A 1139084-nucleotide genomic window follows, 5' to 3' on the forward strand; every position below is an offset into this window, starting at 1 on the left:
TAAGCACAGTAAACTTATAACATAAAATTAAACAAAATAAAAAAAATCATATTAAAAATTTAAAAAAATCGAATCTCTTTTATTTAAATTCTAAAAAATAAATAAAATATGCTAAAACGGGTTTTCAATAATAATTAAATTAAATTAAAAAGATATATAAAATACAAACGTTCTTATATATATATGTATACAAAAAAATCAGATATTTTCTTATAAAATTCAAAATTTTACTCACTTATGTAATTTATTTTCTTATATATGTTTTGAATTACATATTTGTCTATAAAACGATATCAAATAATAAAGTATTAAAGGCTACAGGTACAAAATCCCTGCCCATCTTATTAGATCTTTAATTTTCTCACTCAATGGTGCGTCTTTCACCGCATGTGACAAAGTTTCACTCTGGCGAACCGCAGATGAAGATGTTTGCGGGCCAATTGCATCGCTTCATAAACACACCTATGAAACGTGTTTACCCCATGAAAGAGAAACGGTCCATTTGGCCATTTTGAAGGGTAAAATAACAGTATTTCGCGTAGGGTAAAACGTATTGTCTATCGCTCATCCTTTCCAAACAAAAAGTAGTTTTTTGAGTTGTAAGTATGGGTTACATATTATAACATTAGTCTTCTTATTTGAATTAGATAATTAATTATTACCAGAATATTTAAAAATAATTAATAGTGGAAATAATAATAAGGTAAAAAAAAGAAGATTTTCTGTACAAGATTATTGAAACTGAAAAAATGTTAAAGACATAAGGATTTAGGTTTAAATTTAAATTTAGCTTTTAATTAAATATAATATGCACCTATAAAATAAGTTTAAATCAATTAAAAAACTATTGTATGTATAAGTAAATAAAAGTATTTATAAATTTATTTGATCATCGGTTTAAAACATTTTTAAGAAAGCAGTTTATGGTTTTTTTACTCTGCGTAAAGGATAATGAACTTAAGTACAAAATAGCTATATAATACAAATGTAAATATCTAACCTTCAGTCTCTCATTTCGCAAATCTTGTTTGACGCCAAATAGCAAGTTCAAGTTTATTTGAAACATGAAAAGCAATATTCTTAATGTATTTACATGGTTTTACCCATTATGAAGATGTGGTAGTATATAGATTCATACATATGTATATACAAATTTAAATATTGCAATAGTAAAAATTTCCAATTTAAAAAGTGGAAATATTTTAATATTAATGAATGACCAAAACGTAATATTTGAATGAACCTGATTCTGATTCACAATTCGTATACCTAAAAATAAACATTATAATGACATACGAGTAAACTCAGATAAATATATACGTTAGCAAACCTATCCCGGATGTGTATAGTTAAATATGAATAACATTACGGCAAATATAGCACATTTTGAAGGATTTCAAGGAAAATTCTTGTTCATGAATAAATTCCAAGGCTGTGAAATGCTTTCATCGTTGATGTATAATTTTGGCATTATAAAAAATAAACTTTTGGCAATATTTGCCGGTCGCAGATTTTCGCATGGATCTTGGAAGTCAAGGTTAATCGTTGCCTTACCACATTTCTTTAAAGATTTTATTTGCCTGCTATTTTATTAAATTAACGTTAGATTGTTACGTGTTTTTTAGCATAAAACTGTTACAACTAAAAACATAAATATTATTTACATTTAAAATATTGTATAAATAATACTAATGAAACTAAAAATTAAGGGCATATAACATTCAATTTGTAAATGTGTGCTATAATATGTATGAACCGTAACGAAGACCTTGTGCTGTAATAAATATGGTAAGCCTATTTGTTTGTACAACATAATTTATATATAAACAAATAATAAACGAAAGTGTGTTCAAACAATCGAAAAAGACACTTGAAGCAAACGTAAATATTTAAAACGTATTAACGTAAAATATTTCTGAGCTTCGGAAATTCTTCATTGAGTACTTGATTTAATATCTAATTAGGCAATGTGGTATATGTGTACTCTTAAGTTTTACGACATCCGAATAATAAATAGCTGAAAGTATAATATTGAAAGGACATTTAAAAGGATATTTACTGTCGTGCAGAAATCAATCTAGACTTAGTTCGGAGAAATGTTTTATTATTTTTTGATTAAAAAAGATTAAGAAAATACCACGCGAAGCACAGAATATTCCAAAATCCGTATAAATATATTAATATTAAGCCGCAAATAAAAAAATGATACTATGAAAAATCTATCACATAAAATATGCATTGCAAATATTTTTTATTGATGTTCATTTTACAGCAGATTCACAAACTTATGTATTTAGTCTACCGCCCCCTTTTTAGATTAAAAAAATACTTGACACCCCATAACAGAAAGATACGGTTTAATATTTTTATGTATTTATACTTCCACCAACATCCTTTAACATGGTATAGGTCAACGACTGCGAACTTTTTTTGCTGGCGGGTCAGAGTCAAATTTACAAATTGCAATTATATGTCTGCGAGTTAGATGTTAGCACTAAGTAATTTAATAAATAAAAACAAATATTTTTGGTTTAGAACCACTTATTGCTAGGTATTTTTTTTGCAAAAAAGTTTAAAAAAACATCAGGTTTTTTGTGTTTTATTTTAAGTTTATGTTTTATATTTTTTTCAACCCACAGATCAATGATGTTTAAGTTACTTTTCAATTGCATTTTTTAGCTGTTACCTAATTCGTAAAAAGTTTTGGTTTTCACGTCTACGATTAGGTTAAATTGTTTTTTTTACAAATTCAACTACATTTTTTTTATTAAAAGTTATTTGTAAATATTAAAAAATCATAAAAAGTAAGTCTTACAATTTTTAGCTATTCAAATACTGTCGACCTCTATTAAAAGCTTCTAAGAAAGCATGCATCTGGCATAGACCCACCCTTTCTTATGCAGCGATATAAAAAATGCAATGCTTGTGAAATATTTATTAATATTTGCACAGGCAAAAAAAGCTTTATAGAAATTATCGAAAAATTAAAATGTTCCTAAATCGCCACGATTATCTATTTGCAGTCAGTTTATTGTTTGTTAGCATATTTCTGCCCGCAATAAACCACGATCCACTAAATACGACGAATAAAAGAAATTAAAAACTAGTCCGCAATTCATGATATTTTAAGGTTTGGTAATCCTAAGGGGTGTGACTTCGCAGCCAGTAAGACACAGGTGGAAATTAGCGAAAAAAATATTAGATTATATTACATATATTGCTGCTACTATGATGGCGAGTATCGTTTTCTCCGAGTAGTGGTGGAGAAGCTGCCGCAGGGATGATGTCCGTGGAAGATCCTCAAAGATCTTGTAGGTGCCTGCAGTGACAGGTCCGGGGGAATTCCTCTTGCTGCGATGATCGTGTTCGGGAGTCTCAGGTCGTATCTTCGTGTCGGTCGGTGGGGGCTGACCAATTACAATCCTGCAGCCTTTCTGTAATCTCAATATTGTTAAATAATCACATTTGGTCAAAGTAATTACGCGAGTTTCAAGAATAAAGTACCCCACAATCGCGGGCCTATGAATATAAATTTAATAAATTGCTTTTGATTTCGTCGTTTGCTTGAATTACATTATGTAACGACCTAACTTCATATTTTTGGAAACTAAATGTTGACGCTTCCTATAAATATGCTAGAACTCCTCTGCAGCACCTTATCATCGCTAGGGTACCATCAGTAGCAACTAGGGATTCTGAAGGTTCGGGTTTTTTCGATTCCCGGGACTCGAGACCCAAATTTCTTAAGTCCCGGGAATTCTCGAGACTTTGATTATTTTTCGTACAATCATGAAAAAAAATTATGTTAAAAAATTTACTTATTATTATTAACTTTAATTAACTTATTATTATTAACTTTAATTAATTTATTATTATTAACTTATATTATTTGTGTTATAGGTACGATAGGTGAAAATTTATTGAAACAATTTAAAAACACTTTATTCGATATTTATTTAAATTTAATTTATTACAATTTTTTTAATCGAAATATTTATATCAATATTAAGTTAAAACCTTTATTTTTGTAAGGAAAAATATGTTTTTAAAAACACCAAGGCGTTTAATGATGAATCACATAGCCTGTTCCTGGTTTTTGTGGCAAATATTCCAGATGTAGAAAAAGCTCTCTCGCTTTCTGTAGATGTTGGCTTAATTGTAAGCAATGATTTGAATAAAAGCTCTAGATTCGGAGTTCGCTTGATAGTTGAATTTAATATCTGAAACTCCTTTTTAAAGTTGAATTTTTTATTTCTAGTCGTTGAAATATTTTGGTGGTTCGTGCGACAGAGTTGTGTTGATTTCAAATATTTTTTTTAAAAGGAAATTAACAATAATTTCGGAAGTTAATAAAGTGGCATCTCGACGACTTATAGCTTCAACTGCCAGTTTTATAGAAGTGAGTACTTCACAAATATTTTCCAATACGTGAATGTTCGATTCATTCCAAATTTGGCCGATGCCAAGATCAATTAATGATTTTCTAATGCAATTTCGTAACTTTCAAAATCTCGAGATCATGGGTAATAAGGAATTCCACCTTGTCTTCATATCGAGACATAAATTAAGCTCGACATCAAATTCGCTCTTTACATATTTTTGTAAAATTGCACTTCGGAAAGTCTCGAGTCCCGGGCTATTAATTTTTAAATTCCCGGGACTCGAGACAGCAAAAAATCTTTGAATTCTCGGGAATAAATTCCCGAGTTGTCTCGACACAGAATCCCTAGTAGCAACTGACAAGATAAAACTCAAGTTTATTTTGTTTGTTTGTTCAGAAAACTTAATTCATTAAATATCGATTCTCATTTAGTATCACTTTAGCAAATAATAACTCTTGAATTTTTTTGTCCTTATAAATCGAATAAAATAAGGCTTCATATCTTTGCAAAAATGACTCTTCAAGTTGAATAGAAAACAAATGTTTTTAAATACTCACACAATGAGATTTCAACACCTTGAGCCATTTCATATGCATATATTCCTGACGATGCACACCGGACACGCTCACCTTCCAATTTATGCAGATTAGAATATGGTGATGGTTTTAACCGCCGATCGGTAATAACTTGCATTTTTTGGTTTATTTGGAAAAAAAACAAATTTATACGACTGTTACACAACAGATTAAATGATGAAAGAAATACGAAAGTTTTTTCGTAAATTTCCTATCTTTTCTTTTTTCTTTCTTCCACTGAAATCATTGCTTTTCAGCAATACAATAAAAAAAAATTTAAAAAAATGAAAATTTTGCGCTTATTTTGAAAAATTCTACAAAGAACTTACATTTATTCCGCGAAAATAAAACCAATAGTGTTTCACAAAAAATCTGAAAAGTCAGAAATAAATGCGTTTTTTTTAAATAGATTCTGTGTTAAGTATCATATGCCTTAATTTTACACAAAAGAGTATACATTGAGTTTTTTTATGTGTCACAAAAATAAAATTGAATTTGCGATTAGTAATTTATTTACGTTAAATTATCATCAAAAATATATTACCATTATTAATATTAATAATTACTACTATCTCGATTCAATGGACCCTTTGATCTGTTAATAGTATACCTATTTATATGGCAAGAGGAAGACTTTTTATAATTGTTTGATTCTTTACAAGCACAATAATATATAGAGTCATTGATCGATGAGCGCGAAAAAGGCTTCCGCAGCTAAATGTCAATACTTTTCTTAATGTTTGAAGATAAAAATATGACGAGATGAATTCGAAGATCACACGCTATGGAGCAACTTACACAATATTTAAGCATACATTGAAGGACACTAATACTAAAATGTGATGAATGAATGGTAAAAAATACCTTAATAAAATACGAATTATATTTACATGTATTAAATTCGTATGAAGAAATACATGCGATTTTAAAATTATTTATATTATATATATAAATTTATTTGATATTAATTATGACTTGTGTGATGATTATTAATAAATAAAATATTTTTTTATAATAATTCTAAACACACATAATTCATCTTTATTAATAAATGTATATTCACTAAGCGCGTTGAACAAATTAACGCTTACAATTGAGTACACAGAATCCGCTAGGGAAGAATAAGTTTTTTTTAAATTAATGGAGATACTCATAGTAGGATTTGTCCATCAAGGTCCATCTCGACGGTGATGACACCTTTGAAGAATGGGCAAAGATGAAGGTGCAGCCAAAAAATGATTTACAACAGACGATTCGGCGTCGATCACACAAGGTCCTATGTATATAATTAATTTATATTATCCACGCACAAATATCTATATATGAATTTAGGTGTATTTGAATTGTGGTCAAATAACCTTGGAATAACCAATTGATGGTAGACAAAAGAGTTTGTCAATTATGTAAGGAAGATGCGTATATATATAAATAAGAAAAAACTGCTTGTTAGTCACGCGGAAATTGCTAATGTACAATTATGATGAATGCATTTTTTACTACATCTTTAAAATATATATAAATAAATAATTGTAAACTTTTAAATATGATTACGTGTTTTATCGCATCTATATATATATATATATATATATATATATATATATATATATATATATATATATATATATATATATATATATATATATATATATATATATATATATATATATATATATATATATATATATATATATATATATATATATATATATATATATATATATATATATATATATATATATATATATATATATATATATATATATATATATATATATATATATATATATATATATATATATATATATATATATATATATATATATATATATATATATATATATATATATATATATATATATATATATATATATATATATATATATATATATATATATATATATATATATATATATATATATATATATATATATATATATATATATATATATATATATATATATATATATATATATATATATATATATATATATATATATATATATATATATATATATATATATATATATATATATATATATATATATATATATATATATATATATATATATATATATATATATATATATATATATATATATATATATATATATATATATATATATATATATATATATATATATATATATATATATATATATATATATATATATATATATATATATATATATATATATATATATATATATATATATATATATATATATATATATATATATATATATATATATATATATATTTATATATATGTATACACCAAATAAAAAATCGCCCAAAGTTGAGCAATTTAGGACCTTGACCAAAAAAATGTTATGACTTATATTATAATATATAAGATTACAACTGAAACAGGTGTCCTTGTGCAAAATGCTTTCATCTAATAGTTAATTTTTCTACAGATTATTTTAATAAATTTTAATTAATGCAATATACTTGTGCATAACACTATTATGTGAATTTTGTAATACCCAAACCTAAGAGAAATCCTTGTTATTTCATATATTTAATTCAATGTTTTGAAATACTTAAAATAAACGAAGAAGTAGACGATCATAACCTACTTTAAAATATGAATTGCCAAGGTAGTTATATCATTATTTAAATATACATTATAATATGCAAAACTAACTTTTAGTTTATTTTTATTAAATATATGCTTTTTTGGAAATGCATTTTTTTATATAGATTATTTTTAAATAGCAACAATTTGTGCGATAAAAATTATATAATATATAAGTATATGTTTTCAAAGTGGTCTCGAAAATTGGGTTGAACTCTTGGGATTCATGTGACTGCTTAGCTGGATCTGATCGTAGAAAAGTGTAACTTTGTTACACAGATTTCTACCATACATTTTATTAAAATCTCTACCATTCTTTTGGAAATATTTTTTATAGAAAAGAAACATAAAATCCATTATTTTACACACTTTATACAGTATTTTTTTTAATTTTAGCATTAAAAAAATTTAAGTATATATATTATAAGAAAAAAGTTTATAGTCCTGAACAAGTATTTAATGCCGGTGAGACTGGATGCACAACAAAACAAAGATTATTTGTTTGTTGTACCCAATGTAATAAGATTTTTTTTTCTTAGAAAGTTACAAGATCGATTTGAACAAATAGCAGACTTTGCGTAAGATGATAACCCTAATATTAAAGACCGAAAAGTTGTTAAATCGCGCTTTTTTACACTTTTCTAACAAAGCATAAATATAGAAAAAATTGTTAGTGGTATAAATATGACCCATGGAGATTATAAGCCACGATCATTATTGCAAAGATAACAAGAAAGCTGTACTATTTGTAATTGTTAAATAATAGTTTCAAAACTCTCTAAGAAGTGGAAAGCTACGTGATAAAAAACGTATATTATTTAAAGTACTTTGACTGATATACATATAATTAATTTTTAAGACTATTATGTCAAACATTTCGAAATTTATCATAATCTGACGAAGGTAAGTCTTTCATAATTTTATAAATTTAGATTTATACTATTAAATCTTAATTAAATTCAATGGAAATTTGCCTATACCGTAGTGCAGTGGTCGGCAAACTTATTAGCCAAAGAGCCAAATATGTACATTACAACGGTTAAAAAAAATTGAGAGCCAAATCTATTTATTAATTTAGCAAACCTTTATTATAATTTTCCAAATCAACACAAAGACGTTTAAATTTAGAGCTCCATATTTCCTTATTTTTTAAATCGAATGCGCGAATGCGCGTGGATATTTGTGCCAGAGCCGCACTTAAGGGGTCAAAGAGCCGCATGCGGCTCCGGAGCCGCACTTTGCCGACCTCTGCCGTAGTGCTTAGAAACTAACAACTCATATGTTACCTATAACAATTTTAAGTTAGTATGATAATATCATACGCCTTAGGTTAAAAAGTGTTGAAAATTAATGGTTTAACTAAACGTAATAGATAATTATAAATATTTTAATATTATACTACATGTATTAAATTATTTAACAAAATAGGATCTATTTATAAAAGTACTAAAAAATATTGTAAAGTTTCCAGTGGTATTGTCAGCGACGTAGCTATGGTGGGGCGGAGGGGGCGGGCGGCACTTGCTTGGGGGCGGCATATTCGCGATGGAATCGTCTGGTGTGGTTCTTAATCCTGAATAAACTAAAATTTATGTAAATCTACGAATAGCAAGAACTTAACAATAATCAATTTATTATTCTAAGAAATGCTGATTTTATGACCCTGCAAAAAAATGTATGGGAGGGAGGGGCAGTAATTTTAAGGATTGCCCCAGGCGGTACATACCCTAGCTACGCCACTGGGTATTGTAATACATACATTAAATAAATCAACGTGATTAAAAAAAATGCTCTACTTTTAGTGAATGAGATAAAATTTAACTATAGACAAAAAATCAATTTCAAACTAACAGAAACCTATAAAAAATCAACAATAACTACATTAGAATAAATTTAATTTTATTAAACATACACTAAAGATGATGCGTGTGTTGTTGCACAAAATAACTAAGCATAATAATAAAAAAACAGTCACTAGATTTAGTAGAAAAAATAGCAACCTAAAAATCTGCGTCAGAGGAGATAATATCAGGACTATACCACTAAAGATGACCCTAACATTGATGGTTGAAACGTTTGCCAAACGTCTTATTTTATTCCACGTTTTCCATCGCTTACTAATGTTACGACTTCAACACTTTTTTAGCATTGCATGGTTTTTGATCTAATTATACACTAAAAAAGTCCTCTTATAAATCTATCTTACATCTCTAAATTATTTCTGTTGAAGAAAAGTTACATATTATTTATGTACATTTTTTCGATACCAATAATGATTCCATAATAGTAGTTTTAAAAAAAATGTAGATACATGTATGTATGAACATATAAATTTATTTACATATTTACCCCTGTTTCCCCTATAGTTTATCCATTAGAACTTCGCTTCGAATACCGTTGATTTTTTCAGCAAACATCATATCGAGCTTTAATACATTTGGCTAGCAACACATTTTTTCTCACATCGTACACACAAGACTGATATAATAATAATATACATACATACTTGTACACATAACATCCTTCGTACCAAATGTGTGAATATATTTCACCTTGATGCATAAGCACGAGCTTTTCCCGTATACGTAGACGTAACGTACGGGCTAGTTAATTATCACGGTTAAGTTTACCCATAGAGTTAACTGACAGTGTCGCAACAATTAGGCATTCGCGTAATCTTCAACATTCATGCATACTTTGTATTTATTTTGAATTTTAAATAATATAACACGTTTATTGATTCTTTACAAATATGCCACGTCTTATATAGTAGAAGGTTGAAAAGTAAATGACATGGATAGGTATAGTTCTGCAAAATTCATTCAATATATAATTTTCATTCAATGTTAACATCCACTTTTTTGCAAACAGTATACATTTTGTCGTGATTTTCTATTTAACACTTAACATCACGGTAGGCAGCCAGTTAATGAAATGTATAAATATGAGAAGAACGAAGATTTGAACCCGGATGAAAGGATGCCTATGCTACTTAACTCACGCAGGTGTCTTTTATACCAAAATATCCATGTTTGGTGGAAGGTCGATGTTACCTGCAAATTTGATCGTGGATAACTTTCATTGCCGGTCTAACAGGTAAAAAGCTATATATGTATTCATATATAATGGATAGGTTGACCATGTTTTACTTTAATTTATATAATTTATCAACTCTTTGCTAGTCCAATTAAATACTAATCATTACCCAAGTTACTTAAATTTATAATTTATTTATTAAATACATAATAATAAATTTCATTCATATTTCAAAAACAAGCACTCTTCTCTGTCTTACACATTGCAGCATCTTTTTACCTTGATTTAATGTGATGCAGAAGAACCTCCAGTAAAATAGATATTCAAGAAGTTTTGCAATAGTAAATAATTTAACAATATTATATGATATGATCTAATCATTTTTTTTTATCTTTTTTCTTAATTTCATGGATAAACATTTTACTGCAAATTTCTAGGTTTTTGAAACTTTTTCCTTAAAGAATATTATATAAGTAAGTTGATAAATATAATAATTACCTAAATTTATAGATTTGATAAGTGCCTACGCGGAACGACTTATAAACAAGTAAAACTGTATTGTTTTCAATCGACAATATATCTAATGAAGTTATGAATTTTACAGAATCTTATCTAAATAATCACTGTATGTATATGGTTTGTAGCCCTTTTATGTTAAGGTAGTTGATTGCTAGGGTATTTGAAACATTATTAATTCATTTAAATTAAATTAAGACCATCGTGAAAGACAATGCATACTACTATTGCAATACACAAAGAATATAATACAAGTAAGATAAAAAAATAATCAATGGTAAAAAAAAACACCAGACCAGCTCCTCGTAGCTGACATTAAATGGTGACAGGGTGACAGCGAAAATTCTGAATATAGGTGATTGTTTGATTGTCAAATTTATTTTACTTTTAAGTCCAACTGCTTTATATTTTTCTCTATTTTTACGTAAAAAAAAATATAATTATAGGAAATGTAAACGTATCATACAAATGTAAAATACTAATATAATTGTAAAATATTTTATAACATAATATTTTAAAAATAAAATTATATTAACATCTGTTAAAATACAGACATTATTTTTTTATGTATATTTATTTACATATTCTTAAATATATTTGTGTATATTGAATATTTATGGTATTTTTGTTGTTTAAAATTTTCGCTGTGCGCAATTTTTTTTTTAGCAATAATCACCGAAGCACATTAAATATATCAATGTGCAATGTCAGCGTATTAAGGAGTCGGGTGGCGACAGACATAGGCGAGTCAGCTAGTGCAGAGCTCTTGGCTATAACGTGCAGCAAAGTAGGACGCGATCGTGATTCTTGAAGACGTTCCAGAACCCTAAAATATGCTTGGCGGCATACAACTTTCTGCGAGAACTCAGTGAATCGTATCCAAACGCTTTTAAAAAAAGACGGTCATATATTATACATGAACGGATAATAACTAAGTATCCTCTTATTATCCTTTTCTCAAATTTATCGATTAAAATGGAGTATTTGTTTATTTGGGGATTCCGAATTATAGATACTGATTTAAGGATGCTACAAAATAAAATCTCATAGAGAAAAAGAATAACTGATGGATCGTCAAAGTGAAACGCATTCCTCATAACGAATCCGAGTATGTTGAAAGATATTTCGCATACGTCGTTTACGTGTAGAGAGAATCTCCAAGTGATTCCGAAATCTTTAGTGGAAGTTTCTTTAAATAGAACGTTCCCATTGATATCATAGGATTAATCTGATGGAAAAAATATGGCACTTTTCGACACATCTCAATGTGATTTTTTCAGCAGCTTTAATTCCCAATTCTCATTGCCTTCACGATGACAATAATTAAGCTGCTCAAAGGAATATGAATTGATATCTTATTATGTCAGTGTATTCAAAACATATATTTTAGCTAGCAGGAGAAAATAATTTAACAAACACAACAGCGAAAATTTCGAACAGGAAAATTCTGATTATAGATGATTAATATACACATTATGTTTAAAAATACGTCAAAAAATTTAAAAAAGTCTGTATTATATATCATATATTAAAATGATTTTAATTTGAAAATTTTATATTTTCAAAATATTTTTTTAATTGATATGATACACTTACACTTCCTATAATTACACATTTTTTCTCTTAAAAATATAAAGCAGTTGAATTAACAGTAAAATATATAGTAGCTTCCCCCCCCCAACAACATGGTAAATTGGGGACGTGCTACTTGGGTGCGTGTAGTTGGGGGCCATTTTTTGCAATACTTACGCGCGTGTGGTGAGACATCCTTTTGGCTCGCTCACACATAAAGTAACTGGCACGCAAATAGCACGTCCCTAATTTAACGTGTTATTGTGGGGTCTACTGTATTTCACAATTAAAAAATTTTCACTGTGTGGAATTTTATTTGCGCAAAAATCCGTTCACCCAAGATATGATATAAATAAATGAAACCAAATACAGGCGAAACAGGATATAAAAGCGTACAAGAGATTGTGAGGTTGGGTGCGTCGTACGACCTTGAAAAATATCTAATTTTTCAGATCCTAATCTCAGCGTTTTGAATAAATTATTTTCTATAAATTTTTGACTTGATTGCTAATTTAAAAAAAAAAATGATAGTTTTACAAAATATATTTTATTAATGAATTATAATATCTACATATTTACAATAAAATCGGCAGTTACTACTTCGATCATCAAATCGGATATAATTTTTTTATATGATATAATTTTTAAACTAGCAATCTATCAGTTATACTAGACCTTTTTATCCTCCGAGCCAAATACAGATGTTTGCTGCGTTGCGTAGGCCGCACGACAAACAAAAAAATATATGAAAATAAATACACAAAAACAAAAATGTATTCAAAATATTTAAAATTATTTATTTAAAAGTTATTGTTTTCTGATGTTGAAGCAAGCTATTTTAGAAAAATCAGGTTGCTGATTGGTAAAGGCTGCTCTTAATACATTATCCAGGTGAGAATCAGTAAATTGATTTCCAGATACGTTCTTTGCATATTTCATTGTAAAATAAAATAATTCACAAATATACGTTGGGTAAAATGATGTAAGCAGTACGTGGGCACAATTTTGTACTCTTGTATTTTTAAGGTATCAGTTTTAAAAATTCAGCATACTCCTTTGTCTCCATTTTCCTTAAAAATTGCTTTCAGATTCATATTGTCTTTAAGCTCGATGAATTCGGCAAATAATGGTGCATAATCAAATCCCAATGCTGCTAGTTGTTCAATATATTCATTTCTATGTGCTAGGAAATTTCTATAGGCAGTAAACATTTCTTGATTTTCTTAAATACTGGAATCTGGCAAGGCAGCTAAATAATTTTAAATTGTGTATAATATGGTTTTCCAGAAAAATGTCAATACCATATTGTTGAGCTTTTATTTGACTTGAAAACAACTTTAAAGGTATGAAAATATTTGGTAATGATTATGAGCGTTGGGCCACGCATAAAAGCTTGTCTGGCCACTGGTTGAGTATCGCTGATCTACATTTTTTGTCATAAAAACAATACGCTTAAGCAGATTAGTTAATCGCTTATGCAATTCTCGATTATCCTTTAATATCCATAAAAAAAACCTGAAAGTATTTAATAATAATATTCATGTATGCGTTTTACTGATTTTTACGAACGATATATTATTTAATAACATAACTGGTATTTGATTTAAATAATATATTCTGGTATTTAATACTAAATGATATCGTTTCAGTGTTTAAGGCAAAACCCCAAACATTTCAATCGAACTACTTCCATAATTTTAGTACTGTATCAATAAGTTAACATTGAACTATGGAGATTTTTTCGTTTATATTATCTAAAAAAATATGCCATAACCGCCGTTTGTGACCCCATGTTATTTTTAACAGAGGGGGGAGACCAACCTTTGGAGAAATGTCGCCATATAAAGACAGCCTCGCAAAACTGTCCACTCAGTTTGTGACAAGCCAAGACAACAGGAGCACACGAGACACACAAAAAACGTACGTGCCAAGACTTGATTGTGATTTGTGACAGTGACTTTAAAGTGAACCTAGTGAAAATTAAAAATAATTAATTATTTTATTTTATTGTTCGTAGATAAAAATGATGTTGACCAAAGTTTTTTTCGTGGCTCTTGCCCTCACCGCCACAGCTTTAGCTTCGGATGATATCGAAGTTGAAAAAGCTGAAATTGTTCCTTTGGCTGAAGCTATTAAAGAACCCGAGGTATGCTTTGAACCTTGCACTCATATTATATTTGTATTGCATAACGACAGACGGCGTAGACAAGTGGACGCCCGAGTTTGTCGTGCTAGTTATCACTTCACTTAGCGCGTATTGTTCTTTTCAGGCTCAGACTATCACCGAAGGTGAGGGTCCAGATGCTCTCGTCAGGACTAAGAGGGGATTGCTCAAGTTGAAATTGGCTAAATTGGCTCTGCTCAAGGGTGGACTTCTATTGAAGGGTGGACTCATCGGAGGCGGAGTTTTGGGAGCTGGTCTTCTTGGAGGAGGTCTATTGGGGTATGTATCATATACAATAAAAAATCCTCTACCCTAATCTACAAAAACAGCATATTTTTATATTTATTTTAAGTCTTACTAACATGTTTATAGTAGTTTAAACATACATATATATTCTATAAATTCATTTAAGTGTACATTTTTACTTTTTTAATTACTTTTAGGTTTATAAATAATAAATATAAATATTCATTTCACACAAAATTCATTAAAAATTCTATTTAAAAAAATAAAATAAAAATAAAAAAGTCTACAAATTCTGTTTAAAAAAATATCATAAAAACCTTGTACTCTTGAGATGTCATTTGAACCATTATTGCTATAAAAATAATATTAAAAAAAAAAAAACCTGAAACCTCTTAATGATTTATTTTTATATTTTATATGAGGACGAAACAGCATCGTCTTAGACTAGTAATTCTGAGGTTGCGGGTTCGAGCCCCGGCAGCGGCACTTGATTTTTTATTTATAAAAAATGCACTATTATATAAAAAAAAAACTATCCCCAGCTGCAGTGACATCTATTTATTATTACACTTAATAATTTATAATTATTAATATAGATGTCACCGACTCCCAGATTGTCAGTCTGGTGGTTAATACTTACTTGTAGGTATTTATTATATCTTAATGATTTACTCTGTTGGTACAGATTTAACGCATTGGGCTCACGCCTGTCAGGTTATAACGGAAGAATTAATAAATAAAATACACACACATACATATAACTTGATTTATATAAATAGGAATCAATAAGCTTAAGATTAAACCAAATGGTATTTATCCAAATTGGAATAATTCGAACAGTATTATATATATATACCTAGGACTAGTTAAATTATAAATAACACCCTAAAAAAATAAGGGATAGTCTTTTTAAATATATATGTATGTAAATCATATTTGAACTATTTAATTATGGTCTTAAAAGTCGTCTATTAAACTGGTAATAATATTAATTCTGACGCGCGGCGTCAAAATCAGCATATTGATCAGTGTTTCTCAAAATTTGTTTATGTAATATTTTAACTTATTTGTCTAATAATCAATCATATTTCAGAGCCAAGAAAGGACTTTTGCTCGGAGGAATTTTGGGTAGCAAGTTCGGAGGCGGAGGTGAAGGCGGCCATGGTGGTCATGAATTTGGTGGAGTTGGATACGCTCCAGGACACGGATCATATGCACCATCAGCACCATCTTTCGGTGGTGGCCATTCTTTCGGCGGTGGACATTCTTTCGGCGGTGGACATTCTTTCGGTTCCTCAGCCCCATCATACTTGGTCGTCAAACTGCCACAAATCCCTAAACAATTCTCAGCACCAGCCCCGTCTTACTCATACGGACCACCAGAACCGTCTTACTCATACGGACCACCAGCCCCGTCTTACTCATACGGACCACCAGCCCCGTCTTACTCATACGGACCACCAGCTCCAATCTACTCATCCCCAGCCTTCTCAGCTCCAGCTCAAGAAATCTCATACGGCTCACCATCCTTCGGCGCCACTGATTTCTCATCCTTCGGAAGCGACATCCAATCAGGATCTAGCATCCCATCAGGATCATCTTTCGACTCAGGATCTAGCTCTGGATATCCCTACCCTGCCCCAGCAGTTAGCTGGAGCCCACCAGCCACCAGTTATGGAGTACCGCACAAAACCTATGGCGTACCTTCAAAGTAAATAGCGCAATAGTACATTTATTTACAATAAAAATCATATACTAATCAATTAATTATTTGTTACAGATAAGCGTTGAGATACTATCTCGATGATGTTTAAGATGTTATTTAATTTTTATCTCACCGTCAAAACAGCTCGAATTATATGCGTTACGCATAATATTCAATCTATATTTCTGTGAAATGTGTTCAATTTAACTGTGATAAAAGTCAATGGCGGTGGTTAGATCGCCAAAGCACAGTTAATAGACCCATGAGATGATAAGAACAATTATTATTATATTTTAGTGTTAATATAATATAATTATGTTAATATATAAATATTGCGTGTGCCATTGACATCGAAAATCAATGAATCATATATATAATAAATTTTAATACCAAAAATGACTCATTTATTCAATTTCCAAATTTAATTTATCATAATTATGTAATACAGGTATAATAAATTTAAAAATACACTATATGCTAATTGGTGTACCTTAACACTATTTTTGTAATATTTAACTTAGAATTTATACGACACTGTTAAAAACACATCAGTTGAAAATCACACATGAATTTAAATTGCACAATAATCTGACCAAATCTGATACTTGTTGTTGCGCAAAGTGTAATTGCTAATACGCGTTAATCGTAAAAAATAATTAAAATTACATTTTTAACAGATCGTTGTCAAATATCAACTATTTCGACACAAAAAACTCATTGAAGATTTTTTTTATTGTTTCAAATGTACCCAATTTTGTAAAAGGCCTTTGTTGCAAAAGACGTTGGGCAACTTTTCTTCAAACACTTGTTCCTCTGTGTGAATATTTTAACGCATTTACCACAAATCTTGACACGAAACCTATTTTTGATTTTAATGTATGTATGAATAAACTGCGCGGTCAATGCGACATTTGACATTTAAATAAAATATGCCAAAAGTGGCATATTTTATTCGGACATTTTTATTTCATTATGCGGAGCTAAAATTAATTTTAAATTGTCATACCAATTCTATTTAAATTTTATTAAAGGTTACAATTTACCATATCTGTGTAGTTTTATCAAATTCAGATTACATGTTTATCATCTTTTGAAATACAGTTAATTTTAATATTTTATAGCTATTATAGAAAACACCATCTTTAAAATACTCTTTCTTACCAAATATTTCCAATGGTTTTTTAAACCATACAATTTTTATTTTGCATGTACTCACTCTTCTAAGTAGCACCACAATAATACATTTGGGCAAAGAGACCTTGAAATTATTTGCTTGCTAAAAAGCTCGCATATGATGCTGTGTCAAGTTGCTCAATTCTGCCGGTATATTATTTCAGGATTGTGTGACTTCGATCATATATAAAAAATCTATGCATTATAGTGATATTAAAAATACCATAGAAAAAAATGAGCTTTGCATCATGTAAAAATATTTTTTAATAAAAATAAATGTATTTGTTTTTCGCATTTTATATTAATTCACATTTAGCAAAATAAATATTTAATCAATTAATTGTTTATTTATAAAAAAATGATTTGTAAATGTAGTGGTTTGTATGCCTCTCTCGATATTTATAATTTCACATCATATATTGACGCAATGAGCTTTAATTATATTACATAGGTTCAAACAATTGTTATCTAAAAAGCTATAAGAACAAAAGTTTGTTGATATCTGCATTTTTGAGCACCCAAGAATTGAACAATAAAAACACGACTAAAAATACTCATTACTAATGGTAATTATCGGATGGTCACCTTAGAAGTTTAACTTTCACTAAAGGATGTATAGGAGGTGGAACAACACAATAATACAATTTGTATTAAATTTGCTTATATTCCATTCACCCAAGCTTTCTCGAAGGACCAGTAAAAATGACGTGACACTTTGTCACTTCACCACTCGCTGATGAGAATACTCTTGAGCTCTCGACAATGTCGACTCTTCATAACTGTGAGACTTAGTGATTTTTCCTCATTCGACACAGCCGATACTGACATCTATTCAATGACAATACAATGACACATTTTCGCCATTTCTTCAAAAAGAGGCATCATTGAATATGTTCTTAGTTCAAGTATAACGAAAATAAAAATATTTCATTGAACTATCAGTGATAGACAGCAGTGATTCCAATATGAATCATCATTAAATTAAATTATTTTATAAAACAGTAGTGTGACAAAAAATTTAGACCAAACATTATTTTTTTATATTTTTGCAATTTCTACATACATTTATGTAATTTAAAAAAGTAAAAACACTATTTTAACATAAATAATTTATTTTTGCACATTTTTAATTGAATTAATAATATCTAGTAACACCACCTTTTTATTTTTTACTTCGAGTACTCTTCTATGTATACTCTCAAAAAATAAAAATGTATGCAATCACAGTCTCCATTATCATTGCAATGTTTGAAGATCAATTTGGTCCCTAGCCTTAATGACAAGACATGGTATACATATGTGAAATGCGACAAACAATAGAATGCATTCTTATGTTATTCGCATTTGTGTCTAGTCAATAATATGCATCTGTTTACATTATTTTAATTGGTCAGGAAAGGAAATTTAAGTGTCATATCGCTAGTCCAATATCCCATTTCTTCTGGTTGTGAGCTCAATCGCCGTTGTTTTGATACACATACGTGATTAAAAAAATGCATTAACTTGTATGGCTTCCTTGAAGGATTACTTTATATTTTTTTAATAGTATAATTAAAAGAAAATGTGTGATTTTTAAATTAATTATAAAATTGTGTGTCTAATCTAGTTAATCTATACTAAATACTTAATCAAGCCCGTAACATGTAGTCGTAAATATATTTTTAAAATAACAATAAAATAAATATTAATATTTTTTTGTAGTAATTTAACTTTTTCTATATATTCATGTGTTTTATAATGATTCAAATAAGGTAATAAATTTAATTTATTTTATTTTCTTTATTCATAGATTTAATTATTAAATTAATTTATTGTTTCTACCTATTCTTATAAAATACAACAATATTTTTCTCACACATAATAACATTTTAATCAATATTTTCAATTATTTCATAAATATTTACATATTTTTAAAATATGTATCTAGGAGATCGGAATTAGTGCTAATATTATGTAATTGTAATTCCGATCGTTTAAATATTTCGTGATAAATATTTGAAATATAATCGAGCTAGTAAAGAAATTAAAATAGTTTATTAGTGAAACAGATTTCACTGATTTACAGACTCTTAGATTGTGTTTACACCGTTATAATGGATTGGGCTTATAGCTGTTATGTTGCAACGCTAGGTTTACAATAAATAAATAAATTATGGATAATATTATATTGTGGCGGCGTTCTGACAGTTCTCAGTGTTGCCACACCACCGCTCAACTTGTGAAGCGGGTGATTTTTAAACAATTGGCTAAATATACATTCTTTTCTTTTCACTCACCATGAACACGGTCTAACACCCCGGGTCCTCGCTAGCTCTCTAAAAAAGGTCGTTTATTTAAGTAGCCCTCAAAAACTACATACGCTACAATATATTATATTTTTTATGAGTAATATATATTTAAAATAATTAATATTATAATAAAAAAACTATAATTTGATTATATTTTTTTGCATTTGATCAGTCAGTTTATATATGACATACTATATTGTACATTTAATAACACGTTTTTATTTAATACATAAATTTATAAAAAATATTATTTATTGTAAGTTGAAGAGCCATCTCGTAACACTCAATATAAAGTTTTTTTTAACTACATATATGTTTATGTATAATATGTCTTGTTATATGTCAGTTATAAATATTACTCTAATGTCAAAGATGTCATGAATTATTAATTAAATATTTATAAAAAATACACACAAGTTAAAATAATAAATAAAAATAAATTTTATTAATTAATTTTAACAAATTTTTATGGTTTATGAGATCTAGGCAATGTATTAAAGTAATTACAGCATATTGTAATAAAAATCTTGATATACTGTGTTTTTCTACAATAAATATGTAGATGACATCTATTTTACATTTTAATAAGTTATTATTTAATACATAAATATTTAATAAAAAATATTTACAAAGATCATATTTATTTATGTATATGTAAATGAATTTTAAGTGTATTACTTACACTTAAAATTTATTTATTTTTCAGCAAGGTGTCGCGAATTATTAACTAAGCATTAAAATAAATAGTATTCAAGTAATAATAAAAAATAAATGGATCTTCCGTTTATTAAATAAAAATAAATATTTTATCAGATTTTTTAATTTACTTATTTTAAGCATGTAAATAATATTAATTATCATTTTCAAGTAAGAGTTTGTAAATCATGTACTTGTAAAATAAAATACACAATCTCACAAATATTAAAGTTAGCTTGACACATTTCAGGTTTCGTATACCTCAAATATAATTTATATAATAAGTTAAAAATGCAATAGAAGATATCAATAAAACTCGTTTTTGAGATTCACCTTGACGCGCAATATTTTTCGACGAAAAACAATATTCTTTTATATAAAAAGATCAGAAAAACAAACAGCTTGTTCGTTCGCATATTTATTTTTTATGTGAAAAAAAGCAAATCGTAAGAATCGCGTGTTCAACACACAATATGGATACACAAGATGATAGAGATGGTCATGATCTAACAATAATATTATAATAATATAATGTTTATAATAGCCTTTTCGTAAAATATTTGGGTATGATCTTTTTGTTTTTTTTTGTAAGTGAAATTTCATCCAATGCTTAGTTACATAATTTGTTTGTTTCATTAACATTCTTGTATCATAACAACCAAGCGATCAAACCAATATGATCCATAACAATCGGTTATATTCACCTTGTGTAAGAAAATAGAAACGGTCAATGTCAATTATATGTATATATATATATATACACGAGCAATTCGTTACAATGACTGGGAATTCCCTAATAATTATATGTACGTGTATGTTTATAAATCACGATTGCTAAGCTACATTATCTAGTGATTACGTAATTATATTTTGGCACTTTTAAATTTAAATATATTTTTTATATGTATCTATACTTGAAAAAATATTTTGCAACACTTACACTTGTGGAGATATACACGAGACACGAGAGTATATTCTAAAATATAATCTTCTAAAATGCTCTCTTATTAGTTACTTTATAATGTCTGATAGTAAAATAATTTTGTTGTAAGACAACATCTATGGAATTTGGGTGTTTTATAAGAAAGCTTTTGCGTAATGCTCATAAATTGAACAGCTGTATATTCAACAACGCTGTCACTTGTATTTCGTATTGGTACATTTCACTGGCATGTCTGTACTTGTCATCAATATAATATTTTAAAGTATTTATTTACTTAATGCGTCCAAATCTCAGATTGTCACATACGTCTGCGTGACGAATATACTTGTTCAGCAAGTCGCAAATACATATTTATATACCAACATGTATTTTGTTACAGTTGAATGTCTGTTCTCGAGCTTGAGTTTATTGACATAAAGCCAATTATATGGTTATAGATTTTTTATTATGTCTTTTGTAAGATGAGGATAACTGTTATACTCGTTTAACTGTTTGGACTGCATTTTGTGTTTTGTGTATTAAGTCAATATTTATTCACATATAAAATACAAATTACTATACTTTTTTTATAAATAATATTTATAATGCTTTTTTGTACATAGCAAACAATATTTTATTTATTTTTGTCATTCATACAATATATTTTTTTATTTTTGTAAAGTAATTTCCCGACCATTAGTACTAACTTAGACACCATTATATATCAGTTCAACGAGCAATCAGCATGTGTTCTTAAATGTATGTCTTATGACTAGATGCTTACCAGGAGGGGTGTATCAGTACGTGTAAAGACACAGGACAGTATTAGTTTGTTGTTTTTAATGTAGGGATAACCATACATTAAAAACATTGTTACCTTATTGCCCCATTCACTTTTTTAAAGCATAAAAATGATAAACTGTGTTTTAGATTCACTGTTAGTTTTGGAATAAAAGAAATCTAGCAATTATTACGCAGCTATTATTATTATTATAATATATGTTTTAATTAAATTAATCCATGCTTCGTTTTTCAATTGTATTTATTTTAAAAATTAATTAAAAAAAATATGTTTGTGTGTTTGTTTTAGTCCACTGACCGTTAGTGCTAATTAGTGATCAAAAATATTTTTATGTATTTAATGCATTCAGACTACAATTAATATGAGATATATTTGATAGACGCATCTGCGTTCTATCTCACACATGTATATTTTTAAATAAACACTTTTAGACGAGTTTTGAGACATATATAATAATTTATTTCACTAGTTAATTAAAAGTAATAATAAACATATATTTAAATAATAAATTAAATCATCTTATTTTATATGTTTGTGTATTAATTTAAATATTTATAGTAAATTTTATATACAAATTATTATTATTAACATTATTTTCTACTTTATGTATTATATTAAAAATAATTCCGTTATTTTATTTTAATTATTTCGTAATATCGGTATCAAAAATATGTTCCGTTATTAAAGCTCACATTGAAATAAGTTTCTAACACTATTTAAAATAATTTAAAATAGTGTTATTAATTTACATTTTATATTAAACATAGCTGTAATTTATTAGATGTTTATTTAAAATATCATAAATTAAAATTATTATCACGTAGGATTTTTACTTCGAATTGTTACTTGTTATGCTTTTATAAAAAATATACATGGTTTATAATTCGTATTGAAAATACTGATAGAAAATGGTCAGTATATGTAATTTAATATGATTTTACTTTTTTTATTATTTAATTATGTTCTGATAAACAAGTGTATAAAAAATAATAAGGATAAGCCTTTAATATTATAAAACTTGTTTGTAAAATTACACGTTTCAGCCTAGATCGCCAACCAAGGAATAATAGCGAAACCGGTTGTTAGTCAATAAAAAAACGCAAATGAAAATATGAAGAAGACGTACAAAACAAAATATAACAATGAGCGAGACGAACGAAATTTCGACAATGTATGTTTCAAAGAAAATTATCATCAGGCAAGGAATGGCATTGATGAATCTGAATGTGTGGCGAACGGCACGCAGAACTGCATTCGAGGATTTGAAGAGTCCGGGAAGAAAAAAATGTGTTCGTGGAATTTAAGCAAATGTTTGTACAGGCATCGTATGGTTTGACGAGGACGCAAAAAACCGATAGAAGAGGCGTATAAAGCATCAGCATCAATAGACACACACGCCAATCCAGTCTAGGCTCCCGACCAAGCATGAAGGTGTTCCTCGCCACTGTGGTATTGCTCGCCTTCCTGGCTGAAGCTTTTGGAGCTACATATAGACGTGAGTGACCATGACCTCTATGTATATATACAACTAACGAAAAAAACAATAAAAAATTGACCTTTTTAGATTAGCATTGACATTGAAAAATATTTATTTAATCGGTTTAATTTATAAATTTTGCAATATGTATAATTCTAATGACGTAATTCTCAATATGTAATCTAAAACTGGTTTTGAGATGCTTCAAATCAGAATAAAAAACATTGTAATGTGATATCGACGCCCGGTAAAGATCGCAACCTTTTCACGTAATATAATAGATATCAACGCGCAGTTAAGATAGCAAACTGATTTTATTATTAATGTTCTTTTCAGTGATTCCGATAGCTGAAGATGAGTTCGCTATACTCGTGTCTGACGATATCCAATTAGAACCAATACAAAGAATAAGCAGATCTCCGAAACGCAAAAACAGACCAGAAAATGTTCAAGGCGTTCCACCAGGAGGCGCTGATTTTGGTTTCGGAAAACCTCAAGGTCAATTCGGAAACCAAGGATTCGGAAATCAAGGATTCGGGGGCTTCGGAGGAAATCCAGGGTTTAACACCCCTCAATTCGGATTCTCAGGAAACTCTGCCTCTGCTAATGCAGCTACACAAAACTTTGGAGGGGGCCATGGAGGCTTAGGTGCGCAATCTTCTTCCGCTAACGCCGCTACCCAAAATTTCAATTCAGGATTCGGAGGATTCAAAGGAAGCTCTACGTCAGCTAACGCCGCTACGCAAAATTTCAATTCAGGACTCGGAGGAGCAGGAGGAAACGCTGCTTCAGCCAGTGCTGGCACACAAAACTTCAACTTGGGAGGACACGGAGGAGGAGCTTCTGGAAACGCTGCATCGGCGAATGCTGCAACTCAGAACTTCAACGCCGGAGGACACGGCGGTGCATCTGGAAGCCAGACGATTGCCAATGCTGCCACGCAAAACTTTGACGCTGGACATGGATTCGGAGGTGCATCAGGAAGTCAATCAGCCGCCAATGCTGGAACGCAATCTTTTGGCGCTGGAAATGGCCACGGTGGTGGGTCTGGAAGTCAAACTGCTGCCAATGCTGCCACACAAAATTTTAATACCGGCCACGATGGAGTATCTGGCTCTCAAAGCGCTGCCAACGCCGAAACGTCTGATTTTGTCTTCGAATCATAAATAATTTTTTTTTATATTTTGCATTTACGATTTATATTATACCATTAGTAAATAAAAACAGCTGTCACTAGATGCTAAGTAATTTATTTTGGATTGTTACAAAATTTTATTATAAAAAGTGTATCATTGTTATATTGGTTAAAAATTATTAAAGAAATTTAAGACGAAAACAATTATATTTAAATAACATTTGAACTGTTTTATTATTTTTTTAATTAGGAAATATTATTATAAATATTTAAAAAAATTTATGATTACAAATAAAACGAATTTATTTATTATTTTATTAGAAACACAATTAAAATAGCAGTATTCTATGATTCAATACTTGAATTTATATGTTGTTTTAAGAAGAACTATAGATGATCTTAAAAGGTAAAAAGTTATTTTAAAGTTAATTTGCTTAATTAACTAATGGTTGCTTTTAAATACATTTATGAGAGCTTATCTGTAATAGATTGAATAGGAAACAAGTATGTAATAATAATAAATATTAATTTAGCTCCATTAGAAAGCTTCGTGACATTATATAAACGTCATCGAAAAATCAACAAGTTTTAATAATATTCATCAGACTTCGAAAATTACCATAAAACGAAATTGAGTCCAAAAAATAATCGATTGAGTCCGAAAAATAATCATTGAAAATGAATTTAGTTTGCCCTAAATATTGTAGAACATTTAAATAACTTATAGTCGATTATCTTATAACATATATTTTTTGAGTTATCAAGGTCTCATATATCGTATTACTTATTTAATTTTAAAATCATTAGAAGTGTTTCTGTTGATGTTTATCTTTAAGACAATGACTTTAAGAGTGAATTGACCAACTTTTGGGTTGAGAATTTAAATTTACCTAATTAAAATTCTACTTTACTCCCATCTTTTGAAAACTTCACATCTATATTAGTAAGTAATCAAAGAAGAGAACTCTGTTTTCCCTAAAAACATTTGTTTTAAACGTTGTCAAAATAAGCTTTCTAAAAAGTAAGTATAAGTAGATGAATTGAAGAATATTTTTGCTTCTGAAAAAAAAATTGGATTTGAATTTAGTATGTCTTACTACAATTTCGTTTCAATAGAATAAATAAACCGTACAGTTTAGTTGTTATTGAATAAATAATGTGAACTATATGATTTATTCGTACTTTTTGGCAATTGAAAAAAAATGTAAAATAAAAAAATATTTTACCCCAGAATCTGTTATAAAAAAAATGTATACGTATATGAACTGATGATTTTTTCTTGTGAAAATAACAGGAGATGAAAAAAACTACATATTACATCGATTATGTCCTTCCTGTAAAGTTTACGGATCGATATAACACATCGCTTTTAACTGTGTCACATACCCTCTCCTCTTACGCTTCATTACCATGTTATCAAAATTTTCTTTAAATTCTTCAACACTTTTACCGTTAATTAAATGCATTATGAAATAAATAATAACGCAATTCACACTTAAAATATTTATTTAAAAAATAGAATTACAATATAAACATATATTGACCATACGAGTCATTCATCAGCAAAAGTGCCCATTTGCTAATTTTACCAAAAGTAAAAAAAAATATTCAGAACTCAACTGGCAAAAGTCTTAGTGTTAAAACAGGACATTATTTGAATAAAACATTTTTTGTGAATGTTTTTCGGCTAAACCACATAACCAAATTTGTATTTGAATAAGTCGATCGCGTTTTACGTTACTCCTTAAATTATACTTTTCTAAGATATCACATTTTAAAACATATTACGCCTTTAAATGTTTGCGTTCGTGTCCTCCGACGTGCTTATGTTCTTGTTCCGGCTCATGACATTTGAGAGGCTTATGTGTTACTTTTTCCTCTTTCTTCACTTCAATCTCAACACTGGCGACCTCTTCTTTCGGTTCCTCTACCCTTATGTCCAGAACGGATTCTATGGCAGATTCTTCAAAAGATGATTCGTTATTAAGTTCTATAGCCGATGCTTCTTTTTCTTCTTCAATCTTTACTTTTGCGTCTTGTATTTGTTCTTTAATTATTGCCTTCTTTGGTACCTCTACTACTTCTTTAACAACGTGTTTATCTTTCTCATGATGAGGCAACTGCATCTTATAATGATCGGTAATCACAGCCACAGGAATATGCATTTCTTTATGAAGTGGTGGCATAAATTCTAGACCCATTGCCATGGGATGAATTAAAGCATCCGCAGGAACCATCATGATTTCAGTGACCATGTCTTCCTTAAAATCTCTACGGAAATCATGGTGATGTCCATGATGGTGGTGGTCGTATCCATGTCCATAGCCATGTCCATAGCCATGTCCATATCCATGACCATAACCATGACCGTGATGCCCGTTCGGCTCATAGCCATGTCCGTGATGATTGTTGTGGTGGTGATGATGTCCTCCCCCATAATTATCATGACCATATCCTCCATAACCTCCATAGCCACCATAGCCTCCATAACCTCCATACTGACGACCATTTCGATTATTTACATCACTGTTGATTTCAAAAGGTTTTGTCTCAGGTCCGACTAAATCGTCGCTTAAATGAACTGAATCTAGATCCACTAAAACAATACAGAAAAAAATCAATATATGTTTTCATGTACATAAACAAATTAAAATAATAAAAATACTAACCAAGAGGTTTACATGACGTAAAATCCAACACAACTAAGAAGGTAAGCGACAAAAGCACGCGGCCGAAGCTCTTCATGTTGAGATGAGGGGAGATCTCTTGGGCTTTAACTGGCTACAGTATCAATTAAATCTTTATATATATATGCTCCTGCAAAATACACACACATTTAAAATATATACGTTCGCAAATATCACCACACCACAGCAGGTTCACAGTTAACTAGCAAACGGCAGTATAACGGATGATTTCGGTCAATCTGCGAAATATATTTTGCATGGAAATTCCCGTTATATATTATCAAAAAACTAGTTTTCAATTGATCTCTATGAGTAAAAAAATAAAAGTTATTATAAAGAAATCATTCATCTGGTCCCTAATGATGTATTTTTCAATCATAAAAAAGCAATACATATTATATGAAGAAATAAATATTAATATATATATATATATATAAACAAAAATACGTACACGATAAAATTAGTATCATCGACTAAAGATAAACGACTCATTGTCTTAATACGTAAGTAGCAATTGCGATAAAATAAACATTATTGAATTACATACTAGCTTTGTTAATCGCACGTACATATTAGTTAATAGTATATAGATTACTGAAAGTGTGAGGAATCTAAGGTCATACTGCTATTTTTATGCGATTAAATATTTTAATATATTATAAACAATACTTATAGCGAGGTCTCTTATTTTTTATGTTTGTATATTAAAATCGTCATTCAAATAAAAAATAATCGCTTACATACGTGTATTTTGCAAAAACTAGGAGTATGTATCATATTTTTATTTCTAAAAATATAGCGAAATTGGGAGATAAATTTCAAAAAAATCACTAAAAGCGAATACGTGCAATTATTTAGGAACATATGTACATTCTCGTACAGTAAATGGTAATAATATTAGTTCATAATTCTTTATATAATGTATATAATTTGAAACGGAATAGAAATTTTAATATTCCTCTTCGTCGCTGCTCAATTGTAATCTTACCTGTTGTTTCCTTCGAATTGGTTCAGAATCATTATTATCAGTCATATCTAATTCCTTCTTATTCGTCAATTTTTTGGTCAAATAGTAATTGTCATTATGATTATTGTTTTTATCAAAAACTTCCGTATCATCGAACCAAACTCTTCCCATTAAAAACATTACTAAACGATAAGCACTGCTTCAAGCAATTGTAAGAGCATATATAAGAAAATCTAAAAGTATGATATTCACAAAATTCAAGATGGTACTGAAACTACTATTTCTGTTATTAGCGATTTATCAAATAATTGCTTATCCAGTTACAAACATTAAGGGTCCGTACGATTTTTGGTAAAATATTTTTTTAAATATGTTAGTTATATAATTTGTATTTCAGATAATAAGAACCGAATGCCATATAAACAATGCATGAAAAAAATTAACATTGACAACAAATCAACTTCAATGCAGGATTTACTAATGCGATTGAGACGGAATATACAAATGGTAAATGTATCTCAAAATACTTCAAAGTCGCAAAATATTATGTTATCATCATCAACTGTGTCCCATGATATGTCAGAATCATCACAAATAGCTTCGCAAGCATCTCATCTGTCTGCAGCTAGCGAAAAACACGCAGCATTGTCCCACGCCGAGACAGAATCATCGCAACTAGCTTCGCATGCGGCTCATCTGTCAGCTGCGAGCGTGCAACATGCATCATCAGCCGTGTCAGAATCATCGCAAGTAGCTTCACAAGCGACTCATCTGTCGGCCTCTAGTGAAAAACATGCAGCAGTGTCACACGTCGAGAAAAATTCGTCGCAAGCGTCTCATTTGTCAGCAGCGAGCGTGCAGCATGCATCATCAGCCGTGTCACAAGCATCGCAAGTAGCCTCACAAGCGACTCGTTTGTCGGTTTCTAGCGAAAAACATGGAGCATCAGCAGTGTCCCACGTCGAGAAAGAATCATCGCAAACGTCTCATTTGTCTGCAGCGAGCGTGCAACATGCATCATCAGCCGTGTCAGAAGCATCGCAAGTAGCTTCACAAGCGACTCATCTGTCGGCCTCTAGTGAAAAACATGCAGCAGTGTCACACGTCGAGAAAAATTCGTCGCAAGCGTCTCATTTGTCAGCAGCGAGCGTGCAGCATGCATCATCAGCCGTGTCACAAGCATCGCAAGTAGCCTCACAAGCGACTCGTTTGTCGGTTTCTAGCGAAAAACATGGAGCATCAGCAGTGTCCCACGTCGAGAAAGAATCATCGCAAACGTCTCATTTGTCTGCAGCGAGCGTGCAACATGCATCATCAGCCGTGTCAGAAGCATCGCAAGTAGCTTCACAAGCGACTCATCTGTCGGCTTCTAGCGAAAAACATGCAGCAACAGCAGTTTCACGTGTCGAGAAAGAATCGTCGCATGCGGTTTATTTGTCGGCAGCGAGCGTGCAGCATGCATCATCAGCCGTGTTAGGTTCATCGCAAGTAGCTTCACAAGCGACTCATCTGTCGGCATCTAGCGAAAAACATGCAGCAGTGTCCCACGTCGAGAAAGAATCGTCGCAAGCGTCTCATTTGTCGGCAGCGAGCGTGCAGCATGCATCATCAGCCGTGTCAGAAGCATCGCAAGTAGCTTCACAAGCGACTCATCTATCGGCTTCTAGTGAAAAACATGCAGCATCAGCAGTGTCACACGTCGAGAAAGAATCGTCGCAAGCGTCTCATTTGTCTACAGCGAGCGTGCAACATGCATCATCAGCCGTGTCAGAATCATCGCAAGTAGCTTCACAAGCGAGTCATCTGACGGCTTCTAGCGAAAAACATGCAGCAGTGTCCCACGTCGAGAAAGATTCATCGCAAGCGTCTCATTTGTCTGCAGCGAGCGTGCAACATGCATCATCAGCCATGTCAGAAGCATCGCAAGTAGCTTCACAAGCGACTCATCTGTCGGCTTCTAGCAAAAAACACGCAGCATCAGCAGTGTCCCACGTCGAGAAAGAATCATCGCATGCGGCTCATCTGTCGGCTGCGAGCGTGCAACATGCATCATCAGCTGTGTCAGAAGCATCGCAAGTAGCTTCACAAGCGACTCGTTTGTCGGCTTCTAGCGAAAAACATGCAGCAACAGCAGTGTCCCACGTCGAGAAAGAATCGTCACATGCGGCTCATCTGTCGGCTGCGAGCGTGCAACATGCATCATCAGCCGTGTCAGAATCATCGAAAGTAGCTTCACAAGCGACTCATCTGTCGGCTTCTAGCGAAAAACATGCAGCAGTGTCCCACGTCGAGAAAGAATCGTCGCAAGCGTCTCATTTGTCGGCAGCGAGCGTGCAGCATGCATCATCAGCCGTGTCAGAAGCATCGCAAGTAGCTTCACAAGCGACTCATCTATCGGCTTCTAGCGAAAAACATGCAGCATCAGCAGTGTCACACGTCGAGAAAGAATCGTCGCAAGCGTCTCATTTGTCGGCAGCGAGCGTGCAGCATGCATCATCAGCCGTGTCACAAGCATCGCAAGTAGCCTCACAAGCGACTCGTTTGTCGGTTTCTAGCGAAAAACATGGAGCATCAGCAGTGTCCCACGTCGAGAAAGAATCATCGCAAACGTCTCATTTGTCTGCAGCGAGCGTGCAACATGCATCATCAGCCGTGTCAGAAGCATCGCAAGTAGCTTCACAAGCGACTCATCTGTCGGCCTCTAGTGAAAAACATGCAGCAGTGTCACACGTCGAGAAAAATTCGTCGCAAGCGTCTCATTTGTCAGCAGCGAGCGTGCAGCATGCATCATCAGCCGTGTCACAAGCATCGCAAGTAGCCTCACAAGCGACTCGTTTGTCGGTTTCTAGCGAAAAACATGGAGCATCAGCAGTGTCCCACGTCGAGAAAGAATCATCGCAAACGTCTCATTTGTCTGCAGCGAGCGTGCAACATGCATCATCAGCCGTGTCAGAAGCATCGCAAGTAGCTTCACAAGCGACTCATCTGTCGGCTTCTAGCGAAAAACATGCAGCAACAGCAGTTTCACGTGTCGAGAAAGAATCGTCGCATGCGGTTTATTTGTCGGCAGCGAGCGTGCAGCATGCATCATCAGCCGTGTTAGGTTCATCGCAAGTAGCTTCACAAGCGACTCATCTGTCGGCATCTAGCGAAAAACATGCAGCAGTGTCCCACGTCGAGAAAGAATCGTCGCAAGCGTCTCATTTGTCGGCAGCGAGCGTGCAGCATGCATCATCAGCCGTGTCAGAAGCATCGCAAGTAGCTTCACAAGCGACTCATCTATCGGCTTCTAGTGAAAAACATGCAGCATCAGCAGTGTCACACGTCGAGAAAGAATCGTCGCAAGCGTCTCATTTGTCTACAGCGAGCGTGCAACATGCATCATCAGCCGTGTCAGAATCATCGCAAGTAGCTTCACAAGCGAGTCATCTGACGGCTTCTAGCGAAAAACATGCAGCAGTGTCCCACGTCGAGAAAGATTCATCGCAAGCGTCTCATTTGTCTGCAGCGAGCGTGCAACATGCATCATCAGCCATGTCAGAAGCATCGCAAGTAGCTTCACAAGCGACTCATCTGTCGGCTTCTAGCAAAAAACACGCAGCATCAGCAGTGTCCCACGTCGAGAAAGAATCATCGCATGCGGCTCATCTGTCGGCTGCGAGCGTGCAACATGCATCATCAGCTGTGTCAGAAGCATCGCAAGTAGCTTCACAAGCGACTCGTTTGTCGGCTTCTAGCGAAAAACATGCAGCAACAGCAGTGTCCCACGTCGAGAAAGAATCGTCACATGCGGCTCATCTGTCGGCTGCGAGCGTGCAACATGCATCATCAGCCGTGTCAGAATCATCGAAAGTAGCTTCACAAGCGACTCATCTGTCGGCTTCTAGCGAAAAACATGCAGCAGTGTCCCACGTCGAGAAAGAATCGTCGCAAGCGTCTCATTTGTCGGCAGCGAGCGTGCAGCATGCATCATCAGCCGTGTCAGAAGCATCGCAAGTAGCTTCACAAGCGACTCATCTATCGGCTTCTAGCGAAAAACATGCAGCATCAGCAGTGTCACACGTCGAGAAAGAATCGTCGCAAGCGTCTCATTTGTCTGCAGCGAGCGTGCAACATGCATCATCAGCCATGTCAGAAGCATCGCAAGTAGCTTCACAAGCGACTCATCTGTCGGCTTCTAGCAAAAAACACGCAGCATCAGCAGTGTCCCACGTCGAGAAAGAATCATCGCATGCGGCTCATCTGTCGGCTGCGAGCGTGCAACATGCATCATCAGCTGTGTCAGAAGCATCGCAAGTAGCTTCACAAGCGACTCGTTTGTCGGCTTCTAGCGAAAAACATGCAGCAACAGCAGTGTCCCACGTCGAGAAAGAATCGTCACATGCGGCTCATCTGTCGGCTGCGAGCGTGCAACATGCATCATCAGCCGTGTCAGAATCATCGAAAGTAGCTTCACAAGCGACTCATCTGTCGGCTTCTAGCGAAAAACACGCAGCATCAGCAGTGTCCCACGTCGAGAAAGAATCGTCGCAAGCGTCTCATTTGTCGGCAGCGAGCGTGCAGCATGCATCATCAGCCATGTCACAAGCATCGCAAGTAGCCTCACAAGCGACTCGTTTGTCGGCTTCTAGCGAAAAACATGGAGCATCAGCAGTGTCCCACGTCGAGAAAGAATCATCGCAAACGTCTCATTTGTCTGCAGCGAGCGTGCAACATGCATCATCAGCCGTGTCAGAAGCATCGCAAGTAGCTTCACAAGCGACTCATCTGTCGGCATCTAGCGAAAAACATGCAGCAGTGTCCCACGTCGAGAAAGAATCGTCGCAAGCGTCTCATTTGTCGGCAGCGAGCGTGCAGCATGCATCATCAGCCGTGTCAGAAGCATCGCAAGTAGCTTCACAAGCGACTCATCTATCGGCTTCTAGCGAAAAACATGCAGCATCAGCAGTGTCACACGTCGAGAAAGAATCGTCGCAAGCGTCTCATTTGTCTACAGCGAGCGTGCAACATGCATCATCAGCCATGTCAGAAGCATCGCAAGTAGCTTCACAAGCGACTCATCTGTCGGCTTCTAGCAAAAAACACGCAGCATCAGCAGTGTCCCACGTCGAAAAAGAATCATCGCATGCGGCTCATTTGTCGGCAGCTAGCGTGCAGCATGAATCATCAGCCGTGTCAGGATCATCGCAAGTAGCTTCACAAGCGACTCATCTGTCGGCTTCTAGCGAAAAACATGCAGCAGTGTCCCACGTCGAGAAAGAATCGTCGCAAGCGTCTCATTTGTCGGCAGCTAGCGTGCAGCATGAATCATCAGCCGTGTCAGAAGCATCGCAAGTAGCTTCACAAGCGACTCATCTGTCGGCTTCTAGCGAAAAACACGCAGCATCAGCAGTGTCACACGTCGAGAAAAAATCGTCGCAAGCGTCTCATTTGTCGGCAGCGAGCGTGCAGCATGCATCATCAGCCGTGTCAGAAGCATCGCAAGTAGCTTCACAAGCGACTCATCAGTTGGCTTCTAGCAAAAAACATGCAGCAGTGTCCCACATCGAGAAAGAATCGTCGCAAGCGTCTCATTTGTCGGCAGCGAGCGTGCAGCATGCATCATCAGCCGTGTCAGAAGCATCGCAAGTAGCTTCACAAGCGACTCATCTGTCGGCTTCTAGCGAAAAACATGCAGCAGTGTCCCACGTCGAGAAAGAATCGTCGCAAGCGTCTCATTTGTCGGCAGCGAGCGTGCAGCATGCATCATCAGCCGTGTCAGAAGCATCGCAAGTAGCTTCACAAGCGACTCGTTTGTCGGCTTCTAGCGAAAAACATGCAGCAACAGCAGTGTCCCACGTCGAGAAAGAATCGTCGCAAGCGTCTCATTTGTCTACAGCGAGCGTGCAACATGCATCATCAGCCGTGTCAGAAGCATCGCATGTAGATTCACAAGCTACTCATCTGTCGGCTTCTAGCGAAAAACACGCAGCATCAGCAGTGTCACACGTCGAGAAAGAATCGTCGCAAGCGTCTCATTTGTCGGCAGCGAACGTGCAGCATGCATCATCAGCCGTGTCAGAAGCATCGCAAGTAGCTTCACAAGCGACTCATCAGTCGGCTTCTAGCGAAAATCATGCAGCAGTGTCCCACATCGAGAAAGAATCGTCGCAAGCGTCTCATTTGTCGGCAGCGAGCGTGCAGCATGCATCATCAGCCGTGTCAGAAGCATCGCAAGTAGCTTCACAAGCGACTCATCTGTCGGCTTCTAGCGAAAAACATGCAGCAGTGTCCCACGTCGAGAAAGAATCGTCGCAAGCGTCTCATTTGTCGGCAGCGAGCGTGCAGCATGCATCATCAGCCGTGTCAGAAGCATCGCAAGTAGCTTCACAAGCGACTCGTTTGTCGGCTTCTAGCGAAAAACATGCAGCAACAGCAGTGTCCCACGTCGAGAAAGAATCGTCGCAAGCGTCTCATTTGTCTACAGCGAGCGTGCAACATGCATCATCAGCCGTGTCAGAAGCATCGCATGTAGCTTCACAAGCTACTCATCTGTCGGCTTCTAGCGAAAAACACGCAGCATCAGCAGTGTCACACGTCGAGAAAGAATCGTCGCAAGCGTCTCATTTGTCGGCAGCGAACGTGCAGCATGCATCATCAGCCGTGTCAGAAGCATCGCAAGTAGCTTCACAAGCGACTCATCAGTCGGCTTCTAGCGAAAATCATGCAGCAGTGTCCCACATCGAGAAAGAATCGTCGCAAGCGTCTCATTTGTCAGCAGCGAGCGTGCAGCATGCATCATCAGCCGTGTCAGAAGCATCGCAAGTAGCTTCACAAGCGACTCATCAGTCGGCTTCTAGCGAAAATCATGCAGCAGTGTCCCACATCGAGAAAGAATCGTTGCAAGCGTCTCATTTGTCTACAGCGAGCGTGCAACATGCATCATCAGCCGTGTCAGAAGCATCGCATGTAGCTTCACAAGCTACTCATCTGTCGGCTTCTAGCGAAAAACACGCAGCATCAGCAGTGTCACACGTCGAGAAAGAATCGTCGCAAGCGTCTCATTTGTCGGCAGCGAACGTGCAGCATGCATCATCAGCCGTGTCAGAAGCATCGCAAGTAGCTTCACAAGCGACTCATCAGTCGGCTTCTAGCGAAAATCATGCAGCAGTGTCCCACATCGAGAAAGAATCGTCGCAAGCGTCTCATTTGTCGGCAGCGAGCGTGCAGCATGCATCATCAGCCGTGTCAGAAGCATCGCAAGTAGCTTCACAAGCGACTCGTTTGTCTGCTACTAGCAAAAAACACGCAGCAACAGCAGTGTCTCACGTCGAGAAAGAATCGTCGCAAGCGTCTCATTTGTCGGCAGCGAGCGTGCAGCATGCATCATCAGCCGTGTCAGAGTCATCGCAAGTAGCCTCACAAGCGACTCATCTCTCGGCTTTTAGCGAAAAGCACGCAGCATCAGCAGTGTCACACGTCGAGAAAGAATCGTCGCAAGCGTCTCATTTGTCGGCAGCGAGCATGCAGCATGCATCATCAGCCGTGTCAGAATCATCGCAAGTAGCTTCACAAGCAACTCATCTGTCGGCTTCTAGCGAAAAACATGCAGCAACAGCAGTGTCCCACGTCGAGAAAGAATCGTTGCATGCGGCTCATCTGTCGGCTGCGAGCGTGCAACATGCATCATCAGCCGTGTCAGAGTCATCGCAAGTAGCCTCACAAGCGTCTCATCTGTCGGCTTCTAGCGATAAACACGCAGCGTCAGCAGTGTCACACGTCGAGAAAGAATCGTCGCAAGCGTCTCATTTGTCGGCAGCGAGCGTGCAACAGGCATCATCAGCCGTGTCAGGATCATCGCAAGTAGCTGCACAAGCGACTCATCTGTCTGCTACTAGCGAAAAACACGCAGCAGTGTCTCATGCCGTGTCAGAATCATCGATAGTAGCTTCTCAAGCATCTCATTTGTCTGCTGCTAGCGAACAATATGCAATCGTGTCCCATGCCGATTCAGAATCATCGCTCGTCGCCTCTCATGCCGAATCCGACTCATCTCAAGCTTCGTTGATTAATAAACAAATTTCTACTTCTGTAGCTGCAAGTTCTTCTGTAAGAACATTTAGTGATTTAATTTCGTATTATACTTCAAAATCTACTAATACTTCTATATCTGATTTTGATCAACAGGTAGGTTTATCTTTTGGATCTGATTTTGAAGTTTCTTGCGAATAGTGTTTTTTACATTTAGTATACTCTTGAGTTTGGATTGTACTATTAATACTCTTAAAAATACAAAGTTGCACTTTTAATATTTTTTATTATTCATCATCCCGCATTATTACAAAATGTCGCTTATAGACCTGGAAGTTTATCTATGGAATTGTCAAGATAGCTTAATAACTACAATTGCAGAGGTAATTGCGAAGATATATGTACTTCTATATATTTAACCAAGGTCCCCTATATTAGTAAAGAGAACCTAGATCCTAGAATGCAATATATTGGAATTCTAGTCCATAACCTTATTCACAAGACAGTAGATTAATTGCTTAACCCAACTGGAAAATTCTATACATATGAAACAGGACTACTAATACTATTTGCGATAATATTTAAAACGTATCTTTTTAGGTTAATATAATATATTGTATATACATGTATTATGTTAATGTTGTACTTAAGTTGTATTCAAACAAGTTTCGATTTTAGTTTTGGCTTTATTTTCGTTTTCGATTGAAATTGGTCAGAAAATTAAGAAGACATCTTTAGTCTGTCTCTACAATATTTTCCTTAAATTTAAATAATTATATATTTTATGTTTTTTTTTAGATAAATCAAATAAAATGAAATATTATAACCTGTTTCGACATCATTGTAATTCCCATATTACTGACCTTACCCTTGTGCTATAATTCCGTAGTCTTGAGTCATCGATCAATAATTACATTCACCAATGACCATTGCATTGACACGTCACATATCATGTACGTCTGATTACTCTCAAAATACCTGATTTTTCACAAAGCACGTCATTGTGGAAATAGTCTCGGCGTCGACAAGTTGGTGGGGATCGTTTCATACGTATATAGTCGGGGTTGTATCTTATTCGAATACAATCCGATCGGTAACTTACTGAGTTAATAACGAGTTCTTTGACGTCCATATAACCATGAAGGTGCATGTGCTGTTTGTGCTGTCCTTGGCTGTCCTGGCCGTTTATTCGGCGCCGCTAACTGGTACTGTTCTCAAATACAATCTATATAAAAAAGTAAAATAAAAAGTTAAACCCATCATACATCTTTAGCTGACATTCACCTATCATTTTAACAATCATCAAGTGTCTCTCAATATGTAATAATTTTCTTTGCCAGATTAATCCGTGTTTCAGTTATAGTAAATGTATGATATGGAAATGTGTGTGTACAAAAATGAAATTGATTTACTAAAAGTATATAAATGATAGTTTAAATTAATATTAAAGTGAGATATGTATGTTTTATTGATTGTATTAAATTTTTATATTATCTCTTCTGAAACATCAAAATTATTTAGTTAATTTAAAAGCATAGTTTTAAGTTTTGTATAAAACTTATTAATAATCAAAATTAAAACAGATTGATAAATCATAGTTAAATTTATAAAATGCATTGATATTTATAAGTTGAACCTTTTCAATTGTTTTAAACCTATTTTATTATTCAGAATATCAACACCTTCCACTTTGAGAATGTTAAAAACCATACAATGTTTTAATAATATATATTTTTACAGATGTTCATTTTTTATTTATGAACATATTTTTTTTTCGTTTTTATATATAAATAATTTTGTGTAATACCATTTCGCATATTCTTATATCAAATACAAAGATACATATTGCCTGGAAGTGAAATTTTTTGACTCTATTAGGTTAAAATTATTTGAACCTTACTCCAACCATTCTGGTGCATCCATAAAATATCATCAAGCATAAAAATCGTTTAAAGAAAAATTTCCAGTACTAAAAATTGTCTGTCAAAATGAACTGAAATTATGTGTATATAAATGAACTGAAGAAAATATTTTTACATGTACGAATATATAAATATAGAATACATTCAATGGAATAAAATAAACCTTACAGTTTTTGTCATTCCTGGAGTCGATTAACTCACACTTAAGATCATCGATATGGTATATTTGTATTCTTAGACTTTCAATAATATGACGTTACTAACACATTTTTTCATTATACTAACAAATGAAAAAGATTTCATTGAATTTAAAAAAATATTTTTTCTATTTTTAAAACAGTTAGTCTAGTTTTATAGTATTTCTTATCCTTATTAATTAAAAATATTATTTTAGGTCAACAAAAACCCATTAAAAAGAGTAATGAACTATGCTATTTAGATTCCTCTTTGTTTAAATAGATAATACGCATTAAAACTCGCACGTATATTAAAAAAAGCGTGACTTAAATCAAGGATGTACATACATAATTTTCAAGGCCTACTATTATTACTTTTTCAGAAAATGACGTGGTACTCAGAGTGATCAGATCTCCTCAGTATGGTGGAGGATACGGCGGAGGATTTGGAGGAGGGTACGGTGGCGGTGGATTTGGGGGCGGTGGATTTGGCGGCGGTGGCCATGGACACGGTCATGGACATGGAAGGAGGAACAAACACGGATACGGAGGATACGGTAGATACCCAGGCGGCGGGTATGAAGGATATCCTGGCGGTGGATTTGGAGGAAATCATGGCGGTGGATTCGAAGGAAATCATGGCGGTGGATTCGGAGGAAATCATGGCGGTGGATTTGGAGGCAATCATGGCGGTGGATTTGGAGGAAGTCAAGCTAGTGCATCAGCTCAGGCTGGTAGCGCAGGCCTTGGAGGACTTGGGGGTAGCGGATCTGCAGCGTCCGCTCAGGCAGGATCTGCTGGCGGAGGATTCGGAGGTTTGGGAGGATCTTCTAGCAACGCTGCTAGTAACTCAGCTTCTTTCGGATTCGGACCATTCCAGGCTTCGTTTTCCTCTAGTAACGCTAATGCAAATTCTGGAGTATTAGGAAGTAAGTTGACGCATAATTTATATTAAATAGTACAGATACTTACAGTTTTTTTATTATTTTTTTTAGAATAATCAACAATAAGACTGAAGCACAACAACCCAATGCAACTCCAACCAATATTAATAAATTGCCCGCATTTTTGTATTATAATATAATTTATTTTTATGCATTTAGTTTATTTTATTTTTTTAAATGAATAAATGCAAGTACATGTACATCAATGTGTTATTTATTTAATTTACTGGTCAATCACACGCTGGTTAATGCTGCTATCAACATTCAAAGGATGTGTTATTTTTTGTCCGAACATAAAACGTGCAAATAGAAAACGCGTTTTATCTCAATTTTACAACCGGTTTAGATGAAGATGGGTATTTAAAAAAATAAGAGGGAGCATAGTCGTATTATTTTTTATTTGGCATATTTTAACGTGAATATTTGATCGTTGATTTTTTTTACGTAGTTCACAAGGTTACCAGGAAGCTGTCATAAAGGATAATAAATACATAGAAGAAACAATTACTATAATAATAAAAAACAGTAATTAATTTATTCCAATAACATTCATGGTTAAGAAATAAACAAATCATATTTCCAAGTACAGTCTTATAATCAATTTTGATCCGGCTTAAATTATTTTATATGTTTATGCGTTATATTCTAATAAAAGCCAACATTTAATATGCATATATAACGAATGTGTATAACATATAACGTATATAATATATACATATGTACACTATTTACCAAAGAAAGTGTTAATATGATCATTTCTTGACCTTTTTTTTGTAAATTAACGCTCTGGATCACCTTCGAAAATTGGATTTTTCCATTGGTCTTGAACTATTTTATGACAGTTTTTACGATATGTACTTTCCCTTTTAAGTTTGAAAGAATTGAGGTCAAACTATATTAACTATATAGATATTAAAAGTATCGCAGTTCGTTATATACAAAAAAATAATTAAAATGTTTATATTTCATTATTTTTCAATATCTTACAGCTAAAAATGGAGAAATTACCTTCCAATAACTTTTTGATTTTAAGCAATTATATGTTTGTTGAAGCTCTTTGGTTGATATATCGACCATATGAAATAAAGTTGTCGCTATCGGCCAAAAACGATAAAATCAAAAATCAAATTAAAACATTAAAACAATCTCAAAGAATTATTTTTTATTATTATTTCTTTAAATGTTTATATGTAATATATTTCAAACAATAAATTATATTTTTGTGCCACTATTTGATCATTTATTATATAATAAATATATTCTTAAAATATGACCCGTCAATGGTCGATATATCAACCGACAGAAATTTCAAAATTTCAAAAAAAAAAAAATTTTTTTTTTATCAAAATTACTTTTTATATATAATAAGAGCTTTAATCCTTTCAACGCCAAGCGCATGATATGATGCGCAACTAAATCTACTGTACAACGCCAAGCGCATGATATGATGCGCTCGTTAAAACCTTCGTTTTTTAAAGAAATGGAAAGGTAAAAGTTGGCAATATATGTTTTAAAAATCAGTTTGAGTTCCTAGTAAACGATTTCAGTGATTTTATTTATAGAAATTGCGATGAAACAGTGGCATATATAATTATAAAGTCACGCCTTAATTTTAGTCGTTTGTATTTCGCGCGCGGTTTCGATCGTGCTTCTTTAGACCACTTTTAGGGTTAGCACAAACGCATCGCGGAAATTCGTTTTTTTATACTTTAATTTATGAATCGAAATTAAATTATCTCATCAATATTTCAATGATAATTGTGATTTGTAAATACTTGTGAATATATTTATACGTTATTTCGACTGTTTTAATATTGTCAACTGTTTTTGTGATTGGTTTTTATTGTTTGTAATAATTAAATAATAATAATAATAATTACTATTAAATACTTATTAATAAATATAAATAAGATATAATTAATAAAATATCAATATTAACTCTTAGTAAATATTAAATAATAATAATAATAATAACAAAAACGATTCCTTGTCGTAGAATCATTTTATTTTACTTGTTTTATTATTTTATAATTTATTTGTAATGTGTTTATTTATTTACATTAAATTAATACCATCGTGACCTAACAGGTTACCCCAATGCGTCACGACGGTCGAAAAGTTTATTATTTATTGTATATATATATGTGTGTGTGTGTGCAATATATATTACATATTCCGCCTGGAGTGTAGATATGTTGCACTCTTGCCGGTCCCAAGCCCGGATAAAGGAGGAGGGTTTCTATCATGGAGCAAACCAACCAACGTGGATAAATCCAAATAGTTATGAAAAAATCACAAAGAAATAATAAATCCGCCCCAATTCATAATGACCTAGACCATGGTTTCCCAAACTATGTTCCGCGGAACACTGGTGTTCCGCGAATCCAAAATATGTGTTCCATGGAGCCTAAATAGATATTTCCCAAAAATTTTGAGTAAATTAAAAGAATGAACATATTCTACTTCATAATGAAGACGAAGATTTTAGTACCTAGAAGTGTTCCGCCAAAATTTTCGGATTTGCGAAGTGTTCCGTCGCTCAAAAAGTTTGGGAAACCCTTACCTAGACGATCGAAATCTAGATAAACGATTGGACTTCAATTTTGGAAGCTGGAATGTGAAATATTACAACCAGGAAAAATGCAAACAATAGCGGAAGAAATACTAAAACTCAAGATATATCTAGAAGCCCTACAAGAAATTAGGTGGAAAGGCCAAAACCGATCACCGGTTGTAGTGCCGTGAAAGAAGAAGAAGAATATGTATATATTATAAATTATACATATAAATATATATTGTTAAATGTAACATCGTATCTTGCTATCAAGTTTTATTATTTATTATTTTTATATATAAAGAAATATGACAACCTTCAACAACAACCAATTGCAAACACCATTGATCAAAAACAAACGGTTTGGTTATTAGGGTTATTTTTGTGTACGATATATGTGATTTTGTATGCATCAAAGAAATGTTGTCGATTTGTAAATTTTTATAACAGGATGTAGGTCAGACGAAGAAAAAATGCGTTGCAGATTTATATATTAAAATTGTCTCAGTGTGAGCATGACCCTGCTTGTCGTTCGCTTGTTTAGTGCCGCGCGCGTTCATGTGTGTGTAGGTGTGTGTACGCGAGCCAACTCGCGGACCGACGAATAGATTTAGTTTTGTTCACTCCATATTTCCAACAATACGACTAAAAATGTTTGCTTATTGATATAATTAGAATGTTTAAACCATGTTAATCATACATATTTAATTTTAAAATATAAAAATTGAGTATTTTGGCTGTAATGATGTGTTAAACAGAGTAAGTAGCAAAAAAATTATATCGCTAAAAACGCATGGCGTACAGCGAGTAATTAACAATTTACCGGTCGGCGGTCTAAGGGTTAAAAAGTAATTTTTTAGCCCTTACTTCCAAAATAATTAATTTGCGCGCTAAAGGCTAAGTATTTTTTTAAATTATCGTATTTATAAAATTATATACAATATTTAATTGTCATAACGAGAAACATTAAATATATTCGAAAGATATATCCTTATAATATTATTACAAATTAAAATGAATATTCAATCACAATATCAACGTTTTAATCTTATACAAAAATATTCCACTGCAATATGCTAATACAATAAATATGCATAAAACACAATTATCATTTAAAACCACAAAATTAAGTCGCTATTTAAATTTTACGACTTTAATTTTAATTCGGAACTGAAAAATATGTCGATTTGGATGGAAAATCGCCTCACGACATTTTACCATTATCAACCGCAGAAGGTCAATCATGTCGAAAAATGTTGACACGGTTATGTCAAGGTCAAACGGACATGGATTTTTCAAAACTAGTTATCATGAAGGTTCTATTAATCTTCATATCATGTAAATATACATTCTTACAAAAAAGTTTCGCATTTGATTAGCGTATATGGGGCCATTGCCTTCAAGTCTATAAAAAATACAACTCAAGTAGATTTATTTACCGCCTGAGAGTATAGCAAAAAATCAAGTTTAAGGATGCACCTCAGCTATTCCAAAATAACTAGAGTCCAAACATCCCTGTTTAATATTCAATCCGTTGGTCGTTTCAAAAGCCTCATTTATCGGCGTAATGTCTCATCCTCGACCTTCGAGTTCAATAATGTTGAGTTATAGCCTTTGCGGCCAATAACCAAACATGCGAATAAATAATTACATACAAATGACCAACGAGCACGTTTGACCGGCCTTAACACTTAATGACATTCGTCACATCCTATAGAGCCTTCGTGAATTTCCCACTAACGGTCAATGTCAACAGATGTTGGTGCGATAAAGTTGAGTTCAGGAATATTCGTTGTATTACATTATAAGCATATTTTCGCAATCAAGGAAGTTCCCTTGATAGCGCTTTTAGATAATGATGTTAATGATGATAGTGATGTTGAATACATATACATACTTATGAAAATATTATAAATTGGTTAATGTTTTAAGGACTTTTTTTTATTTTCAGAACAAATTTGAAAGTATTGATGATAATTCTGAAAACGATTAACTTAGACATCATAGATAATTGAACATTTATATTGTTCCTAATATATTTCAATGTATTTTTCAATAAACTACAACGGCAAAACGTGTATTTAACTTTCACCAAATAAATTTTAAGCTAAACGATAATAAAGTGTGCTAATTTAAAAGAAAAATCAATAGAAATCTATTGATCTAAAACATCTTAGGTTTATGTTAATAATAAATAAATATTAAAAATAAATGTTATTATTATTTATTCCATGAACATTCACTAGTGTCGTAGTTATGGAGGGGGGGGGGGCGGAGGGGGCGGGCCACCCCGGGCGGCACTTGCTTGGGGGCGGCATATTCGCGATGGAATCGTCTAGTGTGGTTCTTAACCCTGAATGTGCTAAAACATATATAAATCCACGAATAACAAGAGCTTAATAATAACCAATTTAAAATTTTAAGAAATGCTGATTTTATGACCGTGCAAAATATGTATGGGGGGGCGACAATTTTAAGGATCGCCCTGAGCGGCAGCTACCCTAGCTACGCCAATGACATGCACTGACTAATCTTTTCTTAAATGACGAAAAACCGTATTGGTCCAAAAACTATTTCTTGGAAAAACTGGTTTTAATATTCCGGTATTTCCAGCAAACAAGTTTTTGTATTCAAAAAAATATTTTTATACCTACTTTCTAGTTATACGGTTAATTTATTAATTATCTAACTTTTAATAAATAACAAAAAAATAAACCTATAAAGTTAAATAAAATAACCAAAAACCATACAAAATAAAAATGGCATATTTTTAAAGTAAATTTCACACTTTTTATTTAACTGAAATTAAAATACTAAATACTGAAATTGGATTTATTGTTTTGAGGGCATTACATAATAAGTTTTTAATTTTGGTTGCTCAAATAACAATTTTTTTTAATTATTTCTTTAGATTACAAATAATTGATATTAATCATTTTTGAATAGATCCTATTAAAATATTTTCTTAATTATTAGATTCTCTAGAATCTGTTTCAATACAATAATTGATATATATTCTAATAAATATTTCAAATATATATTATCTTTTGTCCTTTTTCACGAAACGTGTCCATTTTTAAGAAACGTGAACATCAATAAAACGAAAATTTTCACATTTTACATATGAAAAAAAAACAGTTTTAAAATATGCGATATATCAAACGCATACATGTCTTGAAAATATCATATATCAAACTAATACAAATATGTGAACAACTGTTTAAGGTAATCATCAAATTTAGACATATCCATAGCTGAAAGTTTAATAATATTATTTGATTTTTTAGTAAAGAAACACATATGACGTAATATCTAACAAACAATATTTTTTATATTAATAATTCTATGAAAATTAAATTTAAAAGTTTAATATGTCCCTCGAGGCTAAAAGTTTACTGATCCCTTCTCTAAAGCTTTAGCTGATCACCTTAAAAAATAATCATTAAGTACTGTAATATCTTACTATAAAAAATAATACATTGAGTCATACATAAAGCGTAAAAATACATAAAAAAACAAGGTTAACCATAAATTACAATAAAAAACAACAAAATATTCCAATAAATATCAACATCGATTTTCTCAGAAGCATTTTATCTGATCGTTATGTTAATTTATTAATTTGTTTCTTATTTTAATTAAGAAAAACAATTTACTATTTCACGATAAGTTTTGACAAGTATAATATCTTACTTTATACAAATATTTTCCATGTGATGCGTAATTCGGAAAATAAAATAAAACAGACATCGGGTTTTAACACTTGAGCCTCATCGAATCTCAAAAACCGGTTCTTCTCAACATCTCGGTGCTTATTAAGCTTATTTAAAAAAATTCAGTCTTGAAAATACAGTACATTAACCACAAATAGGGGAATCCGCATTTTCACTCAATATAAGGAAAATAGTATGGAATCATATAAACATGTAATTTTATGTACATACATATATTCGTAGCAGTAGAAATTGTAGTATCTATCATCATTATAGTACACGCAACCTTGAATCGGTCGTTTTTTATATGTATCATCAATGATATGATCCAATGTTTGTTTTTGCAGATTAATTAATAATTCTAAGAATGGTTTAGGAGGGCAGCAAAAAAACAGCAACATAGTGCACACACGCGTGGGGGTCTAGCAACTCTCGCATCAGCCAGTTGGTGAAACAAGTTTGCCACTCGAAACGTCTCCACGTCCAAGTTAATACAGGATAACCTCAAAACAATGGGGAAAGTCCTGGTTCTAGGTCTGGCTTTGTGCTGTACCCTCAGCTTGTCAATCGGAGCAAGCGTCGATAGTGGAGATAGCAAAAATACTCAGGGTTAGTACTTTCATTTGCATAATTGCTTTGCTAAGTGAAAGGTTTACATCATTGACATATGGTTATTTTTTAGCATCTATATTCGTTGATGATGTTATTGTGGAATCTACTTTGAGTGTACGGAGAAAGACTGGTACTAGACAAGGTCGTACAGGATTGTCAATTGAAACTTCTAATACTAAACCTTTAGCACAAAATATTGATGGTTCAACGTATCTAAAACTACAGAGGCCTAAGCGACAAGGAGGCAGACAACGCAAAAGGTATGTTTTGATATAAAACATATGTGGTATCGTATTACATAAAGTCATTGTGGAGACTGGTTGATGAATATGAAAGCACTGAGCTAGCGCAGTAAAGAATGATCAATTACATTGTGATATTATAGAACGAAGTGACGTCACTGTCGATCAAAGTCAATGACTTATAATGTATTTTCAAGTTCATAAATAGAAAACTTCATTGCGTTGTTCCGCATGGTGCAAATTCAGTTGAACTTTTTGTTGTTCCAAGTTGAAAGCGAAATGGTAGTAATGGCTAAAGTGTCTGAAAGAAGCGATTCAGTGCGACAATAATGATGATTCGGAGCGGAAACAGACTCTTTACTATTGTCTAATACATATATTTTTATACTGTATATATGAAATAAAGATTGTTAACGTCACTATTCTATGGAATGTGTATCCGAGGATGCACCTGCTCTTAGTTTTGTTCACAGTTTTTCCTGCTTTTTAATATGTTCATGGCTAACAACAACGATAAATATAAAAAGTTTCGTATCATATAAGATCCAAGAAACACAAATAATTAATTAGTTTTATAAAATACCTCCAGCAAGTCATTCGCGATTAGGTTCGTCGCAACAATTACGATTGGTCCCGACAATTCTTATTCAAATAATGTTAATTTAAAAATATGTTTTAGAATATTAGATATTTGTATTTAATATGCCATAAAAATGCAATAAATATAAAAATATGTGAACTTTACGGTTTTATATTTGTTAAAACTATATTTAATTTAATAATTGCAAATGGTGAGTTCTTGAGCTTTATTTACATAATATATTCAGCAAAAGGAGAGTAGTGCCTTTAGTCATTATTAAACCGTCTTTTACTCAACACTGTATTTTTCAGTCAACTCTTTGTTATACATACCTATTAACTCTCAACATTATTTTGTATAGTAAATCAGATAAGATTATTTATGAATTAAAAATTATTTTTTTATATAATAATAACTAATAATTAACATTTTTCAGACCAAACAATAATGGATTTCCACAGCAATTCGGAGCAAACCCTCAGCAGCAATTCGGAGCATTTCCTCAGCAGCAATTCGGATTCCAACCTATTCAACCGATAAGAGGCAGTGCGAGTAGCGCTCAAGCACAAGCCCAAGGTTTTAACTCAAACGGACCTTTAGGGGGCTTTGGAGCATCAGCAGCTAACGCCGGAAGTCAAGGATTTTCTTTCGACGAGCACGGATTCCAAGGAAATGCAGGATTTTCAGGAAGTCAATCGTATAATTTACCTGGAGGAAATACGTTGGCAATTTCTTACGCCAATGGGTTCAATGTCGGTCCAGATGGAAAACCGGTGATCACGAAAGGAAACTCTATTGCTTACACGGGCGGGGACGGATTACCGAAACAATTTGGCTCATTTTAAAATAAATTACAACGTATATATAATTAAGTTTATTTTTTCGAACATATATTATAAATTTATATAAAACCATTATTTTTAAGTGATATTTTATTTTGTATAAAACGTATTGGAATATATTCTTTGGTTATATCAAAAAGTGAATTTAATGGCATATTAAAATTTAATAAAATACAAATTTAAAAATGAATTAAACATTAATTTTATTTTATATAAAGTCACAACTAGAATGATTTTCTTAATAATAAACATTAAATATATTCAAAGGTAGATATTTTATTAAATAAAATTATCACTCAGATGAAATAGGCACAAAATAGTCTAGAACTAAATTATGTAGCTCCAACTTGTAATATAGGAATGGTGAGAGTAAATGCGTTTTGAACATAAGAACTTCCTTTTTCAGCCTGAAACAAAATATTGATTAAAATACAAACATTATTATAAGATTTAATTTAAAAATACCTCTACAAAGACTGCGGTTATAAACTCATTAACTTTATCTGTATTACCGCATTCTTGCGATTGTTTATTCAATTTCTGAGTATAAAGATTCGCCACTTCGCTAATGTTTGACATAAGTACTGTTGTCAATCTGAAAAATAAAATTTACAAATAAATTATATTTATTTAAAATGTAAAATTATATAATAATTACTGCGTTAGTCCATCCGCTTCGTCAGCTGTTGATCTTCGCGTTTGAACGCTCAGTAGTGCCGTGGATCTATGCAATAACTGTACAGAAAGGGCCGAAATTTGAGCCAAGTCAGTAACAGCTTTGTTCATTAAATCTTCTAAAACTATAAGCTTTTCTTCATTTGAACTATCAGTCGATGTTATAAGATCTTCTCTGGAGGTATCTACAACATTTTGCCAACACTTAACAATCGGATCGAATTGGAGTTGAATTCCCGTATCTTCGACAGACGTCATTAGTCTATCTCTAAATTCCTCGGCAGATAATTCATCTCCTTTATGATCATCTTCTTCGACTTCTGGTAGCTCACATATTTCTAAAATAAAATAATAATTAGAAACAATAAACTTTTAACAAATTAGATATCAATAAAATACCTTTGACTTGATCGAGAGTTTCTTTGAGTTCGTTTAATTCTTTTCCCTCTACTGACGATAAAAGGGATTGTATTTTCATGTCGCATTGTTTTGACAGCATTTCCAGAGCTTCTAAATGTACTAAGCCTAAAAAAGATAAATATTAATATTGTTTTAATATACGGGTGATTTAAAATAACATACCTTGGAAATCATCAAACAGAGCCTCAAATTGTGGATGTTTTTTCTTGACGACTTTCTCATCAGACGATGAGGGATTACTTTGCATTCGATCAGCATGATCGCGTGCTTCACGCAACAAAGTCGACAATCGCTTTTTGCCATCTTCTTCGCCTTGCAAGACTCGCATGGTCCTTTTGCCGATTTCTTCTAACGTATCAAGACCGCCGGTGACAACAGCTGAGCCTTCAAAGTGAAAAGCACATTTAAAAATAAGAAATTGTTGTAAGACATATTTGTTTTCATTACCTGTACTTTCTACAAGCTTGGTCATGCTTGAAACTAATTTTCCTATTTTAAACACATTTAAACTATCGTCGTTTTGTGAGCCTTGCTTTTGCAATGGTTCTTTTTTATTGTCTTCATCTGGAGATTCTTTTATCGGTGTTTCTAAAACATTTTTAGTTACCTCGGGATCTTTCTTTTGAGTTTTGGCTAATTCAACTGGATCGGGTATGCCAATTCCAGTTTCTATCGCTTGCGACACGGACGCAAATCCCTAAAATAATTTATATTTGAATTAAAAATAAATAAAAATAGAATAATTATAGATGATGAAGTAAATACTTGAGAAACATGGGTGGTGATTTGTGATACTCCGGACGTGAGAAGACTCGTGACTCCCCATGCGCCCCAACCTCCCCATCCTGAATTATTATTATTGGAATTTCCGCCTTGATCACCGATCGAGCTCAACTTGTCGGCTAAAGCTTTATATTCGTTCTCGGAATGCTCTTGTAACTTAGCTGAACGCTGAATAAAAAATAATTATTAGACATCTACTCAAAAGATTACCAGAGCTTTCGTAGATATTTTTATATAAGTCCAGTATGAAGCAAGAAACATAATATTAATTAAATATTGAAATAAAAGTTTTTATTTTGGCAAATTCCATTGAGGCGATAGGAGAATATAGTACAGTAATAGTAAAATAAAGTAAGATTAAGCGATACTCGTTAGACTTTGAGTAACCATTTAAAAAAGTATGGTTGTTCAAAGTCAATGATCAATCATTAAATAGCCTACAAAGATCGTTTGTAAGTTATTCTTTTTTGAGAAGAATTTCTCCGAGATAGTAGGCAAATCGCAGCTTTCTAAAAATGGTTACAACATGAAATTTATTAACGCTGTACAGTCAACAATTTATCGAAGCAGATCAATGATCCAAATTATCATGTAAAGATACAGAATCAGCAATCGCTCAAATTAATTTAAATATTTTAATATTGTTATCATATAATAAAAATTCATAGTGAACAATTGCTGTTTTTTATAATCAAGACAAAGCAGTGGATCGAGAGTTGATCCTTGTGGTGCTCCAGTGCATATTAAGTATTGCGAATTATCTAAATGGTTATGAAAGAACCTCATTAAGTCAATGGAAAGCTTGTTGATTATTAAAAACCTTCTTGAAAGCTATTTCGAGTATTCATTCGAGATTTTATCGCCTCTTTCGCGAATATCAAAAGATTGTTATTAGTAAAATATAGAGAATCAAATCCATATTGTTAATCAGCGAGAAATTGTTTAGTGATTGAAAATATATATAGAATAATTTCAACAGACAGTAAATTTTTATTACATTGTTCTGATTGATGTTTACGTTGTCATGTTTGATATCACATTTTATACCATGAATTGATTTAAGCACTAGACATGATCAATCCAAAGTGCAGTTTATTAGAAGCAATATTCATAATTAATTAGAAATCATATGCATGCAAAAATCTATGATAGAAGGGATTGTGATATCAAATCGCTCTCACCTCTGATTCTATCTTTTTATCATCGTTCCAATCATCAAAATTGTCCCATATGTCATTTTTACTAGGCGCAGCTTGCGTATTTTCATTACATTGGCTTTTAATTTTCTCAGGTTCAGTATCTACGTCGAAATCACCCCATCCGTCATTTTCACTTTGTGTAATCGTTTTTTGATCGCCATTTTCATTATTCTTAGGTTCAATATTTATGTCAAAATCGCTCCATCCGTCACTTTTACTTTGTGCAACTTCTTTGTTGGTACTATGAGTAGCATTTTCATTTTTTTTAGCTTCAATACCGACATCAAAATCGTCCCAGTCCTCATCTCCCCAACCGTCACCTTTTGTGTCGATTTTTTGCTCTTCTTTTATATCTGCAATTTTCAGCTCGTTTTCTACATTTTTATCGGATGCGCTCAATCTATTTTTATGTTTCTTCTGAAAAGATTTTGAATGAAACACCCATTATAAATTACGACGCATTATTATTGTTTGTTTGAAAATTTTTCGACAAAGTAAACGTAATTGATGGAGTGATGAAATACATGTTTTATGTTAATGAATCGCTTTAAATCAATAGACAAATGTGTAATTGGAGCTGTTATCAAATTTTTGCACAAACCTGAGCCGTCACTGATACTACTTCTTCATCGGCGCTGTGAAAATCGTCACTGTCAGAGTGAGCCATATTTTAGATCCTCCAGCTCATAGCACTTTTGCCAACACACTATTTGACAGCAAATTTTAAACTGACAAATGTCGACCATGAACACTTCCACATTTATTTTATTTTGTATTTATTATTACAAAATTCAATATTTCATTATTATCAGATTTAATACAAAATAATTTCCCACATTTATAATTTCCATTAATATACAACAAATATTAAATTATTTTGCTAGATATAATTTTTAGTACACAAATTAAAATAAATTACAAATAATAAACTCTACACATTTTTTATATTATTTAAATTTTGTTTATAAAATATATCAAAGAAATATTGTAAAGATTTTTTTTAATATAGTACTACCGTAACATAAGCCTTTGCAGCTCGAAAAAGCTATTGATATTCATATGCATATTAAATAGATATTTTACATTTATTATTAATTTTTTACCATTTAATGTTATTTTCACAAAAATAATAGTACGGAATGATCCAATTCGAGTTTTGTGATGGAAACAAAAATATGCTCTACAAAACGCTAATCAGACCAGTTCTGACATACGGTTCAAAGAACTGGACTCTTACCAGGGCTGACGAAAGGCTGTTTGGCATATTTAAGTGGAAAGTGCTCCGCAGGATATATGGTACTATATACGAAAGCAACGAGTGGCGACGAAACAATCGGGAGCTCTACAACCTCTTTCAAAGAGAGAGTGTCTCAATCTTCATCAGAGCTGGAAGACGTCAGGAAGGAAGTTGGAAGAAAAATATGTTTGTAACCGGCGAATGTTCGGTCTATATGAAGTTTAAGAAATAGGATAGCGAACTTTTAAATATACTTTAAATATAAAATTTTAAATACACTGTTTTAAAAAAATATTTGGTGTTTAATACTTTTAACTTAAAAACGGTAAAAGATATTAATTTAATAAATGTCTTGAAAATGTTTAATTATGCTAAATAAATTACTATCTCTAATTTTTTTTAAATATTGTAAATAAAAGTTCTATCTGATAAACATCTTACAATAAAGTAGGAGTAATTTTGGCTTTTCTAATTAACATATTTAAAGAAAAATAAAATTGATATGTTTATATGCTTAAATCGCTATTATTTTATCATTAATTATGGAAATTCTCTGATGATATTTTTACATTCATTTAACTTTTGAGATGTTTTGCGAGATCAGATTGTGTTTAATTTATTTTAAATAATAATTTATTTATTCGACTATACTTGCTACATGTGTAGAAAATATCGTTTTGCGACCTGGCAACCCCAGGTCGTGGTTCTGTCGTCTGGTGCTGATTCTAATTTTGTGGGTCAGGTGTACTCGACCGTCAATATGGGGTTGTCTTGGAATCGATACTTCTATCCAGAAATCACGCCCTATCAAGATTCGAAGGCAACGTTCGATCCTAACTACGGTTTCAAGGAAAAGAGGCAGCCGAGAGGTGAACGTTTTTCTTCATCGTTCAAAATATGATCTTCATAGAATGCTTTGTCCTTCTTAAACGAGAACGAAACGTATCGTTCTAGTGAAAGGCACAAACGATCCGTAAAGTGCTTGTTGTTACATAACATCAACTGTCAAAATACTGTTTACGTTTTGATAGAAAATAATTCATTTTTTAAATATTCTATCATAAATATGCATACATCTAGAACTACTTTTTACTACTACATTTAAATGTGTTGTTTTATCAATTTATTCGTTATCGTGTTTCAGTAATGATCGCATCCAAAGAAGATTTGGTATTGGCGCAAATCGATTTAGATCTTAGAGATTATTGCGCTCATAAACTGCTCGATTATCGCGTCTGCTACAGGAAACAATTTCCATTAATATATAGATGCGCTCACCCCAAACATGAATACCTTCAATGCGAATACCAGGAGTTAGTATACAAATATTTAAATAAACGTCTCGTTATCAATGCTAAATTACTATTCTTCATAATTCCAGCTATGTTATTCGCTCCAAGGAATTTGAACGTGAACGCCGTCTGCGCGAACGAGAACAACGCTTGTTAGGTTATGCGTATTGAATATTCAATAATTTAATTAAAATGTCTTTATATCAAAATAGTTATTGTAAATAAACAACTGAAATTTTACATCCGTTATTATATAGTAACCTTGAATTTACTTTTTATACCTATACCATTTCTTATTTCAAGCGGAATATAATCGGAATATCCAAGTTAATCGCTATTTTGATTAGTCTTTTCCAATGTCTGCTCTATACTCTTGTGAAGTTAGCTGAAGCCGGCCGGGGTCCGAGTAGCGTTACCACACTCTCGTGTGACTTCACGAGGATCTCATATGCGCATGTCTCTCCGACGTGGATGACGTCCAGTGCTTTGTGCGATCTTGCGTGTAATAACTATGTGTGTGTTTTAGACACAAAAAATAAAACAAGTAGATGATTGAAATGCACCGTCTACTCCAGTGCCAGATTTAGGCGACGATGTTGTTTTTCTATCGTAGCCCCGTATGTGGCAAATAGGGATTTTCCCCCCTTAATTCCTTTTGTCGGAATTTTGTTAATTTGCTGGATTTGCACATAGGCATTGAGGACCTTTATTTTATTCTTATGCCCTTTATCATTAGGGTCCCAAATACACGGCTCCGACTGAAGCAATTTCTAAAAACAACGCGTTTTCTCCTGTGACAACTTTGCAGCGCTCATCATACGTGCAAATCACAAGACATTACATGCAAACTGATGTAGAACGAGTAGTGTGGTGAGTCACTTCATGTTCGGACTTCGGTTCCTTTGACTCGGACTACAAATACCGACACGATTCGGAAGTCGCTCGAAGCTGCCCGAGGCGAAGCTAAGTAGCACAAAGTGACCTACTACACTCTCATTCTCGCCTAACTTTGGGAAACTTCGCGAGAGTGTAGACAGGCATTACATATTAATAAATAAAAATGTAGCAAGTTATTAGAAATGATACCTCAAATGTAAATTTGACAAATATGCTAAATAATTGATCATTTCTTAACAATCTTAACCCTTAATGTGTATTTCAAAATAAATGAAATAATATGTTGCTACTTCTAAAAAATCATCTGCAAAACTACCATCAGCCAAAAATTTTATCTATGGTATATACATATTTTTGAGAGCATGTCTTCGCCAAAAATACCGGGCCCCGGCTCCATAGCCATGGAAAAAAGTAAGGTAAAATGTTCTGTAACATAATTATTAAGGAAAAAAGTTTCTTGCAAAATATTCTTTCTCTGACACATAAAAATCACCTAATATTTATTTTTAATACGCGATACTTTCTATTAATCAATACAGAACATACTTAGTGTATTACATAAGATATTTCTAAGATAAATAATTAATTGCCCATTAATATTTATAAATTATATAATCTTTTTTTAATTCACATGATTGTCATATATTTTTATTCTAACCATTTTATATTTTTTCTGATCCTGAATAATATAATTAAGACCATTCGTTATTTAGATTTTGATCGTCCTATATTTTTATTCTGACCGAATGCAGTATTGATTCGAACCATTTGATATTCATCCTGACCCTAAATACCTAATATAATTATTGTCAGGCTGATATTCAAATTCGGACCGAGATTTGATTTTTATTCTGAAACAAAGTTGATTAAAATTCTGACCATTTAATTTGTTGCCTTATGTAACTACCATTATGAATCAGTTGCAATTCTCATATCCTATCGATAGTCGCAAAGTAAATTAAAAAAAAATAGCAAAATATAATCTCATATGTGTTGTTTTTGTTAAGATACTTATTTTTACTAAGAAAAATGCATGATATTTATTAAAATATTTTTAAGAACCACCAACTATCATTCAATTTTTATTATATATTTTACTGTTCGATTTTACCCCGTGACGAGCAATTTTTATTATTATTTTACAAGTAAGCGATTTTGGTACTTGTTAGCTAGCACGGCGCCAGACTAAGAAACACCAGTTGTTACTCCCCACTGCGTTTCCCGTGACTAACGTGGTCGCCTATTAGTAGCCAATCAATGCTCGCGCGTTTATGAATTTATTATGTAAAATAAAAATGAATATTAATATATATTATGAAAATCAAAATTGACAGCTGCGAAACGTCCATTTGTTGTTCAAATCCTAACCTAATCTAAACGAATATAATGTTTAATTTATTTAGGTTAGGTTTGGGTATGAACAGCATAGGAAACGCAGTAGAAAGTAACAACCGATGTTTTTGAGCGTGACGCCATGCTCACTAATAAATACCGCGATTTTATCGTTTTTATTTTAATTTTATAAGCTGCTACGCTAATTTATGATTTATTTCTAAAGGTGAGGCTATTTCATGTATTATGCAATATTTCTTTAGGTTTCCTGTGACGACGTAAGTTCGCTAAAAAGCTCACAAGACGCTATACTCCGTCCCAAATGATCCATGCAAAAACTGGGGGGAGAAATTAATTCGTACATAGGTTTTAAAGCTATTAGACGCCACATGCACGAGATTGTGTTTTTTAGTGAAGTAAAAGGGTTTCGATGCAATTTATAGATTGCCTAGTTATTTACTGTCCACGAGGCTATTCGGGCGTATCGGGTCAGATTTTGCCTAGGCGGCTTCCATAAATGATGTCACAGGTTTAGGGGGTAGAGGGGATCAGCGGAATTGTAACAGTTTGTGACAGGGGGAGGGTCTTTTAAAAATGTGATATTTCGAATTTTTATTTGTTCATAAGGAAGCCTAATGTATTTTTTTTTACTAATTTACATATTTAGTAAAACATTTTTCAGTTTTCTTATACTTACTACTTAAGATATTGTTGCCTTTATAAATCAAAATAATTTTGGTTCTGTGACGTGACGTACAGGAGGAAGGGGGATCTAGCATGCCGTGACACCTTGTAACATAGGTGAGGGGAGGGGTTAAAATTTCACGAAAACCCTGTGACATTATTTATGGAAGTCGCTCTAGGGATGGTTTGGGCTACTCTTGTGAACATTACCAACAGGATTCAGAACATGTGTTCTGGAAATGCTTACACTTGGAAAGCAAACGTACGGAAGCCTCTTCGAGGTTGACGTATAACTACATGATAAAAATTATTATCAGTGTTTGCAGAAGACATTTTCATGTTTTAAAAATAAAGTAAACGAGGCGTTATAGTAAATAAGATAATATTATCGATAAATGTAGTTCGAGAACAGCCAACTAATACTGACATCCCTCACGGCGACCGACTAGTCACAGGGTAAAATTTAAAGAGCTTGTTAGTGTCGCTAAAAGAAATAGATCGTTCAAAATCGATTAAACGCAAACTATCAGATAACGCATATCTCTGAGTTTAAATGTAAATGCTCGAAAGGTTTATAATAAATAATTGTCTAATAACAGGCTCTACTGCGAGTGCGACGGATATTTCGAGCTACTGCTGTGTAATGGAAATAAAAATATAAATTGTAAAAAAAGTATCTAGAGGAATTTGGATCTAATCGCGCATTAATTGGGGTAACGATTGACGCTCGCGGCGTTGTTTCGAGCGCGGTGGGGGTGGATTTTGACGTTTCGTTTTGGCCATAGCCTTCGGTTTCGCGAGCCTTTCGGTTTTTAAAAATAGCGGCGGCGTCGCTCCGGGGATACGCAGCCGACGGCGAGGCGAGGGGAGGGGGTTCGTCGGTGTCGGTGTCGGTGACGGCGACGACCGCCGGCGTCGAGCGATGCCGGCCGAGTTTGTTTACTCGGCGGAGGCGGAGTAGCATGGCCTTTAGCCGCAGTTCGGGGAGGGACCGCTGAGGGCGGACGCCATGCAGCGCGCCCGCTTCGTCTCCGACTCGGACGAGGGCGACGGCGACGACGACGCCGCCGAGTACCCCGAGGAGGCCGGGGAGGCGGGGGACGGGCCTCCGCCTCCGGCCCCCGCGGCGCGCCGCCGCCCCCTCGACGCCAAACGCAAGGACGCTCTGCGCGAGTTCCGCGAGTTCAGCAAGAAGATGAAGCTCGACGCGGGCCTCACCATCAAGACCATCGCCGGCGGCGACGTCGTCGAGCTGGACGAGCTGCTCAGCGACTCGGGCGATTCCGACTCCGACTCCTCGGACGGCTTCTCCGAGGGCGAGTTCACCGTCGACCCCGAGGCGGGCTTACGCCCCGACCAGGGCGACGAGAGCTTCATAGACCCCGAGACGGGTGACTTCGTCGAGCCGAAGAAGCCGGCCCCCGCTCCGGCTCCGACCCCGACACCGGCGTCCTCGTCTTCTTCGGTCCTCGAGGAGGGCGAGATACCCAGGCGAGGGCTGGAGGAGGGCGAGATACCGAGGCATTCGTCGGACATGGACTCCAAATCCAGAGATATGGATGAAGACGTAAGTCTCTCTTTTTCTTATTATATCCCAAAACGTAGATTGACTGAATTTTTTTAGATCCAACATGCAAACGGAAGTCAAAGAATTTCATTATTAAATATACCCTAACATCCTAACCCTAGAGTGCATGATATCTATTAATTATTTAAATTAGAGACAAATACAGTTGATTCAAATTTGCATCATTGTGCATTTCTCACACATCACAAATGCTAGGGAATTTCAATTTGGATATTTGCACTGCAATTGAGTGTAATTTCATATATCATTTTTTTTATTGATTCATTTTTATTAGTTTCTGTAATGTAGAGGGTCTTCCCCGCTGTCTCGAGGTCGAATTACCAATCATACACAATGTTAGTTAATTGAGCCCAGTCGATTCTAAAGTCTTCATCTTTATTGCATCTTAGCATAAGGAGCCATTTTCCAATCATGCTATCCAACAAATCAACACCACTCATGTGACTATTATATTGTTTACCAACCTGACTTTTTTCTGTCATTCATTTCCACAAATGACGACAAAAATGCAACCAATTTATTGTCTTTCTACTTTTCATTTTAAGGATAGAATAACGTATCAGACTAACAACTCTGAAGATGCAGGTTCAAGCCCTGCCAATTTATTTGTTATAAATTATATTATGTAATAATAATATATAATTAGTAATATAGATGTCACCAATTCCCAGACTCCCAGTCTGTGGTTAATGTTAATACTGTAAGGTATTCATTATATCTGTTGATTTACTCAGTTGTAACGAATCTGTTGGGTTATAACGGAAGATTTAATAAATATATAAATATTTTTTTACCTTCAATTTCACTTGGAATTTTATTTCTACTCACAGTTCCATGATAATGTATTCCATTTTTTGACAAATTGCTTATAACTTTCATTGTAATTCCAATTTCTAGATAATTTAACAATATCGTGACTGCTCGCCCCAGGATCTGGTGGTTCATCGGAAAAACGCTTTGCTGATTCATGAATTTATAGGAATAATCGGAACTTCCAGAAAGGATAAACATCTAATATCTCCATTTGTGGGGTTTTAGTGGCAGATATTGTTTCAAATGATGGCAAACTTCGAATAATGTGTTCGTCGATTGAAAGCATTTTTTCCATTGAAATTGACAAAAACTTGGCAGATTTAAAAAAAAGTTAATGATCGGTCTAAGCTTGTGCAATTTTCTTTGCATCTTTGATAATTTGTATCCCAACATTTTCATTCCAAAAAAGCATATTAGATATATCCAAGATTTATTAAACTACTTTCGAAAATTTAAATGGTTTTGTTGGGTTTTTCTGAACACAATCTAATATTTTCTTTTACAAATTTATTCACTAGTTCGTCATCAAGGACTTTATATTTTCTGGTAAATCCGTGCTTCCAGCAAAAGTTGAGAATAATCTATTTCTTGATGTTGTAGCAGTTTCTTTATGAGTTGATTTTTCTTGGAAATTTTCAGTGGAAGGCACAGTAATCGTAACTTTATTAGTATTATTTCCTTACAAATATTCTTCTAATAATTCATTGGAAACAATAGTATTTTATTCATCATCACTATCGAGACAAATTCCTCATCGCTGCCATCAGGTATACTTTCAATCAAGTCAAATAAGACATCTCCATCCAATTTTTCTAAATCCACAACCTCTGTTCCATTTTTATAAAAAAAGGCATCTATAATAAAATAGAAAATATCTATTGAAAAAAATAATAAGCGAATAATACATATTTAATGCATAGTGATTCATATATGAATCGACTATTACTTGTAACATAGCAATAATAAATGCACAAAATTAATAAGTTACACTAAAATGATAGTGTAAGATATAATACAGACCATAAAAAATGTATAACACATACCTTTAAATATTACGAATAATATCTTAGCAAAGTAGCGTCACTCACACCACTTCAATTGTCAAAACAGACTGAATTTTTAGCTTATGCACTTTGTAACATGCCGTGCTGTTGATGGAAGAATTATGCATTTGCACACACTAAATGTCTCAATACAAAGTTGTATGTCATACAATGGTGTGGTGCATATATGCATCACCATGCACTGTATGGTTTATATTGTTACAGATTATTAAATGATTATTCAATGGAGATAGATTGTACATGTGCTTTTGAAGATTTGATACATTATTAACACTGATTCTTCGACAAATTCTTAAAATGGATATTCCAGACCTCTTATCTTTCAAGATGATTAACCTACAACGAAGAAAATTATTATTTGTACAAAAAACAAGTCACAGGCTGAACACATTATTTGTATCTATTATTCTATGGTGTTCTGATGAGGAGTTTATTATTTCAATTCACAAACTGCTTTGAGTCGGTGAGCAGTAAGATTAATTCTCGCACCTCTACGCATTGAATATTATAAAAGTATTAATATTGCAAAAATGGCATAAGCGCGTATATTCCAAAAACTACTAATTTGAAACTAAATTGGGATGAATTTCATCTGGGATGATCTCGTAAAAGTACCTTGCAGTGCAGACGTTTATTTTTATAGATACAAAGTTTGCGCAAGGTTCAAATTCGCCGTACAAGTTGTGCAATAAGTAATATACGTGTCTGGTAATGCAGTACTCCGAGTTTTCTTCCAAGATCGGGTTGATACTTTTGCGATTCTTTTTTAACGTGGAAGTAAAGCGGCTGCTTTCTCGAGCTTGTAAGGGTCGTCTGGTGAATCAAAACAAAAATTGACGTTGAAGTAATTTGATGTAATGTAAATATATAATCTCAAGGGACTCTCGGTACCTGTCATCAAATTCTCTTGACCATATCCTTTGTTCAGGCTATAAGTACTTTCAAACCATTTAATAAATGTCTGTTCAAATATGCATTATATCATGGCAACAAGAATAAAACTTCATTCTTAGAAAGTCTACATGAATCAATTAGTTTTGTGAGCTTTTAGCAAGTTTTTTTCCTCTTGAAGCAAATACCCTAAAGCCCATTAATAATATATCTGATTCGTTATTCAAAGATGACGCCGGATCCGTCAATTTTTGCTAAAATAGCAAATGAAGGGTTTATAAATAGCCCCAGCTTCAACAGTTTTTAATCTGGAAATTCTTAATACCCTTTTAATATGCACTGTTTCTTACCACCGCTAATATCCTTTTATAAAATATTTCTCATCAGTGTTCCACCGCGTTCCCTATAGAATACTATCATCACATAGCAGCATAAGTTTTTTAAGAAGCAATCCTGATTTATTTATTTTATTAATTTATTTAGCTATTATAGCTAATTGTTTACACACTAAATAAATATAATCAACATATACATATAAATTATAATATAAACATAAACATAATAAAAATTTAGACTAATATTATAATTTATTTATTAACACTTAAAGCGCCGTATTCCGATCGAACAGCTGGAAACGTGTTGACACTTTTATGAAACTCGATCTTTACCAGATTTACTGACATCTTTGAATATTTTAGGGCACCAAAATGGATTAATTATATTTGAGCTAGTGTATTCTTCTAACAGATGTTGTTATTATAATTCTTTTCATACAAAATTAAATAATTAAAAAATAGTTGATGGTTTGAGTTTTTGTAAAAAAAATCTTTTCAAATATTCTTATATTATATATTATCCTAAATAGGTATATATTAATGTCACACCATAACGGATTCTAATTTAAAACCGATGCCAACAAATTCTTGTTTGTATTCTGAAGTCTCGTATTATGCCATTTTGCAAAAGCCGACAAAGATTTTTTTCCCTTTGCGTAGATTGAATATTTATGACTGAAATGTTCTCATTGGTATTGTATTTAGTGAGTGCCCAGACCAATTTTTATAATTATCATTAGTGTAGTTATAATAATATGACAATTTGAAAATTGCGATTATTTGTCACTTTTTCGTGTATTTTTCGCGCAAAAGTATAGCGTATTAAGTGTTAATGCACATAGGTGTTTCTTAATTTCATTGAAGAAACCCGCTACATTTTTATTTTGTTAATTGTCCTAAGAATATTATTATATAAATTCACACCTCTGTAAAATATTCCCCTGGCCGTACTCGTGTTCTTATATCTATCTATCCTTAAATTATCTCTATTTCTAGTATTAAATCCATGTACACCTTTATTTCTTATTAAAACACTTTGGTAACATATTATTTTGTAACTTATATGTAAATACTAAAACATTCATCTGTAATATTTCTTGAATGTCCAACCATTCCAATCATTTAGTTATTTTATTACGTTATTTTTTAATCGTCTTTCTATTATAATTAATTTGCTATTTAAGTTATCTACAACTTTAACATTATCACCTATGCAATAAATTAAAGTGTCATACGCAAACAGATGTATTGTACATTTTTCTATATTATTAATTATATCATTAATATATATTATTAACAACAGTGGTTCTAATTTGAACTCCTGTGGTGTTGCAACATGAGATTTTATTTTCTTTTTTGAATAACCATAATTTATTTTACGTTTTTGGTTTCATTTTTAAATAATTATCAAACCATCTTAAAACTATTTCACTTATACCTATATTCTCTAATTTCTTTAACATTATACTTCTGTCTAATGTTTCGAAAGCTCTCTTGAAATCCAAGAAAACTGCTCCAATGCTTTTGTTCGTATCCTTGGCCAACAATTTTCAATACTTGTATTATAGTTTCAGTTGAATGTTTTTCTCTGAATCCCGATTGTTGTTTACATAGAATGTTTTGAGAAATAATGAAATCCTTTTGTTTGATTACTACTTCTTCCAAGGTAACATGTTAATTGGTCTCATTTCTGTAACCTTTTTAATATTTTTTATTTTAGGTATACGTGTAATAGTAACAATCTTTATATTATCAGGTATTTCTCGTTCGGAGAGTGCTTTATTTAATAATTAATTTAGTTCCTAGTATTTCCCATGTTTCTTTAAATATATTTAAAACTAATTCATCAGTACTGGTTCTATTTTTATTTACAAATTATGTTGAAAATTTTTCTAAAGATACTGATTTAAATTCTCCAAATTTTACATTAAATGTTTCATTATTGTATTGTACTAATATATTAACACATTGTTGTCGGGACACGGATTTTTCCGTTTTTGCGGAACTGCTGCTGGATTGCGGGACCCGTAAAAATCCGTTTTCTGTAGTCTGTTGCTAGAAGTCGGCTCACGTGTATATCCGTGTAATTTGAACTGCATTTTTTTTTGTTGTCAGCAGCTAGATATCACTGCTTTGATATTTAATAAAGACATTATTTTATTCGTCGTGGCATTTATTACAGTTCCACCAAATGTATTGTACTAATTTTGATATTGAATTTTTATACCGTACAAAAAGTTAAATAACGAACTATAAAAAAATCCTGTTATCCCAAATATCTTCCATTATGTTCAATTCTATTCAAGATGCTTCGAGGAATTACTTTCTACCTGATGTAAAAGAAGGGATGGTCGGAAGTGAGAAAACAAAACAAATTCCAATGAAACTTGACCTGGGGTAGATAACAAGCAACGGTCATTGCGACATCTGTGACTTGTTATAAAAAAAAATACATCATTATAGTTACGCGTAAATGTTCGGTCGTTCGGTTGTCTAAAAAATAGTTTTACACCCCGAAATGTTTACACCCGATAAAAATAAATCTGACGATTAATTTTGTGTGGATAATTTATCTGATTATTGATGATTGGACCAAAAGTGTGGCTATGTACCTTTTGACATACCTCTACACAGAGGTACGTGTTTTTAGAGATATCATACGTTGAAAAACTATTCCTAAAAACCAATTGTGACATATTTTAGTTTTATTTAGTGTTTAATTCGATTTTTTATTACATACAATTTTATAGTACTTTTATGTGCTAAATAAACGCAAGTTTCCAGTGAATATAAAACTGTCAACCTCCATGTTTCTTCTTCATTTGATAGTACTGTTTATAGTAAGTCTGTGCTTAAAATTTCATAATTTTATATTGTATAGTATAAAAGTTATGGCGAGTTTCCGAAAAAAAACGCGGACATTCTTCGTTTCCGAAAAATTCCGCGGCTGCTAAAAAATGGCCCACGCCAGGCTTAAAACAATGCGCGAAATCACCCGACAACAATGTGTTAAACTGCATCTAAATATATAAAATCCTAAATAATTAAGTGTTAGAATTGCTGTTTGTGTACAAGATAACAACTGTTATTTACGTTATATTAGAATAAAGACCTAGTTTTCACCCCGCAGTGATTAGATTTTGGAAAAGTAATTGAAATCACTATTTTTTTACAATATAGTTGACACGTTGATTCTCAACATTCCGCTTTGATCGGATGTTCTCAAACACCATCTCCTTAGTTCTAGCCAATACTTTCAAGTATCTGGTTCGATTTCCGCCGTTTGGCCGAATTAATGACCCAACTACACGAGTTGTTCTAAGAATGTAATACTAGCATTGTATGGTAACACCTATCATAGCTCTACTATGGTTTTGTATGTCTTTCTATGTTTTTTTCTTTACAAATGAAAACGAATTATTTTCGTTTATGTTATCTATTTAAGAGGATTAATAGAAGCTTGAAAATATGACCTGATGCCATAGAGCGACTGACTCGTTACTTCCGTGTGGTCAATTTATTATGATGCTCAGAACGAAATATTATCATACAATACATTCTTCAATCAATCGAGTTAATTGTTAATAAATGTTTTTTTTAATATAGAAATCTAAGGGAGGTGGTGGAGGAGGAGGAGGCGGCGGCGGTGGTGGTGGTGGCTCAACTCTGAATGTCAGGCGGAATATCAGAGAAGTCATGGACGAGAAGCAGCTGGATGCGTCCACGCTGGCTGCCCAACGTCAAGAATTAGAACGTCTCGCCAGAGTTCAAGAGCAGCAGCGTATCATACGAGAAGTGAGACGGCAAATAGCGATGGGACGCCAAGAGAAAACTCAAGCGCGTATTCTTCAGATGTTACAAGGTCGAACCGGTTCGTCCGTACTGAAGAAACCCATGGCTATGGACACGTCTAATTTAGCCGCACAAAAATTAAAGTAAATATCCTATTTATATTTATTGAATATATTTGTTATTATTACAGTGTTTAAATGGATATATTACGATGTTTCTAGTATACCGGGCACGGTGCTTATGAAGCTGCCTACCGGTGAGATGAAGAGGATTCCTAAGCCAGGTTATCCAGATTTGGCAAAAATTCAACGAACAAAATGTTATTATTACGATTATTTATTTAAAAATTAAAATTTTTATCATATGTTGATGAATTTTTTGGTGTTTAGGTAATTTAACTCCGAGTGTATCGATCGCGCCCGTAGGCACTCCGATTAAGCAAGAATTCGGTAAACATATGCCTGGTGTCAAGAAAGAGGTTGTGGAGATTGTGGATAGTAGCAGCTCTAGCAGCAGTAGCGAGAGTAATCCGTCTTCCGACTCTGATGACTGCATAATGCTGAGCGATTCGGAGCTTCCTCCAAGTCCCGAGCCAGAAGAAGATCCTCAGAATTCGGGTATCTCTTTCTATGAGTCCGATCAATTTATTAAAAATAATCATGCTTTATAATACAACTTTGTCTTGTCAGGACTTCACGTGAACGATACGTACAACGTTCCCGATGAACAAGGAAGAGTCGTCATCAATGTCGGCCATCCTGAAAACGAAGAGGATATATTCCTAGCTCCTCAGATTAGCCGTATTATTAAACCTCATCAAGTAATTATAGTTGATTTATTTTTATATTCATTATACCCATCTTTTATATGATTTATATGGTATTTTTAAATTTTAGATTGGCGGCGTACGGTTCCTCTTTGACAACATAATAGAATCCGTCGAGAGATTCTCGACATCCACCGGATTCGGCTGCATTCTTGCCCATTCCATGGGTTTAGGAAAAACCCTGCAGATTGTCTGCTTTTGTGATATATTCTTGAGGCATACAAATTCCAAAACTGTGTTGTGTATAATGCCTATAAACACGCTACAGAATTGGGTATATTTAAAATTATATTACATTACACGCTATGCCTTTAATCAATATCAATATGTAGTATCTAATATATAGTTTTTATTTAATTTCTCAAAATGTTCAGTAAGGTATTTATTTTTAAGTCATAGTATACGTGGCGTTTTTTCATCTACGATAAAATATTACTGCGATCCTTGAAAATAGTATAGCTGTGATATAGCGAACAAAAGCTTTTAGTAATGTCCATGAACACTGATCCGGGGAACATTTTCTGTTAATACTTATGTGTTTCACAACTGATGTTTAATAAATATGTTTCACAACTCGATGTAGTCGTTCAGTAGTCAAATGGAAAATTTTTAATTAAATAGTTTTGACTGGCAGTAAACTTATAGGCTGATAACTAGAGAAGAACTGCAGTTAAGTTAAGAGCTGGAAAATCAGAAGAGGGATTTTAATGGCTGCGTATTTCTATTAGCTGTAAAAAAATTATAAATTTAATAAAATGGAACATTTTGTACTTTTGTGATATTGATTCTAGATACTGCACATCCTTTATTTAATTGTTATAGTAATGCTACAATTGAATTTTAGGTCGCCGAATTCAATATGTGGCTACCCTTAGATCCTGCAGTGACTCCCTTGAATTCCCACGGTGAAGTGCGTCCTAGAAATTTCTCTATACATGTCTTGAATGATAGTCATAAAACATTGCAAGCTAGAGCGAAAGTTATAAAGGTAAGGTATCATATATAAATTGATTGATTAAGTAAATTTGGTAATTATATTTTTAATAAATGTTTTTATATTAGGAATGGAACGATAAAGGCGGCGTACTTATGATCGGATATGAACTGTATCGGTTATTGAGTTTGAAAAAGAACAAAAAGCCGAGGAATAGAAAAAAGAAGGATACGCCTAAAAAGAATGCTGACCTAGATATCGATAAATTGAATAGTTCCTCAATGACCGGATTCCCCGACATAAAGAAGAATGAAAACGGTGATTTGAACAGTTCGTTCAATCCCACTGACGAAAGTAATGCCGCTAAAGATAACGATTTTAAAGATTTAACGGAGAAGAAAGACGACGACGACGAGACGGAAGAAGAAAAGAAGTTGTTCGATGGTGCGTATTGCTATTTACATTACATTTATAGAATTAAGCTTTGAATGATTATTTATACTTATGTTATATGTGTAGAAATATACGAAGCATTAGTGAAGCCTGGTCCAGATCTAGTAATATGTGACGAAGGACACAGAATCAAGAATTCACACTCGAATATATCATATGCTTTGAAACAAATGCGTACAAAGCGCCGTGTCGTCCTCACCGGTTACCCGTTACAGAATAACTTGTTAGAGTATTGGTGTATGGTGGATTTCGTTCGACCTAATTATCTCGGTACTAAGACAGAATTCAGCAATATGTTCGAAAGACCCATCCAAAATGGTCAGTGCATAGATTCGACTCCGCAAGATATCAGATTGATGAGATACAGAGCTCACGTTTTGCACTCGTTGCTTGTCGGTTTCGTTCAAAGGTTCGTTCTCGTGATTTTTAATGACTATTTGTATTGGTTACATATTTAATCATCTATTTTTGTAGACGTTCTCATGCAGTGCTACAGTCGACTTTACCTCAAAAAGAAGAATATGTTTTGTTGGTTAAAATGACAGACTTACAGAGGAGATTGTACGACGTATTCATGAATGAAGTGGTTCGAAAGAAAACTGTTCCGAATCCATTGAAGGCTTTTGCTGTGTGTTGCAAGGTATGTTCGGTATCAAAACTGGATGTTTTGTAAGAAAAATATATTTAAATTTTTCAAATCGTTTCAGATATGGAATCATCCGGATGTGTTGTATTATTTTTTGAAAAAACGAAATGAGAGCACTGCTGTCATCGATTACGATTTGGAAATTGAAGATACAACCAATTTAAACCCCCTCAATCCAAAGCCTACTAAAAAGAACTCTAGAGCGAAAGCAACGACTCCGAGAAAAAAGGATAAACCTGTAAATATTTATTTATTATTATTAATGGTATTCTTGATTCTTTCAAGATCTAATATCTCGGTTGTTGAGGTAAATTTACTGACCATAAATTTGTTTACAAAAACAATATATTTGATAATATTGTCATTATTCCTTTCCAAATAAGAACTGAATATTTTGAAAAATTGATTTCGCCACAAAGCACCAAATATTCAGATATTTTATTCATAAGTTGGAAATTTGGAAAAAACACTGCTTTACATTGTCAATTATTCTTCGAGGGACCTTGTGTTGAAAAATATCCAGCACGTGCTTGGTTAACGTCCACATTTCCGCGGCGAGCATTAGTTTGACAAATATCATTCTTCCGTTAATTCGTCAAGTACATTGTGGTTAAGCAACGATTTTAAAACATTTGACTGTTGAAGAAGAAGAATTGCATATTCATTAAATAAAGAGTTTATTCATATTTAGAAATTATTATTTTCAACTCAAATTATTAAATATATTATATATACAGTGGTGCCTTGACTTACGAGTTTGATTCGTTCTGCGACAGAACTCCAAATTACTCGTATGTCAAATCAATTTCCCCCATTAAAATGAATTGAAATGCCATTAATCTATTTCAATAGGGAAAATTGAAATGGTAAATACATACTACCTAAATTAAGTTATGTAATACTTTTTTTATGCTCGTATGTCGAGTCAAATTAAAAAAAAAATTGCTTGTATCTCGAAATTCTTGTAAGTCTACTGAATATATTAGGTAAAGTGAAAATAAATGGGTTTTTATAGTGAGAAAAAATATATTTACAAAAAATACACAATACAGTAGACCCCCCCAATAACACGGTAAATTGGGGATGTGCTATTTGGGTGCATGTGGTGAAATATCTTCCCTTCGGCTTGCTCACATATAAAGTAATGGGCATCCAAATAGCACATCCCCATTATACCGTGTTATTGGGGGGGGGGGACTTATACTATCTCTTCTAATAATCCCTTGAAGGTTTTGCGGGGATCTGATTCTATCAGTGAAAAAACTGACTTAAAACGACTTTTTCTTTTCGCTTTACTTATAATGTATATTGGGTTGATGCAAAAGTTTTGACGTACAGTAGACCCCCCTAATAACACAGTAAATTGGGGACGTGTAGTTGGAGGACTAAAAAATACTCATATAATTTTTTGCAATACGTACGTACAAATCAGGAGCATGTGTTGAGATATCGTCCCTTTGGCTCGCTCACACATAAAGTAAATAGCATATCCCCAATTTACCGTGTTATTGGGGGCTTACTGTATTTTTCATAATTTATTTATATAATTTTATTGCTGGTTAAAATTTCTGTGACTTTGATGCAAAAATATGAATTAAGAGCTATTTTTTTACCTGTCTTTTATAAATCAATATCAGCAAGGTCTGGAAGTACTGTAAGCACTTAACACATTAAATACTATGTACAGAAATTTGTGCATTTTGTCATTTCAAATTCATATAACAAAATCACATGTTAAACTGCATATTTACCGTAAGGTATTCATTTAGCGTTTTAGCCAAAGATGTTACTGATATTATATTAACTAAAATAGGTTAAAAAAGTCAATATCCAAAATTCCAGAGACTCAAAACTCGGGTAAACAAAATTCGTTTCAAGGCAATGTTTACAGATTTTTTCTATGAATGTATTCCACATATTATATATTCGTAATAATTAAATCAGTTACCATAAAACTGTGAATCGCATACCAAGTAAATAAAAATGTATTTAAATATTTTTTTAACACTACAGTCAATACACACGGTGATATTTGCATGGCACTCAATCTTGCAATTTAGACATTTTGTTTGATATTTGCACAATGTAACGGACAAATAGATTTCTTTCAACTACTAACAAATACAATAAAAAACGCACACTCCCCCAATAGAGATACACACTCGTAAAAACTTATTTTATTATTATTTATACATATTATATATTTTAACACTAATGAAATTTAACACATTGTTTGCGGGTATAATTCCATGACATCAAGGTCTCGTGCAGAATTGTTTGTGTGCAAAAAATCGTCATAACTCCTAAAGTATCTAATATAATTTAATAAAATTTAAAATTCCAAACTCACCATATACTAAGTTTTCAAACTCTAAAGATCCATTGAAGAACCATTTATAATAGTTGAGTAAAATTATCACAGTGTAACAAGTAAGACAAAAAAATCCCTTCCGTCAACCCCATGTCAATGAACCATCTCTGTCCAGGTATAAAACAAAGGTAAATACAACATGCAATACAAAAGCAGCCATTAAAAATCTGGCATAAATACAATCTGATTCAAGGTTTTGACCATATTAAATAAAATAATAGTTAATTATTTGACAAGAAATACATATATCTGAAACTATTGATTTTTATTACAATTAATCGTACATTTATAAAAAATATATAGAAGTGCTTTGTGTAGTGTGATCTAATGCCTGAACTACACTCTCTGGAAGTTGGCCAAGGTTGGCCAAGAATATAGTGGGCTAATTTGGGGTTACTTTTCAAGTTATAATACCACATGCTTATCGGGGACTTCAACAGACTCTTTCTGACATCTTTGAATATTTCAGGGCACCAAAAGGAATTAATTATATTTTTGATAGTATATTCTTCTAACAGATATCGTTATTATATTTTCATATAAAATTAAATAATTAAAAAATAATTAGCGATACTTGATTTTGTTCAAAAAAAATCCTTATGTATTTTCCTAGATCGGTTTATATAAATGTCACACCATAACGTATTCTTATTTAGAATCGATGGCGACAAATTCTAGGATAGTCACAGATGTGGTGTTCGTATTCTGAAGTATCATTTTTTGCCTTATGCCATTTTTCAAAAGCCGACAAAGATTTTGCGTAAATTGAATATTTACGACCGAAAAGTTTTCACTGATATTGTATTGGTGAGTGCCCACACAAACTTTTATAATTATCAGTAGCGTAATTTTAATAGTATAACAATTTAAAATTGCAATTATTTGGCACATTTTTCGATCGCGCGCAAATATGCCAGCTGTACATGACAGCAGCCGCCGTGCGGACGTCATTCACGGCCGCCGTCCGGACGGCATATGAAATTTGTGGCAGTGTGGCCACTACTCGGAAGTCGGCGACCTCGGCCGACTTCAGTTGAACTTCGGTTCGGACAACTTCCAGAGAGTGTAGTGCAAGCATAACAGTTATCAATGAAATCCGTCATAAAAATAATCAGTGTAAATTCATTACCCGATGTCACTATCAGTCAACAAAAACGTACTTTTATGTGTTCCGCAAATAATGTGTTAATATTTATTTTTGTGGTGTGGACTCACTGTTTTTCTAAAATACAAAGTTTTAATTTTTCTCCCAATATCGGTTTATTTCCTCTGATATTATCTGGAACGAATCATCACCAATAAACTGTCACACCTTCTAAATTGTTCAAACTTCCTGGAGGATCATATTCTGACCAATCCAATGACGCATCGGTGATATCTTCTGAAGAATCTTTGAAGACTAATAAATGCATGACACGTGGTCTTGCATTTATGTGGATTTCTGTCCCAAAAACTTCTTCAGAATCACTGTGACCATTGATGTCTTCTCCATATTCACTAGAAGGTTGAGAAAGATGATCTTAAAAAGTTTTTCTAACAATGTTTCTTCTCTTATCCATTTTGTAACAATCACAAAACAAAATAATTATAATTTTGAAGTTTAAAAATCTCTCAATACATATAACGTATTAACACAAAATGGTTAAAAAGCAATTACATAATATTTCTAGTAGTGGCCAGAAAATAACTAAAATATTCGAGGCTTACCTAAAACAGAACAGCGTTAAACCAAAAACTCCAATATTTGCAACACGCATATCGTCTATTTGATTAGTCTTTTTAAGCAAGTACATTGCGCTTATTGGTTAGCGATGACATTATAGAAAGGAAAATTTGTCTTAAGTCTTTTTGCGATATACCTATGAATTTTAGTTTCCTCTCCTTCCATAAAACTTTATCATTTTTGTGACTAGATAAAATTCGAGTCCCTTTTTTATTACTTATGGCCTTCGAACATGTTCATTAACCAATATAAATATATGTATGTACTATACCAATTGGTATGTAGTAGGCGAGTTTTGAAGTAAAATTCCTCATATACAAGATAATTCTATATTAAATAATATATATATGTTTCAGGTATTATCAGCAAGATCAAAGAAGAATAACAAACCAGCAGCTTCGATCCCACCCAACACCAGTAACCAGAATTCAATAGTAACGACTAACAGTTTCGATATTAAATCGGAAAACTCCAACAGCTCTCAAAATTTTGGTAGTGCGCCTTATCCGCCACCGCCACCACTGCCACCGACAACTTTACCTGTTGATAATAAAAGTGCAATCGTACCCGCAGTGAACAATCAAAATTCCAATTTTCCATCATATAACTATCAACAGTACAACTCGAACAATTATTACAATCAAAATGAACAATATCCCCAAACTCAAAATAATTACAACGCGAATTACTATCCACAGCAACCTTATAATAACGAATTCGATAATTATAATACTCAGACTCCCCAAATACCGGCAGAGCCTACACCGGCTGCTGCACCGCAACAAAGCTTGCAAAGATATTCGGAAGGCACTAATTATAATTCGCAAGGGTATTGGGGGAGCGATAATACATTTTACAACACCAACTCGAACTATTATCCCAATCAAACCCAACCCAGTTATCAGGCAAATCAAGATTTGTACGGAAATATGTACGATTATAATTCGCAGCCAAATCAAACTTATCCGTACAGTGAAAATAGACAGTACGACAATAACCAATTAACTAACGGTAGTGAACATTCTCAGCAAAATTTTAATAATCCGGTACAAACTGCCACTACAAATTATCAAAATACAGAACAAGCGCTAGTTCCGGCAAGAGGGTTCGATACAAATCAAAGTGTAACTCCGACTGTTTCCGATTCTACTACATACAACCAGTCTAATTATCCGGCAGCGATTCCGTTCAGCAATTTCCAGGAACCACCTACAACCTCTGGCCAAGATAATAAACAGAGCGTCGTCGATGAAATAGCAGCACTGTGTTGGCCTGATCCTATCATCAAAACTGAAATCCCGGACTCGATTCCGATAGCGTCTGCTATTCCAGCCGATATTAAGGTCGAAGTGAAAACCGATTCGGACAGTGATATTAAAATAGCAGATTTGGACACTATGAAAGTGGTTAATGATAAATCGCGTATTAAAGAAGAGGAAGTGAAAACCGAAGAAGTTAAAACGGAGATAGATGTGAAACCTAAGATCGAAGAAACTAAAGATGAACCCAAAGAAGAATTGAACGGCGATAATGTGATTAAGGGTAGAGGTAAACCTAAAGCTGAACGGAAACCGAGAGAGAGGAAGCCTAGAAAGACAAAAGCGAGAGAGCAGAAGGATGCAAACGCTGGAGAAGAGAAAGCCACTAGCGGGAACGAGTCTGAGAAAGACGAGCTCGAGAAGAAGAGTGATAAATTTGAAGAAGTTTCTTACGATTGGGCGGCGGATTTGCTCAAAAATTATGTTCCCGGGGTCATAGAAAATTCGGCCAAGATGGAAATCTTCTTTTGTATAATGAACGAGAGCATTGCAGTCGGCGATAGACTTTTGCTCTTCAGTCAAAGTTTGTTCACTTTGAATTTGATAGAAGACTTTTTGCAAAAGAATATCATTCCGGGGACGGATCAGACTTGGGCGAAGAACAAATCATATTATCGTGAGTGTTTTTTTGTATGTTACTCTTTATGTATGTAATTCTATATGATGATTAAATGTATTATAGGACTCGATGGATCCACGAGTGCTTTAGAAAGAGAGAAGCTCATCAACGAATTCAACTCCAATCCTAGTGTACATTTATTCCTTGTCTCGACGAGAGCCGGATCTTTGGGGATCAATCTCGTCGGTGCTAATAGAGTTGTGGTGTTTGATGCGAGTTGGAATCCTTGCCATGATACTCAAGCAGTGTGTCGAGTATACAGGTCTTTATACTCTTATAATATATATGTATGTGACTCAGACCTTGACCTGAGGCAAAAGGACAATTTTGCCTCAGGCTACCCCCTATGTAGTGCTTTTTTACTTTCAATAAGTATAATATTAAGCAAAAATAAGATAGATTTATAGATAATTATAATACATAAAAAAAGTCATAGAACACACTAATAAGGGTGATATAAATCCACTTTGAATTTTATTAGAAAAATAGGTAACATACCTCTTATGATTAGTGATGTGTTCCACAATTGTCGCATTGTATCGGTTTATTAATTCTATTAGATTTAAAAAAACTGAATTATGTTCAGCAATAGTTTCTTGCATACATCTGAGAGGTGAATTATTTTGTACAAAATATAATCTCATCTTACAAAACACGTAAAATATTTTATTATTTTCTTTTTCCGTCTGTATTGCTTTTTGCAACGAATCGTCTATAAAACCACCGCTTTATTTAGCTTCTTTTCAAAACAGTTTCATTGAAGATATGCGTCGCGATGTCATGTAGAATTCTCATTCTAATCTGTAAACTCTCGATTTTAACTACAAATAGCCGAATCTGATTTTCCTCATTAAGCAAAAATAATGCACTAAAAACAGAATAACGATATAGATTTTAGCAAAAGATACTCGACGTATTTTGTGACTTGCTACTCAGACGTGCCGCTAAGCGCACTCACAAAAAAATACTATAAAACAAAAAAATTGACCTGTCTTTTTTTTCAAATGTCTTTTCTCATCAATTTTCTTAATTTTAAAACTCACAAATTTGACCAATTCGTCGCCCTTTCCATCGTTCACATGAGGCAAGTGCCTCGCTTGTCTCACTATAGTTCCGGCCCTGTTGTGACGTTTAGAATCATAATTTTAAACCAACCTTTGCTTTATTATGGTGCATTCCTTTTTTTCCCCTCTAACTTGGCTCCTCCTGTGTTGCATTGTCAATCTGAAAATTAAACTGTGTATACCCTATTTGCATTAATACAGTCAGTTTGAGAGCTATCCATTTCATCATTATTCATAATTGAGAAAGATATGGCAAGTTTGGGTTTACGCTCCTACTATTACATCTAAAGCATGCGATACGGACGTACATTCAATATATTTATCATTATTCAGATTGATTGATAAATATAAAAAAATATAGTGAATATTTAAATTTTTATAAATTTGCTCAAAATATTGTTACGTGAGCCTGTGTGGGGCCGTTACATCAGAGTACCCGAGCGTGGCGACCGATGGGCCCTTTTCTGCCAAACTGCCCGTGAGTCCTGACGCCCCTGCGAGAGCGCGCGGATTGCAACAATATAAATAAGAGTAATGATAAGCATATCGAATGTATATCTGTGTCGTGTGCTTTAGAGCTAACAGTAGGGGTGCCTAAACCCAAACTTGTCATCTCTTTCTCAATTATGAATAATGATGAAATGGATAGCTTTCGAACTGACTGTTAACGCAAATAGGGTATATATCAGTGGCGTACGGTGGGTGTTAATATTGGGTGTGCTATAAAAAATAAAAAAAAAGTACATTTTTTAATTTTTATTAGCCGAGGTTTTGACATGCCTAAACTGCCTTACAGCTTTTTCCCATATATAAATAAATAAATAAACATCAAACCTAATCTAAAATATTATTATATAAAAATATCAAATTTCCAATAGACATAAACTTATAATTATTTATATATAAAATCTAATCTTCTTTCTTTAATCATAAATTTTTCTATCACGCTGTCATAAAAAGTGCTCTTCTTTTTAATATCCATAAGGATCCCTTTTTCTATTGAAATCAAGCTAAGGCCACATAGCCTTTCTTGGCCTTGGGTACTTCGATAACAATTATTAATTCGTTTCAGAGCAGAAAATGAACGTTCTGCTGAAGCAGTACTGCTTGGAAGAGTTAATATTAGTTTGCCTAATTTATCTATTTCCTGAAAACCTGACTCAAGATTATTTGTGTTCATAAATTGTACAAGCTCATGAACAGATTTCTCTGCAAATTTAGGTAAACGATAAAGAACAGCAAGCTCATTTTTTAAACTTATATAATCAAATAATGCTCCATAGAATTGTTGCAATTTGGTAAGTAATTCATTTGGAAATTTTTCTTTATATTGCTCATATTTTTCTTTCTCCAGAAGGTGAAAATATTCCAATTTGGACATTGAAGAAAAACGGGTTTCAATTTGCTTACATATATTATCAACTATTGTATTAAATAGTTGGCTAAACGCGTGCTTTTCTTCAACAAGCAAATCATTACTCAGTCTTGGATAATTTTCTTCCGTTACATAAGAATCCCATGTTTCATAATTATTTTCCTGTTCATGTCTGAGTTGTTGCAAAATTTCGGTAACTTTCTTACAGCAATATAATATGTCAAAAAATTTGGATTGTAAAATGTTGTATAACACATCAGTTTTTCCAAAAAGGTTTGAAAATATGTGGAGAAGTTTTCTTGTTTCAAAATCTTCCAAAAAGCTAAGAAAACCTCGTGCTTTTATTACAGTGTCGGGGTCCCATAGTTCACAATTTTTCACGACGTCTCGAAAAAAGTACGTAAATTAATTTCTGTATTTTAGCACTGTGTAACTTAACCGTGATGTGTAATTCCATCTTGTAGGTGTAACAGAAGGAAGTCTTCTAGCTACAAGCTCTTGTAAAGCATTTATTCGTTTGGAAGATTTCGAAAAGAATGCAGACAATCCATTTAAAGTTTGAAAGAATGATTTGCACACTTTTATATTGGAAAGACCTTGTTGTAATGTTAAATTCAACATATGAGCATAGCAGTGTGTAAAAATGGCCAGTGGATAAACTTCGAGTACTTTGGCTTGCAAACCATTAATATGCCCACTCATTACACTCGCCCCATCATAAGTCTGTCCAACTAATTTTTCTTGAATTTGAAATTCTTCAATTATATTTACAACGTGGCAAAATAAGCCATTGGCTGTTTTATCAGAGCTAACGTCTGTAAAGCCAATAAACCGCTCGTAAACTTTACCTTCATAAACAAAACGCAAAACTGTTGAGAGCTGTGAGTTCGTCATTATATCTGAAGTTTCGTCAAGAATAATAGCGACAAAATTTGCTGAATTTACTTCTTCCTTAATATTATCTTCAATTTAATTTCATAACTTCTTTTTGAAAATGGATTATTCAGAATATCTTCAACAGTATTCTTCATCATTATTGGGGTAAATAAAAAAATATAATCTAGAATAGAAAATTAAATATTGATCATATGTAAATAAGATAATAAACTATTTTACGCCAAAATATAAAAAATGAGTGACCTGATATAATGTGATATAATGTAATAAAAAAGCAGCGACGGACGCAAGAGTTTTTGAAGTACGCGCACCAAATTCGAGACCAATTTTACTACTGAGCGCTGCCAGTCGACAGATCGACTTCAGCCGTTAAATCTCGGAACAATTTACTTTAGTCGGCGGCCGCGCGCAAGGTCGGCGCGTTATATGTGTTGTTCCAAAACGATCGCTCGCGCGAAAACGTTCTGAGCGAATGACAAATACCGATGCATACTATACACTGCATATTAAAATTTTTTAATTTTGCATACTACTGTATGCAAAATGATGTCGCTTTACGCCCTAAATTTTCTAAATTTCTAAATTTATATTTTAGATAGTTTTGCGGGTGTGCGCCGCACACCTAGCACACCCTGAATATACGCCCCTGGTATATATATTAATACTCCTTTTATATTAATTTTACTTGTTTTTATATTTTATTCACAGATATGGACAACAAAAACCGTGTTTTGTATATCGATTAGTGATGGATTGCAGCTTAGAAAAGAAGATCTATGATAGGCAAATTAATAAACAAGGTATGGCCGACCGAGTCGTCGACGAGTGCAATCCTGATGCAGTACTTTCTATGAAAGAAGTTACTAATCTGTGTTGGGATAACGAAGAGAAAGAAACTGAAGTGAAAGACTTTGATAAAAATTGTAAAAATAAATACGTAGATTTAATTATGAAGAAGATTGTGGAGGAGCATGTGAAAACGTTGAATAAACCACCGTTCCAGCACGAGTCACTGTTGGTAGACAGGAAAGAGAAGAAATTATCTAGTGCCGAGAAAAGATTAGCTCAAAGAGGGTACGGTGATTAATATCTCATAGCCTAGTTTTAACTCTGGTTTAACATGCAAATGTTCTTTATAGATACGAATTGGAAAAGAAGGCTGCTTCCAATCCTAAGCCAAGTATGATGTATAGAACGATTCGTACAGCTGACGGTACTTTAATACAGCGACCGGTCGCTTCGGTTCGTCCTATGCAGCACGGTGGTACCACTGGAGGTAATACTCGTTGGATTCCTGCCGACGTTTGGCAAAGGCAGGGCATGACTGCCCAAGAGATGACTTTACCTTTAGGTAAGAATAGTTATTTAATTATTCGATTTATAAACATCTTTATCTATATGTATATCAATTTTTTTTCAGACGTTGTGATACCAACTAACTCGGCTGAAAAATCTAGCATCGTATTAAAAGCCGGGCAGAAGGTTATGGTCTTGAAATCGCCCAAAGGCATTTACATGCAGCTCGAATCCGGAAAGATCATTGCGATCAAAACTTCCTTCAAAGTCGGCCAAGCTGCTAAACAACTCCCGGATCCCAAAGAACAACTACCAAAGAAAAGTTAGTATGGACTTATCGAGTTTTAATAACGTGTCGATTGTTTTATTAATATTTATTTCTTTTATATAGTTATACCAGCTCGTCCGTCGCCCGTGTCTTTACCGGGATCTCTAAAGAATAATTCGGCTATCACTGTCATATCGAAAAGTACTAGAGGTGGAATACAGAAAGTTTTGACCAGACCGCAGATTTTACAGAAAAAAATAGGAACGTCGATTCGCCCGATGATGCATGGACCAAGATATATGGATCCGAAGATTCGTGTAATGAATCCAAACTTGCAGATGAGGCCAATATCGATGATACGAGCGAGAGCTCCGTTTCCGAATAAAGCCACACGACCAATACAGATTCAAAACCATATGGGCATTAGAATACAAGGGTCCAGACCTAATATTAATTTAGATCTACCAAACTTTAGTATGTTGGAAAAAGATCCGAGTGAAACTGATTATGAATCCAATTTAGAGGGGTTGAATGACTTGGATTTTCCTGTGAGTGATTTAGAAAGTAACGAAGGAGAGAACATCGAAGGATCTGCTAACGAGCAAGATGACCATATTGGCGTGAACGACGTTTTAGAAGGTGAATCAACATCTAAAACTACTCTACCCGATGAGGCGGCTTCTGAAGATTCGAGCCAAGAAAAAACATATGCAGATTTGTCCGATAAAAGCGAGCACAAGATCATGACTAAACCTCCTCAATCGGCACCAAAAAGTATCGAATCCATATTCAAAGATTGCAATATACAAATTAAGAATAAATCGGTGATTCCTACAGCACCGAATGAATTAGGATATGTCAATAATGTAACTATCAAAAGAACGACGGTTCCCGGATCTACGAATCCAATGCCCTTGTATCCAAAGATAGTTGATAAAACACAACCAGGACCTATACGCGTTTTAACAGATGAAACTTTTTCGTTGGATAGTATTAAAACCGATTATAAATTACCGCTGTCTCAAAATGCAATGTTAAGTGATGAGTACTACGAAGAAGACGTCAACGTTAAAGAGAAGAAGATATACAAACCGAATTTGATAGACCGAAAAATGCAAAAGTCAAATCCGTTGAAGACTTACAGACACCCAAAAATGGGACAAAAACCGATTCCGATCCAAACGGGCGATTATACGTTTGAAAAACTTTCGCCCGCTAGCACGTCCAGTACGCCGACCCCGCCTCCTATATCCATCTTCATGAATCAGAACAGCGTTATTATACCTCAAAAGTTCGAATCGAGTATATCGCAGTTGGAAAAAACGACCACAGCTTTAACCAGAACGCCCAAAAAGGGAGGTATGTCCGATTTTCAACAAACTTTGAGTGATATCACACGTACGTACTCGCCCAGTTTGGAAACCGGCCAAACAGAACCGGTTCCCTATAAACCAGGACCAAAGTCGAGGAAAAAGAAACCGACGGCTTCAATTGCTCAGATCGAGGAGCCGGTGGAAGTAGCCCGCGTATCGGAAAAGTTCAAATCTAATATTAGTGCGGAGACTGTTCCGAGCGTACCTCCCGCGAGTAACAGTCAACCTCTTCCTAGCGGAGGTCCGAGTGGTTTTCAGCAGCCCAGTTTTAGCAGCACAGATATGCCGGTTCAGCCGATGGCTGGTTACATCGATCCAAATTACAATCATCCGCCGGCAGATCCTTCGCTTCTACAGCAGCAGCCGTATAATTCTTATCCAGGTGAGACTTCAGTTATCATGAAAATGGTTATATAATGAAAAGCTGCATCTTCGAGTATCCCGTTCGTATGTTATTGTTTATTAAAAAAAAAAAATATGAGGACAATTTAAACGAGCAATATATAAAATAATTGTTCTATAAAATGAATTGAAAGAACAGTGAACACCTTATGAATAACTTTCTGCAACGCATTCTTTTTTGAAGAAAAAAAATCTTAAGATTTACCTTACATAAATGCACAAACAATTCGTTTTATGGAACAAAGTATTTATTCTAATGCACATATTTCTCAAAATAATTCCCTGTTAAATAGCATGACGATTTCTCTTCGAGGAATTATATAAGATTTCATATTATATTGCAAATGCAGAATACGTTAAGTTTTGAACTAGCTGAATGGTATCTTGAATTTAAATCATTTTGTGGCTATATTGCTCTTTATAATATATTACAGTAACAATATTGAGTTATTACTGGATACATATTTATAATATTATTATTTATATTGTATTAAAAAAATAATTTTCTTTCAACAGGTTATCCACCGCCTGGAGGTGCTTATCCGGCGTACCCGCCTGCGCCGTATTATCAACCATTTCCTCCAGCGCCGTATCCCTACCCCCAATATCCTGCTCCTCCCCCTTATCCTCCTAGTCCTTATCCGCCGAACGCATATCCCGGATATCCACCCTATTCAAATCCAAATCCTCATCAATGGTAGATATACACACACAGTGCACGAGCTACTACGGATTATGCTTAAAATCTTCGTATTTATGTGTGATAAGAAAACTCATCAAGATTTTGTTTAACTTATAGTGATCTTTTTGAAATTGTGATATCATGGAGTATATAAATAACTTACCATTTAAATGGAAGTGTTGTACATATAGTTAGTTGTTTAGTCATAATGTAAATAAGTTATATATGTGCAAAGAATCTCTAAATTAGTGTAAAATGAAAGAAAAAGAAACACTCGAGGAGCAATGGAAGTTTGAAAAACTGTTAATGTTTAACGTTCACATCAACTAGAGGTTAAATGTTATGTGTTAAAAATACACGGTTGGCGATTGTTGTATTTTGGTGTACTTATAAACGAGTGGAAGATTTTTTTTATATTATATATGAAATACGCTAATTGTTTGTATTAATTTCTTCTACTATCGATTACTGGTAATAAATGTATGTATTTTGTAAGGTGCGATTGAGGCTTGCGTTTATTTATGTTCAACTATACTTTTAGATTTTTTTGTGTATTAAACAATACGCATTCGATCCATTATTAACTTTTTGTATGTGAAAAATAAAAGTGTTATTTATTTATTTCGTATATTATTGATGAATTGTTAACGTTTCCTGAGAGAGCACAATGAAATGTGACAAATGTCATTTAATTGTATGATAGGTCAATTCTCAGTATTTTAGTGTAATGGTAATAATATCGAACATTGAGAAAGATTTATTTTCAGTTTGGTGCTATGTCTTTAGAGATTTTATGTTAGGCAGTATGGGATAAAAAAAAATATTTCTAAGTTTATAAAAAGTACAATTATAATAAATGCATATTTTTAACGGCAGATGAGAGAATTGTATCGTTTTTATTATTGTACATTATTTATTTATAACGTATATTTTAAAATTAAAGACGAATCGATAGTGAAAAAAAGCTCTCTGTATAAAGAATATGAACGTTACAGTATTAAAAATACGTTAAATACCTCGCTATGTATTTTTTTTAAAGCTCCTCGTATTAAAAATCTTCCAACGCCAACTGATAGTCTTACGACCGTTGCATTTTTATTATACTTTACTATTACGATGTTAAGCCGCTGTCTTTTAAAGAAATAATTAATTTAATGTGCAGCGAAATTTCAATTCGATAGCAATTAATTAATTGGTAAGACAATTTAAAAGCGTAACTCTTAGATAAATTTTTAGAATTTTTTTTATTACTTTATATAAATATAAATACAATAAATAGTAGCCGCAATGTGTAATAACTTACGGTAGAACTCTCATTGTATGCATATATTATATTTATATATTATTATAAATTGTATAAATAAACATTCAGCGAATTTTTCTCTATGATGAAATTGTTTGCAAAAATGTTATGAGTTTCATTTATTTTGCATACAATATAATGTTTCGTTTTTCTCCAGAGAAGCTCGACTGTTTACACGTGAAAGTATTTTTAAACACATATATGAATTAAATATATGATTTTTTTTACATACGTATGAGACTGTGTTTCAAAATCTTTGATTTATGTTTATAATAGTGTAAATGTATGCGAGACTTATACATAAATAACATTTGAGTATGTTTTCGGATATTAGTTTCATTTTTACCTTTTAAATCAAACGATAGTTTAATTTAGATTTTATTTATTTAAATTTTATATAAATACATATATAATGAAATTGTTTATATAAATTTTCGATTCAAGATAAAACAACAACATCAATTTATATATTCTACATTAGACATCTTAAAAAATATAGATAGAAAAACACTATTTAATTTATTTATATTAAAACAGCCATTTAATGTGTCAGGATCAGAATGTCAATATTTCATTTATATAATCGTATTTTTTGGTCCAAGGTGTTTAACATTGGAAAATCGGTCGGAGAACGGACGGTACGATTTTTTTTAATAAGTACATCGATATATTTAAGCAAATCTATGAAAGCTTAAATTGGTATTGTCCATTCAAACTGGCGTAAAACAAAGCTTGAAGTACCAGTACCCTGAACCAATTAAACAACAAGGCAACATAAAAAAACGTAGTACAAAAACGATATATCTTACAGTTTCTAAGATAGTATATAAGAATATTCACAGTTTTGAATAATCATACAAAATACACAGCCGATACCATTAGGACTAAGGAGGAGATGACTACCGATGCTGCTGAATTTGTCGAGTTATGCGAACCTGGCGGCGGAGTCGCCCCTCTCGCTGCTGTATTACCCTGTAAAAATAAACAATTCATGAACATGGTACATATCTATATATATATATATACAAGGTGGACCAAAAATATATTTTTAAGTCAAGCTAATCTAGCCTTTTTAGAAAAGACTAAATATGCATTAAAAAAATAGCTTATTGCTCAAACAAGGTGAGATAATGTTATATTATTTATAAATGATCAAAACTGGTTAATATTATTTTTATCATTATAAAGTAATTTTTTATTGAATACATTACCTTTTTTCCACACGGAGTGACTTGTCTGACAAACTTGAATAACGACTCGGCTATGTTTGCCGGTGTCGGCTCCTGACACGTCTCTAACTCTGCTACGATGCACGTCTGCAATTTGGTCATGTCGTCGCATTGTTCAGCCTTAATCAACAAATCAGGAAGATTGTCTAACGATAGAGAGTCCTTTGGTATGTATTTGGACAAGGAGCTATTGACGCATCCTTCGATAGCTTCCTGTTTATCCATTAAACATTCCGGACCACCTTCAGCAATGAAAACTGAAAAAATCATCGATTGAGAATCTCATCTTACGATTCAAAAATATATTTGTACTTACGAGCAATCCTGTCTCCTTCCTTCCAGCAGATGAAATCTGTCAGGCTTTCCGTAATGTTCAAGAATATCTTTTTATTGGCTCGTTCCTTCTCATTCAAGCACGGCTCTACAGCGTTTGTAACGTTTGCTACGCATTGCTTCAAAGTCGATGATTTATTGCAGTATCTATGAATTGCCACATTATAATTAATAAATTAAACACTACACATAATAAATTGAACGTACTTTTTAAACACCACGTCCAAATCGCCGGTAGGCCTCGCCTCTTCGATTTCATCTTTCAACTTCTCAAAATTAACTAAATTCTGAAGGCACTTTATAAAGTCTTCTTTGGCAATCTGAAAAAAAAAAATAGTACATTGATAAGAGTGCGCTCTTTTAAAAGGCTTCATAATTGAAGAAGCCTTATAAAATATAATATTACATAACGCATTCAATGAATTCGTTATGGTCAACTATATTGTCATCATTTGCAATGTAAATTTGAGTGGTGTGTTATTTAAGCAATATTGCATAAAAAAAGTCATCATAAACAAATATTGACAAAGTAATATACAAGTGTTTACACTGCATATCACTAGAAATAAGATTAGTTAAGTATCAAATAATCAATAAAATGTTTATAATTTCATTTTAGTTTAACTTTTGAATTTTGTTAATTTATGTACTAAATTAAAATCGCCAAACGATAATACTATGGCTCTTAATATTGACTTTCACACAATAGTCGGTTGTAAAGCATTATCCTATACATCAAGTGTGACTCATGTTTGGGACCTAGTCATTGAGTTAGTGGTATACTATCGCCTGTACTAATGAAATGGAGTGGGTGTAAGAGGAAATATTACTACTAGGGTTCTCAATCGAATATTCGTTTGTACTATCTCAAATAAAATTTGAAAAATCTTTGAAAGAAACAGTAAGTATACTTATGCAACACGTTTTTAGTCGTTTTTCTCTCAATATATCCGAGTAACTAGTGCCGCTCTAAAATATATGATCCTTTATTTTGTTTTGAAATGCGAAACAATGAGACACTCCTCAACAAAAAAATGCTTTCGAAAAACATTTGTGAATAGAATGTTTGTGGCGGTGTTTACAATGACCGAATTCGCAGAAAAAACAAAATGTTGGAAAGGCTCACACTTTATTATCGTTTAACGCTTATCTCAAAAACAGGTATGCGTCGCAATTTTTTGTGAAGTTATAAATTATTTGTATTTGCTGTTCCAAGACGCAAAGATTTTATTTTAATCAGTTCAATAATTTGATCGCAGATATTTTATATGAAAAACCGCCCAAATCAAATGCCGATCCTGATCCGATCTTTATCTATACCAAATTCATTCAATCATTATTAACCATTGTATATACTCATACAATAAATTCGATAAAATTAGTGATTTAATTTACATGCAATTCAGCACAAAAGAAACGATGAAATGACTCATATCTATATGTACATCGAATTTGTTACAAAAAATATTGTTATTGAACACAAATTATAATAACATTATGTATTTAAGCTAATTTTGTTTCTCAGAAACTTTATTTAATTGAAAAATAAGTGGTTTTTTTTCACTTCAATGATTCATTTTTTATCATTATGGATCTTGATACATGTGCATCATATTTTCTCAAATTTCGTTAAGTACATGATGAAATTTCGTATTTATTCACTTTGAAACGCAGGGACATTTGGGGATGCATTTGCTTACACTAAATAAACATATGTCATTTGTTAAAATAATGAGACACTTCTCATAAAAAATTGTATTTGATTTATTCAAATAAAATTCGATATAAAATTAAAATTATATCCAGTTAAAATGAGGTGATCTAGAACCATAAGATCCATAAGATCAATATGTATAAGATATTTGATAATAATTTTTATGTGGTTGTTTCAGCTTCTCAGAATCGTTTTCAGTCAATATGCGGGTCAATGTTTTTGTGGACGTATATTTGATATCGAAAGTATAAATAAACTCAAAAATAGACATGGATTATTTTTTTTTATTACATAAAAGTATATTCAATTGAATAATAATTTATTATAAAGTACGCTTCTTTGCATTGTTATGCATTAATGAATCATTAATGAATCAAACGGTCGTGATAAGATTTTCATTGTGCGCATATGATGGCGATTCATAAAAAAAACATATTGTTACATAAATCGATCGAATATAACATGCTCGAGTGAACATAGAAATCAAATTTCGTACAATTTTTCATTTCCTGAAATATAGCAACAGCGCTAGATTCTCAGTATTACAAAAGCGTCGATAATTATGTATTAGAACCAGGCGATCGATCGGAGCAAAACTTGCAAGGTACAGAAAGTGAAGAGATAAGTATCAGACGCATAAGGGGTACTATTTATGGACATTGCAAACAGTTTGAGTTAAGCTGACAATTAAAAAAACATGACCCCGAACAAATCACGCAGAATAAACAACGTAAAAATGTTGACTGAGCCGTGACTCAACGCGTCCAAAGTGCGTCGATCGGCAACCAAATGAAATATTTCAAACCTCTGTGCAATCCTCGAGTGGTCAAGGTCTGAAGAAAACAGCTGCTGTCAGTTTGACGCAAATTATCGAGGAACAAATAAAATAATCCCAATCTACTGGCATAAATATTACGTTATAAACACATATTCAAATATAGACTATATTGATAACATGCATGATGACAAATGTATATCATAATATACAACGTTCGGACATTTTTTGATTTACAAGAATAAAAGGAGTCCCTCCAAAAACTGACAACTCATTGTTATTCTATAATACTTAGCTAACATATATTGTAGCATTGACTGCTTAAGTGGTGCTATTTAATTTCAGAGTTGACGTAAAAACTTGCAATTATGGAAAAAATGATAGATAGGACGTGTCTTTTTTATTGCGTCAGAATTGTTATTTATCGCAAATGGAGCTCTTCAATGATTTTGCTTTCATGAGAGTGTTTATTAGATACGCAGAGCACGGCAATGTCTCTCCTATAATTTATTAGTCGGTTTATATGACCGCGACTATTACTCGCGACAGCCCAGGTAGGAGGTCGGACCTAACCCGAGTTATTTGCGCATTGTACTAAAGCGAAAGTCCGATTAGACCGACTCTTCTGATACTTGGGCGATGAATAATAGTATAGGGTTGTAGTGGTTTTCAGTTTATGCAATGAAAAACGGATATTAAAAATTTAAAAAATGGAAACAGATATCTCTATGCCAACAAACATATGCTAATACAAAAGCACGTGAGATCAAAACTAGGGATTGCAATACCGGTAATAACGGTATTGGGGCAAAAATCAATCGACGATACTACCGGTGTTACAAAATGAAATACCGGTAAGAACGAATTTTTTATATAGCAATTTAATTTTTTTTAAATAAAATTATATAATATTAATAAATCACATCTTAACCATATTAATATCACAAACATCAATCACAAAAACATGTTTTTAAAAAAAAATATGTCACATTTTAAATAAATAGATTTATAATTTTATACGTACTCCTTTGTTATAAGGTTCTTTCAGATAATCGTAGTTGAAAAAAATATATTGGAATAGATTGGAAAATTGTGCTATGGCTTCTGATATAAAAAATTAGGAGGCATCCAGAAGCTGTCGATCAATTTTTTTTGTCAAAATCGATGTTTTTCTATACTAATTGTTCCAAAAAAAAGATGTAGTGCCTGTATTTACAAAAATCTATTTTTCGACAGTGCAATAAATAAATGAAAGAGAAAAAAAAATTGAAAACAGATTTTTATTAGTACTCGTAGACAACACAATCAAGCATCAGCGTATAAAGTATTTTTAAAAGTACCTGAATGTAAGGAAGATTGTTGAAAATCTTTTTATTGTTTGAATCACGAAATAAAAATGTCATAAAAGTCAAAATTTGATTAAATACCATAAAAAAATTATATTTAAATATACTAAACACAGGTATTAAAAAAACAATCCAAAATCAAACAAAAATATCTACATAGCACAATTTTTTACAAAACATATTAACCCTGCTGGAAGGAAGTAAACATTGAAAGGAATAATGATATACTAATGACAAACCTAATCTAATGAAAGTTATAAAACTAATTATAGTTTTAGTACTTTCATTAGGTCAAGTGCAAAATACAAACTAAGCCAATTCATTTTTCAGAGAAAAAAGTACAGACAGACGTCCCATCTCGCATATTGCTCCATAATTTGTCTGTTTGTATTTTACACTATGTTTTAAAAATATGATAGATATCAACAGAATTCTGATATGAGAGCATTGGTTAAAGTATATTCAAACCGAATTTTGGTCAATAGGAGGGCGCAAAAACAATTATCACTTCTCAGAAGTCAAAAATCCACGTCAAAAGCAATAAAATCGTGTCGGCGCCGTCGCAGTGAGAACGCTCGGTAACGAGCGTTCTCACTGCGACGGCGCCGACACGATTTTATTGCTTTTGGCGTGGATTTTTGACTTCTGAGAAGTGATAATTGTTTTTTGCGCTCTCCTATTGGTCAAAATTCGGTTTAGATATGCTTCATTCGATTCTCACTAATTATTAGTCGTAATATTGTTATAATAGTCTTAATATAAACGCTAGATAATCGAGCGTTTCCACTGCGACGGCACGATTTTATTGCTTTTGACGTGAACTTGACTTTGGACAGAAAAATGTCATGTAAATAAAAAACCGACCACTGACTAGCCAACTTTTGCTCACCTAGAAATGTCCCTGCTAACAAGCGCGAATCTAAATCTTAGTTTCTAACAAAATAAAACATTTTGGAGAGGAAGATCATAAGAAGTTTGATAAGCAGATACAAAGACTGTTTATTCACTTACAACAAGTCTTCTTATCTTCAAATAAAGGAAGACTAGTGGTTAAATTATGGACTAGACTGGAGAGCTATTCTTGATTCAGACAATGATTATAATATAATTTTATTTGAGTCTTCATCGAAACATATGCTTATGTTTTTTATGCTAATGATGTAGTAAATCGAAGAAGGTCGCGATTCGTGACCTTACAGTGATATACGTTGTTTGAGATAACAGCGAGAAATATTAACAACGATCGAAGTATTTTTCGAAGAGGTAAATTTATTTGGGAACTTTCCATTGCGTAGATGGTATGAAACATTCGCTAAGATTCGGAAAAAATAGCATATTAGCAAAGGGTTTGTTGGTATCAACGATTAAAAACCACTGTTTTATAATATCATAAGTAATTTTAAAACAAGCGGAGAATAGATTTTTTCATATAAAATTGACCCTTCATATACGCGCGCACCGCCTAAATCATGTGACCAAAAATTAAAATTTCGAAAAAAACAGTGCAATTCGAATTTTAATGTTTAAAAAATTGTATGAATGTGTTAAGAGCGAAATTTTACTAATAGCTGTAAAAATGATAAAATTGACAATAACAACATTAACAACAATATATAAAATACTTCGATAAAGAAAGATACTACTGTAAAAAAATTAATATTTCGTAATGATTTATTACAGAAAATTCCTTTTATTATTATTTTGTATAATGTATCAAAGTGTTGCATAATCAATCAAAAAATGTAATTAATACATATTTTTTGTTGAAAAACGATACATTTTATCGATATTTTTTATTCTAAAATGTTATTGTATATATAATATAAAATTAGTTATTTTATCCTTGTAGAAATAAGTACACAATTTTATAATAATTATCCATAACATAAAATGAGTACTAAATCCACCGAAATTTATATGACTCATTGGTTAGATATGATTATCAATTAATCACAAAATAACAAGTACCATGTGACGACCTTTGCCCATCTCAAAGTAACACTGGCGTATTATTACTAAGATATTCAGTATTCGCATACACGGAACAACTAATTATTGTTACTTGCAACCGCATAAGGAAAACGACTGAGTTATTTAAAAAAAGTAATAACTCAACTTGATTGTATTATAATCGATCAGTACATAGTTCAAAAATATGTAACTATAGTATCTTTTTAATGGATACAAATATTTATCTAAAAGTCACTATTGATTTTTGGTACCACCAATTTTAATTGAATTAAAATAATACATATTTAATTACATTTTATTTTGATCTAAAATTAAAAACAATAAAAAAATGTTATAGACCACTGCTTCAGGATTGAGAACTCACGAGGTCATCAATAACTCTGGAGTTCAATCATTATTAGTTCACGACTGATAATGATAAAAATAAAATTATGCTACAAAATATCCTTAATAATATAATATTATATAAATTTCATAAAAAACACAATCTACTGGCATGAACACTATCGAATTAAAGATATGATGATTCCATATATTATTTTGAGATTATATGATTATGACTTTTCATTTCGATTAATGTGATTCATAATTTGTGGTATTGATCATTGCTTTTATTTATTTAAAAGTTTAATCTCGTCCAGCTTCAGTTAATGTATTTGATTCGTACTGTGGTTTGGTATGACCATAAAAGTTTTAATTTAGCTGCATTAAGGTCTCCATTTTGGCGGAAGAACGAAGTTATACGTTTCGAATGTAATATGTAATATTGTAGGCAATTATTTGAATGATATGATATATAAATTATTAAACGTAATATGATATCCTGTTTATCGCTAAAACTGATAACAAAATATACTGTTCATCAATAATTGTAATTAAGTGTGGTTTACGAGTGCGTTAATCATACACAGTTAGGTGAATATATGTTTGATTATCCTCGATGACGAAATTTTGATTCATGGTGGCTAAAGAATTATCAAAGTTTCAACGGTAAATATGTAATATTTCCATATTACTTTTTTATTTTTTAACATTTAAAGAGTATCTTGTAATATGGATGTGCTAAACAGACTGTCATAACAGGATCAAACAAAAAAAAGTATACCCTTTTTAAAAGAGACGGTAGCCATGTTGCTTACAGCTGAACCTCATCTAGTCTATTTTTTTCAACAGTCAGTCAGTCATAACAAATGTAGATGTGTGTAGATACAATTGGACAATCGTCGGATGAGGAAGAACTAGTTTCAGACGAGGAATCATGGAATTCATCTTCCAATTAACAATTTAAGATATATGTATACATGTTTTGTTTAGTTTTTTTAAATAAAATATTGTCTAAATTTTTAAAAAAAATTTTTTTTTTACTGTAATGTGTTTTTTAACGCTTATAACACTATATATTTGACTAAGAGCACTTATGGAATAAGCTAAAGTGAAAAAATAATTTTGGCAAATACCCCACAGTGCGCTGGTGAGTCCGAGCGGAAAGGGTTAACGACTCGTGTTGTGTGGTTAAAAAAATCCTTTTTGTGTCATGATGCTATTTATGTCTTATTGTTAATGACTGATCGTCGCTACAATAATACACAAAAAATAATAAAACAAAATAAAAAAATATCATCAGCTCTTCGTAGCGATTCTTAAAATTGCCGCCCCCGTAATAAATTGGTTTTTATTAAGCTCTTGTTATTTGTGGATTTATATATGCATTCAGGGTTAAGAACCACACTAGACGATCCCATCGCGAATATGCCGCCCCCAAGCAAGTGCCGCCCAGGGCGGTCCTCCAGGGCGGGCCGCCCTCCGCTCCCCCATAGCTACGCCACTGCTCGTAGCTAACATTAAACATGACAATGTGCAATGCCAGCGTATTAAGGAGTCAGATGGCTTATTTTTTCTTTTTAAATAAAATAAAGCAAGCTTTCGTATAAATAGAGAAAAAATATACAATATAATGTTTTTTACAGGCAAATTTTTTATGATCATATTTTATATCAAATACATATCAGTCACTTTCTTGTATATTCTTGCGTATTTAATACATTATTTGTATTTAAACATATTGTAAATAGTATATCTTTAAAAAAAATATTACTATGTATAGAAGTTATCACAAAATCTATTAAAAAGTGCTTTATAATCAAACTCTCAAGAGAAAATTAAATATTAGAACACCCAAAAAGACAGACGTAAACAATAAATATTTATAACAATTGTATTGTATCGTTAAACGAGCATCGAAATATAAGGCAATGTCTCATTTAACATATATATATTTTTCATTATCATTTGTGTGGCCAACAGGAAGCTACCACAACGGTTTCGTTTGTATAGAGCCTCCCGGAAAACATATTCATGTTTTATTATAGAAGTAGAGTTTGACAATATGGTCTAATTTGTCTAAATAAGCTTTTTCGCATTCGTCTAAGCTTATGTTCACAAGAGGACAGCTCCACAGGTAGAGACGCAAGAGAGAGAGAGAGAGACTCATTTCGAAACACACTCGTGCATTTACTTCAAGGGCTTAATATTAATGACACACACAGATTTTTGATTAACCTGAACTCTTTCACATTCGACACTATCGCTCGCTACTGACACATTTATATCGGTATAACAACTTGTGCAATTTAAATACATATCAAACAGATCTTCTGACGTCTCTCTGGCTGATCAAGTTACACCACTCGTTATAGAAACCCGAAACTAAATTTAATATTTTACTTTACTACTAAAAACATATTTAAAAAAAAAATCAATTCCGGTATGAATATTGGTAACTCACGGTTAAATTTTATCTTATAAATACAGTAAAAATCTACAAGATAACACTAAAAATAAATAAAATAGTACAAGGAAATATTATTTATAACATTTATATAACACGAAGTATATATACGTTATATAGAAATTGGCAAAATACCGTCTAGACGTTCTTTATATTGTTGATAGAGAGCCAGAAATAACCTTTGGATTAGATTACAGAAATGCTAATTTATATCCTGATTATAAACGGGTGCCGCACGAGCTCTCCAGAACGCTTTTCCTAATAATCAGGCTGATTTACCTCAAAAACGATATTTTTGTCTGTTTAGTGTAATTTGTATTTAACATAATCGCAAAATTGTAGAATTCCTACTATATAACGCTTTAGTGATTGACAGTTAAACCTCCAAAACTCGACACAGTCCAACGGTTACGAAGGTTGTGCCTAGTCTCGAAAGAGGACAGTGAAGTTGTTGGCGACCCTGGAAAATCTCACTGTCGCGTTGCCTATTTAACCTGCCCAACTAATTGCTCTTCGTGTCGTCTAGTGGTTGAGAAACGTAAACGTACATGTACTAAACATTGCTGACCTGCGCACGTTGGGCTCCTTGAAATAATAAAACACGTTTTGCAAGTTTACGTCGCGTGAAGCTCCGTTTTTGATTTCGTTGGAAACTGACAATTGTATTTTCTTTACTTAAATCCGACTTTGTTTTTTGTTGTATTGATCATCATAAGTTGACGGATATTACAAAATATACGCTCTTACAAGATTTAAAAAGAAAGGCTTATGAAACGAGCCGCCGAGAGGATGCACTTAAATAAACATAAATTTGCGCTAAAACTGAATTTAAGTATGAGTTTTACTAAAGAGAATTTTGCATTTATACAATTAAACTAGCACTGTCTTTCAAAATTAAAAGAATTCGGCCTTAGACTAAAAAAAACAGGTGTAAGTTTCGGGTAAATAGTATAGACTGCCAAATTTTTATTACATTGTTTTTTTTTTTTGTAATAATGTAGATGATAAAATAGGGATTTTTCAATACCACCTAAATCATTTGTAATGGGGAAGACGACCAACGCATAAGTTTAATCATCCACCCTTCCTCAAGACAATCATAGAACAGTTTGAATATCGCCCCAGAGAAGACAGTCTTCAAAACTTCACTGTGCCCTTTGAATTTATTAAGAATCGGACTTTTCGATGAGAACAATTAATGGGAGTAGATCAGAAGCAAAAGTTGAACCTCATATTTTTTCCATACATGGTTAACGTTATGTTTGAGTCATGGTAGATACGACGGTAGGTCAATAGATCCTTAGATATATTATATTATAGATGACGCTAGTAGTATTGAAACTGCTGTCAAATTGTCAGCCATTTCCATCGCGTACTTTCATTTTTACAGTCGATTTTAGCAAACCTTTGTTATTTTAGAAAAATTAAAAAATGGGTTTCGCGTATTAATTAAACACTTTCATTTGAAAGGCAAAACACCGAAAGAAATGAAAGCCGAGATGGATGAAGTTCATGGCACATCTGCACCCGCGTTTAAAACTGTTTACAATTCGTACAAGTTGTACCTCCATAAGTGATGAACATCGTTCGGGACGTCAACTTGAGGTGACTACGACAGAAATGATCGACATAATCCTCGATAGTGCGCGAACTTGTTGAGGCCACAGGCATATCATAACCGTGGATGAAACATGGAACCACCACTACACTCCAGAGACAGCGGAACAGTTGAAACAGTGGGTTTTTGGAAACGATTTGATTTATTTTACTAATTTTTTGTAATAGTATATTTTAATTTTTTTTATATTATTCGGCTTTTGTGGATTTTTATATACATTCAGGAGCTCTCAATATTTTTTGTTATGTTCATATATTTCGTACTCTTTAATTTATTGGTTTTATTTTCAATAGAAATCATTTACATTTACAAAAAATATAAAATATAGTGCTTTTTATTTGTTATTTATTAAATTATATATTCAAAACCGTGAAAGATCGACCACCATACCAAACGAGTAATGAAATACTATGAATCATAAAGTCGAAAAATTATAAAAGACCACTGACATATAATTTATATACAAATATAAATTATATGTATAAATTTTAAATTTACGTATAAACTTTACAGTGAAGTTATATTATCACTAGTTAAGTCTAAATACATATTCACCAGTAAATATATATTTTAGTAGCGAAAATATAATTTAATGCTGCTCTAAAACATCCATGAAACTCAATTTGACAGTTGCGAAACGTCTATTTGCTGTTCAAGCCCAAACAATACAATAATTAACCAAACCCAACTTGCCTAATGAAAGTTTTTTCATTAGGTCCAAAATATAAACTAAGCCAACTCATCTCTCAGGAGAAAGTAAGCGGAAGAAGTACAGACAGACGTCATATTATTACCGGACTTCTGATATGAGAGCATCTGTCAAAGTATATTCAAACCGAATTTTGGTCAAAAGGAAGGTGCAAAAACAATTATTAATTCTCAGAAGTAAAAAATTCACGCGAAAAGCAATAAAATCGTGTCTTTGGGAACGCTCGGTAACGAGCATTTCCACTGCGACGGCGCAATTTTATTGCTTTTGACGTGGATTTTTGACTTCTGAGAAGGGATAATTGTTTTTTGCGCTCCCCTATTGGTCAAAATTTGGTTTAGATATGCTTCACTCGATTCTCACTTATTGTAAGTCGTAATATTGTTATAAAAAGTTTTATGCGACGGCACGATTTAATTGCCTTTGACGTGGATTCTAAACATGAAATACTATGAATCATAGTGAAATCGAAATATTAAGAAAACGACCACTGACTAGCCAATTTTTGTCTGGCGCTTTGTTTAACGCATTTTGTGTTTTTGAAAACCTGAACCCTGGTAATAAAATAAGATTTAACGGATTCTTGTTAAATAGCTAAACAGCTTGGATAACTAATGCAGATATATTGATGGAAACAGAAAGAGATCCAAATAATGATCTACTGAGGTTATATCAACTTATTTTTTCTGGTAGTATTTTATAATTGCTCGCTCGCACCTAACCTGTCAAACAGTTTTAGAGGGAGCGAGATGTTTTATAAAATATTTCTAATATAAATAATTTATTGCCCATAAACGTTAAAATATTATTTTTTAATTCACATGTTCGTTCTATATTTATTCTGATCCTTAATAATATAATTATGACCAGGCTGCTAATAAAATTCTGAGCGTTATTTGATTTTTGTTCTGACCGAAAGTTGATTTAATTTGTTGCCTTTAAAATTGAATCATATCAGTGCATTTTCACCGAAATGTATATAATGCCTAGCTATAATAGTTTGTTTGAACATTAAACAAATTTACATTATATTACAAAGCATACAAATATTACTTGATTAACATTTAATGTTTTTGTGAATTATAAATAATCTGAAAGCGTACAAAACTATAACCGAATCGAAGGTCAATGAGGACAAATATTATTCGTTATCATTAATAAATAAAATAAAAGAAAGCACACTAAACCTATTTATTATAAGTCTGCCGCCTTCGGTATCGTTATTATACGTTTGCTTTGTATATAATATCATATCTATATATTACGCAAATATTCCGTTCGATAAAAATAAACTTGAACACGTTGTGAGATCAAAAATTGAGTCAAAAAACATACTATATTTTTCTTTATTCTACTGAATGAAACATCGCTCCTATAATAACTCTATAAATAGATTTCCATACACATACAGATATATTTAGATAGATACTAAACCAGACTGATATTATTGAACGCAAGGTTTTCCATGTTTTAATACTTAAAACACGCAACAAGTTATCTATTTTGTCTGTGCTACAAAATCACCGAACAGAGAATTTATACTCTTGTACACAATGCACTTTTTGCGGTAAAGGGTCGGTAACCTTTTAATGGAAAATAGCCAAATATGTGTAATACAATTATTTTGAGAGACAAGTCAGCGGATTTTAATTTTAATCATTAAAAATAGTGTTATTACATTTTTTTAAAAGTATATAACTACAATGTGATATTTTTTTGTATATTTTCAAAATAAAACATCTATTGATATTATGTGAAGAGATTTTATTATTTTGTCGGGACCACCTGCAATCGTTGCGTTGAAATTAAAGGGCTCATAAAACTAATGGATTTGTGTCATTCAATTTCAAGAATCAAAGCAGTTTTCAGCTTTCAATGACAACAATTAACGGGGTCAATAGTGCTGATCCAAATACGAAAGAATGTGCACTTAAAACCATTCCCCTAAAAACGGTGACAAATCAGGTAGAAACCATTGTTGCCAGAGATTTACATTATATCAATTAAAATATAAAGTTTAATAAGATTAGACAAAAATAAATATTCTTTGTTTCGTTTCAAAGCATTTAAAGAATCGAGGATTAGAAGGAACGTTGGACTCCTCACCTTCCTTGATGATTTATAAGCCATATTTTATTATTTGACTTCCGAACTACCATTTAGACTACCAATTCGCTTCCAGCTTTGAATATACAAGAGTTTAGTCAAACAAAGTTTAGGTCGAATCGACGGAGACGATAGCTTAGAAGCCAACAAAAGGAGCTGCTTTCGTTTATACTGCCCGATCTGGTCCAGCCAAGTAGTTGCGCTGAATCTCCAAGAGTTAGAAACGTTGGAATATTAAAAATAAGTGCGTGTACCGACCAGGTAATGGTATTTCGAAGTAATGTAATGTAAACTATTATGGTAATTCCGTACAACCATTTCACTCCATACCCTAAGATTTATATTAATTCGCGAAAGTCAACCCAATCCCAACCTCTTCTCCGATATATATGTACATTATATTAAAAGTCAACCATTCCAAATTTTACTCAGTAGCGTGCTAGGGCCTTTAGAAAAGTTTTTTTTAATTGTTAACCGTAGTATATTATTTATAATATTATTACTACAGTAAAATAATGAATAAAAGCCTGTTTTTTATCATTATGTAATTAAATCACTATAAAAACAATTTTATACGATCTAGTTTATTTTTATAGTTTGTTAGAAAGCAAATTGTTTGTTAATTTTATTACTAGATTTTTCTTCATTCGACACTGCCATCCGATACTGACACCTGAATTGTATTTGTATGTTGGTATAAATGTGCAGTAATACTATATTTTCAACAGATTTTCCAAGTTACACTAATGAGTAGCAAAACCCGAAAAACAATTATTAAATAAAAAAATAATTATATAAGGTTAAATAGTAGCATAATTTATTCAATGCTTCATTTAGGTCGTAAGCATTTTCTGTGAGTTACTAGTCTCTATGACAATGTGTTTTATAAGCAACGTAATTTTTAAGCTTGATTTTGCATATCGGTCTTTTCATTTTCCAGTATTTTATTCTTGCACAATGATGATGATAATTTTTTACTTTTACTTTTCATGGCTAAAGTGAAAATTATTAGGTACATATAAAAAAATAGTAGCATAAATAAATCATTTGTGTGTATTTAGTAATTGGGTTAGTAACATATTTATCAGTAATCAGTTTTTTTTTACAAAATTGAATTAAATAATAAATTAATAACCGACTATATGATTTGTTGAACATTGCAATAAAAGTAAAACTGATCTTATTTAATCTAAATTTCTAGGTACATATCATTATCAAGTAAAAATCTTAGTAGATCAAGATCAATACCAACATAATATAAAAAAAAATCTTATCATCAAGAATTGGCAAGATCAACTGAATACAACTATGTATAAAATATCAAGATTATGCGCAAATAATCTGATCTACTAGAATACATCTAAATAATTTCTACGCTAACATTTTAATCAGATCGACGAGTACTGCAACATTGACACCGCAACAAAACCTTCAACAATGACCCCTTGTTTGCATTGTCATTCACATTTCCATATGAGTGTTAAAACAACAAGCATCTTATTGCACTAAATAGAACATTGCTGCTAAAATAAACACTATATGGACTACTGCCAATTGTGCTAAAGTGCATATTTCATTATATTGCAAAGGTTAAGTAAATAGATATCTAGTATATGGTTTAATATAAGATAATATTTCACTCTCAAAGGTACCTGATAAGTTAAACAAACAGTTGACTCATGGAAAAGGGAGAACAATGGATAACATCAATGATTACTCATTGTTGATAAAAAAAACGAGAACTTTGCCCGTTAAGATTCCTCCTGTGCATACATAAACGTTGATTTGTGGAATAAGAGCAAATGGCATTGTGTTCAAAGGTCAACATATTAACGTGTATCAAATATTGTTTTGATGTTATTAAAACATAATAATTACATACCAAAGCTTTGTCATACGCAGCCTCGTTGGCTTCTTTGATGCATTTCTTCTTAAATACTTCCTCTGCCTCATCCATATTGGGTAGTCCCGATGTATTAAATTTGCTAAGCGTATCCTCAACAGTGTCTTGAATGTTTTTAACCTCGTCGTCTATCTCGGCCACCGCCAATGCTACAAATAGTATTGAAAACAACTAATTTAAGACAAACGTATGTTACTTCACACAATTCAATTTCTCAATCTATGAATCACATGCATGATTTTCAACAGTGAAGTGAAAATAATGCTTACCGAACAAGGCACACAACAAGAAAACTTTAATGTATCGATGCATTTTAATTTTTTTCTATGTTAACTTATTAGAGCGAGGAAAAGTTAAGTACTTTAGTATGTGTAAGAAATGACAGAGAAAACGTTAAATCATTTAAAACTATATGCGACGACAGCGCGCACGTGATATCACTAAGAGGTCTTCGCTAACACTGATCGTAGAATCTATTGACATTTTCATTTCATTACGTTTGGCCCTAACGCGATATTTTTCGGTCATAGCGCTTAAAAATAACATTGACAAAAAGTAACAATATAAAACACAAACTTATATTTATTTTACTTATAATATTTTATCAATAGTAAAAATATTATTTTGAACTATTCACACCATTTTTATTATTGTAATTTCCCAATAATTAATTTTATCTTTGCTAAACTTTTAAAAATAATCATTATTCAGCGTAATAAAATTATATTTAAGGACCTTAGTGAATGGTCACCCCTATTAATCAATATAAAATTAATAACATTATTATATTTTTGTATTAGCTGAGCTTTGGAACAAGTTTCTCGAATTCAACGTTAAATTACAGAGGTCCATTTATTTAGCTGGAACTAACTTGGCGATGCGAAGGGTTAACGTCTGGCCGAGCACGAAAAGTTTGACGTGCTAGTCGGTGGACTGCGCCGTAAAGCACTCGCTGCTGTAGCCGATTTAGTAGCCGTGCCGAATCCTGAGTCGCCGTACACGACAAAAAAGAAGCGGCTCATTGACACATTTGCGCCTTCGTTCGTAGAGCGGCTATGGAAAATGCAAAATGCATCGATAGAGGGCAGAAAGCTGTCGGAGCTGCTTCGCCAGATGCGGATGTACACTGGAAACACGATCCCGTCGGAGCTCGTTAGTGACACTTAAGTCCGGAAGCTGCCCGAACGTGCACGCGTCAGCGTACTCAGTTTCCTGGTAACGCACGTAGATGTTAATGGTGACGCCGGTCTAGAGATGACAGCGAAGTTGACCGCCGCACTGCTCACAGAAGGGACGGAGGATCGGGCAGTATTTATGTGAATTTTAAGCTAATATTTCATTTGTTGCTAGGGACGCGTAAACAAACAAAATGGCGGCCTACAGAGGAAGCGGTAGCGAGAGTGTCGACGGTACAAGCTTTGATAGCAACGTTAGCAGCGTCAACGGTGCAAGCAAATACGGCAGCGTGAGCGGTGTGTGGAGCCAAAGCGTGAGAGGCAACGCAGGCAGTGACAGCAGCCGAAGCGCGGGAGGTAGCGTACGCGGTATCCAAACTAAAAGCGTAGGAGATAGCGCTGAAGCCAACCAGAGGGGTAGAAGTAGCGCTGAAGCTATCACGGGGAAAAGCGCGGAAGAAAGCGCGAGCGGCACTAGGAGGGGAGAAGGTAGCGGCAACTTGAGCTGCATGTATGGAGAGGAGCTTGAGACAGACGATATCCTGAAGATATCGAGGAGATATATGTATGTCGAGGAAGAAAGTCACAGAGAGAGCGATACGAGCAAGGGTGCTAGTGCGACGCCCAAACCCTTAAAACCAGACTCATAAAGCAGGTTGAGTCATGGTTTAGCCGTTCGACTAGCTGACACCGGAGTTCCAGAAGGGTGGTAAGGCCGGAGTCGGCTAAACGTAGACGTTGGGAGACCAACCAAGCAGCTCACGCATAAAGTTCCAGGCATTGTAACCATAAAGTGGCAAAGACGAACGGGATTCTCAAACCATTCAATCCACAGTGCCTTACGTTTCGAGTAGATCACTGTCTAGCCACTGTGGACCGATTGGGGTAGATTCATGGCTGGACCGACTATGATAAAACTTGCATTTTGCAGGATAAGATGAAGGGTTTGGCCCAGATATAGTAAAACTGCCTACATCACTACGACTTGACATGGGCGGAGTGGAGATTTCGACTGAAAATAACTTTTGAGCTGCGAGAAGAATCAGCGACGTTGCTCACGAAACTAATAGCCCCACACAATGAGGCAATTCATCGGCTTGGCAAGTTATTTTCTTAAAATTGTGAAAAACACTACGATTATAGCAAGACTTTTTAATTAGCTCACGGCTAAGGACGTCGAATGGAAATTAAGCGACGCTGAACGAAATGGTGACGGGTGACCTGACGGTTATTTCATATTTCAGTCGAGCCACAACAAAAGCTGAATCAATGTATCACAACTATGAACTGGAGACGTTAGCTGTGGTAGAGAATGTAAAGAGATTTAGAGTGTATCTGTTTGTTGTTCATTTCAAAGTGATGCGACATATGGATGCATTGAGTTGGAATCCTACAACGGGCAATCTGATCGACGGTACAGAGGCAGGGTAGTTTTTACTATTACAATTGCAGGATGAAAAAGCTCAAGAGATTATCAGAGCAGTAGAGCGTTGACAAGTTGACACACAAATTAGGGAGTAATAACCAGTAAAGGACGGTCGACTATATCGCGAGACTGCACTCGGAGATCGTCTTTACGTTTCTGCGATGTCAAAAATCAATCTCTTGCACAAGCATCGCGATAAGTTTGGCCACCCTGGGTTTGAGAAATGCTTTTCAGGTGAGAGGTGGAGGCAATTATGTATTATATTAATGTGGACATTAATTATTTCAGGATGGTCGATTGTTACACCACGGAATAGTAGGGCGAAAAGTATGACACGCGTGAGCCGGACGAATGGCGAAGGACGGGGACGAGCGTCATAATCAGAGGGTGGCAGGTGGGGATTGACTGACGCTCGCCTTAGAAGCGGTCGTCATTTTAGCACTGCAGTTCGAGCGACGTAATTAGTCATATTGTTTGTTTAGTGGGATATTTGTGATTTTTTTAATACGTTTATTTCAATAATATAAATAATTTTACAGACATACTAATTATATATATGTAATATACATTTTACTGGTTTATAACCATTTTATGTTTATAATTACTTATTATCTAAATTTAGTAAAATATAAGAATATAAAACAAAATGGTTTTGGTTATAATTTAGGAAAAAAGTTAAAAAAGCTTTCACCATGTAATTAATTTTACAGACAAATAATTTCAAATTGCTCAAACAAGGCGAGATACATTATTAATATAGTGGTATTATTTATAATTATTTGAAACTGGTTTTAATATTAATTTTATCATTATAAAGTAAAAAATCTATTACCTTTATGTTACGTTGAAAGAAATACAAAATATTTTGTAAAACCTTCGCATTTGTCTAAATATAAATAAAAAAATTGTTTCAAAATAAAATGAAAATTCATACATATATTTAGTCATCTCTTAAAAAAATCAAATAAAACACTAAACATACATTTTTAATTTGACATGGAGCAATCACATACACAATACGCCAATTGGCGTCCGCGGTATATAACCTTCGGCACGCTCAAGGCGTCAATTGGCGTGAACGGTAGGTAAAATGTTAAGTACTTTTTTATTAAATACTTTACTTTTTACTCCACACCGCGTCGCTTTTCTGGTGAACTTGTATAACGACTTGAGAAGGAATGCCGGTGTCGACTTCTGACACTTTTCTAGCGTTGTTACGATGCAATTCTGCATTTTGGTCATGTCGTCGCATTGATCAGCCTTACTCGGAAAATTGGTAAGAACGTCTAAAGATAGAGAATCCTTTGGTCTATATTTGGAAAATGAACTAATAACGCACTCTTGGACAGCTTCCCGTTTGTCCGTAAAACATTCCGGTCCACCTTCAGCAAAGAAATCTGAAAAAATCATCGATTAAAAATCTAATCTTAAGATCAAAAAATATATTTGTACTTACGAACAATCCTGTCTCCTTCTTTCCAGCAGATGAATTCTGTCACGCTTTCCGTAATGTTCAATAATATCTTTATCTCGAATCGTTCTTTCTCATTCATGCACGGCTCTACATCGTTTGTGAAGTTAGTCACGCATTGCATCAAAGTCGACGATTTATTGCAGTATCTATAAATCGCCACAATATAATTAATAAATTAAACACTTCACATAATAAATTGAACGTACTTTTTAAACACCACTGGCAAATCGCCGGTAGCCTTCGCCTCTTCGATTTCATGTTCCAACGTCTTAAAATTAACTAAGTTCTGAAAGCACATTACAACGTGTTCTATGGCAGCCTGAAAAAAATAAAATAGTACATTGATAAGGGTGTGCTCTTTTAAAAGGCTTCATAGACGAAGAAACTTTTTTAAATATAATATAACGCATTTAATGAATTCATTGGGGTGATTTTATTATGCGTTCTAGTTAATAGTCAAGTATATTGTCATCATTTGCAATTTAAATTTGAGTAGTGTTTTATTGAATCAATATTGCATAAAAAAGTCATACATAAATAAATATTGACAAAGTAATATACAAATGCTTACACTTCGTATCACTGGAAGATTAGTATCAAATCATGAATGAAATGTTTATAGTTTTATTTTAGGTTACCTTTTGAATTTTATTTGTTTTTATACTAAAATTAAATCGATAAACGATAGGGTATAATCAAAATATTTGCTCCTTGAAATTGCAATTGCATCAAAAAATGTTCGCGATTCAGGGCTTAGTCAGAAGTCTTAGTTACTTTTTAGTCTTTTTATCATTGTTTTACGAAACTTTTTACAATATATACACAACAGCTCTCGAGAAAACTGCACTACCTGTCAATTCGTTCGTTGAAAGAAACAACATGTTGGAAAGGCCCACTATTAATTATCGTTTAACGCTTTTCTCAAAAACAGGTATGCGTCGAAAATTTTTGTGAAGCTATAAATTATTTGTATTTGTTGTTTCAAGACGCAAATATTTCAGTTCAATAATTTATTTCTAGTTATTTAATTTATATGAAAACCCGCCCATATCAAACGCCGATCCTAGTCCGATAAAATTATGTATTTAAAATGTTTCTTCAATTTTGCTGAATTAATTTAAGCGCAGCTGATCTTAATTCTGGTGATTTAATTTACATGCAATTCCGCACAGAGCAAGTGATGAAACGACTCCGATCTATATGTACATCGAATATGTTCCAAAAATTATATACAACAGATTGTAAATTATTAATAATAAATTCTAACATTCAATTAAAACATATTTAATTTTACTGAACAAATTTTTCGTCTGCGGTTTTTTTTTAATGTGGCAACATTGAGGAAATATAACCTAAGTAGTAAAAAATGGACGATTTTTAACACGAATATGGGCTATAATTTTATGTTCAAATTTACAAACCAACTAAGTTTTGCTCCATCGTCCTTGATCAAAAAGTATGTAAAATAATAAATTACGCATTTTTCTTTTGCCGCCCTAATAGTAATTTTGCACAGCATTAAGTTATGCATATTTTATAAAATTCAAAAAGTTTAAGGATTACGAAGGTGATAAAAGACTAATTAAAATAATAATTATAAATCAATAATTATTTTACAGTAAATTATTTGATTTTTGCACTAAGTGGTTATATAAATTAATATCGATAAGATTTTTTTTACAAATATTTATTCTAAACCATATAATGGGTCACAAGATCAACATAAATATTTGATAATAATTCTAATGCTCAGAATTGTTTTCTGTCGATATGTTGATATTGATAATAATTTCAATGATGTTGTATCAGTTTCTCAAAATTGTTTTCTGTCAATATGCGGGTCCATGTTTTTGATGCTGAAGTATATTTGATATTGAAAGCATAACCATATTAAAAAATAGACCTGGATTAATTTTTTTTATTACATAAATGTATATTTATTTGAATAGTTATTTATTACGAATGAATGCTTCTTTGCATTTTTATATATTAATGAATCATTATTAATTCAAACAGCAGTGATAAGACGAGAGTTTAGAAGTCAACAAAAGGAGCCACTTTTGTTTATACTATTCGATCTGGTCCAGCCAAGCAGTTGCGCTGAATCTTCAAGAGCTAAAAATTTTGGAATTTAAAATAAATGTGTGTACTTTTAAAGTATCGCATTAACAACCATGTACTTTTTTATGTTCAAATTAACGAAAATGTATCTATTGATCGTTGAATGAATTTTCAACATATTACAGCCTTAAGCTTTTTCTGTGAGTTAAAATTCTCAATGACGTTGTGTTTTATAAACAGCGTAATTTTTAAGACTAGTCTTTTCATTTTTTAACATTTATTATTTTAACAACAAATTTATGGTTAAAGTAAAAATTAATAGGTACATATGTATATAAAAAATAGTATCATTAATAAATCATTTATGTGTATTTAATTATTGGGTTAGTAATATTTTTTCACAAAATTTAATTAAGTAATGAATAAATAACTGACTATATGATTTGTTGCAGGTAACACGAAATTGCAATACAAGTAAAATTGATTTTATTTAATGTAATTGTTAAGATGAATTCTAATATTAGATAATATTCCACTCTCAAAGGTAATAAGTTAAACGAACATTTGACTCGTGGGAAAGGGAGAACAAAGGATAACATCAATGATTACTCATTGTAGATGGAAAAACGAGAACTCCTGAGCATAAACTGACTCCTGAGCATACATAAATCTTAATTTGCTAACTTAAATAAGAGCAAATGTCATTGTGTTCAAAAATAAACATATTAACGTGTATAAAATAGTGTTTTGATGTTGTTAAAACATAATAATCACATACCATAGCCTTGTAAAACGCAGCCTCGTTCGCTTCTTTGATGCATTTATTTCTAAGCATTTTCTGTGACTGCTCCAATATATTAAGTGGACTAGGCGTACCTTCAATATTTTTAATCTCGTTGTCTATCTGTCTAGCCGTCGCAAATGCTACAAGTACCATTGAAAACCACTAATTTAAGACAATCGTATTCTTATTCAATTTAATTAACGTATTCATATTTAATAATTCACCCTAATAGAATTTTCAATCTATGAATCACATGCATGATTTTCGACAGTGAAGTGAGAATAATGCTTACCGATCAAGGCACACAACAAGAAGACGGTAATGTATCGATTCATTTTTTTCTATATAACTTCAGTATATGTAAGAAATGACAGAGAACATGTTAAATCATTTAAAACTATATGCGGCGACAGCGCACATGTGATGACACTAAGAGGTATTCGTTAACACTGACTGTAGAACCTACGTTACATATGCATATATAGTACTTTTGACGTAGACTTTTGGCTTCTGAGAAAAGATAATGTTTTTTGCGCTCATTTATTGGTCAAAAATCGGTTTAGATAAGCTAAATTCGATTGATTGAAGTTGTTATGTTGTCAAAACAAGTCTAAATATGAATGCTAGATAATGGAGGGTTTCTACTGCGTCTGAAACAACATGATTTATAGCTTTTGAAATGGATTCTAAAATCTCTTCAATTTGGTAAGAAAAATGCATGTAATTTAATTAAGTCCTAGAGTAAGATGTGCTTTGGCATTTTGTGTATATATTTAAATTTAAGTCCTTTTTTATCGTAGTTGCCAATACTAGATATTACTGGATTAGTATGTTCTCGCGAGATGTTTTTATAATATTTATCCGTGTGATAATAGCAATGTTCTTTTATTGTTGAAATTTTATTTTTTATGTAGGTTTTTAAGATTCGTATAAAATCGGGTGTTATATATTATTTTTATTGCTCTATTTTGACTTACTTGTAATTTATCTAAGTTAATTTTACTCGTGTTGCTTCATACCGGGCAAGCATATGTTAGGACCGGTCTAGTTAACTGTTTATAAAGATGAATTTAATTTTTAATTTTTAGCGCGCTTTTTCTATTAAATAATGGACGAAGAGCAGCGATAGCGGTTAGCCCTTTCGATCGAAGTTATTTTACATGTTGGTTAAATTTAAGCTTGGGGTCCAGGTGAATGCCCAGGTATTTAACGCTCCTTCTCCATACTATGGGGGAGCCGTCCTCACTTTTGAGAAGTGGAAAAGGTTGTCGGCGGGTTGTAAAACATATGGCGTCTGTTTTGTTTTCGTTTATTATAATTTTCCATTTTTTAAAGTAAGTATTTAAGTTTTTCAGGGATTTTTGTAATCTAGTTGAAATTTGTTTAAGACCGTGGGAACTGGTTAGTATGGCTGTATCGTCAGCATACATGGACAGGTGGGTGTTTTTTAGGGTAGAAATGTCGTTTGTATACAGTATGAATAGAAACGGTGCGAGCAAACTTCCCTGTGGTACTCCAGTTGATATTTTATTCTGAGACGATATTGCATTATTTAGTGAAACAACATAGCTTCTGTCTTTCAGATATGAGGGGATAATGTGAAGAAGATAGCCAGGGGCTTCATACTTGGACATCATGTATATAAGTCCATCGTGCCGGTATCTAGACAAATACCCCCTGGACATATACCCCCCGGACATTAACTCCCCTAGACATTAACTAAAATAAAATTCACCCCGTCTAATTATTGTATGTAAACAACATACACTGAAAATACAAGTATTTTCTTTGAAAAATCTAACATTCAATTAAAACATATTTGATTTTACTGAAAAAAATGTTCGTCTGTGGTGCAGTTTTTTAATGTAGCAACATTGAGGACATATAACCTAAGTAGTAAAAAACATGGACGATTTTAACACGAATAGGGGCTGTAATTTTATGTATAAATTTACACGCCGGCTAAGTTTTGCTCCACCGTTCCTGATCAAAAATTATGTAAAATAAAAAATTAAACATTTTTCTTTTGACACCCTAATGGTAATTCGCACAGCATTAAGTTATGAATATTTTATAAAATTCAAAAGTTTAAGTATTACGAAAGTAATTAAAGATTAATTAAAATGATCGTTATTAATCAAAAATAATTTTACAGTCGATTATTCGATTTTTTGCACAAATTAGTTATATAAATTAATATCGAGTACCGAGAAATAAATTACAAATATTTATTTTATAGCATATAATGGTTCACAAGATCAATATAAATATTTAATAACAATTTCAATGTTCCTGTTTCAGATTCTCAAAATTGTTTTCTGTCAATAAGTGGCCATGTTTTTGTTGCTGACGTAAATATATATGATATTAAACGATATAATTTGTAGCTTTTGACGTGGATTTTTGACTTCTGAGAAGGGATAATTGTTTTTTGCACTCTCCTATTGGTGAAAATCCTGTTTATATATGCTTTATTCGATTCTTACTCGTAAGATTGTTATAAAAAGTCTTAATATAAGCTTTTTTACCGTGATGACAAGATTTTATTGCTTTTGCCCTGGACTGGAAATTCACTATATGGCAACACTAAGCTGCAAAGAAAACACGACTAATTATCAGGCAAGTATTTTAAATATTTTTTTTGTAAATTTTTCTCATAAAATATGATTTCAGAAAATATGTTACAATGGTGGCTGATTTTTATATTTATTTGTAGCACGAAAGTGTTAATTCATACCAATTATTATTTATTCAAGAAATTTCTCATTTTTGTTATGAGGCCCGGAATCATTGTTTTCCCAGGGCCCGGGCTCGCTCTTGGCGGCCCTGTCTATTATACTACGTTCCACACCAGCTGAGAAACTGAATGCGTGTTTAAAAGCATCAAATTTGCGGAGACACGTTAATAAATTTACATTGACGACAAACATGCATGTTCAATTGCAAAACAATGCTTCTGCAGAACATTTTGCAAAACAATTATTGAATATTAGAAATGGAAAACTTACAGTTATGAATCAACAGGCTGCATTAATTTACCAACCGATTTTAATAGTATTATACACTCAAAAGAAGAATTGCCTCAATGTGTATTTAAAAATATCTCACAACATTACAAAAGTCATTGATGGTTAATTGAACGTGCAATATTAACTGCAAAAAACTTGTATGTAAGTGTTATTAATATCATCCTTTAACATATATTACCAGGCGAAACAAATACTTACAAATCAGTAGATACTGTTATGAATCAAGATGAAGGAGTAAATTATCCAACCGAATGCTTGAATTCACTTGATTTAGCTGGATTGCTACCACATATAAATTTTAAGATTGGTGTTCCTATCATTCTTCTTAGAAACATTGATCCTCCCCGTCTTTGTAATGGTACCAGATTTGCAGTCAAGAAATTGTTAAAAAATGTCATCTAGGCAACAGTTTTAACTGGCAAACACAAAAGAGAAGATGTGATGCTATCACGCATATCAATAATTCCAAAAGATATGCCATTCCTATTAACGATACACAAATCGTTGCAAGTATGTGGATTGAATTTGGAGAATATATGTTTTTCTCATGGTCAATTATACGTTGCATGCTCCCGTGTAGTAAAACTAAGCGATTCGTTTGAATATGCGCCAAATAGAATCACCAAAGAACATCCTATATCCCAGAGCATTGTAATGATCTTAAAAGTAATTAATTTCAATTTATTTAATTCAAATAAAATTATTTTTATAATGATATTTTACATTTTATTGTTTTCGTAAAATATCCAGATGGCGCTAAAGCTGAAGAAAAAAAAAACAATATCAAAAACAAAACAGCAATGAAACAGAAAAAAAAATATTCCGCACCATTTAATTCATGTGTCTTAATTGAATAAATGAGTTGATATCGAACTTCAATTATATTTATTAATTTAATATACACATATACTTAAATTTAGCAGTAGCAAAGCATTGATACGTGACAAATCATCTCATTTTGTAATTTTTTTATATATTGAATTAAGGAATGGCTTGTTAAAACGTATGCATCTTACCGTGCTGAGTAAAAAATATCTGTTTGCTCATTTTTACAATTTTGCTGCACTTGCTTAAGTCACCTTAATATTTTGTCCATTGAGAACAGGTAGCACATATCATTTACCACCACTTGAAAGGTATATGCTACACAACCCATAGCATTGAAATTATGTTTTCCTCAATAAAACTAAAAACTTGTATTAAAATTAATTTATTAGACAGATAGATCAAACAATAAATACATATTATGTAATTATATTAAGTATATTAATTAATTGTGTTCCATAACATGTTAAAACATTAAATTAGTAATTTGCGTATAAATATTTGTTTTAAAGTACATTGTGCATTCAAAGAAAGAAAAAAACATTCATTCAAAGCACATGAACATTGTTAAAATTAGTCATTCATAAACAACAATCCACGAACTGCTTGCTTATTTTTCTATTGAATATCAACAAAAAATTCCCACAAACGCAACTGTAGCCAAAACGTTGATATTGTAAAGCAATGAGGTAGGATTATATATATTTTTTTAAATTCACAACTTGTACGCTTGCCTCATCATCAGATCGAAATAAGCGTCTGTATCGATGGACGCGCTTATTCCGCTGTAATAGTTCATGAATTCCTCCATTGTAACCTAAAACCAAATTAATTAATTTAAAAGATTATATTTAACTACTAAAGTATTGAAATATAATAATATAACATACGATTCCATCTTTAGTTTCTTCGTTTTCAAAGTTTCCTAAGAATTTCGTTAAAATTACTTCTTTAGTTTCCTCTCCGCTCATGTATCTAAAATGCAAAATTTTATATTAGCAATAAATCTAAGTTAAAAACTCATATTATGATAAAACAATCTAACCTAGGATGAGATTTCACATCATATACACTTTTTAAATCATCCAATGTAATGACTCCATCTCCAGTTTTATCGAGTTTCTTAAACGCCAGTTCGACGATACTTTTTCTCGAATCAGACATCGGAGGCTTTAAAAATAGTTGTATTTATACAAATAATACTCATACTAATAACAATAATTCATATTAGACTCACGCGAATGTGTATAAGAAATTCGTCCATATTGACATTGCCGCTCTTATCCGTATCAAACTTATCGAACAAGAAATCGATTTCCTATTTATAGAAAAATAATTAAAAATACATTCATATCAAGTATTGATGGGTTTACGGCTTGTATATTACCTCATCATTGATTTCAAAACCTGTGTCTTTCAACCCTTTGGAAAACTCTTCCTTGTCCAATTGTCTGCTTCCATCGTCGTCCATGCGACGAAAGACTCTAAGAAAATATTACTTTTATAATACTATTTGTGAAAAAAATGCTCTTGATAAGGAAATACTGACCTTCCAATGCCCATTATTCCGGAAACTCCACGCGAAAGACATAACAGACGTAGTTTTTCAACAGGATCATTTGTTAGCGCAACTCCTCGAGAAGATTTGTTCATGAGCTCCGCCTCCTGACGAGAGCTGGCTGATGCTGGACGGTGCCACATACCTAATATAATATATACAAAGTATTTTTAAGAAAATGAGGGAATATTAATTCAACTTAATTTAATATTCATTTTATGATAATAACGAGTGTATAAATTTCATGTGTATTTACGCAAAATTAAGTTTGTAAAAAAAGTTTATGGACGTTTTTATTTTTGTTATTGCCAAATAAAGCGACGTGAAAAATGTGATTTGTTTCGTGAATGAAAACGTATTGAACATTTACGATTGCGCACTGTTTTGATAGACGTTAACATTTAAGAATAAATTTCAATTTTAATCCGACACGAAACATGAAACACTGTCACGCAAGTGTTGCCATATTGCAGTCGCGTTATATTTTCTTTGTGTTTGTATTAAAAAATATTTTTCGAATTTATCGTGAACTTACGATGGGACACAATTTTCACCTTTGGGCGGAGCATTATAATTTAAAAAAACCACTTGTTTATAATTGAAAAATAAACGCGATCGACAAAATGGCGTCGCTTCACATCGTTCGATTCATAAAACGGCAAAACAAACACATACTCGAGAAAGTCAAATTTAATTTTTATTTATCGTGTTCATCAAACGATACGCGGAAAGCTTTTTCGAGTGGTCGCCGTAGCGACACGCGAAATAGCACTGAATTGTGAAAAATGCTCGGCCTTCTCGAAGGTTGTCGACCGACCCGATTCGCGTAAAGACACCCCTATACATGCGTTTATGAAAACATCTGCTTTTATATTGATAAGACATTTTGTATGACCCGTATCATAAAAAACACCAAGAAAATCAAGAAGAAATTTTGCATAATGAAAAGTTAATACATAACCTATAACTTTGATTTCTTCAGACATTATGATATTATGGCTAGGTAGTAGTAGTTCACTGATATAATAAGTATTTCAACTGAATAAAACACTGACTTGTGCTAGATTATATAAGCATTTGTTTATAATTCAATATTTTATTGTTTGAATATTTGGCCGTAGCATTTTAATTTTTGAGCATTGAGAACTAATTGCCAATTTAAATTAATTGTTCAAATTAAACCAGTTTCAAGTTTAAATAATCGTAAAAACAACGAGAAAAACAATTAATGTGTTTTACTTTCAATTAAAAATATATTACCAATGTCAAGATTTTTATATTACTTAAATTTGGTCAATAGCAAACTAAACATATGAAAATAGCAGCATGATAGATCACCATAGTTATATAGGTCAATGGCGTTCAAATCCTATTTGAAACTAAATGCTTTTCAATTTCTGTAGTCTGGGAGATCGAAATTAGTGATTATTATATATTTCTAATACCAATCGATAGTCACAAATTAAGTTTTCGTAGATTTTTCTATGTTCACGTGTAAATATGGCGACGATTAATTAAAAATCGAGCTTGGTATTACATATTAGTTAGTTATAAAAACATCTCTAATATTGGGCAACTTCAACTCATAGACATTGGCAATGTGAATTCATGTTAAAGTAAGTATTTCTGGTTGAAACACTTCCGTTTGAACTATAAGGAAATTCCGACGGGCAAGAAAATCTGGAAAATATAATGATGTGAAACTTGGCACAGTAGCTCCAGTTATTTTTGTAAAGACAGCGAATCGTATATTCACGAAGAGAAGAAAAATAGAAAACCCGAACTGGATGTATGGATGGTGAAAATATTAAGTGGTAGGAGTATGGAAGATCACACCCAAACGGTATGTATATTTACTCTTTGAGGTTCAAGTAATATTATTATAAAATAACAAATAAACATTATATTATGCTACTAATATCCTTAAAGCCTTCCATTTTCTTTAAAATACATATATAAGATCGATATTGGAATTCAGTCGTTATAGGCAGGGAGACGCAAATTAAAGAGATTAGAAGACGTTAAAACGATCAGGGTTTAAAACTAGCACTGTTATGGACAGAGCGTAGTAAATATATGGCACGATAAAAAAATAAATTTTGTCAAATACCATATATGTACCTCAAAGAAAAACTGGGTTAAATGAACCAGACAGTGAAGAATATAATAACTGTTCTCTACAATGGAAGCCAAATATAGCATTATACGTGGAAAACTACATTATGAAAAATAGCTAGACAACGCAAACTGCAAAAAAAAATATTATTTCCGAAACATGGACAATCAGAAGATAACACAGGATCAAACATATGAGTCTTAATGGACCATAGTTTTTTGTGTATTATTTTGATTTATTGCGACGAAAACAAACGTCAAGGAATGATTCATAGAAATGACACATTCAATTTGTTCTGGCCCTTGTTTATTTTTCACAAAGGGTTCCAAGGGCCCCGCAAAATTGACGATAGGTCTAGGTATACGAATTTTATTAAGATACTTAAAATATGAGACTGCAAAACCGACCCCAGAATTCGCACAATTTTGATTTCATCCTGTTTTTTAGGAGAATGAAATATCGCTATATGAATCATAATTTCAAATTTTGTGGTAAAATAATATTAGCATCAATAACAAAAATCAATAACATCTATTTTTTTTATTAATTATAAACCGTCATTAAAGCTTACAATCAATATATATATATATAACTATGCAGAACCTCGCTCGGTTTGATTTTAATCATTCATTGCGATATTCTTTAATGAAATAAGGAAAATCTAGAAAAACCTAATCTGTGATTAGCGATCGGAATTATAATTATATAATAATCACTCTAATCTTCCAGGTATAATAGATATTGAAAAACATTGGAGTTTATATAGTATTCAAATCCTGGTCTTTCAGGTATTAATTACTGACCTATATCACTGGCAATGTAATTAACTACAGTTTTCTTGACAAAAATCAAAAATGTTCAATAATATACAAGAGTTGCAAATAAGAATACATTATTTTTTTTAATTTTTCAATTGCTTATAAAAATAAAGATCATTTGTAAATGACTAAATAGCGTGAAAATATTTTGTAGTCTTTCGTTATCATACATATTTGTTTATTTTCTATTATTGATTGACACGTCAATAATATTTAATGTACATAATGTAATTTGAACAAATTGAACGCTCAATCAATAATATGTTCGATTCAATATAGTGCTATTTTTCACTATCTAATCTATATGAACACATCTAATCTGTATTTTTATTTATCATACATATATTTCACAAGGGGAAAGAGTGGGGAAAAATCCAAAAAAAGATCGAATTTTTTTTATGACCACACCTTAGTGTATATAATTCTGACTCAAAAAGTGTCGCTTGTGTGATTTTTATTTATACATATTTAGAACCATGGTAATCGCCCCTCCCAAATGAGCACCAGAAGTATCTAACCACTTTAAACATGCACAGTACGACCCTGTACCGCTCCAACCCATTTCTAGCATGACACAACAGAGATAAGCTTCAATTAAAGCAACAATTTTCTATTTTCAAGCGATGCCGAACGTGTCTTGGCGTCTGAAGAGCCTTTTCCGTAGCACAAGGGTGTTTTTCTTCAGTGGTGTGGGCATTTCCCAGGAATTAGTACAATTTAGTCGGTCGTACCGCTTTTCACACATAATTTATACGCCCGAAATTTTCATGGTGTAGAGTAAAAAATCGATTGGAAACTCTGATTCAATCGACATACATTTACAGTATAACAAAAGGGTACTTCGATACACATGAGACACTTAATGGTACGATCGAATATATCAAATTTCACTAAAATGTTTTATACGCGTTTCCAAGTTGAATTACTCATGTTTTTTATTAGGGTAGGAGGGTGGCTTGACGAAAGTGTTTGCGAGCACGATTTCCAAAACATACACTATTTCATAAACATACGAATCTCAAACGTTTCTATTTATTTCTGGAAAATGTTATTATAAAAGCTTTCACATAGATACACTACAATCGAATGAAAAAATAGTAATTATCCTTATATTTGCAGGGCATACGGAAGCGTGAGGGACAATATCGATTTTACAAAAGCTGTATATACTCAGTACGCTAACATGGGTAGATACAAACACATCATTATTATCGAAACATCGAACGACTATATTATACCATACGTGGTTTTGCTTCATTGCTCGCAAGCGTATGTTTGATCTAGAAGAGCAATTAGATGATGTAAGAAGCTCGTAAAATAGCATTGTTTAATTTTTTTTAGGAATTAATGTACCGGAAAATCATTAAAGACGACTTCCTGAACGAATTATTGCTATATGCTATTATACGCCAACGTATTTGTATACACCCGATTAAGTGTGTGTTCGTAACAGAAACCGTTTAATTTGTTAGTGTACGCCAATTTCGATTAAAGCGTCTAAAACACGCAAATTTTTAGGTGTAACCTGTAGCCGAGCAAATACTAGGGTTTTATAGGCGACTATATATTAAATTGTAGATATAATCCATCAATTTAAAGCAAAAAATACAACTTGATATAGCAATTTATTAAATTTTAATCCACAAAACTATGTATAGCTTTCGTAGATTAAACGTCGGTTAAATCGAAATTATTGTTTTCTTTAATTTAATTTTTATAAGTATATTAGCAAAATCCAAGTAATATGAATCGAATCAATTTACACAGCTAAAATAAATACACATAATTTGTGTATTTATTTTAGCTATGTGTAAGTGTTTAGTAATATTTCTGTTTTTAAAATTATATACAAAAAGTTTTTAGTAATATTTTAGTATTTTTTTATCTAGTGATATAAAATAGGTGTATATAGTAATAAATTAACAAAAACCATTACTAGGATACATTTATGATAATTGTTATTATTATTGAGAAAAAATATTATTTTAACAAAATAGTGTGTTTCTAAATCAAGAATACGCATGTTGTATTTATTATAATTTAAATTATTCATTTAAATACTACATATTAAAATATATATTAGCAACTATTGGCGCATTGCGGAAGAATACGCTTAAGTAATAATATATAAATATATTACACAACATATATAAAGTCGTTAAAAAATTGAAGCAAAGCATATTAAAATTGTTAAATTTAGCATTATGAAATGTACTTTTAATCGCATATTTTGATCATAAGCAAATATTATTCGACCATTACTATGTACGTTACGTTAATAAAAAATATATTAAATTTATTATTTTAATTCAATTTAAATACTTTAATACCTTAATTAATAAAAATGATATAAATAAAAAAATGTTTAATTTAATTAATTAAAAGGGGAAAATCTCCCCCTACTTATTGCACGATAAGTTAAAAGCGCAGATGTGATATAGTATGAAAAATATTGAAAATTACCTGTATACTGTTAGGGAAATCGGGAGGTATTTCAGGTCGTGTATTCTGGTTTAGGTCTGGCTAGGAAGTGAGCATTGCGGAAGGAGACAATGCGGGTGTGGGGGCGCGCCCCTTATCTGATAGGCGCGGAAAGAGCCGAGAACTCTATATCATTACTATTTTTTCCAAAAAATATTTAATTTATTTGAAAAATAGTAAAATGTGTTACAATCATATAATGTTAATATACATGTATTTGTCACATACATATTATATTATATTGAGCATAGTAACTTGAAGTTATAATATGTTTTCTTACAAAACTTTAGTTACATGAGTTTTCTATAAAATTATACATTTATATAATTTATACAAATCTCTCTACTGTAAAAAAATATTTTTGGTATAATATTTATAGTTTTATTCGTTTTTAATATAATTAAGAAAATATTCCTTTTACATGTTGCTTTTTTATATCAAAATAGAACATAAGATTTATCATATAATATCCATATGTAATTAATGTGATACATCAATATAACTAGTGTTTTATTTTATCGATATAACCAGGTGTAGATGTGTCATATTCCATAAAAAAGTTTTTTAGGAGGGTGAGTTTAGCCTTGGCTTAAATTTATACTCATTTACCAAATTGAAATATCCCATTCTCCGTAATAGACACGAAACCTACAAAAATATCAAACGTACTTTATATTTTCCATCATTATAAAAACATACTTTTTATGTAGTAAAAATCAATATTTTTTAGGACTTTTGTTGATTTTTGGTCGTCCACTGTACTGTCCTAGAAACATAAAGTATTGAATTAATAATGAATGTTATTACGCCGTACTGCACATGACAGTGATTGATTTGTCGTTTGTATATTTTGCTTTAATGTACTAAATATTAATTTGGTAAAATAAAATAAGCCGTTTCGTAGCAACGCGTTCGCTACGAGATGAAGTTCAAGGACGCTGGATATTGACCGAAAACCTTGGAGAACTCTGGAGCAAAGCCAAGCTCTACAGTTTGGAGAGAAAAGTTATTTTATAGTTTTTCTTTTATTATACGAATTTATAACTTAAACTAGAAAATTTGCATGGTAATTACAACTTTTCTGGTTTTAGATATAAATTAAAATCTCTAATAAGAACATTTTCAAGTTCAATATTATCATTTACATATTTAGTAATAAACTATTATTGATAAGTATGCATAATTTAAAAATGTAAGTACAAATAGAAATCGTACTTGACATTTTTAAGTAAATAAATCTATCGATGTTTCAAACCAAAAATAGATAATATTTTTTTAAATTATCAACAGACGGCAAACCATTTTTATATTTTTTCAATTTATTTAATTTGTGAGAAATATATTTATTTATTTATACATTAAAACTAATTAGATTAATTAGAAAAATGTTGTATAATTAAAAATAATTGTTTTTAACTTAAAATTTTGTAGTTGAACTTTAAAATTTTTGGCTATAATCTTTATAATTTGACCATTATTTTATTTATGTATAAAAATGGTGAATATATATTTATAATATCGCGTCTGGTAGTCACATATTTATTATTGTTATTCGTTATAATTTACTCAGCTCGAAATAGTGGACTGTATGTCAACTATTTCGTGTATTTTGAATAATGGATATTTATGACTTTTGAGGTTTCGTGTATTTTAAATAATATATATTTACTAGTTTTTTTGGATTGTCGTGGAGTACCATTTCTGATGTAGGAAATAACAGTTTTTTAACATAATAAAAATCTCTGTGATTAGTTTATATTGCATTTGATTTGAGAGTACTTAGTAATAGAAAGGAGTAAAGCAATTGGCTCTTAGCTGGGAATCATCCTCGGAATAAAAGAAATCATATTTTTTATAATACAATTTATCTAATTATATTTTGTTTTATATTTTATGTTTATCTTTTATTATTGCTCCAAATATATAGGTCGCGTTATATTCGAGGCCGCGTTATATTCGGGCTAAAACGATATTGAGTTTTATTGCAAACGTTTCATATACCGCGCGTGCTTGACATCATCGGGTCTGAGTAAGAAATGCGTTTATTTGGGTGCATAAACAATGACAGAAAGGCATAGCATGGCCTCGTTCTATGCTCGAATAAAGTATTTCGGTCTCTCGACAGTTAATAAGAAGTCCAGGCGCCACAACAGTCTCCTCAAAACCTCCAAGTGCAACTGCTACACAGTTAAAGCATCATACCCCTTAAAAATAAAAAGTGTTATTTTTTAAGTAAAAACCCTCATTAGCGACTAGGCATAATTTGATGTTTCTAAATATGAGAATCAGCTAAATGATCGTTTAATAATCTTCACAATGTTTATGAATCGTAAAACATTGTTTTGTACGACACGGTGTTCCTATTGAGAATCATGTAAAACAGCCTGGGCTTTCCTCGATCGAATCGTCTCAGTTAGCCGATTTGCCTTACAAGATCATCTGATATGACCAGCTCAGATTTTTATATGTGACTATTTAAGCCATTAGTTTACGTCAACATATCAAAAACCCTGTTGGCTATGCTCTAGAGAAGAACATTCGTTAGAAAATTAGCAACACAATGACAGAAGTCATCATAAAAGTAGTGGATAATAGATAAAAAGGGATTAGCTGTAGGCATTTGGTAATCATGAAATTTTAAAGCCTAATAAAAATATAAAATAATTTAATCAGGTCCAACTCTTGCTCCACCTAATCTACAATTGTCTTTTCTGTGAGAAAAAAATGTTTTAGTGTGCTAAATTAATGTCTAGGCTTTGACTATGCGATTATTTTATATATTGATTGTTTTATATATCAATGTAAAAATATTTCAAATTATAGGTTAAATTAAATATTAATTTTAAATAAAATTGAAATATTTTAATTACAGTTGTAATTAAATTATTGCAATTTTATTGCGTTTTTTATATATTATTTCGGAAACTTGAAAATCTGGCGAAAGTTTTTAAGCGCACTGGCGAGAAGGCGTACGCGAACGCCGCAAACGCAACAAAGTTGAACAGTGCGTGTTCGCTCGCGGTAGCGGTCGTGTGTCTCTTCCGTAGTGCGCTTTTCTGTGTTTACACTTTATTCTCGTGATAGTGTTTCTAAACAAATGGATTAGTGCAGTTTTCTTTTCGGGTAAGTCTTAAACGGTGCAGAATAACTTTTAATTTGATATTCTAGAAACTTTCATTTAAACAATACCCGATAAAAAAACAAAACTGTCAGATGTTTTAAGTTAGTATACTTAGGTAAAACCCCTCAAAAGAAACTTGCATATAAAACAAATTAAGTCTGTAGAGCACGTGTAATCTTGTAAGATTCTTATATGTATGAAATTATTATAAAAAATAATTGAATGTATATTATGGGATTATTTATTACGTATTTAAAATGATGTGTTTGAAGCTACATTTTATTAATGTGAGTTGTAAAATAAAAGTTTTTTCAAAACTCGTTTAAATATTTTGCGCGAAAAGCTCGCAGAACTCGCGCAAATTAGTTCTTGAATGTTTTTACTGTTTTTTTTATTGCATAAGTTTAATAAGACATAAAGCAAATTTCACACTCATTGTACTCGTACTTTTAATGTACTCGCTAACACCCTCCCTTTTTTTATTCGTGATACAAATGTAAATTTTTGTATATAAATTCGCTCGTATTACGGCTGATTTATGCGACGTTTTTCAACAATGGCGCGACTTATTTTTAAAAATTTCGCCAATTGGAAATTTCACGGTTGCGCACCGCTGGACCATTTCCCACGAAGGCCTATCTCTTTGCGATGGAATCCGACCGGTTTCCGCAACCGCCATCTTTGAAAAATTCACGTATGCGTGTGTATGTACAATTGTAATTATCGGCGATTAACAGATTAACAGTTGGCTAAATTGCATCGAAATTATGAACGTGGCGTCGGCGTGGGCGCCTAATAATATTTTCGGCCAATTCAATGTCTGCGATAGTAAAGTCAATGCCATTTTGTAGGACCGCCCGTTTTAAATTCGTAGCGCGTTTGGCCATAACGATAATAGTTTCGAGCAATCGTTTTCGTCTGCGATCGATCGACTCGAATTTAAATAAATGAGCGCTTTTACTTTGAATATTTTTCACTGGAAAACAAAAGTGTTTGAATAACAAATGGATTATAAATGAGCTTTTGTTTTGACTCTCAAATTCGAGCTTTTTCAACTGTCTATATTTGCATATGAATATCAAATGTTTTATAACATATTTTGACTTAATTTAATGGCTTAAATTTATTTTTCATCCCATAAATATAAAAATGGTTGTTTATGAGAATATGTTTATATTATAAACTGCCTTTTCATTATTAGTAAAATAGTACACAATTAGTATAAATTCTTCATATTCCATTTGTTAAACTCATAGCGTACACTTTTACTTTCATTTGAGTGACATCTATTATGAGAATGATTATTCATTACATCGTTTATGCAACTTGTTCCTTGCACTCAAATTGTAGATATCACAATAAAACAATATTTGTCTGAATTAGTTTTTATATTCATTGGTTTAAGAATTTTTTTTTTAATTATTATTGAAATAGTATAATTTTAACGTAATCGCTGATACATATTACCATAAAAACGTTGTTTATACGGTTTAACATATAAATCTTAATTACATAATACGCTCATACCTTAAAAATTTTACCTATGTTGTTTCGTTAAATTATGAACTTTCAATACCTCGCAATATACCATGAATCCATTTAGTATTTTATAAAATGTATATTAAAAATTAATATAATATAATAACATTTAACATACCTCTTTTATAAAAATCAGAAGACTTCTTATTATAATACTCAGAAGCTAATTTTTTAACTTCTTCATAACCATTACTTTTTTACAAACTAAAAAAATTATCTTAAAATATGGTTTTCCGGTGGTATAAGATCAGGAGGAAGACTGGATGTTGAATTGTTTCCACCCTAAGCTCTTAATTTTATCCTTCATATGTAATTAAGTTGAAACAATAAATATATGTTCGTATTTCAGCGATTCAAAATTGATTATACTCCATGAAGTTCCCCCATAGATTTTTAAGACTTTTTTTATGTAAGGACTGCTTTAGGGGTCGATTCTCATAGCTGACCTTTCGAAACCATTGTGTTTTATGTCTCTGGTTCGAATACAATATGTACTTTTATCTCAACTGAATAAATTATTTGAAAACAGTATTTTCGATTCAAATTACAAAAAAATGTTTGAATGTTATTTTACCTTTTTTTTATATCTTTTGATTTATGATATATGTCATACTTTTGTGTAGGTAAACTTAAGAAAAAGTATAATTTGTAACAGATTTGAAATCACGTACATTTCGTGCAATAGTATAGGTACGCATTGTTCTCGAAGATCAGGTTGAACTCTTGGATCTTCAACTTTTGTTTTTTTAGGCTGTCCTGGTCTATACTCTGAGTAGCTTTGGCTGTTTTTGTAAAATATTTTTTCCACCTAAAAATGTTGCAGGGATCTAAATAGATCATAGTAGTTTGGAGCAATGTCTGAAGAATACAGTAAGTGGGAAAGAAGTTCCAAAGAAAATCAATTGATTTTTTCTATCTTATTTTTTGATATATGAGGGCGAACGCTGTCTTGGTGTAAGATTACCCTTCTTTGATTTATAAGTGAAAGTCTTTTTTATGGTTAGAGTCGCTTTTAAACGAATTAGCTGAGCACGCTATGTGTCTGTTGTAATTGTCTGCCTATAATCCAATAACTCATAATGAATTATGCTCTTCATATCCCACCCAATGGATTGTAATCCTGTTCTCAGTGTTGGAATTGGGGATTGATACGTCGCGTGTTAAAAGTAAAGGATCCACTTTTTATATTCAGTAACAATTCGACTCAAAAATAAACTTTTCTGTTCTAGAATCATTAATTACTGGCATATTGAAAATCGATGCGCATGGTTTTCTTCCGATCATTTATGAGATTCCCATATTCTGCAAATTAAAATCTTTCCTAACTTTTTTAATGTCCGTAAACTGATGCTTCTGTATCGTTAATCTCGGACCTGCTTTGATGACAGCCCTAACATCTTCACTAACAACCCCTAAGGACTACCCGCACTTACCCGAAATTATCGTTGCAAATGTAAGAAGAAAACCTGATATATAAGGCAAAAGCATATTGACTCACTAATCTCTAAAATCGAGAAGTACGATAAGACCATAAATATATTTAATATGGACATTAAATGCTTAAGTCACAGCTGCAAATTTTTGTAGCTGTACTTATAACTTAAGCTTTTTTATACTTTTCTTTGTATTTTTAATTTTATAATAAACGTTTTTTTTATGCGAGAGGTATACATATATTATGAATTTTATCATGACTTGCGACTTTTTTTGCAATTTAATTAAATTTATTATTTTTTAATTGTATTACGTTTTTTTTTAATTTCCATTTGAAAAAAAATCTCAGGCTATCACTTCTTGAAAATAGCCAATTTTATTTTGGCATACCTAATAAATAACACATTATGTTTGAAACTTACAAAACACGTGTCAAAAATGACGTATTGCAATGTTTCCACATATAATTAACTCTCGCGATAAGTAATAAAATCACCACTTAGCGATTACGATAAAACTGAGTTGTTTCAAGCTTTTCATAATATGCATAATACTACATACAATAGGTCGATATGGTCGACGAGCTTAAATAATAATAGGGCTTCACGAACGACTTTCACACAATATAATCGTAAAGGGCTTTTTTCTCACGCCATTTGCTTATTTTTTTAATTTCATACGCACGCGTAAAAACTATGATTATACGTACAAGTAATTTATAATAATTTAACAATCCGTTATATTATATATTATATTTTTTATCAAAATTTCCGGTTTTTTATTTTTATATATTCGCAATCATACTCATCGATTTACTGTGCTTCGTTATTATTTTTTTAGTCTACATAGGAACGTTCGCTTAAAACCTCATATCCATTACGAACTCATAATACTTATTCCAATCACGAATTCGTACATTCGTTCGTGCAGTTTTATGATTCATGAATTCCAGTTAAGTTTCGATTCTGATAGAATGGTATACGTTTGCGAAATCTCATGGATCAGCAAGGTGTACTATATAGTTTATAGTGTATATAATGAGAGTGTATGGATGCTTTTTATACACATAAGTATCTGTATTGTATTCTTTTGTATCGGTGAAAGCTGATCTGTCCATATGGCGTTGCATTGCGAATGTGGAACGAATCTTTGCCTTGGGCAAAAATTAAACACTCGCTTCAAAACACTACGTGTGTATGTTCAAAACAACAGATTAATATGTCTAACAGAAAAAAAATGATACTTGTACATTGCTGGCATGTTTGCGATAGATGGGAATATTCGATAGATGAATGGTGTTATATAACATAATATGTACATGATCAATGTGTCGGTCATTGATTTTAAAGAAATAAAAAAAGTTTCGACATAATTGGCAGTTTGTGTTTGATGGATAGATGCCTATTTTGTTACGGAGAAACAAATTTTACGATCGTAAAGTATGATTGTTATCTGGATAATTTCATTAGAACGATCAAAGCAATTATTGTATGAAAAACAAATAGTTTCCAGCAAAGCAACCTTCTGCGCTCGATCTACTTAATTTCATTTTAAATTTAAAGGTATTGGGATATATTTTATGCTTATTATTTTGTCAAAAGGGTAGTTGAAACGAGTCAAATATATGTGCGTACAAATTAAATAAACGATTTGTCATTATTCAATTACACTGTGGAACACGTTTATTTAGGGTAATTAGTTACACCATTTTGACTAGCAAAACGTTACATCTTCAAATAACAGCTGTAGAAATAGAAGGCTTGTGTATAATGCATGTTAATTATTCAATGCATAAATCACAGCTAGCAAAGGAATTGTAGGAACAAATTCCTCTGTATCGAATACATAGCATAACTTTAAAAAGATTGTCATTGAGTCAAATACGTTAAATGTTTAACTTTACTGAAGTTATTCGAGTAATATTACACTTTCATGAATCGTAATATTCAACAATGGAATTTGTCAAATCTAGCGTATGTGTATAGATTGTGTGTTGTACAAAAGCAACCCCTAGAAAGGACCATTTTCTGGCGTTGTCACATGTTATCACAAAGTATATATTCAAAAGGTTTATGATAATGATGCGAGACTCAAAAAGGCTTTTGCTGGGATATGGGACATAACTTTGTGTTTGCAAATTTTAATAAAAATATTTATAGCTATATTAAGTTTACATTTAAAAGTCTATAAATGTTAAAAAATGCCATAAAGGTAAACAAGCCGAAAAGGATATTGAAAGACTATAAATAAAGTTTTTATGCATTTTTATCGAATGACGAAAGTTGAGCGGCTCTCCATATGTCGATTTCCCTGAGCTACACTTAGAACGCTCAAGTTATTTAACGTGTTTTTGAATTGTGATTCTTAACGGAAAAACACTGTAGGTTTCCGAAAATAGTCTGCCGTAATTGATGTTTAATTTCGGTCGTAAATTTTCAAAGTGGGAACATCCTCGAGCGAAAAAGGCCCGATCTTCCCAGGCTCTGTTCGATAAATCATTTGCGTTCTCCGAACGGATCAGATAAGCGTTTTCCAAAATGTCATGAGAAGCCCAGAGAGCGAAAGAGAAGAAAAACTGCTGCCATTGTACGCCGGCTGAATTTAAAGCGGAGCTCCGAAGTTCTCGGATTATCCTTCTTATGTGTTCACTTTCGTTTTTCTGACTGCCGACGCCGTGTTGTTAGCGATTCGATCAAATTCATCGTATTCTTTGATGGTACAGATATAGAAATATTTATTCAATAGCGGAAATTCAAATATTCCCTCTCTCTAAAAATAACAATAAAAACTAAACTAATTGTATTTTATGTAATTAATAAGTAGGAAAAGTGGGAAAATAATAGTCAATAACGTAATGAGTTTAATTGAAAAATCAACAAAAAACAATTAAATGTTTTCACGCATGTACCACTTTGTGCTTCAAACATAATACATATGAAATTGATACAAAAATGATACACATCTGTTTTATGACTAGCTTTAACAATGGTGAAAGACTGATGATTTTGACTGTTTTGCTTGTTTATTTTATGCGGAAGCGTTCTTTCACAAAATTGTAAAATTCAGGAAAAATGTTCCGTTTCATTTTCAACGCTCGCAGCATTTCATTAACACGTAAAAACGCTTCTTATATTCAGTAAAAATTCTGCTATTTTTCAAAATAAAAGGCAATATTTTAAAACGGGAATGACATTTTATTTGAAAATATTGATTTTACTGGAACGGCGTTTCGGAGAGTTCCGCCTTACTTTCATTCATATATACAAATATTGAGGCAGCATGAAAATTTGCGATATGCTGCTAATAAACTACTTTTTTCATATAAAAAATAAAACATTTGATTGAGACTGAGAAGTAATATCCGGCAATATCGTAGTGTATAAATGCTCTAGTTATTGAATACGAGAACTTCATTCCGTAACGTTTTTAATTAAAAGTGTACGTATGGCGCATTTTTTTTTTAAATTTATAAATACAAATAAGAGTACTGTCGGGGCCCGAACCCGTGGATTTGAGTTATCGGTTTAGAACTTACAGACTACGCTATTGCGACCATTGTAATGAAATTGCAGACTTATCACGATAACCCCCAAGTAGTGGGAGTTGATGTTGATGCAGAATAATAGTTAGGATGAGATAGATGCTGTTGTCATATAATGAGGGCATTTTTCAAATACACAATAGCATATACCTTTCTGTTTAAATATTATCAGTATTTGATTATTAGGTAAACAGTTGATGTGATAAGATTAGGGGTTAAATTCTTTCACTACTTTTTCTGTACCATCGTTTATTGTATTAGGAAACTATATACATCAACGGCTTCATATGTATTTCACGGAACTGTTACTGGCGTTACTCCACATCAAGCAAGCAAATTTTATTTGTTGTAGATAACGTTCTGTTTCTATTAAATATCGGTCTAAGGATCGCATCGAAGTATTACATTTAAGTTGAGTTCAAATATACAACTAGGTATTTAACGCTCGTTCTTAGTTTTATACTACTACATTGTTAAGGCTGTGCTGCCACCTCTAGAAACATTTCTTTAAATTTTAATTGATTTAAGATCAAAAGCACTATTGCAATATTGTATAGCAATGTATAATCCCGTATATATTTTTAGATATCATTAGTTTATATATATCTGAATAATCCCTAAGTATGATTTTTATTTAATTTAGCATTAACATTAGTATGATTTTTAATTAATTTGGCTACGAACAGAGCAATTTATAAAATAAGAGTTAGAGATAATAATTTTTGTTTCCTAACAATTTTATACTACTACCCTATTTCTTTTTCAGAGGTGGTGACAAAGTTTGTCTACGTTTTGTTAATGTAATTTTCTATGTATGATATATATTGAAATGCACTGAATTAAAAAATCTTTAATTTGAAACTGAATTTAGCTCACAAAAAGCAAAATGAAAAAAATTGCCTGATATTTTATGAAAATACAATTTCAATCAAAATATTCAGTCGAAACCGAACATTTTTAAGTGAAACTTTTCGAAATCGAAACTGAACGTTCGATCGAAAGCTCAAAATTAAATTAACCGCGAAGCGCTTAACTCTTTGCTTGCCGAACTTTTTTGGATTACCATCTATCTAAATATCGATGTTTTTGTCCTTTGAAGTAAAGGTTTTTTTCTTCTTCGTTAAAGCAAGTACCATGCGTTTCATTAAAAATTAACGATTCTTTTTTTGTTGCTGACCTCGAATCCAATATTTATTGCCGATAGTAGCGAAAACCGATGTATCGAATTTCGGCAGTTAAAGGGTTAAGCTCGTAAAATTTTCTTTAAAAATACTAAGGGGTCATGGAGATTTAAAGTAGTTATTTGCATAAGCTGCTTTTCTGAAAAAAAACGGTAAATTAAATATTACCCACGCAGCATTAAATTTGGGATGTTTTCCTAACAAATTGTTATTTTTAAGCTCACGAAGATTTAAAGTATTTTTTTCATCATCAATTGTGATTTATTTAAAAATTTAATTTTTAGAATTTAAATTAATAGTGTTATTTTCTATTAAGAAATTTCAAGTTTTCGTTCGTTGAGTGTGAGAATATATCTCCTATAGATTTTTTCGACATTTAGACACTTAATTATAAAATATATAAATAATTAGTGAATATGCGTATTAATAAATAGTGAATATGCATTATGAATACTAATGATATTTTTTGCATTTACACATGAGTAAAAAAATGTTTACCCACAAAAGTCCTTAAACGTATTTATGTATCCAAAAGTTCCAACCACATCCGTCTACTTTCCCCTGTTTCTTCGAGAAAAGATGTACTCAATCGACCGGTGTCGGTTTTATAGTGGACAGTTGGTGGTGTATCTTAGCGACCGCAATGATGGCTCGTAAAGCACCACACACACGTTACGAGGCGGTCTATTTTGCGCGCGAAAAACGACCGACCTTTTGACACGTTCACGTTCGACAACAACCGGTTTGGCTCGAAACTGTTGCATTCTAATCCGAACAGTCTTGCTATTGGCCATTGTGTTTTGTGATATAAAAAGTACTCTATAGTAAACAGGTACTTAAAACGGATAGAGTTAGTAACGAGTTTTTTTTTGTATTTGTACAACGCAGTGTCGTTAATTCGAACTGTTATGGCTTATAGGCAAAAAAATATATAAATGGTCAGGTATTATTTTTATTGCTTAAAATATGTACCATATACAATCAGAATTACTTAACAAGGGTTTGCGATGTTTCATATAGCTTGATTTAAATTTGACCTGACCTTATACGTGTAATTAGTGAGGTTTGCAAATTATAGTAAAACATTTGCATACGTAAATTTTATTTTAGCTTTTAATTTTATTAATTTTAGTATATAATGTAAATTGAAAATTCTAAGAATATATAAAATGTATAATTTATTTACGTTGAATTTGAGGACAAATTTGCCTTAATAACAACATATAGTGATATTATTTATATACTTTTGATTGCATAACATAGCATAAAATCAAAATAGCGAAGAACAAATTATATACTTCAAAAATCATGCAATAGTTGATTTTTCTTATGATTAACATATTTTTATACAATATTAATTTTAATTTCAAATTGAGATAGATGATCATACACAAACTTATATATTATTGAAATTTCATATACCATAACATTGCGAACCATAACACGCAAAGCAAAGAAGTACAGGCAGACGTCGCATTTCGCATATTACTCCATAGTTTGTCTGTACTTTAATATTACACTATGTTTTTAAAACGTGATAGCTATCCTTATCGATATTACTACTGATTTCTGATATGCGAGTATCGGGTAAAGTATATTATAACCAAATTTTAACCAATAAGAGAGCGCAAAAAACAATTATCCCTTCGCAGTGGGAACGCTCGTTACCGAGCGTTCGAACTGCGACGCCGCCAACATGATTCTATTGCTTTTGACGCGAATTTTTGACTTCTGAGAAGTGATAATTGTTTTTGCACCCTCCCATTGACCAAAATTCGGTTTAAATATACTTTGACCGATGCTCTTATATCAGAAATTTGTAGTAATACCGATAAGAATAGCTATCATATTTTTAAGACATAGTGTAATTCGATTTCTCTAAATGATATGTATTTTTATGGTCATATTTAATGGGAGAGAGGGCATTATTTCGATGCATTTTTTTTCATGTGAAAGATTTAGCTTTAAGGGTCCGTCTACTCTTTTTGGAATTTAGCTATTTTTAATATTATATGCTCACACTATTCTTATAAGCAGCATATTTTTCGGGTATTTTATTATTACTATTGTTTTTAAAAATTGATTTTGCATAAAAATATTTATTCAAAACACTATTAAAGTATTTATTATTGAGGTCGTTTTTCTTAATATTTTGATTTCATTAAGATTCATCGTATTTCATTAACCCTTTAATCGGTATCGCCGTACATGTACGGTGGTCGATCTTTCTTTGTTTTGAGGTACCCCAAATAGTTATATAATACGTTTATAACTGTAGAAATAATAAATAAAAACATTACATTTATATATTATTTTTTTAAATTTGATTTAATGTAAAAATAATTTCTATTTAAAATAATATCAATAAATTGAAATAAATGAACTAAACAAAAAATATTTTATTATAATTTTGAATTGATATAAATTTGCTTGTGAATTGATATAAAAAAATCAACAAAAGCCAATTTAATATTTAAAAAAAATTTATTAAAATATACTAATACAAAAAAGAAGTAGAATAAACCAAAATAATAAAAAAGTGAGAATCAATTCTATAATTTATGCAATACAAAATAATTATAAATAAATGCTAACAGAAATAATTTTGTAAAAATACGTAAAATTAACTTACTCCCAGGTGTATACTTACAAATTAACAAATGCGTACAAATTAATTTACTACTCAAAAGGTTAAATGGCATGCATTTTTATGGCCAAATTCAAAGGGGGGCAAATGCCTCCGCCTGCCTTAAACCCTAAATGACGTCCTGCTGAATTATCAGCAATCTCGAATGTTAACTATCTCATTTCAAGTATAATTAAATAAGATATTTGATTTTTCTTGCCAATGAGGGTTCGATGATTTTTTACTGCTATTCTCCTTAACCTTGCACGCACAGATATCTGCCCTTTCAGTTCTCAAAATGAACTCGAACTGACAGCAGAAACTGGTCATTACGGCGGATAAGCCAGCGGTTCATAACTCGAGTTCCGCTTTGAACCTGTTGCATAATTCAGTGCTTTTAAACCCGATTTGATTCGTCGCATACATGGTACATACGCCTGTATATAATTAGTCATCCGATAGTTATACCCATTAGCTATGGCACGAACGTTGTGACATAACATAGAGCCTTTGGGGATGACATGCCGCCGAGCTGTCGCACGTAAATTACGTATCGCAGATTGATTGTGATTTATTAGTTTCTAGTTTAAAATAAGACTAAAATCTATAAATATTCAAAAGTTTCTATAAACAATTCATTATATAAAAACTATTTTGTGTATGTATAACATGCATCAAGTCAGTGGCGATTAACTGCTCTTTCGTCTTTTTAGTATAAAAATTTAAAAGCGCTATATCGTCGCGGTATAACCATTTATATACAGGGTTAATATGATGATATATGAGTGACCTATAGTTGATTACACCTGGCTCGATTCTCCAACGGAGGTGAACGATCTGCGGCGGCCGATCAACCGTCGCCGTTTGACTCCTGCGCTTGGAAGTCGATCGCGTTTAGAGGCTGTGTGGCGGTTCATAGTAGTCTGTATATCCACCTACCCACACTTATTTATATTATATGTATGTATATACTACGTCTACCTGTGGTACCTGCTTGCTTGCATACCTGGGAAATTAATTTACGGCGCACTCATAAATATTCTTGTCGGGTCGACATCGTTTACACACGCGCGTCGAAGTCGCGTCATAATAGAAACATGGGAAGAAAACGAATGGATTCATTGTCTTATACATGCCGAAGAAGCTCCGCGGGAAACTTGCTAGAAACGATCTAGATTTAGATAAGGTGAAGGTTATGGCTATAAGCAAATTGACGGCGATAAGCAAATTGACGGCGGACGCACATGATTCCGTAATAAACCAATCAATTCAATCATTCTTTTTTACAAAAATAATCACCATATGATAATCAGTCCATACAGGAATCAAACATTATCGTCTTGTATAACCATTTTTTTAAAGCATCATATTGAAAGCTCATGTCAAATTTTTTAGAACAAGTTTTAGTAGCACAAGTATGTATTTGTTTGAAGCCTATCTTCATAGAATCAGATTTGATAAAAACAGCATTTCTAAAAAAGTACTGTTGTATTGTAGTAATTTTCATGTCATATGAATAATTAAAAATATCAGGGGCCAGCTCAACAATGACATATTTTTTACGATATTATTATCAAAGCTTTGAGGAATATTAATATTGAATAAATGGCATATTGTTGGGTCTGCTCTTAATGTTATCAGTTGTGGGAAAGACTCCTATTGATCTATACCAAATAAATTTACTGATATTCTAAATTATACAAGAGCTTTATACATCTATTTTATTTAAGGATATTTTTCTGTAGTATATTTCGATTAAAAATATATTATTCAGTGATATATTTCTAGTGCAAATAAATTAATATACAGATAGTATACTGCATTTTATTATTTATATTAAACTGTCAACGCCTTAACGATTCGATCCTCGTTTCATATCTTAACGATCGCTCGTTTCGAGATCATTGAATGGTTTGGAACCTGATTTGGAATGTGTCAAGACAGTTACATGAATTAAAATTCTTACACACGTGCCTCTAAATCGAACCAATATACAGTATCTATTTCACAATATGTATTTTAGTATAACATTATATTTTTTATGTAAAATTTAACGGCGCATCTAAAAGTATATTGTATATTTGTTTTGAATTACTAGTTATATCAATGATGTACATTTATAAAATATTTTAATAATAATAAAAAATATGCTAAATCGGAAAATATCTTATTTAAGTTTAAGTAGTAGTACAATATAACTTATACATTTTTTGTAGACATTTGAACTTCTTTTGCGTATTAAAATAAGCTCGTAAAAACGTAACGTATCCAAGTTTTTGTCTCATAAACTCAATCTTATCTTTATGCAAATTAAACCTGCAGTTGAAAATGCTTTTATATGATGAATTATTTTAAAATATTGATCTACTAGTGTTTCCAATATACTCTTCTTAGAAACAAATCTTATTGTAAATCGTGATTTTGTTTATTATCTAAATTTTAGATCATTAACAAAATTGCAAAAATCGCCTTTTTTGGCTAAAACTCCTACAAATCAAATCGGCGATTCTTTATCTGACGAAATATTCAAGTTCACAAAATTGTTCTAACATATGCAATACATTTTTTCATCTCGTGATTGAGTAAAATTTTTTTTCGTAACTGACCAATGACATGTTTTTTTGAGGACTCTTATTATGTTGATTATTTATTTTAAACCATGATATAAAGAATTGTAAATATATCTTCGATAACGTCATCATAATCAAATCAGCTAGTAATACAGTGGCGTGCAAAAAAACGCACCTATTCTTGAAATAATAAGAATTTGAAATATATTCGTAATTCTTTTTAGAATTTCTTAGACTATTTAATAACTTATTTAAGGGTATGTCTATATTGTTTTTGAGTGCTTATATAGCTAATTTGCCGTCAGTTTTGGTAGTGAAAATATTTATAAAAAATATAATACCAAATCGTCCACAATTTAGCTTAGAGTAAAAAATCAATATGATTGTTTGTTTCTTAATAAGGTAATCGACAAGATACATTTTGCAGTCTATCAGTTAAGGGTAAAAAAACTGCGAGCTCAATGATCTGGGGGTGCTTATTATATTCCGAAATGGAAGGTATTCACTTTATAGACGGATTATAAAATTGTCATAAAATTGTTTTCATTCCTTTGATTAAAAAGCATGTGATCTCAAATATGAACTTCATGTGATCAGGCAAAAATAGTCAGTAATGTTTTTTTAAGGAAATATTTAAAATAAAAAATCTTAGACTTTTACTATCGCTGTGTAATGATGAATAATTTGAAAATTGCTGCTGAATTACTGATAATACCGAAGGGAAATTTAAATTACTAATTAAGGAATCTCTAATGGGAGTTCATATACATATATATGTAGTATCATATAGATTTTGCTTTCAATCAACATCACACGTTCTACAAGTCGACAAGCACATAACGAAACGATTTCGTTCAAAAGATTTGTCTCTCTCTTTGCGGTTGAACTCTACGACAAAGTTTTCCAGTGCTTTTCCCTGCCATTTCAATCTAGGACCCTAGACCAGAGTCACTTAACTTTGAAAACCACCTCTCGGCGTTCATGCAAATACGCTAGTATCGAAAGTTGTAAAATTCGCACCATTCGCGACATCTGCTCTCCGTTGGAGGACTCCTCAGAGGTCGGGGCAGCTAGCTCATCGGGGCCGGACTGGGACTCGTTTCCGCTAAACTTTCTAATCGAGTTAACAATTTGGTCGGCAGCCGCTTGCCGAAATGTCGCCTAATTGAATTGTTCCCGGTGAATTTTTAATTCCGACCCCGAGCGCTTATTAATTCGATCGTGACGTGTTGGGAATTGGTAATTTGCGAATTTTGAATGCGCGCGCGCTCTCCATGATTAGATTTTGCTCCTTTCCGGAAAGGTTTTGATTCATTATTACGTCATTGTTTGGAATGTGTGCGTGAGTTATTATTTAATGTATGCGTGCGCTATTGGGCTCGTGCGCTATGCATAAAGTGCTAAAATTCGCACCTACATAAGTAATATTATATTGCATAAAAAATATATATTATTGACTAAAAATAAACAGTAGTCAAATAACTGGTTTGTATAAATGTCACGGTAAACAAAAGAATATGAATGTGACTTTCATAAGTTTAAAATTCCATTATGAAAATAACATGTCTTGTTTAATCAATATTTTGACGCTTGGATGAATTCTGATCCTTCATCAATATTTTAAAGATCGATGATTAGAAGGAATGTTATTTATAACCTGATATATGTGATGGTTGATATATTCAGAATTTAGTCTATGAGATTGTGTTATTAGGTGCTTTCTTGGTTCAATTCAGCATAAAGCTGTAAGCATAAACTGTGCTTTTGAATTATTTGAATGCTTCAAAAAAATGCTATAACCCCAATCTGAATATTCGAATATTTTAATACTCAATATATTTATTATTCGGTTATATTTGTAGTGGAATATAGATTTTTAATTTCTATATGAATATTGCACATTAAAAATATAATTCAACATTATGATATCCATGATGTAGCGCCACCAATTTTGCGCTTTTTTGCTCCAAAATTAATTTTCTTATCTTATAGTTATTTATTACAGCAATTGTCTAGCTAAATGCTAAAAAAGCAGTTGCATACAAAATAATAGTTAAAAAGTCTTTGTAATTGCCGAAATTCCAGAAATTTAATGTTGGTATTGAATTTTCTCAATGCTGGTATTGAATTTTCTATCTCTTTTAAATCGATACGAATAATATTTAAAATAATTTATTATTAAAGTCGTAGCTGCTGCAACTCATTGTTGGCAATAAGGTCGGAATAAAGTAGCCAGTAACGTCTCAGACTAATAACTCTGAGGTTGCGGGCTCGAGCCCCGGCAACAGCACTCGAATTTTTATTTAGAAAAAAATGTGCTTTTATTATAAAAACCGGCTCCAGCTGCGTGACATCTATTGGTTATAAATTAAATTACACATAATAATTTAATAATTATTAATATAGATGTCACCGATTCCTAGACTTTCAGTCTGGTGGTTAATACTTATTGTAGGTATTTATTTTATCTGATTAACTTATTCAGTTGGTACAGATTTTTCCCGTTGTAACACATTGGGCTTATGCCTGTCAGGTTACAATGGAATATTTAATAAGAATAAAATAAATAAAGCCCACAGCAACAGAATCTAAATGAAATATTTCGCAACAGGAATTATTAAAATAAAATTTAATTGAAGCTTAAAACATATAATGTTTTATATGTTTTAAGATTTAATGATATTATTATGGTTAACATAGAAATATTTATGTACATTTTATATAAGCCCGTATTAACTTTACAAACTGTATTTTTCGATTCTTCATAACTTTACGAATATATTCGAATATTTTATCGCTTACTATTCGATATTCAAATAGTTGAAAATAAGAAATATTTATACTCTAGCTATAACCATTTATAGATATTTAGAAATGCGTAATCGATCGCCAAATTTGTTGAAACTATTAATAATGATATATGACGATTCGATAAATTTTACATTAAAATTTGGAAAGAAGTTGAGATCCAACATATTTTATTTATCCTCAAAGAAAATTTATTTCAGATAACCACAAAATTAAATCCAGTTTATCGAACGACTTTGCTAGCTGTTTAATTTCTTTAAGATTTGGGAAATAAGTTGAGATACAACATATTCTAATTAACCTTAAACAAAATCGAACGACTTTGTCTAATGTTTAATTTCTTTAGAACATTGAAAATAATTTATTAATAAATATGGCGTTGTTGAGAGCAATCTTTTTTCTCTTCTTTGAAGTAAAAAATGAATTTAGTTAACAAGCTAATTAAAAGCAGTTCTAATGTTTTATTTTTATATAACCTTGCAATAATGTATCAAAAAGCATGGAATTGTTAAGATCAATAATTGACATTTTCTTTATTTTTTAAAGTGAAAACTGTTCTTAAAGAAAAGTAGTTTTTCATCGCCTATTACACTGTTTTAATTTTTTACAACCTTTAAATTAATTGAGATTACTTTAATTTTCACTATATATTTTTTTATATTGAATTAAAACTGTTCTCAAAGAAAAATATTATAGATTCAGATAACCATAGAAATGAAAGCTGTTATTCTAATGACTTTGGCTACTGTTTTTTTTTAAATAACCTTGTAATAACTTATCAATTAGCACCACATCTATTACCGATCTTGTTATAATAAATACTTAAATATTTAAGCATCCAGATAAAAAGTTTTATTGTAAATTATTATTTTTGTTAGTTGATTATGTATTTTAAAGTCTTTTTGTGTATTTTTTGGCGCTGCATTTTAATCATAAAAAATAAGAATTTATTAATAATTTTCAACGATAATCTTTGTTCCAAGACACTGGTTAATGTTAAAAATTATTTTATTACACAATAATAAGTATATTATACATCACTATGAAATTAATAACGATGCTATTATGAAAAATATTAAAGGCATTCTTAAAGAAAATAATATTTAAAAATCTATAATCTATATTATATGACATAAAAGTCAAGATCTTAATTAATTAAATATGTATTATAAAAATGTAAAAAATATTATAGAATACATATATAAAAAACAAGCCGAGATATTTTATTTTAATGTATAAAATATATATAAATTTGAGTTTTAATATGTCAGGTACGAATTGAAATATCACACGTTGTATGATATTTACACCCACGACTTTTACATCAATATTATAACGGGAAAATATATTTATTAATTATTCTAAGAAATGTTTTTTCAAACATAATTCAAATTAGTCGAGTAACATCAAAGGCATAGAAAGTCTTTCATATATGTATTTTCCTTTACTGAATTATTATTGCATATTTGTAAACATCATTAGATAACGTCAGAGATATGAAATCATTTGTCAAACTTAACTGAACTCTCGAGTTTAACCAAACAGATTACCAAGAGCCCATTTTGTTAACCGACGCTCTTATCGAAACACAACTAACTTAGAACCAGAGATACAATCAAGCAAGCCATTCGACCGGCACAGGGCATCGCAGCGGTCAGATAAAAATCTGACCATAATCCGCAGGAATTCATGTAATTTCACATCGATTCGCCGCAGGCCATCATTGTTGGCTACACAGCAATCCAAGAAACGGAACATAATGACTTCCGATCTACTACTTTTGTATCATCCAGTTAAAAAGAATTACATTGCAATATTATATAAAATTATATTAAAAAAACGATTCACGTACCATATGTTTCCTTTTTTGTCGTTGTATTTTTTACCTGTTATAATAGGTCGTATTCCGTTTCGCGACCCTCACCCCGTTAATTATATACGTCCAGAGATGAATAATCCACTTTTAAGGTCGCCCAGGATCCGTGAAGGACGATTAAGGGCACTCGCATACATACACACGCGTGTTAGGTTTGTGGTCAAGCCAGGAATTATCCTTTCAGTTTTATCGTTTCAAATTTAAACTCGCTCGGATTATTGCTGGACTTTGCCCGAATCGAGATTCCAAAGTTGTATTATGTGTATTAGCATCGTAAAGGAAAACGGTTAATGTGCGAAAGCCTTAGCGTAAACGTTTCAAATATAATCAGTTGGAAGTCGGAGTTCGTGTAAGTTGACTATTTGAATGGACAAATGTAGATTAGATGTTTCTGAAGTAATAACATTAATGTTGATGTTAAAAAGTTATGATTTAAAACTGAATTTATCCCATTAAAATTGTTGAGCTCACATTTTTATATTTATCCATATTCAGTTAATTGGAAGCTCGAATGACTGAAAAATAATTAAAAACTCAAAATGTACATGATGTTTTTATTATGGCATAATATTGCATAGAGCTACTTTTTGATATAATTTATAACAAAAAAGATTGTAATTTCCATTTCTGTAAATTATCCATTTAAAACCCACGTCAAATCTGATGTATTAAATTAGCTTTAACCTTTTACGTTCTAAGCTATTAAAAAGGTAAAAGAGCGCCGTAGGCACATTTTGTTTCATTTTTTTATATATAACGCGGCAAACTTTTAAACTAGTTTCCTTAACAACACTTTTTTAAAGTTTAAGGAAAGATAGTTAGTGGTATTATAGCTTATTTATTTAATTGGTTTGAAATCGCCACCAGAATAATTTGCTATCTTGATAAGTTTTAGCAAAAGTAACTCTTTTATTTACATATTTTTTTAATCTTATAAAAAATGTCATTGTAATAGAACTTGTTTGAAAAAATTAAAGTTATGATACAGTCGATTTTGACAAAGATATGTAATATAATAAACATGTGTAGAATCCAGAATTTCACGTGAAATATTATTTAATATTGTCTTTGTTATTTTATAATATATTCAATATAATTTCAAAGATATTATAATTAATATGCTTTGACAAAACACTTGATTGTTTCATATCATTATTGTTAAAAGTCTATTGAGAAATCACTTCGATGTATTCCATTCATATTTCTGTAACACAGTAAGTCGCGTACTAAATGAACATGTGACAAAACTTTAAATATGAGTTACTTTAATATTTTTTTTCATCGATGTTTAAATTTTATTTTATATTTTCTGTTTTTATACAACACAACAATATTATTCAAACACTTATGTATATATTATATTTTATATAAGATTCATAGTTTTTCATTAAATTAGAAATTCAAGGGGGTCCCTGTTTAAAATCCACGTCAAAAGCAATAAAATCATGCCGTCGGCATCGCAGTGGTTTTCTAGCGTGCATACTAAGACTGTTTAGAACGATAATATGACTTACAATAGGTGATAATTAAATTAAGCATAACTAAACCAAATTTTGATCAATAGGAGAGCGCAAAAAACAATTATCCTTTCTCAGAAGTCAAAAATCCACGTCAAAAGCAATAAAATCGTGCCGTCGCCGTCACGATTGTATTGCTTTTGACGTGAATTTTTGACTTCTAAGAAGTGATAATTGTTTTTGCGTCCTCCTATTGACCACAATTCGGTTTGAATATACTTTGATCAGCCCTCTTATATTAGAAGTCATAGTAATATCGACAAGGATGGGTATCATATTTTTAAAACATAGTGTAATATTCAAGTGCAGATAAACTATGGAGCAATATGCGAGATGCGACGTCTGTATGTGTTTCTTATTTCGATTATTTTCCCCTAAGAGATGAGTTGGCTTAGTCTATATTTTGCCCTTGACTTAATAAATGTTTTAAAACTATAATTGGTTTTAGGATTTTTATTAGGTTAGGTTTCGGTTTGAACAGCAAATTGCCATTTTGCAACGGTCAAGTTTCGTTTTATAGACATTTTAGAATAGTTTTATAGAGCCTATAAGTTATATTTATTATATTTTCGATAGTAGAAACCTATATTTACTGGTAAAAATGTATTCGAACTTCACTATTGTCAAAATAGCTTTACTGAAAAATACACATTCACTATAACATTTATACATCGCATGTTATGTATGTAAATGTATGTATCTACATATGGAAAAGTTGAAATTATATAATTTGACTAGCATCTGCCAAATATATTATATTTTCATTGGTAAAATTATATTTCTATCGGTGAAAATTCAATCCGATATTATTTCACTCAAATGACATATTTTAAAAATATTTCTGGGATAGATTTGTTACTGAATTTCTGGCTTTGAATTAGGGATGTGATTTCAGCATTTTTTTATTATGTCATTAAAATTTCAAATACTACTTGAAAACAAAGAAGTAATTTAGAATGGGGCATTTGCCCCCCCTCCCCCCCTTGAATTTGGGGAAAAACATGCATGACATTAAATTAAATACTATGTATTTATTTTAATATCATGCATGTTTTTCTCAAAATTTAAGGGGCGGGATGGGCAAATGCTCCCTTCTAAATTACTTCCCTGTCTTCAAGTAGCATTTAAAAGTATATCTATGATATATGTATATATATGTATAAATTATAACAGTAGAACATACTATTCATTGAATGTAGGTAAGATTTGTACAAATATTGTAGTACCTCAAATAAATACAATTTCGCTGAATATCGTATATGTAAAACCGTAATGACAAATTCTGTTATGTAAATCATTCTTTGTAAAACGAAATTAATTTATTCGAATCCTTTAATCATTTCGTCGTGACGTATTTGCTTCCAAACAAATACATTTGCTTCCAAACCAGATTTCAACCCTTAAGAGCATTACGCTTCCGCTTTTACTTAAAATCCTTAGATCCATTTTTGATTCAGAATCAATTTCACGTACAATAGATGCGCAAACAATCGCAATCCCACACCGCCTATCCCATTGTGTCATACTTGTAGTACCACAATTTGTAAACACACACAGAGAAAGTATCGAGCGTGTGTGGGCGCCGGGACTAGTGCAAGGTTCGACGATGGAATACGATTAGGCCTCCCCCATGGTGGAAAGCAACGAGGAGGGGTGGCCGTTGCGAGCGTGACTCATGCACCCCTCCCTGTAGTATACTATACAGAGGTGAAAGCTGAGGGGGTGCAGCGGCGGTGCCAGTGCACCCTTAATGTTTGTGTGTGTGTGTGTTGGTGTGTTTACTTTGTTTTTTTACTTGGCTTGCGATCAAAATTCGAGTCCTTCTGAGAAAAAGGAAGCGGAGAACAGGTGAAAGGTGTATCACGATGCTGCCACTTTTAAATTGTATTAGTATTATATTTTGTAAAACTACCCTTGTAAAGCAATGCGATGAGCTGTGTAAATTAGTCATATATTAGACGTGTCACCTAGCTTCTTATAAAATATAATAATCGTTAAAATAAGTTAGATGTGTATCGAAATAGACACTGTAGAATTTACTCATGCAGAAAGCCAGGTAATAATCTGAATAATTGTTGAAATTCTTAACTTAAATACATATGTATGTATGTGTATGTATTATATACATATATAGTGCATACATAAAGAAGAGATTATGATTCATAGTAAAACATATTTTAATTATTATATATGAGTATATTCATATATAATAATTAAAATGATGAACTATGTTGTAGATTAATAGAACTTGGTATTTTCATATTATGAAAAAAATTACTTTGGGGGTGAAAAAAGATAAATAAATCTGTACTAACATCTGTGTGTCATAAAATAAGAATGTTTTAATTAATTAAAAAAAGAAGTAGTTGTACATAATGTTCTAATGTTCTATACACATTTTGTTAAATTGATTAATATAATAATTATATATACGAGAGAAATTGATAGGGTAATTTTTCAATAGTCACTTTCTGTTGCATGATCTATTATATATATTTAAATAATACCTGAAAAACTTGAGCTCGAATGTGTCTGGAATATAATTTAAAACGATCATCACAAATTATGTTTTCTTAGATTTTCCTAATCTCACGGATGAATATCGTGATGAATATGTTATGCATATTATGTAAATAATTAATAAAATAAATGTCATTGATTCTTATACTTTGATTTGAGTCTGCTGTCTCACAACTTAACTACGCTGTTATAATGCATTAGGTCAACGTCTAGTATGTTGCAACATAATATTAACAATAATTAATAAAAAATAATTTGGGACGAACTTATGAAAGTATCATTTTTATTAATTCATAACTAATATGTGTTCCTATACTCTAGCTTGTCGTTAAACCGACGTTGACCCATGTGCTTAGTTGGCCCTTAATATTCTAAAATATTCGATTATAATATTGATCTTTACTTGAATGACCGACGTCAGTATGTAAGCTATGGTATTCGTCGCTATTATTTGGCTCGTTCTAGTGTACCGCAGGGATCTAATTTGCGTAATCTGCTCTTTCTTATTTTTATCAATGACAATTGCACAACTCCTCTATTAGCACAGCTATCTGAATTTTAATCCTTCTGTCGGATAGTATCGATTAGTTATCATCTAGGTACTTACAGTTGATGAACGCCCTGCATGTGCTTTTAATTAAATAAATTTAAAAACTATGGCATTTGAGAACTGAGATTATTCATTATGTGCTGATTACATAAAAATCTTCCAAAGTTTTTGCACAAATGCATATTCGTTGTCTATCGCGAGTCGCGATTAGGTCCCTTATTCTTCACCATTGCGACTAGGACGTCAGCGCTCGAGAACGCTTCCCTACACGAGCCATCCAGCGTCTCAACGAGATTGCTAGAAACAAGGATGTTTTCGGCGATAGCTACGATGAGCTGAACTATTAAATTCGAATGCATTTATATAAAGAATATGTGTGCTAATGTGCATATTTGAGCTTACGCATTGTATATGTATATGAAATGTTTGAATTATTTTATATAAAGGCCATTATTATGCATTAGAGGAACTTGTCAAGTCAAGTAATAAATATTCTCACGCGTCAGCAATCTATTGAGCGAATTTTAAAGTCTGTTTTGTATCAAATATAGCAATATTCTATCGTATAATGCTTTTTAAATTTATTTATGCATTATGAAAAATTATCTGTTGTTCAAATATACTCTTCTTAAGTACTCTATGATGATTTATTGACGGATTTAATAATATAGTTGTAGATATAGCAATCCAATCACTGGTCTTTCATGTTGTTTGATCATGATATTATATTTTAAAAACACGCTTTAGGTTAATTAAATTCATTAAATTAAAATTTTCTCAAAATTATGTATACATAATATATAAATAATATACATAATACATGGGCATTTAATCGCAAATAATAATATGTATCGAATTTGAAAAGTAAATTTTCATAATAAATGTATTTTTCTCGATATTAATACTTTTAATTAATATTAATATTAATACTCAGAAGTTTTATAAAATTGCAGAAACAGATACACAATGAAAATGTTTTCACATAATCTGATAATATATGAGCAAAAAAATATCTTAATTGGCGAGAATTAAAAATCACTTACTTGTCAGCTTAACAAATCTTATTCTTAATTACTTAATAATCAATGGTTCTCTAACGTATTTATTATATTAAATTTATATTTGATAAGTGGATCTCAAATATATATATATATATATATATATATATATATATATATATATATATATATATATATATATATATATATATATATATATATATATATATATATATATATATATATATATATATAATTACTGAATCAGATTGAACAGAGGACGTATCAGACGTTCGAGTAGTTTTCACAGCAGATTTCTGATACACTCTCTTTCTCTCCCTATCTTCGGTAAAAGCCGAGGGGGCGCATTTGCGCCAGTGCACCCCCAATGTTGTATGCGTTTTTTGCCAGCGATCAAAACTTTTGGCGAAAGTCTTAACCGAGAACAGGTGGAACTGTCTCTCAGAGCTCAAAGGAAGGGGGTTGGGTAATGGTAGTTGGGCGCATGAATAAATTAGCAAGGAGCCGTCCGGCTGTGGTGTGTACCCGACTCGCATGATCCTTTATAACGGTGATCGATATACTCTGTTCTATAATTTTGTGGCCGGCTTTAACCTATACCTTAATTTAAGCCCGAGAGCGCAGGTTTTACGAGCGAGGCAAATGCCACATATCCACATAGGCACTAGTAAAACTTGCGGTTGAGCGGAATGTATTCGTTGCCCTGTACTGTATAAATATTGGTTTTTATTTGGATTTATGATGCATATTTGATTGATCGATGGGTTTTCCTAGGTTGTCTTTATAATGGATGATTATCGTTTGCAGTAATAGGGTGTAGATCTGTAGGTGGTCTTTGCGACCCCAGCAATACAATTTTCAACCCCACTTTGAGTAATTGTCGAACTTGAACGCAATCCTATTATAATATAAAATAATAAAATAAAAATATTATTATTAAGTTTTAAAAACAAATATAGATTTTTAATGCTTTTATTTTTTATTACACATAATAAAATTTGATTTATAAAGAATCTTGAATTTGAAGTTGAAAAGTTATCTTGATAGAATAAATCATTCAGATGCTGCTATCAGGCGGTGGATTTGAAATGGCAGGTTTTGGAAATCTTTGCTGGCGTGTTGAGTTGTATTATTGTCGGCTGTGATGTCTGTGGAACAGCCGGAATTCGTTGTGTGTTTTCGTGATGCTTCCTAGACGTCTCGAGATGGATGGGTTACTTGGGTCCGTGCAGTCATAAGATCGCTCTTTCATTGTTGTGTAAAATATTGTGTGTCCTTACATTTGAGACATATTAATGATTTTTTTCCGTTTGTTCGAAATTTTCATTAGAATGACCTCTAAATATAACAAATTATGCAAGTGGTATTATATTCGATTATTAGGTTATTTAATTTTTATAAATATTTTACTGCAACACAACATACGTTAGCCTAATGCGTTACAATGAGGTAAACACAATCAACAAATATTAAGTAAGTAATGAGAAACAAGACTGAAATTTAAGTCTATGAATCATTGATTTTTTCAATAATTAATTATTAGTAGAACTTACATTGAAAAATGTCACAATGATTGATATACATCAATTTTATTTTAATTATTTCTCGCAATATTTATTTGTGAGATCTGAAATATAATTATAGAATAATCACTAATTTCCATCTCCCAGACACGATAGAAATTTAAAACAATAAAGTTCTTATAGGATTTGAACCCAAGTCTTTCAAATATTAGTCATTGACTAACACTGGTTATGTTATAGATATATATTTATTTTGAAGTTTAAAAAATTATTTAAAATTAAACTAATTAGGCTTTGAATTAATTTCGATTTACAAGTAAGTTGTCTATTACCTGTGTAAGGGTATAAAACCCTAAGATTCGTGTAAAACGCATAAAGTTGGTCGCAAGCGAAATTATACATATTTTATTCATGGTTTTAAGCTTGTCTAAATTATTTTACAACATACATATACTATGGAATTAAACAATATTATTTTCATTTATCCTAATTGATTGGGTGAATTTCAAGCACTTTATTTTCATAAAATACAACAATCATATTAGGAATTAAATTATTATTATTATAACTTTAAATTTCAATACTTCCACGAGTACTAAATATAAAAAAAATGTTAGCAAATTATTATACAACCTTTATGTAACTTTAGTTGGTTTGATACGATAGAATTCAAGTATTTTAATTTACAGTAATATCTAACATTTTTTAATGTACAGTACAATATGATATGATGACATATGTATATTTTATTATTTGTTATAGTTTGATATAATAACATTCTTTGTCAAATATCGTGTTTTTATTTATATCGTTCTTTTTTTGCTATGTTTATGTGTTTATATTTTACCTAGGAACCGTCGCGATGGAAGTTTGATAATTAGTACTAGAATTTATATTGTATACTATAAATTATGTCGTATAAATTGGAAGACACAGCAAAATTTTATGTGTGTTTCTTAATAGGATTATAATATAATTATAAATGAAATGAGAAATTCTTAAAATATTTTAGATATTTGTAAGATTATTAGTTATCCGGATAGAATTTTAGTACATCATAGCAATAAATTTTGTAATATTTATTAAACGCGAGCATCGCTATTCAAGAAGCACTGACATAGTACACCTATTGCATTAAAACTTTAATGCACAAAGAAATTTATTCTTTTGAACGTGCGTCGCTTTCAAAGGATGCAATGGCGTCATCAAATATTGTACATGCGGGTTCTTTTGCACCATTACAATCTTCGAACATTTTCGCAGCGTTGCGAGAATATCGCGGGTTCAGTTTTAATTTTCTCGCGTGCTTTTAAAATTTTAATCGCACCGCGCGGTTTGGGAAGTGTTGTTTAATTTAGTTAGGGGCCGGATTATGTCTGTGGGGCTCGTCGGGGTGTATTCGGCGGGGGTGGGCTACCATAGACCACCCCCGGCCGGTTTCACCCTGGGCGACTGTTGCGACAGACTGTACGTGTCTAGCTTTGCTAAACGCCTAGCTTTTCGTCGAGCTTTCATAAAGCTTCCCGAACGCAGATAGGCAAGACATCCCATCCCGTCTCGGTACAATGCGCTACGTAGCGCAAATTGGACAAACACAAGCTGTACCTATTAGGATTTTTCAGATTTCTCGGAATCGAGAGAATCGTATAAATCCCAATAATATAGATTTTTAATTTTAATATAAAATATATTAGTGTTTATTTTTTATATGTTATTGCTTATAATACATTTATTTATATGAAATTCTTACCTTTACCCAAATTAATTTTTAAGTAGCTAAGCTTTTTTGTAACTCATTTGTAATCGTTAGATTAAGATGTTTCAATAGTAATCGCTTAATAAAAGCTATTCTTTTTCGGAGCATCTTGAAAAATTCATCGTCAAGATTTCAATAATAATTACAATGTTATAGTTATCGAGATTTTAATTTATAGTTAACGAGATTTTTTTAATATAATATTTTTGTTGATAATCGAGAATTTAAATTATTAAGTTATTAATTTATTTAATAGATTTCATCGTAGTGCTTCAATAGAATTTTTTGCTTGATTGAAAATATTTCTTAGAATAATAAAATTGAAATACTGTCTATTAAGAATCTAAAAAATTACAATCAGTACCTAATTAAAGCTTTATCTAGACATTCCATGTATAATAATAAAAAATGCACGATTTATATAGAAATATATAACACATACTGGAACCTTGATCGTAAATATGTTTCATTTATAGTTTTTACGAAAAAAACATTGCTCGTTAAATAAATATATTACAAGTAAATCATTGAAACATTACTTTTTTGTAGGAGTTTAATAAGTGTAGATCTGTACCACTTGTCAAAAATAAAAAATACCCCCCGCCCTTACTGACAAGATTAAATATTTAACGTGTAATCAAGTTTTTTATACACGTTTTTTGCCATTTGTATTAAGTTTTCCATTGTAAAGCAAAACAAATATTGAAATAGCACAAGAATATTTAAAATTCGACGATTTTTTTCAATATGAATGTAATTATCAACACTTGATATTTTTAAGCACATTAAAATTGAACCAAAAATTAACACTGTTTCTGAAATGAACAACATGCAACGAAATTACCAGTCAGGTATAACCTGCTGTATTTTAGTCATTGTTACATTGTCATTACAAAGCTGTGATACATATATTTATATTGATTTATAATTAAGTTATATTTAACAGGGAATTATTTTAAGAGATGTGCATTTAAATAATTAATTTGTTCCATAAAACAAATCATTTCTGCATTACAATAATAAAAAATGAACATTAATTAAATATATAGATTGAGCAACATTTTATTTGTAGTGTGCATTAAAATATTAAAAAATAAGCTTTAAAATATATTTATACTATTGAATATATAATTTTACTGTAACAGCTACGAAACGTTTAATTGCTGTTTAAAGCTTATGAAAGTTATAAAACTTATTAGGAAATATTAATACATTATTGTATTTACGTGATTTAATTCGCGTTCATGTCAGTCTCTATATATTTCGCCAAAATTGCATTGGCATCAAGAGAATTTTTGTATAACTTTTTTTAGTTTTTGCACTTTCCCTAATTTTTTGGTTTTTATATCAAAAACACTTTAGTTAAGATTGTTATCCAGTCCCATAACTTGGTCTGCGGTTAGGAGCGTACTGAAAAATATTCCATCGTTGTGTTGAATTGTCATACTTATTTTCGATCGATTAATTAAGTACAGCACGTAACTGCTTATATTGAAAATTGTTATTTTATTTAAATCACATAAATACAATAATTTTTAATATACTTATCGCGTAAAAATAAAATACTAACTGTAGTATATACTAATATTTCTTAAATCTACAATTTGATTAGTTGTATAAAAAAAAAAATAGTTTACAAAATAAAATGTTTTTTTATTGAAAATATTTTTTTAAATATTTTACTGCAAAAATTATTTGTTGTAGTGCACACTTCAGATACAATATTGCTCAATGTATTTTTTTTATTGAATAAAAACGTATTTATTTAATGCCTTTTTTAAAATATTTTAATGCGCAAATCATTTATTGAAGTGCACACTACAAATAAAATATTTCTTAATCTAATATATGTATATATGTGTTTATAAATCATCAGAATTGATTGCACACTTATTTTTTATTGTTATTTTCCCAGGTTTCTCCAATGCAAAAAAAATGTACAGTTAAAAATATTTATAAGTCACACCTAAAATAAATGAGCAGCATCTTACATTTTTTTCTATCTAAGGCACTCTAAAAATCGTAGCTGAAAATAGCCGAATTGCTGAATTGTTGACACCGCTCCTTGGTGACTTGAAAAAGTGCTTTATTGAATAGACGTTACGTCTAGAATGCAATGAATTATATTAAAACGCTTCTTGAAAAAAGGCACTAGGTTACAAATACGAATACGACCGTTCCTCCCTCTTGTAGAGATTTCTTTGAATTCTCTCTAACGACGAGGAGTACTTTGCTTCACTTTGATTTCTTAAGTCGTCGACAAAATTATTTCTGCGTAAAACGCCTTCACCTAAACTGAAACAGAATTCCACTGGGCAAGAGGTTCTGGAAAATGTGACAACATGACATTTATTCTTATTTGTTGTGACAACATTTGAAAAGGATTATTACATAGTACATATGATATAAGAATTATATATGTAAAAAAATGATATTTTATACTTCCAGACAAATCAAATTTAAAGCAATAATTAGAAACGCTAAAAAATGGGGACTTTGCAACTCTTTGCCAGATAAACGTGATTCATCTGCGTTCTTTATACAATGACAAAAACTAATAATATTTATATTTATAAATCATTAAAATTTATTGTTATAAAGTTATAAATCAATGCTTGAAAAATCGTTTTTAGACAAACCTAAATTCTTTGAAGCACATGTTGATGGACGTTTTTTTTCTTTTCCGACAAAATGTCAGAAAATAAACTATTAATTGAAAGTAAAGAATATTTTTTCTGTTTTTAAAACAGTTTTAATTAGTTTTCGCCCATTTATTTCTTATTACAATAATTAAGCTCTTTAATGTTAATTAATCGTTCAATAATTTAATTGCGTCAAATCTAATATTGATTATAATTAATTATTCCACAATTTTGTCTTAAAATAATGTCATTATTAACAGTAATATTGTATTTTTAAATCATGTTTATGACAGCCAAATTACATTAAAATATAGCTAGTTTTGTACCAATTTTTTTATTTATAATTACTGTATCTTGTTATAATTCATTCAATCGATTTTTTAAATTTCTTTTGTTTTAAAAACACTACATTTTTGATATATAAAACAAGAAATAAAAGAATTCAGTTAGTGTGGCTAATAAAAATAATAATAATAGCAAATAATACGTTTATTAAATATAATACATATACATACATATGTACATATAATCTCGAGGGATTTTTCTAAACATGTTTTGGGATACGAGAATGATTTTTCTCAAATTTCCCTAGATATTTAAAAACAACGTGGTACTGATTCACCACTATATTTAAATATCACTAAAAATACTGCTTCTTAATATTGGAATTTTCGATCTATTAGTAAGTCAATGCGTCTGAGCGATGGATTCAATGTCAAATAGTTTTTATATGCATGATGTGTAGTCAGTTTGTGTACGATTTGCCAGTATGGGAATTTCAGCTATGTGTAAAACTCCAAAGCTAATCAATTTAGTTAATGCGCCACTAGTGTAGCGAAACGCATGAGCAACTATTAATTCATTGTGTAGCCTCCATCTGGCGCCTAGCTAAAGTTTGCTTTGTAAATTAGGGCGCAGAGTATTTAAGACAAATATTGTTTTATATTATGCACGTGTATGCTTAGGTATGTGAACGAATCTAATAATAGAATGCTATTTATGATTATGTCAAAACTTTGCTTTTGAGTTGTATATGTTGTATATTGTTCCTCTACATACAATCAGTCAGTAAACTTTACTTTGTAGAACAAACATTCAATAGAAAGTGCTTAGCAAGATTCTGATCTTATTAATTAATGAGAACAATAATTTAAGTTCGTACAAATATTTGATTTTGCGCGTTTCAATAATTATTACACAAAATTGTAATGAAAGCATCAATGTTTTAATTAGAAATAATTAACTGGAATTTAAATAATCATGTTTCTGTATTACATATTTTATTAAAAAATCATATCACATAATTCGATTTGTAAATAAAATAATCTTAGTATTCATGACCTATTATATTACATTAAATCTTAAATAAATAATATTTTTCAGATTTATTTATAGACATATAAGTAAAAAATATTTAATCAATTACAAATATGTATATATAAATCTATGAATGAAGTATTTATTATTTCGCTTGCGAATAGCTTCAAAGCATTCTACATAGATGTGGGAGTTACTTATACTAATAGCTCTTTCACTATTACATAATAATTTTACTCGTTGATTTTATTACACAAATTCAAGATAAATAGTTTTTGACTATATGGGTCCTAGACTAAAACACACATTTCATATATGTACATATATCAATGACTTATTTTAAATGCCAAATATTCAATAATATATTTATTTTATTTTTTAAAACCATGTTCTCAGGGCAGTAAACACGCAGTAATTAATATTTAACAACCTATTGTTGTAACAAAACTTAAATTACATATTAATAACTGATACAGCAGCCTTTAATTATGAATCGGCGAAAGCTTTCAAGTTTATGCAAAAAAAAACATGAGATAAAATAGTTTCAGCGACGGAAGTTTTTGAGCATCACATCCGACATTAACGCTTCCTCTATAGCAGCATTAAAAGCTTTAAAAACTTTTTGAATTTTCCGAATTAGCGCTATTCAAAGTTTTCTTTAATATAAATTATATTAGGATTCCGCAACAATCGTTTTTAGCAGACAGATTAATTTTATAAATTTATTAAAGCTTGATTTTATTTTATTTTTATAGCACAAAATCAACGGATGTCTAACTTAATCGACAATAAACTACACAATTTACATACAAATGCTGTTATATTATATTAAGGTTTTTGAGTAAAGTGATTTGAACCAGAATAAATGTATATTTATGTACGTATCCGTTTAAAAGTCAACGGATATGTATATAAATATATTTTTCTAGTACGCGTTGAAAATACTGTTATTTTTAGTTAGTAGTCATCTAAAAATAATAAAATAAATAAATTAAAAATAAAACCAATAATATTTTATACGAAGTATGATAAAAAAATAATAATACTTTTCATTTTTATCAAATATATCTTTAAATATAATTTATTTATCTTTTAATCTGCAGCTGACTCAGCGTTTTTGCATACATCTTCTATATAATCGCAAAACGTTGTCCTTTCAACGTTTAGTTTATCTGCAGGAAGAGAAAAAAGTCAGGCAATTTTAATAGTTGCGTCATTACGGTGTTTGTTCATAATTTTAACTGTCTTTTTTGAACTGCCTTATGAGCACGGCTAAAACTTACCTTATTTATCGTAATCGAAAAAAACAAGTAAGAAAAATCTTGGCATTCGATCGAACTTGACGTGCTTTTTTGATCTTAATTATTTAAGGCGCTTCCACTGAGAAGACTAGACCTTTATTTTAAAGTCATAACCATACACATAAAAATCGCCATGTGTTAGGAGGCATTGGAGCAATTCTGGGCTGTCAGCTTCTTCGTTTACGATGTTGTTTTTGTTAAAAGTTTGGTAACAAATTTGAATATACGAGGTGTGATAAAAAAGTGCGCTGAATAATTTTATTACGAACAAAGAAATAAGCTTACATAAAATTTGAATTAATTTTCTTCAAAGTACTCTCCTTGGCTAGCAACTCACTTATCCTAACGTTGATTCCATGATTGAAAGCATTTCTGGAAGGACCTTTAGTTGCTTCATCGTGACCCTCTCAATGTCGGGAATGGTGGCAAAACTTTTTTTATTTTTGGGAAGAGCCAGAAGCCGCATGATGCTAAATCGTGAGAGTAATGTGAATGTGAACAGACAAGAATACAAGTCAAAATATTTGATAAATTTTTGTTTTATTAATTCTTTTAAATTCATATCACGCGGCAAAAAAGATAGTGGTAACCCTTTGAGTAGTGAGTTTAATTTATGCACCTTTATTAATTTGTTAGTAACATATACACCTAGAAATGTTTTAAAATATTTTATATTTTATAATTAGTCATACCATTTGATATCTTTTATCAAAAAATGATAGTATCATGTTATTCCATTCTTCTACTATATCACAATGATTGAATTTTCAACCGAATAGACACAGACAATCGATACGGACGTAAAATCGAACAGACGCTCCGGAGACCACCCATCGTTGAAAATTCCACATTATAATAATCCGGCGTCGTTCTCCATTAACCCTGACTGATGCTTCCAACAGCACCATACCCTTCGTATTAGATAACACGTCGTTATTCGGCTGCCAACCCTTCCGCGCCAAAACTGGATGCATAATACTAGTACACACAGAGTACATAGGACTCCCCTAGTGTCCTTTGTTTCATCAGCACCTACGTCCCCACACGGAGCATTAGAGTGGAGAGGGGGTGGAAATACGAGTAATCTGGTGACCATTGTTCGGACCGATCGATATGGCGCCTGTGTTTGCTCTGTTTTCGTCTGTGCTAATTATTCGCGATTTTATTTAATTACGAATTCAAATTCGCCGCAAATTGGGCACTTTCGCCGCTGGAACGCCGCCGATTAGCAAATTGGCAAGTTTGTTTGCCGTGTGTCGGGTCCGTGTCTACAGCTGTATGTCTGTGACTGCGCCTCTGTTTGCCATGGTTAACTAACAGGTGTCCTTGATAACCGGCGATTCGCATTGACAGTTTGGCTGTGTGAAACATAGCAGTTCGATAAATGGGTCAAAATAATTTTCATAGTTATCAAACTACATTCTTTGTACAACAAAAGCCCATATTTTAAAGAAAGACTCCCCAATGTATGTTCATACAGTATATATAAATAGACTTTTTGACTCTAAAATTTACATCTATATCATCTATAATAATGTTTAGATTAAATGCTCAAAAAATTCAGATCAAATACTGCCAGATGGCCAAATTAACCCTAATATACGGTCCTGTAAACTTAATAAAATAATTATTATATTGAGTGAATCAGTTATATGAAACTAACTTTATTTTGTCATGTATTAAATACATTTTATTTGGCATTGAGGAGATAATAAATTATTAGACTAGTTTTAGATTTCATTACTCACAATTCTTTAAGAAAAATTAAAATAAAACACGCTATAGGTTTTTATAATAAATATATATTTATAAAGTATATCTAATATGTATCACAATATCTATTGTTTCTTTATGTATCGTTTTTATAATTTCATGTGCATAAAATAATAATAAAAACGTTTTTTATTCGCATTAATTATGGTTTGTTTTACATACATATATATTTTAAGGTCGGAATAGCTTAGTCCGTAAGGTTTACACTGGTAATCCAGAGACCGCAGGTTCGAGCCACGGCAGCTTTGTAAAAATGCGCTATTATTAAAACCGGTACTATCTGCAAAGTGACAACTATTGATTATAAGTTATATATACATAATAATTTATAAATTATATATGTGTCACAGATTTCCAAACTGAAAAGTCTGGTAGGTAACACTTACTTGTAGAATTCTCAAATTAAAAATCTTCACAATTTTAAAAGTAAGAAAAACAGATCTTACATCTGTTTTAATTAGAGGTATTATTGTGGCAAAATTGTTGTACGGTGTAATATAAATAATAAAGTTCAAGATTATATTTTTATATAATATTGTACTATCTGATAAACCAGCTTATAAATAAGTCATTATAAACCAGTTTTATAAACCAGCAATTGCGATTTTAATGGTATTAGGGCTCCTTTATAAAATTATTGCTTAATAGTAGTATAAGATTTTTTTTTATTTTTAGACATTATATTCCGTCTATAAATTTGAGGCATAATAGCGTTTTGCTATTATATTGATAAAAAAATAAACCAAATAATACTTTTAATTTCTTGACAATTTACATATAAGAAAATTAATTTAGGTACATATATTAAAGCATATTTTTGTTTACAACCTTATCTGGTATTTGCAATCATGTGTCATCTTAACATATTAAATTTTAGCTTAAAGTCTTAAAGTTTATATTATCTTTAATTTCTGACAAATATTTGTACAAAGTAGACGGTAAAAATATATAACGAAACGCTATTATATATATAAAAAATGAAATATATATTCTTACCCTAGAAAACGTTTATTACTCGGACTCAGATAGTTTTTTTTATGTGATTTTATAGTTATTAATTATTATATTGAATATTTTATTTTAAACCACGATTAGCTCTAAAAAAGTATTCACAAGTTCATTAATATTTATAATAAATTTAATAGTTATTATTATTGTTAAAAGTCCAGCTGCGTAATTGTATTATTATTGCTATGAAATTTTCAATAAAAAACAATTAAATATCGAATTGAATAAAGCTTCTTTCATGTTAAATATATTTTTACAATAAAACAACTTCAAAGAGTTATTTTACTTTGATTGATGTTGTGATTTTTAATTTCGCTGTTTGCTTCTATATATACAGAATGCTTATAAAATATTTTTAGTATGTACAATATAACCCCATAAAATGAAATATCGATATATTCTCATATTAAAAGATATATAAATTAAGGAAATAAATTAAAAAGTATAAATCCCACATTAAAAATGACAACTCACACTGTAATATATCAGGCCTAAATCTACAAAAGCGCGAAATGGTTATAAATCACACAGTTTTTATATGAAAAAGTCACATAACAAACGAGCGTAATTCACATATGATTTAACGCACATTTTTTTGAAATCTAAGTCGTCTTTTTTACGTATAATTTAAACATCATTCAAGTAAAAATCAAAATATATTTAATTGTGTCATTTACATAATCTTGGCGATAAATTTTAGATAAGCAATAATTTTCTGCCCATAAAACAATTTAACGTGTCGCTGCTTAAATTTTGCACGACAGGCTCATTTGTTCCAGGGCGTATTTGGGTGGTATAGGGTAGGGTAGGGCTATGGGGTGGAATCCCTATAAGTATCCGTATGGGCGGAGTTTACACTGAATTCACCCCTCGGAATTGCATCTTTAGGGACGTTCCCTTATCGCGCGGTTCCAGAATGCAATGCGTATTAAATCTTTCCCTAAAAAATATTTAATAATCTCAAAGTAGTATTCAATTAGCGTCTGAATGAAAGTCTGAGAATATTTTCTGAGCGATCATCAGTGAGACGAGCGCGCGGTTAAGCGATAAACCTATCTAGACATTATATATTATGTGTAAAACGGGATGTAATATAAAACTTTATTATATACTATAGAGCATTATGACGTTTTATCTATTTTCGCTTTATCATCTACGATGTTTTCGCTTTGGCTTCAGTGAAGTGAAATCCCAGGAGAGCCTGCGAAAAGTCATCAATAATCACATTAAGGCCTCTCTGTGTTTTCAAAATTAAATTTATGGTAGTAATATGAATAGAGCCCCGGAAAATCGTATTTTATCAAAGCTTTTTGAATATACGCTGTACAGAATGAGTAGAAAGCGTATCTTATTACAAGATTTTAATTAATGTTATGAATATAATATAAATTTCAATTAATATCCAAATTCGTTATATTCTTATTCGCGCCACATTAATTTATTTTAAAATTATCTAATTCGACTCAACCACGCGTATATACACGATTTTATCAATATTTATTAGGATACTTTTATGTGAGCCACACATATTTTAGGTAGATTTATTAAGAAATATTTATTGCAAAGGACATCATGATGCGACTTAAATTCGACAAATACATTTTTGAGGGTCGATAACTGGCATAGTCTTAATCATATTTCCATAAATGTTAATATGTCGGTTAAGTTCACTTGTTAATATGTCGGTTAAGTTCATTTACCTAATCGTTAACTCAATCCTTTATTTGTTTCAAAATAACGGCTATTAAAAAACAACTAAAAAATTAAACAAGTGAAAATATTCTAAAACGGAAAAAAGCTAATTCTGAAAATTTAAAAAATAAACCTAAATCTATATTCTGTAGGTTGAATTATATTTTAATGTTTATTAGGTGCGCAAAATTTAGGGTTGTTTCGCAATTAAAAATAAATAAAAATAAACTGAAACTAACTAAAAAAAATGCGTTTATAAATTAATCTTTACTTTATCCGTATAACAACGTACAGTCGACCCTCTATAGCGTAGAGATTGGAATACTACGCTATAGGGGACTATGAACCCTTACAAAATTTGATGTTAGGTTCTTTCAACTGTATTTTGTGAATTTAACGAAATCAGCAAATCAAATCTTTTTCCGATTATTATATGTATTAAATGACCTTGTATTTAGTTTGTAAACAAAAACACGTGTCCTTATGTTCTTAATGCGACACGCGCGCGAAGAATGTCCTTGATTTTGCGAGTACCAGGGGAATCAAACGCAACAGTTTTTTGAGAGATTTTTTTTTAAAATACGTAAATCTACATTGAATAAATAATAGGAAAACAAATATATATATTATCAAACTTATTCTAATGTATGCATATAATGATGTGCATTTAATAGTTTTTACGACCGGATTTTTTTAAAACCTTCCTGTATCTATAAAATCGATATATGAATTAGCCGTAGCTCCTTTTTATTTTAATGCACCATACCGTGAGCTTTAATGTGTATTGAAAATGCAACGTTTCTCCTAGTAACTTCACAACCAGAGGCAGTCAACGTTTTTTTATCTCATCTAAAAATAATAATAAATTTGAGGATGTGATAAGTTGTAAAAGTTATATTATATTCTACCTTGATTTATGCGAATAAATTTTAATAATAAACAACGCTATAACATTTTATCACCGATAAGGAACAAAAGTTGAAAATATTTATATTACCCCTGGAAGGGTTTTCGTAGCTGAGGCCATCATTATTTTTTTCCCATTGCCTTTGCGAAGGCTCCCTTCGAGTCATTAAAAACACGTGTATGTGTGTCTGTTGTTTTTCAAACTCATCTCATTCGCCGGTTATTAAAACCATTAATTCAACCGTCGGGGGTTAGTTACACACCCCTCGAGTTTTTTGCTCCTCTATACCTGGATTCCTATTATTAAATAGCGCATATTTTTCCTGCAGAGGTACAAAAGGTAAACCCCCAGAGGCGTGATGTACAAAATTCATAGGAGCGTAAATCGTATCGAGATAAGATTTTTTTAGTGAAACAATGGGGCATCAATCGTTTTGCCCCGGGTGGGTGTTGTGTGTTTGCGCTATGCGATTTTCTGGGCAATTTGGTCCAGAAATCAACAGATTGGAAGAGGAGGTCATGTGTAAAGGACAACGCCATTGTCCTTTCGTTAGTTTCCCGTGAGGGTCATTTTCAACTCACACGCAATTAACCTTACGGCGTTTGCGATTTTTAGATCCAGAATAAAATGTTGATTTTTTTATCAGTGAAAGGTTTTATCGCAATAAAAAACGAGTTCAAGTCGCCACTTATGTTATAAATCAAGGGTGAACCAAAATAGCTTAACGATACGCTAGATACCGTTATTTCATGAACCGTTAAAATTAAAACAATAAAAAAGGTAATTTTAATTAACCACTTTTTATGTATGATTTTTAAAACGGTTGTAACTTTTACTATGCAGTTCTGGTCTTACAACAATATCATAAAGTTTAACCCATAAATAAACACAATAAAAACTCTATATATATATTAAAAATATGACACTATTTTACAGTAGACACATTAAGAATATGTTAACCTTTGTAAAAGTGTTTCGTTAACGCAACTATATACCAAAGCATATTATTTGCGATTATCATATACTCCGTGAAATAATCCGAAACACGGAATTTCTACTGTTCGGTTAATTTCAGAAACGAATCAATTGCGTAAAATGAGATATCATGGTAATTGTTGAGTGAGCAATTCAATGGATAAAGTTCTGTTATGCCATAAACAGCACGGGCTACAATATATAGATCATTAATTGATCTTCTCTGCATTGGAACGAAAAAAAAATTTGTTCTTAAATAAAGAAATTCGATTCTAAGCTAGTGTATTTTATATGTTAAAAATATTTTTTTCCTAATAATAGTGCAGTTTTAGAGTAATAGTATATCATATAAATAATATTAAAATAAATAAAAAAATATGTAGATAATAAGTTTTATTTAAATAATATTCGCTGAAGAACATATAGACATTTTAATTTTAATAACAGTTGATCTTTTACTAAAATTTGTTCGAACTAAAACTCGACGATCGCTCTTCCGGGAAATTTCCTTCGAATAAACTCCCTGCAAACAAACTTGGAATATGAAAGTTTTGATTATTTAATTATTTATTTGACTAAAATTTAATCAACTCATCTGCTATATAAATCTCTTAACAAATTACTCGTACACTTTAACATAAAATAAATAATTTATAAACACAGACCGCGTCTAGACGGACGCGCCACCTGAGCTCTTGTATCCGATAATCCCCCCAACGCACAATTACTCAGAGTGCAACGGGGAAAAACACGTATTTCCGCATTAATAACGGCCGACGAAGATTTGTGGTGAAAGGGAAAAAGGGTCTGAAACACTACACCAAAACCCATCTCTTTGATATGCCCTATGAAAACGCTCGGTATCTCATAAAAAGGCAAAGAAAAGACCGAACCAGACACAGGGTGGGTGGTGATGATTGCGTTTGTCACGTCACTTCCAAGAACACGTGAGTATACATAGGAAAGTTGCAGACTAGGAAAATTGGCCCCACTTAGGTTTTCGGAGTTCATTCAACCAGTCTGGTTTACAGTTTAGTCGTCTTTAATGGAAATTGTAACGTGCGAGAAATTAAAATCATTGAAAATGCGATTCACATGCACAAAGGAAGCAAAAAAGTGTAGCTGGCTTGTGATCGATCAGAGAAAACAGTTAGAGGTGGAAAAAATGTTGAGAGACTGTCATTGTATGATGAGATTTTCATCAAAGTGAAATAGATATAGTCTATATAATCGTCTCCTTCATCTCGGTTGGACTTCGATTAATGGAAACTAAACACTCGTTGAACAGAACTACTCTGCAAATTGGATTGGTTATCTGTCAACAAATAACGCACTCGAAACGAAATGGATTAATTGATGTTTGTACAATGAAATTAAACGAATTATAGCGATGAACGATTTGAGTACAATTCTATGTTAAAGCAAACAAATTATTTATTTATGTATTAATAGCTCCCTACCATTAATATAATTAAATAAAAAACAGCAAGGTGCGGCAGAGAAACCTAATGATTTTTAAAATGAAATACAATAGAACAATCAAATTAATAACATATAATAATATCGCAAAGACAACAACCACAATCTAAAATTAGATATAAAACGCTAATTGTTTAAGCTACAAAGTATGCTCCATTTACAGAAATTATATTTTACCAACTTGAAATAAATAAAACGTAATTAAGAAAATGTTATTATTTGTAATAAATAGAAAATGAGGCAATATATCCAATCTTATTTTTTTAACAGTTTAATTAATAAAGTAAGAGTCTCGCATTATCATAAAAAATACCGCTTAGTCTTCGCTTTACTAGTATTGAATATTTTATAGTTAATTTTTAATGCATGGGTTCTATTTCCCTGCAATAAAATTCTGCTGTAATAGTCTGGATTAGAAAATGATCGATGAATATTTTTCCAGAATACCACCATACCGTTACTATATATTTTTTAAAGCACACTCAGTTTTGAATCATATTTTGTTCTGATCGTAGAGAATCTATTTCTTATCGCAAGTTATGATTTTATTTAAAAATGCTTTCCTATTTTTTTATTTTAAATGTTGTTGTTTTTGTCATCAGTTTTAATCGTGCGGTACTCATTTGTTCATTTTTTCATTTTTCTAATAATTCAGATGTTGTGAAACGGTTTCCGGGGAAACCTCCAAGTCCGCTGCGTATCTGAACAGTTTGTAGATAAGCTTTAACAACGTTTCCTCAATCTATTTTCATCAACAGCAGATGTCTTTCACGGGGCTCCTTTAAAGGTACATAATTTCTCAAATCTTACAGTTCTCTAATTAACAGTAACCTCGCCAAATCCAAAATTGATATTTCTCGTGACATGCGCCGCATTGTGTTTCATTTTTAATGTGTGTATATACATCTTTTATCGAAACCAAAATGCATAGAAGGCAAAAAAATAATCTAGACTACATATTTCGATATGTAAAAAATATTTGGAATTCAAAATTTACGATGGCAGAATTTTTACTAAGTAAATAATACAAAAAAATGCATGTTATATAAATTATTAACAATTGTAAATTATCTCTAATAGTTAACCGTAATGTATTTCAATATATATTCCAAATGTATTTCCAAGGATAATGCGAAATTTTATAGATGTTATAGGAAAGAGTATAAAGTGTATTTAAGTTTAGGGACTAAACTAAACTTACTATAGGGTTAGGATAGCTTATGAAGTTAAAATAATGTTTAAACTTTATTATTTTGTTATCAATTGTAATAGAATTGTGATGTGAAAAATTAATTATAGTTTCTAAACAAATTAACTCATTAAATAAGTTTGAATCCAATTTAAATATACCGCGTGGCTTTTATTGAGTTAAAACTTGTCTCACCTATTGTATTGTTACCAAAAGCCTTCAAAACTAAGTTTGAATCAGATAATATAATGAAATAACATTTAATGTATAAACAATTAATAAGCATTACATATACTGAGTCATGAAAATTAGATCACATGTATATGTATATTAGAGTATTTTTCCTTTAAGAAAGTTATACTACACTAATGGCTTGAAAATTATTTTAATCAATTAAATAATACCTTTACATGAATCATAAAATACCAATTATTAATATAATTGGTATTTTATGATTCAGTGACACAGTTTTAGATAAAATTCTTAAAATATAAAAAATTGCTTCATTCCACTTTTAAAAATAATGTGTTATTTTTAAATATTAATTCTCTGATAAATGACTATTTTTTTAAAGCTATGTATATAGTTTGTTGAATATATATTTTATAATACGTGCGTGATTCAAATTCAGCTACATGCAAAAATTTACATCCTTGTTTTTTAAGCAATTTGTAAATTGAATGCACTGCTGCATCTTACTTTAAAGCTAAACCGACACGCAAGCCTAAATATACTGAGATATGCATAATAATATATATTTAATGGCATTTTTTATTTCAACGTAAAAGTCACTTAACGACAACTGAGAAGAGTGTGATGACATACGGTTTTTATAAATTACTCCATGTGACAAAAAGCAACGACATTGCCGTCAATCTTGATGTTTTCAAATGAAAATCACAACATCCGAACATCATGATGGATGACACATGCGTGATACGGCAATTTAGTGATTGCCTGTCAAAATTGCTTAGAAAAGAGAATTCTGAATTATTCACAGAAGATCTGATATAGGATGGTAAACAACTTTTAAGCTCTGTATAAAATTAAGAGACAGTTGTAATATATAATAGCTAGCTTCAGACTAATTAAGGGCTATATATTTAACCATTTCTAAGCAGCTTGTAATAATGTATTTTACTTTTTTCTGTCGCGGTTGCTTTTTGTTGACAAAATTGTTTCGTATTCCGATTGATTGGATTAATCTGCCTTGGCACGGACTTACCCAAGTTGCCAGTGTTTTCAATCGCTCTATCTCAACGATCGAACGCCATTCGTGCGGAACGAGTCCCAACGGCTCATTTGTGTGGTCATGCACCTGTTGTGCCCTGACTGGTCATATTAGATGAAGTCGTCCCGCGACTTTATCTCCAAGACGCACTCTGAGATTATGAGGCAGTTTCGTACACCTTCCGATGCCTCCAACGCACTTTCAGCCCTAATGCCTCCTGCGCATAAGCCCCAATTCTCCCTGAAGCACCCTACATAATTCACGCCTTGCTATAACCGAGTAGGAACTCTCCTTCCCCCGGCAAGAATGCATACGTAGCACAAAAAGCTTGGTCGCTTTTCACTGCAACATAAGCTAAAACAGACCACTCAGTTCTGGACCACCTTGTGGTTTTATTTTATGGGAATCTCGTAAGTTCGCCTTAATTACGTTACCTGTCTCTCCCTCCCGCAATTAATTCGTATCGTTACTCCCGTTTTTTGTGCTTTGTTTTTGATGTGTGGTGTGCATTTGTGTGTGTAGTAAAATATATGCGAAAACTTCGCTCGTATAGGTGAAAAACTTTTATAGACCTTGTGTAATGTCGGCCATCAAAACTGTGGAAATAATGTATTTTTACTTTGGCCTAATGTATTTTTTATTCATACGTTAGCCGGTATGCGTCGTAAAACCCTTAAAAAAGTTTAAAGTGGATCTAGGTTTTAAACATAAATATCTTTAAAGTCCGCGATGACGTCCGTGATGTGGGGTGAAATGAAAACCTTTGATGTTACTAAAATATATGCTATAAACTTAATTTTATATGATATAATATTAATTAAGATTTGTGTTTAACATTATTTTTTTGTATAAACATCTCTCCGATATATATAAATATATTTTTTACTTAAAACTGTTCTTGTTTATGATCAATAATGTTTTTAAACACTATGTTCACCCATTGGCGTCTAAAAGTTTCCTGTTCTACACTACACAATCACTAATAGTAAATGAGTTTCATTAATGATAACTAGAGCAGTTCAAATGGCTTAGTCCTCTTCAGTCTTTTCAAGTTGTCCAAATTAAGGAGTTTGCTGCCTCGATGTTGAGGTCGCGATGTATGTCTATATCGCGAACATACCACAAAGCATTCACAATGTTTCGTAGCACTTTATTTTGAAACTTCTTAATCATTTTAACACGGCACTGTTTGGCACATCCCCAGAGTTGTATTCCATGGACCTTGATTTTATTGAATATTGATAGTTTTTGGTTTCTTCCGATAAACCAATATAGTTTTCTGTAAGTATTTTATTTCAAGTTCTCATTTTTTATATGTTCCTTCCACCGCAGTTTGCTGTCCAAGGTTATGCAGAAGTATTTAGCTGTATTTCCAAATGGGATAGTGTTGCTGTTCATGAACATTTACAATTGCTTAGTTATATTTTTATTAGTGAAGTTGATTATCTACTGTTTAAATTCATTCAACTTTATTTTCCATTTTTTGATCCAATTGATAATCCTATCAGCAGCTTGTTGAAGTTTTTCGGTATTATTCGCTATAGAAAATTATTATTAGCTATAGAAAATCATTCCAATATGAAGAGAATATAAGGCTGTATTTTTTCATTATAGTCAATTTTATATTTTTACAGCTACATACGATGTGACGAGTAAGCAAATTAAATTATTTTGTAAAGTAATATCCACTAATTAACAAAAAAAAATGTTTTGTATAATTTTATTTGCGCAGCTATTCATTAGCTTGCATTTAGAATATTAATTAAGCTCATTAAAATATATTTTTAGAGATTAAATCTGGTCTGTTTTTTCATGCAATGCTATCTAATTGAGAAAAAGTTTTAGAAATTAAATTAACCAATTTATGAAGACTTGTCAATTAATTTGACGTTTATAAAAAGCTAATGTAACGACTTTATCGTAGGATAGCGCATTTAAAAGTAGCTCCAAATTAATAAATTAAAGTTTTTTTTATTGTAAAAGCAATAAAAAGTACTTATTCGTACGTATATTTTTTTAAATGTGTTTTTCACCGGCATTTTTTTATACAAATATGTTGTCAAAATCACCGTGTTTTTTATACAAATGTGTTGTCAAAATCTCATGGTAATTTCTTGTAAAAAACAACCATAATTAAAATATTTTATAATAATCCTGATACTATGCACAATTTATAAATTGTGCATAGATTCAGCGGATTCATGCGGAACGCACACCCTTATCTCTCACTCACTATCGTCACTTAACACGCGAGCGAGCGAAAGGGAAAGTATCTCACCGTACGCGCCTGGTAAAAATAAATATCAATGTAATATGTTAATTGTTAATTAGCACGGCGCAAAACTCAAAAACCACTTACAGCTGTGCGCATGCGCGCCTGCAGTTATACCACACGTTTATGAATTTAGGAGCTGTACAAACCCAAATCTATTCTGTAATCTAAACAAATTAACCATCATATTCGTTTAGATTAGGTTTGGGTTTGAACAGAAAATGGACGTTTCGCAACTGTCCACAAACAATGGGTAACGCAATAATTATCTATTTTTATTTTATTAGTTGAATTGTTTTTTAAATTTTAGTAAAATTCAAGTATGTTTTTTATATCTTTCATATTTGTTTTATATAATATAAAATTTGAGGAAAAAGGTTAAATTCAGAAATGACCATTTTTATCACAGAGGGGGAGGGTCCGTTAAACTTAAGACACATTGTAAGAAGTCTGCGATACCGAAAAGGTTGCGGAACACTGATATAGAGTATAGATTTGGATTAACATAAATGTTATCGCGGGATTGGGTTTCCGATCTTTCGATTACAATAAATAATTGTCGCTTGGCATATTATGCTTATAAAATAGTAAAATATACATTTTACAAAGCTCAATCGATAAATATACATTAAAATAATATAAAAAAGGAAATTTCTTCATTTTTAAAATCACGTGTATAATTATATTAATTCAGATATATTATATAAGCTAATGTAGTTCATTATTATAGAATTTTCAATACCTGATATGTACGACATAATACGATTTAATTGATCCGTGAGATAAGGAAAATCTAGGAAAACATAATATATTATATGATGATCGATCAGATTTTTAATTGTATAATAATCACTAATTCCGATCTCTAAAACAGTCAAGTTCATATAATATTTGAACCCAGGTCTTTTAGGTCAATATTCAGCGACTTATTTACATTTTTTTGTATATATAATTAGTTTAGTTTTGATCTAAGTGACAATAAATCCATTATCATATAAAATAAGGGTAATGTGTGTTTTTTCGATTACAAAACTACTCAGTAATGCTTTATATCCCATCATTGAACTGGCAGTTGATGGTAGGTAGCAAAGGTTGCCGCTGCGGTTGGCTGGATGGGAAAATTTCACGCTCCTTGCCCTCTTCTTCCCATCCAACTAGCGTATGCACATTTTTATATCCATCTTCGGAAACGTCCTTCTCAAAGCACATCCGGTCTATAAATAGTTCATTCACATTATATAACATAATTGAAAATAACGGCAAGTAACTTTTTGTCTATCCTGATTCATGCAGTTTCATCGCAGTTCTGGCTTTCCCCCGGTCGATATGAAATGGAGGAAGGTTTATGGAAGCTGAGTTCTCCGGCTACTCCCGCAAGGGCATTTTACGATCTTGCTTCGTTTTACTACTAGTAGGTACATAGCCGACACCGGGTGTTTCGAATACAATGTCTTTGCTCTTTGCCAGTGATACTAAAGCGATCTTTGGCGATACATTTGTGTATTTTACAACGTGTTAAAGCGTATGCTAGATTATTTTATTTATTGAAATGCTATAAATGCATATTTTTGAATATATAAATATCAAAATTTAGTGTAGTATGTTTATAGAGAGCATTGGCTAAAGCCCAATACAGTAAAAGTTTAGGAGCGAAGCTCAAACTGCAATTCGCGTCTAGACAATATAGGCAAATGCGATGTATGGACTCGATCAGGCTTAGCTTTGTTCTATTTACAATGAACATATTTACTTAGTAGTTGTAGGTAACTGTACAGCTAGATAATGCAGATTTTAACTGTGAAATGTTATATAAATAGTATATAATAACTACTCTTAATTATGTATTAAACTGTAATACCGTTTAATATTGCGAATTTGATTGTATCTGCAGAATATATTTATGCTTAAGACTCAAATCAAAAGCGCCTCCTTTAGAGCTACAATTCAAAACATCTTGTACAATCAAAGCGACAATCGTTTAAGATCGTCTACAAAGCAAGTTGTACAAGTTCGTGTAATATAATACGATTAATATAATTCGAGTTTAAAAATCACCGGAAATTACATAAAGGAACGCTGTAGAAATTGGCTTAATTTATATATTGTATATTAAAAATATTCATTATAATGTAAATATGTATTAAAGTTGAGACATGTCTTCATTTAATATTTACCCATATCCGAGAATACAACTTATTTTCCTGAACTTGTCTTAGCCTATGGGTCGCGACTTTTTTAATAACAACAACCTTAACATTGTTATCAAATTATTAAAAAATAACATGCTTCAAATGTGAAATTTAAAATATGGATAAAAAAGTAGAAGATGAAATATTATCATAATCCTTAATCAATTTATAGAATATATTAAAACATAGATATGAAACACACTGACATACAATAAATAATCATACTAATAGTTTCTCAATGTATTATTTAAAAATATGTCTTTAGATATAATTGGAGGCAGATGCTTTTTAATTTTAAAGCGAGAATACTAAGTGACATTTTGTTAAATTTTTAACAAAAGTAATAAGTCTTTTTTACTGCCCTTTACAACAAACTAAAACTATAGTTTGAGTATGTTGTAAATGTTTCACTTTGAAAAATCCCGGGAATTTCCTGGATAGATTTTCTGATACCATATTAATCGTCCGATTATCGAATTCCATCTTTTCAAATATACAGATATATATTTAAGTCTATGCTATCTCTTACTTATTGTCTTAATAATAGATTATATTAAAATAGTAATAATTATCATTGGTCTTACCAATTAAACATCAATCTCGTATTTTTTAAATTGCATTTATTACATCCAGATGAATAACATGTTTTAAAACTAGCTCGTTTTGTACAGGACTTTTGCGTCTGTATTTTTTATTACACCTGGGAATCTGTGGTAAAACTTTGAACTCACAATGCTTTTTAGTTTCGGAAGCCCACACTTTTTTTGAAAGCAAAACGAGAAATAAAATCAAATAAATTCGGTATATATTTACATATCTCGTAAGATTTAAAAAAAATATTTCAAGAAAATATTAGTTTTTATATTGCTATTTTGTGTTATTAAAATATACTTATATAAAAATCGATATCTTTGTGTTACATAATTTATATTTTCTTCCAAAAGCAATTAACTTTTTTTATATATTGTAGTACAAATAAAATTATATAAAATATATATTTTTAAATCGTTTATAATCATTTGATCCATATCTTTGGTATATATTTAAGAAGCTTTCCAAGACACTTAATATGATTATTGAGAATCGAAGACTGATTCATGCCTCGTGCGCTTATATGATATTCAGCTGTAAAATAAATATATGTTAATTTATTTATTACAATAGGTATACCCACAAAAGTAACAATCTATTTTTATATGATATAGGTGTATCTAAATATAAAGATGTATTTGATTAGATAATTTACATAATGATAGTGGTAAAGAAGTGGTCATTAATTTAAATAAATAATTAAGTACATTAGAAAGATATGTAAATAATAATTTAATTTAAAAAAACGAAACCTACCACTTTTAATTATAAATATACGCTGGCATTGCACATTTAATTTAATGTCAGCTACGAGGAGCTGGTCCAGTTCATATAATATAATATATTTTTTCTCTTTCTTACTTTGTGTGTGTTGTAATAATATATACTATGTACCGTTTATTTGTTTTGCCCGTTGTAACGCATTGGAGTAACCTGTGAGGTCACGATGGTCTTAATTTAAATAAATAAATAGTTCAGGAGTAATTACAGATATATATACATTGTAATTATAATTTAAAAAAATAATATATTATCTAGGATGAGAAATATGTTAAGTATAAAAACAATAAACAATATTATGTTTACTAAATTAATTATATAATACGATGTTGCAAAAATTATAAAATGGGTCAATGAGAGTAGTTTATAATATAATAGATTAACTAATTGTAGAAGTTTGATTGAAAGATTGGAATGATTTAACGTTCAATAAATAATTAAAATATGTTAACAGAATATTTTAATAAGAAAAATATGTAGATTTTATGCTATAAATAGAGATAGTTATAATAATAGGAATATTCTACAGAGGTATGTAAATTTATGTAATAATATTTCTAGAACAAATTAGCAAGTTTCGTTAATAATGGAATAAAAAACAGATTCGTTCATTCCAATTTAAATTATATTACTTCTGTATTTATGTAATATGTTATATGTATGTTATATTATACAATTAATTGAATAAATTATGCCTTTGAGGAATCCGGATATACAAGAAGCTCTAAAATCCCTTTCTTGATTAGATATTGAAAATTAAATTTCGTTTTTAATTAATTTTATTAATGAAATATATTTAGATTAAATCAATAACCCTTAATGACATTTACAGTGTGGTATTAAATAATTAATTTAATATATTTTGGTTCGAGAGCCTTTAATCTTTTATGATGTTAACCGATAATTTCACTTATGCTTATAGGTATAAAGCTCTTTTATTGTATACTCACGTAGTGTATACACACATTGTTTGCCTTTTGTACAATTTTTATGCTTAACGTATAAAAATAATTCAGTTTCCGGAAAATAACGGCGATCAGTTCCCTAGAGAGAAGACGTAAAATATTTTTACGTCACATGGTCGCTTGAATATATTTTTTACAACCCACAATATGGCATACATAGGTATACAAAAATAAAATAAAAAACATCGCGCTTTTAATAAGGCTTCTCTTTTGACGTAGACACAGGTAACGCAGGTGTCGTATTTATGGTTTTTTGCTAAAAAAATTAAAACCGCAAACTGGATCCCTTAAGATATTTACAAAATCGCGAACGCTTTTGATATTGCTCATGGGAGACTGTGCGTTGATTAAATTGTAGCGAATATCAAATAATTCTGCTTCCGTTCACAAAATTATTTTATAATTGAATCAATATTTTCGAAAATTAGGATGATTTTTCTTTTTTAATGTATTAAATCTTGCTAATGGGATTACTGTTAAGTTAATTAACTTTAATGTGGTTTGTGGGACAAAAGCCCAATCTAGAGTTTCTTGCCTTTTTTATCGCAAAATAATCTCAAATTAACACCGATGTTATTCAAGTATAGGATTGCTTTAGCAAGGTTACTCTTTATAATTTGTTTATGTAAATCTAAAGATTCAGATTGATATGAAATGTGTTTTAGAGACTACGAAAGAAACGGTCATATTACTGAAATATCATATATCCTACCATTCAAGCAATATCATTTATATTTTTTATTCGCTAAGCAAAATAATTCTTAATTATCTTCAGATTGAAACCATATATGATATGAGATTATTACAATTTTAAGTTAATATATATTTAATATATTTTTTGTAAACGAAAAATCGTTTTAAAATACTAGAAACTTAATGTTGAGCTATCACTAGGAGCTATAAGGCAGTCTTAAACAGACAAACATTGACATGGGGCGATGATATCTTAAAGACATTAAAGAGAACCCTCTTCAAACATTCAAGGAACTATCGATAAAAACTTGGCTGACCATGGTTAACAGGGTGGTGTCAACTTGATCGCTATGGGGATATAAAAAATAAAAGGTTTTTCTTACGAATGCGTAAAGCGTTGAAAACCATATGAGCATCTGAATCATTTATATATTATGTAACATTGAGAAAATATGTTATGTAGGGGATAGAGGGCTATATTTTATTTAATTGTACATACATAATCCGTTTTCCCCTTCTAGTGGTGAATCTCAAATGATATATAGTTTTATTGTGTAAATAATAAGACAATGTGACTTACGTTTTGCGAGTAGAATATCTGGGTTTGAGCATATTTAGTTTAGAAATATTAAACATGTTTAATTAGGTATTACTAAAGAGTGTTTCAATGAATTTATCTTTACTATTTTGATTAAAATGTTTTTTAAATTAATTTTGTAAAATTTTCAGCAAAATTCATTTAAAAAAAAACATTTTTTTTATTTATCAGAATAAAATGTACATTAAAAACCAAAGAGTAATACATTTTAAAACCCATATTTTTTACATAAAAAATTTGGTTTTTAATCAGTATGATTAAGAGATTACTATTATTAGTTTTTTACTATCATGTGTTTCTTATAGTTTATTTTAACTTTTTTACGGTACGTGTGGCGCGTAGTTATTCAAATTATTTCACTACTGATTTAATATTTTTTGCTACAAAAATAGTTTTTGTGTATTAATTTTTATTTATCTTCTTATTATACTGAAAATTACCTTACCTACTACAGATAATAATAATTTGAAATGTACGAAACATGATGCCTGATATCGATTTTTTTTCTGTGTCTTTTATATCATCATGACTCTCTTCTGATTGATATATTTCTTAAATTAATTCAAATATTAATATGACGTTGCTTAGTCTTATAAAACTACATATAATCACAGATTTTAAATCAGCGCATATTTTTACATATAAATCATGATACTGAAGTCAGAAATAACAAATAAAATAATCAGCACGATAGACTTATACTTAAAAGAATTCAGTACTTTTTAATTTTTGTTATGTCTTGAAGATCAGAATTAGTGATTATTATATATAATTATAATTCCGACCGATCATCACAGATTTAATCGCCTAGATTTTGCTAATCTTACGTATGAATATTGTGATGGATAATAACATCAAGCTTGGTTATACATAGTGACATCTATTGATTGTAAATTTTTAATAAATAAATAAATGTCTCGAAGTTTTTCCATATTAAAACACTTCTATGCGCGCTGTGTCTATGTTTATTTATTAACATTTATTCCGTTTTACGGCAGCGGCATTTATCACATTATGGAAAGTTAATATTTAGATGTAAAAAAATCTGCATATAATTAAAATTTAATTAAAAGTTTACCAGTATTAAGTCATGTATGCTTTGGTGTACGCTCTGTACACAACACGTAGCCCTGGGGGTGTTTCCACGTGACATTGTTAATTGAAAAATGCAAATATATATTTTCACGGCAGGAAATTTCCCCCGTAAGGTGTAACGGAGCTGCAAGTGGTACCGCATATACGTTTTTCCGACTCATCGGATTTTCCACTTTTACGCTCGCTCGTAAACGGCACACATATTTTTCACATAATATAATAAAACAGCTTTCTTTTTGTTTTAATAAAAGTTATTATCAGCGTCTCGTTTATTTATTTTTTATAGTAGTGCGTTTTATTTTGTAGGACGTTTGCCTTATCGCGTGTTTTAAAACATTATTATTATTAAACGAGTGCTGAAAATTTCGCGTCGCTTTTTAAAAGCGCCATTTTAGAAGCGACAATAAAATTATGTTTCATTGCCGCGATGAAGTTGTAAAGTGTGCCGTTAAAAGTTTAATATTTTAAGTCATGGGATTTTCAAATAAATTTATTTAAACAATTCTTCTTGGAGATAAACATATTTTTATCATAAAAATAAAAATAAATGCGACTACATAATACGAGCATATAAAATCTCTATTTAAAGTTATGTATTATATTAATATAAACTAGCAAACAAACTTAGAAAAGCTATTTATAAAAAAAAAATATTATAATAATAATGTAAGAAAACAGTAAAATATTAAATAAAGCATAATTTGTATAAATGTAATAAAAAAAACAATTATGATGCACTTAAAATAGATTATGGTGCACGCCAAAAACATCCTAATGTTTGACAAGCTCGTTAAGAAGCTGGATGGCTCATGCAAAAGGAGCGTTTTTAAGCACTGACGTCCTTGCCGCGACGGCCAAGAATAAGGGACTTGATCGCGACTCTCTAGGGCACTCTAAAGCTCGCAACCGAAGTTTTTGCCTCTTAGTAAAAATAAAAATGTGCTTCACTGAATAGACGCGCTACGCCGAAAATGCAATTAATTGTATCCCAACGATCCTATAAAAAAATACTAGGATATATATACAGATTCGGATTCGATCAAAATATACAAATATTATCAGAAATCACATGCTAAATAATAATTTTGCGTTAAAATGGAATAAAGCAGTGATGTGATGCAAATAAAATATATAGGTTTTAAGCTATAATGCTATATTGAAAAGAAGAGTTTACGATTTAGTTAATTTAAAACGAATCGTCATTAGAACAAAACCTTACTAGTAAATAACATTTTTTATTTTTTTTATAAAGTGATGTTGTGTTACTTATTTTGACTTGTTTTATTTATATATTTTTGAGCCTATATGCATGGTGTTGAAAAAGTTTTACGTACCCTTTTTTGTACGAGTTAAAACTCGATAGCGTAGCTCTGTGGAAAGCCCTCATTAATTTTTGAAATCTGCCGATAAAGTCAATTAGAGCAGTTTTTCGCTCTTAAAATACTTCTGTCTTTTATTAAAAACATTCATATTTTGAAACATCTGGAACGGACTTATCCTTTCTTATGCAGCGGTAAAAAAATGTAATGGTTGTAAAACATTTTAAAATATACGTATAAATGTATTATAATTTAAGAAAAAATAATAAAAAAATTAATGAAAATTTAATATATTTTGAGATATAAGAATCGGTGCTATTTAACTGGAAATTATTTTGCGAGATATGTGCATTTAAATAAATACTTTGCTTTATAAAACAAATTGTTTGTGTATCAATCCTCGGATTATTATTCAAAAACAATTTGTTCAAAAATAAGGTGTTCACTGGAACTTATGGAACAATTATTTTGTATATTGCAATCATTTAAATTGACCCAATGATAATTCTCGGTTTGGCATTTTTCTTGAGATATTCTCGAGAAATAATTTGTTATTAGAAATGAAAATTTTGTTTTTTCCCCCCACATTTACCAGACTTTTTTTCTACAGATTATCACATATACTATTTATTTGAAATATGAAATTCAATTATCAGATTGATATTATTAAAGACTTTGAGTTTATTATTAAAGACTTCACATCCTCTAAAAGTGGAGATTTGTTTAAGTAAGGGTTTCATTCATGGTTAAATCGGTAATGAAAATTTTAAGTAATAAAATTTAAGTTTAAAAATGTAGCGTTTTAGATATATTATTTAAAAAAATTGTCATTTAATATGAAAAAATCTGATAAATAAATTTAAGAAAAAAATTACTCTGAATTAGCGTTGTTTTTTTTATAAAATCTAATATGCTAATAATTGTATTAAAAATCATGTAAATTTATAATAATTTTTATATTAATTAGTTAATACATTTAGCCCATTTTAAACCATTTATAAAGTAATAAGTATTTTACTTGTGAACCCGCAATTTTAGAGTTGCTAAATAGTCTGAGACGTTACGGACTAAGTACGCTATTCCGTCCTTTATAATATATTTAAAAATAAAACAAGTGAGTTGTATTTAGTTTTATCAGAAGTTGCAATGGCAGAATGCCACATATTTTCATAAAGAAAAATATATATTTACGGAAAATAAAATCCATTTCTCCTAGAAAATATGGTGCGGTTTACGACAATACACAAAGGTTTACGCCGTTTGCGACCCTCGCGTTGCTAACATCAAAAAGTACGTTTTCTTTTCATTGTTGCACATTCTATACACACTTTTTTCTCTTCCTTTCCTCATCCAGAAAATCCAATTTTTAAAACCAAAATTATACACGCAGATAAGCACCACCTTCTTTTTATTTTACGCCTCAGGATTATTTTCAAACAAAAAATGAAGTCGTTGTTTCCACGATCAATATCTTGTCGGACATCAGCCTTTTGAACGAGACGTCATTTTATTATCATCAGGGTATAATAAAAAAATACATAAAAAGTCATTATGTATACATATAATATTCATATGGCGATTCGCATTCCGACAGAGGACATAATCGTCAAGAAACGAACATGATCATTATATACCATTTTATTTTCTGAAAATTTTTATGATGAACATACATTCTAATTAATCTCACGACCTATCCCAGGCTTCGTGGTGCAATAATTATACATATACTCGAGTAATTTGATACTTGCCGTTATGATGTACTTTAAACTTAATAAGATGAAAATCTACATTCGCAACTGTTTTTGCGTAGGAAAACTTTGAAAGATGGCACACACGTGTCGTGCGAGCATATTAAAACGCTTGTAATACACCGCGCGTTAATTTTAATAATTACCCCTCTTTTGATTTAAGCGCGCCAGAGTGGCAATTCTGGTTTTGGGAGTTAATGGCGGTGATTTGCGACGTTTAGACCGCATTTGCGCTCCGGCGCCAATTAATTTAATATTATTACGACCGCGTACTGAACGTTATTTTTCTGTCTATAATTTATGAAAGATTTCTTAATTAGCAATATATAGTACTTATCCATAATACTGTATAATTCTCAAAGATTATCTTTCTATGTATCTGTAACACAGAAGACACAAGCAATATATTCTTTTACTGTACTGATTAAGTAATGGTTTTCCAAACAACGCGATAGACCATTGATGTAAATCGGTGACTAATACATAAAATACATGAATCATTTTTTAATTTCTTTCTTATATAGAAGATCAGAATTAGCGATTATTATATGCATATAATTCCGATCGATTTTCCCAAACTATGTTTTATTAGATTTTCCTTATCTCAAGGATGAATATAGCGATGAATAATTAATATATAATTGATCTACGTCACGCATAGTGACATTTATTTATTATAAGCGGTAATAATAGTTACAATTATATACTACTGTCTCACTAATTAGTAGTTGTTGATTGTGTTTACCCTGTTGTAACACATTGGGCTAAAGTCTGTCATGTTACAATAAATAAATAAATAAATATTGTATACTATGGCATTTTTTTTATCATCAACAAAAAATATCGTTTTAAACATTAAGTATTGAACTATTGGGAAACTATGCTTTCACCTTTTATCCATCACTCTTTTGATTATCCATATAGTCAAGTCGCATCGGTTAAATTTTGAGATAGAACGCTGCACTCTGGAAACATAATCTGGTGACCTAGTTGCATATAAATGTTTCCTATATTAATAGTATTTATATCTAGTATTTTAAAACATTGCCATGCCTTTTTAAATATGATTTAAGGTTGCTTTATCTACAGCTTGTAGATAAAGCAACATTACATTTAAGAAAAAAATAATTGTTCTAATATACAATGACTTTAGAAATAATAAGCAAATATAGTTTTAGAGTTAGTCGGTTTTTGGGGTGCTTAGAAATTAAAAATATTACATTACATATATATGAACGAATAGTTGGACAATCATTCGAATACACGATGAAATGAGATTTTCATTTAATAAAATGAAAAGTCCCTTATTTTCCTAGCACAAATATTATGTACTTCATTTCAATTTATTAAAGTAAACCATATAGTTTGTTCTCCTTCCCATAAGTCGATTCCTGTGAGGCTTTTGATATGTATTATGTTTGTGAACATTTTTATTCTTAATTGTATATATATACTGTATTACAACGATTGGTTTAAGTAAACCTCTCGACTTGCTCTCTCTTATTTTGCGAAAGCCATGCAATATTTTTTTACAGTTCTCAATTCTATTAAATTCGTATAATTTAACAGTCAAAATTCATGATTTATGAGCGTAGATTACTTTTTCATTTCTGTGATTTGAATCGGATTCTAGCGCATCGTTTCCGGTCTCTCCTCCCTCTTCCGCCGAATTCTTGACTTTCGGGCCCCCTTCTTCGCCTCGGTTGCGTTTCCTGAAAGTTCCCGGTATGCATTATCGATTTTCGGGTTTTATTATGAAATTGTACCGGTCCCCCTTGCGTTTCTACCGTCCTTATTCGCCGTGTTCCACGCGAAATTGCTCGTAAATTTTCGGCTTTATATGTCGTCTTGTATCTTTTATTGGTCCCCGCAGCGCGCGAGCCGGAATTATAAATGTGAGAATGCGCCTTCTACAACTTTTCACATTTTTGCGCTACGATATTATGCTAAATCTCTACTTGGATCTGCCCCACCTGAACGGATAAATAATCGACGTATTGCCGATACGTGTGACCCCGAAGTTGAGGTAGATGAAAAATTATTGTTTCACACGTGCCGGCCAGAAACAAAGCGTAGAATAGGAAAATCAGGAAATTGTAAAAAATGTTTGAAACGAACGTGTGCTAAAAGCTTTGCGAAATAAATCTGAAATATTTTCCGAAACCGTGTAAGGTGGATGTACCGTTGTATACATGGAAACATATGTTATGTACTTTGCACATACAAGAGATATTTCAATCATTTATTCAACGAGAAGCTTTTTGTTAAAATTTAGAAGCACGGAGCCTTTGATTAATATTTAATATAAATTCAAAATATGATTAAAACCTGAATTCAATTAAATTATCGCTACGATTCAGTCTTAACGTAGAAAAGATTCGCGCGTGTGAATCGTTTGAATGTTGTTCATCTATATTTGTTTATATGAATAAAACTATTCCATGCTTATTATTCATCACTTAGTATCAAAGTATATACTGCACTTATGAATTATTATGCAACATTATTAGGAACAAGGTTGTATATAAAATTTATTTTACCAACACACTATATATCATATACATAAAAGCACAATATTTTAGGGATTAATTTAGATCATGAAGATAACGAAGCTGTCATACGGGATGAATTTATAAAATTAATTCAAGTGTATACAAAAGTATAATTAGAAATGTGTCATAAGCCATAAAAAATACATTTTTTCTGTCATTTCAACACACACTCACTATGCCAGCACAAAATAGTACTTGAGGTCAAAAATATGATACGGTAAAATATACAATATAATAAAAAGGTCGCTTTCCAGCACGTGATCTCCCCCGCGATAAATGCGAAAATTTGATAATGACTCAACACACGAATTGCCAAAGTCACGCGATTTGGCTTTATTTGGGATAAAAATTTGGAGCGCAGAATCCAATTTCAAAAGTTAAGCGATTGTAAGAATTGAATTAAAGTTAGGCCTGTGCGCTTTTGAACTTTTCGGGCTGAGGGTAAAGAAAAGGAGAAGTCAAAGGTTAATGAAAGCCTGTCATTCACGGTGCTGGCGTTGTAATTTTTTAACTTTTTGCCTTTTCCGGGTAAGCATATGTGCGTTTAATTTAAGACGCGGCATTGTGAATTAAGGCGAATCCAAAAGTAATGGAAAACGTTTTCTTAATTTAAATTATTTATAAAGGAAAAAGTTTTTACCTCAAGGCACTGCACTGATTCTGAATTCAGCTAATTCAATATTATGGATAGGAAAAGGTAGTCCTTATTCTTTTAATAAAATATATTGCATTTCTTATTTTTTTTGGGCTCTAGATTATATCAGTGTTGGGCGTGAATAAGTTGACAAGTCAAAAATATTATTTTTTCAGATCAGAAAATGTACCATTTAATGCAAAATATATTTATTGCTTTTGTGATATTTTAAATTTTACTATATATTTTTTGCTTACCGATATGATTTTAATACTGATTTAAATTTTCCAAATAAGAAATGTATTATATATTCATCATATTATTAAGTTAAATATTTTGCAAAGCAAAAGCAATAATTTTTGTGGAATTTTTCCAAAACTAAATTGACGATGTTTACAAAATTAAATCATTTAAAGAAAAAATACAGATTTAAAATATATCAACAAATAATGTAATACATACCAACCAACTGATCTTATTTTTGTGGTAAAATATCATTATCTAGTGCTTTTTAACTTTCCCTTACTTACAGTGCCAAAAAAATCCGCGCTCTTCGGTGATGTAAACTCAGTGTACATTTAAAATTAGTTATTTAAAAATTATGAAACACGAATTTTATAATGAAATAATTATTATAATAATAATCAAAGTCGAAACCATATAGTATATTGATAAATCTAGTTGAAAATTTCTGTTAGCGAACATCACTCATGCAAAGCAAAATAAATATTGTCTGGCAACAATCATTTATTTAACTGTATTGGTGAATTGATACCCGATTTTGTTGATGGAATATTTATTTTTGTCATTTATGATAATTACTTGTATATTATAACTACCCAATTTAGTATGTAATTGTAACACAGAGGAATACCTAAAATGTTAACATTTGATTCGACATATTTATGTACACTTGGTGTACATCACAGGAAAGTAAAGGCTAACTATTGCTTGTCCAAAGATACTAAATGTTCTAATTATCTGATTAATTTTTATCTCTTTAAAAATTATTCTATATCCTGAAGGTACATTTATAAAATAAATAATAAGCTTATCAATTAATAATTTTATTGATATACAATACCGTTTTCCTTAAAATTATAAATGTTTTTGATTTTAAATCTGTGCAACTGTAAAAATTTGGTTACATTAAACTAGGTTGCTTCTTAAGTTTATTACTTTTATTTACATGATCTAGAGTCGGTTTGGTTAGCTTTCCTCTGATTTTTCAATTTCTAATTTTAATAACAAAGATTGTATTTACAATATTATAATAGAGTCATCGATTTTATTTCATAAATTATTTTTTTATATCATTTGATATCAAATTTAAGTATGAATTTCAACACCGTTACAGAATAACAGGTTTTATTTACCAGACAGCGATGCATGATATCAAATATCAGGGTCATTTACTTACATGCATATCGAGGGTATATAGCATTTTTAAAATCCTTCATAATACCTATGCATGTATAATACATATGTATGTATGTCAATTTCACAGTTTTAAATTTTCATTAAGTCGCCCTTACTATGTTACGGAAGCCAAATAAATTTTATTTAACATCACCCCATTTATTTTGTTACAGAAAATGTTACCAAACACCTCGCTGCACAACAGAAGTACCATAAGAAGAGGTAGATAGTGACCGTCTGGTTGAAAATGGTAATACGGCATCCATCATGGGCGGTCTCCGGCACTGGACCGCGGCTCTACCTCGCCGCCTTAATACTAGCGGCTTTCGTACAACACTCGGCTCAGTATCTACTGATCGTGAAAGATTCCACACCGGCCGGAGAGGCCATCTTCGACTCTTCGGTGTACAAGCTAGGCTCGGAGCGTCATTACACCATAAACGTGCATCGAACGGCCAACTTTGTCCACCACATCTTTCACATAGATCCCAAGACCGGATTAGTTATCTTGAGGAAACGTCTCCGGTGCGATGGAGTCTTATATCCTAATCTATTCACTCTATATATTGATTCAACGTCAAATAGGATTAGAGATATAGATTATTACAGTTTACCTCTTCGTATATTAATAACTGGACCGAATTGCGGTTATGAGAATAATTTAGAGAATAACTATCATCCTGATGATAATGAACACGAATTAGATCCTGATGAATTTGATAATGAACATCTAGACGATGACGTAAAGAGCGACTATGAATATGTAGAATCTGATGATTACGTTCATAGGGAGAAGAGAAGTTTGAATTTTGATTTTGAATACGATAACATGGACGTGAGATTGTTAGAAGATGAAGAATATCATCATGAACGTTATAAAAGAGAAACAGATCATTATGCATTTCAAATGGCTCATGTTCACAAAAGTAGAAGAAGAAGGAACTATCCGTTTGATATGGCAATTCATACTAAACTATCAGTCGCTAAGCAATGGATCTCTGAGACGTATGCTAGTTTTGCTATACCGACAGCCGATAAATGGAATCAGATCTGCTTGAAAGAATCTCAATATATAAATTCATTATCGGCTTTCTTACCCAAAACTATCCAACAACATTGTAAAGTTACATTCTTAGACGTCGACGATTTGAGATTCAAGATTGAGTCCTCTCAAGGCGATTTAGTAGCAAGTGATGATCTATGCATTCAAGAACGCATGTGGAAAGTCACTATATTCTTTAACTATAAATGCGATCGTCCAGATATCATAGACACTGATCATCGATTGAAGATTGTGTATCATCATCAAGAATTCAACGATACCGATATCGCTAAGAGAGTACGTAGAGAGCTGAGGAATCAATCGCCGTTCTTTGAGCAAGCCCTGTATGTTGCTTCCGTAGCAGAAGAGCAAGAACCAGGAGCCGTAGTGACGACAGTCAGAGCTAGAGATCCTGAAAACAGTCCGGTCACATACTCAATGTCTAGCTTATTAGACGCTAGATCTCAAGGAATGTTTGCTATTGATACTAAGATGGGTGTAGTGACGACTTTAACTAAACTGGACCGAGAACTCGTGGATGTGCATTACTTTAAAATCATTGCAATAGATGATAGCTTTCCGCCTAGATCTGGAACTACTACATTACAAGTAATATTTGTATTTAATATCAATCATATCAGACATATTTTTCTATTTTACTGTATTTAATTTAACTTAAAGAAGAGTCTTATAGATTACTTATTTTAGTGTTCATATAATAATTAAGAAACCATACAAAACGCATATGACTGATATTGATTGAAATCGTATATATTTATAATATACTTTACATTATTTGATTATAAAAATTGTAGGTTAATGTTTTGGATTGCAACGATCACACGCCAGTATTTGAACTGCAAGAATATGAAGCATCTATCAGAGAAGGAGCGTCGCAAGGTTCTACCATTGTCACTCTGAAAGCTTCAGATCAAGATCTCGGAAATAATGCTGAAGTATGATGATTATTTATGTATAAAAGTGTTAATAGTAGATACTATATAAGTTGGTGTCGTCGCCGTCGAGACGGCACTAACACGATTTTATTGCTTTTGACGTGGATTTTTGATTTCTGAGAAGTAATAATTGTTTTTGCGTCCTCCCATTGACCAAAATTCGGTTTGAATACACTTTGACCAATACTCTAATATCAGAAGTCATTAGTAATATCGGTAAGGATAGCTATTATATTTTTTAAATAGTGTAATATCAAAGTGCAGACAAACTATGGAGCAATATGCGAGATGCGACATCTGTCCATACTTCTTCTTTCGTTTATTTTCCCATGAGAGTTGAGTTGGCTTAATTTGAATTTTGAAATTGACCTAATGAAAGTTCTAAAACTGTGATTAGTTTTAAAACTTTTATTAGGGCTAGTTGGGTTTGGTTAATTTGTGTAGGTTAGGTTTAGGTTTGAACAGCAACTGTCAAATTGCGTTTTATAGACATTTTCAAGTAGCATATATTTTCTCTAGTGCCCATCAGTTAAATTATATTTTTGGTAGTAGAAATATTTATCTACCGTTGAAAATGTATTTGGAATTCACTAGCAAAAATATAAAATATAACTTCACTGAAAAATACACTTTCACTGTAACATTTATATATCGCTTGTAAATAAATAATGATAAGTATGTAAATGTATATATTACTATAATACATATGAAAAAGTTTAAATCATATAATTTTACTAGCCTATGTCAGATAAATAATATTTTCATTGGTAAAAATATATATCTACCAGTGAAAATGTATTCCAATATGATTTCACCGAAATGACATATTTTTAAAAATATTTTGTTTATTATATTTTTTAAATATTAGACTGTTTTTTTTAGATTTTCTTTGAGGGATACTCGGAGTATTTCTGGGTTTAAAATCAGGGATGTCATTTTAGCTTTTTCGTGCATTCGTATGCATTCTCAGATATATGTATGCAGTGCACTCGTAAACACCCCATTAACTTTTATTATCGTCTGCGATATTTAGAGGAAACAATAAATCAAACCAAGCTCACCATTACAATTAAGTTCAAATATGGAGCTCGGAAATGTGATGCATTTAGTAAAATAACGAACGCTTTATTTCTACGGAAAATGATTTAACTTTCATAATGTCATATTGAATTGCTATAGAAAAACTACAATAATTCATCATAAAAATATTTTTGAAAAATGCTAGGATCCCTTTGGACGCTGAAGCAGGTGCCTTCCCTGCCTATGCGTAAATCCGCCACTAATATAAGTTATGTTATTGTTCTAGGTTGAATATACAATTGAATCTGTAACGTCTGAGAGTGATTTGAGTACTACAGAAGAAAACATGGCAGCTTTTAGAATGGACCAAAAAAGTGGAGTATTATCTACTAGATCGCAATTAGATCGCGAAAAGGCATCTCATTATTCGATAGTCGTTCATGCTACTGATCAAGCTAGTCCTGTTTCTGAGAGGCGTTCTTCGAGGTTATTATTTATTATTTTACTCGCAACTTACTTTATGCGTTACACACGTAACAAGGAGTTTATTATATTAATTATTTAATTTTAGCGCTACTGTCAACGTAAGAGTATTGGACGATAACGATAACTATCCTCAGTTTAGTGAACGAACATACACTGTTTCGGTAAATGAAGATATCAATTTAGCTGATCATCCAGTTATTGCCCATATAAGAGCCTCTGATGCTGATTTGGGGATAAATGCTGCCATTAGATACGCCATTATCGGAGGAAACACTCAACTGCAATTCTCGATTGATAGTTTGAGCGGTGATGTGTCTTTAGTAAAGCCTTTGGATTACGAGCTATTGAGGAATTATCGACTGGTCATAAGAGCACAAGGTAAAATATTCAAATTCAATATCTAATTTGTCTCAATGAGAGTTTAATATATTTTTTAAATTTAGACGGTGGAAGTCCTTCTCGTTCAAACACAACTCAATTGTTAGTTAACGTTAAAGACGTTAACGATAATGCGCCTCGATTTTACACATCCTTATTCCAAGAAGCAGTCAGTGAAAGTGTTCCAATTGGATTCAGCATCGTCAGGGTATGTATTTTATTATTTTATCTATAATTTAATTAAGTATTCTATTGACTATTATAATTCAGGTGCAAGCCTACGATGCTGATGAAGGTGCAAACGCCGATTTGACGTACAGTATCAACGAAAGAGACTTAGCCACCGTTGGCGGGATCGAAAATTTTCCCTTGAGCATTGAGCCGAGATCAGGATGGATTTATACAGTGAGACAGTTGGATAGAGAGGAGAAAATCAAGTTTAACTTTCAAGTCATTGCTACTGATGGCGGAGTACCTCCGAGATCGGCAACGGCTTCCGTAGCTCTCACAGTGCAAGATGTGAACGATAATGATCCGCGTTTTGATCCACCAAGATATGAAGCAAATCTAGCTGAAGACGAACCACCTGGTACACCCGTAGTTACGGTTACCGCAACAGATCCAGATGAAGATAGTAGGCTTCATTACGAGCTCACGGGTGGAAACACAAGAGGCAGATTTGCAATCACGTCTCAGAACGGACGCGGATTGATAACTGTGGCACAACCCTTAGATTTCAAACAAGAAAGACGATACGTGCTCACAGTGACGGCTTCTGATTCCGGGGGTAGGAGCGATACTGCAACAGTTCATATTAATATAACAGATGCAAATAATTTTGCACCAGTCTTTGAAAATGCGCCATATACAGCTTCCGTGTATGAAGATGCGCCTGTTGGAACTACTGTATTGGTCGTATCTGCTACTGATAGTGACGTTGGAATTAACGCTCAAATTACTTATACTCTCGGAAGTGAGTCTCATAATGAGGCACTACCTGGCTTAGATCATGAATTTACGATAAATTCTCAAACTGGAGCTATTGTTACAAATAAAGTATTGGATAGAGAGACATTAAGTGGTTATCTATTGACAGTCACAGCGAGAGATGGAGGTTCACCGCCTCATTCTGATACGACAGACGTTGAAATATCAGTCACTGACGTGAATGATAATAGTCCGGTCTTTAAACAACCTGTATATTCAGCTAATATTTTAGAAGACGCTCTAATTGGTGTATCTGTAGTACAAATATCAGCTACAGACGCTGATATCGGTTTGAATGGAAGAATCAGGTATGAATTGTCTTCTAAAGATAAAGATGACGGATCCTTTGTAATTGATCCTACGTCTGGAGTTATTAGGACTAATAAAGGATTGGATAGAGAATCGGTCCCCGCTTATGATCTTCACGCTTATGCAGTCGACCGAGGAAGTCCGTCTTTAAGCACTTCTGTTTTGGTGCATGTGAGAATTGAAGACGTTAACGATTCACCGCCGGCTTTTGAGAGTGATAAACTTATTTTGTATGTTGCTGAGAATAGTCCTATAGGCACAACGGTCGGTGAGGTCCATGCTCATGATCCAGACGAAGGAGTTAATGCTATCGTTCATTATTCAATCATCGGCGGAGACGATTCTAACAGTTTCACATTAATAACAAGACCAGGTTCTGATAGAGCTGAGCTATTGACAACCATGGATTTAGATTATGAGAGTCCTAGGAAGAAATATGAATTGGTCATAAGAGCTGCTAGTCCTCCTTTGAGAAGCGACGTTCACGTTGAAATCTTAGTTACGGATGTGAATGATAATGCGCCGGTTTTGAAGGATTTCCAAATTATATTCAACAATTTCAAGGACTGCTTTCCTGTCGGTATTTTTGGTAAAGTTCCAGCTATTGATGCCGATGTTACTGATAAAGTAATAATTCATTTAATTTAAAAATATATTTTATAAGTGTTCTATAATCTAATATATGTATTATATTTTAGCTATCATATAGAATACTATCTGGAAACAACGCAAATCTTGTAATGTTGAACCAATCAACCGGGGGACTAACATTATCTCCACAACTCAACACAAACGTTCCACGTCTTGCCACAATGGAAGTATCAGTTTCAGGTCAGTTTATTTGATAATATAAGCATTTTATATTGGAGTTCTGATTTACTTATTTTAAATGCGAATTACAGATGGTATCAATGAAGCTAAAGCTATGATGCAACTCTCAGTTCGTTTGATAACACCAGAAATGCTCTACAATTCCGTGACAATAAGATTGAACGATATGACGGCAGAAGCATTTCTATCGCCACTTTTAACGTTCTTCTTGGATGGTCTAGCAGCTATCATACCATGTCCTAAAGAGAATATTTACATATTCAGCATTCAAGTGAGCGAAATCACAATTATTATAAAAATCATTGATAACATTGACTGACTAATCAAAATTTTAGGACGATACAATACTAAATGCCCAAATTTTAAACGTATCCTTTACGGCACGAAGACCAGATGTTACAGGAGAAGCTCAATTTTACACTCCTGTGTATCTTCAAGAACGAGTGTATTTGAATAGAGCTATTTTAGCAAGACTTGCAACTGTACAAGTGAGTATCTAATATCATTGATCATAATTCAATTATTTTTGATAAATACAGCTAGGAATTGCAATACTGGTAATACCGGTATTACGAATTAAAATACCGGTAGTACGATTTTTTTCAAAAACTACATTTCTAAAATAAATATTATATTATTAATAAATCACATAAATATTAAAATCAATAATTACATTTTTAGAATAAAGTAAGTATGCCGCATTTCAAACAAACAGATTTATAATTTTCTATGCGCTCCTTTCTCATAAGATTTTTCCGGATAATCGTAATTGACAAAAAATAATAAGTAGTATAGAAATATATTTTATTGAAATAAAGTGATATGGTCCGTGATATAAAAATTTAGAAAGCATCTAGAAGCGGTCGATCAAAAACAATATTTTATTAAAAACGATGATTTCCATACTTATTGCTCCAAAAAAAGAAAGATCTAATGCCCCTATTTTAAAAAAAAATTTCCGACAATATAATAAATGAATGAAAGTGAAGAAGTAAATGAGGCAAAATGGTTTTTGAACAGTTGTCTTAATGATTTTATTAGTACTTGTAGACAACACAATTTAGTATCAGCATATAAAGTATTTTTAGAAGTACCTGAATGTCAGGAAGGTTGTTTAAAAGCTTCTTATTGTTTGAATTACGAAATATGCATAAATAGACAGATGGATAATTGGTTATAAATGTCGGCAACTTAAGTTAAATTTGACCCTCTTGTTAATTAAATTTCCCAAAAAAAATAACACAATGACGACAATAGTTAAAGGACGATTTTGTTTTTTTCCACTCTATATATGTATAAAAAATGCATCATTATAATTTATATGTTATTTTAGGTATTACCATTCGACGATAACATGTGTATGCGCGAGCCGTGTTTGAATTTCGAAGAATGCCTTACCATTCTCAAATTCGGAAATGCATCTGAGTTCATACATAGTTCGACTGTCCTATTCAGACCAATTTATCCCGTGTCTACATTCTCGTGCAGATGTCCAGTCGGATTCACAGGATCCAAAGAGCATTATCTCTGTGATGCTGAAGTCAATCTGTGCTATTCGAGTCCTTGTCAGAACAATGGAACTTGCATGAGGAAAGAGAGTGGTTATACTTGCATCTGCGCCGCCGGATACACGGGTGTCAATTGTGAGACAGTGCTCCAAAAGGCGAGCTGTTCTTTGATGGGCGAAGTTTGCAAAGGTGGGTCGCTTTGCGCTCATCGGAGAGAAGGCGGAATCTTATGCCAAGGTTGTAGCATAGATTCTAATTACACAACAGATTTGTGCGAATTGAAAGCTAGAAGTTTCACTCGAACTTCATTCTTGACCTTCACGAGTTTAAAACAAAGGCATAGATTGCATATCAAATTAAGGTAAGATACCCATCCCTACATCATCCATTTCATATATCTAATTATAAACGATTTATAGATTCGCTAGTCAACATCCAAGCGGTTTACTTCTATACAATGGCAGATTCAACGAGCGCCACGATTTCATCGCATTGGAAATCGTCAATGAAAATGTTCAATTTTCATTTAGTCTTGGAGGAAGAGTTACAAGTGTCACCGTGAGTGTACCTGGTGGCGTTTCCAGCGGAGATTGGCATAGTGTGGAAGTCAATTATATCAATAGGGTATTTTAATTAAATCAGTTTTTCAAATACATTAATTAATAGACTTAGAGCTAAATTAAGTAATACTTCCAGACTGTCACACTATCCATTGATAATTGCGATACGGCTCTATCTTTGGCTGGAGCCGGACACCTTGGATCTAAGTGGGCGTGTGCTAATATGACTCAGCATGTGCTACCGGAAAGATGTGCCATTCTGACTGAAACTTGTCATAGGTGAGGTTTTATCAAGGAATAAATTTGCTTCGATATCCTTAATTTATTTACGACGTTGACTTATTTTTTTAGGTTCTTGGATCTCACTGGACCGTTACAAATCGGCGGATTACCGAGCTTACCTTCAAGTTTTAGGGTGAAAACTAAGGACTTCATTGGTTGTATTTCTGATCTACACATTGACTATAGATTCATAGATTTGAATAGGTAATGTAACATGATATCTATATATCTATCTTTTTATATCTGTATCTCGGAAGTATATAACGTGTTCTAAATAACATGTTAATATAATTTTAATATGTGATCATTGCTCACATGACAACTGGTCACACGAACAATGTAAATAATTAAATAATTTGTTTTAAAAAAATAATCAACAAGTGACACACTAGTGAGTCGCCGGCGTTTAAGTGGTTAAAAAACGTACCTTTCCTTAAACCGTGTCAGTGATATTCCATGTGAGCAATATTTGTATGAGTAATCGCCTTATGAGCGATTTATTTATGACCAATTTGAGTGTGAGAAGTTGCCTTGTGACCAATATTCGCATGAGCAATGTTCCTGTAACCATTTGACCGTTCACTATCTAATATCTCTGAAGTGGAGAAATATAAAAAAAGTAATCTGTATACAATCCTACACGCTTTAATCAAATTAAATAAAATTTTGCATTATTATTCTTTTAGACTCTTAAAAATACAGGTACTCCCACTCTTCCCTTTGATATGTGCTACGTATTATATTAAATGGCATTTAATTTAAATTTTGCTCAGTTGCACTTTAAGACTTTAAGAAAAATATAAAAAAAATATTTGAATAATTTCAGCAGCTCTTCTTGTAATTATTAATCCGATTTTTGATTTATAGTTTTGTAGCCGATAATGGAACCGTCGCAGGATGTCCCGAGAAACGATCATACTGTGGCTCAAATCCTTGCCACAATGGAGCCGAATGCCACAATATTTGGGATACATACTTTTGCGAATGTACAGAAGGATACACCGGCAAAGATTGTAGTGAATGTAAGTAATTTTTATAATATTTAAAAAAAAATAGATATTAAAATCTTTAATTTATAGCAATCAATCAACCATGGAGATTCAACGGAGATGGTGTCTTATCCTTCAATCCTTTACTAAGACCGATACAACTACCTTGGTTAAACGCTCTCTCTTTACGAACAAGACAACAAGACGCATTTTTGATGTCCGTACAAGTCGGTCAGAATAGTTCAGCAATCATAAGTGTATGTTAATCATAAATAAAAAAATATTTGTTATGTATAAATATATAAATTATAATGATTTTATTTATTATAGTTGAAATCTGGTCTACTCCATTATACGTACAATAGTGAAACTATGTTCTTACCTGGCACTAGTTTATCCGATGGAGAGTGGCATAGGATTGAAATCAAATGGCTTGGAACTGATATATCTGTTGGAATCGATTATGGCTCAAGAGTAACTTTATTACCGATGTCTGCAAATAAGATTCAAGGATTGTATGTCGGAAAGATATTGATTGGAGGACCTGATTCGGTCAGCGTCGGAAATTTATTATCAGCTGATTATGGATATTTTGAAGGATGCATTCAGGTATTTAATTTAATCCTTTCTTTATATTGTTAAAATGAATTAACTTATAATTTATTTGCTTGTGCCAAATAGGACGTGAGAGTTGGTTCTCAACAATCAATGCTTAATCGACCTACAGTTAGAGAAAATGTCAGAGATGGTTGTCACTCTAGGGCTGATTGTTTGTTATCAGCTTGTCCTTCACAGGTATGTCATTTACTACATTTTTACTGTATATATAAATTGTTAAAAAAGAAGGAGACAGTAAATGTTTTTAATACTTTTAGGGCCAGTGTAGGGCAAAATGGGATACAACTGAGTGCGTCTGCCAGAATGGAACCGTTGGAGACGATTGCCGCCCTGTGTGTGATATTAAGCCTTGTGGAAGTAACGGAAATTGTGTACCTGATTATATGGTTCCGAAAGGATATAAGTGTAATTGTGTCGATCAGAAAATTTACTCAGGTCAGTACTAATCTAATTTTGGTTTTATTATTAAAAAGTGAAATTATCATGTTAGAGTGATGCGTGTACCGGTGCGAAACTATTGATAGTCTCCAAAATCATTAATCAATTTAAGGAGACAGACATGGGGTCACTTATGGAGAGAACAAAAAGTCGCACCTGAAAACAAAATGATTAAACATAGAATCTACTATTTACTAAATAAATGACCGCTGAAAAATAAAATAGGAACATCCTCTTATTCTTCCCATAAAAGGAAATCATTTCATGCTGGCTATGTTTGTAGTCTGCTACAGAACTGTTACCATTTTAGAATAGTTTAATCCATTTGTACAATTGCTTCACTCAAAACTCAAAAATCAAATGACAGAAGTGTGGCGGCTATTTTGAGCTATTACTAATAATATGTATATTCGTACTACTACTTTTAAAACTACATGTAACACTGCTGATAATTTACAGGACAATAAACAAAAGTGTTTTGAATTTTTACTACACTTGTAACGTTTTTATTTGACTCATATTATATAAAATTAGACAAATTCCATATTTTGTCCCCAAAAATTTATACTTACACGTGATTAGATATTACTCTATTGAGTCTGGTTCTATGACGCCATTAGTTGTTATCTCGATTGCTTATTTTTATAGCATATTATATATTATTTTACAGGCGAGTATTGCAATATTCAAAAGAATCTACCATGTCCTTCCGGTTGGTGGGGTAACGAAGAATGCGGTCCTTGCTTGTGCGAAATAGAAAATGGTTATCATCCAGACTGCAATAAATCTACAGGACAGTGCTATTGCCGCGTATGTACTATTTTTTTAATGACACTGAAAACAAACCAGGAACTAATATTTAACTAATTCAATAGGAGCATCATTATCAACCGCCGAACAGCACCAAATGTCTACCGTGCCAATGCTATAACATCGGATCATTGAGCGGCGATTGCAACTCACTAACAGGCCAATGTTCATGCAGACCTGGTGTGATTGGCCGAGCATGTGATAGTTGTCCTAATCCATATGCGGAAGTCACATCCGAGGGATGTCAAGGTATATCCTAAACTTCCTAATTTATGAATGAATAATATCATTTAACGATATACAATATGTTTTAGTCGTATACGATGGATGTCCACGATCGATGGCCGAAGGTATATGGTGGTCTAGGAGCAAATTTGGCGAAATTGCAGAAGCAAACTGTCCGGCTGGAGCCGGTGGACGTGCCTCGAGAGCTTGCGGACCTTCAGATCGTAGACCTCCTTGGCGAGAACCGAATATGTTCAATTGTACAAGTCCGGCTTTCATACAGCTTCGAAAACAAGTATACTTTATTATTTATTATTGAGAATTGAATTAAAGCTTTATGTATTAATAAATATTTATTATTACAGTTGAACCGAATTGAAACTGGAGAATTGGAAATAAATACGTTTGTCGGAATCAAATTAGTCGAGAGTCTAATGACGGCGACTGAAGAAACGCCAGTCCTTTATGGAGCCGATATACTGATAGCAGAAGGCATATTAACGGCTTTGATGAAATACGAGACGTTGCAATCAGGATTGAATTTGACGCACAGTCAAGATAAGGATTACATAAAAAACATCATCAAATCAGCTAGTAAGATTTTGTTGCCAAGATATTCAGAACAGTGGAGGAGAATCCAAGAATTGACTGGTCATTCAGTGGACGGATTATTGGGAACGTTCGATAGCTATATCACTATTTTAGGAGAGTCACAACATGATACATATACAGACCCCTTTGAAATCATAACTAATAACATAGGTGATTATAAATTATTATATTATAATCTTACATGTATAATATATTTTAATATCGAGTCATTTTTTATAGCTATCGGAGTTGATACGGTGACGTCAGAATCAATCTATGGTTTTGAGACTTCGCATATGTTCAAAAAGCCTATTCTTCCACAAACTGAGCCGTATACGACTGAAAAAGTTATATTGCCTGATACTTCATCGTTTTTACACTCACCGATGCATACAATTGGATATTTTAATAGTGGAAAATCTTCTAAGAACCAAAAGAAGAATAGTAGTCCGATGATATCGTTCCCGAAATATAACAACTATTTGCAAAATATGAATAAATTTGATAGGCACTCTAAAGTATATGTTCCATTGGATATTTTGGGAATAAAACCTTATGATAGTCAAGGTAATTAATAATATATATTTATTTATTTAAAGGTTAGTTTCAAATCTAATAACATGTTATTAGATTTGAAACTAACCTTTAGATTGCCGAGCTTTTTGGGATTACTATATAAATATTGATGTATTATATAATAAAAAAAATATGTTCAGAAAGAAAATGCACTAGTCTATTAAAAATGTATCAGATTCACTTTTCAATGATAACATTATTTCGGCAACGAAGGGTGAAAATCTAGGGTTTCGGTTTTTTTATTTCGGATTTCGTTTTGAAAAATGACGGATTTTTTTTAGATTTTTTGTAATTATTTTTTTATTTTTATTTGTATTAAAAATGTATTTTCTACCATAATTTAGAATATTTTTTTTGTAATAAGCATACTACATAAATTGATACAATAAGATAATATAAATAATAATAATTAACAGTTACTTAAAGGTATAATAATAAAAGCCCTGGTGGTTAAAATGCTCATAGTTTTGTAATAAATTAACTTGTTTTTAATGAAAAAATAATTTAAAAAAGTATATTTCAATGTAAAAAAATCTTATTGTTGTATTTTTTCAATGAAGCCATCTTTAAAAATTTTATAATATTAAAATTTGTTATAAATAATTGTATTACAATATTAAATGAGACGAAATAATGAAAGTACATTGTGAAAGCTTTTGAAATTCAGTAACTAATATATGAGTTAAACTAATTATAATGCTTATTTTAGATGAAACTTGGTCTAGAGCTGTGATTGCGTATTCTCAATGGAATCAAGAAGGAGCCTCTTTACTACCTGGGCGTTGTGGTCCTTCAGTTGTAAGACGTTGGGGTGTTCCCCTGAAAGTTGCCACTACTTTGATGCAAATATCTATTCTTGTACCTGAATCAGTTTGGAACTTAGCAAAATCGAATCATATAGCAGGTAATATATTTTATTAGAAACTTCAAAATATATTTGTTACTATAATACTTATCAATTCATTATAGACATATCCGAAAATAGTATAACGCACAATAAATCAATCAAAAACCAGCAAAAGAGTTCATTTTCAAATCAAGAATCAGTGAATCAAACCAATCTGAAGAACGGTTTCGAAGAAGTCGTAACAGAGCATCCGCCTATAATAATAAAACCGGCTAAGAAACACGATCTTGGTCAATATACGAAAGACTCATATGAAAACGAAGCTTATTTGATTAATGCCGAAATGCAAGGATTGACTAGTAAATCATATAATGAACCGATCGCTATGGCTCTCACTGATGATAATACAAAAATAGAAGAGCATGGTAAAAAGAAGTTGATTTATAAATCATTGAGTGGGATAAATCTGAGATCGCCGATCAGACTCCAGATGTGGTTGGATATCGATCCGGATCATTTTAATTCGAGAATCAATCCTCAATGTGTGCATTGGTCTACTTCTAGAGGGTAAGTTTAATGAAGCTTATATTACATCAAAAGCTATATTTATAATTATTTTATAAATTATTTATTAGAAATGGAGAATGGTCTCGCGTTGGATGTTTAACAGAAGTCGATTATGAGATTAATACATATTCAAATACACCAATCTATATAAATTGTACGTGTAATCATCTATCCACTTATGCAGTGCTTATTGATGTCATAGATTTGGAGGTTAGTTGTTGCTTTATATTACTTTAATGTAAAATGATTATAATATTATTTTCATTTTTATAGTACATACCTGAGCCTTCTCTGTTAGAAGATGTATCTTCATATTCAGCTTTTTGTATCTCATTGCCAATTTTACTAATTATTCTGATCGGTTTGTGTTTGGTGAGAGGCGGAGCAGCGACTATATCGAATACGATTCATAAAAATCTAGTATTCTCAATATTCATGGCCGAGTTGTTATACTTCATAGCGTTGAAGGGTCGAACCTCTTTAGTCACAAATGAGGTAATTATAATTAAAATTATTATTAATTATGAACATTATTAAATTAATAATTATCATATCACATTTTCAGTTCGCTTGCAAACTACTGGCGATGATCCTCCACTACTGGTGGATATGCTGTTGCGCCTGGCAAGCTACGGACTCTTTCCAACTGAGACGAATGGTGCGAGAAGTACGAGACGTCAATCATGGTCCAGCTGGAGCACACTTAGCGTTCGGATACGGGACACCAGCCGTGATCGTAGCACTAGCTGCGGGAGTACGAGCTCATCAATATGGAAACACTTTATTGTAAAAATAATTTTAGTATTATATAAAACTATTGTATAAATATTTATATTAATATACTTTTATAGCTGCTGGATATCATGGCACGAGAATTTAGTTTGGTGGGTCATAGTACCTGCCGTTATACTCGGAGCAGTCTGCCTGATAACTTTAGCGTCTGCTGTAAGAGCGGCCTTCACTCTTAAAGATCACATTCTTGGATTTGGAAATTTAAGGTATATATAATTTTTTTATATACATGTTTATATTATATATATTATTAATTTATTATTTTATAGGAGTATTGTATGTGTGGCGGTTGTATCAGCTCCGATGCTGTACATCGGAGGAACCGCTTGCTTATTACTGGCCGGAGAAGGCGGCGGAGGATCTTCTAGCAGTGCCCTATCTCTCGCACTAGCTGCGGCTTTACCAGCTCATGCCATAACCTTATTACTCGGATATTGTCTTTTCAACGTTCGAGTGAGAGAGAATCTTCATCGAACCTTCTTGAGATGCATGGGTCGTAAAGTTCCGTTGCTGGATAATTCAATGGTCACCAGTTCTAGTGGACAAACTGTAACTCCAGGAAACCGTTCTGCTCTTGCTTATCATAATACCGGATTAGAAGGTGTTACGGCACGTAGAAACATTGGAATATCGGCATCTAGTACGACTTCAAGAAGCACCACAAAGACCAGTTCCAGTCCATATAGGTATATATTTTTTATTAATTAAAATTAGTGTGTGTACAGTATGATAATAATTTAATTATATTTTAAGTAGGAGCGATGGACATATGCGACACACGAGCACTTCAACATCAAACTATAACTCTACGAGTGATATGCCTTCGTATCTGAGAGGATTTGATTCGTCTCTTCATAGGCATCGAGAAGGTATTTCATTTTTTTTATTTTTTGTAGAATGTGTTTTAAATTAATGATATCAACAGAGGACATTGGTGGGAGAGTTCGCAAACGAGGCGGAGGCAACGGTTCCGATAGCGATTCAGACGGAAGTGCTGGAAGAAGTCTCGATCTTGCGTCTAGTCATTCGAGTGACGATGAAGATACTTCGGATAGGAGAGCTACTATCAAAGCCGCACATTCACGTAAATATAATTTTTTTATTGAGTAATCGTTGTGAAATCACAGACAGTAGTGAATATAAATATGTAGTCACTGTAAAGTACAGATACATATTAATATTAAAGTAGTTATTAGATATATAATTTGTAACAATTGAAATTAATCCATATATTGAATTTTTATAGAAAATCCTGGAGGATATCTTCCGAACATCACCGAAACATCTCCCCAAATAAATGTCGTCACTAATAAAATGTCTCACTGGACTCCAGCGACGATAGCCAATCAAAGTATTATTTTAAATTTATTATATGTACTTGATATATATATATATATATATATATATATATATATATATATATATATATATATATATATATTTTAATAGATATAGTAATATAATATATTTTTAAGGCGAAGGTGATATCGCAAGATGGTCTCAAGAAACCGGATCTGATAACGAGATGTTGGGCCACATACAAATGCCTACGACTCCGTCGCCGAATCCTCTACCGAATCCAGATTTGACCTCAGACACGGCTTACCATCTCAACAAACACCTCAACGTCAAACCGTCCATTTTGGAAAACATCCACGAGACCTACGTCGCCAATATAGAACAATCCAGAATGCCCATGGATAACCGATATGGTTTAGATCCGGATTACAGCGATGTGAAATATTGCCTCACGCCCGAGATGGATAAACAGCAAATGCAATATGAATCACACTATATGCAAACAGAATCAGATTACGGAATGAGAGCCAATCATTTCCGTCCACCGTACGGCTCAAAACCGTACCTGCCGCAAGAGAATTACAATTATAGTCCGACGAAGTTTATAAACGGAGAAAGTGCGGTGTATGGATCGAGGGATTTTAGAGATTCTGGAATATCTGGATTCCTCAAAAACGATTACCAGAGAAAGCTCGAGAATCAGTACGGCATGCCGAACGATTACACGGATCGAATGTCTGAGTCTTCGGAGAAGCATCATCCTCATGATAAATATCTATTTCCATACACAGGTACAAAGTTAATAAAATAATTTCAGTTGAATAAAATAAATTAATATTATTTTTATTTTACAGCTGAAGAAGATCATATAAGTGTACGAGGCATGAATCAATCACCGATTGTCAATAATCATATAAATTGTCCTGGTAAGATTCTCAAAAATATACTAATGTTTCAAATTAATTTTGGACATATCCATTTTTTATAGTATAAGTTAGCTCCAATACAAGAGCTGATAAATTGATTTAAAAGGGTTGTAGCAGGCAGTCTGGCTCGTTGTAGTGTAGTAGTCATCACAGTGTGATGTAGTATAAATTGCAGTCCTTGAAGAAGTCCTCTTTAGTGCTTCTCGAAATATGTCTCAGCTGATCAGATGGTTGGTCTGAGTCGAAAAAGCTTGGTTATATCGAAGAAAAGGCTTATTTAGACCAATGATCATACTTAAACTTCGCTTATTAAAGTACAAACCCTCTAATAAAGCAAGAGAATGTCTTCTGGGTCACTTCTTATAAACGAAACCATTGTGGTCGTATCTCGAATATTGACAAAAGAATACGTAAAAGTCGTATAATAATACTATTCAGTGTACAAGACAATGCCAATTGTTTTCTAGATCAGAATTAAATTAAAGTTGTTTTTGTTACAAAATTATACTAATTTAAGTTCATAAATTTATTTCATAGTAAAATTAGTCGGTTTTCAAATCTGTATTGCAATATGATTTTTGTCTCATTTATTTATTTTTATTAAATCTTCTGTTGTAACATGACAGGCGTAAGCCCAATGCGTTACAACGGGATAAATCTGTACTAACTGAGTCAGTCAAGTATTAACCACCAGACTAAAAGTCTGGGAGTCGGTGATATCTACATTTTTTATTATAAATAAAAATTCGAGTGTCGCTGCCGGGGCTCGAAATTGCAACCTCAGAGTTACTAGTCTGAGACGTTATAGACTACGCTATTCCGTCCTTATGTTTGGCCAAAGCACATTTGTTCGTTTGTCACTTTCTACTGCGTAAACATCAGATGAAGACATGTCCAAAACATTATGTATATTACTCAAAAGTAATTCTTGATGTCACATATATTTTATTTTATTTTTAGCATACCTATTATTTTTTTACAGATTTATCGCAACAAATGATTGCCCCATTAGCGAACATGGCGGAGACTAGCGAGTGAGTTTTTATTTTATTTTTTTGTATTATTATATATAAATAATATTTTAACACAAATTATATATTATGTAATATTAGATTGAAATACTAGCTTAATAGTATTAACATTATTTTATAACATAATAAATAGATGGTGGCAGATAAACGAATCCGATTGCTAAAGAAAATATTTTACTCTTATTTCCTTTGCTTATGTTCTATGGTGAAACGGAATTGATCATAAAGGGATGAGGTAAATAGCAATTATTAATACCCAATATCAACTAACCAGTTTTTAATTATTTTATGAGATAAGTAATTTAATTTTAATGTGTAACGTTTCAGGAAATCTACTACAGAGGATGATGCAGAAACTAGAGTTTAAAAATAAAGCGCATTTATTAATTTGTATATTTTAATATTATCTTTTTCTAAAGACTGATTTATTTAGTTTTCAATGTAAGCTCAGTCTCACTGCAAGTTTTAAGAAATTTATGTAGCGGAATTATACTGCCATAGATGATAGATTAATTAATTAATTAAAAATCTCAATTATTCAGGACGAAAATTTGTGATAATAGTAATTTATATTTAGTTAATTGTCGAATTTTTAATTGTTAAAAAATTAATGGAATACTCATTGTAAATGTTTTCTGTATTAGTAATAATTTTTTTACGTATTTAAAAAAATAGTATCCAAAGATTATGTAACGTGCGATTTTTTAATGTGTTCGATAAGAAAGATCGCTTAAAATAATTTGCTTTTGAAACTATTCTCTTTATGATGTGGAAATAAGTACAAATAACGAATGTTTAATTTACGTTCAGCTACTCCGAGGCCTTTACGTACTTAAATTCTCCATTGTGATAATCGTAAGGTATATATTTTTAAAATTGACGAAACAATATTACGATATGATCAACGAATTTCTGAATTATACACACGCGCCATAAAATTTAAGAACACGGTAGATTTAACGTTAAACGTAAGTGCGTCAATTTTGATCTCATTTTCGCGTAAGGTATATTTTTACTTGCCTGTTTGACGAATCTACTTTATTGATTAATTAAATTATTTTAAAATGACATCAAGCCGTCAACAGTGCCTATGCTTCTTGCAAAAATTAAAAATATTTTATTAAAAAAAACGATATGAATTAATAGAGAAGAGAAATCAATTATAAATGCCATATTATCAAATAAGAATATGAGAAAAATCTTTATAATTATTTTGCTGTGTATTTTCGTATTTATTGTATATGAAATGTGCAATTTTTAATGTAAAAATGTTCGTAAAACTTTCGTTAAGCGCATAAAAAAAAACGAAATATATTTATGTCTTAGATATAATATACATTCCATGTGTTGTGATCTGTTTTTTTATTATTTAATTTTTTTTAATCGGAAGATTTTGTATTTTGTAAATATTATATATGAAATATATATAAATAAATTTAAAAATATTATTGATTAGTTTTATTTCTTTTAAAAAAAAAAAAAATACCACGAGTCATGTTTATAAATATTTAATAATTGTGAACGTTGGCAATTGTGAATTAAAATTTCAAAAAGAAAAAATAATAATATATTATATCCAATTTTCATGTCGCAAATTCACATTTGAACAAACCACGCCAACGAATAAACAATTTAAAAACGTCAATTTACGCCAATACAAATTTAAATAAATAAATATATTAAAATTAAATAGTAACAATTCATCAAATATACAAAATATCTATCTGAACAACATAGTATAAGTTTATCGATAATTATTTTCACTTTTTGCACATAAAAGTTATATGATGTATACATAATCATACAAACATCTCAAGATCTATGTTATTATTATTATATTTAGGTCACTGCTAAAAATTGTATAAGTTTACATATATAAAAAAATCGGGACATAAAATCGGCAGTCTGAAGTGTAACATGGAAGCAGTCTACAATTATAATCAATTTAACAGTCTCATGGCAAACATGGTGGTGCAGTGTATACAGGAACTATCGGTAAATTATCGAACAAAAATATACACATAACCTATAAATGTTATGCTAAAAATACTTATCAAAATATTAATTAATAAATGAACACTGTTGATACATAAAAAAATTAAAATATAATCAACATTCCCAACACACGTATTAGCGCTTAAGGCAAGACATATTTTTTCCTTTTTTTTTAATATAATAATATATATATATAAATTTATTGCGGTTTTCATACAAATTTCTTTAATTATTCACAGCAGACGTTTCGTCTACGTATTTACAGTAATCGAAGTAGCGTTTAAGCGATCATACAAAAAATTGTAAAAAATGCTAATCTAATTATACGATCCTTCAGTTATGCCGTATCATTATTTAAATGCGCCAAATAGTACATGGTGTACATTCCGACATACATATGTATATATTTATAAAATTCAAATGTACAAATTTTAAATGACTAAAATTATTTACATTAAAACTGTAAAATTTTAATCAACAATGTATACTATTAACGGATCCGCTATAATACCGCAAAATCATAATAATTGAGAGAAAATATACATTTAGAACAATAACTTTATATAACTTTTTTTAACGGACAGTTAATCGTCCATCTTTTTGTACAACTGAATATTGAATGTCGATTATTATATATACTACATAAACATCACAATAATGTTACACAAAAAAGGAACTGATGATTGATTCTTAAATAATTATTTAACGAATTGAACATATTAGACGTATTATTGAAAAAAAAATCATGAATAAGATACATAAAGCATAATTAACAAAGAAAAAATAGTATAAATATCACATTATAAAACACATGCTCGCGTATAATATATAAAAACAATAGTCTCCAATAGTCTCGTATTAAAAAAATCACTACGCACTGGCGACCAACTCTGTGAACTTATTCTGAATAATCTGTTGCGGTTCCAGATAAAACGTGTCAAAGTTCAAATCGAGGAACAGCTCTTGGATGAACCTCCTAGCGTTTAGTCTGTAAGTGTTTTGCGATAAGATTTTGCATATCTCCGAATACAGACAAACGCTCTGGAACGCTTCAGGATACTTCTGCTTCAAACCGAGCAATACCTGCTTCGATTGCTTATGCAGTATAGGATTTCCCATTCGCTCAGAATGTTTCAATATTTCGCTCACGACGCTCGGATTACTATCCGAAAGCTTAGATAAATTCGAGTCCATGCTAGTAGGACTTCCGCACGACACGTCCAACGAAACATAGGTCAAACTGTTTGTTTTCGCCGGTGATTTTCCAAATCCACTCTTGGCGCTACTGCTGCACGAAGGCTTTGGACTATCTAAACCTTGAATAAAAATCATATATAATATATGTTCAACATGTCGCCAAAAATTACAATGAAAAAATTTCTCACCGGCAAAAAATGCTTCTCTCAAATCAGATGCTTTTCTAACTTCGATGACAGGTTTTAATCTCGAACAGTATAAACATAGTAATTGATCATGTTTGATCATTCTGTCCCGTAATTTACTTCTTCCGATTCTCGGAGGTGGTTTTATATCGTTCCCGATCGACAAATCGGAGAAACTGCTGTTGAAATTTGAATCGTCGTTTCTTCTGGCTGTCAATTCATGATGATTACCTAAAAGTAACAATATAAACATCAGTACAAGAAAGTCAATAATAATTATAATAAACTCACCGTCACAATCGTAAGCCAAAGAATCATCACCCGTCATATAATTCCCATCGGAAGACTCTTCTGGCAAATATGCAGACTTTCTGGGAAATATGTCAAGTAAACACCTAGGCATACTGATTCCTATATAACACGGACCAGAAGGCATAGAACTCGAATAGCGCGATTTTCTTTTGCAAATTTCTTCTCCTATTGTGTTTACTATATCGGTGTGCTTCTCCGGCTCGAGATACTGAGACGTGTTGCAAGAATTCGAATCAGGAACGGCTCCGATAGGCTTCCAGTCGTACTTGAGAAGACTGAAACATTAGATAGTTACGTTATACGTTCTTGAACTAAGAAAAAGCGATTTTATTAATTTAGTGTATACCTCATTCTAGTATGTCTTGCATCAGTTGCTTTACTCCTAGCCTTCAGCGAACCGAACGTTGGTTTTTTACAATCGGGATCTAGGAACGATCCTATTTTATCCATGCTAGCGTCCGAACATGTAGGTCTAAAAATTAAATTGTTTTTAATCTCTCGCTAAAACCTTTTTTAAAAAATGAAGCAAGTTTGTAGATAATTATTTATACTACTATAATATCCAAATATTATTGTAACTTATTTGAATATCGAATATATTCGTAAAATTATGCAGAATCGAAAAAAATAGTTTGAATAAAAAGTATTAAGCATGTTAATGTTTGAATAGTAGAAACAGCAATGGACCCAAGTTGGATCCTTGCAGTACTCCAGTAGTCTTATATCGTTTTTATTAATACTTGACAAACTGATATCTATTGATCAAGTAATTTGAAAATAGGTTTATGAGACCTTCAGAAAACCCGAAATTAGATCATTTTTTCACGAGTAAATGGCGATTAACTTTATCGAACGCCTTTTCAAAATCTGTGTATATAACGTCTACTTATAAACCAGAGTACAACGATCTCGAAACAAAGTTAGATCTAAAATTTAACTTAAATATGAACCGAAAAGGGTTCAAAATAGCAGACTTGCATCCTTTCAGTGTTATCTGAGATAAAATTTGGTCCTGAAAAAAAAATGGACTTCAGCTTGTTAAATCCGTAGTCCATATCAATCAAACTAAAGGTTTTTATTTTTTCTGCGTCATGGTATACATACGATTTGGAAATATTTAGCAAACCCATCAACATTCAAAATTGATGTAGTTCCAACTTATCAATGACGGCAAGGAGTTTTTAAAACATGATATTTTTAAATTAAAATCATATTGGCATCTGTGATATAGACATTATTTTTTTTATATGTTATATATTGACGTATTCTTAAATATACATGTGTATATTGATCATCTATGATCGGAATTTTCACTGTGCGCAATAATCATCAAACCATAAAAAAACACAGGAGCAGTAGAAAACAATGTTTCAAATATTAAATTATCCAATGATTCTTTGTCGAGACGAAGAATACTAATTTAGACCTATACCATTTTTTAATGTAATCATACCTTCTATGACGACTCAATATTCTTAAGGTGGCATAACCGAATAAATCACGCTGACTTGGTGGCGAACTAGTAACATCTAATCCAGTACAACCTATATCAAAAAAACATTATTAAAAATCAATCGTTCAAGCAATTATAATCAATCTAAGTAAACTAACTATGCAATGATATCCTACGAGTAGTTTCCGATTTTCTTCGACTGGGAATGGAGTTTTTCATAGCTGATAAACTTGACGAGCTCGGTATAGGACTAAGAGTAAGTATTCTATCACTGGAATTATAAAAAGATACAGGTAAAAGCAATCCCTTTGATTATACCGAGTCATATCAAAGAATACTAACTTGATAACATATTTTCCTAGAACCGAATCACAGCTGCTGACACCGGAAGTGCTAGACTCACTGTAATTCCTATTACGCCTTAAACCCTCTTGCCACTGATCGAAGGAATTGAATCTGCCGATGAACGGCTTATTCTCGGATATTGTCGAAATGTGGGTGGGTTTCTCCGTATTAGGATCTCCGTGATCCTCCATGCTCTTCAATTTTTCTAAAGTCTTGGACTCTGACAACGACCGCTGGTGGTTTTTTGAGGTAGGATACAAACAATGAGGTAGTGTTTGGCTATTAAGTCTTTCGTAGTCTTCGCTATTCGTCGGCTTGTAAATGTCGTCCGACGAAGGGTCTTGATCTTCGGAGATTTCGGTGATGGAACGATCGGCCGACGGCCATCCGCTTGAAGATTTGCCCGGTTGAGGTTTCAGGGTTTCCGACTGGTCGGTGTTGGAGCTCTGCTCGGTCTTTGCGGACGTTTCGCTCGCTTCGCCCTCCGCGTCCTTATCGACCGTCTTGGACATTTGAAATAACAGATTTTCGAATATCTGATTTTCTGAATCTGATTTCGTAAGCCATTTTTCTTCGTGTATGATCGGCCATCGTTCGTGTCTGTTATGTCGAACAGCTAACCAACCTAAAATGAAGATATGATGTATTAAAATAAAACTATCCCTATCATATATATGTAAATAATATAAAAACAATACCTAATTCGTGTAATATATTAGCACCATAATAGGAAGAACCCATCAGACCGAGAACGTAAAACGCAGTTCCTCTTATCGAAAATACTTGACAGTTCTGCGCCAAAGTTATCGTATGCGAAAAGAACGAGTCTGTAATGGGATTATTAGCCACTATCAACTCGATGCCTTCTGTAGACGTGGCCACGTGGCCGCAAGCCCATAAAGCGGCTTTTAGATCCATTATTTCTTGTTCGGATCCGCAAGCGCCTTGTTTTACACGCTACAACAAAATTATACATAAATAACATTACACGGCAATTAAATTAAAAATAAAGTGATTACCAAAAGCAGTCTCGGTATATCTCCGTGTTGAAATAACATTTCTATTCCGTCGTGATGTAAAGCCAATTGACCGTAAAGATGCGGAGGTAAAGGCACGCCGCGGCAAGATACCGTTCTCACTGAACTATGCCGTCGACTATATCGCCCATCGTCGGACCTTTGCAAGAGAGTCAGGCAATCGTGAACGTCGCCTTCCACTATTCGAGAGTATCTATAATTGTATTGTGTGACCCAATATCTAATCTGCCTATGGACGTAATAAGCGTCCGCCAGCGATTTATAACCGGATGCAGTACTAGCGAAGCGAATCCACAATAAATATCCTTTATCTCCGAGATCTTTCACGTGTGGTTTCATACTGACTAATTTATCAAGATAGATTTTAACGTTGCAAGCTTCGTCCAAGATGTTCAAAGAACACAAAGACACAGCTTTCGATTTGTCTCTGGCTTGATCGACCAGCAACTCTAATATCCACGTGTCGAATTCTGTGCATTCGTTCAGCTGGACCGGCGGTATCCAAGAATCCATGAGGTTGACTTCGTTTGAAGACGATTCTTTAAACAAACTATCCGGAGATCCGTACAGCTTGTTATTCATATCGTTAGATTTCTGCCTCGCTCTCAACAAGACGTTTAAAAACTGAGTTGCATACAAGCGAGATTGTTCTACTTCACATCGGAGAGTTTGAGCCAAGATTTGGCGAGGATACGAGTTGATAGAATAGTCTAGACTAGATATGATGAGCTTGACGTAACAGTTGTGGTGCGTATTCGTCGCCAGAGAGCGTAAACTATAATATAATATAAATATTTTATTATTGTATAATTTTAATACGATGTATGCAAAATTACCTTTCAAAAAGACCGGTCTCTAAGAATATCTTTAATCCATCTTGAGTGGAGCACAGACGACCGACGAGCAAGAAGTACATTTGACACATAGTGGTTGCCATATGCTGAGGACTGAACAAACAATCATGTGCGCTCTTTCCGAGTGTTATAGCTACCACGTGCGATCTTATGTCGGTGAATAATAATGTTAGTAACTTAACACCCTCATACTGTACAGAAGAAAAAAAATATATTAGACATTAAGTGCAAAATTTTTGCATAAATTAATAGCTTATAAATAATATCAATTACCTCTTGTAAGCTTAGAAGGAATGTAACTAATTCTAACGCTGCAATAGCTTGATACCTAGTGTGTAAAGGGTTGTTTTGCTGTAAATCAGTATGCGAGAAACGATTCGACGATGGTTTAAAATAGTTAACTAATCGCTTAACAAAGAATGACTTTTCCGCATCCCATGGACTATTCTGTAGATAAAAATAGACACCGTTATAAAATATTCCATCTATTAATCAATATAATATATATACAAACCTTCAGAATAGCTCTGATTATACTCCAGTCCCATCTGATGCCGGCTTTATCTTGAAACACCAACGAATTGTTCATCAGCGTGTCACTATCCTTTTCGAACAGATTCAACAGCTTTTTCGTTTTAACAACTTTACTCACTACGGCGCTAGTTCTTGAGCCGGCGCTCTTACTCTTAATCAACACACTTTCGTTCTTCTTCATATACTCGGATCGTGATCCGAAGCTGCGACGTTGAGCTATTTCATTCTCATAATCTTCGTCATTCAATAGATTGAGCTTCTGGTTGATAAGGATGGTTGCTAAGGATATTTTATCGGGTTCACTCTTCTTGAACGATGGCCTGGATGAATCTACATTCGTGACTTGTTCGTGCACAGGATTGCAATATTGCAATACGTGATCTAGGAAGAGGCTGTGCGAGGCGGGTCTGGATTTGAGGAGAGAATTGAGGTTTTGGAGCGCTGCGACGGCCGCTAAAGCCTGAGGATGTGTTGCGGAAGCCTTTGAGAGGAGAGAAGGTAACGCAGGCGATATATTGCAAGTTTCGGGAGGTAGAAGAAGGTGGACTAAGTGGAGCAGCTGCCCTAGGAGTACAGTGGCGCGCACTGAAATGAATGTGTCACTGGTGATCATAACCTCGGCTAATGCGTCTAGGAGACCAACCTAAAAATGATTACAATTAATTAATAGAAGCATTAAAATGTATATATATACATACATATTATAGCTGTTACAATAGTTCTAAAAATCAGATATAGAATTCAGTTGTAATTAGGGTTCTCAATTATTTAAATATTGAATAAAAAGTATTCGAATATATTCGTAAATTATTTTCTCGGTTTTTACTAAGATATTAATTCCTATAACCAATTAGATCAAAAAATCAAATATTTGCGTGTAAAATGATATTTAATTAAAAAATAATTATTGATTAATTAATAATATTTATTTTAATTAATCATTAATTACTTTCATAATCGTTAAACTTTTTATGAATCAAATTCTGATAACTGTAAACTTTTGTAAAAGTTAAAAAACATACTTCTAGAAAGCAGTAGAGTAAGAGAGCTAAATGTAATTCTGCTAAATTAGGTCCAGTCGCAGATAAATGAGGTAGAATAGACCTTCCTTCGGCCGCTACAAAGCCTTCGTTGAGTCGCCAAGAATCCTAAAAAATAAAATTTTTAAAAACAATTTCTTAGCCGGAAATATTTTTCCAAAATACCTGAAAATCTGACGGATCTACTGCTGATAAAGCGACTGACAACTCATCGGTCCAATCGGGCTGCGGTAAACCTAACAATTCATAGAGTAGGTCTAGAATTGCTTTCTGAAATATTAAAAACGGTCATTATTTTTATTTCAATATAACAATAAACAGTCCGCTGTTGCCAAACGATGAGGATTACAAAATTATTCACATCGCTTGCATATAACATGTCATGCGTGTATTATGAACATACCCTAACTTCCAGCTGATTTAGGTATAGGACGTCGACGATGGCTCGAAGGCCGGACTCGTTGAGGGGATCACAGAAATGCAGCAAGCCAGGCCAACTCCGCAGAATTGACAGTAGAGAAAGACGACTGCATGTAAATCTCATCTCTCTTTCGTCTCTAAAATGTCAATTATGTTGAGGGTAAAATTTATTCAATGCTCAATACACAAAGTACTATTTCACTAGCGACAAACTTCACGAGTTAATCCTATGGGTGGTATGGCCGCACGTATTATCACTGAACATACACGTCCGCAACCATTTTACTCGATTTTTTTATTTTATGTTTGTAAATTCGATCTATTTTTCGATACGTATCATTATCAATAATATTTTGATATTATTATAAAAATAATAATTGTTTTTAGTGGATGAAAAAAATTGCGAATATTATATATGCAGTATTTTATTCATATTTTTTAGTAAATGTTTGTAATTTCGATTAATTATTTATTTATCTCGGCGAAACACATGTTTATCAATATTTCGATATCATTCGATTTTAGTGAGAAAAATATGTATAATCTAAATCCCTTTTATGTAATTCTTGGAATTGATTCCATCAGAATCACAGATGTACTTTGAAGATTCCAGACCCAAAATTGAAGTAAATGTTGTGTTCAAGATTTTGAAAATAATTACGAAAATTAATTTTAAAAAAATGCATAGGCATAACTAATTATTTTTTAAATTTATATTTCAAATATGTTTATATAAAAAGACTTTACCTATATGTACTTTTTATTATAGATTTTTATATTCTATTCTCTTGTTTGTATATTTTTATACATTACCCAAATAAAAAAAACTTACAATAAAATGTTGGGAACCACTTATTTTTATATTAATAAAGCAACATTTATTCTAATATATACGTGAATAAAATAATCATAAGTTGATAAAAGTGAAACGTAAATAAAATGTTAAGAACCACTGAATTTACTTTATCAATAAATCAAATATTTTAATATATATGTAAATAAAATCATATGTTGATAAATATGGGCCATAAATAAAATGTTAAGAACCGCTGAATTTGCTTCAACAGTAAATAAAATACAATAAATAAAAAAAATATATTTGAAAAAAAAAAACGTAAAAATTAACTCATTCCCACGATGTTCATGCTGAAAAAATAACTTACTAATCAAAGAGTTAAACAAGGAGTTGTTTCATATTGTATTAACACTGAATCGATGGGTCAGGTAATACCTACCCATCATGTTCGCTGATGGTAATACACACATTGAGTAGTATCTTCCTTTTATGACCTCTGGTGTTTAATGACTTAATATTTGTTAAATTAAAAAAATAATATTTGTACTAAATGAAAAAAAAGATTACGACTTTATTTTTTCCCTCGCAGCGTCTTTTTGTACACACACATAGAGATCGCAAAATGACACCATAATTTTTTTCGGCATATATATTTAATTTAACACACATTAGCTATTATTACCTGCCAACGATTGAGGTTCAAGATGTTATTAAATCTTAATGTTAATATTTTTATTTAAATAAAAATAAAATACATTTTAGATGTAAATAATTTTGATTTTATGCAACCCACAGATTGAACGCTATTGATAAAATAATTTTAACAGATGTACCAACACAAATTAAAACTTTATAACAAATACTTTTTTATTATTTCTTTTAATTCAAAAGTTATTATATTAATTTTAATAAACTTTACATTGCGGGAAATTCTCACAAAACTCTAAGACCTATTGTTTAAGTGATATTTATTATAACGGTGCCTATTTTGGTTTTATCTAAAAATTAATCATGAAATACTTTGGATCATTTTTGGCTTTTAATCCTAAACCATTTACAATCTTAACCCTTTAAATGCCAGAGACTTTAGTTAGTCACCTGTTATTTCTCTTCACGCGTCAGTATCTTTTTCTAAAAATAAATATAAAATACTTGGTTTACTGATAAATGAAGTTAGTGCAATAATCTTTAATAATTAAAAAAAAATTATAAATATTTCATTAACTTGTTTCAAAAAATTAATTTGTTTAAAAAAAATAATTAACAAGGTGAGTCGCTGGCGTTTAAGTGGTTAAAAAAACACATAATCACCTATTTTTATCCATCCATCCATGTCTATAATGAAAATCACAGTAAGGCGCCGCAAGACATCGAAGATCGACTTTAGCCGGTATCCTCGTCTTTGGATCGTTCAGTAAAAACAACAGTACGCCACAAAGTGATTCGGCAATTCGCGGAGTTTGACAATCTAATATCGCCCTGGTGATGGCCGTCACGCCTCCGGTTTGTATGAATAGATGAGGATTTAAGATACCTGTTGAACACAAATATATTTAACCTTTCTAATGCCACAAGCCACGTACGGGGCTCAAACGCGTCACGGGTCTCTCACAAAAACGCTCGCTTACGCTACGAAATAATATTACAAGACTATCTAGTTATATAGTCATCTATGGAGAAATGTTTAAAATAATTACCACTTTAATAGCTTTCTTAAAAATGGCTCAAAATAATGTGCTTATTTTAAATGTTGATAGGGATGCCATTAGCCACTGCATAATATATGAAACTTAATTTTTAATGGCTATTGATAGCTAGATTAGAATAAGATTTTTTCAAGATATTTGGATTAAGTAATAGCACCCATACATTATTGTATTTTTTACTTTGTATAAAAATGTTAGTATGCTAATAAAGCAAAATTAATTCAATAATGTTTTGTTGTGACAACTCCAGCACTTCGATGTTTAACTGGCACAAATAGTGTTCAAATGATCGGAAACAGCATCTAAAAGCCTTGAAAAGTATTTATTACTTCCCATATATTTTTTTTAATTCTAAAAAGAGGTGGCATTAAGGTGAAGCACTATGCAAAGTTACTTTGGCACATAAACAGTTAATAAACTTAATTAAATACAAATATATTTTTAAGAATTGTACCTAATTCGCATAAAGCAGCTAGATACGCCCTCAACATTCTATCTTTATCGTCGGGAGAGGCTCCGGGTACTGCGATCAAAGCGCGAACGATGGCAGGCTCGCAAAGGTGAGGTCCTAAGCGGATAACTCTTCGTACGACTCTCAACGCTTGAACGCGTTCCATTTCATTATGTAAGACTACATCTAAAGACCTGAAATAATTTATACGAATAAGTATTTCAATTACGTATAATAAATAATATTTTAAGAACATTAGTTAATAGGTGTACATACCTAGTAACGAGATATGGCAGTCTTAAGGCGTTAAAAGCGACAATATCAGCTTCAGTTTTTAAAACGTATCTTACAGCTCTAAGGGTTCCGGCTCTAACCTGAGTGGCTTCGTGCACAAGGTTTATTCTTAAACTGCAACAATATCACATTATAACCATAGTTTAAGTGCTTATAAATTAATTTCATTTTAAACATTTGATTCTCACCAACACAACAACTCCTCCGTGTTAAATCCTAGCTTGTCGTCCTTGGACAACAGTTTGACGAGAGCGTTGAGATATGATAATCTCTTAGCGTTTGAAACGATTGTCTTTGAGAGTGTCTTGGAATTAGGAGAGTTGTCGACGGAGGTGGATGCCTCAGCCAGCTCCGTCTTAGTTGGCAACATCTCGTAGAATACGCCGGATCGGGAACAAAGTCCGCGCAATATATCACAGGCATTGTGTTTAGGACTCTTGTGATCATCCAACTTGTACAAATCTTCATCTTGGACGTTCTTGGCTGTGAATAAAATAAAATCATATTTTAATCTTTATTTTTTACATTGTGAAAACAATGGCATTGTTGCTAATTTAAGGGAAGACATTTTAAATTTTATGTTTATGCTTGTTTATGTTTATGCTTGTAAACTTAGCATTAATTAATATAATGATTATCAGCAATAATTTTAAAACTTTTAAGATTATAGTGCTTACTATTAAAAACTCAATGAAACAAAGTTCACGAAAATCTATTCACTATCGACGCGATAAGAGGCAAAAACCGAATTGCACTGAACCATAATTTTAATTGAGTGCTGAAGTACTCTCATTTTATGCATGACGTTCCATTTGATACTACCGAGAACTTTATGATAATCATTGAAGCATAATAAACTCCCTGCTTTTCTCTATTATCTATTGTATGTTTTTTCTTTATTTGCGACGAACCCTGATTGTAATTTTATTCAATATATAAATACGTAATGGAATAAATATAGATTCTACCCAATCTTCCAGAGCCTAAATTCCAGTCTCCGTGATTCAAAGAAAACTCTGCGGAAATATCATCTTTACATGCAGATTATTAGTTTTAGCTTCTAAATTCTTAGAGGTATAATGGCATTATATATATTTTTGGTTTCAAATTGCGGTTCTACAGCACAGGGTACAAGACAAGTAAAAACTTTACCATTGATAGCTATTTTGTGATAGTTATCAATACTAATCTTGGAATTTTATTTAGTAGAAAATCATAAACACAATGGATATGTTTCTACACTGACAAAAAAGCAATGGCGTTTGAGCGATCATCAAAAAATAATTTCGAGATCAATGAACTAGTGATATGACACCAAAATTTCCTTTCCGGCGTAATTAATTATTTCAAAACGGGATTTATTGTGGCTTGAAATTCTTACAATTTTTTGAGATAAGAGATTATTTTGTTGAAAGAGACGAGAAATCCAATGAAAACCGTTTACACAAGTAATACTTTATATTGAAATCGCCATTGATTGTCCTTTGTATTTATATTAGCAGTGCACAGACTTCATTTCAGCTTTTCCAGGGAGGGGAGGGGGAGCAAAAATTGGCCAGTCAGCGGTCGTTTTTTTAATATTTCGATTTCAATCAAATTCATGGTATTTCATTAAATGATATGCATTTTGCTGATTAAATTCAAGGGGAATTTGTTTAAAACCTACGTCAAAAGCAATACAATCGTGCCGTCGCCGTCGTAGTGGAAACGCTCGGTTATCTAGTGTTCAGATTAAGACTTACAAATGAATGAGAAACGAATAAAGCGCAACTAAGCCGAATTTTGATCAATAGGAGGGCACAAAAGCAATTATCGCTTCTCAGAAGTAAAAAATCAAACGTAATAAAACCTTGTCGGCGCCGTTACGATTTTATTGCTTTTGACTTCTGAGAAGCGATAATTATTTTTGCGCCCTTCTATTGACCAAAATTCGATTTGAATACACTTTGAACAATTCTATATCAGAAGTCCATATTAATATCGGTAAGGGTAGATATCATATTTTTAAAACATGGTGTAATACCAAAGTGCAGACAAATTATGGAGCATATGTTGTCTGTCTGTACTTCTGCTTATTTTCCCTTGAGAGATGAGGTGGCTTAGCTTGTATTTTGGACTTGACCTAATAAAAATTCCAAAACTAATTAGTTTTAGAACTTTCATTAGGGCAAGTTGGGTTCGGTTAATTTGTGTAGGTTAGGTTTGGGTTTGAACAGCAAATGGACGTTTCGCAACTTTCAAATTGAGTTTCATAGACATTTTAAAGCAGCATATAATTACAATCAGTTAAAATATATTTTTGCTAGTAGTGAAAATGTATTTGGACTTCACTAAAAAAATACAGTTTCACTGTGACATTTATACATCGCATGTAAATAAATAATGATAAGTATGTAAATGTATAGTATTACTATTAGTGATGGAACGATTAATTGGAATCGGAACTTTTTTGGGTATCAGAATCGGAGAATTATTCACCTAGTTTTTGATTCAAAAAACAATTATTTGGATTTATTGGCACTGTCTCATTAGCTTTCCAGAATTTGGTTTTGTTAAGCGCTTCTTTGATTTAAAAAAAAGGGATAAGAAAGAAATATTGAGGAAAAAAGAGAGCTAATATCTACAGGAAGACATTTTTTAAAACGTGAAATGGAAAAATATATTTCTCTAAAAAATATAAAAGATTATGAAAAGATAGGATTTTTTTTATTAATTTTAGATAAAAAATATTTTTTATTTTTTAAATTCATTATTTTTAGTAATAGTAAAAATCATCAATTTTATATTCATCATTTTTATATTGTATGAATCGGAATCGGGAATGGTATCGGAATTGGTAAAAATTTTGGAATCTTTCCATCACTAATTACTACGTATGGAAAAGTTGAAGTCATATAATTTTACTAGACAAATTGTTGCGACAAATAACTATTGCAATTACTTTTAAAATGCTTTTAACCATCCATTGTGATAAGCTTAGCGTCAGGCACAAGATGTAGTTTCGATCAATATAAGAAATAAATAGTCTTATAAAATAAAAACAGAATTCCAGTACTACCCAAAACACTAGTTTGATAAGAAAAGATTCTTCCATTTCTCTGATACCTTTCCACTATCAACTATGAAACACATGAGAGTTCAGATGACGTATGGCACAATATATTTCAATATAACTGAGAATAATTTCTTGACCCTCTTCTCCGAAACAGGTAAAACACTAAACGTTTGCATTAGCTTGTTTTGACGGCTCATCGGCAATCATATTAGAATGTTGCATTCAAAAATAATCTTATAAGAAATGGGCGATACATTTTAATCGTTACTGAATCATTTGTCAATTAAAAGAGAAATCACATACATGGAAATTCGGTTTTGACTGATACTTTTCTGTCTTCACATAAGAGATTTCCTCAAGAAGTATCATATATTAGTGATTTGTAACTGATAAACAAATGTATGGAGAATGGTATATGTTCCAAGAGCCAGTACCCGAAATGTCTAATACACAAATATTAAGTAGGAAACATTTTTAATAATATTATATAAAAAATGAAAAAGTTGACATAGATCTAATTTTTTATTTAAAATATACAATGACGTTAGTCGGGGGACTGCTACATATTTGTGTAAAATATTGAAATATTTCACTTTAAAGAGCATTATTTCTGGATTTTGCTGAGAAGTATAAGAGCATAGCTCAATTTCTGATTTAAAACGTTGCACTAAATTAACATAAGTGCATGTGGAAATTTATATCGACGAAGTGCAGAAGTTCGCGGCGACGGTACAAGCTTCGACCATACCGTCGCGAGGTGAAGGCCAATCCTTCGTTCTACATCACATCGTGCGTTCAAGTAAAGGAGAGATAAAACGTAGGCGTGCGATCGAAGAGAAGAGACGCTACGGAAACGAGGGCTCACCGCGACTCCTAGGAGGGCGCAGGTGTCTGATGGCGAGCAGGATGTCCTGCGAGCCGGCACCGGCGTCCCTGGCCGCCAAGCCCGGAGACATGCCCGCGTTCAGCTTGTTGTTAAACGGCCGCCGCAACACCCGCGCCCGTCATCTTTTGGGCGGCCATAACACTTGAAAAAACAGCCATGATTCTAATACGCGTAATTAACCACTTTACGCGCGGTCCCGCACGGGTGTGTGATTTTAGAAATGTCCCTTACACGCGGTGTCGAGCCTGTGCGGGAATATAAAAAAAGAGACTAGCGACACTACACTAGCGAGAATTGCCGGAACCGACGGCTCCGAAATCCTAGTATCCAATACATTTTCAACCGTCTGTAGGGTAAATGCTTCAGGGGTATATAACATTTTTTCCAGTATAATCATTATTTTTTTATTATTTCATTATTATATATATATATATATATATATATATATATATATATATATATATATATATATGTATATACATATATATAAGTATATACATATATATATGTATATACATATATATATATATATATATATATATATATATATATATATATATATATATATATATATATATATATATATATATATATATATATATATATATATATATATGTATATATATATATATATATATATATATATATATACATGTATATATATAAATATATATGTGTATATATATATATATATATATATATATATATGTACATATTTATATATATATATATATATATATATATATATATATATATATATATATATATATATATATGTACATATATATATATATATATATATATATATATATATATATATATATATATATATATATATATATATATGTACATATATACGCATATATATATATATATATATATATATATATATATATATATATATATATATATATGTATATATATATATATGTATATATATATATATATATATGTATATATATACACATATATAAATATATAACATATATTATATAAATATATATATATATATATATATGTATATACATATATATATATATATATATATATATATATATGGTTAATATTTCTAGGAGTCGGATTACTCCGCGTACTTTTTTGATTCCGTGTGGAATCATGGTCCCTACGTTTCGGCCAGATTCGCCCGGCCATCCTCAGGGGAAAATTGAGAATATGAACATCCGGTGTGGGCAAAGCCCAGCATGTGGTTGTTCAGATCTGTCGCGATCTTACGCGATACGAAGGACAGATCTGAACAACCACATGCTGGGCTTTGCCCACACCGGATGTTCATATTCTCAATTTTCCCCTGAGGATGGCCGGGCGAATCTGGCCGAAACGTAGGGACCATGATTCCACACGGAATCAAAAAAGTACGCGGAGTAATCCGACTCCTAGAAATATTAACCAAATATTTCTCCGCGAAAACGCATTCAACCACATATATATATATATATATATATATATATATATATATATATATATATATATATATATATATATATATGTATATACATATATATATATATATATATATATATATATATATATATATGTATATATATGTATATACATATATATACATATACATATATATAAGTATATACATATATATATATATATATATATATATATATATGTATATATATATATATATATATATATATATGTATATATATATATATATATATATATATGTATATATATATATATATATATATATATATATATATATATATATATATATATATATATATATATATATATATATATATATATATATATATATATATATATATATATATATATATATATATATATATATATATATATATATATATATATATATATATATATATATATATATATATATATATATATATATATATATATATATATATTCAACCGTCTGAAGGGTATTTTTATTTAAACCATTATTTAAAAATATTATATTTTAATAATTTACGAAAAGTTTTATTTACATTTTAAAAATAAATAACATACTATATATAATTGTTATCGATCCCTGATGGGGTCTGGCCGCTCACAACTCGATATTTTTAATACGACATGCGATAATGACTCTTATTACAGCGCAAATAAGAACTAAAATAACACAAAATCGCATATTCATCATTAATTTGGTCAAGTTCACTGCAGACAACGTCACACGCTGCGACCGTATATTTACAAACTAAAATACACATTTTGACTTTTTAATTATTCATTAAAAAATCCCGGTATTTCTGGAATATTTTTCCCGAAAGGCCCGACAACCAAAGGGTTAAGAAACGGTAAAAATAATATTCACAATTTTTTGGAACAACGCAAAAAATACTCGTTATGTAATTTTGAAACATTAATTTTGCAAAAACTATAAATTTTTAAATTTTTTTTTTATTTTTCCTATTTTTATATAATTATTTACTATTATAATTTCCAATAAAAAAATATGTTTTTTTTGGAACACTTTGCAAAAAAGCACCCGCATGCTAACTGGTTAATATTAAAAAAAACATATCTTTAATTATTTCATCAGTTCAATTCAAATTTAGTATGTAATTTAATCTAATGTAATGAAAGGATTAAAATAAAATCGATTTGGAGGTAATTCTTCATTATAAAAGACCATTTGAAACCATAAATAAAATTTTACGCGACTGTCCCAAGAAGCCAGCATCTTTTTTGGCAGCATTATTGTCTTTCAAAGTTAAGATTTTTGGTTGGCAAATTATGCAACCGACTCACTCTTGATATTCAAAGAGCAAAAAAGGTTATTGTACATGAAGGCAAGGCCACAGAGAGAAAAATCGGGCCCCGGCACTCATTGTTGTTGCGAGCCCCTGAAAACATTTAAGTGACAGTTAAAATATAATACTTAAAGACTCTCAGCTCCCACAATTATTCGTTTTCTCGAATAAACGAAAATAAAAATCTTTTTTACTGTAACCCATGAAGAATAGTAAAAGTTATAAAATAAAATACTCGGAAACTCAGACTTTAAAATTAAAAAATTTACACCCCTTTGTCGGTCTACATATGTGGTGGCAAGATTATACGTTAAGAGGGCCGCCAAATTCACTTTAATGTGAATTAAAGAGAATGTGCGAGCTGCAGCTGCCTTTCTTTTAGGAGCGTTGAGATACGATTCGTTGAGCTATCGCAGAAAGTTGTATACCGCTAAGCATTTCTTTAAACTATTAAAGAGTGCTGTCGACAATCCAGCTATTCTCGAGGAATTCCAGTTTTGGGTTCCAGAACGTCTTCAAGAATCAAGATCGTGACCTCTTTTGATAGTTGTTGGGGTTAGGACGTCCACACTTGCCGACTCGCCTATGGCTGTTGTCATCCGGCTCCTTAATACGCTGGCATTGTACATTGATCTGTTTAATGTTAGCTATGAGGAGCTGGCCCGGTTCGTATCATATCATTTTGATATTTTATGATTTTTTTGCTTGCTTCTTTATATGTATTATTTTTTGTAAATTATTTTAATATAATAATATTAATGTTAAACTTTGCTATTGAAAAAAAATATTCTGCTTAGGTAATATTTTATCTACAAACCCATTTGTCTTTCCTGTCATTGATTTTGCTCCGTATTTTGCTACACGCACTAGTTTTGATAAAGAAAGATTGTATTTTCTTAACAGCTTGTAGACAATTTAAAAAATATATTTTCTTGCGATAGAATCATTAAGAGAGAGACAACGTTAAGAAGTTTTTTGAACAGGAATAAACACAATTACTTCCGTCAGTCCTGTAATATCTATAGTTTTATCAACTGAAATTAAAAAAGTCAGATAGCCTTGAAATTTTAATTCAAAGTTTTCATTTAGCTTAGGTACAATTTAATTGATTCTTATTGCAATACAATTTATTGATATTGAAATATTTTGAACTATATTCTTCCGGAAAAAAGTATATCTGCAGTTTTCAGCATGCATACTATACAAGTTTTATAATTTTAAGAAGTAATCGACCAGCACGATGGACGAATGGTATAAGTCTCTGACCATTGACCTGAAAGACCTGGGTTCGAATCCCATATAGACTTTACTGTTTTTTAATTTCTATCTAGTTATTTCTGGGAGATCGGAATTAGTGATTATTATATAAATTATAATTCCGTTCAATTATCACAGATTAGGTTTAACTAGTTTCCTAATCTAATATATGAATATCGTGATGAGCTAGGTCATACATATTAGGCATTGAAAATTCTGTATTAATAAATTACTTCGGCTCATAGAAAATATTTGGTACTTATTCAACAAAATAAAAATAAATGTAGGGTACTATTAGATCTTTATTGTATGTAATTTATTATTAAATTTAATGTGGACTAATAAAAAAATCTCTTCTCTAGTTTGTTCACAAAGTACTTGGTCAAAAATGTATACAAAAAATTGAGTTAAAAATTCAAAGATCTTTATCATTGCACCCTAAGAATATTACAATTTAAATTTACAACATTTAATTTATAATATCTTGATCATTTTTTAGTTCCGCCGAATCCTGAAAAGCCCATAATTTGAGCAATGTCAGGATTTGATTTAGATGCAGCCGCTTCTTCCTCATCTTCTTGCAATTTTCGCTTTCTATCCTTCCGTCTTTCTCTTCTGTGTTCTTTCAGTCGTTGCTCTTCTTCGGCCGCCTCACGCAACCGACCCTCTAGCTCATAGTCCTTCTGTTTTTCTTCTAATTTCTTTTTATTATGTACAAATCGGGCTTTAACCTTAATAATAGAACAACACATTAAATAAAAAAATAATTGATAAAAATAGATGTACAATTTAAAAGTAACCTGGTCGAGACTGCTTCTTTCGACTTTCATGGACATTCCCAAGTTTCTCTGATGTTTCTTTCCATTGATGTGGTCCAAAAAGTTGATCGAATCTTTAACGACGCAATCACAAACATTACAATAATAGCCCCCGGAATGCGAGGTAGGTGTATTCTTGTTTATGACGACACTTTTTCCGAGTCTGGAGTCTAAATCGACTTTATAGTCTCTTTGTTTTAATAATTCTCTTTTGACAGGAGGTCCTAAAAATATAGAAAAACATTATCAATATGCACTGACAAACATAACCAAGAAAAATAAATTATTGCTACTATTTCAATATATCAATAGATTTATTTGATAGATAGATTAACTTGTATTAAATGGTTTATTGCTTATTGATTGTATGATAAATGACAAACCTTTCTTTTGCTTTTTATCATCTAATTCGAGTTCTTGTCTTAATCGCTCGGCCGCTATTTCTTCGAATTCTTCTGTGTCCCATTTTCTACGATGATCTTCAGGACCGCTCATTTTGAAGCAGAACAGCAAAACAAATCGCAAAACAGAGCCAGCAGTCAAACGCCAAACTAGTGCTCGTTACTTCGAGACCACGCTTGACATGTTATCGTAACACCGAATATCTTCTGAGCAATAAAATTTCTTAAAACCATATAAATGTGCTTCAAAAAAGTTTAAGCCATAAATTAGCAATGTGTTATTCCATAAATAATCCTATCCTATGTACTTTATGATTCAATAAAAAAATAACAATCTAAAGAGTAAAAAATGTGCTTTCTATTTAATTCAAATCTTGCGTTAATTTTGGGACACCTTTTAGTAATGAATGGATGGTGAACGAGGCAGCACTGCCGCTGTCCATCTGTCTAAGTCCACCGAGAAAATGAGTCGCCGTCACATCAGTGTAACCAGAGTGCCGTTAATTTTTGGTTATAGTAAAACTTATACATTTATAAATGGGCCTCCACAGAATCAACGATACTTACAGGACAATATAAGCTGTGAAACTTTTACCAGTTTCTTCGAAACGTTTGATTGAAAAATAAGTTAACGGTGATATCCGTGTTTCATATAAAAAAATTAAATATATATTCAAAACAGATTCGGAACTGATGATGTTTTATATTGAAACTTATCAGAAATGTGGCAATTTCTTTACATCAAAGAGTACTGTGCAATAATCGAAACAATCGTCAGAGACTTACTTTTGTGGGGGCCCATTTATATATTAATTTATTCATTAATTATGGCTAAAACTAAGAAACACTCTGGTAACACTGACCTGACGGCGGCGGAGGGCAGCACATTCTTTTAGTGAATCTCGGCGGGAAGACGACGGCCGGTTGTGTCTCGTCCTCCATTCGCTCACATATATTTTAATAACAAATATGTAAACTCTATACTCTTTCAATAAAAATACTACTGCAGCGGCACAATCCGTGTCTAATTGCCATCAGTCACCATTCGTCCGCTAAGCTTTGATACATTTTAATTCTCTTTGAGCTACAATACGACAGTTTTAATTTAAAAGAACAACCCGAAATGTCTAATTTAAGAAGATGAAGATATTTTTGAGCAGCTAAATTTTAAATCGGTAGCTGAAATATTGAATGAATCCACAATGATGAATGCGTTTTGCAAAAAATGTTTCCCAATGTTGAGTCTAACCCCTCGGAAGCTTACAAGTTTATAAAACTACTTTGCAAGAAAATACACTAGAATACTTTATAAGTTAAAATTCAATGTGTCAACATAGAGATCCATCACATATTTGTAGACTTCGTTACTGCTCATGGTACAGTAAATAGAGAAAAGCTTTACGAGGCAATGGTAGAGTTTGACATCCCGGGGAAACTCATCAGGCTCACGAAACTTACGAATCCGAATACAAAATAATGTCTCGGAAGTATTCAATACTAATAATGAATTGAGACAGGGAGACGCACTTGCTTGCTTGCTCTTCATCATTGCTCTCAATAAGGTGATGGGATCCGAAAATAAACTTATATGGGACCATTTATACCAAGTTAGTACATATTCTGGTGTATGCAAACGATATTGATATCATAGCCTCGTAGGAAATATTTACTGACTTGTCAATGGAGGGACAATTGAGCGAGTAAATGAGTTTAGCTACCAGGGATCGTTAATAACGGCTTCAAATAACATAAGCGACGAGTTCAATAAGAGGATTATATCAACCAGCAGATATTTCTTTGGACTCCGCCAACATCTGCTAGGACAAACGAAAATTAGAATATAAGACCTTGATTAAACCGGTGCTAACATATGGATTGGAAACATGGACCCTGAAAACCGCAGACTGTTGAAGGCTGCAGGCGATGGAGTGGAAGGTACCGAGAAAGGTCTATGGCCCAATTTATGAAAATAGCATATGGCGGCGTCGTTATAATCATGAGCTATATGAACTACATATATGAAGAACACGACGTCATCAGATTCATTAAAGTCCAATGTATCCCTTTGGGCTAGACATTTTTTTTCGTATGAACCACGCGGCCCCAATTAAACGGCTGACAATGACGAAGCCAGATGGAAAGCGGAGTGAGGGAAGACCAAAACTTAAATGACTAGATGGGATTCTGGGCGTGAAGAACTGCTCAATATGAAAAGCTTTATTTAATTTCTAGAACCAAAAAATAATAGTGAATAAATCAGATTCAGGGAAAGTTTAGGATTCGATTTGGTGGTGGATTTAAAATTAAGTTAGTCAGAAGGTATAAAGTAATAATAAAAAGTAGAAGTTACAAATTCTGCGGTTGTAAATGATATCTAGTGATAAAAAAACAGGTGGCAATCTCGCAGGGATAAAATGTTACAGTTTTCTGGGATCCATGTTCATTACAGTTAAAGGTGCTGATATAATGCGAAAGTGAGTTAACAAATTTAAAATGATTTGAACTAGTGTTCATATTTCTACTTACCTCCATTATTTTTTATATCTGAGTTATAGAATTTAAGATTGCTTTTAACTCTGACTTTGACTATATAACCCTGATAGAACTGAAATCGATACATATTATTTTCGACTCAAATAACCATTTAGTACAGGAAAGAATTATTTATTATATAATGAAGTATTTGCCTTAAAGTTATATTAATTTCAAAATGTATCTAGTTTATCTCATTATAATTCTATGAAAATAAACAGTAATGTAGTGTTAAATAAAAAAGAAGTATTATTTTATAGCATTTTGCACCTTCATTATCCCTTTCTCTATTTCCTACATTTTAAAAGCTAATATATGATTGAAAGTTGAAATTGCAATAAGTGCATGGTAATTTTTATCTTTAAAATATTGGTTGTAATTGTTTTCTATAATACCAAAATCCAATCATTTGTGCTCATGGTTTATTTAATTCATAACCCCTGATAGTAAACAGCAAAAGTTCTGATAATAGTAATGTTAGGAGCAAGATAAAAAATTCCCACAGTGAAAGTTAAAAGCTTTTCGTCAAAGGTAACCAACCACACAAGGGAAGAAACTCTAATTAAATTGATATTTTTATTACAAAAATAATGAATTACACAAGAAAAAACAAATATTTACATTTCCTCACATATGTATGTAAAAAAAACTTATAAATACATTCTTAAAATACTACTTTACACATTTTGAAATCATAATATATTGCTTGTTCGCGTTAAATTATGAAGAGTGTCCTTCTTCCTCTGAAGAGTCATTAGAACTAGAGTCAGTTTCTGGTTTGTTAGGAAGTACTTTCTTTTCCACAGACTCGTACTTCTTTTCTATTTCAATCCATGGATTTTCAAGCATTGTGGGATGGAAGTGTCCTGAAACTTTGCTGTCGGTGTTTTGACTTCTATTAAAATTCTAAAAAACATGAAACAAATAAATAGATATGGCGACAGTTATTATAGTATAACGGAGGTATTTTTTTATTACCGGATTTCTCGGCCCACGATTGAAAGGTGAATTATCTGAATTCCTTTTGTTATAATTATACGGCGTAGAGTGCCTAAAAGCATTTTGGTTCCTGTTGTGGAATCCGCGCCCCCTAAAAGGCGTTCTATTATTCCAATTGCCTCTGAACTCTCTCGTAGGTGGAGGTGTGCTCATGAAAGACGAATTATTTCCATTGCTGCTTGCCTCTGGTAACTGATCGTCAGCGAATGTGGTGTCACTATACGATCTCATTCCACGCAACGGACTATCGTACTCCGACATGGCTGGCACTAATCAACTGACTGTTGACAAATACCGCCGGCTTCCTGGAGAAAGTGTTGCCATTATGAAAAACATTTATGGTGAAAATCATGGCCAATTTATAGCAATTTGAGATTTATTTATTTTGTAAAATATAAGACAATAAATAATATAAATGTCATTGTTTATATTGATTTAGTTTACACATATTAAGTACGTGTTGTTAAATATCAGGAAGCTCAAATTGCGTGGCTCCACAGGACTGAACTCCATTCTTACTTCAATTCAGAGGTTTTCAATTTTGAAATATGAAGTCCTCACATCTTGTTAGTATCCAAAGAAATAATTTTTGAACAATAAATCCAGTTTTTTTTATCTTTTATGTACAAATTATTATATTACTTTTAAAAGCGTCATATTGGCGTTGATTCCAACAATCAGGGAGCTTACCTTCATATTGAGATTGTGCCTTCATATAAAAGTGGTACAATATTTTATTTAGCTCAATGGCACTTTCATTAATTTTACTAGTTATCTTTGGTGTATTACAAGTTATTTTGGAGCTAGGGTTGCTTTTAAATAAAACAATATTATTATAAATTAACATTCTAGCTTGTTGCAGAATTTAAGCTCACAGCTATAGATTAATTCAGCAACTTACGGACTACGGTATTTTAACATATGTATGTTAATATTTATTAAAATACATTGCTGGCTATTTATTTAAGCCTCTAGCAGCGTTATTTACATTCACTTTAATGTATTTTATTTGGTTCTATGACAATTGAACACATGACAAAAGTACACACGACTATTGAATGCACGATTGTTGAACAGACGACAGTTAAACACAGCGACAATTGCACACAGTGACTAATCGGCTATTGAACACAATCTTCAAAAAAGTTTGAATTAGAATTTATAATTTATCCAAATAAATGCTTATATCCAAATAAATGCTTATAATTTATGGTATTCTAACCATGTTAAACTAAATAGTCTACAAGTTCACTTGTCGCTGTGTTCAACTGTCGTGTGTTCAGTTCCCCCCAATGTTTTTGAAAAAAATCTGACAACCTTGCGCATTGTGGTTACCTGTAACAATGATTGTAAGATTGCGAATAAATAAATAAATAACATATGGTTTTCTTATTTTAAATATTTGTATAATATATGGACACATATTTTTAGAGCTTAGACCAATAAGTCGAACGCCATGTTGACGTTTAGCATGTTGAAGGATCGATTTGTTACATTAGAAAAATAAATCGTTTCAATGTCTTTTTTTATTAAAACTGGTAAAATAGCATGTCACTCGTCAATTATACCAACTCTAGAATGAATCGCAGTATCTGATCACATTGAAAATATATTCTTTGTTAAAATGACATTTCAGATTGTACTTGTACAATATTTCATGTTTATTTAAAATGACCAGATGTCCCGGATTTGAGTTGTTGATCTCGGAATTTATGAAATAACATTTGTTATTTTTAGCTTCTATAGCATCCCTAAATGAACAAAAATGTTCGAGATTACCGTTTTATATGTGTCCTGCATTCCAACCTTACAAATCTGGTCACTTTACGTTTATTAAAAACAATATATGAATCACTTGAATACATTAATTTATGTTTTACTGTAGCTTATAATAATGTTTTACGTGATTTTTATTGTCAAATCTATGTATACAGTTAAATTAGTTTTTGTAGATAAATAGATTATTATTTATTATTAGATTATACAATAATTGGAGTTTGTTTGTGGGACTATAAGTGACATTTTCTAACGTTAATCATAAAATATTAAGATATAAATATTATCAAATGTGTTTATTTGTAGAACCAAACGATGATTATATTGATGAAAATATTGAATATAATGCTATTGAAAGTCCCTACAAGGTAATTTAAAGTGTGCTAATATAATTATATGCTATTGTTCGTAAATATATTTAACATTTTTTAAAGGATGATAGTGACAGCGAAGAGGAGAATGATAATTCTACCAACTTTGTAATTTAAATGTGCTTAAACAAAATATATTATTAAATGTTCAATAAATAATATTATTATTTTTTTATTTTAAGCAAAACAATATAAAACTTGAATACAGCAGTAGTGATGAAAATGACGGAAATATAAGAGCAAAACCAGAATTTATAGAAATTGGTTAGATCTATTTTTAATACATTCTCAATAAGTTTTATTTTGAGAACTAATCTGTTTTTAGAATCGCAAGCCTTTGAAAAAGAATCTGACGAAGACTCCAATACTCAACAAAGCGAAGAAGGTGATTTTTTAGTAATAAATATTTTTTGTGCTTATCAATACAATTTTTCATTATATTAGTTTTTTACATTCTTTTAGATGCACTTTCAAGTACTATAAATAATAAACCATACCTATTGAAATATGAAAGCGGAATTAAGAAGTATGAATGTATTGATTGTGAGAAAAAGTTTTTACTTATAAAAAATCTTCATTTGCATTTAGCCTTGCACGGCATAAAATGCAACCATTGCGAAGAAACGTTTAAATCTCAGCTTGATTTAATGAAGCATATGAAATTTCATGAGAAATCTAAAAGTCAAGAAGATACATACTTCAAATGTGATAAATGCGGTAAAAAGTACTTAAATAAGAATTCTCTTAGAAAACACATTCAAAAACATTATAGTTTTAAATTCAAATGTGTTACGTGTGGAGAAAAATTTGAAACTAAAAGTGGTCTATCAGTACATAAAAAAGAACACAAGTATAAATGTAACTTGTGTAAGAAAGCATTCAAGAATATGAGGTATTTGAAAAAACACGTCGATAGACCAAACATTTGTCGCAATTATAAATGCGATGTGTGCGGAAAAGTTTGCATGACTAAAGTAGCACTGTTGACGCATACGTCAGTACATAAAACGACTTTCGATTATGAATGCGAAAAATGTAAGAAGCTATTCAAGTTGAAATCAAATCTATCGAGTCATATGAGAAAAGCTCACGAAGACGATGCCGATGATGATGTTTTTCTCGGTTTCAAATGTAAACTGTGCGAAAAGGCATTCAAAACTCAAAAATACCTTTCAAAACATATGAAAACGCACGTAACGTCCAACAATTTCATATGCGATAAGTGTAATAAAGCTTTCAAAACCAAAGGATCTCTAGTAGTTCACATGAAATATCATGAAGGAAACATGAAGTTTAAATGCGTCCATTGCTCTAAAACGTTTCACAATCAAAGCAATCTTAGTAACCATGAACTCGTTCATACCAACGTGTTCAGCTACAAGTGCGATATTTGCAGCAAAACATTCAAATATAAACATAACTATTTGTATCATATGGAGTTTCATAATGGAACTGAAAAGTACAAATGCGAGTATTGTGCAAAAGCGTTCAACATCAAGAGCGCTCTTAACAGGCATCTGGTATTACATTCAAATTTATTTAAATATAAGTGCCAAGTTTGCGATAAGCCATTCAAGACTAAGCATTATCTCACTAGTCATTTGAACGTCCACGACGATTCACTAAATTTTAAATGCTACGAATGCGGAAAGGCTTTTAAAACTAAACAGTATCTTTCGAGTCATATGAAGTTTCATATTAAAGAACGAATGAAACATAGAAACGCAGAATCACTCTGTGTAGATTAAGTGTATATATAGTATATAAACAAAGTATAATATATTTGGGTATTATATTAAGCTGTAATGCATTCGATTTTAGAAATCGATTCATTTATTTATAAGTAAAATATCAAAGGTAATATTTTAATTAAATCTTTGGATTAATTTTAATCAAATTAACAAATCGCCATCTCTATTATTTGTGAATTAATAATTAAATGTCATCATTTTGTTTCAAAATCTACATAAATTATATTTTATTTATCTCTATATGTAAAAGGATATTCCAGTGTGTACTCATAATTAAATAAAATAAAATTATAAATAATTTTATTTGTAATGCGTAGATGAATAATCATCTATTTTTGTATATAATAATTTAAAAACACATCTTTTAAAATGTATTTATACCTTTAAATTTAAATGGATTTTGTAAAGAGTGAGTCAATTCTCTATTTAATTTATATATAGTATCACATAATGTAGAGATGTTCCTTTTAGTCTGACTGATCATAATCTACATTCAAATAAAAATATAAGCTCTTAGTTGTCAAATAAATAACAATTTAATTGTTAGATATTAATATCGTTAGAGTAATACTAAAATTACTATAAAAAATATCTGTTATACGTAATTTTTTATTTATTTCAATTTTATTATATGTATAAAATACTACAATACATTTGAATAAAAATGTATGTATATATATTTAAAAAAATATAAAGAGATTGAGTCATTTTATTTTCCTTTCAAACAAACTTTCTCTATCCTTTTTGACTTTTGCTCCCTATCTGAATTTTTCTCAGGTTTCCAATTTATCCATAATTTTCAACCAAGTTAAATTTACTTGATTCATATGACCAATTTTTTACTTTCAATCAGTTGAGATAATTCATATTTTAGGGGTGTATATTTTTTAAATTGGGACATTTGTCCAGACTTTTTATTGTATGATTCGGTAATTATATAAAAATCTTCTGTTGTAACCAGCGTAACACTACCGTGTTAAGCTTGCTGCAATGCACAATGCGTGACACGGTAAGCACAATCAACAACATCAGGGTGTAATCAAGAAAATTGTAGCCTATTATTACACAGGTAACTTTATTGAATACAGGAGTTGTTGGGTAGGTGACCCGAAGGGACAAATGATGCCGGAGGGTAAAGTGTACTTTGTCTTTGTTTGAGTGCCGCTCGAATTAAAAGTGTCGGAGAGTTCGCGAAAAGCTCTTTTATATGATTGATGACTATCAGCTTTGGTTAATGATAACCAGATATTTTTTTTCAAATGGAATTCCCACCATTTTGATACAATTCTTAGCGTCAGAGAAAATAGTTCGATAATTTTTATAGGGTGGCCTTCATAAATAATTGTATTGTCCACTGCTTTGAGTGAGTAATCTTACAATGCGTTCTGAATGAGGACGATGTGTATTGTTTCAGCGACAATGAGATGGACTGTAACCACTACAAGCATAGTAAGTTCTCAATTAAAATAAAAGTAATTTTAATTAAAGATCTTTACAAAAAATTTAAAGCTACTATTCTACCGTTGCTCTGACGAATGCTTTTCGCCAATTGGCCAAAATATTTTATGGGTGGGAAAAAATTAATGGAGGACAATTTGAATGGGCAATTTGTAAAATACTTTGTTCCATTAAACTAATTGTTTATGCATTACAATAATAAGAAATGATTAAGCAACATTTTATTTTTAGTGTGCATTACAATTTATAAACTGCGCGTTAGCGTTTCGTTGGTATATCGAACTACCATTTTTTATTATGTATAAATTAAAATGAAAAAACGATCGACAAGTCTAATTTATACATAATTAAACATGATATTCTGATTGCTGTGTTTTAGACAAAATATAAATTTTGATAGGTGACCGTTTTGCCTAAAGACCGCGACTAAACTAAGGGAAGAAAGAAATAGAGAGTTGAACGAAAATTACTTTTATGATAATAATTAGTTACTTACCCGTTCGTTGTAAATGGAATAAATGTTTGACACTTAAAACGCAAGAAAACAAAAAATATTTCCACTTAAGAAACATATTCAATATTTTTAATTTGAAAAATAATATAATTTTTTTTTAATATATGTTGATCAGGTGCGGGCGGTGAGATACTTTCCCTCTCGATCGTTGTATGAGAAATAAATGCATGCAAATCGCGTACCCTTATCTCTCACTCACTCTCGTCACTTAACACGCGAGCGATCGAGAGGAAAAGAATCTCACCGACCGCGCCTGATGTTTATATGTACGTACATACAATAATTAGATATTGAATTTTTTAATGAAAATAATAAATTATTTTTATAAATAATGAAGGATGTTAGATATTGATTATGGTGTATTTCCTGCTTGAAGAAATATATCTATAAATATTAATAGTTTTGTTTTTCCTTTTTCTGCTGATGTGACTAAGTGACAGATTTTATATATGCTTGATTCTAGGCAGCTCTGCCGAATCACAGATGCGGATGTAGGTGGGCTAATTGCATCGCTTGATTATTCAACCAACGAAACATGTTCACGGCTCGATTAAGTGAAACTGCAAGGTGGGGCTTTCGAATATAAGGGGTAAAACACAATAGTGGTTTTTATGCAGAATAGACGCAATGCCTATCGCACATATTTACACACAAAAGGGTAATATTTTTGGTGCTTACGAGCGGTTAACGGGTGGATGTTCTAACATGTGGTCTATGAAGATGTATTATCTTATTGTTATTAGACCTTTTGTCAAAACGAGTTGCTTATTTCATTTTTATAATATTTGAAATGGTAGTTTGAATGACCTCAGAACAGCTGGATCGACATCTTACAATTATATTTCCCTAGGTAAGGTTATCTTGAGTCTATCAGCACTGATTATACGTTTTATAATATATATATATATACGTAGTTTAATAATCATCTCACCGTTTCTTCACAATTCTTAACAATGGAAGCTATTATATGAGTATAAGATCAACACTAGGATGATGGGTATTATAATTAAAAATGAACTATTTTAACATTCGTTTATTTATCATAGGTGGTACGTTTGATATAATAAGAAGTACTCTCTAACATGATAAATGCTAATTTTATAATGAGGATTTAAATACTGATATATCATCAAAACACCCAACAGTTCATTTTATGTATGTACTTGTAACAGCGATATATGTATGTATATACGTATATACATACATACACAAATACATATACATACACACGCATATGTATAAGTGTATACATATGTATGATGAAAAACTTAAATCTAACAATATTATCAAAAAACATTAAAAATCATAACGATTAAGTAATAATATCAAGGTACAATTTAAAGATTGCAGTTTTTGATTTAAAAATTATAAATGCTCGTTTTTTAAAATTTAAACGTTCATAAATGCTTATCAATACAGTTATCATGATATGATATGAGTTACAATGAAGTTTTTTTATTTTAAAATACATAAATACCACATTTTTTCCTAATACCTTGATAACAATGTATATATTATTATAATATATATTATATGAAAGTATAAATATGAAAAGATGTCAAAGGCTTATTGTTTTATTCGTAGAAAAGTATGAACGTGTATTGCCTTATTTTAGCAAAGCCAGTTCAGAATCAGCAAGCTACAGTTTTTTTTTAATATAAATTCAACAATTTAACGTAAACCATGGCAGTGTTCAGTAATAAATAAATTAAAAATCGTCTCGGATGTTACATAACAATAACCTTAATTGGTTCAGATCGTTCTATAAAATAACATAAAATATACATATATATGAGGTATTATGATTAGATCGTTCTGACTCTGGCAGTCCGCACATACAGAAGTATTCATATTATACTCAGTGCTGATATATTCATTAGTTTTTAAATTAAAATGTGCAAAACCTATCTTTACCTTTATTACACCTACACCGAAACGTTTATTTTTTTAATATTTTATTCGACATTGAACAATATTGTTACATTTCACCAGTCCATCGCCTCATGATATGTTGACGTACGGATTTTCATACAAAAATGATTTATCTTTTATACACCATCAGCGATTGGATAACTCACATTTTTTTTCATCAAACTCTCACTTCAACAAACCGCTTATTACATTATTAATTTTACTTTTTTGTCTATACACACCGAAAGCATTTCACCTACGAACATATACACAACTACGATTTAGCTATGTAAAAACATTCTAGTTAAAGCTTCGTCGACTGTCCATCGTATTGTATTACAGTGAAATAGGACCGTGTGTAAGCGATATCTTTAAATCAACTATTATTTAGTGGAGTAACGCTTTAATCAAATTTTAAAACTGCATTTCAATGCACAAAAGAAACAACAAATAGATACAAGATCAGAGGCTCATCATAAGAGCTGCGATTCTGCAGCACATAAATTTTGTATACAAACGAGCGATTCAAAAAAAAAAAAAATGCACACAAATCAACTAGTTTTTCATACACTTATCCATAAACAATATACAACAATTTTTTCATTCATATAAATGTATGTATATAATTAGAAAAGATTATCGAGGAACATTCTTAATATCATTTATATCGTCAAACTTGCAGATTACATCTCTTTTGTCATGTTTTTTTTATTCTTTAATGATCAATTTGCACATATTTTTTTAATAACTTACAGCCATCGACGTTAAATCACATGACGCTTAAAAATAAACGAGACGAAAAATAAAACCAAATCTATACAATCACAATAATTAAAAATATAATACGTTCACAATCTATAATCAAATTTATAATGTGCTCTATGTATTCTTTTTTATTATATATGATAAATTGACTATGATTATTGTATTTCATCTAATTTAATAATTTGTCTTTCATATATATTATAATATATAATTTATAAAACAATAAGGGAAATTGACTAAATTTTATTAAAATTCAATATATGTATGTATATTTTTTTTAAATATAATATAAAATTCAATATTTTAAAACTTAAAATAATAAACTCTCTACTATACACTCTCTAGTCAAATAAATTGTGTGTTGTATTTCGTTACATAAAAAAACTAAAGAAGCTCATATTAACAGTTTTTCATTCGATAAATATATTTATAAATGTATATTTAAGTATGGTCAAGTTTTGCACTAAGTTTAATGTAAATTCAGTCCGTAAAAAAGATAAATGCATTAGCAACCTGTCTAAAAGTTGTTTGTTTGCATTTCAATGGATATATAAACGTACGAAATGTGATTCTGATGATCGACGTGTAAACAAACACGTCGACAATAATGTCTGCGTACTTTTGTACAGATTGTCAGAAAGACCGTTGATTTTTCATTTATATATTTCTAATGTCTAAATAAATGCATAAAAAGACGTATAAATGTAACATACATAATAATATAGATTATCGCTACGATATTCCACATTAGCATGTATATAAAATATACATATTTTTATTATATAAAAGCTAAAATAAAAAGAAACAGATTTTCGCCCAAGAATGCAATTCCAAAATGCGATAATATGTTATTAAAAAATTCGTAATGTATTAAATAACGAGTACAAAGATTTACCTAACATTATTATATAAATATCATACGAAAGTTTTATGGTCTATTAAAAAAAAATCCATTCATGAACAGTAAGCTTGTTTCAAATAATAATATAACAATATAGGGTTCAGCGATTTTATTAGCATTGAGCACAAACTTACCCTTAAAACCCTTAATAATCTATACTTTTTAAAACCCATCATTGATGAGATCAGCCTAAAGTCGTCCATCGTTTCGGATAGGTTTAGACGCTAACATACTTTTAATTAATATTTATAATAATTAATAGTTTACACAAGTATGCAGTTTTCGAATAACAACAGTACTAAACGTATCAAAAGTAAATTTAACAAAATCCATAACTAAATAGATTCAATGTGATTGAATATGGGAGAGCACCATTAGAAATACTTAATATTTTTTTTAATCAATATATGTATTTCTTTAAATGTACGCAAGCTTTCATAACATCCGATGCATTCACACAATGATGATAACGTAATTCTTAGAATGACAGATGTACAATATAGTTTAAAGATTTTATTCATATGGCTTTTAAGCTACTAACGAACACACTCAAACGTACATTTTGTTTAAAATAACATATATACACACTCATGTATGATAATACAATCTATGTGCAATATAAATGTTCCCAATAATAAGTTTAGTCATATTTTAGAAACATAACCACTAAACTATACTTGTGTCATTAAAAAAAAAACAATTTGTAACGTTGTATATTTGTAAAATGATAGTACGAACCCTTTGTGCGATTTTACTAACATCATAATATATCATATAGTATAGAGTCATAGAAAAAAGTAAATAAGTATAGTAAAGTTCAATAAAATTCGAAAACTCTCATAATAAATATTTCATAAATTAGTTTAAAAACGTCAACATCTAACTAATATGAATGTTTTTTTTCTTGTTACTCTTCAACAGCAGATAATATATAAACTTGTGTTGATATTCAATTACATTATACCAAATTAACTAATACATACATACAACGTGTACTTGTATATATGTAGGATGGCAGTGACAGAGAAATTTATATACTACGCTTACGACTAAATCGTGTATTTTATCTAATTATTGTGTCATGCAAAATGCACATTGCCAAATTACAACATGTAATAACGTTCAAGAGATATACACATTAATTCAATAACAATTTCAATGGCTCGCTACTGTTTTTAAACTATATATCAGTTTAGCAAAAAATCCGTTACGTTACGTCGAAAAAGAACTATAAAAATGTACAAACTTTAATAGTTATACAAATTATTAACATTTAATAGTAATTATATGTATAGATGTATTTATATATGCACAGAGTGTTAATAATTTAATCGTACGTTAACTATATTATTTATATTTACATTGATTACTGGCGAATGTACAATTGGTGTACATATAATTGCGTACAAATCGAGTATATTATGTATATCGTTTATTCATATAAAATAAGTGTATAGAGAAGCATGGTCATGATCGTATATAATATATTGTTAGAAAATTGCGAAGTTTGATTCGCAAACTGTCGTTTATGATGAAACGTATAGGCGAAAATTGAAGATTGAAAAAAAATGATTTCGTTCATTTTGGACCCTATAAGGGTAAATTGACGCTAATTAATATTTAAATTTATATTTCAAACAAGGTTTTACAATAGCTTAAGAGTAAGCTTTTCTTTAATTATTGTATAATAACTATAATCTTATGTAGTAACTTTTCGTACCCTATATGGATATAGTCTGAAATTTCGATCCTCGTTTCCTTTTTTTATAATTCATTAGTGGATTATTGCTTTCACATTCCATATTAGAAGAAGTTCAAATTTCAGAAAAGAAGCGAAGATTAACAATGTTTAAACGGAATCGATTATATTATAGCATTTAGAGAAAATGTTGCAAACTCCAAGTTGCTTTTTGAAAAATCTTAACATTCAATCACTCTGTTCCGCGTCGCCTTCGACGTCCCTCTCTTGAGTCTCCCTCGAGCGTGAATCTTCAGTTCCTGCGCTGCTCGTGGGCGTCAATTCTTCCATGGCGTGCAGATCTCGCCTGTCGTTCAGGAGATTATTACCGCCTGTCACTAGTGTGTCGAATAAGTTGGACGAAAACGCCGAAGTGCCGTTAGTGGTCGTCTCCTCTTCGATCATGTCCGTCGGATAATTTTGCAAGAATGGATTAGTCGAGCTGTAATTCAAGATGTTGTAACTGGGTATTGTATTCCCGACTTTTGAGCTTTGAGTCGTGTTGAATAAGTCTGATCCGTGAGAGCTGTATGTCGAGGTAGCCTGCTTAGGCAGTCCAATATTGGACGTGTTGAACAAATCGGATGAGGCGTATGTCGCGTACGACGGTACTGCCGAACTGACAGCTACGGAGCTCACCGCAGGCATCTTTTGTCCGTAAGTGATGTTCTTAGTGTTGTATGTATCGTTAGATTTCATGTTAGTTGTGTTCAGATTTGTATGGTTGAACATCGAATCGGTTGTGGTGCTTATGTTGTTGATGGTGCTTTGCAAGTTTGATATCAACGTGTTCTCCATGTTTGTCAAAGATGATGCCGTCAAGTCGGTGAGGAACGGTGAAGCGTTCATTGTCACGGCGATTCCTGCATTCGTACCTGGAATACCCGGCGAAGCAGTGCGCGCCACTACGTGACTGGTCATATTTGGCGAGTCTCTGGGGCTTTTGCCTTGTCCGTTTGTGTAAGGTTGATTAGATTGACTGCCTGTGTAGTATGTGTTGGATTGAGCGGGTGTTTGATGATATGACGGAGTCGTTCTTCCTGTGGTGTTGCTCATCATACCGCCAGCTAGAGAGCTAGTGGCTCTAGCTGGCGAGTGTCTCCCGCTGGATTGGTGCAAGGCCGGAGAATGTCTACCGGTATTGGGCTGGTGGAGAGCAGCTGGAGAGTGTCGTCCCGGCGAAGATTGAACCGCCGGTGAGTGTCGCCCCGATACGACTTGGTGTAAGGCGGGTGAGTGTCGTCCGGTGGTGTTGCTAAAAGCTGGAGAGTGCCTGCCGGCCGTCGATTGATTCAACGGCGAGTTCCGACCTGTTTGCGCTGGAGGGACAGTTTGATAAGTGGGACGAATAGCCGAAGGTCCCGGGGAAGTTCTTGACGATGGTTGTCGCGCGATTGAAGATATAGAGCTACCATGCTTCAACATTTCATTCCCGGATTGGCTGTCGGAACTACTACTTGGTGAACCGGGAGAAGATACTATCACCTAAAATAAACAATAATTAGATTCGCTTGACATTACAAAGTATTAGGTAACCAAACAAGTTCGTGCGGTTTTTGTCAATCATTCGTGGCATTAATGGATTACTCATTTATTAATAACGACGATCTGAGTAATGTATGCTTCTCAACAGATAATAAACAACTACGGCTGAAATCTATACAACTGCTTTAGAAACAGCCTCAGCGTACTGCATGGTGTCGGAAGATGTCACTCTGGCATTGTCCTGCATTCTATTTATTATACTATTATGCATACTCAGAAATTCAAAACGCTTTATATCCTGAATGCAGTGAGCCATCGACTCCTAGTTGTTTTATGACATTCTATGTAAAAACGACAGGTCGGTATTGACGTATCGGAAGATGCCACTCTATCAGTGTCTAGCATCCCATCTATGCGATTTACAATGAGCGGTTGAAAGACAATGTCTGGTAGCTGACCATGCGCAATCTCAAAAGGATATGTGATCTCCGAGTGTCACCACTGTAGAGAAGCAAGTGCTGACACACGAAATTTAGTTGTCCAGCGTGGGTGAAAAGCGTAACGATAGTTTAGGGAAAAATGTCACGGATACGTCGCTGTATGGAATTTGCGTCATGCGTAATGAATGAAGTCAAGCTGCCCCTGAATAAATGCGTTAAAGCGGATACCAGGAGCAGTTGAGTTTTTAGTGGGTACGTATAATATACTATCATTGGCCTTTGTTTGTATCAATTGATATTGGCGTTTGAAGATACATACCCTCAGGACAAGCTATACAGGCGGTCACAGTGTGGCATGAAAAAATCAAAGCTGCTAAAATTGCTTGGCAATTTTAGCAGCTCCACTCAAAATTATTCTGTAGAACTAGAATATCTTATTCAAAAATAACCTTTATATATTTAAGCTTATAAATGCTATAACACACATACTTATAAATTATTTTTGACAAAATGTCAATTGTCAACACAAAAATGAGTTGTTTTTAAATTCATATTTATTATTAATTACTTTTTTAAATATATAAAAACAATAATTTTACATTCAATAAAAAAGGATTTCACTGAAATTTTTTCGTATATTTTTAATGCTAAAGGGTTAAAACATATCTTTGTTGTACCCTTATTAGTAGAGCTACTCTTATAGTGTCATAGTAAGTGTGTCATAGTGTCATAGTAACCATATATTTTACTTTCTGGACCTCATTGCTCTACTATGCACACTTTTGTTAATAATCGCTGTATTCTTTGTTCTGTGGTTACCCTACAGTTGTTTTGATATTTTTAGGTTTGAAATTTGTAAATTTATTGAATTACTATAATACGAAAAACAACCATTTTGTAGTTAATTTGAATTAAAATGTTTATTAATCGCGAAAGATATTTGATGGTTAAGTAGTATTTGATTGTTATATTTTAATGTATTATTTGAGGGGAAGAGGCAACTTAATTTTTTCCTAGGGCGTTAAATAAGATAGAGCTATTTGATTAAAAGCAAATTTTATTATTGCAAGATATTTGAAGACACGTCCATGATAAGGTTTGTGTATTAGTGTAGTAAATCATATATCATCTTTCACAGTATCTAAGCTACTATCACGCTTTTGGCGCTCTATGGAAATTTTATAATTTTAAGAAATATGAGATTGAAGCAAAGCTCCGTAGCGGTAATCTCAAAAACAGAGGACAACGTTTGCCATATTTTTTTAAATGTATTTATTATAAATATTCTGTTGCATATGCCTTATAAAAATAATTCTTAAAAGGGATTCCTCAAAATTTTTTTTTGTTAAAAGTTAAATTTATACGATTTTTTTTAATTGGTAAATTATTGTCGTAATTTCGGAAACAAGTATTAGATGAAAATAATGCAACAGATTAACAGTTGCATTCAGAGCAGGCAGTTAGAAAAGAGACATGGATTTCTAATTGACTATGCACGTTTTATGACCGACTCTGGAAATTATTATGATAAGCGAAAATTTTTTTCCGACTTTCCTGAATATTCATCGGTCAATAAAACATTAAGAATGCTAGGATCAATGACTTAAGAATGACTATATTAGTCTTTAGCAAAGATTCGGTTTCAAGTAAATCTATATAAACCATACTATAAAATGTCATGTAATGGAAAATGACCGTTACTTTGTTTTAATATACAATAAATATCTTATTTACGAATTTGAAAAAATATATTTCGGTACATTTATGTACTATGCGATTTATCGATATATTAAGAAGTAACGCCATTTACTGAAGCAACAAATTACTGCTTCTTATAAAAAAATCACGATTTTTAAATCGAGAGGGGGCTATCATGTTTGCATAAGCTATTGCTTGCGCCGGCTTATCTTACTGTGACTGTCACTCGCGACAGCACAGGTAGGAGGTCAGGCCTAGCATATGTGCACGCAGCGTATTTTAATGAAATAAACTTTTTTTTAAAAGATCCTCGTTTGATTTTTTATGTATTAAACTGCATAAACTTGCTTGGTTACCTGATAATATAATCAGTTATCTAGTCTACTGTTAAAATTACCTGTCGGGAGCGAGGTGGAGCGGGCAGAGGCCCAGTTCGCGGCGATTGAGGACGAAATTGGCCTGCCTTGGCTGATAATTGAGCCTGAAAAAGCAAAAAAAAGCCAATTTTAATTTAAAAAAAGCATAAGCAAATAATCACAATTGTGTTGTATCACATTGTATATTAATTTTCAACGAAATCGGGTTAATTTTTTTCAACTCAGGTATACTTTCAAAGTCAAATTTAACCGCAGATATTTACATATTTAAATTAGTTTTAACTTTAAGTGCGTTCATTTACATGTAAACGTACATATTAAATAACATAATAAATCTACAAAAACTGAAAATTCTTATAAAAGGTATCCCAAGCGGCTATTTAAGCGTTTCGTTTTTGCGTTCAGCTCTAGAGTGCATTAATTATATTAATTAAGAAAGCTTCTTTATAGCTCTAGCTCATTGAATGATGTCATTCATCGGCGCCGTGCCGAATCACTGGATTTCAATGCTCGAAACAAACCCTGTTTTCGTCACGTATGTATCTGTATGTATTTCTTTTTTTTATAATGGTAGTACAAATCGGTTACTTACATGCCCTACCTGTGATGGGGCGAGAGAGGGCCGAACCGATTGAGCTTGCGATGCTGCTGATGCTGCTGCTGCTTGCCGATATTGACTGGCTGAGGGCTGATACTGGCCTAAGGGACCATATACAAGTTTAAAAAAATACAGTTAAATTTCTCAGACGCATGTAGATTAGATTCATTAGATTAAATTCATATTTTAGACATGTGATCGAAAACGATGTAGACAGCAAAACGAGCAAAGTCCATGCTCACAATCCATATAGTAAGTTTTTCAGCTCAAAATAAAATAAAAAACATCATCATGATTAAGCCAAATTTCAATAGTAAAGCATGGATTAAATTTTGGAAAGATTTTTTTAAAGAATCCCAGTGATACGGAAACGAAATCGAACATCATCAATCTATTGTATCGATTTTGTATTACTATTATTATTTTAGAAAACTATATGCTGCTGCTCAACATGCCCTTACTTTGTGTGTGTGGGTGTGTGTGTGCTGATTGTTAATTTTCAAGCCATTCAGCAATAAAATTTTGGATAAAGCTGTCAAAATATTATTTACATTTTCCTCATATAATTGATGAAACACATGCTCGTTAACATTGACCTCGACTATAATATATCTTTTCAATTATTGTCTATTAAACTTCGACTTGACGTGAAATATTATTTTCGTAGTCAAATTGTACACTAGCATCATGTCAACATTTCAAATGACCTATTTTTATAAATAAATTATATATTAAAATAATATGTATGTATGTGTATTATATCATAATAATAATAATAATAATAATAATGATAAAATAATCGAAATTAAATATGAAAAAAATATAAAAGTGGAAGACGTTACTCGCACACACACATTTACACAAACACATTATAGAAAGATGTATTATATAAACACATTAACATCTCAGATCATCTCAGTATCACGTCTAATAAATCTATAATATAAATTAACTGAAAAATACATATTGCAGTTTTATCACTATCGTTATAACAAAATATAATATGAAAAGTCTATTATTATACATTAAACTAAAGCTTGAGCGTAAAAAAGCAGATGCAGATACATTGATCTATATATCACATATAAATATATACAAATTTTGCAGTATATATTATTTTTTCTACAGCTATGTTATCCTACGATGCTGATTAGTGATAGTGATCGGTTCATTTGAAAAATATTTAAAAATCACATCACTTACCAGCATTCTATTTTTCAATACGAAGAAATACTAACTTGTATTTGTCCAGTGCAAAAACTAGTGCTTGTCGACTTTTATACTCGAACACAATCCATTTCTAAGTTCATTCAGATCAAAAAAACAGCTAGCACATATCGTTAACAATAATAAACTATTAATAAAATCGTTTTCGACAATCAAGGATAGTTAGAGAGAGAGATAGAGAGAGAGGTTCTGGTTTATTTGCATTCTCATGCAGGACGTGTTGGCTGGACATGGCCCCGCTTCCGTCCAAGGTGGGGTGTTTGATTAATCAAGGACACACACAATAAGTCTTTGTCCTCTTATCGTGTCTTGGCGTTATTACCTGGCACCATGGAGTGTCCCACTGGAGACGCACTGGCTCTGTTTCCATGCAGCCCTGGCGCTGGCTCGCCGCGCCGAACTGTCTACAAACATACACGCATTAACCACATGCTCGACTCCATTCACCCAGTTTACCATTCAAAAGCTAGACTTTGTCCAAATAAACATACTGTTTAATATATAGTTTAATAATAAAGAACTTTAAAATAAATAAACAGGCAGAAAATAAAAATTAAAAAAATTGCAAAAAATAAAAAGTGGTGCTGATAGAAATATAGTAGTTTAGATGTTTTTGTCAAGTAGTTCCACAATGCAAAATAAATATACTGTTAATAATTATAATAAAATGCAACATGAACTTCCATAATCTTAAATAAAATATTTTTATATTTTTAATACATTGCCTAAATAAAATATTGAGACATCAATCTAACTGTGACAAACCTAAAATATTAATATAGCTTTTAAACTCTCTTATTAAAAAATTGTGTTGCTCAGTTTTTTTATGGTTTTGTTTAAAAACATTCACTGTATATGCACCAGTATCATAAAAAAATATAAACGATAAAATCAATTATAAGATAAATACGGCAAATATTTCAATATGATATTACAATAATTCCTAAATATAATATGTGTATACATCTGTATAAATATAAAAATAATTGTTATACAACATTGACTACTGCTCAGCACAAATAGCAAATCTTTACTGTCATTTTAACAATTGCTTTCAATCAGGGGCGAAAGTAAGTCAAACACATTTTCAACGTCTTCGTGAAATGCTGCGAAAGTTGAGAATGGAACGAATCATTTCTGCAAAATTAAATTTTTGTGAATCTCATGAAAACTAATTGTATTTTAAAATTACGTTTCACCTCTCTTTTCAATACGCATGATTATATTTCACAGTTATTGATCAGCTTTATTAAAATGGCAATGTGGAAATTTGAAAATCTGATTGCAGCATCAAATAAATCGGTATGTAAATGTAACGTGTAAATGAGCGCTCTTCCGAAATAGCAAATATATTTTCAAGATAAAAAACTGCTGTTTAGACTGATTTTATAAAATATAATTGCTGTTTCGGATCTTAACACATAATCGCAAATCAAAGATGAAACGTCAAATGTAAATAATATATCTCCTTTTATAATATTTAAAAATTAATAATGTCGCTCATGATCGGCATTGTAATACGAAAAAATACGCTTTATTATCCATTATCGTAGAATATTGCAAAATGGCTTTTAAAAAACTTTTCTAATATTATAAAAATAAGTATTACTCTACGTATTTTATATTTGGCACTTACGCTTTGGACATCGTGTGGGTGTATATTATCATTTATTAGTGACATTTATCAATTTTGCTTAACCTAGTGGCTTCGGTGAAAACAATCGTTATAGTATCGGTAGTACTACTTCAAATCGGCTCAAATAAAAAACTGTACAAATCAAGAATAACATTACCTGAGTGCTTGGGCGTCGGCCATATTTGCAGCAGATACTTAAGCACCCCGATCGGCTGGGCGTACTCCAGCTCGTTGTTCACCACGTGGGAGTCGGTGGTTGCATGCAGCATCAACGGTGGCGCTAGGGCCGTTGCCAAGTTCTGCGGAGACATTTTATTACGATCCGACACAGACACCACCATCGCCAAATGATCGAGGAGGAATATCAAAGTTGCTCGGTTAGTTCTTGGAAGGCAATCTAATATGCTGAACATCAGTTTTGCGTTGCCTTCTGGATCGTCTGGTAGACACACTCCTAAAAAGTATACCAGATACTGAGTGATAAGCCCTTAAAATGGCATAAGGGAAGGGGCGTTTCGTCTAAGATGGTTCAGTTTATATTTTAATGAATCTTATCTGAACCATCTCAACGATACACAGGCCCGGTTTCAAAACGTACCAGACCCAACGGAAGGCCCATTACCTAAAGCATCGACGGTCATTTGATATAGGCATTTAGTGAACAGTGGTTGTGGCAATTCTCTCAAATAGTCTTTAAGAACTCCTGTGATGACATTTATGTCGGGAACGTTATCGGGCGTCAATTCCACAGATCTACTGTTCCTCTCAAACGCTTCTCGCAAGATTCTCTTCTTAGTGGCTGAACCACATAAGCGATATAAACCTACAATAAAAAAATACATAAATAAAAATCTGCCATAGATTAATTTGAAAATATGCTTATAATTTACCTATGATATCTAATCCTCTTCGTTCAATCTCTTCCACACATCGTCTAATAATAACCGGTACAGGTGGTTGATTAGGCTGCGACGCGCTTCTTGCCGACTCGCGAGCGACAACAGTCTCAAGATCAGCACCGAAGAGAGGCGGATTCAAACCACCACTTCTCGGTATCGTTCCGGATAAACCTCGTCTACGATACAACGTCAATGAGTCTGTATACCGCAATCTTAAGAAAAGCGTACCTATAAAAAAAACATTCAAAATTAACATCCTCTTATAATTGATCATCAAACAATTTAAACACTCACCCCTAGGTTCGATTTTAAGAGCTAACTGATGCAAAGGACTTTGATTGAGTAGTTGAACTAAATTAATTGCTCCCCTATAACAAAGTTTATGCCTATGTTGCGGATCCCATGAATAAACTAGCAGATCCAATTGTCGGTTGTTCACTAAGTCTAATTCGAACGACTCGTCCCAGTCGAATTGTAAATCACCAGTACGGACCTATAATGTACCGATATGTTAAATTATGCGTTGGAATACGTCGATTGTTTTTAAGAGACTCACCACAGTGCGCGCTTTATGTACTCTATCACATTCTAGCACACAATAGAGGTCTCTGGCGGGTTGAGGGGTGGCGTGTGGTGGAGGCGGAGGCGGCGCACCAGGACCCGTGGGAGTTACTGGACCTGAACCTGAAGCACGCAATCCTCTACCGGCTAAGAGATGTAACCACAGCATTCCAGATACACCGCCGGGACCACCACCTCCGACCGCCAAACCGGGCAGTCCGGAGACAGATGATGACATAGTCATGGTGGGCTTATCAAACTTGTACTTCACAAAATCTATCAAAAGTACAATCAAATTAAAAACAGTCAAAGCATTCATGAAATAAAACTTAGATACTAACCAGAAGTGTTTATATCGACATGTCGATTTCTAGGTAATGTTGAAGATGGAGTAGGCACTGGACTTGGTCCTGAAAGTCCAATTCCACTTCTAGTGCCTAATTCCAATAATTGTCTCATTCTTCTAGCTGACGGAGATCCCATCATTCCTATTATAAAATAAACACATATCAATCATATTTATTCATTATAAATGTCATATATTTAATAAACATCTATTTTATATACATAATACATTCCTTTATAAAAAATCATAGTTGAACTTTTATTTAATTTAAATATTTATTATTATTTTAGTGGTAGTAAAAGATCAGTATTAGTAAGATAGTAAAAAGTCCCAAGGAGCATTTGTCACCATTCGTAATAAGATAAGCTCGGAATAGTTTATTCCGTTAGGTCTAGACTGGTAACGCAGAGGCCACGGGTTCGGGCCCCGGCAGTACACTCGAATTTTTCGAATAACATATATTAATTGTAAATTATAGAATACATAATAATTTATATTTAATTAAGTTGTAATGCATAGGGTTTAAGCATGTCAAGTTAAAAAATATGTATTGTTGGATTTATAATAAGTTTTCTCTAATTTATGAGGATAAAACTCCAAACGGGTCGGATGATCGATTTGTATAAAGTCAATTTATTTTTAGTATTTACTCTGATACCAATCAAGCTTTCTTAATAACTGTTGATGAAAGCAGATATGTTATAGATATCTGTGATTTGAATTTTGGTATATCTAAAAAAATAATATTTATTGATAGTTTTGTAAAATATGTTTAATAATATCATTAGTACGAATGAAAGATATTAACTTCCAATAAAAACTTTCGAGCTTAATTACAGATACAGTTAATGCTATAAGTTAAACTAAAATATTATAGTTTTAGAGGCACGTAATAAAACTAATTAAATCTATCGTGAGATTTTAATTCATAAGCAATTAACTTGATTTCTTAGTTATACCGCAAATTTGAATAAAAATATCCCACATAGCACCAAAATTTTCTGGTTATTCTATTAAAAAGTTTTAAATTTTTTTTATATGCAATTATAATGATTTTAAAAATTAAAAAAACGATAAAGAGACAAATATTTAAACAAAGCTCCTTTGTGGTTAAAATATAAATTTTAGATAATTAAAGATAAACACTAGATAAAAACGAAACATTGCTTAAAAGATTTAACAATTATTAATTTACCATTTAATTTTAATATTGATAATGCGTATGTACAAGTATAAATAATTTATAACATATTTTTCAGGTGATCGTTTACTGACAATACTACAATTATCTTGTCGAATATTTATTTATTTACTATAAATCTTTTGTTGCAACATTACAGGCGTTAGCTCAATGTGATATAACGGGGTAAATACAATTAACAACTACTAAGTAAGGAATGGGACACCAGACTGAAATCAAAGTCTGTAAATCAGTGACATATATTTTAGTATTAATTAACTATTATTACAGCTTGTAAACAATATTTGTCACTATACACAACTTAATTTAATTATTGATCACGATATTCATCAGTGAGATTAGGAAAATATAAGAAAACATAATCTGTGTTTATTGATCTGGATTATAAATATAGAATAATCACTAATTCTGATCTCGCAGACAGGATATAAATTATTTTATAAAATTTTATTAATTTATTTAGCTTAATATTGCTAATTTTTACCTGTGAAAAACTTGGGTTCATATGGGATATGTGATAGACTTGTCTATCTTATGCAATATTCGAAAGTTCATATATTTTCTATCATAAAATGAATTACAAAGACACCTGACTTAGAGCATTATAAAAACAAGCAGCTAAAATATCATTATAGTTTTATAATACCTGATGATATATGTTGAGTGGAAAGTGATCTTGCGGGTATCGTAGGATGTGTTGTAGTTCTACTTGTAAAGTTTCTATCTAATGTTCCCGTCAACGCAGATCTTCCACCTCCGTAAATACCATACGACGAACTAAACTGTGCTGCATTTTCGGCCTGTGAATATCAAACAAATATAATTAAGCTCTGTTTTATTATATCATAATATAATATGTGTTGTATATTGACGTTTTTAAGAGCGTCGTGAATATTTTCTGCACTGTATGTGAATCTCGCTGCTCTGTGCTGGTTGAGTACATCTCTGCTCGCTCGTATTTGCTCGTATATGGCACTTGTAGAAGGAGTGCGGGACAACCACGACCGATATTCATCTGAAGTAAGCACAAATGATGATCGTACATGATTTAATATAGGTCTAAATTAAATCAATTTTTTTATTTGAAGCTGACACTCATATATTGTATGATAGATAACATACCTCTTCCTCTACCACTAAGATGAGGCATTTCAGGCGCTGATAAGTTTCCGTCTGCATCATCGAGTAATAAAGACGGTATTCCGGACCTATCTAACGTCCCAAATCGTTTTCCCATTGTAATCCTACTGCTGTAAATAAAAACATTTATCAAAAAATATATAAATACTGTGCAAGTCAAAATTCGACTCACTTAGTGGAAGCTCTTGAATCTCTTGGAAGAGAATTAAACTTATTGGCCAAATCAGTACCAGTTATAGTATTTGTGCGTGATATTGAATTTATCGCCGATGCAGGTTGATTCCTAAAATAATTTGTTCATAAGTATATACATAATAGAAGCACTGTATCAACAATGCACATACCTATTGTAATAGTAATAGTTGGATCTGGAACCACATGTCGCTTCCGTATCCGAAGAATAATCTAAGCTTCTGTTCCTTCTATTTAATGTATTTTGAGCCGATATGGCAGATGAAGGTATGTATTTATTACTGATACCTCTAGAGTCCGGCCCAGTTGTTGCATATCTTTGATTATATCGTGATAACGTGGAACCTAGAATTCAATTTCAATTATTATCTATGTACATATGATAATAAATCAACACTAACCTGATTTTAAACTAGATCTTAAAAGAGTATGTCTTCCAGCTGGAGATATTGACGTATAATCAGAATATTCAACCCTTGGTAAGTGTTGATCTGATCCTGATCTTGGCATTATGCGTTGATTTTGAGAAAACCTGAAACGTCAGCTCGTATAATATAAATCAAGAATCAATAGAATCAATAAAATCTTACCTAGATGATGATATGGGTTGACCGCCAGTTGATAATCTTCGGCTTCCTTGGGGTGGCATCACTGGTCCAGTGTAAAATGAATGCACCTTTTCCGCAAGACTTTCTAACGTTTTAGGATAGCCACGATCGTATCCTTGGAAATGTTGTACACTAGCTGATTTTGGTTGTTCTGTGATCACGGGAGGCGGGGGTTGATAGCTGAAATATTGAAAATGTTAAAAACTCATTCATGTTGTATGCTCCGATTGAGTAACAAACCTCCAATGATTCGACGGAGTCTCAGACGGCGGTCTACTATTATAATACAGATCTAGACCCGAGGATTGATCGGGGGAGTAGCTCGTCAGACCTAGCCCCAATCTTGAACGCGATTCAGTCATTTCTCTACCGTCACCCGTGTGCCTCTGCCTCAAGCTTCCAGTGTCTCTACTGTTTGGATGTCCGTGATCCATTTCATCCATCATATCTTCGTCTCTCAACTCTCTCTTGATCACGACGACCGGCGGTGGCTTATGTTCCGTTCGAGGAGGCAAACTTGGTGATCCGGAGCCTTTGTTACCTTTACGCTGTCTTATCGCTAAGACCAAGCGTCTAGGAATGGACATGATGATGACGACATCGTCCAAAGACATGTGCGTCACATCCACGAGATTCACAGCTAAGATCTCATCCCCGACCTTGAGGCAGCCGCTATTATAGACGGCTGACTCCAAGGCTATTCTGGAGATGAAGACTCCATCGCTGCGGTCCATTCCATTTCCTTCCCTAATGTATAGCCCGAGCGTCTGCCCGGGCCTTTTCACTATCTCCACGAGCTGAACTGTGTGCTTGGCATCCTGAAATAAATGTAGAATATATATGCATATACATATACAACTTGATCAATATAGAACTTTTTATATGAATACCTGGAGCATGAAAAATCGTTTGGCAGCTTCATTTGCAGACCTTCCGACTTGTCTTGGCTCTAAGATGCGAACTATCATCTCACCACGCCTTTCCACAGCCTTAAATTGTTTAAAGATTATTTTAATATGCAAATGTGTTTCGTAATAGACGTATAAAGTGTCATACTGTAGTGTAGAGTACCTCTAAAGCAGCTGCGGTCGTTGCATCGTGGTCATTCTCAACCGTTTCTATCTGTCTAAATATTTCCGAGCTAATTCCAGAGACCTGAGAAAAAGTGTAATTAGTGTTTTATAAACATATTGAAAAATAACATATCAATGAATTATCATTATAATTTACGAAAAATATTTTTTTTAAATAAAAAAAGTAAAGAAAAAACATATATGATTTTATGGTTTGTAATATACATTAAAAGAATTTAGTTTTCACGCGCTCGCTCCATCGCAACTTTTCGTCCAATGTTGTTTCGTCTAAAGGCACTTGGATCGTCTATTTGTACAATTGATATGTTGAGATTTGATACGGCGCATTTTGTTTGATCTTTTGTCAATAGATCATTACAGTTCTTTCGTACATGTTATTGTGTAGTTTGCTATCTCTGTTGTTTCATTTATTTATTAAATCTTCCGTTGTAACCTAACAGGCGTAAGCCAGATGTGTTACAACGGGGTAAATCTGTACCAACTGAGTATGTCTGTCTGCTGTGGTACCTCACGACAGTGAGGTACCTAAAATATATATTTTTTAGATGGATATTACCCCCTCGAGTTGAAAAAGATAAATTAAAATAGTTTTTTAAGCATTTTTTTTGAGAATATGAGTTACTGTAATAATAAATTTTTCTCTTCAAGCTTTTGCAGAATTATATTGTTGCATTTTATGAATAGTATTTGGTTTATTTGTTCATTAGTTTAGATTTTTAGAGCAATTTAATTTAGAGCAAGAACTCTTAATTAAATGGATAACAATGTGCTCCATTGCACAGAAATAGTTTCCGATTGTTGTGTGCTATTTCAAGAGGACTACATATTTCAGCAATATATAAAAAACATATGCAATAAAGCCTTTAAGATCTTGGGATTTGTACGGCGATACGCGCAATCGATTGAGAAGCTCAAGGGAACTGTGCACCTTGTATAACCTAGTGCGCAGCATCTTAGAGCATATTTCTCTGATTTGGTTACTGAATAATGCAGCCGATTCACTTTTAATAAAAAAAGGTCAAAAAAGTGTTTCTCAGATTACACAAGAAAATATGTATTATTGGAGGTGTAGGGTTCTCAGTTATTCGTAGTATCCAACTATTCGAATATTGAATAAAAAATGGATAAAGTATTCGAATATTTGAATATATTCGTGATTTTCTTCTCGACTTTTACCGATATTAATTATCCAACCAATTAATTGATTATTTATTTATTTATTAAAAAAACATATTTTAACTAACCATTAACTACTTTAATAATCGTTAAACTTTTTGTATTTTATAAAATATGCATAACACAATGCTATGCGAATTACTGATCAGTGAGGGGGCAAAAGGAAAACGCTTAATTTATTATTACATACTTTTTGATCAGGGACGTCATTTCATCTTTTTAAAATTACCAGAATTAGCATCAGATGTGATTGAATTAATTCAGAAAAAAATATGGAACATTCCAAATACATCATTTTATCGAATTTATTGTATATACAATAGCTAATAATGTATAGAACGAATTTTATATACATAAAGAGCAGATCCGTATCGGGGTTTGTTTTGTGCGAATTTGCATATAAATAAATAATTCGCGATCAAATGATTAAACTTATTAAAATAGTCTCTGCGTCTTGTAACAACTAACACAAATACGTAAAATGAACTTCACAAAAATTTGCGACGCATACTTGCTTTGGAGATAAGCGATAAATGATTATAAAAGGTGGGTCTTTCCAACATTTTGTTTCGTTAAACGAACAAGTTCTGTGAATTTCGGTCATAGTAGATACGCCGATAAACATTATATTTGGAAATGTTTTTTTAAGGCGTAAAAACATTTTTGTTGTTCAGAAGGAGCGTCTCATTATCTTGCATTTCGCATAAATAATCATAAATTTTAGAGCGGCACTAGTTACATGGGTATGTTGAGAGAAGATACGACTACCTATGTTGCTCGAGAATACAAATTGTTTCATTCTAAATTTTATTTGAGGTAGTATCAACGAATATTCGATCAATTTTCCTAATATTCATATAAGCAAATAATTCGAATAATCGAATATTTAAATATTCGATTAAGAACCATGGAGTCGCATAGACGAGTGTACTTGCAAAAGCACTTCTTTAAGCTGCTGGTAAGGAATACACATAATCCTGAGATTATAGAAGAACTTCGTTTTTGTGTGCGACAAAAGTACTAGCGCTTGTCTTTAAGACCGCATGCAAAAACACGAGTATTGGACAACTCTCAAATTATCACAGCTATTAAACTTTTTATCAATCTGTCGGATAATATTTCTTTGTCTTCATCCAAGCACACTGGACGCATTGTGATAAGTAAATAATTAAATATGTAATTGGTTTAAAGCTGTTCTAGCTTGCACATGTATATATGTAAATAAAATTCAATAAATATTAAAATATGTGCACTATTCTAAATAAATTATTCCAGCACTTTGTATTTAATGCTGAAAATATTTAAATGACTTGAGTGCTGATGTTCTTGATATGGGACGTAATCGCGACTCTCTAGGGCAGAGATTCTTAAACTATAGTACAGAGACGGTACGAGGGCGAGGCGATCGAAGCACTTATCTCAGATGAACGATGGAACGGGCGCTGAATTGGTAGTCAGTGAATTGAAAAATTATGAAAAAATACTACATTGACCTCTGATAAGGTGAATATAAGTCGTACAAGCTATGTAGTATGTTCCTTGTGTGGCTCACAACCCTAAAATGATTTATAAAAATGCTGCTTATTTTAATGCGAGCATGATTATATTTTTCGGAATAGTTCAGAGAATCTATACGTTTTTTTATGAATTTGGCGACTATTGGGATAAATTTAATATCTGTATTAAAAACATCTTTGAAAGCGCGATATCAGAACTAGATCATTGCATGGACGTTTATTAAAATATGTACATATTTGGGCTAACTTTTTATTGCAAAGAAACTCTTAAATATACCCATTGTTGCTGAATAGATTAAATATTAAAATAACGATTCAGGAAACATTTTGTCCAAAATTTCAGAGTATCCTTGTAGTACTTTCTTGCAATGCTTTTACTTTACCTAACAAAGCTTAAGCTAAACGGAGCGTCAATAAACATAAAGCGTGGTCATAACAACTCTTGAAAGATCAACTTTTCAGAAACTCGTAATCTAAATAGTGACGCAGAAAGATAATCTCTGTATCGCATAAACATGATTAATTCAGTAAAATGAAAAAAATGTAATCTGAAAAATATCTCGTTTCAACGCAGAATCGAAAGAAGATAGCAGCAAAGCGATCCCCTCGATTGAGTAATGCCCCGTCAATCCCAGACTCCATTCGATTCGATTCCGTCCATAAAATTGGCTTCGGTGAAAACAAACACTACCACCCCCGGCTTCTTTGTTCTGTTTCCAGTCCCATCCCCCGAGCTAACCACGGACAAGTTTGTTGATCGCCACTCGGATTTATTTAGCGCGGATCACTGACACACTAACGCCTTCCGGCACTCGCTTTCTCAAGGATAGTGTGACTATATCACGCGATGGGCGATTTTACGCTTTAAACTTTTCGGTTGAAAATTACCTTTCGGAAATCACTCTGGATAACCATGGGCGGTTGATCTTTGAGACGGGCGGGCGGGGGCGCACGCCCTGGGGACGCCGTGAGGTCCGGTACACTGCGCCCATTTTCCTGCGGACAAAACGAAGAAAACAAAACGTTAATATATTGCTAAAAGTTGCGCGAAGTTAATATAAAGAGAAGGTGGGAGACAAAGAAATATAGGGGAGTAAGGATAAGTTTGTTATGCGAAACATCCTGCTGCAGCGCTCGGTTTATGTAATATTCGAGCATGCTTCTCTACTGCTGTATTGATTTTCGATTATGAATATTATATTTGTGTTTGTACAGGGTGTTGAAAAAATGGGTCGAAAATATAATGATGATGGGGCTATGATGAGAGAAGAAAATTTATTCAGATCTCACCACCTGTTGTTTTTTCAAGCAATTTAAAAATATTTTTTCATCTTGTATATTATACCTTCTTCTTTTATATCACAAGAAGGTGGTATAAAGTAATGGATTATAGCGTAGCGGTTCCTTTTTACCTTTATGCGAAGAATAATGAATTTGGAGAAATTTAGAGTAGCGTTTTCATTGCAGAGTGACTAGCAATATCACCAATTTAGGACGCATAATATTAATGTATACCATTCCCATTTTAGACTCCCACATTTTACTGACACATAAGCATTTATAATCTCACGCTACCCACCGTAAAAATATTACAATGATTCCATATTTTAAGAACAAGTATAAATTTAAAGCACGTCCACTCGTTCTTCAATCATTTTTGTATCGCATCTTCAGCTTCCTTATGTGTGTATTAAGTAAAATATTAGTGTTCTATATTCACATAAAAGCTCTATCCAATCCAATTCTTGTTCACCTAAAAGGCCATACGAGAAACCACTATGATACTAATATAATCCATTTTCTCACTATTTCGCCTGAAATAGGCGATGCATCATAAAGATATGACTTTTTAAAATCAAATAAAATCAATCACAATAGCTCTACAGTAAAACCTCGATATAGCGGGTGTCCATTAAAGACGACAGTCCGTTATATGAAAGTAGATTTTCCATGTTTTTTTAGAAATAAAATAAACGGCACACTGCAATGTCAGTGAAATTTCTATAAATAGATTGAAAATATTATCTGATTTTAAGTAATGATGAAGTAGGTTTAAAATATATATCATAAAAAATATTTAATAACTACTCTTGTTTGTCTTTTGTCTGTGAGCGTGATATAATTTTAATATATAAATTTGCTTATCGTAAAAACACGTGAAAGGGCTCACCCGTCCCAATATATTGTTGACAGCCAAAAAGGTGTTTCTAATATGAGTCAAAGGATTAACAGAAACTTTATGAAGTGCCGATCATTGTCAACTCTCGCGGATTATAATCTTGAAAGCAATATAAAATTTTGAGTGAAAAGTTCATATTATTTTATTTATGAAGCAAAATATGCTCTTTTCATATTTCCAAAAGTGAAGAATAAATATATATTGTTACTTATAAATTGATAATAAATATTTAATCAAATAATTTATTATGTGTAATTGATATCATTGGAGTATTAAAAAATCTGTTCACATCTCTTGCTAGAGAGCTATCCATCAACCGATGGATAATAAGCGATAATAAATTATTGACGGTAAATAATAACAATGCCGTTTTTTGTGTACGACCGTCTCCTGAGTATGCCGTGTGTATTTTAAGCAAACACTCCCATTTTATTTTGTTAAACGGCAAATGTTTGAGAATGCCGAAATGAAATGTGTCATAAAACTATCGGATTGTTAAATAGGGATTTCCTGTCTCATTTCAATACACCGCTCTCACTACACGCTTAATCTTTATATGAGTTTTGCAAAATAGTATCTTGAAATTTGTGTGAAAAATATATTTCACATGAAGAGATCAAGTATTATATTCAGTGGCGTAGCTAGGTTATGTGCCGCCTAGGGCGATCCTTAAAATTGCTACCACCCCACCCCCCCATACATTTTTTGCAGGGTCATAAAATCAGCATTTCTTAAAATAATAAATTGGTTATTATTAAGCTCTTGTTATTCGTGGATTTATATATGTTTTAGTGCATTCAGGGTTAAGAACCACACTAGACGATCCCATCGCGAATATGCCGCCCCCAAGCAAGAGCCGCCCGGAGCGTCCCGCCCCCTCCGCCCCCCCATAGCTACGCCACTGATTATATTGTAATAAAATAACCGGATACTAAGGTACCTGGTTCTAATAAAAACGTGCGAGTAACTGGGTACACAGGTCGGAAGACCTGGGATGCCTTATCATACGCAGAACATTGTTTATGAGCTTCGGCACTTGTGTTTAAATATTTATAACATTAACAGGATATTTTTAATAATTTTCTCATATGACCGGATATTTTGTCCGTTTTATACAGATTTTACTGTATAGTTAAAAATTAAATAAGACAAGACTGAATATATTGAGACGTTGAATGAAATACACTTGTCGTTTTACGTAGTTTTAGTTGTTCGACTACTTTATGTTTCAACATCTTAATCGAATTAGATCTGGAGCGAATTCCGCAATTACATACCTATTGCGTTACTACGTTACTACGAAACACAATCCATTGCCACGAAATGTTTCGAATTCCAAACGGTCGGCGTACGGAATGCGATACGAAATAGCAATAATAATATATTTTTCACCACTACCCGATAGGCAAGAGTTACAATATATTTATTTACCGTGCAAATAAAACGGCGCAATGCTATAAAATATGTAAGCAACGATTGGGTAATAGCTTCATTAATCGTTTCTCTGGAAAAAGGGTTGTAATTCGCCCTTTTCGATCAATATTTGTAATAACGCATTCAAAAGTAGTAGCCGGAATTGCTATCGCTCGCATCTACATACGGTTAATGTATGTCTTTCGGAAATTTAAGGTCCGTATTTTTGCGATAGTCATCTTTAATTATTATTATTTATATACATTTATTGTAAGCGTTATTAATTTTGAAATACGCAATACAAATATTAATGTACAATACATAAAAAAATAGCGATACATTTACTAAAAATTAAACGAACATTGGCAATGTCATTACTACCTACGATTAATATCACTAACTATGAGTTATTAAAGCATCAACACGATAAAATGAAAGATTGATATATGTTAATTACTTTATATGCATAAATTTAGTAAAAGCAGTAGCTAATTTAAATTATTAAAGTCTCGTGAAATTAAGTGTTTAATGTTATTACACTATTATTATCATGCGTATAATTTACCGGAATGATTTTATATAGAGAAAATAATGGTATCAATGATTTTTCTACTTCAAAACTAATTTTATTAGGTGCAAAACTTGTGGGGAATCACTGAGCATTTATTGCAAATACGCATTACCGATGAGAAACGGACTTGTAGCATATACACGTGTTAAAAGCGCAATAAACAAGATAAATAGAATTGTTGTGCCGACAATCAGATATTACAAACACAACATAATGTATGCAAGTAAGATTGCCGTGAAATCTGTTTACAATCTTGTTGAATTTCCACCTGTTTAAACCTTAACAGTGATGCAACGATTTGATATAAATAAATATATTATATTTCACCCTCAAATGCACACGTCAAAAGTAGATAAGTGAAATGATCTTCTCTATACTTATTAGGCAGTTAAAAGCGCATACATAGCGCAAATAATTACTTTCCATTCGGAATTGACAGTACCCTCCAATAATAACTTACTACCAGTGAATCGCGATTTAAGACACACGACTGAAACTTAAAAGAGCAAGTTATTAACCGCTTCCCTCTTCATGTCAACCTTGATCTAGCTACGACGTCTTAAGTCCAGAGTTTAACTCAATCTTCGGAGACTAATAAATTTACTCAAATTTAAATTACGAAACACATGAAGAGATTGGATGTACTGATAAAATAATAGTAGAGCTCTAGTTATATGTAATATGAACTGAATCGCTGAAATAATTGCTGTGGCCCATTTTCAATTTTGATTGCATTTAGTTTTATTAACACATTTAAAAATAGTTCTGCTCTAAAAGGGTTAAACATAACCGAGTTACATAATCAAAGGAAATAATAATGAAATAATTCCGATCTACCAGTCAATAAATCATACGGATTTACGTAAAAAATCCCATAACCCATTTATACCAAAGCTCAGCATTTTCCTTCCATAAAAAAAACATTTCCACAATTTTTTCGTCGTCCACGAGGAGATAGGTCGCGAGTGCTAGGCTTTTCTAATTTGGAGGCGAAAGCTCGCGAACGCCACTCACGTGCCAAAAGTCGAATTTCGGGCCGAGATAGGCTGACCATAATTCCCCGAGACAAAAACAAGACAGGACGGTGAGAGCAAAAGAAGGAGCTAGCAAGGTCTAAATTCAACCTCTTTCCTTAATGATTTTTTTATTATCTACTAAGAACAAAAATTCTGAAGAGGGATTAAAAATGCATTATTTTAATAATTTGGTCTCACAGTTTTTTAATTCAAAGAAATTACTTATAATACTTATGAATGGCTTTAATAAATTGTATTTATATATTTCTTAATTTATTATTTTATTTTATTAATTTATTTAGCTTAATAGCTAATCTTTACATCTAACAAATTTAGTAAACATATATAAAAATATATAAAAAATACATAACAGAAAGAAAAAATATACAATAATAAAGACTTAATATTATAATATTTTATTTCTATATGTACGAAGGTGTTTTTTTATTCCATTTATAAAACCCGTTATATTTTTGCTGTTTCGGATTTCTCTTGGAAGACTATTATATAAATTAAAACCTCCGTACATAATTCCCCTAGCCGTACTCGTTTTCTTATACTTAATTATCTTTAAATTTTCTCTATTTCTAGTATTATATTTATGTACATCTTTATTTCTTATTAAATACTTATTAAAATAGTGTGGTAACATATTATTTTCTAACTTATATATAAATACTAAAACATTCATACTCAATATTTCTTGAACATTCAACCATTCTAATCTATCAATCATACTTTTACAATTAGTTAATCTAATGAATATATTATTTTGATAATATTGTAAAACGTGATCGATAATAATGCAACACAATAAAAAATAACCCGTTGATGCATTCTTATTATTATTATTTAAGAAGTAAAAATATATATTACATAAAAGTATTTATTTATTGCGAAGACGCATTGACCGCGAAAAATGGACTTGTCGCATAAACACTAAAAGCGCAATTAACAAAAATGCTATTTTTATTTTCGACTCGCTGACAAGTGCAATTAGACAAAAAATACTTATACTATAAACTCAACTATAACTACCATAAAAAAACATATAGTATGCTTATGCAAATGTTGATGCAATAAATATGTATTTATTTAACGATTTTTTTTATATTGAAATGCTTTATACATTCAACAGAGAAAAACTAAAAAAAAAATAATGTTATTAAAAAAATAAGAGCAGCAAGTAAGATTTAAAAAATGACAAATTTAAAATATTTATTACATACAATATGTAACCTATTTATAAAAATAATATTTCACGATAAAACAAATTGAAAATTTAAGTAAAATACAGGAATAAATTAAAAATCTAATGGTTTTAAGAGATCTGGATAATCTGTTAGATTATTTATAATTTAGCAACTTCATTATAATGATAATAATTTCAGCTAGTTATGATATTTTTTTATACATTTTAAAATTATTTTTGGCTTTTGATAAAGCGTCTAATGAGTTTTAAGAGTAATCTTCTAATTATTTGTAATGATTATCGTGAATTTATTATGTTTTTAACTCACAAAGTTTTTTAGCGTTTTTGTAACTGACATTTAAAAAAAAAAACGTTTAAATAAATATAACTACTGACTTAATTCTCAGAAAAAAAATTCCGATGTAGATTTAATTTGTCGAGAATATAGTAATAATTATTTTAAGTTGATAGTTGAGCACAAAAATTGCATTTTTAAAATTATATTGATATAAACGTATTCGAATCCACGAATTCAAAGCGTATGACGACTTTTTAATGGTACGCAAGTTTAAAAAATAAAATTTAACATTTTAATAGCATTGTTTGTAATAGATGTTACGGTGAATGTGTATCACCAGCTAAATTATATTTTTTCACTAGTGAAATAATTTATTTTCACTGTATAAATAGACATTTACTGTATATATAGCACCTGCCAGATAAAATGTATTTTCACTGGTAAAATTATATTATATATCTACCGGTGAATATGTATTCCGATATGATATCACTGAAATGCCATATTTTAAAAAATATTTTCGGTATAGTTCGAGACTGTTTTTTTTAGATTTTTTGAAGGATACCCCTTTAATTTTTGATGAGGCTGGGGGGGGGGGTTGCCAAAGTTGGCCAGCTAGCCGTCATTTTTTATTATTAAGATTCATAGTACTTCATTAAATTCCATTAATTTTTATCACTTAAATTAAAGAGAGGAGGGGGGCAAAATGTTTTGCCCCCCCCCCCCTATTTTAAATTAGTGATTAGTTCAACTCTTCTGGATTCGCGAATATATGACAAAACGTTATTATGCATACCGTTCAAAACTGCGGTCAGCCTAGACCAAGAGGGAGTGTCAGTGAGAGAGATGTGGCGTAGTCCTTCCACCGGAGAAGGCGTCCTCTCCTCTCTACTTGACACATCCATTTTCTGATTATACAAGAGCGGCGACGAGCGTGACAAACTCAAAACGTGTCAGGGACGACAATTATCGGGACCCGCCCGGCGCGCATCATTAATTCACGAGCCGCCACTGGAAACTCGATTCGTTACTACACACACGAGATTCGAGTGGAGGAACGCCCATACACGTACCGGCTGCCGAGCTGTGACGCTTTTCCAGTGACGGGAGTTTCGGCGCGTTAATATTTCACTCGGTGTTTACTAGTTGTCGAGAGGCCACTCAAAACGTGATGGGGGTCGACGGGGGCGCGCGAATTCAAAAGTTTATGAAGCGCCGCGGTGGGCTTAATTGGCGCCCGCACTGGGCAATTCGCCGGAATGGCGTTTAAATTGCGCAACCCTTATTATGTGTGTAATGAAAGTGTTTTGGGTGTCAATTTTTTTGTTACGGTCAAGGCTATGCGAGATTTAATGGGATCGTTTGTCGACGATGAACGATTTGGTTAATTGGTTGCCGGATTTGATAAAAAAATTGTCTTTTACATTGAAATTGGTTATCTATGAAACGCATAGAATATGAACGGCAAACTCATTAAAAACATGTTTCAACATAATTGACTAGAGCGTTTGAGAAATTAAGAGCAAATTAGCATTAACCTTAATACATTCCGTTCTGATTTTTTCGCAGAATTTTTAATGTATATGTCTTGATAAAGGTGACATTTTTTCAAGCTACAAAAATAATTTAAAATGTATATATTGCCATCTTTTGATAAACATTAAAATCATTACTATGTTTGCACGATATTTTTACTATTTTAAGTTACATTTTTAACTCTTAAAAACAAGTGAACGAAGTTTCGCTGTCACGCGAAAACGCATGAACCGTTTCGGCTAACTGCGATGTTATTTTTTTCTTTCATATATTACATGTTAAGAATGTATAAAACAGGGGTCCGAGTACGGAGTAAATTACCCCAAATATAGTAAACTAGTATATAAATAAAAATTATCTCACCTTTCTCCAAGAAAATGAATGATTTCGTAAAACAAGTATCGATTCAAAAAATCGCCGTTAAAGAGATTTTTCTATAATCGGTTTAATAATTTTAAATGCTAATATAAATATATTTTACACGTTTTGTATTAATTCTCTTGTTAAATATATTGATAATTGATTCAATGATAGCGCAAAATATTTGAAAATTTTTCGTCATTCTGACACAAGGTTTTAATTGAGACTGTATCTTGGTTACGTGTTTATTGAATCATGTAAAAATATCAATACCTCCCACGCAACGAAATCGTTTCTAACGGTTCGTCTTTAAAAGAAAAATTTGTTAGAAACATACCAATAAAAACTAGCAATTGAACAATATTATCGATATCCATCGATTCTTGCAATTGTAAGAAAAATATAATACACTGATTAATAAAATATATATAATATAAATAATAATAATATATTTATATCATGAGGCGTTCATCTGCATTTCTTGCTCATTTTTGTATTTCGAGATTTTTGTACATCTTGAATGTCTCTTTTTATTTCGCTTTTGTTTATGCTTTTAAGCAGTGAAGCCACGAATTCACTTAAGGTTTCAATAACAAATAAAGAAGTGATTGTTGCAGCCTTAGATTGCTCTATTAAATATGAAAACATCTCTTGCTGCGTAATTAATCCAGATTTTAGTTCTTGCAACCACTTGTTAAAATTTCCTTTCTTATGTATTGCGACGGAAACGGTACATATCAAACAGTAATATTTCTCTACGCACTAAACTATACATTCTAAACTGCACAAAATATTATTGTTATTTTACCCTTTGGTTAATAATTGCTGTGTGACTGTCTGGACCGTTTCTCTTTTAAAGCATGAACATAAAGGTTTCCGAACTTTTAAAAAACTACACAAATTTAAAATATCTTCGAACTTTTTTTTATTAATCGAACATTTAATGTTTTTCATTTATTTAAAAAAAATAATATCAATTAAATAACCGCCTCTGGAAATCATTATATACGATAAATATATCATTATAAATAGTAGCTGTATCTCGATATTGAAATAAAATTCTTAAATGTTTTTCTTCGTAAATTTAAGTTATTTAAGCTAAGTATATTTGACAATTTTTGTAGTCAATCATTATAATATTTAATAAATGTTTTTTAAAAGTTTTTGTCAGTTATTTGATATTAATTTTTTTTGTTAATTCAACTATAGGGATAATTTGTGTCGATGTGGAGTGGAAAGGAGATTTGTTTGCGGGCGCATAAAAGTTTCGTCTTAAGGGTAATATCGTTCTATACAAATATATTTTGGGGTAATAATTAAGAAAGTTTCCTAGCCCCTGGCATAAAAGCATGAGTCTGACACAGTGTATATATTGAGCAAGCATATTTCTTATGCTATAAATATTTAGAGGTTTATTCGGAAATTAACTTTTTACCATGTTATTTTTAGCAATTCAAATATAAAATTAAGGTGAGTTCGTCCTTAATATTCTACACTCTTTATATGATATACATATATCAAAAATATATATACATAAAGATCAGAAGCAACGAATTAGCTCTCTTATTTTAATTTTGTGAGAAAATTATCAATTAAGAAATATAAAATTTGTATTAAATAAAGTTAGTCACGCTTCATTTTTATAAAAAAACGTCCACAATATGCTTAAATATTTTGAATCATACTTTTTAAATCATTGTCAATTTGTTTAATATGGGAAACACAAGTCATCTGAATACATTGCTACATTTGGAACTCCTCAAATATCTGTTTGTTAATAATATTAATAAAGTTATTCGTAAGATCAAATCCCTACTTTTCGTTAACGATCCTAATGTATATCTTAAAATAGATTCCACTGGGAAATGTATAAAACTTATCTTATTTATGTGTGTGGGAATTCGCTAATAGTAGCAAATAATTTCATTCCATGATATATTGTAAAGCAAAAACCATTTAATTTGTTGACATAACAATGTATTTAATCGCACACAAATAGTAACCGGTATGAGTGTCCTATTTTAAGAAAAAATACAGATTAAAATAAAGCCTTAAATATGTTAGAGCTCGAAGGCACTGTGTGCCTTGTATAATCACATAGTATGCAGTACCCTCGAGCATGCTACTCTGGTTTGGTTGACAAATAATGATGCCGACTTACTTTTAATTGGAAAGGTTTTTTAGATTTTTATTTACCACAAAATGATATTATTTCTTTGAGTCGTATCGATAAGAGTGCTTAGTAAAACATTTTTTTAAGCAGCTGCTAATATAGATACATAATCCAGATATTCTGGGAAAACTTCGTTTTTGCGTGCCATCTAAATACTGGTGCTTGTGTTCTTGAGTATTGTTTAAAGTACTATAGTATACTATATTTTTAATTAGTCACCTGTAAGCTATACCACATTCACGTACACAGTTTATAGTAAGTTAGGTTGAGTTAGGTTAGGTTAGGTTATGTTCTAACTTTGTAATATTTTTGTGTTATAGTTAAAAAATGTACTACTTTTAAATGTCGATATATTTATTTTTATGTTCAAACGTAAGAATATTCTTTTGTTTAAAAATATGTAATTTTTAAATCCATTATAAGCAAAATTAGACAGCAGAATGTATCGCGCGGATAAAAGTGAACGTGATAAAATAATAGCTATATATAAAAATAAAAAGTATATTTAATAGATTTTTACATATTTTACAGAAATTTTTATTATTATATAATAAAATATTTATTTCTATAACACATATTCTATTTAATTTGACCACAATAATAAATTCGAATAACTATTTTATTAAACCATTAATAAATAAAGAATAAAACTATATTATTTTGAAAGCAGCATGTAAATGAAAAAGTTGCTATAAATTCACTCCTGTATTAATTAAATAAAAATATAATACACTTAAATTATAATTTTAGTATACCGTAAAATAAATTAGTTTCGAACTAATCTGAGACTGAGCGAAATTCAGATATGTTAAGCACAGTAACTTAGTTAATACACGATACAATATAAGCTTCAGATCTGAATTACACAAACACGAAAATTACATACTCAATCTTACAAGCAACTCGCCCACCGAGAAACCATATAAACAAGCAACTACAGCCTTAAAGTTGTAACTACATGACAATATCAACTTCATATTGTACATACACAACACTATATTTCTAAGATCTTCAATTATTTACAGAACGAAAATACACAGCACTGATCTCTATGAAATCTATTTCTCGGTTATACCGGCACGTTTGAACTGGAAGAGGTAATCGATTCTACATTGAATAATGCAGCATTTTAGAATGCCATCTAAAAGTGACTTACTTGTGTATGACGCCCTAACAAATATATATATATATATATATATATGTATATTTAAAAAAAACATATATTCTCTTTGTGAAAAATGTTGACGTACCCTTTACAGAGTTTTAAAGTCTACAAAGGTATTCAAATATGATAAAGGGAGCCGTTTGCCGATTTTCTTTACCGTATAAATTTTTCAAAAGGCTTCGATCCACTGCGGACCTTGGGGTCCCATTAAATTCTGAGCGCAATTCAATCGAAGCACGAGGCTGCTCTCTTCAAATCATATTTGTACGATAGTACGCACACTAAAGGAAATCAGAAATTTTCTTTTCTACTACTTCTTTGGATTGCGAATGATTTTTTGCGCTTTGCGAGCTGCATATAAATTGAATTTACCGAGCTCGTCTGACTTCTTAGAAATTGTGCCAAAAATATGATTTATTTATTAATGTACACAACGTGTTTACTACATAATATTGAAAGTTAAACACAAAAATAAAAATGCAGAATATTAAATATTATTATTATTCTATTAAAAAATGTTTCTTTTCGAGAAAAACGGCAAATCGAGTATTCTCATTTCTATCAAATTTTTACATAGAACCTTTTTTGGTTAAAAATTAAATTCGAATGCTTTACAACCATTGCTTTTTTATACTGCTGTATAAAAAGGGGAAAGTATTTGAATTGCAATTTTTTTACGATTCTTTCAACTACTCTAATCGGCCTTACATTTGCTTTGGTAATATAAAAACTACAAAACCGCTTCGCGTGGGAATAGACAGATTGAAAAAATGTGTGGGGGCTTTCCACAGGGTTACGCGATAAAATTTGCCTGTTGGCGAACATAAATCTTGTTTTTTTCAGTAATCCAGATAAGTCTTTATTTTTATCTTGTTCAAAATATAACAAATGTAAGTAGGTAAAGCATCAATAGCTGTTATTCACATTTTTTTACGATTCGGGTATAAATACGGGAGACCGAAATTTCTTTGTAACTCGTAGATCGATCATAAGAGCTTAAAAAATATATTAATTGAATATAAACATACGAAATACGATGATTATGGAGGTGATGCGTTACTGTATATAGTGTATACTTGAATTAAAAAGTATACTTTATAAGGTATATATAGGTTAAGGCAATTTTCCTTACAGGTACTTGTTTGAGGTCTTATTAATAGGAAATTTTCCGTGAAAATAAATGACGGGTGATATCCACCCATGAATCATATTGAGTCACTTTGAAATATAAAATATTATCTAGTTATTTTTCAAGCTTTCCAAGCGGTAATTTTATTTTTAATGTATGTACACTGTACGTATAATACAAAGAGGCTTAAAATTTAGAAGGATTGCAACATTTTGCCCCATAATCTACCTGATTCGATCATGTTGTATCGAGTTTTACGGCGGCATTCGATTTTTACGACCATTGTAATGCACACACGTAGGTCGTGTAAAGGTCGGTTTACAATACAAACACACATATAGCATGTCCGAATCGAAATGCTTTTACATACTATATACCGTAGGAAAAAGTTCATTTCGAACGATTATCTGGTTCGATCGACACATTCGATTAACCGCCGAACCGGTGACCCCGAACCGAATCGAATAGAGGAATTTCCACCGACCCCGCGAGTTCGACTCCATGAATAATACAGAGAGATAATCGAATTTCCCACCCACCTGCCGCGACATTACAATAGCTTTATAATTGATGTACTATAAATTTCCATAGTTCTCGGGGGATAATTGCGGCAAATTACGTTTTTTCGTGGTGAAGTGTATACGCGGTACGTACATACCCCTCACCATGATTAGGCCTCGAAAAACTTTTTCAAACATTCGTGCTATGTTCAAATTGGAAGCTTTTAAAATGTTCAGTTTTAAGTATTTTATTATAAATATTATCCGTTAAGAAATCAACGAAGAGTATATAAATATAATATGCTTTACTTAAACGATAATTTTATATATTTATTACATATCTATTCACAGCATATACTTCTTTTTGTGTAGTAAAATTCGATTCTACTGCAAGAAATCCTTGGGATATAGAGTACCAGGACTATTATGACAACTGCTCGAAAATAAATCAGCACGAGAGATAAGTTTTTTAAGTCGATGACTAACATCTAACGCCTGAAAAATTTGTAGATTATATCCCACAAAAACCCAAATGTTTTTTTTTTAATTTCTATCGTGTCTGAAAAATCAGAATAAATTATTAATATGATGGATCATCACAAATGAGGTTTTTCTAACTTTTCTTAATATCGGCTAATAACCGCGATGATTAATTAAAATTGAGCTAAATCTAATAAAGATCTAAATATACGTATATTTTAAAATATAATATTAATAGTTTCACGTTTCAATTATTTTAAATTTTTAACTAATTATTTAATACTAGTAAATGTAAATATACACACATATTATTGAAATGAAGAATTAAATTTATGTTTTGTCTATGAAGATTGAAAGTATCAGGTTGTTAGCAAATGTGAAACATATCTCTAGGCTTATGAACGGATCGTTGTCATTCAATGAGTAAACTCGTCAAAACATGCAGTGTTACTTTAAATATCACATTTAAAAAAAAATATTGAAATAACCAGTGGTAAAGTCGGTGAATAAAAACCAAAAGCCCTGAGTTCGAATCTTATATGAAAGTCGTACATATTAGGTATAAAAAATCTTTAATAATCGTGTTATCGCAGTGGGAACGCTCGTTACCGAGCGTTCCCACTGCGACGGCATCGGAACCATTTTCAGCTCATATAGAATATTAAAGACGAACAGATTTTTAGATTAGTAATTTTTTATTCTTCTACTGTATTTTGACAGGCGTTTAGCTCAATGCGTTACAACGGGTTACACAAAATCATCATCTGTTAATGCTTCGCTACTTTCAGCTGCAAGCTTTAAAGTGCTCTAGAGAGTCACGATCGCGTCCCTTATTCATACTCGTCGTAGTTAAGATCATAAATGCTTGAGAACGCTCTTATTGCACGAGCCTGGCAAATACAAAGATGTTTTCGGCGATAATTATGAGGAGCGGGAAAAAAATATATGGGATAGTGCTCATCTATCATACTTTAAATATATGTGCATAGTCATCATGACGCATTGGGGGAACATGTCAAGTTATTAACATGTTTAATGTGTTATGATAGCCAGCAGCTATTTCATTATTTCATTGTTTAATAAGCATTATTACAGCTTATAGTCAGTATAAGGACGACCAAGATATTTTTTGTAAAAAATATTTATTACAATATTAATCTATGAGATTGAGAAGATCTAAGAAAACATTATCTGTATTTAAAAACAATATTGTAATTTGAATAAAAGTATTATAATTGAAAAACACTATTTACAAAAAAATTCGAACCTAAGACTTTTAGTTATAAATTATCGACTTACACCACTGATCCATCTTGGTTATGATATTCAGCTCCATTTTTTATAAATAAATAGTATTAACATGCATAATAACTATGTGCTAACATATACAAATAGCAATAACGTACTTAAAAGACAGTGACAAAAAAATAATAATGATTGTAGTCAGATTCGCTAATTTCATACGTATATTAGTCATACAAATACATTTAGAAATGCATCTGCAACATAGACAAATATAGCTTTAATATAAGAAAGAGTCTGGTGCATTCTTTAGGTAGCAATACTTTAACCATTCGGAGCCAATAGCAAAGAAAAATCGCATTTTAAACACTATCCATTTAATATTTAAAAACACGTTTTTATAAATTGAATATTGTGGAAAGTATATTTACGCCACCGTCAGCTCATATTGGCTTAACTTGCATATAGCTTAGTGTTAGTTTGAATAAGAAACTGCTATAAATAAAATATTTAGTTAATTAAGACTCACGGGTAATGTTGTATTACACAAATAAAAATCCCTAATTCAATTCTACTCAATTCTAAAAAAATCATATTATGTATTGAAATTGGTGACTCCAGCGTACATATTTTCTTGAGAAAGGAATTGCGTTGCCGCTGATTTTATAAAGCGTAAGTTGCAGTAAGAAAATGTTTATATGGTAGTAACCAAATCGGAAATCTTTTAGAATTCAATTTCGGTTCGAGAATTGATCCAGGAATCTCGAACCATAAGTTGAGGATTTGCCCACTGCGCTACAGCGGCCGCCAAAACTTTTTCAAACGTTCGTGCTGTATCCAAATTGGATGCTTTTAAAATGTTCGGTCTTGAATATTATAATATACGTGTATATACACGTGCATTTTCGTTTATTCTTGAATTTATACAATGGAAACGGGTTGACACGAAATGTCGCCCGAAAAAGAAGCTCGAACGAGGTTACGGCATCGTTTCGGTGTATAATTCGTTATGTAAATACACGTGTATCATAAAAATAGTTATAATAGATGCTTAACTTGTTTTGTACATAAAATAGTTTAAGTGTTATGTTAATCGGTACTATGCTTTGGCATATTTAAGTGATGGGAGGGTTGACGGACATAGTTTATGGTTCAAATTCTTGTAGTGGAATTCTGCAGAGTCTAACTAATGTTATCTGACAGATTTACCTAAATTATATAATAAAATTAGGCGACAAATTATTTCATTGTATTATTGAAAGTATCCATATTATTAGATGAATTTTAAATTACATTATGCGTTTAAATTTTCGTTAAACGTTAAATTGGGTGTCTTGAATACTTAAACGAGCTTCTAATACTTATACAGTGGTATATTAACGCATTCAGATCGATAACTTCTATATACGGTGTCAAATTTCCGGGAGCGTTAAGCTCCTATCGTAATTTAAGGAAGCATAAACTAACTATAGAACCAATTCTTAACACTGTGCATACAAAAACATGTAATTTATCATATTAGCGGTTATAATTATAAATTATAACCAATGACGTTTCTCATAAATAAAAATATATATTATTAGGTTTTAATATCTTCTTAAAAGTTTGATAATACAGAGTTTGCTAAAGATGTATTCTTTGAATCAGAATTTATTTTACCACAAATATTGTCAACTAGTATATAAATAAAAATCGTACAAAAATACTATTTAATAAGAAGTATTTGTTTTTAACCCATGAAATAATTGCAAAAGCATTTCTTGATCAAAGGCTGTGGATGACATAATATTTTTTTTCAGCTCCTCAAAGCTATCGCTAAAAACATCCTTGTGTTTGGTAAGATCATTGCGAAGCTGGATGGCTTGTGCGAGAGGAGCGTTTTCAAGCGCTGACATCCTGACCGCAACGGGGAAGAATAAAAGATGCGATCGCGACTCTCCGGTGCACTCTAAAGATCAAAGCCGAAAGTCTCCGAGCATTAATGGGTAGTAGATACAGCTTTAAGAAGTGCTTTATTGAGTAGACGCTACGCCGAAAAAGGCACTTGGATACAAAAACGGGTACGACCCGTACTCCATATTGTAGATATATTTGTAATTTTATTTGAATTCTCTACAACAACAAGAAGTAATTCACTTTACTTGGATTCCAGACAATGGAGCCATATTCGAAGACGCTACAAACTAGCGTATCGTACAGAACGTGAGTCGCTAATAAATTATTGAAGTGATACTTGCTCCGCATAACGAAACTGAGCATCCTCGACGCCTTGTCGCAAATTTTGGCATCTTCATCCTTGCTTAAGCGTTACTCCCATGTCTGCTTAAAATACCTCCGCCTAAACTATATGAAAATACCGACGGGTTAGAAGATCTAAAAATGTGACATCGTGACACTAAAAACTATCGATCACTTTCTTTTCGTAAAGAGAGTAAATCCAAATTTGTGAGAATACTCTTGAGCATTTTAGGCCATATAATAAATATTCTGAGTTCTTAATTTTCGCATATATGAAGAGCAAATATAGCAGAGGACCCAGATTGGACCCATGTGGTACTCCATAATGAGCAAAAAACTCATTGGAGTGACGATTGCTATAATTCACATAATGACGGAGGCGATTTAAGTGACCCGAAAAAACCTAATAAGACCGTTCGAAAAACCAAAGTTGCTCTACTTTAAAAAAATAAGCTCATGACAAAGTCGATATAGACTACATTGATCTGGATCATAGAATCAAGGGATTATATCACCGCATTCGAAAGACACAAGAGGTTAGTGGCTGTGGAACGACGCGGACGAAACTCGTGTTATTGGTACTAGTGCTTGCTGACGGTAATTGTGAATATATCTGTGAAGAATTATATCAAACATCCTAACAGGTGCGGAAGAAACGGCGACCGGTCTGAAGTTTTTGATACTTTTTGTGAATCAGATTGAAAATTAATTGAAGAGGAACAAAAATATAAACATGACAGCCTTTAAATAAATATTATAAAATATATTGTAAACATATCTATTGTTATTATATAGAATATTTCATAAGCAAATATTAAACATTTTAATCGTAGAAAATTTAAATAGACGGCAATTCAAATAGAGAATAAACTTCTGTGTTTTTTTTTATATATATATATATATTTATTTTTTTAGATGAATATAAGTACTATAGAACAAACAATAAAATATGTTACATAAACGCTTGCTATTTGTGTTGTGGTATCAAAAATTTAGAAAGCACAACGATTTACATAATCGGAATCAAAAGGTATAGCATAATTAATTCATTAGCGTCAAGAAATATGTAATAATCTTTTTGTTTTATGAGTTTTAAAATCTTATTGTATTATCAAATGAAATATAAAGCCTTGTTCCATACCAATTACCTGTTGAAAATTTCGTAATATCAAAGTTTGACAACAGTAATAAAAAAGCAAATTTGAATAAGCCTATGTTGAAATAATTTAGTATGGTACTTTTTATATTTGTTTTCTGTCCTTGTTTTATTTGAAAGTATTTTTAAAATGTTTCGTATAATTTAAGAAAACTACTTAATATTATTAATACATATTATATAAGCTCACCAAGTCGAGCTAATAAATATTAAATATATTTTCATATTTTTATATGAAAATATATATAGTATTATATTTTTTATATGAAAATATATGTTGTATAATATTACAAAATATAAAAATGTAATACTATATATGTATATATAGTATTACATTTTTATAAGAATATATATAATATTAAATATACAGTTTGAAGGTATCTTTAAAATGTTTTGTATAATTTCAGAGAAATACTGAATATCATTAATATAAAAAAGCTGACCAGTCGAGTTAATAAATACTATATATATATTTTCATATTTTTATATATTTATGATGAACTACTAATCAATCGCTGTTAAGGGATTAAATATATTAGGGAACAGAAAATCGGACTAAACTAATAAAATATCACCAAATTAAGAAAAAAAATTACATAAACATAATACTAAATACTCTGAAGGATTGGTTGATATGCTTCTTGAACTTTGCGCACAATGAAACAAGCATTGAATTTCACAACAAAGTAGATCTGTCGTTTGAGACACGCAAACATATTTTATACATGCGCCAAGTTTGATAAGCCAATATCCTGTGCCTCTTAGATTATATAGCAAAGCTTTTGATTGTGTCAACTGGCAACGTATATTTGAATTTATATTATATATAGGGGCTCTACTACACCTGACATCTTTTGTAGATACTCATGAATCAACATTAGATGAAAATATACCCTTAACAGAAATTTTGTACGGCTAAAAGTTTGCCCATTTTCATGAGCTAATTTTTACAGTATTCGAAATTTTATATAAATGCGTATACCGTACTTTTCATAATAATAATATAATTTTTTTTCAATATATTTGTGCTGAACTTTTTAAAAGTTATTTAGAACTCGTTTTTGAATTGAATAATCTTTGGAATGTAATTAAAAAATCATATATCAAATCCCAGACGTAACTTTAAATTAAATATTAAGACCCTTGCTATTTAAAATATTTGAGAATGATTTTACAACTAAACACACAGAAACGATATAACTGATCAATTCGCTGATCATCGATCGGTTATATGTTCCTATAAAAAACCTTATAAGCGCTATACCTAAAAATAAAAATGATTTGACAAATTAATTTCTCGTATTTGGAAAAAAGTTTTAATAACTTTTTTTTAATGCTAATAACGTTCAAATAAATGCGTTAAAATTAAAACCATGCAAAATAATAGCACAAAAGTTAGTAGCTTAAAATTATGGTCCAAGGTCCAGAAAAACAGCTAAGAAAATCAAAAAGGATTGACAAATGGGTGCCGCACGAATTAAATAAAAATAAAAATCACTGTTACGATTTTCTTTTATGCAACATCCATTTATTTATCAATCGTATTGTAACGTGAAATGAAAATTAGATTACTTATGAAAATAGGAAGCAGTACACAAAAAATAAAGCTCCAGAGCGTTTGGTGATCTGTGCTTTGTATAATCCTATATTTTTAAGCCTGACAAAACCATTACAGCTGAGAATTGAGAAATCAAATCGAAAATTCACTTATAACTGTGAAATAGAAAAGGTTTAATTCTCTTTCACGACAATGCGCAACTGAATCATCAAAATGTTTGATTATGAAGTATTGCTTGATTTACTATAACAATTAGACATAGTTTCTTGATAATTAAGCTTCAGCTGAAACTGCATTTAAAAATTTGATCACCACAGGAATCTTAATTTGTTAAAAGTATGTCGTTTTTATTCGCCCTTATTACAATAAATAAAGGTAATTATTATCTATGAAAAATGTATATTTTTCGTTAATAATCTAATGTTATGAAATTAATTTTATCTTCGTGCATAATCGAGCTTTACACAAATATATTTTGAGTAAACTAATAAAACGCGTCTGTGTACATTGTCTATATTACAACAGTTGGATAGTTTTAACAATAATTTTTATTAAAACTTGCAATATTCTTAGTCTTAATATAATTTAATAAATATTATCTTGAAAGCATCAGTACTGTGCAAAAGTTTTGGACCATCTGATCCAGTATCATTATTTGAATAATAACATCACAGCATCTCGACTTTTTATTACCGAAAATTTTTTTTCTTATCGTCGAATAGTCAATGTATCTGTTTAAAACATAAGAGTCAAATTATATTGTTTTTTTTTTTGAATTAGGGAATTTTCCACAAAATTATACGAAAAAAATAATTTTACGACCGGCCGACCCCAAACTTGCTTGTTATTCAAAAATAAAAATTATTCTTGACAATAATTCATTTGTGTTTGTGTTCTCGTTTATTCAACAACGTATGGAGAGCTGAATATCATTCATTAATAGCCAAAATTATAGATAGGTGAGGTATTTTGACAAAAGTATTTTGCTTATTTTTTTCATTTTTAAACTTGTTTGTTTGTTGTACATTTTTATATAACAATGGAAAGAATATTAATATTCCAAGGATTCCAAGTAATCACAAAAAATAATTAAGTTAACGACAGGTTGAATAAAGTCAAAGTTTAAAGAAACGCAGTGTAACATATTTTCAAAAATATTGCAAAAACAGGTTCTTTTGAGGACAAAAAAAGTCAAAATCCAAAAATATTAATAACGATGCAGCTAAGTATTTAAAAATAACAAGTTTATAAAAATATTAATACAAAAACAGATGTGCTAATTGTTTGACACCAAGAAAAAAATCGTTTGGTTAAAAAAATCCAAGATGCTGTGATGTTATTATTCAAATAATGTTACTGGATTAGTTGGCCAAAACAGTACTAAAATTATTACCAATTAATTTAAATGAAAAATATTTTCTTTTATTTATTTTTCAACATTGCTTTCTTGTTGGTCAATAAATAATGCGTTAAATAATTAAATTTAAAAATATGAAATCTTATCATTTTAACGACACGCTAATTAGTGATAAGCCGTCTGAAAGATATACGCCGAGTAAATCTTAACATTTTTTAAAAATTCGGAAGGTTTGGAAAAGCCGGTATCGCAATAATCTCGGAGCTTTCGATACGATCCGCCATCTGAAACGCAGCATCATCGATCCGAGAGACGAGCCGCCGTCGGCCCACGTGCGACGACGTCTCGCGACGGAAGCGCGACAATTCCGGCGGCCGTCGGCCATCATAATCGCGGCTTTTTTACTACACAGAAATGGCCGTAGTAGGCGGCGGCGTGAATGAACCGTCCGCGTAGTACTCCGCTTAGCCCGTAGCCTCTACGACCGACGCAAGCGCGCTGTGAACCCCACGCCCCGAGCGCGTTATGTATACGAATATTATGTATACGAGTGGATAATTTGAAAAATGATGGTCGATAAACGAGGGGTTTAGATCGATTCGAATTTTAAGAATGTCTGACCTAACGATTTATTTTGAGAAAAATGGCTGACCTTTCGCGAGAAAAAGCATCCGCTGCCCTCGCTGTCGCACATGTGACGAGGCGATGAGGTGCGATAACGGGGTGCGGGCGCGACGGAGGTCCGGGCGTGCTGTTTGCAAAGAAAATGGCGCTTCGGAGTGCGGCGCGCCGGCTCCCCTACCCCCTACCCTCGCGCCTCTATCGATCCGGCGCCGCCCGCGCGAGAAAGCGCCGGGAACGCGCCGGGATCCACGAAATCGTTACCTTCCTGCGGCCGCAGCAGAGCATGTTGCGGGCGCGCGACGTTCCACCGGAGGCTGTCTTGAAGCGCGCCAGCTTCCTCCACTGCATGGTGCGGCGCTCAGCGCGGAGCTAGCCGCGGGGGGCGCGGGGGGCCGAGGTCCCGCGCCCTCCGCATCTTGACAGCGGCCGTGTGTCGCCGGAGCCCCGCGATGGCGGCTCCGCCTCACCACCGCCGCATTTCTCGACGGTTTCCGTCGTCGTTAGCGCGCGGCGGGTTTTCCCAAAGTGCGGTGCGCGAAGTTGCCCGACGCCACCCGACTTTTCCCGAAGGGCCGCGCCCGCCCCCACTCCCGCGCCAACATCAATAAAAAGATTTTCACGAGCGCGAGCCGCAGCTACTACTATGACGACCGAGTCGAGCGATGCCGCTCTCTATATCGACGATCGACCGTCGACCGTTGGCGTCGACCCGAGCGTCCGCTCGCGCTCCTCAAACTGTGCCCACTGCAGCGCGGCTTTTCTTCTTTGCGCGACGCTTTTCAACCCCTAGCGGCCCGGCACCGAATTCGGAAAATTTCGTTCCGAATCAATTTTTTTCTATACCCATAAAATTATTACATAATAAGGCAATTTTAATTCACAAAATTAAAATGAATTTAATTGTAACACAAATGACACCCAATTTGTAAATATGGTCGTAACATATAAAACTTGAAAGTGGCATTCGTTCAGATTCGAGATTGCTAAAGTTTGCAATAGGGCATTCAGAAGATGCTCGGTTTCGTTTGACGGAGCGCGTATTACTTGTTTCCTCAATCTTTCCTAAATCGTTATTTTAATCTTTAACCTGTAGCTAAGGCCGGCCCGAAAATGTCCAGCACTCTGGGCTCTAAAAAACAAAAGTCATTTGGAAAATTACTTTTTTTGAGAGATCTAAAAATCATAAATTTTTCTTCGAGAAGGTTAACGGATGACAGATACAGAAACAAATGTTGTCATGAAAATATTTGTTATAATTCCTAAGAGAGCTAAAAAATAGTCATCACAAAAAAATTTTGAGGAACATAAATTGCTGTAGGTGTGGAAAAAAAGGTCATTTACAAAATTTTGTTCAAATACCATCTCCGAATTTTTTTCAATGAGTCGAGGAGATATATATGTATATCATGTTAAATATAATCAAATTGTGACCTCATTTGGAGTAATTAGTGTCCCAGGCGACCGCTAGTTTAGCCCGCAACTCAAGCTGGCCCTGCATATAGCTTAATTTTGTTAGGTAAAAAAAAGCATTTCAAAAAAGAAAAAGTAGCTAATATAGCTAACATACTTAATAATAGATAATAAACTAATATAGCTAATACTTTGTTAACATATTATTTTTAACTTATATGCGAGTACAAAAATATTCAATTTCAATATTTCACGTATACCTAACTATTCTAATCTATCAATCATACGTCTACAAATAGTAAATCTATTTTTAGTTAAGGCTACTCTCATTGCCCTATTTTATAATTTTTGCAGCATCGTTTTATCTAATTTATTAAACATATATAATATTGTTGCACAAAAATTAAAGTGGGGCAATATAAGACTATTGTAGATTTCTTGTGTTTATAATTAACATATTTCTCATCCTAGATAATATCAGGCGTGTACGGTGAGATACATACCCTTCCGTTCGCTCGCATGCTAAGTGACGAGAGTGAGTGAGAAGAAGTGGGCGTGCGGAACGCATGTAACGCACCTCCTTACCTCTCACTCATTCTCGTCACTTAAAACGTTAGCGAGCGAAAGGGAATGTATTTCACCGTACGCGCCTGATTAATATGCATATTTTTCTACTATTTTTTTATTATATAATTTCAATATTTCTTAAAATTAAATTTTTATTTACAATTACTCCTTAATATTTTATGTTATCAAATATTTCTATAATAGAGTTGTCTATAACTATTTTTATATCATTATCTAACTTATCTTTATAATTATTAAGCATACTTAATTTGCTATTTAAGTTATATACAACCACTTTATATGCGATGAAGTATTTTATGTCTTTAAATATACCAGTAGTGGTGTAGCTAAGGTATTTACCACCCAGGGCGATCCTTAAAATTGCCGCCCCCCATACATTTTTTGCAGGGTCATAAAATCAACATTTTTTAAAATAATAACTTAGTTATTATTAAGCTCTTGTTATTCGTGGATTTATATATATATTTTAGTACATTCAGGGTTAAGAACCACACTATACGATCCCATCACGAATATGCCGCCCCCAAGCAAGTGCCGCCCGGGGCGGTCCGCCCCCTCCGCCTATAGCTACGCCATTGCATACCAGCATGAAGATCATAAAATGTTAAACTACGGATTGATAGACAGACTGGTGTATAAATTTATTTTCAATCTGAACTTGTTGGAGTTGCAACTGTTTGGCGTATTATGTGGATAATATTATGGGAGGCTTTATTTTTAGATAATTTATATATTAAGTCATCGTGCCATATCGTATTTAAGACTTTTCTAGGTGGAACATTAATAATAATCAGAGATGTGTTAAGTCAACCATTTAAGTTGGTTTAAAATACATTTCGCAAAAACCAATTTTCATTTAAAAACGATTGTGATTCATTATTATCCAATATATTTAATATGCACATGTATAAATGAATTTGTAACCTTAATGTTAAACTCACACGCTGGTCTAAAGGTTGAATTAGATGGTCAAAATACAACATTCGGATTCTGTATATTTTGCGGACGAGCAGCTGAATTATCTAAACGAAGGATAACCCTTTTATTCTTAAAATAACTTTCGGTTACTGGTACGAAACATTCGTTGAAACCGATTTGTAAATAATGTAGTAGTCATACAGGCTATTTTATTTTCCGTCCAGTCTAACAGTAGATTTTTAATATTTATACCTTTTAAGGGTTAATTGGTAAAGCTTTTATTATGCAATCTCCTGTCGCATTATTACAAAACTACCATGTTTTCGACTGCCTTAAAACTATTAACTGATATCTTTATTTTAACTACATGGGCTCTGCTGGGTTAAAATATTTGTTTTTTTTCTTGACCCGAAAACCGAGGGATGAGTGTATTGGCTAACTCTGTTAATTTATCCACTGCAAAAAATAGTCTTTTAAAAAACTTTCCCATCACTAATCTAAACTTAATTACTTCTTATAATATAATTGCTTATATTTAGCTAACATTCATGATAGATTTCAAATCAGACGTAAGATTTCTGAATATTTCAGTATGCAATTTCATTTACTTATTTAGTGCTTCGTAAAAATCTTTTTCAAATCATAGTAAATAAAGTCGGAATCGGCCGTCTTTTTTGACTCCCACACCTTTTAAATACCATAAATCGTGACACCGATTCTACAGACCTGAAATAAATCCATCTTGCAGGGGCAGTATAATTTTTTTTATTTACTTGGAATAATTTCCGTAATTGAAACACTCTTTTATTAACAATTAGAGTAATTAACAGCTAAAGTCACAAAATACCTGGCATAAGCCAGAAAGGATAAAAATATGCGTCGCCTAGAAAAAATATATCGTGTGCATTCGGGATTGCCTTCAAACGGCCGTTTCTAATCTGTTTTTGCGGCTAATTATAATTTATTTAAAAAAAATTCGCCATGCTTTTATAATTAGTAGTCCTACCAAATAGAGGCGGAAAACAAAATCCAATGATCACTCACTCTTAGACACTTCGTCTAAGAATCTTCACGAGTAGGGATTCCGGATGTAAAGCTGGACCAGTGGATAAAGAGTGAAGCAGCGGCTTCTGCGATCTTCGCTGGTCAGTCGGCCAAGGTTGCAGTCCAAGTTTAATGGCTCGTGAATAGGGATTCCAATCCCGGGCCAAAATTTTGATCCCGGGATTTCGGTATTGCAATTAGTCGATCCCGGGATCCCGGGACCAGTCCCGGGATAATTTTCATGTTATTTTATCGACAAAAATAATTTAAAATGAATAATACAATATATTTTTACATCTGTTTTTTATAACGTACAATGTATAAAATACGTCTAATTTTAGTCTTGGACTTAAAATAGAAAATAATATAATAAAAATAAAAAAGGGAAGGTCTTATATATTTATTTGAGAAGAAAAAAATGAACTTTTGACAATGTATGTACATAGGTATGTACATTCATAGACACAATTAATTGAAAACATTATTTTGAATAAAACTCACGAAGTAACATCAAAGCATCAAGTGTTTTATCATTTATCCTTGATCTGATTTTGGTTCCTAAGCAGCCTGCTGCTGAAAAAGCACGTTCAGACTCACAGCCTCAAAGATTCACAGATGACACGTGCAACTTGCGCAAGTTTGTACACGAAATATAACGATGTTTTCAATAATAATTCGATTGTGCTTGATAAATCAACCAATCCGAAAAATTCGGGATTATGTTTTATAATCCCGGGACTTATCGGGTATTGAAAATCGTTCGGGATCCCGGGATCCCGGGATTCGGGATCCCGGGATTGGAATCCCTAATCGCGTCAAATGCTCCATGGTTTGTCCGCAATTCGATGTTATACCGTGATTTAAAAATATATTCTTTAACTAAACACAAAAAATATACGAGGAATAATAAAAAAGATACTAAAATAAATACTAGTTAATATATATTTGGATATGTGTGTATGTATGTATACATAAGAAATAAAAATATTTATGTATGTATTTATATACTATAAAAATGGAAAAATTTGAAAAAAAATCGAAGGTTATTTTTGTCAAAATAGATAAGCAGATAAGATATACTGCAAAACAAACTAGATAATATATAAAATTTTATAATTCATTAATATGAAAAAATGCTTAAGACTAAAGCAATAACCTAATAATGTTTCGGATTTTATATTTTCAAATATGTAGTCTAAATATGGATGTAAAAATGCATCAAAAATGAGATATAGATTTTAATTGTATTTCTAAATTATTATGTAACCATAAGTTTATATGATTTAAATAAAAAAAAAGATATTGCATATTTCTAATAATGTAAATGTTTAAGTAAAAATTCTTATATATTTATGAATAAATTTTAGATAACCATAAAGAAACGAAATGTTTTTTTAAAAGAGTATCAATTAATAAATTCAAAGGAACACATTGGTCCTTAACAGAATAATATATTATTAGAAATTAGATCGTTAATATGGGATCCTCGTAACATAAAATAGTTCTTACTTTTAAAACAGATACAAATAAAATTCTTAAAAAAAATGTCTTTCACTAATGAACTAATTTTATTTAACAATTCATTATACAGCTGACGCAGCCTACGCATGTTTTATGAACAAATTATAATTTGGGTTATTTCGACCATTAAATTACTCGTGTCAATAATAAAATACATAAATATGTTTCACAGTAACCGTTCGGGCTATATGTGAAAGGTCATAAATCAAAAGGTTAAAGCAAATTAAATAAACCTGAACCATTGTAACGTTTTATTATTTTTTATAAAATAAATAATATTTTACAACTATACGATACAACGTTACAGCTATAAACCAATTGATTAAATGAGAGTAAGATTATTTATTATATGAAGATCTTAAAGCAAGAATATATTATCTGGCATAAATATAAATTCGAAATACGAAACATAATCTATTGAAAATATACTTTAATAAATATGTCGAACAATTCAGCTTTGTAATATTACTTATTAAAAATAAGAAAATAATAATACAATTCGTATCTTCCTAACACAATTATTGAAAAGAATATTAATTTAAATTTATTTAAACATATTTTATTTACGAAACTAAGCAATAATTTAAATAAAAATACCATAAAAACTTCAGGCCATTTTAGGGTAAGGTTTTCGCGAATAAAAATTGTGGGAGTTATGGTCGCACTTTCCAGAAGCGAATTATTTTCCTAGTTAAAATATATACATGTAAAATTTTCATGAATGAAAAACTTGTTCGTTATAAATATATATCTGCCACTCTCCATTTTACAAAATAAAAGTGTCGGAATAAATCCTTGAATATATGTAAGAGAGTGAAGTAACGGCTAAAGACAAATTTACACGTAGGGTCGTTTTTCCGCGTTACGACTCAGCTCCCAGTCCGCCCCTGCGCATTTCTCATATTTCCAAGTGGGGAAAGATGGCTATGTGTTATAATAAAGACGCTTTTCTCACTTCGCGCAGTGCGTCTGGCGCAGTAGTAGAGTAAGTATGTACATATGTATGTGGTTACTATGAAAAGCGCAGTGGCCAGTTGGTTTACTGTACAATTAATTTTTTGTCCTAATAAAACATTTTAATGGAATATATTATATACTTTTGGATTTAAGGTAGGTAAATGTGAAACGTTGACATGCCAACACGAAGGCAATCGGATATGGTATCTGAATTCGTGCCATTTGCACGACACAATTTGATCGCTTATCTGAGCAATCCTGCAATTTTAAACTTACATTTTCCTTCTTAAACAGACTTTGTATCTGATCAAAACGTTTACTTACAAGCATACTTTCATTGTAAAGTATTTTTGTTAATAAAACTATGCTTTTCTTAACATATAAAAACCTAGACGGATTTTTTTTTATTAATATATCAACATAACATAGAGTGACATCATTAGATCGCTGTTTAATGAAACGAGAAACAGGCTTTTAAATAGTATTGATTGATTAAATAGTGGCGGGGGAAGACGGGACCATACACGAAGTCAGTGAGAGATTACTGCTAGATATTATATTATCATATACATCGTACTATAAAGTTCGAGTGTAGCTTTAATATAAATAAACATATTTGTGGGAGCTCGATTTAATTGTTCACAAGATAGCCAGTACTCTGGCAACACTGTCGTGTCGGCGGTGAAAGCATTTTTTGGTTCACAACGACAGGAAGACGACGACCAGAGGCGCCTCGTCTGCTCATTCATAACATTCAACACATATGTAACTATTTTAACTATACTTAAATAAACTTATTCTGCAGTGGCTCAATCTGTGTCTAATTTCCACCCTCAAAATCCGTCCGCCAAATTGCCTAAAAATCATCCTTTAGTAAGACGCTATTCTATAATCAAGGCAAAATATAAACTACTAACTATTATTATCACACAATATTGCTGATAACTAAATTACTTTGCAATAATAAGAGTTGCAATAGTACTGAAGAATAGATTGCAGTTTAGTGGTTTTATGTTTTGTCAATTACACCGGAAACAATTAAGACTGCTCTAAAACCTTCGTAGGCCCTATTTATCAGTAATTAAATAGTTTAAGAATATTATCTTTGGGTTTTAACGCTAGTTTAATTATTACACGCTGAAATGTGTAATAATTAAAATAAAAATATAAATAAATCACATCCTAATTACAATTTTGTACACACTCATTTCTCATAAGGTTCTTTCGGATAATCATAACTAACAAAAAATGGTAAGTAGGAAAGGAATATATTTTAATTTAATCTGACTAGTGGTTCTCTGACCCTTGTATAAAAACTTTAAAAAAAACGTAAAAGATAATATTTTCTTAGACTAGTTGTTCAAAAAAAAAAATTACCGCCCGATTTTTTTTTGACAACGTAATGAATTAAAGAACGTGAAAAAATAAATGGGACCAAAAACTATTTTGTACACAGTAGTCTCATTGATTTTTATTGATTCTTGTAGATAACACAATAAAGGATCAGCGTATAAAGTATTTTTAGAAGTACCTGAATGTAAGGAAAACTATTAATTATTAATTAATTGTTTGAAACACGAAATATTCAATATTAGATTGGTCATAAATGTCGGTAGCTTAAGTCTAAATTCGACTCCCTTGTTTGTTATAATTAAAAAAATAAAGCAAAGCATGAAGACGACTCTTAAATCCCAGGATTTTTCGCAAAATTTGCAAGCATGCATTCAACAATATATTACAGCATTACCATAACAATAAAGCATTTAACATACACGTATTGTATGTTTTTTCTATCAGTAATAACGGTTTTGAAAATCCCGATATTATTGCAATCCCAAATTGTAACAGGTGATAAGATTCAAAATATTATGTTATTAAGATTAGAACAATTATATATATATAAGATAATAATCTTTTCGTAGTGAGAAATGATATTATTAGAATTTCATGTATGTGTATGTTTGATTTATGAAATTAATTTATTGATGTGATATATAATATTTAATTGTATTAAATTTATTATATTAGTAGGAAATCATCAATCATAAAATGAAACGTTTCAATTTAATGAATGTATGTAAATGAAAACCAATAAACGGAGAAACGCTATTAGCTATATTGTAATCGTCGATGAGACCCTAGTTTAATTTGAGTTTGAGACCGTTGATAATAAACATGAAATGTTTGGGTAGGTCGTCGGGATAGATGGGGTTAGGATCTCTCGTTAACTTGTTAGGCTTTTCACGCTGACCTTATTCAGAAGGGTGACATTCAAGTTGTACTCGAAAATTGTCTACGACGCCAAGTTCCAAAATGACACATGTTGAATCTGTCTATGGTAAAAGTGTAAAAAAACAAAACAACATACAGGTTGACAAAAAACAAACGAAGTATCACATATTATTCAAAATTCATATTCATCGCATGAACGCATTTATCTATTCCTTCTTTCGACTTTAAAGGCAGATCACGTTTTATAACACAACGCAGATTTTGGCTTAATGTTTGATAATATTAAAATTATAAAAGGTATGAAAAAATCAGATCTTTAAGACACTGAAATACTGTATGTATAATGACAATACCCCGTTTCAGCCTGCAGACAAATGATTTTGCAGAGTTGTAAAAGCAATTTTTAAATCACCATTATCAAGCGCAAAATTAATTATTTATTTATATATTAAATTAATGCTAAATATTGATTGTCTAATAGCTCAAGTTATTTTAGGCATTTATTCTGATAGTTTAAGTAGTTTATATTTGTTGAAGTGATTTTTGGACGAAACTTCGTGTTACATAACTGATCGTAAACCTTCCTTCCATTTCTTATCAACTGTTGTTTTACCGAGACGGAACATTGAATTTTCCGTAAGGGCTTTTCTTTTCATCTTGGTCGTCGTCGTTTTTTTTGTTGTTTCAAGTGTATTCATCATTTTTTCTTCGTCAATTTCAAAGAAGAGTGGAATCACAATACCGACGAATACGGCAGCCATTGTCTAAGAAATAGGGCATGATGAAAATTTTTCCACAGAAGCCTTGCTTTTCCGCTGAGGGAAATTTGCGAGTGACGCAAACTTTTCCGCAGACGACAGTTAATTTAATTGTTACCGCTGTCGCTCGTCCATCACGTTGTATACGTCGTTAAATTCGTTGTTATTATGTGTGAAAAAGTGGATGTAATTTTGTTTTATTTGACAGCAAAGTAAGCGGCACGAGATGAAATCTTCTAATGAATTAAAATGTTTTATTAAATTTTGCCCTAGCGAATATATTAAGCGCGTTCCTCCCCCCATTAACAAATTGATACGCACTAACGAACACCATAATGGCACCGTACTGTGCACACGTGCCGCATAATATTAAAATGCACGTGTCGCTGAAATTAAATATAGCATTTACCGGTAAAAACTGGGGGATAATTATATCTACCTGAATAGAGATAATAATTTAATGTACCATTGCTAATCTTATAAGTAATTTTAATACTATAATATCATGTTACAAAAAATCTAATCAACGAAATAAATTTTTTTTTCAAATAAAATAAGGCAGTTAATAATCTATGTAACCGTTAGTTAGTTTAAAAACATTATTTGGGCTTAATATGTTCCGTAAATACAAATATCTCATTAGGGTTAAATTGTACCCCTTTCCGGCTAACTGCGTTGGTGTTTTCCATATGTTAATTAAGCAGCAAAAATCTCAAAAACGGCCCATAGACAATTTTGTACTATGTTCGGTTATTGGATGTTTTTTTTTAAATGATGATCATCAGTGCTTTTTTGGCCATAGAACGCTCCAGAACCTTTTTTAAACGAATATCTGTACCGAAGGTATTGGAATGAATTCGCTTTTGTAATTGGTAGAACTTGAAAAATAAACGACAGAAGGAGTATTTGCTTCCTTACTCCAATATCTTCACTCTTATGAGATGACAGAAGATTATTAAAAAAATATTTGCTATGACAGGTGTAAAAGTAGAAAGAAAAAAATACTACCAAAATGTTATCCTTCTATTATAGTTTAGCAGTGTGCTAATCACTCACTAGAAGTATCAGTAGGTGATATTATCAAGGAAACTTCACAAATAAATAGATACAAGTCATTTATTGTTAAACTTCACGTCATATAGAGCTTTGACAAATAATAGTAGTCGCATTTATGTGCAGAATTACTTTGGACTAAACCGCTGAACATTGTAAGGATAGGTGTCATCTGGTGTCACGTGAAATAATTTTGAATCGCTTGTGTATCATTTTAAAGAATCAATGCATGACCCTACAATAGATAACAATTATAAATGAACTTATGATGACTTGAAAAGAAAAATCACATCTACAGAAGTTTTATTGCACCTAATGTGACGCTCTCCAATAATCAGAATTATGTTTGGACCTGTACAAAGCAAATGAGAAAATAAAAATTCTGGTACAAGTTTTTAAAAAAAATTAAACAGAAATTCCCACTGCGACGGCGACGGCACGATTTTATTGCTTTTGACGTAGATTTTTGACTTCTGAGAAATGATAATTGTTTTTTGCGCTCTCTTATTAGGAAAATTTCGGTTTAGATATGCTTCATTTGATTCACATTTATTGTACGTCCTAATATTGTTATGAAATGTCTTAATATGCACGCTAGATAGGTCCTACTTGAGTACTCTGCTCGTCTCGGTACATATTAATGATATAAATATGACATTTACAAATTCCAGTTTTCTTTTTTATGCCGATGATTTAAAATTATTTCAATACATTCGTTATAATGATGACTTTCTCTTTACATGATGATTTAGATTCTCTGTGAAAATGGGCTTCCATCAGTTTTAGTGTCCTTTTAGTGTCGGAATATGGTATATTATGTCATTTTAAAAAAACCTTACTCTCCTGGTTTAGTACCATGTGACTTCTGGCTCTTCCAAAAATAAAAACCATGCTAAAAGGAAAACGTTTTGCTATCATTCTCGACATTGAGAGAGCTACGACGAAGCAACTGAAGGCCCTTCCAGAAATGCTTCCAATCATGGAATCAACGTTGGGATAACTGCATCACTAGCCAAGGAGAGTACAATGAAGGAGATTAACTCAAATTTGATGTAAGCTTATTTCTTTGTTCGTAATAAAATTATTTATCGTATTTTTTTATCACATCTCATATTACATAATAAAATATAAGTTAATTAGTAAAACACCCTAAAATATATTTTAGTGGTTTCTTTAAGAAAATGGCAGTTTAAAAAATATTAATTTTTTTTTAGTAATTATTAAATTAGATATCTATGTATTATTGTGTATTTTTTGTGTAGAGTTTATATTATATATTTCATATATTTTTTAAATAAAACTATTTATAAACATAGTATTTTTATTAGGGGTACTATTACCAGCTAGAATTCGGTCCTATTTTATGAGTTACCCTATATGGTAAAGTCCGCGCGTTCGATAAAAACGATATTTTTGTATTATGTTTTAAATGATTGAGGGTTGCATAGTGGGCGAATATATTATTACTTGCTTAAAATCACAAACAATAATATATTTAAAATGAAATACTACGTCTTTGTATCCACGTATTAAGTACTTATCCATCTCATTGCTAAATCCCTGTCTAGTGAGCTCAAGTACTTAGTTACTGTATTAATAAGATAATTTAAGTAAATGTATGTGAGTTAGTAAGTACTTATGTGTCTCATTCCCTAAGCCATTTTACTATGGTAAAAACATGTAGATGTACATAACGTGGACATTGCCTTATGTATGTTCAAACCCCGTAAAGATTAATGTTAATATTTTTCCCTGTCCAGAATACCGCAAGGCACCGCACAACCAGTATTTATGGTGTCAGTAAAAATACAAAAATAAAGACTAGTACCTCTGCTTCATAAACACTGCGTTTTACGCTACAATTTAGCTACATACATATTTTCACTGTAATTAGAGCAACGGTAGTGTTGCTTTCGAGTGTTAAAAAAACACTTACACCTACAAAATATAGTACATTATTATACAAATAACCTTTTCTATATTAAATACATATTCTCTGGCACAAGCATAGATCTAAAGCATACTTATTATTATTAGTATTTATTATACAAAGACATAATTGCAAGTAAATAATAAACACAATACGGAGATTGCGAAATTTCGCAAGGAAATAGAATGAAGGTGATGTATGCCTACCGATGTGTAAAGTTTCCGGAACGCCGTTCCGGATTGGTTTATTTTAAGAAAGGTCTTCCGGAACAACGCTCAAATGCGTTCCGGTTGGAAAATAACCCCGGAAAACCGAGTAGACCTTACGACCGAAGTATAAAGGAGTGACATCTGTTTCCTAGTATAGAAAACACTCAATATACTATTAAAGAAAACTACCCACGCTTTTTTTATTTCTATACAAAGATTATATAGGTATAATAAATATAAATACGTAGGTATGTAACATTTTAATAGTATATACAATAATATTATATATGTACTTAGATCGTCTTAAATCCTTTGTAGGAATATAAACTAATAAAACCTCTTTTTAATTTAATTAATTTAATATTTTTAATGATTAGATTAAATATTAAAAAAAATCATCTTAATTTTCTAGTAAATATCTACATTTTCGTTTAAGTCTTAAAAATAATATTGTTTTAAACTTCTGAAAACACAGAAAAGTATAAGATGCAGTGGTTGTATTCAGAAACGCGCAATCGATCGTAAACTTTTCATCGGCGATAACGCAGCACATAAGCGATATTTGATCGGCCATTCTCGCACCGAACAATTTTCCATTTTCCGATTTTCATCTTGATTTTTTAAGAAAGTATCAAATTCCGTTTAAATAAATAGTATTTCTTACTTTAATTGTTAAATGAATACTAATTATATTAATTATATTTTAGCCAATGATATGTTGGGGCGATTGAAAATACAGAATTTAAAATATTGTAAATAATTAATTTGACAAAAAAATGTGTAAACCAGTAAAATTATTGATGACGCAAGCCAAAAGTAAATTTGGTGAAGATGGCGTTCTAATTGAATGGAAGCATCCGAAATAAGGGCGCGAGTCCTTTTTGCCAGTGCTTGCTCCCTTTGCGACTAAGTGGCGTCATTGCTTGATAATAACAAAAAATCGTAAACCACGATATATTATAATAGAAACTGCCTATCACTAAATATCTAAAAATATAATAATTATTAAAAGCTACGCATGCTAAATACGACAAGATAATACGCTGCTTTATTTTAATTTAGATAAAAGGTGGAGTGAGGGTTCGGTACGGTAGAGACTGGCAACTGGTATTTTGATACTACATATTAGCTGCAAATGTGAAAATAATATTTTTTTATTAAGAAGACAAATAATGTAGAACCTTTATTTGTCGTAATCCATCCTACAGTTCTCTCGTTTCTCTTGTTTGCGAATTTAAAACCTGGCAACACTGGTGCACGAGTTGATTATCCACTACTCCTTTAATTGGGCGTTGTATTATCAATGTAATATTGACTTACTGCTGATATGACAGTCATGATCATATCAAACGTTAATTAGCTTTGTTGAAACTTCTCCTCGTGGGGAAGTTGACACACTTCGATGCTAGCGGTAAATGAGAAGTTGGCGTACTTTTTTTTACTTTCAACATCGACCCTTTTTGAAGGCCGTCTTAAAGGGGGTACGAAGGACCAGTGAAAATAAACATGCATCGAGTGGGATGGCACGAGTGGGATTCTGATTTTTCACTAAAACGCTTTAACATTTATATTTATAGGTACATATATTAAAAACATTCGGATTCTTTCAACTGGTAACTTTCGGCGCGTACGACCAAATTTTCGACGCCTTCGCGGTCTTTGTAAAAAACTTTTTCTGACATTTGCACCACCTTCATACGATTTTCAAAGTAAATTTTAATAGAAATTAATTTTTAAAATAAATATATCGCTTAGCGTAATAAAATTTAGAAAAACTAAGAACTTGGCACCAACGTGAGAAAAATAGATGAGTTAAAACATAAATAATTAGAATAGGAAAAAAAAATTTTTTGGAATTTTTTCACGCCTCGTATGTATTTTATAAGTATATATTTTATTTTTTTGAATTTAAGAAAATTACACTTTTAAACTTCGAAAATATTTTGCCCACTCTCATTTCGTACACACGTACCACAAAATGAAGCGCAATTTATAAATATGGTCATAGCACTAAAAACAACGATTATTACTTTTATTTATTTTGAAAATAATACACATACACGCCTATTATTATTATTAATGCATCTCCATCATATAGATACGCATGTTCATCTATTGCCGCATCCCCTACTCCCAGCTCCCTCGAAAACATTTTTTGCATTATATACAAACACTAAATAAAAGTTTAGTAAAACACATTGCAATGCAAGATTATTTTTAATAACACTGGTATAGATGAGAGGCAAATAGTGATGGATTTTAATTTAATGATATGCATATTCATCATAAGCAATATTTTAACGGCCATACCTGGCACATTTTCTAAAATGGCGGGTATTTGAACTCTTATGCGAAACGTCAGATTTGCGGACGTCGGAAGATGGCGGACGATCGTTGAAAATTTGGCCGTACGAACTGAAACGACGACCTTGTCCGGGCTCGCCTCCGCTCCTGTCGGTCGGCGCTGCGCATGCGCTCGCCCGGCCGCCGCCGTAGCCTTGGCGACTGGCCTAGCAACGGCACAACAACCGGCCGAGCCGCGAGGGTTCCCGCCGCGCCCCGCCTCGCCCCGCGCCAGCAGAGCCCGACCGTCGCGCGCCCCCGCAGCCGAGTGAGTAGTCCCTGCCGCGACCGGCGCCCCCCGACCGGCTACTGACAGCCGGGCGCCCCTTCTCGATCGATCGCCGAATCGACCTTGTTGTGCGCTGTCACTTGTCAATCGCTTCGATCCCGATCCGAATCGTCTCAAATTAGAGAACATATGACAGGAGTCACTATTCTTATTATATGTATAACAATCATTTTCATTTATCATATGGTATTTGCACAGTGCAGTGTACCCCAAAGTGTGATTTTTTGAAAAAATATTTGCTATATTCACTGAGTGGGAGAGAAATCTTTATTTTGCCACCTTTTCAAATGCAGAAATTGAGCCACTCTAAATTCAGATAGTGTTTTGAGTTTGTCTTCCATTAGATCAAACATAGTTGTATTGTTTTAACCTTTTGCGATCAAATTTAATACATTCGCCGAAATCTCATTGCCAGATGTAGAGTGCACTTACTGTCTAATAGTAGTCCTGCTGAACCCGAAAAATCTTATATCAAATAATTAGTTGTGGTGTTTTGAATATAAACATATTACTGCGAACAGAGAAATATATGTAAATAAAATTGTTGATACGTATACATATGTATGTATGTGTAAAATCTTAATAATATTCATTTATTCGTAATTAAAAACATGTGTTTATAAGGTTACCAGATTTTAAAAATATCAAAAGATCATTTTGTTCATTCATGGATGCTACGGGAGATACAAAAGGGTTACTATGTACATTTTTGCTCGAGGACAACATTTTTGAGGTGGACGACTGGTCACTTTATTGTACCTAAAACAAACGATTTAAAACTATTTAATAATATTATAGTATAATATCCAACCCTAATTAATATGACAAAATTACCCATTTTTACGCAAAAAATGAAGTATTATTTTATATAATAAATTTTAAATTCTTCTGCAGTACGGTTTTTATTATTAACATTTATTATACTGTGATGTACACCAAGTGTACATGTTATCTTATTATGTGCATATCTCTATAAATATATCTTATAAAATGTTCATATTTTAGTTATTCCTCCGTGATACACTTACATATTAAATTTGATAATTACAATAAACATCAGTAATTATCGAAAATGACAAAATAAATATTATGGCGGCAGGGTATCAATTCACCAATATGATCAAACATATGGGTGTCGTTAAAAGGGTTTTTTCCTTTTTTTTAATATTTTTATGTAACAATGAAAAAAGCACTGCAAGTGAGTTTTACATTTTTATACATATTTTTAGCGTAAAAATGAATAATTTTGTCATCAAAATTATGGTTGCCAAAAAATAAAAAAAAACATTATTTATATTTAACAAAAAATTAAATATAACTGTATTTTCAATGAAATCGTTACTTATGAGTATGAATGTGTAAAGAAATTAGGAATGATTATTTATTAATAAAATTGTAATGGAGAGGATTAAAAAATACAAAATGTATATGTTACAGTGAATTAATATTTTTACTGGTATACATATAATTTCATTAACTTAGCCAGTTAGAACGTATCAAACAATTGATTTCAATTTTACTTTTCAGTATCAGTAAAACCGTGTTTCTTCACAAACTGATGATCCGGTACATTGTCCACATGATCAGATATTCCCAAAATTGTGACTTCATATCGTTCGGCAAATACTATAATATTTAAAATAAATTAAACCAAACCTAATGAAAGTTGGGTTTGGGTTTGAACAGTAAATGGACATTTGCAACCGTCAAATTGCGTTTCAACGACAGTTTAGTTCATATCTACCGGTTAAAATGTATTCGGATATGATTTCACTGAAACGCCAGTGAAAATATAGTATCACTGGTAGGTAATACAGATTCACTGTAACATATAAAACAAAAAAGAGAGTGATAAATATTTTTTTCATCTAAAATATTTTAATAAAAGAAAATTTCGGCCACAATAATCAGGTACGTTTCTGTGTGTGCAAAGATATTTATTGATTTTAAATTATTCTATAAACATTTTTGAACTCGAGGATTTTATTGACTGAGCTATGAATTTCTAATTTTTTCAATGGTCGCTATTTTGAAACAGTATGGCATATCAGTTGACTAATAAAATAAGGCAAAGTTGAAATCTGAATAAAACTGCAGCTGCTTTGTAGCCTCAAAAACCGTTAAAACTCATAATATGTATTTATAAATAAAATAAACTGAGGGTATTTTTTTTGGGGTCAGCTGCGATAGTCAGAAGTTACTGGAAGCTACAACAAAAACGATAGTTATTATTTTTATCGAAATAATCTGAAATTAAAATATTTTAACTTTTATCGTTTAAATACCATATTATTTTTGTACAAGAAAATTACCCATTTAGGTATTCATAAATGACTACTACATTAAAACCACATTTGATATTTTTTTGTCTTCTAAATCTATGCATATTTTAATATTCTGTTATTTACTTGCACAAAAACACATTTCTACAAAGCTTATCTTTTTTGTTAGACGGGATATAGATGAGAATCACTATTTTTTTACTTTTAATGCTAGCAAGATTTTGCATTCTCTGTTCTTGGAATATTATGTAAAGGCATTCCCGGTAGGTAAATAAGAATCGTAGATTTATATATGGCAAAGCTTGATTTTGCTAAAAAATCTTTAATATTGGTATACTTTACAAACAATAACTTAACTTGTTAATATGAAAATTCTGTTATTTTTGTATTGAAAAATTGGCCAGAATTCTGGGATAGCATTAAAAGTTAATAAAATAGTATTACCACATAGTATTAAGTTCAAATTAAAAAATATATTGCCATATAACTAATCATTTATTAATTGGTATTATACAATAATTTAGATAGACCATATTATTATTTACAGGCAACATTCATAATTTTTGAATTTACAAACAATTTTAATAATCGTACCTTATGAGTCATAAATAAATGGCCATGGAGTTGTAGCAAGTATTTTTAAAAACATTTAACACATGTAAACATATATAATACATCATTTTAATTTAATAATAAAAGTGTCAGTTCTTACTGTAGCTTGTTTAGAAATCTCTCCTCTGAATAAAGTGTAACGACTGTGACTCGTAAGCTTAAATCGACAATGCTTCTGAATAAATGTTTTACATTTATTATATTGAACTGATTTACCACAACGTAACATTGGATCTTTTATATTCGAGGGGTGTCATTTTTATTGGTACCGCTCAGTGCCAGGCTCCGCCGCCGAAAAGCAGGAGAGCATGCATGTATAGAAGTACCTCAGACGACGTGACTCATCCTGATTCGCTACTGAAGCATTCCTAGTTATTGTCTTAATTGATACTACGTTGATTTGATTTAATGCAGAAAATATGGCTTTGTGCTTTTTCCCTTTGTGTGTGTGTGTATGGCAAAAACAAAGTAAGCTGCCCACTGCCACCTGTATGTGATCTCAAGCGTATTAATTGAAGGGATACATCAAACAAATGGCGGACACCAGGTGCATATTGACGTGTACCTGTATATTGTGTAACCCTAATATTATGCAGATTAAACTTCCACCCTCTTAGCAACAATATAAAAGGGGGGGAGTGGTTGTAACTGATAATATTTTGTTGTGTTGCCAGGGGTGTATTGTATTTTGCCATTTCGTTTTTTTCCATAGTTATTAAATTGGTCGGATTATTATAATATTTTTTTTATTTGTTAAATATATTATTTTTTGAAAAGTACTCATGCATATATAAAAAATGATAATTAACTTATTTTATTCTTATAAAAAAAATAGGAAAGAACAAAACAAATAGATCACGATGTACTATTTGCATATGAAATGTATAGCTAATTTTAATAAAATATTTAAAATTAGGAGTACATTTAAATGTGATAACTTAAACTATGTTCAAGATTTTTTAATGAAGCATAAGCAAAAATTTTTTTCTTAGAAACATCCTGAAATTAAATAAATTAATTCATTTGAAAAATAATTTACACACATGTAGAATCGAAATTAAGTTCAAAACGTTAATGTATCAAGTATAATTTTTTTTTATTGATCCTTAAATAAGCCTTGATTTCTGCAATAAATTGCTACTGATTTTTGCGACAGCATACAAAACGCAAACAAGAGATATTTGATTTGTCAAATTTTTGTTTTGGCAACAACTTGAATGGCCTGAATTTATTGAGTTAGTAATTTAATTAAGCTGTCAGTAGTTTTAATAAATGATCAGTTGTTCAAAAATCAGCAATTATTTAAAGGTATTTTTTATATTTTTGTCATATAAAAAACAGTTAATGTGCATTGTTATTTATGAAACAAAATAGCTCCATAAAAATTCAATGCAAAAATTTAATTTTTGGGCACACATTAAATTTAATGTGGTTCTGTAAAACGTTGTTTGGCGAACGGTCGCCACATAATATTTCGAATGGTATTGTAAATATGTATGTAATAATGTGGTACTGTAACAAAACGGACAGTAATATTATTAGAACATGTTCAGTAAACAGTCAGTAACTCAATTTAATGAAAATATTTTATATTTATTTCATTATGCATAATACTGTCAAAATATTGCTGACCATATATTATAAAAATCTGATCCATTAATAAGTTTTACGATATAGTATATATGTATATATCTATATTTGTTAAAAAAAATTCTGTCTGCGATTTTGCAAAAACTTTTCAACCATATTTTTCAATTATACAAGGTGATTAGTTTTATTATACCACTTGATTTCTTTACGTTTTTAATTATTCATGTTGAGTAGTCAGTCATGTAAGGTAATATTATTATTAGATTGAAGACTTATTATTTTTCTAATAAGTAAAAAATATATCTATTGATATATTTATAACTATATCAATAGATATAACTATGAATGAGTTTAAATTTTCGTTAATTAATAGTTTTCTTTTAAACATTTTCATTGATACTTTATTAGCACATTAATACTCATTGTTAAAACATGTTTTTTTCAAAAGTAAAATTTTCTCATAATTTTTCAGGACAATTGTTTTGAATTACTTTTATATTTCAATTGTTTTTTTTCTTCTAATACCTCTATTAAAATAATTAAATATTTATAAAAAAACATTCTTATCCCATATTACATCCCTGTCCTATAGTTTTCACCCGCGACGTTATTTTATTCCCCTACCTGTGTCAGTTGTGAATGCTTTTTCCCGGCGGTGGAATAAATGCAGCACTAATCGGAAGATTATTTGATCAATAAAGCGCACGAGCTTCGCTACCTGTGTTGTCGTTGGCGAGATAATGGAAGATATCAGTTGGTTACTCTGATTGCACAAGCTGCTAAGCCGATCCTTTGATTTCCTACGTTTAAAATGGGTCTAGAAAACGTTTTCTATTTGGAGAGTAAGTTAAATCGTGAATGTGTTACCTATTTTATATTGTCGGTTTTTAATTGATTATTTTATCGCGATTGTTTACTGACGCTTTGGATATAAACTACATGTTCAATATTATATGTATATAAATATATAATATACCATCTGTGCTGCAAGGGATTTGTATCCATAGCAATAAATCTGTCTCTTACTCTCACCCCGCTTAGATGTTGCTATAGATACTGCGGACGCTGATCTTATTTTTATTCCGCAGACTTCGACTGTCCGACCGATGAAATAATCATCAGCAAAGCCGCTTCCGAGTCGACGAACATCTACATCAAGGCGAAGGCCGACCTGCCTCTCATTCCGATCAAGCTTGACGGCGCTATGTCGGCTCGATTAGCGGCTCAGGCCTACAACAACTCGAGAACTCAGCTGGACGAGCTCTCCATCAACGTCGAGGAGGATGACGGCGATAACAGGAATCCGGACGATCCACACGACATGAAGTCGGATCAGCACGTGTCGAGGGATGTTATCGTTATACCGGCGAATGCTGATTCCGTCGAGCTGCAGCGAGCCATTCAACAGGTAATAATGCATAATAGTCTGATTAGTGGCACTTGACTATTGCACAAATTTCTAAATTGTTCTTCAATTAAATTAAATTCAGGTTTCCGCTAATGGAGTAACCGTGTTGGACGTCAGAAGCTTGAGAACGGACTCCGGACGCAGTAGCCCCAGGGGCGAGCAAGTGGTGGTTCAAGCTGAAGGACAACATTTCATCGCCGTAACGGGTAAGAGTACACGCACACTCGGCACATACTTTCGAGCACCTCCTTTCAACGTAAAAGATGGTGATGTGTGAGTGTCAAAGGAAATATATTGCATATAAAATGTATCGTAATATATAAGGGATGCTTGGATTTTGAGGATCACATGTGTGCTTTTTCATGCTGCAAAGGAACCGTTGCCCGTTCTTATACGTCCCTCACGACCGTTAACCCAGTAGGTAAGGCCACACCACGAAATAAAACCTATGTGATGGTTTAAATGTTTTGATTTTACGCTTATAGGATTTTATTTTTATTATAAGTGTACGTGCATCATTATGAATGAACACAATGAGCGAATCCCTACATGTGCATTCTATTGTATGTTAGATCTCTTTCGACAGTAGGTAATAAAAGGCAAACCCACCTGTATATCGGAGGGTGCTCTGTCACATTTCATTAATAAAGGATTTTTTCACCTGAGTTGCTATTTAGGGTTGATATTTGATCGCTCCGCCCCCCCGTCATCTTCAAAGTACCAAATCGAAGGGAGCGTTTGTCGGAAAGGCTTATCTCTGTCCAACGGCAGCAGCGACAATGCAATCTTTTATGCTGTTTTCTCTTTATTGGATTTTGCAATATGATTTTATCAAAGGAAAATGCAGTTTATGCATGTTTGTATGATCATTTGTTATATTTTTATCTCTAGTTTTATATTATATTATTAAAAATACTACTAATAACAGTGTATTTATGTCATATTTTAGTTGTACTGTGTTTTTTTTATTTTTTGCTATTGTCTATCATATCTTTTAGCATAAATTGAATGTCTGGATATTGTGTTTATTATATAAATGCTTAGTAAAAAATAATAATAACAATATCTTGAGTCAGTTAGCAAAAATGTTATTGATTCATAAGAAAGTTCACATATAACATTTTAATTAAAACTTATTTACAGATGCATTAATTTCGTTTTTTTAATTAACAACTTTTTTGGGCTGCCAATTTATTTTATTCCCTGTATCCCTAGGAAATATTTGATTATTGTTTGCACCTCCTACAATAGTATTATTAAATTTGTATTTTTTAACCACATATATTAGTGCGGATAAACAAATTCAACTAAAAAACATTAGCTTTTAACTGCACATAAAATCAAAATATAGATTGAGAAATTAGCAAAAAATTTTCAATAAAATAAATTTCAATTCATTGTCATACTTCTTATTATTGATTTTGTAGAAAATGTGAAACTTGCATATCTGTGGATTTAGGCTATTCCTTGCTTGACAAAAAAGAACCAAATTCAAATTGAATGAAGATACATACTTTTCACTTTCAAGTTGTATTTCAAGAGCTCTATCATTTTCATGCAAATTGCAGGAATAGGAATTCGTTCTTGAATTCGAATTCATTTTTTTGAAATCTTTAGATCTCCAAATGATTGATAATTTCTTCCCTTTCCGTCGCACCCAAAGTTGAAAACATCAGGTCTATACGAGATCCTATCCAGAAATCCCAATCTCGATTTTCTTTTATATTGCGTTTAATGTCTCACTTGTGTGGTGTTCAGTCATCCATGCCAGAAAGATGTCTAGCCCATCTGGGTGTTGTACTTTGATATATCCGGTAATGTTAAGCTAACCATAGAAATTATTACGATCTTGCCATATGGTATTTTCACATTGGGCCAAAATTATTTCACATAATTATTCGTTTTTTCGGTTTATCCAAGTACATATTTATCATCAATTTGTTGTTTTAAACGTTGTTCTAAATTTCTACAAAATAAGTAAACTAATAATAGTATATAACTAATGCTTTGGCATAGATTCCTTTTGCTCAGAATTATTATTTCAAGTAGATAATAATAGCTTTTCTATTTTAATACATATAATATTATATGTTAATTTATTAGGCAAAAAAATAAATAGTCAGTTTGGGAAAGAATAAAAGGTTATGTTATTTAATCACTTATTAATTATCAATGATCAGTAACTGTAAATTTAATATTAAGGGCACACTGAAAAAAAGCTAATCGACATTTATTACTAAAATCAGTTTTTTTTAATAAATCCGAGATTATTTATATGTATACATTAACACTAGGTTTGCGGGCATAAACCTGTCAATTTGATGGGTGTCATTACAAATAGGTATATAGTGACCACATTTTTCAAAATCAGAAGTTTTCGAAAATTAAAATAGTGTATTCAAATATAAAAAGTCGTAAAAAATCCCAGAAAGTCTGATACAAATCAGAAACCCGTCAATTTAACGAGTACTGTAAATCTAGTGTTTAATAAAAAAAAAATAGAGAAATGTATTACCATTAAGCAGAATAAAAGTAAATTCCTTCTCCTGAGTAAAAAATAGAAATGACGATGAACTAATTTTTCGTGTGCCCTTCATATGTTTTTCTGTCAGTTTTTAATAAATTAATTTATCGAAAAAAATTTTAACCTTTGGTTACTGTGCCTTCATCAGCGTATTACATACATAATAATAATAAATATACTATATATGTTCATAAAATATGTTATTTTCCTCTGAAGCAAATATCCTAGTCTATTAAGAATGTATCTGATTCTTTCTACAATTATTCGTCTATATAAATATTCAAATATTTGCTCGAATATTCGCAAAGTAATCGTTTATACTATCTCGAATAAAATTTGAAAAAATCTTAAAATGAAATAATTTGTATACTTGAGCAACATAAGTAGTCGTTTTTTTCTCAATATATTTTCGAGTGACTAGTACCGTTCCAAAATCCATGATCTTTTATGCGCCTTTATTTTGTTTTTACACCTTCGAATAACATTTGTGAATATAATGTTTATCAGCGGTGTCTACTATGAGTGAAATTCGCAGAATTCGTTTGTTGAACGAAACAAAATGTTGAAAAGGCCCACCCTTTATTATTATTTAACGCTTATCTCAAAAACAGGCGTGCGTCGCAAATTTGTATTTGTTGTTTCAAGACACAAAGAGTTTATTTCAATCAGTTCAATAATTCGATCGCAGTTAATTTATTTCAAATTATTTAATTTATATGCAAATGCGCACAAAACAAACGCTGATATGGATCTGATTTTTATGTATATCAAATTCGTTCCAAACATTATTAGCTATTGTTTATACAATAAATTCGTTAAAATTATGTATTTAAAATGTTCCATCAATTTTGCTGAATTAATTCAATCGCAGCTGATCTTAATTTTGGTGATTTGAAAAAACAAAAAGGCCGTTTCTGATTAAAAATTATATGATAATAAATTAAACATTTTCCTTTTGACCCTCTCACTGATCAGTAGTTTGCACAGCATTGTGTTATGTATATTATATACAATTCAAAAAATCTAACTATTATGAAAGTAATTAATGATTAATTGAAATAATTATTATTAACCAATAATTATTAAAACTACGAATAGTTGAGAATCCTACTCTTCAATGAATACTATCGATCTGGAAATTATCACCAAAGGAGCAAAAGTCGACATATATTATTTTGGCAAGCAAAGGGTTAAATTTAAAGATTGATAATTTAATATAAATAACTGACCGATTAATTAATTTACTGATCGAAATCAAATAAAATTAGTAAACTAATAAATACAGACCATTATAATATACTACACAAAAATATAAATTGTATTCAAATAAGGAATAAAATTATCGTTTTTAAAAGATTTGATAAAATGTTTTAAAATTATATCTATTTTTAAAATATTATATTTTTTGTAATATTTTATGTTATATACATACATACATACATACATACACATATACAGAGTAAAAAATACCAAAACTACATGTGGGCATGATACCTAATGCATTATCACCAAATTTTTAATGATTTCAATTTTTCTCTTGACTATGTATGTACGTTTCTGTTTCGTATTGTTTCTACGTATCTATTTCGTATTGATTTTTTATTAAAAACATAACAACTTTTTATACTTGTATTAAATTCATGATAGTTAATGTTTTATTATAATGTTTATGATTTTATTAAAAAAAATGAAGTGTGCAGTTAGTTGCATTGCTACATAAAATCAATTCTAAATTTTTCGCATCCTAATTAAGATGCCATTTAATGTATGAGTGCGTACATACATATAAATAGCCGTCGGGAAAGAATCAATTTATACCTCTTTTGATGGAGAGGGGGGGGGGGAGTGGTGAGAGCCAAGGGAGGTGGTTTTGCAAAGGGTGGGTAGCGTGCCGCTGGGATTCTGGATTCTTGTTGCTAGCCAGTTAGATTGAGCCAGTCGTCCGGGAAACACACTCACCCTCGGCAGCGTGCCGCTCTCCGCCGCCGCGGCACTCTATCCTTCTCGTCCCCGTCGCCGCGGTACTCTCTGACCTAGGGTGTATCCATGGAAATGGCAAGATATAGACAGCAGTATGCCGCAAGTGCGTAATCATTTCCCGGTTACACTACTACTCTCCTCTCCGCCGGCGGAAAACTCAATTCGTCCCCGCCGTTTCCCTTTGTTCTCGCGTCGACGTCGACGTTTTATTGTATTTTGGATTTGCGTGCATGCATATAACAAGGAGTACTCGTTATATTATATATATATTGTTTTACTGTTTTTATTCATCGTCTTTTTTGATGATTGAATTATTTGTATTATTATATATTTTTTTATGTACGCATTGCAGCTGACAGTGGAGGGGTCGGATACCATGTCCAATATGTTGAGCCTCAAGAGCTTTACACCCAAGCTCAGCAAGGTCAAGCTCAAATGTAAGTTCTTGGGGTATTTTATTAATAATTTTATTATTTATTTTTATTATCATATTTTTACATCACAGGGCAACGTATCCAGTGTATGCCGTCGGTGAAAGTGGCTCTGTGTACACTGGTAACAACGGTTCTGCAAATACTACACCGGGTGGAAATAACTCTGCTCAATGGGGCACTTACACTTCTACTCCGACGCATCACTACCTTCTGTCGACTTCCGTGGAAGAGTCTCCGAGTGTTTCAGTCACGCAAGTGCATAGGTCTTCTCCCCAGTCTTTAGCAGCTGTAAGTATATTAGTTTTTGACGATTAGGAATGCATGATTAATATATAATCATTTTATTACCATAATTGCTGATATTGTAATTTTTATATATTAATCATTTCATATTTTAATAATATTAGCTGTATTAAAAATTAACAATTTATTAAAAAAAAATACTTGCCATGACATATTGTTTATAATTATATCTGTATAAAGTAATTAAAAATGAGGGAAACATATTTAGAGAGAAATAGCATGCATTATCCTATGCCATGGCTACTACAAATATATAAAAGTATAGTTTGTTCTATTTTTCTTTTTTAATCTTAAAAATTATTTGGTTTTTCATTTTATCAGAGGTATAACGCTTTATTTAGTTAAAGCTTGTTACATTATTATCCTATATAATTTAATTTATTATTATATTAGTAAACCAATATTTTCCTTATGGTGGGGTTTGTAAAAATGAAATGTTAGTTTGTATGTTGCTAGTAAAAATGTAGTATTGCTGTGCGGTAACCGCTGCAGTTGCCTTTGTTAGCTTATTTCTTTCCAAAGTACTTTTAAAGCCGTCTTTTGCCTTATTAGCGATTGACACGGGATGAACTTTCGTTTAATGTGTAGCATCAACTGATAACAAAACATCTAAAGCTTTTCAAACTGTTGTTTCGTCCAATACAAAATTGCTATGAACCTAATTTCATACATCAATAGAAAGGGGTAAAATTTTTTATGTTTTTGTTTTGTCCCTAACACTACGTTAATCTGATGAAGGGAGATTTTGTTCCTTTTAAGTTTATCATTCTTGTAATGCATTTAATTCTAATTAACATTATATAGACGAGAGCAACTAATTAGCATGTTCACGATAAATTGTGCTGTATATTGTATGTTTGTATTAGAATACTAATTCGCTAATCCGCCCGTGTATGGTTTTCTCTTTTTCACTCGTTCATTGACGGATCTGGCCACATAATAGGAGGTTTCGTACTTGTCGACTGAGTCGCAGGAGCAAGCGTCGGGGACGCAGTCGACAGCTCTAGTCACCCGAAATTCTCCAGCCACTGTAAGTCAGTTCACAGTAAGTCAGAGCTGCCGTCGGACCCAAGGAACGGCGGCTACATATTAACCGTCATTTTTTTATGTGTACTTTTACACACGCACGAGAGGCAGCTGGTGCAATTTCACAATTTTTATAAATGCACGTAGTTTACGTCTGATCGTAGCCGGTCTTTGATATTTCATATTTCTTGTGCTTATACTTTCCTTGTCAGCGTTCTTATCGTCCTTTTAACACATCTTTTTTAAAAAGTTTCATAACAAGTATATTATTATTACAAGTAATAGCTGCATGGATTTTTTTGGGTGAAATTAACTTAGTAATGCCTTTTGTAGTTTTATTGCTAACCTAACTAAATAATATGTACAGTAAAAGTCTTTTTATATGTAACATGACTTGAAAGGTTAATAACTTTTTTTTAATATTTTTAAAATATTTTTTTCAAAGGATTAGTTTTAATTAAAACTTTTGAGACATAAGTTATCGAAGTGGAGTGATTATGAACGGGTAAAATTATACCTAAGTTTATATATTTAACTTGCATATGTTTATCTATCTTTTTAACTTCTACAAATTAACGAGAAGAATTTTACTGTACTACACTAAAAATATAATGTTGATATTTTAATCCCTACATATGTATATTTATATGCTTTGATTACTAATAATTGGTTTTAGAATTAGTTTATAAATCAAAATAAGAAATATCTGCTGTATGTCTTCAAAATCATTTATTTGTTTTATTAGATATTATACAAAATAGACAAATAGAAAAAACTTAGAATTTATGGTATAATATAATATTGATTTTTTTACACTTGCACTTGAACAGTTGCCCACATATTTTTTTATATACATATTATGTTTTTCTTTTTATATTATACAAATACGCCTAAAAAATTTGCAGGTAAAATGGCTAACCGACAACTATGAGAACGCTGAAGGCGTTAGCCTACCTCGTTCGACGTTATACAGTTATTATCTGAGTCATTGTGCTCAAAGAGATCTGGAACCTGTGAACGCTGCATCGTTCGGTAAACTTATCAGATCGGTTTTCATGGGATTGCGTACACGTCGACTTGGCACAAGGTAATTAATTATAAGACATAAGTGCGTTACATGTTCAAGTTTAAATTACATTGAATTTAATATTTGCAGAGGTAACTCCAAGTATCACTATTATGGAATTCGAATCAAACCTGGATCGCCACTCTGTAACTCTTCAACAAATTGCGACAATCTGAACGGTGAGATCGGTAATGTTTCTGGAAATAAAGGCAACGTCAATCGTTTCTCCAATCGCCCCGGAACTTCTGGATCTCAAAATAGAAGCGATTCGATGCAAAGTCTTACGCCGAACTCGCATATGCATCAACATCTGCAGGTGTTATTTTATTTTGTTATTTGCTGGATGAATTTTTAGTATTTAGTTTAACACAGCTAATCATATATAATTAATATTTTTAGTATCTCGGTGAGGGAAATGGCGCTATTCCTAACTTTCCCGAGATTCAATTTTCTGAGCAACTTCCTGGCGATTGCACTATTGAAGACGTTGACACTTTGAGGTCTATTTACCGCGAACACTGTGAGGCATTTTTGGATGCTGTGTTATCGTTGGAGCTTTCGACTGTTGAGACGTTGTGGAGAGAGTTTTGGCGGCAGAATAACAACAACGATTCGGATGAATGCGAAGAAGAAAAGTATCTATCAAAGTGGGTTCTTAATTTATATCATTTCTTATGTTCCTAATAATATACATATACTAATATGTGTATCTATGGATAAACAGGACAAAATTATATCAATTGTGCGGAATGGTCGAAGTCCAAGAATGGGTTCGCGCCGTCGACGTCGCTTTCTATCAGAAGCTCGTTCAAGTCTTACTGCCTGATGTTTTACGTCCAATACCATCGCCGCTTACTCAAGCAATTCGCAACTTTGCTAAAGGTATTCTTCAGAAATTAAATTAATTACAAATTGATGATGATGATTAATCTTGTTTGTATAATCAGGATTGGAATCTTGGTTGGTCGGTGCCATGAACGGGTGTCCAGCTGGCATGATACGTGCAAAAACGGCGCCCGCGGCAGCTATGGCTCAGTCTCTGCGCCGTTACACGTCCTTGAACCATCTGGCTCAAGCCGCCCGAGCGGTCTTGCATAATTCTCAGCAAATCCATCAGATGCTCGCTGATCTGAACAGAGTCGATTTTCATAACGTTCAAGAGCAAGCTTCTTGGGTGTGTCAGTGTCCCGTCAGCACTGTGACTGCTTTGGAAGCCGATTTTAAGCGGACTCTGCAGCGTCAAGCTTCTCTGGAGCAGTGGGCCGGATGGCTGGAGGCAGCTGTCAGGCGAGCTCTACGCCCTCATGAAAATTCGCCTCATTACGCTCACTACGCACGTCAATTCTTACTTAAATGGAGCTTTTATAGGCAAGTGTTTTTTGTATATCGGATATATACCTGATATCTATATACTCAATATTTTATTGATACAATCATTACAGCTCAATGGTGATTCGCGATTTAACATTGCGATCAGCGGCTTCTTTCGGATCGTTCCATCTAATCAGATTGTTGTATGATGAATACATGTTCTATCTTATCGAACACCAAGTGGCGGCTCATCAGGGTAGCGCCCCTATTCAGGTCATGGCTGAGGTTTGTTATAATTATTGATTGATTTATCCCTTCAATAAAAATTATCACAACTGACTTATGCAGTATTTCCCTTTGCCGTTAGAAGGATTCTATCAACGGAACTGGCGAAGACGACGACGATGAAGAGGAAGGCATGGACATAAAGGAAATGATACTGAACATGCCGGTCAAGACTGAATCGCCGTCTCCCCTGAAAAAGATTAAGATAAGCTAGTGGTTTGAATACCTTTGACACGTACATATTAATTTACCCTTGTACACGACACTGCGTAAGAGCCGTTTTGCCATATCACACACAGAGAATGCCTAGTCTGAGATGCAAAATATATTTGCGAGATCATCTCAACAGAGTTTAATTTATACTGATTGTAATATTCCGACCATTAATTGATAATTGATTACTTTTTGTGAAAAGGATATATACATAACACTATATATACATTTATATGTATATTTATATATATATACACACGCCTATTTTAAAAAATGAAAAATTTATATATAAAAATAGATTTTATATTAAACGTATAGAATTGAAAAAAAAATGCAAATACATGTTCAATGTTGATATTCGATTGAGGTTGATATGATTATCTTAACGTCTAATTATTAAGTACATACATACCGTTTACAAACATAATTCTTAAACTAAAGCACAAATGTTGTATTAAGTTCAGATGTTAACTTAATTAATTGTATTATATATGTATTAGTTTAACTTCATTATTTTATTCTGGTCAGTGGTATATATTAAGTGTATATTGAATGTTATTTGTGAAACTTGTTTTCTTTTAATAAATTATAGTGCTAAACATACATTAAATATATTTATATTAAATTAAACATATTAATTGAATACGGAATGATTGAATGTTTCAGATTGTTTTTAATATAAATATAAATGTGTATATATAATACATATATTGAAAAGATTGTACTTTAAATCATATATATATGTATTTTATTTATTTTCGTTTTTCTAGTACAGCTTGTAAAGTCATCAAATGTCTATATGTTGTTATAATTTCAATTTTATCTGTTTTGTCATTATATTAAATTTAAGAACATAATGAGTTAGTAATAAATAATTTAAATTTTAGCAAGAGTTCCAAAGAATATTTAAGCTTGTAATGATTTAAAGTTTATTTATTTAGTTATGATAATATTGCACGTTGAGTCGTATTGAGAATGTCCAAGCATAATATGTAGAGTATTTAATTATAATATATTTTTTATTCTGATGATTGTATATATTATATATATCTATATTTACGTATATAATGAAGATAAGGTTTAATCAAAACAAAAAGATATATATATCTGAAAGATACATAATATATTTTTTTAAACATTACTAAAAAAGTAAATAACGAAATAACGAGCTTTCATAAAATAATGTTTAACGGATCTACGTTTAATACACAATGATTTTTATTTAATGAGTTTTATACTGTTGGAGATGTGTGACGTATTAAATGTTCCTGTTTCTACGATGTATTATAAAATATAGGATACCATACGTGCCGTTTTGTAGGCTGATATTCATGAATTGTCTCGTACGTTTTGTCGATATATCAGCTTACGCAATTGACTTTGAATATACTATATAATATAGCCATTTTTTTCACAGACGACAGTAGAAGTAATAGCACTCGACGATATAACCGTAGATTGCCAATTTTATCATTTTTGAGACATTGCATATAAAAAGAAATTGTAATTTAACTTTTGTGTGGAATATTATTGCTGAAAGAAATATACCTTACTTTTATTTTATTGGTATTTCTTATTTCTATTTTTTGTCATTAAAATGGATTAAATTATTTGCTTGATATAAATAGTACTCTTGTTTCCCATATGGGTTCAATTACCAAAGTAAATCGAAAAGTAAAGGTGATTTACTGATTTAATGTCGCAGCTCATAATTAATAATCTGCTAGAGGCATTATTGATTGAAGCTCTATATTATCGTAAATAATTTACAAAAAAAATCACTGATTTTCCAGGCTTGTTGCATACTGAATATTAAGTGTGTGAATTATTATTAACTGTTGTATTGCATTGGACTTATGCTCGAGTTTTTTTTCCAACTTTATTGCTAGTTATACGTATTTTCAAATTGCCTTTACTTTTTAAATAGTCCTCATTATTATGTGGTATATATTTATATTTATAATTTCATGTTGTATCGATGGTGCGATAACGAGCTTGTTAAGAAGTAAACGGTACCGTTTTAAACTTTAAGATGTGTACAGTTGATGTTAATTTATTGTAACCGTTTCGATTATTAAATGTAAAATGAGATATACAGGTTTTCACCTTTAATGTAAAGGCAAAAAGTCATTCATTCATGTTTAAATGTGTATTTCGAAATATGTGTTTTAAATGTGTACATCGCGGACGACCGAGTACTAATTTGTTAGTCGCATATTTCGTCTAAGATTTTAATCGTTAAATAAGTGTTGCGCTTTCGATGTTCAGTGAATAATGTCCTATTACTTTGTGGATGGATACTTTATTCCGATGTCGATCACATGATCCCCTAATTCTCATTTTATGATTAAGTCATTCAAAATCGGAACTTTGGTTATGTTTGTGAGTAATTGTGCACACGTAAAATATGTACTTTTGCTTTAGGTTCACTATTACTACGTATGTGGTTGTGCATATTTTATTTAATTGAATCTTTGACATCCTAACATATGTACGTCCAGCCAGATATCTTTGTATGAAATGTTTTGTACATGTTTGTAATTGTATTGTTGCATCATAAGTTCAACAAAACTGTATTTATGAAGATTTATGGCGTAATAAACTAGTCATGTGTTTATACCAGTTGTGTTGTTTTATTCTTTATTAATAAACTTATCAAAGTTTGTCATATATTATGAGTTAATCAATAAAAACTAATTAAACCAAGAATAACAAGTTCATATTATTCATATGTACAATAAGGACAGGATATTTAAATTTTTAATTATGTATTTATTTATTACAAATCTTACCATCATGATTTGGCAGGTTTTTTCAATGCATCATAATGCCTTTTATACACGAAGTTTGAAGACAATTTAAATTAGCAATATAAAAGTATTGGAAGTATTCTTTCTGCTGAAGAAACATTTTATAGAATTAGAGTTCTGATTTGTAATGGGTTGCTCATTGTCGTATATGCTAATATTTTGGCTGCTGTACTAACTCTTTGCGTTATTACTCTGGCTGCATTTCCAAATCTGCTGTGTTCATGTTTTTCAGAAATAAACAATCCATCACTAACGCTTGTTCACACTACCTTTACATACTTTCTTTTTGTTTTCACAGCGCCAGACTTTACTAATCTTGTCTTTAACATAAGGATATCCAAATTCACAACCCTAAATTATAAGAACGTAGTGTAACATATCTTCCAGCATGTCTAAATTAGACTAACCTTGCCAATCCAATCAATATTTAAAACGACTACAAAAATAATTCAAGTACATACGTTTGTCAAGATCTTCTTTGTGAATTAGTTGAGATTCTTGCAGATATGATAAAGCGTGGTACGTATTATAGAGATAATGGTGTAACATTTCTGATCTTACGACTTACCAATACTAACCAAGTTTTTAGGTTGTTAATTTATATAAAAATCTTACCTATGCTGGGATGATATAGTAAAACATTATTTATTATGGATCAAAATTGTATTTATACATACATTAAAATTATGTATAATAACCTACATACACAACACATATACGCAGCATGATCAGTTACCACGATTTTGTTAACAATATACAACATTGCACAGAGATTAACATGTATGAAATGATTTAATTTTGATCAAATTTATTACGTTTATCTCATTTTCCAAACAGTTTTTAAAATAAAAATTAACAACACATTCTAACAATAATTAACACAGCCACATTGACAGTTAAGAATTGAAATATATTTTAAAAACCGTCTAACTATTATCGATTATACTGTACAATAATTATATTATTCACTAAAAAGCGATGGTAACAAATTGTCATGAGCAACACAACTTAAATTTTAAAGAAAAAGAGAACAATAAACAAAAATATTAAATTACATATATTTACAAAAGAGAAATTAACTAGTTAAAATAGTTAACATTACAATTGTCTAAATTCACACTTTAAAGATTCATTAGCTAGTAATTATGTTATATGATTTATATCTATATAAAGTATTGATATTATATAAATATTAATCGATGATAAAATACGAATAAATATAATCTTGCAGTCAAGACTTATGCCATAATGACGGCTGAACGTTTGTCCCTATTTTTTCCACGTGTTATAGTCCTTGCTTTAAAAGCTGCTGCGTTTTGGAGATGCTAAAAAGATAAGAAAAAAATTATATTTAAATAAAATAATAAATTTGCAAAGTAAGAAGTTATATAAATATAACCATAATTACCCGTAATAATTTATTGTTATTTCTTGCGCTCACACTCTGAGGATCGATCAAAAGAGCTGGTGGTGGCAAAGCGAGTGCAGCTCTCAAAGCAGCCGAAGAAGCTAAATGAGTGTGAAGACCAGATCCCAAAGTTCCGGCGAGAGCTGAGTATCTTCTCCTAGCACACCAACCTTCAATCTGGACGTGTTCACTGTGTAATCTCAATGGAAGTTCATCAACCTCATCCTCTTCTAAATAGTGCAAAATGTCTCTAAAAGTCGCACGTTGAGTCTTTCTATCTTTTTTGGCCCTACAGTAAAAATAAATATAATTAATCGTCATATAGATATAATTTATTTAAATAAGAGATCTGTACCTATATTTGTGCGAATCGGTCGCTAATTGTTTAATCTTATCGATGAGCTCTTCTACGATTGTGTCCCCGAAATCACCGGAGTGTTCACGCCCTAGTTCAAATACCAACGCTAGACATTCTCCAGCGCCAAGCCTTATTTCCAATCCGGGCGACGCTAACATTCCTCCCAACTGACGCAGAGATCTTTAAAAAAAACCTTATGTAATTAATAATATAAGAATAAAAGGCTAGTGTTGTAAATATATTTACCAAATAAAATTCATAGAAAATATATATTGGAATACGAGCGTGTCAAAAAAATACTGAAACTGTAAATTGGCAGTAGTGTAACATATTATTCGAAAAGTGGCCGTCAGGTGGCAGTGCGAATCAGACATGCAACACTAAGGCGCAGCAGTAGCTTAAGACATAAACTGCGGGCTGAATGCGCGCGAGCGCTTATAAGTAAGGCAGGCGATTTTCTAGCGTCTTCAATTTACATCGAATTTAAATGATTCTTTATATATTTTTACTCACCTTTTACTGATGAATCCATATATGTAAAGATCTGTTTCAAAAATCAAACAGCTTTTTGTATAAAACTAGACTTATATTTTAATTATATTTTTTATACTTATTTAAAAATGTTTTACGACAACATAAAAAAGGTCTCTAATAGTTTACCAATGAATGATACTTTCCAAAAAAAGTACGCCTGTGGAGAGGAATGGCACAGAATGTACAGACATTTTGTGTTTCAGTCTTTTGTGACAGTCTAGAGGGGTTCATTTTTTTAAAGTAATATTCTTGCACCTTTTTGGAGATATTTTTCATTGTTTGAAAAATACAAAACTGCCATATTTTCCGATATCAATATTGCAATGTCGCTTGAGAAAATATTGTATTTTGAAACTGCTCGAGTTCCATAGCACTCCTCTCATCAGAGATTGAGGAAAGTTATCTTATGGTTCCGTACACCACATTGTAAATAAATTTTAAACTAGATCAAACTTTTATCCAAACACATTAGCTATGTTAATAATATATACACTTACGGAGCAAAAGTATGAGTAGAACCTCCCAGCATCATATAGATATCACCCGGAGAGCACAAAGTCAATAAAAGAGCCCAAGCAGATAGGGCCACAGAATGCAGATTTTCTTGTTCCGATGTTATGTTATTTTTGATAGTTCCATCACCCTAAGATTAAACAAAGCATTAGTGTATTATATACAAGTATACATAAATAATTATATATAAACAAAGAAGCGATATGAACCTTAAGATAGCTGCCGCTGAATATCGTTTCAAAGTTACGCATTGTTTCGTAAATGTTTCCAATGTCTTCTTCGGCGAAGAACGATAGCAACGCTAATGCGGTGCAACACTGAAATAAAATTAATTATCTTAGCAACAATTCATTCATCAAACATGTTTTGTTTAATATATATTTACCTTTGCACGTGCATTAGCATTCGCCGACTTATCCAAAGCTACGACTTGAAGTATAGGTTTAACATCCTTGCAAAGATCTTCGCATAAATCTGTAGCTCCGAATTGAATGGCCATCAAAGATGCTAATTCTGCAGCTGCAGCTTGCTCTTCAGGTTTTGAACGCTTCAGTGCTTTCTCAATATGATCGTTGAGAGTTAATCTATAGTTTGAAATAATGTGTGAAGCCGGACGACTCTTCAATGCACCGCACGCTGCATTCCAGCACTTAACACGTGCCGCCAAGGATTTTTGCCCTAAGCCTTCGGCGGCCATAGATAGTGTCTCTTCAAACGTATCTTCCGGTGATTTGACGTTCTCTTCGACATTTTCATCTAATGGAGAAAATAAGATTAGTTTGTGGTCAAGAATATATATTAATAAAGAGTGTTTCAATAAGACCTCCAATCTCTTGTACACTTTTAGCATCAGATTGAGTCGACCATTCTGAGTTGTTGTCATTGATAGACTCGTCATCAGAGGCAGAATTGTTGGCAGCTTCGTATCTTTTGTTTTCTATAATTGTATAATTTTAAAGCGTTATTTATACTAATCTATCATTTTCAAGAATGTCATAATACTATTCTAATCGATTTGTAAGAAAATTCTGTTTTGTAGATTTATTGATTGATTCAGAATGTATTCATAATATGGGACCTCAGTGAGATATAAAATAAGTAGTTTAATTTATATTATAAAATATCATATAAGAGATGGCATTGCAAGTGAATTTTCAATATAAAAGTGATTGCATCGTACGTTGCAAGTCAAAGCCACTTTTATTGATTTACAATCTCAAGCGTCATTACTTTTCATATAATATACCTTTTAGGAAAGAATAAATTAAATATATATTAAAAAACTTCACGAAAGCGATTGCATCGCACGTTGCAAGTCATAGCTGATCTGATTTTCAATCTCTCAAAATGATATTATTGATTTACAAATCTCAGATTATTTAATTTTATAAGGAAAGAATTAATTAAATTTCAATTAGAACATCTCCAAGTTAATTTTCAAGCTCTTATAAATACTGTAAAATATGACCAAAGGAAATTTTATAGAAGTGATTGCAACGTATGGTGTAAAGGCAGACTATAATAATTATTCTATTTATAGGCAAATATTGGCAATAAAAATGAATAAAAGATTGCAATTTTACTTGTAATTTTGTAATCCATATTAAATAACTATGATTTTTATTGACACTGGTTGAAGTATTAAAAAAAAACAACAGAATCTTCACAATAATATCTTAATTTTTACATAATTTTTTTAAATATAATAAAAATATGAATCAATTTAAATGTGTTGCTATCAATGAATATAATTTTTAAACGAGATAAATATATGATACCTAAATTTATAATTTAATTTTGTTGTACATTTAAAAAAATTACGTCAAAATAAGATAATGACAATTATTTATCAGTACAAGTCATTTCGTGTGTTTAAATGGCTTACTTGCTACCGCTCAATATATTATATATATATATATATCTATAAAAATAACACATTCTTGCTGTAAGTTAGCATTTGACAAGGTTAATATTGAACAGTTATATATGTTACTAATACTTTGAATAGCTATATTAGCTAGATGTAGAGTACTTCATATCTTAGTTATGGACCATTATAATATTCATAAACCTAATCTAAGGTGATTTAATTATAATCATTAACTCGAACAGCTTAAAAAGCACAGGGTAACCGGATGAAACAGAAGTTATAAAAATAAATTTAAAATTAATTTTATATTGGCAAATAATTATTTGATAGGTAAATAATTCCATTAATGATCAGTTAAATAAAATATACAATCAGAAGAATAAAACAAATCGTCAGAAAAATAAAATAAATGGTCCATAAATATATTTGAATGATCAATTGCCATGTGATCAGTCAACTGTCAAGGTCAAAATGTTTCAGATGCACGTGTCGTTTAGGTTAGGTTTGGGTTTGAACAGACTGTCAAAAATATAAAACCAAACATTTATTGTAATTACTAATCATTTTATTTAAATACTGTTTAATAACTGGTCACTTTTTATTTTTTAATTGATCATTTATGGAATTATTTACTTATCAAATAATTAGTTGCCAATATGAAATTAATTATAAATCTATTTTTAACTTGTTCTGTTTCGTAACGGTTCTGATTTGACATATTGTTGATTCACGGACCAAAGCACACATAGCATTATATTCTTCTCTTGTCTGAAAAATTATAAACCACCACAATTTCATGCATATGATTATGTTTAATTTCAGAAAAATATTGAAAAAACATACAGCAAATAGTTTCAGATCACTCTTTGCACGGTGTGCGATCGTTATTTTTATCTAGATTTTAGAATAATAGTATTAAATATGTTTCATAGAAAGCATTCGCTTGACGTTAGTGTTGTTTTATTTAAATTTGCATAAATTATTGATTGACAGTGATTATTAACTAGTATTTTTTCAATTCAATTAATTAAATAGACATGACATTACGATAAATATACCAGTACGTTTAATGAATTGGCAATGAAATAATTTCAGGAGCCAAACGATTTATATTTATTGTTTTTATTAACTAGACTGATATTTTATAAATAATTCACAAGGAATAAAAAGATAACAGCGCTGATAACAAAATTGTCAATATAACTTAAGGCAAAGATAATATTTTGGAGGATTATTTAAACAGTGACGCATCCTAAAAGTAGTCGATGAATTCAAAAATAGACTTGTTACTCATCAAAAACTTTACACATTTTTGTGTGAGCAGTACATTTGATCGTTAATGAATCACTCCTCCAAAATTACATAAATAAGAATCACAAGACAGACAAATAAATGTTATTATTTATATTTTAATTTTACATATCGTTAAATACACGTTAAGCACCATTAGCGCTGTGACAAATAATGATAAAAAAAATGGTGTATAGAGTATTTTTGTTTCTAATGGTTTTGGGTATTTTGGTATGTAATTACTAATTGTAACTTCATGACAATCAGAATGCACATCTTCTTAGTTCTATAAACAAACTATTGATATTGACTATTTTTATTAGCGAATGTAGTAACTCTTACGGATAAACCGGAAGTCTTATTGTCACATAGGTGAATCTTGCAGTGGATTCACCTCGTTATTTGCATGGATATATTTCACAGACATAACACGAGCTAACGTTCATTGAATTATTAACTTCAAAGGAAAACAACAGTGAAACTTTCCTAAAAATCTGCTCTTTAAAGTCTATAGACATGTCTGATATATGTATATTAGTTTCACATTATTTTGATGAGTTTTTCTTCAATTGTGTGAAGTTTTTTACTTGACAATTTTCAATGTTTATAATTGATTTACAAATCTCAGGTTATTATATGGAAAGAATTAATTTAATTTTAATTAAAACAGCTTCAGTTTAATTTTCGAGCTCTCGCTTACAGCCAGATGCTTAAAATTACCGTAAAATATGACCAAAGGAAATTTCATAGAAGTGATTGCAACGTATGTTGTAAAGGCAAAGACTAGAATAATTATTCTATTCATTATTTATTAACATTATTAATTTTCAATGCTTATAATGCTTGCATTAATACTGTGCTCAAAGCTTCCTGTTCGATCAACTCAAGACATATGCAACTGCTCAGAATGTTTCGTCTCTTAAGTGAACATAATGATGAATCCAGATTATTCTAATTTTAATTTAAAAAATATATCATTCAAACAAAGAAACTAATCGAAAATTGCATTATGTATAATCTATATTTATAAAATGTAGTGTTTGAATTGGCAACCCTTCGTAATTCCAAATGGGGTTGCGACCCATAGGTTATTCACCTGTGACCTAGATATTCATTCATATTGAGAAAACCTGACCCAAGGTGATTTTTAACCCTCAGTTGGCCGCGTGGAGAACTATTGTCATCTACCTGTCCGTCAAGTTTCCATAAACGGATTGAAAATATTGTGATTTTAAACAAAGATGAAATAGGCATAAAACTTTATTTAAGAGAAAAATATTCTATTAAATTAAAATTAATAAAAATCGGGAATACACTTTATTTGTATGTAGATATAAAGTTAGAGGTATGACGTGATTATCATGTGCAGAAAATTGTTTACACGCGGTGAAACTTGGATTTAAGCATTAACAGGATGTTTTTAACAAATTTTATATTTGACTGGATAAATTGTCCGCTATATCAAGGTTTTAATGTAATTTCTTATGCAAAATCACGTGCTGAATACGAAAATATATTGCTAAATTTACATATTTTTCATTCTGAAAAAAAGTGTTTTTATTTAATTTTATTGCAAATTAAATAAAAGTGGTAAGTAAATTTCTATCGGTTTAGCCACTATTTATGAATTTATCGACGATTTAAAATCATTTTTAGAAAAATTTAAGAAAGCCTTTTGATTGTACTGTGAATTACACAAGCAAATTATTTGCGTAATTCACAGTACAATTGAATTAGAAATTTTGAAAAGGTCAGTCGGAACTGTCAAGTTAACTGCATATTATTTTTATTAAATAAATTCGGATTGCAACAACGAATACACATGAAAGGGCTTATCTCGGATATTTGAAATTTTACGGGAGATACAAAAAACAATTCAGGAAAGCATATTTTCTCCCGTAACTGCGAACTATTGTGTTGCATCATTAAGTACTAAAATGGTCAGAACAGTGAACACCCCATGAATAACTTTCTGCAGCTAATCCTTTTCTGAATAGAAAATCTTTCCACTATGAAAACCAGATAGCCCTTTTGCTCATGGAAAATTGGTCTATATGTGTACATGAAAAAATAGCAAAAAATCTACTTTAAAAAAAAAATCGAGATGAGCCTTTTTTGAAAATTTCTGATTCAATTGCAATTAAGTAAAAACATTTTTTTCAGAATAAAAATACGAAAAACAGCAATATCTCGAAAACTTCTTTACTTTCTTAATTTTCAGATTTAGAGCGCGATTTTACATAAGAAATGATTCAAATATCATAGTTTTATTTATTATTGTCCTTGCCTTGCTCCATGTATATTTAAATATTATTTGTTTTGAAGCCACCCTTGTATCATATTGCGAAAGAAAAAACAAAGCAACACCATTGTTTCGACTGAGCACAATAACATTATTCTAGATTGATTGTCAGAAAAAAATCAGGTGCTATTTAACAGTGAATTATTTAAAGAGATATGAAAGGTAAATCTTCGTGAAAGGATTCGTTGCAGAGTTATTCAGTGTTCTCACAAATTCTCGCTCGCACTTAATCTGTCCAACATTTATGCACAAACTATTATCTTATATATTGCTCATTTAAATTGTCCTCAAAAATAATTAAAGCCAGAATTGTTAGTCTATAATCAGGCTAAAAGTAGGGTTGACGCAGTGAACTACTTTGTTCTCATGTACAACTCGGAGTTGACTAGCCGTTTTTTTTTTTAATATACTAGTTTAATAAATGCATGTATGTACTTAGCAAATCATGTTTACAAATGTTACTGTATGAGAGTATTAAAAAAAACACTAATGTTTTTTCGGGATTGGTAGTGATGAAACTAAGTGTCACATTTTGTATAATGGTCATTCGAGGAAGCTGAACGAATGGAAAATAGTAAATTAAGTTAATCGAGTTAACATTAACTCTACCTCCAATTCACCTGATTAAGTGAAAGCTGATTTCAAGGTGACCGTCCGATAATTACGAAGGATAGTTGAAATACGAGGGTATTTTTAAACATTGAGTGATTTTTAATGGTTATTGTTAAAACTCGTTTTGAAGATCTAAAGTATCTAATTATATATTCAATTTTAAGTACAACAAAAAAGTTATTTGAAGTAAAATATCTAAGATTTATTAATAAATGAAGCAACTGATATATTATATAAGTTATCTTGGTCTAAACAGCTGTGCAAATATAAAAAGTTTTTTTTATTTCAAGTACATGACAATGGACTTGGACAGTATCTTTAAAGATGACCTCAAAAAAATGACTCGTCAATCCATTAAAAGATAAAAACGACGTCACAATGAGTAAACGTGTAAATCGATTAAGATTATTCATTATTTATGCGGTCAACATTCTCCGATCGAGAAAGACCTTGCCATATGGACGATCGCGATCGTTAAGTTATCGTAACGCACGCGGAAATTCATATATAAAATTGGCACACGATCCAGACGATGTTGGCTTAGGTCCGTTTTCGGTTCAAAGGTCACACGGCCACATGGCCTTGTGTGGCGGGAAAATCGGGTCGAGGTCAAATCGATAGTGCACGGGGGGTCGTTTGAAATGTCAAAAATAGTTCGCTTTTCTCTCACCGGGTTTGGGCTTCCTGCGGGTGCGCGGCATGGCTGACGGGCGTCGTTTGCTCGAAGAAGATCAGGAGGGGGCGCTCGGCACAAAAGTGACGCGAGCGACAGGACACGAGAAGTCTTGAGCGTTGCTGGTCGCGACGACTGAGGTCGTCGATAAGCCGGAAGCCCGGTATGAAGTGTCGCGTTGAGATTCACAAGCCACCATGATCCACCGTCCGACAGACTGCCGTTCAGACGGGGTTGCCAGTCGAGGTGCTCCACTTTCCAAATGTGACTCGATGTAACGAGCGCTCTTTATTTCATTATTGATTTTCATAACGTAATTTGATACGTATTTAAAAAAAAGGTCGCTAAGTCGATATAAAATCTCACAATGATCTCAAAATTCTTCAAATTACGTAAAATACCAAAAAAATAAATCGTGTCATTTATTTTCAAATAAAAATAATATAGAGAGAGAGGAGATAATAAAACAAGGAAGAATTCTTATACAATATTATTTTTTAATACAAATAAAATCGATTCATTTTTGCCAAAAATAGTATAATACAATTACAACACATTTACAAATGGATCGCTTAATCCGCAGCCAAACGCGTTAAAATTGTTTAATTATTGCTGCTGTGAGTAAAAGTGTAGTCAAAGACCCGGAATTGTTTTCTTATGGCTCTCTTTGGCGCATTTTGAATCTGGACTTGCACCTGCGCCTGTATAAAATTCGGTTTTTATGTTTTATAAAAACCGAATTTTATACAGGTCTGTCCTTATGTAACATTAAACAATTTATTTGTCTGTTTAGTGGCAGGTGAGTGAGTCGCCCATCAGCAATTCACTTCGCAACTGAAGAATTCATTTTAGTTTTTACTTCATAATATTTTCTCCCTCTTCAGGTGTTTCCTTTTTTGGATTTTTGTTAAGTTCTTCGCAAACTTATTAGGATGACTCGTCAGTCTTTCTTTATATCTTATGTTTGTTTTCTAGATCTCTTCTTTCATTGCTAAATTCAGGTCCCAGTTGTAATAAACCATGGGGTATCCAATATCGTCCTTAGTATTTTATTTTGATATCTTTAAATTATATCTATATTAGAGTTGCTTGCTAATTATATCTATATTATAAAAATTATACACATGTATTTGTAATTTCTAGTTTCGTATATTTAAGTAGAAATTACAAATAATTAAATATATTTTTATAATAATATATAATTTGTTGGCTAATTCTATAATTAATCGTTTTTGTGTTTTTTTTTATACTCTGTAATGATATGTTGATTTTGTCGTGTTTTATACTATTAGATGTATTGTATTTTATTGTATTATTTAAAATTAATTATAATGATAATTTGACAATGCGTTATTTTATTACATTTTTTATTGTATTATAAAACACCTTGTTTAAATCAGAAAACAAATATTACATACAAGAATAAATAATATGCATATAATATGTATCCTGTTCCGGATTTTTTTTGTTTAATAATTTTTAACTAGGCTACAGAGTTTTAGGAATGTCAGATTTTGTTTTAAAATGTATAAAGGAGGGGGGGGGGGCAATTTTAAGGGTCGCCTCGGGCGGCACATATCCTAGCTACACCACTAGCTCGTGGTAATGTAATATTATTTAACTGAACTGGTAGGAATGTGTCCTCTTTCATTGTAAATGTCACATGGACAGATTTTCGCTCCAAGAAAACAACAGGGAGCCTACATCCTGGCCTTCGAACCGCAGAAAAAATATTTAATTGACTTTGGTGTGATAAAAAGAATCTCAGATTTTTTAAAAGCTGAATTAAATCTTGACCTATTGTTTGATCATTTTATAATTTTGATCACCTTAATTATAGAATAATTAAAAAACAAACGCACTAATTTTGCATAATAAAAGAACAAACTGGGAAATGTTCAGGCAGATGCTAAATGATAAAATTAGCTTGTAATATTTCATTTAAACGTCAAAGCAATAGGAGGTTGGTCGTTATCAACTGAAGAAGGTCGCCTATGATCTTCGTCATATTTAAGGTTCTCGTCCCCAACACAACTTTTTTTGCACTACGTTTATTAACAGTGCCTACACTAAAACTATTCTTTAGTTTATAAGTAGTTTTCATTGCTTTAATACCCGTATTGAACTCATACAAAATTGCTTGTTTTGGTTACATATATTCCATTGCTTGATTAGCTTAAAGAAAAAATAATAATAAAACCGAATTCTTTGTCATTAAATACACTTTAAAGTGATATAAACCAAGTGAAAGCATTGAAAATGATCTAAATTTAAAATTATAAAAAAAATCACATTCAAATGGCATAATAGTATAGTTTGCACTATCTATTTATTAATATATTTTTATCAGCTATGTTGTAGTGGCCATGATATACACCAATTAGTACGTATCAATTGCATAACATGTTGCAATAGATATCGCTTCCTGTGCGCGATGCTTATATGTCACATAGTTTACGCTTTTTTTTGCCAGGATGAGTTATTGTTGAAGTTTTGTTCTTATTATTATCTTCAATAAGTCAACACATTACTAACTTGTCCAAAAACGATACATTTTTTTACCAATACCTTGTACAGAAGTTGCAAGTTCACAGTGACAGTGGCAACAAATGATGCGGTCGTTAAGACCGCATGACTTGATTCGATTTATTATATATTATTAATTTGCTAAGGTAATTATTGATAAAGAGAGAAAGAGATTATTTGTTCTGTTCGATCCTATACAAAGTATAAAACAATAATAGGCTAAGCTAATTATAGTAATATATAAGACGATTTAGATGTTGACGAAATATATCGAAATCATGTGATCTATGATCATCGTCGAATGACAGTGAAGATATAAAAAAGGACAACAAAAAATGAAAAATTTAAGAGTAATATAAAATAAGAAGTATTAGAATTGAGGATAAAAAAAAGCGATAAATATCTGGTAGTGTATAATTTAAAAATAAATCGCTTTCTGCAAATTGTTATAATAAGGAAGAGTCTGAAGAGAAGACGTGGTGCATTTAAATTAGGCTCATAGAATACATAAATAAGTTGTCATTAAGCATGTACACTATAACTGAGTGAGTTTGAAAAATAAATAAGAAAAATCGGTGAGAATAGATTCTAATGGTAATTTTATAAAATCATTTTTAAAACTATACATTTTTACATCATTAGCTCTAACATATGTCAAAAATAGCATTTGCATCAGAAATAAGCCAAAGATTAAAACAATTATCTATGCTTCACGTTATATAATACTATTTTGATGTTACGTTTTACTTTAATGACCAATTATTTAACCTATATGGAGACAGGTAAGCAGGTATACAGAATTTATTTTTTTCATTGGATAGAGAAACTGTATTTATCTCTGTATTATCTTTTTAAATCTAACGAGCTTGTAAATGTAACTACAACTACGTCTATTTATATTCTTTACAGATTTGTATAGATATTCCAACGACAATATAAGTATAGATGTAAACCATTGTTACATAATTATTAAATATCAGTGTCATTCATATTTATATTGTAATTTGTATTCGAGATACAGCATTGTCACTGTACAATAATTTTAAATCGTTTCAAGGTGAAAAATGATGCAAAAAATTATACTTAACACAAAACTTTCGTCAATACGGTACAAAAATGTAGGTGAAAACGTGCAAACTTTCGCAGAATATAGTTTATATTATGAGCAATAAAATAAATTATTTACACAACTATTTATTTAATTCAGTGGTGGAACAATAATACAAAGCTAAGGACATTCCTTACGCGATAAGGTCCATTTTTTAATGCAGATATATATTATCAATTATTGTATACCTAAAAATAAAATTAACTAATTATAAAAAGTTCAAATACATATACTATTAAAGCTTAATAAATAATTAAATATATCAATTATGTCGGTGACTACATTAAAGACCTGGGCTCGAATTCCATACAGACTCAAATGTTTTTTCTATTTATATCGTGGCTCCCAGGAGCTACGCTTATAATTTCAATAGATCATTACAGGTTTTTCTAGATTTTCTTAATCTCGCGGATGAATAACGTGATTAATAATTAAAATAGAATCGAGCTAGGTCGTACATAGTGACATCTATTGACTATAATATGTGATTATAGTTTATAATTAATCAAATATATGTCACCGATTTACAGATAGAGTGAAGTAGTGTCTGATCGCCAAGGCGTAGTGAAGTCAAATGTGTCCAGCCCATTTTTGGTACCGTATTGTATACATTATCGTATTTTCATATGGATCAAAAGACTGCGTGTGCACTTCTCGGCGACTACTAGAACCGCGGGCACCGCTCGCGAGACTTCAAACGCGCGTGTGTCGTGTAAGTGTACGGATCTTTTGACAAGTTTTTTTCTACTTGAATAGGCGGTCCTAACAAATTCTAAACTATTTGCTTCAAAGGTTCAATACACATTATAAAAAACAATTTTTTGTTGCTCTATGTCTATCAAAGTCAAATAATAAGGTATTGAGACAGGTTTAAGAGTGTGAAGATAGCAGTGCCTTTGATTTACAATAATGTAAGTTCTTGGTATCGATTTCACTTGAAAATGTATGCATATAAAACATAAAAGTTTTTTTGGGCGTGCAAGAGTTTTAGGATAATACTAGGATTTCAGTACCGCCAAATCACTCTTTATTGAGCAAAAAAGCAGTAAAAATATCAGACTAAGGAATTAATAATCTCAAACCAATGCGTGAATAAATAATAAAATATAAGCCGCAAAGCTGTCGCATGAAAATCACTGTTCAATTTACTTCCGACTTAAAACTATACTATGTTCAGATCAAAATTTACATTGGTGAGCTTAGACCTTCAAGCAGCCTTTCAGCTTCAATCGTCAAATTTGGTTCAGACTAGCCGTTACCTTAGAGTGGCTAAGAGTCAGCTCGAAATCGACACAACTTGGAGTTTTCATGCTGCAGGATTACGGTACAGATTTTTACGGCCGGAATATCAAACTTCGTATTACAAAAATAGTTTTTATTTTTATGTAATTTTATCTTTTATAGAAGCACATGCCTGGTATCGCACAGTTTCAAGAATTGGCTTTTAAGTGCTTGAGAATAATAAATATATAGCTTTATCATTATTATCAAAATAAACTTATTTCAAGTGACGTTCAAGGTTTCGTTGATACATTGAATACAATTCATTGAGTGATCGGACACATTGGTAAGTATTTAATAATAATAATATACTTTAAATTTAGTCAGTTGGCAATGTAATAAATTTTTTTTAATGATAATATGCCTAATTGAAATGGAATTTTATATATTTTTTAACATCGTAATATAATTTCTTGAATAAATAATAATAGTTATAAAATAGATTTATTGTTAATAATAATACATAAAACAGTCATAGAACATAGTAATACTATAATAGTTATAAAAATATAAGATTTTGGACATATTAAAAATAAAATGCAACCAACTTTAACAAAAAAGAAAATATTGGCTTTTGACTTATTTAATAGTTACAATAATATATAATATAGTTAACAATTTTTTATATTTAGTTTTTTCAACTTATTTTGCTAAGACAATTATAAAAACATATATAATATCGTCACATAAAATCAATTAGAATTTGATTTACAATTTTTCGGTGATTCAAACTCACTTGATCAAAAAATATTAAAATAGAAACAAAATAATATTGTTTACTCTTTACATTTAAAGTTTTTTTTTGTGCTTTTGTTGAAGCAAATACATCAATTATTTTGTTAAAATCAATCTGTTTTATAAAATCACGTCCAATCGATCAAATTGCCGTATTCCATGTTTTTTCTGAGTAAGTGACGATCTTAACGATTGTGTAGTAAATCCCCCACGTAATTATAAAATATAAAAAATATTAGATGAATTAGATTAGAACCTAAGAAACGTAAAGACAAAAATGGAGCCGAACTTGTATTAAGACCCCATGCTCATCTTTCTCATTAAAAAATAATTTAAATATTACCTAATTATTTTATGTTAGTCATTATAAATATTCTGAAAAATCTTAGACATATATGTACGTACATCAATGGTGTGCGGTGACTTTTGAAACAGGGAATGCGGCCAGTATAGTAAAAATTAATTTTATTAAATTGAATACTTCCGCTAAAATATCTTTTAGTTCATTTTTAATAATCACATTATTAATGCTATTTATAGATTTTAAATGGAATTCTGGTGACGAATATATATTAACAAGTTCACTTTTAAAAATAAAAAATGTTACATTATATCTTAAATGTAGGTCGGGGAAGTCGGGATGTTAAGTGTACGAGAGATTTCACATCTGCTCGGCTATTGGTATGGAAAGCTGGCAACTCCCACTGCGAAACATGAAGGCCGAAAAACCGGAGAAATAGACAGATTCAAAACGTCAGCCGCATGAACGGTTGATAATGGGCGACTGTAAGCACAAGCACACCGGCAAGTTCTAGTGCGCTTGCGCGAAAAGTTAAGTAATTCATGGCGCACGCGTATCGACTGCGCAAGACAGCTGTCTAGTCAACCCGCCCGCGCTGCAGTCGGCTTTAGCCGCTCCCTCGGTATGATTGTTTGTAGTCGATTTTCTGAGCGATTACATTTCATAATTACGTATATTAAAAAAAATAATAAACGATACAAATATTTGATTTTTAGAATCGTTTCACAATCCCAAGACATGTGTAGCATCTACCGCATGTATGGACCGCACGCCACTGATGTAAATATATGTGTGTATTTTATTATTTAAAATCTATATTATTTTATTTCCAAATTTGTTATTTAAAATTCCAAAATTGTACAACCTACATAAATATTTTAGTTAAATTATAATGTATATAAACATAGCACCTTCAATAGTGGGCGATGAAACATATTATAGTTAAAAAGTGGGCGATGATCCAAATAAGTTTGAGAATCTCTGTTTTAAACAACGATTATTCGTTACCAGGTCATTAGTATTTTTTACTTCAGATTTATAGATTATGAAGAAATGTGTTTAAAGACTTATTATAGTAATTGAAATCTTTCGAAAGATTTCGTAGCTACTATTCAATTTCCTAGTGTTCTGAAATGTCAATTTCACTAATGTTTTGTTAAGCCAAACCTTTGTCGTTTGATGATATCTAAAGGTCATTTTTTAGCCCCTACATATTATAAATGTACATCAAACTCCTTTTAAAAATTTACATGTCAAAATAATCACCATATTTTATAAAACATCCAATATATTTAGATTTATTTTATATCGCGAAATGTTTTTCATTGGTTCAGTTTTGATCTCGTTTTGCTCTTTTTAGCTTATTTAAAACGGTGGTTATATGTAGAAGATTGTTACGAAAATAGTCTCTATGGCGTTCAATCTAAATATCAATATTCCAGTTTTTAATAATGACTTAGAACGTTTTGAAATCAAATGAACTGGCAAAATCACTATCAGTTGCATAAGAAAAACTGAGGCAATCAACAGAGAATGTTTTCTGATTACTGTATTTAATTTTCATTAATAAGAATAAAATGTAGTCATTTCATATTCTAATAAGTTTTCTATAAATCAATGGCAGTTTATTAATAAAATAATTTGGCCTAAGTAGCTACGCAGCTACTAACCCTTGAAGTTTTCTTTACAAAATAGCAGATTATCAGCACATCCCTTGATTCACGCGGCACATACGTTCCATGTACTATATCGTAAATTGAATTTTACAAAATTCAATATCTTCAGCGACATGCGTGAATCCCAAAAGCAACTACTGCATGGGCAGTGAGAGAGGTTCCAGGTGTAGGTCAAGTGCAAAAAAAAAATGGAAGTGAGCCATTAACCAATGCGTTCATAAATCATGGCTTTACGTATGTAAATAAATATGCTAGATTTGGAATATTAAAAAAAAAACATTTTTTCTTAACAGTGTAAAAGTGAAATCGCGAAAATTGAGAGAAGTGTTTTCATTTCCAATCCTTTACTGAAACTTCGTATGTGTGTAGTAATGCTTATATTTACAATATGATATATACCAAATGGGTTTTATATTGTAAATGTTTTCTAAAGTCTTTGCTAGTTATTTCACATTATTTGTTGTTCTTAGCCAGTGGCGTAGCTATGGTGTGTGCCACCCGGGGCAATCCTTAAAATTGCCGCCCCCCCATACATTTTTTTGCAGGGTCATAAAATCAGCATTTCTTAAAATAATAAATTGATTATTGTTAAGCTCTTGGTATTCGTAGATTTACATAAATTTTAGTTTATTCACGGTTAAGAACCACACTAGACGATTCCATCGCGAATATGCCGCCCCCAAGCAAGTGCCGCCCGGGGCGGCCCGCCCCCTCCGCCCCCCCCATAGCTACGCCACTGTTCTTAACTAATCTTGTTAAAAAAATAGGCGATGGATGAGTTATTATTTCCACTATAGAATGTATGATATTAATTACAATGTTATTAGTGTTTTAGAATAGCAATGGCAAACTAAGCTCTCGGTTTTAATCATCATCTTTTAAAATAAGGTTATGAGTGAAGTTTGAAGTTTTTTACCCTTTTAATTTTGGCAAATTTTCCATATTCGTTCAGAATAGTTTAGGCGCAGTGTACACCATTAAAAATATATTTTTGATTCGAATGAAATAAGTAAGCTCTTAATAATCTGGACGCTTCGTATAAACATAAGTTTAATAATTATAACAAAATGCTAGTTAATACTAGACGATTAATTAATGACTTTATAATGATTTTTATATGTCTAATAGAATTTCCGAGATGAATGCGTTGATATTAATTTTGTTAGATGATTAGAAAGAGTTGTCCTAGAACTCAATAATTAAATTGACGACAAGCGGGCACTAGCTCGAATAAGCAAGTCATACTACTTAAATCGGCACTCACTGATAATTTAATTTTTATGCTGCTCTTATCAGTAAAATACGGCTTATGGCATATTAAATTATACAAAGAAATTATTTCTTAAAGAATTATGTAATTACATACCAGGAAAATCTAAAATATTTAACACCAATATTTTGCACAAGACACTGCATGTTTATAATATTTAAAATGCTGCGAAGTTAGAAATACATATGAAATTTGAAGGTTGATATTATATCACATAAATAAGATTGCATACCTTCTACTTAATTATGCGAATATAAAAATATATATTGCATGTTAGTTGTTAAGTATGCAATTCATATTAGAAGGTCGTGTTGAACTTCAGAATCTATTATCACACTATAGTTTTCATACGATATCAACAATAAAACGGCCTTTAAAAACTTTAAAATTATTATGATTAATGTTATGAATCACAACTGTAATATTTTATAATAATATATGTATAATGCAAAAATATCATAAGCATTTTAGTATCTTTCCTTCTCTCTTTATATACATTATTAACGAAATTACTTTTATCTCTAGTCAATTTTGAGAGCTGATTATTCGAGTATCACAAACAGATAAAAAAACTAAAGCTAAGCCATACAGCTATTGTATAATAATTTATATATTGCTTATTCTTTTTATTGCCATGTAATAGAATGTTTTAAAACCTCTGATTACTTAATGACCGATAATTGAAATGAACGAAAGTAAATGTGGGCATATCATACGGGCTTTGAAAGAAAGAAAGATTGATTTGAATCATTTAAAACTTGATGGTGCGAGTTTTTAGGTGGCTGTAAACTATTGGTACATTTTTTTATTTATTTTATAATCACAAATAACTGTACGGGATGAAACTATTATATTATATATTAACAACTGTCTTGAGTAATTACATTTCCGAATAAAAACGGTCGAGAGCGGGGCTCGCGGTGAATAGTGATTAACATATTTTTTTAAATTTATATCGTATTGTGCGTGTTCATTATATATGTTGGCATGTTTAGATCAAATTCCTAAATTTACTGCTACTAATTTATATTCGCTGAATATTTTCTCTCATGTCTAATATTTTTAAACGCAATAATTTGCAAACACATTTTAACACAAACGGAGCCGCGTCAAAGAACTACAATCTGACCCTTTAAATAATGTTTATTCTGAAAATACTACATAGAAAGTGGGTACTTTTGAAGGCAATGTTCCGCTCCTTTTATTTATTGTATAATATGTATAAAAAAGGAACTTATATCTGAAATACATCTCAAACAATTTCAGATTCATTATTCGAGGTCGGTTTTTACTTTTTTTTATAAATATATTCTTGCTATGATTTTTTTCCAGAGTTGGGACCCTCAAGGAGAACGGGCCTGGGGAATTTGTACCCTCTCCTCCCTCCCTCTCGGCAGGCCTGGTTGGCATACACTACTAGTTAGCGGCATTTTCTATTTATTTTACTGTGAAATAGACTATATTATTTCCACGGCTTCTTTCAATCCAAAATTCACATATATAATATATATTCCTTTTTAAAAATAAAACACATAGCAAATTTGTTTTCGTTGCTAAACAAATTAGTGTAAAAAAACTTTTAGTAAATGGGTATTTTTTTTAAATCAGTAGTAAATGAGCAGAAAATAATATTCTTCATTGATTCAATTTTATTAAGAATTTAGTTAATTTAAAATGATAGTAATTATACAAAATTGAAAAATCTTTTTTATTTTGTAAAGATACTATTTATTAAATTAAGTTGCATAAAATTCTATTTTTTACCTTTGAAACGCTCATCAGTTAAAAGCGGGAGATGAAGCCGACTTTTTTTTGTAATGCGATCTTTGGATTTATAATATAACAATAATTCATTTCTATAATTTTTGCTTTTAATGCGATCAAAGCCGGCATGTGAAAAAATAAATTAAATATATATATATATATATATATATATATATATATATATATATATATATATATATATATATATATATATATATATATATATATATATATATATATATATATATTAAAAAATGGATTTACTCGACAAAAATTCAGTTCGTTGTGTTGATAAAATTATGGCCGATTTAAATATTTTTTGTTTCACAATTTTTACACTATTATTTTATTATTTATGATATTGTAAAATATAATCTAAAGTGATGGACAAGTGAACCACATTTAATAGGGGAAAAATTAGGCGCGGTGAGATAAGGGGTGACTCATCGACGAGTCATCTAAATCTCATAAATTTTGCTTCTCAAAACCACTTTTTGTGTGTCAGGTGACAGGCAATAATAATTTTCTAAGCTACAGTCGTGAGGGTAGCAATTTAGTTATCATGGAGGATGTACCCCTTCCTATAATTGACGTCACCGGAGCGCTTAAATGTAAAATGATTAAATTGCATATTCTTTGGAACATCACACATTATATTCCAAAACTATGCCTTGCAAAATACACAGTTTTAAATATTATATTTTCAGCAATAACTGATTTCATACGTAAAAAATATTTGTACAATTTTTATTAAATAGCTGTATGACACGGATTTATAATTCTGACACACAGTTTTTTGTAGTTTTGTGAAAATTGGGATCTTTAGATCTTTCAGACATTAATTTTAGTAGCGTTATTATCACATGTACAGTGGCGTAGCTAGATTATGTACCGCCCAGGGCGATCCTTAAAATTGCCGCCCCCCCATATATTTTTTGCAGGGTCATAAAATCAGCATTTCTTAAAAAATTTAATTAATTTGCTAAAGCTTTTGTTATTCGTGGATTTATATATGTTTTAGTGCATTCAGGGATAAGAACCACACTAGAAGATCCCATCGCGAATATGCCGCCCCCAAGCAAGTGCCGCCCGGGGCGGGCCCCCCCATAGCTACACCACTTCCCATGTATCTATACTATCACTCATTATTGTATTTTAAATATAATAAGAGCAATCAAATTGCATAGTAGCAACGATGAAACTCTTCTATTTAGATGTCTATTAATCGAACCAACATGTTTATAGTTTTGAACATTATAAATTTTTCAAATCAATCACAAAGCCATGACTCATTTCTTATTATAAAAATGAAAAGCAGCTGTTTATAATGATACGTAATATGATATTTTTAAAGTAATAAATTATTATTTTGTACAAATAGAAATTTCTTATTGAGCTCATTATTCTCAAGTTTCTTATTGAATCTTTCGTAATGATTCACTTACGTACATATGACAATTTGACGGTGAATGCCCTATCGAATCGGATGCAAATTGCTCTTCAAGTATCTTCATACGTTAACCTCGTAGGTCACTGAAACGCGATCCCATTAAAACGACAGTTTATTGATCGGGCACACCTACGACAAACATGCATTATTATGTTTACAGATGATAAATTTTGCTTACATTGCACTTTATCATTGCGTGATGGGTTATACATTTCTAGTGTTTATATAACTTTTATATTACAATTAACTTTTAAGTGAATATAAACATTTAAAATGTTTTAATAATGAACTAAATTCTTGCACAGTAGACATATGTAAAGAATAGAAGAAAGTAAAGATATAAAGCTAGTAAAGTTATTAATTGGTTGGTAGCAGCGAAGCAACGCTGTGTTTTACCATGACCTAACCAATTTTCATGTAGTTAATTGTAAAAAAAATTACTACTGTCAAAATTCATCGCAAACTTGTTATTGTTAATCACAATAAAGTTATGAACAGTTGTTCTCACAAATTCAAAACAGTAAGCAATAAGGCCATTTATTAACACTGATGAACTCATACAAATTTTATTTTTGAAATATACTGAGAAGATCAGGGAAATGGAATATCATGGTGTATATTTGAAATGTAAGGGCGCCATTATGCATTTGAGATACCTGTCAGGCTAGAAATAAATAAAATATAAATTTAATCTATCGAAAATTATGCCTGACTTTTGTGCAGAAAGAGTTAACAGGTGTGAGACTATGACTTTATAATGTATAAACTCGTTCTCAGGCTCACCAAATGCAACAAGGTCCATTGTGTTGATAAATAAAAAGGGGCGATTTAAAGGCATTTTAAACCAATCTGAAAGTTATTGCTTTAGAAATATTATCTGGATTTTGTATATATTTTTAAAATGTCTCTTGTGCGTTTCTACATTTTTAATATTGCTAAATATTTAAAAATATATTTATAAAATTCACGTGATATACTAAAATTTCGTTTTGAAATTGTTCTCATCTTCTTAACAATTTATTATTTAAAGTCACTATTATTATAAACAGAAATACTGAAATTTAACATTATTGTTGCTAAAAAAATTGTAGTTACGCTTTCATTGATTTTTAAAGACTTTTTAATTGGTTTCGATATTTATTACAATATTTTTATATTTTCTAGCTAATTAAATAAATTATCTCACATTCGATTTCGGGACTAAAAACAATGAAAATGAGATCAAAATCACAAAATAATATCTGATCATTTTAAAATAACCACAATTAATTGGGTTTAACTCTTGAATATTAAGGGTGACTGCTTGACTGAATTAAATTGGATGGTCGAAGTGAAAATAATGGGTTTTTTTAGGTTGATTCAGCATAATCTCTATTTGAAAATTAGGCTTTATTTTCGTATATTATATTACGAGCTAGAAGCAAAGTGGTAGTTCAAGTAAATATTTGAAAATGAATTTCCAAGGTGGAGATGTATTATGTTTTATTGGATCGGTTCATCAGAGATTGGATTAAGATCAAGTCAAAAGCGAAGTGGTGTTCTAAGTGCAAGTTCAGAAATAAAGCAGTATACCACAGAGGAAAAGGAAAGAGTACAACTTCCTACAATTCATTGATCCTTTGATTAATTCTGGTGAAATCTGGCGAATCTTTTTCAGACTTTATGGCCATTATTTTGTTATAAATAATCTTAATATTATCTGTAATTTGAAATAATATTTATAGCACATATATTTTGATACATAGGCTAGGAATGAGTACTGTTAAATGGTCTTAGACGCACATAGATGCATAGCTGTGTTTTATTGCTTTTCGTTGAAAGTTAAAAACCGCTCCGATTATTAATACATTTGAGGGATACGGTTTTATTGCCATTTTAACATGTATTGGACAACTACTTTCAACGCGATGATTATGGATAGTCCCGACTGGTGGCGTAGCTAGGGTATGTGCCGCCCAGGGCGATCCTTAAAATTGCCGACCCCCATACATTTTTTGCAGGGTCATAAAATCATCTTTTCTTAAAATAATAAATTGGTTATTGTTAAGATCTTGCTATTCCTGGATTTATATATGTTTTAAGAACCACACTAGAGGATCCCATCGCTAATATGCCGCCCCCAAGCAAGTGCCACCCGGGGCGGCCCGCCCCCTCCGCCCCACCATAACTACGCCACTGATCCTGACACATTAATTCTTGAAAACCATCTCCTAATGAATTTGATATGGTTATAATACATATAAGCAAAGTGTGTTATATCTAGTAACTATTTTTAGTTATAATAATTTCTAGCATGCATTTAAAGCTATATGTTTAATACTCGTAAGGTGAAACAACATGATGTAAACAACTTATAACTATATTTTTTCATATAATATTATCTGAATTATTAAAAGGCTGTAGACTATTTGCTTAAATTTACAAAAAAAACTCTCTTTATTAAGATAAAATAATATAAATTGAGGGAACGATTTATATGGATGAATATATTTAAGCAATTCCTTTATAATGCTCTGACCATGGAAGTTCCTACAGCTATATACATATGAATGTATATTACTTATATTAATAGAAATGTGTCTCGTTTTACATATGTGCTCTACAAATACTCAACGAGAGGAAATAATATTAATATTGGTAAAAATTCAGTATATTTTTAGTATAATCAATAATAATGATATATTTGAAGTATATGGGAGAAGAATTCATTTAATATTGATTATAGGATGAATAGTTGATTTTATTCCATTGCAGAATTTCTCAGTTGTATTTATTAAAATAATCTAGTATATCTATTATATATATTATTATTTTTACTATTTAAAAAAAATATAAACAACAAGATTAAGAATTGTTTTCGATAATCTGCAACCTAAATCTGATTTTAATAAGTCATACTGAATATGTTATAAATGTGCAATATATAGTAAGGTACGTTACTATTCATTAAAATGATTTAAATATCGGTTCTCGAACCGCAACTTGACGACCTCTTTGGCACCATTGAAACGTGCACACTGCATACCCCGTCTGGTTTTCGTTATTCTTACCAGTTGGGCGCCAAGTTTCTGTGCGATCGTAACGTCGCGCAGTTCGATTGGTAAACATTGCCATTTATTACCGCGTTTCAATTTTTCTCTGCAAATTGCAACTTTACTGCAGATATTATCGCTTTCCAAACGCTATTTCTCAATTAAAGCCAAAGTTTCCTACCACCCGATTGACGACTATTTCTTAACGAACTATTATTTTTTGTTGTTGCAATTTCGAGTAGCTACCGCGAATTATAGCTATCCGTCATCTTTGGAGCACCGTGATATTACAGAACTGGTTTCAATCGTCTATTTGTGTATATTGTGATATTTTTGCATGGAGGTCATTGCCGATCGAGTGCTTTACAATGATAACTGTTTGTGATACGTGAATTTTGTAACATTTGTTGTCGCGCAAGTCTGTTCCGGTCTCTCGGATAAAAGTGTAAAAAACAATATTATACCTATTAGTAAACAAACGATTTGCCTAATTAGCTTTTAAAGCACGTTTCGTCGGAGTTACATTTATTTTAGTTTTTAGGTTACGTATTTACGAACAGTCGGAAATATACTGCGTTCGTTACCATTATTGTTGTGAAGTGATTACAATAACGTCCAACTATTAGCGCGCCAGTTGATATTTTATCACAAATTATTTCTTTTCAATTGTGCTGTAATGATACATACACACTCTTACTAGGCATATATCTTTTAAAATAAGTTTAAACCTTGATTTGAAATTACCGCCGTTAAATAATTCAGAACCCACGCGTAATTTTTAATAAAATAATATTTATTTAGAAACGCGATATGTGCGCTTAGAGGCGCAGCTAAATATTTTGTGCTTTTTTCCTTTATTGTACATGGACGCGAATTCTCGACTCCTGAGAAACGCGTAATGGACGGACTTTGGTTTTAATCGTAAAATCGTTCCTCACTTGCCATAATGTGAACGATATTATACTATTTTAACAACACTTTACATGCCGCGCGTTCACTCGGTTAAACTTCACTCAATGACGGCAACTTGTTTTAAGAGTTAATAAAAAAAAACTATTTGAATATTTTTGTTGTTATTGAAAAGGGTGATTATCCATGTATTAAATAAAAAAAATATAATTGGTTAGAGCCATATAATACCGGTATTAACATTTTTATTGTTATTGACCGAAAAAATCACATGATCTACAATATTTAATGATTAGCAAAATCAAAGCAGTCAAATACCCCGGTAAAAATTGTTTCAATATATTTAATATTGTAATTAAAACTTTATTAATTATAAAAAAAATCTTTATTTTTGCGACAATAAATCTAGGCAACAACGTCTTTGATGCCTCCTTAATGTTTGTACCGGGGGCCAGAGCACCACTCGCCTATTTATTCCATTAAAATATATTACTCATTATTTTTTTGTCAGTTACGATTATCAGAAAGAACTCGAAAAAACTCGATATCATTTAAAAATACAGATTGATGAGTAGTGATTTATTTATAATATTTAATTTTAATAATTGCACATTTAATATTAATTTTAGAACATCTCAATATTTATCTTTGAATGCTTTAAAATATGTTTTAATTGTTATATTTCAATTGAAAAGTGCATAAATTTAAAATGAAACACAAAAAAAACTGATGTTTTTGAAACCTTTTTTGTAAAAAAAAACCCTTGCATTAAATGATTAATATTAATTTTTGAATATTGCAATAATATTTTTTTTGAAAGATTTATCTCTTTGAATAATAATATTTTTTAAATTTGATTCATATTATAGAATACAAATACATAAATACTGCATAACCCAGATTTTATTTTTTTAGCATTTTAATCTCAGATAATTTTCCCAATAATATGTGATTTTTTTTATAAATTATATTTTATATGTATATGTACCTGATTTTGTTTTCACTTCGTCAGCCATCCCTATCACAAAAACGGGCGCGGTCATTTCTTTATTACATAACAGAAACTTGGATCTGCTATTTTTTTCTGAGATAAAGTAAATGTTGACACGTCGCGCATGTATAAAAAAATCAAACATTTTAAAATAAATTCATTTTATGAACAGCTTATTTTTATTACAAAAGTATTTTTTGCTAAACTAATCCTTAACAGAAACATTTATGCACACAGCGTGAAATTTTTCATATCGATGATCTTAGAAAAACTTAATATTGGTATAATAAATAACCGTCTGGATTTAAATTATTTTCACGGGTATTTTTAATAATTTATGCATAATAACTAATAACTTAAAACTAATTTCTTGCATAAAATAATCCATTCATATTTTTTCCCCACACAGCTTATTATTTCACAAGGAAAGAAAATATCAAAATACCACGATCAAATATATTTTCCTGTATTGCTTTTAGTGACAATGGAGTTAATATTTTTTTTATCAGTATATATTTTTGACGGGTTTTTATAGCATATGTGTAATATTGGGATACTGGGAGATTATTTATTTATTACCTAAAAGTAGAGTTAGTTAATTTACACTTTATGGTCGATATTTACTTATGAATTTTGCATGTTTTACTAATAAACTGAAAAGTTAAGTCACTGTTTTTTTTTTAAAAGTATTTAACCATCTTAAAAAAAATTATCTTTTATATAATTATTGTAATTAAAATGCTTTCATCTTTGATTCTTATGGTCAACATTCAACAAGGAATATAATCATCTGTAAATACAACCCACACTCGCATTTATAATCAAATTATGTTGGTTGAAACAACGATGTGTATTCATGGTCAATATTTAACGTCTTACGTTCGAGCTGTGCGTTAGATTTAAATGGCATTTCAATTATTGCCAACAGCAATGTTTATGGCATGAATAAACTATTATATAAATATGTTTAAGACAAATGACCCTGTGGTACATTATGTAAGGTGTAATCCTTGTTTTATTCATTGAGGACGGTGACGTGAATACGAAGGTATACAAGTTTTCTTATGAAACAATAGTTTCACACTGCACATTACGGATGTGTGGAAAGGAAATATCTAAAGGATAAGAAAGTTGTTCATAATTCAACACAATTAAGCAATTCAATGCTGTTGTTAGAGTATGTTTCATTACTAAACATAGTAAAATTTGTGATCATAGAGATCTTGTGGATTTGTTTAAACAGTGAGAACATATTGAGATACACTAAAAATGTGTTATATTTTAATTATTTTAAAACTGTTGTTTTTTCCATATTTATTATTTTTTTATAATGGACATCATGCATTGGGGAAATCTGGCAAGTCATGATGATCAGATTTGTAATAAATAAATAAAATAAAATTACTACTGTTGCTTTTAAATGACTCATATACAGAATACTACTTTTTGCGATAAAAAAATATAGAATTTTTTATTTGAGTTATGTTTTTAACTTTGAAAATTTACATCATATTCTTAAAATCCTTGCTTCGCCTCTGATTAACACAAATGTATATTTCATGATATTAATATTATATATTCATAATTAATATTATATATTCATAAGAGTATGACGTAAACATTTTTATAATTAAATTAATTTTATTAGTTTGTGTTCCTTGCTATGGGTTGGAAAATTAAGGAAAAATTTTCTAAATGGTACAAAAATGAAAATCTTTTTTAGGCTCAATATAAATATAATTAAATAAAAAAATATTTATCAGGCGAATAATCAAAGCTTATTTTAATTAGCTGTCCACTGGCGTGTCAAAAATATGTTGCAGAATTTTATTTGTATAAATGAGATTTTTGCTATTATATCAGATTAATATTTTGTAATTAGTAGTAGGCACGCTTTAGTAATATTTCTTTATCAGTCTTTCGACTCCTTATACGTACTTTTTTAAAATTTATTTTAAATTAAATCAGTGGAAAAGAAAACTGGTACTAAATATTTTTTTTAAATTATTTACAAGTCATTTCTCAAATTGACCAATTTTTGTTTTAGCAGAATAACAATCTCAAGATTAGTCCTGGGAGTAGAAAAAAATATTCAATAATTTTTTTTTATATATGAATACTATATACTAAATAACATTTATATAATAGGGAAAAAATGATAAATACTATTTTTTGTATGTAAGACATTTTCTTTGAGTTAATAAGTACATAATCTTTGAATATACAATAAGATTAATAAGTCATAAGAAAAAAGATAAACAATTTTATTCTTAATTATATACCTGAAGTTAATTAAAACATTATTTATTACAATTAATGGGCTTTTTAATAATGAAATTACTCATTATTTTGACTTTGTTATAATTTATTTTTACAGCATTAAAGGGTTATTTATCACATAAGAGCATCCTACTACCCCGAGAGTAGATGTATCAAACATTAAAAAAAATCAGAGACAACTCAATTTTTCTTGATAAAAATAATCTAAAATTTTCGGTATTATGTTTTATAAATATTGAAAATAATTTAGGATCCTGTAATCTTAAAATTATATTTACTGTCGATATATTATAGAATTAGATTTAAAATGTATTAATTGCATCTTCTAAATTGAGCCACTTAAAATTTCCAAATTAAGTTCTTCTGATGATATGACTGGATGTACAATAAAATAAAATATGATGTATCTGTAAATTGATTTTACTGTATAAATCTTATTTTTTGTGCTTGTGTTAAATTAAACTTGACAATAAATGTCTTGTTAGAAATTTAATCAGTAAACAGCAGAGTCTATCTACATTCAACAATTAAAAAATCGTTAAAATACTTTACCAATACTCAATCATAAGACGTTGTAACATTATTAGAATAATGCTAGAAATATTTGTTTATTTATATAAACGAATATTTCTATTTTTGTTACATTTCTTAGTGACACAATGAACTAAACACCCAGAACTAAATATTAAATAATTGAGAAAACTCGTTCTCTATCAGTAACTGATTTTTCTCTTTCGGTTAGGGCATTTACATTTACTGCGTTGCAAATATCGACTTCTTGAGTTATCGTTACTAATGATATTTTTTTAATATTATTCTCAACACAACAAAAAATAAAATATGTACTTTTAGATATATAAGGTAACGATAAAACAATAAAAAAATATTTATGAACGTATAAAACGATAACACTTGTAAAACCTTCACGTGCTTTCTCTGGCACGTGTATCAACATATGTTTGAAATCCCTGCTCTATTGAATTTAAATCTTATTATTTTGCAGAGAAATTTTGCCAATAATTATCTCGCTAAGTCCATGCAAAAGTCGTTATTTTTTATAATCGGATCCACTGTATTTGAAAATGTTTACAAAAGAAATCAAGAACATGAACATGATTCCTACCCACCTGCTTTCATGTAAATTCAGACCACAACACTTCCATAGTCATATTTGACCTACATACACCTACGTAAAACGCAATTAGCGAAATATTATTTTTCGACCTTTAGATGCTCATACTTACATATAAATTATTAATATTAAATTGAACGAACATGCATTGGTTTAAGATTATTTTCATTCCAAATTGTTCCAATTTTAGTGTTGTTGATTTACTTCCAGCAATATTTTTTCTGAATTTAACACATTTTTTGTTGCGCGTCCAGTTCTAACTTTAAGATATATTTTAAGAAAATGCTAGTTTTACAAATTAAGTATGTATGTGTTGCAAAACAAGTTTGACATGCCTGATTTTATTTAACGACAAACGTGTTATGTTCGTTATAATAATCAGGTCATATTTTTATGATCAATTTAACAGTAACGTTAAATCAATAAAGATATTATCAGTTAATAAATGTTTGGTGGTTATTCCTGCATATTTGTCATAATCAGTTACGATTTGCTTTTATCTACCAAAGCAAACACGAACGAATAATGTAAAAACACAAGCGTAGATAAAATTTGTGGATATATATATCTCGACAGTTTGTTTGCACAAAGAGTTTGAAATGACGAAGCTGATTTTTTAATACTCTACATTGTTAACAATTTAATATTTGCTCTGTAAATATTATCACAGTAAACTAACAATATTTTAACTATATGTAATTAATGGGAAATATACTGCTATAAAATATACATTATTGTTTAATTGGTAAATAAAACAATTTTGTATATAAATAATTATCGATAATCTTAATGTAATCCAAAGTCATTGAATACTAGTATTACTGCTCTTTTAATTAGGTTTACGTAAGAAAAGTCAACTATTCAGATCTGGAATAAATTTGTAGAGCTGGTTAGTAAATGTAATGGTAATATATATTTCTATTTATTATCTTCAGAGAATTTGCTTATCATCTTTGTACGTAACATTATTGTTACAAGAAAAATATGTCAAATGGTAAGCCCATAGTCATTAGTAATAGTTAACGTAATTATTGGCCATCATATATAGTTTTTTTAACGTTTTCCTAGATAATTAAGGCAGTTTAACAATTTTATTTTGCGTAATACTGTATTATTAATCAAGCTATTTATGAGGCTATATAATTTTTTATTAAGATTTAAAATACCAATACACTCGTATTAAAAAATGTAGGTTTAATTGGTAAAAGAAATTGATATTTTAATTTAAAGTGCGATAGTTGTGTTTATTATATTATGACTAATATAAATTGTTTTTTAATTAAAGTAATAGTAGTAAACCTGGTTCTGGGAATTTGTCCTAAATACTAAAATCTGTATGACAATATTAGGGTTCCATTTTCGAGAAACTATTGATATGATCTTAGATCTGCAATTATTTTTTTTGTTTTGTAGCAATATTTTGATAAACTCTTTTTCTGTTACATAATCATTTTCATATTTTAATACTATAAGTAAACATTAAAACATAGCCCACACTTTTATCTTCGTTATTTAAACATCTCTATGACTATTTCTGGTAACATTATTTTTGTGTGTTTGCATACATTTTTTTGATTAAAAATTTAACATAGTTATACAACATCGTAAGTAATTTTATTTCCTACTTCTCAATATTTTTTATGAAATTTTAATCTAGTGCATTTTGTGTCTTTTCTTTTATTTTTTAAAACTTCAATTCTCTTTATTTTCTGAAATTTATTTTTCATTTAGTCTGATCTTTTGGTCCCTTGTAACCTTTACTTGATGATGATAGTATATCACATAATTATGATATAATTATTACCGAAATCTGAACTAAAGTCAGCATCTAAATCGATCACTATTAAATTACTAGATAGGATCAAACAGCACAAAATATTGGCTCTATATATATTAGATAATCCCTAAATAAATGTCGTTTTATAATGAAACAAAAAAAAAATACTAGTAAATTTTGGAACCGAAATGTGCCATCAGGTTTGCATTATCACAGATATAACAAAAAATGTACTTATGTATCAATGATATGTTCGTAAAACACTAGTGGCAAGTCCTAACATGTCATAAGTGTTGTTCTAAGAACACTTATCAAAGCTTGTCTATTCAAACTTTTGAATAGACAAGCTACCAATGTGCTCTAATGCCTGCACTACACTCTCTGGAAGTTGGCCAAGGTTGGCCAAGGACGAAGAATATAATGAGTGGGTTACTTCGGTCGAGTTCGGTTCTGCCTGCTCTAAAATCTCTCGGAAGTTGTCCGAGGTTACCGAGAACGGGAAGTAGTGGTGGTAATTTAGTCGACTTGGCCAGCTTCGAACGCTTCCGAACATTGTCGGCATTTTTCCGAGTCAATATCCTTATGTATTTTCCTAGATCGGTTTATATAAATGTCACACCATAACGAATTCTTGTTTAGAATCGATGGCGACAAATTCTAGGATAGTCACACATGTGATGTTCGTATTTTTATGCCTTATGGCATTTTTCAAAAGCCCACAAAGATTTTGCTTAAATTGTTTTCATTGATATTGTATTGGTGAGTGCCCACATAAACTTTTATAATTATCAGTAGCGTAATTTTAATACAAACAATTTAAAAATTGCGATTATTTGGCACTTTTTTCGATCGCGCGCAGATATGCCGGCTGTACGTAACAGAAGCCGCCGTCCAAAGGTCATTCACCCCGCGAAGCGCGCGGGCATATGAAATTCGTGACGGTGTGGGCGCTTACTCGAAGTCGTAGATCTCGACCGACTTCACTTGTAACTTCGGTTCGGACAACTTTCAGAGAGTGTAGTAGTGCAGGCATAATAGAATATGAAAATGAAAACATGATTCACTTTCGCAAAAGAGCATATTGTTATAAATTGGCAATTCTTAATGGATTTAAGCGTGGTGTTTTATAATTTACTTTATAGTAATAGTTTATGTATAAAAATTATGTACTGATTGTGAGATAAAAAAATCAAGATGTATTATATCTAAGCCGCTGTTATCTTAATTGTTTATTCCGGTATCTAGATATTGTCAGAATTGTCAAGTAAGCAAGTAGATAAGGATACTATTGATTCATACAAAAAAAGATATCGAAATCAACGCTCTTCACCACATCTCTCTTATTCATATGCCAGATAAAAACAGTTGTGCAGATTTTAATCACTCTTTGAAAAGCGTTTCCTAGTTTTTTTGTGGTTTTTATTGACATTTTCATAACGTAAATGTTAAATTATTGCATCATATCAATTAAAAGATACAACTAAGAGTTTTAAATGTAATATCCATTAACTAAACGCTAGTTTAAAACATAGAGACGCTAAAAACATGGATTAGTATAATCTTGAATACTTCATCATAGTTGTATCTCTGACATCGAAAATCAATATCAGACGTTTAATTACTTTTTAGTAATATGCATACAAATCATTTGACATCATTGGCCATAAAGTATTTATTTTTATTTGTATTTTAGTTATGGATATGTTTTAATTTTATTTTAACAACCCTTTTATTGCCCAAGTGTGATCCATCAGTTTTTGATAATTTGATAAGAATAAATTGGAAAAATAATCAAATACATTTTTAATGAGTTTTAAGGTGCTTCAAGAAAAACAAAATATTTTTTATTGTGTAATACACATGATAGTGATATTAAAAAGTTTGTCAGTTTAAATCTAATATGTGTTTGAGAAATAAAACTTTACACAAAATAGTAATATGCATATGACATCATAAAAACAACCAAACCCTAAAACCGTAAAGTAATGGATAATTAAGTGCTCAGACCACAGAACAAATAATATTGTTTTGTGGACCAGCCGCTGGCTTTGTTTAGTTTTTTTTGTTCGTCTGAGTTTTATATGACTGCTTGGTACAAGTCTGAATTTAAAGTAACAGATACCATAAAACATAAAAGGAACATGTTTTTCTAAAACATATAAATACTCATTTGGTGTATATATGTTACAGGGAATGTGTATTACCAGTGAAGTTTTATTTTCACTGCCGTTTCAGTGAAATCATATATTTTCACTAATAAATATATATTAATTGATAGGCGCTAGTAAAAATATATACTGGCTAAAAATGTCTAAGAAACTCAATTTGTTAAAACGTAAACCTAACCTAAACGAATTAACCAAGCTCCATTTGATATAATGGAAGTTATTAAAACTAATAATAGTTTTGGAACTTTCATTAATTTATTTTAAATATTGGTGGAAATACGCGTATAAGATTATCCGTTTGTGAACAAATACAGTTTTACTGATACTGAGCTGATTATAAATCAATTTTACATATCTAGATATTGACTGAGTTACTGAAATTATATCTATACTAGTGTAAATATAACTAACCAGGTAGAACATGTACTATAAAAGTATAGATTTTATATCTATGATTTTAATTCTAAACGTCATATGAAAATCAGTAATTAAATATTTCAATGATATTTTATTGAATATTTGTTTTATTACATAGTAAGCAATTTACAACTTCTGTTATGACTATTATGTATCATCCAGTTTATTATCTTAATATTTTGGCGTCACACACGAGTTGATCCTTGACATAACCAATTGAGACAATTATGTGTTCTATTGTGATGATTTTTTCCACAGTGTATAGTAGCATTCCATATGTTATAAAAAATATACACATATATATGTATTGATTAAGTTATATATTAAGGAAACACAAATAAAATTTATTTAATATTTTTTTTATTTTCCAGGATAGAAAAACTTCCATATATTATGCCAACGTGATCATTAAAAATCACGATGGAAGCAGAACATGTTGAATTATCGGATAATCCAAAAGAGAAGGCCAACCTGTTGTCTTCTCTTTTGTTTTGTTGGACTTTACCTTTGTTCCACAAAGGAGCAAAAAAAAATCTAGAAATCGAAGATTTGTATAAGGCGTTAGAAAAGGATAGATCCAATAAATTGGGCGACACACTTGAGAGGTATGTATATTTTACATGATTTCCAATATGATTTTTGAAAAAATTATGCTATATTTTTATTTGCAGGAATTATACGGCAGAAATAGAAAAATGCGAAAGAATAAAAAAAGAACGAAATCTCGACAAAGCGCCTAAACCTAGTTTAAGCAAAGCACTTTTAAAAACATTTTGGAAAGAATTAGTACTTCTAGGATTATTAATCATATTAAATGAATTAATTTTAAGGTAATTATTAAATCCATTAAAATTATATTATTCTCTATTATTTTTTTATGGTAGTTTGACTCTTCATGTAAAATACAATACATTTACAATAATAACAAACAAATTATATATCTTTACTGGTGGACTGATTTTAAATATCTCTCATATTTTTCATATTTTTTTACCAAATCCTAATTAAAAATATGTGTTTATTTGCTGTTAGCCTAACTTGTCTTATTTTGATATAATTAAAATATAAAAATATTGAGATAAGAAATATTGGCGCCGTAAAATTAATATATAAAAATATTGAGATAAGAAATATTGGAAATATAGCAACCGGCTAGTATTCATGACCAGCTGTCGGTCTCTGATTAGTTGTTTTTATTTGCCTGTGCTTGCTCCATATAGCATTTATTAGGACATCTGCATTTCAAGTAGCGTAGAAATGTTTGTTTTTCCAACAAACATATTCTGTTTTTAAAATACTAGTCGTAAATTTGTGTAAAATTTTGATAATTTTGATGTCATCGTGTATGCAATTAATTTATAAAGACCCATCATTATATTGAAAATTCAGAAAAAGGGAAAGTATTTTTTGCGTTTATTTCGTCTTTTTCCATACTATTATATATGTTGGCTCATTCCGCATCCAACATTTTTAAATTCCGACGGTATAAGGAAAAGCAGAAAACTCCCACTTGGGTTAGTCTAATCATATTGGCTTCTTTTTTCCCAAATGAATCAGAACAACCTTATATCAAAAAAGATGTTTAAAATAGAGTTTGAATAGAAATTAACCAAAGTATCTTGCATCAGTTTATATAATTCTTTAATTTTGTGATTGTATTTTGATAGGTTAACGCTACCTGTAGTATTAGGAAAATTATTAGATTACTTCAAACCGCATAGAACAATGTTATATGAAGAAGCTTTATGGTGGGCAGGTGGAATTGTAATATTAAGCGCAGCAAACGTGCTTGGCTTAAATCACTATATGCTGGGATGTTTTCATTTGGGAATGCGAGCTAGAGTAGCTGTTTGTTCGCTTATATATAGAAAGGTAAATAATTGGCATTTTTATTTATAAGGAGAATATAAAATATATGTATAAAAAGATAAGAATCGATAATTTTAAAACAATTTTGTTACAGTCTTTGAAGCTATCTCGCACGGCATTGGGAGAATCAGCTCCCGGAAAAGTAGTCAATCTACTTTCAAACGATGTGAATAGATTTGATCTTGTATCTGTTTTCTTGCATTACCTTTGGATAGCGCCACTGTCGTCACTCATCGCACTTTACTTTATCTACGTTGAAGTTAAAATATCAGGTGTTTTGGGGATTTTAGTGGTGTTCACTGTGATGCCAATACAAGGTATGTATTAAAGTTGAGATCTAGGATCAATATCAGATTATCTTGTATGTTTTTATTGAATTCAGTATATGATACATAAATAGCTTATTGTCAAACGAAGATATGACCATAATTTAAAATAAATTAAATTATCTGATATCAACCTTAATCATAGTCACATTTAGATTATTTATATATGAATGACTCATGTTTAAAAAATATGTTTTTCTTTAGCATATGCTGGTAAATTGTCCTCCAAATTTCGTTTACAAACAGCTTTAAAAACCGACGAAAGAGTACGCTTAATGGGAGAAATAATATCTGGCATTCAAGTGATTAAAATGTACGCGTGGGAAAAACCGTTTCAAGCTTTAATAACTCTAGCAAGAAAGTGAGTATATACTATATATTATATTTATAAATGCTTTGAAATTGATTGAAATGGTCATTAGAATGAAACATTTTGTAATGTTGCTTATTTATTATTATCTATTTAACAACGGGGCTTATTAATTTCACACCAAAATACACCTTAATTCAGGCTTTCATTTCTAGTGTGTATTTATTTTTGTTTATGGAAGTACCAATTAAATTGTAGTTAGATGAAATCGCTATATTTGCGAATTGTATAATTTTTTCATAAAATATTTCCAAGAAAAAAATAAAAATAATTTAGAGCAGTTAAAATATTTTTTCTTTTACTAACTTCATAGCAAATTATTTTTGACATATTGAATTGTCTTTGACTTTTATCAAGTATGTTCTATCAATAATGTTTTTAAGTGATTTTGAATCTTTTGAGAGATTTTAAAAAGTGAAAATAATGTATATTAGTATGTTATAAAATTTTATGAAAACGTATGAAGATGTTTTATAAATGAAAAAAAAAAAAATATTGCTATTATCTGTAGTTGTTCTTTTAGGACATAAAATAAAATATCCGAGAATATTATTGATTCATCATTATAAATTGTAGTGTTCTTAGGATCACTATATTTCGGAAGTAAAATTACCGCGCCTTAAAGAAGAATACAACACACAAGCTACAGTAGTTTTAATATACTATAAAATCACTTGAATATGAATCAATAAGAATTCAAAGAATATATAAATTTAAGTCATAGTTATAATATATTTTAGTATTTGGATCTTTTACTCAATACAAATATTTATTTTATCTTTCACTTAATCGAAAAATAACTTTACTATATGTAGAAGTTCTATAAATAATACATTTTATAATTATAGATTGGAATTGAAGGTGATACGTAAAACATCTTATGTTAGAGCTGTATATATGACATTCTTAATGACCACTACAAGAATTGCTGTTTTTTGTTGTATGATTTTGATGTATTTCTTACACACTGAAATTACTGCTTCTAAGGTATGTTATGGAACTATATTGTTTTTTTGGTTTAAGCTATCTTATATTATACTTAACATTGTAGATGTTTGTTGTTGCCACATACTTCAATCTATTATCAAACACAATGTCGTCTATGTTCGTGAGGGCGATTGCCGAAATTGCTGAGGCGAGAGTAGCTATGCAGAGGCTTCAGAAATATTTACTTCAAGACGAGTTCGCAAACACAGATTCGAATAGAAAATTTTTCAACGCTAATATTAAAAGTGATAGTGTAAACGGAAACTTTAAAATTGACAACGATAGTAAGAAACCAATGACGGATGTCGGTGACAGTAAATATGCTATTAAGATGTACAAGACCGAAGCCAAATGGCTTCCAGATGACATGGCGCCTACGTTGTCCATTAACGAATTGAAAATACCCAAAGGAAAATTAGTCGGTGTGATTGGACCCATCGGATGCGGAAAGGTAAGGTTAGGTTACCATTAATATTAATTTATAGAAAAAGGTTGTTTCATTCAATATAAAATATGTTTATAGACGTCTTTATTACAAATGATACTCGGTGAGCTTCCGTTGACATCAGGAAACATTGATATAAACTCTACCGTTTCGTATGCTTGCCAAGAACCGTGGGTTTTTGGTGCTTCGGTTCGTCAGAATATATTGTTTGGTTTACCATACGATAAGCACATGTGCGTATTATTAATAATTATTTTAAATATAAAGAATGAATATTAATTAATTAATTTTAAAGATACAACGATGTTGTGAAAACCTGTGCTCTTTTGCAAGATTTTATTCAGTTCGATCAAGGAGATCAAACACTTATCGGTGAAAGGGGAACTTCTCTTTCTGGTGGACAAAAAGCTAGAATCAATCTTGCAAGGTATTTAGTTAAGCTAATATTATAAATGAATTATTTATCGATTCTAATATATGTGTATTTTATAGGGCAATTTACAGAAACACTGAAATGTATTTATTAGACGATCCATTGTCGGCTGTCGATGCTCATGTGGGACGTCACCTCTTTGAAAATTGTATCAGTAAATATCTTCACGGTAAAACAAGAATATTAGTCACTCATCAGTTGCATTATTTAAAAGACGCTGACTATATCATTCTACTCAAAGATGTAAGTTACTATTGTTATATATATGTGGCTTTTAGAATTAATAGCAGATGTGTCCATATTTATTTTTACTAATACTTAAATATAAAACTAGCCTTTGATGTTCAATATCTTTTTAATTTATCGTTTTAAAGTTGTATATTACTAATATTATTAAATATAGACAAGTAAACATAGATAATTATGATCCTAGTATTGATTTTAAGTCTGATTTAATTTTAGACGTCACATACACATGTATATATTAATAAGAACATACATTTATAGTTACATATGTATCTGTTATGTTTATTCAAGGGTAAAATCGAATTGCAAGGAACGTATTTAGACATGATTAACAGTTCGTTGGAATTCACAACAATGCTCACTCCGATAAAGGAAGATATGGAAGAGGAATTCAGGGACAAATCTAGAGAACGTCATCATTCTTACAGTCGTCGTACTTCGAATCGTAAAAACAGTACATCATCTCAGCATACACATAGGGTAAATTTAAGATTTAAGTTATACTTTATGAATATAATTTTATACGATTTTATTTGAATTTTAGAGTGGATCAATAGCATCAGCGATGGACATAACTATTACTACTAATGAAGATGATATGCAGGATTCAAACGAAGTACAAAAAATTGAAACAGAAGCAAGCTCAAAAGGTTTGTCTATTTACTTAAGTTTATTTTTCTTGTAAAACTTCATAATACTTTTAATAATTTAAATCTATCAACAATGCTTTTTGACTCTTTAAGTGCCATTTAGTGTCATTGCCTAAATTATTATACACATACATACACATACAAAAGAGGTGTGATACAATTTAAGATATTAATAAAGAGTAATATTATGCCAGTGTTTCTCTCAATCCTCAATACATTGTAAAATGCACTATTTAATAATTTTACATTTATCTTCACTATGGTCGCAAAACGTTGTCTGAGAGAACAGTTTAAAAAAATCATATCTAGAAAATACGATGAAACCTTCATCATTGCGTTATCATAGTGTAAAAAAGGAGGTTTTCCCTCCTTATTGACCGAACGATCAGCTGGTAATAATTCGTAGTAAGTTATATTATATTATATTATAAAAAAAGTAAAAATAACATTGACACTCGATCGAACTTGACGTACTTTTTTTATGGTTTTACCTCTTAAGAGCATTTTACATCACATTGGGCTATTCAGTCTCCTCAGAGAATTTATTAAGAAATTTCTATACAATACTGTTTTTGTTAAAGATTCAGTTTTTTGATCAAATTTTACCAAATGCTTAAAATGTCAGTCAAAAATTGCTTCGCATAAACCACACAAGATATTCTAGCAATCGCAATAGCAGTGACTCAGCGAATAATTAGCACAATGTTTTTAATTGTTTAACATTTCATCGGTGGTGAAATTCGTTTTAAAAATAAAAATAAATAAATCAAACCCGTCAAAAGCCGTCAAACACAAACTACACGTCTAATATTATTGACTTGCGCATAAATACAGTAATATCAACATTGAAAAATAAAATATCTCAACCGGAAACAAATGTGGTTATTTCTTTATCATATGTTTATTAAACGCCTTTACAATAAACCATATTTCACTGAACAATTTTGGTATATTTAAATTCTTGAAGGAGAATAAAAATCTTAAAAAAACATTATTTCTGCTAAGTTTATATAAAAAACATTGGTGGAAATTTTCCATTCTCTCCGGGCTATCTGAAACATTCTTTCAAATAAATAGAAAATAGATGAGAGTTCTTTCAAATAAATAGAAAATAGAAAAAAATAAACTTTTAATTTATATTTTATTTTATAATATTTCTACAATATAGATATTAAAAATACACAAAATATGTTTATAATTGCTTTTTCGCCCAACAAGGGTCCAGATTGGAGATCCCTAACTACATTTTAAATAAATTTACTTAATATATATATTTATCTACATATGTATATAAAAAAGCTATTAAATTTTCTGTTTAATCGCCAACTTAAACAATATAACGACTGTGGTTAGCAATGCTAATTTTAGAAACCATTGTTTTATAGATGAGTGACTTTGTTTTCTCCTTATTTAAAATATTTTTAAAAAGCGGCAACTAACCTTTGCATAACTACGTTATAAATAAGAAAATGTTTCTCGCCGTGAAGTAATAATTATTTTTATGGTAATTTTTTAACAATTAAATAAATTATCTTTGAAGTAAAACCTATTTTCACTGGCAATTTTGATATCAGGTATTATTTTCTATAATGTAAATCCTGTTACAATGTAGAGCAACTCATTTCTTATGTATTTGATTACATTTATTCTTCCCATCAGTAAAATAGGTACTATAATCAGTACTATAAGTATACGCAATCCACAGAATTATGTATTATTTGTAATTTCACATAATTTGCATTTACCTTACATCGTCATAGCTTATTGATATTTGCATATTTTAAATAGAATAAATTATTTTTTTAAATTTTTAAGAAAGTATTGGACGAAAATATTTTTCTATGGCAACAAATAAAATGGATTTTAATTATTTTTAAGTCAGAATAAAAATCAAATCTTGGTCAGAATTTTATTAACGTTCTGGTCATAATATTTTTTTCTTCTATAATATTCCAGTCATTTTTTAAAAAAGGTACTTTGAAGTACTTGACACAGTACATCCCAGCATTTGGTAGGTCGAATAAGGCACACCTTATTTTTAGTTTAACGTGATCGACAAAATCAATTACCACTTTATTGCTTTTCAAGAATAATCTATCAAATTATTGATACATCATCAAATTTACTTGTATGTATTATAGTAACACAATTTTACGTAGCACACTGATTTAAAAATCTGTAGCCAATCAATTTTTAATGGCACAATAATCAAATTTACGTGAGAGAAATGTACCCTGGAAATATTCAGATATTAATCATTGTAAATGCTAATCTTTTAATCTGTTTACAGATGTTGTTAAAGGATCAGTCGGCATGAAATATTTAAAAGCTGGTGCGAATTTCTTTTTGATCTTTTTACTATTGATGTTCTTCCTCTTATCGCAAACCATGGCATCTGCTGCTGATTATTGGATGTCTTTTTGGTAAGTAACGGCTACTTTCATAATTTATTTTAAGATTCAACTATAATATAACTATTTACAGGACTTCTCAAGAAGAATGGCGCGCGTTTTACACATACAATTCCACAGACATGACCTACGAAAATATGAATTCATCATTAAACACAACACCCAATCCAGTATATACCGCATGTTATAATAACACGTGCGATACGAGTAGTGCGGATCAACAAAATAAAGAAATACCAGTACCACCTCTAGAGTCGTTAATGACGAGCCAAAAGTGCATGATTATTTATGGTTCCATAATAATATCACTGCTTGTATGCACTTTCATCCGTTCCATATCATTTTACAATGTGTGTTTGAGAGCATCGCAACGATTGCACGATAATATGTTCAGAGGTGATTTATTTTAATTTTTTATTTTAGTAGCTTAAATTTTATTTTAATATATGCTTTATAACAGGACTTGTAAGATCACCTCTCAGATTCTTCAATATAAATCCTTCTGGTAGAATAATGAACAGGTTTTCAAAGGATATGGGAGCCGTTGATGAAATATTGCCTAAAGTTACTTTAGATTCTATGCAGGTGATTATATCACATAAGAGCATTTATTGAAAAATCTATTATGTTAATGCAATAAAAACTTTTACAGATGATGTTGCAAATGGTCGGCGCTATAATATTAGCGTGTAGTGTGAATTTGTTCTTTCTAGCGCCAATTGTAGTGATTTCATTAATATTTATGATAATAAGAAAATATTACCTTAAAACGTCGAAGGATATCAAGCGGTTGGAAGGAATAGGTAATATTAATATAATAAACACTCAACTATGTGTGTAATGCGTGGAGTTCTTAGCATGTGAAATGGTATAAATTTTTTTTTATAATCCAAAGCAAGAATATGTTAACTAATTAACGTAGTTTCAAGATATTTAACCATTTGAAATTTAGCCTATTTTTTATAATTGATTACAAAAACTTGTAAAAAACATATACATGAAATCCTATCCATAAACATTTACTTTGTATTTTTTTTTTTAATTTTAAATTATTGGCATATTAACAAATATTAATGTTGCTGAGGTTCAAGAGAAATCTTATTTGTCGGTAATTATGTAAGAAAATGATCAACGTTAAATATACAAATCTGCTTTGATCATTAATATTTTGACCGGCTATTTTATAGCAAGCTTATGTGATAAAATATGAAATATGGGGACGAGTTGAAACAGAAACCCTATGTAGCGTAAAACATTTTTACTGTAAATTATAGTATATTTGGCTTTATACAAGAGAGCAGACTTTTAAGCTTGTTAATTCTATATATTCTAACCGTTTGCTAACAATCCTCATTTTATACAAAATAATCGGTTTTAAATTAATTCTTGCCTTGATTGAGTTCTTAATATATAGCCATAAAATATTTAAATTTGTTATTTATATTAGATTTATATATAATAACATACTGTGATTTTATAAAATCCAACAATAATATTCTCACGCGTCATAATTAATATAGTCGATTTTAGTGTTTTTTTTTAAATACTAGCTTAATTACTCTGCTTCGCCAAGGATAGATTTAAACTCATACTTTATTCGTTGTAAGCAAATTTATTTCGACACTTGGCTATATACAATATTTTGGGTCTCTTGACTTTACATATTACAGTAGAACGTTATCGGTTGTCAGCACTTCGCTGTTCAGCTCTACTTTCAAAAATAAAAGTATGAATTTTATAAAAAAAACTTTTAAATTATATCTATATTTCTTACTTAGTTTATTTTTTTATTTTTGACATATCTTCAAAACCAACATATAAAGCACGTGGTAACGACAAAACGAAACTCTATTATAAACTCAAACAATAGATACAATTTAGGATTTATAGCAACAAATACAAATCTTTATTTTCTCTACATTTCTGTGTATATAATAAATAAGAACTAAGTTATTTAAATGAATATATCTAGTATTGCTTTTTGACCTCACGATTTACTATTCGATTAGCTTTCGAAATTAAACTTCTTGACATATCTTGCTACATTTTAGTCTGTTCACAGATGCAAGTTGTTGTTGATTGTGTCGCTATGATTCAAACAGTTCATAATAAAAGATTTATCTTAACTCTTCATATATTGTATCAATTTCAGCTCGTAGTCCTGTCTTCACGCATTTAAGTGCAACTCTCCATGGGCTTCCAACTATTAGGGCATACGGAGCACAAGCTATTCTTCGAAAGGAATTTGATCAATATCAGGTAATATTTATAGAGAATAACTAACATAAATAGTTATATAAATTTTATGTGCTTTTTTATATATATTTTAGGACAATCATACTTCAGCTCATTATTTATTTATAACAACAAGTTCGGCATTTGGTCTGATGTTGGATATTATGTGCTTATGTCTGATAACAGTGGTCACGTTCAGCTTTCTGTGCATAACAACTGGTAAGATCATTATTTAAGTAAATTTATAGAAATCTTGAATTAGTGTTTTATTATTATTATTTATTTTATTTAAAGGAATTTTCGGCAATAAAGTGGGACTTGCTATAACACAAACTCTGTCGCTGACGTTTTTGATGCAGTGGGGAATCCGACAGAGTGCTGAAGTTTCTAATCAGTTGATGGCAGTAGAAAGGTTGATAGAATACACACAACTGCCACCAGAAAAGGTTAAACGAATAAATTAAAATTTTAATAAACTCTTAATATGTATTTTCTTCTTTCACACATTTTTTTATGTGAGTGCACATACAAATTAACACCGAACATAAAAGTAGTATAAGTTAATTTGTTCACTATAAATAGTTCATGAATTGGGTAAGATTTCTATACTTAATCTTAATTATGTAAATTCTATCTATATCTTTATTATTGAATTATCCTTGATATTCGATTGAACTTGACTTGCTCTTTTTGGTTTTGTCTCTTCAGGGCGCTTCAATCATATACCCACAAACAATTCTAGATATTTAGCGACAAGTTTGGTTGTGTCCCGTTTCATGCCCAAAATGTCAATCATAATTACTTTGCATGAACTGTATGGGTTACAAAATTATTGAACAATATGCCTAATAGTGATTCAACGATACGTAAAAGTAAAATTAAGTAAAAAACCTAATTTTTTTTATATTGCCATCGATGATTAATGTACTAGGTTATCTTTGCTGTTTTCGCGGTCCTTTTGGAAACATTTCTACCATTTAAAAACCTAACAATAAAAAGATAAAATATTTGACATTTTTAATGAAAAATTTAATACAAATCATAATTAAAATTAGGAAATGTGAAAAAATAAGTCATCAATACTTGACCATCAAACACAAACTACGCGTTCAATATGACTAATTGACTAACTTAACATGCATTACATACGGTATCATGCGCATTACATTACTCGTATATATGTTTTCACTTGCAACTAACTTCAGAGATACTACTCTGATTTTAATGTTTCTTTTACTAATAATGAATGTTTTTTTTTAGGGAATTGCACCAGATGAAACTGATATAAAGTACAAAACAGATGTTTTCGAGAAAGCTAAACTATACAAAAAACCAAATATATATTGGCCCGAAAATGGAGAAATTCAAATAGTTAAATTATTGATGAAGTATTCGGAGAATGAAGAGGATTCTTACGTACTTAGAGGTCTCAATTGCACCATACGTTCAAACGAGAAGGTTTGTTAATCTTTAATAAAAACAGTATTGTGAAATTTTTTTTATTATGTATAAAACCTAGTATCATTTCAAATATAGACTTTTTGAGTTATTTTTGCTGATTTACTGCTGTATTAAGATTTATACAATATTTTTATGATTTTTTTTGTATTAATATATTTATTTATTGTTATAGGTTGGTATAGTCGGTAGAACGGGAGCTGGAAAATCTTCAATCATATCGGCGATGTTTAGACTTGCTTATAACGAAGGCGAAATAATTATAGATAATATAAACACAGAAGAAATCAATCTAGAAGTATGTGTCTATTGATACAATATTATTTTTATTTGATATATTAAATATATATTTTCTTTTTTATAGGATTTAAGACAAAAAATTTCAATTATTCCTCAAGATCCTGTGTTATTTAGTGGTACGTTACGAAGAAATTTAGATCCATTTGAAGAATACGTAGATAGCGCAATTTGGAATGCATTAGAAGAGGTAATATATTTTTTTATTATTCTATGGATAAATGCATATGTATATGATCTTAAAACATATTTGCTCCCATAGGTTGAATTGAAAGATGCTATACATAGTGTGCATGGTCTTGAAAGCAGAGTAATGGATGGTGGATCAAACTTTAGCGTTGGACAACGACAGCTGATTTGTCTGGCAAGAGCAATTCTTCGCAACAATCGCATTTTGATGCTCGATGAAGCCACAGCTAACGTTGATCCATAGTAAGTGACTATATTGTTATATATAGAGTATGTTAAATTTAAAATGGTATATAATAACTTAAAATATTCTTTACGTTTTCAGTACTGATAACTTGATTCAACGTACCATCAGAGAGAAATTTGCAAAATGCACGGTTCTTACAATAGCTCATCGATTAAACACAATTATGGATTCTGATCGGGTAATTTTTATCTTTAACATTTTTATTTTTACTTTAAATTCAACATATAATAATGGAAATTTGTTTATTAGGTACTAGTTATGGATCAAGGTAACATTGTAGAATTTGCTCATCCATATGTATTATTAAAGAACGAACATGGTATGCTTTATAAAATGGCACAAGAGACTGGCGCTCAAAACTTAAAAATTCTAAAAGAAACATCTAGAGAAAATTATTACAAAAAGGAAACATTTTTTGACCGTGAAGATATACGCATGATAGACGAATGATGTGATAATATAATATTAATTAATTATTTAGTGAATTTATTGTGTATTTTCCCACCATGCAAAATTATTTTATTATTATTTTTTAGAATATACGTTACATATTCATGACTTGTTAAACCTTTGAGTGCTCAATGTTAGTTTTACAGCATAAATTTTATTAAAAAATAGTTTGTTTATTAATACAAAGCATTTTTATAATATTTTTTATTATAAATCGTGAGCATTCGATGGATTAATTAGCATTTTCCCTAAATTTACTATATAAATGTTACAATTCCATTATATTTTAAAAGAATATAAATGCGTTGCATGTGCTTTGTGATTTTTGCTAATTATTATTTGACGTTGAAAGACTTGTTATCAGTAATTGTTTACAATAGTGTAATTTACTGTACTTAAAGTATATGTGTATTATTATCGAATGAAATTAATAGATATGTATATTTTTTCATTGAAAAAATTATTGTTATACATAATATTGTATGTAGTTAATAAAAAATATGTATTGAATCTTTTTTAATAAATTTTAAATACATATATATTTATTATTTATATTTAGAGTTATCACACTTTTACAGATATATAATAAAGATTTAATATAAATAAATTGTTTTACTTTTGCGTGTACATTGATACTGATCTTTATCACTTAATTAAGAGTGTTTCTGTGAGAAATAATACATAAAGAAAGCTTTGTTTCATTGTTTCATAATAGAACGTCATTCGTGTTTTCATATTCCTCTATGATTATGAATGAATTACTCATGAAATGTGATAAAAACTTTAAGAACTAATAGTAATTTCATTAATTTATATATGGAAGTATTATGATTTAATTAATTAATAAATGTTTTATTACAGTGGTAATTTTATGATTTTTTCACAAAAACTTTCATTCATAATACATATTATAAATTGAGTTCCAAAGCAATTTATTTTATAATTTATCTTGTCACAATATGTTGTGCTTTGCACTATAATTTTTGGATTATAATTAAGAACCATTTATTCAGTATGCAAATTTTCTCATATCGTCGTATTTTTATTTGATATATGAATGTGAAGTATATTGTGATCTTTTTCTTGATAATTGCAATTTTAACCGAAATTAAAAATGTATCTTAAACAGTAACAGTCTTAGGCATATAAATCACAGTTTTAATGAAGACGTTTTTATAATCAAGCACTTCCAAAATATATCTATAACTAATAAAAATAAACTCATGCTTAATATTGTACATATTATAGAAAATAAAATTCACAGAGGACACATTTAAAGTTCGATATCAATTTCGGGCCATTGCAACCAAAATAGAAAAGCTGGTAACAGTTTACTTAATTGGGTACAATTCACCACAGTATAGAAGTAACCGGGATTATCATCGTGATATCGTGTGACGGACAACCCGTTGATGTCTCTCGTGTCAATGCTGGTATCCCTCAGTTTGCCTCAAATGTCTCCTCTCGTATAATGTCTGCCCATCTCGTCTCTGACCAAGTAAAAAAAAGGTAAAATCTGAAATAACTCTTTTATTACACCTGAATGTTCATTGAACTTGGTTTTATTTTCATTGCAGGAAATGAAAATTTAAAAACTAAAGCTTGTTCGCTATCAAGTTTTAATGTGAAAAGTATTGAAAATATTTCATGATAAGAATTACTTATTACTCATATGAAGATTTATACTAAAATAATAAGATTTAAATATACTTTATCACATTTTTTATTAATCCAATAAAAAATATTTTATACTTATAATTAAATATTATATTGTATAATATTGCATTAAAAAGCAAGATGCTTTAAAGATCTTGTTCACATTTTGATGACAATGTGAATATTAAGCATAAACCATTAGGAATGAGATTTAAAATCAGATTGTCTTTTTATATGCAATTATCTATAATTTAAAAATATTTTGACCAATCAGCTTTACGGCTTTCTAGCCCTAAGAGGCGTGACTTTGCAGCCAAAAAGACGGCGATGGAAACTGGTAATAATTTATTAGTTTAATTTACATATTGCGACAAGTTATGATGGGCGAGATTGTTACTCTCCGAGCAGTGGTGGAGAAACTGGCGGAGGGATGATGTCAGTAAAGATCCTCTAAAGCCTTGTAGGTAGTCCCATCGTTCACATTCTATTGTCTAGTTCAGTGGTCGGCAAACTTATTAGCCAAAGAGCCAAATATATACATTACAACGATTAAAAAAAATTGAGAGCCAAATCTATTTATTAATTTAGCAAATCTTTATTATAATTTTCCAAATCAACACAAAGACGTTCGAATTTAGAGCTCCATATTTCCTTGTTTTTTAAATCTGGTGCGAATGCCCGTGGATATTTGTGCCAGAGCCGCACTTAAGGGGCCAAAGAGCCGCATGCGGCTCCGGAGCCGCACTTTGCCGACCTCTGGTCTAGTTCATCCATATTATTATGAATGATCACCCTTGGACGCGGCTATAAACGCGAGTTTCAAGAATAAGACCCCATAATTAAAATTGTTGAACAGATACGTGCTTGCTTTTTAATTAAAAGTCTTGGGTTCCAATCTCATATGAACCTAGGACTTTTAATTTTTTTCTAATTAGTTTACTTCATTAATATTAGTAATATTTTTAGTCTAATATATTATAAACTAATATTAATGGGATTAACCATTGTTCGTTATTAACGCCACCTATTTTCAGAAAGCTATAGATAGCGTCACTTTTTTTGCAAGCGGAATGAATTCTATAAATTAGTATTTATAGAACTTCCAATTATATCAGTTAAGGGTTAACAAGTTGTATATAGGGACAAGGTATATAGTTTAGGTAGGATGCCCTGTTAGGGAGCATGCGGTAGGTTAAAATTGAGATGTACAATCTTTTTCTACTTCATACGTATGAAAAATCCGATATTGGCACATGATATTAATACAATATAAGGTGATAGATTTAAATAAAGATTAATTAAAATCATTAACTTCAATCTCTCAGTCAAAACAGAAAATGAAAACAATAGTTTATTAAAAAAAGTGAGATTCGAACCCATGATTTTCAAATTTTAAGCACGATTTTTTTGTTAGCAACGAAATGAATAATAATAAATAAAACGAGTATTTTTGTAATGTTCTCAGTAGCACATTTAATGGATTAATTAGTTGAGTTTATTATATTATATATACGGTATACTGTGACAAAATGCTTAAAAATTATTTCTATTTAATAATCAAAAGCATAATTTAAATATTCAATTGATTTGATGTAAAAATATTTACAATACCCAAATCATTGATGCTCTATTTGCATTTAAAGATATTACACGTGTGAATTGTTCACAATGTGTTATGAATTATTATATAATAAAACACATAATGCATTGTGGGAAAAATTAACGTTAGACGTGATTTGTTTCATTTTCTTCTCAGATGCGAATGCATCGGTATCATGGAAAAGTGTATCGGTCGTCTACTTGTATTTTTCATCTTTATATTGGTAATATCGTCGTCCAAATCAGGTATGTTTTTTTATTACATTATGTAGTAAGTATAGTAGAAAATTTTGATTTACATATGCTATTTTTATAATAGAGGACGCTGATGGAAATCCAGAGACCTTGGATGAAAAAATAATATTGAAGTTGAAGAAACTGAGAAGAACTGCTCCATATGGAAATCCTGCTAGAAATGTACCAATATTCGATCCTTATAGGATTGCCGATGCAAATTTTTTCTTCAATAAATACTTAATCAAGTAAGATTTTTTATATGTGTTAATATTTAATCATCATTTTATTCTAATATATTTTTTACATTTAATACAGTCTGATGGCGTCTTTCAGCAATATGACTCTTACCGGAGTAAAAGATTTGCAAATTAACAATATTGAAACACATTTTCTTCCGACTGAACTTGTATTCAATATCACAATTCCTAAGTTAATTTTTAGAATCGGTGAGTTGTGTAGTATAATAATTGCTATACAAATATTATTTAAATAACTATGCATTATATTTATGCAGGAGAACTTAAATATGCGTCAAGAATCTTTAATAAGTTTAAAATTTATGGTAATGGATTTATGGGGTAAGTTTTTTAAATTTATTTTTAAATTAAATATATATTTATTCTAAATGTCTTTTATAGAGTGCAGTTTTCAAAATTTAACTTGGCTGGTAATGTCAGAATTTCTCTAAGAGAAAAGTTTATTAAAATAACCGAAGTTATTTTAAACGGAGGTTTCAGTAAATTTGATGTAAGATTTCTGAATTATTTAAATCAATTATAATTTTATATTAATATTGAATATTATATTTTTCAGTTCTTGATAAAACGTTTTAAGTTCCCAATTATTGAGAAGATCATAAGTTATGGAGTTTCATGGTTTTTGCCAAAAATTTACAGGTTGTACCAAAAAAACTTTTGGAGTTCACTAGCTAATAACATACATAAAAAGCTGATTTTATTGTTAAAAAATGTTACAATTAAACAAATTTTGAATGTACTTGATCGTGAAGATGATGGTTTCTTACCATTGTAAAATAACTATCATTTTAATATGAATTATAAATACTACAGTACCTCACAAGTTTTGTGACTTGGAAATAAATAGTAATGAAACTTCACGGATCACTTGGTATATTTAATATTAGTTTTAAAAACATATTTAAGGATAATTTTATGTGTTTTATATTTTAATAATAAATTATACTGTAGAAATATTAATTGAAATAGCACACAAAAAATCTGTGTTGATTTCTTAACATATAAATGTTTATTATGAATTAATTATAATTATAATTTTAAAGTTGCATATATTTCAACCTACGTCTTTGCATGATTATAAATATAACATATCTATAGAAAATTATGTTATATATTTATTATTTTGTAACTTCACAATAATTAGATAATTGTATTATTATTTTATCATACCACATTTTTTGTAATCTAAAAATATATAAGATATAGAAATTAAAAACATATTTGACTTACAGAAATAATTTATTGTAATAAATAAATATTTTATACGTGATACATACAATTGTATAATAAATAAAAATATATTTATGAAATGTACAAACAATTATCTAATTACTACAAAAAATCACATTTAATAGTAATGTTTTAACTGGAATGTATATAAACCATATAGTATATAATTATGTCATAATTAGGAATAAATATTATTTTATTAATTGTGTAGTTTTTCATAACTTTCCACATATGCGTCTTTGGCTATTTCTATTAGCTTACTCTCGACTTTACTCTCAGTCTCTTTCACCATTTTGTATAAATATCCTTCAGGGTTTTGTAGTAGAATATGTGGATGTTCATATTCTACCACTTTGCCATCGTTCATAACTAGAACACGATCTGAATCCATTATTGTGTTCAGTCTGTGGGCTATAGTCAAAACTGTACATTCTGGAAACTTTTCTCGGATAGTCTTCTGTATAAACGAATCAGTCCTAAAAAAATAATATGATATATTACATGTTTTTTACAAAATTAACTTGTTTAATATATTAAAATCTTACTGCAGATCTACGTTAGCAGTCGCTTCGTCCAATACGATTATTTGATTCTTTCTTAAAATTGCTCTAGCAAGACAAATCAATTGACGTTGACCGATACTCAAATTACTGCCTCCTTCTGATATGTGATAGTTTAACGTAACACTATTTTTTAATTCCACCTGAAATATGTACATATATATATAATATATCAAATATACTTTAAAATAAATAATACAAATAAGACATACTGCTTCTATTGCAGCCCATAAGTCGACATCGTTAAATTTCTTAAACGGATCCAAATTGTATCTCAAGGAAGCTGAGAATAAAACTGGCTCTTGCGGTATTATTGATATGTTAGAACGAACGTCCTAAAACAAATTATTAATAGTATCAATTTGATTTTTTTAATATTATAAAAAACATACATGTAAAGAAATATCTTTTATGTCAATGTCGTCTATGATAATTTCGCCTTTCATATCAGCTAATCTAAATAGTGCAGAAATTAGTGAAGATTTACCAGCTCCTGTTCGACCGACAATTCCAACCTGAAATGTATTTTAAATATCAATAATAATATTTCAATAATATATGATTTTAGGATCATACCTTCCATCCACTTTTAATGGAAAAGTTAAGATTTTTTAACACTGGCGGATCGTTCTCTTTGTATGATAAATAAGTCTTCCTGAAAGTTATAGCTCCTCTAGTTGGCCAGTCGTCAGGAGTATCTATCACTAAGTAAGATAAATAATATAGGTTTAAGAGCGTCAATGAGAGACAATGATTTAATAATACACATACCTCCTTTTTCTAGGCCTTCTTCAACTTCCAACTTCGTATACTGAATTATTCTTTCAACACTAGTCATTTGAGCTATGACTTCAGTAGCCTGTCTCACGCCATGCTGCAGCATACCCATCAAGATTAAGGTCTGAGAAAGTGCCAATCCAACGTTTCCCGCTGAAGTGCTACCTATAATTCAAGAATCAATATCATTAACCTTCAAGACACACTTAATCATTAATATTAAAAAAATCAATACCATCATTGAAGTACACAAATGAAAATCCAACTATACTCAAAAACATCAGACACATAATATCCAGCCAAAATCCAAGAGTACAACCACATACCAGATATTGGTTACACGCTGTTGTGTTCAAGTTCTTAAAAAAATAAAAACATGAACATATTTTTAATTTATATTAATTTAATAATATAGATTATGTTAAAAACCTGTCTTATATCAAACTCTCGAGCCACTTCTTGTTCAGATTTGAAAGCTCTAATTGTTGTTATTCCATTCAATGATGCAGAGACGTGAGAGAATACAGGACTTCGAGCTTAAAGTATTTATTTGTTCAATTATCAAAGATCAATGGTAATACATTATAAAGTACTTACAGGTGTTTTCTAATCGTTTGATGTTTTGCGCTGTATATAAATAATAATCTAGCATTTTATGAAAGAATATAATAACTATTACTATAGGCATTAAAAGCCAAGCGTTGGTTATGGCCACAAGTACCATAATACTACAAAACACTAATGAAATTTGAACAGCTTCTAGAGCAGCTCTTGGCAAAAGTTCATCCATTGCTCCCATGTCTTTTGAAAAACGATTTAATATCCTTCCTGAAGTAAATAATATATTTATAATGTACAGTCAATGATGACGAATTTAATTTGTTGGCGTACCTGAAGGATTTTCGTCAAAGAATCGCATCTTCACGCGCAACATTCTATGAAACATCTGATCATGCAGACCTTTGGATGACTTTATACAAGTAAGATAGAACAATAAAGATCTGACTGTTACGAAAATGACGCACGATAAAATCAGAATACTGTAAATATATAAGTATTCAACAGTGGTGAATTGGCCTATTGTGTCCCAGATGTTGATTCTCTTGGATGGATCGTGACCGAATTCGGTGTTAGTTGAATTGCTTACTTTTTGATTTGACCTATAATTAAAATGTTATAGTGTTCTTGTAATCTTTAATAAATATAATTAATAGTTACCAAAATGTAACCCAATAGTCGCAGCTAGTGGCAGTTAATTGTCCAAAGAACATCATAAAAATCATGATGAATACTAAAGTCACATTTCCACCAGCTTTAAAATATTGCCAATACAATTTCGCTTTGATTATACCGGTTTCCATTTCTTCTGCAGTCTCTAGTTCAGCAGAATCGTCATCTTCGAGACCTTCATTGTTTCCCTAAAATGAATAATGATTAGTATATAGTAACATAAATTTATGTATTGCAATAAAATGTTTTACCAATTTTAATGTTGAAATTTGCTTCTTAACTTTTTTATCTTCTACTGCTTCACTTTCTTCATCTTGCAACGTGGATAGGAAATTTGAGAATTTACTATTCGTCGTTAATTCAGAGTAAGTTCCCATTGCTTGAATTTCGCCCTAAAATAAATAATAATATAAGTATATCGTATATCATAAATTCATTATTTAGTTTTAAAAAGTATGATTATTAAGGTAACAATGCATATAATTTCATACTTACATCTTCCAATATGATAATAACATCAGCAGTTTTTAGATAGTGTACTTGATGTGTGACCAAAATTCTAGTTTTGTCCTTCAAATAGTCTTGCACGCAACTTTCAAACAGATGGCGACCCACGTGTGTGTCTACAGCTGATAACGGATCGTCAAGCAAGTAAATATCTGCCTTAAATTATTAAAAAAATATTACTATAAGTATATATAATATAAAATAATAATAATATAATCAATACCTGTCTATAAACAGCTCTAGCTAGATTTATTCTAGCTCTTTGTCCCCCGGACAAAGATATTCCCCTTTCTCCAACAAGCGATTGATCGCCTCTTGGAAACTGTTGGAAATCTGGTTCCAAACCACAGACTTGAACTACCTAAAAAATATATTGATATATAAATTATCTAACTATACTTAATTTAATTCTCAATCAAAACTTACTTTATTATATCTTTCTTTATCAAGTTTTTGTCCGAATAAAATGTTGTTTCTGATAGAATCCACGAACAGCCACGGTTTCTGACAGGCGTATGAAATTTCTCCATGTATTTGCAATGAACCATTAAGCAAAGGAAGTTCTCTCAGTATAAGTTGAAGTAGTGAACTCTGTTTAATATAAATAAAAAAAGGATTGCTTAGATCTGTGTATTGCTAATATAAATTATTTAATAATGGTTTTAAACTTGACTAAATCCATTTACCAATTATTTTAATACTAAATTAAATTTTATATTGATATTAAAAATAAAATAAACCTTTCCAGCTCCAACTGATCCTATGACAGCGTACAACTTTCCTTTATCTATATTCAAATCGATTTCATTCAAGGTCACTTTTTCTGAAGACCAAGAAGCTGAAACATTATTCATTGATATATGTCCATGAGAGTAGTGTTCCAATCCCGATGTTTGCAACGCATTTACGTTTAAATCTTAAAGTACAGATAAACATTTTAGATACATATTTATATTTATATAAATCATTTTTCAAATACTTTCTATAGGTGATGGTGTATGTCTCTCTTCCAACAATAAATATTCTTGGATTCGCCTCACTGTTGTTAGACATTCCGCTCCGAGTATCATAGCATTTGGGTATTGAATAGCTAATGCTTCTTGGATTTTATTATAAAATTGTGCCAATGAAAATACCTAAATGTAAAAATAGTTAGAAAATTATACCTATGCATTTATAAATATGTATACTTACAACTGCAGCTGATATTGGATATCCTAGTAGAGAGTAAGTCAATAGTGTTACATAAAGAGAAGCTCTATCTGTAAACACTATAGATCCCATGTTTATAGCACGAATACCAGAAGCTTTTATTATGGAAGCCAGTTCAGTTTTTCTAGCTGCGCTTACCATCAGCTCAAAGGGTTTTTCCCATGCGTACATTTTAATTACCTAGAAATAAAAATAAGACTATATCGACATATTTTAATGATAAATAAACCATTAAAACCTTTGAAAAAATACAAAGATCTTAGAATTTTTATCATTTATAAAAATCAAAACAGATATTTTAGAATTATTTTTAATGATTTATATACAGTGGGTTGCCAAATTAATAGAAACAGTACCAATATTTTGTGGTTTTCATGTTTACATTGCCTCTATTTTTAAATAACATGATTTTGATGGTCATATCTTCGCTATTTTTGCTGCTGGTATCACCACTGACACTTTTAAGAAGTGACAGCACTAACAAAATGTTACATCTGTTAAAAATTTAATAGATCGATGCATTAATTTTGCCCTATTTTATTATTATTATATTACTATATTTATTTAATTAATGAAATTAATCAAAGGTAGATGAGTGAACTCATCTACTTAATGGTATTTTCAAATAATCATTCTAGGATTTTTTTCATGCGGCTTTTTAAGACGGATGATTACAAATTCAAGAGCACTAAAAATCTGTAGTCTACAACAAATTTGTAGAAAAAAATTTCTAACATGGACTACTCTAATGAAACGTTTCCAAAACCACACTCCAATATAAAATGTTTATATTTGATAAGGTATAAAGAGTTCCTTAAATATTGTGAACAATTACCATAATCAAATACTGCCTTTCAAAGAAACATACCTAAATCAATGAACAGAAAAAGGATTATCTCTTACTGCGTCAATATGCAAACACATAATATGGCGAAGCTGTCGCAGAAAAAAATAAACTATTTTTATTTAAGGGTTATCGAGCACTCGCCATATTTTCAAGACCTTGCTCCATTTGATTTTTATTTATTTATAACATTACAAATTTTCTAAGCGAAAATCGATAATAGTTGATTTAGTTTATCAAAAATTAACTAAAACATAGGTTATAACTATTGAATCAATAAAATTGAAAGGCTTTTATTTTATATCTATTATATATTTATCGTTTTTGTGCCTCTTTTTAAGTGCAATATGAGCATTAAAAACTGAAATCTACAACAGATTTATACGGAAGATCCGTAGTCTAGATATAAAAGATGTTTTATATTGTAAGTTTATTTCATTATAAAATTTATGATTAAGTATCGATACCCGATACCTTATTAAAAATGACGTATTATTATTTATGATAATACCTGTATACCGCTTATAATCTCGCTCATTAATCTTACTCTTTCGTCCGTCTTACGAGCAATCTGCATTCTGAGCTTGGAAGATAGTTTACTCAAGTAACCTTTAAATAACAAATTAATCAATATTATGTCTTTTTAATGACTAAATCAGATCGTAATAGATATAATTACTTTGTAAAGGCACAGTCTGTAGCGTGACGCATACCACTCCAACAATTGCAGCAACGTTAACTTCCAAGTAAAGTATGAAACACGTAAGAATAACTTGAAATGGCATAATCCATAACGAGTGCAGAAACAACATAACAATGTCGAATCTGTTCACATCGTTCGACATCAGATTCACCACTTGACCTGCAGTTGTGGCTCCGAGGGCTTTAGAACTTAATTTTAAAGTCTAAAAAGAATAAACATCATATAATATAAAGTATAAAGATGTGGTATGACAAGCAATGGCTTACTTTTCTGTACATCAAGGAACAGCAAGCCACCCGGATTTTCATTCCTGTTCTGCCAGTTCTCAAGACTACGTGGTGTTGGATTAAAACGGCTATTAAAGAGAGTATGACTAAACCACCCATATAGATATAGGCAGTGTCTCTGGAAAATTGTGAGCCAGATGCGAATTGTGATATCAACAAGGCCAAAAGTACTGGTTGAAACGTTCTTTACAGAGATAAAAAAATATTTTAGATAAGTAAAAACCATATTAGTATACGAATACGAATAATTACTCACTTGCACACCATTCCTTGAAAAAATAAGAGTACTCCATCAAGCATATAACCGCTAATAAACGTCCAAAATATAGCTCTTAAAAAACTTGGTTTTCTTCCAGAAGTATTGGCTCTTGTTATTTCTTTGTACCAATTTCTGAAAATATTCATAGTATCGTCATTTTTTAACACAATTTGGTAAATAAATGCGTCATAAGCATATAAAAAAATTCATACGCATATAAAATAATAAATGTCATTAAGAATGGTTATTAGAATAAAATATACTAAAATACAAATTAAAAATCACTTACGTTTCTAGGTCGTCTCCAAGCTCTTCTGAAAGGTCTGTGTCTAAAGTCTTCCCTAGATCTTCTGAAGTTAACTGTTTGCTTCGACCGACCCATATCAAAGGCAACAACCAGCAGAAGAATAGTCTGGATATCGGGTTACTGTAACAACGACTCTCCTCTCCTGCATTTAAATTTTGTTGGGAGGTCAATACTTCTTGTGACACAGCAACCATTATTGCTTTAAAACTAAATATCGAATATTGAACTGCGATATTTGATGACAATGAAAGATGGCAGGTGAGATGAACATTTTTGTTTTGGATTAAAATTATTAAACAGGTAATTTATACGTATTATGTGGATACAATCGCATATGTACAATTATTAAAAAAAAAACTATATATCCTTATATGATTATTTTCCTTGCTTAATATATATTGAAGCGATATTTTTTGTTTAATTATTTTGATCTGTCAGTTTTTAACATTCTCCGTTCATGATATTGCTACAAAAAATGACCATGAGAGAAGCATTCATCATTTAAGTAAACTCCTGAGCTATATCTATAATTTATTCTTATTTCCTGTTATGTACGAGTGTATGATACATGTATTTATTTATTATAATATTTAAATAATAAGTACTCCCTTATTATTTAATTTAAATTCGTAGACCAATATATTGATTGGTCTAACAATTTTGGTTATTAAGTGTATTAACTTCCACATTTAAAAAAAACATTTAATCTTCCATTGTAAAACGACAAGAGTTCAACAACTACTGTGATACTGAAATCAAATCAGTGATATATATTTATTAATTAACAACTATTATTACAGCTTACAATCAATATATTTTAATATACGACTAATTTTATTTAAAATATTCATCCGTAAGATTGGGAAAATCCAGGAAACCTTAATCTGTTCAGATCGATTGGAGCTATATTTATATAATAATCACTATATTTCTCAGACGCAATAAAAACTAAAAAATAATATGGTGAATATGTGATTTGCACCCAGGTCTTTCAGTGTATTTGTCACCGACCTGGGCATCTTCTTCATTATCCCTTTTTTAACAATAACTTGACTTTTAATTTATTTTCTTTCACAGCTATTTATACTTTCAATCTTAAGAAGGCAATGTATAATCTGCAAATAAATTAATTTAGTACTTTTTCATTAAATCCAAAACATTATTTATATATGTATTACACAAATAAAAATGGACCCAAATTATATATTTGTAGTACTTTATATGATTTTTTACATATTACTTTTTTATTTTGATTACTTAAATAGTCTTTAAACATACATCTAAAAATATCTTTCTATCTAGATTTGTGAATTAAGAATTAGTAAATACATATTTATTACCAGAACAATAGAACTACTAACTTTAAGGGTTAATTTATGTAGTAATCTACATGGATTAAAGGAATTGTACATAAAATAGATTGCTTCTTTATGATATATTAATCCATATGGTAGAACTCAATTGTATAATAGATTACTTCTTTGGCGTTTATTATCTTTTCGTTAATTAATACTCTAAATCAAACATTTTTGGTTTCACGCGTGTAGCGCACCAATGTACAACTCCATGGGTTAATAATTCATACCATACTCTCACTTCCTGCACTTGTCCTACATCTGGAACCTCTCCCACGGCCCATTCAGAGTGTCATGAGTTGCTTTTTGGAATGCAAGCATGTCGGTGAAGATTTTGCTTGTTTACTTTAGAAGTTGAAAAAACGTTTAAAAGTGTGCGTTAATACAAATCAATCGTTTTATTAGAAATTTCGTTCTTTGACTTGATGGAACATATCTACCGCGTAAATCGAGGGATTAGTACAGTGTTATTTTTATAAAATAAATTGAGCATTCAAACGCTTTGTATTAGTTAATTATATATAATACATAAATATTAAGAATAATATCATTTATTAACGTCATTTATATTAATTAATTCTGAATTAATGGATTTCATACAAAAATAAATCGTATAAAATGTTATTTAGCTCTGAACCACAATGCGAACCTGTTCAAAGTCTCAATTTTATTGAATTAATGTAAGTTTTTTACACATTTCAATGTCATTCGTGGGATTTTTAGTTTTATTAAAAAATATAATGTCTATACGTGTGCAAAGCAATTCTAACCTTGACATAATGCTTTGACTTATAATTAAAATTTACACAAACCTTACAAAAAATATTAACTACAATTAATCGAAACCAAATGTTCGTCTCCAATGGATGATAGCATAATTGTTACAATTACGAAATTGTTATTACCACAAAATCTGCAATATCATGTACGTTTATAAAATAAATGACTAATGAAATGATTTTGGAATTCCCTTAGACGTAATTTTAGACTGAATGCAATTAAACCATTGATTAAATAAATAAATTTGATGTTAGTTTAATTTGTATTTTTAGTGTACCTTTATCCATTTTGAAAGTAGCACGTCAAGATTTGGCATAAAATAACCTCAAAATACACAATCGATCATACTTTACATAAAATCAACTGATGATAATTGTGAACTTTGCAGCATTCATTAATATAGCCATAGTTAATTATACTCAAATGATAAACAATGCACAATAATATGATTATATTTTTTCTTATTCAAAATGTTTTATTTTAAGTTTTTAAAGAAATTGTACAATTTGCTATATATTAAACTAATTATAAATATAAAAAAATATTCAGTTTATATAAAAATGATTTTGTAATAGATGTTTGAAACAGCTTCAAACGAAATTTTCTCGCTAATATGTTATGCATCTAAGGCGTTTTGTTATATTTGGACTTATGAATAATAAAATAATAAGCTTTATAATAATTATTTTTTCTAAACATTTATTGTCAATACAATCCTATATCATTTGATAAATTTTAGACCCTTCTTAGAACATAGTTTTATTTTAACCTCTCCATTTGCTTCACTGTACTTCATATCATAAATTTGCAACTGCACTCCAAGTTTACGTTAAAAAATAAAGTTATGACACCCCTACCCTTCATCATCCTCCTGTCATTATTGCATCTTGCCTACATCCTTACACCGATTTAAGTATAGTAGCATAGCAGAGCGCTGACAATAGTCAGTAAAAATATTTTTTGAGAGAGCGGGAGTCTGATATTTTTTTGGAACAATAATTCTAAAAAACATTGTCTTTGATCGACTGCTTCTGGATGTCTTTTACATATATTTTTATACCAGGGGCCAGAGCACTATTTGCTGAAATATTCCAATGAAATGCATTCCTATATTACTCATTATTTAAGGTCAGTTACGATAATGTGAAAGGAGTGCGTAGAATTATTTTTTTCTTAAAACGGATTTATGTGACAGTTGTGATTTATTTATATTATCTTATTTTAATTATTCCACATTTATTATTAATTTTAGAATATCTCAATCATTTTTATTTTTTAAGATATATCACTCATATACTTCTACTCATTTTAGTTATAAATGTTTATGTTCATATTATAAAATATGTAAATACTGCATAATATTTTTACATGACCGAGCATTATTTTATTCTTCATTTTTGCTTTCAAGCAATTTGGTAATCCTCGTGTTTGTAGTTACAAGCCATGTTGATCTTTTTCAGCAAATAAAATGTATGGATTTAAGAGAAAAAAATATTCGGTACTACCGGTATTTCATTTTGTAATACCGGTAGTACCAAATGTCGATTTTTGATTTAATACCGGTATTATCTGTATTGCAATCTCTAATATTGACCAATACTGACTATTTAAATACAATTCTATTTGTGTATATACATATGTGTACTGCGGTTATTTTTTGTGTACTCTTTCTGAATGATCACCTTCCGATCTATGTATGTAAATATACTATTTAAATTAACTATTGTTTCATTTTATACCAAATACGTATAACATTCATATACAATATATTAATCATTTAAAACAATAATGTGCGAGTATTAAAATTAAACACAAAAGTTGGTTTTCAATTAATTTAATAAATATATATTTTAATAATGCTTTCCCAGATTTTATAATTTATTTTTACAAAATATTTCGTCATAAGTTAAATAATAAAAATAACAATAACAAATACAACTTAATTATTCAAGTCTTTCACATATATTCTTTGTAAAATACACAATAGAATAATTATAATACAACATTAAAATGTTTTGTAAAAGATTTGCTTCGAGGAATACAGATGTCACGTTGAATTGCCGATTAGCATTTAAAGAATCATAAATTAAAAATAAGAGTTTTTTTAATGTTACTACTAAGATGAAAAATAGAGAATAATTATACTAGTAATTTTACAAGTATAATACATGTATTATGGAAAGATGTTTGTTTCATATATTTTGGTCATTTTATAAATACTAAATAAACATAAATTGTATTTATAGTTACATTATTATTATTTTTATTTGCTTGAGTAAAATATATAGCTTAATAATGTTGCAAAAAAGATGAGCCATGACCATGATCGTAGAATCAGGGTCGAAAAGTCGGCAGCGAGCCATAAGTTTGTTGCGACAATTTCGTTAGATAATTTTACTAGAAGTGAATGTTATGTATAGACATATGTATAAAAGTACACGTGTGTTGTTTTATATAAAAGTAGAATTTAGCATATTGTTTATTAGTTATGTACGAACATAAAGCGAGACCCTCTTATCGTCTGCACCATCGACCTTAAACTCTAATAGATCAAGAGTTTACATCGATACATATATTTTTGTGCTAATGATGATAAATGAATAATAAGACAACAGTGATGCAATAATATTGGCAGAGTAATATGGACCATCCAATATCTTTTAGCTAATTTCTGAATAATTTAAAAAATAAAAATAAAATAAACCAAACAGTAGTTTACTATATCGATCAAATAAAAATATGTAGTACTTAATCTACTTTCATCTATTATCTGTAAATTGAAAAATATTTCAGAAATAATTCATTTTATTTATCAGGTTTACTCTCCTTATACATGCATATATCAACGAGTCTTTTTAAAGTAAGTATAAATTTCATTTATAATTATTATTTTATTAAACAATGAGGTAGATTTTTTTTTTAAATTACAAATTTCAGAGTCACGACAACCAGCGACCGGAAGCAGATACAAAACCTTCAGTGAAATGGACCGTGAGATAATATTGTAATACGCGTTAAAAGCGCCATAAACAAATCCTGTTCATGACACGGCAGAAAATATCGAAGTCTTTGTTATGCATATCGTGTTATTACATTGACAAACACACTAGTAAAATAATGCACCTCAATCTATTCGTACTTTAACGGTAAGGCAACATAAAAAAGTTTCCAGTGCGAAAATGATCGGTTAATAACAAATCCAGTTACACCGCCTAATTTTTAAAAAAGTGGGCGAGCCTATATCTCCCCCTAGTAAACCAAACAGGTGTATCAAAGCGGATACATATATCTACATTCGAATTTAGTTCTTACAGTTTCACTGTAATAATTGTAAAAAACCGTAACAAGAACCTCGAGATTCGATTGAACTTGACATGTTTTTTGTCTTGTATCTGTATGGTCATTGCTCAGCAATTTCTTAATTTAAATCTTATTTGTCTGCTGTCCAAAATATTGTATGAGATAATTATTTCTTTAGTAGTTTTTTAATTACTAAGAACATTTTTATTGGCCATCCATCTTCGCGATTTTCTTAGAAACATCTTAGACAAACTCAAACACTAATATAAATTATTTTTTTCTTTGTTTCTTGATTTTAAAAAATAATAAATTTTTGAGCGTTTCAAAATACGTAATTATTACTTGTTTTTTTAGATACAAATGTGACTAACATGCTCGTAAAATACAGTACTACCAACATGAAAAAATATGAGCTCAACCGAAAATAAATATCGATCAAAATAAAAAAAAATAGAGTGCAACTGAAGCGCTGCATTATAGCAACACTCCGATCCAGCCTGCGGTTGAATGGCGCGGTCTTCTTGACAACAACGTATTGAACAAGTCTAGAAGCTACTTTATCGATGACCGGTCAGTGCTTTGCAAATTCTTTACTTTTATAACACAATATTCATTGGATTGCGTTAAAACAAGAACGCAAGAAACAACAACCTTCATCATACCTTACCAAGATCTAAACGCGATTCATCATCATTCTTTCTTATTTATGCTAATAAAAACACAAAGTAACAGTAGCATTACTCCAATAATTAACATTGACACGAAACAACAATATCATATAATAATTAACGGCAAACACTTCCGCGGCTTTCTCAATCGAAAGGTCGGAAGTTGCGTGGAGAAAAGTGACCTCTAGATTCGCGGGTAGTTCTGATTACTCACGACATGCGTTACCGTCATAAAATATTCACCAGTAGCATGAACAAGGAATAGTCGCCAAAGACAGATCAGTTCATCGCCAACGTTCGGACGGCCAAGAGGTCCATACAGACCTCGGAACTATTTAGCAGTGAATCTCACCTAAGTCCGACCGTGAATAATACGAATAGATCTTTTTACTCTTTCCGCTTTCCGATGATGCACGTTTCGTTTTATAATCAATTTGTAAATTGGTAATTAAAGTATTTACAATAAACAAATCGGCGCGTGTGAACTTAGTTGACTTTTGTGTAATAACGATAACGGCGATCAATTTTAAAAACACATAGTGCAATTTTAAAAATACAGGGTGAGTTCACTTTTGGTGTATTGAATAATTTATATTTTTTAATAATACATTGACTGTTAAAACGCGCTTACGAGCTATTTTTCTACCATCCAATTTAACCAACATATTTTGGTTCATGTTTTGCTAAATTGTAGCAGTAATGTTACCCTTAACCCAAATTAATAATTAACCTTAAAAATGGCATATCATTAATAATTTAAAAATAATTGAAAATAAAATTAATTTCTTGTTTATTGTTTTCAACATTATAAATGTAACCTTTGTTCTTAATCTAAATAATTATTCATCAATTGATTTTGATCAGTAACATATCAGTCTGAACATACTCATACTCATAGTAATAGTAATCTCAATATATATATACATATATATTTCTAGCATCGTACATAATTAAAATACAACAGAAATATAATCTATACATGTACGTAAAATAGTATCTTTAACTTAATTATATATGTATATATTATATAACATAGTGTATATATTCCTCTACCAGTATAATTTAAGTAAAATAGGTCAGGTGTTAACCTGACCTAACCCAACCGGCAATATGTGTTTCATTACATACACGCAATGTTCTTAAGAAAAGTCCAGTATTTTTTTTTTTTAATATTTGAAGAAAATAAATTAATAAATTTTTCTCTAATTCAAAAGAAAATTATTTATAATTTTTAATCTTTGTTCTATATCTTTTTGCTGTTGTTTGATCTTCTTTATCTAAAGCATGAAGCTTGTTTAGGATAGTATCTTTAGTTATTTTTTAGATTGTAAGAAATATTAACCAGCATGTTAGAACATTGGTATAAGTCGGTGACTAATTCCTAAAAGATTTGGGTTCGAATCCCATTCAATTTTTCATTACTGTTTTTCAATTTCTATCGGATTTAGTGCTTATTAAATCATTTTAATTTCGATCGATAGATTAGGTTTTTCAATATTTTCTTCATCTTGCAGATGAATATTTAAAATATATTTGAGTAAAGTTATGCTTAGTAACATTTATTGATTGTAAGCTGTAATAGTAGTTTTTAATTAATTGAAAATATGGCATTCATTTATATTATTTTATTTTAGTCTAATGTCTCACTACATATGTATGTACATAGTAATAGAAAAATTTGTTTACCCTGTTGTAACGCATTGGGCTGTGTTTTAAAAGAAGATTTACAATAAATTGCTCCTGCCTTTTGAACTATTATCTTTTTTGTTTTTGCTGATATTTTAAATATATTTGAGTAAAGTTATGCTTAGTAACATTTATTGATTGCAAGCTGTAATAGTAGTTTTTAATTAATTGAAAATATGGCATTGATTTATATTATTTTATTTTAGTCTAATGTCTCACTACATATGTATGTACATAGTAATTGAAAAATTTGTTTACCCTGTTGTAACGCATTGGGCTGTGTTTTAAAAGAAGATTTACAATAAATTCTTCCTGCCTTTTGAACTATTATCTTTTTTGTTTTTGCTGAACGAAGTGTAAAAACTTCATTCAGTAATGGCATTGTTAAAATGTTAATCAGTAGTTTCATAACTCTGTCTCTGCGATACTAAGAAATTTCACGAGGTTATGTAAAAACTAGTATCTTATAAAATTCTGTGGAATAATATAAATATTATATGTTTTATAACATCCTAAATAATATTTAGGATATTGTGTGACCAATTGTATGAATAAGTCTGAGAGATTTTTGTTATTACGTTACTCAAAATAATAACAAAAAGGTTCATATTAAGATATATTAAGTATTAAATAAAATATACTTTAAATAGAATTTTTAATGACAATTAAAATTATCAGTAGTATAAAAAAATAGTACTATAAACATTAGATCATTTGAAAAGAAATGTCCAATTTCGCGTTAAAAGTTTGGTTTGTTTCATATTAGATATTTAACTATAATTTTAATAATTAAAATATACTACATTTACAGAAATGAAGCATATTTTTCCAACGATTTGTAAATTTTTTGAGGTTATAAAATCGACAAAAGCTATTTTAATATTCATCTGATTATTGAATTTCGCATTTCGAAGAAATAGACATAAAATATTAAAAGGGTAATATTATGTGCGGAAAAATTCGAGGAAATAACAGGGATAAGTTTTAATTTTGTAACAGTAATTAGTGAAGTATGAAGTCTTACATTTTGATGGAGCAATATCGTTCCAAATCATATTTTATGGTTACCAAACCAAACAAAAACGTACGTTTATAAGAGTGATAATGTAGTTTTACAATAATAAAAAACAATAAATGTCACACAGAAATATCAAATCCTAAACTTAATAATGTAACGTGTTTATGTAAAGCCAACAATTATAATCTTTTTAATATAGTAATGTAAAAAAATAAATGTAATAAGTACATCATACATAATATCAAAGTAATGTAGACAAAGCAATTGTGGATGGAATCATTGAAGCAACAATATCTTATGACTAGAAATTAGAATCTTTCTTTGTATTAATATATTTATTTATCAATGATTTTGATTATATATGTATATATGTATATACGTACGTCATATATACAATCGTATAATTAGATGTGTTAACATTTAATCAGTTATAATTAATTTCTTAACTTCTGCGTAAATAACGATGTTCCACCATAATCTTATTAATGTGAAAGTATATCTTTAAAAATAAAAATATATTAAATTTAATTATCTTTTCTCTTTGTCATAAAATTAAAAATAAATAATATGCTGTTTTAACCTATTTTTTTAAGTACAAATTTTATATCACAATTAATGGTCTAAATAAATTGTTACAAAATAAATTTTTTAAACTGTTTTTTTTATTTTTAAAACACAAAAACACAACTCAATGAACTTTATTCTTATAATATTAATTAGCATAAAAATAGTATTTATGTGATTTATGTTATGTACTTAATTTTTTTTACTAACTGCTAAATTCAATAACAGCTGTTCCATAAAATCGTACAAATTAAAATTAATCATTTGAACATTGATAACCTTTGCTTCTTTCTATTAAATATTAGTTGTTATATCTTATTTTGAAATCAATGAATTATGAGCTTATCTTACTTATGCCATGCGCTCAAATAACATTTTATTTGATAATTTAACTTTATTTAAATTTAAGTCATAAATAATTTAAATATCCTGTTTTTTTCCATTAATTAAGGAGCTCAAGGATATTGAAGATCTTGTATTATCACAACCAGAAATAATATCTTATGTCTGATTACTAATATTATTTTATATATATGTATATATAACATACACACATATTGAAAAAGTATTGACTACTAAAGTAGCAATCAATATAATCTGCAGATCAATAACGTAGAGCTATAAAATTATTGCTTAAATCCAGTATAATGGGTGAGTTCGAGTTCTTGCTCTTTGGTCGAGAGTAGGGTCACGATAAGTAGCGAGTTTGAACCTCTTTTGAAACTTTAATTCTACGCAACTGCAGCTCGAATTTGACAAATATTATTTCTCAGTATATTCACCTCATATATTGTCGTCTTATTTTTATTATAATAAATTTTAAGACATCCGCAATTATGGACTTGCTCAGTATACATTATTTAAATTTAAGTTAGTATATCAATGCTTTGGACTTCGACTACTTTTGTATATAAAATAATTATATTGATAATTTTGTTCATTATCTTTATTTTATTTCGTATTAAATTAATGTAATGTACTTGAAACATTAAACATACCACGATTACAACAACCTTGAAAAATGTTTACTCAACGAAATTATATTTACACCATCTCCCGGGCAATAGTGCAACTTTACTTAGCCAAAAGCTTAAAAGAAATATCAAACACTATGTGTGTAGAAAAAGTGTAAGAGACATATATCAATCCCTAGTTTTTGCTCACCGTCTCCTGGTGTATCGTGCGTGCTCATTACACCTATAATTAACAATTTCTATATTTATTATATTATTAAGAGAATAGTGATTCAATTAAAAAAATTACTTCATTGACTCCATTGAATTTACTATATGATTAATATAAATACATTTTGACTAAATCCTACTGCACCTCTTTACCGTACCTAAACGTGCTTCTATTCATAGCCTATTTGAGTGAATCAAATATATGAGATCAAGTGGTTACAACAAATGTTTAATTCACACATGTATCAAAACATCTTATAAGCCCACATTTTGAGTATATTGCAGGTCAAAAATTCTTCAGTGTATGTCGTACTGGTAATTGTGTTTTTTCTGGGAATGTATTGCTTCATTAATACTCATCTTTCATTTTTTTTGACACTATAATGCATATTATTTATTATGAAAATCTTGTTCCAATATAATATTATTAGTATGGCAATATATAAAAATAAAGGCAATAATAATAAGTAATGTAGACAAAGCAATTATGGATGAAATCATATTATTAATCAGTGATTTTGACTACATATGTACATATCAGGCGCGTACGGTGAGATACATTCCTTTTCACTCGCTCGCGTGTTAAGTGACGAGAGTGAGTAAGAGATAATGGCGTATGTTACATGCGTTCCGCACGCCCTTATCTCTCAATCCCTCTCGTCACTACGTGATATAATGTACATATACGTCATATCATTCTCGAATAATTAGAAGTGTGTATTTAATCAATTATATTAATTATTTATTGACGCTTCAGATGTATTTGCTTTCACCACAGTTAATCATTGTCAACCTAGGTATTATGTAGCTCACTCATTTTAAAACTTAAAACGCAATAAGGGGTCTTCTTAAACTATCTACTTACTCTGTGTTAATTAGCCACATCCTCGCCAAATGTTATAAGTCGTTGATGTTTTGAACGAAACTATTTTTGAAAATAACACAATTTTTTACTTATCCGTGGTTTCAGAAAATTTAATCTGAGAAGCAATTCACTAACTAAAACGTACGTTTGAAAGAGTAATATTTATCTTCACAATAAAAGAAAAGCCTAAATGTCAATGGGAAATTTCAGAAATATTGACTCTCAAATTTAATTTTGGAGATCAGACTTATACTTTATAACCTAATTTATTTAAGCTTAAAAATACAGTAAAGGATTATTAATTACATAAAATATTTTTTTCAGGGAGAGAATTGTGATGAAAATATCGTTTTTTTAAGATGAAAACTTGTGAAAACTCAAGACAAAATGCTAGTGCCTTATCTAAGTTGCTCTTTTGCTGGATGCTGCCTCTGTTCAAGGTCGGCTTCAAGAGAGACATCGAAAAGGATGACCTGGGAAAACCGTTGGAGACCGATCAGTCGCAGATGCTAGGCGATAAACTGGAAAGGTATTTTTGTATGCTAAATCGGCAATTAAGATACTGCGTCATCTGCGATGAACATATTACAATAATCTTAACAAACAATTTACAGATTGTGGTTGGAAGAAGTCAAGCTATGCAAGAAAAGCGACAGAAAGCCTAGTCTTCTGAAAACGTTGGTCAAGACTTTCATTTCCCAATACATTTTAGATGGATTCTTAGTGTTTGTGCAGTACGTCGGTTGCAAGTAAGTAATCATTGACTGTTTATTTATTTTCGTTTCTTTTCAGAAAACTTGTCCCAGTTAAGGATTTTGACCTAATTGATAAGTGAAAAAATAACAACAAACGATTATTTGCGTAGAGACGGTAAAGAATTATCTTACATAATTACTTCCTAATTACCAACATACAAAAAAGTTATCGCTTACATGCGAGCTAATGAACTTGGAATAAAATTAAAAGATAACCTCAAGAGTATAAATGTTGCACGATCAATTTAATTTGTGATTGTTCGTTATAACTTATAACGAATAAGTAGGCTATCTTTTACGCAAATGTTGTTATAATATTATTGAAAATACTGTAGTGTATAAAACAAGCTCAATTATAAGAAAGTTAGTTAACAGATGCAATATTAGCATTATAATTTATGATGCAATTTTTGTATGTCGTTTCATATAAATATTTTAAATAATACAATACAGTTATCCATAAAGAACTCGTTCTTTAATGATTTAATATTCATAAAAAAATCATTCCATAAGATTGTAAATTTTTTTTATAATTGTCGCCTTTTATCTGTCGTATATGTTTAATTCTTAAATATATTTTAACTCAACTTTAGATAATATTTTTTTATTAAAAACAAATCAAATATTCTGATAAAAATTGAACATATTAAATGAATTTTGTACAACTAGACATGAATTTTGCTTATCAATTAAATTATAAAATAATAAATAAAGATTTATTAACTACAATAATTGTTTTATTCGATGATCTTAACTTTCTGATCTTAACTTAAATCTTTATTTATTATTATAAAATAATAAATAAAGATTTATTAACTACAATTATTGTTTTATTCGATGAATAATTTTGGAATAAAATATATATATACATATGTATATAGTGATGATCAAGCTAAAGATTCATACTATTGTGTTTTTTTTGACAGTCATAGCTGATTTTTTTAAATGGTTCAACTCATTTTAGTATTTACATATATAGTGGTTTATTTACATATTTGGATTTATACAAAAAGTCCAAACATCAGAAATATTTTATATTTTTTAGATAAAAAAAATTAAGTTGAGTGCCAAGTAGAAAACAGACGTGGAAAAGGTAAATAAATGCTATGATAACTAAAGGCCAGGGCTTTGTCAGGTGTTGGCCATGAAGTTGTTTATCTCGATTATTTTATATTTTATTTATATTAAAATATAATATTAAAGTTTATTAAACGTAGTTTGATTTACAACTTTACACATAAATACGACATGTGGCTGGGCACGAATCTATAAGTGCGACAATTCAACACTTACTCTCTCTTTGACGAAATTTACTGTGTAACGGCTTTTTTGAGTCAGTTTTTGAGCTATGGTACTCGAATATTTCACTCGTTCTGGTATACCGCAGGGGTCGAATTTGAGTCCTTTCTCCTTCTTTATCAATTTTACATATGCTATAAATAAATATTTTAAAATATGTATTATATGCTGATGACCTAATGTTACAGAAAATTTGTAACACTAAGTCATAAAATAGTTTGTTTTTAAATTAGAAATATCTGAAAATGACAGAGCCAAACCTACTAAATTAAAACTTATATACCCCCTCCTACAGCCCACACACTACGAAGCGAAATACAAACGAATTCTGCGAATTTCGGCCATAGTAGATACGGTCGATGAACATTCTATTCATAAATGTTTTTTAAAGGCGTAAAATCATTTTTGTTGTTGAGAATAAGCGTCTTACTGTCTCGCATTTTGAAACAAAAATAAAGGCACATAAATTACCATGAATTTTGGAGCGGCACTAGTCACTCGGGTATGTTGAGAAAAAGTCTGTATTGCTCAAGTATATAGATTGTTTTATTCTAAGATTTTTTTTAATTTTATTCAATATAGTATAATGAATTATATGATTAAAAATTAGAATATTCATATAGTTAAAAATCGGACAAATAATTCGGATAATCGAATATTCATAAATTCGATTGAAAACCTTAATCGTGACGCAATAAAGAAAACTTGTTAGATCACAATGGTCTTAATTTAATTTAAATAAATTAATATTGTTAAAACATTAAAAAAAACAATGTGTTGATTCGACGTTTTAAATAAAACTAATAAACATATTATTCATTTGTCAATATTTTTCACTATTACAATTACTTAAAAATATAATAATTATTTTAGAAAAGTACATCATTACCAATACTATTGTTAAAATATAAATAAATAATACTGCCTTGATTCGACGCCACAGGTAACTTTAATTAAACATGTAATTAACAGTGAACTTTTTCCGTTTGCCTAAGCGCTTATAACAAACATTGTGATCCTTTTTCGTTTTTATTTATGTGTTTTAGGATGAGTTTGCTTGTCTGTTTTCGCTAAATAAAATATAATCATTAAAATATGTTGTATTGTGGGTGTTCATTAAATCCGTATTTATTATATAATTAACAGTGACTTCCTGTGTGTATCTATTATTTTATGAAAATTAATGACTATTTTACCCATTGTTTCCTCATAGGCTAACATCAGAAGTTAATAACTAAAATTTTAAAATATTTTTTTTTTAAATCATAATGTATAATTTCTTCACTTTATTAAAAAATTAGGTATTTTAATATTGTTATTAGTTCTAGGTATTGATTCATATTTAATGTAAACTATTTAATATCGCATAACATTATCTACATTCTACATATTAGCATGAAAACAGAATAAAATTTACATATGAATTAATTAAAAAATGGATTAGTCAATACTTTTTTTCACATAAGTATAAATTTCACTAAACTATGTCCTTGGCAAGAGAAATAAACCAAAATCGATCCATCTGTTACGAATTAGCTACTCATAAGGGGTGTTAACATTTTTTCCAATGACAACCAATTTAACAACTGACAGTTAATTTGAGTGCAGTTTGGTTTGCCATTTCACCATGAGTAGACTTACGCCAGAACAACGCTTGCAAATTGTGCAAATTTATTTCGAAAATCGTGATTCCGTTGGTGTGCTACGTCAATTTTACGGTCAAAATAAACCTCCATCCGAGCAAATGATTCGAATAATCGTGGATCGTTTTCGCACTACGCAAACGTAATTGATAATACGCATCCGCAGGGACGTCATACAGTGCGCATTGAAGAAGGTACAGCTGTAGAGCATAGTATTGTGGAGGACCCAAATTAATCGATTCGCCATCGTGCACAGCAATTGAAGCTGTGTCCATCCATGCAAAAAGATCTTGGTATACGAGCTTACAAGATCCAGCTCGTGCAAAAATTGAAGCCGCTTGACTTAAATGGGCTGAAAACGAGATTGCCTCTGATCCTCATTTTCGCCACAAAATTGTATTCATGAATGAGGGTCATTTTTGGTTAAATGGCTACGTCAACAAGCGAAATTCCCGCATTTGAAGTGAAAAAAATTTACAATCCATTATTATGACGCCGTTAAATCCACAAAAATTCACTATTTGGTGTACTTTTTGGGCTGATGGAATCATTGGTCCATATTTCTTCAAAAATTATGTCGGCTAGAACGTTATAGTTAACGGAGAGCGCTATTGATCCATGATTACTGATTTTTTTGATCCGCAATTGAATGGGCTTTATGTGGAAGAGCTTTGGTTTCAACAAGACGGTGCAACATGCAACACAGCGCGCGCCACAATAAATTTATTGAAGAAGACATTCGATGAGCGCATAATTTCATGAATTGCTTTCCAAGATCGTGTGCTTTACCATATTTGGATTATTTTTTGTGGGGATATGAGAAGTCGCTAGTCTACGCCGATAAACCAGAGACGATGGACGACTTGGAAGTCAACATTCGCCGCGTTATTGCCGATTTGACTTCCGACGGACTTCCAAACACCCTTTATATCAAATAATTGTTTGGAGCTGTTGATTTTTTCTATTATCTCTAAAATAAATAAATAAAATGCAACATATTCTGCACTTATCTTAGAAAGTATTGTACTTTCGATGCTATTTGATGAGTTGCTAAGTTTTTAACACAGGAAAAGATACACTCAATCGCTTAAATTTTAATTTATTCATTTTATAGGTATATTTTATAAACATTAAATTTGTATTTAAAATAGGCTAATTATATGAATAATATTTTGAAATAATAATGGACTCGTTTGAGGATAAATATATTTAAATTAATAAGAATTATTATTATTCATAAATAAATATATACTTGAAATAAATTCAAGGTATGTCAATGGGTATTCATATAATTTTAACCATGAATGTTAAAGCAAGGTAACTTTGATAGTTTAATCTTAATGTATCCATGTATGTCAATCGCATGACACAAAGTGGTTGTTTATTGTTGCAACTCAGGGTTTTAAGGGTTAATAATTTACTTTATCTTGTATAAAATTTGTAAAATATAAATTTATGTATATTATCATTTCAGAACATTCCAACCACTTCTGCTGGCGATGCTTCTAAGCGAACTAGGACAAGAAGGTGCCTGGTTAAATAAGGATAGAGCAGGCCTTTTAGCAACTGCCTTAATATCTTTATCACTATTTGGAGTATTTCTGCAACACCACACCACGCTTCGTCAACAGCAGCTGGGAATGCGACTTCGTATCTCTTGCTGTTCGTTGGTTTACAGAAAAGTATTATTCGTTTTGTATTAGCATATTCATACACGATGACGTATTATTATATTTTCATTTAATTGCTCAATAATATCATAAAATTAACTTAACACAGCTAATGATAACCCTGCAGTTATGAAATCGAGAAACAAACATTTAATGCAATGTTATTTATTATTTTCAGATATTAAAGTTGAATACGTGCACTCTAAATCGTATCACAGCCGGCCAAATTGTAAATATGATGTCCAATGATGTGAACAGATTCGATTCTGTGCTCAAATTCTTGCACGTGCTATGGGTGGCGCCTTTACAGATGATACTATGCTTCTATCTGTATAACAAAAGAGTGAGCTCTTTGACTTTCATTGGAATCCTATTCGTAATGTTACCCACAGTTCCTATTCAGAGTAATATTTCTAATTTTTAAATATTTTTATCATAAATTTGAGGAACAGATTCATATATGTTTTTCTATAGGCTTGATAAGTAAATTCTTGGGCGTCTTTCGCTTGAAGATTGCCAGAAGGACTGATGAAAGAGTAAAGAAAATGAACGAAATCGTTTGTGGGATACAGGTGAGTCTTCTTCAAATCTATCTGCTTACTTTTTTCAGTAAAGTATCTAATACATTATATTTATTTTCAGACGATAAAGATGTACGCTTGGGAAGAACCTTTCGAAGAAGCAGTGACTCACGCTAGAAACAACGAGATCAAATATCTTACCTTTGCCTCATACTTGAGAGGCATAAATGCTAGCTTTTTGATGTTTACAGAAAGAGCTTCTTTATATGTTACTTTATTGAGCCACGTGTATTTGGGACTTGATGTTACTGCACCAACGGTGAGTACCTCTTCGTATTTAGCTAATTCGATTGAGTACACTTTTTAAACGAGAACCTGTTAAATCAAATACAACTTTGGCTATAATAATGTGATAATCTTTACATATTTTAGTAGGTAGCTTAAACTATTATTCTGGTATAATTCTTAGTAATATATATATAAATAAAAATCGCAGTTTCATTGAATCGCTTAGAGAAAGCGACCTATTATGTTTATTTGCCGTTATTTCGTTTTTATATTATACATTTTTTTAATATTATGTAAACATTTCATAGATGAAGGTCAAAGATTGAATATAATTTTATTGGATTCGCAAAAAGTGAATTAGCAAAACAGTTAGTTAATTACAAAGGTCATGCTATCAAAGATATTTTAAACGGCTCAGTGATAAAGGATATAGAAATCATAAACAACAACAAAACCAACGTCTAATCTTTATTTATTTAGTCATTACAATAAATTAATACTAAACAATAATGTGTCAATGCAACTCTTTCAACGAACAACCAATCACACATTGATAGCACGTGATGATCACGCTGACTCTTAAAAGTAAAGGGGTTGGAAGAAAGTAAACTAGTCACCCTGAAAGGCGTAGTTTTGCATCAAATGTCATTTAATTCATAACAAACAGTGAAAATAAGTAATAAAAAGTGGAACTCTCATACTGCAAAATCAAAGCAACATAAAACAGACCAAAAACACTAAGATCGGACACTAAAAATTTGGGCTCATATATACTGAACTATTTTTCGATGAGTCAACGCTTTCTATATTTCTTAGGAAAGCAATTTTGGGTGGTTCTGAGAAACGTCGTTATCTCATTTAGCGAACGGTCGCCAAAAGAGCTTTTATAGTATATTTTAAAGAGTAAAATTTGTCAAAAAATCTTCTCTGTCTATATCTGATATCCTATCAACTAATAAGAAATATTTATAAATGGTAAGTTTATGGATTTCACAATTATAATTAAATGTGGACTAAACATCACTACTTTAGTTATTCTCTTCAGGGTAAAAAGATGTAATTAACTTATAGAATGAATTAATTCTGTGTATTTTTTGTGCTCACTACTTTATACTTATATTGCAACTTGCAACAATCTTGTTGTTTATTAGTGACAAATAGTGTTTAAATAAATATTATATATTTCTAGGTCTATTCCTTATCTCAGTTCTACAACATGCTTCAAACTATGCTTACGTTTGTCTATCCACACGCGATAACATCTTCTGTAGAATGCTTAGTGAGCGTTCAAAGAATAGAAGAGTTCCTTCTCTTAGAAGAAAAAGAGCCGTCGATGATTTTTGAAAGTTTCACAATCCACAAAAACATTCAGACGAGTTTATCAATCAAGAGAAATTCTGATTACATATATAAAATCGGTAGTGGAGTTCCTAAGACTCTGTCCGAAGAAGGTATTTTTAATAAATGTAAGCACCCTTCGTCATTAGATAGTAAATTAACCCTACATTCATTTGTGGTGTGCCTTTGTATATTTATATAAATTCTGAATAATTAAATACATATTTGTTACACTAAAGCGTTTGAAGAGTGCGGAAAAGATTCAATGAACGAAATCAACGATAACAATTTGCTATACGTGCCTGAAGATCTACCTGTGGTTGAAATGAACAGCGTTACTGCCTCTTGGACCAATACGATGAAAGAAGATGAAGCTACTCTCAAGAACATATCTATCAAATTCGAAAAAGGAAAACTATATGCGATAATTGGAACTATTGGTTCAGGAAAAGTATGTTTCAATATAATAAAATCTTTTAGCATACTTCCTATCTTAAGACTAAATTATATAATATTTCAGACTACTCTTCTACAATTGATATTGAAAGAAGTTACTTCAACCAAAGGATCCGTTAATGTCAACGGCGATCTTTCCTATGCTTGTCAAGAACCTTGGTTATTTGTAGCGACAGTCAGAGAGAATATACTCTTTGGTTTGCCATATGAGCAGAAGCGATACAAACAAGTATTTATCAATGTTTTTATTTATGTATTCAGTTAGATAAAGTTTGTGTTGAATATTTTAGATAGTTCGAGTATGTGCTTTGGAGAAAGATTTCAGTCAACTGCCTCAAGGAGATCATACGTTGGTTGGAGAAAGAGGTGTGTCTTTATCTGGTGGACAAAAGGCAAGAATCAATCTGGCAAGAACTATCTATAGACGGGTATGTATTTATAGATTTAAGAGAAGCTATTATATTCTCATGATATATAAAATGCATAACTTTCAGGCAGATCTATACTTATTAGATGATCCTCTATCTGGCGTAGATATGCCAGTAGGAAACTATATTTACAAAGAATGTTTTATGAATTATTTAAAAAATAAAACTCGAGTCATCATAACGCACAATCTGCACTATCTAAAATCTGCTGATGTTATAATCATCTTAAATAATGTAGGCATAATAATATTTTATCTATAATAAAATAACTGGAAATATTTTAAGTACATTTTATGATCAAAGGGTGTCATTGAGAATAAAGGTAGTTATGAAGATCTAGTCAATTCAGGGCAAAATCTAGAAGAATGCATTAATACTATTGATAACCAAGCAACTGCTGATGATTTTGATACTACGCTATTAACACCAACTAACAGCATTAGACAATTATCGAGAAAAATATCGATTACTGTAAGTATATGATGTTTTTTAGTATATCTGATTTCTTCTATTCATCTAATGCTTAAAATGATTTTTTCAGTCAATAAAATCTGAGTTTGATGATGAAGAAGTAATATCTAACAAACAAGAAGAGGAAGAAAAGGTTTCAGGAATCATGCATTGGAGTGTGTATTGGAAGTATTGGAGTTCTGGCGGTAGACCTTGTTTGTTTGTGACAATGGTGCTAATTATGATGGTCAGTCACATGGTAGCAAGTTCTACAGACTATTGGGTCACTTACTGGACAAATCAAAACTCAGTAAACGAAAATGCCGCAAAACTTAATTTTACAGAAACTGAACATTTGGTATCTAATAAGACTTCTAGGAATCTTTCGGGATTTCTGAGAGAGTTCATAGGGCCTTTGAACAACTGGGAGTACATATATATTTACAGCGGATTAGTAGGGCTATGCGTAACTTTGAGCATAACAAGTTGCATTCTGTTCTATTTTTCTTGTATGAACTCCTCTTCGGGTCTTCATAAATTGATGTTCCAATCGATTCTCAGAGCTCCGATGAAATTCTTCGACACGAATCCATCGGGTAGAATCTTGAACAGATTCTCAAAAGATTTGGGTAACATTGATGAACTGCTGCCTAAAGACATGCTGGAAGCATTGCAGATAGTATTGTTCATGATGAGTGCTTTGTTGATGGTTGTGATCACAAATGTATGGCTTCTAGGTGCCATTTTTGTGTTAATCCTAATATTTTTTATGCTATTGATCATATACTTAAGAACGGCTCAAGATATAAAGAGATTAGAAGGAATAAGTAAGCTTATTTTTATAAAAAAATACTTCTCAACTACAATATAAAATAACACTATGCATATTTTAGCTCGAAGTCCAGTTTTTTCACACACTTGTGCAACAATCAAAGGAATATCTACTATAAGATCATCAAATTCTCAGAAACAGCTATCAGATGAATTTGACGCCCATCAAGTAAATATCTTCTAAGTTAATACAAGACATATATAAACATGTTTAATTGTTCATCTCATTTTAGGATATACATACAGCATCGTGGTACCAATTTCTTGCCAGTAGAGTTACTCTAGGATTTTGGTTGGATATTACAGGAATTATGTTTGTAGCTTGCGTCACATTCTCTTTCATATACTTCAAAAACGGTGTGCATATTATATTAGTACGTATTATACTAAAATCATATTTTATTCAATGTTTTTTTTTAATTTAAAGATGGGTCACTATCTGGAGATATAGGTTTAGCTATATCTCAATCATTGATGTTAACTTCAACGTTAAGATTTGGCGTTCAACAGTTAACAGATGTAGTTTCGCATTTCACTAGTTGTGAAAGAATATTACAATATACTGATATCGAGAAAGAAAATTCGACAGGGGATAGGGGTTAGTTACTATATTTATTTAAATATGTGAAATATAGGAACTTAATTTTTATTTTTATTTTACAGACGTTCCTCCGAAAAAGTGGCCAAGAATTGGCAACATCGAATTTAAAAATATTTCTTTAACGTATGGCGAAAATCAGAAACCAGTTTTAGAAAACTTTAGTATTAGAATCAAAGGAGGATGGAAAGTAGGCATCGTAGGAAGAACTGGTGCCGGAAAATCGTCGTTAATAGCAGCACTGTTTCGATTGGCAAAAATAGAAGGATCAATAACCATTGATGATTTAGAAATTGAAGACATATCGTTGAAGGTATTATTATTCAATTATTACATACTAATTAAATTTAAAAAAATCTTAATACACCGTGGGCCATAAAGATCTCCCACATTTTAAAGAGGTATAAAAAATAAAAATAAAGTTATTTTAAAAAAAAATTCATAAATTTCTGAAAGGTACATTAAAAACAGTTTTGCTTAAATGTGTTTTTAAAATCATATTAGATACATGGTGACCGTCATTAGCAATTTATTATTGAAAGATTTATCGAAATTTCTCCATTACTTACTGGTTATCTCTGGTAAAAAAAAAGTATATATTTTATGTCTGATCCTTACTCAAAAGATGTTTCAAAAGCTTTTTCATTATGTATCCCCAACGAATCCATCAATATGGAAGTGAGTCTCTTCGCTACTTAGAAGAACAGCTGCAGCGAAAACTTGTGGCTTTGTGGCATGATCTCTTTCACTTAATTTTTGAGTCATCATTTATTAAGAATGTAGTTTAAAAGATAGACTTGATATCTCCAATGACATGGCATGCTTAAGAGTAGAATGTCTTCATGATTTCTGAATGAATGCCCTTACTGCTTTTACATTTTCTGGCGTTCTAGTATTTTTTTCTTCAGTATTGATGCAGTTGCCTGAAGAGTAAAATCCCTAGCAAAATCGTTTTCTTGTCTAATATAAATGCATTTTGATGTACAAACGTATAATGACAACCGTTCGTTACCACATAACCGTTCTCATAATACACTTGAACAACAAAGAAAACGACAGAGAGTTTCCCTTACCTCTTTACCCCCAACTACAGTGCTCCCTCAAAATATATATATATGATCTTTATGTCCCATATACAGTAAAGGTTTTAAAAAACACTGCATGTTTAAATACATATACAAAGGGATTAGCTCTTAAGCAAAATTGTATTTTATCCAAATTGCTAGATAGTACCATTTTTATAAAATTACAAATAAATCGTGTATCACTTGCAATATGAATCGATCAGCACATTTTTTTATCGAGACCGATCTTGATTTTAAACTTTTAAAAACATTTGTGAGGACTAAAAAGCCAACGATATACTACTATTGAACAAATAGAACAACAACTCATTAATACAATATAATATTGCAACATCTTTGGACAACAGGAAAATGAGGCTCATAAAATGAATGGGTCACAGAGGCGGATGTTATCCGAATAAAAAACTTGATATTATTGCACAAACGGAATTTTAGGAGACGTATATAAAAGGACCGGTTCCAGTACTCAAAATCAGTAGAACGCAAGCCTTAAATTACGAATAAAATAGTTTATCTATGTAATATATTTTATTTATTACTGCAAAAAAATTATAAACTTACAAAAAAATTCATAGTAGCTATCGAAGTTAGAATATGGTTTTATATGGGATATAGAAGGGTACGAATAATATGGAATTAATATTAATCGATACATTAATTTATAGGAATTAAGAAGCAAGATTTCGATCATTCCTCAAGAACCTATCTTGTTTTCTGCTTCTATAAGATACAATTTAGATCCGTATAATCAATATGACGATGCATCTCTTTGGAATGCTTTAGAATCTGTACGTAAACGATTTTTATAAATAATTTTATGTATTAAATTACGATAATCAATATTTTTTATTATTTAGGTATATTTAAAAGACTCAATACGATCTTTGGATTATCAAATTTCTGAAGGAGGCACTAACTTTAGTTTGGGTCAGCGACAGTTACTCTGTTTAGCTAGAGCAATTTTAAAAAATAATAAAATTTTAGTATTAGATGAAGCAACTGCCAGTATGGATCAGCAGTAAGTATTTATTATTATTTTCATTTAATTTATATATTTTATTAATATTATATTATTTCCAGAACGGATAATTTCATACAGCAGATCATAAGAGAAAAATTCTCTGAATGTACTGTTTTAACAATAGCGCACAGATTAAACACCATTATGGATGCTGACAGGGTGTTAGTGATGGGCGGAGGAAAGTGCTTAGAGTTTAATTACCCCTACTTATTACTGCAAAATAGGGAATCAAATCTTAATTCAATGGTAGAAGAAACTGGATCCTATATGTCAGCGTCTCTTTATTCTTTAGCAAAAGAGCATTATAAGAAGATAATGTTGAAAGAGAGATCTCAAAATGTTCATTCGAAAGATGACGAGAGTATATCTTATGGCAGCATGTCGGACGAATGACACGATTAATTTTAATTACGCTAAATATTTATTAATGACTCAGTGTGATCAGTGTGCATGGAATACACTATTATGTATCGTCATCGAAATTATTAATTATAATTGTATGTATATAAATAAATTATATTTGAATGTATGAGATTTATAAAAAATAATATTTTATTATTAAATAAAAGACTGAAATTTAAATATTTTTATTACTTAAAAATATTTAATATAAATCCCCTACTAATCCCCTACTCTTTAATCCCTTTTTATTATATGCTAAAATATATTTATATTACTAGGTAGGTATTTTTGAACGTTATTTCGCACTTTGATAATATGTGATAGAGCACCCAATTATGCAATAAATTATTTAAATATGATTTCAATAAATAAAGATGTTTTTCAAATATAAATTATAAAAATATGTGCCAAATGCATACAAATGATTTTCTTGATGATATCTGTGGTTAAAGAGTTTTGGTTTTGTTAATTTTTGTTATTTTAAAAATAACTTTATTTTAAAGTATATATTAATAATATATATTTAATAATTATTCATAAAATAAAATATAGTTGAATATATTTATTATAATTTTATTATCTGCATAAAAATAATATTTTGAATAGCTTCATGTTTAATAAAAATGTGATTAAGACCAAAACTGAATAAAAGAATAAAATTGTCAAATACACGTGCTGACAGCTGAAAACCGGTAATGTATTTTATTGCTACTATATATATAATTGATGTTATAAATAACACAAGATATAATGAAATTAATATTCTATATATAATTTCATAACAATTTTAAGGTTATGTTCTAATTTTTATCATAAAAATTAACATTGATTATTCTGATGTGTGATTGTTAGTACATACTTATTTATAATTATATTTCAGATTCAATAATGGGTAAAAAAGATAAGAAAAAAGTCAGTGGTGCTGTAAAAACCGCTGCTAAAACTGAAAAGAAGTTAGAATCTAAGCGAAAGAAGGAATTGGCAAAACTTGGAGAAGTATGACATATCAATTAATCAATTGAATTATTGAATATTTATTAAAAATATTTGTAGGATGATATAGAGAACATTGTGGCCTCTATTGAACGCGAAGAAGCTAAACGTTTAGCCGTGGTAGAATCTGTAGTTCGCGAACCTCCATCTCCGAGAGTAAATGCTACATTTACACCTCATCCGATTAATTCTCATGAAATTATATTGTTTGGCGGGGAAAATCATAATGGAAAGAAGGTGCTTAAATAATAAATTTAAATAAAATTGAATAAATTATATTTATATATATATTTTTAGACTTATGTGTATAATGATCTGTTCATATTTAACATAAACAAATCTGAATGGCGTATTTTAAAATCTCCCGGAGCTCCACCTCCTAGAAGTGCTCATCAAACGATCGCTCTTTCATCGAATAAGTATGTTGAATTTAATAAAATAAATGTGTTCATGTTTCAATAATTTAAATATTAATTTAGAGGCGAGCTTTGGATATTCGGTGGCGAATTTACAAGTGTTACTGAAACACAATTCTATCATTATAAAGATCTTTGGTTGTTCAACATTTCTGAAAGAAAATGGAAAAAGGTATTTCATACAAACATGATGATAGTAATATATAAAATAAAATATTAATTTAAATATGCTTAGATCGAAAGTCCCGGAGGACCTTCGAGTCGTTCCGGACACAGAATGGTTAATGTCCGCAGATTATTGGGAGTATTTGGTGGATATCACGATAATGGACGAAGCTATAAGTATTACAATGATTTGTATATATTCTGTACTGATAATCGAATATGGAAAAAAATTGATACTATTGGTATACCTCCGACGCCAAGAAGTGGATGTATGATAATGCCCAGTGGTTCTAATTCGGTAACTATAATAACTATTTTTTTATTAAATGAAGAACCAGAAGATATACTTATTTGTTATAATTTCATTTTTAGATTATAGTATATGGAGGCTATGCCAGAGTTCAAGACGGAAAGATAGATAAAGGTGTAACTTATGGAGATTTATTCCGATTGACTGGCTTATCAAATCTAAATGCAACTGACGAAAATGCATCAAAAGCAAATATGTCTTTTCGTTGGGAATCTCTCAAGGGAGGAGTTTATCGTCCAACGCCCCCGAGAAGTTCCTTCTCAACATGTATAGCTCCTGGAAATAAATGCTATGTATTTGGAGGTGTTACAGTAAGTTTATATAATAAAATTTTCCCCCTAATAAAGATAATTAACTATAGTTTCCAAACTTTAAAACAAAAAAAACACAAATTTAAGGATATCTTTGGACTTTTTTTTTTAATCGAACATTTGTCGATTAATATTTCATTAATTATAAAAAATAATATCAATTAAATGGCCACCTCTGGACCTTTTGCAGCAGCCGGTCAATGACTTTTTTTGTACATTTCGGGCGTTATCTTGGCTCTAACTTGGCGGATGTTTGTTTTTAGGTGCTTCGCTTTGCCAACTTAGACAGGACTATTAGCATAACCCCACAAAAAATCCAACGGCATTAAATCGCATGATCTTGGCGGCCACTTGTGTGAGCTTTGTAATCGCATCGAGCAATAAAATGCTCGCGCGGTATTAGAACAGTTAATGATTCTAAAATAGAAAGATTTATTTTTGAGTCGAATTGTTACTGAAGATGATAAGTGGATCCTTTACTTTAACACGCGATATAAGAGGCAGTGGTTGGATTCCTATCAACCCCCAATTCCAACCCCAAGAACTGGATTACACCCCATTATCTTATTGGGGTGCAATGTTATGCGTTTGGTGGGATATGAAAGGCATAATTTATTACGAGTTATTGGATTATAGGCAGACGATTACGAGACACATATTGTGTTCAGCTAATTTAATAGCGACTCAGACCATAAAAAATACCTTTCCTTATAAATTAAAAAAGGGTAATTTTACACCTCATGTATTCATGAAGACGATAGAAAAAATCATTGAATTTTAGTGGGATCTCCTTTCTCACCCACCGTATTCTTCAGAAATTGCTTCAAACGACTTATCTATTTAGATCCCTACCATAGTTCTTTGGTAAAGAAAAATACTTTACAAAAATGGATATAAAAAACGACATTAAAGAATTTATTACTTCAAAAAATACATTTTTTTTTTAATCAGATATTAAAAAATTGATTAAAATTAATTAAAAATACATTTTTTTTAATCATATATTAAAAAATTGAATAATTGTAGAAAAAGATGGAGAATGTATAATTTAGTAAAAGTATTACACATTTTAATATTTAACTCATTTAAAAACACAAAGACATGTCTTACAGCATAATTGTTTTCTCTATCAATACGAAGTGGAATTCTTAAACACAAATTATATTTTAAGTGTAGAGAAATGTGCTTATAGTATTTATGAATTGCTAACATCTTTCATAATAACTTTTCAATAAGTAACAGAAATAAACGTCCTCTAGACAAAATGCCATTTTTCTTCTAACTACCTAAAATATTCTGATTTTGGCTTACTAACTTTAATCATACTTTGGTTTTCTTAGGAGTTTTATCAAGAATAATCTTTAATTATTTCGATTTCTCTTAAAAAAATCTAGTATGTTTTAAAGTGCTGTGAAATCATCTAAAGATATTTTTCAATCAAGTAGAAGGAAATTCTTAAAGAATATTTTCGATTCACACCAGTGTGTTATATGTATTTATAATTAATATTTATTTTATTTGTAGGATATTGAAGAAACTGAAGAGGAATTAACCGGTGAATTATTCAATACTTTGCATTGCTTGGATTTGGAAAATGCGACGTGGCATCAAGTCAATATGAGAACTCAGAAGGCTATCAAAAAACAAGATGATGCTACAAGCGAAGATACTATGGAAGTTGAAGAAGAAGAAAAAGAAGCTCCTGTTACAGGTATATTACATTTTTCCTTTTTTTTTACCTAATAATCTTTCAAGGATAGATTGATTCTATCAATAATAAGACCCTTCTTGTATATAAAACCAGCACGATAGATCAGTAGTATAAGTCGAGGACTAACACCAGAATTCGAACCCCGTATGGACTCTGGTGTCTAGGAATTCGGAGTTAGTGTTTAATTTATAAATATAATATAATTTTGATAGATCAGGTTTTCTTTATAGCACGCATGAATTTAAAAAATCGAGTAATATTTATGGATTATAAACTGTAATAATAGTTTATAATAGGTAAAATAAATGTCATTGATTTACAGACTTTGATTACTGTCTGGTACTACTTGTATGTGTTGATTGTGTTTACACCGTTGTAGCACATTGGACTAACGTAAGATTTAAAAATATATAATAAACTCAGTAACAATGCCTTATCGATGTATAGCATAGATAAAAGGCAATTCGGATTTAATTTATTCAACTTGATATACCGATTTCTTTATTATTTTTTCTTTAACAAACGAGGAGTGATTACATTATTTCAACAACGTCATTATTCTAATATTATTAATTATATATCTTTAGTTTGCTCTGATGGTGTTTTTACAATGACCGTTGGTGGAGCTTCTTCAACGTCAAATACACAAAATGCAAATAGTCAATCCAACGATAGCAAGAATATTGAAGGACCATCACCAAGAATGAACGCTATGATTGCCGTTCAAAAATCAACTTTGTATTTATATGGTGGACTTATTGAGAAAGGAGAGAAACAATTCACACTGAGCGATATCCATACTTTAGGTATGTAACAATTTTTGGACTTACCTTGTATTTTGCACCCAGATAATTTTTTTATCAATATTATTGAAATATTAATTTTGCCCCCTGAATGTCTCGGATTTTTTTACATAGTTTTATATTGAAATATATATTTTTAATTTAGATCTCCATAAACTTGATGGTTGGAAGACAATAATTCCACAAGAAAATCTACCGGAATGGTGTGGAAGCGATTCAGAAGATGATGAATCAGGATCTGATGAAAGTGATGAATCTGGTGACTCAGATTCTTCATAATCGATAATAATAATATGTATGTATTTTTTTTATAAATAAGAAAGTATTCGTTTTTTATTTATACAAAATAAAACTCAAATCTTATTAAAAAATATTTATTTTTATTGATCATATATTTTTAATATTGGTTTTGTCATTATCTATGATTTTATTTATTTATGATTCGTGTGAAATTTATACAGTAAATACATTAATTAGCTTATATTTTAATCATCTGTAGAAGTGACCATTCTTAAAAATATCAGTAAAATCATATTCAGTTATCTTCATGTCATTTTCATAAATTATATAAAATATTTAATATCAAATGCCAAAAATAATTATAAAGATACAGTATTACATTATTAAAAAATAAAATGTATTTGGCTCACATTTTTTAGAATTTGTACTTCATATCGATTGAAATGATATTTATCATAAAATATAGGAAACAATGAACAATCATTTTAACCCATTGAAGAACATTTTCAACACATTCGCCAGGAATAGTGTATATTAAACTATCACAAAGGTGCATTAGTTACAACTTATGCAGATTTCAAATTGTGTTCCAGCTGCGAAGCGATTGCTTCCAAAAAGTCTCCAGTGTTCAGATACATTCCTTCTTTAAGATTTGGCAGTCCATGAATAGCTGCTGCTAAGTCCTTGGTTATCTTTCCGCTGTCGATACAATCGACGCACGCCTACAATTTTTTTTAAATTGTATATAAATAAAAATCAATCGGAATTTATATTATAAATTTATATATTGTACATACTTTTTCTAGAGAGTCTGCAAATTGCGAAAGTTCAGGAGTATTATCAAGAACAGCGCGATGAGCCAAACCACGTGTCCACGCGTAAATGGAAGCAACGGGGTTCGTGGAAGTCGGTTTTCCCTTTTGATGTTCTCTGTAATGCCTCGTAACTGTTCCATGAGCAGCTTCAGATTCGATTGTGCGGCCATCAGGGCACATGAGCACCGAAGTCATCATACCCAATGATCCGTAACCCTGTGGATAGTATGTGAAATTAGATATAATTCATATATGATAGTAGTTCTCAAGCAGTTCACTATATTTTAAAATTATACACATGTAACGTCCAGAAAATATATCTAAATAGTGATTCTCTCTTTTAAATTAATTTTTATTATTGAAAAGAAACGTCAGGAAAAGTTTAATAGAAAAAACTATTTTATGGTGTAATTTGTTATCAGAACAACTCAACTTTTTACGTATTATGCAAAAAAAATATTTAAATTTCGTCATTGTTCTTCCGAAAGGTGCAATATGACATGAATAAATCTATAAAAAAAAAGATGAAAAATTAAGTAAATGACACGATTAACCCTTTCTGCGCCCTAAGCGCGTAAACGCGCTTCACTTTGTACTCATTTTACTAGCTAATTTCAAATGTTTTATGTGACATTAAGATGATAAAAAAATTAAAACATAATAAATTAAAAATATTATTGATATTACAGAAATTAAAAATTTTGTTTGACGTTCAATAAGAGTCGCTCTTCAAGGTTGTGTTTCTTCTATTACTAACTAGAATTCTTAATATTCATTGCAACTCCTGTTCGGCGTGTACTTGACGTTATTTTATATTTCATGTTTTTAAATTTTATTTGTATTATTTTTTATAAGTTGTGACAATCCTAATTTAATGTTTTATATATGCCTGTAATTTAATTTACTTAAAAAAAATTTTTTTTAATTTAATTTTTTTACAATGTTTTATTATTTTTTTTTTATTTTTTTTAAAGCTAATGTGACAACCCTGGTAATATGAATTTTTTTATTCGTTTGCATTGAATTTGTTACTATCTATTTTTTGTATAAAATATATGTGTAGAAAAAATTTTTATAATTTTTTTTTCTAAAAACTACATGACATGTTTTTATACGTCTGTATTTAATTAACTTCTAAATTATTTTTTAAATATTTTATTATTATATTTTGTAATGTGACAACCCTGGCTTTAAAAAAAATTTAAACCCCCCTCGGTTTCATACCGTTAGTCCCAGACTTTTTTTAGCTCTCACCATCCTCTCGCCAAAATATAAAAATTACTGTTTTAACTGTCCAGCTATAGTTTTATAAATATGGTAATAATAATAGATGTATTCAATATTCATAAGCATATATTGTAAATAAATTATACGCTTACACATTGGAGGTTGGTGAATTATATATTATATTTCTTTTAGGAAAACTGTTCTATTAAAAAAATTCAAATAACACTAGGCTTCCTTATGAACAAATTAGCGATGTCACGTTTTTTCGGAGACCACACAAACCACCCCCGCTGTCACAATTCCGCTGACCCCCTCCTCCTCTAACCTGTGACAACATTTAAGGAAGCTGAATGACACATTGTATATTTATTTTATACGTCATCATAATATGCCATCGATAGATATTCAAACAAGTTTCAATAGATTTTGTTTTTACTAAAAATATCCCAGCTTGTAGTGTATGGCCATACTAATAGTTTGCGGCGTTGATAAGGTTAATATTAATTCTAGATGAATTTGGAAATCACTGATATACAATTTTTTAAATTCAACGTACTTGAGCTACAATATCAGATTGAACATCTCCATCGTAGTTCTTGCAGGACCAAACGAAACCGCCGGAGCTCTTCAAACCTTGCGCCACCATATCATCAATGAGACGGTGCTCATACCAAATCTTGGCAGCTTCAAAATCTTTCTTATATGTCCTTTAAAAAATGAAAAACATAAGCATAACAAAACTTAAGCAATCATATCGTCAATGATAAACTTACTCTTCATAAATATCTTGGAAGATATCCTTAAAGCGACCGTCGTACTTCTTAAGAATGGTATTCTTGGTCGACAAATACAAGGGCCATTTCTTCTGCAGCGCCACTTGGAAACTGGCATGAGCAAACGACTTGATGGAATCGTCCGTGTTGTACATTCCCATGGCAACTCCGCCACCATTGAATTTGAACAGATCGTATTTTTCAACAGTGCCGTCTTCAGCCGTGTACACCATCTCTACCTTTCCAGGTTTTGTGATGACAAAATCTTTAGCTTTGTACTGATCTCCGTGCGCGTGCCTTCCGATAACGATGGGTTTGATCCATCCGGGTACCAACTTCGGAATGGTTTGGCAGATGATCGGTTCGCGGAACACGGTGCCGCCGAGGATGTTACGGATGGTTCCGTTGGGGCTCAACCACATCTTTTTGAGTTTGAACTCTTCAACTCTCTGCTCGTCGGGAGTGATTGTGGCGCATTTGATACCGACGTTGTATTTTAAAATGGCATGAGCAGCGTCTATGGTTACTTGATCGTCGGTGGCGTCTCTATGAGGGAGTCCAAGATCGTAGTATTTGCAATCGATCTTAAATCAACATAATTGTAAACGTCAACACTTTGTTCTGATTTGCGGGCGATTGTCTTAGCTATAAATGTAAATACCTGTACGTATGGAAAGATAAGCCTCTCCTTGATTTTCTCCCAAATGATTCGGGTCATCTCATCACCGTCCATTTCAACGACTGGATTGGCAGCGACAATCCTTTTGCCACTTGAAACTGTAATAAAAATTTAATTAGTTAAATAGTAAAAGTCAATAAGCCGATGCATATAAGAGATCCATCTCAAAGTACGACTAAGCATTAATACTTAAATAAAGACCATAGCTGCATGTCTAAATTTGTTTCAACTCGATCGGTCGAGTTTGTGCTGTGCTACAAAGATGTCATGGAACGACTTTGAAAACGAGTCAAGGGACATAGCGGATGATTGGGTGCTACACCATTGGCTGTGTACGACTTTATTCTCAGCACTAAGTTAAAATTTAAATTGACTATAGATAGTTGACCAATGAAGCAGACTTGCAGTATTTAAGAAATGCTGTGACTTTTCAAGGGTTGTACTTTGAAAAAAATATATTGTAATTTCTTGTGAGCTGATATACATTTATGTGAAAAGAATCCGTACGCTTGCTTTTGTGGCAAACAAATCAATTTTTAAAAAAGCATCTCTAATAACCAACTCACTTTTGAGTAAAAAAAACAGTTAGGCAAACGATATATTTTATTTGTGAAAGTAATAATAATTTGTAACTATTTTATGTAAATATTTAATACTGTTTTTACTTTATTAAATCATCAGAATTAAAATTTATCTATTTTTTTAACAAAATAAGGGAAGTAATACTAAAAATGCGATAGTAGCGCCATCGTTTATATGGCAGTTTCTGTAAATACAAACTGGCGCTAATATTTGAATCTAAGTCATTAGTTTAATTTAGCGATTTGATAATTTTATCTATTACAATAGATAATAGATAAGATTGGCGAATTCACTTAATCTGCAATAGATAGGAAAAAACGCTAGCAATAATACTACTGAATATTTAAGCATTTTGTTCACATGTTCAATAAAAAATATCATCAGACCTTCGCTTTATCGTTTAAATTTATATTTATCAAAACAATTCCAAATATCATCTTTATCGCATATTTATCGACAAGGACACGTCAGTTTTTATTATAATTTCCTCAATCAGTTAAACAAAAATGTTGTATACTCAACAATCATGAGTTAAAGCAACAACAATAATAATATGAGAATCAAGACTATAATGTATTAGACCGGATTTAATAGTTTGTTCATGTGAGTTTATACAATTTTCAGACATTTTCAGAGTACGTGACTGAGCGGGACGCACTGTGTAAAGTGAAGAAAAGCTTTAATTATAACCTCAAAATGGATTTACTTACGAGCTCTGCTCCCCATGGGGGCCGCAGCCGCTTTCACGAACTTCGCCAAAGTACTAGCCATATTGCCGATGAATGGACCAGTGATGATACGACCCCACACTGCGACAGCCAACCGCGCACTGCCGCCGTTTCAGCTCATTCTCAATACGCATGCGCGATTTTGCGATTTTTTTGCTACTATTTGGCAATAACGCGCAATTGCGCGACCTTAAAAAATACAAACTTTTAATTTGTTCAAAAATAATTAATTTTATTACTTCTAAAATAGTTATAACACATATTAAATTATTATTGTATTATTTAAAATATGTTCACGTATTATTTATTATTAATAAAACTAAAATTCATATATAACTCAATTATATAAATGTATTTTATTAGTTAAATGTAATAAGCATATTTTTTAATATTTATATTTATTGCCATATAAAGGAAAGCAATATATATTTTGTTTTGTTAGTAGAACAAGTCAATATCTAAAGTATAGTTTTAAATTAGTTAGCGTAATAAAAAAACCCTGTCAAGTTACACATGTTGATTTATTTATTATAAAATTTTATCAATACTGTTATAAAATAATGAATTTTAAATAATTGCTATTCGTTTTGAAAATGATAATGGAACTCAGTTCGTCAAAATGTCGTTTGATTTTTTTTGCCAACCACTATCCAATTTCCACTTCTTTGACAATTTTTTCACATTACATTTTGTTTCTTCATACGAACTTCTAATAATGTTTATATTGTTTTTAATGTGATTTAACATTTCTGTCGCTCCGTCCAACAGTACATATAGGTTTTGTCGAGTTTTTGATACAAAATTTATTTCGTTCATAACTTTGTGTAAAGGAACACAAATAAATACATATTGTTTTATTTTATAAGCTTCTTATCTCTCTTCTCGTTTTGTAGATTTAAAATTAATATCAATCAGTGCTTCAATAATATTATTATATCATAACTTTACTGCTAATATGAAGTCCCGTCAATAATGCGTAGGACAAAAGAGCGTCGACAAAAAAGCGCGGACAAAAGACTGAGTGCCAAAATTGCGCAACTACAAACAGCACAATGAATATATAAAAAAATAAAAACACGAAAATAGAATTATAAAAATCAAAAACTGAAATAATGTATTATATATGATAAATTTGATAGTACACAAAAATAATAAAAAGAGGGCCGTTTTTTTTTATTTTTGAATTTGTCAATTTTCTCAAAATATGCATAATAATGATGAATCATAAAAGCTAATGATGGGGCGATTAAGTTTAGTAATTAAAAGTCTAGGCTTCCTGCCAAATTAATCTTCTTCTATCTCCCAATTTTTTCTACATATAATGTTTATTATTAGTTTTTAACATTAAAGAACGCTACTTTAGGCCGCGCAGTAAGAAACTTGTTTTCAAAAACTAAAAAATGTAGCTCTATTAAAAAATCTCAGAGAAAAGAGTAATCAATTTTAAAAAAAATATCATATATAAGGTGTGATAAAAAATATTTATGTATTATTCAATAATAACATTCTTTTTTTAATAGTCATCATCACATAGAATACACTTATATTATCGATTATTTCTATCTGCAAAACGTTTGTGGAATGCACTATTTGGTATAATCGTCTAATATTGCCTTTATCTTCTCTGTGGTCACACAACGTTGTCCTGTAAATATCCTCATTATCTGTGGGAACAGGAAAAATTCGCATAAGTCAGTTATGATGAATAAATATTTTTTGTTTTAGTGAGCGGATGCGTTATCGTAGTGCAAAATCTAAGTTCACCACAATTTTGTTTGTAAAAACGGATCTTATTTTACTCTTCACTTTTAATAATATAAGAAAATATTGAGAATAACCTTGGCATTCGAATGAACTTTATGTGCTTTTTTTGTTTTTGTGGTGATTATGAGGATCAAGAGCAATCTCGTTTTCGGCCCATTCAAGTCAAGGGGCTTCAATTCATGCACGAGTTGCATCTTGTAAGCTCGTAAACTAAAATCTTTCATAAAGTGGATGTACGCAGCTCCAGTTGCTGTGCATGATAGCGAATTAACTCATTACTACGCTTCACAGCAAAAACAACTTCTTTGGTGCGCACTGTACGACGTCTCTGCGGATACGTATTATCAATTAGAGTATGCGTTGTGCGTAAAAGATCCATGTTTATTTGAATTACTTGACACAGTAAGATTCACGAACTGAACCACGATTTTCCAAATAAATTTGCACAATTTGCAAGCGTTGTTCTGGCATAAGTCTATTCATGGTGAAATGGCAAACCAAACTTAGCAAAAATCAGCTGTCAGCTGTTAAATTGGCTGTCGCTGGAAAAAGTGTTGCCAATTCGAAAAACAAACCTCTAAAAAAATACCCTTTTGTTAATAACTCAGGTGTTGCTAAGCAGTGTCTCTTGTAAACGTTGGTAATATTCATAAATTCGTTTGGACACAGAATCATAGCTAAAAGGTTTCTCCAGTAGTTCCACTACTTTACTGTGCCTCAATACATTTATAATGCAAAAATGAACTCAAATTCTTCGATTTCATCGTTTTAAAAATAAAGAAATCATTGGTGACTAAATATGTGACATTGTGTGACTAAATTTGTGTTTATGCTTGACTTTCAAACACAAACTACGCGTCCAATATGGTTTAAAACAATGGTACTATATATAACACACCTCGTATATAGAATATAACGGTTTTTGTTGAAGCAATAAGTAGTTTTAATCAGATTTATAAAATTAACCTTGAAAATATCTCAGCTGTTCTATCTTATTTTTGTTAAAATCGTTAAATAATAAAGGAAAATGATAATGTTTAACTAAAATAAAAATATATCTTTACACATCTTTCCAAGCCTTTGACATATTTACAAACAGAAATCTATACTAAGAATTTTTTGGAATAGATAAATATATCCATTTTCTGATAGATTTACCAATGTATCATTTATGAAATGAGTTTTTTAAGGAAATACTGTTCTAAAGTTATCAAGACTTACTACTAGTAGTTTCCTACCTATGATTTACATATGAGTGTACTAAATCTTATTATTCTTGAAAGTTAACAGAGCTTTCAATTTATATGTAGATAACATTAATTTGAATGCGCTTCAAGCAGATTTGAATATAATTATTTTTGTCGAATATTGGGCAAAGTTTGCCTCAGGCGAAGCCGGGCGACACAATATATAATAAATATTTGTTTGCAATTCATCGATTTGGCAGTGTCTGGTTCACTGAACCTGTAAAACAGGATATGTTTAATTCATGCCTTGACAATGGAGATAGCGTGACAAAAACTCGCTCATTTGTACATATTATATATTTAATCATACTTACGTTTGGTCATAGCCATGTTTATGTGAGAGTAGTTTTGCAACTTTTCACCATTTTATGCTACAGGTTAAAAAGGTTCTTTATGAAGGATTGCAGGTACAAATTTTTGCATTGTGAGGCATCAACAGGTAGCTCAACTCACGTATACCTTCGTGTATAACGGTAATCGAGGGAAACCTGACCTGACAATGAAAACAGGGACGATGAATGGATATATGATTTTTTGCTCACATGCCAAGAGAAACACTTGGTTCTATACAATCGAGAATGTGTAACAGATGTTCACTTAATGTTTTGTGAACATCAATTGCCAATCATTGATTTAGCACAGTTTTCTTGACAGTATGAATATGGGTCGACAATAGCGCAATGAATAATAATGACCTAGATCTATTTCCGGTTAAAAATTTACTGATATACTAAATTGAAAGCGCATAAATTTATCTATAATACAATAAAATACTTCAGTGTACGAAGAAAAGTGGAGTAAATAAGATTGAAAAGCCCTGGATTTTTTATTCGCCTTATCATCGAGGCGAAATTTTTGAGACCGAGACTGGGCCGTAGTAATTTATAGCATCGCAATTTGAAAAGTTTATTAACCTTGAACTTCGTCCTGTTGAAGTTCATTCTTTTTCGGATACAGAACCAGAAATAACTACGATCAGGTTTATGAATCTTCCAAAGATATGCGACACAATTTCAGTGCCTATTTATAATTTCTTTTCAGCGGTTCTATTTCCGTGCTAAATCAATTCGATCCTCGATTTCGAGGCGTTCAAGGCCTCGGAAAATACTTAAATGTTACAAGTAACTGATCCAGAGCTCCTCTGCGTGTCATCAATTAAGACTCGTCAGTCAGAGTTTCATTGCTCCCTTTTCGACCTCAAATTCCAGAATTCTCTGGGGTAGGTTAAAGTCATTAAAAAATCATTATTAAGACATCTTATACCTGAACTTGATTTTACTTCTAATATAATAGATAACCATTTACGTTCTAAATATTACTTATGATTTTTAACAGACATCTAATATTCGCTTAAATAAATTAAATTAAACCAATAGGCACACTTAAACTATAATTAATTTGATACATGCATTCATATATTTCACGCTCATAATCTCTCACTATTTGCTCATAAGGAGGCAACCATAATATTCATATTTTTAGAGCATCGATTTTAGTAACATGGAATTTTACTTTGCTATTAAAATTATTAGATTCAGTGAAGGTTATTATTGAAAATTTATTTTTAATATAAATTTAATTATAAAATATAAGTCGTTGAGAAATAATTGAGTGATCCATATTTGAATCCTAGTGATTTTTTATTGTACCTGAGAGATCGGATATTATGAGCATTATATAATTATAATTGGGTTAGGTTTTCCTAAATTTTCCTAATCTCACAGATTAATATCGTGATGATTAACTAAAATCGAGTTTTTTTTTTCTAATAGAGCTAATTTAGCTTATAAAGAATATAAAAATACGATAGAGACGTTTTCTAGTTCAGAACTTGTATATGTGAATAGACAAACACTATCTTAATTAATTATTGCGCAAATCAAGTAATGTCAAGGAATGTTCATTTATATCGCTCTATATAAATATACGTGAAATATTAACAATTATTAAGCTCTGAGCTATCTCTTTCTTCCATTATTAATGCCTTACTTTCAAAATGAGTTGCTATTTATTTTCATTTGTTTGAAATTATCGTTAAATTGCCCTTCTGGTTATTTGTGCAGATGGTTGGTATTCTCAAAGCTATCTTTTGTCGATATAAGTGAATAAACAAACACTATCTTAATTAATTATTGCTCAAATCAAGTAATGTCAAGGTATGTACTCTATATTCATATTTGGGTCGATTTTTTTATATTATTATAACCTTGTTCCTAAAAAGCGTTTATAGATTAAAATAATATACTAATGAACTTAAATTCAAGTTCATCCAATTTTTTATGCTTTTTCGTTTCGGTTTTTTCAAGAAGGGGGGGGGGCAAAAGCTGGCCAGTCAGTGCTCGATTTTTTAATATTTCGATTTCATTAAGAATCATGGTATTGCATTAAATGACACGCATTTTTCTGGTTAGAATCCACGTCAAAAGCAATAAAGTCGTGCCGTCGCCGTCGCAGTGGTAACGCTCGGTTATCTAGCGTTCGTATTAAGAATTTTTATAATAATATTACGAATTATAATAAGTGAAAATCAAATGGAGCACATCTAAACCGAATTTTGCCTAATAGAAGAGCGCAAAAAAACAATTATCCCTTCTCAGAAGTCAAAAATCTACGTCAAAAGCAATAAAATCATGCCGGAGCGTTCCCACTGCAACGGCACCGACACGATTTTATTGCTTTTGACGTAGATTTTTGACTTCTGAGAAGGGATAATTGTTTTTTGCGCCCTCCTATTAACCAAAATTCGGTGACGATATATTTTTTTATGTTTTCTGTAGATTTTGTTTGAGGGATAACCCAACTTTTTTGATTTAGAATCAGGGACGCCATTTCAGATTTTCCCATGGGGAGCGGAGGGGGGGCAAAATTAGGCTATTCAGTGGTATCTTTTTAATATTTAGATTTCATTAAGATTCAAAGTATTTGCATTTTTCTGGCCAAATTTAAGAGGGAGGGGCAAATGCTCCTACCTAGCCCCCTAAATGACGTCTCTGGAGTAATATCTACGTTAATATCTACGTTATGTGTGCAATCCTAGTCATTATACTTGTCCACTTCATTTCACTAATGAATCATTTAGGAAAATATGTCAGGAATATGGAACTATGCTCTATTTGCGTTAACGCAGTCAGTTCGAGAGCTATCAATTTCATTTTGGGTTTACGCTCCTATTATTAGCTTGAAAGCAAACGATAAGAAATTACGTTCGATATAAATATTATATACCAATATAATACTTTACCATCAATTATCTTTGGCAAATAATTTCAACATTAATAAATAGTTGTGTTATAGAATTTATTAGCTTAAATAAATAAATGTTATTTTCATGTATTATAATATGCTAGCTCAATGAAATAATTTTGAGTGTTCTCTAATTCTTAGTGGTCTCTGATCGTGTGCACGCAGTTGCATGTACGCTCCCCAAGCAATTTTAGATTTTTTTAGCAGCATTGTTTGAAATTTTTTAAAGGGAATATTATGCCTTTATTTTAATTATTTTACGCCTCATAAAGTAGAATTTGATAAATACATAAACGCAGGACCGAAATATTTTAATATTCGGAAATTTACCTGTATTTTTATATATATATATATATATATACGAAAAAGTATAAGTATGTATAAAAGATATGTTATTTATTCATACATTTGATCTTTAAATTCTAAAACTACAGCTGTATAATTTTTTATTGTCTACTTTGTGATACTAGTTAAAAGTAATTTAACATTTACTATTTTTTAAATTATAAAGACCATATACATTTAATAGAAAAAGACACGCATAACATAACCTCACATATTATATTAATATTTTTTGTAATTATTAAATTTAATATCAATTAATTCATGAACTACCTAATTATAATATTTTACACAAGCATTCTTCTCCTAATGTATAGTTAACATATTCTTCAAAACAATATTATACAATAAGTTGTTTTAAAAAAGACATACACAACCTAACCTCAAATATTATCTTAATATTTTTTTGGTATAATAAGATTTAATGTAAATCAATTCGTGTATCATCTAATACTTTCACAAAAACATGTAACATAACATTTTTTCCTTCTCTCAAAGTGTAGTTAGCATATTTTTCAAAACAATATTTTACTATATGTTGTTTTTTAGAAAGACATACATAACCTAACCTCAAATATTATTTTTTTTCTGGTATAATAAGATTTAATTTCAATTAATTCATGTCACATTAATTCTTCCACAAAAACATGAAACATAAAAATATTTTTTCCTTCTCTCGAAATTTAGTTAATATATTTTCAAAACCATATTTCATTATTCGTTGTTTTTCAGAAAGTCATGCATAACTTAACCTCAAATGTTCTTATCATATTTTTATGGTATAGTAAAATTTTATGTAAATCAAGTCACAAAAACATGAAACATCAACATTTTTATTACTAAAGTGTAGTTAACATATTCTTAACTTACTGTTTTAACATCTAGCCATTTTCAAGTCATTAAAATCTATTTATTTGAAAGAACGCACGTATGTCAGTTAACATATTCTTGCCGTGGGATCTTACTATTATTAAATAAACAAAATCGAAACTAGCTTATTTTTATCATTGAACTACAATTACTCTATTAATTTCGATTTCTATTTTATTAGATATATTATTACAATCGAAAATTCAACTATAATTATTTTAAATTAATAAAATTATTGATCAAAATTTACTTACTACACTAAGAAAAAACTTGAGTTAAATTAAAAAAATATATAAGCATAAAAGTTAAAATTCTATTATTCTAACTTATATTCTAACTAAGATGAAATACTGTTGCTAATGCTTGAGACTGTTACTGATGTACATTTGTACATGTCCACAAAATAACATTAAAAGATAATTTTTTGCAATTATCACTTGTGCAAACAGACTAAACATACTTTATTTTATCAGCCGTTTGTGTGATGGAATTTATGTGATGGATATGTATGCATCTTTTTGCCACGCATTTTTATTATATAATTCGCAAAAATTTTAGGTACGTAATCTTAGTAAGAAAAAAAATCAGAATCAACGCCAACGACGAAGATCTGGATGATTTATGGTTAAAATGCAGAGATACGAAAATAAAACGGGCAAAAATATATTCAACATTAATTTCGCACGTATTATATGTTAGCAAAAAGAAATATACATATATATTACCGACGTCATTGCGGTAGATCTCCTGTTTTATAACTTGTGATGTAAGATGTTAACAGGCAGAATTCGTGTGTTATGATTTAGTCAAGTTCATGGTTAAGCCAACATCGAAACGTTACGTTTAAATTAGCGACTCGTTATTAGGTAATGATTTTTTTTGAATGGATCAAATTATGTTTGATTTATGATTATCTGTATAATGTGGCAAGGTTGAGTGATTTTTGCAGTGTAAAGACAGGAAATACAAGCAAATTACTTTAGTATTAAGTGGCAAGTAATTTAATAGTTTAGACATAACAGCATTTGAACAAATAACACGTTTGAATAACTGAATAATTAATTACTTTATCCAAGTTTATTAATTTTATGTAATTTCTAAAGTTTAGAACTTATATAAAATTAATAAACTTGGATACAGTAATTAATTATAATAATTAATTGGAAACCGATTAATTTTATGTACGTTTTTATTCATTTTGTATACACAGTTTTAAAGTTGTCTGGCCAAAGAATGCTCTCAACGACTTTTAAAGATCAAATAATTCACAATGAAACATTCTGGCTTATTTTCATAATTCATATTAAAACACTTTCAAGTGTACTTCAGCTCGTCTACGTGCTAACCCATTTCTCCCCCGGGTTCTCGGTCAAAATTCTAAGCGAATTTTTAACACAGAATTAGAACAGTTCGTGCGTCAAAGGATCACATTTTATATCATAGCGAATTATTTTTTCATTCAACGTATACACTAGTGGAAGATGTTCAATTATACCACGCTATATACCATGATCAATTTTAATGTCTCACTATGTCATTGTCAATATTCTTCTATGATACGTCATACGTGAGGTGTTTAGGATCGTAGTATTATGTGTAATTATCTGACATTGAACGAACAATAATATACTATTATCACTCGTTCTACTGTTTAAACAAGTCACATGTTTTAAGTGTAAATATTTGAGAATCATAATAATAATTATGAAGTGAGCTATGGTAGTTCATAGAATAATTAATTTAAAAATGTTAGGCAACTTTAGATTTTTCAACCATTCCAGACAAGATTTTATTTTGTTTGCAACTAAGATTTTTGCGAACGAAATTAAAAATTTCATTGCTGTTTTATAAAACGATGATTTTGGGTTTTTGAGTTGAACTTAAATTTAAGAAAGTTTTTATGGTAGTGAAAAATATATGAATAATAATATCTGAAATATATTGTGAAAAATATCCTACAAAATCCTTTTTGTTGAAGTCTTCTTTCTTTTAGAATATGTGGAATTTCTTCCCTTAATCTTAATAAGCGCTTCAAGTCTTCATATTAACCAGTTATTTTTCTTTGTACTTGTACTACCATTTATTGACACAATTCATAAAATATGATTTAAATATCTGTTTTCGATAAAGTTTTATGGATGTTAAAGGTACGTGCACTTTAGGATAAGAACCCCAGAATTAAATGAACACGGAATTTAATATACAGAAATGAAAAAATAGAACCAAAAATACCGGAAAAATGTGAGGTAGTCGCTTTATTTATATCGTTTTTAATATACTTACTATATTGATTTCCTGCAAATCAAAGAACTGCAACAAAATTGTCAACAAGATTATCATTATTTAACAAACACTTAATTTTTTAAACAGAGATGCTTTTTACATTAGAAATGACCGAAAAGAATTGATAAAATATAAGTCAAAAATTTCGCTAGCTATTTATTTTTAATGGATAAATAATCATTAATAATCAATCGAATGAAATCCCGACCCACAAGGGAAAGTCGAGAGAAAATTTTTGGGGTCGTAAAATTCAAAGAAATTTATTTGACAAATAAAATGAGGCTTTTATTCAACAAAAATCAAGTACCAGTAAAGTAGCGAAATAAAATTATATTATCTAAATTTATAATCATTTCTGTTATTGCAGTAGGAGCGAACACGAGACAGCCCCAATAGCCATCAAATGGAGTGCCAAGCAACGCGACGCAGATCGCGTACTCTCTCAGTCTCTTATCAACTGCCGGACAATAAGGTAACCAGACATCCTCCTCAAAAATTTTGTCTTCCTTAGCCCTTCTTTTGTCATTTTTTGTCCTCCTCGAACAAACATGTCCGAAGTGGGCTTTTTTTAAGCTCCTTTAGTATATAAATTGACAAAAAAATTCGAAATGAATTTTTCATAGCTCTCGCGACATCCTAAGATGAACAAAAATTTCCCAGATAATATTTTTTAGCTCTTGCAACATCTCTAAATAAATAAAAATTTCCCAGATGATCTTTTTTTAAAAATCTTGTGATAAAGATGACGTGTGACTTACGATTTCCAATATAGATAGAAGGAAAAAATGTTTTTGTGGAAGAATTAGATGATACGATATAGTAATTGAGGTTAGGTTATGTATGTCTTTTTTGAAAACAACCTATAGTGAAATATTGTTTTGAAGAATGTGGAATATATAATAGAATAAATCATGAGTTCTTTGAAAGCGCATATCTCATATTGAATTCATATAATTATAGTATTTTAGTCTCAAAAATATTTTCACTTTAACGATGTTGACGATTAATAAGCTTCCATCAATGGGTCACAAACAAAATGGCAGTCCTGAAATGAAAATAGTTTACGCCCCACTGGTATAGTGACTATTACGAGATATGAAAAAAAATAAATGAAAATTTTGATTTTTATCAAAAAGTATTTATTTATTCTAATACTATTTATATAATATAAATTGTCCTCTTCAAAATAGTTCCAATTGAATATAATATTTGTAGAATACATTATTTTGTATGACTTACTCGGCGTTTATGCCTTTATCTCCCCTATTGTCGCAAAAAGTTGTCATTTCAATATCTTCTTTATCTTTCAAAACAGAATAAAGGCGCAGGGAGTCATATTTGGTGATTACAGTAGATTCGGCATCACGACGGTGTCGCTTTTGGCCAAAATTTCACAAATAAGTAATGAACTGTGTGCTCACGTGCGTTATCGTAGTGTAAAATACACGAGTTGTTTGCCCACAATTATTGCCGTCTTATAACGATTAAATAAATAAAATAAAATCTTGACATTCAATTGAATGTGACGTGCTTTTTTGTGTTGCCACTTTAAAATGCACTCATTGAGATACTTGTTTGTTGTAATAAACATACACGCATGATTATCAGTTATAACGCAATTCTAGTTTGTCAGCGAAAATTTCAGGGTAGTGCAAATTTGTGTTTTACATTACTTTTATGAATAATTCAGCAAATTCTTTTGTAAATATTTTAGACTCGGCGGGTCAGAAATCAAAATTTAAGCGAGCTTTAAACAAATAAAAATCATAGTTTTCCCTTAAATTTATAATTTAAGCATCTATTATCATATTTTATCTACTCGAATCTATTATAAACTTTGGCATTAATAAAGTAATAAGCTTTACTTATAAAAATAATGTAATTGCTTTATTAAGAGAAGCTAAATAACATATTTCGATAGCATTAGCTTTGCTCTTAAATTGGCTATTGATGTAACTCACAATGTGCCCAAACTGTTCTCGCCAAAAGTCTGATAGATAAGACTCATGCGCTGTAATACAATATCTGCTTTAAACTTTCAAGTTTTACTGTAAGTTGTGAATATCCTGTCGAATGCTTATTCTAGTGAAGACAACATACATAATGCCATAGTACAATGAACATATTACTTTATCATCTAATTCGATATGAAAATAATTTATACTCCACTCTGCTTTGACAATGACAAGACAAATATTCACAGGTAATAAAATGACTTATTGCAAAAGCGGTATACGAGGCATTGTCGAATTTTAACTGCATATTTTCACAGTGGAATTCGCAGCAATAGGAGTAACACATACAGTCAGATTCCACGGCTCTCAAATTTGACGATTGGCAGTTCCGTTATAACGCATACTTTAAAATTTTAAAGAGTTTGAGTATGTAAAATATATTCCCAGCTCGCAAACCGTAGTTTGCTGGCCCCTGATCTCAATAAACAACAAGGAGAACCTTGACATTCGATCGAACTTGACGTCCTTTTATGATTTGCATATATTGAGTCTATTGGATCTATGTTTTGATGTTATTTTTCATGCTATGCTGGAACAATTCTGGATCGTCAGCGAATTCATTCAACAATTGCCTAGCAATTTTGATACGATACTGTTTTTGAAACAAATTTGACTGCTACTCGTTTCATACTCAAAATATCAATCACAATTGCTTCGCATGAAACACAAGAAATACTAAATTCTTTAACAATCTTCCTAATAGCGATTATTAAGCACAATATACTTTATTTTTTAACCTTTTCATCTGTGATTGCTATGTTAGACCATCCATCTCTTTTGTCACCTTCGACGTCTCCATTGCTCTTTTAGAACTTTTTCATCACCTCGCTAAAAGCCTACTCCAAAATTTACAATTGCTATGCATATCACGTTGTTATTTTTTTATCACACCTCATAAGTATCAACGCTTTAATTAAAGTCGTATATTATTAATCTGTGTTAAGAATTTATCTGCAAAAATCAGATTATATTGATCCTTTAATTACATTAATGTAGCTTGCTGACGATGAGTACTTCGTGTGCAAAAGCTATAAATAGTATATGTATGTTTTGTACAATACATTTACTAACCACAGAGTGAGTTAATGATGAAAAATGTTTTTGTATTTTTTATTATTATATTATATTTACAGTATTAATTGTTGGTACATATATAGTTAACTTTATATACATACAACTACATTAAATACATAACTATGCTCAAAACTCGTATTCATTATCGCGAGCAGATCGTGAATTATATTATCAATATCATACCTACATTAAATTATATTTAGAATTTTCTAGGTCGAATTTTGATCATGCCAAAAAATGGGTTCATCGAACTTCATCACACCCTAATTTTGGCATTGAAAAAAACAACCCCTGTTTAGGGATTGAACAATTCTATGAGCCATCTGGTAGTTCCTTCATAAAAAATTGTATTTTAATCAATAAATAAACTTGCTAGTTTATTTTTGTGTCCACCTTTATCATATGTTAATGTTTATTTCTTAAAAATAAATATAACGTTTACTGTGTATTATCTGCTTTCAGGCAGTTTTGCTTAAAAATGTATTTTTATTATTATATAATATTCTGCAACGGTAGATTATTTTTTTATATTTTTCTGGTGATAATATGATAATTACATTTTTTTTTATCATTCTAAACAAACGTTTAGTGTGCGTGATAGCAGAACAAGAAAGAACCGGTAAGTTTAATTATAACCTGTGCTAAACTATAAAAAAAAATGTAGGAAGTCTTAAGATTTATAATCCACGCAGCAAAAATAACTCTTGGCGAATTGATTTTTTCTTCAAATCGTGCGTGCCATGTGCTTTTTGTATAACTAACATCGTATACCGGATAGCTAACCTAATCGAAAAATTAATATACTTTATAGTAAAATAATTAATTGTTAGTACATTATAGTTCTTATTTATATTTATGTAGAGTAAAAACAGTTTTAGAAATACTTGTTTAACATTTATTTACGACCGAAAGAAGTGGCGATCTACTAATTATATACAAATCCAATACTAATTATACTAAAAGCACGAATATATTTTGATAAATAAAGGTATATCTTAACACGTACCTTTTAGTATTTATTTAACATGTATCGTGGTTTACTATCCTGTTATACACTGAATATTTGTGAAATTATTTATCACTACGATGCTACATAGTTATATAAATTTATCTATTTTTAAAAATTGATGTATAGGTCTTAAAACTATTATTCTAAATACAATTCAACAAAAATTCTAGTATCTCTTGTGCTTAACTTGCCATGTCAAAAGTATCCATGCGGGCAGATGAGGGTTAGTTAACTGTTTTCAGTCCATAATAATTATATTATGTTTGATCTTTCATTGCTCAAGCATTAAACATAAAATTACGATATTTACATTAACGTCGTGAAATTCGAGCCGATGACTCAAGTAACGATGATATGATGGAGCATTGACTCTTAAGGTCTGGGGACCTTGAAGATTCGCTCCTGTTTTTTTGCAACTTTTGCTCCTGTTGAACCTGGAGTTGAACCGGTTCCTGGAAGTTCAACGAACCCCCTGTTACATTTTGGATATAGCATGGATATATAAAAAAGTTGCATTGTGTTAAAAGTTAAACGCCCTCAGAGTATTGTTCTCACTCTCACGGTGTATGAATTCTGATTAGCATGTGATTATTTAAACCTTAAAACCACATGAAGAATGAATTAACAATGAGTAATATATATATTAATAATAAATTATTGAAGTGGAGTATAATATTTGTGGAATAATTAGTAGTATGAGTATATATTAAGAATAAGGTCAAGTAGATCGGTTTTATCGCTTATTATAACGTAATTAAGTATTTATTATTGTGAGCAAATATTATTTTATCATTTGAGCATCACATATGTATGTACATACATATGTATAATATATGACCAAATGTTTATCAATATAAAATATAATAATAACAATAAAAAACAAGAAGATTTTTTAATGTATACACATATTTTTATATACATACATAAATATTTTATTTAAAAAAAATATTTTGCTTGTATGTTGTGTGTAAGAAAATCTTGGGAGCACTGGTATAAAGAAAAAAAAACAATATAGAGGTATAAATGTTTTCCTAATGATGCCGTTACATTGCTAACGCCAGCCTAAAGGGATGACGTCATACGCCCGAGGGCTGGGACGGAGTGTTGTTATTTTGTACGAACACTCCATTCAAGCACTAAACAACTTGCAGATTTTCATGCCTATATTAGCTAAATTAATTAACGTCAAATGACTTATAGTTATATTATCGTATATAACGCCTCTAATTTTTTATTAGATTAATTTATTCTAGGTCACTTTAACACACAATTTACACTTATATTTATAAATGAAAAGTGTGTTTTAATGTATATTTTACTGCTATCAGCAAAATAAACAACAATATACATATCGATTGTACTGGATAAAATTTATCAAACTCATAGTTATAAATTCAAGTTTAATTTGTTGCTATAAAGTAACCTCAATATTTACAGGTTCTTTCCATATGCAAACATACATTGAGTTCATTTTTTTTATGTGGGACTGTTATAATCATATTAGAACGGTGGAAATATTGATGAAGTTATGAAGCAGATTCATTTAATAGTGATATTATCTAATTTAAAATTTAAGATGAAAATATTTTTTTATATGAACGTTCATTACAAGATTAAAAATTACGTACAAGTTGCAGGTTTATAACCATTTTCTAGTTTACAAGTTGAATTAAAAAATATAAATTTTGACATTTTGCAGAAATTCAAGTGATTTTATTTAATGTTATTTAGCAATGGAATCAAAACCTGTACATACCAACATCAATTTAATTGAACATTTAGGTATTTAAATATTTTTAGACGTATGTATATATCGGTGTGAATGTAATGAATGTAAGCACAGAGTGACATACTCAAAATTTAGTCACTTATGTGAAACAACATTTTGGTTTTAACTTTCAAACTAATTTATTATAATATTATTCATTAAAACATCTAAGTTTATAATAGTAGCATTAGTAAAGAACATTTACATTTGTATATGCAATTCGCGTAGCCTACTTTATTATCTGATGAGAGGTTATGCTTAATACTAAATTAGTAATATGTTATCTTAAAATGTCTTATATTATGAACTACACACGTGACTATTTATAGTCGTCGCCCATAAGTTTGATTAATAATTTTGGCCTTCTTTAGGTTTTATACATCAAATACAAAATCAACATCTGTTGGTTATCAACAATTTTCTTTATTTGATAGTGGTTTTTGATAGCCTTGATAATATTTATATGCTAATAAGCAAAACGTTATAATTTAAGTTACTAAAATATCTAGTATAAAATCAAATTTGGTTAGACACACTTAATACATTTAAGAACGTATGTTTATTTTTTAACATTCGTGCCTATTGTTGATAAAACATAATCAAAGTCATATTACGATCTGTTCACTATGTTTTATCGCGAACATATGGCCTGCTTTCATTTTATAACAACTCTTGAAAGCTTTGCTTTTAGTAGATAAGACTCGTTTTTTGCTCAAACCTTTTATATGCATATATAGTATTGACAATCGCTGCTTCGTATCATATTTGCATTATAAAAAGGTATTACTGAAACTTTGGTACTCAGCTGTGCAAAATTCTAATCACGTAATACGAAGAATGTTCTATGTGTCTGTAGAAAGATAGCATTACCCTTCATATTATATATAAAAGTGGATTAGAATTTGCAATCTAAGCAACTGTGATCCACTAAAGAATTAATTACGGTAAATTAAAAAAGTTTCTGAAGAATACAATTTTACATTCGTTAGGTATGTTGTAAGCTGTCCCGGTTTTTGGCATATTTTTAGGTCGAGTTCAAGTTAAATTGCTAAAATTGTAACATATTTTTGCAATAGGTAAATTAGCAAATTCATAGCACGTGTTTCGCTACATTAACATTTCCAGAGCATCGCGTTGCTTGAAAACATGTGTGCGATTTATCAGTTCGGTTGACCTTTTTACGTTGATGATCTGTTCTACAATGGACTTGATATAATATGAAATGAAAGTAAATAAAAGTATCGTTATGTAACAATTACGATGATAAATCAAACTATTAAACGAAAACTCGTTCATATCTATCTATTGTTAACGTGATATTATTTTTAAGTATAATCTCATAAACTATATTAACTTCTAGTTCTTTTAAGGTCAAATACATATGACATGTGTTTAAACATGATGAGCATATCTTGGACACAATTATTTTTCGCAAAAATATATTATTATTAAATGTTTCCATTTATAACGGTATTTAAATGTTTGATTTACATTTTAAGTTATTTTCTTTATATGATGCTTAAACACTGTTACATTTGATTAATTTGCTTGGAGATGTTTGATTGATGCATTATTTATTGTAATTCTTCCGTTGCAACATTACTTTTTACATGTTTATATAATTCTTTTAATTGAATTGTAAAATACGTGGTAGTATAAAAAAAATATTTTGATGATTCTTGGAGTAATGATTATTTCTCAATAGACTAACCAACAGGGTCGTCATTTCAGATTTTTTCAAGAGGGAGGGAAGACAAAAGTTAGCAACTAAATAGTTCTACTTCATTAAGATTTATAGTATTTCATTAAATTACATACATTTTTCTGGTTAAAATCTACGTCAAAAGATTTGTCAAAAAAAAATATTTTATTCATCCTGTTATTACAAATTTATTTCATTGTATTTATTTCAGTAGCACGTAATCGGTCGTCAGTACGTCGCTGTTCAGTTTCTTCAGCAGTTCCATTGGCACGTCTTGCAGTAGAATGTAATCGTCTCATTATAATAATAAATAAAATTTGAAAGTTAATTAAAATTAGCACAGTTGACCTAGACATGTCAGCCAGAATGACATTTTCAAATGACACGTCGCTGCTCTTTTTGTGACATACAGACAGACACATGTATTTTCTGTTTTATAGTATAAATACTAAACCCGGCAGATACACTATAAATACATGTGTGAATTACAGCTGACTCTTTAAAAGTATATATACATAATATAAGAGTATATATAGGCATTGTGAATAATTACAGAGAAATAAACGAGGGAACTCAGAGAGTGCTGTATATGGATCAATCCCAGTATTGAACTATTAGAGCTAGGTAGGGCCATAGGTAGATAGTGTTTGGTTGTTGCGTAAGACTTCGGAGTTTTGGCTCATTAGCAACTACGACCTTTTCCTAGTTGGCTTTCGCTTCAGTAGGTCTGACCTCCTACCTAGGCTGTCGCAGATAAAATAGCGGGAGGGGGGGTGTAGCGATTAGTCGCGCTCCGCGTATTATTATTAAAAACAGGCTTCAAAATAAGATCATCAAACATTGCACCAACAGCTGAATGCTAAAACAAGAAATGAATGAAACGTTTTCAAATTCTCTCCATAAGAGAAAATCATTTCATAAGCTCTGAAAATTTGGCCATCTTTTGCCTCCACCACCCCCCCATGAAAAAAGCTGAAATGAGGTCCCTGCGGTTAACGTTTCATAAATATAAGGGTATGAGGCGCGCAGATAGATTGGGGACTGCAGATATACAGATAGACGAGAAACTTAATTTTAATTTATAGTAGTGATAGATAAGAGATAAGAAGATTTGAGTTTCTTTAATAATTTATTATGATCAATTCGTATTTGCGATATAAAATAAGTAATACAATTTGGCGCTATTCCATAAATTAATATAATAACAAAGGGTCACCCCTTGGGGATGAAATTATTAGTTCGCCGCATCCCACCAGGGGCGCCACCTGTCACGGTAGCTTCGTACTCTCCCTCCCGCCCCGTCTCCCCCGCGCTTGTTTCAGTCGCGCCCGAGCAGCGTTCGCGGTAGGTCGGGCCGCTCATTTTTAAGCTCGCAACGCTGAAAAATACTCAAATTTCCCGCCGAGCGCGCACTTAACGTTCGGGCGCAGGCTTATAATCTGTATATAGCCATCGAAGACAGACTTTCGATTCAGCTTTGGCTGAAATAACGTAATTCCGCTGTCAAAGATAGGTAAATGCACGTGTTTGCTTAAAAATAAAAGCGAGTACCCTTTAACTTTCAGTGGAGCTTTGAATTTTCAGCCGGAAGTGCGGGGCTTGTATTATGTTTAACATTTAACAATGGAGCACGTCGATCGTATTATTATTGTCAACGTGCTAGCGAAAGCGTTCGCGATTTATTAATACGTACGTTCGACCTTTATATGATGAAAGTTTAGGTGAAGTATGTATTTATAAGTTAAAGAGGATCATTTTTGAATTTGTGCAAAACGGCGGGACATAGTATTGCTCAATATCACCGCCTGGCGGCGCTCATGTCGTATTTTTTTTGATAATGGTGGCTAAAATTGTTAAATAACGCCACTCGGTGGCGCTAGTGTCGTATTTTTATTTATTCAAAAGTACATACATACATTCATTTGTTACTACCTATACCAGCTCACTGTCGCGAGGTACCGCAGCTAGCAGACGCACGAGTGATGGACATTGTTGATTTTATATATTTATTATGAAGCAACAAATATATTACATTTTCATAGCTAAAAAACTTTGTTAACTTACATCAGTCGTATCAAATAAATACATGTGCTTAAAATTAAGGTGACCAGATTTTGAAAATATCAAAGAAGGACAAATTGCTATGGAACCTGAAAAAAGGTCATCACGAAAATTTTTGTTCAAAGGCCATCATCTCCAAATTCTTCTTGAAGAGGAGAAATTGCTACGAGAGCTGGTCACATTAAAATTTAATAAAAAATAGTTTTACAGTCTGCTGTCTGTCATCATATTCTTTTATTACTATTTGGGCTTTATTTTTTATACACTTTTATTTAATACACATTTTATTACTATAAAACGTATGCAATGGTTGAATAAGAATATCAAGCATCTGACAATAGCGAAAGCTTAATTGATTTATAGTCAAATTAATTTATTTTTTATCCCACTGATGAAAATAAATGTAAAAATATTTTTAAAAGTAAAAACAGTTCAAGAGCCATTGTTTAGATTTACACAAAATTTGCAATAATTATAAATATTATAAAACAGATTTTTGAGATTTAATTAGAGTCGCTAATTACTTTGACAGTTGAGATTTCATGAATACTCTACTGTTGATTTGACAGACAAATAAAGTTCATTTTCTGATTGCCTTTACCGTTTGATTTTATTAAACATTAACATAAGACAGAAAAGTTAAATGCAGCTAGTCTTTTAAATACGGGTCTTTAACCTTAAATATATTTAACTTATCTAAAGTATTACTGTGGAATATAATTAAATTTAGTAATTTTTCATTATCGTTTTTCTATTCATATCTTTAGTGTAAGTAAACGGTTCTTCTTAATCTACATCATTTTTTGTATTAGCACTTTTCAATTACATTACTTAGAATTTTACTATTGATGACTCAACGTCAACAAGTGCTTAGCCCTTTAAAAGTCCTTACTTGGAAAAATGCTCATTTAAAACATATGTTCTTTTAAGACGATTTTTGCATTATCAAAAACGAGCTTTATAACATTTAAGGATGCTTCCACATGAAATTGTATAACAGGGCCTCGGATTATAAAAAAATATATATATGTAAATCAAAACAGCTTCAAATTCAACAATATATAAATTTATTATTGCCGGTTTTGAAGCTGAACGACTCTCAAATGTTGATCTTTAATACCTATTATTATGTATATTTCGTGTGTTTAATCATAAAAAATATTGTATACTTACGCATGTTATTCTTAAAATTTTATCAACGTGTTTTTATTTTGCTCTAATGTACTGATACTATTTTTTATTGTTTGCAGATAAAAATACTTTAAAATGTGTGGCATGTGCGGAGCTAAAAAGTTGTTCCACGCCCGAAGAGGCTTGGCTCGATTGTACGCATCTCAGTCGGCTCCGAAAGCTCCACCTTCAGGAACACCTTACACGAAACTAACGGTCGGCGTGCCTAAAGAATCATGGAACAACGAGAAAAGGTATTTGTGCATAATTATATTAATTGCAATTATTTTATACAAAAGTATTTTGATAATGCATTTCCAGAGTTGCCATAACTCCGACGATCGTGAGCAATCTCGTAAAGAAGGGATTCAGTGTAACGGTTGAAGAAAATGCTGGTATGGCAGCGAAATTCTCTAACCAGCTATACGAACAAGCCGGCGCGACTGTTACAAATACGAATAAAACTTTTGAATCAGGTATGTAAGAACTAAGTACCAAAGTATGTGTTTTTCTTAATCATAGCAAAATATCAAAAGAGTATTTTTATTTTGTAGATATTGTATTAAAAATTCGCCAGCCTAATGATAAAGAAGTCGGACTCTTCAGAGAAGAAGGAACTTTGATTTCGTTTTTATATCCGGCTCAAAATGCCGCACTCATTAAACTTATGGCAGATAAGAAGATGAATGCTTTTGGTGATTGTCTTTTATTTAAAGTATTACTGTAATATGCATGATTATATAATTAATTGCGTAAAAATTTCAGCAATGGATTGCATTCCTAGAATAAGCAGAGCTCAAGTTTGGGACGCTTTAAGTTCAATGGCCAATATTGCTGGATACAGATCTGTTATCGAAGCTGCGAACCATTTTCCAAGATTCTTCTCCGGTATTACTTTTATTATAATACATTTTATATAGAATTGTTTTATTATTATAAATGTTATTTACAGGTCAAATGACAGCGGCTGGTAGAGTACCTCCTTGCAGAACATTAGTTGTCGGTGCTGGAGTTGCCGGCTTAGCAGCTGCTGCTCAAGCTAGATGTATGGGTGCAGCCGTGCGAGCTTTCGACACTCGTCCTGCTGTCCGAGAACAGATCGAATCACTCGGAGCCACGTTTGTGACAATGGACATGCAAGTAATGATCTTTGAATCTATATCCAGATGTATATATCTATATATACAATTTTTTTATGAATATAGTAATAACATTGTATTTATATATTATAGGAAGATGGAAGTGCTGCCGGTGGATACGGAAAAGAAATGAGCGATGCGTTTATGAAAGCGGAAAGAGAACTCCTCGGTAAAGAGGCTCGTCAAGCCGACGTTGTTATCACAACTGCTCTCATCCCTGGAAAGAAAGCTCCTCTATTGATCCTCGAAGATGCAATCCGAGACATGGCTCCTGGAAGCGTAATAGTAGATTTAGCCGCCGAAGCCGGTGGTAACGTTCAAACGACAAAACCTGGAGAAATTGCTCAAATTCACGGAGTAACACATATCGGTCTCACTGATTTACCGTCAAGAATGCCTACACAATCTTCCACTCTTTACGGCAATAACATCTCTGGCTTCCTGTTGAGTTTAGGTACTTATAGTTGGTGGTGAAACATATTGGCTTTTCTGTGCTTTTTTTAATATAACTTATATTACAGGCGCATCTGAACATTTCGATATCAATCTCGCCGATGAAGTAACACGAGGAAGTATCATTTTGCACAAAGGAAAGATGATGTGGCCTGCACCACCACCTCCCAAACTCGCAACAGCACCTGTCGTTCCCAAGCCCGTAAAAGTGGCTCCTCCGCCACCGAATCCTTTCAACGTCAGAATGAAGGATACCTTAGTATTGACTTCTGGTAATTGAGGCTAAAATATTTATGGTAAATGAAGCCAAATCTTTTTAAAATTATAATAATTTCTTAGGATTGGGAAGTTTGTTGGGGCTTGGAATTGTATCGCCGAATCCCGCTTTCACCACAATGGCTACGACTTTCGCTCTGTCCGGTAAAAGTCAATTTTTAATTGGTTGATTTTTATTGACTTACAGGTTTTGATTATTTTTGGGTATTATTTAAGGTCTTGTTGGATATCACACTGTTTGGGGAGTAACTCCAGCTTTGCACTCGCCTTTGATGTCCGTCACCAACGCCATTTCTGGAATAACAGCAGTTGGTGGCTTACTTCTGATGGGCGGAAGCTATTTGCCGCAAACTCCAGTCCAAGTAAGAAGTTATAACTATATTGGTTGCAAATAAGAGTAAAGATTGGTTCCGATCAGTAATTGTTCGTCCAAAGAGCTGTACCTGCAGCATCCCTATAAAAAAATAGTATAAAAACACTAATATTGTATTTATTTTAAAGATTTTATAAGAATAGTTGCATTGCAGCAGACATTCTGTATACATTTAATATCACAAGTGACTCAATAATTTATTAAAGTACAGATTTAAAAAAATATTAGAATCTGAAAAATCTCTTTCCATAAAACTAAAAAAAGTATTGAAACAAATAATTTTGTTACTTTAGTATAAATATGTAGGTAAATAATATATTGATATATTGGTTAACATTTAATCTGCACGCCGATCGCGCATGAGCGTTATTACATAAAAGTTGACGATTTTTTGCGCATATAACATTTTTTATAGTGTTTCGCTAACATATTTTTAGCTCTTTCAATTTACATTGGATTTAAGTTATTACTTTTTATTTGTGTTCACCATTTACTGTAGAATCCGTATGTGTAAATATCTGCTCCAAAAATCACTTTTATGAAATCAAACCTATATATTTATCAGGCGCGTACAGTATAGATACTTTTCCTATCGCATGCTCGCGTGTTAAGTGATGAGAGTGAGTGAGAGATAAGGGCGTGTGCGGAACACATGTAACGCACTCCCTTATCTCTCTCACTCTCGTCACTTAACACGTGAGCGAGCGAAAGGAAAAGTATCTCACCGCAAGCGCTTCATATTTATTGCAATTTTAACCACAAAAAAAGCTTAACAAGGATATAAATATGTTTTTTTAATAGTTCACCAATAAATGATACTTCTTAATACAGGCACATCTGTGAAAGTAAACAACACAGTATCTGATTTCGTTGCATAGTTTGCCTTTAAATGATCCGTTTATGAAAAAATTGTGAATAAATATTTTTGTAGTTTATGTGTTGCCTAACAGATGGCACTGCTAATATTTTAGTTTTGTCACACGAATATTAGGTGAAATCTATTGAAGGATAACTTTTGAGTACATGCATATTTATAGAACACTTATCTAGAACTATTTTTAGCTTGCAATTGACACGGACTTCTGAGTTTTGTTGCAACACAACAACGTTAAGCTCCATATTGCTTGCTACAGTTGCATCAAAATCGGTTTACTATATTTATGTAATACTAGGATAATATATTATAGTTAATAACTTCTTACTTTGAAAGAATGAGTGCTGTTCACATTGAATGGCTAACAGCTAACTTCGCTTACGCATAGAAGGTTCTCTTCCTACCTGCTATTTATTCGAATGTGAATCTACTATAACATGTTTTCAAAGTTGTTATCGTCGAAAATAATTTTAAAAGTTTCGTATAAATTAAATTTTTAATAAAAATTACATGAATTTTCTGACTTATAATAACAGGCTTACGGAAACCCATGGGGTAACACTACTGAATATATGGACATTGAGTAATGTGTAATGCGGAATAGTCCAGTTGAATCGAACTGGTGTAGCAGGTCACTTTGAGAGCATAGTTGATGTTGATTCTAAAGCTAATGTTTTAGCCTTGTTCAAATGAGTTAATGTGTATGAATTCCAAGTTCTTGCGTACCCTTTTATATGTTTTCTGCATGTAGCTTGGACAAATGTAAAGGCTTATTTGGTCCAATTATGATATATGGTCAGTCTTCGCCTCTTTAATATGTACTCCTTCATTCATAAATGAGTATTGTGGTGGCTTCTTGATTATTTTACGCGAATGAATGAAAAAGTCTGTCAAGCATAACAATGCCAATGGGTTTCTTAACCATATGTTTCAATAGAATAAAAATGTTTGGTCTTAGTGATCTCCATTTTATATTTGAGATTTCTTACTCTCAGGGTTTTACATCGTCTGTCCGAAATTCGCGAGGACTAGTTATATTAGTCATATTTCTGGTTATAATAGCGCCATTTTTTAGTTGTGGCATGCGTTTTGTAGGTTCTGACATACACCACCGAAAATTGTTTGGCGCTAGTCTAGTAAAAAATAAAAAATGTCACTGTTGCAAAATGGTGGCCACTCAAAAAACTAAAAAATTCATAACTTCGTTGGAAAAAATCCTACAGAAAAGAATAAATAATGAAAAACGTTAAGAAATAGAAACTGAATTCAAATACAATTTAAAACAAATAGTTTATTTTGTCGTCCGTCAGCCATACAAATATTGATGAAAATTGGAATTTTTCAGTAAACGGTTAATAACTTTGTTTTAATCAGATCGATGTGAATTTTTCTTTATAATATCTCAAATTAGCTTGATAAAAAAAAATATGCCACTTATTTGCAAAATGGTGTTCACTCAAAAAGTAAAAAATTCATTACTTCATTGGAAAAAATTCTATAGAGAAGAGTTCTTGGTGTCGGTCCTTCAATACACATTATTTTGACATCATTAATTTACTCAGAAGCAACATTCTCTCTTATTGTTTTTATAATCAATATTTATTTACAAGCAAAATATTTACAATTTCTTGAAGGATTTTTGCTATAATAGACATTTCATGATGAAAAAAATTACCATGAAATGTGACTAGGCCACTTAATGACTCAATTCTCATTTTCCAATCAATGTGGTAATGTTATAACATAAACTAATGTTTTAGATGTTGGCGGGCACAGCAGCGCTCATATCATTTGTGAACGTGTTTGGCGGTTTCTTGGTCACGCAAAGGATGTTGGACATGTTCAAAAGGTATGCTTAGGTTCATATCATTCAACTTTTTTTGTAAGGTGTTGTGCTCATAAATTAATTTTTTAGACCTACAGATCCCAAAGAGTATGGTGGCTTATATGCCATTCCTGCGGCTGGTTTCATGGGAGGATATTTGGTAGCTACCATGCAAGGTTACCCCGAAATTCATCAAATGGCATACCTTGCTTCTTCATTGTGCTGTGTCGGAGCATTAGCTGGTCTGAGCTCGCAAGGTTCTGCTCGCAAAGGAAACTATCTTGGAATGGTATGATGAATTACTTTAATGTTTATATACTTATATATCATTTGCTTAAAAACTATATTAATTTTTAGATTGGAGTTTCTGGTGGTATTGCTGCCACTCTCGGCATTTTAAACCCTTCGTTTGAAGTCATGTGCCAAATGGCTGCTACTGCAGGCATAGGTGGAGGACTCGGAGCCATCATCGCTAAACGCATTGATATCACAGATTTGCCTCAATTGGTAGCCGGTTTTCACAGGTGTGTTTTAATTAAGCTTTGATTATTATCTCGTATAGAAGTAGAATTAACATATAATTATTTTTTAGTTTGGTTGGTATGGCCGCTATGTTGACATGCATGGCCACGTACATGCACGACTTCCCGGCTATGGATTCCGATGCGGCTGCCAATGCAATCAAAACTGCTCTATTCCTGGGAACATACATCGGAGGCGTCACTTTCAGCGGATCGTTAGTGGCTTATGGCAAACTCCAAGGTGTACTTTCGTCAGCTCCTCTGCTTTTACCTGGGCGTCATGTCCTCAACGCGTCACTCCTCGCTGGAAGCTTAGGTTGCGGAGCTGCCTTATTGGCAATGCCAGAAGTACCCGGATTGCCTTTACTCGGCACGACTGCTGTTCTCAGTTCGATAATGGGAGTCACTCTCACATCTGCTATCGGAGGCGCCGATATGCCTGTAGTTATCACAGTATTAAACAGTTATTCTGGATGGGCACTCTGCGCCGAAGGATTCATGTTAAACAATTCTTTGATGACCGTCGTCGGTGCATTGATTGGATCTTCCGGTGCCATTTTGTCCTACATCATGTGCAAGGTAAGCTTTTATTTTATATTATATTAAAAGATGATTCTTTTCGATGTATGGTTTTCTTAGGCAATGAACCGATCTCTACCGAATGTCATCTTGGGAGGTTATGGCGTAGTGACGAGTGGTAGTTCCGCCCGCCCCGAAGGAGCTACTCATACTGAAATGAACGTCGATTCTGTCGCTGATATGATAAACAGAGCTGGCTCTATTATAATCACTCCAGGTAATATTTTCTTCTCGTACGGATAACTGTTTACAATGAAGTATTGGAACAAATTTTTATACTTCTAAAATAGAAAAATTAACAAATATATTTGGATTACAAGAATGTGCTAACAAAAATACAAGGAAAAGTAATACATTTAGTTTTTACCAATAGTAAAAGAGTACAATGTAAAATGAAAATAACTCAATGAATTACTGATCATTTTATTGTATATATTTAAATAAACACACAGTCTAAACACATCCCTTGAGAACTCCCTACTTTATATTCATTTTATTTTATATTTTTTATTCAGGTTATGGTCTCTGTGTCGCAAAAGCTCAATACCCCATCGCTGAACTCGTAGGCATGCTGAAGAAAAGTGGAAAGAAAGTTAGATTTGCAATTCATCCAGTTGCTGGTACTGTAACAATACTTAACACTATTAAAGATATTTACTTAAATTATAATCAATCAAATTTAATTAAAGGTCGTATGCCTGGTCAACTCAACGTACTTCTCGCCGAGGCTGGTGTTCCATATGATGACGTTTTCGAAATGGAAGAGATCAATACTGAGTTTCCAGAAACAGAATTAGTCCTGGTTATTGGTGAGTTTTATAGTATTGTTAAAATAATATGATAATACGATGTTTTAAATTTAATACTTGTATTTAGGTGCCAATGATACAGTAAACAGTGCCGCTGAAGACGATCCTAATTCACCAATCGCTGGAATGCCAGTTTTGAAAGTATGGCAAGCTGAACAGGTAATTTATTGTTTATTAGTATGTAATAAATAATTTATACATTTATTTGATTTTTTAATTATTTTTTAAAGGTCGTGGTGTTGAAGAGATCTTTGGGTGTGGGTTACGCCGCTGTCGATAATCCAGTGTTCTACAGGCCTAACACTGCTATGTTATTAGGCGATGCTAAAAAAACTTGCGACGCACTCTTAGCAAAAGTACAACAATTAGCTGGACATTAATTAATGTTATATGAATAACTTTTGTTTGAAGCCAAGTGTGATATGGACTATTTGATATTTTTTGTTGTTGTCGTCAGGTAACTTTACAAAATGTTCCTTTAAAATCAAGTTACTAATGATTTATTATTGTAATTTTATTGCTGCATTTTACTCCGACGTTTACTGTAAATACACAAATTGTCATTGAATATGAAAAATCATGATGTAATATTTTTTTAAAGATAAGATTACAAATATTTTTGTCTGTATAATTTAAATTAAATTGCTGGCAATTTTTTCATATTTAATATAAAAGTTGTAAAGAGAATAAGAATATGTATATTTTTATATGATATTTTATAGCTCAATTTCTCAATGTTTTTATAATTATAATATAGCATAAATTTTCACATTAAACAAAATTTGATATTTGTAAATGTTGAACATAATTTGTAATTCAAAATTTGATATTCAGAATTGCATGTAGATTTTGAAATAACAATTTTATGTAAATAAATATAAATTAATTTTATTATTGCTTTATTTTAATAATAATGCTAATTAACTTTCACAAAGATAACATAAAACACAGTAAAGATAATGATATTTAAGGTGTCTTCCATAAATTATGTCACAGGTTTAGGGGGAGGGGGGTCAGCAGAATTGTCAGCAGTGAAACAAACAGGAATCTGGCTCAATGATATCTTGTGACATAGAGCGGGGGGGGGGACGCAAAAAGCCTTTGACATAATTTATGGATGCCGCTTAAAATGTAGTTGAAAAATAAACTGATATTAAAGCTGAAAATTGTATATCTTAAAGTAGCTATTGAATATTGTATTTGTACTATTCTGATACTTCTTCATCACTGAAATAAGAATCTTGTTTTATTCTCCTTTTTAGGTGTCCCATTAGCGATAAATCTTTATTAATATTTGCACTTTCGGCTTGGCATTTTAATTGCTAAAAAACGGTACTATTTAGTTCTATAATTATTTTAATACGAATTTTGATTACTGGAACTTACCTCAAGTTTTATGGCAAAGCTTAAAGTCTCCGTATCTACAGTTTCATCACTTTCGTCGTTATTATCATCAACCTCATTTTCTCTATCTTCATCCAACTATAAATTTGATGAAAATATATTAAAAATTAAATAAACTAATAATACTTATTCAAACACGTACTTTTGAAGAATCCGAGTGCTTCTTTTTGTTTTTCTTTGGCGGAGGTTGTCTTTCGCCTAATTGATTCAAAGGACACGAATAACTTAAATGGCCTTCAGTACCACATTCATAACAAGAAGATTTATCTGGATACTCTCTTCTAAAATGTATATAGACAATAATATTTCAATCAAATTCAATTCCACAGTAATACATACTTGCGTATAAAGTCTACAGCCCGTTTGTTATCGACGGCAATGCTACATTTGATCGTACGTCCAAATATTTCTTTGTTATCCATATCTTTAATGCAATTGAGAGCATCTTCTCTATTGAGGAAGAGAATGAACGCTACGCCTCTTGAAGTTCTCTTTTGCCGATCGCGCAATATTGTCACTCTGATTAATATTAATACAAAAGCGGTATATTAATATCTTTTTTATTAATTTTTTTTGTCTTACTTACTTGACTACTTGTCCATATTTTTTAAATATCTGATGAAAATCGTTGTTCGTGAGTGAAAAGGGGAAATTTGATGCATAAACCGTGCTTTTACTCGGAGCAAGTGTATTGTTCATAGTTATTATTTATATATTATTACAAAAATCAAATGTAACGTTCAAGTAAACGATTAAAGACAGTGTTTTGTTAAAAATTTGACATTTGTGAAAGTTGCCATTATTCAAAAAGTTTCAACTTTAATTTCTCTTATAATTAATAAAAAATTTTTTTAAATACCGATACCCAAATAATAAATGCAGGCAACAACAGTGGAGAACAATAACAACAATAAAATATAAAGAAGCAGAAATACATTTTTTATTTTATGTATCTCTTTTTTATTAAATATTTTTCGATATAAAAAACTAAAGATTTTAAACCCTAAAAAAGCAATCAAGTTTAAAAAATATAAGTTTATTTAAAAGATTATGGGACCCACCCCAAATAAACTTGTATTAATAACATTATAATATATTTTTGTTACCAAATTAATTTGCCACAAAGATAAAATTTATTTGTGTTAAAAGTTATGTGCTGATTTTTACAGTCTAAAGAAATTTTAATTAAATAAAAAAATGCTTGAGAGCTTAACCGTCGTAAAAATGGAAAATTTGTTGCAACAAAGATAAAACAGAATTCATAATATATATTTTAAAACTCTCATACATCAACAGGGATTTTTCATAAAGTAAAGAGCGAGCATTAAATACTTCATTATTTCAATGGACACCAAATTTAAATTTATTAAACTGAACTGAACAAAAATGTTGTGAAATTTTTTACGACTAGTATTAAGCTCTTGAGCATTTTTTATTTAATTAAAATTTATTTAGATCGTAAAAACTAGTACATAACTTTTCACTAAAATATATTCTATCTTTGTGTCAAATTAATTTAGTAACAAAAATAAATTTTAATGTTATTAATACAAGTTTATTTGGTGTAGGTCACATAATATTTTAAATCTACTTATATTTTTTAACTTGATTGATTTTTTTTTGGTGTAAGATTCTATAGTTTTTTATATTAACAAAATAGTTTTAAAAAAATATTTAATAAAGAAAAGAGACATAAAATAACAAATATATTTTTACTTTTTTTTACTTCCTATATTCTCCACTGTGGTTGCCCGCATTTATTATTTGGGTATCAGTGCATATTTAAAACATTTTTTATTTATTAGAAGAATAAATTATGTTAAAACATTTTGAATGATGGCAACTTTCCCAAACGTCAATATTTTAACAAAGCACTGTCTTTAATCGTTCACTTAAACGTTGCATTTGATTTTTATAGTAATATATAAATAATAACTAAAAAAGAAATTATAAAATAAAATACATATGGTTATACTGCTTTTGTATTAATATTAATCAGAGTGACATTATTGCTCGATCAACAAAAGAGAACTTCAAGAGGCGTAGCGTTTATTATCTTCCTCAATAGAGAAGATACTCTAACTTATATTAAAGATATGGATAACAAAGACATGTTCGGACCAATTAAACGTGGCATTGCCGTCGATAACAAAGGGGCTGTCGACTTTATACGCAAGTATGTATTACTGTGGAATTGAATTTGATTAAAATATTATTGTCTATATACATTTTAGAAGAGAGTATCCAGATAAATCTTCTTGTTATGAATGCGGTACTGAAGGCCATTTAAGTTTTTCGTGTCCTTTGAATCATTTAGGCGAAAGACAACCGCCGCCAAAGAAAAACAAAGAGAAACACTCGGATTCTTCAAAAGTACGTGTTTGAATAAGTATTATAAGTTTATTTAAGTTTTAATATATTTCTATCAAATTTATAGTTGGATGAAGATGGAGGAAATGATGTTGATGATAATAACGACGAGAATGATGAAACTGTAGATACGGAGACTTTAAGCTTTGCCATGAAACTTGAGGTAAGTTCCAGTAACCAAAATCTGTATTTAAATAATTATAGAACTAAATAGTACTGTTTTTCAGAAATTGAAAGGCCAAGCCGAAAGTGCGAATATTAATAAAGATTTGTCGTTGATGGGTCACCTAAAAAGGAGAATAAAACAAGATTTTCATTTCAATGATGAAGAAGTATCTGAATAGTACAGATACGATATTCAATAGCTTCTTTAAGATATACAATTTTCAGCTTTATTATCAGTTTATTTTTCCACTAGACTTAAAGCAGCTTTCATAAATGATGTCACAGGTTTTTCGTGAATTTTTTAACCACCCCCCTCTCCATCTCTGTCACAAGATATCATTAAGCCGGACTCCTGTTTGTTTCACACAGTCACAATTCCGCTGATCCCTTTCTCTGAACCTGTGATATAATTAAATATCATTATCTTTACTGTGTTTTATGTTATCCCTGTGTAAGTTAATTAGCATTATTATTAAAATAAAACAATATTAATAGTAATTTATATTTATTTACATAAAATTGTTATTTCAAAATCTACGTGCAATTCTGAATATCAAATTTTGAATTACAAATTATGTTCAACATTTACAAATATCAAATTTTGTTAAATGTGAAAAATTATGCTATATTATAATTATAAAAACATTGAGAAATTGAGCTATAAAATATCATATAAAAATATACATATTCTTATTCTCTTTACAACTTTTATATTAAATATGAAAAAATTGCCAGCAATTTAATTTAAATTATATAGTCAAAAATATTTGTAATCTTATCTTTAAAAAAATATTACATCATAATTTTCATATTCAATGACAATTTGTGTATTTACAGTAAACATCGGAGTAAAATGCAGCAATAAAATTACAATAATAATTCATTAGTAACTTGATTTTAAATGAACATTTTGTAAAGTTACCTGACGACAATAACAAAAAATATCAAATGGTCCATAACACATTTGGCTTCAAATAAAAGTTGTTCATATAACATTAATTAAAGTCCAGTTAATTGTTGTACTTTTGCTAAGAGTGTATCGCCTAGCTAACATAGCAGGACTGTAGAACTATGTTTTGTTTTTATTATTTAAAATATTTGATATGATTCATTATTTTTCCTCAAAGCAAATTTTTGACACCATTCTTATAAATATTAGTCCATATCATATTAACATCTATGTTAGCTACATTCCAGTAACATTTACGTAATTCTATTTTTTATTTGTTAAAATATTTATTTTTTCATATTTACTTTATGTTTTTCTTTTTAAATATATACAATAAAATAATCAATAATTCACCGAGGTATTTTCATTTTAAATTGTACTCTTTTACTATTGGTAAAAACTAAATTTATTGGTTTTTCTTATTAGCACATTCTTGTAATCCAAATATATTTGTCCATTTATAATTATTAAAATAGGGAACAACATCCATTAAATTACAAGCCAGTCAGCGTATTATTACGTCACACCGGCAATTGTGTGTATTTCCTATTGCTGCTTTAATTTGCTATTACCATTGTTGTTCTAAATTTGTCAGCTGAATTATTCATCACAATATAATCCTTTTGTTATAGATTATTTTCCACTGACAATTCTTTCAAAAAGCAATGTAACATTTTTTTCTATTGAAGGCGACGGTAAATAATGTGTGGTAATTTAGTCAGAGGAGGTCAAATAGTGACACATTTTCAAAAACGTGTGACTGTAAGTAATTCTTATTTTGTACATTCTTTTCAAACTTTATTTAATTTAATTTTCTATGTAATTGATATAAAATATTTTAATTTTGTGGCTTATTTAAATTTAAATTTGCAATAGCAAAATATTTTTTTTTAGATTTTTCGTCGGTGAAATTCTACATGACATAATATAGCCTTAAAAAGTTTACGTAAAATATGGGGAACAGGTTTTGAAAATATCAAAGGAGGACACTAAAAAGAGACAATCTCGAATTTTTTGTTCATTTAGCGATACTGCGGGAGCTGAAAACAGGTCACCTCGGATATTTATGCTCCAAGAGTAGAAATAAGTATAATCTTCCTCAAAAATGGACTATTAATCACCTAATGAGTTTTTTTAGTATGATAAGATGATAGCAGTTTTATAAAAAAAAACACTGTAGAATACATAATATTTTTAGTATTTATTTAATAAATCAATATTTAAATGCCTAATTATAATTTTAAATAAAATAAATTTATTCAAAAATATTAAATTTCGTTATAAAAGTAATTGCTATGTTTTCATTGCATGATCACGTTCGCGAACTTATGTATTTATATAATTTACACTCACATGGCAACACTGGCTTCAAAGCTGTGTTTGACGGAAAATAGACAACCAACGTCGAAGTGAATATTTTCAACGGTCCTCTAAGTTAGTTTACATTTATTAAATACATTAGTCTTAATTTGAGGTATTTGCAATTTTATCGAGGCAAACTTAAAAAATGAAAAATGAAAATTCATTGCTTTTTTTTTCAAATATTGAATTTTTTTTATAAATAACTAATTTTGCTAGCAGTGGTTTTGCGCTACGCGTTCATAATTTCGTACTTTTAAGAATTTATGTATACTATGAATAATAGTATAAGATCATGGTTTATTTATTTTATTTTAATGGGTTTTTATCTATTACCTAAAAATTTGCTGACTTGGTATGTTACGACCCATTCAAGACAGTGAATTATTGTTACAAATTTTACTGATTATGATTTTTTACAGAAAAAACAGATTTTGTCGAACTTGAAACTATTCCATCTATTTTATATGTAAATACGTAATATTTTTTATTAATCTAAAAAACTATTTAATTGCATAATTTTAAAATTGTTATTTTGTATGTTGTTGTAGTAACAATGTAAACAATAGCGATACAGAAATGTGGCGAAAGTATTCTCGTTCAAGGCCATACAAATTGAAGAGAGATGATTATGAAGGAGAATACATTAAACCCCATATAAAAATAGAACACACTGTTCCCGATGAAGAAAAAGAAGTGCAATGTTCAAAAAATATGAAAAAATCAAGTTACGATAGAGATTATGCTATTGTGTTTTTGATGGGTATGAAATATTTAATAATATAATATTGATAAGTTTTATTTTAATCGAGCGAAAGTTAGCCACGGCCTTCGACTTGGATGGCATTTTGAAATTTTTATTGTCAACAAGTCACGGTTGCTATGCCATTGTTTTTAAAAAATAAAATTATTTTAATATGTGTAATACGTAATAATCAGTTAAATTTATATTGTTTAAAAGGTAGTGGCTTATCAAAAGAATTATTGGATGCGTTACCTGAAAAATTGATTAATCAATTTGATCCAAGGAGATGTTATTTATGTCGAATTACATTCACTAGTGATTCTTTAGGTATGTATCTATATTTATTTTTAGCATATATTTATTTTAGATAAATTGTAATAATACTTAAATACATATTTTATTTGTTTGTAGCTGAAACGCATTATATGGGTAAGAATCATTCGAAAAATATTCGACAATGGCTGATATATGATGCTCAAAAATACCAAAAACCTATGCCTACACAAACACTTGAATTACTTTCCCCTTATGTATGTATTTGTAAAATATAGAATTAAAAGCTCTTATATTTATATATTGTACATTTTTAGATAAAACCAATTAAATTGAATATACTATGCGAAGTTTGCAATGCTCCATTAATATCAAAAATACAAGCAGAAGCACATATCAAAGGAAAATTGCATCTAGAGTAAGAGTATACGATACTTTACTTTTAATTCCTGCTTTTGACAAGTTTTGTTGGAACAATAGCATTGTTTTCGTCCCACCTGTTCCATTGTTACTAACCTCTTGTCTTTCACAAAAAGAGTGACTCTTGATGCGGAAATACAAGTAGTAATTATTATACTAAGATACCTTTATATGAAACTATTTAACTCTTCCCGCAAGCTATCGATCCATAAGCCTCCTACCCGTCGCAAGTAAAATATTTGAAAGGCTTATCCAACGTAGATTATTAAAACATGTAATAGAAAATAAAATCTTACCCAATGAGCAGTTCGGTTTTAGAATGGAACACTCGGCTATGCAGCAGCTACATAGAGTTGTGAACCACATCCAGTTGGGCTTTAATAAAAAAATGTCAACAGGAGCAGTATTTTTGGATATAGCTAAAGCGTTTGACAAAGTATACCATGATGGTATACTATTTAAACTTATAAAATACAAATTTCCATCTGAACTGGTCAAAATAATTTAATCTTTTCTTAAAAATAGAACCTTTAAAATTAAATTGGAAAACCATCTACCGAGTCCGAGACCTATTCTGGCAGGCGTTCCGCAGGGATCAATTTTGAGTCCATTATTATTTACAATTTTTACTAGCGACTTTCTCTCCAAGCCATATAAAAAAGTAATTACTGCCCTATTCGCGGATGATACCGCCATTTTATGCTCTTATAAAAACCCCCATCGTGCAATAATTCATCTTCAAAACAAACTCAACACTATTCAAAAGTGGTTCTATAAGTGGCTAATAACAGCAAATTCCAACAAAAGCATCGCTGTAATGTTTAATCGCAGAAGATAACACGCCTATGCTAATAATAATCTCTCTAAATTAAAAATGTACGATAAAAGCCTCGAATGGCAAAATTCAGCCAAATACTTAGGATTAACTCTGGAGTCCAAATTAACATGGAAATCCCATATAAATAACATAACTTCAAGAGTAAAATCAACTCGTGCTCGTCTATATCCATTATTAAACAGAAAGAGCAAACTAAATGTAAAAAACAAACTGCTCCTGTACAAATCGATCATCCGACCAGTTATTTCATATGCGGAGGAGGTATACTTAGTCGTAATTATTCGAAATCACTACAAACGCAACAAAATATTGCACTAAGAATGGCGACAAATGCTCAATGGTTTGTCCGAAACTCAAATATACATAAAGATTTAAAAATAGACACTTTACGCGATTAGTTCGATAAACATAAAGTAAATTACCATGACAGAAATAAAAATCATTCTAACCCATTAGTTAAAAACCTTAATAAGGTAACATGAATATTAAAAAAAAGTGCTAGCTAACTTAATAAGAAACAAATAGTTTTTTTTTTGCCCTAAAAAATAAATAAATAAAAAAGAGAACGAATAAATAAATACCCAGGTGGATGGCTTTGGCCAGGAACTGGAAAAATAAATATTAGACACTGTATGAAACTATTTAGTCTGCAGGTGTAAGATTTTACATTCCAAATTTTATTGGTACATACATAATCATTAACTTATTGATAATGGGATTTCATTTCCATTTTGGCGCGAGAATCTCGGTTCAGATATTTAGTCAATGGATTTTTTTATTTTATTAAACTCAGGAATACATTCATTTTTAATCTCCTTGTTTTCGTGGACTTATCTTTGGCCACACTTGATAGGCAAATGCTCACATTTACGAAGGGCCGACTTTATCTGGTGGAATATCTTTTAAGATTACATCAATATAGTATTTCAGCGACTTGAGCAATAGTGGTTGCCAATCGTTGGTATATGTATAATATGTTTAATTTTTTTAAATTATTTTTGAAAAAATATATAATTTTAGCCTACTTGAAGGAAAGAAGCCAAGATTTCCGAACATTAGTGCGGAGGAATTGAAATTACTGCATCAGAAACTGTAATTTGTTCATCTCTACATTTTTACGTTTTAAGTTCCTTTTTTAAAGCTGTATTTTATTTTTTAGGCGGGCCCAAATTGATGAAAAAGATGAGGCAAATCAAGCGATTGAAGAAGAAGATATGAATAATATAATTTTAGAGCAACCCCAAACACCATCATATGATGATGGTTCGGTTCTTTGCGAAGTTTGTAATGTTAGTATGTATTATTTTATAAATAAAAACGTCAGGGGAAAAAGTAGTAAATTGCTTCATTGCTGTCTTTTTCCTAAGTATTCTATAACACAACATTATCTGTTGATCAGCTTGCAGATTAAGTATTAGAATGCTTATAGCTAATAGTGTACATTTAAATCTTGATTAATTTTCTTTTGAACTATTTTTATGATTTTTTACATGACATCTTATTCCAAATAAAGATAAGAGTGAGCGGAGAAAGTTATATGATATTTCATAAATTAAGCAAGCGGCACTTGGAGAATAAGAAGGCGCAATTCTTAAAATCGTCAAAAGAAGTTGAAGAAAATCAGTATTTATTTTTTATTATTTATTCTCTATGCTTTAGTATTTTTTTTTTAATTTAAAATATTTTAGGAAAAAGGACCTTATAGAAGAAAAGTCAACAGAGACAGTTACAGTCTCGCCTCTGACTTGCGTTATATGTAATGTCAGTATTTGTTATTATTAATATTATATACGCATATACATAGGTGGCTGGTGAACAACGTTTCACCGGCCACCTATGTTCATATAGACTTTAGCTCTAAATATTATTATTTTTGCAAATACAGATAACAGTGAATAAATCCGATCAAATGTTGGTGCACAAAAATGGTAAAAAGCACCTATCCAAGCAACGAATCTACATGGAAAAAATAAATAAATTGAATTATGAAGGTAAAGAATATTTTTAATGTGAATTATTTTATTGTGCTTTCAGAACTTAAAATTTATCATTAATTATTGTGTTTTCAGAAGTTAAAGACAACTGTACAAGAACTGTGAATTGGGAATAAATAAAACTTTGGCAACTGCTTACATTTTTTTATTATTCTCTTTTAAATAGTGCCTGAGCGATAGTTATTTAGATTCATATTAACTCTCCTCTTCCTACATACTTTTACTTCTGAAATAACAAAAATTGAAAATGTAAGATTATTTTTGTTTTTAAAAAAATGCTTTTGTTTGAGTTTAAACATTTGTAATACTTACTTCGTGAACTGACATTGTATAAAGGCGTGAAAAAAAGTCGCCCATTACACTACTGACCGTCATGTCTGATCTAGAGTTGTCGTGGAAGTGATAGTGAGTTCTAGAAAATCGGATGTTGCTGCCTCTCGAAATATGTGTGTTTGTGGAAGTTAGTCTGCCCATGCAAGTAAGTGTCACTCCTTTTATACGTTCTCTCGGAGTAGAGCTATGGCTCATATTACAGAGGTAGAGTCAACTCCGACTCTATTGCAGTTGAATAAGAACTATTTGTCGAGCGTAACTATGTCATTGTTTTGACGCGCATTTCAACGAGTACAACACATTGTTTATTGGTGACGTAACCGGTGCGTACAGTCTGTGCCGACAGTAATGCATCGCGATGGAGAAACTTTCGATGGTTATAAAGATATCGCCGATCCTTTGGTGGAGTATTTTTATTCCGTTTATAATTAATCATATTCAGCTTTCGATCGCAATAAAGACCTCAATCTAACCTCATTATCTAGCTGATTGTCCGTTTTAGCCATGAACGAAATTGACATTCTAGACACGAAGTGGGGTTTTGAGAAGCTCAAATCGCGTAGTTCCACAGTACAGGAACGTCATTGGGGGGGCAGGTGGAGGCATAATTTTATTGGGGGTGTCTTCCCCCACTGGAAAAATCTGAAATCATGTCTCTGCCACAGGACCCGACTTAATTTTTAACTTTATATTGAAGGGCTGTCAGGTTAATCTCCTTGCTCCCCTTGGATTAATTTAAAATTTGTCGCTTATAACTTCATCGTTACCTGATTTGTGGAGACGTAAGAAAGTCACCCCGATCTATAAAAATGGTGATAAATCGTGTATTGAAAACATCAAATGGGTCGCTGTTCCTTCGGCACTTACTAAATTGTTTGATATAATTCTTTACATATATATCCACAAGCGCTAGTAGGTCACCATCACGGGTTTTGTCTGCGTCGTTTCACGGTCACTAACCGCTCGTGCCTTTAAAATAACTCGATTATCAAATCTTTCGAAAAGCATTTGACAATGTTTGTCCTGAGCTATTTCTTCGAAAGTTAAACAAATTCGATTTATTGTTAGCTTTTTTTCGAGTTACTTCGCCGCCGTCACTATGTGAGCTATGTCAATCGTCGATTCGATGAGTATTTCGCTCATTCTTGAGTACCACACCTTGGAGTACCACAAGTTTATTAAAGATGATCGGCTTCGTTATAATTAATTGTCACTTTAATAATTAATTGCTGATTTGAATTCTGTACGATACGCCAGTTCCTAGCGTCTTTCAATATGGCTCCATTGTCTGGAATCTGAATAAAGCAACGTATTTATTGCTAGAGATATTTCAAAGAAAAATTCTGAGATCTATACAAAAGTGTGTACGGGTCGTATCCGTATTTGTATCCTAGTGTATTTTTTACTAGGAGCGTTGGTATACAATTTATTGCATTCTCAGCATAGCATTTACTCAAGTCAAGGGGCGGTGTCGACAATCCGTTAATGATTTATAGTGTCCTAGAGCAGTGATCTCCAAAGTGGGGTAAGCGTACCCCAGAGGGTACGCGATTCAATACTTTGGGGGTATGCCAACTGACAATTACACTAATTAAAATAGCAAAGAAACGATAAATTGACAACTGCGATGCAAATATTTAACTTAAATTTGATTATTAGGTATATATTTAAGTGCATGCACTATATTTTGTCTGTTAGGAAGAGAGTCGCGATCGCGTCTTTTATTCTTCACCGTTGCGGCCGGGATATCAGCGCTTGAGAACCCTCCTCTTGCACGAGCCATTTAGCTTCTCAACGAGCTTGCAAAACAAGGATCTTTTTGGTGATAGCTATGAGGAGCTGGAAAAAAAATGTGAATTGGTGCTAGGTGTGCAACATAAAAGTTTTTTAAATTATTATTACTAAAAGCTTAAATGTATAATTATTGTTTGATAATGGAAATCATGACGCAATGGGGAAATCTGTCAATTCACGATGGTCAGATTTGTATTAAAAAATAATAAATATATGGATGTTTTGGTCACAGTGATTAATGTTTATGAATGTCCATTTGTTTTTTAGTAATTATTATAATAATGTAACTTTTCTGTAGGATGTTTTCCAACGAGTTATGAATTGTTTAGTTTTTTGATTGACAAGGTGACATATTTTTTTCTTTTTACTAGGTAAAGTTGAGATTTTATGTTTGTATATAAATAAATTATTATATAAAGAAACATTCACATTGTCTGCTCAAAACAAAGGTATTATCCGTTTGCTGAAAAACAGCAATTTGTATAAGCATTTGTATGGTTGACGGACGAATTTATTGTTAAATTTATTGTGATAAAAAAAACTTTTTTTTTTAAATTTTATTTCGATTTATATACGTTTTTAATTAGGCACACTTTTATGTAGGATTTTATCGAACGAAGCTATGAATTTTTTAGTTTTTTGATTTGCTACTTTTGCAACAAAGTGAGGTATATTTTCTAAAGAAAAAATTATAAATGCAATGCTTAAAAAATAAAATTAAAAAAAAATATTTAATTTAAAATTTATCGTGACTAAATAAACTGCTTTTTAATTTTATTTCAATGCAAGTTTTTCATTGCATACATTTTTTTGTTCGTGGATTTTTTCCAATGGAGTTATGAATATTTTAGTTTTTTGATTAGCCACCATTTTTCAACAAGGTGATATATTTTCTTTTTTTATAATGCAAAGTGTGGATATTTATATGGGTTATTTCATAAAGACAAGTTTTCGTCGATCTGTCAATATTTTAGGTGTAATAAATAATACAGCGATTTCTCTCGATGGTTAATTTATAAAGCGCATTTGCACTAATAAAAAATTCTAATAAGGAAGTACGTATGAACCCATTAGTCCTTAGATTTCCAGCTGATAAGATGTATTTCTTTATCTTTCACTCTATCAGTCTAGGATTTTTTGATTTATTTACTTTAATTTATAATCACCAGCGAGCTTTACACCGATGAACAATGTTAATCTAGTTTTAGAATATTTATTCCAGCCAAGATTGATTATATTCTATTTGTATTAACACAGTCAGTTTGAGAGCTATCCATTTAATCATTATTCGTAATTGAAAAAGAGATGGCAAGTTTGGGTTCACGTCCCTACTACTAGCTTTAAGGCACACGATACGGATATATGTTCGATATACTTATTATACTCCGATCGATAAATATAAAAAATATAGTAATGATTTTAATTTCTATTAATTGGTTCAAAATATAAACAGCTGTAATGATAAGTATATATGTATCGTGTGCTTTAGAGTTAATAGTAAACCCAAACTTGTGAAGTAAAATACTCGATTATGAATAATGATGAAATGGATAGCTCTCGAACTGACTGTGTTAACGCAAATATGGTGTAGAACTATCCTGTCTCGTATACATTAAAGATTTGAAAAGAGAATAAATAGCATACGACTAATAATTTTATAGAAGAAGAAAATAAATTAGATAGTAGCTCTCCAGTTTAATTTGTTGAATCAATCATTATTTGTCTGAAATTCCATAGCAGAATATTTTTTTAATATATTCTTCCATTCCTAATGCATACTAAGCGCATAATCCATTACACTGCCATATCTTTTTAAAACAATCTTTTAAGAAATGTTTTCACGATCTCGATAAAAATCTGACTTTTGAAATATGTACGAAAAGTCGAGGACCGTTTGTTTACCGCAGACATTAAAAGTTCGCCAATCATTGGTATAGAACTTTGCGCGTTTGAAGCGGATATTATATTGATATGTATGTATTATATATACCTAAAATATTGGAAATTTCAGTGTTTTCGACAAAGTTTTATACACCAAATCGTTAGCGGTTACACGATCACCTTAATTCGAAATGCTTAATGGCTCTGTGAAGCTTAAGTTTTTCCAATCTGCCACCGACGGCTTTTACGTGAGGAATTTACCGGAGCATTTTCAACGAAGAGTATGGGTATATAGTTAGAAAAGGAGCGGGGGCGAGGGTGGATAGGGTAAATCGACGAAAAAACATATTTTTCCTTTTCACCGGCGAGCTTTGGCCAGCCAGTGTATTTTTGCAGCTAGTGTAATTTGATTCGAAAGAGCCCTTTGAATCAAAGCGAGAGTTTTGAAAAAAAATATTTTCAACCGAAGCAAAGCTCTTAACCGTAATTTAACGGTAACTGCTATAAATAAACGATAATGTATCAATTTGATGATTTCTTCAACCGATTGAATCAATTGCTGTATCTGGCCAGCAAATTGGAGACTACGACGATACATTTTATACGATTGACCTTTAAAGGATCTGATGGACCGTTTTTATATAATTTTATCTGGTTAGAAGAGAAAATATAATACACACGAGAGAGTAGAAGCAGTACATGACTAAATTGCTATTAATTTGACCATTATAAAATAGTAGAAATCTTATCAATACCATACAACAGAAAATACACGTGTCTGCCTGTCTTTCACAAGCATTCCTCACAAACGGTGAACAATAGCGACGTGACATTTGCACATGTCATTCTGGTTGGCATTTCTATGGACACTTGTTATTTTTAACTTGCAGTTTTTAAGTTGAACGTTGAGCTAATAAGTGCCGTGGTGACGACAAATAAAATTATAATGAATAAAGAATTAGTTGGATTTGATCTTCGATCTTTATTAACTTTTAAGTTTTAAAATACAATTTACTATTTATAAAAATTTAATAATTTATTTCAATTTGTTGATCAATTCATTCTCAAATGTGTTTAAGCATTTGTAACGAAAATTATATATGACGGTTAAACTGTATTTATTGTCATTCAAATAAATGAACTTTAACTTATGTTATTGGGTATCTTACTGCTAATCTAACCTTATACATAAAAATACGTTACATATACGTTTACATATTAAATCGTGCTGAAGATGAGAGCATTACAGATAAAGAAGGTCGTGTTAGTCCTTCATTAGTTGATAACGAATAGTGGAAACAAAACCACATAGAATAATTTAAGAGCTTACACAAAATTTAAGTGATCATAATCTTAACAGTTCTAAAAAACAGCAAAATAGCTTGATAAATGGGTGCCGCACTAACTGAATAAAAACAGTATATCGCCTTTAAATTAAATTAAATTTGAGCTTCTTTTACACGACAATCTAGTTCCTATTGTAACATGTGATGAAAAGTACACATTTATGACAGGTGCCAGCAAACAACGGCCTAAATAAAATAATACTTAAATATTATAAAAAAAAAAAATACTTAAATATTGTCAAATAATATATTTGCATGGCGGATTATATTGATAAATAATGACTTATCTCATTAAAGCGCGTTGTTCACGTTTAAAGAAACGTGCGTGTTTAAAAATATTATTTCTATGACACGTGTTTCTGTATAAGAAAATAATATAAGCTCACGGACATATATTTATCATTATTAGCTTTGTTAATTCAAGAAGTTAATATAAGTCGTCAATAATGTACCAAATATAAGTTTTTGATTACAAAAAACGTAGGAACCACTATAGTCGATTATTTATCTTAGTTCCTCTTTATAAACTTAATTTTTGGAGGTTCGACTGTCCGTATAACTAAATTTATTTGTGCTCTAAGATTTTCCGTACTAGTAACAGCTACCATTTCGAAGCTCTTTAATATTGAAGAAATCACAGCTTTCAATTCAAGCATAGCAAATTTTTGTCCTGAAAGAAGCAAATACTATTAGTTTTTGATCATGAAAATTTGCTAATTGATTGATAATTTATACCAATGCAGTTTCTTGGACCAGCACTAAATGGAATATAAGCAAAGGGATGTCTTTTGGCGCAGTTTTCTTTTGTGAAGCGATCTGGGTCGAACTTCATAGGATTCGGATAGATATCTTCTCTTCTATGAAGATCTACGATATGGAAATGAAGCGTGGCACCTTTTGGAATTAAATAGTCCTCTAAAATATACAATAAATTAATTTTATAATTAAGTAAATAATTTATTATTGTTTTATATTTTACTTAGTTGAATATCTTCTTTTGCGCTTCTGCCTATTAAACCAACGCTGGGATATATACGCAAAGATTCTTTTATGCAATTTTCTAAGTAAGGCATTTCTTGCAGCATTTCCATAGTAATTGTGTCTTCTGATTTTTTATAAATTCTTATAACTTCCTCTGCTGCGCGTTTCTAAAGAGCATTTAAGAGTTTTATTTAAGAAAATATTTGATGTTATCATTGGACTTACTTGTATATCAGGATGATTTGCTAATAATAATAAGCAAGTAATTATCGCAGAAGTTACAGTATCATGACCCTAGAAAACCATAATAACTATAAATATATATATTCTTAAATAAATATTAACATAAGTTTAAGGTCAGTTTGAATAATGAGCAATGGATAAATGCCTTATTATTGAACAAGATTTCCATCAGTAGCGAAATCAAAATAAATAATAGGCGCTGTTAATGAAAAGTCTAAAGAAACATAATCTAATTGCAATAAATTATTACTTATTATAATTATTTAGCTATTATGATAATATGAATAAATAAAATACAATTATCATGATATGTTTTACATCATTTACATATTCTTTTCTCATATATGAATATACTTTTTTTATATTCCAGAAATTCCTTATTTGATTGCTCTGGATTCTAGAGTATTAGAGTCTAGAATATTAACTAATTAACTGATTAACAATATTTGTTGAGAAATCCGAGCGTAAAACGAAGTATTATGCCTAAAATTAGATATTATTTATATGATATTGTTGGGGGTCCAAGCAATAACGAATTACAAGGTTACGTTAACAACCACTTGAACAACGAAAAGAGAAATCTCTCACACTTTTACGAAAGTTAGGATTTTATGTGGTGAATCCGACGTTATAAAAATTTTATTGTACATACGAGTAATAAATCTCCATGCCATGTAAATATAAAATCACGTATAAGATAAATAATAATTTAAACATTGCCGAATATTTTAATGACTAAGTGACTTTTGGCCCAATAATAAAGACGATTGTTTTATATTATCTTGTTCAACAATTATTCATCAGGCTAAATTAAATCAAACAATTTTTGGTTTTCGCTAATTATAATTTTTAATAGTGGCATTGTGGGGGCAAAATAAACAATGACTGCTGATTTGAACTCATGACTTTAGCACACAGATATGCGGACAAATCTATCGTGCTGGTAATAATTAGTACTAACTTAGATTATTGCAATAATCAGCTGTTGGATAATTAATCAGCAATGAATGTATTTGACCCTGAATTTTCATTGAATTGTGCGGTGTAAAAATGAACTATTTCTTATTGAAAATGCAAAAGCTGTATAATTTGCATTTAAATTACTCTGTTAAAACTTAATACTTCACCATATAAAATACAAGATTTATTGTTAATGTATTTTTATGTTAATTATACATACGATTTACAATTATTTTTTTTTATATTAAACATATTTGTGGAAGAAATAAGAATTTACCTTTTACCTCAAATAAGAATGTATCCACTTCTTCTCTAATTCCATCCTCGTCTATAGCTCCTTTTGATTCGGCATCAAGCAATAGATCCAACATTGCCAATCTCTTTTTGGAGCTCAGCACTTTTTCACCTTCTATAATTACATTTTCTGAATTCCTCAAATTCCTGCGTTGCTTAATGATATTTTTCGTGAAGCCGTGCAGAATTTTTAGCATTTTATTTTGTAATTTCCAACTACTGCTCATCGAATAAATAAAATTGAAATGATACCAGATATTTCTAAAACGATACGTTAAAACTTCGGCTAGCTTTTCTATTGAATTTCTATACATCTTTCCTTCGTTCTCTTCCATCAAATCCAACTTTGCACCCATAGCAGTTTCTATCAATAAAAACAAACAATAAACTTTTATGGGTAATTAAAGTAATTTTAATATTCATTACCGCATATGGAATGTAGGGTAAAATTTGAAACATATGGCAAAATATCCGTTTCATCATTGCCAACTTCTGAATGCAGTTTGTCGATCAACTTTTTGCACTCTTCGTCAAAAGTTGTGCAAAATTGTTGCAGTATATTAAAATGGAACGTTGGTGTCAATATTTTTCTTCTATCTGCCCATTTTTTCCCTAGTGTTTATCATAACAGAGTCATTACTATTTAGTACTGAGATAGTCACAATAATTATTTAAAATAAAATTTATCGTACCCGTGCTGGTTAGTAAACCTTGTTTTAACCAAGGATGAATAAATTTATACATGGCACTTTTATCAATGTACTTGTAACTGGATAGTACGATCTAAAACGATGCATTGTAAGAATAATACAATTGTAATATTATTATAATAAAAAAGTTACCTCAAAGTCTTCTGGTTCTGTTATATTAATAAAAGGAATGTCAACTGCCCAAATAACATATTTTTTCTTGTAAAGCTTTGAAAAATATCTCGTTTTATTATATAGCTCCTCTGAAATACAAGTTTAAGTTCTGGTGATGCAAGAACCAGTTTTTATATTTAAGAATGCACTTGGCTTACCTGAAGAACAGAAAAATTCTAAAAGACTGCCTATAACTGGAATATTTGTAGGTCCTGGCAGTTTATTAATTAGTCTTCCTTTTCTTGTGCCATGTATTGAATAATGTAGTACGATAATTGTAATCACTGTCACAAGAAACACTGTGAATAACATTACAAGTGAAATAGTTAACTTGTATTTATGAGACGATGACCGCTTCGCTTGGTTGCCGATCGAAAACTGACTCAATTGCTGAGAATAATATATGTATGCATTTTTATATATGTACATATGTACATACATATAACAACATAATTATTTTTAATTAAAAAGTATTAATGAGACGGATTATTTACTGCGTTGAATTGTTTGTTTCCATTACGTTTCACCCAAAATTTTTGAGGCATCTTCAGATAAGACTCATTGACAGATATATATCATTTAATGTATTTTTGTAAAAATAATTTATTATAGTAACTATAAACTATGTTATTGACCTTGGTATATTTTTCGGTTAAATGGCATAAAGATTGTGTTCGCACTAAAAAGTACATAATATTTTTACATTTCAAACGAAATACATAAGATATCTTTTGCGATGACATTTTTATTTCTCTTGGTGGTGATATCCGTTGTATGTACATCTTTGATACCAGTTTTATGTCCAATATACATTTATATCTGTAAAAGTTTGCTTATTTTAATATTTTTCAACTATAATATATTTTATATTAGAAGGTATGAAAACTCGTTAAAAAGTTAGTATTGATCACAATGTGCGTTATACATATATGCATATACATACATATATAATCTGATTTAATTTCCTAATTAAACTTGCAATTTCATTGTTGAATTTGCCTTTGTTTACATCAAAAGTTTGTTTGTGAATGATTTATTATTCAATTTTAAAGCGAAACTTAAAATAGCATTGGGATTAAATTGACTCAAAGCGTGGATTTATTTTCGATGTGTTTAAATGAAACTTAACAATCAGTTTAATTTAATTATTGTTCCCAAATAAATTACTATGTATAATTATATATTAACATCCAAAAACATAATTTAAACAAGGAAAAGAAAATCTGCATTTTTATTTAGTTTCGTTGATAGCAAATTCTGATTCTCATCAACCAAATAAAGGAAATAATAGTACACCTATAAATTAAATGTTATAAATATTATGTTAATATTAATGTTTATTTTACGAGTTGAATAGTTTTTTTTTATAAATATTAGATGTAAACATACATATAATATTTATGGAAAAGAAACATGAGAAATTGTAGGATCAAAATTACATCATTTTGCGAATAAATCACTCTTGAGTGAAAAAATGCCATACAATTTGAAGATTGCCAGTATTATACCGAGGGCTGCCGAAGGATAGGGCAGAGGTACATTTATGAATTCAAAAAGAGGCCCTGGCTCAATATCCATTTATTATTAAATATATTTTTATTTATTTATAATTTAATTTAGTAATCATTCATTTATATTTTTGCACTTGAACGGTTCTTCTTAATCGACATCCTTATTTGTATATACACGTTTACTTCACGACTTCATTACTTGAAATCTCACTATCATATATTATTAAGATTTTCAATACCATTTTAGAGAAAGCTACGAATTTGTCTTGTCTCCAGAATTATTTCAGAGAATTTTATATAGTAGTATCCGTTGAAAAGGTAACCGATTGTTCATATTTTTGGTACGAAAATTCACAACTCGATATTTCAATTGTGGCAAAGGGATTTCAAGGAAGGAAGGTAGCATTCAATCTTTTCTTCCAATAAAGTTAAATATTCTGTTATAACGGAAATAATTTCCTTAGCAGTGTTATCGTTTAGCGAAGGAAACATATATATTTTTTATAATATGCGATTTTTCCAAAGAGTTAATTTTTTCTAAAAGGCTGTCAATTTGTTAGTGGATGGCTAAATATTTTATTTTTTTCTTGAATACTGATATTAAGTTAGTAATTAAGTAATCAAAAATATCAGTTAAATATGCCATTTTAGCACATCAAATATAATTTTTAAGACATTGTTCAATATCATCGATATCTTTATTTTGAAACAGCAATTTATTCTTACGTTATAAGAATTGGTCAAATTAAAACTTTGATTGAAATTAATTACAACGGTGGAAAAAATATTGTTTATTACAAAAATATTATGGTTGATAAATTTATAACTGAGAAACTATGTTTGATAAAGTTGTAACTAAGAAAGATTTAATTTAGTTTTAATATATCAATTTTAAAATCCACAGACAAGAATCAATTTTGTCATGAAAGCAAAGTAAGATGGCAAAAAATGGCAAAGAAATATTTTAGAACCACTCTTGTCTTGGCTTTTGTTCGTAAGTGTGGGATACTTTTATTATTATATGAATTTGCTTATTGTAAAATCACCCGGCATATTATATATTGTTGACAGAAAAAAATTGTTTCTATTATGCGTCAAAAGGATGAACAAAAACTTTATGTAGTGTCGATCAGTGTCAACTCTCACGGATTATAAACTTGAAAGCATCATAAAATTTTAAATGAAAATTTAAAAAAAATTTCAGAATTTCGAGCAGAATTTGCTCTTTTCATATTTTCATATTTTTTATTACTTCTTAATCGATAATACATATTAATCTAATCAGATAATTGGTACCAAAATTGCATTGTAATATTAAAAAAATTAATCAGTTCACATCTTTTGCTGGAGAGCTAACCATCAACCGATGGATAACGAGCGATCAAGACTCATTGACTGTAAATAATAACAATATACTTTGATGCCGTTTTTTTGTGTTTATAAAATATTAACAATTATCAATGCAATAGTTTTTTCCCGAGATCTCCTACTATTGTAAAGTCTTATTTACGAGACTAAATAATATTTATTTTTATTTGCTCTAAATACCTATAAATTAATTCTGCAGGTAGTTAGCACTCGAACAAACTTACAAAAAAAAAAATTGAATGCTTATATAATATTTTTCTCTGATTCTTTATTTATTATTTAAATATAAAGTCTACATAGCTGTAATTATATTGAATTAATTGAAATATGGTTTTGTGGAAACATGTCTCAAAAGTTTTAATTGCATAATATACTGCAGGTTAATTATCTTTTAACGAGAATATAGAAAGCGCTGGTCAATATTTGTGGATCTTTGTAGAAAACACACTACTAAATAATTAATTTCATGATAAATAGATATATTTGATATATGTACATACTATGTATATTATATTTATAAATAATGTGTTGATTATAATATTTTTAAAATATATTTTATGAATAGTTTGTTTTTGTTGTTGCTGTTTTTTTTATTAATTGATATAAATAAAATATATACATAATTTTGTAAATATATCGAATTGAATTATGTAATATGTCAATTTATGTTTAATTTTCTGCTATAGTCACAATCATGTTACATATTATTTGAAAACAATAGATTTTTTACTACATTCATAAATTCACCCTATAAATTATCTATTTTAGTTTTTCCGAAGCTTAACCCTCCGTGGAAGTAATAAAAAGGTCCATACAACAAAAGCCTCTGATCAGAATGCACAAACAGTATTCGGGTCACGTTCATTTTAACCGTATTTTTTATGTCGTAAAAAACATAACACATATGAGTAATAGAGACCGTGACGTTTATCACGTCATGCGCGAATAATAAAAAAAAACGTTATTTTTTCACGGATAGGAGTGACTTAATTGATGTCGTTTCAAGATAGGTACAATTTTTGTAAAACCGAGAGTGAGATTTTTGGGTCGTTCGAAAGTTTGAAATCATAATAATTAGTGCAAGATGAAAAGGCAAAATGTTAGATTAGCTCTCTCGAATGCGAATTTTAGACTCATCCCTAAAGAGTCCACCATACGGAGGGAACGGTTGGTGTTCAAACTTTTTTCATTATAATACATAAGTTGTTATATACAGAGAGAAAATAAAACGCGAGAAAATAAATGGGGCGCTCGTGTTCTGTAACGTCTTGTTTATTTATTTTTTTGCTGATTTGTATTCATTATTTTTCATAAAAAATGTTTGTGACGTCGTTTGTAATAAATAAGGTAAATAATAAATATTAGCCAAGTGCTTCATAGTTAGTTATATTATTGGTTTCCATAATATTTTAGCAGCATAGTATATTTTTTAATACATAGTCAAATGAAAAAGTGTTGCGATATTGAAACGTTCAATATTACTGTTTTAAGTTCAAAAAAATTAAATCGTATTGTTTCTGCAAAGAATTAAACATGGTATTTTGAGTACAAACAAGTTATTGAACCTTAAAACGTATCGTAAAATATCTGGCATGGCTACATTATTTAATTGTCAAAATCAACTGACCCAAAATAATATCTAGTTAATAAATATTAGTCTTAAGTTTAATTTACAGACTCTCCAACATTTATAAATATAGAAATTATCGAGGGGTATTATCCGAATCAAATGCAAATCGTTGTTGTGTTCAGCCCCCATTTCGAGATTATTTTACGCCCCACAGATTTACGAGCTTTGTGCTATCATCGCATTACTAATATGCATAATTATGTGCCATTACGCCAAAGTCTTTTATCTGACATTTGAATAATGACCTAAAGACTGCGGCTTCGGGAAATCGTTCGGAAAGTTCTTCCTTTGCCACACAAACGAAATCGTTCCAGATTTCGTCTTCTATTCATTCTGTACTATCTATCTACATGTATATTATAATATGTGTAGATACTTTTGACGGTCCTATTCGTTGTCGAATTTATTATGTGTTCTTGGAATATGTTTCGTCAAAGACACATATCGCTTTCCGGTAACTATCAGTTTCACACTGTGCTCGTTAATTTGATCTGGGATTGAATTACAAAAAAATATATACTATATAAAATATATATATATATATATATATAGTGGATTGTATTCAATATAAACAATGCTCGTGAAATCGTACAAGTTCTAAGAAATTTCATAATTAATTAATCGGAAAATGTATCTATAACGTTCAAAAGGACGGTAACAAAATTATTCATTTTAATTTTTAATAAAAAGGAAGCCCTTTGCGGATAAATTTACGATCGCGATTCTATTGAATTTCTTTTTTAATTTTGATAATTAATTTGTGAAATAATACATTTGGTATTTTACCTTTGTCAAAAATGGTTTTGTGATATTTTACGTTTGGAATTTCAGTAAGATGTAAGCGATGTTTTATATAAGAAAATATTTTAATTATCTTTGTTAATTTGTAAAAGTAATGTGTGCAATTATAGTTGCTATTCTTATTTACATAAATATAAAAAGTAGTAAAAATAAATATTTAATTATTTTAACTATGAAATTTTTAGTATTTTTAGTTTTTATTATATATTACAATATACTTTTAACAAACTTACTGAAAAAGTTACACTACTCGGCACCAATTTTGAAAGCGACTTTTTAAAAATTATAATATTAAGCACATAATTTTATTCATTCAAATAAATAATGAATACCTCCTTCCCGAAAGCATGAGACAAAATGGGATCTATTGTGAACGGCGTACTTAAAAATGAATATGCGCGTTTTTAAATTGTTTTATTTTGGTTTTATCAAGTCGGGTTCACCACTTTACTGTGGAAGATTTCACTTATCGTTGTTCAAGTGGTCGTTAATGTGACCACTTAATGTTATGCTAACACAGATGGTTCAAACCCCTCCCCACTGGTTCTTAAGAGTCTTGTAACGATACAAAATGGTATATTGTTTACAAAAACAATTTGAATAAACAAATAAACCTACCAATCCATATTAATAAATTCACGGGAATTTTACAAGAACGCCGATTAGATACGCAATGAAAAGCAAACTAAGGTTAAATGTAATAACAATACGATATATAGAAATTTAGTTAGTCTAGACAAGCATAAACTTGTCAAACATATTTTAAATAGTGGTTATGTAGTGTATACATATATTGTATTACCTTACGTCAGTGGTGGCCAACCCGTGGCGCATGCGCCAAACGTGGCGCATTGGATGATCACAAGTGGCGCATTGCATCCTTGCGCCACTTATGCTTTTGAAATAGGCGTCATAACCGACTCCATTATTAACTCAAGTCCCCTTAATTCAATTCGTTCAGCCTTCGGTAATGTCCAACTTTATGCGGATTTTTCGGCTTTTCATATTTTTTTTCGCGGTGCACCAGTTCAGAACCGCTGCTATAGGTGTTGTCATTGCGCGTTCCCACTCAAACGTTCGCAAGCACTGCGCACTAGCAACACACAACGGGCTTGTCAGTTAATTCTGAGTGAGCCACCGTGGCGTGGAGTTTGAAGCGGAGTTTTTGCGAGTGTTAGGTGTACTAGCGTGGTTTTTGTTTAGAGTGATTAAAAGACAGATTCAATAATAAATATGTATTACAATTGTCGAAGCAGAGCAATATATAGAATTCAAATCCCACATAGTTGATATTCTGTGTAATATGACGTACGTACATTGGATCTATTTGTTCTTTTTCAACTTTTTAGAGTTATATACTTTTCTATGTTTTTTATAAATTCCTGTTATCTGTTATAATGCAAAAGAAAATGAAGAAAAGAAGCCAAGATAGTGATAGTAAGCGCGATTTCAATGAAAAGTTGGAAAATGAATAGCTATTTATAGCAAATTCATCAGGAAAACCGTATTGCATTGTTTGTGAAAGTACTCTTTCACATAATAGAAGGCATGATCTTCAGAGACACTATCAAACACAGCATCAGACTAATATAGAATAAAAAATGAAGCTTGTTCTTGAGTCTGAGTTACGAAAAGAATATGTAACTAAGAAAAAGGAAGAAATCAGAAAAAAGACAAAATATATTTCTTAAAGTAGGTTGTGAAGACTTGGCGATGACAGAAGCATCATATAAAATTGCTTTAGAATTGGCAAAAAAAATAAGCCTTTTTTCTTAAGGAGAAGAAATTGTTAAATATTGTCTCCAAATATTTATCCAAAGTTTTAGAAAGAAAGGACGTAGATCAGCAACTGGGAGATGTTGTTCATTCTTGTACTTTCTTTTCGCTAGCTTTGGATGAATCAATGGACATATGTGATGTTGCCTAGTTAAACATTTTTATAAGAGGAATTATTGATAATTTTAATGTATTTCAAGAACTTGCTAGTCTGAAGTCATTGCATGGTAAGACAAGAGGAACAGACATATTCGAAAAAGTAAAATTATGCATAGAATATCTAAAATTCGATTATAGTAAGCTCGTCAGTGTTTGTACTGATGGAGTTTCTGTATTTACAACTTTGCTTGAAAACTTTTTATAACGTCCTGTATTAAAATATCACTGAATTATACACCAAGAGACATTGTGTGGGAAAACTTTAAATATAAAACATGTTATGTTACCGGTTGTGAAATGTGTGAATAAAATTAGAGCAAGAGGATTAAACAGACGAGAATTCAGAGAATACTGTGAATTGTTAGATTTGGAATATGGTGAACTTATCCTTCAATGTGAAGTGTGCTGGCTTTCTAGAGGTCCGATTCTGAGTAGATTTTGGAAATTGAAAAATGCCGTTTCTAATTTTTTGGTAAAGGAAAATGAACTACCTGATGAAAGAACTTTATTATACTGGCTATTTGATTTGGCATTTTTAGTTGACATTACTAGCCATCTTAATGATCTAAATATAAAACTACAAGATAAGAATACATTATTTTCTAGCTGAGTAAATAGCATTAGTTTATTTAAAATCAAATTAAAAGTGTTTATCTCCCAGTTACAAACTGAGGATTAAAATCAATTTTCACACTTAAAAGAGCAGAGTGAACGTGCTGCGGGTAATAGAAATTTGACCAAATATATTGACAAAATCAAGATTATGCAAGAGTCATTTGAAAGTAATTTCGTGATTTTGCTAAAGAAGAAAACTGTATGCTCTCATTTATAAAGCCATTTTCAGTAAGTGAACAAAATAAAATGCAGATGCTTTTGATTGATTTAAAATCAAATTCCTTCTTAAAAATAAAATTTGATAAGCTTTTCCCGGATCAAAATGCGTCTGACATTATTAATTTCTGGCATTCATTACTTAGTGAACATTTCTCAGAGCTAAGAAAATATGCAAAAAGTTATATATGTCGCTTTGGAAGCGCATACAGGTGTGAACAAGCCTTTTAATAAATGAAATTAGTAAAAAGCAAAACAGGGTCCCGAAACACTAATTAGAATTTGAACAGCGATCACCCTCCTGCCCATGTGATTGTTTCTTACTATTGTAGATTTGTGCTCTAATAAACGTGTGCTTTTAAAATGACGTAAATTAATAAATTGAATTCCGTGATTGAGTTATTCTTTTTCCTCTCATAAGCGAAGCAGTTCCTACTCCTATCTTTATTTTACAACCCCAAATGTGAACGTAAGAAAATAAAAAAAGTGCTTGAATTGTATGGCGCATCTGAACTTGTCTGTGAAAAAATTGGCGCATGGCTTACAAAAGGCTGGCCACCTCTGCCTTACGTAAATTATTTGACCGTGTAAATCGAGAGATATATGTATAAAAGCAATATAAATATATTGGACTGACCTTGACAAGTTTTTGATGCGAATTCGATTGAAAATATCATCTTGGATATTCTTGGAAAAAATATTTGTTCGCTAAAACGATTTTCTTAATATATGTGTCTGATGTGGGTATTTTTTCTAGAATATGTTGGAAATTTTTGGACAATTTAGCTGTAAAGCTATTGATAGTAATTATTAATAATTTATGAGTTAGTGATATTTATAATATACAATTTAAATGCTAGCTAATTATATATGTAAGAGTTGTCTATATTTATTATTATCACTCGATTTTAAAATTACAAAGCTTAAAATCAGTCTAATATATTTTAATGCATGATTATAATATGTATTATTTTTTAATAAAATAACTATTATTGTGTAGTGGTAAACATGTTTTAACTTGTTGTGGTACACATTTTTTATTATTAAAATAACCATATTATTTTTTTAGATCAGTGATATATATTTTGGCAACGTCAAAAGGGCGTTGCTTTATAAGCGCTGCGTCATAAGAACGTTTACCAAAGTCTATAAATTAAAATTTAGTTGTCTAGTAATTACACATTAAAACTAAATATCAGACAAATAAAAAAGTATTTAAAAAAATCATACAGATTCACCAATTACTACTTTAAGTTATAATATCGTAAAAATAATTTTAAACGAGTGCGTATCGTCCGTGTCATTCACCAATATCATGCATTGGTATGCACCTGGACAGTGGTGAAACTTTTTTGTAAAGGGTTACAATTAGGTATTTAAAAAATCATAGGTAACTCCCTTTTTGATAATTATACAATATGATTAAAATGAATTCGGCAAAATTAATGTTTTAATCCTTTGCAATCACATTTATTTTCAGATGATTTTATGTATCTTACACTTTGCGCTTAAAATTTATATTGCGCTTGTTTTCGTCATTCACGAAAAAATGTAGCTGTCTAAAATAAATAAAAAAAGTTTGGCGGGCCATATACCTGCCCTATAACTGTACGCATTCATTGCAAGTCGAGTCGATAATTATTTGTCAATTTAATGAAACATTATAGAACAAATTTAATGATAAATTCAAAATCATCGTTTCATTTTAGTACAAAAATATGTATATCGAATGTATGGGCATGGGGAGCTATAATTTCGTATGTACATAATAATTAATAAATAATAATGTTTGCATCGGCTTATCATTTTAATCGTCATTACGCTCTGGCACATTGAATACTAATTTTACCGCCTTTGTAAATTTCTCATAATTTACTTATATTTTGTATACCCAATTCCTAAAATATTCATTACTTGATTTTCTCTAAGTATATGTAATAAAAATAATTTTTTTTCACTATTTTCAACGGAAGAACGTCATTTGAAAATGTTGTAAATTTGGCACATATGAATTAAATTTAAATATTTTTCATATAAATAAACTTGAAATCATCGACCTTATACTTTTAGAAGGTCAACATTATTACAAAGGTGACCTTCATGTCACTCTCGCATTAAAATAAATCGAAAATAATTCGAATTAGAGATAAATATTTTAAAAATAGACAAATTGTCAACCTTTGATAAAATTTTTTTTTTTTGTTATCTGAGATGCACGACATTTTAATCCTTATGGTTGCATAACCTTGAACTCGTTTGAACTTGTTTATGCATCTCGAGAGCTTTTTAAAAAAATCAGTAGCTATGTGACGTCGGACGCGTAAACTGTTTCGTTACAATTTTGTCGAATAAGTGTTTTTATAATAATATCCCTTTCGATGTTTTTAATTATAAAGTGATAGTGCAATTTAGTGTATGTGTTAGAATTAAGCAGTGTATAAGTGAAATTAGTGTTTATAATAGTGTTAGTTGCACCGGCGCGCGCGGCGTAGTGTGGCGCTGGCGTCCTTACCGATGCGCCCGCACAATCCGTCACGCCGAAGGACAAGGTAATGTCTTTGGAATTTTCTGTGTCTTATAATCCAAATGTAATAAAAATATATTTTTTTTCACTATTTTCAACGGAAGAACATCATTTGAAACGTTCATAATTTTGGCACATATAAATTAGATTTAAATAATATTTTTCATATATATAAATAAACTTGAAATCATCGACGTTATACTTTTAGAAGGTCAACATTATTACAAGGGTGACTGACCTTCGTGTCATTCTCTCATTAAAATAAATCGAATTAGAGATAAATATTCTAAAAATATACAAACTAACACGCATTAAAATAATTCGAATTAAGAGATAGATATCTTAAAAATAGACAAATTGTCAACCTTTGATAAAAAATATTATTTTTGTAATCTGAGATGCACGACATTTTAATCCTTATGGTTTACATGAAGCATAACCTTGACCTCGTTTGAGCTTGTTTATGCATTTCGAAATATTTAAAAAAAATCAGTAGCTATGCGTCAACCGTCGCGTAAACTGTTTCGTTACATTTTTGTCGAATAAGTGTTTTTATAATAATATCCCTTTCGATGTTTTTAATTATAAAGTGATAGTGTAATTTAGTGTATGTGTTAGAATTAACCAGCGTATAATTAAAATTAGTGTTTAGTTGCAGCGGCGCGGCGTGGCGTCCTTACCGACGCCGCGCTGATGCGCCCCGCCCCCACTTCCCGTCACGTCAAGGTAATGTCTTGTTATTCATTTTCTGTTATGTGTCTTTCGAATATAGTTAACCCTTTGTGCTCGTAACAATGTGTCGACATCCGAGTGTATGACAAAACTTGAAATGCATTTATTGGCTTTGTGTTGGAGCTAATTTTGCCAATTTCAATTTATTAATGGTAAAAAAACTTGTGGTATACACATTTTAGTAATATTACATTTTTAACTTATGCAAATAACTCAATAATCTTCAATTTATGAGTGTAAGCTTATTGTAAAATTTTTCATCGGGTCATGCACATTCCGCGTGGTGTTAAGACCACGGTGCATACTTGACAGTTTTACGGTGACAATTATTGCCCTAAGACTGATTTTTTTCCTTCAAAGGGTATCTATATTTTTATGATATGGGATGAAATGGGATTATATGCTCTAATTGTGCATACTTCTTACTTAATATTGTGTGTCTGTTATGAAATAAAAACGATTTTAGCATGACGGAAAAAAGAGCGAGATGCAAGCAGAGCTCGCTATCTCGCTCGCACTATTCAAATCAGCGATTGACAACTATCGACATTTTTAGCGGCAACTCAAATAATAATATTAGTAAATTACTAAGTTATGTAAAACATAATTAGTAATCTGTGTTTTAATTATTTATAAATATAATACATATATTGATTTATTTTTAGAAATTATCCATATAATTACGAATGACGATATAATAATGGATGTTTAAGGAAGTAACGATGAATTTGATATTAACCGTGTTATTATTACTGTGACAGTAATAGTAGTAGGAATGATATCTAACCACTTAAAAGAATATGGATTATGCCAATATTTGATGTAAATATTGAATACGAATCTTATTATAACCCTAAATATTATGACAATTAATTGGTATGGTGCGCAAGTAAATATTGTTAACCTAATATAATACTTCTGCACCAAAAGATCCATTTACTGTCCAGATATCCAGACACCCGAAACGATAAAATAATATATCGATTTATAAAAACACTAATCAATTTACTAAGACAGATTAGCATACTAGTTTAAAATTATTATTTGTAAGTTAATAAAAATATTGTTTTTAAAACAAGTTTATATAAGGTCCTCTTTTAAAATTGTAAATTCTACAATTTTTTAAATATAATTTTAATTTTAATTTTTAATTTGATTTATTTTATACACTTTCTGGATTGATAGTGCAGCAATTTCAAACAATTTCTCATATGTATTTAATGCGATTCAACGACCTGAACGAACGTAAAGCATCAGCTTTAGACACGTTCATGCTAAGACTATTTCTACCAATTTTAAATCTTTACAAGTTTCAAGTTTTAGAGTAATCTTTTAATGTAATCATTTTTTATGATCAATTTAATTATTTTTTAAAAACTGTTTTAATAAATTCCTAAATATTTTGGTATGTTCAAATATGATTTTAATTTCAAATATCATTAGGGAATAACAGTGTTTTCATATTTTCAAGGTATCGGGTTTTGTAATAAGAAATTACATTTTTGTCTTCCACTGAAATTAATGTATAATTGTCAATTGAAGTTTGATAAGTCTTTTTAAGAGATTTGATCTTTTCATTGAGCAATGTTTCAAAATGTTGTAGTGCTTGTTCAGCTGTTATATAAGTGTAATTATTTGATTGCAAAACATTTTATTATTCCATTTTAGTGATTTTTTTTAGTTTTTCTTAAAAACCACAACATTTTATGCCTATTTTTATCATCCAAATTATAATGCCTAGAAATACTAGGGCGATATTCAAAGCTAGTTATTGATAAAAAGGATATTTTTCAAATATTGTAAAATCTTACAGTATTATTTATAGTAATCTTTTTTTTGAGCGTCGAGGCGTATCTAAGTCAAGTGTATCTAGTCCGGTTTTGTGCTGCGTTATATACACGGTCATACGCGTAAGCTGTACTCGCGAAGATTTTATTTTCGTCAGTTTAGTAGTTCGATCGCAGTTAATTAATTTTTGGTTAAAATTTATATGCAAATCCGCACTAAACAAAGACCGATACGGATTCAATCTGTATGTATATTAAATTCGCTCCAAACATTACTAGCTATTATTAGGAGTTTAAAAATGGGATTGAAAGTCTTTCAAAAATGAAATTCAAAATCAGCGTTTCATTTTAGTAAAAATATATGTATATCGTACGTATGGGGATGGGAAGCCATACTTTCATATGTACGTAATAATTAAAAAATAATAATGTTTGCAATGGCTAATCATTTTAATCGTAATTACGCTCTGGCACATAAAATACTAATTTTACCACCTATATCTCGTGAATTTTTATTCTTTGTGAATATCTCACAATTTACATATATTTTGTATACCTAATTCCTAAAATAATCAATACTTGATTTTCTCCAAGTATTTTTGCGCTCTTATGACGTGCTCTCTTTTCTCAAATGATCATATGACTGTCTGCGCATTTGATGCACGCTATTTTGTTACAGCGCAACTTTGGTAAACGCTCTTATGTCGTAGCGCTTATAATGCAGCGCTCTTTTGACTCACGCCCATTTTTCCGCGCTCATTTGTGACGTTGCCGTTGAATTATTGTATTTTCTGAGCGAATCAGACACATTAAAAAAAAGAGAGAATAGACTGTCAGCTGTTGCATTAATATCAATCGAAAAAAAAACTTTTAGAGAAATTAAAGAAAGACAATATATTATATGATGCGGTTATTGCTAACTTTTGTAAGAAGGAGCGTCGAATAAAATTAATTTAAAAAAAATAAATACATAGTATGTTTATAAAATAAAAAAAATAAATTTAAAAATATAGTTTATGCCCCCCCCCCCTAACCGCATGCCCTGTTTCAAAGTCACCGCACGCCACTGATGTATATCGTATGTATAGGGATAGGGAGCCATACTTTCGTATGTACGTAATAATGAATAAATAATAATATTTTCATTGTCTAATCATTTTAATCGTCATTACGCTCTGGCACATAAAATACTAATTTTACCGCCTATATCTCGTGAATTTTTATTCTTTGTAAATTTCTCACAGTTTACTTATATTTTGTATACCTAATTTCAAAGTATTTTTGCGCTCTTATGACGTACTCTCTTTTGTCAAGCGCTCATATGACTGTCGGCGCATTTGACGTACGCTATTTTGTTACAGCGCTACTTTGGTAAACGCTCTCAATCTCTATAAGTTCATTGTTTACTTAGAAAAAAAAACTAGTATTAATCATATCAGTTAAATCCACACAGAATATTTCAAAACAATTATGTTTTATTGCTCTATTAGCATTTCCACGGACGCATTTGAATAATTCATTTTATATATGTACGTTATCATATCTGACCACTAGAATCTGGGGTCCTTGGGGATCGCTTTGCTTGCAAGATGAATCCTTTTGCCCCTAATCCAGCGGCAATATATCAAACCACTTATCGAGGCTCTAGCTCCAAATCTGAAATGATTGAAAATAAATCCGGGTCAATAAAAAATTTACGGTCACTATCGCTCGACAAAAGCTCGTTTGTAAGCTTTTACAAATAAAATTGGACTTTATAGCCACCGAATCGCTTTATATCATCCGACAACAAAAGGCAAGAAAACTTTTTAGACTGCGCTTTAAAATATTTAAAGCCATTCCGCTGCGGTTCCAATTATTTTTTGGTACTGGGGCGTTATCGCAGTAGACAGCGGAATACAGTAGATATTTCAGACAGTTTTTATGTGTACTACAAAAGGTAATATTAGTAAAAAAATCAACGGGCTTCCGACGAATATAATACCTATGTATGCGAGAGACATGTAAATTCAGATATATTCATTTTTTCTTTTAGATATAAAGATTTAATTTACCAAGGCTTTTATATCTAATTACTTATGTAACTCTTACAATTATATTTAATATATACTTTATAATTACTATTATAAAGTATACATATATACTTATAAGAGAAAGTATGAAACGTATTCATTTTTTTATATTGGACGCTCTTGGATATGACTTGTCTTCTCGACGTTACGTCTATGCCATGAAGTATTTCGCAAAGTTGTTTAGGAATGGCGTTGACAATACGTCGATGCTCTCTGTGATCAAGCTTCATGTAGTTTAATATTTACGTGAATTACGATTGCGTTCGTTTTCGCGTCAAATTTCACTGATTCTTTCCTAACTTGTACCATCCAGCTCATTAACACGCTCGATAAAAACAAATATTTGTATTTCATATATTTTTATTATAGTACTATGTATGAAAGTTTTTACTGATATTGTATTGGTGAGTGCCCACACAAACTTAATAAAATGACAATTTAAAAATTGCGGTTAATTGGTACATTTTTCGATCGCACGCAAATATGCCAGCTGTACGTGACAAAAGTCGCCGTCCGGACGTCATTCACGGCCGCCGTCCAGACGGCATATGAAATTTGTGGCAGGTGTGTGTGTAGGTCTCGACCGACTTCAGTTGTAACTTCGGTTCGGACAACTTCCAGAAAGTGTAGTGCAGGCATATTGCATCTCTCACTCACTCTCGTCACTTAACATGCGAGCGAACGAATGGAAATGTATCTCACCGTACGCCCCCGATATACATAGTTGTCATGATTCTTTGGGGTTACCTGTGAGGTAATACGGATATCATTTTAAATTATTAAATTTAAAAATATCCATAATGTAGAAAAATATATAATTTCAACAAGTATGTAGTGGGAGAGGAGAGGTAGGGGCCTTAGTAAAATTCTTAAAATGTTTTTTTAATATTATTTACCCTTCATCGCTTGTAAAGCTAAATCTTGCAGTAGAGTGAAAATATCAGTAGAGTTTTATATCAGAACGCTTAGTTCTTCTCCAGCTTTATTTAAATTGTATCTAAGAGTATTATTGTTCTGTTAAAACGTTCAGGATTCTTAAAAAATATTATATATTAATATCAAACAATAAAAAAAAGTCTTGATACATATAAGCTGTTCTTATAAAATACATATTAACTTCACAAACATAAGTTATCAAGAATGACCGTAAATAAACAGTGTTTGTTAAAGAGCGACAGCACCCTTAAGCGTTTCAAATAACAATATTATCCAATAATACGGATTATGGAAGTTGTATTTAATCGGAATACATGCGAAAACCCTTTACATTTGTTTATATAATTACGGGTCAAAAGATTTATATTATATTGTCAAACAAATTGTCAAGTCGCTCTCCCCCTGTGATGTATCGCCTTTCTACAAAATCACAAACGCCGAAACATTTACGTGGAAAACGGTCCGGGTTAAGTGAAAATGGAAAACGCCCATGGGACATTATCCCTTCTATATATTTTTGTTATATATGCTACACAAATGTGTCGGTCGAAACCATTTATTCAAGAATTCCCACGGGTTGGTTTCATCGATATGACCAAAAATCCCATATGTTAAATGTATCATGCCAAACGCTCTCGTAATAATTATGTGGGATATTCTACACATGTTGGCATGATGCAATGTAATTACAAATTTAATTGCTTTCGAAACCATATTATGGAAAATCCAATTTGTACACGAAATGACAAACAATTATTATATTTTAATAATTTACAGCTATTGTATGGATTAATTAATAACGATCGATGAATTCATTTTAGAAAGCAAATTATATTTTAGTTTGTGTTGTATTGTATTTCATTTTTTAATGCAATTTTCCTAAAATATATAAACTAGAAAGGATTCAATTTGTGTAGTAACTTTTGTGCTCAGATTCGCTCGCAGTTGCTAGTTTAAATGTACGCTTTTACACTCAACCATAAAAATTGAATTAATAATTTACGATCTTGTGGTATTGCAATTAAGTTAATACTGATAAAATAATAAAAAGCAAGGTAAAAGAGCAGCGAATATACGATCAAGTCTTTCGTATTTTAAGCATACTAGCTGGAATAAAATCAGGTTTTTCGCTCTCCAAAACCATACAGAAGGTTTAAAATAGTAAAACTATCGATCGATAGAGTATATATTTTAAAGCAGTTGTCATCTAAATCTAAACTTGTCAATGCTACGTCAAAGATCGTTTGAAAATAGCTCGTAAATGCATCTTTTCGTCATATTTATAGTTTTGTCAGGGTCATCGGGTCAGGGGGTTAATTTTGTTAAAGCAAAGATTGTTATTATTTCATTTAATATGTTGTGCAACAATTGGGAAGAGTTGTCCGTGAATGTGTCTGTAAGCTTCAGGCGTCTCCGAAATGGGTCTCCGTCATTAATAAAATTATAAAACCAGAAACTAACATTAAATTTCAACAATTATCTTTGCTTAAAAATATTAAAAAAAATATCTTATTGCAGCTAAAAAAATGTCTGTAGTAAGATTATAAAAAAAAACTTTTTTTTTATATAATTAATTAACACGTTTTTGCTAATTTTAGTAGCTAAAAAAGTACAGGGTTATTAATGCTAGATATAGAAAAAGTATTTGATAAATTTTGGCATGGCGGTTTAACCTATAAATTATCTAAATATAATATAAAGCCCCTGATTTTCTTATACATATAATATGCTCATACGAACCTAAATGGTCGAAGCTATGTTGAACACTCCAGCTGGAGATCCGCAGAGTAAGTTGCTCGGGCCGTTCTTTTTCATTCTAAATATAGATTAATATCATCTTCTTTAAAAAAATACTGATCTATCAATGTATACTGATGACACAGCCAATATAAATAAAGAAAGAGCGAGTGGCAAACATCTGGACTCCAAGCTTTAATTCAATAAATATATCGCGGAACTCAGATACATAATAAAATAATTCAATATATAAACAATTAATTAGACCGGCATTAATATACGTTTACCACTTTTTTGGGTATCGGAATCAGACTTTTTAACCTAATTTCCGATTCCGAAAAGGATTCTGTGGATTTATTGGTACATTTGAATTGGCAGCCTACAGTTTGGTTGAGCGCCTCATGGATTTTAAAAAGGGACAAGAAAGAAATATTGAAACAAAAGGGAGCCAATATCTACTAGAAGACATTTCTTTAACCCTTTGAACGCGGAAATCGACTAGTCGCCCAATTTTTTTTATCTCTTTACGCAAAAATCATTAAAAAAAATGCTTCTTAAGAAAAAACTTTTTTTTTTGAATGATCATAAAATATTATTTTAAATAAATGTAAATTAAAAAACCAGAACATTTAAACACAGTATCAAGGTAAAATTTGCATTTTTCAAAAAAAAAAAAAAAAACAATTAAATATTATTTTTGATTAATGCGTCCAAAAGGTTAAACGTGAAATGTAATAATATAAAAAACTATGAAAATCCCATTTGCTGGTGGGATTCCAACAAAAATGTCCCATCCTAACATATTTAGCGAGGAACATTCACCTACTTCTTCAGTTAATTTTTTAAGTTATTTTTTCAGCTTTAAGTCCCTAGTTAAGTAAATAGATAAAAATAATTAACTTACGTTCTAATTATTATTAGTCAATTTTTTTTTAGCTTCCTCTTATAAACTAGAAAATGGTTATACATCAGTAAATATTACCCAATTTTAATGTATGTATTTCTCTTTATTCTTAATCTTATAATTAACGTTAATATTTATAAAAAAATCAGATTAAATCTATGCTTCATTGTTTGCGTCAAATTGACAAAGCTCTAAAATATAAATTTATATGATTAATATAGAGTAGAAATATGAGTTACACAGCATTGTGTTAAATATATAGCATCAAAAAAACTATCACTACGATATTGTATATACATGATAGGTACTTGATAAGATTTCAGCGAAATCTACTAACAAAAACACGAATACAATAGCTCGCTTTTAATTCGTCATCGAGAGCTAATAAGTATCCAATATCAGAGCTAAAATAAATTCAGGAGATAAAAATATAAATAATTTGACTAACACATATGCTAGAAAATTGGTTATTTAATAATAAAATAAGTAAAAAGGCAATAAATACCTAATATATTTGTATTATTATATTTATCTTTTTCTGAGGTAAATCGAAATACCTTGACGTTCACCAAATTCTCTCTTTTCTTGAAATATATTTTTTTAACAACAGCAATTACTTCACGTAGAACAATGTAATTCCTGTTATTAAAGAAACGCCCCTCATTATTACCCTCTGAGAAGATTAACATTCTCAGTAATATTTTATTTTGCATTCTTTGCGAGACCTCGAGTAGTTTTTCATGTTGCTCGCGTATTACTGTCATATTAAGCGTACGGTTTCTTTCATATTTTTCGGAGTCGTTACGCCATTTTATTTCTCTCTCGTCGTAAACGTGTAGATATTGGGCCTTTCGGCATAAGCAGTTCTTGTTTACCCTTATTATTTTCGCAACGCACGTTATTTGCGCTAATTTAATTCTGTACCGTGCCCCTTTTATCGTCTTCTACTCAAATGACTACCGTGTGTTATCACGCGCCACCGATTGATATTCTCTGACACGTGTATGTAACGCTTGTATGCTTCGTTATTCCTTTTGCGAGTATTGTAATACATATTTAAAATCATCTTAGCATTTATTCCGATTCTCAAATGTACACTCTTATGATTTGTGTATTATTCTTTGAATAACTAAAATATAATAAGTGTCACTTTTTTTAAAGCTGTATTAATTTAAAAGATCTAATAGTTAGAAATGATTGTATGAAAATGTCAATTAATTAAAGCGAAGTGGTCTTTAGGAATAAGCTTGCCATTTTTACGTGAAAACAGACAATTTTGTTTGGTTACGCTCTGATAACACCAAATGTAAAATGTCGTAATGTTGTAAACTGTGTTTCCAAATCTACTTTTGGTGGTCGTTTATATAAAAATTATATAATTTTATAAATATTTATTTAACTAATATTCTTAACAAAATATTATTTATAAATATTATAAATGTTGTTGTATTATTTATAATTGTAGCTATAAGCTAACTTAAACTATATTTGAATTTAGCAATAGATATTTTAAAATAAAGCTAGATGGCTTGTTCAAGAGGAGCGTTCTCAAGCACTGACGTCCTGGCCTTAACTGGCAAGAATAGGGGATGCGATTGCGACACTCTTGCGAACTTTAAAACCCACAGCCGAAAGTTACCAAGCATTTTCGGGCGTTATACCAACTTTAAAAAGTTATTTATTAAGGACGGAATAGCGTAGTCCGTAACTCTGAGGTTGCGGGTTCGAGCCCCTTTTTATTTTTTTTATAAAAAATGCGCTGTTATAAAAATCAAGCACCAGCTACAGTGACATATATTACTTACACATAATAATTATTAATATAGATCTAGCCAATTTCCAGATTTTCAGTCTGGTGGTTAATACTTGCTTGTAGGTAGATGAATGTCAACGTTGCAAAATCCCTCAGCTGTTTAAAAAATGTCCGTTTTGTTTTGAAAAAATGTAAAGGTATTTTTACTTTTGGTAACATGCTCTTTTAATTATTTACTTGCTATTATAAAAATGTCAAATTTTATTAAGTATTTTTTGCAAGTGCACTTATTTGTTGAAAAATTCAAATTTTTAATATTTTTCTTGCTATCAATAGTTATTTTCTAAAATCTCTACAAATCGTTCGTTTTATCTGATTGGGAATCTTTGTAGTTGTATTGATACGTGAATAGAAAAATATGTAAAATATAGTTTTTTTTAAGAAATATGTACATATTTAGATATTAAAAAAATTCTTTCAGTATATCATGTTTGAAAAATTTTTTTTTTAAATTCTTATTAAAAATAATTAATTTAATCTAAAATTTTATATTGCTCTATTAAATGTAGTTCTTACTAGAAATAATATACTTATCACAGACTTTTGCAATCCGCAAAACATTTGTGATATCCACTATTTGTTTTAGTTTTTAGCATACTCAATAAATTTGTCCGCATTACCTCCATAGTTGCAAAATCTGATTTATTATTATCTTTACTTCTAAAAATCGCAGAAAGAAATGGTGTGGTTTTTTTCAAAAAATTGTTTTATTTTGTGGAATTGTTTGCCTACACTTCTGATTGATGCAAAAGACATAACACTAAAAAGCGCTACTTATTATTTCTTTTTATTACCTGATAGTACGAATTCGTAGTAGAGTTTTAATCAAAGAAAACAGTAATAAAAACGTTGACTTGATTTTTTTTACTATTAGATTTTTAGAGCGGTTATATTTATACAATCGGATTTTTGTTTGGAACTTTTTGGATCATCAAGCACCAGATTTAGCAATTTTGGATCATCGATCTGATTTAACAATTTATTTACGAAGCTGTTTTTGTTGGAAATTCTTCAGTTATAAAACATATTTTGCTGCTACTTGTTTCATGCCTACAATGTCAATTAAAATTGCTTTGCATACTTTTCATCAGTGGTTTACGTAATTAATCTCTCTTGTCATATTCGACATCTTTGCGACCCTTTTGGAAACGTTTGCATTATACATAAACCCTTCCTTTGAATATATTGTAGATAGCATCATCGTCAAAAGCCATTTCAAATATTTGTGCCACTTCGCTGCACTTTTTTCCATTTTTAACGCAAATATTTAATGCAAATTATATATTTTGCTATTTGCAATTTTTAGATATAGGACGAAAACTAAATTGACATGTTCATTATTAACCGTGATAAAAAATATGAGCTTAACTTTTAAAAATTACTGATTCTGTTGCTTTTTCGTCTGACTTAAAACTATTTTCTGAGAAAGTTAATATACATATAAAATTCATTTCTCGTGTAATAATTTGCGCGCGGTCACCAATTTTTCATCTGAAATTCACAAGAAAAAAGTTGTAGTCATAGCAATATATCATTATATGCGCAACTTTACGAGAAGGGAAAAAGTAGTGGGTTATTATAAATCTAGTTACTTATGTATATATACTAGCAATGATGTAAATTTAAAAGAGTCTCCATTTCATTGTATGAAAAAAATAATTAGTCACGTTCAACGCTCTTTTAATAAGTCAAATATTATAGAATACATAATAAAAGTTATTTTTTTCAGGAGCGACAAAATAAATAAATTAGCACAAAGGCGCGCCAAAATTTAAATAAAAGTTCTTTTTTAATTTTCCAGCTTTGCCGCATACATTTGGTATTTGAGGAGTGTTTCGCCGAAATGAGATTTCGTCTTTGCATAATAGCACTACAGAGTATTATAATACAAAGTCCGCGGGGTCAAAATTTCACCAAATTGAGGTCACGTTTTTGCAGTTCGTCGCCGCTAATTGTCCTTTTTGCGGTAATTTCGTATTCGGCAAACAAACATCTCGTTTCGGACCGGGTGGTCGTTAAAGCTACGAAACCTTGTACTGCACTGCACTGTACACCACTTTTAATGGTGGTTTATGAAAATTAATTCGGCGAAGCAAAAGCAATTTTAGCAAGGGACATAGAAATGAGCGGTTGCCAATAAATTCGAGTCTTAGTGAACCACATCGTTATAAATAAATGTCTATTTGTCCTGACTTGCGGTCAGACATTTATTTTTTATATCGAAAGAAAATTTGTATTATAAACTATTATTAAAAATGCAAAAATTTTAGAATCACGTACAGTTTGTGAAATTACTTTAAATACGTGATGTTCATGATCCATTGTTTAGGATCTGTAGAATTTTACACTGGATTTCGGATATCGTAGCTAGACTACGGTTGACGTGAAGAGGGAAGCGGCTGATTTCTCATTTCTCCCTTTAACTCTCGTGTGTCCCATGTTGGGAGTAACTGATGAAAGTTCTAGATGAAGTGAATTGAGTTGAGGTTAAAAAGGTTTCTTTGCTTTTGGTTATCTCTATGCGCTTAGCAATGAGGCGATTTGGGGCAAAATTATATTATATCTATATTTTTGTCGTATTTTTTATATAATATTCGCTAATGACAATTAGAGATGTGGCAACACTACACTGGTCATATAGAATTTCCTTTTTTTAAATACAATATAATTTTAAATCTCCGGTCATATAAGTGCAACAAGTCGTAAAACTAAATGCAGCTTTGCTTATTGCTCTTTTAACGCGTATTTGCGACAAGTGCTTTTTCATGTTCAATGCGTATTTGCAATTAGTGTTTTCAAATTGACCAATTAATTCGCTAGAGTAAATAATTTATTTATTGTTTAATTTTGTTTTAAACTAAAATAATTCATTGAGTATGTATATTTGTATATATGTACATTTTATATATATATGTAGCATAAGTATGTATGTTAAATATTTATCGTTGTGTGTTAAGTTCATAGTGTGGATTAATAATGATTGAAAAAAATAATAGTGCAAGTTTTAATATTATATTATTAAAAATCCAATTTATGTTGCTTTGCATGCAGAAGTTTTTCACATCCTATTTTTCGTTAACTTGCGGTTCTTATATTCTATCTCAACTCTATTAAAATAATGTCACTTTTAAAGTTTTTCGTTAAATGCAAAATAATATAAAAATAATACAGTATTTTTTAAATAAAAAAAGATACCTTACTTTCAATTGTAGTTTTAGAATTTGCCTAAAAGCTGACGTATTTATATACAACGTAACAAAAATGAAATGAAATTGTGTGTTTAAAGAAGAAAATAAATATTTATGAGAGATAATCTTTCAAAGGGTTTCACTTTAATCTTGTGTCTCAAAATATGTTTGTTAGTAACTATAAATTCATGTGAAATATAAATATTAAAAAAATACAATATACATATATGGTTATCATCGATTGTTAAAACGTTGGCAATCGAGATGCGAGTAAGAAAAAAAAAATACGCATGCTCTTACATCTCAAAAAGCTGTTTTGTTTGCAATTTATTTGCATATTTTTTTATTGGATTTGTTATTTTTCATTAATGCTTTATTTTTTACAATAAAATTGTACGTTTTAATACAGTGAATCAAAATTTACATAGAAATCAAGAATTCCTTCAATAGTTTTGGTATCGAGACGATTTCTTTCATCAGTGAAAAGATCCTATCTAAATTTCCTCTATGTCCAGGAATTGAGAAAATATATGCACATATTTTAAATATGGTAAAACACAATTACCATCTTGGTGGTTTCAACCAGTTTTTTTTCAATAATTTCTGTCACCGTGGTCATTTGATTGAAAATAAATGTCGCTTTGATAGAAACGTTCATCTTTAAGATACATTTCAACCTCTTTTATCTCTTTTCATTCGAAAAGAGGTCCACTTATTAAGCTCATTCATAAAAAGATAAAAATAATTAAGTTAAGATTGTATTGAAATTGGATTGAATTGAATTGAATTGAATTTTATTCACCTACTTGATCTTCTTAATCTTTAAAACTCACGGAGGTACAACTTTTTCATACAATTGAAAAAAAAATATTGGTGCTAAATTACTCAAACTGTTTAAACAATATTTTAAGCATTAAAATGTCCACACTGTAAAGTATAAAAACTCGCTTTGATCGTCCATATTTTCCACGAATCACATCATACTTTGTTTGGATACCTAAAGCTTCCCATTTCCGTCTAACGTTATTTATATCACCGAACAACACAATGGAAAGAACTGGCTCGAAGGGCCGGACAGTGTTATTTATTGTGTTTCGAAGGTGTTTGTTTGTGTTTGCCCAGGGAAATTAGCATGATCGATGCTCCACTAGGCCGCGATTGAATCGGGGGGCGGGAGCCGAGTTCGGGGTGGCGCCAAGCTGACATTCCGCAGTGAATATTCAGAGAAAACGTCATTGCTGATGTATAGACGGAAAGCAACACGATGCGGAATTCCTGAAACCAATCCAGCCCATTTGTTAAATAATAATGCGCTTGCTCAAACAACAACCAGTGCTAATTAGATTTCACGTCGTGATCTGTGTTATAAACGAAGCTATCCAATGGATGATGAGGGTCACCATATTGTGCAGAACAATCTTATATAATAGGGCTCCTGGCTGCAGACCTAAGGCGTCACGCGCCGCCACTTCACAAGTGTCATCTTAATTAAATCGTTTATACATTGTAATTAATAATGCAGATTGTTTTAAATCATTGGTTTTTACCATTATTACAAAAATAATTTTATCATATTTCACATGCAATTCTGGGTTTAATGGTGTGAATTTTGCAGTCAGTTAGATGCCGGAAAAGCTGATGTCGAACGATTTGATTGGTTATAAATGATCAAGTTATTAATGGGTGGTTTATGTCCGTTAAGTTAATGCCAGTGATTGGTGATGTGACCGAGTATCACATATTTTATAATGGAAAGCAGATTTTAAAATCTTATGCTAGGCAACCGTACCATAATTACAAAGGATAACTTAAACAATGCTCATGCGATGCGAATTAGTGTTTTATCTATACGTGTTTCGAAGCTCATAAAAATGTTTTAATAATTTTTTGTCATAATTGGTGACTTTTGAAGATTTGTGTGGCTATTATGCAATTCTGGGTGCTCTACCAATTTCTAATTTACATTGTTTAAGCAAACTATTTTCGTTTTGATTACTTCTATATGCAATTGTTCAAACTTTTATCATTTTTTTTTTCATTAGACATTCTATTAAGGCGCACATTGAGCTGCATGGTGCAGTAGGGCAGGGCAGGGCAAAACTGCGCGAAAAAAAACTTTTGTGGCACAATTTCTATGTATATTAGAGAGAATTCCGATGATTACTTTTCGTCCAATTACTATTATGAAATCTATAACATAAACCTATAACTTTCACTGTTTCACAGTTATGTTTTTGAGCAAATTAGTTAATCCTTCCGGCGAAATAAATAATCATATTACTGAGTTCTGTTCACAATATTACGATTTTATATTGTACGTAATGTATTTTGAGTAAATAAATTATTAATTTATTTTATTACGCTATTTTAAGAGACTTAAATTGAGTAAAAGTATTACTCAATTTAAGTAACGACCCAAAAGATTAAGAAGCAGCTCTTTGAATATTAAAAAAGAGTCGAATTATTTATATGGGTTATATTAAATATAACAAATGAATTGACAGTTATTTGATTTATGTATAATAATAAAAATATGTATTAGCCGTTTTTAAACGTATCAAACTTTTTACGATGCACAAACTCTTGTTTATAATTTCATTTACATGTAGCTTAGATATAAAATGATTAGGGCATACATTTTTAACATGTGACATAAAATATTCCTCCAGGTTACAATATTAAAAATAATTATATGCAACACCTTCAGAAATAATGTGGTAAAAAATTATGCTCATTAAACAATGATAATGATTAATATATTGATAAGGACAGTTTTTGAGTCCTTTAATTATTATAAAAAATATATGAGAATATAATAAGAAAGATGATATTGTTATGTATTTATAATACTTACCCATTTAATTTCGATAATAATATTATTGAATAACCATTGAATTAAGCATGTAAACGAGATTAATATCTCATTAAAATATCTTACACAAGAGACAAATTAAAACATTAAATATTTTTTGTATTGTAATTTATTTAACGAAATACATTATTTTAATTCGTATAATAGCACAACTATTCGTGCACCGCCTGTTGCATTTTTTTCGGTGGGGCTAAGCTTTTTTTTATCTCATTTGAGTTTTTTAAAATGTGAATTTACCAAGGGCAAGATCTGACGGATGTTCAAAACGTATACATTACTGAAGAAAAATAAATAAATTATTTTTATACCGGTAAGAAAAAATAATGAATACAAAATGGAGCTTAACATTATTAGTAAATATAGTAGAACAGTTTTGGATATGGAATTTGTGCAATGAGACAACTCATGCATTGCGAAACATGTTTGCTTGGGTATTGCTTGTTTTGGACTATACGTTATTACATGCATTATTTATAAACATACATATTGGTGGATAAAATGTTAAACTAAAATGTAAAATTTGTCATACTATTAAAAAGTATATTACACGCTGTAGTCGATATCGCATTCTTTATTGCTGTAAGAACTAACTCGGGTTATCCTACTACTTAAAAAGTTTGCGAGAAATAATTATGTATTCAGTAATTGTTGCGAGGAGCTGGTCCCATTTATCTAAGATACTTTTTTAGTTGTATGTATACTCTCGATTATCCTAGATTATTATTTGTCCAAACTATCAATTTTTTTTGGTTTTAAAATATATGTTATATATTTACAATACCGTTAAATATTTTTTTAACATCTGTGATTCTCGTTTGCTTTTGAAAATTTTTTGAATAACAGTACGAAACACAGTGAAAGTAGAACCCAATATTAAATAAATAAGGAATAATCATATGTTTTAAACGGGATAAAAAAAAAGTTACAATAAAAACTTTACTATAATTGAGTTTAGTTTGCATTTAAAATATCTAATGCTACTATTAAAAATAATTCAATGAATCATAATAATAATTTAATGCACTTTAGATATAAAAAAAAAGTATTTTTAAGTATACTATAAACGCTTTACTTTTTGAGTATAATATTAAGCAAAAGTAATTAAAAACATAATTAAAGAAACAGTGAAAGAAATAATGAATTATTTTCAATTATAATTATCAACAGATACCTTTAAAAAATAAATAAATTAGAGTCTTAAGACGTGTTCCATTATATAGATATACGATTATCTACCAAATATTTTTTTACTTGACACATTTGCTACCGTTATTAAATAGCAAACAGTGTAAAAATGACGAAATTTCAGCGGTCGTTAAACGTTTATTGGTGCAGAAATATAAATTTCATTGTTTCAAAAGACATTGTTTCGAAAGCTAAATTGTTGTATACAATATAACAAAAAACTAAGAATAGCACATTGAAGAAATAAAAGCTTCAAATTGTTATCTTGATCTTTCATAATCACCATTCGTCACTATGTCATTGTCGATGAGTATCACCATAACAATGTCGATATTTTAAGTAAAGAAATTGCTTTCCAACTTGTTAAAAATGTAATATAATAGCAAAATGGGGAACATATGAAAAATCTTGTGTTATGATTTACGACAAGCGTAAAAAAAGTTATAAACAAAATATTTTATTTCCTCGTAATAAAATGCAATACGAGAGTTTCCTTTTACTGTTCTATAGGATATATTTACAAATTTATATTTATTGACTTCATAATGTTTATAATACAAAATAAAGACTGAATAAATTTCCTCGTAGAAGACAATTATTTCGTAGATATATATAGTTTTCTATATATAAAGATAAATACGTGTATTTCACTGAAATGCAAAGTTTCAATATGAATTAACGAATAATCTTGAAAGAGCGACAAATTCTAAGAAATTTATTGCTAAATATATATGACAAATTAAATTAAGCGTAAATGTAACGTATGCTTATTTTATAGAAATTGTATAAATCGAGTAAATAAATTGTATTTATTGTGACATCATTGCCTTATATGTTATATTTATAATGTTTTTGCAAAGTTGAACAGATCTGATGTTTTGATTGGAATAGAAAAAAATAGTTAAACGTGAACTGAACTTAGCGAGCTGTGTCAGTTTGTTTTGAGCCGTTGACTGTGAATAACGCGATTTTTATCTTGCTCGCTAAGCCGAGAAAATAGTTTTTTAATCAAGATAAAAAAGTAAATCAGTCGTATTTTGTATATACAATAACACGAGTTTTGACATATCAGAACTGTTTTCCAATAATTGTTGTAGTCTTTTTATAAGTGTTATATTAACGCAGAAGTGTCATATATGAAAGTGGTACTAGAAACATTTTTATGACTTTACTTTTATCTCATTTCGAAACTTTTGGCACAATTTGTGGAGCAATCTTAAGCTAAGTAAGAACAAGCGTTATTCGTGCGATTTAAGATGATGTAAAAACTTAATATTTTCGTGCATTGTTTTTTTTATGGTTCTTATTTTTTTATAGGTCATCAAACATTATAAATGACAAAATACATAGGTATTAAACTCACGTTTTGGGCAAAACTTTTATGTTTTCCCATACTAGTAGGAGCTAGCCAAGTCATAAGTAACGCCACAAGCAGTTATATGTTTCTTGATGAAGAACAATTGTTGAGAGGGAAGTTTTTGGGTCACAAGCAACCTAGATTCATAACCTTTGACACTACCGATACAGACATAGGAGTTATATTTGATTCATATATTAAATTTTTAGTTATTTAATTTATAATTAATTATACTGTTGATATTAATTTCAGATTGAAATGATGCTATCGATTCCTTTTCTAACCATGCCAGTCAAAAAGTCAGTAAATGGATCTACAGAATCAATGAATGTAATCATTGGATAATTATGTATCATGTATTATATACTGTACTTTTATAATTTACATTAATTTTTTACAGAAATTTGAAGGAGTTAATTTAAATTTGGGATCAATAGGATTAGCAGGAGTCACTATTTTAGCCACTGTATTCGTAGTACCTTATGTGGTTCAATTTATGTCTTTTAGAGACAAATTCAGCGAAGAAAATATTGACAGAGGTAAAAAAGATAATGCGTAAGCACTGCTACAAAGTTAATCGTTATTTTTTAATCAACCATTGTATTCAATTTTGAATTTAAAATTAATTTATTTTGGAAAGCATTTACCATAATATATATTATATGTATGTATATATGGCTAAACCATAATTAATTTCTGTTAGTAATGCTCCTGGGCTTTGCTTCAATAACAACCCTTAAGTAAGCTTATAGTTCATTCTTCTCACGCGGCTAAGATTTATACACCTCTTGCTTATCCACATAGATAAAATGTTTATTTGCTTAATCAATTTTTATTTTAATAAACTTCTAGCATACTTTATAAAATTCTATTAAACATAAACTCAAATTCTCGTAAAAACATTTACTAATTAATCCGACATAATTGCTAAAGCTACTTTAGCGATGGTTATCTATTGTATATATTTTTACAATTTTTTAAGTCCATACTACATTATGTTATTTATTAAAATATGTTCTCATATAGCTATTTAATAAAAAATATAATATATCGGATATTGACATTTATATTTTTAGCAATATTAGCTCATCATCCTTTAACTCATAATTTATTTTTCATTTAATGAAATATTTATCTAGCATCCGAAGGCAATCACCAATGGTTTGATCGCTTGGAACGTGAATTACAAATTCGCGGAATTCCACCGAAGGAATGTACTAGAAAGGCTTTATGTTGGCTGGTTAAAAAATCAAACGATGCATTGGAAAAAGGGAGTGCTAATTCTATTAATAACGTTATTTATGGATTAATGAGGTACATATATCAAATGTTTTTTTTATAATAACATTACATTTTAATAATATTTGTATTTTATATAATAGCAACACGTGGTTATTAAATATGTTACAAAATACGGATGTTCAAGAAGCGATTGATTATGGAAAAACTAATCAAGATTGTACGAGAATTTATTCAGAGTGTAAAATAAGTGACACGAATTTGCAGATTGCTATTAAAAAAATATCTAAAATAATCTTTAGTAGTTCCATGTTTTAATAAATTAAATTTGTTTGAATTGTATAAAAAATATTACACGTGATTGGTACAACCAAGAGATATTATAAATTTAGAAAACAGCTTTAATCGTTTTTTTGGTTAACCTTTATTCGTTTATGTATAAAACAATTCATTCAATCCATATATTATATGTATATATATATATAACAGAAACGAACGTTTGTTTACTTCCAAAACCAACGTAATTGAAGCTCGGAGACAATACCGAATTCATGAGAGTGTCGAGAGTGTTTGCCTATCTTCATGTTACATCAGACAATTCTCAAGAGTCCACAAGACATTTACGACGGACGATAACCATCTTCATTCGATCATATAGAAGACTTCGAACAGTACATAATAACCAAAGACACGTACATTCCTATTATATTATAAATGTACTTTGCAACTTGTTAGGCGTGAATCGAATGTGTTTAGATCAAATATTCTCAAGTGAAGTTTCTTATCAGTTATATACTATTATTGTTCAAGTTCGAGTCATTCAATATATCAAGGCAAAATATCGCATGTATCCGGTAATATATCTTATACACGTATGTCTATATTTTTCTTCCATAATCATTACTTACCAAATGTAAGCTTCTGTAAGCAGCTTACGCTTTGAAGAAAAACCGATCGAAGCCAAACTAATTTATCGCCGGAGCTTAAGGCTCGATCCGCGTGCGTGCGTACGCAAAAACACGCCAAAGTTCGTTAATTATTAAGCAGGGAGTACAATATGTCCATTATCGAGATGAATCGTTGGATATTCGCGCACATAATCAGCATCCGTGGATTATTTCTAGCGGGTTTACAGGATACGTTATGTCTCTTGTGGTTTAAATTAGCATAATATGGGGGAAAACGTGGTTCAAATGGACATTCCCTTCGAAGGATTAATGCATAAATGTATAGTGATATATCAAAATATACAGGTGTTAATAAACATATTGTCTAGTAAACTATTGGTAAAAAATACGTAATATTAGTAACAATTCGCGGTTCTGTCGGGAAAGAAAGTGCATGTGAATATATATTTATTTATTTAAGCTAAAAAATACCCATCAACTGTATAAACACATATCCCATTTAATTAAAAAATAAATTTATACCCCAATGTATATGGAAATGAATACAAAAGTTATTTGTGTGCAAATGTTAATTTTTAATCATTTTATAAAAAATATATATTTTTATGGCGTAGCTTATTATATATAATACTACTCTCATTACTAATAAGTTGTTAACATACTTTGAGTATTTATTTAAGATATAGGCTTAATGCATATTAATGTATATTAATTTATTCAATTGAAATAAATTAAAACCATCGTTACCTAACAGGTTATACCAATGCGTCACAATGGTAAAAACAATATATTGTATTATTACAATACACAAATATTAGTAATAAAGAAAAATCATGAAATATTAAAATCAAATGATACTCCTCGTAATATAATCTAATAAACTTCTCAATAGTTTTCACCTGCGTCTTACTGGCTGCCAAGTCATACCCCCCCTTAGGGTTACCAAACCTTAAAATATTATAGATTCAGATTGTGGAATTCTGCGGAAAAAAAATGTTATAGAAGATACAAATAATTAAGTCGAGCATCTTCGAAGATCGTTTACGTGTATATAGAACTTTCACTTGCTCTCAAAAGTGATTTAAATATCTTTAGTGCAAATTTCTCTAGACAAAATTACCCACAGAGATCTGATGGCGAATGTGATTTATAAAATGATGCAGTATGTGTCATTTTCTTAATCTGATCTCATGATCAAATATATTTCGTATAAAAATAAATATCAACATCTTTGCTTCTAGTGTTCATCTTATCACATTTTTTGTCCTATAACTAATCATTATTATTATTTTTAGCTGTGAACATATGTGTAAGTACCTGTGTTTTTTGTATTTTATATCTAATTTATATATAATTACTAATAAATTTAAATGCTACCTTTACTGAAGTAAACTGCAATAAACTTATACAATTCTTTTAACATTTCAGTTAATTTACATATTTTATCTTTGCTTGTTATTGTTCGTCTATTTTTCTCTTGAACTCTTTTGTAAGGGAATTATTCTGCCACAATATTTTAAATGTGGACGCATAATGGCGTTATATAAAATATATATTTATTTTTGCATATTTAGTAAATGTGTATCTTCATATAATTTTATACAAAAGTATATATTGTAGAAAGAATTTTATTTATAATTAATATATAATTCAGAGTATTAAGTAAATTGTATTAAGAACCATAATTTTATTTCTTGACATTCAATTATCACTTTTACACCTTCTACAATATATTCAATATACTATCCAAGTATCTAATCCAATTTATATCCATTTAATTTTTAGTTTTCTTTCAGCTATGCATCTGAAAGAAAACTAAAAATAAGGTGAACATTTGAAAATACACGAATTCATTTGCAAGCTAAATTTCATAACACGCCATAAAAAAAATATAAAAATATATATATTAAATATATATTTTCATATTTTATATTACAGAAAAAGGAAAATTTAAATTAGCAATATATAAAATAAATGTTCCATAAAAAGAATTGTTTGTGCATTACTGTTGGACAGATTAGGTGCGAGCAAGCAGCACCGAGTAAGCATTGGTCAGAACCATAGAGTAAAGAATATCATATAATATAGAGCGGCCTATAGGAAGAAATTTAGCGTGCTTTAAAATATTATTCGCCTCGTCTCTAGATCATTCACCCTATTTAATTATTTATTTAAATGCGCATATCTCGCAAAATAATTCCCTGGTAAATAGCACCCCACATGTTATTCTGACTGCAATATCTAGATCAGTTGTGCTATTTTCTAATTTCAACTTTTAAGTTGAACTGAACAGTAACGCGCTGATAATCAATTACGTTCTATACTTCAATACGTGTTAATGAAACTGTTGAAGAAACTAAACAGCGATGTGCTGACGACCGATTACATGCTACCCCAATACGCGAAGACAACTATTGTAAATAGCCAATTATTGTAATAAATTTGTTTAAATCTATTCCGGGTGAAGCTGAGTATGATATAAAATGTAATTAATTAGAAACACCCATAATTATTATATTTACATAATGTTCGGAAAGCTGTTCTTTAGAAAGAGAACACTTAAGTACCCTTACTCAATATTAAGACGTCAACATTTTATAATAATAATAATAATAATAATAAAATTAACATAAAGTATGTCTTAATGAGTATAATGTATTCCAAATATGGCCAAAGTATGATAACGGTGGGTTAAAGGATGAATTATTATCAGGGTCTTTAAGCACAACTGATTTTTTAAAATCATTTGATTCAATACATACATATGGAGAGAACTGGATGGATACGGAAAATTGTGAGTTCTAATCGGTAGCAATGCAAAATCTAAACTGATTGCATTAAATATTATAATGAGCTATGTTTATCAATATATTTTGATCTTTTTAATATTTTTGTGGCCTATACAAATAAAAGTGTCTAAAGAGATACATTTATTTTAATATTATGAAATAGATTTCTAAGCAAAAAACAAAACATGTAATACATTGATATTTACTTTATTGTAACTGATGCAAATTAATCAGTTTTTTAATATCCGGTTGCATCGCTGTCAACGACAATCGAGGATTACCACAATTTACGACACCGATACGGTTGCAAGCTTTAAAGCTTACTAGCTTTTCTAACATCTAGATTCGACAAGATAAGACGTAGGAAATGCAATAAAATTTAAATTCGCCCTCTTCCAGAACTCTGGAAATTTATTTGCAACTTAACTACTAATTCAGAAAGAATCCTAATATATGAGCTTTCGTATCATATTATAGCTATATGATATTTTTATTTTAAATTTAATTTTTAAATTAAATACATTCTCACCAAATGGATATATAACGCATTCTAGAATAAAACCTTTATAAATGCTTAATATAAATAAAAAAATATCATCTTGCTATTCAATCGAAATAGTGGTAATCTCTTGCTATTTTTATCAAAATATATGTCACCCAAAAATTATACAATACTGTATACGTGAGAGTAGTTGCTTAAAATATTCCTCGCTCTTTTCTGTTTCGTCAAAAAAGGCAATCATAAATTCAAATTTTATTGTAATTTATTAAAATTTACTCTCATTCTAATTTTTTTGCAATTAATTATTTGTACGCAAAAATATAATTTGCGCATTATTCATTAGAAAACGATACATCCTCGATATCTGCCAACCATTGAAGTATCGCCATCGATTGTACAACCAATAAACATATAGATAGATTTTGCTTCGGTTTTGTTGTTTGTTCGAATGTTTTTCTTGTAATGCGTGTAAGATTTTTTGGCAGCTTAATATTATTATTGTTTTATAATTAATCTTGGGATCTGAACAGATGTATTTTTTGCCATCAATTCCTCGACCTTATTACAGATAGTAAATACACAAAACATAAATATATCAAATCACACTTTTATGTAATTATGAAAGTAGTTTTGATCAGAAAATTAAATTAAAAATATGTTGACTAAAGTTTTTCAGATGTCAGACAAAGATGGTTTAATTGAAAGTAGTAATCGATACTAACTACAATTAGTAGGCAATTGATATTATTATTAAAATAAAATTAAACCGTTTTTGTATAAAATATACATTAAAATATCTTATGCATGCAGTTTATATTGCTTAGATGCTCCTATACGAGTATATTATACGTTTTTACTTATTAGATTCTTTATGACTTTTAAAGCGTCCTTTAATGTCACAAATTATAATAAAATCAGTATATAAACGTAAATAAGTATGCCTGTATTATTTTTATATATTATAAAATATATGTATATTTATACTTTATAGCGTAATTTCAAATTTTACGTTAATAAAATTTGTAATCATAAACCTATCCGCATATTTTGTCAGTGAAAAGCGTAATATTTCTTCAAGGTATGTGATTTTAGTATGCATAATTAAATATAAAGCAAACGTATTTATTAAATCTCAAAATTATGGAAAATATGATTAAATATCAAATGCTTTATACTTTTGTAATAAGATATAAAATAATAATTATTTATAAAAAAATTTAAGCCGTTGTCTAATGAGTAATATTTATTTATAAATATACAATTAATTAGTCGAGTAAACTCGTTAAGCTAAAGTTTTATATATTTAATTTTTAATTAAGCTCTCATGTTGCATAAATGCAGATTTAGCCAACTAGTTCAAACTTAAATCTCATACCTAAAAGTTATCGAATGCATCGTTTGTGCAACGTCGTTTCATATAATAAACACAAAAGCCACAGACCTAGCTAATTGAAAAAGTTTACTGAATTTACAACATCCTGACTTAAATGTATATAAATGTATGTAAAACTATTGTGATAAATCATAAGTGCCCCAGGCGGGACCCTTTACAATGGGGCCGTTAACATAATGTAACGCCTTTACGTCGCAAATATATTATTATACAATGTGATGTGCTAAAATGATAGTATGTACAGTGAGATTTGCGAGATATATTTGTGGCGTTAAAAAGTGGTAATAATTCATAGAGCATGAGTCATAAATCCCGCTGGGGGGATTATAAAGTGATCAAGCTTTCCACGTTTGGCAAGCTGTTTTCCCCCGAGTTTTGATCGGCACTTAGAATCCCGATGAATAATTGCTGGGTGCGATTTGATGTATCGCTATACATTTCTTTTAGTCAAATGATAATATATATATATACTTTTACAGAATAATATAAAATATCTATAGCCTTAGCCAATCAAAAGATTATTCTATTTTAGCTACATTGAGTTATTATTTATAAATATTTTAACCTCACGATAGCATCTTTCAAATGCGTTCAATAAGATAAACATGGCAGTAAATTTTTCCATTCTTTGATAATACATATGGCAAAGCTAATTGAAAAGCTCTTTGAATCTATTATAATTTTATTTTATTGAAATAAAAATTATTATTATAAATAACTTTTTAACTTAGTTATGGTCACTGGACAATTTGCAGTTAATAAAATGTTTGCGGCTTACACAAATTCGAATACATTTTTATCAGCTAATAATTAAGTTTAATATCGGAATGAAAACAGAACCTTACATTTGAAAATTTGTCTAAATGCTGAAGTGATAATAAGTTATAAACTTGTAAGCAAGCACAATAAATCACAATAAGATCTTTATACGTTTCTGGGTAATATTTAATTAATGACATCAATTTCTGGTTTCGTCGATTATATAATTTCTCTTTAATCCCCCTTGAAATTTTGAGTTTAGTTCAGATTTGATATTTTTCAATTTTTTTAACAAAAATTTGAAGACAATTGTCAATAACAGCTGTTGCTACTTTTCAAAAACAATATAAAAAAACATTTTTAGATTATCTAAAAATGAAAATAGCACTAAATCATTTAGCATTCTGCCGATTTCAATGCGTATTTTATTCTTATTAGAGCTGGTTTTTAGATCACCATAACAAAGATAAATCCAGGGGCCGGTTAGAGTAATAAAAAATTGCAAAAAATTGTTGATCATTAAAATACTTTTGCTCTTCTGAAAAAAATATGCTTATTTTCAAACATCTGGCACGAACACCTTCAGAAAGGTTTCTTATCTAAGTGTCTTCTTTTATTACGTAAGCAAAAATATGACGAATTCGAGTGTTAAAAATTTGTAAAAAGTTTTTTGTCATTCCCAGACCCTTATTTAAACTTCCAAGAACTATGAATATTAGGCATGAACCCGCCTTTACTTATGCAAAATTATAAAAAAAGCAGGGGCTGTAAACCTTTAAAAAATATTCGTATAAATTTAATTTTGTATAATAAAAAATGCTTTATAATTTTTTCAAAAATTCATACTTTTTTTGGAGACATAAAAATTCTCGATTTTCATTTTTACTCGAGAAATTTTTGAGAAAAAACACTATGCACTAGGTTTTGCAAGCGGTGCCTGTGGTTCTAGTAGCCGCCGATAAGTACGCTGTTGTGATCTGATTTGATCTTTACCAACCTTCACTGCGGAACCACATGACCGTGTATATAACACAATACCAAAACCAGACTAGATATACTATTTCAAGGACTTTTTCGAACACAAATATATATAATACAAATAACTTTCCATTGGTTATAAAAATACAGTTGTGGCTTTGGGGATAAGACAGTCATATACATATATTTAATAAATGCGATATTTGATATTGCATTTTAATAATTATTTAATCTTTTTACATTAATAAGTCGACTGTTTCTTCACATAAATAAATAAAATTAAAATAGGATTAAATTATATAGCTCTTATTTTTAAAAAGTATACTTAGATGTAGTCAATTTTTCATATCATATAATACTGAAAAGCCAACAAGAGTAAATTATTTAAACGTTTGATCTCTTGACATGGTAAAAGTTATAATCTCGATTAACAGGTCGAAAAATCGTTAGAAAACTTTGCTGCCATTTATGTAAATTTATTTATTTAGAATGGCTTTGAAAATTCATTGTAAAGCAGGATTTCCTCGATTTTTTTATATTCACAAAGTGTGTTGCTTTTTATGTATAAAAATAACGGGAATTTAATACATAATTGCTTAACAATATTTCTGGCACACAGCCGGTAATTATCCAGGGTATTAACCCTACATAATCGTTATAATGGGGATTGAATGATAATGACTATCTTAATCCCATGTTTGCACTTTTATCATTTTATTTGTGCTCCAACTGATATTTGTATATGTTTACTTGACTAATTGACTTTTAAATCGTTTTTAAGCTGATCTTGACTTTAATTCTTCATTAGATAATTGTGAACCAAAAGTCTGGAAATTATTTACTACTTGTTTAAAATCCTTAGAATAGTAAACCAACACCAGTCACAGGGACATATTTATTTTTGTTAAAAAGTGATATATTATAATTGTAAAAAATGGATTAGCATTTTGATTTTTTTTCTTCTGTTGTAGTGAATTCTAAGTTCTTTTGTGGTATCCATTTCCGGTTAAGTGATACTGAATGACAATTATATTTGTTCAGCGTAAATGTAATATGGATTGGTTTAGTTTCTTGGACTTTTTGAGAGATGATCTTGCAATCTCCTCAATGCTATTTTTGGCTTAATATCAGTCGTCGGCAAATATAGCAATTTTTCTTGAGCTCGTTTGAGAAATATCTATCGTATATAACAAATATAGCATCGGTCCAAGAAAGCTACTCTGAGGCACACCCATTGATATTTAGTACAGTTTGTGTTTACTTCTCCGATTTTAATTTGAAAGTATCTATCTTTCTGGAAATATTGGATTATTAAGATGTGTAAAAACAGTTTCTTAATTTTCAGTAGACTATGGTGCCACACTTTGGCAAAAGCTTGGGTTATATCTAAGAATGCGACTGAGCAGTATTTTTTATTTTCAACGTCATCCATTAATATTTTTGCCAACATATGCAATTCTTCTAATATGGAATGCTCATTTCTAAAGCTAAATTATTAATTTGGTGAGAAATTAAGTTTCTCAATTGCCGGGTTAATTATTTTTAATAGTATTTTTTATAATATTTTTGACATAACTGGTAAGATAATTAGTTTTTAATTGGGTTAAAAAGAAGTTTAATATAATTACTGAGTTGAATTTGGTCATTATTTTGATGATTTTCACCAGAAATTCATTAGCACATTTTCCGCTTATTAGGTCATATTCCGGTATCTTCTTAGCATTTATATTATTTTCTATTTTGTATGATATTTTACTAATTTTATTAGGATTTTTTAAATTTGTTTTCCTATACTAAGAGGTGCATTTAAAAAATCGTCAATTTCATTCACTGTTCTGATTATTTTCACAAGTGTCTCCCTTGGGAAATGATTTAAATGTGATCATCGAAAGGTTTAGCTTTTTATCTATTGTCGCTGACCCTTTTTCCATTATTAAGTCTGATTAGGGGAGAGAATTGTTGAGGGTTTCTTATTCTCTTTGTTATCTTCCAAAGCGAGTATCTTTGGTACTGCTTGTGGCTGACTGTGATGATCAGGCTGAACCAAAACCAGAAAAATTAAAAATGAGAAAGATTTGAAATAAATCGTTAGTGTACTCTACTATTTAAAACTCCCAGTCTGTGGTGCGATTGTCCATGACTTTGAATTTCCTGGATTTATCCGGTAGACCTTGACATATTATTTATCAAGGAACATATTTTTATTTTATGGTTTGTCGTTCAGTAAGACGCGGTAGTGTTTGGAGTACTTTTTATTCGTTAAGTGGTGGTAAATCATTGGTCAAGGTAATCAGAGTTATTTATTAATTGGCTGCAGGGGTTTATGCGGGCTAATTTGCGTCTAAGGATAATACGTTTAAACCAATGTTTTAATGTTTTGATTTTATTATATGGTCATTTTTTTTTTCAACAGTTTTGGTATACACTCAAAAATATTGTTTCAGAAAAATATTCTGTTATTTATTATTTAGGACTTTTACGCTCAAATAGCATTCTATATGGCTATTGCCATTATAAGTTATACAATTTGAAAACGTATAAAAATACAATTCGAATTGTCGTTGCGGTTTCACATTGTGGCTTTTGTATGAACATGAAAGCATTAATGTATCTGATATCAGATGTATACAGAAAATCATAATAATAGGTATATTGTACAACTGAAAGAATTTATTGCATATTAAGTGTTAAACATTTAACAGAGGTATGCTTTGATCTTGTGATGTATGAATAATTTTGTATCATCATTAACATTTTGCGCTTATGTAATTTTTTAAATTGGTTGCTCGGAGTATTAATGTTTTTATAATAAATATAATGCTGGGCTATTTAAATATTTTTAATGCATATTAAATACGCTTTGTGTTATTTTAATATGATTTTATACTTAAGAGATAAATTATTATATTTATCATCTTGTACATAATAGTATATTACAAACAATAGGGATATTGAATTCCTTTTGTATTATTTCCCGATCTTTAATTATTTTAATAAACTAGTAATAATTAAATTCTAAGCTTGTTAAATTGACGTAAACAACTCTGGCTTATAAAGATTTTATATATCTAATATACATAAATATATTTTTAAGCGACCATCCATAATCCTCACGTTGCAATTAGCCCGTACAAAATCCGTCAAAAGAGTCATAAAGTGATGATTTATTGTCTCTTACATTAAAAAACGGCATTTTAGCGGTATGGATAAAAGGAATAAAAAAAGTGTATCTCCTTCACGAAAACTGTTTTTCGAGAAAGTAGTGGAACTAGGCAAATTCCATTGTTGCTGTATTTATGCAACCCAGAACAAAAACGCATGTTTAATTAGCTAAAATTGTATCATTGTTGAGCTCTTCTTTTTTATCTGATAATTTATATGCTTTAGCACTGTCACTTGAACTTTAAAAGTATGCCAAATCGATATAGATGTCACATTCAACTCAAAAGAAAAGCATATACAATTTGTATTAACTGCCGGGGCTCGAGCCCGCAACCTCAGAGCTACGGATTACACTATTTCGTTCTTAAATAAATATGTCGGGTTGCTCAATTAAACCACTTCTTTATTTACATATGGAGAGATTAACTAATGACCATCATGAAAAGGTCAGTTTGGCATGTGATAAAGCGTTTTAACCATCTAATAAAAAATGGGACACTCTTGTAGAAACTGTTTAGCATATTAAGTTATAAAATATCCGTTATAAATCAAAGAGGATTAAAATATTCATCGCATTGATTCATTAAAAAAAAAAATCCGCCACCTTTTTATACGTTCGTCCCACCGAAAGATAGATTCAAAATTCCACATTGATATAAAAATGAAAACGCAGGTAATCAGGAATCACTTGCACAACCAAGAATCTTTTTAGGACCTACCGTAGACACTTCGTCAGAGAGTTCTTTTGAGACCGATTAAGGATTTTTTCTACTGACATTTACACTTGAAATTCTAGGAGTTCAAGATTTCAAACTTTAAGAGCTCCCAAATTTGACTGAAATCAAAAGAAGCCTAACTTAACCTTAGACCAGAAAAGATAGCAGAAGCCACCGATTCTCTCTTCGCATCCACTGGTCAAGTTCAAGATTTAACCCGCATCAAAAATCCTTGGAGAATTCGCACGTACTCACCGACAATTTTTGCACAATGAATTAAAGAATAACAATAAATTTTATACTAGCAACATAAACTTCCTGATCCTAAGGCCGGTTTCACACGTGCCGGGTGCATTTGCCCGGCACCGGGCCGGCGCCGTGTAGTGGGGATGGTGTTGTATGGGCTAGTACCTATCATTTCAGACGTGCCGGACAAATCTACCCGGCGCCGGCTCGGCGCTGGCTGCCGGGTTGTCGCCGGCCGCGCTCACTAAACTGTCCGGCGCCGGGTACCGAATTGAGTGTGGTGGGGGTAAAACTTAAACATGAACCGGGCCGTTGACAGTGATTGTGGTATCTTGTAATAAAATATAATATATATTCCTCGTGTTTAGGCAATAGCGGAAGAAATAGACCTCGAAATTTTAATTATATTAATGTAATCTCTTTTAATTATCTTAGTAGAATACATACAAAAATAAAAAAAATAACGCGAAATGTGTGGAAAGACTTATGTGAAGCCGTTAATCCTAAATTACTGGCACCAGTTGACGGGGTATAGGTCGGGTTGGGAAGAAACCGGCCAGAAACCGGCCAGAGACCGGCTACGTGTGAAAGCTTTGTAAACGGCGCCGGCCCGGTGCCGGGAAAATCCACCCGGCACGTGTGAAACCGGCCTAAGGCTTATAAAATATAAACACAATATCAAATACAGTCATACAATCAAGCATACATATGTATATTCGATCCGATTAATTTAGTTAAAATTAATTTCGAATTCAAGAGCTTTCAAACATTTCCATGCAGCGAGCGATATTATAATTATTAAATAATTTCCAAGGAAAATTATACATAATATTCAGCGGCTTTATTCTGAAGGTTCACATGTGTTTCACATCGCATACGCGTGACGTCAGATAGACACGTAGGTTTAATTATTAAAGTCTTCTCTAGGCATCTAAGCCATTATCTCTAACAATGGCTTGTGTTTAAAGCCAATTATCGTTTAAACTCATCTTCCGCAAAATGTGTTGGAAATTTGTAAACCGTTTTACAGATATTGGATTTTCTAAAGTTCTTATACTTTTTATTTCTGACTTGCAATCTTGCTTGTACGTGTGTAAACTGATGTTATATCACAATCAGGTCACGTTTGAAGTACACCAGCACAAGACATTTGTGTGCATATGCTCTGAAATAACAAAGCCTGGAAAGTATACAAGTGCCTATGGAAAAAGGGTTAATGACAATGTTCTCATTTGTTAAATTATTCTATATGATAATATGTAATGCTTTATCCGATTTGTATAATTACTATTTGCATATTTTATAATTAAGGATTAAAGCTACATATTACATAAACATATTTACTCTAATTATACTTTTGTTTGTACAGAAATGTTGTTGTATACTTGAGACGAAAATATCTAAAGTTCGAATTACATACTCAACCAGCTTGGGTTTGAATTCTATATGGACCATAGCGTTTTTTAATATTATTATATCTGGAAGATTCTGATCGATTATAATATATAAGTTTACCTAGATTTTTCTGATCTCATGGTTGAATTTCATGAAGAATAATTAAAAATAAAATTATGAATATCAATATAATTCAGTCGATAAATACTAGTTTAAGTTGAAAAATAATTGCTTATACTTTTGTATATAAAAAAAGCTTTATGTTTATATATTCTATCCAAATATAATATAAAAAGGGAAGTCAAATAAAAATACCAAATTTCTATTCAATATAGAATTAAATAAAAATCAAACCTGATCCGCGGAATATTTACATAACCTTTAGGCTTTTTATGTAAACATTGGTGCAAATTCATTAAAATACATAGCTTTTAAAACTTTTAATGGATTACGAAAATCAAACAAAAATAAATACATAGTAATATAATATTTTTTTAACGAACTCGTATAAAGTTGTCATATAATAATACAGTAAAATTTATGTTTTTTATTTGTGAAATTCTAAATGAATGTTTTTAGCTCATGAGAAGTAAAAAAAAAGAAAATATAAATTATGCATTGTACATTTTGATTTAATTTCATTTTAATAATAAGTATATATAGAAATCTCTAATGATAATGATTAATTTATTACAAATAATCGTTATTTGAATCGTTCTTAAAGTTATCGTGCAAGAGCAAAAGTTTATAGTTTTTCATACCAATTTATTGTTTAAATAGCGTAGGTAAACTATTTTCGAAAATTGTCACGTACGGCGGATGTTTAGAAGAAAATCTGTATATTTCTAATCCGTATAGGATCGGGAACCCTACCCACAATCATATTAAGTAAACTGGCTTAAAATACAACTCGAAACTAGATTACACAGAAATCCAATAAGGCATCGATACACAACTTAGTATGGAGCAAAGGATAATGTAATTTGCTAATATTTCCATGGTTATTTTGTTACATGTATATATAAAAATAATATATATTTAAATTTTGAAACTAACTTTATTTATAATGTTACTCTTAGAAGGGTTTAATGTAATGTTTCATATACAGTCTCTGAATTTGTGCTACTGTGCACTTTACTGTGCAAATTCCCATTGGACTCAATTGCCGAATTAGGTTCACAAAATCCGACATTTCTCTCTACAAAATAAATGATTTAACATTTTTTCTCTTGCGCACGAAACTCTTGACTAAATCACAATGTTCAGCGTTGAGTTTTGTTTTTCAGTAAAAACGTTTTCATTAAAGGGTAAAAAAAATATATGCACTTGGTATGCAAGAGGGTGCACGTTTTCCCAGGAAAAATATTAGAAAAATTACATAGAAAATTTCAACGCTAAGCGATAAAACACCATTTGGTGCAACGAAAAAGTAATTTTGAGTCAGAGATATTGCTGAATAATCACCGAAGGTAAAGTTAGTTATTTAAATAAAAGTTTAAGGGTACTTGCAATTCATTTTAATTTAAAACTACTCTCGTGTGATTAAAGCTTGTAATGTGGTTGAAAGCGCAGTTTTTATGTGGGTTAATATATAAACAGCATTTTTGCGTTGCTGTTTTTTTTTTATAAAAAAATTGACTGCCATTACTTTCATACACGATACTTTTGACGACGTATTTTTATGTGAGGAGATCAGGTAGTATTAATTAATCTATGACGCAACGTAAAAATAGGTATTAATTTATGATTATTATTCATGAAGAGCATAGATTTTATTATTTTAAACAATTTAATTAATTCTAATTAATTATTAAAATAAATATCCATGTTAATTAAATACCATTTAAATCGAGCCATAAAGCTTAAGAGATGATGCCAGTTGTAGCACGTTCATTTGAATCAATTAGAAAGATAATGGACAAATAGGAAGCTAGCAATTATCAAGTTAAATTTTTAATTACATAAAATGTATTGAAAATTAATTTTCATCCATCAAATAATTTATAATATTTGCCCTAATAGCCTTGCCTTTGATATTACAATATATCAATTTAATTAAGTAATTAATGCTTTTCTTATCTTTCATCTATATATATATATGCTGCAGAGACATAATTCCACAAAAAAATGTTTAGCCATTAAATGGAAGAGTGTAACAAAACGCTAGTCGGTATATTATCAATATATTATAAAAATATGTAATAATAAAAAGCAATATGGCGATTGAATCCAATACTGAAATAACAGAATTTTGTTTTAATTATTAGTCGCATGCCTAATAATAAAGTTATTTTACTTTTTGAGACCAACGATTTTGACTTTGCAGACAAAATATGTAGATACCTGAAAAGTTGGTACTAAGTAAAATTTACTTACTTAAAGTAGTAGTGATTGTATTTAGTAGACTAAGTGCTGGTGTAAAGATATTGGATTCTAAAGAATATTTTAATAGTTATTTATTTTGTGGTTAATATGACAAATAAGGCCTTTATCTAAAATTAGATCAATATATATTTTTTGTAATTAGTTTCCGTTTTTCTTTAAAATCAATTTGCTTAAAAAAAATTTTAGCACCCGCCTTTCAGGGGGGTAGTTGAAGCCAGGAATAGTAAAGATTGCAGACGAGTTCTCCGAAAATAATATAACTGTATATAGTTCTGACGACTGATTAATGACCCTTTATTACGTTAATTGCTTAATATTAAATTTGATACGTGTGTATAAATATTTATTTTTAGGTTGAGAATAAATATTTTTATTAATAAATGTCCAAAAATAGTAAAAATTAGCACAAAAAGTTGTGAATATCGCTATAAATTTGTAAGCAATAAAGACATTGAGAGTTTCTGAGGTCCAGAAAGAAAATAAGAGCTATAAATTGCTCTCTTTAATTGCCAATTATGCTCATTACACTCGCAAAAGTTCTAAAAAATATTTAGAAACATCAGAAATAGGTAAAAAAAAAGGCAGTTTTTGAGATCATAACATCCACAAAATACAAAAAAATCTTAACAGTGTTGTTTTATATACAACTTGATTGCCTATTTTTAAGCAAAACACTTTTTAAATGCGTTCTAACTGAGCACAAAAAATCACAATAAAGACTATAAATTTGCACTCAAAGTATTTTTTAATAGATTATAAAGCTTATTTATGCGTATTTTAAGGTCAAGAAGTCGCATGGAATCGTTAAGTTTTGTGACAAAATGCGCTTTTTAAAGCTTATCACACACACAACAGATCTAGAAATGGCAAAATCAGGCACGAAAAAACAATTGATTTTAGAGTACGCTCGGGATAAGGATGCCGGTTTGTTATTGTGTGCGTGTACATGTATATGAGAGGGAGAAGCGATGTAACGTGTACTTCGTTGTCTCGCTTTCTCTTTAAAGTGCAGTGTGGCACAGAAGTTCGATCTTCTCTAGTGCTTTATTTTAAATAATTTTGTGTTGATATTGGTTTAACCCAGATATGCCCACTGTCCCATGGGTAGGTCACTAAACTCGTGCCACTGTTTTTTATTTATAAATGAAATTTTAAGAGAACAAAATTTCTTGGGCATATCTGGGTTAATTGATATCAAAGCTTCAAATATACACTGTAAGTTATTCGTTCTCTTACCCGTGGATTAAAATATTTTAATTATTTTTCCATTAATCCGTACGTTTTTTTATACTATTCTTTGTAAGGCTTAAAAAGTTATTATTCTTATCGTTGCACCAATGATAATTTTTTAATTTATTCAATGGACTCTAATGACTTAATAGAGTCATCGAGCCATTAAACAATCTGCGAATAATTTCTTTCTCCATTTTATATCTTTTTGCTTTTGAAGAATAGCTAAAGACTTTATTATTTTTTTGACTAGTGAAAGATTTTGAATTTTGCAAATATTTAATTAATGACATCAATGTCTGGTTTCTTCGATTGTATAATATATTTTTAATTGTCCGTTGAAATTTCCAACTTAGCTCAGATGTATGTATGTTAAGTAAACATATATTTTCTTTTAAAATAAAAAAAATAAATATTCTGAGTGAAATTGTTTTGAGCCACACAGTTCACGCACACAATAACAAACCGGAATCCTTATCCCGAGCGTACTCTACTACAGTTTTTGGCCCATAACTCAAGTTAGAGACCCCAAATAACAGCAAAAATGAGCACAAAATATGATAATGGCCACCATTTTGAAGACTAAGGAATTTTTAATTTGTTTTGAGGTATTTAAAGAGTGTTTAAAGCCTTAAAAGTGACATATGTGAGGCTGTAACTTTGTCGCTTTTCCAGCGTTTTTGTGCTCATCACATCGTAAAAGACCAACAAAATGTTTAGAAACGTCAGAAATATGTACAAAAGTGACGTATTTGACTATCTAGCTGTTGTTTCTACAACAGTTTTAAAGTGAAAATGTGAAAAAGTAGCAAAAATTCACGATGATGTGAAAAAACACGTATAATTTTTAATTCAAATAAACTTAGTATAACAAAATAAAACCATTTTTAAGTTTACAATATAATACAAACTTGCGACTCAAAATAATAAATAAAATGAGAATGCACATCTGTTTTTTAGATAAGCGTATAAATATTGTCAATACTATATATAAATGTACCTTTCCGAAAGTGCGAAAAATGAATTCTAAGAAGTTCGGTCATAGCAGGTACAACGATAAGTTATTTCAAATTAAATTAACTTTGAAGTACGAAAACAAACAAAACTTATCGATTTTGTAACAAATAGTGGAAAAATATTTTTATAAAATCGATTGGTGTTGATTGGTCCCTCTCGCAATTTCAGGTCGTCAAAAATATATGTTTTGTTTGTGACACAATTTTTATTATAAGATATACAGTTTTCATTAATTAAACCCTAACATAGAAAGAAAAAGTGCGCATCTAATTATATTCCTTTTTAGAGTGTCTCATCAGAGGATTTTTGATATAAAAAAATACTTAGTAGTATAAAGCATACATCAAGTTTCATTGTATTAGCTGTTTATACATGATTTATATTAAGTTAAAATTTATAATAATTGCTACTGTTATATTCTACTTATTCAATGCCAGTGTTAAAGCCTTAAATGTAACATTATACCCTGCATAAAACCCTAGATATGTCACGTCATACGTGACGTTCCGGTACTAGGAATTCATCAATCAAATCTCAAGTGTTGCGCCGCAAAGACTAATGAGCTCCCACACCAACGATATTCAATTTCATACCAATAATAATTGTGAATACTTGAACCCCAGGGATTGACCCGTACTCTGTTATACACTCTAAGCGCGGAACCTCTAAGCTTTCACCTAAATTTAATGACTTTCGACCGAAATATTGTTACGCCATTACACCGGCGAGTCAACCCCAATTTGCCTTTCAATTATTCATAACTAGGATTTATCGTGCGAAATTCGCTCGCCATAACTAAACTTGTATCAATGGTGAATGTTATGCGGTGCGCGCTTTAGCTTAGAGATTTAGGTTGACTCGTTGAAGCGTTGTTCGTATAAAGGTTCATTTATATACATAAGTGTACATCTGGATATATGTTCGCATGTATTGAAACATTAGTTTAATTTTGATGTTAGTTAATAGCGGTGATCGGACGCCTGAGGGCTTAGATATTCTAAAACAGTTCGTATGTAAATAATTTATTAAGTTATATTGTAAATATTTAAGAAACCCAACTCAATATGGATCAACTTTATATTAAAATATCATATTCATATATTTAGTGACTTTTGCGATATATAAAAATCTATTAACGGTACATATAATTAAAGTGATAATGTAATATATATATATATATATCTAACACTATAAAAGATCATAAAGTACTTATAATATATATTATATATAAGAGATTTTTTCTCAGTTGAAAACACCGCTGTTTCCGTTAGAGATTATCAGGCAGTAGTGCTTGCAATGTGTGTTTAAAATTATGTTCTTTATATTTTTTTACAAAATGTTAGAATATAATCTTTTTAATGCATTGCGCGATAAATCAACATTATAAAGAATAAATGTTTTTATCGGTAAAGCGTTTGATGCCGAAAAAGAAAACAGGCACGAGACTTTTATGACTTCTGTGAAAAAAAGAATAATAGGTTCTATGAAACTTGACTTGTTCCAAAAACAATCCCAAAACATATTTCAGACTTTGTGTTTTTTTTCCGAATACATCTCGTAAATTACACACTAACTTAAATACAAATATGACTTAAATTCTAAATTAATGATAGCAAAAATACAGCATGAAAGTTTATTTAAGGTATTTACCGTTGACATGTGACACAGGAAAAATATAATTCCAACCCCCATCAATGCCATTTATAATCCCTCGTTTATATTTTCGCTTCGCCGCGGCAAGACTAGAGGCGGAAAGCATATGTGATTGAAATAAGCTAGTATTTATTATTTTTGTAGAATTATAAGCTTAATTTTTCCACTTTTTTTGATGTACGAGCTCGACTTAGTGTCTGATAAAATATTAAAAATTAATAGGATCCAACACATTAATGGCAAAACATCAATTTTTTTATCCGGACCGATTTTATGCATATAAATATTTTTTGTGTGATAATTTAGCTGTAATTTCAATATAATATATTTTTCTTGTGAAACATTAAGTTGTATATTAAGCCAATACTTTAGAACGACTAATTACAGAAAAGTGCTGTTTTTTTTTCAATACGAATTGACGTTCCCCACTAAGACAGGTCAGAAACGGCCACTTTGAGGATAACCCTAGTATAAACTTTGAATGAATTAGTATGAATTTTTATTTATAAAATTGTGCTTTTATTAAAAAACCTGCCCCAGCTGCAGTGACATCTATTGGTTATACATTTTATTAAAGATTTATAATTATTAATGTAGATGTCACCGATTCTCAGACTTTTAGTTTGGTGGTTAATACTTGTAGGTATTCATTATATCTGATTGACATACTCAGTTGAAATAGATTTTTCTCGTTGTAACGCATTGGGCTTTATGCCTGTCAGGTTATAACGGAAGATTTATTAAAAAAAAAGTGTAATAATATTGCTATTAACCTAAGAAATACGCCTAGCACACATGAAATGAACCATCGATTCAAAAGGAATAGTAACGCTTTTTGATAAAAGTAAATTAAATTTATACAGTTAGAAGCAGCAAAAATGTCTTAAAGCAATTTGTAAGCAAATGCTCCGGGGTGATTCTTATATTCCGGAATGGAAGTTACCAACTTCATCGACGGTGGATTATTACCTTTTATAAATTTGCTTTCTCTCCTTCAATGAAAAAGTACATGAGTTCAAATTTTGACTGCATTTAATTGATGTTTCTGCAGCGTTTTTGCCACCAGAATAAAATATATTTTTTTGATCAATTAAATCAACGAGATTTTTCAAATAAAATTATATTAAATAACTGGTCCAGGTGGTTTAACAAAATAATACTGTTGGGTGAAATGCACTGAAAATTAACTGTAGTTACTGCCTAGCAAATCACGAATCCTGATCGCACGAGTGATGAAAATAAACTTCGTTTGTGTAATGTGCGGGCCACACCTTTCGACGGCCTCTCAAAGTTCATGGAAATATTCGAAGGTAAAGATGATGCTATAATATAACACAAATTGTGACAGGAGACAAGACGTGGGTTCACCATTCAACTCCAGAAGACTTCAGTGGAAAGTGCTGACAAGAAGGCAAAAGTGGAACACTCCGCCGGAAAAATCATGGTAATTTATAAGTTTTTTTTTAAAATTAGCATGTGAAATACTAGTAATTATATTTAATAAAATCAATACATAATTATACAAAAATAAAATCGAGAAACTTACTATTAGTTCGTCAAGTATGAAATATCAGATATCTAGTTTCGAATAAAAAATTTGCGTCTTAAATATCAGTTTTAAAATTTAACGGTAGCTATGCAGTTAAAAAACTCGTGAAAGGTATTATCTACAACTTATTTGAAATTAAAATATTTTGCTTTTCAAGAAGTGCTCCAGTGAATGAAAAAAGTGGTAGTGAATTGGTGCTGGTCTGGTAAATATATATATAGAGCGACTCTGTGGTAATTGCAGGAAGATTCCAGTTTACCTTATTGGTTAATTTTAAATTATTCAATATTATTATTCACCTTAGACTTACATCACACAAGTGGCTCATTTTCAAGATTAAAATTCCAAGAATATAATTCTTTAAGCCATTGAACTTTTAATTAGACACATCTTCGACAAATAGGTCAATGAAATTTCAAGTTGCTTGCGTTGCATCGGTTTCACGACGGAACTCGTGAAATAATACAAAAATAACACTTTTATCCATGGTCTCATAAGTATTGATTTGAGATAAATACAATTCCAAAGGTAATTATAAACTAAAATGTGTGTTTTAAAATATTGAAATGCACCTTCAATGAATGTCAGAGATATCAACTCGCAAACTTAATACTAAAGAAATCGAACCACTAATACTTATATTTTAATTTAACTTTTAACTGTCTGGATTTCATTTTGAGCTTTTATTATCAAAGGATGCACTGCAAAATGGGCTTTTAGAATTAAAATAACACCTCTGTGGCTTTTTCTGTCACTATTATTTATTTTCATTAAAACGGTGGATATGTACACTGCAATAATCTTAATATTAGATGGATTTATTTAATATATAATAATTTGTTTATTAATAAAATGTATATTAGATTATTAATTATATTTTTGGGATCTAAAAACCACGCTATTTAATATTATTTTATATTTTCGTTCAATGTGTAATTTATCAAATATATGTACCTACTACCTTCTTTTACATCTACCTTCACCGATTTCGGTGAAGTAGATATAAAAGAAAATTAAATTAAAACAACGCGAAACTCATTCAAGATTTTGTTATGAATTTCATTGAAATATTTAAAAAAAAGCTATTTAATTTTATTTTATTTCAGCAATATAAATTTAGTAAAAAATAGCATTAAGCTTCAATGTCAGAATTTATCGATCTAAATTGTGTATGGTATTCATTTAATATAACAACTACTTTTAAACTGGCCAGATATATCTAAAAGATTTTTTAATTGGTAAAATTTAATTAACACGTGCAAATGTAAACACAGAAATAAAGATCTAACTAAATAATAAATTTGTTGAAAATTTCTATTACAGAAAAACATGAGCTTTATTATAAATTAAAAAAGCCTTGCAAATATTATAAGTAATCTTTTGATAAAATAAATAAAAGGAAAGAGATAAAATTTATCTACTGCAGGGAATGCAGTATAAAAATTTAACTTCAGAATAATATTAATAAATATACTATTAATATAATATGTACAAAATGTCATTATTAAATAAACAACTAAAGTAACCGTGACTTACAAACTTAACCATTATATAATATAAAATCGGCTTAAATGTGCAGTCTTAAGCTTTGGATTTAAAGTATTTACTTGTTAAAATTGCAACATTGTCTAATATTTTAAAGGATTATTTAAGTCATCTCAAATGTTGCTATCTTAATATTTTCACAAATTTACGTGAAAGAAGCTTAAGCGAGTTATTATTATTAATTAAAACATTTAAGATCTATGAAGTTCGTTGAATATTATTTTGTTAAAAATATAAGCTTAAAAGTTAAAGCCATAAAAGCGTAATTAAATAGTTATTCTGCTTTTACATGTAAATAATCTTGTTTATTGTGTGTACAAAATATATATATAAACATTCGTTATATCATTTTTAATTTAATATTATTTGTTATATATTTTTAAAATTGCCTATAGAATATATAGAACATAAGATATAGGGTGATCCACTTTTAGAATAACTTGTTTGAAGCTTACGTAATAAAATTTCAATTAGCAAGAATTTTTACATGTAAAATTTTTAAACAATAAAAATTATGTTGTATATTTAAAAACCTAATGATATATTTACATTAGTATTATTAATTACGATCTCCCAGACACGAATAATTAAAAAAACACTAGAGATAATATAAAGTTCGAACCTAGGTTTTTCAAGTTTAAGTGACCAAATTAGACAATAGCATTTTTGTCTTGAGGGTGACAAGCCCAATGCGTTACAACGAGGTAAATCTGCACCAATTGCGTGCAGAATCAGTGACATCTATATTAATAATTATAAATCGTTATGTTAAATATAATTTATAATCAATAGATGTTACTACAATTAGAGCCGGTTTTAAAACAATAGTGCATTTTTTATAAATAAAAATTCGAGTGCCGCTGCCGGGGCTCGAACCCGCAACCTCAGAGTTACTAGTCTGAGACGTTGTGGACTACGCTCCTTAATATAATTAACGGTACTACGCGTTTGAATAAGAACAATTCTATTGTTTAAGCGTGACGAGCCATGCTTAATTTTTATGATTTTAATGTAAGTTGTATGCTTTCACGAAGGTTTTACGAAAGTATTTGCTTATTTTAAATAATGATTTCTATGGCAGAATTATGTGGTACTGCCTAAAGTACCATTAATCTTCAATAATTTTAGTTTATTATATTATATTATTAAATTTATTTACTAAAAATTAATAACAAACTGATCTAAAATTATTTATTATTAATACTTTACAATTGCCTAATTACTAATTAATAAAACTTATTGTTACATATCGTTGATATTATAAAAAATATATGATGTATTCAACAATTGAGAAAATATTTCCAACTTAACGTTTCGTTTTTTTTTGTATACATAACAATACAATGTTATACCCAGATTTTTTACATAGCATATAGCTTGTTGCGCAATAAAATGGTGCTTTTGAAAAAATAATGAAATGACATATTTATACCTGGAAAATGGGACTGACTCACGAAGAGTTTTTATATAATTCATACATTTTATATCTTGTATATTTAACTTTTATCGAAAACGATCTCTTGATTCACGAGAACGATACTTTTGATATGTTCACATTGAAATAGCGTAGCTAAATAACGATAAAATTAAATACAAATCGTTTTTTATTAATTACAATTTTTTAATATACAAACAGATATTATTTATTTATGTAATAGTCCTAAAAGCTATTTTAGAAGTTATCTTTAATCAAAAAATTTTTAATAATGAACCTATGGAAAAGCAATAAAGGTAAGGCTTTTTATTTCATATTTTAGCGACAGAAAAATGCAATTTTCATTAAAAAAATGGAGATAAAAACATCTACGACAATCGTTTCTAACCAAAAAGGATATATAAAAAGCGAAGCCATTTTCTAGTTTAGTGAAAAAGCATCTAGAGCTTTTATTTTGCTTCCGTTTTCCTGTTCAGGATTGCCACAAGCACGCCGAATAACTTTGTGTTTATTTTCAAAGGCTTTGTGAGATTTCCTATTTAATTAATATATTATACATAGAGATGAAAAAGGAAAATTATATAGATTAAAATTCTATCAATAACTATATTGTTTTCTTTTTCAAAAGCATATTCAAAACGAACAAAGTTATATAATACATCCTTCAAACTTTAATCGGCGTTTCACAAAACGGTCCACCATGCAATATATAAGCCATTATTGACTGTTTTTCCTTTTCAATAGCTGATTCAAAATGGCAAAAGTTCAAAACAAGCGTCATTTGTTCGGAATGGCCCGCCGTGAAATTATGCAAAGCGCAATTGTCGGATATATATTCAGCCAGATGAATAGAGATTAACGATTTCAACTTGAATTTATTCCAAATTTGACACGCAAGGTGAAAGTTTTTCATCAGCTGAATTGGCCGTAATTTGCCCTTGCCGCTTTTCCGCCATCGTTATCCGCCCGCGGAGATATTCTAATAAGTTAATTAATCTTTACGGCGAGTTTTTGAGTAATTCCCCCTTTTTTACGGGCCCCGTAGCAATTATTTTTAATAGGCGTCCGTAAAACTCGGACCCCCGGGCCCGGTGTCGGGGTCTCGTCAAAGACCAAATCTTCAATGCGAAACGACGCAAGATCTAATTTGATAATGGCGTCGGCGTCGGCCGGTGCGAAAAATCTCATTTGCATTCTTATGTAGTGCCACTGAGGCGAATTTGTTGGGTGTTAACTGTCATAATGTTGGCCAACGTCGGCGAAATCCCTGAAAGGGTCAGATAAGTTGTCGTTTTCATATCTGTGGGATTAATAAAGTTTGCTGGTTCGCTCGATGTATAATATGCCGATTTGCTCAAATTTTATGCGTAACTTTCCAACTGATGTTACAGTAACATTTCATCGAATTATAGTCACTATCAGTAGCGGGTCAGGAAAGGTCCCTTTATGTTGATTTGGCAGGGATCTGAAAGGTGATCACAATCGTTACTGGAATTTCACTTTGTGTAAATTAGCACAAAGTACAAATTTAATAAAGAGAAAGGTGTCAAATAATTTTAGATACTAGATAATGAAATAAACTTCACATACAAATAAAATTTTATTTAAAATTTTCGCAATATATGACAATAAAGTAAATATGTTGATTATTAGCACATTTAATTTAAGGTCATTCTAACGACCATTTCGAACAAATGAAATAGCAACTCGTCTCAAAAGAAAAGCATAATAATGGAAGAGAGATCTCGGGACTTAATAATTACATTATTAATTATTAAGATATTACAAACCTCATATTATCATATCTGCTTAGAGACGTTGATCACTCGTAATTACATATAATTACAAAAAAATACTATTTTGTGTGAAAAGTATGCGCGATAGACAATGTGTTTTATCCTGCACAACTATTGCTATTTTCACCCCTTGTTAGCGATCACCAAAAAATCTGAAAGTTCACTTTTAAGGCGTAAAAATATTTCGTAGATGTGTCTAAAAAACGATGCAATTGACAAATTAACGTCTTCATCTGAAATTCGCCAGAGCTGTCTAAAATCAACAATATAAAATATTCTACACTTGGTCACGAGCTCGTAACATAAGCGGAACAACCAGCAGTATCACAACAGATTCAGCCGACAACAATTCAACCTGACACTACAGCGAAGACTCTGACTTTCATGACTTGTCATTTTTACTCCACCACTTCATAAATATATGTGGTATATAATATATGCTTTATCTATAGGTTATCTAAATATAAAGCCCTTGATTATCTTCATACACATAATACGTCATGCATGAAGTGATGACGTTTCGTTTAATATTGCATTATTGATACGTTCTAAAATCACAATTAGAGTCCTCCAGGGTCCTCAGGCCAAATTTTTCAGTATATTTAATTGCTGCAAATTGTACTTTTCATGCCAATGCAAGTTTCGTACAGGTTGTAATCTATAAATAAACTCGGGTGCCGTATTAGCTTTGACGTAGCTACCCTTCTATATTGGTAAACGTTATAACCCAATTTAAGGCTTTAATTGAATTGCTAGATAAAAATCTAAGCTGCTGCTACTGAGATTAAAATTAAAAAAAAATTGTCGATGACTAAAGAGATGACAATTTGTAATCAAGCGTATGAATATTTTCACTATTATTATTATAATATATATAAATGAAAAATAGTATATATAAATACAATAGTATGTTGAAGAACTAGAGAGAGATATGGAATAGAGTTGATCAGATCAGAGCATCATTTATGTAAATCAGTGCTATGCAACCATTACTCACCTACGGCACACTATAAGCTATAAATAGAGATACACTGTTTGCAGTTCAAAAGATAGTTGACCAGTAAAAATATATAATACTATATTTATAATTAAAGTGCTTCCTAATATTAATTTGCGCTACATTATTTTGTCGTTATTGTATATTTATATTAAATATATAGCACATTGCACTGAGACACTCCAGAGTTTATTTTGCAGAGAACATACTTTTAATGTTGATTTTTAGCTTGAAAGGATTTGTCATTCAGATATGATTGAAATATTAAGTAGATATTAAAAGAAAGTACCTGTTTAAGTCAACATTTTAATTCTGTGCACCTCATTTTAGCGAAAGCTTGACTGATGTCTATGAAAGTGTCTGCATTCAACCTCGATTTTTATACATAAATAAAATTTGCGGCATAAAAATATTTTCTAAAAGAAAACTTTAATAAATACTAAATATTAAAAATCATTTGTAAAATAACATAATTTATATTTTTTCATAAAGCATAAAATTATATTAATTATTTGTTGAATTTTACAATTAATTTTTAGAAAAGTGGCTGTGGTTGAAAAGTGTGCTGCTCTTTTTCATTTTATTAAACATAAATTTATTAATAATAAATTTAGTTATATATGTAGATTTTCCTGGTACAATTGGTAGTCAATGTTAAATCGTATTTGGACACGAATTAAAATCACCATCCGAAATAGCCATAAGACCGAAAGCTGTGGTAATTTCAATTATCACGTTATTAATTGCTGCTACTGCAGCGATCGAGTTTAGAATTCAGAGCTATGAATCTGTGGGTACTTTGACCAAATGCATTAAGCATTTCAAATATTCGCTTTCAGTCTAACGCTTTGCATCATCACTTAAACACTCTCAGTATCAAATCCGTGACACAATTATCCATACAATCCATAAATTATTTTGGCAAAAATATCTCTTGCTTTACTCGCTATAAGCAAAGTAACTTTTTAATGAATTTAACAAACAAATTTAATACATCCTATGTGTACCACTACGAATAAAAACATCTAAGAACGCAACTTGTTTACTTGAATGGTCTCAGTTATCAATTAAATCTGATGAGGCAATTATAAATGCGAGGGTTTAATTTAGCGCCGATTGGATGAGTCGGCCACAAATTGTATCTACAGGCTGAAACTGTATAGATTGAATGCTTTGTTAAATGTCCGAAATATCTATACACAAGTCAAACCTTTCCAGCACACACAATTTGAATTTAACATCCGGACGATTTGTCTAATCGAAATAGGTTCATCAGATTGATACCTGAAATTGAACAAATTCATCAAAGTGATTGAGCCATTCGGAATAACTTATTACTTTGTTAACAAAAACGGAATAGAACTCGCAAAAAACGACGCTTTCGTAACGCAATTTAATGTATGAAAATTTAATTCGATCGTAAAACTTTATGGTTGTAATGATGCGTCATAAAAGTAAATCAAATATGGCAGAGATAATAAAATAAATTATTAGCTTTGATAACACAAGGAAGGTTGGTATTGCTTCAAATTCATTATGCTTAATTTAATTTAATTAAAAAAATACACATTTCCCTAAAATTAGAGGATGTTCAACAAATCTAATATAAGAGAGTGATTTTCGTGCAAGCTATAAATATATATTTATACTCTCTACTTTAATACTGTCTAGAAATTCAACATCGCTTTACCTAAAATTATATTATTTTCCCCATTCGAACAAAGTCTTTTGTGTTCGTTTGAGCTACATATGTAACATGTATCTAAAAAAATATTATAGGCTATTGTCGAGTATCCTTTTCAGGTGTGTGCGGCTTTTTCATGTAATTCAATCTGTCTATCTGTCTGTCTTGAGCCTTAAAGGACGGGTTGTATCAGATAACGACGTGAACCCACTTTTCCTAGATGATATTAAGGGTTTCTATGTGATAAAAGGAAGGTTTTGACTTTATTGGGCCTTTACGTTAACTTTAAAGGAATGGAATTTTGATTCAATTTGTACACAAGATGTATCCGTTAAAAATAAATAAAATTTTCAACATTTTCAACAAATCTAATTTATAAACTGTATACTAATATCTTGATCTGTCAATCAGTTAAACGTTGACTATTAAAATACTTTGAGACTTTTTAAGAAACTTTCTAAACTATTGCACAAGTTCAACATATTCCCGATTCCAAAGACTTGGCTTTACCCAAATTTTGGGTGAATACACTCAAAGAAATACAGGAAAAATTAAGAGCCTTTTAAGAATACTTCCAGCAGTGTTGCTAAGAATAGTTTGCAAAACTAAGTTTTGAACTGAATAACGAAGGTACTTATTTTTGCAAAACATTTTAATTTCTAATCAATAAATATTATTATTATAATTTATTTGTAAATTATATATGCTTTTCAATTAAATTAAATTATTTTTATATACAATTAATTTATTACTTTTATGTTAACGGAAACGCAAGAATCTGAGATTTGCGAAAATTTCCAAAGAGTAAAACGATTTCTGCTACTGCATTAAAAAAACGTCAATGAAAGATTAATGTCAACGCAGTGTAAATCTTAAGAGGGTCAGACTTATTTTTTTTATCCTTTTCAAAATTGAGGTTAAGATGAAATTAATATAAAGTGCACTTATTTATGAGATGTGCTAATGCTTTATAAATATAAATAGCTGGTTTGTATGATCCTAAGTATATTTACTAAATAGTTTCAAGGCCGTCACAATATTAAAAGCCGAGGAATGCTTTTGATTTATAATATTTCTTTTAGTAAAGACTCAAATTTCGTATTTCGAGTGGAAAATGTACTGATCGCGTGGTTAATTAATTATTCTATTATAGATAATCTATTATAAAATAAGTTTTGAATCACTTACAATATATTTTAAGTATAAATATGTTTTTGTACCTTGACTGCGTTTGTAGAATTGAATCATCTTCAAAAAGTAGTTTTAACTTGAAGATAACGTGAAGAGGGAAGCGGCTGCTTGCTCTGCTATTTGCGAGTTCAGACGTGTCCCAACTCAGGATCTAATGATAGATGTTTTTTAAAAAAGGTTAACTTGGAAATTAAATGTTTTGCGTTATGTATATATAGCTTAATCATGATGATGGAGGTCTCTTTGCTCTGTTTTTTCCGATTCATGCACCAATTGCATCGATTTGAACGTGGAATTAGATTTTTTAGTGCTTAAACGCAGCACAAAAAATCCTGGTTAAAGCAATCTTTTTATTTGTGTTTGTATAGGCACCGAACGGCCATTGGATATGCTAATCTTAATTTAGTTTATTGCACTTTTAACACGTATTTTAAATGTCTGTAAGTGCTTTTTACCTTGTCGGATAATACTAACTAATTTCAAAATTATATAAACAATTTTTGAAAGCAATAACAGCGCTAGACAGTTGGAGAACTCTTTTGGAAGAATTTTATTATTGTATTAAGAATTAGAAATATAGAAAAGTGTGGGCAGGACGTTGGCAGGAATTCGACATTTAAGAATAAAATTATATTAGAGAAATTGCAAATCTTAATAATTAGCTTTACTAGAAATTAAATTTTGTAATTCATCATGAAAATATTAACAAATTTATTGAAAGGTATTTAAAAGACTTACAAATTAAGATTTGATATATTCAAAACAAGAGGTTGCATAAGAGCCTAAAAAACTTAGATCAGAGATACAAGTAAACTTGTAATAAATGTTTAAACCGATACCTGAAATTAACCTAAGATATCTGGATCATAAAATATTTTCAATTATAAACTACCTAATTCAGAAAACTTGCTACCAATAAATCGAATGGGAAAAGAAAACGCAAATAAATCAACTAGTATTCGATAGATTTTTAGGCCATCACTGCTTCCTCTTATACCTTAAATGAACCAATAAATATGGAATTTTGTGTTTGTTTAGGATGAAGGGTAAATTTTATTTGTATAAGATAAGCTCAATTCAATTTTCGAGCAATATTACACTATTTTTATATTATCTAATTTGTATGTATATGATACACTGATTTATAATATATTATTGGTTTAATTTAAAACAAGTGTACTTATTTTATTTTATTTTAATTTATTTATTCATATTATTTTATTTCAACATGAGAGGAGCTAGAATATTTTTTTTTGGATAAAATTTATGAAATATACTGCAATAGAAAATCTTTCTTTAAAAAGTAAAATAATTAATATTATTAGTTTGAGATTAATCTAATACACGTAAAAATAAAAAAAATGTTGAATATAATTCGGAAATAACTAGAAATAAATAAAAATTGAATATTTAAAAATACGTTTTATTAACATTTGGTTTGCTCGACATTAACCTCAATTTTCATATGTACTAAGTATATATTACATTTTCACGTTTAAGACGTAGCTAGTTCAGTTGAATCTAACGTATATGTGCATTAAATTAGAAGCAATTATAATGATTATGTATTATAAAATAAAAAAAAACTCACTTTTCGCCCTTGGAGCCCCTCGTCAGGAATTCAAAATTTGAAGATTTCATTACGAAGATTGTTTTATGATTGTTTATCTAATTTAATCAATGTATTCTTCTAATCCTCAACACATTATGTATATGTTTAATTTTCATAGTTATAACACACCTAGTTAATTTGCAATCCGATTATTTCTATTCAGTCAAATCGAACAACGCACATGACGAATTAATGAAAATTATTGTTGCGTAGCAAAATTTTGTTTATAAATAATAGTTATTTAAAACTGTTGTCCCGTTACTGTCAGCCATCTTGTTTTATATTTGAATGCTTATTTTTAATTGGTCGAAACAACAGAATGCATTACCGGCGGCTCAAAAAAAAAGTTATGCTCGTCCGGAAGCGGCTTAGAACAATTATGTATATGTATATATTATTATATGAAACAACCTATTTATCACTTATTTTTTTATGAATTCAACTGTACCGTTTTTTAACTTTACAATTAATGAAAAATCTAATCTATTTCTTTGCTCTTAACTGACTGCCAATTGAATAAAGATTTGAATCCTTTTTAGAACACTGGACAATCCTTTTTTTAGGCACACAAGCTTTGTAAAAACACGTTTCAACAGTATTAATTATTTCCAGTAATTTCTTCATTTTTGTATTACATATGTGAAAGGCATAAGCATTTTAAATTATATGTATAGATACGCTCCATTTCAGTTAGTTTTTATATACAATAAAATTTACGTGTAATTCTGTTTATTATTGAATTAATTATTTTTTCAAAAATGCTAAAATGAAAATTTTCTTTTTAAAAAACTAAATGTACTTTAATATTATATTTTTTGGTGAATATTTGTCATTATATCCGACGTGGGTGAATCGCTCATCAGCGATTCATCAGGACAACTATAAAAAAAATATTTTTTTCTTTAATTTTCTAGTCGATCAATTGCCCAATATGTAATGTATATCCAGTTTTTCCTTGTTTTTCCATATTGTATTATTTTCTGAAGAGTAATAGAGAAAATTATAGCTTCTTTGCACTACCTTTCAAAAAAATATTACGTGTTATAAAACTGTTTTACGCATTACATACTAATTATGAATTAAATCGAGTAAAATCATCAGAATTTTTTAAAAATTTTTCAAAATTTACCGAATAAAACATCAGCATCAAAAGCCTTACAATTTCATCAAGAGATTATTTTTTAAAGTTAAATAATTGTAATTACTTGAAATGCGTTTATAATATCTATAAAATAGAAAAATTAAACTTATATGATTTTATCAATATGATGAAAATCTTGTACACTGTTGTTGTAATTATTCATATAATTAGTAATAATGTAAAATAGTTATGTACTAAAAACTTGCCGTTAATTGTTGGGTCTATGATTTTAACCCACTTCAAAGTGTGCAAATCATGTTGCAAGCATATCTAACATGGTTCATGATATATTATATTCGTTACTGTACCGAATTAATTTTGCCTTGGTACTTCTACATGAAACTTAATTAATTAACAGATTTAAATACCAAGCCGGTGTATATGTATTGCTAGTATATTACACACATTAGTATGTTTATGTATATATATGATAAGCTACATTCCCGTTCTGAGGTATGTAAGGCAACTTGTTCAAAACAAGTTACATTGAACAATTACATCAGGTGACGTTTACTTCCCTTCGAAAGTACGTTTGGTTAACGTAGTAATGATTTTGATTCCCTTTGTTGGATTCGCTGAACTCCATTTTCAACTGAACTTGTATTATGCGATATTCGCAAATACGTTCCTATGGGATAGCGAAAATGGAGATAAACCGGAAATGGATAAAGGAGGCAAATTCAAGAGGTCGTTTTAATACATAATATCCTAACCGAAAAATATTATGTAATAATTTATTATCTATGATATTTATGTAATTTTCATTTCAATCCAAGTTTTCAATTAATTTTCTCTTTTTCGGAAGTCATACAAATATTGGAACACTTGTAAGTAAAAGGCAAGCGATTGCGTAAAACTTCGGTGAGTCAAGAAAGAAAGTACTTTAGAAATAATATTCAAACAATTTATTAATATACTTTGAAACAAGGGGATACAAATTTACTGTTTCTAAAATGTAAATAAATTTTGTGTAACTATAAAAAGTAATCTTTAAATATTAATGGTATTGCCAGCTTTTATTTTTTCTTGTTGAATAAGCAGATAAATGATTATTATCGTAGCATATAAACAGCTAATTTTATAAAGAGCGCAATTGAAGTAGGAAGTTATAAACGGCTTGAGTTCCATGACAGACTCTCGTCGATCGTATCAGGCGCACAATAGTCGATTGAAAGATTTAAGGACCTCTCTGCCGTTGTCAGCAGACCTCGACTCTACTAACTTCCACGTTTTAAAATCGATCAAAGAGGCAATGAAACGAACGTCTTATATTTATAGAGTAATCTATGCACTATGAAATGCAGTAAAAAGTATGTAGATAAAAATACACTTTTATGCCACTTTCGCTCAATAAATTTTAATACGGTTGACTCATCTACTCATCTTCCCTATTTCCCAGAAATTTTCCATCGATAAAAGTTATGCCAATATTTTTTTATTTGACATACATACGTTCACAAATATAGCAATGACGTAAATGCTACAAGTTTGCATAAGTCGAACTCTCTGTTTGAACTTTCTAGCATTTGGTAAAAAACGTGCAATATATCGTATTTAACTTTGCAGCACTAGAGCTTCCAATTCAATATAAAATTTGATTACACTTTTTATTGAGTAGTTCAAAACGTTTACGAAAACACTCCTACGTATTATTAAAGTACGATTGCTTTACAGTTGCTTGCGAAACCTTTAAACATTTTATTGTTTGAATATATGGTATTATTGTTTATTTTTTTGTAAAGTATTATCTTAATTAATCTAGAATATTTTAACGCTCGATAACATTTACGTAGGATTAAAATAAAATATTGCAGAGAGATTATTAAAAAGTCAGGCAAAGCTTCGTGAAATATTATAATGGTTTTGTGTGTGATATTTGACCGAATTTTATTATACAGGTTCATCGTAAACACAGCTTATATTTAATACAGACATCGAGTCTTATAATATACAAGGTATCCATTTATCGATAATGTTATGATAACGTATATTCAAATTTACTAAATTAACATCTTAACGATTTACTTAATTTTTAAATACCAAAACCACGAAAATGTGAGCAAGGACTAAAGTAGGGAGCAAAATAACCACATTTAATTTTTAGTATTAAAAAAGTAAAATTTAATATATTTATATTTTTTCGCTTGAAATTCACTGGGATATCTTAATTTTTTTTAATAAATATTAGCTGGATATTAATTTTGGGGTTTAAATATACCCCGCTTAGAATATGACTTAATTTTCATATCTAATTAACTCATATTTTTATTAAAAAAATAGTAGATAGCACCTTTTCTCGATTTGTTCTGGCTATGTCAATTACTAGGTTTCTACAGCAGACGTGTTTATTTTTAGTCGATTTATTTATTTTTATTTTGAAGTTCAATCAATTTGTTGATTAAATATTTTATTTGTGGTGATTTACTGTATAACTATTTACTTGATTTAGGATCTGAAGGTACTAAAAAATATATTTATGCCTTTAAAGCACCGTACGCCACAGCTTCCACTTTTTATTCAAGAAACACGCATACTAAACTAATACAACGTATTGTATAATAGAATGTGATCTAAACAAAAAACCTTGAAACATGCATTGCTGCTTTTTGAACAAGCGGGACCCGTTCGCCCTTAATATTCTGACCCCGTCATATTATTATTAGGCAATAATTTAAATATTGAAGTTGGTAATTAATTTGGATACTTCAAAAACAATTTTATGCTAATATATTATATTAAATAGTGTATTATAATTGCACCACAAAATAAATTGTGTATTAAACAAATATACTTTAGTGTAAAAATGATTATTTCGATGAACATGACAACTCTATTATCGCTAAAAATAACACTAAGAATAACTAAAACTGAAGATAACATAAGATTATTGAAAGGTTCTTACAAATTCCTAATGGTAATGAATTAAAGTACTTTTTTATTCTTTCCATTAAATTTAAAAGTTTTGGAGTTACTATTGAGGCCATCGATATATTTAATAGAAATATTTATGATTCTTTAAATATTTTTTATTAATCTTTAAGATTTGAGAACCCTAATGGGCGATGACTTTGCAGCCAGTGATACACTTAGTGGAATGTAGTTAAAGTTTTTGATAGTTTATATTACAATTGCGTCAAATTATGAATGGCGAGATATTTTATCCGAGCGGTGATGGAGAAGCTGGCGCAGGGATGATGTCCGTGGGAAGTTTTGTAGGTGTCTGTCTGCAGCGAGTGTCTGGAGGCAGTTTCTCTTGCTGTGATAATCTTGTTTGGGAGTCTGCTAGGCGGAGTGAATCTGCTGGTGACTGCCTTCTCCTCATCGGAGTACAGGCTTAAGTATCTAGGGCTGCAAAGCTTGTTGACCAATCGCAATTATGCAGCAATCATACAGCCAATCGCTTCTTAGAACGGCAAAATTGGTACACTCCTTAAGAAAGCGACGTTCGCTTGATGGGCATTGTCCAAGGTCGTATTGCATTGCAATCGGAATCTTGTAGATCTGATGATTTATTATATCCGTGAGCGTTTCGCAACGGAGAATATTTACAGAAAAAACAAAACTTATTTATAGGATTTTTTCTGGTTGTAACGAGAGCTGTGTAGTCCAAATACTTGTATCCTTGTTGATGGATGATCATTTTGGTCAAAGTAAATTAACGATAGTTTTGAGACAAAGACCCTTTCAAACTGTTTGTGGTCGCCACAAACCATAGCTCGAGATGCAAAAGCAATTATCACGAAAACAAAGTCTTAAAATTTTAATGGGTTGCGAAATTATCTTAAATAATTTATGATTAGTAAGTATACTAAAAATTATATCAGTAACTTGTATAAATAGTACCAATATCGTTTTTTGTCGAATATTGCACAATATTTAAAAAATAAAGTAACTTTTAAATGAAATGTCAAACAGGACCGCATCCATCGCGGCGTGTGATCCCTGAACGGCATAAATCTGCCCCCACATAACATAAATCTGACCGCGTGCACAGAGCCGTATACACTTCCGTAATAAGTTTCAACGTCAACAGATAAATCACACAGCGTCGGCGCGAAAGGTGTGATATATTGGCGCGGACATATTGGTTTTCCCGGATGTTTTTTTCACCTTTTCTATTTCCGAGTCATTAAGCGTAGTTCCTGACAGGTCAGTCCCATAAGACAAATTTACGTTTAATGGATTGCTATCGGATTCTGTTTCACATTTGGGGGCGAGGGGGTAGACACAGAGGATAAAATTATGCAGGCGAAGGAACGTTTTAAAGGTGAGTTTGTGGGTTGCATAGCATAGTTGACAAAAGAAAATAGCAAGAATGGAAACTCTTCATTTCATTTATTTATCTTCAAGAGCGGTGGCGGCCTGCGGTAAAAAATGTTAGGGGCTCCGCACAGCCTTTTATCCTTAAGTTATAATAATTGCATTTTTTATTTATTTATGTACATATGGGACAGACTTTTTTTAGTTACATTTAGCTTATTATTATTCGGCGTTTTATTTTTTTTACCTTAAATATTCAATAACATGATAGATCAGATTTAATATTATTTTAACGCTTAAATTGGGTGTTTATTATTTTTTTGTAGATTTTCATAAATATATTACTTAAAAAAGTTAGTATTTTTACTTCAAACTTTTTATTTTTTAAATGTAAATATTTGTTTTTTAAAATATATATATATATATATTTTCTATGTACGTAAATTTATATCTATTATATGTATGTAATTTATATCACATAGCAAATAAAAACATAGAGGTTCATCTGAGATTCAACAACTCTTACCGATGATAGTTAATAACTAACATTTATAATCTTTTGTGCTAATTTAATTAATAATTAAATAAAAGGCTTACACAATCAATATTTTCATACTAAATATATATAAATACAAACATTTTAAATACACTAAGTTCTTATTAAAAACTTGGTGTATTTATATTTGCAGTAAATTATAAACTATACCAGAAGTAGTTTGTATACATTGACGATGTAGTATTAAATATACGTTATTTAAGCATCTGAAAGATGTTTAGTATAACGAAAACAAATACAGAACGATTTTTGGTTAATTAGTGGTTACATTTTGAGCAAATTAATATTGTGGTGAACCGTTTCATGTCGATGTTCGTAAAAGCTTTTCCCTAAGTGACGTTAAGTGATAAGCAGGAAATGAAGATAGATTGATGGCGTTTTGACTTATATATTGTCGGAGAAATACGAGATTACCAATTCTCCTGTTTGAAATATTCCTCGCTTCTCCTTAACAATCATAAATGATTTAAACGGTATCTGTATTCATCCTCCATTTAAAAAAAATGGATTGATTATTAAAATTATTACACGTTTTAATTTTTAACTCATTTAACCCACACCTTGAAAAACACTTATGGAACTTATGAAACGATCTGATAATAATAGCTAGACCGCAATACGTTAATTAAATACTATATATTGCGGAGTTGTCAAAAATTTATGTTCTTAAAACAATACTTGAACACACAAGCGTTGGTAATTTGGTGACAAACAAAGGCAAAGTTCTTCCAACATCTCCGGATTGTGAATATCCACTACCTACAACTTGTAGATAAGAAGTACACTCGTAGACGCAACTTAAGAAAATCATACCCCAACAATACCTTGTAGGAATTTTAAGAAAAATATAAATGGATAATGTTTATATTCCCTCTTATACAGGTGTCTTAAAAATATATAAGTTTGGTTGGAAATCATATTATTTTATTTTTGAATTGTATTAAAATTATTATTTTATTTGGTACGTGTTAATTTTATTAAATGATGATCGTGCCATGTTTCCGCCAACAGTTACTGTCCGATGACACAACCCTTGTGCCATATTCATCAAGTATTCTAAGTCGCAAACTATTTTTTTTTATTAAAATGCAGGATTTCTCAACCTTCTTAACAAATATTTTATTCAAATTGTATTTATTTCAAACATTATTTTATTAATTCTGTCATCTAGTAAAGTTTAATCGTGTAACGGCGCGGCCTGTATAGTCTTTAAATTAAAAAATGTTTTCATATCTATTTTCGTTTAAAAAAAGTTGACATTTCTGTATCGTTTATTTTATTAGAAAAACATATATAAGTATTACTATAAGCATGTTAGCCAAACAGTTGGTAATTAACAAAGCAAATTTACCATAATAAGATGATTAATAAAAAAACTAAAGATTCTGAGATACAAAAAAATATCAATAATTCAATACCATTATAGAAAATCGACAATTAAATTATAAAAAAAAAACTTTTTTTAGATTGAATTATACAATATACACATTTTTTTATTATTTATGCTGTCACAATAGATTCTATTTTTCCGTTTTTTATAACATTTTATTTGACCAAATCGATGAGTTTTTATAGCAACGAATCTTAAAAAAAATTATTGCATCGCCACGATTCTTAATGGTCGTTCACAAAATAATGATTTGCTATCAGCGTGTAATATTACATATAAATCGAAGCTCTGCGGTAAATTGTTGCTTTAGTGCTATATGGTGTTGTTTTAGTGGGAGCCGGGAATTTTAGTGGAGAGAAAGAGATTGAATGTTGTTTTGCCATATATGTTAGAATTCCTAATTGATATGCTATGTTGAATTTAAGGTAATATTGCGATATAACATATATTATTAGGCCGTGAATGGGTGAAAGAGAATACGTTATTATTGTTATGTATTAAAATATATTATTAACGCGCTTAAAATGAAATAACTAAATAATTGAATGAAGCATTTTTGTGAAAAAAAATATACGTGCTTTTATCATCATAAATGTAGAAGAAGCTTTTGATACGTGCGGCACTACAGTTTAAATTGCAAACATTACAAATACAATATTACTGAGTTTACTCAGGCCATTTCTCTTAATATTGTATGTATATATACATAATATATATACAATACAAACGAAATCCTAAAATATACGTATATGCGATTATCTATGTAGGTACATATATAAGCTAACGATACAGCTATATTAATAAATGATTACTGAATCAAAACAAAGGCGAGAAAATGTATACAGATATATTTCAGGAGATAAAAAATTTAAAAATAATAACAATAATACATAGTTAATTGTATTATTAATACTTGGACGATTAATTCATCACATTTATAAAATGAAAAAGTATGTATTAGTAACCAAGCGCTAAACATATCTATACATTTCAAAATTTGGTTTTAAAGGGCTTGCCATTATTGCGGCTCTTAGACCAATAACTAGAAAAATATAATTTCAACCAAATATAATAGATTGTTATTTTAAACCTCAAACTATTTTAATATATTTTTATGGCTATCTTGAAAATCATAATGGCAATGATTGAAGATCATTGTTATTTACACATAGAATATGATTCTTCTTAATCAAATAATGTAAGGTTTTTATTTTTCTTATTAAATAAATCTATAATAACATAATTTATATTAGGAAAATTATTAAAAAATAATTAAATGCATGTTTGCTAATTCAATAATCATATTATAATCAATGTTATATAAAAAAGAGCAATGGAAGAAAGTGTAACAACTTGAACTAGCTAATGAACCTCTTGGGTCTTAAGATATATTTCATTAAAAATACAATTTCGAAAACAAAATTTTTAAATGAAAAAACAATTTGATTTCATTTTATTTATTTAAAATATAAGTAAAGTTATACTCTAAATTAAGAATAAATTATTTAGTTATTAGAGATCATATATAACTACTTTGCAAATCACTTTTATATAAAATCGACATATAAAATGTCCTTTTTATTAAAAACTTATTAAATCCTGCTAACCATTTTTAAAAAGTCGTTAAAAGTTAAATAATTACCAGAATCTAGTCTGGTGCTTAAAAGTTGTAAGTATCACTTATAATTATATATACTACGTAGCGGTCGATATTTTTTATGTGCTTTTTGACCTATGAATTATTTGCGCTATAAATTATGGCATGTTGAAAGTCGACTGTCAAAAATTCATCCAGAGGAATTCATAATAGAAATGATTAATTACTCAGTTGTGAATCACGTACTATATAGCCAAATAGTATGACAAACTAAAAAATATAAAGCACTTTATCAAACGTAAATATTGATATTACAAGTTTAAATTATTTAATTTTTATTAAGATTAAATTGTAAGTTTTTGATTTATTATATATAATATTAAATTATTCTTACATGTATGATGCAAACTTTGAAATTACTTATTTGATATCATTTGATGGAGACGTCAGATTTTTGTCATATTTTTCTCGATATTAAAAATGTATTTATACATACATAATATATTTTTTCGCACGTAGGTACACTTTTATGGTAAAGGCTTTGAGTTAAGGCTTGTCGTAAATTTTTAAAATTTCAGCGAGAGCACACTCTTGTATTCAAATTTCACTTAAAACTTCTTAAACGTGTTCTCTCCTCTCGAGTCGGAAATTTGTATCCGCGTGTATATCGCTTTTAACTTAAATGAGAAAGAATAAAGTAAAAAGTAGTCATTCTCTCCGCGAGTACCTTAGAAGTTTCAAGTGTGTTTTCGAGTAGGCGGAAAATAAAAAAAATATACCTACTTAGTATATTTGTATATTAAATAATTACATCGTACAATGCTAATATTTAATCATCTAAATATACTAATCATATCATCAGTTAAATTATTTCAAAAAATAAATACAATCTACTGTATAGTATTTACATAAAGAGATGTATTTACAGTAATATCTATATAAATTAATATTATGCAAATAGTACAACATTTAAACCCATTGTTCATTTATAAGGTTAATAATTTATTTCGGTCTTACAGAAATTCTATTTTATATCATTGTTATAAATATTAACCTTTAAACATATGCATTTAAAAATAAAGGTTTATAAATTAACCGTGTGTTTTCTATAATACCCAAGAGTAATATAATTTATTTATGATTTATAGTATATATTATCTAACCCTTAATATTTATAAACTGTTCCTACTTAATTGTAATATGCGTGGTAATATTATTATACATTATCAAAACATACTTCTTTAATGCAGTATATAATACAAAATAGTTTTTGTTTATGTCGCAACTTCTTTTAACTTGAACGGTCAGGAAACGCGAAAGCTTCATCAAGAAAACTGACGTATAATAAAAATTTAGTTTCATCTCTAAATCTTTTCAATTGGCCGCTGCAGTGAAAAGTGGGCGAGCCCTAAACCTACGTCTGGCTGGGCAAGTGAATAAAAGTATATAGACATTTTAATTCGGAACTTGTCTATACATAAAAAATAAAAAAAACTAGATAGAAAAACGCCAAACATCGAGATGGAGAAGTCTGAAAAAGCAGCCATTACTCTCTTCACGTCAACCTTGGTTCAACTATGACGTCCGGAATCCAGTTAAACCTGATCCTTGGATACAACAGCGTTCTTTAGATGCAAACAAGGCTACGAGAATTTATATACATAACAATAATTATACACACAGTTCGACTGATTGCTGCACAATAATTATTTACAACGAATTAGCTTTGTCTACGTCTATTTACATTTAAAATACTAAGTAAGTAACAACCAATTAGTGCTTGAAATATTGTTTATATAACAACGCATAGAGTTTAACTACATGTACTAATTTCATTGTAATGATTTTAATAAAATAATTATGTTATATTTGCGAGTAAATGTTCAATACTATAGTGCTTATTATTAATGCTGTGATTGTTTTATGCTAATCCTCTTATTGCATTGTTACTTTACAATATTTGAAAGTTGTGTGTAAGTTGCTTGTTTATTGTCAACTTTTACTTGATTTGATAAATAATATAAGTTCAAATTAAATTCCAACGATCTATCGTAAACTTCTCTTAGAATATATGAAATACGTGCCATTTATTGGGAATATACAGCAAACAAAATTTTATCGAACACCAGTTTTCAGGCGTGAAATTTAATATCAAGCCTTTGTGATTTATACAGGTCGTGCGTGACCGAGATAGAGGATGTGTTTGTCCCCGAGTGCTGCTTCCGGAACACCCTGTGAGACTATAAACAAAAAACGAACAGGTTCCTGGCTAAAAGCTCGCGCTCATAACGTTTCAGGTCCACTTATTAAATTCGTCGTTTCGACCAAAGTTATTCGTCGTGCGTGTGGCAACCCTGAAGAGGAAGACGGAAGTAAACCGGATAGGCAGGAAGAGGCGATCTTTTACGAAACCGGAAAATGGTGTAGCTTTCCATGTATGGTTCGTCTTAAGTGGTAATTGTTTGAAAAGGATTTTATTTATATAACAATTGTATTTTTTTTCGAGGATACTTAGTCTTGTCTTAGTTTCTAAAGTAGTTTGTTTTACGATTGCCATTAAAACAATCACACATTGAATCAGTTTATCTTTACTAAGCAGAATAAAAATTGCGATACGATTTGTCTTTTGTATTACTGTAAAACTTATATTAAGATTTAGACATATCTTTCTATACTCGATTCAGAAATCGCACTAAGGAAAACAACGATTTTCGATTTTTATTTTTAATTTAAAAAAACTGCACAATTTAATGATGTGACAGTAAGTGAACTGAAAAATAAGGGTCTGCCATAATTTCAAAAATATAAAATGAAGGTCCTTACAGATGAAACTAGCAGAAACGGTAAAACGCTTATTTAAATTTAGAAAAAATAAGAAAAGAGATTTCAGAATGATATCTACTTTTCATAACAGACAGATAATAGACACGGGGAAAAAACCAAACGACCGGGCTTACAATATATAAGCATCAATGTATAATGGACTGTAATAAATATATAAGGTCTTAATCGCGCCGATCTCGACCTAGTTATTTAATATTTCAAAAAACAATAGAATCAACAAAAAATGTTTTTTTTTTATTTACTTCAATGCGCATTGTTTTATTCGTTCAGTGTATAGAAAAATTTAAATCGTAACAGTTGAATTAAATTCAAAGATTTTCGTTTGAGTAAGGCTAAAAGATGGATGCAGAATTCAGTGAAATATATCGATTCTGAGGACATTTCACCAGTTTCTATCATAGCTTGCCGTGCCCGTGCTGTCGATCGAACAGAAAGGCTTTCGGATAAGCTAAAAAACCATCAGCCATTAAAAATAAATAGTGAAGAAAAATATGTGAGAATAAAATGTCGTGTTTGTTCTGTATATGTAATAAGGAAAGATACAGCATACATGTGCAGAAGTTGTGAAATGTTTTTATAAGTATTAAACAATGTGAATAGTGTAAATGAAAAAAAGTGTAAATAATAAAAATAAATATAAATAGTGATATAGTGTGGTTTAAAAGTGTAATGGTGAAAATAAATGTGTTGTGTACCAGTACCAGTTGTAAGCAGAAAAAGGACGCCGAAAAATTTGGTGAGTGATTATATTATATTATAAGCGGATATTTGTTATAAATCGTTCATGCAAAAATTTATAGAAGCATTTAAATATACATATTATTAAATTATAAATAACTGGTTTGTAACCTTTACAACCATTTTAAATTTACACAAAATATTAAGAATAAATAATATATATTTATTCGTTCATGATTTTATTCCTTAGAGATTCTGTTAGGCGTAATAATATTTTTTTTTCAATTATTTTACCTTATGACGGCAATAAGCTAATACGGCGATAATTTATCCAAATTGTAGTTTTTTTCTCCTGGTTTCTTAATCTGTGAATTATTGAGGTTTTCCTGTTTCTTAAACTGTGAATTATGGTGGAATATTTCTAAATTTCAAACATCCGGTAAAAATATTCGTAAGTTCATTTATGATATTTTTTGGAGCTTCTTTGATTACTGTGTTATCTAATTTATCTACATATACCGTAACGATTTTATTTTTTCATTTTGCTATAACATACAGAATTGTAGGTTGAAAAACTTTGTTAATTGATGTACTATCAATGTGTGTGTTTCGATTTTTTTTGATTGGATTGGTTTTGAAGCGTTACACAAAATATTATTTTTTATATGAAATAAATAGTTATGGTTCATACATTCACGTGTCCCAATGAGATAAAACGACTCTTTTTACAAAAATTTGCAGTAAAATATAATTTATTTTTTAATTTGATTATATGTAAAAATAGTATACTATCATCTCTGATTATCCATATAAAGGCAAACGTGATGGTATCCCAATATTTTTTCAATAAAAGAAAGCGCATGACGCAGGACTCATGCTTGAGTTCACGGCCACTAAACAATGTTCTTTCAAGACTTGTATACGAGTCTTCGGGCGTTAAGCTGTTAAGTAATTATTAGTAAAATTTAAATGTTAATATGTCAAAAGATATAAGTTCTCAGGTTCCTTTTGCTTGTTATTCTTTATGTATATTTAAGCTTAATGCTGAAAATATGCGTATATTAAAAATACTTTCTCAGAAAACCTTTTATCTTTATCATTGTGAAAGTGTACAGATAAGTAAAATGAGCCACATATAAAATAGGTATTCTCGAATTAAAAGTCGTTATTTAAAATTTAACTTAGTTGATTTTTAAATATGCTTTTTTTTACATCTGTGTTAATGCACAACTAAACTCAAAAATCTAGTATTTATAAAAAAAACTGTACCCCAAAATTTACCATGGCAGAATTTTTACAAAGTAAACATTTTATACACAATTGCATCTTATATGCTTTTTATTTAACGATCGTCGTAAAATACAGTAGTTATCTAAATGTCAAGCAGTTAAACTTACCTTGAAGCCTAAGCTTACTGTAAAAAAGTTATTTTGTATGTATGGTTGGATTCCAAAGGGATTTTGCATTACGAAACTCTTAAATCTAGCCAAACAATAATAAAAACCTGATTCAAAGTTTGCTCGAGAAAGTAAAAAAGACTGCACAGTTCTACAATATGATAATGCGCGTCCCCATGTGACGAAGTTTACTCTTGATAAATTAAAGAAACTTGGCTTAAAGGTTTTGTCTCATCTAATTTATTCTACAGATCTTGCTTGTTCCGACTTCGATCGATGCAATACTTTCTAGATGAAAAAAAAATGCAGACGATATAAAAAGGGGGCTATCGGCATATTTTTAATCAAAGCATCCAACTTTATGCTAATGCAATTAAAAAATTAACCGAACGGTAAGGTAAACCTTAGAAAGAAATTGAATTCTAGATCATAAAAATAGAAATTAACATTTAAAAGTGATTTTTCTGTTTCAGTTAAAAAACGACATTTATATCCTAAATTAGTTTAGTCATAAAGTTTTAATGTTTCAAAATTAATTTTGAACTACCTAATATATTATTTACAATTTATTTATTTCTTATAAATTAAAGTTCTCCCCGCGGAGCAAAAAAATATTAGCTAAAAAAATAAAAGCAATCACCCCACACTAAGAAATAAGGCAAAAGTTATTAGTTATCATAATTTCTTTAAATGAAAAAAAATAACTTAAGCAATTTAAATCTGTTTACTGATAATGAATTTATTTAAGGATGTCTTGAATGCGTAGCAGAAATAATTTGTTTTAATAAATAAGTTTTATTCGAGAGCTTTGAGAACACTATTGTTTTCATCAAAAGCTCTACTAACAGATACGGCCTAACTTTTTTCAAGGAATCGACAACAAATTTATTATTATCAAAGAATTTATTCACTGATTAGTATGTAGCAGTAAAAGCAACATTTGCAAGATTTTGCTCAACTATCACTAATTAGATATAGGATGAAAAAAGACTAGCAAAATTATTTTATGACATCGATGTGACCGTTAAAGTCTCTTTTTTATGCTTGTAGTCTATGAGTTTGTTTATTGCTTTAAATTAATGATGGGTGTAACTTAATCTAAGAAACAGATAAATTAGAAAATAATAGTACTAAATCTGTTTTTGTATAATATTAATTCGCAAAATAAAGTTATGAAAATATAAAAACGCTATAATTTTTCTTTCACTCAAAATATTATATTACATGTAATAAATTTGCCTGTTTAATTCTATATAAGTTTTAGTATTTTATGGACATGTTGTTTCATACATATAGTATAAACTACTTGGAATAATGTTAGATATGTCTAAAACCATGTAAAAAAGATGTTGGTATACAAATTTGAGGCAACGAATTTACTGTGAGATAATAGAAAACATATAGTTATGCTTTATATTGTCTTCTTGCTTATATACATGCATATATTTTTATAAGTAGCAGTTTTACTTTATAGTATAAAATCATGAATATATAAAATTATCATACACCGAGTTTTCGAAAGTATAGTCGTTAGGTGACATGACTCAAAACTTATTATAAAAGTTATATCTTCCAATAAATACAAATAACAATTATGTTCGATAAATCATTATTTGTATTTAAATAAAGTATTTTTATAATAAACAAATATTTGTGTCATTTAATTAATTCTATAAGAAAAATTGCTAGTTAAACTATACGTGAATTCATTAAAAACATACTTCTAGTAATGTAATATCTTTCAACAACAAAGATAAAGTTGGACTTTTCATATACTTATTGTTCTTAACTACTTAATGTAAGTTTCTGGCCACAACTACGTAGACAACTTGGAAATTATATTATAACATAACTAAATTATTAAACGACATACATACCTTATATGAAATATAAAATCACGTTAAATAAAATTTTACATTTTTTGGCATTATATCAAGACTCTTTCGCGCTTGAATAAATTTATTTTTATTAGTAGATACAAACCGCGATCTGAAACCTTTCACGAACTAAAAGAAAATTTGGCTTTCGATTGTTCTCGTTTACAAAGTGTTAATTTATAACAAAAGCTTCGACCCGTTTGGCAAAATGCTTATCTGAATTTTCCCAAATTTACGATTCATAAAGAAAGAGCGAATTATGTAAAAACCGCTACGGAAAATGTCGCATTATAATTTATAAGTTATACACAGGAATAACATTAATTTATTATACATACATTCTAGTCGTACATTAAAAGCATATGAAAACTACACATGCAATGATGAAAAATATATAGTTTTTATTATTATGATAACTTCTCTATTCAGCTGAATCTATACAATTATTTCTCACGTTTAATATACATATATAAGTTAACAATAATTAGGAAATTCAATTATTATATTTAAGCTCGTTCATATTTACGTGTATGTAGATACATACACTTGTACCTTGTGGCCAATATCCATATGTATATTTTAATGGGGAGGACTTGCAAACGGCCGATATAAATTTTTATGTTACAGCATCCTGGTTTTTCACGTCGATGCTCCGAGGGTTTTTTTATTCGTAGAATCGGAATTTATGACTTTTATGTGCATTAGGCATACAATATGAGTATTAAGATAAATGTCCAATTTTACTGTGTTGTTTAATGACAGGGGGAATGGAGCGAAGTTGATTGTTATTAATGGCATATTAAATATTTGTCATTTCCTCTCAACTTTTTGACTCAAATTTTACTATTGACATTGACAAGATTTGTAGATTGGCAATGCGCGATGCTACGCTCTAAAAGCAAAAACAGTTGTATATTTAGAATAACTAGACAATTATTTACGGTTAACTATTATTAGGGCTGAGGAAAAGAAGGGTTCAGATAGATAACGACTACGTTAATTATACAAAAATGCAAAACTACCTCAAAATCCTTGTTGATGAGCTTAAGAGATAACAAGTTGAAGCACAATTTTGAATAATTTGATCTAATTAAAATATAATTAACTTCCCAATTTTAAAGATCAATTAAATTATGATTTATCATATAATTTATACGTTATTTTTAAATCAGATTTTATTCTAGTTCATCAATTATCAGTGTTATTTATTCAACTGCGAAAGTTCTCCTAATTTAGTGTCGAATACATCAGTTTATCTGTTATTGTATTCAACATTTATTATCTTGTACTTAGCAAAGGGTAAAAATTAACCATTTGCGTCAAAAATTTTTGTAGTTTGAATGTATGCATTTGAAGCAAAGAACTCCATTAGTCGGATAAACATGCTTATCATCTGCGCATGACGTTTGTTTGCATAAGTGTTAATTTTAATGGTCCTGGCCATAGTGTTTAAAGAGTCATAGTTTTCGGTGAATTGGGTTATGAAAATGTATCTCAATGATAAAAAACTAAATATAATTTATTTTATATTTTAATTCACATGATTCTAATTATGTTATATTTAAGTTTTTAATTGGAAAATAAGCTCATTAATTTAATTTTCAAGTACTATTTTCAATATAATTTCGCTGAAAACTTTTCGGAAGAAATTTCTTGGGATTAAAATAATTGAAGCACATGCTAATCTTGGATAATTTATTTTTGAACTACAATATGTTTATTAATGTAACAAATTCTCATGAGTATCATATTTTGTACATGATCAAATTTTGGTAAAAACATAGGAGGTTTATTTTAATGGCGTTTAAAGTAGGTACAGAAATATATACATTTGCATATGTATTATTCTGTTTAAGAGTGCAAAAGTTTCGATTTGTATTTATATAGTTATACTTAGAATTAATCCTTGATTTATTATACATAGATGAATTATCAGTCAGAGTTATCAGTTTTTGATTATCAACACGATTTTGTACAAACACGTTATATTTTAATTTACAAAATATGTAATAAAAGCATCGTATATTAATGTTTACACATTTGTAATACAATTCATTTTTAAGAAGTTTTTGTATAAAGAAAACCATTTTTACATGATTATTATTTGAACAGAAAAAAAATTGTTTACAATTTTCTCAACTACTCTAAACGTTTTTATCATTTCTATGGTATTCAAAGAAATACACGAATCATTTTTAAATAAAAAAAAATAAAAATTATAAATGTAATAAAATGGGTCTAATCAATTGTTTGTGAATTAGAGTTAAAATTTTGTGGTTAAATCATTGTTCCTGTGTCCTATTGTTTATATCCATTGTTTAAGTGTCCCTACAAAAGGGCGCAGCACAAATTAACGTAGGAAAAAACGGCGCAACGCATATATAAAAATTCAAAACCGTTTTTTTTTTTAAATTTTAGAATTTAAATTTTTTATTAATATAATATTAATTATATCATATTTAATTTGTCAATTCTCATTATTCATGTTTCAGAAAGTGTGAATAAAAATAAATTTATTTTTTAAATTTACATAAAATTGAGCTATTATAATATAATTAGTCAAGGTCATACGATTGTAAATAAAGTACAGTCGAACACTTTACATATATCTGAATCAATTAAATACATGTAAAAGTTAAAAATATTTGGAACGAATTCTATGAACATAAAGATCAGATTCTTTTGCAAAATTATGCTTTAGTGATTGAAAATATCAGAAACGAACGGTGCCATTGCAAATCTTTACCTGTTCAAACTCTAACGAATAATCTATTATACATATAACTTAGCCTTCTATTATATGTTGAAAAATAAGCGTGCTACCACTAAGTTAACACATACAATTTTGTAGAAAGGTAAACCCTTGATCTGTTTGATCTGATCTGTCCTCGATTTATATTTCTATAAAACATAAAAAAATATGAGGTTCTTGGCATCTTTCCCATACAGTCATATTTTGAATTTTATGTAGCACATTGGTGCTTAGCATGTAATAATATAATATATAGATATCAGAATGATACATATTCCTTAACAGTTATAAAGTTTATATCACTATTATATGAATCGCTTGTATATTCATATCTGAGGGAGTAAAATCCCGTTTGAAGTGTATTACTCTCAGATTTATTATTATGAAGTTGAATTTGAAAGTCACCAGATTTATTTATGTCGTTCCGTCCATTTCGTTTATTCTCGGTTTCATTTTGGAATTTTTTAATAAATTAAAGAGGAGCGTTCAGTGTATAACGGGCCGTTTCGTGTGTATTCTGCCTGCTTTTGCAATATGGTCGTATTTTATTATGTGTATTTTTTAAATGAAAAACGAGGTTTCGTCTTATGATTAAGGTTCACGGCTTCCGAAAGGCGTTACACTTAGGGTTGGCCATGTTCCAAAAGCAAATGTTCCGGTTGGTGCAAAGCTGAGACTGGCGAAACGGTCTGCATTTTCAATTAGTCCGAGAAAAAAAAATGTTTGATAGAAATATTTAAATCAGAATCTTCTGACTCAGCTTTCTTTAGATATAATTAACATAAATCAGATATGACGATATACGTTTTGTAAAGGCATGATATTTTTATAATATTGTAGTTAGTGTGATTTACGAACTGAAGCAATGTAATAAATATAGTCAATCTATTAGATTAGCTGTTTGAATATTAATTCTTAATTACAGGCACGTCTAAGTTAATTTGTGACAATAATTAGCGTTCGTTCTGCTGCTTTTACGATATCGCATTACTACGACTTTGAGTATGTATAATCTTTGCTTAATTATTTATTGGAATCAGAATTGCGTTCACTACTGATTTGTGAGGTTACTTGGTATTTTTTTTTATAATGCTTTTAATATTTTATGGTAGTAGTTTGAACAACCTGTAACAAGCACATAAAACTAATATTTTTTGTTCAGAAAACGGCGTTTTAGCGGTTTTTCCGAAAAGGAGTTTGAAGGAAATTAATAATTTCTTTCAGTCGAAATTACGCTATAGCTAAAAAAATTGTTAACGGCATAAATAATGAGAGAATATGCTGCTTTTTATCGTTATCCGAGCAAATAGCTGTCTACATATTATTATTATTTTATTAGTTAAAGAAGTGTAATGTAATCATTTTAAATTTATATACATGTTTAGTTTTTATTTATATATATATTATATGTGAATATACTCGTATATATCGAAAATATTTTCTGAATAACGTCCGATTTATCAGCAAGAGAACCTTTGAACTGAAATTCAAGTTTTCCATATCCGACCTTATCTATCCGAAGGGTATGTAAAGTAACTGAATGTGAAGACCCTTCTTTTTTATTCATGTAGATTTCTATTTTTTTATTTAAGTCTTATCTTAGCCAGTACGGCTAGCTCACCCTATTGTTTATAAAATTTATTCCTTTTTTACATAAATTAAATTACCTAAATACCTAAGCTATCTAAATAATTTAGCTATAATAAAGTTGCTTAAATTAAAGCAAATGGTAGTTTCTGTATAAAAATTATTTTCTATAGAAACAAAGTTAACAATACCTATTTCGAATAATTCAATATAATCTCAGGCATGGCTATTTAATTTTAAAAGTTGCACACTAAATTAAAACTCATCTCTTTCATCGTCGCAAAATCCCTCGCAATATCTCCTCAATTTTCTTCGTCCGGAAAAAATCTCACCCCCATAACCACGCCTCCTCGTTAATCACGCCTTTGTCGGAGGGGGTTGAAGCTCAATTTTTTTCAATTTTTCAACCGATTCAACACCCACAAATGTCACCTTTTCACGCTTCGCAGCGTTAAACTTTTAGAAAAAGTTTTTTATATATCAATCTCGACACATTCTCTAGAAAATTGCTTCGAAAAAAGTCACAAATAACACATTTAATTCTAATCGCCTTTGATTAGAAGAGGTAACACGTAGCAAATAAAGAAAGCTCTATAAATCGATTAGTCTGTAATTATTATTTACTTCGAGCAATTACGATTCTTTTCGATAGACATATTGTCCTGAATTAAAATTTATTACATTTTAGCATAAAAAATCGCTGTAATTACTGTTCCATTATTCCCATTCAGAATAAATGTAATTGGTATCATTTTTAAGAATCGCGGATTAAGACAATGTATATAAAATGAATTGTTTTATCAATTCTATGCGATTACACAATTCGCTAATTGGAAAGACATTTTCTCATAACTGAATACATAGATTTATTTTAATTTTATTTTATCGCTTAAAAGATTAAAAATGTTATCTACATATATAATATAATTCCGCACCGTACAAGAAAATGCTGGAGCTGGGTAAATCCTACGACGTTTCGAGATTTATTTTACAGATCTCGAAACCAACCGCATTGGAAAAATAAATATATTTTTTAAAATTTCTGCTATTTTTGCCGAATTTCCGGAAATAAAAATACTGCACTTCGGCTAAATAAGTGATTACGCATTGTCATGTAATGAAATACATATTTTATTATTCTAATATGATTTTTTAATACAGTGTGGATTAAAAATCATGTTACTATTAAAAAATGTGATAACTTCTCGGTGTTTAATATTAAACGATTCTATAAAAATATAATGAAAACAATAGATAATATGAAACAATGCGTAAAACTTATTTAATATTACTTAGAACTTCTGTGTTCTATTGTTACTAGAGAGCGCTTATCAGTCATTTTCACCATGGATTTTTTCTTATATTGGGATTGGATCCACGTTTTTAGAAATAAGTAACATTTACGTTTAGGTTAATTCCTTTAAATTTTGTATTTCATGCTAAGCAACTGTCAATTAGGGTACGCAATTAATCATAGTTTTTAACTATTCGAATATTGAATAAAAAATGGAAGGAATATTTGCATTATCAAATATATTCGTAGTTTCTCGTTTTTTTCCATGTTCTTTTTTAACCAATTAATGCAAAAATCAATTTATTGCATGTAAAATAATATTTAATCTAAAAGTAAATATAGGTTAATAATGAATATTTCATGTAAATATTTTTTAAATTTTATAAAATATGCATAACACAATGTTGTACAAATTATTGATCGGTGAATATTTACTGCTACTTAAACCTGAACCTTTTGCTTTTGGGTTATCAGTCCAGCACCTTACGGACTACGTTATTCTAACTTTGAGATATCCTTTACAAACATATATTTATGAAATATTTGATCAGAGCAAATGTGATGTTAAATGCATTTTTTGTTCAGGGATCATGTTTTAATTTTATGCAAGACAAATTTATTAGTAAATATTGTTGTGCAGAAACTTGAATTACATTCGCGTACAGTTTAGGTTTTTGTGTCTAAAGATGCAGTTGTCTCCAAATCAGGTTAAACTTTAGGTAACGGTAACGTGAAGAGAGAAGCGGTTGCTTTTTTGATCTTCATCTAAAGTTGGTCTACGGCTCCTCTTGGTAGCAAGATTGTATAAACTCAACAAGTTAATATTTGAGAGCCTTGGTTGAGTCTTCAGCAGCATGGTAGACGAGTAATGCTTATTATATACTTATGGTAATGATTGTTATATAATTATAATTCCGATTGATTGTGTTGATTAATTAAAATTAAAACTATTTTAAATATCTTTTTGATTAATTTGTTATAGCTACTATTTTTAAAGAAAAATGTTCTTTATACATAGTACATTAGTGATTTATTTATATGCATTATATACTTTATTTAAAGGGTTGACTTAGGGTATTTGTATTGCTATTTATAATAACAATATAAATAAAAATAGCACAATGAGCCTAGAAAGGATAGGATATGAAACGTTAAAGTCAATGGTGCGAGACGAATTGGTCTGTTAGGTTATGTACGAAATTTTCCATGTAAAAAAATATATAGTATAGACATAGGCATATTATAGAATCAATACCCGGAACGCCAATTTTGCATTTTGAATTTCGCAAGAAAGTTTTGTTGTTGTTTCGATTTTCGTCAATACCTTTCTGTAGCATAAAATTTGTTCCTAGGATAAGGGCCACCGTTTCGGAAAACTCGTTTTCGAGCATATTTATACATTTAACAAATCGGTACTAAAGGAAGGTTTATTTGCCGGTAAGGTACTATTTATACGTGCGTCTTATAAATATTTTAAGATGAGTATTTATGGAAATAATAAATATAGATAGCTTTTGAGTTAAATTTAGTGTTTACACTAAAATATATTTGTGAAATTAATCTCACTCTGCATTTTATTATATTAACTGAACCGGAATTGTTTCAGTAAAGTAAATGTGTTTAATTGAGCTTTTACTCGTGCCGCTGCATCTAAAACAATTTTCAAAGCACCGTTGTCTTATTTAACTTTGTCTGAGTCTAATTAGATTATTGCATAAGCATTATTAATTTTGTAGTTATTCCGGTTAAGAACATACATATACGGTTATAAAATATATTTTTTAACAATCCAAAAAATATTAATTATTATAATGTGCCTAATTCTTATATATATTTTTAATATGACAAATAAATGTACAAAAATACATGTAAATCAAACTTGAATACGAGAAAAACATACCAAAAGATTAATTTATTATTTAGATTTGTTAAGTTTAAAATCTGGAACTATTGAGTTTCAATCAATTTGTGATTTGCCATTCTGATCATTAACATGCATACATATATAAATTTAAGGTTGTCCTTGTCATAGTTTCTGATATGCATCAATCGTTAGTCTATCTTGCCTATTATATTTAAAAAAATAGTATAAAGGTGTATTGTAAATTATTTTAACAGCAATATTTTTTATAATTGAATTTAAGAAAAAATAGTGAAAAAATAAAATGTTAAAATAGGTCTGATTGTATTTTTTCAATAATAAATATCGGTCTAAAACCAGCCATAGCAACTAGCCATTTAGAACAAAGGTGTCCAATTTTTTGGCATTTTATGTCAATTCAGTTAACAGAAATCGTCTTGGATAAAAAATAATGTACATAAATAATTTATTTATGATCTTGGATATAAATTATCTAGATAAAAAACAACGTCCATAAATAATTTATTTATATACATTGTTTTCTATGCAAGACGAATTAAATTAATTAAAAAAAGGAGTTTTAACTCCTTTTTTAATTGGGACAAAATAAAACTAGTAAGATATTAGAGCCAGATTTTGTCAGTCCAATATAGATATCTGATTCCATTGAAGTGGTCGCAATCCTTAGTAAGTTTGAAAGATCTTCGATAGACAAATTTTTTCTTAATTTTTCATGTGATTCAAATCTTAAAAATATTTTTTTACAATTATTGGTACTGCCAAATATATTTGGCATTAATAAAGCATGATTGTAAAACAAGGGATATATTTGTAGAAAAGTAGGTCTAATAAAAATGATCAATTGATCATTTTTATTAGATAAACATGATAAACATGATCAATTTTTTCTTTCTTGAAAAGCCTTGCGTTTTAAACTTTTTACGATAGATTTGCCCATTTTGTTTTATTCGTCCGGAGAGATAAACTGTAATTCTTTCGCGATCCGTTGAATATATCTGTGTCATCAGCGTTTATCGATAATAACGTAATTTTAATATTGTGAAATCTTTATTATATATTATACAATTAAGATGAACAGCTTGAGTGCGAGGAACATCAGCTGTTTTTTTGAGCGGTAACGAGCTTTTAATATTCAAGGAAACAACATAGCTATGGTTATGAACCTATTTGTCAACAATGTTTTAGCTAATAGCCAAGATAATTCTGTACAAGAAACTTGAAAATAAATTGCTGCGATCTTACAACATATGAGCAGTAAATAACATAAATGAAAATGGTCCATTCATATTTTAATATATTAAAAATATTGATACTTGTTTTATTTACATGTAAATTTAAAAAATATTTTTGTAGAGCACAAATCACTTTTAAAAATAATAAAAAAATAATTTTTATTCCAAAAATACACACATTTGTATTTCGGTTGAATTAGATCATTTTAAATTAAAAAATCATTGTGAAGTAGGTTTTATCAATTAGATTACACTAAAAATCCACAGCGTATATCGCAAACGATGCAATCGGAAAAAGATCAGTCAAATTAACGCACCGAGCGTGAAAAATAAAATCTTACGTTATTAAGTCACAAATGTCGGCAGGCATATTGGTCAATAGAGCGCGTGTCAAACTTTTTTAATTAAAATATAAACTGGTTGCTTACTCAGTCTTCTAAGGGTCGTTTCAGCATAGTTCTGCTTAGTGCGAGTTTGGTTGAACTCTTGTCAAATCCAAGGCGGAAGCGAAGTGCTAGTTTTGTATTAGGTTTCTGACTTAAAAGTCTAAAGAAACTGATTTATTATTATTATTTACCTTTAATAAATTAAGTGTAGACCAAAATTATTTATCAGTCCTCGGAACAAAACTAGACTCTTTGTTGTTTTCTAATATAGATAATATTTAATTTTAGAACCATGGAAAACTAAATTGAATAAAAAAATATTTTAATTTTTCTTTGTTACATGACATGCGTTATCTCAATACATTACAACATTGTAAATTATTACATAGAATGTAAATATATCAGTAAATAGTCAAAACATACTAGTATTGAGATAACAGATTAAAATCGTAGTCTGAATATTTATTAATTCAAACTATTATTATTATTTGATTTAAACTATTATTATAATATAGTAAAATAAATAGATGTTGTTTTTTTATTATAACGCATTTTTGTAAAAAATGCGTTATAATAAAATTTTTTGTAAAAAATGCGTTATGATAAAAAAACAATACTCGAGTATGCAAGTCCAGCATCTAAAGACTTTGCTGTTACAGCAGTATAAATATTTTCATTGACATTCTATGGAATGCAATATCTGAATATGCTGTGTTTGAGTATAAATTCAGCATCGCATTCCATCGCATTTGGCACTGACTTTTTAGTCATCTGTCTTTTGCGATTACTTTAATTTCAACGATTTTAGTTGGTCCCACCAAATCTTTAATAAAAATAATAATATTGCTCAGATATCAAATTAATATTGTTCTCAGTAGAACGTTTAAATAGAATATTTATAAAAGCAGTTTTATAAAATATTTCGTATGAAGTTAATACTTGAATGAAACAAACTAAAAAAAAAAGTTTTTCTATCAATTGCAGGGTTCGCTATACCCATCAAAGTTCACGATCATTGACATATCCATGCATACTCTAGTAATACGTATAGAGCGAAAGTAAAATGTGTAGTGAAAATTGTTTTTCGTGGAACAACTGCGGTGGTAAAATTTTATGGTGCGTAGCGAATCGATTGAAAAAGAAACCATTGTAAAATAAATAACGTAAAAACAAATCAAACCTAAAAATATATGTGTTGACGGTTTTGTAATAAATTTATATTATTAAGCTTTCTGTTTAACCATGACACAAATACTTATTTATTTTGAGTCGTAAATAAAAACATATGTGAGTTAATACAAGTGTATAATAAAATTGTTTTTTAGTATATACATATGTATATACATTTATAAAGGTATTTAGCATTGGGAGACATCACACAACATATTTTAAAATATAGTTTCATATTATTTTTTGAGCCATTCTCTGAACCACTATATTGCACTGAATCTGACTATTGTTATGATTTATTGGAATTCAATATTGGTGAGCTTTGTTTATTTGATTTTAAAAACAATTCTCTATAGTTTTATGTAAAGTTAAAAAAATACTATTAATTTAAACTATGATATGAACTTTGATTTATATATAAAGACATATCGCTATGTTCATTTTTATAAAACTCAAAAGGTTGTAGATAAAAATAAACACGGTCCAATTTGGCGAAATTCGATAATGTCATTGTGGCATGTTTGCGTTGGCATCACAGAGGCTTACCTGTTTTTTCTCTTTGGCCTAAAATCACCCATCTTAGTAGATGGGAAACCGCAGAATTCAGTTGACCGTAATCCAACAACAAATTAGTGAAGGGATAAAGTTGTGCTCGACCAAGTTGAGTGTACTTTAGGAACTTAACATAGCATTATATTAAAACCAACAACATCTTCGACATGGGTTTACTTCATTAGAGTAGCGTAATATTATATTTATGTAGTTTCCTGTGGGTTGTCGGGTTAAACTACAAAGATGTTAAACTGTACGAGTTAGTGCTTAATAACTTTATTTTATTGACTTACATTTTTTTCTTGGAATGAAAATAATTAAAAATTTAATAGAAAAAAATATACGCGGAAAATATTTATAAAAACAAGTAAAATATTAATTTTTTATCAGAGATAAAGTATTAGTATTTGATCAAAGATAAAATTTTAATATTTTTTCTTTGATAGCTAAATTCTTTCTAGATGATGTATTGAATCAACTGTAAAATAGAGAAAAGCTTTGTTTAAGTATACATTTAACGAGTTACAATTATTTTTCAGCAGTTGGTTAATATATTAGGGTCTCTCTGTTATTAATTGAACGTAACGTATGTAACTTAATTAAAAACACTACGCATTAGCGTTTTAGCGGAAAATTTCTCGGAATTAATTATTGTAACGTTGTGGAACGGGAACGTACAACGTGATATGAATTCAAGTGGCCTTATCATGTGAAATGAATGTCTTCCTTCCTTGATTTTGGAGAATTTACTTAAGCGAAATATTATTAAGTTTATTTTGGAGTTAATTCGCAATCGTTTTGGAGTGTACGGTCATAATGTGGTTTTAATAGCATAATGTGTTTTTTGATTATTTTCGGAACAATAATTTTTTATATATATAGCATAAAAATAAATACAAAATATTTAAAATGTTGCTCCTTAACTGATCCTAACCATTTTAAAATAAGTAATACATATTAGTTAAATTCATAGATTCTTTTAATTATGCAATGTTTATAATAATTTATTACGCATTAATAACAAATGGCGAATATAGTTTATATTATACTTTAAGAATACATATACGTGACTTTTATTCTATATGTCTAAACTTAAATCTGTCAATGTCCCAAAAATGCAAAATTCGTATAGAAATGTTATATTCACACATTCTTTTTATTATTACATTATATAGTCGAAAAATATAATTATATAGAATGCTATGACTATATTATTTATTTTTAGCTAATTTATATTGACACATTACAGAACAAATTTAATTATAGCACACATCGTATAATATAAAGGGTACGTCTTATCGAATTGAATTGCAAATTGACTTCGCAAGTTCTAAACAAATTATCGGATGAATTGAAAAGCTTAATAACTACCATGGACTTCACCTAAATGGATCCTTATAAATTAAATGATGTAGTCTCGTAGCAGTATGTCTGGATATATAGATAAGTACTTTAATTTATGTATCAATTCGATCCCTCTGAGTGGTTTAAACTAAAAAAGGATTATTGCAGAATAAGCAAAACAGTACTTTCGAGGAAACAACGTCGCTACCGTAAATTTATTATTTTCCCATTTCTAGAGAACTTAACCCCTACTTGTGGAAACATATTGCTTTTTTACATTATCTAAAATTACAAACGGACGTTTATCAGTGAAATCGAATTTAAATTAAATATAACTTAACCGCAGATGGTTTATTTTTATAGGCAAATAAACAACGAATTAGTTTTCATTGTATCTCGGCGAATCTATATTTATATAATTCACTGATGTACTTTTATTCGTTGTTATATTGGAGAAGAAGTAAAATAAATGTTGTCGTATTAAAGATATAGTTGCAATTTAGTTAGTTATTTTATATTTAAAAATATTAGTATTTCAATAATAACTCATTTAACTGAAGAAACGGAGGTACTAAAATTTATATTATTGTTAAATTTCATCACAAAAACACCTATCCAGCCAGAAAATTTTTATCGAAAATACGCATTGACTGTACTTGTACTTGTCGTGTAAACGTGCTAAAAACGCAATAGATCAAAATTTTATATTGTGAAATCTCAATAATTGTATAAATCATAAAAATAACAAAAACAAATAGAAAAAGGTAAAGATTGATTTACTTTTACAAAATTTTTATTGTCAAATTATATGTGTACAACAAATAGGACACTTCCTTTAGGGACTCCTGCTTTTATTTCTTTTAATTTAGAATATTAATTATTTTGCTTAATTGTGAATAATCTGTAGAAATATATGATACGTTAGAAATATACGACTTAAGTAGAATGTAAATTTCAGAACCCAAACTAATGGTCAGAAATTTGTTTTTTCTTCTCTATTATGTGTTTTATTGTATTTAACAAGAGTTTTTCCAATACTTTAGATATTACTGGATTTCCTGGCTATTCTTCTACTATTTTCTAGGCACTTTGCACATGTTTTTATCTACACAGCGTTAAATAAATATTGCCTTTTTTTGAAGCTTCTTCATAATTTTGCCAGTTATTAATCAGTAAAATTGAGGTGAATTATTTTAATTAATATACCTTATTATTTCTATAGCTACTTTTGTTGATGTTACATATTTTATTTCCTTATTTTCTTTGATATTTCTTGTGTTTAGATTTCATTGGGTTTGAAGACTTCCTCAAGATGGTTAGCAAAAGAATTTTCATCATGTTTATTATTTTTCGCCCAATTTTAATTAACCGTTTTCATTGGCGGCATATATAGGCTATAAGTTTATTTAATATTTTCGGTGCTTTTCATAAAGAATGCAAATTAAATAAATTATTAATCAAGTTTATGAATTGTAGATTATTTTGAATTTTACAAACAAATCACAGATCATTTTCTGCTGTACCCCTTCTTTTTCAAGGATCAATTAAATCCTAATCGAGCGGTGGATAAAATTTAAAACAAAATAAACATGATTAAAAAAATGGTTTAATTAATCGCTGCAAATTCCTCTAAAAGCTTAACAATATTTTTCTCCTAGATAAAAAAAGAGGATAAACTGGCAAACAAAAATATAGGTTGAAAAAGTACCTAATTCTCACTTTGAATTCAATTTTTTTATGGAAATCTCATAAAGACAAACTAATACAAAGTATCAAAACAATCAGAGCAGAATTATCGTATAATCTCTTTTTAGCATAATAATAAATTATATAGCGAAATTAATTATTTATAAATCTATAATAAGACCTAAAATTTTGTATGCTTTTTAGGTTTGAGGATAAATAATTAATACTCTTAAGTACCCAGTAAAACTTCAAACCCAGCAAAATATTTCATTAAGAATCATGTCAAATGCTCTTCGGTTCGTCCGCAACGCCATATTACAGCGTGATTTAAAAATAGATACCCTTACCAAACACTTTAAAAAACACTTCAAGAGAGTAAAATCTTATAAAAACGCGTTAATAAAAAATATAAATGAGGAATAAATATAAATTATAATCTGATTTTATTTTTATAAATTATAAATAAAAAAACTTGATAAATGGTTTATAGATAAAAACGTCTAGATTAGGTACTACAAATTAAAAAAATATATCAAATACTTTATTGTTATTCTGTATGTTTGAGACACATTAGAATTGCCTTAAAATAAATATAGTTCATAAAATAGCTTCGTCAAAATATTTATAAATAAAATTAGTATGCTTAGTAAAATTATTGTTATGGTCAAGATGCTTTCACCATACCAAACGCTTGTTTGCCGGTCGTTCTTATACTGTTAGCGGCAGTGCAGTTCAGACCCAAGCATGAGCCTGCTTATTGATAAATATGAAGGCAAAAAGAGTTAATAAAGTGTTTCGCTGGTCCTTCGAATTATCGGTAAAATAGCTTTTTTGCGAGAGTAAAGCTCGCACAAGTAAAAAATAATAAGTTTTATAGACATAGAGTTATACATATGTTATGACTGCTTAAATCATATCAAAAAAAAATTGAGCTTTAGTTTTGATAGTAAACGTTAAAAATATAGTTAAGAAGAAAGAATTTCATAAAAGATGAGCTAACCAAAGCAATTTTTTTTCTGGATCCACTTTTTTTAATGGGTTTTCGTTAAGCTCAGGGGAGATTATATAATACATGAGCGAGTAAAACAGCGAAAAGGAAGTAGGTACTATTTTATTCCGCACACTCTTCTAAGCATATTTATAGCTACTTGAACGAGCATAAACACATAGAGTTCAATCGGTAATTGCAAATACACTTGCGATTCTTTCTCAGATTGCACAAGTTGATACTTTATTGCGGTAAAGTCCGAATTGTCCCGTGTTTCCCGAAACTCCCCCGACGGTTAACTTCCGCCGAACAGAGCAATCGAAAAACGCAAAGCCGTGCTCCGTTGGGAGAATTAGCGGCAATAAATTTCCACCCTTGCTTCCTAGACCGTAGAACGTACATAGTTCGAACCCGTGAACGAAATTGATAAACCGGGATTAGCGCCAAATCTGTAAGCGTAGGGGAGGGAAAAGTTTCGCGGTAATCAATTGTCGGAGCTCGGAAGAGTTTTTATTTAGTGCCTAGGAATTCGGGGTACTAGCCATTTATTGCTGCTCGTGCGTTTTGCTAGACTAGGCCTAAATTTTATTTGATAACGGCAAACGAGGGTAAAGTGGTCGGATTGGAGTGTCGCTGACAGATGGTTTGCGCCGGATAAGCGGGTTAAAGGGGCATTTTATGTGTTATCATATAGGGGTGAAAAGAATCACAAACATAATCGAATTACCACGAGTGACTATAAAATAAGTAAATGCGAGTTTATGTGCTCTTCAGATTGAAGATTTATTTAAAAAAAGGACTTATCAATAAAATTTAAATGACTTAATAATCAGATTTATGATGAGGAAGGAATATTAGTATAAATGTTATTTTTTAATATTTACAAATAAATTAAAGTAATATATAAAATGAAAAATGTGTCATGTGTCGTGATATCGTGACATTTTGACGTGAAATTTGATTATAAAACTTTTATCTTTCAAAATAATTCTATTACATTGAGCGTCTGCCCTTGTGTTTTATTTATTACCAAGTTTTTAATTATTAAGACAAACTATATATTTAGTTTGCAAAGTCAGTACATTTTTAGCAACAACACAATTTTTCCAAATATCTTTACACACACTTTATTATCTCTATATTTCTTTATTGCGTATAAGTTTGTCTCATTTTGAAATTCCAGGTACGCGATTTACATAAATTAATTTAATTCTGGGATTTCTGACAATTTACGATACATATGAATTATAAGACTAGTATATTATTATATAGCTTTTTGTATCAAATTTTATTCAAAACAATCGGGTCGTTCTTTGAACAAATTAAATATGTTTGATACACCCGCACTTATTACGTGCGGGATCACCAAATGCTTACAGATAATAATCATGTAAAACGCTCACAACAAAAACTAACGTTAGAGATGTGAGTAATTTTAATAAAAATATTTTTATAAAGAGCAAGAAATAATAAATAAAATACCAGAGCGCATTTATAAAAAAAATCAATTGTTGAAAGTAACATTTAAAAAAATCACATTATTCAAATTAATAGTTATTTAGCCGAAGGGGTGTGACTTTGCATCTAAATAGACACCGGTAAAAATTATAGCAATTTATATTATGAACATATATACATTCCTACATATATAAAGAAATATAGAGTTTCACTATCAGGCAGTAGAGTTAAAATGCTAGGTCTTGGAAATCAGAGTTTTTGTTGGCGTGTCGAGTTGTATTATTGTCGTCTATGAATTCAGTGGAATTTATCGAGATGTGTTCTCGTAATGCTCTTTCGTGTCAATGCAGTTTATTGGCTTGTCTCTCTGGCGTCTTCTCTTCGTGACCAAATATCACATATTTTATAACGCTGGTTCGGGATAGCTCAGACGAATTGCAGATGATGTTTGCGATCAAATTGCGTCACTTTTAAGACACGCCCCCTAAAGGTGTTGACACCTAAATATAAATGGTCAAAAGTAGAATAACAATAGTGTACGTAGGGTAGAATGTATTGTCTATCGTTCGTCCGTTCCAAACATAGAGTAGTTTTTTCGGCGGTACTTATATGTGATAAGGGTCTCGGAACGGATGTGCTGTTAACAGAGGTGGTCCGTGCAAAAGATCTCTTTTCCATTGTAGCATTACTTTCAAGATAAGCTCATATCTCATTTTGTTTGTTTAAAATGACATTTAAAATGAAACACCTACAGTATATATGTATTATTTATAATATAATAAATTGTAATTGTCATTTTTGCTCTATTTTATAAGAGTTATTTATTAGATAGAATACACATATGAATTTATATTAATAAAAATAAAAATTATTGAACATGTTTTTCTACTCGCGGAATGCAATTTTGGCTTGGGAATATTTTCAAACTCAACACTAATTATAATTACGAGATATGAGGATATTTTTTTATCCTCTTTGATGTTATTCGTTGCACTAGTATTACTTACAATGAAATAAATGCAAGTTTATTAAATTTAGACATATTCACAGACTTATTAATAAAATATTTGTTTTGTATAATATATATTGCTTACCAAAAGCGAATTAAAAGTAAAACAATTTATAAATAGCAAGTTAGAGCTCAATTTAGTTTACAAATCATATGGATATTTGATTTACCATCAACTGGCAAGTCAAATTGGGGTTATACTATGTTTATTTTTGCCGTAAAAATACCATTAGCCTAGCAATTTCCTTTTCAGTCAATTCAATATATTGTACATAATATATTTAATTCCAAAGGGTATCTGAAAATATTCTATATATTTTATTTAGTTTTAAAATCTGTTTATACATATTTTAATTATATTATACATTTCCCAGAATGTAATTTTCTATACCATACTAAAATATATAAATTGATATAATACCTTTATCACACGATTGAAAATTATTTAATTAAATCATTAAATGTGATTTAAAACATTACTCATTATTTAAATAGACTTAATATAAGATACAAATGAAGAAGATTGAATGAACTTTGCAATTAAAATTTTATAAGCGTATTTTTAATTCTAAAAAGTGGCATTGTTCGATTTTGTATTGATTTTAATAAAATTATTTGACATAACAAAAAGTCAATTAAAGTAATTGCTGTTTTAAATTTCATTGGGAAAGCATGTTTTTATTAAATTAAAAAATACAAAACAACATTTAAATGTAAAATAGTTGCAATATTTCTTACATTTTTTTAAATAATATGTTATTTATCGTATTTATCTTAATTGATTTTTATGCAATCACTAAAAAATATTTACAATTCAAACCACATTTATTAAAAAACTATAATTTATTGATGAATAGCACAACGAGTAATTTGTAAATTATAATTGTCAACTAAATGTACTATAAAAACCACACCTCTGTTGTTTAAAGTACTCTACATGTACAAAACCCTATAACCAATTGCCAGTAAATTTTTTTTTAAAGTAATTCTAGGTGTTTGTCGAGTCATAATTCATTAAATGTGTTTTAACATCCATCAATATTTAACCATCTTTATTATAATATTAATTATTGACTCAGCGTGAATTTATTTTCTTTGAAATCGAAATTAAAATTGAAGTTTAATAAAATTCCTTATTATATTTTATTCTTGGTATAATCGTCATATACATAAGTCGATAGCTAATATGTAAAAGACCTGGGTTCGAATTCCATTGGGAGATCAGAATAATCATGATTATATAAATATAATTCTCATCGATCAATACAATTGAGATTTTCTTAAAATTTAATATTATCACAAAAAGATAATTAAAAAACCGAGGTTGTACGTAGTTAAAGTCACTGATTCATTGATTTTGATTGCAATCTGAAATCTCACTATTTATGTAGTAGTTGTTGATTGTCTTTACCCCATTATGACGTACTGGGTTAACGACTGTTATTTTAAAACAAAAGATAAAAAAATAAATAAGTGCGAGGAATTTGATTTATTTTAAGCAGGAGCAGGATATAATAATCAACTTTACCTAGTTTTATAGAGTATTGTTTCTGAACAATCTATTTTCGGGATCTTTGATAATTTACAATAACTTTAAATCTATTAATCAGTCAACATAAATTCGGGATTGATTCTTCGGCAAAAACAAACGAGTTTAATTTTTTTGTCAAAAATTATCCGGGTCAAATATTAAATGTTCGATAAACCTGCACTTGCTACGTGCGGGATCTCTGGATGCTCGCTGGTAATAAATAACCCTTTAGTGGTAGCAATCGCAATTACATAGAAATATCTGAGTAATTTTATTAATAAAATTATTTTCAAGAAAGCAAAATTATAAAAAAACAATATCATCAAAATAACTATTCATATTTTATTTTATTTAAATAAAATCCTTTAACTTTTCCAATATATTTTTTTTAATTTTATAATATAATGAATTCTATTTTATACAAAAGTTTTCTTGAAAATGTCTTACAAATCATAAAATAAACTGTATTTGTCATTTTTTATATTATATTTAAATGTTATTTAGTTCATTGTATACATATACAACTTTATGTATATCAAATATATAAAAAAAAAATGTTCTACTTCTAGAACCAGTCTCTTAATCCCTGATGTGCGGTTTAGCTTGGAATTTTTCCCCCTCTAATTTTTTTAAACATAGTTAAATTTTAATTAAAAAAAAAATATTTTTTTTATAAAATCCTATATCGATATTATTTATTTACAATGAAACTTATCTTTTTCGACTGATCTAATATTAATTATATTCCTTGTTTATTAAAGTTCAAATTTGTGTTTCGTTTTAATTTAATAGTTCCTTTTAAATTATATTTAAATAAAAATATGTTATTTATATTTTTATGAATAACCTTTAAATCGATGTTCATACATATATATTTTATCGTGGAATAACTGGCGTTTTTCATTTACCAAAATACTTTTCATTGTGTCTTTTTTTAAATGTATCAAAAATACTTACGTCAATTTATGGATAGTATTTCATTTATATGTATTTTGAAATGTGGGTAGCTATTACATCAAAGTATAAAAAGTGACATTTTTATTTTTATTTATATACAAATATATCAAATTACTAGGCACCAGAGCAATACAATCGCACAACAGGTACGTAATATGAAAATATATAGGACAATAAATCGTTTCGGGAGAAAGGGGTTCTCCACGCCCTCTTACTTTTTACTCCTACGAATATTATCCCTTGAAGGGATTGCGCTGTTGTCTGAATTATTAAATGTTTCCTAAGTTAAATTGTAACCCTTCGGGACCAACGTTAGATGTTTATAACAATTTAGAGCCGTTACGCGTACGTTTGGAGCTTTATGTTTTAATATTTATTGAGTTCAAGTATAACGTGAATACAAACACGTAAGAATATTCAATTTAATAAAATAATATGTACACATTGTGTTGAAAACTTATTATGTGAGGGTTAAAATTTTGCCTGAGACAACTGTAATAATAAAAATAAAATTATTTTTAAAAACTTTGTTATTAAACTTTTTGGGTGGAAATGTTTTAATTTTTTTAGTTGTATCTAAGAGTTCTACTTGTTTCAGTGGTTCATTTAATTATTAATTAAATTTTAACTCCTACTTAGTAACTAGAAAATTATTAATGCTAGGGACAAGCTCAATAAAAGCGGACTTAAAACATTTTTTAAATGCAAATAGAAAATGCTAAATTATTTTCGTTACCAGTAAATATAAATTCATTTTTCTCCATCTTGATATATAAACAAATAATTCTAAAATTTATGATATGCGAGGGAGAATAAATTAAATAAGGGTGTTTCTCATTTCGTTGTGCGATGTAATGGAATTAAAAGCGTATTATGTTTTATTATATTTTTAATAAAAAAAAATATTACATATTTAACGTTCAATAAAAAAAAATCACATATATATAATATTTGATAACGATTATTTTCTAGACAATAATATAGTAAATTTTATTCGATAACACGTATATAAAAAAGTAATATATATATTTTAACGTCCTACAAGTAGATATATGTATGTATATATTGTTTTACTTAATTAAACACATTTTTTACAAATCGTTGAAATAAAGCTTCACCAAATTATTTTTATATTTATACATAATATATATATATTATATTATAAATGGTTTTAATAACATTGAATATACATTTGATACCAGCAAATTTTTATTTAAAGATATGTTTTTATGTGACACATATGCTACATAATTAAAAAAGTTTAGGAAGCTATGTGTGATTTTTTAATAATATTCTATTCAAATCTATTGAATCAAAAGTATCTTCTTAGTATCACATGTTATATATGTTTTTGGAATCTTGGGATTCAACACGATTTTCACTTACTCTATATCTATATTTCAGGTGCGATTCTCCAGCCATGGTCACGAATTTTCTGTAACTAAAAATCGTGATCATGGCTGGAGCATCACAGCCAAAATATAAAAAGAAAGTAAGTGAAAATCGCAATGAATCCCGAGATTCTAATATATATGTATGTGTATATTCAAAAAGATCTTTTAACCGATAAATTTAAATAAACATTTAGGTGATAAACGAGTACATAACATAACACAATGGTCTTTTTTGTAATATATTTTATATATTTGCGTATAATGGAAACTCTTTGAAGATATATTATTTGATAATGAATTGAATTGTATATAATATATGATTGCTATTGATCGTCTATCATTTAAATAAATCTATGGTATATATTATATATTATACAAAGAAATTGTGATTAAATCTATATGTTGTTAAAAACAGATATTTATAATAAATTTATCAAATTTAAATTTAAATATATATTTTATTGATACTATATTACTAGAATATTCAAAACTGTAATTCACTACTTAGTTATACGAGGTGTGATAAAAAAAAACCACAATTTTTGCGCAGTATCTGAGGGTCGTAGGCTCTTTAGTGACGCGGAATCATTAGGCAGAGCTGTTAGCGTCGGTTCTTTAAGTCAAGTTCTTAGGGTCTAGCCTTCGTAGCGCAACTCCCTTAGTATATCTTTAGGCGCACCGATGGAGACTCCTCTAAAAAGCTGTAGTTATCTGAGAGAAAGATCTGTATATGCCATATATCAAAGATATGTAAATAGAATATTCAAAGGAAAATTTATTAATTATATAAGAGATAAAGACAAAATCTCTGAGTGAACTCATTTTTTTAAATAAAAAAATTGTCGTTATTTTTTTATCACGCCTTTTGTGTGTTATTATTATTACTGGTAAATTGGATGTGCATTTTTTTGGTTAGACTGTATATTATTTAATATATACACAAAAAGCAAGGCGTATTCACACAAATATAGTATTCTAAGTATATTGACATCACATAATAGTATTTATTCCCAATAATCTTATAGATCATTTATACATTCTTCTTTATTTATTTGGTCATTTATACTTTTCTAATATGATATAACATGAATCAGATAATTATATATATGTATTATATTTTAATAAAATATTTTTCTAGATGACACAATAAGCGCACTATTATCACTACATATCACTATAAAATCAGATCGAATTTGAAATTTTACCGTTCGTGACTACGATCAGGGAGATTAATATAAGAAATGCAAAGTGAAGATGATTTATGCTAAAGTGAGAAGTCGCCGAACAGATTGCAGTCTCGAATTTTTCGCAGTCATCGTTATGCGAGAGAGTCTCCGATATACGACGAAGCATAATCGCTCCGTTTCTGTTGCACTTTGCTCTAGATGCTTGTGAAATGCAACGATTGAACCCATAACGAGCACTGTAAATAAAAAAAATATATTATACATAACACTAGACTACTAAGGAACCATTCAGAAAGTGACTTGTATAAAACTGTATTATTTAATATGACAACTGTGCATATCACTATTACACCTGACAAAGCATTTTATTACATTATTATCATTTATTATTTTATATATAAATTATTATGTCACAACGTTTTATTATTATTAATACTAAGAAGAGCGTATTGAGCAAAAAAAAAGTGTTAAATTACATTTAAAAAATATTATTTTTTAATCCAATTATAAAAGTAATATTTTTTGATTCTTCTATATTTTTATAATTAAATTATAAAATTACAATTATATTACAAAATATCAAAAAGACAGGCTATAATTTCAATCACACTCTTGATGACATATAATTTAAAACATATCAAGCTTTAATTAAAACATCAATTGATAAAATTTGCTGGTAAGGGACTTTACAAATATGTACATCATTTCAAGAAAATTCCCTCAAGGAATGGTAGCGAAGACGTCACTCAAAAAATAATTGTATCATCTTCGTCAACCATGAGGGCGAAAGCTATGTCAATTTGCTTCCTTTAGGCAAATATTTATAATACAGTATGTAGCATGCGAGTAGAGGGTTATTGAAAATTTGTGGAATCCAAATTTGAACAGTGTTAATATTTTTTCAAGAAATTGTAGAATATTTAGAGGAAAGGGACATATATTTAATATTTATTTAACAATTAAATTAATATGTGAACATAAACAAATCAATATTTTAAAACCATTAAAAAAAAACTATAAAGCTTATATATTTATTTTTAGTGAAATATATAAAACACAGTAATATAAAAATGTTTTAATAATTAGTTATAGAATGATTGGTAAAATGTACAAAATTATGAATTAGGTCTGTTCAAATTTAAAAATCGTAGAATGCAATTTGTGGAATAACTACTTTGCATTTATTATATGTCTTTTATTGTAACATGACAGGCATTAGTCCAATGTGTTACAACATAGCTACTAAAGTAGTGAAATACCAGTCTATAAACCAGAGCTATATTTTTTTTTATTATTAACTATTATTAGAGCTTAAAATCAATAGATACATATCCTATCTCGAATTTACTTTTATTTTTTATCTATGAGATTAGGAAAATATAGAAAAACCTGATCTATAATGATTTTTCCGAATTATATTATACAATAATCACTAATTCAGATTTTTCAGACACGATAGGAATTTAAAAGCGCTAGGGTCTTCGGGATTAAAACCCAATGTATTTTTGTATTAGTCACTAACTTATACTACTGTTTTATAGTAATAAGCTTAAGGTATAGCTGATATTGATATACTTAGGAACATAAGTTAAATAAATATAAAACAATCTGGTAAATTGTTAAATAAATATTATATGTAAATATAATTTTTATTACACCTAACCCTAATTATTAATTTTTGTGACAAAATTCAGATACTTGATTTATTATGTATAAAATAATACATAAGATAATATTTTTTGCTATCGTCGTATATTTTATCGACATTTTTATTAAACTAGCAGTCGGTTTCACACTATCGCGATATACCACAGCAAGTAGCTGTACGGTTACTGGACGTCTGGCTATTTGGACTTTGTATTTATTTATTTTTTATTTAGGTTTCAAAACAAGGTTTTAACAATGTAAGTCGTCGCTCTTTATAAAATTTTAATTGACATTATACATAATGACCTTTAATATAATCCATAAAAGAGGAAATAACGAACAAATACACGACATACATTATGAAAAGCAGCTCTTTGTTATTTTAAGTATCATTTCTTGTTTAAAGAAGTAAGGATACTAAACTCAATTTTACTGATTTTGGTAAAGCTAAATGGAATGTAACTTTTTGTTAATAGTTTTATTCCATTATTTTTATTAAAACAAGTATTATTTTTTCAAATATTTTATTCAATGTCTGTTAACTTAATGCAGAATCGATAGACATTATAGGCAATGTCATAGTGTTCCTAAAACAATTGGTTACCATGAAAAATAGCCTATCATAAGCTTAAATTAAATTATGATAATTATTAAATTATGTTAGAATCATTAAACTCATTCCTAAATCCATTAGGTGTATTGTGTTAAATAGTTACATTACTAAAAAATATATAAATCGTTGTTCTGAATATATTATAAGTCAATCACAAAACAAAATCGTTTATACGTATAACTTTGTAGAAATGTTCTCATATTTATGGTGTCTTTCATCAGTCAATACGTTTTGCTATTGACATGTCTAAAGGAAGAGCTACTTACCAGCATGTTTCCAAAGTTTTCTCCCCATATTTGAGGGTGTGCTCCCTGTTTCTTATATGCCGAACTGTATCCGAATAGTCGGCATAACACCTATCCCAGTCTTTGGTTACTCCGGCGAAGCATCCGGTGTGGTTCAAGTACTCTTTTTGTTGGAATAAAAGCAAAAACGTGTAAGTAAAGTTACGCATACGTCATAGTTGACAAGTTGAAAATTGTTAAAGTTAATTTGGAGGAGATGAAAAAATAAAAACAGGTGGAAATGTATATGAAATATATAATGTATCACATATATTAAATTGAATTTCAAGCGTCGTTCATTCTGACCTTCATCAAGAGTTTGTGCTTTTAATATTTATGTATTTTGCTTAAATAATAATTTTATATTTATTTAATTAAAAATTCTGGTTGAAAACGTGTTCAAAGCTTAAGAGAACATGTCATGAAATTATATAATATAATAAACATATATGATATATCAAAGCATAATATAGTATATCTAAAATTTTTAATGTAATATACAATTAAAATATGTTTTCACGGTTTAATATGATATTCTAACGTCCAGTATACTATATTATTAAAAATAGTATTATACTAAAATATAATAATTAAATTAAACGTTGACACAATATGCTTCACACACGATTTATGGTTTGTCTTTTTCAATAATTTAAGATTATTTTTCTAAGCATTATTAAAATTCTTATGAATAGTAACAATACATACGTTTCAAAAAATTAAAATATTTGTTCAGATTTTTTCTGAGAATGTACTGCGGATGTTTGCTTTCCTTTTATAAATATATTTTATTATGCATAATGTTAACTTGGGGTGTGTGTATTTTGCTGAGTCGCATTTTCGTATATTTCTCTATTGAATGAGGAAAACCACGGTTCTTTGCATCATTGTAACTCGATGGTACTTAATCGCGACGGTGGCGTTATCAAAATTTTACCTCTGTCCCACTCGACTGCTTTTCAGTATAGAAGGTATTTTTATAATGAAGCTAATGAGGCAGATTTTAAATGAATTAATTTTATACATTAAAATGTATAAAATAAAATAAAATATATTGTATATTAAACTATGATACTAATATAACAATATAACAATATATATATATATATATATATATATATATATATATATATATATATATATATATATATATATATATATATATATATATATATATATATATATATATATATATATATATATATATATATATATATATATATATATATATATATATTTTGTAAAATTTGATGTTGGAAAGGACGCAGTTCATAAAAGTTATAACAATTTGTATTTGTGTCAAAGCTTTCAATTTTATGTTAGTAATCATAGATACTTATTTCTTTGCTCAACTTCAAAGCAATATCTGCAGCCAATTTTTGTAACTTAGCAACGCTCATAGATTCAAAAGACGAGTCTCATCTAAAGCAAGATTATCATAGACAATGGCATCAAAGTCCTGTAAATTTGTATTTTAAATAATTTTACGATTGGTATGCTGCTTATATTTTTTGTTGCTTGATCAATATATATATATATATATCATTTAATAACTCTTCGCTATAGTTTATTAAAAAATTCAATATATGTATATTTCAATTCTTTTGACAATTTTCTACTTCATTATCAGTTTATCGTAGTATTTATTACTTCTGACATATTATTTTATAGTTCTACGTCCTATTTACATGGTATAAATAGCTCTATGATGAGCTTTTGTAACTCGTTGAAAAGTGGTTATAATCGCATTAAAGACGGAATTCCGTAGTCCGTAACGTCTCAGACTAGTATATCTGAGGTTGCGGGTTCGAGCCCCAGCAGCGGCACACGAATTTTTATTTATAAAAATGCGCAAAAATCCTTCTTGATTTGGATGAATCTTATCCTGAATTTATCGATCCGGAATTTTATCTTTAGCGTGTTGTCCCAGTCTTTGTTTAGAGTGAATTTTAAATAAATATTTTTTTGCATTCTTTTGTAACTTAATCTACGTATTGATTAAGGTTGTCTGTCTTGTGTCTTTTCCATATGTTTGTTTTGTTTCTATAGCATCTAGTCTTAAATTATATTTTTGACTGACTTCTGTTACTTTACTTATGAGTATTTTCAACCTCTCTCAACAATTCATTTTGAACACAGCATCATTACTGTAACGCTTGTTATTAAGCAGATGATCAATATTTTTTGAATAAACGTTAAAAATTGGAGTGGATAAAATATAACTTTGTCTTACTCCTTGTGGAATTTTTATATCATCTGAATTTTCTCATGTAAGACTATGTTAATGCTTTTTCAAAATAGATGGAATAATTAAATTTGGTATTTATTATTATTTTAATGCTCATAATTTAAGAGATAGTACCAAAAAATAACTATGTCTTCAATATTTAATAAATAAAATTGTAAAATTTCAATAAAGTAAAAAAAGCCTGAACAACTATTTTTTTTAAATTAAGTTTCTCTATTTATTGAAAAAAAATATTGTAAATTTGTTTGTTATCTTGTCTGTATAAAATAAACATTTGCAAATTAATCATTACAAAATTATTATATGGTTAACATCTTACTTCACAAAAAAGTAAATATTTAATAAAAAAAATTTTTATCGTAACATAATTTGTATGTTTTGCAAAAGGCCAAGGTAGAAACATTACTAATCATTAAATTATTTAAAATACAAATTAACAGCAATTTTGATTTTTTTTACTAAGATTATTTTTGCTTTTGTCAAAGCACGCTTTTAGAATTTACGAGTGATGCTAAATCACAATAATTATATACAGATTACGTTTTGATGTTGCTTTTGCAAAGATACATAATCCTTCGGGGGCTCCTTAAGTCATGTTATTTATTAATGACATAAATACGATAGTGACTAATTCAAGTTTTCTTCTCTATGTAGATGATTTATAATTGTATCTTTACAGCGATTTAGATTTTATATGGAGATGTGCTTCCATCAATCGTCTGCCCTTTAGTGTTAGAAAGTGAAATACTATGTCATTTTCTTATGATCTTGGTGGTAATATTTTGCTTAGAGAAACTTCCACGAAATCACTTCTCTCTGATTCACTTTTGAAAGCAAATGGATGTTCTTTTCTGTGCAAGTGGAAATCTTCTAAGATGCTCGGCTTTGTTATGATGAACGCATTTCACTTTGACGATTCGTTAGTTATTCGCATTCATATGGCAATTTAATTCGCAGAATTTTTAAATCAAGATCTATACTTTGAATGGGATTCACTGAGTTCTCGTAGAAAGTTTTATGTCGCTAAGCATTTCTTACTATTAAAAGATGCTATTGACAATAAAATTATTCTCGAGTAATTTAAGTTTTGTATTCCGTCTTCGAAAATCACGATTGCGTCCCCTTTCGATAACCGTTAGAGCCAAGACGTTCGCAGTAGCCGACTTGTTTAAGACTGTCGCCATCGGAGTCCTTAATACGCCGGCATTGTACATTTACCTAATTATTTTATTTATATCAGCTACGTTCGTATAATTTTATTATATTATCATATGATTTTTTTCTTATTCACTATGTATTATTTTTTTATTACCAGTATTATTTTGTATATTGTAATTTATTTCTTTATTTTTATTAAATCTTCAGTTGTATCTCGACAGGCGTAAGCCCAATGTGTCAATCAGACAAAGAAACTGAATACTTACAAAGTAAGTTTTAACCACCAGACTAAAAGTCAGAATCAGTGACATCCATATTAATAATTATAAATTATTATGTGCTTTACAATTTATATTCAATAGATGTCATTGAAGCTGCGGCCGTTTTTTTTTAATAATAGCGCATTTTTATGAATAAAAATTCGAATGCCGCTGCTAGGGCTCGAACCCACAACCTCAGAATTATTAGTCTGAAACGTATGGATCACGCTATTCCGTCCTTAATAAAAATAATATTATATAAAGTTTTTTGACCATCGTAACGTATTCAAGTAACTTCTGAGATCACGATGATCTTAATTTAATTTAAATAAATAAATAATTTAATTGAAAATATAAAACTTTGACACAAGTACAAATCATTAAAACTGTAAAAGAATCTTTAAGACTAGATAATGAATTGTAGCCATATTTAAATACGAACGTTGCTTTTTAAATGATATGGTCTTTTTCAAATTTTGACTCATATCATTTTATATTATGCTATGATCATTGAATTTAAATGTCTTGTATTATACATATGTGTTTTTTGTACCCCAAAAATATATTGTTCTTTTAATATTAATTATATTTCAATCTAAGATAGGGATTTTAAAATAAAAAATATGTGTTAAGTCACAAAAAAAGGGTTTGATGGCACTAGTACTAAATATATGTATGTATAAAAATAATTTGGACCAGAGTTTTCGTAATAATTATTTTTATTTCGTTAATCTTTGACACTACAAAAAATCGCCACCGACTTATTACGCCCCCAAAAAGTTTTAATTGAAGGAATTCTTGCAAGCTTGAATTCATTCATTGTTTTCGCTAACTTTTTAATGAAGCAGCGAAGCAATATTTTGCTCAAAGGGCCGCGTTATTCAATGTGTACGTTGATAGACTATCATTTCCCAAGAAACAAATTAGCCAAAGTCTCTCTATATTTTAATATTGTACGAATTTAATAACTCCTTCGAATTTGTTTGAGCGGATCACCCTTTCTGGGATTATCGAGAAGTGTTCGTTCATATTTTATTGTTCCTCCGAAAATAAAATCGTGCCGGGTGAATGCTCGAGAAGATTAAGAAGAAAGTACATTATCGAATATGGATTTCGGCTCAAAAATTCTTCGAAAGAGATTCAATTTGACGGTGTTTTATTTTATTTACCTCTCCTGAAGTCTGTGTCGTAGCAGAGCAAGTTCATGAAGAATTTAGCACTGGCCATCTGCTTTTCAGCCGCTAATCTTGTCTCGGTAGGCAGGCACTCTTTGTTCCAGGCTTCGACGCAATCCATTCCGCTCTTGTAAGCCCTTGTGTAGGAAAATTGCAAATATTTGTTAAGGACTATGCTTTTGGTTATATAATACGATTATACAGGGTGGCCGTACATGTAATGTAACAAATATATTTTTTTTTTGTTTTCCATATCTAACTAAAGTTTAAATGGATTAAATATAAATTAATAAAATATTATACTATTTGATCTATTAAGATTTTTTTTATGCAAATGTAATGTGATTAAATATTTATAAAAAAATATTTAAATTTCTATAGTAAAGCTTCAGTAACAAGCTTTCAAAACCCATTGTAATGTTTTTTAAAAAAAAAACGTTTTGCCACCATTCCCGACATTGGGAGCAGCTAAAGGCGCTGTCGAATGAAGCCTTCCAGAAATTCTTTTATTCATGAAATCAAAATATAGGATAAGTGCATCGCTAGTCAAGAAAAGTACTTTGAGGGATATTAATTTAAATCTGAAGTGAGCTTATTACTTTATACAGCGTATTTTTTGATAACACCTCGTATCTGTGAAGAATTATATCAAGCAACTTAGCACTAATTTTTCACCCCTTTTTTTGGATCGGAGTGACTTTCGTGTATCTCTGAATGAGAACTAGGAGATAAATCTGACGGTCACTGATTGTTTCCATTGCGTTTTGGAGTTGAATATGATTCGTCATAGACGGAATAAAAATACTTCGCGTAAGAATCAGCATAATCTTTATAGCCTTCGAAAGTTTTTAAACCGCGATGCATCTTAATTTGTGAGGAATCTCATTTCATTACACAAATTTCATAATGCGTAAAAAGCAATTGTATATTTTAAAGCTGTATTTTTCTCAAATACATATTATAAAATATTTTTATATATGTAGTTAAAAAGCAAACAAGAGTGAATAATTTATTATACAAAAATATGTATAATTTGTTCTGAGTCATGTCTCATTATGCGACTGTTGTTTCAAGTCAAAGAACGCAATATACGCAATTCGTATCGTATGCTTTACATTACAAACCGAGCAGTCAATGGGGTGGTCTCAGTAATGTATCTTTGAAGCGCAGCAGTGCAATCTCGTAGAAACAGTGGGAGGATCACCAAATATTGTGGCTATTTGTAGACTGCATACATATATATTATCTCACATGCGCCTTATTCAAGTTAGAATTATATAATAAAAAAATAACTTTTATCGCCACCTGTATAACCTATTACTTTCTTACTTACTTGCATAATGCGTTGATTTGATCCAATGAAGCCGGAAGACCCCCGTGACCTTCCAACGGTGACATGGCCAAGCATCTGCGCAGCTCCCCTTTGCATTTGTCATCAGCATTTCCGCCAGCCGTCAGCCATAATACTGTAAAATAATTAATTAAACTTATAATTAATTGAACACCTTCCCTGTTACCGAGCTAACGAGTAGATCGATATGTTATAAAGATGAGTTACTAGTACATAGGCATTGAATGGTGGAGGTTTGAGCCTTATTAGTTAGTTTATCAGAATAGGTGAATATTCGAGGAAATTAAGCTGTTATTTGTGAGAAAACTATCGAGCCCCTTTTTGAATATATATATATATATATATATATATATATATATATATATACATTTGCTTATCGAAAATCATTGTGACAGGTATACTGTGGAATATAGTAAGTTAGCCTAAGTTCCTAATGAATAATGGAATGTTTTCCTCTACATTTCCACATATTGCTACAGTATATAGAAACCCATAATATTATGTTTATTTGTTTTGAATTATGTAAGAGAATAATTGATAAATTAATATTATTGTATATAAAATTAGTGTACCAATAACATTTTAAAAAGTAATAAACAAAGAATTGCAATTTTATAATTATTATATTGACTCAAAAAATCATTAGAAAAATATGTCGCTTAAATATAACGCTTTTCAAATCAATATACTGACGTAAGTTTTCATCGAAATCCTGTCAATATTCATAAATTAAAACATAATCTCTCATCGTTTACCGGTCGTATTATTCTGTTCATACCATTGTGACGAATTTGTTGTGTGTAGATGACTTTTTGTATGTTACGCAATAAAAGCGTAATAAACCCATCTATTAGTTTTATTACAAGCCAATAGGTCGAATATTTTATTGAGATTTGGATTTAAAAAATCTTTTTTTGATAAACTTAGATCATAAATAATTATCAAGACAGCACAATGAGATATTTTCAGTTGGCAAGTCGTTCTATTAAATAACAACAAAAGTGGCGAACCTTAAATTTCCCTCAGGAGGGGCCATGTGTATTAAAACTGTACACAGCTCTTCAATAAAAAACTTTCGTTTTTAGCCCGCTTCCGTTCACATAATTAATTACTTTTTCTCTTTTTAATACATATAAAAATTTTCAACACCTTATATCTGTATGACAACCATAAAACAACATTATGTTTTTGAAAGTATAAGATAGTTATAATAAATATTTTAAACAATTAAATATTACAAATAAAATAATATTTTTTATTGTATTTTAAGTACAGGAATATAAAAATATTTAAACTGAAATTTATCCCATACTTATTTTTTTAGAACTAATTAAAAATTTCAGATTAATTTCGTAAAGTAACTTTCGTTGATGATGAAGGCTTTTAACAATTACAAGTTAGTGTCGGGCGTCAAACTTTTCGTTAAATATTTAATTTGAGGAAAAATGGAAAATTCAGCTGTAACTTTATGATGGCAGTAAATAAAACAACGTTTTAAAATAATTTGGTTATATTTTAATATGATTTCTTATGTGAGATGTACTTTATATACCGTAGGTTATACTTAATCTTATTATATTATATTCGATTACAATCGATAAACATATCGTATTTCTGTTACGTAGTAACAAAAACAAATTGGTTATTATAGACGTGTACATATATATACATATGTATATAAAAAGCAAAAGCTGGTAAATTAATATTATATAATATTAATTTAAGAAATATTGAATTTTAGGAAATTTAATCTAAATTTAAGTATATTTTCTTGCTAGACATTTATGGATCAAGAGAGACCGAAATTAATAGTTAATCGAATTTTAAAATACGTTGTTTGTAATTGAATTATTTTGGAATTGACTATTAACGACACCGTTTATGTATTGGTTTTAAAATTGAATTAAACGCATTAAAAATCAGAGTTTACAAGACCATGCAAAAGAAGATCAAAATACATTATTTATACAGTGCCCTATTATTGCCTATAAGCATTAACTAAACAAACATAGCTGCCTTATCAAAAAGCTTACTTACTTTAAGTACTTTTATTGCACTTAAATTAATTATATAACTTGATATTGTCTAATAGTGTAATCAGTTTTGTATAAAATCTAACGAATATTAATATTAGTCATAAATAATTCGCTATCAAGATATAATTCGAATAATAAAAGCGTAGCTCGCGATATTTTATAACATTGTTTAAATGAAAATATACTGATATAATATATTTTTAAGCATTATTATATAATTATATAAAGATATAATGAAATGCGGATGTACTTAAATACAATAGAAGCGAGTTGACATATATTAATTACCTAACACTTTATAAAGCCTCGACATGAACTTCCACTTATTGTACCTTTTCAAATGCCAAAGTACGTTGTGGTACTTGTAAAATAACAAAAATGCAAAATTTAGTATTGTAAGCATTTTTCTAAATCCACAATGTATTTTAATGAGCATTATTGAATTTTTTTGCTTAGCAAGTATATATTTATATAAAAAATATCGTATTTTCATATGTAAAATTTGGATATATTTTCCATCATTAGAAATCAATTTTCGAATTGCATCGCTTGTATATTCGATCAATGAAATATGTTCATGCCTTGAATTTAATTTTAAAGATGAACCGATATTAAAAGTTGTTAATGCAAAGTCGTGGTTTTCACCCCGAAAGACGCATTGTCTATTGCATTTTTTATGTAGAAATTGGTAGGTTTTTCTGGACATTACAAGTGCTTTACGAATTTTTCTGTGCCTTTATCCTGCAAAGATGGAAATCCACTATCTGCGATTTACCCATGCTGGAATTGTTTTCAACTGCTTATTAGCAAATTATTGCGATAGATTTTATTGGGTAGTTATTGTCAGGATATTAGCGTATAGAAATTGTTTTGTTTTCAGAATTTTATGTCAGTCGTTGATATAGATATTAAATAAGAGAAGTAACAAAGTAGCGTCTACTTTTCAAGTGAAATCCATTCTGATAAATGTATAGTCCTTTTTGTGTCATAGAGTCTGTATAAAAGTCTAGCATAGTTGATAGTGTTGGCTGCTTTAAGATTGATTTTTTCTTTCTCAAATCTGTGATGTTTAAGAGTTGTTGAAAGTAAAACACTTTAGACTGTTCAAATCTAAAATTTAATAAAACGACATTCATTTTGGGATAACTTAATATATATCAATAATTGCATTAAGTAAATTTCAGAACTTTAGATCTATAAATATTACAGATTTTTTTACACTGTTAAAAATTTACACTGTTATTTATATATATGGTTGTGAATTGATTAAAAACAGAAATTTTAAGATTGTAATGAAAGTTAGCTCTAACTCTTTTTTTCACAAAATAGACTTGCCTCACTTTCGAAATAAATGGCTCTACTAATATTATTATTTTTAAACTATGAACAATCACACATTTCTAAATTAAAACATTTTTTTATGTTATGTGAGGTAGAGGTCAGGAATGTTTTTTTATAAAAGAATCTTACGAAGAAAAGCAAGTATCTGCTGTAAGGTTTATAGAAATGTTATGTCAAGATATAATTGTAAGTTTTATTTTAGTATTGAAACAATTAGAAGGACTGCGATATATTTAATTTTCACATGATAATAGGGATTGAAATACAATGCAATTAGTCTCCAATATAACTTATATTATTTGTTAATTTTAATAAATAATAGAGTCGCCTCTTCTATTAGTATTGTTATTTTGTATTGTGAAAGTCTTATTCCAAACTAACCATATGTATGTAATTCTGTCTCGTTTCATAGCAACGGCCCTATGAATTTAGTAATACTCTGTCATTATTATTATAATATAATAAACCCCAAATATTTAATTACATCTTAAACGACCGTCCTTGGACGGGCAAACATATTTTGATATATTAATATTATTAATAACAATATTAATACACGTTCTAATAATACTAATTGGTCTCTAGCTCACACCTTTAAACATATTATACATCTATTCAAATTGTTCACGGGTTTTCTTCCAATCACTCGCGGAACGAACCATGAAAAATACCTTGCCGTGAAATATACGTTTTATGAACACTTTGAGTGTTCCGGGAAGGATATTGGTTTTCTTATATGGTTCACGTCTTCAGTCACCCGGCTAATACACTTTATGAGGTTTATTCTTCTACAAAAGATATAGAATAAGAGCATTGAAACTTTCACGTCGGTATATGCGAAAGACATAATTGTCCAATTCGCGAGGATGTTGGCCTCCAAAGTATATTATTAACCGTGTTCATATCCGCCCATTTTGGTTCATCTACTGCCCTCGCCCTAATTTATCGTCAGTGATGGCGCGTGATAATGCCCTTTGATGCGTGAGGATGAAAGACGCAGTTAATGAAACCTATATTTTTATATTGTCTTTAGAGACATGTTACTGATGTTTAGATATATTAAAAGTTCTATTTCGATTTAATATAATAAATATACATTTTAATTATATATTATATTAAGTATTTAATAATATTTAAATTCATTACAATGTGTACTCTACACATATACTAAGATAGCATTATGTACTTGCAAATCGATAGTTTTGGATTTAAGAAGAGTGATGCTCTTTGATGTGAGTAAAATTTATATGGGTCAGTTGGTATGCACTATGTTCGTTGTCAAGGTGGCAAAAGATGCAATAAAAAATATCAAAAAAACTGTACAAAATTCATATATATGGGCGCTTTTATATTCCGGAATAAAAGGTATCGCAATAAAGATGGACTACAAAGCTGCTATTTTTTTATTCTTTCGATAAAAAAAGCACGTAAAAGTCAATATGATCAACCGTTAGATTTGTTTCACTTTAGATTCACGAAGAGTTTACTCGAGCTTTGACTAGTATCATAAATTTACGTATTTAAATCTGAATATTAGCTTCATGTAAGGTTTAAATATTAAATGCTGTAACGTAATATTATTTTTCATAATTTTATTTTTTTATATATATGCAGGTAAATGTATTTAACATTCACCTGCCTAGATTTAAAAAAAATCGGGTTTTGCGGGCAAAGAGGTGTAACTATAATCAAATAGACGACAGAAAAGCTAGTAAAAGTTTATGTTATAAACATATATAGAGAAATATATATGCCGCTATCAAATGGTTGAGTTAAAATGGTAGGTCTTGGAAGTCAGAAAGTCTCCGCTGGAGTGTCAAGTTGTATTATTGTCAGCTGTGATTTCGGTAGAGCAGCTAAGATTGTCGTGATAAATTCTCGAAATGCTCTCTGAACGATTCGCTGATGTCTCTCGTGTCGATTTGGTCTCTGCTAGTGTGGCGTATCTGTGTCATATCTCTGGAGTCTTTCCCCGTGTTCCTTGCTCTATTCCCAAGTGTCAAATATTTTATTATTTATACTTTTATTACAAACGCCTAGAGAGAAACGGTCTAAAGTCGAAGAACAATACTTGAGTAATGTTTTAAGTATATAGCGAGCATCCTTTCCTAACAAAGAGTAGTTTTTCGGCAGTACTCATGGAAGACAAAATTTTTGTCGCTAGTGCAATATTTCTATTTATTGAAGAACTTATTTGATCTCTCTTTCATTATTGTGAATATACTACGTGTGGCAGATTTTTTTAACAGGTTGATCTCTCCTTTCGTTTGTTTACATGGTCGATAAAGTGACCTCTAGCCAATTTATACTGGTGTTTGAAACTCCCACTAAATCCTAAATTCTTTACTACATTTTTTTTCATACTGTTTTCATTTAATGAGTCTACAGCACGTTTTTATTGTAATAGTTGTTCTCATTAAACACGTATTATTTCGCTGAAAATAATTTAAATTATTTGTAACGTTTATCAAATAGAATCTCTGTACTGATTTCAAAACTATCATTAGTGGTAATATTTATTATTATTATTTATACGTAATATGTGTCAAAGAAGTTAAAATAATCCTAATATATAAGACAATCATAAAAAACAAATATACAATTCTTGTTCTCAAAAGTCAGATAGAACATTTATTGTATTTGAAAAATATATATTAAGAAATACCAACGAATTGAACGTTTCGTATTTTAAATTGGTTCTGAACACCTGCTTCGTATTGTTTGATGTTGGCTTAATTAGATATTTAGTATTTTTAGCAGTTTTTGTTGTTTTTGTTGTTAACATTTTTCACTATACTTATAAATATGTAAATAAACTAACACCACTATTCACTATTATTTTTATTAAAATAATGGGAAATTGTGTATTTTATTACGCACAAATTATTTTAACTAATTTTATTGAAATTTGCAAAATATTTTATAAAATAAAACTGAACTATTTTTTTTATACACGTCTATCGTAGTCATAATAACAATCAAACCAAGTAATGATATCCAATAACTAAAATGATAAATTGTAAGCATAAATACAAAAATGAAAATGTCTTTAATCAAAATTATTATAAAATGACTATCGTTACCTATTTTTTATTGTAAAATGTAACGCCAAAAATTAAGGTTTAAATGTATTTATAAAATAAAATTGTCGTCAAAAGTAATTTAAAAATATATTTGTAAACAAATGTAATAAAAGCCAAAAATAATACTTGGAATTTTTAAAAACAAGTCCATAGTAATGATAAATCAGCCGATAATTTTAAATATTTGTAAGTTCATATATTTGAGGCAAAAAAATTACGATAAAAATAAATTTTTGTTCACCTGTAAACGAAAGCACTTTCGCAAATCTACTTCTACATTTATACTACTAAAATGTAAAAAGAATAAAACGTAATTCGTGAACGAATTTCATGCAAGTATCGACGCGAATCAAATTACTACATACATATATGATTTACATATGTATATATAATAGTATATATATAAATATAAATAGAAAAATATATATTCAAAGCATATTATTTTAGATAAATATAATATTAGCTATAAAAAAATACTCTTATAGTTAAAATATATATTTGATTACTACAAAAATATTCACAAAGGGGTTAAAAAGTATGATTATCAAATATGGAAATATTCTGATATTAAATGCGTTATTATCGATGTTGCTTTGAAAAATAAAAATTCCGGTAATGAAAGCTATTTTTAACGTATAAATGCCAAAGTATCCATTCCAACAAAGTCCTATTGCACAATACATTTTTCTATAGAAAACTGAAAGCACTCGAGTCTCGACTCTTCGCATACTTAGGCATTTCACAAGGATGCTGCAACTTAACGCCTTTTCAGTTACCTCTAGTTGTAGAAAGATAAGGGCTATGTACCAAAATATATATATTTATTATACATTATAGACATTCCTTAATTATGTAACGTCTATCGATTTAATGTGTCAATGCTTTACTACAACTTACAGAAACTTTGAAATATACATTTCAATGTTTCTACGCCCTAAAATAAGTAAAACAACTGACTTTTTCTAAAACAAGCATCCGAGCTAATCTAAATCTTCATGGCGAAAACTTAATAAAATGTTTTTTACGAGTGCAAGTATAAAGAGATGATAAGATTAATTAAGTTTGACTTAAAAGTTGGGCGTTTATTAATTATTTTTTTATATATTATGTATCTAAAAATAATTGTATTGTTTATATATTATATAAATCGTTGCTTATGAGATTATTATTAATATGTGTATATTCTGCTTTATTAAAAAAAAACCTTTAATGGTTTCGAAAGTTTTAAACTCTTAAATTGCGCCCATAAGTACGTCATAATTTACTTGACCACTAACCTCTGTATGTTAACAGCCGGAGGGCGCTAGAAAGTTGTTCAGAAGCCACTAAATTATTTATGTTTGTATAAATTTTGTATAATTTCTTTGTTGCTATGACATGAAGATGAAAGTCATTTACATTTAAAATGTAAGGTATAATATCTAAAACTTTAAACAACGCATGTGGTTAAAATTACCTGCTATAATTAAGTAAAATAAATATTTTTAGTATGCAAATACAAAATATAGGTAATAATAAAAAATCTTTATTATTATTATTGTATTACCATCAGATAAAAAGATATTAAAAAAAATAAAAAATGAGGCAATGAGAGTAATTTACTAGTCATAGAAGTATGATTGGTAAATGAATGGTTAGGTATTCGAAAAAATATTGTAGATTATTGTTTTAGTATTTTATTATTTATTTTTATATAAATTGTCAAAGTACTTAGGCTTTAATCAACATAAAAATGTATATAGATTAAATAATAATTGCGATGATTTAAAGGTAGATTAGTATATTAAAATGAATTAAGCTAAGGGAATGTTAAATGTTATATATTTTTAATAATGTATTATTATAATATTATATAATTTTTATTTTTTTACATTTGTGTTATATTTGCTATGTATATTTTTTGCTTTTTACATTTTACAGACAACAAATAGCAAAATAAATAAATAGGTCTGAATTTAATAAAATTAATAATACCAGTATTCCGATGTAAAAATAAATATACGCTTTTTAAATGACGTAAAAGGGCGCTTGATATTGTTAGCCCAGGGTACTTAAATGTATTAGGACGTCTGAGATGTTCATAAAGAAGAAAGAATGTCAAAGAAAAATGAATGATATTACTGCTGTATTAGAAACTTCATTAATTTTAATCAGTTTTTGAAGTGTGTAATGTAGAATATTATCGTTCTTATATATAAAAAGTTATGTTAAAAACTGGTATCAAAATATAAATTAACAAAATTAATCGATTCGCTATTAAATTAATATTAGGTGATGAAATTTAATGTAATCAATCTATATTTTACTATATATTCATAACCTTGTCGTTATTTTCAATTAAATTGTATTATAAAAAAATATGCAAAATTACAAAAATTCTATATACGTAGAGTTTTGACTTTCGTGTTTGACATATATAACAAATATACTAGTATTGTGTATTAATTTATACCAATATCGCAAATTACTAATTATATTAAGAATACAATGTAATTTATCTTTATACTCATATATCACTTATATTAATTTTCATTTTGATGATACCTTATTATTTATAGTCCAATATAACTCGAGGACATTTCTTCGCTTTTTTTTATTATTGCTTAACGTCGCGAGTAATGAAAAAAAATTGGGAAATTTGATGGCAAATTCCAAAGCTATTGATGTGAGGTTTGATTGAGAAATATGTAAAAAATGAATTTAAATTAATTTCCCTATGAAAAATACTTTTGATTCATAAAATACTAATATATTAAAATATATGTTTTTTGTTACTCTCAAAGTTATAGTTATTCCTGTTATAAAATAATGCTCTTTGAACCGTTTTATGAAAAGGTATTAATGTGTATTTAGTGACACAAAAACAACGAGTGACTAATAATATTCATTGTTTGTAAAGGGACAACTTTTAAGTAAGCTTTGTGGTAGAACTTACATGTACATATATATATATATTTAGATGTTCAGTAATGTTCGTATATAAATTAATTATCCACATTTTATATAAATGGGCTAATCTCTACTTTAATTCGATGCTAGGGGTATGATCTTATCTGGAGAACTTAAACTCACAGTCACTGGTGCTTATTAATATTTGTAATTATAAGATACACAGACTCCGCCGCCGCCAAAAGTTTGCGGAACGCTTTTGTGTGAAATATAGATTTTGATACGACAATTAAAAATAATATTTTAGAAAATAAAATTCTCATTAATTCCGAGTCTCCGAACTTCGGAGAAATAAGACGCAGGCCCTCTAATTTCATTCAACACCTGTACCTTATTTGCCTTGCTCGTGTGTCTAATTGATATCGTCACCTTTACGCAATTACGTTTGATCTTAGGTCACAATCATCCGAGGAGCGTACGAAGCACACCCTTAACTATCTATCCCTCAGCGAATTCCTTGAACCGCCCTCCAATTTCGCGCGAATAAATAAATTCAAAGGGCATATTCGGTTCGGTGTTTATATTTGGGGCGTGTTTTCGTCCCAAGACCGCCGTTAAACTTGAATTTTATTCGCTCATGCGACCTCAAAACGAAATTAATAGGTAAAAGAGGATCGCAGAGGACTCCCTGGAGGAGTCTAAACACGCGTGTCCAAAAAAAGTTCGTATTAAAAATATAAACTCATTGTAGCTTAATCGTATTATGTTTTGAATTTCAATGGCAAATTGGGTGCGAAACGTTCAATTATGTATTTATTGAAAGCTCGACCTTTTTGAAGTGTAGTCCGCAATACCATTAAGACCCACTTCCATTCACATTTGTACACTTCCGTTCAACGTAAATATCGCGTCGATGTGAATTATCGGCTTACGATATTAATGGGTTTGTATCGAACACTATGAAACAATTTATAAGTACAGTGAGTAATTTAATAAAAAGTTTGAGGTAAACTTTGTTAAAATTGCAAATTAATCATGAAAAATTTATAGGATTTATTCACACGGGAAGAGAAAAAACTCGTGATGACGCACTTTAAGGACATTAAAAATGCATTATGTGCCATTAGTGATGTTTTAATAATATATGCTCTTTATTTTAATATCAATATTGACACAGTATTAATATTAAATATAATTCGGTTAATAACATCAATCGATAAATTGTCTTATGTATAATACATATACAGGTTGTGGCAAAAGTACTAGAAAAATGTTGATACAAATCCACAGATAATCAACTATTTTATTATTTAAAAAATATATTTATTTATTCTTTATTATTGATATTGTTCAATAATAAATAATACACATATATCAGTGGATTTTTTTTAATCCTTAGAACTTTTGTGAAATACACTATTTAATTTAACTCACTCAGCAATTTTGCCTTTTGCGTGGCAGGAACATAACTGCCGAATTATATATTCGTAAGTTTGATAAATTCCGAAATAATATATTATATAGCAGTAAACATATATTTCGATTATTATAAATATGTTTTACTTTCAAAACAAAATTTAATAAAACACTGATTTAAGATTGATTTCGAAGATAAAATGTAATAAAAGAATTCACAAAAATGTAATAATCTCAAAATTCAGTAGATTGCGAAAGCTCGACGACTTTTCAAGCCTTAGGTCCGACGCGAGTTTTGTTAAAATCAAAAGTAAAGGTAATAATTACGTAACAAAATTAGGAAACCTTCGCCTGCTTTTCTTGAACTTAATTTCCGGCGCAAAATATAATATTTTTTTATTTTATAAATATAATATTTTATTTAACGTTATCAGCTTGAGTCGCTTTTACTTTATGTATGAATATATTTTTTATTAAAACCATTTACGTTAATTGTACCGTAAATATTTCAGTACCCATCTCAGTGTTGACGTTTTAATAGCAAGCAAGCGAAGGATTGGAATGTGTACTTAGTGGACGCTGAAATTTTTTCATCATGTTTTATAATAATTGCGTTATTATGCTTCTAACAATTTTCTGTCGTAAATATTCTCGATTAGTGGAATATTTAGAGCACCTGTGTCAGGTAATTTGGGCGAATCAACGCACAGCTGCTGGTCTTTCTAAGAAAACTCAATTATTAATCTGAACTCTGAGATGTTAATATTTCATGAACGAAAAACAAACATTTTCCGAAACTTTTCAGCATCAAAACATTGTTATGTATGAAACGCAAAAGTTTTACGTTTATTTGAACGTACCCTAATGAATTATTAGATCTTATTTATACAGGTAATTCATTTAAAATAAAAATAAAAAATCCTTTCCTTCGTAAAAATAAACTTTTTAATTTATTTAATTAGCTGGACATTCTTTAAAACTTACTTTAGAATTTAAATTATATATACCACTGTGTGTTGAATGGTTATTCTGACGGGATCTAACAATTTTGGGTTTAAGGTACATTGAAATAATAAAATAATATACAGCTAGTAAAAATCTACAAAAAAAAAAAATGTCAATATATCTGTTTTACTAATCCACATTTCAATTAAAATTCAAGCATAAATACATGTGATAAAGTAAAGGTTTTTTTATGCATAGTTTACCAACAGATATGTACAATATTTTTAATAAATACATTCACCAATTATAAAAAATTCCAATTTAAATTAAGCGGCATAAATTGGGGAAAATAATTAACAAGTTTTAATTTGTGTTGCCAATATGTTTAAGCACTGATTCAAATTATTTTACTTTTTTGGCGATGTATTTTAATGAATAAAAATATACTAATATGAAAGAGTTTTTCGGTGTGTATTTAATTAAAAAATAAGATGGAATATACAATATTGTAGTATTGTCCGTTCCGAAATATATTTCTTCGTTTGTGTATGTGCATTGAAAATGCGACTTTTATAAGACAGTGTATATAAATAATTTATTTGCAAAACAATTTCTAAGCTTGTGAAACCAAAACATTATTTAAAAGACGACCAGCGAAGGAATTCGGTGTTTCTTTGAATAATATATATTATATAGCAAAGAGGAGAAAAAGTTTACCTTTCCCATTCATTTTAAATTATATACATACATACATTTGCTATTAAATCAATTTTAAATATTTTATTTCATTCAATCTATTCTGTTCTAAATTCTAATGAAATTTTAAATAGCGTCTAATAAAATTTTTGTACATATAATACATAACATATTTTAGGCGTTTTGATAAAGTAAATGTATGGTACATTGTTTGAAAGTATGTAAAACGGACTAACTTATTGTGTTTTATCATGTTTTAACTTTTAAAAGTTTATAATATAAACATTATACCTACATGATCATACATTTTTACACATGCCTATACCCTAAACTTTTGCAGAAATTTCCAGCGGTGATTTTTATTTGTGAATCTTTATTAAAATATACTTTGTACATTAAATATTGTCATATAAATAAAAACGCTTATTAAATCAATAAGCAAGATCATCCAGAAATAGAAATCGCCACAAGGTTTCTAAAGTAAATAAATACCCCCGTGAAAGCTACTAAGCTCAATTTCAAAACATACACTTTAACCATTATTTATAATATTTTATTAATATTATGACGTTGACAATCAAAAATAAAAAAAATTAACAGCCAGCTTATAAACACTCAAATATTTTTCTGCTAAAAAAATAAATGTAGTCGACAACATTTTTTTTTTAATTTTGCAATTAAACATAGTATTTGACATCCTAATATTTTTTGCTGTATAAATTTTGTTCGCAATTAAACCAATATTAATCAAATACATACAAGATATTTAAATACATACAATATATTTATTTTAGTCGTGACAACAAAAGGGAGTGAGCCCTAAATTACCCTTAGGAGAGGCCATGCGTATAAAACTAGCACACAGATTTTAAATAAAAAACTTTTACTTTGGGCCCGTTACGCTCATATCATCAAAACTTTTTTTTATTATTAGTACATAATATAATATATTCTTTATGAGCAGAAAGAAATTTTTATCAGAGAACTTTAAATCGTAATATGTATGAATTAACTCAATTTTAATTATTGAGATAAGGAAAATCTAGGTAAAACTAATCTATATAAATCACTAATTCCGATCTCCCAGATACAATAAAAATTGGAAAAAAATTATGGTCCATAAAGGACTGGAACCCATATCTTTTAGGTCAATAAATAAAATCTATTGTGTTGGCTTTGATAGTTTTAAATTTGTATTTTGGTAAATTTAAATTAATATATATTTGGTATGAGTAAGATAAAGTTTAATTTGCTTACCAACTTAAAATACATATATAATGTTTAAGATAAAGTATATCAGTTAAAATATACGTTTTTGAACCTAATTTTATCAGGTGTATCATCAATGATACTATATTTATCATAATAAATTTGGCTAAATGATAGCAACATGTAACAATTATAGTAAAAATATGGAAAAGAAATAAAAAAGATCTCAAGAAATTATTTTACATATACCTATAAATTTGTCTAAAAAATATTTTATTATCTACAGTATATCATTATCTGCTTTAAAAATAAAATATACTAATTGTGGTAAAATGTTATAGATAAAGGTACTCGTCCATTAAATTTATAAAAAAATGATACAAACCATCTTCTGAGTTTGTGTATTTCATAAAACTCTATTTTTAAAACTATTGTTTTAATTCATAAAAATAAATATTGCAAAAATATTAAAAAAAAAAAGCTTAGTTAGAAACATTTTAGTTATTATTGTTACATTTGATCTATCCTAAATATATATTTGCTTGAGAGAAAAAAACATTTTAAGAAGCGGATGTTCGTAAACTAAGAAGAAATGAGAAAAACTCCGATAACTTACTACATAAACAGCTATAATAAATATATGGTAGAGAAAATAAATTTGCTGAATGAAATAATAAATAAAAAGCCTATTATCTTTCTATTTTTATTATTATTATCGATTTCATAGTAGTAAATATTGTCTATCTAATAAAAAATAGCACATATGAAAAAGTATCATATGTAATAATTATCATACCAATATGATACTATTATTACATATGACTCTTTTCTCCTTACAAAGATACACTTTTTAAGAAGAAAAGAGTCATATACAATAATTATCATACCAATATCAAAATTAAAAACTCTAATAGATGTTAATTTGAACATATTTGCCCAGATAATAAAACTTTTAAATTCCGAGGGATTGGAATGTAATTACGGGAAAAATTAGTCACAAAATCAATATTAGCTCTCGGGGATTGATGTATTTAATTAAAAGTTTAAAATAATTTTTAATCTGTTTATGTTTTATTTTATAATTAAAATTTATATTTTATTATAAAAAATAATATATTGCATATATTTACACGTTATTTATTGTGGTTGAATGTCGCTCTAAGTGGATTGAAAACGTAAGGGAATAGCGATTTTTATTTTATGTCAGTGTACTTTAAAAGCTACGGGATTTTTTAGATATATAATGTTTTATATACACTGTAAACAAATACAATAGTAATGTGCCATCTTATATATAAATACATAATATTTAATATTCGCAAAGCTGTTTTTTCGACTGAATAATACATGTTTTATTTAATACTAATAAAATATGATCAATACTTTTTACAACTGAGCTTTTACGTTTCACTTTACAACATTGTTTTTAATAAGGACACATTAATACAATTTCTAGAAATTTTAATCATTTCCGACTTTGTATTATGCTGAGCTTTTCACTTGAAACATTTCACGTATTGAGTGTAATATATATATAATATTAGTTCCAGTGAATATGTGAATGGTAAAATAGAAAGTGAATCATTATTAATATAATCCAAATAGTATTTATTAAGTCAAACTTAGAATTGAAACTACATTTATGATTTCTATGTATGAATGAAACCTTTTTGCCGTTACAATAAATCTATTTTAAGATCAGGCGACATTGTTTAGAGGTTTCACTGGTAGAACTTTCTACATATTGAGGCAAACCCATAGGGATAAATGTAATAAATTTACTGCCATCACTCAATGATAAGCTTATAAAATAGCTCTGCGTATTTTGTATATATCATGCACAAAACACGTGGCTAAAAATAACAATTTAAAATAAGATCAATCTATTAAGACATGTAGCTTAGAAAAAAATGTTTTGAACAACTCAAGAGCATAATTTCTTGGTTAATTTTCATACGTTAAAATATTATTTTAATGTGTGTCATATACAGTCAATTTTCATTTCACTGTTTTGATGTACCCCAGATATTTATATATTTACATATATATTTAAAGAATTCATAAATGAAAAACACTGTAATTATATTTTAAGATTTTTGAAATTTAAATAATGGTATACAAAATAAAAAGCATTTAATTCATTTAATAAAATTTGTTTTCATGTGAATACTTTCTATAGAAAATAATACAAATAAATGAAAGAGTACAAAATAAATTAATATAACAAAAAATATTTTATATTAATTTTATAAAAAACATTGAGAGCCACTGAATAGATACAAAAAAATCAGGAAAAGTGGATTAATATATAAAAATTATGTTAAATAATTTAACGATATTTAATAATAAAAAAGTGTTAAAATAAAGTATTAGAACATACTAATAAAAAAGTAGTAAAATAAATCAAAGTAATAAAACGTTGAGAGTCACTGATTTGTTTGTATAATTGACTATAGTAGTAATATAAAATAATGATAAATAAATAACAGCAGAAATAAATTTGGAAAATCACTACCAGGTGTGTATATACAAATGTGTATAAATTATCTCACTACTCAAAAGGTTAAGCAGCTTTTTCAAAAAATATAACTGTGGGTTATGAGGAAAGAAATTTGCAAAAGCTTTTTAAAAATTCTCTTCACTTTGCTATAGCTGCAAAAATATACTTCTTTGTGTTACTCCAACAGTCATTAAAAAACATTATAGGATTGTGGTTAAGATTTTTTTAGATTGTTCAATAGTTAAGCATATTTATATTATTATATAAAAGAGACCTGAGAGAACGATGAAAATTAACGTGTATAAAATTGATTGATACCAATTCATCAACTTGATTAAATTTACCTTAAATTGATAGCACACAAACATTTGACATATATACCTTTTGATCGATTGCAGCAATTATATTTAGATAAAGGCGCGGTTAGTACTCGGATGATTAAATGTTTTCCGACCTTATTCATTAGATCAAGTGACATAAACGATACTTTTTTATTGTTAAGCAGGCGATTATCATTTTCCTAGAAGCAATCACATATGATTTCTCGATTTTGCTATAATGTATATACCCCTATGATTGTCCCTCGCTTAATCTCCCTCTCAAAACTTTTCGAGCAGTTATCGTTTTTGCTGAATGAGAGTCACAAATGTCCGTTATTTCCACCCGTTCGAATGGAAATTTCGTTACTGCATTTGCACACGTGAGTTATTTCAGTCGTTTAGTCGAACGTTAGTGTTATTTTCGTATCATCAAGTATGCGCGTTACGACGGAGGGAAATATGTACGTGGCGCCAAGGTGAAAATGCCTCCATTAAGGCGGGCTTGAAAGCTTTTCCACTTAAAGCTTTGGATGTAGATTGGAGCTTTTGTTATATTCGGCATGCTGAGTTTGCGAGAATTCGCCCCTATGTGCTGTAATCTAGGAAGAGAGACGAAATTTACTGTTTTATGTATTGTCCGAGATTTTAATCTAACTTACAAAACGTGCAGTTTCATGTTTTAAGAGATATGTGATACGTTTTATATGCAAATGGATCATGTATGACGATTTTCACGGTTGACGAGCTTAATTTTAACCATATTCTGTTTTACTTCCTTAATTATATATGCACGGTTTAATTCGTGTATTAAATAAAATAAGGTGTTTTAAATGAAAGCAATCTTTTGCTCTATTTCTTTGTAAATTGACAGCGTTGTACATATTGTTTATACTGTATTATTTTCTCTGTACATATTTGTCGCTGTCATCAATATGCAAAATACTCCGATGAGTATTTTGCTTATTTTATTGCAGCACAGTCTTCCAATCTGGGTCCTCTGCTCTTTTTGTTCGTTATTTACGACATATGTACATATTTTTGGTTCATAGAGAGAATTCGAACAAAATTTTTTTAGATTTATTTATAAGAGTGTATTTGTATTCTAGTGCCTTTTTGCTAGGAACGTTGGGATAAAATTCATTGCATTCCCAGCGTAGCGTCTACTCAATGAAGCACTTTTTGAAGTTACTAAGGGGCGGTGTCTACAATCCGTCGATGCTCGGTGAGTTTCGGTTGCGAGCTTAGAGTGCCGCGATCGCATTCTTAATTCTTGCCCGTTGCGGCCAGGATGTTAACGCTTGAGAACGCTCCTCAAACACTAGCCATCCAGCTTCTCAATGAGCTTGACAAACAGAAGGATGTTTTAAGCGATAGCTATGAGGAGCTAGAAAAAAATGAAACGGTGCTCATATATTTTATGTGTGTACCATAATTATAATAGCAATCATGACACATTTGGAAAACATGTTAAATCATAATGGTCAGATTTGTAATATTAAATAAAAATAAAATAAAATATAGTTCATATAGAGCAGCCCGCTTTGCCCCGAGGTACGGAATAAAAATAGTTTTTTGCTTTAAAACAAGCTTTATATTAAGTTGATCGGACCTCCATACAAATTTCATAAGACAATTTTTTTAAGGCTGTTTATTCCTTTGTTTTAATGACTAAGACTTGTTAGAAATAGAACTCATAATAAACCTTACAATATTCGCTAAAACAATATGTCACTTATTTGCAAAATAGTGACAAATATAAAACTTAAAAATTTATAACTCCGTTGGATAAAATCATACAAAAAAGTTTTCTTAATTAAAAACGTTTAAAAGCTAAACTTGCATCGAAGTAAAATATAAAAAAAGTAGTTTAATTTGCTTTAAAACAATTTTTATATCAAGTTGTGCTAACTTCCATACAAACTTTTATGAAACTTGCAATTTTCTTAAGGCTGTTTATTTCTTTATTTTAATGACTGGGACTTAATTTTTTTGTATAAAAAAGTTCTTTTAGAATCCTTATAATATTTTATTTAAAAAAAGAAAATATGTTATTTTTTCCAAAATGGTGGCAAATTTAAAAACTTGTGTAGGAGTGCGACCGTGGGTGTGAAAAGTGGTTAATTCTTGTGTCTTTCTCTTATAAATCGATTTTTCATTTTACTTGCAAGATCTCTACACCTCATTTAAACATTTCTGACCCATCCAAAGAGGCGATGAGATAAATGAGGTCCAAGTCCAAAAAGAGGCGCAACAGGTAGTGCGATACAAGTGACACAAAATAAAACTTTTGACCGAGTGCGCAGTTAAAAGTATCTATGCAATACTTTATATTCACTAGAGCACTATGAAAAATGGTAAGAATTAATATTTATTTATATTTTTTTTTTCAATAAATAATTTACCCTCCTATATTTTTTATATTTCTTTGAATATGAATAAAGTTTAATTGAATTCCATTCAATCAAAGTATAATTTAAAGGTCGCTTAACTATTTCAAAAGGCATAACAATTATTTAAAAATATACAATATAAAAGAGTTTTCAATTTTATTATATCTCAGTAAGCGATAAAGAAAATTCGAGGAAAATTCAAAAAAATAATGAAAAACTTATTTTCATGCTAAGGTAAATTATATTTCGAGTATATCATACAAATAATATTTTCAAAATAAATAGTTTAAAGTGAAAAGTTAAATTATTTCTTAAATAAAATTGATATAAATATTCATTTACAATGTATATTTTTTTAATCATATAAGCTTAGCTTTTATCTTTGTTGAAAAGTATGTAAAATAATTTATTATGCATAGCATCATCGCGATGTAAATGACAGCCGTTTAAAAAATATACAATAATGAAAAAGAACACAAAAGAGGAGTTTTAAACCAATTACATAATAAGCTAAAATTCGTTTTATCATAAAAATATAAAAAAAACGCCTTGTTAAATTATAAAATATTATAAATTACAAAGTAAATATATAATAACATAATATATACTTACGTGAAACGATTGCGATCTTCACTCTCGAACAAATCATTGTTTCTAAATGCTTTTCAACTATACACTTCACAGCTCTAATGTACTGGATTTATTGTTTTTCGCACAATGAATTTTCCACGTCACATTTAATTAAAGTAACACATAACTGTTGTAAAATAAAAGATTTATTATATAATAAATCGTTAACTCTTATATAAAATATAGAGAGTTTAATTATATTACACTTATTTATAAACGATTATTTATTTTATATTAATAATTAAAGATAAGCGTATATTGCTTTATAACTAACACTGTATTAATATAATATATTCCTATGCAAGTTTATTTTTATACAACTTTTTTATAGTTCAGTTTAATTAGTATTTATATAACATATTCATAACAATTTATGAATATGTTTATATTATAGTGCCATTGTTACACATATTTTATTAATAATTTTTATTCAAATTGGACTATTGAATATAAAATAAAATAGAAAAATCAGAAAATTATATTTTTGTTTGAGTTAAAACGAATGATAAATCTGCAGTAACTGCTTGTAAATTAAACAGTATTTATGGCGAGCTTTTGTTATAAAATGTAAGGTACAATGATGATTTAAAAAAATTTTTGCTGAAAATAAAAGCCTTAAAAATAAATAAGTTCGTGAATATCCTTCTGTTGTTGAAAATTTTAACTGCGCGTTAAAAATCGAAAGCTTACACAGTTTGCATTTTAGTAATCCGATTCAATTCTAAACCACTCAAAGCAGCTAGGAAAATCTAAATAGCTTGAGAAAGCAATGACGCACAAACTAAATAACTAAAAAGGAATAAAAAAATCGGTATCACAAAGTACGGTTATTTTATAAATAGACAAAACGCATCTCAACTTGTGAGTTTTAATTCTGTGCATTGGTGAATTTAAAAGGTTTATTTTTCTTGCACGACAATGCCCAACCATACATTGCATGATTTAGGTATTTAATTAAATACGCGGATATTTTATTATTAAGATTTCTAAACAGATGCAGCGAACTATTTGTAAAATAAATAGAGATTTTGGTGTAGTTATCTTGAAAACTATTTTCAAGGATAAGTTTTAATTTCTTTGTACCAACTCTAGTTATAACTCCTAAATAATCACCGAAATAAATAATCTTGTATCTGATTGCCATGTATACATTCTATACTATATTTATAATTATTATCTGATAAAAATGTATTTAAACTAACAGATAATAAGTCATATAATTTAGCTAAATTTCCTTTATTATTTATATTTTTAATGTAAGAATAATGTTTAATTAAAAAAAATATGATTTTGTCAAATGTATTATTTAAATACTAACTTACGTATTATATCTCTATATCTAAGAATAAAATTAAAATTGTCCTTGAAGAAAAAAATAATTAAAATATCTTCCGAAGAATAATGATTCACCTTTTTATTAAAAAACAAATTGTGATTTAAATATGATTTTAAGACTAATTTATTTATACTCGTTGACTCGAATAATTATATATATACTATAACATATTAGTATGATATTTATTAATTATTATAAAAAGTAGCAATAGGGTACAAAATTTGTATTTTATTAAAAAGAATCGTAATTTTTTACATATATGATTTTCACTTTTAATATTAGCCAATCTGTTGTTAAATATAATGAGAATACATTACATCTACCTAAAATGTTACATCAGTATACAAGTCATCATCCTTAGTAAATGAGAAAAAGGCTCATTAGGAAATGTAAGGAAACACGAAATAAATAGAGAAAAATAATTTGATATTGATTCTAGACGGCGCATGTTTTTGTTAACATAATAACACATACAGTTAGGATATTGTTTATATGTATATTGATCAAATATCTATTTAATCAAAATATATATATATATTATAACCAAAACAATAACGCATTAATTAAAACGCTAATGCTTCCAGATGAGAAATTTTAATATATCCCTTAGATTTAACCGTTCGGAGGTCAAGTGTAGAATTTCGCATGAAAATAAAAGATTAAAAGTTATCGTGTTACGCGAAAAAAACACATAATAATAAGCGATGGTGTTCTATGTGCGAAAATAAAGGTTTACATGATAAATTCGAAACCATTTATCAAAAACTGGAGCAAAATTACATTCTCCCTAAGAGATTATTAACTTTTCGGCATGCCTGCCCGCGTCGTATTTAGGTAGAATTTGGGAACATTTTTAGGCAAGTCACCTTGAATGTATTAAAGAAACGTCAGGTATGACAACGTTAACAAGCTTCCTTCATTATCAAATATATTAAAAATTATTTTATTTTAACCAGCAAGTTGAGTAATGTTCTTGGGTGCGACCTTAGTCCTGTCGGGCATAAATCATAAAGGGTTGGTTTAAATTTATTTTAAAAAGCATGATATTGTATTATTTTATATTATACAGGACGATACATTAGAAAGTTTATATTTTCACTAGTATTGAAATTTCAAAAATAGGAGCATGATTTTCATTTTTATTTAAAATTCATTTTATCACATTGCTAAACGTAATTAAAAAAATAGTCAATATTTTATCCGTTAGTGCATGCTTAATATAAAAAGATATATTTCAGCTAAGAATATCTTTAACTTTCATTACATCTACCAACATTTATTTTTAAGCCATTTATAGATAATAATACAATATATGCAATAAGAATTATATATAAATAAACCAACCAAAATACAAAGCGTACTGTAAATCGAAGGATTGTGGTACGTGTATCAAATTATTATTCAAAATAAACGTTATTTCTAAGAATGATTAAATTTCTTAATACAACACCTTGTATATAGAAATTTACGGTTTCATATTACCGCATAATTAGAGTAAAAATAAATTTCAGCATAAACATTACTATAATAATATTTGTGTATTACAGTTAGTAAAATAATGAATAAATTGCTAAATTATGTGTATTTAATGTTTAAAGCTTTTACACTTTGTTATCAAAGCTTTCAGCTTAAACTGCAAGCTCACAATAATTGTTATATAAATAATATTTAAATTATAAAGTTGTATATGTTGATGCACAATTTACATCATATTTTAAAATGAATAATATAGAGATGTATTATTCTAATATAAATAGAACACTTTCAACCTTACAAAAATAGAAAGATATGATGAAATTCAAATTAACATTTATATATTCCTATCAAAATATTGAATTTACTTATCTTAATTAATTTTCAGAGAACAGCATATCTATATTTATTTCAGAAAAAAAGTATCTCTTTTCGTAAATAAATTTCTTATTATGAAATATTTAAGAATGATATAAGAGAAAATATATATATATATATATATATATATATATATATATATATATATATATATATATATATATATATATATATATATATATATATTTATTAAAATTGATTTATGTAATAATTTTATTTATACAAATTAAGGTGTTTTGCTATATAAATAAACAAATACCTTTACTGTAAATCGATATAAGTTTCCGGGTAATTGTATTTGAAAAATATTTGATGTTGTTAGGAAATATTTGAGTGTAATTAAAAAAATAATAAACTATTTTTTGGAAAAGACTTGTACTATATAAGTATTTTTTCTTATTAAGAAAATATTTTTAAAAGCTAGATAGTTTTCAAAAACAACATATTTCTTTCTATAATAAACATATATTAAATAGCTAATAATAAGATTAACATATCCATTTATAAAATAAATAATCAATTGGATCGAATCATAATATAGGCATATAATTTGTGTAGCATTCGATAGTTTAATTAAACATTTAGAATTTAATTATATATTATAGTTAAATACAAATAGAGTTTCATGGCTTATTTTATGTGTATAATTTCATGTTGAATACACATGTGCTTGCATACTTGATATATATTTACAATAACCAAAATACAGCAACGTATTTTATTTATATATAAAAAAATAAAAATAAATATTTACAACTTTTGACATAGATTTTCCTTGCTATTTACATTTTTACTACCACGCTTTTCCAGGATTGAGAGCGTGAGATTTAAAACCCATAAAAATCCATCCCTCAATACGCAGCTTAAGCAAAATACGAAAAATCAGGTCGAAACATCCTTCTATTGACGTTTGCTGTGAAAGGACATGTTAGAGAGTCATAAAACAGAGCTTTTCGATCGACGCTACTCTTCAAGCAAGGACCTTTTTTGAGAGTCATTCCCAAATAAACTCGCCCTTTGAATAGCAATCTTGAATGGATCGAAGCAAGGTGTTTTTTTACTCTCTCATTTTGGCTTGAGCCTCGAGGGAGTTCTTTCACTGCTTTTCAATATTTGGAATGGAAAATCCAGAGGCTGATATGCGGGGTGTGATAAAAAATAACTAAAATTTTTGGTCAATGCACGTAGTTTGTATTTGAAAATTTTTTTTCACACTTAATGATTCGTTGATTTGAAAAGAAGTATCGGCACAAAAAATTTGCATTTGCATGAATACGTAGACGACTTAAAACACTGACCACCAATAAAAAAAATAAAAAAATGACATCGTGCTTAATTATTGCTAATTCGTTATTAGGTTTATTGCAAAATAGGTCAATATAAAAAGCACGTCAAATTCGATCGAATGTCAAAGATCTTCCTAATGTTTTTTTTTAATATTATCACGGTTTAATCTAGTACTTGTAATTCTACAAAATTTGAGAAAAATACCTATAGAAATCAGTAGGAGTTGTTTACAATAATCTTATTTGAATGTTGATAGCAAAAATAAATATATAATAAAAAATATGTATAATTTTAATTTACTATTTTTTGATTCTTGGTTAAAATGAATTTTAAATATAGATTTATCTGGTAAAAAAGTAGAGGTTAATCAAATATATAACTAAACAGAGATGGATGGGGTTGCTAATCTGCAATCTTCAAATTAAAATTTTGCTTACAATTAGTATTTCAAAATGAATTACAACGACGGCTGAAAATATTGTTTGTTATCAAACTATTATGGTTAATAAATTTATCAGTTTTAAAATATTCGTAGAATAATAGATAACTTATATTACATCGAATATTAAAATAAAGTATTTTTTATAAAGTTGTATCAAAGAATGTCTCAATTTTAGTTATAATATATAAATCCACATAACTAGGGATTCCAATCCCGGGATCCCGAACGATTTTTAGTACCCGATGAGTCCCGGGATTATAAAACATAATCCCGAATTTTTCGGATTGGTTGATTTATCAAGCACAATCGAATTATTATTGACAACATCGTTATATTTCGTGTACAAACTTGCGCGAGATGCACGTGTCATCTGTAAATCTTTGAGGCTGTGAGTCTGAACGTGCTTTTTCAGCAGCAGGCTGCTTAGGAACCAAAATCAGATCAAGGCTAAATGATAAAACACTTGATGCTTTGATGTTACTTCGTGAGTTTTATTCAAAATAATGTTTTCAATTAATTGTGTCTATGAATGTACATAGGTATGTGCATACATTGTCAAAAGTTCATTTTTTTCTTCTCAAATAAATATATAAGACCTTCCCTTTTTTATTTTTATTATATTATTTTCTATTTTAAGTCCAAGGCTAAAATTATACGTACTTTATACATTGTACGTTATAAAAAACAGATGTAAAAATATATTGTATTATTTATTTTAAATTATTTTTGTCGATAAAATAACATGAAAATTATCCCGGGACTGGTCCCGGGATCCCGGGATCGACTAATTGCAATACCGAAATCCCGGGATCAAAATTTTGGCCCGGGATTGGAATCCCTACACATAACATATAACTCTACAGACAAAATTCAATTTTGTGTTGAAACCAAAATAAGATGGAAAAAAATTACAAAAAAATATTCCAGAGCGTAGGATAATTTGAATATATCAATTTGCTTATTGTAAAAGCACGTAAATGGACTCACCCGTCCTAATATATTGTTTTCACTATGAGTAACAGAATGTAATATAGAACATTTCAAAATAAACTACTCAATATTCAGGTTAATAGTATATATATATTTAATTAAATGAATTTTTAAGACTAATTTTAACGAAAACGCCCAAGCTAATTTATATTCTCAATTTTTTTACGCTTTATGTTTTTGTATCATAAAACTTTGGCATTTGAAAGATAAGGTTAATAATATAATTATTTGTATGTTAAGGTGAATATATGTACATACGTATGCTTATAACACGTGTATACAAATGACATATGTTTACGCATAATTTATTTCTTTTATGTTGATCAAATTCATGGAATAATTAACATCTTAAATATAAATAAAATAATTCATGAAATGACTTAAATATAACATTCTCCATTTTCCTAATTAAGGAAGGATGTGGCTTCGTATAGGGCAATATACAAATCTTTAAATTAAAATTAAATACTTTAACGTACATTATGTAATGTTTCTGCTATATTATAAGTGTCTGTGTTGATATAAATAGTTTGTAACTAAAATAAAAATATATATAAAAAAAAAAATTTGTTAAATTAATATTTAGATTATTAATTTATGTATTTAATTGTTATTTTAATACATAATTCACAAATGATCATAAAGCAGTTTTTAAACTAACATTTTAAGCGACCTTCATGCACGAAGGCAAGAAAGTGAAAGAATAGCTTTCAGAGCGAATCAATTCAAACCATCCGAGAATATAACTCAATAACGAATTTATGTGTGTCGTTTTACTGCGAATTTAATGTTTTGCGGGTATAAAACATACTAGAGTGTCTGCGTGTGCATAAAATGATGGATTTTCAATGCGACTGGGTTTGGTTTAAAAACTGGAAAAAACCGGCAATTGAATTTACTCTGTAGCGGTTAATGGAACGGGACTAAAAAATAGAATAAATGTACTGTCTCTCGGAATCAGGCAAATGGAAATAATTCGTAACAAATTGAACTTTCCGCAACGGTGATGTGCGCAGTTGCACTCCCGGAAAATTGTTGTATTATTGCTTTTAAGTTTATTGCTGCCTCTTGGATGTAAAAATGTTAGCTTACGTCTATAAATTATATTGGCATTTTAAAAATAGTTTATTTTCTACATCGTTCTAAAATATACAATGTCTGTTCGTAATATATAAATATATATATACGTTATTATATACTATCTTTTTAAAACGCAGTCTTTAGTGTAATGAAAAAAAATGCATAACGCACAAAAACTATTAGTGGCCGTTTTTCTCAATTTTTCAAAGTGTACCGATAACCAAAAGCTTTGAATTTAACAAGGTGGTTTATCTTTTGAATGCAGACGCTGAGTCTGTAAATATTTTTATAGATACATATGATAGATGTTGAACTTTAATAACTGAATCAGTGCTTGTGAAAATGCTCGGTGATGTGCAATTTACGGTTATAGGACTTTGAACTTGAAATACATCCTTTTATGCCAATCTATGCTAGCTGTAACATTAGTATTTGTTCAATTCTTAGCAGCGAAATTAAATTTTATATTATAGAGTATAACAAGGCGCTTTGAATATTAAATAATACTGAATTTTTTTACCAAAAAATGTATTTTTTAGATAGCATAACAGTTTTACGCTAATACAACCTGCACAAAAAAGTCTAGTGGGTGATATTTATTTGTAGGTATTCATTATGTATGATTGACTTCCGTTTTAACCAGCAACTTAAGTGCTTCTCAAGTACACTCATATCTCAGCTAGGAATTTTGTAGGGAAAAAAATATATAATATTTATATCATCCATGTACATGTATACTCTTTTTAGACATATTTAAAAAGTCGGTTTTATTATTTGGCAAATAGAACAAAAAAGCGTGCTCTAGAAAAGATCATTTGATGCTAAATTGTAATATATTAGCGAATGATAACCTATATATATTTTCAACATTCAATTATTTTTTTACAATCATCAATAAAAGCTATTTTATGAAATACTTAATAAATATAATAATTTGGAATTACAAATAGCTTCATAAATATCATTATTAAACATTAAAAAATAGCAATGGGCCGAAATTATAACCTTGAGGAATTCCTGATGTTGCAATTAGAGTCTCCAATTCGAGTAATCGAGTACTCGATACTCGAGTATTTTTGTCTATTTTTCTAGTACTTGATAATCGAGTATTTTGTAAATTACTCGATTAATACTCGAAATTAAAAAATTTTGAAATATTTCAGAAACAAAAATAACTTTAACTCGGTCCGGTAAAGGTTAATGTCTTGCTTTTATTTGGCGTTTATGCCCGAAGTCCCGAGTTAGAGCGGTTACTATCAGGTATATTTTTTTCATAGTTCCATAGTTGCATAGTTCCGGTCGTCGGCTATGTTAGTGGGTACGACGGAGAAATTTCTATTGTGTTTTCTGTTCGACAGTCCCGACTTATCTAATTTATGGCAATGAACAATATGAAATATCAACAAAAAAAATTTTAGGTTTTATGACTATGCAGTTGTAGCGTAAAGTGTTGTAAATTGTTTATACTGATCCCTCAGCTTAAAATATAAATCGAAACAATTGTGTGTTTTAAAGGCATTTAAAGTAAAGTCAGTTCTTTGCGAACCGTTTAGCTCTAGAGTGAAAGGGATTCACCCAAATAGATCTTCGAAGGATATAGATTTAAATTCTTCGCATTAATCAGAAGGAGTAGAATATTGTATATTGTTAAGAAAAAAAATCTTCTCAAGAAGAATTACAAAATGCTATTTTGTCAATAGTCGAAGGTAATAATAGAAAAGCAGAGAAGGGAATGAAAGAAGAGAACATAAAAAGAGAGTTCAAAAAATTTTATATCTATAAAAAGCGAACAGATATAAATTAGAAGCCTTATCCAACGCGTTAATGACAATAAGACCAACATCAACAGCAACGGAAAGGGTTTTTTCCATAACGGGAATAATAAAACCAAAGGCTAGCAGTAATATTAAATTCGAGACACTTTTTGCATTATTGTTTTTAAAAAGTATGTTCGTGAAGTTAAAATAATTGTAAAAATTAACATACTAAGTATTTTATTTATTTATTTTTATGTGCACGAATTTGAATAATAGCTATTTTGGTACATTTGGTAAATACTCGAAAGTACTCGAGTACTCGAGTATTTTAAAATTTTAATATTCGATACTCGAGTAGTTGATGGTTCGAGTAATTGGAGACTAGTTGCAATGTATTGAGACGACCTGTGTTGCCTATATTGATGACTATTTGAAACTATTTTAGCGTATTTAATTTCCCGAAATTATACTAATGGGCAGAAATAAAATATTAGTTTATATGAAACTGGCAATGATTATATTATTTTAAATATTATATTTACTGATAGTGCGTAATATATAATAATAGTAGTTCTTAAAAAGATTATAATATTTTTTTGCCTTATTAAGTAGTTTTGATTTTATCATGTGCATTATATTTTTTGTGTTTCAGTTTTATATTTTAAGTATTCCACTTTACGTTTGGCTCAAATAAAAGCAATATTTTGCTTACCTGTTTACTTTTAAAATTATGATAAAAAAAGGCTTTCTTAAAAATTATTTTTAATATACGTTTACTTTTGAAATAAAGTTTTTTTATAAATAAAAAATATCAATTAAACATATTTTAATAACTTTTGACTCTTACCATTATAACGTATACAGTGAGAGAGTTTTAACAATGGCATTGTAAAGTACCATCAATTGACAATGCTTGGTTTAACAGAACAATAGGAACTGGCACAAGACCCGGAATAGCACAATGGTTTAAGACTATTTAACTATTTATTTCCACAAAAAATCCCTAATCCCTTTTATTTATATGCTTTGAAACTTATCTAAGAAAAAAACACGCCTGCCTCTCAACGAATATTTATTATTTAAATTATCATTTATAATTATCGGACGGTCAACCAACGCGGTGCCCCGAAGCGATTTTGAGGGTATAGTTAAATCTTAACCCTTTAAACGCCAGCGACTTTTTAGTGAGTCACCTGTTATTTCTCTTCACTCATCCTAAAAAAAAATATAAGTTATTTGGCTTACTGATAAATAATCTTTATTAATTAAAAAAATATAATTTTCGAGCTAAATTATAAATATTTAAATCAAACGATACTGTATATTTCTTAGTTTAAATATAATATTAACAATAAAATCGCTCCACTGACTGTGATTTATAATTCAATTAAAGTTTATTATCAGCAGCCGATTGCATATATGTATGTTTATATTTAATTAAGTATTAAAAACATTATATGAATTCGTTCAGAAATTTACTTAAATAGCATCTTCTGTTATATTGAGCTGTCTTTAGCAAGTTTAACACTAGGCAAACATATTTATGAAATTAATAATTTAAGTTGCAATGACTATGTATATTTATAACTATGAAACAATTTGTTTTAAAAGGATATATTTTTAAGAAAATACACCGATAAAAATTCTTTACATAAAGCAACATTACATAAACAAAAATTGTATTGAATATAATTATTTCTAGGTATATATAAAGACAATGAAAAGTTTTATTTCTAAGAAATTATATTATTTTACAAATTATTTATTAATAGGATTCACAATAATTTCTCTTAAACTCGACGTTCAAGAAAATATTATCAAAATACTATGAGGTTATTTCTAATAATGTTTTTTTAAAGATGAATTATTCAGTTAGGCAAATTATTATTATTTAAAAAATATATAAAATTATTTAATAATATATTTGAGGAGATAAAAACTATTCAGATCTATATTTTAGTAATATTGAAGACGAAAAATAAGCTAAGCATAATATTTTTTGTAATGTTAAATCGGATGGTTAAGCAATAAAAACTAATCATAAATGTATTGATAAGAAACGTAGATTTGTGATTTAAAAAATCGTGCTAGGTAATATTAAGAATTTTGTAGACATTAGTATTTAAATTGTTTTGAACTACTTATAAAAAAACTTAGCAAATGGGTGCCGCACAATTTGATAAAAAATAAAAATGGCGCTCTTACGAAGTTTGTTTTAACACTTAGTTTACGCAACATAAATGAACCATTTGTCGATTGAATTTTAACATGCAAGGAGACATAATAATACAAATATAATACAAACCCAAAATACACCGAAAAAAACATAAAATGCTAAAATATCTGCTCTTATAATCCACATTATGCTTTTAAATATTGAAGAAAATCATCAACCACTAGAGATTGAACAATCAAGTTGGTTTTTGAATCAATTTTAATTTTACGATACACCTGCACTTATCATATGCGGGATAAATAAATTGTAAATAGTGCAAAACACAACTATAACAAAGTTAGATATGTGAATATTTTTTTTATTAAAATTAATTTTGAGAACGAAATATTAAATTAAAAAACAACAGTTCATTAATCATATAAAACAATGTTTTACTTTACACGAGAAATATTATATGAACTAAAATGAATTAACATTTACATAATGATTCGTTAATCTTATAATCTAGTCTACTCTATTGTGTATTCAAATATTTTAGCATGAATGTGAGTAATTTTCATAGAATATTTTTAGTGCTGTTTAATATTTGTACAAAAATATATCAACGAATTAATTATTAGTATGTGTTATGCATTAAATTAATTAATGGTTGTTGGTGCAATGCAAATTTTTATTTGGAACATTAATTATGTATTATTTGCTTATAATTATATCAGAAAGCTTTGATAAACTGTATAATATATAAAATATAAATGTTCTATTTTTTAAACAATAAAACAGCATAAAACATTCGTTACTCACATTTATAAACGGCATTAATATACGTAAAAAATAAATTTGATACTAGAAAATAAATTTGATACGAGCGACATGAATTTATTATAGAAAATTGTTATTATTTTAAATTACGTTGTTATAAAATATATCATTATTATAAGATAAAATATATTAAACATAATATTTGCAGTCTGTAATTGGGGATGAATAAAACCATAAGACGCTAAAGAATCTAATCTTAGGGTCCCGGATGATTAACATAATTCTGTATCGCTATTTTTTATTATTTAACAATAAAGTTAGTTTTTATGTAAATTTTCATTACACCTGCACTTATCACGTGCGGGATAAAAACGAAATTATACAATGTCAGAGATGTGAGTTATTTATTCATTAGAATTAATTTTGAGAACACAAAATGATAATTAAAAAAACAAGAGTTCATTAATTACAAAAAGCAACGTTTTAATTTAGTCCAGGTATATTATATGAAAAAAAATTGTTCAAATTTTCCATTACAATAAATATTTCACCAATAATTGTATTTGTCGTTATTTGACTTGATATATTTTATATTAAATTTATAGTTTAATGTGTATAAATATGTGTAATAAATAGTTGATTAACTATTGTGGCAATTGATTAATTATTAATATGCAATATGCATTAACCTAATCAGATTTTGCTAGTGCAATGAAATTTCTCAATTGAAACATGAATTATATAATAGATAGTGTGAACTTATAGTTAAACCTAAAAGCTTTAATAAAGCGCGTATGAAAAATAGGTGTTTTATTTCACATAAAATAGAACAGCATGAAATATTCATTAACCATTTATCAACGACATAAAAATACGTAAAAAATAAAAACGAACCTATCTATAATATTATATAAAATAAAATAATAAATCGTATATGTATCTAATGTATAAAATTGTTAATATATCAGATAACATTGTAGTATTCGATTATTATACAATATATCATTATTATAACATAAAAAATATCAAATATATAAAATAATAAAAATTATTTTATTTTTTTTATTCTAAATGGAAAGCCATATTCAATATAATATAAACTAATATTCCTAAGTATATATTTTCAATGCATATTTCCCTCACGTAATTAAATCGTAAATTTATCCGCGCGATAAATTGTTCCCTTGGGGATAATTGTTTTCAGATTGAGAACCTAATTTACAAAACACAATGAAAATCGAAGAAGAGGCCAAATAAAGCCACGGAAGTTGAAGTAACAAAAATAATGAAAAACCATTGGGTTTTGCTGTTGTGAGATCGGTTTAAATTGTATTTTTAACCAGACCGTTGTTTGCAACCATTTTGGACAAATGCTTATATCTTATTTACTGCTAATTCTATGACTAAAATAAAAATTTAAAGCATCAAATGTAAATGCTACATATAAAAATACATTTTTTAACCTTTTACTGGATATGTTACACAATATTAAGAACACATTTCTCCCACGTGATTTAATAATTAATATGATATCAGCATTTAAGCAGTACTTTGGTATTTGTGGTTTACCGCATATATTATATACCTGTATTTTATCTTAAATTTGTAAGTCGAAATACACATAATATTGAAATTTGGAAATGCTTAATGCTGTATATTTTAGTCAATAGAAATATATCTGTATTATTGATATATAGTTAAGTACGAACGTGAAATAACACAAGTTTGACAAATTAATCAGAATTACCTGGATTAAGGTAATTGCCAATATATGTAGCATATTAGTAATGTATTTTAACAATATTTTCGCAAATTTGCTCAATATTTAAATTTATATATTTTTTAAGAATTTATATAGACGTATAAATATTATTAATGATAAAATTGTGGTCTGTGTGTAAGATGTAAAGACGTGTATAAATCGCAATATTACGTATATATTATATGTATAGGCTAATTAAGTGGAGAAGCTTGATGTAAAATATTATTAAAATACAAACACTCGAGTTATATTTTCTACATAATTATATTAAATGTTTATTTAAAGCAAATATCTCTTATGTTTTAAGTGTTAATAATATTATTTAAGAAAAATATGTACAATTTTCTTTATAAAATTGCTTTAAAAGTATTTTTGTCATTTAAGAAAATTTATACTAAAATAGTATTGTGTATACAAATACATATTGAGCTTTTTTTAATACAAAAGTAAGTAAATTGTGTAAATCGATTATTGAAATTTATGTAAAAATATTTGTAAGTATCATAAAAATTTAAAAATAAGGAAATTCAGGTACAGCTTTTATCTTTTTTTTTTAAAAAAATATCAAATATGTATATACCCAGTCGTAAAAAAATAACCTTTACTTTTTATTTAGTTTAAATTCAACTACATTAACTGGTTGTGAGACTAAAATGTTTTTAAATATTTGTTAACATAAAATTAATAAAAAATAATTAAGCTTCTCAAATAATTTAATCAATACCTTTCACGCTGAAGCTGGGCAATAGTTGTTTATTCAAATAACATAAGCTTTTTAATAAAATTTACTGAATATATTGAATGTGTTATAATTAAAATAATTAAAACTTTTGACATTTTATACCATTTTCTACAATGAAAAAATTAAATCAAAGAATAATAAATCATGTATTTGTGTAAAAAAAAAATAATTAAAAATTGAGCTTTAAAACAATAAAAAAATACAAAAAGATTCTTACGAAGCATGTTGTAATATTGAACGATAACGTCGCTGGAGATTGTTTGTAAAAAAGCTTTTTGTCATCTGATTCCCTTTTAAATTCACTTTCAAGATTGGATCACATTGCGACGTTTGAAAGAAATTTGTTTGTAATTTTACCCTTTTATAATACCTAACTAATAATATATAATAAATAAATAATATTTTCTATATATTACTTAAAAATAAATTTATAAGTAATGTATAGAAAATATTAAATAAACATTAACATAAAATTTAAATTAAAACTGAGTGCTCGCCGTACAAATTTGATGACGAATTAATTTCGATTTAATTAAAATTTCATTATATCCAACTAACCATGAAGAGTAAAATTCTGTCGACGAATCACTATTTACGTTTATTATAAAATTTTATTAGTTTTTGAATGTTATATGTATATAAAAAAAACTAAGCACGTATTACGATTTTAATAAATATATTTTCTTTTATTTCATTTAGATAATTTAAATTACTATTTTAATTCAGTTTCGTATTATTATAACGAGATCGTAAGTTTAGAATCGGTTCAGAATATCATCCCGTAGAGGAGACATCCTTCCGCCACCACGTGGTGGTGCAAACTGACTTTGAAATCTCACCACCATCCCACAGGAGCGCATCTGTGGCGCGCAGAAATTGTTTTCGCGAATAAAACACGCTTTCTCACCTGCGAAAAAACTTGTGTATTCTACACACATTTTCTTTTACCGAATTTACAAAAAAATCTCACATGTTCAGTCAATTTTATAGACTAAAAGAATATTGATACATCATACATACTGACGCTCTCAGAAACTCAACTTTATTTTTATAGGTAAATAATAAAATAACCGTTAATATATACACATATTGATAGACGTATCTATATGTATCAGTATTTTTATCCAGAGTCTGTGTTGATATTAATATTGTAATCTAAATTCCTATTTTTATTATTATTCTAATTTAGATAAGAAGTCTTAATAAAATAATTAAAATAAAAAAACAATAAAACATATAAATTCCAAGAAGACACATAATAAAGTGATAAAATAATTGCCGGTGAAAGTCATCAGATTAATGACCATCCTATTCGATTCAGTTATTATTGTAGAATAAACTACTTTCCAACCCAATGTAAGGTTGCTCAAATTATAATTTTACTTGAACCAGAAAGAAGAACCAAACGATATTGACTCATACATACCGATAAAAATATCTTACCAGTTATGGCAAAACAATAAAAAAATCAAACCAAATGGATTTAGAAATAACTATACTGATATAGAGCAAATAAGTTTGAAAAATATGTCAATGAAGATTAAAAAATAAATAACATTTCTCAGTCGCATTCTTAGCTCTATCCAGGTTTTTGACAAAATGTGTTACCCTGGATTTATTCTTCCCTAAGTGCCTAGTTGCTGGGAGAAAAGAATAAAAAAAAAACATTATTTAAGAATTGCTTGTTGTTAAAATAGACGGATTGCATTTTATTAAATAAAAAAACATATCTATTTAATTAGCTAAAAATTAAACAGGTAAATTAATATGCTTATTTTGAATGTGGCCTTTTAACTAAAAAATAATATTTCTATATATTATAAAATTTGTTTACACATACTTGAATATTAAAAGGTCACATGATAAGCTCATTAATTTAATAGATCGAATCTAACGAAGCATAACATAATTTTCTCATCGTGACAAATTAGCTCTCAAGATTCGGAGAAAAACTGCGTAAAAATCCGTTCTTAAAATAATTGCCGACAAATAAAAAAAAACGTTTTTTTATACATAAGAAAACATTTATATATATAAAAATAAACATTACTGTTTAATTATTTATCTCAACCATTTTAACTCGGTAAATTGTACTATTGCATCTTTATAGTTTAAGAACCACCGAATTAATCACCATAAAAGATTTAATATGCAGTAAAACGCTTATTACTAATAAAGCATCAAAATTTTATTTAGATTGAATGATAAAAGTAATGATTATGTTTCTCCTTAGCGAATTCGACATGAGTTCGTCGAATCAACTCGTAATACTAAACGTTTAAATTAGAAAGGATGAAAAAATAATATGAAACACATTTTATTATGATATACATATATACAATATCTCAAAGTCGTTTCAATGATTAAAAATGAAAAAAATAAGTGAAATCAGCTAGTTTTCTATGTTGTCTGTGTCAATTTGACGTAAGCTTCATTGATTGCGAGCTCAGGCTAAACCCTAAGTATTTTTTTTAAGTGACTTGCTTTTATATTCTTCACCTCATCGACTTTATGTTCAATCTGAATGATTTAGGATTAAATAATTATCGGTTGAATAAACCAGATTTGAATATACACTGATGGTTATTTTAAAATGGCAATTTTAACTTAGTCGAATATTACTTTTATTCGCCCAATTTTTAACTATTTGAATGTTCGAAAAATTTATCTTTTATACTATATCGAATGATATTTGAAAAACTCTTAGTATTTAATAAAAATTGTATACTCAAGAAACACAGATAGACGTTTTTCTATCAATATACCCGAGTAACTAGTGCCGCTCCAAAATCAATGGTCTGTTATGCGCCATTATTTTGTTTCAAAATGCGAGACAATGAGACGCTTGTTCTCAACAAAAAAATGCTTTTACACCTTTGAAAAATATTAATGAATATAATGTTTGTCGGGGTATCTACTGTGACCGAAATTTGCAGAATTCATCCGTTGAACGAAATAAAATGTTAGTAAAGCTCATACTTTATAATAGCTTAACAATTATTTCAAAAACAGGTGTGCGTTAACTTTTGTAAAGTTAATGTATTTGTTGTTTCAAGACGCAAATATTTTTTTTCCAATCAGTTCAATAATTCGATTGCAGTTAATTTATTGTTAGTTATTTAATTTATATGCAAATTCGCACAAAATCAAATTCGTTCCAAACATTATTAGCTATTGTATATAAAATACATTCGATAGTATCTATTTAAAATGTTCCATCACTTTTGCTTAATTAATTTAATCGCAGCATCTGGTGATTTGCTAATAAAAGCTGAAATACCTTGCCTGATCAAAAATCATTTAATAATAAATTTAGCATTCCCTGATCAAAAAGCATTTGATAATAAATTTAGCATCAATATTTGAATAGATGAAAACTATTGAAAGTTGAGAACCCTAGCGATGCAACCCTTACCGCTTCATACGACAAAATAAATGGTGTGCTCGACAAATGCATCCACAGGAAATGAGACCGCACGGGCGGGTAGGGTAAACCCAAAATGGTTCTCGAGGGACGTTATCGCAATACTTAAAAAAAAACATATCTATCACAAATTTTAGAGAGAATAAAAAATGCCACGTTTTGAGATTTATGATTTCAAGTTAAAAAAGTATGATTTTATGTCACCAAGATTACATTAAAGAATTTGAAAATTCTTTTATCAGTGATCGTCGATCCGATAAGTATTTCGCTCATTTTAGAGTACTACAGGTCCTCCATTCTTGTTGTTCTTTATTAACGACATACATAAAGCAATTTATAATTTAAAATATCTAATATATGCTGATGATTTAAAGTGTTTTAGAGTATTTACACATATTCGGATTCAATCTCTTTACATAAAGATGATCGACTACTTTTTAGCATCGCCAAGTGTCATTTTCCAGATCCCTATTGTCCGACGGAATTCTTTCACAGATTAGGTGGAGATGTTTAAAGCAGAAATGCTTTCATTTATGATTTTAGAGTGACGTTTGCAAATTATTTAAGCAGATGTCGAAGATGCTCGGCTTCGTTATGCGGAGCGTGTGTCACTATAATACTTTATTAGCGATTCGCATTCTGTACGATACGATAGTTTGTAGCGTCCTTGAATATGTCTTCATTGTCTAAAATCAAAGTGAAACAATGTACTCCTTGTCATTGGAGAGAATTTAATATAGTTATTTCTTCAATATCTACTGAGTAGCGTCTACTGAGTAGACGCTACTCAATAAAGTTGTGACGGTACTGACAATTTATTAATGCTCGACAACTTTCGGCTGCCCAAGAGAGTCGCGATCGCGTCCCTTATTCTTAACCGCTGTGGGCAAGACGCCAGCGCCTGAGCTTGCCAAACAAAATTTTGCTTACGGAAATAGCTATACAGAGCTGCAAAAAATATATGTGATGCTGCTCTTCTATTATTTTTGGTGTGCACCATAATTATTTTATTTATTGTTTAAATTTAAAATCATTATTTATATAATATCCATCGTGACGCATTGGGCTAATCTGTTAAATCATGATGATTAAATTTGTATTGAAAATAAAAAATAAAAAAATGACAACATTAGCTTGTGAGAGATCCTAATCTTTTAATAACAAATTATGTCAATAAAAATGGTACTATGTTTTGAGATTTATTATAAAAAATTTTAGGTTAATATATGTTTATTCCCACTTTTATTATGTTTTAGTATTAATTACCTAAATAGAATATTATATTAATAAATAATTAGGTTTTATAGTGAGTATTATCAAAAAAATATACATCTACGCCTAAAATTATTTTACGCCACCTATTCAGAGCTTTGAGACTAAGCATATAGTTGGATTTTATTGCTCTGAATAGTAATTTATGGAATTTAATTTTGTTCGTTCATTATGTTGAATAAAAGAACTAATTTTCTCGCTGGGTATACAAATAACATGCGTGAAACGAAAAGATAAGCCGGATCAACGAACAATAACATTATCGAAGGGCTATAAATATTTGTGAAATATTGCTTCTCTTCTGTTTTATTCAAGAAATAATAAAGATAAATCTTGTGTACATGTACAAGTAAAACATAGCTAACATGTTTTTTACAACGATGGTATTTAAGCTTTTATTTATTTATAAAATGGAAAAATAATACTGGATGAATTGTTACACAAATGTTTAACAACCCAAATATGATATGATTACACAATATATTATTCTATAACAAATTTATATGATTGTATTAAAATTAATTAATTACATTTTAGTCAAGGTATTTAAAAAAAATTGTCTAATATTAAAATTAATAATTTTTATTATAAATTTAATAAAAGTATTTTACACGAGACGTTAAACTCTTAAGTAAAGAAAATATATAAAAATACAATTTCAAAGGGAGCAACAGTTAAGCTTTAGAAGAAAAACCCGTAAAATACCTTTGTCAATACGATTTTATCTCTATTGAGTGCCGTAACAAGCTTTTCATGTGCCCTGTGTATAGTCTTATTTTCGGAACCCTTAATTATTTTTTGGATAAAAAATTATACAATATATTTTTTTTATTGTTTATATACATGTCTTGTCTGGTTTCCGTTTTAAGCAATTTAATTACTATGGTACATTTACCGATATTAAGTTTCATCATTGTCGTTCTTGTTTTAGTAAACCTTATTTTATGCATAAAACTGTTTTGCCGGATGGATATTAATTAGACACAGATTGAGCCGCTGCATTTATAGAAGTAGTTACATTGCCAGATGAGGCGCCACCGGTCGCTGTCCTACCGTCGAGGTTCGCCAAAGAATGCGTTGCCCTACACCGCTGTAAGGTGACAGGCACATGCCCAATGCGTTACAATCGAATAAATCTGCATTAACTGGGAAAGGCAGTCAGACATAAAAATACCTACAATTAAGTAATAACTACCAGACTTTTCAGTATGGGAATCAGTGCCATCTATATTAATAATTATAAATTAATATGTGTATTTCAATTCATTATCAATATATGTCACTTGGCAGCTGGGGCCAGTTATATAAAATAGCTCATTTTCATAAATACAAATTTGAGGACATTGCCGAGGCTCGAACCCAAAACCTCAGGGTTATCAGTCTAGATCTTTCGTAGTACATCATTCCGACCTTAATTGCATTTTAGTATAAATCGCTTATAACGTTAATTTATTTTTATACAAAAACCCTAAAAAGTTGCAATTGTATAATTTGTTATTGTCTATTGCGGTCAATATTTCAATGCATTTTTGACGTAACACATTTTTAAATTGTTAAGGAATGGTGTCGACAATCTTTTTATGTTATTATTTCCGTCGATGATTTGGGAGTGACGTTTGAACAATATAAATATTTTATAAACATCGTCAAAATTTGCGATAAGGCGTCGAGGATGCTCGGCTTTGTTCTGCGGAGCGCGTGTTACCCCAATAGCTTATTGGCGATTCACTTTTTCTACTATACACCAGCTTGTAGCGTACTTGGATATGATTCCTGTCTGTTTTCAAGCTTGCGATACACAACGGTGTTTTCATCGGTAACTTTGAGGAGCTTTTTCGTACAGGGGACATTAATATGCAATAGAAAACTTTATTTTAGATATCATTTATAAATTTAGTAAATTATTTTTAATAGTTTTCAATTCTTTCTTTACTTTAGATTTTATTGCTCTGCCTAAATATATGTAAAAACCCTATTTAAACCCTTTTTTACTTACACACTTTGCACGATCATTTTCTAATATAATTTGCGCGCGAATTTATGCAATTACTTATTCTTGCTTGATCTAAAGGTAAACTTTTGAAAGGCTTCCAAGACAAAATAATGAAAGTAAACAATATATGTGAAATTTATGTATTAGCTTATTTTCAACATGTCACTGCGTTTTACTGTGAATTTATATTTAAAAGCACGTGTAATAATAAATTTATACAAATCTATCAGTATAAACGAGAGCGTCGGTTCTATTTAATTAAATTAAGAAAAATAATGTTTTACTCGAATGAAAGAAAATGCTTCACATTCCATTTTAAAAACCAATGGTAGTAGCATTTCTGAGAAAAACGTATTTTCTATTTATTATATTATGTTCTATATATGGATGTGGTTCAGTGTATTTAAGTACATATGTATTTTTTTTGTAATATAACGTAATATTGAAAACCTACGCGCTGTGTGAAATTTTGACACATTGTAATAATATACCTTTGTCTGAAAATATGACGTTTTTTCCATATTGGCGGTTTCTCAATATTCTTTGTTGGAGAGATTTCAGATTCATAAATTTAAACTTTAACCTATAAATAATAAAAAATATATATAATAAAAATTATTATTTTTTTATAATAAATATTTATATATGACAATAGTACACTTTTAGTTTACACAAAAATAATATTTATATAAAAAATACACAATTTTTTTTATGTAAGTAAGCATTTTTACTAAAAATATAAAATATTAATTTTAGACAAAAAAAATTAGGCTGTAGGAAAAATGTTTTCTTTTACAAATAAATTATATTTACATTAAGCCCGAAATTCAGCTTTAAAATGATTTATGGTTGAAATGCAATTGAATTGCTTATGACAGAGTATACATAATAATCTGTCATAATTAATCGAATCACAGCTATTTAAACCAGTAATAAATAAACAAATCTTTGTAAAAATAAATCAGTGATGCTCAAAAAGTGATATTTAATACAATAGATCAACATGATAGAAAATTTAATTAGCGTGTAATTTTCCATATTAATATTTAGTTCATAAAAATAATTTTATTATTAAGTTGCTATCAAATACATGTCATTTTCAATAAACCATATTTGTCACCAATTTCACGAATTGTGGATTTTTAAATGTTGATGGATTGCGGCTTGGATGTTTAGCAGTGTTATTGGTACAGGAATGAATATTTACTGTTCCGCAATTATTTTCGTTTGAGCAGCGAATTTTGCGTCCATTTTTTTAGTAATTGATTAATGGCTTTCATGATTGAAGCTAAATTAAAATGACGTTTGATAATGATGAGCGATAGAGCAATCATAAATGTAATATAAATATTAAGTTCATGGAAACAATCTTTTTGAACTTTGTTATTATTAAACATATGAGCCATTGATTTTGATAGTGGGGCAAGTTCACTGAGCACTATTAAAAACATTTTTTTGTTTAAATATTGCATATGAAATTTTTATAAAAGAATACCGTAAACAATATATAATAAGTCTATTAGTGCTTATTAATATTTTTAAGTAAATTCAAATACAAACCAATTATTATTTAACAATAACATAATATGGACCCACTTTCAAAATCAGCGGCTCAATATTATGTTAGTAGGTGTATAATAATATACAAAATATTAAACTGTCTTCAAATATTTGTCATGTTTAATTTATAACATTTATATTTATTATATAATTTATGTTTATCATATCGCTTATTATTATTATCACTAATATTATTTAACCCAGAGCAATCTTGCAGCATTTCCCAGAGTAACCACGATCCTTAGCACATAAAATGACTATTTTAATTTGATTATAATTTGTTATTTTGGCATAAATGTAATTTAAAAAATAAGGTGAAATTTGATTACTAACATTCACAAAAAAAAAATACCAATCTAAACTCGATTGAAAATTTCTGGGTCATAATAAAACGTAACATGCGACAGAAAAACCCTTACACAGTAGGTGGTCTAAAAATGTGTAATAATTGAAAGGCCTTTTTTTCCAAAGAATTCCAGACAATTGTAAAAAAATAGTCTTCACAAGCTGAGGCAAATCAACGATAAAATATATCTATAATGTACAGATGTATTTTAATAGTACATTTAAAAATATTAAATAGATTTTTAACTATAAAATATATAAGCAATAATTGAAAACCTGAAAGTGACCCGTTTTCAATGACCGGTATTATATACGAATACAACAAATCATGTTATACGAAGGTCTACTGTATATAATTTTTTCCATAGAGAGTTGAGTGATTTTTTCATCCTATACACATACCTTAGCTATTTTATGACACGGAAAAAGTCTCAACGAAATTCCACAGGGTGAAATTACCTTATTTTATTTTTCCCGCCGCAAGTATATACCTATCTACATATGGCTGGAATATATACTTGTACAAAAAATGGGAATTCACCACGGCGCCTTTCGTTTAAGATCGATTTGGGAATTAGGATTTGTTGGGGGTGGTTTCACGAGTGGAACTTTCACCCTTATATGTGGTCTATTTTTTCTATTTTATAGTTCATCCCGAAAATACAAATTCCCGGATTGAGCTTTCGAAATGTTATTTCATATTATGTTTTATACCCATGCTCGTGTGAGGAAGATATCATATGCTAATTTTCCCTTTGAACATTTTTATCGCGCGCTTTGGAAATTTGGCGTGAAACGCGAATTTAATTTTGATGTATTATTAATTTTGCGTTCCATAATAAACGGTCGTGTAAAAACAATAGCGTGTTATCATGCTGTCAGTTATTATATAATTTATAACGATACAACAGTATCAAAAATTATTATTATAACATTAGCACAGAAGACTGATGTGGTTTTTCAATTCAATCTAATTATAAACTAAATTAAATCGTGCACTAGAGTTTAAAAAATACGACAGAGTATCTTCAGTGCATTTAGTATTCTTGTCGCCTTTCAATGCTAAAGTTTCGCATCGGATTCGATAAACTTTTCTTGCAAACTTCATTCGGATATCTCGTAATCGTTTTGTACAAAAAATATGTTTTATAGCATTTTAAAATCAGTGATATTTCTATTTTTTTATTTAAATTATGACAGTATTTTGTATTGGCTACAAATAAAATGTCAATTTTTATATTTTTTTACTGTTTGTGAATGACGATGAAGTGGTAATGTATTTTTTCTAGCGCGATAAGCGCTAAAACAGGATCTAATGTAAATATAACAAATCAGAAAAAAATATCCCGACTGCTTTTCAAATAGTCAAAAAATGGCGAGTAAAATCCCTTTTTAATATTATATTTTAATATATATTTTGTTAAATATTATATTTTTTATTAAAGTAATATACATTAGTTTTAAAATTTTCCCATTAAAATTAACTTAAGATTTTCTAACGTATATAAACACAAAACAACTTTAAATTTTAAACAACGAAATAATGTATCAATATTATGTTTAAATAACAAGTTACTTTGAACAAAATAGACATGTTTTATACAATAATTAATAAAAGCTTATGTCAATTAAAGTACACAATAAAATATATAGTTTATTAGGAAATCAATAAACTATAAAACACTAAAGTGATTTAATAGTATTTAAAAAAAACATTGTTTGATTTGTAATCCTACTTCAATTTCTATGTAATTTATATCAATAAAAGTCTCTTCAGATTGATATTTAGAATAGTAATTTATTTTATTATATTTTCACAGTTTATATTTAAGTACAAAAATGTCAACAACGTTGCGTTTAAATTTAACTGGAGTAAAACCTAAAACAGACTTTTTAAATAAATAATACGTATGTACAATATGTTAACCCTTAAATGCATGGTGTTGCAAGACTGCAACAATTTATTTAAGCGCTTATAACTCAGTCTACGTTCAATAAAGAAACACCATTGCAAAGTGTTACATATGTGTAACAAACGCCGAGCCATTGTGTTTTTTTTTTAATATTCCGATAAATTCTATTTAAAAAAAAATCGTTGTGTGCAGATGTGTCACATTTTTAGGAATTAAAAAATTGGTTTTCATTGGTGCTAGTGGATTTAAAACGAAATAAAATTAATTTATATACTCCAAAAAGGTTAGTCTACCATTGTTTATTAATTTTTGATTTCTTTTTTTTGTAATAGTTGCATAAAATAAACAAAACATGCAGTTGTAGACTCTGGCCCATGTTGACTAAGAGGAACAGATGCAAAATGCCGAATGCAATGGAATTTCAATAAGAAGAAAAATTGCTTTAAGAATTTCCACTTGTAAATATTTTTGTATGTTTTTAATTTTATTATATTTTAATGTTGCATATTTTCAACAAGCATTTTTTTATAAATATAATCCAAAATTTTTTTGCCGTCATTTTCAGCCCAATTTTAGTATAAAAATATTTTTATTTTTGAATTTGGAAAAATCATGCATTTAAGGGTTAAAATAGATTAGAATGACTTGTACGACATAATACGGATGTATATTTTATTACGAGGAAAAAATTGCGCTTCAGAGGAGCGTATTTTCATTAGTGAACCATAACGTTGAAGGGCTTAAAATAATATTCTAATAATATATAGTCAAACTCAGCTGTGAGAACATTATATTTATAATTGAGTCTAGGTTACCTTAGTAATTGTATATGATATCTAGTCTTTAGTCTTAAAATTAGATAAATTAAAAAAATTGTTTTGATACTCTACACGTGTAAAAATAAATGTTAAATAGTTAAGGGTTGATTACCTTAAAATTATACGAAAGCTCTTGAACTTGATTCACCGGCATGTAAGAAAACATTTCTTAGCAGCACAAACTGAAAACTTGAAAGATTCTGTCAAAAGAGAACAAAAAATTAAACGCAAAAATTCAACGCTGCCCTTTGGCCAAAGACCTAATAAAGAATTTGAGGAATTCGTACGCCTATAAAAGAATTTTCCTTCTACGATGCGGAAATTGCCTCGAGCATCTCTTGTTATCGACGTGTGTGCCTACATACTTACACAATTTTATACGTGTAAGGATGTCGTGCTAATATTAAAATATTTTTTATTGTATGGAAATGATTTCGTTGAACCAAATCCTGCAATTTGTCAAGTAATGCTAAGTTAAGATGTATAAAGTGATGCTTCATATATAACCATTTAGCTGATGCGTTATTTTGCGTAGTATACAGAGCGTAAAATGATTATTTGAGAATATATACAATTGTATATCAGACATTTATCAAAACGCGACAAACGTTCGTTATATGGACCGTGACGTTTCACGTTGCACGATTTCGATCATCTTCAAGTGTAAAACTGTCACAAGTGCATTTGAGACGCACTCAGTTGCACTTTATCGTTCACTGTAACTGCACGATACAAATAAAATAATAATCCTGATCAAAAACAAGTTTTCTCGAGGTATAGGAATTTATCGTATGTATTTATTATTAAGCTCAATAGAATCGATATACTAAATTAATTATTTTTAAGACTTTACAGTGAAAATATTTTTCTGCTTAAAATTTTTAAGCAGCGAATGTTAATGGTGTAATATAAATAAACAGATCTTAAATATTAATTTGTAAATATAAATATAAATAAGCTATGTCAATAACATATATTTTTTATTTATTAAACTAAAAGTATAAGGAAAAATTTTAATAAAAATTTTGTTTCAATGCGTTAAAACGCAAGCACAATTAAAACTTACAAGTGGTAAATAAACAGAATAAAATCAATCTTTAAATTTGTGATATTTATTTTAATAATTATAAACTATTGTTAATAGATGATACTATGCACAAACTAGCACGAAATTAATTTAATTATTCATTACACTAAGCATATGTGAGATCAGGAAAAACTAGGAAAACCTAATATGTAAAGAGCGATCTTAATTATATTTATATAATTATTATTCCGATCTTACAGATACAATTAAAATGTGAAAAAAACACTTAACGCAAATAATTAATAATAAAAGTAGCTCTAGATAATATATAGGACCTAAATGACATTTAAATGTTTGTATCAAAATATTCCTGCGCGTTATTTTTTTTTATTGTAAAATATTGTTAGCATATGCATATTTCATAGTTAGTTATAAAACGAAACTTTCGAATAATCCGATCTATTTTCAGCTTGTTGTGGTATTCATTATACAATATAAATAGCTTTATAGGTTTGATCCGGTTTTCAGACTTCCTATATCCAATTAATTAAAAGCATATATTTACAATAATTATATTTCAATTTGAGTTTATGTAATACAAAATATATAAAGCAATTTATATTTAAATAAACTCACTAAAGTAAAAAATAGTATGAAAGTTTACAAAGCGAAACAGAAGAGGTTTTAACCTGGATTTACTCGTGCGGAATGTATTTAACCCCCGTAAGAAATGCCATTCAAATTTTCTTTATATTGTAGCAGTAGACAAAATAAATGTTTAAATAAAATTCAATTTATAAGTATATATTGTAGGAATTTACTGAATTGAGCACAATAAACCAAAGTACTTTTAAAATGAAAATATATCATGAACCTTCATGTTATAAAAAAAATATAATTTCAAACAAAACCTTTTCAACAATATGTATAGCACTTGTAATTGACACAAAAGCACTTAAGTTGTATTCTAAATGAATCACAGCAATAAAAAAATATATACCCATATTTTGTGAAATTTTACATTAAAGTAAATAAAAAATAAGCAATGAAAAGTCATACAAAGCTGTATCACATTACTAACTAAATCCATTTAAATGTATCGGTATTTATAAAACTCAATTTAATACAAATAAAAATAATTTGCAGTAAATAAATATATATAAATGTTTGTATAGCTACTCTTTAGGACCCTGTTGAATAAATCACTCTCTGATGTGTACCTGATTCTAGTTTTGCACGTAGGATAAACATTATAAATATATTTTGATCTCAAAGCATCTTGAATAATCCAGTCGACTGTGAAGGTCGGGATAGATCAGGGTTGACGTGAAGAGGGAAGCGGCTGCTTCTCTGTTTTTGAGTCTTGGTCGATGCTAGGCGTAGCTTTCCTTTGTATGAATCCAGATAAACTCTCGCGTATCTCATGAGTAAGTCATGAGCAACTTATGATAGTTTCTGACGGAAGTACACTTCTAAAGGAAGTGAATGATGTGCATTATTTGCTCTAACTTTTTTCAACGCGTGTTTCAATTGCAACGATTTAAGAGCGGAATTAAATTTGCTTATTTTTGACATCTTTCTGATATTAATTGTTGCATTACCGTTGGAAATCAAACAGGTGCTGTCATTACAACATTTCCTTCAAATTCACGTACTATTTTTATACATGGCTATAAATATTTGTATAAGGTCCTTATGTAATAAAACAATTATATTATTTTACATTTATCATTTTTATTATTATTTATAGCCGCGTTAATCTTTTATTTGCGAAATCCGATATATTGAATTTTGATATTTTGACTAGATTTTTAAAAAGAGAATCAGATAATATGTTTATTTGCTTAAGAATATTTGCTTCATGGTAAAATAATATTTTTTCTGAAAATACATATGTAATAAATCGATATTTAGACAGTGATCTCAAAAAACTTGGCAATCTATGGGTTACAGTAAGAAGTCAGTGTAATTAATATTTTTTGACCATTGTAACACCATGCAGAAATACATATAATAATAAAATTGAGGGTTCCTGGGTTTTAAATGGATGCGATTTAATAGGGAATTATTTTAAAAAATATGTGCATTTGAATAAATACTTTGTTCCATAAAACGAATTATTTGTGCATTTATGTATTATAAATCTTGCATTTTATATAATATAAGTTATAGTAAATCGTTATTTTTTGTGGTCAGTACAAAACTAATGAAAATTTAATTTATTAATTAGTTTAAAAAATATGACAAAAAACATTTTTTTCATATTTAAGAATAATTAATATTTATTTTTATTATGATTTATCACTTTGCCGTTTAATAAAATAATATTTGTGTACTCTTTCTGAAGAAACTTTCTTACATGATACTTTATGTATATATTATATACAATATATAAAAAATCAACAAATCTTAATCTAGGCAACGTAAAGTATTATATAAAACCCAAAGTTCTATAGGTATGTTGTTGATAAGTTCAAAATGCAATAATAATGATTTGGAATAAGTATTAATTTTGTATATTTGTGGTACTCGTGATAAATATTCTAATTAAGTGTTTATTGATTTTTGTCAAGAGAAAATGATCTGTTATATAATATATTTCTAATCACATTTGATACATACATAAAATGAGCTCATAATGAACTTATTTAACTATATATTTTATTCTAGCAATAACGGTTAATATTTACCTAAAACTTCTGTTTTAATATTTTTTTTTGTATCATACATGAATTTCAAAAACTTTACAAAAATGTATATTTTTGGATATTATTATTTTTGTCATATATCTTTTATGATATTTTCTTACAAATAATTAATTCTTTGAACTAACAAAATATAGTATAAGCATTCCTTATGATTTTTTAAGGGTATATTTCATTCGTAGAGTAATATTAGGTTAACGTCATACGCAGATGTTCGCCACTCTTATTTTATTGCCTTTAATAGTTTCAATGCTTGCAATTTTACTACCGACGTTCCAATTTATATTATAATTTAGACATAACTCATACGATATACGTCTTAATAATTTAAATATATATTTTTTATATTAAGGTATCAACAATAATGTTCATTATGGTCGCTGCCTGTTTTTCAATGATGCTTCCGAGAGACTCAAGTTGTCTAGAAATCGATAGAGGTTACTTCGTCGGCAACCACGGATACAATACCGTCATAGACATGGACTATTTATTCCCTAATCATTCGAAAGTCAAACTAGAAAGTAGACCCAATCAACGACGACAATCAAGCGCCAGACGCAAAAAGTTAAGGAACAGATTGTTGAATCAGAAAATAAACGTAACTACAAATCAAGTTAAGAATATTACTCAATCGATTGATAATAACGAAGGAAGAGCTATGGGAGCACTTAGTAGGGTGTCCACGTTTTTTGAAAGTGGTACCAAGCTGGTAGACGGCATCGTTAGGACTTTGAGAGGCGACGAGAAAAACGAGCAGGAATTTAAAGGGAGATTCTTAAACATTTTTGAAATCGTCAACTTCGAGCACGTAGAATGCATCTCGAGCAGCGGTGTGAGGGGCATTTGCCTCCACAGATTCGAATGTGCGGATAGTTCTGGAACAGAGACGGATACTTGCGCTGAGGGATTTGGCGTGTGCTGCATTTGTAAGTAAAAATATAATATAAACAATGCATACTAATTTAGAGACTTATCTTTGTATGTATTAGAAAAATTGTTGTGATTATGCGAGTCTGCATAATCACAACTGTTACTTAGTGTGCTATCGTAAATTTAATCTTAAGTGCAGCGCTTTCTAATTAAATTTAGTCACGGAACTCTTTTATACTTTGTATAAAATAACGGAACCCTTTACATAATATCAGCGTAGTACTTTAAAAAATGTTTAAGGGTAAACAAATGTTAATTAAAAATTATATTTTTTCAGAAGTATTATATGACATTAACAGTTCTTAAGAAAAAAAACACGAACATAAACTGTCGCTGCACATACCAATATAAAAATATTCTAAGAATCGGTTTAGTTGGTAATTATTAGTACTCAAATGAGATGGTTCATATCATGTTGTTTATTGATATTATTGCTATATTTATTAATAGTCTTATATGGAAAAATAATTAACAGCTTATCACAGTCGTATATTTTAGCATAAGATCGTCAGGAATATATATCGGATGTTTGATTTGGGCCGGCGGGAATTACTTCAGACGCCTGCCGATCCATGGGTGGCTCTTGACTGGTGATTTTAATGTCTTGTTGCTGCTGGTTGCTCTGATAAAAAACATTTCATATTAGTTTTTTATACAACAATAAGGAATGATATTTATTCAGATAATTAATGCCACAGTTCAAGTTATTTTCCTTGTTCAAGTATTAAAAATCTTTTTTTTTTATAATTTGTAAAACTTAAAATTTATGTCATTCGTAGATCGCTAGAATTAATTTCAGTAACAAGTCGCCTGCAATATCACTCCTTGATAGATAAAATATCAACAATAAAAATAAATCTTTTTCCTAACCACACCTACTTATTCGTTTTTTCTGCTTTTCATATAAATCTTATATATAATTGTTCTAAGCCATCGCTTCCGCTTCCGGACGCGCGCGCTTTAAAATGAAACATTATATGCTCAATCTTCTACTTTGTAAATCGTATCGCTTTGTATGAACGCTGTACAATAATACACGTAAACAAATGAAATATATTTAATTATAAAAATAAATAAATAATAAAAATTTAGTTTGCTCCGATTGATTTTCGAGCCGCCGGTAATGCGTTCTGTTGTTTCGACCAATGAAAAATAAGTATTTAAATATAAAACAAGATGGCTGACAGTACCGTGACAACAGTTTTAAATATTTATTATATAATAATAAAATTTTGCTACGCGACAATAATTTTCATTTATTCGTCATTTTACTGAACATAAATAATCGGATTGCAAATTAACTAGGTGTGTTATAGCTATGAAAATGAAATATATACATAATGTATTGAGGATTAGTAAAAGACATTGATTAAACTAAATAAACAATCATAAAACAATCTTCGTAATGGAATCTTCAAATTTTGAATTCCCGGCGACGGGCTCTGAGAGCGAAAAGTGAGTTTTTCCTTTTATAATACATACACATTATCATTGCTTCCAATTCAATGCATATATTCAGTAGATTTGACTAAATATAATTACTCGCATTAAACGTCAACATGTAATATATACTTAGTACGTATGAAGATTGAGGTTAATGTCGATCAAACCGTATAAATGCTAATAAAACGTATTTTGTTATCTATTATCTATCCCAAATATGGGAATACTATTTTTTTACGACGATTGGGTGACAATGATTGTGATTCAGTCGTTTATTTAGCTGAAAAAGCTTAGTTACAGCAAAATAAATAAAAACCATTATTGCAGCAAAAAAATTCACCTAGATCGTTCCGTTCTGCAAATAAACCAGGTACATTTTAAACGTGAACGTATAATATATCCATAGTATGTATGAGAATTGAAAGTTAATGTCGATCAAATCGGTGCTGTCGCAGTGGGAACGCTATATATCTCAGCCAACGAACAGCTTATAAATGTGTAGTTTCTTTGATGTTATCTAATAGGCGACATTTTATAATAATTATAAATCTGTGATTGCATACCTGTGATTGCATCATTAATCGATAACCAAAATATCTAAGAGTGGCTTATTTTTAATTCCTATGTGGCAAAATATATATGTATACGTCATGGCTTTAATCAATTTTTGTTTTGTGCCATCATTCCTCTTTAGGAATATCCAAATTCAAGATATTCAGTTACATCAAACTTATGTAATATGTTCTTACTTGCTGACAGTGACTTCAACATGGGAAGATTCACTTTTTGCTTATATTGTTCAAATTGTTTTATCATTTGCTTCTGAACAATTATTAAAAACAATAAGACCTTTATCAAGAGCTAAACATTTAACGCATTATTACTACTATCTAATATAATCCATAAATTAAATTTAAATGACAACCGAAAAACAAAATTTACGGAAGTTACTGTAGAGGATTAAGCAAGTAGATTGACATCTCTTCATCTTCTTCAAAATTATCGCAATATGTCCTATTTTAATTGCTTGCCATACGTAAATGGTATTAGATCTATCATTGCTTCTGAAAATTAACTGTAAACGATACTATGTAGTGGGTAAAATGTTTTTTTCATTGGTATACACTTGTGTTGTAGCGTCAGTAAGGTGTAACAAAATATTTTTTAATATCAGTAATATTTTGCATCGGTGTAACCGATGCTATTTATTATTATTATTTATTTAAACTCTAAACCTACTTTTAAATGATACAAAATGTTACGTTTTAATATTATTTTTTATGTTGAAAACATTTTAGTGTTTTTTTTTGTTTTAATAATATTTAGTTAAGTTACAAACCTATTTTAAAAATTATAACAGTGAAATCTCTTTGTAATGAATACCGAAATAACGAAATTCCAGTATAACGAATCTTCAATTTGTCCCTAAAAAACTTTCATACAAAATGTTTTCATTCTAATAAAAAAAAGACTAATCTCAGTATAACGAAAATTTTGATCCAAATTTAAGAATGACGTTATAACTTGACACAATTTTTCTACGAATTCAGTGCCAGATGTGTTCAAAAGTGACATTACAGGTGTTTGGCTGACCCTCAAACTTTTTTTATAAAATATTTTTTTCACAAACTTTATTGTGTTTCATGCAGTATCTTTAAAAATGGACAAAAAATAATCTGTCAACTGGCTGTAGTAATATGGTTTTTAAAAAAAAATGTATCATCTTCTTACATTCAATACACCGAAATTTTTTCATTTGTTCCGTGAGCTTCGCTATACTGAGATTTTACGGTACAATGTTTAATTTATTATTATCTAGCTAAGTTTTGAGCTTATTCATAAATGATATACAATATTTAGATTTATCATTAAATATCAAAGTTTCAAATCTAACGTTAAATAATATAAAATGTTTTCTTCTGGAAATATTTAGTCAAGTTGTAAACCTATTTTCAAATGAATTAAAAATATTAAGTAGTGTTTTATAGATTGAACCATTTTGACTATCATTGAAAATCCTAAATAATAATGTCTAATTTGAACCATTAAATTTTAAAATATATTTTAAAAAATCAGAATGAAGCAAAAATAATATATATATTTTTGTAATTTGGTAGTCTTTTCTTAATATATTTTCGAAGTGCGCGTTAACGGTTCTTCATAATCTACATCCTTTTTTGTATTTATATGCACGTTTACTGGACCACATTACTTGGAATCTCACTAGTGTGACTCCTTCTTTTTACATTCTCAGGCAGATGAATAATTCTAGTCTACAACCAAATAATTGTGCTATTGTTTATCCTTGAAATAAATCTGAAAATGTGCATCATATTTATGTTATATTTTTGTGTTGATGACAAATTTTCGTTTATATTTGGTTTTGAAATGCCAAGTCAAAAAGTACAAGATCGAAAATATGTAATGTAGTAGTGGTACAGTTATACACTTGCCTTTTAAAGGGAAGGGGCCCTGACAATAAAATTTCTCTTGGAACGTACTTAACATTTTCCGACTACCAAAATCTCACTTTTATAAACAATCACTTCAACTGTGGTCCTATTTGACGGGGGTTATTGCGATCAAGCTACATAGTTGGAATACGAATATTATTTTTTTCAAATAGATACAAAAATAGTTTTAAACATGTGCATGTAATATCTAAGAGATGCATAGCTCCCGACTATCTTTCACGCTATTGAGGAAACGCTGCTTTAGTGCATGGTACATATTATCAAAAGTCAAGGAATTATGCAAATATGCAATTGAAACAAGATAAGCCGAGTGAAAATTACATTACACAGCGCATTCGATCGATGCGCTATAGAAACGGGTCTCTAAGTCCCTTCCTATTCCGCGAGCCTAGCAATAGCCAACTTCCTCTTACTGTGAAATGTAAGCTTCTGTTAAGTAATATCTTTGGTTTGCAGTTCAGTTTTCTTGTGGTGAACAGACGTCCACAAACTGCTCTACGTTCACAAATCCCGGATTTCCGAAACCGAGCGAAGACAGACTATCGTGCACGCTGACTGTGCACAAAGCTCACGATGCGGTGAATCAACTCAGATTCGACTTTGTACAAATGGAGGTGAGACACTTTGATTAATAGTCACTTTTATTAGAAACGAAATAAAGTGTAGAATACTTTAAAAGAGTAGACTTTTATATACATTAAATAAATGGAATGTTTGTCTTGAAAATTAGGGCTTAAGAGCTTTGATACATTAAGAAAGCTAGATAATCTTGTTACTGTATTGTAAAGCGTGATTAACGAATATTTCTAGAATAAGAATCGCAAATGCTTCAGTCGTTTTAAAATTTCTTTATAATTAACAATTGTATTAATTTTTTTAAGGATATATTTTGTATTTTTTTCACATTTATTAATGTAAATCTACTTATTTATTTTTTAATAACGATCATACAAATGTTTTTGTATTTTATTAATTAGCTTTTTAAATGCAGTTCCTAACGTTTTGTCCTGTACTTGGGGTAATACTAATAATATATTTGCATATGTATATCAATTTTAATGCGATCGTTGAAGTATTTTCTTTAGCTGATTTATATAAAATATTGCATAATTACTCTTGCAACACTGCTATAATATATTAAATGCCATCCGTTCCATAATTTTCTCTTTCGGGTGTAAGCCCAAAGAGGTGTGAAGGCGGCCAAATTAGACCCAAAAAAAGGTACACATATATTAATTATCACATATGGAAATGTAGCGGTCGCTATCCGGGAGTAAAGTCTAAATGGCAGTTCTTGCAAATCGGAGAGTGTTGGCTGGAGTGTCGAGGTAAATTATCGTCGGCTGTGATGTGTCTCGTGCCGTGACTCCTTTGTGCGACTCTTGTCGATTCTTCCTTCATCTGCCTCAATCTGTCTCTCTACCTGTCTAACCATCTGCCTCTCTCTGCCTGGTTGTGATTTTTATATTTCTTGTTCGAGACAGCTCTGGTGAATCGCAGATGAGAATGTTTTTGGAAAACTTCGTGGACACACCCTTAAAAATAAAACGTTAAAGTCGATCGTCAACAAATGGGTAGAAGCACAATACTCCTAGGTAGAACGCATCCGTTTCAATCAAAATAGTTTTTACGGTACTTAAGAGTGCTTAAGATTTATTAACGTCTCGGGACGAATTTTCTTATATGTAGTCCATGAATTATTGACAATTTTTAATGCAATTGCTTAGTCCCGAGATCTTTATCCCATTGTCAGGTCTTACTTTCGAGACGGTTTGGTATTTATTTTCACTTGTTTAAAGTATCGTATCTATTGGGAGCTTACATTTTATATGAAATAGTTAGAAAGTTTTTAATTTGACAACGGATATATTTATCTACTTTTTCTAGACAACATTTTTTAATATACGTAACGCAGTATATACGTTGCAAATAGTATGGCGACTACACACAAATGCATATGTTCGAAAGAGTCTTATTCTCAAAATTGCGTTAATAAACTGTGACCAAAATTATCATATATTAACAAGGAAATAAGACAATAGCATAAAGGATGGACCACACACAAAAGCGTTACAACCTAAAGTAATCGATAAAGTAATCGATATAATAATAAATGACATGAGTTTTGTTCTTACAGTAAAAAAATTCCGTCATTGAGAGAATATTTATTTGTTGCAAGGTGGTCACAGATATAATAAATCACCGAATTCACAAGATTCCTGTTGCAAATGCAATAAGACCTTGGACAATGCCCATCAAGCGAATGTCACTTTATAAAGGCGTATAATTATTTCGCTAAGAAACGAGTACATCTATTGGCTGGATGATCGCTGCATGTGATTATTAAGCAAGCTTTGAAGCCCTGGATACTTACGCCTGGACTCCGATAGGGAGAAGGTAGTCACCAGCAGACACTCGAAGAGACCAGTAGACGCCTACCGCCTGCGGACAATATACTGTTATGGGCGCCCACATCCCGAGAAGAACTCAACTTCTCCAAGCAGAAGAGAAAGACAGTGATGGTGAAAATACAAGTAAAAATGATACTGCAATTATATTAGTTACAAAACGGTACTGACTTATGTTAAAACTTTTCTGGATTACATTGACCAAAAGGGTATTGTTTCTGTTGTCACTCAAACAGAAGAGAAAGGTAGTGATAGTGAGAATACAAGTGAATAAGATACTAAAATACATTTATTACAAAACTTTTCTGGATTACACCAACCAATAGCTTTTACAAAAATTCTAAAAAATGATATTATAAAATTATTGAGAAATTCTCAAAAGCAAGCGAGAATCACAGATTTTTCTTAAAAAAAATAAAAATTTAATAATCGGCATTGTAAATATATTATTTATATATTCAAACCAAATCAAAATTGATTATTCATGTTTTTTAATAATTTGTGCTAGAGTTAACTTAAATTAAAATCTCCCATTAAAGCAAATTAAACATGTAAATGTGCTTAACACCAATTGTCTTCTTGCGAAACTAATTTATCAATAAGCAACTGCAAGGATGATATTTCATATGTGGTTTGTTTGATGTATTGAATTATTTATCAAATGCATTTAACTTTTACACCTTTTGCATATAGTCAGACGAAGCATCGCAGTTTGGAAAATTAGAAACTTCAAATTGGCACAAACTTTATTTGATCAATGTCATAAATTTGAATACAATCGTTCACACTTTGGCTCTAAAACGAACCATATTAAATTATTGGTGGAATTTGTTGAAAATGAATAACACAATTTCAATTTTCAGTTACAACCTCCGACTAATGGAACCTGTGTTGACGACCAATTCGTTATAGCCGGACAAAACATAAACAGTATTGTACCGATATTATGTGGTATAAATAACGGCCAACATGGTGAATATAATTAAAATATTTTAAACCGAATATATATTTTATGTAGATTGTAGTAGAGTTAATGGGTGACGCACGTCAATTAAATTCGCTATTCTAATTATGATTTTATATATTAATAATTCATATTCAAACACTATATTTAAGCAGATATGTAAATGAAACACACTCAATCTATCGATTCAAGGATTAAATAAGTCCAAAAATTTGTGCAACTACAAACACTTAATAACTCTTTATAATATTGATACTAAGACTTATTAGCAATTATATGTATTATGATATCTAATACATCGTAATATTGATTACATACAATAAGTTTTCAAAAAACTGTATGTTTCAAAATGTTATATATTATAATCAATCAAAATATAAAAAATACTCTTTCATCAAACAAAACTAATGATACAGAAGAAATCTGTGTATGAGTTTACATATATAACATTTATTGTGGTAAAAATTGTTGTACAATAATATTGAATATAAAGAATTGCCTTCATAACATTTTTAAGTTATCAACTTGATATGTTGCAATGGTAGTTTTAATTTTTAATTAATTTTCTTTATTTTAAAGTTTACGTAGACGTCGATGAAGCTATGGGACCATTTTACGTGTCGGTGCTAAGTGCTACCAACGCAAACCGAGTGTTTCAGATAGAAATTTGCCAACTCATAACAGCTTCCGAGAAAAGCGCCCCAGCAGGTTGCCTTCAGTATCACACAACCTCATCGGGATTAATCGAAACTTTCAATTACCAAGAAGAAGGCACACTTCCCATATACAGAGCTCCAGGCTACTTCGTAAGTACAATAGTAAATCTGCCACAAACGAACACCTTCATACAATAAACTTTTTATATAGTCCCAACTAGCATTTGCTTTATAAACTCTATATAAATATTTATTTCTTAATGAAATATGTTCTAAATTTATTTTAAGAGTATGTGTGTTCCTCTACATTAATAATTTATTTTCATTATACGGCAAATGTCCTTTTTCCTAGGGCATTTCCCTGCATTTAATTTTTATTTCTTCATCCCAAACGTACACGCAAATTTTGGCACGTACCACCCGTTACCAAATTCGAATGTCGTGTTAGCCCTCGGGATATATCTTTGTGTCTATAACATGTACGCGTGTTGGACTGTAAACGTGAAAAATGTCTCCCATTTGTATATTTTTTTCATTATACACTTTTGAAACGTCACGTTTAAGTACGCAGTTATGTATTGTCATTGCCGAAATGTGTAGCAAAAAAAGGGCAAAACGACCGATTTGTCACGTGATACAACCACAAAGAGGACTACTAAAGCTTTTTGCTTCATTTTAAATTTTAACGTTTGTTTGCTTTGTCATGCGATAGACATTAATAATAATATTATTATATAATAATTCATTAAATTATAAATAAGAGATCGTGCTTTAAGCTTGGATATGTGCCGCCCGGGACAATCCTTAAAATTGCCGCCCCCCGATACATATTTTTGCTGGGTCATAAAATCAGCATTTCTTAAAATAATAAATTAATTATTGTTAAGCTCTTGTTATTCGTGGATTTATACATGTTTTAGTGCATTCAGGGTTAAGAACCACATTAGACGATTCCATCGCGAATATGCCGCTCCCAAGCAAGTGCCGCCCGGGGTGACCCGCCCCCTCCGTCCCCCATAGCTACGTCACTGAGTGGATTTAAATCTCATATAAACTCAAGACGTTTTTGATTTTTTAAGTTTTCTATTATGTCTATAAAAGCAAAATTAGTGATTGAAGTTTTTTTTATATTTTCCCAATAATTAATAATAACTATTAAAAAAAAAGTATTTATTTATTTATTTAGCTTATTGATTAAAAATAAGATATAGTACACATACGACAAAAAATATTTCAAACCTCAAAAAGTTTCTGGAATGCACTGTCTTAGCTTCTCTATAATCATAAAACGTTGTACTTTCAATGTTCTTTTCATCTGCAGAAATATGACAATATTATTTTACCACAATTCTGGTAGTTTATTTTGGATTGCCCGACGTAAACGACGTTGAACTGTAGTAAGAATTAATTGTAGAGTCAACAATTATATCAAAGAGAACCTTGATATTTGATTGAATTTGACGTGCTTTGTTGCTCTTGGTTCTTTCGTTGATACGATTGAAACTTTATTTTGATGTCATAACCATAAAACCATAAGCGATTCTAAGTCATTAGCAACTTCAATAAACAATTCCTTTTACTAAGACTCATTTCGCTTCTAAGTTAGAATTCACAAGAATTTAACTTGAGCTTAGGAATCAAATATAAATCAACGCAGGTGTATAGTCTAATTATTTCGGCGTATAGACTAATCAATAAATCACCTTTTAAAGTTTTTAATATGGAGTTAAGCTCTTCAGCAACCAAAGTCGAAGCGACTGTTTTTTCTGAACTTCGAAATGTGTTGTATGCGTTAAGTTCTCGTAGATTAAATTAAGAAATGAAATGATAAGTTCAACTGGAAGTTTCCAACAGAAATATACGTTGAAAGTATTGACCCATTTCATCTTTAATATCTTGACTAATTTAAGTGATTTGAGTCGGAAATAGAATCACTGTTTTTATTTTTTAAATATCTTATAGGAATTTGTAGTTGTTTTAACAGTGCATTTGCTCTACGTTGCGTAAGTCCGGCAACAATGGAATTTGTATGTACTCGAATCTGAGACGGTATTTGACCGATTATTTTTTTAGAGTTCGGTTATCTCGCTATCACGATAAATCAGTGGTGATCACGATAGATAAATCAGTTACTAATACCAAAAATACTGTTTCTTTGCAAATGAAAAATAAACATAATTGCAACGCAATGACTACAGGCAGTTTTAAAATTCTGTTTTAAATTTTCATGAAATATTAATTATTTATTCATATATCATATAAGCAATTTGAAAATCATAAGTTGTAACTAAAGACTCGAAATTAAAAACTTGAATATTCACTATTCGAATATTTGTTTAAATATTTGTAAGGTATTCGTTTATATGTGTGATGGAATACTTTTTTATTTGCTTTAAAAACCCAGTTCAAGTTGTGGAGTTTTTTGCTTTCTGCTTATTGTGCAGTAGCATAAAAATAATAAAAAAATAACACGTTTTAATTGCAGAAATTCCGGAAATTACTCATATTTTTGAGCTAATATTATAAAAATAATGTGATATTTTTTGTGCATACCAAATTGTAGTTTCTGTAACCTATTGCTGGCAATAATGTTCACATAAACAGCAATCAAATGAGTATTTTCGGCAACAGAAATAATTAATTGTGTACTTTGTATTATTTTAAAAATTAAAATAAATAGATTCAAATATTTGATCGTTTACTATTCGATATACATATAGTTAAAAATAATTAAATATGGTATTGCTATTTCAGCATCATGTATGTTTTTTATGTTAGTATCTCACCTATTTCACTAAATATTTATATATTTGTATTTCAAAACGAAATTAAATGATGTTTTGCTTTAAATTTCAATGACTCTAACAAGTAAAACGGTTTGAAGAATATAGCGAATGCTTTCGATTAAAATATTTTAATTTTTACTGGGACTTCACCCTCAAATGAGGTTGTACGTTATCGTGGTAACAGACAACCCCTTTTATGTTCACTAATTAAGGACTGTCCTTTTGAAGTGATAAATTCAATTAGAGTTTATTTGCAGTTTAGTTGCATACCTACCTTAAACATTACAATTTTTATGGACACGTTATTGTTTAATATAATCAATGATATTACACTATTTGCGTCTTTTATAAGATATAGTAGTTTTATAATAGACATAAAAGATATTTTTATGATAAAATAGTTTGTTTTATATACATATGTTTTACGGTTCAGTAATTATAGCGTAGTTGTTTTACATTTATTTTTTACAAAGAAAATAAATAATTTAGGATTATTATCCTGGTATTTAGCGACGATATATTTATTTTTTTAATTATGTTTTTATTAAGCTATAGATTGTTGATTTTATTATTATTAAATATAATATATTTTGCCTCAGGTGCACAGGACACCATTAACAATATACAAAGTCAGTATTTTGATGAGAATTTCGCATATTAATTGTAGAATAAATCACGAGTGAGTTACCATCGCGGTCCGAAAGCGACGCTTTACCTACATTAAAAGCTTGATGGGTATAATTAAGATGCTTGCGAGAGTGACAAGTTTCAGTGAGACGTATAATTATATATATTGCATAAATTTAAAGCTTGAAGTTATTGGATGAAAACGTATAGCTTTTATAAATATATTTAATAATAATATGGCATAACAAACACTATATTATTTCTATAGCATATACAAATTACTATGTTATCAATTTAATTAAATTTGAAATTGAGCCTAGAATGCGTTTTAACTTTTATATATAACCTAGCATCACAATATGAATGCTAAAATAATTTATCGCATATTGAAAGTTCACAATATGCAAAATAGTTTAATCCCACTGCAATATTTTGTTCTAGTATTAGAAAACTTTACCTAGTGATGGAATATTCTTTGGATAGATATAGAATTATGCTAGTATTTAATGGAAAATTAACAAAAGTTATCAGTATGTAATATAAATGTACTACCCCATTATGTTTATTTAAAATTTATATATTAAAATAAAATATTTTTATTGAAGCCCAAAATAAATATTTGACTGAGAAGCAAAAAAATAATAATACCCATTTTATCACCCATTCACTGTTTTGTACTAATTCCATCGTTTTGAGTACTGCTTTTATAATTTTTCGAGGAAAGTGCGATTAATGTAAATGAGAATATCCGGGTGGATTCATTTCATGGGTAAATTCAAAACACATAAATATTTAGTAGATTACGCATGACTCAATCTACGCCGCATATCTATATAGAAATAATACGATGTACCCCTTTGTGTGCTTATATAAAATTACAAATAATATATCTACATGGTGAAACACTGAAGTGCTGTAAAATATTTCAATTATTAAATACATTAATTGTTTTAAAATTACAACACGTATAAATATGCGCAATATATTATATTTATATAAGTAATGGATTACTTGTGCCGATGCTTTTCGTCTCAAGTCAAATCTCTAGAAATTTACTCTTGACGACTTAATACAACGGCCTGGCTGAACCAAATCTGACAAACGTGGAAGAAAAGCTGGGTTTCTCTGTCCTTGATTGTGTCAGCCTAAAGATCTAGGCTCAAACTGTGTTTTTTTGTGTCAATTTGACGTGAGGTACACTGGTGGTGAGATCAGGACTGAATTAAAAAAGTAAGAATAAATACATGATTTTCATACAGCAGTTGTTTGGCTTATTATTGATCACGTATGGGTGATTTGGACGTTAATTAAATCCTGTTATTTAAATTAAAACACTTTTAATGCTGCAAGTTTGCGTAAAAAATGTTTTGTAGATTTCACTGCTTTTCTTTACGAACGGTTTTCGCTGTCATCTGTTTGCGAAACGGTTGATTTTAAAAATCTGACGATTGAATTGGAAATGCTACTTTTTCCGGACTACGACTGTGTCACTTGGCGCGTCTGTGTCAATTTTGTGTTAACTCCACTATTAGCAGACTCAGGTCTAAACTGAAAACAATAAAAAAACGTAGTAATTCTAGTGAAAAGTGATTTTCTTACAGCGGCATTTTAGCTTATATGTTATCAGAGAGTCTCTCCTCTTATTTATCAATTAGGTTAGTACTTGAATCGTGATCTATAATACTGTATTTTTTTGACTGCGAAACATTATAACAATCTAAAACATTTTTTTGTTATTTTTATCCACTGCTTCACAAAGGAAATTTTAGCATCATATCGCTAGTATATTCACTTTAATACATTTGTTTATATGCACGTGCATAGAAAACAAAAATGGTTTAAAACTGTTGGTGGGTTCATCAGTTTAATTGGTAATAAATCATGCTAATACGTCATTAAAAAACAGTTAGGCTCATGATAAAGCGTTATAATTGTCTTAAAAAATATAAGTTTTTTTGTTTAAATAGGACACTCCCGTGAGAAACCTATTAACAGATTTAATTTCAAAGTACTCGCCACTAATCAAAATGGATTAACATATCCATCACCTAAATGAAAGCTTTTTTTTTAGTGGCCAACGGCAATTAATTAAAAAAAAATTGTCTTATCAAAAAAGGGCGTAAAAAAAATCTTCTATGGAACGGCCATGGATATAAAACATGAACGCGGGCAACTTTGAATGATTTTCTGGACTTATTATCTAAGCATCTGAACTTCAAAATCTGCTTAGACAACAACCAAAATAAGGTTGATTCAACTTCAAGCCAGCGAAGATTGCCGCCGCTTCTCCCTTCACATCCATTGGTCTAGCTCGACGTAAGAAATCTAGAGTTGACCCTGCTTCGGAGATTACAAATTAAATATTTACAACCTTTCAATTTATCTGCAGCTATTTTGTTCGAATATTTTGGTTGCTGAGTGGTTTGACTTTGCAGCCATATAGATGCTAAAAATCTGTTTAAAAACAGTTTATCTTATAAATAAAATTATCAAGTGAATATTCGAGTCTTTGCCATTTCTTGTGTGCTTTGAAGTTTTTGCCAATATTTATTTTTAGTCGTTTGTTTAGCGTCATATGCTTAGTAGTCAGTAGTAGTAATAATCAGTTATGCACCTCTTTTACAGACTATGACAATTAAAAATAAATAGCATTAGCGTTTGACCACACCTCTAAAATCCGGCTGAAGATGGCCTATTGTCTGATAACAACAATGCTATTTGTCCGATTAATAAGGTCAAGAGTGTTGTTTCTATATGCGTCTCAAAATTGAATCTTTATGTTGCGATAAATAACGATTTTTTATGGTTTTGAAAAAAATGACTGACTATTATGTATTATTGTTTTACAATAGTTGTGAACAAACTTTGACAAAATTTATAAATTAACTATGATTTTATGTCATGAAAAATTGAAGAGCTGATAATCATAATAGACATTAAACAGATATCACTAGAATAGGAAGGGAAATAAATACAGTGCAGATATTGTATACATATACTTGTCAAAATGTTTCTCATATCAACGGTATATTTTCTTATGCAAATAAAACTAATTTAGAACTAAAACGTTGTTGTATATGCGAGTCTAAATAAAGATTCAAAGTGCTTACAAAACTGTTCAAACAAAGAACCGAATCTTACGCAAAATCAAATTAGCACCTTTCGCGACGGTTCGAGTCAACCACTTAATTAGGGCCTTCATTTGTGGTGTTTGAATAATCTGGAAACCCCACTCGATCAGAGAAGGGTCCGGTGAGGTTAGAATTCCTCCACCGAGTTCCCTTTGTGTGCCAAGAAACATCATCTCTTGTCTAATACTAATTGATCTAGTCTGACAAATTATTCAGTAATGATCAGGCGAGAATCAAATAGGTGGCACTGCTTAATGACGAACCTGCAATCAACGACCATTGTCTAATTAAATTCGATAGTTAGTTGAAATGACATTTCACCTAAACCTGATATATAAAAGGAGCAATTGAACAATCTTTGCTGCAGCTAAATGAAAAATACGTCGAGAATACTGTAATTTATATTATTATTTATATTTCAGAACAATTTAAATTATGCAATTTGCATAAAAAGATCCACGGGATCATGCAGCATCACTTATTTTACAAATACTGAAAAAACGGAGCAAGAATTTCAAATATTAAACTATGATGCAGGTAAATATGTGTATATCTATACTAGAATTTTATTTGCAAAGCTCTCACTAAAAGCTCGTTTTATTCTCAGCTTTATATCTTAAATCTTAAAACAGATTATAATAATTTAATAAAAAGCATCGTCTTAAACATAACAAATATGTATGAAAGTCTAATTGATTGGTGTTTCAATTGAGTTTATTAATTTCCAACTTGTATTTACGTTTCATTTTTTAAGTATTAACAAACATTTTGTTGAGAACGAAACAAAATGGCACACTTAGGATCATTACATTATTAATACAATTAAGTGATAATGTAGTATATTGCTCATTCGAGATTAATTAAAAGCGACGAGTATAGGCAAATAATCCGACGCCGTGATTAACGAGCGGTTCTCGCGAATTAATTTACTAAAGTGAAAATAATATTAATTAAGTATTTTTTTATCGAAAGATGTTAAGTAGCATTTTGGGAATATGTTTTGCATAAAAAAGTTTAATTAAATAACCTTAACGTTGAATTTATATATTATCGTATTATATGCGAATATTTTTATAATCGCGTCTCGTATGCTCTTGAATATAAATCACGTCAGCTTATGATTTACATTAACTCAATTTCAAAGTTTACTTAGTAAACTTTTTCGAGCTCCGTGTCCCCGGTAGATTTACGTTTTCGCTGTCACATGTGATATATGTATATATTTGTATTGCTTCAGCCACACGGTATTTACAAATTTCATATTGAAAACGTGATGTGAATTAATCATAAGGCTTATTAAACGCGTATTATGTTATTCTTAAGAATAACGAATGTTGATGGAATAAAAATCCTTTGTGTGCAATTAATGAACTGTGTTACTTCGATAAAATCAATAATACATAATGTTCCATAAAAATAAATAAAACGATCATATGTCTTAGTGCGATTTTCATCTCCAACATTTTAACTTATGATGCTGACTATAGTAACGTAAATAATTCTTAGAAAATAAAACCATATGTTATTATATTGATATATAATCATAGAACTGTTTTTTTTATATAATATATATTTTTGTGGTACACTCCATATTCTTCGCAAAAATTGGATTATTTCCAACTCCATTGTTGTCTCTTTTTTTATTTCTTTTCTTTGTTTGATAGATGGCGTACCCTTAATTCCACCGAAACAGGCAGGGGCAGAAATATTTAATTGCCCCGATGACTTCATTATAGTTAACGGCATAAGATTGTGCGGAGAGAGGCTGAACGATGCTAGCGTGATTGAAGACTTTACTCTAAACGCACCTGTGACAGGTAAATTGATTATTAAAATATATTAACTTAGAAGCGTCGTAAATATTTGAAGAAATTGTGTTGTCCATCAACAATATCCCTTTTTATGATAGGGATTTAGCAGATCACAGAGGATCTCAGCCGGAAAATTTACTCGTATAATATAATGAAGTATAGCAGATACAATATACATATTATTAATGTGAATATATTATATAATTCTTGAGAAGCTAGTGTAATGCTTGCACTACACTCTCTGGAAGTTGTCCAAACTGAAGTTCAATTGAAATCGGCGGAGGTCGCCGACTTCCGAGTGGCGACCACACTGCCACAAATTTCATATGACGTCCGCACGGCGGCTGCTGGCATATTTGCGCGCGATCGAAAAATATGCCAAATAATCGCAATTTTTAAATTGTCATATTATTAAAATTACGCTACTGATAATTATAAAAGTTTGTGTGGACACTCACCAATACAATATCAGTGAAAACTTTTCGGTCGTAAATATTCAATTTACGCAAAATCTTTGTCGGCTTTTGCAAAATGCCGTAAGGCATAAAAATGATACTTTAAAATACGAACCCCACATCTGTGACTATCATAGAATTTGTCGCCATCAATTCTAAATAAGAATTCGTTATGGTGTGACATTTATATAAACCGATCTAAAAAAATACATAAGGATATTCGAAATGATTTTTTTTAACTAAATCAAGTACCACTAATTATTTTTTAATTATTTAATTTTATATGAAAAAATATAATAACGATATCTGTTACAAGAATATACTATCAAAAATATAATTAATCCCTTTTGGTGCCCTAAAATATTCAAAGATGTCAGTAAGAGTATGTTGAAGTCCCCGATAAGCTTGACCACGTGACCACGATGCAACTCTCTACATGCGTGTTAACCATAGGACGCCTACGCGCATACTAAAATTGCACCGAGTTACTCGTTCTATCTCAGTTTGCAAAACACCATATCATTATCTCTCTCACTCTCGTCATTTAACACGCGAAAGGGCGAAAAAGTAAGTATCTCATCGCTCGCGCTCGAAAGAGCAACTCCGACTTCGGTCCGTTTGCCGACAACGTTCGGAAGCGTTCGAAGTTAGCCAAGTCGACTGAATTACCCCCACTTTACCTCCCGTTCTCGGTAACCTCGGACAACTTCCGAGAGATTTTAGAGCGGGCAGTACCGAGCTCGACCGAAGTAACCCGCTATATTCTCCGTCCTTGGCCGACTTCCAGAGAGTGAAGTGTAGGCATAAAAGTTTTTGACATTAATAGATTGTAATAAGTAGTTAGAAAAATAATTGCGGTTTTGCTATTTATTTTATTAAAAATTGAATTTCATTGTGTTTGTGTTAATATCATTTTAAAGTACAATTTTAGTTCTGTATTTTACTAACATGAACCAAGAATTGATTTTTATATGAGTTTAAATATGGTAGTAAAGCAGTAGAAACTGCTTCTAAGCTAAATAATGCTTTTGGTGTGAGTATTGTTAATAACGTACAGTGCAATACTAAACCTAAGAAATTCGTTCTTAGGACGATAGTTTTGGTGTTCGTTTTTAGTTTGTAACGATCAACTTAAAGCATTAGTTCAATCTGAACTATGCATATAAACCTTTAACGTGCTGTACATAATTTAACGATCGAATATTGTTACAATTTCAACAAACGATCGAACATTTTTTTCAATTTTTATTATTATATATAAATAATAATATATTTTATATTAATATTTTTACAGAAAATTTTGTTCCCCCAGAAGGAGATCCATCGCGACTAAATTTCCAAGGATTAAACTCCCACGCGCTGTTGTTTGCGCGCGCTTCTAAATGTGTAAAAACTCATGGCCTACCTGTATTATATATACTACATAAAAATTACAATATTTTAAACAGTTATAACTATAGCTTTGTAATTAAAAATAAACGCGTGTATCGATCGGGCGTCGCACTATTTGTTGATTAAAACAATATTTAATTTATTAGATATGGATAATAATTTAGGTATTTTCACACCAAATTTATTCACAATAGTTTTTTACAATTTATTACAAAAAACAAACAATAACTAGAACACTCAAAATAGTCTGATGAGGGTTCAAAAACCGAAACCCAACTCCAATTCGTAGAATCCTTTATAATGGTATTCTGGTTTCTTAAAAATTAATTTATTATACTAACAACCTACCGATAACAAAGCAACAAAGAATCTTGAATAAAAGTGTTGGTAATTAATAGTTAACTTATTTATACAATATATACTATTCATTTAATATTTTTTCTGATTGGTGACATCTCTAGATTTAGAAATGTTACTTAATCAAAGCATATGCTTAATAAAACTAATTTATAATACGTATAAATAAATAAACAATTAAAAAAACAATGTTCACAACACATTCTAGCTGTTTATTATATAATACTGTAAATAAAAGTACATTAAATAAATTTTATAAATATATTAAAAACTCAATTCAATTTTGCATTTCTATTTCTATTTATATTTTTCATTTATGATTCGATATTTTATATCAGATATATAAAAAAATATTTCGCGTAAAAAAATATTAAATCAATGAAGAATTAAGACGAAATAATGTTTATTTTGTATCTGGTTTCAGAATTAAGCGCAGGACCAATTTCTATGATCTTCAGGACAAATGGAAATGTGACGGGAAGAGGTTTCCGTTTATATTATAAGCAAAATCCTTGTGCTTTATCTAAATCGCTCAAATAAATAAACACAGAGCACTCTCTATTTATTGGAATCGAGAAGCACGCAAATTTAATCGAATTCCTTATTTATGAAATGAAAATACATATTTATAATGATATATAATAAGTATATTTATTTTGTTGTATTATTAATTAAATAGTTTAGTATAATGTTATGGATTAATAAATTTTAATATCACTTGAAATTGTAGAGTTATAAAAAAAGCATTTTAATTGGCAATAATGTTTTTAATTCCTGCAATTTCCATAATAAAGTACGGCAAGATCTGAAAGTAAAATATATAATAGTAAAACGTGTCAATTACGGTCAAGTAATATGCTAAAAAATACTTACTTTGTAGTCCACATCGTCTGCTACACGTCAAGCGTCCAATGTTTACATATGTGATCATGTTTGTACCGCAAACTGGATTATATTCTGGAGTTATGTTGCATCCTTGGATGCAGGCGTCGTCAACAGTTCCCGGGAGACCTGGATTTGGACTTAATGTAGTTGTCTCAGCTGTTGGTCTGTAATGAACATTCATTGATATTCATTCATTATTTAAAAACATTTATCAACTAGCTCGGGGTTGACATATTTAATAATGCCGTTTATATATGTATAAGTATGATGAAAAATGCGCGTGTTAATTGTCAGACATAACAAACGGGTAATTTATAATAAGCGTGTATTGCCTTTCTCCTTAAAGAAGATATTTGGCGTATGTAAGTCGAATCAAGGATTTATGGATGATACAAACGTTTTTAACAGGGCAGTTTGATTCACAAACTATAACGTAGAATATGACTTAATAGTCTGATGGAGCATATATGTGCTAATTTTAATTTTAAAAAAAAATACAGATCTTTTAATGCTAGATATTGATAAAGCTTTCGACGCTGTATGGCATGATGGTTTGATTCACAAACTCTAAAAATATAAAACCCTGAATATTTGCAACATCTAATTCGCAAATACCCGAGAAGTAAAAGCTATGTTGTTTTTTTAAATAATGAACACTCAATACTGTGTATAATTAATGCTAAAAGGCAATTTTTTTCACAGATCTGTATGAAATAAAAAAAGCAACTTTTTACTTTACCATTACATGTTTAAAATATTATCTGTTGGTTGGATAAATAAAAGACTAGCGAAACTCGATGTCGTCGATGCAAAAAGTATCCATAATTTACATTTTATGAAGTCACTGCATTTTATATCAATAAAGTGACATTAACAAAATAAATTTAATAAAAATCAGATGGATTAAAAAACCAAACAGTGTCAGCATCTTAAAATAAGAGCAGTTATTTAATTTATTTTGAAACACTTTCTAAACAAAGCCACGTAAATTGCAGAAAATATTTTATTTAAATTGTTATTTTAATACATAACTATGAGAGTAGATTGTAAAATTTCAAAAAAAAGAAACTAAATTTCGGTATATTTGCTACTTTATTTTCAGTTGACATCGATACATTGCTTGCGAACTTGTAGATTAAAAATGACTTTTATATATTTATAACTGCATAATTAATAAAGGCTTGCTATCATAGCGACCCCTAGACCAGAATTTATTAAAAAAAAAGGTGACAAGGTGACAAAAAAACAAACATTTTATCATATGCTTGCTCGGTGGGAAGTAACTTTAATAATACTATTTTTTTAATAGATTGTAACTCATTCAAAATAAAGCTACATATATAACTATAATATAATACACTATTTTATACTTTGCGAATTTGTAGAAACGCTGGAATAAATGTATTATATTTAATGGAAAACTACTTAGAATATCGTGCAACACGTTCGTATAGAGGCAAACATAATAATCATATTTTAAGATCGTTTTTAAATCTAAGACACGTCCGCTCGCTCTTAAATTTACAAGAATTGGGTATATTTTTTTTAAGTACATACATTATTATTTGAGTTGTATTTTAGCATTTTTATTAAATTGTATTTAACATAATTACGTAGTATAAAAATATTTTTTAATCAAAATTCAAAACAAAGTTACGAAAGAAGTCAGTTGTCGGTATTTTGTAATTAAAAATAGATACAGCTAAGTGTGATGTGTTTTTTGTTTATATCAAAATATTATCAAAATAACTTTTTTACGTAAAGGTTAAGGTCAAAAAATCGGAACAAGTTATATCTGTTTATTATTATCTTGAATGACCTTACAGAGGTTAGTTAGTTACTCATATGTTTTTATTGAGTTTCACAATTTTTTTTATTATATTATCTTATTTATAGTTTACATTTAAGCAATGTTTATTATGAATGTATAAATATTAGTAATATTACTATTTCAACATTCAGAAAAAGATGTTATAAAAAGTATTTTTTAATTAAAGGTCATTACACCACCATACACTAAAATTGAAGGATAAATATTATTTATTAATATTAGGGAATTAATTTCATTCAACACAGTAAACTATTTTTTTCAATTGATTTTAAAAAATTTAAAAATAAAATTAATATTAGCTAAATATAAAAAACATGAATAAAATTATATTCAATTTAATTTTTTTTCTTTTTTTTAAATTCAAAAATACACACATTATCATAAACAACATTAATAAAGCTATTTATATTTTTATTAAATATTTTTTAAAACAAATTCGCTTAGATAAAACATTAAACATAATTAAAAGAAAAATTAGTTTCTTAACATTGTAAATAAAAAAAAATTTAAGTACAACATCTAAGTTAATGACAACTATGAACTAAGTTTTTAAGCTTTTGAATTTAATTTAAATTAGATTTTTTTCAACACATTGCTAATTAAATTACTTTACTATATTTTTTTAAGCAAAACAACAATTTTTATTATAAAAATGCTCTAAAAATATATTTTTTAGATAAATTTAGCCAAGAATTTAAACAAAAAATTAGATAATATTTAAAAAAATATAATTCAATAATCAATTGTGTATTTAAATTCAGTGAGAATGCTATGAAAGGTTATGAATAGTGATCATAGAGAGGATAGGAAAATATATGTTATATATCTTAAAATATAATTAATACTATTTAGTGTATTTATTATTTATTTCAACCACCACACACACACAAGTTAATAAAAAAATACACAAATATGTTAATAAAATATATTAAGATAGATTTAAAAATAAGTTTATTCCATAACATAAATTTATTAAATAATACAAAAAGTGCGTCAAAGTAGTGAATAGAAAATAATGAAAGGATTCTGCATAAAATCTTACTCTTCAGGTGCAGCTGGGCGTGGGCAGTTTCCTTGTCTTAGGAAAGTTAAATCTGAAAAAATATATGAAAATATAGCTTGAATGTATGCTTATATATATATAAATTATAGTAGTATATAATGTATACGATTTGCCTTTAAAACTTGTACCTAAAATATGTTTTATTTTGCATTACATAAAATACAACCAAAATTCCTTGAATTTACTTAATAAACATGTCTTTTCTTATGAATTAAGCGCATGTCTTAACAGACTTGTTTGTCTTTCATTTAAAAATGTATTGTACCATTTATGACACAAAGGACCAAAATATTACATAGACGTTGAACGATAATATATATTATATGCATAATTTATTATGTAGCTGGAAACTAGGTGAGCGATAATTTAACTATTAGTTCATCGGTTCGATCAAAGTTGCATAGAGCATTTAACTGAATTAAATTTATTACAAGCTACAATACTTACACGAACAATACTAAGAGTATTTCAACTGCTGCTATTCATCGAAAATTGCCTTCAATTTAAGTAAAATTAAATCTTAAAATGTTACATCGTAACCTTATTTATATAAGTTACAAAACTGAAATCGCTGCCAGCGAATAGGCTTCATCAACAGAAATTTAATGTAGTACATATTATTTTTAACAAAACCTCTGTTTGTTGCTGAAAGAATTTCAATTACGCGCTATGTTTTGTCCTCCCACCGACCACGGGTTTTATTTTTTTTTGCCACCCAAGTATTTTATTTATTTACTTTTTAAGAAAAGAAAAACACGTGGGAGATATACTTATATAAACAGAAATATACATAATTCTTAAAAATAAGGTCAAAGTTTTATAATTAATTTTATAAATATTTATTGATTCTATAAATTAATTTTCTGAATAACGGTGAATTTAAATTATATAAATTACATTGCATCGCATGCGCCGATGCTGTTAACGTACATTAAACTGAATAAATAAAGCTTAACTTATTATTCATGACATGTCCACGTACGAAAATTGCCCTTTGCGGGATAAAGTCATTGTTATGCATAGTATAGTAGATGCAAAGTAAATAAAAATAGACAAAATCACTGTTGATAAAAATAAAAATACAGTTTTGTTTAAATAACTAAATAAAATATTAAATGCTATTTTTTTAAATATAATGTAAACCATTAATCTTATCTCATATCTAACCACAAACGGAAGGTGAAAATAAGTGAGGATGTGGATTAAATATAAGTCACTTTTAATCAATTTATTTATCGTTTATAAAACCGCAAATTTGATTTAAAAATAACAGATAATATAAATAATATTAATGAGATCAATATGTATAATATGAATAATTAAATAAATAATAACTACTTTTCACACCGACCAGATGACTCCATAATACTGCTACTTTGTGAGATAAATGCCCTATGCTGATGACATGCATATGTCATAGACTTGTAACCCAGAAGCCACGGGTTTGAGCCACGGCAGTAAATTCGAATTTTTATTTATAAAAATGCGCAGATGTTAAAAACCTGTGACATCTATTGATTATAAATTATAATACATATAATAATTTATGTATTATATATTTTATACATGTGTATATATATATAATACATATAAGCTGAAGTAGCTTATTATCAGATTTTTTTAATACCAAATATGTATGACATAGCTCTATATTAATACATTATTATGATATTTATTTGTGAGATTAGAAAAAAATAGGTAAAGCTAAATATACTATATGATTAAAAAAAATATAAATATTTATATACACGCTTAGCTCTTATATATTATATCAGTGATACATTTTCAAAGAAACGCTCTATAAACTATTTTTTTATTTCTTCCGCAAACGAATGAATTTATAAAATCGCCAAAATTATAAGTATTGTGAGAACAGGCGATTATAATGTAATTATTGACGTCCTAATTGAGCTGTGAGGTATAAAACCAAAATATGAGAAAAATAAAATATATAGTACAGCTAAAAATCATTTATTCTTTGACTCACGAACTGTGAGGTATTAATTTTACTATACGAATCTGAAGATCTATTACTAGTCAATCGAAAAGTAGTTAGGCCTCGCCTATTGGCCCTGAGAATCAGCAGATATCTGGTCTTGACATCAGCTGAGATGCCGACGCCAACGATTGCGTCCTGACACGACATCGACGTAACTTATATTCTCTCCTAAGAAAAACAACGCTTCTCTCTGAGAATTTGGCATTGGAACGAGAAAAGTTCTAACAGTAAATTTGACAAGCCACAGTAAAATGCACACATCGGCTTTTCAAAGCTTATATACAACTAATGTGACGCATCTTTTCGGTTGATCAGAATACTCAATACAGCTGCAACGAAATTATTAAGGGACTACCCTTACTGATGATAATAATAAAATAAGCGAAATAACTAGAGACCTTGGTCTCGGGAAGTATTCTTAGATAATATAAATACGCTATTTGTAACAATATGTCTCAATGGAAAAGTAAATCTTAAAGCTCAAGGAAATGTTATAATTACATACATGTAGCTTTAGTTCCATTTCTAAGTAAGTACATGTGTATAACTAATAAGGTTATTCACTGTAAATTTATTTTACAATTATATAATAAAGTTTTAGCACGTATAGAGCTCGCATACGATCGGATCAAATGACCTTTGTGTCTCGCGCACAATGTCTGTTTGAGTTTTCGAGAGTACCTATATTTGGCAACCGCTGGTATGACACTTACTAGGCAGGCCGCATCGCCTGGCGCACTCCAACCGACCCATGTTTGTGTATGTAACCATGTTTGATCCGCAGACAGGGTTGTATTCGGGAGTTTTCAGGCAGTTTTGTTCGCATACGATATTCGAAGTTGTAGCCTCGGGTTGATTGCCAGGCCTGACAGTCGTCCTAGTTGTTCTGGGAAAAGGCAAACAAAACATGATTACAGAAAAAGTTCAGGTAAATATACGATTCATACACATGTACATATAAGCATACACATGCATGCATACAAATGCAAGTGCTACTCAAGCATAAGCCAAAGAGATTCTAAGAATTGTCAAGAGATAATTACGTAGGTCGTTGCTGTGATTGGGTCGGTCTGTTAGGCCTGGGAGTCGGTCTTTGGTTTTGTGGTCTGGCCCATGGTGGTGTTTCGCCGCCAAATCTCTCTTCATCAGTACTAGGAAATGCTACTTGTCTAATTCTGCGTGGAGTCTGGCTGGATAATGATATTTGGTATAGAACAAAGACTGAAAAATAAACGATTGTATATATCAGATGTAAATATTTTAGGTCAGAAAAATATGAACAAATTTCAAATGGAGATTTCTTATTATGAACATTGCAATTGAAACGGCAGCCCCTAGAAAAGTATACAATTATTATATTTGTTTATAATTGATGTTATTAAAAGAACACGAGAGCTCATATAAATATTCTACCTTGATTTTTCACAATAATTCCTTTTTAAAGTGTATGAAGATAGTACAGTAGTATATTCACGGTTATAAAGGTCTAATAGCAAGCAATATTATATAGTTTTTTTTAATTGTTCACTTTTTTGGGTCAACTTGTACATATGTATATACTAGAAGTGTAATATACATGCATTATCTGAAAGGATTTAGCTGTCAAACGAGAGTGATAGAGGTGTATTGGATTTATATATGTACATGTATGTAAGCTGGCGTAAAAATGGCAAAAAAATTAAGTCGAGGAAAATGTGAAAGATGTATATTCGTTTTTTAGGATATAAGAATTCTGTAATATTGTATTACATTTCAATATAAATAAAATAATATAAAGAATATTTTTTTTACATGTTATTGATATATTATGAAATAACATTGCTTATTCAAAAGGCAAATTCTATGAGTCGTTCAAATGGCATTTTTATCGAAATTGGGTTAAGCATGCAGTATATGTACCTACATATAAAAAATATAGCTTATTAACCGATGTTTCGGAGAAACTGGTGTATACATTTAAAAACTTAGCTTAGATGAAAAATGAGAAAGTTTGTACAATATTTTTAATATTTTATTTTCCTTTAAAAAAATACAATAATTAAGAGGGTCGATTTTTTACCATAATCTTGATTGAAACAAAACTGAAAAAGGTGTAAGGAAGAAAAATATAATTTTCCCTGCAGATGATACTACAATATGATAATTAAAAACTTTTACGAATTTTTGACTCAAAGAATACTGCGAGAGATGAATTGTATTTAAAGCTCAATTCCACTGGTATTTTAAATTTAATGCGACTATATATAATAAAAATTGTTCTAAAGGAGAACCTCATTACAAATCCAATGTTGGAGAATTTAAGTTTTAGGAAATTAATATTTATTATATATATTAAAAATAAAAATACATTTATGTAAATATATAATCGGTATATTGTAGATTTATTAATAATAAAATCTCATAAATATTTCTTTGAATTTTTAGAAAAAAAATGTAGAAAACGAATGATTTAGTTTATACTTTCACGTATAAATTAGGTAATTATGTTACTGTTTTATTTTTTATACAATATTTTACTTCACACAACTTATATAAAAAAATACGTAAAAGAAGATAAATACTTGATCTGAGATGCAAAACTTCATTAGTTTGGCAGCAAAGCGAGACAATTTAAACCCTAGTAAATTACTTATTAACAATATATACACATATGAAAATTATTAGTAGAACGCATAAATTCCAAAAACGGCTCTGAAACGAGCTACTAAGAAAATAAATAGAAGAGATCTGAATATAAAAATTATATTAAATTATGGCTGAAAGGTTATATTTATTATTGGGTGTAAGTATAAAATTACACAGGTCAAAATTATACATGATAAATTACACAAAGAAAAAATTACACACGCAATAAGTTCCAGTAATATGTTAAACCCTTTTTGAGTGCATATAAATTAACAAAAATAGAACTGAAATTGTACTCTTTTTTCATAAGTTTTGAATATTGATAATAGAATAGATTTAAAAATAAACTTATTATACAATAAAGTTATTTGCATTGGTATATAACACTTAATGTTATATAAAAATATTTATATTAAATTTATTCTACATATTTAGCCGTTAAAAAACTAAGTTATCAATTAAAATTTACCTTTATTTCAAACTCAATTGTATTTTTATTTATATTTTTTTAAGTAAATTTTATTTTATTTATAAGAAAGTATACATTAAATACCTTTTAAAAACATATTTTTTTATTTATGATATTTTATATATCATTTATATAATAAATTTAAAAAAATACACTTTACATGCTTAGAGGATGTAAAATTATTGCAATGTAATTTATTTTTGCGTAATTTTTGCTGTATTATATCTCGTAAACTTATTATTGGCTTATGTCAATGTTGATAGAGTATTTTAGTACTTGAATAATGTTTTATAGTACAAAACAAAGCATCCGACGAAATATCGAATTTTAGAGACCCATGCCAAAAATGTTAATTTGCTGTCATTAGCAAAAGAATTCGGCCCAAAATTGAAGGACCGTATTTTAAATATAATCCAGTAAAAAAATTTACTAAAAGTTTTAGAAATCAATATTATTCTTATAGGAAAATCACATATTTTATTAAATAAAATAAAAAAATTACACTTTGCATCCCTTTTTAAAACATTTTGTAAATAATTGGTACAGCAGTAAAAGTCTGCATTATTAAAAACATTTTAGAGATATTAGCTTAAGTTGGCTAGAAATATTTAAAAAAAATGAATTATCGGTATTTTATTATAAATAAAAAAATTCGGGTTTCTTCTAGTTCATATCAAGCCCTTATTAAAATATTAGCTAACATATTTTAAGTAGCTTTAAAATATATTTAAAACTTTAATCTCTTATACTCGTAATCGAATATTTTTATAAATCATTACAACTGACTATAATATAATTTTTTACTAAAAAATAAAAAGCGTTTCAATGTAAAGCTAAAAGTATTATTTTTAATTTTTTTCCTTTTAATAAAATTGCCTAGTTTTACATCTTTATTTGGAAGTGAAATTAAAAATGACTAATATAATTACCAAGATTAAAAAAATGTAATAAGAGGTCATTTAATAATAATATGACATTTGCTTTTATATTTATTTTATGATTACAATATGATAGAACTATAAATTTTATTATATGGTATACGAATAAACACAGGGTTATCGCTTCTTATTATTATCATTCGTGTGGAATATTACCAAATATGTTACTATACTAAATAATATTATACGTATGATGACATTATATTACATACTATTAAATTAAATAAATGTTGTATAAATCTTGTAACATTACTAAGCAAATTAAAACAAAAATATACTATGAAATTAAGTAATTCACTAAATTACACTCACATAATAAAGCAAAAACTGCAATGCTTTTGGCCATGGTGAATTTCTTGGTCGGTAGACGTGCGAACGAGCACTCCGTCTTCTGTCACGGTCAATAATGACAAGTACTGTTTGCCGTCTGGTCAGTAAACCAGTTTGTTTATGTTTGTCTGTCTTTATTGCAAAATCGAGAAATTCCCATTTGATTAAGTCCCCCACACATGTTCACCATAAATGCACAACTCATGTTTTAATTTAAATAATTAATTCAACAAAGCGCTAACGTTGAAAATAATAATCTATAACACAATAAATATTTTTTAATAAAAAGTGATGTAAGTGATTATTTATTGAGCGCTCAAATTTTGTTCTGAATCTGCAAGACTTTTACAATGGATTGGAAAATTGCATGCAGTTATTGGTTAAATTAATATCTCTGTGTTTTAATTCTTTCTTTGACATAAATAATTCGCGGAATATGGACATGCATATATGGTTTTTTTGTGTGTATTATTTTTTCAACGTTACATTTTTTATTCATAAATTTCGCGTTATGTAGCAAATATAAAGTTATATTCGAGGATATTTTCCATATTTATATTTACTATAAAAAATCCGTAGATTTTTGCACACGAAAATTGATTCAGAGCAGCGCATTCCAATATGTTATTTTAATTACAATTATTATATATGCATTAATATTATTAGGTTGCTAGGATAATAATTATTGCTGTTCGTTTTTTTAATCAAATTCAAATATATTAACTTAGTTAATAATGGTTAGCAAATTAAGAACTAAATTTATTAAAAAAGCAAATTTATTAGTTCAACTAAATTAACTCAAAACTAAAAGCAAATTTATTAATTCAATACAGATTATTGTTAATTAAATTCAAGTTTATTTATTCCAGTGTGGTGTAAAATTACGGATTTTTAGACTTGATAGACTTAGACAACATATTCAGTAGCTTGGTTGTTGAAGAAGTTGTCTAAATGTTTAAATTTAAATATGTTGCGATCATTTTATAGCCCAACTCAATAAGATATTAAATATTATACATAGTATTGTAAAATTACCATATAACGTGCGCTTAACATACATAATAAAATTATTAAGCAATTTTTTTAGCTATATTTTTCATTAAAGCATTTTTTTAAATATATTAAAAAGTTGTGTATATGGCATATACATATTTCCCATATGTTACATATTCAGAAGTTTACCTTTCTTTATAAATGTTTATTATTCGTTAATTAAATAAATAATTAATATATAATAAAACTTCAATAAGAAAAATGTAAATCATAATAATAAAATTATTTTATAATAAATCATTTCGAACGTGTGTCTATTGCATTATACTGATAAATGTACTTACATACATATGTATGTATTTATATTGAAAACATATCTCGGGTATTTCTATAACTTGGATTTACCCGTATTTATCCTCGTTCAAAATAATTCACAATAATTACATAAATGTACAATTTTAATTATATTAAAGGGTATATTTTAATAGCAGTTTAAAACGTTCCTTTTGAAAGAGTAAACCGGTTTTAATGAAAAATATGTTAATATTACTCATTTAGTTTTTGCAAAGAGAATATCATACAGTATCCGTCAAAAAGAGAAGTGATATTATATGTTAAAATTTCGAAAAATTGTATTTATTAAATAGAGAAAGATCTCACAGAATTATAAATAGCCATACACTTCCGAAAACTTTACTGTTTTTGGATTCGGAACACACAATTTTTCATAGTGACTTTTTAAAAATTGAAAATGAACTACCAATTTTCTTCTACATCATTAGAAAGTGATAGTATTGTTGGAACGAAACCAAAGAAAACTGACTTCCAACTTAACCGTGATTTTATTTTTTAAATGTAATTAATTGTATTTTAAAATATGTATATTTTTATGTAAATTTTCTGTAAACATATTTTTTATGTATATAAATTTATATCTATTATATGTATATAATTTGTATCACTTATATTAACAAAAATATTTTATTAATTTTTGTATTGTTTTTAATTGCATTTTTTAAATAATATATCATACGTGTAAAAGTTTACGATCTCTTCTAAACTCTCCAAACTATGCCGATACGCAGTAGTTTCCCGTTAATAACCGTTATTGCAGCGCAGGTAGAAACAAAAACAACACACAATCGTATTTTGTGTACATATACAAATGAAGTAATTTAATTATAACAATAAAAATGAATTTGCTCGATTGATTTCCGAGATCTCGGTAATGAATTCTGTTGTTTCAATAAAAAAAAGCAAAATATAAGCATTTAAATATATAACAAGACGGCCGACAGCAACGTTACATACACGATAAAATCTTAAAAAATAAGTGTATTTAGTAAACACCTTTTGGAATGAGAATCTGTATCGAAATGAAATTAAGAAAAAAATTCTTTAAAACAAGTTTATTATCAATTTTATCTGACCGCTATACAAACATTAATTAAAAAGAATTTTTCATAAAAAGCTTAAATACTATGTTTTGAACAGTTAAACTTTATTTTTTTCTTTTTAAAATCATGTAATTTTTTTGCAAAATATTAGCAAATTAAAAAAAAAGACAAATGAGGACAACATTTTTGGGGAGGACGGTCACCATACCTAAACCATGACAGTTTAAAAAAGTTCCAAAATGCTATTCTTAGTATTTTTTTATTTTATTTAAAATCTGGTCACGTTTTAGATTTTTCAACTAGATTTTGAAAATATTAAAAGACACTAAAGATAATAAGGCTATATAGAAAATTATTTTTCAATACTTTTTTGCGGCTTTTGTTCAAATATCATCTCTGAAATATTTTTGAGGAAGAGAAATTGTTATGGGAGCTCAAACAAGGTAATTTTAGATTTTTTTGTTCAAGGAGGACAAAGAAGGGCGAAAGGAGAGCAAAAGGAGAGAAACATTTTAAAAGACAATCCTCCACAATGAAAGACGTCTGGTCACCCTTACCTTACCGTAACCTCAAATAATATTTTACTAATATTGTAGTAAAAGTCTAGATTAAATATTTAGAAAAACATATGTTTTAAATAATTTAAACATATTGTTTATATAAATAATTACTTAAAACTTTAAGTCAATGTCAAAGTTGTCAAATGCTGTCAGTTTGACGTCTGTTTGGTCTAAACGCCATTAATACGTTCCATGTACAAAAGTATTAAAAATAAGAATTTTAATTTCAAAATCATTTTAAAATACTTTTAATATTATTTATATAAATATGTGTTATTTTTATTAAATTAAAAAATAAAACACATTACTTTAAATGGGATTAATTAAAACAATTATATTTTGTAAAGTAATTTTTACATTTTGCTTTATATTTATAGATCATGATTACTCTAAATTAAGAAAGTCTCACTCCTTGTCCACCAGCACATTCGCCTTGGCTAACTACAGCAAGATCTGCAATAAACATTAAATTTAATATAAATATTATTGAAAAATACCCCCCCCCCTCCCAATAAATTAACTTACTTGTGCCCTTTTCGCAGTTATAATTTTCCAAAACGCAACCACTTCCGAATGACATTGGTTTGGCCTTTGATCCCTTTTCCCCTGCGCAAACTGGGGAATATTTAATAGAGTCGCAACTTTTAGAGCATAGCTTCTTGCGGGCAGCTTCCTTTTTAGCTTCTTTAAGATCCTTTGCAGGAGAAGCTAAAGTAACCACCACACAAGCGGTAACTGTAAAAAATAATTGCTATAATTACATTGTCTAATTAAAAAGTGCGATAACTTGAACGATATGTTAATTATTAACATGTTCTTTCGCATTTGGGTTATCATGGGTTATTTAAAATGTTTAAAAAGAGATAAACTAAATGCTTATATATGTTTAAAACTATGTATTTAAAAATATCGTATACTATCGTTAATAATTACAACATTCTGCCAGAGATGTCTCCAAATAATAAAAAAAAAATTACTAGGATGTTTTATGTTTTGTGTGTACTATGCATCATTTCAGAAAAAAATAATATAAATTAAAGTACTTAAAAAATATTATATATTAATAAACGAATATCTGTTTACATACAATTTGCGTCTATAAAAAATAAAGAGACTGTTCACTGATTTCACCTTGAAAGTTATACACCGTGAAGATCAAATGACAATGTAGCTCCAAGCATAATTTATTAAATATGCTCTTTTTATTATAAAACTGATTTGCTAATTAAAATTTAAAATAAATCGAGTATATTATGAATATATGTAAATATTTTATTTTTGCATTTAATTTATTATTGTTATAAATAAGTGATTTTATAGAAATTAAATAACATAAAATAATATATAAAATGTTGTGCAAAATATGAAGGTTAATACTCACTCAAAACAACCAAAAATATTGTCTTCATGTTGGAATAACAATCTGTATAACGTTCTAACGACAAATGATCTCAATGATGCACAGTTTGACCTTTTATACGTGTGATGTAAACGATCGCTGGAGCAGAAGCGGACAAGCAAGAAAATATAAAAAAAATCAAGCTAATTGTTGTTGTGTTGGCGATTGTATCCATGTATGTAAGTGATTCCGAGTATAATATTTGACTCATCAGAAAGCTGATTTTATTTATATGTAATAACTAGTTATACAATGTTTTAAGTATATTTATTATATTATATAAAAATATATTATTAAAATTATTTATTTACATTTTTACCCTCAGGCTGTAACTGTAAAATAATTGGTTCTCTATATCTAGGTAATTTCTCAAATATGCGAAAGTGAGTAATATAAAATGTTAACCTTCTTATCAATTCTTATTAATGATGTATGATAAATTTCACTAACATTATGTACACTATTCATTATTACTTTCTTATCTACACATATATATAAGTGGCGTTGAATATCAAACCTGTCTAAGTAACTAATGGTCCAGATGAGAATCCTGCAAATGTATCCATTTAATAATTAAACTAAGAATATGTATTTGAAATGATTAATATTTATTTTATTACGCTGTGTAAACAGTTTTAATCTGAAGTGAGTGTAACTTATTATTAAATTAATTTTGTTAGGTTAAAAAACTAAACGCAATTTTATTCGATTTTTTAGTTTAATAAATAAGTGATAAATTTAACCAAAATAATTAAGTTACTACCAAATACATTAATATATTGCTTTCAAAGAGTTCAATCAAATGCATTAAAACATTTTTGTCAAAATAAGATATATATAATATAATAGTATTCATTAAATAAGAAATTTACGTTTACTGCTCAAGTTCAGGTTATCTTAAATATCTATTTTATAATATTATATTTAAATATAAATGCACTACTTTGTAAGACATTTCACTTATTTTAACTAGTTTGTGCGTGTAAAAATATTGAAAACCAATATATTACATTCAGTGACAGTAACATGGTCACACAAAAATTATTGGCGCAGCGAGAAAAGGGATGGCTCAAAAATATGGTTTTCCAGAAATGCTCTACTATAAAATCACGCGATAACGGGTGATCTGAGCGCAGGATCAATATAATATAGGCAATGGGCCCATCAGTAGCACTCCTCCTTTGACAACATACACTTGAATATGTAGAACCAGTAAAGGAAAAATATGTTGACTTCATTCTCCTATATACATATGTTAAATCACGCAGTAAATATGTTACATTTGTTTTTTATGTCGAAAATGATTTCTATGTAAGAAAAAATGATATTGTATTTCATGAATCTGAAGATATGAATTTATTTACATTATACTGGAAAACGTGGTAGGATTATGTGAAGTTATGGCATTAATACCGTTCATAAAAATATTGGTAGCTATTTGTAACGAAATTTAGTCTATTCAATTTCAGAAGTTGATCCAGTTAGTCCATTCTTCCTGAATAGTTGAACAGGACATTACAGAAGAGTGAACTATAGTTTTGGATTTTATTAAATATTTTGACAACAATTGAAAAAAATTGCTAAAAAGTTACATTTATTTAGGAAGATGTTGTCCTATATATTGCCATTACAAGGTAGGTGTATTAAGCGCAAGGGCACAGAGTCGCATCAAGTTTAAATTACAAAGATTATATATTTTATCACATTACACAACAGTTGATATACCGATTGTAAAAAAAAATGTGTGATTAATTTATATTTAGTTTTATATATTCGTGCTGTGACTCTGCGTCGTGTAATCGTTCCGAAGCTCGAGTTAACTCTTGGCGACTTGATGTGATGGCATGACCGAACCAAATCCAACGATCGAAGTGGAGACTTCAGCACTTCAATATCGCTGTCAGCTCTTAACAGGTTGATTTGACATATCATATATTTCCAAATTGGAACTGAAGTGAGGAGTAATAAGGGATTTAGTTAGCTGTTTATATACTGAAAGAGAAATAATGTATATTTTGGCCAGGGGTGGGGAACCTTTTCTATGCCAAGGGCCACTTGGATATTTATAAAATCATCTGCGGGCCATTTAAAATTCTCAACTAAAATAAAAGGGCTGTTATTTTTTATCGATGGCAAATATTCCACAGTCTCTCGTAGAAAAGGAAAAAACGCACCTAGGCATGAGCTTCTGGTCATGCATGAAGTGTTAATAGTCAAGGATAATTAAAAAAATATATCATTCAATAATTAAATATCATTGTTTAACATAAAACATATTTTTGTAAATTCGTAGATTTATTGAATTTTGAGTCCTATCTGCAGCGGACCAACCCAAATGAGCTTGCGGGGCCGTATACGGCCTGATATTACCCACCTATGCTTTAGGCGATACTAAAATTTTGTTGATACTTATAAGACTTGTGTGCATTGCATTGAATGTTTTCATAAAACATGCAACAAATTATTGTAGGTTTCTGTTACTGTGAAATGGGCAGCTATCTTAAAATAGTGATTATCCTTTAGCAGCACCTTATATAATTATAGAAATGAAAGAATAGTAACTCTCCGGTCTGCCCTTTTCTTTACCAATCATGGATGATTTGGTTGGCACTGAAATTCAATCTTAATTATTAGTATTTATATATGCATTGTATTATGCTAAATGTTTGCGTAAAACAGAGGAGTGGGTTTCGATATCTGCTAAGGGAAACAGTTTTTTTGTTTTGGCGAATCATTAACAAGGGCATTCTAAAATTATTTTAACCATGTCAGTCCACAATAAATTTTGTTTTGAATGGTCCGTACAAATATCGTTTTTAGACTTAGTTGTGGCTGCATATTTTTATAAGTTTGTTTTATACAAATACTCTGATGAGCTACCTAAGCTACGATTTAGCTTGATTTGCCACTTTTATCTAAGATTTAGTCTACAAGTAACTGAGGGTCCGTATAAGGTTCGAACCTCCAAATTTTAGTTTAACGGAAAAATCTCATACCACTGTTTCATTATGCATATTTAGTTTTTATAATTGATTTGAGAGCATAACACACAAAATAATATTTAAACACTCTTAAACAGAGAACCAGAAAACTATCGATGACGATTTTTGCTTTCCTTTGTTTGGATCACATAGTTTTACTAAATCCAGCTGCATGAAATGAAACATCTACAAGTTCCAATGTGAAATTCAAAGCTTTGGCACTAATACGACAAATTAATTTCACTTTATAAAGGCTCTTCATAATTTTGGATGAATGAGTCATACAAATTTCATTGATTTTGGATATTAAAAAAGTGTAATACTTATTTTCAGTTATACATGTAAATATTCTTATATATTTCATGCGTACACAAAAAATGATTTATAAACAATTGTTACATCATATTTGTTATTATTCAAAAAAATCTTTCACTGATGGTATAATATAAATAAATGTTTAATACATCTGTAAAGTCAACAATGACACATTTAAACCAATAACAGTGTGACAAATACATTATTTCCCACTCACCTTGATTTAAAAACATTTTTTGAAAATCATCATTGCGAGATCGCCATGAAACTTGATTAGCATCATAGGAATGAATTGTAAAAAAAGTATAACAAAGCGTAGAACCGGTTTGATTCATAAAAAGTCGTCTGTTTTAGATGGAGTGGGTACTGATATAATTATAATATGGAGCTCTGAAACGGTACACGTATCAACTTAATTGAAGCAGATTGGATGAGAATGAACAAATTGTTAGCCTTATGGACAGTCATAAACACATCCATTGCTTGATAGGATTTAATGGTGCGTTAGCAATAAAATGATTGTGTATTCAGGAAACAAAATGAAAAAAAGAACAATGTAATAATGTTCAGTGTAGCGAACACATCGGCATTGTAAATAAGTGGAAAAAATAGTACCAATTTGTCATTTTTTATTATCGTATAACATGTTGAAAAGGAATACTAAACCATCGAATTTTGGCTATGATAGTTTTATACAGTATTGCAGACAAAACACTGACATACATATGTACATCATTAAAATACTGGTTTCATCTGTTATCGAATGACTTTCTAATAAAAAAAAATTTAATAATAAAAATATTTATTAATCCTAAGTTTAAAATAATACAATTCATATAAATTATGCTTTAGTCTTTTTGCCTTTTTTTGTACCTTTACCCTTTTTAGCAAGTTTATTATGTTTTGTTTTGAATTGCTTTCTTTTTATGGCAAAACTCTTTTTAGGTTTAGCTTCAACTTGCGGTTTCTGCTTCTTTTTAATTTTTAACTTGATCTTCTTGACTTTTTTTACAAATTGCTTCTTATTTTCTGCTTCCTGATCCTTTCTCTGATCGTCTGTAAAAATAAAAATGATTTTGATCAATTGTTTCAAATGTGGAAAAAAACTACTCATTGAAAAATAATATAGATATTTAAAACTTTATTAAGTATCAGTAAATAGCCTGAAATCTAAATTGCAATCTTTCATTTTCACATTACTTACGGATTTATAGTTTAATATCATTTGGCTCTACTACTAATCTCTCAGACTAACAAATTATTCATAAAACATATCTTGGAAAATAATCGTACACATCAACTTTTTTTGAATAAATAAATAAATTAATAATTAAGATATTCATCGATGGTACTCATAAAAATGAAGTAGTAAACTTGAAACAATCAATACCTTCAATAACTTCCATGGCCTTCTCCATTACATCATCTTGTTGGAATAAACTAAAGTTATCTATCTCCGGATAAGCAGTCTCAGGTTTTGACGCTTCATATTCAGCTTTTTGTTGTATTTTATTAATATACTTAATCGACGATTTCTTAGACAATGATTGTCGATAACGAGATGGTGTTATATAGTCCTCATTTTCCCATAAAGTGGTTCCTCCGAACGATCCAGAAAATATTTTAACCTGAATTAATAATAAAATATATACATTAACAAAAAAAAAATAATAACTGAAAAATGATTAGAAATGTATCCAGGTCTACTATCAAACCCTGCCGACAATATTCAAAGGCAGTGCTAGCGAATTCCTCGAATTTAATCTAGCATCAACAGATAGGAGTATCATATCAATTATTTGATATAAACTCAATAGATTTGTTGTGCGTTATTTATTATAACAAATCTTACCGGATTTAAGACAAATCTTGGACCGATCTCTGCTAAAGCTCCGTCTTCTGTGAGTATCTGATAGTTCCTAAACCATATTCTGTTGTCTATATATGTGAAAGAGTAGACATGATCGAAGAACGGTTGACTTCTAGGGTGATGTTTTGGAACGCCGAAAATCTGCGACAATAGTTGTTTCATCAAAGATAAATGCGGTATATTTTTAAAGCTCGGATCGAAGGATAACAACGGCCGTGATCCAGTCAGGCAGTTTCCGGTGAACTTTAATTCTCCCATTGTATATACTGAAATCAATACATCACAGATAATTAAATAAGGAATTTGAGAATGTCACAAAAATAAATGTTTCCAGGTCTACTATCAAACCCTGCCGACAATATTTAAAGGCAGTGCTAGCGAATTCCTTGAATTTAATTTTGCATTAACATTTTGAGTGATATACTATTTTTTGGATATATACTCATTCGAATTGTTGTGCATTATTTATTCACATGATTTATTTGATATTTATAATACTTACAATTTTCGACTAAAAATTTAGCTGACGGTCCATCGGGCACGTTTGAAAACCATACGTATAAATCTTGCTTCTTACGACCCTCGAACATCATTGCTTTGTTGCAATTCTTCATTTCACACATTTCGTTCACAACAAATAAGTTTTTGTTTCTCTCCATCTTCGATTCTGGTTTGTGATGTGGCATTAATCTTTTGATGTCTTCCATCAAGTGTCGATGACGATGATTTATTCCACGTGATGAGAATACTAAAACGCGTTGTCTGTTGATCCATTTGTCCTGGAAATAAATAATTTCTTTATCAGTTAAAATTTTTGAAATTATAATATGTAATATTATGCAATAAATAACTATTAAAAGTTATATAAATGATAAAACAACTTTCAGATTTAGATATTATGACGAGTGCAATGCAAGTGGGTTGTTAGTAAAAAATAAATAAATAAGTGTTTTCTTTGTCATGTGCTAAAACAAAGTTATACATAATATTAAAGATTCGATATGGTATGTTAGTTTATTTACTATCTATAAAGATCTTAACGCTTAAAGGAATATTTCGGAGGTTAAATAATAATCAATCAATCAGATTTTTCTAAAAATACAAAGCAGAACACATTTCTAGTAATTTCAATAAAAAAACACATGTCTTTCAATGATTGATGCAAAAAATTCCTTGATATGGTTTAGAACTACAGATTAATATATGAACCATTAACATATATGCTTCTTCATATATACTTCATTGCTTCCATAATGAACTATTGGCACCGTGTAGAATTCCAGCTGGAGTTTCTTAGAGAAGAATAGTTTTTAAAAATAGCCCATTAAAAATCTGGCATAAATACGATCTGTTTTAAGATTTTGACCATGTGAAATAAAAAAATAGTTCATTATTTGACAAAAAATATATAACTAAAACTATATTGGTTTTTATTACAATTAATCGTATACAGAAAAAATAATATAGAAGAGCTTTGTGTAGTGTGAACTGTGATCTAACGGAGAGAAATGAAATCAGTCATAAAAATAACCCGTATAAATACGTTACCCCGACGTCAATCACCAGTCAACAAAAAATGTAATTTTACGTGTTCCGCAAACAATGTGTTATTACTATTATATAAAACACTATAGCACAAGCATTTCCAGTGTATTAGAAATGAATAATTGGATAAACAGAACAAAGTTCTTCGAAGAGTGTCAAAAAGTTAATTTCTTCCTGCAAAAAACACAGTCATTATGGTGAAAAACTCCTATGGCTTCGTAAGTATCCCTGGTATTTAAGATAAGACTAATACTTTTTAAATTGTATTATTTAAAATAAATAAATTATATTTCTATGGGTTATTTACATGTATATAGAAAACCATAATTCATGTACTAGTAGTAGCAACATGTGTAACCATTATGAGCTTATAAATCATTTGAAATAGCAGTCTATTTTATCAAAAATATATTGATTAAATATCCATACAGTAAATTCATACCAATTAGACTGAGATGCTTATTCAATAATCTATCTTCAAAGTAATAAACAAACAAATCAAGCATGTGCCAAAATTTTAGGTTAGATTCCAAACAAGTACAAAAACAAGTGTTCAAACTAATATTATCGTTATACCGATGTATCCAATCGTTGAAGACTTGATTTCACGTGGTTATTATTACATTTAAGTGTATAAAATGTTTACCTGTTTTGGAGGGGGGTCGTCTGAAGAACGCGCCGCTGGTGGAAGCACCACAGGTTTCTCTACAGGAGCTGGAGCTTTCTTTTTGTTTTTCTTAATTTTGGGTTTAATCATCTTGGGTTTACCCATTTTTGACGATTTTATTTGTGTCTATAATGTCCACAAATACTGAATCGCCGGTCGATGGTGAGGTTAACCCGCTACTGGCGTGTCAAAACCACGCGGATGTTTGCCAGAATGCCGTAAGTGCTGCCAGTAGTAATAAATAAAAAATAAATAAAAAAATTGGAACAAGAAAAACAGTTAGGTGTTTAATTTATTTACCTTAGAGGAATGTATTATTATTATTAAAACATATTTTCTGCTATAATGGTAATAAATTTATAAATTATAAAAAGGGGAATATTAATGAATATTTCATTAACACTTAACAAAAAATCTATACAAATCCGTGAGCAAAGTTGTTTTTAATGAATTTAGATATGAGTTTTTTATACATAAATTTACCCTGTTACTTCATAAAATATAATGAACATGTTGATTTATGTAAAGCTAAAGTTTTTTATTTTTTATAAAAGTAAGAATATGTTTCGAACATTTAGTGTAAATTGTAAAAAATGCTCTGCCATACAAGTCGGTGATTTACTCGCGCACTCCATACAATTCTATGATAACGATGACAGCGCCACCGTGGCGAAAATTATAAACACAAATAATTATTTGAAAAATATTTTGGTAACGGGGAGCAATAAGCACAGATTGAGCCGCTGCAGTAGTGTTTTATTGTGATATGAAGTTACATTTAAGAATATACAATATACGGGGCGCGCGCGTACGAACGCATCGAAGATTGCCAGTAAAGAAAAATCTGTTACACCAGTGTTACCAGTGTGCCGCCAAGTTTTAGCCATAATGAAATCTAAATGAAAATATAGAAATATAAATCGGCCCCCTACAATATCTAATTTAAATATATTTACAAATGTTTTTATGCAAAACTCAAGGGACGTCGTTAGATAAAGGTTTTAATATCCCGTTCAAGCAATTCAACCTTAACATATAGAAAACAACTATGATACAAAGCTGTCAAACGTGGTGAAAGGGTTAAAATGAAATAAAGCACGGTATTTAAATAAAAAAAAATAACATATGTGTAATGGATGTCTACTGATGTGATGTAATGTAATGAATAAATGTTTTTCTAGAGTCCCGCCTTTTGAGTGAAATTTGCTTTATGGACATTTTGAAGGTCGAATCATGCAACGGGTTGAATGTTAACGATGCTTTTTGTCGCCCGATGGCGTATTGTTTGTGCAAACGTCATGCACTAAATAATATATTTTTTCTCTGCATTTCGTGGATAATTACGACATGTTGTTTATTTGATCATTTATATCAAAAGAATTCTTTTTTATCTGAACATTACGAGGTATATTGTGGTGGTCTTTCAATTATAGTATTGTTTCTATTACGCTATTGTCACGATCATTCTAGTAATTATCGTGGTTATCGTGATTTACTGAGCAAGTTTACAAAGAACAAGCCCCACAGTTCCTCGAGTCAAGCGGCACACTATCTCTAGTTGACGATCCGAAGTTCACTGTTTCAGAATATGGCTTAAAAACCATGGCATTCCAGGCGTCTAGAGAATAAGTATCTTCACATGAACACTATAGAAAGAAAGGTGGATAAGCATTGAAACAATTTATAAATTTATTTTTAGAAGGCTTTCGTCATCATACAGTTAGAAAAAACGTGTTTTTATGATCGACGAAGATGTGAGAAGACAGTGTCATATTTGGCGAATATCGCCAAATATGACTTGGCGATATTCTATATATATTATATTGGCGATATGACTTGGCCTTCTTGATACTGCAAACAGTGATATTTTGAAAGCCATTTGTATAAAAATGATTTCATAAAGTATAACAATATTAATATGATGCGTTATAATCGATTGGACGGATTTTAAAGTTTTATTATAAAATTTAATACTACAATATTTAGGATTAGATCTATACTTAATATTTGGGATTAACTTTATAATTTTGCAATTTACTTATGCAATGTAAATAAATTTATAATATGCAATATAAAGCTTAGTTAAAACATACTATTCCATATACTCTTCGTTGATTTTTCATCTGACGCGATATTAATTTTTAATACAAGTGATACAAAATTACAGTAGTATCTATCAAATAAATATGTGTCAGAGGTTTGGGGTTGTTTTCATTATTTTGGCAGGCCGTTTATAAAATTGAAATACGCTCTGCTGCATTTTCAAACAATGCTAATTGGGTGTAAATGATGAACGACACTAAACGTGTCTCGTGGAGCTTTTTTTTAAAGCGTATCGTGATAGATTACGAGGGTTTTCTCATTTTTGACGATAACTATTATAGCACAGATATTATGCAACCGGAACATTACAAAGCTTGATTGATGCTCGAAAAAACGCGAGCTGCCATTTTGTGCCAGAGGTCACGTGATTCGCGGCGATATTTCATTTTGGCACATGAGTTTATGCGATTTTATTTCTATGTTGTGGATTGCATGGCGCTGGCCTAATTTATATCACATTGAATGATGAATAATTATTTCGTTTATATGCTTAAAGGTTCTGTATACATATATTTTTTTTTGTTGATATAATAGAGTAACAGTGTTTTAATTTTTTATAAGAGAAAGGGTCTAGTGAAAACAAACAGTTGTTTAAATTAGCAGTTGTAGAAATTGAAAATAGCTTGATATGTAAGCATGCAACACCAACGCACAGCAGTAGCCTAAAATAGTTACAGTCTGTTATTCGTTTTTGTGTGATAAAAGGCTCAAAACCAAATGTAAGTTATCGACATATTAAAGGTTCAGTACAGTAATACATGTATGTCACACTAGCAAATGTACAACTAGATAAAAAAGTTTTTTGACTTTTTTCGACAAGGTCAGGCACAGTTATTAGCGACATCATAATATGTTACAGCAGTCGAAGGCATCGTGAAAAAGAAAGAAAAAACTCAGAATGGCAAGTGCAGTATAGCCAAATATCTACATGTTAAAACGCTAATAATCACGCAACAACTCTTATTAAAAATATTATAAAAATAAACATAATTGCATACAAAATCATCGCAATTTGTATAGCAGCCAAAGCAATGAAATCCCTTTATTTTACCAAGCGTTTATAAGTGCATGTATAGTTCACTTCATACACTTCCGAGAAGAACTTGTATCAAGAACAATTACTCCTGATTTTGGACACACGAGAGGTCATAGGAACTCGCACCAAACAGAGTTTTGCTAAGCATCAACCGCTGCTTCTCTCTTCACGTTAACTTTGGTCCAGCTGCGATATCCGAAATCCAGAGTTTAACCTGATCTTTGGAAGCAACTGGATGTTATGAGCGTAGCACTAGTATATTTACAAGTAATTACATAAATAATAGGTGATTTTAAAATTGTTCACATTTAATTAAAATTTATAATCAAATAACTTTGCCTTATATCAAAAAATATGATACAGTACAGGCTTACAATTAAGTTCTAGGTAGTCTTTCAGGTTCATTAGCCTAAAAAATATAATTGTTTGTATATAATAAAATGTAAATTGTCGATTGCCAGAATTTTTATATTGACTTTTCGTAGGGCGTATTCAAAGAAATATATGAAGTTTCAAACATTGTTCAAAATGAAAATTTGGTTTATGTTTTGATTCGACAGAAATCGAATTTCCGATTGATCTTTATTATTCTTTAACAATAAATGTATATTCACTTAATGTATTATATATGTAGTATATAAGCATACTTATATTATAAAACATATTTAAAAATATAATATAGTAAGGCGTCGTTATATTGTGTTTATTATAAAATCACTTTATACTAATTTTATTTGAAAAAAATATAATATACATTATGTAACATTAATATTAATAAATTACCAAGTAAATAATACAATTTAACATTAAAGGATTAGATAATTTAGTTAAACATGTTTTTATCCTCAACCATAGATGTCTCTATATGAACATTTCTGTAAATATTTAATTATTTTTCACTCGCTGTTTCAGGACTGAATGGGATAGTAATCCCTTTATAGTAGATTGTCCTAATTATTATTTAGCAATAATAGTGCTTTTGATAATTTTTTGGATTAAAATACATGTAATAATTTATTAATTAATTGTTTGGAACAATCATGATTTGTACATATTTAATAAAGGTTATGTGTGTTTACCATTTTAACCAAATAATTGAAAGCTATAATTCTTAAATAAATTACTTTTCATCTGATTCTCATGACGTCATCACTTACTGATCTTTGGAAATGAACAAAAAGGGTGACAAGTTGTGCATAAATAGCTATAGATCAGACGCTTCTTGTATACCAGCGCCTTTTTTAATGAGCATTATGATACAATTCACCGAGTTCTCGCAGATAGTTGTAAGTCGCTATGCATTTCTTTAAATTACTGAAGGATGTTATTGACAGTATTATTAACTATTTTATATTTTAATTTATTTTCTATTTTATTAACTATTTTTGTGAAATTTTAGTTTAGGGTTCTGGAACGTCTTAGAGAATCACGATCGCGTCCTCTTTTGATGTCCATTAGAGCCAGGACTAGACGACTCGCGTATGGCTGTCGCTATCCAACTCATTAATACACTGGCATTGCACATTAATCTGTTTAATGTCAGCTACAAGGAGATGGTTTGGTTCGTATTACTTGATTATAATATGATTTTTAATTTCTCTTTCCTACATGTATTATTTTTATCTTACATATATTATATTTTTTATGTATTGTTGTTTTTATGTCTCTCTTAGAAGAAAAAAAGCCTTTGCTATAGAAAATTTAGCCAAAATTAAAATGTATAATAAACCGATAGAATGGCATAATAAGGCCAAATACTTAGGTCTTACCTTAGACTCTAAACTTTCGTGGAAACCACACATAGACACTCTAATTCATCGAGTTAAATACACAAGAGCTAAGCTTTACCCCCTTCTTTGCCGCAAAAGTAAACTAAGTATAAAAAATAAACTGCTAATTTATAAAGCAATAATCAGACCCGCAATGTCTTATGCATCCCCTGTGTGGGGATACATTATAAATACTCGCAAATACCCTCAAAAATTACAAGCCCAGCAGAATATTTCATTGAGAATCGCAGCAAACGCTCCTTGGTATGTTCGCAATTCGATGTTGCATCAGGATCTAAAAATAGACACACTTAAAAATCATTTCGAAAGGCTTAATAATAGACACCGCGAACGAATACAAAATCATGCAAATGGCTTAATAGCTGATTTGTTTGATTAATTCCAGTTAATATTTCTTAAACTTTAATAAATAAAATAATAATTAAAAGGTGATGCGTGTTAACACACACAGACACCAATCCTCGTCAAGCAGGTGAGAGACTTAAGTCTAGAAACTGCGAAAAAAATATTAGATATTATATGTATTGTTTTTGATCATTTTGACACATTGGTATAACTTGGTCATATGGTCACAATGTTCTTAATTTATTTTAAATAAAAAAATATATATTTACAAATTCAATATTTAATTTAATTTATAAAAATATAAAGTAAAACGTCTTAAATAAAAGTCCTGTGCTTTCACAGCTTCCATGAATTTATTTGTGCATATCTACATAATTTTTGAAAAATTTCAAGCATCTCTTTAAACAGTACATAATTTTACTGTCGTTTTTTGCGTTTTTATTCAATTTTCTCTGATCACAATTGCGTGTAATTAAAAAATAATAAAAGTAAATATATCTACATGACAATCATGAAAATAAATTTGTTAATTTTTCCCCTCATTCCTTTTCGATTGAATTCACGCATGGTCGCAATGAAAGATTCTTTCAGTTGACATTAGCGACCGTCGATTTGATCCAGGGGGATTTTAAGGGGTGGTATAAAGTAAAAAACCTTCCCATTGAACACGAACGGTGGAAAACGGGGAAAAATGTCCCGTAATGAAATAATAAAGTGGACATTTATTTTCGAAGCTTATTCGCAGGGTCGTAATTCAACAACAATTTGTTTCTGCGACCCAATATTTACTTTTCTTGAAGCGTGCCGGCCCTTTGAACGGCCTCTCTCTCTCTCTGGCCTCCAAGTGAAATATTTGTCTTTCCCACAAAGGCAATTTACCCTTTGTCCCGCTCTCTACTTGTTTTCGATTGCAATCCCGAATTGGATCGTTTTTTTCTTCTTCGTGCTTGCGCTCGTTTCTTGTGCTCGAAAAGCCGTGCGCCAAACGGAAGATCTTTTTCGCAAATCATTTGTGACCGTCTGCTTATGGGAATTTTCATTAAAAGTATAGAAATGATCGAATAAATAGGTTTTACGCGACACAATAACGCTGTAATACATACCTTTTATTTTGGGTCTAGATTTTATTTAATAATTGGCGAATAGGTTCTATTAGCTATATATTGAACTCAAATGTTTTTTGATAAGATACAAATTAAAAACGGTAGTGATTTGTAGTTTATTATTAAAAAAAACGCAGATGTTAAAATTGTACAATTTTTTTCCATCTGTTGCAGACTCATTCTTTCTACAGAGTGATTTAGACTCTATGGAGATGGGATTCCGTTAACCGTTTGTCCTTTAGTGTCGGAAAGTACCATACAGTACAATTTACTTGATCCCGTTCGCCATCAGTTTATTCCTACGATCTTGGTGGGGACATTTTAATTAGAGAACTTCCACAAAAGAGCTCAGAATCACTTTTGAGAGCTAGTGGAGGTTATCTCTACACGTACACGACGTCTGTGATAAATCTTTTAAGATGCTCGGCTTTGTTATGAGAAACGTCTTTCACTTTGATGATCCGTCAGTCATTCGCGACCTCTATGACACTTTTGCTCGTAGCATTCTTGAATCGGGATCTATAATTTGGAATCCCCGAATAACCATTTTAGTAGAAAAAATTCAAAAAAGGTTTTTAAGATACCTTTTCAAAAGGATATTTGGTTATTATCCGATCTTATATCCCAGCACCTTTATTTTAGGAGCGTTGGGATACGATTCGCTGAGTTCTCGCAGAAAGTTGTATGTCGCTAAACATTTCTTCAAATTACTGAAGGATGCTGTCGACAATCCAGCTGTTAAGTTCCAGAAGGTACTCGAGAATCACGATCGCGCCCTCTTTTGATGGCCGTTGGGGCTAGGACGTCCGCACTTGCCGACTCGCCTATCCGGCTCCTTAATACGCTGGCATTACACATTGACATGTTTAATGTTAATATTATTTTTTGTGTATTTTAATTATGTATATATATATTTCCGTGTATTAAATAATACAATCGTTGTTTTCGACCACCGTGACGCATTGGGGTAACCTGTAAGGCTGCGATGATTTTAATTTAATCTAAATAAATAAATGTAATCAAATATTACATATTTTACAAGGTTTCTTTAAGGAAGCTTGGTCAAATGAAGAGAAGAAAAAATAAAAGTAATTCTTTTAATAACGCTAATTAATGGTTTTCAATACTTTGTGTAGCTATTTTTCCGATAATTTTATGTAAGGATGAGCTTGGTAAAAGAGCGATTTTTTATGGAAAATATTAAAATAAAAATCCCTGTCGTAGCACGACGACGAATACTGGTACGCAAGAGAATTAACATGCTAAAGCAAAAATAAAATCCCTATCGTTATTTGTTTGCGAAAGAGAAGTACTTGGACAAAAATGGAGGACCTTGAATTTTAAATGAGAATTTTAAATACTATATTATATGGTTTGATGTTGACATTCTTAGGGATGGTCAGTAAACAAAATGGTTTTCTTTAATCTAACATATGTACGGTTGGAATATCAGCTGTAGTAATGTAAAAAATATTTATAATTTGGTAAATAATAGACGCGCATGTCAAGCATTGGTATCAATAAATATAAAAATATTATATTTAGTGCCCATAATGAATGTATTATTGCTCACAAATTGTCTACAAATTGCTTACAATTCTCTTGACGATTTATGTCATTAGAGGAACAAGCAAAATCCGAAAGTTAATCTACAGAATGACAGAGAGAAAAGCAGTTTATTATTAACCCAATTACATTATATCTCAGAGGGCAGTTTATATGGATGTAAAAAAACTCGGAATCAATACGTAATAAAGATTTTCATTATTTTACTAAACTATACTTATATTTTTATTTTCATCTTAATCATAATTATATAAACATTTATTTCTTATTTTTTTGGAACCAAACTAACTGTACAAATCGAACGTGACTCGCGTGCCGTTGGGCGTTCTTACCGACGTTGATTATGCAAATTAATGAAGGTTTTAAAAGTTAAAAATATATCCACCCTTTCCAAGTTTAATATTGTGTTTAACGTAGCGATATTTCAAATTAAACCATAGTATTAATGGTTCTATCACGATAGATCGATCGTTGCTCGCACAGCACGCATATCACGAACGACAACCGACGTGTGACTCCAAACCTGAGTTTAAACGAACGTTGGTTATACATACATGTACATATCACACAACATCCATTTTTAATTCTCGCCAAAAAAATAATGATTTACGGATTGTAATAATTGGCAGCGATTAATATTTATAACGACACGTTATATTTTCGGCGTGATGTATTCATTTAACCACGCACCGTAAGTTATGTTGTAATATATTCCATACACACATATGAATATTTTTAATTTATGTTTAATCTTATAAATACTGTTTTATTCATTTCTACCTAATAGTACGATTCATAGCGAATGCATTCTCATATAAATAAGTCGGTTGAATAACCTAAAGGCACTCGAAACTTGGAAAGTTTCCATTAGTGTTCTCGAAACGCGATAGCAGGCTTTTATGCTCAGATGGTATAATTATCATTCAATGTGTGCCAAGATAACAACAATAAATGTCAAGTGCTTCGTTAATCTTGCTCAAGTCCATCGAATGTCGGATCTAATTTAATATTATTATAAGTATTTATGCACCAAAAATAAATGAGTTGCATAGAAAAGGATATTACATTAGTAACCGTTCATTGTATGCAGTGGCGTAGCTAGGGTATGTGCCGTTAAAATTGACGCCCCCCCATACATTTTTTGCAGGGTCATAAAATCAGCATTTTTTTAAATATTAAATTGGTTATTATTTAGCTCTTGTTATTCGTGGATTTAAATATGTTTTAGTGCATTCAAGGTTAAGAACCACATTAGACGATCCTATCGCGAATATACCGCTCCCAAGCAAGTGCCACCCGGGGCGGCTCGCCCCCTCCGCCCATCCCATAGCTACGCCACTGGTGTTGTATTGAATAATAATTATTTATAAAATAAAAATAAAATAAAACACTGATTGTAATTGAAATAAAATAAATTATCAGTTCTGAATTTGGGGAGTATTTTTATACTCGCTTTAGTTACAATATATAAGCACATGCTAACTCAAAACTTAGCATTCTGAGACGATTGCACCAGCAGAGCTACGACGATCAAAATGATCAAATATAAGTCCAATAATATTATTGATTTAACCTTTTTAAGGTCAGTAAATTATAACGAACAACAATAATAAAGCGTATATATACCTAATTTTATCAGGCTTCTTAAAAAATCTTAGTAGAGTTTAATTATAATACAATATTAAACATTCTAAATTATAAATAGAATAAAGGTACAATTAAATTATTTATTTTAACAATACTTTAATGAGGTTTGAACCGTTTTAAGTGATTTACACTAAATTTTTTAGGCTTCGCGAATAAATAGCGTATTTGGATAAGTCTAAGTTGGGTTTAATAATATTACAATATTTTTTTTTATTATAAGTAAAATAAGGGTACAATTAACATATACAAAACAATGTTTTTCATATAATTGTTTATTTTAAATTTACTTTAATGGCGTCTAAATGTACTAAAATAACGCAGTTGTCAATTTAGTGTGCTATTTTAATGTGTCAATTTTGTCAATAGCATTTTAACATATTTTTAGTAATTTTCCTACATTAAAGATGTTCTTACATTATTTAGTAAAAAACTGATTCAAGTCGATTTAAAAGGACTTTATATCTGGTAAATTTATACAATTCTTTAAAGTTTTAACATATTTTAGTCTAAAGGTGCAAAGTCTCATTTCAAGTCTCATTTCATTGTTCAAGTCGATTATGAGCAGCACTTAGTGGAATCAATAGTAACTCGTAACTTTGATGGTAGCAACTCATAATAAACGATACAAAAATGGCCTTCTTTATGTGTAGTGTTTCTCATTTCGCAAAAAAGGAAAATTGATCTGAATTGTTCAAGAAATTTAGACATAAAGTATGTATTTATTTACTACAGTATATATTGTAAAATATGTTATTACACATTCGATTTGTATGAATATGTTATTACATATTCAATTATAGTTTTTAATTAAAAATGGTATAACATTTATTAAAGCATACGAATGTATAGTCATTACATTATGAATTTATTATATAGGATATTATTCATTTTAATTAAAATATTTAACGCATGTTTAATTAACATTTACGCTTTTCTCGTATTTGGAAAAAGTATTTATTGTTTGACTTATTTAGAATTTACATGAAAACATTGATTGTTGTTCCATTTTAATATTGTAGCAAACGAATTCTTGCTAAAGACTCATTCTTAAATCACTGATCCTTGCGTTTTTAATTTTTTTTTTGACCGACAAATATTTGAGAAAATCAAAACGAAATGTTTGCTGATCGTAATTCGTAGAACCGGTTAAAAAACCTGCATTGAATTTTAAGTGTTAATCGAAATGCCTTGTTTCTTTACTAACGAACTGCTCTAAATGCAGCTGTTGATTTAGCAGATTTAAAACTATTACATGTTTTGTAAAATTTTAGCAGTGATGAACAACTTTTTAATATTTGTATAAATTTGTTTTATAACAAAATAATATTTTACTTACAAAATAAAATTGCTTCTTGACTATCGCAAATTTTGGTAAATGTCTCGAAACGTAGTACCAGTAACGTTTAGTTCCCCACCAATATTATGTGTCGGTAACAGGCAGCCATCATTAATCATGGTCTTGATTTTATCCAAGTCTGCGGTGATAGGTAGTCCGGGACAAGATGCATCACTGAAACCAAAATTTTCCTTTTGAATTATCTACAACATCGACTCCATATACAGCGCTTTTTCTCCATCTTTACGATGCGTTTTTGCTTTTTGGTAGTAAAAAACGTAATATGATGAAAACGTTCTTTATTTCTTGACATGTACAAAATTTCATAAGTTGGTAACGATATAAAAAAGCGATGTTCCAGCAACAAACTGTTGTTTTACATTAGCAAATTTATTACATACATATGTATATTTTTTCACTTGTTATTTATCATTAATTGCTTATATATTATACATACATGTATTCTTTAATTGTCGACCAATGAAAAATAAGCATTTAAATATAAAACAAGATGGCCGACATTTCCGTGACAACAGTGTCAATAATTTTGTTATGCGATAATAATTTTCATTATTTTGGTATGTGCTTGTTCGATTTGACTGAATATAAATATTCGGATTGCAAATTAACTAGGTATTTTATAACTATCAAAATGAAATATATACATAATATGTGTAAGGATTATAATAATACATTGATTCAACTAGATAAACAATCATGAAACAATCTTCAAATTTTGAATTCCTGTCGCCGAGCTCCGAGGCTAAAAAGTGAGTTTTTCTTTTACATTACATAAAAATTATCGTTGCTTCTGATTTAATGCACATATTCGCTAGATCTGACGAATTGCGAATAAACCAGGTACGTTTTAATCGTGATCGTGTAATATATATATATAGTAAACGCTTAACGCCAGCAGAACAAATATTTTTGTTTTGCTGGCACGCCAGCTCCCCCTTATTTTTTGATAAAAAAAATAAAGGTCTCATAATTATTATTATTTTTAAAGCGCATATTGCGCTTACTGTCCACTTTTGATCTAAAGTAACAGATTAGATGCTTGCTATTTTTAGTTCATTGTTTCTTTCTAATTAGTATATTTACACATAAAACATATAAACATACTTTTTAAATTACAAAGTAACTTATGGTGTAACTAAAAAATGATGATATTATTACTAAAATTTAAATTTATGATAAAATCGTGTTATATGCAGCGTTAAAATGGGCACTCAAACACTTAAAATACGCTAAAGCACAATCAATGACTTATAATCGCTCACATTGCACCAACTATAGTTGATCGATTGTGTTGTAGCGTCAGTAAGGTGTAGCAAAATATTTTTTAATATCAGACATATTTTTGAGCGGGGTGTAACTGCATTATTTATTTAAACTATAAACCTACTTCTAAACGATACAAAATGTTACGTTTTAATATTATTTTTTATGTTAAAAAGATTTTAGTATTTTTTTGTTTTATTAATATTTAGTTAAGTTACAAACCTATTTAAAAAATTATTACAGTGAAATCTCTTCGTAACGAATACCGAAATAACGAAATTCCCAGTTTAACGAATCTTCAATTTGTCCCCGAAAAACATTCATCTGACAATCTTATAAGAGGTTATTTTGATGCTGTAGTAATAAACTAATTAAAAATAAAATAAAAATATAATATCTTTCTTACATTCAATGTAACGAATTTTCAGTATAACGATTCTTTTTTTTCAGAGATTTTACTGTACAATGTTTAGTTTTATTATTACATAGCTAAGTTCTGAACCTAGTTTTAAATTATATACAATATTTAGTTTTATCAAGTTACAAATATTGTTTTAAATAATATAAAATGTCCTCTTCTGAAAATATTTAGCTAAGTTGTAAACCTATTTTCAAGTGAATTGAAAATATTAAGTAGTTTTTTATAGATTGAACCCTTTCGACTATCATTGAAAATCCTTAATATTGTATATTATGTCTAATTTAAACCAATAAATTAAAATATAGATTAAAAAATAATATTTAAAACTCAAAACGTTGAGGGTCCGGTTATCGCACACTCGCTAGCTAGTTTCTTTATAATTGTTTCGAAATTGGCATCAGACACTAGAAGTTGTACATATTTTTTATGGTATTACGTTGTTCTGTCAGGATATTGATTTTATGTATTTTACCTAGTCGGAATTTTAATTTCTTGGAAATTTTGCAGTTGATATTTGGAATGTCGGTAATTTAGTCTGTCGGGATTTTACTCGGCATTTTGAGAATTGTTTCTAACATTTCTTAAGCACAAAATAACTAATCACTCTCAAACCTGTATCAACTATATATGATCCTTGTATTGTACGATTTTGGTACATTGGGCGACATGTTTACCAATGCATATCTTCTCTTTGGAAAAGTCGTCTCGATCTCATCAGTGATTGATTGTATGTACATCGACGGATTGTGCGAGTGAAAAATGAATATTTTTGAATAACAGCCGATGGGTTTACGCGGGGGTGTGAACCACCCCTTATTGGCACCGACCACCCCAGGATGTTTTATATTCGCGGCGACGCGGATTCATGCAAACGAAATGAATCCGAAACCGGCGTAAACAAATACCCGGTTGAATAATGAAAACCTGTTATTGTTTATGCCCATAATTGGATTCGGTTCCGATTGATCCTAAAACAAATCAATCTAATTATTTTTCAAAAGCGCGCATTGCCGCTACAAATCAAGTGGAAAGGGGTAAATTAAAACCGATACCGCACAATACGCAAACGAGAGCGAGCACTCGGGTGCAGCATCCGAACGAGAACAATCTTATCGCGCTACCAAGAACTATTAAAATAATAATTTGAGATTGTTAATTGACTGGGGTGGAGATAACGTGCTTGGAAATGGCATAAACAAGTATGTACTAATCTAGGTTAAAGGTTTAATCTATGATACTATTATTAAAAAATAGTTATTAATGCATTTTTATTTGATATTTATCATTAAAATTTAAAATAAAAAAAAATATGTATAATATAAAACTCTTAGAAAGTAAGGAGAAGTATGTTTAAACCAAAGGGCACATTATCAATGTTAATACATTTTAGACATGAATGCAAACTTATAAATAAACAAAGTTAAACTTAAATTAAATTGCGTTGAAAGTTTTTTCAACTTTCAACTTTTTCAATTGAAATTATGCTTATTAACTTCTGAAAGCGACTTAAATACATTTGTACAGTAATGTGCATGTTGTTTTAGAAGTATCTATAATACAAAGCTTTTTCAGCAATTAATATTATTTTATTTATATGCTACTTATACAGCCCACCTAAAATAGATTTTTTGGTGAACGCTATTTTATTAATTTTTATTAACAAATTTGATGAAACGAGACTCGAATATTTTTTTCAATTTAAGGATTGTAGAATATATAAAAGTTATCAACCCATAAATGTAAATGTTTTTATGCCCTTATTACAATGAATATTTATTATTAAGTATATAATATTACCAAAGCAGAACGCGTGGCTCTTAGTTTTATATTTCTCAAAAATTGACTGTAGATAAAGTTTTTTATTTAATAAATGAACAAATTATTTAAAACGTAGCGTGTGATCTTTCACTGCCGCTTTAAATGGTGGATGTGATATTACATCTCAATGGTTGGCTTATTTATCTGCCACTTAAAGAGTTGCAGAAAATATACGGATTACGCAATACATTACAGGACTCCCTCCCGAGCAATCATGTGGTCAGAGTGTCAGCCATAATAGATAAGCTTGAAAAAGTACTTAGTTTTACGGTGCATTTTTCGAACTGATGCTCTAAAATATTTTGCTGATCAGATCCAATAGCACATACGATACGAAGCCCAAGACCAACATGGCCATAAATGCTGGGATATTGCAGGGATTCTCCTGCTAGGTGCAATAAAATAATTTCTTCAGCTATGCAAGGACAGGCACATATTAAATTTCTATATAATTGTTTATTTTAATTTACTCGTATTTCCAGAAACTCTAACCCGATGTTTAAATGCACTATTTGGGTGGCTTCGTAAATACAACATTTTAATTTATGATAAATTACTATAAAAAATATCATTCAAAATAATAATGTTTTTTAAAAAATTGTCTATTCCATTTGTAAAAGTAATTATCTTTAATAAACATGTTATATTATATAACACAAAGAGAATATTAAATCAACTCTGATAAAAATACACTGTCAGCGTCATAAAAATTAATTTTAAAAACACATTTCTTATTAAATGAAACCCTGTGTAAAACGGAACATAATACATTTTAATTAAAAAGCCAATGAAAAACAAACACTTATCCAATTACCATAGTCGTTATTATAGGAACATATATAAACGACAAGCCAGTATGCATCTGAAAGAGAATATATTTTTTGTTCATTTATAAATCTACCCGGACTACCGCTAAATCTGACTCAGTCAGAGATAGATAAACGGAAAATTTCATTTGTGCAATGCGGCTTCTTCATTACAACGCTCGTTTCATATTTCACGTCAATGTCACGTATCAACCCTATGACTACGCATACAACCGTTTATCATACACATATATATATACACATACTTTTATGAAATCTTACATAAAGTCGTTTCAAAAATAATTGTAATACGTAACGGTAAATTATTCACGCTTTCAAACGCGGTATTGTACTTTGAAGTTAATCTTGTACTTGTGCACAAGATATTTTTAATATAATAATAATTACTCATATGCCAATGTATTTATGAATTAAATTATTAATAATATGATTATAGACTATGTATATATCTTCCTTATATAATATGCTCATACCTGCCGAAACTATGTTGTTCATTAAATAATGAACTTTTGATAACGTGTAAAATTCCAGCCGTAGTTCTGCTGAAAGTTTATTGGTGCCACTCCTCTTAATCTTAATTATGGTTAGGACTTTCTCTTGGTATTTATAATTATACTTATATAATATTACATTAAATTTTAAAGCCATTGTTGGCTTTTGTTCCTAAATTTTCTGCTTTAAATAAGAAAAAATGTCGTGTTTTTAAATAAAATATAATTTGAAATAAAAATGTATTTTCTATCTGCTTAATAGATTTATCTTTTCAAAGAGTTCAACTGTCGTGTGTATTGGCCAGAAATAATCTAAAAATATATTTGTCTCTGCAAAATATGTTCTGTTTATCATCTATTCAGTCGCTTCTTATTTTTTACACATAGTATTCTGTACTGACCATAGAGATAATTTAGCACTCAAATATTAAATACGGAGCGTTCTTCTGGGCCTGATTTGATTCCCAATTTAATTTTGAAGGGTTGCGAAGTTAGTCTCGCTGTTCCTATAAAACGTCTATTTGATCTAATTTTCAAGACTTCATCACTTTCGTCATAAATTATGTATAAATAAATCTGAATGTAATGCCTGCAGTACACTCTCTGGAAGTTGTCCAAACCGAAGTTACAACTGAAGTCGGCCGAGATCTACGACTTCGAGTAAGCGACCACACTGTCGCAAATTTCATATGCCGTGGGGACGGCGGCTTCTGTCACGTACAGCCGGCATATTTGCGCGCGATCGAAAAAAATGCCAAATAATCGCAATATTTTTAGGTAACCATGTAACAGAATCACTGACTAAAATTTTTAGCAAGTATAAGTCCGACAGTTGATCATGAATAATTATTTAATATTTTATTTCACTAACTTTTTTTCAATTTATATTATGCTTGTACTACACTTTCTGGAAGTTGTCCGAGCCGAAGTTCAATTAAAGTCGGCCGAGGTCGCCGATTCCGAGTAGCGCCCACACTGCCACAAATTTCATATGCCGTCCGGACGGCGGGCGTGAATGACGTACCCACGGCGGCTGCTGTGCCAAATAATGTGCCAAATAATCGCAATTTTTAAATTGTCATATTATTCAAATTACGCTACTGATAATTATAAAAGTTTGTGTGGGCACTCACCAATACAATATCAATGAAAACTTTTCGGTAATAAATATTCAATCTACGCAAAATCTTTGTCGGCTTTTGCAAAATGCCATAAGGCATAAAAATGATACTTCAGAATACAAACACCACATCTGTGACTATCCTAGAATTTGTCGCCATAGATTCTAAATAAGAATTCGTTATGGTGTGACATTAATATAAGCCGATCTAGGAAAATACAGAAGGATATACGAAACGCTTTTTCTTTAACAAAATCAAGTATGTACCACAAATTATTTTTTAATTATTTAATTTTATATGAAAAAAATTATATAATAACGATATCTGTTAGAAGAATATACTATCTAAATTATAATTAATCTCATTTGCTACCCTAAAATATTCAAAGATGTTAGTAAGAGTCTGTTGAAGTCCCCGATAATCTTGACCACGTGACCACGATGCAGCGCTCTACATGCGTATTGACCATAGGACTCTTACGCGCATACTGAAATTGAACCGAGTTACTCATTCTATCTCAGTTTGCGAAACACTAAATCATTATCTCTGTCACTCTCGTCACTTAACACGCTAGAGAGCGAAAGGGGAAGTATCTCACCGCTCGCGCTCGTAAGAGCAGCTCCGACTTCGGTCCGTTTGCTGACAATGTTCGGAAGCTCTCGAAGCTGGCCAAAGTGACTGAATTACTCCCACTTAACCTCCCGTTCTGGTAACCTCAGACAACTTCCGAGAGATTTTAGAGCGGGCAGAACCGAACTCGACCGAATTAACCCACTATATTCGCCGTTCTTGGCCAACCTTGGCCAACTTCCAGAAAGTGTAGTGCAGGCATAAGACAGACTGGTATAAATTTTGTCTTTGATTTAATTAAATGTTTTTTAAGACTATTTAAAACAAAACAATTAAATGAGATAACGACGTTTTTAAGTACCACAATAAAATGTTTTTCTTTAAAAAATATTTCTTATTAAAAATAATTTATTTAAAAATTATGGTATTGGTATAATATCCATAATAATCGGTTTGGATTCTATTGTTTTTAATCACACATAGTTAAATCAAGCAGGTTCATACATACTGATGTGTTATATGTACTATGTGAGCTAAAATAATAAATTGTATTTATTTAAATATATGTCACTGGTCTCACTACTTACAACAACTCATATAAATATTAATTTAATATATAGCAATTTGACTTTTCATATATTTTTTTTACTCACTTTGCGATAATTCAATTACATTATGTTTGCCTCGTTGAGTCATATTTCTTATTCGGTTTGAACAACAGTAAGTATTAATTCGTGTTGTGTGCAATTTGAGTAATGAAAGAGCGCTGTTAAAGTTGAAATGTGTAATTTGCTTTGCCGTTCCTAAATTAGGTTAAAATATATTGAAGCAAAACTGCAATTTATACACTATAATTTTATATTAAAAACATAAACATTTCACAATTGTAAGCTTATAAATTTACGAATAGGAAAACGTTTCTCGTTTTTCACTGTCGCTAAACCGGACGTTAGAACTCTTCATAAATCAAATATAGAAATGAAGAATGTTTCGGTTTCCGAACGGAAACCAATCACTACATACACATAAGTCGCCTTTTTATAATATAGTATATACGTATCTATTACTATTAAAAATATTTATATTTTTTTTTATTAAAATATGCTTAGAAATAAAGTAATATAAAATTAATAGTAAATACTTTATGGCAACATAAGCCCTAAAGTATTTTGAAAAATTGAATTAATTGTGATTTTTACACTGATGAAACCAATACACCCGAAAGTTAGTGTAAATATATTGTCATAATAAACATAATCAAATACGCAACAATAAATAGCGCGATTGAACTTACAAAAGTTTATGTAATATTACCTCATTAACCATTATATTATCACTGATTTATTTATTTAAAAATTTACTCAGACTATGGTCTTCATTACCCAAATTGCTGCCGAAAGTTTATTTAAAGATTTTATTAACTCCAGAGCTCAAAATGTGTAAAATATATTTTTTTATTTGTCATTTCTGGCAAACTTGACAACTTTGTTTCTTTACATATCGTATGTAGTTTAATTAAAAACAATGAATTTTGTTACATAATACTGTGACGATGTACTTTTCGTTGAGCATTTTAGCTCTGTTTGTATTTCATAAATATCTCATACATTGTACAAAGTTCTATCCATCTTTTTCTCTTTCAAGAAAGCTTGTTTTCTTAGAAATATTTATCGTAGTTTCCCTGCAGCTGAATCTTTTTATTTCCACTTGCATTTTCAAATCAAAGACAAAGATTTCACTGATCCTTTTTCGAGCTGCAAAATGAAGTATTCAGATGCACTATAACATACAAAGCACGGTGATCTCTTACTCAGAATTTCGATATAAAATCACTTGTATCATGTTTACAAATATTATAAAAATAAATTGCTAATATATTTTCTTTAACTGATTATTTTTAGATACTCCCAAAAAAAACTTAGTTATAACGGGATTTCAATCCAACGGTATTTATATGTATATTTAAGTATGTCTGTTTAATAAATTAAATATCTAAAACTATTGTATAGTTTGTACAATAGTACCATACTATAAAATATGTAGTAATTGTAGGAATTCATCAGAATTATTATCACGTGTGGCAAATCACGAAAAGACCTGTTGATCAAAACGATAATAATTTTCCGTATGAACTCGGCCTCTGCTAGAAAAATCAGGGGTGGAAAATAATTCCGACTGCATCCGTTCTGACAGAGCATAACTCTCGAAGGCATTCGGTTTAATTAACTTGGACAAAAGCCAGAAAAAGGATTGTGGAAAAATCCGCAGTTATCTTCGGGGCCCCTTCCCACGTCGAAAAATTTTCAATTTGCAGTTACCAACACCAATACTGCCGTGAGACACGCGCTGAGAGAGGGTCACTGCTTTTTTCCCATTCAAACACAAAAATATAATATTATAACACCCTAGGATTGAAAAATTTAAAATGAGATTTTGAACTGAAAATATATAAAAAAATATGCGAATTTTTTCGTAAAGGTTATCGCCGAGACACACTTTGCCGTTTTTCATTCAATTATTTTTCCGGTGGATGAATGATTGTTTTGGCGAAAGAAAATAATTGAAATGTTTCCGTTTGCCGTCTCGTAATCTAACGCTATTGTTATCGAGAATGCTTCAAATTATGAATTCCAAAGCACGTTTATTATATTTATCTGTTATAAAGGATGATTTATAAAACAATTAACAAATACATTAAAATAAAATGAAGATTAAGTTAGAACTAAGAATATTCACACACATAAATTTAAAAACATTATGCCTGAACTACACTCTCTGGAAGTTGGCCAAGGCTGGCCAAGGACGGAGAATATAGTGGGTTACTTCGGTCGAGTTCGGTTCTGCCCGCTTTAAAATCCGAGGTTACCGAGAACAGAAGGTAAAGTGGGGGTAATTCAGTCGACTTGGTCAGCTTTGAGCGCTTCCGAACATTGTCAGCAAACGGACCAAAGTCGGAGCTGCTCTTTCGAGCGCGAGCGGTGAGATACTTCTCCTTTAGCTCTATCGCGTGTTAAGTGACGATAGTGAGAGAGATAATGATATGGTTTTTCGCAAACTGAGATAGAACGAGTAACTCGGTTCAATTTCAGTATACGCGTAGGCGTCCTATGCTCAACACGCATGTCGAGCGCTGCATCGTAGTCACGTGGTCAAGTTATAATACCACATGCTTCTCGTGGACTTAAACAGACTCTTACTGACATCTTTGAATATTTTAGGGCACCAAAAAGGATTAATTATATTTTTGATAGTATATTCTTCTAGCAGATATCGTTATTATATATTTTTTTCATACAAAATTAAATAATTAAAAATAATGTGGTACTTGATTTTGTTAAAAAAAATGTTTCAAATATCTTTATGTATTTTTCTAGATTAGTTTATAAAAATGTTTCAAATATCCTTATGTATTTTTCTAGATTAGTTTATAAAAATGTCACACCATAACGATTTTTTATTTATAATCGATTACGACAAATTCTAGAATAGTCACAGATGTGGTGTTTGTATTCTGAAGTATCATTTTTATGCCTTATGGCATTTTGCAAAAGCCAACAAAGATTTTGCGTAAATTGAATATTTACGATCGAAAAGTTTTCACTGATATTGTATTGGTGAGTGTCCACACAAACTTATTAAAATGACAATTTAAAAATTGCGATTCTTTGGTACATTTTTCGATCGCGCGCAAATATGACAGCTGTACGTGACAGAAGCCGCCGACCGGACGTCATTCACGGCCGCCGTCCGGACGGCATATGAAATTTGTGGCAGTGTGGTCGCTTACTCTAAGTCGTAGGTCTCGGACGATTTCAGTTGTAACTTCGGTTCGGACAACTTCCAGAGAGTGTAGAACAGGCATTAGAAAGTTAAAGCCCAAAAAGAATGTCGTTAGTTTAAAACATTTTTTTTCAATACAATGTCCCGATTAATCATCGCTGTATTTTGAATTCTCGTAAACCCTTTTATAAACTTTCTGCGAGCAACAATAATAAATAATGAGTGGGTTTGTTTTGACCAATTATATATGATTAATTTTCTTATATTTCTGTATATTTATTATATGTTTTATGTTGTTGCAATTTTAAAATCGATGGTTTTTAAGTGCCTGTGTGGATATTATGCAATACTTGGTTGTTTTAAAATTATGATTTCATCAATTTATGTTGAATTAAACCATTGTCGTTTGCAGATTCTTAAATAGTGTTGAAACCTCCACATTACAAATAAATAAAGTTGTTTGAAAGCAAAAAACGATCATACTTGAATTAATTATTACAAGTTATTATTTTGTATTTATTACTAAAAAAAAACTTGAGTGATAAAATAAGGTTTACCCATAACCAAAAAAATGAGTAAAAATATCACTACAATTTTTGAGATTCAAAAAAAAATATTTTGTGACTAGATACTGAATTGATTAAGAACATATTTAAATTAAATAAAATAGATAAAGTCTCGTACTAAATATTTAAAACATATTTTTTTAATTTAGAAAAAACATCATCAGTATAAAATATTAAAAAAAAACTGTATGATATTGTGTAAATTGTAACAATTTTTACAATTTTAAATTGTTCCTAAATATTTTAAATTATATTTGTATTCTTAATAAATTATTTATTATTTTTTTAAAAAGCATTAACAGCTTCCAATCATTTCATTTAATAAATTTTAATTTTACATTTAATCTCGCTCGGGTCTTGACAGTTTTTTAAAAAAAATCCCATAAAATTTTCTATGTAGGTTGTGAAAACTTTTTATTTGTTTTTACCAAGATCACAGTATCATAAGATATTGTGATTTTGTTAGAATATATTATTGATATTTAATCACTACTAGAATCAAGCGCGTACGGTGAGTTAAATTCCTTTTCGCTTGCTTGCGTGTTAAGTGACGAGAGTGAGTGAGAGATATGAGCGTGCGTTACATGCGTTTCGCACGCCCACTTCTTCTCACTCACTCTCGTCACTTAACACGCGAGCGAGCGAAAGGGATTGTATTTCACTGTACGCGCCTGCTAGATATATATTAAAATCTTGACAAAAACAATATTATATATGTATGAATTCCTAGCTATATTTATTTATAAATGTGCTTTTTTAAATTTAGGTCGTTAGTATTAATGTTGATATTTTATGATATATTTAATATAAATCAAAATCATATTATTTTAAACTCTGCCTCTATATTATTTATTTATTAAATTAAGTACATTTGCGATGTTCTGTCCTTTTTATTGATAAGACATTAAAAATTATTCGTTACGTTCTGGTTTTAATTGGGCAAATAAATAGTTTTATTAAAATTAAAATTATAAAATATAGACAAAGCATAGGTTTGCAAAAGACACTATTTTTATCAATACTAGAGCGATGAAATATTGCAGTACTTGTACATGTTTCACAGAAATAATTATAATTACAGTGCAAAATGTAGATTTTTACTCCTTTTATTAAAAACATATACATATGTATATAAAAAGGACTAAGAGCTACCGATATAATTTAGGTTTTGTAAGCAAACATTAATGCTTTCGAATAATATTTATCTATCTATTTTTTTACTGTTTATTGCTTTTTAAAACTAATTGACTAACTTAATTCCAAATGACCATTTTATTATCGTATCTAATTTATCGGGACCCTATTTTAAGTGGATCACGAATTGATTTTACTTCTCTAAGGGTTCGTATGTCTGGATTGGTTAACGGCCGACCTTAAATAGTATAACGCCACCCTTTGCCCGTTCATTGATTGATTACGTGACTTGTTTGTACTTTTTCCATTAGCGTGAGTGATTTTCTTTTTTCAATTGAAATTTCAAAAGTTTACAAAGGTAAAAAAATCACGGGGGAATGCGTATATGTTAAAAAGAGTGTAGCTAGTAGAAGACATTTTCGAAAGCGTGAACACGCTTTTAAATTTTCCCCGTATTCTGAATACTCGTCACGATTTGTAATATATCGTAATTCTTGAAAATAGAATTATATTAAAAAATATAATTTTGTATTTATTCTAACAAGCATCAAACTTGTCGACATACTTACAATAGGTGCTATATATATAACTGGAATAAACCAGGTAAAATAATATAAAAGTTAACCTAACCAATGTTTTATATATTGTTGTGCAACATTAATAAAAAATATGTTTTCTAAATATATATGTGTGTAAATATACCTTTACAGTAAATGACGATAAAACTAGTTTCTAAAAATTGCTTGAAATTGTCATTCATGCTCTTCGATTATGTTGTAATGTTTTGGAAATATATTTCATGGATCTATGGTGAATTAAAAGTATATATATTTTGCGATCCTTAGCAATATATGTGCAAGTGTTAGTCTATTCTTAGATTATCTATATAAATATATTTATTAAATCTGGTATTTTTATTAGTTATTATCACAATTCTTATTTATTGGTAAAAAAATATATATTAATTAAATAAATGTAATATAATTCTATTCAAAAATTTAAATTTTGGCTTACTTAATAGCATATTGGCGTTATTTGATTAGACGTGAGACTATGAGTGCGACAATCTGGAAGCAACCCTTACCGTTTTATATGACGAAATTTACGGTGTGTTTGATAAATGTTTCCGCAGGAAATAAGACCGCGTGGGTGGTAAGGTATACCCAAAATGGTTCTCAAAGGACGTTATTGCAATATTTTAAAATGCGGATAAGACGTCAGTGCTTGAGAATGTTCCTCTTGCACTATCCATTCAGATTACCAAACACAAGGATGTTTTCGGCGATAGTTATGACGAGTTGGACGGTGCTTAACTACTTTAGATGTGCCCCGCAGATGTTTCTTTTATTTTTTTCCAAATGTTTTTATTGTTATTATGACGCAATGGAAAAAACTGTCAGATTTGTTAGCAAAAGTTTTGTATTAAAATAAAACAATATACATTAAACGACGTATAAATTATTTATTGTACCGTTTACAAATTATTACAGTATTATGAATAATTATTCACATTATAACATAATAAAATCGCATCGATCGTATCATCCGTCCTATCGGATACTACCTTTCCATAATTCAAGACAGATTGCTTGCCAGATAATTAATTAATTCCGAAGAAGCGCCATTCAAGTCATCGTCAGTAGTCTCCCCCGTAGCTTTATTATTTTTCACCCTTCGATTTTGTGAGGCATGAAAGGGTTAGAAGATATTTATCAACCGACCAGGGTAATTTAATTAAGGACGCTCGCTTCTTTCAAAAATTTAATACACAAATCGTGAATGAATGCGGGCCCAATTTTTTTTAATTAATCACGGAACGCCACAGGTGTAACGCGGCCTTTATGTTCGATGTATTTGTTGTATTGAGATAAAAATGGTTTTAATTAAAACTAAACTTTTGATATTATCAAATCTAATAGTCATATATGATTAAATAACACCTTAATATCATACACACTTTTAACTTGACTTTTACTTTTGAGGTTGCTTCACTTGATAATAAATTTTGTAGAATGTGTTATGCGAGATATGATTAATATGAAAAGATCGTTTTAACAATTTGTTAACATAACAATGTGTGACAGGGGAAGCTGTCGTCCTTAAGAACAAATAACAAATTATCTCAAGGATGTAAGACTGTTTCGAGCCTTGCTACGGAAGCTGAATTCCAACTATGAAATATTGCCCAAAGTATAATTATGTAAAATATTACATTGGATAAGTATATTTGTGTATAGAAAACATAGTTGTTTTTTTTTACATATTTTATAGCGGCACTAAAATATTATAAATTATTGTTAATTACAAGGTCAAAGCATAAATTTTAACGTATTTTTAAAAAAATTTTTAATCTTTTTTTTTATGTTAACAGTTATTATTTATTTATTTAAATTAAATTAAGACAGATTACCCCAATGTGTCACGATGATGTATTATTTCAATACAAAACAAATATTAAATAAAAAGAAACAATAAAAAAAATCATAAGCTAAATACGCCATAGGCGAGTCGGAAAACGCGAATGTCCTAGCCCTAACGGGTATCAAAAGAGGACGTGATCATGTTTCTCGAAGACGTTCCGGAACCGGATCCGTTCCGTAAATTATTTAAAATAGTGAAAAAAACTGTACTGTTTTTTTTGGGCGTTTCTTGAAGTTAAAACCCAAACTCTTGAGGGATATAAAAGGCTCCTAAAATATAATTAAAAAAATACAGCTGAATACTGCTGTAAGAAATTATCAAAATTGAATACGTATCTAAATTATTTAACAGGAAATTGTTTGCCTTTAACACGACTATTCACAACCACATATGGCGAAGATGTCCAAACAATATAAAAATACTTTTTCAGGATGGATTAAAAACACATATTTCTTCAATGTTTATTTATTCAGGTCATTATAAAATTATTTAAATAAAAAAATATTAGTAAAAGTTAAAATATTAATTGATTTATAATCTTCCATTGAATTGTATCAAAGTGAGTGATACCAAGTGATACCAAATGATACCAAATTAAGCGCTGGAAGAAGATCAATTGATTAAATATTTATAAATGAATTACTTTTGAACGACAAAATTCAGTTTTGTATTCTACATATACTTACTGAAATATCCACACGTTCTCTGGAATTAAATCGCGGAAGGGAATCGCATTTTCTCGGCGGATATCCGCTTGTGGTTTATTCTATCATTCCGTAGCAGCAAAAAGGGAAAAAGGAATTGATGAAGTTGCCGGCGCTGCCTTGTACTCAATCAGTTTCAAATGCAGAAGTAGGCAACCGACCGCTTAGCCCTCCGCGGCCTTAAGGCGAATAAATTGCGACGGTTTATCTCAATTGTGCGCGGGATTTTCCGCAGCCGGTTCGGTTAAATTTGAACCGCCGCTGTAATACGGATTAATCCGAACGAGTCGATAGCTCTCTAGGGAATTTTTGCCACAGCTTCCAGCTACGTATTAGGGCAGGAGAGACAGCTGATTAAACACGAATACGCATGCAATTAGACAGTGTCGTAGTCTCAAGAATCATGATTTTCATATTCTTTTTCAATTAAGTTTATACAGCCAAATTTATACACTTTAGTTAACCTCAGTCCACAAATTGATTTTGACAATAGCACATTGTATTTTATTGTTTGATTATTTTATCGAAAATATGTCCATATCATCTGAAAATGTAGCAATTGTGATGCCACCAGATCTAATATAATATATAATAAGTAGCATACTGTTTTTATGGTATTTTAGTGGATTTAATTTTAAGGTCATGTTAACGTGTCTTCCTGCTTGACTTTATTTTTTATTTAAGACTTGAAGAACCAAGTATATATTTTAGTTCAATCATATTTCTTATCAAAAATTTGATATACGATAAAATAATTATCTTGAAAGCAGTTTTCAAACTAGACTGAAGCAAATTTAACCTATATAAACTGATGTTTTTTTTCACAATCACTTCTTATACTTTTCACACATATTTTAACATAAAAGCAGCATCAAACATATTTTTTTCGTAATAGGGAAATTTCATAATAGTTAAAAATTGTCATGTGTTAAAATCGGCAACGTCACAAATGAGCGCGGACAAATAGGGAAGCGTCAAAAGAGCGCTGTATTATTAGCGCTGCATCATAAGAGCGTTTAACAAAATAACATGCGTCAAATGCGCAGACAGTCATATGAGCGTTTGACAAAAGAGAGCACGTCATAAGAGCGCAAAAATACTTAGAGAAAATCCAGTAATAAATATTTTAGGAATTAGGTATACAAAATATATGTAAATTGTGAGAAATTTACAAAGAATAAAAATTCATGAGATATAAGCGATAAATTTAGTATTTTATGTGCCAGAGCGTAATGACAATTAAAATGATTAGCCAATGAAAACATTATTATTTATTAATTATTAGGTACAAATGAAAGTATGCCTCCTTATCCCTATACGTACGAGATACATATATTTTGTACTAAAATCAAACGCTGATTTTAAATTTATCATTAGATTTGTTCTGTAATGTTTCATTAAATTGACAAAGAATTATCGACTCGACTTGCAATGTTAATTAATAAATAATAATGTTTGCATTGGCAAATCATTTTAATCGTCATTACGCTCTGGCACATTGAATACTAATTTAACGCCTTTGTAAATTTCTCATAATTTCTTATATTTTATATACCTAATTCCTAAAATATTCATTACTTGATTTTCTCTAAGTATATGTACTAAAAATATTTTTTTTTCACTATTTTCAACGGAAGGACGTCATTAGAAACGTTCGTAATTTTGGCACATATAAATTAGATTTAAATAATATTTTTCATATGTATAAATAAACTTGAAATCATCGACGTTATACTTTTAGAAGGTCAACATTATTACAAGGGTGACTGACCTTCGTGTCATTCTCTCATTAAAATAAATCGAATTAGAGATAAATATTCTAAAAATATACAAACTAGCATGCATTAAAATAATTCGAATTAAGAGATAGATATTTTAAAAATAGAAAAATTGTCAACCTTTGATAAAAAATATTATTTTTGTAATCTGAGATGCACGACATTTTAATTCTTATGGTTGCATAATCTTAAACTCGTTTAAACTTGTTTATGCATCTCGAAATATTTAAAAAAAATTCAGTAGCTATATGACAATGGTCATTAACGGTCGTGTTACATTTTTGTCGAATAAGTGTTTTCGTTTATAATAATATCCCTTTCGATGTTTTTAATTATAAAGTGATAGTGTAATTTAGTGTATGTGTTAGAATTAAGCAGTGTATAATTCAAATTAGTGTAGTGTTTAGTTGCACCGGCGGCGTGGCGCTGGCGCTGGCGTCCTTACTGACGCCGACGCGACGCGGCCCCCGCTACCCGTCACGTCAAGGTAATGTCTTTTTATTCATTTTCTGTTATGTGTCTTTAGAATATAGTTAACCCTTTGTGCTCGTAACAATGTGTCTACATCCGAGTGTATGACAAAACTTAAAATGCATTTATTGGCTTTGTGTTCGAGCAAATTTTGCCAATTTCAATTTATTAATGGTCAAAAACTTGTGCTAAACACATTTTAGTAATATATTAAATTCTCAACTTATGCAAATAGGTCAATAATCTTAAATTTACGAGTGTGAGTTTATTGTAAAATTTTTCATCGGAACATGCCCGGACCGAGCGGTGTTAAGACCGTGATGCATAACGCGATACTTAACAATTATTGGTCTTAAACTGATTTTTTCCTTCAAAAGGTATCTATATTTTTATGATATGGGATGAAACGGGATTATATGCTCTAATTGTGCATAATTCTTACTTAATATGGTGTGTCTGTTATCAAATAAAAACGATTAGAAAAAAAGAGCGAGATGCAAGCAGAGCTCGCTATTTCGCTCTTTCTTAAAATCAGCGATTGACAGCTATCGACCTGGGTATCGACATTTTTAGCGGCAACTCAAATAATAATATTAGTAAATTACTAAGTTATGTAAAATAGAATTAGTAATCTGTGTTTTAATTATTTATAAATACATATATTGATTTATTTTTACAAATGTTTAAGGAATTTGATATTAACCGTGTTATTATTACTGTGACAGTAATATTAGTAGGAATGATATCTAACCACTTAAAAGAAGATGGATTATGCTAATATTTGATGCAAATAATGAATACGAATCTTATTATAACCTTAAATATTATGACAATTAATTGGTATGGTGCGCCAAGTAAATATTCTTAACCTAATATAATACCTCTGCACCAAGAGATCAGTTTACTGTCCAGATACCCAGAGAACCGAAACGATAGAATAATATATCGATTTATAAAAACACTAATCAATTTACTAAGAGAGATTAGCATAACAGTTTATTTTTATTATTTGTAAGTTTATAAAAATATGGTTTCTAAAACAAGTTTATATTTGGTCCTCTTTTAAAATTTAAAATTCTTCAATTTTTTAAATATAATTTTTATTTTAATTTTTAATTTGATTTATTTTATACACTTTCTGGATTAATAGTGCAGCAAGAGCATTTAGTACATCATAGATCAAATTTCTCAAATGTATTTAATGCGATTCAACGACCTGAACAAACGTAAAACATCAGCTTTAGATACGTTCATGCTAAGACTATTTCTACCAATTTTAAATATTGTACAAGTTTCAAGTTTTAGAATAATCTTTTAATGTAATCATTTTTTATGATCAATTTAATTATTTTTTAAAAACTGTTTTAATAAATTCATAAATATTTTGGTATGTCTAAATAGGGTTTTAATTTCAAATATCATTAGGGAATAACAGTATTTTCATATTTCCAAAGTATCGGGTTTTGTAATAAGAAATTACATTTTTTGTCTTCCACTGAAATTAATGTATAATTGTCAATTGAAATTTGATAAGTCTTCTTAAGAGATTTGATCTTTTCATTGAGCAATGTTTCAAAATGTTGTAGTGCTTGTTCAGCTGGTTTATAAGTGTATTTATTTGATTGCAAAACATTTTATTATTCATTTAAGTGATTTTTTTAAATTTTTCTTAAAAACCACAACATTTTATGCCTATTTTTATCATCCGAATTATAATGCCTAAAAATTCTAGGGTGATATTCAAAGCATAAGTAGATAAAAAGGATATTTTGTCAAATATTGTAAATCTTACAGTATTAATTATAGTAATCTTTTTTTGAGCATCGAGGCGTGTATCTAGTCTGGTTTTGTGCTGCGTTATATACACCGTCATACGCGTAAGCTGTACTCGCGAAGATTTAATTTTCGTCAGTTTGGTAGTTTGATCGCAGTTAATTTATTTCTAGTTAAAATTTATATGCAAATCCGCACTAAGCAAAAACCGATACGGATCCAATTTGTATGTATATTAAATTCGCTCCAAACATTACTAGCTATTATTAGGAGTTTTAAAATGGGATTGAAAGTCTTTCAAAAATTAAATTCAAAATCAGCGTTTCATTTTAGTAAAAATATATGTATATCGTACGTATGGGGACGGGAAGCCATACTTTCGTATGTACGTAATAATTAAAAAATAATAATGTCTGCATTGGCTGATCATTTTAATCGTAATTGCGCTCTGGCACATAAAATACTAATTTTAGTACCTATATGTATATCTCATGAATTTTTATTCTTTGTGAATTTCTCACAATTTACATGTATCTTGTACACCTAATTTCTAAAATAATCATTACTTGATTTTCTTCAAGTATTTTTGCGCTCTTATGACGTGCTCTTTTTTGTCAAACGATCATATGACTGTCTGTGCATTTGACGCACGCTACTTTGGTAAACGCTCTTATGACGTAGCGCTTATAATGCAGCGCTCATTTGACGCACGCTCTTTTGACCGGTTGCCGTTAAAATCATATCAAGATGCTTTTTTTGCTCTAATAATTAGATTATGATTTTATTTTCTTTTAATGGCAAATAATAATTTTACTAAATAGGTTTATTTTTTATTTTAGTAAGATTATTTTTTCCATAATAATACAAGCACAAAAAAATAACACAAGCTAAATTACCTTTTTTATTTCAGTGTTTTTTTTCATCTGATTGGATCAAAGTTGACTCGCGAGCTTTCTGTTTGCGCATTTCGTTCGGTGCGTGTGTTTGCTAACCGATCCGATTTGACAGTGTTTGCCGCGATGTGATAGTTTCAATTTTTTTTCATACAACATATCATAGATAAACTGCTTGTCTCTCGGCATAAAATGTGAGCAAACGTGTCTAGGCTTTGATAAAAAAATACAAAATTTTAAAAGCAATTTATCACGTATAACTAATCGATCAATGGATATAAATATATCAGTACATAAACTCTACACACGTGTAAATTATGCTTTAAGGGTAAAAAATCTAATTATTTTATATTTAATTTTTGTTTAGTACTATTGACCTTATTTCTTATTACAATTTCCTGTACGTAATAGATAAAAACAAGAATAAATATTATTTTTTATGTAATATTTACAACATGGTGTATTTACCTGACTTATCGTAGTCAAACATTTAAGGCGTCGAGATGTTATCGGTACGTTCTTCCTGTCTGTTAATTGAAGGCGTATTTTTTAAGCGCACCCCACAAAGCAAAGGTTGCGGCTACGGTAACAACCGCAGAGGGTGGCGAGGAAGTCTTTGAATAATTTATGTCATCACTCAGCACTGCGGGGGTGAATAAGTTGCTTTTTAAACCGTCAAATGATTTGCGTTAAGTTGGTTGAGCAATATTTACTCGTCGCCGGTGACCGAAAGACATGTTTGCAGACGGCGCCCCTCGGACCTACTAATTATCTTGTTTGGGGAGTAAAAACTCGGTGAATTACAAACACACGTACAAAAATCGTCAGCAATTTGATGGAAATTAACTTTGTGACATACGTTTCCTTTAATATTAAATTCAAATATTCAGTATGAACTGAAAGCTCGTTTCAGATACCTTTATAACGTTTGTGGTTAAAACATTTTTAAACAATATTTGAGTGTTAGACAGCAAAAGATTTCTTTTACAATACATAGAAAAAATATTTCACCCCTTCGGGGGTTTCTCGATGGTCCAACCAGGACTCTGCTCTTTATGTTATTTTTTAATGACAAATTCAGCAGTTACAAATTCAAGTTTTATTCTGTACGCAATGATTTAAATTGTATAAATGCTTTAAATCTATTGCGGACTCCTATCTACATAGTGATTTAGACTTTCTATGGAGATGGGCTTCCATTAACCCTTTAATGTCGGAAAGTGCCATACTGTGTCATTTTCTCGATCCCATTCGCATCATAAGATTCTCTATCGAGCTCGACGGTTTACCGTTACATTCTAATTAGAATCCACTACTATTTGCCTCTCAGCCATACACCGTGGTGGTGTTACCCTGCGCTTCTAAAGAAATATTTACCATTTTATTTTATTTTTATTATATAATTATGCTCTTTTGTTATAATAATATATTATTATATATTAAATATTACAATTATTGTTTTAGATCATTGTGACGTATTGGGGTAACCTGTTAAGTTACGATGAACTTAATTTCATCTAAATAAATAAATATGTATATTAAAGTGTCCCTTATTTTTGACACATACCTTTTCATTTTTCTTCGTTTTATGTTATTATACTCAGAAATAGTTTCTTATTATTTAGACTGCGTTAACCTGTGCCGAATTGCATTCAAGACTTGCACAGCGTGCGTCGCTAGGCTGTTGGTTCTTGATTGTTTGAAGACGCGTTATTCTTAGTCATATCGTGGCGTATGTTTAGTCAGTATTGTAGTAAGAAACAAGCATCATGTCCGTGGAATTACGAAGTTTAATAAAAAATATTTTAGTAAGAAACTTGTGTCATCAAATATTAAAGTCCAATTTTCGTTAAATTACAAAGTACTTGCAGTGCTATTTTATAATATTTGCATTGTTAAATTAACGGCCAGCGAAAGAAAAAATCTCGCACTAGATACTCTATTAAATTTATTTATTTGGGGTTTTTTTAAGTTATTTTTAAAGAATAAGTAGTAAAAATTCAAGCATAATAAGATTAACCATATATTTTAATTGAATGTTGCGAATTTGGAAAGTTCTGTCTTTGAGTTTATATTACTGAAAGCAAATCTGAACGAATTAAAATTCGCAATAAAAGCAATGTTATAAATTTTATTCTGCGATTTTATAATACGCATATCTTGCACATTCAGACGGCATACTTTCACGCTTAGACAAGCAAGTTTTACAAAATCAATTTAGCTCTCAGGGAAAATTTCCTTATATTTATTTATCCACTGCGATGGTATTGCGTGAAAGATTTTCCGCCCCTTTACCGTTCGCCTTTCGTATATATCGATCAATTTTCCTTTTCTTTTTTTCACTTCGCACAAGCGTAAAAAATTATAATTTTCCTCTCTGAGCGCAAGAAGACAAAGAACCGATTTTCCCGGTCGACGGGGACGGAATTGATAAGAAACAAGGATGAACAAGGAGAAGAAGAACAAGAAACCAGCAAGAATAATAATAAGCGCCGAATAATAATAATAATACATAATAAAATAATAACGCCGAACATAACTGCTCGTAATGCTTATATCGCGAAAGTGTTTTTTCATTACGCCGTAATATCCCGTGTCACGTTATGCGATAGAGAAAATTTACGTGACAGCTCACGTAAAGGCAATATGTTGGAACAACTATGCGTGCTAATTCACCGAAGATATTGCCTTTTTTCTTTCCTCGCTCTCCTTCTTTTCGGAGATTTTTCATATTTTCACCCCCACGCCGCCTGTCGAATAAAGCAGTGTCCGGAAAAGTGTTATGTCGGCGAGTAAATGACCGCGATGCTTTTTTTTTCGCAGATGGCAACACGCAACGGCGCCATCTTGGACTCGGGTGGCCAGTGGCAAAAAAGAGACACACACGCCATGAGCAGATGTGATTATAGCCGAGACGGGATGGCATAAAATAAGGGGAGAGATAAAATAAATAGGCAGAAAAAGTGGTACTCGAGTCACGTGATATTCAAGACACTCATAACAATAATTAATATTTTTTAATTAACAATTTACTCAAATTGTCGATATATAGGTGTACGAGAAGCTGGGAAAAATTATGTTTGCTCGTCTATTTTAGCTGTGCGTCATAACTGTTTTATTAAAATGTTTTATTGTACGGCCATTATGCTACATTATAAATAATCATGATAGTCAGATTTGTAGTCAAAAATATTAAAATAAAATATAGCTAGTAACTTACACTCTTTAAGAATTATTGTCAATATCGTCTTCATCAGCGTGTTCTTGATATCTTAGCGACGTATTATGGAATATTAATATGAAAGTGAAGAGAGAAGCGGTTGCTTTCTCTATATTTTTCGAATCATCCGTTTGCGTTGATCTACTTGGTTTTAAGTATGAATGAACTCTTGTTTTTTTAGTTTGATCGGAAACTAATATAAAATAAAAGAGTAGGTGTAAACGCTGTTTTTTTCCTTTATACATTTGGTTTTGTTTCTCCTCAGTTTTAGCCGAAACAGCTGATCACAAATATTTAGAGGAGTAATTGAATTTTATATTATCCGAATTATTTCTCACTGAATTTTTTTCAAATGGGTTTGAGATGGAAACCTAGCATTCCAATATGCTGTCAATATATTATAATACAATAGCATTTGCAGAAGATTCCAAACAGCTGTTTTGATGTATTTGACTACTTCATATATTGTTAGATATTGTATTCATAACAGAGATTAATTTATTAGTTAAGGGCGATTTTACCGCTATTATTTTTTTAATCAAATTCTAATCTAGGAATTTTTACGACGGTTTAATCAATGGTTCAAAAAAAATTACACATGAACTCGTAGACTCATAAGAGTTCTAAAATTTTGTAACGTATTTAAAATTTTTTTTTTTAAGGTCAACAAACTAAGTAAATCGATATTTTCATAAAATTAAAAATATTATTGTTAAAGTTATAAGTAGAAATAGGATTTTTAAATCTAAAATTACAAAAAAATGGGAAAAATCTTTATTTATTGGAGAAAAGATTTTAATGTTGGATTTTTAATATTATATGTGCAATGATGTGCAAATGCGCATAATGCGTAGTTTCAGTTTTTTTTTCTGTTAGAAGCTTTTGTATTAACGCAGCCATTTTTGGTTTAAATTTTTTTATGACTAAACTTTGTTATAAAAACCACTCTATAAAATGCGTTGTAAAGCGATTTATAGGACCTCTTATGTTTAATTAATCATATTTGGGCTATGTAAAGTGTTAAAGAATGTACTGCTTTTTTTTCAAAATATATTTAAAATAAAGTGGACTGCAACCATGAGGAGGTTTTCAGATGCTGCCGCTTCTCTCTTTGCATCCCCTGTCTAGCTCAACATCAGGAATCAGGAATTCATTTTAAATAAATTAAATTTTTACATCAAATTAGATAGTTAAAAAAAATAAGCACTACAAATTAAATAATAAAAAATAAAAACTTTCGTCTAACAAGAATTAACATCTCTAATCAGTTTAGAAAATGCATATACATGACAAATTATAACAATGAAATAAGACGACAAAATTTTAATCTATGTTCTAATACTTTTTGTATATAATACGAATGCTATATATTTATGATTTTTTAAAATACTTATTTTAAGATTGCTATTAATACAGAAAAAATATAATATTCGTTCTTTTTGGATGCGTATTTTAGCGAAAAGTATATGGTGTGAATCATATACTTTCAAAGTTTCCAAGATTATTGTCTGATAAAAAATTATAATATTTCTTTACATATTTATATTTCAGTATTATTTTCTATACCTTTAATAATAATAGGAAATATTTATTTCTATTGGTACTCTATTAATTCTTGCTACTATCAAAATTCAACAATGTGCCTCCTATCATATTCATTGTTGTGTTGTAAAATATTATCTTACAAAATTACCTACCGCAATTAATATCCCATATCAAACTTTTATCACCTATGTTTTCGTTCATAAACTGTTACAAGACCTTTCCATATAATTTAATGATGATAAATGGACCACACATTATCGAACAACACGTAAACATAATACAAACATTCTGTAACAGCCGGTTAACCGTAGAACACGTACACGTACACACATACTATACGTTACATTATATAATCGAACAAGCAGGCTAACGATTGATTTTATGTAACGATATATAATAATTACAGCACATGTAATAATTAAGTGAATTAATATTAAAATTAAAATTATAACAATATTCTCAACTTGTAAATGAAAAGATATATTGAGACATTTTAGGATTACGATTTTATTAAAACATATTATTAATTTCAAACATGTTTCTAACATGCAATTAATAATAAAGTTAAAGTAAAGTACTACTTTATAATCGTAGTTTAATTGATCAAACAAATGTTTCATGGATCTTCTATATTTATTTCAAACAACTGCCGTCTTTGATAATACAATAACGCTCTGCCTTCGCAATAAGTTCATTTTTATTGATTGCAGAGACTATTCCTTTATCAGATTTTCGTTCACTCCGTCACAATTGAATGATTATATTCTTGTGACAGAGCATCGGTTGCCAGATTGCTTTTTTTGATGGTATTAAATCGTAAAAATTGATATTTCACTCGACTCTTTGTGGCGTGCCACCATTTTCGCATTGACGACCGAACGACGGAAATGAAGCAAAAATACGTTTCAAAGATTAGGGGATACGTAAAAATGTCAATAAAAGGCTAAAGATCTATAAGTACATTGTTATATACATATATTTGTATATACAACATTCTTAAAATGTCTTCGATTGTATGTTTTTAATTTTTTTTTCACGTCATGTATTTATTTTTTATTATATCGACACAACAAATTATTATGTGATATATATTATAAAAAAATCAAATTAAACATATATTTTTCTAGACCATAGGGTCCTTTTTAAACTGGCATATATAAATCTGATAAACGTTTAAAAATATCATTTGGCTATCTAAGACAATGTTGATATGCATTGTTAACTTCACTGTTATTTGTTGAGTGGCAATACGTTATAACACAAAGCGTCAAAAGAAAACTTTTTTTTAATAATATTCCTTAAGCCAAGGTATGAATCCCATTTTAATAGTTCGATTTAAAAGTATATATTTAGACATTATTAATAAAAAACGATTATTTAAATTTAATAAATATATTTTTATTTGTCATTTTAGACGTCACTGGATATTTATAATTTTTATGTTTACAATTACAATATTTTAATACAATAAAATAAATATAGAAGATTTTTTTTTTATAATTTAAGAAAAAATAATTTGCAAAGGAAAAATAAAAACAAAGGATTAAGTACGAATTTAAATCTATAAAGCTTAAGATTTAAAAGCATTGAAATCCGTGATTTTGCCTTAGTGCTTTCATTTAAATTTAAAATATTAGTGCAATGACGCAAAATATTTTTTTAACATTTTCAAGTAAAAATATACCAATCTATTTTTAAATACTAGTAAAAAAATAAATATTATTGTTTTAATTCAATTCAATATAGGAAATTTATCACAATTCTTTAGGTAAAAGTACCAAATATGAATCCAAAAACACCAATTTCTATATACAACAACTTAATAGTTATTAGTCCAATGAACTTAGTGAAATCTCAATATACTAAAACATTTTATAATTTTGTAGTAAATTATTTAAAAACTTAATTATTTTAAGTTTGCCCTTATTTTCAACGCCTTACATTTTTGTTCAAAAAAACAGTTAATCAAATATATATTTATTAAGCATTTTAATCGCAGATTACAATTAAATATATGCATATTTATCCTAAATTGCAAAAATCGCTGTTTTCTTCAAGTCATTTTTTGATTCACTGTAAGGTATTAAAACACAATTTAGTATTAGTTAATCCGAAAAAAATCAAGTTTAAGTGTTTATTTTTATTTTGATATTCCACCTTCTGCCACCTCTTGGTCAATTTTTTAACTCCATTAGGATAAAATTGAGGCACTGAATTTTTTTCGTCAAAAAAGTGTTGCATTGATTAAAATAAATAGTAGTCGGAAGAAGTAAGGTCTGGAGAAGTTTCTAGTTTCATGAAACTATTCATCTTCTGTTGACAACAGTTGATCTTAATACCGTAAAATCTCAGTATAGCGAAGCTCACTGGCCCGAAGAAAAAAATTCCTAAGGAAGATGATATATTTTTATTTTATTTTTATCTACCATATTGCTACAGTAACAAAATAACCTCTTTAAATATTGACAAATTGTTTTTGTCCATTTTCAAGGAAATAACGTTTACATAAATCATTAAATTTTGATTAAAAATAAAATTGATTATATTTAGGGTCGGTTTTGAATAAGACAAACCGAAAATTTAAAAGACATTTTCAGTCTGTCTCTATGGAACAATAAATATATGCAAGCAGATTATTTTCTAAATATAGACTCTCTCTCTCATTACCAAAATTACGTATTATAATATATTTTAATATTTTGTACGAAGTATGACAAACTCATAAATATCATACGCATCCAAGTATGTTCCTAATTATGGTGCGTGGCAAGCTTACGGAGAAATGAGGGGGAAACATCAAATTATGTTTCATACAAGTTTCGCATTCTCGTTAAAAGTACGTCATAATAATTAATCCCATGGCGGCTCACAGTCAGAGCTTTACAAATTCTGATAGAACTTGGATATAAATTATTAAGCTCCAATCTAAAGCTTAAGTGTGACTTGCGTGTAAAGTTTTTCAACAATGTACAAAGCGTGACATGCCGAGTGCGGTGTACACTTTTGTACGTAATCGCAACCCGTTTTGCATATTTAATGAATTAGATTGAATAACATTAGAATTTAATGGTAAAATAAAATATCTACGTGTATGGTGTTTAAAGCAAAAGGTCACCGGTATAAATTTTATGTAAAGTTGTTAGGAAGATACGTTAAACTAATTGTAATAGATTGATGTTTAAAAATTATGTGCTTCAGGAATTTAACTAAGCTTGTGTAGACGTATTCAATACATTTATACAATAAACTAATATGTATAGAAAATACATTGATGATTTTATCGATGATGATGGAACAGATACAAAATAATCATTAGGAGAGCAAAGAGGAACAGTAATTTTATAAGAAAAAGCTTGGTATGCTTTAAAGATGACAAAATACAAAAAATCAACATTATAGATACCAATCCACTTAAATCCACCCTTGTTACTATGCTTATAAAGCCAAATGAAAAAGAGTGCTGAATCCAAAAAGCTGCAAATTTTATAATAAAATAGGTCTGGAATCCAAATTAACAACTACATTTAAATATTACTGTTTAACTTCTGCTTTTGAATAAATAGCCCTGAATTTATGAACATTTTATTTAAGTAAAAACATGAAGCAAAAATGTCCTTACATAAATATAAAATAATTAAAAATTTTAGTTCAAATGTGTATTTTTTAATCAATTACTTAGAAATTATTCAACTATGACGTGTTATATAATAAAAAAGGTTCTAGTTGTTGTGCAAAGTATGTGATAAATCTTTATATTCACGATAAAAACGATAAGAAAATATCGCACGTAACTGCCACGAAGTATGTAGATAAGGCAATAAAGTTTTTGACATGGTTTGAAGAGACAAAATCGTCGATAACTTACTGGAATGTTTTATAGCATAAAACACGATAAATGGCGAGAGAAAATATATTGTATAATGAAGATGTAGATATACATATGTGTAACAAAGCAAATATATAGGTATATTATGGAAGCTTTCAAAGTTGCTTACGTGCTCATAGCTTGAAATGGTGGGGTACCTTTTATGTATAAAAAGAAAACCTTTATTGAAAGGACAACATATTTATTGTGATAATTGGGTAGCATTTTCTCTGATAAAAATCATGTATCAGAAAAAATCTCAAAATTTTATTTTCACCTAAGGATGTTTTACATGGTGAAAATGGTATGTATTCAATAAGTATAATTTGCATGCTTATACAAATAATTAATAAAAAATCTAGATTAATGTTAATTGAACACGAATCGTTAAGAGAATCCCTTTTGTGACAAAACGGTACGGACGACGAAATAAATCACCACATCGCAAACCCTTTCCGAAGAATTCGAAAGTCTGGACAAGCAAATATCTTGCTTTCAAAAATGACATTAAAAAACATTAGAATTCTCGAGTTCCATGAAGCTACTGCAGCGATTGGCTAGAAGGTCGATGCATAATCACAATTGACCAGCTAGCGCGCATCCTCCCGAAGGATGTAAGCCCAGACTCCAATGAGGAGAGGGCAGACGGTCCGAGATACGAGACCGCTGAGGCGCCAGACAAGAGACGGCCGGAGACAGCAGAGAGCCAGCGACGCAATCGATCTACCAGCAGCCATCCGGAGGAACCAGCTACGCGCCCTCACCGACAGACCTGAATATCACACCTGACACTCGCCGCACGCAGTCATGAGAACCCTGAGAATCATCTACCGGCATCACCACCTGCGCCACCTTCACCTTCATCGCGAGAAACGTCACGCCGTAATTGTCCATTTGTCACATGTAAATATCACTTAATAAAAACGTTCATTTAGATTCGCACAAAATTCTCACGGGCCGCGAGGTCAACCACTCCTAAGGCTAAACCCCATAAAAAAATAAAAATATTTACCCCCGTGCTTTTGTATTAATTTATTTAATTTTTTTACACTTAAAAAATAAAAGTTTATTAGATTCAATTTTAATACAAAATATAATATATATTGGAGTACGCTCGGGATAAGGATGCCGGTTTGTTATTGTGTGCGTGTACATGTATATGAGAGGGAGAAGCGATGTAGCGTGTACTTCGTTGTCTCGCTTTCTCTTTTAAGGACAGTCGTTGATTCGTCAACGCTGGTATTCGTCATTAAAGTGCAGTGTGGCACAGAAGTTCTTCTCTAGTGATTTATTTTAAATAATTTTGTGTTGATATTGGTTTAACCCAGATATGCCCACTGTCCCATGGATAGGTCACTAAACTCGTGCCACTGTTTTTTATTTATAAATGAAATTTTAAGAGAACAAAATTTCTTGGGCATATCTGGGTTAATTGATATCAAGGCTTCAAATATACACTGTAAGTTATTTGTTCTCTTACCCGTGGATTAAGATATTTTAATTATTTTTCCATTAATCCGTACGTTTTTGGTTTTTTTATACTATTCTCTGTAAGGCTTAAAAAAGTTATTATTCTTATCGATGCGCCAATGATAATTTTTTAATTTATTCAATGGATTCATATAATTTAATAGCAACAATCTGCGAATAATTTCTTTCCCCATTTTATATCTTTTTGCTTTTGAAGATTAGCTAAAGACTTCATTATTTTTTTGACTAGTGAAAGATTTTGAATAATGCAAATATTTAATTAATGACATCAATGTCTGGTTTCTTCGATTATATAATATATTTTTAATTGTCCGTTGAAATTTCCAACTTAGCTCAGATGTATGTATGTATGTTAAATAAACATATATTTTCTATTAAAATAAAATAAAAAAATATTCTGAGCGAAATTGTTTTGAGCCACACAGTTCACGCACACAATAACAAACCAGAATCCTTATCCCGAGCGTACTCTTCCTATCTTGATTTATATTGAACGATATGCTCAAGGAAGTAGATAAAACACAATATACTTATTGTAAAATATGCTTGAACGATTGCGATTATTAGATGGTAATAAAATAATTTGTTCAAGCTGGAAAATAATATGGATTTAATGGATTTAATACTATATATAAACATTTAAAGAGTTCCTAAAAGAAAATAAGTTAAACAATTAGTAAGTAAGTTAAAGGTATATTAAACGTAGGTGTAGGAAAGTAAGGAAACATATTTTGATTATAAAATCTTATTTAAAATAATAAACTTTAAATTTGTATTGAACTATAAATTAATATTCTGATTTATACATTAAAATATATAATTAATATTGAATAACCTAATATCACGTTAGCATAGTGTGCTAAGACTTTTCTAAAAATATTCTTATAAAATTACATATATATATTTTTGCATTAAAGAGACATTTTTTGTTTTGCGAGAAGGCAAAAAACATAATAATTAAATCCTTTGAGTAAGGAAGTTACGCTATAGAAAAGTTAACCAAGTGACTAGAAGTAATTTTAAAACAATTCATTTGATAATTCTGAAGAGAACGGAATGATCCTTTAGTAGTACTTCAAGCTGCTGTGGATTTGCCTAAATCATATTAAAATTAACAAGTATTCACCAAGACATAATTTATTTTTGTTTTCGGGCGAAGCGTGAGGAAATTTCACAAATTATGAGCTTGGTTTCCGAAGGCGCTCTTGTAATTTTTCTCATAATAATAATAAATATCTCCCCGTTGCAAATTAGAAGCGTAATAAAAATTAAGATAACGACTGTGTAATTTGCCCAATGAATATTAATTAGATTTATTAAGTTGTTAATAAGAAAATATATTCGATAAACAGTATAGGGAAAAATATGGGTATATTTATCAAAGATTACTGAGTCAACTGATTTGATTAAGAAATGATCAGAAGCATTCGACAGAAATGCTAGGTTTGCACTGTCCTATGAAAACATATTAATATTTTCTACAGTTGTATCGTCACTGGTTAGTAAAAGTATATTATTATATAACAAGTTTTCGAATAAGTAGGTGTAAGACATTTATTCATAGTCGAAAGATAATGCAGCGTGGGAAATTAATAGAAAGTGTAGATAACGACTAAAAATAGAACAGTAAAAAAAGAAGAGATTCTCCTTTAAATTTATTTAACTTTGCTAAAGTGCACTCCTAGGATAGTTTTATGTTGGCAGATAGCGCTTCCGTAGCGGGCGGCAAGATTTAACGAACGACTTCTTTGCGAGAGGACAAATTAAATTGTTGCGGCCGGTCTACATACGTACAGGGTGTACAAATAAAAAAATACTGAAAAATCTCGTTCCACCAACTAGGTAATTGTATTTTTTTGCAATTGAAACATTTTTTTTCCTGCAAATGAATTGCTACTCTAGACTCATTCAAAATATACGTATGTTCATAGTTTATTATTTTTTTATATTTTTAATAAACCTTTCATTGTTACCTGACAGGCGTAAGCCCAATGCGTTACAACGGGTAAATCTGTACCATGAATGTATTACATAATAAAAACACAAAAAAAAAAATATTTTACAATAAAAAAAATACAATAGAGCTTTTAAAAAATATTTAAAATTATTTTGTTATTATTTTATTAGCATTTTAAATTATGACGATGATAATATTGGATTTCGCCGATTACAGAGTTACGTAAATATGTTTTTTATGTTAAAACTTTTTTCATTAACAAATAAATATTTTTTTCAGAAAAGAATATACCTACTTTATTTATTATTATAATAATACAAATAATTTCGACATAAGAAATATCAAAAAGGTTAAGAAACTCTATATGTTCTAAAAACTGTTGAGGATATTTGTCAAATCATCTTCTAAGAACTGTAGTTTAAATTTACACATAGTATATTATTAATTAGATTAATAAAGTAATGCAATTTTTAATTTTAATTACTTATACGTATTACTACTAAGTAATAATTTATCGTACTAAATATATTTTTTACATATTATAAATTATTATTATAATATTTTTATAGGCTTCAATAAATTTTTAATATATCTTAAAATATAAGACTAAATTTTTAAAAACTTAATTAGGGCTAAGTTAGTTTAGATTTACACTAAAAAGCCAAGTTTTTGAATTTAGATACATATTACAAAATGCACATGTACTAGTAATTTTAAAATCACAAACATAATTTTAAGAAAAAAATTTATATAAAATTAGTAATTAAACTAAGCTAGGCTGCGATGTTTAATTTTTAATCTATCTTAATAAATATGTTAAAATTTTTTTTTTTTTTTTTAAAGAGAAGTGTTTATTTAATTTTTGAAGTATTTTATATTTTTTTAGCCTAACTTCTATATTCATCAATAAATTTAAACTATATTTTTTTAGTCTGACTTCTATATTCATCAATAAATTTGTTATATAAAATTTGCTTATACATATAACATTTTCGAGTTGGGCTGAGTTAGGCTAGGTATTTTGTACCCTAACTTAGCCTAACTCATATATTATTTTATCAATAAATATGATTATTATTTAAAAAAATTATATTTGAAAAAAACGTGTTTTTATAAAAGTTTCCAGTTGAGCAGAGTTAAGCTATGGTAAATAATAAACTTAGCCCAACGCAAAATATTATTTATTAATAAACTGGGAAAAAATTTAAATGTTGGGCACACGTATACATAATTTTATGAATTCAGCTACACTATGAAAAAATTAAATTTCGTCAAAATTATAAACAATGTACAATGGCATCGCAACTCTTTAAAATGAAATTAATAACTAAATCAGATCCAATAAAACGTTTTGTTGTTACCTTTTTAAAGCTTTATATATATACATGTATATATTAATGACGGAATATCGTAGTCCGTAACGTCTCAGACTAGTAACTCTGAGGTTGTGGGTTCGAGCCCCGAGCGGCACTCGAATTTTATTTAGAAAATTGCGCTATTAATAAAAAAAACGGCTCTAGTTGCAGTGACATATAATTATTATAAACTTGTATTGAAAATATAATTTATAATTATTAATATAGATGTCATCGGTTCCCAGAATTTAAGTCTGGTGGTTAATACTTACTTGTAGGTATTCATATCTAATTGACTTACTCAGTTGGTACAGATTTGTCCGTTGTAACGCATTGGGCTTACGCCTTTCAGGTAACTACAGAAGATTTTTTAATAAAAAAATAAAATAATATTAGCGTTGAACTTACTGTATGATCAATAATAAAGAGTATGTGCAAAAATAAAAAATCGACTGAGCAGAATGCAATAATCATTTCTCGAAAAGAGTAAGGATTTTTAATATTTAAAGAGCTAAATGATCTTTTGATTTAAAACATTTTAAATTTTAAATTGCAGTAAAATGTCACAAAAATAACTTTAAAGATGGAAATACGGCAAATATCAACTTATATATGAATAAAACATTTATAATAAAATATGTAAGGCTTTGTTATTACATGTGTGTTGTATTATGTGTATATGGAATTTAAATGCCATTTTTAAAACCTAAAGTTTAATTATTTTGCTGTTTAATATTTAATACAAGTACCAGAAAAAAAATACTGATTATATGATAAAATATATTTTTGTATAAAAGAACAAAAATATTATGCAGAACCCTTAGAAATATTACGTTGACCATTAAAGATGTTTATTTGGAATTAATATTTATATATTTTTCTGCATAAATTTTTTTTAGTATTTTGTATTCTGATTTTTAGGTTATTTCAATATTTTTTGCGTATGTTTTTACTTGATTTTTATTTATAGTTTTTATGACTAAAAAATAATGAGTAAATTTAATATACATTAAAACTTTTATATATTTATCTCGGTATTTTTATATCACTTAAACCTTAAAATTGAGAATAAATGTATGTAAATATATTACATCTTTAACTAAAACAATATAACACGTGAGATGTTGACATCTTGTATATACGTTGATTTATTTTTTACTACTCAAATACTGAAACTATGAAGATTATATAGACAATATTCTGTTTATATTTGTTCTCAAATTGGTACACCCACATTAGAATTTTGCCTATTGTTTGTATGAATATTCATAGTAAATTTTCGACAACGTTCTAATTTATGACTGCCAATGATGTCCAATTACCGACCGACCGAACACGATAGCTTGTCGTATTTGCGCGAGGGGAACAATAGCGCTGCAGTCGGACAGTGGAATCAAAATGGCAGAAACAACGAATAAAACGACAAAACAAAATGCGGATAGCCAACGTCGATGGTTTATTTTCTGACTGTCTTTTCAATATTCCGCCAACAATGGCCTATCTACGACGAAAGCTGCTGCGATAAAACGTGATACCACTTGCGGGGCAGACGTGTGTTGTGTGGGCAACACTGCGCCGTAAAATGTGTTGCAACCCGAAAGAAAATGTATTTTATATAACATATTTTGTTTTTTTCTGCAACGTGACTGACAAGACATTTATGGGCTTTGCTGGGAAATGCGCAGTCGTGGCTTAGATCGCTTGGAGACGATTTTATTTAAAGGAGCAAATATACGCGTTGGAAAACAATCATGGTATATCTCAATGAAAATTTAACTAAAAAGATTATTTTTAAATAAAAAGCTATGTTTATTATACTTTACTATTTGCAAGTTTCATTATATTTTAATTTGTAAAATACAATCAAGAGATAAGTACAATCTTATATGAGCAAAATTAACTTATATCATTGATTAGAAAAAAAATATTATATTATTGAACTTAATAGATTCATTATTGACAATGTTATTAAAAGTCTAGTCTATTGTTAGACCAGACTCGATTCATTTTTTTAGAAAGTGATCCTTGTTTAAGCACAATCGCTTACACTTAATTTAAGTCATCTTTCGCACACTGTGTAGGACACCCCCGGGCCCTCTTTCTTCTCTGCAACGTCAGCACCGAACGGTATTGAATATTAAACTCGATTTTCACGGAAACGTACGCTAAAATATTGATCAGATGAAAATTTTCAATAAGCGACTCGCATAATTTCGCCGGCAAAGCCATCCGGCGCCATATTTACAGGGGGATCGGAAAATTTCACGAAAACTCTCCTTATCGACGTCCACTTAGCTGCCAACGATCACCAGCGCCCTTTACTAGTTTTACACCCCTTTTTGGGGCTTAAATAAGATATTTTAGTCTTACGGGTAAATGTCTTAATTTAGAGTATATTTAAAAATGATAAAATCGTCTTTAAATATGCATTATAATTATGCTTTAAAAAAAAATGTTTTTTATATCAAATATGTTTTGTAGATTTTTATCTATTTTTTTGTTGTTGAATACATACAATATGTGTAAGTAACTTATTATTATAATTTTTTTATTATTTAGCTAGTTGTACATATAATTATGATATTCATCCGTTAGATTAGAAAAATTTAGGTAATCATTTCTGTGATAAACGATCGAAATTATATTTATATAATAATCAATAATTCTGATCTATCAGACAAGATAAAAATTAAAACAACTTTAAGGTCCATATGGGATTCGATTCAGGTCATTAGTCAAATACTTATATCACTTGTCTATCATGCTGATTATAAGTAAATCTAATTGGTTATTATATTACGGACAATAAAAAAATCATTTTATGTTAATTCTGATTTTTTACCAATTGTATAAATATCGACTTTTATGCTTACCTGAAATGCTTTTTTATTATATTCTAAGAACAGAATATGCAAAATACATTTTCACGATTTTTTTTAAATATTTGTCTGCATGCTTAAAATAAAAAGTGTCCGATTGAGGTATATTCTTAGTTATAAAAAAGTTTTTTTTCTTACTTATTTTCCTAAGAGTGTTTTTGTTTAAATTTATATTTTTCTTACATTTTAAAATTATTATTTATATATATGGTGTTTTAATTTAAGGGCATTCTACAATAAATTATTAGCCCCTGTATTCATCAAATTTTTATAAATTTTGCTTTTATTTGTCAAAATTATGTTTTTATAAAATACTTTGCTGATATTAATTAAAATTAATTTTAGTAAAATTAATCATTTGTAATTGTATATAAAGTATTTAATAAATTCACACAAAATTATTTTTTATTATCTTCCATTGTAACCTGACACGCGTAGGCCCAATACGTTACAATAGGGTAAATCTGTACTAATAAACACAACAAACAAAAAAAGTAAATACGACAAAATGAATATTTTACAAGTAAGTATAAATAAAAATAAATTAAAATAGTATTGAAAATTGTAAATTTCTGGGATATAAATGTATTCGTTATATGTAGACTGTATTTTATCTAAAAAATGTTATTTTTGTACTAGGTTGTTAATAAAAACAGCAATATAAATAAATTAATATTCGAATAAAAAATAAATTTGCCCGTTTTTTTATTATATGTTTTTAGAATATTTTTACAACTATTGAAATATTGTAATATCGATTTGTTGCATTTTCAAAACAGCAAAAACTGATTTACTAAAAAACATAGTTGTGTTATAAATTTTTATTTAAAGACTAATGGTCTTATTTATATGTTTTGCAAAATTTTTCACAACTATGAGGGTAAAAAGTAAAAGCCGACAAACAAAATAATAAATAAAAAATACTTTGTAATGGACGAAATTTAATAAATTACTCATCATTTTAAATTATTTTTTAGCTACAGACTTTCTTATCCAAGAAATTAACCAAGTTTTTTGAAGTATGCGCAAAGTCATTACCATGCTAAAACCATGTGTTAGAATTAGTAATATGGTCATATATGAAGCTCATTTAATAGATTTTGGATAAGCTTCATAATTATTCAAAAATAGTTCAATCAGTAATAAAATTATAATGTTTTTGTCTCTCAGTTCTCCAATATATTTTTCGGTACAAAACAAATATTCTAATGTGAGCTTTAATATTTTTTTAAATTTTATATATAAACATTTTAAGGTTTAATTTAAAAATCCATTGTAGCAATGATTTGAAGATGCCCTAATAATGTTGTTACTTAAAGATATTTTGACATTAAAATACTGACGTTTTTTACGTTGAGTTAGAATATTATAGAAAAATAAGCAGTTGTAATCATGAATGTAAAAAAATATTTTATAAGCTTCCATGGCATAAAAGTACGTCAACAAGATAAAAACAATAATAAGGTACTTTTAAAACATAGCTACACCCAATAATTGCTTAAGAACTTTACGTACGCTCATGTATGATTAAGTTACCCATATAGTAGATATAAAAAATGACTCAAAATAATATACAAATATTGACCAATAACATTTTATTTTTATTTGTGAAGAGCAGAAGGCTTAGACACTCTTGTAAATTTATTTATACAATCGGTCGCCATATAACAACTGTCGGCGATCGCTCAAATAACTTGCGAGTAACTGAGTTAAATCATCCGTGAAACCGAGGTCTGATTTTTTATTAATAATAACTTATGACAAACCTTGTCTAAAGCCTTCCTTAAATCCGTATATACAATGTATACTGACATTTATTATTTATACCGCGGGATCGATATAGAAAAAGTATTTCTGTATCACACGGTTTAGTATATCCTCAAAAATAATTTAATTGATAAAATATTTAAGGTTCAAAATTTGCATATACATCACCATTATGATAAAAATTAAATTAATTACTATTTATTTGCCAATTATCGCGTTTAGAAATTCCTACACGTGATAACCCATCCGGTATCCAATATCATCTTGGCCGGTGTTCTCTCGTAGAGCGGAACCGGAGCAGGGAGAGACAGAGCGGCGGTATTGTTTACACAACCACTCGGGACTTTGTGTATGCAAATCATGGGCCACGACGATAATTGATTGCTTGACAATTAGACGTTCCCGTGTGCAACTACGCTTAATACCCACCATCGACGTAGCTCGGCGCAGACGGGCCGAATACCAAATGAGGCGAGAGCGTGTTTATACCATGTATGTACTTACTCATTGCCGCTTATTGCCTGCAGTTTCACTTCGTTTGCGAATATTCGCCGCTGCTTAATATCCGCTCAATAAACGGACGTATGCCCGATTTTAATGCGCGGCATTAGAGCCAATTAATATTTGCTGTGGCACGCAATTTAAAGCGGAACTAGCGGTGCTGATGGCGTTTTGGGATTGTAATTTGAGTGCGAGTTGGAGAAGTCTACATAATAGTCGTCATATATATAAGTCATCAATATTTTATAATAAATAAATTAGGTAACGCGGTAACAGTCAAAAATGCACTTGGATTAACACGCACGTGCGATCTCTTCTAATTTATATTGTAAATCAATGGTTTTAATATCTAATTATTTTAGCTATTAAATTTTAAAATAGATTCAATAAAAATCAGAACGAAGCAGAAATAATATTTAAAAAGCAAAAAGTTGAGGGTCCGGTATTCGCACTCACGCTAGCTTCGGTACCTCACGACAGTGAAGTACCGACAGTTAATTGCAGTGTAAATTTTAAACCTAATGTCAGATTTTTTATCAGTTCAATTATCTTAAATTAAAATAGCTTGTATTCTTATTGTTCATTATTAAAACTAAATAAAAATCTGAAAAAAATGATAAAAAAGTATTGGAGAGAGAGTTGTTCATTAGTCAGCTGTTTTCGGCGTTATATTTTAGCCAAAACATTCGGTATTTCGGTTTTAGCTTTCATATTATTATATATATATGTTCAAAATAAATACTGAATAAATTGCTATAAACAATATTTATTGATATATAATAATGCTCCTTGAGTACTCCTTAAACAATTTCAACTTTGATTGACATCGTAATTATAGGCTTAGTTGCCTATTTGACTTATGTCAGAAGTGAAAATATATTTAGATAAAAGTCTGTTGTCGAGTTGACAAATCGGATTATAAATGATATATTTTCAATTAGGCGAAGAGACAACCAAATGCTTTGTATTGTAATAAGCTTTTTATTAAAAACGATAAAAATCTAAGCGTAAGACTCGTATTCTAAATGAAAATTCAGCATTTTTTATTATTATAATATATACATACATATAAAATATAAAACGCCATATTAAACAATGTATGATTTAAATTGTGTTTTATGTAATTCGTTTTATAACAATGTAAAGCTTTTTTTTTACAGATAAAGGAGTATTTAATTTATTTTATGAAACATATTTCTTTTTGATATATTGTTATTCAGATATTCACGATATTGTTTTTAAGAAAGTCGCTTTGACAACAAATGATTATGATCTAGATATATGATGACACCCATTGGGCGTTTTATTGATTTAAAGTTAAGTTGTAATATATTGAATTATTATTAAAGATTTTTATATATTGTATAAGAACTGCTACAATGTTAATGCATTAATATTTTTAATACTAAATATGAATTTTTGACTATAAATTATATAAATCATTATCAAAAAATAATCTGAATATCAACACCAGTTTGTCCTGGTCATTTAGTTTAAATTACTTGAAATAAGAGTTGACTTTAATCGACATAAAAGTCTTTCAGCGTTTCTTTCGCAAATTAGCACATTGAATTAAATTTAACACGTCAATCCAGAAACGCATTTGTCATCCATTATGTCAGAAGTGGACCGAATGAAACACAATAGCTTTTTTAGAATTCGCTTCATCAGATTTGAAACAATTGTAGTGGAAAAAAAGAGAGCAAAATCGAGCGGAGGGCGAAAAAGGCGCTCGAATAAAGAGGCCACTGTGCTTTTTTATGTAAACGTGATCTATCTCCGGGGACCATCTAAGAATATCCAAAGAGGCACTAGGTAAATCGCATTGCATTAAATAGGCCAAAGGCATTTTGCTTGTCAAACAATTTTTATATTACAAAGAACTACTGGAATCGAGTTTTGCCGCTTTTGGCGCTTTTTCTTCTCTTATACAATACCTCGCTCGTCGTATTGTATTATAGGTTCTCCTTTGTTTATGTTATCTTGTTAGATATATGATTTAAGCATATAATAAATAAATTTTTTACGTCGTTTCTCCTTTTATAAGAGGCAATTTTTCCGCACAAAAGTGATTTAAAAAATTGTTAATTTTCTCGATCTACTTTACTATACAAACTCGACTTCACTACACATCGACGCTCGGATTACTACTTCGCTCCAAGAATTTATTTGTTATTTTTAACTACGTCTGAAAAGTCACAACACGCTCTAGAAAAAAGTACCGATGCTATCTAGAAAGAGTTATCAACGCAACTGAAGATCTATAATATTATCAAAGTGACTATGTAACCTCCTGCACAGGTATTTAGAAGTTGTTTCAAAGAGCATTTAAAATTAATAAAAATACATAACAACTCGTTTTGAAAGTAAAGCCTAAAGATGTAAAAGAAATCTTATAGCTAAACAATCGCATTGATACGTTCCAAAACGTTAATCATCCATAAATACCGAAAACAAATCATTTTGTGTAGAAATATTGAGCGATATACAATGTGATCTACTCCGCGCCAAATACTATTTTTAACAATCACCGAAATTTATCTTTTGAAGCGCAAATGCATTTCGTGAGTGTGTCCAAAAAGTGATGCAATTGACCCGTCAATATCTTCATCTGTAATTCGCTAGAGTTGTTTTGAACCATATGTAAAACTCGGTCACAAAGGAAAGACAGCAGGAGAAAGGCAGATGAACGGTCAAACAGAGATAAAAAGAGGCAGACGGGAGAAAATACTTCAGAGACTCGACTCCAAGGCGTCACAGCACAGGACACATAAGCGGATTGCTCAGTATCATTACGACAGATCACAGTAGACGATAATTCAACTCGACCCTCCAAAAAAGACTCCACTACTGGATAACGGTAGCTCCATTTCCAATCATGATATATGTGGTATTTTATATATGCTTAATAAAATGAACTAGTATCAGATTTTCAGCGTCTATTTGGGCTGCAAAATCACATTTCTTTAGTTCCAAAATTTGAAACTAATAATAAAATATCATGCAATAAAATGGCTTTAAACTAGTTACATGTATTGAATATAAAAATATTTTTGTGGAATTAATTATTGTTTATTAAAATAAATAGAAAAAAAAATTAGTGAAACAAATTATTAAATAATACTTATACTTACTAAAAATTTTAGTAAGTAATTTTGTTATATGGTAACCCAAAAATATAAGCTTTTGCAAGGTATGTGAAAGGTTAGTTACGGTACTGCATGCTGCTATCAATTGCATCTCCATACCTGAAAATAGAGAACCGCGAAAATGACCGATCGGGCCGTGATGGCGGCACGTCAGCCGCGAAAACTGCAACCGTCACGCCCGTAACGAGGCGGCCCTGTCCGCAAAATCGGCCACGTGATAATCCCGCGGCAACGGCACGACAGATAATTGGCCCTGTGTCGGGCGTCAATCAGCCGCACCGATTAACGTCAATGTGTCCGCGCGAATTTTACGCTCGTCTGCCCTCGGCTTTATTGCCCGACGCCGGCCCTGGTGTGACTTATACCACTGCGCCAAAGCTTGTGGCGACGACGTCGCTTTACCGTTTTCTTTCAATGATGTGCATTTAATTAATAGATAAGGGTTTCAATAAAGGTTTTTATTCTCCTGGTTCAGTACAAAGTTATAGCACCAAAATCAGAGACACGATGCTACGTCTACATCCAGATCACTAGAGCCATTTAATTGCAAATCTATTATATAGTATATAATTACCCCTTTTCTTATTAAGAAGCTGAATTTTACTTTAACGCTAAAAACTTAATGCTGAAACGCAATACGGCGCAGATCGCAAAAAATATTAATATGGGATTTGGCGAAGGTACTGTTAGCCAGAAAACTGTGAAATGCTAATGAGATTAATGTATTGAATATTTTTCCTTAGTAAACAGACTTGGAGCGATATTGCTTCATGATAATGCGGTATCTCATACTATACTATAAACTGTTAAAATAATTAATACTAAAAATTTGTCTCATTCCAAATATATCCTTAATTTTTTCCTACAGATTATTAAATTTTTGTATAACATACTTAAAATAAAGTGTTTTATACCTCACTAATAAAATCAGCTACATGAAACCACATAATATTTACTACGGAGTTTTCCAAGTGCTGTTCATTTTTCATATAAAATCGGTAGCTACCCGAGGGGCAGCTTATATTCATGATGAATGCTTACATCTAACTAAAAATAAACCATTTTGCTCGCAATTTTATTTTACTAAGTATAATACTAAGTAATTGAATATTATTAACACTAAATGTCATTTAAACAAATATTATTTTAAATAAATAATAATCTCGCGTAGCGCATAATTGCAGTTTTACTGATTTTGTCAATTAAAATTGTACATCATTTTTTTTTTTATTATTTCACCTAGGATAGTTTGTAAAATTATATTCATACTAGTGGAAATATAACTTTACTAATAAATACATACTCGAATTATTTTGCATTAAAAACCCATTTATTGCTTGGAATTAGTTTAAGTAAGTTTTTAATATAATTATATATTATTAAAATTAGATTCTTTAACAAAGAAGATTTGCAAAAATACAAAACTATAATCAAAAATAAAATCAATTCAACCCACAAAAGGACTTTGCGTTGTTCTCAATGAAAATTAATGGCATCGGCGTGTCTCGGTGTTTAAATAATTGTTTATGGCCCATCTTGTGCTCCGAAACTTTGGTGTGTACCTGTCCCACCAACTTGGCTAATTCAATTATGAACTCGCATAGTGCCAAGACCTAGAGCTGACCTTCCCATCCGACGGTCTATCTGCGCAGAACAAGGGTTTAAGACCATAAATATTCGGATGAGGCTTTGTTGGGATGTCATGAGGGTGGTAATTACCCCTCATTGTAAAAGTCGTAAATGAATTCGCCAACCACCCCCAACTGGCGGCGGCTTAAAGTGTCCCGTCGGACTTGTTGATTAAAATGAATTATTGCTGCCAACCCTTTTTATACTAACCGACCCAAGAGCGGGGTTCAAGGCGATTACTTATTTTTTCACTTATCAGCATTTTAAAGCGACTATTACTTAAGTAATTCCTATTAAAATATCAGTGGCGGGTATGTCAGTAGTGGCCAAATTTTTAAGGACTGCGTTCTATTTAATATCAAATACGTATGAACTAGATGGATTTTAATTAATCAAAAACATATTCACCCGTGAATTAAATAAAATATTAGTGAACCTAATCTGTGATGATTGAGAAAAATTGTAAATATATAATAGTCAATAATCTGATCTTCTAGACACAATAAAAATTGAACAAGACCATTACAGTATTTGAGCCTAGATCTTTCAGGTTAATAGTCAGCGATTTAAACCACTTGTATATTGTACAGATTAAATAATATATATAGTAATGGCATATATTCGCTAATGAAAATAGTTTATAAATTAAAACTAAAGTCAGTTAATGTAAAAAAACTATCAAAAACCTAATTTATTCAATAATTTATAAAGCAATATTTAAAAAAAAGAATCATACTTTTTTAACAATTTTTAAAGGTTTTAGTACACGTACGTTGAAGAATCTAACTGATCGTGTAGTATCCAAAGTCAAATATAACGGCGGAAGCGTTATAGTCTGAGGTTGCATGGCAGCGCAGAGGATAGCATGAATATGTAATGAAATGCTTTTAAAACAATAGGTGCTTTAAATTTTTTTGCTTATATTTAAATGTAAGGTTTTTCATTATAGTGTCCGATACATGAGAATATTCTGGTAATGTGATAACTTATTGATCTACGGTAGTTCTTTATTATACCTTTTGAATTTATTAAAGTTTATACGAAGTAAAAAAGAATACTAGCATGTCTATCCTTTCCTGGTATTTATTAGTTAGAAGGTATACAGTTTTTACGGTAAATTATTTATTTTCAGCGCCTGTTATTTCTATTTTTTTATATTTTGCTAGATATTTTTATAATTAATTAATCATCTGCTAATTAGTTACTAATAATCTGAATTTTATGCATAGAATTATAAATAAACTAAGAATATAATACAATTTTTGATTTAATAGTGGTAAGGTGCAAGAGTTACAAAAAAAAATAGTTAATGATTCTGGGTTAAACGTCACATTTTTTATATATTTTTTTGACATTAATCGATAGTTGCTTTTGATCTTAAATATAGTCACATTTTGTTTATATTCAGATCGTATCCTTTAATACTTCACCATAAATTAAGTATTAGTGTAATATTTTTTTGTTAAATTATTTTTAATCTACGAGTACAAACTTGAATGCTTCGCTCGAGACATTGCAACATAAAATTTGTCACGAGAGAAACATTCCCATGAGAAACAGACTGTCCATGTTACTTATGTATTGGCATGGCGAATTGGGAATTCAAGTCGCTTGAAACTAAAAGACGACTCGTTTAAAATCAATGAGATTCAGAAAGTAAACACATTATAGCCGTATGTGTCTAATGCCTTTGCAAATAATCACATTTTTTCCAAGTTTTTTATGCTTTTTAATTTCACAGCAGTAAAGGTTAATTTATAAAATTTGTATATTGCAAATAAAATAATCTAATTGCTGTTTTATATATATTTTTTGTCTATTATATTATGTTGCAATGAAAAATATTTGTTTTAATTAAAATAATAGAAACCATGCTAAAATAAAGATAAATGCATTTCAGTAATTAAAAAAATTATATGTAGCTTTTTACTGTTAATTTAAGATAATTAAAAGACTAGACATATTATTGTATATTGTAACTAAAAGCTTTTTTATATTTTAAAATCAACCTATGTAAAACATAAAACGGTTTCAGTGTATTTATTTTATTCTAAATGGCAATATTCAACAAAACAGTAGGTGTCAAAAGTTGACTACCATGTAACGAGTTTATAGTCTAAAAGTTTCAAAATAGCAATTTTGACAGTTGTAAATTACCTATGAAAATATTATATGTTCTCTATTTAGAAAATACAAATAAAATAACGAAAAACATATAACGAGCGATGAAGTTTTGTTTTCAACAACAAATAAACGTGAAGAGAGAAGTGGATCGAATTATATCGTTCAGTTTATATATTGTAGTTTCTTTCCGTTTACAGAGATTTTGCTCTTATATAAAATAAACTATTTTATTTTTAAAATCTCTATATATTTTGCGTTTATACTAAATGTTGCATATAAAACTTTATTTCACTACTGTAATTTAAGAGTTATAAATTGCAAAGGTAAATAAAAAAGTATGTGACTTTAGTTTTTACCACGAGCCGTCACGAGTGTGTACACAAAAAACAATTTAAACGTTAAGTTGGCATTGAGCCGAAGGGCGTTTTTGCTAATCGACATTATTAATTATCGAAACGCCCTTAGCCGGGCTTGTGTTCTATTGAGACTCAAGTAATGACATAATTAGTAACATATTCGTCGGTTTTTCTGTGCAAAAAGGGCCGAAGGAAACAGCCGTCGTCACTAATGAGCCGTAATGAAACGCAGAAAAAGCCAGCAGCCAGCGCACGCCTTTGTCTCTGCCACATGACTGCCATTTATTCCTCATCACGGAGTCGTGTGAAGCTTTTGTTTGTTGTGCACGCCATTTGCTACGGCAAATTTAGCTCTACAAGAGGCGACTGAATTGTAGCAAAAAGTGTATCGGAAATCAAACGAACGTTTGCTAAATAAAATAAAAATAACTATTACTAGATGTAGTTTTATATTACGTGTATTCCGAACCCAGTTCAAGTTTTTATCTTGGTACAGTAGCGATTGAAGTTTACGGTTATATTGCTACCCGTAGAATTTTTTAAGAAATGGAGTATAATTAAACTCACCGACGTTGGTTATTGATAAAGAAACTTTTATATTTTTTGTCTGGTACGATTCCGATTTATTATCCTTAATTTAATTTATTTAAATTTTATGGAAATAAAAACATTATATATATTTTTATGCCTTTGTAACTAACAACGTTCAATTGCTATTTTTAATTTATCAGTTTCGCTCAATAATTGTGTTTGAAAAAAACTTTATTTTTTTTTATTTCAGCGAATTTATGATTCACGAGATTCTCACAAAAAGTTGTATATCTCTAAAATTATACTTTTCTTAAATAATTTTAGCCTTGGGTTCCGAAACGTCTTCAAGAGTCGGTGATCGGTAGGGCCAGAACGTCCGCACTAGACAACTCACCTATGACTATTATTGCAAATCGATGTTAGCTATGAGAAGCTGATCTGTTTCGTATCATTTTATTTAAATATTTTATAAAATAAATTTAAATTTGTGACAATAAATATTTAAAAAGACCATGAAGAGTATAGGTCATAGGTAGGGCATCCAAATACTCGGACAAATTCATTACCCGGTTCTACGTATATTTTCCGGGAAAGAACCGGGTACCCGGTTCAGTTCTTTTTTTGTAAGCCGTTAAGAGTATAATTTTTATTATATTTGAATCTTTGATTAAATATGACGTGATATATTTAATTTTACTTTAATAATTAATATCATTTAAAAATAAGGTATTGCAATAAAATCAATATATTATGTAATTATTAATACTTTACTCAATCGAAATATTTTTACATTCCATCGGTAGGTACATATATACATATACTTACATACTACATACATGTGTAACAGTACAAAACCGAAATTTTTATTTTAACACATTTTTGGCAATAATGATACAAATTGCACGTGAAAAATACTAAGGAAATAAATTTTATTAAAATTATAAAAGAAATTAGATGATTGTATTTATTATATGTATTATATGTAGGTAGAGAAACAAAGTTTTAGTGATGTTCTTTTTATAAAAAGTTATATTTTAAAAACACTAACGAATCTAATGTGTTATATTTTCACCCTAAAACGCATTAAAATTTATTTTTCTTTACAACTGCATCCTTTCGAAATAATCCTTATCTATGCATTCGCTTATCTCGAAATCTATAGGTCGCTAAGTGCTGTCCCTTTTTTTGTCGTTCAAAGACGTTACTCGCTTAAGAACGCCGATTCGGCTCTTCCATTTAATTTGAAATAATGGAAAAAATTATTTAAATGAAATTAACCGGATACCCGTCAAAAATTACCCGGTTTTCGGTTCCATGAAAAACATGGCGGGTAATCGGGTACCCGGTTCCGGTTCTACCCGGTTCGAATGCCCTAGTCATAGGTGGTCGATTCTATAATAGATCTTTAGTGGTGTTTTTAAGCCGCCACTACTTGTTCTTGAACGCGTGTCCTTGGAGTAAGTGCACGGTACGAAGTAGTAGTCCGAGCGTCGCGTCGATGTGTAATGGAGTTAAGTATATATAGTATAGTATAAACCGTAAACAAAGGTGGTGCAAACAATTCGGCGTGTTTCTCGATGGCTGCTACTTCCGTGGGCGCTACGTTATTTCGCCTTTATGTGATTTCTATATGTAAAAAATAGCTTAAATTTTTACATTATTTTATAACATATATTATACTACATTTCTTATTTCTTTTCTTTTTAAGACACTATTTGTTTAATTTTATTTTGTGTTTTAAAAATATTTTTTTTCTTTATTTTAAAAGGTTTTGTACCTTTTAAATTGTTTATCTTGGATTTTTAACGAATTTTGTATTTCTTTGGGTTATTTTGAAACAGGATGATGGATTAAATTCATTAAAAATATTTTTAAGAACATGTTTGATGTGAAATAGATTAAAACTACGGTAGTTATCGGGTTTTTAAATTTAATTATATCCCACAGAAATGACGATATTTTGTAATTTTATTTTAATTTAGATTTTTATTTTTATACGTTTTTGCCCTTTTTTTGTTTTTTTTTTAACATAGTTGTGAGGGTCATCAATCAAGCCACCCTACCATTTAACAATTGGACTAAATCAGAAATTTTATTTAAATTTACAGGCGTGATAATCCTACTGTTAGACCATTAAATTATAAGCCTTAGTAAAAAGGGCAATTGACACGTGATAATAAGTTTCTTTGTTAAAATTGAATACCACCGTGACAAAACTTTTATGCAAATTAGATCAAAGTTTTTCCTCATTATTAAAAAAATCATAATAATCATAATAATAAAACATAATAATCATAAAAATTAAAACATAATAATAAAACATTATTTCCGTAACAAATGGTTTGAGAAACGATATTTCGTAATTTGCTCTAGCGGCCAAAAAAATCTGTTAATAAAAAAACTAATTTTTGGCCCCTCTTTTTTATTGGCCGTCCTACCGAAAGGGACGAAAATCAAATAATTAGTATAAATATGGAGACGTGGAAAGATGGCAGATCAGACTATATAAAAAACTTTTTCAAGATATTTACAATATCTATTTTTAAATATTTTCATGTCGACAAATGTTTTTTGAAATTTTGTTTTATTTTTTTTTTCTATTAATAAACTTTTTTTACGTTTCTACTTTTTTCTATAAGAACATTTTTATAGAATATGAACTACTATTATGAAACAATATGGTTGATTAATCTGGCTAACAAACGTAGCTGAAATTTTTACAAAGTCTATTTTTAGAAAAGGTTTTAGTTACGGTTTGATTGAGAAACTATACAAATATAAGATCCTCCTTAACTATCTACCAGAAATAATACGCCCTTATGTGGAAGAAAATTATATGTTGTTACCTTGAATATTGAATACTCGATACCGCATAATATCCGAGCTAGAGAATCTAAAAAAAATGCTTGAACCATATCCCTTAATTGTATATAATAATATGATTACGTTAATGAAATTACCAATTTAATCAGGATTATATCACATAAAAATAGTAACAAACATGATTTATTTATTTCATTAAAACACATGTTTGTAAAATCATTTATCATAGTAAAATTAACGTATTCATACAAAAATCAAAATTGTCCACAATCAAATTGCCCAATTGGTTAAGTCATGCTCGACCACGTTTGTTGATCGAATCAATTACGCGCACGCACGCTTAATACACGTGATTACGCACTTGAATGACGTAAACTGAATTTGCCATTTTCTGCGAGGGGTCCGAACGTAATTTGAAAGGACCCAATCGGGAGGGTCCGATCAGTGACATGCTAATTTCCAATTGCTTGAGACGCCAACGCCGGCATCTCTCTTGCCACCTAGCCTCATAGACGCTGCTGACCCCCCACACTCTTCGAATTCGACCCCCACCAACACGCGCCCCTGAGAACAATCACGAAGAGCACCCCCCGCATGAATAATGCAAAATTATTTCAATTAAACTTTAAGAGCGCGGAGAACACTCGCGCGTGATTTTGAAATTTCAGATAAAACGGTTCAGTGATTGATTTATTAATATTATGCATTGATTTTTATACCAAGTATACTTATTTATACGACTCTTCCGAGAAGTATACTTATGTAAATATAATGGTAAAAACCTGTCTTCACTGATCATTTTTGATAATATCTATTTCCATGTAACACTGTAAGTTGTATGACTTGTGATTGTGCTACAAAAAAGTCATACTACAAATATCTTGAAATGTTTATTCAATAGAAATGAAAATTGACAAGAAATATGAATGTAATATATTGATATGTAAAGATATTTTTTATCATATGTTTTAAAATCATATTATACAAGTAAACTTATAACTTGTTCCTCTTTTAATAACCCTCTTTATAAATACCTAGCATTATCGATTAGATTTTTTTACGAATATTATTCTTTGGCTCAAACTTCTTTACAGTCTATTAAATATCTATAGAAAAATAAATTTAGCACTTTAGGTTAGAGTAAAAAATTAGTATTGTTGTTTATTTTTAGTTCAAAAATCTATCTCACGATTACTTTTTTTCTCGTTGGCGAATACATTTTTTCATTTGCTGCTACTTTATTTTATGTGTATTATATACAGCAGAAAATACAATGTGGATATATTATTTTGTTATTATTCAATGCTATTAAATATTTTCCTCTTTAAAAAAACCCACGAGGTGTTTTTTTTATTTTTACAAACATTACGTCAAAATGTGCTTAGGTTTTTGTCTTTCATTGTGAAAAATAATGTTTTTACCAGCTTTGATGGGCTAAGCTAAAAATATGTTACTTTCTTTATCCAAATACCAATTCTTGGTGTCAGTAAGCGTGCTGTGGGTGTTGAGAGTAGAAAAAAAGTGTATTTAATGAACACTGGACGAACGATTATTTTTTTATACAACAAAATGAGAAACTTTGCTGTCCTATATGATAAAAATCAATAGCTTTTATAAAAAAATAATACTATAAACATACACAACAAAACAAAACACAAGAAATTTTACTGCTTTCAAGACAATTTAATGCCTGCACTACACTCTCTGGAAGTTGGCCAAGGTTGGCCAAGGACGGAGAATATAGTGGGTTATTTCGGTTGAGTTTGGTTTTGTCCGGGCTAAAATCTCTCGGAAGTTGTCCGAGGTTACCGAGAACGGGAGGTAAAGTGGGGGTAATTCCGTCGACTTGGCAAGCTTCAAGCGCTTCCGAAAATTGTCGGCAAAAGGACCGAAGTCAAAGGTACCGAAGTCGGAGCTGCTCTTTCGAGCGCGAGCGTTGAGATTTTTCCCCTTTCGCTCTCTCGGGTGAAAAGTGACGAGAGTGAGAGAGATAATGATATGGTGTTTCGCAAACTGAGATAGAACGAGTAACTCGCTTCAATTTCAGTATGCGCGCAGGCGTCCTATGGTTAACACGCATAAGGAGCGCTGCATCATGGTCACATAGTCAAGTTATAATACCGCATGCTTATCAGGGACTTCAACAGACTCTTACTGACATCTTAAGGCACCAAAGGAGATTAATTATATTTTTGATAGTATATTCTTCTAACAGATATCGTTATTATATATTTTTTCATATAAAATAAATAATTAAAAAATAATTAGTAGTACTTGATTTCGGTAAACAAAAATCGTTTCAAATATCCTTATGTATTTTCCTAGATCGGTTTTTATAAATGTCACACCATAACGAATTCTTATTTAAAATCGATAGCGACAAATTCTAGGATAGTCACAGATGTGGTGATCGTATTCTGAAGTATCATTTCTATGCCTTATGGCATTTGGTAAAAGCCAACAAAGATTTTGCGTAAATTAAATATTTACCACTGATCTAACTGATATTGTATTGGTGAGTGCTCACACAAACTTTTATAATTATCAGTAGGGTAATTTTAATAAAATGACAGCTGTACGTGACAGAAGCCGCCGTCCGGACGTCATTCACGGCCGCCGTCCGGACGGCATATGACATTTGCGGCAGCGTGGTCGCTTACTCTTAGATCTCGGCCGACTTCAGTTGTAACTTTGGTTCGGACAACTTCCAGAGAGTGTAGTGCAGGCATAAGAGCATACCTCACCTATTGTAAGAATATTTTAATTAAAAACGAATCTACAGCTCTTACTAGCTATAAAGTTGCAAAAAGTATTACTCAACGTGAAAGACTTTACGCAGATTAAGAATTTTTATAAAACGCGATAATGAAGTCTGTTGCAAAATATTATTTTTTAAATATTAAATACAAATTATCGCAACACAGATGAGTAGTAATAATATATTTAAAATCTCTTGTTTTGAGCGTAGTTACTAATTTTCTTAATATGCGGTTGTTTTTTTTTATTGAATATGACGTTGACTTTTAGCGGATTACTTTTTCCATTGTTTCATTGTTTTATCTGTAAAATGCGTAATTATTTTGGGTTTATAATATACTTCTCAAGAATGTTAAGAAATGTTTTTTCAGTGGACCCACTTTATAAATGATTTTATTTACGATTACGTTAATTATTTAGTAAGTATTTTATCGATATGTTTTTATATTGTCGAAGTTTTTGTTTGCCATAATAGTACTTAGAACATAATTAACACAGACATATTAAACAATATACAATAGCTTACATTAATATCATAATAAACTCATAATTTTTTTACTCTTGTTTTGTCTCCGTTTTCTCTCAAAACATAATTCATCCGCTTTAATAGCTTTAGAGAAGCCAAACAAAAAAAACCCGAGCAACGTTTACTCAACTCTTGTTACTAATTACTCGTATTTTTTTATTATTATTATTCAGTGCCTTATTCTGTTTTTCCTCTTTCACTCCATCTTGCCGTCTTAACGCAAACAAATTTTATACTAATTAACATCTTGCCATGTTGTGACATTCGAAACGGGGTTCTACTGAAGCAGCGGCGGCGCCCAACGTTTTTTCGCTGAGAAAACAAACCGGTTAATTGGCCGACGCAAACATTATGTGTGCGTTTTCGCCTTAATGGTGATTTCAATTTGAGCTATTAAAACATGAAACGGGATTCCGGAAAGACTATATGAGAACGTTGGCACCTAAACAAATAGGGCCCCATTGTGCCATAGCCCCCAAGTTTGAATAGGTTTGTAAACAGCTTCGTGCAAACAACGTCGAATTCTGTAATTATACCCGTCGTAATTTGCATATCTGACAGTCGTTTTTGTCATGTTTTTATTATCGTTTTTACCGCTTGGTAGTTAGTGTCAAATGTGAATTTTTTCCGTCAAATTTATTTTGTAGGGGTTCGGCTGGATATTTCATATTTTTTTGCGATCGTGGAAACCAGTAATAATATTGTTTCAGGATCAATATATATTAATGTGGTCAGTGTAATAGCAACTTTATGTAAATATAAAGATAAGGTCTAATCACAATAAACAAATAAATTAACATATATTAATTTGGATAGATATGCAAAGTTACATTAAAATATTTATTAGGTTAAAAATTAAATTCACTTATATATGCAAATATATATTATTATGTTTTTTTTGGCAGAACGATAAAACGTATTTTAAAAATTGTTTAATATTACGTCATGATTTTTTATTAAATCGATTCATTTATTTTTGGTGATAATAATTGTATTCATACATTTTTGCCTAATAAAATATAGTTTATTTTAATTAAAAATGAGTAAAATAACATACTGAATTTATGTAAAGTTTTAAAATATAGAATTTATTAGCATACAATATAAAAAAAACGAAAGTCTAAAAATATGAAAATATATATATTTTTGCAAATATTTCTTAGAGAGATCAGATTAATTTCACTAAAGAAAAATTTAGTAGTATTTTATCTGACAAAGATGTTCTGAGACAAAAATCTTAGAAAGTAAAAAACTCAATATGTGACGCACTTACGTATTCAGTAGAAATATTTTAATAAGTAAATAATTATTGGACTGTATATTAAAAAAAAGTGCTTATATAATATACTTGCTTGGATATTTCATCGGAAAATATAAATATATCTACGATATATCGATATTCATATATGTATGTATATCATTAAAAAATATTTGCATCTTGTTTAATATTATTAAATATATTTTCAAGCACAAATGTGTACAATTTTTATAAATTTATTTTTTGCTTCTAATATATAATAAAATAGTTTTATAAAAATCTGATTTTTAGACGTATTTCTTTATTATTTATAAAAAATAGCAACCACAGCCATATTTAAAAGCAAAGTATAAAAGTCCTTTGTGAGACTTTTTAAAATTTCCATTTTATCGCGTCGCAGTAAAAAGCTGTCTACTTTATGCATCTTGGCGGTTTCTTATGAAAGAATACCCCACACTGAATTCATAAATATAATATATAAACTAAGGTTTATGAATTATTTTTATATATTGTATATACATAGTATATGTAAAGACCGTTTTTGTATTAGTATACATGTTAAAAGGGAGTAAAATAAAACTACGCCAGTAGTTAATTTTACACGTCTAAAAATATTTACTTTCAACTCGACGAGATGAAGTGACATTGCGATCTCTTACATTTCTCGGCAGTAACACGTCTCGGTTCCTCTTCACGTTGCGACACTTCTACTTACTTCTATCACTTACATTTACTCCAAGAGAGCGCTTACGAGACGTCGTAGAAGTTTACGGTGAAAAAAAATCTTTGCGTAATTGAAAAGACAATGTAGTTTTACGCCTGGTAAGGTCGAATTACAAGTGCTGTTTTCATCAAAAGACTCCCAAAATAAGACAATTTAATTTTTTAACAATGTTCATACATATATACTATATATACATTTTCATATAAACGCTTAAAATTCATTATCTGTCTTTTGTGGAAACTCATAGGTGGGCGTCGACTTCGGAGATAATTTTTGATGGCCCGTGAAAATTTTTTTTTAAATAAAACACTTTAATGCATTTTTCTACTGTTTAATAAAATAATTTAAAACACAAATTTTGTTTTTAATTATTGTAAAATATCAATTACTTCTAAAAAAAGATGTCAGCATTATGATTACAATACAACGCTTAACCTTTATCGGATAAAAACATTTTTCTTATTAAATACACTGTGATCCAATTTATTTATTCACAAAAATGTTTATGTATTTATGTATAATTTAGAAAATATTATTTTAGTAAGTATTTATTAGAAATAAGTACATAGATTTATTATTAGAAATAGAATAAATTTAAGGATATTTAGGTATAAGAAAACGAATACGGCCAGGGGAATTATGTACGGAGATATAAATTTCTATAAAACATTTATCATGTTTTCTTAAATATTTAGCTATCTATAAAGGAGCCCTTGATTTCCGCAAAATACAAGCTAGAAACCACTACATCATTAATAACAATTTGTTGTAGAAAATTTTAAATTTTTTAAAATATGGATGAGTTACTTATTAACTCTGTAATGTTAAGTAAAAATATATCCTCTTTTATGTGTCGAACAAAACACAGTCTGCAAAGGTTTTTCATCTCAAATTAAGTCATTGAAACCACTTCCAAATAAACTAAAAAAAAATATGTAAAAAATCAATGAGAGCTTAAAAACAATTTTATCAGTCCTTAACCCATCTTAACTAATTACCATACAATCGATAGTATCTAACGAGCTCGTAGCAGTTTCCAAATCGTTAACTAATAGGCGTTGAGCTGAAAATCCACATTTGATCAGTCGAAAAATGAAGTTATACAACGAGAGCTTTAACGCCAACCAACTAATGGGATTGGCGCTAGACGAGTTTTTACGTAGATTCATTCGAATCGAACGCTGGTCGGTAGTGGCGTAAATAGTGAAAAAGAAAAAAAATAGTTGCTAAAGGAATAAGCAGAGTGAAAACATCTGCGGCGCAAGCACATGCAGTGGCGTCCCGCCATGCGGTGGAAATTGAATTTAATTCATCCGCAAATGGAGGCACCGAACACAATCCCATTTGCGAATAGAGGAGGCGGTTTTGAAGGACGAAATAAAATTTAAAAATGAAAATAGGATAGAGTAGGACAGGCGAGCGTTCAGGCGCACTGTGTGTGACTTTTAAACATATTAAATTTTTTATTCAAATCATGTAAATTTTACTACAATAAATGACATGATTGGTAAATATGATTGCGACTGTATTACCGTTGGTTAGGTTTTCATCGTACTATAGTTAAATATTTAGCCCTCCTTGAAAAGTCGCAAATAAATCAGTAGTTTTACTTATCTAGTTGGCGTTCGATAACAAATTTTCCAGCGTTTTATAAGTGCACTTATTGCTGTATATCACCTTTTAGATTTTAGAAAGTGATACATGTGGCCCATTTTGATTTATTATGCGGTCCACAAGCAACTGGCCATACTTGCTAACATGCGGCCTATTTGCAGATTTTGTGTGAGCGTTTTGGTGAGGGCTATGGAAAACGGGACGATGTAAGTCACTCTTATTTTGTTAGGAAGATGATAAGAATTTGTGCTTTCTATGTTTTTAAATGAAAGTATTAATTAAAACGCGTTTTAAAGAATTAAGACTAGCCGCTACTTAGCCTAGCTTTTAATCACGCATTTTTTAGAAGCAAAAGCCAATAAAGTAAGATGTTTTAGATGATTAAAGTTATTTTTATGTCGGCTCTACGATCCGCATCCAGTCTTGGAGTCTATTACAAATTGTCTTCACCGCACCCTTTCCCTCTCTAGCACTCTCCAATCCTCTTTATTTCTTAGTTAAATGCATTATAGTCTACCTCTAGGTCATTTGGTTGTGTCATTATCTTGTGGGTCCGGAAAATTTATCGCCCGCAATTTACCGCCAGCAATTGATAGCATAAACAATTTATATTCTACAAATCATCGCTAGCATATATTACCAAGCGACACATATAATTTATAAAAAACATATTACATATTGTTTCATTCGTTCTTAAAATATTGTACACTTACAATAGAATATGATCGTCATAGAGCACTATATATAAGCTCGCCATATTTTGATTATGTTTAAAATAATTTCAATAATCATAATTGAAATAATTTACTATTCGCTATTTGCGTTAACACAGTCAGTTCAAGACCTATTTATTTCATCATTATTCCTAATTGAGAAAGATATGCCTAGTTTTTTATATGTATCAATCAATCGGAGTAATGATAGGTATATCCAGAGGACAGAGGGGAGAAGATAAATTATCGGGGTCCAACATAAAATCAAATAAACAAAATCATAGTAAGAATATATGTATAAAAAGTTAAAATCGACCTCAAATAATGCATCTACTGATGTATTTCAAGTCAAAGTTCCTTCAGCTCTTTTTACAATAAATAAAAGAAGCGGAACATTGCCTTCAAAAGCACTCACTTTCCGGATAGTACTTTAACAATACACATTATTATTCAAAGGGACAGGTTGTAGTTTTTTACGCGGCTCCATTTGAGTTAAAATTTATTTGCAAATTACTAAACCCAAACTTGGCATCTCTTTCTCAATTATGAATAATGATGAAATAAATAGCTCTCGAACTGACTGTGTTAACGCAAATAAAGTACAGTATTTTTAAATTTACTAAAAAAAATGTTAGATATATACACACGTTTCAATGCAATTTTTTAAATTATATTATTTTTATACAGTAATCACAAAAACCGCTCGCAGTGCGTCGATGTTTTTCGATCCAAACGTGTGGTCATTTTTGACTTTTTTCGCTACCACCACGCGCCCCGAGATAATTTAGATTGATGGCCGAAACTCCTGAAATATTTATATGGCGAATCGCACAAAAAACATATGTGAGAAAATCGCAATGCCTTTTCTCCGGCCACGTATTGATTAGATCGTACACATACATATAACGCCTGAATGAATGAAATAAACATAAACGTAATACTCTAATTTGTCGGATTCCCAAGAAGTCTTATAATGGTGCGGTCGCGACGTGACGTGGAAATCTTTGTGTAACACTAGCTTAATAGCAGTTAGTTGTTATGGTATGGAATAGGAGACATGAGACACAAAGCTTTGATTGTGTACACACGTTCGCTAGATAATGCCCTCTAGGATCAAAATACACGATTCAAATTTATAGTCATTAACTCAGTCGATTTACTATTGTTGTGGTTTAATATGTACAGATCTATATTATTGTATCATTAAAATAATTTATGTATCGTATTGAATTTTTTATTATTATTGAGTTTCATTAACATATTTTAAATGTAAATATTCTGTAGCGTTGATTAGTATTCACAGACTGAATGCACATAATGTAATCTATGATAGTAATACCATCGCTGATATGAAAGACTCTTCAAAGAGGTTGTCCACAAGGGTCATTCATTAGGCCGATGCTACCAGCGCACCGTGAACTTGTCGTGTAAATGAATGACTTTCTTTTGCTTTTTTTTTGCGGATGCAGAGTTTTGAAAATATTTTTTTAAATTATTATTTATAATTTAGTACTACTAAAATTGTTTTTATATTTTTAAATTTTAAATCAAAGTTATTAAAACTGGGATCAACAACATAACTAACCATAATTAAAATGAAAAGATTTAATATAATACAAAATATTAATAACAAATTATTTATAAAGAATTTGCTCTTATGTAGCAATAAATAAAACATTAAAAGCTTGTACACATTTTACGTCATGTTTTGTATGACAAATAAACTATTACTTATTTAATAAGCGAAATCCCCGCTGAATAGTTTTTCTCTTTGTTCGCTGAAAACTTTATTTTAAGGTCTATTTTCAAAGGTGGTTTTTCAGACGCTAATGTTTATTTGTATTGTATAAATGTAAATACAACATCAAACATCTATTTATACTAATATGTACAGTATAAATATAGCGTATTATTATTATGACTAAATAAGTTTATTTGTATTAAATACTAAATACATATATGCATATGTATGTTCATGTATACATTTATGAAGAATTCGTTAATATGCCAACAGCCTTGTAGCTTAAATATAATTAAACGTGGCAATCAATGTGATTTATGTTTGTAATTTAATCACTTTGGTGTTTTAACGCATTGAGGTTTGGAATTAACATAGAATGGTGTGGTAGTGCATTGTTAAAACGCTAATTAATGCATTGGTTGAAATTAAATAATTTGTTATGTTTTGAGGTAAAATTTTAAATATCTCGTGATTTAATATGACAGAATATTTAAAATTTGGTGGTAAAATCAATCGATTTGGCGCATTTTTATTATATATATATATATATATATATATATATATATATATATATATATATATATGTATTTATATATATATATATATATATGTATATATATATATATATATATATATATATATATATATATATATATATATATATATATATATATATATATATATATATATATATATATATATATATATATATATATATATATATATATATATATATATATATATATATATATATATATATATATATATATATATATATATATATATATATATATATATATATATATATATATATATATATATATATATATATATATATATATATATATATATATATATATATATATATATATATATTAATCATATTAAATTAGTCGCATACTTTCATAGATGATTTTAAAATATAAGCACCTATTTTAAAATTAATAATAATATAATATAAAGGCAGTTATTATTAAAAACTATTATTATTTTTGGATTATTAAACCAATTTATTTTTAAAAAATACTTAAGTTTTGTAAATACAACAATTTTTAACTATGTCACAAGTACTAATCTGTTTTCTATTATTAGTTTTCTTTAAAAAAAGTCACTGGTTTTATTTTTATGTATTTTATAGAAAAAAAATTTGAGGGCATTACGATGTATTTAAAATCATTTTAATTATTAAAATATGTTGTTATGTTTTAGGGTCAAATTTATAAAACTTAGTGATTTAATATTATTTTAAATTTGTAAGTAAGTTTAATAGATAAGGCGCGTTTTAATAAAATATATTTTAAACCAATTAAAATATTTGCATACTTAAAAATACAAGCGCTTGATTGAAAATTTATAATAAATAATACAAAGTCTATCTCAAATAAATCAAAGGAAAAATAAAATTTTCAATTTTTTTAAATACACTGTTAAAAAGAATGTACATAAAGTTACTTTTCATAGAGCCGATTAATTTATTTTACATGTAATCTAAGCCAAAAAATGACCATTAAAGGCTTAATATATGTTTACCTAGATATAAATGTACTGTTTTTTTTAGGTTTTTATTGGTTTTTAGTTCAAGTTTTGGGCCATTTGTTGTAGAAAAACACACATAGAGGGTTTTTGTGGAGCCTTTTAATTTACATTACATGTACTTTGAACCCGAAAACTACCCTTAAAGACTCAAAATATGTCTACCTACAAATAAATCTGATGATTTCTGAGGTCTTTTTTAGGTTTCTTAGCCCGAGTTTTGAGTCATTTTTAGGAAAAAACACAGTTTAAGAATGTACATTTGGTTACTCTTACAAAAAAAAAAAAAAAGCCTTTTAATTAATTTTATATGAACTTTAAGCCTGAAAATTACATTAAAGGCAAAAAATATATTTATTTAGAAATAAATCTGATATTTTCTAAGGTATATTATAGGTTTTTTAGTTTAAGTTTTGGGACATTTTTAGTAAAAAAAACACAGATAAAAGGATGTATATAAAGTATTTTTTACAAAAATGTAAAGCATTTTAATTTATTTATATGTACTTTAAACCCAAAAATTACCACAAAAAGCTATTCAATTTAATATTTTATTTTTAACTAAAAATAAATGGGATACTTTTTGTGGTCTTTTATAGGTTTTTTAGCACAATTTTGGACTATTTGTAGTAAAAACACACTTAAAATTATATACAGTAGATTACTTTGTCAAAAGTGTGAAGCCATTTAATTTATTTTAAATTTACTTTAAGCCTCTTAATTTGTTTTACGTTTACTTTAAGCCCGAAAACTACCATAAAAGACGTTTACATAGAAATTAATGTGATGCTTTCTGAGTTTTTTTTTTTATAAATATTTAGCCTATGTCATTTGGTAAAAGAACACTGAAAAGATTATAATTTTTTCATATTTACAGACTTAAAAGCCCTACAACTTGGTGTCTTTAAAAAAAATGTGCAGCTTTGTTGAGTTTTCAAAAAATTCACATAACTATACAATTTTAAAGGCTTACCCAATAAAATATCAAGTCTTAAAAAAATAAAGCTTTTTAATTTATTTTTTTTAAGTTCATAAACATGTTTATAAAATTGTAAGTTTAAAAAAATGTAAAAATTATTGATGTAATTGGAGTTTATTGAATCTGAAAAACAGATATGAAAGGTACGGGATAAGTTATTTTAAGTCGAAGGCGTAGTAATACTTAGTTTTGGTGTTGTTCTTAAAAGCAGAAGTCTTTACTCTTTAATGCAGAAGTACTGCAGTCTTATCAGACTCTTCTTTGAAATTCTTTGAAATGATAAATTCGATGACGTGGCAGCTGCTTGATGAATATATTTGCCAATAAACCTCATTTTTTTATTCAAATAAGGCTTAACAAATTTATTGCAGATGTTAGGAAGGATTTATAGCTACTGTTAATGAACCTACTTATTTTTTTCTGGCTCCATTAGTTGAATAGTAAATAATTAATAAATGATTTTTATCCAACGGTCTTAACAAATTTTTGAGAACTAATTTTGCTGCAACAAAGATCATGACAAGATTGGATTTTTGAAGTCAATATGTATTAATTAATTGTATTTGAACACATTAAACTTAAGTCATACACAAAAGAAACAGATTTTTTACCAAATATATATAACCTCGAAATATATTTCGCTTTTGTTATTCTTAAATTGCACTTTCAATGGCAAAATCGCAATTTTTTGTGTAAAATCGTTTTCTCTATTTGTGTTTTTATGTCTCAAGATGTGAAACAGAAATGTGGCAGAGCAAAAAAGATTAGATGCGGCGAATATTGCAAATACCATGGACAGACAAGCCACAACTTTCTAGAGTAAAAGAACTAAAAATATGGGTCAGACTTGGTACTATATATATGCAGCGCATTCTCCGGTTCTTTGATCATGTCACCCGTAAAATAAATTATAACATTATTTTGAAAACAAGATTTATAGTGGGCGTGTAATAAGTTAATATTAAGGCTTGAAAAAAATGTTATTACAGAGTTAAAATATGCAATTTGATTTGATAATCATATACAAATTAAAAAAAAACTATTGTATGGCTTTCAGTAGGTAGTAGATAGTTAAATTATATTATTTTAAGGTATCTCTCCGCAAACTCTCCCGCCTGGTAGCAGTGAGATAGGCCGTCTGCCGGATTTCTGTATCTGCCGTTATCTGCCCTGGGAGCCGGCTGCTGGCTGTCATGGCAGTAATATGACAGCAGCTAATATAAGTCGACGGAAAATTCCTCGGTGGCTCGCCAAAAGAAAAGTGAAACATTACGTTTTCCGGCCCACACTTTTCGACGTCTCGCGGCGGCTGCTGGAAAATCGCGGAAAATGCTTAAACAACGCTGCCATCGTTTCGTGTGGCAGACAGGCAACTTAACGTAATGAACCGCATTACTTATACATACGCAGATGCGAAAGCTTTGAAGCGATATGGAAAAACATCGAGGTATAAAGTGGGTATATAGTACAGTGTATGACAATGTGTATATATAATACTATGTAAATGGGTCACATGATATCCTGACTATAAACCATATTTATAATATTAAAATACAATTATTTAATTCAGTATTATATAATACAATCAATATGAGAATATATAAAATTAGCAATGATTAGGTAATCAATATATATTGCTAATATATTAAATAATTTATTTATAACACATAATTAAATTAAAATTTACAAAAATGTATTATTTTTATCTTAATCCTAATTCAAACAACTGGGGAATAATTAATTTTTTTATTTTACCATGCAATATTTTTTATGCTTTGGATTGACTAAGAAGTGATCTGTCCTGGTGTCTGGCGGACATATCTGTGCGTGTGTGCTTAGCTATTTAGTGGAAAAGTGTAGTGGGGTGGCAAAAAAGAATGCTTAATTTATTAATATATACATTTTCATCAAAAACGTCATTTTAAATTTTTTAAATCAGCAGAATAAGATCAGCTGCGATTTAATACAGCAAAATTGATTTAACACTATTAATATCCAATTAAATTGACAGCTTGAAATTAATTTTATCTGTTTTTAAATTAAATTACTAGAAAAATATTAACCGCGAGCAAATTATTGAATTGACTTTAATAAAATATTTGCGTTTTGAAACAACAAATACAAAAACGTGTCACGAACTTCATAAAAATGGCGACGCATACCTGTTTTTGAGATAAGCGTTAAACAATAATAAAAAGTGGATCTTTCTAACGTTTTGTTTTGTTCAACGAAGAAATTCTGCATATTTCGGTCATAGTAGGCACTGCCGATAAACATTCTATTCATAAATGTCTTTCGAAGTGCACAATCCTTTTAATATTAAACATATAAAAGTAAGTTAAATACTGTAGACGGATTCTCTATTTTTTCGGTCGTGTAATTTATGAAGAAGAGGAAAATCTGGATACTTGTTATGTGAAAGATAAAAGATTAAGAGTGAAACCACCGATACGTGAAACTGATTATAAAGAGACTCCTAAATAAATGAAACAGTAAGTTATAATAATGTAATGTTAATGGTGTTAGAGCCTTTCATAAATATTTTGTTCTTAGTTATTTAATCTATACACTTAATCTATTGTATATCCAAGTTTAAACACATATATTTTATTTTATAAATAAATATTAGTTGACATTTTTGGGAAGTAAATAGTTTGGCTTGTGGAAGCTGTATCTTGAACTATAATTTATTCATAATCCATAATCCTCACCATAGCTATGTTAGTAAATAATATTTAGATCAATCCTAACGAGTGTTTGCCACATCAACAACACCTTTTGTGTGTACTTTAAAGCCAATGCATCACGAGTCGACGAGCGTTGTTTAGAACAGTTTGTAAACCGCAGAATGTGCACACACACCTTCACATCTACACAACAAACAGTAGCAAACGGCCAAAACCGATGTATAAATACAGCCGTTAGTATTAAACATGATAAATCGTAGCCATTTTTGCAGATATCTGCCTAGCACGCGGTTGGTGTGCAGCTGCATATGCAGCAGGTGTAAGAGATCACAATAATTACGCTTATTAGCGCCGGGTGCCCCCGCCGCTCGGCCACCAGGGTGTTTTGCAGCGTTTGCGATTGGCGGCGCAATTTAGCGTCAGAAATTCGCGTGAATAATTAATCAGGCCGATATCGATTCACATAAAGTTTGTGAAAATTAAAAATAAAAAAACATCTATAATCAGTATATAGAGGCCCGATTTTTAGTTTTTAATACCAGTTTCTTGTAGTAATTAATTGTTTCTGTTACCACTGTAACACTTACTATAAAAAAATTATCTGCATTATGGCGATACTTTCGATCCTCTTAGCCCAACTTTTATGTCTTTATATATAATATTATTCAAAGAAAGAAGGTTTAATTAATGGATTTACATATTAAAAATATAGATAGACCAGTGGTATGGTCGGTGTATAATACCTTCAAGACCTGGGTTCGAATTAATTTGAAACATCTTCAATTTCGATTAAATTTGGTAGAGGGAAATTAGTGTTGATTATATAATTAGGTTGATTAATATAGCGATAAGTAATTAAAATAATTTATAGTTACTTGTTTTCCAAATAGTTGGAAAATAATACAAAGATAGACAGGCGTTAAATATGTTTCAACGTGTTATTAAGTCAGTCAATTCCAGGACTTTTTATATTTTTCAAGTTTATAATGACATTTAAATATTTTCCGTGAGGGTATTTTTTTAATTGCATTTTTTTCTACCGCGGATGCTTTTATTTTTATTATCTATCTATTTACTTCGTATTCAGTTTAATGTTAAAAATATTTAGTGAATTCGTATAATAGAAAAAAGCGTCAGCTAACATCTCTATCTAACCCTGATCTGTGATAGCAATATTAATTTACAAGCGATTTAGTTACCTTTCATTATGAATTATCTGCTGGTTTCAGATTTTCTAGTTTATGCGATTGCGTTTTGTTTTTAATGCTCTGAATTTTATTGCGAATATCATGTCAATTTTTGGTTACTACTTTCTCATTTTATTATTATTTTTGTATGAGGTAATAAGTTTACTATTATGTATATTCTTAGGCTTGGATACTAATGATATTTTAGCTTGTTTTATTACAGTTTTTAAACGATGAATATCATCGTCAATTGTATTAATGTCTGTTGGGGCATAATTTTGCCGTTTAACAAAAATACATGACTCGACAATATTCTTGAATCCTTACCAATCAAAATTTTTTATGAAAAATTTCACTACCGCAATGCATTGGGGGTAACCTATTAAATTAATTTAAATAAATCAATACATAATCAATAATTATCAGAAGAAATATTATTGGTTCGAGATTAGAACTTGAGACGACTTGAGTAACCTACATTTAACATATTGCTATTATAGAACTTTGGTCGTTTTTTAGCTATACAATTTCAATATGTAGTTTTAAAAATCGGATTAAAATACTAAATGAACCGTATTGTATTTTTAAAATATACTGTTGTTGCCAATCGTCTAAAACAACCATTCTTTATTTTTTAACTCTTCCATTGTGTAACGGCTTAGTGTTTCTGCGCAGAATGTATTTTTTGGTCTCGTTTCCTAAAAATCCGTTCGTAGCTTTCATTGAGCTTTTTCGAGCTTCGGGCCCAGCAGCGCTAATTAGAAGCTCGCATGTCACACGAAAGCCGGGTCCCATTCACGTCGGCCGAAACAGTTTCATTTATTTTAAAAGCCAATTGTTTTCAATGGGGGACACGCGATTTTTTGCTTTTTTAACTTTTCCACACACAGCAAGCCTTCCCGTTCCACTCTCTTCCATAACAACACAATGGTCTCGCATCACTCGGTCGATTCTATAATTACGATGATATAGAGCCTTTGGTGGTGATTTTTACCTCCCGCTGTTATACAATGAACTGGCATAAAGTGAAATAGTATTGTATATTTTTTTGATATAATTTAAATACAGTTGTAAATATGATTTCAATGCGACGCAAATCACTACATTGTCAGTCGATTTTCACGCTGTTAAATAGAGTTTATTTATGCGCTTTTTAATTTGTTTTTATGTTTTTTTCATAATATATTAACTACTAATTTAATTTCCTACCGTTTTGTATAGGACAATACACAGTATGAGCATATATTCATATTAGGCTCCGTGTAAGTGAACTTGTTGCAATTGTTAAATTACAGCACATTATTACAACAAAGTATAATTTAAATACGGAACCCCTTGTCTAAAAGCTTGTTGTCTATTATCTGTTATTACAAAGCAAAATTTTAGGCGTCAATTTCTTAACTTTAAAATCATAAAGAAAAATCGATACCGGAATTAAATTTCATAAAATGTAGCCTTGGAAATGTTCGTCGCTTCCACTCGGATTGGTTTTTATTATGATAAGTGAAAAAGTTTCTAACCCATGCCGTAATTCCATGGACTCTAGCAGAGGATTGCACAAAAGCTCGAACCGAAGTTCGCTTGCAAATACACATACATATACACACGCCATGGGCCACCAAGTTGTACGCCGAGTTTTAACTTTGCTTATCTTTCGCCAAACTACCAACTTTTCTTTCGGCGCAGTCGACTTCGCTGGCCTCGAACAGCTCTTGAATAATATTTCACCCGGACTTAACGGGTTAAAATGCTTTATGGTCCGAATTTCGATTGGTACGGACCTTTGCGAAAAAATTACAAAAATCTTAGATCGTAGTAAAAAATGCAGCTGAAGACAAATTACTGGCCGTAAAGTAACGAGTGATTAAAAATATAGCTGGAGCGGATAAAAAACTACGATTAAAATTGTCAAGATACATATGTAAATATTTTTTTGTATGTAAAATTTCAGTTATTAAAATATAGCTACTGATATATCGTGCTTATATTATTTCATTATACAGTTACAATTTTATTTAAACTACAACATCCATAAGTTAAACTCGCAATTAATTTGAACATGCACGGTGAATAAAATGTAATATACAATTACTTTTCTCATAAAGTAGCGCAATATTGAGTTCAATTTTGCGATTATATTATATTATATTATAATAATAAATCACGCGCAGTTGCGTGAACATGAATAATATGTATTACACGTGAACCAAAGTATACGCTTGAAAATGTTATTAAAAATTACAATAAAGTATTTTTATAACCGAAATTAAGTAATATTATAATTTAGCATCGGTTTATAAATTTTATTAGAAAGCCGTCGACCTTTTATTATTTTAATATAAATATAATACGCATGCAAATTAATGCGGATTAAAATGCACGAATAGTACAGAATTCATTTTAATTTATAAAATATGCATGTTAAATACATACGTATGTATCTCAAATGATGGGGAAAACCGATCAGATTAATGTTTTGTTTGTAAGTAAAGTTTTCATTGTTTAATTTTGTTTAATGTACATAAATATGATAGGTGTGGTACACAAATTTTAGTTTTAGAATTTATTAAAAATAAGTTTTAATTTACATATAAGTTTTTTATGTTTTATAATACTAATAATATTTTTTTTATTAAATAGTTATCTGTCCATTTGGACCAAAAGAAATTTTTATGCGCGTCGTGTAGACATTTTCGACAAATAGTAATGATTTGCGCATTGTTCCACAAATTGCCCCCTTGGTGAGGCGTGCGACCAACGTTGAGAAACACTGGTCCAAAGTCTAGACTACGCCCAATATGATTATTACAATGTCGGAAATCGAAACGTCGGCAAAAGAGATGAGAGAGATAAAAGGCACGATACGTCAGTTCTTCCATTTCCCTAAACTAAATACTGTGTTATCGTCAAAATGGCATACATTCATACTATACACCCATACCTCGCTATACGGCTGCTCTTTATACGGCATTTCGCTATAACGGCCCTCTTCAATTAAGGCATGTTTTCGATTTACGGCCTAAAATGTTTCGCTATAACGGCAAAAAAACTTTTTTTCGATGTCGATTCTTAAAAAAAATTAAAAATAGATTTAATTTGCATAATTTTAAAATGAAAGGTGAAGCAGCTAGCGCCGATGAGGCCGCATCTAAGGAATATCCCATCATTTTAAAGGGAATTATTGAAAGAGGTGGTCATAACCCTGAAGTGTTTAACGTAGACAAAACAGGGCTTTATTGGAAGCGAATGCCTGATTGCACGTGCATTTCAAAAACCGAAAAATCTGCGCCTGGTTATAAGGTGTCTTAAGAACGATTAATTTTGCTACTTGGTGCGAATGCCGCAGGTGATTTTAAGCTAAAACAACTTTTAATATAATATATTTGTCCGAAAATCCATGGCCTCTTAAAGGAGTAAATAAAAATCAATTACCCGTCATATGGAGATCCAAAAAGAAAGCTTGGATGACTAAAGCTACTTTAGAGGATTGGTTTAAAAATCACTTTTGCACAGAAGTGAAAAAATATTTGCGAGACAATAACTTAAGCAACAAGGCTTTGCTAATTTTGGATAATGCACCAGGGCATCCTACTAATTTATCCGAACTATCTGAAGATGTCATGATTGAGTTCCTTCCGAAAAATATAACAGCTCTGATCCAATGGATCAGGGTGCAATAGCCACTTTTAAGACATATTACCTACGCCGAACTTTCCGACAACTTATAAGGGAAACCGATGGTAAATCTTTAATTAAAACATTTTGGAAAAACTATAACATCAAGGATGCTGTTGACAACATCAGTGAATCATGGAAGGAATTAAAATTAACAACAATGAACCATGTTTGAAAAAAAATATGTCCAGAATGTGTAAAAAGTACTGATGCAGAAGTTAATTGCCTTCCTGAAATTAGGCAAAACATTTTGGATCTAGCACATGATCTCAGCTTTGAACGTTTGAACGAACGTGATGTGCTTGATCTACTTGAAGCTGATAGGGAACCCCTTTCATATAAGGAACTCATTCAGTTGCAAGCAGAACCGGCATTTGATGAAGAGACAGAGCCTGTTGTATCCAAACAGCTAACATAAAAAAAATTGTCAAAAGATTTTTCCTATTTCGATCAAGGAATAAACACCTTCCTTGAAAACGATCCTGACGTCGAACGTAGCGCTAAAGCTTCTCGAGGAATTAACTCAGCCATTAGCTGTTATTCATCACTGATGAACGAAATAGACAAAAAGGAAAGACAAACAATGTTGGACAATTTTTTTAAGCCAGGCCCATCCTTACCAGCGAAAAATGAGGACAACAGTGATCTGCAGGTTACCATTTCTTTATCGTCTTCAGATTAAAGCCATTTTAAAAAAAATTATGTATGTATTCATACACATATTTTATGTAACATGAAGTTGTTTCATTTTTGTTTATGGATTATTGTTGGTTTTTGGAGTCTGTTATTATTTTATGTACAAATGTATGTAGTTGTTATGTATGTATTTTTGATTTAAATGAAATAAAAAGATAAAATGCATTTTAAATGATGAACCATGTTACGTATTTAACAAATTTGGAACCGATCCCATTGAATTTGTATTAGAATAATTGATTCGTTTTACGGCTTTTCGCTTTGCGGCCAAGTTTCGTGGAACGTATCTAGGCCGTAAAGCGAGGTATGAGTGTATATGTACATGTATATATATGTGTCATAAATATAATTTAGACAATTTTCATTGACTACTAAAGTCACACAACTCTAAATCTTTAACAAAAATAATAATTTTTAGTCCATTTCTTATACCATTTTTATTTTTGTTCTACTCAAGAAGATAATTTATTCTTTTTTATATAAAGTTTATTATTTAAACTTTCATGGATTCTAAGACTCGAGAGCCAGAATTCATAGTTTTATTAAATCTCAGGGTACAAATTAAAGAGGATTAATTCCAGCACGCTAAAAATATATTATATGAAGATTTTAATAATTCACATTAAAGCTATTTGTAGCAGAAGACATGCAGTTTAAAATGACTTTTAATCTTTTCCATAACACACTTGCGCATTAAACGTTCCCCTAGCACGCACACACTTGCGTATTTGTCCTCGTAACAAGCTTTCTTGTTCACGTGCCATTTTCAGCCTGTTAAAATTTTTAGCGAACGCTTTCGTTGTCGGGGCAAAAGCACCGGTTTTATGCCAGCCACAAGCGAGTGCACGGTGCCCATAAAAGCGGATAATGCAATTTCGTCCCAAACACATAAAGGTGCACACACACATACACGAAACAACAACGTAAAAAAGGGTAGTAGCAGCGAAACTTATTACGTCCGTCGTTTTAATATTCAACGGAGTCTTTGGGATAAATCTTCGTTAGAATCGGCGAGGCTGTGCCGCTCGCGGCTTGAGGCTAATGGGATTTTCGATAATCCGACTGTGTGCTCCGGACTCAGGAGCCGTTCCAGGATTTCAACGGCGTGGTTGCTGCATATCAATTGTGGCGCTTTTTCCACCGTCTAAGTCGTGGGAAACATGTTTTTTTGTTTGAATAATCTAGTGGAATTAAGTGATTTTGATGGACACTAAGATAAAACAAGAGATTATTTACGATATAATGTATAGCAATTTTTAGATATTATATCTTTACTTAATTTATGTGATATGAATTGTCACATTTATCTCCTATTTAAAATGAGGACAATATGACTTGCGATTTATCTGCTCGGCAGCAGACTGCAAAGTGTTATATATCGATTAAACATTTCGATTATAATATCGATTAATACTAAAAGGGGCGTGTTGAATTTGTAGTCAGTGAGACTCAGGGTGGAATCTAGTTAGAGTTTTATTACATTATATTTACAATTGTTTTGACAGACAATAAATGGCGAGATGTAATCTCCGAGCGGTGGCGAAAAAGCTGGCGCAGGGATGATGTCCGTGAGAGGTCCTCAGTGGTTCTTCGGATACTTCCTCTGACACTTTTTATGACACTTGCAAAGTGTAATTGCAGGTGTCAAATTTGTATAAAAAAGTAAAATAAATATAATTAATAATCAAGTCTTATGATCAATATATCACTTTATTTATATTAATTATTATTAAAATTAAAATATTGCCTAATATTGTTGTACTTTTCTAAAAAATACTAAGTGCGTGCATATTACAAATAATAATGTTTGATTTTTTGTCAACAAATCATTTAAAAAAATACGTTTAGCTTATATGTGCATCTGTATTTAATGAAGCTTAAACTTGTATTATGTTAAGCTTACCATCTCGTCTGGCTATTTTTATTACTTTTATAAAAGCATGTGCACGTTATGTTACCTTACAAGTACCACGGTGAAAATAAACTATAAACGCGTACATGTACAAGCATCGGTCACATTGTGCGCTCGTATCGCTACAATCTATTTTTTATTACCATTTTTTTTAAATATAAAAACATGCTTTTTCTAAACCTCCAAGCTACGAAAGTCGTCACGCAATGTGCAATAAATAATTTGAAAGTCGCATGATCGCGATTTTCATTCTCTTCAAATTGAAATTCGTTTCATTATGTACGCTTTACAAGGACGCGGCGAGAGCTTATCCGACATGCAACTGGTGAACCACTATATAGTCAAGTCCTTGAGCTGATGAACTTCGATAATAATGCACTGTTTAAACACCGCTAAGCTCACAGAAACACACACACACACACATGGACGGGAGATTAATAAACTTGACGGTCAACATTGCTTTACAATGTATAGCCTATGCGAAATTATTATTTCAACTGAGTAATATTGGATTCAGGGATAGTATCCTATCTAATAATTATGATATCGCAGTGTCAGAATTCATAAGTTCACGGATAAACTTGGAAAAGATTATAGGATTGTCTTGGAAAATTTGTTTGAAATAAAAATCATTGCTATGTTGTGTAAGATGCGCTTATTTGGATTTTTTAATGTGATGTACGAGCATTTTTTTAGGTGTGGGAAACTTGTACTTAGATTATCTTAGTTTTATATCCGAATGTAAGAAAGCTAGACGACGCTTGAAAACAGAATATTCTCAATATTGAAGATGTAGATAATGTATCATAATAGATCATTAGGTAAACATTTAAAAACGAGCCAAGAAAATTTGTAAGACCTTTTTTTATGAACTTGTTATGTGATTATAGTTTGAACTAAACATTAGCTTAGTAATGTGTTATTATTAAGTAGCATATTACAGTAAAATATATGAAATTGAATATTGATTTTACGACTGCATTTAACAATTTATAAATTTATAAATATATAAAAATATTTGGTTATAAAAAATATTTAAGTAAATTAAACTAAAGTTAAATGCAAGTAAAGAAAATTTTAAATACGTAATTTTTAAACGTTAATACTAGAAATAATATTTTTGTTGGAGTGTATTTGTAGTACACACACACACTTACACACACTCTCTCTCTTAGACTTTTTAACTTAAGATTTTCTGTAATAATAGATTCTGCTGTATGCTTATTTTTTATGTATTTTTATGTTCACAATGAATAACTAAACAGGTAAACCTAATAATAAAAAACAAGGTTAGTTATGAACATTTATAACGAAACTTTAATATTTATTTTCAACAAAAAACAGTAAAACCAGAATGACTGATAACAGTTAATTGTATTGGTTCAAAAGTTTTTGTTGTAGTCGTCAATGATTAGATTGGTGATATAGGTCAGTACTCCGAGTGCTTGGTAGTGATTTTGTGTGTTATTTTCGTTCGTTGTGTGCTTGATAAGTGATTGCTATCAATTGAAGTATTTGAAATAAAACGTTGGTGGTTATATTTAAATAAAAATAAATTTGTTGCTGCAATGCCAATTTATTTTTAATAAAAATAATATGCAGTTAACTTGTTGGTTTCAACAACAATTTAAGCAAAAAAAGAAAAATACAGATAAAAAAAAAACACTAATAAACTAAGTGATAATTAGAGCCTATTTTATTGGAGAAGTGAAATGTTTTTAATAGTTTAGCGCGCTTTAGAGGATGTTATAAAATATTAAGCATCGTAATATCTTCTTGCTTTGAATTAGTGAAACTGCAATATAAACCCATTTCAAGGGATTTTTATGCCGGTAGACGTATTGTCTATTGCATTTTTTACGCAGAAGGGTAGTTTTTTTGGTTATTATGAGTGGCTAACAAGCGTGTTATCAGAGTGTTTATTCAGTCACGAAATTGTGGTATTGAGTATTATATTATTGTTATCAGGCCTTTTGTCAAAACGCGTTGCTATTATTTTTCATAACTATGAAATTATCTTAGCGTTAACTGTGCATCTGGGTGGATCTACCACACTGCTTTACTGTTGTTCTAAACAAATATAAAAAATGTTTTATTTTGACAAAAATAAACCGGTTAAGGAACATTAAAATAATAATATTATTAATAAGACAAGAATTAAATCAATTAACCTTCATCCGTCCCTCGGGTCTTTTTCGACCCGAAGCGATTTTGTTTTGCAAATATATCTTAAAATATTAATACTACATATCTGTAATTTCGTGACTTTGATTTTGTTGAGATAATAAACTAATTTTTGAAAAGAAAAAATAAATATGTTACCTGGATTACCTCTTGTAAAAAAAGTAACACTCAAGTCCCTCGGGTCGAAAATGACCCAAGTCTATTTTAGGTCAAATTATTGGAATTCCCTGCGCAAACAGATGTTTATTGTTTATCACCTTCTAAGAAATACTCTTTTGAAGTGATTATAATAGAAGATAATAACTTGAATTTTCATCGGGAAATGATACCTGCTCAGAGACGTCAGATCATATTGAAGAATTGACTGAAACTTCTGATAGTGACATAGATGATGTACCTCCTGGATCTACATCATATCTTTCTAAAGATAAAGGTATTAAATGGCGATCAAAGCCTTCAACATAGCCGTCAATCATCATCAAACATGATTAGAACTACCCCTGAAATCACAAGGTATGCTGTTTCTCGCATATCAACAGAACTCTGCATTTCAATTATTGTTTACAAATTCTATAAAAACTATTATTATTCAAAATACCATTTTGGAAGGAAATCGTGTATAAGGAGGGTTGAAAAATATTGATATTATCAAATTGGATGCATATATTAAACTTTTGTTGTTAGCTGGTATATATAAATTGAATAATGAGGATTTGGAAAAGTTATGTCACGAAACAAAGGGTCGACATATATTCAGGGCTACTATGTCACTAAAACGATTCAAAATTATATCGAGTCATTCGATTTGATGATCGTAGTACACGAGCTGCTAGAAGAAATACTGACAAATTAGCCCCGATTCGAGAACTTTAGAATAAATGGGTTGAAATACTACCATATCTTTATAATCTGGGCGAAAATGTAACAATCGATGAGCAATTGATTTTCATACCGCGGAAAATGTCCGTTTCGACAATACATGCCAAAAAAGCTGGCTAAATATGGGATTAAATTTTGGGTGCTAGCAAAAATAGTTATGTTTGGAATATATATATATATATATATACACTGGAAAAGTAGCTGGTGAAGCACCTGAAAGGAATCAAGGAAGGCGAGTGGTTTTAGATTTGTGTCAACCACTTGATGGGAGAAATGTAACAGTTGACAACTTTTTCACTTCTTATGAACAAGGTCAAATGTTACTTATAAAAAAAAATACTATGATTGGCACTATTCAAAAAAATAAAACGTCAATTCCACCCGTATTGCTCGAAGTTAAAGGCAAAGCAATTTTTACTTCAAAATTTGCATTTACAAAGAATACATCTTTAGTGTCATACATTCCTAAAAAAAAGAAATGTGTTGTTCTTCAGAGCACTCTTCACATAACGAAGGAATTGTCAGGTGGTTCTGAAAATAAACCTAACATTATATTAGATTATAATGCAACGAAAGGAGGAGTTGATGCCTTAGACAAAAATAGCCAATTACAGTACTCGAAGAAAAACCAATAGATGACCAATTACTTTTTTTGCCAATATATTAGATATATCTATATCATTTGCATTTATTATATTTACATGAGTTTATCCAGATTGGAATATAAAAAAAAATTATCAAAGGAGAATTTTCATTGAAACCGTGGGCAAATTATTGATAAAAGACAACAATTTATATTAGAACAAAAATGCACAACTACATCTCCTTTAGAACTACCAACAGCAAGGATACGTGTTCAAAAAAAAGGTAGATGTCACATTTGCCCAAAATCGGACAATAAACATGCATTAGAATGTAAATATTGTAAAAGATTTATTTGTAAGGCACTTTCCTATAATGTATGTAATAAATGTAATAAATAAATAATTAACCTATAAATCGCTCTTTATTATTCGCAAACAGTCTACATTACCTTTACTAATAAAATTAATTTAATTAATTTGCATTTTGTTTCTTTTAAGTCAAAAATTTCTGCCTGGGTCGAAAAAGACCCGAGGGACTTTAGTGTACAGTCGATTTGAGGGACGGATGAAGGTTAATAAATAAAACATAGATATTAGCTGAACTAACCCAAACAGTAAATGACCTCGCCATACTTTTTTATAATAATCTATTATTTAAAGCACCACAAAAAAATAGTTTAAATATCTGATTTAAATAATTAAATAGTGAAAGTAGATTACAACAATTAGAGCGAATGAAAAATTATATTTAAAACGTAAATAGTTAGGCGTCCGATATTCGCACACTTACTAGCTGCGGTATTTCACGATAGTGAGAGCCCGACAGCTGATTTATATAATTAAATTACATGTTTAATAAATGTAATTAATTTTATGATATTTATTTTAGCCAGGATCATTGTTTAGGCAAATGTTGTTTCTAATAACCAATTTAACCTTACCCATTGTACTTTTGTAGAAGAGAAAATGCTTGAGTTAAAATATCTGAATCTTTTCGTTGATGAATTGAAAAATCTTTTAATGTGTCAGTATAATGTTAAATAAAATTACATAATATTTATTTAACAATTAGAAAAAATAAACGGCAGTATATTTCTTTAAATTCTTCATATTATAATGTAAATCCACAATTCATTAATTCTGTCCCTGCTTACCTCCCACATATATTGTGTAACATACTTTATGTCGTGTGTTTCGTTGTAATTGATTACAAAGCCGCGTGGGGGGCGGCACACGCAAAACGGGTCCGAGAACACAAATTCGACTCTTTATTTGATTAAAAAAAAGAGTCACTTCGATATTTGCGTATGCAAATCCCCGCCTTGGCAAATTCGCCCTCATCGAATTTCAAATTTATTTTAATGCCGCGGAAAAAGGAAAAAATATACGTATTTTTCCAAAAATAAAAAAAAAACATAGAAAAAATATCTATATGTATGTAAAGGATATTCCTAAGACTAAGGTCCATGCCGACAGAGAGAGAAAGAGAGAGAGAGAGAGAAATGAAGAGAGAAAAGGAGAGAGAAAAGCGTACTCTCTTTTGTATGATGAAAATGTAAAAACACTGCGGTGCTGGGGAGAAAATGTTATTTTTTCCTTTGGGCAAGAAGTTTTATTCTTGTGGCCGCAAAATGTCGATTCAGTAATATATGCCGGAATAAGCGTGCAGTGCCCGAGTCGGATTACAATTAAAACAAGGGTATAACATAAATCTTATTCAAGCGAAATCCGCAAATGGATTTGCAAACACTAGCACATATAAATGTTGAAGTGTGGCTAGTAGTGTAAGTGCGATAAATATACAAGCTATGTAACAAGGATATAATTGACTATCAAATAATTATAATTCAAATTTTGAAGATAATGCTGTCTAAAGTTTTCGAAAAACATCTAACGATCGATATAATTGTAACCCTTATTCGATAATAACAAGAGTTGTAACGCTTAGTAAAATATTTTGTTAATGCCTGTTTCTTATAATCTTTAAAATGTAATACAAAACTAATATTTTTGATTCTTACATATAAGTATGTTTTAAGTTAGCTTAAAAACCAGAATTGCAAATATATTCGAGTCTAAAATAAAATTATTAATATTGAAATAAAAATATTTTTTTATAATATAATACCTAATTGATGTGTGATTTTTGTGAGTACAATTGTAATAATCATTTTCTAATGATATATTTAAACTAAGCGGCGATTATTTAAAATCTCAGCAATTTGACATGTCGGATATTGTATTATCGGCCAGCGGGAAATTACTACATACACCGGCTGATCGTAATCTGAAGTTCTGTAGACAAGCCGTCGTATATATATATATACATACGATATTCAAATGCGCAATTACATATCAGATAGATTATTTCGATTATTTCTGCATGGTTTATTATTTATGGAATTTCATTTAACCCAAGATCTCTTAGATTAACATATTCAGATTCAATCATGACTCATTAATTTAAAGATTTTTTCGTTTAATTAATATATATCGTTACAAATGCAATAAAATATAATCAGTATATTTTTTTAAAATTATAAAAACTGCAATTGCCGCATTTTTTAAATTCCTGATGTATTTTAATGGTTACAAAAAAATACTAAATTAAAAAAAAACGTGAAAGAACGTTTAAAAATTTAGCTTTTTTAATATTAAAATATCATTCTAAGAGGGTGAAATACAACAACCTTACAAACATTATATAAAACGAGCAAATATCAAAAGCTCAATCGTTCGTCTCGAAAGCTCCCATTCAGCTTTCTAATGCAAAAGTTAAGCGTTCGATATGTTTGTGTATCAAATAAAAGCAAACCGTTATTTTGATCAAAAATAACTATCAAATCTATCGTAAATAATAAAAACATAATTGTACAAAGTGTGTGGTTGTTTTGAATCATTTTGTGTGGCAAAAAGTTATAATTTAGCGAATAACACAAGAAAGCTTTTAGTGGTAGGTTTCCCGTTTGATTTAAAGGTCAAAGAGGCGATGTTGTGGTAACTGGTAATTAAACAATTTTACCTTTGATGTAAAATTAAGTTCAGAATAAAATAGCTTATTTGAAAAGGATTTTCGTAAATGGCAGACGTCAATTATCTAATGGAAAAAATCGACGGAGGGACTCAGACGCTTGTCAAATATTTGCACGATGTGACAACATTATAAAAATGCATGAAAAGGTGGGTCATTAAAATTTGTTTGCGCCGACGTTTGAAAAAATAAACCTTTGATATAAAATTTAAATTTTCTTTCTTTCATGTTTGTACAACATTTCTAATGCATTATTTAGTTAGCGAATCATAAGTATAATTTAAAAAATGATAATAATATAATTATATACAATATTATTTATATCTACTTGTTCAGAATATTATATTTTTACTGGACAATTTTTAATAATTTTAAATATCTGATTTTATTTAATTGGTCCATATATATGTATTAAATACTAACTATATTTTTCATGAATTAACTAAAATAAAACGTCTGCAGTTTTATGCTATTTTATTTACTTTACCTTTATAAATAAATAAATATGATATTGAGGGAAAATAATGCATATTATTTCTATCTAAGACATGTATTATTACAACTTAAAATCTAAAAGAAAAACACAAAATAATGCCACGATTCTGTTTACAAGATTCTCTAAAGCATATTTTTTGTCTTTATTTTCAATCAAATTTAATTCTTATTACCGTAATGCTAACTTTAAAATTCTTTATTTAAGTCGTTGTTATTTTTGCAGTGCTTTTTTTGTTATGGCCTATACATAAATGTTTTAAAATTATTGAATTATTAAATCGGTCATATTTATAAAGAAACAACGATCGCATATAAAAACTAAAAGCTGTTAAGGCAATATTATTTTCAGAAGTGATCAAAATCATTGTCTATTTGAATTCGTAGATTTTACCCTCTGGCTGCATCGTTTTTGATTCTATCTTACAAGAAGATTGAGTCAAAAACGATAGATCCAGAACATCTGCGTAAGAGGAGATAAGATCGCCCCAAATGATGCAGCTTCGTTGTCGACTAAATCTTGTTACAAGATCGCATCTAAAATGAATGCAACCAGAGGGTGATCTTTAGATTATTCTAAGCATATTATTATATAAATCATTAGTTAAGAAAAAAAAGTGCATGAAGTATTTTTAATATTTAAAGCTCATTAACTCACTTTAATTTTTATTAAAAAAATTAATGGCACAACTAATACCAACTCAAGGAAAGCTGTTTGTAATTAATTATGGATGTTATGTTAGTCTTCATATAAATAAAGTATAATAAGCTCATTAATTGACCGTCTTCAAAAAATATTTTTTTTAAGCAATGATTTGGAAAACACTACTATGCGAAAACATTATCTGGTCTTACTACTATATAATGTTTGAAGAGTAATCTACTTAAATAAAAAGTATTTAAAAACACATTTTCATCTAATTGAATTATTGTTTTTTTAGCTAGCTTGCCAAGTTACTGGCTAAGAGTATTATAATCAAAGGATCAATAATCAAAACAATCAACTGAGGTACCTATACTTATTTATAATACAACTACCTCACTGTCGTGAGGTACCGAAGCTAGCGAGTGTACGAATAGCGGACCCTCAACTTTTTGGATTTTAAATATTATTTTTGTTTCGTTCCAATTTTTTAAAATCTATTTTAAGAGTTTATGGTTCAAATTACATATTATTATTTAGGATTTTCAATGATAGTCAAAATAGTTTAATCTATAAAAAACCACTTAACATTTTAATTTATTTAAAAATAGGCTTACAATTTAACTATATATTTATAGAGGAATACCTTTTATATTATTTAAAGTTAGATTTGAAACTAAGATATTCAATGATAAAGCTGAATATTGTATAACATATATATTTAGGCTTAAAACTTAGCTAGATATTAATAATTTTAAACATTGTACAGTGAAATCTCAGTATAGCGAAACTAACGGGACCAATGAATGAATTTCGTTATACTGAAAATTCGTTGTATTGAATGTAAGAACGATGATATATTTTTATTTTATTTTTAATTACCATATAACTACAAAATCAGAATTATTTCTGATAAGATTGATAAATCGTTTTTTGTCCATTTTCAAGGATACTGTAATAAAGACAATAGAACTTGTTAAAAAAAGTTTGAGGGTCGGTGAAACACCATTGACTCTTAAGTTTTTAATGTTATCCTATTCTAGATCTATGCATTAAAATGATATGCAAGAAAAAAAAATATTTAAACATTTTTATGCAAAGAAAAATAATTTTTGTTTGGCGATGGTTTTTGATAAAAGCGGGAGATGAAGACAAAATTTGTTTTGTATTGAAATTTTAACACAAATATAACTATCCTGACATTGTTTAGTGATTTTTTTAATGCGCCATTATACAAATAAGCATTAAAAATTAAATTAAAAATAATTATTGTACACTTCAAATAGATATATATCTCTTATATTTTTTTCACTATCCCCTATTTTTTATTCACTATCTTTTCAAGCTCTTTTCCAGACGGATTGTCGACACCGCCCGTTAGCATCTTCAAAATGTGCTTTATTGAATTAAACGCTACGCCGAGAAACCAATGCATTTTTTTAAATTATTTTAAGCAAAAAGAAGTACTTTACTTAATTTAAATTATAAATTATAAAAATATATAGCAGTAAATTATTTAAGTGACAGGCACTCTGCATTGCGGTGTCGAGCATCCTCGACGCCTTATTGCGAAATTTGGCGATGTGCTCGTAGGGATATCGGTAAAAAATATTTAAAATATATAAAATAAATTATAAGTGAACGCTACGAAGTAGCGTATCGTACAGAACGCGAATCGGCAATGAATTATTTAAATGACACCCGCTCCGCATAACGGAGCCAAGCATCCTCGATGCCTTATCGCAAAATTTGGTGATGTGCATAGAAAACTTCTGCTCGAACGTCACTTCCAGTCGTCGACGAAAGCTTATTGGCATAAAATACCTTCGCCTGAACTGTAAGAGAATACCCCTGAGCAAAGGGATCTGGAAAATTTGAGAACGTGACACCTGGCGATGCTAAAAGGCAATCGATTGTCGATCGGTTACCTCCACAGCAACTCCAGGTTTTTCTATGAAAAGAGTAAATCCGAATTTGTGTAAATATTCTAAAAAATGCTGGGATGTCATTCATATTTACTATGTAAATAAAAAATGTCAATAACCACTTATTCACAGTCGATTGATTTTTATCAACTGAAGATATGTTGGAAAAAACACATCCGGTTTAAATATGTGACATTTTTTTTATTAGAAGGCTTTAAATTCATCTTAAGTTTGTTTGCTTCTAAAGTCACAAAGTAGTTCTTATCAAAATCATTTACGGCAGAATATTGATGTAAGATAAAATAATTTCGGTTGTAATGTTGACTAAATTAAAGTTAATTTAAAATTTTAACTATTTATTAGATAAAGAATAAATTGATTCGATAAAGGATATTGTTTTTGAACTTTTCAAAAATACGCCTAATCATCATTATTGCATATAAAATGCGGGTCTTGATAGTAGTGATTACGTGATCTTTATTAAGAAACGAAAAACGTTAAGTTATAGTACTACATATCTTGAATTTTATAAATATTTTACATGTACTGCAATATTTTATTAAGTACTACATATATATAATATTAAAAATATTTTATTTGCGTCCTCCAAAATCGCAAGGCCCAAGGTATTGGCCACTTTTTTCTTCCTACTTTGACAATCCCTGATTATCACCACATATTTATAAAAGAGAAAAAAACATAAATTGGCAATTGCATGCTCTGGATCGCTAGTAACGCGCAACCCTTCCGCATAGTTTGTGATTCGTAGCCGAGTTACGCCGTAGCCGGTCAGTTACGTCTACGGCGCCGTAGCGCTCGCACGCTTACGCCATCCCACGTCTACGACTCTCGCGTAGCACGCGTGACGAGACCATTCGTGTCAACTCTGATATAATTTATAAATGCATGCGAGCCGCCGTTTGAACGTCTCGCGTGCCCGCCTTAAATAACATACACGTAAAAAAACGTGAAAAAAAAACTTTTAACAAAAAATCGTGTGACGCTTAAAAACGGAGAGAGAATTTTTACAATTAAAAAACTATCGCGCTGGATACAGTGATTTAAAAATGTGTTATGATTGAGTGATATATAACAATAGTGATAATAATGAATATGATCAATATAGTCGTCACTTTAATGATGATCTTGTCTCAAGGTAATTATGTTTACTTTTGATAAATATATTTATTTTGTAACACATATAGCGAAAAAAAATAATTTTTAATAAGATTATAATTTATAAATTAAACTACTATTCATAATGAATATTAACACGTTTATAAAATCAAGCTAATCCTATATTGTATTATATTATCTAGTTGATAATATTATTAATGTATATTTTATAAAAACTATAACACATGTTAAAAATTTAATTAAAATACAAAATTATAAATAAAATATTTATATAATAATTATGTACTCTAATAATAATTCATATAATTTAAAATAATATAATATTATCATACGAATTAAATATAAAATGTATATATACATAATATATAAAACAGCATTAACCTACTATTAGCATTACTATATTATTACATGATAATAACAGATATTTTATATAATGAAATAAGTAATTTGTATATCCTTATATTTTTATTTAATATTATGTTTTTTTTCACGATTGGTTCACAAAAAAATATATGAAATTTGATAAGTAATAGTTAAATTATTAAGTTATCTGTAGACGCAAATTACAGATATATATTTTCAATATAAATTTCTAAGAAGATATTAGGCGTCTTAATAGTTTTTTCAACATTTTTGTTGGCAATGATTTATTTCGCTATTGTTATACGTAACACAAAGCTTTTGTCATTATCAGAAAGAGCTTTCATAAATGTCACTCGTTCGGTACCGACGTACTTATGAATCTCTCTTCAATGGCCCTTATAGTTTGTCAAACGTAATTATTTAAGATTAGTGACGGACTCAAGGATTATGCCAGTGAATCCGAAAGTCTTTGCACTTTAATTATTTTATTAATGTGATTTATAAACAATTATTTATATATTTAGTTTTAAAACTTATGATTGACAATTTATATTTACAAATATAATACTAAGCCATTATAAAAGTTCGCATGCTTGTTGTGTATTATATTTTTTTAAAAAAAAGCAATTTGCTTACGATTCAATATTATTTATACTTATTCGCTGAGATAGCCAAAAATAATAAATTATATAAGCGTTCTTGTTAGAATCATAAGTAAACCATAAAATTAGATTGTTTTGTAAATCAATACCCAATACCATATTATGAATATATAAATTGCAATTGACGTTCTAACATAAATTACCAGCGGCGGAAATGACTCAGGTTACTGTCAAAATTAATAACATGAAAATATAAATACACCTATTAATTTAATACTAAATATAATTCTTCGTAGAATATATAAATTCTTTTTAGCGTTGAAATATAGCATTGCATACATATATGTTTGTACGTCTGAGTATAAATAGATAGAGAGAGGAAAAATTTACATATTTTAATCTTTGTGAATTTATAGGATTGTTTTCGGTTGTAGGAAAAATTTAGCGTTGTTTTCTTTCTTGTTTTCTTGGTTGAGTGACTTGAAGACAAAGTCTGAAAAACAAACAAGAGTCGTTGAATTTTTTATGAAGGAATTAAATCAATATGCTTTTTTATATCTGTAAAAATATGTTTTATTATTAATATTACATTAACATAGTTTATTGGTTTATAAAAATTGGAAGAATAATAAAAAAATATTGATGCATTTTAGTTTTATTATAAATAGTTTTTCGTTAAACAAACTTATTGGTTTATAAGAGTTTAATTACATTAAAATTATGTTACTATTTTAAAACTTGATATTTTTACAACTCAGACAATACCACTGATAAATACAATACATATCAGTTTGACTTCTAGCAAAAAGTATTTTTTAACTTGCATTTGCTGAAGTATATATAATAAGGACAATCAATTAGATTTAATTATAGTTGTTTTTATTAATTAAGTATCGAAATCCTTACTTCTTATTTGAATATAAAAAAATACTACACTTACAAAAATTGATATTAATTTTTCAGGCTTATAAGAATCGTGTAAAATAATTAATCTTAATCTATACAAAACAAATTTATCTTGTAGGTTCTATATACAGTAACAGTAAATTACAACTTATTCTTGCATGCGTAGACAAAATAAAAAAAAAATACTTTTACCTTCAAAACTAATAATTTAAAGTTTTTAAATATATTATTTTATCATATTATATGGAAAAGTTTCTATTTTATTTAGACAAAATATTTTTTACACTTATACTTTTAGTACAGTGAATTAATACATATGTGCTAGAAGTGTTGAACACACTGTGAGTAACATCAATAGGCAATTAAATTAAATTTTATTTTATTTTGAAAAAAATAATTTCAAACTTTTTAGATTCTCAACGCTCTTGTGAAATCAATGTTCTCTCAAGGTACGTTATGAGAAAATTTAATAAGTTTACTTTGTGAAATAGCGAATATTTTATATAATTAAAGAGAGGGTATGATTGTTGCAGTGTTATTTTAATCTATCAGATTTTTGGCGAGAACAGTTGCTATAAGTGAAGTACATTGTGAGTAACATCAATAGCCAATTAAATTAAATTTTATTTTATGTCGAAAATTTTTTCCCAAACTTTTTTGCTAAATCAATGTTTTATCATGGTGTGTTATAGCAAAATATAACAATTTGAGAAAATGCGAATATTTTATATAATTAAAGAGAAGGTTAAAAATAGTAAAATTAAATTACCATTTATAGAGGCTTATGCAAACAACTACTAGTTTGCACTACATTGAATTAAAAATGTAATTTCAAACTTATGCTAATTTTGTGTTAGCGTCGTGGCGCTTACTTTAGGAACCATTGGCTTAACAGAAACTGGCTAGTTGCTAATGTTAATTCAAGGAGTCAATGTTTTGTTTGAAATGACTGAATAATCTGCTTTTATGAATAGTTTGCATGAAACAACTACAGACAAAAATATTTTTATTGAAATTAAAAAAACTTTTACAAAGTGAAATCGACTGAAACATATATATGATGGTGATAAAAATATGTGCGGAACGGGTAAAGCTTAATTAGAAAAAAATATGAATCTTGTCAAAATGCAATGTGTTCAAAGCCTTTGATTATTTATTCTTTTATTCACTATCAGGTACTGTGTATAGCATATCTCAATCTATCATGTGTTATTCAACCAGTTGTGTCAGTAATTAGCTTTACAATTTTAATTAGAAATGAAAGCTAAATACTCTGACTTTCTTTATCAAATATTATTGAGATTTTTTGCGCGATTGAAATTTCTCTATTATCGAATATTAATACTATTATCAAATACTGAATGTCTGGAGATAAGCCTTTGCTGCAAATATCATGGGATTTTTTTACGAATTTAATTTAGAACTACAATGATTTTGTTCACATATGAGGCTTAAACTGTCATTTTGACGACAACTGGCGTTGATTGTCACTATTTATATTAATCTGCGTTTATGTATTTCCCATAGTAAAAAATATTCCCACGACAAATTGCGGCGGATATATTTTCTCTTCCTGATCTGAAGTTTTAAAAACGTTTTTTGAATCTTGATGCAAGTGCAGATAACCTTTAGATTTTTAAAGTCATTTTTATTGAATAATTAATAAGCTATTCCTTTACTTTAAGCTAAAAGTGATTATTAATCCGCAATATAACAACATGCTTTAAAGCAAATTCTAAAAAAATATAACATAATTATTTAAATGTATCTTTTAAGTAACTAACATTGCCAATTAAGATCAAATGATTAAGGATTTATATTTGTATTTGGCAGCACATTTGTAAAAAGACATTTTTAAAGATAAATAATTATATAAAATTTCAATTTCAGATCAGTATTTATATATAACTATTTGAAATATTTTTTTACAATATAATTTGACAAGCTTTAACCTTGATGAAATCTTATATTATAAAAAAAATATATAAGTAAATATTATTACTAGAGACACGTATTTTGAGCTATTTGTAATAGATGTCAAAATTTATATTACATTTGAATAGATTCGAATAAATAAAATATGTAAATATATGCTAAAATTGTAAATTTTAGATTGTATTGTTTTTTTTGTTACACATAAATTTTGCTTTTTTACCTAAAATATTTTTCATCCGGCCCATCACAAAAATTTCTGCTGACACCTGTTCCAAACAATCAGTATAATAATATATGTACATATTTTTGATAGTATAAAATTAATATTTTTTCATTTCGTAATTGTGAATGGCGATCTAAATCAGAGTAATATTTTATATCAATTCGTACGTTACGACTTGAAACGGAAAAAATGTACACAAAAAGAAATAAAAATATGTAGCATTCAACGTCCAAAGTAAAATTCTCAGTAATTTTTCATTTTAAATTATTAACCGTGAATTTTTATATATTGTTTTTCATTCAAAACGTCGGCCGAGACAAGTTCCCATTAGGGTTCGGCTTTGTATGCCGTTGAGGAAACCTTGAAAATGTTTAAAGCGAAAAGAGGGGGTACGGAAGACGTGTAAAGAGTGGCTGAAAAGACTCGGAAAATTGCGAAAGTGGAGTAGGAAAATGAAAAAATCAAAATCTCAAACATTCACAAAGCGGAGGGGTCTTTCGAATGCAAATTTCTATGCGACCCTCGGTTTTCGCTCGCGAACAAATATTGGCAGAAACGCTCTCGCCGAGTTATCCCGGCTAGTTTTCGAGTGTTTCAATTAATTGATACGAAATCTGATATTTTAATTTAATATTTTTTCCCCCTGAAATATTAACACATTTATGAACAAATACAATGCTCATCTTGTAGCATTGAGACATGGAAGTAGTATTCATGAAGCATATGACTCATTTATTGTTATGACAAAGTCAACGTCAATATTAGAATTGGAATCATTTAAAGTAGGGGTTCATGCGCTCTAAAATTTGACTGACACAAAGGTGGTTTAAAAAATTTTGACTTAGAGATTTTTTAATAATGAATAAATGACATACCCGGTGACCATAGAAGCCTGTTGGTGACAAATATAAGGTCATAATTGCCATTGTTTCACTTCAAAATACTAATATGGGAGCATTTTGTGAGACATTTGCATCGCACAATTCCCCCATTGTCAGCCACAAATCAATTGGAATGTGTTTGAACATATTTTGCTTTGAGTGTAAGAAAAAAGCACGAGCCTTTTTTGCATTGATTGGTAACTGGACATAAAATATGGGTTGTCAACAATAATGTGACATTGTGCTGTTCTTGGGCAAGTCCCATTAACCACCCCGAAACCAGAAATCCGTGCAAAAAGGTAATGCTTTGTGTATGATGGAATAACATGAGCATTGTGTATTATGAACTTTTAGAACGCAACCGAACAATTACAGACAAACGTAATGGTGATAAATTAACAAAATTAAGCACTGCTTTTAAAATGGTTATACTTCAATTATAATCAGAAAGGGGGTAGTTTTTCACTATGAAAATTCCCAATCTTATTTGACGATTATGACCCAACCAAAGCTACAATAATTAAATTTTATTGATATTGTGCATCCACTATACTCTCCAGACCTTGTGATTTTCAATTATAATTGTTTAGGGCAGGGTTTCCCAAACTTTTTCAGCGACGGAACACTTGGCAAATCCGAAAATTTTGGCGGAACACTTAGCTTATTTTTTAGGTTGCGTAATTCATATTAGTATATTTTTTTATATGTTTGTTTTAAATCAGAGTCATTAACTAAATCAATTAAATTCTTATAATCCCTTGCGCCCACTGGTTTAACTGTCACAGAAAATGGATTGCTAACCCAGGAATCGTCCTTACTAGTTCACGGAAAATATTCCGAAAGAATTGTTTTCAAGTTATATAGGTGTTTTAAAAATACTTGTGAAACTTCTTTATCAACTTGAAAATTCAATTCATTTAAACATTCATCCAAGACAGGAAAACAATCAAAATTATTAGATTCAACTGATAAAATCCAAAATTGTATTTTTTTATCAAAAGATTCAACAACAACAATTTTTTATCAAAAGAAACAACACGACTTATGAAACTTTTCTCTCCAGAATTTATACACATCAATGTTGAATATTTAATACATATTTTTAGGCTTTTTTATCAGATTTATGAACAATTTTTATGTATTAGCACGACTATCAATTTTTTTAATTTACTCCAAATTTTTGTGAAATATCTATTTAGGCTCCACGGAACACCTATTTTGGATTCGCGGAACACCAGTGTTCCGCGGAACATAGTTTGGGAAACCATGGTTTAGGGTATTAGATAGTATAAATAATTAAAATAAGAACAGGTAAAAAAAGCTCTTAATTTATTTTTTTACATCAAAATAATGGAAATTATTTTTTATTTGCATATTTAAGCTTCTAGAAAAACGATAAACGATTTTTTTGCATCAACTCAATATATACTCGTACATAGTATAAACATATATATTTAAATATTAATGATATATATTGTATTTATAAGTCTGGTATTAAAAAAACCTATAAAAGAAAAAAGCATGGAAATTCTTTGTGTATAAAAAGTAAGTACCTATATTTTTAGTAATTAAAATTAATAGTCAAAAAGAATGTTTAAAAAAATTCTCTGCATTAGTTTGTCTTAAGATATATATACTGACTTTATTTCTAGATCAGAAAAAAATACATGAACTAATTAATAAGGGTGCTAAATATTATTATAGTGTGGGTGTTAACCCTTTGAGTAGTAAGTAAAATTATACCTATATATTCATTTGTTATTATACACTTGGGGGTTAATTTTATGTATTTTTCAATATTTATTTATGTTGTTACTTATTTATTTATTATTATTTTATATTGTATTTCGACTAAATTATATAAAAAAAAGCAGAGTTTAATTGCTTTGATTTATTTTACTACTTTTTTATGTTAGTATGTTTAAGTAATTAATTTTTTATTAATAAATTTCGTTATTGTTATTATTTTTTATAAAAATAATTTACATTAATTCAAATTTAAAAAAATATCATTTATTGTTTCTTCGGTTATATATGTAAATATATAACTATCTGGGGTACTTGAAAACAGTAAAAGATTGACCGCCGTACATGTACGGCAATGCTCCTAAAAGGGTTAATACATACATACATATGCAGATGGTGCTTAAAAATTATACCTTGAAGCAAATTCAAAGAGTTAGGACTACTCTTTAAGAGAATTTGCATAAAATGAACGCTGTAAAATTCTAAGCGTTTAAAATAATCGTTCTTCTTGAATTAAACTCACTATATTATTTATTTATTTATTTATATCTCAATTGCATAATCTAGCAAAATTTTGTGTAACACCTTTTAGGGAGTAGTAATTTTTATAAAACAGTTTTTTTAAAACGAAACATTAAAACTAAAATACGTTTATTTGACAAAAAAATATGTATTTATTTATTTTTAATTTAATAAGATGATTATGACTAATAATAATAAACTTTACATTAGTAAATTTTGTATCAGTACTATCAAGTTTTCTCTAATAAATTTAGCTTTTAATCAGATATCTTCCCTAATTTACATTTGATTAACTTTATTAACTAGAATTATTTTTTAATTTAAATATTTATGCCAATTAATTTTATGATTTTGAGTTAAGACGTATACTTTTAATGTGGAAGCAATTCAGTATTAAGATCATATATTTTTGAAAGCAAAAATATATTTGAGAATTAAATTGACACATTAGTTTTTCATGATTTTTGAAGCAAACATATTAATAATACATATTATTAAAAATATGGTGTCCATAAATAGTCGAAACAAAGATAATAACTATTATCTAAATCAGATATACACAAATCAATTACAGAGTGAAATCCAAATGAACCTAATTGATGGAGCTTTAATTTAATGTATATATTTTTCTTGCAATGTTATTTGTACAATGAAAATAAAGAGTAATGAAAGAGTAATTGAACTGTATGATAGTACAGTGGCATAGTCAGTGAATATGCCACTGTAAGACCTGGGTTTGAGTCCCATAATAATCTTTGTATTTATTAATTTTTGTTGTAATGAGGAGATTAGAATTAAGAATTATTATATAAATAATTATAATTTTAATTGATCTTTATAGATTCTCTTTATCTTACGAATTGCTGAATTTATTTCGTGATAAATAATTTAAATAAAGCTGCATAGAGGATATTCCAATAATTAACTAATTTAGCTCATAAAGTATATCATATATGTATAAAAATAACAAGGACTCGCTGATTTATATCGTCCATTGCCTCAGGCAGGGCGCTGTGGAATAATAATAATAATAAAATATTTTAAACCTGTATTTTTTAAAAACCTATTTAAAAATTATATTGCTCCCTTAGGGATATATGTATCTCTGCTGAGAAAGCCCAACCGTAAATTGACTAATTCTATAAGTAAAATAAAAAAAATAGCCCCTCACCTAATCCGTAGACTGGCAACTTATAATACGAAAATAACTCTAAAAGCTCAATTTGAAAAAAGCTACAGTGCATAAGTTACCATTTAAATCGTATAAATGAACTTTGTGCTAAAAATAAAAATAAATAAATATATTAAATTGTTTATTTCTTAAAAATGTTTTAATTTTACATATTTTATTTACAATGTATATTTTTTTAGCATTTATGAATTTTGGATTATTATAAGATACAATGATTTGTGATTTTTTTCAAATGGATTAATTAATATTTTTTTCAGCAGATCTAAATACTCTGTATTCGTACCTTTGCAATGTAAAGATAGGTAAAATGTCAATAGCTAAAATAGATATCACCAGTTCTAAAAATACACACACACAGATTGATCTGTATACTCAGGACCAAGGCAAACAAAGCATCTTTCAAAACACGACTTGAGTGTGATGGATGACACGTCGAGGTCTTAAAAAAGTTCCATTCTTGTCAAGTTTACTATTACATTCCCATATATAAGAAAGCTTTTTTATTCTTACGACATTTATAGACACATATAAAGCCATAACTTTTTTATACACATAAATATTGTATACGTACATATTTCATCGTATTGTGCTTTATTTCGAGACGTTTTATATTATGTTTGCTTGAGGATACGGCAAATTTAACTTTTGTTGTTCTTTAAAAGACGTTTAAAATAAACTTAATCTATTTATATTAAGTTAATACAAAATTTTCAATTAGGTTTATCCCGCTCCAGCCGGTACTTTCAAAGACAATGATTATTCTTATTATACTCTGACCTTTAAATTTATACAATACTTAAATACTGAATTTTAAACAAAGATATTTTTAGTTTATAAATAATAGGTTCAAGTGCGCGTATGTTTTTTTAAGGTTTTAATAATTAAATAAATTTTCATCCATCGTATATTTTCCATCAGGTAATATAATATTGTTTCAATTTTATTTATAAAATCTTTGTAAGACATAATTAAATTACTTGGTTGTGTGCTGCCATGGTAAAAAGAATAAATTATATATTTTTATCACAAAATTTAAATTTACCTCTTACTTATATTACCATAAATTTGCCTTTCATATATAAACATTCACCGAACTATTTTTGTACAACTTTCATGAATAAAATTAGAATTAATCGCTCTCAGCTCAAGGGTCGAGCGATTGACTCGTACCAAATAAATTATCGTTATTTATAATTAAAAAAAGGCTCTATATACGTCGCCTCACGAAGGCGATAAAGCTCTCCTTTGGCGCCGATAATCCAGAAAGGTCACAAACGGTGACACAATATGCGTAGGTGCGCAAGGGAGTAGGTACTATTTGAAAGACCTTTTCGACAGCCGCATTCATTGAAAAAGGTATTTTTTCTTCCGGAAACACTTTGATGTCCTCTTGACCGGAACAAATGTTTAATGAAGTTACAGCGCGAAAAGGAATACCATTAAAACGACGTAATCCAGGATTAACCGCCCCGTTAACTACATCGGCGGTCCGCCGATTGTGTTTCCCGATTAAGCGACTCGTAATCTCTCTGGAATAACGCGGTTATAAAATTGTAATACTAAAGATGATGATAATAAGAAAGAAAGAGAGAAAAGAAAACGACGATGGAGATGATTTTACAGCAAAAGAAAGGGGGAGTGAAAAATTAAATATTCGTTTTCAGATATTTTTTTAATGGCGATACATTTATGATTCCTTTTATGAAAATCACGATTCTTATCCAATATAAGAAAAAAACTACTCCATCAATAAAACAATAATATTTTGTAGAGTGCGTTAAAAAAAATACAATACAAAAAATAAATATGTCATTTAAAATCGATCATAATAACACATCTTTCGGGCTTTTAATCTAATTATATAAATATTTTATAATACCAGTTCTAATTGGCAAGAGTCAAAAATAATTTTAAATCTAACAATTAACTTTCTTAACTCAAAATGTATTGTCTAAATAAAAGTGATATTCCGTTGGCAAGATGCTTTTTGAGGAATATGAAATATTGTAGATGAGACAATATTTCATTGGAGGGTCAATTGTGCAATGGAGTTATTTTTTTGTTTTTTATATAATTAATGCTGCATCCATCAAACATATTCATATATATTTTATCAAGTGGTCCAAAACTGTTTAATTACTTTGTCTATGTCTCCTACCAGATACTGCAGTCTGTAAGGCCTAGACTAAAAAACCCAGTAGGCACGGGTTCGAGTTCCCACAGTAAATTCAATTTTTTATTTAATAAAAAATGATTAAAAACCGATCTATTCTGGCATGTTATATTTATTGATTGCAAATTATTTTTTACACAATATTTTATAATCAATTATATATACATATATGACATCAATTCTCGGATTTTTAGTCTGGCGTTTTTAATGCTAACTTTCTTTGTGTCTAATTGACTAGCACAGTTAGTACTGATTTATTCTGTCGTAATGCATTAGTCAGATTATAACAAAATAAAATAAAATACATGAGCCTTAAAAAAAAGAAGTACTACCACAGACTTATTTTTTACTATTATTTTTTAAAGTAAATAAAAATAATGTATTTATTTACTAACTATGTGATTTTGCTAACTAAGTTGCAACGTATTATGTTTTAATATAAGATAAACAATAAATAAATACTGACTTTAAATATGTGTAAAAAAAATATATCGTTTTACGGCTCATATAAATATTGCCACTTATTACATATTGTGTTATTTTCCATATTTTGTAAAAATAATATTAAAAATAATTATTTGCATTGCGTTCATTGCTTTTTATACGTTCTTTTTTTTTAAATGTGTTACAGTAATACTCTAGCACAGGGTTTCCCAAACTTTTTCAGCGACAGAACACTTGGCAAATCCGAAAACTTTGGCAGAACACTTAGTTTATTTTTAGGTTGGGTAATTCATAATAGTATAAATTAAAATAAAAAATGTTAAAAAAGCAATATCATTTATTTAACCCAGATATGCCAACGGTCCTATGGGTAGGTCACTAAAATCGTGCCACTGTTTTTTACAATTATGACGTTTTTATTACTTTTACATGAGTCAAAACGTGAATGAACTCATAAAAAGGATCTAATAACTCCTAAACAATAAAAACCGGAATATTGTTAAGTCTAGTGTTGTTTGTCGTCTGGTGAAGCTGTGCGGTTTTTTCTTAATTTGAAAAGAGCAAAATTTCTTGGACATATCATAAACATAAAAATTCAAATAAATAAAACTCCTAATGACTGATGATTTTGGGTTCTTAAATTACATTTTTTTTTATATCAGGCATAATATTGATCAGTTGTATTCTCAGTTTTTGGGTTATTTTCTTCTTCGATGATAGATGTATCAGTAGAAATATTTGGCCTTTCTTTCGTCAAATTTCCTGTTTTCAACCAAAGATCCATGGGTAGTTTTTGAATAATATGTAAATTCTGTAATATTTTTTTTTGTCAAAATGGAAAAAAAATCTGTATTGTAAGCAATCAGACTAAATTAATGTACAAGAAAATCGATTTATTTTTATTCAAATTTTATTTAAATCATTTATATTTCCAAAAGAATACAACCAATCCTGTTTTAACGCAATAAATTAAAATAGTTTCAAGCTTTTTTATCAGATTTATGAACAATTTTTATGTATTAGCAAGACTAAAATTTTTTTTAATATACTCCAAATTTTTGTGAAATATCTATTTAGGCTCCGCGGAACACCTATTTAGGACCCGCGGAACACCAGTGTTCCGCGGAACATAGTTTGGGAAACCATGCTCTAGCACAATGAGCTAATTATGCATAGCTACATTATTTATACTAAATAAAAAATGTAACTTATCCAAAATATAAGTTAACTTGTTCTGTTTATTACAATTTGTTGAATGGTTGTAGACATTTTAATCGATGTTTGAAAAAAAAAATGCGTACAAAAATAATTGTTCTATGCGTTTTTTTAAGCATGACAATTATTGTCATGCTAACTTATCAACATACTTATGTCACTAATCACCGCTCACTAGACCAAAACTTCGTGACGTCACGACATACCTGCGGTTGCGAGCTAAGGCCTTTATAACGAATTGTGTCGATCAAGATCCATAATGAGCTCACATATGCAATTATGGCTGTGGCTTGATTAATAAGAAATTGTATACATACTAATTTCTAGATATATATAATTCATAAATTACGCCTTAAATCTAAAAAACTTTTAGTTTTATAAATTTTTGATTAATTTTTATATAAAATAATTATAAGACAATGAAAGACAATAAAAAATGATGATAATAATAATAAAGAAAATAAGGAGGCGGATGTGGAAAGAAAAAAATGAAATTGCCGCCCTTCAGTCCAATTTCGATGGTAATACGTTTACTGGGTCCTTCTCTAACAAATCTTAACAAGTAGAATAATTGTATCGGAAAGGGACGCGGAGAGAAAATATTTTCTCACGTCTTTGATATAGTATTTTATGTTATAGTTGTATCTATGTACGTTTTATAAATGTATAATATATAATATTTGATATTATTATGAACAATGTATAGTGCGTTATTATAGTAAAAAAGTAGATATTAAAAATACATTATAAGATTTTTATAAATAATTTTGACATTTTAGTTTTTCACAAAGACTAGGTTGTCATTTTTTATCTATGCAATATATATTTAGTAGTGTTTTGAATTTTAATCATAATGTTAAGATTTTCCGACTAAGATTTATATTGGATTATTTTAAACAAAGTTTAACAACTCTATTGAGAATTATACAGTTAGTATAAACAAGTACTCTCTAACTCATTGACAGTAGTAATAAGCATCCCGAATTTTTTTCTAGATTTTCCAGTGTGCAAGATTATTGCAAAAGCTCTCTTACTTTGAGCTTTCGAGGCGCATTACACTCAGAATCCGCCTCTTTATATGGTTTACGCTTATAAAAGTCAAGAGGCGAGTGCGAATTTTCTCGTTGAGCGGTGCTAATTTATTTGGGATCGGTGTGCCCGGATACATTTGTCGTAATTCACGTCTCATCCGGGGGCTTAAGAGATAAACGCGTCGATGCGGGTCCACAGAGAAGAATCTCTCACTCTCTCTCTCCACCCTAACTCGTCGTGTGTCATCCGAGGTTGGGTGGAATCCCTTACGGATATCCCTTCGCATATATTTGGGTCGGTCGCCATTGATCACCGGCGATGCTTTGATCCTGACAATATTTTCACTTTGGTACCTGGCCTGACGACCAATCGAATCTATTACCGGCCACAAACGAATACTGATGCGTTGATGTTGATCGTGAACGTATGTTACAATTTGTGGATAAGTGTAGTATTTGAGAAAATTTTATTTTATTAGGTCCTATCCCCATTTCGTTTTATAAAAAATATTTTAACCTGTGATAAAAAATATCTGCAGTCTCGACTATTTGTATATATCATATATGTTTAAGGTTAATTTTTATTAAATAACCATTTTTTTTGTTATTGCAACTGAAGTCCTGAGAACTGTCACGTCTAAGCTAATAAATTATTTAATGAACGATTAAGACATCTTTCAATTTAAAATATCCCATATATCTTTTCTCGATAATCGGAAAAGTTTATTCACAATTTAGATAATAATAAAATGAACCATTTTCGTAGATAGTTTTTGAGACATTATAAGATAAAATATATGTACATAAATAAATAAACTTGTATTTTCTAATAAATAATATAACATAAAAATGCACCCTCAGGAAAAGGTTGAGCCAAGATACGAGCTTTTCGAACATGTTAAAGGCGTATTCTAGTGGCACATTAATAAAAAGTGAATAAATAAGAAAAAGGTTGCTCTTTTAAAATTCACAAAAAAAAATAAAAGTAGATAAGACCATCGAAAAGAAAGCACGAATATGAATATTATATTTATAAAAAGGCTAGTAAATATTGCGAACGAATTTGATTTGTTCATTAATTTCAGTTTGTTATAAAAAAGCATTAAAATGATAATATTATAAAATAATTATTATATTATAACTAATATATGACAAGACCTTTCTAATTATGAATATTAATTCGAAAATAAATATTTTTTTTATATAAGGATATTATATTTATATTGTCATTAATATCAGTTAATTGCCAATAAAAATCGATAAACTAAAGAACATTATTAAAAGCATCTTGATTGTGTTTCATGGTGCTATTTATAATGTTTTCTAAAGATATTTGTTATGAATGGTGTAAGTAATACTGTTGTATATAAATTAATATTTAAAATATAAATATATATATATAGCTAACATAAAAGTAATTATTTTACTTGTAAGTCCAAAGTGGATTCTCCAGCGTATGAGTTTTTCTACAAAAGTAATTAGTTATAGTGGTTTCGATACCTTTTTCTCCGGATTTGTTAATAAGATTTGCGGGAGAGTACTTTTTTTGTTTACAACTTTTTGAAACGTCTTTTTATTAATTAAAAAGTAAGTAATATATTTAAATATAATTTTTTTTAGCTAATCGAATTTTATGTAATAAATTGTTTTTTTTTTAATTGAGTTTCATTAAATTCTAATTCAAATTAAATATCTTTTTATTGTGATTTTTTAGTGTTATTTAATATTTAAAATCGATCAATAACTACATAATTTGATGTGTAAATGCAATTTAAAAGTGAACTTAATGAATTTTTGTTTAAAATACTTTAATTTTATAAAATATATATTTTACACTAGATAATAAAATGCGTATAACAGAAAAGTATATATCAGAATTATATATAAAAAATGATGTAATAATCCATAGAATGTTTTTTTCAGCGCTACAGTGAAAACACGATTTTAACCAACGTCGGACGTATTATCGAAACCATATTTTCAAAGAAAACTGAACATGAATATATAATAAAATTTATCTATAGATGTATACAGAATGTTTTTTTTAAAGCACTTCACTATATTGCATAATTTGCTGACGTTTATATTAGTATTTGACTAGTATATATTTATATTTAAAGAAAACTATTTTGTAAAATTACATAATTGTTATATTGGACGCTAATAATCGATTACTTAATACTTCGATGGTTACAAAGCGACGAGTTTTAATCTCTCATATTCATACCAAAATCGTAGAGAAAATTAGTAATAACAGCTGTTGCTATTTTACTTTTTTCATATTTTGAATAATAAGAAGATAAAAAAAATCCTTTTTGGATTCTTAAAATAACAAGATTTAAGTACACCGAAAGGCAAATTTAATCGTGAAACTCTGTGAAAAGCTCCTATATATTTTTGCAATCTAACGATTCCCACGAAAATCTGATCTTCTTATCTGATTATTTTTGTAGTTCTTAGATTACTAAAGCAAAAATAAGGACAATGGTAGTTGAGAAAATCGTAAACATTTTTTTGTTTTTTAAATACTTTGGAACTCTATTAAAAGCTTTTAATAACAACATTTTTTTAATATTTTTTTTAACAAAAAATATATTTTGTGATTTTTAGAGAAATCAGACAATTTCTCGAGAAATTATAATTCCGATTTAAAATTTTTCTTAAGAAATTCTTAAGTACAAACATCTGCGTTGTCATTTGTAAGATCTTGTGATATTAATTAAGCTTTGTTCAAGATCATGCGTTGCGTATTGAGTTAACCTTTTATTTTTTTAAATTATAACTATTTATTTTCACAAAAAATATTTTCAAATCCTAATTTAATGTATTATGTCATTTCAGAGCTATACAAATCGCGAAATGTGAAGCATTAAATAAAACTGTATTACAATATTTTTAACAAAGAAACATATCTTTGATGATTTTTTATATGATTTACTAAATGCAAAAAAAAAATTCATTTAGTTCAATGATATTATAGAAACCAACGTTTAATTTAAATATAAAATAATAGCATACCTATTTAAATAATTGATAATATATTATATAATGATGCATGGTCTTCTTATTTTTCGTAGTATATACTAAAGTTTTGGATACGTGACCTTTATTTTCAACGGATTAAACATGCAATATTTTTTATGCACAGTTAATGTAATAGCGTGATTCATATGTAAAGTTTTACAGTGACTTTAAATGTCATTTATGTTTTATCACCGTTTTTAATTTTTTATATTTCAACAATAATATAACAATAAAAGTCGTATGAATTTTGTCATTTAACAAAATCGTAAATAACCAAAATATTCATGCGCCTAAATAATTGATAAAAAAGTATAACTACAGCAAAATTACAATAATTACTTAATGTTACCAGTAGCCATGACAAATTCAATAATAACAAACTTATGTAAATTGACAAAAAAAAAAATTTTTTCGTTAAAAATTTAATTATTTTATCACATATTTTTTATCGCTCTAAAAATCAATATTTAAGATTTTAATTACAAAACTAAGTATAAAAGTAAACAAATAATTTAAGTTTTCACTATCAGATTCATTTATTAAGCAACTCAATCTCATTTACAATTAAAGGGATTAACTTATGCTATTTATGTATTTTATAGGGCAATTCGAAAAGAAAAAATGGGCTTTTTCGTTGAAATAAATCACCACCAGGAGAAACCTTTTGACAGCTAAAGTTACAAGGTTCACGATTTAAATCAGATATTAATAAAATATCCGCCGTCCTGACAAAATATAATGCATTTTTTGCGTTTACCCCCAAAAGGGCCGTTCCTGATCTGTTTATCTGTTTCGAAAAAAATCATTATCCTTTTGTATTTTGTTGTCACATCAAAAAAAGACCAGACAACAAAATCTCTCATAGAGGGGGCATGTATATGAATATGGGAACGCGGGCAACCAAAAACTATTTTTCTGCAGACACTTTGTCTAGGGACCTTTCTAAGAATTTATTTGCTAAAATTTACACAAGACATCTAAACTTTAAGAGCGCTTAAACTTAAGCTAATACCAAGAGAAAGCTGACTAAACTTCCAACCAACGAAGATCGCAGAAGCTGCCGCTTCTTTCTTTGCATTTACTGGTCCAGTTGAACATCCAAAGCAATTAAATATATGTGAAAACCATTAATCACGTTCATTTTATTTTTCTCGAAGAGCAATTTAAAAAAAATGTATCAACAATCTCATGAAAATTATTAAATTTCAGTTGTCGAGAATCAGAATACCTAGTGCAAAACTATGATTTTTAAACGTATTGCACAAGTGACTTTGATTAAAGAACACCTTTAAATTATATAGTGAAAAGTTTGAATTGTGAGAATTTCTTGCATTAATAATATTTTATGTAAAAGCGTTGAATCAAATCGAAAAATATTTAGATATTGAAAAAACGAATATGTGGCTTTTACCACAAGCTTCCGCTGACACACGTTGATAATTAGTACATGCAACGTCATATTTACCCAGTTAATTAAATGACACAACGTTACACGGCGTAATTAAATGAAGCCGCGGTAGCGCACGCCTTCATAACTCAAACCAAAACATTATGGTGCATGAAAACATATACTAACAAATCCTATTTTGCGAGACTATAAAATAGTCCCAGCGTCAAAGAACATGACATGCCATCGAACGATGGGTTATTGGAATTATTAAAATGGATCATACAAACACCATGGTCATGCGGCACTCGGTCCATTTGTCAGAGCGCTCCTGCAAATGACACCGTCCCTTTGATGATAAACGCGCGTTGCTTAATCATTGTTGACCCAGATGCTGTTGTCCTTTTTTCAGACAAACAAAAAAAACCTAAAGTACGAGGTGCGTTCGTAAAACTTTTGGATTTATAAAAAATATACAATATTGTTTATTAATTTGAATAGATAATAAACCTCAATAACCTTAGTTTTTGTACATAGTTTATGGTATTGACCAGCAAAAAAACTAAGCGTACATATCTTAAATACAACTTCAAAAGTTGAAGGCGAGAGTTTTTTTTCCCGATTTTATTTTAAAGAGTTGAAAAGTCAGTCTTGCTGCTTCTATTAAGCGTAGTTTTAAACTGATTCGCAAGACCAGTTATGGGACCCAATTTATTTAGCCACAAAAGTAGACGGTAGTTTGGTAACAATGGCGTGATGACAGCAAAGACAACATTCATTATATTATTTGATTTAATAACCATGTAACTCTAGAAACATTTTTCAATAAACTTCTACTGTAGATTCTCAATCTATACATATTTGCTACTCGTTACTATCGATCCAGCATCATTTTCTGATATTTGTAAATGTATAAAACCCATCCCTATTTATAAAAAGGAGGGAAAAATGTTTATCAAAATATATAGACAAGTCGAAGTGTTGTCAGTTTCTGCTTAATAATTTTAAATATGTATTCATAGTTACGTCTTCAATCACTTTTGACAAGTTTTGTTCAACCAACAACATGGTTTTCATCCCGTTCCACTGTCACTAAGCCCCCGTCTTTCACCAAAACATCGACAATTTTTTTTGATACGGAAATAAAAGTAGATGTGGTATACACTGATTTTGAAAAAGTATTCGACAAAGCTTTTCATTGGTTATTATTAAAACCTTGTCGAAAATTTTATTACGAACCTTATTCGCTCAGACGATCTAACTAGATTAAATCTGAGTTATTAGTCGATGGCGGACGAGTGTTTTTTAAAGATCCAAACTCTCTCTGATTTTTTCGATGTTCATTATGGCATACATACGGTATTTAATAACTCAGGTATTGTTGTATCCTGATGATTTGAAATTGTTTAGGTGCATTCAATCTGTTGAAAATTTATTTTTCTACAGAGTGATTTAGATTCTATTTGGAGATGAGCTTTGAGAGTCTGTTCTTTAATATAGAAAAGTGCTAAATTATCATTTTCCTAACCTCATTGGTGAGGCCAATGAGTCTAGCCCTGATGTAAGCAAACTTTTTATACTTTTATATATTTCTAACGGGAAAATGTCCTTACCGTCCATTAACATTGCAGTCACCTAATCTAGTGCGAGTATAAAATATTTCTTCAAGGCTAAGAAATAATATTTACTTAAATTTATATTTTTAAAACGCACATGTAATAAAAAAATAGATAAGAATATAGTATTATTTATTCTATGAAATATAATTTTAAACTTTTTCAATTGAAGCTTTAAATTTTTGATTGTGAGTTCAAGTGAAAATAACTACATTATTTTAATGAATCCTGAACAAGTACAATCTGATATATGGTAATGTATATATCTACAACATTTTATAACAATACAATAGATTTAATTGTTATGTTATAAAATATATAAGTAATTTTTATTTTTATTTTATTAGCAGTTCCAGTTCGATTTTCACTGTATTAGTGTTATGAAAATATTTTATTATTTGCGCCTAGATATAAATAAAAGTTCACAAAGTTTTGAGTCTGACACAAACTCTCGCTTGTGTCCAACGTCAAACTCGTTTTTATATAACTTTTTTTTCCATTATGTACATATATGTGTGGGTGTGTTTTTTTCAGAATTGCGAATTTTGCTTATGACGGTCGCGGTATAATTTTCGACGCGCGAATATTACGGTCGAATAAAATATAAAAAAGTAAAGCGTATGCGAGCATCCCTTACGATCCCTTTTTCTCTCTACTTTTCCTTCTTGACTTAATTGCCGGTTGTAAAAGTCCGAAGGGGTTGATAGTAATGACGCGTAAAAATGTCGTTACCCATCGTTCATTTGAATCGCACGAGCTTAGTTATGATTCGGCCCTTTGCCTATAAATGTTTTGACGAGTGCGCAGATTTAAGGTGTAGTATAATAAAGTAGGGGCTGCGAGAGGGATGTTTAATAAGTTGGGGAGTAAAAGAAAATGTACATAATTATCTTATTCTTAGATCCTCTGCCTATTGCAAACGTAAGAAATGAGCACAAAATTTATATTACGTAAATTTTGTTCTAATAATAATTCATCGTCTATAAATATATATTATTCAAAACTTCCCACTATTGATTTATTGTAATTTAGCTCACTGATTGATATTATGTCTAAGTTTTGGTTAAATTTTAATCTCATGTTTGTCATTGTCAACAGAATCCATCTGCTTGCGGGTCGTCGAAGTGGCAATACCCGGATATAGAATCAGAGGCGAAACTGCTCTACTGGATTGCCAGTATGATCTAGAAAAGGACACTCTATACTCGGTTAAGTGGTACAAAGATAACGAAGAGTTTTATAGATATATGCCTAAGTTTTCGCCGCCACAGCACAGCTACAGAATAGACGGGATCAAAGTAGACGTAAGTATCGATTTATTCCTTAAAACTTTGGTTTGGTTACAATTTTATTTGGAGTGTTTGTATACGTATTTATTTGAATATGTAATATATTATAAAGCAGGGTTTTAGTAGTTGCAATATTTTAGATTAATTACCTAATTAATATATCTATTGCAAAAGGACTCATGACACGACTTATAAATATATGAATGCAGTATTATTTACATAACAAGTAGACAATAAAACTAGTCTTACCCAAAAATGTTGATTTTATATGCCCTCGTCGTAATCTATTAATATATGGTGGAAGAGAGGGGGAAAATATTTTATATAAATATTGGTTATTTATCTTCAATGTATTTACATCAAATTACAATAAATTCTTGCTTACTTTAATTTGCTGTAATCGAAATTATTTGCCTTCCAAAAGATTTGGTTAATAATTTTTTTTTACCAAATTTGAAAAAAATATTGATTTATATAAAAATCTTGCCAAAAATTATAAGAAGATCGATTCAATTAATTAAAAAAATCTACGCTCAGAAAATGCTGTTTTTTTAAATTTACTTTAAATACTATAATTTGTTGTTAAAAAGTTCTTATTAAGCTTACCGTTTATTTTTAAATATTTATTTGAAGGTATACGCTAATATCAGCTAAAATAAAAAAAAAAACGTATTTTATTAAGCAAATACATACTATCTATGGTGTGAACTGGTCGGCGAGTGAATTATTACTTGCCGACCGACCCAAAAGGACTGCTGTATTTTAAGCTTTCATTTGCACACTAATCCAATCAGCTGAGATCTGACTTAGTTAATTATGTGAAACAATTATGATAGTAACCATAATAAGCTTATAAGGAAGTCAGGATTTTTTCACGACTGGTATTTGTAAAATTGCAAACTAATCAAAATATATAAACGTATTTTAAAAAAGTCAATAAGATTTTATGGGATGCGAAGAAACGAATGCGGCTTTAAATCAGATACATGTTTTAATTTTAAATGGCTTATTTTAAGTTATTTTAAATTTTATTGATTTTTATTACAAAATATATATATAAAATCAATATGAAAATATTTTTTTGTAAAATAAACTTTATTTTATCTGATATACTTAATAAATTATATTCTATGTGACAAAAGTATAATAATATTACTGTAGCTTTATGTGTGTTTATTTTTATAATTATTAACTAATACATATCACAACATATTTTGCTTTAGTAAAAAAAAGCTCATAATATTACATCAATATGTTTAATATGAAAAATTTAAAAGCGATTTTTGAGCTATAATTAATGTTTTGAAATAATGAGAAAATTATATAATTGTATTTTTATATTTAAGCCATTTGATAGCAAACATTTTTTTATGTCTTGAAGTTACAAATATGAGAAGAAAAGTCACATTTCTCTAATAATTACATTTGCCATTTACACAAATTAAAAGAGCTTAACAATGTATGAAAGATCTAAAATAATAATGAATGAATAAAACACAATATTTTTATTTAATAAAAAAATATAAGATAATTACATATAAAACCTGTATTCTTTTACTGGATAACAGGTTCAAGAAATTGTCTTTTGTGTTATTATTCTAAACCATGTTATTTACATTTTATATTTATTGTGTTAAAATAGTAAATAATTAGATATAAATTTAAATATAAATCGTTAAACTCATAATATTTTAAAGCAAATCAGTCCTAGTATTTCGTATTTAAAAAAAACTAAAATATGGTAAAAGCTTCATCTATAAGTTTTTTTACATATCGTAATATTTTTTTTAAATTTCAATTGAAATTACCTAAACTTTTTTTGATATTATGTTACAATACATCAAAGTAATTGTTTATAATTACAAAAAATAAAATTGTCCTTTAATAATGTATGATTTTAAGACAGTTCTCTATAGATTTTGTTTAAATTGTAAATATTATATTTTTTTGTATATAAAACTTTGATGAATAGATAATAAAAGTAATTTTAATAGAAGTGATAAATATTTGATAATATTATTAATATAAATTTATTTAATTACAATACATAAATATTTAAATATATTTAGTGTATACATATATATATATATATATATATATATATATATATATATATATATATATATATATATATATATATATATATATATATATATATATATATATATAAATCAGAAAAAACATTAGCCATATATTGCTTAATTGTGCAACGATATTACATATGCCCAACGAAGCAGATAATACAATTGAACAAAATTTTCAGAATAAGGCAAAGAGTATTATGTAAAAATATATTAAGTAATTGTAAAAGTGGGCTAGGGCGATTAAAGTAGTTAGATATTAAAATTGTTTGTATATATAAATAATGCAATAGGTATTTAATTATAGAAATAGCATTGATTTAATACAAAAAAGTTACAATAATATTAAATTGATAAAAAGATAAAATATTTCACAAAAAATTGTTAACAAATTTAATTAAATATTTCGAGAAAAATTTAAATTATTTTAAATAAAACAGTAAATTATATTAAGAAAACACAGACAATCATTATCACTACTTTTTAAAAGTCAACACAGTTTTAAATTTTCTATGGTAAATTTAAAACCAGTGCTATGTATTTTAGTTGAACGTATTATTTATCATAGCTAAATATAAAAATATAGCATGTCTTTTTTTGGTAAAATAAAGAAACGACGTCGTCCTATATATAGAACCGAAATAAAAAATATAAATATTTTTTTTGTATGCAATGTTATATTGATTGAAGTGTTTTACTGTTACATTTTAAATGTAGCTATGCAAAATATACACATGTATTGAACTGTTTATAATATGTACAGAATTATTATGCAGTCAATATATCCGTTGACATTTCAACAGAGCGCATTGTATAACCTCGAACATCCTATACACTACCACGTCGCAGTGTTGACGCAATAAATATTTATTTAATCGAACTCCCCAACAACACACATTCGCATGTAAAGCGCGTCCTACACGATTTTTTTCAATTTGAATATTTATCCACCAGTCAAAATGGATTCGTTTATCAATTTAAATTTTAATGACGAACCCATACCCTCGGTTCGCCTCTGCTGAATGTTTATTTTCCGAGCGGACCGCGTCGGCGATGTCGCGTATAATGAGAGGTCCAGGGGAGCACTGGGGGTGGCGGTAAAAAAAGCTCGTTATTGATATATATTTTTTTCCTCCTTCATATTTTTCACAAAGGATCGCGCAATATCAATATCGCCCGGCGTAATAATACGGAATAGGTACGAGAATGAAAAAAAGCGAATTAATTTCACAGAGACGGATTCGAATAAACGAAACGCCGAGGGGATTTTTCATCTCGTTGCGGGATGGGCGTAATAAAGGTTAAATTGTTAACCGCTCGGTTGAGCGTTAGTTAACCTCTCGTTTGGGCGGATACGAGCAGCTTTCTAAAGAAGAACTGCAGTTGATGTGAATTTATATTCTATTAAATTTAATATTCAGAACCCAATTGCAGTTATTATTATGATTATAGACACACTGGTAGTTTTTAGCGAAATATAGCTACATTAGACTACATATGCTTAAGGTTCAAACAAATTTTGTACATATATTTATATATTAAAACTACAAACTTATTTGAGTTGTATTAAAATAAATATATAGTTTAAAATATAATCTATTTTATATTATAAGAACTGTTAGGTGTAATAAGTGATTACATGTGTTTTTATTAATTTTATTTATTCGAATTATATTTGACAAAACTCATTAACATAATCGAACGTTAATTTTATATATATTATATATATATATACATATTTTTTCGATTTTATATAACATTTTTTAAACAAAGCGTCAAAGCACTAGATGTGCTTTAATAATTTAATTTATAAACATAAAATGTTTACGCGAAATTATATATTTTCAACACACTTTTTAAAAGAATACTGAATAAATATTTTAAAATTAATTTTTCTAATTTAATTCATAGACAGGTTAACGTAAAATAATGCTTAAATATGCTTAAGAAAAGAAAAACTGTAAAAGATAAGACTTATACAAAAGTAACTTTTAAATAATCTAGTTTTATGGTACCTCTTCACTCTCTGGAAGTTACCGAACCCAAAGGTCTACCGAATATGGTCAAGGCCACACTGCCCCCAAAATGTATAAATTGCGCACGGTGTGGTATTTCGATTAAAATCGACTATGAAAATTTAAGCGCAGATAAAAAAAAAAGTTGCTCTGTAAAGCTGATAATATTTCGCAACTCGTACATTGGGCAATTATTATTGTTTTATTTGAGTACAGTGAAAAATTCAAACCATTGATAGTGATAAAGCAGGTAAGTGTTTCTACATTTCATAGTTCAATATTATTTTGAATAAGTACCATTTTTTAGTACTTTTTCCTATATTTTTTTTTTAATTTTGAGTTCATTAGTTATATTTCCCACCACTTTTTAATCTAGATTTTATATACAATATATAGCTTAGGTCTTTCTCTTTATGATACGTGTAAAATTGAAGTAACCCCGAATTTTCACATTATATTCTCCGTCCTTGGCCAACCGTCGCCTACTTTCGGAGAGTGAAGTTCAGGCATTAGAATTTTAGAAGTTTTCTACAAACCGGACAAACCAGGTTTAAAAATTTTCTACAAAAATATAAAAATTTAGGCTCTATAAATATTAAGTAAGAATATATTTGTGCCAAAATAAAGTAAAATTTACTGAAAACTTAAAAAAAATATTATATATATTTTAAAATATACTTTTATTTAACCTATTTAGTAATTACCATTAGGAAATATAATTTAAAAAAATGCAATTGCCACTGAATAATCTTTTTTTTTATTTTAATTAAAAAATATATAAAATCGAAAATACAATGTCACTTTTTATCAGACAACTCGATAAAAAATATTTGGTATTCTTAAATATTTAAAATTTAGATTTAATATTACTTCTTCGATTTCTTTAAAAAAAACATTATTTTAACAATTATTTTTTTATAGATATCTAAAATATTTTATGTATGCTGAATTAGCTCATTTTAAAAGATTTTTCAATATATTTTATGTATAATATGACGTAGCTCGATTTTGATTATTATTTAAATCTAGGTTAACCTATTTTGTGAGGATCAATCGAATTTATAATGAAATAATAATCACTAATTACGATCACTCAGACTATAGAAATCACTAGGATTCAAATTGGAGTAGATTTTTCAGGTAATTAAAGCTAGTATAAATAGACTTATAATTTTTTTATTCCAACACATTAAAAACTACACGAGTCTTAAATTTAAAGCTGAAGTATAATAAAAAAGCAGTATGTAATGATTTTTTGTTTTTTATCCGATATAAGAATAGTTAAAATAACTCTTATTATCGCCGTACAATAAATAAAAGTACTTCTGTTTAGATCATATTTGATACAGAAATAATGAGTATAAGGTATAAAAAATGTTATAAAAATTAAATAGTAACTCTAAAAAACCATTTTATTTTGAAAACTATTTTCTAGTGAGTAGAAAGTCTAAAACTGTACTAATAACATAAAATTCTCAGTTTTTACGTGAGCCAAAATTGTAACATTTTATATTAAGTTTAAAGCAGCAAATATTATACAAATATTTACAGCATTTTCATCCTTTACTGAAACAATAAAAAATAAGTCTTTTGATAAAACACATTTATGTAGTATAATACTTACAATAAAAAAATACTAACATGTTTGCTATAAAACGACTAAAACCGACCTTTGGGGGAAAATATTTATGTTTGATAACCATCACATAATGACAGTTTTGACATGAGCGTATAATTTTATATGGTACGTTATTACAGCATTAGAGACAAAATTGTGACAAGTTTTAAATCCAAGGTTTAAATAAAATAGAATGTGTATATGTTTATTCCATTAAAAAAGACATAATAATTAATCATAAAAGTGCAATAACATAAAAATCTATTTTATTATTTTATAAAAATAAATAATAATCAATACTTGAAAAACCATAAATATTCTAGTGTGTTTTATATTTCCAATATTTATTTTTCTGGTTTGAAATGAGAGCAAATATTTTCTGTAAATATCCCCTTATGTTTGGAAATCTGTCAAAACGTTTTAAATCCCTGATATTTAGGATTATAAAAAAATTCTACTAATCAAATCACATTGTAAATCATAATTTGAAAAACTCGGTCCAACCAACATTCTTATCTACGATTTCGAAAAACTGTTTCTAAGCATAATCATAAAATACGTGACACTTATTAACAGAAGAGAAAGATGCTGACGAGACTCCACGGAGTCACAGCAGCAGAGTCAAACAGAGATAAACAATCTGCTGATGTCTCTCATGTCGATACAGCTTTCATCAGAATATTTTTCAGAGAGCATCACGAGAAAACATCTCGACAATTCCCAGCTACTTGACTAAAATTAAAGCCGACAATAATACAACTTGCCACGCCAACGAAAACTACGAAATCCAAGACCTGCTATTTCAACTTAACCGCCTAATAGCAACACGTACGTTTCTATATATATGTTAATAATTTTTATATATTTGGCTGCAGTCACATTTTTCTGGTCCCAAAACCGATTGTGAATATGTCGATGCACTATGTCGCGATCGACTTGTTGGCCAGGCCTGTTATAAAGGACTCAAATTACGCATTCATAACAAAGATCATATATATTTTATTTTTAGGATGGTGCCTCTATACATGCTTAACATGCTTTTGTATTTCTATGAATATTACTTTAAGCATATTGTGTTATTATTAAAAAAAAATGTAACAAAAAAACAGAAAGTAATGAAATATTTCAAAGTGAATTTTCATTCTCTGCACACCATTGTTGCACCAATTTTAGATTAAATTTTAAACCCCATCCCAGTTTACGAAGCAGCATCCCTAAATGACTCGCCTCATCTTTTCGCCCGACACACAAAGGGCACCGCCATATTTCCTGACATCTTGCACTTCCGTCTCCTGGGATACCCATGAAAGAAACACATTTTCTTTCATTACTCTTCGGCAACAAGCCGTTCGAGAGTCGGCTGCACAAACCTTTGTGCTCACAACAACGGACGAGTGAGGTTACCAAAGGACCCACCTACCCGTGTATCAGGTACATATGTACCCACCTACGAAAAGTTTCCACTTGGACGTATGTGTTTGTGTGTGTGTGGCGAAAAGCGGAAGAAAAAAGAGCACAGTCGCCCTTTGTTGGTCGGCGGCGGCCGTATCGCTAAACTTCAAAGCTTTAATCTTACGAATAATACGGTGAAAATTTATTAAAATAAAATACAATAGGGTTCATATGTACAGTATACATATATATACACGTATGAAAATATATAGCTTGCCCCGGTGCAACACATTTATAAATTAAAAAAGTAAACTTATCCAAAATATATAAAAATATTCTGAGAAAATATAAATGAGTTTTTTTTAAATATTAACATTACGTTTTGGTACCTAAATCCCAGAGATCTTGCAAGAAATGAAGGAGATCAATCCGAGATTAGTAGTAACGGCGAAAGCTCATGCAGCATCTTCAACATAAGAAAGCACAGCCGCCCTTGTTTAGAATTGAAGAGTGATTAAATATAATTGTAAATTATGTGTTCAATATTTGTGTCTATAACATTGTTTCTTTGCTTGCTCTAATGATTAATTTGAGAGTTAAATAAAACCAAGAGGAACACTTACTGATAATAGTCATAAGAAAATTCGTGATATCAATTGTGAGTCATTCTAGTGTTTTGCAATAACTTTAGTGTCCAATTATTCGGCTTTCAAAGTAATTTTTCAAGTTTTTGTGCAATAATTTGTATTGCACTTTTATATAAAATTCAAAAATGAGTTAAACTACATCTTAAACATGTCCTCGCCATAAATTCATTTTGAACATTGAATCTGTATGCTAATATATTTTTATCTAAAACAACGACGTTTTTGAGAGTCAATCATACTTTATTGACATTCGTTTATGTGATCTTTTAGATTGTATAATATCTACTCATTTAATACATTTTTATATCATATCACATACACTATAATATGACTTCAAATTGGCAACGTCACAAATAAGCGCGGACAAATGAGCGTGTGTCAAAAGAGCGCTGCATTATAAGCGCTGCGTCATTAAGGCGCTTACCAAAGTAGCGCTGTAACAAAATAGCGCGCGTCAAATGCGCAGTCATATGAGCGTTTGACAAAAGAAAGCACATCATAAGAGCGCAAAAATTCTTAAAGAAAATTAAATAATATATTTTAGGAATGAGGTATTCAAAATATAGGTGAATTGTGAAAAATTTACAAGGAATAAAAATTCACGAAACATAGGCGGTAAAATTAATATTTTATGTGCCAGAGCGTATTAACGATTAAAATGATTTGTCAATGAAAACATTATTATTTATGAATTATTACGTACATACGAAAGTATGACTCCCCATTCCCATACGTACGATATACTTATATATTTTGTACTAAAATGTAACGCTGATTTAAAATTTATCATTACGTTTGTTTTATAATGTTTCATTAAATTGACAAATATTAATTTTATTAATTAAATAATAAATTATAAATATTTTTTTAAATTATTAATAAAATATTATTATTTATCGACTCGACTTTCAATGAATGCGTATAATAGGGCAGGTATACGGCCCCTCAGTAGTTAGATATAATTCCTATTACTATTACTATCACAGTAATAATCACACAGTTAATATCAAATTCATCGTCACTTTCTTAAACGTCGATTATTATATCGTCATTCGTAATTATATGGATAATTTGTAAAAATAAATCAATATATTTATTTATAAATAATTAAAACACAGATTACTAATTCTGTTTTACGCGACTTAGTAATTTACTAGCTCGAAAAGACTAATATTATTATTTAAGTTGCCGCTATAAATGTCGATACCCAGATCAATAGTTGTCAATCGCTCATTTTAATAGTGCGAGCGAAATAGATTTTTTCTAATATTTTTATTTCATAACAGACACACAATATTAAGTAACAATTATGCACAATTAGAGCATATAATACCGTTTCATCCCATATCATAAAAATATAGATACCTTTGAAGGAAAAAATCAGTTTAAGAGGAATAATAATTAACTTAAAACTGTCAAGTAAGCGTTATGCAGTCTTAACACAACACGATTCGGCCATATTCCGATGAAAATTTTTACAATAAACTTACACTCGTAAATTAAAGATTATTGACTTATTTGCATAAGTTTAGAATTCTATATTACTTAACTGTGTCTACCAGAAGCTTTTTTACCATTAATAAATTGAAATTGGCAAAATTAGCTCGAACACAAAGCCAATAAATGCATTGAAAGTTTTGAGTGTAACGCTTGGAATACGATGTTGAGTTACTAGCACAAAGGGTTAACTATATGTCACAAAAAATTCCAAAGACATTACCTTGTCAACCGCATGATGCCTAGAATTGTAAATATCGCGCTTTCGGCGTCAATCGGCGTCCCTTCTCCCGCGAGGCCGGCGGGGGAAGGGACGCGTCGCATCGCGTCGGTTGCCTTGCATAGTAACAATATTATAAACACTAATTTGAATTATACTCTGCTTAATTCTAACACATACACTAAATTACACTATCACTTTATAATTAAAAACATCGAAACGGATATTATTATAAAAAATATGAACGAGAACACTTATTCGAGAAAAATGTAACAAAAGAATTTATTCGGCCGTTTACGACCGTGGTTGCATAGCTACTGGTATTTTTTTTTTAATATTTCTAGATGCATCCAGACAATTCAAGGTTATGCTTCATTAAAAATAACAAATGTCATTCACCTCTTTGTCCATTTTTAAAATATTTATCTCTAATTCGAATTATTTTAATGCAAGTTGTTTGTTTATTTTTAAATATGTATCTTTCGTTCGATTTATTTTAATGCGAGAGTGACACAAAGGTCACCTTTGTTGTTGACTTGTTGATCTTCTAAAAGTATAATATCGATGATTTCAAGTTTTATATTATTTAAATATAATTTATATGTGCCAAATTTACGACATTTTCAAATGACGTTCTTAAGTTGAAAATAGTGAAAAATATATACTTTTATTACATATTGATAATATGGGGGTTAGGGGGGGCTGAACAAAACTATATTTTGAAATTTATTTTCTTTATTTTATAAACATATTATGTATTTATTTTTATTGAAAAATAATTTTATTCGACGCTCCTTCTTACAAAAGTCAGCAATAACCGCATTATATAATCAGTATATTGTCTTTCTTTAATTTGTCTAAATGTTTTTTTTCGATTGATATTAATGCAATAGCTGACAATATATTCTCACTTTTTTTAATAATGTGTCAGATTCGCTTAGAAAATACAATAATTCAACATAGTTGCCTTCATTTACGGTATTATTATTTTCAGAGTGTCCTTGAAAAGAAAGTTCTTGTTTAGAAAAAAAGCAAATCACGTCAATTAATTTGGAAATAATATATCTGTTGCAGTAACTTTCTTATTATTTAATTCAACATTTGCCTTAAATTGAGCACTCAAGAAATCATCGATACGATTTTCTTTACTAAATTTTTTTAATTGTATAGCAGCGCATATGTGAGGTTGAGAGCATTCGTACTTTTTACGAGCTTCACTTAAATTGTAATAAATTAAAAAATACAGTTTTTATTCCCATTCTCCCTATTTTACGAGCTTCACCTAAATTGTAATAAATTTAAAAATATAGTTTTTGTTCCTATCCCCCCTAACCGCATGCCTTGTTTCAAAATTATCGCACGACACTGATATGCATATATCGCATATATGGAGATGGGGAGCTATACATTCGTATGTATGTAAAAATTAATAAATAATAATATTTTTATTGTCTAATCATTTTAATCGTCATTTCGTGAATTTTAATTCTTAGTAAATTTCTCACAATTACTTATATTTTGTATACATAATTCCTAAAATATTCATTACTTGATATATATCAAGTTGTTTTTGCACTCTTATGACGTAATCTCTTTTTTTAAGCGCTCATATGACTCTCTGCGCATTGACGTACGCTATTTTGTGATAGCGCTACTTTGGTAAGCGCTCTTATGACGCAGCGCTTATAATGCAGCGCTTATAAGACGGCGCTCATTTGACGCACGCTCTTTTGACCAGCTGCTATCTGCAAAATATCGTAAAACTAAATATAACTATGAAAATCGAAACGATTTTGTATATGTATTTCTTTTTATTTGTACAAGCTTGTCATCACTAAGTAAAGTCATTGATACCAAACCAGTATTGTCCGAAATTTTGAATTGTAACACTTTATTTTTGGATTGACACTGCATTGAAGTGACATGAAATTCATCACATTAAATTAACGCATATATTATGATAAACCATTGGTATGAGTGGTTGTTTAATACCTCAAAGACTTGTGTTCAAATTACATGTAGACTCGAATGTTTTCATTTTAGGTCCCGTCTGAAAGATTGTCAGTTGAAACAATAATTTAAAAAATATATTTCTATGATTTATAGACTGACTTCAGTCTGGTGTTTCACTACTTTCTTAGTAGTTGTTGATTGTGTTTACTCAGTTACTACGCATTATGCTAACGCCTGGCACGTTGCAATGATTTACATTAAAACAAATAAAAAAATACAAATAATTAGCTAGTGAAATATAATACAATCTTAAAACTATGGAATCTATCACAGAGATTCATTCGATCTCAACTGCTAAAGTCGTTTTAAATCAGTTTCACCGCTAAACGGCCGTAAAACAATTATTTTAACATTTAAAATTCATTCCGGCGCTAAAGACTTCGTGATTTATTTTTCAAAAAATGATTACAGCGAAAACACTTACAGCGTAAACGAGAAATTGCAAAGTTACGCCGCTGGTAAACCGACTTTTGAACAAGTTCAACGACGGGCGAACAATCAAAACTTGAACGTTAGCTCGCACGAAATTAAACATTATAAGTGTATATGTGTGTTATGTTATACGCGTGTATGATCGAGATACAAAGTTTGCGTGGCGGTAGGGCGGCTAATCTATGGGAGCGGCAAATTGGAAATATCATATACCTTTTAATTGACTGTGAAACTGTGTTATTTAATTAACAATTTATTTTAATAAAAAGCATTAATATTAAGACTAAAAGCAAAACGATGTTAAAGATGTTAAAAAATCGAATTTATAATTTTATGTTTTTTATAGCATCATCTATCAGACGAAAAGCGAGTCACAATAAAAGGAGTCACTCTAAAATCTTCCGGACTCTATAGGTGCGAAGTGTCTGCAGAAGCTCCTAGTTTTTCTTCAGCTAGCGGAGAAGGCAGAATGGAAGTAGTGTGTAAGTTATTAATACGCCTAATCAAGCATATTTTTTTTTTACTATTTTATAGATTAACTTTTAATTACAGATTTGCCCCGTGATGGTCCGCACATTAGTGGGCAAGGAAAAGAATATCAAGTAGGAGATGTATTGAATCTGAATTGCACATCAGGACGATCTTTTCCTGCTTCAATACTCCATTGGTACGTCAATGACGAAAAGGTAAATATATATTTAATAATAATCATATAGATTCATACTAGTATAATATTTCATTATATTTGTATTTATAATTCAAGATAACGAATTCTAAAGAATTAATAGAGTATGCACCAGTTATGCACAAACATGGCCTCCTGACAGCAAGTTTAGGTTTAAAACTTTCGTTGATACCGGGACACTTTCCTGGAGGAGCTTTAAGAGCTAGGTGTGTTGCCAGGGTGTCGCCTGTTCTGTGGACAGCTGATCAAGAATCTCTGGTGGAAAGGGTTGCTCCGTTAATAGATAATAGAGAAGCACTACTTTTAGGTATGTAAATATTCTTTATTTAGCAAAAAAAATATATTTAAAAAATATATTTTTTATTCAACAGTGAAAAGTGGTAGTAGTTCTTCCCTAAGATCAAGTTTTACGATTCTTCTTATCGCATTAGTTCATATGTTCTACAAAGTGACATCATCGATAACATGATCGCTTGATGATATATAAATTACGTGAATAACAAAAAGTGATCTGTGTAAATATTAGAATGTATAAATGAAATTATATATGAATATATTTAATAAAAGTGGGTGTTGTTATCTTATGAGTATATCTAAAATATTTTACTATAAAATCTATAAAAATGTTTTTTTGAAAAACAATCAACAGACGTATCTTAAGCTATTTTTTTTATTTCTTGTTACTATTGAAAAATATTAATCATTACATATATATACTTTGTTAATACATTTCTTAAATATTTTTTTTTAATTTGTATAAAGATTTTTGTTTTATTTTTTTATATAAATAAATTTTATAAAATTCGCTATAGAATAACGAGCGAAAAGTTGCGTTTGTATATTATTATAAACTTAGTGCTAATTGTGTTATTTGTGTATTGTAATAATTATTATCAATAAAACATATCAATCATCTATTGCGTTTTAATTATTTATAATTTTATTTGTTAAATAAATCTTTTTTGGCTATTTACTAAATTTTTTCAAATAAAATTAAGAACATTTTGACCTAATACTATTATTACCATATACAAAATAATATTACTACAAATATAGCTAACATTAAACAGAATAATGTAAAATGCGACCGAATGGCGATAGCCATAGATGAGTCGGCTAGTGCGGACTTCCTGGCTCTAACGAGAATCAAAAGAGGACGCGATCATGATTCTCTAAGACGTTTGCAACTCAAAACTCGCGAGAATAATTTGATAATGGACCACACCCTTTAGTATTTTGAAAAAATACTAGCAACATACAACTTTATGAGAGAATTTAACGAATCTTCTCCCAACGATTATAAAAGCCATGTCATATATCATCATATAAAGGTATCGTAAGCACATTTTCTAAACTTTTTTGATTAAAAGGAAGTATTTGCTTATTTAGGGATTTTAAATAATAGATCCCGATTATTTAAGAATGCTGCGAACTAAAATATTATAGCGAATCTCATAACAAAGCTGAGTATCCTGAAAGATTTATAAGACGTCGTTTACGTGTAGAAAGAATCTCCCCTTGATTCTAAAAATAATTCTGAGATATTTAGTGAAAAATTTTAATGGCAAAATGTTCCTACCAAGATTGAAGAAATAATATGATGGCAAAAATGATCAAGAAAATTACACAGTATGGCACAAAAGGATAGACGGTTGACAATAGCTCCATAGAGAATTTACGAATCACTATGTAGAGACTGAGAGTCTCTAACAGATCAAAAACATTTACATAACTTAATATTAACTGCATACAGAAAAAGATTTGTAACTGTCATATTTATGTCAATAATAAATAACGTGTAGAACAGAGAGCCTAGGTTAACCCATTGAGGAACCTCCAAAGAGGTATAATAATCTTTCGACAATCGGCCACCATAAAATAAAAACTTTTTATGATCGCTCAAATAACTCAAGAATATCATCCAATCGGGGTCCGACATTTTTTTAAAGAACATATGACAAACCTTGTCGAAAACCTAGTCAAAATCTGTATATACGACGTCTACTTAATTTTTTTAATTAATAAATTTTGTCACCGTTTTGATGAAAGCAAAAACTATTATTACCATACATGTTAGTAACAGTGGAATGTACATGACAAAATTCATGCTGTTGCTCAAAAAAAAACTATGGATAATTATTTCAAACAATTTAGCAGGAGTTGACAACAATTGCGACTTGTATATATTTAATTCTTTATGCACATTTTAAAAGATTAAGAAATGATAATTGTCTTGAAAATTAGATCAAAAACAGTTTCAGAAGAGCACCAAAATTTACTTCGTAACCATTCAAAATAAAATCAGGTCCAGAAAAAAGCTTTGTCTTCAACTTCTCAAAGCCGTAATTAAGATCTGAGTTCTCAGTACTAAAACACAGTAAAAGAAGATGGAACTGACTGAGCGGGTTGCGAAAAAAATCTTCGAAAAAAATACCCCGGAAATATTGCGGGTAATATTTTGTAAATCGTAATAGTTTTTCAATTGAAGTAAATTTAATGTTTTTTTTTGTGTTATAAAAATTTAATCCTAAATATTATTTATGTTATATGTATTATACAATATTATTAATATAAAGATAAATTAAACCGTAGGAAATGTATTTATGGTTGAGATAACTCAAACAGTAATTTGCTATAAAAATCTACCACAATTATAATATTAATATAATATAGCCACATCACATAGTTAATGTATAAGTTTCAGGTACAAAACACCCACAATAAAGCAAATACCTAATTCAAAGTTAGAGGTAAATATATTTAATTATAGTATTAGGGTTGTTTTAACGCCCTTTCAAGGTTGTTGTTTAACACACAACATCTAAAAATAAACATCCCCTCAAAACACATGCATATTTATACATACTCAAAAGCAAACATTATCCATTTACATACATATATGGAATTTGAATTATGAATCGCGTGTTAGCGAGAATCACTGCTCAAAAAAAATAATATCATCCAACGCCCATCCCCAGTATACAGTCAGAGCGAATGTATTATATACAGCGTGTCCCGTTTTCGTCATAAAGTTCGCAAGGATGCGCGAGAATATTTGCGTTGTCATAAACCCCGAATTCCATTCGCGTGAGCCTAAGGGATTCTCGCGTTACCCTTTCCAGGAAAACCACCCCATCCATCTATCCTTTCATCATAACCGTTTGCCCTTTAAATTTTCTATTCTGGTTAACCCCTTTAACTGAAGCAAAATAAATTGATTGATATATGGAAAATATATATTATAGTGGAGCTTCGATATCCTTATCAATTAAAGTGCTCGAGGGCATTGTGTTCTTGTTGTGATGTGACCATGTTACTGTAATAAAGAAAAAAAAGGTGCGTATTCTATTAAAATATGGGTAAGTACAAAAAAATTATATTCAAAGCTATTTATACAACTAATCAAAAAAGAAACAAGTACAAAACAATAATGAAAAAAAAACTACATAAATTTTAATACTGGGTTAATTAAATATGTTAGTTTATCTATCGCCTTTTTTTATTTTTATATTTTGCCATGTGACCCCGGCTTGGGAGGAAAAAAATGTGTTTTTCCGAGTAAATAACAGTAGGACATTGTATTTTATTTTATACTTAAATAAACTATCGATACATTTTCGAAAAAAAAAAAAATATTAGATTTTATTTTTTATAGAAATTCCCAGCATGAAGTGACGGCCGTACTAATAGTTTGCGGCATTTAAAAGGTTAATGATCTTCACACAAGGGCCAGTACCGACGTTTGGCTCTCTGCCGGTTAGGAAATATACGGGGGGTGGATCCATCCTCTCTATGGATACGCTCGCAGTCACTATGTATCTTAATTATACAAGGACAGTAATCGAGTGTAAAGCTTGTCTTCAAAAATCAATCGTAACGAACTGTTTTTGCATGTCTTAATTTTTAAGTGATTTGAGACAAAAATCAATACAAAAATTTTCAGCACATCCAAAAGAATTAGAATTATTATAATAAATTATCAACAATATTCATGAAAATTTAAAATGCGTTTTGTGCTTTATATCTAAAAGAGATAGGTAAGCTTTTTATTTGCGTTTTTGATTTTTTGAGAGTAGTTTATCAAATGGATCTCAGTATTTGTATACCTAAAGATCAACATATAATAAAATTTAGTTAATGTATAAATTTTATTTATTTAAAATTTATATAAACAAGTTTGATATAAATTTTAGCAGCACCTTACAAAAACAAACATGATCATTACACATATATTTAACTTGTTAAATATAGTAAAAAAATTAATTTTATTTTCCTTTAAAAATACAAACCATATTTTTATTTTTAATTGCCCTTGTTATCAATCGTTTTTTATCTTAACAATAGGTTTAGCTCAGTCATCAACAGGCTAGCAAGAAATCCACAACAATAATACAAAAAAAGCAACGTCACCAACAGAAACACAGGACGACCCATTAACACACAGAAGTCACACAGCGATAAACAAAATAGGGATGTAAAGAGAGAGAGAGAGAGAAAAGTTGCGCCAAGGGGCAATTCGTAAAAGTCTCTCATTTTTCGCTAAATTACATTCGCATTACGACTTTTTACGCCTGTTGGCCATGCGAGAAAGAAAAAAGTACAAAAGCGTAAACAGTTTTCAACCGTTCGGTAAGGTGAGGTGAGGTGAGCCTCTATAACTGAGTTATATGACGTCACTGTCGAATTTAACCCTTTGAGGGACATATTTATCTTTGCGGATGCCAAACATATTTGTGTTGAGTACATGTACGATTTTGCTAGACAATAATAAATTCAATATATTATATTAATAATATTTAATAAAATGTTAGATTTTGCGAATTATAATTTTAATTATAACGTTTTAAATTTTAATAAGGAATCAAACATTTGAGCTGAGATTTGTAATGCAGATAGTATATACAGTAGTACATCGTTGAAGTGGGTGATAAAAGATATTGTGTGGGATCTCTTAATACTCGAATGCAAATAAACATGAAAGATAAAGAACGAGACATACACAAATATACGGTTACTTTATCTCTAAGATTTGTTTTACAGATCGTCAGATTTCGAGCCATATCGGGCACAAGACAAAGGTGGGTCAGGTAGGTCAACGAGCAAAGAGAAGCTAAAAAAATGATCCGAAAGTTTTTCCAGCGGCAGTGAGACGGTGTCTTATTGGCTTAGACGTTCGCTGTTTAATATTTACGGGTTAAAGCGAGCGCTTTAAAAAAGTTTACCTTGCCGAGGCTCAGATTTATGGCTACGCTATCTCGGTGCACGACTAAACTTTGGCCACATTCGGATGAAAGACCGTAGTACTCTCTTTCTCTTTGTATTTTGCTCGTTTTGCCCACGAGCAGACGTAGAAGACTGCACAACACAATGGGAATCGTGTGCGCTTGATTACTGTTTATTAATTTAGAACGTCTACAGAAATTGCTAATTCTCACGTCATATATGTAACAAGAGTATCTTTAAAATAAGGATAATTATTTGTTAATATTAAATACATTAAATATTTGTGTAATAGACTTAATACACATACAGTGACTGGTTTTTATTTTTAAATATAGTTATCTATTTTTTCTTGTCACTATTTATTTTTTTATCTACTTTAAAACGATATTGCATGCTTTCTCTTTTTATATTAATAAAAGGTAGCATCACTAGTTTTTAATTAATCTAGAATTTCAATGGCTTATGCTTAAGGTTATTTAAAAAACAGATAATAGAAATGTACATTTAAATAATTAAAAATTATTTTATTAATTTTTTATTTCAATCTTTTGTTTAAAAAAGGATATAACCCGATAGTCACCAAGCAGTAGCGGCGCGTCAAAAAAATATTACGACTGCAATTAAAATAACGTAGCGCCGAAGTTTCTTCTATTCTTTTCCATATTTATGCATCGCGGCCGTATATATTATTTTGCAGCGCAAAATATTCTTTGCAAAATTCTCAAAAGATAAACTCGAGTGAAATGAGGGAAAGTTATGTCGTTAACATTCCCTCGCACCATATTGTTATTCTCGCTTTATAAAACATGTTCATAAATCAACGTGCGTATTATGTACAATCACGATCAGTATTATTATTACGGCGTGCTGTGGCTCGTTGTAAATTCGTCTTACACTTTCGGAATGATAGACGTGTAAAGTTGTTCATAACGCGACCATAAATAATATGTATACACAGGCGGAGAAGCGTAAAGATTTTTATTTGTACATTTGAACCTTTTCACTGGAATGTCTATCGATCGATAGCTTTACGACCTTCAATATGGTTTTGGGAAAATCAAGAGAAAAAATCTTTAGGCCCTGATTTAATTCCACCTGTATGCTGAAAGGATTACAAGACCAAATCGCACATCCGCTGTTTTGTTTTTAACATTTCGTTAAAACAAATGTTGTACTTGTATTAATATATTTTTTTCGATAGTCTATTTCATACATATAAATGGTATAAACATATAAATACATATTGAATATACTAACACATATACTAACTTGATATCAGATTTATCGTGCAATCATCGCGGATGTAGAAAGTTTTATCATTTAATATTTACTAATTGATTAATTAATTTAATGTAATTTGGAGCGATTACTAAATTGTTACGAAAGACAATTATCACCCAGCTCTAGAATTAAGTTGAAGTTGACATTTAACGGTAATCGTATTTCTTCACTAATTGAAGCGCCATATTTAAATACAAGCGGATTTATATTTAAAAATAGCAATTTTTATTTATTTATTAACATGTTGGCGAAAAGCAATTGGACGCGAGTCTATAAGTACGATAACCTGACCGCTACTCTTACCGCTTAATATGACAAAATTTTCAGTGTGTTCGACAAAATAAAATGTTTCGCACGGGCAGTACTTAAAATTTCATTTGCAACACACTATACAAATTATAATATTCTAATTGATTATTAGTGTTTTTTTATCTTAATATGGTATTGTGTTTATGGTTATAATTTTTTTGTCAAAAATCAATCCAGATGCCTAATATAACACATGTGTTATTTATTTAAAGTAAAGTTTTAATTTGAAAACAGCATAAAAAATAAATGATAAAAATAACTTTTAACCGAAAATAAAGGCGGTCAATACTTAAAATAAATGAGCATTCTGTAAATAAATATCAAGCTTTTATGTAGCAATTTTTGTATTGATATTCCTACTTTTTACACCTATATATGTATATAAAATCATAATTGTTTTATATTCAGATTAGTGATGATTCCGAAATTATCAAAAAATATGCTAGGTTATGCAATTTTTGTGTAACGCCAAGCTAAATGGATTATTTTACTGAAATAACAAATTTCAGTCCCCAAGATTCAATTATCTGATTTATATGCATAAGTATGCGCAAATTTAAAATCTGTCTTTCACATTTGTCAAACTTTATCTTGTTATCTCTGATTTCATTAAATGGCAAAATTGTAAGAACCGCAGATATGCCGTATAATTAAAAAGCTATACCAAAAAATATGTATATGTATAATGTAATATACAAAAAATCAGTGCATATTTTACATGTAGGTTTATGTAAAAATGACTTCTATCAATAAATATAAGGTCTAAAATATATATGTACGTATATAAAAACATACATATAACAATAATTTTATTAAAATGAAATAAGAATTCAGTAGCAAAAAATTCTTATCAATAATAAAATACTCATTCAAAAATTATGTTAAAGGAAAGTATTTTTTTAAATAAAAACTGTTGCACAACGATGAACTATAATGTTTTTGATTTTGAAAAGTATAAAAAATACATTTTTTTATTAAAAATTACAAATATCATTTTTTTTAAATAAGTATTGTGGCGACCACAAACAGATGACCACATTTAAAAGGGTCATTGTCTCAAAACTTTCAACAAGGAAACAAGACAATAGCGTAAAGGATTGACCACACAAAGTCCTCGTGATGATCAGAAAAAATCGCATAAATAACGCGAGATTTGTTCTTACAGTAAATATTATCAGTTATTGGGAGAATATTTCTTGATTTAATAAATCACAGGATTAACAAAATTCGCGTTGCAATGCAATATGACCATGGAAAATGCCCATCAATCGAATGTCATTTTCTTAAGGCGTATACTTGTTTTGCCGATCTAAGAAGCGACTGTAGCGATTGGCTGAATGATCGCTGCATAATTGTGATTGGTCAGGAAGCTTTGCACCCCTGGATACTACGGCCTGGACTGCGATGAGGACGACGGTCCCCAGATGCTACCACCCGCTTTCCTTGGTCATGTGTAAGCCGAATTCTGCTCATTAGCGACCCTAGTACTTGAACACATGCTTCCCATCGACAGGGCCAATGGGCCGCTTCCAGTCTCAAACTGGGTCGTCCTGATGGATGACCGCGGTTGCTTTCCCGGTTCAGAGCTACTGATGGTCTCCCGGCATCACTATCTTTTGTTGGAGACGGATGAAGGACATGACTGGGTAGATGAAAGCCAGTAGGCAGATCACGCTCCGCTATCTTTGAGTTCCGATGAGGAGAAGGCAGTCACCAGCAGCCACTTGAGGACTCGAAGGGATCAGCAGACACCTGCCAACCGAGGACAACATACTATCATGGGCGCTTACATCCCGAGAGGAAATACCCCATACGAGTACCAATGTAATAGAGAGGAAGCAACATCCGTTATACACTTGCTGCAATGACACCTACTAGACTTCTGAGGACCTCCTACGGACATCATCCCTGCGCCAGCTTTTCCATCACCGCTCGGAGAAAACATCTCGCCATTTATCGTCTGTCGCAATTGTAATATTATATAACAAAACTCTAACTAGATTCGACTAAGCGTCTCACTGACTATGAAGTCACACCCCTAGGGTTTTCAAACCTTAAAGTACAACATATTTTATTTACAAAATTATCATCGACCGAGACTAGCATTAGAAAATCGCTCACGTAAGACCAGGTCCAGTCACTAAAATTCAGAGATCCTTACAATTATAGAATTCCTATAGATGACTCAAAGACTACTTACTTGACACAATATAACGACGATAATTTAATGTTTATATTTTTTTTTTTTTATAAATTTTGTTAATAATTTTTTTATAGTATTTGATTTATTATGTTGTGGCCTCTCATTGTGTTCACTGCTTTGCTTGCATAAAATGATTTGCATCATTGATCGTCAAATAAGCAAAACCATACTAGCTTATAGTGACACATTGCTCTGATTAATATTATAGTCAGAAGTATGTAAGTTTACAAGTAACTCGAGACAGTTGAGATTCAAATTAACGCTCCTTAGTCTCAATTAAATCACACATCAACAATGTACGGCACTATCATTGTCTAGTGGGTACAAAAGCGCCAATTTGAATTAGCGCTAATAATTTATTAACCGATCGTAACCGTCGGTAACATGTTTTTGTTATAAACGATCCCGGGGTTAGGTTAATAACACGTAAAGCGCGTTACGCAACTAGCTGCTATACTATGTAGGAGCGTATAATATTTTACGCCCCGGTATAAGCATATACGCAATAATACACTGAAAGCTATTCATTCTGGGTAAGTGCTGATGAGCATGCTATCCCACAACACCAATAAACGTTTTATTGCCCACGAATCTAGGATTAATCCCGGGAACTTGCCGCCGCAGGTCGTACAGCCGTACTCAAGCGATATTTTCTATCCCGGTGGGTGTAGAAGATTCGAGTATATAAGGCAAACGGCCTACGTACATGTATTGTCCAAGTTATGAATTTCAATCCTACCTGGGCCACTTAAGAGAAGAATTTTATTTTTTGGTCAAAATTTAAATCAACAGAGCATAACTTTAAAATCATATTATATTGTAACGTTTGTTGAATATCATATTTACAGTATTAGAATCACAATTGAGAAGTCATTTTAGCGACCGCTTGAACAACGAAAAGAGAAGTCTCCTACGCTACAAAATTACAATCTTCGTTACGAGAGTTAAGATCTTACAAATCACACAAGAAAAGTAAAATCTTTGCAAGGCATCAAATCGTTATTTTTTTGTTCCAGTTTAATTAAAAAAATATATATTTATAATTCTGTTTTTAACTGATTTTATCACTACACATTTTTTAACATTTTTAATATAAACTATTAAATATATTACCTACTACTTTTACTTCAAATTATCACAACTTTCATTAAACCTTTAGACAAAAACATTCCTATGTACCAATCACCGGTACATGATTAATGTATAAGGTCCATACAAATTTTACCGTAACATCAAAACTTGACGTGATCAAATTCGTATAATATAAATTCTTATAAGTATACACAATTCTATGGTATATTTATTTTTAGTTAAAAAATATAAAAAAAATCCTTTATTTGTTATTATATCTTTTAATGTATTGCCATTTAAATTATTTCGATTGTCTCGTAGAATAAACTTTAAACCAGAGAAGTGCTGACGTAGCAAAAATCAAAAGACACTTTCTGTGAACTGTAAAAAATAATCGTGCATTGTGCGATAATTAAAAAGACTATCTCTAATGCATATTTTTTATATCCATCTTAAATACTATTTATTACAATTCTCTATTGTGACGAGCGTTGTAATCTTAAACTGCATCGATACGATATATTGTAAAAAAATAATAATAACGTGGCATACACTGTTTCTTGAACCTTCATGCATACCATAAATCTACATAAACTGACGTAAGTATGAGAAGAACAAAAGGGTATTATCCCACAAAAAAAAACAATGTATCATTGTGCAAAAGAAAAACACGTGCGTTTGAAAGAAATTTTACTAAAACAATCATATAATATCTGATACGAATAAGGGATCACGAGAATTGAATAATAACATGCATAAACAATGCACTTTGTAACGTTGACGTATCCTATTCAGAACGGAATTAGATAGAGATAATTATGCATTGACACGATTATGCACTGGACTATTATTAGAGGTTGATATATAAGGCCTGGCTCTAGAACCAAAACAACACAAATTGAGTATACTTAAATTAAGGAATGGTCGATCGACGAGTGGAGAAGTTTTTTAGTAGTAGTTTAAAAAGTACTTATTTGCGGCATATAATAATCGAATGCCTTAATAATTTTAGACCATTCACATGTTACGAGGAAATTAAGAAGATCTACTATCGAAACGACTACCAAGAATAATGCCACGAAATTTAAATCTTTTTTTTATTATTTATTTTATATGACTATAGCTATGATTATAACACGAATTCGTTAAAAGATGACGTCATATTCGACAAAAATAGTTAAGGCGTAATATATGTATATTGAAAAGCATAATTTGTTGTTATTTCATTATATGCAACATAGCCTTTGGCATTTTTTTGTTGGTAAATGCAGCCCAGAGGATCAAAAAGGTTGGACGCCCATGCCTTGTGTTTTGCACCTAATTGCAATATGTTTTGACGGAGTTTAAATTGAAATGTTGCGATGGAAGTTACGTATGTGATAATAACGATGAAGATTGTGTATAATAGCATGATTTTAAACTGGAGCTTAGCGCTTTGCACGTAAGCTTCCTGCCCCAATCCTCTATTCCCTACCATTACCCATAATTGAATTTGATGCGCGCTATTTGCTTCGAACAAACCAATGATGGTGTAACGAGACTGGCGTTTTATAAAAAGTTGAACTATGTCGATACTACTTGTGTAATGTGATTTAGATGTTTTATGCAAGAATGCATTCTTTTCATGACGTTGTTTATTGTATAATGGGTATAATCTATATTTAATATTGTTATTAGCATATCTTTTATGCATATTGTATTAGTGATTATATCATGTGTTTACTAATATATAAATAAATAACTAAATAAGAACTGCTACTGCAAGATATTCTTGTTCTCTAATATTTTAGATGATACTTGTAATGTCCTAAATACATTTCTGAGTAAAATGCTTTTAATAAAATATTTTAATTGTTGCTGTTACGTTGTCGCTATATGTAGTTATGTGTCGTTGTAGTCAGAGACAACACCTTTTTTAAAAGCTCTCTACTATTCGCTGGCTAGGCAGAAACTTAATACACGGTAAAAATAAAGTTTAGGTTTAAAATTATGTAAATATGTATGCTTTACCATATATTAAATTTCACAGTTTATCTGACAAAAAAAATATTTTTTATAAAATAATTAGATTGCGGTCCGATAATTATATTAATATAATATTAAAATACTTGTTACTAGTGTTATTGTAATTATCATAAGCTTATATTATCTTACAAATTTAAGACAGGGCGTAAATTTGTAGCCTTCGCCTTGTAATTTTAAACGCTAAATGTTATTTTTCAATTAGCGCTTTTGTGTTACTTTGCTGTTTTTTTCTTCTCCGAATGTCGCACCTAAAAAATCTACCTGGTAAAATGAAAATTTCTTCCGAAACACTGTGTTATTCTTTAATCTACGCTGCCGCTGGCTGCTCGTTCCGGAGAGGCTCCTTAATTTTTTTAATAACACGCGAAATTTAAAAATACAGAGAGAAGAAAAATCCATAATCAAATTTGATTGTTCATAACAAGCGTGGGTAATTTTAATATGCCTTAAAACATTACATGTTTTCCTACATGCCAATTTCTCTTTTTTAAGTTATATTTATTATTTTTTGTAATACTGAAATTCTGAAATTTTATATATACATCCAAAAATTCAAAGAATTTAAAATGTAATTTCTGGGCACAATAAAATTATACCCATTTTTTTATTTGTATGTATAAAATCTCATTTTTCATTTTTATGTACGAAAAATAATTATCTTCATTCTTAAATATTGTTCCTGTTTATCGGCGTATTTACATTTGCTTTGCAATTTTGTAAAGATAACTAAGATAATTATAGCATAGGCGATAATATTCAAAAAATTATAGATCATTTAAATAATGAATTAAGTATAATAGAAATATGGATAAAAAATAATGTACGTAAACTAAATAAAAATAAAAGTAAATGCTTATTAATTATAAAAATATGTTCGATAATAATATCCAAATAGTTATAGATAACTCTATTATAGAAAACGTTGATAATATAAAACACTTTAATTTTAAATTAAATTTTAAGGAACATTGTTATTACATACTTAAAAAAAATAGTGAAAAATAAGTATATTATTCAGAATGAAAAATATGTTAACATTAAAAAAAATACATTTTAATCAGTCGAACCATATATAAAACAAATATAAAACCACAGATTAAAAATAATTTTTATATCACAGATTTGTGTATCAATATTAGTTTTTATCAGTTAGAATAGTTTCTAGTGCAAATATCATTAAAGGTTTAGTTATTAATGTGATCCTTCAATTTTATAAATCGATCAATAATGAATAAATGTAGCTTTTTTTCTTAATTAAAACATAATTAATTTATTAAGGTTTTGAAATTTTTTTTACTTTTTTTTCTATTATTTTAGGTAATAATTTTATGATCAATACAAATATTTTAGTTAACATGTATTTTTGTAAATTCAAAAATTATACTCTGCCTTATTAAGTAAATATATATTATTAATAAAACGGGTAATTACAAGATTAGAAAACCATTAATATGCATACCCTTTGGAAGCAGCAAAAATATTTCTGATGCTGTCGAATACTTTAAGAATAGAATCATTATTTAATAAATCACAACTGTAGATAGTATAATTGCATTATAAATGCACAACATTTAAATTTATATAGAACCGTTAACTAATTAATTATTGCTTATAAATATTTAATTCCAACCGAAGAGATTATTTTATTCAAACCTATTAATAAATAGAAAATATTTTTCCAACTATGGATAACATTTTTTGCGAACATAAAACTAATGGAATTTTTTAGTTCTAAATAATTTTATAAATAAGAAAACGCAATCGAATGGCCAAAATAAGGTGAATAAATATTTTTTTTTTATTTTGATTTGATATATATATAATAAGATAAAAAATACATATTAAGAAAGAAATAAAATATTTAAATTAAATGATACGAATCGGATCAGTTTTTTATAGCTGACATTAAACAGATTGATGTTCAATGCCAAAATATTAAGGAGTCGAATGGTGACAGCTATAGTTCTGGTTTTAACGGGCACTAGAAGAAGACGCGATCGAGATTCTTGAAGATGTTCCGGTACCCAAAACCGATGATTTTCGATAGCAGAGTAACCAGCTCTGAGGTTCCCCTTAGAGCAGGGGCAAAGGTAACCAAGGCTCAAGGCTACGACTGAGGGCGCTCGAAATGAATAACAACTCCAATAAAATATTCATCACTACGGGGGGTGGGGATCCTGCTCATCTGGAGGTCAAAAGCTGGGTGTCCGCCCATAAGGGTTGGACTATTACTGGTAACGGCAGTGGCGCACGCAGCGAATAACATGTAGCTATACTTCATCACCCTTCGATAGTTTAAAAAAATGCTTAGCAACATACTTTCTGCAAAACAAAAAAAAATATGAAGAAATCTCACACACTAATCGAAATTTATTACGTCAAATCATTTGAGAATATAAGAAGATATTGCAATTTGTTTTTCAAGTATATAAAGTCAATACATATTTATCATGTCAGATTTTTGTTCAATTTTTTTGTCATCATAATCATCATTACACCTATAAGCCAAACTAATTCCATGTTTAATTTTTTTTAAAACATGTGCAAACCAGTCTATTTTATACATAATTTTGCCTCTTTTTTAAGATACGTTCATGACTACAATAACTGTTTTGAAACTCATTAAATAATATTTTCCCTTTAACTTTGATGAACCTTAAGTACACAAAATATGAATTTACTCTTAATTCTATTGATTAAAAAAATAAATATTTTTTTAAAGCTCAGAATGAAAAGCTACATATTATTTAAATACAATGAGTTTTAAAATCAATGTTTATTCTGTATAATTAGTTTCAGTAGCAATGTACTAAATGTATTTTCAAGCATTAATTTAAACATAATATATCACAAAATTCAACAGCAAATTAGGAAAACACAACAGTTTCGAAGCAAAAAAAAATCTCTTCCTCATACAAGTTTTTATACTGTAAAAACTCCACGATAAAAAAATAAGAAATCAACGATAAAGATCAAGGAAAAAGACAATGTTCAATTTTTTACAGTATGATTTTAACATAAATAGGTAATAAACAGAGTCTAACTCAATAAATTATGATACGCAGATGATAGCAGTTAGTAAAAAAGGGTTGAAATTATGCATTATTAGAATAACAAGCTTGTAAATAAATAGTATAACCTGAAGATATACAGAAAAACGTAATTTATGAGCTTATGCAAACATAAAAAATCATAAATTTTGGGATATACTTTTTACAATTTTTTAACGTGATTTTAGACAAATTATGACCATACGCAATAAACAAAATTTTTATCATGAAAGGCAAGAAAAGATTTTGGCTGGCACAACTTAAGATTGATTTTTACAACAATTTTTATAACCAAAATATAATGTAGGGAGCCTTAGAAATTATATAGAAACCTTATAAATAAAAATTGATTTATATGTAAAAACAATTAAATACAAAATTTAGCTTCATATATTTAAAATCAAATTACACGAAAGAAAAATAACATCTTAATTAAATAGTACTACTTATTATTTATGGTATTCAGTAATAAACAAAATAAATACTAATATTTAATATCACTAAAAATAATAGTAAAAGCATAATTTGGCCAAAATAAAAACAGTGCTCTAGTAATATTTACATTAATATGAAATACTATGTTGAGTTAATAAATTTAAATGTTAAATTTAAATATTTTTTTATGAATACCTAATTTACTGATATAAATATTATAAATAAATTTTAAGCAAGCTTAGTTTTGATAAAACCTGAGAGCATACGTAAATAATTTTAAATAGTATATGTTTACTTCAGCCTCCAAATAACCGAAGAAGGGTTCGAACCACGGCAACACCTAACACGAGCAATCGTTACGCCATTAAATGCACACAATTGCGCCAAGAATAGTACAAACTGTGCATGAGGAACGAAGGCTTTAATAGTTAGCACGTGATGTTGTGTTTCGTAACTCGTAAACTTTACAGCCTCGAGCCTGTTCGTGCTCTAGTCTACATTTAAACCGGTTCAAAAGTATATACATAATAATTTCCTTAGGACCAACCCTTTGTACCGCATGCTATGATTTAATGCACACCACAAGTAAAGCACATGACACGTGGATGTTCTATTTACATCCTTAAGGCGAGATGAACAAAGGAGTTCTAATTTGATCTTTCAGTGAACGCATTGTAGACTCTATTGTATTGTATAAAAATAATAACATTATTACTTAGAATTTTAAAGTTAGCAAAATATTATAATAATAAAAGAGAGTATGTGTCAAGCGCGTGCTGGTTAAGCTTAATGCTAATTCGAAATTTAACGATAAATTTATACAAGAGCCTTGTGTGTAATGTCACTGGTCTTTTTATATTACGTATAAGCACGAATTCCATATATTGCATAATAAAAATGTTATTTTACACTAGGCAATAATTTAAAGTGGGTATTATAAAAATGGTAAGGTACGCGTTAAATGTCAACAAAAACTTGACTTAATTGTATATTTCATATAAAAGCTTAAAATAAATTTTAAAATTATATATGCACATGTACGCATTTCACTTAAGAAGAAACCCTAACATTATTGCTCAAATATATTTCAATGCTAACTCGATTTATATTTAAAACTATAAAGCTGACCTTTGTAGCGATATAAGTTTAGATTATTATTTTTAATTACTCGTCAAAATTGATTATTTACCCAATAAGTTGATTGAGTTTTATGTTAATTTTATCTTAGCAGCATCTCAACATATATGATGTATTAAAAATGTTTAAGATTTTTGTGGATGTTAATGTCTTAATTAAAGTATATATTGAACAATACAATAATAATTTTTTTCAGTTTTTTGTCAAAGCAGTAGTTTTAAAATCTATTTAAAGTATTACATATTAATAATAATCTAAGCTATTATTTTAATTGGGTACATAATCTACATATATTTTACAACCACAATTTAAATTTAATAGTTTCAGCAACAGCGTTCGACTTAAAACTATATTAAACTTATTACACCTATAGCTTATAGATAATGTCACATAGAGTTGCTATTTTCCTTATTCAAGAGTTCAAAACTCCTTCCTCGTTCCAATTCTCTTAGTTATCTCAAAATTTTACGCTCCAGCGCCGTTTGTGAAACACGTAGCCTTTAAAATATACATAGAATACAGTCAATATTATATTATTTTTTAATATAAATACATTTTGAAATTTAATCTCAACCGACGCCGTTAAATCTTTAATGCACAAACCAATAAAGGGTGTATACATACATACATAGTGGCAGCAGTCTGAAAAGTGTAAGAGAGGATGCTGCAACAAGTTCGAGACCCAAAGTTCCAAAGGCAACTTAACGTTTCTTCATTATTGCCCGGTACGTGAGATTGTTGGGCGGAAAGTTAATTTCGCCGCGAGCCATGAGAACACCAATAATGTTTCTAAAGAATTACATCTGTCGGACTTGCATCTCTGATAACCCCTCGGCAAGAAGGCGAGCTTAAAGCTCTGACCCCTTCTTGGAAATACGATAAGCCTCCGCTGCACTGGCATGTAATATCTATAACGTACTTTTTTATTTTATATTAAAATATATACACAACACAACATGTGGCGAAAATTTAATAAAAATATATTAAAAAATGTTAGAAATACATATATTCCGTATTCAGATGATTCTCTTAAAATCATGTATTAAATATAAAATAAATTGAATAATTTATTTTAAAGGGCAAAATTTCCATTAGCTCTTCTACGTACATTTTGTTTCATTTTTAGATAATAATATATATGTTAATATACGAATATTTATAATTTAAGAGATGCTAGTTATTCGTAGCATATGTATTATATGATTGAAACAAAGTGATATTATGTATTTCAAAGACATTGATCGGTAAATCGATCGCGAAGATATGCAATAATGATACATGCTTGTACGTTTTGCGAAAAATTGTAGGATTTAAGAGTCGAAAAATGTAGTAACTGTGGTCCTTTTTATGTGTTATTTTTTTGGAAATTATATCAATGTTTATTTTTTACAAAAAAAATCACGATAATTTTTAATAAATATAAATTTTAAATTAAAAATTATTATAAGAAAATGCATAAACTAAAATAAGGACTATTTTTCTAGGATGTTGACCACAGAAAATTATAAAAAAATCGAGAAACAACAGACTTGAAAAATTACAAATTTGCAAGAAATCTAAAAAGTTTTCTTAGTACAGTAATTTATACGCTTTTTAAATGTTAAAGCTTTACAAATCCAGTAAAAGCATATATATTAAATTTCCGCATTTAAGATATTAAATAAAAAGGTAAAAATTAAATTATGATTTTTTTTCTAACACACCTAACCTAACCTAATCTAACTACCGTAAGGATACTTAAACAACCTGCTGTAAGCATTTACAGCAGGTACATACATTTGCAGGAGTTAACGCGGAGTCACATGAAGAAAGTCATATACGTCGCACGAAATAAATTGGGGAAGCAGATAATTAAAATAGTACAATAATTAAAAAATAAAATAACCTGAATTTATTGTTTTACGATAATTCCTCTCATATCAAGAAACATTTTTTATACATCAACAAATCAGTAATAAGGAACCTTTGTATATTTAAATTAGAAAACGAGAAAAAATTATAATTAAACGGCTCACAAAAACATTTTTGCAGAATACCATTGTTGGATTTTTGGCTGTATCAACTGTATCAGAAAGAGTGATACAATTTTCTATGCCTTTTGCCAGCAGGCTTTTCAACACTGTATTTTTCGAAAAATAAACGTAGAAACTGATAAAGGTAAAACTAGATCTAATAGTAGTCAAATCATATTTTTTTCAATCCTCATCTTAAGTTTCTAGTTAAGAAAAATCAACATAGACTACTCATTAGTTAACTATTTGGTTTATGTTTGATTATTGCTTAACATTTTTAAGAGTGAACGCCTCTAAATCATAATACATAAAAAATTGTATGAAAATTAAAATATGTTTATTTATAGACTAAAAATAACGTCTAATATAGTGTACGTCACAGCTTCCAATTTTTACACACATACATTTGCGGGTGCTAACGCGGAGTCACATAAAGAAAGTCGTATACGTCGCACAAAAATACGATTGTATGTTATGTTCGCCAAGGTATGTCAAGTTGAAAGTAAAAATACTATTTTTTTAATCCATACATTAATGAAAATCTACAAAAAATGAAGCGTTCTGGTCATGGGTAGTATCTTCGATGTTTTTGGTTGCTTAGTTAATGATTTGTAGTAATTGTTTGTTAGCTCTTTCAGTATGATTGTGTTAGTTTAGTGTACGTGTGTTTTGGATAAAGAGTGGAAGCTCTGACCTTCACTGATTTAGTACTAATGAGTCGTAAGCAAACAGGTAACATAACTTTGTCAAAAAAAATTAAATGTCACATTTTAAATAGCAATTTAAAGGCAACAATTATATTATAAAATAATCATATATAATACAAATTTGCAAACGTTTTTTTTTTTAAATTTCTTCATAATTGACTACACATATATTTTTTAATTTTACAAATTTTTGATTCCAAAAAAGCGGAACATTTATGAATTTTATGGTCTTTCACAACTAAATGGTTATAACGACATTGAAAACGCATGTAATAATAGATGATTTGATTTTTGCTATTCCATAGATTTTAAGTGAAAATACGCTTATTATGACTTAAATAAATATATATTGCTTCTGCGTAAAAAAATAAATTTGGCATTTTATTCAATGAAAATATGAATTTACTAGTAAAATGGAACCAAACATATACATTGCGGCCCACAATTAAATTTCACAAAAAAATTTAAAATATATTTTCTAATTTAAACGTGTTTGACATTTTTCTAGAAAGATATAAGTTTACATATTTAAGTAAAAACTGAGTCTGATAGAAGCTTTTTAAATAATACAACGTACCAAAAGCTAGGTTGGCATAATAGTGTTGAATATGAAAGATTGTGTATTTTAAAAGTATTCAGGTCTATTCAATACAAAACTAACCATGAATGTACGTGATTTTTTTTATCTTTGATCAGATTTTGCGGTTTTGGCGAGTTCACGGTCCACAAACGCGATTAGTCCGCACTTTTCGCTCACGGCCGTCGAATTTGTGTCACCTTCGCACATCCGTCAAAATGAACCCTAATGTCTAGTGCCATAATTGTATCTGTAGGGTAGCCACAACAAAGATTGATACCGACGGGCGAAAGGACGTCGGCGAGGTACGTGACGAACATCTCAAGTTGTACGTGACCATGCAGCGGACTAAAGCTTTCTCGCCTTGGAAAAGTATAAATAAGAAAGTGTGTATGTCCCACCAGAAAAATACTGGATGGTTATGTTTGCAATTATGAAACTAGGTCACGGTGTTATAGTATTTATTTACTATATCAAAAATTAAAAAAAATATAAATGGTGTTTTAAAAAAACGAAAAAAATACTAAATCAGATATCGGAAACACTGTACTTATAAAAGATAATAAAAAACTAGTATTAATATATTTTTTATATAACACTAAAGATTATCTAGTATAACTAAAATATCATTTATTATTATATTTCTATTATTTTTATAAATTTACCGATACAATACCACACAATACACATTGGCAAATAAAAATTATTTTCGCACACCCATTCTTTGCAGTACTTCCTGTAATTTATCTCGCTATGCTATCAAACCAACTTAAATGTCACAGCAACAAAGCGTTTCTCATATTTAACAATACTTTGTCGTTTTCATTGTAAAAGGAACACAACCGCCGTGCGAGTGTAAAGCCTTCGCCATTCGTCTCGCTTCGAGTTGATTCCATCACTCGATTTCGGGGTATAAAAAGGGTTTTTCGCCAAAGGTAATGCCCTCCCCAGAGGTAATGGGTAACCGTAAAAGCCTTTTGATGTTTTGTTTAATTATAATAATTAATGTAATGCGATTACAAATTCACAGTCGCGTAAGTTCGCTGTCGCCCACTCGTTCAATCGCGGGGAAAATATTGAAATTTATCTCTTTAAGCTCGGTATGACTTTTTAAAATATGTTTACATTATTAAATTTGAAAATAAAGAGGCTGCTTAATATATTTATTGAGAATTTTTTTTCAAGTAAGATCCGTAAGGTCAAGAAGCCCGGGGTTCGAGCTACGACAGCGAACTTTTTATTTTTTATATTATTACTGCTTTCAAATTTCAATTTTTAAACATCTATTGATTTCAAATTGATTTAATACACAATAAAAAATTATGATTAAATATATAAATGATGGTTAATAATTACTTCATAATGACTGATTGATTTATCTAGTTGGTACAAATTTACCCCCATTGTAACACTTGTCAGGTTACAACAAAAAATTAAAACATAAGCGTAGATAATTGATTATTTAAATTTTGAATAATAATAATTGCATTTAAAAAAACAGTATTTTTATTTGTTTATTGTAAATCTATATTGCAAAAAAAATACTTTAGCCCAATGGGTTAAAACGAGATAAGCACAATCAATAACTACTGAGTATGTATTGATACACTAGTAACATATATTTTATTAATTTCATATGTGCTCGGTTCACTACGTGGCACTTCGAAGATTAAAGCTAGAGTGAGGCCAAAACTAAAATACAAATATGAAGACATTCAACGTAGTCTAAAATAAAGTATTACATTTAAAAACATATTTCGATAAATTTCTCTACTTATATTTGCTTTTCTTAATTTAATTACAGTAAAATTTTATCTTAATACGATCAGAAATGATATTTTTACCAGTACCACAAAGATTTTTTTTGTTCTTTATTAACATCTAGTATTCTATCATTGTTACAGTGTAGTTACCACATAATTATTAATCCTAATTCCTAATACAACTATTAATAATATTTTGAACAGTTTATTGGGAAAAGCATTACTTTCTATTTGTAGCATCTTTGTCTATTATAATTTAACATAAATAATTGTGAGTCAAACCCTTTTTACAAATATATTAATGCTTATTATTATTTTACAAATTTATATATTATACATAGGTTAATATATTTTTGTCGTTAAATGTTTGTTCAATTATTGTGTTAACTTTTCAATGTGTACTTAATTGCGTACGCACAAAATGCAACTTAAATGTTTGGCTTTTAATTAAAATGTATCGACTCATTATACAAAATACAAACCATAAAAAATGGAATAATCAAATATTAAAATTGCTGAATTGCATTTACATTGTTAATCAAATATGAAATAATCATAATAAAGCAAAATAAATATTTGACTTTGATAAAATTGCAATTTTCTCAATTCTGTTTTACTATTGCTTCAAAACGTATTGATAAAAATATATACACATGGAAATGTAATTTAGGTAATTAAGTATTATCATGATCTACAAGATTTTCTTGTACTATATTCTTTTTTAAAACTGAATATTATTTAAATGAGAATATATTTAATCTGATATTTATAGATTAATATACATATATATATATAAATTATATTTAACGAAGCAACATTCTAATTAAATTATATGGGGTATTTTACAATATAAAGTAAAATTATATATTGTGAAATACTAATTTTTTTTTAAATAGTAATGAAAATATTTATATTTTTTTATTTGTGGTAAATAACTTTTATTTTAAAAACCTTATATTAGGTATATAAATATTTAGATTTACATTTTTTTTAATTTTAGGCACAACACACAATTCGTAGTATTCGTATATTAGATATAATTTCAAAAGACGAAATTGTGTGAAGATTCGGGTATATTTCAAAATTCTAAGAATTATTTTGCATGATAAAATTACAGTGAAGGATATATTAAAAATATATAAATTATATTATATAAAAATATATTTATAAAAATACATTTAATTATTTGAATTGAGAGTTTTTTATATTGACTTTTTTTTAAAAGCATTTTTTAATGACTTCCAAGCTTTCTAGACTAGGTTGCAACTAATGTAAGAATGCATATAGGTAATTGTGAGTAAATACACTAAACTTTAAAATACAGACAATTTCTAAATTACACGTTTTTTGTTGGAACTACTCTATGTGAAGCGTAGGCTAATTATCATAAATATTAGATACGTAGTTTGCTTAATAAAAAATACGACGCAGTTTATCACATGTAAGCATTTAAATAAAAAAGTACAAGTAAATAATATAAGACTTTTGACAAGTGCGTTATTTTCAAATATAATTTTGATAAATTACAAAGAAGGATTTTTATATGTTTCTAAAATTTAAAAAAGATTATACTATTAATATATTATTATTTAATAATCTATTTGTCACAAATACCACATTTTCCTTAATACTCGTATTCTAAAGCCGGACTGTGGATTTAATCTCAAAGATTCTCGTCGAGGGTTTCATAAATTCCTTGCATTGTCTGGAATTATTTAGCGGTCGGACGTAAAACAACGTGAATTACGTTTTCCTGTTTTCATAATTAGCCACTATTAATATCAAACGCATCATTGTAAATTAACGTTAATAATTATCGCTGTCGACAACACCATGTTCTCTCGTACAATAAAATATAAAATAATTATAATAGTACAACCATATAATATTGTTATATTATAAAAGGGACCTAAGAATTCTCGAAGCTCTTCGTCAATAAATCGAGACTCTAGCTTCGAAATAGTTGGATAACCGTATTACTGGTACGTGTACGTGGTGCTGTACGGCAGATGTAAATTTTGAACTGTCTTGTCTCACGTTTATTACTATCGCATAATACAGAATTTTATGGTCTATCGATATTTATATATTACAATACTTTTGATCATGTATTTTGGTAAGATACAAATATATAAAATCAAATAAAAACACTGTAAATTATTACGATTGTCTAGACATTGTTTTTTTATTTATCGTATATATTTATTTCGTTATTTTATACTCAGATATAAGGTTGTATTTCGAAAAACGAAATTCTATGAATTATTTAAATCAACTTGGTAAATATTATTATTATTAGTTATCTGACCAAATTCTAATTATCAATATTTTTAAAGTTATATACATATAATTTTATGTTAAAATTGTTGTAAAGTTATTATTATACATTCATTTTTATTGTATACTATTACACTAATATTTTTATCAATATATTCAATCTAGCTACTACTTTAAGTAATCGTTTTATAACGAAGTTTGAGACACATCATAGACCAATAAACTCTAATTAAAAAAAATGTTTTTTTAAACGAATTCATCAATGAAGATAGATGTTTCTCTTTTAATTCATAAACGTAACTTTTTACTAACTCTAATTTGGAAAATGTTATTTGTTACACTTTTTAGCAGCAGTTTTTTTGCTAAACTGGAAGTAAACAAACATTGCACTTTGATTAAAAATTAAATCGGCCATCTTAAGCATACACTGCAAGCACAAGGATTTAACTATGTCGCCTAGTGTTGACAGCTGTATCAAGAATCGTTTCTAATCTTTGTACTTGTATTTTAACTGAAAAAATTGTATTTTATTTTTTATTTATATTTTTTTAACTCAACTCAAATTTAAAAATGCAAAGCTTTCTATATTTTAACTGTAAAGTTTTTATTTTATATTTAGAAATGCTAATTTAAATATAAAGTTTTGCTAAAATACATACTTTTATTGAAAAAACAAACAGAAAACAAAGAAGAGCATTCAAGTATGACTGTTATCATTTACGTGATCCTATTTTTACTATTTTTATTCGTTTTTAATAAAACAATAAATATTTTCTATTTATTATTTTAAGGTTTGCTAACCATAAGGGGTGTGATTTTGCAGCCAGAAATATGCAGATGGAAACTGGTATTAATTTATTCCTTAGAAATAAATATATTGAGTTAATATTTATTGGCAGGATTGTTTTTCCGAGCGGTGGTGGAGAAACTGGCATAGAGATGATGTCTGAGAAATATCCTCAAAAGTGAGGCAGCGACGGTGTAATGAAGTTTGGTTTCTATGTTGCAGGCCTGTCTGATGGAATCTCATATGGAGATAGCACTTCATGACCATGTGGTCCTCGTCTACGGGAGTATCTCGCTGTGTTTTCACATCTCTCTACTCTCCTCATTGAAAGACCAGCCTTATGTATTAAAGGTTGCAAAGCTCGCTAACCAATCACAAGAGTGTAGCGATTGTTTAGCCAATTGTTGCATTCGTTTCTTAGAACAAATAAATATGTATACGCCTTTAGAAAGAGACATTTGATTAAAGGACATCTGTGCTCCCAAAGAAGCTGCACTCTCTAGTAGTTTGCATTTTTAACCAGAAATAAAATAGCTTGAATAAATATTGCTATAAATATAATTTGCATATATAATAATGTTGAGATTTGAACTATTTGAAGATTTTTTTTTATAATTTTAAGATCACTCTAACGAGCATTTAAACAAATAAAATAAGAGATCAACTGATTTTAAAAGTCAGAACACACACAGTTTATTCACACCATTAGATGAGAAATCTCGTAATTTAATAATTGCGTTAATGATTATAAATATTATAGAAAGGACGCGCGCTAGACAATACATTCTACCCTACGCACATTTAAGTACGCATCTGGACTGTTTCTCTTTAGCCGTGAACGTATTTGAGGGGTGTGTCCAAGAAGCAAAACTTAAAAATAATCTAAAATCAGTAACAGAATTGCATTTTAAAACAAAATAAAATGGAAGCTGCATTGAAAAAACATGACTTGTAGCGTTGTATTGTGGAAGCAGATAATTACAATGGTAAAATAATTAAAAAATAAAATAACCTGAATTTATTGTTTTACGATTATTCCTCTCATATCAAGAAACATCTGCTAGAGCTGACGCTTGTGAATTTTTTATACATCAACAAATCAGTAATAAGGAACCCTTGTATATTAAAATTAGAAAATGAGAAAAAAATATAATTAAACTGCTCTCAAAAACATTTTTGCAGAATACCATTGTTGGATTTTTGGCTGTATCAACTGTATCAGAAAGAGTGATACAATTTTCTATGCCTTTTGCCAGCAGGCTTTTCAACACTGTATTTTCCAAAAAATAAACGTAGAAACTGATTAAAGGTGATACTAGATCTAATAGTAGTCAAATCATATTTTTTTTCAATCCTCATCTTAAGTTTCTAGTTAAGAAAAATCAACATAGACTACTCATTAGTTAACTATTTGGTTTATGTTTGATTATTGCTTAACATTTTTAAGAGTGAACGCCTCTAAATTATAATATATTATAAAAATTGTATGAAGATTAAAATATGTTTATGTATAGACTAAAAATAATAAAAATAACTAGGGTACGATAAAAATAGTTTGAAAAGCGCTGTTTGACAACAGGTTATTTATATTTAGTTTATTTTCTCAAAATATATATTTTTTTAGTTCATCTTTAATATTGTAACGCCTCAAAATACAATTTAAACGTTTTTATTATAAAATTATTAATGAGCCGGTTGTTAACAGCTTGTCTAAATAAATAATATTGTAAAAATAAATTTAAATTAAGTAAAAGTAAATATTACTACGAATATTTTTATATACTTTGCTGCATTTATCATAGCAGTCCTCGAAAAGACAGCTTGGAGACAGGAGCAGATGAAATTATCAGGGAGACACCGGTGTCCTTTGCAATGCTCCAGACAAAAAAAGATCAAAGTAACAATGTGTCAAGAGCACACCGTACCACTCTAAATTTAGATTTAATCAACGATAAAATGTATATATTTTATATATATTTATATATACGTATATTTATACTCAAATAGTACTTTTATTATCATTGTTTAGGATACACTCGGTACGGTCTATAAATCATGCCTAATATATGATCATGTGTTTGTATATTATAAATTATCGTTACTCCGTTCACCCCGTATAGCTGTGCAATAATTATGAATCATAGTAAAAGATTTATCTGATATTACTCTGGGGTAGCGGGGAAAAAATGAGCGTACGGGGGAAACAATATAAATAATCGGGTGCTCGAAACGGGCCGCGGTGGAGATCGCACACTTTGATCCGCATCTTAACGCAATAATCCTAAGTGGCAATAATAATCTTATATAGGGTATGTGTAGGTATAAAGCGGATAGATAGGCAAGGTAAGGGCCAAAGAAAGAGAGATTTTCCGAGCCGCAAATGGAAGGTGAATGGTAGTGGCGATGAGAAATGGCCTCGGAGAATTTATGTTGGCCACAGTGTCCGCTTTCCGTCCTTTTGTTACTCACATAATATATCCCCGATGGGATTTTTTTCTTTCCTAGCAATATCAATTTGTAATAAGGTGATAATGGAGCGTATAATTTATAATGCGATTCAATAGGAAAAACGTGATTCATCCGGACTAATTGAACGTCTGTGGATGTCGTTTATGTGCTGTGACGTCACTCGGTTACGTTTCAATGTCATTGTGCTACACATATTAATTACAATTATTGAATATTGTATGTGTTTGCATAGATTAAATGTAACTTTGACATAATTTTGTGCCTTGAAGCGAATTTCGCTTCGTAAACTAATTTTGGCGCATGTAAGTTTCTATGTAAAGCTAAAACAGCTCTATGATAATAATACATATTTAATTAAATAACTAATAATGTTTTCAATTAGAATTTTATTACTGATTATACATTGATAAATCTAACTAGGGATATTGGTTTTAGAGCTAAGCTAAAATATAATGTGCCACTTAAATAAGTGATAAGTTTGTATTCAAGTTCTTGTAAACTCTTTTATATGTTTCTCTCAAGCATATAACACCATTTTAAATATTAAAAAAAGGAAACAGTAACTCGTTTTGACAAAAAGTTTAACCAATAATAAAAGAGAATACTCAATACCAAAATTACGTAATTTCATATTTACCACCCACCTACTAGCACGTTATTCACTCGTAAGCACCAAAAAACTACGCTTAAGTGTGAAAAGGATGTGTGATAGACAATGCGTTTATACTATTGTCGTCTATTTTTTGCATTAAAGACATTAAAAAGTTCCTCATTGCAGTTTCACTAATTTCAGACGTGAACATATTTCGTTGTTTGAATAATCAAGCGGTGCAATTGGCCCATAAAAATCCACATCCGTGCCTCGCCGGTGTTGTTTCAAGTCAAGAGTGGGACAGACGTGCCACTTTGTGGCATCGCCAGACGATTCGATGATTCAAGAAGAGGTTTAAGCAATTTAAAACAAGATTATCAAGCGATTCGAAACAACACGATTGCACGATTCGAGATGGAAGTCAACCAGATGAGCTCAGACAGCTGATGGCATTCAAGGCAAACCATATACAGAACAGACAACAACGAATCGTCCAGAGGACATCCTAGTTTCTTCATTAGTACTTAATCTACGGAATACAACTCGAAACTATTTCTCTCTGCGGCGGTAAATTGTTCATATTAAAAATTAACTGTTACTAGCATTCCCGGCATCTGTTTTGGGTAAAAATTCACACATTCTATGGCTCCAAAACATTAAAAAATGGTCTTTGAAACATCTATTGTTTACGTTTAATCTAGTAGTGATTTTGAATTCTGGGTTTTTACAAAAATACTAATGGAAGTACTCACACGAAATGTTTACATGGCTTTTTTTTCAATTTTGAATAAAAATTATTTGTAGAGTATTGTATAAATCATACTAAAAATTTTACAAATTGATATGGAGATATTTAAGGGCAATTGAATTTTTTCATCGTTGCCAAAAATGAAATCCTTTAATTGTCAAAAAATAACTTTTTGTGATGCAAAGTACTCTAAATACACGACGATTGGTGAATCTAAACACAAATAATATTATTTTGTTATATGTATTTAAATATAATTTTCTATCGTGATGCATTGGACTAACCTGTTTTGTCACGATCGTATCCATTTTCATACATAAAATAAAACTATATATTTTTATTATTAGATACTAATATTAAATTCAAGGCAAAACTGTGACTTTAAATAGACAATGAATATGAACAACTTTTATCGTTCCTAACATATAAAAAATATTACAGAAGACTTTCGAACCCATGCAAAACACGGCTGTTTATGTATAAAATGTTTTTTTTTTGTGTAGTATACCCTACGTTTGACGATGGATAGAATACGTCATTCGGTTTACGGAAGACAAATATATTTTACATGTGTCACACATACGGAATCCCTCTCTCGTGAATGTTTTAAAGGAGATATATTGTAAAATGATTTTCGCCTCCTTTATTTTCCTTTCAGTTGCGTGAAAATAAAATAAAATAAACGCACACGTGAAAGCCTAGAGAAAGAAGCAAGCGGGGGAAAGTGTCCCGTCAACTTTTTCTCCTCGCGGGTCTCCATATTGATTTTTGCTCGTAAAATATGCAAGTCAAGAGAAAACTGCGATCCCAGAAGCGTTTTTTTGCCTTAAATCGAGTGTTAAAAAAGTTCCTGGAATAGCAGTTGAAATCGAATCTAAAATCTGCTTAATATATCTATGGTTAATAAATAACGCTTGAGCATAGTCGTGGAATTTAAATATAAACAACTCAGTTGAATTTGGAAAATATTCAATAGTCAATATCATAATGTATGCGTTAGAAATATATAGGAAAAGTAGCGTTATAGTCTTCGTCTTTGACTCAGTCAGCAAAGTTTTGAGTCATACCGCGCACAACAGATTCGACTGGGAGTACAAGATCAATGTCGGCATGGTTGCTCAAAGTGAGCCCTCCGACCCATTTTTTACTATCCATTTGCCAGAGCATATTTTTTACACACCCCTGGGTGAAGATCGGTCGACCCTTCCTCTTTCGACGCTGTGCTAAATCGCAATTTGAAATGGAAAAAAAAAACAAAAAAAAACATACTACACCTACAGAACAGAACGGGCGACATACGTACAACGTAGATACGTATCGTAGCATATATGTATGTATCGAATAAAGATTTAGATCCTACAACTTCGGTAAACAAGTGTTCGACGTGATAATATAAGCTCATCTTTAAATTTACTTTTCGGATAGGGGAGAAGTTAGGAAAGTGTATGTACATATAAATAAACTACTTTTTTTACATCCCTCCCTTCTCACAGTGACATGCGAGAATATTTATGAACGTTTTAAAATAAAATAAAAAAATATTTTTCTCATAAGGGTTAATAAAATACCATCGAAAATTCATAAAATAAATTATGCAAACGATTCGTTAATATCTATTCTTTGCGATGGGATTAAAGTTTCTGTAATAATAACATAATATACATAATGTAAACTTCAGCAAAAGTAAACTTAAATTTGCATTAAATATTCACAGCGAACTTCAGTGACTTAATTGGAGGTCAAGAACAAAAAAATTAGGTTATTAATATTCATTGTTTAATGTATACTTTTTGCGTATTTATAAAAAATAAATATTAATTTAAACGACTTTTTTTTCAATATGGCATATGCAGATTTCATTTTATAAGCAAACTTTAATGATTGTCAAAGTGAAGAAAAATAGTTAATATAAAAATTTGCTAAATTTCTCTTCCTAAAAAATAATTTATTATTCACGCTGGTCCTGAGAAAAATGACTGTTCTGTCTCACAAAAAAATTTGAATGATAATTAAATTGACTATTTACTTATGATAAAATGTGTATAAACTGTACGTAATATACTACATAATAAATGGCAACGGTGAAGCCTTCCATTCCTTCCATATACCGATGTATTACAATTTTAAAAGTCTACTTTTTTAGTGGTTTCATATTATATGTAAATAGCTGTACTTTACAGAGTAAGAGACTGTCGCTAATGACGCAACATTTTCACCACAAAGCCGCTCTTGATTCATTATGGCAGACAAAACGCATTTTGCGCAATGAATAGCTCTCGCCTGGGAACGGAATACGATGCCACTGTGGTTCTATCTAACCGCATTTCCTTGTGCGATGCATCCGCTGCTGGAAGCAAAGAGAAACCTCATCTCCACACTTATTTGTGGGGATGAGGGCTAGGAAAAAATTAAGACTGTGTTCCGCTGTGTTATCTCGCGACAGAGACATACTTTTGTATGAGGGAAGAATCCTTGGTCCCCACTGGCAAAGAGCAAGTAGATTGAAAAGGCCTGCAGGTACCGGCCGTAAACTTAAATTTCAAAAGACACTGGGAAACGTAATATCTTCCGCGCGATATAATATATTTAGCTAAATTGAAATTGCTATAGCTGCAGCAGTGGCGGTACGTGGCGGTGTTTTTTTTTGTGGATAAACTGTCTCGGATAGCATACACAAAATATATATTTCAATGTAAATATGTTAAAAATAATCATATGAAACGGTTGCTTATTTGAATTTTCTATAAAAATAACTTGGTTGATATTTAATATTTTCATTGCGTAATTAATACAATTAACATAGATTCGCATAAATGTATGAATAACGTTCGATTCCCCCTTTAATGCTTCCAAGAATATATACTTCACCGTGTAGCCCACGGCTGCTTTAAGTAACCACTAACTCATACTCGTAAATTAATTTCGTATCACTTTAAGACCCTCGTTTGGGGTTTTAATTGTTTAGCCGGAAGGCATTTAGGGGTTTTGGAACAATTGTGTTGGCACTTTAGAGTTAAATGCCCTATTAAAGCGCAAAATTATGTCTCAAAGGGTAGAGGGTTTAAATTTTTCTTACGTATTGCCATTCTTTGACGAAAAGACAGAAGCACTCCTGCGCCTTGTGTTATTTTTTTGTTTTTGTTATATATATTTTTGTCCCTTTCTCGATTTGCATCGAACCGAAAGAGCTGACAGTTCGTTAAAAACAATTTTCAATTAAACGCCCTGAGAAATGTATATTTCAACTTTATTTATACGATCTGCAAGGGGAGCGAGACTTTGTTTGTTCGTAAGATAAACCGTAATACAATTAAAATTGGTTCTTTGCTCGAATTCACATTAACTCGTTTAATGGTCAAGTTTTGAATAACCGGAAGGAGCAAGAATAACGAGATTTTGGCAAATTTTACTTAACTTTAATGACAAGAGATGTAATTAAAATTTTGTATTGGTTCCAATTTTATAATTTATTAAAATCAGTTTATTTTTGGGACCGTGTTAAATTTAACAAATGTTTATAATTGATTATTAAAAACAGTTCTAAAAATAAATTGGTAACGATCAACACCTTTCTCACAACTAACAACTTTGTTTTGCTTTGGGATTTATTTAGAATGTATCTGTTTCTAAAATGACAATAACTAAATAGCGTAAGTTCAGATTCGCTTTAAAACTAAAATTTAGTATATATTTCTTATGTTGAGTCTTTCAAGAAATCAGAAAAGTTTGCCGTATCTGCTATTTAGTTTTAATGTGTTCGCTTCATTGAAACTTCACGTCCAACGACAAGGCAAGAAATATCGCGTTATTGACAAACAGTACTTGTCTGCTAATCGTTATTACTAGCACATATATTTTTATATTTGCAACAAATATTAAGCTGAAGTTTCTCTGACTTAATACGTTATATACGATGTTGTTTCAAAAAATAATGAACACTAGATACCGAGTAAAATTCCATCCTTAAGGAGGTTTGCTTAAGCCGTTTTTCTTTATATTATATAGAAATAATATCCCAAAAATACAAAATAAGTTATTTTAACAAGTGCTACGGTCTTTAACCAATTGCATATAAATTACAAGAAACTTTTAAATCCTCAAATAAATATTTTGAGATGTGTAAAATGAAAATCAATCAAATTATAATAGAAACAATCACAACTACACCTCTAAAATAAATTGGGCAGTAATGTCAAATAAAAAAAACAAACATTTAAAACGTGGGCCCTCGCCTAGACTAAAAGCTTAAATTTATTAAACATATTTTTGAACTTCGCTTGAAAAGGCTTGCCGCCATTGTGTCCCTTAGACCAATATTTATTAGAAAGAGCACGTTTACAATAAAAAAAAAAAAAATTTAATGTACGAACAATTGATTAGTCATATTTTAACATATGCCTGTCCGATATGTAGTTACACCAGTATTTTTTTCTAAATGGCAAGTCATTCAAAAAAAGGATATAAAAATAATATATGTATAATATACGATTTTTTATTAATCTTGAAAAAATGGATATCCTCCAAACAATTTAAGAACCCTATAACTTTCATACAAAAATGATTATAAAAATATTTCTCGAAATAACACTAACCCACAATCTTAGATTTAAATACAAGCTTAAAATGCCAAAGCAGATATTGTTTTACAGGCTAGAAAACATATCAATAGTTCTAGATCTTGAGTAAAATATACTAAAATTATAAATTAATTAATGTTTTTTTTATTATATTGCTGTTTCAGGAAAAAGTTAAAATAAAAACGCTTAATTTTTTTTGCTTAAATTTTAACCACCAACGTTTTATTTCTTATTCTTACTTTTTATCAAATGAAAATGGTTTTAAACCAGTTATATGTATAGTAAATATTTAATTAGTATGTTTGTAAAATTATTTATGTAATTGAAATAACCATGTTAAAAAAAAGCTGAGGTTGACTCTCATTCCATGTAATAAGTTACACCTTAGTCTACTATTGCCTTTATTAAAACCACGTTCAAGTTTATAAATAGATTAGTTTTTTTATTTTTTCGGTGGTAAAGAAATCCGCATTATTGGCAAATATAGTATCATGAAGTGTTTAATAAATACCTGTCAAAGCATAATACTTTTAAGCTAATATTATTTTTATTAATTTCAATAAATTTTCAAGCTTAGCTCTTAAGTAAGCTTTATGTTAAATAAAACTTAACTAAAAATCATTACGGCTTAGGTTAAAGATTATATTAATTTTTAATTTAAACCCTATATGCCACACATTAAAAGCTTGCGAAACATCCAAGAATATCGCTGAGCATATAAATTTTCCCTTCAGCGTTTAATCAATAACGTTTGTAATACAATGAACTTGATTTATAGGTGATTGTTTTTCCTAAAAGCTTAAATATTGCTATGACATTATTTGTTTGTATTTAAAAAATAGTTCTAAAATTAGTTATTTAGAATCAGTCTCGAATCTATCCCGGAAATACTTTTTAAAATATGTCATATCAGTAAAATCATATCGGAATACATTTTCAGCAGTAGATATATATATTTTTACCAGTAAAAATATAAATTATCCGGCAGGTGCTAGTAAAAATACATGATTTCAACATACAACATACCTATCATTATTTATTTACTACCGATGTATAAATGTTACAGTGAATGTGTATTTTTTGATAAAGTTATATTTTCACTAGTAGATATATATTTCTACTAGCGAAAATATAATTTTACTGATATGTTGCTCTGAAATGTCTATGCAACTCAATTTGACAGTTGCGAAACGTCCATTTGCTGTTCAAACCCAAATCTAACTAAATGAAAGTTCTAAAATTAATTATAGTTTTAAAACTTGCTTTAGTCCAAAATTCAAACTTAACCAACTTATCTCTCAGGGGAAAATAAGCGGAAGAATAAGTACAGACAAACATCGCATCTCATTTATTGCTCCACATTTTGTCTGCATTTCGATATTACACTATGTTTTAAAAATATGATAGCTATCCTTACCGATATTACTATGGACTTTTAGTATAAAAGGGCTGATCAAAGTATTTTTAAACCAAATTTTGGTCAATAGGAGAGCGCAAAAACAATTATCACTTCTCAGAAGGCAAAAATTCACGTCAAAAGCAATAAAATCGTGTCGGCGCCGTCTCAGAGGAAACGCTTACGGTAACAAGCGTTCCCACTGCGACGGCGACGGCACGATTTTATTGCTTTTGACGTGGATTTTTGACTTGTGAGAAGGAATAATTGCTTATTGCGCTCTCCTATTGGTCAAAATTTGGTTTATATGTGCTTAATATATTGATATTGATAATCGTTTAAATGATAAAAAGTCTTAATATAAGCACTTGATAATCGAGCGTTTTCACCGCGATTGCACGATTTTATTTCTTTTGACTTGGACTGCAAACTCACTATATGGCAACACTGAGCAGCAAAGAAAAACGCCTAATTATCATGCAAATATTATAAGTAGATATTTTTAATTAAAATATTTGGCATAAAATATGATTTTAGAAAATATGTCGCAACAGTGGCTAATTTTTATATTTATTTGTAGCGTAGAAAGGGTTAACTCGTACCTATTATTATTTATTCAAGAAATTATATACAGATGTTAAAAATATATTGAATTCCATTTTTGTCACGAGGCCCGGAAACATTGTTTTCCCAAGGCCTGGGTTCGCACAGAAGTGGATTTTTAAACTTTTTTTCTGTTATAAATAATAGTTGTATAATATTTACGCAAAAAAAACTTTGTGCTTTGGTGTTTGGTATGATATTAGCATGTTTATTAAACTACTATGCTATTTTAGACAATTTATAATACAGTACGATGGGAACTTAAAACTATTTATAAATATAATTTTAAACTAAAATATTTCGTATTTCTATGGCTTAATCTAATGTATACTGTTGGTTAAATATACCTAACCTCACTGTCCCAGAATAAACTAGATTTTAAAAATACCATTAGTTGCTAATGTGATTTTCTGTCAGTAACAAACAAGCAAAGGTTTAAAGTTTGTAGCTCATATTATTAACACAAAATGTGTGGTAAAAAAACCGTAACCACCTGAACACATTATCAGATTTTCATTCAACAAATGGACAAACCGCAAAAGGTGAACAGAATAACTGTTTCTCTGGTTTTCGATTAAGCATATTAAATCAATTTCGTCAAATCGTTAAATCATTTATTTATAAGAAAGCCTTAAAAGTATTAAATTGCCACGTTCACAACAAACATAAATGTGTGTACCATTATTTCTAAATTTTAAATGCATTTCACGCGAGTTCAATTCAATTTTTCACACAAAAGAACAGACTGAAAGCTTTCGTATGAAATTCTAATAAATCAAACCCATACAAGTGTTTGTTGTAAGCCGCCATACTACATCCGGTATACTGCTATTTCTTCGTCCACCGTCGCGCTAATGGTATTGCGTCGCTTGCATTTTTCGTAATGGTATCAACAAATTGGAAAGAGTCGCTTTGGATACAATGACTGGCGAATGAAGTGAAAAAGAAGAAAAAAGTATACCTACGAACACAACTGGAGGTAAGGCAAGGTAAAATAGAGAGGGACAAAGCTCGCAACGGCCGAGAGATGAAAGCATTTCGCAGAACGAATGCAGGTGTTTGCGGAATCCTATCTGGTCAGATTGTGTTCGTTTCGTTCGCAGATAAATGTAAATGGGTGGAATCGCGACTGCGGGGGCCATTCAATCCCCTAGACGTGCCGAGAGAGACACTCTATTGTACCACCCCCAAAACAATCTCTAAACACTTAGGTATAAGCGACTGGAAAAATGTACACAATGTAGTAGCGTGTAAATGTATTTACAGCGCAAAATAGATTAACAGTGGATTATTGGAATGCAGTATACATATATAATGAAAGTGATAATTTCAATAAAAATATTAAAAAAGTATTTGGATACCAGTGTTTTGTTAATGGTTTAAAAATATGCTCTACATATAATAAAAATATTAAGACCCAATAAAAAAAATAAGTTATATAGCTATTTGTAAAACAACGTCATTGTGAGATTTTTCTTATATATAAGGAGAAAATAATCGCATTGATGAATGAAAATATCGTTAAAGCCAGATGTCTTCAGGGATTCTAATGCAACCAATGCTTTGCGAACTGGCGCATTATCGAGAAACAACAACATATTTGTATTTGAAAGGTTCATGCAACGCTTGTTCTTTATGTTTTTGAACAGTATAATAATAAAGTTTATTGCTTTAGTCAAGATTTACTTATGAAGGCAATCATCTGTTAAACAGTTGTAATCTTGCTTCAAATTAGCTGTTTATTTTTTGTGTAAATCTTAATGATTTCCAAAAAATGAAAATGCGTGTTTTTGCAAAAAATACATACGGCATAATCGGGGGACGGTTGTACAAAAAACGACATTGAAATCTATTGTTATTATTTACCGTGAGTGATTTATGATCGCTTAATGGTTAGCACCTCAAATACGAGACGTAACAGATTTTTAAAAACTATTTTAATTGTGATAGATTTCAATTGACGAGCGCGTCTCTAACTATTAACCTAAAAGAACTGGGTTCGAATCCCATACGAACTAGTGTTTTTAAATTTTTTATCGTGTCTGAGATATCGAAATTAGTGATTATTATACAATTATAATTCCGACCGATCATCACAGATTAGGTTTACCTAGATTTTCTAATCTCACGGATGAATATCGTGGCGATTAATTAAAATCGAGCTAGGTCGTACATATCTGATATTGAAACTTCTATATTAATGAGCTAATACAGCTCATAAAAAATATTTTATATGTATTAAAAATAAAAAATAAATTTAATTTTGATACCAATTACACAGAATAAATTATATTAGTTGTTTATTTATATTTATTATCAATCAAGAAGTAACAAAAATATATATTCTTCACTTTTGCAAATATGAAAGGGGTAAATCCTGCATGAAATATTATTTACATTAATAAAATTTTCATTAAAAATTTAATGTCGCTTTAAAGTTTATAATCCGCGTGAGTTAACAACGGTCAGCACTTCTGACTCATAGTAGAAACACATTTTTGCTGTTAACAATATACTGGGACGGGTGAGCCATTTCACGTGTTTTTACGATAAGCAAATTCATATTTTTAAATTATCGCGCGCTCATGGACAAAAATCAAAACAAAAGTGGGTCTGAACTATTTCTGTTGAAAACAACAAGTTAACTAAATATTATTTTTATTAAAAATAAATTTTCATAGCAACTACGAATTTATTTTTATACACATGTTACAATTTAATTATACACATGTATCGTATTAAATATTTAGTACAACTATGGAGCGATTAAAATAAATAAAAGTCGTTAACTTCGTATTATTGCTGAAGCATTTACGCCTCACTTATGCAATGACAGCGCCTCCCTGAAGGGCGGGTGCTAAAAACTCTTTGCCATTTTTCCTATCTTACTTTGGTATCATAACAAAATTTAATTTAATTCAACCTGATTATTACAACGATCGAATAATTACATTATACAATATTTCACCAACAAGTGCTGTCCGGTCGATTAACAACTTTTGTATTAAGTAACTTTATGTACAGTCATGATGAAAATACACAATGTGTATTTATTAGAGTTCCATGAGTAGCTGTCAAATAAATTATAAAACATGTGTGTTAAACGTAAGCAATGCATATTAAACATAAGCACCATTTTTATCGGGCACGCTGAATATTTATGAAATAAAAACATAGAAAGAGTAAGCATAAAATATAGTGGGGTAAAAGCGTTTTGGGACTGTTACGCGCCTCTGCCATTTTTGTTGATGGTTTGGTAATGCGACGCGTGGCGCCTTTTCTCCAGAAGCCGTATTGTAATTTCTAATATTTTCGTCCGGATCTTTGGAGAGATAAGGTCGTAAACAGTAGTCGGGTCTGCGAGGGATGGATGTTGTATTGTTATTTGCATAAGATTTTCCATATGAGCACGTCGTTAGGCGAATAATATATGTAATATATAGCGACCATTATGAACACAGTCTAATACTGAGATACATTACAAATTGTTCATTGAAGCATTATCATCGTAGTCATACATATGTTTATCAACAGTATGGATGTATCCAATTTTAGTAAAAATAATATCGTGTATCAATTTATACAAGGTAGTTCTAATGAGTTTAACAATTTAATAGTAAATAAAGTATTTACTTGAAATTATTTTATAAAATTATATTAACATCATTGTGACCTAACAGGTTAACTTAATGCTTCACGATGGTTTAAAAACAATACCATTACTATTACGAAACACGAAAAAAATATATAATACAAGCAAGATAAAAATAATACACATGGTATAATGGTTTATAGTAAATTAAAAAAAAAATTAAATGATTCTTAACATTTATTTATTATTATTATTTATTTATTTTATTTTATTATTTTATTTAGCTTAATAGCTAATCTTTACATCTAACAAATTTAGTAAACATATATAAAAAATACACAACAGAAAGAAAAAATAAAAATATACAATAATAAAGACTTAATATTATAATTTATTTCTATATGTACGAAGGTGTTTTTTTATTCCATTTATGAAACCCGTTATATTTTTGCTGTTTCGAATTTCTCTTGGAAGACTCCTTATATAAATCAAAACCTCCGTACATAACTCCCATAGCCGTACTCGTTTTCTTATACTTAATGATCTTTAAATTTTCTCTATTTCTAGTATTATATTTATGTACATCTTTATTTCTTATTAAATACTTATTAAAATATTCTGGTAACATATTATTTTTTAACTTATATATAAATACTAAAACATTCATACTCAATATTTCTTGAACATTCAACCATTCTAATCTATCAATCATACTTTTACAATTAGTTAATCTATTTTTATTTAAGATTACTCTCATTGCCCTATTTTGTAATTTTTGCAACATTTGTTTGTCTAATTTATTTAACATATTTAATAGTGTTGCACAATAATTAAAATGGGGCAATATACTATTGTAAATTATTTTTTTTGTATTTATACTTAATATATTTCTTAATCTAGATAATAAACCTATTTTTCTACTAATTTTTTTTAATATGTAATTACAATGTTCTTTAAAATGTAATTTTGTATCAACAATTACTCCTAAATATTTTATATTATCCACTATTTCTATACTAGAGTTATTTATTACTATTTTGGTACTATTATCTAACACATTTTTATAATTAATAAACATACATTTAGTTTTATTCTCATTTAATTTAAGTACATTATTCTTTAACCATATTTCTAATATACTTAATTCATTATTTAAATCATTTACAATTTCTTTAATGTTATCACCTATGCAATACATTAATGTGTCATCCGCAAATAGATGAACTTTACATTTTTTCACGTTATTAACTATATCATTAATATACAAAACAAATAACAATGGTCCCAATTTAGACCCTAGTGGTACTCCATAAGACACTAATTTCTCTTCAGAATATACATTATTTATTTTACCTTTTTTTTCTTTTATATAAGTAATTATTAAACCATCTTAAAACTATATCACTTATACCTATACTCTCCAATTTCTTTAACATTATTTTTCTGTCTATTGTTTCGAAGGCTCTCTTGAAATCCAAGAAAACTGCTCCAATGATTTTGTTTGTATCCTTAGCCAACAGCCAATCATTTATCACTACTTGTAATGCAGTTTCAGTGGAATGCTTTTCTCTGAATCCCGATTGTTGTTCACATATTATGTTTTGAGAAGTAATAAATTCCTTTAATTGTTTGATTACTACTTCTTCTATTATTTTTTCTATACACGGTAGCATGTTGATTGGTCTCATTTCTTCAACTTTTTTACTATTTTTTATTTTTATACATTGCTTTAATTTATTTTAACACTTTTCTATTATTAAATTTAGTTAATTTATTATATATTTTTTTAATTTATTATTTGGCTTTCGTGGATTTTTTTATATCAATTTAAGGGCTATCAACTTTTTTATAAATTCAATACAAAATATTTTTTAAAGTGAATTTATTTTGAGCTCTTTAATTTAATTGTATTATTTTCTGTAAACATCATTTACAATTAATCAAATTAAAAAATATTTAAATTTAATATATTTTTATTTATTATTTTCTTAGTAAAATATGTAAAGAAGCTGGATAGCGACAGACATTGGCGAGTTGGCTAGTAGGGATGTCATGGCTCTAACGGCACAGAAGAGGACGCAATCGCGATTCTTTAAGACGTTCCGAAACCCAAGACTGGAATTCTTAAAAAAATAATTTGAATATCAACAACGCTCGTCAATAATTTAAAGAAATGCTTAGCGACATTTTCTGCAAGAATCTAACAAATCTTAAAGAGGTTCTAAATAATAGATCCTGATTTAAGTATTTGCGTACTAATGTTATAGATAACTGACGGATCAATAAAATAAAATAAGTTTCTCAAAACAAAGCTGAGCATCTTAGAAGATTTATCGCAGACATTGTTTGCGTGTAAAAAGAAACTCCACTTGCTCTTAAAAATTATTCCGAGATTTTTAGTGAAAGTGTTTCTAGCCAAAATGGTCGTAGAAATAATCTGATGGGGAACATGATTATAGAGAAGGTAAATTACTCTGTCTAGAAAATGACTATGCAACATATCTAATGCATTTATTAATTGTAAATCATCTTAAATTTGTAATTGCCGTATTTATGTCATTATTAAATAACGTGAAGAGCAGAGGACACAGCTTGGATTCTTAAAGAACCTTTAAAGATCTAAAATACTCTTTCGACAATTGGCCGCCATAAGTTACAAACTGTTAATAATCGCTTGAATAACTCGAAAAATCTGAGTTAAATCATCCGAGCAACCGAGGTAAGACAATATTTTTTAATAATAACATATGACAAATATTGTCAAAGGCCTTTTCTAAATCAGTATATACAACTTCCACTTGAATTTACGTATCAAGAGATTTTGTTAGCATTGTGGTAAAAGACAGAAGGTTAACTACAGTGGTACGGGTGTAACGAAACCCATGCTGTTGGTTTAACAAAGCCTGTCGAAAATGATTGAATACGCATTCGTGTATATTATAAATAAGGTTGCTAGCAAAATATTTACGGTTATTGTTTTATAAATTTTACCTTTCTTTTTCTTCAAGGAAAATATATTTTTGTCTTGACCTTAGGGCCAAGGTGTATATATATTTTGATATTTATTTAAATATTTTTGCATTTGTCAAGACAAATATATTGAAGTTAATAAATTTAATTAAAACGTAAATGATTAGCAAAATACTTGTATCTTACGACCTCCTTAATCGTTACGTTGTAATTAATTTCTATAAAATACGATAAAGTATAAAAACTAATGGAGTTTTGGTTATTACGTACGTGCATAACAAAGTCATTTAAGCGGATCAAAAACCCGAAAAGGCAATTCAAGGACAATTGACTAGCGATATGACGCTAAAATTTTATTAACGACCTCTTAAAGCTTTTAAAACGGGATTTTTAGAAATCGATATAAGTTAAATAATGTGGAAATGCGATTTTTATTTTTTTAACTCTTCTTTGTAACCTAACAGGCGTAAGCTTAATACCTTACAGCGGGATAAATCTGTACTAACTGGGTAAGTCAATTAATTAAATAATTTTTAACCACCAGACTAAAAGTCTGGATATCGGTACCATCTAAGTTAATACTTATAAATTATATGTTTTATAATTTATAGTCAACAAATGTCACTACAGCTACAGCCGTTATTTTTAATAAAAGCGCAGATTTTATAAATAAAAAGTTAATTTCTGCTGTTGGGGCTCGAACCTACAATCTCAAAGTTAAAAGTCTGAGACGTTACGGACTGAACTATTTCGTACTGACAGAACATGATTTCAGTTCTGCTCAAATCACATAACGGAAAATTTGTTGATCACTTCCCATTTCTCTCAGTATGAAACCGGATTCATGCCACAAAAAAATGACTTTTCATTTGATTCTCACTCATTTCCATTTAATTTTCCATCTTACTCCCGAATTAAAAATAAAGTTTTACCCTGAATTCGCTATCTAGAGAAAAGCCGACACAATTCCTAAGAAAAGCCATCTTTGATTATTAGTTTTGGTCAAGACAGGCTGTCATAATAAATCAATAACAGTTAACTCTACCTTTACAATATCTAAATATATATTTACTACACAAATTTGTACGACCAGAATAACTGTTACAACTTGAAAATATTTTAATCCAAAAACGTTAGCCTTCACTAAATTAATATTTGTATCTTATAAACGACATAAACAACCAAATCGTTAAAATATCTTACATAAATAAATTTATAGAACAACTCTTTGCATCGCAACTTCCATTATTAAACTAGATATTGATGCACTAATATCGAAAAAAAATAAAGTTGTTATCGACCTATCGGTAATATAGGTGACACAATAGAAAATAAATACTAATGATAATTTTTTGCCGGGCAATGCGGCCCAGAAGATCCAAAAGGTTAGACACCTTTGGTTTAAATGATCATATAACTCTAAAAAGGCCCTACAAATTATTTATTATAATTTTACCACAAGAATTAAAATCATTATGTATTCCTAAAAATAACAATTACTTTTTATAATTAATACTTATGAATACCTTTTTCGTATTTGAATGGAAATCGAAACGATAAAATATATTAATATCTTAACCTTTGACTAATTATATAATAAGCGATACAAATAGCCGTATTTCAATTTAAATTAATTTAAAATACATTGCAATAATTCAGACGGCCGTTTTTGTGCTTTTTGTGTAATATTATATTTTATCATTAGGCTTTTTAAAATAAATTCGCACCGTAAAACACACTAACGAGCACTCAATCAATACAAGTCGACTTCGAGTTGTTTTTTTTTATATAAAATAAATTAAGTCTTGAATGTGTGAGGGGGTAGAGAAGTTTTCGCACGCGAGTCGCAAAAGGCCCAATTAATTTCAATGCGAATTTTCGCACAGTAGCGGCGAGTGATAAATTTAAATTAAGAGCTCATAATAAATATCAATATAACGTGCGTGTGAATGAATGATCGAAAAGTTTTCGGACTGTTTTAAGATTATTTAATGTAATATTTAAAATTGCATTTGTTAGTAAATTAAATAAAACGATAAAATATTTTAATATTTTACCTATTTTTTAAGTAACTACTATTTAGATACTTTGCTGATGATTATTTAAGTTAAAAATTTATCTTTCTGCCGTTTTATATAATATGTCAATTTTATATGGTCTGTTAAATTAGATATATTCTTTATGTCGATATTTAAATACAAAATTTGAATTTAACGTTAATGTGGCTTTTATGTAAATATTTAAAATTACAGAAAAAATATGATTAAAATAAAATAACAGTATCAATAAATAAGCAACTAAATCTTTTTAAAAAATGTTTAACTAAAACAATTATTATATTTTTTTACTATTTAATTTATATATTTGTTTGTCTTAAACTATTTCCTATAACTTATGTTAAAATAATGTTGTATGCTACTCATAGAATAATACAAATAAATAATATATGTACTTTAAATTATTTAATTAGAATCTAATTGGTTCCCGGCGGTTCCCAAACTGTGGTACGCATAACACCGGTGGTACGCGAAAAATAATCAGTAATGGCGGACATAAAAAGTAAAAAAAAATCAGTCATAAAAATATCATTTAAACTATTGTATTTTTCCTAAATGTAATTTATCAGAAAAGCTCGATGACGATCTTTAATGTTAATGATAAAATTGAAAGTATGATTAAGAAATTAGATTTTTGGAAACAGTGTATCGAAAACAATCAACCGGAAGTATTCGAAACTCTAAATAGTTTTTTGGTTTAAAATAAGGTTAGCTTGTCTCAAGATTTACGAAAACATATAATAGTTCATTTAACAGGATTAAAATCGTCTTCCATGGAGTATTTTCCAAAACCCGAAAACAAAGATAATAATTGGATTTCAAACCCCTTCTGTGCAGAAAATTTAGAAAAAGCTTCATTGTTATCAAAAAAAGTTGAAGAAAATTTTATAGACTTATCAAGTGACAAAAGTAAACAAGTAAAATTCGAACGAAAAATACTTCTTTTATGTTATCAGAAAAAATAAAACCTTTCATATTTTTTTTTAAACTTAAATAAAATGAGTTCTGGGAAATATAGTCACCCTATAAAATGTATAATGCAAATATAATAAACAAATTTCTCGAAATACAATAATTTTTACGAAATGGTACAATTAAGCGTGATGTACTAGCAAGTGGTACGCGAGCCAAAAAAGGTTGAGAAACGCTGAATTAGATCAATATTTATAACAACTTCAAGTATATACCTTAAGCAAATTTTCCCTGTATACTTGATAATATGCTTCGTTATTCTCTTGTAAATTAATTTATAATACATATTTACTGGAACTTTACACAGATCACATAAAAATATATATTGAAAAATAATTACTTGAACTTTTTTTTAATTCTAAGAAATGCATAAAAAATGTAACTAGTATATCCAAAATATTTGTTCTTATATTTTGAACTGTAAATGTATATATGCATATTTTTAAAGTACGAAATTTTTTAAGCAGACTTTTCTGAGCTTTAAGAGTGTAGTATGTGACTGTGATTAAGCGTAAGCTCCACTGTTTTCAAGTTCAAGGCTAAGCTTTTATATATAACAAAGCGAAAATCAGTGAAAATTTATTGCAGTATAAATGTTAAATTTCTGTAAAACCATATTTGACATTACCGAATATCTAGTGAATCACCTACTACTATACAGATATTTTTAGTGGCAGTAATTGTCGATTTTTTAAAAGCAAATTCATATAACATACAATTTTTTATAAATTATTTACTTGGTATAAATTTTTTTATTATAAATTCCAGAGTCTATTTTTTTAATGTTCTAATGTAAATTCCAGATGTACACTAACAAAGATATAACAAAATACGTACTTAGAAATCAACGGCCAAAGCACTAACGACTACAATCTAAATTAAATTAAAACGACATTAATTTCCCGATTACCTCATATATTATTTAAATGCAAACTATTATAATATAGTCCATGAATTTTTGGGCTCACCCTTATATCGTATTATAAAATACCGAAACTGTAGCAGTCGTGTTTGTTTTGCATTGTGCCGAGAATGTGCCGCCGGTAACTGACAACTCATGTGCACGGGCCTCCCCACCTGAAGAGCGTAATTTATGACCCTATGTTATGAATAAAATATGCTTCGGAGACGTAGAGACCGAGGAGAGCCCTAGGTGAGTACACTTCCTCCGAGGAGTTGAGCGACACGCTGGTAATGCGCCAGTCCGGTAAAATATGACTCGGGAGAGAGCCATAGATAGGGGATGGGAAACTGCATACATACACCCACCCCGAGAGAAAATTGCACCTCGGTCCGGGAAAATTACTTTTCGAGCATTTGTAACACCGCGGAACGGTGTCATCGCTAACGGTCCGCGTCTTGATCATCGCGAAATGCATTATCAAATTATGTAGCATTTTCTGCTGCCGGGGATTGTGAGTTGCATCAGGTCTACGGAGCGAGACGTAAATCACATCAAATTTATTTTTAAAACACCCACTACGGTGCCCGTGTCCGCCTATTCTGAGTGCTTTGTGCGAATGTAAGCTGTATAACTGCAGAGTTGTATTACGAGAGGGACAACAATGCAATCTGGTAAATGGGATGGATGGGTAAACTTTTGTGTCGTTTCTATAAACGTGCTTAATGTCCGAAGTCTCTTGCTTGGAGTATAAAAATAATGGAATACACACAAAATCTCATTTACATCTGGATTTACTGAAGTGCTGCTTAGTACAAGAGAACTTGACAACTTTCCTAAACGAAAGTAGGCACTAAAGCCTCTATCTAGATATAGTTCTAGTATCTCAAGCTTGATCTTCATTTTCTCACAAGCTCAGTTTTGCAAGTGCATTTAGAGTGACTTTCTAGTGTATGCAAGATTCTAATTAGATAGTGCCATAGACAAGCACTTATGTTTTGAAAAAGCCTTGAAATAGAGGTGACATTGAAAAACCTTTTTCAACGTCACCTCTATTTTTTTGTCTAAAATATTAATAAATAACAATCATATTTTCCTAAGAAGTCAGTAATTGTATGGATTATAACGGTTTTTAAGCGGACTGTCAGGTTTAATTATTAACCCCATTTCTATTTACAATTAAAGGAAGTAATTAGCTCATACTATTTAACCATAAAAATACCAATTTGTCACATGATGTGTTTTAACATTTTAAGAAAGATTTTTTTTGTAAAATAGCACATTGCAGTTAAAAAAAATTTAACAGCTCAAGTCACAAGGTATACGGTATAAATCACAATGAATTAAAATATTTGTCGCCTTCAGAAAATAAGTGTGCATCTTGGTTTACCCTCAAAACGGCCGCTTGTAATCTTTTATTAGCCAACGGAAATATATTTAAAGAAATTCTTATTCTGTAATAAGTCTTTTCAAAGAAAAGGGACGGACAATCAAAAATCACTTCTCCTCGACACTTTGTCTAGAAACTCCTCTGAGACTTTATCAGAGACTTCTACTGGCATTTACTCTTAAACTTCCACTTCATAGTTTAATTAATTAGATCTCTCACATTCATGTTATATTTATAAGAATCAATTTTGAAAAGCTTTGATTAGCTTTCGCTGTAAAGAAGTCTTTTATTTTTTAGCATTCAAATCATAAGTTTTTTTAATTAGGAAACTCTAATAAGATTTCTGTTTTTAAATGACTTGAGTTTTATTTTATATGTTCTAGTGAATTTAATATCGAAGAAGATCGAGTTCAATCAAAACTAATTATTTCCATTTCCATTTGCCAGTCGCGTCACTATAATAATATTGTTTACCCGTAGATTTATCCACTATGCTTTGAATAAAGATTTCAAAGACTTTTACACACACTCTCTCGAGAGCTTAGATTTCTTGCTATTTAATTATTCGATTTCCATGCCGAGACCGTCGACACAAAGGAAACAGTTACTTACAAAGGCCCTGTGCTACTGCGATCGGAATTGCAAATAGTGTATATTGTGTTACTTCAATTTCTAGTTTATCGTGTTGTTTTAAGCCCCGTGTCGCTAAAAGTGCACTTTTTAGCTTTGTTTTTCTCACAACGCAATTTCCTTAGAAAGCCACCTTTACACGAAATAACGAAAAGAATAAAAAATATATATAATATTACTTTATAACATTATACATACAGAATGGTAAGAAAATATTTTTAGCTATACAAGAATGGATTTCTAAAATCAAATTTTTTTTAGTAGTTTATGTCCAAATTCACACATAAATCATTAGTTTTGCAATTAAGTTTTTTTTATCAAAAAAAAAAAATATGGATATTGAATAGAATTAAAAAAATATTATTTCTGTATATATTTTTTTTAAATATGAATCCTTATTTACCACATAATTTTTATGATGAATATAAATAACAATGCTAATTATACCGATTAGAGAACTTTAAATAACCTTATATTATTAGCACTTATGATTCATACTTTGCCGATGACTATCGATAAAACTTATAACTGAATTCTCCATTGTCTCATTGTAATATAATTATTCGACCGTTAACTCCCAAGTACCGTGGCCAAGTGCACTTTTCAGCTTTGTTCCCTCGGGGAGGGTCCGTAACGACACAATTCCTTATTTCAACGCCAGCACCTAATCCGGACACCTAGGTACCTCTGCCTTTCCGGCGGAATAATGATGATAAGGGTCGAAAAAGAAGTTCCGGACGCGCCGAGACGGGTTGTTACGTTTAACAAGCCATTAAAGCCCAGACACCTTTGTGTTGTGTGTACGTAGGATGCAGAAAAAGGTCCCGAAGATAATACAGGGGGAGGAAAGAAGAAGACGTGTCGTGTCACATGTTAAGCAGCCTCAACAGGTAGTGCTGATGGGCGACGAGGGTCTTTCTCGGGAAATAATGTGTCACTGGGCGACGGCTGATGTGATGGCGATACGAGATTTGTGGACGTATGCCATCTGTCTCTGTGTGGAGAGAGAAAGGGGAAAAAATGGGACGTCCGTGAGGATTTGCGAGGTCCTGATTATAGTGGACGTGCGTGATGGTGTCACAATACCAAAAGAATAATAAAAAAAGAGTGTGGTAGAATTGAAAGGCTAAGATATCTTAATAATGCTAGATTTGATCACTGCTATTCATTGTTTTTCCAATTGGTACAATCGTATTCATATTTAATTAATTGCAAAATTTTTATTGATAGAAATATGAGTATAATAATATAATTCAGCATTTACTTAAAATAGTACTGCAAAAGACGGTGTTGACAACACGGCAAACCTCAGCGATTTTTAGTTTTGAGCTTTATAGTTCATATGAAGTCGCGATCGCGTCCCTTATTCTTGCCTATCGCTTATATTTGCGAGCACTCTCAACGAGTTTGCTAAACACAAGATTGCTTTCTACGATAGCTATGAATAGCTGGAAAAAATTTGTGTGCAATATTTTTTTAATAATTTTTAAAATGCTTTAGTATATAATTATTTTTTTAAATAATGATCTTTATCACGCATCGTAATACTTAAATATGTAATAAAAAAATATAATTTTTTGAGTTAGTTTAAAAAGGATTTTCGATCCTGCATTTTCACAAAATGAAATGAGTGAAACATTTATTAGCATTAAAACTATGTATATAAATTATTACAAGCTTAGTGGACCATTAGGGTACCTAAAATAAATATATTAAAATTTATTGCTACCTTTGTGAAACTAATTATACTACTATTTATTTTATTTCATGTATAATTAAATATAATATATTACTTACATATACTAGGTACAATGAAGTGAATAAGCGTATTCACATTTAAATATGTATAGGTATTTACTAACATATGTATATTCATATAATTTAACCCAAATACGTTTAAATGGTTCTTGAGCCGAAATAAGATAATCAGGATTGTATTAATCAAAGATCCACTTTTGGTTCGTTATTTCGATAGCAAATTCTAATGCTTAGGTTAACTTGTATTTTTTTATATATAACTAAAATAATTTAATTTTATAATCGCAACATACTGCTTATTTTAGTAATTATCTTTATATATTTTGTAATTAAAAAAAAATATAAAAATATGTTGTATTAGGTTGACTTATATTAGAGGGAAACATAAAGTGAAGTAGTAACACTTAAACAAACACATTTATACTTTGTATTTTTATAGAAGACTTAAATCTTAACCCGCTAATTTTATTTCTGAGCAGATTGTCCTAGGAATATTTCAATATAAATTTACACATTCTTACACATTTTCTTATACTCATCTACCCTTAAAATTTCTCTGTTTATAGTAATAAATGTATGTGCATTTTCCTTTTTTTTTTTCCAAAGAGCGTTTTCACCAAGATCGTACAAATAATTTGATGGCAAATAAAATTAGGAAAATGACAGTTTATATAATTTTTCCATGCTAAAACACAATTATTGCCAAAAGCTTATCTTTATAGACAATCAAACTCACTATGTATTGAGAAAGAGTCCGTCACGGAATGCATCCAATTTTTTTAAAAATCGTTGGCATGCAAAAGAAAAATAAAGTTTGTAACTGCCGTATTTATGTAACTAAAAAACAACAAAAAGCGCAAAGGGCCAAGTTTAGGCCCTTGAGGAACTCCCACAGAGTTTAACTATTATTTAAAAAAAATGGCCGCTATAGGTAGGCCGCTATAGTACTTAGGGTAAATAACTAAGGAGTCATCTAAGCAATCAAACTCAAACTTTTTTCACAAATACCAAAGACTTTTTAAAATAAGTATATACGACGTTTATATTACTAACATCTTTACTTAATTTCGGTTAAAACGGTAAATGAATGCTTTTGAATTTGAACGACTCATTTAATATGACGTTTAAAATCTGGCTTGTCGGTTGCGTGTTAAACTTTTTACACTGCGGCCATACCCAACAATCTGCTTTGAGATCTCCAAGTGCGATTTTAATTATCCATAAACAAAAATTAATCTCGCCTTGCCGGCGCGAAATCAATGCTTAATCGGCAAAAACAGGAAACGGCACCGAGTCCGAGGGGGTTGGGAATCAGAAATTACAAGGCGCTCGAGGGGCGCGTACCGTATAATAATCATCCATCGACCTCTTAAGGGTTGAAATGCCTTTGCGATAAAGTCCAACCGGATACAATTAAGCACTTATCCACGGCACGCGTTCGCCTCCGAAAGGCCTGTTTAGAATTCAAAGGGACAAAGATACGCCCAGATGGCGATCTCAGATTGACAATTGACCCTAGTCTCCTGGTGCAAATAATTATTACGTCATAGTTGTATTTCGAAGATAAGCTAAAACCTTTTTGGGAATTTAAATAATAAACCGCAGCAATATCATCCCCAATATCGTTCATTTGCATCGCTTTCAAAGAAAAATTCTTGTCTTGTCTTATAAGTTCCACTTCGTTAATTTGCGTCTTTATTGCTTTTCCTTTAATAAATCCTGGGTTTCAAACTCTAATATTATTAAAATATCATCAAGGGTTTGTTTAATGTAAAACATAAATTATTTTAAAAGCATAAATATCAGATTTTTATTATTTTCATATATTATTATTCACTAGTTGATATTGCAAGCAATCAACTGATTCAATGTAACTGTAAAATACAAGATAACAACTAGTTTAATAGCAACGTGTTTGATATTATAAAAGCAAATCATTACAATAGATACGTAAAGGTTAAACAATGAACACAAAGTAAAATAACTCGATTTTTATCTAGAAATGTTATAGTATAATCGCCAAGACGTACTACATAGTCTATTTTTTTTTCTACTCAAATAAAACAATAAGTTTTATATTATGCTGTTGAAGAACACATAATATATTTTATGTGTATATTAAATCATAATATAAAAGGAGATTTTTAAGAACATCATCCATGGCATAATATTATATTATAAGTATGGAAAAAAAAGTAAATCACTGATGAATGGATCAAAGATATTTTATGCCATAGACATAAAACAGGAAACCCACTTCTGTGCAGGAACTATAGAAGAAACACAATCCTAAATGCAGATTACAAAATACTGTCATGTTTAATTTATGGCAGACTCCTTTCACACGCTTCATTGGTTGTGGAAAATTATCAATGCGAGTGTGTACCATCAACCATCCAGATTCACTACGACAGATATAAGAAAAAGCCCAGCAGTGAAGTATTGCCACTTATCATATATTTGTGGACAATGAGAAATCCTATGAAGTTCAAAATTAATAGCTTTAAATCTTTAAATAGAAATCACAATAGAAAACTCAAAAATCTCAGAATCCCGAAATTCCACGTCACGAGATAGAATTCCTTATATTTGTTTTAATATATTTTATGTTATTGGTCTATTTGTACAGTAAGTTTTATGATTACTAATTTTTATTATTATTGATTTAATATTTTTTTAATTAAATGAATTATGTAAAATTAAATTTATTATAAACAAGTATTTTTTATCTTTTTTATCGCGCAAGCCATTAGCGTTCCATGCCATAATTTTTTAAGTTTGGTTTATAATATATGTTTTTATAACAAAAGCTAAACGTAATAAAATATACATACTACATATGTATAATTTTAAATCAAACTTCGACGACCATGAAATAAAATATGTTAAAATTAAAATATGGAAGCTGTTTTCGTTTTTACACTAGTGAAGACTGCAATTATTAAAATGTCAACAGTCAACTGAAATTGCTATTCTTTTGCAGGGTAATTAATTATATATTGACGCGTTACACATATTTCTGAAAAATTTACGAATATATTCGTATTGAAATGTAAATTGAACATATTTATATTTTTTATTGTTTATGAGTAAAAGTAAGACATAAAAATATACGCTAAGCATAAAAATAGTTAGTTTGAAATATCAATTAAATTTACTAATTCTATCTCAAAGAAAATTCTATCTACAAAGTAAACTAAAAAATCTACAGTGAAAATAACTATGTTTTAAATACCTTTTCTAAGAATAATTCATTAATATCTTAGCAATTTTTTTTTTTAAATGTATCAATGTATTTTATATAATATTATTTTAGTGATTTTAATATTTTAAAAACATACATTTTTTAAATTTAATTCGTTTTGAGACGATTTAAAAATTGCACAATAAATTATTTATAAAAAATAACATTACTTGTACATTAAAAAAACAATATTTATTATAATATTTATATATTAGAATTGTAATATTGTAACTATTTAAGCAAAAATTAGTATATTTTTAGTAAATTGTTTTTATAACATAATACTATTAAAATCGATAAATAAATAAAAACACGTATTAAAACATTACGTTTTAATAATAATAATACATATCGCACGGTTATTGCAGTCAAGTTTTTTTAACTTATTATTTTTAGAATATCATTGATTTTTTTAAATTACTAAGATTTTCTTATATGGCAAAAAATTCTTTTGTTGATATTCCTGGAAAAAAGTATACTTTGGAAACAAAACCTATTCAAATTCAAGTCTAAAAATCTTTACAATGAGTACAGTTTATGTAATAGAGGTTTATTATTTGTAGACATTAGGAATAATAAAAGGAAGCAATAAAAGAATTCTCATTAAAATTTTAACATAAAACACCTAATTAAAGTGAAGGAAATCAACATCAAAATTCACACACGAACCTCAAACGTTTTTAATGTAAACCATTTTCACACGTTTCTTTAAAATTTAAATCACATTTGACGCAACAATATAAATAATTAGTCCTCTGGGGTTATACCTCAAAAATTCACCACGTTTATTTAACTCACAGAAGGCACAAACATGCTACACACGCACACATACACAAGCATACTTTGACCGTTATTTTTTTTAAAGAGCACATTGCTTCACGCTCGCCCGGCGCGTCCGAGCGTTGATCACCCCTGGATGATTTATTATTATTATTTTTACACTCACCAAAAACAACAGGCAATTAAAACGAGAATCACGCGAATTTTACTATAGATACAAACAGAGACATGCTGGTGATATAATATATATGAACTACACTTTGCAAAAACTGGTAAATTTCAAATTAAATAAATAATAAATAAAACACTATTAAAAATCTTGTGAAATTAAAATAATTTAAATTAATGTTTTTTTTACTACGTATTATTTTTCATCTTACTTGTATAATATTTTTTTGTGTGTTGTAAATATAATTGCGTATTGCTGTTTACCATCTAAACGCATTAGTCTTAAAATAAATAAATTTACAAACATGCGTAACATATATGATATTACAGATTGGTTTTAAACATTTTATTAGTTTAATTAAATTGGTCTTTAAGTTTAAAGTCGACTGCAATAGTAAGGTTTCTATTGAATATGTATTTATAGTCGATTATATGTGGCTTCTTTGTTATAAAAAAATTTTAATTGCAAATTAATGTTTAATTTTACATGCAATTTAGAATATTTATTCCTGATAGCAAAATTAGTTATAAACTATAATTTTAGCAAGCGATTGTATATATTGAATTACAGATAGCTACGCGTCGAAGATGTCGTCAAAAACAATCTAATTAACTACTCTAATTAAACGATCTAATTCAACTTTACTGTTAGCAACTTTAAATGAACTGCTTTATTTTTAAGAGCAGCAAAAATTAACAAATATTTAATATTTTCTGCAGTTTTTTTTAACTATTGAAAATTCAGATTTGATTTATTTTATTTGTTAAAAATAAATATTATTATATTTTTTTTATTTCATTAAAATATGAGCTATATCTGCTTTATTTATTTTTATACAATAATTTGGATACGAATGAATGCAATAAATTCATTTGCTGATTTTTTTGCATTTTTTATTATAGAAAAATGACTGACAAACTTATCCAAATACAATAAAAAGCTTGCCTTAAATTTTAATGTTGTTTATTTTAGTTTTACTCAAGCCTAATCTAATTGATTATTATTCATAGGTAAGGTAATACCTAAGGTAAGTCAATGTAAAATGTTTTTAATAACATTTTTTTTTAATTATTTACAAATTAAACCAAAACAAATTTGAAGCCGTAATGGCATTATTTGATTTAAAACTTATAAAATGTTCAATCAAGGTAAAAAATATATTTTGAAACGAATACTTTGATGATTTGAGAAAATAATAATCCAACGGTAAAGAAATTCAAAATTTTCGATAAATAATTTTTAAGTAAATTTCAAAATGATTTTTTTTTTATTTATTTTTGGAATCTTGAAAAATTATTTTTTGTTACCAATTATACATTTATACGAATATTTTAGAATAATATACAACCACTTCAAAATAAAAAAACACTAGTAATATCGTCGAGTCAGCTTAATTCATAGCTGCATTTAGAGTAGGTAATTTAAAAAAACATTTGAGAAATTTAAGACCGACTCGAGGAATAACAATATACAAACATATTGTTTTGACTTTCACAAAAATTTGCCGTTCAACAAAAAAATTAAAATGCCAGAACAAATGAATTAGGTAGAAATTTAATATTTAATCTAGAGCCAGGATTTTTTTACCGGCTAAATTAAGCAAATGTTTATAATTTTATGTGAATGCTTTGTAAATCTGTAACGATTCAAGAAACACACCAATCGCAAACAATGTCCTTCATGGACATTGTTTGCGTGTGGTGTGCAGCCGTCTAAGAAACGCCGCATTCCTACTACACCGATGTGGGTTTACGTTTTATGCACATGGCGGTGTATATTACGCGGTACAAAACCGGACTATCCAGTCTCGACTCCAGTATATATCGACGCTAGGACTAATATTTCGCTTTCTAGACCACTTCACCATAGATTTACACGCCTCCTATTTGATCAATCATATCCAAGACTAGCGCTCTAGAACAAATACCGAAGACATCTAGAAATACCTTATATTGACCCAAGATCTACTATTGAATATCCAAATTTACCATTTCACGAGCAATGGAAAATATCAAGAAATGAGAAACATTACATCTTATGTAAGCATGAACTTTATTTTTTGATAATAAAAGTCGGTGTTCTTAGTAAATGCTAATTTGTCGTTTACGTTTTAATTTATCGAAAAAAAAAACATTTCAAAATACGTAAAGCATTTATGTGTTTATGAATTACTAAGAGTAATCGTTGAATAAAACAGAATATTGATCGCGATTTAGTTAAAAATATATTTAATAGATCTATCACATTTTTATACAACTACGAATCGTTGAATAACAATGTAAGGTAAACGGAAACACCATAACAATCCACGCACAAGCCCTTGTGCGAAACAATAACGATTCTTGCCGAGTATACCGAACCCAACCCTTATGGTAATCGGGCTATCCTGCGGGTCAGAGCCGTTGGCCCTATTTGTATGCAGATTTATGGCGATGAATACATTCGCCGGGTGCAAATTTTAAAAATGTATTGTATTTATAATCCGTTTTCGTTCGCCACACACGTACAAAACTTAAGAGCGTAAGCGCTACGGGCCAATAAAGATATACTCATTTACGGGCAATTTACATTTCGAATGAATAATTTATGAATAAGTTAATAATCTGGCGCATTTTCCACAAACAACATCACCGGTTTCACTTTTCTACCATCACTGTGTAAAAAATAATATACTTGGGAGTAATATTATTTTTTTGTGTGGGCGAGAGATGATCTGTTTAATTATTTTATATTTTTGTAACATGACGGAATACACTAATAACTATAGTTTAGGTTTAGGTATATAATAAGGCTTTAGAATAATATGAATGAAAAAATGCTATCGTGTTTTAAATTTTGTAATGTAAAATATATATTATCTTAAATAGCATTAAAAATATAAATAGAAATACAAATAAAAATGGTTATAAAAATAAACCAATTATCTTGTATATTGTATTATATATTGATATAAAAAATTCAGTTGACCCAAATTGCTTACTTAATAGTATTATAAGGGCATTAAGTAAAATTAAACTAAAGACATTGCGCCTAAATAAAGATAATTGAAAGTGTAATGTTCCATTTGCACGATAAAATTAAACAAAAACTAATTTACCATTTTTTCATTTATATTTGAAATAAACTAATACTACACAAGTTGAAAAATCATCGGAGAATACATATAATTGGTATAAATAAACTATATACTTTATATTTATGTAATATGTATTATTTATCTGATTTGATATAAATCACAAAAAATACATTTTAATATATAGTTAAAATAAAAATAAAATAATATTTAATTTATGTAATTAATTTAATTGGTATTATAAAACCATTCTAAATTATTGCTTTTACTTAAATTATTTAAAAAAAACATGCAACTGACTATATTGATTTTCAAGCTAATTTTGGGAATGTGGAATGCACACGTTAGATTAAATTATCATTATCAAGTTCAATTGAGTGGTATAAGTTGATAACCTAGACTCGAATCGGGAGATCAAAAATAGTGAGTATTATATAATTATAATTCCTATCGATTACATCTAAGATTATTTTCTAATCGCACAGATGAATATCATAATAACTATTTGCACTATAACATGAATATTTTGTATCCTAAAAATATATTAAATAAAATTTAAGAATCAAAAATTATCGTACTTGAATTCGAATCCAAAATTAACCGATAGATAATTACAAATACGGTTTTCTTAGATTTTCCCAATCTCATGGATAAATATTGTAATAAATAATTAAAATAAAATTGAGCTAGGTTATGCATAGTGACGTTTATGAATTTTGATCTGTTCTAATTTCTTATGATAAATTATTAAAATAGATGTCATTAATTTATAGATTTTGATTTCAGTCTGGTATTTCAATACTTAATTAATATAGTAGTTCTTTTTTTTTTTTTTTTTTTTTTAAATGTTTATTTCAAAAATAATTTAGTTTTATACAAGTTATAAATTACATGTTTCTGGCTTTTAGCCATTATCATGTTTACAAGCGAAATTACAATAGTTTAAATAAAAATAGAGGCAACAATATGCAATATTTAATAAGTAAAATTTAAGGAGAAAATACTAAAACCTTTATACAATAAGAAAAAGAAAATAAAATAAATAAAATATAAGATACATAATTAAAAATAACACTTACGAACTGGGGCTATTGAAGTCGTGGTTACAGATTTGCTATCAAAGCATTATGTGCTTAGGCATTTTATGTTTATACTTGAAATTTAGTGTGACTTTGTCATAGTTACCAATTTTTGCAATTAATTTATTATTATGTTCACGCGAGATATTTTTGTAATAATTTATCGTATTATTAATAATGTGATTTTTAATTGTAGGTATAGAATATCGAGTGTGGAGTTTCTTTAAATTAGTATAATATGGGGTGTTATAAATTATTTTTACAGCTTTATTTTGAATTACTTGTAACTTATTAAAATTATTTTTACACGTATTACTCCACACTGGGCAAGCGTATGTTAATATCGGTCGTATTAATTGTTTATATAATAAAATTTTGTTTTTAATCGTCAACGCGCTTTTTCTGTTAAAAATGGGTCTCAGAGCTGAAATGGCGGCAAGCCCTTTAGACCGTACTTCTTTTATATGCTTTGTATATTTTAATTTAGAATCTAAGTGAAGACCCAGATACCTAACACTCGTTTTCCATTCAATGTTTTTGCCCTGCTCGGTTTTTAAAGGCGGAGGCAACGGTTGCCGGCGCATCGTAAAAATGATTGCCTCAGTTTTATCGTCGTTTATTTTTATTTTCCACTTTTTTAAATGTTTATTTAAGTTATGCAAAGATTTTTGTAGTTTTGTTGCTATTGGTTTAAGACCATATGAACTAGTTAAAACGGCCGTATCGTCCGCGTAAATAGAGAGACTGGTGTTTTTTAAAATTGGAATATCGTTTGTATATATTATATAAAGATACGGCCCAAGTATGCTCCCCTGAGGAACCCCGGCTGGTATTTTACGCGGTGTCGAATTATCGTTATTTAAGGAGACGACATAGCTTCGATCTTGGAGGTATGATCGGATAATTTGTATCAGATAGTGTGGGGTTTTGTACCTATCTAGTTTGTATACTAGCCCTTCATGCCACACAGTATCAAATGCCTTCTCTACGTCTAACATTAAAAATCCTGTGCTTTTTTTCCTGTTAAAATTCGCAGAAATGTGCTCCGTGAGTCTATTAAGTTGATGCGTTGTTGAGTGTCCTTCGCGGAAGCCAAATTGTTCGTCAATGATTTTACTATTTAGACACTCTTTTAAACGTGATAAGATAATCTTTTCAAATAATTTACTTAGGGACGGTAGTAAGCTAATCGGTCGGTAATTTAATGGGATGCTATCAGCTTTACCGGGTTTTTTTATCGGAATTATTTTTGCAACTTTCCAAATACCTGGAAAATACCCAATAGATAAGCAAAAGTTAAATATGTTAGTTAGGAAATGAAAGCATTTAAATGGAAAGTTTTTTATTAAGATGTTATCTAATCGGTCAATTCCCGGAGCTTTATTATTTTTAAGTGATTTTGCAATGTTATAAATTTCGAACGGGGTAATTTCGTTAATAGTTTTCTTATCTATTCTAGTTTTATCAAGTCTTTGAATTGAACGATCAACTTTACTCTGGGTTTTTAGATGCGTATAATTTTGCGTTAGCACATAGGATGTAGAGAATGCATTAGCTAATACCTCAGTTTTTTGTATGTTCGAGGTTACTATGTCGTCTCCATTTTTTAACGGCGGAATGTCTGAATATTTATTTTTAATTGATTTAGTGATTTTCCATAATGAGTTATCTGCTGGATTTAGTTTTTTCAGTTTACGCGACCATGAATCATTTTTAATTATTTGGATTTTTACGCGGATATCACTGGTTAATTTATTTAATAAAGTTTTAAGCTGGGGTGATCTATTTTTTTGCCATTGCTTTTTAATTCTGTTTTTGATTTTTATATATTCGATAATTTCTGGAGTTAATTTTACTTTATTTGGTATATTTTTACGCGTCGGTATAAATGATAGTTTACCCTGCTCGATTAAATTTGTAAAAAAATTAATATCATCGTCAATTTGCCTGGTGTTTTGTAAAGTGTATATCTGTGGAGCGCCGTGTAGACGACATTCAATGAAACTTCTAAAACCTTTCCAGTCAGCTCTTCCGTAGTCAAAAAATATTTCAGGGATGACCTCAACATCGCCTTCCAGAGCAAAAAACACAGGAAGATGATCCGAAGATAGAGCTTGGATGCAGTGCATCCCCGAAATTGGCGTAAAACCTTTGACTAATGCGAAATCAAGAGTTGATGGAGACATGTTATTAAAAGGATAGTGTGTGTGTGAATTTGGAAAGTGAATATCCGTGTCAGTATCGTGCAAGTAGTTAAAGAGCATGGAACCGGATCGATTGGTACTAGAACAATTCCAGTGCGAGTGCCTGGCGTTGAAATCTCCGCTTAATATAACAGAGCTTCCAAGTCCAAGCACAGCATCTAGATCACTCTGCAACAATTCGTCTCCGGGTGAGTTGTATGCGGCAGCAATTGTGATGATTTTATTATTATTATTAATTTGGATCGCGACAGATTCTAAGTTAATTACGTCGGGATTTATACGCGCGTGTTTTATAGATTTTTTAATAAAAATCGCAACCCCGCCACCTGGCCTTGAGAGTCGGTCTCTCCGGAGGCAAACAAAGTTCGGCAAAGATATTTTAACGTGAGGTTTAAGATACGTCTCGGTAACTATGACAATGTCAATTTTATACTCACTGATCAATAGCTCCAGCTCGCCAGTTTTGTGTCGAATTCCACGTGAATTCCACGTTAGCAAATTCAATTTCTTCTTAGAAGAGGACATCAAGGTACTCTACCATCATGATGGCTATCTCCATTTTGCTCGCACACTTGCCAGCTTTGACCCGAATCTCCTGAAGTACGAGGAGCATCTTCCGTAGATCCGAGGACGACATGGGGGCATCCTCTGCGCCGGTGTTTGGTGCTGCTGTCGGCTCTGGTTGTGATCTTTGAGCCTGTTTGAGATTAGCGGCCGCAGCTGAGAAGTTCTTAGCCGGTTGGGATGGTCGGAGTGCGGGAAAATGCTCCTGAACTAAGTTAAATGTCGGGCCAGGTGCAGCCGGGGCGACAGCCGCGACGGTAGCTGGCCTTTGATGTCTCCTCTGAGTCTGGACAAGATACTCCTTCCTGCGAGGGCAGTCCTTGAAGTTGGCCGGATGATCTCCTTCGCATCCGATGCATTTCGCTGGTGTCTCACGATCCGTTTTCGAGCAGTCAGCGGTTGCGTGGCTGCCGGTACATTTGACGCATCGTGGGGTTCGGTGGCAGTTTTTGGCTGCGTGTCCATAAAGCTGACATCTGAAACATTGGGTTAAATGTCCATTGTTACGCTTATACCTTTCCAGAATGGCCTTGGCGAAACAAACGTACCGGATGTTTTTGATTGCAGCTGTCTTGGTATCCGAAGAGAACTGAACCAGGTAGAGGCGAGAACCTCCTAGTACCTCCGTCTTTGTCTTCATTGTCGTCACTTTGACGACATTGAGTCCTTGCCTTTGGAGGTCAGCAGCTATGTCTTGAGTTGGAACTTCTGGTAGTCCTTTCAGGACAGACTTTACTGTCTTGTCCTCGTCAGTGGTAAAGGTATGAAATGGGCGATGCCCCCTCAATCCTTCCATTAGTAAGGCTCGTTGCTCGAGCGAAGAACACTGGACGGACACGTTGCCCTTTCCAGTGTAACGCAACGTGAAGTTGCTGGATTTGGTGACGGATTTAATAAGGTCCGTCGTTTGAAGATGTGAGCCCGTGACCTCCATAATCACAGGCGGAACTCTGCTTGATTTGCTTCCTAATACCTCGGGAAGCTTTTCGAACCTGTTTTGGCTCGGGGTTGGTCCGGGGCTCCTGGACTCAGTGGATGGTCTGGCAGTTTTTTTCGGAAGTTGCCATTCCGAATCTTGACTGGGGTTAAGGAACGCCTTAATCGTCCCCACAGAACGCTTACGCGTCTGCGCCTTTTTCATGGCGCTGTTGTTTGGTAGGCAGTGAGCAAAATTGTTCAGCGGCGCAGCTGGCAGGTCCGAGTGTGTACAGCAGCGCGGTCTACGCACAGAGCACGAGGTGCGTCCGTACACCGCGAAGGCACAAAGCGGAATGATAGTAGTTCTTGATTGTGTTCACTTCTTTGTGAAGCAATATTCAAGTATCTCATTAGTACAAAATTTATTATAATATGATTTTTTATAGAATATTTGTATAAAATTAAAAAACTATTCCTGTGAAATTAAACCATTTTAAGCTAAGATAAATATTATTGTATTTATAAAAAATTCTAATTGATATAATCATATTGTTGTATTTTTTTAGCCAGACTTTTTTTTTTATATTAAAATATATTGAATAAATATATTTACTATATTTTTTAACTAATATTAAAATATGTGTTTTTATTCCCAGAAAAGTCCAGACTATTTTACGCAAAACTGAATGAATGATTTGCTGTTACATACATATATAATTAATATTTTAAATTCACCAGACGTTAGTAAATAGCTGATATGTTTTTCCAACTAAAACATTTCTATGAATGTATCGAAATAGCTATGGCGAGTTTTAGCGAACGTTTTTAGTCATACACATCTGATAAAATATAACTTATTTAGAATTTAACTAAAATACCTTTTGTGATAGAAACAGTAATTGTCACCGCTAATAAAAACATTGGTTTAGTTCAAGTACTTGACATGGTTATTTTTTATTTTATGCTTTTCCAACAGTAATCGAGAAATAAGATTTGATATTTTGAGACCCATTAGTACTTTGGAATTATATAAAACTAGCTAATATAAATGCACAAAAGCATATAAAGCATATTTTACGTTGAACGTGCATTATTTAAATGCATATGAATTGTGCAAACAATACAAAAAATAATGTCACAAAAATATAGAGTGCTTAGACTTATAACTAATTTTAAAGTGCATACAAAAACAGCGACAAAAATCGGGCCAAAAAATATTGCCTTTTATCAAAGGTATGTCGCCGCCCGACGTAACGCATATTGCAACAAATTTCGAAGTACAGCTGCAATATAAAAATTATTTCTATTCTACAGTGGAACCATTCCTACCTTGGCAGTCAAGCGCGATCTTTTATTTTATGAATAATTAACAGGTCACATAAAATATTAAATTTAATAATATACAAAATTTAAAAACAACCCTTGTCAATTTCTATAGGTACAAGAAACGCATGGGATCAAAATATTTTATTCTCTTTTCTTAACTATGGAGTTATGTGATACATGCCATGGCTCTGCGTTAGACCAAAATAATCTTCTTCTTAAAAAAATAAAAAATAATTCTTTTTCATAATACTGCTTTATCAAGCAGTATTGCCAATATTTGAAGCTATGTATTATTAATGAATAAATGATTTACCCAAACCTCTATATATGTACATTTAACAGTTTTCGATAGGGCAACGCTTTAACATAAATTTTATATTTATTTATGCTCTTCAAAAAGTCAATAAAAATAATAAATCAGTTCAAATCTTCACCTATGCTGATGCCATTGACAAAGTACAAATAGCATACAAAAATAGTACTAAAGACCATTGAGATAACTGGTGAATAATAAATCAGATGACTAGAGATTGGCGACTGACCAATATTTTAGTGGTTTAATGACGTAAGGACAGATGCCAGGCAGACAAAGCTTACAACCGGAGAATCTTTATGTAGGCCGGAAGAACTGTAGGATTTTTTTTAGTAACTACTGAAACAATAAACCATTATTATAATAGCTTAAATTCTGTCTTGTTAAAAAACGTATAGGAGTAGTAATGAAGCTCTTAAATCATCATAAATATAAGTAAACAAAACATTTAGTCACTTTATATATTTACACAAGCTTTAAGATTTAGCGTTGACACGATCTTAAACCCCGCCGACGTTGTTTGCCAGTTCATCAAAGAAAAAGGTAGTTTTATTAGTAAATTCCTAGGGCTTATCTGAATTGGGCGCGGCCCCGATTTACATTTACATCTGTAGATGGCCCCCCGATTGGGTTCAGTTAGAGAGAGCGAGCAGGGCCGCACACATGCAAAATGGGCCCCCGGGGGAGGGCGATCGGTTTACCGAGGGCTGAACGAGCCGCAGAACAATTTTCATTAAACTTTATTAGATTTTCTCGATCTTAAAGTGGATTTCATTACATTATCGAATTTATAGCCGGCCCATCGTCGGCGAAAGCAAAACAATAACACCGAAACGTTTAGGCTTTCACGCTGGCCGACCGACCGAAACGCCCAACCCTCAAATTCGTTATTATAATAATTGCTAAACTTCAAAATCCCACACCCTCTAGCCGGCTAACGATGCTGAGGGCGTAGCAGTTACAGTATAATTTTATTATCTTTATTGTGTTGTGTGAAATTGTATAATTTATTATTAGACAAAATGACACTGATATGCAAACTATTATATATAGGTATATATCTATTTTCTTGTAATATTTAATGTTGTTACTTTCTGTAGGTAATCATATTTTCGATAACTAGCTATATAAATATATTGTAGTATTTAATTAAAAATAAATTACAATGAGTTGAAAACGATTATCTAGGGCAGGAATGTGCAAAATAATTCAAGAGGGTCACAAAATATAAATATTTTATAATTACTTATTTAATATTTTTTGTAATTAAAACAAATAAATTTAAAATTCAGATTTAATGAAATGCAATATTTTTTTATTTAATATCAAATAAAGCATGTCAAGATTTTTTTTAAACAAAATAAAGATTTGAAAAAAAAACCTACTTGAACTGTAATCGTATAAAAGTATAGTAGTGTAGTCCTTGAAGATATAATATATGTATATTTGTAGTCTGTATTCTGGCGAACCATTTTATGTTATATGAGAGGCTTTGACAATTGGTGAACGATTTTATTTCGGACATTTAGATAAGAATACCCCCTACTATACTGTAACGTGTATTTCTACAGGGTGATAAATAAAATTTAGTCTATTATAAAGTGGCTTTATAGTCTTTTGATTCAAATAAATAAAAATCTTTTAAGCATACCAACATAAAAAAAAATATATAGTTTGGTTGTGACAAATGTTAATTTAAATATTGAATTAAATGATTGATGTTTGTGTTTTAAAAAATGTAATTTTAGGGTTTTAGGGTATTTAAAAAACAGTTATTTTATTAGAAATGTTAATATTTCACGTTTATTTAAGCATATAAAATAACGTTATAAATATGTGACCAACATTTTTGCATATCATGTATATGCAATTTATATAGTAAATTCGTGTATATATATAATAATTTATAAATAATTTTAATCCTTTTATGTATTAAATTTGTATGTAACTTAAATGTAATAAATAAATAATAAAAGAAACATCGAAACAAATATATTATGCGACATTGATTTTTCAAAGAAAATCCGAAAAAAGCTTTTCACCCTCGAAACCGTACCTCATATGCATAAAAGAACGGAAGTAATATCGTATTCTGCCAATAAAACACCAATTCGCCGCCAAGTTGATCCGAGCCTAAAAGGCACTTTTTTATATATTTTTTCCCAAGAATTTGCTATTTCCTTCAGCAAAACCCCGCGGGATTGCTATGTTTTCGCCGGCTGAAGGGTTGTTTGCCGATACTGGTACGTCTGAAAATCAAACAGACGTAATGTATCAATTACTGGGCTGGTAAAAGTTGAAACAGTTCCAGGGATAAGCAGCCGGTGCAAATCCGCGGGCGGTGTATAAAGAATTACCAGAGGCGGATCGGAAAGGGCGGCACGGGCATGGGCAAACAACATTTGTTTGTGCAGAGCAAACGTATTGAGGTCTTGCCAAGATTGAGTGGATTCGTGTGACATTCCATGCTTCCAGCACGTGACGAGGAGTTTGCTTTTGTGAGCTGCTAGGAATTCGTGCTTTAGCCCAGGGAATACGTTTGGGTGATACCATGCCCCGGGATCGAGTGCTTGCCTAAGGTCATTTTCTCGGAAAATATTTGCGGAAATATGTATTATATTATATTATTTTTATTTTTCATTATGGGTGTGCAGTACAGATTTTCAAATATGTTATATTAAAAGTGTACGCGTTCTAGATTTATGAAAAGTGTTAGTTAAACCCTTGAGTGTTTGGCAATAAAAATGTAAGTGCTGAGTCCGCAAAAAAAAAACCAAATCAGATAATTTTTTAAAATATACCGTTTCTCACTAATCAAAATATTATAATTTGGTTGAATATTTGAAACTAACGTTATCTTCAAAATTGACGATAAATACTGATTGGTTAATTTTGATCCTTTGACAGTTTTGTTTGTTTTTCATTGTAAAAATAATTGCTGGCATAAATGTGCTTCCGAACATTGCCAGGATGTGCATCACAAGACATTTTGGGAAATTGATCGGCAGGTAAATAATTAAATTTCAATTACTTTAATTTGTATATTGTCGTTATTAATTTCAACAACAATGAGCAGAGGCAAAGTAAATCTTTGAAATCGGAAAATCTTCTATAGAACTCGAATTTCAACAAATTAATTTGATGAGTATTTTCCGCATGTTTAAAAATAGCAAATTTAAGCAGCAGAAATTTACAACTTTAAAATAACTAACATTTTCTTTTTCTATTTGTTTTTGCAAGAGTGAAAATTTTTGTTAGAAAATGTTAATATTATTAAATAGTTTAGTAACAATTTAAATAAAAAAACTTTGACTAAGATAACGTGTAATGTAACTTATCTGTATAATTAATCAGGGACAGTCAAGCTCTTCTGATAATTTTGTAATGCTTTTACGAGGATATGATCGGACTAGCGACTTTTAATTTTATAGGTCTGATTTAGGACTGACCACTACTTCAATGTTTTTCAAACCACTTATGGCATTTTTAATGTTTTAATATGTTTTTATAAATTTTGCAGATATTATGTGCATCTAATTTTAATTTCAAACCTTTGTCGAATAAAAAAACATAAAATACCGCAAATGCGTGTCTTCAAATTTTAGCCTTGACATTATTTCCATGGGGCAAAATTATATATGATATATAGAAAAAGCATTGCGACTAACCAAGCTTTAAAATAAAACCAAACACGTCGTTTGGCCTTGACAGTAACCGACTCAAAAGGGTTTCAAAGGATCTCATTTAAAAAATTACAATTTTTTTTGCTACACTTTTTATAATTGTATATTTATAAAATTTATTATCGTATTAAAATAAATGTTCTACAATATATACACATAAAAAAATACTAAAACAAGACAACTATTTCATAAGGTAGTAAGAAAAAACTGAAGTATTTGCTTTAATTGCACACATTTATTAATTTACAAACAAAAAAATAGAATTATCCCTTTTCACATCAATGCACAGTAAACTCATAGATGCGTCATTTTTTTATTTAAGCAATTCCCTAAAAAATTTTACCACCATAAGGCGCAACTGTATGTGGCTATAATATCTTAACGAAAGTTTATTTGGCTGTTTTTAAATAATAAAAAAAAGTAAAAACATTACTAATTTCAATAATTGTATATTGATTGATTTCGTTATGTTTAAAGTCAATAAATAGTAATAGTATCCTAATAGTATTTCGATACATAAGTGTTATTGTGTGTAGTTAAAAGTTGAAAGAGTAATAAAATACAGCTACAATTGAAGTGATTCATTCGCTTCGATAACTTTTATATACACGCTTTAAAAGATAGCAGAGGCTGAGATATTATTTCTGAAAACACTCTTGAGCTTTCTAATAGCCACGAGGGGAATGAATAAAATATAGGGTCACTAGCTTTGAACTCAAATAAAGTTGATAATGAAACGGCGATATCTTCATAAAAGATCGTTAAATTGAGTTATAGACATTATAAAAAAAATCGTAAAAAATATATTGAACAATTATTATGGTCTATAACTTAATATATTTATTATAACACATACAAGTACGATCACATACACTAACCCTTAACTAAATAAAAGCGTCGGGGTTAAATTTTCGCTACGCAAGCGTGAAAATGTTAACCTTTGATTTTCAGTTACTTACTGCTTTTTTCTTCAATACTGTCATTATTAAAGGCTGGCGGGGTGTTGGTCTATATATCAGCTTTGATTTATAATCTATATAGCCCGGGGTTACAACCGGAGGTTGGGTGGGTTTGCTCAAAGAATCCTTGCGAATGAAAAAGAAATAACTGTCCGCGGTTTTACTCCTGTCAAACGTGCCGAATCTCATTTTTTCGGCAGAAACTGTCATGAAAATGTTTAATATCTTTGCTAAAATATATCTATATGTATAGCAATGATTTTTTTTAAATATGCAAAAACCAGATGTGCTGGGTATAATATAATATAATAATATAAAAATATGTAAGCATTTGTATGAATAAATGTTTAATATTTAAAACAAGTTTATAAAAAGTAATTTATGTTTTATTATACAATAAGAGACTAATGATATACATTTTATTTACTTAGTAATTAATTGATTAATCCCATCTTTAAAAAGATAGACCGTTTTGCAGAATAAGTTAAAGGAATAGCTTAGACATTTTTTTATTGCTAAGCTTGCGTATATATGGCAGACATATAATATTTAACTTAAAAAAAAATTTAAATTTATATTTTAGGGTCTTGGGAGAATAATTTTATACTTGGAAATTAAATAAATGCGCTAAAAAAAGCTGGATTTTAATACAGTCGCGCACAAAAGGAAGATGTAGAAATATTTTCACCCTTATTTCACATAATTTTTGAATACAGCTCATATTCAAGACGACCGAGAGCGAGCATGGGCCCTGGAAAAACAATGATTCCGGGCCTCATGACAAAAATGTCAATTTATATATATATATATATATATATATATATATATATATATATATATATATATATATATATATATATATATATATATATATATATATATTTAACATCATATTATATAATTTCTTAACTAAATAATAATAGTTACGAGTTAACCTGTTCTATGCTACAAATAAATATAAAAATTAGCCACCGTTATGAAATATTTTCTGAAATCATATTTTATGCGAAATATTTTAATTAGGCATTAAAAATATTTACTCATATATTTTTTTTTTGCTGCTCAGTGTTGCCACATAGTAAATTTCTAATCCAGGTCAAAAGCAATAAAAATCGTGCCATCGCGTTATAGAACTTTCATTAGGTTAGGTTTGGGTTTGAACAGCGAAAGTACGTTTCGCAACTATCAAATTGAGTTTCATTGATATTTTAGAGCAGCATATAAAATACATTTTCGGTAGAAAAAAATATATATCTACTGGGGAAAATTTATTTCGACTTAGCTAGTGAAAATATAACTTCACTAAAAAATACACATTCGCTGTAACAAATTTTAACAAAAATGGACCCGCCTCAAAAACTTTTATTGTAAAATTACTACCTAGAAAGTGGGTGCTTTTGAAGGCAATGTTTCGCTACTTTTATTAATAATATAATATGTGTAGAAAAGGGCTAAAGGAACTTATATCTGAAATACACCAGTATATAAGGTACATTTAAAACAATTGTAGTTTAGTTCAGATTCATTATTTGACGTCGGTTTTAACATTTTTAATAAATATATTCTTGCTATGATTTTTCCAGAGTTAGGCCCTTCAAGGAGAACGGGCCCCAGAAATGTATCTCCTCTCCCGCCCCCCTCTCGGCAGGTCTGCTGATATCAACAAGAAAGTCATATTTAACATAATACGCTAATATTTAATAGCGTTAGCTAAAAACCTAATTAATTATTTTCCGGTTAAAAATCCACGTAAAGGTATCCTCTGGATTATTAATGTTTTTTTTTTTAATATAAAAACATGCGCACTAAATCTTTGTGAGAAAGAATAGCTGTTCGAGTTTTCTTTTGATGTCACTCAGGTGTCCCGACATAAAATGCAATCATTGTATTAATTTTTGATATTCCTCGAGAAAGAATATATATCTCTGAGTTGTAAAGCTATTAAATTGATGTCGGATTGTTGATTCCCTATTTGCGTAAAATGATTTTTAAGCTATGTAAATACAGCGCTTTGTTGCTTAAAAACAACGCTGCAACTACGCATATCAAAGTTGCTTACAAAAAAGCAACAGCAGATGTCTCACTACCAAAAAATTGTAGTGCAATAAATAAGATTTTATATACATTGATTTTTATTTTTGGCTGACGCTGGTCCACAAAATAGTTAACATTTTGAAGAACACTGGATTGAACCACCCTACACACTACCAATAGTATAATCAATTCGGAGCATGGCTCGCCTAGTTAGTAACAATTACCCGGCCGTTATTCCGCGTTAAAAACTTTTAACGTCTTAATAAAGTATCTTCCCCTTGTCGGTCCCTAAATTCGTAGATTTGTCTTCATTTCACACACAAATGATCCAACCCACCCAACAGGTCTGGAGCGAAACTATACTAAAAGGGTGTGTGCGTGATGTGGCGTCGCGTGCCGACGCCCACTTTAACAACCGCCCGAGCAGTAAGAAGGTAAGATCGCTTTGTTCTTTTTGATTCTTCCTTTGAATTATTTTAAAGGGGCGGCGGCGGTATGTGTACGCACGCACCGAAAGACGGAAATCCGTGAACAAAGAAAATGAACAATTATGCCGGCTTGTTACGTCAATTTTATTACGGCGACGCTGTGTGTATGATTGGGTCTTAAAGCGGGGGTGACTAAAATTCAAGGTAGAGAGAAGGCGGATTGAATTCGGTCTGGATTAATTTATAAAATAAACATATTTCTTTTTACTTTTTGCTTATGAGATACGTAGAAATTATGACATCGTCAGATTTCCATGAAGAAGCGTTTTTCTTTATTTTTGTAGCATTAATATAAAATTATTAAATTTCTACAAAAAGAATATTTTTGTAATTCATCGAAATTATGATAATTTAATTTTCAAGTATATTTATATACTTAAAAATATTTTATATTTTTGTCTGTGTTTTATTCACCGTGGTATATGTTTTTCCTTGAAATTAAGCTATTGAATTAAATATTAAAAATATGCAAATAAAATTTCGGGGTTTTTTATGCCAGTGTCAGCACTTACAAGTTTAGAGGTTGTGCGATGTGTGATCTTAACTCGTAACAGATTGATCATTTTAAATGTAGGTGATTTCTCTTTTCGTTATTCAAGTGGTTATGGTGCTATCCAGAAAGTTCACCGACCGAGAAGTTTACCGACTGGTAAATTCTCTAATGGAAAATTCACCGACCCAGGAATTCATCGAACGGAAAATTCACTGACTACAACAGATCGCCGATGATTTATTCATTTAAAACAATGAAACGTGAGTTAACGTATTTAATTTCTTAGTTCGATATTTTATCTATCATATAGATATGAAATTAATATTATCATAACTATTTATCTAATTTTAGCGAAATTTAAAATAAAGCGATAAAATAAAGGTCTAGGATGTTTCATCGCTAGCCGATTGATTATTTTTAGCATCGCCTTAATATTTTTTTATCGTTTTTTTAATTCATAGTTTAATTCTGTAAGCTATTCTCGTTTTAATGATATATTGTTCGATCAAATTTACTTCTTATTAAACACTTTCTTAAATTACTTTCATATTTATTTAAAAATGTTATTATTACTAATACCACGTAATCCGTTAAACTATTTTCGCTGATGAACGATCGCATTAATTAATATATTATTGTTAAATATTAAACTTAAATATTCAGCCGGATCCTGTGGGTTTTGTTCACAGGGCCGAAGCAGAAGGCTAGTTTTGAAGTGGGGCGAATAATTTCGTGTTCGCGGATCAATCCCGGTCCACATGAATAACATATGAACAAGTACACACGATGGTAAGACAGGAAGGCACCCCTGGCTCTGGCGGCCGCAAATAATGCCGTCCTCGCGGATAAATTATGCACTTGGCGAATCCGACAAACGATCCTGTAGGGGGAGACACGTCACCTACGTGCAATGTCCACGGTGACTGGTCGCCGCGACAAAGGCTGCATCAAATATGCACTACTAGTGTATGACCAAATTGCAGCAATGACGGAAATTTCCCCATAATCTTTGTATGACAAGTGATTACAAACGCTAAAAGTGAGTGTAGCTAAAAATATGTTAGTTGGTCTTATGCTTCCTCCACACTCTCTGGAAGTAGGCCATGGTTAGGCAAGGACGGAAAATATAATGTGTTAATTCGGGGCTACTTCGGTCGAGCTCGGGTCTGCCCGCTCTATTGTCTCGGCGACCTCGACCACATTCGGTAGATCATTGGTTCGGTAACTTCCAGAGAGTGTAGAGAAAGCATTAGACTAGAGCCAACCTCACAGTTTCCTCCGTCATCAAAGCATTACATTAAAACATACATAAATTTTGTATTTAATTACTTAGCAATGTCTGTGTAAGCTTTGGCATAGTTTCATGACGTCAATAAAAACCACTTGTAATATTAAAAAGCGTGATTTTAAAATAATATTTTTTTTAAATATCTTATTACATATCAAAAGCAAAAAAATATATATTTAAAAATGGGGAAAAATTCACCCATACTTTTATGTAAATAATTCAGAGATAAGTGGAGTAGCAATAGAGATTTTTTAAATAAATCACTTGTATTTATAAAAAAAATGTTTATTTTTCCTTGCTTAAAATATTAAGAGTAATTAATTAAGTAATCCCAAAATAAATGTAGTTATTTTTAGTTTAAGTATTATAATTTAAAGATAGATAAAAAAATCGAACGGCTAATTACAATATCAAGTTTAGTACTGGATGTAGGTGACCAGCAAAGTTTGACGACAATGGCTGTAAAAATGAATAAAATCTTATTTAAGCAATTCATCAGCTAGCTGAGAAACTAAACCAGTCTGATTCAACAGTGCACGTACACATATAAAATATTATATAGTTAGAAAACAACGTGTATGAGTACCACCCGAAGTGAGCAAAATCTACCACAAAGCCTTGGTTCACTATAAAAAAATATTTTAGGTGCATCGTTGGATTGCAAAAAGATAGTGCATTACGAAACTCTTAAACTTGACCAAACAATAACATAAAGTTTCTACTGTAATCAGCTAAATAATTGTGTATTAGAAAGTAAAAAAACGCTTGCTCATGTCAGTAGAACTCGAATAGTTCTACAACACGACAACGCGCGTCCCCATGTGGCGAAATTGACTCTCAATGAAATTACGGTACATGGCTGAAAGGATTTATCTCATTAATTTTATTTTACAGCTATTGCTTCTTTCAACTACCGATGCAAAACTTATTTGATAGAAAAAAAATCAAAATGCAGATGACGTCAAAAAGGGACCATCGAAATATTTTGCATCCAAGTATGATACACGCTAATGAATAAAAAAATATCCGAAAGGTGAGAAAAGATTAAAGATGGAAAATATACATTTTTATAATTAATAAAATTAAAACAAAGATTTTTTGAGTTTTTCAAAAAAGTAAACTCATTTCTGGTCACCAAAAAATGATTTAACATTGCTAAAGAATAAAATAGAAAATAACATACATTTTTGTTTTGTAATTGTACATTTTACAAAACACTAGTTTTTTTTAATAATGATCAATTAAATATTAAAAATGTAATATTGTTGTCACTATATTTTTATTTAATTTAACATAAATATTAAAAATAGATAAAATAAAAAACACAAAATCATGATTGAGAAAATTTTATATCTAACTTAATTTTCATTGTAAGAAATTAACGGCTATACGAGACATTTTAAAGTATATTTGAATAATTCTTTTAGTTATTATAAAAGTAAATACAATGTAAATTTGAGAAAATGTAGTTTAAATAAAAAAAATTTAGCTCACTTTTAAAGTGAATGAGTAGATCTTATGATGGAAAAAAGTAACTGACTATCTAAGGAGCTTATTTAATAAAAAGTATTTCGAACTGTTTTAAATATAGTGATTACCAAAATATTAGGCAATCGAATTAAAATAATTAGTTTGCGTTTTTCCCTTTATTGTTTTACATTTTTTTAATTATACTAAAAAATTATCGTATAAATATTTATAAATCAGTTACTTGAAATTATTTATCTTTGGCATTATCAAAAATTAAAAATAGACGTAAAAAATTCTGGACTATGATTGACGTGAAGAGGGAAGCGGCTGCTTTTTTGGTTGTTGCTTTATAGGTGTGAGTTCAAGTGAGATCTCGTAAGATCTCGTAAGTTCTCATCAGAAGTGAATCATGTGTGATATGTATTTGCATATACACGCTTGGCGAGATAAAGAAGGTTATTATAATCGACCTACTCTCAATGTGTGCAACAGTTGCGAAATTAAAAAGATTATTTTTGATAAATTTAACTCGTTTATTTCTGTAAATAATACAGACATTTATATCAATTAAAATCATATATAACAGTTCAAGATGCGATACTTTAAAATTAAATTTGGTATCAATACTTATTTCTAATGCAAAACGTTTTTTTTTTTTAAATATTATTTAATTGTAAATTATACATTTTTTTTAATATACATACGCTAGATAGCAGGGACCGAAAAATTAGGGAAAATAAACCTGTTCACCCTTTGTCAAGCTATTGTTAAAAAACATTTAAAAATATAAAAAAAAAAAAATTCTCCGACTTTATCTACACTAAAACGCCAACTTTATCAGTACTACATCAGACTACTAACGTAGCACTAACACTTGATTTATATATTTATATTATTTGTGCAAAAAGAGTTAAAGCCCAAGCGTCTCACTGGCTAATATGTCACATTAACTTGATCCTAAGTCCTGTCAATGTATAGTTATTTTTTTATTATTTTAATTATGTACATAGTATATAAATTTTCATTATTGTAACACGATTATAACTTTGTACAGTAAAAAGGACTTTAAAAATTTATTTATCCATTTTAAAAGTAGATGTTTTTCTAAAATAGTTATGTAAGTGTATTTTATTTAACAGTAAAATATTGCTTACATATATACAATAAAATTTAAGTATCAAATAATGGTTACCAATTTTTGTTATATGCATACAATTATAATTTAAAAAAAATCTAAATTACCTAATGATAGAAAATTACCACTTATCAATGTATAATACATAAGAGACCTAGATGACATTATCACTACATGGCCTATGTATACGCGAATCTAAATGGATTCCAATTACTTATGGCAAACGCAATCAAATCAGCAACCACCGCATTCTGCGAACTTGTTCTCATTGACGAATCGAACCGAGACTCTAACCAACGTATTTCCTACAGGAAATTACTGTTTCAGCCGCGAATGCTATTCCATCATTCAAAAACGGGTGTTCTGGCAACGATCGACCGACAGCCAATCTCACAACGTTTTGCATTTGATTCAATGATGCGAAGATATTGCACCATTGCACTGCGTTGCATCCTAATGGGTTCGATTGGAATAAACGAATTTCACGACTAGAATGTGGCGTCCATTTTACACTGATCCGATGCACGACAGTGATATGATTTAATTAATTAATAATTACGATATATTGCAGGTATTTTCATATAAATATTGTTTGCATATATTTTATATACATTTTGTACATATTAACTCAATTAAAGCTTAGACTTAAATTTAAATGTAAGATAGGTTTTTAGTCTATTTTTAACAGTGTTGTCTCCCATTGATAGATTTAGATGCTCAAGTTTTTTTTGCATACAAAATGTATATATTAAGCTAAAGTATTTAACTACTTTTCATTTATTCTAAATACAGCAATATTTTAAATTTAAAATACGAACGTCAAAATATGTTAATTCAGACTAATTCAATGAGTAAACACCGTATATTATATTAGGATCGACATTTATGGGTACGACAATATTTTGCGACCAATTTGAGTCTTGTGGAAACTTAGCTAATTGCCGCGTGTATCGGTTCGTTAAAACATCGAGTTTCGTCACACAAGTTTTACGAGCGTCTAAGGACGCCAATCAAATGCTGACAGGAAAACTTTATCAGATTACAACTTAACTTTGCCGCGAGATAGCTAATTATCGACAATGTACTTTGGCGAAAGCAGCTTCATTATTAACCTTTTAAAACACTCCTCAATATTTTTGACAACACTTATTTATAAAGAGTTGACAACCATTATATTATTAAAGTCACTTCGCCTTCAAAACTTTCATGAAAAATAGCAATTATCAGGAAATAAAATATTTTAGGTCAGGGATGGCGAACCTAGGGCACGCGTGCAAGAGATGGCACGTACAACAATTTAGCTGGAACGTGAACGATTTACAGATTATTTTTTTTTCCAATATATAACTCATGAATAGAATATCCAGCTTTTAATTTTATATTTAATTTTTTTGTACAAAAATATATTCTTATACACTAATAATAACATTTATTATCATAGAGGTATTTGATATGGCATGATTAACAAAGGAAGTAAAGGACTATGTATTTTATGTTCTGGGATAGTTGTATAAAGAATTATGTCAGTTAAACAGCATTATGAAAAGCAAGGATGAACAAAAATAATAATAAAAGTTCGGGCAATTAAAAATAAAATATTCAATCATAAAATAGTAGATGGTAAAACTTCAAATTCCATTGCTCCTTCTGATTACTATTTATTTCGATGAATTTAACAACATAATTGGAAAAAAAATAAAATGCAGATGATGTGAAAAAGAGATTTTTTGCTAATGGAATTTTAAAAATGACTGTATGGCAGGAGAATGTAAATGAATAAAGCAAAAATAAACATTTAAAAGTGATTTTTCTTAATTCAATAAAAAACGATATTTATTTTAGAATTACCTAGCATATATGTTAAGCAGAAATAAAAGTTCAGGGTTTTAAACACAAATGACAAACTTTTTTAGAGATTTATTACCGTCGTTAAAAAAATATTACTTCACACAAGAGCCGAGACAATTGTTAATTACCAGGAGCTATAATATATCAAAAGCAAGCTTGAAGTATTTCTTCTCGTAAGGCTAAGTTTATTAAGTTTACTTTTTTGTACCTCCAACACATTCCAAAGTATTTATACGTTCATTAGGTTTTGTGTAGCAATAACTTTTTCACGAACTGACGGTAAAAAACTATTTGTGTTGACATGATAAAGAGTTAAAGTATTAGTGGAAAAAATATTAAAACTACTGTGTCTCAAGTACGTACAATACTTTGAAAGAAATACTTTATTTTTGCGAATCTTACACACATGAAAATGAAAATTCAGTACGCTTACTTTTGCTTCGCATGTCATATATGTTATGGTGTTTTGTTTGATTCTATGTATTGTTTTTTTAACAATAGCGGCGCGTTGGGGTAAGCTGTTCTAATTTAATTTATTTTTAATTTAAATTTAAATAAATAAAAATTATTGTATGTACAAAGTTTAATTAATAATATTGTTGATGACGTTTGGCAAATATATTTGAACGTACAAATGAAGCCTGTATTATGGTATCTGCTTGTAAAATTAGGGCATTTCAATAAACGTGAACTGCGTCTTACGCGACACCGTTCTACAAATTAATACCGCCCCTGTCTCACTACCATTCCAGTGATTCCATTTTGCAAATCACGGCGACGATAAGGTCTGAATTCCATTAAATCGAATCGTACGCGTCTCGAATGCCAAACGATAGTCACGTAACGCTAATTTTGACCTTCTCGCTAGCTCGCGAAAAAGTAGTAGAGTTTACTTCTCAAATCCCCACCACGACTTTTATTAACTAAATTCCTTTTTTCGTATAAAAACGATTTATTAAATGGAAAACCCACGCCCAAATTATAATTTAAATATTTTTATTTGACTTTTTAGCAATACGATGAATATATATGTCTAAAATTTGATTGCCTTAGATTATTTATCTTGCTCCAATTAAAATATTTTTTAATATATACTGCTTTAAAAGGTTTTAATTACTATTAAATAATGAATAATATTGAATATTTGTTCACTAAAATGTCTTCGATTATTAGTTTGAATTTAAGCAGCGGCAGTTTGAAGTACGTTTGTGTTATAATTATAACTCATCAGTGCCTTGTTTGTATAGTTGTCTTGAGAGCATGCCGAAGCATATATAATTGCAAAGCCTTAGACAAATATCTAATATGATTTCCGTCAACTCAGCGCTTGAGCACATACTTCAAATATTGGCAAACGGCAAGAACCAAGAGCAAAATGAGGACGAGCTTTAAATGATCATATCGCGTTTAACCGCTCAATCGCCGCAACTGGTTGTATTATTTTGCAAAATTGATTATTATAATATCACATTGTAAAAAGGATTCGGATGCTTGATGACAATAGAAAAAAATAATTTGAGTGTCCATAGAGTAAAAATATATATGAGATAAAGTATATTTTTCCTATGGTTTAATAATAATTTATAAAGACTTATTAGAGCTGTTTAAGTATTATACCAAAAATAGTACAAAGAATATTCAAGAAAATGATAATACCTAGAGAAGGTGAAGCCTTTCATTAAAAGTATATTTTTAGCTTTCAAATTCAAATTCTGGCAGAAGGTTTTAACACCTTTCTCGGCGAGGTTTTTATTTATTTTAATTAAAACTCTCAGCTTCTAGGTCTGATAGTTGAGAAATATCGAGTTGTTATCTGTGACGTCATGTCAGACTGTCAATATTCATTTCTATAAAAAGATATGAAAATATTTGAGTTGCACCTCATAAGTCGATTCACGTGCATATATTTTAAGAATACGATTGTCATAAATCGATTTTATATATTTGACAATTTTATAAGAAATAAATTATTGGTTTAATTTAAATGAAAATCTGATAGGGTTACCAGTTATCACAATATGTTTAAAAATACTTACTTAGCACATATTATCCTCATTATTATAAAACTGTACAGCTTAGTAAAATATTTTACTACCAGAATCATGCAGGAAATATAAAAATACTACATAACAATTATTAAAAATGTTCTGAATAGCGACAATGAAATTTACGATTTTTTAAATGCATCTCTTCAGATAGAAAAAATAATTTACAATTTATATTATAGAAATATATAAATGTCAAGCATCTTTATTCATATCAGAAATTAAAATAATTTTTTTTCAACCTAATATAAAATTTATTTATTAATAATTTAACTAAAACCAGAAAATGAAGCAGATGGTAATGCTTTCTACCGACCGTTATGTTAAAAAATATTAGAAAAAATACTATTCAAAATATTTAAACTGGTAAAGAAGCACTTATATCTTATTAAATCATCAATTTGCCTTGAAAATATATCATTATACAAAAGAGCAAGTGCATGAATACCACAAAAGAACTCCGCCAAAGATCTTGGAATTCATCTCGAATGCAGAATGTACCTGGAAAACTCATATTTAGTAGAATTGGAAACATCTGTGACTGAAACTGAGGCTGTACTGGCTCAAAATACCAAATAAAGTTTTATCATCGGAAAGCAAAATTATAATATATAACTCTATCTTATGGAGCTCAGTTATATGATTCGATTTAATATATGATATGTGAGTTTAAATAAGTACTTTCTTTCATAAAAAGAATTGTTTATGTATAATAATATTAAAAATAAGCATTAAATAAATATATCTATGCTCAATAAAAAATATTAAAATAAACAAAATTTTATTTAGTGTGCACTAAAACGAATTATTTGTGCATTAAAATAATAAGAAATGCTAATTAAATTATATTTTTATTATTAAAAATATACCTTCAAACGTCCAATTGCTGTTGATAGTTTTAAAACTAATTAAGAAATATAAATATATATTAATTATAGTATATATAAATATTTTTAAGATCTATAATTGTATTAGTATAATAGACAAAAAAAATCTAATATTTTCTTAATATTTTTTTTACTGCATTTTTTTTATCATTTTAATGCACAAATAAATTGTTTTAGTGCACACTACAAAAAAAATATTGCTTTATGTAATATGTTTTATTGAATAAAAATATGTTTACTTAATGCTCATTTTTTAATACTTTAATGCACAAATTATTCGTTTTAGTGCACACTACAAATAAAATGTTGCTTAATTAAATATATGTTATTATATATTAAATGACTGCAGCTGTGTCAGTGTGAGAAAAACAATTTAAAAGGTAAGTAATAATAAAACATAGCAGAAACTAAACACTATTAATTATCAACGATGTATAGAGAAAATAAATGCCAATCACAACCTGAGACTTATTTTGTATTTTGAACCTCACTTAAACTCCTTTCTTAAACGAAACCATCGTTTGAACTGCCTTCAATCTAACCAATCTAAAATGCGACCCTGTCGTGCGAATTGAGATATAAATTAAAACAAATTTACACCGCCCATTAAAAATTCGCCCCCATATAATCGCGACGATAAAAAAAACAAAAGCAACTCCAAAGCGAATCGCGTGCGCGTTTCCTCGAGTCCTTTTTTCCGTTTTAATTGCGGATACTTTTCAGTGGGCAAATGTGTTAAGGTCCGCTGAAAATAAAGGTCTACACGATTTGCTTTATCTTATCCTTTGATCGGTGGCCAGTTTGGGTAATAAATAACGCTGCACCGGCGGTCATAAATTTTACAGCCGTGCTTAGAGCTCCCGGAGTGAACTAACGTCTGAATTCATAGTTTGATTACCCATTCACAAAGAAAAGCAGGTAGGCACTCTGCTACTACGGCTTAATGCATTTATGAAGTTCGTACCCGTAATATTGACCCAAATCCAAAAATTAAATGTCTTCAATGGTCTGTTTGGTTGCCTTGTTGAAATATTAATGTCCGGGTAACAAGAGAAGGCATGAGAGATTCACGAGCGGTTCGAGAATAAACTCGAAAATAAATATTAAATATATTTTTTTGTGTTTTATCATGTTTACGAATCGTTTTCTATATTAAGAAATATTTTTTACGATCATTTCAATGAAGCACATTTTTTGTGCATAATTTTTATGACGCATATTCATGATAATAATAAATCTTAAAATATAGAAGACAGGCGTAATATGATGATACATAGCAAAAGTTCTTACAACTTTGAAGGTAATCTGAAACATTATAATTATGATATTTTGTGAGCTATGAAACAAGGTACGTCTTCAAAATGAAATATATTCATACACACATTGTGTAACATTGCCTCTGAAAACAAGAAATATGGTTATTAATGTTACATTGAGATTCTTACTGTCAGGAGAAAAATGTAAACTGAAGATTAGTTTTAAGAAAATGTTAATATTTTTTTAACTGTCGTGTCTTCTTTATTTTAACAATAATTTAATTAAGCTTAGAGATGGTAACCGTTTGTTTATTATAAAACATATTATTTTTAAGTGCGCCGCGAGGTATTGTGATGAAAATTTACAATTTTTTCTCACTGCCTAAATAAACATGGCATTTTAAAAATATATATAAAACAGCAACATTACATGAATAGATTGAAATCTAAATTTTAAAATGAAATAAAAGTATTAAATTAATAAATATTCGCTAGTATGTGGAAACACTTTTAATGAAGTAACGTTAATGAGGTATGTATTAATGAGCAACGTTGAAGCCAAAAACCGAAGGTTAGAAACAATTGGGAATTTCAGAGATATTTTTAAAAGTATGTAATGAACTGAACATTCATTAGCGAATTAGGTCAGGAGGTATAAGGTGTGGGGTGAGGGTAGGAGTAAAAAATAAAGTCAAATGTGGTCCAGGAAACTCTGTTCTACATATACATATTTAAATATCGTCGGGGTTTCTGCCAAGCAATCAAAGCACTGGTTTTAAACTTTTTTGTCTTTAATTCACCGTACTAGACAAATTTATAAATTGTATACCTAACATTAAAACATGTTCGTAATTTAAATAGTTGCTATTACTTTAAACAATTATAAACATATTCTAGCTATGATTTTTTCCAGAATCGGGTCTCAGGAATTTGTCTCCTCTCCTCCTCCTTCTCGGCTGCTTTCGAGTGATAAACGGAACGGGTCTATGAAATCTCTAATTATTAAGCAATTGTGGTATTGAGTATTTTTTTTATTTTTAAGCTTCTTGTCTGTCAAATTAATTATTTACTTTTCATATTATTATATTTAAAATGATCGTTGGAATGACCTCAGCGTTAACAAACGCGTAGCACTGTTTAAAGAAAGGTGAAATTAGTCACTAAACAAAGGCAAAATTAGTCAAAAATGAATAAATTAATACTGATTCATCAATTGTTTCAAACCTTTTTTTATTTAAACCGCTGATTTTGGAACCACCATTGTTCGAACCCCTTGTAAACATATTTCGCCGTCCTTGGGGGTGATTGTACCATATTAAAAAAATGGTACGCAAAGGCGTATTAACCGTCTTCCTCCCGTTGAATAAAACACTCGACCACGTAATAAAGCTATTAGCGCTCGAAGGTTACGGAGCCTTTGTTTCGGGTCGCAATTTAGCGTCCGCATATCGAAAGAGAGAAAAAGAGAGAGAGAAAGAGCCTGAGCACCCCCACCACTCCGGTTGTAATGACCGTTTTTAAACACGATTACCGCAGTCGATTATCGCCATCTTGATGTGGAGATCTGAAATTTTCGGACACACGCGAACACCTCTCGACTTGCGACTAATATTTCCCAGGGCCGCAGATCTTATCGCAGGATGGGGGCCCCGCCCGCGGGCCCCTAAATCCCGATCGCCGGAAATGAACGGATTGAAAAATGTACTCACACGCCGTGGGCGGCCGTAATTTTTTGGGCGGTTAGCCGCAAAATTTTTCACGTTTTTTTAAACATAAGCGACACGCACGTAACGCACTAATGCCTACACGGATCAAATTTCAGTAATTTCTGAATAATTTCCCGGTGGTGGGTCGAGATTTTCTGTAAAGGGTAGCCCTTTGACAAATGAACACATGTGTGTAAAAATTAAAATAAACGATTATGCTAAAAATATACTTTAACTATGCTTGCTATAAAAATGTATATTTTATGTCCCACAGATTGATATATTTATATACATATATGTTCAAATTTTTCAATAATATCGATTGTAAAACATGTTTTTTTCATTAATTGATAATAAAAGTATTGTGTGAACACTTGAGATAGCGATTATTGCAAAAATATTTAAAAAATGAGCAAACATAATTACAACTTGAAGTGTTAATAATTTAGTTTCGAAAAACCGTTACGTTATCAGGAAAGGCCTAATGCCTTTAAAAAGGCATACGTATTTCACAGAAAATAGCCCTAAGTAACCTATATTAAAAAAGCATTTTTTTTATGTTTTAAACCGTTATATCCTAATGACACTCCTAGATAAACTACACAACTAGTTCCAAAGCAATTTAAAGCACATATCTACATCTAGATAAAAAATTCCAGATTAAAGCTTCGTCATCAGCCTTGTATATTCATGTAGAGCAGGGGTTGCCATACTTTTTTGTAAAAGGCCGGATCAAAACTATTTTAAACTCGGCGGGCTAGAAAGAAAAATTAAGAGCTTAAATTTCTAAAATTCAGCTCACTAGCAACTGTTCCCACTTAGAACAGTTGCTAGTGAGCTGAACTAATAATACACTTTAATAATTCACCATCGTTAGAAAGCTTTATTTTAATAATAATTAAATAAGCTAAAAGTATGAAAATGTATAATATATTTCCAGCTTGTGGAACGGATTTAAATAGGCAGTTTTCTGACCCCTGATGTATATTTAGCATACGACCAGAGTCAGACTATTTAAGTTTATAACTTAAGTCTATTTCAGCCATTTAGGGCGACTAGTTTATCTTTGCTTTGAACTATCCCATACTTCAAAGACTACTTCAAGTTTGTCTAGAAAATAATAAAACACAAAATAACAAAGAAAAACACGTCGAATAATTTGTACAATATATATTTTTATATTATATATTAGCTTATGTAAATCATTATTAGAAAAATAAATAAACATTTATAATATTATAAACAATCAGCTCAATTTTAAATATTCATTCGTGAGATTAGGAAAATCTGGGTAAATCAAATCTGTGTTGATCGATCTGAATTATAATTATAAATAAATCACTAATTTGAATCTCCCAAACATAAATTAAAAACACTAAGGTCTTTATAATATTTAAGCCCAGGTCTTTCAGGTCAATAGTCAGCGACTTATACCACTCAACTATCGTACTGGTTAAGTGAATTACAATTTAAAAACAATATATACACTGACGCAAAGTATTCTTTTAGCTCATATTCAAATTTTTGACACACTCAGAGATAATTAGGTAATTAATAAATAGTTTATTGGTGGTCAATAAAAAGTTGTACTTACATTTTTTTGTAGAAATATAATAAATATTTTTAGCATAATTTGAAAAAATCATTCTACTTGTCTACTAATGATAATTTTAAGAGTAAAATTTTTGGTTGACCGTTTTCAATATTTAATTTTTTTTAATTGAAAAAAAATGTATTTAAACAATTTATTTTGGTTGTAAATATAATGAATGAATAATTTTACACCTAAATTTGACAAGTAACGATATAATAAAAATATTTAAAATGTATGAAACACGATGCCTGACACTTCTCTGTTTTATCTGTTTTTTTTTCTATTCTGATTTCTTAAAGTGCCTTTTATAATAAAAATAATAGTCAAATAATGAGTATTGATTCTCACCTAAAAAAAGCAATCTAGTTTATATATATTTCAACAATGATGTAATTTATATTTCGAATTGGTGATTAGTTTTTAAAATAAGTAAAAAACATTAGCTTCTCAAAATAAAACTAAATGTGTCAGTTAAAATATGTAGCTTTAATTATATTAAATTTTATTTTATTTTTGCTTTAATATAAAAAAATATTTTTTCAATAATGTTTTTTTTTTCTTAGACAGATATATTTAAATCAGACTGTAATTTTAATAAAAATAAATTTGAAACATTCCAGCATAATATTAAATAAAGCATAAGACATTTTTATTAATTTTTTGAAGTTGCAAATATAAAAAAACATTTTTATCAATGCAAAGTGTTAATGATTAATTTAATTAAAGAAAAGTAGAAATGGACGATATTTAAATAAGCTACAACATATTTGAAAAAATCTTATCATAAAGTTATAATTAATATATAAATGTTGTTATTATATTTCGTAACGAGAATCTTCTCGTACACATTTATATAAAGCTGTATTAATTTATGTGGATGTATTTTTTATTAGTATACTAAAAATACACCTTTTCACTAATCGTGTATTATATATGGATCTAGATTATCACAAAACCGAATCAGAAGCCATTAAATAAATAAAATTATCTTTATAAATTTTCATTAGTCATTTAATAAATGTTAATTTAAGTTAATATGAATCATATCACTACCTCAATTTGAATATTTTACATTAAATACTTGTTATACTAATAACGTAAAATCATATGTTCGTTAACCCTCGGTTTACCCTATTGTATATTTTTTTGGTTCTAACGTTTTTTGACGTTTTAAGCTCATGGCAAGAAAAATGGTTTAAGCTGTCACTTGTTTCGGTTTATCTGTATCTAAATTATCCGAGAATTTTCTTAGCGTACGGCACGTGCTCCTAATGCTTTCCGACATGAAACGGATTTTGAGTAGTTCCTTTTTTACTTTACCTACCTCTTTATATTTTGCGCTTATATATGTGCCTACAAAAATGGAAAGCAATACAACTTTGTTTTTCTCAAAATACGTTTTTAATAATATATAAAAATTAATGTTTATATACCACTAATATATCTACGTATTTTATATAATCGCGATTTTTAAAAGTTATTATTATATTGTAAAACTTATACAGTAAAATTACATGAAAAGCTTTGAAAGCAATTATTTTCAATGTAAGAAGAGGGCATTTTTTGAGTAGTGGGCCATTATAGGCACCTGGGGAATCGTGGCACCCTGTAGCGCCACAAAGAGCAAATAACAGCGTCCAGTTTCAAAGACTCGCATAAATCAACACATATATTAAATCCTTCTTAAAATTATGACTACGTGTAATATATTTATTTAAATTAAAGTATATTAAATAGTCTAATAAAAATCATTGCAAATTTAACAGCGTTATTCTTTTTTATATTCCTTAACATCACAATGGAAAATCTTTATAATTATTTAATATTTTTTTGAATGAAATACATGAAGTACATATATGTATATTCGACAAGAAATGTACGAGAATCAAGAACATAATTTATAAATGGATCACGTATTCAAAGGGAAGGTTAAAATAAAATTATAACCCACGAGGAAGGAAAAAGTCAAACGTCGAACTGAACACTGAAATGGGAAAAACGAGGGCAAGCCAGAGCGAAAGTGTGCAAATATTTAACCGAAATCGAGAGGGAGATAGAATGATAAGTTTAAGTATGAGTGCAAGAGTGATTTAAAACCTACCTAGTTGATAGAAGCACGTTTCTAAAAATATACATAGGGTAAACTAGATGAAAACTGATAAAACATATAATCATTATTGTGCTTAATAAATTAAGAGATAACAAAGAATAAAATATATTGACGTTCAACCCCATCTACGTTTTTTTTTTAATTTTATTTAATACAAACACTAATAGTTATACTACTGAATTTTAAATAAAATTCAAGTTATGCTAATAAATATAAATATTTTTATATCTCCGTTGTTTATTATATATTTTGTATTGTATAATTTTCTCAATATCGTTCACTTTCAAATTATTTCTATATCTATCTCAGTGGGAATTTTCTAGTCAGAAAAACTTTTACTAAAGATCTTCAAATCACCTTGGATGATTTGGAGATCTTTGAGTGGAGGTACTCTCTAGACACATAAACAACTACTACGAAAAATATTCCAAGATGCTCGGCTTATTTATGAGAAACACGTTTCACTTTGACTATCCGTTAGTTATTAGTGTTCTATTGTATATGACACTTTAGTTTACAGCAATTTTCAATTGTGATATATTTTGAATCTCCAATCAACAAAATACTTCCTCCTAATTAAACAAATTCAATAGAGGTTCTTGTGACACCTTTGTAAAATGATATTTTTTTATTATCTGTTTTTATATATCAGCGCATTGAACTAAGCAAGATTTATATAATAAAATCAACTTGAATAAAAGTAACTAAATAATAATCAAACCGTATATTATATTCAAAATAATATTGTGTCATGAAAGTATCTTAATTTCAACAACGCGTTACATATGTTCAAATCAATAAACACTAAAAAATACCTATATTTGCGCAATGTTTTATAACACTTAAATAACTTATTTTTAATAAAGTTTTTTCAATATTGGTAATTATTAATTAATTAATTAGTACATCGTGCGATTTTTGATATTGCAAATTTAAGAAAGTTTTTTATGCGTATTTCTGGCAACTTTAAATAATACAGATTATGAAAAAATTGTGTAAAATAATATTTATAAATTATTCTAAAACTTTTAATTTAAAAAAATGTGTAATCCACGGTAGTCAATATTTGCTTAAAAACAAGAGCAATCTTAAAATAAATTTAAATTTGTCACAGATTAAGTAGCAAAAACTATGTAAAAAAACGTTTACAATTGGCTTTGCATTGTTTTGTTGTGACAAAAGACGAAAATAAAACATAGTATCAGAAAAAGTCGTCAAGATCTCAAAGCATGAGGATTGAGAAGATTTTATTCATTGAAATTTAAGAAAGACGCTGATATCTGAACACAATATGCTAATTTTAATGAATATACTTGTAATAAATAATGCACACTTCTATCTATACGTCTGATTTATACCAATGCGCTATTGTGCGTTATATTTTATTACACACTACACCATAAGATTGATGAGGGCTTATCTATAAAATTAAAATGAGTTTCGTAAATGAAATATGTCATAAAGAAAAATGATGAATCGCTTCTTTTAAAATTGCTTAATATATACAACAAGTTTGTCTATTGTATTAGAAAATATTTAAATTAATGAGTCTTTTATTATATATTATATAACTACACAGTTATTAATCTTATGATGAGTAAGTTTTTTTTTATTACTGTATTTAATATATTATTAAACTATATACAGTATTGGTTCGAAGCTTTACTGTTATATAATTATTTTATGAACTTATTACAATTATATATTTAAAAGCCGGTTATCCAAATAATTTAAACTAAAAAAAAGTATTCTAGATAATATATATATATATATATATATATATATAGTCGTAGGTAATATTAAAAGATAGTTATTTATGAATTAATACACTTTAAGATAAAATGATACACTTTAAGATAAAATAATAAATTTTAAAGAACATTATAATTATATAACAAAAACCTTTTTTTATTTGAAACAAAGACTTATAATATTATCTAGGATAAAAAATATGCTTTGTGTAGATACAAAAAAATCTAACAATGGTATTATACACATTACTTAATTATAATTATCGGGCTTTTCAAGAATATATTATATATGCCTAAAGAATTAGATAAGACATAATTTCAAAAACTAAAAAATAAGGCAATGAGTGAAGATTAAAATAAAAATGTAATAACTAATTGTAAAAGTATCATTTAGATTTGGCATTTTCGGATACGTTGAATATATCAAAAATGTATGTTCAAGTATGAATATATTATATGTATAATTTTAAAAATAATATGGTTACAAATATTCAATAATAAATTAAGATAAACATTAACACATATAAGAAAAATAAGCACTGCTTAGGGAATATTTTAGGAAACTTCGAATTTATTTTATAATATTTTAAGGACATCCACAGAAATAAAAAGTAAATTATATACGTGTACACTTTTTTTGAACGTATGTGTATGTTACAAAGGTGTTTTTTTACATATCATAATTAGATATTTATTTCTTACTTTAAATAGATATTTAAGGTACGGTAGCTAAAGTTCATTGAAAATCTTCATCTTTACCTTTAAAATAGTGTTTAAAAAGTTACTAATTACCATATTTTATAACAAATAAAAATCAAAAGTTTGGCCACGGGAATTTCGCAGTAGACTCTTTAATGGGGGCGTCCGGCCAAGGAAGTTGGCTTGCTTAGATGTTAGCGTCAAGTCAAGAAAAAAATAAGAGCGCTGTCTTCCTTGCTATGCTTAACGACTCAAGATTTACTTTCTGGCTTCGCTAAAAATTGTTTTTATTTCTCGTGTCTTACAAATGGAAAGGGTTTCTAATAATGTACATATTACAAATTAAAATTTCATTAATAAGCACATGCTTTTAATATTTGTTAAAAAGGTCTTAAAGGTTTTAAAATGATTATTATCACCTATGGATGGTAAACAATTTCCACAATGCAATCCTTTTTTCAAAAAAAAAAATATAAGCATAAAAAACATTATTTTTATTTCCAAACTAATGACATAAAATACTGAAAAAAATATTTTTTCCTACATTTTTGAAATTTAATTTAATTAAGTATTCAACACTAAGCACTAATTATTCAATGTAATAAATATACTATTTTGTATACAGTATAAAATAAATATAATTAAAACTAGTCTTCGACTTTTTGGCTAAGCAAAATTTATTCAATAAATTACACCGATGTATTCATGAAGAAAATCATTTTAAATATATTAAACTTTTAATTTATATTAAGGTCAAAAACTAATGCTAAATGTCATATAGGCGATAATCGAATATAACAATTTTAAACAAAACTTTAAAGCACTAATTCTATTATCAGGTGGTGAATTTTGAATCAATAAATATTATAAGTAAACCTATTTTTGGTGCAACATTAAAACACACGTGCAGAATTGTATCAAAATAATAGTCAACGTCGTCAGGATGTCTAGTAAATTCGTTAAGAAACTATATGATCTAGAAATATTCACGTGCAGACTGCGACCATAAGGAATCAGGGATGCGATCGCAACTTTATAAGGAATTTTACTATTTGCAGTTTTAAGTTAGCGAGCATCGAATAATTTTCGACGTTAACTTTAACAAATTCAGAAATTGTTTCATACACACTTCGTCTAAACGACTATAGATATAATTTTTACTTATTTAATTTAAAAGAATTTTAGAGTACATTCATTAACGCGGTAGATACGTTCTAGGAAAGAAGAACAAAATTTGTAATAAAACGATCGAATAGTATTCACTTGTACTTTTTAACTGTTCTTTAAATTATGATGTAAACGAGCAACATTATCAGTGACACGCGTACACTCTAAAAAGCATCTCAGAATTTGCTGCATGGGCAGTGGAAGAGGTTTCATATGTAGGTCAAGTGCAAGAAGTGAGAGTTATCTATTAACCCATGCGTTTTTACATCACCGCGCTACAAGTGTGAAAGCAAATGCGAGTACAGCGTAACTCGAGGGATAACTGTAAAAATGTATACTAATAAATTGTTAATGCGCTTTAATATATTACATTTTTATCTCTTTTCTAAGTCATAAAATATAAGGTTAGTTAGATGTAAAAAAATGTAACCACTATATTTTTGACGATTGAAAAAGTTGATCATATTTACAGAGATTTCAAGACCTTTTTTTAGAGACTTGAAAAACCCGAATAAAATTAAATCAAATTATAGATATCATATTAACTGTAATAAATAAACTGATTTTAAAAACAATTTTTCAGATTTAAAAACAGTTTCTTTAAAACACTATAAGTTATTTCAATGATAAATAATGTACATTTACTGATTGCTAAAAGCAATAAACATGATTGATAAACTCATTAACTCCATTTTTTTATGAAGTTATTTCCAAGTTTCAGGTATAACTATTTATTTTTAAAATGCTTTTGCACTAAAATATATGGATATTACACTGAAAAATAATACGACTTTATTTTTGGGAATGTTAAAAGTTGACATTTTTACAACAATTTTTGTAGCGAGAATGAACCCAAATTTATGCGAATGCTCTGAAACAAGTTATTTTTGCTAGAGAACAACTCGCAATTCGCAAAAACCCAATGTATACTCTTGATAAACAATTTCTACAAAATATATATATATATATATATTGAAACACAGAAAGTTATTTCAATCATCGGTTGTGTACATTTACTGTTTGTTACAAGCAATAAACGTGATTGATAAACTCATTGGCCGTTTGTATTGTACTAAATTCACCCAGCAGTTGCCACCGTCTAAATGTTCTTTGGGATTGCGCTTCGCAGAAGTAACATCAGGGAATGTACTCCAAGAGACGTATGCTTGAATCTGTAAAGAAGACACGATACTCCCCAAACAGCACTAAGTCATGTCGGCTCTAAACAACAAATATATCACGGAGCTTTTATGCTAATGAATATAGTCAGATGTAATGTGGGCTGTGCGTCGACTACCAACTGCCTCAATAAATTTGCCCTTCCTCGTGCGTTAAAGGACCTAATTATTATACGAACGGATGCGAACATACATAGAATGTGCCATAAGTACACAATAATAGAATAAACATATATGTATGTATGTATTCTCCCTTTCATGATTATTATACTTGTATTTTTATTAATATTTTTGCATTAACATTATTATCTCAATATGAAATAACAAAAAAGAAATATCAATATTATTCTCAATATAACTAAATTTTGATATTTTATTTATATTTTTACATGACTCGAAGAGTTTACATGATTATAAAATGGATCTTTTTAATAACCATTGAAATAAAACTTGAAACAATCCCTAAAAAATATTTTTAAATATATTTAAAAATGAGACAATATATTAGGAACTATTACAACAATTAATAGACTTCTGCTCTTTATGAAAGTAAACTGTATAAACCGTTGCGCTTACAGTTTATAATATAATATATATATTATCACCGGTATTCGCGTCCCTCGTAGCCGCCTTCATGAATTACAAATTAAGTTATCCGCTTTTCAAATCGATTTAACCCGGAAAATTGCATTATCTGTGTAATTTAGGCTTCGGTGATACATATAACGATATTCCCACAGCTACAGTGCACCGTTTTCTTTTGTATTAGCATATATTATATATATATAAATATATATTATTTGTTGATCAAATCTATATGTTAATAAATAAATAATCTATAATATTACTGTTTTTTTTTAATTTTAAATATTTATTTCATTGTCAATTTTTCTTTTACGGTACTTTATTGACCTCTCTCAAAGTTGATTTATAGAACCGCGGACGCTTCTGCAGTATCGCGTAGGGTTCAAGGCCTGAGGCGAATCGGACCCATAAACTATTTCAGACTAATATTATATAGTTACATACGTTCGTATATAGCGAACCGTTCATCGCCCGGAGCAACTTTAAAGTTAGCAATTTGAGCTTTTGATTCAAAGGGCCAATATTTTGATTTGGCGTTAAGCTAGCTTTAAGCTTTATTCGGTAAACATTCCTATTGGTCAACTTTCATCTTTCGACGAAAATCCTATGGCAGCGTAAACTAATTAGTTTTGTTCGTTTTTATTATACTGAATGTATGTATTATTTGTTTTAAATTGTACTTTATTCATTGGATTAAATAAGATAATTATACTAAATGATGACTGACTTATTAGTGAAATTTTAAATTATTGTGTCTTAAAGTCTGATTTAATATATAAAATTATTGATTTTGAAAAAAAAACAGTTTTTCCTAAAAAAAAAAAATTTGATATAATTGTAAATTCAGGATTATTGAACGATAACTATGATAAATCAAACATATTAAATTAGTTTGTAGTTTGTGCTCTAGATTACAATTATGATATTAAATAATAAAAAAAAATATATTTTTACGTTTTTAGAATATGCTTATACATATATTTTTTTACAAGGATTTAATTATCTAATGTGAAGGTCGGAATTGCGCAGTCCGTAAGATCTAGACTAATAATCCAGAGGTCGCGTGTTCGTGCCACGGCAGCAGATTTATAGTTATTTATAAAAATGCGCTATTAATTAAAACCGACCCCAGCTACATAGTAATTATATTAGCAGCTTAACGTCCGAAGACTCGAATACAAGTCTTGAAAGAACATTGTTTAGTGTTCGTAAACTCAACCACGAGTACTGCGTCAAGCGTTTTCTTTCATTAAAAAAATACTGGGATACCATCAAGTTTGCCTCTATATGATAGTATACTATTTCTACGTACTATCAAATGAAAAATAAATTATATTTTACTTCAATTTTTTGTAAAAAGAGTCGTCTTATCCCATTGCGACGACAATTTTTGGGGCACATGAATTTTTTTTTATGAAATGTATGAACCATAATTATTTATTTCATATTAAAAATATTATTTTATGTTACATTTCTTGAACAGAAATAAATTTCAAGGTCAAACTGTCTGGCTAGGTAAACATAAAACCAATCCAATCAAAAGAAATCGAATCATCCCGGTTGATAGTATATCAATTAACAAAGATTTTTAACCTAAAACACTTATTGAAAAATTAAAAAGTAAAATCGTTACGGTATATGTAGATAAATTAAATAACACATTAAACAAAGAACTTCCAAAAAAACTTCCTTGTAAAACCACAATAATTCACAAATTAAGAAATTAGAGAAAGAAAGCTACAATTATCACCGTATTAGTATATTGTAAAATAATATTACACTTCATCATGTACGAATAAATACGTATTTTTCATTCCTAATATTTTGTGTAAATTGAGAACGGTTGCTAAGGTTACAAACCAGCTATTTATAATTTAATATTATGCATGCTTAAATGCTTCTATAATTTTTTTATAAACAATTTATAAAAAATATCCGTTTATAATATAATATAATACAATTTGCACTCACCAAATTTTTCGGCGTCCTCTTTCTGCTTTAACTTTAACTATCACATACACATTTTTTTATCACTACACTTATGAACCACACCATATCACTATTTATATTTATTTTTATTATTTACACTTTTTATTTATTTCAATATTTTTTGATACGTATAAAAACACTCACAACACAAACAATTTCACAATTTCTGCACATGTATGCTGTATCTATTCCATGTGAAGAACAAGCACGACACTTTTCTCTACACTTTTTATTTTTATTGGCTGATAGCTTTTCAGCTTATCCGAAAGCCTTTCTGGTGGATCGATAGCACGATCACGGCAAGACGTGTCTTCAGAATCGATAGATTCCACTGAATTTTGCATCCATGCTTTAGCCTTACTCAAAAGAAAATCTTTGAATTTAATTTCACTGTTACTATTTAAATTTTAACAGACACTGAACGAATAAAACAACGCGCATTGAAATTAATGAAAAAAAACATCATTTTTTGTTTTTTCCATTGTTTTTTGAAATATTAGGTAACTATGTATAGTTTGCCGCGATCAATAAACTCATATATTTATTACAGTCCATACTTCATTGAGGCTTACATATTGTAAGGCCAGTCGTTCTGGTTTATTCCCCGTGTCTATCATCTGGCTGTTATGAAAAGTAGATATCATTCTGAAATCTCAATTCTTATTTGTTTTTCAAATTTGGATTATAAATATTATAAATTATAAGAGTTGCGCATGCGCAGGCTTCGTGCTTTGCATGATCTAGCCGCGGTGTAATTTGGTTCGGCGTGAATTTGCCTCGCGGCGTGCGCGACTTGGCTCTTTTGACATTTGCATTCGTTGCACAATAGTGACGACCTCTTACAACGGCGTGTCGCTTCCGGTCCTGTACGCGGCCGGCTCCATTTGCGGGTGGCGAATTCACAAAACGTCACGATGACGTTTCACACCGATGCGACGCCGAAGCTAGTACCACAAATACGCACAGGCGTCGCTTCATTCGCCGCTGTGACCGCGGGGGTGAGGTTGCGGCGTCCTCGCACGCGTTGCGCGCGCATTCTTCTCTGCGCCCGCGCAATTTTCGATGATCATCGCAAATATGAACGCCCTTACCGCTTCTTTTCAACACATTCAGCTCGACAATAATACTTATTGAGCTAATTTGTTCAATAAACAAAATATCCCGCTCAAATGGGGACGTCTGGCAACCCTGAAGACGGCGAGTGACGCCGGCCCGCGTGACGTCACAAAAATACGCTAGAAAGAGACATGTGAATGCTCGGAGTCCGGGTCAGATCCCTGCCGTAAAATAAAATACGCTTAGCTTGTTGAGCGCCTTCTCGTCCATCTCGAGGAATAGTCGCCGAACCGTCTTTTCAAGCTCGGCCGCAAACTCCGCTAACGTCTCCGATCTCCGCCATTTTCTGTTCGCGAGCTGATTAAAAATCTGGAAGTCGGATGTGCGATCTCCGAACCTCTGCTCCAAAGCAAAGTCAGTGATGACCGCTCCTGTCTCACCTTTGGCTGAAGAGTCACCACGAAATCAAGCGCCTCCTCTCTCAGAGACGCGCAGTGTTCGAGCATACGGCTCGGTCTCGTTCGACTCCGCCGCGAAAGTGAATCAGCTGATAAACGCATCCCAGTGTCCGCCTTAAATGTCCCATATTGCACGAAGCTCCTCAGTTTCTCAGCCTCGACGAGGGAGAAGCGTTCAACTCCGACTCCAAGATTCCTCCGCGATTACCATTACTGAGGAGCGATAGCGCTGTATCCCGAAAGCGATAACCGATACGCCCCCACTACCGCCATGCTGAGGGCGCGAGGCCTCAACACCCAAGTGCTGTAATCTGGGGGGGGGGGTAAATATTGAGGTGCGCATGCGCATCTCAATACTCAATACAATACTGCGGGCTTTTCATTTCTCATTTCACAGTATTATTATTTTATAATATTATAAAATGAAAATAAATCATTAAAAATATTATAACTCATTTTATAATCAATAGAATACTATTATTTTATATTATTTGTAATTCATTATAAATATTATAAATCATTTTATACTCCTTCGATTATAAAATCCATTTTTTAATCTGTGTGGAATTCCTGAATTCGTTGTGCGTCATATACTCAAATATATAAATTTTTAAAAGGTGTGTCTCAATATATTTATGCGAAAAATCATAAAGAAGCTATATATTAAATGCTATCAAGACAAATACCCCCCGGACAATAACCCCCTGAATAACATTTTATAAAATTAAGATTTTTTAAATTCCAACGATTTGCATATGTTTATATTGTTACATGTTTTCACAACGATTATAAAAAACTATATTAACTAGAAAAATATGATAACGATGTATAATTTATACTATATACTATTTTTCAAGTCACAAGATCAATTCGAATTCGCAGCTATTAAATCTGAGGTAACTAAAGTGAGACTAAGACTATCTTAGATAATGACCCCAGCATCAGAGATCGAAACGTTGGCAAAAGAGATAACGGCAAGAAAATTTCCCAAAGCTAAGTAACGTAATGTAAAAATCCATAAAAACAAAAAATCAATTAAATAATTTTATTTCAGTAAGAAATATTTTTCAGTCGATTATAAAAATCATAAAAATAATTTTGAGCTGAACTTAAATGAGTAGTAATTTATTAATAATTGAAATCATTATTAAATTATTAATAATTTTAATTAAAATATTTAATTTAGTAACTAGACTTAAATATTTAATCTATAATTGTAAATCACTAAGTGTTTAAACATGAATTGTCAGACTAAGATCCAGCACCAGGGCTCCGCCCTTGAGTACCATAGAGCACCAATAAAGAGCATTTCCCACATAAAATACAATGCTTTCTTGACTTGTAGTGTTTTAAGAGTCACTTATGCGTTTGGCGCATCAGTCATTTATTCTTCGCCCACTATAAGCTGCAACTCTATTGACTCTATTGACTTTATTGACACCTATTGGTCCCTCCAGTTTAACAGCAAGAGCTGCGCCATTGCATTTGTCTCTATTAGAGCACCTCCTAGAAACCATAGGCATTATTAATTTTATTTTTTAATATATACATGCATTATTACACATAATATTTTCTTAGATTTATTTATTAGTTTTAAATCTGACTGTAATTATTTGTCAGGTTTTCTTAATGCAGGACGATGACCTCAAGCACGAGCTTAAGCATGCACTTATAAATAAAATACATACATATACATGCAAAACACAAGTGTGCCTCGTCCCGCATAAATCATTCCAGCTTATCGTTACTATCGTTGAAAGCATTCTCGTGTCTGGTTAGTTCGTTAAGATGTCCCCTTACACAATCCATCGAGCGCTGAGGTCCTAGTCGCATCAGTTAATATTAAGGGACGCAATCAAGACTCGCAATAATCCAAGAATCGACAGATTGCTGACACCACCCTTCACCAAGATTTTAATGTACTTCAACGAATACACATAAATAATTGTATCACAACGCTTCTGGGGAAATAAGCACAAGAATTCAAATACCGATACGATCCATATATTTTCACTTGTAATACTTACATAATTACCTCTGAATTTTAATTATTGGTAAAACATGTTTCCCTTCGCTGGAATTCAAGACAATGGAGTATACATAATGAAGTCAAGAATATTCGACGCCTTATCGCAAACTATGCCGATGTGTATACTAATTTTCTATCTATGCTTCAACGTTATTCTCATGACCTCGATGGAAGTAGTTTTGGTTAAAACACCTAAACCTGAAATATAAGAAAATTTCACTGGACAATGAGATCTAGAAAAATTATCAATATGACACTATGTGATTTAAAATGCAGCTCATTGTCGACTAACTACCTTCACAGCAACTTTAAATATTATTGTTAATACAGCAACACTTTTAAGTCATCGGCGTACTTAAAATGTTATAATACAGTAAATGTGTTTAAAATTTGAAAGCTTAAACTGTGTCAAATTCGGCACGACATCAAAATGACCCTAAAAATATAAATATTACAAAATTATTTTGAACATAATTTATTAATATTTGATAATCAAATACATGTGTTTTTTTATGTATAACAAAAAAAATAGGACATAAAAAGTCTAGAATATCAAAGGAAACACAATAAGGTATGATTTTTTTTATATCCTGTTTTTTTTTAATTTTAGCTATGTTTATAATATTTTAACTTAAATATCTAGGTAGAAATTCGATTTTTAATTATTTCCAGTCATTGTCATTGTTTATAGAACTTTATGTAAATTGTGATTAGATATATAGAGATCAGTTGGCTTCAAATATTCATGTGTATATTTATTATCATGTATATAATTATATAAACACTTTTTTATTTTAAACATCGAAAAATTGAATTTATTGATCGCCAAAATTATTAAACCGCATTAAAAAAAATATACCTTAATAAAAAAAATATCTGTATTTAAATAGTCTCTGTAATATTACAATACATACTTTATCTTATTCATATTGCAATATTTTATTTCATCCCTGTGAAATTCTAATTATTTTATTTAAATGAAAAATGAGATAACATACACTTCTATTTAACACTACCTATAAGATTTCAATAAACATTCCTCTACCTTTACGTAAAAGTATTTCATTATTTTCATACCCCAGCGGACCATATGATTATTCACACATACATATTTTTATAGATCATTTTATTAAATCAATACATGATACCACCCTACAGTATTTTTTTTACATAACATAGGTGTATTTAAAACTGATTTATAAATCGCTTGTTTATTTTTACTTAAATAAAAATCTGAAGATAGATGTGAAAGGTGAAAATAAACATGTGGCGATACGGACATTCAGAAGCTATCTTAGCCTAGGTTTTCTTCCTAACCGGAAAATGCGACTAACCTTTATCAGCTGGTTGAGGTTAACTCTGCCCATTATTTATGTCACACCTGACCAAGCAAAGCGGTCAGGTGATATTTGCAAGCCATTAAAGGGTAGGGTCACCGGTTTCTCATATATTAAATAAAACACCACTAATACTCACCTAAATTCTATTATATTACTAACCCTTTAAAAATATGCATTACCATACGAATCATTTATTACATAAAAAGTAATGCGTAAATAACAAACCTTGGTCAAGAAGTAAAGTAAAAATATAACTGAAAAACGAGTTGAATTACATGCTCGTATTACATATCTAAACCGTGTGTTGACTCATTATCTTCATTTTTTCACACACATATCTGCCACTGACAGAGAGAAAATTCGCTCTCGTTTCTACGCAAACTGGGGTGAAATTTTGTACGGAAACCTTACACGGGAGACTAGAGCTTTTACCATTTATTGCATATATTTCAGGACTGAATATCACCCACGGTTACAACTGCTATGTACATACATATACACATGTGTATATAAATGGTACAGTAAGAGCATGAAATATAAAATTGTATATACGTACTGACATTTACAAGGTATGTCATTTAATAGTTACCATGTAAAAAAGTAATATTAAAAAAAAGTTTTTATTTTATAGATAATTGTTCTAAGCCGTCGCTTCCGCTTCCGAACGTGCATAACTTTAAATGAAATTTTCCGTTCAATTCTCTACTCTGAAAATCGTATCGCTTTGTATGAACGGTGTATAATAATACACGTAAACAAAGGAAACATATTTAATTATAATAATAAATAAAAATAAAAATTGAATTTGCTCCGATTGATTTTCGAGCCGCCGGTAATGCGTTCTGTTGTTTTGACCAATAAAAAATAAGCATTCAAATATAAAACAAGATGGCCGACAGTACCGTGACGACAGTTTTGAATAATTATTATTTAATAAATTTTCAATAATTCGGCATTTGACTGAATATAAATAATCGGATTGCAAATTAACTAGGTGTGTTATAAATATGAAAATTAAATATATACATAATGTGTTGAGGATTAAAAGAATACATTAATTAAACTAGATAAACAATCATAAAACAATCTTCGTAATGAAATCTTCAAATTTTGAATTCCCGGCGGCGGGCTCCGAGGCCGAAAAGTGAGTTTTTCCTTTTATAAATAATCAGATTGAAAATTAACTAGGTGTGTTATAACTATGAAAATTAAATATATACATAATGTGTTTAGGATAAGAAGAATACATTGATTAAATTAGATAAACAATCATAAAACAATCTTCATAATGAAATCTCCAAATTTTGAATTCCCGTCGCCGGGCTCCAAGGCGGAAAAAGTGAGTTTATCCTTTTATATTACATAAACATTATCATTGCTTCTAATTAATACATATATACGTTAGATTTTAAGAATTGCAAATAAACCAGGTATGTTTTAAATGTGAACGTGTAATATATCCTTAGTATGTATGAGGATTGAAAGTTAATGTCGATCAAATCGGCGCTGTCGCAGTGGGAATATATCAGCCAACGGACAGCTTATAAATGTGTAGTTTCTTGAATGTTATCTAATAAACGACATTTCACAATGATTATAAATATGTAATTGCATACCTGGAATAATCGATAGCCAAAATATCTAAGAGTGGGTTATTTTTAATTCTGATGTGGCAAAATATGTATACGTCACGGTTTTTACTCATTTATGTTCTGTGCCATCATTCCTCTTTCGGAATAGCCAAATTCAAGATATTCAGTTACATCAAACTTATATAGTATGTTCTTTATAAAAATATACTTGCTGACAGTGACTTCAACATGAGAAGATTCACTCTTTGTTTATACATACCAATTCTACGTTGTAGCCATATAAGTCATCAAATTGCTCCCTCATTGCTTCTGAAAAATAATTAAAAACACCTTTATCAAGAGTTAAGCATTGAACACATTATTACTACTAATATAATCCATAAATTAAATTTAAACGACAACCGAAGAACAAAATTCACGAAAGTTACCGTAGAGGATTAAACACGTAGATTGACATATCTTCATCTTCTTCAAAATAGTCGCAGTAAGTCATATATTAATTGTTTGCCATACGTAAATGTTTTTAGATTTATCATTGCTTCTGAAAATTAACTGTAAACGATAGTATATAGTGGGTAAAATGTAACTTTTTGTTTACACTAATATGAGATTTTTCATTATTACTACCATTGTAATATGTTTAATTAACTTTGGCATGTATATTTTTAATTGCCAAATCACTGCTGTTTGTCTTTTAATATTAGATCCTAGAAAGTCAATAGTAATTTTGTTAGAATAACCGTGATATATTATTCATATAATCAAACACCTACTTACTGGCACACTCATAATTTTTAGTTTCGATTATAGTCTATAATTCCAATTGCTAAGTCACTGAATCATATTCAATTGTAACTTTGTAAGAAAAATGTTGAGATTAACATATTTCACTGTTTATTTAATCGCACTAAGCTGTATCCCGGCGCGCGCTTGACTGATGACAGAAGAACTGTCACATGTAAGCAATTCCGGGGAATACCGGTCATGGGCTCGCTTGAGAACGAACTACGAAATTGATTTTATCGATTTAAATTGTAAAACACTTATCAATATATGTATAAAAATCATTAAATTTAAAAAAAAAAATTTTTTAAGATATGTTTAGTTTATACGGTATTTAAAATATAATATTGTATAAATAATGTTAATTTTTTATCAGCTTCTCTTAACAGAAAAAATGTGTACTTAAATTTTGGCGAACATTGCCAATTAAGAGTAATAGATTTTAGAGAATTTTCAAAATTTCGCTTGAAAAAACATTTTAAACAAAAAGGGGCAAAGTTTCAAAAGCTAACTACTAAACACATAGTGTTGCAAAAATTTCTCTTACTACACAAAATTGTATAACACTAATTTAAATATTTTTTGTTTTATTATGGATTTTAAATATTCTTAATTTATTATAAATTTTAAATATGTTTAGCTCATTATTAATTTTAAATAAAGTGAAAACTTTTTGCACTCTTTAATTATTAAAATATAAAATGCTGCGCAGAAAAAATATTTACTTTAAAAAATATATGAATCAAAATATTTTTTAATAAAAATAGACAAAGGTCACAAAATTATTAATGTTTTAAAGCACACTTTTGGTCTAAAGTAACAGATGAGGTGCTTGATACTTTTAGTTTATTTCTTTCTAGTTGGCTTTTATATTTACACATAAAACATATAAACAACTTTTATTAATTATAAAGTAACTTATGGTGTAACTAAAAAACGTTCTTATTACTAAAATTTAAATTTATAATAAAATATGCAGCGGTAAAACGGGCCCTGTAACACCTAAAATACGCTAAGCACAATCAATGCTTATAATTGCCCACATCGCACTAACTATAGGTGATCGATTGTGTTGTAGCGTCAGTTAAGTGTTAATATTTTTTAATATCAGTAATATTTTATGTAATATTATTACAAACCTATTTTAAGAAATAATACAGCGAAATCTCTTTGTAACGAATACCGAAATACGAAATTCCCAGTATAACGAATCTTCAATTTGTCCCCGAAAAACTTTCATACAAAATGTTTTTATTGTAACGAAGAATGATATCAGTATAACGAAATATTTTATCCGAATTTAAGAATGACGTTACACCTTGACACAATATTTCTCTGGAATCAATTCGTCCTTGACTTGGCGTGTGCTAGTTGTGTTCAAAAGCGACATTACATGTATTTCGCCGACCCTCAAACTTTTTTTATAAAACATTATATTCACAAATTTTATTGTGTTTCATACAGCATTCTTAAAAATGGACAAAATACAAAATATTTGAATGCTGTAGTAATATGCTAATTAAAAATAAAATAAAAATATCTTATTTTCCTTACATTCAATATAACAAATTTTCAGTATACCAAAATATAATCATTGGTTTCGTGAACTTCTCTATATTAAGATTTCACTCTACAATGCTTAATTTATTATTATTTAGCTAAGTCTTAAACCCATTTATAAATGATATACTATATTTAGATTTATCATTAAATATCTAAATTTTAATTTGAACGTTAAATAATATAAAATATTTTCTTCTGGAAATATTTAGTCAAGTTGTAAACCTATTTTTAAAAGAATTGAAAATGTTAAGTAGTTTTTAATAGATTGAACCATTTTGTCTATCATTGAAAATCCTAAATAATAATGTCTAATTTGAACCATTAAATTTTAAAATATATTTAAAAAAATCAAAACGAAGCAAAAATAATATTTAAAACCCAAAAAGTTGAGGTTCCGGTATTCGTAGCTAGTAATTATAACACAAATATATTTGCTGAGATTTAAACAGTTACAGCAGTATAAATTTACAAATATATAATGAACATTTTATATAAGAGTTTGTAGAGACATATATCGTATTTAGTTCTCACAATTTTATCAATTAGTGTTTGCCTGTTTTGGTTGACTTTTTGAATATTCATTACATATAAGACAAGAGTATGTTATTTTATGTAGATGTGTTAATAATATATTTTTTACAAAATTACATTTAAAAAAATATTTTCGCTAAGTTTTAACCGATATTAAAATATAGATTATTACATTTGTACTAACTAGTAGATAAATGATTTTGTATTATATCGGATTGATGCGAAGTTTTAATGTAATAATCAACTTCAACATTCTTCATACTGTAATAATAATTTACTTTATTGTAATGACAGTGTCTCAATTTTATTTAAGTTTCAGCATAAATATAAAATCGCTTTAGACTGAAAAATAAATTATTATTATTAATTGAATAATTCATTGACACGTTTATTTTCTTGAGGAATTCATATTATAAATTAAGATATAAACGAACACTCGTCACTGACAATTAGTGTATGTATTTTTATTATGTGTATCGTACTATTTATGTTCAATATTGTTAAGCTGTTTAACCCTGCACATATATTTACAAAATAAATAAATTATGAGGTCTTATATCATCCACAAACCTCAAAAATATTTTTATTATTCGAGACATTATTACGTGGAAATAAAAATCCAATTTTCTCCCGCTGGGTATAATATTGGCAAGAGGAAGCGATCGTTTTTATCATCAGGCCTTGAAAATTTCATTGGGTCCACCAAGCAATGGGGTCGTGAAAAATTTGAGCACGTATCAATATTTTCCTCGGCCAGCGTACACTGAAAACCCATTAAGAGCTTGGACCCTGGCAATTTCTCGACCCCCCGCACATATTTTTTCCGGCCCTGTAACACTTACACGATAATTGGAGCCTTACCAGCAATAAGACCGTTAAGGGAAACAATTTCACACCGACTTTAATTTCCAAACACGTACACACCGAGGCCAGTGCATACGAGCCAAGTTCTACCTTAAACTCTGGACGTGAACCTCTCTAATGTACGACCTACAGCTGAGACTAGTACTTTCGGACCGAGTGCTCATATTTTTCATTTTGCAAAACGTCGCGACAAACGATAGCCGTTTTATCAAGGGATTGTTTCCGCTGCGAATGACTTGTTTGTAGTGTTGAGAAAAAAATGAGTCGATTTGTCGTTGACCCTTGATTAAGTTGGTTTTATCGAACTTTGCCTGTACTAGTACACATGCGCTTTGATTTATTTACAATTCGATTGCGTTTGAGTGATTGGAATGAGTATTATACATATAAGATAATATACAAAGCTCTACATCTTTTTTTTAAATGAAACTAAAAAAATAGCACTCTTAAATTTTCTGATAAAGTATACTACAATACAATTAACCCAATTTAACTCCAAAAATAAGTAAGCTTATCATGCTACTTCATGGTCAATGACATGTCACATTGTCGCGACTTGAGAGTCTAAAACCAGATAAAAAATATTTTATATCTTTATTGTCAAAGGTTCAACGATACGATATAACTTGAAACAAAGAGCCTGCAAAATACCTATCGATCACTACGGACTAACATTTCCTAGAAAATGTTTATTTAGAGCCTTCGCTGTATAGGTACAGCGAAGTGACGTCAAATCTCACATAATTACGCCTAGTTCTATTGCCGCTGCGTATTTTGTAAAATACTTAAATATTTTCCTACAAACTTTTTCGTTTAACTTACATGTAAGTGTGTGTATTGTCAAATAATTTCAGTAAAATATAGCACTACGTCTAAACCGTGCGCGCTTATAATGGTTGACCACTAATGTACGCCGTTAAGGTATGATTAAAATAACGATTGGCAAAATTTGTGTTTTTTGATATAATGCCGCAAGTCACGAATTTAAAAGTTAATTGCCTTATAAATAAATATTTTTAGAAAATATATTATTATAGCAGCTCACTTTATAAAACATAAAAATAGTATTTTTTCATTCATTTTCTAAAAAATGTTTTACTTTTTGAGAAAAATATTCTGCCATATTATTACAGTCTTCATCCAGACGTGGCAAAGGCGCGTATCGTGAGCCGCATCCATCTCTTTCAAAAATTTAATATGGCATGTGACATTTTATTCGTATCGCAGACCTAAGAAATGTAATAAAATATACAATCTTTCATATGTTCTTTTTCATCATTGCTACATTAGTTTCATGCATTTTTTATTATTAATATAACGTAACAATCATCTCTTCGTTACTAATTTTTGACGTTGTTTCATCTACGAGTCGTATGATAGTTAAATGTATTGTTATAGTCATATTGTTAAATTATTTTTCTCGTTATATAATTATAATCAATAATTTATCAGTAGTTCACAAGCTTTTTCCTAAAACGTATTTTCGATATTTCGAATGGCTTGTTTATGACAAAGAGTACAATTTATTTATTTTTATTAGGACCTAAATAATACGAAATATATAAAATTATTTTAAAAACGTTCTGCTTTTTTGTGCTCATGTCATTTATGACACGGTCATATTTTGTTTCTTTGATAATTTTTTTTTTTTATTTAATAATATTTTTTACTAATAACATATTTAAAAAAAACATTTGAATATGTATTTAAGCATTTTTTTAAAAGTGTTATTTTAAATATGCAATTTATTTAAAAAAAATAAATCCTGAATCAACTGTCTTTTTAAATATTAATAATTTAAATTTATTATGGTATTCAATAAATAATAAAAGAAGTTCTATGGCTCTATATAAATAGCCATATACAATGTCAACTTAATCATTTTCAGTATAAGTTAAATTGGTCTGAATCAATAGACCAATCTGACTTGAACAAAAAGTCGAAAGTAAATATTATATCTGAATGTGGATACAATTAATTAAAAAATATATTATTTTACAACTTATAAATAATATAAATTAGCTTAAAATAAGACATGTTATTAGAATTAAGTCATATTTTTATTTTTTTACCAGCATACATACACATACTAAAGTTACTAAGAAACTCCTGCCATGATACGTAATGTCGTGATATTTCTCATAATTTTATCCGCCTTTCATTTGATCGCACATAAGCTCCACAAACTTAGAGCATTTCCGCGTACATTTTTCATTTTAACGTTAAATATTTTTCTTTTCGTGATTTTCTTTCGAGATTGCCGCGATTATTTGACTTCTAAATTACGCATTATATTTTTCTTGTTCGTAAGAAAAAGCGGCACAAAATCGAGCATGCATACGAAAACGACGTGTGCTTTTGTAAAGTCGATTATTATTACGGAATATTATATAAGCTTGATATGTTGAAATAATATTAAAAAGCAAAACATAACATATTTATACTAAACTTTAGGGATGGTTTTTATTTTAAGGATACCAAGTCACGTACAGCTTTAAAAATAGGGGTCGTGATGTTGTGATAGAGAGCTTAAAGCTAATCCTGAACTAGAAGAAAGCTTAAAGAAAAAAATCAATGATTTCCAAAGAGATTTTTAAGTGTACGACCCTTTTCAAATATTCAGGAACTTATCGCATGTCCATTGTTAATAATTGTGACAAATGTTTATCTATTTAAGAAGTAAATATATATTTAAAAAGTTAATATATATTTTATGCAATTAATTAGATTCATAAACATTATACGAAAAACCGAAACTAAATTAAGTCTATTACTAATAATCTAATTTTAATATACCATTAGTGATTTATGAGGAATAAGCATTTAAAAAATCCTTATTGGACTACCTTGTAAATATAAATTTTATAGGACACTCCCCATATGCAATTACTGCTCGTGCGTAACGACATATATTTTTTTATTTCTTTTTACGTGGTATCTGTACATTAAAATAAAGCATGCGTAACTGAATCATACTAATAAATTTTATATAATCGCTTTGAATAAATTAAACGTTATTATATGTTATTTTTTAGAGCACAACGTAAAAGAAAATTCTTGGGACCTCTCCAACCTAAATATATTTATATAGGGGGGGCAGTAAATGATTGAGCACATATGCAAAATTAATATTACCGTAAAAGTCAATTTTACGCGTGACCGGTCCCGCCGTTTTGTGTCACTGGCGTGGCACATAATCGCACACAAGAATATTATCTAGTGGTAGTAGTAGTAGTAGTAGGTAAATTTCGCTGAATAATGGACGCACATTCCGTAAGCCGGATTCACCCTTTCGATTATTCGCGAATCCCTTCACGATTATGATCCTGCGTTATTTGAAAGCTTTTTCGTGTAATAAAGTTTTTTTATTCATAAATTTATAAAAGGATCGCCCCTGCTCCATAGTAGCCTTAATACTTCTGATTTTTTTACGATTGCTACTAATCGTGTCATTATGTTTGCTATGAGGATATTCCTTAACGTTAAAAAAATTCAATTTTGACATTATTATTTATTAATAAAATATTAAATCATGTCAGTCGACAAAATTCCTACGTTAGCTTTTTATGACACATTTTATGAAAAAATGCGATGTCATCAATATTTTTTTTATTTTTTATATGGACACACAAGTTAAATAATCTGTTATGCATTGTATCTTTTCGATTGACCGGTGCGAGGAATAGACGTAGCAATTACTTCAAAATAAGGTAGGCAATATATCGAGCACAGACCTACAAACTGTTATCATAAATTATTTATAGTGTTCTAATATTTTTGCAAAATGATTAATTTTGAAACAGAATGATTGATATTGTCATAACTCAGGGGTTCTTAAACTAGTGTCTACGGACAAAGACTCTTACAACAACCCAGATTTTTTTTACAAACAGTTGTAGAGTATGAAGTACTTCTCTACTGCATGGCACCCCGACATTAGCGCGCGGGACTTAACGCGCCGACGTTAGCTTGTGGGATAAAACCCCGACGTTAGCGCGCAGGACATTAGTGCGCAGGACATTAGCGCGCCGACATTAGCGCGCAAAATAAGTTTATTTTATATTTTTGACTACTTATTTAAAGAAATTATGTACCTAAGATAATTTTTCTGGGCTCGTATTTTTCAGGTCAGAATTTTAGAATGGTTTTGGTCAAAAATTTTATTGCATTGGTCAGAATTTATATTAAATGGTCAGAATACTAGCGGTCAGAATAAATATTAAATGATCAGAATAAATATTAGATTGTCATAATTTATATTAATTAGTCAGAATAGAAATCTGATCGGTTAGAATTAATATTAAATGGTAAGATTTATCTTAACACATGGTCAGATTAGATTTTTTCAGTTGGCAATAGTGTTATCGTTTAAGATTGGTACAACTGTTCGACGGCGTCTGTCGTTTACATATTGACAGTTCTGGCACGCCAATGCTGAATCAACAGCTCTTGTAAACACCAGCTATTAGACTTTTGCTACGACCACTACTACATTGAATGATAATCAAAGTGTTACATTCTAAAATAAAACAAAATTTATTTCATAACGTGGATTTTATTTAAAAATAATTACAAATTTATATAGGAAAAGGGAGGCGTCTCGCTACCGCGCGCGCCGACTTTCACTGTAGAACCGAACAACCTAACCTTATTTTTAATGATATTGTATTGATTTGTTCTCATTTCGGTACATCTTGTAATTGTCCAGCATCATCCAATCTATGACTAACTGTTCAAAAACCAAAGACGCATATGTGAGTAGTAGAATTGGAATGAGATAATAAAACAGGTTAACTTAAAGTTTGCTGCGTAAAATATGTGACTATGGCAGCAAGTTACTTTATTATGACCATGTGTTATTTTTATTCTGACTGTATACTATTTTTATTCTGGCCGTTTATTATTTTTATTCTGGCCATTTAATATCTATTCTGACCATTTTGCTAATAAAATTCTGACCGAAAATTGATTTTTATTTTGACCAAAATTTGATTTAGATTCTGACCATTTAATTACAATTCATTTTTCTGCCAAAATAACATAATATTTAAGATTAACTGATACTTGTACAAACCCATCCATAATTTTTTTATCGATTAAATTTTTTAATAATATTTAAACTGCTTATCGTTAGCAATTTAGATTTTCATAGAAAATACACGAGAATATATTTTGCCAGGTAGTTTTGAAGTGAACAATTATTTATATAATACGCATGTGATTTGGAGAAAGTAGAGTTCTTGCAAACTTTTTAATATTAAAATACAAAATTTTTTTGTCAATTCTGTGTTTTTGGAAAGAAATATTTAGGAAAAGTTACATATATTACAGGACTCTAAAAATCTTAAAAGCTCCTTAAGACTTCTGTTATTATCATAGTGAAGCTTATCCTCGCTTCCAGTTTCAATTTTGTTTGTCACAATGCATATAAACAAAAATAGTATTTTAAAAAATAAAAAAAAAAACTTTCTCATTGATATTCTTTAAAAAATCAATATTACTAAATAATACATATATATCTTTTTTAAAACTAGCGTTTAAGTACTTTGCAAAAGTTCAAAAAGTACATGACTTTTTATGATTTTAGTTCCATCATAACACGAATTATGAGCCGCAGAAGACAAGGTATGGCCAAAATAGAAGCTAGATACGGAAAACTTCCTCGCCCACCGACTAGAGACACAGCCCCAGTACCAGTATTTGTCGACGGCAGGGCGCCTAAACCTCCTGGACGCACGTAGTCCCATCGACGAGATCCCCAGGACGGAAACTAAGCCCCATACAGCATTTTTCCAGATCCACACAGTTTGCTGCAACTTTTTATACAGGTAACAAACATGGTTTTAACTCGAAACAATAAAAAGTATATATTTAGTTGTATGAAATAATACTATTTAAATATGGTTTCTAAATATTACATACAAAATGCAAGTCATCAAATTCGTGGTTGTCACTGTTGAATTATTGTTCATGTTGAAATAGAATCATGATAAAAAAAATACCAGTGGCTGTGCTCACGGAGAGGAAAAGTTACAAATGTAATTAAAATCGATATTAAAGTAATGCAATATTTTGAAATATAGATAAATACTCGTGTTATTAAATTTGACAAAATTAGCCACTACTATTGCTACTTATTCTCACTTAATTTTAAATTCTCACAAGTTTGAATGTATTGATTTTATTTTTTTGCAATGAAAGTGACATATTAAAAATAACTTTAAACATATTTGTCAAATGTATTATACTAATATGTATAAGGTACTACTATCAAATCTAATTTTTAAAAGTCACATACTATGTTTATTTATTTTTATACATCAATAACTACCATTACAAAAAATCCAAACATTTTCCCAATCAGTTCCACCTCAAAGAGAACCTATCTGTGGTTCCGACTCCCGTCGATTTTTTCCTGCGATAATTGTACAAGAAAATATGATACCACTTGTCAAATGCAAGAGAGGACTGCTGCATTGTGCCATAGTGCCCTAACGAGCCGTCATCCTGAACTCCGGGTCGAAGGGGTGGTTTTCTGGATAGGGGTTGCGAAATAATGAACGAGTACGGAATTCCAAATTTGTAAGCAACCCGAGAGGTTGGTGGTTGTATTAATTTAGTAAGCGATGTGACGAAGTGCGCATAGCTGGTTTTAGCCAACTGAGTCGTCAAAATGCAAAGTCAGCTTATAGGAATTAAATTTTAATATAAAATTCAATACAGCTTATATGCTTTTATATATATGTAAACTATCACAGTTTTTTACTTACGTATACAATAATTAAATAATTATAAATCTTTTCTACATTCCACATCTTGAGCCTTGTGTATATTTCATTTATTCCAGCCTTGATATATAATAATTTTCAAGAGAATATAAATGAATAACAACATTTATGAAGCAAATAAGAAAAGTCAATATTTGCTCGTTAGCTTTCAGTCAATATTATTCTATAACCTGCTATCTACCGTTTAACTGTTTTGGTATATTCGTAATTTTTCTGCAGTCGAAAAAATACAAGGCTGTCTTTTTAACTTTTGCCTTTGAAAGCAACTAATTAAAAATATTTAACATCAAAATTTATATAGTTAATTTTGTAGCTTGACGATCCTTCTCACCTATTTAGATATACGTTCAAAGTCGCAGACGGGAATAATAGAGCTTGTGTCCGTAACTAATGACCAAAGCTTCACAGAGCTTCCCTGGAAGGGAGCTTTTTCAATGGTCATACGGTCATAATATATGATTTTGTGTATTATGTACAGTGTAAACAAGGTAATGATTCTACCGGAACGTCACTTTATGTTTTGCTGTATTGTTGTACAACGCAACATACTTAATGACGTAATACAATTTGATATGCTCGGCTGGTGATGACACACAGAGATGAATTATAACGACTGGATTTACGGATGACATGAGATATGGTAACGAAGTTGTGTAAGTAGATACATACGAGGGCGGTCCAAATTAAATAAGCCATATATAATTGTGTTCAGATATAACATAGCAAAAATATTTTGATACAAGCTTTAATTGAAATACATAAACATTAAATAATACGAAATTGGGATTGCCATAGTAAAATATATAAAATAAATAATGTATTCGTTTATCAATCTTAAGTCGTGTTAAATTTTTAGGACACATATATTAATAACAAATTTATACTTAAAATTTTTTTAACTAGATTTAATTTTATGCTATGTGGTTTCGCTAAATAATTATACATCATAAAATTTCATCCAAAATCCTAAAAGCAAGTTTGCTCGCGTTATTCTTATTATTTATAAAAAATAATATTTTTTATTTTTAAAAACAGGCAGCAAAACCAGTTTTTATAGTTTTGTTATCTATTCGAACGACTAATTTCTATTAATTGGTAAGGAATTACACAGACACAAATGACTCATCCAGGGCAAATGGACAATTAATTAATATAATCAATACTGCCCCACCGTAACGTGTATATATGACAAGATCAAGGGCCAGAGCGGCAGTTATGGATAATTCGTGATCATGGCTGGAGAATTGCAGCCGAAATATAGAAAGAAAGTAAGTGAAAATCGCGATGGATTCCAAGATGTTAAAGTTTTAATCTTTCATTGTCACTTATATAATTTTAGTTTGCTATATACCTTTTAATGATATAAAAATGTATAATAAAAAAATATATGTATTAAATCAAGATTCTTATAAAACCCTTTGAATTAAAAAATATTGGTCTCAATTAAGAATCTTCAGGCACCCGCTGAAAATTTTTTTTTTTAATTAATATTTCTATATTTTCCTATTGTTTTCTATTTAATTAGTATTTTTTATTTGTTTCAAGACTAAACTCATAACAACCATTATTACCAATTTATTCATTAAAATATTTATATCTAGCATTTCAAAAGCTCTTATAAAATCTAATAACGCTGCTTTAATAAATGTTTTGTATTTTTTGCTTAATGGCTTCCATTAAGTTATTAAAGAGCTGTCTTCGTAAAATGCCTCCTCTAAAACTCTAAAATATATACAAATATTCAAGTCATTAAAATTTTCATACAATAAATATTATTTATAATATAATAATAATTATAGGTATATATTATTGTATTTAAAATCACATTTAAAGGTGTAATGGGTTTACGCATGAAAGTTTTACGTTGAAAACATTTCTTTAAGCTTGTTCTATTATTACACACTTCCAACACACCCGTGAATATTTATACAACATAATACATCTTTTGTGAACACATCCTGACCGCATCCGGATTGATAGGCATTCTTCGCTCGAGAGAACAGCAGCGTTCCGGACGGAGATTCTGCGCCTGACGGTTATTGTTTTCTTTTGAAACGTCAGATTTTATCTATGAAGAAATCCATTCTAGTTTCGCAATTCTTCCTTCATATTTTTTATTTTATCTCCAGGAAATGCCCTGAAAATGAAGCGACGCCCTCGCACAAAGCTGCGGACCCGAACGAGGGTCAAAGTTTGTCAGTTGTAAAGCCTTTAAATGGTTCATTGGAAATCGTTTTATTTCCGCTCGCAAGCTTTCAGCCTTGCCAATTTCGCATTCACCTTATCGAAAACAACGGTAATTTCAATCGAAAGCTCAACGCAATGTAGCCAGAATAATTGTGGATTCAACAAAACCTAGAAAACTTCATTCCCAACTTCCAATATTATTTCTGAGTCTGAGTCGATATTAATTAATATTCGAAGCGGCTAGATTAACCCACAGCTAAGCGAACAGATAACTTTTTTATTTGTTCAGGAGCGGCAATTTGGTATTGTGATGTTTATTCGCTTAGAATTGATTTCAATATATACTTCAGAATTGTGAATCTTTGAATATTGGATACATGACGATGGTTTTTAGCATAAATTTATTTAATGCTTCAAATAAAAATCGTCAAAAAGTAACATTAAAAAATAAGCATTTTATATTTAAATGTATTAAATAAACAGATTTTTGTGAAAAACAGAAGTAGAAAAGTAGTGGGCTAATTTTCTCCAAAAAGGCTTATTTTTGCTTTATATCACCACAAGTTTTTATTTTTTCTAAAATGTATCGTCTCTCTGGTCCTTTCTAGTACATATATCTTTAAAGACTGATTTTTTTTACCCTACATAAATAATGCGAGTAATGGTTTATGTAATTAAGCTTTGAAACTTTAGAAAATATTAGTAAATTAAAAGGAAATTTGTTCTTCCAAACATTATAAAAAGCCCAATAAAAATTTAGAATCCTTCGCTAGGACCTCATGAAAGAGTGCCGCTTCCACATTGCTTTTTTTTCTTTAGAGCATAATCCAATATTAATTTAATTCATTTTAAATCATTTAATGGAAATAAACAATATATTTATAGATTTTTTTGAGACTGTTTCTCCATTTACGTTAAGATCTTTGTATTTATAACAAGGATAATATTAGCTTTTTTATTAAAACAGCCAAATAATTAATTAAACATCGTACAGTTAAATTTACACTGTACTTCAAGATTTTATTTTAAGAATATAAGTTAATATTTAACTTTATTTTCTGACAACACAGCCATTTTATAGTGATATAAAAATTACCACAGAGCAGTAAATACACAAAATAAGCATGAATTAAAAATTTCGACATATAGCTAGTCATTGCAGTTTTCTTAAATACATTTGGTACAGTTTTGTTCTTTACTTTTTTAACTTAAGATAACAATATATTTATTTATCTAATTTTTATACTAAACATACATTTAATACGTAATATAAACATAAACAGAAAATAAAAAAAAGGTTTAATATTGTAGCGTCGTTTAAAAGGGTCTTTGTCCCAAACCATAAACTCGCGTTATTGACTATCACCAAAAATGATCATTCATCAACAATTGAGAGAAACAAGACAATATAGCGTAAAGGATTTTGGATCACACTGATCTTGTTACAATCCCATAAATAATATGAGTATTTACAGTAAATATTCTCTGTCATTGAGAGAATTCCTTTGTGGTGAAACGGCCACGTGAAATTCTCGAAAATACAAGTCGCTTTTTAATGGCGTTAATGGCTAAATGATCGCTGCATAATTGCGATTGGTCAGCAAACCTTGTAGTCCTGAATACATAATCCCGAGGAAGAGAAAGCAGTCAGGCAGTCAGAGTCACGAAGTCACAAGTCACCATCAGATTCACCCCGCCTGACAGAACGCCTGAACAATCATCGCTGCAAGAGAAACTGCTTCCTGACATTTGCTGCAGACAGCTATATAAGCTCTGAAGATCGTCCACGGACATCATCCCTGCGCCAGCTTCACCACCGCTTGAAGAAAACATCTCACCATTAATCGTCCGTCGCACATGTGTAAATATTGTAATAAAAACTCTTACTAGATTCCATTTTGAGTCTCATTAGCTACGGGTTACCAAACCCCTATAATATTATAATTTATTTCTTAACTCTTTGAGCGGTATCGCCGTATATTTATTTATTTATTTATTTATTAAAATTATAACCATCGTGACCTGACAGGCAAACCTAATGCGTCACGATAGTCAAAAGTACTAATACATCATAATACATACAGATATAAACAAGACAAAACAACAGACACAAATCACCTCAACAGGTGTGCATTGTCCCATACGAATTGAACCAAAACTCCATAAGTGCAAGAGAAAATGTCAATATTACTATGGACAGAATTGAGCAGACAAATGGCCTTGGCCAGAGAAGAGTTGGCAAGTGCTCCAGTTCTACACTTAACAGGCAAGAATAGTGGACGCGACCGAGAACTATATCCACCTTCAGGAGCCCACATTTGAAGCTGCTCGAGCACTGAAGGATTGTCTACGATGCCCTTGAGCAATTTCCAGAAGTGTTTAATTACATAAACACTTCTGCGAGTCGACAAAGAAACGTATCCCAGGGCTCCCAAAATAAAAGCACTGGGAAACAAGAACGGATAATACCCGTATTACTTCAAGTATAAATATCGAAGAAATTTACGTTGTACTTTTTCCAGCTTCAATTCATTACATTGATTCATTACGCCTGGGATCCAAATGATGGAGCTAGTTTCTAGTATGCTGCGGACTAGAGTATCATAAAGAGTGCGCAATACTAAAGTATTCCTGAAGTAACGCGCATTTCTCAAGATAAAACCGAGCATTTTTAAGGATTTGCTATGAATCTCTGCAATGTGCTGGCGAAATTTCCAACGTTCTTCGAAAGTCACTCCTAAATCCTTAGTTGAAGAAAACCTTTCCAGAAAATATCCACCTAGATGGTATGAATATTTTGCCGGCATTAACGACCTTGAAAATGAAATTGTGTGACATTTCTTTACACTGAAAGGCAATTGGTTATAGCAAGCCCATTTCCATATAGAGTTGAGATCCTCCTGTGTATGTCCGGCTGTCGATCTTTTACTGTTTCGAGGTACCTCAGATCGGTAAATATTTACATATTTTATCAAATAAATAATAAATAAAGGGCTTTTAACAACATAAAACAAACTAATTTCACAATAAATCGACAATTTTATTTTTTAACTCCATCACGGTGACAATTAACGACCCGTCCGATTTGTATTTACGTATAAAAAGTAAATATCACCAACTAGAACGTAATAAAGCACACACGTACACACATTGTGTGAGTGTCACAGGTCAATCACGTTGTTTTCCAGTCTATTGGTCATGCTAGACGTGCGCCCGACTTTACTTTTGTTGCCAATGGTGAAATCCCTCAGCTTGTTTGGTCAGGTGTCGTTTTACGCGATTATAATACATTATATACGAGAAAATTATACATTGTTTACAATATAATAATAGAGAACGAAGAGAAGAGCCAAAAACGTTAATGCCTAAAGCTCTACATATGCACTGCGGGTGATCGATTCTTCGTCTATTTACAATGTTTAATAAGTTAACGTTATTATATTCATAATATATTTATGCCCTATTAAAAATATTATTGTTCAATATTTTTGGCAAAAAAATTAAATAAATCGGTTTATTATTTCGTTTTTAACAAATCTGAAGTATATATAGATTTTTACTTAAATATTTTATTTTATTTATAAATATAATATGTACACGACTGAAATTCGTAAAAAAAATTCATTGTGTGTAAATATTAGTAGAAAAAAATTCAGCCCACATTCAAGAATCGTTTCTCAATGCTACCATTTAAAAATATAAGATCAAATGTTACGGGGGAAAATATTTATTCTTAATGGAAAAAACAGAGATATATCGTTACCATTTAAATAAACTCTAGTTGGTCTTTATAAATAAAAAAGGCGATCACTTATTATCAGTTTTAAAAGCACAACTCAAGTATCGATGTAAAGCCCATGGCACCCCGACATTAACGCGCCGACGTTAGCTCGTGGGATATTAGCGCGCAGTACAACCCCGACGTTAGTGCGCAGGACATTAGTGCGCCGACATTAGCGCGCAAAACAAATTTATTTTATATTTTTGACTACTTATTTAAAGAAATTTACATACCTAAGATAATTTTTCTGGGCTCGTATTTTTCAGGTCAGAATTTTAGAATGGTTTTGGTCAAAATTTTTATTGCATGGGTCAGAATTTATAATAAATGGTCAGAATACTAGCGGTCAGAATAAATATTAAATGGTCAAAATAAATATTAGATTGTCACAATTTATATTAATTAGTCAGAATAGAAATCAGATCGGTCAGAATTATTATTAAATGGTAAGATTTATGTTGACACATGGTCAGATTCGATTTTTTCAGTTGGCGATAGTGTTATCGTTTAAAATTGGTACAATTGTTCGTCGGCGTCTGTCGTTTACATCTTGACAGCTCTGACGCGCCAACGCTGAATCAACAGCTCTTGTCCACACCTACTATTAGACCTTCGCTATTAGACTACGGTGAATGATAATCCAAGTGTAACATTCTAAAATTAAAAAAAATATTTTATAACATGGTTTTTATTTATTAATAATTACAAAAGGGAAGCGTCTTGCTACCGCTCGCGCCGACTTTCACTGTAGAACCAAACAACCTAACCTTTTTTTTAATGATATTGTATTGATTTGTTGTCATTTCGGTATATCTTGTAATTGTCCAGCATTATCCAATCTATGACTAACTTTTCAAAAAGCGAAGATGCATATGTGAGTACCACAAATGGAATGAGATAATAAAATACAAGTTTGATATTGCAAACAAACTACCAATCTAATTTGCATTTAAAATATATATTACATTCTGACTTCTGTGCGCGTTGAGCTGTTAAGATATATTGTTATACAATATATCTTAACAGTTTAACGCCCGAGGAATTTTTGCATAAAAATATTTATTGTATTTTTAAACCCTAACATACAAGTTTTTATAATGACTTTTTTTTATAATGTATTGATATTTTATATTTAACATAATCGCAAAAACCCATCTAAAGGTTTTGAAGTTATCTCGGCATACTTGACTTGCTTCATTCACGCCACATATATCAAACATCGTGTGTGTGGAAAATATGTAAAAACATTTTATTTCTGAAGCTTGATATTATAATTAGCTTTAATCATTTCATGTTGATCACAATACTTTGTTAAAATAAGTTTTTAATTATTAAAATAATAGCAACATGTTATATAGAATAGTTAAAAAATAATGTTTATGTTAGAACATCAAGTAATTGAATTATTTCAGTTCAATGGTTACAAAATATTTTTTTATATCTCCTTCATCTACATGAGCCAAATAAAGTCGTATATTTGGTAAATACGGTGATTATTTTTGGCGAAAAAAATACAAATAAATCAATACGTTAGTGAAAATAAATTAGTTGGATTTCGAAAATTATATTGGGCTTAGGTAAGACACCTTTGGAAATATCTCTCACACCTTATGATTTATTAACACATTACTTAATATTACTGTAGAATAAAAAAAATTGAAACAAACCCCCGAATAAATTACTCTAAAAAAACTCTTACATTGTAATGCTGCTTTACCGCTTTTAAAGCAATCTTGATAGTTACGTCCTCCATCGCGCATCCAGCCCATATAAATTATGACCGACATAAAAAAGAGCGAATAGCTAGCTAGCTGTACGTCCGGCAAGTGCAATTTCATTATCGAGTGCTTATCCTCATACTATCCAAGATGCACATACTACAACCAGGTAGCGTGCATGATGCATTCAATAAAAGCGCATATTGTTAACAAAATACTTTCATACCTTGCACGCGAGGCGAAATTGAACCGCACGAAATTGCCGACGGTTTTGCGAAACAACCCCCGACCAACCCCCAGCCATGAACCATCATAACCACCCCCACGATACGAAGACGACAAGAAACAGGGTGGCTCGGAAACAGCGTCGAATACTACAATATGCGCGCAAATGTGACAGCTGCAATTTTCGACGGGTGTTTATTAGGCATTTTAGTCAGGGGTGTAGACTTGAAATCGTTGAAAATATCTGGACTCCAATTATTTCCTTCAACGTAAAATGTCACCCATACGACCATTTGCATAACACACTGTATTTAATTAAAAATAAGGACGGCTTTAAATGACCCGTTTGTTGCACTTTGTATATATTTTGGCGGCCGACGTGTGTCACGCGGACGAAAAAAATCCAGAAAACCTAATATGTAATGATTGATCCCCGCCAAAAATATATTTAAGCCCGGAACAAAATCCAGAGTTACTGTTCATCAATGTGGCATAATTTTCGAATCGTATGTTTTCGTTCTCCTTTCGAATCCATTTAGTTATTTTCATATTATATATTTTACATATATGCATATGAAATATATCCAATTTAAATATTCAACTCTATCTGGCACATTGTTAAACTTGATGTTGTTCTGAAATGATTTCTTCCACTCATACATATATATGCAATATTTTTTAATCAAAATTATTTTAAATTTAATTTTATGTAAAAAAATCACACTTTAAACTGAACACATCTGCAAAAAAATATTGATACACAAATTAGAGCACACAAACACGTCTATGTAAAAACAAAGTTTGTAGTAGCTAACGACAGTCGGGTACATTTTTTTACAGCATCGTAAATTTGGAATTTGACGTTTTTATAGCAGCGCAAACGTTCTTTGAACTACACTTTTGATATTGCATCGGTCGCTTTTTTCCATGTAGTAAGTTTATGAAGTATACCGATTTTTTTACCAAATCCGCTTAAGAGAGCTTCTGCCGTTTTGGTACGTTGACTGTCTGTCGTAAAATCCCGATTCGCATTAGTCACATAGACATTATGCAGTTTTTTTCCATTCTATTATATATGACGTTCGATGCATTACGGTCTTCATAAATAATACAATGGCGGATTTGGCATTGGCTTGTCGTTGCCGTCAGCTAAATACACATGAATATAGCGAAATGCCACAAAATGTCATGGCATGCTCGATGACACGATAAGTACACCAATTTGGATCGGAAACATGTATAAGCTGTATATGAAAAAATATTATGTTCATTATTATTTTAATTAAATTAAATTTTATTTAAAAAAGAGATTTAATTTGTGAAATTAAATATATTTTAAAACATCAAAAAAAAAATAACCAACAGTGTTAAATTTATTTTGTTTAAAAGTTTAAAAGTTTTTATAAGTTTAAAATAAGGTTCAAAAATATAATCTTAAGATTTTGGAATAGGTATATATACTATTATATAACAATTAAATGACTGCTTCAAAACTATCTACTTTATATTGTTAAACTGTTTTAAAAATTTTAGAGAGACTACACTAATAGATCTTATCACAATCCATCAAAATTTGTAATTAAGCCGCAGAAGTATTAGTTAATTTAAATATATGTTTTTTTTATTTTATAAGACTTCATTAATTTATATTTCTGTGTATTTTTAAAAATGTTACTTCTCAAGATTAATTAAATATTATTAACTGTCTCGAGCCTTACACGCTTCATGTTTTTAAACTCTCATAATCGCAAAAAATAATTATTTTCACAACAGCTTAATTTACAAATATTTTATATACATCCTTTAATATATTATTATTTAATCGTATAAGAAAAATAGAGTAATACGCCATTTTTACTATTTTTGCATTCCATCGCCCTTCGCTGTGCTTCGAAGAAACCTAATTAATCTAATTTTAAAAAATACCATTGTTTTGTAATATTTATAATTTAAATTAATGTTTTTGTAATTGAAAAGATATGTTGCGGTAAAAATTAAAATAATAAAAGTTTTCTGCAACTTTTATAGACAAAACCTATAACTTTTAATTGGCAGTGTATACAATAAAAAATATTTGCATGCTTTATGAAACTTTATTTTAGCTTACAATTTTTTCAATTTTTATTAATAAATATAAAATGTTCTCAATCTAAGGAACCTTATTAATAATAATAAATTACAATTTTTAAACCAAGATGATAATTGGATTTATTTTTATAGAAGTGAAAAATAAAGTTTTTTGCTTAATAATTTACACGATAGTGAGCGATACAAGTTTCCGACTATTGATCTATAAGACCTGGGTTAAAATCCTGTATGAACCTTAGTGTTTTTAATATTTCATCAAATGAGAATTAGTGATAATTATATAGTTATAATTCCGATTGATCATCATAAGATTATGTTTACCTAGAACTTCTTATCGTGCTATATCGCTGATATAAAATTATTTTTTACTTATTTAATATATTTTACCTCATATATAAAAAAGTGTTGTGTGTTACAAAGTCATACATATGGAAAATGTGCTAAATTTTTAATATAAAAATGAAATTTTTTATACGTTTTTAAGGATTGAATAAGCGATGATTTTCTTCATAACTCTTAGAAATGGAAAGTGGATATGAGGGTTTAATTTATTACACATAAGTACGTTAGCCGTTTGTCATAAAAATTTAATACGATTTTAATAATTCATTATTGAGATGGCAATGTTTTTTTTATAGTAGAGAAGAAAGGGTAAAACCACTAAATGACATATATTACGTAGCACACAAATCAGTCAGTCATAAAAAGTCAAAATAATATATAGTTTTTACATTTATCTATAACTACATTAAAACATTTAAATTAAAAATGTGGAAAAATCAACTAAAAAATTGTAAATTAATTAATTTTTCTTTATGCAGTTGTGATTTAGCAAATATGCTATAAATATTCTAGGGTTATTATTTAAATGTTAAGTCCGATTTGAAGAAATCAAAGAGTATGAAAATTATATGATACAGTAATTCAAATATATTGCAACATGGTGCTAAAATAAAATTAACGTATAATGAAGTTATTATTTCAGGTTTTTATTTGTACGTACCAAAACATTTTATTAAAATGCGTAAATTTGCAGAAAAAATATTGGCGATTTTTGGTAGTACGTGCCTGAGTAAGAAATTTTTTTTAAATACTATTGAGACTATATACAGGTCTAGATTAATAAAAAACAGAACTGAAAACGTTTCAAGTTAAAGGTATTAATTTTCTTTACATATTATTTTTGTTTTAAATACTGCTTTAAAATAAATGTATCTAATTTTTATTTCTGTAAAATTAATACAAGAATTTGAAAAAAATATATTTGAATAATATTAAAATACATTAAATACTCGCTACAGTTTTAGGGATGGGAAGGGGGTTGCTTTGCGGCCCACAGCCACCTTCAAAGTTAATTTGACGGCACCTCTTCGCGTATGAGTTTTACACCACTGGTGTACATCAATATTAATACACATTTAAAATTTTGTTATATAATTAGTATCAACAATGAAGATAAATGGGCTAAGAAAACTTTTGATAAACATGCTAGTAAATATATTGTTATAATCAAGGTGCTTGAAGGTTATTATATCGCTGGTATTCGTACAGTTTAGATACAAAACACAGCCTGTTTATTTGAAACAACATGTAAAAAAGACAAAATTAAGCATTCAAACAGCAAAAGGAGAGTTTCGCTGGTCCTTCGAATAACGGTAATACAGCATTTCTGCGGGGTTTAACATCTCATGCGAATAATAATATTGTAATTTATATTAAATATATTCACGACAAAGCATTGGGCGTGGATTTATATTGATCTTATTTTATATGGTAGAAATGAAAAATATATAAATATCAATAAATAATATTTTTATAGATCAAATGTATACAAAATTTAACCTTACACCACCTACCGTTCATGATTTAACCTTACACCACCTACCGTTAATAATCAACGTTCACGATTATCCCCAAGTTCGCCACACGTCTTACAATCCTTACACACTCCGTAGAGAATTTATGATAGGAAAAAGTTCCAGTTTCTCCCACCGAAACTTAATTATGACGATGATTTATTGCGTGCGTGACGGCGCTTTGGCGGACGGGGGTGACTGGCAGGAGCCACTCGGGACCGATGTCGGTGGTGTTCGAGGCGTACATAAACACAACCGATTGCAATCGCGATATGTTGAATAAACAACCAACGACGAGCTGTTCGCAAAGTTTCGCTATTAATCTGCAAGCGCTCCAGACTGACGACACTTTTGCCCTTCGTCTGAAGGTGGCCGAGCGTATTAATCTTCTGAAACATGTTAAGATACCGTGGTGGCATTTATTTGCATATGATTTAGGTGAGTGGTAATGTTCAACTTTGAATAGAGTAGGCTTAAGCAACCCCAATCGCCTGGATTACTTTATTTTGTATATGTATTTAAATTTAAAACAGGGTCGTTGGTATCTTATAAGAAAAGTTCTGATCCCAAGGGCTAGTAGATATGTATGAGAGAAAAGACAAAAAATAAAATAAATTTTATATCAGGCATAAGCCACAAAAACGTTGTTCTTGTCTTAAAATAAAGAGGCAGCTTAAATCTACGTATCCATATGAGTTGACAACGTGCTTTTATTTGGTTTTCTGCTAAGATTATATCATTGCGTAAAAGAAAACACGCTTTCCATAATATGCAATAAATCAGAACATCCTTCAGTTCTTGAAAAATTTCGGTCAAAGTAAATGCTTGATAATATATTTTAATTGCAATTATCAGAAAAGTTGCTAAAATAAAAATCATCAATAATTTTAAAGCGTTCTGAAAATTCATTACAACTAAACGCGTTGCTCAGTTTACGGCGAAAGTGATGAACTTTGATGGAAAAACTTTGGACAGTTCATAAATTATTGCTGACGGTTTTGCGCAATATTTTCGTACTGCTTCCGATAAATCTTTTTCGTCTTCCACTTAGTCGCATCCATCTTCTTTTAATTGATATTCTGTATTGACTACTAAGAAAATCTTGAATATGACAAGGTGTTCTTCTAGGCCTGCTTAGGTAAGCAATTTTATTTTGAAAGGTTGCTATCTGACTCTTAAGACGTCAGCATTTCCTATCTTTATAAATGTATTGAAGCATAGGTTCTAAAAGTGAGCAGTGCTGGCTTCGGGATAATTCAGGATAATGGAGGAGCCTTGTAGAGCAATGAGGAATTGGGCTAAAAAATGTTGGTTCAAAAATTAATGTGCAAGAATGTTTAATGCATTTTTATTTATAATAAATAAAATATCCCTAACATAAATTGAATGCTATTTTTAAAGTGGCCGCTGTAATTGTTTTTCCAGATTTTTTGATGTTTTCTAAATTGCGAATACATTTTTTTTAAACCTATTTCTCAAGTAGCTAATATTTAATATGAGTAGCAAATGTTTTATATAAATATCAAATATGAATGTAAACATCACATAATAATTATATATTTTTTTTTAATATTATGAGTAGCACTGTATAAATAGCATTTTTTTTTATTAAAATAGCAAAAAAAATCTATTACCTTGATATCAGTCAATAAAATTGAGTAATATATTGTGTTAATGTGCATATTTTTTTTATTTCGAAGTGTTTTTATTTTTCAATTGGCTATTTTAAATTCTAAAATGGCACAATCTTAAACATATTTGTTCTAAACCGTCGCTTTCGGACGTCGCTTCATAACTTAAAATGAAACATTGTCCGTTTAATTCTCTACTCTGAGAATCATATCGCGTTGTATAAACATTGTATAATAAATAATACACGTAAACAAAAGAAATATATTTAATTATAATTATAAATAATATTAAAAATAAAAATTTAATTTGCTCCGATTGATTTTTGAGCCGCTGGTAATGCGTTCTGTTGTTTCGACCAATGAAAAATAAGCATTCAAATATAAAACAAGATGGCCGACAATACCGTGACAACAGTTTTAAATAATTATTATTTATTAATAAAATTTTGCTAAACGACAATAATTTTCATTCATTCGTCATTTGACTGAATATAAATAATCAGATTGCAAATTAACTAGGTATGTTATAACTATAAAAATAAAATATATACATAATGTGCTAAGGATTAAAGGAATACATTGATTAAACCAGATAAACAATCATTAAACAATCTTCGTAATGAAATCTTCAAATTTTGAATTATCAGCGGCGGGCTCCCAGGCCGAAAAGTGAGTTTTTTCTTTTATAAATAATCAGATTGCAAATTAACTAGGTGTGTTATAACTATGAAAATTAAATATATACATAATGTGTTTAGGCTAAGAAGAATACATTGATTAAATTAGATAAACAAGCATAAATCAATCTGCGTAATGTAATCTTCAAATTTCGAATTCCCGTCGCCTTGCTCCGAGGCCGAAAAGTGAGTTATACTTTAATATTACATAAACATTATCATTGCTGTCAATTTAATGCACATATACGTTAGATTTTAAGAATTGCAAATAAACCAAGTATGTTTTAAACGTGTACCTGTAATATATCCTTAGTATGTATGAAGATTGAAAGTTAATGTCGATCAAATCGGCGCTGTCGCAGTGTGAACGCTATATATATCAGCCAACGGACAGCTTATAAATGTATAGTTTCTTGGATGTTATCTAATAAACGACATTTTACAATGATTATAAATAAGTGACTGCATACTTGGAATAATTGATAGCGAAAATATCTAAGAGTGGGTTATTTTTAAAAAGTTTTATTTTAACCAAAAAGAATTAAAATAAATCGTATAATGTCCTAACCCAACTCTCCCATTTTTTGTACGGTTTAAAATACATAATTATACAAAAATATAATTTAAAAATAAAAATATGACCCAAATTCTAATACTTAAATTAATTGTTATCCTTCTTCATAATACATATATTTAATTAAAAAATTTACGTATTCAATGCTCGCACTCCTCACGCTTAAAACGTAAACGTGCCACGTAAATAACCAACAAATTTGATTAAATTACCTAACACTCGCATTTAATAAAAAAATATCATATTAAATAAAATTATATTCCCATGCTTATATTTAAACACAATATATTACATAAACACACACAAGAGATACGCTCATTGATGAAATTAGGCTGGGGAAAAAAGGCTTTGGCAGATTAAATCTCTTCTCTCCCCGTTCTGCGTTCGAATAAAAAAGCAATTTATGAGGCGTTCATTTACTTGTATCCATGGTCCCATTTAAATTGGTACCTTGCGTGCCGGTACGTAATAGATTTCCCCTCTTGAAGCATTTTCCAATTTATTTATGATTGAAAATTTGTCTTGCAGCACGCTGCGGCCGCGGATATCGGATATCTCTCTGGCAATACCAGACCCTTAGAGGTTTTACCCTTTTAACTTCTATATAAGAAATATATTTATTTTTTAAATAATTATATATATATTTAATTTAAATTTTGAATAACTAATTTTATTTATATTTACTTAAATAATCTCATATATATTAATTAATTTATTAAACTATTTTAGATGTTTTGTGTAAATCACCATCAGTCGAACAATCTCTGTCATCAATATTTATAAATAAAAAATAAATATTTTAATATTTGGCTTAAACCATAATAATATATTTTTACTAGCTTAAATTTAATTTCATTATCTGTTTCTAAGAAATTATATCTCAATATACGTGTGGACTTTTTTTACAATGATTGAATAAAAAAATTGTAAATAGCTTCTAGCTAAACAAATTGATTACTTGTTGATTCTTTTGTTTAAATTTACTAGAAACAAGATTACCTTTTATTTAATATACTAAATTGACAATATATATATATAAATATGTTAAACCATAACATTTTTACGTCACCGAAGCTTATAAAAGCTCGCATTAACTACGTACACGTAGCGCCGCTTTACGTTCGATAAGCCTGAAGGACGAAGAAAAAAAGCTCCCACGCAAATAATACTTTACCCGTACAACAATTATTTTACACGTTCGTGGGCGTATTGTGTTTATTTAAATTGAAGAGACAGATGAAAGAAAAACCGCAGAAAAAAACGATAGCCACCTAGAGCCACCACAAAAAAAAAACGATAGCCACCGAACCACCTTTTAGCGTGTGTAAAATAACACTGAGTGGCAGAACATGTGGCATTATTAAAATAGGCATAACAGCGATTCTGATTTAATTTTTCATGTATAATAATAAATAAAACATCTGTACAACGTAAAAATATTTTAAATAACAATGAGATATTTAGGCATAGTTTAATTATAGGATTTTAATATGTTTTGTATTGAAAAATCAATATTACTATTAAAAATTTAAAAAGTATTATTAATAATACGTACGCTTTATATAATATCATTATTTATTTATATTAATTAATTGTAATGTGATTATTAGTATATATAACAAAAACTCTAAATGTTGAAAAATACCTTAAAAAAATAATCTGCCAATTTAAAATCTTGATTTTATATTTAAAAGTTGATAATAAAACTACTAATTAGTTAATATTGGTTCAGAATCATTGTGCCATTAATAAATTTTAAATTCTTGTTTTTTTAATAACAAAGCAAAACTAATAGGTCTTAAATTACCTAAAAAAATTATTATACCTCAAATTTATTTTAATGATGAACTTGTTTTTATTTTAAGAACTAACACAGTCTACTGAGTTCGAGTCTAGATTTTCAAGCCGACACCGGCAAAATTCGAAGGCATGAAAAACAGCCTTTACACTTCAATAGTCAGATTTTCTTTAACCAAACTGTCACCATTGAGTCGCACAGAGGTAAGAACTGTAAAATGTTACAATGCATTTCGCATATTGATTAAAAAAAATATTTTAAAATATATACTTGAATGTCAATATAGTGAATCAAATAGTTCTAAAGTCATATCAAAGATCAAGTTGCACTTGAGAAGGTTCGGCTAAATCAAATCGAATGATGTTTTACAACAGTTTTAAGGTTAGTCTAAGTTAATTCAGCATAGCTCCGCTTGGCGCAAATCCGGTAAAACAATATATTTTTATTTTAAGTCTAAAAAGTGTTAATTCATTAGTCAAGTTTTAGAGTTTGGAAGCCCTAGTTAGAGTTTTATTACATTATATTTGCATATGTTGTGACAGACAATAAATAGCGAGAAGTTTTTCCGAGCGGTAGTGGAAGAGCTGGCGGAGGGATAATGTCAGTGGACGATTCTCAGAGTTTTGATCGCTGTGGTAGCGACAGTATATTCTCCAAGCGGTGGTTAGGAAGGTAGTGACGGCTTGTGTGAGTTCATGATCGTATGTTGTCCGCGGGTGGCAGGCGTCTGCTGGTCTCTTCGAGTATCTGCCGAGTTCTCGAGTGGCTGCCGATGACTGCCTTCTCCTCATCAGAATCCAAGCTTTAGTTACCAGGGCTTCAAAGCTTGCTAGCCAATCGCGTTGCACTCATTTCTTAGAACGGCGATCTAGGTATATGCATTTAGAAAGCGACGTTCGTTTGATGGGCATTGTCCAAGGTCGTATTCTATTGTAACCAGTGATTTATTATATCCGTAACCGCTTCGCAACAAATAAATATTCTCTCAATGACAGAGAATATTTACTGTAAGAACAAAACTCGTGTTATTTATGTGGTTGTAACGAGGGCTTTGTCTTTTACGCTATTGTGTTGGTTTTTTCTTGATGGATGATCATTTTAGTCACAGAAAATTAACGCAAGTTAAAAAAAGTAATTGAGAACAGCAGTGTTTTGGTTTATATACTGGTTAAAAATAAGGAACTTTTCAATTCTTCGTCCTCTAACAATGTCAATGATTAAGATTAGAAACAGATTCTTTAGAATTTATTTTATTATAAAACGATGTAACGGTAGATTTTAACTTAGTATATTTGGCACTGACCGTTTTTTGTTCAAATAAAGTTCACGATTATTAGTGAACTATTTCTGAAATTCTAATTGACGCCGGTCGGATAAACATAATAGTTTGATTTATAAAGAAAACTCCGATTCTTAGAAAAAGAAGGGCACAAATACATTGTTTTTATAAATCTTTTTGCAAAATTTTTGCAACTAATTTCATTTCAACGATTATGAGTGGTCCTAAAAATACTAAATTGTTTTACTTACCATTTTATAACACATACTTTTTTTATGAACATAATTCCCTAGTTTAAAGAATTATCAGCAATTAAAAAACCTAATCTTGAGTTTTAAATAAAATATTGAGCCATCTCAAAAACTCTTGTCACCTAAATTGCACAAAAATCTGTTATTGATTTCTGCTACTTTCTTTGGAAATTTTTATTTTTTTCAAAAAAATTTTTTTTTACTTGCGCTGATTTTTTTTATTGATGGCAAGCATTTGAAAAAAAAATATTTTTTACAACAATTTAAAAACTTGAATAGTATGTTAAATAAAAAAAGCATACATTTATTATAAAATAGTCATGCAATTTGTTATTATATATTACAATTAATTTATAATTGAGTTTAACTAATTGAAATTTATAAAAACAGTCAATACTTAATTTGTTTACAAATATGTATGGGTGAAAATTTATTAATTTTGAACGCAATTACTAAAGCTAATTTTATGTTTAAAAGTTATTCTAACTTTATGGCGAACTACTTATATAGTAATTTATTGTACAGAAATATTAAAATACTAAATATTTAATATTGATTATGTTCTTCATATTATGTATACTTTAATTTAATATTTTTTATATTATTGATAAATTTTAATTAAAATAATTTTATTCATTTTAAGTTCAATGCGTACTCTGCCGGACCCAATCCTTCAGAAACAGTGTACCCCCAGTTGTTTAACTTATACTTTTACGGTTATGAATTGCGAGTAGAAACATACAGATTTATTCTCAAGTTTACACACAAAAAAATAAAACAAACACAATTGCGTTTAAAAACTTGGACTTGAACTAACAATTACTTTAAAAGACCTCTTTATTTATATTATTTTTGCTTCAAATTAAAAACATAAAATAAAAACGCCATAGCTTGTCACTGTCAAAAACTTTGCGAATTAAATAAAACGAGATTAAAACGCAACGTTCACCGTAAATAATGCGTCTGACGAGCTTTAATCTGACGGCGAAATAATTACTTTAAAAATAGAATACAAATATATTGTATAATATACAACTGGCGCGGTGGTTAAGTGATTAAAATTTAGCTTTAATAAATAAATCAGCATGGCTAGAGTCGATTGCTGTATACAGCCATTATTTTTATATGTTTAATATTGCCATATTAGATTAAGATTCACAGTAAAAAATATATATACCTTGTATATAAAGAATGTAAATATTGACTCAATTATATAATCTATTAGAGACATTTTTTGATAACCAAATAAATTGACAAAATGTTTTTTTTGCTTACAGGTATAAAATAGTGATAAAACTTAGCTAAAAATATCACGAAACTTATCTCGAAATGCAATTTTTGAAATGTTTTCATTAAAGTTTAACAATGTTTCCAAGCACAGTGTTATGTGCTTGCACACAGACAAGAGATAGTAACCCGGCGTTTTTAATGTATTTAATTAAAATTACCCTTTGTTACGTAGATTTCGTTGAGTTTCCAACATTGAAAATAGTATAATATACGCTTTGTATTTTGCATCTACTGTTGTAATATATAAATAAAACGTACTAAATATGACGAATTTTAATCTTGCCATCATTGCCTAAATCTAGTAGTAAAATTTGCTGTAATTCTTGCATTGTAGTTTTAGGTGATAACCGATTATATAAACTTATATAAATAATTCAATACATATAGATTTTTATATTAAAGAAATAACATTATTAGGTTAGTTATATTAAATAATTAAATTACAAAAATCAGTTATTAGGATTAAAGGTACTTAACTAATATATTTTTAAATAACAAATATATCTTCTTTTTAACTAAATATACTTCATTAAATCAGTTACTGTATGATAAGTATGCATATACTGTTAAACCTATAATGCTCGCTTTGTGCTATGCATAGTTTGTGGAAATTTCGTCCGTCACCCGTCACTTTTGCAGCTTGTGGTCAAATTGCGGCAAAATAACTATTCAACGTATTAACCCAATGTGTTCAGATGCATTCGCCGGAAATGTTATATGTAATTTGATTTAGTCGTCCATTATTTCGCTTTAACACTTACATTATCATTCAAAAACCAAAGTTTATCACCGAAATTTATTAAATACATAAATAATCGGTAATTAGGTTTTTATTTCCCATTTATGGATTATATTAAATTATTACAAATAATAAAAAGGATAAAAAAAATTATGTCACAAATTCAATTATTTTTTTCCATCCTATTAAATTTTTATGTTTCAGTATTAAAACTAAAATCGAATCTGATTTTAGTTTTATTAGTATTAGTCACCGACTTATACCACTAGTGTATATGAACGTAACAGTGTTACGTGAATTTTCTCTATATTTCTAGCTTTAAAAAGCTGGACTAGAGAATGCAAAGAAAGAAACGATTGCTCTTACAATCTTAAATGCTTTAAAATTGTAAAATTAAAGTTCAAGTAAAGAGCTTTTTCAGATTTGATTTATTGAAATCTGAATTGGATGTTTCATATTTTTATTAATAGTCTTATCATGACAATATTTGCCTTTGTTTAGGTGCAACAACTAAAAAAAAAGGCTGGAAGCCGTACTTAAATTTGTTAAGATGTTCAATATTTAAAAAAAATGTACATTGCTCTGTAAGTGCTGTCCTTAATTAATTACACTTGAATTTATTATTGGTGCTTTTAACATAAGCTGTTTTTGTCATGTATCGATCTGCAGCATGCCAAGCCATTATTTTTTTGCTAGGTCCTGCCGACAATTATGACTTAATAGTGTAATTTATAGATTCGTAAATTTGGCTACAATATTTTAAAACCTTAGAGACTTGCTAATTTAATTTATTCGTATGTAAAGTTTGCCTACTATCTTTATTTATATATCTTTATATTAATTATGTTATAGATTTACAATCGATAACAATAAATAAATTACGTGAATTGAAATTGGAAAACTATATTACAAATTCGTTGCAAAAATGTTTTTTTGGTTTATAAAAGTGAGCAAATATTTTCAAACATGAAATTTATTTCAAGTAAGAACAAGAGCAGCTTAACTATTGAAAATTCAGATTCTTATATTTATCTTAAGGTGACATAGTATTAACCAGACTTTCAGCATCAGAAAAGTCATTGATACCGAAGAAAACGTTTCTAAATAAAGTTCATAGATTAATAAACTGAAACTTGACAATTATATTTGTTTTTATAATAACTAGAATTATATTTTATATGTTTTAAGTTTAAAAGCTTATTGTAATTGTTTTCGCAACAAAATGTATCTCACTTACTGATCCAAAATTCTTCTTAAAGTTGCCGACACCTGATCTAGAGTCTGATACGATACTGAGATAAATCAATAATAATTTTCGTGTCAACTATATACCTAGATTACATTTAACTGAAAATCACGAGCGTCTTGAACCTGACAAAACAGCAAATAAAAAAAATATACTATAAAATTAGGAATATATATTTTGTAATTTTATAAATTCTTGGAAAGACCAAGATATTTAGAAATAAATTTGATATTTCTGCCTAGAAGATTATTTGCTCGCTTTCTGTTGATGTTGTCTTAAATGTGAGCAAAGATTAATATTAAAGATTTAGAGTTTAAGTCTTGAAAAATATTAAATTAATTGTTTTTTTAACTGTTCTTCAATCGTCAACGTCATATTAATAAAATCCGCATTGGTTTTATTTATAATATTTATTTTAGTATCCGATTCTAAAAACGTTTTGATAAATCTTTAGCAAGAAAATAGTTTTCATTAGCCTTAAATTCAGACTTCTGTAAAAAATTAATAAAGCGAATGAGTTGCTTTTTTTAAATTTTTTATTTCAGTGCTAGAAACATTTTTACTGAAAAGTTGTCATTTTAAATAAATCTCGAGTCTTGAGTGAGATTTTTTGAAAGTCCTGGGACACCAGACGGCAGAAAAGCCGGAAATTCCCGGGAATAAAAATCCAGGTTGTCTCGACACTTTATCTCAATCAATAATCATTGACAATAAAGCGATCTTCTACAGGTTTGGACTCGTTATTATATGGCAGCGTTTTTTAATTAAATTTAAATTTGCGCATGTTATCATACATACCAGCTTACTAGAAAGCATAATTTAGACAAAAGGCACTTTATCAACAAAGCCTAAATGGAAATAGTCATATTATTATTTAACAACAATATGCAAGTCGTTGTCAATGACCAGTACAAACATTAGAAAACGATACATATTGATCAGCGTAACCACAACTTCTGTATTTTTTGTGAGCACTATACAATGTATTGTATAGTGCTCACAAACAATGTGCTTAACAAACATTTTTTATTTGTAAAATATTATGTTCATCTAAAGAAAACCATAAAGAGTTTATCATAACTGCCATTAAGGACCAAATGTTTCGTTGGTTTAAATCAGACTTAATATTAATAACTAGAGCTTTTAAAAGCTTAAGATAAAATATACTTAATATCACTTCTTCTTAAACTTCCACAACGTATCGGACCAATCAGCGTTAGATATGCAATATAAAGCACAAATCGTCGACATAGTATCGAAATCGCATTTTGCAACTGTTGGAGCGAAATCTGCAATAATTTTGCACGGTCGCAGCGATTTCGCCCGCATGCTATACTTTATCCCTATTGCGGTCCAATATTGAGTTTTCAGCTATGGCATGCACTGATAAATTCGAACAAGCACTAATTCTGCAATATTAGAAATGAATTGCTGCCCGCGGAAAGTTGTCAACCAACCGACTACGAACAATGGCCAATTTGCCGCATCGAACCATTATTATGTATATCCCATTCCTATGTATTGGGACGATCGTTTATGTTTGAAAAGTATTGCAGTTTAAAAAAATATATAGCTAGTATATAGATAATGCCTATAGACGATATGACCTAAGCTCAAATGCCACGGTGAGCTATTTGATCGATAGCCTCGACGGTTAATAGATGTCAATTGGGTTACCCTTTAGCTATTATACAGTGTGATTCAATATTCAAACTACATCACTAAAATATAAGCCATTTAAACAAGCACGATAAATAAATTAATGAATTTTATAAAATACACAATGTTTAAAAATATATAATCAAGAGCGTCTTTGTTGTTATGAGAGAATTACAAAGATCAGATTGAGCGTGTAATATTAGGTCATAAGGTCGTTTTCTCAATTGTTATTTCCCAGAGGTCTTTGTTTGTAAACTTGAAACTGTAGCGTTTTGCGTCATCATGTAAAATTATCCGCATTACCGCTTTTGACTAATTCCCTTCGAATATGATGGATGTTTTGTTTGAACACAATTACAATTCGATCCTGGAACCGTGATATGCATGACCGACTTCCAAATTACATCGTTCCTATCAGGAAATGCCTTTGAAAAAACCATCAAGCAATAATTATTTTTTCAATCAATATAACAAAGCGTTAAAATCAATCACTTAAGAAAGAGACGATTTAAATATGATATTTAGAAAAATTATGATCAAGATTCATACATATAATATGTGTTTATGTTATGAATATATTTCATTTAAATTATTCGCGCTCTAATGTATGCTGATATTAGTGTATTTAAGTTGTGTGATTCTCAAACTATTGTTAGAGACTTTATTCATTGAATATATAATACATAAATTAATAAATTTGTATACGTATACCTGAGGATATTATTTATTGTTTTGAGGGTGCGGTAATCTTAGTAACCCTAATTATTTACGCAACAGAGCATCGAGTTTATGTGTGTGTGTTTATATGTAAATTATTGAAATATTTACTTAAATGTATAATACAGATCATAGTTGGAAATTTGTGAGATATGTGTGAGTTTAAAGAAAATCTTTTATAACGTCCTTTGGCAATATACTCGTACGTCTAAAATTATAAAACAAAGGTAACACATGTTTTTGATTCTACATACGTATGTTAAATGTAAATATTACTATAAAATATTTTCTTCACAAAGAAATTAAATGTTTTAACATTACATGTAATATTTGATTCATATATGTTTAATAAAAATAACTTTTATTATTTTAATACAATCTGAAACACCAAACTCGTATTTAAAACTATAAATATATATAGCAAAGAGTAAATAACGTATTTTTTAAACAAAGGTAAATTAATGACTTTCTAATTTTTTTAAGATATTTTTCACACCGAGATTTTTAAAAATAATAATATCTTGTTATTTTAAATCTATAATGAACAGTGAAGTTCAACACGCGGCCCGCTTCTCTAAGCTAAAAGTTGAAAAAACACTTTTTCTAAAATAATTATTATTTAAAAAGATTTAAAACAACATATAACATATTTTTAAAACATTGTATTAAATCATATACGTATATGGTAATATTTTTTTTTTCATTTTCGGTCATTGGTATGTATATTAGCCATTTTCACATTTTTTTTACTTAAAGCTATAACCAAAAAAAGAGCCGAATCGTTATTATTTAAACCTTACTTTTTAAATAATATTTTTAAAATCACTAAAAAACCAAATTGCATAGATAAATGATTTTGTATATTCTAGTTTGCCATTTCCATTTATATAGGCATGGGCCATATGTATTTTTGTTAATATTTTCCGTATTTTATAAAAATAGGTAAACGTTAAAATAGTTTTGTTTAAATGTCAAATAATTTTTCTAGCCTTTTCTTAAAATTTAACCCTGATTCTGATTTCTAATAGGAAATATTTTCTTACTTTAAGAAAATTAAAAAATTATAGGTAATTTCTTAATATACAATGTTGCTAATTTTTATCCATAAATAAACCAATATATAATTAGTTTTAAAAAATAAATGTAATTTTAAGAAAAGAATTTAAAGTTTTTTTATATTTCTCAACGTGATGAAAAAAATACAAATTATCAGCTATTATGAGAATTGCATTTCTTTTTATAGTAAAAGATAAAGTTTTTTGTTTAATATTCAGCACCATAGAAGAGTGGTATAAGTTTCTGACTATTGCCCTTAAAGTCCTAGGTTCGATTCTCATCTAGACCTTAATATTTTTATCTTGTCTTGGAAATTAATGTAACACATTGTTGAAATGTTGTAACACATTGGGTTCACGCCTGTCAGATAACAACGAAAGATTAAAAATAAATATTATATATTTTTTGAGTCTGTATTTAATATTTTCCAATATCAACTTAACAATTATTTCTGACAAATAAAAAATAGTCCTAACTTCTCTTGAATGTGGGACCTAATATAGAAAAAGAGAACTCGGGACTAAACAATTGCTTTAATAATTGTTATCATTTCACAGACCACGTATGAGCATATACGTCCCGAAACGTTAATCACTAGAATTTACCCAGAAATGCCAGAAAAACCACGATTTTGTGTGAAAAAGATGCATTTGTAATGATTTTTATTAAAATTATTTATTTTAACAATTATTAAATTAATATTTTTAGTCAAAAAATAATGCGTTCTACTCTACGCAAAAAATACTATTGTTATTCTTAATCTACTAGTAACGATCGCCAAAATATCCATCTAGAAGTTTTACTATTAAAGCGTAAACATAATTGTAGGTGTATTTAAGAAGTTGGCACATTAAATTCCTTATTTGCAATTTGTCTTGAATCAACAATATAGAATATGCGATACTTAGTCTCAGAGAGGCAGAGAAAAAGGCAACCGAGCAAGCAGAAAGAGCGAGACAGATGGTTGAAGATGATCCTGAAACTCAACCCCAAAGAGTCACAGCATGAGACACATCACGACAGATCACAGTCGACAATATTTCGCCGACACTCCAGCGAAAACTCTGACTTTCCAAATAAGCTGTTTCAACTCCACTACCTTTCCATATACTATATTATTTTCACTAGATTTTTCAGCGTCTATTTTTGATTCAAAGTCATGCTTTTTTAGCATTAAAACATAAAAAATACTACAAGAGAAAAATGGTTTTAAATATGTTTGTTATTGCCGTTTGATATAAAAATACTTTTTACTTCACATTCCAATGCTGCAAATGTAGTTCAATTAATTATTCGTATATCTTACTCTCTCGTGTTTCGGAAAATATCTAAAAAGTCTACGTTTTGGCCATCCTGCTATAGATAATTATAGAAAAAAAAATTGTCTTCGAATCCCACGCCCAAATCCGCTAGATTCCATTCATCTAGCCAAGGGATTATCACCACAGCGCCAGATTCTCTTTATAATTGCTCCAGCTTCCAGGGGCAATAGTCGGCGTCGCCTTTGATCGCAATCGCCGCCCGCGGACGACAATTACGCCAATTCGGCCCTGGCCTCGCACACAACGAAGCGGCGGTCGTTATAAGCGAGCAGCGTGGAAATTCGCCTCGTTTGGACCTTTGTGCTGGCGCCTCCGCCGTAAACCGGAAACAAATAAGCAAGTATAATTTTCGCGAACCATTCAGCCGGCTGAGGTAATTTGAATTCGAAGCGGAGGCTCCTTCGTTTCCGCCATTTTGATAACAAGCCGCCTTCGCTCCCGACGCCAGCGTTCAGGTGATAGCAATTTGCATTGCCATCGGTGATGAGCACGTCGCCGGCGGTGCTTACAATTAGCCACCTACCGACAAAACAAAAAACAAACACACCAGAACACATCTCACGTGTGCGGAAGTATCCACCCTTCTCAGACCAAAATTCACTGAGTTCTGAAAAGGCTTTTGAACACTAGGTATGCCGACGCGTTAGGAGCATAACAGGGAGCTGTACGACGAACAACTATATTTCGTGTTTTCCTTAGTTATAGTCAAAATAAAGTTATTTATAAAACTATGGTAACTTTTATTTATTAATTTGCACAATAGAACAAAGGGTCTGTTCTTGGTTAAGGCATACTCCAATCGTAGTACCTCAACAAGTATTACATTGACCACTGCGTCGATTTACGCTTTGCTCAACTTCCTACTTGGGCTGTTTTCAAAATTAACCGCGGTTAGTAAAACGAATATATTTATTTAGTTGATAAAACGTAAAATGTATATGTGTTTTAATTTGTGTAAAAGTAGAAAAATATCATAAAGCAAAATAAAAAAGAGAAAGCAATTACGCATAAAATGTTACCAAATATATAACAACTATTGTATAAGAATAAAATGATTGAATTACAACAAAAAATCTTTATTTATTTCAAGCCACATTTATACACCAGAAATAATTGCATTTAAAAATGAAATTATTTCTACTTTATAAACCATGAATACAATACAATTCTATTTATGAACCAAAATAGGTCATCAAAGAAGTACAAGACGTAAAAAAGGAATGGTTTGTTATATAATACATGTATTACACATTTACAATAATTTGTACATAGGCATTTTTAAACTGTGTAAAAATTAAATATTTATATTAGATGTATGTGTAATAGTATTTATTGCTATATTATTTTATTAGTCCGTAGAGCTCTATTTGACCACACGGGTCCCCAGGTTTCAAATGGAGAGTCAGCTATCGTGGGGACGTGGTAACCCCGGACAAGGAACGCCGAAACCAGAATGGTGACGGGTAAGCTCGTAGCAAGGCTTTATTTATAAAATGTTACATCGTTATGACGATTTTACTAAATTCAGAAAGCGTCGAATAAGTGCCACTGCTCTTAAATAATCACAGCTCGACATAGAACAAGTTATCATTCCTTAGAAAGTACTCGTTAGCAGGCCTGGGAAAACAACGATTCCGGGCCCCATTAGTAAAATAGCTTTTTATTTATTCTTTAACGTCGTAATATAATTTCATTAATAATTATATTAAGTATGCGTTAACCCTTTATATGCTAAAAATACATATGAAAAGTAGCCACCGTTGCGACATATTTTATGTGAAATATTTTAATAAGGCTAAAATTATCAAAAATATCTGCTCATAATATTCACCTGATAATTAGTCGTGCTTTTTTTCTGCTCAGTGTTGGCATATAGTGAATTTTCACTCTAGATCAAAAGCAATAAATTTGTGTTATCACGGTGAAAACGCTCGATTATCATGCGTTTATATTAAGACTTTTTATACTACCGTGTATAGAAAAAATAATAGAAGAAGTAGTAATCAAACAATTAAAGGAATTTATTACTTCTCAAAACATAATATGTGAACAACAATCGGGATTCAGAGAAAAGCATTCCACTGAAACTGCATTACAAGTAGTGATAAATGATTGGCTATTGGCTAAGGATACAAACAAAATCATTGGAGCAGTTTCCTTGGATTTCAAGAGAGCCTTCGAAACAATAGACAGAAAAATAATGTTAAAGAAATTGGAGAGTATAGGTATAAGTGATATAGTTTTAAGATGGTTTAATAATTACTTATATAAAAGAAAACAAAAAGTTAAAATAAATAATGTATATTCTGAAGAGAAATTAGTGTCTTATGGAGTACCACAAGGGTCTAAATTAGGACCATTGTTATTTGTTTTGTTTATTAGTGATATAGTTAATAACGTGAAAAAATGTAAAATTCATCTATTTGCGGATGACACATTAATGTATTGCATAGGTGATAACATTAAAGAAATTGTAAATGATTTAAATAATGAATTAAGTATATTAGAAATATGGTTAAAGAATAATGTACTTAAATTAAATGAGAATAAAACTAAATGTATGTTTATTAATTATAAAAATGTGTTAGATAATAGTACCAAAATAGTAATAAATAACTCTAGTATAGAAATAGTGGATAATATAAAATATTTAGGAGTAATTGTTGATACAAAATTAAATTTTAAAGAACATTGTAATTACATATTAAAAAAAATTAGTAGAAAAATAGGTTTATTATCTAGATTAAGAAATATATTAAGTATAAATACAAAAAAAAAAATTTACAATAGTATAATATTGCCCCATTTTAATTATTGTGCAACACTGTTAAATATGTTAAATAAATTAGATAAACAAATGTTGCAAAAATTACAAAATAGGGCAATGAGAGTAATCTTAAATAAAAATTGATTAACTAATTGTAAAAGTATGATTGATAGATTAGAATGGTTGAATGTTCAAGAAATATTGAGTATGAATGTTTTAGTATTTATATATAAGTTAGAAAATAATATGTTACCAGAATATTTTAATAAGTATTTAATAAGAAATAAAGATGTACATAAATATAATACTAGAAATAGAGAAAATTTAAAGATAATTAAGTATAAGAAAACGAGTACGGCTAGGGGAATTATGTACGGAGATTTTGATTTATATAATAGTCTTTCAAGAGAAATCCGAAGCAGCAAAAATATAACGGGTTTCATAAATGGAATAAAAAAACACCTTCGTACATATAGAAATAAATTATAATATTAAGACTTTATTATTGTATATTTTTATTTTTTCTTTCTGTTATGTATTTTTTATATATTTTTATATATGTTTACTAAATTTGTTAGATGTAAAGATTAGCTATTAAGTTAAATAAATTAATAAAATAAAATAAAATAAAATAATAATATTATGAGTGAGGATCGAATAGAGTACATCTAAACCAAATTTTGACCAATATGAGAGCGCAAAAACAATTATCACTTCTCAGAAGGCAAAAATTCACGTCAAAAGCAATAAAATCGTGCCGTCGCCGTCGCACTGCGACGGCTCCGACACGATTTTTTTGCTTTTGACGTGAATTTTTGCCTTCTGAGAAGTGATAATTGTTTTTGCGGTTTAAATATATTCGGTTTCAATATATTTTGATCAGCCCACTTATATTTAAAGTCCATATTAATATCGATAAGGATAGCTATTATATTTTTAAAATACACTATAATATCGACATGCAGAAAAACTGTGGAGCAATATGTGAGATGCGATGTCTTTCTATACTTATTTTCCCCTGTATTTTTATACATTAACAGTGTAATCGTCTGTTATTTTTCAACGTATAAGAATATTTCCATAGAACTTAATTACATATAATAGCGAATATAATGATTTATCACAACGTATGTAAAATATTATATTTAATGATTATTTAATTTATAATTAGATTATGGAACATTAGACGAGCGTATAATACAATCTCAAAGCCGCACGTGAAACAACCGCTTCTGAGAAAATAAACACAAGTACGCATTATTCCCTTATTTTAACACAACCCGGTATTAACCAAGGGCTGTCATCACTTTGAAATTATCCGCTCTGACCTTTTGGCCGCATAAAACGCGAAACAAACAAATCGCCCTAGGCGATGGGCCCGAACTATGGCAACAAACAAGGCAGTCATTCGTGGGAATACAAAGAGCGCTTTCGGCGGGCATTTGCGTACATCATGAGAAGGGTACTGAGCAGGTAAATAATTCATCCACTTGCTAACAAAAGCGGCAGTCCGAATCAAATTATAAGCTGACGTCAAGAACACGCGGAAGCAAGAGGCGGATAATGTTCTGTGGGGGAGATGTGACCCAAAGGCAGCGTTTTCTAAAGTGGGACGATTAAATGGAAATTCTTAGACACAGATACACACTTGTATATTTGAAGCTTAACAACACTAATAAAAAAAAAATAAAAATAATAAGTAACTGGTAAAAAAAGAGAATGCACATTACAGTATTCAACAAAGTAAAGTTACATATAAAGGGGAAAAATTATTATGTAAAAAATATATCAATAACCTACGGTAATGAATTTTGTATAAAAGCCAAAAATCTTCTATCTGCATTGGCATTTTACGTACCATAATATAATATAACAGGATTATGGATTTGGGAGTCCATTTCTTCTTAAAGAGCAAATCTTATCTTAGATTACATTCTAAAAGAGTATAAGTCTAGTCTCTTTGATATATGATGAATTTAATTTGAATTTGTGATCCTCCAGTTTTCCAGAGTTATGAAAATGCTCCAGAGTCAACTCCATTCATAAAAATATGACAATTTGTGCTTTAACAACTAAAGGCCAGTAGTGTTACTTTTAGTACTTGCAAAAATATTTAAAATTAAAGTACGTAAATATATTTTATTTAAATGACTGTAACTAAAAATGATCATTCATCAACAATATAGAGAAACAAAACAATATTGTGTAAAGGATGGAACCACACATTGACTCTCGTTACAAATAGAAAAAAATGTCACATAAATAACACGCATTGATTCTTCAGTGCATTGACAGAATATTTCTTTGTTGCGAACGGTCTCGGAAAACAATATATCACCGGAAGATAAAAAGCACCGACTCATTTGACCTTGGAGATACATCAAGCAAATGTCACTTTCTAAAGGCGTTGTTATAATTTTATTTCGTTGTTTTAATAAGCGAGTACAATGATTGGCTGGATGATCGCTGCATGATTGTGATTTGTCAGCAAGCTGCACAGCCCTGAATATGTAATGCTGATCTCCAATGAGGAGAGAGCAGACACTCGCAGATTTGCCCGCTTGGCAGTCGCGCTTCCACCGATGTACGCTTAGATACGGCCTGAGACTCCCGAACACGATCATCGCAGCATGGACATCATCCCTGTGCCAGCTTCTCCACCACTACTCGGAGAAAACGATACTCTCCCATCATAGCAATATATGTAATATAAACTAATAAATTATTAATAGTTCCCACCTGCGTTGTACTGGCTGCGAATTCACACCCTTTAGGGTTAATAAAACTTATAGGTTGATTCATTTTTACTTCTCAACATAGTATTTTTTACACTTAATAAACTTTGCCCGGCGTTTTTCCAACTTTTTCAAGCCATCCAAATAGTAAGGTTCCGGAAAGTCTTCAAAATAGATTTCTGTTTTGGTGATGATCTCCTTGTTCAATTAGAAAAAGTTTCTGTGGAGCAAATCTAATTAATACGGTGAATTTAGCGAATATTTGAAGCGTTATTCATTCATTTTCGCCTTTGAAACTGCATAAGTATTTACCCGTGCATTGCCTTGATGAAAAAACACTATCTTCTTGATCATTTTTTCACTCAACTGATCCAATAACAACGCAAAATACTCTTCGTTTATCGTTAGTCCTTTCTTCAAATAGTCAATGTAAATGATTCCCAAAAAATGTAACACCCAAAATAACGTGTCCATCCCCTTGCCGGCCGATTTCACTGTCTTCATTTTATTTGAAGCCGGATCGCTTCCAGAAACTGTTTCGACCGTTCCTTAGTCTCTGAAGTGTAGTGGTGAATTTATGTTTTATCAACGATTATGTATCGATGCAGAAACTCGTTAGAATTGCGACTAAAAAGCGTAAATCCAGCCATTGAGTCGACCACAATGGTTAACAAACGCGGCACACATCTTGCCAATATATTTTTCATAACCAATTTTTTGTGCAAAATTGCAACTACTGAGCCATGTGATAAGCCTGTGTTCTCAAAAAGTTCGAGCACTTTGACTCGTCGAGCACTCCATATCGTGGATTTTGTCGATCATTTCTGGCATAGTCACCACAAGTGGACGTTCCGAATGAGTATCATCACTTGTGGATGTACGACCACGTTTAAACTCATTCCCCTAATTGTAAACAGTTCTAAACGCTGGTCCAGATGTGTCATGAACTTCATTCAGCCGGGCTTTGATTTCTTTTCAAATGAAAGTGCTTAAGCACTGGAAGAAAATCGTTTTTTTCATTGATCGAAAATAACAAGGGTTGTTTGCGTTATTCGATTGTAAAAATAAAAGAAAGCGATGGAAATGGCTGACAATTTCGTCTTATATTGTCTTAAATTGACTTATGTCTAGAAATTTATTAAAATTAAAGATTTTTTCTACCATGTGCATATTTTAAAATATGTGACGTAAAAAATCCTTCTATTATCTATTTGCGTTAACACAGTCAATTATAGAGCTATCTATTTTATTATTATTCATAATTAATAAAGAGATTTATTCTGTTTATATTTTGAACAAATTCATACAAATCATTACAACAATATATTTTTTTATATTTATCAAGCAATCGGAGTAATGATATGTATATCGAACGTATATCTGTATCGTGTGCTATAGAGCTAATAATAGGGGCGTAATCTCAAACTTGTCATCTCTTTCTCAATTATGAATAATGATATTTTATTATATTTTGGTTTATTTTATTAAAGAATTTTTATGTACCTATCTACAAAAAAAAAATTAGAGATGCTACACGAGGGCCAGTTAATATTACCTCGCTGCAAAATCTACTTATTCAGAAACATTTTAAAAGCGTGTAATGAATTATTTATACACAAAAAATATGTAGTTAGACATTACAGATTTTCTGTTACTGTCTTTCTTCATCCCTACATTTGCATCGTCATAATTTACACAGGCGATTCCATGAATAGCTTTTTTAAAACACGTCTTCCTTTGAACTACCGCGTTCCTTTGATGCAGCCTGTACACACGCTCCATTGTACAAACAGTAGAATCGGACATCACATACGACGAAATTGCTACGTATTTTAACGTGTGTGTGGCGTGAGGACTTGAGCAGGAGGATGGTCATTGTGTCCTGAGGGAAGCGTTCGGGACTGCCGACTGTCCTACGTATACATGTACGTACGCAAGTGAAGCCATTCCTGGACCGCCATTGTTGCCGACCCCAAACAATAAGGTATGCAAATCTTATGCAAAGGCTAATTGTTGATTGTTAATTGGCCAAAGGCCGCTAGGGCCGGCCGCAAGTCCTGGCCCGAAGCTATAGTTTTCATAGCGAATTTAATTTCGGCCCCTCGAATAGTTTATGGTACGAGAGGAATTTAATTTATAAAGGCGAGAGCAATAGTGTTGTAGGAGTTTCGTGCATCCTAAACCAGAGACACGGGGATGGACCGTGTGAGCTACGCCGTAGGGCTACGACGTAGATCTAGAATAAAACACACGACTTCTAGCAACGAGCTGGCGAAGAATGCAGGTGGAAATTTACACTGCGCTCAAATTAAACAATGACCGTAGCAAGGTTAATTTATTGCACCTGTGCATTATAATGAACTCCAGCTATAATATAAACTCATTATATTTATTATTAAATGGGTAAATAAAAGATAGTATAATTATTTAATTGTTTTAAGTTCAATTGTTATATCGTTAATTTGTAAAAAAAAAAACTATTTTATCCAACACACATTTTAGTAAAAGAGATATTGAGATTAAAACTGCATTTATAGATTTTGCCTTGACGCCATATTTTTCGAACAGGCGTAAACAGAAATTATTCAGATTTTCGTAAAACAAAATTCTCTAATCTAGGCACTCGCTCGAACAAGCTTCCTTAATAACTTCATAAGCGGTTTATGATCTCTGCCTCCATCTCCGTTGTCTGTGCCAAAAGTCGAAAGCTTCCGCAGGGAGATCAAGAGTAGGTACTTATTTTGTTCTTAATCGCCAAAACCGACAGACATGTGACTCAAGAGCTGCCCTCTTAATTAACCCCTTTCAATTAAATGCTCATCTTAAGTGAATAGAAATAATTCGGAACAATGTGATTTTAAAATATATTAAATCTGAAAATCCAATACATATTTTTTTCATAGTTTAAAGTTAATTAGCCATTGCCATTTTTGAACTATCGGAACGTATCTGTTCAAATCGATTCGGGCCTGATTAGAGGCAGCTTTATTCAAGGTTGGTATCGAATCGATTACGGCCAAGGAGAGCATCAAAGGTGAACGCTCAAAGTACAATTTACAAAGTTGAACTTCGACGAAGAACTTCCATTCTTGGCCGTACAAGTATCGGGACCGGAGAAACTTCAAATTGACTAAATTAACCGACCGGAGATTTGATCTCTTGTCGATGAGCAGAAAAACTTCGGGCGTTGATTGTTTCCTGTTCTCGTAACAGCGTCCAATGAACCCTTTAAGAAACGAATACAGTAAGCGCCAATGATGCTTGTGAATATGCTTTAATTTATAATATCAAAATGAAAAATAATTTCCAAATATAGTTAAAATCATTAATAAAATTAACAGTGATATTGTGTTTCTGATGTAAATAATTTAAAGGGTAGGATAAAATGAGGGTAGAATTTTATAAATCGAAAAAAGCTTATTTGATCAAAATATTTCTACTGAATAGGTTTTATTAAATATTTGATAATATTTAAGTAAAGACCTCTCATGCTTCCCTTTATGCAACTAATTGTCTACTACTAATGTGTGTTTAGACAAAAAAGATCTACAATGGATTTTTAGTGACACAATTAATACAAAAATTAATACATTTTTGATATTTTTAAGCAAGCATATATGACATTGTGATACAAAAAGTTAAATATGGATACTTATTTTTATAAAACAGAAATTACTTATTTTTGTTAAAAATTTTAAGAGGTCAACCTAAATAAATAAATCAAAATAGCTGAGAAAACCATTATTTTATTAGCATTGATTACTTTTGGACAGCTTTTTAAATATAAATAAATCTTTTCTGCGAATATTTCAAGAATACTCTCTCTTTGCTAATGTCAACGAAATGTTTTTTCCTTTATTTGATATTGACACGGGAACGTTATGAAATTCAAAGTGTGTACCTTTATTAAATAAATTAAAAATCCAGAAATAAACAAGGTATCAACGTTCATAACAGAATATGCTTTTAAAAGATCTAAAAAGGGTAAGTAGAATGATTTTTAATATATATTTTTATAAAACGTTTATTTTATTACAAAAAATATTTTTACAATATATTATTTATTTACTCGTACAATACATTTTATTGATCTATAATCATTTTTATTTTCATTATTAGCTTTAATATAATAACAAATAAAAATTAAAAATAAAACGTTGATGGTTTTAATTTGGGAAAAAATAGTTAACCTTGTATTTTCAGGTCGCAAGGATATTTAAAAAAAATAATATTAGCCGCTAATGCAGGTTAGAAAATGTCGTTTCGAAAGCAAATTTTAAACACCCATTATCTTTTCTAAAGACAAAATTTATTTATAACGTATACCTTGTGCCTTGAGCTGTTAAAAGGTTTCTCACGATGATGTTTCATTTTATTAAAAAAAAAACATTTTTTTTAAATTGTTAAAACGATTTTTCACGAATAAAATTGGGTTTTATAAAAAAGAATACAAGTTAATCCCTGATAGTTCACAATCAGAATATAAGAGTGTTTCAATTGCTGAACCTCACATAGCTAATAACAAAATTGTAAACATAAATATGCTTATAAAGCACATGTATTGTATGTAATACTATGTTTGCAAAACTAATTATTGTATCGAAATAAACGCTTTAAAAAAACATTATGGTTGATAAAAAAATTAAAATTGAGATTTGAATAATAGAAGTCTGTCTACGAAAAATAGGCTCATTGAAATGGAACGCTGAATTATAATAATAATGGTTATTATTTTAAAGGATAGGCATAATTGTGTATATTTTTAAATTGAACTCATTATTATTTATTGTACATGATGCATAATTTTCCTTCTCATCTCCAATACAGTCCGAAAGTCACGTAGCCCGAGGGAACCGAGACGTTTTTCCAGACAAAAAGAAACAGTTAGCAATTCTTGCATGATTCCAGAGATACGGACGTGAGAGAAGGTGCTAAGGATGAAAACTGTGGCCGGGAAGGGAAAACGAAGAAGGAAAAAGGAAAGGCCACCGTTTAATTATTTCTGCCCCCGTCCAACAGACCGGCGGAACCGCGGCCATTAGGCGGGAAAAATGCTCTTTTTTTCTCACCAATTCCAATTTGCTCTTTGATAAGCGAGTCAGCAGTTAAAGCAATTTCAGGGCTCGCCTAGGGTCGGACGCCTCCGACAGTAATAATTATTTTCATATTATTATTTTTTATCGCTGTAATGAAATGCAATAAAAATTTATGGGGTTCTATTTTAAAGAAGGAGAGATTGTAATTGAACACATTTCATTACTGTAGCACTTAATCCAAGCGTTAAATCACACACATACCTTTTCTACATACTGTGTGTAATTTATCACCTGATGTGTTTTGTTTAAATTATTAGATCAATTAACTACCAAACAAAATGTAATGGTTATTAAATTTTATTATAAAAAATTTGATTGTATATTTTTTAGAATTATATAAAGAATATTGATAAATTTTTGACATGTTTTATAATTTTATTTTTTCATAAAAAACGACTGTTTCGTTGAAAACGTTCATCTAAGATCATGCAAAGATGCTATTTTTTGTATATCAATATAGCAAAAATAGTCTGTAATCAATTCTTGATAAAGGTATTTCTCAAATTTTGAGTAATAAATATTTTATGATTTATAAACTTGCTTCGTAACTGGAGTTTATCTTCAGCAATTTAGATACAGTATTTTTCTAGAATTCGATTGTAGTCACCTAAAGCTCAAGGACATATTGGGTCGTCTGTGACTATTTGATGTTAGCTTTAACAAGCCCAGGAAAATACAAAAGTAAATTGTAAACTTAAGTGATGATTGTTAACTAATCTTATGATATTTCTTGCATCGGGTGAATCGGGTCTTAATATTTCAAAAGATTCAGTTATTTTAAAAGGACGTATTTATTCGTGCTAGTCTATATCTTATTAAGAACATAACTTTGCACGTGTTTAGAAACAAAAACTACATGAATTGCTATGACCAATCACATCTTGTATTATTTAATTACTATGTGACACAATATATTGATTAATGAGTCTTTCAAGACTTCTCAATTGTTTGAGTTAATGCGTATTTTTCACAGTTTGAGTTAAAAATAATAAACTATACATTATTACAATACATAGTGTGTTTTTAATACAAGTTAAAAAAAATAATAATATGTTGGGAAGGATACAAAAAATAACAAAATTGTTATACTCAAAGAATGTTATCGTATAATATAGCTATTGATACCACATATTGCTTACATTTACGCAAACTGAAGATGAGGTCGAAATGGGGCAATACAAAGTGTTCCACCACGACAATGCCAGACCACATATTATTGTTCCTTGGCTAGAATGTCTTACTGTATCCGTCATATAGTCTGGACCTTGTAAATTTAGACAAAAATTCATTAAATTGTTAATTTATCAGATTGAAACAAGTCCTAGAAATTTAATTAGTGATTATTATTTATTTATTACTCTAATTAAACATATATGAATTTATAAAAATATATGGAGTATTAAAATATCAAGAGCAAAAGTTTTTGATAGCTCTAATAAAACGTGGCGTACCTCAGAGCAGTGTACTAGGACCAGTACTGTGCTTAATATATGCAGCAAGTTTGCCAACTACAAACAAGATTATCTGTGCAACTAGACGACACAGAAAGTATGACTTTCTATGAGATTCCGGGTTGCAAGTAAACCTCAACAAAATACAAACGAGCTGAAGTCTGACCATGTACGTTTACTATGAAAAAATTACTATTTCTTTCCGTCTGATTTAATAAAGTAATATTTCTACAATCATATTTGGAATACATATCAACAGAAGACTTACCTAGAAAACTCATATTTGGTATAAATGAAAACTACTAGGGCTTAGTCTGAGTAAATATTACTGAATAATTGGTACAACTTCCGAAATGACAATGGATAATAAGCTACTCATATACAAATCCATCCTTAAAGCAATTTGGATGTACGGTAGCAAGAAACTCTAGCATAGAAATATTTTAGAGGTTTCAAAATATAATTTTAAGAGTGATTTTGCATGCTCTTTGGTATTTTTGAAAAAAAATTTAAACGTAGTTTTTTCCATAGAATCTAAAATGGGAATTTTTAACTAAGTAGTTAAAAAGACAAGACTAGAAAAACATTTCAAAAAATGTTCAATGAATTGATTACGGAGATATCTACTATACTGTAAGATTAAAAGGATAAAAATATAATTGTCTTTTCTGATAAATCGCTGATGAGCGATTCACCGGCATAAGATTTAAAGACAGAAGTTTTGCTAAATGTCAGGATTGAAAAAACAGATTGCACAAAAAATCCAATTAGATTTTTACTTATTTTTTTTATATCACAGTATCGTGAAAAATAGATACAATTTAATCAAGTTGAGTCTTGTATAGTGAAATATGTATATTGATTATAAACTAGAATATTATTTTATTAGTAATAAAATAGATATCACTGATTTACAGATTTTGAGTTAGACTTAGTGGTTCACTACTTACTTAGTTGTAAGGCATTGTGCTTATTAATAAATATAAAATAATATGAAAGTTCCATGTATGTAGTTAATTTAACTTGTTTTTAAACTTACATGTAAATTATTTTATGAATATTAAAAAAAATGAAATGGATGTATTTTATAATATAATAATCCAATCATTAAGAATTTCAAAATAATACTATATTAAATTTGTCATATTTGATATTTTAATAGGTTGTTTTTGGTAAATATGAATTATTTATTTATTTTATTTTATTAATTTATTTAGCTTAATAGCTAATCTTTACATCTAACAAATTTAGTAAACATATATAAAAATATATAAAAAATACATAACAGAAAGAAAAAATAAAAATATACAATAATAAAGTCTTAATATTATAATTTATTTCTATATGTACGAAGGTGTTTTTTTATTCCATTTATGAAACCCGTTATATTTTTGCTGTTTCGGATTTCTCTTGGAAGACTATTATATAAATCAAAACTTCCGTACATAATTCCCCTAGCCGTACTCGTTTTCTTATACTTAATTATCTTTAAATTTTCTCTATTTCTAGTATTATATTTATGTACATCTTTATTTCTTATTAAATACTTATTAAAATATTCAGGTAACATATTATTTTCTAACTTATATATAAATACTAAAACATTCATACTCAATATTTCTTGAACATTCAACCATTCTAATCTATCAATCATACTTTTACAATTAGTTAATCTATTTTTATTTAAGATTACTCTCATTGCCCTATTTATAACGTATAAAGATCTAGTTAAATTTAATTTTAAACTTTACGTTCAAAATGATTTCACTTTACTTTTTATTTTATTTAAAGCGAATTTGGTCGCATTACAGAAATATGAAATAATATAAGAAATAATATTAAACGGTTATAAATAAGCAAAATAATATAAATTTATAAAATAAAATGACAGATATCTTTAATACTAATAGAGAAATAAATATAGCAAAATGTTTAAGGATCTTACTATGTTTTAAAATATATGTGAGATAAATTTACAATATATTTAAAGGATTCTGAAATGGTTTAATAAAATGAACTTTTCTTGATTTTAATACTTGATTTTAAAATAAATTATTATTTAATATCGTTAATATTAGTTATAATACATGATTAATTGTTTTATTAACCTAATAATAAATTTAGCGAAAATGAACTTTAAAATATACTTTTATAGCTACTTGTGAATTAGTTATAGTATTACATGCACGCTATTAAGAAACAAGCTTTCATCATGTTAAAAATTTGCCTTAAAGCTACTTACTGATATAAAGCAGTTATTAAAAAGTTTATTGATTGAAAGTTAAGTTTGCGAGTTACTAATTTAAAATAAGTTGCTCTTTAATAATGCTAAATAAAATTAAAATACAGGAGTTTTAATAAAAATACATACATCCAGTCATCCAGTACAATAAAAAACAGTTGAAATACGCCATGTTTTGTGACTAAAATTTGAAACAGATTGTATATTTTTTTAAAACTCATTAGAAATAAATACCTAATTATACTTAACTTCCCTACACCAAACGATACTTGGAAACATGACCCGAGAACGTAAACGCCGGTAATAAGATGTCTCTTAAAAACTAAGCTCTTATTATATTAAAATTTTTATTAGTTGCTTTGGTTATATTTTTATGAAGCTCACAAAATTATACATATGCTATTATTTGTATATCTTACAATATTCAGTTTTTATTGATCAAATATAAATACATTCACTAGGCTTTATTTTGAGACACTATTAATTATAATAGTTTAAGGAATGCAATATTTTATGAAGTGCTAGAGTTACTGGTTTTGGATAGTTTAAGGTAGTCAAATAAATTTTTATGTTATACTTTTACGCTTCTAGGATCCATTTTATAGTTTTTCTACAAATAAGGTAGTAGCATTTATTAATTAATTATTATTATCCTCTTTTTTAGTGATCAAAATAAATATAATTCTCATCAAGTTTTAATTTATAATTTAATGATTTTATGGAACCGTATAAAAATATGTTTAGTATTCCATTATTACAGTTTGTGTTTCGACTAAATTTAAATTATTTTATTCTACAACTAAGTGAGCTGCATTTTTATAAATAAATTTGGTTAATAAATTACAAGGATTTCTCTGTAATAATATAAATAAATTTTCATAAATATACTTTTTCAGTATTTTTTTAAAATTAAATTAACACATATATAATAAACGATTTCGTTAGTTTTGCCCTTACTTCAAAAGCATTGTTAAAGAATGGCGCAAAAGTCACTTTTCATTTTAAAAACATTTTTTAAATTATTTTAGTAGTTATTTTTTATGTCGATGAAACCGATTTTCACTGAAATGGTGTAATCAATTGAAAAAAGTGCAAAACTTAGGATTTTTAAAATCCTAAAGCTGTAGACCAACAGCTACATTCTCTTAAATGAACTAAAGTAATGCATTGAGGGTAACAGAAGAGAGATACCGACTGATAATTTAATATTTTCTTTGTTGCAATAGGTCGCTGAAATGACTTGCCTAATCTGAGAGCACCAGATTTTTTTCTTTTGCGTTTATCTTAAGAAAAAGGTTTATATGAACAAACCTAAAACACTCTGAGCTGAATAATATTTTTCAAGAAAAAATTAAAGCGTTAGAGCCAGAAACATTACAATTAAAAACATAAAAAGGGTCCCAAATCTCAGATTGACAATTACAGGCCAATAGCTTTGATCTCATCACCTGCAAAATTATTTGAAATTGTTTTGCATAAATACATTTTTAATCATTGCAGGTGTATGCTTCTCGACCAACAACATGGTTTCCGTAAATCTCGATCCACTGTCACTAATCTAATGGTTTTGTCTAACTATGTTTTAAAATCATTGGACTCTGGTGTACAAGTGGACGTCATATACACAGATTTTGAAAAAGCATTTGATAAAGTTAACCATGCTTTACTTGTAAAAAGTTATCTAATTTCGGGTTTTCTGAAGATCTCATAAATCTATTCTCAAATTACTTGACCAATAGATATCAATTCGTCAAGTACAATAACTCTTTTTCAGAACGATATAAGACCCCTACTGGAGTACCTCAAGGATCCAATTTGGGTCCATTGTTGTTTTTATTGTTCATTAATGACATAGAAACAGCAATAGAGCATTCAGATTTTTTATTTTATGCAGATGACTTGAAAATTTACAAGAAAATGCATTCGATTTCTGATTCCCTCGACCTACAGGAGGATCTCAACTCTATATGGAAATGGGCTTGCTATAACCAATTGCCTTTCAGTGTAAAGAAATGTCTCACAATGTCATTTTCGTTAACGCCGGCAAAATATTCATACCATTTAGGCGGATATTTTCTGGAAAGGTTTTCTTTAACTAAGGATTTAGGAGTGAATTTCGAAGAACGTTGGAAATTTAGCCAACACATTGCAGAGACTCATAGCAAATCCTTAAAAATGCTCGGTTTCATCTTGAGAAATGCGCGTTCCTTCAAGAATACTTTAGTATTGCGCACTCTTTATGATACTCTAGTCCGCAGCGTGCTAGAAACTAGCTCCATCATTTGGATCCCAGGCGTAATGAATCAATGTAATGAATTGAAGCTGGAAAAAGTACAACGTAAATTTCTTCGATATTTATACTTGAAGGAATACGGGTATTATCCGTTCTTGTTTCCCAGTGCTTTTATTTTGGGAGCCCTGGGATACGTTTCTTTGTCGACTCGCAGAAGTGTTTATGTAATTAAACACTTCTGGAAATTGCTCAAGGGCATCGTAGACAATCCTTCAGTGCTCGAGCAGCTTCAAATGTGGGCTCCTGAAGGTGGTTATAGTTCTCGGTCGCGTCCACTATTCTTGCCTGTAAAGTCTAGAACTGGAGCACTTGCCAACTCTTCTCTGGCCAAGGCTATTCATCTGCTTAATTCTGTCCATAGAAATATTGACATTTTCTCTTGCACATATGGAGTTTTGGTTCAGTTCGTATGGGACAATGCACACCTGTTGAGGTGATTTATGTCTGTTGTTTTGTCTTGTTTATATTTGTGTGTATTAGGATATATTTGTACTTTTGACTATCGTGACGCATTGGGTTTGCCTGTCAGGACACGATGGTTATAATTTTAATAAATAAAAAAAAAAAAAAAAAAAAAAAAATTGTCATGAAATACAGCCTAGAAAGAGCTTGGCTTTTTGTTAAAAACGGAGGGTTTTAAAAGATAGTATATTGAACAATTAGTTTATTTTAATGTTAAAATGTATAAATAAATAAAATTAAATAAAATCTACTTGATTTCTTTATTTAAAATTTATTTAATTTAAAAATATAAAGTGACTTTTGCGCCAGCTTGTATAATATAAGATAAATACAAAAATAAATAAATATATAGTGAAACTTTGTACAAAATGTAAATATTGTTCATAATAAAATAAATAACGTATATTTCGGTTTGTTTTTATATGTGCTAAAAGTATTGTATATAATTTTACCCGTTAGTTATTGTACTTTAAAGTTTTTCTTTTCTTTTTTAGGAGCGCCAAAGGGCATATGGAACCATTCGAACCGCAGACATAATTGTTGAATCTGTATTTATTGGACGGTTTCACAAAGCCGAACGACTATTTATGAGTATCCTTTTAAAAGGATTCCTGCCCTGTCTAGGTCCTAGATCTTTCTCTCTCTCACTACCTTTCGCCTTTTACCCCGCCCACGGGCCGAACTTTCCCTCGGGGATGTATCCCACGCCCACTCCTTAGCAAAACACCGAATTTATGCAGGGTCATTGTTGACTCAGCCGAATATAATAGAATACTTTGAAGTTAATGGTCGGCTCAATGATTCAAATCCAATATTCGCGGCACGTAGTGAGGGCCCGGGGAGAAGAAAAATGCGCGCCCGACCTTAGAGGTGTGCCAAAATTTCGGGATTATTGGGAACCTGATTCGGATGCCCAACGATGTAACTTAACCCTTGCCGATATATGGAAAACTGTCAATATTTGGCGTTGACGGTTGACGATGATGGAAATCGAGACTGGTTTACTGTATGAGGTTGAGCTTTTGACCGCCCGTCAGTTGTGCTTTTATTTATATAAATAAGTTTATATGGAAGAGAATCTAGAATGCATAAACCTGGTGAGAGCTATTTTCAAGACTATGGAATAAATATTTTATTTACCGTATTTTCTATATGGCAAAATCCACAAAATAGCACCTCAATCATGAGGTACGTTGCGTTACATTGATTATTTGTACGTGGACTTATAATTTTGTTTGATGTCTCAAAAAGCTCAATACTTAGTAAGACGTTTTGAAAAAAAAATATTTTGTGGGTCTCTTATGTAGAATAATTACATTTTTATTTTTACATTCTTTCTAGCACATTACAAATATTTATTTTTTATTTTAAACATGCAATAAAACTGAAAATAAATGCATCATCTGCAGATTTACATATTTTTCTTAATAAAAAATATTAGTACATGACAAGCTGAAGAATGCCCTTCTTAAGCTGAGATATCTTGTCACTTAAAACATTAAATATTTTATTTTTATTTTAAAAATTTATTTTATAAATCGACTCAATATTTTCCAGTACAACTTTATCTGAATTTCGATATTACAATATATTTAAAAATATAATAGCTATCCTTAGAGATATTACTATGAACTTCTTATATAAGTAGATTGATAAAAGTATATTCAAACCGAATTTTGGTCAATAGGAGAGCGCAAAAACAATTATCACTTCTCAGAAGGCAAAAATTCACGTCAAAAGCAAAAAAATCGTGTCGGAGCCGTCGCAGTGCGACGGCGACGGCACGATTTTATTGCTTTTGACGTGGATTTTTGACTTCTGAGAAGGGATAATTGTTTTTGCGCCCTCCTATTGGTCAAAATTTGGTTTATATGTGTTTTATTGATTCTCACTTGTAATATTTTTATAAAATTTCTTGATAATTGAGAGTTTTTCCCGCGATGGCACGATTTTATTGATTTTGACTTGGTCTGGAAATTCACTATATTTCAAAATGATATTTATAAGTAAATATTTTTTAATGTCCAATTAAAATATTTCGCATTAAATATGATTTTAAAAAATATCTCGCAACGGTAGCTAATTTTTTATTTTTTTGGCATACAAAGGGTTAACCCGTACCTAATATTATTTATTTAAGAAATTATATTACTATGTTAAAAAATATATAAAATTCCATTGTAGCCATGAGGCTCGGAATCATTGTTTTCTCAGAGCCCGTGTTCACTCTCGGCGGCCCTGCATATAAGCCAGAAGTCACTTTTACGGGAGTCTGTGAAAGTATTTTTTTACGTTTTTAAAGTCCATAGCTTCTAGATATTTTAATTTAATTTCATATTTTTTCTAAAAATTTATATTATTTTATTATATATATTGGAAATGAAATAGAGATATGTATTTGCATATTTTACGATAAATATTTTTGGATAAATTAGAATCTATTACAAATTGCTTTAACCCTTTGAACGCATTAATCAAAAATAATATTTAATTGTTTTTTTTTTTTTTTTTTGAAAAATGCAAATTTTATCTTGATATTGTGTTTAAATGTTCTGACTTTTTAATTTTTATTTATTTAAAATATTTTATGTTTATTCACAAAAAAAAGTTTTTTCTTGAAAAGCATTTTTTTTTACTGATTTTTGCGTAAAGAGATAAAAATATCAATTGGGCGACTTTATTCGATATAAAGGGTTAAATCGTGTCTTTACTTAAATAAAATAATAAAATAATAGCAATCAATGTGTAATTGGCCTAATATTATTGCTATAATTTAATATAAATAAATCACTTCTACCTAATTTAATCGAAGCACAATAACATACTCTTAATATTTTGAACATCGTACAAAAGTTGAGTTTATGTTCAAGTTATAACCAAACAAAAACCGATATTTGGTCAGTTGTGCGTCTAAATATTATATCTTTGATAAACTTACTTTTACTTCTTTCTCGCACATGGATTCTCGCATAATTGTGTCGATCTTTCTTTGTGATGGTAATATTTCTTAAATCAAAATGAAATTAAATTTTATTATATAAAATGTCAAAATGTTTTTTTAATCTTTCCCACTGTTGTAATTCCAGGAAAAATGAGATCAAACAGGTTAATGTGACCGCGGCTAATTTACTTCTTCCTGCGCTTAACGAACCCCAACACCGAGTTCCCATTTGAGCTTTCATCTTTTTTGAGTTACTTCATCCGCGGCTGACAAAGTTTCACGGCTCATGATTTCCTAAGCACGATTAAGCCTCAGCCACCGGGACACACAAAAGGTTGACGACACCTACGGCTAAATGGATATGACATCCTCACAAATGTCACTCTTCGATAACATCTAATTATGAACGACTCGAAAAGGGACGATTGTGATTATGGACCTTAATTCCGCCATAATACACTGTATCCTTATAAGTATGATTTTGTTTTAAATATGTAACATTAACACAAAAAATTTTAATCTTGATTTTCTTTATTGATTTAATAAAAAAAATCACAATGAATAATAATAATCAAGTTGCATTAATGTGGTTCTGTATTTTAGGTTTTATTTTTAGAGTTTAATAATCGTTTGTGTTTGCTTTAATAATATTAGATTTGCATATCATTTGTGGTTAGCTTATTATTTATTTAGTAAGGTATGTAAAAAATAATTTATTTTGAGTTTCATTATTTTTTTAACTATTTAAAATTAATCTGTCGCATTTGACGTACCAAAGAAATTATATACTGTTATTTCGTTTTTTATGATAATGCTCATATTTCATTATGTCCGTCTGTCTGCTGTTTGTATACGCATATATGTATGTATATGTATAATTTCCGATCGAAATGAAAAAGTTGGCAAATAAGGCCAAAGTAACCGCGTCGAGTTCATTGTGGGCCTTTCGACAAAAGAGAAAAAAAACTTGGGCCAACAATGCGACGAGCTTATTTATGAAGTGTATGTAGTATATACGTACGGTATTGCCGGCATTCTTTAGCGTTTTCTTTTCAATTATTTTTCGCTTTATCCCGGGTATGCTTTATTTAAAAAGAAAAAGAAAAGGAGAGAATACAAAAGAAAAAAATAAGATGTACTAGATATACACATTAAAAAAAGTATGCAGAGTAAGAAGAATATTTTTTTTCTTCTTAGTCGTTGCGAATTTTAAAAAGGCCTACATTTGCATATTCTCCTACCCCATTGAAATTGTTTCGCAATATAATTATTGCTTGACATTATCGAGTTATATTTTGATAATCAAATGAAGCGAATCGCTCCGGTTTCGACGGGCCGTCTCTTGTTTTATCTTTAACGGTTATATATATATGGTAATTTATGTATTTATAAGGATGTGTGTAGTGGTTTGTTTCGAGGAAATATTATATTAAATTTATTTAATTAAAATTCATTATAAATACAAAGGCTAATATTTTATATTAATAATTTTTCTTGTAAACATTACTGTTTTTTTATAAACTATTATTGATAAAATAAGTTTAGATTGCAGGTTTGATAATTCATTACAAAAATTAAATGGTGTAATATTATTAGGCATTCAGTGCAGTAAAAATCCGAAAAACTGGATAACACATATATAGTGACTACGTGTCATCCTGGTTGAAAACAACTAGTTTTCTCTACACATTAATTATTAAAATGGACTTTAAAAGCTTAAAATAACGATTCTATTTAATATATACATACATATCCAATTCTAGATATATTTACATATCAAAAAATAAGCATATACTTTTAAAACAATATACGTTTCACCATATTTAAATTTAATTCAGATCTTGCAATTGTCATCAATAATTGAGTTACAATTATTTGAAGAAATATTTTCAGCTATGAATAAGCTAGTGTTCTTTATTAAATTTATTTTTAAAAACATCGATTAGACGTCAGACTGAGGTTTGTAACAAGTGTTGTATTTATTTAAAAATCGATGCACGTGACGATCGGAAATTTTGCCGGACTTGAGACATTTGCATCTTCTAAAATAAATCAAACCAGTGTCTGGTGGCGGTGTTTAAAGTCTGTAGTGGTTTTAAAAATATTCATTACGTAAAATTAAAAAAAAAGACAACAGAATTTTTTTTTTGTTTCCGACTTAAATCGTCGCTTTGGTAAGAGTCTTGCCAAAGCGACGATTCAAGCTACCGGTATCGGGTCAAAAATTGATCTTTGGTATTACAAAATGAAATACCGGTAGTACCGAAAATATTTTTTATTGAAATATGTATATCTTATATATTGAAAACTGTATTTCCATGGCTTAGAATTACAGAAAGAACAATGGCCATATTGCTTGAAAGCAAAAGCGTGAAATAAAATTATGCCGATTTTAGAGGATTGACTTAAGTATTTTTATCAGAGTAGGATATCAAAGTCCAAATATGCAAAAAAATCCACATTTTAAAATTTAATTTAGCATGTTCGGTATTTTTGTATTTTTGTAAAACATAAAATTAATACATTTGATTAATTTTAGACAAATCTAATAGTTCCCATTAATTCTGTTATGTAACAGAGAAATAACCACACCCTTTTTTATGATAGTGATGGCTGGCGAAGTTAAAAATAGGCAATTATTTCATACACAAATTTCATTCCACTATTTGTACATTTTTATTTTCATTCAGCATATTTTCTTCAATTATTCTGTTGAATATGTTTCACTAAACAAATGTGTTAAATATTAGCAATAAGTATAAATCAATATTTAAATTTCAAAAAATAAATTAAAAAAAACATTTTTACACTGCAGAATATCCAGTATTAATTTTTCTATAACCAAATAAAAATAATTTGTACTAGATGACATAATTAAAATAAATAATAATAAAATGTGTTAAGGTTTTTTTTTAAATCATTCTTGATTTATATTTTATTTTTTATGTAAATAAATATAATTTTTTATTATTAATATAACAACTAAATAATAATGTTTTTAATAACCTCACATCATTAAGAGTACACATTTTTTTGAAATTACATATGTGTAACATAATTTAGTTTAAAATGTTAATCAATGATTTTTTTTTTAAAAATCGCATATGTTTGATCAAATTGTCTTGGTACAGTATTTACGTATTTTTATTTTATAATATTTATTTTATAACATTTATAACTCAAATTTAAATACTTTTAATGTGAGTTGAAATAAATAAGAACAGGAGAGATATATATATATTTTGAAAATAAATATTATGTTGATATTTTAAAATTAATATTAAATGTGCAATAATCAAAATAAAATAATGTGTTTTATGAAAAATATGTCGCGTTTTAAACAAACAGATTTAAATTTTTTTACACACTCTTTTTTCATAAGCTTCTTCTGGATAATCGTAACTGACAAAAAATAATCAGCAACATATAAGTAGGCCCCTGGTATACAAATTTAGGGGGCATTGAGAAATGGTCGATCAAAGACGATGTTGTCTTGGATTTATTGTTCCAAAAGAAAAAAATATTTGGGGCCCGAATTTTCTAAAACATGTTTTTTATAGTTTGAAAAAGTGTTTTAATTTAATTAATTTGTAATTAAAATAATAAATAAATATAAACAATAGTTGTCGGAGTATTCGATTCTGTGGTTTTAATAACCAATAAATATGGTGAATCATGCGAGCGGTACTCGAATTATTTTTTCGGGTAATTATTAAAAATATTTATAATAATGTCAATACCGGTATTGTCTGTTTTTCTCTCGGTAATACCGGTATTGAAAATTTTGATATTATTGCAATCACTAGGCATGACGGTCTAGGTAATAAAGATTAAGCTCTTGGTAGTGTGACAGCATCGTAAATTCTTTAGCTGTTTTAATATTCATGGCTAAATAAGGATCATCATTAAATAGATATTAAGCAATTAAATAGTCTATTATTTCTCTGAAGCATTATATAATATAATATAATCACTATTTTCCAAGAATAATCCACCCGTTTGTTTTATAAATAACCTCTTGAACAAATATTTGTCTATTCAGAAAGACCCCTGACGAGGGGATATTGTGATGGTGGTATAACATGTCCATGCCCATAAATCACCAATAACACACTTCTATTACTCCTTTTGTTATATACTCCTGTAGAACAATCTCCCGGTAGGAGTGACAATAATCTCCGAATAATAACATCACAGGCACGTACGCCTTAATCAGCGTTGGAGTGGTGAATGGCACGTAACCAAAACAAACAAACAAACAAACAAGGAATTCATAGTGGCAAAGAAGAGGAAATAATACAGATGCAGTTATATTTTTATATTAAAACGCTTCAAAGGTATTTTACGTTTTTATTATGTAAAACTGAGAAAGAGACTGCGCTGAAACGGACACCTTTATTAAAACGAATATTGTTATTGTATGAATACACCGTAGAGTTTGTGGATGCAATGGAACGAAGTCGTTTTAAAATCGTCCGTGACAAAGCTAACTTCAGAGAGTTCTGCAAATATTTACTTGCATGCATACTCAACGGAAAATAGCAATATTGGAAATATTTCCAATGCCTTTGAAGCCTGTTATCGATATTAGTTCTGATACATCAAATTGAATAAAAGTCTTGTTATATAACATATGTTTTGATATTAATTAAACAAATATTTACCGTGTTATTACAACGGCTGTGTATGATCCACGTATTAAAGATTAAGGATCGTAAGATTAATACACAATATTTTCATATCGTCAAGTATATAGGTATTTAAGTATTAAATAGTAATATACCAACTCCAATATTCAATCAAGTAATCCTACACTTCAACAGCTTAATTGTGTATATTGAAATTTATCATTTCTTGGAAAAATAACTCGAAATATACTATTCCGACATGTTCAGAGCATTATTGTGTTTTATATAATTTGCTTTTAATAATATATGTATGTTGGGAGTTTAATTAAAGTTACTTTAGATATTCTCGATGAATTGATATAAATATAATATAATACCCACTTGTCAATTACATTTATTATTTTATTCAATGAAACCTTAATCTTAATTCTGGCAATATAATATTTTGATGATAAAATTTCAATAAATAACAACAAAGAAGAATGATACATAATATTGCTTAAAAATAAATTTTGTCTGTGGGGTGAATGAGAAATATATTTGAAGACATAAATCTTTAGGGTATATTATAAATATATAAGCAACGCTTTTGTTAGAAATTTCCTTATTGTAAGTATATTATTTAGACTTGCTTTGTTTATAAGACACACATTTTTTCATAAATTTAAAAAATCCAACTGCCAACAGATTCAACTTTTATCCCATTTTTATTGTTTGATAGTTTTCTTGTATAATTTTTACACCCTATAACTAAACAGCCTCCATAATATTCAATACACAACCGAATTTTGAAAAAAATAATGTTAAGATCCATCGCACACGGCGTGATAAGGCTAACTGACGTCAATGGACAGAGAGTTTTTCACCGCAAACGCCGCTACTGAATATTCTCTGTTCTGTGATTAAAACACATTGATTCTCATTCACATTTTTTTATTCTTGCTTCAATTAAATTAAGCACTACACAAAAAACATATGTCGGAATAAGCATGAAAAATTATCGACCATTGCTTTCTACGCATTTGCATAAAAACAACACCATTTGAACCTGCAGCTTGAAATAATTTTCCAGAAATATGGAATGGCGATACACTAAAATTTCCGTTTATAAACAATTAGGACTATTAAAAAAGATATTTATTACCGCTGTTGCTGGTCTAAATAACGAAAAAAAGACGACAGTAAAACTAGAATATTAAGATAAGACTTATAAATCCACCGTTGAATATGTTTGTAGTATATCAGCAAGAGAATATGATTATAAAACACTAAAAAAGAAATAGAACCTCTTTTCTTACATATTTATTTTGATTCTAAAATACATGATAGATTAACTCTGTGATTGCTACCAGTGAAGCTCACGTCAAATCGACACAAATGATCCAGTATGCACCTAGACCTTAAATTCAGACAAAAGCATCCTTTACCCTTTTATCATCAGATTAAAACTAGTCATTTGGTCATAATAAGCTGTGTGAAGTAAACTCAAACTAAAGAACGATTTAAAATATTTTATGTAGCAGACCCACGGCACAACTTACGCGATACTTGAATTTGACTGGATTGTAAATTTTACTCTTTTTTATTTTAATATTCTTTCTGTTTATTATTATTCATTTATTTTTTCTTTTTAAAATGATCAAACATGTCCTGATATCACATATTTCTGGTCAGAACCTGTTACGCAATTAAGTATGATTGGACAGTTTTCGATTTTCCTTAACTTTCGATCCCCTTTTACGATATTCGCCGAGCGATTTATTCATCAGGTCGTTTGTATGAATTTATCCGTTCGACCGTTGCCGGGAAATATTTGTCGAAACTAGTTCCTTCACTTAATCCAGCGCCCAACTTGGCCATTAAAACAATCCTTCGCGGCGCACACTAGCGTCGAACTTGCTCACTTTGGCCAACTAATATGAAACTTTGTTATGTTCAATTCACGGTCGTACGTTTCGGCAACGATTTAATGATTTTTACGCCGTCGTTAACCCGTTCGCCACCCCACTTCGCCGAGCCCGCCGGTTAGTAGTTTCGTTCGTTATAAGCGTTTAACGGCAACCGACGTACGCCGTTGTAATGAAAAATGTGACCCTGTTGTAGACATTGTGCTCATAATTCATACTTCGTGTCTAGAAACACTATTAATAACTTCTGACATTAATGGCCGACTTCCGAGAATCGGGTTCGAAAAGGCCCATGATGAAAAAAAAAACCCCGAGCGGTTCGACGACGCTAATTGACGGTTAATCGATTAACTTTAAAACGCTAATTTCAAGTATAAAAAACTATTTTGTTCTATAAGCTTTTTTGAAGCTAATAGCAGGAAAATCACGCAATATTAGATACAAACCATAAGTTCAATTTATTCAAAATAAGTTTAAAATATTTTTAAATTCTCAACACAATTTTTGCATACTTTTATTTACAATATATTGAAAAACAACGTATACACAATATGTATATGTTGTTTTTACCATATGATAAAATTTCTTTAGTGATTTTTCCGAACAGGATTATTCTAGACACGAATTTTTCGGACAGGAACTATCTCAACACTGATTATTCCAGACATGGATTTCTTCCGGACAGGATTTTTAAAAACACTAATTATTTCAGTCATATATTTTTAAGGTTTGAGTGCCTTGTGTGTGAATTTGTAGTTAATGATACTCAAGGTGGAATCAGGTTAAAGTTCCTATGACTTTATATTTATAATTGCCGCAACAGACGATAAATGGTGAGATGTTTTCTCTGAGCGGTGGGATGATGTCAATGAACGACCTTCAGAGTTTTGATTAGTATGGCAGCAAAAATATATTCTTCGATCGGTGGTGGAGAAGCTGGCGGCGGGATGTGTGAGTCCATGATCATATGTTACCCACGGGTGGCAGGCGTCTGCTCATCTTTGTGAGTATCTACCTGAATCTTCAAATACTGCTGGTGACTGCCTTCTTTTAATCGGAGTCTAGGCTCAAGTATCCAGGGTTGCAAAGCTTACTAGACAATCGCAATTATACAGCGATTATTTAGCCAATTGCTGCAGTCGCTTCTTAGAATGGCAAAATAGGTTTACGCCTTTAGAAAGCAACGTTCGCTTGATGTGCATTGTTCAAGGTCGTATTACATTGCAACGGGAATTTTGTAGATCCAGTGATTTAGCAACAAATAAATATTCTCTCAATGACGCAGAATATTTACTGTAAGAACAAATGTTATTTATGGTCGCAACTAGGGCTTGTGTGATCCAAACCCTTTAGGCTATTATGTGGTTTTCTTGTCGATGGATGATCATTTTAGTCACAGTAAATTTACGTAACTTTTAAGACAAAGACCCTTTTAAACGTGTTCATCGCTACAGATTTTTCATAAAAAATATATTTTTTAATATAATATTAAAAAAATAAGGTGAACATTTGATTTGGTAAATATTTTACAACCGAGCTTAGTGTAGCAATCAACTTAAATTGAATATTACGAATCGATATTATACTTATTCAAAAATTTAAATTTTAATCAATATTTTTTTGACTTTATTAAAAATATTTTTTCTTGTATATTTCTGCACATGTATGCGTATTTTTTTTATTGTGTAATTATTAGCGTGTGTACTTTTTCTTTGTCTAATTTTGGCTGTGTGTATCCAAAGCAGCAGATATATATATAATACCTGCATATTTTAAATATTGAAACATTACATAAGTGGTATTGTTTTAAATCGACGCGAGATTGTTATAGGTAAATAATACATTTATATATAAATTTATTTTAATAAAATAACTATACACATATTGCAGCCCTGATATATGTATATGACATCAAGCAGAAATAAAAAAAAGAAAATTGATTCGGAGAGGGAATTTTTGAAGATAAACGGATATTGAAATATTTTTTTATTGTACATAATAAAAACCCGTTAAGTGTAATTTGCACTGAAATTGTCAGTCAAGAAAGGGTAGATTTGATGAATATTATTATTATTTATAATATTTAAAACACAACATTCAAGTTATGATAAGCTTAAAGATAAAGAAAAAGATACAGTTGATTACTTGAAAAATGTTTAAAGCAACAACAAAATATTTTTATGAAATCGAACACAAATAAAAGACAGTTATGTTGTTGCTTTCCAAATAGCAAAACATTTAATGGCAAATTTATTAAAGAACTGTACTTAGAGGAGCTGTTGATATTTTTATAAGTGTGAAGCATCATTAAAAAAAATTAATCTTACATTAAGTAAAAATTCCAGACCGTCAACAGATGGAGCAACATCAAGTACACAGAAAAATAAGGGTGGGTTTGCTTTTATTCAAACAGAAAATAAAAGATAAAGAATTTTCTAAAGCATTTATATGCTATTTCATTATTCACCAGGAAAATAAAAAGAGCCATGTCGATTGTGTCGCAATTATTAAACACATTTAAAATTCGACTTTAAGCGTTGCAAATAGTCAATAGGGTGGTCTTATATTTTACAGTTTATTAATCAAACCATTATGCCAATCGTATTAAAATATTTTTCAAATCTAACAATGAAAAGCGCTTGTTGAAGTTGTTTCAGAATTAAGCGATAAAAGTGTAAAAAAGGCGTAATAATTTAATATTGTAACTGTGAATTAATATGTACTAGTGTTTATTTATAGTTTGCTATCAATCTATTTTAAGTAGTGAACATACGTATATTTCTAAAGGTGAAGCTAATATTAGAATTATTATGCAATATAATTTAAGGTGGTAACATGTAAAACTAATTGCTAAGAGAAGTCAAAGGATCCAAATCCCTTGCAATGTTGTCTAAAATTATACAACAACATAAACATATTTATTTATAATATTTGGTTCATGCAAATATGTACATATGTTTTCCTATTAGGTCTATTTTAGATACTTATATACCTTACACTACAATATTTTAAGAAAAAAAATAAGATACATCCGTTTAAGAAAACATTGCCAAGTATAGTTTGTTCATCGTTTACGTCAGCATAAACACAATGGCGTCAATAAACCTATATATACATAATTATAAGCAATACAACCACTTGCAACTTATATTTTGCAATTTTTCCACGTCACCTCTATGAATGATGGTGCCTTCGGCGACGTTTCGGAGTGATTCGTTATTTACGCAGGACAGTTTTTACCCTTGAAAGGCGACTCGTGCCGCACATGCACAAGCGGAGGTGGAAGGATTTTGAAAAAAGGGCGATTGTCAAGTTTCTAGGTGCAGTCACGTAATGTGGCGGGATTGATACTGATGGGCGGCTGACACATCTGGCTCGTGACCCGAATGCGAGAAATGGCGGGTAGTGGTAATCCTAAGATTGCATAACTGTCGTTTGCTCTGGGCTACACACATTCATTATTATGTCTTATGTGTCATGTGTTCGAGCGTCTGACATTCGACGTCTTCCTTCTCGCCGCGGACGTAGCGTGTATTTGAATACGGAATTCTTAGGAGGATCAACTCTTTGCTATTGTGTTGATGCGTATGAAATATTGGGTTTTGTTAAATAAAGTTCCAATATACAATACAAATCTGTTAAACAAACTAACGGTCGACATAGTGACACACTTTTAATCAATCAAAAATTCAGAAATAGCAATTTGTTTAGGTAAATATGTAACGTAACATTTACCTCTCAAACGGCAAAAAAAGGCCAAAAACGCGCAACTAAACATTAAGGTCGCATAAACAAGACTAAACGATAAGACATGCAATCCAATTTTAAAACTCTAATGAGCAATTTAAACGTTAAATTGTTTTCTTAAGTTTCAAAATTACGGCTAAAACTACCTGCTAAAATATTTCAGTAAGACTAACAACTTCTAAAGGGTTACACATCATTTTAAGGGATGCCTCATTATTAAAGCAAGACAACCGGGCTCCATATTACAAGAAGAGTCGCAATTTTCATTTAAAAATAAAAAAAACTAACATGCTCAACAAACTGAGCAAAAATTAATATATTTTTTTGTTAGAAAAAATAAAAAATGTAAAAAACTGCGGCTGTGATTGTCTTTTAAACAAAGAATTAACAAAAATGTGAAAAATATTTTTTTTATATTATTTTTTGTCTTAATTTTTAATATAAAACATTTTTACTGTCTTTATTTTATTCTCTAAAATGTTTTTTAACAAAGATACAATTTTTTAAATTTTTTTTATGTCCACCATTTTAAAACAAAACAGTGGATGTAGCTGGCCAACAAATATATTTGAGATGTTGACAAGGTCTATTTTTTGAAAAAACAATTAAACTAATATTTTAAAAATAGCGAAAGCTATCGTGTCCCTAATTTTAATTAAATTCCATATATAAATCTATTATTTTTAAGCAAAATGTGTTTTTATAAGGAATTAAGTTAGGTTGAGTTGGGTTATGCTACGATTTATCGTAGCATAACCAAACATAGCCTAACTCAAAAGATTTTTGTTAAGGGAAAATATAAAATTATGTACACGTGTTCTCAATTTTATACCTTCAGGTACACATAGGCGGTGCAACGATTGCAAGGTACCCAGGCTGCATATTATAAGGTGTCCAATTTCTTGAAAAAAATTTTGAAACCTTTTATAAAATAAATAATTAGAATTGCTTTATTTTAAATTGCAACTTTTTTTTATAACACAGGGGTAGTTACACAAATGGTGCAACAAAGTGCAAAGTACCACGGTTTACCGTATAAGAAGTTGCAATTTCAGAAAAAAAAAAAATATTAAAAAAAAAAAAAATGTTGCCTTTTTAAATTATAATAAAATAAAATATATTTTTCCGAGAAAAAAAAATTTTTTTAATTAAAAAAAAATATATAAATATTTTTTTTTATTTTTTATAAAAATTTTTTTTATTTAATTTATTTTTGTTTAAATTGCAACTTCTTATACTGTTGGACTTGGGTATCTTGCACCTGTTGCAATACTCTTGTAACTGCCATTAAATGTAGATAAATATATAAAAAGAAGTTGCATTTAAAAAAAAACACTTTTGATTACAAATTTTTAAAAACGGTTCAAATTTTTTTAAAATTGGATTCCCTGATAATATGCAGCCAAAGTACCTTGCACCCATTGCACCGCCCTAGCGACTGCTTCTCTGTGTACGTTAAGGTTTAAAATTGAGATCACGTATACATAAATTTATATTTTCCCTTAAACAAAAATATTTTGAGTTAGGCTATGTTAGGTTATGCTACAATAGTTAGGTTAGGCTACGATAAATCGTTGCAAACCCTAACTCAGCCTAACTCGATTCCTTATGAAAACACATTTTGCCCGAAAAAACTAGGTTTATATATAGAATTTACTTAAAATTAAGGACATGATAACTTCCGCTCCTTTTGATATATTAGCATAATTATTTTGCCAAAAAATAGACCTTGCAACATATAAAATATATTTTTAAGCCATCTATATTTACTTTTTTGTTTTAAAATGGTAGCTATTCAAAAAATAAGAAAATCATATGTATGTTAAAAAAACATTTTAGGGTAAAAATGTTTTATATTAAGAATAAAAGCATTATAAAAATTAAAAAAATCTTTTTTCACAATTTAACAATATCCATTAAATAGGTTAATGTGTAATTAAAAGACTTTAGGAAGGAAGTTTGAAGAAAAATATTACTGTAACCGGGGAATGTTTGTTTTATAATAAGTTTAAAAATAAAATAGTGAACCTAACCTAACTAGTAAACGGTTGACGATGCTCGATTTATATAGATTTGAAAAATATGGAACAGTGTACCTAGCCAATCAATGGTCGGTATTACTAATGTTTAGTAATTTTAAAGCAAACAAATATAGGATCGCTATCGAAGTTCTCTCTCCATACTATTAATTTTTCAACAACCCGTCTTCACGGCTTTCAACCTCATGAAATCGCAATAAATATAAATAATAAATTTTTATTGATTAACTGCAAATCGCTTAGGTTAGCGCATTAGCGCAGCAAATAATATCAGATTTAATTCTTTAACAATTAATTTTGATATTCTTAAGAACCTAGGCGGTCGTCTGTTCTGCATGCCCTTCGGGCCGGCTCTGCCAAGAGTACCAATGCCGATTATACCATCTATGAAATTAAAAATATAAATAAAATTTACCATCTATGTTTGGGGTTTGAGAACTCTAACAGTGTATGACTTCATAGCCAGTAAGACTCACGAGTCTAGTTAAAGCTTTATTACATTATATTCACATATGTTGCAACAGACGATAAATGCAGAGATGTTTTCTCTGAGCGGTGTTGGAGAAGCTGGCAAAGAGATGATATCAGTGAATGATCCTCAGATTTCTGATTGGTGTGGCAGCATGCAAATGCAACATCTAAAAAAAATTAAGTTTAATATTTTTCTTAAGTCGTTCATAATAATGTGAAATTAAGTGATAAATATTTAATATTTTTGGGATAAATAGTATAAATAGAATTTTCCCTAAAGCGACGTATGTTTTTAATCCTTTGTGGGTTATGACGGGTACTTTGTAACCTAAGCTGGTAAAAGGTTTTTGCCGGTGGTGTCCTATTCTAACAAAAAAAAACACATTTTATCTTAGATATTTAAAGCGTCACATCACTGTCCAATTCACATAATTCAATAGCATAGCCATTTAGATGTGAATAAAGAAGTGGTTTAATTAGTGAACCTAACAAACAATATATATCACAATTTCTTTTACAAATCTTTAAATAATCTATATAGCTTAAAATACCAACAATGAAAAAACATGTTTTATAGCTTTTTTTAAAAGACCGCATAATACTTATTTTGAGATACGAATCACAGGCAATATTCGACGACCACAGTCATGTTTAGTCAGACTTGTTATATATTATTTTGATTTAACGCATTTTGTATGTCAAAAAAGAAACACCAATCTAAAATAAATATTTAATATGCAACAATCTAACAATATTGCCAATGTTTACCCACACGTTCTGTATTCCAGTTAAAAGCTCGCAGCCCATCCATGCCGCGTTTCATAACGGCTATAAATTCAAAATTGAATTTTAATCCTCAAATATTTATTGGAGCCACCATCCGAACTCATATGATATAAATAATGTCATGTCATATAATAAAATTTATCCTCCCTACCGAATAAAACGAGTTCGTTGCAGAAATGCATTCACCGACAAGCGTGTATTTTACTGCGCGTGTGGTTTAGAGGTATTTGATCGCTGCTGTGAACATAAGTTATGTACGAATATGTAACTGAAATTCCTCAAATGGAAATTCAGATATTTTTAGATACGTTCAGATTATCTAAATGCATTATTAAAATATTTTGCATGGCATTTTATTACACCGATCAGATAGCTCTATTATAGTAGTGGTAAGAAGCTGGTTATTGGTTTGCTTATTAGATCTAAAAATATATCAGACACCGATCGATCTGAACATGTTAATCGGTTTGTGAAATATTTAGTTCGAGCTTTGTGATAAATAATCGTGCTAATTGGCACCGCGCGCAAAAGCTCAGTTTCGAACTGAATACTAGCTGTCCAACGTAAGCGGATTTTGAAAAGCTGTTTTTTTGGTCAGAAACGATTGAAGCCATCATTAGCCAGTCGCAATTAAATGCTTTTATATTAATATAAAACAATAAGATAAATAAAAATAATATTATTATTATACGATAATTATTTTATAGTGACATTTCAACAGCCATTGCTTAGATTCGTTAGTATTGATTTTTAAATTATTTTAGAAAAGTTGTACTAGTCTTAAAAACAATCAAATAAATACATACATATAAAACTATATAATATCTAGTATGTAAAAAAGACAAAAAACTAAGTGCTTCAATTTAATTTATAAAAATAAAGTAATAGTACATCTTCTTATTAGTTTATTCTGGTTGTTTTAGAATAAATATTTAATATACATATATATGTATAAATATTTAAAAGTAATTTTCAGACATTGGTAATAAATATTTTTATGGGATCACCTAATAACATTTTTATTTATTTTTATTGTAATTTTATTTTAATGTTTCGTTGTAACCTGACAAATGTAAGCTCAATGCATTTTGTTAGGGTAGTTCTTAAAGAATAACCTTATAGGTACACTAATTGGTTGTCAATTAGACATAATGAATACTTACAAATAATTAATAACCAACTGACAGAAAATATTATTAATTATAAATTATTATGTGCCTAATAATTAACAATCACTTGCTGTTGCTTTGCAGCTAAGTACATTTTCCTAAATAAAAATTCAGTCTGCTACCCTAGCTTAAATCCGTGTCTTCTGGGTTACTTTACGGATTCTTAATACTACTTAATAATCTAATGGATTATTGAGCTCAAAAATCTATTAAAAAAGCTGGAAGTTTGTAGATATGTAATTATTTTTATAATCATGCCCTAATTTTAGGGTCTTGAAAGCAACAATCTATAAAAAAAGATGAAAATTTATGAACTTGTAAAATTATTTTTCAGTCTATTTTTTATCGGTATTAAAGCCCAAAAATCTACCAAAATGACTTTTAATAGACTAGTGATTTCTTTTCTTTTAAAACAGGTCAAAAATTGTAATCTTTTTTTCGATTTTTTGAAAAACTATATTTAGAATTTTGGGCTCAAAAATCTACCAAAAAGACTATACAAATAAGAGTAGTAGCTTTTTATTTATAACCGGTCCTAACTTTAGAGTTTGGAGCTCGAAAATCTGAAAAAACAGTTTTTTTTCATGTCTTAAGATTTTTTTAAAATCTTTACATACACAATTTTTTAGCCGTTTAAATTCAAAATCCTAAATATAGGGCCTGTTTTAAATTAAAATCGAATAAAAAAAACAAAATTTAAAAATTGATTTTAGAACTGAAAATCCTGAATAATACCAGAACAAAAATACTAGCTTACAATTTTTTAGTCTATTTGATACATTTTTAAACTCAAAAATCTGTTTTGAAGAATATTAAAAAAATTAAAAGTATGTATACAAATTTTCAGTCTTTTAAATAATTTTTTAAGCTCAAAATCACAGTGTTATAGTCATAAAATTCGCAAAGATTTTTCCAAAGAAACAATATTTTAATACTACAGCTAAATTTACATTCATATTTACTACTTAAAATAATCAGTAACTGTTCAGACAATTGATAACTTTTTCAACGCAAATTTTAGTATGTTGTATTGTTGAAATTAAATCACATAATCTGTATTTTAAAAATCTTAAATTAGTTTACATTTACTGTTTTATTTTAGGTAATATTCATGCGATCCATATTTATAAATATGATTCCTATTTCTGCTGATGTCAACCATCCTCACACCAGAGGGATTATTCTTCTATATGACCAAATTTATGGGATACAGATATGTATTTATTCGACTTGAACTTATCACAAGATAACGATAAAATTAAACAAGAAAAACTACACGTGATGAAATTACACAAAACTTAAGGAAAAGAGTGAAAAGTAAACATAAAAATGTACACATAAAAGGAATTATAATCCCTTTGTGGCGAAATGGTCACGGATATCATAAATCACCACATCCATGATATTTCAGAAAAATAGACGTAGACGTATTTCGCCGTTCCTCACTGAAAGATCACTGCACATATACAAATGACCAGCAAGCCCTAAAGTATATAAGCCCAGGAGAGACAGTCGGAGAGTGAGACCCAGTCAGCCACCCGAAGAGAGCAGCAGCCCTTACCGATAGACGTGAAGAGACAACCTAAAACTACCGAACGACCATCGCCGCAAGAAGAACTACATCTTGACACTCGCTGCAGGCAGTATTAAGAATCCTGAGGATCATCTACGGGCATCATCACATGCAACAGCTTCACCACCGCGTGGAGGAAGCGGTTTGCCGATAATCAAAAAATAATATTGCAACAAAAAAATCTTACTAGATTCACATTGAGTCTCACTGGCTACGAGGTCAATCACCCCTAGGACCATAACCCCTAAACTAGTAATATAGTTAACCCTTCCGATATGCATATAAAAAATTAAAAGCGAGACCGATAATGTACTATTTTCATAAATATATTCTATTCGTATTAATTTAAGAAAAAATATTTTTTTAATAATATCCTCAAATATAAGTAATTTATATTAAATAGAACTTTGTGGTTTTTAATTTTTAATAAATTTAGGCGTAATAAAAAAAAACTTTCATCATGTAGCTGATTTTATTAAAAAATAATTTTACATTAATTTCAATCTACTTTGTATTTTTTTCCAATTTTCAAGTGGGAATTTTTGTAATTGTAAAAATGTGTATTATAATAATTTAAATTAATAATATAATTGTAAAAAATATTATTTATCCACAATAAAATATATATATATATATATATATATATATATATATATATATATATATATATATATATATATATATATATATATATATATATATATATATATATATATATATATATATATATATATATATATATATATATATATATATATATATATATATATATATATAAAAATACGTACAATGAGATTTAACTGCAACGTTAAATATATTTATTATGTGTAAAGTTTTTCATTCATATTTTTTACTTGTGTAATTTTTTTACAAGTATTTTTTTCTTGTATGATTTCATCCTAACTACCTATCCCATATAGGTCAAAACAAATAGTAATAACTGTATGAATGCATTTTAATTTCGCCACAGTGATGGACTGTTTATAGGGTGTGTTAAATTATTAAAATGGTTTTCCTGAGAATAATTTTCAGCAGATGATCAGATTTTTGTAGTGAAGCGAACACAGGTTTATGTTTTATTTTGAAGACGAGACATTTTACGTGTTCAAAATTTAACTGTACATAAAAATTTAAAAGTCCCGGAATATTGCTATAAAGACGGTAATAAAAAAATGAAATTCGCCATAATACAGCATCCACTCACAACGTCCCATAATAAACTTGCCATTATTAAAGTGAATGGGGAATGAACGGGGAAAAAAACGAGTGGAGGAAGACGCCAAAATAGAGGTGAAAGTTGCGAAAAAAGCCCCCGCCGAGTCTGAGACGTAATCCGTTTTGAGCTTTTCAAAAGCACTCTTCCTCTTCCAGGCCGTTAAACCAATTGTTCCGCGAGCCACGGGGCTTTAAAACAAAGCAATTAAATTCCTGTAATGGAAATGAAAAGGTTAAGGACTCGAATGAGATACTGTAGTAAATTTTAAAACAATTCGCGAGATAAGGGTTAACTGGAGGCATCTCGCGGGATTAGGGCGCACCGTGAGCGCCAGGATTTGATCGAGGATTGCTTTTATATAAAGATCCGCGTTTATGTTGCATAATTGCTTCAAGACTGCCTCGAATAAATAAAGGGACCATCAAACTATAAGGCCTTACAGCCGTAAATGAACCGATCAAAGCGTAAGAGCGCTTTTCCCTATTTTAGTGCAAAGAAAACTTTTCGCTTTGTGGTCATAATTCAAAGGGTATATATGCACAATAATATATATACTATTTATAGGATTTATTTTGCATTAATAAATTTCATAGCACCCCAAAAGCATAAAATATTAATATGCTTAATAAAGATCCTATTTCAGTACGTTAATATTACACTCTTACACGAATACAATACCGTTAACCATACAAATAGGAATGCTTTAAATGGACGCATTAGACCGGTGTAAGTTTACACACTATTATTATTTCAAGGCGTGGGCAAATATTACATGGCGCACGTTTCAATGTTTGCGAGCTTAAATCATAAACGATTTTTCAATTTTTGAAACGAAGCATATGTATGTAAATAAACAATGATACTAACGTAATTTTAAGGTAAATAACGAAAATAATTAAAAACTATACATTTTCATTGATTTGAGAAACTTTTTTATATGGCTAATAATAATAATAAACGTACAAATTAACGTGTTTTTGTCATAAATATGTTTTAATGAGACTAACATTTTTTCTCTATTATAAAGTATTACTTACTACATTTTTATTATATGTATAATTAATCTTATTATACCAAAATATATATTAAAAATTATAAAAATAATTTATTCGTATTATTTTTAAATTATACTCCTATATGTTTTGGTATGTTTTTACCTCGAGGTTTTAAAAAAATAAATACCTTGTGCTTTTATTCGACTTTTAGTTTAAAAGCTTAATGTATACAGTTTAACATTTTTAATAACTGTTATTTACCTTTCTAGATTAATTTCGCAAAGCAACATTTTTTTTCAAACTGCCATTTATAATAAATCATACATAAAGTCTTAGGGTTTTCAAAAATTTCACAATTTATTTTATTATTAAAAAGTCACCTCTTAGCCCTACACAAATTTGACCATTAATCTTAACTCTGCTCTCTAACCGCAGTTTCTGAACAAATGTTACGCATTAGCGAAAGTGACGGATGGAAAATCGCATTGAGAAGTCGACTCACGTGCCTTTCCAAAAATTTACTTTATATCTTAATAGCTAAATTAATTGTTGAGAAATATTTATTATCGTCACGTAACGTAGCTAAATTCGGTTACTAAGGCACACTTTCTTGCTTTCGGTTAAGTCATGCTGTTGCCATTTCGCAAATATATTCATAAATGCAAAATTTAATAAAATTTTAATTTAAATATTTGCGATAAACTACATTTTTTTAATTCTCTTTACATGAGCTCAACAAAAAAGCTTATATTTGCAGTGAATTTTTTGATAGTGAAAAATCTGCAATTGTGTGCAACAATGAACTAAAATTTGTCGTTCGAATTGAAACCGAAAACTCTCCGCTGAAATCCTACGAATGAATGAAAATGACATTTGTAATAAAAAAATGTATGTTCACCCATTTTATATTTTTAATAATTAAGAAAGGTTTGTTTTTATTTTAATTAAAATAATATTGATAATCATACTTGATTAACATTCCACTTATTAAATATTATATTGTATAAAAAGCTCAAGTTTTATTGACTTTATTTTAAATAAACAATATAGTACATTTTAAACTTATAAAATAAATAAATATTAAAATGTTTCTATATTTTAATATTTATAAAAATAAAATTTATTCTACAACAAATAAATTAAGAAACGTTTATGTAAAACTAATATTAACAAGCTACAAAAAAATAATATTTTATTTTATAATAACTCCATTTAATTATTACAAATAAAAATAACATTTTATGCATAAAAAAAAGTTACAAGTACAAGTCTAAAAAAACTAGCTGCAATACATAAGCTTTATCGTGAAATTTTAAAGCAAAGATATCTTAAAACAAAATAGTGAGATCGACTCATTGAGCATAGGAATTTCCAAGCCATGATAAGTTGCCAACCAATGACAATCGGAAAAGATCAAAGAAGCAACCGCTTCCCCCTTCACGTTAAACATGGTTTAGCTTTACGTCTGTATTCCAGAGTTCAACCCACTTTGAGGCAAATATATCCTTTAAATGCGGATACGAAAAGATGATTTTACGTAGATACATAATAACACGTTTATAAAAATTTTCGTGAACGTGATTCATAATGCTACACCATATCAAACCATAAGCAAAAACTTTTGTCTTTTATGTAAAATATGGACCCTTGCCACAAAATCAAAACAGTTTTATAAATTGATTAAAATAACATACAAAATATATATGTTCATACATAACGAATTTATACTCTTGGTAAATTTAATTAGGTATTTCCTTTTAATAATCGCAAGGTTCATTTCTCGCATCCTGTATTTTCTATTATTGCTTCACCCCGTATATAAAAACATGATCTATTTACTTAATAAGTAAAATTCAGAGAATCAAACGGCTGAAGGTTCAACGCGAAAGTCGATTCTTCGCAATGAAAATAAATTTATAAAAAAAAACATTAACCTCTCTGCTCTGCGTAAACGCACAATGCTGTGTTTATTTTAAAACGGAGCCTGGTTATTAAATTAAACAAAAATAAACGAGAGTTCAAAGCGGCAGCGTTTTAACCGCGTCTCAATTCCGCGAGTTTCGTTCAATTTCTCGGCTCGAGATAAGAAAATTATGAAAAGGATAGACGCTGGGGCGTCGTTGTGTGTGTGAGCGTGTTTTCCGCCAGGACGTCGCAGGAGCGTGATAAGAGACAAAGGCACTTGGCCCATCACGTAAAAACGTGAATTGAAGCCACCCCCGCACCACGGCAACGTCCTTACGGGAGTCGTAAACGCGGGTGTAAATGCCCGATGAAAGCCTTGCTAAAACACACACGACACACACACAATTGCTTGCGGGAATTATGCTGGCGTGTACTTACACGTATAAAATTTCACACATACACTCAAGATCAGTCTTAAAACACTTTTTATGGAAAATTGCAGCAGAGGAAGTGAAACTAGAGATAAAATTGACTGTGTGCTAGTTTTTTTCACAATTTTTTTGTAGTGCTACTTATCTTATATCTAAAATAACAATATGATATTGACGCAGACAATAAGAATATTTGTGACTATAATATCACTAATATCCTGTCTTACAAATCAGTGAAAAAATCACTTAATACGGGGATACAAGTAGACGTCGTATATACTGATTTTGAGAAGGCCTTCGATAAGGTTTGTCATAGGTTATTAGTGGAAAAATGTCAGACCTTGGATGCCCAGATGATTTCAGTCATTCTTGAATTATCTCGGAATTTTACGGGAAGATAGCGAATCCATTCCTAGCTACTTCAAAATGCAGCTTTGATAATTTCAGATTAATACAACTGCTCAAAAATATATACAATAGGATATCTTTTGATCAATAGGTTTATAATTTCTGACTTTGGATATTACTTTGGGAAATTGAAGGTGAAAATATCTAAAAATTAAGAGCATATAGAATATTCACTTCTAATTTATTTTTAACATTTAATTTAAAACAAATATTTTCTTTTTTGTATAGACAAAAATCTATGACGAAGAATTATAGGCTGATGTCGAATTATCAGCATTAGTTCAAGTATTTAAAAACAAGCTTCAATGGTATGCTTTACTTAAACCATATCGAAGTTGACTTAACTGTTTTTTTTTAATTTTGTGATGAAATATCGTAATACATGCAATTAAGTAAATTACATTTTAACCTATTTTGAAAAGTCTTTTGATAAAGTGTGTCATGATTGAATTCTAAAAAAATAATTAGGTTTGTGCTTTTTTACAAAACACATAAGAAATTCTACAAGGTTCTAATCTTTGCTCATTAGTGTTTTTTTCTGTTAAATAATGATTTTATTGAATTTATTTATAATTTAAAAAACTTACTTTTCATCAATGAGCTTTTAATAATTTTTTCAAATAGATCATAGCAAACCTAAATTTTATGTTGAAAATTTATGTGCGTGATATCCTTATTTTAAGTTTATAGCTTTCACTGTCGTTCAGCTGTTAATCCTGAATTAAAATGTATCATTGTGTATAGATATAGTAGAGTAGTGTTATCAATTCGACTAATTCTGATAAATTCAAGAGATTCAAAGAAAGTTATGATTAATTATAGTGTTGACTCTTGTGTCAGTCTCCGTAATAATGGGCAGAGGGTGTAATAATTCTGAAACTGTGGTCAATATTAACACATGCCGCCCCGGGACTCCGGAAGCGGATAAGGATGGCCACAGCTGAAAATTATCTGCTCGGCCATCTTAAGCCATTAGTTTGAGGCCGCGCTGCCATAAATAAGTGGTGCTGCTGATTCAATTATTCACTCGGGCCAAGCCAAGTGGGTGGGGCCAATAGAACTATAGCGCGTAAAAAGCAAATGAGATTCCGTGATGGTTATCAATTCCGCTAGAAACTCTGTTAAAATTGCCAAAGGGGGATGAAGACCTCACCTAACCTCGCCTTATTCATTAACGTCTTACTTTGTGGGTTATATATCTTTATGTTGTGCGAAGTTCGTTCTGACCGCGGAAGAACGGAAATATAAACAAAAATAATGTTGTCAATGAATCAACGTTGATCGTTTATGTGCTAGCCACTGTTGAAAGTGTACTTTTTAACGTCGGCCTTGAAATTAGTTAGAAGTAAACAAATCAAAACCAGTAGAATTAAGTAGATATAGAATGATGCGCTAATATATTCTAATTAAATTTGATAAAACATGTTGGTCTTTTGCGAACCATTATCAATACAAAAAAAAATAAAAACCACGACAAGTTGCATTAAAAGCTTATTTTGTTGCTAACACTGTACAAGATCTTGCACTCTTAATTATCACCTATGCAATATATTATTGTCTCGTCCGCAAACATATGTATTTTAATTAATTTTATATTATTAATTAAAACATTAATATTTAATATAAACAGCAATGGTCCTAATTTAGACCCCTGTAGCAAACTAGACATGTAAAAAATGTTATGCATATTTTTTAGAATTACATATTAATTTATAGAAACGCTATATTTTCATCGATAAATAAAATTCATTTTGTTTTGAAAGCATGATGTATGCTATAATATATATTTTTCAATTAAATAAAATTTAGAATCCTCGCTTAAGAGCCGAGCAAGGATATATTTTATTAAATATTTATTATTCAGTACTCGAGCGGTGGTAAATATTCAATTCGCATAACACGTCCCAGTGTGAAAATGTTACACGCCACCACTGGAAAAGATATGATGTGAGAATGAACAAAGAAAGATGTATTTTGTACGCGCTGTGAATAAACGCACGTTGATATTTATATTTGAAGCTAAAACAGAAGCTGTACATTGTTATCTGATAAGCAATCACTGGGCAATGATTTAATAATCACCAAAGTAAATAAGTTGTAAGATTTTTATGTTATTTTTAAGCAAATAATAACGATTTAAATTAATAGTCCTGAATATTCTTATTAGTGATTTTGCGATCTCAGTGACAAAAATAGAAAAATCTATCGAAAGGATGGTGAATTTTTTTATGTTTGAATCTGAAGAAATATGTTATGTATAACCAATATTAAAAAAATATTGATTTTAAAAAATTATTTAGATCAGTATATATAAAAATTGACTAAAATATTTTTTTTAATAAAAAAAACATTAAATGTGATTCAAAGATAACACATTATTTTTGTTGAGAAATTATTTTCTAAGCTCTTGTCGTAAAAATTAATAAACATGCCTAATATTTTTCTAATGCTAATACTGCAATAACACAAAAAACACAATATCAAGATAGTTGTAAATGCTTATTTTCAATCTAAGTTTGAAATATAAACACGCATAAAAAAGCGCTATGCGCGTATGCATGTTAACGGGCCCATCTTTACTGACTCAGTTGTCCTGACGCTAGTGACGTCATGACCAGACAGCTGGCTTTTACATAGTTGATACTATAATAAGTAATTTTGTAGCATGCTTTTATTATTTGATATAAAACCACTTTTATACTTGTAAATTTTTACATTATCACAAGATTTATATACAATTCTAAACTGAAACTTGACGCACAAAAGACGAAGATAAATCGCATAGTTGATCGCCCTGTGTAACCGTGAAAACACTTGTGCCGTATAATCGGCGTCGCGTAACGACGCCCCTAAATCAGTAGTATGTCGGGTGTGTGTAATGATTGCGGACGGCCACGGCACCATAAAACACGGAGGCGTCCGTGTCGTATGCCTGTGTGTTTTTGATGTTCGCTTCCTCCTCCCCTCGCCCAGGTGGTTGATACACAAGTTGGGGGCAAGATGGCTATCGGCGTGATGAAGAGTCGTTCATCGGTGCAGAGGTCCGGGGCACGCGACCCGCATGAATCACACATTTTTCGCCCCCTCCCTTGTGATTCCACGCCACTGGATGGCCATCGGACACTCGAAGCCAAACTCGTTCTCATTAGTGGACACGCGTAACCGATTAGCGAGGTGTGACATTGTACATTTATAAGATGTACTTCTTCAAAATTTTATTTTACAGGATATTCATAGACTACTTATTATTATTTTTTAGGTAGACATATATGTAGTTCCTTGTCCAGACTTCTTACCGTGTCAGTTTTTGTATTTATTTATCTATTCACGTAATTCTGCATAGGTCAGAATAAGTACACTTAAATTGCATTTTATTAAATTTTAAAAAATTAAATAAAAAAATAAGAAACATAATAAATGAAAAATAATAACAACAATTATAACACTGCCCAACATTTTTTACTTTTTTTATACCAGATCTTAATGCATAATGCAAAGGTATTTCAAATTCTAAAGCAAAAAAATCTAAAATCCTGTCAGATTTTTTCTAGTTAAAGATAAGTATAGATATTTAAGGTTTGAGAACCGTAGGTGGCGATGACTTTGTAGCCAGTGAGACTTAGGGTAGAATCTAGTTAGAATTGTATTACATTATAGTTACTTATGTTGCGACAAACGATAAATGGCGAGATGTTTTCTCCGAGCGGTGGAGAAGAAGCTGGCGGCGGGATGTGTGAGTCCATGTTCGTATGTTGTCCGCGGGCTGCGGGTGTTTACCGGTCTCTTCGAATGTCTGATGGAGTCTTAGGGTTGCTGCTGGCAACTACCTTCTCCTCATCGGAGTCCAGGCTTAAGTATCCAGGGCTGCAAAGCTTGCTGACCAATCGCAATTATGCAGCGATCATCCAGCTTATCGCTGCAGTTGATTCTTAGTACGGCGAAATAGGTATACGCCTTTAGAAAGTGACGTTCTATTGATTATTTGTCGTATTAAATTGCAACGGGAATCTTGTGTATTCAGTGATTTATTATATCAGTAACCGTTTTGCAACAAAGAAATATTCTCTTAATGACAGAGAATATTTACAGTAAGAACAAAACACGTGTTATTTATGTAGTCGTAACGATGGCTGAGTGGTTCAAATCCTTTATGCTATTGTCTTGTTTTCTTGTTGATGGGTGATCATTTTGATCACAGTATATTAACGCTAGCTTAAGAGAAAGACACTCTTGAACTTGTGTAGTTGTTAAATATATTTTATAAATATATATGTAGGATATAATTTTTCATTTTTGCACTAATCATGCAATATTTTAATAAACTATTTTATTTATTAAATGAAAAATAAAATATAAAGTTTAAGAAAAAATAACTAAAGTAATAAAAATTAACGGTCTAAACATTTAAAATTTCTAATAAAAATAATAAAAAAATGAAAAAATCAGAGTTAAGTTAAGTCAGCAATTAAAAATGATAATTTCGTCGACTTAAAAATAACGTTCAAAATTTAACTTTTTGAATAAAAAAATAACAGTCATAATGTTTTATTTCTGTTTTAACAATTGTTAATTTTGTGCCTAAGAGATTACAAATTAAATTTTTGGTTTGAAATCTAACGGTCAAAAAAAGGAAATTTTGACATTTCAATAAAAAAAAAAATGTAAAAATATTTTTTAAAAAATCATAAAAAAATATCAGGAAAAAGTTCAATTTTGCCTAAAAACTCCCAGTTTGCAATTATTTAATTCAAAATTGAAATCGTACATAATAACATTACATAATAAAATATTTTAATAATGCAAGAAAATTAATCTTGATTATTGCTCTATGAAAATCATGATTTTTAATTATGATTTATTAATAAAAAAATTATCCAACTTAACATTAATTCATTATTTTATTTTATTTTGGCAATAATAACAGCGCACGAACGTGTTATGAGGCAAATTTCAATAGTAGATTAACATATTTTATTTTCATTTTACATAAATTTACCTAAGTATTCAGACTAAAAACATGAATATATATTTAGACACAAATATGTCGGGAATTTACCTTGTATCCTTTCTAATATTATAAAATATTTCATCATACTGGGATTTCATATTATTGATCCAAACTCAAATATGCTCAGCATCAATGTTTAATATAAAATTTACCTACATTGCTAAAGTTCCTTGCATATCGCATCACAAATCTCGACATGTTTGATAGATGCAAAAAAAATGTAATTCTTCGTAGAATTTTACATTTAAAGAAAAGGTTAAGAAGCAGTGGGATTTATGAATCACTGTTAACACTCAATAAGATATTTCTTCCGTGAGTTAACTCCGAAGGCGTTATTCTTAATAGCAATCCCCAACATCTGTTCCAAAGCATCGACCCCTAAAATTTCACCTATTAATAAGTCGTCAGAATAAATTTGAACCGTACCCCATCCATAATATCGTTTACGGGCAAAGTTGCCAAGTTATTGAGGTTCACGGCAACAACGGCACTTCATTAAAGCCCAGTGTTCGGACGGACATATTGGAATGTCTCAAAATTTAGTCACTCCCTTTTCCGGGGGTCGTGATTAGGTCGTTCCGGGGTTTGGGGTCGAGTGCGACCCGTTAATTGTTTGCGGCCAAGTCCCTACAGCGAGAGTGTAATTGCATTCATTAAATTTCAGCTTAATTGCAATATTTATATAGAGATAGCCGCCCACCCTCGCTCGCTTCGCTTCTCACTCTATTATGAAAATTAAAATATTTATTCAGCGGGTAACTTGTGGGGTCGTTTGCTACCCCGTTAAGGTGTCCGGCGTCGATGCAGCCAGCTTAAGTGTTGTGCTGATAAAATTATTGATGCTTTGTTGAAATTTTGAAAGGATCCTAAATTTGATACGAAATTATTTAAATCATAAATTTCTAGATAAATAGAAAGATGCATCTTCATAGCGTAAATAGTTGATACTTTTTGCCATAAAAAAAGTTGTTTAACTGTTAAGAAACTTTAATATATTTATTGGAGCTTAGAACGAGACCACGCTATGCCTTTTTGTCACTTTTTGTTTTTTCCACCTTTTTTCGGTAGGATGACCAATTACAGAAGGGTGGTGAGTATTTTGTATATGAATAGTTCAGAAAACCAAATTCATGGGTTATCTCTTTTCAAGGCGGCAGATATTTAATCCCTTTTGATTTATGGCGCGTAACTTAATCCGTTAAGAGGTTTATCATGGTGTTTCATTTTTGCTGCAATGGTTAAAACGTTTTATCACAAGTCAAATTTTTTTTTTTATGATTTATCTCTTATAAGTGTATTCCTCAAACTGTGAATAGAAAAGTGGATTAATTTATGAACCCTACAGTTTTCTTTTCAAGTTACAAATAAACTGGTCTACAAATTGTAGCAGAGGATAATATTTGAATTTAAATAGAACCATGAAAGTGGAAAAATGGCAGCAGATGGTTAAAAATAGTAGCACTGTACGTTGAACTGTGAACTGCTTTAATCATAATATTTGGGTCAATACAACTAGTGCATAAATAAATATTAAGCTTTAGTTAATGCCTAAAAACGATTTTCCTATATCTATTGCTATTGATTTATCTATTTAATTGAATTTATTTGATGGTTTATCTTTGTTGTAAACACTATTATTGTGAATCATAAAAATGTGTTTTTATCTATGTAAAAATATATATTGATGTGCAATATATATAACGTATGATATCATACTGTATAAAATATTTTGTAAATACAAATGTCACTTAAAAGTCGAAGTAAAATAAAAACTCTAGTGTTCGTAAACATTTTACGTATAGTAGGTAGACATTTTCTCTTACGACCTAATTGGTTCCAGAGCGACGGTCGTTAAACGAACCATCGTAAATCGAACTCTAGTTTACAACAGTGCTTTTATTTTTCATAGAAACTCCGTATAAACTAGTTTTTCTCTTCGTGACATAAAACATGCGATATAAAACGGATGATTCGAAACTCTAGTCTGAATTCAAAATATCTAATTTGGGCCACGATGTCTAAAAAACCAACAGAACACTTATATAGAAAGTGAATTAAAGTTAATCAAATTAAAAAAAAAAAATATTTGTAATTAAAATTGCTTTTAATTTGGGCAATAACGAGTTTTTTTTATTATGAATTTGTAGAAATCCTAACTTCATATTTCAATATCGAACGCATACAATGTTATCGTTTTACAATAATCATTTTTACATTTTTATTTGTCAGGACCATCCAGATTGCTGTCACAAAGTTAGTCATGAAGACTTCTTAAAAGCCTATAAAAGCTATTCGTTTTTAATGTGTGAATTTTAAAAAACATATGTTTATCTGTTGGTATGATAATCAGAGAGCACTTTACAAAAAGTCATGATCAAATAATACGTTCGGTGCCAAAATTCAAGGCAGCTGATGGGCTAGTTTAAACGTGGAAATACTTGGGTTAAGATTTGATTCACAAATATAATACCATTATTGTAAGCATTGTATTATATTTAGTGTAAAATTTTTAAATCAAACGTTTTTTAGTTGCCTACGGTTATTGCTGTATTTTATAAATAATTTATCTCTGAAAGATTCGCAGCGCAGTCTACTTATTTTATTGCTTTATGTATACACAAAGAACCTTTTATGTACGAGTTTTTTTAATGCAATTATACATATATATCAAGTGTAATAGTGTAATACTCACACAAGTGCCTAAAACTTAGCTAGCAATAATCGAATAATTTTTTCTCATATTTATAAAAAAAATATTTAATTTCCTATTAAATTATCTTGCCTTTCATGAGTGCAAATAAATAAATAAAATTTAAGCCTTTCCCAATACCGAGCCTCTTCAAGATTTTTAAAGTTTGAAGAGAAAGCTTTCAGACGTGAAACCATTTCGGTGTTTGCTATTCTCGGTACGTCTTCTATACGTTTGTTGTTGTGTGCGTTTTTTCTCCTCGCCTCCTCTGTAGACAGACCACCGCAAGTGGGTCATAGTTCACGGGTATGAGCTTTGTTAACGTAGTGCAGTGGTGGGCATTTATCAGTGAAGGGCCACTCGGAATGTTCAGCGGGTCAATTGCTCGTGGAAACACGTTGACGGCTGGCAGTCAGTCTGCCTTCCAATTATTTGTCAGTGTTTCAAGGAAATGCAAGCGTTTTCCATTAGCGATTCCAACGAATCAAGCATTAACTTTGGTAGACAGTCGAATGGTGGAGATCCTATAGGGTCTAAGTGGAATAAAGTCAGTCCAAAAAACATGGCAAAACAATCATTGACATATGTACGAGAGTGAGTCGAATAACAACTGAAAATATTTATCAAACGTCAAAAAAATATTCTAACGCTTAAAAAATTCAAACTATAAAATAAAAAAATATTTTGGTCGAGATATTCGTTTGACCTCATTCTTCTATTGCCTCTCTAAGCGATCAATATATATGTTGAGTACTATGGTGCAGATACTATATGAAACTACAGAATTAATATTTTATTTGCTGCTACTCGACAATTTTCTTTACAATTATATCACCAGCTATAACTAATTCTGATGACAGAATTGATCGGGAAGATATTTTTTTGCTCACTATATAAATTTTCCAACCACCTGCACATTTAATTTAAATGTTATTCTACCGACCATTTTAAACAAATGAAAATATAAACCAACTTGTCTCGATAGCCTAACAATAAAAAAGATTCGTTCATTAATCCGAGACGTTAATCGCTCATAAGTTCCAGAAAAACTACTTTATGTTTGCGAGATATACAATGCACAAAAATACTTTTGTGTTTTTACCCCTTTGTTACCGATCTCTGGTATGACCTGGCAGTTCTACTTTCAAGACTTAAAAACATTTTATGAGTGTATTTAAAAAGCGATGTTTGTACCAGCAAAATAAATGTAACACTTGGTCACAACGCTAGGCTTGTCACAGCAGAAGACACATCAGCGTCCAACTTCGTCATAAAAACACGTAACGATAGATAACATCCGACGATAATTCAACTTGACACTCCAGCAAAAAATTGTTGACTTCCAATACCTGCCATTATGAATTATGTTTTTCCATAAATGTACATATATATGAAAAATAATATGTACATATAAAAAAAATCTAAAATTTATTTTTATATTCCTAAAATTCAGAACACGAGTGTACGACAGCTTTCACACTCGCCCAGCTATTGGTATAGAAAGCCGGTAGCTGTCACTGCGAGACATGAAGGTCAAAAAACAGAGAAACAGACAGATTCAAAACACACGAGCACGAGTAACGGCTCAAGTTATTTATTTATTTATTTATTTATTAAAATTATAACCATCGTGACCTGACAGGCAAACCTAATGCGTCACGATAGTCAAAAGTACTAATACATCATAATACATACAAATATAAACAAGACAAAACAACAGACACAAATCACCTCAACAGGTGTGCATTGTCCCATACGAATTGAACCAAAACTCCAAAAGTGCAAGAGAAAATGTCAATATTACTATGGACAGAATTGAGCAGATAAATGGCCTTGGCCAGAGAAGAGTTGGCAAGTGCTCCAGTTCTACACTTAACAGGCAAGAATAGTGGACGCGGCCGAGAACTATATCCACCTTCAGGAGCCCACATTTGAAGCTGCTCGAGCACTGAAGGATTGTCTACGATGCCCTTGAGCAATTTCCAGAAGTGTTTAATTACATAAACACTTCTGCGAGTCGACAAAGAAACGTATCCCAGGGCTCCCAAAATAAAAGCACTGGGAAACAAGAACGGATAATACCCGTATTCCTTCAAGTATAAATATCGAAGAAATTTACGTTGTACTTTTTCCAGCTTCAATTCATTACATTGATTCATTACGCCTGGGATCCAAATGATGGAGCTAGTTTCTAGTATGCTGCGGACTAGAGTATCATAAAGAGTGCGCAATACTAAAGTATTCCTGAAGTAACGCGCATTTCTCAAGATAAAACCGAGCATTTTTAAGGATTTGCTATGAGTCTCTGCAATGTGCTGGCTAAATTTCCAACGTTCTTCGAAAGTCACTCCTAAATCCTTAGTTGAAGAAAACCTTTCCAGAAAATATCCGCCTAGATGGTATGAATACTTTGCCGGCGTTAACGACCTTGAAAATGAAATTGTGTGACATTTCTTAACACTGAAAGGCAATTGGTTATAGCAAGCCCATTTCCATATAGAGTTGAGATCCTCCTGTAGGTCGAGGGAATCAGAAATCGAATGCATTTTCTTGTAAATTTTCAAGTCATCTGCATATAATAAAAAATCTGAATGCTCTTTTGCTGTTTCTATGACATTAATGAACAATAAAAACAGCAATGGACCCAAATTGGATCCTTGAGGTTGAGGTACTCCAGTAGGGGTCTTATATCGTTCTGAAAAAGAGTTATTATACTTGACGAATTGATATCTATTGGTCAAGTAATTTGAGAATAGATTTATGAGATCTTCAGAAAACCCAAAATTAGATAACTTTTTTACAAGTAAAGCATGGTTAACTTTATCAAATTATAGTGCGCATGCGCAACCATTTCAATTTCCGATAAGCAATTCATGGCGCACGCGTATCGACTGCGCAAAACGGTGGCCAGCCAGCCCGCCAGCGCTAAAGTCGGCTTTAGCCGCTCCCTCGGTATGGTTGTCTGTAGTCGATTTTCTGAGCGATTACGTTTCATAATTACGTAAATTAAAAAATGAGTAAATGATAAAAATATCTATAGCTAGCTGTATGATAAATTATATTCATATTAAGTCTCTCTTAAAAACTACACAGACTGTTGTCATTCTTGAAATATTATTTTTTTTATTGATCAAAACTTGAATAGAAAGGAAAATATCATAATTTTTGCATTCATTGACAGAGCTTTAGCGATTCATATTAATTAAGTTTTCTGAATCATCGTACTTTTTAAATATTAAAACAGCATATAAAGTACTTGTTCAACACATAGAAGTAAACTTGAAGCGTTTATTCAAACTGAACAACTATTAGTTGGCTAACATGACAGATATTTTTCACCATATGAATAAGATACATCTTTTCATTTAATAACGGATGCAGCTGAAAGGTAACAATTTATAAGAGATTTGGAAGCGTTTGATTTTAGTGATAATACAAAATTATTTAATGATTTTTTTATGTAAGAAATATTTGCATGAAAACTTGATAATATTACAGAACTCATTTAAAAATATTGTTTGTATTATTTACTAATTACTCTTAAATTAAATAAATCCTATAATAGGTTAAAAATACATATTAATATTTTTTTGAAACAATAGTATTACTTCAAAAACATCGTTTTTTAATTCAGATTATTACGTTAACTTAATATTTTTAAAATGGCACTTAGATCCAATAGGTTTCTAGCCCTTCAATTACTTCAGCGAACGCCGCTAACGACCCGTTGGCATTCGGAAATGTCGGAGATTAGAGTAAAAGATTTACCTGAAAGTACCAAGCAAATCGGCGGGTAATTTGATAGAATGGGTTTACAATATTCAATAACGATTTGCTACTTTTTATAAAAATTGATTTATGTATTTATAGGAACGTTAAAAGCTATATAAATAATAAATGTATAATTGTACTAATCTAATCTAAGCGTATCGTATATATTGGTTAAATAATATAAGTAAAAATTTAGTGTCTCATTTAGTATTCGATCCAGAATATATTTGCTTATCATATTAATATATTTTATTACATTCTCAAGCGTTATTTGCCATTATGCACCACTCTAGCTAGATTCGATTGCCGTAATAAAATAACTCCTATCACAATCAATATATCGAACGCTAAAACCTAAGCCCATTTGCCATTCCATTACGTATAATCCGCTCAGTTTTCGATAGAATTACATAGTACAACTTTCAGGGAGCGTCGATTAATCCCGTTAACCCTTTCAGCGCAACGACGTGTGCTCGTTTTACGGCGTCGGGCACTAAAACGTAACAACGGCCCTTCAGAAATATTAAAAAATGCATACAACACCCCTAAGAGCTCTATACATAATAATATATATAAGCTCGAGCAGAGAAAATTTGCATTTATACCGAAAGACGAGTTCGTCGTCCTCTCTGGGAAATTGTTTAATTTTCCAAAAAATGAAAAAAAATATCACGGTAATTATGCACATAATAATTTCAGACGGATCTCGATTGCTCGTAAATCAAACAGAATATAAAATTGTGTATATTTTTATTTATATAAATTTATGTGTATATATTATGAAATATAATTTGATTAACGACGCCTTTCCTTTCAGTTGGTAAATTATTTATATTTCAAAAGTAAATACACAAAACGGTTATATCAACTAGACACTTTGACCCACTAACCTTATAACAAACTATAATTGAGTAACTAAACCATCAACTTTTATTAATTCATGTTTTGAAACTGTGTTTAATATTCATATATTTAAATTTAACTACATAGTTTCTTCTTGAAAGCGTTTTAAATCTAAATTTTAAGTTTGCTTCGGTAGCCAAGAAAAAGCGTCATATTAATTTAAATATGACAATACTTTATAGTTAGCATAAAAATATGTACAATATGTTTTTTTAAAATACACTCACATGTGTTGTGTTTAAGATTTGATGAATGAACTCTTTTGACAAAAATACAACTTTATACGTGCAGAGTTTAGTTTCAATATCTTAAAACTTACATTTTGCCAAAATACGCAGAATTGTGATTGATTATAAAACGCTGTTAAATCAATGAAAAGTTTGATTTCACGTTTTAAATTGTATTTATATTTTTTTAATTTAATAAAATTAAAATCGCTAAAAATAAATTAACGATTTTACAAAATTAATATTTGTTACGTAATAAATTCAAATAATGTAAAATCAATTTAAATATTTTTTGCTACAAATATTTAAATTTAGTAATGGGTAATAATTTAACAATAAATTTTAAATAAAATATAGAAAAAAAAATTTTTGCTATCAATGATTGATTTATTTGTACGGCATATATACAGTTATTTAAATTTTGTAATTTAAGATATAATTATTAATTATTAATATAAAAGAACACTTTACTCAATACATATAAAAAATATAATTTTAATTCCTAATATATATTTTTAATTTTATTATTAAGCTATACATCATAAATTACCTTGAAATTATTAAAATTGTTCACAAAAAATATCAAATAGCATTAAATAATAAAATAAAATTTAAATTTTATGTAAAACATTCTGCCTTGCTTGGAAAAGGTGATATAAAAAGTAGTAATCTAATAATTAAAAGATCTAGATTCACACGGTGATAAATGAATGGTTATTGACCAAGAATATAAACTTAATCACTAAAGCAGTTTTCTTTGATTTTATAAGAGCTATCAAAATTAGAGATTGTAATTATGAGTAAATTAATTTTAAGGTGGTAATAATAAATTAAACTTTTTACAAAGAGAAAATAATATATCTCTGTGTATCACAGTGGTCTAAATTATGACCATTGTTGTTTAAATTATATATTACTGAATAAAAAAATATAAAATACATATGTTCGCAGACGAAACTTAACTTAATTTAATAAAATATAATACAAATAAAACTAAATGCGTGTTTAATAATTAATATTATTATTTAAATAGTTTTAGATAACTCTATTATAGAATTAGTAATATTATAAAATATTAACGAGTAATTTTAAAAAAAAATTTAATTTTGAGGAATATTGTAATTACATGATTAGTAAGATTAGTAGAAAAATAGATTTATTTTATAGGATCAGAAATATGTTAAGTATAAATTTTTCTTCGTTTTAATTATTGTGCAACAATATTATATTATATATGCTAAACAAATAAAAGAAAATTATGTAGCAAAAAATACAAAATAGGCTTAAATTACAAAAAAGTTTTAAATAAAAAAAAAATTTAAATGGTTGGATTTTCAAAAATATTGTAGATTAATGTTTTAGTATTTATATATTAGGAAAAAAAATATATGTTACTGGAGTATTGTTATATGTATTTCATAAGAAAAAAAGATCTACATATATAGATTTAATACTAGAAACAAAAATAATTTAAGGATAAATATAAGTAAACTAAAATATAAGAAAACGAGTACGGCCAGGGGAATATTTTACGGATGTGTAAATTCGTATAATAATATTACTATGACAATATGCAAAAATAAAAAAAGAGTTCGTTTTCTCAATGGAATAAAAAAAACACCTTAGTGCAATAGGAAATAAATTTGATTATGAAAGTATTTTTAAATTTTTTAAGTAATTTTTATCTTTCACGGATATTTAATAAATTACCTACTACTATAAACATGTTTTTAGTAATGTATTTTGTAGTTCTTATAATTTTTTTTAAATAATAAAATATGGAATCCAAATATGCACTAACACATATATAACAAAACACGTACTCAAGTTTCAACGACCAAAACACGATTGATAAAAACTACATTTATTTTGTGATTACCTAATAATAATAATACAAAACTTTTATTATGTGTATCCTTAAAATGAAACAATGTCCCTTACAATAAATTATATAAACCTGTCAAGCTTAATTTATAGCTATTTAGCACACAAACATACTTTAGAGCACTTAAGAATTAATACTAAAGACTTATTGTTCCAAAATAAAACAGTATTTGTTCCACTTTTTTCCAAAAATTATAATAAAGAAATGTGTATCACTTCTTGTATTGTTTTTCTTTACTTAAGAGACTTAAAATCTATGCCCTGTATTTTTTCCATTTCTAAAATCAGATGGTTATTATTAGACGCTAAATCAAACAAAATATGTGGACTATTAAAATGTTATCCAACTGTTAAGACAAATTTTAACCATAAAAACTTGCCTTAACAGTTGGATAATATTTTCTTTATCAATTTTGGACTCATTTTACGGTTTTTAAGTAAATTAATATAATGTTACACAATACTTTTGAATTCAGAAGATTCCCCAAAGTTTTAATACCTTTCATTTAAAATAACTAAAAATGAATCATTAAAAGTACAGAAGCTAATCAAATAAGTGATATCTTTAATCAACCGTAAGCATATCAAGACTAATTATAGAAAAAAATCTATAATTCTAAAAATCCAAACCTAATCAAACGATTATATTTTTTTAACTTACAATTAATACAGTCATTATTAAAATGCAAGTACTCTTTTAAATAGTGTGCTAAAATAATATAAAATTACAAAAATTTGATCCTCTTAATTGAGGATTTACTGTTGCGCGCTTTCGTTTTTTTTCGATTCCAACAATTAATTCTTTCAAGATTTTTAACCCGCGGTACTTAAATTATAAATTTGGTAATATATCCCGCGTTTATATTTTGACATCATTTGTCAGCATTGACAGTTTCGTTTACACGAAAGTTTAATCCTGTTTTCGGGGTTCGCGATTATGATTAATGGGGCTGCGTGCGTTTCGTTAACTCGCGCTAAACAACAATAAAAATGCAAATTTCTTTCCATGCCGAAATTATATTTAATTAACAAAATATTAAATACTTATAAAGAGAGTTTGTTATCTTTTGTTATTCTTCATCATCATTGTTTTCATTATTACTCAAAGTCGTAATCGATAGCCCTTTATATTGCAGCTGTTTTTATATTTTACTCTAGTATTTTAAATTATGCTTTGCCATTTAAATTTAAATGAGAACCATTGTCTTGATATGAACATATATTCTTCATACGTAATTCAAATAACAGTCATAATGAAAACACGTACCCTACCGTTTATACATAATTATACAAGTAGTTTTGAAAACCATTAAACTGATACTAACCGTTCTCAGCCGAGTACAGCAGCGCTCTTTAGAGCATCAAGTGTGCAATATATTGCTCCTGCCCATGTTAAATGGAGTGTATATATGGTTAAGAAACACTCGAATAGGAGAAGTTCAAAGTTTTATATGATATTATATAAAATCATATATAATTAAATGTCAAATCTCACGCGCAGTCTAATCCATCATTCAAAATTGAATAATAATCTCGTCGTGTAAGTAATAACTCAATTATGAGGTTTGTGTATTATCTTAGATTTTTTTTTTTAATGGAAGTTAAAATAAATTAAAATAAAATTTATAATTATAATATTATATAATAATTATTTACTGTTATAGATACACTTTTTGAGATACAAGCGAATTTAACTGCCATGTATAAATAAAAAAGTATATATTTTTCGTGGCGGCCGGTTAAAAGAACGTGCGTCAAATGAGCGCTGCGTTATAAGAGCGTTTACAAAAGTAGCGCCGTAATAAATAGCGTATGTAAGTCAAATGCGCTGACAGTCATATAAGCGCTTGACAAAAGAGAGCACGTCATAAGAACGCAAAAATAAACCAGATTTGGACATACCAAAATATTTAGGAATTTATTAAAACAGTTTATAAAATAGAATTAATTTGATCATATAAAATTAGTACATTTAAAGATTATTCTAAAACTTGAAACTTGTACAAGATTTAAAATTGGTAGAAATAGTCTTAGCATGAACGTATCTAAAGCTGATGTTGAACGCTCGTTCAGGTCGTTGAATCGCATTAAATACATATGAGAAATTTGATTTCCTATGATGTACTAAATGCCCTTGCTGCACTATCAATCCAGAAAGTGTATAAAATGAATCAAATTAAAATTGAAAATGAAAATTATATTTAAAAAATTGTAGAATTTACAATTTTAAAAGGGGACCATATAGAAACTTGTTTTAGAAACAATAGTTTTATTAACTTACAAATAATGATAATAAACTGTTATGCTAATCTCTCTTAGTAAATTGATTAGTGTTCTTATAAATCGATATATTATTCTATAGTTTTGGGTCTCTGGGTATCTGGACAGTAAATGGATCTCTTAGTGCAGAGGTATTATATTAGGTTAACAATATTTACTTGGCGCACCATACCAATTTATTGTCATAATATTTAAGATTATAATAATTTGCATCAAATATTGGCATGATCTATCTTTTTTTAAGTGGTTAGATATCATTCCTACTACTATTACTATCCCAGTAATAACACAGCTAATATCAAATTAATCGTCACTTCCTTAAATATCCATTATTAAATCGTCATTTGTAATTATATGGATAATTTCAAAAAATAAATCAATATATGTATTTATAAATAATTAAAATACAGATTACTAATTTTGTTTTTTATAACTTAGTAATTTACTAGCTCGTAAAAAAACTAATATTATTATTTGAGTTGCCGCTAAAAATGTCGATAGTTGTTAATCGCTGATTTGAATAGTGCGAGCAAAATAGCGAGCTCCGCTTGCACTCGCTCTTTTTTTCTATTCGTTTTTATTTCATAACAGACACACAATATTAAGTAAGAATTATGCACAATTAGAGCATATAATCCCGTTTTATCCCATATCATAAAAATATAGATACCTATTGAAGGAAAAAATCGGTTTAAGACCAATAATTAAATAAAATAAAGTATCGCGTCGTTAAGCGAACTTAACATCGCACCGTCCGGCCATGTTCCGATAAAAATGTTTACAATAAACTTACATTCGTAAATTTAAGATTATTGAGTTATTAGCATAAGTTGAAAATAATATATTACCTAAATGTGTTTACCGGAAGTTTTTTTACCATTTATAAATTAAAATGGGCAAAATTAGCTCGAAAGCAAAGCCAATAAATGCATTGGAAGTTTTGAGTGCAACGCTTGGAATACGACGTCGACCAATTGTCGAGTTACTAGCACAAAGGGTTAACTATATGACACAGAAAATCAGAAAGACATTACCTTGTCAATAGCATGATACCTAGAATTGCAAATATCCTCGCGGGCCTCGCGCTTTCGGCGTCAATCCCTTCCCCCGCGAGGCCCGCGGGGAAAGGAACGCGTCGCGTTATTTGCACGCTGTGGAAAAAACACTGGTGCAACGGTCCCTTGCATAGTAACAATAATACAAACGCTAATTTGAATTATACACTGCTTAAATCGAACACATACACTGAATTACACTATCACTTTATAATTAAAAACATCGATACGGATATTATTATAAAAAATATGAACGAGAACACTTATTCGAAAAAATGTAACAAAACAATTTATTCGACCGTTTACGACAATGGTCGCATAGCTACTGGTATTTTTTTTAAATATTTCTAGATGCATCCAGACAATTCAAGGTTATGCTTCATTAAAAATAACAAATGTCATTCACCTCTTTGTCTATTTTTAAAATATTTATCTCTAATTCGAATAATTTTAATGCAAGTTGCTTGTTTATTTATTTATATATATAATATATATATATATATATACATATATATATATATATATATATATATATATATATATATATATATATATATATATATATATATATATATATATATATATATATATATATATATATATATATATATATATATATATATATATATATATATATATATATATATATATATATATATATATATATATATATATATATATATATATATATATATATATATATATATATATATATATATATATATATATATATATATATATATATATATATATATATATATATATATATATATATATATATATATATATATATATATATATACATGTATATATATATATATATATATATATATATATATATATATATATACATGTATATATATATATATATATATATATATATATATATATATATATATATACATGTATATATATATATATATATATATATATATATATATATTTATATGTCTTATTTAATATATATTTTTTGTAATTAAAATAAAATTATAAGCTGACTACTTGTACCTAATTTTTAACAATAAAAAATTTTTTTTTTTGTTATCTGAGATGCACGACATTTTAATCCTTATGGCTTATTATCCATGAAGCATAACCTTGAACACGTTTGAACTTGTTTATGCATCTCGAAATATTTAAAAAAAATCAGTAGCTATGTGACGTCGGACGCGTAAACTGTTTCGTTAAATTTTTGTCGAATAAGTGTTTTTATAATAATATCCCTTTCGATGTTTTTAATTATAAAGTGATAGTGTAATTTAGTGTATGTGTTAGAATTAAGCAGTGTATAATTCAAATTAGTGTTTAGTTGCATCGGCGCGGCGTGGCGTGGCGCTGGCGTCCTTACAGACGCGGCGCCGATGCGCTCGCACAATTCGTCACGCCCAAGGACAAGGTAATGTCTTTCTAATTTTCTGTGTCTTTCGAATATATGCTAGTTAACCATTTGTGCTCGTAACTCGACAATGTGTCGACATCCGAGTGTATTCCAAGCGTTGCACTCTTACTTTCAATGCATTTATTGGCTTTGTGTTTGAGCAAATTTTACCAATTTTAATTTTGTAATAATAAAAAACTTGTGCTAAACACATTTTAGTAATATTAAATTCTTAACTTATACAAATAGGTCAATAATCTTAAATTTATGAGCGTGAGTTTATTGTAAAATTTTTCATCGGAACATGCCCGGACCGAGCGGTGTTAAGACCGTGATACATAACGCGATACTTGACAATTATTGGTCTTAAACCGATTTGTTCTTTCAATGGGTATTTATATTTTTATAATATGGGATAAAATGGGATTATATGCTCTAATTGTGCATAATTCTTACTTAATATTGTGTCTGTTATGAAATAAAAAGATTTTAGTATGACGGAAAAAAGAGCGAGATGCAAGCAGAGCAATCTGTGTTTTAATTATTTATAAATACATATATTGATTTATTTTTTGAAATTATCCATATAATTACGAATGACGATTTAATAATGGATGTTTAAGGAAGTGACGATGAATTTGATATTAGCCGTGTTATTACTGTGATAGTAATAGTAGTAGAATGATATCTAACCACTTAAAAAAAGATGGATTATGGCAATATTTGATGCAAATAATGAATAGGAATCTTATTATAATCTTAAATATTATGACAATAAATTGGTATGGTGCGCCAAGTAAATATTGCTATTTTATTGGTATTTTTATTTTAAAGTAACTGAAAATTTAATTAAAAATAATTTAATAATATATATTGAATGAAATGAAACGGTACAAAAAAACTACCTTGCGAGAATCCAACTGAAATTTTACGTAGTATCGAAAGTTCATTATTTAACGATACAATATAGCTTCGACCTTTTTTAAAATGATTAAGGGTTTAATAATATAATTATTTGTTTTTTTCAAGTCTACCATTAATAATCCTACACCTTTTCATATTAAAATTAGTGAAAATCTGCTTAGTTAGCTCGGTAATTTCGCTAAATGTATTTTGCGAGACCGTAGTATTTTGTTTTAAATTATATATATTATATGTTATAATTATAACCGCAATAAGATTATTTTTTAAATATTTTACTTAGCAAAGATAATTGGCTAATCCGACAATAATTAATAAAAAAAATATTACCTAGGATTTTTATTACAATTAAATTTACCTGTTTTCAAGATATTAAATAAAATCTTAAATAATAAGGGAAGCAAATAAAAGCCATAAAAATATTTTTTCTATTGAGATATTCTCGAATTTATCTAGCCTAGACGATTATTTTATTTTGTTCTAATTTTTATATAACTTTGCATATTTAGTGGAATTAATACATTAATTTTCTAATTATCTATTACTGATTTACCGCCATATTATCTTCGATGCTATACGATTATAAGAAATTTTAAAATATTTTTTTTTAATATTTTTTGTTTAAACACGAATTTCGTAAATTATTTTTTTATATTTGCGGTCTCTTAATTTTTTACGATAGCTTAACTATTGTATTAACATTTTAAATTTATCTGAGATATACACAAAATATCTTTGCTCTATTCTTTGCTAATCAATTTCCATTTCCCTATACTAATATTGAGCAACAAATCGTTCCTGGTCTAGAAAACAAAATACGTGCTGTGGTGTGTGCTGGTGCATTTAATTGTTTGCGCGAGTACAGCTTTAAATGATTTATATCTTACTAATCAAAAAATGTTTTAGAACACTACAAGTCGTCAATAATAAGACACATTACTTGTTATTTAAACGTGAATCATTCATAATACATTGATAGTTTTTGAATATGTAAAGGCTTTCAGCATGGCATATGTAAATTACTTGCCACTTATTATTATTACAACACTAAATTACTCATCGCGCTTGCTACAACCGCGCTGTGCGTATAAATATTGTTGCGAGATTATTAAACAAAGATAAATGACGTCACAACTTGGCCATTTGGCGAAATTAAACGATAGCAGGAGGCGGGTTCGTGTTTAGCCGAAATTTGAATATTAATCAACGCCCGGGCTAAACACGGCGCGTCGTCGTGCGCCATTAGAAATAATTAGTTAGAAGCTGCCGGACCGAGCTAAGTCTTTGAAATTTATTATTATTATATTATATGGCGTCGGCTAATTAAATATAGAGGTGGAGGTTGAATTTGCATTTTATTCCACAGAGTGAAAATTTGACAAATTAGATATTTTCATATTTATCGCTAACAAATTCGTCAAAATTCTTGTGCGATTCTTGCGGTTGTACGTGTATTTTAATAGAATACAAAGTTATAGTAGGATAATATTAAATCATATTTTTTTACATTCAACATAAAAAGACGTGAGTTTAAAATTGACACTGTATTTGTAACATGCCCTAAAGTGAAAGAACACTGCGATTTTTTCGGTCACGCGTTTATTTTTATATAATAGAATACAAATTGGAACATATTTATATTTTTATTACATGTATGATTTTTGTAATATTATTGCTACCAGACCAAGCTGGATAAGGTTTAACATGAAAGCGAGTAGTAAGTGATTTTTTCTTGGCCGTCTATCTAGGTTAGTATTCAGCGTAGCTTCGCTTAGTGCAATTAAACTATTTTTTGTTTGTCGCAAGTCAAAAGCAAAGAAGTGGGTAAATCAAGTTCTAAACTAAAATTGTTCAAGATGAAGAATCCTGGTGGAAGTGTATTCCGCAAGGAAGTGTCATGAGTATGCTTTGTTTGCGCTCTAACACTATTTTTAAAATAAATAAAGTGCTTGACTCTTTACTACTTATATTTAGTGAAGCTAAACGAAATCCAATATTTAGTTAGCTATTTTCTTTTTTAATTACCAATTTAAACAATGTAAATTTTTTTTAAAAAACAGTTTACACCTAAAAAATTTTTTTAGTCGAACATAATATAGGTATGTTTTCTATATATTATATAGAGATAGTACCTTTAATAATAGGGCGATTTAGATAATTGTACTTTTTATTTTTTAAAGCAAGTGCAGAATATGACCGCATTAGACTCATATAAGATTTGGTGTTAGGTAGCAGTACATTTACAGTACAAGTGTCAATAAAAACTTTCAATGCATATTAATGGTCGTTGTGGTTTACTAAATAATATTCGTGTATTTTTAATAATATGTATAACGTAAATTAATAATTAAAAACATTTATTAACAATATGGATATTTGAAAGGAAAATATTTGAATATTCAATTATATGACCTATTAACTTTTTACCCCAAGTTATATATGGCTCGCCGTTAAATTTTAAGATAAGCAAAATTTTCAACGGCTATTAAGCACTAAACAAAGTCGGCCCAACAGCACCGTAAACGGAAAACCACTCCCTGGGGAGACCCTGGGTATCCCGCTATTTTTTTCCTGGCCATCCACAAACTTCCGGACCCGTCCCGGGGTGTGGTGGGATATAATTGGTTAACGAGCTGACCAGGATTATAAACTTTGTCCGCCGGACCCAACGTGTGACGGATTTCCCTAGTTTCTCGAGCCTCGTCCTGTTTTTTTCGCCGCTAATTCCAGTTGCTTACTTTACGAGATCCCCGGGGAATATTACGTTCGCACTTCATTAAGATTATAAACGAGAAAGTTTCGAAAAGGTTAAACTCTGGCGACACGCTAGGTGTTTCGGATTTTTTTCCCGTCTTCGCAGAGAATTGTGAGGCACGTGTGCCTTCAGACTTTGTTCAAGTTTCAAGAGAAACTGTTCGAGAGGTAATGTTATATATTAAGGTGAATAAATTTTTAACTTGAACTTTTAAGCTCGTCTAGAATCTAATATGCGAAATTTAAACATTAATAATGTGTAATCTTGCGATCAACGTTGTAATATAAGTTTCAAAGCTCTAAGACGAAGTGATTATTAACTCTTTTAGGTCATGTTAAACAAAGATTTTTTAAAAAGAGGTTTACTATATTTTTTTTAAAGTGGTGCTTTATAAAACTTTTTGGTAAAAATAATCACCATGTGGATAAGAAAAATATAGCGATAAGTGTCATAATTTTATATATATAGTTTATGAGGTAATGCTATCATGAGATCTATCAAAACTAGTACCACGAGATATATTAAAAAAAAAATAGTTAGCACTGTATTAATCCACAAACTTTTTGCCTTACCTAGTCCTATTCAATGGGATATAAAGGCAGGCTGTAGCGATTTTAAAATTCACAAACGAATTCCTCATTGTTCCGGACCAAACCCCTAGCGCTAATTGGAGCAACGGTCGTTAAACGGGAAACGTGCATTGCGGAATTCGTTGGCATCGGAACCACCGTGTGGTTCCGATCGACCAATGGTGAGAGAGTTGCTAGGACTTGGTTCTACCATTGTGCCCAGTTCTCTTTGATCCCCCTAAGAGGTTCGAAAGGAAAACTGGCCGCAACAAAGAACCGCGTGTTTCCGGGCCCTCGCGATTTTTGTATCCACCCGTACCCTCTTAATCAGATTAGTTGTTTTTGTTTGCTGCTTTTTGTGCCCGCAAATATTTACGGCCACTACTCATTACTAATTGTTCTCCAATTGCTTACGGCCCACGCATACACACCGTAGTTTGTGCGTGTGTGCGTCCCCTAAGGTCTAAAAAGCTTTTGTAGGGCACGCTAACCGTACTAGTACTAGGGCTTTAATGAAATAACCGAGTCGATCAATCCGCTTTACCGGGTAGCTGTATATATGATGTGCACGCATCTATTTAGGTGAAAGGGTGTGCTTTGATACATGAGTTTTATTGTATTTTTTAATTAACGAATTTACTGAAGCTTTAAACAAAGCTTCCTTTGGACTGTATGTAAATTATAGAAATAAAACAAGACTAAACCTTTAATTTCGCAAAAATGCTATGTAATTTTTTGTAGTGTCATATCGTTATTTCAACATGTTTTCCCAGGCCGCCGAGAGCGAACCCGGGCCCTGGGAAAACAATGATTCCGGGCCTCATGACAAAAATGGCATTCTATATATTTTTTAAACATCGTTAAATATTTTTTTTACTAAATAATAATAGGTACGAGTTAAACCTTTTCATGCTACAAATAAATATGAAAAATAGACGCCGTTGCGACATATTTTTTGAAATCATATTTTATGCAATAGTATACTATGGTAATTTTTTCTCGTATTTCCACTTGTCATATTTCTAATTTTAGGCTAAACCTATTTTTATATCAGTTTGATTATTAGATAATTATAGTGCTCTATTATTTTTTATAATAACTTATTCCCACATACCATTTAGTAACAATTATTTTTTTTAATACTGTCTACAATTATATTATTAGTGTTATCTAACATATAGTTAGAATTAAAAATAAAACATACAGTTCTAGCTGAATTTAGTTAAAGTACGTTATGTATTTTATTAAATATACTTTTCAATACGTCACAATTTTTTGCTTTGAGTACTTACTTTAATATCATAAACAATGTACTTCAATCTGCTAAAAATAATATTTAATATATATTAGGAAAATTAGGAGTTCTTTAAAACATACCTTTGGAAATCAATTTGTATGTATATATTTAAATATATAAAATATTACTAATTGTAAATAATATAAAATAACGTTTATTATAAATTAAATTGCATTTTTACATTCATGCAGATCATAAAAATGATCTGCAAAGCTATGTAAGTCTATTGTAAGTATTTATTTAATAAAAAAATATTTATTACAGTGTAAATATATTAGTAATTTTATAAATACAATATTAAAATAATTATATGAATGAATACAATACGAGAAAGAAAGAGCTTTCACAAATGGAAAATGCAATAAAGAAAAACCCAAAAAAATATTTTAGCACGGGTATTTTGATAAATTACTTAAAGGAGTAAAACAGTGTAAGAACTTAGTTATTATATACATAATAAATATAGTTTTGTACCTACTATTTAGTCAGTTTAAAACTACTTTTTCCATTATATGTTATACTTTTTTTAAAAATATTTATATTACGGCAATAAACTGACGGCAAATAATAAAAACTATAAATTTAATATCTGTGATTTTATGGGAGAATAACTTATTAAGCTTTTTATTTCCGATATCTGGTAATATAAAAACTTAGGTTACATTATTTAAAAAATGTGCCATAGTGGCAAATAAATTATGCTACACAATATTTTTTAAATTATTACTATAAAAATGATTAAATCAATCTTATCGTTAAGACTACATTTATTATTAAGGTTTAAAACTTGATATATCGTTATGCCTTAAAAACAGTTTAAGGCAAAGTTACTTTATATTAATATTTTTTAAGGAAAATAACTTAGTATCCGTTTTATTGGCGATATTAGATTAGCTTTAACTACTATGCTGTGATAATAATATCATTTGGCATAATTTAAAACAATAGTTAAATACATGTTTCATGTGCTTTAATGGCAAAACCATTTACCTTTAAAATATTTTTTTGATTATTAATTAGGAACATTTTAAATAATGTGTATTTATGGTTTTATTTATTCTTAAGTTATAATGGTTTCACCAAAACCTGATTTATCATCAAGAATCATGCAAAAGTGCTAACGTAATATTTATATTTTTTTAGGAAAATAACTTTTGATCGTTTCAATGCCGATATCAGATATATCAACTTTTCCTAATTTACTATAAATAATTATTAGATCCTACGTCATAATTCACAAAAAATATTTAGATACATGTTTAATGTGCTTAAGTTGCAATAAAATTTGACTTTACAATATTTTTTTGATTATTACTATTTTTTAAAAGCATATGTCATAAAGATTAAATTTATTTTTTTAAGTTAAAATATTTTCTGGAACATCATATTTATTGTTTAGTCTTAAAAATTATTTGATGACAAAATTACTAACGTATTATTAATATATTTTACAGGAAAATTAATCAATTGCCAAAATCAGAAACACGAGCATTTCTTATTTAGATGGGAATTGCTAGATCTAATGTCATCAATATATGAATAAAGAATCTGATACAGTATTTAGGTGCTTGAGCGTATTTGTATATTACAAAAATAAATTTTAGTAGATTTTTTTTATAACATGCAATAAATTGTTAATTATTACTATAAAATATTCATAAAAATATACTTGTTTTTTATAAATCTGATTTATCATAAGGGTTAATAAACAGTGTATGCCAATAATATTGAAATAATATCGGTAATTTTATAGAGAAATATTATTAAATTAATATTTAATTCGTTAGTTTTTAGGTTAAAAACTTTATGTATACGTAACTAATAAAGCATCACTAAAATTAATTACAAGTGTACTATGAATCGGTTTGGTAAAATTGCGCAAAGCGAAAATTTTGATCATAAATAATAAATTTACACATATATGTATATTTAAGAATACGTAAATATATATAAAAAAAATAATGTCTGTATAGCAAACAGATGTTAGTATGATTTTACTTTAAAATATTTTACAATTAAATTACCAATTTACATTTGTATGATACACTTACATTTCCTATAACTACACAATCTTTAACTTGAAAATAGAGAAAAACATTAAGCAGTTGAAATTCAAAGTTAAATAAATTTGACTATCACACAAACACCTATATTCAGAATTTTCACTATGTAGAATTTTCGTGCACGCAATTTTCTTTTTCGCAATAATTCGGTCACTTTATGAATTATAGTTAATTATATAATTTATTATAACATGCCAGCGATAGAAATAACATATTTTGAGTATAAATATATACTTTTTTAATGCCATATTCACAAACGTTGTTAATTTTTAATTAATTAATATTTTATAAAAATAACTAGATACATTTTTAGTATAAATACTATAAACAATAAGTACATTCACTTGAATGGTTAACATTTCTCTGCATTATAAACAAATATAGACTGAGTTTTCCTTAATTTATTCTTCCGTTTCCGATTGATTTCGTGCCATTGTGAGCGCACCCTAATCCGAAACCCCCACCACATTGATCAAAAACAGTAATGAACGAAAAAAAGCCGTTCCAATTTAACTTTTTTTTGCATCCCCTTACTTAATTCACTTCTTTGTTGTCTGTCTGCCACACTCGGATTTTTCGATTACACCCGCACTGGCTCTTCGATCACGGATTGTCGCATTGGAACGGATCCGTTCCATATTCGGATCGTTTTATTAAATTTTTCAACACATCGCATACGGTATGTGCACGCATAAATCGTCGAAACCTGGGCCGCAGGTAATCAATTTCGTGCGGAGCTCAACTCCAACTCTGATTTACGACCACACGTTAACCGGGCTACGAGAATACTTCGACCTCTTATGGCGTTATGTAACGAGTACGTGTATTTTTTGAATGATGGGTTTCATCAGGGGCTCACCGAGGGTGGATTGCGACGTTTTCTAATCTGAATAATTTGATGGCGGAGGTATTTCATATTATTATACATATATATATTATAGTATGTTGCTTCCGGGTCTCTACGATGGAAATGTGTATAGGTTGTATGGATTAAGGTTGCTTCAAATCATAATTTGAATATTATTTATTAATGAGCGTACATCACGAGTGAAAATTGCTCTGTGCATCTCGCCATCAGCTATCCATACAACGTCCATTTCACCGCAGGCCGTTGTGGAGATGGTGGCGAAGCGTCGAGTCACTGTTTTGCATACATATTTGTTTAGCATGGCTTAGCACTTGTGCCTTATTTTAAAACATACATCTTTTAGATATATTTGTAAATGTATTAACTAGAATCGTACATTTTTAAATACATAAAATATAAATTATTTTCCTGGAAGTACGACACAGTTTTCTACCATGTTTGTTTGTATGTTTTTTACAGTTTCGTTATGATGACTCTTGTAAATTTATAAATCGCACAAGACTGAATCTAGATTGTAGAGAGGTTATCAATGTATAATTAATATTGTCGACAGGCTCTAGTGGACCAGCAACACAGTTTTTGTCGCGTCGTTCTAAGGTCACTAAGCTATTATGACTCTCGAAGTCGGTGGCAAAAACTCATGATTCTGACATTTGACAATATTTGTCATGGACTTTTTGATCGATAGTTGAGCAAGTACGATTATTTCGACAGTCTTGTTAACTACCAGAAGAACATCAATACTCATCGTGACAGCTTAGGTCAAAAATATAGGTGGATCACTTTGTTAGCTTCTAGTTTATATTATCTCAGTGGGTAAAAGCATAAGCTTTTCTATAAAAATCAGGTGGAAACATCTGCTTAGTTTAAATCAGTAAACGTCACAGCTTCCACTTTTTATCTAAAACATACGCACGCTGGACTAACACAATCATACATATATTACATGTATATTATTTTTTTATTTATTGTGTGTGAAATGAGTCAAAATATTTATTATATAGCCAGATGTGACACAGACGAAAACCTTGAAATGAGCATTGCCGCTTCGACAAGAACAAGCCAGAGAACGCATGTTATTCATTTGTCATTGAAAGTCAATTAATCGATTAATTAAAAGCAAGTCGATGCCTAGGATTATGCCTAGGACTTACTAAGAAGAACTAGTTATTAATGATAAAATAATGCATCTGATGTTTGAAGTGGATATTGATTACACGAATCTGAGATCCTTGACAATAGGTTATAAAATCATTGAAAAGATTTGAAAAATAGGTTAAAAAATCATAGGATTAAAAGTTTATTTGACGTTAGGTTTCTGAATCCAATTATTTAGTTGAATAATGAAGAACTCTAGAAAAGTTTATTTTTACATATCAATATGTTTATTACTTATGTAATAATTTTTACCCTCAATTGGCGGTCTTTCGCTATCACAGCTCAAACAACTTTCTCGTTTTAATCGTTTGTCGAGAAAGTTTGCCTTTGAGAACGAGATTTGTTTTAACTCTCTTTCCAAACTTTATGCCACCTAAAAACATATTACTTGATAGAGTGGTATCTTTATTAGCTTAAATTAAATTTTAAAGTGTAAGGTTCGTAGGTAAGTTCTCAAAAAAATCATTTCTCAATATTTTGCCATATAACAAACAACGAGGTATCAACTAGGGTTCTAAATCAAATATTGAAATATTTGTTAATTCGAATTATTAGCTTGCTTTTTAACAATATAAATATTCGTTTATACTATATCGAATTTGTATACTTGAGCAACACAGATGTCATTTTTTCCCTCAATATACCCGAGTGACTAGTGCCGCTCTAAAATCCACGGTCATTTATGCGCCATTATTTTGCGCCTTTATAACAAAAAAAACATTCGTGAATAAAATGTTTATCAGCGAACTCCAAGCTTAAATTTAATAAATATTTGGAACTTTGCTTGAAAAGCTTGCCGCCATTGAGGCCCTTAGACCTATATTTTATATAAACTTTAAAAAATATTTTTTTGATCCATAAACAATTTATTATACTAATTTTAACATATGCCTGTCCGGTGTGAAAAAATACAAGTAATTTAATTACAAGGTATTGAAAATAACGCTATAAAAATAATATTTAATACAATTTTTTATTAATTTTAAATACCGACAACATTTTTATACCAGAAATTATTAAAAAAATATCTCTCAAAACCACACTAACCAACGAAACTCGTGTATTGGTGACTACGATAAAAACTACTATAATTTTAAATATAAGCAAAAAATGCCAAAGTAGATATTGCTTTAAAGACTATAAACAAATCAATAGTGAAATGTATTCCAAATATCACTTAATTTATTGTTTCGCTTAAATTGTGAAAGATTTATTATTACTTTTTTACTTAAATTTTTACTTATTTTTTATCAAATAATAACTAATAAAATAATTTAACATAAACCAGTAAAATGTATAGTTGTAAAATTGCTAATTCCATATTTGACAACTTTACAGGAGTAACAAAAAGCTAAATAGCCAACATGAAAATAGGAAAATAAAACAATATCTCAAAATTGTATTGTTTAATTGGAGATTTTGAGGATAGCAATTTTTTGAGCATGTGTATTTCGATTAAAGGTACAAGATGCCATTGTTACTAAGCCATTTTCACTCAAAAGTGAAGTTTAAATACAAGCACAAAATTTCAAAGAACATATTGCATTATAAGCTAAAGACAATGAAATGAAATGTACTCAAATTATCACTAAATTTATTGTTTGCTTCCTGTATTTTTTTTTGGTTTTTTAATTTTTGCTCTTAAATTATAACCACAAACCTTTTGTTTTATTAAGTTAGCTAATAACTAATGTAAACATGAAAGTCGTTTAAAACCAGTAACACGTTTATTATATATATAAATAGTATGTCCTTAAAATTATTTATATTATTGAAATAAAGGTACTTAAAAAATCAATAATAACGAGTTCTGTATATAGACATAATTTTTTAATTTAAAACCATTTACTATTTGTCAAATTACTACCGTAACATAAAATTTATTAACAGCGTATATAACAATATTAAAGACTATTAAAATTCAATATTAAATACATTTTTTTTATAATTTGTAAATTATTTATAATATAATTTTCAATGACTTAATGCATTCAATGACTAAAATCAGAAAACTTTGATTGACTGCAAACAGATTTAATAAAAAAATTATTGCTAAATTAAAACAATCATATGTCAAGTTCAGAAAATAGTACTCTACATCGCAGATAAAAAAAACAGAAACCCACGATGAATGAAGTGCATATTATAACTAGTCCAAAGAATAATAAGAGATTAGAAACAAACACAATAAAAACTAAGTACAACAACTAAGAAAGCACATAATGCTATAGGTTAAATGAAGAGGTAATTCCTAAGGAATGGGAGACATAAAATAAATAATTTAAAACTAAATACACACTATAAGATAATGTAAAGGTCATGAATATGATATCAAGCTAATATGATGTCATGTATTAATTGACTTTAAGCAGGACTATGCTAGTGGGTACCAAAATTTAATTCTCAGTGCTCTCAAAACGCCGATAATATCCCAAAAATTAGTTTATTTTTTTGGAGGAGCACAATATATCGTGTACAATAATAACGAATTTGTTGAAATAAAAAAATATGTGTGTAACACTGGTTTGCAGTTTATTTTACTTATACCAGTTTCACAGACCGATGTTGATATAATTTAATCAAGTTTTCTTTAGGAATATATCTTGCCCCTAAAAGGGTTAAAGCTACTTTGTTTATGTTATATTACGGATTAACACGCTTAGTTAGCTTTATATTTATAAAAAAATCCTTTTGATCCTGAACGGATTGACGAACTAGTAACTATAATATATAATCGAGTAGCGAGCTCTTTGATTTTACCGTTTGCTTTCGCAAACAAAACTTATGGTCCAACAAGACTGTTCTTCAAACTCAAATCGTTTCACTCCAGGCAACTACCTATCTAGCGCTTCTCAAAATGTTTCGTTTACGAAATAATGCAAATTGAATGCCTCATTTAACATTTATATACCGGAAGGGACGGAGAGGTTCAGAGAGTTTAAGTCGGTGCGTACACATGGCCAAAAATAAGCGAGTCTGCGTTAATAAATATTTGAGGGGGCGACATTTTGAAATATTAATTATGTAATCCCGTCCCGGCCGGTCGATTAATTCGGAATAATATACCGGGACATCGTGTCCCGGGACGTTTCTATTACATACAAACGCCTCGCCATTATCGTGTAGCACAATGCGTTAAGGCTGGCCGAAAGTGTTCAAGTGCTCCCCAGTCCATGGGTTATTGCTTTTTGGTGAACAAGTATCCGAAAGCTGGAGAAGATAATCTTTCCGGGGCCAGGATTCCAAGGATTTACCGGCAGGACCGAACTATAATTCTCATACGTGATCTTGGGAGTAAGCGATGATAAGGTCGTCCTGGGTCTAGCTCACGTATCTAATTTTTAATGTGTCTTAGAAAGGCTTTGTGTTATGAAAAATTGTCTAAATTTTAAAACTGAATATTGTAAAATATGTTTGAGTACATATTATTATTATCTAAAGCGCTCCCTATAGTTTTACTAATAAATAAAAATAAATTAACTGTGCCGGATGATTGACCATGCGTAATAAATCAGAAAATATGCTTTGAGCCTACATCCAATGTTGATGGAATACCACAGTTTTAATAATATTAAATAATTAGTGCTACTTAGCAATCTATAAAGGTACAAACAACCTAATTTGTAGCACTGTTAAAAGGTTTTTACGCGAATTTTATTAAATTATTAAAGGCGTGCATGCTAATTAAAATTAATAAAATTATTTATTATGCACTCAAAACCTTCATTAAAAACACACTCTAAAAACACAAACAGCCCATTTTTTGGTAATTTTCCCAACACTGAATATTCTCAAGCGAATCACCGGTCATTTTAAAATGCCGTTGAGCAAATAACCAAAGCGAATTCGCAAATATCACCGAGCGTAAAGTGTTAAAAATTAACCAAAACACTCCTCTAACGAGACCCGCGTGCATCCGAGTCCAACGTTAATGTTCACAAAAGTGTTGAAGCGTGTTGCTAATTGTTGTGCGTAATATTAAAATCATAATTAATATTAATACGTCATAATGCAGTGGCGAGGTTAAAAGTCAGATTGTGATGATGCGTCACAATTTATTTTCGAAAAAATGTATGGAATGGATGATAGGGTTTTTTACAGATCCGTTTTATCCGCACGGAAAGCTGAAATAAAACCTAAAATCCACTTCAGGATCGAATCTTTCATCGCGATACGAAAGTGGATAAAGTGGAAGGGTTGTTTTTATTTTGCAGCCGGATCGATCCTATTAAAATGTAAAGACATTCCGATTGGAACGATATCGTCGGATTTGTGTATATGTTATATATAGATAGGGGTGAATATATGTATATAAAAAATGTTAGAGAGATAAATTAATTTAAATCCTTATTTAATGTCTTTGATATTATATTCACAATGTCATATTTATGAGAAATACTTTACCCCAAACAAACTTTTTCATACGAACAAGGATTGCGTGATGTACTACTGACTTTTTTGAAGCCTGTCTTGGAAACGAAAAAGTTAGACAGGATTGTTACAAGGCTGATACAGTAATCCTACATTATGACCTACATAAATCCAAAATAGAATTGATCGACATTGTATTGCCTTTGTTATTGACATTTTATGGAAAATGGAAACATATATTATACGTGAATATATTTAAAAACACATTTACGTTTATAAAAAAAATTATATATACACATACATAATAAATTCATAAAAAAAGTTCTAAAGCTAAAATTTGTATTAATTCCTATTACTCCACAATTAATTTTATATCAAAAATATAAATAAAATAATTTACTTTTTACATATAATTATGTAATGTTTATTTGTACAACTAGTATTTCATAATTTTATTTTTAAAATACTTCGATAAAATTTTCTATAGTATTAGAAGCCTTAAAACTGATCATGTCAAATAATAAAAAATTAAAACAATAATTTCAAGCTATTTAAAATAAGCTGCAGCACGTTTAATCTAAAAATTAATTGAATGTCGATAAAGGAAAATAAATCATATCTTTAACTTTTTTTTCTAAAACTATTTGTGTTATTAAATAATAAATAAACGCTAGGTACAGGTAATATTTTTTCTATTTATGAATTTCACAACGTAGTGTCAAAGAGACGTCGTATATAATAGACGATATAAATTGTTTGTTCTATTTCAGTGATAATAAAAATATGTATGCATATAACAGAATAAAATATTAAATTACATATAAAAAATTTAAATAAATTTACCATTAAAGTTTCGGTAATTAACTTTTAGTCAAATACCTTCAAAATATTCTTAAGAAAAAGCACAACTATCATACATTTACCAATCAAAAATTTTAATAAAAAAAAATATATAAAGCGTTTAAAATATAATGGGCGAACTCAACAAAAATACAATGCATATAATATTATATATAAAGCATTTAAAACTCAACTATATAATGCTTGTATCTTATATTAAAAATTAAAGGCAAGCTCAACAATAGTTAATTCATGCTATTTAGTGCTAAATAAATGTTTAGGTGTAATCAAATTCCAATAATATCAATGTATTAAACGATTAAGGTATAAAAAATTTAGCTGTAGTTTAAGGTAACTTAATATGTAAATTACTAATAAATATATATGCCTAATAAAACTTTTTACTAGTATTCTTACAGATTTATAAAATGTTATTATATTATTTTATATGCAGGAAATTACACTACATATTAGTAAAACTTTGTCTTTGTGTTGAATTATTTTTTGAATCCCATAAAGTGTTTTTTACTAATTAAACAAATATAAACTTATTTTTTAAAAATCTTAGGAAAATAATATTTAATTAAAACAGACGCATCTCATTCATTAAAAATTTGACCACAAAACACTTTATTAAATTTTAAATTGACAATGAACATACATATATGTAGAATACAAAAAAATAATAAAACACATCACTTGAGACAGTTTACAGAGCATATTATGCAAGAGCTCAGACCCTTTAAGAGTCTGTTGTTGGGGAAGTGTGTTTAAGTATGTCGTTCTCAGAAAGACAATGTATCGCAGATTTTTTTTATAAGGACAGCCTCGCGCAGTAGAGAGTGCCTTTTCGGATAATGCAGTCTACAATGGAGGCGATCGGCCAAGGACAATAGCTCAATGAATAGCCTGATATCAGGATTATAATGACTGACAGACATGGCAAAGACAAAAATGTAGTGCGCTGTATCCAAGATAAATTTTCTAATGTGGCTTACAACTGTTATTATCCCTGTCACCTGGTGAAATAAAAAGTTTTTCATAAACAAAGCAATGATTACTTTGTTCTTGATAAAGATTTTTTTTTCAAGTGATTTCGAAAAACGCTTATAACATTTGGATGACAATTTGTCCAGTTAGACTTTATATTTAAAGCAAAAGTATTTAAAATTCTGATTTGATTCAAAAAAACATTATACACTTGTAACAAAATATCAATAACATACTTGAAAAAAGTACGCCAATGATATTGTATAAACACAAAACCGACAAATTAAATTTTTACAAAGGACAAATAAAAGCATTTGATTTACAAAGCTGCCCAAACAAAGTATTAGAATATTGATTAAAGTATGTCATAAAAAATCACTTTGGCAAAATTGACCCTCAAATGAATCGATTGCGTATTTTAAAAAAATACAACTGAAATTCACCTAAAGATTCGTCATATTCGACAACACATAAACCGTTGGAGTAACATAAGCAAATGCATTTAGAATATAAAATTTTTGAAGCTCAGTTACCAAAAATAATAACCTTAAAATAAGGGCATAAATATTTCGCTAGTGAATATTAAAAAAAAACAGAGTTTAAAGCCATACAATAACAATATTACCATCAAGGCTGCGTATTTTTATAACATTCATTGTAAAAATAAAATAATGTTTAAATTATGATCTATTCTGATAATTTTTAATAGAGATATTTTAACAATTTACTGCCAAATTTGTTAAAAAATTTGCCAAATATGTTACAAAGTTTTTGTAACATAGGTCTGTAAATCAGTAGAATTTTTTTTTTTAAATTAAATATTATCACAGCTTATAATTATTAGATACTACTATACACGACCTAGTTTGAGTGTATTTCAATGACTCAACACGATATTCATTATAAAAATCTAGGAAAACCGAACCTGTGATGATTGGTTGGAATTATTCAATTATTGCAATTGCATATTCATTAATTATTTTCAGATACAATTTAAATTGTTAAGTACTGGGATCCATACGAAATTCAAACAAAGTTATTCTAAGTATTAGTCACTAAATAATACTATTGGTCCATCGTGCTGATTTTATAAACCACACAGAATTATTGTATATCCAAGAACTGATTTACACATCCCGACGCGCTCTATTTTCGAAATGTAAATCGGGTTTGTTTTTGCCGAATTGCATTCACGTTAGTTTCAATAAAAAATATATACAAAAACACACAATCCGACATTACGCCCATCTGTGAATTATATACCACCCGCGGCGCAATCATCGACTCTATGTTTTTAATTAGAACGTATGCGGGTTGCACATGGTTGCGTATTTTTCTCTATTTATTTAATTTGGTGCGCACGCGAATGTAAACACGCCCACACACGTATTCATTTTCTCGTCGGCTGTTTGCATTTAATTTTTTAGACATATTTGCATTTCACTGCGTTTCGCCAATCATATTTCACGGAACTGATGACGTTGTGGGCTTGTTTGCCGTATCCGATTCACGCACGCACGTTACGTTGTTAAATTACTAAATAAATAAATGCGGTAATCTACCTGCACGATATTCAATATTTAAAATTTGACTACATAAAAAACAAATTAGTTATAGGGTTTGAATCAGTGGCAGATCGTGAGAATTCGTAGTGGAGGCGCTGCAGCAATGAAAATAAAAATATTAAAAAAACGGTTTAAAAATTCAATGCTGTATATTAATTATGTTACATACATAAATACACAATTTATAATACATACCAAAAGAAAAAAAAATAGAAAACTATTTTAATACAAAAATATATTATATATGTATTTACAAAAATGATTACAAAATTTAATACGTATATAATTAAAAAATATTTATCTATAATTAAATTTCATCCTTGTTTTTTTTTTGCTTACAAATGTATTTATTACCCTATTATTAAAATCAAACATATTTGTAATTGTGTTTTTTCGATACTTGACTTATGTAGCTAAAGCATGATATCGATTTTGCCCCATAGAATTTCTCAAAAATGTTTTTATTCTCTTGAGAGCTGAAAAATATCTTTCTGGTTTAGACGTCGTTATATTTGTAGTTCTATTTATTTGTGAAATTTGTAAATTTATATAAAAGTATTAAAAATACCAGTTTAATATATTTTTGTATTTCCTAATATTTTTTTCTAATTCCGGCTGTTCATTTAATACATTTTATTTTGTTTATAAACACTGTGTTTCTAATATATGATACGCTTCCAAAGTTTCTTTTCATTTCATAGTTGGAAATTTCATCGAATTATCTTCTTTGATGCCAAAATTTAGCAATTTTTCTGCAAATAAATATTTTGAAAAACGAAATCGTTTGTTAATTTAAAACATAATGCAATCATATGATATTCTTAAAAAGATTTTTCGCTTTTCGTCGCAGGAAAATATTCCCTAATAATAAGTAAGATCGTTTCTTTATTACTGACAACTTTGCTGAATTATTACACTGCTTTACAAATAACTGGTAAATTATAATTGCGATTTTGTAGTTTATAATACAAAATATCAATGTAAGGTATATTTTCATGAAATTTTTTAAATTAAAAATACCATTATTTAAAGTGTAAAGAAGTCTTGCAGCTTCTTGAACAGTCGCTGTATTTTTGTTTTCTTGAAGGGATTCAAAACAACATTACTATTAAAATTTCTCCGAGTACTTGACCCTCGAAAATTTTTTTGGAAATTCCTTGAAGTGCAAGCATTACAGCAACACTAGAGTACCTTTTTTAATTATTAAATTAAGTTGGTGAGCATGAAATTTTTGTCCGATTTTTTAATAATCATTTGTACGTTGTCTTTTTTCCCCACTTATTACGGCGGCACCGTCGTATGTTTGTGCGATTAGTTAATCGTGCTCAACGTCTTCAACACAATTTTTGATTCTTCTTCAATGCACACTGCTAAGCCCTTAGCGTCTTGTGATATTGGATTAAAAAATCCTAAAAATCTTTCGTACACTTTTCCTTCAAATTCAAAACGAAAAACAATAATTTACCATGTGAATTCCGAAACATTAATTGTATCGTCTGTTATGACAGTGAGATATTTGCATGTTTTAATTTTATTACGGACCTAATTCTTCACATACACTTAAGATGCATTATTTAAAGGTTTTTTGAAGATCTTTTAAGTATATAAAATTTAAAAAAATGTTTTTTTAAATATTTATTTGATTTCTTAGAATATTAAAAAATCCTCAAATTCACCAAAAAACATTATACAATTGAATTATATATGTAAGAATGATAAGTTCAATTTAAATACCTAAATAGAGAAAGGGAAACAATAATATAATTATTCAAGTACCTAAGCGATACTACAGCACGATGACGCAATCCGGGCAGAATCAGGGCACTCTGCAGCCAAAATCAGCTAACAAAAATGCAAAAAAATAGTATTTCTTGGAAAAACACTATTGCAAGCTGATCACGACCCTACTTTACCCTGAAAGTACCAATGAATCATTAAGTATAAATACATTTTTAAATCTGTTTAAGAATAATATAGGAATTAAATTAAAATAGAAATTAAAAAACGATGATAATGAAACGAAAACATTAACTTCATATTGGAAGGACTGCAGTTTTGCAGCCGGTATGGACGGGCCGCCACTCATTTGAATACATATCAACTTATTTTTTTATATTTCCGGGTTTTGAATTTCGTCGGGGTCACCACTCTCGGGTGTTGATCACGTCAGAATCACCAGTTTGGCGGATGGATGGTGACGGTTGATAAAACAGCCCCCACAATATGATATAAGCATATCACTTATATGCTTCTTAAAGCACGATTAATATTTGCATTTTTTTCAGTATGGTGCACAGAATTTAATTAAAATCTTTTTACAGCGGTTTCTAATATGTATATCAAATTTTATAAATGTATCCTATTTTTCGCAAATACGCGCACAGTATATTCTCTTGAAAATCCTTGCCTTGAATAGGTAGAAGAGGCGCGATCCGTCATTGAATAGCCAAATTTTGAAGCCTCCCAACTGTCATATTACCCGGTGAAAAGGCCCTACAATTGACGTCAGAATCCAGATAAGAAGACATCGCAATCCTCGCGTGCACGCGTATGATTAAAGACGAGATGAGCCTTCCCCATGAGGGCCCTTTTGCCTCCCACTAAAAGTTATTTATCGCATACCGTGTATTCAATATTTTGTGCACCCTCTCCTTTTTATTATTTTATACGTTTATTACAAATGTAAAGAACGCAAGGCAATACATACTTATATAATTTAATACAAGATACTGATGATAAAATATTTTGGAGTTTTTGAATATTAATTTTAAATTCTTTAACCAATTAAATATGTGTGCAATTGCTAAGCAATAATTCTTAAAGTGTGTAAGTTTTATTGCTTAAATTCGATTCATCATTAAATTGGAGGAATTGTGGCCAAGATAAAAAGTGAATTAAGATGCAGAAGTAAGTAATATGAAGATTCTTAAAAACACAATAACTAAAATCATGCATAATTGCAAGAATCAGGTTTTAAAAACCATATTATTAAATGATCCATCTATAAAAAAACCGTGAAGAAATATTAAATTAAAATCGATTATTTATGTATAGAAATATTTTTTAAAGTAGTAGAAATTTAAAAAATATCATATCAGTTGCTACTGATGGGTGCTATAAAATTAGTAGAATACTATTGCAGCAGTTTTTTTTAGTCTCAAATATATTTTCTGTACATTTTATAGTTGCAAAAATTTTAGTGATCACCTTCATCGCAGATTACAATATTTTCAGCAGTTTACAAATTCAGTGGCCATACTTTTAATGACATCTTGTGAGAACATGAACATATGTATATATTAATGGTTTGATATTTCAAAAACATATGTCTACTGTAAAAGAGTTTATCTATAAATCATGATTTTTACAACAAATGTGATTTGCTAACCCGTTGAGTTGATGAGTGGTTGATTTCATTTTTCTTTACTATTTAGAATTTATTTAAACGCCATTAGGATATTTATCACTATTTTAACTTATTTTTTTTACATTCTAAATATTTAATAATTTTGTAAATGTTCAGAATCACGCTAATTCACACACATTTTTCAAGTAATATATTTTTTATTACTAGATAATACGCCTTGCCCCCGATTAAAAATTATTAATCGAGTATCTTTTATTTGATATTTTGTGCACTCACACCTCGCATGACTACCTACAGGCTGCACGTTACACTTCCCTTTTGCGGCTTTGTGTTGCAGACCCCACCCTGCGTTAGAACCCCCTAACGCCCAACGCGATTTATATTCATGGCGCACGAACAGGTAGGCTTTATTGTTTCCCGGGTGGGGGTGTATTGTCATACGTATGCGGGGGTATGAAAAGTAATTTGTTCCACTAATCCACAAAATTGTTTGACGTATCCGTGCCGTCATCGCAAAAGTTCAACAACTCTTGTTAGTGAAGGTTACCCTTCACCCCTACCTCCTTATCCATATTACTTTTAACCTAATACCCAATAGGTCCCCGCACAAAATATTACCCAACTAAAAAACTAATCAATTTTTTTATATAATATAGGTTATATTACTGAAAGTAATAACTCATGTGTTTAACTACATCAACTAGTCAGTTAGAGATCAACTGCAATTGAGAAAGGTGACGTTAAATTTAGAGGTTTATTGTTATGTTAAAAGAACTATTATGGTTTAAATAAATTCTCATCAGCAATATAAAGCTTAGTAATATATCTCAAAAAAACTATTGTGAATGAAACACAATTGAGAAATAATCTATTCACAATAGTTTAAGCTCTGTACATTCAGACTGCTTTTTGCTATCTTAATGCGATAATGAAGGTAAAAAGGGTATCGCACGAAATGATCCACAGCCTTAAGCTAGATTGGTTGTATTTGTATTCTAGTAACATAATTATTAAAAAAAAATGATTACGATTCTGTATGATGACAAAAAAATATAGACAATAAATCAATAACCAATGTCTGGAGTTCAAACACTTTTTTTGAAAGGACCAGAAAGCATAATGTGTGTGAGCTTAAAAAAAACTTTTAAAGTTACAATTTTTGCTTCCATATGCATATTTTATATATAATATAAAAATTCTCTAATATTAAGCTTCACTTACAAAAATATTGTGATTAATTTTTTAAAAATATCATATAATTAAACTCGAGTTCTTTACTTTTTATCAGTCAAATTTATTACAAATGTTTATTAGTTAATTCTAACCTAAAATTGTAATTTTATGTACTTATCTTAAAAAATATTTTTTTAGATGGGTGCTGCTAAATATAAATATAAATCTGAATGCATATGATCTCAATTAACTATATTCATTACCTGATAGACACATTTTGTTTTTTTCTAGGAATTTGCCATTTAGTATGTCATTACTTTGCAGATGATTAATTTTCAATGAAAGGTGAATCTAAAGTTTCTTAATTATACAGTCGGACTTTTAAAAATCTAAATTTATTCTACACTTGCATCAATATTGAAAAAACTCTTCTAAATCTGCAGTTTGAAGGCAAAAATATATCCACCGCATTTTTTTTTTTAATTTAAAACTATGCAAAAATCCTAAGGCAGGTTGTCATAAATAGTAACACAATTAACATCGCTGAAATGATTTATCTTAATGTATATGCACTCTTTTAATAGTTTTAAATTTTATTCGTTAAAAAAACACATGATATTTCCAGAAAATTAAATTTTAAAATTAAATCAGCTCTTAGCTATTATTATTATTATTATAAATTAAACAGCACCAGTTGTATAATTTGATATGAGTTCGGATCATATAAGTACCCTAATGCATTTTAATTTCTATTGTGTCTAGGAGATTTTGAGATAAAAATTGCATAATTATAATACTAATTGGTTATTACAGACTAAGTTTTCATAAATGTTCTGAATTATTATATGTTTATAAAATAGACTGTTACATGCAATATATTTGCTTGACTGCAAAGTTACACTGATTTTCCCTGATAATCGAAAAACTCACTTTATCACGCTAAATATTTAAAAGTCAAAATATTACTATCGCAAGCAAATTTAGAAATGCGTGGAATCTTAGTGTGCACATTAAATTAAATATTTAAGCTGGTAATATATATTTTGCATTAATAAATTATCTTAAATATAGCATTTTATTAATTACTAAAAAAATAAAGAAGTTGCTATAATTTTACGACCTAATGAAATAATCAACAAAAGCTTTAAAAAACATTTATATTTACTTGCTTAAAATTTGGAGAAATGTCAATATACTTTTACTTACGCGAGTGAAAATTATGTATTTTTTTCATTTATATTAAATTAAATACCAGGGCGGAATTAATCTCAACAATTTTTCATATAGCAGTAATATCCTTAGTATATTATTTTCTAACGATTTTTACATATTAAAATTAATTTATACAATAATTAAATCTTTATTTCTACAAGATTATGTGTTACATTATACTAGCTTGATGGAGCAATGGTATAAGTAAATGACTAATACCTGAAAGATCTGGATTCGAATATGACATAAGCTCTACTGATTCTTAATTTTTATTATTTCTGTGAGATTAAAGTTACTGTTTATACTTTCTTTAATAAAAAAGAGGCGTCCACTGTGTCTTAGAACACAAATTAATAACAAAATAATAATATAAAATATATATTAAAGAATACAAATAAAAATATCAGACTTAATTGACGGCCGATCAGAACTTCTTTAATATCCAACAACAAAGTATCAACGATATTCTAAATAATTGCGGAGAAATTTACTAGGAATATCTGAAAACTCTTTTTGAACTATTTATCACTGAAAATATAGTGATAAATAGTTCAAAAAATCACGATCTTGGATTGGTAACTACAAATATTAAAATAGTTTTTAATTATTAAAATAATTTTTTATGTTTTGCATTAAGCTCGTATTATCGCATTTCAACGAAACATACAAATTCCAAGGTTGATTGTTTACTGTTTAGCATTGATATATACCATGTTTTTATATTTTTTAAGAAACTGAACCCTGAAATATAATTTTATTTAAAGGTTAAATTCTACAAAACAATTAAAATTTTATTACCTGTTTGGAAATATTTTTCCTAGTCAATTCTAAGAATGTATTAATGCATTACCTACGTTATAATGGTAGACATATAAATAATGTTACACTTTTTATAACAAATCTTGTCTTGACTTTTTTCAGATATCTCTAAAAACTTCACTATCAAATTCCAAGAAAATTTTTTCATATATTTTATAATGAATTAACATGATTCTATCAAGAGTATTATATTATATTATATTATTAATTAATAATATTATTAAATGCACACGACCTAGTTGCTTTCATATTTAAAGAAACCAGGATTATAAATAATTTATGAAATCGTCTGACTAAGAGTTCCAGGAATTATACAAAATTTGAACTAGATTAATGATATTTTAATTATTCAAGGTATTTATTAAAAAAACGCAAGGAAAATTTCAATGCAGCAATTCAAAGATTCGGGTGATTCATTGAGGATTTATTAAATTGATATTTTCTTAAATGGCAAATTACTCGTTCAGTTTTAATACAAAATAGTTTTAAGTGTTTTCCGCCGCAGTTTCAATACAAAGACGCAATAGAAAACCTTTGTAAGATAAGATAGGGTAATGAGCTATATAGTTTTGGGCATGAATTAGTTAATTGCCAAACTATAAAGTGACTCCCGAGAAATGGAACAGTGACAAACAAATTAAAAAAGTTTTCTAGCATTTTCGTTTAAATTCCTTTAAAGATTTTAGTATATTTGCAAATTCAAGTTCGATAGCTGACATTAAATTATATAGGTATTTAAGTTTTGGATGTTAGATTTCACTATTTTACTGTTATATTTGATCTATAATATTGAACTATAAATTTATAAATACTAAATAGTATTTTATTTTTAAAATAGGTATATTATGTCCTATAGCTATTTAGCTAAATTACTTTAAATATTTTTTATTTAAAGAAGAGCACATCAAAATTATATATTGTGTAACATATATTTAAGATGTTTCCACCGATCGGATCTATCGAATCATTGAACAATAAATCGCTACAAGTTAATTTAGAGGTAAACAACTCTTATTACGGCCTTAGATTTGGAGATTACCTTACACGTAATGAACCACAAAGTACATCGTAAGTATATGAATTTGTTTTTAGTTATAAACTTTAATTCTTAAATAAGAATAAAACTTAGGGTGGTTTAACATGGTTGTTCATGTTTTTAATTAGCATTTATTATATGTTGAGGAAATAAAAATAAGTTTAGATGATAACCTAATGTATATTTATCAGTGATAAAAGCTTTCCATAAAATTAATAAAATTTATTAAAAATAGCTTTTGAGAAACAATTTTGATATCCCAGAAAAATAAGCTTTTTTGTCGAAAAATAAAAAAAATAACTATCTTGCAATACTATTAGATTAAGTTGTATCGAATTTGTATATTCAGGGATCTACATTTTTTTTATTAGTAATAAATGTATCTTAAAACATTAATGATATTTATTTAATATCAAATATTATTTTTTTATTGAAGCTGTATTTTATTGAAGTGGTTATATCTTAAATATCTTTGTCAGGTAGCAAAATTCAGTAATTTATTTTTAGCAACATATAAAAAATAGCATTATGATATCTGTTCTAGTGCGATGCGTAATCAAAATTCATGAGTATTATTGCAAAAAATCAGTGCGATGACAATCGAAGGGTTGTATTGAATCGTTTTTGAACTCAGAAAGATGCAATTTTAGATAATCTGATAAGAAAATAAGCTTGACTATGAAAGTCAACACGTTAAAGATTAGGGTTGCTTTTTGAATTATTTAAATTTACAGCATCAAGGCGAAAAATTATTATTTGCTGACGTGTATATTTTAGCATTTAGAATAAAACTTAAATTATTTTGTCAGAATTAAATTAGCACAAATTCAACAGTTTTAATGCTTAAAATGCGTGTCTCAATAAATCATTTATATTGCAATACTCATATTAAAAAATGAAAAAATATAACTCTATATGTTAAAAGCATTTTTTGTTACTAAAAGTGGAAAGCAACACATAAACGATAAGTAACAAATAAAATTCTGAAAACTGAAAATCAGTTATAAAATTGAAATTATAAATGCTTTTTACTTATTTCGTCAAAATAAAAGCATTGATATTTGACAAAATAAAAATACAATTAAAACATTGTATTATTTATTAAATTATTTTTATTTGTGCAAAACAACTTTCGTCAAGAAAGCCAATGAAGAGATAATAGCGGGTTAGTTTTCTTGTAAATGTAAGTAATATTTCTCAATCTTATCCTAGTTATCTCAGAGCAATAAAAGCGCTCGCTTTTGAAACTTATCTATATTTACAAATAGATGAAGCTCGGATACGCGACATAAACTTCGAAAATGAAGACCGCATGAATCATTGGGTAGTTTTATCTTGAAGAGTGGCTGAAGAAAACGATTACGACCGAATATAAATGTGTTTAGTTCAAAATGGAATACTAGCTCGTATGCTAGCTCACGTCTGCCAACTTTGCGGTTTTGCCACGATGAACTTTCCCGCTGCTTAAGTTGCAGATTATCGATCAGAGGCTTCCAAACCGCTGCCTTTCGAGGAACGCAGACCTTTACTAACAAACACCGAATCATTTAAATGAAATACAATAATGATACCATTAAATAATGACGACGCATTTTGTCACGCTCAGTGATTAATAAAAATTATAAAAGACGAAAGAAAGCTTAGGGTAAATTTTGTTTTAAAAATAAATCCAAGCTTAGTAAAAATCTGCTTTTAGTGATAATAATATGTCCAAAAAAACGGTTTACAACTGATACAACTGTTTTAAAAAGGAGCAGTAGAGCATTAGCAACTACTAGGCACGCCCTCCTACAAAAACAACAAGAAATTGTTACTGCTCTTAAGCAAAACTGATACAAATATATTAAGAATAGAATAAGTAAGATTAGAAACACCCAGTTGTAATACGCGTATCTAAAAAAATCTCTCTTGAAAAGAATAAAAATTATGGAAGCAAAAATTAATTTGCATTGCAATATCTTCAATTAATAAAATTCCCCCTTGAGCAGCCACTCTGTATTCACTAGTTTCTTAGGTTTAAAAATTTCATCCCATTAGAAACCGTGTCGGGGTTTGATTTTAAAGCACTGCGCAACCTAAAGCTAGGCATGATCTCCTACCTGGGTCGTCGATAAAGTAAACGATTTAAAAATATTGCCAGTATTTAGCACCACTAATCGATTTAAAATGGATCATTCTAGCGCCTAAAAAAAAAAAGTAAAGAATTATGAGGGTCGTAAAAATATCGAAGATGACAATAGATATAAAAAGCTTAATAGCACATTTAGCAACAGTGAAAATTGTAAAGACGTTGTTCTTAGTGTTCGCTAAATTATAATAGGGTTTTAAAAATTTTGACTGATATTTTGGGTAATAAACGAGTAGCAGACAAATTCGTTTCGGCTTCAAAACAATATCGTAAATATTTGTTTAAGCAATTGTAAGATAATGTCGCTTACGCTATAAAATCGCTATATTTCTTTATATAAAAACATTTTTAAAAGGTCCATTCGTTGCAATATAAGTGCCCTTATGAGCCAACACAAATGAAAAGGTTTTTTTTCATTCTTTATTTAAATCATAACTATTTAGTCACAACAAACATTATTTAATACAATCATTTTTTATTATAAAGTGTGACGCTTTATGTATAAAGGATTTAAAAATAGACTTACATTTTGCACCATGATAACTCACTTGCTCATACTTTACTTCTAATTGACAAATTTTTGGACAAAAACGACACCGTCGTGATGTCGCAGACACAAGATTTACCAGATACGGTTCCGTGCAACTATTTTTGTTTCCTTAGTTAAAGTATATATATATATAGAGAAAATAAGGAAAAAATCGCTGAGTAAGCTAAGTATTATACCAAATAGTGCATTCTAATAATGTTTATGGGATTGAAAAAAGTACTGACATTAGTAAATTATGTATTTATGTTTCTGTATTTTTTTAAAGGAGACATTAATAATAATAAAATTGATAAAAAATAAATTATTGTTTTATTTTACTCATATTTAATATTTAAGAAATACTTTACTAAATAAAAAATGCTTTATCTTTTTATTTTTAAAAGCGGGTGCCACAGAGTTTTTCCTACCACCTAAAGACGCAACCCCAGCACAAGCCTAAGCCGACGGCAGGGCCTTCCAATGCCCCGAACACACGCAAAGACCCTCCCGTATCTCGTAACAAACTAAATTTTAATAAAAAATATACATGTTAGCAAATTGCATATCAATCAAAACCTTGCCACACAGTTTTTAAATTAGCTGAGGGGCTTATATTTTCGGGGCCCGATTTCCACTATGGTTAATCCACCTTGCATAAGAGAAAAAATGTTATTTAATATGTAGTGTAATGTAGATTGCTGACCTAGATTGTAATAGCTAAAGCACCGTGCACCGCCTAATGTATTAACTCTAGAAAAATAAAAAAAATGTACATTCAACAACGTGTTGCTGCACTTTTGCTACCAGTCCACGGGGACAATTGCGTTCATTAAGGCCGGCCTTTTGTTTGCGGTTTAATCCGCGTGTGTGTAGCCATGAATGAAATTACACGTGAGCAGGATAGCTGGATAGTTCCGCCATAGCCTGCATTGCGGCTCCGGGCCACACAATCAGACCCAGTCAATGTCCCGTGGGAAATTTTCGACGAAAAGATTGACCCTAAGACAACCACCGCGCCGCGCAATGCCACGCCACGCCACGCCACGCGAAGCTACGGATCCGCGGTTACAAATGACCCCAATAACTTTGGTTACGGATATCACATGTGACCGATATATCAGCGTGAGTTATTTGCGCGTGTGCCGCAAATGAGAAATTGTGGGCCCATCGCCTTATCGAATATATTTATTTACGGGCCTTTATGTCCCGGCGCCAATATGTCGTAAATTTTCTTCACGGCTATCCGGACGAATATAATATGCGACATGTGGGTATAGTGGCATAAATAAAATACATTGATGTGATAGCTGATTAAAGAAGCATATATGAATGGTTTTGCCGTTATTGTAACCCTTAGACCGATGTTTAACAAAAGAAGGGCATTAACTAGAAAAAATGTATATAATATATATAGTAAAATTTGATTAGGTTATAATGATATAGAACAATTTATATGTATTTATAATGTCGCTCGATCTCACATGTGCTTATTTGTAATAAATGCAAAGTTATTGCAATTGAAAAGCATTAAAAAATACATTAGCATCATATTCAAAGCGTTATAATAAGATCATAAATATTTTCCTCAATTCGATTTCAGAATAAATATCTAAATTGTCATAAAAAAATATTAAGTAATCTTGAATCAATATCCGAAAAGCAAACTTAACACAATATGTGATCTTACAAAAACCCCTACGCACCTTATAGTGCTATTATATTATTTTAATAAATGAATCACATAATAATTCGAAACGACAAAGTTGACAAATTGCAAACCGGTTTAAACTTGAACGCTAGTTTTAATAAAAAAAATATAAAACATAATAAAAACAATTATACTCTTAAATCTTTGCGATTGCTGGTCTATGCGAAATGTGGGCGAGCACTAAGCCTCCCTCAGGCTGACCAAATGTATAAAAACACATACATAATACCGGTACAGTAACTAATATTCTAAATTCGCGTTCGTCAATAGTTTATCAAAAACAGATATCCCCGGCCTTGGAGTAAAACTATACGGGCTATCAATATAAATGAATAAGCAGTCGCTTCCCTCTTCGCTTCATATATGGTTCAGCTATCTTTGAAAATGTATATAAGTTCATTACCTAATAACGTGAATAAATAATACTGTAAGTGAACTGACTCAAAATTGTTGTACAAAAATATTCAACAATAAATTACTTTTGTCTTGCATAAAAATTAATACTCTGAGAATAAATTTTTAAACTAGATTTAATATTACGTGCTGCACTAATGTGTTTTTCGTAAGTTGCATTTATAAAAAATACCATAAAATTAAATAAACTTTGCTGAAATTTAAGGGATGCAAATAACTCTTTGGAACGGGTCGAAAACTTCATTGCAGAAAAATGCACTAACAATAATTATATTTAAAGTGAATCTAGTTTGGTGGTACTAGGGCCGATTATATGCAGCCACTCGTGCGCTCCAATTAGGGCTGAGATATTCAACTTTGAGCCAAAATATAACCTTGTGATAAAAATAAAAATGCAAATGCCCGCGGGCGTTGTTCAGAATCCAAGTTTTAATTAATAAATCTATATAATTGTTTGTAAAATGGCTTGGGGCGCGATTAAAAATATGGAGCAGTATGAGTAATAATGCTGTTTCAAAACAAAATTTCCATTAAATTTTAATACTGACATCATACTTGTTAAAATAATACTAACAAGTATGTTTAATAAATTAAAATAAACAGCAATAAACAATGGCTTAATTTATATCATTAGTTTTTTTATTATATTTCGTATATTTTATTTTAATTTTATGCAGAACTTACTGTTCTTTTGAACTCAATTTATCTATCAAAATAGTAGAAATAATTTATTATTATTAAAATATCTAAACTGTGTTATTGTAACTTTGTCATGGGCCTTAAATTTAAATTAATTTGATAGCTACTGTTTTATATACAAATATATGGGCTTATTCAAAAGTCACCAGCTGAGGAATGAATTCTTGGGCAGCAACAAACGCTGCATATTTATTTTTGGCTGATAAAACGAGAAATGTCGTCTATTTGCTTATATAATACTTTTAATTAACACAGCGTTATACATAAGGAAATGTTTATTGTTCTGCTGGCATTATCATACAACTTTCTATACTAAAAATCTCTACTCATTGCCAAGATTTTTTTAAAATACCTCAAGTACTATTCAACGCCTTTTATGATAAACTTGGACGCTAAAAAGAGTCGCTTAGGAGCGCTTTAAACCATAAGATCGATGACACACAATGGTGACTTTGGTAAGCTTCGTCAATTCAATTAATAAACATTGATCAACATATGTATTTTTGTCGTTATTTGTTCAATTTTAATAAATTACCAACTGGCAATGCGCCCTATCGCTATCATTGCAGGTGAGATACTGCTTGCGTGCACATGGTTTAGCGTTCTGCGCTCGTAATTTCACACTACGCCCTCACAATTTCACTTTGTGTGTTCCTTTACTTGTAAATTGATATTTAATAACGACACGTTTATTCAATGCTTACCACAAATTAATTTAGGCGATTGTCTCCCACTTAGGCAAATAAAATACGTATTGACTCATCGATGTGCCATTAACGCCTTCCGCCCTTTCAACCTCTAGCTATTTCACAGCCTTATAAGCGCCCTGATTCAAGTTAATTTCAAAATAAAATTAATTAAGTTCGACGAGGTCGATGAGGAGGAGTAGGCGAAGGAATCGCAAAAGCGTATCGCGTGGCGCGAAATACGAAACGGAGCATAATTAAACGGGCGTCTCGAGAGCACGGCAAATATAAATTGGTAAATTTGTGTTTTAATCTTTGCAAACACACTTATGCGAATGTATGTAGATACATACTGGGTGGCCTTAATAAAAGGCAACAATGTTTAAACTGATTTAGTATCTTAAATTGACAATGATACAAACAAATTGCAAGTTTAAGCAGTCAAAAACTATGACGACATATAAAAAATAACAATTTTTAACTTTTTTTTGTCGGTTTTTAACAGTTGCTGGATACAATGAATCAGCACTTATGTTAAGTGCCGACCGACTAAGGGCATAGCCCCGGTGTCAGAGTCTGCTTATTTGCATATTGTATTAAAATTTATTTAATTTTGATAATACAAAATATAATTATTGTGGCGTTGACAAATATATATATGTTTTGCTGCTATCTTTGAAGTTGTGACAGATCAGTTGCCTTAGCTCGAAAACCTGTATGAGTTTTTACCTTTATTGGGCTGTTAAGGTTCTACCGAATGTCAGCATTAAAACATCATATAGTTTTTTTGGACCCTTCTGTACGTGAATATAAATTTCGGTAGTATGTCAGTAGGCAAAGTCTTAATTACTCCATGCTCCATAACGCGGCGCACAAAGTAGGCGAGTGTCTAAGTCTTCTTAGCGTAATGCGATACCATTAGCACGTGTGTACGTGCGCCGTGTTTATCAAACGGTATGTGTGTATGTGCCAACGAAAACAATACAGCCATCTCAAAGGCTGTCTACTAATATAAATAAATTAGTTTCAATGAAGACAAACATGACCATTGTTGCGCGCTGAAGGCTGGATGTCGAGATGCTTTGGGAATATATTTACTAATAATAGTAACATATTACTATATATGAAATTCAATATGAAAACGTAGAGGGAAAGTGGCAAGTCAAAATTTTCACTTATACTGCTTCTTACTGTTATTTGACAAGCAAAAAACATGTATAAATAATAGCTACGTGAGTGGTGGTCTTCTGACAGTAACTGCCATTTGTTAAATCCTGTACGCCACCAGCGAATTTTGTTTCAAGAAAAAATGTAGGATAACACATCACCTATTATAGCCAACATGGTCGGAATATACATACATCGCAATATCAGCGCTGTGAATAAATACAGTTTTACTGGTATTGCCTAGTGAACTTATAAATCATTTGTTTGTTAATTTTAACTGGCCTTGTAATTAAAATTATATGTAAACTAGAGAAAATATAACTTCATTCGAAAATTAATATTTATTGTAACAGTTAAAAAACGTTTTTTAGCTGTTCAAACCCAAACCTAACCTGAACAAATAAACCCAATCATAATTTAAAAATATTATTAAATCAAGTTAACTTTGGTTGTGATTTCATGAACTCTGAAATTTTACATTACTAGATGCAGAATATATGCTAATTACATAATAATTGTATTATAATTATAAAAACAAAATATAGAAAAAAATCAGCCAGCTCACGGTCTCTTTCAAAGAATGCTATACGCTAACCTTTCTGGTTAGTGACCAAGAATCTACTGACGATGTGCCTCAAAACTTTGGCTAGTCCTGGTACCTGACAAAGAAAGTAGGTGTCGTCTCAGGCATGTCGGAATAGCGTAGTCTGTGAGGTCTAGACTAGTAAAACACTGGCCGTGGGATCAAATCACGGCAGCATACCGATATTATTATTTATAAAATGCGCTTTTATTCATAACCGCTCCAACTTGAAAAGTGACATCTGTAAGAAATAAATCATTATTTAATACGAATTATAATTTGTAATTATTAACATAGATCTCACTGATTTCCAGCCTGAAAAGTCAGGTGATTAATACTTAATTGTTACAGATTTGCCCCATTGTGACGAATTGAGGGGACAACGGAAGATTATGAAATAAAAATAATGTGAGGGCTGAATTCCACGCGTCCTATTTTTTTAACTCTTTGAGGAGTATCGCCGTACATGTACGGCGGTCGATCTTTCACTGTTTTGAAGTATCACAAATAGTTATATATTTACATATGATAAATGATTTATATGCAAAAGAAACAATGAATTGAAGAGTACGAAATAAATTAACATAAAATATATTTTATATTAATTTTACAAAAAATATAGAAAGACTGTTTTGATATAAAAAAATCCACAAAAACCGAATAATAAAACTGTAAAATATATTTTTTTTAAATTAATAATAGAAAAGTACTAAAGTAAATTATTAAGACATAATAAAATAAACTAATAAAATCACTGTTTTTTTTATTATTATTTACTATAAATGCAATAATTAATATTAATAAATAAATAACAACAGTAAAGCTAACTCACTACCGTGTGTATATTAACAAATTAACTCACTACTCAAAGAGTTAAAAGTCTTACTACGATTTTCATTTGAAGTGGTTTATAAAAAAATTTGAATGGCAAAAAAGTGGCAAACCGCAAAAAAATCTAACAATATTATTGGAAAAATTGTTATATTTAATAATTTATATATTTTTAAATATTGTAAGAGAAACATTCAAACAAATTAGCTAATAATAATATTTTATTAAATAAATCGCTTATGAGCGCAAAACACAAGATTTTGAGCGCAAATGCGCTAGAAATTATATTTAATATCTGACCATCAACAACCAATAAATTCACTTTATATGATACATTATTTACATTTGTTACAGTGAGTTATATTTTTATTATAAAAATACGTCTGATACTTTTTAATCTGGAAATTTATATTTTTTCTATGAAAATTAATTTGACACTCGCGAGACGTCCATTTGATAATCAAATCAAAACCTCACCTAAACGAATCAATCTAATGAATGTTTAAAATATTTGTAGCTTTATTGGCTTTGGTGTAAATTTACTAAGCGTTGATCATCAAACAGAAACCATTTTATTTTGGTACGATTTAAATTTTACAAAATATTTTGGTTTAACCACTGTGTTGTCAAAAAACACTGATTACATACTATTGATAAATATATCTTCGTAACATTGACTCATTAGTTTTTAATTTGTTCGTGCAGCACCCATTTGTCAAGTTTTTTTATATATATTCATAAATATAAGGTAATCCAGAACTGATTAGATGGTTATAAATTTACACGTTAAGTTAGTCATTATCACCCAAAACTTTTTGTGACCAATTTTCAGTACCCAAACCAAATTCATTGTTTAGTTACCGAATAGAATAGCTGCTTTATTAGTTAAACCTATAGTAATTAGCAGACTGTAATTCAATTATTTTAAGCTGATTTTTCAAGCAGTTTAGAGCACAGAGTCATTGATAAAATAAAGCAAATTTAATGTTTTTCAAGAATACAAATTATACTACCCTAACTTAGATTAAATTACATTTTTAATAAAAAAGTGGTAGCTTTTTATGTTGATTTTTTCAAAAGAATAATATATTAGTTACAATTATTCAATTTGTTTGTTGTAATTTAATCGATAAAGAATATTATGAAAGTTTATTTCCATTTTGACCAACCCCCAGCCCAGACAGTAACAACCTTTGCTCAATATCTACCCCTGATGTTTTTAATATGAAGCTACCGACTGCACTGCGGATCATTTAATTTGAATAAATTTTCTTTTCCCTAGTGCGATAATTGAGAAAATTTTAATTTACCAACCAGCTGGAAGGAAAAATCACGAAGAAAACTCACTAGAGCTTTTTTATGCTATGCTCTAGCTACATATTGTTAAACTACAATAATATATACAAATCTCTCTCTGAGCTTAATATAAATTTGAGATTTTATATTATGTATATATAAAATATATATTTTATTCAATTAATCTAAAAGTACACATTTTTATTTAAAATAAATTTATCTAACAGTAAGAGTTTGCTTTAAAAAACTGTAAAGGTCGAAGTATAATTTTTTAATCAGACATAATTTGATATACATTATTATTATCGCCTGATTCGGTTACGCTGTGAGTTTACATCCAGCAAATAAGCAAAAATTTTAACCGCACCGTAAATCGCGGTTAAACTCTACTATAAATAATAAATTTTGTTTATTCTGTAAAGCCAAATATTAACTACACATTATATTACCTAACATAATCTTCAACTGCTGTATCGTTCGCAATTTGCCAACTGCAAATTGTAGATAACTAAACCATCAGATAAGCAATTGTTGCACGAACGTGTTCGAAATGTTATTACCGTCAACTTTGACCAAGTTAGTTAACTGCTTACTGTGCTTCGATTCAAAGATTTTGTATTGTGTGTATGAAGTAATGTTATTCAAATATATATGTATATATGTATATATTATGATATAAAAATATGAAAATGATGTCTGAGGTAATCTGTTATGCGAAAATATACACACATATGTCCGTGCGTTACGCGAGAGAATTTGTGATCCAAAAAGGTCGGAAAGCGTTACCCTAAATAATGAAAAAAGGATCAAAAAGGTACCACATATAAAATCAGTAGACAAGAATAGGAAAACGTCGGGAAGTAAGTGGAATATGTATATAAATGTACATATATATTTAAACAGATATATTGTACCAAATATTATCTTATGTTTTTGTTATTGTAATGTGTTTTATTGTACCTTTTTTTTTGTAATAATTACTTAAATTTTATTCTAAACATTGTTCTACAAATAAATATGCTCAATTTTATAGAGCGACTTGATTATAGCTTAAGCTCTTGTAAATCAATCCAGAAGCATCGTTGAAATAAAACAACATAAAAACTACTTGAAAGCTTCAATTAAAAAGATGATAAGCGAAAGTTTTCAAAAAGTAACTCAAACGAAACGTTGTTTTTCGCCCATCAACACGCCGTGTTGATTTTTCTTTTTCTTTACTTTATACCGCTCGCTTCCGAAGGAGAAAGAGAAGAAGCTCGAACTGAAAAACGAGAATAACATTCATAATGAAAACGCGCGGAAGGCAACTTTTTAAGTGCAACGATTTGAGAAAAGTGATGGCGAAACTTTTTTTGCTTAGCCCGAGGCTAAGAGAGTAAAAGAGGCTCGCCTTCCGGCGAAAGGGCCGGAGGGAGAATGTGTACATTTTTCTGTGTATATGTGCGTTATTTTGAAAACCTCAAAAGTTTAAAAATTCGCGAAAAGCACAAGAAGCACGAGAAGCAGGAAAAGGAAAGGAACGAAAACACATCGCGCTGCAAAGTTTGATTTAATAATACGGGTGACTTCCGACGTCGACTTTTTAATGCGTAAATTTATGAAATTGCCAACTTGCTCCAGGAGTGAGAAAAAAAATCAAGGACGTGGTTTATTCTAAAGGATCGCTGTAGTGATTTGAAAGTTTGTCGGAGCAGTGTTTAGGGCACGCCGAAAGAAAATTGGACAAGTTTTTTAATCCAAGAAATCGACCGAGCAAAAATCAAACAATGGGCTTTTTGTGTCAAAATAAATAGGACTTCAATACAAAACTTTGGAAGAGGTCAAAGTTTATGAATGGCAAAGACACAGATATATAAAAGATATATTATTATTTTATATTGTAAATAAGATTCAGACACATTACATTTGTACTAATTAATTCTCAAACTTTACACAATTGCTAAGCAAAGTGGATGCAGCGTTTTATATATATTATAGTGAATCAAAGGGCATTTTAATAGTAAATAATAATAAAAAAAATACCTTCGTACAATATTTTAAGACTTCGCGTTCCATATTTGATTACAATTTCTTGAGAAAATTATTGTGATAAAATTTTCACTGCACGGTCATTTTATTAACATTGTAGTTTATTAATAAAAGATTTAAAAAAATATATATATTTAATCTGAATAAAAAGTAACACAATTATAATAGAAATAAAATTTAATGTTTTCAGAAATATTCCGTTTAGATTTAATCCAAAAAAATTTTATAGGTTAAATGCTTAAAAATAAATTTTAAACTTCAGGCAAATTTAGAGCTAAAATCAATGTTTAACAGTTTTTATTTTATGGAAAAATTACACTTAACAATTTACGGCAATTATTTTGCTTTTTGCCAGTGCAAGAGTTTTATTAAATTATATATTCATATGTTGTAACAGACGATAAATGGCGTGACGTTTTCTCCGAGAGGTAGTAGAGAAGCTGGCGCAGGGATGATGTCCATGGGAAGTCTTCAAAATCTATTAGGTGATGTGGCAGCAAGTGAACTCGTATGAAGGAGTTTCTCTTAGGATGTGAGCTCTTATGACAGTATGTTGTCCGCAGGTGGCGGGCGTCTTCTGATGCCTTCTCCTTATTGGATTTTAGGGCTGCAAAGTTTGCTGATCAATCAAAATCATACAGCGATTATCTAGCCAATATATGTACTAGTTTCTTAGAACAATGAAATATGTATATGCATTTAAAAAGTGACATTTGCTTGATGGGCATTGTCCAAGATCGTATACTGCAACGAAAATCTTGTTGATTTGCTGATTTAATATATCCGTGACCGCTTCAAAAAAATAAATATATTTTCAATGACCGAGAATATTTACAGTAAAAATAAAACTCGCGTTATTTATGTGATTTTCTAGTCGTAACGAGGGCTTTTATGTGTGATTCCATCCTTGTCTTGTTTCGTTGTTGATGGATGAACATTTTTGTCACAGTAAAAAAATCTTGTAAACGTTTTTTGCTTATGTTTCTGTAATACTGCCAATCTCTACTTCTGGGGCTTCGCATATCACGTTTTATTTATAGCTTTAGTTTTGGCCAAAACTTTTTTAAAGTTTTGATTTTTTAAATAAACAGACCATAAAATATTTACTTTCTTATTATACAGTATTTATGTATTATTTTGGCAAATATTGCATTTTGCTTTAAATAATCTTTGTCAAATAAAATAAATCCTCCGAGTAACCATTCAAAAATATTTTTTTTAAATAAATTATTATTTATATTGAAAATATTTGAGGGACACGAAAATCTATTTCTTGCAAAATATATTTTTATTATAATTGAGCATTGAAATTTTATTGTAGATTTGTGCATCGGCGTAAAATTTACATACAATTTTCGTAAACCACTTGGCACTAAGCGAAACGAACCATTTTAGAGCGGTAATCCCGAAAGCCGCCCAAGCTGTAGATCCTCGAAACCAGATGTCTCCAAGATTGGTTTTGCATCTTTGCCAACATTTTTGATTGAACACTTGAAGTTCCATTATCCTTAACAGGATCGTTTGGGGACGACAAACCGATCGGTTCGAAGATGAAACATATTTACATTACAACTTGTGTTTGGTTTAAGTTAACTTGTAAACATATTAAATAATACAATAATAAGCGTGTATCTGTTGTAATGTAATATATAAAAATACCGATTTAAAAAAAAGCTTGTACTTTTAAATATTAATAAAATAAAAAAAGTAATGCACAGAAATAATATAAATAAATATAAATCTCTATCAAAATTATCAATACAGGAATCAAGTTTAATATCCATGTTCCAGATACTGGTTCTACCGACGTGTACTACTGTTATATAGGTGTTATATCATAAAGTTTTACAGTCGCATTGTATAAGATACAAGTCTAACAACGACCGTATTCTATAGTAATAAGTTTTCATTGTGACGTTATTGAGCGGTTATTAAAATACAATATCTAATATTAAAAAATACAAATTAATTCATTAGCAATACGTAAAGCTCTATTACTAGTTGTTGGTATAATAGTGGCGTGCTTTAACAACACATTTTTTTCTCGGCTTTCTTGCGTTGAACTCTTTAAACCCAGACGATGAAGTGAATTATAAAGTTCCCAGAACGTGAGAAAAATGAAACCGCTCGCCGAGCAGAAAATGGAAATAATGAAAAAGGAAAAAAAAACTTTAATAATACATAAGCGCTGTAAATATTGCGAGGGTAACGAGGCGGCGCCCGAGAGCGACATTGCTTTGTGAGCAGGAAAAAAAATAAAACAAAACAACGTCATTGAATTAAATTGCAATTATGCGTATACGTTTTGCGAAACTGTTTCTAATAATAAAAAAACGTACATTCATAAAAAAAAATGTCACGAGTTGAAAATATTAATATTCGATATTTTCCCAATCGCATATTTATAAGAGATTAATAAATACAACAATTTATTTTCTGTTATCTTTGATTAATATTGATGTGAATTTGAATTCAACTAAACAGTTATTGTAAAAAATAATATTTATCAATATATAACATACTTACTTATTATTATTTAAGATTGCTTATTTGCTCTCAAAAGCGATCATGAGATTTTTTATGAAAATATCTTTAGCCAGAACTTTTTCACTGAGATCGTAAAAATATTTTGATACTGAATCAGATCGGTAAAATGACTTGCTATGGCATTTCTGACACAAAAATATGGACGTTTACATGGAGAATCTAAATTATTATAAAGAGAGGAAGAGCTCACAATAAATCAAACGTATCTGTGCCATTTTAACTTATCAGTTTACAAAAAAATTAAATTTTTAACTATTATTGATAAATAACAAGAAGATAAGAGAGTACAAGATATACCATTAAAGAACTCCCGAAGGTGTAAAATATTATTTTGCTAATCAGACGTCAATAGTTAAAAACTTTACGATCGCTCAAGTAACAATTGTTTTACTATTAAACCATTGCCTTTCCTTTGAAATCTTTTTCAAAATCAATATATACGAAATTATTTGTATATTGCACGTGAGTTCTTGTAAACGCTATTCTTGCACAAGTTATCCAGTTTTTTAACGAGTTTACCAAACACAATGATGTTTTTGGCGATAACTGTGCTATTAGATAGACTTTATTTTTTAACTAAAGAATTAATAACACTAACTTTAACACATGCCTGTCCGTGTATCCAGACACCAGAAATACTATATTTTTTAAAGCAAAGCTAATAAAAAAATATTTGATACAAATTTTTCTACTAATTAAAAAAATGCATGATACCTTTTAAATACGAACAGTCAAAGAATTCTTATTTTGATAACAGAATATTTTATTAAAATATCTCGGTAACCATACAAACCCACTAATCCCATGTATCAACGATACGATAAACACAACATAAAATTTTAATTCAAGCACAAAATGCCAAATTAAAAATTACTTTAGAAGTAACATACTAATAATTCCGATTCTCTATTTCCTTCCTCTGTCTCCAACAAAAAAAAGTGATACCGGGAAACCATCAGTAATTCCGGACCGGGATACTAACCGTAGCCGTCCACCGTAGACGGCGCAGATTGAGATTTGGCAGTGGACCATCACTGATGGGAAGCAATTGTGCTTAAGTAAGGGTCGCTAATGAACCGATAGGTAAGGGCTTACACACGACCTGAGAAAGTGGGCGAAAGCAAAATAAAAATTTCGATTTTTCAATGATATGTATTTTAATTGATATTAAATTTATGTTAGTTTTTTTCCCGTATTTTTAATTTTTCCTCTTAAATTATAACCACAAGCGTTATTTTTAATCTTATTTACCTAATAATATTGTAAACATGAAAATTAGTTCAACCAGAAACATGTATATTATATATAATTAGTGTCTGTAAAACTATTTATAATCCTAGCTTCTGTTTATTCGTTATTTATTTTTATCTCACAATTTTTGTAAGGGCCCATACGCACTGTCGGCTAGCCGCCGGCGACTAGCCGCCCGGCGACTGTACTTTATATGGTTTTAAATGGGTGCATACGCACGCAGGCGCCGAGTCGCCGGAGCGTCAGGTGCGATCCTGCGCAGAGGTGATGCACAGGCAACTTGCCTGTCGCGGCAACCTATAAAAGCATGGGTTTAGATGAGTGCATTCGCACGAGGAGCGACTTTCGAGGCGACTTATACATCATTCACAAAAAATGGCTTCGATACAGAAACGCTCATCGTAGAAATTGAATCCCGAATCATTTACAATAATTTTATGTGAATATTGATAACGAAAAAAAAATATTGTGAAATAATATGTATAATTATTTTAAATTATTTCTTGCTTCTCGATTTAAATTAATTTTAATAACATAATACAGATACATTTATAATTGAATTCGGGAAACAAAAAGCGTTTCATACGGGGAAATTCAATATTATATTGAAATTAAAATAATATTTTTTTCTCTTTAAAATTAATATTGGAATTTCTTCGCGAATGTACTACCCGACCTCGAGTCGCTAGGCTTAGCCGCCTAGTCTAGTTACCTACGTTTTTGAGCCGGTGGCCGCTAGTCGCCGGCGGCTAGCCGACAGTGCGTATGGGCCCTAAAAGTTGCACAGTTGCCGCGATCTTTGCCGATTTTTTTCCTGCTTAAAGAGGAGATATAGATAGCCAAATAATCTGCATATAGCGCAAGTTGACGGTATTATAACGTCATGGAACTATTAGGAAAAAATATGAGTGTCGATAATGCTGTCCTGCGGCACTCCCATTGGTACTTTTATCGGGACTCTTGCCTAGCCTAACCTAGCCTAACCTAAGTTAGGTTATGCTAGGCACTCATAACATGGGTGGACCCAAACAAAAAAGGAGCAAATGTACAACGAGGTGGTTCGCTCAGTCCTTCTCTACGGCGCCCTATATGGGCACAAGCCACAAAAGTAGAGAGGACCAGGCTCACGCTGTCGAAAGTCGCCCTTAGGGTAGCTTCCGCTTACAGAACTGTGTCAGAATATGCCATACTTGCCTTGTGTGGCATACCACCATTAGACATCCTCGCACAATAAAGGCAGGCAATTTATTTCGGTCTGCAGAAAGAAGCCGACAGAAAAGAGACAACCGCACAGTGGCAGCGCAGATGGGACGAGTCTACCAAGGGTAGGTGGACACACAGACTCGTCGGTGACCTATCCCTCTGGACCGGAAGGACACTCGGCGGCGAGCTGTCGTACCATCTGACACAAGTGATGACCGGGCACGGCTGCTTTGGTCAATACACTACAAGGATTGGCAAGACAGCAAGTGCCGCGTGCCTCCACTGCGACACCTCTGAAGACGACAACGCAGAGCATACCGTCTTCAAGTGCACAGCATGGTTGGCTAACAGAACGGCACTGGAGAGGGTCATAGGAAGGCTTGCATCAACAGACACTATGACCCAATTCATGCTGGAAAGCCAGTGCAACTGGGAGGCATGGAAGGACTATGCGTGTGATGTAATGAAAACCAAGGAAGAAGCTGAAAGACAGTGAAAAATAGTGGCCCTAACGGGACAGTGTCTCTAAACTGGACGAGCCGACGTGCAATATCAGAAATATAGTACCGGCCGTCCAGTAGAGGGCTGAGGAGAGATTTTAGCCAGTAGGTCACTGCTAGCAGCGGAATTCGGCACAATCTGGTGAAGTCTTTCGAAGATTCCCTTTCCTCATAAAAAAAAAAAAGGCACATATACTCAGGACAGAGATTTTGTCAGAAGCGATACTGTCAGCATGGCAGCGCAGATGGAACGAGTCTACCAAGGGAAGATGCACGCATAGACCCGTCTATTACCTTGCTGTCTAGATGAGAAGGAAACAGGGTGAGTTTTCATATAATTTGACGTAAGCGATGACCGGACACGGCTGCTTTGGTCATTACAACAAACGAATCGGCAAGATAGCGTGCGCTGAGCGTCTTTTTTGCGACACCTCCGAATACAACGACGCAGAGCATACCAACAGCGCTGGAAAGAGTCATAGAAAGACCTGCATCAGCAGACACTAGCTCAATACATGCTAGAATGCCAAAAAAACTGGAGGTCATGGACAGACTACGCGTCTGAAGTTCTCATATTTAAAGAACACGCTGAAAGACAGCGTAAGATAGCAACCCTAACGGGACAAAGTTTCTAAGCTGGACGAACCAAAGTGTAATATATGAAAGATAGTACCGATCGTTTTAGAGGTTTTAGTCGGTAGGTCGCTGTTAACGATCTGGAGGCTGGTGTTGTTTTTCAAAGATTTTCTCTTTTCTTTCAAAGACTACTTTAATCACGTGATGCATGAACCCTAAATATTCATAATACTCATATTTTAAGGCAAGATACAAGACAAGAGAAAGAATACCATATTGAATTAAGAACAACTGGCAGTGGTTAAGATAGGGCACTACCTCCTTATAAAGTACAGTAGTAAAATAGCTGAATATAGTCAGTTTAAAGAAAAGTATATAAAAGTCTTCTAAGTTAGAATTATTGTATTATTTTTACAATTCCTTTTGTTCTCACTCAGAGAACCGCAGCTCGACAGGTCAAAAATGGTGCCAAGATGAGAAAGCAATTTCCCCCGCCGGGAATAACAAATGGCGCTGGCTCACGTCGGATAATTACGTGTAACAAAGCCATGTCACCGTGTGCATGACACACGCTGGGAGGGGACACTGCAACTTCCGGCATCCAGTCTGACATATATTAACAATTCCGTTTGCGGTTCCGCCCGATCCGGAACGTTTGCGGAACTTGTGTGCGCGGGTTCGCGTTTTAACGGGCCAACGTGCGTTATGAAATGCAAATGCACTTAATTTGTGAGCGGCTTCCATTGCAGTACTGTACTAGTGCTCAGAGGGCATTGCGATGCAACTAAGACGCAGTTGTAGACAGAATCTGAATCCGGAGATCGTTATACATCGGCTTTGTCATGTTTATTTTATGCTGTGTTGCATACGCGACTGTTAGAATGCGGTTCGTTATTTGTTTATATTATAATATCTTTGTTGATAATCTACCGCTGTATTTGAAGAGACATAGGTTTTAGGCGTGTATATGGTATAATCAATAGTAAAATTATATTATATTGCGGAAATCAAGAGCAATCTCTTGAGTCCAAGAAAGCAACGTCAAAATTGGTTAGCTATGCAATACAAAATCCAATAATTTAAACTGATCCTTAGAGACTTTGAAATGCAGACGAGATTGCGAATAATTTAATACTAAATAAGAATATATTTTTCGTTTTGAAGCTGGTTAAGTTTACACTCAAAGTAATGTCTAACCATTGAATTCAAAGTTGCGCAATATGCGTGTGTTCATATTGCTTATTTTTATTTTTTTAAATACGTTTAATTCAATAATATAAATAAATATAGAAACATATTAATTATATTTAATGATGTACATGTTACTGATTTATAAATATTTTTATGTTTACAATTAAAATTTATTGAAAAATCAGAATATAATTTAAAAAAAAAATAGAAACACCGTTTTCAATTTAAGTTAAAGAAAAATAAAATATATAAAGCAAAAAAATGAAATTTAGGTTTAGAGTCTATATGAAAGCCTAGGTATTTAACGCTAGTTTTCTATTAGCCGCTATTGCCCCCTAATTTAAAAGAGGTGGTGTTTACGTTTTGTGAAAATATATTAATTTGTTTTATTTCAGATAATTTTAATTTTAAGATTTTTGTTATTTACTCGCGATTGGTTAAAAACCGTAAACACAAGTTAAGCTATCTGTATCGTCAGCGTACAAAGATAAACGCTTATTTTTTATTTTTGGAATATCGTTCGTATACAAGATAAAGAGGAACGGCCCGAGTAAACGTCTCTGAGGAACTCCAGCTGGAATTTTAAGCGGGTTCGCGTATTCATTATTTAGTTATACAACATAACTTCTACTTTTTAGATTTCAGCGTATTAAGATAGTCAATGCTTTCGATTTTGTATTGTTTTATATTCTACTTAATTTATAATTTGACAATGTTTTTAGTGGTTCATGTAATGCTTTTTGCGGTATTTTGTTTTAATTTTATTTCCTAAAGATATTTATCATGTCACTGTCAAACCAAAAAAAAACTAGTGGACTTCAAATATCGTGCTTTCAAAATAAAATGGAGTGTGAATTAATTTATTATTAAATTAGATAGCAAAGCAATATAATGACATTATTATTATCTTTGTATTAAAAACATGAAATATACTGTCATTACCAAACTAAGCTCTTGACACATTATTCACAATACGCAGAAAAGCAAGATAGCTAAGAATATAATTTTTCATCATTACAACGGATTTTTTTGCAAAATTAAAATTTTTAAGTTATAACTAAAGTAAATTTACGAGTAGGTCATATATAACTATTTTTTGATAACAAATTAATTAAGTCATGTTTGATTGTTGCAGCCGGAGAAACGTGTCATGAAAAATATACATATTGTACATAAGAGTAGAATACTACCCTGATCAATCAAACGTTGCAGAAATTATAATGATTTTAAAATTAGGAACGGATACCTTCTAACCAAAGTCCTACAGACCAATCAAAATTATTTGAAAGACTATTCTTTAAAGATTGAAACCAATACTGATGGAAGAAAAACTCATTATCCATCACCAATTTGGCTTCATTAAACAGAACAGAATATCTCATAATCTGGAAGAAAATCGATATAGTTTTATATCATTTTAGGACATAAAAAAACATCTCTTTTTTCTATAAATGCATGCGTCTTTTAGAAAAACGTGCTTGAGCTTATTTTGTACCAGCTGTACACTGCAGATCTCCCACAGACAAAAAATACTATGGTGGCTACCTTTGCTAATGACACGGCGATACCGCCATAAGCGAAATATCGCTTCTAGTATTCCGCAAGAAAGCCTTAATAATATTCAGTCATGGCTTGTAAAATGGAGGATAAAGGCTAATGAATCCATATCGGTATATGTAACATTCACTACGAGAAGAAAAACCTGCCCACCAGTGTATCTCAATAAGAACAGATTGCCACAGGTGGAACATATGCAATATCTTGGCATGCACTTGAGCCGAAAATTAACCGGGACAAAACATATATTCAGAAAAAGAAAGCCACTTACTTGTAGTATGAGGATGAGGAATATACTCTGGCTCACGGGTCGCAGATCACGGCTGTCAACAAAAAACAAATTATTAATATACAACGTATTACTAAAGTTGATCTGGACTTACGGTGAAAAACCGCCAGCACCTCAAGTAATAAAATTAATACAGCGTAGGTATGTAGGTATGTAGGTACAAAACAATACATATATAAAAAAAAAATCTACTCTTGGCCCCCTTGATATATCCAAGTTTTTACATGGCTGTTTAAGTCAAAATAAACCATGTTCTCTTTTACAAATAGTTCATATTTTGTATAATTAAATAGTTGGGTATAAATAGTAACAATATGTACCCATTTTTAAAGACTTTTGCAAGCAGTTAGTTATTAAATGAGTTACTGATTTGCAACGAGTTATTTATTCAATTAGTCAATGCTATTTTTTAAGTGATTAAATAATTAGTTTTGATGAAAAGTTTGCAACAAGTACAAATTATAATATATTAATAAAGTAGATAAAACGTTAAAAAATACATTTTAAAGTGAATTCGACTAAATTGTGTAACATCGGATAGTGGTAAATATACAATCAAAACAGATTAAGGCTTTATTATAAAAATATATGACGTTTGTCAAAATGCACTATTCACTTACAGGTATTGTGGAAAGCATTTCAATGTATCGTGTGTTATTGAACAAGTTACATTAACAATAAACTTTATTAGCTCTCGTGAATTTTGTCATCGTCAGTTCTGTAATTCTTTTTTATCATAACGGAAGCCGAACATCTTGACTTTTTTTACTATACAGGCCAATGGCTGATTCATGATAAAAATTTATTGAGATATTTTAAATCAGAGGAGCGATTAAATATTCTCTCAACGAAAAACCTCGCCTCCTCAGTTATTATAATCAAGTATTCAATAGATTAAAAAATTAACCTTTGCTGCAGATATCATAAGATTTCTTAACAAATTGAAAACTTTAATATAAAAAGGAAAACAGTGCTCATATTTAAAACTTACATCGCATTTGAATATTTGAAAGAATGACAAAGCATATTTTAATTTGGCTTTCAGGCCCGCTGAGTATAAAATATTTACAATTAGGCCCTTAAAAAAAGGTTTGCCGATTTCTGGTCAATGGTGTTACATTAATCAAAGGAACCTTGTCCTTTCCAAAAATAATAAAATTTAATATTCAGACAAACATTCAATAGATTGTATGTATTTAGTCATTTTAAGTAAAAATAATAAATATTACATTGCTTTGTGTTGAGATTTGTTAGGGTTTGGCGAGTGTTCTTATACTAAGAGCAGACCAATGTTGTTTGGAAAATAGGGCCAGATTATACAGGACCATTCATGACAAAATAAAAATAAAATTAAATTGACGATAAAAATATGATTACATTAAACACACGTGAGAAATTCGATTTTCTCTGATGTACTAAATTCCTGCATTATCAAACCACAAAATGTACAAAATAAATCCAAATATTATTGAAAAAGTTGTAGCTTTTATAATTTCAAAGGGGAGAATATTTATATGAATATAATTGTTTTAAAAACAATATTTTTATTAGCCTTTAAATAATAATAATATACTATTATGTAAATCTCTCTTAGTAAATTAATTAGTGATATTTTAGATTTTTTTAAATATAAATAGACTTTATCCTGAATCCTGACTTTATTTTGTCTTATCCATGATAAAGTTTTATTGATTGTTTTTCAACTCAAAAGAGAGATTAAAATACATATATCACAACGAAAAAAACAGTCCTAAGCCACTTTTATTGAATACTGAATAGCTTTGACAGTTAGCCTTTGCTAATATATCACGAGATAAGCTAAAAACTACAAGAAAATAGTGCTTTGGTATATATAAAACTTATACTGTGGTTTTTTCGACGACAAATACCAAATTATTTTAAGCTGATTTTAAAATAAAATATTTTTTACTTAAAAATATAAGATAAATAAGCTGGTTTCTTATAAACATATTTTTAATATAAAAATAATATTATAAAAACTATTAAATACCCCCAGGGTTGCAGCTCTTAAACACTAAAAAAATATTTTAAAAAATCGAGTGGTAAACTCACAAATTATAAAGAATATATTCCTAATAGTATGTTATATTTGCAGTACTAAAAACAAATAAAAAACAGACTAGGTTCTTGCATTCTTGAAACATAACCATGAAAAAAATTATATGGCAATGAGATGTATTATAGATATAATGGTTTCTAGTTAAGTTTAATTTATTACTATGTCACTATAAGTATACTAATGCTATTGATGTGTATTTAAATTTAAACCTAATTTATATCGAGGTGATAATTTATTAATGCTTTGTATAAATAATGTATGTTTGTAACCCTGATAATCAACACTTAAAATTTATTTTAATTAATAAATTTTAATGCATTTAATAACAGCATAATTTCCACAAAATTTTAATTCATTAAATCGTTTTATTGCTATATTTTATAATTAAAATGCACCCCGTTTTGATTATGAATAATATTTCGATTAAATAAAAAGCGTTTCATTGAAATATCCCTTTTCTGCCTCACATGATTTCGGGTCAAAAATAAAACAGAAAAAGAAGATCGTCCCCATCGATTCTTCGATAAGGTTTAAATCAAATAGGGCGAAATGAGCGTAATCTTTATTTTCGCCTCAGAGGGTCTTTATACATCGGAATATGGTTCCAGAGATATATATCTTTGTGATATGGCCGTCTGCGAGTGTAATCCCGATGCCTTCGGTTTATTGCCTTGGTCGCCTTCCAGAGCGGATCCCGGATCTTTAATCTGGGCACAAAGCCCACAGCCGCCCTGGGAGCCCTGGAAGCAAAGGAGGTGGACGGATTTAATTTTCAGGTTGAAAGTGTAATTTCATTAGGGCCAACGGTCAAAAATAGCAGTATCATAGTAGGCGACGTAGCGTAGTGATGTCTAAAAGATTAGAACTTTAAAAGTGGGTAATTGAAAAAATAATCAAGATGACGACTCAAGTACCCACGGCAAATTACTTAAGAAAGTTTTTTATATGTAATGGTTTTCCATTGATTTCTACATAGGTTTTTATGGGTAATTGACTAGATGCATTCGTTTTTTATAGGCATATGGGACACGTGTTTAATTTAATTAAACATGACTACATATAATATGCATATGGTTGAATGTAACATTTCATCAAAAAAAACAATGGGAACTTAACAATTTCATTTTAGTACGACATCCATATTAATTACTGTGCAAATTAAATTTTAATATATGTGCATAATACAATATAGTTTATTTAATTATAAAATATTGATAATAAAAGGTTTTTACTACATTATTTAATTTTTTTAACATATGTAAAATACTTGTTCAAGTTAATAAAAATTGTGTAATTTTCGAGTAATAATAGAAGTGATTTTTATTAGTAGCAATATTTATTTTACATCTTGAATATTTGTGATATAAAGTTAACTCAATATAAAAATTAATTCAGGTTATACAAATTGTATGTAGCATGAATATAATTTTATTACATAGAAATTATCGAGTACATTTTTTTATAAAAAAAAAAAAGTAAATTCTGCAGAAAAAAAATCAGAGATATAAGACATATTAATATTAAGTTCATTTAATGCGTTTTGTAGCAAAAATATTGTTATACAGTAATTTTGAATCTAAAAAACACACAAATCCTTTCAAAAAATATTTTTCACTAATGCAATTGATGTGTTTGTGTACATTAAAGTGAAAAAGGATAAGATTTTATACATAATAATTCTAAATTTATATTTAAAGTTGCAAGTCTAAATAATTTTGTTGGATAACGATTCTTAGACACATATATATTACAAATTAATGTATCAAAATGTATCTGTTCATTTTCAAATCTATTTTAGTCGGAATTTTCGTAGTGCATCTTAATGTATTTGCCTTCGAGTATCCAAAGATTATTCGACGGTCCTCCGAAAACATATCACATCTTCAATAATATACAATCTTAACTCGGGTATAGAAACATATTTGCTTTTAATAAAGTCAGGAACCCATAAAATGTGAGCCGACTCTCTGGTTCCTTGCATTTCTTGAACTGCAATATCCCCTCGGGAGCATGTTTGCGCAAAGACTTGAACTTGTTATAGCCTTATATAACTTTCCAGAAGAGCACGTTAAGCTCTGGTCATCCCTTTACAAAGACATTCCATAAAACTTATAATGTACCCGATTGGCCCCGACATACTAGGAAACTTAGGCGAAGTTCTCGTACATATACACTTGCCAGTTATTTAGGACACAATATATCTCAGCGCTAAAGATACTATGTAATTAATTATAAGACACCTCAGTATTTAATTTTAATTTTAATAAAACTAAATATTTATATTATTTAATTTTTTTCCAATAATTTAAAAGATACATTCACGAAACCAGTCTATTAAATGGAAAAAATGTAATATAATTATTAAAAAACAAATTGTCCCTAATAAATAAATACAAAGTTATTATTTCAAGAATAAGCGTATAACAAAAGTTAACCGATTACAGTTTAGTAAATAAAAGTTAGCATGCAAGAAGTTACTTAATAAAATATAACTTTATGATAAAAAAGTATTGTCAAAACTATCACGAGACCTTTTACTGGGTGTATTTTATTTTTATAATATATTAATAAACATCGTTAATGTTAGGATTTTTAATACAAAATAATAGGATCATGTATGAGCTCACTGATTTTCCTTCTGTGTATAGAATATGTAAACATAATAATACATATTAAAACAATAACTAGTAATAAAGTACGTCATAAATATTCATAATGCAATATATACAATTTATATTTTAATATTATCAATTCAGGGAAACTTAAATATTATAAGCATTTTTGAATGCCTAAATTTGCGCAAAATAAGTTTAAACGTGTTTACCAATATTTGAAAAAGTTATAAAATTTTAACGAGTTCTGCTATAAGCAGTTTTCAAAGTTATATGCTTAGTAACTTTATAGCTTATAAATATCCATGTAATAAATGGGTTTATAATACAACTTTTCTGCACTACTTTCACATTTCGCTGAAATTAAAAATATAAAATTTACGGTCAGTTTAAGCACAGTGAATAAACTCTTTTGTGCAAAAGGTTTTATTATACAATATCATATATAAGTTACCTTATAAAATAATAATAATAATAATAGTCAATATAATATCGTAAACTTTTAGTGTTGCATTTTTATAGATAATCATTTGCTTCTATATTATTGTACACAATAATTACATTATCATATAAAAGCTATAGCAATGTAATCAAAGAGGCAAAAAAATATAATAATTTGTTGTACAAATTTTCTTGATAAAAGTGTAACAAAAAATACGTTATAAATTATGTTAAAATTATACCTATTCATTTTTTAATTTAATTAACAAATTGATTTTACATTCGTACCATTAAGCCTATGATAATAATATATTTAGTGTCTCAAATCAAAAGTAACTGGTGAAAGTTTTTAATAAAGTGAATTCAAAATAGAAGTAAATGATATGCGCTTATATACGCTTGGTCAAGATAAAAAGGTTATTTTACTTTGCCATGACGATTAATCTCTGGATATGACGATTAATGTTAAGCATTTTAATTTGTTTATTTACTTCGCACGACCGTTGAAGTTTAAGCATATGGGGATTTGGCAACCTTGCACTTGTCCGATTGTATTGTCAATGAAATACAATAGCATTGATCCCTATTTGCACGTTTAAAATACTAATCTTTCGTAATTTCTTACGAAGTCACTTTATAAATAATAAAAATAATTACAATTTTTGCTTATTCCGCTTTTAACATATATGTGACAAGTTTTTTTTCATGGTTAGTGCTATTTATGCGTATCTGGATAGTTTATAACTTACTACAAAATATTTAAATAAATATTAAAATTCTCTTACTAAAGAAATATTACAATAAAAAAATCTGGTTTTGATACAGTGTTACATACAATTACAATAAATATGTTATTTCTCCATTCCTATAAATTTATTATTTCTAAGTTTAACTGGAAAAGATCGAGACAAAGACCTTGACACTGTTAGTCACTGACTATTGACCTGAAAGACCTGGGCTCAAACCCTATAAGGATCTTACTGTTTTTAATTTCTATTTTGTCTGGAAAATCAGAAAATTTATTAGTAATGAGCTACTTAATCGCATGAAGAATATATTATATTATAATATATATTTAAGAATATCTCTGATGGTGGGTGTTTTAATGGCATACAGTAAATCGATATTTGAACAAATAAATAAAAAATAAAATAGGTGCCGCATAAACTGAATCTAAACTAAATAATAATCGTAAATAAATGCATTATGCACCTAAGATCTATTTATTGATCGTATCGAAATGAGTAATTGATAGTGATTTTTTTATAATGGAAAAAAAATATATGCTATGAATAAATCCTCAAAACGTACAAAACCAAAATTACAACCAAAATACAGATAGTATATATTAAAAAAAATTAAATCATAGAAAAGTAATTAAAACTTATTGTTTTTGTGATAAAATTGAAGAAATGCAACAATAATTGCGAACCTTTGTAAAGGTTTAATTCTTAAGCACAACAATGCTGAACCCCATAATTTAAAAAAAAAAAGTTTTTGAATTATTGCTTTATTCCCTATACTCACAAGATATTTCGCAAACAGAAATAAATTTGAGTTTTACAATATCACTTTAAAAAATATCGAAAGTGAGATGATATAAAAAAATGTATTTGCATTTAAAAATCATAAACCACAATTTATTTTCATGCAACCTATTATTTTATCCATTTTTTGCAAAATCAAACACCCCGATAAATTATTTTACAGTCAGAAATATTGAGCTTTATAATTTTTTATAAAAAAATAGTTAATATTATGCCATATATTTTTATCATAACCAAAAAAATATCTGTTTGAATAGTACTGCTTTATAAAGTAACATTGAAATTCACTTTGAACACTACTTTCCTAACAGGTTTTCTCACAGTCACACTTACGCTCTGCCACTGATTTTCACAGAATATAATACAAAAGACAATATTTTCATACAAACATTATTTTTTTATATGCCAACGCATATTAGAATACATTCGTAAGGTTAGTACTTTGAAATAGAAATTTAATCCCGCAATACGTACCGCTCGCGCATAACGTATCCTTCTTATACGCAAACATAATTTATTCATAAGTAAAATACGAAACCGAAACGAAAGATGTCTTGATCCAACAAAGCGCTATCTTTCCAGGCTCTCTGGCCCGAGAAGGTATTTGAATATGAATAAAACTTGACATTGTCATAAAGCTCTTGTCGAAACTTTCCCATGCATATATACGACGGGTAGGGCCTAAGCATGTGCCGGGCAAAAGTGACGCTTATCCCGGAGAATCCAGAAAATCCGGGTCGGCGTTGTTCGCGCTGGGGTAATTTTTGACCCCGGATTCAATCAGACCGCTGGCAAACATCGTTTGCGACCGAAGGGGGGCTACTCGAGTACCCCGGGCGAACTGAGTAATTACAAATTGTGGCGGTGGTAGGCGAGCGCCGCGGGCGGACTTGTTTTAAAATTACGACCCCAATTTGTGCTGGGGCGTTTACGGTTAAACGCTTTGTCACCCGGCTTCTGGTCTCTTTGTGTCGGTACAATCCAAGATTTTCTATGTTTTTGACGCAAAAATAGTAAACCTTACTCAATGCTATTAATTTCATTTCTAACTACAGGTTGACCGACGTTAAACGAAACACGTATCATTAATAACTGTAATATGTTATTTGAATATCCTATATCGTTTACCTTATTACTGAGGGTCATGGTCTACCCTTTATCCTACGCGCCAGACAAAATCTATTCTGCTCTCCACCTCTCCTGTTTACTCTGTGTTTCGGACCATCGATCAGAAGCATGGTTTTAGACCAGGGGTCGGCAAACTTATTTTGTGAAGGGCCAGATCGTAAATATTTTAGCCTCGGCGGGCAAGGAAGGAAGATTGAAGCTGCAGAAAAAACGTTATTTCATTCAAACTCGCATTTTTATTAATTTTACCATATATTACAATCTAAGCACATATTTTATTAATTATATCGTAAATTGATCCAATTGCAAAAAAAAGTAAAGCGCATCGAAAAATATCATTCTTTACATTTTGCTATTTTTTTCTATACGTATTTTAATGGTATTTTGAAATATTTCTATAAATTAAATATTTATTTTATTTTGCTTTGCTTTGGTTTTACAAATTTTGTCATCAGAAAACGATTTGCACTTTTAGGCTGTTTGATAACTTGCCGAAAAGAATACTCGACTGGCTTTGAAAACATATTTTGATGCGTCATTAATCTAAAATAGATTTCAGTTATTGCAAATTATTTTTCTTTATTTTACTTTTAATAGAAAAATTAGATTAAAATTCAACACGTAACGTATTGAAATGGCGCTCCGAATTTTTTTTTATTGCTTATTGTGACGAAAACGCCACATATCAAACTAATATTTCTCTTGAACCATAATGAAAAAATAAATACGTTTTTGTTTTTTTTTTGTAGTATGCAACATCTACTACAAATTATTAATAATAAAATAATATAATGTCAATATGATTTACGTTAATTTAACCGCGACACTGTGACAATCACAAACATACACACAGCCACTAAGCCGCAGCGGGCAAAGCAAACTGGTAACAAGCTGATTCTCTTCCCACTTTTCTCTCCCCCTCAAAAACAAGATCATATTAACCGTTTTAAAAAACCGCGACAAAATATCTCTAACAACGTGCTAAGATAATAGTTGATATAAATGACAGACACGATTATAAACCGTGAATATTTAAATACTTTTTGCCGGGCCTGTTATAAATGATTAGCTTCTGTATTATACACTAGTTCGTAGCGTACTGAAATATGGCTATACTATATATAAATATACTTTGTTGTTAGGGAGGGTTCAGAGGGAAATTCTCGATGAAGAGTGTAATAAATAATAAAAAAATTAAGTTGCTGAGGGATGATGTCGACAATCACTTAAGGTATTCTAAAAACACTGTACCGATATTTGCGTTAACACAGTCAGTTCGAGAGCTATCCATTTCGTAATTATTCATAATTAAGAAAGAGATGGCAAGTTTTGGTTTACGTCTTTATTATTAACTTTAAAACACAAAATATAGCATTACTTCAATTAATTGATAATTTTTTTTTGTGTATTATTTAAATTATCTATATATATAAATATATTGTGTATTAAATAATACCATTTTTGTGCTCGACCAACGTGACGCATTAGAGTTACCTGTTATTTAACAATAGTCTTATAAATATATATAAAAAAATATAATGATAATTTTAATTTTTATAAATTTGTTAAACATATAAACAGGAGTAATGATAAGTATATTGAACGTATATCCGTATTGTGTGTTTTAGAGCTCATAGTAGGGGTGTAAACTCAAAGTTGACACCTCTTTCCCATCTATAAATAATGATAAAATGGATAGCTCTCGAACTGACTGTGCTAACGCAAACAGAGTATATGTAGAATTTAAATTGAAATCTAAATTTTTGCTAGACCCAAAACATAAGTAGCAAAATTGTATGCAAACATATTTTGAGTTCTGTACCATGATATTTCAATAGATCACACTTCAATACTAATTTTAAAATTACACCGATTTTAGAACTGTCTGCAAGAATAAAGAAAATAAAAAAGAAGACAGTTGAAATGAAAGCGTGTGATAAGCATATTGATTAAAGAAGCAAAATTACTTAGTGAGCTAAATACAATAACAACTATCACATATCACAAACATTTTAGGGATAAAAAATATTTTATAAATACTTTTAAATTAAAATCTATAATGTTTTAAATATGTATTAATTGCTTTCTTATTCAGCGCATTTGTTAATTGCTCAGATTTTTGCTAGACTAAAATTCTGCCCTGCATTACTGACAGTTTTTTGTTTTTATATAAAAGGCAAAGTGTACAGACTTAAGTCGGGAAAAGGTTTTCGGTTGGGTCGATAGTTATATTTAGCTTAGTTTTATATGCGATTCTCAACAAAAGGTGGTTCGATTGTAGAGACGTAATTAAGTCCAGTATCTAGTCTGGTTTTGCTACAGTGTTACATACACAATCATACGGGACCGCTATGCCCCCACTACGTACGTTGGTAATGATTAGAAGATTGCAGGCATATGTCTAAATAAAATTTAGAGTCACGGTGCGGGTCTCTTAAGTATTTTATGTCGTCACAATACCCGTCAAGGTTCAGTGATATTAAAATCACATTATATATTACATACATTTTTAATCATTAAAATTTTTCGATAAATAAAAAAACAGCTAGAAACCGAAATGCCAAAGCATTATTATAACAAAAAATACAATATTTGTTTAAAATACTATTTTTTTCTGTATATAAAAATAAATTTATCGCTTTTCAAGTTGTCGAATAAGTGACGAAAAACTCTGGTTCATCATATAATTTCAGAGATGAAAATGTAATTTTAAATATAATTAATAAGCATCTTAAAAATACACGAGCTTTTTATGCATCAGTGCTTATTGTGGTATGTATGTTGCTATATACAAAGTATAATGTTTTTCATTGTCGTTTAAAATCCTCTTCCGACCTTATTGTATTTTCTAATTGGGCAAAAATAAACACTTTGAAACACATAAACGAGAGAGTTCGCAGCGTTCGCGTTAATAGCGGTTGTATTGTATGAATTATCGTGGTTGAAACGTAACAAGTTTTACGTATAAACAATTCACTTTGGATTGTGGTTCACGGAAGATGAAATGCAAATATTTAGATGCTAAAGCAAATATTGTTGTAAGGCAAAGCCCATTGAGTGTAATTATTTCTCAGATATACTAGTAAATTAAAATTCGCTCGTTTGCCCTCCTTCGCATGAAGGGTTTTGCGTGTAGTATATATATTTGCCTCCTGGTGTTTAACATGTACCCAAATTTACATGTTGAAAACGCTTGATTTGATTATCTAGTAGTGTTTTGATTCGCGGCTCGTAGAGTTTCTACGCTCTTCGGCTATATAACGAGGCAAATTTGTAAATAATCCCATGTTATTCCACTAAAATTCAACCCATTGTCTTATTCTGCTTATACGCGACCCACATGTTAGTTATGAGAATGTAATTATAAATTATTAGATATCAAATGCCAGCTATTTTGTTTATTAAATATCTATGTATATATATATTATATTAAAATACAAGTTGTTTAATATTAATACTTTTTAATAGATCAACCTGTAATATAATTATAAAGCTTCCAACCAAGCTTTATAGCATGAAATAAACACCGGTCTGAAAAAAGCTTTTTCGCAACCTGTTGCTTTTGAGCGTGAACGAAAATAAAGCGTATTCCCACGGCGAATGTCTTGAGCGAACGCATGGATATAATTTTTAAAAAGCTCATATTTACATTATTATTTAGCTCGTTCATATTTGCGAGAGACGGGTTTAAATCCCGGTGGAGTCTCGAAAGTTCAGCGTTACGTATAACTTAACTGACGACATCTACTCTTTCGCAAGATGAGTTAATAGTAATAGGTATTATTTACATATTGAATAATACTATTGACTTTGTAAGCAGCACTGTAAATACAACAATCAATTTTGCTTCGCAAATAAATAGCTTGATTAAATGTTAAATTATATGCTGATTTGTCAAAAGTTTTCAGTCGAAGAAATATTAATTACGTATAAATAAAAAGCCATGCTTATTTAGTTATCGTCAAATTCGAACTGTTTTCAACGCTTACTTTGAAAAAATATATATTAAAAATACTGAAATATATGTTTCAATTGCATGAATATTAAATTTATATGTCTACTGTATCATTTTTATACGACCTAGCTTAAAAATTATTTACGATCATACCAATTACAGATAGTGTGTAATTTAACTAAATGCTCAAAAATCACAGCCTTACAATTTTAGTATTTTTGTAAAATATTTGAATTACCAGTAGCACAATTTATGTAAAAAGAAAAATATTGCTATTTATTATTTGTTATTAAAATTGATCGTTTGCGTGGATAATATGATTAACCTTTTCATGTTTAAGACTATATTTATAAATGGAATCGACTCACGAAACGGAGTTATAAATGGAATATCAACAGAGATATTTTTAATATTTTAGTTAGTGATTTTCCAATTCGAAGTTTAATTTATATGAAAATTATTTAATGCTTACAATTACTATTTTTATAAATTAAGCTGTAAAAATAATTTTATCAGAGTCTACATTTTGCGTCGCCAATTGAACAGTTAGTATTGTGCGCCACTAACTTTCATATGAATAATCAATTATCAATTAGTGAAAGCTTTTTGTCTGTACAGCCTTCGCTTTTAAATCCATTAATGGCCATGGATTGCGGATTTTCCGAGTCTTTATGAATACACCACACGCTTTCCAGCCAAAAAAGTTACCGGCTGAGTTTTTAACGATTCGTTTTTTTAAATGAAAGCAAACCAACTGCAGCGACAAATAAATATCAATCGAAAAGCTCGCATGGTAAAAATACAATTAAATGATTAGAAAAATTATGAATATGAAAAGTAAAATACTTTTAATTTTAGTCGTATTATTGCTATTATTAAAACATTGATAATTTTTTTTCCAATTCGTTTTATATATTTCTATATTCTGCCTATTTTTTGTAAGATATTCAGGTAGTTTTAAACCATATAAATATATGTCCTTCTAGTTTTTAAGCGATCTACTGCTTTTTAATATATAATAATAAAAAATCGCAAAAACACTTTTGCCACGAGAGCCTCCCGGGGATCAAGTCAAATTATTCATGTTTGGCTGTAGGGCTTTTCCTCCGTTTTGGCGGACCGTGACGTCACTAGTATAAATATTAACGAAATTCCGTTACTTAAAGTGGCCTCTCATGACTCTGGATGCTCATAAGCTTTCACGTGCGACGCTGGCGAAAGCTCGCGCGCGAAAAAGCTTTTTCCGAAGAGTGTGTCGTACGTTTGTACGTCGGGCTATAGTGTTTTGCTTTTATGATCTACTGAATTATATAACACTTGGATGATACACGAGCTACGCATTTATATTTCGACATAATCGGGTTACTTTATAAAAGGGTAAACGAGCGATCAAAAACCCTACAAATCTAAATTATCAAGTTGTTGTATTATGGGTCAACTTTATACTATTTCTTAAAAAAAATAATCTTTATAATTAATTTCACGTCTATCCTAAAAATATATCCATACACATTTACTAACCAATATATATTCAATAAGAAATTCGGTAATGTTTTAAGTGTGTTAGAATAACGTTAATATAAAAGTTTTGAGTTGTTTTATATATGACATAAAGCGTTTTATAATACGACTAATTCGACAATGTAATATATTTTATAAATTCTCTGGCTTTCTGGTTAAAGGATTTATTTTCGTTAAGACAAAGTTTGTAGTGTGTTGTGAAACTATTGAGTAGTGTTGTCTGTAAGTGCGTTCATAAGCTCAAGGCGAAGAGAGAAGCGGTGGCTTCTGAAATATTCGGCCTCTTCTTAGTAATAGATTAAGTTAGAGTTCTTGGATATTCATAGCCTTGAACTCCGAAGTAGATACCAATAAAAACAAGTAAATGAAAGTCCTCTGATAAAGTGTCTCAGGCGTACTGATTTTTGGTTGTGTCATCTCATTTATGGATAATTATTTCAAACAATTTAGCAGGAGCTGACAACACTACTACTGGTCTATAGCTTTTTTATGAATAAGGGTGACATTTGTTCACTTAAATCAGGGAATAATAATATATTGAGAATAAGTTTAAAATTATGTGTTAGAAGAGCAGCAAGACTGACTTCTCAGTCCATCAAAATTAAATCAGGCCCAGAAAAAAATAATACATATTTTATAAAAAAACATATATTTTTTAATATAACACATTGAAAACTTTTATATGAAAATACGTATTGGAAAGTTTTATAAGTATTATACTATCATTAATTTATGTTTATACTTTAACGTAGGAGCTTAAGTTAAAATAGGATTACTAAAACATACTACGATATTAACTCATATAACTTTTTGACGTAAAGCATGCCTCAAAAATATTTAATCAAACAAATTAGTCATTTAATACAACATTTATAAAATTCAGAAACATAATACTGATTGATAATAACTCACAGTTCTATTTTTTTATATAAATAATTACATTATCAACAGTATTATTTATTAATAATGTAATAAGCATCTTTATTAAGGAATGAAATAATAAAAATATTAAAATATAAACTTTTACCACCATTAGGTATCAAAAAAAGTTCGTGTGGTTTTTGTTATAGCTTGACTAAAATACTTATGGAAATTTTCTGAGATTTGTCAAGCTTTTATTTATATGTTTATATATATTACATAGCACAAATATGCGCCAGTTATTTGGAGTATCCTATTGTTGAATTGTTTATTAATTTGTGATTGAATCGAGTGAAATTCAAGCATGTTCGATTGATTCAAGTGTAATTCTAGCATGTTCAATTGAATTGCATGAAATTTGAGTATGTTTGCTTAGTGAGGATCAAAGGCTACAGAAGAATGTCATAAGATATGCGTAATATCCAGAAAAAATATGCTAAAATATGAGATCTGCACAAAAGTGTACAAAAAAACTAGTGATAAATCGCTTACTTATTTATTGAAATATTCCAAATATAATATATCAGCAATGTTTATTTGTCATATCATCTTCTAGTATTATAGTTTTTTTGATTATTTAATTATAGTTTAATGCTCATAACCACTTTAAGTCACATGTACTATATATAAGTACACTTTCTCTAAAGTTTCAACAGTGTTCAATATTAAGCTTGGCGTTTACACGCATTTTCTTTTATCTATTTTTGTATTGAATTTATTGATTTACCAGACTTATATTTCCATAATATAAAATTACAATTGACCCACTTTTATAATAAAGCTGCACATTTGTACGCCAACACAAAAGCTTCGCCATACAAATTAAATACCACTGTGTATTATATTCTCCTAAATTTCATTACTCCCGTTTACTAACCGAATACAGTAGAATTTCGCATCATGCTCCTAATAGGATTACGAACGAGTGGAGTCCATTTAAAATTCACAGCTCTCAAACACAGCACGCAATATTAAATAATAAAATCTGAATGTGCACCCCCTCCCTCCTTTAAAAAAGGGCTAACGGTGTATAACCATAACCATTATTTTATATGGGGTAAAAAAAACAAAAGTGCCTATCTCCGTCAAGAATCGGCCGTTTGATTGATTGACAGGGCCTGTTTGGTCAACACAAACATGCCCTTCCCGCGTGATAAAATAAAATCAGCCCTTTCCAACCCCTTTCCGCCCAATCCCACCCTGGCGGCAAACAAGCTTGACCCTTTAAGCGGGAAATTGCTGATTAAAATTTTACCCGTGAAAACATCCGTCTGGAGCGTGGAAATATATTTTTGGTTATTTAAGTTAATGTATATATTGTAATCACATGAAAAATTTCACTTATTGCGTTGTGGAATATTTTTGAATAAAGAGTAATGAAATAAACCAGCACTTTATAATTGTTAAATTCAAAGCCTAAACTATTGATATAATAAATAATCAACATGGCAATATAAACTCGCAGGATTTGCACTTGAGCTTTCAAAATATTAAGTGTGAACTTAGAAATCTGCCATTTTTTATTATTATCTTATCAATATATTTTACATTCCTCAGTCTTTAAGGTGTAACAATTTGATCAATACAAGTCTATAATAGATTGTATCATACATAAATGCATGTTTTTTCCGTTGGATAACCGAACAGTTTTGTACCGATAAATTAAAATAACAATATATTGCCTGTACTGTATAATGTCGCAATGAGACTTTGATTGCTATCAAGATATTCCAAAACAACCTATAGTCTTAAAAATTACTTCTATATATGTATCAGATAACGCGGTTTTCGTATTTAACAAAATTTCCGTCGTTAAACAGAATTAAAATAAAAACATCCAAGAAATTGATCTCGCAAATATTTTGAGTGAATTTCCCTTTTTCATTTTCTTTCACTTAAATTTAAAAAAAAAATCTTTTACCTATTGCAACCACCGACGTTTTATTTAATCTTATTGTTCTTTTATGATACTGTCACTTATAAAAATTTGTATACATAAAAATATAAATGAAAATGAAAAGGGTTATAAACTAGTAGCTTGTATTGTATATAATGGTATGTTTATAAAATTAATTATATTATTAAAATAATTGTTTGATAACGATCTTCAATGTAATATTGATAATGTTTGGAAGTGGTTAAATAACATTTGCTTTAACTATTCATTATGAGAAAAGTATAAAACTAGAGTATAAAAAGTCAAAAAATACTAATCTAATTTGCTAAAAAAAAAAGAGTTTTACCTTTTCGAGAAGTAGCGAATCTATATATAATCTATATAGTCTACGTATATAGTCTATATAATCTATATAGTCTATGTTTTAAGATATTCGACTGTAAAGTTATTTATATGTTTTAACACTTAAAACAAGTATTATCTCATAAAGGGTGGAGATATAATAAATCATGCATTTCGGCCATTGTTATTTTTTTAATATGCTAATATTTTCCATTTGTCATTATTTATTACTTCTTATTTTATAAATCTTAAAAGTTTGTGTTTTAATATAATTGCTACTATTGTATTATATAATACCTAAGTTTTAAGCTAATACATTTTTCAATTAAAAAAATAACCATCCAATTAATTTAGCCACAAGTATTCTAGTTATTTTTGCATAATGCGCATAAAAAGTATAATGAAACAGTAAAACTAAAATAAGCCACATGCTTTATAGAAAAAAATGGTATTAAAGAGCAAATGTGATAATTATTTCATAAGTTTAATTAATTAATAAATAAATATATTAGTTCTCCAATATTTTTCATAAGATATAAATAAAATAAAAATATATAAATTAAAATTATTTTATATTTCTAAAAGTTATTTATAACCATCCTTTTGTAAGAAGTTTTATAAGAAGTGACAAATCATTAAAAACTAATAAATTATAATTCTACGCGTGTGAATCAGTAAAATAATATTAAAGTGGACCGCCAAGAATGAATTCTGATGACAATAGACTAGCGCTATGACGCAAATATTTTCTGTTTCTCGTCCAAACAATATTTTTGTAAAATAGTACGTAAACAAAAACACTTTCGAGTTTGAGGCCAAAAAAGTGCGACTTTCCATCTAGTAAATTGTCTTAACTTGTACAATTTATAACACAAAAATAGTGCTGAGTTCTATTTCGTAGAAGAAGTGATGTCATCTGGATGATCCACTGTGGATGCTAGTATCTCTCGATTGCCTCAAATAAAGTCTGTCTGTCTAAGCTTGTATCTGATTGTCTGCTGTCGCAAATGGTTCTGCAACAGGCTGATAGATTTGTCTTGAATTGTGTATTCTTCTATCGACGTGACAAAGCATCACATCTTTTATATTCTTGATTTAACACAGCTCTAGCAAATTACAGATGCGGACGTTGGTGGGCCAATTGCATCGCTTGATTATTGTACAAGCTTTGAAGTAAAACTATACGTATAGATGACAATATCAGTTTTTATGTAGTATAGAAACATTGTTTATCTCTCATTCTTTACGCACCATATATAGGTTTTTTGGTAAAATAAATTACTCATTACATTTTCATAAGCTTGAAATGTCCGTTTAAATGACCTTATCATTAAAGGCACAGCTGGTTAAATCTTTCACGCCACTATTGTATTTTTTAATTTGTATATTCATACAATTTGCTTTTCAACAATTACTGAGTAATAATTAATTTGAAAATACATATTATTCAACCCTGAGCTCAACGCCATTAAAGTTGACTTTAGATCGACACAGTACAATATTGTACCATTAATTCGACATTGCTCAAGTCTTTCCACTTCAATTGTCAAATGTTGTTCTTTGTCACATTGAGTCGCCAAGAGTTTACTTGAGCTTCGAATCAACGCAGAGCCAAAATATCAATTTTCACAGTTGTAACGTAAAAGCAATTTATTATATAATCTTGGTAACACGATATAATTAAATATTCCATTTTTTACAAAAATATGATTTTGTAAAAAATATCATTAAAAAAATTTTAGTGCTTAAATTAATAATGATGATATAGTTATTCTTATATAATTTTTTACTCTGCGCTTACTGTACAGATTTTTATATTATTTTTCAGCATAATAACAATTTATCAAAAAATACTTTTTTCATTTTTTAATTTGTTTGTTTAAAACTATGTAGTCTAAGAAAATACGTTGTTCGTTTTTAATACAATATTTTAATAATTCGTAAAGCAAAGCTTTGAAACTTATATACTAAAAATATAATTAAAATCACTAAAAAATTATTAAATTATAATCACTGAATATTTAATGTAGCAATTTTTAACGTCTGCTTTTATTATGCATTTGAAGCATCCCATTTTCCCTAATTGGTTCAAAGAAAAAGACAACCACCACATATTTTCGGAGCAGGTTTCTTCGGCAAAAAGATTTTCACCCCAGTTTAATTACCACACTGTCCTTGTGCGCATTTTTGCTATTGTTTAATTATTAAGCGCTTTTTTAGCTCACGGAAGCTCAAAAGTACTGGAAGCCGCATTAAAAATTCAACGACAAACTGCGTTCGGCCCGAGTTTTTAGCAACAAAAACGAACGGTAATAAATATTGTAAACACATAAAGCCAACAAACGTTTAATTGAATTAGCGCTTTTAGCCGGTTCCTGAGGTCAGGCCAGGTACAATGCAAATCCACGGCTAATACGCAGCGAAAGGTTAATTATTAAAAATAATACGCATACCTACGTATATTTTCCGGTACCTCAGACGGATGTTTTGCCCCTAGTGAAATTTTAATCAGCAATTTCCCAGCTTAAAAGACCCAACGGACATGTCAGATATGGTGTTGTGAACGTCAGATTTCACTCTGTGTCTGACATACATGAATATTTTTGAAAATTCACAGACATGAGAGACACTTATATTATTCCAGGGATCATGGTCTTCAAAATAACATATCTTCCTAGATTAGAATATGTACTTGAAATTTAAATACAGTAAGTATCACACTATACACTATAAAGTATTGTACATAATAATTGTACGAAACTTATTACTGTAAAATAAGTCTTGTCTGTTTATGTTTGTTAAAACGTAGGGTAATAATATTTTGCTGATTTTAAAACTTGTTAATTTTTTAAATTAATATGATATTACACCGGTAATAGGAAACCTCAATATTTGGGCCTATGATGTAAATATTATTATTCCCAAATTCAATAAGCAATTCTAAGAATATTTTTCATGTTAAAGTAATAGTAGAAAAGGTACCTTTCAATATCCACCGAATCGCAAAATTCAATTTCATACACATAATAGAATTTAATATTCCGCTGCATATATTACCATCGGTAATCGACGGACGATCTTTATAGTTTCTCAAATAGTTATACGGCTAGACAGTATTATTTCGTATAATTGCCATTTATTAAGTTATCTCTCTCTCCGGCGGTCAGTTGACTAACTCGTTTTTTTTTCAAATTAACTCTCTCAGATTAACGCGGCCCTCCGTTTTCTCTGCTCTTTCTTCATTATACTTTTTTAATTGTCTTGTCTCCAAGTTTAGGGGCTTCGAATGAACGCAAATTAAATGGTCACAACGTTAAAAACGCCACTAATGAAATGGAAAAAGTTTTTTCATAAGATTTATATGAAATCCACTTTTATTACGTCTTTCAAGTTTTAATTTCCACTGCCATTTTTTGAAAGCGTTTTCATAGCAAATAAGAAAATATTATGTAATAAAAAAATATTGTGATATTGGTATATGAGTATGACGTCTTATTTAAATTTATAATGCATAAATGGAAGCAAATCCTACTCAAAATATCCATAAGCTGGTCAAGAAACTAAGAATGCAGAGCTACATTAAGAAGAATGGGACATTGTATTGGTTCTACGCTGATTGCACAAAGAAAGGTCGGTGCATATGTAGCTTGTGGATCTTCAAGCTGAGTCATTTAACAACCAGAGATGATAAATGAGTGTTTAACACAATAATTATGTTATCTGAAGTTGAAGTAAAAAACCTACCTCGAAGCCTGGGCTTTTAGGTAGTAGCCTCGAAGTTAATTTATATGTATGGTGAGATTGTGCATTACAAAACTCCTAAATCTGTCAAAACAATAATAGCAAGCTTTTGTGTAATCAGCTCGATCGTTTGCTTGAAAAAATATATGAAAAAAGACTCAGACAAGCAGAAATCGAATAGTCTTACAACACGACTACTATTTATTCGTATCAATGCAACACTCTCTAGACGGAAAAAATCAAAATTCAGATGATATGTAAATCAAAATATTTTATTTAAAGCCTCTAAAATGTTATGCTATTAGAATCGAAAGGTTCGAGAATGTTATATATTTAGAAGAAAATTATATTTTGAATCAAAAAATTAAAATCAATAATGGTTCTCGAAAAAGTTTTCTTTAATAGTATTGTCAACGTGGCAAAAGCGAGAGCTGACCCGTCGATGTTTATGACTTAATAGTGTAATATTGGATAACTTTTTTTGTCTTAGACGTTTGAAATATGTCTTTACATCACTTGCCGAAAATGTATTTTTTTGCAATTTGCTTTTTCGCTGTTGTTTATAACTTAATAAGATAAAATTTATATTCACACACCTATGCGAGAATTTGACTAAAATATTTTTGCGCGTTTGATCCCTGCCAGTTTATTTCTTCCAGACCAATGAAATAAATAATTTAAAAGTAAAACTAATGATGCTTATTATTTTTTTATGAATCCAATATCATATTATAATAAGCAATATACCTGTTTTATAAAACAAATAAACTATGTTTAGTATATTTCTAACATTATAATCATCACTGAGATGAACCAAACCATTTGAACAAAAATAATAATATCAAAGGCAACTTTTACTTTTAAGCAAACAATTTTGATAGCAAGTCCGATAACCGCTACCATAACGGGTCAGCTCTTTGGCAAAAGGTTTCGAAAGCGGTTGCGCGAACGCTGATCCAGGGCCGCATATATAATTCAGCGTTGCTTTTGCGCACCCGCCGTGGGCGCGCGTTATTTACGAGGGCGAGTCCGGAAAAGGCTTTTCGGGGCCGAACGATTGTCCTGGCCGTTCCGGAAAAGCACTTCATTGAAAAAACATAATATTCCCTTGCCACGAAACGTGATACTTTCTAGGGGAGCGCTCGAGAGAGCCGTACAATCGGCGCCCGAACCGCAAAACGTCGGGACACGACAATAAAATCAATTGATAAAGCCCTTAATGTGGCACATACAACCTGACACACGCACACGTGCCACGTGTGTGTGCGTTTTTAGGTTGGTAAAAAGGTTCTAGTGTATGAAAATGTACGAGCTGGTGTGAAAATTCGAAGGTGTGTCAATTGATTTAATTTATTTGTGTGTCGTTTGGGTAAAGCCAAAAGTGTCTGAGCTAACTAACATATACCTACCAGTATATGCACTGTAATACTACATTTTACTACTTGCTCCTGTAGATTTTTTAATCAATTTACGATCAGTTGTGCTTGGTTAAAGGTGGAAGGAAGTTAGATTAGAACGCTGATTCGGTTTAATAATATTTATAGCCACATTTCTACCATACATGAAACTCATTTTTAAACGTCTTTGTTAAATGCTGTGAATGTTAAGAAAAATGCAAACTATTTATGCCTGAATTTTACAACCTCAAATTCTATAATGTGTAATTGTTTTACTGTTTTCTTAAATGAAATTTAAAAGCTCATTATAATTTATTTTGTTTAAAAGTATAATTTCGTGCAAGTGATTGATTGTTCGCAATTCATGCATCAAAACTGATTGTATTCTCAAATAATAAATTCTGGCATTACATTTTTTACACTTTCACCCAGTGGTATTCAACTTTTGGCTCTTTTAAGCCGTAACTAATGGTGCACAAAAAATTAGAAAAATGTAAAAAAGTTTTTATTTGACTTTCATAAGTTGTAAACTTATCAAATATTTGATTGCAATTACATACATTATATCTGCAAGTTTAAAAAAAGGGTTATTGTCAACTGAGAATAGAGTAGCAAATATACTGAAATTAAGTTGCTGTTTTCTGAAATTTAAAAACTACTTTCAGTCATGTGATAAAATAGCAATTATATCACAAGACAGTAAACTATTTTATTGTTTATATTCTTATATAGTAACAATTTTTTTTTTTAAAACAGACAATTTTTGAGCTACTTTTTTTTTAATTAAAAATGTAAAATTTCTGCCAAACGAAGCTATATAAGATATATAATTTTAATACATGTATAATTTTGATAAACAATCAATTTGACTTACGATAATTTTGGTAGTTGTTGAATAAACTGCATTTATTTTTTTATTTATTGTATTTTTATTAACATCTACATATAACTATAGCAATACTATGTTTTAAAAAAATCATGGTTTTACTTATGAAGCAAATAATTAAAATATGGCGATTGTTTACTATGCAAGATAAGAACCGTTTCTCAAAGCCAAAATAAAACTTATATTCATGTAAAATTAAAAAAATGATTTTCCGATGGAATTTTGGTGCTAAGTTTTTTTTATTTTATGCTTAGAATAGTTTCCATCCTTCGCTAAGCGTCAAAAATACTAGAAAATTTGCTAAAAAAGGAACGCGCATTTACCGCACAAAAGTATCTACGCCCTTAGGCTTGACACCGGGGCTTCTCCCTTGCCTTATCGGGCCTTCACTGAAGGACAGCACAGCAATAATCCATCACCACCAGGCTTTTCTCCTTGTACAGTTTGGTTCCCACTTAAGTCAGCTTTCATAAAGATTACTTTAATAAAAGTGGGAGCCTTCAGAGCTGGATCCACTAAGGCCTCTTCTTAGATCTAGCCAGAAGTATAATATGAGAAATAATTTTGCTCCCGTTGACTTGAGCTAGTCCTAATATTTTTTATTAGAAATGAAAGCACGATATTATGACTGTGTTATACAGCTACGGTAAAATTGTATTGAAAATATTTGAACTCAGAGGAGATTAAGATATTTCTCAACGAAAAAAACCGTCTTAAGCCTGGTGAGTTATTATTTTTAAGACGCATCAATGATTTGTTTACTTCTTCTAGATTCATCACCACTTAAGATATTTGTTTGTGTCTCTTCGGAGTTGTAATTTTATTTTAATGAGTTCTCCTTTTCATAGTTTAACAGGACATAAGAGCTTCACCCAAAGATCTCTGTTTTATATCTTTACACATGGAGTTACTTAGTTAAAACTCTCTTCGAAATTGGTTAACTTTGCAATGAAAAATTCTACTGTCATTCCTCTCTCTGAGCTGTTTAATCTCGTTCAATGTGTGTTTTTACCATTGTTATTGAGGTGATCACACAAATAGGTCCAGATTTAAAAGGGTAATTGTTTCATTGTTGATAACCGTGACCAAAAACGTTCATTCATTAACAATGAGACAAATATCAAGGCACAAGAAGGATTTCTTTTGACCACACAACATTAAGAGAATCACTTATGTAACAAAACGGTACGGACGACGCAATAAATCACCACATTGCAAACCCTTTCCGAAGAATTCGAAGATCTGGACAAGCAAATATCTTGCTTTCAAAAATGCAACATCGAGTTCCATGAAGCGACTGCAACGATTGGCTAGAAGATCGATGCACAATCGCGATTGGCCAGCTAGTGTGCATCCCCCCAAAGGATATAAGCCTGGACTCTGATGAGGAGAGAGCAGACGGTCCGAGATACGAGACGGCTGAGGCACCAGACAAGAGAGTCGATCTACCAGCGGCCATCCGGAGGAACCAGCTACGCGTCCCCACCGACAGATTTAAAGATCACACTTGACACTCGCCGCACGCAGCCACAAGAACCCTGAGAATCATCTACCGCATCACCACCTGCGCCACCTTCACTTTTATCGTGGGAAACGTCACGCCGTAATCGTCCATTTGTCACATGTAAATATCACCAAATAAAAAAGTCCATTTAGATTCGCAAAAGAGCCTCACTGGCCGCGAGGTCAAAGCTACGCCCCCTAAATTATTTTATCTCCCTGTGATTTACGTAGTGGTTTTTCAGTTTTTAACATATGCTCTTGTATGATTTCTTTACTGCATTATTTTATATGCCAGATCTTTCTCTCTGTTTGCTTTTTGTCATTTTGCACTGGATCATTTCTACTCTAAGACATTTTCTGCCGCCAACGTAACAAGATTTTACAGTTATTTTTATATGCTTCAAGATCTTCTTCTGTAGCATTGTTTTCGTAGTTATGAGAGCTCTCTATTGCCACTGTATTGCCACTTTTTAATGTAGTTGTCCAATATGTTCTACTAAGCATTGATTTTTTCTAGAATCGGATATGCAAGCACGCAATTTTTCAATGGTTAAATAATGATCCGATTCCACTTTAGTCTCACAATATAAACTGCCGCCCATTAGATTGGACATATAACTTGCTTTAATGAGGACGTGGTCAATTTGGTTTACGTTTCTAGCATAGTGGGTTTTTCATATACCATTGTAAATATCTCTAAGTAGCAATACCCATATTTTTAAGCGGTCTGAAGTACACAAGTAATTGTCATTATATTGATTGTGCATGCATACTATTATGTATATTGTATGTTCGCTAATTGTTGGTATATTAATTGTCTTTTTTCTATTTTGGCGTTATGTTATAAATCTGTAGTGCACATTATAGGATTAAGATTTTTTTTTATTTGTGACAAAAACTTTTTTCGTTTATTATTATTTTTATGTTTAAAAGCTAGTATGCAAATTTTTACTGGCTTAAGTTTGTAACAACAGCTGTGCTTACCCAAAAATAATAATTTGTAAATTTACCATAAATCAAATTAAATTATAAATATTAATAATTTATTATTTAATTATATTAAAGATATCTTTCAGTAATATAATATGAAATAAAACGAAGCACTTAAGCGGAAATGAAAAAGGGGTACGCCTTAAAGCGCCTTTTAATTAACATTATTTAGGTTTTACCACTTTTTCAATCAAAAGTTTCGCCGGTGTCACCTTTCATTCAAAATATAAAACTTTTCTCGTTATTCGCTATTATGTAAAATAGAAGCTAATGAAACTTTCAAACATGATCAAGATAACTTAAAAACGAAATGAATTAGGAGCCAAGCGCGAATCTTAACTTCCGAAAGTGAATATATAATACATCAGGAATATTCGCCGAGTGGAATTTAATGTTAAGTTAAATATAATAAATGCACGTTTGTACACATGTGTGAAACGTGTAATGAAATATTCTAGCTTTCGAATTTCAACAAGTAACGATACTTTATGCGCATCTGGGGAACGCGTACTCGTTGCTAGAAAGTTATGAAAATATCCCGTTATGAAAGCTGCACGGATTTATTATACACACACGGAATGCAATCGTAATTTATATGATGTCGTAAATGGCGTAGAGGATTCTTTAAAAAATATTTAATAACTCTAAGCATTAAATATAAACGAAAGCTATGCAATCATATCAATTTAATTGTTTGCTACAAATATTGTTGTAAAATTCTTGGAAATATCCTTTGAATAAAATTCTACGGATTAGGATTAAGCAAGATTTTTTAAGAAAGGGCTTGTATATATAATAATTATATAATTTAAATATAGAATTATCTGTAAACATATTTAATTTATGGCAAAAAATATAAAAGCGTTTTTAATATGTTAAGTTTCAATATTAAATTTTTATATAAGAAAAAATGATTATATATTTCAGTTTTTTTTATTTAGCTTGATTTCAAATGAATAAATTAAAAAAAAAATATCGTAACCTAATAAGCTACTTTAATGCCTCACGATTGTCAAAAACCAAAACAACACACAAAAATATTAAATAAAAATAATACATAGAAAGAAATAAATAACATAATTAAAAGATACGGGCTGGACGAAAAAAATGGATAATTATTTCTGCAAGAGCTAACAACCCTGCAACTTGTATATAGTTCTTATACACAATTTGTCACCCTTTTCATGAATAGAAGTGACTTGTGTGCATTTCCAAAGATCAGGAAATGATCAAAAATACGTTTTAGAGGAGACGACTGACTTTGCAACCCTTCAAAAGGCATAGGTTGGATCCTAATTCTATAACAAAAGTTTCTTAATCCTTAATTATATTATTTAAAAGTTAAGATGACCCAACATGTATGCCCAAGTATGTGTGAATATTAAACGGTTGCACTTTCAATAAAAAAATGCATTTCTGATTTTTATATGTACTCTGTTACAGTAACAAAAAATAATTAAAGATATATATTTGGAAAAGGTTAGGTTACAGCATTAGAAAAAAAACAAATGTAGAATATAAAAGCATAAAGAAACCCTCTATGCATAATACATACAGTAACACTACTACCTGAATGGCTTCTAATAAAATAGTTGATACGTGCCGAACTCAATCCCTAGTTTTGTTTGTCTTAGACGTTACGATCGCGTTTGACCTTAAATTTAACGCACACACGTGTCTGCAAAAATGCCTATTTTACGCATATATATTCTTACAACAATTTAACTTAATTTAAAATCAAATAATGCGAAGAAAAAACACTCGAGTTCGTTTGAGAGACTAATGAGATGGAAATGTTGACGGGGTCCTTTATCGTGAAGCTCACCGAGAGGGATAAAAAAAGAATAAGAAAGGACTTGTCGGGTTTTGAAAGACAATTTTGCTTATTCGAATTCTCCTAATCGTCTATTTTATGCAATACTAAATTGTGTTTGGTTAGGCCGTAAAACATGGCGCTGTTTCCTTCTTATATTTTTTTTTGTCTTTTCTACCTAATGAGATCCTTTGCGGTTCAGATTCTGGGAACTAAATAATGAAATTTATATTGGAATTTATTTAGAGCGTCTTGGCTTACAATAAGTGGCAAAAGGGTACGTGAAAAATAAATTTGAAAACAATATTATCTAGAAGCAATTCTTAAAATATTTGTTTGACGAACAATATTTTTTACTTTATTAAAATACGATATTATTGTGTGATAAGTTTGTTACATATTAATATAACTGCGATATATAATTGCTAAGAATAACATTTTGGTAATAAAATAGTCGTAGAAATAGTTTGAATGTATACTAATTTTGTAGATAAGCTAGAAACAATCTGCTATAACCCCTTCTATTTTGAACACGACAGAATAAAAAGTATGTACATTTCTATTAAATTAACTTTGTATACAAAACATTTGGGTTCAAGCTTATCCCTTCAAACTTATTAACAGATAAAATACAGCTACTATTATTAATAATAACCATATAATATATCATATTTATTTTTTTATTGTTAATCTTCGGTTGCAACATGATAGGCGTCAGCTCAGTGCTTTACAACGAAATTACTAAGTAAATAGTGAGACACTAGACTAAAATTTAAGTCTTTATTTCAGTGACTAATAATTATTGACTATTACAGCAAAAATTTATATATCACTATGCACGACTTTCAATATTTATTGTTAAGAAGAGAAAAATCTAGAAGAACTAAATATGTGAGTCAATGCAAAATTTTAACTGTATAAAAATCACTAATTTCGATTCCATATGTGTCTTATCCAAGGCTTTGAACTATAAGCCACTTACTTAGACCTTTATTATAGAAATGTTATTTTTATAGCATCAAAAAAATAATTATGTTGGATTTTAAATGTGTTATAATAATTAATAACTACTAGTAGATATATGTTGAAAAGCAATCAAATTAAAGTTGAAATATTACACTTTATAATACTACAAATGTTTTCCTACGTTTTAATGGACCACAAAGAATGCCGATAAATATTTTGACAACAAACAATTATATAAGTTCCAGGATAAAATTAGAAGTGCATCATCGGACAAACAAAAACATATTTTAAAATAAGAAGTAATCATAAATAATGCTATAGTATATATGCCCCGTGTGAATACTCTTAACTATATTGCGTTGGTGCAAGCTTGCTTATAAACCATAAACCTTAACAACTGGTCGGTCGGCGAGTTATTTATTCCATGCCGGTCGACCTAGAGAGTCCTTACATTTGCACATTGATATAGCCACATCGGTCCACTTATATCCATGTCGGTTAAAATATATTACATTTAAATCATGTATCTTTATTGTAATCATCACCTTTATAAACATTATATAACAAAACATATACGTTTATTTTTTTTTTAATTTCTAAACAATGCTAATTAAAAAAATTAATTTTATTAAATAGTGTTTAGTATGTCAACCTTTGATTCAAATAAACTTTTAAAAATAGATACGACTCTAAAAATTTCTAATCGCTATTATTACTATCGTGACTAAAAGATTAGTAAACTAATTTATTTATTTGTGTCCTTGGTTTATTAAATAACATTTTGTTTCTTGTTAGCGTGAAACTAACTTTTACGTATCTGAGCAAACACCCATTAAATGGTATCGGTTAAAAGTATTACGTTAAAGAAAACTTGTTAAACACTATATTTTAGTTATTTGACGATCATCGTAATTCAGACACAGTTAGTTTTACAAGATATTTATTTGGCAAAATTAATATTCTAGTTTTGCCCTAAATCATCGAATTGATTAGATGTTCAAGAATTAAAAGGACGATTAAAATATTTCCAATTCTGAAATAGCTTTAATCAGGAACTTATATTTCGAAAGGAAAGAATTCAGCACTTATATGAAGCAAAGCAACACTTCCTGTATCTTATTTTTTTATTAGGGTTTTGTAATTTTTTTTCTTAAATAATAACCACAAACTTTTTTTTATATTTCTATTTTATTAATATTATTGAATTTAGCTAATAACTAATTGTAAGCATGAAAATGGTTATAAACCAGTAGCATGTACGTATATTATATATATATTCAAAATGTCTGTAAAATTATATATATTATTGAAATAAACGTACTATAAAAAAGCAAAGCTTCACCGATACTGTTTGTAGAAGACCAGAGAAAAAAGCTGCTAAATCCAAAGATTATTTTTCGAGACGATTTGCAATATGTGTGATTTATTATTGCGCAAAATGTGTGGCCAATTTTTAAATTGTTGTGATTTTACTATATTTTATGTATTAATGCGATAAAAAATAATAAACATCCGATTACTCACTCTCTTTTGAAAGAATTTAAGACTTAAAAAACGTTTCATAACTACAATTTAAGCTTAATATTTAAAGACAAAATAAGCAAATATACATATCAGCGTAATTATAAATAAATGTTTTTTTATATAATTATTATTACACTTACTAAAACTAAAATATTAAATTAGGAATTTTAGATAAAATTAATTTTATAGCTACAATATCTAATGCATACTTTTTTCCATATATAAATTAAAAATGTCATAATTTATTTTATTTTTTCATACATTGAAGATGTACTTATTTTAGCATATTTCGAAATTAATAATACTAATTGGACCTAAAATTATATAATATAAAAAATATGAAACATAATTATGTCGTTTATTGATAAAAATCTTATTTATTCACAATTAGAGAAATTAATTAATGTAACTATTATAAATAAAAAATGTAAGTTGAAATATAAAAAAAAAAATATTTTAATAGCACACCACCGTGAAAAACTTTTTAACAGCTTAAGTTGCAAAGTACGCACAAAAAATTAAAATGAATTAAAAAATCCATCGCCTTGAGAAAAGATAACGCATGCTTTTGAAGTTGCTTTTAAAACTGTCGTTTTTAATTTTCTTTAGCGGCCAACGAAAATAAAGAGCTTTTGTCATTAAAATTCTCAAAAATTAAAAAAGAGACACGAGTTTAAATTTAGATGTGACAGATAAAAGAAGACCAAGAATATATAAAAAACTTCCCTATATCAGTAATTTAATGCTGCACCATGAAACATATGTACTAAGCTATCATACAAAGCAAATTATCGTGCTCCAGAAGACGTTGCTTGAGAAACCGCTAATAATAATTTGTTAAGCACACTACTATGTCCGTTACCGGTAATGCCACCCTAAAAAGCAGAAGTTGTCTTACAAATTATTTATATACTATTGCCCCAATGAAATTATTTTAAGTATTAATAAAAACCATATTACAGCAATCAAAAAATATAATGTAATAACTACTTTATTTTGGTCTAGAAAATAGTTTTTTTTCGAACAAGGATTTAAGGGTAGTCATGCTTTATTTAAAAAATGAAGCAATGTTTTATTAGGTAAAAGCTATTTTATATTTTTCGTCCGTAAACAAGTAAAATTCAATAACGAATATTTGATTCACCCGTTTGTTTAAAACTCTGCCATTTGGAAACATGTCGCTGCCAGGCTGCCGGTAACAAAAGCATTGTCAATACCAATCGCAGACAAGCCGCAATAAACGTCCCGGGATGCGTCCCTGCGCACTTTTCCCACCTACCGAAGTGGTCCTTTCAGAGCCGTCATTTAATAGGTGGCAGAGTGGAAACGCCGCAAAAGGCGATACGACAGTTTCAGAATGCACTAAAGTGAACTTTTCACCGGATCGGGTTTCGCACACAAATTGAACGGGAAAATGCAAACACTACAACGGGAAATAACTGGAACGACTACACAAACGAATCGGGTGAGTTGAAAATATTTTCTATAGTGAGAGTTGCAAATAATGTGGTTGAAATAATGTACACTGAGGTATTACTAAAATATAAACGATGAAAATTGACTTTTCAATCCCATGTGTTACATTATTTGGAAAGCTTATAATTAGGTGGTTGTTCAACAATACATAAAATGTGTAACATTTGCAAATATGTGACGAAAGAGAGCTTTTAAAATGAGAAAATTATTATATGGTATCATCTCTCTTAAACTAATAGTATACTACTTTACAAAATATAGCTATGTATTTATTTAATTTCATATGAAATTTTATTTTAAGTAAAATGTATAGTCTTTATACACATATCAGTTGGGAAATAATCAAAGAATTCATGAAAGTATTATAAATTAAACATTTTTTTATAATTATAACTAATAAAAAATGTATTCATGATACACAGATTTATACAAATTATTTTAATTAATAAACTTAATTTTGCAGGTGATTTAAAGTTCTGCTTATAAGGGCCTTAGTATAATAGATTAATTTATTCTGATTTAATTTATTTACTACAACTACTTGAAAAATTGTTGTTGACAAATTGTCAATGACAAGTGGAAGTCCCAGACAGTGTGTTCGAGTGGAAGTGCCGAAGTGCCTCGCTCTTTCCCTTTTTTCAACCATTTAGGCAAATGTGATACTCTGTGGTGGAAACACACATTTATTGTCAGTTAATTTTCCAATAAAAAATATTTTTTTAATCTACAGCATCAATAATTATACGCTTCTTTTATTAAAAAATAATGTAAATATTCTATGAAAGTCTTTTGGGTTGATCGTTCAATTTTTATAATAGAATATTTCTTTAAACAGTAATGATTTATAATTAATATTACAATATATAACACCAAATCTAATACTACCGTAGAAGTTTGTAATAATATATTTCACCATGCATACTAGAAAAGTAAATATTTGCCTAATACAAATAGCAAGTACGTAACTGATGTGTTTCAACGACGATCAACAAACGGACCTGTATGAAATTAATTTGCGCACATGCCAAATCCAATTTAACCTTTTGCGACTATGAAACTTTATACCATTGACACGGATCGGCGGAATCAAATAGTTTTTGGATCACTCCGCTCGCCAAATAACTAGAACCATCGAGCTACTATTGAAAACGTATAAAATTTTACATAACTACCAGTGGTAGTTTTAAATTATTCTCATTTCAATTAAAACTTGAAATGCTTTAGCGTATTGATGTTAATTGAAACATAATCTAATTTAAACTTTTAAAACCGTCCTTCCTGTCTCTCAGTAATCGCGAATTATTTCATCCGACAAAATGTTTTATGTCGCTTGAATATTCAACGGGGACGAATCTGAATTAAATCGAACTTTATTAATACATAGTTAATAGTCTGTAAATTTTGCTTGAAAATATTGAAAATTATTCATTACTCGCATTCAATTTGACGCGTGTTGAAATTTAATAATGCCTATTGAATAAATGTATTATTAAAAATCAGTATGACAATATTTTATATAACTATAACTAGCAGTATTACTTTTATTATAAAATGAGTTTTTTTATAATATTGTATTAAAGTAATATTGTTATTTTTTTAAGTATACTGAACATTTTATTACTAGCAAAGATAACACGTGAAGGCAGTGTTATATATTATTTAATTGCCGCACTCAAGTTTTTTAATAACAAATGTATAAATTAATCTCCTTTAGCTAACCAGTACTATAGCTGAAACTTTAAGATCAGTAAACTACGAATATCAGCTGTCAATACTGCGTCTAGTTAAGACCAGATTTCAGCTGACTCTTGGGGTCGGTCGACGAGATAATTAATCACTTGCCAACCGACCAGCTATAGATCTTGTTAATTAATATATTTAAATATAAAGTAAGTTACAAAGATAACACCGAAAAATTAAACCCCCCTTGTAAGAACTGTACTTCTTTCCTAGAAACTTAGTAGTCTGAAATGTTACGGACTGCGCTATTCCGTCCTTGGTACAAAATTATTTACTTTTAAGGAAAGCAGAAATCATAAAAACTCTAATAAAAAATAAAATATAAATCTTACATCTGCTTGGAAATCAAAACCGTGAAAAAATAGATAAGATTGCGCAATAATATTACCGAAAGTCAAGATTTGGTTTTTACGTACAAAATCAATTGATCTGATCCTTACAAACCGTAAGGTTCAATTAATCTACAAATCATTGTAAGCTACACAGCTGTAATTAAATATAGACTTATACTAAGTTTCTGAAATAAACGGTCGACGAGAGAATAGTCTTCTCGTCGACTGACCTCGGGAGTCAGTTGACAAGGTCTCTATAAAATGGACCACACATTGCTCCCCTGGACCTTTGATTTAAGGACGTGTTGATAGGTCGATATTTCAGATTTCAGTATAAAAACAGTTATAGATAATATATTAAATAAGTAGTTTTAAAGAACATTGTCATTGCATGTTAAAAATAGTAAAGACATATGTATATTATTAAAGATAAAAAAATATGTTAATTGTAAATACATAATAAAAACAGTCAACTGTCGTATTTTATTGCCTCACTTGAACTTATGTGCAAAGCTGTTGCAAAAATTATAAAATATGGAAATTAGAATAGTTTTAAATAAAAAAATAAATAGTTATAAAAGATTGAAATAACAAATTGTTCGAAAAATCTTATAAATCAATATTTTAGTTAAAAAATACTATATTTTTAGAGCTAAGTATATTTGATAATAAATAATGATCTACCTTTATTTTATACTAAAGATAGTTGAATTTTCACATTAAAGGAATTATTGTACATATTTGTTTTTTTTATTTAATATTATGCCTTTAACAATCTACAGAACAATAAGACTAAATTTATAAAATAACATTTTTTTTATTCTATTAATGTAATATTTTTTTTATTGTATTATAAAATTTGTTGTTTGCGGAATAAATCAATAAATAATAAATAAAAGTAAGCTAGCTAAATTACAATATCAAATCATATTTTAATAGGCCGGCGTATGAAGTAATTTACCGCCGGCCAACATGAGCTTGATAGATGAAACATGCTTTGAAGTTTCTTATTTTGACCACTCACTAGTAAAGAAACTGTCTTGAGTCATATGCTTTATTTTTATAAGGAAAAATTTTGTTATTCAATATTATATATGTTGCAAAACAATTGGACGATGTGTGTCCGTAGACTGCAAGTGTCTCTGAAGTGGGGTTGGACTGGAGTTGAGTAAACCTCCTCTTGATTTGCAGTCCATATTGGAGGGCTCTTAAGTTTGGATGCCTTGAAGTCCGAAATGGATGTTCAAGTGGAAATGCCAGTAGAAGTGTTTCTGAGAAGGTCAGGTAGTGTCTGAGGTTAAGTGATTATTGATTACCCGCGTTCCCATATTTACATGATGAGAAATTTTGTTGGCTACCCTTTATTGGTGGAACGAAAAATTACAACATTGGAAGGTGTTTAAAAAATTGCCATTGGCCGTTTTGAAAGCAAACTTAAGACGTTCCTTATTTCTTTTCGGTTTATAGCGTGAACTTTGTGATTTAAACTGTTAAAGGGTTTCTCATGGTGGTGTCCCATTTTAACGAAAAGCCTTATTTTTTATAAATGCTTAAATTTGCCTTTTTATGAGAAAATGTCATGAGTTATTAATTCTTTTTATTATGAATAGAAGAGTGGTACAATTGAAGAACGCAAAAAAGTAATACAACAGCAAAACCTGTTTAAATCATACGATATACAAATGTTTTTGCTATCTTATTTCTTTTATATTCCATTTGCTAACCTCAGAAATTACGGTATAATAATTCGAGTACAATGTAGTATTTTTTTTAATATGAATGGCATTGTTCGACATATGAATATACTTTTCCGCAAGCAACGGTGGTCTTTTAACGATGTTGCACTGTGTACTGAATAACAGCCCTCCACCGAGGCATGTGCACTTTGGATGCAAAGGAACAAAGCCTTTTCCCCTTTCTGAAGCCTTCTTCCTGACATCACACAAAAGATGAATAATTACCAAGAGCTGGACTAATAAAGTGTCGCCGGTTAATGAGACTTGCACGACGCGTTTTCTACAAAGCTGTTGACAAATTATTACACGCTGTATATAAAGCCTTTCTATTAAATGATAACACAAAAAAATAACGAAAATTTAATGAAATTATACATACATTAATGAAAATTATTATGAATACGCTTTTGAGGTAGAATTTAGGTTAAATGTTTATATGAATTGTGCCTTGAATTGTATGTTTATAAATAGAACTTGAATAAGAGTTTATTTTTGTCATATATTTTTTTGTCCATAAGTTGTGTCGATTTTGTGGAGTCTTATCAAGCGCAGCGTCATCACATACTAAGATATCAATCTGTATGCCACTACACCATACAAAACGACGTGTATAGACCGTAAACGAACCAGATACCGCAAAATTCTCCCAGAGAGCAAAACATAAAGGTTCATTCACGTACAAAATGTGGAGCATTGTGCCGTCGGTGCTGCGAACAAATGGAGCGCGGTATCCATTCAACGGCACAAATTATCGGCACGGAATTACTTCTAATGAATACTTGAAAGGTACTTTATCACTGCACTGAAACATTTCATTCTGTTAATATAATTATTTAAAAATGCAAATCTTTAGAATATTATTTCACGGGACCAACGAGGCAACTGTCGAGTCTCCTAACCTAGACCGCTAATACAGGTGTTATTGATTGCTAAAAATTATATTTTTTAATACACTTCTTAAACTTTAGAACGCTTTTTTCTATTATTTCTTAACACAGTAACCATAGTCCACAATGTAATAATAGTAGTTTATTGATTCCAACATCAACATCTGCTTTCTTTTTTAACTCCCAACTCATGCAAAATTTCTCAAGTAACAGTAAACAACAGAAACAGTTCTATTGTTTAATAAAATCAAATACCCATGTGAAAATTTATTAAAATCCGTTTTTATTTAGCTTTATTTAAATAGACTGCAAAGTTGTAATAATTTAAATACAAAGGAAAGTTTTAAGATCCTTAAATCAAACAGTAGTATATACAAATCCATCGAATAATTTGAAAATTAGAAGACTTACATAAACAAGAGATGCAAACTAGCAAAAACAGATTGCTAATTTAAATACATTAAGATATACTATGTATTTACGATTAACCAATAATAAGTTCATGTAACTTTAGTGAATCTATTTGGGAAGCTAAATATATTTTCACATTAAAAAATAGAAAACTATTTTGTGTTAAATTACCACAATAGTTAAAAAAAATATTAAATAACACTTTTTATTATATAAAAAATAATTTCAAACATCAATGTCAATTTTAGAGTTAGATTTTTTTATAAATCGTTTATATTACAAAATGCGTTTTTTACCGCAGTCGAGATCGAATATTTTGGATTGTGTGATTTATATCAGTAGTGAAAATATTAAAAGTAAATAGAAAAAACCACAAGAAAGCAATTTGACTCAATCGATCGATCTGCTAATGGAAATCTTTTCTCCTAAAAGAATATAGCAATTTATTATCGTAAGTTTTAATTTCCTAGGTACGCTCGGGATAAAGATTCCGGTTTGTTATTGTGTGCGTGAACTGTGTGGCTCAAAACAATTACGCTCAGAATATTTAATTTTTTTATTTTAAAAGAAAATATATGTTTATTTAACATACATACATCTGAGCTAAGTTGGAAATTTCAACGGACAATTAAAAATATATTATAAGATCGAAAAAACCAGACATTGATGTCATTAATTAAATATTTGCAAAATTCAAAATCTTTCACTAGTCAAAAATATAATGAAGTCTTTAGCTATTCTTCAAAAGCAAAAAGATATAAAATGGGGAAAAAAATAATTTTCAGATTGTTTAATGGCTCGACGACTCTATTACATCATTAGAGTCCGTTGAATAAATTAAAAAATTATCATTGGCGCAACGATAAGAATAATAACTTTTTTAAGCCTTACAGAGAATAGTGTTAAAAAAACAACAACGTACGGATTATTGGAAAAATAATTAAAATATTTTAATCCACGGGTAAGAGAACGAATAACTTTCAGCGTATATTTGAAGCGTTGATATCAATTAACCCAGATATGCCCAAGAAATTTTGTTCTCTTAAAATTTAATTTATAAATAAAAAAACAGTGGCACGAGTTTAGTGACCTACCCATGGGACAGTAAGCATATCTGGGTTAAACCAATATCAACACAAAATTATTTAAAATAAATCGAACTTCTGTGCCACACTGCACTTTAATGACGAATACCAGCGTTGACGAATCAGCGACTGTCCTTAAAAGAGAAAGCGAGACAACGAAGTACACGCTACATTGTTTCTCCCTCTCATATACATGAACACGCACACAATAACAAACCGGCACCCTTATCCCGAGAGTACCTTAAATTTAAATGTGATGCTAAATGTTTGCCATCAGTTTATGATGCTTAATTTGTCAACTTTTTTATCGATAGTTGTGACTTTTGTACACTTCTAAAGATCAGAAAATGATTTCGCAACCCTTAAAAATTAAGTCGAGAAACAAAACAGGTCCATATTCAACTTCTTAACGCTATATTTAGGATCAAATTTAATATTTGACTCGATTAGATTTTTTTAATGCACTTTAAATCTTTATAATTGCTCAATAAATATGGAATTTATCGAATTTTGTGATTTAGAAACAGAAACAATTTTCTTACTAATAACCTATGACAAACTATGTCAATTGTTTTTTTCAAAATCAGTACCACATCATGAGATTTCGTCACTATTTTGTTGGAAGACAGAAGATTAGTGACCGTAAAATAGGAAGAAGAAAACCATGCTAAATAATTGAGAAATCGAGGTACGACAAATTTGCATTACGTTGCAAATGCATTTGCTTTTATCACTCCTGTCAATATTATATTTATTAACTTAAACTTGACTTTGACACTGTTATAAAAAGGGCAGTGGTTTTAAACTTAAAAAAAATATTCGTACAAATGTAATTTTACATAATAAAAAGTGCAAAAAATTTCTCAAAAATCAGAAAAAAATTCGAGAAATGAGAATTTTCGATTTGATATTTTTCCCTAGTAATTCTCGAGTAAAAACACTAATATAGTTAATTAATTAAATTCAACCCTAAACGACTAATTCTATTTATTATTGCATTATTTTTATGTACTTTTGTAAAAACTGTTAAAGAATAGTATTTTACTAGACATTGATTCCATTTAATTTTTTTACTGAACATCATGTTATCATCTCATAAAATATACGTATACACGAATACAAAGATTATATTTTTTCTCCAAGAAAATTGATCGTTTGCTTGTGAAGTTTTTCCACGGCGAGCAATTGCTTTGAATTGCTTCCATTTTGTTGTTCCCACTCACTTTTGCCGAGGCTCGCTCCGTTGCTTCGCGGCCACCCAAGAAAATTTTCATTTAACAGTATTACATTTTATACTGCAATAAAATTATACTTTACGGTAATATTATACACCAATATTGCATAAACTAAATTCTGTAGCAGTAGTGGTTGTAGTACTACAAACGCACGGCTACGCTATTGGTACCTAACCGGCCTCGTTTTTGCCAAGTCGGCGTAAAATAAATACTCATTTAGCGTGCAATACCATCAACGCTGGATTTAAATCCTACTTTTCGGCACGTTTGCTTATTTTACCTTTTTTTGTTGAATAAAAAGCGTGTTTACTGTTGCTGTTTAATCTCCACAAATCAAGCAATAAAAGCGAGCGGCCCCAAATTGAACTAATTGTAGGGAAATTCTCAAAAACAACGATTTATAACAAATCGACCAATTCTTAGTTAAATCGCACAAAAATATTTGTTTAAATCTGTCATAATATTTTAAATATATACACACATGTATTTAAAGAAAATTACACGTGTGTATATATCAATACAGTGGTAATAGTAATAAGTTATATTTAAAAAATATATGTATATATCAATAGCATTAGTAATGCTACTTTACTCCCACTGTCTTAATAAATATAATATGAAATTATTACATCAATTTAATAGCAAGTTTTAATAGGAAATAGTTCAAAATAATCTGGCTACTATATTGCCACTGAAAGTATCACATTTAAAGTGTAATTACTTTATTTTGGGTCCCTTTTTACGCAGTAAATTTTTAAAAGTTACAAAAACCGTTGTAGAAAAACCGCGCCGTTGCCTTTTGCAATTAATTAAATCGTACTTTTCAGCATCTGAGTTGTTACATACAATTGTTACAACACGAGCAATTTACATCACCCTTATCACAAGCTGAGTTATAACTTTTTCGAGTCGCAGTGGAAATCGTGAAAAACCTCAAGGCTCTCTTTTATTGATACGCAATCAAACATAATATTTTTCGGCCGCGTTAATGGTAAAGCGTAATCTCGTAGCAATAATAGATAAAGCGGCCGTAGAAATATATTGCTCTTAGATTTTTTGCCTATAAACACGAGATAAAAGTATTTTTGCGCCAGTTGTACCCTTGTAATTACTGAAACGCACGCTACAATCAACAGATCTTGATAGAGACATAAATATCTGAGCTTGTCATTATGGCATGCTACAAATTTACATAAAATATGCGTGATTTTTTTGTGGTATCATTTACATTAGTTGCTTAATAAATTATTTTACAACAACGTGAATTTTTAAAATCTGATTTTATAAATAATGATTTATACATATATAATAATTTTATCAAGGTATCTGCTAGTTTTTACTTTGATGTTTTATATTTACGTTTATTTTCTCAAATGAGGTCGAGAACGGACTTTCACTCAGGTAGCTATATTTACATTTAGTTTTAAATTTGTTTTATATTTATAAACATAGTAGATGTATCATAAATGTAAAGGGCTAAATGTATCAAGTAAACGCCTTATAAATATACATTTTATTCTTAGTTTGCCTTACATTATTTAAAATTAAAGTAATTAAGGTTTTGCGGTATTTTTAAATGTAATAACTATGAAAATTAAATGAAAAGTCCCTCACACGATTAAATAAAATGCATATTTTTTAAGGGAAAATGTTTGTTTGCATAATAATAATACGACAATACATAAATTTAATTACCAACAAAAAAACTAGAATTTTCTATATATAACGACATAAGAAATAATTTATTTCATTGTTCGATATTATATACGTAAAATTTGTATGGGTTGATTTAGTATTATATTTTGAATGGGTTGTGGGTAATCGAAGGGATTGTATACATTCTACCGTTTTTCAATTAATGTATAAGGGTTCTTTAGTGTATATAATACGAAAAAATATATACTAAATTATATATTATATAAATAAATATTATTAAAGTTTTTTTGCAACTCGAATAAATTGTATTTAATCAAAATCATATTAATGTGAATATAAAATTTAATAAAAACTGATGTAATAAAATACGTACATATATGTTTAATAATGAATCGTAATCTGATTTTATAAATAACCAGATTAATGATGTGAGTCGATGATTAACTAGGTTTAAATTATACATTTAACCCTGAAGCTTGTAATTTATATTGTGTCTGGAAAACCAAAATTGCTAATTAATATAAATTTAATTTTAAACAATAATACAAGATTTGGTTGTCTTTGTGGGTTTAACTGTTGTTTTAAGGAAAAAACTAAAACATTTCTCACCTCTTTAACCACAATTAAGCAAATAAACATTTTGCTTTTGAGTACAAACATACGCTTAAGGTTTCAAACCGATTATAACTGAAAACACTGGAAAATTTTAGACGGGTGCCCGGTTACTTTTCTTTATATTTTTAATATATTTTAGCTAAATATCTACTTTTGATCAATGTTTAAGATACAAAATAATAACTATTAACTTATCGGAACTATTTATAGATTAAACGAACTAATATTATAAGCTCTTCTAGAATATTCGCGCGCACTTACCAACTTAAAAAGCACTCTGTTTATTATCAATTTAATCTAATAATATAATCATAAATAATAAAAAAAAATACACAAAGATTGTATAAATTCTGAAATGCTTTTGAAGCTTCACGCAACAATTTAAATTGTTGTGCGCATATACCTTTCCTAATTTTAAAGAAATCGATTATCATAATTTTAACACTATATCAGTTAGTGTCTGGTAATGCCACGTTTTTGTCAAGCATTATCAGTATATGGCACAACCTATTTATCATTTTTTTATGCATACAGAGATTCTCAACCCATTTACTATTTTTTTTATTAGATTAGTTTTGTTATTGATTTTTCAAACAAGTTGCCGTCATCTTATAAAGTTAAACCATGTAACCGCGCGGCTTGTAAAGTGTTAGTATAAAATAAAACTAATTTAATATAATAAATATCTACATAGTAGACTGAAAAATTTTCTAGAATCATTTTTAAAATATCTTGACATAAAATACGTTTTTAAACAGAAACTAAAAAAACTATCATTGAATTTGTACTTCAAGACACAGTAAAAATATATAATGCTTATAATGAAAAAAAAATTAAGAATGCATACAAAATGTTTCAATTGATTTAGGTCATAAAAAGTTTTTTGAAATTATTGTACAATTAATTAAAACTTATGCATGTTTTAAACCTTTAGATCGGCATAAAAAGTTAAGCAACACCATTGCAAATATTTTAATATAAAATACAACTTAATAATTAATATAAAAAACAGCATTGATTTTGGACTGAATAACATAGTCAAATTTCTTAAACCTATGATAAAAAATATGTTTTTAAATCAAAAGTCGTATACTTTATAATGCTTTAATTGATTAAGGTCAAATAAATCTTTTTCTGAAGTAATTTGCTAATTATTAAAAATATTTAGTTAGCGTAATAAAGCTATAAGTCTATTTTTTTATTGAACAATATAAAAAATCAGAGCTTTGTTAGTGTATATGTATACGATGTAAAACCTATGAAAATACTAGAAAAAATAAAAATATTATTTGTTTAAACTATTAAGTCCGATGACAGAACACATTTGCCATACTTGCACCAACAGTTTGTGTCAGGTAACACAATCCCTGCGCCACATTCTCATCAAGTGTTATTATTCTATGACACAACCTATTTATCATTTTTAATATGTTTTTAATACAACGCAGAAAACATAAACTTTTAATGAAAAAAATTAAATTGATTTTTTATGTTTCCGTAATATGCGGAAGTTTCACCGTGTAACCGCTCGGCATGCATAGTGTTAATATCAATTATCTTTCTACAAACATCAACTATTCCAAAAATAATTTGAAATTTTAGTCAGCTATAATATATACACACGTAATTTTAAATATGCAAATAAAATCATTTGCTACTAGTATTGTACAAAATATAGCAAATTTAATTTAAAGTAAATCTTAATAGCTACTAAAACATCGAAAACGCATTAAATCGAAAATTGCTAGAAATAGTATAAATTTTATAACGAACGATGCCAGAGTTCAAGAAGTGGATTCGTGGTAATTAAAAAAACTACTATGAACTTTTAAATTATACTCAGAAATGCAGGCAAATTCTAGAAAAGCTTTTCGATTACTTTCTATCAATTCAACCCAATTCAAAAGCAAGTGAACTTTTATTTTTCATTGGTGGCAATTTCCAACCAAAAATCGAAGTTCTATAAATTATAAAAAGCAATGTATTGGTACTTAAAATAAATTAGTAGTAATTAAGGTTTTTCTATTAAATTAAAAAAAAAATCTATGTAAATATTATATTTAATATTAAACATATATGCTACATATATAATCCTCGATAGATGTACCGTTTTTTTAAATATGCAATATGTTTGTATATATTTACAATAATCGGAACTGATTCTAGTACCCGGTTAGCTTATATTAAAATACCCGAGAACCGGTAAGTAAATTTGGACGGTTATTAAATACCTCTATTTACTTTATTTAAGACGTTTCTTTGCAAATCATTTAATTATAAAACGCTATATTCGAAAAAATAAAAATCGAATGATTCATTTTCACTTTAATGAACTATTGAGAAAATTTATTGCTAGGCATTTACAGCAATCAAAAGATTGATAAACTTTTTAATACCGTTAATGCTACATTATGAAAAAAGTTCATTTAAACTTTCCAGTGAATCATTTTATAGTATTACTTATTATAAAGCTTTGAGTCGAACATCTCATTAAACATTTGTTACTAAAAATGTTTAGAATTAAGTATATTTTTATACAGATATACTCAACATTAATTAATGCGAGTTTTGCGAGCGTGGTTCACTTTTTTTTGACCGCCTTAAATACACCCTTAGCCGTTACCGGGCAGGTGGAAACTATGCTTGGATCCATTATTGAAATAATGTTACTTTTACATGTTGCGGTAAATTTCCTTCTCCGGCTCAACAAGGAGGCCACACACCATCCGCCCTCCTTTCGCAATTTCCAATTATAATTTTCCGGGGAAAACAATGAACAGCAAAAAGCGGAAGGAAAGCAAAGGAACATTCATCTAGAGACCGACAAAGCTCTTATTTATAGAGGAAACCTTACATTATTTGAAGAATCGTAATTCTAGTTCGAAACTAGACCTTACATTATAAAAGATATGTATGTTTTAATTTTTTCTCTCCTAAAAACCGTATCAATCTTGTTAATGTTTTAAATATGGTATGGCGAAAATATCACTCGTCACTTTCTCTATACTCAATCAATTGTAAGATGTATATTTTTTTAATTAAAACCTTGAAGCTGGTTATTTATATTATTGCTTCAATTGTATATACCACGTCTGTGTCGCATCATAAACAAGTACGTGTCTTTCTTCTTACTTTTTTTATTTTTATTTGCGTCCGCATTAAGATAGCGTTCCTTAAGTAGATTAAACCGTAATACAATTTTGCTAGGAGGCAAGAATAACAAGGGGCGAACGAAACGAATATTCAATGCGGCGTCGGCGATCAATTTCGATTGGCCAACTTTCAGTTCGTATCCTGAATGCAAAATGAGGTCGCAAAACACGCAACAATCCAGCCACATTACCGAACAAAAAAGGTCCTGGTCGTCCATCCGCGACCCAAATTATCTTGTGAACAAAAAAATTAGGCCCACATATATACAAGCAACTCAAATAGCTTTAAGATTTTCTTGAGAAGAATATCAAAACAGTATTTAGTTAGACTTCTTCTGGAGTTTTAAAATATATTGAATGTGGGTTAGGAAGCCTAATACTTGAATTCCGACTGACCAATGCATGCTATGCAATTGCAATGCTGGCTAGCCAACGAGAACCCGTCCCCTTTAATGCTTGACCAAAACACAAATGTATCTCTAATAACATATTTAGTACTACTACGGAGGGTAGTGAACCCCTCACCCGGCCGTTACAAGCTGGGTACCCACCCGAAGGGTTGGACTCGTAGGGCCCTAATACCAATAAAGGCATTGGTGCACGCAATGGATTACATCTCTGACCAAATCCAAAATTTTTAAATTATTTGACTAGTCTTTAGTGGGCCTATATTAAAAGCAAAACTGTAAACTCTATCGTAAAATTTGCAAAAATAAAAGTTATTCAAAACAGTGTCCGAGACACTTGTTTGTAAAGGGCCAGATCAGGCTCGGTGGACCAGAAAGAAAAAATTGGGTGAGTTTTAAAAAACGTAATTTCTTTATTTTATAATTTAGTTTCATACATAAGCCCTTTTTTTCTTAATAATTTTTACTAAAATTCGTTGAGAAATTCCACGATATATGCAGTGAAATATAACATTGAAAGCCATTTAGTACTTAATAATAGTAGCTGAGAGCAGACTTTTTCATTGAAATAGTTTTCCAAAAATCTCAATATGAGGTTACCGCGACTAAACTATTAAATTGCTATATAGTATAGCAAGTTAGTGTTTTCAGCTTTGATTTTTGATAAAAAAGAGTCATGGAATAGACGACGGTTACGTTCACAAGAGTGTATAAAGTTTATCGTTGAAAACTGATTTAATAACATATGACACATTGAAGTATTTCCCACAAAGAACATGTTGGTGAATAAAACAATAAACATTTATATCATTTCTATAGACCTTATAAATTATTTAAATTAAACCTTAGACTAATAAGTATCTCATTTTAGGCGATTTTACTAAAAATTGTTAAAAAAATTTGACTGTTTGAAATTTGTTCCTTACACACTATTCACGAAAGCTTATTTTTCAGTCACTTCCAATATAGCAGTTACTCAATAAACGATTGAATAAACAATTTGATTCAAACTTGAAAAAACTTGAATATAGTATGAGCGGTAAAAATCTAAAAGAAATGAAAACCGCTGGGTGAACTCTGCTATTAAATTGGCTATTGATGTTACTCACAATGTGCTCAACGTTTCTAGCAACTGTTCTCACCGAAAGCATGATAGATACAATAAGCATATCACTACTTTATCAATTCATCATTAACTATTAGCTTTATATGAATAGTTATTTAATAAGCTATTTGTAAACTTACTTAAGTTAAAGAATCATTTTTTATTTAACTTTTGAAAAAAAAACATTTTAGAACTTTGAATATTAATTGCTTAATCTGGTAATAAAAACCTATATTGTTTTTTTTCAGTGCAGACATAAAGTCATCGCACAATAAAGATAATGCTTAGCCATCATATTTTATAACAAAACACCACTCTGCTTTAAAAGCACAAAATTTGATGTCCATTCGCTTCTTTTTTCTATAAAACCAACAGGTAATAAAATAATAGCAAAATATCGCTAAAAATTCTTTACACGGAGCACTAAAGATTCTGTCGAACTATTGTACAAATGCGTAACGTTACAGTGAAATGCAAAGCAATAGGAACACCACGTACTGTCATATCTCGCAACTGCTTAACTCGATAGTTATCCATTTTGTTTTATCGCATACTTGAAAAGTTTCAAGAATTTAAAAATGTAAAATATAATCTTAGCTCGCAGGTCAAATTAAAATATTTAACGGGCCGGATTTATCTCGTAAGCTGTAGTTTACCGATTCCTGATCTACAGTATCAATAAAAAAATATTTAAATAACCGAGTCATTTAAATTAGTAAGTGAAAGGTTGGCCTTTAAAGCAAAATAATGCACATTTCTAATTTAATATAAACTACAAAGAACTATATTCTAAAATAAACTCATCACAGCTACAACAAAGATAACGTCATATTCAACAGAAAAACAAGTCACTAACAAAGGAATCACTATTCAACTTTAGACGAATACTCACGTTGAGTTTGTGCATACAGCGGGTAGAAAAATCGTTTAAATCCGCTTAAAAATATCGCAATTTACAAATTTAATAGCTTATAGTAAATACTTTTTATATAAATAGAATTTCATGCAAATTTAATTTGCGCCCCACTAGCTCTAAATGGTTGAAAATAATATTTTTTTAATAGTTTACCAAGAAAAACCTAAGAATAACATACGGATTATCAAAAAGATGCTAACAAATGTATGGATTTTACAGGTATTGCAATACGCTGACCACAGAAATTTGAACTAAACTAAAAGGTAACGTCGTATTCGACACCAAATAACAAATGCACCACCCAAAAATTATAATATGATCATTTTACTCACCAGCAAAATATGGACTAGAAATACAATCTTAAATCAAGTATGAAGTGACTTATAGACAGACCAGCATTGTACTAATATTTTTATCCTATATTCTATGAAATAAACTTTTAATTCTTTAAAAATTACTAGTAATGCAATTTTTTATTAAATTGACTTGTCAGTTAAAGTTATTTTCAGATGAAAAAAAAATATACAAGCAAACTGCTTGAAAAAATATTAGGCTAAATTTGTAATTAAAAGGTACTATGCGAAACGTATTCAATTTATTATATATTAGTTTTAAGATCTTATGTGTAAAAATATGATTATTTTATATTTATTTGCAAAGTAATTAAAAATTACGTTTGATTTTGATTAAATAGATTTTTTTTTGATCAATAAACTATTCATATAATAAAAATATTTTAAATGTTTATTATATAATATATTGTGAATACGTAGTATTATCAATGTATAATTTATAACTCTCAACGTTCTAACTTACAAACGTATTTATTTATAAAACTAATTAATTTCAAAAGTGTATCAAAGTATGAAAATAATATTTTGTGAAAGGCAAAAGATTCATTAATTTTCAAGCAAAAGGGATTAACTCTAGTTCAGAGAAGCGAATAAAACTTGCTTGAATTTTTTATCAGTTTTCAGCATATTTATATAACTTTTATAAAACCCGTTTACGTTATTTCATAATACAAATATTTATAATAAACCAAAGTGAACTTAGTTCAAATCATGCATATTCGTAGCTCGAAAATTGTTAAATTAATACGGTTCACAAGTAAAGAATAATACTTTTAACCATTTAATGAAAAAATAATTTTGTTTTGCGTAATTGATGACAAATACTGTGTCAGTAAACATTAACTGTAACATTTCATAAACGATGAGAGAGAAACAGTGTTGTAAATTACAAAATATGATATTTTCTCTGTCAAAGCTTTCACGCTCGTTCCTGAATATGAAACCGTATGTAGTATGTGTTTAATGCATAAAAAGGTTTTTCTTGTAAATTGTTATCATTCGCTTATTGCGTGGGAATATATTATATATGTAATACGCATTTTTAATGTTAGCCCATCCGGACGCGAGTGGGTCGAAATGCGTTTAAAATGAGACTATAAAAAGGAAAAATGGTTTTAGTATTATATTTTTAAGCGAGGTTCATGAGAGCTTTGATTCATAAAAGGTGGGTTTATATTATGAGAATATACGAAGCGTGCGGATTTAAGCAGTAGTAAATTAATATTATGATTACATGATGAGGTAAAGTATGAAATAGTAATAATATAGGTCTTATTCAATGCTTCATATCAGCGAAAATTTATTTGTCATGTGATTTCGATCTAAAAATACTTTTAGTTAAATAGAAGGTTACGTAAATGATTTGTATGTATATGTGATAATGGCTATACGTATATATCTAATATATATCTTGAAATCTATAATTGTGGAATAAAATTTATATAGCTTAAAATTGCAACCAACGCAAAAATATTTAAAGACTTACTTATCTCGCATCAACGCATAATTTGATTATGTTTTATATAATATTAACTGAAATATTAATTGAAAAAGAACGTAAGAATAAGATAATTCGAATTTAAGCTAAAAAGATAAATATAGATACTAATTTATTATATATTTTAATAAAATACCGTGATTTTAAATTAATCGTAAATTAAACATATGGAAATTATTTACCCATGTCAAATAATTGTACATTATCGTGTTTTATAGATTCTGTTTTATGATTATGAATGTAACTATTTTTTTTTTTATGTTTTTTTTCTTATTTCTTTATTATTTTTTTATTTTACTATGAAACGATTAATTTCTTAAGACAAAATATATCGATCATAAAGACAAACTGAAATTAAGTTATAATAGTTTTTTTTAAATTAACTATATACTGTAATTAGTAAAACGTCCGTATTTCCCTGCAATTTGACGTCTAATAAGTATAAATATAACGTTAAATATAAACTTTTATATTATAAAGAAACTCCTTGTTGCATTAAAGTATTTCTTTGCAATTGTAAAACCTATTTTTTTATTATGAAAAATATTTAAGCAAAAAATATAAGTTTAGTTAAATATTTTTAACAAAAAGAATAAATGATAGAATGTCCTTTTAAGATTACCAACTCTTAACTGACATAAAGGAAGATGAGCTCCTATTTTTCGAGCCGATAAATACTACTTAAAAAAACACTAGCACTAATACATCTATTTACCAGTTTAATGTTTAAATAAAGTTTTATAACATAACATCAAATATTTCAATTACTTTAAGAACGAAGTGAAAAATAGTTGCTCTTCTCCTATTTTCATATTTACATACTTGTTTTATTTTATTTATTTAAATTAAATTAAGACAAACAGGTTACCCTAATGCTTCACAATGATCGAAAAAAAATATAAGCTTAAACATTATAAGAAAAACATTATTTTTCTATTTTTTCACTTTAGATTTCGTTGGGAACTTTCATTTAAATGGGTGTTCAACAACCACGACAACCAATATGATAATGCTTTTAGACTAAACTAAAATAACAATATTCCTAAAAAAATACCATATTTCTACTAAAAAAATTAAGAATAAAGATTCTAAAATATAAAAAAAGCTAAAACCTTGTAACCCAGTATAGTCATGAAAATCAATGTTTTTTTTGTTTAATGTACATTAAAATAAATATAGTAATGTTGGGTAATGAACGAGTGATATATATTTTTATAATCAAACTACAAAAACACAGGCAAATAAGAGCTACTTACAAATTCAATTGCTGCCGGACTTATGCAACACTAGACGTATTAAATCTGTGTAAAAATGTAAATGCTTTAATAAGGTTTTAAAAAATAAATTAAAAATAAAACCACCAATCGATATAAATTTACTTTAATTTTTCTCTCAAAGACCTGCCATTCTTAACCAATCATTGGGTTTTTGAGATGATTGGTCAAAAAGATAGAAAGACAAAAATTTTCTTAAGTTTGCCTAAACATAAGCTGAAATTCTGCTATAAAGAAATCACCTGCGCATAAATTTTCGTTACGAACTTCCATTACAGTTACCTATTCTACTCCCTACTTGAAATATATAAAAGTTTAGACCTGAACTTGGACCCAGCGGAGCTTACGCCAAATAAATATTGTATATAATATAATAATGAGAAAAACAAAAGTAGAATATATTAACATACATTGACAATCACTACAAATAGCAATATGACATAAAACTTGCAAGCCTAACTCAATTAAAATAGTCTTGAAAAAATAATAATGTTGCTATAAAAATAAAATTCGGATTAGAAATTCTAAGATACGTATATATTTAAGATATTCTAAGATATATTTTAGGTCATCAATGCTATTTGTTCAATGCACATTTAAATAAATTGCGTTTTGCGTTTTATATTACTTCTTTTCACTACATAGCATAACCAACCATTACCGAAATAACAAAAAAACACGAAGTAGCAATTATTCACTAAACAAATAGATAATCCGTACAAAATCCATTGTTGCCGGATTTATGCAATACTACTTAAAATAAACCTCTTAAAAAGTTTAAATGTTTTAATAAAATCAAAGTTAAGCTTCAAACCAAATCAGTGTTCTTTAGTTTCACTTATGAAGACATGCTCTTCTTGACCAATTATTAGGTTTTTAAAGTAATTTATCAAGAAATTTAGAACAACGATAATTGCTTCCCCTTTAATTTCTATACTAATATGTTAGCTGGAAAGCTGCAAAAAAAAAATTACTGATACTTAAACTTTTGTTTGAAACTTCTATTGCAATAACTAAATACACAAGAGCTTCGTTCTGAACTTGCATCTAACTAAAACTACCTCGTAAATAATTTTATATATAATAATGAGAAAATGTAATTAGGATACATCAGCATACATTAACAATAACTATATAATAAATATGACATACATAACACTTGCAGTCTATATTAAATTTAAAAATCTGGAAAAATACAAATTTTAGTATTTAATTAAGAGGCACAATAAAGAAAAAAATGTTTGTAACAAACAACAACCTATTGACTTATTTAAGGTTTTCTATTTTTTGCTAAAAAAATTACATATATATTTTGCAATATTGTTTTATCAAAATATTGTAAAGTTAAACATTAAAGGTTGAACTTAGAAACTAGAAGCAGATGGCTATAATTCTCTCGTAATTACTAAATAACTTAACGATATTTCACTGTTAATCTAAGCTATAAAATATACAAAGAAAATCCTCTCATGGCCTATTTTTATTTGACGAAGCTATGAAGCCGGGATATGAAAAGAATCTAATGGAGAAACTTGAATTTCGGATTAGATATGGATTTTTATTATATATTATATGTATTTATTAACATACATATTCAGGTTATGGACTTTTACGCCAATGCACTCAGCACAGATTTTCTTACAATAATAACGTTAATGGCTTGTACACAATGGGTACCAACTGAAATTACCTGGATGTAAAAAAAGCAATAATAATAGACAGACAGTCGGATAGCTGTGCTCATTAGGGAGTTGTCCAATACTCATGTTGTTGTTTATTGTACTTTAAACAATATTCGGTGAAACACAAAAACAACGCACTTTTATAATCTACAGATTGTGGATATTCCCTACCAGCAACTTGAAGAAGTGCTTTTATTAGTCCACTCGTCGATGCGTCTTGAGAGAATCATATCCCAGCATACCTTGTAAGAATTTTATTGGAAATAAATATGTATAATATTTATATTCCCTCATATAAAAGTAAATCAATTTTTTTATTTGGCAATCAGATCAGAGAACCATGCTCGATGGTAAAAATGAATATGTGAGTGTAGTAGATTTTCAAACTTTATTTTTTTCTGTTAGACTAACACTTTAAAAAAATGTTTTTTTTTTTGACCATCATGTACATATATTCGGATAAATTATGCACGTACGCATCAGTGTTTAGCGCTTGTAAAATCACGCACAAGCACTCGAAGACGGTCCCACTCGAAGCGTGATGAAGAGTCGTCGCGTCGGCGACATGCGAGGCGTCAATCAGCCGGTACGGGCGGGGGAACGGGGACCATTGTACCGGAACGGTCGCAGGAAACGTCCCTTTGATTGATTACGTGACTCGATTGTGCCGCAATTCCATTAGCCTAAGTGAATTCTTTTTCACCTTCGCTTGGATAATTGCTCTTTCTCTCTCTCTCTCTCTCTCTCTCTCTCTCTCTCTCACTCGCCCCCTTTGTTTTGCCCAAAATGAAAATAATTTATATACGCAATAAAAAAACAACATCACGATTGGATGAATGGGGGAAACGTTTGATCGGCTGGATAATGATTTAGGTGCTTTTTATTGTTCAAATCGTGTTTGGTAATGTTATTTATTAATTACATCGTATGAGGTTTGTTGTTTTAATAAAAAAAAATATTTGTAATGGCGTGAAATTGAAATTGTTCAAAGGGATTGTGGAATTCATAGAAAGTCATAAATATAAATAACATCAGTATCATAAATAAATAATATATCGTTCTAATTGGATTTTATGGAATGGCAAATTAATGCATTCAAAAAACCTAGCTCACTAGGAATTCTGTGTCGAGACAATCCGAGAAATTATTCCTGGTCAGTTTCAGATTTTTCGCTGTTTCGAGTCGGAATTTAAAAAAAAAACTAACCCGAAAACCGAGACTTCTTGGTTTATATAATATTTCGTACATTTAATGCTTATTATAAAATCTGCATAGTCGAAAACACTCAAATAACCCATATTCGCTTAGTGAACAAGTAGGTAGCAGCAAGCGTACAGTTGAAAATAATTCGTCAATTTTTTTCATATTTAGATTTATCGATCTTTTGAAGAAAATCTTTTGACGTTGTTTGTAAAGTTTGAGTATCATTTAAAACAAAATTAATTGCAAGAGAAAAAATATTTCGAATTCTACGATACTTTGCTATAAGTAATAAAAGATACGAAGAAAGAAATACAGAAGAAAGATCTCTTAAAAAATTTATTTTGTTTATTGCAACCATAAGTTTATCTTTTGATTCAGCCTAATACGTTCTGTACTTTACGGTTTTCGACGTATAATTATAAACACAGATTTCTTACTACAATTTATCTCTCCTATTTACAACTATCATTTACAATAAGATCAGTATCTATTTTATTATTTCAATGTTTTTTGTATGCTTGTTTAAGCCCAAAATGAATAAATGCCAAGCAAAAGTTTGGGAGCATTTCAAAATATTATAAAATAAGTCAGCTCAATGCATCAACTGACCGAAGCAAATTTTTAATAAGGGATTAATAAAAAGCTTATTGAACGGATCCATAAACATTACATTGGAAAATCTCAGAAACGGAATCCCAGAACAGTGCGAAAAAAATTTAAATTAATCAGCCATCACCATTAAACTTCGTGAAAAATAAATCGCTCAATGAAATTGTCGCTCTTCTGGCTGCTGAAGACGGTTTGTCAATTAAAACGATCACAAATAAGCGTTGATTTGAAAATCTATCAGGGAAAAAAGGATACAGGTGGCCCTCGACTTTCGAACATTCGACTTTCGCACAATTCGCTATTTCGAACATTTAAAAAAAAAAACAATTTTTTTAAATTTAATTTTTTTTTTAAAAAAACGTTCTGATAGCGGTGAATCTTTTGCTTCAATCGGACGTTCGTATGATACAAACAGGTCTATGATATGATTACTTTTGCAAAATAAAAATATAATTAAGGAATATATTCAAAATTGTGGAAAATAAAGATATATTTCCACAATCTTTAATGATATGTTTCCAAAAAAACAGCGAAAAAAAAACATGAATGAAATGGAAAATCTTTGTCATCGTAGATCGATCACCAATATCAAAAATATGTCCCTCTGAGTATTTCAATTACTCAAACAAAACCTCTTAGTTTGCACAAAGACTAGAAATAGATTAAAAAAATATTTTAACACGGTTTTTCAAGAAAGTAACGGTTGGTTTTACAATTTTAAAATGAGGTATTCTTTTCATAATATTAAATTTACTAGAGAATCGTCTGATGCGGATAAAGATGCTGCAAAAGAATTTATTTCCTAATTATTTAAAATTAGTGAAGATGTAGAATATTCCTCTAGCCAAATATTTAATGTAGATGAGACAGGTTTATTTTGGAAAACTCTTTAACAATGAAAAATATGAATGAAGCCTTCACGACCTTGACAATTTTTTAAATATTATGAAAGATTGTGATATCAATGGAGAACGCATATCTCAAGGGCTTGGGGCGATCAATAAAAACATAGCATGTTATAAAATACTATATGAAGAAAAGAAAAAGAATAGTGGAAAACAGTTAACTCTTGATAACTTTTCAAATGATACACCCGCAAACCTCACTTAAACGCCTCTTAAACATCTTATATTTACTTGATAAATAAATATTTTAAAATACACACAAATTCAATTTTTTTTACTTCCCTCGACTTTCGTACATTCAACATTCGCACACATTTTCAGGAACCAATTATGTGCGAAAGTCAAGGGCTACCTGTACATAACTGAGAAACTAATCGTATACCATGAAATTGATTTAATTTTTTTATTATAATAAAAAAAAGATCATTAGTTAAATAAATAATCATATAGAGCTAGGTGCTCGCTTCAGTCTGGCATAGAAGGTACTTCAATATTAGTAGTGAAAAAAATATTTGCAATTTAAGACTAGACTTCATATCAAGAAGATGTGATTTTTCTGAAAATCTGAAGAATTGTTGAGAGCAGTTTGGAAAAATTCGAAAATGTATTTATAACCGACATTGTGTCAACAACAACTGACGGAGCCATTGAAATGGAAAAAAATGGACGCGAATGTCTGGTCAAAAATCAACCATGCATTAATCATGCAATTTATCTAACCATTTTAAACATTTTATACCGAAAAAAGGATGAACAAGATAATCAGGAAAAGTAGATAAATTCTTTACCAAAAACTACGGTTGAAACTAAGCTTTAACAACGCCCTAAATGCATTTCGTAAATTCTAAAAATATCTTGAATCACAATATTAGATCAATATATGAAATTTATTTAATAACATACTTTATGTTACTATTTTAAAAGTAACCTAACACTTAAGTAAAACAAAATGCTTCATAGTGCAACGTATCGAAGTTTAAATAAGGTAAAATATCTTTTAAGAATTCAAGCGTAACATCACTAAAGTTTCGCGTTTTTTTTTTTTTTTTTTTTTTAAATGTTTATTTCAAAAATAATTTAGTTTTATACAAGTTATAAATTACATGTTTCTGGCTTTTAGCCATTATCATGTTTACAAGCGAAATTACAATAGTTTAAATAAAAATAGAGGCAACAATATGCAATATTTAATAAGTAAAATTTAAGGAGAAAATACTAAAACCTTTATACAATAAGAAAAAGAAAATAAAATAAATAAAATATAAGATACATAATTAAAAATAACACTTACGAACTGGGGCTATTGAAGTCGTGGTTACAGATTTGCTATCAAAGCATTATGTGCTTAGGCATTTTATGTTTATACTTGAAATTTAGTGTGACTTTGTCATAGTTACCAATTTTTGCAATTAATTTATTATTATGTTCACGCGAGATATTTTTGTAATAATTTATCGTATTATTAATAATGTGATTTTTAATTGTAGGTATAGAATATCGAGTGTGGAGTTTCTTTAAATTAGTATAATATGGGGTGTTATAAATTATTTTTACAGCTTTATTTTGAATTACTTGTAACTTATTAAAATTATTTTTACACGTATTACTCCACACTGGGCAAGCGTATGTTAATATCGGTCGTATTAATTGTTTATATAATAAAATTTTGTTTTTAATCGTCAACGCGCTTTTTCTGTTAAAAATGGGTCTCAGAGCTGAAATGGCGGCAAGCCCTTTAGACCGTACTTCTTTTATATGCTTTGTATATTTTAATTTAGAATCTAAGTGAAGACCCAGATACCTAACACTCGTTTTCCATTCAATGTTTTTGCCCTGCTCGGTTTTTAAAGGCGGAGGCAACGGTTGCCGGCGCATCGTAAAAATGATTGCCTCAGTTTTATCGTCGTTTATTTTTATTTTCCACTTTTTTAAATGTTTATTTAAGTTATGCAAAGATTTTTGTAGTTTTGTTGCTATTGGTTTAAGACCATATGAACTAGTTAAAACGGCCGTATCGTCCGCGTAAATAGAGAGACTGGTGTTTTTTAAAATTGGAATATCGTTTGTATATATTATATAAAGATACGGCCCAAGTATGCTCCCCTGAGGAACCCCGGCTGGTATTTTACGCGGTGTCGAATTATCGTTATTTAAGGAGACGACATAGCTTCGATCTTGGAGGTATGATCGGATAATTTGTATCAGATAGTGTGGGGTTTTGTACCTATCTAGTTTGTATACTAGCCCTTCATGCCACACAGTATCAAATGCCTTCTCTACGTCTAACATTAAAAATCCTGTGCTTTTTTTCCTGTTAAAATTCGCAGAAATGTGCTCCGTGAGTCTATTAAGTTGATGCGTTGTTGAGTGTCCTTCGCGGAAGCCAAATTGTTCGTCAATGATTTTACTATTTAGACACTCTTTTAAACGTGATAAGATAATCTTTTCAAATAATTTACTTAGGGACGGTAGTAAGCTAATCGGTCGGTAATTTAATGGGATGCTATCAGCTTTACCGGGTTTTTTTATCGGAATTATTTTTGCAACTTTCCAAATACCTGGAAAATACCCAATAGATAAGCAAAAGTTAAATATATTAGTTAGGAAATGAAAGCATTTAAATGGAAAGTTTTTTATTAAGATGTTATCTAATCGGTCAATTCCCGGAGCTTTATTATTTTTAAGTGATTTTGCAATGTTATAAATTTCGAACGGGGTAATTTCGTTAATAGTTTTCTTATCTATTCTAGTTTTATCAAGTCTTTGAATTGAACGATCAACTTTACTCTGGGTTTTTAGATGCGTATAATTTTGCGTTAGCACATAGGATGTAGAGAATGCATTAGCTAATACCTCAGTTTTTTGTATGTTCGAGGTTACTATGTCGTCTCCATTTTTTAACGGCGGAATGTCTGAATATTTATTTTTAATTGATTTAGCGATTTTCCATAATGAGTTATCTGCTGGATTTAGTTTTTTCAGTTTACGCGACCATGAATCATTTTTAATTATTTGGATTTTTACGCGGATATCACTGGTTAATTTATTTAATAAAGTTTTAAGCTGGGGTGATCTATTTTTTTGCCATTGCTTTTTAATTCTGTTTTTGATTTTTATATATTCGATAATTTCTGGAGTTAATTTTACTTTATTTGGTATATTTTTACGCGTCGGTATAAATGATAGTTTACCCTGCTCGATTAAATTTGTAAAAAAATTAATATCATCGTCAATTTGCCTGGTGTTTTGTAAAGTGTATATCTGTGGAGCGCCGTGTAGACGACATTCAATGAAACTTCTAAAACCTTTCCAGTCAGCTCTTCCGTAGTCAAAAAATATTTCAGGGATGACCTCAACATCGCCTTCCAGAGCAAAAAACACAGGAAGATGATCCGAAGATAGAGCTTGGATGCAGTGCATCCCCGAAATTGGCGTAAAACCTTTGACTAATGCGAAATCAAGAGTTGATGGAGACATGTTATTAAAAGGATAGTGTGTGTGTGAATTTGGAAAGTGAATATCCGTGTCAGTATCGTGCAAGTAGTTAAAGAGCATGGAACCGGATCGATTGGTACTAGAACAATTCCAGTGCGAGTGCCTGGCGTTGAAATCTCCGCTTAATATAACAGAGCTTCCAAGTCCAAGCACAGCATCTAGATCACTCTGCAACAATTCGTCTCCGGGTGAGTTGTATGCGGCAGCAATTGTGATGATTTTATTATTATTATTAATTTGGATCGCGACAGATTCTAAGTTAATTACGTCGGGATTTATACGCGCGTGTTTTATAGATTTTTTAATAAAAATCGCAACCCCGCCACCTGGCCTTGAGAGTCGGTCTCTCCGGAGGCAAACAAAGTTCGGCAAAGATATTTTAACGTGAGGTTTAAGATACGTCTCGGTAACTATGACAATGTCAATTTTATACTCACTGATCAATAGCTCCAGCTCGCCAGTTTTGTGTCGAATTCCACGTGAATTCCACGTCAGCAAATTCAATTTCTTCTTAGAAGAGGACATCAAGGTACTCTACCATCATGATGGCTATCTCCATTTTGCTCGCACACTTGCCAGCTTTGACCCGAATCTCCTGAAGTACGAGGAGCATCTTCCGTAGATCCGAGGACGACATGGGGGCATCCTCTGCGCCGGTGTTTGGTGCTGCTGTCGGCTCTGGTTGTGATCTTTGAGCCTGTTTGAGATTAGCGGCCGCAGCTGAGAAGTTCTTGGCCGGTTGGGATGGTCGGAGTGCGGGAAAATGCTCCTGAACTAAGTTAAATGTCGGGCCAGGTGCAGCCGGGGCGACAGCCGCGACGGTAGCTGGCCTTTGATGTCTCCTCTGAGTCTGGACAAGATACTCCTTCCTGCGAGGGCAGTCCTTGAAGTTGGCCGGATGATCTCCTTCGCATCCGATGCATTTCGCTGGTGTCTCACGATCCGTTTTCGAGCAGTCAGCGGTTGCGTGGCTGCCGGTACATTTGACGCATCGTGGGGTTCGGTGGCAGTTTTTGGCTGCGTGTCCATAAAGCTGACATCTGAAACATTGGGTTAAATGTCCATTGTTACGCTTATACCTTTCCAGAATGGCCTTGGCGAAACAAACGTACCGGATGTTTTTGATTGCAGCTGTCTTGGTATCCGAAGAGAACTGAACCAGGTAGAGGCGAGAACCTCCTAGTACCTCCGTCTTTGTCTTCATTGTCGTCACTTTGACGACATTGAGTCCTTGCCTTTGGAGGTCAGCAGCTATGTCTTGAGTTGGAACTTCTGGTAGTCCTTTCAGGACAGACTTTACTGTCTTGTCCTCGTCAGTGGTAAAGGTATGAAATGGGCGATGCCCCCTCAATCCTTCCATTAGTAAGGCTCGTTGCTCGAGCGAAGAACACTGGACGGACACGTTGCCCTTTCCAGTGTAACGCAACGTGAAGTTGCTGGATTTGGTGACGGATTTAATAAGGTCCGTCGTTTGAAGATGTGAGCCCGTGACCTCCATAATCACAGGCGGAACTCTGCTTGATTTGCTTCCTAATACCTCGGGAAGCTTTTCGAACCTGTTTTGGCTCGGGGTTGGTCCGGGGCTCCTGGACTCAGTGGATGGTCTGGCAGTTTTTTTCGGAAGTTGCCATTCCGAATCTTGACTGGGGTTAAGGAACGCCTTAATCGTCCCCACAGAACGCTTACGCGTCTGCGCCTTTTTCATGGCGCTGTTGTTTGGTAGGCAGTGAGCAAAATTGTTCAGCGGCGCAGCTGGCAGGTCCGAGTGTGTACAGCAGCGCGGTCTACGCACAGAGCACGAGGTGCGTCCGTACACCGCGAAGGCACAAAGCGGAATGAAAGTTTCGCGTTGAGTTATCTCATAAACAAGGTGTAACATAAAAACCATCTAAAACAGCAAACTGAAAGGTAATAACCGCTAATATACATGGGTTCAGTTTTATTGCTTGGCGTATATTCTTGACTTCCAAGAAGCCAGTAGTTAAATTCGTTTTCTCTTTCTCTCATTGGTATGCTTTTATTTTCATTATTTTTCCGTAAACTAGGTAAGGCTATATTTACGCAACTCAATTCAGAATTATTTTATAAATTTAATTTATTGGTGTTTGGTAGATATAAATTCTTCTAGGTAAATTAATATAGAGCTTCCATTTTTTCAATGAAATATAAAAATACGAGAAGGCAAACAATTTCTTGCTTCTCGGAAGTCAGTAATTCATTTATGTCAAAAGCAATTAATAGACATTTGAACGAAACGTAAACGTAGAGAAATTGAGAGGATTCCACGCCATATCAGTCGACGCATTTTCCAAAGTTTTTAAGGATTCAAAAAATATAACACGATTTATTTTAATTTATAATGCAAAAGCATTATTTAAACATAATATGATGTATCAATAAAAATAAATTATTACCAGCTTTTCCAGCGTCTACTTCGTCTTCAAAATCACATCTATTTAGCCACAAAATCAAAACCATTTAATATATATAAATATATTTAAGGAAATTCAGCATTAAATTGAAAATATACTTCGATCATTCTCTCTTTTACACGAAAATATAAAATTATTATCAGCAAGTAAAAATTTTACGCTTTTTTGAAACATTTACATTACAAAAATAAAACACCTCAATTTCACCACAGTATTTTTAGATCACCCTATATAATATTTCGTATTGTTAAATAACGGGGTTTGTTTTGATTTTATATTCTCAATTAGTCGGCAGAAAAGCTTCGTGTCTCCTTAACATAAAGCCGCATAAATCGAACAGATTAAATTAGTAGACACAAAACGAGCCGTTTTAATAAGTCAGTAACGGTTTATTACATAACCGATATCGGGCCGTAATTTGGTCGTGCAAACGTTTTAAAACGTTAATAACAAGCGCTCACCAACCTTAATCACATACGCGCACAAGAGTAAATATTAGGCTTCGATTAAGAATAAAATATTTAAGCGATAACCGAAAATATCGTACCCACAACCAAAGCTCGATAATAATTAGTCGATTAATACCCAATCGCGTATATTTCTCTTACAGGGCGAGTCAGAAGTATTTAAAGAATTGTGGGAGAGCTGAATAGTTTATTAGAAAGTTCGGAATAGTTTCGAGTTATTTTGGTGGCGGATTCCGCGGTTGATTGAGTAGTCTAGTTTTCGCTGAAATAGAATTTGGTCAACGTCGAATCAATAGAATGAATATTTATTTTACTTTGACCTTCAAATCTAATTACGTTAAAAAAAATTAGCTAGCAAATAGCTTTGCATGCAGCTGTATTTAACTTTTACGAATTATTTCTTACCTAAACGGTAGATGCGTAAAGATTTATTCATTACAAATTTGACCATCATAACTTGATAGCTTTTTGCAATGCGTTATAATGGTCTAATAAAATATTACCAACAATTAATTCAAATATACAATACATCAGCTCAAACATGCACTCATACACATATAAACAAACATATTATTTAAAGCATTTGTTTGGCAAGCTCAATGAGAAGGTGGATAGCTCGTGTTGAGGAACGATAATTTGATTGCAACAGTCAAGAATTAGAGACACAATACAAATACGCATACGACGTGTAATCCCCTTTGTATAAATATATCAAAAATATCATTTGAATACTCTCAAACAACAAGAAGTACTTCGCTTCACTTGAACTAGGTACATACAATGGAGTCATATTCGAGGACGCGCAAACTAACGTATCGTACAGAACGCGAATCTCGTTCAAGCTACACTTCCAAGTTATCAACGAAAGTATTTTTAATCAAAGCACTTTTGCTCAAACTATAAGAGAATATATATTTTTTTAGTTTTAAATTACAGACGAAAACCATGTTACTGGTGCACTAAAATATTTATTACTTTTTTGCAAACATTTCTATTTATTATTTTATTTTAGGCTCACATACACCGATAAATGGCAAGGTTTTTTTAAAATAGATAGTTGAATAGTTGAAAATATAAGTCAAGTATTGTGGTTACGCTATATATATTCCAAGACGATCTTCGGTTTTGACCATAATTTTTTAAAATCAGTATCGGTACAAAATTTTAAAATAGTATCACTATTTAACAAATTTGTATAATTATTTAACAGTTTATCAAAAATATAGTCATGTATTGAAGTATAACACATGTAACATATTTCAGCTTAAATTTTTATAGGGATGTTTCAAAAAATAATTCAAGGATGTTGTACTAGCGATATGATGCTAAAACTTTTTAACTGCGCAATTAACGTTTTTAAAAATAGTATTATTTATGCGCTTTTTAAGATAGTCGACCATTTTTTCAGAAACAAGCAAAAATAAAGTTTTTTTTTAGTAACACGCTTATCTCAAATATAAACTATTAGCAAAACCTACAAAAAGCACTGTTATGTATTTTGCGCAAATATTTTAATATTAAATAATAATAATATTAAAAAATATTCCAGTAATACCCCTATCACTAATGATTAGTACAGGAAGAGTAAAAGAAAGCAAATGGATGATTGATATTATCTTATTTTTCAGAGAAAATTAAAGCCAATAAAATGCTAGATAAAATTCACCTATCTTCAATATATCACTTTTAATTCATAAATATAGAGCTTGAGTACGTAGATCCTCGATATTAAAGCTTTTCCACTTCGATCGTCATATTTTGTTTAGATAGTCCGACACTGAAAGTCGTCAGGAGCTAACAAAAGCTTGGAGTGACTTGAAGATTTTTCGACAAAAAGTCACGGCACAAAGGAGCTATAACTCTAATTATTAATTTATTAATGGAATTTTGATTGATGAAATATATATTTTTATAACTTGAATTTCTAAACATCTAGGCTTTTTAAATACCCTAGACAAGGACCACAACTCGAAGGTATTTTTCGTGACCTCATATCCGAAATTTTTTAATGCTTTAAAAATAAAGCATTCTTTTATAATTCACTATAGAACTGTATATTGATTTTATATGATTGAAATATGCTAAGCTTTCTGCTGGATATTAATTTTTTTATTATTTTTGTAGAACAAATTACAAGAAATGTGTATTATCAGTGAAAATATATTTTCTTTGACATTAATAATTATTAGAACACATTTTCACTGGTGTATATATATTTATACTAGTGAAAATATAATTTATATGATAGTGGAATTAAATGCTTTTCTAATTTCAGTCATTTAACAAACGTGAAACGTGTAAAAAATCGACAAAAGTGGTGTTTCTCAACCGACAGTTATGAAAGCCACCAGCGAATTTCGTTTCAAAAAGAGTTGTAGGGCAACGAATCAATTTTATGGCGCCAAAATATAATAAGTCAGTAGTATAATATTTACGTTAGTTAGTTAATTCAGTTTACACTAGTGAAAATACAACTTTACCGGAAAATAGACATTCACTGTAACAGTTGCCAAACGTCAATTTACTATTTAAATCCAAACCTAACAATTTCATTTAAATTATATTTTCGCTAGTAAAATATATATCAACCAGTGAAAATGTATTTCACTTAAACAGTTAGAAAATTATATTTATACTAGAGAAAATACAACTTAAATAATGAAAAAACACATTCACCCTAACATATACTACATTTTACAGTTTATAACTATTTTTAATTTGAATGGAAGAAAAAACGATAAATTTAATATATTAAACTTTAGTGATTTTATATTTTATGTTAAAAATGAATAAAAAATAATTTAAAGTAATTTTTTAAAATTAAATAATTAATTATATTATATTAAATCACTAACTTATAAATTCTATCGAAAATATCATAAAAAAACACTGAGAACTACAATATTTGTCTAGCTATCTAACGTAACGAATGAAGTCAATTAAAAATGACGCTGTATTTAAAATATTTTAATAATAAGTTAAAATCAGTTTATTGTTTATAAGCTTTAGAAAGGTACTCGACAACTGGGTGACACAACAGTCAACAGGGCGTTAGTTAATTGGGCGACAGAATTGTAAAAAAATTGACAGCCAAAGAAGCCTTAAAATTTTTGTTTAAGCAATTGGAGTATATCAATTCTGAGCTAAGCTCAAAATATCAACGGACAATTAAAGAGAAATTATATAATCTTAGAAGACTAATTTCATTAATTAAATTTTGCAAAATACACAATCTTTCATAAGTTAAAAATAGAATGATTTCTATAGTTATTCTTTAAAAGAAGAAATGTGTAAAATTGAAAAAAATTATTAATTTAATTCAATGGCTCGACGAATTGTAAGGATCTTTGCGACCCTATTAAATCATTAGAATCCATTAAAGCAATTAAAACTTTATCATTGGCGCAACAATTAAAAAAAAAACTTTCAGCTTTACAGAGAGTAGTGTCAAAATCCAACATCTTACGGATTAATGGAGAAAGAATCTAAAATATTTAATTGGACGGGCATGCGGTCCGCATGCCCTTATCTCTTACTCACTCTCGTCACTTAACACGCGAGTAAGCGAAAAGGAGAATATCTCACCGCAAGCGCCTGGTATGTATGTAATTTAATATGTGATAAGTTATGGTAATTAATTAATAATTATGCCATGTTAATAAATGAAACGATAAAAATAAAATTAGCTTTACATATTTCATTGTATTGCATGATTATCGTATCGCCCAAAAAACAATCGTTCAGTCGCCGTCGCCCAGTTGACCGTGTCCGTTTTTAAATGATGTTGCTGACGTTTAAAATAAATCCTATCTGTCGGTAGTCATTCAAGTACCAGCTACGGGTCAGATGATCTTCGACTATCAAAAGCAAAATGGTGAGAGAAAAAAGTTGTATAATACATGGTACTCACAACAATATTTTGACTAACGAAAAACTGCAAAATCTTTATATTTTAGTTATGAAAAAAAAATATAAAATACCCGGTAATCATTTTAATAAAAAACTTATCAAAATCGTATGCAACATTCATGAATATTGTTACCCAACTTCTTGAATGTTTATATCCATTTTTTGTAAAATATATGCACTTTTCTTGTACTATATGTTTATAAAATTTGTATGTAGGTAATAAAAGCATACTTTAGAAATTCAAATCTATATTATACAGTACAACTAATAGTTTTTTTTCAAAATAAATTGACTAAATCACCATCTCAGACGCTAAGACGTTCCTCAAAATGCTTAAAGTCTCAAACACGACAGTTTGCGCACACGGCGTTCATGCTGGTTATTTATTTCACGGTTTATTTCCTTGCGTTCTCCGGGTCTGTTGTGGCGTGGTCATGTTCAGTACGACCGTGCTAAATAATAGACCGTTTACTGACAAGTGAGTGGCAGGCTGCCAGAAGTGGCAGTCGAGCACGAGTGTCGGTTGTAAAAACCTGGCAGAGTTCAAACCCCCGCCCCTCATCCATCCAGCTCCGTCGCTAACAATGTGCACTCTTGGAGCCGTGGAGTGGATGGAGCAGCATATGGTGAGGGGAAAAAAATAAAGTGGCACTCCAATCAAAAACAGAGGTTGACCCCGAACGCGAGGCCGCGATCTCCATCCAGCCCTTGTCGAACAATGCTCATGATTGATTGATTGATAAGGGCTCTTGTTAAATTTGACAAGAATGTAAACCAGCTCATTGGCAGACGCATATATATATTTGATGAATTTGAACGGTCGATACGAAGTGAGAGCAACATCAGTTACGGTCACTTATAGTGACAAAAGCTACTCATATGTATCTGAAATGTAACCACTTTTTAAATTAGTGATTTCATTACCGGTTTAAAATGTGATCTCGGTAACTACCAGTGAATCAACTTAACTCAAAAGCAGATAATTACAGTTTATATGTTTAGAGCTATTCCCAAGTTAACGTCGGATAATATGTAATTTTTATTAAAGTGTTCTATCCCAAGAACCCTATAAATAAATGACAATATTCAGAAACACATACATTGAAAAAAACATGTTTTTTCTAAATTGCAAAACTTAATGAAATGTATTGAAACATTAAGCATAACTGTGATTTCATTGTTTTTGTAAACGATTGAATCCAGCAAGAGAAATTTGTAAAATTACCATATTCAACTAGAGGTGTTAAATATTAGTTAACATAATTAATAAATATATGTTTTTACTAGCTGTTATTATTTTCCCAACAAATCCTTGCATTTATGTATTTGATTTATCATAAAATCAATCTAATCATAAGAAATGAAAAGATCCGCGGTTGATAATATATCAATTAAAAAAGTTATTCCACATGAAATTCTGTATATTATTGCAAAATATAAAAGTAAAAACGTTACGGTATATGAAGATAAATTAGATGCAACCGTCATCAAAAAACTTTTTACGAACATTTTTACTGAGGGTTTGTTATTTTGATACTTCCTCACCGTTTGAAAACCACAATGATTCACAGATTAAGAAACCAGGGGGAAAAAGCTACAATACGGATAAATTATCGCCGTATTAGTTTATTGCCGTCATTAAGTAAAATATTAAAATAAAATATATTATTGCGCTTAAAAAAATCTCTGAGGAATAAAATCATGAACGAATATTTTGTTCAAATTGAAAATGGTTGCAAAGGTAACAAACCAAATTTTTATAATTTAATAAAATGTATGTTTAAATGCTTCTATAATTATTCGTATAAACGAATTATAAAAAATATCTATTTATAATATAATATAATTTTCACTCACCAACTTTTTCGGCGTCCATTTTCTGCGTACAGCTGTCACAAACACACTTTTCACATAATTACACTTATAAACTACACTATATCCTTATTTATATTTATTTTTATTATTAAAACTTTATCTATTTTTATATATATTTTTAGTGATACGTATAAAAACACAAAAAAACAGTCTATTTTCTGCATACAACTGTCACTAACACATTTTTTCATGAATACACTATATTATTATTTATATTTATTTATTATTATTAACACTTTTTTATATATATTTTTTAGTGATACGTATAAAAACACTTTTTTTATAAAAACACTTATAGAATACACTTTTTTTGTGTATACACTTATATTTATTTTTAACCACTAACACATTTTTTTCATGAATACACTTATAAACTACAATATTATTATTTATAATTATTTTTATAATTTACACTTTTTATCTATTTTTATATATTTTTTAGTGATACGTATAAAAACACTTGTTAATATGAAGAGGAATTTCACAAATTCTGCATATGGATGCTGTATATTTATTTATTCCACCTGCAGAACAAACACAACATTTTCTTCTCACATTTTTAAGCTCATCTGAGAGCCTTTCTGGTGGATCGACAGCACGGGCACCGATGGAATGTTTACAGAATCGACAGATTCCACTGAATTCTGCATCACTTACTCAAAAGAAAATCTTTAAATTTAATTTTGCTGTTATGATTCAAATTTTAACAGACACTGAACGAATAAAACAATGCGCATTGAAATAAATGAAAAAACAAACTCTATTTTGTTCCTTTGTTATTCGAAATAATAACGAAATAAAATTTTCGAAATAATGACGCCATTTTTAAAAAAATAGACACGAACTGCTTTGTAAATCGTTTTTTTTTTAATTTAAAATAAATTTTTAAATTTCTTATCACTGAACTATTTTCTTATTAAATTATTCTAATAGAAATAATAACATATTTTCTGTCGCAAAAAATTATGATTTAGACCAAATAAGGAGGAAATATCCAAAATTTTGCTTGGGTCTAATAATCTAGCCTAGTACTGTATATTTCATTCTTTCGATTAAAAATGCATTTTTTATCTATGTGGAATTCCAGAATTCGGTGTGCTTCATATATCTTAATTATTAGAATTTGAGAATTTATCTATTAGGCTCAATAGATAAATTCACAAAAGTTAAGCTGATAAAATAATAACAACAAAATTGATTGTAATATATATTATATATAATAATATATTTATAAACAAGTTATTTTTCATTACATAATCTAATTATGCAAACCACAAATTTAAAAACACTGGTTAAATGCCATACTTGATAATATATTTATGCGAAAAATTATAAAAAAGCTGCATATCAAATTTTAATAAAATATCTTAATTGGTTCACAAGTTATTGTTGAGAGTTGGCAAGTGCTACAGTTCTAGGCTTTACAGGCAAGAACAGTGGACGCGTCCGAGAACTATAATATAATATATAAATAAACAGAGAGAAGCGGCGGCTTCTGAGATCTTTGCTGGTCTGAAGTTGAGGTGGAGGGATATTAAAGATCTGGTTCCTTTAACTGTAACGCAAATGTTTAAGTCAGTAGTGTCAGAAAAAAATCTTTAGAAGAAGGTCCTTAGACAAACTGTTTGAGGTGAATTGATAAGTGAGAGTTATTCCTGGTTGCCCGTATTCTAATATTTATATTAATGGCCCTCTTAATGGGAGATTTAATGTCCGCCCCTCTTACAGAAGGACGATCAATTACAGAAGAGTGGAGATTTTTTTGAAACAAATTGTCATTGGCCACTATACATGTTAGAAAGAGTAATTTTAAAAATAAATTTAAATACACGGTTTATCTTTTTTAACGGCAACAGATATATTAATCTTTTCTAATTTATGGCGCGTACCTTGTGATTAAATCTTTTAATAGATTTTTCATGGTGTCCCATTTCAACTGAGTAACCCATTTTTTTAAGCGGTTAAACCGCTTTATCACAAGTCAAACCGAAGTATGGTTTAGACCCTTCAATTGTGAATTAAAAAGTGGTTCAATTTATAAACCAGATGTTTTTTTAAGTAACGAATTCTGATGCAAGAAAAGTTTCTAATTTTCAGATGTGTAACTGACTGACCTATGTACTCTTGGAACTAGTGTTTCTTCTCCTGAATTATTATTTATTTTTTTTCGTTAATTTAAAAAAAAAATAATGATATTAGCTACTTTTAATATTTTGTATTATTTATATTTTATTAAATCTTTTAACGCATGAGATTTTTATGCTGAACTTTGCTTGGTGGCCTAGCGATTTCGTGGAATAATATCTATTGAAATTTAATATATAATTTTTTGCATAAATATATTGTCAAATATATCACTTACCGAGTGTTTCTGAATTTGTAGGTCGCATAATTAGGTGATATAATGAAAAAAAGCTTCTATATAAATATATTAATATATCTAATATATATTACAATGAATATTATACTAAAAGCGTTTTACTCACAAAAGATTTATTTTTACGAAAAACAGGACTTTGTGGAACAATCCTGAAAAATATGAATCTGCCAGAATCTCTCAAAAATATAAAATTAAATTACCTACAGATAAAATATGCCCTAAAAAGTGAAACGTTTATACAAATTTAGAAAACTAATAAGAAAAAAAAATCAGATTAATATCTACTTTTCACAACAGCCAGATGATACACAGTAAAAAAACAGAACAACTGGCCTTACAATATATAAGCCTCAATGTATAATGGACCACAAAAAATATTGATCACACCTGGCAATACCTAAAATGTTACAAAATATTTCGAAAAACAATGAAATGAACAAAAGAATTAGTTCGTTTATTTATTTCAATGTGCATTGTTTTATTTGTTCAGTCTTTATCAAATTTGAATCGTAACGGTAAAATTAAGTTCAAACATTTTTTTGAGCAAGGCTAAGGGATCGATGCAGAATTCAGTGGAATTTATCGATTTTGAAGGCAGTCATCGGTGCATGTGCTGTCGATCCACCAGAAAGGCTTTCAGATAAGATGAAAAATCATTAGCCAATAAAAATATAAAGTGGCGAGAAATACGTGAGAATAAAGTATCGCGTTTGTTCTGCACGTGGAATAAGGAAAAATACAACATACATGTGCAGAAGTTGTGAAATTCCTCTTCATATTAATAAGTGTTTTTAATCACTAAAAAAATATATAAAAATAGATAAAAAGTGTAAATAATATAAATAAATATAAATAATAATATAGTGTAGTTTATAAGTATATTCACGAAAAAAAGTGTTTTTTTGTGTTTTATACGTATCAATAAAGAAATATATATATTAAAATAGATAAAAAAGTGTTAATAATAAAAATATAAATAATAATATAGTGTAGTTTATAAGTGTAAAAAACAGATAACAAAGTGTTTTTATACGTGTCACTAAAAAAATATATAAAAATAGGTGAAAAAGGGTAATTAATAATAAAAAGAAATAAGAATATAGTGTAGTTTGTAATTGTGATTATGTGAAAAATGTGTTAGTGACAGTTGTACGCAGAAAATGGACGCCGAAAAATTTGGTGAGTGCAAATTATATTATATTATAAATCGATATTTTGTATTATTCGTTTATACAAAATTATAGAAGCACTTAAACATATAAATATTATTATATTTTAAGAAACTGGTTTGTAACCTTTGCAACCATTTTCAATTTAAATGAAATATTAGGAATGAAAAAAACATATTTATTGGTTTATGATTTTTTAAGCGCAATAACATTCCTTTTTTAATATTTAATGATGGCAATAAACTAACAGTGCAAAAATTAATTCGGATTGTAGCTTTTTTTCTAATTTCTTAATCTGTAAATCATTATGGCTTTCCAAATGGTGAGGAAAAACACCCAGTAAAAATATTTTAAGTTAATGAATGTAATTTCTTTGAAATTCTTTGATTATTGTTGCATCTTATTTATCCACATATACCGTAAGGTTTTTGCTTTTAAATTTTGCAATAATATACAGAATTTCATGTGGTAAGACTTTGTTAATTGATATGCTATCAATCGCGGATATTTTGATTTATTTTGATTGAATATATTTTATGATAAATCAAATACATAAATGCTAGGATTTGTTGGGAACATAATAACAGCTAGTAAAAAATTATATTTATTAATTATGTTACCTAATATTTAACACGTCTAGTTGAAAATTTTCAAGTTACAAAATTTCTCTTGCTGGATTCAATCGTTTACAAAAACAATGAAATCACAGTTATGCTTAATGTTGCAATAGATTTACATACAGTATTTCATTGAGTTATGAAATTTAGAAAAAACATGTTTTTTTCAATGTATGTGTTTCTAAATATTGTCATTTATTTATTGGGTTCTTAAGACAGAACACTTTAATAAAAATTACATATTATCCGACGTTAACTTGGGAATAGCTCTAAACCTAGCGAAACATTTTTGTCCCTGATCTTTTTTAAGCAGTGTAACATAAAATATTAATTTTTAAATGAAAAAGATAGTGCAGATAAAAAAATTCACGTGCTCCAAAATTCCAACGCAATGGGGTAAGAGGATTTTTTTTACAAAAAATTAAGTAAAATATAATTTATTTTTTAAGCTTCAAGTCTTTTAAAATAAAACGATAGAAATGTTATGTAGCACACATTTAAAATTTTATAGTAGATTATCACCACAATCATTTGGAAAAATACTAAAAAATATTGCTCAAGATCATTGTTAGACAAAAATTAAAGTTCGATATTGTACTCTTTATTTATTATGTATTCTAATCTGTTTGTTAATAATTCAACGAGCAATGGATGAAAAATTTCGATCCTTTAATATGGAGTGTCATATGATTACAATATCTCTATCTAAGTTTAAATGTCACTTGATAACAATAAGATTGGACAATAAATATATTATAATTAGTTAGGTACCGACATATGTTTTTTTATGAAACAAAAACCATATAATTAAACAGTTTCTCATTAACATATTATAATCAGTTATAACATTTAGTTTCTTGATAATAAAATAGATAATGATCCAAACAATTACATCAAATAAATAAAACCATACTAGACATGAAATGCTTAATAGGTATCAATTACAATGTTAGTAACTCCAGCTCCCTAATTGAGTAAATAGTTATTAATAGTATTTACCTAAATATTTTGTTTCCTATTTTTACAAAAAATACGACATATTCTTGACTATATTCTAACGTCCTAATAATATTATTTTACAATAATATGAATCTGTCTTCACAGTGGTTAAAAAAAAATTTTGTGAAAAAAATTATAGTGACTTTTGCTAGTGTTTTTAATAAAAAAATTATGCTATCTAATCCCTATAGTATGCAATCGAATAGGTCCGATTCTTTTTCATGACTATGCGCTACTATACCTCACAAAATATACTTTTTAAAATATGATATAGTTGAGCTATAAAAATATTATCTCATCCCAGTGGCGTAGCTATGGGGGGACGGAGGGGGCGGGCCGCCCCGGGCGGCACTTGCTTGGGGGCGGCATATTCGCGATGGGATCGTCTATTGTGGTTTTTAACCCTGAATGCATATATAAATCCACGAATAACAAATGCTTAAAAATAACCAATTTATTATTTTAAGAAATGCTGAATTTATGACCCTGCAAAAAATGTATGGGGGTGGGGCTGCAATTTTAAGAATCACCCTGGGCGGCACATACCCTAGCTACGACACTGTCTCATCCACTAGACATGTCATTAATATAGTAACCCGGTAGCTGTCAAAAGTACATTTTAAGATTTTATATACTCCATAAATTACTACCAAAATAATTTTTAAAAGTGTATCGATTGGAAAAATGCTTATTTTAATTAGTATATTTAATTAATAGCCAAGCTGTTTAAAAAATGTTATAAACTGCAATCATTTTCTTAGCAAACTAATACAATGCTTCCCTACTGTATTTAAAGATAATCTTTAATTTAGTCATAAGTAATGCATAACGATACTTATACACAATATAAATAACGTAAAATTGGAAAAAAAAACATTCCGCAAGTTCCCGAAAAATGCAAAGAAATCACCTGCTCTTTGCCAAGGATGATTCCACAATATTTCACATTTAGAATTATGCGGACCCTCATTCCTCGATTCAACCTCACGCACATAGAGGCCAGTGCCTTTTTGCCGGGGTCCGCTCCGGAAACGGGGAAAACTTTTTTCGACGGGGGCATAAACGGAAAATCGCCCTTTTTTCATAACGATTCACCATTCAGCTGGAATTCGCTGTCAAACCGGCATTAGGCGCGATGAAAACTTACTGTTGAACATTTTACGCTCGTTTGCCCGCCTTTACACCAAAAATGCTATGTGTATTTTTTTTATTTAAAAATATATTATTCTATCTGCCAAACGTCCTATACAGCGTTGCGGCTATGTGGTGCACAAACAAAAAATAAAATACGTGAAAAACGCGACAAAGTTTACGCTAGAACGATATCTGGGTTATCTGGTTGAAGTAGTTTTTATTTTTAATTTATTTTACCTCTCAAATATGTACCTAAGGCGAATTAGATTCGCTGAAAATATATTAGATTCAATATTTTAGTAATCTAGTGAAACAATATATTGTAGAAATTTATTGTAGTAATTATGTAAAACCATAAATTTGCAACTAAATACATAAGAATTTTTTATCGGATAAATTCTTCTAACATAATAAATTAATTAACACATCTAAGCTAACCGTATAAGGACGATTTATTAACGAAATACCTCCCGCAGACTCTTACAGAGTATAGAAACTTCTACAAACACAAAATTTTTACACGTTTCCGCTAGCGACGATGTAGTTTATTACCGCAGAGCGCTTCAGTAATTTTTAACCACGAGAAATGCAACATAACCGTTTGTAGCACCCTTGAATCGAGTAAAAATCCTTTAAAAATCACTAAGCCTTACAAGCATATAGCTTAAAAATTAATATAAAATAGAATACACTGATTTTTTTAAATATATTGAAAACTTGAATAACCATTTATTTTTTTTTAATTTATAATATATATAATACAAAAAAAAATATATTTACATATTTTTCAGTTTAACTTCTGCGAAAATCACTTGATAACACAGCAACTAAAAAATTGTGACAGGGTATATATGCGCTAATGTTAATATGAAAAAGAGTACGGATCTTTTAATGCTAGATATAGAAAAAGCTTTTGACACAGTATGGCGTGACGGTTTGATTCGTAAGCTATACAAATACAAAACCAATGACTATTTTCTACGCTTAATACACTCTTACCTTAGAAGTGGAAGCTATGTTGTTTCGCCAAATAATAGTTACTTGATATCGAGTAAAATTTCAGCTGAAGTACCCCAAGGAAGTTTACTTGGTCCATTTCTCTTTATCCTGTATACGAACGATATTGCAAAAATAAAAATATGCATTTATCTATAATATGCACGCTGACGATACAGCTATTTTAATAACTGCTTTCGGTTTTAAGCTAATCGCTAATAAATATTTTAAAAGGTGGAAAATTAAAATTAAACAAATTAAAATAAAAACAATTATTTACACAAAATATAGACAAACTCTACCAACACCTCTTCTAAATGAAGAGGGCAATAACGTCAAATGAAAAACAAGCGTTAAATGCCTTCAAGCTTAAATTTAATAAACATATTTTGAAATTTCGCTCTAAAGGATTTGCCGCCATTGCGGTTTATTTTACGTTTTTTCCATATAACTAAAAATATCCTTGTGTTTTGCAAGCTTGTTGAGAAGCTAGATAGCTCGCACAAAAGGCGCGTTTTTGAGCGCTGACGTCTCGATATCAATGGCGAAGAATAAGGGAAGTGATCGCGACTCTCTAGGCACTATAAAGTTGGCGGCTCGCTAAGCATTTACGGATTTTTAACACCACCCCTTAGCATCTTTAAAATAGGTAGATAATATGCAAAAATTACAATGAATTGTATTCCATAAATTGCATTAAGTTTTCTCAAACAACTTTGCCTTTTTGGGATTCTAGAAAATGGAGAAAAAATAATTACTTACCACTGACAATAAATTGCTTAGTTTTTCATTATATTTATTGAAAAATATATTCACACTTTATTACCTTATTAAAAAAATATGAAAACATAAATATATATATATGTCTAATAAAAATCGCGTTTAATGAGAATATTAAATCAGTTTTCTTCCACTGATAGTGGTTTTGAGGTTAGATGTCGATTATCAATGGTGTTTTCAGATTATATTTTCTTAAATTAAATCTTTATTTATATTTAATATATTTTATTTTAAAAAATAAATTCGCACAAGTAGTGCTAAATATAGAAATGGTGCAATGTTTTAAAGTCAATGAAGCGGTGCAATTGGCCCGACAGTATCCTTATCTGCGATTCGCCAAAGCTGTTTCAAACCAGCATTACAAAATATATGACATTTAATCATGTAGAATTGGCGAAAAGACACTTCGGCGGATCGCCCAGCATCATCACAAAAATATATCACGATAGATCATTCAACTTGACAATTTAACGAAAACTTTCCATACTCCAAAATCTGCCAATTCAACTCACACCACCTGATAGCGGCATTTTCATCTCTTTTTATATGTGGTAATTTATATATGCTTTTAAAATTAACTGTAACCATATTTTTTGGCATCTATTTTGGTTACATAATCACACCCCTTTGCCATAAAAACTGTCCTGAACTAATCATATTTTTTATGTTTCTCTGATTAATCAATTGCGTTTCAGGACTCTAGCCATAGTTATAGTTATATGCTATATTCGTTGCTGATTATTTTAAAAGTGGCAAGATAAGCTATGCATGGCAATTATCGTCGATAAATAGAATTTTAATTTTAGGGGGCGTAGCCCTAGCGGTAGTTGACCTCACGGCCAATGAGACTTGTGTAAATCTAGATGGATTGTTTTATTAAGTGATATTTACATGTGACAAATGAACGATTACGGCGTGACGTTTCTCGCGACTGCGGTGAAGGTGGCGCAGGTGGTGATGCCGGTAGATGATTCTTGTGGCTGCGTGCGGTGAGTGTCAGGTGTGATCTTCAGGTCTGTCGGTGAGGGCGCGTAGCTGGTTCCTCCGGATGGCTGATGTCTGCCCGTCTCTTGCCTCAGGCCGTCTCGTATCTCAAACCGTCTTTTGTCTGGTGCCTCAGCCGTCTGCCCTGTCCTCATCGGAGTCTGAACTTATATCCTTTGAGGCGATGCACGCTAGCTGGCCAATCGCGATTGTGCATCGATCTCGTAGCCAATCGCAGCAGTCGCTTCTTGGAACTCGAGAAATCTGATGTTGCATTTTTGAAAGCAAGTTTTTTGCTTGTCCAGGCTTTCTAATTCTTCGGAAAGTTTGCGATGTGGTGATTGATTGCGTCCGTATCATTTGTCACAAAAGGGATTCTCTTAACGACTCGTGTTGTGTGATCAAAAGACATCTCTCTTGTGACATGATATTTGTCTCATTGTTAATGAATGAACGTTTTTGGTCACCGTCATCAACAATGAGACAATTACCTTTTTAAATCTGGACCTATTTGTGTGGTCGCCACATAATCATCAAAAACAAGACACTCAGTTTCACCACAACAATGCACCGGCTCACACTAAATCACGCGCAATGGTGTTTCTGCATCTACTCTCTATTTTTATATTACCTTTATATATATAAAAAAAAATCATATAGTACGGGGAATAATTCCCCAAAGTTTACTTATATACTTACATAACACATAAAAGTTGATTTTGTGAATATGCGTTATGCATATTTTCCCGGTAAGCATATGAGCTTCTTTTATCGTATCATCGTCCCAAAATGGTTAACGCTCGAAAATTGTCTATTTCTCATACGAGAACAGATGCGGAATGGTTATCTTGCATGCGAACTGGGTAAATACGAAAATGGATATTTAATTTGTGTATGGAGCAGATTTATTGGCATCTTTTTCCTTGGGCCATCCCTGACGGCACAATGCGGTTTCGTCCCGTAACCGAGATATATGCCGGGCCGTAACTTTTGGATGATAATAAAAAAATCGAGCCGTAAATTTGAGTATCTCTACGCACAAGACGAGAGAAGGTTTTGCTGGGTTGGGGTTTGGGTTACACCTTGAAGGGAACGTTTGCTGGCGGAACGACATAATTTTGATTTTTATTCGCGAATCCGCGAAAATTACCCGGATGTTGCGGCTTCATATCGTCAGCGGGATGGTTTATTGCCGCCGAATAGGGTTGGGGTATTTTTTTGCCCTTAACCCAAAATACTAGAAAATTATATAAGAGAGAAATGGTTATAGCACTATTAGACATTAAATTATTTAAATAGTAGATTTTTTTATTTTAATTTATTATAATAATAATATATAAAAAGCTCTTGAATATGCGTAAAGCGCTAATTCAATAGTTATAAGATTATCAAAACACTATTTTTTACCTAGTTTCATAATCGTTTAATCAAAATACAGACGTTAAAAATCATTATTGGAAATCAGAAAGAGGGATATAGGAAAAATAAAATACTATTAAAATTTTGACTGCCTTAAAAATACTAATGTAATAACTATTTTATTTAAATTGTAAATAAATATATTTATCTTTTTGTTTAATTAAATATTGATTAACATCATCATAAAATAAATAGAATTATTAGTTAATTTGTAGGTATCATTATTTTTTTTACAAATATATTTATTTTTGGCATCATATACACTAGATACTGGATATAGTATTATGTAGACAGATAGCTGTCTATAGATGTGAAACATAGGCAATATAGATGAGGATTAAACGTCTCGGTATGTTCCATAAAAAAGTTTTGAGAAGGATCACCGAACCATGTTTGAACACTAGTATGAAAAAAGACTCAAGAGGAAGACATGCAATAATTAATATGTATTGAGATGTCCCTCTATCGACATTCGTCAGAGCTCAAAAGATCAAACGGGCAAAACATATATAATATTTTATTATTATTGTGGTATATTTATTTGTATAAAAAGTGAGGATTGGAGGGTGGCTAAACCCTGAAACGACCGCAGGTTATAAAAACGACCGGCTATCGGCGGTTGATTTGTGTTGCCCGATAAGGCAGCGGATTTAATTGTTTTCTTGTCTAATCACCGACTCGCGTGATCACACATGATAGAAATATCCTCGCACCCTGACCATTAAGATAAGAACCGCCATCTTGTTTTGGTAACACACCGATGTTAACAAGGCGGATAACGTTCCGTTGTTTAATGACAATGATTAATGACATAACGGAGGATAACGCCCAGCATAGACACGATGACATGTCAATATCGATAAAATTATCGTCGTTTATGTTGTTTCCCTTTTTGTATTTTTTTTATTTGGCGAGTTATTGTTTATGTTTATCTTCATCTAAATAGCCGACATTTGCTCTTGTCAGTTCAGATAAAAAATATTTTCATTATATGGTTAGATATATATTTATACTTTTTATTATATGTTAAAGATTTTTCTATACAAATCCATTGAAGTGATTATTGATTTTTCACATACTATAGACGGTTCAGATTCATTGTGAAAATATATTTTAGTAAATTCTATTATGTAACCTTTTACAGATAACTAGACTGTCGCGTCTAAGGATTTTTTTTAATACGAAAAAAGATCTTGGCATTGTGTTTAACGGAAATTTAAACTCATTTTTCAACCTATCTTTTATCACTACTTATAATGCAGTCTCAGTGGAATTGTTTTCTTTGAACTCCAATTTTTGTTCACATAGGATGTTTTGAGAAATAAAAAAATCCTTTAATTGTTAATTACTACTTCTTCCTTCATATTTTCTATACAAGGTTGTGAATTGGTCTTATTTACTATTTTTTATTTTAGATATATGTATAATAGTAGCAATCTTAAAATGTTCAGGTATTTCTCCTTTGGAGAGTGCTTTATTCACTAAATAATTTAATTTAGTTCCTATTATTTCTCAATATTCTTTAATTATATTTATGTTATGAATTTTTTCTAATGATACTGATTTCAATATTATACTAAATTAATAAACTTAGATATTGAATTTACAATACCTTTTATACTCTCAATATAGTAATGTATATATTGTTTTCTACTATTATATTAGGATCTTTATATATATTTCCATCAATCACCATATTTATTATGTCGTTTCTCTGTTTTGGATAAATTAATTTAGATCATATTTTATTTTATCTATCATAATAATGCTAGTAGTCTATAAAATATAGTAGCTCACTATTAGAAAATTTTAGTGCTTATATTTTCCAAATATATTATATTAGTGGCTAAGTGTGGTTACGTTAAATATTTTTATAATATTTTTTTATATAAAAATGACAATTTTCCTTGATTCTTGCTATTTTATTTTAAGTTAAATTAATCTTAAATAATATTTGAGACAATATAATATTAGTTTAGAATGTTTTTTGTTTAACTACTGAATTTTAGTATTTTAATTAATTTTCTCTTTAGCATGAAATTCTGAATATTTTAAATTATTATCTATTTAAATAATATAATTATCTACACAACTTTTTATATACAGGACATAATTTTTTTGCTGATTTTGGTACAATTAATGTTGAATAGTGTTATTTTTTAGGTGTGCATCAGTTTTATTTCATTATATTTATATAAAAACATATGTTTGTGTGTATATATAAAACATATGTATTAGTATGAAATATGTATGTAGGATATATAGTTTTATATAGGTCATAATGAGGCATTGATGTTAAAATTCAGATAGATAAATAAATTTGTATTCATAGCTGAATAATTTTATTTGTATTCCTTTTTCAATGGCATAAATTATTTCAGCAAATTTTATTAAAAACTAATGAATCAAAAATAATAAATGGTTAATATTAAAATATTATAATTATTAATATAATCCCTTAAACGCAGAATTTCACCAGATTAAATAATACCCTGAACCCTTGTGCTATTTTTCGTGCTTTTAAATCGCCAGACGTCATCGCGCTGAATAACGGCAATTCGGGCTTTAAGCCGTCATAAATCCACAAAGTTAATCTTGTCAATGAAATCAGGGGAAACTTTTGCCCAAATTCCGCCCGGAGCTAGTGGTAATCCTGGCGTGGGGTTTTTTTTATTCTGCGGTCGGACCTTATGTTAACCGCGGGCCCCTTTTCAGTAAATCATTTAAACTAAGCCGGGAAAATCGGTCGCGTCGCACACTGAGACGTCATAAAAATGAAACGGCGGATTACAACCGTATGTTTGTTTGTTTTTTCTGTCGTTCTCGGGAATATGAATGATCCGCGAAGGACGAGGGGCAAAGGACCGACCTCTGCGGATCACGACTTGAGACGTTCGGTTTGACTTGACGTCCTCAGATGAAGTACTTTTTTATATCAAACGCAACTACGTACACAGGATACCCCAGAAAGAAGTATATATATTTAACAATATAATATAATAATCTAGTGAAATTACTTTAAATAATATTCAATTAGAAAGATGAGCTAGGAGACTGTAACGACACGAAAGTCATTAACAGATCATTCAGTAAGCATCTGGAGAAGATATCTTGACAACTCCCAGCTGCTTGACCGTAATCACCACCGACAATAATACAACTCGACACGCCACGAATCCCTATGCATTTTATCGTTCATGGTCATCTTTGTTATCAATCAAAACCTTTAGTTTGGTTGATATGGAATATGGATTTAGCAGACTAAAGTCCATTTTTACCTCGGGACCAGATTTTATTCCAGACTACATTCTGAAAGGATGCAAGTCTGGTATTTTACAGCCTCTAAAATTTATATTTAGTTTAATTTTGAGATCCTCTTGTTTTCGAGAATTGTGGAAATGTTCAAAAGTCACTCCGATTTATAAAAAGGGTCCCAAATCTCAGATTGACAATTACAGCACAATAGCCTTGATCTCATCACCTGCAAAATTATTTGAAATTGTTTTTGCATAAATACATTTTTAATCATTGCAGGTGTATGCTTCTCGACCAACAACATGGTTTCCGTAAATCTCGATCCACTGTCACTAATCTAATGGTTTTGTCTAACTATGTTTCAAAATCATTGGACTCTGGTGTACAAGTGGACGTCATATACACAGATTTTGAAAAAGCATTTGATAAAGTTAACCATGCTTTACTTGTAAAAAAGTTATCTAATTTCGGGTTTTCTGAAGATCTCATAAATCTATTTTCAAATTACTTGACCAATAGATATCAATTTGTCAAGTATATTAACTCCTTTTCAAAACGATATAAGACCCCTACTGGAGTACCTCAAGGATCCAATTTGGGTCCATTGTTGTTTTTATTGTTCATTAATGCCATAGAAACAGCAATAGAGCATTCAGATTTTTTATTATATGCAGATGACTTGAAAATTTACAAGAAAATGCATTCGATTTCTGATTCCCTCGACCTACAGGAGGATCTCAACTCTATATGGAAATGGGATTGCTATAACCAATTGCCTTTCAGTGTAAAGAAATGTCACACAATTTCATTTTCAAGGTCATTAACGCCGGCAAAATATTCATACCATCTAGGCGGATATTTTCTGGAAAGGTTTTCTTCAACTAGGGATTTAGGAGTGACTTTCGAAGAACGTTGGAAATTTAGCCAGCACATTGCAGAGACTCATAGCAAATCCTTAAAAATGCTCGGTTTTATCTTGAGAAATGCGCGTTACTTCAGGAATACTTTAGTATTGCGCACTTTTTATGATACTCTAGTCCCCAGCGTACTAGAAACTAGCTCCATCATTTGGATCCCAGGCGTAATGAATCAATGTAATGAATTGAAGCTGGAAAAAGTACAACGTAAATTTCTTCGATATTTATACTTGAAGGAATACGGGTATTATCCGTTCTTGTTTCCCAGTGCTTTTATTTTGGGAGCCCTGGGATACGTTTCTTTATCGACTCGCAGAAGTGTTTATGTAATTAAACACTTCTGGAAATTGCTCAAGGGCATCGTAGACAATCCTTCAGTGCTCGAGCAGCTTCAAATGTGGGCTCCTGAAGGTAGTTATAGTTCTCAGTCGCGTCACTATTCTTGCCTGTTAAGTCTAGAACTAGAGCACTTGCCAACTCTTCTCTGGCCAAGGCTATTTATCTGCTCAATTCTGTCCATAGAAATATTGACATTTTCTCTTGCACATATGGAGTTTTGGTTCAGTTCGTATGGGACAATGCACACCTGTTGAGGTGATTTGTGTCTGTTGTTTTGTCTTGCTTATATTTGTATGTATTATGATGTATTAGTACTTTTGACTATCGTGACGCATTGGGTTTGCCTGTCAGGTCACGATGGTTATAATTTTAATAAATAAATAAATATTTACCGCCAGATATCGGCTTTTACGGCGTCTATTTGGCTGCAAAGTCACACTTCTTCGGCCTCAAAACCGATTGTAAATATGTTGACACATTGTGTCACAATCGACTTGTTGGCCATGTCTTTATAACAAAAGCTTTATAACAAAAAAATGTAATATCTAATAATGTATAATAAATATATAACATTTTTACATAAATAAATGTTTTCTTCGATCCCCAAACAACAATATCCTGGAAATCGTACGTTCAGCTACTGCTGCACTTTTGTCACATTTACATAAGTCCTGGCTCTTTATTTTTCTATTTAATTTTTATTTGGATAGCTTAAACATGATTATAAAATTAAATATATATTTTTTTTTATTTTACAAGGATGAAACAAAATATTCTTTTATAACAGTTACCAAATTTTCCGGAAGTATATTAATTCTATTTTAAACCTTTATATCACCTGCGACATTAATATTGTAATGATTATCATCTCTCCACTTTTACCTTAGTATGCACAATTTAGCTCTTTTTTAAATTATCTTTAATAATATTCATTCATGAGATTAATAAAATCTATGAAAACCTTATCTGCGATAATCGATCAAAATTAAAATTATCAATAAATCACTAATGTTGATCTTTTAGATCCAATATATTAGAAAAACACTACGGTGTACATTAGAATTAAACCCAGGTCTCTCAGGCTTTAGTGACCACTAACACCACTAGTTGTGCTGATTGGGAATATGATTTTCTATGCCGTCTAGAAATTAAAATTGCTAGATTTAAAACGTGTTATACCTGCTCTTTAAATATCAACGAAATGGATAAAGAATTAACGCAGGTCTATATCGTTCGCATCAAAACATAACTGCTTACTCATCGCTAATTATAACACCTGTATAATGTATATATAGTATAATTTTAATTATGTATTATTCATATTCTTAATTAAATGTAAATATAGTATGATCTAAATTTTAATTTTTAATTAAAAAATATTACTAATATAATTTTAATATTAAATTAATTTATAATAAAATTATATTACTGTCTTAGCAATAGAGGGTGGCCAATTAAAAGTCGAACATGTTTCAGTTTCTGCGCAGTGAGCTAGCGCCCACATCGCGTTTCGTCAGAATATTAAATTATAACGTAATTTAGAGGAAACTGCAATGGAATTAGCTACAAACTATACAAATTATTTGAAGGGTTTGTAATATTTTTTAAAATTGAGCTAAATATCTTTGATTACTTAAGATTACTTAAAAATTAATATTTCATTCTGATTATTTAAATATTTTTTTTAATTATTTTACACGTTTTTTATTCAAAACCCGTCTAAATAATTTAATCAGAGGTTTTTATTTTAATATAAGACACATATTTTTTGTTCATAGTAATTTTGTAAAACAATTTAAATCACATTTGTATATTTGTGCTAAAGTATACGTGAAGTCCTTTTTTGTATTCCGGACGCCGTCCTGGACCAGGGCTGACGTTAAGAGAGAAGCGGTTGCTTCTTTGACCTTCTCCACCTGTCGTTGGCTCGTATTAATCCAATCTTAATAACTCAGATTCTGGATTCAGTTTCCAGGTTCGTGCCTTAAGCGAAAGTTATCACTTAGATTCTGTGTATCTACTTTTATACACATTACTAAACTTGAGAGATTTTTTTTTCACTTACTTTTTGTTGAAACGGCCAATTACAAAAATATCAGGCTGTGTTTGAATTAACTGTGTTATGTTCATCAAATAAACCACTCTTTAACGGATCAATTCGTGTTAATAAATCATAAAAAAATTCAGTTTGACTTATGATAATTCATTTTAACTAATCACTTTTTTTTTAATTCGCCACTTTTCTGTTAATAGTCGTCTTACTGAAGAAGAGCAATCGACTAAATATCCATAGATATAAATACAGGAGCTTAGACAACCAAAAATTGTAGTTAAACAGTAAAAGTCTCAGAGACACTTTTACTGACATTCTCATTTTAACGTCTACTTCAGAGTTCAATTTATTAAATCGTGTTCAGAATTCAAAGCAAACATAATTTAGACACAACCCTTAAATAAAATGTTGCAAAACTAATATTAATTACATACTATGTCTTAATAAAATAAACTCTATGACCCAAAGATCCGAACAGTTGTATTCTCGTCTGTTTTGAAATAAAATAATAACTTTGGGCTTGTCCGTTTAATATTTATAGCATCCTAGTACAATATTGTATAATACAACAGCGCTTGTCAATTGAAAAACATTAAAATTGTTAATTTACTTGTTCTGTCTATTGTCACGTACGGTCTGCACTGAGCGCTAGTCACTTGAAATTTGAAGCAGGAACCGGCCAGTATGGCAAAATCGTGCCTTAAAATTGATGCTTGATACGTCAATTTCACTAAACATTTTAGATTTTTATTGTTTTGCATTTGATCATCAAATCCAATCACTATTAATATGCTGGCGATTATGTGATATCCATACAACATAAATTATCGAGAAATCTATATTAACATATAGGGTAATTTTTTAGGATGCTTAATCCTAAAGTCTTAAGACTAAAAACTACGTTAAGATGTTTTGATACTTAATTCAAAGTGTTTGAAATAATAAGGAATATATAAATAAACGCAAGATTGTGATTTTATGTATATTCCTAAAACTTTTCTTAAAACTTGAGTAACTAATTTATTCGTATCTGTTGAAGCAGAGTTGATCATTGTGTAATATAATAAAAATATTTAGACAGCTTTTAGAAGCAACTGAAGTGCAAGTTGCTCTTCCATTTAAATAATTTGTGAAAAAAAAAGTAATTAAAAATAAAAAAGCTAAGTTAGAAAAATAAAGTGGATGTTTTAAAACATTTAAGTTGAGCTTCTTTTTTTTTTTAATAATATAATAAATTTAACAAAGGTTGTTCTTGGTAGGAATTTATTTTATAAATATATTGTATTAAACATATTTTGAATACCCTGCTGCTTAGTAGGAATTTTATTTTAAAATAGGTATTCTAAATACTTTTTATAATTTCCCAAAATCTTGGGAATCACTGTATATTATTAATATTATTAATATTAATATTATTAATAGAAAAAAATATTTTGGCTGATCTCGGTAGCGATTTATCAACGTCGCTGTTTTAAAATATTTAATAAGCCACTTTAATGAAGCTTATGCTTATTATAAAGCAAATTATGTTCCTTTAACAAATATTTCAATATAAAAAATAGCTCTTTGTCGTTATTACCTTTTCGATATCAATTCATATGATTCGCCACGCTTCAGATATAATATTTAATTTTAGAATAAAATATATTTTCTTGATACACGTAAATGGAGAATCAATCACAATATAACTAATTACATATAAAAGAAAAAGTCTAGACGAACAAATTGGTAATATTTTTTTTTTAAATACAAAACCGTCTGTATTTATCTATTAACAATATGGCCTTCGACGACCGTCAAACCATGAAATGTTTTAAAATTTCATTTAAGGTTTTAATAAAATTGATTGCATTTATAGCAATATATAGTTAGACGTAATGAAAGTAAAATATTTGAAGCTTTGTTGAAAACTAAAAAAATAGTAACATTATTTAATCAAAATAAATAAATTAAATATCATGACTTTTGCAATATGAACATGAATAATTTATATTTTGTTTGATGTTTACACAAAAGCTCACATTTCCGAATAACATCCTTTTGCTCATTTCACTGTTAATTCCTAATTAATGTATGATAAAATTTTAACAAACAATTGGAGCTTTATTTATCATAAAGCAGCACTAGCCGGAAAGCTCACCGTAAACAAATTTACTTTAATAAAGTAACATAAATGTTTACTTTACGTAATGATGGTATCGTTTATTAATTTTATCTGATGATAATGGTATGTTCGTGCGTCATTATATGTGAATGTTTTTGAGATGTATTATATTATTTAATAATTATAATATTCAAGCATTTATTAGACATTTAATTTTCAAGTTAATTTATTGACATGCTTGTAATAAATTATTATTAGCAAATTAAATTGTATTTAAAAAAAATATTTTTAGATATAAACCATATTTATTAATGCAAGAAACTATTATACAGTTTCATAATTTTAAAACAATATTAAAAATATAGTTCAGAGGCAAAATAAAACAAATTTATGATAGAGCACATCAGTAATTTTTAATCTGTACCAAAGCCTATTCCAAAATTAAATTGCAATTGTTTCTGACGCTGCTGATTCGACTACTAATAATAAAAATAATAAGTAAGTCCGGACACTTTTAGATCTACACCTGTGCATTGTCTCTAGCATACACAAACTCACACGTGGATATTCTTTATCGCCTCAAATAAAGCAATACGTATCTTGTAAACTACCGCGATAATTACAGGAATACCCATAAAAATCTGAGGGGAAACCCTCACGTAGCTCTCGCACGTGTATTAACACCTTCGCGCCCATATCGCCCGTGGGTTATACACAATTACGTTGCTAAATTAAGTTTTTGGCCATCAGGGACTCACCTGAGCTGAGTGAGTGAGTGTTGGGTCGTAATCGAGTCGATGATGGCTAAGGGTGGGCGTCTTCTCAAAACGCTATATATACATATACATGTATATATAATGTAATATGGAATTTTCCTATTAGCGTGTCCCACTTCTTCCTGACGCAAGTGGTATATATAAGGCGGATGGCGGGGATGGGAGTGCGAGAGACGATAATCCACTTTACAAATGCTAGGATATGTTTATGTGCAAAATGCTTTATGATTCTTCAACGTGATCACGTTTCAAAGTATGAGTTGTTTGAGCATGTGTGAGTATGTGCTATTAATAAACTCGTGCGCGGTTTACTAATTGCACACTTTAAAAAGCTTGTTGTCGCAGAATGACTTCACAGAGTTGAAAAGTAGAGAATTGTGAAATTAATTTTATATTTTTTTATCTCATGAGGGTCTAATAATTATCACCAAAATTATGTGGCATTCTGGTAACACTGACGTGACAGCGGCGCAGGGTAAACCATTCACTGGCAGTACTTAACGGAAAAGACGACGACCGGCGGGGTCTCGTCCGCTGATAATTCACATTATTTACATAACCATTTTATTATTTTATTTACTAAATAAAATACTACTGCAGCAGCTTAGTATGTGTCTAATTGCCACCCATCTCCACCCGTCCGTCAAAATTTGAAAATAGTGCAATAATATTATGCAATACCAACGTGCAGTATACACTTTATTGTGTTTATTAGTTCACAATTATTTTTATCAGTGTTTAAAATATTTTTAAATAATGTTTTTAGTTAGCTCTCTGATGATCTTAAATCTTAAATTAAACTACTGCTTTTTGGTGATTCTCAAATAAATCAGTTTTTAGAAAATATTTTGCTACTACAGCATAAATCTGAATGGTATTTTTTTAAATATATTTTTTCTGACGCAAATCAAAATTACCATTGTCAAGTAAGAAAAAGCTTCTTTGCTTATATGCGTTTTTCTTGTGTAGAATAAATATAATTTGCATAAAAATCAGAAGCAGTATTTCTAAATGTTGATGCAGAATATATTCAAAGTTTTTAAAGAGTGTGTTTCTTAATCCACTCTTAAAAAACTTTAATTGACCAACAATCAAAATTCATGAATATTCTTATATTATACAATACTGTTAAAATATTTCGAATATTCCAATAATCTAATGTATCAGGAACTACAATAGAAACAACCCTAAATCGATAAATAAGCACAAAATGGCCAATCATATATTGCTTTAAAGACTGAAGAACACATATCAAGGGTTTAGGATATTTATATAAATTTAATTAAATTAGCAGTAAATCTTATGTTTTTAATTTTTTTCTTACATTTTAATTGTATAAGGTTTTTAGTTATTTTCTCTTAAACTGTAACATTAACATTTTTATTTATACCCTTATTTTTATTAAATTAATATAATAACTAAATTGTAAACATGTTTTAAATATAATTGTATGTTAGTAAAATTAATTTTCATAATAAAATAAACGTTTCATATAAAATAGGAACATTTTCTGAAAATGAAAATATGTATTTATTTAGAGTAAATTTCGTGTACTGTTTCAAATGATCTCGCATTGTATTTTCAACAAGTTAATTACATGTTAACTTTTCTATGGAAGTCAAATATATATTCTACGAAAAGAATATGTTATAGTTTGCCATGATTATATTTTTCCATTTGGTTCGCGTTAGTTGAATATAAAAATATATTTTTCTGTTCAAAACAACAAACAATTATTGTGCTATTATGTTTGTTTTTTTTTTGATCATGCAGTTCTCTGTTGATCAGTTATATAAATATATTTACAAACATTAAAATCACATACAATTTATAAATCGAGACGTGAAAACGAGAGATTTTATTTGTCGAGAAACGAAAAATATCGAAAACCCATAATGCCTAATTACAACCTTCTTTAGTTGTAGGTAGCAAATATGTATATAATGGCAATATATACAAATGAGCAAAAAATTTGGTTTATTACATAGTAATACAGTTTACTGCAAATTTACAAAAATAATTTATATATGTTTTAATTTTTTTTCGAAAAAAAATATTTTAGTAAAATCAACTAAAAGCGGGCCGCATGTTTGACACCGCCGGTTTAGACAAACAGATATACTAGGGATAACATATTCTAAATAGGGACAAAAAATAAAATTCTTAGGAACATGGTTATGACGTACACAACATTTTTCGTCCATACAAGCTTACAACAGCGTCGACAGAGTAACATGGACGTGTGTTCGCGACTTGGTTAGCTAATTTAAAGTCTAGCACAGTGAGCCAAAAGTTTTTAAAATTCAAAAGGAGTACGACAAGGGGGTCCTTGGAGAGATGATTTTATTATGCTTGTGTCAATTAATAAAGGAAAGTTTAAGGATGTGGTTTTTAAAAATAAAATGATTCAGGTATTCAAACAAGGGATACATAAGTAATATAAACTGTCAAGTGCAAGAATATAAATTGCATTAACGAAAGTCTTCAGAGTGTTTCAATTCACGTCTTAATAACTAATAATTCACACTTGTTAACCAAGTTACTCGCAATCTGAAACTATACTGTAGTTCTCTGTATCTTTCTAGCGTTTCCAATCATATAATATCGAAGGTTAAAGTAAACTTGTACATGCGATAGATGGCGGTAGTAGGTGTACGTAACTTAAAATTAGTTACCGATACTTTAAAACACTATATAGATATTTTTCTCAAAATATTATTTCACTTGATAAAATCCATCTAGAATTAGATTTAGATATTAACTTACTCTAACATAATTTAAGTTATCGTAATTAGCGCAGTTAACGTAATTATCTTAAGAGGCGCTTCTGTCGTATCACGAGACAAGACCCCGACATGACACACGAATACTCCGAGTGCTTTAGACATGGCGCAATTATAAAAATGCGAATATTCAGTGACGGGTAAATCGCGAAGACGTATCTCTCACGGCGAGGCCGCGTTGTCACGTAGACGTTAACGTTACGTACATCGTTGTTTAACTTTAACCATGATTTATTCAGTGCTAGCGGAGCAAGTAATGTGACAAAAACATACTTGGCACCACTGTTTCGCCATAGTTTCCCGTGACGGGGCCAACTTGCGAAAACTCGCGAATATGACACATTGCCGACGGCGACACCGAAACGGAAAACTCTCCGAGGATATGAACTTCCCGAAGCCCGCGAGTAAATATATAACGAGAGGAGTCTTGCGACCCCTTTTTGGATTTATTTATTTGATATCTCAACGACGGCGAAGCGATCTTGGGTGACATAGGCTCATAATGGCGCCGGTGTGATCCTTTACCGGAAAGACTTTTGCGGCAAGAGGAAACTAATATCACACCGGACTAAAAGTGACGACCCACTATAGTCATCTACTGAGAGTGCTTCAGATTTTTATGCAAAAATACAATCTCTCGTAAAGTAGTTTAATATTACATTTAACCGCTTATGAGAAAAGAGATGCGTATACGGTGCTCCGCCGGGATGGGTATACGGTGCTCCGCTTTTTCGCGCCGGGCCAACTTGTACCAACATGAGCGCACTGTCATAATCGCGCAGTGTTATATGCGCATCAACATAATCGCACTGTGTCATATGCAATAATAAAAAAAATATAAAAAAGAATAAAAAATATATAAATAAATATAAAATAGGGTATACCTACTGTCGATTAGAGAGCAAATGATAGAGATAATGTCAAATGGAATTATAACTATGTATTAGTTATTAATTTATTTTAAAATAGTATTAAATATTTTCAAATCAGACTAATATTTCAATATATATAATATAATATTTACTAGCTGTCGGTCTCTCACTATCGTGAGGTTCCGCAGCTAGTGAGTGTTCAAATACCGGACCCTCAACTTTTTGGATTATGAATATTTTTTTTGATTCGTTCTGATATTTGTAAATCTAGTTCTAGTATTTATTTGTTTATATTAAATATGTAATAATTATATATTATTCACTGTGTAGCTGTGTTATATTGCACAGTATAATTTTAATGAAAATGTACACTACACTGCATACATTTATTGATATGAACTGGTTGGTTTAGTTTTAAAACATTAAAATATACTGTTAGATTTTTGCACGTTTGCGTTCGATAGATATGCTGTTAATCCAAGCACATTTTTGACCGTTCCCGCGTTACTGAGTAAAATTACATATTATGTGAACGACTTCTTGACTATTAGATAATTTAGTTTTTTCTGTAGAGAAAATGCATATTATTTTTAAATATTTTTAAATAGATTTGCATATTATTATTTTTTAAAAATAGGTTTGCAACATAAATAAATACAAATAAAACAAAACAATTTATATTATTTTTTAGTTAGTTTCGCAACTGGGCTGAATAATAATAATAAATAGCATCTGCTACACATCCTTTTAGAAATATGACACTTAAAAATATTTCATTTAACCTGACTGACTCCTTGTGGAATAAATTATATGTCATTGGTTGTGTTATAGCACATTTTCGGTTTTTGAATACTCATTTTGTTGAAATCAAGTTTTCAACATAGCTTGCTATATTACTCTATTATATAAATGCCATAATATATACACAAATTATTCGTAAATTTAAATTTGATTTATATGAACCTTTTTAACATACTTTTCAAAAACTGTCATTATACGAATTCAATATAACGTATGCTTGTAAAAAACTTGTGATTTTTAAATTTATATTGAGAATCGTAAGTGATCATCTAAGCACATCACACATCATCCTCATCACGTATTGATTGTCAGGCAGTCGCTTAGACTGAGAGAGTACAGGATCTGCGTCGCGTCGCTTGGTACTTACTTGTTATAATTCTGTAGTACTTCTTCGGTTATATAAATAATACATAAATGTTGCTTATATTATTCGATTTTGATACTTTACTATTTATATATTTAATTTTTGTCAAATAAATTTCTTAAGATTTTGGGACCATAAAAAAGACTCGTGCTTCTGCCTTAATGATAATCTGGGAGTCACGAAAATAACACATAATAACGTTAACAAGATCTGATATTTTTGGTCCAAAATTATTCATATCACGTATTTAAGAGAAAAGCTCCAATCACTGCCTTGAAATCGCAGTAGCGTTACAAATAGTTTAAAAAGTAGTATTCAACACGAATTTACAGAAAAAGCTTTTTCTCTCTTAATTAATTTTAAAGGAAAGCTTTAAGAATTTTCTATGATACATTTTAACCTTTTTCTTAATATTGAAGCGTTTTTTCAATCTCTGAATAAGATAAGTGTTATTTTATATATCAAGGAAGCGATTCACACTAGGAAACAATAAAAATACAACAGTTTTTTTGCAATCATTCAGCAAATAAGAATTTTTACTAAGATCTACTTATACAAATATTATCAAAATTGTGACGTCAAAGATCTTTTACTATGTTTTAGGGAAATTATTATTACATTTTTTTATAACTCTTGATATGTTATACACATACATTGCCATTATATTTAAAGAAGCTTCACAAACACTTAATTCTAGATAAATATATCTATAGGTATTAAAAAAAATATATTACTTATTTACCTAATTTTTTATTTTGAAAGTCACTGGAGATATGGTTTTAAAATCTTAGTGTCTATGAGCGCTGTTTAATTTGATTGACGGCTCAAAATCTACTGTCCCGAGGCATGGCTCAAAACCATTGATATTTCTAGCGCCTGGCAAAACAAAAGACTTTTCAAAAACGCATGCCTCACTTAAATTTAAATAAAAAAAACATGCTTTTCATCTTTCTTTGATATATTTTATAGCGTGATTCCAAAAATTATCAGTATCTCATAAGGCCTAGTAATGTTTTCGTTATTAATTTTGATATCTTACGTTTGACACTATTTATTAAAATTATAACAATGGGGCTTTAAAAGGGTAAAGTATTACATTATTGCTACATACATAATTTTGAAATTCACCCATTAATTTAAAAATGAAAATTATAATATTATTTCACCAAATCGACATAGAAATTCACCACGCGATAGCAATTAACGATCTAAAAGGAAAAAAATTACTTGTTCATATAAACGACTACAAGGAAAATTCAGTGAATAGGCGCTTTCCATTCGATGACCGAGACCTCATTGAGGTCAAAATTACCACATTAATTGCCAAATCGATATTTTTATGCGACCTCTTAACATTGAAAGCGGCACGATAACGACCCAAAAACTTGTTACGTAAAATATTGCGTTATTCGCCTACTTTCGTATCAATAAAAAACAATCCTCTTCGGTATTAAATAGATATAAATAATTTCGTTATAAATTCATGTAATGATATATTTAATTTTAATATGAATCCACTTAAGGTGATCTTGAGCGTCATTTTACAATTGAAAGCCCGCAGAAAGTGATATATATCACGCTTTACAAATAAATATTGCGATTAGAAAACACAAACATATGTAATTGGAAGTATAATATATTAAACAACTTTCTGTTCCTGATAAAACATGCGCCCTCAGCATCTTAGCAGATACTTAGGATTAATAATTAAGTATATATTATAATATAAACACGAGCATACTCTGTAAGCAACTATGTCTTTAATATATTATAAAACAATATTCACTGTTTCTATACTTCTTTAAAGATTATTCTATTTTTTCTTATTTTTTCATACGGTTTTCTATTTTTTTATCAGCATATATTTCATGGTACCTAAGATTCTCACACGCTTAAAGAAAAAAAGCAGACAAGCGACAACATACCCAAGCCTTTTATACAATTTGATTTACAATGAATATTGCTACTTATGCATGAATCCAATGTGTTTTATAGCTCAATAAATGTTTGTTTTATTCAAAACAGTGCGAAAATATAAACCATTATGTTAAAAAAAACCTATAGCATATTCAAAGCTGATTGTGCAACTATGCGTAACGACCCAAAAAAAAGCGGAGGCTCAGTTACCGAGCACTCTAGAAATTATAAATCATTCTGATTACCATCTGTTTGCTCGTTAGGGTGTCTAGAATTTTCAAGTGATTTTATTGACCCAGCCGTGACCTTATAACCAGCCATAAGAGTGGCGTAACGAATTTTAAAATTCGCCAACGAAACCAAAATTCATTTAAATATAAACGACGCCATCGCGGAATATTCATGAAAACACATTTTCCATAATAATAAATTAAAATGAAATTGTTTATTTAAAAATACACATGTAAACATTTGATAGTGAAATTTCGCATATCTTCGACCGATCACGCGGGACGTACTACACATTCATCATGCGACCCGCAAGTTTGACAGGCCTGAAGTGAAATATTTTTCCGAGCGTAAAGCTCCCGCATACATTATGTTAATCGTTATCGTATTAACCGATCTTTACTATAAAAAGTTTTCACGAGTACGTGCGTCATAAATTACGATTTAAAAATATGAATTATGTGATTATTCATAAGTTTTATTTTTGTGTAATATAAACTAAAAAAAAAACTATCAGGAACCTTATATTGTATAATATTATAACTTATGAAAAGCGTATAAATGGTGTTTTTTTTTTAATATAAATATTTTTTTTCATTAAATAAACCATTCCATATCACGAGATACATTTAACATGAGAGAAATACTCAATTTCTGTCATATTAAGCGACTGTCATTGTAACTTATTTATTATTATCTGAAAGCCTAAATCAAATAAAATTCTAATGGCTCCAATTTATTAGGATGTCTGGAAAAAAAATATTAAGATCGTTGTCTAAATCAAATATATGTATGTATTTTTAACATATAACAATTTATTTAGCAGCATAATAGGGTACCTATATTTTGAGTTATATTTCCTGTGTTAATTTAAAAACTTTGCTTAATAACTGAAAAATTTGTAGTATATGATATTTTAATTTTAATAAAATGGAAGTGCTACAACTAGCATCATATTGTAATTTAGAAAAAAAAGCAAGAATTACCTGTTTAATAAATTAATAAATTTAGGTATTTATTTATATTATATGTAGAAAATTACGTGTGTTTAAAATTTATGTACCTTACCTATATTATTTTATATCTAAATTTTCAGCAGTATTTTTTGTAATATCAATCATTTTTACAGTTTTTAGTAAGACAAATTAGAGAAGTATTTAGTAAAAATATAAATCTTTAGGCTATAAATATAGCTTTTAATGTCTAATACATTTATAATTGAATCAAGTTGTCTTGTTTTTATTCTTCCAAGCCTTCCAAACCAATTTGTTTTAGTATATGCATATAAAACACTAACTTAAAACATAGTAAAGATTTTTAACCGTGCATTATTATTTTATGGACTTATTGATTAGTGCAAGAATTACTTATTTAATAATTTAAAAAATTAGATACTTAAATATGTATTTAAATTATATGTTAAAAGTTACATTGGTTACAAATTAATGTATTTCACTTATATTATTTTATATTTAAATTTGTAGCAGATTTTTTTGTAAAATCAATTATAATGTTTATTGTGTAAGTACTACCTAGAAAGTGAGTACTTTTAAAGGCAATGTTCCGCTCCTTTAATTACATAATATATAAAAAGAGCTGAAGGAACTTATACCTGAAATACATCTCAAAAAACTGTAGTTTAGTTCAGATTCATTATTTGAGGTCGATTTTGACTTTTTTTATACATATATCCTTGGTATGATTTTTTCTAGAGTCGGCTCCTTCAAGAAGAACGGCAGGTCTGCTTGTTAGTGATCGTCCGATAATTACAAAATATACATACCATAACCATGCCTGTATATGGGCTTTCTTAACCCTTTGGACGCGTTAATCAAAATATTTAAATTGTTTTTTTAAATGCAAATTATTTATTAATAATTTTAAATTATATTTTATTCCCAAAAAAAAAAAAAATTTTAAATCATTTTTTTACTGATTTTTGCGTAAAGAGATAAAACGGGAAACATTAGTCGACTTACGCGTTCAAATGGTTAATTAACAATTTTAAATTACTATAGTAAAACGCTTATTAATGGCTTGTGTTCTTTATGAAGATAAACTTTCTCTCAGATACCAGCCAAGTATATATAAACAATTTCAAAGCATTTTGGAAAGGTCGGAAGTTTTAGTTATTTTAATATTTAGAAATTCAAATAAGTATTACTTTTTTGTAGCAGAAATGTATGGTTGTCATAAATCTCATAAAAATGTTTTCGAAATAAAATAAAAAAGTTTAAATTCTGATCTTAAATTAGTGTTTATTCTCAAAGTTATATGACGTTTCATTTGAAAGGTTCATATAAAAAATGTGTGAGCGAAGAGGTTAGAGGCGGTAGGGCTATTTCGCGTTTCATGTAATATTCATAATAAATTTTTCGCGGCAATTTGATGTTATCGCTGGCGAAACGTAGATTTCATTTTTTGATTAGGGCCATTCGATTGTTTAATCGGCGATTTTCGCAAAACGGCGATTCTGCAGGGTCGTTAAATTATTTTTCAACAGGGCAAAAAATGGCCTGACGTACGATAAACACTTTAACCCCCCTCGGTTATTTCAGGTCTTTACTGTGCTGTGTGAAAATTGAATATGAACATTAAAAAAAACGAAGACCAAGAAAATATTATTAATATTTTAGATTTTTTTGCTATTTTTACTCTTACCTGTTTCAATAAAATGCAATCCTAACAACAATTGGGTTTGTTATTGCATTGTTTATATCAATGGTCGCATTTAGTATTAGCTATTGGAAATTAAATTAAAATCAGTTTATATAATGCTGCTACAAAACAATTATATTGCGTAAACTAAATTCACTTAAGTGATATTTTTAAGAAGAAGATTGTCCATCACATATTATAAAGCTTCAAGTTGAGCTTTGTGTGTAAAATTGTCAATGTAGTGGATAAAATATTTTTTTATAATTATAATGAAACAGAAATTTACACATTACACAAAAAAAGAAATATTCATATTACATAAAAAAATAACACGCTGCAATAATACGTTAATAAATAAATAAAAAGTGTTCATATGAATTTTGTGCATAAAAACGAGAGCGAAAATCTGAGTCCTGCCAACGATAACACAGAATTGCAGCGCAAAAAAATATAATGAATATTACATGAAACGAGGAATATCCCCCTGTCGGTTTTTAAAAATCCACTCCTCTCAAGCCCAATTTTTTTATATATAGAAAATGGTGGGGGTAATTTTTGGCGGGGGGTGGGTAAAATGGACGTTTTCTCGGCGAAAATGAATAAAAGCGCAGAATGTTCGCCGCCGCCGCATAAAAAGAAACGGATAATGGAACATAAATATTATTTTTTCATCATGATCTCTGTTTTAATGACTTTTGTTCTGGGCACTTTATCCGTCGGCTTTTTATTGCGTTTATTTTTTTAATCATTTCTCCTTATACTTTTTAATTGCGTTCCGTGAATATACATATATATATTCTTACCTCTCGTTTTTCTTATTCATAGCAAAGATTAAAATTAACTTTGATGTCTCGATCATTAGCGAGCGTGTCAAAAATAAAAAAAATATTTATTGTAAATTGTGATAGAATTCTTATTATGTTATTTGTATTAATTATTTTTTTTAATATTAATTTACATTTATTAACGGTGGTTTATTTTTATGCTATTTAGTTAACTAATTAGAAAAAATAAAAATCTTTTCATAAATGGTGAATAAATTATGAAAAAAAATTTTAACAAGAAAGACAATTTCGTTTAATTATACATTTACAACGATTCAAGTGGTTTGAACTGTTTTGTACATATAATATGATAGTGATATGGTAAAAAAACTAGACTAGAAATAAATATTTAAGCTATTGTCTATGTGGTATAAATGCCAGATTTATCTATATGCTAACCATTTGAATCTCTAGATAACAACAAATATCTTGGTCTTTTGAAACTAGCAAAAATTAGATTAATTTTTGCATTCTCATATGAGTCAGTATTTTCGGACTTATCATTTGCAAAAATGATACATGAGGAAAATATTCAACATATGACAACGAAAGTTTAGGGCGTAATTGTGGCTGACGTAAAAATACTGGATATCTTAGCTTTTCTATAAATAACCTCCCTAACATTTCACAAAAGCAAAAAATAATTTAAGAAATGCACTGAGTTATTTTTGCAACGAAATTGATAAACTTACACAAATAATTTTTGATGAACTCTTGGATAATTTCGCTATGAATATATCTAGAGAAAAACTTTTTTTGCTTACTCCACTTATATTTCCATTTTTATTTCTTGACTTGTATTTTTATTACAACATATAATTGGGTCTAAAAATGTGAAACTGTAAAATCATGGTAGTCATGACCACCTTAATAAGCACCCCATAAAATAAAATTTCTAAGATCTGTTTTTTTAAATAATATTAAACTTAAAGTTTAACTTTTTCGAACACTTACTTTCTCCAAAAAATATATATAAAGGTCTGCTTAAGATTCGTACAGTATTATTAATAAGTTACACTCATTTAATACAATATTATAATCACGACATCTCATGTCATTCAATATTTTTTTATTATTATAATTGCTATTAATATGTTTATACTGTTCGGCCTTATTTGTCAGGGGGTGTTGATTTGTCAAAGATTGTTATTATCTAATATTTTGTGCAACAATTCAAAAATGTTTTATGTAAGCTCCAAGCTTCTCTAAAGTGGGTTTGCTTTGGTTGAGCTGTGCCCTGGATGCGAAGAGAGAAGCGGCGGCTTCTGCGATCTTCGCTGGCTTGAAGTCGGTTCAGTCTCTCCTTAATTGAAAAATTGTTTTAGGTTTAACTTTGTTGAACTCCGAAGCGGATATTCAAGTCTCAATGTCTGTTGAAGATTTGTGAGTGTTTGGTATGAATTCTCAGACGAAGTGTCTAAAGGGAAGTAATTCTCAGTTGCTCAGATTTTGTTTTTCGTTACTTTTTTCTGGAACCGCTAATTAAAAAATATTGCAATGTAATTCCAAAGCTCTATATGACAACATTTAATACAACCTTTCTACCTTTATTATTATTTAATTGCTGCTATCCAAATAATATATTTGTACTAATTAAACATTATATTATTTATTTTCTACTTACCAAATAATATATAATTACATCGTTATTATTTATTAATATAAAATATTGTTAATTCAATTAAGGAAGAGCAAATCCAATAACCAATTACATACATGTTTTTGTAATATAAATAAACACATTAGTAGGAACCATGTTTTTTTTTTTAAATTGCAAAATTTTTATAAATTGAAAGTTTTTTTATATTAAGTAGGTAAATTTGTGGATAAGACTAATCTATAAGTGTATTTAAATAAATAATAAAAGTAGAAACAATAAACTATTAAAAAATTAAATGCTATATATTATATTAAAATATATTAATTCGTACTTTTAAAAGTATTTAATTTAACTGAGATTTTTTAAAATGGTTTATTGTCATAGTTATAAAAAAATACACACCTTAATTAAGATTAATGTTGTAAATAATACCTTATGAAATATCATATAAAAGCATTAACTTCACTAAAAGGTCCGATTATATATTTTATCTTTAAATCAGATCTTGCCATGACATGCGTTGGGTAATATTTTAATAAATTCTCTAACAGCATAAAAAAATGTCTAGACGTTATAAAGATAAAAGTAAAACGTATTGTTATATCAGTTAGAAACGATCAAAGATTCGGTCTTATTACAGGGCATATGAAATTGTATATATATATATATATATATATATATATATATATATATATATATATATATATATATATATATATATATATATATATATATATATATATATATATATATATATATATATATATATATATATATATATATATATATATATATATATATATATATATATATATATATATATATATATATATATATATATATATATATATATATATATATATATATATATATATATATATATATATATATATATATATATATATATATATATATATATATATATATATATATATATATATATATATATATATATATATATATATATATATATATATATATATATATATATATATATATATATATATATATATATATATATATAGTTATATATATATATATATATATATATATATATATATATATATATATAAAAATTATATATAAATATATAATTTTTTCACCTAATGGCATTATTAAAATGTAGGTGTTTTGTAAAAAAATAATTATAATATTGTATTAGCATAAAAAAACTTTTTTTACAAAAATATTTATTAATTTAAAAAAATTTTCCTTTATGATATTATGATAAATAATATGCCATAGTATTATTTTATTATTAAATTAATATTGTCAATATGCTTCGTGCTAATGAAAACGTCTATCGTATATTGTAAAATAAATGTTATTTTACGAATTATATATTTTACATGGTTGCTTTGATATTTTAATATTTATTTATAATATCTCTAAAAGCTTATTTCAGAAACAAAATCATTGTTGTATTTTTCGCACGAGCGTGTTTCGAAACAAAAAAATATATTTACAAAAATGATTTTTCTATTTTTATTTTCTCACTATTTGAAAACCTTCTGATGAGCTATCGCCCCATTAGTTTACTATTGTCATTTAGTAAATTACTATGAAAAATATTTTCATTCGTTTAAAATAATATATAAAAAATGGAAAAATATTTTTTATTACCAAACAGTTCTCCGCGAAAACACTCGCCAACACATTAACTTAATAGTTTGACGAATCATATGTGCGCTAATTTTAATGTTAGATTGGGATACATACCTTTTAATGTTAAATATAGAAGAAGCTTTTGACACAGTATTGCATGAAGGTTGGATTTATAACTTATTACACTCATACTTTGAAAGTCAAAGCTATATTGTTTCACTTTATAATGAACACACAATACCGCGTAAAAATTCCGAATCCAGGAATTTTACAAGTCATGTAATCTTCTAAAAATACTTTAAAAACTTATTAATTTATTGTTAAACTTAATTAATTTAACCAATTATGTAAGACAGAAAAAAAAATTACTGTAGAAATCCAAAATTGTAATATTTGTCACAAAAGATGCAACTTAATTAATTATATTAAAAAAAGAATTTTTCCTTTTAATAATAAGTCTCATTTTCTTTGTAAAAGCCTATGCAAGATACACGATATTTATTAACTATGAGGTATTTTTTATTAATTCAATAATAATTTGCTCTAAATTATGTTATGCCTTAAAAATACCAATAACTTTCATCAAAAATCATTAAGCCTCATCAATGTTTTTCTTCTCGATTAAAGTGCCTTTAGTGTATTACCTAATTCATAGTACCAAATTTTGCATATGCTGGATTGAAGTAGTCAAGATTTTACATAGCTTATCATTGTTAATGCTTCATCTATAACATTTTCTTTTAATTTGTAGATTTTTTTGTCACTAGTGCTTGCCTATTCAAAGTAAAATGACTCTTGATGCCTCTCGTAGCTACTTGAAGGATACGTGATACAACTCCCTTCAACTTTCCTACCATTGCTTGAACACCATCTGTATAAATATAAATTCGCTACTTCTAACCGATCTTATGCTTTATAATGTAAATATCTTCAAATGTTACTCTTTTTTTTTACATATTATTTAATACTTTAATTAAATGTAGTACAGTCAATCCTGTGACACATGTCGATTCATCCATTTTCAATGCATATTCCCTACACAATCAATGTCGATAAATTAGCTCTTTCCTTATGTTTGTAGAAAGATCTTTGATGCGTTGTAAAACAGTATTTTATAATACTATATCTACGTTTTTAGCAGCCCGCTCATTATTAATGCATGACACTATGTCTTACACATATTGCATAATGTGTATCTCCAATTGTATAAACTTCACAATCAAGTGTAATGCGGTCACTTACACGATAATATATCTCTCTTGCATTTTCATTTTTAGTACTGGAAATTTCTAATAATTTTAAGAGTTTAGACTTTTTTAGTACATCACGTTATATTTAAAAAAAATGCATATCTATTTGCGAGTATATTATGACATAAAACATACATTGCATCAAGAGCATCTGAATTTTTAATTGACTAAAATCTCAATTAAAAATAACTTTCATCGTACTTCCGTTTCGATTTATTTATATTTAGCTAACACTTGTCCTTTATTATCAGATTTTGAAAAAAGCTTAGTTTGTATATTATTTTATATTTCAATCGTAGAAATATCACAGGTATCCAAAAATCCATTGAGAGTTTTTGTATTTTATATATACATTTATTAATAGGAAAAACAATAGTTAAAATGGTTATTGTACGCAAATTTAAGAAATTTATATTTACAAAAGCATATAGACTTTTTTATGTACATTTAATTAAATTTTAATTATGAAAATTACACATTTTCGCTAACTTTCGCCACGCATTTTTTATCCGTTATCTATAATTATTACAATTAGATTTGCAAACGAATTTATTAACGCGGCAAACCAACTTTACAATCTTAGCAACTGTCAACAGACTAATGACAATCGGCTATCGAGTCATACTTAAGCTATAAAAAAATATTTACTTATTCTCTTTCGTGTGCACCAGGTGCGAAAAAATGTTAATATGAGGTCAAATGTGTTCTCCAAACACCAATATTCCGCGAAACTTAGTTTGGGAAATTCTGTTTTATTAAATTTTAGCTTTGGGTAATATTTTTTAAAGCAATTACATGTAGTAACTTCGGTGAATGGGCCGAAAACAATATTTCTCCTAATCCTCATTTTCGCCACAAAGTGTTGTCCAGCGATGAGGCTCATTTTTGGTTGAATGACTACGTCAACATGCAAAATTACCGCATTTGAAGTAAATAAAATCCACTAACTATTATTGAGACTGTTTGGTGTGCTTCGTGAGCTGGTGTAATCATTGGTCCATATTTCTTAAAAAATGCTGCCGGCCAGAACGTTAAAGTCAATGGAGAGCGCTATAGATCCATGATTACTAACTTTTTCGTTCCCCAAATAAATGGCATTATTGTGGAAGAGCTTTGGTTTCAACAAGACGGCGCAACATGTCACACAGCGTGGAAAACATTCGATGAACGCATAATTTCGCGTAATGCACCTGTGAATTGACCTTTAAGATCGTGTTATTTAACACCTTCTGATTATTTTCTGTGGAGATATGTGAAGTTGTTAGTCTACGCCAGGCATGGCGAACCTAGGGCACGCGTGCCCGAGGTGGCACGTTTGAGAATTTGGATTGCACGCGAACGATTTCCAAGTTCAAAAATATTTTTTAATTTGAAATTTAAAAATTAAAATCTTGATTAAATAGCCCGTGAATTATTAATTTATTTCATTTTATTAATTATCAAATGTTTTCTAAGATAAACGACAATCGTTTTAAAAAAATAATTATTTATTTTTTCTATCTTGGTAATTTTTTTACTCCTTGGGCACGCACTCACTCGAGGAATAATATTTTTTTTTTTTTTTGGAGGATTTTTGCCACGCGAACCCAAAAAGGTTCGCCATGCCTGGTCTACGCCAATAAACTAGAAACAACTTTGAAAGCCAACATTCGCCGCGTTATTTCCGATATATAGAAAAGTGGTCTAAAATTGAAGCAGCGGCGCCCTTATGCCCAAAATAATATTTAAACACTAATGACATAAAATTATCTTTTCAATAAAACCAATATCATGGTCATTATCACGGTTTTTATGTGTTTTATTTAATTTTAAATTTCTATACCCTTAAAAAAACACCCTTTATTATAAAAATACTTTGTATTTTCTGTATAGCTTTTTTTACTGACCATATACCTCAATTGCGGCATGATACTTTATATTATATGTTTTCATCTAAAATCTGATAGTGTCCTAATTTCCAAGAATCCAATCTTCGAAGGAAAACCACTCAATTAATCGCAAACGACTCAATACACATCAAGCGCCATAACGCCAAATAACTCAGATCGTACACACGATTTCTCTCGCTTCGTGCCAAAAAATCATTAACGTCCCGAATAATAATCGCAATATATTATGGCGAATATAAAAAAAAACAGCATAGCACAGAACAGCCCCTCGAGCGCCTTACACATGTTACACGGCGATAATCGATCAGGGGCGCCGTGAAAACAAAACGGGGCTAATACGTGTCGTGTATATGCTACTATAACGAAACACGTGATCGTGTATGTATTATTAACGTGTCGCATCACGGGGTGGTGCTGAGGGGATAACCCGCCAAAAGTGATTAGTTGCGAAGGTCGCCCCCGGGAGCACCCTGTGTATATCCTGTTTCTACCACGGTTTTGATTAATCGTACATCGGTCTTGGTAGGCGAAGGCACCGATTTAATTATCCACGATGCAATTTTGTGCTGGGGCGAAAATCGGTATTCCCGCGGCCGTAGTGTTCGTCAAACATTCATCGTACGACGTCTTCGAAGACAAACACCTCTGCTTCATGTGGGTTACAAAGTTGCGCTGGGAATATTTCATGTGTCGTTTGTTCATGAATATATACGGGGTCGACAGCAAGCTCGGCGAAATCAACGCTTAATACAATTAGCAAGTTCAATTCGAGAAGGATTAGATAATCATTTTTAAAGCATGTAAACAGCTTTCATTTTTTATCCAAAACACACGCATGCTGAACTAATACAATCATACTCGGGAGCTGACAACAAGTTATTGTGATATTACATTTATAATATTTTTTTATTTATTTTGTGCAAAACGGGCAAAAATCTTAAAATGAGCATTGCCACTTCAACAAGAACAAGCGAGACAATGAATATTTTATCGCTTCTCCCTCACATGCATCTGTATACATAAACAATGCATTCACAAAAAAAATCCGATGCACTATTGCAGTACGAATTTTTAATGTATTAGTTAACAGCAAACTGTTTTTGGATTTGGTACTGTCACAATTTTTCATAGTGACTTTTTAAAATTCAAAAATTAACTAACAATCTTTTTCTTCTACATCATTAAAAAGTGGTCAAAAAAATAACTTCCCAAATGAGGTTTGTTTGACTTAATGTAATTATTATTTGTTTGGATTATTTTCTTCTTATTAGCTAAAATTTATTTTTTATTCATTTTAAGATATAATTCCGCTTTTATAAAATATGGACTTATAAATAAAATACGTGATGGAGTATTTCTTCCCAAATGCGTCAATTGGCATCAAATGTTTTTAAATGGTTCTATGAAATCTTTATTATTAAAAAAACACCTGTTAGCATTTCATCATATTTCGGCAAACGAAGACACTGATTTCTTAAAGAAACAGAAGTATATTTCAATTAGGAATAATATATGATTAAACTACCATATATCCTTTCAAGCAGTCAAACTGTACTAGCAAACACCTCCAGCACTGACGCCTTCCAGAAGGAGATATTCATATGGGTTACTTTGTATATATAGTTCACTGTATAAACGTCCTCCACAAATCATCAATTAACGTAACCAAAAACATCAAAGCTCTATTTTGAAAAGCTTGCAAATTATAAAAAATAGTACTACTGGTGTTACATATATATTTAAATGTATTTAATTACTGGTTTATATACTGTAATTTTAGTTTTTACAATTAGCGTCCACTTTCTATTATATATCGGTCTAAGGGCCGCAATGCCGGCAAGCTCTTTATAACGAAGTTCTAAAATGTATATATTTAATATAAGCTTGGAAACCAGTTGTAAGCCCATGTATCTTACGCTTGTTTTACATTGCATGTCTTGTTCATTTTAGCGAGGGGCTGGTAATGTTTGTCTACATTTTGTGAAAATAATTGCTTCTGTTTTATTTCAGTTGATTTTAATTTTTTACAATTTTAAAATATTTTTGTAATTTATTTGCGATTGGTTTAGGACCGCAAGCAATTGTTAAAATAGTTGTATCGTCGCTGTAAATATATAAATGCGTATTTTTTGTTTGTATACAATATAAAAAGAAACGGCCGAGCAAACTTTCCTGAGGAACTGTAGCTGGAATTTTACGCGGTATCGAGTGTTCGTTATTTAGTCAAACAACATAGTTTCCACTTTTTAGGTATGAGCATATTAAGCATAGCATGTAGCGTATCAAACCGTAATTATATACTGTGTCTTTACCTTTTTCTATAGCAAACATTAAAATTAAAATTAGCGCATATTTCTCCGTCAGTTTACGATTTTTATGCGCTAATGTTAGTATCGATAATACTAATTTGTTTAACATTGTTTATAAAATCGAAAAAAGTACTCTTTAGTCAACTAGATTTGATATTCTGAAATTATTATTTTAGTTTGTATTCCCAAATGAATTTTCATCTAACTCACAAATTTGTTGAAATAATATATTATATATAAAGTAATTTATATTAGTATGATATTGTTTCAGCAAACTTTATAGTAATATAGATACATAATCGTAAACTTACATAAAATCACAATTGTCCAATAACGTGCTAGAGATTTTATTCTAAATGGTGCATCGTCAATAAATCCCTTCTTTGTTCATTGGCAGTATGCATTTTCAAGAGATGTATACAATTCCCTAAATCTTTATATTTAAGCTTAAACCGTTACTTAAAAATATTTGTATTTTAAACTTTTTTTACGTGTGTTGTGAATGTGTTTTTTTTAGCTGAAAAATAATCCAATTCGTCTAATATTTTTTGCCTAGTATTTGCAAAAATTATATTTTTGTTAGTAGAAATATACATCCACCGGTAAATGTATTTAGATATATTTTAACTGCAACGCATTATACACATTCATAGTAACATACACATTTACATCAATAAATAAAAAACATACTGTAAGTCTGTAGATATTTTTTTTTACAAACAGTAGAAACAGAAGACTTATTTTTCAATTCAGAGCGGTCTGATTTATCAGTATTATTCTGTTTTTTGTGTAGTGTAGTATTTTGTAGTTTATTATCTTATTGGTATATGTTTTGTATTCATGTATTAGAATTGATGCATATTTTAATATTTTAACTACCACATTTATAACGTATATTTTTTTATTTTTAAAAATTTCACATTACTTACGGGTTGTCCTATTTTACCATAGTAAGCTCTGGCATATCCACAAACTAAAACTAAATTAAAACAGCAAAAATACAGTGAGACGATAACCATATTATATTTCACCATTTGCTACAAGCAATTATAAAGTATGAATTTTCAGTCGCAACACAACTAGGTGAAAGACACTTGTTTTACAGATTGCCACCTTAAAACATACTACAATCTACATATGCTTATATATGCATATTATTGCCATAATCATTTCTATCCAGATGATTACGAATATAGATATTCTGCTGTTCGTAATTTTCTGATCCGCAACTTTTGTGCTTATAATTTTCATCTCCGCAATAATTCAGTCATCAAACGTGCCATGTCGTATAGTTTACCAGATTTCAATTTTAGTGAATTATTTTTATTGCATAAATAAGTATAATTTATTTCAAGAGATTTGCGCTAAAGACCTCGAAATAAAGTAGAAATATCTCTTCATTTTAATAATATTTGTGCCATGCACAACAGGATACTCAGCTTCGTTTACTGAACGAGTTACACTTTAATAATTCATAATTAATTAGCGTTTAATAAAATACTTCAGTCCATCCATTTTTAAACAGTATTTCTAATTTTGAACCCTTGGAAAGATTATTATATTTCCGATTGATTAAGAAAATTTAGAAACGATTTCTGAGCTACTTTATTATACTTTTCTGTCCCCAAATACTTTTTTTATGAGATTAAAGTTATGATTCGCTGTGTTATTGTATGCAGTTATACATTGCTCACTATTTCATAAAAAAAATTGCAGCGTGTTGTGGACACTCCTTAAAAACTTCTAGCTTTGGATTTTGGAACAGCCTCGCTAAATGCGTAGCAACTAGAAAATCCTGGCACATGATCAGAAGAGCTGGAGAAAAATATTTGTGAAGGCGAATTATTGAATTAATCCCTTAGAATATATTTGACCCTCAGATCGTTTTCCATCTTTCTATTTATAAGAATTTTGTACTAACTATTTAAACCAGCACATGGAGGTTCAGCTATCATAGCTAAAAATACAATAAAACATTACAAAACTAAATAAATATGATGGTGAACACATCTTAGTCACTGGCATAAAAATAGAGGATTAGGCTGGACCCATAACTATCAAAGTTGTTTATAGTCCACCGAAACATAAAATACAAATTGACTAGTACTTACGATTATACAACACCCTTGGAAACTGATTTATAGCAGGAGGTGATTAAAATTCGAAACACATACAATGGGGCTCGAAAACGACAACACCATAAGGAAGACTTGCAACCTAATTTATCCATATATTGGCAACCTACATATTGGCTCTCGGATCTTATCGACTTTTGCGTTATAAATATCATCTTAGAAATATATCTCAAAGCAGAATTTTTATTGGATCAATCTCTGATTATAATTATCGTGAAAAGTGATAAATAAGACGAAAACACCATTATTTTACAATAAGAGAAGAAATTGATCGAATCATTGAACGACTTTTTAGCATTTGATTATTAAAAGCAGAAGAAGATAGAGAACTTACAATCAAACACCTTAACGAAAATATATATAAAGCAGTTCTGCCGGTAACTCTGGAGTTCTGGAACATACAAAGAAAAATGACTGATTATAAAAAAAGGACAATCGAAAAAATAAAATCGAGCCATTAAACAAATTAAAATTACTCTTAAAGAATTAACAAATTCTTCCATAAAAAAACTACTTAAAAAATTTATCTGCGACGGAAACAACAGACTACTTGCTCTGGAAAGCGACAAGAAAAACAAAGCAAAGCAAAAAAATTGGGTAGGAAGAAACTTATACTAAACATCTGGAAACTGTTTTTAAACCAGACACTGGACTCCCAAACTGAAATCGAAAAAGAAGTACATGAATATCTAGAAACAACTTATCCAACATATAAAACTGTTCAGAAATAGAATTCATTACATAGAAATTCAAGATAAATTCATATAAAATAAAAAAATACAAACAGCGATAAAGAAGGATCTAAACGCAAAAAATACACCATGACCTAATTACGGTAAAATTACTAAATAAATTGCCATGAAAAGGCTTGAAATTCTGCATATTTATATTTAATGCCATATTAAGAGTAGCATACAGCCCTGATCAATAGAACGTGACAAAAATTAAGATGATTTCAAAACCAGGAAAGGATACCGTCAAACCAGAGTCCTACAGACCAATTAGTCTACATTCGATCTTATCAAAAATATTCGAAAAACTTTTTCTTCATAGATTAAACGCAATACTGAAGCAATAATTATTTATCTTCAATTAGCAATTTGGCTTAAGAGTGGATCACTTAATGATTTAACAGTTAAATTGTTAACAAAATGTCTAAGAATCTGGAAGAAAACCAATATTGTTCGGCATTTTTATTTCTCGAGAAATACGAACTGAACTTTTTAAATTTCACTTCGAAAGATTTTAATGATTTTATGAAGTCGCGAATGTCTTTAAAATTCGAAGAGCCAATAAATAATCAGCGAATAATTTATTTTCCTATTTTTCATATTTCTGCTTTTGTAAAATAACTAAAGAATTCATTTTTTTGTGGTGGATCATTCTGGATTTTGTATATATTTAATTAATGACATCGATGTCTGGTTTCTCTTTAATTGCCCGTTGAAATTTCGAGCTTAGCTCAAGATATTATCTAATTGTTTTAACAAAAATTATTAGGCCCCTTCGACTTTTAATAATATTTGGGAGACAATTGTCAATAACAGCTGTTGCTGCTTTACAAAAACAATAAAAAAAATCCTTTTTGGATTATCGAAAAAGAAAAATAGCCCTTAATTGTTCTGTATTTTGCTATTTCTTATGCGTAATTTATTATTATAGGAGCGGATTCTTAGATCACTTAAGTTTAGATAAAGCCGCCGGCCGGTAAGAGTAATGGAAAATCGCGAAAAAATTATTGTTCATTCAAATACTTTTATTCTTCTGAGAAAGTATGCATATTTTCAAACATCTGACATGGATACCTTCAACAATGTTTATTATTAAATTACTAAAGCAAAAATAACGAGAGTTCAAGTGTTAAAAATTTGTAAACAATTTTTTGTCATTCTCAGACCCCTACTATTTTTATACTTGCATATTATGCATGAACCCGCCTTTACTTATGCAGCATTATAAAATGTGGCAGTGGTATTTAATCTTTAAAAATATTCATACAAATTTATTTTTATTTATTAAAAAATGATTTATAATTTTTTTTTGATTTATCGAAAAATTTTAATTCTCGATTTGACATTTTTCTCGAAAAGAAATACTAGTTCTGCAGCATTTTTGGACATTGCTCGGGCTCTTGATAAGGTTTGCCATTAGGGCTTATCATAAAAAATAAAATCTTGCCTTATCATTTCTTTATGGTACTGAAATCATATATCAACAATAGGTATTTTTGTTAAATCATGGTGAAAAAAGAACATCACTTTTTCATTTAAATTCAGGCGTCTCTCGGCAAAGCGAGCTTAGGTCTGTCTTGTACCTGCTGTACAATGCAGATCTCTGGAAGACGAAAAATAGTATTCAAGCATGTAGCAAGCGAACAGTTAAAGCTTTCTTGAAGCATACTAGATATTGAGATACATTCCCTTTCTCGCGCTCGCGTGTTAGAGCTTCTCCCCCATGAGCCAATTCAGTTTAACATAAAGCCTATTTATTGAAATAAAGAGAGAAATATTAGTTAAAAAATTATTCAAAATATGGTAAGATAATATCAGAACTTCCGTATGAAGTAATTGCCAGGAACCCCGGGGTTCTGGTATTGAGCAGCCCTAATGGCAATCATACTTGGCGAATGGCAGATTCTTTTGTAATGATTTGATTCAAAAGAGTCCATATACACATTATTCAAAGGTATTTAGCACAAGAAAAGACTCACAATGAAATGAATAAATAGTGTAATCAATATTTCAACGCATAAAGTGTGCCAACCGGCACACAAGAGCAACCGTCAAAATTTAGAGTGTATACGCGCGCAAATTAATTGTTTTCCGTTGTGGCACGCACAATGGGACCGCGAAATATTTACCACCCGTCCGTCGACATCCGACATGTTCCTTTCCATTGTTCGTCAGCAGTCTTTTGTGGTTTCGCGTTTTATTCGTAACACCGTATTGTAGTAGCGAATATGCGCTAACGACAATCGTCGAGTGTATGGAGAGCGGCAGCCGAGAGAGCATTAGTCCGCGTCACCACTAGAGCGAAAGCTGCCCGGGTAACCTAACCCAAAAACTTTGCAAATAAATCATTTAGCCGAGAGAGCAGCGCCGTTTCAGTGATGATTTAAAAGTTTGATGAAAAAGTCACAACTAGGCGGGCGCGTATGGAAAAACTTGCACGTCGCCACGAGTGTGATTAAATTCCGGTCGTTTGTATCGGATCGTTTTGGGGTTGCTGGAGCTTGAGACGTGTTTATACAGGATGATCAATCAAAAAATAATATTTGCTATTAGAATAAATTAATTCTTCAAAATTTTATTTACTTTAAATACAATTTATCTGAAAAATGGTCAACTAATATTTTGACCAAAATTTAGTCAAGTAATGTAAAAAAATATCTGTTTATAAAAAAAATATTTAGGCTGAAATTCTAAACAAAATATTTGTTTAATATACTTCAGGGTGTGAAACTAGTATTGCTTACAAAAACTTGTCTAGTTTGAATACATGCTACTGGTTAATAACTACTGAGTTGATTAAATAAACCACTTTTTATTTACAATTAAAGGGACCACCCTAATTAAATCATAAAAATCGCATGTTTAAATGACCAGTAAAACGTTTTAGCCGTCTAAGAAAAAAATATTTCTTTATTAAAATAGGACACCACCGTGGGGAACCTTTTTATAGCTCAAGTCACAAAATATACGGCATAAATCATAATAAAATAAAATTATCTTTTGACTCGCAAAATAAACACGTCCACTTAGAACGGCCCACGGCGTTTAATTTTAAAAACTTGCTATCCTTGTGTAACGGGTAAAAAACAAAACATCCTATAAATGAGACGGAAATGTGAGAAAAAAATTATCACTTCTCCTAAGGCACTTAGTCTGGCTACTTCCTCTCAGTAACTGGTCTATGAAATTTGCTTTCAATGGGTAATAATTGTAATAATTGCAGAAGCCGCCGCTTCTCTCTTCGCATAGCCTGACATGCGAAGAGAGTTCAACCCGTTTAGGAAACGCTTGGAGCCACAGACGCACAATATTTGTATAATGTATTAAAAAATCATACAACCTGTTTTCAAGCACATATGCATTGTGAATATTTAGCAAAACTTTATTAAAATAAAGAGAGAATTTTCACTTTCTTTCGAGCGTAATTCCAATGTCTTTAGTATAAATAATTCTGGTTATTTCATTTTTACCCAAAAACTAAAAAATTCCACTAAAAATAAAGATATTGAAAATGACACGACACTATTTTAATCTGAGTTATCTGAGTACATGCATGACATATTCCATCGACTTGAATTGGTCATTTTTAATTTGTTTAAACACCCAAAGAGACCTACCTAAATTTGTATACTGCATTTTCAAATGACACTAATTCATTCAAATCTCTGATAACGAGCGCTTGTATAACGTCGACGTGACGAATAAACTTGTTTTGCAAGTCGCATATATAATAATATACTTATGGCAATTATTTTTATTACATTTTAACGAGTAATGGCGACAATTTATCACATTCAATAGTTAAAAGTCCAGAGATTTAGAGAAAACGTTTTAATATTAAAGATGCGTTTGCATCAAACAATCTTTTACAATCACAGCTATTTTATAACACATTAATAAGATTATTTAAATAGTGTAAACTATCAATAATAAATATTTTTGATAATTAAAGTTTCAAATCAGGCGTTGAATATGCTCGGTTTTGTTACGCGGAGCGCGTGTCGCTTTAAATATATCTTACCGATCCACGTTCTGTATGATACGTTATTTCTTATCAAAGCAAATACTTACTGTAATCTATACATAAAAGAGTACGGATCGTTTTCGTATTTATATTTTAGTAGCTTTATGCTAAGAGCGTTGGTATTTAATTTATTGCGTTTACGATCTGGCGTGTATTTAATAATTCATTTTTTTAGTCGCTGAGGGATGGTGTCTAAATTTTTCAGCTGCGGGTTGTAGAGTGCCATAAAAACTTTGCATTGCGCTTACGACCCTCATTCTTCACCATTGCGACCAGAACGTAAGCGCTCAAAAATAGCCATCCAGCTTTATAACGAGCGTGTCAGACACAATAATGTCTTTGGCGAGCTAGAATATCTATTTTGTGTATCTATAAAATGTTTAAACTATTTTGTACAACAAACCCACATGATTTGTATTAAATAAGTGAGATTACTAACAAATAAAAGTATTTTACTTATACTTTTTAAGTAAATACAGTGGTAGACCAGAATAGAAACATCTAATTATCTCATACACAAAGTTTAAAATAAAATAAATTTTGTGATATTGTTGCTTTCGTTTTTACGACTTTACGAGAGGCGCTTTGTCCGTATGTTGTATAGTACAACACACCATAATAGATGAACACCTTAGGATGTTGCATAATTGATTCACTCCTACATTCTTTGGACCAGAAAAAGAGCACCAAATCGAATTTTCGTCGTAATTGGATAGAAACACCGGTCTAGACTTCGCAATTACCTCGGATAGACTCAGTGAAATAAAATTATTCGAGTCTTGCAAATGTAGAGTTTAGTGTAAATAAACTTTGAAATATTATAGTACAATACACACTACACCTTTGCATAATATGGATGTAGACGAATATTATTATTACCTTTAACATTTAATATACTATGTATCATTATTTGCAATGTATTCGCTGCGGCTAAGCGACAAAGTAAAATACATATTCATAAGTTGTATCTATCTTGAAATAATTAAATTCATGGCAATGATCTAAAATATTTTTTGTACAATTAAATGCTAAAAAATATTTACATATATATATATAGTTTATTCATCAACTTGATAATTATAAAGCTACTGATATATATTTAAAGTAGCAAATAAAATCTATCATGCATTAGTGAATATTTATTTTTATATTAGTACTTAACAAATTATACATGCTACATTCCGTAATTTGCTTTAGACTACTTTGAATGTTTTGTAACATACGTTGGCTAAAATAAAAATATATAGATTTTATTTCTTCCATGTATAAAGAAAATTCTGTTGAAAAGAATACGAACGACTTTGATGAACGTTTATTGGTTTGTAAACTTATAAGCGTACATTTTTCGATATATTAAAGCATGCGAAATTTGTATACTCATATTCTCCTTTTTGATGTTTATCAATGTTACATACATCAAAAGAACGTATTAAAAAATCAATACCTTATTTGTATTGCTTATTTTTAAAGTCAAACGTCGTGAAAAGTGGACTCTTTTTACTTGGAATAAATTATTATCGAACTCTAGATAATGCACAGTGATGAAAATATGATTTTTTCTAATATTAGTTAAAATTGTATTAATCTAAATGTCGAGGGATTTATGGCATAATTGCAGACATAAAAATTTTGTGACAGACACAGGAACAAAAATTTAAGAAGTTATTTTTCGAATGAAACGGTGAAAATTCTCCCTAGGGTCTTGACCTTCGGACAGCTGACTTAACTGTTTGAGTGACAGTTACTTCACTGGGCTTAAAATTTCACCAAAGAATGCTATTTAAATTATCTTTAAGAGTTGTGTTAACTCTACTTATTATTGTATAAGCTATAAGGATGTCGTCTCACCCTAAAATATCAGATTTAAATTTAGTTATATGAATTCTATTGAAACTATTATTATCAAAAGCGATAGAAATGCACATTTAAAATAGCTATGTAAATTTTTTAATTTTAAAATGTTATTGTAGTGAAATTTCGATAACTTTTTTATGTGTAAAATATATTCTGTATTGTAAATCTTCCTTAGCAACATTTCTGAAATCTGTGTGAATGTTTTCTGTTGAGTATTGTGATAACGTCCCTCGAAAACTATTTTGAGCTTACTCTACCGCTCATGCTGTCATGTTTTCTATAGAAACATTTGTCGAACACACCGTAAATTTCGTCATATAAAGCGGTAAGGGCGTCATCTAGTTTGTTGCACCGCATCTAATTAAATAAATATCACTATATTTTATCTAGTTCGATTTTATTTTTTTAATTTAACCGTCAGATGATAAAAAATTAGGAATTTTATATATATATATTTCAAAACCAAGTATTTTAGGCATATAATAATAAATAATAAATTAGTAATACAATAAATAAATTATTTTATTTCCCAAATAAAATACTTAATCTAATATTTACATAATCAGATTTTTTCACCCACTGTGCACTGGTTATAACTACCCAAATATCCGATAAGGAATAAATTAAATTTGGATATGTGGTATTTTAGCTGCGCTATCAGCGTTTTAAATCCAATCTACAATAAAAATCAAACGCGAAAATGCTTTGTAATAACGTTCAAGTGTTCTAAAATGTGATTACATTGTAAAACACTATATGCTAGGATGAAATATTAACACGCCATATATTATATATTATCGGCTACTATTTGCTTTATATGTGGTATAGTAATTTTATTAGCTCGCTTAGTGTTCGTAATTTATTGCGGGTCAATTACACGTGACCTCAGTCAGCCGTAATCCTTGTGTTGTGGGACAAAATCATCCTTGAGGGTTAATTACTTAACTTGGGGATGCAACACCTGTCTCTCGTGGCAGACGTCAGATAATTACTCATTGCAATGTATAATTGATGTAATTAATTAATGTGTAGTTGAGTCTGTGTGCGTATTGCAAAGTTGCTTTAGTAATGATAATAAATTATTAATCCGGTACGTGATGTGAAAATAGAAATAGAAGATTGTCATTTAGATAATGTTGGTAGATTTAAACATTTTTTATATTAAGTAGCCTATTTTTACTCTTATAATATCATATTGCTAAAATACTATATTTTCCGATTTCACACATAAGAAAAATGGTATTGTGTGATATATTGCATAAATATATTTATAAATGTATCTCGTTTGTATGTGTGCATCGAAAGTGGTTTACCTTTGGGAGCAAAACAAAAGTGTGATACGTTAGAAGCCATCATTTGCCTTTCACGAAAAAATATTTTATTTTGCAAGCTTTTCACCTAAAATATAAGTTTATTTCTAAAACGGTTGAAAGCTTTTCGGTGCTGCGTGCAGGCTAAATCATATGCTTTTTGGCAAATTTTGAAGTTGTTTATCTCCTGGGATACCGATTCATAAATTATGGAATATATATTTATGCTTTATATTTAATATAATATTATTTTTTGGTAATATGCAAGAAGTGCTAATTACCATGCGCCTGGCCAATAACAGCAACAAAGATCGTGCTCATTTAGCTTTTCTTAAGTAAAACTAAACAGACTTATTACAACTACCTTTGTCGTTCATGCTCCAGATATTACCAGACCACATGCAAAAACGTAATAAGAAAATATAACAAAAACTGCGATAACAAAGCAGCTGACACCGCAAAAACCCCGAGAATAAATTGCACGTGCAAAAATGTGATGCATATGTTTGATAGTATAACTGAGGCAAATCGCTACATAAAATCACAATAAATCAAGAAAAAACGTGTCAGGCTTAATTACAAACCCATTTATTATAAAAAAAAAAAAATACGCATACACTATTTTATTACATTTAACTGTAAAAAATATCTGATTTTAAAATAAGTAAATTTTATTAAAATTTACAAAATTTTATTTTATTTTATTAAAATTTACAAAGAACGCAAAAACAATTATCACTTTTCAGAAAAAATTCTCAGTCAAAAATTCACGTCAAAAGCAATAAAATCGTGTCGACGCCGTCGCAGTGGGAACGCTCGGTAACGAGCGTTTGCATTATAAGATTCCCTATCGAGCTCGACGGTTTACCGTTACATTCTTATTAGAATCCACTACTATTTGCCTCTCAGCCATACACCGTGGGGGTGTTTGTTACCCTGCGCTTCCAAAGAAATATTTACCATTTTAATTTTATTATATAACAATGCTCTTTTCTTATAATAAATATATATATTTTATTGCTTTTGGAAACAAAAATAGTAGGAATACATTTAATAATGACTATTATAATTATATTTATTTAAAATATCGTTGAAATTCCGCACAAAATTAAAAAAAAATCAGATACCTAAGTAGTAAAATTATGGAATGAAGTTAGTGGTATTGTAGGTTAATCAAATTTATTCATTTAACAATCCAGAACTGACGCCGATCCCCTAGAAATAAAAGTGGGAGTGGTGTCGCATGCAACGAAGAAAGAGATAAAGCATGCTCTTTCGTGTAACAATACTTCGTCCAGATGACATGGGAATCTTATGAAGCCGACCGTTTACCTAAAGTACACTGTATCCATAGCTATTTTTTAAATTATTTTTAATATATAAATTTCGTCAATATATTAGCGTTTCTTATAATTTAAACCATAGCTGAAAATCCAAAGCTAAAGATGGTTAAGCAAAATCTTACTTATTTTGCTTTTACCGCTTCAAAAAATCAACAAACTTGTAAGTTAAGCTAGAAAGAACATTTCTTTTTTATGCCTTAAAAAAATATTGCAAGTAATGTACATATGTGATATGAGTTCTTATATACTTTTGTCGTAATATTGCTTCACGTAGTATCTAATTCAGTGGTTCTTAACCTTTTTAAAGTCACGGTGCACTTTTGATCATGGGAAAAAGTGGCGGTGCACTAGATTTAAGAGGTCGAAAAAAATATGTGGACATAATTTTTATTACATATTTTAAAAAAATAATAGTAACATACAAAATTACATTTAATTTTTTTACATATTTTTTTATGTTAAATTATATAAAAAAGTTTAATATTGAAAATAAATTTTGTTAGTTAATTTTGCCCTAGAAAAGTTTTTATATTTATACGCGTTTTATTAAAAATATTCTATTAATATTTGAAGGTGCTCTTTGGGTGGCAAATCTATGTGGTGCATTTTCCCCCCTTTATTTACCCAAAATGTTCCTGCTTAACATAATGGAATTTATATGATTATTTAAAAATTAATTAATGTGATACCTGAGCTTGTTGGCTTTTGCACATATCAGAAATATTATGTCGGATATTTGATATAGTTACTAAATTTTTTCTCTGTCTTTCTCGTTTTTTAGTTTTCATATTAGTTTTTGTTGAGAAACCAAGCTCACAAAAATATGATGTTGAAAACTGTAACAAAATTTTCAGTGCCTTCATGTAAAGAACTGAATATTCCTCTTGGACAGAATTCCAAAAGTCCTTCATGGTCATTTCGGAAAATTTAATTTTTAGAGTACGATCAGTCGACAATGAGACTAATGATGAAATTCATAACACGATGTATCAATCGTAGCAAATGGATTTCGTATCCAGTCATAATTTTCTATATTTAAGGATGGAAAATAATGTGCAATCTTTTCTTCCAATTAAGTTAAATGTTCTATTATTGCGGAAATAACTCCCTCGGGAATGTTTTCGTTAAGTGAAGAAAACATTTCTCCTTTTTTTTTAATATTCGATTTTTCCAAATTATTATTTTTTTCCGAAATCCTGTCAATTTGTCAATGAATGTCAAAAATTTTTCGTTTTTTGTTAAATGCTTGTGTTATCGTTATTTATGTAATTAAAAATATCTGCTAAATATGCCACTTTAGCATACCGGTCATTATTCTGAAGACATTTTACAAAATCATCCATACTTTAATTTCGAAAAAAGATTAACAATTCATTCTTAAGTTCTGTGAATCGGCACAAAACTTTTCCCTTAGATAACCACTTCAGTGTGAAAAAGCAAACACCCGTACTTGGCTTCCATAAAAATGCAAAGTTTTTTAAACATACGTGTTTTTAAAGGTCTTGATTTTATTAAATTCACCATATTTACAACTTGATCTAGTACAGGTTTTAGTGCTGCTGGTAATGTTTTCGAAACTAAAGATTCTCTATGTAAAAAACAGTGCGTAGATATAATACTAGATTTTCTTGTCATTGCAGGGGTTACAAATCCTTTAAATGAGCCTACCATTGATGGAGCACCATCCGTACAAATTCCTACACATAACTCCCATGATATTTTAAATTGTTCTAAATATGAAGAAATAAGATCAAAAACATATTGTTCTGTCGTATGCTCGGTAAGTTCTTTACAGCATAGATATTGATTCACTATTTTGTTTTCATTTATGAAACGAACGAATCCTAGTATTTGTACCTTACCGATAATGTCAGTAGATTTGTCGACTTGTAAAACAAAATATCTCTTGGAAAGTTTATCGTTATCGTTATATTTAAAATTCTTCTTTTTATTGTATCGTTTGAAAGAGGAATTTTCATAATTTCCTTTTTTGCTTCATCAGCAAACATATTTTTTCCTATTTCACAACATGCAGGTAAAATTAGAGACTCTGCTATAGTATGTGGTTTTAGTTGTACAGCAATCAATTCAGCAATCTAGTATGATGCCAGTTGTGCCTTATCGTAAATTTCAACAGTTTTTTCAAATATTTCGCCTGATTATTTTGCATGCTTAACAATCTTTTGAAGTTATCTTTACTTTTTGTTGCAAGATCGGCGTGCTTCGTAGTGAAGTAGTGATTTAACTTGTCAGGATACATCGCGCTATTGGACAGTTTTTCTCCACATACAACACTTAGTGGAATGTGATATCCTTCCTCATTGATGCTAGTAAAACTGAAACATAAATATTCTTCAGAATACTGTCGATTATTTTTTTTGATTTTACTGGATATATTTTCTTTTGTATGAAACGTATTTTAGACTTGTACTCCCAATGTCATTAATATTTTGGTCTGATTCAAAATTTCGTTTGGTTATAACTTTATCTATTGTGGGGTATCACGACTGTAATAAAATATAGATTGATTGAAACATTAAGATTTTCTCGCGGTGCACTTGCATTAAGCTCGCGGTGCACCGGTTAAGAACCACTGATTCTAATTAGTAATGAAGATCAGGTGGAACTCTTGCGATTCAGGAGACCTTATTGGACGGCTAAATAAAAACTAGAGTCGAAACTTGTAGAATAAGTGTTATGGGAAAAATACGTATTACTTTTTAAAATCTTTCGATCTTCACAACAAATAAAATATACTTTATTATAACACTTAAGAGACATTTATCAATTACTTTTGAGTAGAGCTCCTATTATTATTATTATTTTTTGGGAATAATTTCATCGCAACGATTTCATAGTGTTTTTTTTCTTAACTGGACAATACATTAAAAAGTTTATAAATATAAAGCTATTTACTGAATAATAAATTACAATAAAAATACATATTTCTTAATGTATCTCTGTGTTTAACTTTTATATTTTTAATTTTATCTACCGTATCGAGCTTATGGTAGCAACCTGTCAGTTAATAATTAATGCCATTTTAAAACAAACCAATGACCCAACATCCCGACAGTGTATCCTCATTTGCCCATGTAATTACATCAAGCTTTCATTACGAGGAGTAACTTCGTGCGGCTTTTGCGTTTAAAGCTCAAACCTCGCTAACGCCGAGCTTAATACCAAAAGCGAATAAACCACCGCGCATTGTCTCGCTTGCAACCACGCAATTACGGGATTCCTTCGATCCTATTCGTCTAGAACTGGTATAATATAACAAAACAAGTACAAGATTGTACTATAAGTATCCAGACCCCTGAGAAGGAAGTGAAACGGACACTAACTAACCCCCTTCCTTTCCTGATAATGTCGCAGAAAGCAAAATTGAATCTAAAGTCTGCCAAATTCGGGACAAATGTGCACAAAAGTGTTTTTTTAATGTAACGTAGAGCTGCAGCAGTTTAGACAAATCAAGTTGATGTATAAATACACCTACTTTGTTTGTAACCCATGATACAAAAACTGTTTGTTTTTAATAGCAATCAAAATATTGAAGTAAGAAAGATGATCCATTAAAAAGTTCATATGCATGGAGTTCCAAATTATTTCATAAAGTTAAAACAATAACCAGAGATTGTTACTTTGCCTTTTTTAATAAGTTACTGATTGATGAATTACGGCACAAAGCAAGTGGCAAGTCTTGATACTGTCGAGTAATCGTTGGTCCGAAAGTCTTCTTCGAGTGATTCGTTATAAACGTAGTTCCACATATTTTATAATGATCATTCAAAGAAGCTTTGATAAACAGTAGATATGATAGATTAAGAACCAACCCCATTAAAATCTAGAGCTGGTCCCTGATAGTTCAATAGTGAGCATTTCAATAAAATGATATAATTTTTGTTGTTGATACCTAGTAATTGCTGGCTTTTAAAAGTTTGCGTGGTTATTGTGCAATTCTTGTTGTTCTGCTGATTTTTGATGCTGTGCTAAGCAAACCATTGTCATATGAAGATTTCAAATATTGAAATCTTCATAACACTATATCAAGAAAACTTTGCTAAATTAAAAATAAAATTGTAGTACTGAACTTTTTGTAACTTAAAATTGTAGAGTACGCTCGGGATAAGGATGCCGGTATGTTATTGTGTGCGTGTACATGTATATGAGAAGAAGAAGCGATGTAGCGTGTACTTCGTTGTCGCTTTCTCTTTTAAGGACAGTCGCTGATTCGTCAACGCTAGTATTCGTCATTAAAGTGCAGTGTGGCACAGAAGTTCGATCTTCTCTAATGATTTATTTTAAATAATTTTGTGTTAATATTGATTTAACCCAGATATGCCCACTGTCCCATGGGTAGGTCACTAAACTTGTGCCACTATTTTTTATTTATAAATGAAATTTTAAGAGAACAAAATTTCTTGGGCATATCTGCGTTAATTGATATCAAGGCTTCAAATATACACTTAAAGTTATTCGTTTTCTTACCCGTGAATTAAAATATTTTAATTATTTTTCAATTAATCCGTACTTTGTTGGTTTTTTTTACACTATTCTCTGTAAGGCTTAAAAATGTTATTATTCTTATCGTTGCGCCAATGATAATTTTTTAATTTATTCGATGGATTCTAATGATTTAATAGAGTCGTCGAGCCATTAAACAATCTGCGAATTATTTCTTTCCCCGTTTTATATCTTTTTGCTTTTGAAGAATAGCTAAGGACTTCATTATTTTTTTGACTAGTGAAAGATTTTGAATTTTGCAAATATTTAATTAATGACATCAATGTCTGGTTTCTTCGATTATATAATATATTTTTAATTGTCCGTTGAAATTTTCTACTTAGCTCAGATGTATGCATGTTAAATAAACATATATTTTCTTTTAAAATAAAAAAAAAAAATATTCTGAGCGAAATTGTTTTGAGCCACACAGTTCACGCACACAATAACAAACCGGAATCCTTATCCCGACTGTACTCTAATTATATATATAATATATAAATCAGCATATTAGTAAATATATACGTATCACATTTTGGAGTAAAAATGCCAAAAATAGAAACTACAGTAATTGCTTATTCAGCACTTTTTAAAAAAATGTTACAATTTTAATTTTGCAAATCTACTCTTTTTAAATACAATATATGTAAAATCAAAAAAATAACGTAAATTAAAAAATATTTTATTTTTCGCTTCTTATTAAAATTCACCATAATTTTTTAAACGAAAATGATTTTCTGTATTTTTTTGTGTTGATAAACTGGAATTCATTAAAAAGTTTTTTTTTAATTGTTTTCTTCAAACGATAATTAAAAAAAATGTAGCTTCTCGATAACAGAAATATAATTTTTTGTTAGTCGATACATAATTTGACACCTAGATGTAATGCGTAAGCATATATAATATTTCACTGAGAGTGTGACAGATTTTTAGTCATAGGTTTTATGAACACGTGCATTTTGAATCAGTTATTTTTGTAAAAAATAAGATGAAATTTGATTGCTAGTAACACGTTTTATTAACTGGAACAATTCCTATCTAATCTTATAGATACATTAACCAAATATTCACTATCGAAGCGAATTAAATATTTTATGTAGTATATTTTTAATAAAGCTTTCAAAACATGTTCTGATAATCGCAGACATAAAAATCTTAACTTTTAATAGTCATATAATAAAATTACAAAAGTAAGAGCATTTTTTTTATAATCCAGCACAATCAACATATACATATATAGTCTCGACACTAGATAGCCACGGTTTTAACAGGTGTGGTCTCACAGTCACGTTTGAATATATTATTCGACACTGTGTTTCAGTAATGTTTTAATTACTGGTAGAGCACTGGTAGACATTTGTGTGCGTATTCATGTACGTTTATGTATGTACGTGTGTATGTACAATCTAATTCGCTCAGATAATCAAGGGGAGCTCGCGGTAGACTTGTTCTAATTCGAACCGGGCGTAGTTCCAAGGCGGTTGATATTAATCATGACCACCGGTGGGTGGAACGGTTGAAAAACGTTTTCAAGCCGACGAATTACAAATGCTGAGATTTATTCAAATTTAATTGCCGTATGATAAATAGGGGATGGTTTTCTGAGAAAACACCGAAAACATCGCACGATGTACAAATAGCTAAAGATCAATTTTGAAAACAAACTTCATGAAATTATTTAGTCAAAATGACAAGTCAATAAGTTCAGTAAGTTAAATAGATATTATGGTCCAGGAACTAACAAAAACATATTTAATAAGATATTAAGTAGCTCTCATTTTTTTAATATAAATTATACAACAATATTGTTTCTGGAAATCAACAGCATGTCAACGCATCATAAATAAAACACATAAAATATATTAGGAATATTAATATAAATTAAAAAAAGTTTATCGATAAAACGACTCCTAATAACGGTATTTGATAGAAGTAAAACCGTTAACGTTCACATTTAGAACAATTGACAAAGGTAAACTATCCGTGTTAACGTCGAATAAACGAAACGAGGAACACTAGAACAGCAAACGACGTTCGTTCTTGTAGTTTACTATCATTAAATAGCTTTCAAATTCAATATGTTAGTAAACATGTAACATAAAATAACCTACTTCTAATAGTTCCAAAAAATATGCTTATATACATTTTTATAATGAGAGAGCAATACCGTCAATAATTTTTGATTCCCATAAATCATTTTAATAAACTTAAGCAATTTTCAACCATTATACGCTATTTTCTTTCAAAGAAAACTTATAGGCTTTATGAGTCATTTAAATTTAAATTATTGATTTATAAAATCATGTTCGATATTATTATTTTAATTTAATAGATGACTAATTTATTGCAAAATTGTTTTGAAAATGTTCCATTGTTAACTGACGCCAGTCTGTCGGAGCTAATCAAAACTGCAAATCTGCAAAACACTGTGATATATTACTGTAGCGGTAAAATACTTAAATATTATTATTTTTTAAATATGCTTATTATTATTTAATTTGACTCATGATGTTTTTAAAAGTCAAATTTTTTTTTTAATACACCAAAGCCTCGTTTCACTCTATTTTGATATAGCACGGATGATGAATTGTGGCATATTTTTGTACAACACGTTTTATAAAAAGAAGGTTTCAGAAAAAACCAGCAATTAAAAATGAATTAACATGTTTGATCGCGCTACGACAAGATGAAGATTTAACAGTTACACAAGCTTGGAAAAAAATTCTATTCGAAATTGTATCGATATGGTCTCTGAATCCATTAAAGAAATAAATCAATCGACTTTAAATTTTTGCAAGGAAAAATCTGTGGCCAGAAGTAGTCCCTGGAGAAAATGTTGTACCACAAATAGAAGACGAATACCAAAGAATAATTAACATTTGTCGTGGTATTAGTGGAGAAGGATTTCATGATATGGATATTCTAGATATCGAAAAAATATTGGAAGATCGTTCGTTGAACAAAAAAGAATTATAAGAATAAATGTTAAATGCAACTACCATAGTTAATGACTCAGAATGCCGTTGCAGCGAAGTAGCTAAATGTTTGCCATTAAAAACAATAAATGACGGTTTGGGATTGGCTGATAAATTAGAACATTTTTTTATAGAAAATGATCCTATAATGGAAAGAAGTTTAAAGTTCAAAAGGGGATTACAGCAGATCTTGGCCCATTATAACGAAATACGTAAAGATTTATATGCTAAAAATAGACAATCGCTTATTACAGATTTTTTAAAAGTTGAATCCAAAAATACTCCAGAGTCCTCTGATGATGAAAACTTACAACCGATCTCGAAAAAAAGTCGAGCATATAAAATTTTAAGTGATAGCGATGATCAATGAATGATTTATTGTATGTTACATATTAAAAAAAAAATCGATAAATATGAAAATGTATATTTTTTTTATTGTAAAAGTTTTATTTATAAAGGGTATAGACTAATTTAAATTTTACTTTGAACGCATACCCTAATTTTGTATGAACTGCAAACCTCGTATAATACGGATTTGTATAGCACGGAGTTTTTATGGAACCATATGACCGTGTTATACGAGGCCTAAGTGTATATTTAAAATATTTCTATTGTAATTTTCTAATGAAAAAATCTTTTTGTGCTACTTGATGTAACATTATATATATTCATAAAATAATAATCCATGTATACATGGGTACTTGCGTACATACTTAACATTTATTTCAAGCTGTTTTTTCATATTTTAATCATATTTATAAGCAAACTTTGACTTGATCATCGTAGCAACTGTCAACAAACTAATGACAGCTAGCTGTCGCGTCGGTCACGCAGACGAACAACAACAACATACGCCATTTTTTATGCGTATCGAGTGCAAAACTATAGTCCTTCTATATCATTTGTCTGTTAATATGTGGTCAAATATGTTTGATTTTAATCGCGAAGCACCTATCAATCCGCGGAACATAAGTGCTCCACGGATTTTTTGGGAAGTGGTATATTACACTTATTATGATTATTATGATTACTTATTATGATTCTCAAAACATCATCATTTCCTGACCTATGGAAATGCACAAAAGTCACCCCTATTCATAAAAAGGGTGACAAATTATAAATAAAGAATTATAGACCCGTCGCAGTGTTGTCAGCTCCTGCTAAATTATTTAAAATAATTTTTCATAAATATCTCTATAATCACTTTCGGCAAGTTTTGTTAGACCAACAGCACGGGTTTCGTCCTGCCCTTTCCACTGTTACTAACCTTTTGTCGTTCACCAAAACGGTGACAACTTCTCTCGATGCGGGAATTCAAGTAGACGTCGTGTATACAGATCTTGAGAAAGCCTTTGACAAAGTTTGTCATAGGTTATTATTAAAAAAAATTGTCGAACCTCGGTTGCTCAGATAATTTAACTCGGTTATTCTCGAGTTATTTAAGCAACCGTAAACAGTTTGTAACCTATGATGGACGATTGTTAAAAGAATATTTTACCCCTTTGGGGGTTCCTCAAGGATCCAATCTGGGACCTCTGCTTTTTGTGTTATTTATTAATGACATATATACAGCAATTAAAAATTCAAGTTATCTTCTGTACGCAGATGATTCAAAATTATATAAATGCATTCGATCTGTTGTGGACTCCTTCTCTCTACAAAGTGATTTAGACTCTCTATGGAGATGGGCTTCCGTTAACCATCTGCCCTTTAGTGTCGGAAAGTGCCATACTGTGTCATTTTCTCGATCCCATTCGCCATCAGCTTATTTCTACCATCTCGTTGGTAACATTTTGACTAGAGAAACTTCCACTAAGGATCTCGGAATCAATTTCGAGAGCAAATGGAGGTTCTCTCTACACATACACGACGTCTGTGATAAATCTTCCAAGATGCTCGGCTTTGTTATGAGGAATGCCTTTTACATTGACGATCCGGCAATTATTCGCATCCTCTATGACACCTTAGTTCGTAGCATTCTTGAATTGGGATCTATAATTGGGAATCCCCGAATAGCTAAATATTCCCTTTTAGTGAAAAAAATTCAAAAAAGAAATTTAAGACACCTTTACAAAAGGACATTTTGTTATTATCCGTACTTATATCCCAGCGCCTTTCTTTTAGGAGCGTTGGAATATGATTCGCTGAGTTCTCGCAGAAAGTTGTATGTCGCTAAGCACTTTTTCAAATTACTAAAAGGTGCTGTCAACAATCCAGCTATTCTTGAGGAATTCTAGTTTTGGGCTCCGGAACATTTTCGAGAATCACGATCGAGACCTCTTTTGATGACCGTTAGGGCTAGGACATCCGCACTTGCCGACTCGCCTATAGCTGTGGCTATTCGGCTCCTTAATACGCTGGCATTACATATTGACTTATTTAATGTTAGCTACGAGGATCTGGTCCAGTTTGTATCATTTAATTTTAATATTTTATAATTTTTTGTTATGTTTAAGTATTGTTATATTTATTTATATATACGTTTTTTCATGTTTTATAAATTTAAAATTTGTTTTCGACCATCGTGGCGCATTGGGGTAACCTGTTAGGCCACGGTGGTCTTAATTTAATCTAAAAAATAAATAAATAGCATGTATATAACAAAATAAAGAGAGCAAATTCGCATAGACTTTTTTATCAACTTTATCTCGATAAATACAAGACACACATAAATACTTTGATAATATTTTAAGAATGGTACCTAATATTATAAAATTTAATATGTTGAAAAACTATATGTAATATTATGTACTGCATACAAAAATAAATTGACTCAATTAACAGATGAACTTGCTTGTTTTTGATAATTGAGCAATATTATCGCAAATAAAACAGTTACATAAATTGATACATCATATAGTTTTTATTTTTATCATTGAGCGAAGCTGCCATAAAAATATTTTTTAACCCTTGATCTTAACCCTTTTAGGCAAGTCACAAAATATATATTGACAAGCAACTCATTCTTCCATGAGATAAATGGATTTTCGATAAACCTAAACTAAGAAGCGAAGGCGAAATGCTCAGTTTTTGTATTTATATATTACGCTACATACATTTTTTATTTTTATTAATTTCATATTGATCGACATTGTTCCGCGAACCACCATTTGAGTAGCTGGCATAGTACATATACCGATAGCTTTTACTTAAATAATTTATTTTCCTTAAAGAAAACACTGAATCTGCAGGTAGCGCACGTGCGATCTAG

The 1139084-nt window shown here is 29.9% G+C and overlaps 38 protein-coding genes and 1 long non-coding RNA gene across 66 annotated transcripts; 19 read left to right on the forward strand and 20 right to left on the reverse strand.

Moving 5' to 3' along the window:
• The first annotated feature begins 14468 nt into the window (after window positions 1-14468).
• Window positions 14469-17173, forward strand: LOC148231051 (uncharacterized). Its single transcript, XM_088194645.1, has 5 exons — window positions 14469-14579; window positions 14677-14805; window positions 14930-15102; window positions 16163-16780; window positions 16850-17173. The coding sequence occupies exons 2-5, from the start codon at window positions 14683-14685 to the stop codon at window positions 16851-16853; spliced, it is 918 nt and encodes a 305-aa protein (XP_088050771.1). The 5' UTR covers window positions 14469-14579; window positions 14677-14682; the 3' UTR covers window positions 16854-17173.
• A 6878-nt stretch (window positions 17174-24051) lies between these two features.
• On the forward strand, window positions 24052-25487 carry LOC148231052 (uncharacterized). Its single transcript, XM_088193880.1, has 2 exons — window positions 24052-24150; window positions 24469-25487. The coding sequence occupies exons 1-2, from the start codon at window positions 24081-24083 to the stop codon at window positions 25296-25298; spliced, it is 900 nt and encodes a 299-aa protein (XP_088050006.1). The 5' UTR covers window positions 24052-24080; the 3' UTR covers window positions 25299-25487.
• Window positions 25488-26755: 1268 nt separating this feature from the next.
• Window positions 26756-28091, reverse strand: LOC148231053 (uncharacterized). Its single transcript, XM_088193881.1, has 2 exons — window positions 27937-28091; window positions 26756-27863 (listed from the first exon to the last, which is right to left on the reverse strand). Exons 1-2 carry the CDS (start codon window positions 28010-28012, stop codon window positions 27052-27054), a joined length of 888 nt encoding a protein of 295 aa, XP_088050007.1. The 5' UTR covers window positions 28013-28091; the 3' UTR covers window positions 26756-27051.
• Window positions 28092-38012: 9921 nt separating this feature from the next.
• LOC148231054 (uncharacterized) lies at window positions 38013-40173 on the forward strand. The gene is made up of 3 exons (XM_088193882.1): window positions 38013-38136; window positions 39413-39958; window positions 40025-40173. The coding sequence occupies exons 1-3, from the start codon at window positions 38070-38072 to the stop codon at window positions 40027-40029; spliced, it is 618 nt and encodes a 205-aa protein (XP_088050008.1). The 5' UTR covers window positions 38013-38069; the 3' UTR covers window positions 40030-40173.
• Window positions 40174-41587: 1414 nt separating this feature from the next.
• LOC148231055 (uncharacterized) lies at window positions 41588-48706 on the forward strand. Of its 3 annotated transcripts, none has more exons than XM_088194820.1 (4): window positions 41588-41642; window positions 46588-46849; window positions 46923-47112; window positions 48111-48706. In XM_088194820.1, exons 2-4 carry the CDS (start codon window positions 46753-46755, stop codon window positions 48517-48519), a joined length of 696 nt encoding a protein of 231 aa, XP_088050946.1. In that variant the 5' UTR covers window positions 41588-41642; window positions 46588-46752; the 3' UTR covers window positions 48520-48706. The 3 variants fall into 3 exon arrangements, with proteins under 3 accessions (XP_088050946.1, XP_088050945.1, XP_088050944.1); XM_088194819.1 differs by lacking the exon at window positions 41588-41642 and adding an exon at window positions 46369-46433; XM_088194818.1 differs by lacking the exon at window positions 41588-41642 and adding an exon at window positions 46370-46453.
• On the reverse strand, window positions 48695-52301 carry LOC148231056 (protein FAM114A2). 2 transcript variants are annotated; one of them, XM_088194816.1, is made up of 9 exons: window positions 52195-52301; window positions 51576-52010; window positions 50377-50562; window positions 50059-50308; window positions 49774-49995; window positions 49591-49716; window positions 49175-49529; window positions 48982-49111; window positions 48695-48923 (listed from the first exon to the last, which is right to left on the reverse strand). In XM_088194816.1, exons 1-9 carry the CDS (start codon window positions 52258-52260, stop codon window positions 48849-48851), a joined length of 1845 nt encoding a protein of 614 aa, XP_088050942.1. In that variant the 5' UTR covers window positions 52261-52301; the 3' UTR covers window positions 48695-48848. The 2 variants fall into 2 exon arrangements, with proteins under 2 accessions (XP_088050942.1, XP_088050943.1); XM_088194817.1 differs by lacking the exon at window positions 51576-52010.
• A 1206-nt stretch (window positions 52302-53507) lies between these two features.
• ND-B18 (NADH dehydrogenase (ubiquinone) B18 subunit) lies at window positions 53508-54382 on the forward strand. Its single transcript, XM_088194076.1, has 3 exons — window positions 53508-53699; window positions 53975-54143; window positions 54212-54382. The coding sequence occupies exons 1-3, from the start codon at window positions 53591-53593 to the stop codon at window positions 54291-54293; spliced, it is 360 nt and encodes a 119-aa protein (XP_088050202.1). The 5' UTR covers window positions 53508-53590; the 3' UTR covers window positions 54294-54382.
• Window positions 54383-57904: 3522 nt separating this feature from the next.
• Window positions 57905-82785, forward strand: LOC148231058 (uncharacterized). The gene is made up of 18 exons (XM_088195930.1): window positions 57905-58602; window positions 65333-65661; window positions 65740-65837; window positions 65908-66135; window positions 66208-66338; window positions 66415-66618; window positions 67189-67332; window positions 67407-67722; window positions 67798-68140; window positions 68206-68371; window positions 68439-68615; window positions 72828-74406; window positions 74473-74671; window positions 78454-78819; window positions 78885-79096; window positions 79166-79363; window positions 79433-81064; window positions 81601-82785. Exons 1-18 carry the CDS (start codon window positions 58045-58047, stop codon window positions 81783-81785), a joined length of 7065 nt encoding a protein of 2354 aa, XP_088052056.1. The 5' UTR covers window positions 57905-58044; the 3' UTR covers window positions 81786-82785.
• Window positions 82786-83434: 649 nt separating this feature from the next.
• Window positions 83435-100023, reverse strand: LOC148231059 (27 kDa hemolymph protein-like). The gene is made up of 6 exons (XM_088195931.1): window positions 99831-100023; window positions 99541-99710; window positions 84839-84951; window positions 84615-84778; window positions 84281-84555; window positions 83435-84041 (listed from the first exon to the last, which is right to left on the reverse strand). The coding sequence occupies exons 1-6, from the start codon at window positions 99871-99873 to the stop codon at window positions 83922-83924; spliced, it is 885 nt and encodes a 294-aa protein (XP_088052057.1). The 5' UTR covers window positions 99874-100023; the 3' UTR covers window positions 83435-83921.
• Window positions 100024-103009: 2986 nt separating this feature from the next.
• LOC148231060 (27 kDa glycoprotein-like) lies at window positions 103010-106918 on the reverse strand. The gene is made up of 5 exons (XM_088195932.1): window positions 106774-106918; window positions 106476-106621; window positions 103843-103955; window positions 103619-103782; window positions 103010-103559 (listed from the first exon to the last, which is right to left on the reverse strand). Exons 1-5 carry the CDS (start codon window positions 106814-106816, stop codon window positions 103228-103230), a joined length of 798 nt encoding a protein of 265 aa, XP_088052058.1. The 5' UTR covers window positions 106817-106918; the 3' UTR covers window positions 103010-103227.
• LOC148231061 (uncharacterized) lies at window positions 104650-106437 on the forward strand. Its single transcript, XR_015811199.1, has 3 exons — window positions 104650-105092; window positions 105653-106080; window positions 106150-106437. It is a non-coding gene; the product is annotated as an uncharacterized LOC148231061 (long non-coding RNA).
• Window positions 106919-110704: 3786 nt separating the features above from the next.
• LOC148231062 (calcyphosin-like protein) lies at window positions 110705-117396 on the reverse strand. Of its 2 annotated transcripts, none has more exons than XM_088194327.1 (7): window positions 117291-117396; window positions 111885-112038; window positions 111723-111819; window positions 111573-111653; window positions 111381-111505; window positions 111226-111310; window positions 110705-111152 (listed from the first exon to the last, which is right to left on the reverse strand). In XM_088194327.1, exons 2-7 carry the CDS (start codon window positions 112034-112036, stop codon window positions 111051-111053), a joined length of 642 nt encoding a protein of 213 aa, XP_088050453.1. In that variant the 5' UTR covers window positions 112037-112038; window positions 117291-117396; the 3' UTR covers window positions 110705-111050. The 2 variants fall into 2 exon arrangements, with proteins under 2 accessions (XP_088050453.1, XP_088050452.1); XM_088194326.1 differs by lacking the exon at window positions 117291-117396 and adding an exon at window positions 112429-112739.
• A 2915-nt stretch (window positions 117397-120311) lies between these two features.
• stan (Protocadherin-like wing polarity protein stan) lies at window positions 120312-198439 on the forward strand. 3 transcript variants are annotated; one of them, XR_015810945.1, is made up of 39 exons: window positions 120312-120431; window positions 179432-180909; window positions 181116-181256; window positions 182563-182762; window positions 182848-183140; window positions 183206-183348; window positions 183411-185063; window positions 185135-185267; window positions 185339-185538; window positions 185603-185755; window positions 186601-187136; window positions 187195-187399; window positions 187472-187614; window positions 187687-187821; window positions 188485-188639; window positions 188697-188863; window positions 188937-189215; window positions 189288-189401; window positions 189482-189659; window positions 190333-190472; window positions 190538-190721; window positions 190787-190992; window positions 191063-191459; window positions 191529-191855; window positions 192574-192768; window positions 192834-193278; window positions 193347-193488; window positions 193552-193773; window positions 193844-194064; window positions 194130-194276; window positions 194340-194756; window positions 194824-194939; window positions 194996-195154; window positions 195317-195421; window positions 195546-196160; window positions 196224-196295; window positions 197278-197329; window positions 197460-197561; window positions 197654-197793. XR_015810945.1 is itself a non-coding variant. In XM_088194342.1 (38 exons), the coding sequence occupies exons 2-38, from the start codon at window positions 179506-179508 to the stop codon at window positions 197691-197693; spliced, it is 10434 nt and encodes a 3477-aa protein (XP_088050468.1). In that variant the 5' UTR covers window positions 120312-120431; window positions 179432-179505; the 3' UTR covers window positions 197694-198439. The 3 variants fall into 3 exon arrangements, 2 of the variants coding, with proteins under 2 accessions (XP_088050468.1, XP_088050469.1); XM_088194342.1 differs by lacking the exon at window positions 197460-197561 and having other exon boundaries at window positions 197654-198439; XM_088194343.1 differs by lacking the exon at window positions 197460-197561 and having other exon boundaries at window positions 194827-194939; window positions 197654-198439.
• Window positions 198440-199519: 1080 nt separating this feature from the next.
• On the reverse strand, window positions 199520-214030 carry rictor (rapamycin-insensitive companion of Tor). 4 transcript variants are annotated; one of them, XM_088194347.1, is made up of 20 exons: window positions 213866-214030; window positions 210134-210428; window positions 209928-210059; window positions 209655-209845; window positions 208806-209028; window positions 206682-206835; window positions 206444-206548; window positions 206261-206386; window positions 205219-205881; window positions 204978-205151; window positions 204687-204895; window positions 203833-204625; window positions 203512-203770; window positions 202811-203438; window positions 202627-202739; window positions 202469-202559; window positions 201362-201487; window positions 200995-201290; window positions 200707-200934; window positions 199520-200631 (listed from the first exon to the last, which is right to left on the reverse strand). In XM_088194347.1, exons 1-20 carry the CDS (start codon window positions 213954-213956, stop codon window positions 200192-200194), a joined length of 5337 nt encoding a protein of 1778 aa, XP_088050473.1. In that variant the 5' UTR covers window positions 213957-214030; the 3' UTR covers window positions 199520-200191. The 4 variants fall into 4 exon arrangements, with proteins under 4 accessions (XP_088050473.1, XP_088050472.1, XP_088050474.1 ...); XM_088194346.1 differs by having other exon boundaries at window positions 199520-200637; XM_088194348.1 differs by having other exon boundaries at window positions 199520-200637; window positions 202645-202739; window positions 213866-214026.
• Window positions 214031-218177: 4147 nt separating this feature from the next.
• On the reverse strand, window positions 218178-219320 carry LOC148231065 (zinc finger matrin-type protein 2). Its single transcript, XM_088193979.1, has 3 exons — window positions 219095-219320; window positions 218694-218935; window positions 218178-218624 (listed from the first exon to the last, which is right to left on the reverse strand). Exons 1-3 carry the CDS (start codon window positions 219204-219206, stop codon window positions 218382-218384), a joined length of 597 nt encoding a protein of 198 aa, XP_088050105.1. The 5' UTR covers window positions 219207-219320; the 3' UTR covers window positions 218178-218381.
• Window positions 219321-222209: 2889 nt separating this feature from the next.
• On the reverse strand, window positions 222210-222969 carry LOC148231066 (uncharacterized). Its single transcript, XM_088194837.1, has 2 exons — window positions 222623-222969; window positions 222210-222550 (listed from the first exon to the last, which is right to left on the reverse strand). The coding sequence occupies exons 1-2, from the start codon at window positions 222902-222904 to the stop codon at window positions 222365-222367; spliced, it is 468 nt and encodes a 155-aa protein (XP_088050963.1). The 5' UTR covers window positions 222905-222969; the 3' UTR covers window positions 222210-222364.
• A 1109-nt stretch (window positions 222970-224078) lies between these two features.
• On the forward strand, window positions 224079-226690 carry LOC148231067 (uncharacterized). Its single transcript, XM_088194576.1, has 6 exons — window positions 224079-224181; window positions 224726-224787; window positions 224854-224898; window positions 224973-225054; window positions 225116-225175; window positions 225253-226690. Exons 1-6 carry the CDS (start codon window positions 224160-224162, stop codon window positions 226536-226538), a joined length of 1557 nt encoding a protein of 518 aa, XP_088050702.1. The 5' UTR covers window positions 224079-224159; the 3' UTR covers window positions 226539-226690.
• Window positions 226691-232991: 6301 nt separating this feature from the next.
• RhoGAP100F (Rho GTPase activating protein at 100F) lies at window positions 232992-272687 on the reverse strand. 7 transcript variants are annotated; one of them, XM_088195116.1, is made up of 22 exons: window positions 272472-272687; window positions 250912-251019; window positions 247308-247391; window positions 247127-247225; window positions 246477-247054; window positions 246219-246416; window positions 246030-246160; window positions 245781-245973; window positions 245609-245719; window positions 245419-245546; window positions 245169-245311; window positions 244943-245096; window positions 243091-243237; window positions 242745-243025; window positions 242483-242681; window positions 242180-242416; window positions 241912-242112; window positions 241447-241743; window positions 239976-240053; window positions 238421-238527; window positions 237849-237932; window positions 232992-235313 (listed from the first exon to the last, which is right to left on the reverse strand). In XM_088195116.1, exons 1-22 carry the CDS (start codon window positions 272556-272558, stop codon window positions 234018-234020), a joined length of 4941 nt encoding a protein of 1646 aa, XP_088051242.1. In that variant the 5' UTR covers window positions 272559-272687; the 3' UTR covers window positions 232992-234017. The 7 variants fall into 7 exon arrangements, with proteins under 7 accessions (XP_088051242.1, XP_088051241.1, XP_088051240.1 ...); XM_088195115.1 differs by having other exon boundaries at window positions 238430-238527; window positions 241888-242112; XM_088195114.1 differs by having other exon boundaries at window positions 241888-242112.
• Window positions 272688-287121: 14434 nt separating this feature from the next.
• Rfx (regulatory transcription factor Rfx) lies at window positions 287122-302777 on the forward strand. 8 transcript variants are annotated; one of them, XM_088194169.1, is made up of 13 exons: window positions 287262-287441; window positions 293035-293354; window positions 293437-293560; window positions 298211-298295; window positions 298364-298580; window positions 299539-299640; window positions 300527-300708; window positions 300778-301003; window positions 301087-301334; window positions 301412-301569; window positions 301635-302055; window positions 302130-302283; window positions 302369-302777. In XM_088194169.1, exons 2-13 carry the CDS (start codon window positions 293151-293153, stop codon window positions 302495-302497), a joined length of 2250 nt encoding a protein of 749 aa, XP_088050295.1. In that variant the 5' UTR covers window positions 287262-287441; window positions 293035-293150; the 3' UTR covers window positions 302498-302777. The 8 variants fall into 8 exon arrangements, with proteins under 8 accessions (XP_088050297.1, XP_088050298.1, XP_088050295.1 ...); XM_088194168.1 differs by having other exon boundaries at window positions 302366-302639; XM_088194170.1 differs by having other exon boundaries at window positions 299539-299625; window positions 302366-302639.
• A 3173-nt stretch (window positions 302778-305950) lies between these two features.
• Ifrd1 (Interferon-related developmental regulator 1) lies at window positions 305951-315085 on the reverse strand. The gene is made up of 8 exons (XM_088194176.1): window positions 314864-315085; window positions 308943-309056; window positions 308505-308875; window positions 308329-308436; window positions 308104-308249; window positions 307070-307252; window positions 306715-307003; window positions 305951-306631 (listed from the first exon to the last, which is right to left on the reverse strand). Exons 1-8 carry the CDS (start codon window positions 314892-314894, stop codon window positions 306545-306547), a joined length of 1329 nt encoding a protein of 442 aa, XP_088050302.1. The 5' UTR covers window positions 314895-315085; the 3' UTR covers window positions 305951-306544.
• A 14925-nt stretch (window positions 315086-330010) lies between these two features.
• On the forward strand, window positions 330011-352831 carry LOC148231071 (ATP-binding cassette sub-family C member 4-like). Of its 2 annotated transcripts, none has more exons than XM_088193929.1 (26): window positions 330011-330077; window positions 340055-340288; window positions 340355-340513; window positions 341351-341555; window positions 341647-341869; window positions 342083-342239; window positions 343097-343235; window positions 343300-343686; window positions 343759-343913; window positions 343976-344107; window positions 344173-344356; window positions 344651-344839; window positions 344904-345009; window positions 347300-347432; window positions 347494-347816; window positions 347881-348005; window positions 348073-348223; window positions 349573-349679; window positions 349751-349874; window positions 349950-350101; window positions 350916-351113; window positions 351289-351411; window positions 351478-351600; window positions 351673-351842; window positions 351925-352024; window positions 352096-352831. In XM_088193929.1, the coding sequence occupies exons 2-26, from the start codon at window positions 340104-340106 to the stop codon at window positions 352294-352296; spliced, it is 4251 nt and encodes a 1416-aa protein (XP_088050055.1). In that variant the 5' UTR covers window positions 330011-330077; window positions 340055-340103; the 3' UTR covers window positions 352297-352831. The 2 variants fall into 2 exon arrangements, with proteins under 2 accessions (XP_088050055.1, XP_088050057.1); XM_088193931.1 differs by having other exon boundaries at window positions 330029-330077; window positions 343300-343691.
• A 4434-nt stretch (window positions 352832-357265) lies between these two features.
• Window positions 357266-366484, reverse strand: LOC148231072 (ATP-binding cassette subfamily C member 4-like). The gene is made up of 24 exons (XM_088193933.1): window positions 366374-366484; window positions 363944-364103; window positions 363652-363786; window positions 363375-363579; window positions 363085-363310; window positions 362917-363014; window positions 361544-361741; window positions 361329-361485; window positions 361090-361265; window positions 360776-360940; window positions 360573-360710; window positions 360338-360505; window positions 360094-360234; window positions 359831-360030; window positions 359504-359772; window positions 359210-359440; window positions 359042-359148; window positions 358848-358971; window positions 358607-358777; window positions 358412-358539; window positions 358228-358350; window positions 358048-358170; window positions 357821-357978; window positions 357266-357751 (listed from the first exon to the last, which is right to left on the reverse strand). The coding sequence occupies exons 1-24, from the start codon at window positions 366381-366383 to the stop codon at window positions 357475-357477; spliced, it is 3888 nt and encodes a 1295-aa protein (XP_088050059.1). The 5' UTR covers window positions 366384-366484; the 3' UTR covers window positions 357266-357474.
• Window positions 366485-370327: 3843 nt separating this feature from the next.
• On the forward strand, window positions 370328-388289 carry LOC148231073 (ATP-binding cassette sub-family C member 4-like). Its single transcript, XM_088193932.1, has 21 exons — window positions 370328-370624; window positions 375706-375910; window positions 375996-376130; window positions 380553-380760; window positions 380927-381152; window positions 381223-381320; window positions 381391-381588; window positions 382747-383023; window positions 383135-383346; window positions 383416-383580; window positions 383642-383779; window positions 383846-384013; window positions 384083-384250; window positions 384321-385056; window positions 385123-385229; window positions 385294-385417; window positions 385488-385658; window positions 385724-385971; window positions 387409-387531; window positions 387601-387761; window positions 387824-388289. The coding sequence occupies exons 2-21, from the start codon at window positions 375741-375743 to the stop codon at window positions 388155-388157; spliced, it is 4167 nt and encodes a 1388-aa protein (XP_088050058.1). The 5' UTR covers window positions 370328-370624; window positions 375706-375740; the 3' UTR covers window positions 388158-388289.
• Window positions 388290-388768: 479 nt separating this feature from the next.
• On the forward strand, window positions 388769-393246 carry LOC148231074 (kelch domain-containing protein 4-like). The gene is made up of 10 exons (XM_088194148.1): window positions 388769-388858; window positions 389047-389162; window positions 389220-389396; window positions 389457-389578; window positions 389639-389747; window positions 389811-390038; window positions 390113-390361; window positions 391886-392072; window positions 392660-392878; window positions 393021-393246. The coding sequence occupies exons 2-10, from the start codon at window positions 389055-389057 to the stop codon at window positions 393152-393154; spliced, it is 1533 nt and encodes a 510-aa protein (XP_088050274.1). The 5' UTR covers window positions 388769-388858; window positions 389047-389054; the 3' UTR covers window positions 393155-393246.
• On the reverse strand, window positions 393239-398080 carry LOC148231075 (isocitrate dehydrogenase [NADP] cytoplasmic-like). The gene is made up of 6 exons (XM_088194149.1): window positions 397902-398080; window positions 396592-396707; window positions 395931-396514; window positions 395714-395864; window positions 393913-394146; window positions 393239-393837 (listed from the first exon to the last, which is right to left on the reverse strand). Exons 1-6 carry the CDS (start codon window positions 397960-397962, stop codon window positions 393682-393684), a joined length of 1302 nt encoding a protein of 433 aa, XP_088050275.1. The 5' UTR covers window positions 397963-398080; the 3' UTR covers window positions 393239-393681.
• An 18476-nt stretch (window positions 398081-416556) lies between these two features.
• On the forward strand, window positions 416557-426207 carry LOC148231076 (NAD(P) transhydrogenase, mitochondrial-like). Its single transcript, XM_088194475.1, has 19 exons — window positions 416557-416749; window positions 418548-418721; window positions 418789-418943; window positions 419022-419162; window positions 419233-419355; window positions 419420-419607; window positions 419700-420060; window positions 420128-420331; window positions 420399-420479; window positions 420552-420697; window positions 423343-423431; window positions 423498-423696; window positions 423765-423931; window positions 424000-424507; window positions 424568-424724; window positions 425023-425127; window positions 425197-425316; window positions 425384-425475; window positions 425547-426207. The coding sequence occupies exons 2-19, from the start codon at window positions 418564-418566 to the stop codon at window positions 425694-425696; spliced, it is 3144 nt and encodes a 1047-aa protein (XP_088050601.1). The 5' UTR covers window positions 416557-416749; window positions 418548-418563; the 3' UTR covers window positions 425697-426207.
• On the reverse strand, window positions 426202-427527 carry LOC148231077 (zinc finger CCHC-type and RNA-binding motif-containing protein 1-like). Of its 3 annotated transcripts, none has more exons than XM_088194476.1 (5): window positions 427307-427527; window positions 427060-427239; window positions 426863-427001; window positions 426703-426798; window positions 426202-426638 (listed from the first exon to the last, which is right to left on the reverse strand). In XM_088194476.1, exons 1-5 carry the CDS (start codon window positions 427417-427419, stop codon window positions 426522-426524), a joined length of 645 nt encoding a protein of 214 aa, XP_088050602.1. In that variant the 5' UTR covers window positions 427420-427527; the 3' UTR covers window positions 426202-426521. The 3 variants fall into 3 exon arrangements, with proteins under 3 accessions (XP_088050602.1, XP_088050603.1, XP_088050604.1); XM_088194477.1 differs by having other exon boundaries at window positions 427060-427211; window positions 427307-427431; XM_088194478.1 differs by lacking the exons at window positions 426202-426638; window positions 426703-426798 and having other exon boundaries at window positions 426885-427001; window positions 427064-427239; window positions 427307-427525.
• A 1019-nt stretch (window positions 427528-428546) lies between these two features.
• LOC148231078 (uncharacterized) lies at window positions 428547-429753 on the forward strand. Its single transcript, XM_088194058.1, has 4 exons — window positions 428547-428896; window positions 428955-429093; window positions 429158-429253; window positions 429318-429753. Exons 1-4 carry the CDS (start codon window positions 428817-428819, stop codon window positions 429432-429434), a joined length of 432 nt encoding a protein of 143 aa, XP_088050184.1. The 5' UTR covers window positions 428547-428816; the 3' UTR covers window positions 429435-429753.
• Window positions 429754-431557: 1804 nt separating this feature from the next.
• Window positions 431558-435967, forward strand: LOC148231079 (uncharacterized). 2 transcript variants are annotated; one of them, XM_088195864.1, is made up of 12 exons: window positions 431558-431638; window positions 431986-432032; window positions 432115-432326; window positions 432525-432635; window positions 432720-432838; window positions 432899-432999; window positions 434860-434931; window positions 434999-435128; window positions 435353-435462; window positions 435528-435600; window positions 435725-435830; window positions 435909-435967. In XM_088195864.1, the coding sequence occupies exons 3-12, from the start codon at window positions 432143-432145 to the stop codon at window positions 435947-435949; spliced, it is 1047 nt and encodes a 348-aa protein (XP_088051990.1). In that variant the 5' UTR covers window positions 431558-431638; window positions 431986-432032; window positions 432115-432142; the 3' UTR covers window positions 435950-435967. The 2 variants fall into 2 exon arrangements, with proteins under 2 accessions (XP_088051990.1, XP_088051989.1); XM_088195863.1 differs by lacking the exon at window positions 431986-432032.
• A 184-nt stretch (window positions 435968-436151) lies between these two features.
• On the forward strand, window positions 436152-621468 carry LOC148231080 (uncharacterized). Its single transcript, XM_088195860.1, has 8 exons — window positions 436152-436311; window positions 601824-602397; window positions 606775-606932; window positions 609590-609698; window positions 610270-610496; window positions 617313-617427; window positions 618555-618707; window positions 621330-621468. The coding sequence occupies exons 1-8, from the start codon at window positions 436258-436260 to the stop codon at window positions 621443-621445; spliced, it is 1506 nt and encodes a 501-aa protein (XP_088051986.1). The 5' UTR covers window positions 436152-436257; the 3' UTR covers window positions 621446-621468.
• Window positions 441421-445101, reverse strand: LOC148231081 (cytochrome P450 4C1-like). The gene is made up of 9 exons (XM_088195859.1): window positions 444687-445101; window positions 444508-444617; window positions 444358-444448; window positions 444092-444277; window positions 443656-444029; window positions 442394-442462; window positions 442167-442335; window positions 441923-442102; window positions 441421-441857 (listed from the first exon to the last, which is right to left on the reverse strand). Exons 1-9 carry the CDS (start codon window positions 444967-444969, stop codon window positions 441697-441699), a joined length of 1623 nt encoding a protein of 540 aa, XP_088051985.1. The 5' UTR covers window positions 444970-445101; the 3' UTR covers window positions 441421-441696.
• LOC148231082 (junctional adhesion molecule 2A-like) lies at window positions 455656-769668 on the forward strand. Of its 2 annotated transcripts, none has more exons than XM_088195866.1 (6): window positions 455656-455854; window positions 756178-756383; window positions 768630-768765; window positions 768836-768969; window positions 769047-769275; window positions 769340-769668. In XM_088195866.1, the coding sequence occupies exons 2-6, from the start codon at window positions 756327-756329 to the stop codon at window positions 769435-769437; spliced, it is 654 nt and encodes a 217-aa protein (XP_088051992.1). In that variant the 5' UTR covers window positions 455656-455854; window positions 756178-756326; the 3' UTR covers window positions 769438-769668. The 2 variants fall into 2 exon arrangements, with proteins under 2 accessions (XP_088051992.1, XP_088051991.1); XM_088195865.1 differs by lacking the exon at window positions 455656-455854 and adding an exon at window positions 735499-735838.
• Window positions 473282-475350, forward strand: LOC148231083 (uncharacterized). Its single transcript, XM_088195867.1, has 5 exons — window positions 473282-473889; window positions 473964-474041; window positions 474112-474250; window positions 474851-475025; window positions 475094-475350. The coding sequence occupies exons 1-5, from the start codon at window positions 473689-473691 to the stop codon at window positions 475266-475268; spliced, it is 768 nt and encodes a 255-aa protein (XP_088051993.1). The 5' UTR covers window positions 473282-473688; the 3' UTR covers window positions 475269-475350.
• On the reverse strand, window positions 543251-572354 carry LOC148231084 (uncharacterized). Its single transcript, XM_088195190.1, has 5 exons — window positions 572215-572354; window positions 552760-552892; window positions 551421-551563; window positions 546568-546709; window positions 543251-544277 (listed from the first exon to the last, which is right to left on the reverse strand). Exons 1-5 carry the CDS (start codon window positions 572249-572251, stop codon window positions 544037-544039), a joined length of 696 nt encoding a protein of 231 aa, XP_088051316.1. The 5' UTR covers window positions 572252-572354; the 3' UTR covers window positions 543251-544036.
• LOC148231085 (serine protease inhibitor dipetalogastin-like) lies at window positions 621531-631187 on the reverse strand. Its single transcript, XM_088195868.1, has 6 exons — window positions 631028-631187; window positions 627727-627904; window positions 627397-627569; window positions 624664-624715; window positions 621779-621954; window positions 621531-621710 (listed from the first exon to the last, which is right to left on the reverse strand). Exons 1-6 carry the CDS (start codon window positions 631059-631061, stop codon window positions 621673-621675), a joined length of 651 nt encoding a protein of 216 aa, XP_088051994.1. The 5' UTR covers window positions 631062-631187; the 3' UTR covers window positions 621531-621672.
• Window positions 634304-635536, reverse strand: LOC148231086 (uncharacterized). The gene is made up of 3 exons (XM_088195869.1): window positions 635377-635536; window positions 634521-634730; window positions 634304-634448 (listed from the first exon to the last, which is right to left on the reverse strand). The coding sequence occupies exons 1-3, from the start codon at window positions 635402-635404 to the stop codon at window positions 634390-634392; spliced, it is 297 nt and encodes a 98-aa protein (XP_088051995.1). The 5' UTR covers window positions 635405-635536; the 3' UTR covers window positions 634304-634389.
• LOC148231087 (ribosome biogenesis protein BRX1 homolog) lies at window positions 639476-864085 on the reverse strand. Its single transcript, XM_088195861.1, has 7 exons — window positions 862498-864085; window positions 653699-653872; window positions 642752-642997; window positions 641063-641339; window positions 640543-640826; window positions 640081-640318; window positions 639476-639746 (listed from the first exon to the last, which is right to left on the reverse strand). Exons 3-7 carry the CDS (start codon window positions 642875-642877, stop codon window positions 639532-639534), a joined length of 1140 nt encoding a protein of 379 aa, XP_088051987.1. The 5' UTR covers window positions 642878-642997; window positions 653699-653872; window positions 862498-864085; the 3' UTR covers window positions 639476-639531.
• Window positions 826587-830859, reverse strand: LOC148231088 (uncharacterized). Its single transcript, XM_088194451.1, has 2 exons — window positions 830142-830859; window positions 826587-830069 (listed from the first exon to the last, which is right to left on the reverse strand). Exons 1-2 carry the CDS (start codon window positions 830732-830734, stop codon window positions 829541-829543), a joined length of 1122 nt encoding a protein of 373 aa, XP_088050577.1. The 5' UTR covers window positions 830735-830859; the 3' UTR covers window positions 826587-829540.
• A 204315-nt stretch (window positions 864086-1068400) lies between the features above and the next one.
• On the reverse strand, window positions 1068401-1071122 carry LOC148231089 (uncharacterized). Its single transcript, XM_088194642.1, has 2 exons — window positions 1070406-1071122; window positions 1068401-1070333 (listed from the first exon to the last, which is right to left on the reverse strand). The coding sequence occupies exons 1-2, from the start codon at window positions 1070996-1070998 to the stop codon at window positions 1069805-1069807; spliced, it is 1122 nt and encodes a 373-aa protein (XP_088050768.1). The 5' UTR covers window positions 1070999-1071122; the 3' UTR covers window positions 1068401-1069804.
• Between the last annotated feature and the right edge of the window lie 67962 nt (window positions 1071123-1139084).

Source organism: Plectrocnemia conspersa, unplaced genomic scaffold (genome assembly GCF_051122295.1).
Source record: "Plectrocnemia conspersa isolate PC_06_02 unplaced genomic scaffold, ASM5112229v1 ptg000010l, whole genome shotgun sequence".
NCBI lineage: Eukaryota > Metazoa > Arthropoda > Insecta > Trichoptera > Polycentropodidae > Plectrocnemia > Plectrocnemia conspersa.

Coding starts and splice junctions, on each gene's coding strand:
- LOC148231051 (XM_088194645.1), top strand. CDS start 14,683: ATGATGTTGACCAAAGTTTTTTTCGTGGCTCTTGCCCTCACCGCCACA. Junction 14,806..14,929: donor AAGCTATTAAAGAACCCGAG/GTATGCTTTGAA, acceptor TGTTCTTTTCAG/GCTCAGACTATCACCGAAGG. Junction 15,103..16,162: donor CTTGGAGGAGGTCTATTGGG/GTATGTATCATA, acceptor ATCATATTTCAG/AGCCAAGAAAGGACTTTTGC.
- LOC148231052 (XM_088193880.1), top strand. CDS start 24,081: ATGAAGGTGTTCCTCGCCACTGTGGTATTGCTCGCCTTCCTGGCTGAA. Junction 24,151..24,468: donor TTTTGGAGCTACATATAGAC/GTGAGTGACCAT, acceptor TGTTCTTTTCAG/TGATTCCGATAGCTGAAGAT.
- LOC148231053 (XM_088193881.1), bottom strand. CDS start 28,012: ATGAAGAGCTTCGGCCGCGTGCTTTTGTCGCTTACCTTCTTAGTTGTG. Junction 27,864..27,936: donor TACGTCATGTAAACCTCTTG/GTTAGTATTTTT, acceptor GTATTGTTTTAG/TGGATCTAGATTCAGTTCAT.
- LOC148231054 (XM_088193882.1), top strand. CDS start 38,070: ATGAAGGTGCATGTGCTGTTTGTGCTGTCCTTGGCTGTCCTGGCCGTT. Junction 38,137..39,412: donor TTATTCGGCGCCGCTAACTG/GTACTGTTCTCA, acceptor TTACTTTTTCAG/AAAATGACGTGGTACTCAGA.
- LOC148231055 (XM_088194820.1), top strand. CDS start 46,753: ATGGGGAAAGTCCTGGTTCTAGGTCTGGCTTTGTGCTGTACCCTCAGC. Junction 46,850..46,922: donor AGATAGCAAAAATACTCAGG/GTTAGTACTTTC, acceptor GTTATTTTTTAG/CATCTATATTCGTTGATGAT. Junction 47,113..48,110: donor GGAGGCAGACAACGCAAAAG/GTATGTTTTGAT, acceptor AACATTTTTCAG/ACCAAACAATAATGGATTTC.
- LOC148231056 (XM_088194816.1), bottom strand. CDS start 52,260: ATGGCTCACTCTGACAGTGACGATTTTCACAGCGCCGATGAAGAAGTA. Junction 49,717..49,773: donor TCTGTTTGATGATTTCCAAG/GTATGTTATTTT, acceptor TATCTTTTTTAG/GCTTAGTACATTTAGAAGCT. Junction 48,924..48,981: donor TAACCGCAGTCTTTGTAGAG/GTATTTTTAAAT, acceptor ATTTTGTTTCAG/GCTGAAAAAGGAAGTTCTTA.
- ND-B18 (XM_088194076.1), top strand. CDS start 53,591: ATGGGGTTGTCTTGGAATCGATACTTCTATCCAGAAATCACGCCCTAT. Junction 53,700..53,974: donor GGAAAAGAGGCAGCCGAGAG/GTGAACGTTTTT, acceptor ATCGTGTTTCAG/TAATGATCGCATCCAAAGAA. Junction 54,144..54,211: donor CTTCAATGCGAATACCAGGA/GTTAGTATACAA, acceptor TCATAATTCCAG/CTATGTTATTCGCTCCAAGG.
- LOC148231058 (XM_088195930.1), top strand. CDS start 58,045: ATGCAGCGCGCCCGCTTCGTCTCCGACTCGGACGAGGGCGACGGCGAC. Junction 74,407..74,472: donor GAAGAACAAATCATATTATC/GTGAGTGTTTTT, acceptor AATGTATTATAG/GACTCGATGGATCCACGAGT. Junction 79,097..79,165: donor AGAGATGACTTTACCTTTAG/GTAAGAATAGTT, acceptor ATTTTTTTTCAG/ACGTTGTGATACCAACTAAC.
- LOC148231059 (XM_088195931.1), bottom strand. CDS start 99,873: ATGCATCGATACATTAAAGTTTTCTTGTTGTGTGCCTTGTTCG. Junction 84,952..99,540: donor CTGCGTATGACAAAGCTTTG/GTATGTAATTAT, acceptor TTTTTTTTTCAG/ATTGCCAAAGAAGACTTTAT. Junction 84,779..84,838: donor TTGGACGTGGTGTTTAAAAA/GTACGTTCAATT, acceptor GGCAATTCATAG/ATACTGCAATAAATCATCGA.
- LOC148231060 (XM_088195932.1), bottom strand. CDS start 106,816: ATGAATCGATACATTACCGTCTTCTTGTTGTGTGCCTTGATCG. Junction 103,956..106,475: donor CTGCGTTTTACAAGGCTATG/GTATGTGATTAT, acceptor TATTTTTTTCAG/GCTGCCATAGAACACGTTGT. Junction 103,560..103,618: donor AGAAGGAGACAGGATTGTTC/GTAAGTACAAAT, acceptor TGATTTTTTCAG/ATTTCTTTGCTGAAGGTGGA.
- LOC148231062 (XM_088194326.1), bottom strand. CDS start 112,462: ATGCTCCGCCCAAAGGTGAAAATTGTGTCCCATC. Junction 111,820..111,884: donor GGAATAATGGGCATTGGAAG/GTCAGTATTTCC, acceptor ATATTTTCTTAG/AGTCTTTCGTCGCATGGACG. Junction 111,153..111,225: donor AAGAAACTAAAGATGGAATC/GTATGTTATATT, acceptor ATTTGGTTTTAG/GTTACAATGGAGGAATTCAT.
- stan (XM_088194342.1), top strand. CDS start 179,506: ATGGTAATACGGCATCCATCATGGGCGGTCTCCGGCACTGGACCGCGG. Junction 185,268..185,338: donor AATGGAAGTATCAGTTTCAG/GTCAGTTTATTT, acceptor TGCGAATTACAG/ATGGTATCAATGAAGCTAAA. Junction 191,856..192,573: donor AAAACCTTATGATAGTCAAG/GTAATTAATAAT, acceptor TGCTTATTTTAG/ATGAAACTTGGTCTAGAGCT.
- rictor (XM_088194345.1), bottom strand. CDS start 213,956: ATGTCTCCGGGCTTGGCGGCCAGGGACGCCGGTGCCGGCTCGCAGGAC. Junction 206,836..208,805: donor GGATGGATGGATAAAAATAG/GTGATTATGTGT, acceptor TTGACATTTTAG/AGACGAAAGAGAGATGAGAT. Junction 204,626..204,686: donor GAGACCGGTCTTTTTGAAAG/GTAATTTTGCAT, acceptor ATTATATTATAG/TTTACGCTCTCTGGCGACGA.
- LOC148231065 (XM_088193979.1), bottom strand. CDS start 219,206: ATGAGCGGTCCTGAAGATCATCGTAGAAAATGGGACACAGAAGAATTC. Junction 218,936..219,094: donor TGATAAAAAGCAAAAGAAAG/GTTTGTCATTTA, acceptor CTATATTTTTAG/GACCTCCTGTCAAAAGAGAA. Junction 218,625..218,693: donor AAAGAAGCAGTCTCGACCAG/GTTACTTTTAAA, acceptor TCTATTATTAAG/GTTAAAGCCCGATTTGTACA.
- LOC148231066 (XM_088194837.1), bottom strand. CDS start 222,904: ATGTCGGAGTACGATAGTCCGTTGCGTGGAATGAGATCGTATAGTGAC. Junction 222,551..222,622: donor ATCGTGGGCCGAGAAATCCG/GTAATAAAAAAA, acceptor CATGTTTTTTAG/AATTTTAATAGAAGTCAAAA.
- LOC148231067 (XM_088194576.1), top strand. CDS start 224,160: ATGTCTTTTTTTATTAAAACTG. Junction 225,055..225,115: donor ACCAGAATTTATAGAAATTG/GTTAGATCTATT, acceptor ATCTGTTTTTAG/AATCGCAAGCCTTTGAAAAA. Junction 225,176..225,252: donor TACTCAACAAAGCGAAGAAG/GTGATTTTTTAG, acceptor ACATTCTTTTAG/ATGCACTTTCAAGTACTATA.
- RhoGAP100F (XM_088195114.1), bottom strand. CDS start 272,558: ATGCAGTGGAGGAAGCTGGCGCGCTTCAAGACAGCCTCCGGTGGAACG. Junction 246,417..246,476: donor ACTCCGTCGAATCATTGGAG/GTTTGTTACTCA, acceptor TCAATATTTCAG/CTATCAACCCCCGCCTCCCG. Junction 245,312..245,418: donor TCTTAGTGGTAGAGGAAGAG/GTATGTTATCTA, acceptor TGCTTACTTCAG/ATGAATATCGGTCGTGGTTG.
- Rfx (XM_088194168.1), top strand. CDS start 293,151: ATGTCGGCTCGATTAGCGGCTCAGGCCTACAACAACTCGAGAACTCAG. Junction 298,296..298,363: donor CAGCAAGGTCAAGCTCAAAT/GTAAGTTCTTGG, acceptor TTTACATCACAG/GGCAACGTATCCAGTGTATG. Junction 301,570..301,634: donor AATTCGCAACTTTGCTAAAG/GTATTCTTCAGA, acceptor TTGTATAATCAG/GATTGGAATCTTGGTTGGTC.
- Ifrd1 (XM_088194176.1), bottom strand. CDS start 314,894: ATGCCGCGCACCCGCAGGAAGCCCAAACCCG. Junction 309,057..314,863: donor CCGCAGGAAGCCCAAACCCG/GTGAGAGAAAAG, acceptor ATACAATTATAG/AAAACAAAAGATACGAAGCT. Junction 308,250..308,328: donor TCAGCGGCAGCTATCTTAAG/GTTCATATCGCT, acceptor GTTTAATCTTAG/GGTGATGGAACTATCAAAAA.
- LOC148231071 (XM_088193929.1), top strand. CDS start 340,104: ATGGAAGCAGAACATGTTGAATTATCGGATAATCCAAAAGAGAAGGCC. Junction 342,240..343,096: donor TTAATAACTCTAGCAAGAAA/GTGAGTATATAC, acceptor TTATAATTATAG/ATTGGAATTGAAGGTGATAC. Junction 350,102..350,915: donor CACAACTGCCACCAGAAAAG/GTTAAACGAATA, acceptor GTTTTTTTTTAG/GGAATTGCACCAGATGAAAC.
- LOC148231072 (XM_088193933.1), bottom strand. Junction 361,742..362,916: donor AGATTATAAGCGGTATACAG/GTATTATCATAA, acceptor TTTTATTTCTAG/GTAATTAAAATGTACGCATG. Junction 360,235..360,337: donor TTATTATCATATTGGAAGAT/GTAAGTATGAAA, acceptor TATTTATTTTAG/GGCGAAATTCAAGCAATGGG.
- LOC148231073 (XM_088193932.1), top strand. CDS start 375,741: ATGAAAACTTGTGAAAACTCAAGACAAAATGCTAGTGCCTTATCTAAG. Junction 376,131..380,552: donor GTGCAGTACGTCGGTTGCAA/GTAAGTAATCAT, acceptor TTATCATTTCAG/AACATTCCAACCACTTCTGC. Junction 384,014..384,082: donor TTATAATCATCTTAAATAAT/GTAGGCATAATA, acceptor TTATGATCAAAG/GGTGTCATTGAGAATAAAGG.
- LOC148231074 (XM_088194148.1), top strand. CDS start 389,055: ATGGGTAAAAAAGATAAGAAAAAAGTCAGTGGTGCTGTAAAAACCGCT. Junction 389,748..389,810: donor CTGAAAGAAAATGGAAAAAG/GTATTTCATACA, acceptor AAATATGCTTAG/ATCGAAAGTCCCGGAGGACC. Junction 390,039..390,112: donor TGCCCAGTGGTTCTAATTCG/GTAACTATAATA, acceptor TTTCATTTTTAG/ATTATAGTATATGGAGGCTA.
- LOC148231075 (XM_088194149.1), bottom strand. CDS start 397,962: ATGGCTAGTACTTTGGCGAAGTTCGTGAAAGCGGCTGCGGCCCCCATG. Junction 396,515..396,591: donor TTATCTTTCCATACGTACAG/GTATTTACATTT, acceptor TGTTGATTTAAG/ATCGATTGCAAATACTACGA. Junction 395,865..395,930: donor TTCCAAGATATTTATGAAGA/GTAAGTTTATCA, acceptor CATTTTTTAAAG/GACATATAAGAAAGATTTTG.
- LOC148231076 (XM_088194475.1), top strand. CDS start 418,564: ATGTGTGGCATGTGCGGAGCTAAAAAGTTGTTCCACGCCCGAAGAGGC. Junction 419,163..419,232: donor TAAGAAGATGAATGCTTTTG/GTGATTGTCTTT, acceptor TAAAAATTTCAG/CAATGGATTGCATTCCTAGA. Junction 420,332..420,398: donor TACCTTAGTATTGACTTCTG/GTAATTGAGGCT, acceptor ATAATTTCTTAG/GATTGGGAAGTTTGTTGGGG.
- LOC148231077 (XM_088194476.1), bottom strand. CDS start 427,419: ATGAACAATACACTTGCTCCGAGTAAAAGCACGGTTTATGCATCAAAT. Junction 427,240..427,306: donor AAATATGGACAAGTAGTCAA/GTAAGTAAGACA, acceptor AATATTAATCAG/AGTGACAATATTGCGCGATC. Junction 426,639..426,702: donor GCTTTGCCATAAAACTTGAG/GTAAGTTCCAGT, acceptor ACCGTTTTTTAG/CAATTAAAATGCCAAGCCGA.
- LOC148231078 (XM_088194058.1), top strand. CDS start 428,817: ATGGATAACAAAGACATGTTCGGACCAATTAAACGTGGCATTGCCGTC. Junction 429,094..429,157: donor AACACTCGGATTCTTCAAAA/GTACGTGTTTGA, acceptor TCAAATTTATAG/TTGGATGAAGATGGAGGAAA. Junction 429,254..429,317: donor GCTTTGCCATGAAACTTGAG/GTAAGTTCCAGT, acceptor ACTGTTTTTCAG/AAATTGAAAGGCCAAGCCGA.
- LOC148231079 (XM_088195864.1), top strand. CDS start 432,143: ATGTGGCGAAAGTATTCTCGTTCAAGGCCATACAAATTGAAGAGAGAT. Junction 435,601..435,724: donor TGACTTGCGTTATATGTAAT/GTCAGTATTTGT, acceptor TTGCAAATACAG/ATAACAGTGAATAAATCCGA. Junction 435,831..435,908: donor AAATAAATTGAATTATGAAG/GTAAAGAATATT, acceptor TTGTGTTTTCAG/AAGTTAAAGACAACTGTACA.
- LOC148231080 (XM_088195860.1), top strand. CDS start 436,258: ATGTTGCTGCCTCTCGAAATATGTGTGTTTGTGGAAGTTAGTCTGCCC. Junction 602,398..606,774: donor ATTTGGCGTGTGCTGCATTT/GTAAGTAAAAAT, acceptor TTTGGTTTGCAG/TTCAGTTTTCTTGTGGTGAA. Junction 617,428..618,554: donor AATATTAAACTATGATGCAG/GTAAATATGTGT, acceptor TTTGTTTGATAG/ATGGCGTACCCTTAATTCCA.
- LOC148231081 (XM_088195859.1), bottom strand. CDS start 444,969: ATGTATGTACATATGTACATATATAAAAATGCATACATATATTATTCT. Junction 444,449..444,507: donor CAGAACCAGAAGACTTTGAG/GTAACTTTTTTA, acceptor GCATCGTTTTAG/ATCGTACTATCCAGTTACAA. Junction 441,858..441,922: donor TGGTCCAAGAAACTGCATTG/GTATAAATTATC, acceptor TGCTTCTTTCAG/GACAAAAATTTGCTATGCTT.
- LOC148231083 (XM_088195867.1), top strand. CDS start 473,689: ATGACAAAATACATAGGTATTAAACTCACGTTTTGGGCAAAACTTTTA. Junction 474,251..474,850: donor CGAAGAAAATATTGACAGAG/GTAAAAAAGATA, acceptor ATATTTATCTAG/CATCCGAAGGCAATCACCAA. Junction 475,026..475,093: donor GTTATTTATGGATTAATGAG/GTACATATATCA, acceptor TTTATATAATAG/CAACACGTGGTTATTAAATA.
- LOC148231084 (XM_088195190.1), bottom strand. CDS start 572,251: ATGATTTGTTCGAGAGTGAAGATCGCAATCGTTTCAC. Junction 552,893..572,214: donor GAAGATCGCAATCGTTTCAC/GTAAGTATATAT, acceptor ATTATTTTACAG/TATTATGGCTGACGGCTGGC. Junction 546,710..551,420: donor CGACACAGACTTCAGGAGAG/GTAAATAAAATA, acceptor TCCAACAAAAAG/AGTACTTGAACCACACCGGA.
- LOC148231085 (XM_088195868.1), bottom strand. CDS start 631,061: ATGGCCAAAAGCATTGCAGTTTTTGCTTTATTAT. Junction 627,905..631,027: donor TGCAGTTTTTGCTTTATTAT/GTGAGTGTAATT, acceptor TTTATTTTTCAG/TCTTTGTTCTATACCAAATA. Junction 627,570..627,726: donor CAATCACAGCAACGACCTAC/GTAATTATCTCT, acceptor GCCTTTTCCCAG/AACAACTAGGACGACTGTCA.
- LOC148231086 (XM_088195869.1), bottom strand. CDS start 635,404: ATGAAGACAATATTTTTGGTTGTTTTGA. Junction 634,731..635,376: donor AATATTTTTGGTTGTTTTGA/GTGAGTATTAAC, acceptor TATTTTTTACAG/TTACCGCTTGTGTGGTGGTT. Junction 634,449..634,520: donor TAACTGCGAAAAGGGCACAA/GTAAGTTAATTT, acceptor TGTTTATTGCAG/ATCTTGCTGTAGTTAGCCAA.
- LOC148231087 (XM_088195861.1), bottom strand. CDS start 642,877: ATGGGTAAACCCAAGATGATTAAACCCAAAATTAAGAAAAACAAAAAG. Junction 641,340..642,751: donor ACGACCCCCCTCCAAAACAG/GTAAACATTTTA, acceptor ATTTATTTCCAG/GACAAATGGATCAACAGACA. Junction 640,827..641,062: donor TAAATTTTTAGTCGAAAATT/GTAAGTATTATA, acceptor TATTGATTTCAG/TATATACAATGGGAGAATTA.
- LOC148231082 (XM_088195865.1), top strand. CDS start 735,790: ATGAATATGATCAATATAGTCGTCACTTTAATGATGATCTTGTCTCAA. Junction 735,839..756,177: donor AATGATGATCTTGTCTCAAG/GTAATTATGTTT, acceptor CATTGTCAACAG/AATCCATCTGCTTGCGGGTC. Junction 768,766..768,835: donor AGGCAGAATGGAAGTAGTGT/GTAAGTTATTAA, acceptor TTTTAATTACAG/ATTTGCCCCGTGATGGTCCG.
- LOC148231088 (XM_088194451.1), bottom strand. CDS start 830,734: ATGAAAAAGGCGCAGACGCGTAAGCGTTCTGTGGGGACGATTAAGGCG. Junction 830,070..830,141: donor GCTGCAATCAAAAACATCCG/GTACGTTTGTTT, acceptor CCAATGTTTCAG/ATGTCAGCTTTATGGACACG.
- LOC148231089 (XM_088194642.1), bottom strand. CDS start 1,070,998: ATGAAAAAGGCGCAGACGCGTAAGCGTTCTGTGGGGACGATTAAGGCG. Junction 1,070,334..1,070,405: donor GCTGCAATCAAAAACATCCG/GTACGTTTGTTT, acceptor CCAATGTTTCAG/ATGTCAGCTTTATGGACACG.